The sequence below is a fragment of the Zootermopsis nevadensis genome, unplaced genomic scaffold, assembly GCF_977971745.1.
Source record: "Zootermopsis nevadensis isolate Lab colony 2312 unplaced genomic scaffold, Znev_1.0 Znev_ptg000021l, whole genome shotgun sequence".
Classification (NCBI taxonomy): Eukaryota; Metazoa; Arthropoda; class Insecta; order Blattodea; family Termopsidae; genus Zootermopsis; species Zootermopsis nevadensis.
The window spans coordinates 7,604,253-8,508,865 of NW_028259153.1; the positions used below are offsets into that span (position 1 = coordinate 7,604,253).

The 904,613-nt window shown below is 38.2% G+C and overlaps 18 protein-coding genes, 3 long non-coding RNA genes and 1 other non-coding gene across 52 annotated transcripts; 14 read left to right on the forward strand and 8 right to left on the reverse strand.

Moving 5' to 3' along the window:
- Positions 1–7,310: 7,310 nt before the first annotated feature.
- LOC110839803 (putative ATP-dependent DNA helicase HFM1) lies at positions 7,311–10,457 on the reverse strand. Of its 3 annotated transcripts, XM_087353119.1 has the most exons (4): positions 10,233–10,457; positions 8,614–9,922; positions 7,987–8,210; positions 7,311–7,775 (listed from the first exon to the last, which is right to left on the reverse strand). In XM_087353119.1, exons 2-4 carry the CDS (start codon positions 8,627–8,629, stop codon positions 7,428–7,430), a joined length of 588 nt encoding a protein of 195 aa, XP_087209245.1. In that variant the 5' UTR covers positions 8,630–9,922; positions 10,233–10,457; the 3' UTR covers positions 7,311–7,427. The 3 variants fall into 3 exon arrangements, 2 of the variants coding, with proteins under 2 accessions (XP_087209245.1, XP_087209244.1); XR_002546652.2 differs by lacking the exon at positions 8,614–9,922 and having other exon boundaries at positions 10,233–10,449; XM_087353118.1 differs by lacking the exon at positions 10,233–10,457 and having other exon boundaries at positions 8,614–10,222.
- Positions 10,458–10,475: 18 nt separating this feature from the next.
- On the forward strand, positions 10,476–33,982 carry LOC110839801 (chromosome-associated kinesin KIF4). Of its 5 annotated transcripts, XM_087353117.1 has the most exons (8): positions 18,345–18,498; positions 19,354–19,474; positions 25,152–25,423; positions 25,940–26,082; positions 26,354–26,487; positions 26,651–28,470; positions 28,751–28,898; positions 29,753–33,982. In XM_087353117.1, exons 3-6 carry the CDS (start codon positions 25,181–25,183, stop codon positions 26,689–26,691), a joined length of 561 nt encoding a protein of 186 aa, XP_087209243.1. In that variant the 5' UTR covers positions 18,345–18,498; positions 19,354–19,474; positions 25,152–25,180; the 3' UTR covers positions 26,692–28,470; positions 28,751–28,898; positions 29,753–33,982. The 5 variants fall into 5 exon arrangements, with proteins under 5 accessions (XP_021940001.1, XP_021940002.1, XP_021940003.1 ...); XM_087353116.1 differs by having other exon boundaries at positions 26,354–28,470; XM_022084309.1 differs by lacking the exons at positions 25,152–25,423; positions 25,940–26,082; positions 26,354–26,487; ... (1 more) ...; positions 28,751–28,898; positions 29,753–33,982 and adding exons at positions 10,476–10,573; positions 13,579–13,724; positions 14,576–14,684; positions 15,769–15,874 and having other exon boundaries at positions 18,299–18,498; positions 19,354–19,420.
- Positions 33,983–38,489: 4,507 nt separating this feature from the next.
- On the reverse strand, positions 38,490–48,474 carry fs(2)ltoPP43 (female sterile (2) ltoPP43). Its single transcript, XM_022084332.2, has 6 exons — positions 48,248–48,474; positions 46,917–47,051; positions 45,814–45,975; positions 43,499–43,752; positions 42,188–42,240; positions 38,490–41,511 (listed from the first exon to the last, which is right to left on the reverse strand). Exons 1-6 carry the CDS (start codon positions 48,404–48,406, stop codon positions 41,291–41,293), a joined length of 984 nt encoding a protein of 327 aa, XP_021940024.2. The 5' UTR covers positions 48,407–48,474; the 3' UTR covers positions 38,490–41,290.
- A 22,143-nt stretch (positions 48,475–70,617) lies between these two features.
- Positions 70,618–170,538, forward strand: Oli (basic helix-loop-helix family member olig). Of its 3 annotated transcripts, none has more exons than XM_022084331.2 (5): positions 70,618–70,715; positions 135,792–135,858; positions 156,005–156,209; positions 157,737–158,008; positions 163,522–170,538. In XM_022084331.2, exons 3-5 carry the CDS (start codon positions 156,042–156,044, stop codon positions 163,997–163,999), a joined length of 918 nt encoding a protein of 305 aa, XP_021940023.1. In that variant the 5' UTR covers positions 70,618–70,715; positions 135,792–135,858; positions 156,005–156,041; the 3' UTR covers positions 164,000–170,538. The 3 variants fall into 3 exon arrangements, with proteins under 3 accessions (XP_021940023.1, XP_021940021.1, XP_021940022.1); XM_022084329.2 differs by lacking the exon at positions 135,792–135,858 and adding an exon at positions 144,903–145,039; XM_022084330.2 differs by lacking the exon at positions 135,792–135,858.
- LOC110839810 (uncharacterized) lies at positions 74,504–121,468 on the reverse strand. The gene is made up of 2 exons (XR_015536275.1): positions 121,094–121,468; positions 74,504–85,036 (listed from the first exon to the last, which is right to left on the reverse strand). It is a non-coding gene; the product is annotated as an uncharacterized LOC110839810 (long non-coding RNA).
- Positions 170,539–174,669: 4,131 nt separating the features above from the next.
- Positions 174,670–198,860, forward strand: Axud1 (AXIN1 up-regulated 1). 4 transcript variants are annotated; one of them, XM_087352301.1, is made up of 7 exons: positions 174,670–174,757; positions 178,661–179,080; positions 179,198–179,275; positions 179,361–180,680; positions 188,181–188,318; positions 194,207–194,386; positions 197,208–198,860. In XM_087352301.1, exons 4-7 carry the CDS (start codon positions 179,388–179,390, stop codon positions 198,759–198,761), a joined length of 3,165 nt encoding a protein of 1,054 aa, XP_087208427.1. In that variant the 5' UTR covers positions 174,670–174,757; positions 178,661–179,080; positions 179,198–179,275; positions 179,361–179,387; the 3' UTR covers positions 198,762–198,860. The 4 variants fall into 4 exon arrangements, with proteins under 4 accessions (XP_087208427.1, XP_021939999.1, XP_087208426.1 ...); XM_022084307.2 differs by having other exon boundaries at positions 179,198–179,271; XM_087352300.1 differs by having other exon boundaries at positions 178,661–178,769.
- Positions 198,861–200,250: 1,390 nt separating this feature from the next.
- On the forward strand, positions 200,251–217,034 carry LOC110839800 (2',5'-phosphodiesterase 12). 2 transcript variants are annotated; one of them, XM_087352302.1, is made up of 8 exons: positions 200,266–201,537; positions 202,983–203,122; positions 203,304–203,466; positions 204,737–204,869; positions 206,516–206,671; positions 213,404–213,524; positions 215,594–215,745; positions 216,426–217,034. In XM_087352302.1, exons 1-8 carry the CDS (start codon positions 200,729–200,731, stop codon positions 216,531–216,533), a joined length of 1,782 nt encoding a protein of 593 aa, XP_087208428.1. In that variant the 5' UTR covers positions 200,266–200,728; the 3' UTR covers positions 216,534–217,034. The 2 variants fall into 2 exon arrangements, with proteins under 2 accessions (XP_087208429.1, XP_087208428.1); XM_087352303.1 differs by lacking the exon at positions 216,426–217,034 and having other exon boundaries at positions 200,251–201,537; positions 214,638–215,668.
- A 4,492-nt stretch (positions 217,035–221,526) lies between these two features.
- On the forward strand, positions 221,527–231,352 carry LOC110839806 (BTB/POZ domain-containing protein 6-B). 5 transcript variants are annotated; one of them, XM_087352310.1, is made up of 6 exons: positions 221,527–221,807; positions 221,908–221,954; positions 225,649–225,814; positions 225,921–226,051; positions 227,846–228,050; positions 228,306–231,352. In XM_087352310.1, the coding sequence occupies exons 3-6, from the start codon at positions 225,695–225,697 to the stop codon at positions 229,302–229,304; spliced, it is 1,455 nt and encodes a 484-aa protein (XP_087208436.1). In that variant the 5' UTR covers positions 221,527–221,807; positions 221,908–221,954; positions 225,649–225,694; the 3' UTR covers positions 229,305–231,352. The 5 variants fall into 5 exon arrangements, with proteins under 5 accessions (XP_087208436.1, XP_087208434.1, XP_087208437.1 ...); XM_087352308.1 differs by lacking the exon at positions 225,649–225,814 and adding an exon at positions 224,037–224,152 and having other exon boundaries at positions 221,529–221,807; XM_087352309.1 differs by lacking the exons at positions 221,527–221,807; positions 221,908–221,954 and adding exons at positions 222,050–222,192; positions 224,037–224,152.
- Positions 231,353–235,970: 4,618 nt separating this feature from the next.
- On the forward strand, positions 235,971–244,565 carry LOC147873174 (BTB/POZ domain-containing protein 6-B-like). Of its 4 annotated transcripts, XM_087352304.1 has the most exons (6): positions 235,973–236,247; positions 236,348–236,394; positions 238,174–238,289; positions 240,082–240,212; positions 242,008–242,212; positions 242,469–244,565. In XM_087352304.1, the coding sequence occupies exons 1-6, from the start codon at positions 236,243–236,245 to the stop codon at positions 243,465–243,467; spliced, it is 1,503 nt and encodes a 500-aa protein (XP_087208430.1). In that variant the 5' UTR covers positions 235,973–236,242; the 3' UTR covers positions 243,468–244,565. The 4 variants fall into 4 exon arrangements, with proteins under 4 accessions (XP_087208433.1, XP_087208430.1, XP_087208431.1 ...); XM_087352307.1 differs by lacking the exon at positions 238,174–238,289 and having other exon boundaries at positions 235,971–236,247; XM_087352305.1 differs by lacking the exons at positions 235,973–236,247; positions 236,348–236,394 and adding an exon at positions 236,648–236,775.
- A 3,463-nt stretch (positions 244,566–248,028) lies between these two features.
- Positions 248,029–338,291, forward strand: fz (frizzled class receptor). The gene is made up of 2 exons (XM_022084317.2): positions 248,029–249,516; positions 329,653–338,291. Exons 1-2 carry the CDS (start codon positions 248,292–248,294, stop codon positions 330,189–330,191), a joined length of 1,764 nt encoding a protein of 587 aa, XP_021940009.1. The 5' UTR covers positions 248,029–248,291; the 3' UTR covers positions 330,192–338,291.
- A 136-nt stretch (positions 338,292–338,427) lies between these two features.
- On the forward strand, positions 338,428–599,176 carry LOC110834568 (uncharacterized). 3 transcript variants are annotated; one of them, XR_015536042.1, is made up of 5 exons: positions 338,428–339,444; positions 416,109–416,195; positions 469,448–469,611; positions 514,404–514,634; positions 597,384–599,176. It is a non-coding gene; the product is annotated as an uncharacterized LOC110834568 (long non-coding RNA). The 3 variants fall into 3 exon arrangements; XR_002544640.2 differs by lacking the exons at positions 338,428–339,444; positions 416,109–416,195; positions 469,448–469,611; positions 514,404–514,634 and adding an exon at positions 596,993–597,106; XR_015536043.1 differs by lacking the exons at positions 338,428–339,444; positions 416,109–416,195; positions 469,448–469,611; positions 514,404–514,634 and adding an exon at positions 597,103–597,243.
- On the reverse strand, positions 456,796–488,957 carry LOC110834382 (chitin synthase chs-2-like). Its single transcript, XM_022073485.2, has 23 exons — positions 488,823–488,957; positions 485,738–485,827; positions 484,106–484,350; positions 482,567–482,860; positions 480,887–481,120; positions 479,704–479,891; positions 478,432–478,576; positions 477,662–477,864; positions 476,606–476,794; positions 474,572–474,833; positions 473,741–474,003; positions 472,779–472,989; positions 471,780–471,980; positions 471,147–471,373; positions 469,429–469,596; positions 468,334–468,639; positions 467,128–467,375; positions 465,673–465,812; positions 463,592–463,755; positions 462,015–462,197; positions 461,557–461,727; positions 460,459–460,690; positions 456,796–457,621 (listed from the first exon to the last, which is right to left on the reverse strand). The coding sequence occupies exons 2-23, from the start codon at positions 485,815–485,817 to the stop codon at positions 457,437–457,439; spliced, it is 4,539 nt and encodes a 1,512-aa protein (XP_021929177.2). The 5' UTR covers positions 485,818–485,827; positions 488,823–488,957; the 3' UTR covers positions 456,796–457,436.
- On the reverse strand, positions 495,292–578,270 carry kkv (hyaluronan synthase-like protein kkv). 2 transcript variants are annotated; one of them, XM_022073770.2, is made up of 23 exons: positions 578,024–578,270; positions 547,860–547,948; positions 525,802–526,046; positions 523,953–524,246; positions 522,788–523,000; positions 522,061–522,260; positions 521,617–521,764; positions 520,350–520,552; positions 519,329–519,517; positions 518,756–519,020; positions 517,427–517,689; positions 516,647–516,857; positions 516,237–516,437; positions 515,229–515,455; positions 514,441–514,608; positions 513,253–513,558; positions 511,873–512,120; positions 510,026–510,168; positions 509,414–509,574; positions 505,291–505,467; positions 500,272–500,439; positions 498,663–498,900; positions 495,292–497,555 (listed from the first exon to the last, which is right to left on the reverse strand). In XM_022073770.2, exons 2-23 carry the CDS (start codon positions 547,934–547,936, stop codon positions 497,206–497,208), a joined length of 4,695 nt encoding a protein of 1,564 aa, XP_021929462.2. In that variant the 5' UTR covers positions 547,937–547,948; positions 578,024–578,270; the 3' UTR covers positions 495,292–497,205. The 2 variants fall into 2 exon arrangements, with proteins under 2 accessions (XP_021929462.2, XP_087208425.1); XM_087352299.1 differs by lacking the exon at positions 505,291–505,467 and adding an exon at positions 506,258–506,434.
- On the reverse strand, positions 580,124–596,664 carry LOC110834535 (MPN domain-containing protein). The gene is given in 14 exon segments (XM_022073788.2): positions 580,124–582,219; positions 582,221–582,865; positions 583,890–583,982; positions 584,700–584,860; positions 585,288–585,536; positions 586,687–586,856; positions 587,665–587,761; positions 588,187–588,280; positions 589,696–589,842; positions 590,144–590,275; positions 593,522–593,701; positions 595,533–595,660; positions 595,826–595,985; positions 596,528–596,664. Coding segments are annotated over 12 exon segments (2,100 nt in total). The 5' UTR covers positions 595,596–595,660; positions 595,826–595,985; positions 596,528–596,664; the 3' UTR covers positions 580,124–582,150.
- On the reverse strand, positions 599,161–600,811 carry LOC110834561 (bublin coiled-coil protein). Its single transcript, XM_022073852.2, has 2 exons — positions 600,550–600,811; positions 599,161–600,327 (listed from the first exon to the last, which is right to left on the reverse strand). The coding sequence occupies exons 1-2, from the start codon at positions 600,653–600,655 to the stop codon at positions 600,152–600,154; spliced, it is 282 nt and encodes a 93-aa protein (XP_021929544.1). The 5' UTR covers positions 600,656–600,811; the 3' UTR covers positions 599,161–600,151.
- Positions 600,812–600,933: 122 nt separating this feature from the next.
- Positions 600,934–615,530, forward strand: Hel25E (ATP-dependent RNA helicase 25E). Its single transcript, XM_022073839.2, has 11 exons — positions 600,934–601,046; positions 603,581–603,794; positions 604,783–605,003; positions 606,229–606,412; positions 607,249–607,367; positions 609,280–609,411; positions 609,541–609,687; positions 610,050–610,187; positions 612,376–612,493; positions 614,052–614,105; positions 615,201–615,530. The coding sequence occupies exons 2-10, from the start codon at positions 603,590–603,592 to the stop codon at positions 614,063–614,065; spliced, it is 1,278 nt and encodes a 425-aa protein (XP_021929531.1). The 5' UTR covers positions 600,934–601,046; positions 603,581–603,589; the 3' UTR covers positions 614,066–614,105; positions 615,201–615,530.
- Positions 615,531–617,242: 1,712 nt separating this feature from the next.
- Positions 617,243–738,187, forward strand: Sytalpha (Synaptotagmin alpha). 5 transcript variants are annotated; one of them, XM_087352294.1, is made up of 11 exons: positions 617,243–617,524; positions 622,847–622,939; positions 662,626–662,796; positions 704,184–704,369; positions 722,848–723,017; positions 724,230–724,522; positions 726,944–727,051; positions 730,423–730,543; positions 732,749–732,948; positions 733,698–733,815; positions 735,171–738,187. In XM_087352294.1, the coding sequence occupies exons 4-11, from the start codon at positions 704,185–704,187 to the stop codon at positions 735,482–735,484; spliced, it is 1,509 nt and encodes a 502-aa protein (XP_087208420.1). In that variant the 5' UTR covers positions 617,243–617,524; positions 622,847–622,939; positions 662,626–662,796; position 704,184; the 3' UTR covers positions 735,485–738,187. The 5 variants fall into 5 exon arrangements, with proteins under 5 accessions (XP_087208420.1, XP_087208423.1, XP_087208421.1 ...); XM_087352297.1 differs by lacking the exon at positions 622,847–622,939 and adding an exon at positions 655,805–655,963; XM_087352296.1 differs by lacking the exon at positions 617,243–617,524 and adding an exon at positions 655,805–655,963 and having other exon boundaries at positions 622,810–622,939.
- Positions 712,864–718,571, reverse strand: LOC110834342 (uncharacterized). 2 transcript variants are annotated; one of them, XM_022073424.2, is made up of 3 exons: positions 718,264–718,571; positions 713,172–715,142; positions 712,864–713,063 (listed from the first exon to the last, which is right to left on the reverse strand). In XM_022073424.2, the coding sequence occupies exons 1-3, from the start codon at positions 718,285–718,287 to the stop codon at positions 712,884–712,886; spliced, it is 2,175 nt and encodes a 724-aa protein (XP_021929116.2). In that variant the 5' UTR covers positions 718,288–718,571; the 3' UTR covers positions 712,864–712,883. The 2 variants fall into 2 exon arrangements, with proteins under 2 accessions (XP_021929116.2, XP_021929095.2); XM_022073403.2 differs by having other exon boundaries at positions 712,864–715,142; positions 718,264–718,549.
- Positions 738,188–739,531: 1,344 nt separating the features above from the next.
- On the forward strand, positions 739,532–763,682 carry Kap3 (kinesin associated protein 3). 3 transcript variants are annotated; one of them, XM_022073473.2, is made up of 17 exons: positions 739,532–739,883; positions 743,083–743,200; positions 744,879–745,050; positions 745,225–745,446; positions 745,922–746,058; positions 747,811–748,261; positions 750,186–750,364; positions 752,181–752,343; positions 752,474–752,574; positions 753,342–753,560; positions 754,126–754,291; positions 756,328–756,453; positions 757,333–757,431; positions 758,754–758,839; positions 759,306–759,474; positions 760,130–760,214; positions 762,851–763,682. In XM_022073473.2, exons 1-17 carry the CDS (start codon positions 739,852–739,854, stop codon positions 763,041–763,043), a joined length of 2,718 nt encoding a protein of 905 aa, XP_021929165.2. In that variant the 5' UTR covers positions 739,532–739,851; the 3' UTR covers positions 763,044–763,682. The 3 variants fall into 3 exon arrangements, with proteins under 3 accessions (XP_021929165.2, XP_087208439.1, XP_087208440.1); XM_087352313.1 differs by lacking the exon at positions 739,532–739,883 and adding an exon at positions 740,171–740,306; XM_087352314.1 differs by lacking the exon at positions 739,532–739,883 and adding an exon at positions 740,171–740,306 and having other exon boundaries at positions 745,231–745,446.
- A 3,882-nt stretch (positions 763,683–767,564) lies between these two features.
- On the forward strand, positions 767,565–767,637 carry TRNAM-CAU (transfer RNA methionine (anticodon CAU)). The gene has a single exon. It is a non-coding gene; the product is annotated as a tRNA-Met (tRNA).
- Positions 767,638–769,656: 2,019 nt separating this feature from the next.
- LOC110834517 (uncharacterized) lies at positions 769,657–851,941 on the forward strand. Its single transcript, XM_087352221.1, has 8 exons — positions 769,657–769,900; positions 831,833–832,030; positions 838,863–839,000; positions 840,791–840,929; positions 841,872–842,033; positions 842,911–843,039; positions 844,798–844,989; positions 849,620–851,941. The coding sequence occupies exons 1-8, from the start codon at positions 769,727–769,729 to the stop codon at positions 849,721–849,723; spliced, it is 1,236 nt and encodes a 411-aa protein (XP_087208347.1). The 5' UTR covers positions 769,657–769,726; the 3' UTR covers positions 849,724–851,941.
- Positions 851,942–856,734: 4,793 nt separating this feature from the next.
- On the forward strand, positions 856,735–902,118 carry LOC110834471 (uncharacterized). Of its 2 annotated transcripts, none has more exons than XR_002544601.1 (3): positions 856,735–856,852; positions 860,184–860,433; positions 900,624–902,118. It is a non-coding gene; the product is annotated as an uncharacterized LOC110834471 (long non-coding RNA). The 2 variants fall into 2 exon arrangements; XR_015536029.1 differs by having other exon boundaries at positions 856,754–856,852; positions 860,313–860,433.
- The last annotated feature ends 2,495 nt before the right edge of the window (positions 902,119–904,613 follow it).

Genomic DNA, 904,613 nt, shown 5'->3' on the forward strand with positions numbered 1-904,613 from the left:
GAAGAAGAAGTTGGTTCATCATCGTTTAAAACTGAAAAGCAACAAGCAACTATGGCTACTGTTACTCACTGTACTCAAGGAAAACTTCTTATTTTTCACGACACTTCGAACAGAGTGGTAGTCCGTGCATGTACCATCAGCTTTAGCAACTTTTAACGCTACATTCTGTATTTATAGGTTGCACTGTAAGCAGTGATTATTAGGAGTTCTTAAATTTTTTAGACCATTTTCGGATTAAAAGAGTTACGAAATTAATTCACGAGATTTTATTCGTGTTGCTGTAAAAGTTGAAATATTTAAAAAAAATGCAGAAGGTATTTGAAGTAAAACAACCTCGTGCTGTAGAAAACGGTTAAATGACGATTTTACCTCAAATTGTTTAGTATTCGTGACAGCACAAATAAAATCAAACTATCGGGCGATGCCATTAACATGACATAAATACAACCAGTTGCTATCCTACCTTAAGGATGAAAGTGGCTACAGAAATCCTCCGGTAGCCGACATCACAGAAGTAGAGTCCTCTAGATTCAACGAGATCTTCCATATGGAGTTGCTGGCATGTGAATATAATCCCTTACCTCAAGCTTTGGCCACTTGGAACATCTCAGGATACAATTTTAGAAATACTTTCCAGAAACTGAGAGAGAAAACAATACCCAAGATTGGATTACAAACCCTTTTTATACCACCGCCATCAATTCCTCTGATCTTCCCTTAAAATTAAAAGAAAACCTGCTGGAAATGTCCGTTGACAGTTAACTGAAAATAAAATTCGAAAATATGTCAATCTGCGACTTTTGGATTGCTGCTCGCACAGAGTTCAAGGAGCTTAGTGACGCTGCCATTTCACACCTCCTGCAATTCCCATCAACGTATTTGTGTGAGCAAGGCTTCTCAGCACTGACACCAATCAAAACGAAACGCAGGAACCGCTTGAACCTAGAACCATCTCTGATCCTCGCACTCACGAAGATTCGTCCCAGAATTGATTGGCTGGCGTGCCAGAAACAAGGTCAATCATCACATGAACAGGTCTGAACCACATTAATTAATAATTGATAAAATATTTTGAGTTACAAACCCCCAGCAGGGGTTAGAGGTTACATAGGTCACATATTATCCACGAATACTAAAGAGTCTACAATACTGCAAATAGATGTCGCCAATGCATTTTGACCCCCCCCCCTCCCCCCCCCCCCCCGCTTGTACATAGTTTCAAAACTCTACTGGGTAGAGATTCTGAAAAAAAGTATTGTAGCTACTGTCTAATTCGTTTAATTGCTAAACAACTTAAAACGTATTGCAATTTTAAAATATGTAGAATTTATTAATCATTAGCTACATGCTATGAAAATATAATTTTTGATGTTACATACACAAAATGAAGCACTCATTTGGCCACGTTCAAACTGTTATGTCGGCTATGTTGAAGGTAGGAGAGTTAACCCGTGCACGTTATAGCAGGGTATCTAAGGCAAGTCTGGGAAAGGAGTGAGTGGTTATATGAGGGTCAACATGGGTTTAGACCAGGGTACTCATGCGAAAGTCAAGTAGTCACGGTTTGTCAAGATGTTGCTGATTCATTGGACGAGGGAATCAGGACTGATGCGGTTATAATAGATTTCTCAAAGGCATTCGATTTAGTCCCACAAGATAGGCTGATTACAAAAATTGCTGCAACCGGTGTGGACTTGAGGGTGGTGGTATGGGTAAAGGAATTTCTCTTAGGACGTTCGCAAAGAGTAAGAGTGGACGGACAGCTATCTCATGAAGTCAGGGTAACGTCAGGAGTGCCGTAAGGGAGCGTATTAGGTCCCTTGCTATTCCTAGCTTATGTTAATGATATTTGGAAAAACATTGATTCACATATACGGCTTTTCGCTGATGATTGTATAGTATACAGGAAAATAATGGATAGTAGTGACATTGATAAGTTACAGACAGATATGAATAGATTATGGGAATGGGCGGTAGAAAATGAAATGAAGATAAATCCAGGTAAAAGTAAAGCAGTCAGCTTCAATAGAGCTAGGGTGAAGGATAAGCTGAGTTACTTTTTTGGGGATCAATTAATTCCAGAGACAAATAGCTTTAAGTACTTAGGAATACTTATTCGCAGGGATCTGAGCTGGGCAGATCATGTGAATTATACACTAATTAAAGCATGGAAGGCTCTCCATTTCGTAATGCGTATACTAAAAAAGGGAAATAACAATACGAAACGTTTAGCTTATACGTCGCTAGTGAGACCGATACTTGAATATGGAGCTGTGTGTTGGGACCCTTACAGGGAAGGACAGGTAAGAGCCCTAAATCGGGTGCAGAAGAGAGCGGCTAAATTTGCAAATTTCACGAACGAATCTGGTTGGGAAACATTGGCACAGCGTAGATTGATAGCCCGAATGTGCGCCCTTTTCAAAGCATACACGGGGGGCCGGGCTTGGAAAATGATAGAGGATAGATTATTAAAGCCATGCTACCTGGGCAGGGACGATCATACTCGGAAAATTAGGACTAGGAAACAAAGAACGGATGTAGGCAAATATTCCTTTGTAAATAGGACCATAAGAAGCTGGAACCAATTACCTCCAGGCGTGCTAGAGTCTTTTCCCTGTAAATTAGGCACCTTTAGAAAGAGGGTCAGAAAAGTAGTTACAAGCTAAGGGTTATTAAGTTGGGAATAAATGGTGATAAGGGAAGTGAAGTGTCTTAGTCTCCAAGTGATGAAGGGCTGTAGTTCTTTGGGATTAAATTTTCATGTACTGAGAGCGGACTTTATATTCTACTCTAAGTATTGTGATTAATTAGTGGATGTGTGTTTTTTATTGTGTGTCAGATGTTTTATTTTGAGTGTGGTATGTTGTATTGTTGTGTCTCATTGTATTGTTGTGTGAGTGCATCAGTTCATGACGTTTGTAATACATTACAGTTATTGTCTTATGTCTAGGAGTATTAAGTTCTTTTTTTTTTAAGTTAAGTACTTGAGGTTGGATGGTTTTGTAATTTATGAGTTGGTTGATTTTGAGTGGGATGTGTTGTTTTTGTTGTGTCCTTTTTTTATTGTTTTGTTCTGTCTCTGTGTTGATGTATCTCATTGTTTGTGTGTCATATTGTTTTTGTTGTGTCCTTTTTTTTATTGTTTTGTTCTGTCTCTGTGTTGATGCATCTCATTGTTTGTTGTGTCTTATTGTTTTTGTTGTGTCCTTTTGTTTATTGTTTTGTTTTGTCTCATTGTGTTGATGTATCTCATTGTTTGTGTGTCATATTGTTGTTGTTGTGTCCTTTTTTTATTGTTTTGTTCTGTCTCTGTGTTGATGTATCTTATTGTTTATTGTGTCTAATTGTTTTTGTTGTGTCCTTTTGTTTATTGTTTTGTTCTGTCTCATTGTGTTGATGTATCTCATTGTTTGTGTGTCATATTGTTTTTGTTGTGTCCTTTTTTTATTGTTTTGTTCTGTCTCTGTGTTGATGTATCTCATTGTTTATTGTGTCTTATTGTTTTTGTTGTGTCCTTTTGTTTATTGTTTTGTTCTGTCTCATTGTGGTGATGTATCTCATTGTTCTGTTATGTCTCATTGTTTTGTATGTTATTGTAGGACACTGCCACCGGGTATAAACCCATTTGCAGTCAATAATAAATAATAAAATAAAGGATGAGCAATGCTGTCATATTAGTGGAGTACATAAAATGCAGTAAATTTAAAACGGGACATAACATGCCAGTCGATACCTTTATTTAAATAAACAGTTTACCTTAACACTGCATTGTTATATACCTGTGGTGACTTGTTTATGTGGGTATATGACTTTCACTGAAATTGTCATAAAATGAAATAAATATTTGTTTTAGTTCAAGTGAAACTAATGTTTTATAGTACATACTGCTTTTACTTTTTTCGGTGTAGAATTTCCAATCCTTCAGTAATGAAATGCGGAAAGAAATTGTATGATTTGACAGAATGTTTTGTTTCAGGATAAGGGACAACTTTTGTTTGAGGATAAATGGCCAGCTGTAAGACCAATTATCCTTCAATTATTGCAGCAGGAGCCAGTAATGCAGACTGAATGGCAAGAACTCATTTATTCTGTACATTTGGTGTGCCTGTGGGATGAGAAGGGACCACCAAAAGTTAAAGATTCGCTGAAGAATGACAATGGATTTTATCAAAAAAGCTCAACAGGTGATAAATAATATGCTAACAGCAGAACATGTCATTCACTGTGTGTGAAATATTTTTGAATAATCAGAAAGCAGTTAAGCATATATATTGTTTTCTGTCTTTTCATTTCAGTTTTATAATTGTGTTCTTTCCAGCGAGTACTGTGACATCAGGAGGATCAAGCACTTCTTAAGGCTTATATTGCAGAATGGAGGAAGTTCTTCATACAGTGTAACTACTTACCAACTCCCTTCAGACAGTTGGAAACATCTCTCACAGGAAAGACCATCTCTGTTGAAAAGAAAGCTCAAAAAGGTGAAAGTATAGTAAGATAAGTATGGATAATGATTTGACTGTTGCCTTGTAGTATGTTTTGTTGTTCATACATTCCATACTGAAATACTTGCAGTTCACATTCTTCAACAAGGAGATAGGAAAATAAACACTGCATATAAAATGAGTATGTATAGTGTCTAAATGACATTCAGATTGTCCTTAGATCGAAACTCAAGATCAGTATTTTGACAGATGGCTTACCAGTTTCTTGTTTTTAATGTTTGTAAAGTACTACCATGCCTTTTTCTAGTGACAAAGAGATGTTACTTTGGTGATGGAGGCAACAAGGACCTCTGGAATGTTGGTAAACTTCTACCACACCACGTGCAACCCAGAAGGCAGGCATCTTCACTAATTAAAGTGGTTTTTAAGTGTCATAAAATTATATGAATTTATTGCATATATTTTCAAAAATTTACAATATAAGGTAAAAATGTTATATCTGATAACATTCTAGTTGTTTTTATGGTCTTTATTGGGTATACATTTCCTGAGAAAAGCAGGCAATTACATTTATATAAGAACATTATCATGAGAGACAACTACATTATTAGAAAGGTTTTTCTTTTCTATATCATCCAGGTGCAATACATGTCTTGAAAGAGTTTGTTGTGTTGAATGTATAGGGAAACTAAAATAAAGGAGAGGTTTATATTTTAAATTGATAAAATTCAATTTTACAATGACAGAGTACTGAAACATTTCTTCAGTGTTTCAGGTTATATCCCAGAATTAATAGTAATTATCATATTTTTGAAGAGATTAGTTTGATTTTTATAGAAATAGCACACACAGAGAAGTTAAGTAAGTGTTCATGTTTCATCACCAGAATTTAGGGCTAAATTTCAGGTACTGTGGCATGATATGAAACACAAGTTACTTTCAAGATTAAATTAAGAGCAGATTGAATTCAGGGGAATGTTTGCTTCACTCTTTTGTCTTCCTGCATCCAATCTGAAATCCTAAGATTAATGTGTAAAAGCTATAATTTTACTTTTCTTTTTTGTGGATGTGAAATCTGGTCTCCCAACCTAATGGAAGACCATAGATGAAGGCGTTTGGAAAGAAAGTCATGGGGAGAATACTTGTACCTAAAGGGTAGGAAGGAGCAAGAGGGTTGAAAGTGTTATATAATCAGGTGCCTTGTAATTTGTGCTCTTCACCAAATATTATTAGGATAGTCAAATAAGAGACGATTAAATTAGCAGGAAGTAGCGTGTGTGTGAAGGATGTGAAATGCATACACAGTTCTAGCCAGCAAAGTGCAGGGAAGGGACCACATGGTAGACCTAAACATAGGTGGTAAGATAATAGTAAAATGGATCTTCAAGGAATAGGGTGTAAACTGGATTTTCTTGACTGAGGATCATGTAAAATTACAAGCTGTTATAAACACAGTAATAAACCTTATCATTCCACAAGAAGCGAGCAGATTCTTGATGCTGCATTGAGAAGGTACATAGTTGAACAGATTATTTTTTACTGCTGTAATTGTTATATTCTTGTTTTAGTTGATGTTGGACAGCTGGAATCAAAGCATATTTTGTGACATTAAGCAGCGATTGCAGGACTCTGTCATGAAGTTGGTGCATGCAGAGAATGGAGAAGCGTTTGATTCACAGTTGGTTATTGGAGTCATGGAATCTTATGCTAATTAATAGTGGTTTTAAACATTTATACTTTTTGATAAATGGTATTGCTCCTTAAAGGCAGCATGGTTTGATAAATATTTTAGTGCATATATGGGCACTTAAGGGTGGGCTTGTAACTCTGGGAGCTTTTGTGGATATTGTTTATGCATTTGACAGTAGCACCTCCTGAGTTCATAGCTAAGAGCATAGGGTGGAGTGAGGTGTGGTCATATGTAGTGATGAAAATAAACCTTTAAGGAACATTTATATGTGATGCAGATTTTCCTAACATTATTAAAATTATAAGGAGTGCATGTTTCTTCTTCTTCTTCCTCCCCACTGCCAGCAATAAGAAAGAAAGCTTGTATGGAAGCAACGGAAGCATTCTATAAAATGAAAGCACCTCAGTATCTTCAAACAAATGGTGTTTAAAAGTACATGAAATATGCTGATACCAAACTTAGGGAAGAAGAGTAGCGTGCACAGAAGTATCTTGAATCATGTAGTGGATCAGTGCAAGTTGTAAGTACATTACGCAATTTACATGAAGATCAATGATTATTGGATATGTGGTACACAATATCAATATACTGTTGTGATAGAATTTTTGTTACGCATTTTCAGCTGTCTGATTAACAGTATCAAAATGTGTAGGCAGCATTCCACAAGTTGAGTTTGTCTGTGTTCTTATAGAAGGTGTGGTGATAAGGAATAGATTTATGTAATGTATTAATACTTTTATGTTGTCTCTGAATATGGAGAAGGTGGCAGTTTCTGAAATTAATGTAACTTGCATAATTTGTATAGTTCTACTTTTAGACAAATCTCAGAAAAAATAAAAATAAATGCCAGGTTTTTACTTCTTTTAGCCTCAAATTGTTGGTTAAATAGACATGGATTTAAGTACTTTATCTAATTTGTGCCTACATATACTGCCTGCCCCTGCAGACACATGTCAAATCTTCTGAAGTAGTAGACAAAGCATTTACACTATATTGGTTATTCATTACATATTGTTTTTACAGTATTGCAAAGTATGTTAAGTAAATAATTTTTGAGGATGTGTTGCACTCATTTATAATACTTCAGTGTAGATGTACAACATAACAACTAGTAGCTTAAGGTAGTATATTTGCGGAAACGTATTTCAGATAGCTGTGGAAAGGAAGTTGTCTTTCAGTTCAGGTGTTTTGATTTATTTAACAGTTCTTTAAATTGCTTAGATTATATTAATGCCAAATTATAATACATAATAAAATGTATACTTTTCAAGAGAATATCCTTGGGCATTAATAGGTTAAAGGTTAAACATGCCAGAAAGTAGAAAAGGGAGCGAAAGTACATCCTTGTCAGACACTGATTCTATAACATGTGAAGTATTGTATTTTATCTTGTCAAGGAAATAACTTTTTCCTGTTTTTAAATTCTGTATTATGCAAAGGCTCATGCTGTAACAATTTACATAATTATTCTCCACCAATCTCAGAAACATATATTTGTGATTTTGTACTGTTGTCTGCGAGTCACTGTGGTGCTGTTCTTGCGTTTGTCGTTGTGTGACACAAATAGCCCCCCGTACTGTCTTCATACGACTCACCACTGCTTCCAGCATTGGACCACGCTGTTCTTCATTCAGAAGATGCACCTATGGATTAAGAAAGGCAAGTATGTCAAACATTACAGTTATTTTACTATTCACAAATTCTTATCAAATGTAAACAAAGTAGTGATACATGAGCAGATATGCTTCAAACCTATTCCCTGAATTAACATGTACTTAGCCTAAATGCTGACATGTAAGTAATACAAACCTTTTGTTATGGTGTGAATACATGTTCCACGTCATAACTTCCTACCTCATTGATGAGGAATAATTTGACGATCTGAACTATTCCCTTGTTGACCTTCCACTTTCTGGTGAGGGAGTCCCATTTCTCTGGTGTAGTTAGGATCAAGTGGTAAGTTGAGAGACTAGATAGATCATATTCGTCTGTGTCGCCTGTATGTTCTTTGCACTTCAAACCAAGAGAAGGCCTCCAGTCTTGGAATCTCTCTGAAGACAAGGCCTTCACAGGAGCCACTGTGATGAGTACAATGACAGTAAACTATCAGAATATATTTACATGATTATGGTTCCATTTGAGTAATGATTTTGTTGCTGTGTTAAGTTCTGTGGTAGGATTTGATATGAGTCAGCTGTGATGTTGCATTACAAAAAATGTACATGAAGGTATTTGTTGATCTGTGCAACAGCTGTGTTTCAATGAAAGTTGCAGAGGATAAAATCACATAAATTTAGAAAAGAAAGTTAGTTTAATTCAGTTTCAGATGTATTGCTGCCAACAAACTCAGAAATGTGTCAGTTATTTGTGATAAACCATGCCCTTTTCCTATGACTCCTAAATTATGTCGATTGTATTGTATTCTCATGCTCAAATTTACTAAAGGGCATAGTGGTTTCTCATCCATTTTGTCTGTCTTACTGTTCATTCGTTCCATAGTCTTTCATCCAACATCGCATCATAAGCAGGTTATAACACTGTTAAAAACATTCTGCAACTGCTTGTGTCTGCTGCCATTCTTGAATTTCAGAATGCACATTTTGAGTCCATATCAGACATTCCTGATGAAAGTACACACATCAAATTTCCATTCACATTAAAACAAAGGGAAAGAAACATTTGTTACTCAGTACTACAAACAGTTACTCTGAGCCATCACATTTTGACAATAACATACATTTCTTTTAGGTTGGACTATGATTAATGTTTATATTATATACATTTTATGTTGTTTTTTTAATCTTCAGGGCAGTTTCTTCATTATTGTGTATTTAATGTATATACATGTGGAGAATTATAATACAATTTGTGTGTTGTAATTCGTATTTACATCCAGTTTGTGGTTAAGAAGTGATGGTATAATTAGCTCATGTTGCTAATGATAATGATACTATATACAATTTTGTATTCTCCTCTACATTCAACATCTTTTAATTTTATTAGCAATCTGATGACTGCCAGTTCAAAAATAACTGTTTTCCCTGACCCAGTAGGAGCTGAAACTACTGTTGATGCATCTGTAAAATATAAATTAGATTTGTTACTTTCGTCTAGTTACATTTTGACATTATATCATAAAATTGCGAAATTTTATGCTTAAGAATGTTGAAAGGTGTGATTATTGTTCACACCTGAAAACAGAAAGTCATCCAGAACTTTTGACTGTATTGCATTAAAACATGGGTATGAGGCAAAAATATGTTGGTATCGTCTAGCTGTGACAAATTAAAGATCTTAATATAAAATTATATTTTTGTGGCAGCTAATAAGTCTACAGTTACATGAGTGGCAGATTTCCATCCATCCTGAAGACTCTTCAGGATGGAGACAGTTGATGCATTCTGTTCAAGATATGGAAAATAAGTATCACCACTAGTTATAATGACGGTAATTTTCGCAATTACGGGCAAGAGTGTCCTTCAATTGTTTTGTTTCAAATGTAGGCCTCTGTTTGCATTTGTCTACCATACGTGGTTAAAGTTCACTGCAACAATATGCCGTCACTGCCGTTTGCGACCTGGTGTTTTGCAGTCTCTGTAAGAAACATGCTGTCCCTTTATACGCCGTGTACGCGTTTGGGGAGAGAGAACACATAGCTCCTACTCACTCTTAACCTCGGGACTAACTAGGGTGAGCGGTCAGCGTCACGCCCCGGCCTGGTTAACCCCGGGAAATGGAACCGGTATCTATTGGACAGGGTGCTGTGTGGGCCCCAAAGCCGGCCTGGACGCTGAAGCCAGAATCATAATATTACTGCTTATAATATTATATGACTAATAGTGCACAGCATTTACTACGGGGAAATGCGACAGTTTTTTGCAAAATTATCTTGTGGAACTGAAGGCACTTTTCAGGTTTGTGACCTTAGTTAAACAAAGCGTTTCCAAGAAACAATCAGAATTTGCCTTAGTTCAATTATTCTCTCGTGCTTACTATCTGAACAACAGAAAACATCGTTGTCGGGACTCAAACAAAGGACACATTTTTTGGGTTGTAGTCTTTAGTTTTGAATCTCTTTGATTTGGCGCCGTTCTTTATACCTGCTTAATTTCCGAGTTACACGAACCGTCCACACCGGAAATGGACTCATGACACGTTTCCGGAAATTTCGATCATTCTGTGCTCTTCCTGGTCTCAAGGAATAAAAATGCTAAGTTTAGTGTAAACTACTAAAAAAATAAACCGGTAATTTCAACTATATACACAATAACTATGCACACAATAATATACGAAATGAATTACTATTACAATTTTTGGAATCTACATTTGACATTCTATGATTTGCTACGTTAGTGCCGCGTAGTGGGAATTCGGACAACTTGCAGGCGGTTGGCTGGGTGTGGTTTGTGTGTGTATTCTCTGCAGTGGATATCAAACAGAGGTTAGTGTGTTCAAACTCTTTTGAGATATGAAATTCGCTTCGTCAGATGTATAACTGTTAGGTCTGATTTAAAGTGTGTCGTTACATGTTTTGTAATTCTTGAGTAAAACGTAAACCGGGGGTAGGCGAATTCTGCAGGATGGCGTCGTTTTATGTAGTCTCTTAGATTCGTATTTGATGCAGCGTCAGTAAATACACGTCTCCCCACCCGTGGATTTTTGTCTTATTTTTATTTGCATTTTTTGGCTATTTGTTGAAGTTTATAAATATAAATAAGCGAACTTCATACGCAAATGTACTACCATTGTCTAAGCGATGTGTGCATAACATGTGGCCTTAGGGGCGATGAGATGAACAGCGCTCGTGGCCTTGAAAAAATAAACTTTATAATAAATTCTGACGTTATTTTTAAATAAGGAAAAGTGAAACTGCAACTTTTCTTTGCCTCTTTTCATTATTTTTAAATTTATATCCTCCTTTTGATAACACGTTTAATATTAATTATTGACTTTTTACTGGAATGTAACAGAGTTATAACACAGAGCAATTCAAAAATGTTAGCCATGCATGCCATAACGATCGCCCGTCTATTCATTTCTTATTATTGTTGTCAAGAACATATATCAGAATTACTTAGTGTGACTGCAGTAATGTTTCTCTTTTGCTAGTTAATTAAATCACTTTACGCTTTGTTAACATTCAAATTTTTTTGATACCTTGTCTGGTAGAAGTTTATCGACGTTTCGGAGGTCCTTACTGCCTCCTTCATCAGGGCGATGACCTCACATTTATTTTAAAATTGTACAGGTTGATTGTGACATTAGTGTTTTATTTGCTGTTAGTGGAACATATCATTATAATTTGAACTGTTCATCAAATATTATTAATGCGATCAGATGAAGGAAGGTTAGAGGGACTGAGCATGTAGCATGCAGCATGCATGGGGTAAATGAAATTAATGCAAGATGAAAGCCTGGTAGATCAAAACGTAGATGTTGGGACGTGTATGAATCGATGCTAAGGAAGTGTATATGATCCATTAGGGGACCCTTGGGAACTTGTATTTTTCTTTTTTCATTTTCTGTAGCCTGCAGTAAGCGTTTGCTTCTATAAATTAAAGTAAAAGATAACTCTCGTCCAAGTACAGTGTGCTCGGCTTTCTTAATTGTTAGAGGTAGAATAGATATCATTTTGAAATGGAAGCTGGCATTGCCAACAGCCATTTGGTTAATTGTTGTAGCTGGGAAAGGGGAACATTCTTGTATTTGCAGAAGGCCTAATTAAGAGGTAGTATAGTGTACAGCCGCCACGGTGGTCTAGCGGTCAGAACACTAGCCTTGTAAGCCTGGGGTCCCGGGTTCAATTCCCAGTGGTGCTCAAATTTATAACTTGTGTTGGGCAAGGCCGTGGTCTAGGCATCGCGGAGTTTTCCTCCGGGGGCTTCCCCGGTTTCTCCGTGGCATCCCAACAATTACTCCACTCACACACAGAAGAAGGCAGTGGCAAACCACTTCTGATCATCTCTGCCAAGAATGTATATATATATATATATATATGAGCAGGTCCCTGACAACCTGAAGAGGTTGGAAGGATCCTGTTCATAATATATGGACCTGTCGTCAGACAGAACACTACAAATAAAAATAGTGTACAGCAAGCATGTCAAACTCGCGGGCCGCATACGGCCCACAAAGAATATTTTTGCGGCCTAGCCAATATAACAGTATGTAAGAAACGTTTTAATAAAAATTTCGTAACCTAATTTGAAGGCAAAGTTCAGTGAAGTTGGCGTGCCTGGAGTTTACAAATATTTACCTGCCAGGTTTGAAAATACTTGAAAATTCGCATATGAAATTATTTCCATGTTTGGAAGTACTTATCGGTGTGAGCAGTTATTTACAATTATGAAAGGAAATAAGTCTTCTGTCAGATCCAGAATTACTGACATTCACCTTGGGTCAGTTTTGAAACTAATCACTGCGAACAAGATTTCCCCCGAAGTAGGAAAGATAGTAGCAGAGAAGAGATGCCAAGTGTCAGGAAGAAAACATTAATTTTATCGTTGTTCTTTTTCTTTTTTTATACTATACTTTTCAAAATAAACCTACGTTTCTATGAAAATTGAAGTTTTTGTTTTTTTGCTGCCCACATAAACTTAAACCTTTTTTATTTGGCCTGTGTTAGCCTTTGAGTTTGACATGCTTGGTGTACAGCAATTTAGGATCTCATTATTGTTTAGGATGACGATTTGTAATGCCGCATTTGTAATTGCTGATTGTGGATAAAACATTACCTATTTATACGACTACCTTGGCCAGAATTGCAACGTCGGTGTCCAGCATTGTTTTGCTATGAGCATGAGTGATGTGGTCTTCATTGTTATCTGAATTCTGATATCAGTCTGCCTCTGTTTCCGCTAGTCTCTGATTGTAAGATTTTGAATCCACATATTTGCGGCAGAATGAGACAAATTTTTGCTCAAATTTATTGATGTTTATATGATTGTGGTAATAATTTCATACGGGATGTCAAAATGATTAGAGATAGTTGAAATGAGCCAGGAACCTTAAACGTGTGTTGTAGGCACTGATGTGCAGGCATTGAGTGACTCAGAGTTACAAGAGCTTTATGAGGTGGCCGAATGAAGAATACGCTGACGTTTCGATAATCACCTTTGTCCTCATCCTTGTCCTGACTGCACTGCAGTATTACGCGGAGCAGGTTTCTAATATTAATAATATGGAAGGGCATATGTTATAGAATTCTGTTGATATATTTTTCATTGTGTTTTACTTTAGTTACAGATGATGATCTCATGGAGAAGGTTATTGATGTTATGTTTGCATGGAAATTTGTTTGCTTTCTTTATTGTTTGTGTGATTAGTTTGACAGCAGATATTGTATATGCATTTTAAAAAAGTAAAAAAAAGTGCATTTTATTTCTATAGGTTGTTCATTCCGTTTATATTGGATGTAGTGTTTAATTCTGCCTTTGATCTTCATAGCAATGCCCAGAAAAAGGCAAAATGAAGGCAAGAGGTCACGGCACAGTGCGGTGGACAACCTCAGCTTCCGACTGCAGGGCACCCTGTGGAGGAAGCCTAGGAAGTTGGTATATTGCGTCACATTGATAATAATAGTTTGTAGTCACGTGAGTAATGCCTTTTTTTTTTGCATACATCAAATTGTCTTATTTAATCTGAACGGCTTTTCTAATGAATTGTTTGTGTCACCAAGTATTAAAATATCTGCCAAGTGATGGTTACTGCTTATTTTCAACTTCATGCCGTAAGCTATATGATAATAATTAAGAACCAGTTCTGGTTATTCGGTTACTTTGCTGAGCTCAATTTCTTGGTTTTTCAAGTACTTGTGCACAGATCTTAACCCCGGCCTTTCTCAGAAATGGAACTGATAATTGCATTTATGGTTGTGTGCGAGTGCTTATTGGCCGATACTTAAGAAAAAGTCGACACACCTGACTTTGATATACTTACATGTCCTTGGTAAAATGGGCAGAGGAACCTGTTGGATTATTTTTTTGAAGAATAAATTGATTATTTTGCACAGAAGCTTCACAGTGTTGACCAACGATTTTAACTTCTTTCATGGTATTTTTATAATTTAAGTTTCTGGGAAACACATGTTTCAAAAATGTTCATACATTTCTTGGCACTTTACCTACGTTATCTGCTGAATGGTTCAATTAAGGGTTAAGATCTGTCAGGCACTGAGTTTATAATTAATATATTTCCTCCATTTTAATTAGTTAACCAGAAAAGTTTAAATTGAAGATTTCATTGTTGAATAAGTTTATGGAACTTTGAATGTTATATTTTATCCCAGATTTAATCACTTTTTCTCATTTTGTGTGATTGTAAAAGATTTCTTTGTAAGTGAATTTTAGGGTGGCAATGATGAAGATTAGTCTCATCTTCAGTTGATAACTTGCACTTGCAATTTTGAAGCTAGGTCTTCTGTATGTCCATTGCATTTTTATAGGTGGGCCAAGCTCTTAGCAATGGAAGAGCACTTCATTATGTTAGGTCCCATGGGGACTGTCAGCCAGGAGGTGACAGTCTAGCTGCAAGTACGAGTCGGATGTCACTCGGTAAGAACAGGTGGAAAATGATGGCGAGAGAGAAAGGAATAGAGGAAATTATGTGCCTTGAAACTTTGTGATGTGTTTTTTCTTTTAGTAATATTAAGATCGCGTAGACACTGATGTGGCAGTGGGTTAATTGTTATAGCCAAATGAAATAAATAAATTCGTACAGAACATGTCAGGTCTTGGAATTCTGTGATGTAATATATCTTTTTTTGGAAAATTTGCATCCAAGGATTTTTTTTGTGTGTGTAAAATTTGCTTTAGCTTTCATATTAGTAGCGGTAACTGATGAACCACTAGAGCCCGGCAAGTACAATTTTGTATAGAGTTAGATCATGAACTTGCCTACAGACTAAATTTTAAACAAATTTCATGTCATCAGTTGTAGTGGTAGTGCAAAACGGGTACATGTCTGACAAATATAATGTAATTTAAATTTGTGTTTGTGGAAATAATGCACAGAAAGGGATCAACGACAACAACAACAATAATAAGATTATTTATTTACAGCTGGGAGTTTGCGTTACGTTTATTTGTCGGCTGGCTTGAGGTGATGCTTTCCATCTTTATATTTGTGATATATATATAATATAATGCACTGTAACCTAATATTTCATGGCTGTGTCCTTAATCGTCTGCAGGGTTCATTGATATCATTCGGCTAAAAGATTAACAATGTAAAATGATCAGGTCACTTTACTCTAAGATATTTGTCAGACATTGGAATAATAAACCACTCTTGACCATTCTGCCATTTAGTTTCAATAGTAGTATGCCGTATCCAGTGACCATATTACGTCAGAATGGTATATGTTTAACTACAGTTCAACCCAGAGGCCAGTTTCTCAACATTTTAATTATGTGTTCAGTTAATAAATGGCACATTTATAGATTGTATGGCTTCATGGTAATATTTATTAATCTAACTTGTGTATAGTTGCAAATATGCTACAAAGTGAAGTTTGGGATGGAAAATTTGTCACTGACTGTAGACTATGCATTTTTATCGTTTTCATAGAACAGGGGTCCTCAACTGATGGGGCATGTGGAAGAATAATTTTTTTTCTTCATGTTGTTACACTTTAAGTTGCAGGTGCTAGTGGCCCTGTGAGTGGAAGTTGGGCACCAGTGGGCCGTGGTGCCATTCCGAAGCGTTGTGCTTGCACTGCCCATGGGCCTCACCTCCAAGCAAGGTGAGTTTTCATCTTGTGATACATTTTAATCATTGTGCAGGTTTGTATTCTTAGGATGATATTAAAACTTGTAAGTGGGGTACAGATAAATTGAAGTGTTAACTCGCCATGCAGAGAAGAAAATGTAATTTCATAAGTGCATGCGTTCTTGTGCTTGCCTACCCGAAGATATTGAAGTCTTTCCAAAGAAGGAATGATCATTTTCCTGACACTGAAAAATTGGTTGAAGTAGAATTTTGCTGCTATTCTGTGACTTCGTGTAATGATGTGTGTATGTTTGCCCCTCTTTGAACTGTGAATACCGTTGTTGAACAATGCCGAGTAAACAAATCACGTGACTGTTTGATGACATAATTTTTTGAAGATAACGAAAATTACAAATCATTATAGTAGACTAGAGCAGAGCGCTCCTTTTGGAGCTTCTCGGGGGTTGGTCGAGTTTTTAAAATCTTGTGTAAGAAACTAAACCAACCCCCCTTCGGGCGGGTTGGTTGCGTTTTAAAACCTTGGGTAAGAAACTAAACCAACCCCCCCTTTGGGGGGGGGGTTGTTTGCATTTTAAAATCTTGTTTAAGACACTAAACTAACCCCTCCTTCCGGGGGTTTGTTTAGTGTGTTACTGAAGTCATATGTTTACTCGGCATTGTTGTGTTAGTACAACAATGCCAAGTAAACAAATATAACGTGACATTGTTTGATGACGTCATTTTTTGACGACGATGACAAATCACAAATTTTTATAGTAAATAATATGACCAACAGTGCACGGTATTTACTAAGCGGAAATACGGCAGTTTCTTACAAATTTATCGTCTGGAACTCTGAGGTTTGGGACCTTAGTTAATCAAACCCTTTACAAGAAACAATCAGAATTTGCCTAAGTGTCATTATTGTCTAGTGCTTACTATTCGAACAACAGAAAACATCTTTGCCGGGACTCGAACAAAGGACACAAATTTTTTGGGGGGCTGATTGGTCACTGACAAATAGAACTTGACTCAGCCGCCAATTCCCCTGAAAAACATTATAGAGGGCTGCTATTGGTGGGAAGTGTGACCAGGCCATGGAGTTCCATTACTACATACAGGCTGAAAGCATCAACAATTAAGAGTAGCATGTAGTGAGTGCACCTGTATTGTGTTCTAGATTCAATCACTGTGCCACTGTGAGGTAATCTTAAAGCTATACCCATTAGAACACTTGCAAGATTTGTGTCTGTCATTCTTTCAGTGATTGCAGAATGAATGCTTTAGGCTAGCTAGTAGCAACTCGTCACACACCGCAAAATCATGCTCTTAAATTGAATCCGCGGTAGGGATTTTCTCTCAGTCGGAGGACAGTAGTTATTGTGTTTAGCTGGAGGGAGAAAGTGCTGCAGGTGAGTGGGCACAAACTCTTTTGTGATAGGAAATTTGCTTCACCAAAAGTATAACTGTTGGGTCTGAACTAAAGTGTGACGTTAAATGATTTGTAATTGTTGAGTAACGTAGATGGGGGGAGGAATTCTCCAGGATGGCGTCGTTTCTTGCTGTTACTTTGTCATATTCGTATTTGTTTCAGCGTCAATAATTACATGTTTCCCCTATCCATGGACTATTTCTCTTATTTTTCGGCTATTTGTTATAGTTAAATATTAATTATTGACTTTTTACTGTTAGGCTGCAATGTAGCCACATTATAACATACTACTACCAACAGTCGGCAAGAATGGAACGACAGCTGTCGGCTTTTATCAACATCTGCGTATAAAATGGTTTGTGTAAGAAACGGTGTTACTTTGTCTACCCCTGAATGGACGATGGCTTGGTTCCTGTGGCAAAAGTAAACAACTGGACAATTATTAAAGTGATATATTTATAGCAGAATGACCCATAAGATCACAGTTTATTCTGAAATTATTGTGTAACCCCCAAATCCTAATGGTAGAAAGTTAATACATTGAAAGTCTCCAGTGATTAACAACCCAATTTGTGGCTAACAAAAAAATTTGTAGAAAGAACTTCACATGGTAATTATGTATTTTCAGAGATGGAATCAAACAACTGTAAAAATTCAATCAGAAAAAGAGGAGGTGGAGGAAGCAGTTGATGCCAAGAAAGATATAGAGATATGTGTGTTTCCACAATATGTGTTATTAAAACTTTATTTCCACTCATTCTTCTAATTTGTTAAACTAGCTGAATGGGATTTTAGGTCCTTACAGCAGTGAGTATGAAGATGGCTGTATTCTGAATTATTGTACTGTCTGTTGTCTTAATCATCATGGTGATGCCCTGATGATGGAATTTCTACCATACTTCATAATGTCTGCAACCCAGAAGATAGCCATCTTCACTTATTAGTTTGCTGACAAAATCAAATACATTTGGTTACAGTAACGGATATTTAAATCAGTTGTAGCTTTGAAGTTTTTACTCTTTTCAGAAAAATATTGTACATCATCTCACAGAAGGCTCTGACCCACAATTTATGAAGTGGGTCGATGATGATCAACAAACCATCACTGTTAATGCTGCTCAGAGGACCCATTCTGACCTATGTAAAGAAAAAGAGAAATGCGAAAAAATGTTCAAACATGTAGAGGTATATCTACTAATAACATACTACCTCCATTTTTGCTGAAGGTAATTGCCATCTACAAAATTACACACTGTCATGGCCTAGAAGACCATACTGTTTGTAAGATTTGAGGTTTTCACAGCAGTGAGTATGAAGATTTCTGTCTTCTGGGTTGTTGCGCCGTGTAGTCTGGTCGATGTTTACCAACGTTTCAGAGGTCATACTGCCTCCGTCATCAGGGCGATGAATATTCATCGCCCTGACCAGTCATCGACCAGACTACACAGCGCAACAACCCAGAAGACGGAAATCTTCACCATACTGTCTGTTTACAATTGGTATTCCAGGAATTAAAGTTGCTGGTTACAGTAACACTGTTGTTGAACAATGATAAGAAGTCAGAAGTTATTCTCATTGTCCGTAAATTGGACAACTTAATATCTCAACCAGATACAAAATTTTATTTTTATATTCCAGTGTTTATTTTATGTAAGTTTAATTCTTATATAGTTCTTATTTCTGTTTAAATAGTGAATCATTAGAAAATGTATTAATGAGGAAGTTTAAACAATTAGCTCAATGAAGTGAATACAGTTCAAAGAACATTATGATGGCGCTGTTCAACCTACAAATGTTCACTTGTCTTTGATATGCTGAATGGTTGTCACACAAATTCTATATATAATTTGTTCTTTCCTTAGCACTGAAATATCCATTTTCTGCATGCATTTGTGTTGTATAAAATGCACGTAATTAACTTCTGCACTGGCTTAGGGTTTCACTACAAAGATAAATTACTTATTGTAGCTATTCCATCACAGGTGACAAGTAATCATTTGCTAACAGTTTCTTATTGATCATGTGTATGCAGTTTTATCTACCTTATTGTTTAATGTTCTCATATTTTGTATGTATTGTAGCATGAAAACCAGAAATTGCTTCATAAATTGGCACAATATGAAAAGCAGCTGGAAGAAGAGCCTCTGCTGGTAGAAGAGCCTGAGGACAGTTCATAAACATTGAAAGGATCACCAGGAAAAGGTATTGACAATTTTAAGTTCCCAACCATCCATATGTCCCGATGTTGCATAATGACAATAATAATAATTTTATCACATTAGCATTTAAAGTTTTATGAAGGTTACAGCATCTCAGTATTGCCTTGTTTTCCTTGAAGTGTTCTCAAAAGGTGTGTCATGACTCCAGCAGAGTTGTTCGTGGCAGAATTAATACAAATTCAGGAAAATTTGACATGAATGAAACAGCTGTATTTCATATGAACAAAGTGGTTAACTTCAAAGTGTAGTTAAGCACAATTCATGCACAAAAGTCAAGAGTATAAAGTAGCTATCATCTTACTGGCAATATGACAACATAAGAAAACTAGTCTAAAAGTTCATCCATGCAAGTTTGATTTGGTGAAAACAAAATTTGTTAAAATTTAATTTACCCTTTTGATTTTTCTTATCAATAATTTCCTTTTTGGGAAGGGCTCCATAATACTCTACAATTATTACATTGTCATTACACTACAATTTGAAAGGATGGTTTATGTTCTTGAAACAACGCGGTTTTAGTGATTTTCCAACTACAATTGGACCCCGTTTGTCACTACCGTCACTGTTAACACACAAGAACTGTAATCCGGTGTTTTGCACGTTTTCCCCCATGGCAAGATTCACCTTTCAACGCCAGTGTCCTATCTGGGAGGGCGTTGTAGAAAAGTCCGGTCTCATCAGCATTATAAATGTCCTGCGGCTCATATCCCTCCAGCATTGTTGGCAGTCTCTCGAGCCATATCCACAGCAGCACTTTCGCTGGCTAACTTCTTGTAAACCATACCATGTCGTTCTTGAAATCTACTAATCCATCCATTCGACACTGCAAAATTTTCAATATTCAGTCTTGCGGTTGTCGTCTTGGCTTTTTCCCGCAAGATGTTGCCATCAACAGGAATTCCTGAGGCCCGCGATTGCTGGTACCAAGTGAAGAGGACACTTTCTAGCTCACTGAAAGTTGATTTTCTTCTGGTTTTCCTCTTTTTTTTTGCATGAATTACCGCACTTGTCAGTTTGTTTTCAGATTTCTTTCTTCTTTGCAACTATTGAATTTAAAGTATATGGTGCTAATCTAAGGCGTTTAGCAATGTCGATTCTATTTTCAAATAGATTCTTCTCCACTTCTTCTATGATTTTTAATCTTTCTTGAAGAGTTCTAACTTGCTTTACTGGGCGAGACATGGTACAGGAATAATAACAAAATAATTAACAGGAGTAACAGGAATAACAAAATATTTACGGGGACAACAACATGAAGAATGGAAATACTATTACTGCCGAACTCGACGAAACGTAGCTGTATTTTATAAAAAATAGTTGTCATTTCAAGCATAATTTGCCTTATTACGGTAACATCCATCATCCAGTTATAACAGGATAATAAATTAATTAGTGAAAATGGAAGGTTTCGTGTTAGGTGCAAATACAAAACATGGTGTGTACATGGGCATTAAAGATGACGTAACTGTTGTTTTAAATTTTATCATCACAATAATTATAATTTAATTTTTGTGTTAGCATCTATAACAGTTGGCTTTTTTCTGTCCGCACAATTTTCGTGTGCGGTTTTGTCATCGACCATAAAATTAAAAACACACAGTAAGAACGTCGTTTGCATTATGTTATGATGTCTGGCATTAAAAGGATAGTTTACCACCAGCGTATATTGTTATATGCCGTCAATAATGGGATCATATGTTTTAATCACATAATACAAGGACAAAGGAAGGAGAGTTTCAATGCAGGAACGCCAACAGATTCACACCCCGACCAAATCTTGGTTCGTCTGATTTGTAGTTGGAAGTGGAAGCTGGCGAGTTGAGGACTAATGAAGACGGAGCATGGCCTTATGTTGTGGGTAGATTCAGTATAAATGCATTCAAGGTTCCTGAGTAATACTGTGAGATAAAATTTGTGCGTATTTAACATGTGAAAATCATAAGAAACTAGGACATTTTAAAAGTTGCTTTTAATATGATTGAAAGGAAAACAGTCTTAAGTGCCATAATACAGAAGCTGAAGCTTTCTACATTCCTCCCCCATCTCTAAAGAAATTAAATTCAGTTTTATCTGGGAACGTTCATTCTGTTCGACGGAGCACCAGAAATAGAGAACATAGGTGAACATTTTAATGCATTACTTCTCGAACGTTAAATAAATATATGTAGGTCTATTAAGACTGTATTTCATGCCATTTAATTAATAAACACGTGACAAATGGTAGCGAACCTTATTTCAAAACGTGTTGTATTGATGCGTATTTAAATCATTAAGGTTAGTTACCAGGGCACGCCTGCCAATTATTTTCTAGTGAACTTGGTTTTCTTTTTCCTTCCAGTAATTAAGTCAAGTAAAAATTGCTCGCTTCCACGCAGCAAAAGCGGAATGTATAAGCAAATATTCATTAGCGGCTTTCTTCTGCCCGGAGACCTGCTAACATGACGACTTTCTTCGTGGTTTTTCCCAGTCTATACAAGCAAAGTCCAGCGTTGTTAAATTAATAATCACTTACTAGTCAGAACATTCACTAGTTCGCCTCCAAAGAGAAGGCTTCGTTGGAAAAATTAATCGGGTGTGAATTAGACTGGACAGAGTTCATTGACCAGCTCTTATAAAAACATAATTGGTCGTCAGGTTTCACGGCATGCAGGATGATCTCTACCAACTCAGCGACTAGCAGTTTCTCATGTGACTTTATCCCACAGCATTATTTATTTAAATTTAAAAGAAATGTGTAAACTCTTTCTTTAATAAGTTATTGTTATTTATAAGAGCGAAACACCCTCTCATTTACCATGCGAAGGCTACTATTCAGAATGTTATGTTAAAACTATTATTAAATTAAATCTGTGGCGTAACAGCTCCAGAGAGCCAAAGCCGACTAACTTGACTGCAGGCCTCACGTTCACATGCCTAAGTAGAGGTGAACGATCATCCAACCAGATATAGGGTGACGAGTGGTCAGCACGACGAACCCCCAGCCATTGCTAGTTGTTAAAACTATTATATATGCACAAAATAAGGTATAAAATCCTTGTTTCACAATGTAATTAAACAGGTAATGTGTTCCATCCAAGCCAATGCCTGATTATACCAAACATCGTTATCAGTCGATTAGCATTCATTCTTTTCATTCCAGAGGTTATGAGCAAGAAACTTAGCTCAGAGAGCAGCAATTAGAATGGCTTTGTCCTCGTTTCCCTCAGTTCCTCAAGACAATCGGGATAGTACTTCAAGTTAGGCCTCGACCACTTCCCTCCGCATCCTTTACAACTGATTAATTTAATCTTCTTGCCATTCGACAACATTCTTCTTCGATTCAACACCTAGGGTCGTTGATGACCTTGGCTTTCAGTGCATTTTCCCTCCATTCCTGATTGTCCTTAACCCCTTTATACTAATTTCTTATTCCCATGATTTTCAAATACTCTTTAGCCTCATCTCTATGTCTCTTCCTTCTTCATTTATGTCCACCCCATCTGTCTGAGATTTTATAAATTTTGCAGCTTTCTCCTACGTTTATGGGACCACAGATTTTTCTGATCATCCTTCTTTCAAATATTCTAAGTGCCTTTATTTTTCTGAAGTCACTTTCCAAGAACAATGGGGTTCGGATTGTCTAAAATCGATATTAAGTCATTTTAAGTATATGTTGCCCCACTTCACAGTGTTCCCCCCCCCCCCCCCCCAAGTAATATGAATATTGTATGTACATTTACATTCAGCAAAAGCTAAGCGGTGAAACAAATGCTTAAAATTGCTTCTAATATCCGTTGTAAACGATCAGAACCTCAGTGTCTAACAACAGAGGATGGGGGGGGGGGGGTTCACGGCATTTAAGGGAATTCTCAGTGTGTTGCCTTCGTAATGACGTTTTTCTAGACGATGTTCATGAAGCAAAGCATTTAATCTTCCCCTATTACCATGAAGACGGTTTCGTACCTCGAAACATGTCGCCACAAGTGGATTTATTTAATACCAGACGCAAGTTGAAAGTGCTGTGTGATGATGTTAAACGTCTGTAAAACAACTAATTTCAATAAGACTTCTTAAGCAGAAAATAACGAGGAGAAATAATTTTCCTTTTTTGCTGCAAACAATATTTCCCTTTTTAGCTCCTACATCAATTCCTAGTTTTCTACATTATTTTCGGAAGGAGAGTAATTAAAATTAATGTGTTCGTCGTGGTTTTAATCAACTGCAAACTACTGATTTTCACAATCCAACATTTCTTTACGTTTCTCCTCCATTAATTTGTCTCTGTGTTTGTATGCGTAAACGCTTGCATTCAGTAGGTTCTTGATGACACAAGTCGACATCCCGGATCTACAAACATTTATGTCTGCCGCCTGGTGCCTGCAATTTGAAATATTAAATGTGAAAACAAAACGTTTTTCATCATCCATCTGTATTATCTACATTCAAAACAGTTTTTAATCACATTTCGCGGACACAGTTACAGAAAACATGTAGCTCTACATGCGATGATGTAACTCACGAAGACCATAAATAGTTTATTTAATATAAATTTAATAGAAATGTACTTTGAATGTCAGTGCATTTATGTAAAGAAATTAACCATTTTCTTAAAAATATATATACTTTTTCTTCTGGGGTTCTAAAATATTAGAGATTTCGGTGTAGAATAAGTGTAAAAGAATTATCTTTGCGAGTCGTAAAATGTGTTGACCAAAAAATATCCATGTCTGATGGGCTGGCTCTGTTTTTGGGTTGAATGGAAAACTGCTTGAAGGGAAGGGCACAGGCTTCCACCGAAATGTCGTTGCTTGTATTTTGTTTCCAGATAACCTTAACAAAAATTCCCCCAATCGGAATTCAATACACAATTGCCACGCCATATTTCAGAACAGTTCCCACGTGATCTTTCTTTCAGTCATGCACATAGAACCCCGGTCAACGTGCTATTATAAAGTAATACATTTTATTACATCAAAATGGAGGGAGAGGCATTGTAAGTAGTGCTTTATTTATTGTTCAGAATTATGAAATGTTATCGAAAGGGAAATTTTGGCAGAGAAAGTTTGTAGGTTATTCTCTTCTGATTATATGAGGATACTTCATAGCCAAACTTTTAGTTTCACTTCGTTGTCTGTCAGTTCCTTGTTTTGGTTTGCTTTACATTTAGATGTGGTTGTTGTGTGTCTAATTTATGCCACGTGACATCTCTGTCTGAAACTCCTTGCATTTTGCACTAATGCACTCTGAATTCTGGTAATGTAGACACCCAATGAAGGGTCATTTTAGAATGTATGATTTCATCACTGAATGATGTATCACTTACTGATGTCTTGCGCATGAGCTTTAACCCTTTGAAGCTGAATGATAACTATATGTACCATCTGCTTTTACAGTCATTAACACCACATTTTATATGGTTCTCAGTATGAACAGTGATCATTTCCTTAAACAGCATCAACCAGCTGATCTTTGCAGTGGTGAAGACATGTTTTATTTGCAGTAACACACACCATGTAGGTCACTTGGGGGGGGGGGGGGGGAATAGCAAGGAAATTAGTTTTATTTGTAACCAGTTTCCATATGAAGAGGCCAACAGTAAATGTACCCTGTCTAGTGGAGTAAGAAATTTTTATTTGTGTATTTCACAACATACATCACTCATGAAAGTTGTACATTTTCAGATGCTCATGGTGGTAATTCAGTAACATTAATGACAGCTTGTGTGAGCCCAGCAAAGGGTAAGAAAAATGAGACTCTCAGGACACTGCAGTATGCAGAACAAGCCAAAAGAATTAAAAATAAACCAACCGTAAACCAAGATCCTCGAGCTGCAAAAACTGCTGCATCGAAACAGTTAGCTCAAGGCGGAAGTAGACAATGTCCTCCAGAACAAAGTTGTCATAACCAGCAATCGCACACACTGCAGCAAGTGGAACATACCAAAGAATTGCAGGTATTTTTAGTGTTTTGAAACAAATCTGGAACTTAGAAAGTATGGTAACATTTATGTATTTCTTGATGTGAGTTCATGGCTTTTTCATTTCTTTCTCATACATAGTACTTATGCAATGCTAGGATAGCTCCTCTCTTTCCATTTATGTAAAGTAGTAGATTGTCTTACTGAGAGAAGACAAATTTTAAACATAAATAGTGACTATTGGCCAATTCATAAGCTACTGACACTTTTTAAACTAGTATTGAAGAGACTAATGTATTAGCCATGGCAAAAGTAGGAATAGAAATAGAACTTGTATCTTCCTCTTGTGCACTGTGTCACAGATTTTCCTTCGGAGTTATGTAAAATTGAGCATAAAGAATAAGACAGTTTGGCCTGGCCATAAGCAACCATAGAAGAGCTGGGATGGTTTTTGATTTACCTGAAGTGGAATGGCATCTGGCTTCGTCTGTGCAAATTGAAGCTTACCATTTGTGATTGATACTGAGAAATGCCTATTATATTTGCTTCAAGGAACTGAATCAGAAATTGTCATCAACATATATTGGATGTAGGAAAGACCTGGAAGACTTGCAGGAAGAGATTTCTATCTTGCAAAAAGAAAGGGATGAATTGACGCAGGTGCTTCAAAATGTACAGAATCAAAACGCAGAAAAGTACGTTTCCTGTAGCATGTGGTACTCTTATTCAAATTTAGAAATGCCTGTTGTTATTCAGTTCATTTTTCCTAATATCCGTGTTTGCGTTGTTTATAAAATAAATACTTCACTTTTATCCATTCTTCACGTAGAGTGTATAAAATGGAAACCAAGGATCGTACACACAGTTCAGAGTGAGTTATTTCTTTAACTCAACTGCTCTTAATTTTGTGTATATTATAAATAGTTGTACAGATTATTGTTTAATATATTATTGAATCTTTGATAGGATATCGGAGCAGGGAAGGAAGCGACTTCAGGAACTGGAACAGAAGATTTTTGAGTTGGACAACAAAATAACTGAGAAGCAGAAAATAATAAAGATGATGGAGAGATGTGATAAGGAGATAAGTCAACTGGAAAGTGAGATTCACATGTGTTTAAAAAGAATCCACTGCTGCAGAATTCAAATTGGGCAGATCTACATCTGTCATGAAAACAATGTGTTTATGGATTACATGGGGGGGATGTCGAAGATTACATTACAAATCATGATTTATGCTCGCGTGTATATTTGTGTTCCCAGGGCGAACCTCAGCTACTGGGCTGATCACAGGTGGCAGATAGTGAAGGACCCTGAGACATGAGGATTAGCTGTGAAAAAGGGGAGAACCAAATAAGCAGTTCCGGACCGAGGCGCAAGACCGGAGAGCGTGGGAGTGTAGACAGTGGCAGGGCTACGGCCATCAAATACCACATGAGCTCAGTAAAGGTCCTGTGACCTGGCGAGTAAGCACCGCCAGTAAATAAGTGCTGTCACCCCACTGCCTTGTGGGTACGGGAGGGATCCCCAAAGGCTAAGGGAAGGAAAACCCTGACAGAAAACCAAGGGGTACAGAGGGCTCCATAGGTGTAGAGAAACCAACCCTTCTAAGGGAATGAACCCTGAATAAAAACTTCTGGTTCTCCAGGAAGATGAGGGTTGGACATCGGGTTAACAACCAAATTCTGGAAAAAGATGACGTTCAGACACTCTTGAAACGAGGCCTCGGAAACATCCGACTCCCTTTGGTAGACGACGTGGAAAAAGGAAAAACGCATCTTTAATAGAACCTGTCAGATACTCGCATGCGCAGATGATTTGGTGGCGCTGGGAAGAAGCATGAAGTTCCTCACAGAACCAATGCAAGAGATAATTACTGCAGCTTAGAAAGTAGGCCTTGAGATCAACACCACCAAAAGCAAGTACATGCTGAACAAGACGAGCGGAGCCAATATTAGCTTGCGGACAAAATCAAATACATTTTGTTACAGTAGCAGATATTTAAATCAGTTGTAGCTTTGAATTTTTTACTCTTTTCAGCAATATGTTGATCAAAATCTCAGCAAAGATGACCCAGAATTCATGCTATGGGTGGATGAAGTTATGAATGATATTTTAACCACAAATGTTGCAAAGAGGACCTTGAAGGTCTTGAAGGACAAATTTGAAAAATTTGAACGGCAGTTTGATGTATTGGAGGTACACATACTTTATAATATATTTCCTATTTTCCCGCAGACATATACTAAGCACAAGATTCTGCGTGGTTAAAAAGTGTAATTTTGTTGTAAAATAATACTTGTGGTACACCCACTGCACTTTGCAGTCAAATGGTTAGCATTCCTCCTTCATATTCAGAATTAATGCAAATTTCTGGGGGATATATACGTATATATCCTTTGTCATATGAAACCAATCTGAGATCACCAAGCGTCTTGAAGTATTCATCAACCGCTGCCTTCGAAGGATCCTTTGCGTGTTTTCGCCCAAAATCATAACAAATGAAGACCTTTTGAAACAAACAAATGAGGAGCCAATAGCCACACAAATTAGGAGCAGAAAATCGAGGTGGATTGGACATACCCTGCGGAAGGACCAAAACACTGTCGTAAAGCAAGCTCTCTCCTGGAATCCCCAGGGATGGAGGAAGAGGGGAAGGGCAAAAACAACCTGGAGGAGAACCATGGAAGAGGAGGCAAAGAAGGAAGGAAAGACCTGGAGGGAGCTGAAAGTTTTGGCTCGTAATAGAACTCGTTGGCGCTGCTTTGTTGAGCCCCTATGCTCTGGCTAAGAGGGACAGGACATCAATCAATCAATATGAAACCAATACTGGAAGACGTAGTTTTGAGTGTAAAATTTGAGGTTTTTGCAGCAATGTAAATACATTCTGCAGCAACCCTGTAATGAAATTCCTGTAATAAACGTTTTGCTCTTCCACTTTATCTAGTCACTGATTGGGACTAGTACCTTGGATCCAGAGCAACTGATTGGAATGTATTTTTCATGCGCCAGGGAATTCATTACGTTAATGGAGGTGCACCTTAAACAAATACAGATCATTAAACATCTGGATTCTGCTCAGAGTAAGACATCTCAGTTTCTTTTCAATGCATGTGGCACAAGTATTAGTAGGAATTCTTTTTTTACCAATGAACTTTAAGCATCTGTGACAACATAATTCAGGATTATGTCACCGAAATAAAATTGTTCTAGGTAGGATTTGAAATTTCAACTGTGGTGAGTCTGAAGATGGCTGTCTTCTAAACTATTTAGTCATAACTATTCTTTTCGTCTAATTGTATTTTAATATAACGAAAGATCAAAACACCAGTAATTTGGTAGTAATAATGTTATCTATTACAGGTATTATAGTTACTGCTCGATTGGATGCCGTAACATCTATGGAAGAAGCAAACTGTTCATTGAAACTTCTCTTTAAGTGGGCTTCTTAATTTAAAACACAGGTTGCAACCACAGAGTCAAAATATGAACATCTTTTTGTAATTTACAGGTAAAATATAAATATAAATATTATGTGACCAAATATTGTAGTCTTATGTTTTAGTTTCAGCTGGTTAGCTAACAAAGAAAAATGTGTGAGATACGAGGATCTCACTGCAGTGAAGATGATGTTTGTCATCTGAGTTGTAATACCGTGCAGACTTGTCGGTAGAAACCAACATTTCAAAGAACATAGTACCTTCATTTTTGCTGAAGGTAATTGTCATCTACAAAATTACACATTGTCATGGCCCAGAAGACCATACTGTTTGTTTACAATTGCTATTCCAGGAATTAAAGTTGCTGGTTACAATAAGAAAGTTTTTGAACATTGACAACAAGCCAGAAGTTATTCTCATTGTCCATAAATTATACAACTTAATATCTGTACCAGACAAAGTTTTATTTTTATATTTCAGTTTTTATTTTATTTAACTTTAATTCTTACATAGTTCTTATTTCTGTTTAAATAGTGAATCATTAGAAAATGTATTAATGAGGAAGTTTAAACAATTAGCTCAATGAAGTGAATAGAGTTCAAAGAACATTATGATGGCGCTGTTCAACCTACAAATGTTCACTTGTCTTTGATATGCTGAATGGTTGTCACACAAATTCTGTATATAATTTATTCTTATCTTAGCACTGAAATATCCATTTTCTGCATGCATTTGTGTTGTATGTAATGCACGTAATTAACTTCTGCATTGGCCTAGGGTTTCTCCACAAAGATAAATTACTTATCGTAGCTATTCCAGCCCATGTGACAGGTAATCATTTTCTAACAGTTTCTTATTGAACATGTGTATGGAGTTTTATCTGCCTTATTGTTTTATGTTCTCATATTTTGTGTGTATATTGTAGCGTGAAAACCAGAAATGCTTCACGTAACCCAAGAGGAAGAAATCCAGCGGAGTGAGATCCGGTGAACGTGGTGGCCACCGAATCTTGGAAGCTGGTATTGAGGGACCTCTGAACATCTAGACTCCAATGTGGCAGAGTTCCATCTTGTCAGAAAATTATGTTAGGCTGCAGATCGGCTACCTGGGGATACAGGAACTGTTCCAACATGTCAAGGTATATGGGGCCAGATACTGTAGCTTGACCGAAGAAAAACAGACCGATAATCCTGCCCCTCATTAGGCTGCACCAAACGTTCAAAATTGGGCTGTCTTGGACATGCTCTCTGTTGACGTGCGGATTTTGCGTTCCCCAGATCCGTACGTTAGGCCGATTGACAATCCCAAACAGATGAAATGTGGCCTCGTCTGAAAAGAAGATGTTTCCAAGAAAGTGAGGGTTCGTGTCGATACGATCCAGCATTTTGGTAGCAAATTCTTGTCAACATGGCTTTTTGTCTGATTTCAATTCTTGATCATATTTGCACTTTGTAAGGATATAAATGAAGCCGCTTATGCAACACTTGCACTGTAGATCGCGGCACGTTGAATTGTATTGCTGCTTGGCAAATTGATTTGCTCAGGCTTCTCATACCCCGCTGGAATTTCTTCCACTTTCTCTTCAGAAGCACTTTGACTAGATCCCCCAGATTGCTTTAGAACACTTCCATTTGCCAGAAAATTCTCGAGCCATACCTTAATTGTTTTCCCATCAGGTGCATCTCCTCCGTACACTCGTTGGTAATTTCTTTGCACTGAAATTATTTTTTTGATTACACATACCACACTACTGTTTGTGCACGCTGCTGTGGAGTCACCATTTTGCTTATTAATCAAAGAAAATTACATTACATTACATTATATAGTTGCATATAAAATTCTTTGAGTTTTTCTTCCTTCTAGTGCTAATTACAATCCTTAATTTATCATAATTTGCAGTAACTATATTACCTGTAATAGATAACATTATTACTACCAAGTTACTGGTGTTTTGATCTTTCGTTATATTAAAATACAATTAGACGAAAAGAATAGTTATGACTAAATAGTTTAGAAGACAGCCATCTTCAGACTCACCGCAGTTGAAATTTCAAATCCTACCTAGAACAATTTTATTTCTGTGACATAATCCTGAATTATGTTGTCACAGATGCTTAAAGTTCATTGGTAAAAAAAGAATTCCTACTAATACTTGTGCCACATGCATTGAAAAGAAACTGAGATGTCTTACTCTGAGCAGAATCCAGATGTTTAATGATCTGTATTTGTTTAAGGTGCACCTCCATTAACGTAATGAATTCCCTGGCGCATGAAAATACATTCCAATCAGTTGCTCTGGATCCAAGGTACTAGTCCCAATCAGTGACTAGGTAAAGTGGAAGAGCAAAACGTTTATTACAGGAATTTCATTACAGGGTTGCTGCAGAATGTATTTACATTGCTGTAAAAACCTCAAATTTTACACTCAAAACTACATCTTCCAGTATTGGTTTCATATTGATTGATTGATGTCCTGTCACTCTTAGCCAGAGCATAGGGGCTCGACAAAGCAGCGCCAACGAGTTCTATTACGAGCCAAAACTTTCAGCTCCCTCCAGGTCTTTCCTTTCTTCTTTGCCTCCTCTTCCATGGTTCTCCTCCAGGTTGTTTTTGGCCTTCCCCTCTTCCTCCGTCCCTGGGGATTCCAGGAGAGTGCTTGCTTTGCGACAGTGTTTTGGTCCTTCCGCAGGGTATGTCCAATCCACCTCGATTTTCTGCTCCTAATTTGTGTGGCTATTGGCTAATCATTTGTTTGTTTCAAAAGGTCTTCATTTGTTATGATTTTGGGCGAAAACACGCAAAGGTTCCTTCGAAGGCAGCGGTTGATGAATACTTCAAGACGCTTGGTGATCTCAGATTGGTTTCATATGACAAAGGATATATACGTATATATCCCCCAGAAATTTGCATTAATTCTGAATATGAAGGAGGAATGCTAACCATTTGACTGCAAAGTGCAGTGGGTGTACCACAAGCATTATTTTTTGCACGATAGATACAATAGTCTGTTTACAACAAAATTACACTTTTTAACCACGCAGAATCTTGTGCTTAGTATATGTCTGCGGGAAAATAGGAAATATATTATGAAGTATATGTACCTCTAATACGTCAAGCTGCTGTTCATATTTCTCAACTTTCTGCTTCATGACCTTCAAGGTCCTTTTTGCAACATTTGTAGTTAAAATGTCATTCAAAACTTCATCCACCCATAGCATGAATTCTGGGTCATCTTTGCTGAGATTTTGATCAACATATTGCTGAAAAGAGTAAAAAATTCAAAGCTACAACTTATTTAAATATCTGCTACTGTAACGAAATGTATTTGATTTTGTCTGCAAGCTAATATTGGCTCCGCTCGTCTTGTTCAGCATGTACTTGCTTTTGGTGGTGTTGATCTCAAGGCCTACTTTCTAAGCTGCAGTAATTATCTCTTGCATTGGTTCTGTGAGGTACTTCATGCTTCTTCCCAGCGCCACCAAATCATCTGCGCATGCGAGTATCTGACAGGTTCTATTAAAGATGCGTTTTTCCTTTTTCCACGTCGTCTACCAAAGGGAGTCGGATGTTTCCGAGGCCTCGTTTCAAGAGTGTCTGAACGTCATCTTTTTCCAGAATTTGGTTGTTAACCCGATGTCCAACCCTCATCTTCCTGGAGGACCAGAAGTTTTTATTCAGGGTTCATTCCCTTAGAAGGATTGGTTTCTCTACACCTATGGAGCCCTCTGTACCCCTTGGTTTTCCTTCCTTTAGCCTTTGGGGATCCCTCCCCTACCCACAAGGCAGTGGGGTGGCAGCACTTATTTACTGGCGGTGCTTACTCGCCAGGTCACAGGACCTTCACTGAGCTCATGTGGTATTTAATGGCCGTAGCCTTGCCACTGGCTACACTCCCACGCTCTCCGGTCTTGCGCCTCGGTCCGGGACTGCTTATTTGGTTCTCCCCTTTTTCACAGCTAATCCTCATATCTCAGGGTCCTTCACTATCTGCCACCTGTGATCAGCCCAGTAGCTGAGGTTCGCCTCAGGAACAGAAATATACGCGCGAGCATAAATCATGATTTGTAATGTAATCTTCGACATCCCCTCCCCCCACATAATCCATAAACATATTGTTTTCATGATAGCTGAAGATCTGCCCAATTTCAATTCTGCAGCAGTGGATTCTTTTTAAACACATGTGAATCTCACTTTCCAGTTGACTTATCTCCTTATCACATCTCTCCATCATCTTTATTATTTTCTGCTTCTCAGTTATTTCGTTGTCCAACTCAAAAATCTTCTGTTCCAGTTCCTGAAGTTGCTTCCTTCCCTGCTCTGATATCGTATTAAAGATTCAATAATATATTAAACAATAATCTGTACAACTATTTATAATATACACAAAATTAAGAGCGGTTGACTTAAAGAATCGTCAATACTAGTTTAAAAAGTGTCAGTCGCTTATGAATTGGCCAGTAGTCACTATTTATGTTTAAAATTTGTCTTCAGACAGTAAGACAATCTACTTAGTAATCAACTAGATGGCTTACCGAACCCGAAGGTTCATCAGTGAATTAACCAAAACCCTCCACTGGACCCTGTCCTGGGCCAACAAAATCCAGTCTCCTTCAACTCCTATCTCCCATAGATCCCGCCTGAGATTATCCTCCCAACTACATCTAGGTCTCCCCAGCTGGCTCTTCCCCTCAGGCCTCCCGACCAATACCCGGTGCACACCTCTTGTCCCATCCATGCGCGCTACATGCCCCGCCCATCTCATTCTTCTCGACTTAATCACCCTGACAATACTGGGGGAGGAGTATAAATTTTAAAGTTTGTCATTATGTAGTTTTCTCCAGACCCATCCAGCTGAAACTAGAACGTAAGACTACGATAATAAAATTACGTAGCAATGAAGCTACGCGATTTGCCACAATAGAAAAGAATTATAGGTGAAAACTTATTAACGAAGCATTGTTTGAAGCTGAGATGGGTACTTTAACCAAGGATCATAGATTATTTGCCCAACACTTCGGAAGACTCTGTCTCTGTAGCATCATATGTCAGCAACTTTAGTGTTTAATTTGTAAACTCTTTTGCCAACTTTTGTGTAAATTTGTAAAATTGCATCTGTAACTATTGTAACAAGATTAAATAAACATTACTAAACCAAGCTGAAAGTTGTTCTATTTCCTTACCTTTAAGTACTCTTTATGTTGAACTTTATATATAGCATCGCACGTTTCTGGAATAATATAGCTGAGAGCCTGAGGCGATATTATTGTAGAATATTTCAGGTCTTCGTAGCTTCTTCCGGTTGCAAGAAATCTTAGACAAGCAGTTAACCTCTCGTGTGGTGGAATAGCTTTTCTCATTACAGTATCCTTCACGATTAATGGAGACACCAACGACAGGAGCCTTAAGTACGTTTCTTCGTCCATCCTTAAATAATTGTAATATTAAAATGCACGAAACAAGGAATTACAAGTGAAGGAAACTTGTGTAGAATGATCAACTGATAGAAATAATTAAATAACCAACACAAACTTGTGTTGTACATGTGAACAAGCCCCTCCACCAATAAAGAACGTTGGAACGTAAGTCAGTTAACTGATAACCGCTTCAAGGTTCCTGGAAACAGAAGAACGTAATGCCGGCACGTGGAATATAACACGTCGCTCTTTATTACCCTACGTTAAAATAGAATCCTCTAGAATCGGATATATGATTACAGTTTCCTTTAAAGCAGATATTCTCCAAATCCCAAAACTTTCGTCATTAATTTACTTGAAAATGGTGCCTACTAGGCTGTTGCACTGTGTAATCTGTAAAGGTTTACCGACGTTTCAGAGGTACATTTTGCTTCTATCATCAGGACGAAAATTATGATGGCACCAAAGACCTCTGATACGTCGGTAAACATCTACCAGGCCACACGGCGCAACAACCCAGAAGACAGCCATCTTCATATTCGCCGCCGTGAGAACCTGAAATCTCACATGAATTTAAATGCTCGTCCTAACAACGAAACGCAAGATTCTCATCGACAAGGTACGGGCTTCAATTCCTGGACATCTCATGTTCTAGGCCTAATTCGTGGTAGATAAAACAGCAGTGGGCTGGATTATCTTGCTAATTTTACTGAGTGTTGTTTCGCTCAGTATATATGAAAAACTCCTATACGCATCACTGAAGAGGTTAACATAACGGTAACACAGTGTCTGAGGTCACTCAAGGTCTTCCTTATCCCATGCAGTTGCCAGGATAAAACTTTTAGAAGGTCCACAGCGGTTTCTACAACCCTACGTTCTAACCGCTAGACCACCGTGGCGTGGCAATTAAAATTATGGGTTATTATTCTTATTATTATTATTGTTCTGTCTGACAACAGGTCCATATATTATGAACAGGATCCTTCCATCCTATTCAGGTTGTCAGGGCCTTGTAATCCTGGGGTCTCGGGTTCGATTCCCGGCGGTGCCCGAATTTATAACTTGTGTTGTGCAAGGCCGTGGTCTAGGCAACACGGAGTTTTCCTCCGGGGGCTTCCCTGGTTTCTCCGTGCCATCCCAACAATTACTCCATTCACACACAGAAGAAGGCAATGGCAAACCACTTCTGGATCATCTGCCAGGAACGTATATGAACAGGTCCCAGTCTGAGAAAAGGATGGAAGAAGGATCCTGTTCATATGGACCTGTCGTCAGAAGAAGAAAAGAAAGAAAAAGGGTAAATACTAGCACGATAAATGTATTTTCTTGCCCTGTTTTAGTGTGCAAACCCTAAGCGAGGTATATGCTGTTTTCTCAAAGTAAATTCCGGGAAAGTAGGTTGGCATAGACCACGTCCTCCTCTCCAATCCCTTACAATTTACAAAACCTATCGCCTGTTTATCTCATCGCGCTTTTAAATAACATATGCAGTTGATAAAGCTTCAACAATTCAAAATACGATAATTATAAATCTATAAACACACTACAATGATACTTGATGGCAGTGGTTCTTATTTAATTTTTCTACGACGTTATATCAACTGCCGATTTTACATAGTATCTGTCGTATGTGAGCTTTATAGTACGTTGATTATTGGTAATCCCATGTTGAGACAAACTAAAACAACCGACAACTGATTGAGGCAAGCGATGTCGGCCTGGTACTCAAACCGGGCACCTCTCAAATGCCAGCCGGACGCATTGCCGCTGTTTAGAATCGCCAAGAATGTTCGGCTTCGCTTAGTTAATAGAAGAAAATATTACTACGCGAAATACCGAAATCAGTTTCGCTCCCTCTTCGGTTCGGTGTCTTGGGCGAACGCCGTTCTCGGCAACCCCTAAGGCCGGTTCTGACCACACGAAAGTCTGGCGGACCATATGGAAACAAGTGAATGGATTGTTGGTTACATCTTGTTACTGCTTGTAACATTTGATACCATTATGGCGACTTAGTATCGTTGCTCGCCCTGTACCCCCTAAACGTGTTTTTAAAACTTGTTGAAGACTGTGACGCCATAGGATGTTAAAAGGATATGCTCCTTTTTCCTTATGGAAGAATCCGTGATATTCGTTACGCGTTTGGAACGTCCAGAATTTCTGAGCATCATAAGGAAGAAAATAGCCTATATCAAGACTCGAAAACAAGAATAAATGGTATGATCTTGTTTATAATAATTTATAAATAAATCATAACTCTTCTTATTTGCACTCTGTAGTGCTTGCTTTTGGCAAATGTAGTAATTATAGATACAGTAATAAACTAAATGTAGTACAGCCCATAAGAAAAGTTCGCTACTGTGTAAAACGCGTTATTATTAATATATATGAGGTGTGACAATTAAGTTACCGGAATGTCCGCATGCATGTGTTGTATCGAGTAGAGAGTGAGCTAATAACTAAGCTATGACGTGGCTGTAATTGCGTCTTGTGCGTTGGTGAAGCAAATAAAGCAGCAATAGCGAGGCAGTGGTAGAGCCACACAAGCGTGTGTTTTCGTCCTGGCAGAAAAATAAGTAATTGGTTGTTGGAGCAACGCATTAACATCAATTTTGTGCAAAGTTAGGCAAAAGCGCTAGTAAAACTCTGCAGATATTAACAGAGGATTATTTTGCTGATATTATGAAAAAGTAGAGTATCTTTGAGTGGCATGAGAGGTATGAAGAGCTTCGGGAAGATGTACAAGACATCAAAATAACTGGACGACCGAAAACTCATAGACATGAAAATATGGGAAAAGTGATGTTATTGGTTCGTTCTGGCAGGCGATTAAGTGTACAAATGATGGCAGAGGAACTAAATTTGGACAGATACTGTGAGGAAGATTTTGACAAGATTTGAGAATGAGGAAAGTTGCAGCAAAGATGATGACACAAGTTTTGTCTGAAGACCATAAACAGCAGCGGCTTGATGTTTGTTCTGATCTCTCTCGTCAGCTGGCCGAAGTAAACAACTTTTTGGATAGGGTTATCATGGGTGCTCGTGCGTTGTTCTATGTATAATTAGCCCAATGTACCATATGAGACACAACTAACACTTGTTAGGTTATTTAAAATATAACCAATCTATAAAAATAATCGTGTAACTGGTCAAAACTTCTGCTATAAAAGCTTCTGTGAGTGTGTCATAGATTCTTTTATTTTCTCAGCTAACACACCTCAGGGAGGAAGCAAATTATAGACAAACCTTTGTCTAATACTATTTGAATAATAATAGTCTCTTATAAAATGCATTGTCACAAAACAACAATAGAACTTCAGAAAATATATAGCTCTGTACAATATATAAATATCTCAAAACTTTTGAATTGGGAATCTTAAGATAGACCTTAATTTTGAAATTAATCCATATATTGAATTAAAACTTTCCACATGCACATATTTAATTTGTGTTTGACATGAAATTACTTATTTTAAAACATTTGAAATTAACAGATTAATATGTGAAATTTTCTTAATTAAATCGTCTGCTGCAAATTTATCAGCAGTGGTAAGAAGTTTCATAATTTGTACACTCATTGTAGTATTGTTTGAATGGTTGCATCACTGAGCTTCAGATTGGCAGGGCACAAAGCATGGATAGGGAAGCAAATTGGAAACACTTTTGATAGAAAGGTCATTTGGGACACTAGGACTTGAAAATTTTCATATCAAAATAACCACAAGAGTATATATTTGTTAGCTAGATTCACTGGCACAAAATAACGAATTTGGGGAGGGGGGGTTACTGTTGAGCATTCAACTTGCATAATAACAAAGATATTATTGAATACTTGAGGACCTACTGCTCAACGAATTTTACCATTTTTTTTGTTGCCACACAAAGTGCTCATCTATATCGGAGTCACCTGAATCCGTGTATGCCCACTATGCCAGCTATTCTCTTTAAGTAACAGAATTGCAATTTCGCTACTGTTCACGACTTTATTTTCTGCGGCCCTCGACAGTCAGTGGTCAGCATCACGCCCCGGCCGGCTTTACCCCCGTAAAGGACCCCGTCACCCATTGTACAGGAGGCTGGGTGGGCCCCAGAGCCGGTCTGGACGCAGAGGAAAAATGCTCTGCCCCCGTCAGGGATCGAACCCCGGTCGTCCAGCCCGTAGCTAGTCACTATACTGACTGAGCTATCCCAGCTCATTACAGAGTCAGTACCGCCAACATTACTTGTGAATTCTTGTAACAATCCCGAAGATTACGGAACACAAGTACAAATACATTTATTTATTAATAATACATTTACATACATATTTCACTTACTCCCATGTGACCAACCAAACGTCAGACACTCAGCCAGTCTGTAAGGTGTAAACTCTGTATCGTCAGTTAGCTTGTAATGAAAATTCTATAGACATGTTGCACACTGTCCATTGTCTGCGGTACGTCTGTTGGAGACAGTGTTCTGGTTCTGTTCCCATCTTCAGGTGATTCATGATCATTATACTGACAGATTCATTTTCTGGTGACAGGCGGGATCAAACCTGGGACCATTTGAATATTAAAGCTAGTGCAATGAAAAATAGATCAATGGACTGGTCCAGAAGTGGCTGTTAGATGTTAGGTTATGTTCTGTACCAAAGCAGAGGGAGTCCTGCTATTCTGAAGAATATTGATTATTTCAGTTTTCTAATGAACCTGTTCTTCCCTTTGTGGATGAATCCTGCTTTATCCCATTGTATTTGATAACCCACGTTCCAAGAGTATTCTGCTAATTTGTACACAGAATATTTCTCCCATTTCTGAATTGCATGTTTGGTGGTTTGGGTTTGGTTTTTCTGTCACTCCTTTGCATTCATGTGGGACGCTGCGTATTCGATTGTTTGATTCCTGTACATTTCTTATTTAGTCTTTTTAAGTATGCTACTTGTCCCACACTGTAGCCGCGCGGTCTGAGGCATCATGCTTCGGACCGGCGATACGGAATATGCGCTGGTTTGAGTCTCGGGGGAGAAGAAATTTTCTCATGAGCTTTCGACCGGTGCCAGCCCAGCATCGTGAGGAAATTGGGGAGCTACAACGGGTAGCGTAATCCGGTCATGAAAACTAGTAATGGCTGGGGGTTCGTCGTGCTGACCACACGTCACTCTGTATCTGGTTGGATGATCGTTCACCTCTGCTTAGGCATGTGAACGTGAGGCCAGCAGCCAGCTAGTCGGCTTTGGCTCTCAGAGGGCTGTTACGCCACGGATAAAAAAAGTATGCTACTTAGCAATATTTATAATATGAAAGCTCTAAGTACTCTGAATTTTCTCGCAATCTGGCGAGCTTTTTCTGATACTTTTGCATGCATGATACTACCACAATACCTTTCTGTTTCTGGCTGTTGCTAACAATATTTTTTTCAGAATTTTCGTGGGTATCCACTTCTATCCTACTTTCCAAAACCTTTAGTATACCAATCCAAATATCACTGATGCTGACAGTGACATTTAAATAAATGATCACAGTGCAGAATTGCTCATAAAGATATGATAGCAAATATCATGTATTTCCAGACCATTAAAATGAAAATGTTTTCATTTATATTCTCTTTGAACATACAGTAGGGCCCTGCTTTTCAGCGCTCCGCTTTACGGCGATTCGCTAATACGGCGCTCAACAGCTGAGTCAGAGAAGTGCATCCGGCGCAATCTTCTCGTCGCTGATTCAGTCTGTTTACAGCTTTTGTGCGCTGCGCGTCTCCGTATTTCTGGCAATTTTTCAAAGTTATTACAAACTGTATATTTATGTAATATTTTTGTGTTACTACAGAGTAATTACAAAGACGTCTAAGGGTAGTAGCGATAAAAAGAGGAGTTGTAAGCCTCTTACTTTAAATGCCAAGTTAGATATAATTAAACTTCGTGAACAAGGCATGTCTATGGCCGAGATAGAACGTAAGCTAGGCCTAGCTCACCAAACTGTTAGTGCCATCGTGAACGCTAAGGAGAAAGTGTTAAATGAAATTAAAAGTGCCACACGAATGAACTCTAAAGTCATAAGAAAAAGAGATAGCCTTATTGCTGACATGGAAAAACTTTTAGTTGTGTGGATTGAAGATCAAACGAGCCACAATGTGTGTACTACTGATATTCATTTTACTTTCATATCGTTTTCTTAGGCCTAGCGCTATTGTGCACTTACTGTATGATAGTATAAACATCTTATTAGGCTTTGATATGCATTTGCAAGTGAAAAAAGGCAAAGATCCGCTTTACGGCGATTTTCGCTTTACGGCGGGGGTCTGGTCCCTAACCTGCCATATAAGCGGTGCCCTACTGTACAAGGCTGGACTATGAAAATACTGTAATTCTGATATAAATATGTTGGAAATTGTTTACTGTTCATGGCGTATCAGGAATTAGATTTCTTCCTGTCTTTAAATAATTTGTTGTCATTAAACAAACGGTTTACTTCTGACATTAATTTCCATATTTTAATTATTTTTGGAATCAGCTGAGATCAAATTCAGCAACCTTTAATTCTATTCTCCATACTTGGAAAATTCCACAGAAAAAACTGTCAGAATAAGAACTAATCATCTAATGAGTGTAAACCAAATCCAAATTCATTGTACTATGAACGTTTACTTTAAACAATAAATAATTCCCAGTGTTAACTAGTGATGCGACAAATCAACCATTGTCAAACATTTTATAGAGCCAAAACAGGAAATACTAAAGTTTAAAAAATGTCACACATCATGATATAAATTTAAAGATCACAATACAAGATGATGTTATATGAAACAGCTCATGAATAATAAATGAACTCTGTTTCTGTTAACAGGTACTTATGTAATTGTTACTTCTATTCACCTGAGAACTTTACATGTCTAGGAATAATGGCACCATAAAAAATATGAATATTCGATAACAGTTTGCACTCCACACTCAATATTGGTGTTCCTTTTACATTTACCATTACAGAGACAGCAGATACTATTTTCTAAAACCAAACATAGTGATATTTATACAAAAGATTAATAATTTCAATTAAAAACAAGATGGGAAATGACTACACAAATCTGCTGGCAGGATCTTCCTGATCATCGCTGCTACATTCCTGACTGTACTCCTCATCATGTTCAGAGTCCTCCTTGCCATACAATTCATTCAGCTTACGTGCCTTATAATTAGCATATCCCTCCCCATACAACGCCACATCCTGAGCATTCACACTCATCCCATATACAAAGTCTTCATCTGCGTCATCACTTGACAGGTCGTCTTCTCCACCTGCAACAAAGTATAGATTCTTTCAGTGGGATCTATCAAGTAAATGCAAAAAACTGCCTGACCAATTACAAATTTGTTACATTCTTGAAACTCAAAGTCATCAACCGGTGGTGATGACATATACCATGTAGCAGAAATTATTTGTATTTCTTTAATTATTTTCCAACTACGAATCCAGGCACAATTTTGGGGGTCTCAGGCAAGGTAACATTGTTGTTACGGTTGGGGGTAGTATGAGATACCTCAGTCTATGGGATCATGTGCATCATACACAGATTCCAGTAAGTCATTTTAAGGGTACATTAAATTTAGTTTAATTTTATTTTACAACTAGACCAACATTTTATAATAAATTTAATATAGGCTTTATATAAACCACCACATGTGCACAAAAGTTTTCTACAATATCTAAAGTTTTTAATTATAGTACAGTTTTCTCCTAAATAGAACCTTACGCATCCTCCAGTATAACAAGTTTTCTACTGGAAAGCTCCCTACATGTATAATGATTTCTTCTTGGGCTACTAGCCGTGTCAGGTGGATGAATGGAAACGTTGGTGTTTTCTCCATTCAACCACCTGACACAGCTAATAGCCCAAGAATAATTCATAATACTTAGTCACCATGAAAGCTTTACATCATACTCTTTACATGTGTTTATCAATGCTGTACTTACTGAGATTCAAGTCTCCAACTCGCAGAGCCATCATTATGCTATCTTCATTAAAACTGAAAACAAAAATTAACTTGGTTGGTTATTCAGTCACTTATCTCATGATGCTGCATTAACTTCAAAGGTTATGTAGCATAAAATGAGGATGAATCAGAAAGTGATACACAACGTATTTTATTCACAGAGATATTACTAGGGTGACGTTGCATAAAATGGATACAGGCCAATATAAACAGGTGGACTGCGGAAGATTTTATGTTTTGTTTTATTATGTTTTCATCTTTAGTTCAACAGCCAACTCCAGTTTCAGGGTACTGGTGACAGATGGTGCTAGAAAAGGAATGATAAATAACAAAGCTAGTACTTGTCCTTTGATTTTGTGGCAATAGTCTGTATGACCTTGACTTTTGTTTGCTGAAACACTGGTATACCATCCACAATCAATGTGAGTAATCCCCAGAAGACAAAGTTCTAAGCAGAGAAAATCTATAATCTCTCTTTATCTCACCAGTACTTAAGTTTTCTAACATTCAGGAAACAGAATTATACACAAACATATAAGAATATAAACATAGTGTCAAATTAGGATGAAAGCAATTTAAGTCTAGAGAAGCATTTTTATATTATTGTGCAACTTTGGCTTTTGGGGGAGAGCCATATTGAATGTTGAGAATTATCTAATGTTTCTGCAAACATTGCAGTAGTGTAATGGTTGAACATTTTTTGAATGAAAGTCTTAAACAGGGCAGGCAGTATGTATGAGGCACATTGAGTGTGATAGTGGAAGAGCTCCACCAATCAGGATAAGGTTCAGTGGTGGGGTCTTGTAAACATGGTAATGGACATTCAGGTACTATAAAAGAGGTGGAATTTGTTCACCAGCTCCGTATACTATCAGCGTCTCAAGAGAAACGTTGCCCATGAAGTTTGTTATCAGCAAAATTAAGGTGCTTGTTGGTCTTGTATTTGAGAAAATATTACCACCACCCCCCACCCTACCCCCACATTCTGAATACACTGTTGGTCTTAGCTACACATGTTTTGATGCTTTTGTATTGACATTTTTAAGTTAAGCTTCCCTACAGCAGTTTTAACAGCAATAAATGTTCAGAAAAAACCTAGTAATGTATATTCTGTAATCTAATAGGAGAAAGAAGAATTACAATCATCTACATAAAAAATATATAATAAAATCAACATTGTTCTGTAGTTCATTTTAAGTAACACTAGTGGACAACTTCCAACCTCTGCTTTTAATAGCGAGTCATACTGCATACTCTGTCTGTTAACATAATAGAAATTAACTGTCCAAACCTATGATCTGAATCAGGATAATCATTACGCCAATTGTTCTCATCGTTGGAATCATCTTCGGCTTCTTCTTCTTCTGCTGACATATCACTTGAATCTTCTGGATTGTGATACTCCCAGTCTGACTGAGCGAGTGGGTGCACACTCAGGGTCTCTATATTAATCAGTGCATCACTTCCCACTGTACTGGTGTAGTACAAGTCGTACACATAACCTGCATCTGGTCCACTGCTGTCACCTTCAAGGTCCAGCTTTGCCTAGTGAAATGTGGAGACTGCTTTACTTAAATTACATTATTCCAAGATGATATAAGAGAATGAATCATCAGCTGGAAGAAAACTGTTACCCTTACAGAACCTTTGCCATTTCAGTTACTCAGTCTCCCATCCAATGGGTCTTGGGGTTTCCTTCTGGAAGGGGGGGGGGGGGGGGGGGGGGGGCAACTAGGATGTGAAGGTAACCAGTCAGTCCCATCTAGTGCACAGGTTAAGAACGTGTGTGGAACTACACATCCACTTCCCCATATGTCTGCATGACATGCTTAATTAAGCACGGGAAAATTTTATTTTCCTTTACAGGCCATTTCTTTATTTGGTTACTGTGTAGTATGGCACTGATTGCAGCTATTATGCAATGTACAATGAAAAGAATGACATGCTAGACAAGACATGGGAGGAATCTGATATCTTTTTTTAGGTTATATTCTAGAACTCTTCTGGAGGAAACACAAAAAGTCATAAATAATTTTCGTTTCAGCAGCTAAAATTCAAATCAGGCACCTCCCACTCCTTTGAAACTAAAGCTTGACTAAATATTATTTATGGATTTAGTCTGTACTACAAACAAAATATAATACTACTGCCTGTTTAAGTGAGAATCATATGAAACTCATAAAATACAATATGAAGAATTACTAACTGTTGAAGAAGGTGGGACATATAGGTACCATTTGGCTTCAAAGGATTAAATTTGAGGTATAAATATGAATGCTGATGTAATCTGCTTAGTAAAAGGACTATGGGAAAAGCAACTATTTCTGCCCACTGAAGTCACTGGGTGGGAAACTCTAGGCTACAGTGACTACAATGGTTATTACGTTTACGTTAGTCAAGAGTCAAATTCTGACAAATGAATAAGAATTCTATAAAACCTTCTCAATCAACAAGCCATGTCAGTTGTAAACAGAAGCCAAAACACGAAAGAGACCATCTTTGCCTTCAACATCATTCTCCTGATGATGGAAGCAGAGTTGTTCTCTAAAATATTGGGCTTTCATCTACAAGTGACAACAGCTTGTTTCCCAAGAAGATTTTATTGAGTTCAGTTTCTGTGAAACCTTTGTCTTGTAAGTATAAGATTTGTTTTGCTATGTGTATATTTCCCAACGTATTAAACCTTCTCTTCAGATGTTAAAATTTGTTGTCCATGAATATCATTATAAGGTACAGGGAATTTGTTAACTGTGAAATTACAGAATGATACCAATGAGTATGGCAATATTTGCTTATATATTCAATAGCAAATTTACGTGGTCCTATAGTTTTCTAGTCACAAGCACTACAAAGTAGTATCAATCAAAACTTCGTAACATCCTTTAACTATAAGCGAAATACATTAATTTAGAATGTACATGTGCAAGTGTGTGTCTTATCTTCCACCTCTGAATTCCCACAATGCTATTCTGTATTACTGCAGTATCAGTAGATCACATGTAGTAAAGTAAAGTTGCCCCTGATACTTATTAAACATCACACCATGAAGATGTATGGGGTTATTCCATTCTTTTTGACCTTGGTACTAGATGGAGATGAGTGACCAACTTTTCTCCCAGTACCCATTGGATAGGACACTAGGCAAGTTCCAAAAGCAAGTCTAGACAGGATAACTAAGAAAAAATCTCTTGCGCATCAGGAATTTAACTTCATTTGTCTAGCCTGAAGCCTGGTCACTATACTGACTGAGTTACCGAACTATTATACCTGAGTTAGTAACATTATGAACACTGATCAAATCAAATAACTCTTAGGTATGGTTGACAATTTTTCCCATAAAACTTATTTATTCAGTTTGTACTTTAGTCCATTCAGATACAATGTTCAAACATGCATACATGACGTGATGCATACATAAAGAACATCTACATAAGTGTTACAAAACATTAATGAAGTTCTAATGACAATGCTGGTTGGTAAATAGCCAATGAAACATGGAATACAGCACACTACTAAAATATTATTACTGTCAACACCAACTTCTGTGAGGATTTATAATAATTTTATAGCGTCTACACCTAAATTTATTTCTGTACAAGTACTAACCTGTGATTTGGAAAACAGTGAGTTACCTTCTTGTTCATCGTTCATGTGACTAACAACATCGACAATAGTAATAGACTTTTCTCCATCTTCAGTCGAAACTTTGGTTTCCTTTTCAGATTCCAACACATCTGAATCCTTCAGATCTCGAAAGCAGTTCACAACCTAAATAAATTAATAAAACCACAACTAGCTTATCATATGAAATAACAGAATCTGGTTTACTACAACAAAAGATTTTCTCTATTTGGTGGTGAAAAATTACAAAAGTTTCATCACGGTGAAAACATGCATGGCGACTGACGCAAATGCACCAGCACAAAATTGGACATGTGACTTCAGACTCCCCCTGACCCCACCACAGCCTTCTTTGCATTTCTTGCTATCATCAGAACTTTATTTCAATTTCGTCCTCACATTCCATTGTAAACATAAGGCTGTAAATAAATAATTCTCCCTATTTTCATGAATTAGACTTAATAAATACAGGATTTTAAGTGAACAAATATAATTAACATTAAGCAAAGAAGTTATACGTGGTCTGAGGCATGGACCTCGCGCGCCTGGCTGCTGTGACCGTGGGTTCGAGTCCCACTCAAGACATAGATGTTTGTTTGTCTCCTCTTCCAGTCTGGTGGGTAAACAATGGCCACAGAAGGCAAGGCGAAACCACCATGGTACTTTGCAAGAAACACCCGATGGGGTCATGATGGTCAAGCTGACCATTAAGATTAAAAAGAAGAAGAAGAAGAAGTTGTAAGTTCTATTTAGAAATGTCACAGATACCAGATAGTGACACTGCAAAACATTTATTGAAAAGTAATTAGTTACCAAACTCAGAATACTGATTCTAGATGTGGTCTGGTGACAAACTATTTGGGGGAGGGGGGGAGAGGTGTGAATCTTCAGGCTACTTAACAACAGGGTTTGTGAGAAACTGCTGAAGGAAAACCTTGATTATATAGTTACTGAACTCGTGACATCTGTATTAGTCACTGTGTTTAATTCTTGACTCCAGTGTTACATTTTTCTCTAATTTAACACTGACAACAATTTTGTCCAAAAGCAGTATAATATTATGCTAATCAAGACTGCATATCACTAACCTTGAGTCTGTTCTCCTGTGCCAACTTCTTCAGTTCAGTTCGCAACTTTCCAGTCACATCAGCTTTATGTCTCAGTCCCAGTTTTGTTTTGTCTTTCTTTAGGACCTTACTAACATGTGATGCCACATCATCTTCCTGAAAATGAGTCATAACCATGAAATTATAGAATTAAAAATAAACAAATGATATAATGAGTTTTATTCCCTTTCCACCATAGTTTTTAGATTTGGAACAAATTTAGCACTCTATGAATGGACTCAAAAAAAAATTTTTGGAAGGAAATGTTATGTAACACTAATAACAATGCACAATACATAGAAAAAAATATTTGCACATTATCCCAGACTACCATTTGCAGTCTCTGTGCTAATACCAAGCTACAAGTTGAATCCAGTATACTGTTAATTCAGTTGCACATTCACTGCATTGTAACAACAGAATTAGGAAATACAGTAGATTCTGATTAATTGGGCCTTTGGTTAATAGGCGGCAACTGTTTATTTGGACAAATATTAAAGGACAAACCAATTTAACTCTTTACGTGGAACTTCGCATAATTTGGACAGCCGCTTAATTGGGCCAAAGTGTTCTAGTCCCAATGTGTCCCAATTAACCAGAATCCACTGTATTTACTTTCTATTCTAAACAAGGCATTTAAGCTTCTATTAATACATGGAAGATTTAAATTCTATAGGTTAAAAGAATGCCCTGTAGTATAAATACTAATATAAACAGTCATGATAACAAGTAGAAAGTTGGTTGTCTGGGATGTTGCACCATGTAGTGCCTGGTAGCTACTGACTTATGTTTCAGATGAGATTCCTGCCTCTATTATTAGGGTGATTGGACTCGTCAACCTGATGTTGGTCAACATCCACTAGACTGCACAGTGCAACATCCAAGATGACAGCCATCTTCAGTTTATTTACCATTTACAAATGTACTAGTAACTAATTTTCTCTGATGTTTACTGTATATATTCCTGTGGTGTAAAGGGAACCCAAACTTGTGTCTGTTTGTCACATCTGTCACCACAATTACCTGGTTCACTGTCGCTTGGTAAAATTAAGTTTGTTGTGAGTGTGCAAAGAGCATCTGGACAAATGTACCATAGAGATCCATTTACTCACAACACAATCATAAAGAGATACAAGAATACTGTAGAACAGGGACCAGGGTAAAGTCGACCAAAACGTACCACTACCATTTCTTTCCAATTCTGTGACTCAACTGGCTATTGACAGAGTCGTTAAATAAACCATAACAAATAAATAAACCAAACCATAATAAGTAGACCATCTAGTGAAAATAGTAGAGGTGTGTGTATTTACCCGATTGTTTACAGTACCCGCAAAATTCAAAATTGTTGTAAATGGATTTTCATCTTTTGTCGTTGCTAAGTCTTCTGTTTTTTTCCTTTTACAAGCAAGCACCAATGCTTCAAGTGGTTCTTCATCGAAACGACGTTTCAACCTTACAACAGCTGCCATACTGTATACAATAAACTGATGTTACTCATCTATGTCGTGATTATCTGTGTTAGCCATATTGGTTATTTGAAGTCACTGTATATAGATGGCTCTAGTTGGCTCCCCCCCCCCCCCCCAACACCGATAGATGCACGGCACGGATGACCAACATTGGCGCAAGAGATATTTTGTAGTTCAAAGTTTCACCACACGGGCATGCATGGCAGCGCATTTTCTCTCTGCTTTATAGGATAGTGATTGCGAGGTAATGACATCGTGTTTCGCTCCTTTGGGTCCTGCATTTGACGCAACATTACAAAATGTAGCGACAAACCCCGTTCTGTATTGTAACTTTGTTCATTTTTCCTAAAGGCCAGTTTCTCCATTTTTACAGCAGTGCCGATAGAGCATTCTGTTTTACATTATTACGCTTTATTCAGTTCATGAGCAACATTAATGAATAGAAACAACTTATTTTTGGCATTACATTAAGTAATAAATAAAGACGCGTGAATATGGCCGGAATTATGAATAAGCTGAATAAGCTACAGCTCAAGGCCTTAAAACATAAGAGGCCTCAAAAAAGTTTATTTCAAGACATACTCTATTGACTTACTGCTTTATGCGAAAACATGGAATTGTTGTAAAGCTCATTTCAGCTTTGAGAATGATTTTAATGTCTGTTTTTAAAATAATACACACAAATAATAAAATACTGTGAAGGATTAAACAGGAGCGATTGGGCATGTTTATTTTTCCTTCTTCTTAACCATCCGTAACAATTGGGGTTTATATTTAAAATAATGTGTTTATCTTTGACCTTTCTGGGTCTGATGCTGATAAATGTTGTGACTGCGTAACGTCTGTTGCTAATTTGTCTTAGGCACCTTTCTGTACTGCGATTTACTCAGTTTGTAACATGATTCCTCGGCCAGTGTTCCAGTGTTTATATTGTTTTTATTGTGTGTGCTTGTGGATAGCGCTGTGTTTATTTTGTGCGTGGACGAAATATGGTTGACTGAATATTGAGTTTGCTGGATTCTCTACTACAAGCAATTTTTTCATTATCTTATAATCAATTTGTATTTATTATTAATTAATTTATTTACTGAATATGAATTTGTTGGGTTCACTGCTGCGCATAGATTTTTCTCTCTATTATCTTAGTAATCAGTTCTTATTTTGAAAATGGGGCCTTTAAAAATTAAGAGAACATTTGAAAGTGGATGTCAGAAGAGAAGAGGGAAGCACCATCTAGCAGAGCAGATGAAACGATTGCCAAAATTAAATGATGTTGTAAATGAGATAGCTGATCTAGTTCTACGACTTTAGAAACTTCAGACTTAAATGTGGTTAATATTACTACACACAAAGAATGTTACAGAGCCTGAGAGCAGAATGTAAATAGCCAAATGAAAATGACATTTCTTACTGAATATAGAAATGTTCCTCGGAGAAGGCCCATTTGAGAAGTCAAGGCAATCTTCTAAAAACCAAATTAGACATTGTTTAACGGGTCTTCTTGTTCAGACAAAGCTTATAGCGAAATAATCTATTTGTATATATTCATAAGTTAATGTTTATGACTATGTGAGCCTGTCTTTCATAAATGATTATATTCGTTGCTTAACGCTGTTCAGGGATTCTTGGCCGTATAACTTGCATTTCTGATCGCGAAGCCACTGCCTTCTATGCTTGGTTAACAGTTGTCACGATCCACAGCCATTTGTACAGTGTGTGTAGTTCTTGACAGTTATTATTGTCAAACGTGGAAGTTTCTTTAGAGGTAAAAGTGAAAATTTACAGACATTCGAAGTTTCATCAGTTAACAATGAGAAAGGGTCGCTGGTGATGGAATTCCGTGTTGTAAGAGCTTATACTTACTTCTGGAAGACGATGGTACAAAACACACTACAGTGAGGGGGAGGAGCCATGGAGTATAGGTCATATGTAATAATCTGAATGAGTTATAGGAGTTCGTGAGGGGAATAGTAACACCACGTGGGGTCAGTCTGTCGGTAGCAAAAGAAACCTTACGTGAGAAGTCACAGAATATTTGATACACATAGGATATAGAAGTTTTAGCTGAATGTTGTGTTCGAAGACTTTCATTTATAATTTCTATTATAACCAGCCTCAGCTTGGTCCTACAATTATTTATGGAACAGTTTTCAGTAATAGGTTATAAGCTTTGATTAATCAATTAATTAATTAAGCCATCTAGTTAGTTAGTTCCGGAGTCATGAACATGTACAGTTTTCTCTCCTGCTTTCAGATTATCGTCATCACTGGCATTTAATAGGACTTTGTGCTTTCTTTGTTGTATAAAAGTTTTATATAGCCAGTGAAAAGAATTTCTATGTCAGAAGTCATCCCACATACAGGCTTGGCCATACCTGATTTGAAGCAGTTTTGCACACAATTTAGAAAGGTTATAAATTGTTTTACTCTCCTTCCATGCAACGGCGTCGTTATATAATGTAGTAACTCCACGAGTATTTCTTCAGAAATGAACGTATTAGTGTTACAGAACGCAGTAGGCGTTAAAGAGATTAACTGTATTTGATTACTGCAGTGAATAGTTGAATCAGTGGTTTTATGTCAGTGTTGCAGACTATAATGGATATTATGTGCTTGGGGGTGGGGCAGGGGAGGACCGTCGTGAAAAGTCATCTATCTCAGGCGTACTACAGTTGCTTTCAGTCGTGATGTACCCGGTTCGAGCCTCGCAACCAGGTTGGAGGCTTCGATACTTTTCACTCTAAATGAATGCCGAGATGTGACCACTGGTCTTCTTGATTTCCATTCGCTTCGTAGTAAGTAAACACGTGAAATACGAACATTAATGGAAAAAGAAAAATGTACACGCGGTTTAGGAAGTGTACGCGAAGATTAACAGTTCTGGTGAGTTCGCCAGAATTCGACCTTTAAACTTTGTGGTACAGTTGGGATTTTCCTATGATTTAATTTCCTGGGCTAATGATTACTCAAATCAGTCATTTCCACATGCAAAATGCTTCTAGGTCTTCATGTAAAGTGACTTATTATTGTTACCCGATTTTAACTGAAATTGGAACGTGCTGACAAATTTTAGTAAAACTCTATTTTATCAGATTTCATGAAAATATGTTCACTGGTTCTGGAGTTGTTACATGTGGACGCAGGGCGAACAGACATTTGTACCTGGCGAAGCTAATAGGTGCGATTATGCAGCCGTTTTCAGTTGCGATTGCGACTGAAGATTGGTGGAGAAGGAGAAAGTAGAAAGAAATAAATCAAAAATGGAAGAAGGAAAGCATGATAATAAATAATACGGAAGAAACAAAGACATTGGTACGATTATTGTCGCCGCTTTTAGAATAATAAACCTTTTCTTCTTTATTTCAGAAATCTCAGCGATGACCATAAAAACACAAAGAAAAGAAAAAGAATGTAGATTTATTTCTTGTAATTAACTTTTATAACTTTTAAATGATTTTTAGATTACGTTCATTCAGTTATGAATAACATGCTATACAATTAGTTATTTTGATCTATAGGCCTATTCTTATTTGCTGGCGGATTTTTTAAATTTTTATTGTAGTTATCTAAATCATCATCATAATTGCATTCCTTTAATTCACATCTCTTTTTAGACGCGATCTAATTCTTTAATGTAGGGGTTCTCAAATTTTTGTTCCTGGTATCTCTATGAAGTCAAAGAAAAATGTGGTGCCCTATGCAGAAACAAAGAAACTTGTAAATTACACGGCCTACATTTGCATTGCTAATAGAAAATAAAGTACATGGTATTATTATATACATTTTAAATGCGGAAAGTATGCTGTTTCATTTTAAAACGGTTTATAACACAGGAGTGCTCAAAGCTCGCGTTTAATCAATGTTGTGATTATGTATATGACTTAGGATTTATGGCATCCCTGAAAACCGTCTCTGATAACCCAAGGGGTACTGGTACCTCCGTTTGAGAACCGCTGTTTCAGCTAATCGCAGGTTTCTTTCAGTTGGTATTCAGTTATTCAATTATTAAATTTACACAACTAACTAACAAACAGTGTGATACATTTCAGAGAATACTTTACGAATTTGAAAATATATAAATTTGCTATTTTATACTAGGACTTTTCAGAATAGAGAAGTCTGTCGGGGTCCTGTGAGGAAGTTCATTACCGACAATTCTCGTTAAACATCGTCACGTCATTTGTTTGAAATAAACGAAAGAACAGAAGCTAAAGCAACTATCAAAGGATTTGTTAACGAAGTTGATCAATATGTTGCATAGTTGTTTAATATCGTTATTGGTGTTGACTGCATGTCAGTCACTGTAATTAACAATTCAGTGTCAGCCCGTTGACCAAATGGCGGAGGAGGGCTGAAAGGTCACCACGTTCTGCTTTGTAGCGAGTTAGATAATTGGCTCGTTAGGCCGCCCTCTGGGTGCGAGAGAGACTGTACGCAGTGGCTAAAGTCACCGCCACACCACCAACCCCCCCCCCCCCCCACGATTGCTACAAAGGGTTGATATTGTGGGGGTTCCTGGAGGTTGTCAAACGTGAGCCCATGCAACATTCAGCTCCTGGTTTTGAAAATCCGGTAGCCGGTGAACCTAGCCCCACCCCTTGCCACTTGAACCCCTTGTATCCAGGCCATGCAACCCGCAGCACACAGCTCGCTACTGGACCGTCGCCATGGTTACCGCAGTTTCCACCATCGATCTCGTCGTGTGCAGGATGCCAACGTGTTTTGCTTATCTCGTTAAATTTTGCAGTTGGCTTTCGGGTTGTTACAGAATTCCAGTACATTACTTTTTTCGTGTTATTAATTTGTAATTTTTTGTTAAGGAGAGAGTTGGAAGTTAATTGAAGGGCTTTGTATGTTCTGTTATGGCAGTAAAGAAGTTTAAAAACATCCTGGAAGAAGCATGCATAATATTTTCTGATGTAATGAAGTATTTGTTTGTTCTTTAAGTTCTGTGGATTAAATCTACAGTATGACTACCATCTTGTAGTCTATTTTCTTCTGCATACTCGGAAGAAATACTTTGTATGCGTTTAATGACTGGCGTTTCTTATGTACTTGAAACTTCCACATTAAAATTTTAATATCAAACTAAATTCGGTCGTATTGTTTCCTTTTTATTCATGAAAGGGTCCAAATATTTTTTTCGCAAGTGTTGCCACAATTCTTTTAAATTATAAATCCGACCAATGCCTTTTTATTAATAGTGTCATAAGAATTTATTTCAACATGAATACGTCTTTTGCAAAAAATGTTCCTGAGGAACATCTATTTCATGTTATGGAATCATTGGTTATTAAGTATGGCTTGCAAAACTATTCAGGTATTAAATGATTTACATTGCATCTGACTAGTTTATACAGTGAGTTTTCTAAACAGCGTAACCGTGAAACAAACTTAATGCGTTATGTTTTGGGGGATCGTCTGACTCTTTAGTCTAATTGCGCTCGCTCGCAATAAACCAGCTTTATTGTTGGAATCGTTAGGTTTCTTTGACTTTAAAATGTGGTCAAAGCCACTTATGTTTGAGATCTCCTTTGTAATGAGCCTCTTGGTGATATTCAGAGAACGCCAGAAAGTGGTTAAATTAATGACGGGGAAATCTGAGATATTTCATTAAGCCTACTGGTTGTAATTTAAACTGCGTGGACCCAATGGTTTTATGTATGGCGTTCTATAGCAGGTTATATAAAATTACGGTGGGCCGGGTAGCTCAGTATGACTGTCTACGGACTGGGAGATCGGGGTTTGATCCCCGACAGAGGCAGAGGAATGTCCTCTAGCCTCTGTTTCCAGACCGGCTCTGGGGCACACCCAGCCTCATGTCCAACGGGCACCGGGGTCCTTTCCCAGGGGTAAAACGCGCATCCCCATCTAGGGCCGAGGTTAAGAAGTAGTAGGAGGTCTAGACCACCTCTCCCCTAAGTGCCAACATTGGCATGTAACGGGATAGCTTCAATTTGTTCAATTTGTTTCATACTACAGGAAGTTAGTTAAACGTAACAAATATTACATATTAATTTCATGTTTAAATATACACTGAGGCCGCGCCATAACTCAAGCGATTAGTAGCCGGCGTCTCCTAGGGAAGTCCATGTGGAATTTGTGATGGACAAAGTGGTACTGAGACAGGCTCTTTTCGAGTCGTTTGGTGTACCCGTCGGTATTATTCCACCGTTGTTCCATATTAACAAATTTATGGTCTGGGGAATGGACAACGGGCCTGTTAGCGGTTCTGTTCACTCCGTTGCAACAGTTACATTAATATACACATTTAATAAGCTTTTTAAAATCCTATAAATTATGACAGTTGTTAAAGCTGTGGACCAGGTGGTTTGTTGATATTTTGAACTTTTATTGATATAAATCAGAGTGTTGTTATTGTTAAAAATAATTTTTTGCTTATTTAAAGACAGAAACAAGTCTAGAATGTAAAAGACCTTAAAACTTAAACTTCTAAATTTCGTCAGTTGGTCAAACGACGTACGGTTTGCTTACATACAGATGGATTCTCAGCCGCTCATATCAGATGGGAGCAGAATTCAGAGGAATGAGGAAGGAAGCTGTTAAGGCCTGTTTTAAGCTACTGTTACAGCATTTGCCTCGATAAAACTGAGGAAAACCATAGATGGTCTGAGTTAGGTTAGCCGGCCTCCAGGCAAGAACCGAATATGGAATCTTCCCAAGACGTCTTAGGAATGTAATCATTCAAACCCGATGTATTTGCTTAGGTTAGGTTAGTTGTGTAAATTTTAGCAGCCTGTGTGGTGTTTTTGGTGTTAAGTCTTGAATTTATAATTTAAAAAAGTTGTTCACTTTTTCATTATTACACATAAAATTACAAGAAAAACTAGGATGACTGTGGAGCATAAACTAATTTTTTAGATGTTAAGTTTACTCTATGTATAATAGCCAGTGCACGCTTGAATGTATGAGTTCGTTCGAAGCGGAAAATATTTGAAATTAAGTTCTATGATGGCGCCTATGGCGGAGTCTGGAGTCAGGTGGCCGGTTTTTTATTGTTGCTTTTTGCAGGAGTCTGGTCGTATTCGTCGTTATTATGTTTTTACATTTAATTTTGGCATAATTTATGTAGTAAATTTATATGCGTTGTGCTTTTGGTGTTATTTGCAAAGATGATGTATAACCGTTTATCAGAATTTTTTTTAATTTCCGTTAACACTGACGCCAGTTATAAAACAATGAATGGATAAATTAATCGTACTTCGCCACAGATATGTAAGCAAGTGCTGATTTACGTGGCGCGAGCTAATTTATGTTTTGTTTATTTAACAATGATTATTCCCAACTGGAATATTAACCAGCAAAGAGGAAAATAAAGACATTAATAAAAAATGTATTTACAAAAGTTCAGCAAACTTTATTAATCAACATGACTGAAATTCTCATCAACACGAAGTTATGTAAATGAATTATGCAAATGTTGATCAGAACGATTTTGAAGATATTCACAAACAGTACCATCTTCTACAAAACAAAATCACTGCACGCATATAACTTCATATCTATTTTCAACCTAAGTTCGTGATCTGCTACTACTACTGTTGCTTCGTACTGACATGCTGTCATCCTCAGTTCTAGCATAGAGGCAGGTGTCATTTACTTTGTTGAGATCTCCATACAGAGGCTGTGTCCACCTATCACCAGGTTTTCGCGGTCTGAAGCTCCAATATAACCATCTCTAAGTACCCCTCTTTTCTTACTCACCATATTCATTGTTATCACGACATTTCTATTCCCTCTTCCCAGTTTAAATTATAAATTCCTAATTTTATTCTCTCATCTAAATCTAATCTTATACAGGTGTTTCCTACAGTTCTTAATTCTGCATCGTTTATACAGTTTATTTTCTTATAAGTTTCCTCTTCATTAACAATAAGCCATTTTCTACCCAGGAATTTCCTTCCCCCAAAACCCAACCAATCTTCGTTTCAGAACATTTTAAAAGTACAATGGACAGCATCATCATCGACACTACATAGAGGGTATTTACGTTTCTAAAATTCTTTCCTCATCCCTCTCAGCTTCCAAATATCAATCTTAAACCATGCTAACCCACTTTTCTCTTTTCTTGTGCAGCAAGCAGTGTATTTTTCCTTAGCACATTCCAGATTCTTTTCACAACAGAATATTAATGACATCTTCTCGCTAATGTTTGAAAATAGCATCTGGGTTCTATATCACTGCATTTTTCTTTACCTTTTTAAACAAATCTTGTTCTCACTGTTTTTTTTGTTTGTTTTTTTGGTTTTGCCAAATATACTTCACCCATATTTTATTTAGTCACTCAAATTCTTTGCCCACCTTTCAAATTTTAAACTTATTCTTTTCGCCAATACGAAATCCGCCCATTGGACACTATAGTCAGTCAGAACCATCTACTCGTATCTATCTTTCTAAGACTCATACAACCACTAATGTTATCCTCCCATCTCCAAAACCCTCTCTCAGGATACCAGACAGTCGTGTCAAGATTCGAACCGTAAATATCCTGAATACAAGTACAGAACATTGTCATTGCCAAGTGACTGACATTTCTGCCTCGTCTTGGAGAGCATCCAGGTTCAAATCTCGCCCCAGAGATCGTATATCCTAACTGAGATGTTCCGCGAGTTTCTTCAGAACTTCAAGAAAATTGCTGAGACACCACCTTAAATTACGCCAAAATAACTTCTTTCATTATCCTTTGCATTTCATTACTTATTAATCATTCAATCACTTTACGCTATATAAGCCTAACCAAACCTAACAGTGGCACTTAAAAGCCGTAAATGCGATAATGGTCTTCTGCGTCGTTGCGACATACAGTGAGTGGTTTGGTCGTGTACTAACGTTTCTGAGGAACATGTGTCTCCCTCTTCAGGGATGAAGTTCCTGTTAATATTTCAATAAATACAACCGAATCGGTTTATGTATTATTCACTAGTAATAAATTTCTCCTTTTTCTTATAATAAAGTACACTTTTACTGTTCGATTGATACAGTGTTAATGAAGGTGATGTAATATTAATACGCTAACAGTGCTAATAAATTCCCTTTGCGGGCGAAACATCGGATTATTGGCGGCTATGGACTCCAGCTCTGTACAGCCCTTGTATTGACTTCTGTTTTTACCCTCCCTCTGTCGGCTAGATGAAGCAGAAGGCTGAAGCTGCGTTGCTAGGCAACATTTCCCACCCTACCCCGGGCTATAGCACCTGCAGTATTCTATATCAGCCATTGAACGTACATACCTGGCCACTGAGACCGCTCACTGTGTGCTTAACGTTTCATTATAGACTTCCCACTATTTACACTCGAATAACGACCTCTTTGCCATGGTTACTAGTACGGCTGTTGTCATCTGCAGAAACAGGTCTGCAGAAATAGAAAGAAACGCGTGCGGACATGTTTTATAAACACAGAAAGAGTTTTTGTTTATTATTTATTGGCTGAAAACCATGAAACGTAAGACGATGTAAAGTGATTGTTTCTTCAAGTTCGCCTTTTCAACTGTAGATGCCTAGATTGTAATCATCTAGTTGCAAGATAACTATTTATTATGTCTTAGACTACTTAACGGGGCTATATCAACTGCATGGGTTCATAAAGCGTCAAATGCCATGGGATTAGAACTATAAATGGTGAGTAAATAAGGGTTTTGGTGGAAGATTTCGTGGCCTATTTGAAGGTATTGTCCTGGAGAAACTGAGGTAAACTACAGAAAGCCTCACTCAAGATAACTGATAAACCACGGGATTCGAGCAGGGCATTACTATTATCAGGGCTATGAGACTCATCACCATGATGATTGAGGCAGCAAGCACCTTTGAAAAGTCGTTAAACTTCTATTAGACTAAATGGCGCAACATCCCAAAAGACTGTCATCTTCACATTAATAATTCTTGCTTCTGTTATGACGAACCAAACATGTGCCAAAGTTTTACAATCTGAGTTACTGGCAGAGTCGTTAAACAAACGGCAAATAAAAATAAATACCAAGGCATGCGTACATAATCTGGAATCGAGTTACTGTGTCTACAGAGTTATTCTAAATCCATAGCCATGTAATTTTTCGCTGTCTTACAGCCCAAATAGCTCTTTTTACTAGACATACATTTTGATGTGTTCCAGTCTATCTATATCTAGGCCGCCTGACTCATCATTTTCCTCAGGCTTCTCTGAATAAACTCTTGTAAATACATATCTCATCTTACCCGTGCTCACACCGTCACACGGTCTATGATTTCATTATCCTAAAAATAATTGGCGGAGTGTAAAATTATAAAGCTGCTCATTATGCAGTTTTCTACATCTTCCTGCTAATTCCTCGTTAGATGTAGGCCTGCTGATATCCGGGGGTAACAAGTCAGGACTAATTACAACATTTCTCCACGATTCATCGTTATTTCTGTCTTATCAAGGATGCACGATATGTTAAATTAAAATTTCTTTGGTGAAATATAAGATTGTAACGAACTAATTACATGGAACACAGCCTTTCTAATAGAACTCTTGCAGTCAAGAAATTCTTAGAATTTACTCTAAACCGGAAGTTCATTACCGTTTTCAAAAAACTCACCAGCTTCCATGTACAAAGTTAAATCAATCCAATCCATATTCTTCAAATATATTATCTTATAGCCATTTTAATATTATCCTCTCATCTACCACTACGTCATCCTTCTCTTCAGGTTTAACAACCAAAATGTTTGTGCACGGCATCTGCCTCATGCATGCTACATGCGTTGCCTAACATCCTAATAATATTTGGTTAAGAGTACAAATTGTGAAGCTCATTATGCAGTCTTTTCAGCCGTCTGTAATTTCATTCAGCTTGGGGGAAAATATTGTCCTTAGCATCCTGTTCTCAGGGAAGCTTATATGTGCTCTTATCTTAACAAGAAAAACCAAGTTTCACACCATACAAAACAAGAGATAAAATTATAGGTTTGCCCTTTTTAATCTTTACGATTGGTGATGTGACGAAAAGAACGGCATTCATCAGATTTAATCTGCCCCTACTTTCATGTTTTACCATTCTTTCCAAATAGCAAATTTGATAATTGCCAAATTTTAGAAGTAATCATTATCTACTTTACATTTAAACATATTTCAAGTAGCTTGACTAATTTGATGAATATACCGAATGCATTTTTGTCCCTATCAGATCGTTTTACTAAACTGTGTGCATTTATCGCCTGTTCTCTGTGTGTACTAACACCTCAGCTGGTGGAAAAGATTTACAAAACCAGTTCTTATTGTAGTTGAGTAAAATGTTATAAATTCTGTTAGGGATTAAGGTACAACCTATAAATTCCCACATTACTGGCATTTAAAGAAAGTGAGGACAGACCACACACACAAAAGTAAAGATGGATGCGCCGTCTACTCTGGTAGAGGTTTACTGGCGTTTCAGAGGTGCTTATTGCCTCCATCATCAGGACGATGAAAGAATATGTACTCTCACAAACCACACAAGTGATAATTTCTTTGTATTATGCAGTCTGTCTTGTGTGCTTTTACGATACCAATCTCTGAGCATTTGTGCAGAATTAACCACTCTAACCCCCAGTAACAATGACCCCCATTGCGAAACACAGAAACACATTCTTGGTGAAGTGGATGTTTCGTCTGATGCCAGTCTGACACTCAAATGGCTGCATTTCTCTGTCTCTTTCATCCCTCTTGTTTTTTTTTATATTATCTTTCCGCGCGATGTTCGGTTACATGCTCCTGGATTTTATAACGGGGGAAGTACAGTCGATGTCAGGGTCAAACTGGCCTTCAACAGTGAGGCACGTGCCATGTATTAACAGTCGTTACATCTTAAAGTTTCCATTAACTTGCATTTGTTATTTGTTTGTACTTTTAAATAGTTAAGTGTATCTCAAACGATGGTTGGCAAATTCTATTTTGAAGATTGTTGACTTCTGGTTTGTTGCGCCATGTAGTCCGATGAAAGTTTACACACATTTAGATATTCCTACTGCCTCCAGCATCTCGGCGATCGTCCTGATGATGGAAACAGTAGAAATTTCTGTTTCAGCCAGAAAACAAAACCTGGTCCTCCAACCCACAGTTCCTACACTCACTGCGATATTATGACTTCCTACAATAAATAAATGACCGCCACGGAGGTCTAGCGGTTAGAACGCTGGCCTTGTAATCCTGGGGTCTCGGGTTCGATTCCCGGCGGTGCCCGAATTTATAACTTGTGTTGGGCAAGGCCGTGGTCTAGGCAACACGGAGTTTTCCTCCGGGGGCTTCCCCGGTTTCTCCGTGGCATCCCAACAATTATTTCATTCACACACACAGCAGAAGGCAATGGCAAACCACTTCTGGATCATCTGCCAAGAACGTATATGAACAGGTCCCAGTCCGAGAAAAAGATGGAAGGATCCTGTTCACATGGACCTGTCGCTAGACAGAACACTAAATAATAATAATAATAACAATAAATAAAACGTAATAATTTCGCTGTTCCAGCAACATTATACCATTTTCTGTTTTACTTTAATATACTTCTGATGCTTTTCAATTCTCATGAATTATCATTGTAGTAGAGTTTCGATATAAATTAACGTAAATTTTGTTCCATCCAAACCTTAGCCCACACAAAAGTTCCAGGATGTCACGAAACGATCCATTTGGAATTATATCAGTGTCTGTTGTCGTGAGTAGCTGACTGTCAGGCAGTAGCAGCATCCAGCACAGGAGCTACACGAGAGATCAATATCTCGCCAGTGGTTTCCATGGAGACGAGCTCCGGACCGGGCAGACAGGGTGTCGCTGCCTGGTCCATATATCAGCACGACAACCAACTAACTCACAAGTAGGCCGATCGCTTTACATTTGTGAGTTATTTTTATTTTTTGTAAGAGGGTTACACAATCTTTCACCCTCATACTGAAGTACTTTTACAAGTGTACTGAAGTGGACTGAATAATTAAACAAACAATTTTTAGCAGAACTCGTAAAGCCTACTTCCCTTTTGTATAGATATCTTGTACTGTTAATGTCTAATGCAGATAATGTAAATTTATAACCCAATAACGCAATGCACTCTAACTTGTGAGTTAGCTTGCTGGACGCGTGTGCAGATTGTAACATGATCTTCTCCTTGTCAAACCAAAATGTATAAATGTTACAGATAATTATTATTATTATTATTTCATCTATTCACCACTTTATAGGGTATTTACTTCTATGTACCCGAGATAAATCTTGCCCCTGAGGTACATAGTGCAGCAGCTATTTCCGAAATACATTTTGTTTTTGATATGTATTACATGTATTATATACTAGTTTTATTGTTATAGAAGCCTACATATCTTACGACAGCGTCTTTTGAATGATGTATTAGGATCCTAAAATGACTGTTTTCTGGAGTTCCCCGATGTGTTCGCCCGGGATGACCAAATATTTTCTAAGTGACTTGGAGACAGTTCCAGTTGCTCCTATAATTATTGCTTGCACTTTCCACATTCTCTGTATTTCAATGAGAAGGTCCTTGTATTTCAAGATCTTCTCTGCTTCCTTCTTAATCACATTCCTGTCAGTCGGTACTGCTATGTCAATTAAGAGGCAAGTTCCGTTTTTGTTTCTGATTATTATGTCAGGTTTATTATTTGGGATGGTTCTATCTGTTCTGATTTGCTGGTTCCACAAAATAGTTATTTGGATATCCTTATTATTACTACTACTACTACTACTACTGTTATCAGTAGTAGTGGTACTAGTGCACTGAAAGTATTGATAACAGTAATAACATTTTCGGAAAAATGTGATAAGTATGGGTTTTGCCAATTTTAAATTTTCGAAAGCAATTGCAAGATTTCGGACCATCACCATGTATGTAATTGTGGACTGTGAGAATTATTGCATTCTATACGTGTATTTATGATTTATCTCCATACAGAATTTCACAAGCCTAGCTCCGTTGGTCCGCTAGTTATTGTTATCAAACAGAGCTTACTATAGATTTCACGCAATTGCCTTATTGTTGTTTTTCATTCTACAAAACTCTTAGTGTAACAAATGTCTCAGATTTATTACCATACGTTATTTGAGGTCCGTGTCTTCTGTGGTGATCCTACAGCTCCACATCAAAAGATTTTATGTCCATGTTGTTATTATGTATTTATTTGTTTTCAGTTTACTTAATGACGCAGTCAGTAGCTGTCAAATGACACCATGATTAGTTAATAATGAGTTGGAAAGGGTGTGGCCCAATACACTATTCTAAAACTTGTTTTAAACGGTTGAGGAAAATCACGGTGTCTCAGACAGGATAGCCTGTGTATGGGCCGAGATTTGAACCCGAGACTTCCCGAATATAGAACGGGAGTGCTAACCACTCGGTCCATGTTATTAACATTTTGGGGGCATTTAAATGCCAAATTTAATTGAAATTGGTCATTTGGGTAGAAATTTGAATGGGGGCGTACTTTTTTCCTTAAGGATGGGGCAGTAGACTAACTACTCACCTTGGAATGTGAACCGGTGTCTGCAACAAGGTAATGCAGTTTATATTCCAAATACCCTGACCGCAGAGGACATGCGTAAGAACAGCAGGGTAGCTTAGCAGCTCAATCGTTTGAAAATCGTATCCTGGCGTGCCGTTCCCACGAGAATCCAACACAAAGCCCTGATCAGAACTCCAATATCGTTACCTTCATTTCCCCTTCTTTTGCCATGACTAACTCCACGGAGCATTTATCTTCTTCAGAAATAGTTAGTTAAGAAGTCCTAGCTTTCTGTGGACTCCAAGGTTTATTACAGTGCTCCTAAGTATCAGCCATTGAAATAGATAAAGTTTATTCACACTCTCTCTCGCCTTGTTTCTGTAAGATTATTTTGAATATTATCCTCTCTTCTATGTCGTAGATATCCTACGTCTCCCCACGCCTGCTCCAGAGTTTCAAACTAAAATTTTAGATGCATTTCTTGTAGCTTCTAGCTGTATTGTTTCCCAGCCAATCTCATACTCTTGATATTTTTACCCTTTGGTAGTTATACCAAATTATATAGATCTATTTATGTTATGCCAGCCCTCTCTCAGCTGAAGCTGTACACAAGCTGACCTCGTTTAGGCCGGAATTTGTCAAAACTACCTCAGTCCCTTGGGACGATGTCTGGACAATGGTGTCAGAAGAATATTATGAACAAATGGCTTTCATATCTGACAAATAAGAACTGTACGTTAACACATGTTTAGTACTAGCATTTTTTCTAAGGCTTGTGACTGATACAAGGAGCTCCCATTAATCGGACATTGTTCGAAATCCAACAGTTCTGTGTGAGAGATATGTGATGAGCAACGCTACGAAAAGGGTCATTCTAGATTTTAGGTTATCACGGCGGTGCAGATGTCGATTGTACTTTTCTGAGTTTTGATTTCATGTAGTCTTGTGTGTAGTTACCAGAATTTCGCAACTCTGAATATAGAGGTGTTACGTTCCTCTAAAACGTTGGTAACCACCTAGAAACCACCCAGAAGACTACTGTTGTCAAACATGTCCTTGATTTTCTTTTTCTGTCCCATTAACAAATAGATTTTATACCTCCTATAATAGGCTATATGAAAATATTTTGTGAGAGTGTGTAATAGAGTCATTTGACACAGGATATGATCTTTTTTCAGTTTTTCGAGACATATAGTAATATAAATACTCACATACTCACAGTCGATCATATTCTTACTTCAGTGAAAACTGTGTGCATATAAGTTTCGCTCGTCTTCAAGTAACCTAACCTATGAGATATGAGGGTTTTTTCAGCGGTAAATATTTTGAATGTGGTCTTCTAGGTTTTGACACCGTGTGGTCTTGTAGATAATACACGGCATCATAACCGAGAAGTCCACATTCCAAACCTAAGATTCAGTAATTTATAAGATACTTCCTTGTCACAAAATTGTGTACGAAATAGGAAGTCCTGACACTCCCCAATTTTTTTATATAACAAAGACAGTTTTATTTATGCTTTCGACTAGTTTATATACGATCTTTAAATCTTCATGAGCAGGACAAGTCCACCAAACCAGATGTCCTAATTTCTTTATGAATTACAAGACACGTTAAATGCAGGAAAGTTCGTCGTTATTTGAATATGTGAAAGTCAAATTATAAATCTACTCATATAAAATTACACTTTACCATTCTCCGGAAAGCAGAAATAGGTGGGGAGTTCGTGGAAAATTGGGAAATGCTTGATGTCCAGGCACAAGTACTCGAACAACGAATTAACTCCCTCCTCTCTCATCTCTTGCTGTTACCATGACAACGCAAATCGATACGTGGAATGTACCAGGTCCCAGCATCCCAGTATCCCAGTCAGTAGCTTTGCTGTGTTCACTTTTCCCTCTTATACCCATCCACCGTGAAATTTCTGGGGTAGCTATGTCATTGCTACCCTTGTTGATGTTGGAATTTTGCCTTTCAGAATTCTTTATTCTTGTTCCTTTCATATTTAAATAGGCCTAGAAATTGTACAAACGAAAAACCTTGCAAATTTTTTACGCATTCGGCTATTATTAATTAGAAGTAAATGTGAAGTTAAACTCCTATACGCTAGTTAGAAGGTAGTTCTATAAGTAAACCTAGAGAAAAGTAAGTTCACGTCACGCCGCCAGAATGCAGGATAAAATCGGAATTTAAAGATAGCTAAAAATTTCAAAGAATGTTAAATTATGGAAATTATTATTCAATTCAGAATCGTTTGTCCTTCCGTCTAACTAATTTTGCAAATATTAAAATATAAGGAAACTAAATATACGCGTTGTTTTTTGTTTGTGCACTCTATCAGGTGTTACAATTGTTCTTAATGAAATAATGTCCGAATATGTGGATTGGATTCATATGGCTCGGGATAGAGACAAGTGACGAGTCTTTTGAACACGGTAATGAAACTTCAGGTTTAACAAAGGCTGGCACTTTCTTGAATAACTAAAATACTGTCATCTTCTGAAGAACTCTGCCCCATGGATTTCGTTCATCTAACTATATGGAGCAGAGTCTTTATTTAAAAGCTGAAAGTCGCTAGCCTTTTAAGGAACCCGATTGTTTATTACCGTATTCATAAAAGCCCGTTATGTGTCCCTATTCTAAGCTGATGAATCCAATCCACAGCCTCCCATGCCACTTTGTTATCTACGCTTAGGTCTTGCCAGTGATCTTTTTCCAGGTTTGACAACAAATATTCTGTACGCTTTTCTCATCTTACCATGCACGCTATGTACCCCACCTATCTAATCCTTGTTAATTTAATCGTCTTAACAATATTTGGTAGAGTAAAAATTACGGAGGTTGCCCATATGCTTTCTTTCACAATTCTCCTTTTATTTCGTGTCTCTGGGGTCCAAATTCTCTCCTAAGCGCCCTGTTCTCACAGACGCCGTCATTTTGTGTTCCTCCATTAACGCGACAGACCGTGTTAATGACTGGAAAATAAGAAAATGACTGGGCACGAACTCAGCCCTGCTGGTTCTTAGACACGATGAGTGTGTACAAGTAACCTTCCTCCCCTCTTGAGCAAGGCTGCAGACGTCTTGACGCGTGTTGCAGGAAGAAAGTAGGTTACACATAAACCTCTTCTCCTGGGTCATTATTATTCTTTTGAAGGTTTGACTGAACTTAAAGTGCCAGCGGGTGAAGCACTTAAGCTGCTTTCAAAAGGCTCTTGGATCGAATCCTTGAGACAAATTTTCTGCCAGAGGTTTTTAATGGCTTCTTTTTAGTCACTTCATAAACACACTGACAGGCTGTGAAAGTCCTTTCTCTCACCCTTCCCCACAATCATCCTGCCTCCAGGAACGATCAGAAATGTGGCATTTTCTTGCATGATTTTGCGTTTAGTATTGTTCAGTTTTGAAGAAGACGTAATTGTATTTGTTCATCGAGCATCTTCAGGGTTTGTTGTAAGTAAAACAAAAGTGAAGTTAAAGATTCGTGTTTTATAGGATATTTGCGCCATGTAGTCTGTTAGACGTTTACCGACGTCTTTGACGTCTTTGACGTTCTTACTCTCCCCATCTGGGCGATGATGTAGGCAGTGTCTTTATTTGTGATTAATCACCACGTCATGAATAAATGTGAGGAAGTGTGGTATAGCCACACACGTTAACCTGAGGACTAGAATAAGAATAGTCAGCTTCACGTCCCGTCCGCTTTGACCCCGGGGACACAGCACGCGGTACCTACTGAATAGGACTCTGGATGAGCCCCATAACTGCCTAGTGTTGAGTTTGTAGGAAAGAAATATGTTTCCCTGCCCGGCCATCTAGCCCCTAGATTAATCTTTATACTGACTGAGTTGTGCCCACAAGCGCAGCCTGCATTATCGACTTCAGTAATAACCAACTTAAGTGGCTAAGTTAGTATCAGTGATAATGACAAGCATTTGAGAGACGAACTTACAGTTACACATAGTTCAGGCGTCTGTCCTGATATATTGAGGATATTTCAAATAAAAAATTGTACTGTGTAGTTACAATCTTAAAAGACTGACTGACCAATTACTCAGATAGGTAAAGTAACTGAAAATTGATAGGGGTATGTCTATTAACAAATAAATTTAGCATAGGCGACATTTTGTAATTGGGTTCGAATCTAGATGTAATTCTGTTTTAAGTAACTTATCATCTGAATGACCAAATGAGTATGTTTGCATGCATGATTTTATATATATCATTAACTTGCACGATATGCAAGGCTTTAAGATTGATGACAATGGTGTTAGAGCAATAAACTTCTCTACGTCAAAGGATTTAATTGTAAAGAGTACAAAATTTCCACACCGTGATATTTTTGATTACACTTGGACTTCTCCAGATGGTAGCATACACAATCACATAGATCATGTTTTAGTAAATAATAGAAAGACAATTATAACTGCTGTGAGGTCATTCAGAAGAGCAGATTGTGACATTGACCATTATCTCATAGTAACAAGAGTGATGGGGCGGCTATCAGTAAGTAGACGAACTAAGCAAAATTTCGACACAAAAATATTTTATTTAAAAATAAAAATTAAATGAGGGAGAGGTAAAGGAGCAATATCAAGTTGAAATTTCAATGAGGTTTTAAATTTTAGAGACAAATAAAAATTATGAAAGTGTGTATATCAACAGGGAGTGGGAAAATATCAGATACTGTATCAAAATTACGGGGGGCCGCAGTGGCCGCGCGGTCACTGGGACCGTGGGTTCGAATCCCACTCGAGCCATGAATGTTTTTCCGCGTTTTTCTGTGTTGTGCTGCCCTGTGTACAGGTAGACAGGTGTCCAAGGAGTCATACCGAATGTCTATAGATCTAGCCAACGAAAAGTTGGGACCCGCAGTGCTCAGGCACTTCAAGAACCGGTCGTTCCCAGTATCGAGTATCCACCAGTATCAAAATTTCAGCCAAACATTAAATATGATACTACAGGAGGAAGCAAAATAAACCTTGGTTTGATGTAGAATGTTCAAAATTAATAGATCTAAGGAAGCAGAATCCAAACAAAACGAATACGGATAATCTATGTAACGTGAGACGTGAAGATAGTAATAGAACCTTTAGGAATAGGAAAAGGGCAAAATTATTGAGCTTGAGATAAATAATGACAAAAATATTAGAGATCTGTACGGAGGCAAAAGTGATTTTAAGAAAGGATATAAACCTCAGACTCAGAGAAGTGTTATACAATATTCTCATTGAATTCTGTATAGCAAGGAAGCTAGTGAGTCTAATAAAAATATGCTTAAATGAAACCTGTAGCAAAATTCGTTTCGGCAAATATTTATCTGCCTTATTTACAATTAAGAACGGTCTGAAACAAGGAGATGCTTTATCTCCATTTATCTTTATCTTTGCGCTAGAATATGCTATCAGGAAAGTCCAAGATAGGCAGGAGGGTTTACAATTGAATGGGACACATCAGCTATTGGCATATGCTGATGATGTTAATTTATTGGGGGATGATATGAATACAATAAAGAGGAACGCAGAAGTTTTACTAGAGGCTAGTAGACAGGTGGGGCTAGAAGTAAATTCAGTAAAAACCAAGTACATGTTAGTATCTCGTCATCAAAAGACAGGCGGGCAAAATTACCTTAGGGTAGCTAATAAGTCCTTTGAAAGTGTTATAAAGTTCAAATATCTGGGAACAACAATAACAAATGAAAATGACACTCATGAGGAAGTTAGGAGGAGACTAAATTCCTGAAATGCTTTCTACTTCTCAGTTCAAAATATTTTGTCTTCCCGTCTGATTTCTATGAACCTGAAAATTAAAGCATACAAAACAATAATTTTGCCTGTTGTTTTGTATGGGTGCGAAACATGGTCTCTCACTCAGAGGGAGGAACACAGATTGCAGGTGTTTGAGAACAGGGTGTTGAGGAGGATATTTGGGCCTAAGAGGGAAGACGATGGGGCATGGAGAAAACTGCATAATGATGAGCTTAAAAATCTGTACTGCTCCCCCAGTATTGTCAGGGTAATTAAGTCGAGAAGAAGGAGATGGGCTGGGCATGTAGCGCGCATGGATGGGACAAGAGGTGTGCACCGGGTATTGGTTGGGAAGCCTGAGGGTAAGAGACCGCTGGGGAGACCTAGACGTAGATGGGAGGATGATGCCAGGCGGATCTATGGGAGATGGGAGTTGAAGGAGACTGGATTTTGTTGGCTCAGGACAGTCCGGTGAAGGATTCTGTTGGCCCAGGACAGGGTTCGGTGGAGGGCTTTGGTTAATTCGGTGATGAACCTTCGGGTTTCGTAAGCCATCTAGTTAGTTAGTTATCATATGCAACAGCTCTGTTATTTTCAATTAATAATAACATGAATGCATAAAAAAGGTACATGTTTCTTTCATTCGTAAATTTTATAGTTGTGCTTTAAATACGCAAGGGACAGGGAAGCAGTATTCTGGAATGTTCTGTTCTAACATCAACAACGTTAACAAAGACGTATCTATCCTGTAACTTCGAAGTAAAAACGCAAAGGGAAGGGGAAAATGAACTCGACGCAGCTATTAACAATTGGAGCTCGTACCTACTCGAATTTATAAGCCCAACTTGGAAGTTAATGTGAAGTTGTGTCAAGTAGTCCATGAAGATTTCTTTGGTGGTTTCAGCAGCAGTCTTCTGAAGTCTTCTGAAGTCTTCTGAAACGACGAAATGTTCCAAACCTGATGTTCTTGCAAGTAGTGTGCGGTCGATTAGAGAAGTAACCCAACAGGTTCGGGGTAAATATTTTTTCTTCTTATTGAGTCTGTTGTGCTGCACTAATAAGATATCTCGCTTCACTGTAGTCGGGGTGAATTTGTACGTTTTTCCGTCTTCACTAATTTCCAGTTAGGAGAAGGAAAACAAACGCATATACCATGTGAACCAAAGACATTACCGAGACACGAAATGTGACAGCCTCTTACTTCTAACGGATTACGAACGCACAAATTCGCCCCGATTACAGTACTCTGCTCTCAACCACAGTATGCTTGGGCAAGTTATAGAGAGTGATCGAAAAGTCACACAATCCATTCCAGACACATGTTCTGTTTGTCAAAAAATAAATTACACTGAAATCAAAAACAAATTGGTGTTAGGTTAAGTGTTGGAAATGTCCACCGCGTACAGCGATGTATTAACTCTTTTCTTCATGTCTGATGCAACCCTTTGAGTTCTCGTGTCACTAAAACGGTTAACCAGGTAAGGTAATGTTGATTTATTTTGCATAGGAGAATCGGAAAATATATCCCTACATTCATTCTGGCAAGTGAAGTAAGAACAGGATACGAGGTAATGTTCGACAATGAACACGTAGCACTTGTGAAAAAGACGACCTTGCACTTCGACTATTTGAGGACAACTGACGGACTGGCGCGAGCAGGTTAATACATGGTGTAACCTGTGTGGGCTCTAGTAAAGTTTATTAATCCAATCTGATTGTACTGTATTGCAACCATCAGTAAATATTATAATATTGGTTGCGTGACTTATTGATCATCCTGTATGAGCTGGTTCAAGACAAAAATAAACCTAACATGTTAGAGCATGGAAAACATAATGCTACGCTAATGTCGACATGTCAAACAGTGTTGTAGTCCAGAAGAACTGCGGCATTTAAACAGTGTCACGAATGTTCAGTTAAATTGGGTTCTTTTCAGTTCGGTTACGTTTTTGACTACTCTGTGTTTACTGGTCGAGACAGTTTGTATGTTAATCGTTCAGTACAGAGCTGTTATTGAGAGTAGTGAGTTTAGTTTTACTTGGTGCGTTCGGCTGGTAAGATTTCCATTTCTTGCTGTGAATCGAAGAGAATCGGGCAGGTAAAATGTATTATTTGTATTATCATTGTCTGCAGGTACTTTCATATATTTAAAACAGAAAACTTGTTTCACTTAGTCCCATTCTATAATATCTGTGATACTTTCAATACATTAGGTATTTATTACATTTTACAGAAATTTATAAACATATTTATTTTTCATATTCATCGCTTCCACGTAGGACAGATTGTATGTTATTATCAAAATTATACAAATTGCTCTGATCTAGTAATTTATTTATTTTGCATGTTTCATTCTCTTTTTTTTAATCTAAATCGAACTTAATTTAATTGGATATATTTAGTAAAAAATTAGTTTCACTGCAATATGTTTTGAAGTAAGCTTTCTTGTTTACTCCCTACTTGCCTTTGTGTATTAATTTTCTCTACACCCATGCAATTTATTGATAATTCCATTATTGTTATTTTCTTGCATTTATTGTTTTTGTTGTTCTCTTATTTTGTGTCTGTAACTGGCCTTCTGGTTGTTGTTGCAGCCCACTAACCATAAAAAACTGATTGAATCGAATTTTTATTATGTCGTGGTTTATCGATAGAGTTCAGAACAAAATTGTAATATAATGGCAATTGATATGTATTTCGAAACTGTGACGTAATTTTTTAAAAAATTGAAAACGGTAAAACATCGAAGCAGCTTTCACGAAGTTAATAAGAGATTAAATTTGAAGAATGCTTGTCTTTGTTAATTTCACAATGCTTTTATTTTCCAATCTCCTACATAAAAACTTGAAACTGTAGTTTTGTTACTTTGTATGGGTCTCTCATTATAAGGGGAGAACGTAGATGGTAGATATTTGAGGAAATGATGTAAAGAGACAGATAGTAACAGAACGGTGAAAAAAAAATATATAAAGGAGGAGTTTAATAAGAAGATAACTGTCTTCTGGGATGTAGCACCGTGTAGTCTGATAGAAGTTTGCCAAAGTTTCAGAGGTCATTGCTTCCTCCACCATCACGGCGATGTGTGATTCTCATCACCCTTATGATGGAGGCAGCAAGGTCTACAGACTACATGGCGCCACAACTTAGAAGACAGCCATCTTTGTACTCACCGCCGTGAGAACCTCAAATTTTTCAGGAGTTTAATAAATTATAAGTGATGAAGAAAATCATACCTGCAAATTTAATTCCGTCAGAGAGTGGATAAGAGTAAATGAGAGGCCCTACAGGAAAGCTGACGTCACTCTGATGTCCGGAAATTAAATGTTTTGCTGTAAGACTTAAAAAAGCTCTTTCGGATAACCATAGTTGAATATATACATAAACAAATCTGTTTTGCTACCTTGTAAAAAAGAACATAAACACAATGGACAAGCGAAGAGTGTTTTGTTTTTATCAGTGCAGCGTTTCCATTCCGTGAATGCTAATAATTTTTTTAAAGGAATACGTAGGTTAATGTTTGACAAGACAGTTAAGAAAGTCTTCATTGTTATGGTGGACAATTATTTATTGGGCATAAACTTTCTTCGTTAATATAATATGTGGAGTTAATTACAAACATTATCCAGACGTTTCTGTATTTAGGAAGGCAGTGCTTGTGAGATGTTCTGGAATAGCAACGGTGTTATTTTATGAATATACGCAGTTAAATCGTTACTTGTTAAAGAAACTTGTTTTAAACTTTACATATACCCTCCAGTCCAAGTAATTCTATTCTGATTTTGAATTGTATTCGTATATTGGCGTAAGAAAATATTTTCTCTGGAGTTATTTATGAAATACGATTCCTATATTAATATTTTAAATTTCGTGTTGATTTCATGAGGCAGTTCTTATGTAACCTGTTAGTTCTATACTTTTATGGTTGATATAATATTTGGTTATGTGAAATGTACTTAGTATTTATCATAAGTGCGAATTTGTTAATAAGGAATTGGTTGAATTTCTTAAGACAGATACTTAGATGTCCATGTAGAACAGGTCAGTAAAATCATGTCCATAGTATCCTAATCTGAAACGTTGTCATTTATGTCTGTAAAGCCGGCTTTACACATTGTGAAAACCATTAAGTCAATGTATACTGCATCAAAACATCGGTAGATTTTGTGCAATCCACATAACTCAGTCGTTAGGTATGCGCCCATATTGCAGCGAGCCCGCAACCGGTATTAAAGATTGCTTGAAATCGAAACACTTCCATAAATATCGTAAGATGATTCTGATTATTATCTGTCCATATGTGCATCTTGGTAAGCCTTTTTAGCAGCATAACACGTATTAAGTATGAGCCAGGATAGCTCAGTCAGTATAGTGATTGACTGGGCGACCGGGGTGCGATCCCCGACGGGGGCAGAGGATTTTTCCGCCTCTGCGTCCAGACCGGTTCTGGGGCCCACTCAGCTTCCTATCCAATGAGTACCGGGGTCCTTTCCCGGGGGTAAAGCACGGCCGTGGCGTGATGCTGACCACACCCCCATCTAGTGCCGAGGTCAAGAATGAGTAGGAGCTATACCTCCACTCCCCCCAAGCGCCTACATGGCGTGTAGTGGGACAGCTTTACTTTACTTAACACGTATTAAGTATTACGTAAAACTCCATCTTGAAACTAGACTATATATGAAGATTGCTGTATTCTGGGTTGTTGCGCCGTTTAGTTTCGTAGAAGTTTACTGACGTTTCAGAGGTAAACTTCTACCAGACTACAACAATCCCAGAAGACAGCCATCTTCAGACTCACCACAGTGAAAACTTCAAATCCTACGTAGACTATATAGAGGTAGCCCTGGATTTACGCCGGAGATGTGTTTCTGGACGAACCGGCGTAATCGGAATCGGTGTAAATTGAAACTCTTTTATAATGTAAATCAATGGGAAGTCAATGACATGCCTTCCCAGCACCCAAACATTGACGAGTAATATAATGGCATTACATTTACAATCGGCAATTCGTTGGTCCCCGCGATTGACTGGGATTCTTTCATGTGATTGATGTGTACAGTCATCTCTGCTGTTATGCGATAGTTGCATTCATGTAAGACGCCGACCTACAGAAAATCGCGTAGTAAAAATAACCCCGGTACCTCCGCAGAGATTAAATTAGTCCTTTGAAAGTTTAAAGCACCAGGAATGAAATTGCATAAGAGCAAACTCGCATATGCAAAAGTTTGCATTTCACAAACAGCTTTTACCGATTCATCGATCTCACTGGAGAAAATTTGCGTTAACTAAACATATGTAATTGCAGAGATGATTGTATTTATAATTTTTAATCAAAATGAGCGATGTAAGAATTACGATTTAGTATAAGAATCAGTACGAGATGCATTGTAAAACGTTATAAATAATAGTAAAATATATTTTTTTCACTTTTTGATTTTCTGGTTTCAAAATCGGCGCAAATTGGACCGGCACAAATCGAGGGCTACCTGTATTTCGTTTATAATGTGAAGCTCTCGCGGCGACTAAGGTTGATGAAAGATTTTGTCCTTATTTTTGAAGTTCTGTTTTACCCTTTAATTAATTAAGTAGGCCAAAGTTTTAACCCCCCATAAAGGATGTTAAGAACTTCAGTGTTATGATGAACATCTTTAGTTCTTTGACAGTTTTTGTAACAACGTAATGTGTAGAGTAAATTACAAACAGGTTCTCTCCTGACTTTCACTTAGGTTGGGAATAGACCACACCAGCCAGCCTGTTTGGAACTCTGATAACAGATTCAAATGCCAGCGATTATTTTCCATTAATTATACAATTGGGTAGCTAGACAGTAGATGTTATCGGAGTTCCAAACAGCCAGGCTCGCCTGGTTCACTGTGGTGAAAATCGCCGTTTACTAACAACCCTTCAGACTTTATTCTTTGGACTACAACAGGGGTGGCCAACATTTCAAGACAGTACAATTTATATAAATGTCATGGAAATTTATTAAAAATGCTAGACAAACAGGTTTACATATTAGTCAAGTATTTTATTTGATATGTGTCATTATTTGTTATTATTATCATTAACTCTTTACTTTAAATTTTGTAAATACTGCGCATTAAATATTTACATCATTCAGTATGATACAATGTTACAAAAGTACGAGGACCACAGACTGCAAACCTCTGGACTATATTATTTCGTGTAGAATTTCAGGTTTTCACGGCGGTGAACCGAAGATGGCTGTCTTTTGAGTTTTCGTGAATTCTGGTAGTTTACTAACGTTTCTGAGGTCCTTGATAATGGATTAAGCTAGGATCCCTGAAACATCTGTAAACTTCTGCCAGACTACACAGCGGTACAATCCAGAAGACAGCCATCTTCATATTATTTCATTCTGACTTGCACACATCCTATTTAATGTAAGACGTTACAATGTCTGTAAAGTCAATTTTAACATTATCCTCTTATATTTATACCTTTGTGTCCAATGTGCTTTCATCAGGTTTTCCGACTAGGGTTTTGTTGTAATATCTCATTTTTTTCGTTTGTATCACGCGTTTCATCGAGCTCTAACACTTTAATTCATTCATAATAATAGTTGTTACATATCACAGTTGATATGCGTCTCATTATGCATATTTTTTCAGCCTTCTACTACACCTTGTCTGTTAGACCCTTTATTTCCTTAGCTCTTTGGTTTCAGACACGCTGTATTTACAGAACATAACAGATAATATCACACATATACAAGACAATAGGCAAGATGCTAATTTTGTGTATGATCTGAAGCTTTCACGGCGACTAAGTATAACCAATTTTTCTCGGGCTACCAGCAGTGTAATGTGGTTTAATGAAGAAAACACCGAAGTTTCGAGAACCATCTTCATCCTCGTGCTCATAAACCACTTTACACGGCTGGTAGCCCGATAAAAAATCGTTATAATCTTTACAGCTTTAGATAGCAGGCCGGAATACAAAATATCCGGAACTGAACGATTGTAAGTATCCTCGAAATGTAATAAGTTCTTACTTCTTCGTGACCGCAGTTTCCATTTGTCACTTTTTTTCCCAAATGTTTGAACGATTTCGAAGGATGTGTTAGCTGACTATACATTGTGATGTTATTCTGAATTCTGGTTAATTGCCAATCAGAGCTTCTAAATATTTCTTTACTTCAACAGCGCTCTGGTTATAAATAATAGACATGTATCGATAAATAATTTATCCAAAAATTTGTTAAAGTATGAAGATATCCGTCTTCTGGGTTATTGCGCTGTGTAGTCAGTTCGATGTTAACCAACGTTTCAGAGGTCATACTGCCTCCGTCATGATGACGGATATCTTCATACTCACCGCTGTGAGAACCTCAAGTCTTACATTGTTAAAGTATCATATACGATCGCATATTTTTAAATTTTAAATTAAGGCCACTCTCAAATCATAATCGTTTTGTGACAAAAAGGTCTGCGGTTATTATTGTAGTTACTTACCTAAATGACGAATTACCACCTGTTTGCTCACAGGCACAATTTGGCTCTGTTTTGATCTTCTCAAGGCTTTTGATAATGTTCATACTTTTTAATTTCAATTTAATAATCTTAATTATTTTGGACTCCCCATTTTGCGTTAAGTGATTCTAACGTTACTATAATCATGTAGATCTTCCTTCGTTTCTAGCCAGGAATGATTATTTATCCTTTTTCTACATTGTCGGAAGTACTACAGAGCTGTGTCTTGGGCCTGGTTTGTGTAATATTTTGTGACCTTTCTGCTAAAATTAACCATTGCAGATTTCTCTCATTTACCGATGATCTGAAAATTTATCTGTCTACAAGCGGACACTAATTCGGTACAAGAGTTGAGTGGTGAAAATTGTATGTATCTGAATACTTATAAAACTAAAATTGTATATTTCATACGTAAGACCAGGAGTATATAAATTTTAATTACTGCCAGTAGTGTTTTAATTTCGAATACTGACCGTATAAAATATCTATCATGTCTTGTGAGATCTGAGCGTTCCACAACGGTGAGGAGGTGATGATGATCTGGGTTTTAGCGCCGTGTAGACTCGTAGGTAGATGCCAACATTTCTGAGGAACATACTTTCTCCATCTTCAGGGCTGAAACCCTGAAGATGGAGACAGCATGTAAACATTATTCTCACGATAGAAGACACCACTGACGCATAACAAAGAGATTAACAGTTTAATCCCAGTTAGCGAAACAGGCCAAGAGCTTAATCTATGATATTTATTAGGACCCATTATCGTTACTACAGTATTCTGAGTAGTGTAACATATTGATACAGAAACGTGGAAATATTGAAAGATATGCATTTTAGAGCGAAATATTAGAGATTTATTTCAAATACATGCGACAAATCACAAGTACTGCCGATGTTTGTCCTGTAGCCTTGGAGACTTACAGTCCGCTCTTGGCATTCACCGCGTGCCTTATGATCCACATTTCGACACATCAAGGCCAACAGTGAACACGAGGAGAAAGACAGATTCCCAGGTTGCTAGGCGACAGAGCAGTAGCTTTCAATTGTTCACGTTTTCATTTATTTGAAAGTATAATTTATGAGAACATAACGTGAATTTGTCATCTGTATACCTGTAAAAGAGGCAAGACTGGTTTTCTATGAACTGACTATAAACAAACCCCATTTATTGTGGTCGGGATAACTATGTGCGTTTTGCCTACGTCAGTAATTTGAGGGTAGAAATAAAATAAGCGCAAATACTACGTAAACCAAAGACTTTTCTGACAAAGGAAATGTGACAGGGAGCTACAAATTACTGCAGGTGGGAAATAGTTTATAGTATGGGCAGTATGTGCTTCTATATTTGCTTCCCCTCTCACACCTTTAATCCCCTAGCCTTTTACTTTCAACCGATATCTAAATCCCTTACGTAGTCGGAAGAATCTTTTAGTTAATTACTATCCACTGACAGTTGTCATTAGAAAAATAATGTAGCCTGCCACAGAAATTATGTCCATTTTTCTTGAAAATAAGCTACTTAAAACTTAACATGAGGCTTACAGTTATAATTTGTATTAATTCAAAGTAATTAAACCGCTCAATTATTTCTGAGCCTACTCTCAATGTAAACTTAGAATCCGTTGCGTCACTATCAAGTCTTGGGGAAGTGAAGGTTATTTTGCCAAATTTTGGAATTGGAAGTAGGCTACTCATACATATAGGCCTACAGAAATAATTTCCTTGTCAGTAAGAGAAATTCTAGAACTTTCAGACGAAAAGTGCGTAATGGATGAGAATAAATTTGGAGTTTACGTTAAATATATTTACCTGAAGGTATGCTCCAAATTTGAATACACAATTTTTTAAAATCCGTTTCTTAGCTTGATTATTGTCCCTGATGTATATTTGTTACTGAGGAAAACCTGTTATTGCAGATGACAAATTTGTTTTCACACTTAGAGGCCAAGTCAATTAGCTAGCGAATAGGTTCTCTTATTTAAAATTTTGACTCTATAATAAAATCAGTCATTGAAATCAATTCGGTTTATAAGAATAATTAGTATTGTTGGAAAGCTGTTTACACTGCACAGTTAAATTATTTATCCTTATGTTTTGTCGCTACATTTTCACCATATCAGAAACAGAAGATATTTAGTTTATGGCATACACCTCTCTCTGAATTTCGTACCTTCTGAAGCAAAATTATATGCAGTTAATGTAGAAATAGATCCATTAAATTTTAAGTTTTACGCTATAATGCACAATGGTGAGAATGTTTCATTGAATGAGGTCATGTTTAAAAAGTATAACACTTTGTCAGGTCTGCAAATTTGTGTGTTTATTGGGATGACCTACGATGCACAAATTTTACGACAAAATAATTCTGCTCTACTTCAGGATATTTTGCAGTGGCTTTGGTTTTGCCGGTGTTGAAACTTCATGATCTGCTCTCAGAGATACGGTTAATTACTATGTAGTTAATTTTTCCTTTGTGAAATTATATCAACCCTCTATTACATGTAAACAGAACCACTGAATTGTTTGTTATGAATACGAGGTGCGATCGGAAAGTTTCAAGACTGTGTCAATAGCGGGCGAACCGGATGTAGTACGAGCTTATGCCGCTAGGAGGTGCGGCCTACATTCATAGTGAATCAGTGTGCCAGCCGGCATCATCGAATTAGCATTTGTTTCTTAGTTACGGGCGTTTTGGTAGTGCATTACACCGACCCTCCTGCGATTTCGGAATGGCGGATTTTCATGAACAAATCAAATTTTGCCAAAGACTCGCCAAAACGGCTACGGAAACCTATGAAATGCTAAAGCAAGCATTTGGGGAGTCCGCAATGGGTCGTGCACAAACTTTTGTGTGGCATTCACGTTTTAAAAATGGCCGAACCTCTGTCGATGATGACGAGCGTTCTGGACGACCATCTTCGAGCACAACGCCCGAAAATGTTACGAAGATTCGGCAGGCCATTCACGAAGATCGACGTCGTACCATCAACGACTTGTGCGACATTGTTGGGATAGGCTATGGGACCTGTCAGCTGATTCTAAAGGAAGAACTCCACATGCGACGCATCCTGTCTGAGGACCAGAATCAGAATCGACTTCTCGTTTGTCAGGAGCTCAAAGATCTTGCAAGAACCGACCCCAACTTCCTTTCTAAGCTCCGTGTGACTTCTTCCTCTTCCCAAAGATCAAAATTCAGCTAAAGGGAAGGAGATTTGAGACGATAGAAGAGATTCAGGCAGAATCGCAGATGGTGCTTGACAGGCTGACAAAGAAAGATTTCCAGGGATGCTTCCAGGCTTGGCAGCGTCGCTGGGATCGTTGTGTTCACTCCCAGGGGAACTACTTCGAGGGTGATGGATGAATGTAATACCTGAGATAAGTGTACGGGTTTTTATAGGCGCAGTCTAGAAACTTTCCGATCGCACCTCGTACCTCAGTGATTTCTTACCTGGATATTAACTACTACGATAATTTACCTTCACACCAAATTTGATAAATTATTATATACAATGGTAGGAAATATTGTTAGCCACAAATGACAAAATCGATACCAGATGAGTTCGTTGGTACAAATCCATTCTTCAGACCTTGGACGTCATCCAAATTACCGTCTGGACGATGTGAAGACCAACACCTTCAAATCACGAAGTTTTGTCACCTGTAATGAGCATGAGAAATAATTATGGATCATGCAAATTTGTTAATTCATGCGAAACTGTCTATTTTACTCATAATTGTACAGTTCGTATGTACACTAATGTAAATTGATGTAGGCCTATACAGTCTATAAACAACATAACTTTAGTACTGTTATTCTTAATTTTAAATGGAGTATTATGAGAGCAGAAAAGTGTGTTTGTGTAATTTACAAATATGCTTTGTAGTATATTTCGTATTAACATCGGACTTCACATGTTACTTTGTTCGTCTTGTTGTTAAATTATTGTCGTTATAAATCCATTATTGCTACTGCATGTACAAACCATTTGTACAATATGAGATTTGGGGTTCTTATTGGACTGTGCTATAGGTCAGATGGCTATATATTATTATTATTATTATTATTATTTATTATTGATTGCAAATGGGTTTATACCCGGTGGCAGTGACCTACAATAATATACAAAACAATGAGACACAACAGAACAATGAGTTACATCAACACAATGAGACAGAACAAAAACAATAAAAAACACAACAAGAAAAGAAAACTATAAGACACAACAAAACAATGAGATACATCACCACAATGAGACAGAACAAAACAATAAACAAAAGGACACAACAAAAACAATAAGACACTACAAAACAATGAGATACATCAACACAGAGACAGAACAAAACAATAAAAAAGGACACAACAAAACAACACATCCCACTCAAAATCAACCAACTCATAAATTACAAAACCATCCAACCTAAAGTACTTAACTTAAAAAAAAAATTAATAACACCTAGATATAAGACAATAACTGTAATGTATTATAAACGTCATAAACTGATGCACTCACACAACAATACAATGTGAGACAACAATACAACATACCACACTCAAAATAAAACATCTGACACACAATACAAAACACACATCCACTAATTAATCACAATACTTAGAAGTAGAATATAAAGTCCGCTCTCAGTACATGAAAATTTTATCCCAAAGAACTACAGCCCTTCATCACTTGGAGACTAAGACACTTCACTTCCCTTATCACCATTTATTCCCAACTTAATAACCCTTAGCTTGTAACTACTTTTCTGACCCTCTTTCTAAAGGTGCCTAATTTACAGGGGAAAGACTCTAGCACGCCTGGAGGTAATTGGTTCCAGCTTCTTATGGTCCTATTTACAAAGGAATATTTGCCTACATCCGTTCTTTGTTTCCTAGTTTTAATTTTCCGACTATGATCGTCCCTGCCCAGGTAGCATGGCTTTAATAATCTATCCTCTATCATTTTCCAAGCCCGGCCCCCCGTGTATGCTTTGAAAAGGGCGCACATTCGGGCTATCAATCTACGCTGTGTCAATGTTTCCCAACCAGATTCGTTCGTGAAATTTGCAAATTTAGCCGCTCTCTTCTGCACCCGATTTAGGGCTCTTACCTGCCCTTCCCTGTAAGGGTCCCAACACACAGCTCCATATTCAAGTATCGGTCTCACTAGCGACGTATAAGCTAAACGTTTCGTATTGTTATTTCCCTTTTTTAGTATACGCATTACGAAATGGAGAGCCTTCTATGCTTTAATTAGTGTATAATTCACATGATCTGCCCAGCTCAGATCGCTGCGAATAAGAATTCCTAAGTACTTAAAGCTATTTGCCTCTGGAATTAATTGATCCCCAAAAAAGTACCTCAGCTTATCCTTCACCCTAGCTCTATTGAAGCTGACTGCTTTACTTTTACCTGGATTTATCTTCATTTCATTTTCTACCGCCCATTCCCATAATCTATTCATATCTGTCTGTAACTTATCAATGTCACTACCATCCATTATTTTCCTGTATACTATACAATCATCAGCGAAAAGCCATATATTTGAATCAATGTTTTTCCAAATATCATTAACATAAGCTAGGAATAGCAAGGGACCTAATACGCTCCCTTGCGGCACTCCTGACGTTACCCTGACTTCATGAGATAGTTGCCCGTCCACTCTTACTCTTTGCGAACGTCCTAAGAGAAATTCCTTTACCCATACCACCACCCTCAAGTCCACACCGGTTGCAGCAATTTTTGTAATCAGCCTATCGTGTGGGACTAAATCGAATGCCTTTGAGAAATCTATTATTACCGCATCAGTCCTGATTCCCTCGTTCAATGAATCAGCAACATCTTGACAAACCGTGACTACTTGACTTTCGCATGCGTACCCTGGTCTAAACCCATGTTGACCCTCATATAACCACTCACTCCTTTCCCAGACTTGCCTTAGATAACCTGCTATAACGTGCTCCATTTGCTTACAAACCACCGAGGTTAAACTGACCGGTCTATAGTTCCCAACTACCGATCGATCTCCCCCTTCATAAATAGGGACCACTATAGCCTTCTTCCAGTCCCCTGGGATAGAATTGTTGTTCATCGTTACCTCCAGCAGACGCGCAAGGTATGGAATCATTGCTTCCCCACCTAACTTTAAAATTTACCCGGGGATGCCATCTGGTCCGATGGATTTATTTCTCCCGATTGCTGATATCCGTTTCCTTATGATATTGATACTAATGGTAAACGTTTTATCTGAATCTGTTGATTGGATTAGCTGGTTATTTAGCGAATTTATCCGTCCGCAACTGACTATACTGGCTTCTCACCGCAGACGCCCAGACTTTACCCCGAGAGACTTCAAATTCGTGTTGGATTACGTTACACTGATGAAGAGTATTCTCCGAGTTATTTTCTTTAACGCTGCTAATCATTTCACCACTGCCACTTTATTAATATCGACACATCATCGTACCCGTGGCTGTGAATTATGTGCTTGGTCTCTGACCCGATGCTTGGCTCGACTCTGAGTGCCAGTATTTTTAGTTTTAGGTTTCCCCACCGACGAAAATGTGGTTTGTGATCTGGGTAGTGATGATGTGCAGCCTAATTTTGTAGGTGCATGCCAGCATTTCGGAGAAACATATCACCTCTTCCCTGAAGATAGAGTTATAAAATTATAATATTAATATAATGATAGTAATGATATTACTAGATATTTTGTGTTAATATAATTATCGTAAACAGTTGTGTAAGCATATAACAAATGTATAAATGTTGTTAGCCTTTGATGATGCTTAAGTATAGCAAAAGCGTGTTGAAAAAGTTTAGAAATATTATTTTCCAATTATGCCTACAGACATGGCGAATGTGCGAACCTTCGTGTGGACAACAGGCAAAGCACGTTCTTAAGAAATCTCGATTATTAAATACAATCAGGCAATAATCCTTCCGTCATTTCTACAGGGAAAAATTACTTTCTTACTTTAGTTCTGAAGTGATATTAAGGATCGCCTTGAACGTTAATTCAATCAAATTATTCAAATATACTACTCTTGGGACTGAAATATGTTTCACAGTTGCTACGGATTCGTAAAGATTCGGCGCTATGCGGTCTTACCAGTGTTCGTGACTGCGTCCCATTGATACTCAGATTAAAACGCCAAAAATATAGTACAGTCCAAGCAAAACTCCATTTCCCTGCCAGTCGGGCTCATCTTGCTCCTTTGCACAAATATTCTGCATTTCGATAAAGAAATGGCTATCGTCATTTCAATGATCCGAATGCAGTCATCCTAATTCCTTGATTGGAGGCCTCGAATCGATCTGTTCTGCTAGCCACTGTTGATAAGACTGTTGACAGATGAGTCTGTTTTTGTATTCTTTGATTAAAAATGCCTATATTTATAGTTAAAAATAATAAATATAAAATATTAAAACCTCTAGACTCTTTGCCTAATGATGATTTACAGATGTGATCACAAGTAGATAACTGGATAAAATCTTGTCTATACTACGCCATCAAACTCAAATCTCAGATGCACTGTCCTGGCATTGACTTGAGCCACCCAAAATATATTCTTGGTTTTGCAGATTAGTTGAAACTTCATAAGTAATTGGAAATCATTGTGATAGAACGAATACGGTTATCTTCTGGATTGTAGCGCCGTGTAGTCTAACCCAGAAGGCAACCATCTTCGTACTCACCGCCGTGAGAACTTCAAATCCTACACTGAGAGAAATTCAAGGGAAGATGAAATGATGGTGGGTAATCCTGAGGGTAACCCTGCCAATTCCGGTCTTCTTCCAGTGAAGATGCAGCACAAATCTAAAATGAAGCTGTGGAGGAAAAATGAACAGGTCATTTGTATCTACAGCTATAAGCTAAAGTTATTTTTGGACTCGTGTTTTTTTACAAGTTCGCACGTAATATTGAAGGAACACTGCATATCTCGTGTAGTTATACGTCTTCTTTTTCACTCTTGGGGTGACCTGTTTTAAGTGGCTGTAGATTTTAGCCATTTATCAGATCAAAACATATGACGAAAGATACTGGTTAAATAATGTGTCCAGGACTCATGTCGTTCTGACTGGAAACGGGACAGTCACTTCCGGAGTTAACCGACTGATTATTAAGCTGTTTAAATATAGGCCTACCGTTATATGCAGCCTTGAAAGACACAGGAAGTAAGCTATTAACGTACGTTTTGACGAATTATCTTGGTATTTTTTCTTTGAAGTGATAGTCAAAGAACATACGCTGTAAAACTGAACCCTTATAAGATAAGGAATGCATATAAAATATTAGCGGATATTTTCACATGGAAGACTGAGAAACAGATGGAAGGATGGTAAGATGGATCTCATGGAGATGGATGGGAGTGGTCCGGGAACGCGTCCAGCGCAGGGTACGGCATTTTCAGTGTTGAACCTTGGGATTCTGCTGCCACTTTCATGCAGGTCTATATTTTCTTCAACAATTCAGCCATATTTCTTTACATTTTGTATTGAATTCTCCATATTCGAAATCACGTTTAGATTTAGGTTGAAAACTTCAATAAATCGAAACTTTCTTGTTTTTAAACATTTTCATTCGTCTAATATTGATATGTTTAAATATCAGTAACACTCGTAAGTAGTTTTAAAACCATACCAATAACCCGGAACCATTCTTAAACTAAAACACACATTTACCTCTGTGCTGAAACTTGTAAGCTACACACGTGTGTGTTGACAGTTTTTTTGGTCGTCCTGTTTCAAGTTGCAATAAACTCCCCAAGTGAATCCTGGATATAATTGAAAACGTGATGCTGTCTGTCATGTCCTTCTGGAGGAGGGGGGGTGGGTTGTTACCAGACCTGGTGATGTTACTAGGCGACGCAGAGACAGAAGGGGAGGCGGGTCCAGACCTCAGATGAGATGTCTCATCGTCCAATGGAAAGACATTCTGAGAACATAAACAAACCACGTGAGTGTTTCTTAACAGAGTCTGGGGATATTTGTACCATTCTAGATCGTAATTGAAGTTCTAAGGCAATTATATTAGCCGTTATTTCTTTAAAAGTTTTTTTTTACTTTCTTTTTTCAAACTACGTAAATGTATTTTTGTTCATGCTGCATTACCCCGTTCAATTTTGTATGGACCTAGATCTTTAATGTGATGAAAGCAGCCGAAATTTGATCAGAATCAAAAAGTTAATAAATAACTCGGAGAATGAGGGCTCAGAACAGTGACCAAGCTCTACCAATAACCGAACTTCGTGATCGAGTAGTTCCCTCTGCTACTTAGGAAGGACCCGTGTTCAAATCTTGGTACACGGACCAACTTTCCCGGCAGAAGATTTAATGTTTTTCCTTAGCCCCTCTGGCAAATATCGGGCGAATACCTTTAAAATTACATAATGACGAATTTATTCAATATATTTTACAAATAATTATTCACTATCCCTTCAATGCCCAGTGATTATTATATCTGCCACCTGCTTTATCAACCAGTAAAGCTTCATTTTGTATTTATTGGTTTAGTACGATTCTCAGTCTACAATCATTATTCTCTTGAACAGTATTAATCAGCTGATCAGTGTAGTATAGTAGTATCGTTTTCTTTGAGGTATGGACTGAATTTCAAAAATTACTTAGATGAAATTCGGATTCGAAGTGTTATTTATCCTATCATTAAACGCTACATAGTCTCGACTACTGACAGAGTCTTTAAGTGCACCTCAAACAAATAAAACCATACCCTGCCTATTTTGGTATAATTGCAAAAGATTTTCCAAGAAAAAACTATCAAATATTTTAACCTATGCAACCACATAACTTATTGAATCATTAATTTAAACTAATCCCATGAAGCAGGGTCCTCTTTCAGAAGTGCATAGTCATTTTCTAGTTAAAAAATGCCCATTACCGTGCTTATAAGTGTCTGTCCTACGTCTGTACCTTCGTATTTTATTTCTTTAAAATCCATGTTAATATCATGCTCTCGTCTACGCCTGTTTCCCTCAGTTTTTCTCTTCCTTCTTACTCAAACGGGTCTATATAGTAGCCGAAAACCAGTATTTAACTTCCCCATAACATCCCTTTTGTAGCTAGTTCTGTTAACATGCTTGTCAGCCCGTTACAACTGTGAAAATTCTTGTGCTGTAACATCGCAAATGATGTGGAGCAAAGTCTAGCAAAGAGGATGTAGTGTTTTATTCCAGCAGTTTGCTACACTGGGAGCTGTATGCTGTTATTCTGATAAAGTAGTTTGTGGGGATATAAGAACCTACTCCATGTCTGTGCTGTAATTTTATACTCCTTAATAAGACTTTGTAAGTGAAACAAGGCGATAAGCAAAGGTTACAGGTTTAAGCCAGGTGATCTTGGTGGTCATAGGTAGAAAACGAGAAATCTGTGGACTCATGTTTATACAGAACGTTTCGTTATTTATGTGCACAAATTAAGCGCCTAAAGACGTATTTTGTATATCAGAACCATCCTATACAATTTTGTTACTAAGCAATCGCTTAATGTCATGCTCCCAGTTTGCGAGTTGTAAGCAACTTTAAAAACTATCATCATTTTTGACACCCCTGAAAAATAAAAAACAGGACGGGATGTTAATTCAGCCAGTTCCACCAACCGTTAAATAGTTTTATAGTAAGCAAAGGGAGAAGATTTCTCCCCGTCCAAAATCACATTTTAATCAGCTTTAGTCTGCATCTGACAAGAGGCGTTGCGTTTTTAATCACAGTCTTTTAAAAGACACGTGGTGCTACCATGTTGAGTATGATTGTACTATAGAGAACCACGTGTCCGGTCCAGCTGTTGGCAACAATGGGTCGCGTGACGTAGCGTGACGCAGCGATGACTGCGTCTATGGGAGCAAGGGGTTGGGGGAGTCGGTGGTACTACCTTGTCCCAACCACTGAGCCATCTTGTCATACCTCAGTCGATATTTGGTAGACAGTTGACGGCCATTGATACATAGAGACCCACATTTATAATATATATACATTTCATTTATTTCGGCCGTTATAACAACGACGTGACCTAAATAAAAGGCTGACCTGTGTTCAAGTTATATTTAACTGCCCCCAGGCCATTTGAGGTCAATGGTATTTTTAAGCCATTTGTGGTGTTGTAAAATTTCTTAATTTTCTGACTACTCGTCATTTCATCATTGCTCGATACACATCACCACCTCCCCAAGAAGTGAGGGAATTACTTGATTTTAAAATTACTGATTTTTTAAATATATGAAGTTAGCGTTGTGTAAAATCGAAAATAACAACACGCTTGTGCAAATTATGTCTTTGTGTTTTCTAAACCAAGCCTTGGGTAGCTTAATGAGTAGTGTCTGACTTAGGACTGGAAGACCGCTGTTCGATCCTCTTCTAGTCTCTGCGTTCCAGACCAGCTCTGGAGACCACCCACCCCCTATTCACTACGAACCGGGGTAGGGGGGCCTTCCGCGGAAGCAATGCGCGGCTGGAGCGTAACGCTGACCACTCACCCACCCTCTAGTGCCGAGGTCAAGAACAGCTGCACCTCTTCAACCCCAGACGCCAACATGGCGAGAAGCGTGGTAGCTTTATTGTGTTTTCGGATTGATAACAGCTCTTCTGCTTTATATTTGGCAGATCCTGGTTTCAAATCAAATTAAACGTATTGTAGTTTGAGAATTTTAAGCCGTAATCCAAGGGAATATTTTAAATATTGTTGATGTAGGGGCTACCCTCTGCATTTGCATACAGGGAAGTGACGGGTTGGGATACAGGATATGACAGTTTCCTTTAGGATCTGTACATATTTGTTATTTATAAGCATCTTCACATTTTATACAGCGTTAAATAATCTCGGTACTTTAAAAAACGTTGATAAATAATCCAAGAACCATTTTATAATAACATGGAAGGATAAACCGAACGTAATCTTTCTCGTGGTTAAGTGGTTAAGTATTTAACTTTCTACGTGCCTCCTGTTCGTAGAAACAGTAACTTATTAACAAAAAAATAAACACTTCGTCATATAATCATTCACAGACCTCACGTGAGTTTTCAAAGTAGTGTTCTCTACATTACAACATGAAACACTGTCCACTAACTTATTTAACGACGGTCTTTAATTACTTAGGTTGTGTATAATCGAATAGTAGGGTGACTATGAATGATGAATTTGAAACGATGCATGCTGAAAAAAATAACGAAAGCTCTCGGTCAGGATAGCTGGTTTTTGGGGTTCAGAATCGGAACTGAGACTTTCTAAATACAGAGCTCCGGTTTGCCTTCATTGATCATCATTACGTAGTTAGTGACATCTGCTGCTGACACCGTCAACTTTCATGTCCGTTCTTCGGTGAGTGACGTTAATTGGCAGTTAAAATACAGTAGTGGGTGAAATGTCGTTTAATGAATGGATATATGAAGGGAAGTGAGACTTGATGAGCTTCGCTAGTTACTCTTAAAATCACACGACGAATGTCTGAGGATTACTCAGGAAATTTGAGAAACTTAAAATAAAACTGCATTACTTGTAGAATATTTACCCTTGTCCAAGACCATGTAAACGAGAGAACAGTTAATTGTATTCTATATTGAATCGGTCAGTATATAAATAGTTAAAATTATATAATTTCACTTACAATAATTTAATGTTCCACGATCTAATTACTATTTAATTAGATGGCCATGAAGAATAAAATAGACCATAAGACTGATTATGAACAGTAGACGAAAGGCATGAAACATTACCATCCAAACACCGATTAAAACTACCGAAAACTGTAAAATACTACCTCTGATGTTTATTTGGTAGGTAGTGGTTCAAATCTTGGTTACAGACGTGGATGATGTGACTGTCGTATCTTACAGGATATTTGTTGCAAGTTTTGATAAAAATTGTTACAATTTCTGGAGAATGCATTGAAAAATGTGAATTAATGCTTGTTAAGATTTCCAAAAATATACTGTCTATATTAGATCCCATATGAAAAAATGTGCTATATTTCAGAAATGATGATAAATTTTGTGTTTGGGTCATATAGACGCTGCCACAACGCATAATGTAATCTGGCGTCTTTTTGCATTTACCGCAGATTATTACGTCTTCACTTGGGTATAAAATTTTGTTAAGAAATAAAAATACAACCGACGTTTCGGAAGAACCTGTCTCCTCCTTCAGCTTGGCGAGATATCGACAAGTTGGTACACTCCAAAAAGGACGCATTGGACAGAATGACAGGTTCAAGCCCAGAGCTTTCACCTAGGTGCTGAAATGTGTTAAAAAGCTAATCAAATCTCAGAGATAATGAGAGAGCCGCTTGCCGTATGGTATACCTGCAACGGCTAGCAGCAGTAGAGAATCTTTTGCATCTGTTTCAAAAGTATCCACTACCTGTAGTTCCTTAACAATATGTGTGATTTTCAGTTGATGTTCTCGGCAGTGCAAACATGTATTGGACTTTGCTAGAAATTTTGGTCTTGCGTTGTGTAGATGTTGGATCGATCAACTGTACTTGCTGCGCCTGAATGGCTTCTACCCGCTGAACTAGGCCGTGCTGTTATGCAGTCTGCATACCGCAGTAAGAGACTGGTAGTTACGTGACTTTGATAATGCAGTTCACTCTCCACGTCCACACGTTACACTGCCAGGCCTTCAAATAACACGGTGTAAGCCGAGCCACAAACATGTCGCATATTGATGTCATAATTCGAGAGTTTAAATGTACTAAATAAAATATTGAGTTCCGTTAAAGGCGAAGTTACTGGTAACCTAGCAGCTATTACATTCATAAAATTAACTCTACTTCTTGGATTTAGTTATGTGTATTAAAGGCAGTTTAGTACAGTAATTGTATTTTAATGGGTCCTTATTAAATCACACGAAAGTGAAGTTTAAATTTACGTTATGTTTACCGTCAAGACGAATCGTGTGATAGCGAAAGTAATTCTGATTACTTTAAGTTATTGCCAAATATTTAGTAGGAGTTCAGGTTCTCAGGGCGGCGAGTATGAAGATGGCTGTCTTCTGGATTGTGGCGCCGTGTAGTCTGCTAGACGTTTACCGACGTTTCAGAGGTGATTACTGCCTTCATGATCAATCACTCGTCGCACTGATGATAAAGGTAGTAACCATCTCTGAAACGTCGGTAAACGTCTACCAGTCTACAAGGCGCCACAACCCAGAAGACGGTCATCCTTATGTCCGAAATTGATTTTTTCTGAAAGCAAATAATATAAATAATTAAAACTTAGGACAAAGACTGATTATGCATACCACGCTACCCTTCCACATATATGCAGTCTATGTACGTAACGTATCAATCAATTTGAAACATACACGAATTCTTATCAGAATTTAGTTTAAAAATACTTTCAATGCAGTTGGAAGTGTTCTCATACTTTCAAATTTCTATCGTCAAGGAGAAATGTGGAACGTAGACTAATTTTGTGACTCTTATTGCTAATTAAATTGAAAACGTAACAAAATTGCTTTCAGCGATGCTAAGATTTTTGTAAGTCATTATAGCATTGTACAAGACTGGGTGTTCTATTATGAAGAAGTATAAACTATTGCATGATCCAGTTCATTGATAATTATTATTACTGCGAAGATGTGAACCTCGTTATTTCATACGTATGTCTTCCACAGCAGGGAAGCCAACTCTGGCTTCACGCGAAGGATATGCTTGTTTAAAACACTATTGAGTGAATCACCTTGTATTTAAACGGCTTTGCTGTAAGTAAAAGCTCAGGAGACGTGGCACAGAAGGTGGGAAATAATAGTCAGGTTAGCATATGTTGTAACTACTGAAATACGTACAGAAAGGATAAATATAAATTCCGATATACAGAGTGATTCAAAAGTCCCTTTGCACCTGTAGGAACTTGTGTTGGAAGCGAGAAGTTTACCCATATGGATTACGTGGCCTACGTGACTTTTGTAACGTGACTGTAACCTTGACCGACTTCTTGTAACCATAAATTCACCGTGAGAACTATATCTGTGGTCTTAATGTAATGTTTCCACACACCTTCCATATCGCATGTGAGGATCTTCATAATTCGTTCCCTTCACCTGATAATGGTAGGCCGATGGAATCGTAGAAAATCAGAAATACGTGCAAAATATAAGCCTGAAAGTCTCATAAAAGAAATCGTGATATTTAAGCATAGGTGTGATTATATTATTAAAATGAATGTGTGGACCGACTTCAATGACCAGTGGCGGAATCTTTTGAACAGAGTATTGAAGGTTATAGTTTTTATAAATACTGGGCGTTACCTTATGAAGTTAGTAGGGTTAGTTCTGTTGGTTTTCGGCCATTGACGAGCTAATCACCCGAGAAATGGATATACTTGAACTACTCAGATATGTGGTTCTCAAAATGTCGAGTGTGATGTTACGGGCTGCAACGCCTTGTAGTCTGTAAGTGTTTCGGAGGAACACATTACCTCCATTTTCAGAACGCAGGAATCCACAACCGACACAATTTAATATGCCGTACTTAAATAACTCTGGGAAAGATTTTTAAAAGTCCAGTCGAACTATGGGTATTGCAGAGAGTGATAAGATATTTTGAAATTTTTAGCCATATTAAAGGCTTGTAATCAACACTTGATATGTACAGCGTGAGCAGAAACTACTGTCCATCCGGCTGCTGATACTAAACTAACTTTTCGGTGGAACCATGATGTAGGGTCCCCATACTTGTATTCGGGAGGTACCCCTGTTCAAATATTGTCTGATTACCACCTGTCCTGATAGAAGTATTTTAGTGGTTGTCCTCAGTCTATCCACGCACATAATACTGCAGAACTTTTTAACATTCCGCCGTAGACTCCCTCCATATTGTTAAATATTCACCATTCATGCTCTTCATTCAGTCTCATTTGAAATTATGTAGTTGAAGCAGCGTCGTTAAATCACTTAACAATTAATAATTGTGCATACGGACTTCGGCGTTTATTAAAAAGCAACAATGAATACATGCATTTTTCTTGGGACGCTTAGATTTTGGGATTTGGTTCCAGAAATTATCTCTCTATGCTGGGTGAAATGGGTGTTTCAAGAATGAGGCTGTATAGCAGAAGCGTTCTATTTTAGTGTAATAATATCGCATGTCAGCTGAGAGAACAGCCACGCCTATACCACACCCCACCCACCCTCAACCACTGTTTCATTTATAAAATAGCAAATGTCCAAGATATTGGCAGATCTTGGTAATGTTCACGGTGATACTGTGAATATTCATTGGAAGAAATCGTAGTTTGTTAAGGAAATCGGTGCACAATCTGCTCTTTTCAGGAACGTTCAATTAACCGAGTTTCCTCTTTACTGCATTTGAAAATACGAGTAATAACCGTATTTCGATATGCGTAATTATGCTTGCAACGAAACACGCCAATAGATAAACCACATCATCTCGTTGGTCATCTGCCACAGAATCCCAGCCATGAGCTGTTAGCTGTTGGTGAATTACTGGCTGTCGACGTTGAAAGTGGCACTGTAGTTTGTTATTTTCTGTCTTGTTCTTTGCTTTGTCCTTCATACTGCGTAAGTCATTCCAAGGAACAATCCTTCTTGAGAAGCTAATATACAACGCTTAGACAAATTCCCCGCCTCTTATGGAACCGAAAATTTCATACCCATATTCACAAAATCTCGCCATCGGTCCCTGTCCTGAGCCAGATAAATTCAATCCACACCCTACAGTCCTGTTTCCCGAAGATATTATCCTAAAATCTAAGACCAGATCTTCGGAGTGGCCTCTTTGCTTCAGGCTTTCAGGTAAAAAATAAAATCATATTCATTTCTCATCACCTCCATGCACTCTACATACCCCGTCCACCTTATCATCGCTGTGTTACATTTCGTAAATTCTGTTGTTGTTTTTTTTTGTGATGGGGAGTGGTTATTCCCCCGTCTGACACCGAAGCCGGAGAACCAGCCTTTGCAGAGTGTCTGTGGTTGCTTATCGAATATTTTCGCAGCTACACTCTATATCTGCAGACCTTATCTTACAACCATAACCTGAGAACGCGGTGTGCGTGGTGGCGACAAGGGACCGATTTATCGTATTGTTTGTTTGGATCAGTATCGTACATTTCAAATTACTTCATCATTATTTCTTACAAATATACATTCTATATGTATATTTACCATCCCTTGCTATCTTCTGTTATGTAAAATGTTTTGTTTCTCCTCGTCGTCTTCTCATTGCTAAGAAACAATACACTTAATCCTGCGGAGGTAAATACAAATAAATATATGTTGTATCAGATTTTTGTGTAATATTTTAATTTAATAATAACCAAGAATATGTGGTGCATTTTTCTTGCAGTGCACCCTAATTTTATGTATCGGTTAAGTAGTTAAGATGTTCTGTTATAGTTTATTGTACACTGAAATTTAATTAAAATGCTTCTAGAAGATTAACGTAGCATACACGCAGTTACAAATATTAAGAAAAATTTATATTAATTATGTGTTTTATAGAAATAAGAAATTTAATTATTTCAGTAACGTTAATTTTGAGGAAAACTCATGTGGAGAAACTGATACTGTATTTGGTGTTATACACATTGTGATGGTGTAACCACCCTCCCCTATACATGGAACCCTGCTAAATGCCAAAAAATACAGTTTTGAAACCTCGCATACATTAGACGGCATAGTTTCTCCAAGAACAGTAGAGATACAGGGAAACAATGAATAAGATTTTACAGTGAGGTTATTTGTGGGTTGTTCCGCTAGGAATGGAATGCACGGCAACCTAAAAAGTGATCGCGCATTTGGAAAGGCCGAAACTAGCAGATTCGTTTGGTATCCTCACTATAATATGAGGTCATTTCACACACCTCTTAGCTTAAAAGTTGGAATTTAACTTTTACAAATGTTCGTCTTAGGAACAATTTTTCAGGAACACGTATTCTTTTATATTTTTTTTTGGGGGGGGGTGTTACATTTGGAGTTAGGGTGTACTTTTTGAAATTTCTGCGAACTCATGCTCACTTTTGCATGATTATATTAAATTCTACAGCTACCGGACACAAAACACGCTCTAAACATGCACTGTACCTCTGATACTGCGTGACACTCCCATCTCTCAGTCTATGGACCATGGTGGGTAAACAGATTATAGAAAAATTAGAGGTCTATTTTTAAGATAAGCCGGTGGATACAGCGACTGTTGTATGCCATAAGGACGTATAGTTCAGCGTTATGTTGTGTAGTTGGACGACGGCTTAAGAACGTTCAGTACCAGGGTAGGTTTCCTAGGATTTGTGGTAGACAAATTGACACTTTGACAGGTTTCTGCTCGGGTAATTTCGTGTTCTGCTGTCAATATGCCTTACTCACTAATCACCGCCCGTGATCTGTATAATTCGTCAGACCAGACAGCATGTCAATAAAACCGCAGTACACATTTCGGGAGTCTATGCTATTATATGAGGTGAGATCGGAAAGTTTCAAGACTGTGTCAATAGAGGGCGAACCGGATGTAGTACGAGCTTCTGCCGCTAGGGGGTGCGACCTACATTCATAGTGAATCAGTGTGCCAGCCGGCATCATCGAATTAGCGGATTTTCATGAACAAAGAGTGTGCATCAAATTTTGCCAAAGACACGCCAAAACGGCTACGGAAACCTATGAAATGCTAAAGCAAGCATTTGGGGAGTCCGCAATGGGTCGTGCACAAACTTTTGTGTGGCATTCACGTTTTAAAAATGGCCGAACCTCTGTCGATGATGACGAGCGTTCTGGACGACCATCTTCGAGCACAACGCCCGAAAATGTTACGAAGATTCGGCAGGCCATTCACGAAGATCGACGTCGTACCATCAACGACTTGTGCGACATTGTTGGGATAGGCTATGGGACCTGTCAGCTGATTCTAAAGGAAGAACTCCACATGCGACGCATCCTGTCTGAGGACCAGAATCAGAATCGACTTCTCGTTTGTCAGGAGCTCAAAGATCTTGCAAGAACCGACCCCAACTTCCTTTCTAAGCTCCGTGTGACTTCTTCCTCTTCCCAAAGATCAAAATTCAGCTAAAGGGAAGGAGATTTGAGACGATAGAAGAGATTCAGGCAGAATCGCAGATGGTGCTTGACAGGCTGACAAAGAAAGATTTCCAGGGATGCTTCCAGGCTTGGCAGCGGCGCTGGGATCGTTGTGTTCACTCCCAGGGGAACTACTTCGAGGGTGATGGATGAATTTAATACCTGAGATAAGTGTACGGGTTTTTTTTTAATAATAATAATAGGCGCAGTCTGGAAACTTTCCGATCGCACCTCGTAACCTGATATTTGGCTGGTTCCAGAAATATTTTTAATTTAAAAACCATAACCTGTATTCGACGAAAAATGGTTTCAGTGCCTAATACAGAAGGAGCTCTAGTATCCGACTCAGAAATCCAAAGCTTCATGCAGCAATTTTGTTACAGCAAGAAAATTACTAGAAATTGAAATCTGAATTACGTATAAGAAGCTTTATATTATAATAAGTAAAATGGGAAGTAACAAAATGTTTCTAAATAATTTGTTTTGATGAGATATTCTGTTACAAACACTTGATATCACAAGTGTAGTTAACGTTACAAAGTCAATGCAAAACCAAATTGCATTGAGCTTCAACAGTAATGTTAAGTTGTTGAAAGATTCAACGTTTTGGATAATTGTATAAATTATGATATTCAAAGAGCGTAGGAATATATATATATATATATATATATATATATATATATATATACACACAAGAAGAATAGTGGGCACAAACTGTTAATAGAGAATGCTGTGTTGGGATGCCATTCGGAAAGGGTCCACTTGGATGACCGAGAAGAAGATGGAAAGATAACATAAAGATGTGAGGTTGGGAGTGAATGGACCTGATTCAGGATTGTGCCCAATGACTAGCTTTAGTATTAGTGGCGTTGTACTATAGGGTTCTTTTACTGTTGTATCAGTTACATATGTTTGAGGTAACTACTCTGAAATGAGACGGCTAATGACATCCTAGATTATTTAAATATCTTTTCAGAAAAAGTAACAGTCTCGAATAATATTCGAAAAGAAGTCTTGGTTTAGTTGAAGGTATTGCCTGAGGGAAGGGGGAAAACCATGATAACCTGTCTCCAGACCCGGATTTGAGATCAGGACTTCCCTTATATGAAGCAATCAGTCGCCATGTCCAGTGCTGTTGGTGTCTGCGGCAAGACATGCCTCGATATCAGGAAGCGGGCGAGATTCTGGTGTGGGGGTCGCAGCCACGCCTCGTCAGCAGTTACCCCAACACACACTGTTCAGACTGTACAATAAGCTATCCTTTAAAATCCATTGTTCATCCTCTCAGTTTTAAAAAGTGAAACAAAATCATAACGCAGACTTCAAAGTAGGGTTGTCTGCCCCATTGTCTGAGCTGCCAGCCAGCTACCCCCCCCCCCCCCCTGTCTGTACGATAGGCTTCATTGTTCTGAGATTCAATGCATTCCCACGAGCCAAATCAGACCAGTTTTAAATATGGAACCCAAACAACTTGCTATGTGGGCACCCTCGCATCTGCATGCCGTGTCAGTGGCGGCTTGTGAATCCCACACAGAATCTGCTGCTACTGAATAAAGATGGCTTTCTTCTCGGTTGTTGCGTCATGTAGTCTGGTACGCAGCAAGCGCATCTTCTACCAGATTACGTGGCGCAATAATTGAGAAGGCAGCCATCTTGGCTGCCATTAGAACCTAAAACTTCACTTATGCCTTTGTAGGTTATTTTTCTGTCTTTACGTGGTAGAATTAAAGTTCTTCAAACACCACGGCTGTGTTCTCAATGGTCTTTTTATGCCCGTCTTTTTGGTTTGTACCAGACATTTACAAGTTTTGTAATACGTTCTGTTCGGATGAGTTTCCCCTCAAAAGTCGTAACCGTTAGTGTCGAAATTTGGAGTTTTGTATAGAGACTAACGTAAAGAAATTACGCCCCAACATGTGTTCTGTCCTTGAAGATAAATAAGTTGAATAACGAACAGTATTTTACGTTATCTGGAATGTAATGTTATTGAATCTGAAACGTAATTATTCCACTTTTAAGTATCTTGTTATAAATGTGTGTATGTTATTATTTTAACGCATTTCCCGTACCGTTCACGCAGTTGAATACACAAATCTTGCGTCCATAGAAAGAGATCAATGACAGAAAGTAATTTAAAATAACCCATTAAGTACACGGAGAAGTTAATAGTTGTTTAGTTAGTCAACAAATTCCATACCTGTCGTGTGGTACAGACAGAAACATACATCGCAGTCTTATGGGCTGAAGAAAGATGGAGAATTTGTTTCTCCGAAACTGTGGTAATAACTACAAGTCCACACAGTGTCTGATGAAGAAAACAATTTGTGGAATTTCTCATTTTGGTGTTATCTCAAGTTTCCCGTTGCTTCATCTCTCTTTATATCAGATATTTTGCTGAGTACCCTGTTCTCACACACTGTCTCCGCTAATCCCTTGATGTAAGAGATCAAGGTTTACATACATGCAAAACAATAGGTAAAATTATACGTTTGTACATTTTAATCTTTAATTTTCCGGGTAGCAGACGGGGGGGGGGGGCAGATATTTCCGAACTGCGTGGTAGCAAGCATTACTCGAATTTCATCTACTCTTAATTTTCTCGTGGAACACAATTCTCATTTGTTAAAGTCTCTAAGTAATTAAACTTCGCGAAACTTTCAAAAGATTTATTAAGCACATTGTCCTGTAGTCCATTGTTTCGCAAATGGTGTGCCGCCACAAGATTTTAATTGTGCCGCGAGCTTTTATATAAGAACTCTTATTTTTGCACGCCATGGTCAGAAAAATACAAAATCTTATCATTCGTAATTATAAATCGTAACACAAACAAAAAGGCAATGGTTTGTTATCGATAGTTCTATATAACACGTGTAATGTTTTATTTTCATATGCCTAATTTTTACAGGAAAATACGAAGATAACATTTACGGACATGCATTGGTTTCGTACCCCCTTTTCGTGAAGCGAAATTTTGTGGTGTGCCGTCACTTGTCTTTGACACGTGTGAGGTGAAAAATATTGCGGTAAACTGCTGTAGGCTGATGAAGAGACATGAACGTGTACTTTGTTGAAGTAATTTAAACTCATAAAATAAAGCAGAATCGTTATATTAAGTATAGCTTTGTATAAATTATTAATAGGAAATTTTCCATTGCTTGTTGATGCTGGAAATACGTCAGTATAAATTTCCGGCAGTATGTATCTCCAGTGAATATCTCAAAGAGCTAATCAGGTTCACGATTGTTACACAGAATTCGGATGCTTACAGGAATATTTAAGATAGATTTCATACAAAAACACAGTTAATTCTATGCAGCAAAGCCCTTGAGAACGTAATAGTTGCTCGAGTTTTAAAGAAGTTTCTGGCATTTAATGAATAGAAAACTTATGTGTCCAAATGAACCCACCATTGGTCCCTATGCCGTGCCAACTAATTTAAACCCCGGCCCTATTTCTTGAATACTTATTTTAATATTATTCTCCCCTGCCCTCCCAAAGTCTTCTGAGCGATTTTGTCTTCTCAGGCCTTCCAGATAAAATTGTACAAAATATCATTTCTTCTATACGTGCTACAGGGTCCGTTCAGATCGTCTTAATCATATCTGATGAAGATAATGCGTGAAGCGCCCATTTATACAGTTTTCTTTGCCTTCTTACTTTTTTTCTTCAGTCCGTATATTCTCTTCGGCAACCCGCACAACTTAAAATAAATTAGCATATTGGCTTTGTAACACAAACCACATGCCAGCCGAGAACGCACGATACCAAAGACCCAACGTTTCCGTTTCCGGTTTAATTCTTGTACTAAATGGCGTTAGGCGGACGAGGGGGAGCTACCAGAGTGGCCTTGAGTACGTAGACCTCACTCTAGGCGTCACACTTCGTTACTCCGTCAGAAAATGTAAGATTCAAGTTGACCACAGCGTTCTTGAGCATCACTCCTGGTTGGTACTGAGACACCTATAGTGAGGTTTTTTTATTCGGCAGGTACACGCTTCGAATCTCAGCTGGACACCCTCGGCGAAATGTAAGGTTTTCGACTATCCCGCACCCTCCACCACCAATTAATTTCCGCAGTTAAATATTCTGCTTTTTTAATTTAAGATTTAGTTTACATGACAAAGGATAATAATAATTAGACACTGAATGTAAATTGTTATTGTTCTGAACTTAACGAAATACGTACTATAAGATAAATACATTAGAATTTTATTCAGAAAGGAAACTTGTTGCTTTGTTTGTTGGTTTTTCATTTTAAACCTTCAAATTGCTAAATTATGTCCCAGAATTCCTTTTTCAATGTGTAATGATGCTATGTTAGCTGAAAGGTAATTTTACATTGCTCAGGCCTCAGAAATAGGCCTATGTGGTCGACCTTTTACATTAATTTCTACGATGCAGTTTTATATTAAAATTAAATCATGATGTGGCTGCAGATCACGCAAATGGATAACATATATGCCCCGATTCTAGTTCTTTATGACGGGAAAGTTTTTAAACAATGTATAATAAAATTACCCACCACATGTTTCTACAGTTAACTTTTAGAGAAAGGAAATAACAAAATGAAATCAACAGAACAAAATAGAATGTGTTGACACAATATCTGCAGTGCAACTGCATATGACAGCTGGAGATGCCCATTCACAAGGCAAGGGCAATCTGCCGACTGGCCACATTGTCCACTTCACACGCACCAACCACTTGCCTGTGTACGACACCAAGTATTGCTGGCTGCGATTGACAAAGCCTCGTACGAGAATACACATTTATTATTTCCTTATCTTTTTCTTTATATTTTTAGATTAGTATTATGTTCTGGGGGTCCGCAGTGGCCGCTTTGTCGCTGGGACCGTGTGTTCGAATCCCACTTAAGCCATGGATGTTTGTCAGCGTTTTTCTGTGTTGTGCTGTCCTGTGTACAGGTAGAGGCCTTGTGACTGGCCGATCCCTCGTCCAAGGAGTCCTACCGAATGTCTACAGATCAAGCCAACGAAAAAGTTGGGACCCGCAGTGCTCAGGCACTTGAAGAACGGGTCGTTCCCAGTATTATATCCTATATTACGTCATTTCTCGTTTATTCTTTATTCAATTAATTCCGCTAATATTGCCCAAGCGAACGCGTAGTTTGCTCAGTGGTTGAACCTGCGATTCATAAGAGACGCAACTGCAAGTAATCCGTCTGAGTGAACCTTTTTATTCTTGTCAACAAGTAAGCTGGATTATTCTCGTAAATAATATTTTGAAAATGTTTTAATTTCATATAATATTAATATGTTTTTTAAAAAAAAACCAAAATTTTACAACAAATAAATTGGAGACTAACCCTGAAGATGGAAGCAAAATGTTCCTCCGAAACAGTAGAATCTACCTATAAGTCACAGTGTCAGAACCTAAATCACCGCCATGGATTCGGTTCCAATTCCAAAGTTAATTAACAACAACAGATAATTAACAAAATAATTTCTTAACAGAGCTCGGTTAATTAACCAATCACACGAGCCGCCACTGACTTCTATTACTTCATCCCTTCGTAGTATCTGGCAGCAGTTCGATCCACATGACGTCATCAAAGACTTCCTCCCCCACTTCGTCATCCCCCTTATTATTATTTGCACTTACCCTCCCATAACAATCTGCGTCATCCCCTGCCGCACTCAGTCTGATCCATTAGAGGGGGTGCAACGATCAGCCGTGTTCTTGGATACACAAAACGCAGTTAAGCTGGTAGCTTCTAGTGTGATCTGGCTCCATATGACCTGATTCCGTTCTGTTTGTACTGCGACGGAAAGATCGCTCCTCTGAAACTTTCGCTGCGAGTTCTCCAAATTAAATGCAGTTTGCTTCATTTTATTGCTACTTCATAAATATTATGTGATTCAGTTTCAAGTAAATCAGGTTGAGCGCCTTGATATTCACGTTTCGTAGTTGGGACGTCTCGATTTGGAATCTAGGAATCGGAGTGAATGTCTTAGAGACACGTCTGTCGAAACATTTTTCATTCCTTGGTGGGAAATTTACAAACTGAATTTGATTAAAATATTTTTGATTTGTATGGCTTAATAACCCGCAAGTATTATTGTTATTCACACTATTGTTAAGAAAAAGCAACTGAATTTTTCTGAATAGGATTTGAGGTTTTCACTGCGATGCGTCTGAAGATGGCTGTCTTCTGGGTTATCGCGCCATGTAGTCTGGTAGAAGTTTACCGACGTTTCACAGGTCCTTGCTGCCTCCATCATCAGGGCGATGACCTCCCTGATAATGGAGGCAATAAACATCTCTGAAACGTCTGTAAAATTCTATAGACTACACGGCGCAACATCCGAAAAGGCAGTTGTCTTCAGACTCGCCACTGTGAGAACACTTAACCTTAAATAATTCGACCAAAACATGGAAGGAACTGTTTTATATACAATGCTTGTAACCGTGATGATTTACACCCACACAGTGGCATTGCTTGTGTTGTAAGTCTTAGTGATTTGTAGTATTTTCAAAACACTTGTCAGTTAATAAAATTGTAGCTGAACAAGAATTTATTGTTATCTAATATTTAGTGCATTTTTCCCACATGCGATGTGTTTCTGTTATGAGTTACTTGTATTTCAAGATATTCAGAGCTTTTTTACCACTTTTCTGCATGATGTGAAAATAAAATCTATATCTTTGACTATGGCTCTGTGCTTATTGTAGATCAGTTTTGTGTCTGTTGTAATGTGTTGGTTGCAAGGGGCATTATTGTTTCTCTTATCACAGGCTTCTTTCTTTCTCTGATACTCCTCCTCCTGAACCAACGGTGAAGCCCACCACTCAGGCTTCAAGTTTCAGGTCGTAACGCATTCGTTATTATGTCCCATTATCCTAGTATCGCTGTATTTTTAGAGACTGTATTCAATTCTTTACTGGTATTGTTTCCAGATCGATTTTATTCCTTTAGTTACAAACTTCGTAATCCCAATAATTATCACTGTGACAAAACATTTCATTGAATTTCTATATTCAGATTTTTTGTTAATTTAATTTATTTTTATTCTCCTTCTGTGTTAAAATCTTATCAGGTGGCATTACTACTTCTATTCATGTTTCCATTTATTGTACTAGTATTTATTCTTATCTCATCTGTGTTATCTTTATTCTCATCTTTTTATTATTTTTTTTTACTATGTATGGATATGATCTTTTTATGCTGACTGTAATTGGCTCTTTGTAGTTGTTGAGTCAGCGTGTTAAAACAAAGAATTGTATTGAATTCTTGTTACTAGTGTAGGTGATTTTGGTGGTGGTGGTAGCAGTATCAAACTACACTGCACTGTGCTCTGTGTACATGATTAATAAATATAGCCACGGTTCCGTTGGATGAAGTACTGTGTATGCACTGTAATGACAATGTATAGTTGCAGTTCTCCTACAATTTTAAATCCTAAACAAGAGAGTGGGCTGACTTCCGTATGGTTAAAATTTCATATGCGATTCAAACAAAGGTTTTAGAGTCAAATGAAATACATATTTCATGATACATTCTGTGTTAGAGAAAATGAGATAGAAATAGGCAAATCCTGCAGCGATCTACGTGATCATTGTGTACCTTAATAAGCCGTTCAGTCCTTTACTAGCGCAGTAGAATTTAGTGTCAGACCGATGCGAATGTAATTAATTCCTAATTAATTGGACACAGATTTACTGACAGAAATAATTTTAACCGCATATAATAATAATAATAATAATAATAATAAATTTACAATTGAATTATATTGGTAAAAATATATAATTCCTTACACAACGCATTTCGTTCACCACAAAGGATCACTGAGCAAAGTGGTGGCAGGTACTCGGTTCCAATCTCCGCTACGTCTCATTCCAAATCCTCACCCAGCCTTCTTTCATAAACAACCATCCAGCTGGTGGTCCCTTTCGTTGGAACAACAATCTCGAGGCAGAGATAGAACAAATTAAGGCTGTAGCATGAGAAGTGCATCTGATACGACCCTATTTGCAGCTCTGGCGAGCGACCTTCACCTAAGGATTCAGGATTCTACTAGGCTGTTACACGCGCGTTCTTCATAAACAAAGTAGCGTGTGGATGGCAGCCGGTCTGTCTTGCCAGTGAACTCTAGAACGCAGCGCCACATCCTTCCCGACAAACCGCATGAAGCAGAGTCTTTGAGATGATTTCGGGCTAGGTTATCAATAAATTCGAAGATCCATTACCATGTGCAGAATAGACTGCGTTTCTCACCCGAATATCATGTTTCCATAAGATCTATTTTATTAGTATCCCTCCATCTATGCTTATTTTCCCAAGTGGTCTCTTATCTTCAGGTTTTCCCGAAAATACTAACAGCTTATTGGCATCGCCGTGACTACATTGTGTGTGAACCAATGATTGAATTTATATCGACACAGAAATTCGATTCGAGATTAAAACACGAGTGGAATATATTCCAATGGTGAACGCATACTTTGTTATTTATTTTTATATGTTGTTTATTTAACGACGCTATCAGTAGCTCAATTTATAGCGTTGGCACATTTTTGGTTAGTTATTACAGAATCACAAATTATGAAAATAAAGATGACTCTACCGTTGTGCCGTGTAGTCTAATAGAAGTTTACTGACGTTTCAGAGATGTTTGCTGCGTCCGTCATCGGGGTTATGAATCTCACGGCCCTGTGATGGATGTAGCACGGACTTATGAAACATCGGTAAATTTCTACCATGATACACGACTCAACATCCCAAAAGACACTCATCATATTGAATGAATAAAATCATTTCGGGCTATCAATCATGTCAAATGGTAAAAACTCGCCTGGGTTTCGGTGATCATCTCTGTCAGGGCTTCTGACGTGGTTGTGGAAGCCGACCGTCCCATATTTATACCTGCTTCGGGAAGGTATTGATAATCGTCACCGTGAGAACCTGGAATATCACTAAAAGTTGAAATATCCAAGCAGTGATAGACTCACCTTTGTGGTTCCTCAACTCAAGAAAAATAAAACGAATATTTGCAGTCGAAGTATTATATTTACGATTCGCGCACGATACTAGTTGCTAGATATACATCTTGTATTTCCCTTGAACTTCCGCCTACAATCCAGTGTTTCGACTACACGCCACGCACACGTGCCGGAGAAGTTGCCGCATCAATATTAGTGAAGTCTCTACTTGTCAAGCAACGGTACCCAAGGCGGTCTTATCTCGCTTGGTTGTGGGTTCGAATCCTACACAAGGTTATTTCCTTACAAATAATTAACCTTCACATTGACTCTTGTATTCAGAGGCTAAACTGATTACATACTCCACGGTCATGTCGAGAATCCTCTTGTGCAACCTATTCAAGACAAAAGCATGAATAGTTCGTGTATTTTAGATTATTATAATCGATCGTTGAATATTCAGCCTCGGTAAATAAAACCGTGAAAATAAAACATACCAAAAGCGTTAAATCCAAAACGTTGGTTTAGAGTTTATAAGAATTATCTTCTATTTTTTTTATGCAGAATTTTCAATTCAGAGTCTCCTATCTTGAAACTTAACGATTAGACATGTAAAACTATATGTTATTAATATCGATGTTAAACTTTATCTCATCTTATGGGGAGAATGTGTATTATGTGTCTGAGAACAAAATTCTGAGGGAAACATTTGGACCTTACCGAAAGAAACGCGAGGGTGGAGGTATGAGACAACTCAATCAGCGGGTCAGACAGATAGTCTTCATGTCCTCTTCCCATTTTATAATTGAGGAGTGAAACAGAATCGAGCTTTCGAAATGTTGAATTTTATTATTTTATACTTTAGACTTTAACGAAGTCTAAGAGAACAGTTGTAATGATCAGCTTCGTCAGAAACCTTCAGACATTTGTAATTTGCCTATTTTGTATAGGTAAGAAATTTAATTCCACCCTAAGTGTTGAATTTGGTCTTCGGATGCACGAAGTTTCTAGGGTGTAAAAAATTGCTAACAATTTATATCTGTACTAAGGTATGATTAAATGTTGTAGCTTAAATTGGATTACAGTGAAACAGAGGTTTGCAAGTGATATGCATAGACCATGCAATGTTCTGATAGAGAAAAGTTTTGGAATAAGACCATTTCTAGTATAGATGAGAGATGAGACTAAAAACGTGTGAACTGTCTCATAATATAATTTATTTATGTGATTATATTGTGGGGTGTATTTATAAGTTCCCGTGCACTGGTTAGTATCCTAAGTCAGTCGAAACTAGTCTACATCACACTACCTCTCCGTATTTATTTTAATATCTGTTTAATGTTATCCGGCCATCAACGCGTAGGTCTTCCAAGTGGACCTCTCCTTTCGCCAAGTTAATAAGTTACGGCAAGGAACTGACCAATTATGAGATGTCTGACATCAGTCTGTAGTCTGTATTCTCTCTCTCTGTCACACACTCCAACTGTTCTGAAGTGTGATTTCATCATCGTGACGTTGTACAAGCCCACATCGCCGTGTAATTCTGATAACTGCTCAGGTTTTCATAAATCAATATGTGCAAGCGGTAGCATTTGTCACGCACCGTGTTGAACACATGTAGTGCTCGGAAACTTGAGATGTACGTGGAAATTGCAAATCACGTTGCTCACAATGTTATGCAGGTTATTATATTGATCACCGCATCAAACTTTGGGGAATGGATGTATTAATCTTGTGTCATCCTCAACAGATAGAGGTATTTGAAAATAGAGTAACCCATGTATAAAATTCTTTCAGCCAGTAGGCTCCCTTTCTGGTTTGGTTAACGTTAATAGTTTTTCTGTGCCGTAACAGTCTGTGCTAACTGCTGTGCCGTTGCTTGGTAACCGTTTAATGCATAAAGCCATCACTACGAGGCGTGCCATATCACGTCCTTTCGCACTTTCGTTTATTTCTCTTTGGACAGTAAAAATGTACGCCTGCATGTAGGACTTATTATGACATAAGTAAACAATTAAGGTGTTTCTGTACAGTTTATCTTAATTAAATTCCAGGTAAGGAAAGGGCGTTTTCGCTGCTATGAAATATATTTTACGAAGAATTAAGAGAAGGCTGTATTCTGGGAATGCATGTTGTTATTGTAGTTCAGAATATTTTATCTTATTTACAAAAACGTAACGATTAAATATAGGTCTATAAAACTACAATTTTGTGTGTTGTTCTATATGTTTGTGATACCCGGAATTTTACGTTAAGGGAAGAACAAAGTTGAAGGTGTTTGAGAACAGGGTTCTTAGCAGAATGCCTGGAGCTAAGAAGAATGAGTTGAAAGGGAGATGGAAAATAATGAGGAGCTCCACAGGTTATACTCGCAACGAAGAATTATTAAAATGATAAAATCAAGGATGAGATGGGTGGAGCATGTAGCGCACATGGGAGAGATAAAGAAATGCGTAAAAATGGTGGTGGAAAGCCTGGGGGAAAACACCACTTACAAAACCTAGACGTAAATGGAGGATAATATTAAAATTTATTTTTGGGAAATAGGTTTAGGGGATTCGGATTAGATTAATCTGACTCAGGATAGGTGCGATAGCTAGCTTTTGTGAACACAGTAAAAATTTTCGTCTTCCATAAAATGCAGGAAATTTCTTGACTACTTGAGCCTACTGTTAGCTTCTTGAAAGGACTCTGCTCCATGGAGATGATTCGTATTCTGTACACAAAAACGACAAATGTCTATATAAACATTGGTCCTCGGACGCTTCTTTTCCGAAGTATGGCCCTCAAGATCACCTGACTTAAAACTATGGTTTCTTATTTATGTTTACATCTTAAAATTATTGTGTATGTTACTGCAGTTAATGATGTAGCGGCAGTAGTTCAAAGGATGTGTATAAATTATTGCTAGTTAAGGAGATATTAACTAAAATGTAATTTGTTTTGACTTAAGCCTTCCGTACTAAGTACCAAAGTTGTGTTAACGGTAACATTCGAATTGTAAAAGCAATTTGATATAGTCTACAGACGTACATATACAGTAGATAAAACGCCCGTTAAATACCACTATTTCTTTATCGTATTTCTCACACAGGTTACTCGGTTTAACAGCCCCGAAATTCTGGACGAAAACATTCTTTTGATTTCTTATACATTCGAACGGTTTCCGCTGTATTTTATTTCCAGATACTAAAATACGCCATATTTAATTATACATACATTATGTGAGCAAAATTGTTCGGTGTCTTATTCGCTCCTACGGACGTCAAATGGGGATAGATTTTTGCGATATGCTATGGAAGAATGGTACATGCTATCGTGGGTTTATTTCGGTGGAAGAAGGACAAATGAACTTCCTTTGCTGGGATGTAACATATGTACTCAGAGCAATGAATACTTAGATTCTTTCAAAATAATTACTTCTTAGACAAGGAAAAAAAGTTAATACGAAAGTATAAAAGGTGAAGGATCATGTGATATAAAGACGAGTCCATGTGAGTACGGCAGTGAATCATCTGGAGTCGTATAAGATAGGAAATTTCTTGATTCGCTGAGCGACTATTAATTTGTAGAGGGCTCTGCTTCGGAGATGTTAAAAGTACTTGAAGATTTCTGTCTTCTGGGTTGTTGCGCTGTGTAGTCTGGTCGATGTTTACCAACGTTTCAGAGGTCATACTACCTCCGTCATGAGGGCGATGAATTCATCACCCTGATGATGGACGCAGTAAGACCTCTGAAACGTTGGTTAACATCGACCAGACTACATAGCGCAACAACCCAGAAGACAGAAATCTTCATACTCACCGATGTGAAAACCTCAAATCTTACTTAAAAGTACTTGCTGTTGTCAGTAACTGAATTTATACTGTGAGTAAGAATTTTTTTTTAAATAAACACAAGAATATGCAGGGTTTAAAATGATGTAGAAATGACGGTTTTCGAATGATGGTCCGCGGGCTCAAAACGCGTGGAATAAAATTAAAAAGAGTGTTTTGTCCAAGGCCACTTCACCTGTCTGCACGGCGAAGGAGAATACTGAGGATGGGACAGACTAAGGGTTATATTTAATCACCAAATATGCTTCGTCCTCCACTTGGAGTCACGTGCCGACTCGGCCCAGCCCCGCCCTGGGGATCGATTGGTTCGTCCAGCTGCAATGCAAACCTCCCGGTACAGCCTGCTCCAAAATATTACACGTCCGTGAATGTAACAAGCAAACTTCAAGCTCTTCTTCCCAACCAAGGAAATGTTACTTGGCTAGAAACAAAATTATCCATTCAACAGAACGCGTTGTATGTGACGTCACCATTGTGTTAATTAGACAGGGACTTCAGCGCCCTCACAAACTGGATATCCACTCACGTTTGTTGGAATATGAATAAGATGTGGCTTGTGGTCTTTTGGGTTGTAAGGCCGTGCAGACGGTTAACAGAGTTTCAGAAGTATTTATGTACATGATCCGGGTCACTTCTACACTGAAAGTGGAGGTGATACGTTCTTCTTTAACGTTTGAAGCAACATATTCTATATGGCTACACAACCCAGATCACAATCAACATTTTTAACGCCGTTAAAATCGCAGCAAATTAACCTCTTGTGTGGTTGAAAGCATTGAATATTGAATTGTCTTTTCAGTTTCTTCCAGGACCTATACGGCATTGTAATTGTCTATATATGGATTTTGTTCATACTTCTAAGGTAAAGTTGTTCTAATTCGTAATTAAATACCACGCCATAAATTTCAAATGGCGGGACTAGTATTGCGTCACAAATTCCTAACCTCGGTACTAGATGGACATTGGCTTGATTTACGCTTCGGCCGTTTTATATCCTACAGGACAAGAGACCTGACCCGACGGTGGTGTCAAAGATAAAAGTACCTGGATCTGCCAAAAATCTGTCACTGCACTGATCATTAAGCCCGTAGTCAGTCACTTTGCTGACTCAGCTATCCCGAATCGCCCATATTTTTTCTTTAAGTCTGAGATTATAGGAGCTATGATAGACGATGGTGATCACGGACAGTCAGCGTATAATTTGGAAGGAAGTGTTGATAGTGTCACTGTGAAGCCTCATTACTCTCATAGCACATAGGAACTGCAATCTAGAAATGATCTTTATCAGGGTCATATTTTATCTGGATGGAGGTGTGGTCGAGATGCCTGACGCTTAATTCCTCCTGGTCTATAAAGACATTTTCTGTCGCTTTAATCCCTTACTGTGAATTGGTTACTTTTTGTTCATAAGTTCCTTAAAAACACTTTCTCAGCTACGTAATTATGTAGTGTATAATAAATTGGGAAGGTTATGTAGGATAGTGCCCGAGGCCTTTTTTAAAATACTTCAGAAAAATAGGCGTAGAAGAACTGACTAAAATCACGATAAGCATCAGCCGGTCTTCCAACGAAAAATAACATTTTATCATTTCTTGATTAGGAAGCAAAGCCCCTCAACAGGGATTTTGTATTGTTTTATTTTAATTTGTCTTTCGGAGGTAAATACTTTTCTAACATAAAGCAGTTTAAGCTTCCCGTTGCTATCTTACTTTTGTAATAACACGAAACTATAAAATGGCCTGGATTTATTTATAGCATATATTAAATAATAATCGAATAATTTCTACTTCACAGAACCATTTACTATTAAGTTGACTCAAAATTTAGTGCCATGAATCATAAATAGAAACGTATATGTCAAATATGTCTCTTTGGTATGAAACTTTTTATTACTCTTTAAATAATATTTTTATTTATAAATTAACAATTTGTAAACTTAGTGTTAAAGATTGCTGTCTTCTGGGTTATAGCACCGTGTATTCTGGTAGAATTTTGCCAACTACGGCGCTACAACCCAGAAGACAGCCGTCTTTGGAATAATCGCTGTGAAATTAGCAAATCCTTTGAAGTGTTGAAGCTTTCACTGAAAAAAGCGCGCCAGAATCGTCGCGTGCTATCAGCAGCGTCAAAGTTAATTAAATAAAATTGTATCTAATCTGTAAAATAATCTGGTCTGTGCTGAATCAGCATACGGCTAAAAGCAAATATCAGAAAACTATAAATGTTTAAAGAAGCAGTGTGAATAAAAACCGGCAACACATTGAATTATTTCATTATTATAGGATGTCAATGAAATATGTTGCACGAAATGGACCATTTTCAACATCAATTCGTATTAAAAACCAGCACAACTAAAAATCGTAATAAGGACAATGTAATGTTTGAGTACAGAACAAGTATAAATGAATATGGGTTTATTTTGGGTTGTAGCATCGTGTAATCCTTGCTGCCTCCATTATCGCCCTGATGATGGAGGCAGCAAACACCTCAGAAACGTTGATAAACTTATACTAGACTACGCGGTGCTACAACCCACAAGACAGCCATCTTCGGATTCACTGCCGTGTAAATTATCGGATGAAAGATGCATGTCTCATATCCTAAACATCTCTGTCCGGTCCAGTATCAGAGCCCACGAAGGGAACGTTTATTTTTGAACACAGTACTGATATAAGAATGAGTTTTATTTCTCCGGATTTATTCGGTAAAAGGCCTGTCATAGGAAATGACAGCCGAGCAATGAGATCTGAGATTAGAGTTATTTCCGGCGGTGGTGTGACGATGTTGTTCTGGTTTCGCCGTGTAGACTCGTCGGTATGTCTTTCCTAAGAAACTTACTGTATCCATCTTCAGGGTTCCATCTTTAGCTCTGAAGATGGAAACAGTTTATACGAAACGCTGGTGTCTACCGATAAGTCTTCACGTCACAAAAACCCAGAATATCATTATCATGCCAAGAGAGGTCTTATTGGAAGGACGCCATTTTTATTTATTTATTTGTTTTTGTTAAGTCAATGAAACTGATGATAGTCTATACATTCAGTACAATGTCTGTGTAATATTCTTAATTTATTTCATTAAATCGCTTATAACCTTAGCTACGTTGACCTTACATTGAAGAACACTCTTTTTATATGCTCAGGATGATCGCATTTGAAGTTCTGACACCGTCCCGAATGAGTAGTTTTCATATAACATTTGGTGTATGTTATAAAATGTCATAATCAATTATCCGTGACAAGACAGTTTTGTTTAAAATTGTCCTATATCTTCCTCACCTGGACGCGATAACTTTCAGCCACAGACCTGCTGTGCTGTGAGATTATTGAAGCTTATATAATATTATTATTACGATAAGTTTTATTATATTCAAATTCTGAGAACGAACTTTCATCGATCCACAAAGAAAGAATATGTAGTGAGTATAAACATATTTGCTAAGTGTTGAAAGTTTTTATTCTGTTTTAAAGTCGTAATATAAATGTGTTTTGAATTGTTACAATCAATAAAATCTGTTTTGTATAAAATATCGATGAGACTATATTGTATGGATGTTAACCTCCGTCTTTCCAGTCGATCTGACGTAACAGCGTTACAGCAAAAAAAAACGTTATTTGCTCAGTTTGTTTTGCGTGCAGTTTACAATAACTAGTTATACTTCTGACTGTACATTATTAGGTCGTTATATTTTCCATCTTTTATAGTGTAGTATTTCATAATTTTTTGCCTTTTTTATTTGATAAAAGGAATTTGCTACATGTAAAATATTTAACAAATCGCAGAACATCACTCCTTCTTCATATTCGGGAACTACCGGGTTTAAATCTGAGAATTTTATTTCCTCGTTCCCTCTGTGAAAATGGCGGAATTTGACTTAAATTAGGCTACGACCACTTCCTTCTATATCAAAGATTGCTTTCTTCTGGGTTATTGCTCCGAGTAGTCTTGTAGAAGTTTACCGATGCTTCAGAGGTGTTTTCTGCTTCTATCATCAGGTCAATGACTCATCGCCCTGATGATTGAGGCAGCAAGTACCTCTAACGTTCGGTAAACTTCTATCAGATTACTCAGCGGCGCAATAACCCAGAAGAAAGCCGTCATCATGCTCGGCTCTGTTAGAGACTAAAATTTCACAAACAAAGTTCTAATGAATTTGTACAAATATGAAAATATATTTACATATGTTCTCTAAATTGAGGAAAAGTGGCGGAAAACAAATTTAGGTTTCTAGAGAAAGAATAGGGAAATCGACAGAAGAGAAATTAAGTAGTATCTTATTATGTATTCCATACGTAGCTCATTTTATGATAAGAAATAAAGGCTTTAAATCTGTTCAAAGTTTTCAGTGTGGAAGAAGAAGCTTATTGTTTAAGTGCGTGAACAGTTTTATGTGTCTGATATTTTGTTATCCACAAGAAGGACAAGTTCTTGATGTTGTGGAACTTTAACTGTGTTAAACATAAACTGTTCTGATCAAAACCATCGAGTCCTTCGTGCAGTAGTATGAAAGCATGAATCCCGAAATCTTAGAAACTCGTGAGGCGTTGGAAGACATTTTACTCAAAATTGCCAAACCAAAGTAGACAAAGAATGGTGTTAAATTTTGTTATTTTAATGAGACTAACTAATTAACCAACTAAGTAATTCTATGCTGCAGATATCTTCTTGAGGTGTTAATAGTACGCTCAGGTCGTAAAGAAACTTTTCACCTTTTATGGAACCCGAAAGTACGTTACCATGTTTACAAATGTCTGTCATCTCTCTCTATCCTCAGCCAGACGAATCTAGCCCACAACCACCAACCCTATTTCCCTAAGACCCACTTTATTATTGTTCTAAATATACCAAGGTTTTTCGAATGGTCGTTCCGTTCAAAATATCTACCAAAATGTTTGTACACATTTCTCAGCTTCCAAATGCGCTATATGATTCGCCCATCTCAACCTTGATTTGATCATTCTAATAATATTTGGTGATGTGTACAATCTGCGTTGAATTCACCCCTTCATCTAAGTCATTCCCCCATTTGATTCAACGCAAGTTCAGTAACGACTAGACAACTTTTATTACAGAGTGAGAACAATTCTCTGGAACTGGGCCGCCAGCGGCCCCATTGCCCGTCTCCCAAACAATACATGACTGAATATGGAGCAGCGGTGGAATTATATTAACAGGAAAATCTAAGGACTCTGAGAAAGTCCTGTTTCACTGTCATTAACTTTGTCCACAAATTTTACATGGACTGGCCTATGAAACATTATCAGCTTATATATACGTGATGTATATGCTGATCACGTGATCGTTTTTGGTAGAGAACTCGCAAGTTAGGAGTTTGAAATTATTTTTTTATGCTGGTATCATGCAACTGCTTCGAGCCATTTTATTAGTATAGGCTTGTCAGTAAGTGTAAATTTTCAAAGAATAATTTGGTTTGCTCCGTTTTAATCTTTAATCCAAGAAGGCAAGACCGATTTCCATTAATTTCCAGAATGGAATAATATGATCTTAATTATTAAATGTTTTACGAAAATTTATTTTAACACAGAGACCTTGTGCTTCTTAGGGATAACACCAAAATACAATAATATTGCACTAGTCGTTTTCAAAAATGTACTGTCTGATATGGCCACTGGTAATTCTGCGACAGAATTTACTCCGATGTTTGGAACTGAAATGTTTTCTTTGTGTTAATACATAAAAAATTGGGGGAAAAACCCAGTAAGACGAGAAATTGCCGATTATGTTAAGTTAAATAACAGTTTAACAAATTACATAAATTATTCCATATTACATAACTCGTTTAAGTTACAAAGTTCAGACAACGTGTAAATCTGAACAAGTATCTATGTAAATAAAAATATCATGTCCTTATCCCAACTGAAGGATGATAAAACATACAACTTACGTAGTTAACCTTGAAAATAGGAGACCATTTTGGAGATATAGATGTAAATTTGAAGATGCTGTTAATATTAAGCCTGAGGGCGTAGACTGGATAAGATACTTTTGTGGTTATTATCCGTGGACATTATAATTGGTGGCAGACGAGTAGGTTACTTCTATCGGTCTCAGGTAAGTGAGGAAGTACACATCGAATCGTGTTAACTGCAAGAGTTCAGAAATCTAGGTCACAGCTTAGAACACACTCTTCTTCCCGCTACCCGTGTTTATCCTCTTATCTGATAAATTGCCATGGAAATTTCTTATTTTGCTTTTCTTCAAGTTCGCGTGATCGTATTTTGAGAAGTGTTTTTAACCTGTGATACATATACCACAACTGAAGATTATCGTAAGCTTGCGTCCTGTAAGAAATAATTTGTATAATTACCAGTGTAATTACAAATAAGAACTGAAATTGAACAGGATGTTTAATTTACCGAACACTGACAATTTTATCTTCAGCAGCAAAGCCATGGTGTACGAAGTAAAACAAACGTTCTGGTTACGTAAATATGAATGTAAATTAAAACAAAAATCTATTATTCAGAATATATAGGACCAAGCGGTAAGTTGCACCAACAAAACAGTTTACTACTGACTTACCCTGATCCAATGTGCAACTAAGTCCTTGGGGGATCAGCCGCTTCGAATGTTGTACATTGAACTTCAGTCGCGAAAACATAACAACAATAATTAACCTGATCCATTTCATTGTATTACTAGCGTCAATGTATCTGTTTATCCAAGACCCACGTGTAATGCTTCTAGAGATTCAAAATCGACATTAAAAACAATACGTTTAGGGCAAGGTTTAAATTTAATATGCACTTTTCTCTATGGGTTTCCTTGATTTCGTTCAGTTTTAGATTTGTAATGATGTAATTTGAAAATCGAATTTATTCATTTGTACTTTCATATGAAATATCTGAGAGAGATTTGAAAATTAGAAATTTCTAACTTGTGCAATGCACAAAATATAATTAGGATGATACAATCAAGGAGAAAACGATGGGTAAGACATGTCGAGCGCGTGGAGGAGATGAAAAGTGCGAACATAATTTTGGTTAGGAAGCATGAAGGGAAGAAAGCACTCGGAAGCATAGACTTAGATGGAATGATAATATTAAGATGGGTAGTAGTGAGGTGTGTTTTGAGGTTGTGAATTTGATTCATCTGGCATATGATGGAGCCAGTAGCGATCTACTGTGAACACTGTAGTGAACCTTTGGGTTCCGTAATAGTCGAGAAATTTGTTAATTAACTGAGCGTAGTATTAGCTTCTCAAGAACGACTGCTCCTTAGAATTAGTTAGTTTAGTCATATAAAAACCTGAAATTATATGTAACCTATTTCCAGAATTAAGTCGTTTGGAAACTTAATAAACTTTAAAAGTTAATATCGAAGATACCCTTAATAACGAATTTTTTTTACTCGTTGGCAGTTAAGAATTATCGAACTCAGGAAGTTTACTGGCTTACCTATGTATTGTAGACATTATATGACTTAGTTTTCCTTATAACGATTATTTGACATGTACTCATTATAGTGTATATAGTAAACTTTGTGATATAAACATGGAATATTCCGTGACCAGGCACTATCGTGATTATGCATACATTGGGGATCGAACCCAACAGTCGAATGCTACCATTTTTATAGCCTTCAGTCTAACGTAGTGATAATATAACCTACTGTATGATCCTGATCTAGTTAGTTTGTTAGGCAAACTTCCTTTCTTGTTTAGTTAGAGTTTGGGTTCTCATGGCAACCAGCATGAAGGCGACGGGGGTATTGCTCAGTCTAGACTTATAAATTGATCGATGTTTCTAAAGTGCTTACCGCCTCCATTATCGAGGTGATCTCCCTGATGATGGAGGCAGCAAACATCTGTGAATCGTCGGCGCAACATCCCAGAAAAAAAGCCTCCTTCATGCGTTTCATGTTCTTAAGTGTCCTGTGACTTTGTGATTGTGCCGTAATTGTTGTACCCAAGATTATGAGAGAAAAAAACTTTAATCACTGAGAACAAATCCGGTGGCTGCCAAATTTATTTTAATTGTATAAGAGGTATAGAATGAATTCGTGTGGTACAGGATATTAAGAAATAGGACTTTGGGGGAATTTGTTCCAAACGTCCTGATAAGGTAATTGTTGTTCAGCTAGTCAATAAATTCTTTGTTTCGTGTAGAATCCGAAGGTTAGGTTACCGTGTGTTCCCTACGTAGAAACACTGTGACTTGTAAGGCTTATTCTTATTCGTTGTTATGAATACATGTTTATGTAAAGTTTTCTCGTGAAATGAATAAGCAACAGTTTTTAGTAGTGTTATAATTTAGGTCTCACTACGTTTCCTCCTTTTGATATGATTCGTGTATTCGGTTATTATTCACAGGAACTATGACCTTTAACAGTACGGAACGATTTTTTTATCTTTCCTTGAATAAATATGAATTTGTTTTGAATGTGTACAGGGGTGTTGAAAGGTGAATGGTGCCGGAGGGGGCGTGTAACGATGTGTGTGAAAGTATGTGGTGTTCAATACTTATTTGTTTCAGTTTGATTTGAAAGTGAACAATTGTAACCAATTCCCATGTTGAGTTTCCATCTCTACTTATTTCTGTAAATCTGCAAGTCTCTAATGTTTCTGCGGAGCTTACAGAAGTTACGATATTAATTTGACTATTATAATGTAATGTAACAGCCCACATCAGAAACACTGAACTTAGCGGTCGTATGGTTAGCATTCTTCCTACGTATTCTGGGGTCACGGGTTAAAATGTCTGTTCGGATACAGGCTAGCCATACTTATATTTTTCCTAAACAAGGTCAGTCAATTTTTTTAGATATTTATCGCTACTGTTGTTTGATTTTCCCACTCTTTGATTATTTTTTTCGATTCTCATGCATCACTCAAAGTGTTCAGCAGTAAGACGCGACCTAGTTCTTGATTTCGTGTTCTTCGTTAAGCTGAATAGTTGCTCACAGCGATAGTTACTGACATATACAGGGGTTGGTTTCTATTTATTCCGTTTAGTCAAATGCCAGGATAATAGTCCTACATTAAATTATGTCACGACAGCTACCTTCAACGCCCTTTCCAATCAATTATTAATTGATCATCCTGTTTATGTTCGATAAAATCTGGGAATCGACAGTATCGTTGAATGTATCATAAATTACCAGAAACTCAGACGAGGGAAACTCCACAAGAAATAATGTTTCTGTTTGAGTCCTGTAGAATAAATTCCGGTCCTAAAATAAAGAATCATATTCTGGACTATGCCTTGTCAGTTACATCTGAATAGCGTTGACATTGTTCCTGGAAAATAAATGTGTCAACTCTCACTTCATTCTAAATCTACTGTTGGATGGTATAAAATACGAGATGTGTGCCAATCCTGAAAACAAGACGTTTTAGACAACAGAAAGAAATTAATATCGTATTACTCACTAGAACCCTTTTATATGATTTTAAGTTACTTGAATTCAGAAATACTGAGAACCATACAGGTACAAATCACATTAATTTTCATCTTCAGTTTTCAACAAGAAAATAAACTTATTTTTAATTACAGATAACTGTGTAATAAATATACCTGCTAAATAGTAAATACTACTTAAATGCAATTTATTTACCATAATAGAGGCATAATAATTAAAAATATTTTACATAAAATTGCAACTGACAAGTCTGTCATAAATCTAAGTTTTAGTTCTGCACGTCAGAACAACAAGAAATTTTCACATGAACGTTGATGCGGAAAAGCCTTGTTTTCTAGTTACAGCCTTTTTTACCTTTCCGAAATTTTCGACACGGCATGATAATCTCGTTACTTCCGCTTTGAGCTGTGAGTGACCCCGGCCAGGGGGCAAGACGGAAAGATGAGTGTACCAAGGCCGCACTGCGCAGTCACGTACGTACACTTCAGTTGGTTCATAACGTACGAAGAGCGCACGTGTTCCCTCTACATTACAGTCTTGTTTAATTAATGGTATCCATAATCAACGTTAAGAATTCTTATGCCAGTCATTGTTTAAACATTAAATCAGTTCGTACTTAAAAGTTTGTTAAAATTGAAGGAAATTTAAGGGATGCATTCCTTTTATCGGTGATCCAAATTCAAACATTAAGGCCAGACACCCGGTAAAGTAATCCCTAACAGCTTGTTCCAAATACTGTATTTGTCTCGAGTCTTTGTATGAAGTTTCTATGTAAGATTTGAGGTTTTCACGGCGGTGAGTCTGAAGATTTATGTCTTTTGCTTTGTTACGCCTTGTAGTTTGGTAGATGCCCATCAATGTTTCGAGGATTGGATCTGCCCTCTTCGTCATGTGTGACTGAGATTAGCTCCTTCTAATGGACCCCACTGAGGAGGTGCCCCTTCACCAGACCTGAAGATGAGGACAAATCCTGTCCTCGAAACGTTGTGTAATTTTTCAACATGTGGCGATGGACAAGGTCCACAAACCCAGCAATCCAGATTGTCTTAGACTATCGTCAGATTTCTTCAGAATAAATTTCCTTGTAGTGTAATACTAGGCGTTTTTCATAACTGTTTTTAATTAAAGGAATATTGTACAAAACTTTGAGACATCGGTTTCCAGCCATTTACAGATCGTGAACTGTATTCACCGTTTACTTTATTGATTCGTTGGATTCAAGGCTATAAATAAAGACAACCTATTTAAACGTTGTAGCATTTGGATTAAAAATACTAATAAATTAGGATTACTATTACGAGTAAGTGCACATATTACTCAATTATTTTATTTAGAATATTAAGTAATTTGTGACATATTTGGCAATACTGTTGAGTAACCAGAGATTTCAGTATCAGGATTTACATTATTGTTTCGTGATTCTCCAAACATTCGTCAGTGAGTCGCGTCCTAGTTCTTGAGAGGGCGTTCTTCGTTAACCTAGACGCTTACTTACAGCGATAGTTACTGACGGGAATTAAAATATGTATTTCCTAATGTTAGGCAGTTACTGTTTATCATGCAAGATAGTACAAAATAATGTAGGCGGGGCCATACGAAACATGTCTTCCTTAAGAAGATAAATGTTTCACGGGTGTTCTAAAATTGTCTCTGAAGATCAGCTGCGCCAATGCTTAGTCAAATGCCAACGTTCGAAGACTAGCTCTGTTTTCATTATCAGGATAAGGTTGGAGAATTGCTAAATTCGCTGATTTATCAGTCGGTCTTAGCAGTGCCACTTGCTTACTGGCGTGTTTTGTGAGGGGTGGCCAGTCCTCTCGCTTGGGGCACATTGTCATGCCGCTTAACCTGGAGCAAGGTCTACTGACTCTTGTCCTATATTTGCCAAGGCTGATCGCACGATAAAAAATTGTAACACGTGTCGTGGAAGTTTTAAATCTTGCATATTTTGTGGATATTTTATAAGCAAATCAAAGTAGTTTATAATTTAATTCTTGAGTAAATGTAAAATAATTGGCATAAAAGGGAAATAAATATTTTCTACCAATATATTAAAATAGTCTTAAATAATCACTTAAGCATGAAAGACAGCCTTTTCCACATTTATATATTAGTTTATAAATGAGTTTGTCATTCATGATGATGACAGTTCAGTAACTGAAGGTAAATTCTTCATTGAAGAACTGTTATACTTTTCCATAAAAAGTTGCTGTTCTCTGTTTTGATATCTCGTGATATCTCTGTCATATGCTACTGCGGGGGGTGGAGGTTGGACTGGCGAGGGGCTGGGAGAGTGAGGGGGGTGTCAACACAGATCGATGGCCTCCCTCTGTGTGCTGCATGGCATTATGGGTAAATGGCAAGGCCAGTTCTCTGGCCACGTAGAATACAAACAAAATTCTTTATTTAGCAAATGTTAAACCCTGTAATTTTGTTTGAGGATGGTCAGGTTCGTTATTGCTTCTTTTTTTATAATGTGGCTTTGTTCTGGATTATGATACATAATTTGGAAAGGAACGTCGCTGCTATAGGGAGTTCGAGAATTAATTATATTTTATAAGTTAATATGCCCATAGAATCGTGATGAAAACGTATGAAATTAAGGACACAGTAAATAATTGAAAACTTGATTTATAACGAAGATCTACCTGCATAAATGATTATACTCTCTTACAACCATAAGAGTGCGTGATAGTGTCTATTACTGAGACAAAGGGAGAACAACTATCATTGTATCGTAAATTTGATATAAATTCATACTTTCTCATAAACGTATTTTACAGCTGCACACGTAATTCTATAATATACCCAAATTTCAAGTATAGTAATATTGAGTCAGAACAAATGCATAAAATATAAATATACGGTTTAATCGATTTATTAATTGCTTTAATATTCATATAATATCGACTATATGTATTATGTAAAATGTGTTCATGGATGTGGTTGTTGACGTCTGGTTTTATGTTTCAACCAAGAATTAAAATATTTTAATAAAATTTGTAAAAATTATTTTATTATTATAAAGTGTAATTATCACCACAATTCGTAATTAAAAATATAAAATTTGGTATTACGTGTGAAGGAGATCCACAGAAAATTCACTGATTTATGCAACTGTAAACAATACGATGAAAAAACTTTCTTTGAACGTCAAAGATATATCTAATTTTGCGTCTTCTGTGCAATATGACACTATGATCGGGAAATACAATCAGGGTTACTAATTTTTGGAAAAATGTTTATCACATTTAATGTTAATAGTAGTATATACTCAAAACTGAAAGGAGCTTAATTTTTACAAAATACAAAACACTTTATAAATTTCAACATCCAAACTTAGTTTGATGATCGATTATCTGGCATTTAGATAAATGAACAGGAAGTACAACAGCAATTAATTTTGTCAGAAGCAATTGTTTATAATGTTTGAATTTAAACTTGGTGAATTTTTGTATAGGTTGGTACACCTGAGAGTCATTCAACAGGAAAGGAAGGTACGTTCAATGATAGTAGTTAGCAGGTGGGGAACAAGTGATCAGGATACCAGCTACAGATAAAGTGTAGACCATTTTCTATCTGTGTTGGAACTTTATTAAAGTTTCGCTTTGAAATTAAAGTTGTAGTTTTGTAGAAGTTCTGAGAGAACAGAAAAGATTCTGGCTTTCCCCTTCAATCGATATGTGTTCTCGGCCGAAGGTTAGGATGGGAAAGAAGCAGAGTGCTCTGGGGGACACAAGATGAAGTACTGTACAGGGAAATTCTACTGAAACTACGTTTTATGTTGTGCTACTTACCAATTACGGCTGACGCCAAGTTGACGATCACCATCACTAACAGCGTGGACGTCGATGGCACCCCCTTTTACCCACACTTGAGGGGGCTGCTTTGCAGTAGAGTGTAGCAGCAATTCACGAGAACGCCAGTCTTGACGACCGTCTGCCTTCTGACTGGGCCCGGACTCTTGGATAGTATCCCCCCTCGTCAATCGATGCACAGACCATCCCTTTTCCACGAGAACAACGCAGACGCCAAAATACCTACCCCCACCCACCCTTATGTGCCCTATCTCCGTCTTTTACAATATGAAACCAACCCCCAATCCGCGTTCGAGATACTAAAATCTCTCGCACCGGCGCCCCGACCAGCCTCCCCCTCCCCCTCCAATTCTACCCCTAACTTTTTATATTCCTTTTATTTTGGAACAGCCACCTCGTGGTAATTCGCATAGCTCTCCCATCGATTAGTCGAGATAGTGCTGAAAGGCGCATGTGCAGTGAGAGATTGTTTCCCTCCCCTCTAAATTCGCGCCCCCTTCCCCGCTTCAGCTCTCACCCACTGATCACCCCTTCCCCACAAACACACACACACACATACACTATCTCAGCACCATTTCCAGATCTCCCTCCCACTCCTGCCAGGTTCGTGATTGCAGCCCAGGTCTCGCTTTCCTCATATCGAGATATATCGATATCTACCATGTATGTGAAATAACTGTATGTAATCGATTCTTTGTATTACTGAATTATAATTTGTTAAAATATTTTGTGGAGATATGGTTTTTTTCCTGCCGATCTGTGAAGGTAGAAGACACTGTAATTATATACTTGGAATCCACATATTAAGAAAACTAAAGCTACGAGTTAAACAACGAACAAATAAAGAATATTCCATACTTCGATATACTGCACAAATTAAACGTTATTGTCGATATTGCTTACTTTTTAGTTTAAAATTATGCACCACTTAATTATGGTACTTCAGTTTTTATAAGATTGAAATTAATACAAACATGAATAAGAGTACAATATTTATTTTAAAGTTGACTTGAAGGAGTTAGGTTAAACTCTCTTAGAAGAAACCTCGTTTTTTATACGAAGTGTTACTAATCTAAAATGACAATTTACCGCATTAAGTCTGAGCATGTAGCCACTCGTATTTTAAGGTACTGCGCGAGGCTAGTTTATACTCTTGGGAATTAAACATTTTAAGAAAATATATAAACTTTATAAAAATAGGTTGAAAAAAGTCACACTTTATTGAACCAGAATTTTTTTATGGTTGCCACAATAGCCCTGACCCGAGTTTGTATACTTGCAGCCTGTTTAAGAATTGAGATCCTCTCGGCTGTGAAGATGTCGATGTTGATCTTCAGGACTGAATAAGGAGACGCTGTATTTGTCCTGAACGCTGGTATTTACCTGCAGTTCTACAGAATTTTGCTATGTAGAACAATGACATAGACATTACACCTTATTTAATTAGAATTAATGTTATTATTCTCTCCTCTATGCCTAGGTCTCCCAAGTAGCTTCTCTCCTTAAGAATTTTCAACTAAAATGTTTTATATATTTATTATAAAACTATGCTTACTACATATCCCGCCCACCACATCCTCCTTAATGTTAACCCCCGGTATTATGTGGTGATGACTATTACATGTGAAGCTCCTCATTGAGTAATTGTCTCCATTATCTTGTTACTTTTCTCTTGAAAACAAATATTATTCTCATCACTCTGTTCTCAAACAATAGTGTTCTGTGTCCATGCTCTAGGGTGAGGGACCAAGTTTCATGCCTATGTTTTATAATATTCTAATATTTGTTTTTCAATATTCGTATTTTTTCTTTTATTAAAATATGTACGTGATCTAATATTGTAAGGTGTGTTTCTAATGTTCTAATATTTGTTTCTATCATTATCATAGTTTCTAACATTCTAACATTTGTTTTCTAATGTGCATGTTTATAATATTCGATATTTATGTTTCGTAATATTCTAACATGTGCTTCTAATGTTCTGGTATAACTTTCTAATGTTCTAGTATTTATGTTTTTCAATATCCTGATATTTTTCCCTTTGTTCTAATATTTTAATTTATGTTTATAATATTCTAATAATTATTTTTCTAATGCAAATGTTTATAATATTATGATATTTATTTTTTTCTAATATTCTAACGTTTTTGTTTTCGGGTCGGAGACGGGGACGGAAAGACAATAGCTTTGAATTGAGTGGTAGCAATCATTTCTTGTTCAAAATGTCTTGAATACATTATAGGCAACTTGTTACCAGTGGAATAACCAGGGGGGGGGGGGGTTTAGACGTCCCCATCGCTTTCATTGATGGAAATCATTTTGTTAATTTGGAGTGCGAAGGATTTCATTAAGTTCATTTACACAACTAGAGGCTGCATAACTTACTGGAATTAAAAATGCCAGAATCCAGAAAATACGCCTACAAACTATCAAAAATCGTAAAATAATATATCCAGTACCAAGTAGATTTATTTAAAAAGAGATAAATTTTACTAAACATAAAAACCATGTAAGTAATACCTATTATTGAGACTGTAATCATTTGTGACCGTCAATACTTATTCCTAAGAGGTGACAAAAATAATGTATCCTCAGTGTTCTGAAATTCCCTGTATTAAACAGGTTTCTAAATTAATTGTAGTTCTGATTAATTCTGATGACTACTTCTCGGTATTAGTCAATATAAAACTAACATAGACCTATGTTTAATCGACCAGTTTAATATTGGCACTAGGTATGTTTACGAATAAAAAATTAGGGAAGACATCCTACAATTTAAGCCTTAATGAATGTCACCGTTCGAGGTTAAGGAGAGACTTTAGAGGTACGGCTTAAAAATTAAATTTATATAGAGACAAGCATAAGATGGAACTTTTTGCGATTAGTGCCACACTTAACAGGACGAATCACCCATGACGTACAAGTGTATGTCAGCAAAAGCGTTCACTTGAAGTTACACCAAGGCTACAGGTCTGCCCATAATGCGAATATAGTCGTTAGTGAGGCTTGTTCAATCGTGCCTATCAGAAATTGCATCTCAATAGTGTTTTCAGTGGTAGAATTGGAAAATATTGCCTCTCTTCCTGTTATAACAATCACAAGACTGCAGCCCATTTTTAACATTATTACATCATGTTAAAGCGCTCTCGTACGCGCGCGCGCGCACACACACACAAAATTAGGTTTCAGATCATGAAGTAAAAATAAATGAAATGTCATCAAAACCTAGACGCCTATACTTCATATATAATTGCTTGTATTTATATTTAAATAATTTTTGTAATCCATCCCATTGCACAGGTCGGATTACATATGTTTGTTACTGTAATTCCCAAGTGTGTATGAACATTGCCACGTTTTTTAATGATTTATTAATTGTAACGTATATCACAATTTTGCCCTGCATTTTGGTCACGAAATCTGAATATATACCTTTTTTCTGTGTTTGATAAACTTTTCTGCTGGCGTCTGGAATAAATACGCGTTCGTCTTTGTGATATTTATGTTTTCTCCAAATAAATTTACATCTTCAGCGCAGACCAAGAGCTGGTGTGTTCCATCCAGCTTCATTCTATTTTTGTTTTCTTGGGACTTCCTGATGTCATATTCTAATGCGAAGTCGTAAAGCATGTTTTAGGCTGTTCTGAATGTGAAGTCCATTAGACATTTAACTGTAGGTTTTGTTTAGAGACATTATAATTAATCCAGATAATTTAGCGGGTATGTCACATTGAACGAGAATATTGTGTATTAGGCCCTACATCTCTCTTTGTTGAATCATAAACTTTTATGGCGTCTATAAAGAAATAGTGCGTTCTGTTTTCTCTTACACTCTGAGTATTTATCACGAATCTGATAAATACGGTAATGATACTTTATCTACTAGAATTCCATGGAGCCTCTTCTTCGGAGTTTAACTTGCGGATTTAGTGACCTGTTTCTTGAACAATGCCATCATAACACATCACCTGAGGTCCTATAAAAAGTCTCCCTCGACTCACAACCCGTAAAGTTTAACAGGCTTAAACCCCTTACACGGAGTTCAGCCTGTGAACGGTGGTTTCAGAACTTTGAGTCGTTCAATAAAAGATGAATCGTGGTATAACGAAATTCTGGTCTTGGGAGGAAATGTTGATAATAAATATATGGGATTACTTAAGACATTTTACTTGAATAATAAAACACTGTTAAAAAGTAACAAATTTAAGATGCATCTCCATCTTATAATTTTGTAAGCGGATATGCCGTTCTTTTCATCTGAATTGATGAACCAAGACTTCCTTCCATTCAATATAGTGAATATCCGATGTATTATTTACCCCTCCCTCTGCATTATGTGTTACTGTATTTATTGTGTATTTTGAAGTTTTCAGTTGTTTTTTGGGTGGGGGGGGAGAATATAAAGTGTCCTAATAACAAATTTTATAGGCCTATATAACAGACATTTTTTCACAACTTTTCTTAGTGTTTATAATGTCGGACTTCATCACGCTATGTTTGAAGTATTAATATAGAGCAAATATAGAAAATATAAAAATTAATTTTAATAATCTATGTTTTTCAACAATGGAGAGCCCGCTGTTGGTCTTCTTTGTTGTAATTTCGTGTGAATTTTTAACTTCTCATCCCTGAAGATGAAGTCAGTAAGTTCCTCATAAACGTTGATATCTGTCTAAAATTTTACTCAGCGTTACAACGGACAAGGCCAACATTGATGTTAATATTAAGAGCTTATAACTTTCCTTTATTACTTTATTCTTGATTTATTTTAAACTCTTTTAATTTACTCAATTAATATAGTTTCAAACGATAGGATAAACAGTGAGTGATTAATTGTAAAGGACGTGGAAGTAAGCGGTCGTGCATCTCAAGAGATGTACAACTTTTCTCAACATTTATCGGCATCTACTTTATCAGGAAAATCAGTTGAGTAAACAATGACTTAGTTAATGTAATGTTTGAATTTTCCTACATTTCTTCACGTAGATTCTTGTACATAAATCTCAGTACTTCCAGGCAGTCTATTTTCGTTTCAGAATAAGCAAAGAGAGATTTTGATAACGTAACGCGATTTTGTAAAGTAACACTTATTTTTCATTCATTAAACATGTAACACTACTGGCAAGGTATGCATACGGATGAAACATTCATTTTCTCTTAGAGTTTTGGTTTTCCATAACCAAGAGCCTATTCGCTAACTACTTCCTTAATACGCGTGAAAAACTCTCTAATTTAACCAAAGTTGCCATCACGTGTTTATTCCGAAAGCAACTGATAAACACGGAAACGGAAAGGGAAGGGATTCAACGGAAAATAGACCATTTGAAAGTTTGTTTCTATTCGTATGACTTTGTTCTGTTTTGTGATTTCTGGAATTTATCTGAGATGGAAAATTTCAGTTAGAAATGGGAACAAATTGTGAGGTTTATCCTTGGCAAAGTATGTGGAGAATACAGTAAAGGATTGTTGGAAAGAAACAAGAATGAGAAGTAAATCTAGGCAGCAGGAAGTGCGGAAAGTAGTTCGGGTTGAAGTCATAAAACCTGATTTCCTTTAGCAGAGACTCCCGTTCTTGCAGATCTTGTGTTAGTATCTAGTGCAGGTAGTTTATAATTCAGCATTAACATGCAATTTAAATTGTAGAAGACAGTCCTTAACTCGTTCACAGGTGGTTATACGATTAAATCCTAGTCCAGTGAAAATGTATTGCTTTCAATTATAATATTATGCTTTATTTTTGGGACGATAACTTTTTCAGAGATTTTTATCTCGTTAAACTTAACGTTACCTTTGTCGGGCATAACCACAAAGCATTTTACTGCCTCAGTGTGTGTAATTGCTGGCTTTTAAGCAACATTAAATGCAGAACTTGAAGTTTTATTGTGATATGCCCCATGCCGAATTTTAAATTCCTTCCTTCAATTCTTAGAATCGCCATCAGATTGAAATCTAAAATAAGAACACTTGCTGGAAAGTAATGATTCCTACTTTTCCGTCGTAACGGGAAAATATATTTCATTACAGCTAAAACAACTACTTTTCTTGAACTCTGTTCTGTAGTTTTATTAAATTAATTCTCAACAAAATCGCATGTATGGGCTACACACACTTTAAATTCTGTAATCTCACTCAGTTACTTTTCAACATAATCTTCTCTGTGGTCCATACCATTCTGTTAACTTTTCGGTAGTTTCATGAAGACGTCGCGATTGAACTGTGCGTCTTGTTGACGGAACCACAACTTCACCGTTGTCTTGACTTATCGCCTGAAAGAAGCTATGTCTTCTCAAATGTTCCTTCAGTTTCTGGAAGAAACGGAAGTCCGATACAGCCAAGTCTGGACTGTGGGGTGGATGTTTCCAGACCGTGAAACCAAGTGGTGAATTTCTGCAGCCCTAGTCTGAGGCCTCACATTGTAATGTTGGAGGAAATCTTCTCCATGACAGAACTAAATCTCAGAATACCTGTCTTTAATTTTGGAGCTTTTCTTTTATATATTCTGCAGCAAGAACTCAATTACTGCACCGTCTCCTTACACAGCGCCATTTTCACGCCTACAATTCACAGAGACCTCTGGTGACAGAACTGTTAGTCTTCGAAAAAAATCTGAAAGTGTAACTGGTTGAGCACAGTTTAATTTGTTTTTTTATATCATAGTCCGTCCATCATTTCAGACACGGCCGGTTTTATGGGCGCAAAAGTGTATAGGGAGGCTTTTTATACCTAATCAATCCTGACATTTGTACATTAACAATCGTGTTTTTTTCATGAAGCTTACATCTGTACTTACATGCTAACGAAGTAGTGATATTATATAGTAAACGTAAAAAAAAGACGTTAGAGTTTTAAGTTCTGTTATTGATACGCTGCACTGGAATTGATGAATTTAATTACTGTCACAGAATACGTAATATTTGGGAGTTATTGATGGTTAGTGATGTCACCCGCCTGGCAAGAAGTTGTGTAATGAGCTGAATACAAGATGGCATACAGTATTGCGCATCTTCTGTTTGCATTAATACAGGGTTTTTTTCAAACATCAATGAAATTGCGTCGTTCACAGGGCGACCGCTCTAGTTTTTTTATCACACCTGCTGAGAGGTCGGAATTTCTGCCGGTGCATTTTGATGGATGATGTGTCTCTCGTCCGCTATTGACATTACTAATTTCTATTTAAAACGCAGTAGTTTCTGATAACATGTTTAAAAAACGTTTCTCGTAATTGCCGATCAAGGTTGGCGATGGCTTCGCATTCTGAAGAATCTCGGGAAACTTGAGTGGGATTTAACGTGTTTTCTTCATCTCTCCAAGAAAATGCCTGGTGCTGCATAAAACAGTTACCAAATTCCTAATTCCTCTCAGATGTTCTCATGTGTTCACCAATCTTGAGGTAGAGCATAGGAAAGAATATAAAACTCATGAAATGTTCGACAAAGCGTCGTACAGTAATATAATGTATCATTATTTTATTATTATTATGTAATGATCTGGATGATCATATAAAATACAAATTGCTAATAATACAAACTGATTTGTTATGGGCGTGGTGAGTTTGGTTCGCCCAGTGCGCCATTCTGTCCGAGGCCGGTCTCATTTAAGGACTCTGCGGTAAGTAGCGCTAGTGTCGCCACCAGCTCTCAATTTTGTACATCCGCCATATTGTTGTAACTGAATGTACTAAACTTAAAAATACAAGGTTAGAGTATCTCTATTGCCATTATATCAAATGCCGTAAAAATCAGTCAGATGGTTCAAAAGTTGAGAGGAGTCATTACGTTGATCACATAAGCCTGCTTATTTTCTTAGCAAACGCTAATACACGGAGGAAATATGAAAGAAATTGTACTGGTTATTTAAACGGTGCAGTGCATATATGTAGTTGAATTTGTGACTTCTAGTTTGGATCATAAATATATTTGGTACGTACTATATAGATATTTACAAGTGAGTTACGATATCAGACGTGAATTCGTCTAAAGCGTAAAATTATTCAGATCTTTTTTATAAGGAATTTTACTCAGTCGAAGTCTTCCTTTTAAATGTATTTTACATCTCTTGTATTATAAGGAATGTTACAATAATACACGAGGCACATCGGTCTCTTTTATTACTACATCTCATCTTATGTGAAGGGGAATTTAACAGGTTCTAATGAACTAGGCTGCGGCAGTATTGATAAAGAACTACGTATTGAAACAAAATATAAATTACTCAGAAAAATACACAAATGGAAAGATTTTGAATTTTTATTCTTTACTAACTATTATTATGGATTTAAAATCAAGAAATATGAGATGGGCATAAAATGTAGCATGCATGGGGAGATGATAAATGTGTACAAATATTTGTTGAAAAACCACAATAGGTTATGAAACTTGCTGGACGTAAATAAAAAAAAATCAAAATGTATCTTGAAGAAGCGGTTTATGATATGAATTTCTGCTCTAGATTTACCTTAAATGGGACTAGAGGGCCACGCCAATAATCTTTCGGAAGCTATTAACCAGCTAAACAACTATTACTTTCCGAAGAACGATTGCGCTCCATGCAGTTAGTCGCTTCAAGCCAGGTTGAAATAGCGGCAACATGTCGAACTTCTTTTCGGGAGATTTCTGTTTAGGATCTCGGCCAGGGTACCTTGATGGTCATCGTTATATCTGTTCAACGTCAAATATCAAGTTCTGCAGTCAACTTATTTACCTGTCTTGTAATTTGTATTGACGTACACCCTTCTTACCAGACATCAAACATTTGAGTGGTACACACAACAATGGCTACTTTTTCGAATCTCCCTGTGTTACGTGTGATCCCGGGAGAACCGGGGCAGGGCGGGTACATTTTGCTTCTCTGTCTTGTTGCCTAGCAACGCAGCTTCAGCTCCAGTATGCTTTTGCAGCCTCCGGCTGGAGCAAACCCAAGGCCCCAGCCCTTGTAGGATATGCCAGCAACGCCACCACAGTTCATATCGATCCTCATGTAATGGTTTCAACGCGCCATGGCCAGCCCGAAACCAGTGAAACAAAGGAACATCGCAACTACACCAATTGCTTGTTTCCAAATAGCGATGAATGGTTGGGATATTTTCGAGGTTCACTTTTATGTTTGATGTGACCTGTGAAATCTGTTTTTATGTAGTTTTAGGGGTGTTTCTGTGTGGAAGATGTAGTTTAACGGTGGTCTGGGATTTGATAAAGTAACTCAAGACGAGAACAGTGTTAAATATTCAATTTAAAGGGATTTGACGACGGTAGTTTACACTTACAATTATTCATTGTCAAGACTTTTTCCATCGTCTGTTCTTTAATAACACGACGTTTCGGAGGCTGATTCTGTCTCCGTCTTCAGGTGAGAGGTACCTACTCTGTTGGTCTCTGTCACTGGAACAGTGACAGAGACTAGCTCTATCTAAGTGACCCAACAGAGTAGGTACCTCTCACCTGAAGACGGAGACAGAACTAGCCTTCGAAACGTCGTGGTTTTAAAGAGCAGACGATAGAAAAAGTCCTGAAAATGAAAATTTTTAAGTGTTAAATATTATTGAAAAATAGAGCGTATTTCTGAACAGCGAAAGTATTAAATTAAAACCGTTTATCATTTCCAGGCTTGGATAATATATTTTATAATTTTTATAAAGAACTCCGTGGAGCAGAGTCGCTCTGTTCGTTAAGATTTTTTGCGTTTGATGGAACCAAAATCTTAATTACATTGTTTACAAGAGCCCACAATCGATCATACTGAGCCAGATGATTCCAGTCCACGCCCTCTTCCCTAATTCTTGATTTATTTTAATTCTCCTATCTTGGAAATTGTCACTTCCCTTTACGTCAAAAAATATCTGCTCTTTTGTTTACTGAAACTAACTGATATCTGATGTCTACAAATGTAATAGATCCTACTGCTCATTTATAATTATCAGTTTAACTACGCGTTATCAACTACTTCTGTTAAGTTGTGTTCAAAGGTAATTCAGTAAACAAGTACTCCAGCCAAACGAAAATGGGTTAGGGAGTTGGATAATTATTTGCTTCGGGGTGCGTAGCTCTGAGCTTTGCCTCTGCAGAAAAGCTCCGTGTCTCAGCAAGTGATATCCTCCCCAGCGGCTAATTTGTTCAGATAGCTTCTTCACCCATCCTCTTGGTGGTAGTCATGCATACCGTGATGTGCAGACAAAAGAATTCGTTACCCACATTGTACTGTACGTGTTTCATTATGTAATATTTCTATTTGACCATTCTTCACATATTTATAAAAAAAGATAGACTTAATCTGTTACGCGGTCCCTGATTAATTTTTAATCAGATGACTGATTTGTGTTAAATTTGATTTTGAGATTTGTGCCATTAAAGTCACATCTCACATTTTTGTTTCACTCTTAGTTCCAGGCATTAGATAAGGATTTATATGACTCAGTTCTACTTGATAAAGCGGTAGTTGCTCAGTTACTCAAGAAATTCTCCATGGAATCCAAATATTCATTACCACGTTCACAAGTCTGTACGTGTCCTAAGGCAATAGAATCGAACCTTATTCTTTTAATAATCAACGTAATATTATAATTTCATTTACAACTAGGTCTTCCATGTGGTGTTTTCCCTGCCGACAAACATTTTATGTCTTCTGTCATCTTTTCAAATATCTGAATCACTTATTGTCCTAATTGTAGGTCTGTGAGAATATATAAAGGACTATGTACGAAGCAGTTGGCTTGCAGTGACTGAGGAAGATCACAAAGTCTAGTCCGTGTATCTAGTACATAGAATTAGACTCGAACCAAGTACTTCTCAGATACAAGACTCGCACTTATTACTGTGTCAACTTGTAGTTAATCTTGTTGTATTGTGGAATGATATGAGCATGTAGAATTAATAGTTTTATTTTTATGTTATTTAATTACTGTTTCACCTATGTAAGAATCGTAACATTGAAGGTGATGGAAAATTATAATAATAAGGATTTGGGAGGAGGCAATTATTGCCTGTTTTATGTAATATTTCAGTACTTGCTTGGAGATGCCGAGAAAAACCTCATAGAATCACATTTCTTGGAATCGATGCGTGAAATTTCGAGTGGATATCTTGTCTTTATATTGTGTCCCTATGGTGTGTAAACGCACAAATATGGAAAAACTGTTAAGTAACAAAGAAATAATATATATTCTGGTATCATAGTCTCATAAACACATAATATTTAGACGCATGACTCATATCATATTATGTCATTGTGACACTGAAAGACTTTTTTCCGTTAGAAAGCCAGACAGTAGTTATCCTTGACACTGGACAGTACAGCGTGTATAAGCTGTATTAATGGTTCTTGTTGTTGGGCGATAAATTTATATGACAAATATAAGTACGCTTAATTTAATGTGATCAAATTTATTAATGTATTATACATTTTGAAATCCTGGAGAGAGTAGACCACTAGGGACACGTAGATGAAAGGATAAGCTTAAAATTAATATTAAAACTGTAATTATGTTATTCAAGGTAATTTCTAATGGCGGCTCTGTTATTTTCACCCTCTTAGGTCCAAATATTCACCTTGGCACCCTGTTCTGAGATACCATCAGCGTGTTCTTGCTGACAGGCCGAGTTTCACACTACAAAGCAAGAGCTGAAATTGTTTTATATATTTTAGCTTTTGATAGTGTTCGGCAAGAAAAAACTTCTGGCCCGAATCGAAACATTGAAAATGACTGTTTTCTGAGTTGTTGCGCCGTGTAGTCTGGTAGAAGTTTGCTGGCGTTTTAGGGATGATTCTATCGTCAGGGCCTTGTTGACGGAGGCAGCAAGTAAACCGCCATGAGAACTTTAAATCTCACGTTTTGTAACATCGTTTTTCCGATAATCGCCGTGACTCCACGGCAAATTCTCTGACAAAGGTGTGTTACGGTGAAGTCTAAGAAGTAGGGGCAAGAGCATGCCTAGTAGCAAATGTTACTTCCATGTTCCGAGGAGCAATAAAAAATCTTTTACGTGTGTTGCTAGGGCTGTAACGACATCTTTATGCGTCCTAACTAATCGTGTCACTGTTGTCAAGGGATGCCTGGCAGAGTTAGATAAAACGGTGTAACGCGGTGACATTGGCTGCTATAACAATTCAAGGTCAGGATGTTGTTTTCCGTTTTCAGCTTTTTTATCTCTCTTTTTTGTTCTTGTTCTGTGCCTAATTTATATGCGTGTTGTTACTTTGTCCCTCAAACACTGAAATTGGTACCATCCATTGCTTTATTACATTATTTCAGGCGCAGTGAAGCACTGTACAGCTCAGTGATATCAGATGTCTTATACAGAGTGTCTCTAAAAGACGTTTGAACATGCAATGAAGGAAATAAAGACATTTCAATAAACTAAAACTTATCATGCATAAGCACTGGCACTTCGTGAATTGGCGAGCCTAGTGTAGACCGTAATAGGTTCCCCTCGTAAATACCACACACGGAGATCAATAACATAGTTAATGTTCCGTATATTAATGTGTGCACGTCTTTTGGGACACTCTGTATTTTAAAGCGGATTAATCCGTGGAGGATGATAAGAAGTGTGATGTTTTAACGCGTAGGAACAAAGGAAAGTATTCAAAATTGTAATTAAGATCTGAAGGAAAGGGACCCCTTTGTAAACATCGACGTAAATAGGAATCTAATACTAAAAAGGATCTTAATAGGGTTTTAGCGTGTAGGCTAAATTAATCAGGCTCACGATGTGATCCATTAGCGGGCTCGTGTGAACATTAGTAATGCACTTTCGCTCTGCATAAAAGACTAGGAATTTATTGACTAGCTGAGCGACTATTAGCTTATCAAGAAGGACTTTTTCATGGAATAGTTTTGTTATATCAGGAATAAAGGACTATAATCTTGATGTTTAAATAATTCAACATTGCTCTATGTGTTGATTCTTAATTCATTTGACGATGATTTTTCCAACTTCGCGTGTCATGTAGCGTCAAATGGGACAACGAACCAGTATGATTGACAAGTTTAAAAGGGATTGAATGGAGTAGTTGTAGCCTGTTTTAAGGTAATATCCTAGCATTACCTGAATTAAATGAGATAAATCACAACATACCTTAGCACATTGGTTGGTCTTCAAGCCAATAATCAGACCCTGATTCACTAAATACGATCCAGGAGTCAGGCGTTAAGACGGGTAGAACAAGAGGTTTATTTGTAACAGGAACTATATTATTAATTAATCGCAGTTAACTGTAATATTTGTAGTTGACAAAATTTCACATAGTGTGGTGCCGTTTATTATTATACAGATAGTAGTATGCAGCAGATCAGACTAGTTTTTTACTATACTGTAAATGCTTTTACCCATTCTTAGTATAATCCATGACTACCATTTAACGTGAGTATCTCCATACGTAAGTGTGGCTAAAGAACTAGCAATCACCGTCGTCTGCGCTCAACGTCGAGATCAAGGTGTTTTGTCTGACGCATAACAAAGAAACAAATATAATATGGCTGTCTTCTGTCTCACGGCCATGAAAACCTCAAATCCTACAAATAAACAAGTTATCTCAGACACTAATAAGTGCCCTATTGCGGCTTTAAAGACATGATCAAACCTTCAGTGTTATTACTAAATACTTTGTAGGTCACGTTATGACATGTAAGATTTACCCACCTCGAACCAGCTGTGCATTAATATGTGCTGTTCACGAAACGAGTGTTTTAATTACGATTTGAGGTTCTTACGGCGCTGCTATCCAGAAGACATCCATCTTCGAATGTTTTAATGTTTAAATTTTATTTTGTGGAACCATCTATTCTGATGTTGGTATGCGAACGTGTGCATTATCGTGTGAGTAATGGCAGGAGAAAGTTAGTAATATTTTATTTTCTGACGCGGCTTCCAGTCTTTAAGTTTTCATTCGGAAGTTACGTGGTTTGAATCCCGTCTGTCATAACTATATTTTTTTCTCGGCTTTTCTTAGCCACTACAGGCGAATGGTGGGATAAATATCGTGACACTGACCACAGAAATTTCCCTACTTTTTCGTGCCTTGCCATTCATCGTCATCTTCCCGTCGCATTTTATCTTCGACTGATTACAATTTATGTTCTTCCACCATTTTAATAGACAGCTTTACACAATAAGACCATAACATTTTACATTAGCCGAGGTTAGTTTTATGAAGTCTATATTTGGTCTAGATACACAAGGTAATTAGAAACACATTAATCAATCAGCCTTACTTATTCGACACATTATTAACCCATATGCGTGTGTATGAATTGTACGTATTTATATATCACATCACATGTGTGATGGCTGTACAATGTCTTATTTATGCTACCATCTGTGGCTTGACACTGATTGGTCCATATATGTCTTTTATGAATTAATTTTATGATTTGATTTTGCTGGATTGTTACATCTCATTTTACCGAGTCAGAATGTTAAAACTTATTGGAGCAAAATTTTAAAATTCAGTGGATGTTTTTAATTTCTTCTCCTTTTTATAATGGCGATTCTTTACCGACAGATAAGCTGTTAGCTGTGCGGAGCTAAAATGTCGGTAGTTATCAGAGGGACTTTTTATCACTTTCTTCGAGTCATATTTGTCTTAACCAGCGCTGTATTTGTCCGTCTGCAAGGTCTGTGAACACAGACGCTCTATAGTTTTCCATTGTTTGTAGTCTGATAGAAGTTTATCTACGTTTCAGAGGTCTTTGCTGAAGCCATCATTAGGACACCCTGGTGATGAAGACAGCAAGGACATCTCAAACTTCGGTAAACTACCAGGCTACACAGCGCAATAACCCAAAATGCAGCTATCTTCTAAACTTAATGTATTATTTCCCCAACGTTTGAATTGGTTTCATTAAAAGAAAACGTTAATAATTTTGAAGACTTCCGTCTTCTGGGTTGTTGCGCTATGTAGTCTGGTCGATGTTAAACAACGTTTCAGAGGTCATACTGCCTCCGTCATCAGGGCGATGAATAATAATTTTATTCTTGTTGGTACAAACCTAACGTCTGTACCAGTTTTTGTAGAGTATATCGGTTCATTTGAATATGTGGCCTCATTCGTGCTTTGAACTTGTTGTATAAGTTTGTGAATAGCAACTGACAATTACTGAGGCGTGAGATAATTCTAATAAATCTCTTTGACTTATTAAAATTGCCTCAGACTTGGTATGTAGCCCTGAATATCTTAAAAATACGTTGTTGTGTAACTAATTTTATAATATATGGTGTTCTTCGTAAAGTTAACAGTTATTAGCCTACAAAATATTGCTTGCTTTCAAGGTAGCGGTATGCCGATTACCGTTTTAACCGCAGACCGTTACTTATTTCAGCCCGTCCTCTTAGCTCACATCTTATTTGATATTTTTAATATTATCCCCCTATCTCTCGTTCCCCTCAATTTAGTTACATCATTAATATAATTTAGATCTTTATCGTTTAATTTTCTCTAAACTTTTAACTTTGTTTTAGATTTTAATATTATTGTCAGTATCTTGTTTGTAAACACCGTTAATTTGCGTTCTTGCATTGGTCTAAGATACTATTTCACACCTAGTGTCTTTATGAATTTTGACAGGATATGTAAATATAATATATTCTTAAATTAAAGGCGCAAGGTGTTCGTGATTTTTAGGGAAGGGCGGCCAACCGGCCATGAGAACCACTACTAAATTAAACACAGAAACCGATTAGTTTAAAATGTTTTGAAAGGCACTGTCCTCTGTAGCTTTGAGGTATAAACAACCTTGCCAACTAAAAGTGACTTTCAGTTTGATGTAGTCGTTCAACCGCCATTGATGTCTTTTATGTTTTTCGTTTTATTGAAGTTATGCTTCACTACAGGCAACATAAGCATATTTTATATATTATTTTATTTTACAAATGTTTAAAAACTTCAAAAGGCGTTGAATTTTAATGTTCTGTAATAAATCAAGAAGTTATATATATAGTGATTAGGTTAATTTGTTATTTGAGATTAATCATCGCTTTCAGAGTAATGCTGCTATTGCCAGGATTGGTTCTCATTGTCATATGTTGGTTTATATATCAACTGCAAACTCTTGCCCTATTTTATTATTATTCGATTAAACTGAGGCTGTAACTGTAATCTTTAAATTTGTAGATGTCTTGAAACAGAAAGCTAACTACTTTAAACAACATGATCTTAAAACCTTGCATACCGTGCAGTGTATTGATATATAAAATCATATATACAAACAAAACTGTTTAGAATTTGAAAAGATACTTAGTGCCAAACGCGTTTCGATCTCAAGAGGTCATCATCAGTGGCAAACAAATAAATTTGTTAAAATATATTAAAACAACATGGACAACAAAATTGAGAAACAACAGTCAAGTCTTTTAGGGAGGGTGAGAAGTCTATTCACAGAAAAGTAGCAAAGGAGAGTGAAATGCCGTACAGTACACTTCAAAAAATACAGAAACACAGGTTAGCGTCTGCTTCTAACATTAGAAGGAACCGAGTACTTTTGAAAGGAAATGTAAAGACTTTCAAATATACGATTATTGTCTGATGAATTATTAAATCTCGTTCTTAATTATATACGATTATTATTTTAAGTGATAAAAATTCTTATTCCTAAATACAGAATATGTGATTAATGCTCAAAATTGTCATTGAAACTCCTGATTTATTGGATTTAATTTGATTTTAATGGACGCAGTATGTGGTTCTCGCTTTCCCATGCTGAAGGGTAATGGCGGTCAATGCATCCCTTTGAAATTCCTCCTGTGTGTCATATCCTATAGTTTTTATTAAAATAACAGCGTATTTATAATTACTATGAATATTCAGTTGTCATCTAATACATCCATGATTAAAACGTGGCTTGTAGTTTGATTTTATTTCGACTTTTCTATAAGTGGCACCAATTTTCACGATCTCCCCTGATTTTGTCGAGAAAATAATTTTTATATTCCTGTCGTTTTCAAGTACGTCTTAAATATGTATTGCTTTTTTTAGAATGAAATTTAATGACGTCGTTTATATTAAAATAACAGATAATTTTAGAATAAATTACTGCAGTGTTACAATTTATTTTGTTTATTAAGTATGAAAACGATCCTCAGTACCTACTAACTATGTGGTCTGATCTTTTTACGCTTCAATTGGAAACTTTTACCTACTTCTTAGAGTCTTCATTGGCAGCAAGCCTTGACACGTGCCATTTTTTCTTTGTACTTGAGCGGAACAAAGACAAATAAATAGCATGTGTGGGAAATAGTCTACATTGACATATAATTTACCCTTATTAAAAGTTTGTGACATTAGAGTTTTCTTTTTATTTACATAGCACTATTTGATTATTTAATGGAGTAGAGTCCCTGTTAGGAAGTTAATAGTTTTCTTTGCTGGTAAATAAATTAAACTTTTTTTGTGCAACCCGATGATTCATTATCGTGTTTACAAGTGCTCGGGACGGGTCTTTATCCTGAGCCAGATTTATCTCTTTCGAACCCTTGATATTTCACTCAGATTTATTTAAACAGTATTCTTCCATCTGTATCTAGATTTCTCAATCAGTCCCTTTCCTTTCAAATCTTTCTACTGAAGTTCTGTGTACATGTCTCATCTCTCCTACATACCCCTTTGATTGTCTGTCCTTATAAAACAAAATTAGCTACATTTCATGGTATGTTAAGTTAGGCTCAGACGGATTTATTTGATTGCACTGGAGCCGACGGTTGTTACAGAAGTTAATTTGTCATGGAATCTGACTCATTCTTTGTTATATTAAATATCAATCCTTAGTCCACTTTGAACATAAAACTTTAGTCTCTTCTTAAAGTAAATTCGTCGTGACATTCAGTTAGAAGTATCGATAATCAATAAATAGTTGTTGCCATAACTCGAACATTCAACGCCGGTAATAGCAAATACCGCCATTTGACATGATCCAGAGCCAATTTTATCAACCTCCCATCCTCACAACCTGTCTTCCAACATCTATCTCAATGTTATCATCTGATTTCCTTCCCTGTATTTTCAAATCGTCGCTTATCGAAATGTTTTCCTATAAATTTTCTGCATATATTTCGTATGTTTTTAAACAAGCTGTGTTTCTAGTCCATAGTAACTGGATTTCACTATCCTAGGCAAAGTTCTTCGTTATGAAATATGCTAAATTTTCCATGTAGTTAGTCCCATTTATTTATGTCTTCAGACACTATCGTTGATGGACAGCCCTCAATACTAAAGATCATGTATGTTTACAATTGTAAAATTGTGCCAGGTAGTTACCGGGGCTATAAAACTGAAACACTTCCCGAAGGAATGGCACTCTGTCGTGTCTAGGAGAATCGTCTACCCCAGTAACCCGGAGAACTAAGCTTGCAGAACATCTTCGTGAGTCGCGTACGCCAGACAGGTCAATGGGTAAGGATCAGCCAGAGAATAGCTCTTCATGCTTGATGCAGGGAAACGTAGGGGTGCTGAAACTCCTCCCATGTAGAATATATTTCTCTTAAGATTCATGAAGTATAAAAGGTCTGATCGCTGCATTGCCTCTTGTGCCTAATTCCAGCCACGCCTTCGTGTAATACGCCATTATAACAAACGAACAAACGACTATCTGACGAGTGCTTTGTCAAAGACATTTAAAAAATAATCTTCTGACAAAGTTTAATTTGAACAGCCTTTTTTTAAAATTTAATCGAAATACGTCAAGAAATATCAGAGATAAACATGCAGGCTGGCACAAACTGTATCCTTATTTTTCGTTCATTTTGTTAGTTTTGTGTAAAATAACTTATAAAATTTAATTTATTTAAATGATATTTTTTAAAAAAACTAGAGTTTTATCTAAAGAAAGTACACTCGTGGAACATCGCTAGTTTCCCTTTGCAACTCTGCCTGTCTCTAATTTACATTGGTTCTGCGTATCAATGCACAGTACATCATTAACATTCACGTAATAAACCCCCTCCCCCAATTATGTAGCACGCACATCTCCCGTTTACTCTCTCTGTCTTGTCTGTCTGTCTGTCTGTCTGTTACTCACCCTGTCTCACATACGCATACATATAATATACACACACATAACATAGAAACTAAAATCAATAGGGTGGGTTTTGGCTGACGTCACGCCGAATCAGGTCCGGGCCGTTGCTATGCCAACTGTAGCCGGGATGCTGCTCTGAGCTGTAGCAAACCATCTTATTATACATGGACGCAGGCAAGAGGCCTCGTTTGGGCGAGCCCAGGTTAATCTGAATCGTCTCATGTACTTAAGTGCATGGCGGTTCTCCACAGACTACCCCAATTACAACTAGAATTTCTTTTCTTTTTTGGCGGTAGTTTTACTTAGGTACTAAGTATTTTATGTCATTTCGAGATGTCATTTAAACGGGATTCTTGAGCACAGGGTAGAGAACAGTGGGCAAGCTCGTTTTGGTTATGTTAAAGGTGGGGAATTTTATGACTCACTAAACGACTATTAGCTTCTCAACAAGGACTTCGCAAATATAATATATTTCTTCAAACAGTCGTGTGGTTGATTTGTAAAATATTGAATTTCTAAGTAAGTGACTTCCGTAGACAGAGTGCATCTTGGGAAGCTAAAAATCGCTTGTCTATTCAAGAAATTGCCCATCTTTTATGGAACACTGACTGTTCATTAACGTTCAAAAGAGCCCGCCACTGGCCCCTGTCCTGATCCCAGCCAGATAGATCCAGGTCACACCCTTCCATTCTGCTTTATTAAGAACCAGCTTAATATTGTCCGCCCTTCTACGTTTATGTCTTTCAAGTGGTTTTCTTCCTTCCAAACAGAACGTTGTGCTCATTTCTTAACTCTACTATTCGTGCTACTTTCTCGACCCACCTTAGCGTCTTAAATTTGGTCAACGTAAAAATATTCGATGAATAATATGAATTATGAAGTTCCTCAATTATTTTACAGATATTATACTAAACCATAAATTATATACGTGCAAGATAAGAAAGTGTTTTGGAAGAGCAGAAACTTTATAATACTTAGTCAAACAGCGCCCGTCTGAAAACAAAAATGTATAAATATTGAAGTTAATTCAAGACAGTTTCCCATGGTGCGGGAAATGTTCTGTAAATTTGCTATTTGCTAATTCGTTAGCTAACCCACAGACCTACATCAACTTAATGCTGTTTTGCCACTACATCTGTCGAGATGATGTTAATCTTTAGTGAAAACGCGAAAAATATTTTTAAAATCTTTATTCATGATAACTGGTTCCAGTTGTCGAGCCTTCTACCTTAAGAATAATGCGTGTCCGGGGTAGAAATATTGCTGTAATTTCCCCCATGTCGATGACTCACGAAATACTGACCCATATTTTCTGCTCCGGTGTTATGAAAAAAGAATTTTTTTCAGAATATTTGCCCCTTAAGTCCTCGTGCAAGTGATGAGCAGGTGTAGCTCGGTTGGTATGGCAACTGCTGGGGGCCGGATGGCCGGGATGCAGCACTCGCAGGGGCTCTGGTTCTTCCCCATTCCACTAAATACATAACGAGTTTTGTCCCGCACAGCCTCCAACCCAGCGGACGCTGAGGTAAAGACGACAGGAGTGTAACCTAAATCACCTCCTTCCATTTACCCCTCTAAGTGATGAGAGGGGGTTATCGGCTTCCTATTTGGCAGGTACTGGGTTCATATCTCATAAAGACAGCTATTCTTGCAAAATTTCTTTAGTGGTTATCCTCAGTTACTTCAGACAAATTTTGGTATATAGTAAAATATACCAAAGCCATTTCCTTCCACATTCCTTCTGCGTCATTATTCACTAGCGTTATACCATTTGACGATACATAACTTATGTAGGTAGGAATTAAATAGACCACGACTCGTATTTTGCTCTCAATCTAAGAAGAACTTGATGCAAAGAAGTCAGCTGTTACTGTTAGTTTAGGAAACTTTAAGAGGTTTTGATGACTAGACGTGTAGTTCGGCTAGAGATATGAAAAAAATATATACACAACAACAGTCTAAAAAATAGATTATCATAATGGCAGGCGAGTGAAATTGGCTTATGATTGTGACAAATTATGAGCTTTAGATTAGGAGATGTTGAACCTCTGGATTCTATTATCACAGTGTTACTTAGTTGTTTTATATTTTTCTCGTTATGCTGCTGTTGAACTTTGTTCTACCACAACTTTTACTCGTGCGTGTAAATTTGTAATATCACACTATCAGCAAAGAAAATTAGTGTTCAGCTTGGAGTCTCATTGGGAAGAACACAGATTGAGTAGGTTTGTGAAAAGGGTGCGGAGTGAACATTTTAAACCATAAGAAAGTAAAAAATGAAAATAATGGATGGAAAATACTGCATAAAGAAGAATTTCATAATCTGTAGTTTCCGGAATTTATTATGTGGTGGTTAAATGGTGTAGGGTGATGTGTAAGGGACATGTAGCACGCATGGGAGAGATGAGAAATGCGTGTAAAGTTTGATCGAGGAAAAGTGAATAAAAGAACCACTTGGAACACCTAGGCATCGAAGGGATGATTATATGTTCTTAAGAAAATAGAGTGTGAGGGTCTCGATTGGATTGATCTGGCTAAGGATAGGAATCATTAGTGAGCTCTTGTGGATATGGTGACGAACCTTTGGGATTTCGTAAATGACGGGAAGTTTGATCAGCTGGGCAACTGTTAGCTTCTCAAGGAGGATTATGCTCTGCGAATTTCGTTATACGTTAACGAAACAAAATGCTATTGCGAAAGACTGCTCTGCGTCTGTATGTACGTGATCCACCGAAATAGGATAGGTGCAAATTTGCGTTTATATGACTGTACTAGATTTAATAAGGCTGTGAGATTAGTCTGAGCAAAGTTGCCATCATTTGGAATATTTACATTTAATTTGTACGCATCGATAAAGCAGCAATAGTAAGCAGTGGAAATTTCCTTTGCCTCCTTTCGAAAGGCAAGTAAACACAGAAAGAGAGGAAGGAGGATACGATAAAAGAAAGAACAAGTTAGGATATATACACATAATATAAAAATTATGGCATGTTTGCTATGATACTGTCCATTCGTTTGGTATTCACAAGGGCGTAGCCACTTCGTAACTGCAGATTTACATGAAAATCAATTTCAATGTAAATCATTTTTGTTTTACGTTCTCTTGCGCTTCGGTTCGGGATTCAACATGTGCAAAGATTAGTTTGAATAGCATCTGATTTCAACGTGTAAATGGATTTGTACGAGTAACATCAAAATTCTGTTTGCATATAAAAAAATGCCTGCTTTACTAAAAGCCTGTCGTAAGTACTGTCACTGACAATATCATAGAAGTAATTAATCTAATTTTCCTTCTAAAGTAAACTTCGTTTATTTCTTTAGATAAAATTGTTCTCTTAACGACTGTATCAATAAACACCCACTTTACCCTATCCTGAGGTAGATTATTCTAGTTCAAAATGCATTTTAATATTATCCTTAAATCTATGAATTGATCTTTAAAATGACCCCTTTCTTAAGGCGGTTTCTACCAAAATTTTGTGCGCAGGCTTTCTACATATCCCGCCAATCTCATTCTCGTTTATTTGATCATCTTAGGAAGATGAGGAATACAAGTTATGAAATTCCTGAGTCTGTAATTTTCTCTATTACTCTGTCACTTTCTCTTAGCGCCAAATATTCTCCTATAGTAAAATTTGTCCCGCTACGTGCCACACAGGCGCTTGGGGTGAGTGGAGGTATAGCTCCTCTCTTTCTTGACCTCGGCACTAGATGGGGGTGAGTGGTCGGCATCACGCCCCGGCCGGCTTTACTCCCGGGAAAGGACTCCGGTACCCATTGTAGAGGATGCTGGGTGGGCCCCAAAGCCGGTCTGGACGCAGAGGCTAGAGGAAAAATCCTCTGCCCCCGTCGGGGATCGAACCCCGGTTGTCCAGCCCGTAGCTAGTCACTATACCAACTGAGCTATTCTTTACTATTCTTCTATAGTAAAGAAATTATTTCTTATTTCTCATTAATTAAGAGCTGTCTCAATCTTGCTTATGTTGTGTTATTTTCCCATTAAGTACATTCCTTATGTTTCATTTATCTTGATTTCCGATATATTAGATACTCTTATTCGTGATTAAAACTTCATCTCTTATGGTCTGTGTCATAAGTCTTTGGTTTTACGTGGCAGAAATTCTTACAGCTTCATCCTCTTATTCAGTAGTTTTATTTTCTGTACCACACATTAAAACTTGTCTCTTTTTACCTGTCTTAAAAGACTGTCGTGCACAAATTACTTCTTGTTAAATTCCAAAACTCTTATATTAATTGAAGTTTTAAAAACATACATATTAATTCTGTTAACCTGTGCAGTCTCTCTTTATTTCAAAATTTCTGTTTGTTTCCGCGTGTCACTAAAATATCTCGGATGTTTCGTTTCTCATATTCGTCTCTTGAGAAATTTTTTTTTTTAAATAAACAGATGACAACTTAATGGTCGCTTAGTTCGTCAAGAAATTTACTGCCTTTTATGAAGTTGTAAAGTTTATTACCTTGTTCACAGGAGCCAGCCACTAATCTATTAATTTGAAGACACTGAGTAAAATCGCTAAATCGTATGTCGAGACAGCATGCATCTGCAGTAAAAGCTGTTTAAAACGGAACATGTACCGAAAGAAAATTTGCTTGAATTGTAAAATTTCTTGGGGCCTCATAATTTGGAATTAAACTAATATACGTGTGTCCCTAGCAAACACAAAACCATTAACACCGTTTGTGTACAGGACAAATACAAGGGAGAATTATTTGGGTATATATTACACTTCACGCTTAAAATTCTGTTTCTTGCTGTATTTACAGGAACCTGTTGTTTTACATGGTGTGAAAATCGGTCTCTTACATCAAGGGAAGAACACAGATCGATCGTGTCTGAGAACAGATTACTTAGGAGAATATTTGGACCTAAGAGGGATGTAGTGAAAAATACCACAGAAAAAGTACGTAATTAAGACGTTCATAAATTTTCCTCTTCACCCATTATGTTTATGATGATCGTATCTAGGAGAATTAAATGAGCTAGGCTTGAGGAGACTAAAAATGAATATAAAATTGAGATTGAAAATCTTTAAGTGAGAAAAAAGTAGGACGGTCTAGGCGTTGGCTCTAGGATAATATTAAAACGTATCATAAGGATATATTTTGAGAGAGTGTGAACTGGATTTATCGAACTCAGCACAGTAATCATTTATGGGTTTTTGTGAAGACTGTAATGAGCCTTTGGGTTCCATAAACGGGTTATATTTTCTTGACTAACTGACCTGGTTAACTGTTCATAAATAGCATGACTGTTTTAATTGTGACTTGGATAATAAAGACATAATTAGTCCTCGTGGGGTATTTATTATGCAATATTGAGAGGGTAGGGACAGCTGCCAGCGTCGAACGGAAACTTGTGTGAAATAGAAAGTGTTTAAGTGTCTTTAAATTTCATCATTTGTTTCTGTTTGCTGTGTCTCCAAACTACGAGACAGTGTCTCTATATTACCGACAAGGTTTTGTCGTCGTTTGCTTTCGATGTTTTTCATGGCACGTATGAGTCTCCTCAGGAGTTACTTCTGAGCGGTGGGAACTATTCTTCTTCTTCTGCATGTGTCGATTCTGAACGTACTTCAACACAGCTAAGGAACCCAGATCAGCACAAAAGTGGCATAACTCTTTCTTGCCTATTCAGTGACACAACCCAGTGCACCTGTACGTTATTTCTTGATCTATTTAACGACACTTTCTCAAATGTATAGATCTGCAGGATTGGTAGACATTTAGAAGGAAGTTAATGACCTATTTTAGGTTACTTAATCTTACAGCAGTTTGCTGGAGGATAAACCATAACGAAACTCATTCAAGTAGCGGTTAATCTGGCCGTGTGACCCTCGGCCAAAAACCGACTATCTTGCCTGAAGATTTTTCCTCAGTCTCACCGGGGAAGTGCTTAAAACATGCGCTTACTAAGATCATCCGTAACGCGTTGTTACACGTAAAAATTCTCTGATAGTTGCCTTGAGTTCATCCAACGTGGCGGGGTGTCTCTAGAATGCTTGATTCTCAAAATAACCCCATAAAAATATCCGGGATATGAAAAATTAGGCGATCTTGGCGGCCAGTAAGATTAGAGGACCCGGAAACATTTCGCGCTACTTACTATTTACTCATTTCTGCAGTATGTTATATGGCGCCATCTTGCTAGAACGATGCTCTCGCAATGAGCGTTCCCAACGGAACTTCCTGCATGCTGTAGCACAGTGGTATTCAACCTGGGGTACGCAAAGACATCTTAGGGGGTACATGAAATTTAAAATATATATATTATTTTATGATAAACACTGAATAATCAGTAATGTAATTTATTTAATTTATTTTAGATGTAGATTTTATACTATGTATAACTTAAATTATACACCAACAACTTTGGGGGTACAAAGATGAAGAAAAATTATATCTGGGGGTACGCGAATAAAAAATGTTGAATACCACTGCTGTAGACCTATGTGCTTATGGCCTTGAAAACCTGTACGCTCCTCGCATTGCTGTAAACTACTCAATATAAAAACGTCAGTTTTTCTGTAGGATTCTGTATCACAAGACAATGTTATGACAATATTTGAGTATAAGAAATAACATCACAACTAAAATTTCTGAGAAATAATTATCACGGATGAAGCATTGTTACTACAGAAACAGTATCTGTGTATCGTATATAGGGTTTTGCAAAATCTGCCTTGATTTCTACGATATAAAAATGGTATGTTAAAAGTGATGCTAATAGAATTCAGAGTACATTGAGGCTTTAGCACGAAAACAGATGGGTTCCTTTCCAAGGCGTGAAAGATGTCAAAGAAATATTAAAGTTCAGACACATTTTTAAATCTATTAGTCTAGGGATTATGGTCTCTGGTTCGAGGCAATTCGGTTGTACTTCGTATTTCTCCTGACGCTATCTCGTACCTATACAAGAAAGTCAAAATTTTGTGTTTGTGAGAGAAACTAAGATTTATACCATAGTTTGGATTCCAGGTTGTCTTATATCCCCTAAGGAGTTGGCATCATATCATCATATTCACTGTTATACTATAATCAGGTGCAAACTGGGCGCTATTATAAAATATGTATACGTACTTTTAGGAGGTTGATAGGGGGCAGAATAGCCGAAAACCTTACCTTGAGCCATACGCCTCGACACAAACACATAATTTACAGCTTTTAGTACAGTTCATAGTGTATAGCATCCGATTCACAACTGATGCAAACTTCAGGCACCGAAATGCCACTCATTACTGTTCGTCCATTGCCCAATTTGTAAATGGCTGTTTCCTGTTCCTCTCTCTGTCCTTCATGCCAAATTTTTCTTGGTCTTACTTTTATTATTTTCCCCACAGGTACAAACATTATTATTAGATTTGTAAAATTTCTTCTGTCATTTGCTGAATGTGAACGTATCAACATTAACGTTTTATTTGCAACGTCTGTGCTATGCTCTATGTTTTTCCTTATATCAGCCGATCTCTTCAGTAACCAATATTAATCTCTTTAACCTCAATTGGTATCTGATACATCTATTCCTCCCGCTGTAATAAGAATCCCAATCATTGTTTGATACATATTAATTTTCCGATATTTTTGTTGTATATTTACTTAACTTATCGAATTCAAGGCATTTATTGCGCCACAGTTAATGTAAGTTCGAAAATTGGGACGGCATTAATTTTTAGTCTGCTTTCATTATTTTACAGGAAATTGTACTCTTTTATGTGTTGTAAATGTACCAAGAGAAACTAATCTAAGCTAGCCATGCAACGAAAATATTACGTAAAATAATTTAGAGATAGACAGATAAAATAAATACCAGAGTGAGGTCGAAATGAGATACCTTTTAAGAAACACAATAAAGTAATATAATCGGATTAAGTTACATGAATTTGAAGACCTAAAATATGATACGAATTTTACACCTTCTGGTATAAATAATTAAAGTAATTTATGTGATTAATATCATTTTTATTTCATGATTTGTAAAACCGAAATCGTCTTTCCTTTCTCCGAATATTCGTACAGTTTTATCTCCTTCTTGTCTTTGTATGTTAGATCGGCTTAACTCGATGCCTGTACCGGCCTCCATCCACTTTCCGTTGTCTCTGATAATTATAAATGTTTTCTAATATTTTTTTTTTTACTTTTCGTACGTGCATTACTGCTCATTGTTTAAATTTAAGATCCCTATTCTGTGCTGTTTTATAAAGGCTACCTATAACAGCTGTAACAGGAACGTGGAAGCGATTTATCCCGTCACTACATGACAAAAGTTCACCTTGCATTTATGTGTCTTGCATGCCACGGGTCGCGGGACCTGAGGGGTCGTATTGCGTTCAAGTACTACGAGCAGTTTCCTGCTAGGAGTGTGCAGGCTTCGAGGATAAGCTCAGCTAGCGGGGAGACAGCCTGGGATTTCACATCCAATCAAAGAAGGACAGAGTACCGCGTACAACATCCAGAGCTGGGCGAACGAGACAGAAAATACATCACCGGACACGTCTGGGCCCAGAAGTACAGAGATTTGAAAAAATAAAATGTTGGATAGAGAGAAAGAATGATTCTGGTTTAGAATGTAAAACGAATAGGAATGAAAAAGAGGAAATCAGATAAATAGAAGGGGATAGATATTGGTAAGGGTGAGAGTTGTGAGGGTAGAAAGGGGGGTGATGATGGCGGTATTGATCTGCTGAGGTTGCCAGGCAGTGGCTAGGGGTGGAGACATTGCACAGCATCCCAAGCATGGAGCAGGGACACAGGCTGCAGCCTGGTGAACCGCGCCGAGACGTGGAAATTCACAAATTTACGATTGGGACGGAAGATCCGAGGTTTAAATCAATAATGAAGACTCAAGTTTTCTTGCATTAAAAAATAACTTGGCAGGTTTCCTTTGTTTGAACATCGGGTGTGAATATGCAGACTTGAGTTTTATGCTCCACGCATATTTACAACAGAAGGACATTTTTCACAGTAGTTTGCCTACATTCAAGCACATTATAAATCATCAGAGTTTGTTCGATTCTTGTAGGCGCCCCGCGGTTTTTTAGCAGAAGAGTACTGTAAAGTTTCTTTAAAAGTATAAAACTTCGTGCTTTCAGTGACTGAGGAGAAGCATATTTTTTGTATTTCTTAGTTTCTGATAAGACACGGATTGAAACGTTAAAATCAAACACAGATCGAACAAAAGAATTGTCGTTGTCCAGTTCAGAATTCAGCTACTGTTCTGAAGTTGGCAATACTGGTTGCTGAACTTCGTGTCATAGCCACGCTTGGTCAGCGTACGACAGAGAACGATTTTATGATATCAGGAAAGACAGACCTATGTGCCAAGAATGGGTTTAAAATTACCGGCACCTCAGAATTATTTTATGCAATACATTCAGTAAATATCAGTGTAAAGTATTCTGTTTTGCATTTATCTGTGTAAAAGGATTCGCTGAGATTTTATTCTGTCGATGTTTGCTACAAAACTAAAACGTGTTCTTTATATAAAGAGCGAAGCTTCGCCCAAGAGTATTTTGCTGTCGGACAGGCCCCATTTTGTCCTAATATTTCTTTGATGTGTTGTTGCTTGCTCCCCTATGCTTGCATCTACTGGTATTCGATCTTTGCATCCTTTGTGTTCTTCTCTGCAGATATTATTAATTTCCAGATGTTGACTTAGTCTTACAGATGTAACAGAAGTCATCAATTTATAGGGGCCTTCTTCAGGGCGGGGCGAACGGGGTAGCCGCCCCGTTCGCCCCGCTCATCAACATTTCGAGGAATGAAATGCTTCTTACACAGCGACAACTTACGAACCCAAAATAAAAACATAAAGCATTTTTATGTATAGCCTACAAATTTAAAATATATAAAATGGTTTGTTTTAAGATGCAATTGAAATTTTCTTCCAACTTCGTCAATACAAACAAAACAAATTGGGTGTCTTAGGACATCATTGTTTAACCCCTTGCGTTATTTCTTTGTATTCCCCACTAATTCTGAATTCTGTTTTGCCTGTAAACACTGTGTTCATATACATATTCTCAACAGTTCCTATTAAATATCGTGGTATACCTTTGTTTTGCAAAATTTCCCAAGGTTTTGCTCTATTTACTGTTTCAAACCTTATGTAAATCGATATATATGTTAGTATGTTATATTCTGTGTTTCTGAATTATTTGGGATACACAGAATCCGCAATCCATACAAGATCTATGCATTCTGAATCCATTTTGTTCTTCGAGTAGTAGCATCTCAGATATTATCATAAAACGTTGTGTGATAATTTTAGAATTATTTTGTATCATTTACAAACTTATTCCCCTGCAATTGTCAACTTTTTATATATGAGAACTTTAAGTGCTATTCTCCGCTCTTCTGGTAAATATCCATATAAACAACATATGTTTAGGAAATATAAGAATTTAACAAGAAAACTTTTTGGCGCATACTTGAATAGTTCATTGTTAATGTCATCTGACCCCGGTGATTTCCTGCCTTTGATTTTTTGAATTACTTCCGCAAGCTCTTCTCTAGTTATAAGGTCGAATGTGAGCCTCAGAAACTATTTGGGTAGCTTCTTCTTTGTTTTCTGCTATCCACAGGCTGTGATAATATTAGAGCCATTTGTTTCCTGTAATGGGATTTAATTTTAACTTATCTCTTTCATTTTTATTCAATTCTTTTAAAATTTTATATGCTTTTGTCTGGCTTCATGTACATCGTCTTCGATCCTACTGACAAAAGTCTCCCAACTTTGGCGCTTAACACGTCACACTTCTTTTTAACCATTGCTGATAGTGCCTTACATTCAATTTTATTTTCTATCAATGTGAGTTCAGTTATCGTAAATGTAAATATTATTTTGCATGTCGTAGGATGTTTGCTGTTGACAAATACTCGAATTGGGTGCATATTATTGTTCTTGTTGCAATGTTAAGCGTTATCTTAATATTTGCTTTTAATTTCACGTAAACAATCACATATAAGGCAGATGGCTTGGTTCAAATCTGTGATCATGAGTTGGACGTTTGTTTAAGAAACGAAAATATTAATGTTTCGAGAAAAGATGGGTCCTTGTACCAAGGACTGCTGCGTGGTACATGGACTTTTTTAGGCCAGACAAACTGACCCTCCTGCTTGTTAGAAAGTCGCTGCTTTAAATAGATTCTTGTCTGTCGTTCTTCACGAGATCTTGAGAGAATGGAGTTGATCGTAGAGAAACATTTATGGCACAAGTGTCTAGAGAAATCGATATTACAGAAGTAAATCGAGTTAATCTTATGTATTTGAGTGTTTTTGAGTAAAACTGTTAATTCTTTCGCAGATCAGTGTCGAATGTTTAGAATTATCCAAAGTCTTCGGCTAACATTGACATCTTCAGGGTGAATGTGTTGTGGTTGGGTGTTCTTGGGAGCTTTATACAGGACTGACAGTATGTGGCGAGTTGGATTTGATGGTTTTGATTGATGTAGCGGAAGAAGGAAATCCATGAATCTTTTTCCCGTTGCTTGAATTATAATAGGTACAAACTGAACCCAGATCTTAGATAAAGTAGTCTGTGCTAAATCAAGCATCTTGACATGAACACTTTCTGAAGAGTGAGGGCGTACTGGATAGGGGACAAGTCCCTTCCCCAGCCACCTTACCCCGGTACCCATTGGATAGGAGGCTGGTTGGGCCTCAGAGCCGGTCTGGACGCAGTGGTGAAGAAGGAATCTGTTCTCGTATAAGGAGTCGAACCCCAGTCGTTCAGTCACGTAGCCTGACTGACTGACTGACTGACCTACCCAGCAGCCGTAATTATATAGCACCTGTAAGATTTCAAACGTATAAAATCTTTATTACAAGTTTCAACTTCATCGGCAGTTTTTAGAGAGTAATAACTAAAAAGTATTAAAATGGCTATCTTCCGGATAGTAGTGCCGTGTAGTATAAGTTCATAGACGTTTCAGAGGTAAACACATCCTAAAGAAAGCCATCTTCATACTTACCGCCGTGATAACCTAAAATCCTGTTAAATTGAAGGTAGGCATTCATGAACTTCACCTAACCTACGTTTAGTAGGTGATCATGAAACAGTTCATGTGTTCATAGAGAGTTCTGGAAATGCACTAGCATATTACCGGTGGCGTCTGTAATGTTTTAACCCATGGGTCGCTGTTCAAAACTGGGTCGCCATGATTTTCCTTAATAAGTTGAAATTTCCTGCACAAACGACTATTAGCGTAAAGTAATGGGTGGGTGGTAGTGTACTGTGATGGCGGTAAGTATACTTAACGTTGAATTGGACAGGTTCATCGGCATTTGCCGTAGAAAAATCTAAGCTTCTATACCGACTGCAACCAGATCATATGTTAAAATGTAGTCTTTCAAATACAGGTCCACGGCTTGAACGACTTTCAAAACTTGTACGAAGTCAAGGTTGACAATAATATATTTTTAATTTTTTATTTTTATATAATTTGTCTTATTTGTGTGGTTTCTCAAAACTATTTCATACTGTAACTGAATAATGTTTTAGTTGTACATTAAATTTTAAAATTTATGTCATACTGATTTGGTGCATATTTTAATTCACAACTTAACCGTGGGTCGCAAAACAGAATTTTATCTGCGTCTCCGTAGAAAATGTTAAGAACCATTCATCTGTAGGTATATTTGAAATAATAGTAATGTTACGTTTGGTAATAGTCACATTTAGGTAAAGCTTTCTTAAATTAAATAATTATTTACTACATTGATATGTCTGAATTTACCAAAAATAACTTGGTAGATTCTTCTTCGGAGGCAAAGTGTCTGAATCGTGAAGCTATTCACTTACCTCCATCTAGAGCTAAAGTTCAGAATAACTCCACTTCAGCCGTACGTTCCTGTGGCGTACAAAGAACGTTCTTGCGCTGGAATATGAAACAAGTGAATGGTTTAGCACACCGATAAACTGATCTGATCTGATTCGAGTTACATACAGTAGTATCAAAAGTCACACGGTATATGCACCCATCAAATAATGGAATACAATTCATATGCTGTTCATCTGTTTTAAGGGGTATTTGCTAGTCCAATACAGCTTAAAATTTTAGCATTTCAAAATCTCATTAATCAAGAACTGAGTGAGTAGTTCAGTACATTCCTAGCAATGATTTGGCCTATTCTGAATTACTTTTATTGGTATAGTCTTTGAATTATGCTAAATACAACAGTAATCACTTGATTCACATTTTTGGAATTGTCCTAATAGAAGGTGGGCAAATTATATCTGTTACATTAAAACATTTAATCCTATTTCAGTATTTTATTCCTTTTAAGTCTGAAGCACATTTAAATAACATCTAAAAATATAGTTCATACCTCAAAGGAAACAATTTATTTCGAATACAAAGATGAATTGGTTAATGCTGTTTAGATAATTAATTGCTGTTTATTCAGAGAATCGTAGATAAAATCTGTAGGCAAAATTCAGATATCCATTTATAAGATATTGTAGATGCGTCATATTGTGATGAAGATACAATATGAAGGACAAGAACATGATAAGAAAAATGAAAACTAAAAATCAGTAAAAATCAGTAATTCAGTTAAAAAGTTTATAACATAACACCTGATGATGGCTATATATAGCCGAAACATATCGTAAATGTTCCACATGTAAATCGAGTACTCGATAAGGAACGTAAAATGATATTTTAATCTTTTAATTATCTTATATTGTGATTGACGGCTAATTTTAATATATTTTTAATACTAGATATCCATTGTTAAAGCAGGTGGTATATATGAGTACCACTGGGCTTTAAGGGTTAAACATTGCAGTGAATCCCGTACTAATCGAATATTTGTACGAATATTCGCTCAAAAATTGGAGGTATATAAGTAATTTATAGGTAGGAACGTGCCTGTGAACTGTCATAAGCTTGTTCAGTACTGAAAGTCCCGGATTGAATTCCGTTTATAACAAAAGCACCATTATTGTGCTGTTGTTCCGCTTAGACGGTTGTTGCAGTGTACACAGAGAGGAGGCACATGTACTCATTTCGTAAATAAAAACATCAGAAACTTCCTTCCGAGAAATCTTAGTGTTCTCATTTTGTGCAGGAATCTTTACGATGTTCTTGTAAAGGAATGAAGGATGTAATCAACATCACCATCTTGTGGGAATATCTAGAATCATGGAACTACTAGAGTTATATTTCCCTCCCCCCACCCAAATTACCTTCGGATGGGCTACGTCAGGGAAAGAGGTCTTAGGGTCAGCAAGCTATCTGTCGACATCCGCATACACTGCCGCCATTTTGATATTTTACCAACGAAATTGTTTGTTTCGTAAATAGTCTTACTTACGTATAATACACACAAAGTATAATTTAGTATTTGTTTCGTCTCTGAGCTCACATTTAGTTTACAGGAAAGTTGCTGTAGGTGGCAGAAAGTTCTTGGTCGTTGTGAGAACCAAAGGAGCAGATTCTCGGATTACCTAACCTCCATAAGATTTATGATTTCCACACGCCTGGTACAGGGGTTGGAGCATTAAAGAACAGTTGTGTTGGACATACATGTGTTAGAAGTTATACAGGGCATTAACAACAAAATGATCATTCTGAATTCAAAGTCTGACAAAAATTTAGAGCGTAGGTAAATTGGCTTGTCCATGTTGTACAAACTAGGGATCAGAATAGAACTGAAATTGGAATGAGATTAAAATTGAGGTGGATGTTACAAATTTATTGTAGTTAAAACTGTGTTAAATTCTTTGATGTCATGTAGGCCTGTGTATAGATGATTTTTAATAAATACAATGTAAATAATTAAACCTAATTAATACTAAACTCACTCTTACATCCGTCAGAAAACATTTAATAGCCTGTATCGACTGCAATAATCTTTTATCTACGAATGTTTGTATAAATTTTGATAACAACTTCATTTCTTTAAAGATCATCCATTAATATTATTATCACACATTTAAGGTCCTTTCTGATTTGAATTTATTTATATCTTTATTGTTAAACTGAAACTAATTAATGTCTAATGTTTAATGATTTAGACATGCTGTTTGTTACAGTAATAAATTATAAGTTATATACGTGTTTATATTTTATCCATTATAGTATGAGCATGGAAGAATTTTTAACTTTGAAATATTTGTTTGATATTCTGCACACATCAGAAATTCAAAATCAAAAGATTTTGTCGCGTCCTCTGATAATGCGATCACATACATAGTGTGTGTTTAAAATTCTCGTTCTTTTGTGTTTCAACACTAAGGCTGCAAAAGTCTGTTTTAAGACGGTGATAAACGACTTTCATTTATCTATAATCTGGTTCAGTCGTATGTCAGATTAAAATAATCGTACTGTATTAATGTGGATTCGTATTTCATATATAAGGCTCTAACAACTTCAGTGGTTGCGGAATAGATGGCAGCACAATACAGAATCCTTCTCAGATGACGTGTGTGTTTTATCCGGGGTTGCCATGGTTGCCGAAAGCTTTTGTTCCCACACCATGAACTCCAAAAGGCTCGTCTTTGTGTATCTGGAGAGACGCGATAATAACGAACCCATTGTGTCGGCTTTACCCCCACCACAACTGAGCTAATCCAGCATCCCACCCGCTACAATACCCCATTGGGGGGGGGGGGGGGAGAGAGAAGCCATCTGCCGTGCGATTTTGTCTTTGCACCGCGTCACTTCTGCCACCTAGTGGGACGTCGTCGAAGCTTTTCTCAAAACACATACATCTGTACTTTTACATCTTTGTTATAGTGAACATTGGTGACAAGTTTTGTGCTATTACTGCTGCAAAAAAGAACTCGATTCATAAAGAGCAACACCCCACGTCCATCAGTGAAATTTGTCAGGGATTAGACAGCTATTTTATACGTGTGCTTATAGAAAGGACCAAAACTTTGAAGACCTCTAAACAAGTGACATGAGAAGAAGATCCAGTGACGAAGAGGATGATGCTGGAATTGTTCGTGGAGCCACCTCACGAGCATCCGGGGAACTGTCGCGGTTGTGGCGTCTGGAGACGCAACATCAGGAGGCTTTGACCGGTACCACGGCGACGTGGGGTTGGGAGGCTGCGAGAGGAAACACGGTAAGTAAACAGACGCCCGTCTTCACAAGACGTTTTGATTTACGCAGTGACAACTCTAACAAAAAACAAATTACTCAAGACGTGTCTTTACATGCCAGCATTTCGAAACTGGATGTGATTTTAGGCAACATTTTACTACATCATTCAGTGTGCTGATCTGTGACCGATATAAAACGTATCTTTAAATGCTCTTTTGTTTTCTGAAGCGTAATAATGTTGTGTACTGTGCAGTTTAAATGGTTCTTAATCTTTGTAAATCGTGACTCAAACGCTTTCGTTTAGAAGTTACTAATAAAATGACATGCCACATTTAATTCTTAATGTTAGCATGAAAATGTTCGGTTCAGAGATAATTATGAAAATCCACATCAGTGCTTGCTTACCTTGAATTGAATTGAATTGAATTGAATCAATAAAATGGCCCAGTTGTCATTATTTAAATAATTACTATTGATAAATAAACTGCACGAAAAAGGATATTAAATCACGACTGTAAAATAAGTGCTTCAATAAACGTATCTAACATAATTTATAAATTACACAAACAGTTATTACTAAAATTAGTCTCAGAATAGAGTGTGATGATGGTGTGGACTGGGTAGTGACATGTGACAGGCTATCGTGAATTCTGTAAGAGGCCGTGGTTTTGTTTTCTAGCTGAGCAACTATTCGCTTCCCAAGAAGGATTGTTCTGCATTCAGTTAGTTTATGTAACATTTAATTTAGTAACAAACTTTAGTAATGAAGTATTGGCCTTTATTATGAGGCTGGTGTAAATTAATATTATGGAGTGCATCAAGTAGTTTATTCTTTAGAAGTATTGGATGGGCGTTGTTTAATACATCCCCTACCCTTGTAAGTACTTCAGCTTTCGGGAATAAGTAGCATCGATTTTTGAAAGGCATCTTCTCCATGCACATAACAACTAGTGTGTTTGCTGAAACGTTGGCAAATTTATCCCCCAAAGCTGAATTTATACATTATACGTACTTTAATACAAACCTATTTGTTTATCAGTAAATGTTTATGTATCATTTGTTATTTTCTGCTCTATAAATATCTTGTATCTGTGCATGACATATTTATGATTGAATCGAAACGGGTTCAGATAAGTTTAACACTACCATTCGTGTAAAATAGTTTCACAGTACAAAGTAATAAGTTAATTGATCTAGGACAGAGAACATAACTGGAGGATTGAGAAAAATCCATAATTATGAACATTATAATTGGCACTCTTCATAAATTAGATTTATCGAATCAAGGGGAATAAGATTGTCGGTGAACTTAAGAGCATGTTGTAGGAGACTGGGAATATTTGACTAGCTGAGCAACTATCAGTTTCTAAAGAAACACTCTGCAACTTGTAATTACTTACAGAGCAACATTTCGAAGTATTGTATTTTCGTTTTTTGTTGTATGAATCACTACGTCAGTGTGAAATATAACAAGACCTACATTTTTTTAAGTGAAACTGCCTCATGTTTTCTCTGTGTCGTCTGGGCTGACCGCCATCTTGTGGTGCAGAATCCGAGCGTTGCCATGGATACGAGTAGCAGCTTCCCCTTCTCCGGGTCGTCCAGCCAGCCCCAGCAGCCACAAGACCTGGTCCAGCAACAACTACAGCAGGTCCCGGGTCGCCGGACCCCTTTGGGTGCCGTAGGACTCGGGGGATTCTACTTCTCTTCGTCTCCGTCATGTCCTCCGCCCCCCAATAATGGGTCATGCCCCCTCCAGGCCGACGAGAACAGACCAGAGTCAGCTGGGTCGCACCACCAAAATCAGCAGATGGGGCAGAGGTACAGTGAAGTATTAACTTGATGGTCACTATATGGCAGTGACACCTACTTCATTTGCATATAGAAGTACGTGTTCGAATTACGTAACTTTTTCAACATGTACAGGATATTCTCAGAGTAGAATATAAAAGTCCCCTGTCAAAATTATATGGAAATTATATAAAACATTTTTCTAAGAAGAATTTTTGAATAATAAAGAGATCAATTAACAGGGACATGAAGAACATATATGAAGAGAATTTATGATTTTTCCATCCATCTTTAATTATTAGTATAACTGAATCGAGTATAATAAGGAATTTAACAAATACATAAGTTTATTGTGGAAAAAAACACTGAAGAACGGTTACTTGGTAGGCAGATGCGCAGATGAGAAAATATTTTTAAGGAAATACATCTCGAAAATGTGAGCAATTTAATTTATTTCTGAAACGTTGGTAAACTTTTACCAGACTGCTCGGTAAAGCGATCCATCTTAAAGTTCGTTGTAGTGAGAACCTGAAATCTCGTTTATTAGTTTATTAGACGTTGATGACACGGGATAAAACCTTCGGAATGATAAACTTAACAGCTGAAGAAATTAACAGCTCAGCAGAGAAAATGTTGTATAAGTTATAAGTTAGTTGTTAATGGTGTTATTTTTTATTTTTAAGTAGGCAGTAGGGCGTTTGTTTTTCGGAAATAATTTACTTCGATTATTTCTAGTTAAATTCAAATTAAAATTGATGTAACAAGCAGTTTTTGTTCAAATACGTAATATTATTCCCAACTCACCTGAAATTTGAGGAGAATTTTAGGTATGTTTGAAGTATTTTATCACTAATTATTAAACAATTTAAGAAGATACTTTATTAATTTTTTAAAAAATTAGTAGCTGAGTAACTTAAAAACGTTCTTACTGACTAAGACTGAAATATTCCTGATAATTCTAAAGGTATTTATATATAATTAAACTCTATAAAGCCATTGAAGAGCAGAACATACGTCAATAAAGTAAATTAAAGCTTCCCTCTATACGTCATCTAGGCTCCTACTCATTCTTAACCTCGGCACTAGATGGGAGTGAGTGGTCAGCATCACGCCTCGGCCGCGCTTTACTCCCGGGAAAGGACCCCGGTACCCACTGGATAAGAGGCTGGGTGGGCCCCAGAGCCGTCTGGACCCAGAGGCTAGAGGAATAATTCTCTGTCCCCAGTCGGGGATCGAACATTCGTCAGTAGTAACGAAAATCACTGCTCCTGTGCCTATAACATTTAGTGTATATTATTTTATAGAAACTATAATACCATATTCAAGTCTTTGACAAAATGGTTGCCAACAAGAATGAAGGTAACTTGTTTTATTAATGGACAGTTTTTATATTAGAATTCTTTCGTTGCGTTTTTAATCCGTATCAGCGGAGTTAGACTTTTCTTTCAGTGACGTCTTTGTCAGCATGTCCGCATAGTCTTATCGGAATTCATCACATAACTGAGAGCTTATCCTGTACTATCAATTCACCCCGATTCCGTCGCATATAATCCCTTTCATTGCTGACTCTAAATTGCTAATGAACCGAGATTGGTTTAGTTTCTGGTTACGAATTGAACAGTGGGGGTTCGATTCTAGATAAGGAAATGGACGCATCTCTCCGAAACCTAATCCAGATCGTGTGGTTAACCATTCATCTACAATTAGTGCTGAGGATAAGACTGCGTGGAGTTTTACCTCCACTTCCCTCTACGCCTTCAGGACGAATTGTTCCGACTGCCTTAGCGTTATTACTACGACCGAGCAGGTTGGCGTAGCGATAAGTTTCCTGACTTTTGTCCACATGTTCCTGGTTCGAATGTCAGCGATGCTCAGTGTTAATTTTCTAAGATCCTTCAGACTAGTGAAATATTACCACATTAAAGGCGATGGTCTTTACTACAAATTTCTTATCGAGTAGATTAATATAGCAGTAATGTTGTGATTTTTTTCTTTGAGTGTCGGTTGAGGTGTCTGCAATTCTGGCCAAGAATCTTCTTGATTTTATTCGGTGACAAGGGATGTACAGGGTTAGAACACCCGCCTCTCACAGTTCTTTCTGCCTATCAAACCGTTTATCACGATACCCATCCCATCTTTTGCTGTAAAACTTCCGCAACTCAGTGTGGCTTCAAATAATCAATACTAGTCTTTACCTATTCATATCGTATTCCTTGTTATTGGCACTATATAACTTCTAAACTTGAAACGTCGTCGTTAAATAACGTAACAATTAGTGTCGTTAAAAGGCAAATTGTGCGTAACAGCACTTTCTCTGTAGCCTATTCAGATATAGGAAGTTTTCTATAAACCAAAAGAAATGCACAACCCCCACTCCTTTCCACCCCTCCCAACATCCCTCGCTCGCTGCAGTGTCCTGGTTCTCCCCGGAATCCAGGGAGTGGCGCCACGTGCAGACCTCGTTTAAATCTGCAAACACCTGAACATCGCTTATGCATATCCCCCACCTACCCTTAACAATCTCTAACACAATTATTTTCAATCACAGGGTAACGAGTTGGGTTTGTGGGGCTGGGAAGTGGGTGACTGAGGTATCATATAAGGCAGTGTAGTGGTTGGAACCCTTGTAGCATATTCTAGAGGTCTCTAATCCGATATTTGAAAGACTTCATATTTTTTCTCGGTCCTAGGCAATTTCTGGCTATTATCTTCAATAGTTCGTGGAGCAGAATCCTTAAGAAACTAACAGTCACTTAGTAAAGATATTACCTGTCTTTTATAAAACCAGAAATTTCATTAGTTTTCAAGAACCCAGCTGAGAAATCTATCCTGAACCATTTCAGTCTATTTAAAACCTTCATATCTTTGACAGAAGAAAGAAACACTTTAATATTATCCTCCTTTTCGGGATTTCAGACTAAAAATTCGAATGAATTTCTTAGGTCCTACATGAGTGTCACATGCCTACTTGACCATCCTAACCTCATTTAAGAGTGCGCATTATGAATCGCTTATGCATTCATATCCGGATTTCTGTTGCCTCTGGTCCCATAGGCTCAAATATACTCCTCAGTACCCTTTTATCAAAAACACTGAATCTGAATGTTTTCCCCTTAGTGCTAGCAAAGCGCGTCGTGAAACAAGTTTTGCCGTAGTATCAGAGTGAACTAATTAGGCTCCTGAAGCTGATGGGTTGAAAATGAGGGGTGAAGGCAATTAATGTCACTGTGCTGCTGTTTTCACTTGACCTGGCTCAGGGCTTTGATATTTTCTCTTGAGGCAGTGTTTAAATGATGTTTTGACATAAGGCCCTTCAATTTATGACTCACAGCTTAACCTGTATCTCCACACTACATAATATGTGCAGCTGAAAACTCGTCATTAAATGAACCATATTAAAAGAAACGTTAAGAGGAGGGATTTGTCCTGATTCTCGTTTACTCTGGTAATTACGCGTTTATGAGTATAACTTTCCATGAATAAAAATTTAAAGAAACTAAATCATAATGTGAAACATAATGTGGTATTAGATCCCAGGATTTTATTGAATGCCGTAAGATTTTAAGTTATAGTTAAAACAACACAGAACTCGATATCGTGGTAGGTCTGAAATCCAAATCACTGTTATATTTTCGGAAATTGGAAATATGAGCTTTTCTATTTCATGTGAGGTAACGAAGACAATTGACTATCATAAATTTGAGTATAAAGAAGTGTAAATTTATACTCTATAATGGTCATATTTCAAGATGAACATAAAGGACTGTAATTTTACGCGTATTACGTATACGCGATTCGTGCGTGTAGAACTTGGCCGTTCACTCTTAAGAAAATGATGTATTTTATACAGATTATTGAGAAGAATGTTTGTCCCTAGGAAACAAGTCTTAACAAAGGATTGAGACAAGTTTACAGAGAAGAGATTTCTTGTTTATGATCTTTAGGGTGACTAAAGTTAGTCGGAAAATCGTCAGGAAAGCGACTATTCACGAGACCTAGATGCAGATAGGTAGACGTTATAATAAAATCTCTTACAGGCTCTAGGCACGTGTGTTTGTATTTTCTTTGTCTGAGTAGTGCCTGTCTATTGAGTGACTTTGTTGTTATTACTTCGTCTCTTATTACAGGATTTTTTTAGATTTGTTGTTACTTTTCTTCTCGAATCAGGGGGCGAACCCCGCCACTCAGCCTTAAAGTTTCATGTTCTTGATATTATTGTTATTATTATTCATGTTTAAGTAAGGATGTAATTGATTTTTGGACATTGGATGAACCAAATGCATTACATAGTAATTAAAATTAACCGAAGCAATAATTGTGTATCACGTGAGATAAAATGAGTTGCTTCTATGTCTTTATTTTAATGCGACATTGTAATATACAAAATTGCAATGTATAGGACATTGATTCTTTAAGTTCAATGTACATGTTCTTTGGTGGCTGTGGATGTTTGATGTAGCTATTGAAGTTTTTGGGATTCGGTGGAAATTTGTAATTATTTTTCCTTAATTTTTGTACGATATTTGTTTTATTAATTATGGTATGGGCATAACTTATGTTCTGTTGTTTTCTTTGTTATTTTTCGCAGATTGTAATTTACTACATATATACAGGGTGATTCAAAAGGTTAGGACCAAACTGAAGGAGCGTATAGAGGGACTCAGAGAGAACAACTTTCGAATAGGAATCCGTGTCCTCCGAAGTTATCCTGAGTCAGTCGAGGCCATTGAAGGTAGGGAAGTCTGATAACATACCGCTGAAATAATCGTACTTTGCTATTGTCCTACTAGCTTAATTTTGAATCGCACGTATCCCGGGCATTGGATCGGGAGAGGAGGGACGGTTGAATGGCCAGTCCGCTCCCCAGACTTGACACCTCTCGATTACTACTTTTGGGGGCATGTCAAGAGCCTCGTTTACGAGACACCGGTGGACGACCCAGAACAACTTTTGGCCAGAATACTTGCTGCATCTGACGTGGTCCGTGAGACTCCTGGGGCATTTGAAAGGGTGCACCAGAGTTTCGTTCGCCGATGCATTGAATGTGGAGGACGCCACTTTGAACACCTGTTGTAAATTTGGTTTGTAAGATTGTTAATATAATCCTCGTACGTTAATAAAAAAACAAAATTAAGATACTAGTAGAATAGCAAAGTACGATTATTTCAGAGGTATGTTATCAGACTTCCCTGCCTTCAATGGCCTCGACTGACTCAGGATAACTTCGAAGGATATGGATTCCTATTCGAAAGTTGTTCTCCCTGAGTCCCTCTATACGCTCTTTTAGTTTGGCCCTAACCTTTTTAATCATCCTGTATATGAGTTTGTTTTCCGTGCTTTGTTTCAGGAAGATTCTAATATGTGATTTATTTCGTTATCAGTGAATATTTTTCTATGCAAATCAAGTATTGCCTTTAAACTTTAAGGCACTTTGCAGCAAATATTTGTGACTTTGAAAAGTGTTATTTTTGTTATTATAATTTCATAATACACTCATGGTAATCGAATGCACAGTATGTCCTGAAATTACTTTTCATTGCCAGATCAAATCAACATCAACAGAGATCTTCAGGTATGGGCGGAATTGGAGGTGGCGGTGGAAGTGTTAGTAAATCCAAATCCCGCCAGGGTAAGATGGTGCGACTCAACATCAACGCAAGAGAACGAAGAAGGATGCACGATCTAAATGATGCTTTGGATGAACTGCGTAGCGTAATCCCTTACGCACATTCTCCTTCAGTGCGTAAACTCTCCAAGATAGCAACACTTCTGCTCGCCAAGAACTTTATTCTTATGCAAGCAAATGCACTGGAGGAGCTTCGACGACTCATAGCTTACCTTCAACAAACTGTGGCAGCGGCGGGATTAGCACCGGCTGGTGGGTACGCTGATCTGGCGGGGTTCCCCGCAACGCCAACTGCTACGAAACTACAACAGCAGGCTCAGGTAGCAGCTACAGCAACCGCCCAGAGAAGCTCCAACGCTTCTGTAGTGGCCCCTGGAACAGCTTCGGCGTCTTGAATAGACAGAATTAATATTTATTTACAATTTCAGTAAATCACAAAGTTTAGGAAAACAATTGGACCAGCAGAATATAAAATAATATGCAAGTCAGTCAGTACGCCTGTTCTTACGAATTAACACATAGGATGTTTTAAAGACTTTGGGTAACTTCAAACTTTGGCCTTGAAATGTTTCTTTTTTACTAACGAAACGCTGCATAGGTGCACTACTGGCTTCTTGCTGTATATGTGGCATTTTTAGTGAAAGTAGTTATTACCAATATGTTAGCCTGTTACTCGAACATAAACACAGAGATACTTTTTACTTTTCTCGATGAATGCAGCACGGAATTTAATGATGAAACGCAATGCATGTTGAACGGAGTCCGCAAATTGTTAAATTGAAATTTATTATAAATTCTTGCATCTTAATGATGCGACTTCACCATTGTCATTCAAAATTATTAAAAATGGAAGCTCTCCTAAGTACGTAAAATAAGAAGATTTCTGTCTTGTGGGTTGTTGCGCTGTGTAGTTTGGTCGTTGTTAACCAACGTTTCAGAGGTCATACTGCCTCCGTCATCAGGGCGATGGTTAACATCGACCAGACTACACAGCGCAACAACCCAGAAGACAGAAATCTTCATACTCACCGCTGTGAAAACCTCAAATCTAACATACGTAAAATAAATCTGAATCTGCAATTAATATATTAATTCTGGTAAATACTGACCGAACAGATTATTTTCTTAGAGGAGCACTGTTGATTTGCTGTTGGGTATACGAAATTTTCTATATATATCTTATAAAATTGAAATTATTTGCGCCATTCAAAAAACACTTCCAGCATTTACGTGAAGAAACTTATTCTGTCTGTATTAATGAATGCATTATCCGAGACAAATTTATACGTTTTAATAAAAGGAGATAACTAAAACTGAAAATGTTTTTCACTTTGATAAAATTCATGAGGGAATAATCTTTGTTGCGTGTGTAAGTGTGTGTACAAAAAACATTTTTCTTTTATATTTATGTATATTTTAACGCGTTGTAGCACAAGAGCAATATTCTTACCTAACTCATACATATAAACTAACAGGGATTCTTGTAATATTTCATATAACTTATGGAGATACATTTTTACGAAATTGTCTGTGTATGCTTCAAAATTACCTTGTAATCGGCGAAGTTAAAAAAATTGAGACAGTTTTATTAAAATGGTAATCAATTAAAAAGTGCGTGTAGCAGCAATTATAAAAAGAATTTTTTTTTATTGATTTGATGGCTTGGTGAGGCAGTAATTTTCTAAGGTTGCATAAGTTTTGTGCTATCTAAAGTTGAGAAAAATATTCATATTCGTATTCAAAAACTTCGCTTCTGCTGTATTAGCACAGTGACATGCTTTGACGTCTGTGGCACGTCCAAATGGTCGAGGGACTTCTAGTAGCTCTTGTGGCTGTGAAATTTGATTTGTGTTGATTTAGTAGTTTATATCTACGATATTTTGTGTTAACTTTATTTTTTAATATGGAATGTATTGTTTAGTGTAGATTTTTATTATTAGACGAAATCAAATAGCATTACATTGGGTTAAGATGATGCATTCGTTGTGAACGGACAATCATTCGTTCAGACAGCAAATGAGAATAAGTTTCTCCAACTTGCTAAATCTATCCAACAGAAGTAAAATAATACGAAGCGTAGAACAATACACGGCACACAAATTAATTTTCTTGTTGTATCAAGTCACAATATGAATTATTTCTTTCTTGAAATAATTTTATAAGCAAACTCCTCCATGTTTCAACGCGTTTGTGGTAGTTTTGATGATCAAGATATAGTTTAAGAATTTCCAGACATAAAGCACAAAATATATTCAGATATTAAATAAACAGATTCTTCCGGGCAAGATACCTCGTTTGTAGTTTTAAAAGGGTTAAAATTCCTAATTTTCTAGTCAAAAATTAAGGTAGCCTGTCTATAACATCTAGAAGTATGCTATAATTACCTGTTTTATAAATATTTTAATATATGCACGATCCAAAGAACAAAATATGAAATTGATATCTTTGCCCGGCAGAGGCGCGGATAATGCAGAAATATTGACTACAGTATTAGATTTGATACGCTGTACGTTCAGCTTGCTGACGTAACGTCTCGAAACTCTCTAAGTCATTTTATGGTCTCGTGAACAATTTCTTGTGCTGTCGGGATATTAGACGAAACAGGAAGTGTGGGTAGGGTCCCGAGGGAATAGTGGGTACGGTACAGAAATCGAGTTACCAACAAGTCATGGCATCTTCGAACATTACCAACCGCCTTATATGTGTTGTTCCATTATTCGAACCCAGAAGCAGACAGTCTTTAAATTTGGACTAATGCATCACAAGTAACAGTACTTACGTGATCAGAATACACCTTTATGTCTCTCATACCGAAGTTGAGTAATTTATCCACAGTGGTTTAAGTTATGTGGAATGAGAAAGGGCAAAATTAACATGGGACATGTCACAGACATTGCCATGGGAGAATTATGCTTATATTAGAAAATAAATTAACTGTGGTATTGTGAAAACTGTTGGTTGTCTTATATATTGTTACGACTTATAGTATTTTTTTGTGTATCAACATTTTGGAGGAACATGCTGACTCTTCAGGGTTGAAAATTGAATACGTGTGCTCTTTCAAAACGTTCACATTCAGATAAAATATTATATGGCGTAACAAGACAGAACGCTACCTTCAATGACACCAAAATGGAGCTTAAAGAATTAATATAAAAATGTAGACTAAATTTATCTGGCTTAGGATATGTTCCAGTGGCTGGCTTTTGTGAGAATGGCAATGAACTATCGAGTTTCATAAAAGACTGAGCGAATGTTAACTTCTTACTTAAGACTATGTTTTATTATATTAGTTTTGTGTGACCAACTTCTGACACTCGTTTGTAAAGTTAAATAACGGAAGAAATTAAACAGCTCCCCCAATATTGTCAGGGTGATTAAGTCAAAAATAAGTAGATGGGCGGGACATGTAGCGCGCATGGATGGGACAAGAGATGTGCACCGGGTATTGGTCTGGAGGCCTGAAAGGAAGACACCGCTGGGGAGACCTAGACGTAGATGGGATGATAATATCATACGGGATCTATGGGAGATAGGAGTTGAAAGAGACTGGATTTTGTTCGCCCAGGACAGGGTCCGGTGGAGGGCTTTGGTTAATTCGGTGATAAACCTTAGGGTTCCGTAAGCCATCTAGTAAGTTAGTTACCTGAATAGTACCAGCAAACCGATTGAACGCCGTGTTAACAGCATTGAGTAATTACGATACGCCAGTTTTTTAGAGGTTTATTTTATCGTTGTGATATCTGAATGAAGTCTTGGGGTGCCTGTCCCGTGTACTGGTTTTTCATATGTTTGTCACTGCAATGAAGACTGAGCTAAATCCATTGTCTTATTAGCCGTTATTAGGTACGAACCTTAAATATGTGAAACTACTTTGGTTTTGATTTGTTATCAAAATGAATCGATACTCAAAGTGAAAGTTTTTGAGTATATTTAATATAAGACATGAAGTATTCGGTTTGATAGCAATGTGTCCTGAAGGCTTATGCGTGTATTGTGCTAGACGTTACAGCTGAGTGCTGCTTTAAATTTTTCACCGAAAGTCTATATTCACGAAAAAATTAGGAGCAGATTAATTTTAATTAAATAATGGATTACAAATGTATATTATAGTAATATCATTTTTGTAGGTTTCGATTTGAACTTCTTGTAGCTTTTATATTATGCCATTACGAGCAAAAATTAAATTAGCTGTAATGCGGACGCACAGAGAGACGATTCTTCTACATTATGCGTTTGTTATGCATTCTGTGCAAATATCTTGAACCCGCTGAGCTTTTTTCTCAGTTCAGTTTTATATTTACATCACTCACATTCAAGTATTATCCCATCTATTCACCACTTTGTGGGGTATGTACTTCCATGTACCCGAGACAGACCTTGTCCCTGAGGTACATAGGGCAGCAGCTATTTCCGGGATACATATTGTTTTTAGGAAGTGCCACATGTATTATATAATTTTATTTTATGAAAGCGTCTTTCGGATGATGTATGAAGTTCCCAAAATGGCGGTCTTCTGCAGTTCCCTGATGTCGTGTTCGCCAGGGATGTTGGCCAAATATTTTCTGAGTGACCTGGAGACAGTTCCAGTTGCTCCTATAATTATTGAAATTATTTTTGCTTTTTATTATTATTATTCACAGTTTATTAGATGTTAATTGTTTTCAATTTTAATTTTTTGTTTTTGTTTTTTTGTTTATCACCTTATCATCACAACTGTGATTTGTGTCGGTATAATTATCATTATTTAAATTATATAAATTACATGATTTTGTTTATGATTTGTTTTTGTGTGTTTTGTCTTTTTCTTATTCTTTTCTTTTTTAAAGTCCCGCTTTGCTGCGTAATTCCCTGTATTCTGTTAAGTCAGCACGTAAATAAATAAAAACAAATTTTTAACTGAAATGAATCATTGTTAACGTTTTTGGCTTCAAGCAGTTCACACATTTCGAGGATGTTTATTTATTTTCGGTACTTATTCTCGGAAATCATTTCTGCTGTGCATATATACAGTACCAAGTTTTGAAAGACTGGTCGAATTTCATAAGCCTTCTACCTCCAGTAGAGAGACCCGATAATAATGACGTTTTCCACCTGTTTTATGAATGTGTAACTTACAAGGGATCCAAATTTACCTTCTATGTTACAGATCTCTGCAAGACTAAAATTAGCTTTTTAATTTATTTCACTTGTATAAAAAATCCTAATGTCGTCCATTTCGCAGGGTATTTGTATATTCAGATTAAAATATTTTAACATATTTTCTGTGGATGTCCATGGAACTATGAACCTGTTTTAAAGTATGCATTCTAAACATAAGTCAGTGCATATTCCCACATCGTTAAGGGCGACTGAACTCTGTTATAATGGCGTAATTTGAGTGCTTATAAAGAAGACCTTGGAAGGTTTACACATAGAACTTATTTTACCAATCTCGGTAATACAGCAACACGATTTTTAATATTATTTTCAGTATTGTTATAACAGAAATTTAATATTTATTTTACTGTTTTATGGTTTAAAATGTTTAATTTGAGGGTAGGTGCCGAGTAATCGTGTAGATTTATGTCGTCTGCAGTTCATTTCACTGATATTTTATATTAAAAGCTGGAAAATATCATATACTGAAAGAAATGGACCCCTAATACTGACAGAAAGAATCTTCGTTGAGTCATACGAAATACGTACCAAGTAAACTGTACCCATTATTCATAAACTGTTGACTGTGAACATGGACTTTCCTCATATTGTACAAAATAATAATACATTTGTTCTAAAATTTACAGCAATATACAATGTAATACATATATTATCTGTCCAGTATTGGTGAATAGCAATTGGCCAATGAAGTCGGTGTGACAAAAGCGATGCCTATAAAAACGTTTGTCAGATATTATTACTTCAGTTTCTTTTGCAGAAAATGAACTCAAGATAAAAGTTTATAAGCTTTAAAGATGGATAATTTTTCTTAATTTTACTTAAGATGTTCTATGTTTTGTTATCGCATATCCAGACAAAAGATACACATTAAAGTGCACCGAAGGAAGTTTCATAATAAAATATCATTTAGCAAGAAACGAATAATTCATATTATATATCTGCTATGTCACTTATTGTTTTACCAAAGCGGTCGTGGCAGCTTAACTTAAGCACAATGAATGGATTGATGGCTTCTTCTGGGATGTTGCACCATGTAGTTCGGTAGATATTGACCATTGACCTGATGATTGTTGCTGTAATTTCCTCTGAAACGTCTGTCAATTTCTACTAGACTACATGGTGCAACATCTCAGAAGATCCCATATTCATGTCTGTCGCCGTGAGAACCTGAAATCTCACGGCGAAGAGACTGAAGATATTAGTTGATATGAAGTTATATTCTTTGTCTTGCGTATTAATTTTTTTAAAATTATGTAATTATCATTACTTTTATGCTAGTAGTTTGCACGACCTTATATGAAAAGAACAAGGCATGAGCCTAATTAAGTTTATTGAATTCGCTCCAGTCAGTCGATTTCAATGTCCACGCACAATATACACTGGTTTGGAGTCCAAATCTATTCCCTTATTAGTGTAAATCTTTCCAAGACACGTTTTATTTGTCATATTTTCAGAGACTTGCCTGGGTGTGCGAAGTAATTTGATATGTCTCATGTTCATTATGTTTGCTACAAGCCTCTTTACTACTTTACACTTTATTAGATATAATTAATTACTTTATTAACAACAGTCGCATAGATAAAGCAATATATAATAATTATGAAAGTATAAATTGGAATATAATAATAATATATTATTATTATTGGTGTGATGCTGAGGAATGTTTTAGAGTTACAATGCTAGTTTTTTTAGCCAGTTTACTGTAGTTTTAGCAATAATGAAAACGCATTATACCTCACAGATAAATTAATAAAATAGAGGGTGTGTATGTACATGTCACAATTTAATGTTTTTCAGGTATAATCCTCTTAACATTTTCACGAAATGTGATATTGCAGCAAATTTACAAATGTGAAACGTTTTTAGCAACATGGCCGTTTTTCACTGCGTAGTTCATTATGGAAAATGGACGACTGTCGTATCATCATTAGTAGTGAAGACACTCTTAGATGTTGATAATTGGAGCAGACGTTATCAAACCACTAGATTTTTCAAAATTAAAAATTAAAACATATTAATCCTAGATAACCGCCACGGTGGTCTAGCGGTCAGAACACTAGCCTTGTAAGCCTGGGGTCCCGGGTTCAATTCCCGGTGGTGCTCAAATTTATAACTTGTGTTGGGCAAGGCCGTGGTCTAGGCATCACGGAGTTTTCCTCCGGGGGCTTCCCCGGTTTCTCCGTGGCATCCCAACAATTACTCCATTCACACACAGAAGAAGGCAATGGCAAACCACTTCTGGATCATCTGCCAAGAACGTATATGAACAGGTCCCAGTCCGAGAAAAGGATCGAAGGATCCTGTTCATATGGACCTGTCGTCAGACAGAACACTACAAATAAATAAAATCCCAGATACATTAATTAGACTACATTTTAAAAGGTAAATAGATTAATGATAACAAAGGAGCGATCGTGAATTGATGTAATGAGGAGAAAGGAGGGAATGAGGGTTTTTTGGATGAATAAATGGATAGGCAGGTGAATAGATTGATGATATAGGTAAGGAAATAATAATAATTGAATTATTTATTATCAGTGTGCTGTTCCAACAGTCAGATAGCCAATTACAGATACAGTAAAAGAATAATATAATAAATACAATAAAATAACAATAATCAAAGTATCAAGTAATTGTGTGACTAACACACGAAGGCAACAAGGAAAGAAGTATTCAAAAATACACAGCGTCTAACTAATTGCTTACTTCGTAATTCAATATCTCTGTAATGTTAATTCAATTCAGATCATTTTAAGGTGAGAAGGTCAAGAAGATGTCTATAACCAAAGGCGGGTGATAAGTTGTGTGTGTGTGTGGGGGGGGGGGGGGGTTGCAATGCGTCTATGCGTTGCCTGTGATCGAGAAGACACCGAAGAGACCGCGCTTTCAGTCAAAACGTGGAGTGTTGAAACCACCCATGAGAATAACTCAAAAATTTTGTGGATCCAAATTATGTTCTAAAACTTGAAAGTAATTAGTAGTAACTTTAGGTTAGTGTCAGGGGCGAAGTAATGGTTGCTTGTGGGTAAATTTAATAATACATGAGTGGGGATTTCGACCCGTGCACATTCGTCGTAAGATTCTAAACCGTGTCTGCGTTTACAGGAACAAACTGTGGGGTTGGAAGCTATTAACACTCCACCTCCACGTGTCTCATTAGTACATACCCTATCAGAACGGAAAACTGAGTAACCGTTGGGAAATGAATTGTGATCGTAATACAAGTCGTTAAGCCATATCTCGTTTAAGTATGTTATATTCTGATCTTTGGACCAGACGTTATCACATAGTTCAAGTTGCTTGGTGCTGAGACCCCTAACATTTTGTAATAAATGTCTAATGAATTGATTGGCTGAGTGTCTGACATAGAAAAACCACTTGTGTTTAATTTACAAATATGAGTCATTAACTAAGCACAACAGCGCAATCTGATGTCAATCAGAATTTGCAGAAACGCCTATTGGGTTCAGAGTTGATACCCTAGCACCAGAAGAATCGACATGAAGCAAGTTGTGGCAGTATAGATCTGATTCGAGATAAGTCATCCTTGATATGGGGCGATTAAACAGCCATCAGGCCGTACAACGGTGTTATTTGTAAGATGAAAGCCCATTGCAACTGAAATATAAAATAAGTTTAATAAATTAATTTTATTTTTAACCTAGTGCATGTGAGCGATGTATACTTCATTTGCTCGGTAAACAATTCTTCAGTGGCTGCAGAAGTAACGTCAGGAGAGAAACGCGAGACAAAAAATGGCGTGATAGGATTTGAAGTTCTCGCGGCGATTACTGCTTAGATGGCCGTCTTCTGGGTTATAGTGTCGTAGTGTGGTAGTTTGTAACGCTTCGTCGGTCCTTGCCGCCTCCATCATCAGGGCGATCATCAGGTAGCAAGGACTGCACGAAAAGTGAGTTAGGTCTCACTCTTTTTGCTTTTTATTGAAAGGGACGAAGAATTTTTCAACCCAATCATTGGGGGACGTAATAGGATGCTTTCCATTTAAGACGGTCGCTGGGCGACACAATGGCAGTAAAAACAGGCGTGGGCCCCTGAACACGACCAGATGACAGCGCAGTGGATTTTATCTACGTTGTCCTTGAGAGCTATCGATGACGTCACTTTCCGCTATGACAAGTTTTCCTGCTCACTTGATTGCAGACTAGGTCGGATCGTCGTATGTTTTGCATTTTAATTTTCAAAGATTCGTTATCTCTACGAAACTGGCCAACTTGGTCGGGTGATTTGAGAACCATTTCAATAAGGTTCTCAAACATATTTATGGCGCAAACACCATTTAATCCTACAACCTGAAGCTGTGCGTTGAGCGATGTTTCCTTTGAGTTGAGAAAGAATTTCTCTGGCAGGGGACGCCATTTTTATACAAATTGAAGAAGCCGGTATCGGTCTGAAAGAATGAATGCAAGTGTTTCCAGACCTCAGTAACAGCAATTTTTCTCACAAAAGTCTCACTCTTGTAGGTGGACTCGCCGTTTGCACTATAAAAGGAATGCTTGGCATCACTCACCTTTGGGCAACCCTATAGAGCAAGGTCTGCTACAGTGTAGAAACGTTTTCCCCATAGAATACTTTCTACAGACATCGACACACAACCATACTGGCAGCCATGCCAATAAATCAAAGCCCTGCTGATTGAGGCAGCAGTCGCCTCTGAAACTTCGTTAAACTTCTACCAGACCACACGGCGCTACAACCCAGAAGACAGTCATTTCCTACTTACCATAATCATCTGAGAATATCAGCACAAATTTGATTGAATTCGACAAAATCACAGATTCAGAACTTTCTGTTGCGTACTCAACACCAGAATCTTTGCTGGGTTCCTACATTTCATTCATAATTTCAACGAGCTGATTAAAACTGGAAAAGGATCTAATGGGCCGTTTCGAATTCATGAAGTCATATTCAGAGCCATCGTCATAAATTAAGAAGGCGTGGGCCTTCGCTACATTTCAACACAGAATACGAGATTAATCTCACTTTGACAGTCTGCATATCCATAACAGAGCGATGTTCTTCATGAAAGAAACTCAACTTTATAATGTCACTCTGAATGATACATTTCCCCGTCTTTGAACATTGTAAGATCAATGCATGATTTTGTTGCCAAGCTTTCGTGTATTTTAACCGTTTATGTAATGTTATGCACTGTTGTTACATACTATGAGTATATATATATCGTACCAGTCCAGTGGTTCTAAACCCGCAGCCTGCTAACATGTATTGTACGACCCACGTGCATTCTTATATCCTGTATAATGAAAAAATCATTTCCAGAAAAGTTAAATATTTAATTGAATAATTAATAAGAAATAAATATAAACTAGGTGCCACGGTGGTCTAGCGGTTAGAACGCTGGCCTTGTAATCCTGGTGTCTCGGGTTCGATTCCCGGCGGTGCCCGAATTTATAACTTGTGTTGGGCAAGGCCGTGGTCTAGGCAACACGGAGTTTTCCTCCGGGGGCTTCCCCGGTTTCTCCGTGGCATCCCAACAATTACTCCATTCACACACAGAAGAAGGCAATGGCAAACCACTTCTGGATCATCTGCCAAGAACGTATATGAACAGGTCCCAGTCCGAGAAAAGGATCGAAGGATTCTGTTCATATGGACCTGTCGTCAGACAGAACACTAATAATAATAATAATAATAAATATAAACTAATTCATTAAAGAGAATTGCTGACTCATAGTTTGCAGCGTTTTAAATAACCATGCGATAAACGATGAATGTGGCGCTGTAGTAAAGCAAAATTCAGTACTAAGTCCGCCTGTATAATGTGATCACACAGTTTGAATATATCTCTGTAGATGGCAGTGTGTACATGAACACTAGCGCCAATATGGTGCAACTATTATAAAATATTTTCGCAGTAGCACAGGGAGCTACGCGAACTGTTGGAATCAGTAACGAGTAGTCGGGAATGCCAGGCGGGATAGTAGGAGAGGCAGACGGTGATAATCAGCATAGAGGTATGATTTTTTGTTGGTTTTTTAACTATTACGAGAACAAGTTTTGTTATCAATATGTGATTGCTTCATGTTGCTTTAGTAACTTTTCGTTTCGTCTGCGTTACATACGTTTTCTTGGTTGGAAAGTAGGTTAACCAACGATAGAAGTAGAACAAGGGTACTGCTTTTATCATTCCTCTCTTTGACGTCACTTAGGGTAATAGTAGGGTGACTATTACTGCATGGCAACAGATCGCCATCAGTTATCAAGGCTCAGCTGTAGATTATGTCGTCACGCGTACAATACAGCTTACTGCCCCAGAGTATTGTTCAAAAGGCGATAAGAACAAAATATACAACTGCAATAACGAAATAATTTTCATCAAATTGTTAATTTCTATTATGTACTCTTCGAGATATACTTACTAACAAAACTTGTGTTTTATCGCCACACGGATTGTTTGGTAAGAAGTATATATACGTGTCCTATTCTCATTAAAGTGATGCCATAAAGGTTCAATAAAGGTATGGACAGCCTTCCAGCAGACGTCTTTCTCGGCGCGAGGTTTGAAAAATGAAAGTTCAACATGGCTGTGCCTTTATTGCGTGCTAGGGTAGAAACACGTATTTCTTGATTACAATCACACTGTCAAATATTATTATGTAAACACTACGAAAACTTTAAAATAGAATGATTGTAATATGAAAGTTTTTTTTTTTTTCCTCGTCGAATATATTACCTACTCTGTCTGCAGGTTCTTCTAGGTAGAAAGTTTCTCATTCTTTCACGTGTATGTATGATTGATCTCGAACCATGAAAACAGTACAATAGACTATTTTTGAGTAGATGTGTCTTCATTATTCTTTTTCTTTCTTGTCCTTTACTTTTTCAGTGGTTCATTACATTGTCGTCGTTGATCTGGATTGTAACAGCGTGCGAACTTTTATATAGGTACCAACGTTTTTGATAAACATGCTGCCTTCATCTTCGGTGCTGAACAGTGTGTTTCTCCCAATATTTTTGTCTACCTTCAACCCCACATGGCTTTACAACCCCGAAGACCGTCATCGACATTCTTAGATAAGTTCGGGGAAGGGCAGCTAAAATTATTCAAAATTATATAAACGGAAAACAAGCTGCCTCTTAAGTGTAATTTGAGGTTCTCACGGCGATGAGTACGAAGATGGCTGTCTTCTAGGTTGTGGCGCCATGTAGTCTGGTAGAAGTTCCTTGCTACCTTCATCATCAGGCGATTATGGCCTTTTCCTGTAATTTTCTTTGCCATCACTTTTGTGTCCCCCTTTTGAGGTAAATTTTAATTTGTTTTCAGGATCGGTGAATTTAAATAAAGGCCCGTTGTCATTTAACCAAGATTCTGTTTGGACAGGTTTTGCTATACAAAAATTGACCTCTAACATTTCCCGCGATTTAGATGCAAGGCACTGATATAAGTAATTTAACTATTTAAAGCCGAGTGGTAAATAAATATATTTAGTTTGCTTTAACATCAGCAACGCTGCATTATGTTTTATGTGTCTCTTACGATTCTTGCTGTAAACAGCCATTATTTTTTAAACAACATTAACCAGTTGATCATTGTAAAGGTGAAGCATTGTTTTCTTTGTAGTACGGGCTGGATTCTTACGTACTATTTAGACGAGCTTCGGTTTCAAAGGGTTGATGATATTTTGTTGTATATGTGGCTATTATTGTAAAACGACTTTAAGCGTTAAATTATTATGTAGATTTGTGAAGTAGCATTACTGCCATAACCATGTCAAGAGGCCTTTGAAATAAGGAATCCCAATATTTTACACTGACAATGCTCCGCCTCTCAGTCAAATCAATGTGTAGTTGTCATGACAACCGTTGCCATAGTGGCAAACAAGGTTCGGTGCTTGCCTCTCTTTTGCGCTAATTTTCTCTCTCTCTCTCCTTCTCCAACAATTCCTCTCCCACACGCCTACCCAAATCTCAATTTCAAAAGGTTTTTAGGGACCAGGGGGGTAATATTAAAGGATCAATATACCAGGACGAACGGAGGCGAGCTGCAGCGAGTATACACGAACGAACACGTCAATAGGGCTGGAATTGGATTTAGCAAAAGGGTGGTTCTTGGGGTTCAGATTTTCGAAATTTACCTGTGTGGTACCTATTTGCGTTTGTTAGAAACGCTTTGCAAGTGGGGCTATTCTAGACCTTGGCCAAAGATGGAACTGTTGAAATCGTCTTTCCTAAACGCTTAATACAAACATACGTTCAACTTTTTGCACCAGTGATCATTTGCAAATTGAAAGGAAATGATCTAACGATATTATAATGAAGACTGGTCCTCCCATATTACGTAAGCTTGCTGAAAAGGAAAGAAGACCTTGCATGTGTATCGATGTGGTTGTACGAGTATTAGAAGCAGGCCATGCCTCGCTCCGAGCAATGGATCGATGTGGCTAGGAAGGCAAGGCGGGTGGCCTAACCAACACTCCTCGCCAAACTGTGTTGCATACTGGTTCAATATGTGGGCGGGTTGAACTCGGAACCATACTCTATGATTAAGAAGGATTTGAGGTTTTCACTGCGGTGAGTCTGAAGAAGACTGTCTTCTGGGTTGTTGCGCCGTGTAGCCTGGTAGAAGTTTACCGACGTTTCGGAGGTCCTTGCAGCCTCCATAATTGCGCTGATGATGGAGGCATCAAAGACCTCTGAAACGTCGATTAACTTCTACCAGACTACACGGCGCAACAAATCAGAAGACCGCCATCTTCATATTCTGTGATATTTTCACATCGAACGACACATTTTACTTCCTTCACTTTTCTGTAGACGCATTGTCTATGAATGCTTCCGCAGGTTAAGAAGTCAAACATTTACCTCTCGGAACTTTCCCAAGCAGATCTTGAAAATCGTAAACTACACTTTCTCATTTTACTTGAAGCATATTTTGTCCTTGGTCGGGGCAACCTAGCCTGTAGAGGCAGCCACCAAGTCAGCCAGCAAGCAACAGTGTGCCTAAGAATAGCGAGATATTATGACGTCACGACTGGCGGTGAGCTGTACGTATATTGACGAGAGGCTGTGCCGTCGTCACCACCAACATCCCCATAACCACCGCGCCCCTTTCACCTCACCTTACTCAGCTCGACATACTCTAGGCCACCCACAAATGTCCGAAGTCTATATGCTACAGGCTAAATAAATAGGTGTTCTAATAGGAATGTCATCTTGACGTCAGACAACACATGGGGGTGAAACTATAAACGAGGAACAATATGACGCAGCAACTCATTAGTCGTTGTTTTATAAACTCCCGGAATATTAAATGTATTCCTTTCGTGAAGCGGTTGAAGGTTCTAGAAAACCCCCCTTATGTTTAAAAGTTTTGTTTCAGTTCGCAAGCCACTCCTTATGTTCATGCCAATTTGTGATATGAAATCAACTATGTAATTTAGATTATAATTAAACGTAATTGGTGCATTTGATGTAACGCCATACTGATATGAGAATATTTTCATTCGGATAATGAGAAGTATTTCAGGTTGTTCATATTTTTATTGCAATTATGAAGTATGGAGATAAACATTTTCGGTTTTCTGTTCATTGTAATGAATATTTACTACTATCATATATAAATATATTTGCTTCACCATTTGCATTTAAATTATTGCCGATGTATATGCTGTCCGGCATAGCGACACACCAATTTTTTACACGAGGAAGAATTTGTAGTCTAGCCTCTCGCAGGGTGAAACACAATTGTGAATAGATATTTCTTCATTCTAAATCCCGTAACTCATTCCAAACAGTGTTCCTGTTATATAATAACAGGGATTAGCAAACTATAATTTTGTAATAATTTTAAACACTGTGTTGATAATAATTTAACAATTATATACACTGTAAGTTTTGTTTGTTTTTTCTACTTCCAGGAGAGGGAAAATTCCGTAATGCCTAGATTGTACGTCATATTTGCCGATGTCTGCGCATGTGCATTCCCCTGGATAGAGGCTAGCAGAGTACTGCTAGTATCCAGTACAGGTGCGTTGAACTGGTTGGTTTGGTGTTGTAGTATCATTCTGAAGAAAAATTATTAATATGACCTACTGTTGAAACAGAATTTGGCATGTGGTTACAGTAATTATGATATTAATATGAAACATTTTGAAACAGTCTAAATAATTACGTTCATGTTGATCGCACCGTTGTGTACTACCAACATTTAACCCGGGCTATCCGAAATTGTTGTTTAATGAAAATATATGGAATATTAACAATAATTGCACAATAAAATTGCTGTGATAGTGTCAGAATACATCCCTTTTAGACGTATAGCTTGAAGTGATGTAAAAGTAAGTGGGAATTAGTGCATTATATTCAGTTTGGCGCTGAACTAGCATATTGTACTTGCCTTTCCTTCGTCAACTGATATTTGTGTGATCTTATTGACATAACCTTACTCATTGCAGAGAGATGAAGTGTTGGCATTCACGTACTTTGATATCGCACTTAGCAGGTTGAGAATTTTCACAGCGGTCGAACGGTAGGTGTGTTGAATTTTAATTCAATATTTATGGCAGTTTCATATTTTCAATTCCAGTAAATGAAATACATGTTTGATTATTCTTTTAGGTAGGTGAACGTACGTAGTAAACAGGCATGCAGAACACTGAAGGTATGGACTCTCATGAACCTGTTACATGCTCTGATAATTTAATATCAAACCTTGAATGCTTATCTTCTCAAGAAATAATTACATCTAGTAAAGAGTCAGGAGCCAAAATTGCAGAAGCAGATGATCATGACACTGAACTTCAAGGTATTTCAAAAAAAGAAAGGGAACAGGGTGGATGTCATTCAAGTAATGTGGACTCCAGACAAGTGACACATAGTTCAACATTAGAGTCTTTGAAAGCTAAAGTTCTTTCAAATCGTTCTAAACAGACATTGAGGTCTATAGGAAAACATGTGTCTGATTCATGTTCAAGTGCTAATGAGACTATAAAGAATGATGGTAATGAAGATTTCCTCCCAAGTCTGACAAATCTAGCAGACATCTCACAGCTAGAAGAGGACTCAATAGTTGAAAGCTCTTTATGTGAGACATCAGGTGGTGTTGAAAGCCAGGAGGAGATACTTGAATCAAATGACCGTTCAGATGGCAGCGATTCAGGTCTGGGCTCGGACCTGGCAGAAGAGAGGGGTGCTCCAGTAGATTCACTGTCATCTGGTTCGGCAGATGAGTCTGGTAGTACAGCAGTAGGTGGCCAGGCTGATATCGAAGAGGGCGCAGCCAGCAGTGGTAGCGATAGTGAAGTTCATTTCCTAGACAGGATTCAAGATAATCTACCTGAATCCAGCAAGGATCTTGGAAGATCTGTAAATACACTTGAAATACAAACAAATGTACTTGAAACAAATTCAGATGTAGTTGAGACTCTGGGTGGTAATCATCAAATTACATCAGATCATGTACTGAGTAACTATGAACATTCAGACTTTGCAGCAGTCAGTCTGAAGAAAAAGTCTGTTCAAGGAGAAGTGTCAGAAAGTTACTTTGAATTACCAGGCATCAGCTCCTCCGAACCATCAGACATACAGCAAGTTGCCATGGGTTTAAGCTATTCATCCTCACAGTCACACTCTTCAGTAGAGGAAGATGCAGATTTAGGATCAATCCTGGATGGAACGCCTGCATCTCACAGATCGATTCCAATGCAGAGTAATCTGAAACGTCACCTCCCATTTGATGATCAAGATGGTCCTCAGTCCAAGAGAAAGAAATCCATCAATTTTGATAAGGTGACAGTGTTCTACTTTCCACGTGCTCAGGGCTTCACATGTGTTCCATCACAGGGTGGTTCCACATTGGGCATGGCATCTCAACATGCTCATGTTCAGCAGTTCTCTATATCAGAACATGCCGTCGAGCAGCGACGACTCCATCGACAGGTAAGCCCCAAATTAATTTTGAATTAAAAATAATAATCGTAGTTACCCAACAGAAATTGTGCTGAGTTGAACAGGAAAGTATTTGAGTACTTCAAAAATATAATTATCTACATTACAAGATAGGAAAGTACTCTAAAGAAACAATACTAGCGAACCAAACTTAATGTGGCATAACAAATTTAATCCAAAAAGGAGAATTTGTTGTATAGTGTAAACAACTGCTCCAAATCCTTAACACAGTGTTGGCATCCCTGAATAACAAATTATGTAAGAGACGAATGAAAACAGCATTATTACAGGGACCTGTAATCTGAATGTTTATGTGCATGTTTGTACACAGTAAAATTTAATATTTACAGTTCTTCAGTCCTACATGAAATTATTGGGCTTTCTTAGCTTAGAATATTAAAGTTAATGAAAATAACAGTAGTATTGGACTTTTAAGCACAAGAAACTCCCAGATTTGGGCTCATCATGTCTGTTGACTAGCAAATATAAAAAATATTAGACACTAAAAATACCAGTTTTTAAATAAGAGAAATTACAATGTGCAACTAAACTTATCCAAACTTCACCTAATCCACAAAGACACAAATAAAAGCCCATCTATAGTATGTGGTTTTACTAATACATTCATTCATATTAATATATATTCCATGGATCTGAATCTTAGAATGACAATAGCACATGGAATATGTCATAAAGATACAAAACATACAGACATTTACAATTCAAAGTATTATAAAAATTTCACCTAAAAGGTTTCAGACATCATATATGAATGTTACACTAAATCCATACGTAAACAGTAGAAATATAATGACAAAAAAGACTTTCGAAAGATTGTGTAATTTTTAAACATTATAAATTCATCAACCAATAATGTGGAGAGTGTGTTTAAGTACCTTTTTAATTCTGCTTTAGATTGTGCCTTTTTATTCATAAGACTTTTGAGACTAAATGATAGGCTTTGATATTCTGATGCCATGATAGTATGAACTTTTTTCTAAACATAAAGGGTTGGCAGTTGGTCCTTATTCCTGATTTTTAACACTATGTGTAGCTGAAGATGTTATTAATGTTCATCAGTGAATATGGAAGAGGTAAAATATAAGCTCCTTTAAATAGACTTCTACATGGATTTTTGGCTTTGGCATTTTACTGTGAGATGAATTACCCCAAAAAGTTATTGCATATTTCATTACAGAGTGAAAATAGACAAAATTAATTGATTTGAGTTTCAGTGTTGCTGATATGAAACATCTAACTATATAACATGCTCTACTTTAACTTATGAATCATTTGATCAAGATGATCCTTCCAGTTTAAGTTGTTATTAATTTATAAAGCACTGATTTTTTTAATTATTGACTTGTTTATGTACTCTTCATTGTAACCAACACTTAATGCATATTGTGGTGAATTATTTGTTAAAAGTTTTAATGTGTTAGTTTATCTAGATTTAGGGTCAGCTTGTTAGCAGTAAACCATTTATTCAACTATGTCTTAACTTACAGAAATCATAAAAATTGTTGTTAGAAATTATTACACTAATGCCATCAGTGAATATGAGTCGTGATAAGGTACTTTTGTTGGATGAAGGTCATTATGTAAAGCAAAGCCCTAGAATTGTCCCTTGAGGAACTCCATGTTATATTCTTCCCCACGCTGAGAAAAAGTTAGCAAAACTAATATCAACATCATCAGGGTAGCTTTTGTTGGGAATCATACACTTTCATTTAGCGGTTCTGCTGTTCAAAAATATTTCCTTGAGCTAGTACTGCATAAGACTCAAAATTATTTAATTTCAACTAGCACTTTAGTATTTAAATGAATAAGTAAATTTCACACAGAATAAACTCTTTACTTTTTATGTTTATCATTGGTCATCAATATAACATAAATGGCAGTTCACTGAAACTTTAATAATAATGTCTTCATATAATAATTTGTATTGTTGTCAATTTTATAAATTCAGAAATAAAACTTTTGAGAGATTGATACGATTGGTAGTATCGATAGCTCCCAGCTCTGAAATGTTGCATTGTGTTTGTTCAGTCTGAAAAGTGTGTAGTTATGATGAGTGGATCAGAGTACAGAAAGACAGCTAAAGACAAATTAACAATAAATATTACGCAGTCATTACATTTTAACACCATCAATGCCAGGAAGGTTAAAGATGAGCATGTTATTTAAAATATAGCCCCAGTTATTATGTCTGGTTCAGAAGAAGTGTTTAAAAAATCCAATTAAAATAGCTCTGTTTCATTATGTAACAATATTATTTAATTATTTAATTTTTATTTTTTTAAATTATCAGAAGTGAAATTTTTCTGACAGCTGCATTGACGTAAAATAATTCCATGTTTCTTGCTTAAAGCAGTAAGTCAACACAGTAAATCTTTGAGTGCATTTTTTCCCTCCCCATTGTATTATGAGGTTATAAGCTGTGGCTTATTTAGCTTACTTGTAAGTCTGACTGTGCTTTTGATACATAATGTTTGTTTGCTTCTTATTGACTAGGGAGGTCCTGAAATAATTGTTCTTAGCACAATTTAGAATAGTAAATGATAGTGTGGTAGCTCTTCAAAATGGTGGTGCACAGAATGCTTAACTTTTGTGCACATATAATTGTTTCAAGTAGCATTAGAGAAATGCTTAAATACACACTCCTTTTACTCTGTTTATTAATTTCTGATGTTTACAAATAAGTCATAATGAACATTAAGGTTTTCATGTCTTCATATAATGTAAATGGATAGCATGATTTATCTACTATATATAAAATGGGTGGATTTATTTGTAACATGCCACTATATGGGAACTCCTTTTCTTATATTACGCGAAAGCTTCATAATAGTATGAATTTTACTTGTACGAGGGTCGCTCATTAAGTAATGCCCCACATTTTTTTTCTCAGCCAATAATGAAGATAGAAAAGTGTACTTTTACATGCTTGAGATTTTATGTTTCCCGCGTTCGTGTACGGAGTTTCAAATGATTCCAACCGATAGCGGAGCTGTAGTGAACTGTTAAAATGGCGTCTGTGAACGACTCTCGTTACAAGCAACGAGCTGTAATTGAATTCCTTGTTGCTGAAAAAGAAACGGTGGTGAACATTCATAAACGTTTGTGTGCTGTGTATGGAAGCTGTGCAGTCGATAGGAGCACCGTTGGTCGCTGGGCTAAGAGAGTTAAAGCTTCAGGAAGTGAAGAAACCGAGCTCCGTGATCTGCCGCGCTCTGGGCGTCCTGCCACAGCCACCACTCCAGACATGTTGAACCGCGCGGATGCCATTATTCGTGAGGATCGGCGCATCACAACTCGACAATTGGCCCAACAGCTTTCAGTCAGCAATGGAAGTGTGATTGCAATTATCCAGGCTCTCGCATATTCGAAGGTGTGCGCAAGATGGGTTCCACGAAGTCTCACAGCAGACCACAGGATTCAAAGGAAAACGATTTCTTCTGAATTGTTGGAGCGTTTTGATGCTGAGGGAGAGGTCTTTCTGTCCCGGATCATTACAGGTGACGAAACCTGGATACACCACTTTGAGCCAGAGACAAAAAGGCAGTCAATGGAGTGGCATCATCCTCAATCACCGAGAAAGAAGAAATTCAAGACAACTCCCTCCGCCGGAAAAGTCATGATGACTGTCTTTTGGGACAGTGATGGGGTCATTCTTGTGGATGTGATGCCAAGAGGTGCGACCATCAATTCAGACGCGTACATCAGGACCCTGAAAACCCTCAAGAAGCGTTTTCGACGAGTTCGGCCTCACAAGCATCCAGCAGAAATTTTGCTCCTGCACGACAATGCACGCCCTCACACAAGTCTGAGAACCCGGGAAGAAATCACCAAATTGGGTTGGACGGTGCTACCCCATCCACCCTACAGTCCAGATCTGGCACCCTCCGACTTCCATCTCTTTGGGCCACTTAAAGATGCTATCCGCGGAACAAGATTTGAAGATGACGAGAGCGTGATTCAAGCAGTGAGGACATGGCTACGTGCACAGGACAAGAGCTGGTACCGGCAAGGCATGCATGCACTTGTTCCACGCTGGCGTAAAACCGTACAAGTTGATGAGGACTATGTGGAAAAATAGTATGTGTAAAGGAAACATTGATTTATATTGTCACTAAATTTGAGCCATCTTGAATAAATATGTTCTGAGGAAAAAAATGTGGGGCATTACTTAATGAGCGACCCTCGTATATATGTATTGTATTATTATGACTTATTCCATATCCTTTTGTCTTCTGACTAAATTACAGATCCATGGAATGTAATAAAGATGTATGTGTGTTACTAACTCATCTAAAAGCATCCAGACTAATGAATGCTAACCCAAGTAACATTAAACCAAGCCATATAAAACAGGAAGGAACACAGTCAAACACAGTTTGAAAATGTCACGCTAACAGATAGCTTTCACGCTGCGTTTGCACCATTGAGCTCTGTGATATGTCACAAGGGCAGATATAAAACCAGGAAGGGGAAATAATATATGATGTCATTGGAGGTGGGTGTGTGTGTTTGTGTGAACAGCAGTAACAGTCTTGCAAGTTGCTTGGAAATAGAACTTCAGTCTTACTGAATTCTTAATTATGATAACTTCACCAGAATACAATTGTATTCTTCCTGTTGGTGCTGCTCTAAATAAATTGTTAATCCAGAATTTACATACTTATTATTTTACTATTTTTCTCCTCTTCAAGCACAAATATTTATTCTGTCCAGAACTGCCCATATATAGGAGTTAAGCTGTTGAAGCCAAAGTTCATTTAAATAACATTTAAAAATCCAATTTTTACCTCAAGGTAAACATAACATGTCTCCATTACAAAAGGTCATTTGGTTTATTCTTTGCTATGATAATCGTATGAATCCCATAAGTACACCATTGACAAAATACAGAATTATTTATTTTTAAAGAAGGTGGCACATATGATTGCTACTGACTTTTATAGAATTAAAACAGTTTAGATTGTAGGCAAGCTATAAGTAAAGGATCATAATTTTACTGTTGATTCAAACCATGTAACATTATTTCTGTTGTATGTTTGATTGGCTTCTGTTAAGGGATATGGAGTTTATGTCTTTGTATTGTGTGTGTTCTTAGTAAGTTATAATAATTTACTCACCATTCCTTTCTATTGTTGTTGTTGTTTCTTGGCTCTATAACTCAGCTGTGGGTTTTTACCGCCTCCTTTTCGGAGGTTTTCTGATCTTTGAAGTGTGCATTTGTGAGAAGTGAGTGACCAACCCACTGACTGCACAATTTCTACTTAATCCTGATTTGATTGCTAGACCCATCTGGTAGTGAATGAGGAGAGACTTGGGTGAGAAATGGCTGCTGAATTTTACTTACAAAACATCTTGTTCGTGATTGTAAGGTTCTTTTACATGCCTTAAATCTACGACATGAGACCGCCAGCTTTACTTTCCGTCCGAAGGAAGTTGTGCTACAAATTTTTATCACCCTTAAAAATCCATTTGACCTCAGCCGAGTTTGAACCTGTGAACCTTGGATCCAGTGGTAAGCATGCTAACCAGTAGTCTAATTCTAGTGTGCCAAAAAGAAAAGAAAGAGTATCCTGAGTGTGCCACAAGCACCAGAAGTTGAGAGCCACTGGTCTAGATGAATGCCAGCATAAAACTTTGAAATAGGCAGTTACTGTCTTCTTACCGATCATTCATGATCCCATTTCACTTGATGCTATATAACCTTTACAGTCACAAAACAAGCTTAAAAGCAATGCTGCTTTCTCATCATCTCTTAAGGGTACTTTAAAATAGTCTATGACAGTGTACTTTATTTATTTTATTCTACCTTAGTCTTCCTAATGTTTCTTACAAACAATTAAGTAAATGTAAGATTTGAGGTTTTCACAGCGGTGAATATGAAGATTTCTGTCTTCTGAGTTGTTGCGCTGTGTAGTCTTGTCGATGTTAACCAACGTTTCAGAGGTCATACTGCCTCCATCATCAGGGCGGTGAATATCATATTCATCGCCCTGATGATGGGGGCAGTATGACCTCCAAAACTTTGGTTAACATCAACCAGACTACACAGCGCAACAACCAGAAGACAGAAATCTTCAATTAAGTAAATGACTGTGGTAATAAATATTTAAATTCACCACTACATTACCTTTGTATTTGACACAGTGGTATTAAATAAACTGAGAAATGGCATGGGAAATTACATACCATTGTGTGTCATGTAAATATGTGCATGCAGAATAAGAAGTTCATACTTTAAACAATTCACATTTGTCCTTGACATTGAAAGCATTAAATTAACTGGAGCAGTATGTGTGCTGAAAGAAGATATGTCAACAGAAGACTAGATAGTAAAATGACAAGTATAATACAATGTAAAACATTAATCTGACATTGCAATGCCCTTAATTTTAACATGCAAAAGAATAAGTATATAAAAAATTTGGCTATGCTGGCCCTTGATTATACAGGTATAAGATAGTGGTTTTTAGGGTATTTCATCCTATCTTGGTTCTTCTAATCCCCCCAGGAAAAATCCTGCATAGTGCTTCTATACAAGTGGTGGCCTCTTCAAATTATGACCATTTAATTTGTCATCAGATGACCAAATAGCAGTATTACAAACCTAAAAGAAAATGGCTAAATAGACTTCATTAAAGTATTGCCAGCCATGGTCTCTGCCTCTGTGGGTGGTGTTATAACACTACTTTTAAAGGTGTAGAGACTAGCACACCACAAACCATTATGTAGTATTCATATAATTTTCTGATCTCCTATTACTTTTGTTGCCGCAGTTGGAAAATTGTCATGTCTGGAAATCTTCCTCTCATTTAATTTTACCTTGCATCTTTTCTGTAGCTGGTGTGTGTGTTGTTATTATTAATTAGCTTGCAAACCAACCATTGTTTTAAAATCTATAGGTTTTTGTCATGTAAACTTTACTTTCGAATGCTTGACTAAATTTAAAGTGTAACATTTGTGGTTGAAACACAGGAAGGCTTAATAAAAGAGACTTTGCTGTGAGCAATATGAAGTTTTGATGTAAATTCTGAGCAACATTATGCTCATAAAATATGTTATTCTTCTTCTTCTATGGCACGACAGCCGAAGTCGAGCCTTGGCCTCCTTAAAATATGTTATTAGGTAAAGTAAAGTAAAGTTTGTCCCGCTACGTGCCATACGGGCACTTGGGGTGAGTGGAGGTTCCTCTCTTTCTTGACCTCGGCACTAGATGGGGTGATTGGTCAGCATCACGCCCCGGCCGGCTTTACCCCCGGGAAAGGACCTTGGTACCCATTGTATAGGAGGCTGGGTGGGCCCCAGAGCCGGTCTGGACGCAGAGGCTAGAGGAATAATTCTCTGCCCCCATCGGGGATCGAACACCGGTCGTCTAGCTCGTAGCTAGTCACTATACTGACTGAGCTATCCCGGCTCATATGTTATTAGGTGCAATAAATAAAATAGTCAAGGTACATTTTTTTTGTTAAATAGGTGTTGCTACAGTTGCGCAGCGAACGGCTTAATGCCCAAGGTGCTCCTGCATCATCAAGTGATGACTCTGAGAGTGAGGAAGAGCAGAGTGATGCTTCTGAGTCAGAACTCGACCTTGACAGCTATTATTTCCTGCAGGTATGGACAATCCAACCACTTACAGAATATTGCTACAGTAGTGTTCTGCAACCTTTCTTCACCTGCAGAACACCATACTTTGTCAAAGACATATGACAGCAAACAAAGAAATGATAATAATTGTCTTAAAAAGGGCGTACAAAACTGTACATGACTATAAATGTGTATGTGCATGTAAATATTTGCCCTATAAGAATGCCAGCATTTGAAAACAAACCATAAAACAGGCAACTCTCGGTTTACAAACATTCGCTATAATGAACGTCACAATTCATTCAAAATTTCTTAAAGTCGCCAATAGATAGTTCCTTATAAAACGAAATGCCAAACGTATAGTGAACATAAATGCAAGATTTAAATAAATAAACCTTTAAAAAATGTATATATTACAATACATACATTATAATAAAACGTACTGTATAGATCATTCGATGTTTAGTACATGGTTTTAATGCTTTAAAATGGCTGCTAACTTATACAATACGTATCGTAAAAGCTCAGGAATGCAAGATACACATAACGAAAAACGTCTTGGAATGGAACTTGTTCGTAAACCAAGAGTTGCCTGTACATGTTGAGTAAAACTATCGTCTCATCAACGATCTTCCGCCATCTATCTCTGTCTCGTGCCGCTACCTTCCAATTCCTGCATCTTAACACCCTTTCATCCTCCTCTACTCCATCAACCCATCTCCTCCAGGATTGCTGTCAATGATTAGTGTGTGTATTACAATTCTAATTGTGGAAGTAAGTTTCTGTCCTTTTATGATTACAACATGTGCCAAGAAACAATTTATTATAAAAATTCACAGCATGCCTGAAAGCTTGTGGTGGCCTATAAGGGAGTTTCTAATAATGTTTTTGAATCATAGCAGTGAAGTGAGTAGGCTATAGGAAAAGTATCTTATATTTTCTTAATGTTGTCATTTGAACTTTGTGCCTGTTGTAGGAAAGTCAAATTCTGTATACATGTTTATAAAATGAGCAAAGAAAAGTCTGTCATATCTTTAGTTCCTGAATTATTTGTTAGATTATGTTTAAATATCGAGGAAAAATCATGAAAAGACATCATTGTTGGTCTTCTGGGTTGTAACACTGTATGTGTAGATACAAATTTATAAATATGGCAAGTGTGAAAAACGTTTGTTATATCTGATCAGTGTAACATATGGACTAGCAGAAAATATGCTCAGAAATGGTATAATTATTAATTGTTAATTTTTGCTAGCCTTGTGGTTAAAATCGAATAATTTGAAGGAAAGTAGGCTTCAACTCTGATCTGGTCCGTAGGTGGTCTCAGAAAAAGGTACCTTTAGTCATACCACATAGATCAAACAAGTCCTTGTTAATTAACTGTAATTAAAACACTGAATTACAGGATTTAAAATTTGTGTGTATAGTGTGCCTTGCCCTAGGTAAAGAATTGTTCACCATTTAGACTTTCGGAAAATTGTAGAAAGGATCAGTTTTAGTTTATACAGCAAGTATTGTTGAACATTTTACTTGTAGGGAATAAACATTGCGTGGATGACGTAGTTCACAAAGTTTATATTAACTACATTGAATAGTATGAAAACCCCTTCAGAAGTAGCAGAAACAACTATGGATTGACAAGATATTCATATTAACTTACAGACTCCATGGAATAGAGTCCTTAAAAAGCTGGTTGTTACTTAACTCGTATAGTTTGTGAAAGCATAAGATTTGTCATGTTCACAAGAGCCCACTTTATCTTGAGCCAGTTTAATTTAATTTACCCCCTTGCATTCTCTTCATTTAAGATCTATTTTAAGATTGTCCCATCAGCTGTAATTGTTCATCCCAAACAGTCTTTTTCCTTGAGATTTCCCAACTAACATCTGCCATGTGTGCTGCGGAAGCCTCACAGGCATACACCGACAACCTCACACAGTATCCACAAAAGATATAAAGTACTTAGAACATTCACATAGATGACATTGATTACACAGCAGTGAAATATATATTGCTGTGAATGAAAACACATCATATATCATATGGTAGGGTTCTAATGCATTCCCACCAGGGCTGTGGAGTCGGAGTCGGTAAAAATTTACCGACTCCGACCTCAATATAAAATCTTAAGAACACTTTCGCTCCCCACTTAATGGTGCCTGCACCTTGTCGTGGTGGTGGGGCTTGAGTACCTCAGTGACCCCAAGAGCTATGCTGGCGGTAGCATTGCTACTGGTAGGGCCTCCCTAGCCAGATTGGTCGAGGGGGAGAGGTCAGACTAAGACAGGTACCCTGGTCCTCCAGGTTGGGGGTTGGTCGCAAGGCTAACAACCTTGCATTGTAAAAAAGAATAAAGTTGAGAATAATTTGATGAATGAAGCCGGACTGTCCTCACGAAGACGAACATTAGCTAGGAACAAGGATAAAAATTTGGTACTACATATTGGAACATGGAATGTGCGCACTCTGCTACAAGTAGGAGCGATGAATGGTATAGCTGATGAAATTATAAAATATAGAATGGAAATTGTCGCTATACAAGAAGTTAGATGGAAAAATAAGGGAGTAATAAATAAGGCAAAATTCTCCATATATTATTCTGGGAAAGACGATAGGCAAGGAGAATGTGGAGTAGGATTTATTGTTACCCGACAAATGTGTAAGGCTGTGCTGGCCTTTACGCCAGTAAGTGAAAGAATATGTACACTTAGAGTAAAAGGGAAATTCCATAATATAACACTTGTTAATGTCTATGCACCAACCGAGGGGACAGAAGAAGTGGCAGTAGATGGTTTCTATGATGAATTGCAGTCTGTATGTGATAAAATTTCGAAACATGACATGATAATAGTACTTGGTGATTATAATGCAAAGCTTGGGAAAGAAAAAGTCTATGTCAAACTATTTGGAAGGAATAGTCTACATGAAGAAACTAATAATAATGGCCTAAGGGTAGCACAATTTGCAGCTGCAAATAATTTAAGGGTCATGAGCACATACTTCCCAAGGAAAGATATTCATAAGGGTACTTGGAAAATTCCTGGAACAAATAATTTTAATCAAATAGATCATATATTGGTATCTAGGAGATGGGCGACAGATGTAGAAAATGTGCGCACATTCCGAGGGGCAAATTCTGACTCGGACCATTATTTAGTTGGGTTTAGAATGAAGCAAAAAATATGTATGGTTATGAAAGGGAAAATGGAAAGAATTGAAAGATGGAATGTAGACAAATTAGAAGATAGGGGCACAGTACAGGAGTATCAATGTAATTTAAACTTAGAATTACAAAAGATAGAAAAAGGGCCTAATATTGAAGATGAATGGAACTGCATAAAGAATGCCATTTTAAATACAGCACATATAACTGTTGGAGAGACAAGACGATCAAGAAATGAAGATTGGTATGATGATGAATGTAGATCGGTCGTGGAACAGAAGAAGCAAGCTAGAATGAAATGTTTACACCGAAATACGAGAGCTAATAGAAATCTTTATAATGAAAAATGGATATTGGCCACCAGAATATGTAGAAAGAAGAAAAGAGAAATGTTAGGAAGAAAGATCGACAGTATGATAGAACACCATCGTAGAAATGAAAGTAGAAAATTGCATAAGGAGCTTAAAGAAGTAACACAAGAATACAGACCGAAAGCTGTAGCATGTAAAGATAGTCAAGGAAATCTATTGACAGAGAACCGTGATATTGTTAATAGATGGAAAGAGTATTTTAGTGGTATCCTGACCGGAAATATAATTGAGACAGAGCAGCCGACATATTATACTGTGGATAATTACATTGAAGATCCTACGTTTGAAGAAGTGCAAAAAGTAATCAAATGTCTGAAAAATGGTAAAGCACCTGGAAGTGATGGGATTACTGCTGAACTACTAAAAAAAGGGGGAGTCAAGTTATGGGAGAGAATACATTATCTGATATTGTTGATCTGGAAAGAAGAAAAGATTCCAGAGGAATGGACCCTAGGAGTAATACAACCTATACATAAAAAAGGAGATAAAATGGAGTGTACCAATTATAGAGGAATTACACTTCTGAATGTAATATATAAAATCTTGTCAAGTATTCTATATAATAGATTGGTTGTATATGTAGAAGAGATGTTAGGAGAGTATCAGTGTGGCTTTAGAGCAGATAGATCAACGATAGACCAGATATTTGTATTGAGACAGATTCAAGAGAAAGCCTATGAATATAATATTGACTTAAATCATTTATATGTGGACTTCAGACAAGCATTTGATAGTCTCAATAGGGACCAAATGTTAAATGATATTCTCCTATTAGGGATACCATCTAAATACGTCAGGCTCATTAGAGCGACGTTGAAAGACTCCAAGGCAGTAGTAAGAGTAGATGGTGAGCTAACTAAACCATTTAATGTCAATATGGGAGTTAGACAAGGAGATGCTCTCTCAACAATGCTCTTTAACCTGACGCTGGAAGCATCTATTCGGAAACTTGAGATCTCAGGACATATAGGCATAAAATCAATACACGTGAGTGCATATGCAGATGATATAGCTATTATTAGCAGGAATAAAGCTGCACTGGAAGAAACAGTATTAAAATTGATAGAAGAAACAGAATTAAGGGGGCTAAAAATAAATGAATCGAAAACAAAATATATGAAAGTTACAAGAGCAGCAAGAAATGTCACAAATAAATTGAGAATAGGGCATTATAATTTTGAACATGTGCAGAATTTTAATTACCTGGGTTCACAGATTAATACTATAAATTCAGTAACTAATGAAATTAAAGCACGTATTGTGAAAGGTAATAGATGTTATTATGCCTATCAGAATTTAATGAAGTCTAAAGTACTGGGGAGGGAACTTAAACTGAGAATCTATAAAGTTCTGATAAGACCAGTAGTCACATATGGATGTGAAGCCTGGACATTAACTAGCTTTGATGAGCAACAACTTAGAATATTTGAACGCAAAATATTACGGAAAATCTATGGTCCAATACAGAATAGTGATGGCTCCTGGAGAATTAGGATGAATCATGAACTAGATTGTATCATATAGGGAGCAGATATTGTGAGGCTAATCAAAAGCAAAAGGTTAGCCTGGCTTGGCCATGTTGCAAGAATGGAAGGAAACGGCAACTAGAAGAGTGATGGAATGGAGACCGATGGGAAGTAGGATGAGAGGGAGACCACGGAAACGATGGATAAACGACGTGGAGGAGGATGTGAGGACGATGGGAGTAAGGGGATGGAGAAGAATTGTGAATGATAGGACAGAATGGAAAAAATTCATCGAACAAGCTAAGACCCACACAGGGTTATAACGCTATAAGAAGAAGAAGAACACTTTCGCTACCGTGTGAGCTGCCGGCGGCATCACGCTTAGGGAGATCCAATGACTCGTGAGCCACATGGTGTGGGAATAATGCTTTGTAACTTTGGCTCTGGTACCTTAAGAATACAAACTGCCTACAAATCAAACGATAAGTCTAAAAAGTAGGCTGATGATTCACGTGGTGGTGATGAATTATCTTGTGATACCATTTACCATTTTAGTAGGTTTACCATTATTAATACATATTGAGCTTATATGAAGGAGTTGGAGTCAGAGGTTTTAGTACCAACTCCACAGCCCTGGTTCCCACAGTGTCTCACCCTTTGTTACACTGAGGATATCTGATAACTGGTCTATTTCTTCTCCTATATAATAAGTTGTCTAAGTTATTTATTCTTTCCATAGCTTGTAGGTTACAGTAATATGCAGCTTACGTGCTTGGAAATTAGTGCATAATTGTGTTCCACACTGTGGAACAAACATGACTCACTTAACACGTTAACTGCTATCAGAGCAACATTGTTTTAGAATGTTTTTTATTTGTTTATAGAGTTAAAAGCAGTAATGGTTCTTTCTTATAGCCTGTTCCGACTCGGCAACGACGGGCTCTGTTACGTGCTGCTGGTGTGAGGAAAATAGACTCTCTTGAGAAAGATGAATGCAGAGATATCCGATCTTCACGAGAGTTCTGTGGCTGTGGTTGTAAAGGTTACTGTGATCCTGACACATGTTCTTGCTCACAGGCTGGTATAAAATGCCAGGTATATAACCCTACTATTAATTGGTACCATTATAAACCCTTATTACTTACTGTAGACCGACGGTGGTCTAGCGGTCAGAACGCTGGCCTTGTAATCCTGGGGTCTCGGGTTCGATTCCCGGCGGTGCCAGAATTTATAACTTGTGTTGGGCAAGGCCGTGGTCTAGGCAACACGGAGTTTTCCTCCGGGGGGCTTCCCTGGTTTCTCCGTGGCATCCCAACAATTACTCCATTCACACACAGAAGAAGGCAATGGCAAACCACTTCTGGATCATTGCCAAGAACGTATATGAACTGGTCCCAGTCCGAGAAAAGGATCGAAGGATCCTGTTCATATGGACCTGTCGTCAGACAGAACACTAAATAAAAAAAAATTACTTACTGTAAGATTTGTAGTATGAGCAGAAATATGACATTGAGATTTCTGTATCTCAGTATTTAGTAATTGAATTTAGTCTTTGCTCTCACAAATGTTGCATATAGCCCTTTTCCCTCAACCATCACTGCTTACATGAAATCCAGCTGACTGAACATCATGTTAACATACCACTGTACACTTAAAACTTTGCATACCGTGTAGTGTATTAGAATATAAAATAAGTAAACAAACAACTATTAACAATATAAAAAAGACACTATTGCCATACGCGTTTCAACCTCAAGAGGTCATCATCAGTGGCATCAGAGAAATTAATTCATTTAATCAAATGGTTTAAACTGGATTTAGCTACGGCCACCAGACCATCCGATCAATAGTTAAGTGCATAGTTCAACTCCTGTGAATAACAACATCTAGTGTAGTGTCACTTGAAATACTTTTGTTAAATACCCTATTCATTATTTATTTTCTAAATCCAGTTTAAACCATTTGGTTAAATTAATTGATTTCCCAGATGCCACTGATGATGATCTCTTGACAATTGAATAAAAATTTACTTGGATATTATCCATCGTCTAGTAATCGTACCAGTGGAAGAGGCCCTGTGTATCATCAAGGAAAAACTTCGTACGGATTCTACCTTATCGGACCGGACATCATTACAGGTTGATGACTTGGTGGAACTGTTAGAGATATGCTTGACCACTACGTACTTTCAATACGAAGATAAATTCTATCAACAAAAGGAGGGAATGGCGATGGGGAATTCGTTGTCGCCTGTCGTGAGTAATATTTATATGGAGTATTTTGAAACTCTGGCTTTAGACACAACTGATCACAAACCAGCCACTTGGTTGAGATATGTGGACGATACTTTTGTGGTTTGGCCGCATGGTCCAGCGAGATTGCAGGAATTCTTTCACCATCTTAACGGTCTCAGATCGTCAATACAATTCACCATGGAGATGGAAAATAATGGTACTATTCCGTTCCTGGATGTTTTAGTCATGAAGAATGGTTTTAATTTACTTACGGATGTTTATAGGAAACCCACACATACTGGCCGATATTTAAATTTCGAATCTAATCACCCACTCCGCGTTAAAAGGGGAGTGGTTTACAGTCTGGTGAATAGAGCTAATATCATATGTCCAGAAAAAAACAATTTCAACAGAGAAGTTCAGAACATCAAACATGATCTATCTCTGAATGGGTATCCCAGACATTTAATTGAATCTGTTATTAAGTCAGAAAAAAACATCCGGCCTCCTGACAGAACGCCTCTGGGTACGGCGGTTATCCCATACGTCAAAGGTGTCTCTGAAAAATTTAGAAGAATTGGGAACCGATACAACATCAGGACAATCTTTAAAACCGGACACACTCTCCGTGGTTTATTGAGTTCCATGAGACCAAAAACAGCCAAGAGACAGACTAGGCAGTGTGTGTATGGAATACCATGTGATTGCGGTAGATGGTATATCGGCGAAACCAACAGACCTCTGGAGGTACGATTGAAAGAACACAAATATAATTTCAGACAGGGCCTGCTGGAGAAATCCAGATTGGCCCAACATGCGTACGAAGAAGATCATCATGTTTGTTGGGATGGGGCCAGAGTATTATTAACTGAACCCAATACCATCTACAGAAAATACAAGGAGGCGGCACACATGGCACTACTCGCCAATCCTATCAGCCAACCTAGTTTGGATTTATCTCCTATTTGGATACCTGTCATCTCTCAAGAAATCCAAGGTGGGCATCGAGTTTCAAGTTAATATTCTTGTGTATTTATTCCCACTTTTTGTGAGTTTGTGTCTTTTGGCTTTATCGTGTTTAACGAATTTTATTTCTACTATTTATTCTTTTACGTCCCACGGATGGATGGTGTGGTTAGGCCTTTTTATTCTGGGACTTTCACTTTTTAATTTGTCCGGAGATAGGGATTAGCTCTATCTAGTGGGCCCAACTGAGTAGGAACCTGAAGACGGAGATAGAGCCTCATCTCCGAAACGTCGTTTTACGTTTTATTACTAGACGATGGATAATATCCAAGTAAATTTTTATTCAATTGACTCTTCACCATCGTCAAGAAGTTTTAGATTTGATATGATCTCTTGAGGTTGAAACGCGTATGGCAATAGTGTCTTTTTTATAGTGTTAATAGTTTGTTTGTTTGCTTATTTTATATACCACTGTACAGATAATCTTGGAGTTAAAGTCCAGCCAACAGCCCTCATAGTCCTGGGGTTTAAATCTGGTGTTACCACATAATAAAGGTAAAAGGAATATTAATTTCATCCCATATATGGTCAATGTGCTTATTATCAAGACTCTTTTTAATACTATCATAATAGCTTCACCTTCCAAACTCTCAACAAATGATGTGATGTAAGAACTAATGTGATACGACTGAGTATGTTTGTTCTAATTTTTATAGGTAGATCGCCTGAATTTTCCTTGTGGATGTACCCGCGATGGCTGTGCTAACTCAAGTGGCCGCATCGAGTTCAATCCTGTTAGAGTCCGCACCCACTTCATCCACACATTAATGAGGCTAGAGCTTGAAAAGAAACAGAAACTAGAGGAGGGAGAGGAAGAAGGTGGAAGAAATGTGTCAGCCAAACAGGATCAAAATTCAAACAGACATCTTCATTGGGATGAGAAAGACAGACTGTCCGGCCCATCAACATCATCGTACCATGAGCAAGGGAAAGGTGCCATAGACAGCTTGGCAGTGGTACCAAAGTTTAATGGCAGTCTTCTGCGAGATGTAAGTCTTGGTTCTGGCATTGAAGTTGAGTCTTGTGTCCATGCTGGCAGCTTTACAAATCTCCACTATGGCAGTTCAGATGGGCCTGATGTTGCAGTCAGTGGTTCAGATATGCCAGGTGGAAATACAGCTGGTTTCTCAGGGATGGTAGGAGATCTACCTGCTCGTGAAGATTCGTTGGATCTCTACGCTTTCAGAGATGAATGCTATTCAGAGGAAAACAGCAACGAATTATCAGCTGACCAGCTGGAGAGTAACAGCAATGTAGATCATAACCACTTCTCTGGACACCATCCTAGTACCTCTATACAGCAAGGGAGAAAGGGCCATTTGAATGAACATCAAGAATTTAGCATGACTCCTGGTTTTCATTTCAGTCAACCATCTAATGTAGGTGGGAGGCCATTTACCAGTTCCTCTACCGGACTTTTGGCTGGACCAGGATTCCCTGACACTAATACCTCTAGCTATCAGCAACAGACCACTCCATCTGCAGCTGCTACCAGTGTAACATATGGAGATGAGACCAGTTCTAAGTATCAGTATTCTTCTGGATTCTCTACTTTTTCCAATCCCCATCCTGTTCCAACAACGGAAAACTTTGGACATTACAGTGGAGTGTATGGTCATGAGTTCACAAGCAAGGTCACAGGTGAAGGATTAGGGGGTGACAGTATGTTAAATAACCCTGGTCAGGGTAGAGAATTCCATCAAAGGCCACAGCCATTATTGGGTACTGGGAGCAATTCTTATGAAGGTTTTTCTATGATAGGAGATCCAAGGGAGAACTATGGTGGCCAGGATCCCATTGGGAAGTCTGTCATTAGCACCAGTATTGTACACAGTCACTACACCAACCTTCACCCAGTGTGCCCCATGAGTAATAAGTTGGAACCCTTTTCTGAGCTTCTACATGGAAGGTATTCATATATGGCGACTGCTCGAACATCTGGTCCTAGTGCTGCGTTTGACGACTCTTCCTCCACCATACATGGTCCATCTGCCACATACAGTAGCAGTGAAGCTTCAACAGAGCAGTTAACAGCGAGTGATGGTGATTCTGAATTAAGGCAGGACAGTATAAATGTGGAAGGGAGCAAAAGTCAGACTGGTGAAAATGAAAATAATTCCAGTTCTGCTTCTTCAGGTGGCACAGATGATTGTGATGAAAACTTCGGTGAAATAATTAAGAAAACCATGGTAGAAACTGTATCTGCATAATATTTCTACGTTCCAGCCGAGATCTTTATAATTGAAAAAAAATTTAGAGTCCTGTAGTTATTATACAACTTTTGTTTTAATAAATGTTGTGAAAAGTAACACTCCATTTTCTTCAAGTAAGCTACATAGATTATTTACTTTTCATTGTGTTACATTTATTTATTTCAATTGAAGGGGAAAGGCTGTTCTGTAATTTTATAAATTGTTTAAGCATGCTTCTTTTACAGATTTGAAATTTAAGCACCTATTAGGTATTTGCAGGCAATTACAGTTATGATTGATTTTGTCTGTTGTGTGAACTATATTTCATACTTGACATTCTTCACTCCCATCTTTGGGTGATTGGTTGTCATTATACTGATGCATATTTTTATTGTTTTTGTTTTCTTGATTAGTGGCAGTGGTTGTCTGTCCAAAACTCTATATACACTTTTTGTCTCTCCCATTCATGTCATATGCCCCACTTGTCTCATCCCCCAAAATTATAATATTTGATAAAGTATACATGTCATGAAACTCCTTAATATGGAATTTTGTCCAGCCTCTTTGACTGTACATTCTCCTCAGTACCCTGATCTCAAAAGGATGATAACATTATACTGTAATTTTGTATATTTTAATCTTTGCAATTTTAGGTAATGGAAGGGAAGAAAAAAGATTCTGAACCTCATGGTAAGCAAGCATTCACTAGATTTAATCTGCAAATTAACATCAGTGGCACAAATGAAAAGCTGATGTATATCATTCAGTCTGAATAACTCTTGTTTTCTTGGAACTCCTTTATTAGCTTATTCTAAGCAGTGGTGATAAAGCATCTTGTTTTAGACCAGGAACTATCAGATATGTTTTATATGCATTTCAACATGTTTGATTTACCCCAACTAGTTTTGTGGGTATACTGAATTCAGTGAGAATTTTATATAATATCTGTCTTTCGATTAGTGCACTTTCTTAAAGTTTGTAAGTAACAGGCATTATACTGTTTTTTAAACAGCATGTGGCATCTCAAAAGTACCTGATTATAAGTTAAGCATCCATTCAAATGGAATTATGAATGACCTCTCAAACTGAATCATTTGTAAGTGCACAATGCACCCCTTAGCATTTTGATAGTCAAAAGAAACTATGAGACCTATCCAGTTCTTTCATTCCAGAAGCCTATTTACAGATAGCTCACACGTATAATTTTATATGCAAGTAGGTGACGGAATCTGAACAAAGAAAATGGCGTTTTGTGTGTAAAAACGCATGCAAATAAAACTATTTTCAGTTGCCGGGAATGTTACGAAGGAGCAAAAGATATGGAGGATAAAATGTCAACTTTTGAAAGTCACGTTTCAAACGCCCACAAGCTACGGTAAAAAAATAAATAAAAAAATTATGGTACCCAACTCAGTGGTTGAGAGGCCGAACTGTTTGATGTTTACCAGATGGTATCTGTATTCAATGAATAATTTATATTCGGACGTGAAATTTCAGATTCTGCCGGTGGCGATGGCTGACTTCCGAGCTGTTATGCAGTGTAGTTTGATACCAGTTTACCGTCGTTTCAAAGGCTTTTACTGCCATTATCATCAGAGCGATGAGAACTTTGGTTTGGTTTGGTGTACTTTTTAACCACGGAAACTTTTTCTTCTATTTTGTTTTTGAGAACGTGTGGAACTACCTACTGCTGCCTTCGACCACATACATATTAGGAAAAATAGTTTTATTAACTGTAGATTGTGTGCTATCACCTGTGTATTCAGTGGTTGAAATATCTGTAGTAAGAACTGCTACAATTTCCACAGATGAGTTGCCGAATTGGGACGTAGATTGAAATGCTTGGTGCTTGTGTAAACGTAAGGTTAGAAGGAGAAAACGTTTTTGGGAAATTGTTAGGAATGCTGCGATGTTAAATTTCTTAAATGAGAATGATTTAAGCAGTCTTTGTAGCTACAGTACTGTACGTATGTGAGTGTTGATGTATGTGTGTCATGCGCTTACAGTCTGTATTGAAATTGGTGAACACGCGCTTGGCAGTTTTTCCTGTACGATTTTTTGAAACACGTCAGAAAATGCAGAATGCCTACATTCGTTACCAGGATGGGGCAGACCAGTTTCAGTTGTCTTTTCAACTAAAAAATGAATTGCTTGGAGTTGATCGCCAATTTAATTTCAGTAGACAGTTGTCGGAAAAAGTAAACGACTTTCTAGCTAGAATAACCAGCAGTATTGAAAGAAATGCAAATAAAAAGAAAAAGAGGAAAGGGACCTGTGAGAAGGAACAAGAAGAAGAATCTAGCAAAATCCACGTCAATTTATTGCATGGTGGAGAGGTAGTTTCTGGTGATCAAGCATGTAAGGACATCCTATTTGATAATGGATTATGTCTTCAGATACTGGATACAGAGTTTTCTGTAATCTTAAATGCACCATGGGTTGCTTTGATCACACTTCCAAGTAGCATAATGGCAGGGTTTCCTGCTTATCCATTAAAACTAGAAGTATTATTTGCTGATAAATCTGATTGCAGTTTTTGTTGGTATAAGAATACCAGTGTTACAGTTGGGAAAAAAGTACCAGCAAACTGGGTTGAAGTAGGATCTGGCTACTATTTTGTACCCAGTATAAGTGACATAGGTTGCTTTCTGAAGTTGGTTTGTGTACCACAAAATGGGAGTGTATGTGGCCCTATATCTGAAGTTGTATCGACAAATCCTGTTGAAGCAGGACCAGGTGCGTGTCCATTTGAGTTGAGACATGCATTTACAAAGGAATGGCTTAATGGACAAAAGTAAGTGCATGTAAACATTTTTATAATCTTTTTTTTAACTTATAACAAATACATTTTAAAGTTTATAATTGTAATGATTTGTATTTATTAATATTAGTGAAGTATGCAGTCAACTGCTCTTTCAATTAATAAAATAGCATTGAACTGGGGGTCTTTGTACTATAAGCTACTGAGGGAATCAAAGTGAAAACATGTTTTTATTGAGGTTTTAACTATGATAATTATGTTATAGTTTCTCTGTATCTTTTGTTTCATGTGATAGAAGAGAATTTATTTATGTTCCATAGATTCTTCATAGGCTCAAGACAGGGATGTACAACATGTCATAGCACAAATACAATACTTGTTTGTAATATAAACATAAATTATGTAGTTATGACAGTAAACTACAGTATTATTGCAAAAGTAATTACACAAGAAAGCATACCCACTATTACTTCCATGTATTTATAATAGATGAAAATTTTTGGTTGAGGTAAATTCTTCTATAGAGTAGGTGTGTGATGGGAAATACTCTTTTAGTGCTGGCTGTCAAGCTCAGGTTTGATTGGACCAAGTGCTAGGCCCTGGCCTGTTCAGACCCCTGAAGTACAGTAGCAGAAGTTAAAGCATTTTTAACTGGTATATAATCCATAAGCTTACTTTGGAGTAGCTGTCTGGCAATTTGTACAGGCACTATGAAAAATTGTTGTGTTTTAGTATATTGACCACTGTATTGTAGAGTTGTTTCCAATATTTAAAATTGACAGATGTTTTGCGAAGCACATTAAAGTGTAAATTAAGGCATAAGTTATCCCATGTTCCAGGGTAAGTTTTGGTCCCATGCAGTTTTCTTGGTTACATCAGGTTAGATTTGGAGAATGATATGTAAGGTGGCTGATTCTTACAGTTCTTATTGTATTTAATGTTGCTGTATCACAGATTATGACTATATAAAATTGTCCCAGTATCATTTAAAAGTTATGTTCTGTTGTTATGTTTGTAGTTGTTAACAACAATGGAGTTTTATACTGGAATTTTAGTTATGTATATGGCAGTATTTCATGTGCCAATTGTCAATGATTCCTTATTTATTACCATAAAACTGGAAGCTAAATACATCAAATTTCAGGACCCAAATAGAGCGGTGTTGCTCTTGCCTACTCCACAAAAATAGACACAGTCGCCATGTTAATAGTATTGATTAATTGGATAGCATAAAGGAGAGTGGCCTCTACTGACATGATGTTTCATGTAACTCTGTCATCTTGGTTAAGAATCCATGAGTGTGGGAGGAATAGAAACCGTGACAGTCAAATCTAAGGATACCGTAAGTCTGTCCTACCTCATAAAAAAAGGAAAGTAGGCTTTTATTAAGGTAGGCTGGGTGCCAGGATTCAATTCTTTGCAGGGTGTTTGGATTTTTCTTTTTTAAAGTTCATAACCTAATCTGGTTCTTTGTCCAGGTTCCGAGTTGTGTCGTACAATATCCTTGCTGATTTATATGCTGACTCTGAGGTGTCACGCAAACAGCTGTATCCATATTGCCCACCCTATGCACTTAGCATAGATTACAGAAAGCAGCTTATTCTGAAAGAATTGTTAGGTAAGTCTGTAATAGTACTGATGGCTCAGGTTTTGTTACACATGAGCTGGCCTTATTGGTTTTTGCATCTGATATGAGACTTTTACTGAACTTCATTTTGTAGTTATTATAATTTCATTTCAGTCCTCTTACAAACCTATCATAATTGCACTAATATGTTTGTTTTTTCTATTTTTTGCAGGTTATAATGCTGATATAATTTGCCTGCAAGAAGTAGATTACAAGGTGTTTTCTAATGACCTAATTCCCACTTTGTCATCTGTAGGATATAGTGGTGTATTTCATAAGAAAGGTGGAGCTGTTTCAGAAGGATTAGCATGCATTTTTCATAAATCAAGATTTAAGTAAGTTATTACTTCTGTGATGTGTGTAAACTAGAGAGAGAATCTAACCAAGTGTAATGTTTTTTGTCCTCTCCAAATTTTGATGTCTTCATATGGAATGACTGAAAAGTCCCTGAGCATTGACAATGCATTAATGAAAGTATTGTTGGTATAATGACTGAATGCAAAGGACTAGGCTTGATTAATGTGTTGATTGTCATTAATACAACAAATTCTTTGCATTCAGGTTTATGCTGTGCATGTTTCAAGCATATCTGCTCATAATCAGGAGCATGTTTTGAAAAAAGAGACTGTTGATTTACATAATATCTCCCATTAACTGCTCTTGTTATTTACTCATCAATAGAATCATTCATTTGAATATACCATAAAATTTCTTTGTTTTATCATTTATTACATCTAGGTTAAAAATGCAGTAAAAATTATTAGTGTTGCTTGTTTACATCAAAGCTGTTGGTTATAACTTTATTGTTTTGTTTTGCTACATACAGTTCTTGAGATTATATTGGCCATTTGTTTTTTCTTGAGTATACATATTGATATACGAGGGGCAGTCAAAAAGTTCCCGGAATTGTGGTATATCACAGTAATGGTAGGACATTTGGAAAAACTTACCTAATCACCTTCAAAGTAGGACCCTTGCGCACACACACACACTTGCTCCATCGATCCTGCCATTGTTGGAAGAACCGGTGGAAGGCTTCGTTTGGACTATCCCGGAGTTCAGCCGTCGCATTCGATTTGATGTCCTCCATGGTTGCGAAACACATCCCCTTGAGGCCCATTTTCAGAGTAGGGAACAGCCAGAAGTCACTCGGAGTGAGATCCGGAGAGTATGGTAGTTGGGTGATGACAGGAATGCTTTTCTCGGCAAGGAATTGCTGCACAACCAGCGAGGTGTTGAATGCGACTGCCGAACTCTGGAAGATTCCAAACGAAGCCTTCCTCCGGTGCTTCCAACAATGGCAGGATCGATGGAGCAAGTGTGTGTGTGTGCACAAGGGCCCTACTTTGAAGGTGATTAGGTAAGCGTTGCCATATGTCCTACCATTACAGTGCTATACCACAATTCCAGGAACTTTTTGACTGTCCCTCTTATTCCATTTTTGCTCTTTCTTCTTTTGTAGTTGTTCTTAATGTATTGTTGTAATATCCACTATGTATTCTGTTAGCGGCAGTGAACAGATTATTCAGCTTTATGTTATTATTATATTCTTAAATTAATTTAATATAAAATTAGAAATTTTATCTAAAGATGATACATTTCTAGGTGTGTGTCATCACATAACATTCATCTTGCTGAAGAATTGAAATCAAACCCATTATTTGCTGATATCTGGAATAAAGTAAAAGATTATGAAGCTCTTGTAAGTCGAATCATTGAGAGGACAACCTGTTCTGAGGTAAATGACTGGCATGATCATTTTGGACTTATCACATCTTGTTTGAAACACTTCCAATCATAAAAATATATGTTTCATCTGTTTTGATGAATTAAGGGTGCATAAACTGTATAATGTTGCTGAACAGATTTCAGTGGAATTTGTTGTTGGGGTTCCACACTAAACGTGGTTAGATTAATTGAATTGTGGTTTATATCAGTGTAATGCAGTACCCTCTTGTATGTCCTTCATCTATATTATTTTTTGCAATTTCATTTGACATTTTGACAGTATGTACTTCTGTGGTAGCTGGAGTCTGTTGATCAGTGCACAGCAGTTTCATGCCATTGTTTTACCAGAAACACTACCTTGCGTATGACTCATGCATTTAAAAGCTTCATAAGCTTACAACAGGAGCTGGATGTTTTTTGTGCCCAAATCCTCAATGTCAGTGCTGGTACTGACCAGCTTTGTGATCACAGATTTCTCTTATACTGCTTTCTCCCTCTGCTTCATGACTGATGTGTACTTTTCTTAAAATAAATTGTTTTCTGGATGTTTTTCATCGTCTAATAAAGTCATAAAATTGCACGAAGTTTTGGAGATGGGACCCTATCTCCGTCTTCAGGTATACCTACTCTGTTTGGCCCAATTGATAGAGCTAATCCCTATCTCTGGACAAGGCAAAAAGTGAATGTCCCGGATTATAAGCTGAATATTGAATATTTATTCTCACCTTTTGTACTTGGACCAGGAAATTTTTAGTGTAAGCGAGTGAGGTGATGTCAAGATTTTCTGACCAGCCAGTCACAGAATTTCAGTGTTCAAACTCTGTGAACAGGTGAATACAAATGGTGTATAAATCAGAAAGTCAGTTGGTCTTCAATTCGTGCATACGGATATGTCGGATAGAATGTCTACCTGACATATCTGAACATGAAGGAAAATTAGGAAATTGTTGATATGTGGCAGTCAGTAAGTCACTACTTTACATGAAACTCAGACCATGTATTAGTTTTCTTAAAAATTACTTTATAAAAAAATTATAATTAAATGATGTAAAATATTGGTCTTGTTAAAATCTACAACTTTTATTTGAAACATTTTTCAATATGATGCATATTTACCAGAATATAAAGGAAGATTGTGCATGGTTTTGCAACAAATTAATATCAAGACAAATGCAGTATTCAGAGCCACAAAGAAGAAATTTGGAAAGTATGTGTCAGTTTTAGGAGTACACAGTTCCACTGTCACTTTTTGTTCGTCTCTGTGTTGATGAAGAGTGATCCGTCAAGATTAACAGAGGAAACATGTGAAAGAAGAGTGACAATTTATGTAGGATTTGAGGTTTTCATGGCCGTGAGTATGAAGACAGCAATCTTCAAGAGGGAAAATTACTTCATGGAGGAAGGATTGGGAACTTATTTGTATGTATGGCTGTTTCTCAGCTGAAGAATTTTTAGTGTAGTATAGTATACTGTATTAAAACTTTAAGGTTATATTTTTGTGCCAACTTACCTTGTTTTTGTTCAAATTTAGTATTTCAATATATGTACAAAACTGATGGATTGGTGAAGAAGGAATTTGGTTTTATTTTATAAGTAGAAGATTAATCATATTTAGCTTGTCATTTTAACATAAAAATTCATTGTTAATGGTTTCAGTTTGTGGTGTTGGATAGTGTGGATGATTCAAATGAGAGAATTATTGTAGCTAACACACACCAGTACTTCCATCCTGATGCAGATCACATTCGACTGTTACAAAGTGGCATGACTGTAACTTTCTTGGAGCATCTTGTGGCACAGGCAACTGCAGAGGTCAGTCTCATATACTTCTTGCATTGACCTCAAGTTCTTACTTCTTTTAAGATTATTCATTTTATTTATTGATATGAATGTTAGTTTGTGTCTAATTTTCATTATAGATTCCAGTCTGCTTCAATAGCTGTTAGTAATACAATTTGGAATGCCACATCTTGTGCTACTACTATCATCCTGACTGACGTTTCATGATTTTTCCCAGTCTCTCCTTACTTACCAGTCATTTTGCAATACATAAATTAAAGCTGCTTGCCATAATGATATGAGCCAATAGACAACAAGAAGCTTTTTATTCTTGTAACAAGAAAAGTTTTGAAGGTCAAGCTTATTTTTGACACTTAACACACCTGACTCGCATTCGGGAGGTACCTAGTTCAATTCAAGTCACACTACTGGCTATCCATGATATTTTTCATGGCTTTTCTAAGTCTCTTCAGGTATATGCCAAAGATAATATATTGCCATGACTAACTCCATACAAAGCCTTACACACTAACCAAGTCACTTCGTAATCCTTCTTCTGAGTCATTAAGTGATATATAATATATACCACTGATAATCTCTACAGTTTGAATTAAGTGACTGTTACCATGGAGTAGAATCCTTCTTGAGAAGCTAGTCAAGAAATTCTCCGCATTTTGTGCCACCCAAATGTTTATTATCATGTTTAGAAGAACCTTCAACCAGTCCCTACATTCTCTTTGGCTGAGATTTTAATATTGTCTCTAATATTTTCCCAAACTCTGTTGAGGTCCACATTATTATCTAAGTTTTCCAAAGCTGCAAACCTATTTGAGATTTTGACCTGATACTGTTCCATAACTTCTGCAGTGTTATCCTCCTGAGATCATATCTCTGCACCAAACTTTTGTGTTTCTTGTTTATTTACTGAAAGCCATTTTCTAAGTTTTGCAACCACCAAATAGTGGTCAGTATCACAGTCAGCCCCTCTAAAAAGATCAGACATTAAGTATGCTTGATTGTCATCTTCTATGATGTGATCTGTCTGATTGTATGTTTTGCCGTCAGGAGAGGTCCAGATGAATTTGTGGTGGGAAATATTGTTCTCATGGCAGCTAGATTTTTTGATGTGGCACAGTTTACTACTCTAGCCCCAATGTCATTACTTCTTCTTCTTCTTCTTCTATGGCTCTCCGGTCCATATTCGGTCCATGGCCACCTCAATTCTCCTCTTCCATTCGGTCCTATCCTCCGCTGCCTTCTGTTAGGTCTGTCTGTCTGAGGCTTTGATTGAGGTTTCAAAACATATTCCTTTTTACGGTGCAAGGTTGTTTGCCTTGCGACCAACCCCCAACCTGGAGGACCAGGGTACCTGTCTTAGTCTGACCTCTCCCCCTCGACCAATCTGGCTAGGCAGGCCCTACCAGTCGCTATGCTACCGCCAGCATAGCTCTTGGGATCACTGAGGTACTGAAGCCCCATCACCACGACAAGGTGCAGGTACCATTAAGTGGGGCCAATGGCATTACTAGTTTCATATAAACTCTCATTCCCAATTGTTCGTTTCAAAGTTTCTTCCCTCCCCAACTTCACATTGAAGTCCTCTAACAAAATGTTTATGTGGTACTTAAAGAAATGATCAGTTGCATGGTCTGGTTCCTCGTAAGCATTTACATTTCCATAGAAGAATGTATAATTTCTGGTTCAGTGCCACCCTTGTACACCTGACTTCCTGTACTGTGCTTATGGTATTTCTTATATGAAAGCATCATATCATTTTTTGAGGGTCTTCAGAACTTGGTATCATCTGTATCCAGGTTATTTCCATGTGATCTGAAGCCTTTGCAAATGTTGTGGATTATCCACAGTTCAATCACCTGATCCTGTAACCAAAAATCTATTATTCGATTGTTTGTATGCATGATTTATATTCCAATGCACCCAAGACACCCCTTACATGGGCAAATTCTCCCAAACCAAAGACTCATATCTAGAAGGAACTTCCTTGCCAGAACCTCACCACTCCAGGGGAACCAGAAAGATGAAAGAACCAAGCTATGGAAAATAAGAAGTGATGAAATAGACACCCAGGACCTTCTGGGCCTAGAACCCAAGGAAGTCCTTCCTCCAGGTTCTGACTTAGACCGGCCTACCTGGAAAACTTTAAACAGACTCTGTACCTATACTGGCAGGTGTGCGGCAAACTTAATGAGGTGGGGATATCCTTGTGTGTCTGACCAGTGTTCCTGTGGACAAACACAGACAATGGATCACCTCCTGGCTTGCCACATCTTAGATTCTCCCTGCACAAGCGAAGATTTGTCTACATGTACAGACACTGTCATTCTTCATGCCTGATATTGGTTTCAAATATAGTTTTGTATATATGTTGTAAATTTACTTTTATATTTATTCGATACTAAATTTTCCCCAACCTCCTTTTTTTTTTATTTCTATGTTATCGGGTAGTTCTCTTAGGTGATTTTAATATACCTGGCTTTGATTGGGCACATGGCTTCCCTCAAGCAAACTCACATTACTGTACCAAAATTAAAGGGGATGTCGTTCACAGTGCCGCATGCCTCCTCGGACTTTCTCAGCACAACCTAACCATCCATAACAAGAATCTACTTGATCTTGTCTTTGCTAACTTTTCCTCTGTAAACGTTATGATTTCTAATCACGATTTGGTTAAACCTGATGTTTTTCATCCTTCCCTGGTTATTGATATTAGAAATATATCTCTGACTACCAATTCACAGCCCTCTCGATGTTCCCGCAATTACGCGCGTGCTGACTATTTACTACTTTATAGATATTTATTCTCTTATGATTGGTCCTGCGTTTATAATCAGTCCTCTGCGGACTCCTCCGCTGATCAGCTCAAGTCGGTAGTTACTGATGCTTTAAATTTAGCTATTCCCATTAAGCATTCAAGTAAGTCTAAATTTCCTATCTGGTTTTCCGGCACCTTGAAACATTACATTAATAAAAAGAATCATTATTTTCGTCGTTTTAAAAAGACCAACTCTGATGTACGAGGGTCGCTCATTAAATAATGCCCCACATTTTTTTTCTCAGCCAATAATGAAGATAGAAAAGTGTACTTTTACATGCTTGAGATTTGATGTTTCTCGCGTTCGTGTACGGAGTTTCAAATGATTCCAACCAATGGCGGAGCTGTAGTGAACTGTTAAAATGGCGTCTGTGAACGACTCTCGTTACAAGCAACGAGCTGTAATTGAATTCTTTTTTGCTGAAAAAGAAACTGTGGTGAGCATTCATAAATGTTTGTGTGCTGTGTATGGAAGCTGTGCAGTCGATAGGAGCACCGTTGGTCGCTGGGCTAAGAGAGTTAAAGCTTCAGGTAGTGAAGAAACCGAGCTCCATGATCTGCCGCGCTCTGGGCGTCCTGCCACAGCCACCACTCCAGACATGTTGAACCGCGCGGATGCCATTATTCGTGAGGATCGGCGCGTCACAACTCGACAATTGGCCCAACAGCTTTCAGTCAGCAATGGAAGTGTAATTGCAATTATCCGGGCTCTTGCATATTCGAAGGTGTGCGCAAGATGGGTTCCACGAAGTCTCACAGCAGACCACAGGATTCAAAGGAAAACAATTTCTTCTGAATTGTTGGAAGCGTTTTGATGCTGAGGGATCATTACAGGTGACGAAACCTGGATACACCACTTTGAGCCGGAGACAAAAAGGCAGTCAATGGAGTGGCATCACCCTCAATCACCGAGAAAGAAGAAATTCAAGACAACTCCCTCCGCCGGAAAAGTCATGATGACTGTCTTTTGGGACAGTGATGGGTTCATTCTTGTGGATGTAATGCCAAGAGGTGCGAGACGCGTACATCGGGACCCTGAAACCCTCAAGAAGCGTTTCCGACGAGCTCGGCCTCACAAGCATCCAGCAGAAATTTTGCTCCTGCACGACAATGCACGCCCTCACACAAGTCCGAGAACCCGGGAAGAAATCACCAAATTGGGTTGGACGGTGCTGACCCAACCACCCTCCGACTTTCATCTCTTTGGGCCACTCAAAGATGCTATCCGCGGAACAAGATTTGAAGATGACGAGAGCGTGATTCAAGCAGTGAGGACATGGCTACGTGCACAGGACAAGAGCTGGTACCGGCAAGGCATGCACGCACTTGTTCCACGATGGCGTAAAGCCGTACAAGTTGATGGGGACTATGTGGAAAAATAGTATGTGTAAGGGAAACATTGATTTATATTGTCACTAAATTTCAGCCATCTTGAATAAATATATTCTGAGGAAAAAAATGTGGGGCATTACTTAATGAGCGACCCTCGTACATTACTTCTACTTTGCACACTTTCGTAAATTAGTTAAGGTTACCATTAAGTCTGATAGGCGGCAGTGGTTAAAGTCTGTTGATGACAGTCTTAAAACTCACCCTCAGCATTTTTGGAAATACGTTTCAAATTTCAAAAGAAAAGATAACTCCTTTATTCAGCTAAAAATTGGTGATCAGTTTGTCACTGACCCCAAACACATTGCTGATGAATTTGCTACACATTTTGAATCAATCTTTAACACTTCTTGCCGGTCCGTCACTCCTACCGATACTTTTACTTCTGATTTTTTGCCCGACGCTCCTATCTCTCCTGCTGAAGTTAGCAAGGTGATCAAGCGCCTCAGACCCTCAAAGTGTGTGGGGTTAGATGGAATTCCTTCGTTAGTAATTAAGGGTTCTGATATTTTCACTCCCTTATTAATCTATATTTTTAATTTAAGTGTAACTAGTGCCACCTTTCCGTCCCTGTGGAAAGAAACAGCTGTTGTTCCTGTGTTTAAAAAAGGCAACAGTTCCATTGTTAGTAATTATAGACCCATCTCTGTTCTTAATACCTTTTCAAAAATATTTGAATTTATTGTCTATGATCATTTGCAAAAAAAATTTAAGTACAGATTAAATCCCTCACAGCATGGTTTTCGTAAATTTAATTCCACAGCAACAAATTTGGTTACTTACCTTAATTCCGTTTTACCTTCAGTTAGTACTCAAGGACAAACAGATTCAGTATACTTTGATCTTACTAAAGCATTTGACTTAGTCCCTCATAATATTCTTCTTAGGAAACTTAGAAACTTTGGACTATCATCCAGTTATGTTGATTGGTTCCATAGTTATCTTTCTGACAGGCAATCTTTTGTTCGTGTATCTGGAACTCTTTCGTATCCTTATCGTGTTAAGTGTGGAGTGCCTCAGGGTTCCACCCTAGGTCCCTTACTTTTTAATATATTCATTAATGACATCTGCGACTCCATACATAATTCACAGTGCCTTTTATTTGCTGATGACTTAAAGATATATCAGAGTATTAGCGATGTTGATGATTGCAAACTGTTGCAGGACGACATCCATTCAGTGCAAAATTGGTGTCTTGAGAATGGGATGCAACTTAATTTAAGTAAAACGACTGTTATATCATTCACCCGGAAGACAAACAGTATTTACTTTAATTACAAATTGTGTAACAACCTGGTGGCACGCTCCTATTGTGTTAAAAATCTCGGTGTTCTACTGGACTGTAAGCTTTATTTTCACCAGCATATCAACTATATATTCTCACAAAGCTTAAAAATGCTTGGCTTGATTCGGTACATTACTTCTTCCTTCTCCACTGTCGATAGCCTTTTGGTCTTGTACAGTACTTTAGTCCGTTCCAAAATTGAGTATGCTTCCATTGTTTGGAACTCTATTACTAATACAGATTCCTTTAAATTGGAAAGGATTCAAAGGAAATTTGTAGCTCTATGTTACGCTAGATTCTTTAATGGCGTTTGTACCTATAATTATGATGAAATATTAGTTAGATTAAATTTCTTATCGTTGCATTTAAGGAGGAGGCTTTTGGATGCTCTTTTCCTCGTTAATGTTTTTAAAGGCAAAATTAGTTGCTCATCTGTTTTTGATACAGTTAGTCTCTGCATACCCACTAGGTCTATCAGAGACTACTCTACCTTTACTGTACAACGTAATTTCAAGGCCAGTCCCTCTGCCAGATGCGTTTCTGCTGCCAATGCAGTCTGTAGGAGCATCGACATCTTTAACAAAGATCGTATTTTGCTTACTGAGGTCAGTCAGCTTTTTAAACAATAATCATTGTTTTTATTGTTTACTTAGTATAACATTTTATTGTGTATGTTTTCTGTCCAATATTAAACTGTTTTTAGTATAATTATTATTTTACTTATCTATAGCATTTAGTTTTTTACTTATGATTTATTTTGCAATAAATCAATATTGTACAGTTATGTTTTCAGTTCTTTGTTTGTTTGCTTTTGTATTGTAATGTCTGTATTTTTGTTAGTGCTTGGCTGTTATTGGCCTTTTTGGCTGTTGTCAAGCACTTTAATAAATGAATTGAATTACTCTGTTTAATGATTTCTACTTTGAATTGTGTGTAATTGGATACAAAATAAATAAATTCCAATACACTACTATTATTAACTGTATTTTGTGGTTATGTGTGGCACATGTGGAAACATGTAGCTGCTAGATACAGTTTATAATAAAAGTGTAATGTAGATTGTCAATAATATTAACACTGAATATAAATTATGAAGTGCTCCATTATGCAGTTTTGCCCAGCCTCCTTTTTATTTCTTCCCACTGAGATGTAAATATTCTCATCATCACATTGTTTTCAAATGCTCCCAGTCAAGATGATTAAATTTATATTAAAAAGAATGAAATGGTAAGCAATATTATGGTTTCCCTGGTTTCAGAATCAAGCGAAGAGGGTGTCCTATGTCTTTTGTGGTGACTTCAACAGCACACCAGAATGTGGTGTGTATAGGCTGATAACAACACAATATGTACCAGAAGACTGCATTGATTGGACCAGTAGTAAGTTGGAGTAATACTGTAATTTGATTTGATTGATAATGTCGAAGCAAAATTAGGCAGTATAAAAAACAGACCATAACATCAGATACAATTTGATATTAAAGTACATTGCACAGACATTGTTAAGTGAGGTAATACAAGCATATATGTAAACCAATGCTCCAGAAATAAATTTTAATTCTACTAACTGCTTAACATACCCCACTTCCACATAGGTGCACAAGATACTTAATAGTAATAACTTCGTAACTTCGGCTAATCAAGAATTTTCCCTCTCCATGGCACACAAAGTTTTTTTTCTTAATATTTTTAAAGGCTATGTTAAAAACTTGGTGTTAATTGAGGGTTTTCATGGAGGAGCAACGTAAATCCAAAATTAAACTTTTTTACAAATTTTTCTGCATCAGAAACATTGAAAATTTCTCAACATTTTTATTTTACGTTAAGGCATTTACATGTTTTGCAGCTTAGGAATATAGTTTCAGTTATATTTAAAGTTATTGGAAATTTCTTGAGTGGCTAAGTGACCGTTGGTTTCTCAGGAAGGACTTGGGTCAGTGGAGTAAACCTTAAGAAGAAGTTATGTATATGATTTCTTTTTACAGAAAGAAGACATAAGTTGTCTTTGTCTGAATAATACAGCGATACAGGCAGAACAGCACCTAAGTTTCACCACTTATTTGTGTCTAGACTAATACAATTTTTGGCAGAATGATATTATTTAACTTTATGTCCTCACTTGCAATTTTGCCCAACATAATTTGACAGATAACAGCTGTGCATGGTAAGATGAGAGTCTTGACAGTTGAATGGTTCTCTTTTGCTTTGGGAACACACGATACAGTGAATAAGGCCTTTGAAGATGTCTGCTTTATCATTATTTTATGCTGGTTCTAGTTATGAAGGAGGAAGTTGTTTGGTTCTTTCACAATTTTGGGATGATTTGTTTCTAAGTGTCTTTTTAATTTGCATGAACTCACGTTTTGTTCATTACTGTGACTGGTCTTTAAGGTTAGTAACTCAGATGTCAGACCAGAGATTGACATCTGGGTGGTCTGATTCATTGGTGCATAGGTTAATAGTCAGAATGGAATGTTGGTCCTCCTATTTCAGGTACAAACAGAAGAATAAATATCTTTTGGATATCCAAAGGGTGGGGCAGAATAGAACATACACTGCCTCCCCCCCCCAACAAGCACAATGAATGGAGAGGTAAAGTCCACTGGAGGTAATGAATTCTGCATTTTTTGGAAAGTGGCATCGAGATAATTGTGTTTCAAATTCTCTTGCAAAAATATGTATTACCACATTTTGCCCCACTCTAAATGATTTTACGCCGTAACAGTGGGGCACCCCACAGTTTGAGAAAAACTGTCTTGAAGTATGTCATACTGCTTCATGCAGATATAATACTTTCTGATTCATTGTATGATTACCCTTAATGCTGAATTCAGTGCTTGATAACTTCAGGAACTGATAAAGTATCAAGATGGATTATAAACTGGTGTTTGAACCTGTAGAGCTAAGAGGTACCTATTTGTACCATCTGCTTTAGCAATCATTAATGCTGCATTTTGTATTTTTGTGGGTTTTGCATGATTCCCAGAATAAACTGTGGTTGTACAGGTTTAACCAGTTGATCTTTTAATGGAGAAGTGTTGTGTTTTCTTTGTAGTATGAACTAAATTCTTAAATATCATTTACATGAGCTCTGGCTTTAAATTTTCACAAATAATCACTTCCACCCCTCCTAAAGCCCAAGCCCAGCATCCACATCGTGGGAGGGGTACAACATCAAGTAGGAGAGTGCCTTTTGGAGCAATGTATAACAGGAACTTTGTCCCCAGCACCTCCAAGGTAGCAATGAATGCCCAGGAGTAACACTAAAATGACGGCAGATGGGGCTGTGGTGAAGCTGTGACTCCAGCAGACCAGCATTGGAGTGAACAGGAAACTGTTTTGAACATATTACAAAGCCTCAGGAAGAGGCTTTGTATGATGACCCACAAGAAAAATGGATGCCTCACAGGAAGAAGAAGTATCACTTACAGTTTTATGTTTGCTTTCAGATAAAGATGAAGAAGTGAAAGGTGTTTCACTGTCACATTCACTCCATCTAGCTAGTGTGTATGGTACACCAGAGTTCACAAACTTCACTGTGGGGTTTGCTGGTTGCCTTGACTACATCTTTTATCAGAGTAATCGGTTAAATGTTGACCAGGTAAGTTTATCACACCCCAGTTTAGTTGTTTAAAGCAGACTAATAATTCAGTAAAAGGAGTGTTTGTATAGAAGGCATTTTGATGGTTATATGATTCACTTTCTGCCAGTTATCTTAGTTGCTTTATTACAAAATCTGAGTATTGCACTCTGTTGGGAAGTTAAAAGTGACCAACATTTTGAAATAAGCTGTCATCTTTGAACTGCGGTAGGAAGCGGCAAGTTATAACATGCCTGTAATATTTACCATTTTGCCACAAGTGAAGTCATCTTCATGATGTGTCTTGTATGCTAGCTTATGGCATTCGGGGCATTGTGGTGAAAGGGTTAAAGAAGCAACAAAATAATAAACAGTTTTAAAAACTCAGGTTTTGCTTTTTATAGTTTTATTTTTCTTGTTTGTTCATCATTATGTAACTGCACATTGCAATTAATTGCTATGTTGACTGGCTTTTCACTGTTCTGCTCAATCCCTCCAGCAAATCTTTGTTAGTCCTTAAAGTAGTCTCTGACTTCTCTATTTCACATCCTTTGAAATTCATTATCAGTCATCCTTCCACTTGAGCTATGTAACCATTGTTGTGAAATAAGATCTAAGAAGTTTCAGAATTATGAATGTGGTACATTGCATCTTATCTCTCTTAAGAGCGACCTGCCCAGTGAAATAATGTTATGTTATAGGTGATTCCTTTGCCCAGCATTGAAGAATTGCAGCAGTATGTTGCTCTACCCAGCGTAGTGTTTCCATCTGACCATGTAGCACTGGTAGCAGATCTGTCTTGGAAGTAGGATTATTGCATTTTATTTGTAGTACAGTGGTAAGAATATTCATCTGTTTTAGATCATTGTCTTCTGGGTTATTACATGGTGTAGTCTTGTAGATGGTTATCATTATTTCTGTAGAACCTGTTGCTTCCGTGTTCAGTGCAGAAGTGAGTACAGGTGGAGTGTGGAGTTGAAACTAGAAGATTTTGGAAATCAGAGCCAGTGATTGGGAGAAGAGGTATAGATTATATAATCCATCAAAATCCTAGTCCTACTCACTTCTACCCAAAGATGGAGACATTTGTTCCCTCCAGACTATTGATAACCACCTACATGACTACATGGTGTCTCATAAGTCAGAACAAAAATGTAAACACTTATCACCCTGAAACCTCGAAACTCAGAATCATCTGTGTGTTAACATTGATATTTATACTGTGTTACATGTAAGTAGATCATTATTTAGCCAGGAGTTATGTGTATGTTGTACAATTTTGGGAATATTAATTAAAGTAACAGACACCATCTTCGTTTTTATTGTGAAATTCAACTTTATGAAATCATGAGTGAAACAAACACAGACCATATTTCCTTAGCAGTATGTTATGATAATTTTAAGGCAGTCTCTCTCAAGTATGAGGTGACATGAAATCAGATATCTTGAATATAATGGAATTCAGCTTGCCTTTCACAGTGTTAAAGGCTTTAAAGTGGTAGCCAGAGCTTTATATCATGCAGTGATACCATATGACAGGACACCAGTCTTTCTGAAATATGATCACATAATCCAATCAAGGAAATGTAACATTTTTTGTATATCAGGGCACCCTGCATTTATAGCCTCAGAAAATGGAAAAAATATCATTCACATTTTAACTACCATGCTTAGATTTCATGCCTTGCATTTAGATTTTATGATAGTTAATTGTATAATTTTTGTAAAAATATGCATTATTTTGTTTGTTGGGGGTGATTATTATTGTTCAAGTTCTTGATTTGCAGGTAATTAAATAATGCATTGTGTACAGAAGTTTTATCACAAATGCATACACATTCTCATAAATAGCTAATAATATAGTGTAACATAGTTTGCAGAGTACTAAGATCATGATGTGCATAATGTGGGTGGCTTGTATTGTGCTTTGCACAAGTACATTGCTGTTCAGAAAACATCAGGCAGGTCCATTGATTGACATTGGTGTGGTCCTAGTGGTTCAAAATTAGGAGGAAAGAAATTGATCCGCATGAGTAGAGAGTAGAGTTTATTTACATTCCATAGATCCTTCTTAGGACTCAACCAAAGGATGTAGAACATGTCATTTCATACAGTATACATACACTTCAGAACTTTCAACACAAGAACATATTTCACATATCAATGTACATAAATTTCAGATTCTGCAATACAAGTATGAAAACTAATTTTACAAATTAATATACATAAACCTCAGAATTTTAAATATAAATACAAAACTTGCTTTACATATACGTAGATTATGGATATAAAGCTTAAACATTTTCAGCAGAGATGAAATCATCTACAGAATAGAAGGAGTGAGTAAAGAGGTAATCTTTCAATGCAGGCTTGAATATCTTTATATCATAATTTAGACTTTTAATTGTTGGTGGAAGATTATTAAATAACTTGATACCTGTGTAGTACACTCCTTTTTTATATTTAGTGAAGTTAGCATTTGACACATATAGATCATGTTTACGTCTTGTATTTGAATTATGTACATCTGTATTTCTTTTAAATTTACCCATGTTTTCCACCACAAATGATAGCAAGCAGAGTATAAATTCACTTGCAAGTGGAAGTATATTAAATTTAAGAAATAATTTTCTACAAGATACCCTGCTTTTGACACCGGCCATTATTCTAATTATTTTCTTTTGCATGTAAAAAACTTTATTACTGTCTGTTGAATTTCCCCAAAAGATTAATCCATATGACAATACAGAGTGAAAGTAAGCAAAGTAAACTAGCTTTAAAGTATCTATTGTCATGAGTGGTACGACTGTTCTCATGGCAAAGCATGCAGAGCTTAATTTGGGAATAATATACTCAATGAGTTTCTTCCAATTTAAGGTACTGTCGACTTGTAAGCCAAGGAATTTGTTTGTTTCAACTTCCACAATTAATTTTTCTTCAAAACCTATATTTAACCAAGGATGTCTTGTGCTTAGTAACAAATTTTATGAAGTTTGTTTTTTCAAAATTTAGTGCCAATTTGTTAGCTCCAAACCATTTGTTTATGTTGACAAGGACATCATTCATGATATTTTCAAAATAGACCAAATTCTGGCTGTGTAATATTGATATTTGTATCATCAGAAAAAAGAATATGTTTGGATATAGAGTCTATAGTTGCCGGCAGGTCATTTATATATATGAGGAAAAGTAAGGGTCCAAGTACTGAACCTTGTGGAACTCCGCAATTTACGATACCCCATCCTGAATAGGTATTATGATTGGTATGGGGGCTTTTAATTTCTACTTTCTGCCTTCTATTATTTAGGTAGGATTTAAACCATTGTCCTGCTATACCTCAAATTCCATAAAATTTCAGTTTCATTGGTAATATTTCATGGTTTACACAATCAAATGCCTTGGCTAGGTCACAAGATATTCCACCCACATGCATTTTATTGTTAAGGGCACATACAATTTCATTAGTGAAACTAAATAGAGCCTTTTCTGTTGAGAGATTTTTTTCTAAATCCAAATTGCTCCTCAACAAGGATGTTGTTTGAGTTTAAGAATTTATTTACTCTCTTGCATATAACTTTCTCAAAAATGTTAGAAAATGTTGTCAGCAGTGAAATAGGTCTGTAGTTAGAGATGCAGGAGTTTTCACCCTTTTTATATAGTGGTTTTACTTTTGAATATTTAAGTCTTTCAGGAAACATTCCTACAGCCATTGAATGATTACAGAGATAACTTAATGGAATACTTATATAATCTACACAAGATTTAAGTACTTTAGATGAAATTCCATCATAACCACATGAATTTTTTGACTTGAGAAAAGTTATTATACTTTTAATTTCATTTGGTGTGGTAGGAATAAGATTAATATTTGGAAATGAATTTCGAATTGCCTTAGCCAAGAACTTCATTGCATCTTCGGTTTTTGGAGTTATGGTATCACTGCTGTTCATTCTTTCTACAATCGTTAAAAAGTAGGTATTAAAATAGTTAGCTATAAGTTTAGGATCATTTACTCTGTTACTATTTATCATTAATGGTGGGCTTTCAATGTCTGTAGATTGTTTGCCAGTTTCCTTTTTTACAATTTTCCAAACAGTTTTTACTTTATTTTCAGACTCTACTATCAATTTATTGTAATGCATGCATTTAGCTTCTTTAATGACTTGAGATAAAATGTTGCAATATTTTCTATAGTGTTGCTTCAATAGTGGGTTATTACTGGACCTGCTAGTTAGGTAAAGAGCTCGCTTACATTTTCATGATGTTTTGATTCCTTTAGTTATCCATACATTGGTTTCAGACAATTTTTTCTCTGTTTTAGTAGGAAAACTTTTTTCAAATATGTTTAGAAAAGAATTGAACTTTGAATTCATATCACCACCACTGAGTAATAATTCCCAAGCTTCACTACTGAGATGTTGTATAAATTCATTTAAAGTGACTTCATTCATCACTCTAGTTACCTTCTTATCATTGCGAAACTTAGAAATAAGGTTTATGTTTTTTATAACTAATAGTTGAGCATCATGATCAGATAGCCCATTTATTACCGGTTTAATGGAAATGTGTTCTAACCTGTAACTATCTACAAAAATATTATCAATGGCAGAGTTGGAGCTATTTTGAATCCTTGTGGGAAAGCTAACTGTAGGTGTAAGATTAAACGTTGCTAAAAGAGAATTCAGACACTGCTTATGGCAGCTTTCAGAGAGATAGTCAATATTTATATCCCCACAGAAGACAAATTCCGTTTTTGGTGTTTAACTTGTTAATAAATGTTTCAAAGTCACCTGTTGGTGCTCTGTATATTGCTAAAAAACATAATTTAGAAAAATTTATATCAAGTTGTACAGCACAGCATTCTATGTCCTGCTCCTTGCAAAATTGCACTAGCTCTATCTGGCTAAATTTTAGATTATTTTTAACAAATAAAATGATCCGAAGCTTTCACAGTGACTAGTATAATGAATTCTGCATAGGCTAGCAGCCCTGTTAGGTCCACCTGACAGCTGGTAGTCCTAGAAGAATCTATTAAACTGATCTGTTGTAGTCCAGGAAATAATTTTCAGTGTATATTCATATAAGAACTGAAGTAGACAATAAATAGGAGAACATTCTTCACATAACTGATTTGAGCCTTAGTGAAGGACTTAATTCCTCTTACAAGCATTAACTTTAACATTAATATTATGAAAATAATGGGAGTAGCTAGTCACTATACCGACTGAGCTATGCTGGCTTTGTAGGTGTGGAAAAGCATATTCAAAATTGTCGTTTACTCTCCACATACTATTTCAGTTCCTTCTTCATTGTTGTCGGTCTGATAAAAGTACGTGTAACAGGCAAACTACGGCAGCAATGCTAAGAGAAAAGGCAGTTCAAATAAATACAAGTACAGTTTAGAGATGGTTTTGTCTGTGGGTGTGACATGCTACACCCTGAGCCAATGCCCACTGTTACCACCCTTTCGCCGCCACGTTGCCAAGATTCGTCTATTTGGTTGGTTACGAAACATTTTTGTTAGCATTTGAATAAAGTATTTTTTCCAATTAAATCCGTAAATTCGTACGAATTCTATGATCGGTGGTGTATTTTTCCTTCATTGTGTCTAAATTCAATGTTCCATTGATTTAAACAGCATTTACATAGCCGCACTATCCAGTAGATGTAGTTAACGATGCTAGACTATCCTAACTTCTATTAACAGTATCATAACTTCATATAATGATGCGTATGAAACTGGAACGATGCTAGAAGAATAATTTAGTAACATTCTGTTTTTACTTTCAAGTTCGCTGATAGCACTCGTTTTCTGATTGTAGGAGTTCCAGAAACATTGACTTCGCCGCCGTGAGAATCTGAAATCTCGCCGGAAATGGAATCTGTCAAGTTGTTGGTATTATCTGTGGTAATCATGATGGTCGGCGGAGCATAAGACTATGATGCCGCTAACAATAGTGTTTCTGTTTTAAAAGGTGTGATAATAAATCGTAAACATATATACTCTCAAATTCGAAAAGAGCTAGTTCTGTAGAATTCGAACCTATTAATACATCAGAGACTGCTACGAAAATAAGAATGAGGTACAATATTTGAATTTTGACATAGTAGATGTAGTTGGCATGTTGTGGTTGTTTCTTTTTTAGCCTTATTTTCATTTTTACGATTCGTTTTGTCTTGTAGCGAAGACGTGCAATGTGCCAACGATATGGAGCGTGGTGAAGGATCTGGTAAGTTTCTTTTGACAGTAACAGAGATACATTTTTAGCTGTATCTACATGTGATTTAAATTTATAAGCAAATGGTGATGATGTAATTTGGTGAGAATTTGTCTGTAATGACGTATTTTGTTTTTGGGAAGTATTCTGTACCTTTATTGTATTTCTCGGTATTGTCTGAATGTGCTACATTGTTCTGTGACATGTTCTGCACCTTGCTTTCTAAGATGTGTGGGATGCATCTGTATCTGTAAGAATGTCAGATTGAGATTTTAGCAACAGTGAAATTTGCTGTCTTCTGGGTTTTTGTTCTGTGTAGTCTGGTAGAAGTTCTACCAGACTACATGGTGCAACAACCCAAAAAAGCAGCCATCTTCAATATCACATTAGGTTATTTCTGTATATATACATTTATGTGCACCTTTGCAATTAGATATGTACTGATATGTGTCCTGTACCTTTATATTTAGTCTATTGTTTGGTGTTAGTGAAACTGAAACATTACAGTTATGTTGTATGTTCAAGTCTCTGTACAATGTGATATATAATATGAAACAAATCACAATGTTACTAATATACAATGTAGGACTTCCTTTTGAGTTGATGGTACTACACTGAGCTATAGATTGACCCAGCCTGCATCTCCCTTCTTCTGTTATGCTACCCTTCAAGCCATGTAGTTATGCTGTTTATACAGATATTGGTAGTGATAGCCTTCATTAGAGTCAAGTGCTTTGAGCTGATGGCCACAGGCAAAAGGGGGCCTGAGGGAATTTAACAATAAGCAATTAAGTGTTGTTGCCAAAGTTTATGGAACTTTGTTCTAAGGCCTCAATATTGAAGAAATTTTGACTGATGTATAATCAAGGATCAGATTGAGGAGTGAATGTTCAGGCACTGAGGAGAACATGTTTTTTTACGTTTTTTATTACTGGAAGTTATAACCACCAAATAAATTTTAGGTTTTTTTGTTCAGTTAAATTATAGAGCTGGCAGCCAATTTGCATATTTCTTTACTAGTTTTTCATCAGGTCCCACAGTATCTACTTCCTCTCCTCTCATTTTGGCCATGCAGCTATAAGTAATATACCTGCTAAAGATTATTCAGGGATGCTGACCTTGGGCAAATTGTAACAGGTATTACATCACACGATAACCAGTACTTCCAGGCAAGAAGTAGAATTGTTGATAACACATTTCATTATACATAGTGATTGCATAGTCATGCAACCCATATTAAAATGTTTTTTTATAGTTAAAGTTCAATTGGATTAATAAACACAGTATTGCTGTGACTGTACAAGAGCCCACACAGGCCACGTCATGGTATAACCTGCTCACACCAATCTGTCAGTTGTCTTCAGTCAGTCGATGTGCAAGGATGTTTTTCCACGTGTACAAGTGCTTATTGCCTAATACTACCTGGCATCACATTCTTATGTAACTTGCTAGAATTAATTTAGAGATATATTTCTCAATTCTTTTGTGCCAGACAAATTGATATTATGTCATCTGGTGAACCATTCCCATAACTTAAGAAGTGTGCAGGACATAAGCCATTCCAGTTCACCTGTGTTTTGTGACATTAACCTTCAAACTTCACAACACTGTCCACAGAGGTCACTTATAAGACTTTTCTCTTCAGAGTGGATTATCCTGTGAAAATGTTAATAAGGCAACTAGAATTTGTATTAGCAATTGGTTGCAAGACTTTTCAATCACTCTGTACCATGTTAATTCAGTTTAGTTTACTGTGATTATGTATTTTGATATTTGGGGTTGTGTGGTTAATTAATTGACTGGCTGGCTGGCTTTTAAGTAAATCTATATAGATTATGTAGTGCTGAATATCTAGGAGTTTTTATACTTGCAGTAACAGTATTATGTAGATTTAATCAAGTCAGACACACACACACAGTGTACACATTATGCATCTAGTTCCTGTCGAAGATCGTTACAAAAGTAATTTATTTTTCTGAAATTGTTTTGAATGCCATATCTGCAGTTTGCAGTGAGCATGTTAGATTTTGCAGTCCTATCATGTTTTAATAAATTAAACAACATTTTTAGTTATTTGTTTTGGAATATTTTTAGGTGGCACAAAATGGCAGCAGAAAAATAATGATGTCAAAGAACGTTTGTCACATTTGAGGACATCTGGTGATTTTAGTGACTGTGTGTTCATTGTGGGAAGTGGTGAGACTGTGGAGGTTTGTGCTATGTCCCCTTGCTATATTGTAAATTTAGTCATATTATTTTATATTTCATGCCAAAAGAAAATTTTTGGTAACAAAGAAGAATGACTTATTTTAATATCTTGTCAAGAAATTTATAAAATTGCTTTTGGTATTTATATAATCTTTTTAGAAAGTAAGTTGTTTTGTTGTGTCTTATGTTTTTTTGTGTCTTATTGTTTTGTTCTGTCTCATTGTTTTATTGTGTCTTACTGTAGTACCACTGCCACCAGGTAAAAACCATTTGCAGTTAATAATAAATAAAATAATAATATACAATGTAAGTTCAGACATTTTACATTAAACAGGAATAGTGTTTAGTACCACTGCAGTTACTTAGCAGTATAAAATTATGCAATATATTATGAACATCATCCTTTATAACTGACTGACACATATTACATTAAAGTGATTACTGAACTTCACAGTACTTTCTCTCCAGCGAAGACTCTACCAGGGCCACACATTTTTTAAATAGCTTGTGTGCTAGAAGAGCTTTGTTGCCTTTCTAAAGGAAAGAACATAAAGCATTTATTAATTTATAGAAATTACATTACATTGTAAGCTGGTCACAGTGGCGGCGCGGTCTGAGGTTTTGGCCTTCTGCGCTTGGCCATTGGGGCCGTAGGTTCGAATCCCACTCAAGGCATGGATGTTTGTTCATGTCTGTTGTGCTGTCTTGTGTACAGTTAGAGGCCTAGCGACGGGCTGATCACTCATCAAAGGAGTCCTACCAAATGTCTAAATCGAATAAGTAACCTTCAAAAGAGGCACAAATGATGATTATGACATTATATTGGAAAGGAATATCACAAATTATGAGAATTATGTAGAATTATAAAATATGTGCGTTATGAAATTAAGAATTGTCTTTGTTGTTGAAAACATGTATTAAAACTTTCTCTTTTAGAAAGGTGATAAATGTAGTACTTGTGATAAAATTTATTTGAGTAGAGTATTTGGGTTGGCTCGTATTTTAATTTACAAATATATCTGTGCTTGTGTGTGTACATGTGTATACAGTGGCAGAAGAACAATGGGATGGAATGAAAGGAACAGTTTGGAGCCACAGGTAAGTTGTAAGTAGAGTAATTTTGTGTTTGCACAGTTATGTTTTATAAAATGTGCACAAAAATTACTATGGTATACTTTTTTGGAATTATCACCACTTTCATTTGAAATTTATCGGAAACATTCTGTTTGTGAACCACGATAAAGAAAAAGAAATCTAGTACTGGCCAAAGACTTTGGTTGTTGTGAGTTACTAATTGTCAAATTACCTGCATGTTCTGCAAATATGTAAACTTAAGTCATTAATTTAGGAGACTGTACCATTGCCTGAGCTGGAGTAGCTCAGTCAGTATAGTGTCTGACCATGGACTCCAGAGTTTATTCCCTAGTAGGAGTCAAGGATTTTTCTTCTAGCCTGTGTGTCAATATCAGCTCTGGGACCCACCTAGCCTTTTTTCCAGTGAGTGCTGGGGGATACCTTCTCTGAGAGTAAAGTGAGGTTGAGACATGACACGGACCACATCTACTGCCATGGTCAAGAACGTGTGGGAGCTTCCCCCCCCCCACAAAAAAATATCAGCTCCATGGTGTGGAACCAGACTTTTTATGCCATTGCTTGAACAAAAGGTGCTGAGGACTAAATGTGACCTGTGGGCTAGGTTTACTGTTTGTGAGAAGTTAAGTTTTGATATAAACAGTTGTGCAGCTCGTAACAAAGACTTTTATCTTCCAGACTGTTCGGGCCCATGAATTGATCATGCGTATGTCAAGTCCAACTTTTGAAGAGTTGTTAATAACAAACAAATCAGATGGTGCTGTTCATATTACTGATATTGAACCAAGAATATTTAATATGATGCTTGAGTAAGTATGCCATACACGTGTATTGTCACAATGTGTATATATTCTAGTGCATAAGTTCCATGCTAAAATACCCCTGCTTCATATTTGGGTGGTTTGAATCAAGCCTTGTCTGGAGAATGGTTATCCTGACCAAAGTTTTTGTGGTTTGGCTTACCTACTTTATCCTCCTATGTAAGTAAACTTGCGTTTATCAAAGTATATTTGTAATGTGCGCTTAATATGTTGTATTAAATGCGTTTAGATTGTGAGATTTAAGGTTTTTACTGTAGTTAGAATGAAGATATTTATCTGGATTTTGGCACTGTGTAGACTTGTCAGTAGATGCCAGTGTTTCAGAGAAACATGGTCAGAGAGACATGCTTCAGGGCGGTAATGAACTTCAGCTTATTCTGTTCTTGACCATTCTTGAAAGCACTAGACTTATAGGATCTTCATTCCACTCGCACGGATTACTCATCGCCCTGATGATGGAGGCAGCAAGGACCTCTGAAACGTCGGTATACTTCTACCAGACTACACGGCACTACAACTCAGCAAACTTCAGACTCACTGCTGTGAAAACCTCAAATCCTCTATTGTAATATTGTTGCTTGACTTTTTAATAGCGTTGTTTAGGACGTTGCAGTATTTTTTGTACTGGCTTTTCAGTTGATGGTTGTTGTTGTGCCTGCTACAATTTCAGCGTTTCCTATACAGAATGAGTCAGAAATATGTTTACAAACTTCGTGTGCATGTTCAGGATCAAAAAATAAGAAAAAGTGTTCCTATAAACATGGGGTCACAAATGTTTCATTTTCAAAATAATAACCAAAAATTAGTTTCAATGAATTGACTTTATATCAAAGTGAATCCAGCTTCCATCAAAAATTTTCAATTAACGTTTGCTCAGGAATTGTTGGCGACACGCTTAATGGTCCACACATGCTTCCATCGCGTCTAAGGGGACCTTCATATCGGTGATTCTTAAGAAGACACTTGCCACGTCTCCTTGAAGATGTACCACTGAATACAAGAAAACAAATGTGGTTTGTACATGACAGAGCCCCAGCACACTTCTAACATCGCATCAGATATCATGTCAATGAACAGCACCCTCGGCGATGGATTGGGCGTGGTGGCCCAGTAGTAATGAAACCGAGGTCACTGGATCTGACTCCATTTGACTTTTATCTGTGGGGTGACTTGAAGTCCGTCGTTTATGCAACACCCATAAACAATGATGACGACCTATGAGAACGTGTGCAGAATTCATGCCAGATGATTTGAGGAAACCCTGGTGTGTACGAACGAATCCGTCATTCTTGTGTACGTCGTGCTCGTGCATGTGTGGAGAATGGAGGATCAACCTTTGGGCATCTGTTATAAAGAAACATCCCTGTCCTTATACTTGGCAATAAAGGCATACATTGAAAATTTATTATTGGCTATTATTTCAGAAATGAAACATTTGCGACCCCATGTTCATAGGATTTTTTTTTCTTATTTTTTATCCTTGAACACGCACACGAAGTTTGTAAACATACTTCTGACTCACCATTTATATGTTTACACAATATTCTGATTCCCTTAGTTAATCACTCTTTTTATATTTAACTTGTCTATATTTTAAATGGAAAGCATGATTCAGAGGTTTCAATAAATGTATAGTGAAGACAATAAATTTTTCTTGTTGCATTTGGACTGCTATAAACAGACTTCTAGTTTTCATTTTGAAGGTAGCTGTTGAACTGAGTGCAGTAAGTTCTTTCCACAGCTTCTTGTTTTTTATGTTAAATATATACTGTTTTTACTTAGTTACATGTATCTCGACCACATAAAGTTGAAATGTACTGAGGATGCCAGCGCTCTTTATAAGGCAGCTGTGAAATACAACTTGCCTTATCTATGTGAAGTCTCTGCAAAGTACATGGTTCGGGACATAAACGTTGATACACTATGGCCTATCTTACAGCTGCTTTCTCAAGTTCAAGAGCCGATTCTGAAAGAGGAATGTGGCAAGGTAATGTTGCAATATTAGAACATGTTCATATAAATACTCTTGTACTTGATGTTACAGAAAAGAAATCAGATTGAATTTTTTTTCTTTGACCTCATTTACTTGTTCCTTCCTAGGCACTTGAAAAGTCTGAGGAATTGCATAGAATGAATTGCTATGTGGGCACAAAATTCATTCTGATTACTGTTTTAAGCTACATTATAGGCACAGTGTGTCTACCATATCACAATAAAGATTTGGTTAATGTTGTTTTTGCAGTTTGTGAGTAAAAATCCATCACTGGTACTGAAGCATGCAAACTTCCCCAATGTGGATTGGAATATTGTGAACATGATAGTGGAGTTAGACTGGCTGGATGTACCAGAGATTGAGATTCTGAGAGCAGTAGAGAAATGGGCAGAGCATCAATGCCTCAAAGTCAACGACCTCCCAGACAGGGATAACAAACGTTCAGCCATCGGTCCTGTTATCCTGTCCAAGCTGCGTTTCCTAGCTGTTTCCCGGGAAGAATTTGTGAAGGGGGCAGCTTTTTCAACTACCAGTGACAAAGGTCTTCTAACATTGGAGGAGAGCTATGCCATTCTCATGAATCTCACAGTTCCTGTTTCATATCCCATGCCTGATGGAATCAGCGGAGACGGTCATTCACGCATGCTGACCAAGTTAAGATGCATCCGTAAGATTCAGGCGACATCCTCACTCTCTTTATTCACACCCGGAGGCTTCAGATCTCCCCAGCCCATTGTTATTGATTTTTCCTTTAACAATACATTGGACCAAGTTGTGGCATTGGCATCACCCTCTCAGACAACCAAATTTGGTAGCAAGAACTTCTCACTTGGTATCAAGGTGGATCATTCCATTGTACTGTGTGGGATTCAGGTTCCCACTTTATTGTCTGCAACAGGAGCCAAACCTTTTGCAAATGAATATGATGAGTCATTCGTAGTCACTGTGTTGGATGTCTTTGGAACCCCAATCAGTCGTACAGTATTTTCTGGGAAGATTTCATATGGGTCTGTGATTGACATCAGCCTAAAAGAACCAGTAATTTTGCAGAAGAATGGCACTTATGAGGTTCAAGTATACACAAGCAACCTATATTTCTTGAGCAAGAAGCTGCATTCAAAGGAAGACTGTCCCCCAGTGAAGTTCACATTCACGGACGTCATCACGGTTCATAAGCCTGAACCATCATCACCCCTCTATCATGATGTTGGTTTTGTTACTCAACTCATATATTCAGTATGGGCGTGATCTGGTCATCATCATGATCATTCTTTTTGTACAAATGTACAATGAATGTTTCATTCCTAAATGTGAAATTATTCATGGCAGAACTGAAGTGCAGTTTAAAATTACATCTCTTATTACAAAGAAGTTAATCCAGCAAAGAGGTGAACATTTTAAAATCTGTTTGCCACTTTTATGGACAGAATTGTGAGATATGAGGCTTATATGGCGGTGAGTTTGAAGATGGCTGTCTTTTGGATCGTTGCCCCATGTAGTCTGGTAGAAATTTTACTAATGTTTGGTAAACTTTTCTCTTGTTTTGTATGGGTGCGAAGCATGGTCTCTCACTCTGAGGGAGGAACGTAGATTTCAGGTGTTTGAGAATACGGTGTTGAGAGGATAATTGGGCCTAGGAGAGAAGACGATGGGGCATGGGAAAAACTGCATAATGACGAGCTTAAAAATTTGTATTCCTCAGGGTGATTGAGTCAAGAAGAATGAGATGGGTGGGGCAAGAGTTGTGCATCAGGTATTGGTCAGGAAGCCTGAAGGGAGGAGACCACTGGGGAGACCTAGATGTAGATGAGAGGATAATATCAAGTGGGGTCTATGGGGAGAGTTGAAGGCGATTGGAATTTCCTGTCCCAGGATGGACCAGTGGAGGGCTTTTCTTAATTTGGTGATGAACCTTCAGGTTCCCTAAGCCATCTACTTAGTTTGTAAACTTTTACCAGACTACATGGCGCACCAACCAGAGGATAGTAATGTCCTTATCACTTCATCATACTTTTTTACCCATGGATGCTTCATAATAATATTCTATTTATTGATTATCGACAGTTGACAATGTGTTCAGACAGTTTTAAGTTTATTGTCAGACTTATATTGTATTTCATTAGGACTTCAAAATTTGAAGAACAAATAGGGGAAGCAGTTGAATGCTGTATGCTGGAGGAACAAGTTACAACTGTAATTCTAGCAGCTAGAATTATGGTTGTAACTAGAATCTAGCTTGTATTGTTCATCTCTGTAATATCCATAATCTTATTTTAACTCTTAGTTTAATGTATAGATGTGTTTTGTTGTTTTATTTTATAATAAAGGCTCACCTTGGATATGTAATATGCATGTTAGTTTCTGTCTTTTCCATTTTTCACCTTTATAAGATTCTACTCCTTTATATAAACAGTGCAAAACATCAAACTACTCATCTGTTAAATTTTAGTCTTTTAGGTTGTGATTGTAGTGTTCTTGGCATGTGATATGGCTAGTCCATTGTGAAAGGTTTTTCTCTATTTCTGGACATCAGATTAATTAAGTATGATACTGGAACCCAGATTAATGAAATTTTGATTTATAAATCGGCTAGATCGCAGCTACTCTGCATCGTGTCAGAGGTCTGCCAAGTAAGAAAAGCAATCTGTATCCTTGTCAGTACTAAAATCTCTGACTCCTTCATAAAAGCTCGATATGTATTCATCATCATCGATTAGGCACTAATGCCTGTTCCGGCTTCAGATTGATCTTCCCATCTTCTTGGCCGACCTCGATCTCTTTTCCCGCTAGGTTTGTAGCCGAGCGCAGTCTTAGAAAGTCTGTCTTCAGAATATTCATCTGTTTTAGATCATTGTCTTCTGGGTTATTACATGGTGTAGTCTTGTAGATGGTTATCATTATTTCTGTAGAACCTGTTGATTCCGTGTTCAGTGCAGAAGTGAGTACAGGTGGAGTGTGGAGTGGAAACTAGAAGATTTTGGAAATCAGAGCCAGTGATTGGGAGAAGAGGTATAGATTATATAATCCATCAAAATCCTAGTCCTACTCACTTCTACCCAAAGATGGAGACATTTGTTCCCTCCAGACTATTGATAACCACCTACATGACTACATGGTGTCTCATAAGTCAGAACAAAAATGTAAACACTTATCACCCTGAAACCTCGAAACTCAGAATCATCTGTGTGTTAACATTGATATTTATACTGTGTTACATGTAAGTAGATCATTATTTAGCCAGGAGTTATGTGTATGTTGTACAATTTTGGGAATATTAATTAAAGTAACAGACACCATCTTCGTTTTTATTGTGAAATTCAACTTTATGAAATCATGAGTGAAACAAACACAGACCATATTTCCTTAGCAGTATGTTATGATAATTTTAAGGCAGTCTCTCTCAAGTATGAGGTGACATGAAATCAGATATCTTGAATATAATGGAATTCAGCTTGCCTTTCACAGTGTTAAAGGCTTTAAAGTGGTAGCCAGAGCTTTATATCATGCAGTGATACCATATGACAGGACACCAGTCTTTCTGAAATATGATCACATAATCCAATCAAGGAAATGTAACATTTTTTGTATATCAGGGCACCCTGCATTTATAGCCTCAGAAAATGGAAAAAATATCAGTCACATTTTAACTACCATGCTTAGATTTCATGCCTTGCATTTAGATTTTATGATAGTTAATTGTATAATTTTTGTAAAAATATGCATTATTTTGTTTGTTGGGGGTGATTATTATTGTTCAAGTTCTTGATTTGCAGGTAATTAAATAATGCATTGTGTACAGAAGTTTTATCACAAATGCATACACATTCTCATAAATAGCTAATAATATAGTGTAACATAGTTTGCAGAGTACTAAGATCATGATGTGCATAATGTGGGTGGCTTGTATTGTGCTTTGCACAAGTACATTGCTGTTCAGAAAACATCAGGCAGGTCCATTGATTGACATTGGTGTGGTCCTAGTGGTTCAAAATTAGGAGGAAAGAAATTGATCCGCATGAGTAGAGAGTAGAGTTTATTTACATTCCATAGATCCTTCTTAGGACTCAACCAAAGGATGTAGAACATGTCATTTCATACAGTATACATACACTTCAGAACTTTCAACACAAGAACATATTTCACATATCAATGTACATAAATTTCAGATTCTGCAATACAAGTATGAAAACTAATTTTACAAATTAATATACATAAACCTCAGAATTTTAAATATAAATACAAAACTTGCTTTACATATACGTAGATTATGGATATAAAGCTTAAACATTTTCAGCAGAGATGAAATCATCTACAGAATAGAAGGAGTGAGTAAAGAGGTAATCTTTCAATGCAGGCTTGAATATCTTTATATCATAATTTAGACTTTTAATTGTTGGTGGAAGATTATTAAATAACTTGATACCTGTGTAGTACACTCCTTTTTATATTTAGTGAAGTTAGCATTTGACACATATAGATCATGTTTACGTCTTGTATTTGAATTATGTACATCTGTATTTCTTTTAAATTTACCCATGTTTTCCACCACAAATGATAGCAAGCAGAGTATAAATTCACTTGCAAGTGGAAGTATATTAAATTTAAGAAATAATTTTCTACAAGATACCCTGCTTTTGACACCGGCCATTATTCTAATTATTTTCTTTTGCATGTAAAAAACTTTATTACTGTCTGTTGAATTTCCCCAAAAGATTAATCCATATGACAATACAGAGTGAAAGTAAGCAAAGTAAACTAGCTTTAAAGTATATATTGTCATGAGTTGTACGACTGTTCTCATGGCAAAGCATGCAGAGCTTAATTTGGGAATAATATACTCAATGAGTTTCTTCCAATTTAAGGTACTGTCGACTTGTAAGCCAAGGAATTTGTTTCTTTCAACTTCCACAATTAATTTTTCTTCAAAACCTATATTTAACCAAGGATAGGTCTTGTGCTTAGTAACAAATTTTATGAAGTTTGTTTTTTCAAAATTTAGTGCCAATTTGTTAGCTCCAAACCATTTGTTTATGTTGACAAGGACATCATTCATGATATTTTCAAAATAGACCAAATTCTGGCTGTGTAATATTGATATTTGTATCATCAGAAAAAAGAATATGTTTGGATATAGAGTCTATAGTTGCCGGCAGGTCATTTATATATATGAGGAAATGTAAGGGTTCAAGAACTGAACCTTGTGGAACTCCGCGATTTACGATACCCCATCCTGAGTAGCTATTATGATTGGTATGGGGGCTTTTAATTTCTACTTTCTGCCTTCTATTATTTAGGTAGGATTTAAACCATTGTCCTGCTATACCTCAAATTCCATAAAATTTCAGTTTCATTAGTAATATTTCATGGTTTACACAATCAAATGCCTTGGCTAGGTCACAAGATATTCCACCCACATGCATTTTATTGTTAAGGGCACATACAATTTCATTAGTGAAACTAAATAGAGCCTTTTCTGTTGAGAGATTTTTTTCTAAATCCAAATTGCTCCTCAACAAGGATGTTGTTTGAGTTTAAGAATTTATTTACTCTCTTGCATATAACTTTCTCAAAAATGTTAGAAAATGTTGTCAGCAGTGAAATAGGTCTGTAGTTAGAGATGCAGGAGTTTTCACCCTTTTTATATAGTGGTTTTACTTTTGAATATTTAAGTCTTTCAGGAAACATTCCTACAGCCATTGAATGATTACAGAGATAACTTAATGGAATACTTATATAATCTACACAAGATTTAAGTACTTTAGATGAAATTCCATCATAACCACATGAATTTTTTGACTTGAGAAAAGTTATTATACTTTTAATTTCATTTGGTGTGGTAGGAATAAGATTAATATTTGGAAATGAATTTCGAATTGCCTTAGCCAAGAACTTCATTGCATCTTCGGTTTTTGGAGTTATGGTATCACTGCTGTTCATTCTTTCTACAATCGTTAAAAAGTAGGTATTAAAATAGTTAGCTATAAGTTTAGGATCATTTACTCTGTTACTATTTATCATTAATGGTGGGCTTTCAATGTCTGTAGATTGTTTGCCAGTTTCCTTTTTTACAATTTTCCAAACAGTTTTTACTTTATTTTCAGACTCTACTATCAATTTATTGTAATGCATGCATTTAGCTTCTTTAATGACTTGAGATAAAATGTTGCAATATTTTCTATAGTGTTGCTTCAATAGTGGGTTATTACTGGACCTGCTAGTTAGGTAAAGAGCTCGCTTACATTTTCATGATGTTTTGATTCCTTTAGTTATCCATACATTGGTTTCAGACAATTTTTTCTCTGTTTTAGTAGGAAAACTTTTTTCAAATATGTTTAGAAAAGAATTGAACTTTGAATCCATATCACCACCACTGAGTAATAATTCCCAAGCTTCACTACTGAGATGTTGTATAAATTCATTTAAAGTGACTTCATTCATCACTCTAGTTACCTTCTTATCATTGCGAAACTTAGAAATAAGGTTTATGTTTTTTATAACTAATAGTTGAGCATCATGATCAGATAGCCCATTTATTACCGGTTTAATGGAAATGTGTTCTAACCTGTAACTATCTACAAAAATATTATCAATGGCAGAGTTGGAGCTATTTTGAATCCTTGTGGGAAAGCTAACTGTAGGTGTAAGATTAAACGTTGCTAAAAGAGAATTCAGACATTGCTTATGGCAGCTTTCAGAGAGATAGTCAATATTTATATCCCCACAGAAGACAAATTCCGTTTTTGGTGTTTAACTTGTTAATAAATGTTTTAAAGTCACCAGTTGGTGCTCTGTATATTGCTAAAAACATAATTTAGAAAAATTTATATCAAGTTGTACAGCACAGCATTCTATGTCCAGCCCCTTGCAAAATTGCACTAGCTCTATCTGGCTAAATTTTAGATTATTTTTAACAAATAAAATGATCCGAAGCTTTCACAGTGACTAAGTATAATGAATTCTGCACAGGCTAGCAGCCGTGTTAGTGCTACTGGTAGTCCTAGAAGAATCTATTAAACTGATCTGTTGTAGGTCAGGAAATAATTTTCAGTGTATATTCATATAAGAACTGAAGTAGACAATAAATAGGAGAACATTCTTCACATAACTGATTTGAGCCTTAGTGAAGGACTTAATTCCTCTTACAAGCATTAACTTTAACATTAATATTATGAAAATAATGGGAGTAGCTAGTCACTATACCGACTGAGCTATGCTGGCTTTGTAGGTGTGGAAAAGCATATTCAAAATTGTCGTTTACTCTCCACATACTATTTCAGTTCCTTCTTCATTGTTGTCGGTCTGATAAAAGTACGTGTAACAGGCAAACTACGGCAGCAATGCTAAGAGAAAAGGCAGTTCAAATAAATACAAGTACAGTTTAGAGACGGTTTTGTCTGTGGGTGTGACATGCTAGACCCTGAGCCAATGTCCACTGTTACCACCCTTTCGCCGCCAAGTTACCAAGATTCGTCTATATATATATATATATGAAACATTTTTGTTAGCATTTGAATAAAGTATTTTTTCCAATTAACTCCGTAAATTCGTACGAATTCTATGATCGGTGGTGTATTTTTCCTTCATTGTGTCTAAATTCAATGTTCCATTGATTTAAACAGCATTTACATAGCCGCACTATCCTGTAGATGTAGTTAACGATTCTTCGTGTTAGAGAAGTGTGTTTATTTCAACGTCAGCGCAGATGTTATCAAAAGGAAACTTTGGAACAGAGCTCCTTAATGTTTGTTCTGTTTTTACTCTGATGTCAGAATTGGAAATGGTTAATTGCTAGACTATCATAACTTCTATTAACAGTATCATAACTTCATATAATGATGCGTATGAAACTGGAACGATGCTAGAAGAATAATTTAGTAACATTCTGTTTTTACTTTCAAGTTCGCTGATAGCACTCGTTTTCTGATTGTAGGAGTTCCAGAAACATTGACTTCGCCGCCGTGAGAATCTGAAATCTCGCCGGAAATGGAATCTGTCAAGTTGTTGGTATTATCTGTGGTAATCATGATGGTCGGCGGAGCATAAGACTATGATGCCGCTAACAATAGTGTTTCTGTTTTAAAAGGTGTGATAATAAATCGTAAACATATATACTCTCAAATTCGAAAAGAGCTAGTTCTGTAGAATTCGAACCTATTAATACATCAGAGACTGCTACGAAAATAAGAATGAGGTACAATATTTGAATTTTGACATAGTAGATGTAGTTGGCATGTTGTGGTTGTTTCTTTTTTAGCCTTATTTTCATTTTTACGATTCGTTTTGTCTTGTAGCGAAGACGTGCAATGTGCCAACGATATGGAGCGTGGTGAAGGATCTGGTAAGTTTCTTTTGACAGTAACAGAGATACATTTTTAGCTGTATCTACATGTGATTTAAATTTATAAGCAAATGGTGATGATAATGTAATTTGGTGAGAATTTGTCTGTAATGACGTATTTTGTTTTTGGGAAGTATTCTGTACCTTTATTGTATTTCTCGGTATTGTCTGAATGTGCTACATTGTTCTGTGACATGTTCTGCACCTTGCTTTCTAAGATGTGTGGGATGCATCTGTATCTGTAAGAATGTCAGATTGAGATTTTAGCAACAGTGAAATTTGCTGTCTTCTGGGTTTTTGTTCTGTGTAGTCTGGTAGAAGTTCTACCAGACTACATGGTGCAACAACCCAAAAAAGCAGCCATCTTCAATATCACATTAGGTTATTTCTGTATATATACATTTATGTGCACCTTTGCAATTAGATATGTACTGATATGTGTCCTGTACCTTTATATTTAGTCTATTGTTTGGTGTTAGTGAAACTGAAACATTACAGTTATGTTTTATGTTCAAGTCTCTGTACAATGTGATATATAATATGAAACAAATCACAATGTTACTAATATACAATGTAGGACTTCCTTTTGAGTTGATGGTACTACACTGAGCTATAGATTGACCCAGCCTGCATCTCCCTTCTTCTGTTATGCTACCCTTCAAGCCATGTAGTTATGCTGTTTATACAGATATTGGTAGTGATAGCCTTCATTAGAGTCAAGTGCTTTGAGCTGATGGCCACAGGCAAAAGGGGGCCTGAGGGAATTTAACAATAAGCAATTAAGTGTTGTTGCCAAAGTTTATGGAACTTTGTTCTAAGGCCTCAATATTGAAGAAATTTTGACTGATGTATAATCAAGGATCAGATTGAGGAGTGAATGTTCAGGCACTGAGGAGAACATGTTTTTTTACGTTTTTTATTACTGGAAGTTATAACCACCAAATAAATTTTAGGTTTTTTTGTTCAGTTAAATTATAGAGCTGGCAGCCAATTTGCATATTTCTTTACTAGTTTTTCATCAGGTCCCACAGTATCTACTTCCTCTCCTCTCATTTTGGCCATGCAGCAGTTTTCCCACGTGTACAAGTGCTTATTGCCTAATACTACCTGGCATCACGTTCTTATGTAACTTGCTAGAATTAATTTAGAGATATATTTCTCAATTCTTTTGTGCCAGACAAATTGATATTATGTCATCTGGTGAACCATTCCCATAACTTAAGAAGTGTGCAGGACATAAGCCATTCCAGTTCACCTGTGTTTTGTGACATTAACCTTCAAACTTCACAACACTGTCCACAGAGGTCACTTATAAGACTTTTCTCTTCAGAGTGGATTATCCTGTGAAAGTGTTTATAAGGCAACTAGAATTTGTATTAGCAATTGGTTGCAAGACTTTTCAATTACTCTGTACCATGTTAATTCAGTTTAGTTTACTGTGATTATGTATTTTGATATTTGGGGTTGTGTGGTTAATTAATTGACTGGCTGGCTGGCTTTTAAGTAAATCTATATAGATTATGTAGTGCTGAATATCTAGGAGTTTTTATACTTGCAGTAACAGTATTATGTAGATTTAATCAAGTCAGACACATACACACATTGTACACATTATGCATCTAGTTCCTGTCGAAGATCATTACAAAAGTAATTTATTTTTCTGAACTTGTTTTGAATGCCATATCTGCAGTTTGCAGTGAGCATGTTAGATTTTGCAGTCCTATCATGTTTTAATAAATTAAACAACATTTTTAGTTATTTGTTTTGGAATATTTTTAGGTGGCACAAAATGGCAGCTGAAAAAGAATGATGTCAAAGAACGTTTGTCACATTTGAGGACATCTGGTGATTTTAGTGACTGTGTGTTCATAGTGGGAAGTGGTGAGACTGTGGAGGTTTGTGCTATGTCCCCTTGCTATGTTGTAAATTTAGTCATATTATTTTATATTTCATGCCAAAAGAAAATTTTTGGTAACAAAGAAGAATGACTTATTTTAATCTCTTGTCAAGAAATTTATAAAATTGCTTTTGGTATTTATATAATCTTTTTAGAAAGTAAGTTGTTTTGTTGTGTCTTATGTTTTTTTGTGTCTTATTGTTTTGTTCTGTCTCATTGTTTTATTGTGTCTTACTGTAGTACCACTGCCACCAGGTAAAACCCATTTGCAGTTAATAATAAATAAAATAATAATATACAATGTAAGTTCAGACATTTTACATTAAACAGGAATAGTGTTTAGTACCACTGCAGTTACTTAGCAGTATAAAATTATGCAATATATTATGATCATCATCCTTTATAACTGACTGACACATATTACATTAAAGTGATTACTGAACTTCACAGTACTTTCTCTCCAGCGAAGACTCTACCAGGGCCACACGTTTTTTAAATAGCTTGTGTGCTAGAAGAGCTTTGTTGCCTTTCTAAAGGAAAGAATATAAAGCATTTATTAATTTATAGAAATTACATTACATTGTAAGCTGGTCACAGTGGGTGCGCGGTCTGAGGTTTTGGCCTTGTGCGCTTAGCAACTGGGGCCGTGGGTTCGAATCCCACTCAAGGCATGGATGTTTGTCATGTCTGTTGTGCTGTCTTGTGTACAGTTAGAGGCCTAGCGACGGGCTGATCACTCGCCAAAGGAGTCCTACCAAATGTCTAAATCGAATAAGTAACCTTCAAAAGAGGCAGCCAAGACCCACACTGGGTTGTAGAGCCACAAATGATGATTATGACATTATATTGGAAAGGAATATCACAAATTATGAAAATTATGTAGAATTATAAAATATGTGCGTTATGAAATTAAGAATTGTCTTTGTTGTTGAAAACATATATTAAAATTTTCTCTTTTAGAAAGGTGATAAATGTAATACTTGTGATAAAATTTATTTGAGTAGAGTATTTGGGTTGGCTCGTATTTTAATTTACAAATATATCTGTGCTTGTGTGTGTACATGTGTATACAGTGGCGGAAGAACAATGGGATGGAATGAAAGGGACAGTCTGGAACCACAGGTAAGTTGTAAGTAGAGTAATTTTGTGTTTGCACAGTTATGTTTTATAAAATGTGCACAAAAATTACTATGGTATACTTTTTTGGAATTATCACCACTTTCATTTGAAATTTATCGGAAACATTCTGTTTGTGAACCACGATAAAGAAAAAGAAATCTAGTACTGGCCAAAGACTTTGGTTGTTGTGAGTTACTAATTGTCAAATTACCTGCATGTTCTGCAAATATGTAAACTTAAGTCATCAATTTAGGAGACTGTACCATTGCCTGAGCTGGAGTAGCTCAGTCAGTATAGTGTCTGACCATGGACTCCAGAGTTTATTCCCTAGTAGGAGTCAAGGATTTTTCTTCTAGCCTGTGTGTCCATATCAGCTCTGGGACTCACCTAGCCTTTTTTCCAGTGAGTGCTGGGGGATACCTTCTCTGAGAGTAAAGTGAGGTTGAGATATGACACGGACCACATCTACTGCAAAGGTCAAGAATGTGTGGGAGCTTTCCCCCCCCCCCCCCCCCCCCCCCCCCCACAAAAAAATATCAGCTCCATGCCATTGCTTGAACAAAAGGTGCTGAGGACTAAATGTGACCTGTGGGCTAGGTTTACTGTTTGTGAGAAGTTAAGTTTTGATATAAACAGTTGTGCAGCTCGTAACAAAGACTTTTATCTTCCAGACTGTTCGGGCCCATGAATTGATCATGCGTATGTCAAGTCCAACTTTTGAAGAGTTGTTAATAACAAACAAATCAGATGGTGCTGTTCATATTACTGATATTGAACCAAGAATATTTAATATGATGCTCGAGTAAGTATGCCATACACGTGTATTGTCACAATGTGTATTTATTCTAGTGCGTAAGTTCCATGCTAAAATACCCCTGCTTCATATTTGGGTGGTTTGAATCAAGCCTTGTCTGGAGAATGGTTATCCTGACCAAAGTTTTTGTGGTTTGCCTTACCTACTTTATCCTCCTATGTAAGTAAACTTGCGTTTATCAAAGTATATTTGTAATGTGCGCTTAATATGTTGTATTAAATGCTTTTAGATTGTGAGATTTAAGGTTTTTACTGTGGTTAGAATGAAGATATTTATCTGGATTTTGGCACTGTGTAGACTTGTCAGTAGATGCCAGTGTTTCAGAGAAACATGGTCAGAGAGACATGCTTCAGGGCGGTAATGAACTTCAGCTTATTCTGTTCTTGACCATTCTTGAAAGCACTAGACTTATAGGATCTTCTTTCCACTCGCACGGATTACTCATCGCCCTGATGATGGAGGCAGCAAGGACCTCTGAAACGTCGGTATACTTCTACCAGACTACACGGCACTACAACCCAGCAATCTTCAGACTCACTGCTGTGAAAACCTCAAGTCCTCTATTGTAATATTGTTGCTTGACTTTTTTAATAGCGTTGTTTAGGAAGATGTAGTATTTTTTGTACTGGCTTTTCAGTTGATGGTTGTTGTTGTGCCTGCTACAATTTCAGCGTTTCCTGTACAGGATGAGTCAGAAATATGTTTACAAACTTCGTGTGCATGTTCAGGATCAAAAAATAAGAAAAAGTGTTCCTATAAACATGGGGTCACAAATGTTTCATTTTCAAAATAATAACCAAAAATTAGTTTCAATGAATTGACTTTATATCAAAGTGAATCCAGCTTCCAGCAAAAATTTTCAATTAACGTTTGCTCAGGAATTGTTGGCGACATGCTTATTGGTCCACACATGCTTCCATCGCGTCTAAGGGGACCTTCATATCGGTGATTCTTAAGAAGACACTTGCCACGTCTCCTTGAAGATGTACCACTGAATACAAGAAAACAAATGTGGTTTGTACATGACAGAGCCCCAGCACACTTCTCCCATTGCGTCAGATATCATGTCAATGAACAGCACCCTCGGTGATGGATTGGGCGTGGTGGCCCAGTAGTATGGAAACCAAGGTCACTGGACCTGACTCCATTTGACTTTTATCTGTGGGGTGACTTGAAGTCCGTCGTTTATGCAACACCCATAAACAATGATGACGACCTATGGGAACGTGTGCAGAATTCATGCCAGATGATTCGAGGAAACCCTGGTGTGTACGAACGAATCCGTCATTCTTGTGTACGTCGTGCTCGTGCATGTGTGGAGAATGGAGGATCAACCTTTGGGCATCTGTTATAAAGAAACATCCCTGTCCTTATACTTGGCAATAAAGGCATACATTGAAAATTTATTATTGGCTATTATTTCAGAAATGAAACATTTGCGACCCCATGTTCATAGGATTTTTTTTTCTTATTTTTTATCCTTGAACACGCACACGAAGTTTGTAAACATACTTCTGACTCACCATTTATATGTTTACACAATATTCTGATTCCCTTAGTTAATCACTCTTTTTATATTTAACTTGTCTATATTTTAAATGGAAAGCATGATTCAGAGGTTTCAATAAATGTATAGTGAAGACAATAAATTTTTCTTGTTGCATTTGGACTGCTATAAACAGACTTCTAGTTTTCATTTTGAAGGTAGCTGTTGAACTGAGTGCAGTAAGTTCTTTCCACAGCTTCTTGTTTTTTATATTAAATATATACTGTTTTTACTTAGTTACATGTATCTCGACCACATAAAGTTGAAATGTACTGAGGATGCCAGCGCTCTTTATAAGGCAGCTGTGAAATACAACTTGCCTTATCTTTGTGAAGTCTCTGCAAAGTACATGGTTAGGGACATGAACGTTGATACACTATGGCCTATCTTACAGCTGCTTTCTCAAGTTCAAGAGCCGATTCTGAAAGAGGAATGTGGCAAGGTAATGTTGCAATATTAGAACATGTTCATATAAATACTTTTGTACTTGATGTTACAGAAAAGAAATCAGATTGAATTTTTTTTTCTTTGGCCTCATTTACTTGTTCCTTCCTAGGCACTTGAAAAGTCTGAGGAATTGCATAGAATGAATTGCTATGTGGGCACAAAATTCATTCTGATTACTGTTTTAAGCTACATTATAGGTGCAGTGTGTCTACCATATCACAATAAAGATTTGGTTAATGTTGTTTTTGCAGTTTGTGAGTAAAAATCCATCACTGGTACTGAAGCATGCAAACTTCCCCAATGTGGATTGGAATATTGTGAACATGATAGTGGAGTTAGACTGGCTGGATGTACCAGAGATTGAGATTCTGAGAGCAGTAGAGAAATGGGCAGAGCATCAATGCCTCAAAGTCAACGACCTCCCAGACAGGGATAACAAACGTTCAGCCATCGGTCCTGTTATCCTGTCCAAGCTGCGTTTCCTAGCTGTTTCCCGGGAAGAATTTGTGAAGGGGGCAGCTTTTTCAACTACCAGTGACAAAGGTCTTCTAACATTGGAGGAGAGCTATGCCATTCTCATGAATCTCACAGTTCCTGTTTCATATCCCATGCCTGATGGAATCAGCGGAGACGGTAATTCACGTATGCTGGCCAAGTTAAGATGCATCCGTAAGATTCAGGCGACATCCTCACCCTCTTTATTCACACCCGGAGGCTTCAGATCACCCCGGCCCACTGTTTTTGATTCTTCCTTTAACAATACATTGGACCAAGTTGTGGCATTGGCATCACCCTCTCAGACAACCAACTTTGGTAGCAAGAACTTCTCACTTGATATCAAGGTGGATCATCCCATTGTACTGTATGGGATTCAGGTTCCCACTTTATTGTCTGCAACAGGAGCCAAACCTTTTGCAAATGAATATGATGAGTCATTCGTAGTCACTGTGTTGGATGTCTTTGGAACCCCAATCAGTCGTACAGTATTTTCTGGGAAGATTTCATATGGGTCTGTGATTGACATCAGCCTAAAAGAATCAATAATTTTGCAGAAGAATGCCAGTTATAAGGTTCAAGTGTACACAAGCAATGTATATTTCTTGAGCAAGAAGCTGCATTCAAAGGAAGACTGTCCCCCAGTGAAGTTCACATTCACGGACGCCATCACGGTTGATACGCTTGAACCATCATCACCCCTCTTTCGTGATGTTGGTTTTGTTACTCAACTCATATATTCAGTATGGGCGTGATCTGGTCATCATCATGATCATTCTTTTTGTACAAATGTACAATGAATGTTTCATTCCTAAATGTGAAATTATTCATGGCAGAACTGAAGTGCAGTTTAAAATTACATCTCTTATTACAAAGAAGTTAATCCAGCAAAGAGATGAACATTTTAAAATCTGCTTGCCTCTTTTATGGACAGAATTGTGAGATTTGAGGCTTAAATGGCGGTGAGTTTGAAGATGGCTGTCTTTTGGATCATTGGCCCATGTAGTCTGGTAGAAATTTTACTAATGTTTGGTAAACTTTTCTCTTGTTTTGTATGGGTGCGAAGCATGGTCTCTCACTCTGAGGGAGGAACGTAGATTTCAGGTGTTTGAGAATACGGTGTTGAGAGGATAATTGGGCCTAGGAGAGAAGATGATAGGGCATGGATAAAACTGCATAATGATGGGCTTAAAATTTTATATTCCTCAGGGTGATTGAGTCAAGAAGAATGAGATGGGTGGGGCAAGAGTTGTGCATCAGGTATTGGTCAGGAAGCCTGAAGGGAGGAGACCACTGGGGAGACGTAGATGTAGATGAGAGGATAATATCAAGTGGGGTCTATGGGAAGAGTTGAAGGCGATTGGAATTTCCTGTCCCAGGATGGACCAGTGGAGGGCTTTTCTTAATTTGGTGATGAACCTTCAGGTTCCCTAAGCCATCTACTTAGTTTGTAAACTTTTACCAGACTACATGGCGCACCAACCAGAGGATAGTAATGTCCTTATCACTTCATCATACTTTTTTACCCATGGATGCTTCATAATAATATTCTATTTATTGATTATCGACAGTTGACAATGTGTTCAGACAGTTTTAAGTTTATTGTCAGACTTATATTGTATTTCATCAGGACTTCAAAATTTGAAGAACAAATAGGGGAAGCAGTTGAATGCTGTATGCTGGAGGAACAAGTTACAACTGTAATTCTAGCAGCTAGAATTATGGTTGTAACTAGAATCTAGCTTGTATTGTTCATCTCTGTAATATCCATAATCTTATTTTAACTCTTAGTTTAATGTATAGATGTGTTTTGTTGTTTTGTTTTATAATAAAGGCTCACCTTGGATATGTAATATGCATGATAGTTTCTGTCCTTTCCATTTTTCACCTTTATAAGATTCTACTCCTTTATATAAACAGTGCAAAACATCAAACTACTCATCTGTTAAATTTTAGTCTTTTAGGTTGTGATTGTAGTGTTCTTGGCATGTGATATGGCTAGTCCATTGTGAAAGGTTTTTCTCTATTTCTGGACATCAGATTAATTAAGTATGATACTGGAACCCAGATTAATGAAATTTTGATTTATAAATCGGCTAGATCGCAGCTACTCTGCATCGTGTCGGAGGGCTGCCAAGTAAGAAAAGCAATCTGTATCCTTGTCAGTACTAAAATCTCTGACTCCTTCATAAAAGCTTGATATGTACGTATTCATCATCATCGATTAGGCACTAATGCCTGTTCCGGCTTCAGATTGATCTTCCCATCTTCTTGGCCGACCTCGATCTCTTTTCCCGCTAGGTTTGTAGCCGAGCGCAGCCTTAGGAAGTCTGTCTTCAGACATTCGTTCCAATATGTATTAATGAGGGTAAACCTACTAAAGTGGTAAATGGCACCATAAGAGATTTCATCACCACCACGTGAATCAGTCTAATTTTTAGACTCTTTACCTACGTCTAATGGTTGATTTGTAGACAGTTTGTATTCTTAAGGTAACAAAGCATTATTCCCACACCATGTGGCTCAACGCGTCGTTGAATCTTCCTAAGCTTTAGGCCGCCGGCTGCTCACGGTATAGAAATTTTCTTAATATTTTATGTCGGAGTTGGTACATTTTTACCGACTCCACATAAAATTGCTTCTGACTCCACAGCCTTGCTGGCAGATAAGGAAGATATGCAATTTTGTGTATGGTTTCAACAGTTAATGGTGATACAGCATTCATGTGATTCTGGATCCTGTGGTTTACATGTGAAATACAACTCTATCTCAGAAAGTACATGAACTTGTAAAGTTCACATTTGTGGGTTTGGAAAATCCACATGCCATCCCCAAGTACCATGATTGGCTTGTGGTGCGACTTTTCTCAGACATGAAAATTATCAGGCTTATTTTCTTTCCTCACCCAGAACACAGGTACACCTCACAGTTTTCAGTACACCAGTTGGCTGGTGATCTAACTACGGACTACTTCCAGCAAGATGAGGCAAGATGTCATATGTGACATGCAAGCATGAGGGAACATTCACCACTAGTTTGAAGACATTCCTGGAGAAGTTTTGAGTACCATGTCCAGTTGTACATATGTTCCAGGGGTTACCACTTTCAGCATCTTCATTGATGTGTGTTTGGATGCAGTTTCATAAGGACTGAGGCATGTACCTATAACATGTGATCACTCTGTACTAGAGATGAAGGTAAATTTGCTCTGGTACTTCATTAAGCACCTTGCCACAAAAATGCCAGGGAGTGGCTGTATAGCTCTGTGTGTTCTTAATTTTAGCACCAGATGGAGGTGAGTGGTTAGTTTTACACCCTTTTCTCCTGGAGAATGAACCCAGTTTTACTCATTGCACATGAAGATGGGTGGCACCCCAGAGTTGGTCTGGATGTCAAAGAGAAAAATTGTCGCCTCTTGAGAATCAAGCCCTGGTCATGTAGTTCATAACATAATCACTATAATTAATGAGCTAACCTAGCTGTTTTCTACTACAGAGATATATATATATATATATATACATTTAGTTTATTTTGGTTTATGTGTACTGTTATGTTTTTTCTTCTTCATGCAAAGTGTTCTGAGCCATGAGGTGCAATTTATGGTCAACTGTAAAACTTGTCATGATATTCTCTGGTTTGATATTACCCATACAGTACCATTCTTTGTTCTGGGGAAGAATAGCATGCCTATCTGTACTATGGCTCTGTACTCTGTTTATGTTACTCCTTTTAATGTTTCATAGTTGAATCACTGTACAGAAGGTTTGTTTTTGGAAGTATGTTGAAAGTATGAGGGAATACAGTTTTTTGTCATGACACTGATCAGATCGCATATTTGTGATTAGCAGAGATTATCAAGAACTTAGTTTGTGCAATCAAACAGTATTTGGTCCTTTGTAATTATGTTCCATTGAAAAAAGTACATTGGGGCTCTAATATGTAGGATGATTTTATTAAAATGAGGTGTCACTGGAGTCTGCCACCCATTTCCAGATTGAGCATGAATCATGGGGTACTTCAAATTAGCTCTCTTGTTAGCTTTACTCTTCTAAATGCAGAATTTAATGATAAATAGCTCATGGAATGCTCATTTTTAAACATGCCTCACACAGACCTGAAATTAAGCAACCCACAAGTTCTGTTTTAGTTTGTTACATACTTTTTGTATGTTTCTAGAGGGCCACACTTCATATTTTATTATTTAGTGGGATGGCTGTGCTGGTGTCCGTTTGGCCAGACGTGCCTAAAAGTTAAAACCAGAAGCAAACTCATCCAGGTCAGGTGCTACACAGCAATCATACTTTTGGGAGGTGACATTGGTCCTTGTAAGCACCTTTTCCATTGTAGAAAGTAGGCTAATAGAAATTAGTCAATTTATGTTTGAACATGCAAACTGTAAGAGGAAGTCCTAACTGTACAGTTTTAATTTTGTCATACTAAGGTACAATTTTCTAAACTACAGTAATAAGATTTGGTACACATATAGTAATGGACATTCTGTATCTACTGACTTCTTTTCATAGCAACATACTTGTAAACATAAGTTTTTATACATTTTTTATATAATCCCACAACTTGGTTTTTATAGACATAGGTCCATTTTTACCAGAAACTACATGCAATAGAAGTGAAATTATACCATTAACCATACTGTTTGTGAAGCTACAATTTTTTAAGTTGCTTAACACACAAAACCATCAAGTTATTAAATATTTTTTAAATTGAAAATTTTGAAGAAATTGGGCTTTTGCAAACAAATTGTAAGAACACTGTTTATCAGTATAGTGCTATGAAAGGAATTATACGTAAGGAAAACCCGTTAACTACCTGTGTGGCACATTTCGTAATGAAGATTTTGTACTTTAGAAAATGTTCTGTAATAAAATATTGTGGGGACAAGGCTGACCACCTTCCCTTAAAAGAAGTGCCACGACCCCTAGTTTCACTACAGCCCTGAAGAAAAATAAATAGTTTAATAACACGTTAACTAGGCGGCTTATTCAAACCAATGTATTCTTGGCTTGTATGACGGTGACTAGATGGCCAAATGATTTGAAAGCATATGCCATCTAGTACGGAAAGTTTTAACTATGACATTAGCGATCAACTTGGTATGTGTATTTGTTACTAACAGAAATTTACGGCATATAGCAACTACATTGGTTGTTCAGTGCTTATTTCATAACCGAAACATAATTTCACTTTTCAGACTAAATGTAGTTCAATTCTCACCTTATGACTATAACAGACCTGTTTAGCGCAAATTAAACATGTTATGTTGCCGACACTGTTCACCGATGGAGACTTCATGTCAGCCATGTTTCTTTCCGTCTTGTTTTGGTTACAGAGCGATAGGGGACGGTTGTGGTGAAGGTGCTGTGGTTGTATTTGAGGCTCGTATGCTGTAGGACTTTGTGTTTTGTTACGATGTTATGAATGATAATACTGTAAAATAAAGTTGTTACAAGGAAATTTATTTTAATGATGAAGGAAAAGTGAAGTATGAGTGAAATAACTTTGACATTTGTAAAGTGTTATGGCGGTGTTTCAAATATCGGTAAGCTTGTTGTGAAGTTACCATGACCATGAGTGTCCGTGGTAGTTGGTGTTGTGTGTGGATGCTGTGGAGTTGGTCAGTGGCCGTAGTTTCGGCATCCCAACGAAGTAGCGGTATTACATCACGCGTCACCGAACGGGACAGTCTCCCTCATCATAATCGTTGTGAACCTATAACAATCCCATTTTGTATGGACATACAATACAATGAGACTATCATGCCCAACCTTCTTAATCATCAGAAACAAGAAGATGCTGGACTGGAAGTGCATCAGTATTTTCCTTTAGTAAAAGTTAAATGTAGCCCAGATCTTCAGTTTTTTTTGTGTTCGATATATGCACCTGTGTGCACAATACTAGATAAAGCAATTCCTCCTTGTAGGTCACTTTGTGTATCAGCCCGACATGGTTGCGAGGAACTTATGAACAATTTTGGATTCCAGTGGCCAGAAGAACTAGACTGTGCAAAGTTTCCAGAGACTGGCATAGATATATGTGTTGGAGAAAACAATACTGCAAGTACAAATGTGCCAGGAGGTGGAAGTCGCACGGGAGGGCCAATTGCTCATGGAGATAATTACCCTTTTCAACCAAGTTACGAATCGAAATTTCCAAAGATCCCAGATGGAGCTAGAGACTACGGTTTTGTATGTCCAGTGCATTTCAAGGTGCCTAAGGATATGGATTATTCCTTGAAAGTGGGTGACAAAGTGGAGAAGAATTGCGGTGCACCTTGTCACGGAATGTTTTTCAGTGACGACGAGAGACATTTCGCACGTGTATGGGTTGGAGTTTGGTCCGTGTTGTGTGCTGCCTCTTGCCTCTTCACAGTCTTAACATTTCTCATAGATACAGACCGTTTTCGATATCCAGAACGACCCATCATATTTCTGTCTGTGTGCTATCTCATGGTAGCACTAGCATATGTGGTGGGATTTGGTGCTGGTGATTCAATAGCATGTCGTGATCCGTTCCCAGCCCCGCTAGATTTACCGCACTTGCAGATGGTATCAACAATCACACAAGGAACAAAACACCAGTGGTGCACAATCCTCTTCATGATACTGTACTTCTTCAGCATGGCATCGTCTATATGGTGGGTGGTGTTGACACTTACATGGTTTTTGGCTGCTGGACTCAAGTGGGGTCATGAGGCCATTGAAGCAAATTCACAGTATTTTCACCTGGCAGCCTGGGCAGTGCCTGCCATCAAAACCATCACAATTCTTGCCATGGGAAAAGTTGAAGGTTTGTATCACTTCTCTCATTACATTCCTTGATATCTGTTCAGTAGCAGTGTGTAGAGGTGCGTGTGTTTCTCATTCTTCCTTAAGAAGTTTTGATGAGGGGTGGGGAACAGTTTCCTGTGATTTCAAATGTTGAATTAATTTGAGTTCTTTCATATCGCAATTGTTTCTTCTGTGTGTTTAATGCAGTTGATCAGAGGCCTTCTTGAGAATCTAGTAGTTGCACAGCTTGTTACAGAAATTCTCCACTTTTTATTTCATGCAAAGTTTTATTATGATGTTTACAAGACCTTTTCTGAGCCATATTCTCAGGAAAGCAACATTTCTTTAAAAATGATTTTAATATTTTGCCATCTATATATAGCTCACCCAAGTGATGTTTCCATCTCATTTTCTGGTGAAATATTTTATGCGTTTCTTATCCCTCACATGTTTGTTGAAGACAAGGCCCTGTGTAGTGTTTTGTTACATTATTCGGTATATTAGCAGCTATGTTTTCTATCTGAAAACTGTTTCCATCCAGAGCAGGCTTGTACGATATGGATTTAATCACGTCTTACTGATATTATTTTGTCAGATCTGTACCATGTAGTAAATTTGTTACATTTATGTAGCTTATAAATATCTCTTTTTGGAAACAAAATTGCAAGAAACAGAAGAACCATTGATGTTTTAGTTGCGAAGTGTTGGATTTCATAGCAACTGGGAAATTTTGGCCAGCTGAGCAACTATCAGATTTAGCATAAGATGGTATAGGCTTAAAATGCCTGGTGAACGAAACTGGCAAGAAACAAAGACTTATGCTGTGCTATATTTTTTTCAAAATGAGATTGTAACTGGATTTTAGCAGTCATTTATGATCGTTGAGTTTGATGCATATTTATTTTTTTTGAAGTTGATGAGACTATTTGTGGACGGGGTGCTTAACTTTTGCCAGATCTCTTGACGAAATTCACCCATTGTTCTGAACTCATTCATGGCTTGCAAGACAAATACATGACAATAGTTCTTGGTGTGATGCTAAATTAAGCATATTAATGCAGACATGTTTACATATTATTTATTTTCAATAACAAGATCAGCCATTAGTGAGATATTTGACACAGCTTTTAATTTCGTTTATTATGAAGAATAGTAAAAATACTGGAAAGTGAAACAGCATTGTGCTTTTTGTACTGTTGACGTCACAGTTTGAAACGTGAACCAGACCGCCACAGTGAAGACGTGAGGATCCTCCTTATGTGTGACGTCATTGTGTAGGCTGTATTGCCTATGTTCAGGAGTACCTTAGTATTTGCATGTTAAACCTGAAGCGATTATTACCTGAAGTTGGAGACATGATCTCTGAAACGTCTACATGATGCCAACTATTACTACGGCATAGTGGTTAGAATTTATTATTCGTGCTTGGGAGGTCCTGGGTTCAAATCATGACCCAAAGATCGTCTGTCCAGGCAGGTTTTTTCGTGGTTTTCCCTTAGCCCTCCCTTCCAGATGAATGCTATGAAAGGGCCTAAAATTGCTCTGCTGCCACTTCAATATCCTTTCTGTTGTATTATTTATGATTTATGTACTGTGTTGTATCAACTGCTGACACCGTTGTTAAATACACCATAAATATAATTCATGATTCCTTCACCAACAAGCAGAATTCGTGTTAAAAGTGAAGTGCCGTGAAAGCCGAAATCAGAAAATGTTCGCGGAATTTGTTATAGTATAAAACATCACAGAAGAATTATGTTTTAAACTTCAATAATTCTTCCATAAGAATACTATATAAAGCGTGTCCCAAAAAGATGTTTACTGCTTGTCTGTTGCTCATAGCTTCGTCTGTTCGACGAAGCTAATGGCGGTTATTTTAGAACGCCTACACTTGATTCACTAATTCACTCAGTGCCAATACTGACGTATGTAATGGTTTCTTTTGTTGAAATGTATTTATTTTATTAATTGAATGTGTGTATACATGTATTTGGAACACTGTATAGCGTAGAAGGTTTTTTGTAAAGGTTAAAACGGTTCCAGAATGAATTCAAGGAGCAAATCATTTACTTGCTGTCTTCATGCCACCTTGTCCACCATAAATCCAACATGGACCAAACAGCCAGAGCCATATCTTGACAGCCAAGAGTTAGCTTACTTCAGCCGTCAGAATTTGTGCTGTTTATACAAAAGAAAGTGTAGCCACTAGGTATCCAAGCAACCAGCTGACTTCACTTCTTTGAGCTAGATTACAGGTTTTCAATTCAGCGAGTATGAAGATGGCTGTCTGCCGTATAGTCTGGTCAGTTCACCTTTGAAAATTACCTTTGAAACGTCTGCAAACTTCTACCAGACTACACGGCACAACAACCCAGAAGGCAGCCATCTTATGAATTCTTTAACTAAAAGACTCTGGCTGCATGTAATAAATAGGCCTACTTAATGATATATATTTGTATATTTAAGACTGGGGTCCGCAGTGGCCGCGCGGTCTGAGGCGTGGGCCTTGGTCGCTGGGACCGTAGGTTCGAATCCCACTCAAGCCATGGATGTTTCTCCGCATTTTTCTGTGCTGTCCTGTGTACAGGTACAGGCCTTGCGACGGGCCGATCCCTCGTCCAAGGAGTCCTACCAAAAAGTCTATAGATCAAGGCAACGAAAAGTTGGGACCCGCAGTGCTCAGGCACAGTATCCAAGTATATTTAAGACACTGTGTAATATTTTGTTTCAACGAAATTTTGGGTAATTTAATGCGACAGTTACTAGTGCTTTTCTTTATTCATGATTTCTCAATCTGAAATAGTTGAAGAATAATCTAAGTTTGTAATGCCCATAATCTTTGTTGGCTCTTTAAACGCCAGTTTTGGCGGCGCCGTGTTTTTTGGCTGGCTAAGCGTTTTTTATATAACGTTTCTACATCATCTGGAAGTGGGCCAGTGTCCTGCTCGTAACATGTGTTTAAACTATCAAGGAGAGACAGACGTGAGGGAGTTAAAATTAGTTTTCTTCTACTTGAAAGCTTCATGCTACGCCCTACTTGTCGGATATGCGGTATAAATACATGAAAGAGCCTTCTGTTTTGTATATATTTTCTGTTTCTTTAGGGATTTTTGTGTCAGCCTCGTGGTAGTTTTAATTGGTTTCTGGTTTAGCTATGTTCATGGTTTAGTCTTCATGTACTGACATTTGAACGTTTTCAACATGCAGTTTGTTGTGTCGTGATACATAATGGCTAGACTGTACACGTACTTTGTTTTTTTAGCAAATTTTCACCATTTTATGAAATCGGTTTATCTGTTCAGCCATCCGTAAGCAGTTTTCGTCTCCGAAACTGGTCGCCGAATTTCGGTGAAAATTGGCATTATTTGTGTAAACTGAAAGTTTTAGGGCGAATTTGATGTTGGTTCATAGAATTAAAGTCTGCTCGAACTTAATCATTTTTCTCAAAAACCGTTCATCGTACAAATGTAAATTACGTTATTAGGACTTTCGTCTTTTGTGTCATATAAATATTTAACGAGATTAAATAAAATAATTTGCGAGAATGTACGTCTTTGCGATAGATTTGTACACACTGATGGAATTAGAATATTTATTGAATACAGTGAATTCGGTTAATTGAGACACCTCGGGACTAGAACACTTTGGTCCAATTAAGCGGCTGCCCCGATTTTGCAAAGTTCCAAGTAAAGAGTTAAAAAGGTTTGTTCTTTGAGATTTGGCCCAATTAACCGGAATCTACTGTATATTATTGCGTCGTATTTAAAAGTTCTATGTTGTTTGATGCGAGGTCAGTCTTGTATATCCGAGTGGCTCTAACATTGCTGTTTAAGAAGTTCTTTGATGTAACTTTCACAGTGGAGAGTCTAAACCTTTATTATATCCTGTTGCAATCTGGGCCGACATGGCAAATTGACAGGGGAAAGGCGTGTGATATGCGTTATGTAGTGACTTAATTTTCGTCTACTTTGTAAGAAATGCATCCAGAATTTGGCAGTGAAACGTAATGGAGAGAAGCTACTTGAAAGTAAGGGATTATAGGCGAGGAAGCTGTTAAAATTGAATTTCGGGGGAAATGGGAGTCGTTGCGTCAACTGGCTGTCGTGCATTCCGAGGCTAATAAACTTTCAGATTTTCTAACACCAGTGATACTTTATGTAGTTTTAATTATTGTAAACATACTGCTAACTAATTAACTCCGTGGATAAGAGTATTTGTTGAGAAGCTGACGGTACGCCCAGCGCTAATCAAGAAATTTGTGTCTTCTAAGGAACCAAAATGTTCAGTACCATGTTTACAAAAGCCCGTCACCAGTGCATATCCCTAGGCACATGAATCCAGTCTACACGCTTCCCGCTTTGTCTCCCAAAACATCAGTCAATACTGTAGTTTTTTTTAGTCTTTTATATTCTGGTCTTTGCGTTTTTGAGTTGGAGACAGGACGGTAGAAGATTCTGACGTGTTGGATTTACAGATGAATGTTTTTTTACCGCATCTGTCATCTATATAATCATCGATTGTCATTTTTTGTTGCAGTGCAGTTTTTACGTGTTTGTTATTATTTATTTTGGGTGAAATTGTTCCGCTCATAGGGGATTCGACTTAAGTATGAGATTTTTCGGTCCCAGCTCCTGTGTAGTGTATTTGGACATAAGAGAATTTAAGTACAGGAGGTTGGTGAGCCGCAGAGCGGATCTGAATTTTACAGTGAAGGACATCGAAATGTGGTCATCCGTTCACTAGTCGGTTAATATACTGACAGAGCAAAAACAGATTTTCATAAAATATCAATTAGAGAAAGTGTGAGAAACAAGATGCATGTATTAATTTAAATTCTGGAAGTGAAAGTACTCGTTACTCGTTGTAAGGAATTTATTGATCTGAGGAACTGGCTGTTTAAGAAATATTTTTGTTACTAAGTAGAGAACATTGTAAGGCACTTGTAAGTGTTGATGGAAAAACGTTGGGACATGTCAAGAACAGCTTTTTTACCTTGACTAATTAAAAGCAAGTCTGTTCAGACTTGAAATGATTAGACTGCGAATGTCTAACATTTGGTCTGCAGGGCATGTTCTTTATTAATCGCCTGTCGTTATAATTAACACGTATCTTTTTGTCTGTATCAAGACGAAGTAGTAACTTTGTGGCATTGTCCACTAAATTATATTTATTTATAACAAGTTTAAAGTAGGTGAATGCAAAAATGATATGAGCTATATTACACAATTATGTAGCCATGGTTACCATTTGCGCGTCTAAAGTAACTTTCTCAGAGTCCTTCTTGAGAAGTTTATAGTCGCCCATCTGTTCAAGAAATTCCCCATGTTGTGTGAAATCGTTAGTTTCGCCACCGTGTTCACAGAACCCCGCCACTCGCTTTTGTCTTAGCGACGTTGATCCAGTTCCGTATAACAATTTGTTAAAGTACGCGTTGATGTTACCGTGCTCTGTACGTCTTAAATGGCTGGTTCCATTTACGGTTTCATACTTTTAATATGCATTTCGTAATATTCCGTGTTGGGGATTGAACTGAAGGAAATCTTATTAAACGCCGTTCTACTGTTTCAACAAATCTGCCTGAAGTTTCCTTTTTCATTACACCTTCCCTCTTGTTTCGTTTCACTACATTATTAAGCAGTCGTTAGTTATTAGATTTGGGGACGATTGTTTAAGGTTGCTACTACGAAAATTACATGCCGATTTCCCTTCGTAATATCGACGACATTTAAAAATAAAGCACAGAATTACCAGTTCCTTATACCCGTGCTAGAAAGGAAATATGTGATGACACTTTGGAATGTTTCTTGTGGGCGTAAGCATTTTTACCCTTACACCACAAGTATGAACCAGGATGTCTGTGACGATGAAGTTGCTGGCTACGGCATGGCCGACCGGTGTATGTTGTCTTTGCCGAAACGTCCAGACTGTTTCTTGTGCCCGGCCAGTCTCTTATCTGAAGCGTTCCTTCTGCTAATTCTCTGATGACGGAAGCTTGAAGCCTGCTTCTGGTACCGACGTTCTGATATATTTAGAATCTGTCCTGACTGTCATATCAATAATATTTTTCTTAGAATACTTAAATGCCAGTAATCCTTGAATGAATTGTTTGACTACGCTTTAAGAACTTCTGGGGTTATTTTGGCGTTTGAGGAGCGGTACTAAGATACTGGATGGCAACTTTGTAAGATGTTATCTCGAACTATTTCTGGGAGGGGCAGCTACGAAGATCCCCGAGAAAATCAAGATTGTGGGTTTTGTTTTCCAGAGACCTACTGGATCACGAGCATAGAGTGAGAACAGCTGTAAACTTTTTCTTTCTGAAATAGAAAATGGCCCGAGAAAGCCGGGTTGGTCAGAGGCCCAGGCGTAGGCCCGTGCGGACCTCTGTTATATATAGCCCACCCTGAACCTTGATCGTGGAAAATTTTTCAACCAGATTTTTGAACCCTTTCTTTTTTTACCACATTTGGTAGGACTCTTGGATTGGGGGGAGATCAGCCCGTCGCAAAGCCTCTCTACCTACACAGGACAACACAGCAGACGCTTCTAATGGGATTCGAACCTACGATCTGGCTGTTCGAGCGGCCAATACTCACGCCTTTGACCACGCTGCATATGGAGGCAAATTGTAGCAATTCTGCAGTGTTGCTGCAAGAATGTTGGCAATGAATGTGGGCGAATTATGAATTGCTGTTGAAAGTGTCATATCCTGTTTGGAACTGTTCCTGTTGGCCTGGAAAAATATGACGAAAGGCACTAGCTTAAATTCAGGGGCATTCGACTCCGGTATTCGACACGTTATATCTGTACACTAAGGTAACCCAGTATAGTAGATTCAGCGTCTTAATTATGGCTCAACTTCGTTCATGTTACGAACAGCAGTTTAAATATAATAAATTGACGATTGAATAATGAAATACAGGGTACATGCATAATTCTAATTACTTGTGTGTAACTATGTTCAGTATCAAATTTTTTTCCGGCGTGTTTTGTTCTGAATGAAGATGTACCGGAGTCCGTAATGAGTCTTGTACCTTATCACTGACTCTCCATATGTAGAATGTACGACACAGACAGTTTTATGGAACCGACCTATGAGATGGTGAGGTGTTTTCTTCCTGATCATATGACCGATTACATTAGTGAATATAGATTGTTTTTGTGTTCAATGCCAGGCAGTGACATTTGTTAACCTTTTTTGTCATACTGAGTAATTTCTACAAACGATTACAGATAAGTGTAGGCATTGTCATGGTGCATTTTAGGTTTCCGAATTTGTATCTGCTTTGTTTTTGAAATGTGATGCTATTTCTAAGTTTATTTTATAAAATCAGCGATTATACCCAGAAAAATTTCCTTAGATATTTTCACTTTCAAGGGATATTAGTACTGACGTGCCAACTCGAACCCCATTTTTTTCCTGGATCATACGTACGTTCACGCTACATCCACGTAACAAAGTAAGACACTACAGCTGTTTTGTATAAAATTTAGAATGTGTTAAAATTTGTAACCATAAATATTTTTACTTATCTGTTTGCAGTGTTTTCGTCATATAAAATTATTTTTTGTGATCATTCTGGGTTTTTTCATTTACCATTTTTTTACGGTAACGAGTGATTATTTTTCACACACGTATCACCCGTGGAACAAGCTGCATTGTGATGGAGCTGTTAATTTAATCTTCCAAGTCGGTACGGCCTTCATGTTGTAGGAATGGTAACAGAATCAGTGTCTGTCATATAGATAATCTATGTTGAAGTAAGAATCGTGCTGAAACACAGTCATACATAATTTTGTAATTGGCCTTGTTTGGTTCTAGTCATTCACAAGAATAGATTAAATGAATTGTTTTGGTTTGTAAGTAAGGGACAAGATCATCTTGGAGACATATGTGTAAATGGTAGAATATTATTAAAACGCATCTTAAAGTGATACGATATGAGGGTGTGGCTTTGATTTATATGGCTGAGGGTGGCGGGATTTTGTGAATACGGTATTGAACATTTGGATTCCATAAAATTCGGGGTATTTCTAAACTAGGTGAAGGACTATTAACTTCTCAAGCTGGGCTCCATTCTATGAAGTTGGTTGTAAAACATACAGATATGAGAGCTATGAAAAATCAAGCAGTTGGTTACTGCCCTGTCTAACTGGCTTTGTACTTATTGCCGACATTACGATGCCCCATGAGCAGTCTGATTACCTAACACGACCTGAAACGTTGCCTTCTTGAACTTACCATCCCAGTACAATCGTATATCTAAAATAAAATGAAGTTATCCTTGGAAGTGATTTAGAATCCGCAGGCACTGAAGTGCAACCAATGCCATAAATAGTACAGTATAAGATGGAAATTAATATGAAAAAGGAGTGACTAGAATAGTGTTTGAGAACTTACATGTTAATGTTATGTATCTTAATTTATTATTCATAAAAGGTACCGCCATTGATGGTACCACTGGAGCAATTTGGAGGACGGTATCTGAAAACGTTTAGGGCGTTTCATCATCATCCTTGATATTCTTAGTTAATATTCTGCATTGCTACGAAACTAAGGTTGAACCACATTCTAATACGAGCTAGATGAGTATGGTCGTCTTACCGTAACTACGAACGTGAATGAATATTTAAATATTCTGAAAGTTTTGCCTTCTACTAATATTGTAAGCCTTTCTTACTTCTGGGGACAGATTAGAATTTTTTTTTCAAGCGGTTGCCCGCAAGCTGTTGTCAGTTTGTGCGTTCATGCTTGTGTCTGTGTGTGCGCTCGTGCGTGAATGTGTATGTATCTTGCAAATTTAGGAGCGAGCCCCAAAACCTGAAAGTTTAGATATATTTCTGATTTATATATCAGAGATGGAAATAATATTTTTGTCATGTTACGAAATAAAATATCCATTGTTTTTACAGATGACATCAAAAAGTTTTAAAAACATGCATATATACAGAACTATCGGAATAATATTAAAAGAATTGGGTGTTGTCGTGAAAATTTTAGACGCGATGGCGACTTGGCGCTCGGAATTTAAAGTTATATCTCATTGTAGACAAAGTCGCCACCCTACATTATAGATAGGATGAATTCAACTCAGAATGAAATTACACCGCGGGTTTCTAATCTGCTGCCCGCTCATATGTTTCTAATATTGTATCATTCTCCATGGTAATGAAATACTTACCGTGTGATATTTGCATAGTTTAAGTGTATATGTAGTAAGAATGATAAAACAGATTTTGGTTTGAATCTGTTTGCCTAGAATTTTCAATATTTTAATATTTTACGTCAAATCACAATTTTAATAAGATAATAAAATATAAAATATTTAAAATATCATTTCACGTTCCGCATCGAATGATCGATTTACAAATTGGAACGTCTCTTACGACATGTTTCGGTTATATTTAACCGTCCTCAGGTATAAATTAGATTGGTAAATTTAAAACTCGAAATACAATTTTTTACAATGTTATGCAGTTTATTGAAGCTGTTCTTATCAGATTACTCTTATATATTAGAACGAAGGTATTGTTTTTTATATATATGGCGTGGTTCATCTGATGTTCAATATTAGTCGGTGATGAGTTGATAGAGACATGAAGTGTTTAGCGGAAGACATCTAGAAGTATTACTGTGTCGGGTCGAGGTTTAATACTGAACTGCCATAAACTTTCAGTAAATTATCCACGGCGGCCCGCTAGACAATAAGAAAGCTTGGGCCGAGAATCGAAATTTTAATCTTATAGTCGGTAAAGTGTAAAGAGTCGTTAAAACAAATGACGATTTAACTCATTATAAGCACCAAACAACCAAAGAAACGTCTGGAAAGAGTTTGTCAATAATGAAGGCATTCTGTGCCTAAGAAATAATGATGTCTTCTATATAATTGAAGACGTTCATAAAAGTCTTGATGGACAGGTTAGAACATTCTGCAGACTGCTAAGACGACGAAAGATATTTCATAATACAGTCAGAGTCGTATCAGATATATTTGTGGTTATTTCTCAGCATAATAGAAGTTACTAACGCCACTGCATACATCCACAAACGTCGCTGGTGGTATTATATATTACTGCCCACGTTTGGAAGTGACAGGAGACAAAGAGGCTTCGAATAGTTTTGGTGATGCAGAATGTTCCATTTAAAACAGCCCCAACTACCACACTTGAACCTCTTGACGCACGAAAAGACGACGCCATCAGTGGTAATATTGAATTCTTTCAGCCGTAACCCGTTGTTGCAGCTGATGGACTGCTTGAAATCGCTACGGCAGTAATTTCAGCTGTTTTGTCGCTCGGCGAGCATTTGCCACTCGCAAACGCTTCTGCGTACGGAAATTTTACTAGCAGTCAGTGATTGTCTCACTGGATACTTGTCAGGATATGCATTACCAGTCATCGTGACACACTGGCGGTAACAGCTGTTGGAAGGAATAAAAATTCTAAGGCGCTCCTTTTGAATCACTCTGTACTTTGTCGAAGGCTATTTTATGAACGTCGCAACCTATCCAGTGCACACCTCCCATTTGAATACCAACGGCAAACAGCGGAGACAAATTTCAAGCGAAAACTTGTTTCTACTCGTTGGCCTAGAAGCCGTATAAGATCTGTTAAGTTTGTCTTCACTGAGTGTGATAAACAAAAGAAACACCGACATTGCCTTACAACTCTCAACATTCGGGTTTCTTCAGAGTTAACGGATCATTTGCGTCCATTATAAACACTATATGCTGTAAGCAATCGCGGACCAGCTTTTGTGCTGACCGCACAAAGACATGCCCTTAAAACAGATAACATCGTTTAATCTCCAACAGTGAAAGGAAGATGTGGATATGACTTAAGGCCCACAATGTACCTGCTAAGAAGAGAAAGAAGGGTAGTACCAGTTCAGCAGATGAGAAGCAGCCAAGTTTCTTTGCCTGGCAGCGAACATGGCATCACCATCATTAGTCTCCTTGTCTGAATTGTTTGACTCTTCATATAAGCAGACACATATGCCATTAATTTCAAAGCAACAAGAATAAAGCATATTTATTTTCACATAGTATGAGGTTATGGAGATACGCTTTTAAAGACTTGTTTGTTTTTCATATTAATACTGTTATATTTTGTATTAAATGTACCGCAGTTCTTGGGAGATAAATTTAAATCTTGTTTATAAAGTTTCTAAAAATATACGTAGATTATTATTTCTTCATAACTGGAAGAAAAAATATAAGATAATTTCAACACTAATACATAGAAGACAGTTATTGAAATGTATCCTAACCTCACATGAATGACACATTTATTATTTTATGGTGCTGTTCTACAACAGGTATTTCCAATTTATGATATTAGGACAAACAAGTAACGCTGCACCAGTGCTTTAAGACGTAAAGGTTGATCTAATTAGGCCTACTTTACTTTGTTTCTCTTATAAAGATGGCCAAGGAAATGTTTTAAGAGGTTGATCTACGTAATAGGTGTAAACTATAAATGGTAGGCCCTGTATTCATGTGCCGTCAACAGAATACAGGGAAAAATAATCTTAAATATTGTAATAAATCATCCGAAAATGTGTTGAATTTCAGCTGTTTGAGAACAGATTAAAACTAATTTACATTCACTAAGGAAAAACATTAAATTTGAGTAATCATTGTTACCATTAAGTTTGTCACTTGGTTTTGTCTCCTATATAAAAATTTCTTTTGTTTGTTTATGAAACGGTTTTACTTATTTACGCGAGTAGCAGAGATTTGAGGTGTCTGAATAAAATAGTGAAGATAACACAAGCACTTCTAAACGACGAAACGACAGGAGGCTGGGAAAAATTCCATGACGAGGATGCTAATGATCATTTCTCTTAACCAAATGTTCATTTCACCCGTCCCAAGACAATAACCCTTACCGTCTTATACGTTGACTCCTCTTGGGCGTTCGTCCACGGCGCTGCGTGTTTCTCGTTATTGTCGAGGGTGAAACGACATTGAAGTTATATATGTATGGGTTTGGCCGCTTACGGGTTGTAAGGTATCGTGATGTCGGCTGACACACGGGGCTGGAGACGGATTTAGGAGACGTAGAAGCACATCTTTCGCCTCTTTGTTTAGTGCACTGGACGCAAAGCCTCTGGAGCCTGGGCTGCGGCACAGTAAGTCGGCAGCATGACGCCTCAAGCTATCGTGTGGCGGTGTTTCCCTTCCGCGTGTGTATTTGTAGTGCTCGGAGATATCTTGCGACTAGCATAACACATAGACTCCCAGCATGATATGTTGTCATTTATTTGTAGCCATAGTCATAATTTATCCAGTCTTTGGGCATGAAACACACGTAAACCCTCAGTAACTTATGTTTATGACACTTTTAACTGTAACATATATGGAAGGATTCACTTTGTAACCACTCAACTCTCTCGTCAGTTGTAACGCACAGGGAGTATGGATGATTTGTCGCAGTTACTCGTATATTAGACCGCAGTTTGTAGGCGTTGCTAAAGATCGTTACTTTGCCAGACTCAGGATTTAATGTTGCCTCCGGCAAAGTGTCGAGTTCACAGCTCCACTATGGCCTCACACAATCTAAGGATATCATTAGCTATATACAGTATAACCAGTTGTTTTCCTTCTGCTATTCACACCAGGCTCCGTGAAGGCGGCGGTAGATGGCCTCTTTTTCAGTGACCTTTGGGCCTGTTGTTTCTCCGAAACCTTGTCTTATTCGTGAGTAAGGACAAGCCGTAATGGGTGTTTTCTTGGCGTCATGTGAGTGATCGTATCCTTGCAAATTGTCTTTTCAAACTCCCTGTGACAAGCCATTCATAAGCTAACTTACAAAGGATTTCACTAGTGAAAGTCCGTGTTTGACAAGTGCCCTGTGTGATTGCTTTGGGTCTTCGCGGAGTCCCTCCTGCGGGGGCTAATCAGTGGCTATTTTGTTGCTGTGCCGCGTTTTAACAGGTAGGTCATATCGGCAATTCCAGCGGAAGTTTCCCACTCACAGACTTGGTACATTCTCTTAAATTCAAAACATGAATGGTTGCTTATCCGTTATCAAACTTTCTCATCAAATGATAGATGGTGTTCGATTATGGTCTTCATATTAGGGAGGATGAGTTGACAGGGGCATGTGATAAACAAGAAATGCATAAAATGTTAGCTGAAAAATCTGAAGGAAGAGACCATGTTAGTTGTTTATAACAACGAAATAGACGTTATTTAAAGAGGGTATTTGGTGTGGACTGAATTCCGTGTGTCAGAAGGTAGGATCCTACAGTTGAGTGTTGTGAACATTTTAATTACCTGAAAGACAATTTCTTATACAACTCTGCGATCGTCAGCGTCTTGAAAAGGACTGTGTTGCATGCAGATGTATGCGAGTTACATGTTTCGGGCACACCTTTTGTGTGTCCTTCGTTTTCCATATGAAAGCATGCTGATAAAATGGTCCTACAAATTTTAGTCCCACGAACCAATTAGGTTTATAGCTGGTCTAGTCTCATTGATGAACCATAGGAAAAATCATTTTAGTTTCTTTGTCTAGAACACTTCAGTTCTCGCTGTACCACTTAATTCCGTTAGAACTGACCACCTCCTGCTGAGCTAACTCTAACAAAGCATCGACTGTTTGAATCAGAGGCCATAATCGACAGTTTACACAGGGCATTCCAAATAGGTAAGCTATGATAATACACGTCAGCATACAATGCGATGCTGTGTAAGTCGGACCAGACACTTATTGATAGATGAAGTACACATGTAAATGGGTTAGATGCAGTTAATATTGATAGGAATGTTACACGAACATACATTCCCATACTGCACAATTGTGGAATGTCAACTGATTTGTATTGTGAAGGCTACATTCCGCCAGTGATCAAATAAATGTAATTTGAAACCAGTCGCGCCAGGTAGCGTATACAACAGGCAGTCTGGGTGGGGATGTTAAGTTATTTTAAGTAAATGGTTAAGTCCTGTTTCTTTTAATTAATGAGACGAAGATGGTTTTGTAACTTGTGTTGTCTGAGAATGTTATTTTTACATATGTTTTGCTTGTGTAAACCTACAGGGCACGAAAAATAATGATTTCATCACATACAAAGTAACAGGAAGATGGCTGTATTATGAGTTCCTGCGCCGTATACTCTGTTAGAAGTTTATCGACGTTTCAGAGCGGCAGCAAGTACCTCTGAAATCTCTGTAATATTCTATCATATTAAGAGGCACTACAGCCCAGAAGACAGCCATCGTCATTTCTCGGCCATGAGAACCCGAAATTCCAAACAGGAATTAACTTATAACTGCGAATCTGGATACGTTCAAACAAGAGCAAGGTTTAACTTATACTACCACCACCACCACAACATTTAATTACCTTTGCCCCGATATTACTATCGAACCTTCGGCTCTGTGTAATTTTCAAGCCGCCGCCATGTGATGTTTAACTGAATATTTTTTTCGAAACTTAAAACTGAACAGAATTTAAAAATCACGCGACATTGCGGTAGTGGCACTAGTTTCGCGCCCACCTCACAGGTTCACATATTCGCCATGTTGCTTTTTATTGATGTGAAATTAAAAATGTTGAGAATGATACTCGTTTGGTGGCACGATATCCATACCAAGTCTTACGAAAATCTGAGAATTGAAACTTAGAAGATGGGGGGAGGGGGTGCAAACACACGGACTTACACAGTGACATGACCAACATTATAAATTTCTTTTTCGTATGTACAAATAAAGCTGATTTGTCTGGTTACCTTAAACAGCCACCACGTGGCAAAGAATTGGGTTTGCTACTCACTCACCCTGTTTTTAAAGAAAACAAAATGATTAACTTTAATAGACTCACACACATGAGTTCCGCTCTAGGCCTCTCGAAAACGTATAGTCCCAAGTGAGATAATGGCCGTGTGTAACTTTGCTGTTCGTGAAAGAAATTAGAGTTCTAGAGAGGGTGAAGATACCAGATTTTTTTTTTTTACTTTTTAATGTTACTGCTTTTATTAGCTGAATGGACATGTTTACGATGAAGAAAAACAAAAGCATGATTTGATTTAGTGTTTGTGCGTCTTCAATTATTCAATTATATCTCGGGCATCTCTGTTCGTTTCTACGACAAGAAATATACTGTGCAGGTCCAATGACCCAAAGTGCTTTTCCTTCTTTGTTCCCGACAGCGAAGAGTAATTTCATGGTAACAGACCCCATCAAGGAATGACTCAGCATCTACACTCGTCTAAAACACACAAATGTAATGGCTTTCACAGTGGGTCTATGACAGTTTTCTGAAATACTGTCAGTGAATTTCAGAGTAACTTAAAGCTTTAATGGGCTGACTTGAAAGTATGAAGTGGATACGACTAAAATTTTGCCGACAACGTCTGTGTCAGAATATTCTAGAGGAATTTAAAAAGGTAAGGGACTGTTTTCGTTGTGTGATTGGCAACTCTGCAGAGGCTTGGTCATTCTGTAGCTCACGGTCAGGCATCGACGTGCTGCGAGTGTGGTTCAGTTGCAGTCCATTTGTGTCGAGTTGGTGGTTACCACAAAAACGTTTTTGCACCATGGTTGAGCAACATTGATGTTTTGTCTTGCAGTAATTTTCCGCGATAGTTAACCGGTATTTTCGAAGAAACATTGCGTCTGTACGCTCTATGTTTTGTTCATATGTGGATGGCGATCCTTACCAGACTGTAACAGCAACACTGGTCCGGTTGTTTTTAAACATTTCAGTCCGCTTCTACGCACTTCATTGTGGCATATTTGACAGCCAATTGTCGATGGATCTCTGCCCCTTTCATTTCTTCAGACGCAAAACAAGGACTATTGGACGTTGCTTGTGTTTGGTGCAAACCTTTAATGGTGCAGCTATCTTTACACGATGCTCGCTCGACACGAACGGATTACAACTGAACCACACTCACAGCATGTCTGACGAACTACGGAGCTACAGCATGACCAGAGTCTCTGCTGCTGTTCGTACAATGAAAATATTGCAATATTTTCACCACTTTCTGTAAAGACTTTTAGGGGATACTATTTGCATTTTGAGATCCGGACAGTGTATTCCTGTGTTGGTAGTCAGTTTGTGAGGACGTTAGCTGCAATTAGTGCACCTATTACAGGTACAAGTGAGAATACGAACACCTCTCTGGTGTGGTAATAGGTTTTCTGCGGAACGGGTTACTCAGCCGTTTTATAGTTTCATGGAAACACGTCACACTTTCAGAAATTTTCGCAGAAGTTCTGTATCTTACTCCGACATCGTCCTCCCCTAACGGCCAGAACCAAAACCTACCCCTTACTTTTTTATTGATAATACGACAGCTTTTAACAAAGTAATTGACTCACTATTGGAAAAATGCGTTTTTATTCGTGGAGCTGGTCAAGAAATTCACCTGCTCCAAGGTTCATTATCGTGTTTACAAGAGCTTGTCAGAGGACCCTGTCCTGAGACAGAGAAGCGCAGTCTTCATTAATTTAAAGATTTATTTGCACTGTCCTTCCATCTACACTTTGGTCCGTCAGTTGTCTTTCAACTGTCGAAATGCAAAGATGTCTTTTTCAAAAGTGCAAGAAATGTTCATTGTCTGCCTCGCATCTCGTTTTTACTTAAATTTCCAGAATGAGTTTAGGAATCCATTTCCCGATTCTTCTGTGCCAAATCGACTTTACATCGTCTAGTGCAGTGGTATTCAACCTTTTTTGTTCGCGTACCCCCAGATATAATTTCTCTTCAACTTTGTACCCCCAAAGTTGTTGGTGTATAATTCAAGTTATACAGAGTATATAATCTACATCTAAAATAAATTAAATAAATTACATTACTGATTATTCAGTGTTTATCATAAAATAATATATATTTTTTTAAATTTCACGTACCCCAGGTTGAAACCACTGCTCTAGTGAACCAGTGATTCACGGTCTCTTAACCGGGTTGCATCAAACGTGAAGGAAGGAGTGGACATTTTTGACACTTGACATAACTTTATTGTTTGCTTTGTTTTCTGATTTTATTCTTCGTCTTCTCTTGCTCTACAGCCCTTGGTGGGCTCTGGCATCTGATTTCATTGTAATTTGCTTTTTGACAAAGAACGCTTGTCAGAAATGGGTTGCCAGAAGTGTGAGAGCGTTTTACTTTATACAATGTAGCAGATGGAATTACAGTGTTGTATGTTTTAATATTGCCTGTATCTTTATGAGACACATGCTTGTAATAATTATAGGGTTTGAAATAAATATTTTACTTTCAAGGATTTGAGATATTCGCGGCGAGTACAAGCAATAACGCGGCTGATTGCCCGAGAAGATTTTATTGATTTTACTTTTAACTTTCAATGAGATTTGATGTTTTCGCGGCGGTGAAGATATCGATGGTGCCTGCAACCGCTACACTCCTATTTACCCTCACGGAGTGTTGGATAGCTTACAATCAATTGCATTACGTTCATAGACAGTGATAGGTAATATTATATGGGATTAATTGAGTTGGTTGGAGGCAATGACGTTAACCCAGGTTGGACGTTTGTTGCAATGGTAGGGTGAAACTTTCTCTCTGGGCATGTTCACGGTCTGTTTGTAGCTAGCTGGTGAAATAATTGATGCGCTGTATTGTAGAAAATGTCACAAAACAACTCAAGTGTATATTATAATATTGATTTCTTTGGTTACTATCACAGGATCGGTTTAAATTTGTTACAGTTACACAATGTATGCTTGTATCTTGCTCCTCGCGACACTTAATTTCTTTAAGATTTTAATTAAAGATACTTAGGCGACCCGTTCTTCAGTGCCTAAGCACTGCGGGTCCCAACTTTCGTTGGCTTTGATCTATTAGACGGTAGGACTCCTTGGACGAGGGATCGGCCCGTCGCAAGGCCTCTACCTGTACACAGGACAGCACAATACAGAAAGACGCGGACAAACATCCATGCCTTGAGTGAGATTCGAACCCACGGTCCCAGTGACCAAGCGCCACAGGGCCCACGCCTCAGACCACGCGACCATTATAATTATCGAACAATTTCTAATTGAATAAGCGAAATGGAGTCGTGTTGGCGTTGCACCTTGTTCTTCGAACGTCGAAAAGAAGTGATTTCAAGAGCACTGTGAATGTTCCCTGCCAACGTCACAATTGAGCAACAAGACAGTCCCAATAGATCTCGTTACTCGCGATTCGTTAACAAAGTTACATGATATAAAAAATGTAACAGGATATCCTATTGGTTTTAGGTCCTGGGTTCGATGGTAAAGACCGCCCATTTCCTTTAAGAACATAGATTTGTTGTACGTGTGAAACACTTTGCTTTGACGCTATTTCCAACTACCACCTCCGTAAGTGGTAAGCTGCAATAAAATACAAATTTTGCTAAGTGACTCAGTTTCCAAACTTGAACAGCGAAACATGCAATTCTTTACATTCAATTATTTCTCACGTACAAATTTGGGAGAACTTGGCACTTGGGAGCGGATATGCCACTTCCGTTGCTAAATGCGGTGTCACAAAACCTCACAAGTGATTGATACAAAAGTGAACAATTTAGAATGAGCAAATGCTGACAAACATGTAAATTGATAATGAAATTAATGTTTTCTTAATTATCAGAATTATGAAGGCTTAATAAGATAAATCAATGTGCAGATTAATTGAGTGAAATTAAATAACGTATTGATGAACAGTTGCATGCCCTTCTGGGTAGTAACGTCTGTAGACTTGTAGGTAGGTAACCAGCGTTTCGGAGAAACTATTTCCATTCTGAGGGCTTCAGCCATGAAGATGGAGACAGAATGTTTCTCCAAAACGTTGACATCTACGTACAAGTTCACACGCTGTAGTACTCAGAAGACCAGTGTCGGCAGCGTTTGGAAAGTTTACGGACAGTGCTTTCAACGAAAATAACTCGCACGAATTCTTTGGCCTGACAGATGGATTTTTCGTCTTCAAAATTAGCCATTCATATACACGGATTGTCCCGCATTTTCATTTTTCCAGAGCTGAAAACGTAATTGAATGCGCTCAAGATACTGAAAGAATTGACAATTGTATCCAGTTAATGTCTGCAGGCATAACAGTTTGAAATGCAGGCTGTGTACAAAGTCAGAAGACGAAGATTGTAGATGACCACGCCCAGTAACGGTTCGTGGCCAAATAAACATCTTTACAAAATGTCTGCTTTGTCAGCCGTCTATTCTTACCAAGCGACTAGCCGTCTGAGTTAAAAATTTAAAAAAAGGTCTTATGTGACGTCATATTAACATTATTGACATATTAATTATCTTTAATTCGATATCAGTTCTTTACGTGTCTTTTTATACTGTTTTCGTGTGGGCATTTTAGGCTACATTTTATGCAATAGCATTGGAATGAAATTGGACTGTGTACGATACCAGTAATTTAGAAAACATGTAATCGACCGCTACACGTGGATAAGTTGAAGAATATTGGTAGGAGAAAAGTGTGTTTAACAGCAATTTAATGGATTTATTATTACGTATTTTGATTACACTTTAAGAAAGTGAATCTTCCAATTCATTCTTTACCCAGAGATCAGAATAACGAATTTCTGAAATTGATCCATCTGCAAATACCCTAAAAGATATGTGCAACACATTTAACCAAGAGTAAAGACAGACGAAGCGTGAAGCTCTACTTCACTGCATCTTCTTGAAGGTCTTAGTGTAAACAGCCAACATGTGAATATAAAGATAAATATTTATTTGTAATTTATTTAACGCTGGTTTTTCAGTAGGTCAAACTATATCGTCGAGAAAATAAAGAAAGAGACAACGCAGTAGAATAGAATAAGAATGACAGGGAACGCGAGGATGGTGCTCAGATGCATAAAATATGATTAGCGAGTTTGAACAAAAATTTTGTTGGCGCTAATGTTCATGTAAATTATATTAATAATAATAATTTTAAAATGACGGAAAAACTATAAAAAACGTTCCAAACTTGCGGAAAAACAGACAGCAGACACTCATGTTGTGAGCACCATATTGAATTTGGTAATAGGCATCTGTTACTACGAACTACATACTCCTATTTGTTTTTGACGTTCGAAGAGAAACGCCCACCTACATATCCAAACACTGTAGCCCAATTCAAAGATACGCTCAAGTAACTTCAGGTCATTCTTTCCTCCTGTAAAACAAAACAAGCAAAAAGAGGACAATGTTTCTAACTCCCAAGGTCATCCAGCCCAGAAAACCGCTGCATCGTTGAACCTGCCCACGGGTTTACCTGAAGCAACAGTCAGCCTAATGATGCAGACCACTCGTATAGAACCGCCCCTTAGATGAACAGACAGTTCAAGAAGGCTGCCTTTTCATCTCAGAAGAGTTGTAAAACCTTGTACAGGCATACCTCGTTTTATTGCGCTTCGCAGATATTGCGTTTTTTCACAAATTGAAGGCTTGTGGCAACCGTGCGTCGAGCAAGTCTATCGGCGCCATTTTTCAAACAGCATGTGCTCACTTTGTATCTCTGTGTCACATTTTGGTAATTCTCGCAATGTTCTCCCACTGTTTCTTTAGACATAATGCTATTGCACATTCAATAGACTACGGTATAGTGTAAACATAACTTTTATATGCACTGGGAAACCAAAAAATTCGTGTGACTCGCTTTATTGCGGTGGTCTGGAACCGAACCCGCAATATCTCCGAGATATGCCTGTACAGTGTAGCCGCTGGTTCAGATCGGATAAGTACATTGCGTTCACTGATACAGTTGAACGCAACTGTAACTTCAGAACTTTCGGCAGGAACTGCTATCATAGAGGTAATTAATTTAATTGTTTTTGTGGAACGATACTTGACTTAATCGGGATTACAGTTTGGCGGATAGTCATGCAATTCTAGCCGGGAGTTCGAAAGTGAGAGGTGCGTTGAACTTTGTCAGTGAACGTTTTTATTGCGCGAATATATTTCCTTATGCCTTAAAAATAAGAACATGCAGCGGTTTTTAATGACAACTATCTGGCTGTCTCATAATACAACCAGAGTAATACCAAAATTCTTATCCATGCCCTCACGTCTCGGTATCCCAAGTTATCAAAGGCTCCTTACAAAATTCTGTCCGCATTTCGTTTCTGCTCCATCATAACTAATGCCACTCTTGATTTGAATACCCAAACAGCACGACATGAGTAACTTCTACTTTCGGGGTTGATCCGTTTCGAATGTAGAGAATTATCCAGTTCTATAATCTGTGTTTCAACAAACATTGCAGTTGCCATCTTCGGGGCACATTAAACACCATCCGTGAAGACCCGAGAACAGGTACGGCATGAGCTATGCTTAATATAGTTCATTTTTCATCAGCAATTTGAACAGCTAATGGGCGTATTTGTCTTGTTTGTTTTTAGGAAATAAAATTGTGTGCATCTTTCGTATGTTGTAACATTTTACAGATTTACTAAACCAGTAGTCGCAAATTGTTGCTTTATTCGTCGCTGACTCGGACTAACTTCATGGAGCAAATTCGTTCTTCGGATGTTGAGTGACTGATAGTGGGCCAGATGGTCAAGATATTACCCGCTTTTTGTTAAGTAGATATCATTACAATAATTTATATTTGCTGAAGCTGTGGACGAGGTTGGAACCCAAGCAAATAGGATAGGAAGTTGTGAATTCATCTGGTTGAGGATTCAGTCGAACGACTATCAGCTTCTCAGGGACTCTGCTCCATGTGTTACGCAGTAAAGTCGGCAATGAAAGGCCTTTTATTTGTGTACATTTTATTTAACGACGCTGTCATCCCAGACTTCATAGTTAGACGATGATAATGAATTGGAAAGGATGTGGAAGGAAGCGTTCGTGGCCTAATTAAAGGTGCAGTCTTGGAATTTGAAGGGACTGAACATAACGACGAAAAACCTTTTCTTAAGATTGTTTCCGAAACTTTAATGGAAGGATATTAGAATTGATCTGAAATAGGTAATGTTCGATGGTCTGGAGTGGGTTTAACTGGCTCAGGAAAGGTTCCATTGACGTGGTCTTTCGACTACGGCATAATTAATTTTTGAGTTAAATAAGATGTACACATCTGAGCGTCTATAATTTTCTCAAGAAAGACGGTAAATACATTTTTGTTGTTGGATGCACTTTCTGATTTTTTTTAGTAGTGATTTGCCATTGAAACTTGTAGACAATAACAGCTTTGTAGAAACAGTGGCCGTAAATTGATCTGCGTAACTTTATTTACGTGAACTACCTCGAAACTATTTTTGGTTGTAAGTGTAATGAAGTACGCTTTTAATTAAGAGTGTTAAACTGTGCTTAAGTTACTGCTACCTGAAGTGTGATTTGTCATCTGTTTCACTCGCCTTTGAAATGATCTTTCCGGTGTAATTCAGGTGGTAATTATCCTGTGTCTCTTTTAATCTCACGGTTTGCGACAGCTTAGATACCAGCCATTGTACAGTACGTATGCTCTTAATAGCTGTTGTACTAGTTTTTCTTTTATGTAAAGATTCTTTCCTGAATCCTGAAACTCGTTTGGAAAATGCCGATTGTGAAATAGAACACTTGATCAGCAGTCATGGCCAAGGTCGGTCTGGAACAGGGGTCTCAAATTTTGTCCCTGCGCGCCATATCTGTCACGTTCGCTTCAGAACTTGGTCTTGCTGCATTCATGTTCAACCGTGCTTCTTTGGTGGATTTGTATCAAATTTTAATTTTGCCTATTCAAGTTCATGCTGTAAGTTTTGGACCAAATCAGAGAGTTTTTGTACTCAGTATTTCAAAACCTAAACCATATTTTAAAGCCTTTAAGTATTCTCCAGGTCAAAAACATGTTTGTGGTAAAGAGTTGAACGTAATGACTTGTGCAGTTGGATTGTCTGTGTTTTAGCATGTTTTCCATTGCGAGCGCGCGTTGATCTGTACCCGACTGATTTTCGTAAGATTTTTTTGTGTACTGTGAAACAGCATGGTCGCCGCGCAAAGTGTTTACTAATTCATTTTCATTCTTATGCCGATAAATAGTTAACTTGATATTTTTATTCATATGTAGGTTTTATAACGTTAATGTTAGGCATGGATGTTTGTCCGCGTTTTTCTGTGTTGTGCTGTCCTGTGTATAGGTACAGTCCACGACTGTAATCTTGAGACTTGCAAGGAATGCAGTAAGTCCTTCACCTCACCTACTCAACCCGCAAGTATCTAGATTACAGTCTTGGACTGTAGAGGCCTTGCGACGGGCTGATCACTCGTCCAAGGAGTCCTACCAGCTGTCTGATAGATCAAAGCCAACGAATGTTGGGACCCGCAGATGCTCAAGGCACTGAAATAAGAATATTAGTGTCAAATCGCAGGTCGACTTTTTATAGTGTTTTGAAAAGGATATTGAATGAAGTGGATGTCGCTCATTGCAAGGTACTGCCGCTGCATTTATCTGTAGTGACTAAGGAAAAGCTTAAAACTCTTGTCATGATGGCCGGTGATTCGAACCCTTTATCTCCCGTGCACGAAATAGCAATTCTGACCACTGAACCACGACTTCCGTTATAAATTTGACGTGACAACAATCCAGAATTTAATATATTTTTTATCTTTTGTTTTTAAAATTCTTTAGCCCTCCCCTACCCTACCCGTGTTATCAATCAACATTCCTTTACGGCCATGTGCTTATATCCCCCGTCGGGGCGATTCGTGACCAAGTTCACTTCACGGTTATGTTATCATAACATACATAGTTCTCATAAACAATGAAGAAATATCGTGTGCTGGTTAAAGGAAGGGGCGGTTTTCGCAAAATAAGAATTAACAAAGAAACAACATCCTTTGTTAATTAATAGAATGTGTTATGTCAACGTTTCATGGTACAGTGTTCATACACGCATGACGGAGTATGCCTTTCTGCAAGGCCCTTCTGTTTTACAACAGCCCAGAGGTAGAGACAGGTTTCGAATTAAAACAAATATTAAAGTGGGAGAATATCTGTCAATATTATTTTTTCACTAGTAAGGTGTTAGGTGATGATTCGTTGGATGATTTGTACATAACTATAGCTATATGACGCCATTTAAATGGCAGAAACTGCGTTTTAGTAATGCAGGTATATAAACATAATTACACAACTTTGTGGTTATTTTATGTTCGTTCACACGTCCATTTAGGCAAAGGAGATGTTACTAATACCGCATACCCTTGCCATTCGCGTGGGGTCACGTGATTGGAAACCCCCGCGAACAGTAATCAGTGGTTAATAAACATGAAACCATTAGTGTCGGCGTTTATTGGGATGAAGTCGGGATTCCTGGATGAAAGTTGTGTTCTACGTGCGTCATCGAAGAGCAAATATTACCACAAACGTTTTTCCGCTAATAAGCTCTGCCGCGAATCCTTAAAAATAGTTGACAGATTTGTGTGACCTTCCAGCCGATTATTAGCTGCTACTGTGTTCAATTTTCTACTTCACGTATCGATCTATCACTGTTGACTATATGCAGTATTATGCTTTTTGTCACTTTGCGTTGTTACTCGGGGTTGCAAGAGTTTCCTCTGCACCCGTCTTCAGATGATTGACTACTTTTTCTATTTTATGTGCTAGTGACAGCGGTCGGAATCGATTTTTGGCCAGCGTCGGTTGTAGTCGTTTCCTAAACCCGTATGACACCGAATAGTTGCTTGCTGCGTAGGTGTTGAGTAGGCAGTTAATTTCGAGAAAAAAACACGATATTTTATGTGTGTGGGTAATGAAAAAGTCTTGGAATTTAACGGATTCTTTGAAGTGTCCCGGGCAGTTTTTTTTAGAGGCATGCATGTCGAGTGAAATTGGTTGTGATGTGTGAACGGGACCGGACTGAGAATTTTTCTACCGTGACTGATCATTTTCACTATGTTATTCTAGTGTCTCGATACGAAGTGGTCAAACTGAAGTTGACATACCAACTCATTTTTAATGAAAGTAGTATTTTAACATGTGTCCAGTTTAACGGGTACAGATTTATGTGTGTTAGAAGTGTGCCGAGGGTGATGAATAAGAAATCTGCTTCTGACTGTACACAAAAGGAATTGATTAGTATTAAATTTTGAAGGCCTGTGCGAGTTACATTCACCGCATTCAACATGCAGAACAGCGGGACTGTGACATAACGCAGTTTTGCAGGTGGATCGATGGTCACGGGGTGAATGTCCCTCGACGTTTTGCAAACTGAAATATTCACTTCTCTAGGACGTTTCTTTTGTAACATGACTTCGAATGTACCTAATGGGGCAGATGGCGCTCCAACACATTTCAGCCGACAGACCCTCTGCATGACACGTGACCTGATAGTTGGAGAGGTAGAGGCAAGCCAGGTTCTGTTCCGAACAGGACTCAGGTTAATATTACACTTTTAATTCAAGATGAGTTATATCCTCTTTTATTCTTTATGTATGTGGTTCCTGTCTTGTTCCATCGTATTCTATGGTCATCGTCTCCAGAGTGTTCCGATGCGTATTTTAAACTACGATATTTCTTCCATTTTTATATTTTGTTGTAGTTGATTTCGGTGCTGTACTGCATTTCACATGAGATGAGATGAGAGGCCATGTAAATAAAGTCGAGAAAGAGAGACTGCTGTTACTGCTTCCTAGCATTGTCCCTCATCCGGTGTCACTTCGTGTGACTGTTATTATTTTTTATAAGAATGAAATAACTATTATATTATTCACTGCATCGATGATGATTACTAGCGTCATATAGGAAAGTATTTTTACATAAATAATGTTAAGTGTTTCAATTATATATGATTTTTATGTAGTGTCCGTCCAAACGACTTGAGGTGGGTGCATACGAGGTGCGATCGGAAAGTTTCAAGACTGTGTCAATAGAGGGCGAACCGGATGTAGTAAGAGCTTCTGCCGCTAGTGGGTGCGGCCTACATTCATAGTGAATCAGTGTGCCAGCCGGCATCATCGAATTAGCATTTGTTTCTTAGTTACGGGCGTTTTGGTAGTGCATTACACCGACCCTCCTGCGATTTCGGAATGGCGTGTGCATCAAATTTTGCCAAAGACTCACCAAAACGGCTACGGAAACCTATGAAATGCTAAAACAAGCATTTGGGGAGTCCGCAATGGGTCGTGCACAAACTTTTGTGTGGCATTCATGTTTTAAAAATGGCCGAACCTCTGTCGATGATGACGAGCGTTCTGGACGACAATCTTCGAGCACAACGCCCGAAAATGTTACGAAGATTCGGCAGGCCATTCACGAAGATCGACGTCGTACCATCAACGACTTGTGCGACATTGTTGGGATAGGCTATGGGACCTGTCAGCTGATTCTAAAGGAAGAACTCCACATGCGACGCATCATGACAACGCGCCAGCGCACACCGCCCTCAAAGTTCGGCAGTTTTTGGCCTCAAACACCATGGCCGTCATCCCGCACCCTCCTTATTCGCCGGATTTAGCTCCGTGTGACTTCTTCCTCTTCCCAAAGATGAAAATTCAGCTAAAGGGAAGGAGCTTTGAGACGATAGAAGAGATTCAGGCAGAATCGCAGATGGTGCTTGACAGGCTGACAAAGAAAGATTTCAAGTGTACTGGTTTTTATACGCGCAGTCTTGAAACTTTCCGATCGCACCTCGTATTTATTGGAAAAGCGCTGTATCAATGAAGTTTGTGGACTACCCATGAGCAAAACATTTATTTGTTGGTTTTGTGACTCGCAGTGGTATTTTTTTTTCCAAGTCTCATTTATCTGTTAAGAGTTTTTTTGTTCGTGAGCATTGAGAACAATTGCCCGAATATTTATTACAAAATAGGCAGACAGTATTTCAATAACAGTGAAGATATTAGAATAACAGCGTGTGTTTGTGCGGCCGACAGTAACATTTGCACCACGTGTTTCAAAAGCAGTGGGAGGGACATATTTGTTTTTACGGCCTGTCATCGAACTTTGGGACAGGAAGGGAAATTGACTTTTTCGTCACCACGTCCAGAGTAATACTTGGGCCCACCCAGTTATCTGTTCAGTGGGTGCCGGGACTCTATTTTTTGGGGGTGGGGCAATTTAACCATGGGATGTGAAGGTTAAGAATGCGTGTGGCATTTCTTTCGCTCCCCCGTCTTAATGGTTTGATGGTTCCTTCAAACGTTTGATATCGTTCCACGTCGTCATGGATGAAGATCTTTTCGTGTTCCGGTTACAAGGATTACACAGTCTTCTTTTGTCTTTCTCAGAATTACGAACAGAGGCTGGACTAGGGATTTGTGAACCCTACACAGGGTTTGAATGTTGCGCCCCCACAGTAAAACAAGTTTTAGCTCTCACTCAAAAACAGAGTTTTTACAGTGTGGGGGCGTTATAAAATATATCTCATCAACATTTTTCTGTGCAAATGCAAATTTACAGTGTAACTTTGCGTGCTTTAACAGATGCAAATTAATCAGTTATACCATTGAAATGGGTGGTTCTTGCAATATCGTAATCACTGATAGATGGACAGTTGTCCAAGGGAGATGATTTGGTCATCAGTTTTACGCTTTTAGAATTTGAGGTTTTCACGACGGTGGGACTGAAGATTGCTGTCTTCTGGGTTGTTGGTGGACATCTGCCGGACCAACAATCCAGAAGACAAGGATCATCAGTTTTACTCTTGTAAAGTTTATTCCACAGAGCGAGGAATTTATTTATATTAAAATGTTATCTCTGTACCCTCGGCAGCAGCAGTGCTTGCCTGCATCTCGTCCCGGCTCCGATTACAAGAAGTGAAGATATCAGATTCCTATTAGTCGAATTTTTCTTTCTGTTTGTTAAACTTGAAATGAGTGGTCCCTATAATTTCTTACATTCTTCTAACTCCTTGTTCATGGTACAAATTACGTCGTACCGTACTCCAACAAAGGTGACATAAAAAGAGTATTGCTGAAATTTGAGACGGTCTTAACCGACCGTGCTGTAGTACGTTAGTCGTGACTTCTCATCGCGGACACCTGGGTTCAATTCCAGAGCAGTCTGTATGAAATTTGTAATGGATATCGTGGCTTTGGATAGGTTTTACTTGAAGGTGTGTGGTTTTTATCTGTCATTGTTATTCCGCCGCTGTTTTATATTCATTCGTGTATGACTTTGGGTATAAACAAGGGGCTCATGAGCGACTGCAGTTCCGCAGAGACATTCTCACCCCATTGTAACAATAATATCGGTTAATAGTGCCATTAAAAGTGTTTTGTGTGCTGTAACACGTTAAACTTGGCAACACTGTCAAGGAATCGGCATTTCCTGTGGTCGGATGATCGTAGTTCCTCGCCAAGATTAGCGGAATTTGTGAGGGAATTGCCAGTCTGACTCACACCGCAGGTCTCTTCCCAGTTTGTCCAAATGCATATTTTTTTATAAGGATTAGTCCGCATCGTAGAAATTGAGGACGACGCTTTGAAAACCCATTTTCTGTTGATGCTCTATACGAATATGCAAGGAGCAGGTTTTCGGTATCTGTCTGTAGCGGTCATTAAAATGGAGTCTCGAAGTCATCCTGATGGTACTACAGATGGACCAGCGAGATAACTTTATAATGTACCGTCAACATGGACAAACTTTTTTTTCAAACTGACAAGACTTTAAGTTTTACTGCTGGATCCGGTTTTAGGAATAGTTATATTATTGTCTGTTGACCAATGCATAAAATATGGCCTTCGTAAATGTGAAGCATTATAAATTAAAAGTCTCTTTGTCCTATTCCTGTCGATTCCCTTCTTTCGGCTATGACAAGGGTTCGCCGTTTCATCTGACGTATTTATAGGACACTGTTTTACTCCAAGGTTAATAATTTAATTAGGGACATCAAACGATACAAATGTGTAATTCCTTATTTCTGACTGGTATTGTTCACACATGTGTAGGCATGGGCTCAATCCGTTTTTATACATCGTTTTATAAAAATATTTCAAACTTGTTTTCTTTGTATTTGTAGTTAGGTGTTTGTATGTCGTCGGTAAATAAAATGTATGTACGAAGTTTGTGTGCGACAGTCAATTGGCAGAATTGTAAATAACAGGTGAATCTTGGGGTTGCTAAGCTTGAACTCGCTGAACGTGATAAGGGTGGAGTCCCGCACGCCAGACTAGCGCTGGAGGCGGCCGGTTTGGCGAGAAATTCTCCGGACACTTGTCCTTGGACTTCGTTCCGATGTGTGTAGATTTCTTTCACATTCAGAAGCATCTTGTTCTGCCGGCTTGTCTCCGGTCGATGTGTGTGTCAGCTGTTGATGTGTTATAAATACGTGTTTGGTTGGAGTTCTTCGGTTCTAGAAATGCCCGTATTCCTCAGCTGTTGCTCTGGCATTGTTATAGGATAACCCATACATAAAATTTATATCTAAATATTCATCTTTTAACGTCTGTGATCATACCGTTACTCATGAAGTGACCACTTCCTATACAGGACTTTACGAAGCAGACCAACCGGAGACAGAACGTGTGAAATGTGTGGATGGATATTTGTTTGTTGTGACTATGGCAGCAAACATCAAATGCATTCTTCAAGGTCATATCCGAATCATAATCATACAGCATTACAACACGAAGACCGGACCCCAGACAGGTGCAAGCAGCTCAACGCATCATAGCTGTGCAGTGCTTTTGCCTTTGAACCGTGCTGAAGGGAGGTGTTTGGGGGGGGGGGGTAAAGTCCTTCCGCGGCCTTGAGGCATGCAATTTGGTGACGGCTACTGTAGGGAGAATGAGGTAGGATTAGAGGGAGCGAGAGGGTGAGGTGTTTAGCCGAGCGGGGGTGAGTGTGAAGCTGGTTCTTGCAGTGAACATGCTATTTAGGTGCGAACGTGATTAATCCGTAAAGAGGTCAGTAGTGACTACGAAGAACCAGCTTTTTACATTAATAACTTTGCATGTTACCCACAGAGTTTAATCATAGAATTAATTTGGTTTTCAGAATAAATAATGGTTGTATTTTCTTGTAGGTAAGAAACGCTTCCGTTAAACGTGTGGCATACGACAGATGTTACATCGTATGAGGCATGTTGAGTAAAATACCGCTAAATCATATGTCCGATGATCAACCGTTTCATTGCTACTAGCATTTAAGTGTTTCCACATACTACACAGTATTATTTCATAAAGCATTGCTCCCGCTTTTGTTAGACAATTTAATCGCATTTTTCTGTACATTTGCTAGTCCTCAATTACGTATTTGAAGTAAGAGTGAAACGGTTCAAACCAGGTCCGGTGTAACGGAGTCGCATTATGATAACCGACTAGAAAGCTGCTGGATGTTGCAAGTTACAAGGTCCACCCCATATATAGTCATGACCGCCATTGAATGTATACCAACAACTTCTTGATTGCCACGCAGAGAAGCCGACATGTAGCCGCCAGCTGTTTCATGGTAATCGGGTAGATCGTAGATCTTGATCGTCAGCCTGAATTCAGTGTGCATTTGTGTTTCAGATGCGTAAATCATTTATCTTTTTTTCCCCACCTACCAGTTTTGCCGGACTGGCTTAATCTGCTCATGAACGATGCCCCTGAAACCTCTTAGAAGTTAAGGCACAAAAACTGTGTCAGTTGAGAAGAGAAGACCTGTCATTTATTCAGGAAAGACTAACAAATTCAGGCGGAATTAGTAGGAAATAACCAGCCTCAACCAGAAATTGCCATTCTTTTATCTTCACAATAGCTTTCAAATTATTTTCACATTGAATCTAACAAGTAAAGGTAGGTCGTAGGTATACGTCTCTTCGAATTTGGCATAGGGAATTTTAGAAACTCCTAAAGTCGATATAAGTTTCTAGTTTTGCCTAGGACAAACTAGTTTAGACTGATTTCGGTTACCATAGCTATTAAGATACACGATGTATTGGGATATACAGTAAATTCCGGTTAATTGGGCCATCGGTTAAACGGGGCAGCCGTTTATTTGGAACAAATCTTAAAGAACAAACCTTTACGTGGAACTTCGCTTAATTTGGCCAAAGTGTTCTAGTCCCGATGTGTCCCAATTAACCTGAAACCGCTGTATATCTAGACTGGATTTATGCTTTGGAGGTGAAACATTTGTTATGAGAAAGTATGAGTGGGAACTTTACACTTGTGATCTCGTCCATTGCCGCTTGGATCGCCCTTAGAGGGACTGACAAGGCTTATACAGGGAAAGGAAGAAGGAGTTATTTTCTTCACATTTTGTTTCTCAATAATTCTTGTTTAGGCATTGGTTAATCTTCCATGTGCTCTTTTCCTTCAGGTGGTCCGACTAATATTTGGTACGCATTTCTCGTGGAAAGGTAGACATGAGTAAATCCGAATGTTCGCATTTTTTGAGAACTGAGCATAAAAGAAAATCCGTAATTTTTTCAAATAATTGCTTGCGAAAACGCCATTGCAAAGTTATCACACATTGAAAAGTAAGAAAAATACCGCTCATATCAATCTAATCTAAATCCCAAAGATCGGACCGTCTCCAAACCATAAATTAGTAATTGACGCATTTGATAAGTCAATATCTGTTTTTTAAAATATTTTATTGTGGACGAATCGTTTATGTGCTGAAGAATTATATGTAAGACGACAATTCTTTGTCGCGTGTGGCTCCTTGCTTGCATACTTTCCATTCGTATGAATTTAAAGCAGTGTCTCAGGTTTCCTGATATATTCTTTATTATGATATTGTATAGTCATGTTGAAAAAACTTACATATTTTTATAACTTCATTATTTAATTGCATACTGCAAAGCGGAAGGCGGAGATTTATCTGGATCCATCTTACAGTCAGTCATTTCAGCAGTAGGCCTGCGTTTCTTATGACCTAAGAGTCGAAACATGTAGTTCAAACACGGGTGTAATTACACTTTCGTATATCTACACATTCCAATGATGATTTTTTACTTAAAATGAACATATAGTATTTTGCGTTACCCCTAGCAGCTACGCTTTTGAGTGAGGTGCAGTGGATTGAAAATGCAGAGGACCGACTTCCAATGTTTGCGTAGATTCATTGTCGGCTTCGTTATATTCTCTACCTCGGCGGGTTAAAGAGCTTCCTGAGTCGCCGTCGTCTCGCTTGCCATGGTTCATTAGACAGGAGTGTCCCTTTCCACTGCTTAATGAACCAGAACTGATGCGTCTTGCCTTGTTTGAGAAACTGGCTAGGGGCGTACAAAATGCGTTTCTTCACCCTTGGTTAAACAAGGTCAAATTCGTCGTCAGTTAAATGTACGGACACAGCACAAGAATGTTTTTTTTTAGATGACTGTCTTCTGGGATGTTTCGCCGTTTAGTGTGATGGAAGTTTACCGACGTTTCAGAGGCGCTTACTGTCTCCATTATCAGGGCGATGATTGCCCTCATGGTGGATGCTGCAAACACCTTTGATACGTCGGTAACTTCTACCAGACTTCACGGCGCAACACCCCAAGAGACAAACCATGCTCTCCGCCGTGAGAACCTGAAATATCATCTAGTTAATGTTACCTATTCGCGCTCCGTTTTAGTTTTTATGTAATGGATTCTGCAGTAAACATTGTTCTTGGTAACATAACAAGAAGTCAGCTGGAAGATTAATTAGTGCAGTGTAGCTGTTACTTGTTAATTTAAGTACATGCATTTTACGTTATTAGCATTAATATAAGGTGCATTTAAGTATATTATTACGAAGCGTGGTAATTTATTCTAAAGAAAGAATAGAGTAGAAAAGTTTGTACGCCGATGTATATACCAGTAGTAGCTTCTGGACTGATATTATGGAAACGTTTTCGACCACGTCGCACTTCACTAGTGCAGTGATAGAATATATATGGAAATTTCGTGAAATAAAACACAGAAAGACAGCTGTTAATAGAAAATCAGTTGTTTTTTTGCTAATTCAACGACGCTGGTATTCGCTGAGATTATACAGCGTCGGAACACAGGTCAAATTACATTATGTCACAATAAATATCAGTAGTTGAGCTCGATATCGTGTTTGTCTCGTTTATCCTGGGTCAATAAATTTAGTTTTTATGGTTTGTAATGCCGTTTATGGACGCATCGATAAGATAGTCATGAAAAGAGTGCTTCTGCTTTGACATTGCTGTTACGTAATTAATTCTAGAAAGCTGTCACATAACATGCGTAATTGCTGACTACGCTTTATTTTGAGGCTTAGGGGTCGTGGCGGTACAGCTCCACACATTCTGGATTTCGCCGCGAGGTGAAGTTGAATGGTCGAGCTTTGCGTCTCAGCCGGTTTACCATTTCCATTACATTGGTGTCTCGGTGTGCACTCGGCACATTCTGGATGCGATAGCAAACAGAAAAATCCCTGCTCCGTGAATGTAAACTCCCTTATCCAGCCAGGATTTAGTTATTTTCTGTCCCTACGCTTGCTTACTGCATGTAATATGTACTGTGTTCGCGGTAAGAACGGAATAAGTCAAGCGCAGTTCGGATCTTTTTTAGTTTCCACAAGTGACATAATTCTCCTCAGGAAGCAGAAGTTAGTCATGCAGGCTTCAGAAATAGCTTTACACTCCACAGAATTATTTTCGTAACATTGCATTTATGTGTTCCATGTTTCTCTTGTTTGCTACGTTTTGTGATCTGGTTTTGAACTGCGAACCCACTTTTGACTTACTCTGTGTTGATTCTGTAAAGGCGTGTCACATTGATTGGTTATGGGCATTGACCATTGTCTGACGCTTTGATATAGGCGTATGGCGTTTCGGAAGTTTTCTGTTTCCATCTACAAGTTCAGGTTGTCTTCATAGTGATATATTTTTTTTTGTTTTGGTATTAGTGGCGACATTATTTAAAACACCACAGATTCTATAAAAATTGTTCGCCGCTGCACTTAAAATACGTAATAATGATAATGAGTCAGGTGATGAAGGGCGTGATTGTAGCCAACTTAACGTTGTTTATTCAAAGTACATGTTTGCCACAGACTGGACACGGTCGAACGTTGGCCATGATGTTGGTGAAACAAGAAAGATACTTGAAGCTATAAACTGTTTTCTTTGTGTTGCAGGTGAGTGGCGAATTATTTTATGACAATTCTGAATTTGTCTATCTGCTACAATGCTGTTGGAAAATTAGGTATGTAGCATCCGTCGTATTAATAAGGCATGATATTTAGTTTCTTATTCTGTTTTGTTCTTGTGTAAACTATTTAGAATAATACTGTTAAATTCATAATCGTATCTGATTTAACAGAATTTTGTTTGAGTTAAATGTGTGGGAAAGGACAGTATATTTAGATATGTTATAAATAATTATTAATAAACGTGCTTTGTGCTGGGTTTTTTGAAAATTTGATATCTTATCTGTCTACTCCTAATGCAATAGCCAGTGCCATCACGTTTGACTTCTAGTGTGCCGTTTGTGAGATGGCGGAAATAAAATCGAAATAGAGATCTGACAGGCACGACTCTGGTAGCAAGAAATGAAAACTAGGTTGTGATGGGTTTTGGTGAAGTGTGCGTTTGGCGAGTCTGGAATCAGGCAGTCGGTTTTGTGTTGGTACGTTTGACAAGAATCTAGCTTCGACCACAGTGAAAATGTTTTCACATATCATTTAGTAAAAAAGGAATTTAATAAATGTACATTCAATGCGATACCAGCTTCCAAAAAAATTACTCCAATCCGTGAAGTTTGGTTGTTAATTCATGCTTGTTGGCCGTTGGGTACCCAAGTGGACTCATTCGTACTTCTTCCTGCCGGACTGTGCCATGTTCTATGACAGTTGTTCTCATACGACTCCCAAAGTCAAGTGCCATTTGTTGGCCCGCAAGACCTCTTGTAGCACACAATGGGCCGTCCATAATCCTCTTAAACCTTTTATAGTAGCTAGTCGCTGTTGTGATTGTACGAAAGATACATTCCACCCGCATTATCCAAGGCGGTAAATGCGAAAATAAGTATGTGGATATATAAAGTAAAATTAATATTACCAACGATGGTTAGTGACGTCGTAGCTGGTCATAAAATATTTCGCGTTTTCCACAGCAGGTGCCATTCAGATGCCACGGTTGCTTTTCCAGGTTCACAATTGAAATACTGAAACCAGCTTTCGATGCATGTGTTATTTCAACACGAAATTGTCTTCATTTGGCCCAGTTCTTTGAATTTTCTATTTATATCCACGAACGCGTATTGTATCCGCAACTTCGGGTCTTTTGCATATTGCAAAGTTGAATGGAGGATTCGAGGGAATTCCAACTCGTTAAATCCAGTTCAGTCCCTCACGCACATTATTCTTGTATGATTAATTTTAATATTATCTTACCTTATGTACCTTGATCAACGAACTTCACAGATGCGTGATTAGCAACCCTCCGTATTCGGGAGGCCATGTTTGCAAATATCGGCCTGTCGATTAGCTGTTTTCTGATTACTGGTTTTATCACTCATGGTAACATTAACCATAGCGTAAATAAATTCCTTTAGTCGATGGCATTATAGTGTTTTGTCATATTTCGTGTTCAGAGAAGCTGTGGGCTAGAATGTAACTTTTCAGAAGATACACGGAAACGCTCCTGAAATTACCTAAACGGCTCAACCAAATTTTATTTTTAAGTCCTGTTTACCGAGTTTGAACAAAATCTTTCAGGTGAGATTTAAGGTTTTCACGGCGATGAGGACGATGTTGATAACGATTTGGGTTTTGACTCCGTGTAGACTTCGTCCGTCGGAAGATACTCTCTCCAACTTCAGCCCTAAAAGTAGAGACACTATTTTTCTCCAAGACGTTGTCATCTACCGATCAATCTGCACGGCGTCAACACCCAACAGAACATAATAAAAATCGGTTAAATTTTTTGGGCTCTGTTACTTGGCGAAGAACGAATATTACAGAAACAAATACTTGAATTTGATATTGTTTATGAACACATCTAAATGCGTTTTGAAACTCGGAGATTATTCCGTCCCATTATTACTCTGTTACTCCCTGTTTTCTGTAATTTGAACGTTTTACCACGTCCTCGGTCCCATCAAGAGGCGCGTGGAAATGCTTGTTACTGTCGCTATGACAACGCGTAGGCCAGGACTGTCAATTTCCGACCGGCAGCAAATATCGATTTGTTCCCCTTTGACTCTTCATGGTTCATGACATGCGAACACTTTTCGTTGTCTGCCTTGGTGACAGTTGCTTTCAAAATGATTTAGTTTGGTGTAACCAGTTTCTTTTCATGGTCCTTTATTTATTCTATCGTATATACCAAGAAGTTAACATTCTGATTGGGAAGTTTCACTTAACGTATGATAATCACAGACTTCCACCTTTTTGTTTCTTAGAAACGGAATTTATATGGTAAAAACGATTAAAGCCGTCGATCTGCATCAGGATGGTTCAACGAATTTCTTCCTCCTGGCTAATTCTACTTTCCTTTTGGACCCTAGGGCTAATAAACCCCGCCTGATACAGTTTTTAAAAGCCAATAGCCATTTTTTGTTTATCTGTAACAGTGCTTATTCAGAAATGATATTGCCATAGTACAGGCCTGTGTCCAAATAGGAATGTAGATTTTATTGAAATATGTACAAATTACTGTAGTTACATATTATTTTAAAATCTGTACATAATTGTGCTAAAACACGTACTTGTAAAGCTACAGACGAGGCATAAGACTGGTATTTTGTTGTAATTCGTAGGAGCAAAGAGAATAAATGAACGTGTCGTAACTAGTAACAAGTTAAATAATTTCGCTGGCTTACATAAAAGTGGTCTCGAGCCTTGTGTGGCCGGAGATCTTATGTGTTATTAGCTTTACAGAAAAATGATAAAAGATTTAACTTATGTAAAGAAAGAATATATTAGATGGATATGAATCGAAATCACATTCGAGTGACAAATTTTAGATGATGAAATCTGCTTACATGTATGAGGGTCTGCGAATTATAGATTATTGAATAAATTACATAGCCTACATAGAGTGGTATTCCAGCTAGGTAGTTAACACGATATTATCTATAATGCATTATTAATCAAATAAATCAATGTAACACGATATATATTTTTTATTGATTTAATTCGGTTTTCTCCTCAGAGTTCAGATGACAATTTTGTGTTTGTTTGTTTTTGTATGTTCTTGCGTGGGGTCACGAATAGCGATGCCTCTTCTGCTCACTTCCAGGAACATTAACTGTGCAAGAGTCACGTTCATGTCGGCGGATGTAGTTAGAACAGTGTGTAAATTGAAATAACTTCTTTAAATGACTGACAGCAGCAGATGCTAAAATATCCATGTTTTGAGAAATTTAATTTGTTCTGAGTCTTCTGCTGGGAGGGATGACAGTTGCTTTTATAGGCGATAAAAGTGTGGTTAATAGCCATTTTGCTCTGGTTAGAAACTTCTATCTTATGCATCCCTTCAAATACGTTCCAACGCCGTTTCTTTAATTTCTACTGCTTCACGAGTATTGGGTTGGGCTTCATTGTAATTTAAGCTTATATTCTCATCGTACCACAACGAAACGCAATAAATAGAATGCTTTTTGTTTGTCTTTTTCTCGCTTTATCTTTTGTTTTTCTTTTCTGGCGCCAATGTAACATTAAATTGTTTATGTTGATCTGCTGCAAAACCAGAATTGGCTTAAGTTTCTATTTCATTCATACTCCGTCTGGAAGTACCATTGTAAAGAACAGTATTTAAACGTAACATGGGAACGTGTTCAAACTTATGTATGAACCAGTGTTTAAAATACTAATATAAGTGCATTTTTATGAAACAATTTGTTTGTCTGATATTTTAATATAAAAGAGCTTTTAAAATAACAAGATAAAAATTTATTCCTGCATGAAAACATTCTTTAGGCCTATTTGTGTCGTCGTTACAGAAGAAACAGTATCCGCCATTTTCCTGTGATCGATTTCACCGAAACTACATCTTTGTCCTGAACCAAACTGAGCACCACGTTATACAATCTTACAGTGTGAAGGTATAGCTCCTCCCATTCTTCATACAAATCAAAATTGTCAAATGGTCAAAAATTCGTTTGAGTTAAATCCTTCTTGCTACATCGAGGGATCAATTTATTCTTCAGCACGCTCTGGCAGCCTACAACTGCTCTCGTGGTTAAAAATAGAGCACCCAGTTGCTAACGGTAGCTGTTTATTCTTTTGGTAACCACACAGATCCTTTCAATATATTCTAGGAATTCTTTCGAATGTATCTTCTGGCTTTCAAAGACGGTACACTGGCTGTTTTCAACGAAATTTGGTTGTATCGCGGAATTATGGAATTTATAATGTGTGTTTATAAATGTTATTTCTTATCTTACCTATTCCGTGGATGTTAACATTTTTCAGATCTGCCAGTTTATAATGTAATTAGTTTAATAGGTTTTATTTTGCGTAGTAAGGGACTGAGGCACTACTTCAACAGTGCTGCTCTGCGCAAATGCTGCTGGTGAATCTGGTGTGGTCCTAATAATCAAAGGCGTGCAGAACATCTCAGCGTTGAAAGATGGCGCTCATCCGGAAGCTATAGTTGGCGTCAGTCCGAAAGGCTGGATTACAAGCGAAATTTTTCAGAAATGGTTGGAACATTTCGTCAGATCTTTGTCTCTAGCTCGGCCATTTCTCATGCACCCAACTTGGCACCAGAGGTTATTCAGATTACTGAAGAAAATCATATCATAATTCTAACATATTCATCGCATACGACTAATGTGCTCCAGTGTCGTGATATTAGTGTGGAGAAATGAAAGATGTATACATGAGATGGAACCCAGGAAAATCGCCTATCCGTTACTATTTCCATTCACAGAACCCCAGCAATTAAAATAGATTAACACCGAAGTCAAGATCGGTAATTACTCCATTCAATAGGAATTATATTACTGCAGAGTCAACAGCACCATCTGTAGTTTCCGACAGAAATCACACTGAATATAATCAAAATTATAAACCCATCTTGCGTACTGAAGCCTGTGACCCATTCAACTTGTGTGTTAATCGCAGAAAAAAACCAGTCCAAACTTTCATTTTCAGCGAACTCTGATGGTGGTCAATCCTGTAGCACGGCATTGTGGCGTGCCACAAGATTTCCTCTTCAATAAATTCTGAAAGTGACCCTGTTTCCACGACCAGACGCACATCCAGAAAACATAAACAGCATTGACAAGACAACAGCGAATAATGATGACAGTTCTAAGTAGGATTTGAGGTTGACAGTCCGAAGATGTCTGTCTTCTGGGCTGTAGCGCCGTGTAATCTTCTAGAAGTTTACCAACGTTTCAGAGCCCTTGCTGCCTCAATCATCAGGGCGATGTAATTAATTTGCTTTAATACGTCCTGTGATTTATTGCACTTCTGATCCCATAATAACGGGGATTTGTTATCATTGCTGAGTGTTTACTATTTTCTGAAGACTGCTAAAGCTATGGAGTCACTTAATAAGTCCTCGATGGAACTATTTGTGTTACCAAAAGATAAGTCTTAAATTGCATCAAGCTGGTAGAACATACAGACTGAGGTTTACCCTTATTTTCCTTAGCAGCTCTTCCTCTCACACGTTTGTCTGATCTCACAAGTCACGTTTATATTTTATTTCGCATTTGACGCTGTGTAACCTCTGCAGTTGTTGAAATATACAGGCAGTTACAATAAAATTTAAGATATTTTTTTAATTTCGTTATTTATTAATTCTCTTAGAAGAATTTTATTATATTAGCTCCCCGTAATTGACATTGGACAGCGCAGGATTTTATCGCAAGTAAAAGAGCCCTTTTATTGTTTAATAAAAACGCGTTATCATTTTCTTCTGGACGAGGTCTTTAGCACCCTCTAGAACGGGAGACGTAATTTGATACGATTCGTATGACGTTATGGATGTCATTTGGTTAGGAAATCAAGTCTCTAACGTAGGAATTTCTCTTCGCTGGTTTCCACAGAAATCTGAGATTGACTCAGGAATGTAGGCGTTTCAAATACTTGGCTAATTAACTCATCAGGATGGTGTTATCACATTAAGGACAGCTAGCGGAAGCAGTGCAAATATTGGCGCGGAAGAAGCCTTTGCTTGCGATTTATGCATGTTGATTTTCCTAGCAACATAGCAACCGCATGTACGGTACATCAAATTCCTGCTGCCATCCTGAGGAATTTCAGTCACCGTCTTCTCTGGAATTTTATTGTAGCCCCATACGCTACTGAACTGAGATTCTTTTCTTCTTTCTGAACCCTGACTCCTTCCTCATGTTGTTAATGTAGTTTTTGTTTCCTTTACTTTGGAGGGTACGCTATGAATTGTAAAGGCGTTATATATCTTCTCTTAAACACTCGTTCTTGTTTGTTAGTGACGAATTTGTTTTCTGTCAGCACATGATGCGTGTAGTTCCTTCACAGACGCATTACAGTACGTCCGATCATCAGTGTGAAGCTTCGTGTTATATCAAGGAAAAGTTTTGTAATGCCAGGACAGCTATAACATTAAATTTCGTGTATTATATAATGTTGGTCATAATAAAACTAAAAATGTGTTCTGAGTGTGGTTGTATAATTATTTAAAATGCATGTACAACAGGGTTGTGTATCTTATATATAATTTTTTGACTGTATTATATCATATTCATTATTTTTAAAGATTTTTTTGACTTTTTATTGTACACACAATTACATCTAAAATATGTTTGTGTTATTTATTATCACACATGTGTACGTGAACTATTTTCTCTTCTACTGTTATATTTAAAATCCATTAATTTTATGAGAGATAATTGTTGTGTGCAGATAAAGTCTCACCGAGGAAATGTTTGTATTAACACGCGCTTCTAATACAATAAAAATTAAAGTTAGGGAATAGTACAGTTCAGAACAATTTTAATCAGAATATTCTCCAACGAATATAACATTCCGTTTGGTCTGCGGATTCCGAAACATAACATTCACCCTACGTTGACAGTTACGTACTGTATAAACCGTGCGTCATGGAGAAGAGAACGGGGAATTATGGCCAGTATTTCATAAACGGTAGCTGATAAGATTCCATCGAGTGCCTAGCGTTTCATACAGTAAAAATTTACTGCATTGAGCCCCGGTGCAGTTGTCCCGTGAGATAAAACGAGACCTTTTTCAAGTGCTTATCATCCTGTGGAAAATCTGTGGAATTAAGTACGCAGTTAAGACTCTAAATCTGTGCTATGCAGACGTGTGCAAATAGACAGTGTTATATGTTAGGATTTCCCAGATGATTATGGATAACCGCGTTATATATTTGGATCACATGGCTTCCTCTGTGGGTTGTGTTTTGCAGATAATGGCTGACGGTTTATACGCCATCACCTTCCGTAGACCCAACACTGCCCCTCAGCTTTCGCTAAAGTCACTGCACAGTATTATTTTGTTTATAACTAAATGCGTTTGCAAATGTCACGCGATTAAAAGAAAACATGATTTATTCTGGACAGGATGACATCACTTCTGGAGACGATGGTCCTCCAAGCGCAGACTGCTTCTGCACTAATTCTGGGTGAATTGATGAGCTCTGTGGTCTGTTTACATTTTATGTTGTTTACGAAACTACAGGCGGAAAATCCATTCGTTTAATTCTAGACAACCTCAACAGCTGTATTACCATTTTTGTAGAGGACATGGCGTTGTGATCATGTCCCTTCCACACACAGACTTAAGCCCTTGGATGTCACATTTTGATGGGCTGATAAAATAGTATTTTGTAGGAAAGTTATCTGTTTAAGAAGGCCAGACGCGAATATTCTCACGTAGCCTATAAAAAGTGTTTGAAGTCACTGGTCTTTTATCCCTTAAGACCGAATGTGTTGCAGACAGAATATTTTTAGCACCAGCGACAAGGAATTCAGGTGTTCCAACAGAGAGCATTCGAGGCATTAAGGATCAGGTCCGACCTTTTGCAGTTTCATGTCAGCCGTCATGCAGCATGGACCCAGAACCTCCTTGTGCTCAAGCCTTGAACTGCAACGCCATATGCCTAACAACTTCCTCTCAGCCTTCATGCCCCAGGGATACATAGCTTTTTCATCCTCGTACTTCATGAGCGACAGTGCTCAATTGACGCTGTTCTCCATCGTCTGGGCGTATTCACCGGTACCAAGGATGGAGAGAGAGAGAGAGAGAGAGAAATGCAGATGTTAAGATCGGAACACCACAAAACAAAATCTTAGAATATTGTAACTTAAAGAACACTAAGAGGGCTGAAATAGCCCTTGCGTGAGTCGATAGTTTCCAGAAAAGGGGGGAAGCCCTGAGCGGGGAAAAAACCCGAAGGCCTGCAAAAGGACGGTGAAGAAGCCAGTTTAATCTAATCGGAATTGGCGTTAATTAACTTGATGTAATGATGACAGTGCAAATCTTGAAACATCTGAGAAATGTTTTGATGATGTTCTGGGTTTTGGCGCCTACTCGTCGGTAGATGTCAGCATCTCTGAGAACATTCTTTCTCCATCTTCAGGCGACGTACGTTCGGTAGTTGGAAATTTATTGGATTCGTGTAGTTGCAAGTAGATTTTGTGATCACGGTAATGTACTCTCTGGTTTCGTTAACAGAAAGGAATTTATTCACGTGCAGTGACTATTAGCGTCTGAAGAAAGGTTCTGTAACATGGAGATACTTTGGAGATTAGTGAAAGATCTGGATGTAACTAACATGTCATGTGAAAGAAAATACCTCAAATTGTGAATGCTTACGTATGTTGAATTGTACGTTGGTGTTTGAGAGGCGGAAATATATGTGTAAATATGACCCCCTCCAGTCAGTGAATTGTGGAAAAATTCTAAGAAATTTTTATGGTTGCAAATGGTGTACATTCATGTGATATAATTAGATGTTTATGAGACACGCTAAACTTCAAATGTCGTTATGTAATATGTTTCTTGTTTTTGTGAGTTCATTTACATTAGTTATACTGCATACACTGTGCTTAAGAGCACAAAGCGGGACATTATGTACATAACATTTGGTGTAAATTAGTGTGGTATGTAGAGCTAATTGATGCGCTTTGGAGCTGTGGCATTTCTTGTGTAATCTGCGTAACTTAATGCATTAATTCTCTTCTAAAATCTGCAACTGTCAGACGCCGGAATGTGTAAATTGAGACCCTTGCCATGAGACCTCAGTAGCACGAACAGAGTACGTCCCCACTCACAGTTTGTCTGATTTTTTTACACACATGGATTCGATCTTTAGGAAGGCCTGCTAATCCTCAGGGGAATGTTTTATATTTCCCTGAAGAGCCATCATGAAAAAAGAGTAGCAAGATACACACTAATGGAATACACGCGGGCTACAGTAACTGTTTCATGAGTTACACTATAGGCGGCCATACACAAAGAAAACTAATTCCATGAAATAGGTTTTATAAAACTAGAAACTATGGTTTCGTCGAAAATTCCATTGATTTAAATCGAAGATCACACACATACACGGCCACATGAAACGTTTCTTGTGTAACCCATGAAGCACGGAACTCAACCAAACATTTTCATGCAAACTTTAGTTTCATTGGGAACTCTCCCATTGAATTACGGTTCTCGGAACGAATCTGCGCCTTCCACGTCTGTTACACGCAAAAATCAAAGGGATCAAACGGGTTGGGAGGGGTAGCAGATAAGGAAGCATACGAGGTGCGATCGGAAAGTTTCAAGACTGTGTCAATAGAGGGCGAACCGGATGTAGTAAGAGCTTCTGCCGCTAGTGGGTGCGGCCTACATTCATAGTGAATCAGTGTGCCAGCCGGCATCATCGAATTAGCATTTGTTTCTTAGTTACGGGCGTTTTGGTAGTGCATTACACCGACCCTTATGCGATTTTGGAATGGCGTGTGCATCAAATTTTGCCAAAGACTCGCCAAAACGGCAACGGAAACCTATGAAATGCTAAAGCAAGCATTTGGGGAGTCCGCAATGGGTCGTGCACAAACTTTAGTGTGGCATTTACGTTTTAAAAATGGCCGAACCTCTGTCGATGATGACGAGCGTTCTGGACGACCATCTTCGAGCACAACGCCCGAAAATGTTACGAAGATTCGGCAGGGCATTCACGAAGATCGACGTCGTACCATCAACGACTTGTGCGACATTGTTGGGATAGGCTATGGGACCTGTCAGCTGATTCTAAAGGAAGAACTCCACATGCGACGCATCGCAGCCAAGTTTGTGCCAAGGCTCCTGTCTGAGGACCAGAAGCATAATCGACTTCTCGTTTGTCAGGAGCTCAAAGATCTTGCAAGAACCGACCCCAACTTCCTTTCTAAGCTCCGTGTGACTTCTTCCTCTTCCCAAAGATGAAAATTCAGCTAAAGGGAAGGAGATTTGAGACGATAGAAGAGATTCAGGCAGAATCGCAGATGGTGCTTGACAGGCTGACAAAGAAAGATTTCCAGGGATGCTTCCAGGCTTGGCAGCGGCGCTGGGATCGTTGTGTTCACTCCCAGGGGAACTACTTCGAGGGTGATGGATGAATTTACTACCTGAGATAAGTGTACGGGTTTTTATACGCGCAGTCTGGAAACTTTCCGATTGCACCTCGTATGTAGCTCGGTGTCTCAGTTCCTCTTTCCGTTTGTTTATTTTTACTCAGTGCTTGCGTTTTTGTTCTGACCGCAAGCAAGTGACGTAGGCGAAACGTGCGGTTTGGTCTCGGTTACTGCTGTCATGAAAATGGGCAAAGGTGCCACAATTTGAAGCCACTCGTATGCGGTATTTTTGTCAATTTTTGTTACATTTGGCTCATATAGACGCACAGATCTAGATCCCTCGCCCTATTACCTCCACATCACAGGTTTGAGAGCCAGGCACTCAAGGGACGCCAATTCCAGTCAGATGTTTCAGTGAAATGAACTATTCCTCGACATTTTTCCAGCAACAGCTTTTTGAATTCATTGCTTGTTGACTCGGCAGGACATCGCCTGAATGTGGGTAGTGACTTTGAGTAGGCTCTATAGAAATTGTGTAGTTGATCCTGGGCAGATTTCTATTGAACGACTCGTAAAATTTGTGTTTTATTTTTTTCTACATCTTCAGTTCAGAACATTTATAAACTCCAATGAATACTGAACATATACAATTGAAGTGATTATTTAGCAGTATACGTGCACTGAGCGGTAAATTCAGTTTTGGTTTGATGCACTCATTACCGTCTTCAAGGGTTTTTTTCGTCTGCGCGATAATCACTAGGACAGAACATTATCTAATGGCGTGATTGAGACTGGACCAAAATAATTTTTCGTGGGTGTTGAGAAGATAAAATTATTTGCATGAAATTTGTTAAATGTAGCTGGTTTCTTCTGTGGGTGAATGTTTGCCCAGATAAATGTTAAGGTTTAAATGTGCATACTATGAGGTTCCCACAAGAAAGAATAGAGCTGAAATTTCAGTTTTGTTCCTCAGAGAAGTGACTGTAACCACTAATGTTAGTTCTACAGAAACTGCAACTTCATACGAAAAGATTGTATTTTGTCAGCACTAGCCGAATTAGAATATGCTACTCTGAGAGGAATATGCTACCACGCAGGCGCATATTTATACGCGGCATAAATGTTCTTCTATGTGGAAAGTAATCTGTTGTGGCAGAGGTCCGCTACTCTAAGATCTGTGTAAAATATATTTAATTTATGTAAGCTGTTAAACGTAAATACATTCCCATGTAATGTCTTAAATTATGTATACGTTTGCATTTTTCCTTGTCAGATCCGTGTCAGCCTTATTAATTTAATCTCGTTAACACATAATTTACATGTCTTCATTATTTAATTCTCTCTCTCTTAATCCGTTTTTCTCATCCTCGCTGTGAGCTCAGGATATTTTGTTATCCAAGCGTAATCTCAGTGTGTATGAGATTTCAGGTTCTCACGGCGGCGTATATTAAGATTCTGTCTTGTGGTTTGTTGCTCCATGTAGTCTGGTAACAGCTTACCAGCATTTCAGAGTTGCTTACTGCCGGCGATCGCCCTGATGATGGAGGCAGAAAACTCCTCTGAAAAAATCAGTATGAGATAGGATGGGCAAATAGTAGTTTGAGTGTGGAAACAAGGAAGTTTCAAGGGAAAGACGACTTTGAAGGCCTGTACTGAAATTAGGTGATAATAGGATAGGACCGCCACGGTGGTCTCGCGGTCATAACACTAGCCTTGTAATCCTGGGGTCCCGGGTTAAATTCCCGGTGGTGCTCAGATTTATAACTTGTGTTGGGCAAGGCCGTGGTCTAAGCATCACGGAGTTTTCCTCCGGGGGCTTTCCTGGTTTCTCCGTGGCATCCCAGCAATTACTCCACTCACACAGAAGAAGGCAATGGCAAACCACTTTTGGATCATCTGCCAAGAACGTATATGAACAGGGCCCTGACAACCTGAAGAGGATGGAAGGATCCTGTTCATAATATATGGACCTGTCGTCAGACAGAACACTAAATTAAAAATTAATTAATAGGATAGGATCTACAAGTGAGCCTTTGATAACGATAATTACCTTTCCGCCTCTTTAAAAAGGTTTATTGACCATTTTGATACCATTCGGGTGTTTAGTGAAGACCCTGCTTCGTGGAATAAGACCCTACGTGTGCGTGAGAGATCATATTCGTAAGAATGCATTGCGTGAAGATTATTACAAAACTTTGTACACCCCTGTTTTCGGGGCCTTAAAACACGAGTATGCAGGGTAATTCTTACTTAGCTGCATAAACCATGTGCTCCAGTTTGTCATTGTTTTCCAATGTGGTAATATTTTTCATTAATTTCTTATATGGCCGTCTTAGCGGATGAAATTATGGTAACAGGTGTTAATGATGTGATCAATGTATCTTCGTCTTTCTCTTGGTTGCATGAATGTTATGGGCGGTTAGCTCATCGCCCCCTGCTGATCTCCAAGTAATTGTAGTGGCTTCACGTAGTTAAAAAAAAGCTCTGAATGAATGTATTGTTGTCATTAGGGTGTGAAGTGTTTTCCCTGTCCCCTCCTGTGGATGCTACCTGCACGACATGTAACATCATCCAATTAACAGCAACACTGCAAAGCACAGCCTACGGCACGCGATATTTGCGATAAACTGAGACAGCTAGTTAAGGTTTTTTAAGGCAATTTATAATGTCGTTTTATGCATTGCGAAAGACATTAGAGATGATAAAAGGAAATAAAGTAAATGGGCGTTAAAAAGAGACAGTAATGGTAAATGACTTGTTTTCTTTGGAGTAAAATGGAATCTACGCTTTGTGTGGGCCACGTGTATATATTTGACAGTACGTGGGCTGACTATAAACACCTCGCCTTTCCGATCCCACGAGTAGTGTTCTACATTTTTGTCATCGTCCGTTATTAGGCGTTTTCTACAGTCCGCGACTGTAATCTTGAGACTTGTGTGGTGAGGAAGTGGGGTGAAGGAGGAAGTAGGAAAGACGGCGTCTGCCTTTAACGCTACGGACTTCTTGCATTCCTTGCAAGTCTCAAGATTACAGTCGTGGACTATACGTCTTAACGTAATCAAAGAACACTTTACGGGCTTGCCCATGTCGGTCGGTCGGTTGTGTTTTTCGTCACATTGTTACAATGACCTTCGTTACCATGTTGTATTTGTTATTCCTTTGTTTGTCCATCGACGTAACTGCCCTGATGCGGCCTAAAGAACGGTTTTTGAATTTTAGTTTACTCGAAAGATTACATCTTTCTAATATTATTTACCATTTAATTACGGTAGAGACGTGTTATTTAATTTTATTCTTCACGATTTTATTGGCCACTTCTGATGTAGCGTCAGCCTCTGCCTGTACAGAATAACGTAAACATGCCTCGAACGAGATTCGAACCGGTGAGCGTTCCAAAACTGTTGGTTGCTGTAGGGAAATTTAATATACATTCTTAAAAGGTTTTTTACTTGAAGTTTATTTCATTATCTTTCAACAGGGTCGTATCGGTTTTTATTTCGTTTCTCTCAAATTCCAAATGTCTTACTCAGGCCATTTCTTCCGTAACTACACTATTCATTCTGCTACCTGGATTCCGATCCTATTCATATACCATATTTCTCCATGTAACACTTCATTTGGAGTTATTATTTCCTGCTGTGACAACCAGAATCTGTTTTGTTGTCTCACTCTGGCCCTACAGGAAGGATCCATAAATTTTCAGCTCTCATATAAACGAAATGTTTGCTCGAAGTTTCAACTCCATAACAATTTAATGAGCATTGATTGATTAATGAGTTATTTGAGGCCTAAGCCTGACGGGGTAAGGTCTGGAGGTCACAGATAAACCACATTTTTGGGACTGTTAAAAGAAATATATGCGGTGATTGATCTAGTATTTCGTCAACGTTGTTAAGCGTCTAAGCTCCGGAAATATTTCGGCGCCTGACATGTTTCTTGTCGCAAACACGTCCTGTGTCTCCCCCCCCCCCCCACATTACAGTTTGCCAGTTGGCGCACTGAAATGTTGTGGTAATTCCGAACATCGTCAGGATACACATTTGTGATTTGTTTCACGAACATTGGTGAACAATTCTGATAAGTAATGTTCAAGAATAAACACGCGATCGGCTCTTATATACACCACCTGAATTGTGTCCATGAGAGCATTCTGTACATTGTGGGCCTGCGTTGCTGAAATAGCCCACTGTAAAAAGAGGCCTACGTATTGTAACCGACACGAAAAGGCCTTGAACTCGCTGGAGTGTAGGTTAGGCCTATACTATCTCAGCTGAAAATATCGTGTTTCCCCCCCAGACACCAGCATCCAAATATATTGCTTTAATTTATATAATAGTGTTACTTTATTTTGTTACCAATATCACCGAATGAAAAATGTACAAGACTGGTACCTGACTGACTTGTCTGCGTCTCAGGACCCCAAGTTTTGGAAAGAGAAGTTGAATCTCTTCTTATCACAAACCCTCGGCAGGCCGTAAAAGGACAAACATTTGGATTCTGTCGGTACCTATCCATTGTAAGATGGAGGCAGGTGCAGTGGTGGATGGATGATTGGTGGACTGGAAAGTTTCTTGCTAGCTCGCCTGGCTACATTTAAACACTTCTAACATCGGTGTGGAATCTGTAAGTAAATTCCGCTATCCTATTGGTTCATCGTACTCAGTATAGCAATGGCAGTTTCGAGTGGTTATACTTTCCAGTCTTGTTTGTATTAAGTGCATTGGCCCTTTACTTTTGCGTCTTCTCTGACCCCCCTCAAAACGGAACTTTTCAGCAGTATAACCATTCGTAACCGCCATAATTATTCCGAGCATAACCAACATAACCGGCATTTACCTACAGGTCCCGTACCAATGTAATGGATGCTTATAACTTTTGAAGCACTGAGCGTAATACACTTACTGTTTGTGAGAAAAGTTCACAGATTTTGCTCTTAATTGATATGCAATGTGGGTTGGAAAACTCATAAGAAAAAGGCCCATATACATAATTGTGTTTCGTTTTTGACTGTTAATTTTTCCTGAAGAACGACCTAAACATAGTTTAAAATGTTATATAGAAATATATGTTGTTGTTCAGTGTACAGACAAAACGCTTTGTTACATTTTGGACCGTCTATTATTTGTTACTGGACCCAGCTCGAAGCGTTGACTTACATATTCAGCTAATATTCTTTGATCGCTACCTATGAGTTATCTGTGGCCTTGCGTTTTTATTTCTCGTAAACACTGCCATTTGATCAGCCGTTAAGATGATCTGCTTCCAGTGCACAGTTTTTGATAACTTCTTCGTGGTTTACCCGTTAAATTTGTTTTCTGTCTCCTAAAATGTTGACTTTATTATCCCCTGGATATTGAAGTAGACTAACAGTTGCATCATTTGAGTAATGAACACCACAGAAAATGCTAAAAATAGGCGCAAGGCAAGGCAAATACTCTTTACTTTAGACACCCCTTGTGAAACAATTATTAGTGTCTCTTACCCCAGTAAAACGTGTTCAGAGTGTGAAATATTCAATTACTGCATGTAATATCTTCCAAGTAATGTCGTTAAATTAAGATATATGTAGAAGTTGTTAACTTGAGGCCCTGTAGACCTAATGAATGTGTAAACAAGTTATTAAGATTTCCATATAAATTGCAGCCTCTTATAGTTTCTTTTTCGCTGTTTAGTGATTATTTCAGTGTTCATTGATTTCTCTCGTATAAGGTATTTACATTTTCCGGAATGGAACTGGTTTATGTAGGTATGTGAAACAGGATGTTGATTAGAAGCGAAGACTAAACGCAAATTATATGCCCACACGTCTTGGCGTTCTTTCCCTCAGTTATGAAGGTGGCTGTCTTCGTACTTTAACATAACAAGAAAGGAGAGTTGAAGTCTTACAATTTAGTTTGTGCCACTTCACTGGCAAGAGACTGACAACCCTTAAACCTTTTTGTCTTTCGGTCTGCATTTCTTGGAAGTAGACTTTACTTTCAATTAACGGGGTTTCCTGAAGAGCAATTGAGTGCTTGGAGTTGTCAGGCGTACTTAAGCGATCTCATGGTTTGTTCTAGGAAGCAAATTACATGCCAGTATGTGACAAGTTTCGTCTTTTGTTACCAGTGACGTCATGGTTGATTTTTGGACGTGGACATTTTAATGGTTGAAAATCTAAGATGTGTGTTTTCGATATTTTGTGACGTGGTATTTAGCGGCGAACGTGCTTGCTTTTCGAATCCCAAAAAGACGTATTAATATTTCACATTGACGGAAATGCAAAGCGTTGGACTGGTATATATTTCATTTGACCTATAACTTGGCTCAGGAATTATTATAAGAAGGCGTATAAGGTTTTGTGCCCTCAGGTTATGAAGGTGCAGAAGCTTTGGATGTTTGCATGGCCATGTGTTTCCACCCTTCCTACCCTTCGCTTTGCCCTTGATGGTATGGGCATTAAAGGGTAATTTCCTGTCAGATGTGTTTCTGTTTTCTACGACGTGCCTCACTCTAGGCGCATTCAAGTTGTCGAGGTAAATTTATTCGGTGGAAGTATATGTAGAAGGTGAACAACAGTACATTCGAACTACATGTAATCCCATGTAAAACACCCCCATTGAACAATGAAGAGGATGTTACTATGAATAACATTGCCTTCTTGCAGGACGTTGCAGTAAGAGAATTTCGTCGTCACCGCCGGAAATCGAACCGAATTCGTCCAAGTCGAAGATTTTTTGCAGACTTTCCTAAATGGTGTTAATTGTATTTAAACGATACATTGCTGCATTTCAATGCCAGGCACTTGGCTGGTATCAGAGTAAATATAGGTTTTATATTTTAACATCGTAAACATAGATAATTTGGAAGTTAGCCATGGTTATTAGGTGTTTTGGTGACTAATGCGCCTTTCATAGTTTCAGAAGTGGTATTGTTCGGAATGAGTGGTTTTATTGGACACTCATGGTAACTTTATTTTTCGACGTATGTTTGACTGGACTCACTATCCATGACACCCACATCCAAGCTTAGGATTTATTTTTGAAAGTGTCTTAAGCTGGGATCACGCCCTGTGACGCCCATATCCAGTCTCTGGGACCGAACAGATGTGGATGTTCGGTACTAATTCAGCGGCAATAATTTTAAGTCCCCCTACACTCTTCCGTTGCCCTGTAATAAATAACCATATGACTATCCAGCCCTTGGGAAGGGAGTTGTTGGTTTCTTATAGAAGAACTTTGTCCCTCGTTCTGTTGTAGGTTATAATTTTTTGTCTTGGTCATAACTTTTCCTCTTCCGGTGGATGTCTGTCGAGTGACGATGATACCGCAGATCCTTTCCCCGGCACATACGACGAACTTGATCTGCTTTACAAATTATAAGTATGAGATTTGAAGTTTACTCGGCGGAGAGGATGATGATGGGTGTTTGCGCCGTGTGTAGTCATTAGATGGCCAGACAATTCTGAATTGGAAATGAATCACACAAGTGTTTACTTGAACGCGCGAAAACATACATCCACTGCGTATGCACGGTGTGCTGTACTGCCGGAGTATTTTTAATCCGAATAGGCGGATTGCGCATGCGCAGTATGATAACCGTTTTCTCCCTCATAGCCCCGATGTAGGCGGCCAGGTAGGCAAGTGATGTGCGCATGCGTTGTTCTCCTACAATGAAATTTCTCGGACACGTCTTTGATGCTCTTCGCTACTCCGCTGTTCGTAGTGTAATACATTTATTTGTTTTCTAATTACAGGCCGTTTTGTAATTTTCAGTGTCACGAAGTAAACTTTACATTACATTAAAATAGGCATGCGTTCTTCGGTCTGCTAGTAGCACGTGAATTCGCAGGCCTCATGCATGTTATTAGGAACAGTATGAGGAATGTCACAACTTTGAAAGAGAAAGCAGGGCCTAGCAGTGTTTTATAACTTCTGTGCGTACCGTGGCATTTAATGGCTCGATCTTTACAATTTGACTTCTCAGTTTTGAGCGTCTCTTACTGTTATTAACGACTGTAGGAAGTTTTGAATAGTCTCCAATGACATAACGTCCACACGAAATTTAATGAAAATCCGTCACGTTTTAAGATTATGGACGGTCAAGGCTAAACTGTTAGCCATTTCGATGGGATGTATAAAATGGCACAATAATTTTTATTTATCAAATTGGAAAATCAAGAAAGAAAGAAGAAACAGTGAGAAATTTGAAATAAAAATTAAACGAATTTTAATAACAAGGTCGGAAAGTGTATTCCATGCCGGATGTTAAGACCGCTCGTAGGATATTCAAAAGTACGATTTTGAGGCTGTGCAGAATAGCACAACCTCCACGCCAAATTTTATCAAAATTCGTCCACTGGTTCTCGAGTTGAATCGACTGAACAGATGGAAATATCGCGACCAGCCCACAATGGGTTCTCGAAACATGTAATAGTAGTTTTATTGTATGGTGTTTATATAAATATTTATGCTACTTTGACGAGCTGGGATTGTTTAATTTCGACTTCAGTTATGTGATTCTGAACGAAAAGTTGGGTACAAAGATTTGTTCTGTACTGTTATTTGCTATTGTTACTTCTTAGCTCGGCGTGCCATTTACGATTTCCTGATACAGAATATCAAATGTTGAAGTTTAATGGTCCCATCATACTTCTTTATTATTTTATTGCCTGTGTTTGTTAGTCGCTTAATTAAATCACATGAAAATACACTAAATACACTTTACAAGAATCTTTATTACTTTCAAACTGGGTAAAAAAGTAACCAACTGTTCACGCCTCTTTATTAGCACCGTGTTTTTTTCATAAACACCTGTTGAAAATGTGTTATAATCCATACCTTAACTAACGCCAGTAAATCCCTCAGGTGGTAATGAATTTCCCCCGGCTTGTCTGGAACTCTACTACACCCTCGCATCCTGTGTCTTAAAATATTCACTTTAATATCATCTTCGTATCCACACCTAGTCCTCCAAGTGGTCTGTTTCTTTCAGGTTAACCGACCAAAATTTCTCATCAGTCCCGTGTGTGTCACATTCCCCACCCATCTGTCCCTCCTTAATTTAACTGAATAATACAAACTGAAGCTCCTTATTGTTCCTTGCCCTCCATTCTCATGTTACATCTGTCATATTCTCAATCTGCTCCATTCCGTTAGGGCGGATACGAAGCTCCACACCCGTACAATCCACAAGAAACACTTTTCGTTTTGCGTGTTTTATTTATGAAGTGCGTGCGTTATGACTTAGTCACTTCACTGACTAGCCTACGAGCCGTAGTACCGGGGTTCGATTCCCACCAAGACAAGATTTTTCTCTTCTCTGCAACATTCAGATCGGCTGTGAGGCCCGCCGAGTCTCCTATCCAGGGGTACCGGGGGGGCAAAGCGGCAGCTGCATGAAGCTAAATACGCCTGCATGGCGTGATGGTACGTTAAAGGCCAGGAGCAACTTTTCTGTTACCATTGAGAAGACAAAATATTCTGGATGTTACGAGGTATTCGCTGGTTTAATGTGGTCTTAATTCTCCTTGCTAGGTGGCACTCAGACATCGTTGAGTTGCCAAGAAGTTAAGTGATTCAGAAGGGGATGATGGATCCCATGAGTCTTCTCTCTCTCAAGGCCGCCGGTCTCTGCTAGTGGGGACATTGACTTCTTGTTCTTCTAGACGAGAATCTCCTCCCCAGTTTCTCTCTTTCTCAGTCCAAAGGCAGTGGAGATGCTCGGGTACAGCCAGCATCATGTTTTCTATACACCTGTTGTCTGTATTCACTCATCATTTTTATCACTGTAGTTGAATTATAATTGTTTTAGACCATGGCCAAGCAAAGTAAGGCACGCCATTGAGCATAGTCCTTGAAAACCACTCACTTAACTAGTAAAACAATTCCATCACATTATGGAACCCGAAGTTATCACCATGTTCACCAGGGCCTGACATTGGATCTTATCTTGAGCCAGTTGAATCCAGTACGCCTCTTCATATTCCATTTCCTTAAATGTTTGTTTTGTTGTTGATTGACAAGACTGCATTTGTCCTGAATGGTAAAGCATTCGTAAGTTTTATACCCCTTCGTTTTGCCTTGTGTTAGCTTAAAAGGTTGGGGGTTATTCTCAAATGAATTCACTTTCTGAATCGATTATACGCGTTTGAAATAGTTAAGATCTTGACGTGTACCAGTATATTTATAAATAGTACATAGGTAGTAATAATGTCTTGGAATTAATATACGCGAGTAGAGATAAGAATTTACTACGGGGCTTATTGTAATAGCTGCACTTAACTCCCACCGGGTTGTAAACCCTATTATTGTGTTCTACCGGCCATTATCTCACTGCAGTCAGGGCTTTGCTGTGGTAGTCTAAATCCTCTAGAATTATCCACAGTTGTAATACAGGAACCCCCATTGTGAAGCTTCTTTGTCGTTATAAAGAATAAGTGCGTAAATCTCTTGTGATCATTGTGCCATAACTCGCGAAATTTATCTCGCTCTTCAGGAGAGTGGAAATTTTGTACACAACAAAAGAGAGAGTCAGCTTTATAAGAACCTAAAAGCGTTCAAAATTGATAAAGTTTAAATGTTTGGGAAACACAGCAGCGTTTACAAAGAGATTAAATGCATATTAAATTCTTGGAGGTGTTCCTACCATTCAGTAAAAAATGTCGTCTTCATGACTAAAACATTGTTTCTTCCCATAAGGTAAGGGAAAGTAGGTAAGGAAACGTACTGTTCAAACTGCAAACATTATTTTCCAGAGGCGTTGCTTGTCGGTAATGTCTTTGGTTTACCTCTCTAACTTGGACACTTGTCCAACTTACAGAGGTGTCCAGGATAGAGGGAAAGGGGAAAATCATCCTTCCAGATTGTGGTGTAATGACAATGTGGTAATTGTAGAGTATTATGGAGCCCTTCCCCAAAAGGAAATTATTGATAAGAAAAATCTAAAGGGTAAATTAAATTTTTACAAATTTTGTTTTCACTAAAATAAATACGCTCAAAGGGAAGGGCACCAATACTTTACGTTTACAGACAATGAACTCTATTTACTTACATAATCTAACTATGTAATTTCTGTTAACCCTGTTTAACTCAGTTGCAAGCACAGTACTGACAAAGTTAAAACTGTACCAGCAATACGTACTGTAGTCCAGTGAAGGGTTCAACAAAAGAATAACTATACACTCTGACTGCATTCCAATGATGTGCTCAATGTCTCACACCCTCAACCATAAGCTAATCCTCAGGTAGAAGGCATTCATCAGTCAGAAATTCTAATCAACAAAATACTAACTGTAAACGTTTCCCATAAAAGCATTGAAGCTAAGTGCATGCATGCACCTGTCCAACGTACAACAAAAGGGGTGACCAAGTTCCAGGATAAAGGATGTCCAAGATATAGTGTTGTGGACATGTAAATTTATAGGATAATCGCCGGTTCCAATTAAAATTGTCCAATACAGAAGGGTGTCCAGGATATAGGGGTGTCCAACTAGAGGGTTTTTACTGTATGTAGTAGGTATTTTTTGTTCTACCGTCAAGCTAGTGCGAAGCGCATGGTTGGTCCCAGTACTGTACCATTCTAGTAAATTTATTGGTTTTGTATATCGTGTTGGTTAAGGTGTTGCCATTCGGTAGGTCTCCCTCGGTGGGGGACTGAACACGCCAAGTTCGATTCTTGGAAGTTATGTTGTGAATTTTATTTGTATTTATAAAACAAATCCCTCTGTGGTGCAAACACCATCATATACAGTGTACACTGGTGCTTACTTGGGCGAGAGTGACAGAACATGAAACTGGTCATTGGCCTCCAATGATCGAAGTCGATAAAAGATTCCTTTATATTACCAGTTCATTTTATTTTGAGCGTCCTATAATATGTATACACAAAATATGGAATATTAACCTTGTGTGTATACTGTATATTATTTTACGTAAGTGTTCGGAGATGATAGCATAGGCTTATTTGCACTGATGTATCACACGTAATGAATATTCAGTGCGGATAATAGACGGTGCATCTCAGTATCACGGAAAGTGTTAAAACAACGAACTTTCTGGATACTGTAGGATTTGGCGGTGAGTCTGAAGATGGCTGCCTTCTGGGTGTTGCGCCGTCTAATCTGGTATAAGTTTACCGACGTTTCAGTGGTCCTTATTGCTTCCATCATCAGGGCGATGGACGTTATCCAGCGTCTTGATTTTTTAAGAACACGGCGTATCGAAGACTGGAATTTGTCTCCATCCTCAGGTAAAAACTTAGTGCGGACCAGAATGTATCCGCTGGAAGGTGTTAATTTATTTTAGCCTATCAGCTTAAATTTTAAGAACTCGTGCATTGTGATATTGGTTTGCGGTACATGACCTGTAAATCAACATAACAGAGCATACAAGCGATATGTGCTTTTTAAAAATGCTGAATAAATTATAATTTTATATGGAATATTAACCTTGTGCGTGTACATCTTTTTTTTTGGGACATTTTGTGTGTGCGTGCAGCAGTACATAATACTGTACTGACAATGAGATGCTTGTCTTTTTGCGACATTTGGTAAACGTAAAGAAGCCAGACTTCACCTTCGTGTGTGTTATGCTTCATTGAGCGACCAGGAATTTGCAGGGAATTAAAGACGTCGATACTGTTTACCACTTCAGAAATTGAGCATTCATGATATAGTATGCTGTCACCAAACTTGTTCCTGAGGTAAAAACATCCACCACTTTTCAGAATTTTTTAAACATATGCTTCAAACGAAGAATTCCTAACGAGTGTGCCGTGTGTCTGCCACTGAATCTCACAGTGAGCGAGATCGGTCCAGTCGATATCCTCACATGATCTTTGGTAGGATCAGTTCTCATATTATAATCCCTGACCTACGTCAAGGTCTCCGAAGCGGCCTCTTACCTTTGCTTTCCACCCAAAATTTTATATGCGTTTTTTATTTCTCCCAAACAACTTCGCTGATTTGTATATAATTTGGTATCAGAGGTCTGCGATTCTGATCTTGATTTCTTTTAAAAAAATCTGAATCGGAAATAATTTCGTTTATTCGCATTACTTAATGCGACTTATAAAATACGTCAACTACATTGTTTTGTGCGATGAAACGATTTGTAAGACTTTTGTGTAAAATTGTATTCGGTAGTAGGGAACACGCCTTTAGACGTTTTAAGTCTTAGATATTTGGAATTCTCAATTTTTGATCATACGTATATCTAATACTAATAAAGTAAATAGACCAGTGATGTCATCTGTGACGTTTCGCAAAACGTTTTTAAACACGATTATGTATGAAGGTGGATGTCTTCTGGGTTATTTCGCCTTGTAGTCTGGTAGAAGTTTACCGACGTTTCAGGAATGCTTGCTGCCTTAATCGTCAAGGCGATGAGAGAACCTGAAATCTCACGACGTAAAGCTGAGGATGTGATTAAGCGATACGCAAGGCGCATGCATTTATTGCCTCGGCTCTAGGCGGAGGTAAATGGTTTTATTTTGTGGCGAGCTGTACCACAATATTTTCTCCCGGTAGATGTATCGTGTACACAGATGTGAGGATATTTGGAGCTCACACAGCATCCATCAGATGAGGATGCGTGTTTAGTTTTATCCTCACTGCAGTAGGAAATACACATGTAGTAGTTTTTTATGCGGCTTCTCTTGGCATTTACCTTTGTATGTACGTACGTATATATATTAATGTTGTCTGCGACAGTGGGGACAGTGTCAGCGTACATGTGTCGCGTCAATATTTGGTTTTTTCCCCCAGGTTGGTATAACCATACGGGTTCAAGGATTTTTTCTGTAAATCATTGGTTTGTATCCTTTATTTTTCTTTGCTTACAGAAGGTGTAGTTGTCTACGTAAACATGAATTGTCCACTGGTCTGTAAAACGTTGAAATTCCAGGATATTTTTAATGGATTCGACGAAATGTAATCGTCAGGTTACTAAAAAATATTTAATACTTTTAAAACTATTCTCCTCCAAATAATTTTGCTTCCTTTATTTAAAATGTAGAACTTTAAGAAGTGTGTTTAATTGCTGGAAACCTGGGGTATTGGACTGTTTTTGCAAATGTGGCTTATATCGACTTGACATTGGGGTTGGTTAAAGCGGCCGAAACTTGAAGGTTATCATTTTCATGGAGCTTTACGTCCTTACTCTGTATACGCCTTGGCATTATGCGTAGTCAGAGAAGAATCTTTGTTTTGCTTTATAGTTATCCCACACGTGTGGTTAAACCTGTTTTTGGTAGTATCACGGATGTGAAATTTTATCGTTGTCATTTGCTTTTGTTAACTTGTTTAAACATTTGATGGGGCTTGTGCTCATATGCGCGGCAAAAGTATGACATGGCCTACTTTTTCTTGAAAATTATTGTCTTCAGGAATGTTGCTCTAGCAGTTTCCCTGATGATGGAGACAGTAAGCACCTGTGAAACATCAGTCTGTATTTACCAGACTATACGAAGGTGCCATCTTCACGCTCGCTGTAAGAACCTCAAATCTCACCTATTTGTCCTTAATTGCACAATATTCTGTAGCCTAAAGACAATCCGCGGTTTGTTAACCGCTACTTTTAATGAGAAATCGTATCTCGTGTGGATATTCAGTGTTAATTGCATGTACATGCGTTCGGTTATTTCGTTCTGACTCCATGGTGCATTGCAATCAATCAATAAATGAATGTTTATAAGTAAGAACTTGGTCGGTTTGACGCTGATTTTGAAATTCACTGTAATATACGTTTTTGGTCTGTTAATAATATACCTGAACAATGGTGTGATCTGGGTTAAGTTTTCTTATAGACACGCCATTTTTTCTTGGTTAGGTTTCTGGCGTATGTTTAATTCTAAAGCTTGGATAGGTTCTGGTACTAGCGTATTCCTTTCTAGGCATAGATAAACTGTCGTGTTCATGGAATCCGATTCAACTTTTGAGAGACCTTGCCCTCGCAAGCTTACATGTGCCGCCGACTTCCCTGTAGAAGTTTGCTCTGAACAAACTTGAACGTTTCAGCGGTGTGTTTGTACAGCAGTAGCTGTAGTAGGATACCAGCACGAGCTGTGACGCGGACAGAAATCTCCGTCTGTCTTGTAGCATTTCAGTAGAAACGGATGTGACGTTCTGTTTCACACGCATGCATAAAACACCCACCTTGTGTTGGATGGCCGGGGGGGGGGGGTGAATTTGGAACTGTTTGATGAAAGTGAAGTTTTTTTGCTGATCTAAGGCGTAGGTCTTGGTCTCTTCGTTACTCTGGGATCGTGGGTTTGAACCCAGCTTAAAGGCATGTTTGTTTGTCCTCGTCTTTTTTTATTGTAGTGCTGCTCCAAGAGGCTCACCAACTTTCGAAAAATATATTTAGTAACCTCATAAGGAGGCTGCCGACTGTAAACAGACAGAAGCTAATTGTACTTTTATGCGGATATGGACCTGGACTAAATAAGACACTTGTTTATGATTATTTTAATTTTTTGGCGGATGGTGTAAACACCATTAAGAATAAGTAACTTTTTTGCAGCACACTAGAATTAGAATACTTGTTAATTTCTGCTTTCAATCTTAAAATACAAGTTTGTTATGCTTTAATTAATCATTAAAATATAATAAATTACGGATAACAATGCGAGATTAACAATTATATGATTTTTTAATTTTGCATGTTTAATTTTATATAATAATTCTATCCAAAGCCTCGCGGCACATAGGTTGAGAAACGATGTTCTAGAACTGCCAAAGAACATGTACATTGTAGTTAAGTACAGTCAGCAATATAACAGCAACACTGCCCGCAGTGTGCACATTTTTCTAAATAACAATGGCCTGTTCCATTTTCATGAGGATAATTTTATTTCTGTACATACAGTTCACAGGTTATTGTAATTAGTGAATTAATATATATTTATTCTGTGACACTTGATACACCTCAAACCAATTAATCAGTAATTTCTAATGGAGAATGAATTTTAATGCTAATTATTATACTCACAACCATTTCGAGGGTTTGTTTGCGATCGATTGATCGCTCAAAGACTAGTTGATTTTTTTCCAGGAGGCGAATAGAAATTCCTGTCAGCCATTTTCGCTTATTGTGTGCGTCAACGTTGTGTAGGATTCAAAACTTCTGCAAAATACACAAAAAATAACTCGGGGCCATTGGACGCGTGTCATCTATTGGCATCGATCAGTTCAGATGTGAAGATTGAATCGCACAGTGCATGAAATTTGACGTCTGAATCAGTCCATCAACTCTTGATCAATCGCTTGAAGTTGGACGTGACCGTGTGATTCACGCGCACAGCTGCGTGGTCGCAGCATGGGGAGTGGGCGTGTCTGTTGGATTTTCCAGGTACTGAAGCTAGTTGTACTGCCTTTATCCATTCTTAACTCAGAATTTGCTGGTTTCTAACAAACTAGAAGAAGTTAAATGAATTAAAACAACGGTGCTTACATGACGATGATAGTAATAAAATAACAAACAGTAAGTAATATTGCATACTTCTACGCAACAGTGAAATATTATTTTGTAATATTTTTCCTTCTAGGTTAACGAAACTTTTGTCACTGTGTGCCAGTACCACATCTGTAATTAAATATTTTTTCTTTTGGCTTATCACATGTTTACTGTAAGAGGCCGTCTCTTCTGTAATTTAATTTCTTTATTCTGCCACTGGCTTGGCGTCGTCTGACTTAAATGATGCGTTATTTGAGCCACCCAGTTGTTTATTGTGCATCGTAACACTTCGATGGGGTTCGGGTTTGGATGACTGGGAAAAAGACGCAACACAGAATGACCGAACGTTGGACGGTTAGCGAATCAGATTTATACTTCTTGAATGGAGTTTTAATTTTGTTTTCAAACATAGTTGGGTTTCAGAAATTTCGTCGCGAATGGTAAGTTTCGTGGTGACCAACAAATGCCTGCCTCTGCATCTACGCATTGGTTGGCGCTGAAGTGAGGGTAGGATTCAGATTAACATTGTGATATGAAGCATTGTCTATTACAGCAGAATTTGGTGGTACATTTTGAATTTATTTATCTTTCAGCCACGTTTTGTACTTGTATCCAAATGCTAATCCCCTGTCTTTTTATCCTACGTAATCATAAGAAGGGCTTTGTCCACAAATCCTTACTACCTCACCTGCGTGAACAATAATTGTTATTATTGATTATTATTGACACCATTCTAACGAATTGTGTTGTCACAGAAGATGGCTGTCTTCTGAGTTGCTCTGCCGTGTAGTTTCGTCACCCTGATTATGGAGGCAGCAAGCACCTCAGAAACGCTTGTAAACTTCTCCCAGACTACACAGCGCAACAACCCAGAAGACAGTCATTTTTTATTCTGACTTATTCACAGATCGCAATGTTAGTTATTATCGATTTCATTGTTATCCGTGGATACCTTAGTGGTGTAGAGCAGGGGTTCTTTTTCGCTGGCGTACCACTAATTCTAATTTAACACATTAAATGTACCACTAAGCAAATGCGTTCAGGGAAAACTGTTATTTATGTTAATATTAACTTTAGATTTTCTTACTTAGTTCGCGTACCACTCAACATTGGCTCTCGTACCACCAGTGGTACGCGTACCATAGGTTGACAAAGGCTGGTGTAGAACATGAATCCTATTATCTAAGCCTGAGTCTCACCTGGCATTATCACAAACGTCAGAATAATATAAACACGAGTCCCCAAGTAGTAAGATGCACAGGATTCGGTCGGCTTTGGGATCGTCTCGGTGTCTCGAAGTGGTTGGATCAGACTCCATGAAAGACTGCAAGGTGAGGGTGTTCTGTGTGGGGAGGTTGGCGTGACATGTCGACCTCGCAAATCACATTCCTGTGTTCCATGGCGTCGCACGACACATTCCAGGCGGTTCCCACACCCTCACGTGACAGCAAGCTTTACTGCTCGGTGGCACATTGCTCGATAGGGCCGTTTGTTGTCATGATGAAATCACGTGGTTGGATACTTCGAGTGTATGAAGTCTTCTAGCCCTCAAGATTCAATTCATTTCATATGCTTCTGTAAACGTTAGTAGGTTACTTGTTCCCCTCATTTTGATGGTTGAATGGAGGGCGGTGAGATGCAATGGGCATGAAGTTCGCATTGTAGAAATGAAAAGAAATGGTCGCAGCTCAGAAGGAAAGAGATCAGTTGGAAGACCTAAACACTGATGTGAGGATGATGGAACAAATGTTGGCTTGGGCCTTTTGCTTGTTAACTTATTTAATTCAGAATTAATTGAAACACGTGGTTAAACGGTAACACTAGACCTGAGACCTTGTTAGCCAGGCTGACACTATGAAAAACAAGAAATTAAGTCTTCTGTCTCACCTTGGTGGTTGATTGTTAGTCCGCACATTGGACCACAACAGAACCGATTAGATACGAGGTGCGATCGAAAGGTTTCCAGACTGTGCGTATAAAAACCCGTACACTTATCTCAGGTATTAAATTCATCCATCACCCTCGAAGTAGTTCCCCTGGGAGTGAACATAACGATCCCAGCGCCGCTGCCAAGCCTGGAAGCATCCCTGGAAATCTTTCTTTGTCAGCCTGTCAAGCACCATCTGCAATTCTGCCTGAATCTCTTCTATCGTCTCAAATCTCCTTCCCTTTAGCTGAATTTTCATCTTTGGGAAGAGGAAGAAGTCACACGGAGCTTAGAAAGGAAGTTGGGGTCGGTTCTTGCAACATCTTTGAGCTCCTGACAAACGAGAAGTCGATTGTGCTTCTGGTCCTCAGACAGGATGCGTCGCATGTGGAGTTCTTCCTTTAGAATCAGCTGACAGGTCCCAACAATGTCGCACAAGTCGTTGATGGTACGACGTCGATCTTCGTAACATTTTCGGGCGTTGTGCTCGAAGATGGTCGTCCAGAACGCTCGTCATCATCGACAGAGGTTCGGCCATTTTTAAAACGTGAATGCCACACAAAAGTTTGTGCACGACCCATTGCGGACTCCCCAAATGCTTGCTTTAGCATTTCATAGGTTTCCGTAGCCGTTTTGGCGAGTCTTTGGCAAAATTTGATGCACACGCCATTCCGAAATCGCAGGAGGGTCGGTGTAATGCACTACCAAAACGCCCGTAACTAAGAAACAAATGCTAATTCGATGATACCGGCTGGCACACTGATTCATTATGAATGTAGGCCGCATCCCCTAAAGGCAGAAGCTCGTACTACATCCGGTTCGCCCTCTGTTGACACAGTCTTGAAACTTTCCGATCGCACCTCGTATTATATCAAGAGATAAGATGGATGACAGTGGCATATTTGTTCCTTGTTCCTTGCCACACGGTTGTAATTTTTTAATTTAGTTCTGTTTACATTTATTTTGCATTGTTATCTAATCTCTGTGTGGCGGAAGAAAGTAGTTCCTCTATAGCGGCTGATTTCAATAGGGCGGCTCAGTCCTGTACCAAAAAAACGTAAGATAAGATTTATATCTCGTTAAGCCATTGCAGTTTAATGAGAATAGCAGATCTTGTGCTTTATAAAATACTATTCTGTAAACAAAATATTTTATATAGCTTCGTCAAGATATGGCTTAGTTTTAATTAACAAGTTGATTACTTGTGCACATATTTCAGTTCAGTGTCTTTACAGCTGGGATTATCAACCTACGACTCGCAAGTGTTTTGTTCGCCCCGCGTTCTTGCTTCAGTCATATAATGCCATCCGTTGTGGTGTAAAATGGTTGTTTGATATCAAACGTGCTTTGTTAATGTCAGTATTTGGCAGTACCCGTCGGTATTAGTAACTGTCAGTCTTAATGAAGTACGTCAAATCAAGAACTGTTAACGCGTGTCACTTTGAGGAATACCTGCGAATAGTAATAATAATAAAAGAAAACGTATCTCTCAAGTGAAATCTCTGTCATTAATCTCACTAATGCTTGAAAGCATCGTGATAAATCGCTTACGGTTGGTCGATCAAGGTTCGATATCCGGTAGGGGAAGGTATATTCTCTTAACAGCGGTCCAGGCTGGCTGTGGGATCCAACTAGATTTGTTCCTCCACTCCTTCAGTATGGTATGGTGTTCGATGTCCTGTCTTCTCACCAGGACGCAAATAGCTTATCTGTGTCATGGGATCTCTGTTGGAGGGAGACTCTAATTCAAATTTTCACTTTTCCCCCTAAAAGGTTGTAATTGTTTATTAAGTTGTCATTTGTGTTTTTTACGTATGTACCTACGAGAAATTACTGTGCATAAATTAAATAGACTATTTGTATTTGTTGTCATTTTAATACTACCAAAAACCTTTTGATTTTATTTACGTTTTTAAAACTTCTTGCATTGTTTAATTGTCGTATTTTATGACAGTGTATTGCATTTACCTGTAAACCGTTACATTCATTTATTCTCATTAAAATAGCTGCGTCAGTAGTGGGGTTAACATGGTTGAAAATTGTGTGGGTTGGTTGGGTGGCTCAACCATTGGAATGAGAACAATTCCGATGTAATGAATGCGTTTCGCACGTGTCGTTCAGGAGATATTAAAGTGCTGTAGGGGTCATGTACCCCTGCATCGCGTGCCGATGCCAACCAAGTCCTGCCCTTGCTTGAAACTCAATTGATTCTCATTATAGAGAACGCGTTGTTGCAGAAGTTAGTGCTTCGAAATTATTTTATTCATGGCCCACACCGAGAGGGGGATGTGGAGTTAGATGTCTTCTGGGTTGTAGCGCTGTGCAGTCGATTTACATATCTAGCACCGTATATAAACCAATAAATTTGCCGATATATCTCACCTTAAACTTCCTACTTGATTCATTCTTACAGTAGGAACGAATCTGTGTATTCACGTGTGTTGGAGGTACAAGCAAAGGGAACAGAGGTTTAGGAGGGGTAACAGATAAGGAAACTTATACTGTGGGTACTATAAACATTATATTCCAGCGGCAGTACTTTGTAGCTCGCTGTCTCAGATCCTCTGTCGGGAATATCTTTCGTTTACATTGTATATGCGTTCGTTTAACTTCTTACCGCAAGCTAGTGATGTAGGCGAAAAGCAATTTGATCCTTTCTACTGTAAGTCGAAACGCGCGCAATACACCAACACTGAACACCTGGCAACATCTAACTGCCTCTTCGTACACGTGCGGTATTTGAGAATTATCTCCTCTTACTAGACCAGAATGTTTGTTGTGGTCATAAATGCCCCCATTTGGATTGTCTTGTGGACCTGTTTATTCCGGTATAAATCTTCTGATTTCTCACAGATCCGTTTTAATATTATCCTGCTTTAACTATCTCTTTTTTCCACTTTTCGCGTCCATCCTATCATCGTACTTTTGAGAGTGTAATTTCATTAGTCTCGAGACGGTTAATGTGTTTATGTATAAAATGTTCCAGCTGATGTGCATAGTTTGTCGTTCTATGACATCCGTCATTAGCAGAGACATCGCGTGTAGTCTGCCTTAAAGAGTCACTGGCCGATCTTAGCAAAAACCGTGTTCCGTGATGTGTAAACCTCACCGTGGTATTGACATGTATGATAATATGTAAGCGGAACTAATTGAAATTACCCTCGTTAATTGATGCTTCTCTCGATGAAGGCTGCTCTGTACGGACTCAGAATTCGTTCCGCCATTTCTCTGAACAGATCTCGGTCGAAGGGCTAACTTGGCGTCGATGTTATGACTGCTGCATATTTCTATATGATTTAGAAGTAACTGTTAGTTTTACTCGACTCATAAATGAACAGGTTGTTCATTTACCTTTTAGATGATTTCAGTCTCAATGAGCGTTGAACTGAAGTTAAGTCTAACCAAGCGTTCTGGAATAGTTTTGTACATTTTGATAGTCCTCAGCAATGCGACAATAATAGAGCAGTTCACTTGTCTTTGCCAGTGTAGTCGGATAACATTGGTGATGGCCCTTTGAGGCTCAAACGCGTGTTTTTAATTGTAATTGACATTAGTGTTATATTTTATTCATGCTATATCGTCACGATATTGTGAGGATATGAGTCAGTGGGCTGGTCACACACTACTTCACGACCAAGACCAAGTAACCTCCGAAAAGGAGGCAGCGAAAACCCACAATAGGGTTGTAGAGCCGAGAAAAAAAATATAAAATGTTTGTTGTTATTTACATTCGCTTACAGCTCGAGTAGGGATAAACCAATTTGCAGCAATGCCTTGAAACAGAATATTTTAGAATTGTCAAATTTCAAAGAAGCGTCCTGGATTCGAGTCCCGGTGAGGATGATTTCTGTAAGGATTAAACTACTTACGAGAGAAGAAGGGCGCTAGGACTCGTTTCGAAGAGGAAGTACAGAATCAGATGTATTACGGTCAGCATCTAAGTAGAACATATGTATGACATCATGGAGCAAAGTTCTTCTTCAGAAGATGTTGATTGTCGCTCAGCAAGTCAAATTCCCCACCTTTTATAGGATCCTAAGGTTTATTATCCGTTTTTACAACCCGCCAGTGGAAACAGTCTTGGGCCAGTTGAACCCACTCCATGCCTCAAAATATTAGGACCCATAATACGTATGTTACGTCTTGTACAGCAATTGAATACAGCCCATCACCAGTACATTAGTACTAATTATCATATCCCCTCGGAAGCGTTGTTGTGCAACATATGTTGCTATCGTGTAGGGGATGCTCCCTCGATTTACATCGCATGGCGTGTTTATATTTAGGGAGCAGACATCCATTTTAACGGCATTCCCAACGGCGTATTTGTCCGTTTTTCTCGTTGAGCGCTGCTTCAGCGAGAGTCAGAACTCATCGTCACATGATTTCTGAGAACAGCCCCGATTGGGAATGTTATTTGTTACGTAAGAACTTTGGACGTATCAAAACTTAAATTGGAAAATTGGGTGTCGCAACATTTTTTGCGAGCCGAAAGTGGCCGGTGGCAGGGTAAAGGAGTGTAGAGTCATGAAAGATAGTTTTCAGGAAATGAACGACTGACGGATACTCCCCAAAAAATGAGGTTTGTTGGTTTTCATTATAAATATTCTCATATGATTGTGCAGTTTACACAGTAAATAATGAACAGTTGATATGAAATGCTAATTAATTACCCGTAAAGAATGGTGGGAAAATCTAAAGTAATTGTTGAGAAACATTTAACATTTTGTTAAAAATTTAACGAGGTGTATAAACACTAAAATTGTTACTTGTTTTTTCTTAATTAAAGAATATATAATACAGTTAACGTACTGCAAATTGTGATTTTAAAATTATCAAATAACGCTTGTCTATTATGTATAATTTTTTTCGGATGTAGGTCTTATACTTATTTACCTTCACCCTACATGGACGGAGATTTTGGTGGCGCTTTGCGGCCCCCCCCCCCCCCGAATAAAAATTTAATGCACGAGGTATGAGTTGTTATTTTTCGTGGAAATATTTCGCAAGCCATGCATAAATTTCCTAACAGCGCTGGCTTCCCTGATATAATCGTTTTAAAAATTATTGTTAATAATTGCATGCCAGGGAACAACTAACGGAATGGATATCTCGGATTTGAGTGGCTGTATTTGAGCCGGTTCAAGATTCTTTACTTCAGAATCTGTTTAAATAAAATCATAATTCCAGTAGACTGCGGTTAGATACACGCTGGGCTCTTTCTGAGCGACATTCATTGTCCGTTTTCCTGCTGTTAATCAGGGGTTCAGTTGTGGGTCATTTGACCCATGTCATTAGAGCATAGTTTAATTGCAGGTCCGGAAATATGTCTCCACGTTGATGTACTTGTAACAGGAAGTTACTTAGGGCGCCATGTCCGTCTTGCATTCAGTTCTGTCTCTACTCTCATCCACTTTGTTACTACGACTGAAAGTGAAGACATTAGTTTAATGCTTGTGTTAATGTCGTTATATAACAGAATGGCTGGTTATATGCAGGGCGGTTTACGCTTAAAATTACAGTGCTAATAGCACACTGTTAACACAAACCTCTGGCAATAGACATACATCAAGTTTAGAAGCAATGTAAAAACGTTTATTTCCTGTAATTAATGTAATTTTTTGCCACAAAAATGAAGACATCAGTGTGTTGGAAACAGGATGCTTATTCATTTTGAAAGATTTAATCGTGACGTAAATATGTGTAGCAGTACTATAAACAAATGTAATTGGTATAGGCGTAGTAGTGAACACATTTCGTGATTATCTGTTGATGATTTCCTTGTGAATAAACAAAAAGGAAATTATTGTTGTTTTTTATTTCTTACAAAAAATATCTGTCATTTTCAACGCCTAGAAAATAAAATAAGTTTCTCGAATGTTGGATCATTCTTAACCATTGTGTTCAGCAGACACGCTAATTTTCGAGACATTCTCTACACCAGAATATTCATGGCTAATTTAATACACACTTAAAGCGACAGTCAGCTTCTAATTTAATAACAGTTCTGACGGACAGGTCAGGAGTCAACATTACTCAGTATCTTTTTGTGTTATGGCATTATAGTTGTAGCTCTGTAGGGACAGGTGGGGATATACGACACAAAAATGACGTCTAATTTAGGCAACTTTTGTATAAAAGCTTTCAGAGAAAGTCAACTGCAATGAAATAATGGAAAATATTAATTTGCTCTGTTTCCTACGGCACGGCATATTAACGATATTAACAGCTAAGCTTTTGAGTGTAGTAAAGCTGGAAGACATTGTCTTCACCAAATTAGGTACCCAGAGGTTCTCTGTTCGAGAATATTGAGTTATTTATAAGAAATTTATGCTAGATGGAACTTCTCTTTAACAGATGCAAATTCATCAATTACACCTTTCAAATGGGTGGTTTCTACAGTATCGTACTTGCTGCTAGAAGGACAGTTGTCCAAGGGAAATGATTTTACCATCAATTTTACGCCTGTGACTTAATGTATCGCAGACATATATTCCACAGTGCGGAATTTACTCAGAATAAAAGTATTTATCAGTCGCCGCGTTCTAGGAACCGGCCATGTTGCCTACATCTCGTCCCGGATTGAAACTCAGGGGCCGTCTGAAAAGTTCTCTCACTCACTGAATACCAAACCAACTGCTCTTTGTTCAACGCTGTCTTCTTTATGACTTGTCGTAGCATTGGTGCCATTCTTGATCAGTATTCCAGCAGTATGGGAATACCCTTGGAGGAAGGGAGACAGCGGAAAAAGACGCCGACCGTCGGAACCGGTTCCGGTTGGCTGAGTAGAATCGATACATTTTTCCGATCACGCAGTCTGTTACTAGGAACTTGTTTGATGAACGGTCACTGTTACAGATACAGCAGTTGCAGTGGACTCTAGCTTCCAAAACGTTGTCGGAACTCCCTTTTCAACATCTGTCAAGAAAGGATATTCTTTAATTCGATAATAGCAAGTGTTATCCATTAATTTCGTATGTGAAATTTACCATCTTCGTTAAAAAAGGATATGCTAATCCCTTTCGAGAGCCTGTCGTTTCAACGGCAAACTATACGTTCAATTTGAAAATAATTGGAACTGTAAATAGCGTGATTGAATGTTGTCTGTAAAGGTGTGTTGTGGAATCAACTGGCTCGGGTTAGTGTCCATTGGCAGGCTGTTGTGAACACTACCACAAATCATGGGGTTCCACAAAAGGCGTGTAATTTCTTGATTAACTGAGCGACTGTTGAATTTTAAATAACTCTGTTTCTGTGAGTTAGTTTCAATATACAGGTAGGCCCCGCTTTACGACGCTTCATTTTACGCTGTTTCGCATTAACGCCCCGTTAAAATAATATTAAAAAACAAATATAAGAAGAAAATTTGTAAACGCAGCACAGGAAGTGGGTACCTAGACGGCACTAGTGTCGGTGTCAGTTGCTTTCTTCTCGTCCGCCAGTACAATACATTATAATTCTTCCTCAATTTATGCATCTTCAGCTGACGACCCTGAGGAGGTGGAACATAACCCCGGCGTAAATCGAGGTCTACCTGAACAATTTATGTTGTTCAGACCTCAATTTGGCTGTCACAAGTCGAGGGGCGTTGCGACACTCTGTTCCACATACAACCTCGTTATTCTTTTCAACGTTCCCTCATTAGCATCTGCGTAATCGACGAGAGATATCGTTAGCAATCGATACATCGTCGCTAAAGTTTAGTAGGCTTACACGGTTCCTGCCATGATAAGTGGTGTTTGTTGTGAAATGTTCAGTCCCTCTGAGAGAGAACTCGTTTGGCTTCAGCGTTCCAACGTTTCATTCCACACTTAATCACGACTGTTTGTTGAGTTTTAATTCTACTTGTGTTTGCTTGCCCCTCAACTGGACGGCTCTTACCGAGTGGTCCATCTGAACCACGTTTTTGTGTGTGTGAGCATCGGCCGTGTTTAATTTAATGGTTTTCGTTTTAAAATCTTGCCGGGAGTGGATCTTACAACGTTTTAGTAATCCCAACGCATTGGCTAAATGTATTTTAATATGAAGAACGTCTAGCGTTTAGAACGCTGGGCTTGTAATACTAGGGTCCCGGGTTCGATTCCCGGCGGTGCTCAGATTTACAACTTGTATTGGGCAAGGCCGTGGTCCAGGCATCACGGAGTTTTCCTCCGGGGTTTCCCCGGTTCCTCCGTGGCATCCCAACAATTACTCCACTTTCATCATCTCGCAAAAAGGGGGTCACAACAGGAGCGTTAAATGTCGCGGTCCCGATCGAACTCATGTACTGATGGGTCGTGAATGCTGCTAACCACCAATGCACACCATGCTGAATTGTGTGTACTGGATACGGGAAAAAATGAAGAACGAGTATGGACTTTTCATGACAGCAAAATCGCCTTTTCATATGATTTTCATTATAATGTGTATATTTCGTTTGTTTAAATATTATATTAAATCGTCCAGTGTACAATAATTGTAATTTGAAAGAAAATTAATGTGATAAAATTAGAGTGTAGTTGAACTATCCATATATGTATGCATTTCTTTACGTTGTATATATGTATGTATATAAAACATTAATAATGATATTGTGTAAGTGTAGGTACATACATACATGTAAACTTGCCGTGGGCAACCATTCACTTCTTGACACTCATTGGGGCAGACTTCTGAACTGAAATATTTCGCCATTGAACCCTACCAACAGCAGAAGAAAAATAATTCCTTAAGTAATTTCGAATTTGCCAGGACCATTACGTGTGGTAAATTGTCAGTAATTACGGAAAGTGGCTTTTATTCAGGACCGTTTAATCTCTACTTTTCAAAGGCTTTTCGCATTTTCCAATTTGAAAACATTCTTCTGTCACTGCTCTTTATGAATTTATAATGAACATCTTTGTACTAGAGATAATAACACGATGAATTGCGTCTTATTATTTATAATTAAAGTACTGAGAGCCAGTGTTTGTAGATGCTTCAGTGACAGCCTGTTTACCATCTAAGCAAACTACTAATTTCTCACCGGGTGAGATGGTTCTGCGAAGTGTAGTATTTTTCTTTGTCAGGTCTTCTTCCGTCGAAGATAATTAAAAAGCACGGATTCTGGGATTCTGAAATACAGATGAAACCATACACAGTCTTTCACAAGTTCTTCACACAAGATAAATCATCCCCCTGATTTTACTTGCAGAAAACTGGCGCGTGTCCATGTGATTTTCCTTTCCCTTCATCCACGACAACACAAAAGCTAGAAGATGGAGATCAGGAAGGATTTGATAAAGCCATCACGTTTCGTCGTCTTGTGTTATATGTGAATCATTATTAATCGTGTTGGACAGTGCATGTATATGTTGGTAGCACTGTGTAAATGCTGCGTCTGAAGCTGTCGGTTACGAAATTTGGATACACTGTCTGTGTTTCAAATGTTCTAGTTTATTGTATTTACGTTCTGTTTGTGTTCTGACTAGACACGCGTTTGCAAACATTTGCGTATCCTTTACCATGCTTTCTTGCCAAATTTTCTCTGGTCACTTTTAGATGTTGAGTCATGGTGGAGAGGCTACATTGCATGTACCTTCAACAAATCTGATATTTTAAAAATAAGATGCCGAGGAGAATATTTAGAACTACCAGGAAGTTTGAGAAGCCTCCTAATGTATAATATTTACCATGTGGAAGAATGAGATGTAGAAGTGTATGTGGTTTCTGTAATTCACACCCTCGACATCTAACGCTAACAATCTTATACGCTTATATCAAGCAGAGTAAAACAGGTACAGCGTTGCATCTGTGCTTAATTTGACGTCACGTCACGAAGACGAAAATGAAATGGAGTTACAGCTCCACGCATTCTTGTCCTTGGCACTAGTTGAAGGTCATCTTTCAACCTCACACCCGGACTTCAAAACTTCCGGCGAAAGAGCCCTGATTACCCTCAGCATTGGAAGCTGGATTGACCTTAGAGTCGGTTTGGACGCTGAGGCTAAGAGAAAAGCCTCTACCAGGATTCCAACTCCGCCCTTAGGACCCATATCCAGTCGCTGTAATGAATTTTTCGGGTTCTATTTGTTTTTCTCTCTCCCACCAACAAAACCACTTCAAGGAACTGGCCCGTTTCTGTTAGCTATGTTTTACAATTGTACGGTGGTTGCTGAAGTACGCCTTCATTTCCTGGCGAGGCACCATGTTGCATTATGTAAGTAGCGGTTACATCGTGTAGGATGTAATGGTTTCTGTAACGTGAGCTTGTAGCCTGAAGTCCCATATAAATGATGTAACTCGCCTTGAAGTAGACTTAAGCCTTTTATGTGTTTGTGTTGTCACCGTAATTAAATTTGCACCTTTCTTATGTACCAGGAAGAGAGAAATAAAACGTGAATTAATTTAGAATGAAGTATGAACGATAAGTGTGGAAGATGGGGTATTTATATTCCCTGCTATTAACATGGAGAAGCAGCAGATTTCATCGCGTTTTAGAATGGTGCCTTTACGTTACGTTGCTAAGGAAATACAATTATATCCGTCATAATGTATGTACTAACCATGCAATAAAGATATTACAGCATGAATATATATTGTGTACTGTGCACAGGATAAGCCCATCGTTTCTGGTCTTGAGTATCAGGCTGACGTACGAGACGTTTCTATTCACATTAGCTGAAACGGCCCGTTGAATTTCAACGTAAAACTATTACTTCGTGTCCTTAGCCCTTATCACCTTTCATTTTTCTTTTCGTGTCTTTATCTCTTTCCCCCTTGATCCTTTTTTCACAATTTTTAACCGTAAACAATGAATATTACCCCTGCAACGTAATACATTCGACTAATATTTTTTATAAATTTCTTATCCGTTCTTGGGTCTATTTTATTAATGTTTGAGCATCGGAACATCGAATAAAGAAATTTTGATGAAAGACCCTCGGGCATCAAACCGCGTCAGGTGGCTGAATGGTGAATGAACCATTTCTTCCGCCGTTTCGAGAGCCATCTCTGCTCTCATCCTCAGGGCAGCTACGGAACGAAGTTCCCATCGGCGAGCGCGCTACATAGGACCAGTTTCGTTTCGCAGCTGCCTTGAGGATGAGATCAGAGATGGCTGTCGAAACGTTGACGGAATAAATGGTTCATTCACCATTCAGTCACCTGACGCGGCGTGTTGCCCGAGAGTCTTTCATCAACTTCGTTCGACGCGAAAGCTTTACTTTAAAGAAATTGTGTTGAGTTACTCTGAAATTAGTATCTTATTTTGTGTTGTGTAATGATAAGTTTAGACAAAGAAAAAAAGTAAGATTAAGTATTGACTCAGTGTCTGCGCTAGGAATTCCGGAGTCAGGGTATGTAGTAGTCTTGCTTCTTTTCTGTTGTGTTGGGGTTTCTGCTACATTTTGGGGTTCATTCCAGACCCCTTCCAGGACCGGATGTGTAGAAGAAAGAGCTAGAAAGGAAGCGAGGAGACTAGAGTTCTACAGGAAGGATTTTATTACGTAGTCATAGAACTTTAGGGATGTTAGCAGTTACGCTTTAGGGGAGAAACGATCTACATGCACCACAAGATCAGCGGGCTGTCTTATGGTGTGGGGTCAACGAGGATGTGTTTCGGGGTAGCACATTGCAGGTCTTGTGTTTACAGTAATTACGTATTAGTTGGGACTTCTACGATGGGCTTTGAAACCATACCTGGATGGCCGGAGTTCATTTTCTGGTAGAGACGAGAATTATTCTGTTCATCCAGACTGAATTTGGAGCTAGGTGCTCACATTGTTACTAAAAACTGTCGGATTCGAACCCTCAGCCTCATTTTTCGAGCAACCGGAGACCACACGTGCTTTAGACAGCGATTGTGGTAGGGCTTCATTTTTTAAAAAAATAAGACAGTCTCTGTAAATTTCCGGTCCAAAGAAAGCCATTATGTGCCGGTGTAGGGAGATAGTGGTGTTCTTTCCTGGAAATTGACTTAATGCTGTTTTGCTTGAAGGTGAAGTACGTAGCTGCATGCCAGGGGGATTATATGTGGAGCTTTGGCAGAAAATTCTTCCTCATCAGGCATTACGTCTTGTAGCGGTAAACGCACATTTGTAGCTGGGGTGGCAGGTTCTGTTTCGTCTTCAGCAGAGACAACCGAGACTTCGTTCGGTAGGTCTTTTAATGTATCCGCCGAACTTTGTGCATCGACAGTGTGTTTCAGTAAAATCTTCTTGGGCAATCAGCCGCGTCAGTTGGTTGATGATGGGAAGACGGAGATGGTTCCCGAAACGTTGGTCGCTTCGTGTAATCATTTGACGCGGTTCATTGCCCGAGAAGATTTTATTGAGTTTAATCGCCGCGAAAGCTTCAAATCATAGACTGTATATTTGTTCGACAAATCTAATGGCGTTTGTATGACGGGATCATAATTAGGACTGAAGATGGCTTTCTTCTGGGTTTTTGCGTCATGTGGCCTGGTAGAAGTTTACCGACGTTTCAGATATGCTTGGTGCTCCAATATCGCTCAGATGGTGGCACCGAGCACTTCTGAAACTTGCGACGAAACGATTTGGAACTTTTCAAGAAGCGTTGTTGTATTTGATGACCAAGATTGAAATTTTCTGTTCAAAACATTCTGATTTTTACGGTGATTACAACCACGGCGTGAAGTACCGCTACCTGTTGGCTGTTCACGACCGCTAATTTGCTGTTTTAATTAATTTCAATTGTGTTAAATTATGGTTCGTTGGCATTAACAAAATGGCGCTATGTTCATACACAGACATTTAAAGTTTTGGAATACCATCACATGGTCAGTTCGCTGACATGTGTTGTCTGCTTATTTCGGACAGCATTCTACTAGATTCCATTAATGAAGTTTCTTTTTTCTGTTTTGTGTTCTTTGTGAGGTTGAGCTAATCCACGTTACTCTGCCCTCAACAGGTGACCACTTAAAGATACAGTGCACTGACCTTTAATGTTGAACTTGAATGAAAACGGATACAGGTTTGCGGGAGGGGAAAAATAATGTCAGTAGTACGTTACCAGTTCACTGTGTATTTGGCATGGTTCTGTTCTGAGTTTTCCGACACAAACTGCAAACTACATTTGTGCTAAAGAAAGAAAATAGTGCTTTCTTTCTGTCTTGCTTTGTGTGGTAGCTAATATAAATTCACGTTACGGGGTGGATCTGACCGTTCTGTGGCACTAAAAGGCTTGAACGGGTTAAGTCCCTCGGTCATGAATGCTGAATAGGGCTTTATTTGAAAGTGGAACATGCTCAGCCCACTTTACTAGATTCCTTGTGGCCATCCGTCACAAAGTTATCATCTCATTTCCCTATTGAGAAGTTCCCAACAAATTCTGTGTAAATTCCTTACCTTATCAGCCTTAGCCACCTGCCTCCCTCATCATAGGCTCCTAGATTTCACTGCCCTGACAGTAGGCCTACTAGATAACGTGGACAAATTACGAATGTTCTCGTCATGTGATTTACTAAATTACTCAATTCTTAGAACCAAATACTTTGTAGGGAATTTTGTTTTCAAACCTTTTGCAGTCTGTATTCTTCCCTCAAAGTAAAAGACCATGTTTCACACTTTTATAAACAAGTTTAAGTAGGTCTGCATATCTTGATGTTTAATGTTTTGTGAAATATACTGGGTGATAACAAACATTTCTTGAATTTATTTTTCTAATTACATTGCATGTTAATTATTTTAGCGAAAAATATACATTTAGTCGTAACAGACTGTAAGACGCGTGCCGTGAGATAGGGGATTTTTTTTTTTGAGTTAACTGAAACAACAGTAGACGAAGGGACCAGGAAATACCGTACATCAGTGAGTTAGTTAGTTTGGTTAAGCCAAGAAATTGGAGCTTTAACTTTGTTAACACGAGTTCGCCGCCGTCTGATCTTGTCCTGAGACAGAGGTCCTTTGTAATATTTTGTAACATGCTAGGTTTATGATAAGTTAGTAGCTCTCCGCTCAGCCCTCAATCTGGAGGAACATCGCTTCTAAGCTGTAGGCCTGATATAATTTTTTTGAGCATGTCAGCTTCTCTGAAAGGACTCTGCTTCGTGGAGTTCGTTATAATTTCTTACTTGTGTTTTTGCAAAACGTGTGAGAGATTATGTATATGTCTGTTGGTAAAGTATGATATTAGATAAACATGCTTTGTTGGACAGTGGAAGATTAATTCTTGAATAAAATCTTGTGACTGAAGTCTTTACCTGCCACTTGTAAAATTGATTTCGTTGCATGTATGTGGGAGAGCCACCATGATGCTGCAAAATTACTGGCTGCTTCTGCATTGCCATGACTTGGCATGTTCATTTGCATGTACAATGTCTCAAGAAATTACACTCCAGCTTTTCAAATTGAAGACAGTCCGGCCTCGTTTTGGGGAATATTCTCCGACCAACAGTTCTCAATCTTGATATAATAGGGCTTTTATAGGTTTAATTCCATGGTGCAGGCTCTCATACTGTATAGTGTCTTAGCTACTAAGATGTTTCCCGTATCTTGTACTACTGCCACTGGACCCTCTCAGGAGCGACATGAATCTACGTAGTTTACAGTATCAACCTATTTAAATTCCAATTTAGTACCCTTGGTGCTCGGAAAGAAGGGCTTTAGTTAAACGAAGTTTGTTTTGACGTAACCCCTTGTTACCGACTGTTAATACAGGGTGATTCAAAAGGTTAGGGCCAAACTGAAGGAGCGTATAGAGGGACTCAGAGAGAACAACTTTCGAATAGGAATCCATATCCTTCGAAGTAATCCCGAGTCAGTCGAGGCCATTGAAAGTACGGAAGTCTGATAACATACCGCTGAAATAATCGTACTTTGCTGTTCTCCTACGAGCTTAATTTTGTTGTTTATTAATGTACAAGGATTACATTAGCAATCGTACAAACAAGATTTACAACAGGTGTTCAAAGTGGCGTCCTCCACATTCAATTCAAAGCAGCAATACACCAGTCACTATCAACTCACAAACACATTGTAAACAGCCCAGGGGCCTCTGTAGAATCTGACGGGATACGTGTGATTCAAAATTAAGCTAGTAGGAGAATAGCAAATTACGATTATTTCAGCGGTATGTTATCAGGCTTCCCTACCTTCAATGGCCTCGACTGACTAAGGATAACTTCGGAGGACATGGATTCCTATTCGAAAGTTGTTCTCTGAGTCCCTCTATACGCTCCTTCAATTTGACCCTAACCTTTTGAATCAACCTGTATATTAATTATCCTTTAATCTTTGCTTAGCTCTTCCACGTGGTTTTCTTTCAGGTATTCCGATCAGCATTTTTGTGTTTTCTGGTCTGTCTCGTTCTTGCAAGATATCCAACTTATCTCATTCAAGATTTGATTACCCTGTTTAAATTTAACTGTGTAATTTCGGTTATCCGTCAAATACAAACATTTTTCCTCATCACTAACATAGACTTGCCTCATCTGTGAAATAATTAGTCAAAGAAAAACAGGATGCTAGCATATAATATGCTATTTTCACATGAATGACGAGACATAATAATCTCATTCAGATCAGCACCTCAAGCTATTTGTATTAAGATGTGTTCAATATGTTTGGTCTCGAACTTTTTGAATAATGGTTTCAGTCCTTACTATTAAATGTCTGCCGCTTTGAGATTAATCGTTCAAAACTGATATGTTTTGACAAATTTCTTTGCAGGGTTTCAAATTGTGTGCCTGTCCGGTTCTACCTGGAACGCTCTTCTGTCCTTTCCTAGGCTTGCAGATGATCGAATTTACTCTTCGATTATGAATATCCGCTGCTTTGTGCTGTACAATATCGAACGAAAACGTATGGTAAATAAATTACTTCAGCAATACATCATGTCAGCAAAGTTTCTTTAGAGTACAATCACTGGCTTTAGCTTGTATTTAGAAACTCCATTTAGACGATGTGAATCCTGTGTATCGGTGGTTGATACATATGGAATGATTTGTGTGCTTTATAAATGAGCAAGTACTTTTGCAATTTGTAACAAGGGATCCCTCGGGAACGTGGCCATGAACTTTGATACACACCAGCAAAGACCTTAAATATAGGAATGACAATGCAGTATTTTCCTGGATGACAGATCATCGCAAACTTTTATTCAGTGTTTTATGTCAGGGGTCCGATACCCACTGCAGGCGTAAAATGACTTTGGTTTTAATTTGCAGTTGCATTATACGCATTGATAATTTTTCCTTTTATGGAATGGTTCAAATTAATTACCATTCACTTTGTAATCATAAAAACAAGTATTCAACTGTCAAAAGCTTCCTTTCTAGTCGCTTTATAACAAGTGCGTATGTTTCCTCTCATTTCTTTTGGCGGCATCCCGAGTAGCCGCAATTAATTATGATACCGCCACCAGCTCTGTGCTCAGAATATTCGAGTCATCGTGTGCCAGTCACTAAGTACTTTGTTTCATGTTGATGCACATTAGTCGAACAGCTGTGATTCTTCAGCTTTTTCAGCCGCGTCTAAATGTACTTTTTTAACTTCCTTCAGATATCTTCCTTAGTTGGCCTGCTTCCGTGCTTATAGACAAAGAATTTTGTGTGCGTATGAAACTTGTACGTCTGAGTGAAGTAAATAAGTTACTGGTAATTTAAAACGAATATTTCACGAAATATTTCGACTCAAGGATGAAGTGAACAATTTAAGATAACGTTCTGAGGCCGCATGCCGATGTGTTATCAAAAGTAATTACCTGTTATCTGAAATATTTTGTTGATGATTTAAGTATTTGGTAGGAACCATTGCTGTGACCAACTGTTCAGCGGAACGAAGAAATTAAAATCAATAACTAGGACGAGTCAGTGCGAATAGCTGCAACTACAATTAAAACCTTTTACTGAAAGATTACTCAAGCAAAAGCTGTGTCAGTTGTCTCAGTAAATGACTGATATTATCAAATAAACTTGAGTGACATGTGAATGTCTTTGGAGAAGGCGTCCTAATTCAGTAGCATTTTTGGATTTCCTTTGCGTTTCAATAAGTTTTCCTCATTTATACCCCTGCGGCCCGCTAATCGAAAAGAATGTGAATGTGGCCACAGCCCTGGAAAAAGTTAAGGACATAAGAACCCACCGGCCAGTAAAACAATGAATTTTCTGAAATGTTGCTCCATGCTACTTCGTGGAAATTGATCGCCCTGATGATGGAGGCAGTAGCACCTCTGAAAGGCCGATAAATTTCTATGAGACAAGTATCTAATGTAGCTTGGATAGGGCGAACTAGAGGGCCATGAGGGGCTGGATATGTGGCAAGGATGAAGGCAAATGGAATACTAAGATAATATGTTGGGGAAACCTTTTGGAAAACGTCCGTTTGGAAGACTGCAAGGTGAGAGGTTGACATTGGGTTTGCCATTAGGGTGGAACTGGGTCACAATCATACCCAGTGACAGGTTTCGGTGTTGGCGGTGTTGAAACTTGAGATTATGCTACTGAGAGCCCAGTAATAATAGTTTGTAAACATTTGACAAAATTCTAAAAGAGACTTCCTTTTTCTTTCTTGTTGCAGGCGACATCTTGAGCGGCGTGTGTAACGTGGGCCTCTGGGACGTCGACGCACTGCGAGGGTTTGTCGTGGCGCCGTTGTTCGTATACCTGGTGCTGGGCACCGTGTTTCTCCTGGCTGGGTTCGTGTCCCTTTTCCGCATTCGCACGGTCATGAAGCACGACGGCACCAAGACGGATAAACTCGAGAAACTGATGATACGCATCGGCGTGTTCTCTGTCCTGTACACGGTGCCCGCCCTCATCGTCCTCGCTTGTCTCTTCTATGAGCAGGCCTACTTCGGCCACTGGATGCTAACCTGGAACATGGAAATCTGCTCACGACCCGGTCACCACAGCATCTACTCTATACCTTGTCCTGTCGGAGAACGAAGCAGAGACTTTGGTAGGAAACCAGATTTTGAGGTCTTCATGATAAAGTACCTCATGGCACTTATTGTTGGTATCACTTCTAGTTTCTGGATATGGTCCGGTAAGACTTTTACAAGCTGGAAAGAGTTTTTCCATAAGATCCGTGGGAGGCGAGTCGAAGCATATGTGTAGTTATGAAAGGAACGTACAACGCACTGGTGGCTGACCGTCTTCGTTCTGTTCGTTGTTAAATATACGAGATTCCTTACGCAAGGAAGTAGAAGAATATTTCCACTGTAAATTCGTTATTGTTGAAATAATTATTCACTGTGGAGTGCTGATAATAAGAATATCACAGTGCTTTATTTTATTCCAAGTGGAAAACATTAATGCTTTTCTGACCATCACAGACATTTAAATAAACGTCGAGACGTAATCCTGAAAGAAAAACTATCTTCACAGCAGTAATGAGGGTAATTAACTCGGATATAATCGTAACTAAAAACATTTATCTGTGGTGTAGTTCGCTCAGTGCGTCGGCACTGAATACTGAGACAGAAGCAGTCGTCGCTATAATTGTGAGAATAAATAACGATACGCCTAATGGGGAATGTATATTAACTTGTATCATCTGAAATACTAGTGATCTATTCGTCTGTTAGGTAATCGTATTACACACGTTTATAATCTTATGTTTACTAAGTATAACATATGTGTTATAATGTGAAGTAATTAGGTTGAGAAGGGAAGCATTTGATGCAATGCAAAGTTCGATTTTTATCTTGCATTCATGTCAATACTGCCAAATTTCTTTTTCGATGTCATTATATATGTATATATATATTTTTTTCTTTTCAAATCTCTTGTAAATAGCTTAAAAATGTAACCCACTGTTCCTTCGCCAGTTCGTGCCACATATAAATTCGTAATTTTTACTTGTGCTTTAAAGTTTTCGGAAGGTTTTAGTTTTCGAAGTATTTCCCCATTTTAGAAGTTTTTTACATATTTGTCTAATTAGCTGTAAACAGGGCTTAAAATGTAATCATTGCTCAATACATTAATCGATGGTTTTGAAACCTCATTAGAACTTAATTTTCCTTTCTGTGATATATCGACATTACTTAATTTTGACATGTCGTATGTCATGTTCAGTATTTTTGGTGCCATTTGAGTCTATTTAATTGGCATACCAAACAGATTAAAATATGCAGACGTTCACCCCAGCTTTCCCGTCGGACCATATGTAAACAGGTTGTTAGTCATTCGCCTCTTTTTTTTTTCCAGAAAGCAATAAACCATTTTCATTCATTGTAAGAATGGATAAAGTATTGTACGGTACGTCCAAGTGTGATGCCAAGGCCGTTGGCCTCTGTTGCTGCAGCTCCCTATGGTTTACAAGCCACGCTTAACATGAAAACAAGTTTAAATTTTACACGTCTCTATCAACAAGCAGTAAATCATTCGTTGTCACTTAATGTAAAAATAGATTCAGTTGCAGGTTACAGCAAAACAGAGCCATGTGTGAAGCCTGTTGATTGACATCGAATACCGCCTTTGCCTGCATAATTTTATAGGCCAAATTTCATATTAAAATTCGATTGAAGGTTTCGAACAAATCATTCGTTGTCACTTTGTGCACGAATAGACGTCAAGAGTTCACAAACATGTAGAACAGTGCCTGTAGTGTTGGGTAATGTTTTGTTCAGAGGTTGTTGTACTTTGCCATCTCATTCTTGCCTTTCCAATGTTGTAATATAAACTATAGGATCGACCTTGCCTGAGGCATTGAACTCACCACCCAGCCAAAGAACTCGTCAGCGATCTGTTGCCTGTCCCTCCATGAGAAGGTATGTGGTGGGTAAATAATAGAACACAGTCATTTCAAAGTTATGTCGTCGGAGGTTTGACACATACATCGGAGTGTGAGTAAGTTACCTTATCGGGAAACGAGAAAAAAGTTTCAACAGCTTCCACGAAAATTGCCAGTAGAAGTCGCAATGCCAGACAGGCAACGCTAGACAAGGGTACAGCCGTCTCCTTCATCATCAGAAACTGACGACGAGCGAAAGCCGGGACACAGCTCGCCGCCAGACATGGAGGAACTACGCGTATAAATACAGCAAGCTCTGGAAGTCGCCATTCGGGCTTTGAAGGAAGATTTGCTGTCGCTGCAAAGGTCCCCTCACCGGGACCTTCTGTGTTCTTCAGAATACACGATCAGCACGAGGTCATGGCATGAGCCGAATATCTCGGGAGACGTTCGCACCGGACCCGAGTTGGCGCCAGAAGCAGAACCGAAGCTCTGCAAATTGGCTAACAAACTAAGGCGCCTCGCGGCGTTAATGATGGCCGTCGGGACTGACACGACATCCAGACCGTCTGCGATTAGGGGATAGTCGGCGGCAGTGTATTACTTCCAAAAAGGCGCTGACGAATTTCTCGACGTACCACGAATTTCGCACCGTTATCAGCCTCGGCCCAGAGCGACGCAGCAGTTATCCCAGATCCAGGAACATCTTCAACAGGCCCGGCGCAAGGGCAAACAGCATCGGAGATAACGCTTTGAGCCAGCCCCCGAACCTTGGACGTGTGACCGACCTTTCTTCCCATCGAGGCCCCGCTTTGATGTTCTTGCGGCAGCGTCCTGTTGGGATAGGCATAATCAGAAACGGTGTTAGAGGTCAGTGACCCAAGCATCACACTTAGATCTTCCTTTTTTTTTGTCTGTGACACGTGCGTACATCCTTGCATTGAATAGCAATGAATGATTTACACTTGCTGATAGGGATATGGGGATTTCAATCTAATTGCATATTAAATGTGATCTGTTAAGCCAAACACAAACAGTATTAAAGTTCAGTTACTAAAGGCATCGCAATTGGATCCATCTTGCGATTTTATGTAACATATTCACTCTTCCATGACAACGAATGATTTGTTGCTTTGTGACAACTTTTGGAAGGTATGAAAGTGATTTATTAAAATCTCTGTCTTCTGGTTGCTGCCTCCGTCGTGAACTCATCACTCTCATGATGGAAGCAGCAAGGACCTCTGTCTTTGTACACCGCCTTGAGAACCTCAAATGCCCCGGATGATTTACTGTTTGTTTGAAGTGGTGGTGGGAGGGGTACCTGGGTGTGAGGCGTGGGGATTTAATCTAATTTACATTTTGAGTTTTAAGTCGTGCACCGGCGCCATTTTTAAGTATATATTATGTAACGCCAAAAGATATGGAGAGGTCACCGTTACTAGTTACTAAATATTTCAAATGAGGGAGATGTGATCAGCTTGAGGAAACGAACTTTACGTCTACTGAAAAGAGCGGAGGGAAAGATAAACCTCAGATTATACGACAGCGTTACCTAGATTCGAACCTGTTTTCTTTCGAGTACAAATGTAGGGTATGAATGCTTGCTAAGCTGTTCGGTGTTCCACTTTCATGGCAACTGAGAAAAACGATGTTACATTACAAGGTGTCGATGATAAAAAAGATACACCACTATAATTACCAAAGTCTGAAGATTTCTTAAGATGGCGCGTATAATATGTAAAACACTACTTTTGAACTTCATCCATCGTCTAAATTAATAATAAAAACTGCAGCCTCAGATCTCGATGCCAAACCCAGGTTTGAGGCCAGCTCAACCACCAAGCCAGTTTTCGAAACCCTGTTTTATAATTAAGACGATGGCCGAATTCCAAATGAACAATTTTTACGCACTCTATTTATGTTTCCTGCATTTCGCCTCCAAACGACTTATTATGGACCTCTGAAACACATTTCAGGTAGACGTATCATTTGAAGCAACGCCTATTGAAGCAGTAGATTACAACTTAAGCCCTGTATGTATTGACAATATATCATATCAACTTACGTTTATAAAGTTATCGATTATACATGCATGATAGGCCTAATATTTTGTATTGAATAACACACGACGATCATTTATATGAGCGTTTATATCAGCATAAAGATTGTGGCATAATAGATAATTCTAGATTTCTATGTTCGTATCCATGCGATTGCCTTCTTAAAATCAAATGTTCGCCCAGTCGAAGAAGACATAAAGTCTATTGCCTAGTGGTGCTGTTAAATATTCGAAACGAGGCAGAAGTGGGTTTTTTTATTCTGACATCAAACATCCAGCATAGTTTCCCTGTCAGCTTTTGAAGTCCTGAGCACATATGTGCGATTTGTCATGAACGCAGACTGTTGTCATATTAAGGACAGAAGGGTCCTGAAACTTCGTATGTTTGTAACTGAGGCGTTAAACATTTAGTGCATAGAGCGATGATTTCCCATTTTTTCGACCTTCGAATCATGTCAAAGGGACAGAGGATTTCGACAAAAAAGAAGCTTCTATTACCGTGCTGCATCTTTGAGCACATGATGTTTAAAAATCAGATGTGATGTGTGTATTCTGGAAACACTGAATCAGACTTTTAAAATTATTTACATGAGCTTCTGTCTGATTATATTTGCATTTTTCTTACAAACTTCGTTTTCCTGTTTCGACGGTATTTATGACGTTCATCGACAGTGATTCTCATTATTTAGTCAGAAGAGTAAAGTGATGTAAGACTGCGCATATTTGAGTTAAACGAAACCGATCTTACATTTCATCTTTGACTGGACTAATTTGACGCCATTGTTATCTGTCACATAAATTACCCCTTCCCTTTCAAGTTCATGCACATGTAATTAAATCATTAACATTTCTCCATTTAATGTCTTACTGTGACATTTTTTTCAAGATATGTTTGTGTTAAAAGTTGAGAAGGACCCCGCATGGGCCCTTTCTTAGGCGGCAGGTTTTGTAACTTGTATAAGAATTCCCACGCCCATAAAGGTGACTACATTCCTGAAACGTGAGTCGATCCTGAGGAGAATCCTGGTGAGTTCTACCTTCCATAGGCAGGTTCCTTTGGGTGGCAGGGTTTTGCTAATTATCCAGAGATTCTGTCGTAAGATTGTGATTTGGTAACAGCCGAGAACTTTCTTATGGGTTCCCCCCCCCCTACCTCGCAATTCGTGTAATATTCGGAATTTGTAACAAACACTCTTCCGTCTTCTCAGTAATATGCAGTGCCATTGATTCGTCAAGGATACGATGGGCTGCATTGTGGTATGGCGACAGCGTCTTACGCAGTAGCAAGTTGTTACTTCATGTTGTCGTCCCGAGGTCGGAACCATGGATCCGAATGTTTCCGACCTGCCACAACATGCTCCTCATTGTGGTCTCCAGAGAACCAGCATGACTGGAAAGTTAGACTCAAGCAAAATGTGTGTTGCTAATTAAGGACCTTACTTGTACTGCTTCTATTATCTTTTCTAACGCTGGTTCGTGTTTGATGTTTCTTACGTGTTTCAGTAATCCGTTTTCCTGTTAGAAAACAAACCAGTATTATAATTCTCTGTAGGATTTGAGGTTTTCACGGCGGCGAATCTGAAGATGGCTGTCTTATAATTCTCTCTTACACCAGACATGTCTCATCACAGATGGTAACTGAAAAATAACTATATTTAATAACTTCGAAAAAAAATTATCATAAATCCTAAACTTGTCAGCTACCGGCATTTCTTTTACATGAAATATTCTTCAGATTAAAATTCCTGAGTCCTCAGAGGACATCAGTAAGTGAACAAACACCCCACGATTTACACCCTACATTACATTCACAAATCCCGAGTCATCAGTCCATAGTATTGCTCACATTTTGAACGAGATATTTCTCACTTTGACATTTATGGAAACATTTTTATGTGATTATTTCGAAAATTGACTTAAGTAGTAGAACTGACGCATGCGCTGTTTATACAATTAATCCGCTCTTTACATAGCAACCTTCACATCGCTTAGAAGGCGTGATATCAAACGTGACACTGAAACTATTCTTTCATCACAGACGATGAATTATAAGGATTTGTTCACATCTCCAGCAGCCATGAGACGGTACGTGGAATTTCATATAATTTTCACAACAGTTTAATTGGCCACGCGCCGACCAGTCACGCCAGAGGCGTTTCCTTCAATATCCTTTCCAATTTATTATTTATTAGTCCACGACTCACCATTTAACATTGTAGAATGAGCTGTTCACGTTATCGTTAAATGAGTCATATTTTTCCGATCACACTGCAAATTTGGTGATGTAGTTATCGCTGAAACTGTTCCAGAAGTGGAACAAAATCAAAGGCTGGTGAACCCAATTGAGGTTTTGGGTGGACAAACCAACCCATAAAAAGGTTTTACAAAAGTTCCTCTGCTTTTCGTTTCAACAATTTATTCTTTAAGCGTTATCGCTGTGACTTGCACATGACAGTTGATACAGAATGTTTTAATCGAATCATGCTTTCACAAGTAAACCCTTTGGAGCCGAAGCTCATCTAAATAATATTTAATAATTCAGTCCGTTCCTCATAGTAAACACAACACTTCTCGTTTACAAATGTCAACTTCTTGATACTGTTGAAGGAAATGGTTCCTGCTGACAGTGAAAATTATTCAGGACCCATGAGTACAAAACAAATATTTGTTGTTAAACTAGGTGGTACATATAGTTACCACGTGGCTTTAAATGGTCAAAATTTCAGGCTATACTTATGTGTATTTAATTATAAATCGAAGAAACTGGGATACGTGTATTTTTAAGTGTGTACATACTGCTATATTTAAAATGTGTTTTCTGGTTGTTACTAAAATGAACGTGACATACACAAGTGTTCTGTTATTTTAAATTGAATGATTATAATGTTCTTTATGGTATCACGTATGGAATAGTTTTGGAGTGGGTATGTCATTGGTGATATGATGGGAAAGGACAAAGCCCTTTTAATGTAGGTTTTTAATACTGAACATGGAAGTTTTCGGCGTAGAAATTAAAATGTGAAGACAGAAAAGAGGACAAGAACCTTGCAAATTTTACAAAAAAAAATGATTTTTTTGTATTATTAATAACATTGTACTCGTAGACATGTCTTAATCTACCAGCATAACGGATTGCCAGGGGACATATATATTTGTTACGTTTCTACTACCCTGGCTGTCGTATTTATATTGGCGATCTCAGGGTTTTTGTGTGCTGGAACCTCTCGTTTGAATTTAGGCTTTCATGCTGAAACTGAACTACAAGGAACTGACTGCCCTGCGGTTTCAAAAATCGACATTACTGAAATTGTTTTAATTCTTGTAATTTTTGTGGACGTAAATTTGTTCAACGTGTTAACGTTGGCAAGCCATTTCGTGTTTTACGCGCGCAAATAAGGAGACTCAATTGCTTACAGTTTTGTTGCGTTATTAGAACCACTGTATACAGAGCTTAGTTAATTGTGTTGCTTTGAGCATGTGTGGACTTAGGGTTTTTAAACCACCGTGGTACGCAGGAGTGGTCGCGGTCCGGTACAATTCAGCCGTGTTAAATGCAGATGGTTCCACTGAATGCGAGTTTCGTCTGCGTTTTAAACTGTGTAACTTTGCTGCTTTACCGCCCTGTATCGCTACCGCGCTGGTTTGAAAGAACCGTTAATTAAAAGTTATTCACGAAGGAAACCTTCGTACTGTTAACTAACAGTAAGCAGTTTGATAAACAAGAATGCCATACTGTAATGGATAAGCACTGTACAGACCATTCAAAGTTATGTCTTATTCTTTTGAAAGATGTTTATTATTTGTTTTGGTAATTGTTAATTACATTTAAATGGGAAAACGCTTGAAGATAAGGAACAGAAATGTTAGTACAACTTTCATGAATGTGGGCATAAAAATGTCATTTTGGTGTGTGTACAAAAATATTACGTTTATCCAATACCACAAATACTCACTTTGTCTTGTCTAGAAAAGAAATTTTAAAAAAAACCTACAGTCTTGCTTGACACTGAATGATGGTTTATTGTCTCGGTACCTGTTTACATTAAATGCCTTATCCACCCCTGGCTCAAACTGAGAATACAGCACAAGTATTTTCAAGCTCTTAATGATCTACATTTTAATTCACTACGAACTTCATCATCATGAAATCTCTCAAATCATTCAGTGTAGTTATAATATCATTAAAACACTAAGGTTTTTTATTGTATAAAAAAGTTGTAATGATATGTATTATACTGTCTTTTATTCTGTAACATCTTTGCAGATGAATCAACAGCGATGGTTCCAAGGAACAAAGGAGAACTGTTGATTTACTTTTATTGTTGTAACATCTGTCAGATAATTGCGTTTCCTGTAAGTTTCTGTCTGTATTTTATATGTAAATAATAATGTCTCCTTTAAGTATATGAAGGTGCAAAACATAGTACAGCCTAGGTCTTGCATTTCTTGTGTTGTTCATGTTGAAACTCGTCTACCCTATGTTACCATGGTCTCCTTTCCTTCCCATTTCTTGTGCTATTAGATTAAGGGACCAGCGAGTAAATGGAGATAATGTGAACTGCCATTTTGTTTCGTTGTTTCTACATTTAATGAGGAACATTTCTTTAGTTTTGTGAAAATAATCAAAACTGTTTTTAACAGGAGTTATGTGGAATAACTAATGAGTTCCTTGCACGAAATGCTATGGGAGAACGCATTATCGGTTGGTCGGGTCTGTCCATTCGATTTAACTCGAGAACCACCGGACGGATTTGGATGACTTTTCTGTCTCCGTTATGAAAGATCAGTTGGTTAATGCTATTGTGGGACATAAACGCTGCGCGATGTGATAATCATACGAAACTCGTTAATACATTGTGTTGTTGAGTATCAGAACGGTTAGTGCGTTTAGTTACAACTGGCCTTTATAGTAAAACAAAAATGCTGATTTCGCATTTCGTCTCAGTACGTTGCGTTATACATATGAAATGTTGAACGACAGTGGCTTTGGCTTGATGCTAGAACGTTCTTTTCGACACCACCGAACTCGGGTTAATACGTCATTACCCCCACCCCCACACTGCAACCTGTTCAGCTCCTATCCCTTCATCACCCCTTCCATGTCTTTGCATTATTCGTAGTATCTAGGCCTGTCCATATACGATTATTCCCGTTGTTGCTGTTTGTATGCATTTATATATATTAATAAATACGACTTTGTTAATGACTTACAAATAAATCAAATTTGAGATTTGTTTCTAGCTGTTTAAAACCTGATTGCCATTTCCGATTGTGATTGTCAGTCACACGAAAACTGTCGAACTTTAGCCGAATGTAACTAGATGACAGCGCCAAGCGGACATTTTGGCATCCTGCTTGTGAGTAGAGGAGGGATGTTGCAAGAGCGTTGTTCTAATTGTAATTGCTAGTTTGTTGTGAATGTGTAAGATGGAATTGCGTAATTACATTTCTTAAGTGATTTAATGATTGGCGTAAAAGTAATTTAGGTTAAAATAATCAGTGCAGTGACAATGTCAATATTCTGGCCATTTGTGCTGTTTCGTCCACAAGACCGAGCTCCCAGTCGCAGTTGCACGGTAAGTACATGGAGCCAAATTACAGTTACCATATGCGTCGCGCTTTAATGATTGCCTCCGTGATTGTACTGTTTATTGCACTTTCTTGAGCGAGTATCGAAAGGTGGTCAACATTACAGGTATCGTTATGTCGTGGAACAAGACTTGTTTAATGGCCGGTCTGAGAAATACTTCGATTATAGCGTCATTCGTATTATGGGATTATACAGAATCTGTATGCACCAAAAGTTGGCCTATCAACGTTCAGCGTAAACCCCCCCAGCAAAGCCTTAAGTCCTAGACCGTGCAGTAGTTTCGTACATGAAACATGCTGACGCAGGGGCAAAGCAACATTTCATACACTGTGCAAAGAATGTGGAACACACTACTCGGTGAAAATTCTGTACGAGGGAGCTGATCAATTAGATAGCCTGTTCATCGGTTGAAATCTGGGTCAAAGACGGTCGTTCAACAACATACATTCATATCCTCAGAAACATTGGAACTGTGTACAAGTCCACACAGCGCGGCGTTACAACCAAGACCGACATGGATATCTTTGTCATGAGAACCTTCTGTCTCACGTTTCCAGTAAAAGTTTACATTGCCTTAAAATTACGATAGAATTGTGTAATAAGTTCAGTTTACATCCACGAATTCGCTGCTATTGTATGCAAGTTAGTCGATCCTGATCACATATTTGAATCATCGTACATCTATTTTTAAATCATGCAGTTTTAAATGTAAGTGCAAATACAAAACGGTGGTTATATAACATAGGATTATGATTGGCTGGTTTACGCACAACGGTAATGAATTCGTGTACCAGTTACCCTGATTTTGCTACATTTATATTCAAGTCTTCGGAAATTTTATAGGAACGGCATAGAACACTAGTAGGACCTTTGAAGTTGCACAGTTTGATGGGCCGTCAACCAATGGAAAGGACAGGTGGTAGCCGTAATCCAGGAAAAGTAGAGCCCAATTTGACATCGACCGCGAAGAAATACGATTAAATTATGAGTGAATATTTGTTTTAATTTTTAACATACAGAATGAAAACATTTGTCTCTGTACGCTGTGTACAGATCAAATTGAACATTGTTCGCCTTTTTACCACGTGCTTGCCTTGTTAAGAAATTGTATGTGCTACCAAGTGGCCGAAATACCACAATGGTTTAGTGAGACAGCCGGCAGTTACCTTAAAAGGAATGTGTGACTGATCGTAACAGTTGACAAGTATTTGTTCCAAATGTGTCAACTAGTTTGTGGGGGCAGTCACTTATAAATTCTTCAACAGAATTGCTGGAATCAGTGTGTTCGCTAATTTTCAAAACTTCCACCCAGTACAAATGCTAGCTGCACATTGTTCCGAAATCTGAATTGTATTTTGAAGCACATGATAACTGAGTCAGGCCGGCTAACACTTTTTAAAACTAAGAATAAGAAGTCTTCTGTCTGACTTTCGTGATTCGTAGGTACGTCATCAACCAAAACACAGTAGAGCCGATCAGATAAAATGCATCTCCAGCCAGTTTTATCAGCCTGAACGCTCGCCTCGAGCGTCACAACGCCTGGTCGGCCAGAACTGGCTAACGATGCATTTTATCTGATCGGTTCTCCGGTGTTTCTGTTGATGGATTAAAACTGAACCATGAAAGCAAGGTGGAAAGCTTTATTTTTCGTTTATCGAAGTGTTAGCCGGAATAATGCGGTCAACATGAACACACCACCCCTGGTAAGCCTACATGAACGAGATGTGTATGTTGTCTTTATTATAGAATCGTGTTTCTACATGTTTTAATGTTTTATGTCCACTGTAGCGGATGTCAAGGTCTTTCCATTGTGCATTATCGACACGATTGAACTCCCTTTAGTTTGCATGTTCTGTAGTTTCTCGTAAGTGTATGCGAGTTCTGTTCTTTGGCTTGTAGTGCGATAAGTGTAGGTAGTGAGTACATTTTTTCAGAATAAGGACGATAATTGGACTAGGTCAAACAAAGCACATTATATTATGTCCTTATTAAAAAAGTGGTCTTGATGTAGAATTTTTCAAAGGCATTTTGTTTTTATGAATAATGGGGAAAGTTTGTTTCGCAACAGTGACGCGAAGCTTTTGGTTAGTGGTGACTTACAAAGTTTAGAAACAAAGCAAAAGAATGTGAAATCTTTTGTTTAGCACTAGATGTTAGTAATGACATTAGCGATACTGCCCAATTTATTAATCATCAATCGATGCATGACAGATTCTTTTCAGGTTGTTGAAGAACTAGCTAGTCCTAAAATTTCCCATGGTACATCAACAGTGGGTGGGGGGAGATTTGTTTTTGATTGTGTTTGAAAACGTGGGAACTTGGGCTGCCCTGGGCAAAATTAAAAATATGTGATAACAGAATATGACCGAAAAAACAGGTGTGTTGCGTAGTATCAGACGAAAACTGGATAAAAAGAACCAGGAATTTTACCCCATAGACAGCAGCACACTAATGTTCCCCGCCCCTAAAACAGGCACTCCATATTCCACATCATTCTATGACACACCGCAATGCATACAACTCAGGTAAATAAAACTGTATTTTAAAAATGGATCCAAATGTAGATTTTCCTGCTGAGTAAAGGCAGTCCGAATGTTACATTTCACGTTAATATGGTATGTGTAAGTGATTTTTGTTGTAATGTTCAGTTTTGCGTTGATTTCCGTAGAAATATTTCAATGTTCTGGTTCTCGTAGCACGTCGTATCTTACAGTGTGGCCCGCCTGTCTAAAATTTTGAGCACACCTGCTATAGACCTTAAACAGACGCTGTTGCAGCCATCCAAGAGTTTAAGTTATTTGATCATAATCGTGATTGAACCCATGGATGTTACCAAAGTAAAATTCACTTTGGTTAGTACCTGAATAGCGCCTAATCACGTCAGCCACCAATTACTGAACTCCCAATGTATAAATATTTTTACACGAATTTCCCCTCCCCACAGACATGGCAATTGTAATTTTTGCCTCCACTTTGGAGAAACTATTTCGGCATTTTTATTTTACAGGATCTCCACCTGCCCTGAAATACATTAAAATCAGATGTGAAAAATAAGTAGTTATATGGTCAAATTGTTGCTCTACTAATGGCTTTCGTGGCTTGGATGTATGATGTAAAATGAGACGTCGTTATGTTGTTTAGCATATTTCAACACTCTTTAAGTATATGAAATTAAATATTCAGGATTTTATAAACACAGGGCAGTGGTGCCTCGTGGCGACTTGCGAGATAAAATCAGCTTTTTGAGAGGACGGTGTTACAAATAGAAACATTGTGCATGTGTCCCAGTTGTTTAACGATACATTATCGCACATTTTAAAGGAAAATTGAGCTTCAGCATGTGAGGCAAGTGTGTCAAGAACTACAGTGTGCTTTTCGTTAAATACGATGTCAAACCGCGTGATGCATAGCATTTGTTTTCTGTTATTCCAGTCTCCAAAGTTATTAGAATAAAATGTTTTGCATAACGTTTTAGCAAGGACTGAATCTTTTCTTTTAAATGATCGTAAATAGTTTTTTATTTCTATGAAGGGAATAAAAATGAAGGCCAAGAGAACGTTCCAACACTTCTGAAATGCGAAATGCTTACTTGTTAAATTATTACAACAAATACTCGAAATGACCTCTGTGGTCGTGGACACATGCGTTAGCATAATGTCGGGGTAGAAGCTTATTTGCTGCAACCTGTATGTGTTGCCAAAATCGCTCTGTGGTGCCTTCACTGTTAGCGTAAACCGTATTTTCCAATGGACCCCACAAATAAAAGTCTGTTGTATAAAGTCCTGGTGACCGTGGTGGCCACGACACGGGAATCTCGGAGCCACGACCGATCCATTGTCCGGGTTAACGCTTACCTATCCAATCTCGTATAGCCAGACTAAAATGTCTGGAATAACATCGTGTAAAAACCACTTCCGTTGTCGTGTGCGTAATGAAACGTCGTTAAACATTTGAGGCAAATACATCCGTAAGTTTTGCTGGCAAGACACATGGACCAGTGAGATGATCTATGAATCTGATACACATATTTAACAGCTGTGAGCATCATGCTGACTGAACTAGCCTTGAAACATAATATGCTCTTGAACTTTTACCATCTGTAACTTATTGCAGAAGCATTTCCAGACCATTGGACGTTTCTGATTCATACTGACGTTTTGAAACTCCCATATCATTTATGTTACATAATTTAGAACCATTCTGTGTAACATACAAATACATTAAGGCACATTGAAAATAAGTGTTATTGATTTGTTTATAAAGTTTTAAAGGACGTAAAATAATAAGCAGAATATGCGACTATGTCTTTAGCACCGCTTTAATAACAAAAACACAGAAAATTACGGTTGACTTACTGAAAATTTATGTCATTTTCCAATTACAAAGATGTTTATATTTCGGAGCCATAGATGGTCAAAGTTCCTAGGACATGTTAAACGCATCGATATTTTTCACTCAGTTGCGAATCCATTAACTTACGGTACTCATTTCTCGTCTCCTGTTTTTACTTCAGCGACTCAAAGAAACTGCACACCAGTGGTCAATTCCGTTGAATGAGATTTGAGGTTCTGCAAGCATGAAATCTTATCTTCTGGGATTGGCGCCGTGTAGCCTGGTAGACGTTTACCGACGATTCGAAGGTGTCTGCTGCCTTCAGTTCCTTGACGATGAGAAAAATTCCGTTGCATTTCGTGTTGGTTCCAAGCTGTTCAGGAAGAGTGAGATTCATTGGTTATTTTTCTTAATTAAATGCTGTTCATATCGCTTCGATTAGCTTTTCACAGTTTAAATTTAGGTATTAACGAGATTCATGGTTTATTTGTATTTTTTTTGAACCGTTTCTGATAAAAACTGCCAAGTTTAAAGTCCGACCGAGAACGTTCTGTCTATCAACACGTGAATTAAATTCTTTTATTATTGAAGAGAACAGATAAACATGTTAATTTTATGCATTTCGTGAAAATTGCGCATTACAGACTTACAGGTCCAGAGGTTTGTTTTTCAAATATAATATTTGTAAATTAGGGGGCGATGCGAAGGCAATGTAATTATTGACTTATAACACAAGCAAAAATCTTGTATGCTACAAAAAGAGTCACAACATTCAAGTGTTTTCACATGACACGGAAATTTATAAATTCATTTTTCGTATTTATTATAAACAATTAAATACATTACCTAAAAATTGTCCGCTAATTTTTGGACACCCGATATATAAGACAAAAGTGTTCGTGGTTTTATCATAAAAGTTGCATGGTAGAATATTGTGCCCGGCGTTGCGTGGTAACTTGCTTGGTTACGTGTTCGAGAATATTATCCATTGATGGAGCCGGTGATACGGTAGAGGAAGAAATTAACATTTCACACGCTTCTTTGTCGTCATTGACGAACATAATCGAAACGACCTTTTGTGATAATCGTCAAAAAGTAAAGCAGCCTCAACGCACTGCATATCTTTTTTTATAATCATAATTCTGCCATTTTGTTTTAACTCTTCGCCTCATAAATGCAATAAAACAATTGTTTTTTATTTTTGTTTCTGTCTCTTTTTGTATCAAGCAACAAATTATATACAGGTAATAATGTATTTATTTTGTTTTCTTTGGTCTGTACTTTGAATGAATCATAAGAAACGCATGTTTTTTAAAAAAAATTATTATTGTTTAAGAATAAAATGTTTTTTCTACAGACAGTGATGTTTTTATTCAGTCCCCTTTTTTTCTCGACAGAACGTTCTGTACAAAATTTCCGTTTACTTACACCTTATAGGCTACACAGAGCATTCGAAAGTGAACACTAAAGCTATTTTAGCATGATTTAAGGTTTTCACGGCTGTGAATCCGAAAATAACTGTCTTGTGGGTTGTAGCATCGTTTGGTCTCATAGAAGTTTACCAACGTTTCGGAAGCCCTTGCTACCTGCATCATCAGGGCGATTGGTAGCTCACTCATCGCCCCATTTAGAGCTATTTTAATTTATTTTAATTTTTGATTCGTATACTGTGTTTAATGATGTATTTTTTAGAAATAATAAGCATTTAGTTGCCTGGTACTTATAAGAAATAAAAATAACCAATCTCTCTTCATTGATGAAAGTCGTATTAAATACTTAATTGAAAGATGAGATATAGTACGTATTTAGCCTCAGACTTCTTATTTCAGAAGTTAACAGTGATAACCACTGTTATCCTGGTGTTCCGTTGTTCTCAGTCCATCAGTGTAAATCAGTGGCACTATCTATTGTGTAATCGTAACTTATAATTCGACAGTATATAAATAACACAGCATTGTTAAGTAATCCAGTAAACAGAGATTTTGTTTGATAATCAAAGTTCTGGCACTGTATTCAACCAGCGAAAGAAGTTGGTCGTATCATGCAGTGAAGTTTTTATTTCCGAAACAATTTCCGTGCTGTGTAACCTTTGCAGGACAATGAACGGTTTCATTTACCCTACGGTGATGTCCAGGGGCGGTTGTCGAGTCTTTCCGCTTTGTTGTACTGCGCTGCTCATTGTTGCACGCTGAAATTGTTTTTCATCTGCTGCCTTACAAATTCCTGCTCACCTGTAACGGATGCTAGCGGCGGTTTGACTACTCTCGGCATAAACTGGAATTAATCAAGTTCTTTTTTGTGGAGGACTAAATTGGTCTGTAGTTTGCTGTTTGGTATCCTTTATAATAGCTGTAAGTTACTTCAGACATGTTCATTGTTACAGTTCCTTAAAGAGCACAAATGTTTGTTCTTATTTACATTCTAGCAGGTTACAACTCGAGGGCCGTTGAGTCATGAATGAGGACAATCTATTTAAACCTCATTGAACAGTAATCTCTTAAACTTGCCTTTAAAGACAGGTTCATGTGTTACTCAATTATATTCTATAACAAATTTATGGATTTTTTTTATATTTATTAGTTTCATCATATATTACACATTTTTACTTAGACGCTAACTATATTTCTATCAAGGGGAGGGGGGTTGATATAAATATGAATAAATGTACGTGTGGAACACAAATAATATCGGTAGGCTATCCTTGTTTAGAGCAGTGGTTCTCAGATGCTATGTCGCCAGTCTTTCAATAGAAAATTGACAAAAAAATATGCAAATTAAAATGTTATATAATTGTTAATGTCACATTATGCGTAATTTAGTATATTTTAATAATTAGTTTTAGCGTAACAATAAACATGTTTGAAATTTGGAAACAGAAGGTAGTGAAAATGGTAGTAGTAATTGCCGTTGGTCGTGGTGTTTCAGCAGTGTCTAAGAAGGCGCCTCATCCCACTGCTTGTTGGAAATTATGACGTCTGTCCGTGACAGTAAAAAAAATTACGTCACTTTATGCAAGGTTTTGTGCCGCTCTGTTCTTATTCATACAAGTTGTGTTGAGTGTAGAGACCTTTTGTATAGAAGAGAGAGAGAAATGCCTACAAATAGTGGACCTAAAGATGGGAAGATTTTTCTATAAGAAAACGTGAGAGTGAAAAATGTGAAAATAATATTACCTAAAACCCAGTATAAGCGGGGAAAAGCCAAGTAAGATTTTTAAACATAGGTGTATATTTTATCACAAATGCTATTTCGGTATTTTTATTCTAATATGGCGAAAAAAAACCCAAGGGTTGAAAGCCATTGCTTTAAAGTAACAAGTGACTTTTTTAGAGTTGGATGCAAATGATATGAGGCCAATATTGTTATTTTTATGCCCGTTGATTGCAGGGTAATGAAGTGTGATGAGCACGTTGGGCGCATGTAAAACACCACTCAAGAGACCTAGTTATAGGTGGGAGGATAATATTAAACAGATCTTAAGGAAATTGGGTGTGAGATTGTGAATTGCATTTATATCCCTCAGGATACGAACCGGTGGCGAACTTATGTAAACACGATAATGAACCATCAGGCTTCATAAAATGGCGGGTAGTTTCTTGACTAGAATGAAGTTGCTGTGTAGAGTTAGTTAATGTTTACATACAAGGAAAAAAAGTATAAAGTAACTAAGGAAGAGAGAAGAAATGTCAGTAATTAATGCACGACACTGCAGTTAATTAATGTTTTATTATAATTAGAGGCAATTAACTCCTTTCTGACTGTTGATCTGAAATAATAGACTTCAAAGCAGAGACGAAAATAATTACTGACGACTGGCAGAAGACATTCAACTGCAGTAGTTACGGAGTTTGTCAACAGAACTCGTTGCTCAGTCGGCAGGATATTGCCTTCTGTTGCTATGACAACACTGTTCTGTGAAAAGCATGTTTACAGAATTTACTGCTGTAGGTACAGTGTTGGTCATAAAATTTGTAGTCGTGATATACGTCTTGGCAGATTTATGCCTGGCGCGTCTGTTCTTGGGATTTTTTATGTGGGTATATTCCATGTCCTGGTGTACCTTGCTAATATTCTTCGCAAATAATTCTTACTAGATTAAGGACTCTTACCAAAAGAATGCGTACATATTAAGTACAACGTTGGTTTTGACAGTTTACGTTTAAAATGTTTTGATATTTATGTAAGGCACGAAAGTAGACAATTTCGGAGATTGAGAAATGGGTGCGGATTTTGAGAGGAGAGAAATACTCGCATATTGTTAAGCTTCATAATGTGCATTTTAAAAATATTATTAGATTGATCAAATCAAATCGTATGAGGTGTGCGGGCTGTGTAGTTAGCATCTAATAGATTATAAATCCATAAAAAAAATTGCAAAAAACGAAAATCTGAAGAGAATAATACCACTTCGAACACGAATCTTGAATGGAAGAATAATGATATTAAAATTTATCTTAAAGAGGTAGGACATCGGTGTGGACTGAAATCATCTGTGACGGGCTGTGGAAAATATAGTATACGAAATTTTGGAGTTCATAGCGGGAAATTTAATGACCAACTTAACGACTGCAAGCTTTCGAAGGTAACTTATACACGGAGTTAAACTGTGTGCGTTGATATCTGTACAACAGTTAGTAAAAACATTTTCGATAAATGATTGCTGGTGAAGTATGCAGACATGCAAGGAAGGCATTTTGAAAATATTTGTGCTCTGATGTCACTGTTTCTTTTGTTGGCGGATTGTTCAATGCTATTTATTTTAGAATTACTATCTTGAGAATGTAATGTTCATTTGCGAAGTATAAATTTGCTTCGAGGTTGAATTTCCTTGACAAAACTGTACAGTGACCGCAATTTGCTTCATGTCTGCGTCTTCATCAGGCGTCTCTTGTTTCCTCGTGGAGGATGCTGGGGCTCGCAAATTGTTCAGGAGGTGCGTCTTGTATACCTCGACGGTCGGTACCTCATTCTACCGGGGGCGGGGGAGGGGGGAGGCTTGCGATGATTGTGCAGAAACTCGCCACATAAGCATTTAATTTCTCCTATGCACCAACACCATGTTCTGAACTGATCCACATTCTTAACGGATGTCTGAGCCACACATTCATTACCTGAGTAACGCTGCGAGTCGCATCCGAGGGCGATTGTCCTGGATTGGCTTGTCTGAAGCATGACCCAATCAAGGAGGATGAGATTAACACGGAGATACGAGAAATTGAAATGAAATTTTAGTAGAAACACTTGAATAGGAGGTACCTTTCGGGAGACCCAAACGTAGATGAGAGGATAATATTAACATGGAACTGAAATATATAGGAAGTGAAGTGTGGAATGCATTCACGAGGTTATGAATAAGGTCCAGTAACAGGCTCTTGTGAACACTGTAATGAACCTTCAGAATTTATTTTTATGGGCCTCCCAAAAAAAAAAGACTCTGATCGATGGACTTAAATAATCCTAATTTGTTTGTGCCACAAATAGAACACGACGGTTTAATATTCTGGTCCCGCGCTCCGATGTTTTAGATAATAAAGACCTCGTAGATTTGAGGTTCTCACGGCCGTGAAGATTTCGGAGGAACATTGACGCCCACCAGTACCCAGAAGATGCCATCGACGTTGAGGGACCTCAGTCATCATTCTCTTATTTGCTCGTTTCTTTTGTTTGTTTATTCGTGTGATTGATTAGTTTATTCATTCGATTAATATCTCCCTGTTTATCCTTTTGTCTTTCTTTGTCTCTGTTTCTTCTTCTCTCTACTGTTTGCGTCTTTATTTTTGTTTCTCTCGAGCTTAAACTACGGCGAGCAAATTCTTGCCTTACTTTCTAGGGCAGGGGTTCTCAACCTTCTTCGCTGGCGTACCACTAATTCTAACTTAACATATTAAATATACCACTAACCAAATCCGTTGAGGGAAAACTTATTTATGTTAATATTATCTTTTGATTTTCTTACTTAGTTCGTGTACCACTCAACATTGGCTCACGTACCACCAGTGGTACGTGTACCATAGGTTGGTAAACGCTGTTCTAGGGCAAATCCTTTTCGCAATGGCGAGGTGCGATCGGAAAGTCTCCAGACTGCGCGTATAAAAACCCGTACACTTATCTCAGGTATTAAATTCATCCATCACCCTCGAAGTAGTTCCCCTGGGAGTGAACACAACGATCCCAGCACCGCTGCCAAGCCTGGAAGCATCCCTGGAAATCTTTCTTTGTCAGCCTGTCAAGCACCATCTGCGATTCTGCCTGAATCTCTTCTATCGTCTCAAATCTCCTTCCCTTTAGCTGAATTTTCATCTTTGGGAAGAGGAAGAAGTCACACGGCGAATAAGGAGGGTGCGGGATGAAGGCCATGGTGTTTGAGGCCAAAAACTACCGAACTTTGAGGGCGGTGTGCGCTGGCGCGTTGTCATGATGCAGCAGCCAGTTGTGGTTGCGCCACTTTGCCGGCCGCTTCTGTCCTTTAGAATCAGCTGACAGGTCCCATAGCCTATCCCAACAATGTCGCACAAGTCGTTGATGGTACGACGTCGATCTTCGTGAATGGCCTGCCGAATCTTCGTAACATTTTCGGGCGTTGTGCTCGAAGATGAACGTCCAGAACGCTCGTCATCATCGACAGAGGTTCGGCCATTTTTAAAACGTGAATGCCACAGAAACGTTTGTGCACGACCCATTGCGGACTCCCCAAATGCTTGCTTTAGCATTTCATAGGTTTCCGTAGCCGTTTTGGCGGGTCTTTGGCAAGAGATTCACGCAGAATCGCAGATGGTGCTTGACAGGCTGACAAAGAAAGATTTCCAGGGATGCTTCCAGGCTTGGCAGCGGCGCTGGGATCGTTGTGTTCACTCCCAGGGGAAATACTTCGAGGGTGATGGATGAATTTAATACCTGAGATAAGTGTACGGGTTTTTATACGCGCAGTCTTGAAACCTTCCGATCGCACCTCGTACATCCCTGATACAACGATAATTAATATTTAAAAATCAACATGGTTCACACATTTTGCTCCAAAGCCTGATAACTTGCTTTATTCGTAGACGTTATTGTCATCATTACCTCGAATGTGTTGTTTCTCAGTTTATTAGACGACGACTCACTGCAACATACTTTATACAGTGTCGAATGGAAGTTAAAAATGAATGTGTGTTGATGGCATTGCACTGTAGTAAGTGGTAAAAGGAAGGAAAATTATTTGGATGAGAAGATTATGAAATGGAAGAATGATGTTGAATCATGAAGGTGGATTGAACTGACAGGAAGCCGGTCTTGTTCTGTTGAGCGGTTTTCTAATAGTTACCTGAAGGTACTGAGGAAAAACATGAATAATCTCTCAGGATAGTTGGCCGGGAATCAAACACGCAACTTCTCGAATACTAAACAAGAATATCAAATACTCAACCTAGAAGTCCAGTTTTATTTTTAATATTTGTATCTAAGGAAAAATATTGGCTCTAATTGTTTAATATAAAAATGTAAAGTCAGTTTTGATTTAAAGGAAAAGTGATGCTGGCAGAATTGAAAATTATGGCGGTTAAACATTAACCTTCTCTCAATTGCAACTGTTTGTTGTGGACCAAATGCATTGAAAAGCTGGACGACTTCGTAAGAACTCACATATGCCTAACTACTGTGTTATTATGTTGTCGAAATGTATAATAGAATTTGCTTTAACTTTTTTTTTAAATTCATAATATAAGTAAGAAGTTGCACACTATTCTTGAATGCTTCTGTAATCACGTAAGTATAAGTTTGCTTGTGAAAGGGTAATGATTATTTTAAAATACCTCCGGGTTCTTATAAGAAGCATAAATGTAAATTCGTTCTTTAACTTTTTCTAAACTTTAGCCTGTTTATCTCAAGTTATTCGTCCAACTCGGAAACAATTTCAGTAATTCATTCTCTTTCATTTGCAAACAAAATGAGGTGCATTGCACTTAGCAGAGTTTCGTAAGAACTGTTTTTCTTCTAGCCATTGTTATTGTTTGCATCTTTTGTAAAGTCTGAGGCCATGGTTTCGGTTGTATTATATTCCACGAATGTTTCTCAAACAAACTTTTGAATTCCTAAACTTCAGGAAAATAATTTTTGCTGAATTCTGGTCGTTGTTTCAAAACTTTGCCTATAATTTTATATTTAGACATTTATATCTAATGAGACTGGAATTGTCAAACAAAATTACTCTTCCTTGAGGTCTGTTCAAAGATCGCCGAAATGATACGACATATTTTTTCGAATATAATGCGTCCCTTTCCTCGAAATATTTTCCAAAACCCGTTCTGTTGCGTTGTGCATGTTATTAAGTACAGGCCACTGAGCGTGGTTTTATGTACTGGCATTTATTTAATTTGCATTTCTGTTTTACTGTAACTCGGAATTACTTTCAAAAACGTTTAATGCATTCGTAGTTATCTGTCTTTCAACAACCTCAATGTTAGTATAATGTCTTTAAACAATGAATCGTTACTGTCCTTAACGATTTTGAATTCTGTTATCTACAACCTACCCCATAAGGATTTCAGCAATTATTTTGAAATACTTCATTTAACATCAAAAGCGGCTGCAGCTTTGAAATGCTGTTATTACTTGATATGCTCTGTCACACTTTGACCCCTAGATGACAATTTTTATAGACCTAATTAATTTTCTGGCAAACTTGTGTCTCACCACAGAAATGCACGATGAAACGAGGTTGTGTTATTAAATTTAAATTAAAACATCCTTCGTTATGTTTAGTATTAAATACTCTGAATAGTAATCGTAAGACTGAAATTAAATGTGTATGTTTACACTTTGTTATGGAACAAACACAATGGTTTTTAATTTTGTGTGAAAGTGACGAATTCAAAATCTACGTTTGTATTTACACAATAATACACAATATTACTTAACTATAAGTAATAAATAAACATATGAAGCGTATTTAAAATAGATCCATGCCACGAGAAGAGTTATTTTTATGTTGTGTAAACACGTTTTCCATTTGTGAGCTGCAGTAGCTGGCCTTTGCAATCAGATTATTTGTTTAAGACAGAATTTTTTTTAAAAAATAGGTGGCGGTAGATTAAAGTTATGTCTGGTAGTTGTGACATATATTAATTATTTTTTTATGTCTTAAACAGAAGGTGTCAGAATAGAAAGTGGTTTTGTTTACTGTGTTCTGTATGAAATGTAGCTGTCCCCAAACAGTTTTCTGTTCAAAATGTAGTGAAATCGGGGCTTTTGTGAACATGTTATGAACTTTAAGACGGAGAATGTCTTAATTAGCTCAGCTTATCCCAGCTCTATCAGCTTCTGAAGAGGACTTCACTCCGTGGATTTGGTAAGAAATTCAGTGATCTGAGATGTTTCAGATAAGAGTTACTCGTTAGCATGATTTACATGACGCATTTCGATTGTCTGTTTCAAGGTATACTTTTGCTCTATGTTAGAATAATTTGGGGAAAGCTTGGAAAAACACATCGAAGATATCTGTTCTCAGGGCCTGGAATCAAACACGAAATGTTCCAGAAGCGAAGAAATGCTAACCACTGAATCGCGACGATCGATGTGTGCCATATGTTTTGGCCAACTCCAGAAGCGGCTAATAATGAGATTAGCCAGATAAAAATTGGCAATAGCCTCGCTCTTCGGATTGTGCCCACAAATATAATAAACAAATTATTGTGTATTCATTCACGTGAACAGTTATGAAATAGTGTACAGCGAGAGGTTGCCAGCTGAAGTCTTGTGACCTTGAACTTTGGAAGGACATGTGTTGAAATAGTTTGGGGTTACCATGTATTTTACATGTGCCTTGAAAACACAGCTCGTCATTCGTTACGTCTACTTGCATGAAAAAGCCCATACTGACGTCAAAGGGTGTGACATCGAGGTACATGGTTCTACGCTGTGAATCTTCGAACATTTTATACAAGTCTATCATAAGGGGAATTTGTACTGGCCTCTGTATTGAATATCAGTCTACTCGCTGTCTCCATTTTCAATACCTGACTCTGTTCAATTGTTTTCTGCAAGAAATTTATTCAATATTGTTGGTCAATAAAACTCAAGGTCTGTTCCACTTATCTGCTCGACTTGGTTCGATCTATATACTGTGGATCAAGAACCTGCTACCAACGAACATCATTCCAAGCCGCTCGGGAATACTTTCTTACTGCGGGATCAGCCATTCCCCTAGGATACAGCCACATAAATATCGTTCTTTATCCGTATAATGTTGACACAGCCAGCAGGACATGGATCGACTGCATAACAATTTCCTTGTTGCGCATGCGTTGAAAAGTCAAGCTCCTAAGTTATTTCCTCTCTGCATGACTAACGTTAGGTTAGGTTAGGTTAGTTTAGTTTAGTTGAGGTTAGGTTATGTCAGGTTAGATGAGGTTACGTTTTTACATTTGAAGAAATAAACGTATTGTAGGATTTGAGGTTTTCACAGCGGTGAGTCTAAAGATTGCTGTCTTCTGGGTTGTTACGCCGTGTAGTATGGTAGATGTCCACTAACGTTTCAGAGGTCATACTGCGTCCGTCATCACGGCATATTGTTTGATTCGTGAAGTTATATCCATAAATCCTTCGCACAGATAGAATTACGTATCAATTCACTCACTTTACTGCATTAACGTTCTGCATTATAAAGCTTCTGCTTTCCCATGAGCTTGACGCAAGTCGTAAGGGTGACAAAATATTATCCGGCCACGTCTTTGATTACGAGCAGAAGTCTGTCCCTGGGGAGCGACTTCAACCCTCACATAGTGTAGGTCTTTATTGGGTCAATCCCATTAATGTGCAGGACCGCTAAATTATCGTTGTCATTTATTTTAGCTGAAGTGGGTTGTGTTTATAAGGGTGCGTGTTCTTGTCATAACAAGGGAAGAGCTTCCCTTCGCAACCTCCTTAAAATTCCATGTTCATTCTTAAAAGATAAGAGGTTATGAATGCTGTCAGCACTATTCTCAGGACAAAGCTTAGTCCAAATGTCAAAATAAGTAACCGCTAAGCTTAGAGACTCGGGAGTAGTGATTTTTTAGAAGACCAGAGATTCGACGTTTTCACGACGGTGGTTTGGGAGGAGGATATTTTGACTTAAGAGAGTGAATGAGACAGGTCGATAGAGAAAATAAAATGAGAAGCTTAATAATTTTTAGCAACTCTTAGCCAAATATTATTAAAGTGATCAAATAAAGGGAAATCAAATGCCCGGTTCCATAAAAGGCGGGTAATTTCTCGACAAATTTTCTTCCTCACATGTAAGAAGAATTAAAAGTTAAACGTAAATTTATTTTTTCTTTTTTATCCTTCAATATATAAATTTATTATTTTAAACCTGTCGTTTATTTTCAAATTCTATTTATTTCTTCAAACTGAATTACTCAGTTTTTGTCTTTCAAGTGATCATACATTAACAACTCCTTCAGAGATAATTCTGTTGGTCCGTGATAAAAGAACTCTAATACGAGCCACATTTCTCCTACGAACTATTTGTAAGACACCTGAACTATTACACACGTGATGTAATGCGTCCGTTTTAGATCTGTCGAGGGATGGGATTGGACATGCTTCATTTCTGCACATTGAAAATTCATGTGCTCTCTGCTACGCCAAAATAATCTTGTGAACTGAGCAAAAGTAATTAATCAAGTTTGTAATCGTGCTGTAGGACCGAGCAGTCAGAACGTACAGATGGGGCGGAGTTCATACACGACTGTGAGGAAGAGGGCGAGAGTGTGCTGCAATCAGGGGCTTCGGTGGTTTTTCTATGAGGGAAAATAAATCATTACAGAATTTCGAAAAGCGAGGGACATACTTTGTGACGATGAAAGTTTAGTTCCTGGTTTATTTAACAACGCTTTTACATCTGTGTAAGTTACAACGTGTCGAATGTTAGGATGAGTGTGAATTATGATTGTGGAAGAAAGCGTTCGTGACCTATTTTGTGATAATGTATTAAACCGCCAAAGACGTCAAGATAGCTGGTATGAGGGCCGGAATTTGAATCCTGGATGTCGTAAAAATGTAGCAGGAGTGTTAAGAATTAAAGGAGGGTGGAATTAGCTGTATGCCACCTGGCTTTGGTCCACAACAAAATAATTCTTTAGTTAACAAACGTGAACCTAGATAGCTCAATTCAATTTCAGGTAGAAGCAGGAATTTTTCTGTTTGTCTCCCGGTCGAGACCGGCTTTCTGCCCGCCAACTCTCCTATTCAGTTATCACTGGGGATTAAAGAGGCTGGAGCGTGAAGCTGACCATTTATTTCCATTAAATCACGGGTTTTAGTGTATGAAGTACTATTTGCCTGCAATCCCTTACACGGAAAGCTTTACACTTGACGTTACTAAGTGCGTATGTAACTGGATGTAGTGCAGACATAAGACTGATACGAGGTAGAGGACTTGCGGATTCGAGTCTGAGAACAATAAATAGTTTTCTTAGAATTTGCTTCCACGTTGCTCCAGGGTTCTGTATGCCCTTGCGGAGTGCCTCATCTTTTCTGGGGCGTGACGTGTCTCATATGTAGGAATGCTGTTCGCTTGTCTTTACGTGACAAAAGACTTGCTTTTTACTATCGCTCTAGAAAGAACAAGAAATTTAACTGTTGAAGCTGATCATTATTATTACAGTATTGCCTAAAGCATTTTCGTCGTTACATTCTGAACGACGTGATTTCGTACGTGTTAACTGTTTGTTTCACCATTTTCATTCTTTAAATTAACAAAATATTTATTTTACGTGAGGTTAGTTCGTTGCCGAAAATACCGAAATGAAAATTTTGTTTTTGCGAAATCTTAGTAATTGGTTCTTGATTGATGTCGGAGAAGACATTAATAATTAGCTTAGGAACTTCTTAAAAGTTGGAATATATTAAGAAAAATTTATGATAATGTATGTTCAGCAAGAAACTTACCTTAATGGAAATCCATACTTTATAATAGCAAAAATTAGTCTTTCCGTCCAAAGCCGTTTCTTCCAAGCCGATACCCGTAGAAAAAATGAAAATTAGAAAAAAGTAATCTTGGAAAAACAACTCCGGAAATAATATTTTTTGCATCGAAAATTAAGAACAGAGTATAGAACATACATTATAAAAATATGTTTCCGAAATACACTACATTACTTTAGGGGCGTTACTTGTTCAGATTATTAATTATCAAGCAGTGCTTCCCATAATGGGAATGGGATCGAAACCAAAATGAAAGAGACACGTAGGGAAGCAGATAACGTAATGGTTGGATCAAATGAACAAATTTAGAAAGTAGAAACAAAGGCACTGGCAGAAAATGTGGCAGGATACACGTGAATTTAGACTTCAGTGATAAAAGGACGCGAAGCAAGAGGATTAGGAGGAGGAGACGAGGAGAAGAAGAAATTTGTGTCGCCGAAATGAAATTGATCGAGGTCTGTGTGTGTCTAGTTCCTAAAAATTTTTCTTTAGCCATTGTCGGCAGTTGTCACTTGATTTGCATATAATGCGTACTACGACGACATCTACGCTTTCATGATTTATTTCAATGAATCTCTTGGGTTGCACTTCGAAAGGTTTAGTGTCTGATTCCTCTGAGAGGGTGGGGCAACAGCTGCCCCCATAACCCCCATCCCGCTCTCCTGTGTGTTTTGGGGTGATGAAGGCAAAGCATTTCAACTTGAAGTGTTGTGTTTATGTTTTTCCTGGATTTGTCTCTGTCGCATTGTAATGACCGGAACAAATTGGTATCTGAGAATTACGATATCTAAATTTTTATGTCCTGTGGGTTATGATGCCGTGTAGCATTTTAGCCGGTTTACACACGTTTCGAATGAACTTACTGTTTCTGCCCTCAAGGAAGACTTTCTGAAACATTGTAACTACTTACAAGACTGCACAGATCTTAACCGTAAACCACAATCTAAATTAAGATTGTCAAGGTAAGATTGCAGGTTTTCACGGCGTTAAGTCTGAAGATGGCTGTCTTTGGATTGTTGCGCCGTGTAGTCTGGTAGAAGTTTACCGACGTTTCAGAGGTCCCTGCTGTAGCGCAGCAACCCAAAGACAGCCATCTTGTGAAATTGTCATGTTTTAAGCCTTGTTTCCAGAAAGTAAAATGCTTTTGTAAATATTTCGCAGAGCTACGTAAGATTTCCGGTTATGAAATTTCTGTGCTTTGTAATTGATGGTGCTGGTCTAACGTTATTTACAGTTAGGAGTTCGCACTCCTGGCCGTTCTTGTATTTTTGATTATTCCGTCTCACCGTCTGTAGATCTAAGCTTTAGACGAGGTATTCAGTTCGAATCTCGGCAAGGTTACTCGCTATAACGGCTGAGGATTCCTAATTGTTGTCTCCTGCAGGCTTGTACCAGGAAAGTATCTTAAATTCAAGCTATCTTCCATTTTGGGATCAATACCTGATCACATTTATGACAGTTTTGCCATCTGTTTCGATGATGTGTTACTCCTGCAACCAGTTTAATGGACACCAGTCTTCACCACTAATTCGAGACCGGCTGTGGGCATCTTTTAACCTTTAATCCTGAGGGTATCAGCGGTTCTTCTGCCCGGGATGTAGCCGCCAGACCGTAACGTTACATTCAGTCCCTACGTCAAACTATGCCCCCACTCCGCCATACGTCAGCATTGCGTGGTATTTAATTATGCACAATGACAACTTTGCCATGCCTTAGATATTCTGATGAAATTTCCGTATTACAGACTGTTATAGAATTTAGGTTTCGACAAACAACTGAGTTAAAATGTAGCAAAATCCGAATGTTGAAGCCGGATTTAAGTATGTACTCTTGATCGAGTGATTTTGTATTGATTGTAAAATAGTTTGTTATTAGTTTATATTTAACTTAGGTTCTGTATATTTTAAAGATATGATTTCAAATGTGGAAACGTATGACCTTACATACTTAATCGCTCATAGGGTCAACTGCTTATGTACTTGCCTTTCTACTTACATCTAAGAACTGTTTCTATAAATAAAAGTTGTTCCTTTCTCTGATGATCGGTTTATTCTTCACTGTGAAGCCTGATATATATATGGACTTCAGCCAGTGTTACACGTAGCTACAGAAGTGTGCCAGATAAAGATGAGCACTCACGCACTTCCTTCCATGGTTAAAATTCCATTGTGCAAAGGCCTTATATTCTGCATCTGATGAGATACTGTGTAACAGAGAGGGATAGAAAAGATTTTGTTATAGCTGATACCACATTTTGTCCTATGGGAATCATTCGAGACCATTGTTCTGTTAAGGCTTGCGATAAGAGGTATTGTCAGACAATAAAGTTTTGCTGTACTAAAAATGAGGTGATGACTACACGCTGTTCCCCACAGACTACTAGACAGTTGAATCAAGTAAAGTTCGGTTCTGTTGGGAGGATACATCAGGAGGGCGTACGTTGTGACGTGTGGAGGGGGACAGAGTGAGTATTTTTAACAGACTCACATGGGAAAACTACTGGGTGGAAGGAATTTTAGTGCGTATCATTCTTTCTTTCCTTCGCATTTCTGATTTGTACTCACCACTCCATTGTACGCAGATCAGTACGAGAAGGGAAGTAGAGTATGACGAAATGTAAAAAGGCAAACAAGACAAGTGTGAAAATAAAAAGATTTATTGGTGGTGCTGATGATTTTTGGAGATTCGCTTCTCAGGTCGGATCACCGCGTTCCGGAAGTTTGACATTTGAAGAAAGGAAAAAGCAGTCCTGCCAACCTTCCGCCAACTGTATGTTTGTTTATGTCCGTGCCGGAAGCATGTCTGTTTTGAACGCTGTTCGTGAGAAATGGGAGGGAGAATTGTGTGAGAGAAGAAGATTGTTAAAGGAATGTAAGAATATTGAATAACTGTTTGCGGTCGCTGGAATTATGTTACGAGCAATAGACTTAGAACTCGTGGGAAATTGTTCCAACAGATCAGAGGGTAAATGAATGTGAAGAAAAGGAGAAACGAAGTGTACAGAGGTTGAGGAAAAGAGAATGTAGTATAAGAAGGAGCTAAGGAAGGGGAAAAGAGACAATAGAAGATTTTATGTAAGAGAAGGGAAGAACACCTTGTGAAAAGGTAATTTCTGATAGAAACGAATATTCGTATAACATTAGGTTACGGAATAAATCATTCTCTTGCTACTTACACAGCCAAATAGCCAATCAAGGAACTAGCGTCGTGTGATTAATTGCTCCTAGGTTCTTAATTGGTTGTTCGCGGAAATGTTACCAAATTGATGATGAAAGGAAACATTTTCTTTATAGTTAGTTTGTTCTTTCACTTTGCAACACACTTTTGTATCAAGAGTTGCTTCTTCGTTATCTCGTGCCGTTTTAATTAATGATGTACAAGTTTCTATTTCATTTAGCCTATTAAATATTCTGCGAGACTCGTTGGATGGGAATCGCTGGCACAAGGCAACACAGAGAAATGAGGTCATGACATAAGCCGCGAGGTGAGTTTGAACTCGTGATATCTTAATCCTGAATTACTCTTAAGCAGTATATCCGTGTTTTCTTTTTTCATCCCATCTAGGCACTTGTTCCATTTGGTTTCTGTTTTAGGGCAAATAAAATATTGTTGTAAACTTAAAAAAGAAGGAACATGTAATCAGTATCGTTTCAGATATTTAAACGGGCGGAAAATTTGATCAGCAGTTAGAATATCTTACTAGAATTTGTGTGGTTCGAATCCTGCCTCATTACCAACTATCATCACTGTTTTCTGATGGTTTTCTTAATTCTTTCCACGATAGTAGTAATCACAATTATTTGTTTGTTTGTACAGAATCGTTCAGAACATCTGTTTTGATCCTACGTAAATTGAGCGGTTAATACATCGTCTTTTAAGGTAGCTTAATATTTCGAAAAATAGGAGAATGATATTTGTGTGAGATTGAAATTAAGGAAGAAATTCGTTCGCGCTGACGACTTCAATCTTTCATTGTACTCTGGATGTTACATCATGGTGTCGTGCGTAGGAGAACGGCTAGGTGCATTGTGGGACAAACAAAGACAGGGAAATGTCACTTCGGTGTTGTATTTTGTTTCTGGATCAGTAATGTAAGATGGCTCTGTGCAAGAAAGGAAGGAAGTGATGAATACTGAAAGAAAAGAACAGAAAATGGGTAAGAAAGGAGGGAGGAAGAAGTCATGATTTAGAAAGTAAGAAACAAAGAAAGAATGAAAACGAAGGAAGGGAAATCAGAATACGGTTGGAGTTACAGATCGTCAGCTTTTATCGCTGCTTTGCCATAAAAATGAATCTTATATAAACAATTTATGAATAAGTGAAATGGATTAAATCGATATCATTTTACTCTTACTTCAAACCGGATATAAATAAAACCACGTTATTCACAAAGAATTATACTTTTCCTGGCCGAAGAACACTAATGCGAGAGAAGAAACAGTCCAACTTTTAAGACGCATTTCTTCAATGAATGATTATAGGATACGTGAAAATAAATATTAATGATTTCGCAAATACAGTGTGTCCGTAAAATAATGGTGGGGTAACAAACAGTCATAGTTTTGGAACAAAGCACGTATTTACAAACTATATATATAGCTTGTAAATACATGTTGACAACGCACCAATCACAGCAGATGTTGCGAATGGATATGATTAAAAAAGATGATATTTTATTTATATACGGTTTGAAGTAACTCTTAACTACTGTCCACAGACCAGGAGAAAAGCCCTGCGGTGGGAAGTCGTTTCTGGTGTGGTGCAGGGGGAATGTTACTTATCAGCTGGACTAGAAGGCTGCTATTGGTGGGAAGTGTGATACGTCAGAGTTTTACGCTACTACACACAGACTGAAAACATCAAGCAGTTAAGAGTAGCGTGTAGTGAGCGCACTTGTAATGTGTTCTGTGGGTGTTGTGATAATATTCTAGATTAAATCACTGTGCCACTGTGAGGTAATCTTAAAGCTGTACCCATTAGAACACATGAAAGCCTGTCGTCTGTTGTTCGTTCAGAGGTTGCGGAACGAATGCTTTTAGGATCGGTCGTCACTCACCGCGAAATCTTGCGCATGCGCGTATATCGAATTCCTACAGGGTTTTTCTCCAGGTCTGTGGACTGTATTACGATCAGTCTCATTGACAGTTTTGGATAATTACTCACATGTGAGCGTGTAGGAAGGACGTACCGTGCCATTATTTATGGAGCAGTCTGTGTTTGGTGGACGCCCTTTCTTGTGGAGCCTATAATGACCATAATGTTGTCCCAATCATTATTCATCCTGGCAGCAATTTCATACATCGCCGCGGTTCAGTTCTCAGCGCATCTTGGCCCTCTTTACAATTATACTTGCTAATCCCATCTATTGACTAATGATATCGAGTCCCTACGTCATTTTCTTGTTTGCTGAATGGAATTTAAATCGGCTACAGGTGAATGCACTTCGCTGCAGGCGTTTGACGGTTTCTTGTAGGATGTCGTCCGGTTTGCGCAGCTTCGAACTCTTCTGCACACAAGGTTCCGACAGGCACGGAAAGCAGTTACATAAGCAGACGTAGCATTATTTAATTTACAACGCCATTTGAACGGCCATTTTCTGTAGCCATTCGTGCTCTGTTTGAAGGACTGATCCGGTAAATGCTTGGGGAGTCTGAGTAAAACAACAGAAATGGAAATGAGAATAGCGGGTAGCGTGTCCGAAGCCCTATAGGGACTCTCCCGATAACATGTATAAAGGATTTACCGGCAGACCAGAATATTGAATGTACTCTCATTTACAAACATTATTTATAAAAATATTTAAGTAGGGTAATATATATTGTTACGACCAATTAAGAATATGTATGTTATTCGCTGGTAGATAGAGATTAAGCTATGTTATATAATAAAAATAATTACAGATTTCTACTAAAATACTTTAATAATAACGTTTTAAAATCTTCTTAAACAAGTTAATATTTTATAATATATATAATGATGATAATACGACTCTTTAAATCCTGTGCCAGCTACTTTAACAATAAACAACTGTGCATTTTGTTAGCAATGTATTAATGGGTTCCGCATGATTCTCAGAGTAAACATCATTAACTAACAGAAAAGTTGTGTTTTCTTTGCGATAGGAACTGTTTAGACCAGCTTCTGGTACAAAGGATATCGGTTTAAATTGCTAAAAAAGACGATCTTGCCGCTGGGTAGACCTAGACGTAGATGGGAGGATAATATCAAGCGGGATATATGGGAAATAGGAATTGAAGGCGATTGGATTTTGCTGGCCCAGGACAGGGACTGGTGGAGGGCTTTGGTTAATTCGGTGATGAACCTTCGGGTATTCCAAGCCATCTAGTTCGTTAATTAGACGATCTGTTCTCTTTCTTTAAATTACTCTCTCAGAACTTAGCATACGATAAAATACGTAGTCGTGATAACATTGCCCCAGTGCAGACGTCCATGTCTTTCGTGATATTGATCCCATGGTCTGGTAGGCCTCTGACATCACAAATAACGTCCTCCGAGCAGTAAGGTCTGTCCTAAAAACTGTAAATAACATGGTGACAGCGCGTAACGAGGTGTAGAATAAGAATAACGAGGTACTATGTTTACTTTAAGTAGAGAGTTAAAATTTTCGTTCTTCGAATGGTTGACTGGCTACTTTGTAAACGGTGATGATGTTATACGTTCTTTTGAAAGCGAGGAATTCTATGTTCAAGTAACTGTCAACTTTACGAAAAGGATCCTGTTGCATGAAGTTTGTAGTTTATCGAACGACTATTCTTTTTACAGAGAAAATTATTAGTATCTATTGTATTATTATTATTATTATTACTACCATCGTCATCAGATTCTAATATGGCGTAGACGTTCTATCTCATTGTATCTGTCGTTATTAAATACCTAAGCATAGCTGTAAGGATGTTATAAAATTGTGACAGAAGAAATATAACTTGAAAGTGTATTGGTTTCAACTGGCTCAGCATTGGGACCAGTGGCGGTCTCTTGTGAACATTATAATAAAAATTCCGCGTCGGAAAGGAGGAGGTTTTCGTGACCATCTGAGCGACTATTAGATTCTCTGCTCCGTGGAACTGGTTTTCCGAGAAAATAAAATTGAACTAGATTTCTATTAGGATATCTTATCTTTTTCAGGGTTTTAAACCTTTGTTGGGAACAGTTGAACTAAATAAAGACTCAGCATTTTTGCGTATCGGATTTCTTCTTAGGACTATTTACATCATACACTGACAAGTTACTCCGTATCTTTTGAGCATGTAAAAATTTACCTTTCCATTTGATTTCAGTGTTTACGAACAACTGAAGCTAAAATATAAAAGTTTCTATTGATGTATTTTTCCTACAAATGATGGATATAATCGTTGTCCTTTATAAGAAAACCTACGACGAATTGCATTCTACCACAAGAGGTCCTTCCTCTTTAGTTGGTTTATGTTTGACTGCATGTGAGTCTTTCCGACAGAACCCAAGACTGTGTGTATCACAAGGCAAGCGTTAGAAACCCATCCACACGTGCAAAGCTGCCTTCAAATAGCTTGAAGTAGCTGTCACTGAACACTGTGCAGGAAACGGACAAAGAACCAGGCAAAGAGTTTCTGCCTCTGGTTTTATGAATGTTTGAAGTTTCGACGCGTTCATTGTGTGGTGCGTTGTGTTGACTTAGGCTCTTTGTGACGCAAGTTAGAACATGAAAGTGCTGACTACCCTAAGGCGTGTTTTGTAGAATTTGTTTCTTGTTCCAGAAATACTTCTTTAAGAAATGAAACCAGATTTTGCAGGATTCCGAGTTACACAAAGTATTCTTCATCCAACAGTTTATGCTATATGTTTATTCTGTAATATTGTTTTTGTTTATTGCATAGACCGTTTACGCTATAGAGCATTTCATTTTATCTTTTGCTGTAATCTTCGTAGTAATGTCTGGAAGTACGAGGTGTGAAGTATTGAATATTCTGTGGCTAAATTTATAATATATTGATATTTCAGCACCGTTATCATAAACTAACGGCTTAACAGCTGGTTTTGAATGTAAGAACCATGAGCTGGTCAAAATATGTTAATTACGTTAATGCCAACAATATCTGCTACCTTTTCGTCTCTGTAACAATTTTCTGACATTTGTGTAACGAATAGCGTGTATTTTAACAAATTTATGTGTCTACGGTATTTAGGCGAAAATACTATTAAAAGTTTAATTCAAATGTGTAAAAACAAATGCTTCAAAGTAATAGAAAATGTCTGTATTTGCATTTTTCAACGTGTGTCCAGCAAGTGAACTTTATTGATTGTAATACGTTTATCAAAGAATCATGACTAAATCACTAGAAGTATTTGAGTGCCGTAGTTGTTAATGTAGAAAACATAAATGAATAATGTTAAAATGACGCTGCTTACAGTAACGGATAGCGTCTCATTTCACCAAGGCTTGTCAACTGCCCTAGTTGTTATCTGCGAGGCGAAGTATCAAATTAAGTTGCGCCCACAACTTCCCGTCGACACGAACCAGAACTAGTCTACATATTTATAATCTACATAATTCAAAGTCATTCGCCTCGGACCATAAAATACGTCGTTAAGTCATTAAATGTAAGGTGATGTATATTTTTTAATAGCCTTGCTCATTAAACCCTCGGCAAATTAGAGAAATTGTATTAAGTTCAGTTAGACAGAAATGACGATGCTAAAGAGTAGGACGTTTGGATCGAACACAAAGTTGGCCCACGATTTCAGCTCATGTTTAACTTGTTTTTCCTCCTCCTCCTCATCATCATCATCATCATTGCAGCTTCCATTCGATAGCGACCAGGATGGAGTAATAAATTCCAAAATACCGGGCATTTCAGCCCATTTCACATCTCCGATTATTTTCTTTTGTGAATTTTCATTTTAAAATTATTTTTCTCTCTCCGGTTCGGTTATGTTGACACGTTCATTTATTGTGATATTTCCTCTGGTGCGACTTATTTACCGACTATTATATATATTTCCGGTTTAACAATGTTTATACATTTTCCGGTATCCAAGGTTACATTTGAATTTAACATTTTACATTCTAATTTTTCTTCTCCATTCTTGTCTGTCTGCCCACAAATCCTCTTCGATGTTTCTCTCCCTCGTTGATGATGGAGCACGTCCTCTTTTCCTTCTTCCAGGCGGTACCCATTCCATGACCTTGTTAATACATTTGTATTAAATTTATTCAGAACGGAAATCTATTGATACTCAATTACTGTATTGTGAGACTGTTTATGCAAAGAGTGATTATGTAAAGAGACACTTGGGAGATACAGAATTAGGTGGATAAATAACGTTGAAATGGATGTTAAAGAAGGGTGGAGGGACTGGAGTGGTATAAACTGTGTCTTAATAAGGTCAAATGCCGGGTCTCCGTGAATACGGTAGGAGTTTCCAGGTTCTATAAAGGCCTGGAATTTCTTGATCAGCTGAATTATCATAAAACCACCAAATGCCTATCACAGCTGCGATAATAAATTATCATGACGATAACTGTCTTCTGGGTTGTTGCTCCGTATAGTCTGCTTTTAAGTTTGCCGACGTTTCAGAGGTGCTTGCTGCCTCAGTCATCAGGATGATAACTGAAATGTCGGTAAACTTGTACTAGACGACAATACGCGGCAACCCAGAAGACAGCCATCTCAGACTCGCCGTCGTGAAAAATCTTAAATTTCACAAGATTATCACGCCTCTGTAATTCAGTTTAGTACCATCTTGCATCACATCATTGACTGCAGGAAGCCGTGTGGCTGGCTACAGATGTAAAGCGTTAAATTCCAAGGTAATTTTAAACGCGAAGTTGAATTTGGTTGCGGCACGAGTAACGGGAAGCTGTGCCTCTCTTGGCGTCATGGATACTGTTGTTAACACGTTTTTACACTCGTCTGAACAAGTGGTCTTAATTTAGATTAGTCCCAATCAAGTACCATGGTACCCCCGGGGGTACGCGAAGACAGCTTAGGGGGTATGTGAAATTTAAAATATATATATTATTTTATGATAAACACTGAATAATCAGTAATGTAATTTATTGAATTTATTTTAGATGTAGATTATATACTATGTATAACTTGAATTAAACACCAACAACTTTGGGGGTACAAAGTTAAAGAGAAATTATATCTAGGGGTACGCGAACAAAAAACGTTGAATACCACTGGTCTGAACGACACCTCAAAGCGTAAAGTAAAAAGGATAGAAATTTACAGAGTGTTTTTGTTTCGCCACACAGTGGGCCAGGAATTACTCACAAAAGCACAAAATTATTTTATATTTCCATAATAATAAATTTTACATTAATGTATTAATTTTCAGTTTGGTCTTCACATCCTAAATCTTAAATGTCTTATTTTGAGATTCCAGCAGCTATTCTGCTGCCTTCCACAGGGTAATTTTGCAATTTTGTTGTGATTTTCTTAAGACTTCTGTCATGGTGTTGTGACAAGGGATTTCTTAGATGATGTTTACGAAATATCTTCTTGTAAGATTTGAGATTTTTAACAGCGGTGAATCTGAAGATTGCTGTCTTCTGGATTATTGCTCCGTGTAAATCTACCAGATTACACGGCACAATCACCCAGAAGACAACAATCTTCAAATATCATCATTACTCCGAGCCTCCTCAGATATCTATCCAATAGCCGAGTTAACAATTTTAGTTTCATGGATAAGAATTTTATGTACGTATATGCTCCGGTATTTCTAAACAGACAATTTTGCGGTTTCAAGTGCATAAACATTTAAAGCCTTATTGTATATGTGTTGCCCACATTGAATTACTTGTAGCGTAACTGCAGAACGTTTTAATTGATAAATACCGATTATGAAAGCTACTTCTTTAGTAACTATGCTGGTCATGTTATTCGTCGCTTGAAATTTTGTAGCATAGGTTGGAGAAAATATCTTGACTAATTTTGCGGCATCTGTTTGGACAGATTCCTTAAGACTATTTATAGATAATTAATAATTGCTGTCTTATCATTTTGATTCATACTGAGCAATAAGACTGCTATGGACAATCGGTTCAAAAGTCTTGCTAAAATATTGATTTTTTTTATTTTGCCACATTTTTACACAATTCTGACCCGCTGTTCACCGGTACAGCATCTAATTTTTAATCGAGAGGTACCAGATTTGAATCTCTACCAGAGCGTCACTCATTCTGAACGAAATTGTTTGTACTTTTTCTTTGTTAAATGAGAGGGTGTTAGGGTGATTAATCTGATGAAGACTGTGAAGTTCATCTGAAACGTCGGTCAGTATCTACCAGACTACACGGTGAAGACAGCCATCTTCATTTTCTGGGCTGTTGCGACGTGAATTATTTTGCCATCATCATCATCATCATGATGGCTGAAGTTGGGTGTGATCGGAAGTACATGTTTTATGCAGGGACAGGGAAGGATCAAGTCACGGGAACTAGCCAATCACAGCCATGGAATGAGGAGGGGAGATTGAGTCGTGTCCTTTTTGAAGCACTGGAAAAGAAGTCTGGAGCAGAAGAGAAGACGAGGAAAAGGTGCCCTTTTTAGTCATGATGATGGAGACGATATCCTTGTTGTGGTAGTGGGGCTTGAGTACCTCAGTGACTCCAAGAGCTACTGGTAGGTCCTCCCTAGCCAGATTGATCGAGTTAGAGAATTCAGACTAAGACAGGTACACTGGTCCTCCAGGTTGGGGGTTGGTCGCAAGGCTAGCAACCTTGCACCGTAAAAAGGAAGATGTTTCGAAACCTCGATAAAGCCTCGGACAGAATGGACCTAACAATAGGACCGAATGGAAGAGGAGAACTGAGGAGGCCATGGACCGAATACGGACCGGAGAGCCATAAAAGAAGAAGATGGAGACGGTATGTTCCTCTGAAATGCTGACACAGCCAAAATAGTACTCAGCTCAGTAACCCACAAAATCGTCTTTCTTCTGAGCACGTTGTTTGAACAATAGACTGCCCTGCTTTTACGATCTACGGGCTGCAGATCCGGGAATAGATCTGTTCATGTGCCACCACTAAAGTTCACAGATATACGTGGCATATTTATTCTTGACTGGAATTATTACTGATTATACTAAAGTCAGGCGTGAAAGGGTGTGTTAGTTATTGCCTCTTTATGAACACAGCACTTTGGATGCTTTCCAACATCTCCCAGATAGCAGGTCTGTCAACAGCGTGGATATTATTAACATGTGTGCGATTACACAATGTCTACAAATTCGCAACGTGTGGACCCTAATAAATCTGAAGATATCTGAGACCCATATTTACATTACACATAGTAGATGTATTTTATTTTATTTGGCTTATTTCGTAAACCGAAAAGGCAAATCTAGAGGTAAGAGTGTAGATTTTTTGCCGAAAAATATCGGGTTAGGATCTTATTTGATTTACCGGACATAGTGACTGGTGTTTCGTGTCGGTTTTTACGAATTCTTTGATGACTTCTTGAAGCAGATGATGACTGTTACTTCGAAACCTTTGCCTGTTTGGAACCGCTGATTGTCTGTGCATGCGGTTTGTGTCCGCCAGATAATTTCTCCAGAACGGTCGGGGCCTAAGTTCTTACTCGCATGAGGCAACGAATTTTCAAAATTTTGGACGAGAATAATATTAAAACAGATTTTCAAGAAATGAGATACAATGTCGTGGGCTTGACATCTCGGCTCTTGTAATCGTGGCAATGAATATGAGATTTCAGGTTTCCTCGCCGGTGACGGTGTTGACTTTATTTTGGGTTCTGGCGCCGTGTGGACTTCACCGCAACGTTGGCATCTGCCGACCGGTCCACACGGCGCCAGAACCCAAAACATCATCACCAACACGGTAATGCGTCTTTGTGTTCCGGAAGAGGTATATATTTTCTTGACTAATAAAGCGATTATCAGCTTTCCAAGGAGGATTCTTTTCTCTTGAGCTAGTGACTATATTGTTGTATGATTTGAAGTTTTCACAGCTGTGAGTATGAAGATTTCTGTCTTCTGGGTTGTTGCGCCGTGTAGACTGGTAGATGTTTACCAACGTTTCAGAGGTCATACTGCCCTAATGACGGAGGCAGTATGACCTCTGAAACGTTGGTTAACATCGACTAGACTACACAGCGCAACAACCCAGAAGACAGAAATCTTCATACTCATCGCCCTGATGATGGAGGCAGTATGACCTCTGAAACGTTGGTTAACATCGACCATACTTTACGGCGCAACAGCCCAGAAGACAGAAATCGACTATATTGTTATTTACAAAAGAGTAGCTTTCTTAAATATATCGATATTCGTTCCAGATTATGTATTGCAAGATCATTCTTACAAAAATTATTTATCGTTTTTATATCTTTATTTATTATCTTTGTTTCTTTGCTTCCACCCTTTTGACTTTGCTTCATTATTTTTTCCTTCCTCCTTACTGTTTTTCCTTCTTTATCTGTGTGTATCTTTTCAGTAAAACGCCGAGAGTTAATCTCGTTTATCACCGGCAAAATGGTGACGTCATATGCTTCGTGCTAATATGTATATAGGCTACTTGACAGGAAATTCTTTTACATTTGTTATACACGGATCAGTGTAAGGCTTATTGTTTCTGTAGACGCGTGTTGAAGCTTCTTAAGAACATTTGCTTACGCAGATTCAACTGTGACGTCAAAGACCGTTTATTCAGACTAAACACGCTTTTTGCATCGATTATATGAAAGGAGTTCGTTTTTAAGAACATCCCTCACATATTTCGAGCATTATATTCATAGATATTTTCGGTTCGTATTTAAACTTGAATATTTATTTGACATTTCTCACTTATTTTTCCGGTCGTGCTGAGCAGAAAGGGAATTTAATGTATTTGAAAACGAAATCGGTAAGAATTTTTTTAAAAAGTGTGTGATGTAATAGGGGAATAAAACAAGTTCTTCGGGGGGGGGGGGGTCGCTTTAAGACGTTCTAAGTCCGAAACTGGAAGGGTGTAAGCTTAAAACTGCTTTCATAATTCCAATCATTTCTAGTTTTCTTGTATTAGTCCGTATGTGGCTTTTCTGTGGCTTCCATTTATTATAATTATTTATGTCTTATATCTGTTGATCAAGGACGCCGAGCGTGTGTGTTTACCGTGTTAGCCGTGTTAATTCGGCTGACACTTTGAAAAACAAAGAAATAAAAATTAGTCTGTCTTACTTTCAGCGGTAATCCATAGACTACAACACAGTTGAATCGATTATATAAAATGTATCGCTAACCATTTCCAGGCAGCCAAGAGTTGTTAGCCAGCTAGTTTAGGCTTACGCTAACGGCGAGTGCAGCAGCACTTGCAACTTACTGACTAACGATGCATTTTATCTGATAGGTTAAACTGTATTTTAGTGTATTGATTGCCGCTGAACCATGAAAGTAAGACAGAAAATATTTGTATTTTTTTCAAAGTGTTAACCGAAGTAACACGGCTAACATTATTATACTCCACTCATGACCGCAATGGTGTACATAGTACACTTTCAAAACATGGGAACACCAGTGTGGAAGAGGATATCGTATTAAAAGTAGAGGCAGATTGAAGATGATTATTTGCGATGTTCAGGCCGACCACATGACAACCTGTAATTATGACGTTATTACCTTGCTACTGTGGTAAATGGTCTCCCGGTCCCTGCCTCATTACACGCCTTGCAGCCAGAACTAAACACGTTCTGGAAAATTCTGGTAAGAAATTCACAATCTGTGAATACTTCGTAGATTTATGATAGTGCAGGTAGGTCTACGTGCCTAATTACTTCCCAGACAACAACGTTACAATCTTTTCAGCTTTGAAAGATGCTGAAGATTACATTATGTAAATTAACTGCGCTCTTTGCACAAAATAAATAAAGGAGTAATTGGGGGGTTGTGGGGGGAGTTTACCTCCGTCCGTCCTCATATTTTATATCTGAAACTATACAACTGATTTCGGGCAGGCGGAATTTAATCTTTAAAAGCGTTACAAGTGAATTTTATTTATCTTCGTATGTTTTTAAAGTATGATATTAGAATCAGTCGATTATGCAAAGAATAAAATTATAGTTTATACAGTGTGATTCAGAAATCCCTGTGCTTTTGAAAGAATACAAACTATTTACAGTTACAAGAGGGCACAACTGTCTGAAGGGAGTTTGTAAGTCACGTGCTCCAAACATGGCGTGTCTGCGCAGGGACTTTTGAATCATTTTCCAATTTCAATACTTATTATTGTAGATGGACAAGGGCTTTTGAACAACCCTGTATATGTGAAGAACATTTCGTTTCGACGGTTGTTGTTCATAATTTGTGATGGATTGTGTGGAAAAGGGACAAATGTGGATTTTTATGGGCACTTCGGACTGCAGATTATCCTCTAGAAATCGAAGTCGAACGTTCGAACTTGAGATGAAACAGGATATTTACAATTCATAACTGAATATAGTCCCTCTCTGTAGTTGAGCCCAAAATACTTTATGCCGCATAGTCGTGAGTAATGTCATGTAATGATTTCGGGACGCCTGAATTTCTTATGCAGTATGAAGAAAATTAAATCATCACAGGTAAAAGCTGATATTGAATTTATACCTGAAGATTTTAGGTCGTTGGAGTCGATCGTACACGTCATCATATTTGTTTCTATCTAAGAATTACAGAGCAGGGCTGACCGGGCTTGCTTATGCTCGAATGCTATTATAATTACTCGCAAACTAAAATCATGCTTGTGTGATTAACACTCGTGTTTTCTAGTCGGGAGACTTTATTTCTCTGTTCGGACACCGAATATGCTGCACTGAATTGAGATATATTGTTGTTTGTATAAGACTATACAGGCAAATGCTATTATAGGCGTCGTCCCAATTCATTATTCTTAATTATCCTCCCATTCCAAGGTGTATGAACTATATCAGCTGTTTTGAGTTTATACACAATCAAGATAGTTGGGTAATTGGATTTGTTCACCAGTAGATTAGGTTTACATGTTACTACCTCTGGTTTTACCACCGCTCCCCCTGAGCGCTAACATGGCGCGTATCGGGAAAGCTATACTTTACTTTTACTTCTACGATCGCTAAGCGTGAGGTCGATCAGTAAGGGAATTATGGGTGCGTTTCGCAACGAGGGTTCGTGGATCGAGAAAGGATGCCATTGACAGATGAACTATGAAACTGGCAGGACAAATCAGGGTTACTCATCGCTCTGATGTTGGAGGCAGCAAGGACCTCTGACACGTTGGTAAACTTCTACCAGAGTACACGGCGCTACAAACCACAAGCCATATTCAGACTCACCGCTGGGAAAACCTCAAAATCATTTGTTTTTCTCTCTGACTTCAGGTTTTATAAGATACGTATATCTATTATAACATTATTTGTGGCAACAGTTTTGTAGCTAACGTCAGTTTTACTCGAATTGTATGCAAAAGTGGGTTAAAAACAAACAATTTTGCCCCTTAAACGTTTCTTCCCACATTTATTATTAATGTAATCCATCTTTAAAACCTGCGTTGCTGATGTTATAAATTTAACAGTTTATTCATGATTTATGGAACTGGTATTTTTCTTATAAATGTATCTTAATAGCTAAAGTAATTCAAAATTGTTATTTCTTGGCGTGTGATCCCATTAAGTCTTATATTGAGAGATGATAGCTTTTCTACGTAAATTGTACACTTCGCCTACAGATGGTATGCAGAGAGATTTTGTAGAAATGATAAACTATGTATTGTTGCCTAGCAACCAAACAACACCTGTCACAACCAGTCACCATTTGTGCTGTAATATAGAGATTACACACGTGTGTGTGATAGCAGATTAATATTTCACAGCGTTAAATAAGCTAACATACATTAAATTAAGGTGTGGTGTAAAATAACAAGCAGAATTGTGTGACGTAAATCCACCGATGGCAAACACGGCACAAAAATGTTGTTAGTTGCCAGGTAGTTATCGTCTTAAATTAAACTGTCAGCCAGCCAGTGTTGTTATGGGTGTGGTGGAGCTGACGTCGTAGGTCACTCCAGGGGTCGACTCATCCCTTGGTCGTGACTATGCAGACGTGTCTTGACCGTCCACAATGCGACGCTTTTCGATCAGTCGCCTGACTTGCCCATTGTTCAGGGCCATCAGAAGCATGTTACCTGGTCTTCTTACTCTGGTAGTCAAACCGGTTGTGCCATATGGTGTGTTCGCTTACCTCATACGACGCCTTATCGGCTGAATAGATTACGTAGAGTCGAATAGGATGACTTGAATGATGAATCGGAAAGAAAGGCGAAACAAAGCGGTCGTAGCCTATTTTAAGGTAATCAAGACTGGCATTTCCCGTGTGTAGGTGTTCTGTACACTCAATCGTGAACGAAGAGCAGTTTATGGGACCGTCCATGCCCGTTTGTCTGTCGCGTTATTCCTAGCGACTCGAGAACTAGCATGAATGGGCGTAATTGTTGGAACACATTGCTGTTTAACAGTAGAAACGGTCATTGTTGGAATACATTGTTGCAACAGTGGGAACAGTTGTTGCTTTTGACTCACAGAAGTGACCTCGGTTCACGTTATTGCGATAACTACCTTCCTTTGTTATTCGTTTGAAGTAACAGTAAGTCCACAGTTCCTTAGAGCCACGGTTACCAACTAAACAACCTACTGACGGGAAGAATACCTTTGAAATGTCTGTGTACTCCATAGAATAGACCTTTCGAAACTTGTTCTTCTGTCAGTGCACATTCGTGTTGGCCTGCATCCAATTCGACCTTGTACAAACTCCGCAGTTAAAACAGCGTCTTTAAATTACTACGAATCTGTCACCAAACACATCGATATCGATACGAGTATAACAGTTCTTTCATGTCCTTAATTTTCTCTGTTTATCTGTCTCAGGTCGGGTTGCTAGGCGATAACTAACTAACTAACTAGATGGCTTACGGAACCCGAAGGTTCATCACCGAATTAATCAAAGCCATCCACCGGACCCTGTCCTGGGCCAGCAAAATCCATTTGCCTTTAACTCGTATCTCCCATTTGCCAGGCGATAACAGATTTTTAATCACACATGCAGACATACAAGACAGGGCGGGTCAGATTTGCCCCCAGAATTGCGGTTGTCTCTCTAAAGCAATGATGTTGATCTATGTCGCTTTGCGCAGTCATTTTATGTGGTGAAACAAATATGTGTATGTAGGAAGAGTTGTATGAAACTGGTAAGAGATTTTATGTCATGATGTGATCAAAATTTCGGGTCAAGTTTAACCGCCTCCTTTAACGCTGCCTAACGAGCATTAGACGAATGAAGAGATTATTATGTAGCGCCACCGATGATTAAATGTAACTTGGCCTGTTAACAAGACCGTAGTAATACAGAGACCTTAACACTTCCTGTAGTTCAGTACAGTTTATTTTAAACACGACCGGGGCAAGAAACGGGCTCTGTGCTATTTGTCTGTTTACGGTTCAGATGAAAGCGCGGACCAACCCCATTGTCTTTATTCGTGTCTGGCGTCAGTGCACAACAAATCTCACGAAAAATCTTGTTAAATCCCATTTTAGACAACAGAAATTCAATCGTGACCACGAACAATGCAGAACGTCGTGGCCAGTGCTTCGTGTTCAGGAGGTCCACGGTTCAAATCTCGATTTGGAGACCGCCTATCTTGATTGAGATTCTTGTGGTTTTTCATAGTCCTTCAAGGCGAATGCCGGTGCCTCAGATTAGTCCGTGTGAGGCCATGATTGCTTCCTTCCATATCCTTTTCGATTCATTAGGCGATTCATTAATCATCATATCACTCTATATAGTCTGCGTTGCTGACAGCGTTGTTAAATGGAAAACAAAAGAAAACCACTAATCGTGTTTGCCATTTCGCCTACCGCCAACATCAGATACTAAATGCCTTCCCTGGCAACAGCACCATCAGCTATCTCAGCAGCCTCTCTGGAGCAGTGAATATTTTCAGGTTCCAAGAAAGTGGTTCCTCTTACAGCAGATTTCCGCCACAGTAGAACTAGAACAATGTGATCATCACTCTTATCATTACTTCCGTTCTCGTGGTGAATTGTGCTGAAGAGGTCAGGTGTACTTCCAACTACGTTCAACAAGCAAACTAAATATCAAGCTAACACCTCGGCTACTTAAACGCAAAATGTCGACATTGCTAATGTCAGATCTCACGAATAAACATGATACCTAGCCAGTTACTTTCACATCCCATCTCACAAGCTTTATTATAAATCCCATCTATTTCTTGGTCGTCTAAATTACTTTGTTTTGCAAACGTATATTTATATTGCGTGTATGCGCGTGTGTGCGTGTTTGTTTGTATGAAGCTTATTCAAATTAACCTCGTTCCGGGATTGTTTTTTTTGCGAAGGAGTGCAGATCGTTAAAAATAATCCCCAGGCACCCCACCGGTCACAGCGCAACACGTCTGGGTTGTTTGGTTGGGTTGAATAACTGAATTGAGCAACAGGTCACATTTCTCGATATTATTCTGCTTCTGATTTAATCATGAACCTCGTTTTAGTTTGAGGTTCTTTGCTTTCAAGTAGGGTACATAAATATTGAAACTTTTAAAATTATTTATTACCTACAGTTGTGAATGGTTCTTAGTTTTGGTTTCCTGTCACGTTTATATAAGCCTGTTTTATTTTGTTTCGGTTTACATTAATTTAAACGAGTTTACTTCTTGGTCTCTAAAATAATTTCTGCTTTTTTTTTATTACGATATTTACATTCTCACATAATAAATTAAAGTCGTCTGAATCTGATTTAGGGTTATAGTTAAATTGTTCCCAGGTTGTTGAGGTCAGTTTGATAGTGAGCTTACTGCAGTACAAAACTGAAGATCAGTGGGGTAAATCGTCTCCATGGGAAATGCAAATGTTTACATATAAACGGTGCTCTACATAGAGGCCTATTTCGTTTGACTGTTTCTATTTCAAGGTTTCGATGAAAGCACAGCACGCACTGGATTCAATTTTGAGTAAACATATTGGTACATTTCCCAGAAAATTTTATCGAAATCTATGGTACTCACATGTCCGCGTTTAGCCACCTTAAGCGTTGTAGTATTGCCATTAAATTACGAGAATTAACTCTGTGTTTACTTGTGTATGTCCGTGTCTTAAATTTGAAACTCCTAACCAACTTCGGAGTTTTACGTCTCTTTTGTAGCTCCCAGACGCTATGTTCTTAAATTGTTTTTTCAGCAGTTCCATTGTGGCCGTTGTAATAATTTCTGAAAAGACAATAACATGAAGCTGGTTGTATTTTGGCTTGTTGTGCCGTGTAATCTGATATAAGATTACCGATGTCTCGGAGGTTTTTGCTGCTTGCTTCATCGCCTTGTTGACAGAGGCAGCAAGCACCTCTGAAACGTCGGTGAACTTCTACCAGGCTACATGGCACAAGAAACCAAAAGAGTCAGATTCGAACTCGCCACCGTGAGAACCTTGAATATCACTTTGGTAATAAAATTTTTACTGGATTCTAGAAGTTAGTTCCGCGATTCGTACTTGACGCTTGATACTTTTTCGTTTCGTTGATCAAGAAAATTTAATAGAACAATCGAACGTCACGGGCAATCTCGACTATGAATCTTTGACCTGCTAGTCTGATATGAGCCAGTTTTCGTTGTTCCCCTCATTTCCTTCAGGCAGGTTTTGGAACAGCGCTTCAAAATAGACGGTGTCCAAAAAATATATACAAATATTAAAAAACGAAACGATTACATACGTCAGGATTGGCACTTAGTGAATTAGTGAATCTAGTGTAGATGTTCAAAATGACCACTGGCCATGCCTTCCGTAAACAAAACGCATGGATGGATAAAGTTAATATTCCGTATTATAACTTGTTTCCATATTTTTGGGACATTCTGTACATCTTCGACGTTTCCGTTACTATCTTTTCGATTCATCTTTAATTGTCCTATATTGTGTTGCTGGAACCCTCAACATTCTCAATTGAAAAAGTAAAAGTAAAGTTTGTTCCACTATACGCCATGTAGGCGTTTGGGGTGAGTGGAGGTATAGCTCCTCTCTTCCTTGACCTCGGCACTAGATGGGGGTGAGTGGTCAGCATCACTCCCCGGCCGGCTTTACCCCCGGGAAAGGACCCCGGTACCCATTGTAGAGGAGGCTGGGTGGGCCCCAGAGCCGGTCTGGACGCAGAGGCTAGAGGAAAAATCCTCTGCCCCAGTCGGGGATCGAACCCCGGTCGTCCAGCCCGTAGCTAGTCACTATACTGACTGAGCTATCCCGGCTCATTATCAATTGAAGAAGCTGGGATAAATAAAGGAAGAAGATAAAATTTTGTGGCCGCAAGAACTTGATGGTTCTATTTTGTATTTCGTCGTGGTATTGAATATGAAAATAACAGCACGTCTCTGTTAGATTTAGAAAGATGAAAGACAAACATGTTTACAGATTTGTATTTGAAAAATGTAAGAACGTTTCAGCTGTGTAAACGTTTGAGTTTGCGTTTACTAACTGTAAGAACTTTAAATACGTACTTATGAATACACTTTTGAAAAAAAAATTAGGCTAATTCGAGTTGACACAAGTTTCTTAAGTTGTACAACTATTAGTATTTATTAAATTTAAATTGATACAGTTAGAAGGAGCGTAGAACTGTTTTTGTTCCTCACACAGAATTCTGCCTGATGAAGTTGCATTGAAAATTAGGCTTAACGTCTGCTATGCTGAAACATTCATTGGCTTGCACAAATAAACCCGTCTGAAATTACTCTGTTTGTAGTGAGGCATTAAGAGTGTAAGATCGACACGTCTTTGCTGTTCGTGAAGAATACCTTGTGTTAGCAAGGGACAAACAATGGCTGGGCTGTGCCAACGACCGCTGGTGATCAGTTACCGCTAGATATCAGTGACCTGCTTGTGTCAGAGAGGTGGTCAGGTCGCGAGGGATACGCGACCTCTCGTGAGAGAATCTCACGGCTCATCGTACTGCTTGCGTGCGAAATGATGCCTTTGTGCAGGTAAAGTCTGATGCTGGGTCCGGAGGCTTAAAAATATAACCTACATCTGAGGGACTCGTGGGCCAAGCTACTCTGTTACACGTAAAATCTGAGTAAGTGAATGTTAAGGAACAATTAAATGCACAACCTTGCCCCTTCCCCGATGGAGAAGGCGCGCAATCTATGAAGCCGACGATAATCTAAATGTTATTTTAAAATTTGGTTATAATTTGAAGAAAATACTTCGCGTCTCACTTAATGATTGATGTTGTTCAGGAAAGTAATCGCTAACCAGTTTGAGAATCGTATGAAAGCTGCAAATAAACTGTGTGGATAAAACGCAGTTATTGATTGTCAAAACAGATGGTGCATGTAGTTGCGGGGGTTTAAGAGTTTTAGACAATTATTTGTGATACTTTCCTAGCGTCTAACGATGGACGGTAACCGACAGGCTTGGGGGTTGGTTTAGGCCTCAAGACACGAAATGTCATTATGACTTCTACCACCCGAAACAGTGAAATTTTCGACATAAAAAAACAATAAATTTGTCACTTCTATTGTGCTTTGTGTGAAATGCTATCATACTATAACATAACTACAGCAGACTTCTTTGTGAAAAAAAGTGCTCAGATGTTTGATCTCAGAATGACGAAGTGAGCAGTTCAAGATGTTGCTAAATGAAGGTCATATATTTTGAATAATGTTTGGACAAAGTTAGACGTAAATGGGAAAGTAGAATGAGAATAAATAATAACATTCAGCTCAGTGTGTTATTGTATGGATCTGAGCGTCAGATTTAAGACGAGTGCTTAGCTTCGCGGTCCGGCTACAAAAATTCTGTCTTCATATTGTAATCATTGCCGGGCTTTTGTGAACACGGGTTTTCATCACAGGTAGGGAATTTTTCATCTAGCTGAGGGACTGTGTGCGTTTCAAGAAGTATTCTGCTCCATGTATTTGTTTTGGGCTATGATTCGGTCAGCAGATGTGTTTATTTCATTGTGACTCTCTCTAGTCGACCTGCCAGAGGTTGAAACATAGAACCCGTTCTAAAGATCGTTCGTAACAGTGCAAGAGTGGCTCAAAGGGAAAAAAAAAGAGATGTACGAGGTGCGATCGGAAAGTTTCAAGACTGTGTCAATACAGGGCGAACCGGATGTAGTACGAGCTTCTGCCGCTAGGGGGTGCGGCCTACATTCATAGTGAATCAGTGTGCCAGCCGGTATCATCGAATTAGCATTTATTTCTTAGTTACGGGCGTTTTGGTAGTGCATTACACCGACCCTCCTGCAATTTCGGAATGGCGGATTTTCATGAACAAATAAAATTTTGCCAAAGACTCGCCAAAACGGCTACGAAAACCTATAAAATGCTAAAGCAAGCATTTGGGGAGTCCGCAATGGGTCGTGCACAAACTTTTGTGTGGCATTCACGTTTTAAAAATGGCCGAACCTCTGTCGATGATGACGAGCGTTCTGGACGATCATCTTCGACCACAACGCCCGAAAATGTTACGAAGATTCGGCAGGCCATTCACGAAGATCGACGTCGTACCATCAACGACTTGTGCGGCATTGTTGGGATAGGCTATGGGACCTGTCAGCTGATTCTAAAGGAAGAACTCCACATGCGACGCATCCTGTCTAAGGACCAGAAGCAGAATCGACTTCTCGTTTGTCAGGAGCTCAAAGATCTTGCAAGAACCGACCCCAACTTCCTTTCTAAGGTTTCCTCTTCCCAAAGATGAAAATTCAGCTAAAGGGAAGGAGATTTGAGACGATAGAAGAGATTCAGGCAGAATTGCAGATGGTGCTTGACAGGCTGACAAAGAAAGATTTCCAGGGATGCTTCCAGGCTTGGCAGCGGCGCTGGGATCGTTGTGTTCACTCCCAGGGGAACTACTTCGAGGGTGATGGATGAATTTAATACCTGAGATAAGTGTACGGGTTTTTATACGCGCAGTCTGTAAACTTTCCGATCGCACCTCGTACATTCAGCGACTGTAATCTTGAGACTTGCGGGGTGAGGAAGTGACTACGTAATTAGGATTTGAGGTTTTCAAGGCGTTGAGTCCGAAGATGGCTGTCTTCTGGTTTGTAAAGCCAAGGTGATGTAGGCAGCATGGACCCGCTACGGAGTAGTTGAACACTGGCTTCATAAGCCCTAAATGTCACACTCCCAAGGTGATGTTTGTTCCCATATAACCAGTTAATTTATTCTGTAACTATTGCATGACTGCGAGAGAAAGGTTACATGGATAATGTGTTCGCTGTAAGTAATATGGATTTTTGCCATGTTTCACAGTACGTGGGCTGCTTTCATATCTCTTGCATCAACTCTCCTCACCTGTTTCCTGTCTGACCTTGTGGCTTGCGTGATTCCACTTTTCATCGCAAATTCTGCCTGTCACCATACTGAATTGATTGTCAGATCAACGGTGTGTACACAACAGCTTAGTTTTCAATTGTGGTATTTTACTGCGAGGAAACCTTAATTAATTTATTTGTATTGTGAGTCAAAATTATTAAGGCTTCTACAAAACAAATTATAACGACTTCAAAAATATTTATTTGAATGTTAAAGTTAGAAAGACAACTTGCCAAATTATTCTATGACAGAAGACAGATTTTAATTTTTATTTCGAAGGAAATGTCGTTTCCAGGTTTCAACATTTTAGCGCGTTTAAAAAAAATTATAATTGACAAAACAAATTTATATACAGAGTGTACCAGGAGGAAAGGTCAATATTCTGGGATGTCAATCGGTCATTCTAAGCAAAAAAGTTTATATGTACATGTGTCCTATTCCGAACAGTTGCAAAATTGTTGATAAGAAAGAGATATTACGTTCTGTTTCCAATACCGGTATTTATTGTTCAAGTGACAAAGTTTACTTAGTATAATACATTTTCGAAAATTTCACCGTCAACATCAATGCACTTTGCAACTCGTTTGAGGACATGGCGTGTTACTCGTCTGAGTGCATCTTGACGTTCCTTTGTGCGGGCGACAACATCCATTATGTGATCGAGCAGTTCGTCTCGTGTATCCACTTTTGTTCTGTACACTTCACTCTTCATCCACCCTCAGAAACAGAAATCTAACGGGGTTAGGTCTGGAGATCTTGGTGGCCAGTTAATGGTACCGCCACGACCGATCCACCGATTAAGGAAAGTGTCACTGAGATGTTGCATCACAAGTCGGGTATAATGAGAAGGGGCTCCGTCATGCTGAGAGTACATAGCAATCCGTGTAGCCAAAGGAACGCCCTCTAGTTCTTCTGGTAATCCATTTTGCAGAAAGTGTAGGTAATTTTGTCCTGTCATACGATCGTCTAAAATAACGGGACCAATCAATATGGCATCGATCATACCGCACCACGCATTGAAAGAGGAACGACGTTGAAAATTTGTTTCCACAGTACCACGTGGATTGTCGTGAGACCATCGATGCGAGTTACGTGTGTTGTTGATTCCGTTACGGGTGAAAGTAGCTTCATCAGTGAATTGTATTAATGGAAGCAATTGGCTTTGAAATAACTCTATCTCGGAAACCGTTCGGAATAGGACACATGTATATATATATATATATATATATATATATATATATATATATGAATTGTAAACACAAACATGACGCATCTAAACTCTAAACTATATATATATAGTTTTTTTGCTTAGAATGACCGATACTATGACCTCCCAGATATTGACCTTTCCTCCTGGGACACTCTATATACATATATTTGCATGTTTCCTTCAGTATAATATAGTGCTTATTTTGCAGGTAAAAATATTATATTTAACTCCCTTTACATTGAACACTCACTGTAACGCACTTAGATGTAAAGGGTAGGATGTAATCTATAATAAAATATACCACAGAGTCACTTCATGAGCCGGGATAGCTCAGTCAGTATAGTGACTAGCTACGGGCTGGACGACCGGGGTTCGATCCCCGACGGGGGCAGAGGATTTTTCCTCTAGCCTCTGCGTCCAGACCGGCTCTGGGGCCCACCCAGCCTCCTCTACAATGGGTACCGGGGTTCTTTCCCGGGGGTAAAGCCGGCCGGGGCGTGATGCTGACCACTCACCCCCATCTAGTGCCGAGGTCAAGGAAGAGAGGAGCTATACCTCCACTCACCCCAAACGCCTACATGGCGTATAGTGGGACGAACTTTACTTTACTTACAGACTCACTTCATCCCTTCCACTAGTATTTTTCACAAAAATTCTATATGGATTTCTTGTTTCCTCTTATTCTTACTGCACATCTACGTCGCTCTACCTTTTTATCTAATTACGTAAGATGTCATCTAATTTTCTTAATCTCTCTGTTATTTAATTAATCTTCTAGTGTCGAGCTTTTCTTCGTAGAACCTGATTCACAAATACCCTGTACTTGTCTCTGATACCAGATTTCAAATCCAACCAGCGACGTCGTAGCCTGATGTCTAAGCTACTGACAGCGTCGTTAAATATACCGTGAATAAATAAAATCACATACTTCTGAAACCTGATGTTGTGGAATTCAAAACGTGCTAATTTAGCCTTGTTATGTTAGTATAATTTGATTGGACCGATTCGGAGGGATCCGAGGCTATGGTGTAGTGTGAGATAGCTACCTAACTTTTTTCTTAATTCCACTTACAAGATAACAACAAGCGTAGAAGATTCGAATTCTAAAACTTAGAACATTCTTTTGTTCGATGTTTTGTATTCCTTACAACACTGACTGTTATGTAATTGTTAACTGCGAAGCCTCAGAGCTATTCTTTTCTGATGCGCTAAAGAACGGAAAGTGAATGTTGAAATAGCTTCACTAATACGTGAATTGAAGTAATAATAGGCTCGGTGGGGACATGACTCACAGAATTGTTACTTCTTCCTGCGGGCGCACCGCAGGGATTCCAGTCTTCTCGTTTATATGTGGCCGTGTTTCTCATGAGACTATCAGACGTGACATCTCTAAGTATGAGACGGTATTAACAATGTTTTGACAGCAAACAAAAAGTTTTAAAAAAAATATGGACCAAAAAAACTTGTTATTCAACACCTCTAAACTAGCACTTCGAGTGTGGTTAGAAATAAATTTGCTCGTGATTCCCAGGGATATGAAACAGCGTCATTCAAACCGTGATATGATTCTTCCAAAGGTAATTTTGTTTTATCCTGAAAAATATCTGTATTCCACTTTTCTTTCTGAAAAAGAGGGCACAATGAACGTGCTTAAACCGGATTAAAGATAAAGTAGCCCAGGGACCTTTGATAAAAGCCGTTACTGTTTATATGTGAGATAAAATTAAAACCCACTCCTACTAGACCTCGGCATAGACGGGCAAGAGTGGGGTGAATTGTACCTGAACAAGAATGAGACAACACGGGACTCTTGAGCGCAAAATTGCGTCCTGTTTGCGCAATCAAATTTATCAAAAAGAGTTAATTTGTATGAAATATTACATGACGTGTAAAATATCTCACTGCTAGTTTGTGTCGTGTGGAGCTCACTGGCTAATCTTGGGGGGGAAAATTAACTTGAAATGTTAAGGAGTTAAATATCTGGACCCTGCGTTACGTTAAGTAACAGCTGGACACAAACATCATATTTTAACGTCTTATCGTATATTGTTGACCACATGTAATTGGAATCGCAGATGGCGGCAATAGACAGGATTTACTAAGGCTACTTATGATTTTGACGTTTCCTCTAACTAAGAAACAAAAATATTTAACTACCTCCTTTAGGCCGGCTGCAGATCGAAACGAAGGAAGTTAAATCAAGTAGTCATTCAGATCAAAAAGTTGTTCGGTATTTTTAATAGGCCCATTATAAAACCATTATTAGAAACAACTCTTAATTTATTTTGCAATGTAGACTTCATATTTAGTGTTACGGAGGCACAAAAGTAAATTTTTAACACTGTATTGGGTATTCTACACATTTGTACAGAATCGCTGGCGATCAGCACGCATACTTCTGATTTTTGCAACATTTTTAAACAAACTAAGAAAAATATTTATCGTTCAATAGTCTAAACAACTACTTTTCGGAAGTTGATCCTGGTTTCAACTTCAAGTGAAAATGCCTGTTTTGTTTGGTCCTATTTTTTAATCCGTGGCGTAAGTCGACTAGCTGGCTGCTGGCCTCACGTTCACATGCCTAAGCAGAGGTGAGCGATCATCCAACCAGATACAGAGTGACGTGTGGTCAGCACGACGAACCCCCAGCCATTGCTAGTTTCCATGACCGGATTACGCTACCCATTGTAGCTCCCCAATTTCCTCACGATGCTGGGTTGGCACCGGTCCCATACACTGGTCGAAAGCTCATGAGAAAATTTTTCCTCCCCCGAGACTCGAACCAGCGCGTATTCCGTATCGCCGGTCCGAAGCATGATGCCTCAGACCGCGCGGCTATGGCGCGGGACATTTGGTCCTATAGAAGGTGATAATTCCAATCCCTGGACCAGGGATTGGGATTATCCCCTTCTGAAGGTGACAAAAGAGTCAACCTCCGAAACGTAGTGGTTTCGTATTGCATTGTAGAACAATGGATCATTTTCGGAGAAAGAGGATCACCATGTAACGCACCATCATTAGAACCTTCCTAAGCAGTTTTCGCAAAGTGTGGTACATGTACAACCGGTGGTACTCAAAATAAGATTAATGAGCAGGTGATAAAAAATAAGTAACTTTTTTTTCCAGAGTCCAATCTGCTGTCAAATAAACTCCTATATAAAGAAAATTGATCAAATTCGCAAAAACTGATAAATTTTGTAAGTTTCTGTACACTTTCAGCTTACCTCATTGCCGTGTTTAGTTCTTTCCTAAAGCTTAATCATAATGTGGTTTAAAGTCTGAGAAACAGAGGTGGTCAAGGAAACTATGAATTGCGAAGATTCAGGGCCACATAAGCAAGAGTCCGCCACTGGGTCCTATCGTTAGCCACTTTAATCCGGTTGACGTCCATTTCTTGAAGAACCATCTTGATATTATTGAGGTCTCCTAAGTCGTGTCTTCGCTTTGGGTTATCCGACTGGAGTTTGGTGTTCACATTACACACACCCCATCTATCTCTGCTGGGTCAAAATACTCGTATTCCTACCCTTAAGTTTTCGCGGCTGAATTTCGACGAAAAACTTCGGCTTTCAGTTGTTGGCCTCGTCGATTGTCCAACGTTTCGGCAGACATGGCAGTTGCCATCTTTAAGGTGAATGTTTAGATGTTGGGTGTTTATATAAGGCTCATATAAGGCAGGCAGTAGGTGGCTAGTTGAATTGGACGGGGCTGATTGGTGGAGCAGAGGAGTGGTTTCAACATTCGGCGGGCTTGTACCCGAAAGCCGAAGTTGCATGTACTCGTTCACACCCAAACAAGCAGTCAAGGGCAGCCGGTGAGGGGTGATACTTTGGTTTGAAAGTTGAATAACCTAACAACCCTTCATGCAAAATACCAGTCTTTACTTTACTAAGACTGCTCGAAGCTTCATTGTCTATAGATTAAAGTTGTATTTATTTTGTTTGAATGTTTCTTGTCACGTCCACATCAAACTTCATTTCTGTCAAGCAAACCATGATACAGTTGTATTAATGGGTATTTTGAAACATCCTTTAGTGAATGAGGTAATTTTGTTCGTGTTGCTGTGTTCACGATTCTGTTAGCAAGCCGCATGTTGCTATCAGTGCTTTAGACACGAAATTATCGTCCATCGCACGCTTTGGAATGCGTCTATTGTCGCAACATCCACTGTTGCATTCCGTCGGTCCTTGCAACCCCTTCTCTTCCGGACCCGTACACACACACACACACACACACACACACACACACACACACACACACACACACACACACACACACACACACACACACACATGGTAAATACAGGGGTACCTGGTAAATATAGTAGCCTAGCTTAAAGTTGAGCACCTCTGCAGATTATCGATTCTACAACCATCCAAATAATTTTCACCTCTGGGAGGAGTCTGACACCCTTTTCGAAATTTTGCAGATCGATTCCAAAACCATTTGTTTTAACCGAGGTTTATTAGCTTGATGGAACAAGAGCCCTTACATGTCTTTTGTAAAACCTGGATGATGATTGCCGTGTTCACAGGAGCACGCAAATAGATTGAATCGTGAGTTACATCAGTCCAGTCCACACGTCATACCGATTTAGACAGAACCGCGCATCCAGATATCCTGAAAACTTGTATGCAGAGCAGGACCGAGGTGTAGAGCGAAGCATGGTGACTGCCTAGGGCGCAGCTGGAATGGGGGAGCAGTAACAATATTTTCAATATTGGTAAAATCATTTTTATTATCAGAAACTTCCTCATGCTGTTGAACGTATTTTTTGTGAATCGTGAAGTCACAGGCGTGATATTGATAGCCAAAACCCTTTCCCTCGACAGCTGTTCTAGCAATTAGTATGATACTGAAAAGAGAAACATTCATTTAAGTGATATAATTAATTAATTTGCATCTGTTAAAGCAAGAAAAGTTAAGACTTGAGGTTCTCACAGCGGTGAGTATGAAGATATCCGTCTTCTGGGTTGTTGCGCTGTGTAGTGTGGTCGATGTTAACCAACGTTTCAGAGGTCATACTGCCTCCGTCATCAGGGCGATGAGTATGAAGATATCCGTCTTCTGGGTTGTTGCGCTGTGTAGTCTGGTCGATGTTAACCAACGTTTCAGAGGTCATACTGCCTCCGTCATCAGGGCGATGAGTATGAAGATATCCGTCATCGCCCTGATGACGGAGGCAGTATGACCTCTGAAACGTTGGTTAACATCGACCACACTACACAGCGCAACAACCCAGAAGACGGATATCTTCAAGAAAAGTTAACTTTGTAAATTTGAAGTTGTGCATGAAAAATATCGATGAGATGTATTTTATGCAACGCCTCCACACTGTAAATAAACTCTCGTTTTGAGCAAGAGATAAAAATTGTTTCACTATGGGGGCGCAACATTCAAATCATGCGTAGAGCTAACAGATCCCTAGTCCCGCCTCTGTTTCTGTGTATATTGCGTGTTTAAGCAACTTATTCTCTGTGTGCAGTATTAGCAGAATTTAATTGCCGAACGTGCCCACTGTTTAGTTACACCCACGGATAGTGACTGAGAAAAATCAAGAAGCGAGAAAGTCCTGACCAACCCAAACTGCAGTGGCCGCAAAATAGCTTGGCGGTTCATTAACCGCTACAAATACACAAGGGGGTGGAGGGGATGACTGCGAAGCGACAGCGCATGCGCAGAGATAACCAAGTACTTACTTGCACTATCGGACGTGAAATTATTACATTTAGGCTATAGAAGTAACGCGTGCGGGTTGAGGCGTGTGCCTGCGTTTTAATGTTTTATAGTTTATTTGGTTCATAAATTTCAGTGTGGTGTAAATTCAGTGTATGATAATTCCACCGATTATATCGAAATTAAGAAAGGAGAAATTTCGACAGAGGCACAAAATATGCAAAGGCAGACTGTTTGCCTATTTGCTGTCCCTTGTGCTCAGACTCTGAATTATTTGGAGTCTACTGTAAGCCAAAGGTTTATGAAAAATGTTTTCCCAAAACTACACCAAGTCCAGGACAAAAAGAAAATTAATTGATGTTCAATATAGGCTACTGCTGCATAATTACCCACCCATGTTAGTAGTCCTCCAGGAACTTCATCTTCTGGAGCCACTCCCAGGTAATGCCCCCCATCGCCTGCTCCCAGCCAAAATTTCGTCCCCTGGGTCTTTAATACCTAGGTCTTTCTCTAGCGTTCATTTTCCCTGGGCCTAGCCCCTTGCAATTGCTGCTGCAGGGGAGCTGTACCTTCGGCTTCTTGCCCTGTACGTAGCCTACCCGTGCTAAGTACATTGTTTAGCCCTCGCTGAGTGTAGACAGCGAAGGGCTTTCCCACTACCGGTAGCGCCAAAGGTCTGGCAACATAGGGGTTAGGCCACCCCTGGACCTGCCCTCCTTCAGAGAATTCCAGCGATTGTCCACCAGGGTTGATACCCTGCAACTTTGCAAAACTAACCTTCCCCCAGCATTCAAGCCGAGCTTCTTGTGCTTGATGCTACAGGTTATTTGTCCCCCCTGAACTTATCTCACATGCCTCCCCCTCCCCTAAACTTTTGAACTCGGTAGATTTGCCGTTGTTGGACTTGTACGCTACTGGTCTTCTACCTTTACTGGTTAGACCACCCGTGGCTGACCACCCACAGACTGCCACCCAGAGTCTTGGCCGACTTGAAGACCAGGCAGTCTCTAAATGGACACCCCGAGCGCAGACTGCTCCAGGGGCTTTGACCCATTTGCCTCGTGTTCTGTGCCTTGCCTACCGAGTCTGGATGACCTGTACTTCTATCATCCTGGTATCAAAAATGTGATGAACGGATGTCATTGTTGCAGAAATGACCTTGGGTACCACTGTTGCCTTTGAAATCAACTGGCGCACTTGGTTGCTGTGCTGGCGTCGTCTCTCGAACGCCTTTGGGATTTCAGTCTTCGAAGACTATATATTTCCAGTATTATTTTAATCGTCGGTTTATCAGTTCTTATTTCTCCTCAGAGATAAATCGTACAGAGCATGCGTGTTACTGAAGAACTTCTAATGTACTTACCCTCGTAGAAAGTTTTAAAGGAAAAGAGAAGGAATATGTGTTTCTTTCAATCTAAATGTTAGGAGCCAGCCACATGTCAAACTTAGTTTTCGTTTCAGAGGCTCAGACATAAGTGATGCTTTCAGTAAAGTAAGATACTAAAATTACATGGCTTTTTACTCATAAAATGGAGTTTTATACATATACAAAGGTTTTAATAACTCTTGAACACTTTGCTGGAGTTTTTCTTTTCTTGTACGTTGTGTTTGAAACACGAAAAGTATTCCCTGGTGGTATTCAAACTTTTTTTTGTTCGCGTACCCCCAGATATAATTTCTCTTCAACTTTGTACCCCCAAAGTTGTTGGTGTATAATTCAAGTTAGAGATAGTATATAATCTACATCTAAAATAAATTGAATAAATTACATTCCTGATTATTCAGTGTTTATCATAAAATAATATATATATATTTTTTAAATTTCACGTACCGTCTAAGATGTCTTAGCGTACCCCAGATTGAATACCACTGCCCTAAAGTATTGGAGGACTGGTTATTAGTGTCTTAGCAAAGCCAGCAGACAGAGTCTTCGAAAAAATCACACGCAATTCTTTTGGGAATAGTGCAGTTTAAAGCAATATCATAAATTGGATGAATTATTTTTATTGTGCTCGTTAAAGTGGCAGAGGCAGGAGACAGCTGTGCCTGAAGAAGGGGGGGGGGTAAAATACACATCATAATTACAACAGGTTATATTCTGTACGTTTTGTAGAGCGTAAGTTAATATTTGACGCACCACTCGCATGCAATTTGGATAGGCGGAAGTTGCAGATTAAAAATAAATCACAAGGCCCCTCGGGTCACGTAACTCCACTTTTCTGCGTCATAAAGAAGTCATCTGTCAGCGACTTTGAAACTTCGCGTGTAATAGAACCACCAGTAAAAAGTGATAATTATCAGAACTTTCTTCAATCAAAATTAATCGTGTGGCAAAATGCTCGCGAATCAAAATTTTTATTGTATAAAAACACTGCTTTATTTTCAGCGCAAAGTTTGAAACACATCGTGAATACTTGATGAAAGGCTATAATTTCCAGCTGCTTGCAACACTTCTTAAAAGCAGTTGTCTTCCATTTCAGTAGAGAAGGTCGCGCAAGTTAGCTGAAGCTAGTGTCTTCAGAGCAGTTTGACCACAGAACGCTTTCATTTCCTGGAGCTCTGTGCCTCGCCTGCTCGGACATGAGCCATAAGAGAAAAAACTACTCCCAAAATTAGGCTTTAAACGGTTAAAATATTTTTAGTGAAAATAATTAGAAACGTGTCAGACATTTTAAATTCTTAACTTTCGTACATGAATGAATTTAGTTTCGAAAAAGTATTTATTTCTTATATTTTTATAAATACGTTTAAAAAAGACACTGGAAAATATTAAATAACTTCAAATGCATTTTTTACGTCTCTGATGAAAAAGTGTTTCTGCCTCTTTTCTTACGGACATAGCGTTCAAGTTGTCTCCGGGTTTTTTTCGTGAAATTTCAGTTTCATATATGCATATATATATTGCAGTGAAGGGGAAGCCCCCCAAGAACAGTGTGTTTTGACACCACTGAAAGAGACTACAGGAAAATAATTCACGGGTTCCTTGAATTTTTTTAAATTTTGGTATTAGACGTTTCAATCAGACTGTCATAATCTTACACTGTAATTGTAGTGGTTTTTTTCTGAAAATAAACCCCGATTTCGCATCAAAGTATTGCTGTATTTTGTTGAAGAAAAATGTTCTAAGAGGTTGGGGCGCAAGTCGTATGTAGGCCCTTTGAGAATATCTTCATGGGGAACCTAATTTATGTAAGGGATCAAACACTATTCTTCTTCAGACGATGTCCAACATTCTACTTGTAACAACGGCATCTAATGAATTAAAATTATCAAGTTACTTTCTGGAATGACAGATTCACAGCGAAGAGTTTTACCGTGTTTTTTTCCAAACGAGTACTAAAAAAGCCAAAATCCAAGAATTTGTTTTTCCTGTGTTTCGAAGATAGACAAAGGATACCCAAGAATAACGCAAAGACTTAATCGTTTTGGAATACACTGTCTCGGAAAATTATACATTTTTTAAATCGGAAAATTAGGTACAGGGGTATCCAAGATAGTTACGCAAACGAACGTCTTGAAAACTAGTGACATAGTTATTTGTGGTTACCACGGTATGCAAAGTTAATACTGTGCTCTGAACCAGACAACACTGTCTCCTTCCAAGCACTTACACATTATTTATGTACATTTCCATCTCATTTGGTACTAATAAACTTTGTGGTTTAAAAATAGTCATTAGGTATCCTACTATTAAATCAGTTGCTAAATCTGTGGATATCATATAACGACGTGGAAGTGTAAAATCTGGTAAATGACATTTAATCGGAAGTAGGCTTGCTTATTTCAAGGCACTGGATAAATTTTTAACTAAATTGGTTTAGCTGTATATACCACATAAGTAACAGAGACGGATTTCTCAAGATAAAGTCTGTTTGGGAAATCAAAGATATAGCAGGTGAGATATGAAAATCTTTGTCCTCTGGGATGTTGCATCGTGTAGTCTGGTAGAATTTTACCAACGTTTCAGGGGTGTTTACTGGCTACATCATCAAGAAGATTGCCGTATTCTAGATATATTAGCTATTCAGCTCACATTGATTTGATTCATTCGGATATTTTTCCAGATGAAACTGATAAAGTTTCCTTGGTTACCGCGATGTTTAGTTCTGTTGCGTTGGCATATATTAATTGTTAACGGGACTGGATATGGGAAACTTAAGGGTGAGCTGTTTAATATTTTCTTGGCCTCCAACACCTTTGATCGTTGTTTAAAACTGTAAAGATTTTTCTTGATCAACAACACCCAGTAACAACATGTCAGTTACGAACGTTCTTAACAAATTACCTGCCATGTATGGAAGCCGCAGGTTCATTACCATGTTCACAAAAGCTGGTAATTGGTACCAATGCCGAGCCAGATTAATTAAGCGTACATTCTAACACTTGTGCTTCTTTAAAATCTACTTTAATATTATCTTTTCCATTGCGACTTGATTTTTTTTTCAGGATTACGTATTTTTCTGCCCTTCAAAGTTGAGTCTTGTGTCTTGTTTCCCTCTTGCACTCTCTTAGCTACGTCTTCATTTGAATCCCAAAATCGCAGTTTTCTTGTATTCCACAGAACTCTATGCACTGTTGAACACGTCAGAGCATTGAACCTCACGAGGCGTCCAATTTCTTTTCAGCAAGATGGATTCTGAGATGACGACTCTCAATTTCTTACATCTTGTATTTGCAGGGGATACGGAGGGCAGAGGAAGGGAAATTATCGAATAAAAGATATTTCGTGATGGGAATTCGAATTGTAGCACCCTCCTGCTATTGCAGCGAGTGAAATTGCCTTCCAAATACCTTGTACGATACGCAGTAATTTGGCTGAGATTGCTTTTTGTATGGTGAATAGATTTGTAATCACTGTTCTGCTATCAGTTGGTGGAAAAAGAACAGGGGTGTTTTCTACAGTCTATTGCAGTTTTTTGAGGTCGTTCTACAAAGGCATGTGGCAATGGCTGATTTATTACAGAATTGTATTGGACATGGAGCATTGTCCATGATGTCTAGGAGTATTTGGTGTTGAACTTATACGATGTTAGTGGAGTTTGCTTTACTCTTGTCTTCAGGTGATTGGTTGTCAGAATATTTTTATTACGATATTTTAAGATTATTTTCGACGTTAGGGTTCTTGGGTTAATGGGGGATCACACATGTCACGGCGCATTTATGGCAGTGAGAAGCAACATAAACGCAAATACTTTCGTAGATTAATGATGGTTCGCAGAACAATTACCGAATTGGATGACATTTTAATATTATCCTTCTAACCGTGCCTGTGTCTTACAACTTGTCTGGTTCTCTAATGTTTTCCGTATAAAATTCTGTATCCGTTTATAATCTGTTCTGTACCTACTACAAGAACCACCTGCTCTTTTCTCTTTGATTTAACGCGCTAATAATATTTGGTAATAAAATGTGACTTTTAGTTCATTAATTTTGTGGTATGTTACCATGTCTGCAGGGAAATGTAGTATCCTAAACAAGAGTGATGTGAACTGAGGTTTATTCTTATTCTGAAGGACCGAAACGGGTTCTACACAAATGTTGAGACGAGTTAAAATTTACTAGCATAGATTTGTGTCTGCTATAAATGAACATCAAAGCGAGTGAAATATTATTTGAAACACAAAGAACGCACTTACAAGATATAAATGATAAAGTTGGGCCTGGTACTTAATTAAGCATTATGCCACGCAGACGTATGGCGCTGCGTTAGATGATGATGCGTTGTTAGCTTCACCACCGAGGAAAGAACGTTGTAGCTGTTGGATAGAAGGCTGGGTCGGCCCCAAAGCAGGTCTAGACATTGCAGAGAAGAGAATGTCGCCGATCGTCCATCCATTAGCTTACACATTTAGGATTTATCAAAGTGTAATATCGTTCTCGTTGTGATTAATCTTGTTAAACGAGGATTTGCAAGTCTTCACGTTGGATGTAACACGCCGAGAATGAATTGCACCGGAAGTGACGTTTTCTCCTTATTTAGCTGTGCATGTATCGCCATTATGTTTTATTCATGCGGTGTCTTCGCCCCTCGACCACAGAGTTCAAGCTCCAAGGTTCCCTTGACGCTGCTGCATGTTCAGCAACCCTACAATTACGTCATCCATCACACTCTTTCGAGTCTCGATCATCATAAATCGTGTAATCTAATAAGAAATTTCGATTTGCACTCGTTTTATTGCTTGTTTCTGTTCGAGAGATGTAGCAGAAAAGAGCTGTTGAAAATATTTTGACGTGATGTTGATTCTCTTAAGTACATCTTGTTACGAAGGTATTTTTGCCCCTTTATAGACCTCGTCTTGCATATTAAGGCTAATATCAGATTAAGGTCTGTTGTGGTTTCTTGAATATGCTGGGGGGTGGGGAGTGTTTCGGAATGGAAGTTTGAGAGCTTTGTAATTTTCACGCCTCGAAGGCTGAAAAATTTGTTCAGGAGTCTCTCTCAAATTATATGCTACTATTAAAATTCTGCTTTGTTTTGTTTTGCTTATAACACTTAAGGAACTGAAATTGTATCCATGGAGATTAATATTTTTTTAGATACGAAAATAAGTAATAGTGAAATTGTTATAATGACAGATGTTTCATTGAGAACAGACAACATAATCTTCAGTACTCTTTCTACAGAAGGGTGTTCGTGTGTAATCTTGTAACACTTAGTTCGTTATCTATGGTAACGATTTTCTGATTCCTAACGAAATGAGGTAACGTTCGGGGGGCGTATTGGGCTAACAGTCCTTCACAGCAGCAACAGCGATAGATAGTTTTCAGAAATTTCCAGAAACTCCGAGAATTGTAGGGCTGTATGGTCGACCTTTGAATGTCTTGTTATTATTGTAGCAAAAAGAAGTTGTAATAGAGGTATGGGGTAGACAAGACATGTGTGTGGGATTTTGGTGCGGAAACCCCTTAGAGTGTGGTGACTTGAAAGATTGGGGAAGAGATGACAGGGTGGTATAAGGACGGATGTTTACTGAGGTAACATACGTTGTGATTGAGTAGGCAGGGTACCCAGATCTCGCTCGAGGCGTGTGCATCGAAGACCATTGGTCTCAGCTGCTCCATGAGGAGTGGAGAGTCCTAGAGTAGAAGCCATGTTTGCGAAAATGCAATATTATTAAATCCCCCAACAGTCGTACCACAAAGCTGGAGTATTTATTTTCACAATTATTATTATTATTAACAACAACAACATTTTTGTCCTTGTTGCATTATATAACAAAATATTCCTTTTATGTTCCTCTAATTTTAGTATTTTAAGGAGCACTGTTAGCCTGATCCAAGCATTCGCCACTGGTGTGGAGGTATAACTCCAGTCATTCTTAACCACGACAATACATGTAGGTGACTGAACAGCTATACGCTCCGGCCACCTTATCCTCATGAAAATATCCTATGTTCCCTTTGATTAATTACATTTTAAGTAGTTTTATGTGTGAGGAAGTAATGTCTTAAGCAAAGACAGACTTTTGTTTTACCGTGGAGGTAGATCTTTACTTATTCATAATCAAGGCACTACATGGGAGTGATTACTTTGTCGTTTCAACCGCTTTGCTCGAGTGTTCATGGGATATAAGTTGCTGCAGAACCGTTGTGAAGAAGTGTTAGGAAATGTATGCACAACGTAACAGCTCTAGCGCGTTAGATAGAAATTGACCTTTGACCTGTGTGAATGTCCAGGAAATTTCTCGGGTGGATTTACCACGTTATAATTTCCCGGGTGGGGACTTCACCACACATTGGTAGCGCATAAACGCGTGTCCGTCTTCATGTATGTAGCCTGTTACGTTTTTCAGATTTAGACCACAATTTTTGTGTAAACAAATTTCTGTAGTACCTGAAGCTCCTGATTCGCAGTGTGGGAATTTCTTATAATGCGTTATAATATGTAAACTTGTTCTTATTCACTTTGTCCGTCGTCTAAATAAAAGTACGAAGTTTCGGAAGCTGAATTCTGCCTCCGTCTTCAGGTAGAAGGAACTAGAGGATGGAAAGTCTATCTGTTGGGCTCCTTGGTTGATCGAGCCTCAGATCTGAGGCTTAGTAATTAGTAATCTTATGGAAATCTTTTCAGCCGTTTTGGAGTTATAACATGCGACGGACGAACGGACGGACGGAAGGGGCGATGTCCGCTCCACAGGGAAGTTAACGCACCATAAAGTGGCGAAAACCCTACCGGGTATCGAACCTTCGACGTTTATTACGTAGTCCGTCTTGTATATGACACGCGAGATTCAAGTGCGCGTGTCAGAATTTAACAGATTTGTCCTTGATACAGATATGAACTTTTCTTAATTTCCTGGGGGATATTTTTTCTGCTCTAATTCCCTCTCAGCCTTGACATCACTGAGTCTTAATAAGCAATATGCTAAAAAGCAGTAAGAAGTGTCTTCTGATCACCCGCCGTGTAATAAGGACACTCACACCTCTGTGCGGTAATTACACCTACTGGGGCTTGTGTAATGATTGCTTCGCTCCGGAAACTCATAATGAGAACGTTCTTCAACATGATGATTATTATATCTGCACGAAGATTATTATTAGGTTGCTACTAACTACGTGATGGACATTTGTGTTTGATTCTGTAATACATGTCTCTCTCTTTGTCTTTCTGTCTGTGATGCAGGATAATCTTTGAAAGGTCGATTGTTACTCGGCTGGTTAAGAAATAGCCAGATTTCCTTATGAAACCCGAAATTTCATCACAATGTTCACAAAAGCCCACCACCGGACTCTATCATGAGCTAGTTGAATCCAGCCTTCTCCACAGGCCGCATCTCTACTAACTTTATTTATAAATACGTGTCAGATTTATTTAAATTTCTACGACACTCTCATTGGCTGTAATTGTCTTGTTTGTGTCAACGATACCGAACTTTGCGTCATATTGTATAAAATGCAGTAACCTCAGAAACGGATACTTAATTTTAGTGGTTGGAGGCATTTGTCAGTACAGACATTTTCTTCTAAACTGTATCTGTTTCACGTCTTCAGCAATTTGCTTTATTGCATCGAATGACAAGAAGATTCAGAATAAAGGATTAGGAATTATGATGACAAGCGGACGTGTCGATGCTTTCCATGGATTTGCCTGGCAAGACTTAGAAATTGCCCCAATCCAGTAGCAACCAGAAGTCTACTGTAAATAACCTCGCGTTCTGCCGTACCAGAGTGAAAGCGTGTTTCCGAGAATTGTAAAAATAGTAACATGCTTTAGAACAACTATATACAGTTTAGAATAATTTTGTTATCTTTCAGAGGGATCGTTAGCCCAGCATGGAGAAGCAAAATGGTTGAAGAAGCGAAATATTAAAGAAGACAGCAAACTTCAGACTCACCGCTGTGAAAACCTCAAATCCTACGAAATAAGTAACGTTTGTGGGCCGATAGAGAAAGCCAGTACCGTTGATGGCTTCAAAGAACGTTTTCCATGAAACACGCTACGTGCTGTACGTGAAATACTTCAATTTAGTACGCTTCTTATACTCGGCAGTCACTCGTGAACCGTGTCATCCCGCTTGGAGACAAATCGCGCGTTATCACTCAACATGCGTCCTCTGCAACTATAAAGTCTGGTGAAAAACTCGGAATCAGGTCTGCTTTATTTTTATTTTCCTCCTGTTGACACTCACCTAGACCTGTTTTGATTTTTCGTTCTATGTATCTTCTTCATTTATCTTCCACTTATTATTATTATTATTTAGTGTTCTGTCTGACGACAGGTCCCTTGTTCTGCCCAAAAAGAGTTCGCTTATGCTGTCTTTTTATCTATACATTTCTATATATTGCTTTTCTTGTTTCCCTCTTTGTATTTTTTTTTAATTTCTCCTTTGCCGCACACATTACTCTGACCTTTTTGCTGTTTCAAGTAAACCTTTTAATCTCTGTTTATTCTTAGCTCCGGCATTCTCTTTTACGTCTTCTTCTTTTCCGTCATTTCATCTCATTCAGTATATTCTCCTCTGTCTACAACTGCGTTACAGACGTCATCTGTCAGAGGTTCTGACTGCATGTACTCGTGGAAGTCATAAGACTTCATTTCCCGCCCTCTCTCAGCCATTAATTCTAAGGTCGCCCTCGACCTGCCTCCTCATTTCCTGGATGTGACGACTGACAAGGGGCCCAGTCCCCACGCTTCGTTTCCTGCAGGTTGAGAGACGAACGAGTCTCGGAATTCAATTTTCTCTCCGTCTCCGCCTTTGATTTGTACAGACCTTACCTCGTGCCACATACTGAGAGTTTGGAACATAATTTGGCTGCGTAGAACTGCTGAGTTAGGTGGCTTAGCCTCGTGGGGTGTGTGTCAGCTGATGAGCTCTGTGTCTGATAACATTTTGTACAAAACATGTTTTACTTTAACTCATCGAAGAATGGTCGTTCATGTGAAGCCCACAGTCGCTGACCTGCTAAACAAAGTTACTTTTATTTCATTACCGCGTTCACAAGAGCATGCCGTTAGACTTTGTCCAGGATGAGTAAAATTCAGTTCACACCCACGTACGCACTATATTCATTATCCTCTCACATACGCATTTGTCTACCAAGTGGTCTGTTTTTTGGGCTTCTAGACCAAAATGTTTATACATTTCTCGTGATTTCTTTGTCTAGTCTTTGATTTAATCAACCTGAGTGGGTGAGTATACAAGTTGTGAATCTCCTTATTTTGTGATTTTATTAATATTCCTGTGGCAATTTCCTCCTCCTTACATACCTTATCGTTCAAGGTCCATATTTGAGATTTGAAGAAAATAATCTATGAAACTCTAGACACATTCAGAATGAATAGAAATTTTATCTGTTTTTGCAGAATTCTTAGAAGAATATTTGGATCTAAGAGGTGAAGTGTCCGGGAGTCTGGAGATTGTTTTACAGTGAGGAACTTCGTAATTTATACTCTTCACCACATATTTTTTTGGGCGATCAAATCCAGAAGTATGAAATGGGCCTTGCCTCGGGTAGGCCCGATATATTCTCGCAGAACCTAATGATGCAGTCCGCGGGCCTGACTTCACAGTTTGCAGGCCCTTAGCTGCAGCTTAGAATGTGCAGCCCTGCGCATCAGACAATAAATAGTACGTTCGTGAGGAATAAATTTGCATGTTTCACGTCTGCGGTAGAACACAAAAGGAACTGCGTCTTTACATGTAATCTTTATTGCAATTTTTTTTGTTTTTCCTTCGGCTGTTGGGTTTTTGAAACCCAGTTATCTGTTAATTTATGATCATCGTTCGGAATGCGGGCGGGAGGAGAGAAAGAAAGGGAAGGTCGTAAAACACTCGGTAGACCCCGAGGGTGCGAATTCACTATTTGTGTTACAGACTGCAGACGAAGGACGTTTCTACTCGATCAACAAGCATCCTGTGTGGTTCATTTGCTGATTCTTTTTATCGACCATGTGAAGTTTCGTAGTTCCGAACAGAAGCATAATTGTAGTCGATTATTTAGTACGGTTAGCGTGGACTATTTTAAAGTACTTGAGATATTTAAGAAAATCACATAATGCCTTTGGATATGCGGTGGCTCTGTTTAGATTCGAACCTAGAGCAGTACATTTACATGGATGTCTTTATCCCTTCGCTTAACTAAGTACCAAGCTATTAAGACGTTTGCGCGGTGAAGGTATGGATCCACGCAATTTTAGTCTCGGCGCTGGATGGAGCTGACTGGACAGTTTCATGCCCCGGCCGCTATACCCTCGTGAAATGTCCATCCACTTATTGGATTCTTATTTTTCGGATGGGGTGAGACTTGTCTCTGTGGAAGTGAGCTTCTATCGGCTTCTTTGTTCATCCTACACATGATGTATCAGTGAAGCCGTGGAACGATATTGGCAGGGGAAAAACAAAGGACTCTGAGAAAAATATGCCACAATGCCACTTAAACCCAATGGGTACAAGGAGTCTCAAACCCTATCGTTTGGCCCATAATTCAGTCAGAATAACAACTTGCTACGTATATGCTTCCAATATTATATAGTTGTACTGGTCTACAGTGTTACCTCTACATTAACCTATTTAGGTAACACCCCGAGTTTTGAACCTTGTCTGTTGGACGTGTAAATAAATAAATTTTTCGAATATGTCAACATAAGTAACATTCTTGCACTGACCGCACCTCCAACTCCTCAAAGGCCATTTCAACTTCATCTCGCAGCGTTCGTAAAATGGCGGATGTGTAACTGACTCGCATGTGGTCCGCGAGCTTGAATTAACTAAAATATGAATTGGAAAACTGTGACTAATCTAAAACTGAGTGGAAGACAGACGTAAAGTATTTCAGTGTACAGCCGAACACTGGAAATTGTCTCGTGACCCTTTCCAACCAGACAGTGAATATAGATACTTGAAGAAACGCACAGAATTGAGTGTACGTCCAAAGAGAACTGGTTTCTTTCTTGAACACTTTTTTTAGAATCCTCAGCGCCGTAGGATATTTAATTCTTTCTCAGTTCTGGAGACGGAGGGTATTTAAATAGCCGTTTTTGGATCATGGCACACGTGTTGTAACTAGTAAGTTAATTACCTAACTAATTAACTGACTAATTAACAAGGTAAATGTCTAACTAGGTTTATCCAAATGTTTACTGTAGAAAGGTAATTGTGAGATTTCAGGTTGTTATTTCGGTGAGTACGAAAATGACTGTTTTGTGGGATGTTGGGCCGTGTAGTCTGGTACAAATTTGCATACGTTTCAGAGCTGTTTACTGTCTCCATCACTAGGGCCGTCGTGAAATGTTAGTCAATTTCTACGAAACTGCACAAATGTGCAACGTCACAGGAGAGTAATATTCACTGGGAAGAAAGGTCTTAACGTTTGAAGCAAAGTGACAAAATATTCGATATAGAATCGTCTCTCCAAATTTGCTGACAATCGGTGTGTACTCTTCAATAAATATAATGATGCAACAAATAGGATGGCTTGAGCGGAGCATGTAGCACGCATAGGAGAGACGAGAAATGCATAAAACGTTTTCAGTCGGAATGGACTGATTGAAATGTTTTGGTAAAGATAGGTAGAAAATATTTATTATAAGTGTTTACAAATATTTTTGGTAGATGTGAATTTGATTCATCTGGCTGAAAATAGGACTCAGTGGCAGGCTGTTGTGACGACTATAGTGCAACTTTAGGCTTCATAAAAGGTGTTGTAGTTATTATTAATTTCTAGATAAAGTTTGTTTCATGGAGTTGTGTATTTGTGTACCGTACTTGTGCGTGTTTTGAATTGTCCCTGTGACATGAATGAAGCTATGAAGCAAGTATGATTCAGTTACATTCTAATTTTTTCCCTCCCAGTTCACATCTTATTCATTTATGAGTGTGTAATATCAACGTCGCAGTTGAAACTAACAGATTCAGAATTGTGAATGATAGATAAGACGCGCTATTCATCATGTACCTGTTACGGAGACACTTCTAGAATGAATGGCGTGTGAAATGAAGTTTGTTCGGAGCTAATGAAAATGATAAACGGTATCATAACACAATGCCAGACAGGGAATTATTTGGGACGGAGAAGTTGTGCCAAGTTTGAGATGTGTGTTTTCAGAGGGCGAAGGGAACATGCGAGCTGCCGGATACTAGAATCAACATTTGTCGTATTCAGACAGCCTCTCTGACTACATGACGTTTTCACGGTATGATCCTGTGAATCGTGTCATCTAAATATAATCTTCGTATAATTAAATTAGATCGAAAGGGGCCAAATTTTATACTCGGAGGCTCAGTAGGTCTATTTGAGAATGAACCAGAAGAGAATAATTCTGTAGTTAAACGATTCAAAGTTGCTCTTAATTATTTGCACCGACTGTATGTTTAAATGTAGTAAAATTTATGTATTTACTCGTAACATATGGCCAATGTCCCTCACTCTTACGTCTACATGTTATGCACAGATCATTATAACATTTGCCATGTTAGCACTGCTAAGCGATTTTCGACCTTATGGGATAATTATTATAGGACTATATGTGTATGTTATGCTTAACTTATTATAAGCGTTGCCATGGTAACACTATTAAGGAATTCTTGATCTTATGTCGCCTCACTGAACATAAAGACACTGTCTGTTGTGTCTGGTTAATAATCATCAAACGCGATTTGTTTTTCTGTCTATGTACTCCTTGATGGACGGTATTATTGTCACGTGTGAAGTGTGATGATGTAGATGGGATTCAGCAGGCTTAGGATATGATCCAGGATCTTGTGAATACGGTAATGACATTTCAGGTTCTCATAGTAGTGCCTGTTAAGATGGCTGTCTGCCTTTCTGGTTGTCTAGGCGTGTAGGACGACAGATGTTTACAGACGTTCCATAAAAGCAAATACATTTTGACTAGTTGAATAACTGTCAGCTTCTCAAGGTCACCTGAGATCGATACAAAGAAAGGGAAGGACGGTTGTAATTAATCGAGGAAGACAACTTCAATGATCTGTATCCTAGACAACCAATCACTTAAGCCAATGGCGTGGTAGGAGCAGGTGCATCCCATGTACATGCAGCCGTATCGAGTATCTTCCATGGCAACAAACACGTATCCAATTTAAACACAGCACCGGCGGGCCTTCTGTGTCTACCTGCGCTTTTATTTTTATTGGCTAGCATCCAGTTCACCGCACCACATTTCCCTACTTCAACAGAAAAAGGAGATACCTCCTTTCGTGACAGTTTAAACGGTCTCAAAAATTCGAAGGCAGAAAAAAAACAACAACAAAATGTCAAGTAATTATTCCATTTGTACTTAAGCAATATAACGATATACTTATTCCTATTTCTGTTCATCTTGTGGAGGCATGAGCCTGATGAAGCTGAAGTTAAGAATGGGTGGAGCTTTACCTCCACTGACCCAGTGGCACACCCATTGCTGTACACGGTGTATAAATTAGCCAGAGCATGAAGCTGACCACTAGCATGCATCTAGTTTAGAGGTTAAGAATCCACCTTATGATTTTATGACTGGTGGCTGTAAAGCTTGTCTTATGACATCCGTGGATCCGTTTGTATATGTAGTGGTATATTTACTATCAGTAGTTGACCTACGTGATGCAGGCTATACAAATGGCTGTATGTATAAGCTATGTGAATTATAAACTGCGTTATCAAACACCATTTGGTTTGTGTGTTAACTCCTTGAGAGCACCAATAACAGTTCAGGGTTTTGGGTGTGAATTAACTGTTATTAATGCAACTAGAAGATAGTGTTTCCAGTCAAAGTTAACACGAATAAAAACATTTTTGTTGGAAACTGTAGAATTTATTGTAGAATTTTCTTTGCAGAAGTTGGTTCTGGTTCTATTCGTCGAGCACTAGCAGACTCCAATATACGCGCCACTGTACAGCCTCTTTGAATTTCTTGCCGTCAGAACTTAATCTCACTTTTTTTCGTCATCTCACAAACGACGCACTCGTCCAGTCAAGCGTAATGGACATTGGCTATATTAAAATGTATTGGGCATTACCAAATTTTCGCACCGTCGCCATGTTTTAAACTATGTATCTGATACAGAGCTTCGCTTGTATTCTATCTCCAGACCAGTTTTCGCATTCGACAAACGCTCGTGGGGCCATTATGTTGTCTGCTTCTGAAGACCTTGCCACTTTGTTTTCTCAGACCGCTGCGTCCATCATGCTGCTGAGTTAGGGGAATAATTAAAGCAGTTACGAATGTAAAGTCACTTTGAAATCTTCTACACAACTGGTTGTATGCCATTCGATGGTATATAGAGGACTCAACAACACATTTGTGAGCAGCAGAAACACGTGAATGGAACCATTTTTACTACATAACGTGATTTGGCAGGGAAGTCGGCTATATATTTAACAGACGACGTTAATTTTTTGTTATTAATTTGTACTTTCCATTTCAAATATATTGCGATAGACAAGAAAAACATTTGATCTCTATACGTAGTGTAATGTAGTAAAATCTGAAAAAAATCAACAACTCTATGACCTAATAGCAAATAGGATGGGAAGATGTGGACAAGATTCATTTGACTGTGAATTAGAACCAGTGGCGACTTCGTGTGAACACGGTGATAAACCTTCTGGTTCCAGATATGGCGGGGAATTTCTTGAATGTTGCTATTTCTCTGTACTTATCCATCGTTTAGTACTCTGAAACAAAACAACGTTTCGGGAGCTTGCTGTACTCCCGTTTTCAAGTGAAATTTCCTGTTCAGTTCGGTCCGATAGAAGGGAATCCACGGAATGGTGTTAGCCCAACAGAATAGTCATTTTTATCTGAAGACTGGTGCAAAGTCAGCTTCCGAAACGTTGTTGTGTTGTTTTAAACGATTAATTAATTCCAGAAAAAACAATAGGCTTTCTGAATGGAACCCTTCGGGGAATTTATAGACTAGCTGAGCGACTCGTAGCGTCTCAAGCAGGACTCTGTTCTGGATAGTTGCCTAACTTAATGTGCAGTGTATTAACAATGTATTTTACTAGTTTTATTGTTCTGAAATGTTCTTTTTATCTGAGGTAAATAAACATCAGTATAAATGTGGCATACAAAATCACTGAGGTTTTCACTGCGTGAAGATATCTATTTTTTGACGCCGTGTAGAATTGTGGGTAGATTCATATTCCAGATGGCGTCAGAGCTCAGAAGAAAAACATCTACATTCAATGTAATCCATGAAGTGACTTGCTACGAGGGTAGCCTCACGTAGTCCTCTTTTCTTATGGTACTTCACTACAAAGAATGGATCCAGACAGTTTCGGGGCGTTCTGGATTCATATGAGTGAAGTATGAAACTGTATTGGGCATGTAGAGCTCAATAAAATCTGCCCACAGGTCACATCAAACGACAGCGAGACTTCACGGACAGTAAGACTTTACGCATCAACACACTGGCTCTTAACTCCGAGCAAATTGACCGATCCATGAAGACACCCGAACTGAAAACACAGCCCAGAAAAAGACGGATCTAAAGACTCTTTTACTTTTTAAGAGAAGCGGTTCAGTAGCTCAGTAGACACTCAGTGTATTACATTCTTCACAGACCAGTCGAACTTGGTTCGATCAGTTCTATGATTAAATTGCGTTGCATAAACTTAAATTGTAATATCTGTATTTTTAAGTTGTCGTAGTTTCACAGTTGCATATATGATCAAGCAAATTGGTATATGGGGGACGTCACAATTCTAAAAAAAATGATAACGATTCTATTAGTCATTTAAAATGCATTAACCCCCAAGAAGTGAACCATTTGAATTAAAATACCATATTCTTTGTCAGTAATGCGAAATCTTAAAACGCAAAGAGAACGACCACGTAATTCACACTGTAGGCTCGACTGCACGACTTAAAATGGTACCAGAACTGAAACATGAGACAAATATTTTTATCAAGGCGTGGCCAAGACTTCCACCCCGACAGTTACGGTCGCTCAAGATAACAGAAAAAAATACGTGACACTGTTATGTTTCATATGCAGCTTTTGCATGCAACACTGACTCCATGCAGCTGAGTCCTTCTTGGGGAGCTAACAGTCGTTTAGCTAGTTAAGAATTTCCGAGCATTTTATAGAAACCGCACGGTCATCATTGTGGTCACAGGAGCCCAAAAGTGGTCCCTAACCTCGTATTTCTCCATGATCCATTTAGCATAATCCTTTCAAGTACGCCTAGGTCTTTCAAGTGGTAATTTCTTTTTGGTATGTCAGAAATTTGTATGCATTTCACATCTCCCCCTTGTTTACTATATTCCCCACCCATTTCACCCTAAAATATTTGTTGAACACTACAAATAATTCTGTTGACGAAGATGGCTGTTTTCTGGGCTGTAGCGCTGTGTAGTTTTGCAGACGTTTACCGACGTTTCAGAGGTAATTGCTGCCTGCTCGCCCTGATGACACAGGCAATCTTTTTATTCCGAGATTTAAACGGATTCCAGCTAGAATACAAAGTGTTAATGCTGACCGTTCAACGCGACGTTCGCTAATGGTAGTTCCTTTTGTAGTAAAAGCAAAGAACTATCTCGGATTTTTGCAGTGGAGGTTTCTCTTACTGGCCAAGCTGTAGGAATTTACTCAACCTGATGCGAACATCGATAAAGAGAGAAACCTCTCGCTTTATGGGTCCCAGCCACTTCCCTGTTTTCCGATTGTCTTGTTCCCTCAATTCGTCGCCATAGTTACAGCGGGTCCATTCCTTTCTGCAAGTCTCAGTAAGGCAGGGGCTAGAGGCGTCTCTCAGTCCGACAACTCCCTTGGTACATGAGGCACAGGCATTGCTTTTACTTCTGCAACTAACTGTCAGGGACATTTTCTTTCCAAGTGAAAGGTTGTGCTCAGACAACTGGAAAACCCCGGTGAAGTATTTTTCATATCAAAATGTCATGATAGTCCGCTCGGTTAAAAATAGAAGTCTAGGAGAATCTAAAAGGGGTTCTGAATGGGCCATATAATTTTCGAAATAAACGCTGTTAACTTTTTCTCTAAGTCACGAGCCGTACTTTTGAAGACAGTCATTTGGAAGATAGTGATAACCATAATTTTTATCCATCACGATATATGATTATGATTATCAAATAAAGGAGCATGAAATGGGTAGGTCATGTATCACGCGTGGGAGATACGAAAAAAAATATAAGGAATTTTAGTCGGAAAAACTTTATGGAATGAGACCATATGAGAAACATGAAATAAAAGAGATCTTGAAGAAATTGTATCAGAAGATGTGAACTGGATTTGTCTGACACAAACTACGGAGCATTGGTAGGCTTTTAGAAACGTCGTAACGTAAAATCTAGTTCTATAAAAGCTGTGAATTTCTCAGGTGATTAGCTATTTAATTACGTGGGCAGTTAACAATTTTTCAAGAAGAACTCTGCTTTCTGGAAGACATATTCTGGCTAATCTGGTCCTGTGGAAGGCGATTCTATCTATGAAGTCGGTTGGAACGTAAATTAAGAATGTCATCTCACTTTATCCAGATCCGAGAATTCAAGGAGCCTTAACCTCCACTTCTACATTCATCTTGATGACATGAAGCTTATAGGTAGTTTTAAACTTAGGTCTCTTGATGCCTCTTTTAAACTGAATTGAGTCAGTGTTTTAATACTTGAAAGTACTCATTCACGTACCATTTGTTTGTGAGTTTTCAAACTTATGTATGTTGGTGAATTTTGAAGAATAATAAGTTTTCCCTCGAAGATTTCTGTCTTGTGGCTTGTTACGCTGTGTAGTCTGGTCGATGTTTACCAACGTATCAGAGGTCACACTGCGATTCATCGCCCTGATGATGGAGGCAGTATGACCTCTGAAACGTTGGTTAACATCTACCAGACTACATAGCGCAACAACCCAGAAGACAGAAATCTTCATACTCATCGCTGTGAAAACCTCAAATCTTACAAGTTTTTCCTCCATTTTAAACATTTAAAATTCAAGATACGAACCACTGAATAATCAACTGTTTCCAGGAACTGATCAGATTCCAGCCGAATTAATTAAAGCAGATGGCAAAGGGTTGCATATGAGGATCCATAAGCTTATTCAGTTAATTTGGGATAAGGAAGAGATGCCACAACAATGGAAGGAATCCATAATTATTCCTATTCATAAGAAGGGGGACAAGACTGAGTGTGGTAATTACCGAGGAATATCGCTGCTATCAACCTCATACAAAATTCTATCCAACATTCTTTTGGCAAGATTAACCCCATATGCGAATGAAATTATTGGGGATCATCAGTGTGGGTTCAGACGAAACAGATCAACGATTGATCAGATCTTTTGCATTCGTCAGATACTAGAGAAAAAATGTGAGTTCGGTGGGACCGCACATCAATTATTTATAGATTTCAAAAAAGCCAATGACTCTGTGAAGAGAGAAGTGTTATATAATATTCATACTGAATTTGGTATACCAAAGAAGCTAGTGAGTCTAATAAAAATATGCTTAAATGAAACCTGTAGCAAAATTCGAGTAGGTAAATATGTATCTGAGACATTCTTCATCAAGAACGGTCTAAAACAAGAAGATGCTTTGTCTCCCTTGCTCTTTAACTTTGCCCTAGAATATGCCACCAGGAAAGTCCAAGATAGGCAGGAGGGTTTGCAATTGAACGGGACACATCAGCTATTGGCATATGCTGATGATGTTAATTTATTGGGGGACGATATGAATACAATAAAGAGGAACGCAGAAGTTTTACTAGAGGCTGGTAGACAAGTGGGGCTGGAAGTAAATTCAGAAAAAACTAAGTACATGTTAGTATCTCGTCATCAGAAGACAGGCGGGCAAAATTACCTTAGGGTAGCTAATAAGTCCTTTGAAAGGGTTATAAAGTTCAAATATCTGGGAACAACAATAACAAATGAAAATGACAATCATAAGGAAGTTAGGAGGAGATTAAATTCTGGAAATGCTTGCTACTTCTCAGTTCAAAATATTTTGTCTTCCCGTCTGATTTCTAAGAACCTGAAAATTAAAGTATACAAAACAATAATCTATTTATTATTATTATTTATTATTGACTGCAAATGGGTTTATACCCGGTGGCAGTGACCTACAATAAGATACAAAACAATAAGATTATGGTCTCTCACCCAGAGGGAGGAACACAGATTGCAGGTGTTTGAGAACAGGGTGTTGAGGAGGATATTTGGGCTTAAGAGGGCAGACGATGGAGCATGGAGAAAACTGCACAATGGTGAGCTTAAAAATCTGTACTGCTCCCCCAGTATTGTCAGGGTGATTAAGTCGAGAAGAATGGGATGGGCGGAGCATGTAGCGCACATGGATGGGACAAGAGATGTGCACTGGGTACTGGTTGGGAAACCTGAAGGGAAGAGACCGCTGGGGAGACCTAGACGTAGATGGGAGGATAATGTCAGGAGGGTTCTATGGGAGATAGGAGTTGAAGGAGACTGAATTTTGTTGGCCCAGGACAGGGTCCGGTGGAGGACTTTGGTTAATTCGGTGATGAACCTTCGGTTTCGGTAAGCCATCTAGTTAGTTAGTTAGTTAGTTTAAAATCCTCCAGACTGTAGTGGATGCTGTTAAGTTGATCAATACATACGTACATGCTACGTCACGGCGTAATATATTTCTAGTGTGTTGCGTTGCTTTCAGGAAATTATATATTGATCAGTCGAAGCTTTAAACATTTCCAGGGGTGCAAGGATAGAAGCGGGATGGATTTTGTCACTTTGCCGTCGGTAAAATATGTGACGCCCGTTGAAACTGAGAGGGAAATTATTATTTCCGCCCCCTTCTTAACTTCCTTTGTCCATTTCGTGCCAGTATTGCATTTACTCGTTTCTCCCATATTCTATTCCCACCCCTTTCAACTTAGAGCAACAATAAAAATATCGCGTTAGTTTAGTGTTATCGCCGCTTATATTAGAAGTGTTTCTAAACGATACCTAATGGTAGCAGCACTTTTAAAATGGGACTTTTGGTATCTAATGTCAGTGGTCGTGGTGGTCCACAGCGGTCACCGGCCCTCACTTCAGCTATATTTTCATATAAGGGGTTACATGATGAATGCAAAGTAAAAGGAAGAGAGAATCTACATAATCGAATTTTCGTTGCTACGAGACATGGCGCTGTTGTTCTGCATGCGGATTGAATTGAATTTCGAATATCCACAGCTTCATAATCTTTGAGAATCAGACTTGAGGAATGTAACTATCCTGATGTGGTCACATGAAGTCATGGAACATTCTGCATATAAGTTGTTTTGGTTATGAAGTATTGTTATGGCTTGATTAAAATTCCACAGTAACTGCTCTGTTATTGGAGGTTAATGTAATATGTCTATAGGAATAACATACGGTGGAAGCCGACTTCTTTTATTATTGTAGCTCCTTCTCTTTCCACCCCTCTCTTTGTGACTGAATGGGGTTCATTTTATTTCTTCTTCTTGTATTGATTCTGTTGAAAATAAGTAAAGCCTTGCTCTGCTTATAGGGTTCTTTTTACTGCATCTTATCTTCATTTATAGAGGCTCTTTCAGTCACAGGTTACAGAGCATGTACAGGTGCTGGAAAATGTCTGCAACAAAAGATTGTGATGAACAACAGCAGTATTCATGATACCAATTTCAAATCGTCAGTCGAGTTAATTGAGGCAGCAGAGTGACTGGCTGAAATCTGAGTGACCAGGTTTCGATACCCAGCACAGACATGCTATCGTGTCCGGACTGGTTTTAAATACTTAACATGTTGAATGTTTCAAAATGCATGATGTGTGTCGTATTTGTATGTATTTATGTGACAATTTTGTTTTTAATATGAGCTTGTTTGCAGAATTTTGATACAAAATCAGTTTGTATGTTACGTAAAACAGTGATTATAATTGGCATATAACTAAGTAACTAGATGGCTTACCGAACCCGAAGTTTCATCACCGAATTAACCAAAGCCCTCTACCGGACCCTGTCCTGGGCCAACAAAATCCAGTCTCCTTCGACTCCTATCTCCCATAGATCCCGTCTGAGATTACCCTCCCATCTAATTGTAATTGGCGTATAGAAATTAAAATTATTTTTTTGAACGTTCGAGTAATAATGTATACCTTATCAAATATAATTGAATTCCATATATCAGATTCGGAGATTAACGTGCAAACCGACATATAAACAGGTATTTCATAAAAAATCATAACACCTCGTGCATCCATGCCGTCGATTTGGACTCGATTCTTGTCACATTGTTTATGAGGGTAAGCCCTTTGACTTCTGAAATCCGTCCCAGTTTATGTGCATTTCTATAAGCTGTTTTTCTCTCTTCATTACGGAAACAGATGCACAATTAACTAACTAACTAATTAACTAACTAACTAACTAGATGGCTTACCGAACCCGAAGATTCATCACCGAATTAACCAAAGCCCTCCACTGGACCATGTCCTGGGCCAACAAAATTCAGTCTCCTTCAACTCCTATCTCCCATAGATCCCGTTTGACATTATCATCCCATCTACGTCTAGGTCTCCTCAGCGGTCTCTTCCCCTCAGGCTTCCCAACCAGTACCCGGTGCACACCTCTTGTCCCATCCATGCGCGCTACATGCCCAGCCCATCCCATTCTTCTGGACTTAATCACCCTGACAATATTGGGGGAGGAGTACAGATTTTTAAGCTCTTCATTATGCAGTTTTCTCCAAGCCCCATCGTCTTCCCTCTTAGGCCCAAATATCCTCCTCAACACCCGATTCTCAAACACCTGCTATCTGTGTTCCTCCCTCTGAGTAAGAGACCATGTTTCGCACCAATACAAAACAAGAGGCGAAATTATTGTTTTGTATACTTTAATTTTCAGGTTCTTAGAAATCAGACGGGAAGACAAAATACTTTGAACTGAGAAGTAGCAAGCATTTCCGGAATTTAGTCTCCTCCCAACTTCCTCATGAGTATCATTTTGATTTGTTATTGCTGTTCCCAAACAGATGCACAATAACTTAATTAATTTTTGTTATGGAAATGAGGTGAAAACGGGTATCAATTACTGCAAACATGATTAGTATCCATGGTGATATACAGCAAAAGATATCACGATATGACACTTGGAAGCTTGTTAATATAAATCATATTGATAAACTTTGTCTCATGTCTACCTACATTAAATTTCATAAAAAGACTGTCACTTATATCCAGAATTATATGCTGTAACAAATAACCTAATTTTATTATTTGAAAAATAAATATACTCCTGTGTCTCATTGCCAGAATGTGAGTCATCGAATATGTTGGCCAGACATAATTTCTCAGTTATGCAATATATTTTCGCTTTATGTAAGGAATGCATAAAATATATTGTGCAATCAGTAACATTAACAGAATGTTGCTAGAAGGATAAACGCCAGATTTGGCTGTAACGACGTTTGAACTTTATGATACGTTAATGTTAGCTGTTCTTAAAAAAAGATATGTTGTGTTCTACAAAAAAAAAGTGTTAATTTGTACGTTGCGTCAGTTTATCCTAATTTGGCAGTGTTCACTTCTGACTTTCATTTGTCGGACTTGTTTGTGTTCGGGAAATTTGCCAATGAATGGTGTATAATATCATTCAGTGTTCTTAGTTATAGAACTTTCACACAGTTAGAAAGGTAGCTGTTTTTTTTAGTGTGGTCTTTTGTATTGTGTTAAGTTTTACAGACTAATTAGCTGTAGCTTTGGGGCTAGGAATCCCTTGCCCTCCACTTGAGTTCTGCCTGTCGGAACCCAAATACCAGTTGTACTGCAAGATTGCCAAAGTGCAAAGCAAATCATAAACAGCAGCTTCTCAAATTCACATAGTAATGAAACACACTTTGAAGATGGTTGTCTTCTAGGTTGTTGCGCCGTGCACTCTGGTGGATTACCAACGTTTCATGGGTGCTTGCTGCCTCTATTATCAATATGATAAGTACTCATTAACACAGAAGAAGACAGCCATCTTCATTTGTTGATTCTGTTGAAAACAGAGTAAAGAGGAGAATGTCGATTTATCAGGTCAGAACGAGATGGTAGCAGAAATTGCATAATCACGAGCTGATAACTTGTATTCTTTGCTAAATATCAATATGCTGAGGCAGGATTACATTGGTAGTACATTTAGCACGAATAAAATATTGATAAATGTGGGCCTAATACAAGGTCTTAAGCAGCAAATTTGAAAGGAAGAGAAAACCTTGATGTAAATAAGCGAACAATATTAAAATTGATCTCAGTAAAACAGTATTTGAAGGTGTGGGATGATTTATTTGACTCAGGATAGAGTCCAGTGACGAGCTTTTGTAAATACGGTAAGGAACTTTCGGATTTCATAAAATCTGGTTAATTTTACTACGTGAATGGCTATCAGCTGCTCAAGAATGGGTTTGTTTCATTGAGGTGAGATGGGCTTCCCTTGTGTAAGGTCCATACGAAACAACTGATGGTCTTCCTAACTCCATTTATCATCGTACAAGATAGTGTTTTTCTTCCTTAACCGCAGTGCTAATTATTATGATTTGTTCTGCTTGTGCAGGACAGTGAATTATACAACACACCGTAAGCATTACTCTCTTACGTCACACTATGTAATTGATTACCATTCGCGCGACGCTGCCTGCTGACAAATATCCTGCTTTTGTTCAACCAGAAGTAAATTTGAAAGCTAAATCATTTCCACCGGTCTTATTTGGGATCTGCTAGTAGAATTCAGACTATCGATTCAGCCAGTAGTCAACGTGCAGGTTAAGGCTTGTGTTCTGAAAGTATCCAGTTCTTATCGTGGGCGTTAGATGGAGCTAATTAGTTAAATCTGTGGGGCACGGTGGTAACTACATATGTCACCTGCTTTAAAGTTGAATAAATCCGTATCTTATTGCAGGGTGTATTAAGAGTTTTTTGGCAGTTCTTAAAATAGACAGCAGCTGAGACACATTGTTTTCTTGAGGTAGGAACAGAAATTTTAAACATTATGTAAATGAAACTAACATCAAATCGAGCTTGAGTTGTCACACTGAGAAGATGCATGATTAATTAGTTTCGAAGGTTTATTAAATTTAAGAAATAACTGAGCCTTAGTTATAATATTTATAAAATTTGTTTATCTTCCTGCCAAACGCACCAACACAAAACCGACCGCGTGACTCCGAACTCTCGCCAAAAGCAGACTACGACAGACCCCACAGTAGGTGCCGCCATTTTATTTTTCCTACGTGAGTCGCCACCGTCAGTACTTAATTTTAATTTCTTCAACATCGCAGATAAGCGTGACGGATATTGGCGATTACATCAGGAGTAGATAGATCGATGAACCGGTAGGGACTCAGTGGCGAAGGGAGATATCACTGCCGTGAATTGAACCCCGGTCGTCCAGCTCTTGGCGAGTCTCCTTACTGACTGAAACATCCAGGTTAATTGTTTAATTTGTAAGAGATGTCAAGGGGTTTCTTTAACGAGACCCACTGACCGCTGGCTAACAAATGAACATACTTTAGGCGCAGTGCAGAGGGAACAAACAGAATTACCTTTACTTGCGTAAATAAGGACTCATTCTTGGGGATAGAAACACTGTTTTATGTTGTTAACCTTCGAGTGCCTTAGAATTTACCTTAATAAATTAAATTAGGATCTGAGAAGCAGATGTGTGTTACTGATAATTATAACTAACTAGTTCCATGAAGCGAAGTCCTTATTGAGACGTTAATACTCGCTCAGCTAATCAAAGAAATTCCACGACTTTTATGGAATATAAAATTTCATTGCCATGTTCATAAGACCCCACCAACTGGCTTATTCCTAAGGCAGATGAATCTATTGCTCATACATCTATAATCCCTTTTCTTTATGGTCCTTGTTGTTTTGTTCTCCTGTCTGCCCCGCGTCATTGAAGTAGACGGTTCTCTTCAGATTTCCCGACCAAAGTTTTGTATGAGTTTCTTAGCTCTCCCATGCATGCTAAATGCTCCGCACCTGTCTCATCCTCCTAACAGGATTTGGTGAAGAGTAAAAGTTATGAAGATCTTCATTGTCCAACTTTCTTTAGCTTTCTATTACTTGCACCCTGTCCAATTATTCTCCTCAGCACTCTGCCGTCAAACACCATCAGTATAAAAGACCAATTTTCACACTAATACAAAACATGTAGTAAAATTAAGATTTCTTCTGTCTTCTGGGTTGTTGCGCTGTGTAATCTGGTAGATGTTTATGAACGTTTCAGAGGTCATATTGCCTCCGTCATCAGGGCGATGAATTCAGTATGACCTCTGAAACGTTCGTAAACATCTACCAGACTACACAGCGCAACAACCCAGAAGACAGAAATCTTCATATTCACCGATGTGAAAACCTCAAATCATACTTGTAGTAAAATTATTTTAGTCTGTACATTTTCGACTTCATTTCATTACTCATTGCTGTGTTTAATCTGAGCCTGGTAGATTTCTTTTCGCCCATATTTTGATACAAGAAAAGGCAAGAGTAGGCGTGTGACGGTACTTATATTATTTATGAAAGCACTCCACACCCATGGGTGTTGTCACAAAGATACATTAACCTCAAGGTGCAAGTTTGTGTGTCAACTTAGTGAACCGATTTGTAAGCTCCGTCGATGTCAGTTGTAATGGCTATGTATTGTAACATGATGTCAGACTTTCAGGAAACAATGTATGAGAACTAAGCGGGTCCAGAAAAATATTTAGCCCTAACAAAAGTGAAACTGGTGAAAATTTTAGTGTATTACATAATGAGGAATGTGATTTATGCAGATTTTATTGTTAGGGTTGTTAAATAGGGTATGTTACGACCGGACAGACGCTTGACTGATCGCATGGTTTGTTTGGCCACTTCCAGAAAAAAAAGTAAAGCTGTCCCGCTATACGCCACGTTACGTCAAAGTTCCAGAAATATTCCTTAATGCCAGTTTCTTAAATCGAGAAATACTGAGTGCGATGTTCTTGTGGGTTTTGATGCTTTATCTATATTTAGCCTCCTCTGGAACAAGATTAATGTAGTCCACATTCTATTTCTTTTACGACCAGTTTCAGTATTTGCTTTCACTCCACTCTGCATCTACGTCACACAAGTGATCTCTTCCCTTTTGTATGAATTTATCATCTGTGCGTGCTACATGCACAGCCTATGGCTATAACGCTGTCAACTCCATATGCGTTCATTGTATGCACATCATGCAAAGAACGAATGAAAGGGATTATTTATGGTGTGTCATCTCATAACACGAGAGTCGTTGGACTGATTTTGTTCAAATTTTACGTTAGAGGACTTTGCTCGTGTGCCCTGCCCCTCTCTCTCGCTTTTTTACAAGACAGACTCAAAAGTTAACATTGAAAAATTGATAGTTTATGGACAACCCCAGAAGGAAAGTGCTATAATTCATATGCTAAGCGAACGTATTTCTTAATTTGGGGTTTTATACATGTATTAGCAATAAAGCAATAATTGAAATATGTATTAGAGATATATGTTTTTTCGGATGTGGATTGGATTAATTTCGTCCAAGATCGGGACCAGTGGCGGGCCCTTGTGGACATGCTAATGAACTTTTTTGGTTCCATAAGAGTCGGGAAATTTCTTGACTAGCTGAGCGTACTGTTTGCTTCTCAAGAAAGACTTGGCTCCATGCATTTAGTTATTTGATTACAGTATCATATGATGAGAAACCGTCACTGTGGAAACCACAGAATCAAACCAAACCTAATTCTCCTTTTTGTTCCAGGAACATGGGTCCCATCAAGTGCAAGTGAACCAGGCCAATTCCTATCCCTCGTGGCTTCGTCATCATTCATCGAGAAGCGTTTTACTGGTGAGTAAGAGAATAAATTTTGAGTACACAAGAAATAATTGCGCTTTATAGTCCAACAACAAGATTACTCTTCTCTGGGAACTTGTAAGCCCCCCTGTGATGCTCCATTGTCATCCGCGGCTTCCTCCAGCGACCCCCTTGAAGCAATTCATGGCGCCGCGACCCGCCGAACCCCTCCGCCCCGCTGCATGACTATAAAGCTCGCACACGCTTCATTGTGGGCAGACGACCCTCTTATAACAGTTTTCCCTCACTGGATAATATTGGTTTATGTAAGCAGAACGCGTTTGTTTGTGGGGTTGAATTACGTAATGTCATATAAGGGAGAAGACGCTGTGTGCCATTTAAAGAGTTCTGTGCCACAATGAAAGAAGTTCCATTATTTTTAACGGCGTCCCTTACTGATTCATTATAATGTGCTTACGTTATATGAAAGGAAAATAGAATAATGCTAATTTTATTATGGACACACTCTGAGAATCATGTACCAGCTTCACATATCCTACCTTTTTATTTATTAAAACAATTCTTTTGTATTGAGAGGAACTTTATTGTTGTGTCTGGATGGGCAACGAAGCTTATTGAAAGGCTGAATATATTAAAATTCTTTTGGCTCTGTGAAGGAGGGCCAAGCTAATATCAGAGACGGGAAGCAATTTAATCATGTGAAGGGTGGATGTTTATAAGCCATAGAGAGATGTTTATGGAGCAGGAACTTAACGAATAAATGAAATGGGTTCGTGGTGTAGAATGCAAGCCATAACCTCCTTCGGTTTTAGGTCGTTTCTCTAAATTAAGAAAGAGTTTATGGACAGTACATGACAATGCATCTCTTCAGAATTACATTAGGACCCCTTGACTGATTATATTGAGATTGTATTAAGAAGGAGCGGTGTGTGCGTTGACTATGACGTAATCAATTATATGACCAGCTGTAAGCAGTAAAACGTTTGCGGTAGAAACTATTTAAGTAGTCTATGCGCCATGCCGTGTTCTAATGGAGTAACTGAAGTGCATTGGAGGAAATTAGAGAAGGTTAGAATCGGCATGAAGTACTTTCTTAGTCCATAAATCGATTGTGGTTTCATAGACTATAGAACACTTAATGGTTAGGACAATTCTAAGCACCGGAAATGGAAGTGCTATAGGCGTCATCACCATCGTTGTAATTATTACTAATAAGACGCGTGGAGGTGGAGTGTTATTGCATCCAACCCCAGAGTTTGTTCCTGTAAACGCAGGCACGGTTTAGAATCTTTCGACGAATGTGTACCGGTTGTAATCCCCACTCATTGCGGTCTAAATTTACTTACAAGCAACCATTACTTTCCCCCTGACACTAAACCTGAAGTTCTTTCTAATTAATTTCGCTTTTTGGAGAACAACTCGGATACACAAAATTTTCGAGTCTTTCTCAGGCTAACTGCCACTATTATTCCAGACTCAAGTGAGATGCCATCTACACCTCAACGTGTCTTCTCGATCTCAGACATAGAATCGAAGCTGCTGGCAGCAATAGTCTCCTAGATGTAGTATTTACAAACTTTAGTGAATTACGTTTTAATTTAATATATTCTGGTGTTATAAAGCCTGGAACATATAATTCTCATTTTGTTACTGATTTATTTGTCTTTTGAAAGTATTACGCGAAATTGCGAGCATTCCTACAGAAAATTTGCATCTGGGATTACACCATCTTGTATAACACTCTGACGACCTGTGGCTGGTCAATTGTATGTCACCTCTCTTGTTAATGCCATCGCCAGCCCCAACGCTGTTGCCCTAGATGCTGTGAATCGGGCAATTCCCGTGGATTTACCAGAAAGTCAAAATTCCTTAATTTTGTTTTCGAGTTCTTTATGCTGTTACATTTAGAAAAAATTGCCATTACAGAGGTATTAAAATAAAAATTCTGATTATTTTTATAGTAAGTATTCTTTCTGTCGTACGCTAGTGAAAGCTATTTTTAAGTCTGACAGGTTTAAATCGTTGAAATCTATTGATGACAATTTAAGGTCGCAAACGAAGCAATTTTGGACATTATAGAAAAAGAAATTCCAATTCTATTCAGCTTGAGGTTGGTGGTACTCGTTTGGCAGAACCCCATTCTGTTGCTAATGAGTTTGCTAAGCATTTTCAATTAGTCCACAGTTCCCCTTGTTTAGGAGTTTCCCCTTCTCCTGTGGAGTCCTCCGAATTCTTATCATTAGCCCGCATTCCGATTTGGACATCTGTAAAGCCTTTAGACGTCTAAGACCATCTAAATCTGTCGGACTTGACATCCGTAGCTTTGTTGTAAAGAGTTACACTGAGGTATTTGTTACCGTTCTCAAACACATCTTTAATCTGCGTCTAACTCAGCATTATATTCCTACCGTATGGAAAACAGGCAGCAGTTGATTCAGTTTTTAAAAAGGCAACTCTGCCTCTGCTAGTAACTACCGACTTATTTCTATACTTAATACTTTTTAAAAATTATTTGAAGTTGTTATTTATGTTCATATTTAATTTAAAGTCTAAATTAAATCCTTGTCAGCATGATTTTACAAAATCAAAATTTACGACAACAAAACCTGTTTACGTAACGACCAGAAAGTCCAAAGGCTTCTGGAGTAGCAGATTATGAGGGACAGGATCAAAATCACTTCATGATCTTGCTAGAAGCCTTCTTTACCCTGTTTGAGGTGCAAGCAACAAGCTGAAAGTCTCCATGAAATCACGTCCTTTGGTGAAATTAAAACTCCTTGGTATCGGGATACAAGAGAGGCAGTGGACCTCCTGAATACCTCAGCCGAGGGAGTTAGGATCTGAGTCCGGTAGTTGCTTGACCTTTGATCTCCGCTTAAAACGTGTAATGATGTAGCAATGGCTCTTGTTCAATAACGCTCCTACTTTGCATAAGCAATGACCTGGGTCGAGGTGAGCAGCTTACCACTTACCACTCCGTGGTATTGAATCGCTGCGGCTTGTAACCTTCCACGGCGATACTGATCATTCTGTACTTGTTTTTCGGTACCCAGAGACATCTTACAACTTCGTGACTAAATATCACTGTTGCTTTTATTCGCACTTCTCACTGATTTTCAAGTGTTTGTTATTACTAAATTACATGTTTCGACTGAAAACGGTCATCATCATGTTCTCAAATTTTACAACAACTATTGCACACTTGTATGCAAATAATATTTGATAGCTTCAGGCGTTTAATTTTGTAGGTGGTAAAATGGAGGATAAACTACGACGTAATAAAATAATCCACTAGCGGTATGTTCAAATGCATAAAACAGAGAATTGAAGTATGAAATTAGAATCGAGATACATAGTAACATATCAGGATAGTACATTACAGAATAATTGTCGCTGTATTACACAATTGGCCCAGGACAGGGTCCGGTGGAGGGCTTTGGTTAATTCGGTGATGAACCTTCCGGTTCGTAAGCCATCTAGTTAGTTAGTTACTTAGTTAGTTAGTATTACACAAATTGTTGTCTGTGAGAAATGAGCTCATTATTTCTTATGTTAGATTTGCTTCTTGCGTTTTTCATGCTGAATTTCATTTAGAAAAGAAAATTAATATTTTGTTTACATGTGTCCGTAGTAACTTAATTTCTTAATGTTTAAATGTATGAATTTTTTGATTTGTCAAAAATTTTACGGAGTGGCATCGAAAGTTGTTTTCGAGTTGTTAGGACTCTTGCTTCGTCTTTGGGTGGTAAGGGGTTCAAAACTCGGCCTGGAGGCAGGCTGTCCTGATTTCGTGGTTTTTCTTGTTACACACAAATTCTGAGACAGGATTTTAAAATAGACCACGATAGCTTTCTTCCATATCCTTCTCAATACAACACGCACATAAGCGGATAATTAATATAGTGACATTTCAGGTTCTCCTGGCGGTGAGTACAAAGATGGCTGGGATGTTCCTCTGTGTAGTCTGGTAGAAATTTACCGACGTTTCAGAGGCGCTTGGTGCCACCGTCATTAAGCCCAACAAACACTTCTGAAACGTAAGCAGATTTCTACCAGACTACATGGTGCAACGTTCCACAAGACCGCCGAAATCACTCACTGCAAGATACACTTATTTTATCGGCTTTGTTAAACACTTTGAAGTGTTTATGACGTCATTTCAGCTGCAGGATTTATAGCTCATACCTACAAGAAAGACGGGAAGACGATGAGAAGGGATTTTTGAAAATGTGGTTGTGGCCTGTTTTCCGAAAGTTTTGTAAAGATTTTATTCCAATAACTCAGGAATTTTGGAGAAATCTGAACAATATTGACCAGACTGTTACCAACATTGACTCAGAAACACTTCGCAAAATCGCACGAAAAAAACTGATATTGGTGGATATTTGTTTTAAAGAAGGCGGTGCGCTTTTTCAACATCTGCTGTTTTGATGTTGTGTAAGTTCTTTCTGATACCTAAACACTTGTTTACACTGATGACACCAAAGTTGACGAATCTGCTTTAGTTTGGCTTGCGTTTCAAGTGGAACACTCCGTATAAGTGTATAGTGGAGTTCGAACCGTACGGAACCGCGTGATCTGAATCTCACAGCATAAAGTCCACCCTGGTAGCTATTTAGATGGAAATCAGAGGCCTTGGGCGAGAGGCGGGGGTTTCGGCAAGGCGTGGCCCTCGTTTCATTACTGTGCCTCATTATTCATGAGACGCGCATCAACTTCATCTCCTCTGACGTGTTGCTCCAAGTCAATCGTTCATTAATAAACCCGTAACGCGATGCTGTAGTTTAGTCGAAAGCCGAAGCAAAAGAGATCGCGTAGCCTGCAGGTCTGTGACTCTTATCTTTATATTTCGTCGGCTCAAGCCCCGTCGAATTTTGTAATTATGTCTTACGCGGTTCTATATAAAACAAGAATGCGTTGTTCTCGAAGCGAATTGGGACCCTTGTTCGCTGAAGTTATGTACAGTAAAGTATACTATAAAGTGAAATAGAACTAGCTCCATGGATGAGAGACTGTCTTGTAGTTGTAGTCGCTTTGGTACGTAAGACGTAAGAAATTCTGTCTTTTATGGAATCTTAAATGTCATTTTCATAAAGATTTCTGTCTTCTGGGTTGTTGCGCCGTGTAGTATGGTAGATTTTTAGCAGCGTTTCAGAGGCCATACTGCCTCCGTCATCAGGGCGATGACGGAAGCAGCATGGCCTCCGAAACGTTGGTAAACATCTACCATACTATACGGTGCAACAACCCAGATGACAGGAATCCACTTACTCATCGCTTTGAAAACCTCAAATCGTCATTATCATATTTTAAAGACGACGTCGGAAACATATTAATCGAGTCCACGCTCCCAGAAACATAATTTAAGACATGTCTATTTCCCGCAGAATGATTAGTCGAAAGATTCCATCCAAGACCTAGGAACTGCGTTTCATTTAGTAATGTTCTTGTTTTTGCTAACCGTCCGTCTATCCATGAAGCTTGGGTACCACCCCTTGTCAACTGTTGGGCTGCTTATACAGTAGGCCTTTTTCTCAGCTACTCCTCGTATATCGAGGACTCTGCCCACAACCTGAGGACACGACACACCGTGCCGTGAAGACAAGATACCCACTTATCACTGTCTAAAACATCTCAAAATATTGTTAGGATCCACAGAATGTAGGTTAAAAACCATTGAAAAGTTACCTCTGATAAATTGAATTTGTCTGAAGCAGAAACAAAAATAAATAGTTTATCGAAGACAGTTCTATGACTGATACATAGAACATCCAATTAAAATGCTTAAAACGTTGTAATAGGAATCCCAAAGCGTGTCTAATCTCTGCGACTGTCAGCGTGTACCACACAGTGGAGTCAAGTCACGTACTTTCCGAGAACTCTTTGATCTGGATTAATGATCGTTTATTGATGCCATGCGAGTTCTTTTAACAATGACGATATCGGCAAACTTTACCCTAGCACGAGTCAATGGGAGTTGAAAGCCAATGACCCGAGGTCATGTTAGGAAGAGACCAGACGCAACGTGACTCAGGCTGAAAGAAGGTTGTCCTCGAGTCTGCATTATCGGTGTTTAAGGTTGGCAAGACATTTTTCTTGGCCGTCTTAACGAGACTGGCCCCGAGGCCCGCCCACCGTCTAGATCAGCTGTTACCGGATCGAAGGCGATCGGACAGCAAACGTGACCACTCACTCGCCTTCCCTATCGCTGAAGCTAAAAATGCTTGGAACTTTACCTCTGTTCCTCCATACGTCTTCATGGCTTAGTGCTTGGCACAGGGATAAATTTTAAGGCCACGTCGAACATCAACGCCTATTCCGGGTTGTGTTTAAAATTTCAGTGACAGTTCTGTTGTGCAGTATTGCGGTTTGTTGATCATGTATTCTTGTCCATCTTGGCTTCTCCGCACTTCACATTTCATACACTCTGTTCTTTGAGCAACATGTTTCGAAGAAATGTGGCCATCATCCTGTTCAGTTCCCTGCTTCTATGTCATTGCTCTAAGGATCTCCTCCTCGATGTTCAAAAATAATGATAAAACTATATTAAAAAAAAATAATTTAGTAAAGTCGGTGATATTGCTTGCTTTTGTGGCCACTGCTGTTCTTTACCGCATATACAAAAGTCTGCAGTTGGACCCTGTTTTGAGCAAGCTGAATCCATTGTAATATTAACTTCAATCTTTATTTAGGTCTTACATATGATTTCTTTCACTGATATCTTCCTACCAGTATGTTGACATATTTCCAATTTCATTCAAAGCCAGAACGTATTTCTACTGTCTTTTCTTCAGACATCCAAGGATTAAGCTTTAGCCTGTTCCGACCTCATAGTCATCTCTTGGATTTCATTGCTGTTCCTGTGCTGGAAAAATAGCATAATGAGGAACTTCATAACTTGTAAGTCACTCTACACCAAATATTTGTCAGGATGACAAAATCATGGAGTACGAGATGGGCAGAACAAGTAGCGCGCATGAGGACAAGAGAAATGCATAACAATTCTGATTTGGAAGCCAAAAAGTAAGAGACCGCTTGGAAGACCATAACGTAGAAGGGTATTAAATCTCTTCTCCACCGGTTCGGCCTAGGCTCTGCCTTGTCCTACGGGTCCCCATACCTCAAAACGTTTTTTCGCTCGCGGTTTACTCATCCCCGTAATGATGAAGGCAGCAAGTACCTCTGAAACGTCAGGAAATGTTTAGCAGACCAGACTGAACAGTAATCCAGAATACAGCCGTATTCATACTCGTCGCCTTGAGAATCTCAAATCTCACATTGTAAACAATTTAGCCGTTTCAGCGCACGCATGCACACACATTAAAAAATTATTTATTATTGTTTTGCTCGTCTTCTTAAATTTCACAAATTGTGGAACTGTCGTCTCATTACAAAATGTCAATGTTATTTCTGTACTTGTCTCTGTTCGTTTTATTCCTTGAGCCATTTTTGCGATCGCAAGAAATGTTGCTTCCCATGTAGTAAAAATTTTGAATTTGTCCTGTAAATTAATTTAAATTTAAATGTCTCACAACGTTTGATTTTGTTTTCATATGAGCCATTGGTTTGGTTTTTATGGATATTTTCATGTTAAACTGTTAACATGTAAGTTAAAAACAGACTTTTGTAAATCTTGCTGTTACTTTCTAAACATAATCTTCAAGTTCTTTCTGTGGATTAAACTTTGTTGGAAGTTCGAAGTTTAGATATTTCTATGAATTGCAGTATGCGGTGCTTTAAGCGTTTCAGTTGATACAGATATCTCCCCTATAAACCCGTTCCTAGTTATGCCCTAGAGATATATTCCCATTTGTCATTGTAGAATCGTCGATTTTCAATTTTTTTCCCCTCGGAAGAGCGAGTTTTCCCTTCGGGACTGCCTTCTCCCACCCTCTCTTTCGCCGCAAGGGGAATGAATGATTGGAAGAAGCCCTACAGCATTATTGCTGTCAGTATGAGAATGTTACGAGCAGCAACTGAAATGGAAGGGCAATGTGTTACGAGCACAGTAAAAGCTAAATTTATGCTGTGCGCAAGCCGAGTACAAAATAGCGAGAAATAAAGTCTGAATTCCATCAGGCTCACATAACTGTTGTAAGATTCAACTGGCCTTGGAATACGTATTTGAAGAGACACAATCTCAGACTCTAATATCTCCGAAGTAAATAACTTTTCTTGTATATATAAAACCTCATTTCCTTTCCACTAATATTTCTGTACTAATTTCTGTGTTAAACATAACGAATTGCGGAAAATATAGATTTTGTCTTTGTATTAGGCGAATATATCTTGTAACTATATAAATGTCATCAGTAGTGGCGTCATGCAAGAACATAATATTTTTTAAATTAATTATTCGGTTTTGTCCGTCTAATCACAATTATATTTAAAATTTACAAATAAGATAATTAAAATATCATTTTATGTTCCACATCGAATAATAATCGATTATTCACGGTGGTCTAGCGGTCAGAACACTAGCCTTGTAAGCCTGGGGTCCCGGGTTCAATTCCCGGTGGTGCTCAAATTTATAACTTGTGTTGGGCAAGGCATCACGGAGTTTTCCTCCGGGGGCTTCCCCGGTTTCTCCGTGGCATCCCAACAATTACTCCATTCACACACAGAAGAAGGCAATGGCAAACCACTTCTGGTTCATCTGCCAAGAACGTATATGAACAGGTCCCAGTCCGAGAAAAGGATGGAAGGATCCTGTTCATATGGACCTGTCGTCAGACAGAACACTACAAATTTAAAAAAAAATTGTAAATTTTAAATATAATTGTGATTAGACGGACAAAACCGAATAATTAATTTAATATTTGATTTACAATATGACGCAATTAAACTATCTAATAATATTTTTTGCAATTATGACAATTATATGTATCGAGCTGTGTAATAAATTTCATAAAGTAAAGAAAAGTTTTTGCTGGGCCGCATTCCATTCCTTCAAGAATAATCCGTTTATATTTCCTTTTTTATTGCAGTGTTTCAAATGTTCACTGAAATTTACATCAAACTTGCAGTTAACGACGGTGTACTCAACGAAATGTGGAAAACAAAATTATTTATATAATTCTGGGGAGTTCACGTAAAAATAAAGAAAGCATGTTGCAAATACTCGTAACTTTATGTTTGTATCTAATAACTCAGAGGAGCAGATTAAATTTTTAAGAAGTTGCCTAGATAGTCAAGAAATTCTCCGCCTTTTATAAAACCCGAATTATTATTACAGTGTTCACAAGAACACGTCCAGACTCCCCATTTCTCTAAGATCTGTTTTAATAACCGCTATTAACAAACGTTCTTTACAGCCTTAAGTATTGCGAATATTTTCTCTAGAACAAGTCTGGCACTTAGTTACTTCTTGATTTATTTCGCGACGCTTTCTCAGATTTATAGTTTATACCACGTGAATAATGAGGCAATTGTAACATGGAGACCATCGTGGTATTTTTATCTTAGAATTTACCTCGAAGTCCTGAGGAAATACTTCAAATTTCGGTCAGAACACTCGGTGCTTGAACAAACATAAGAAACATGGTTCTCCCAAATATAAATCAGTAATTATAACCAATATCAGGACATTGTAATGTGTTGGTTCTGTTATTCATTATTTGTTAATTCTGTAATAGTTGCATCTAAACAAACAAATTTTCAAAATTAAATATTAAGAAGTGAGAACTTATTGTTTGCTTCAGTGCTAATTAATGTTATATGCCTGAACAGTGTCATTTGTCTGTCTTCTTGGTAAACTTATACCAGACCACACAGTGCAACAAACCAGAAGACAGCCATCTTCATAATCGACGCCGTGAGAACCTGAAATCCCACGCAGTTTCACTTATACTTTTAAAGTACGTTTATAAATCTGTGACCTGCACGAGGTATTTAATTCTCGTAAAGATTTAAACAATTAACATACAGAAGTGACTGTCATGTTTCTAAAGACGACACCAAGTTAATGACCTGGCAGTATTTCAATTCCTTACAATTCCATGGAGGCAAAAGCTACTGTCTTGAAGTTCAGGGGTTTCTACATTGGACGAGGGATGGATTTGATTAAAAAGTTTGTCGGGTGGTAACATTACTCACATTGGGGGCTCACTGATGGTGTCATCATTCGTGACGTCACTCACGTTTTTAATCACAGTGTATGACCCGAGCGAGACGTGATCTGTCGCTAGGGATAATTGTGATGCTTATTAGGAGAACCCTTCAACCCTGAAACACTGCCGTGGTCGAAGGAGCGTTAGACAAGTGGTATTAAACTATCAGTCCATCAGGAACATCTTCGCCATGTAGGGGCTCTTAGGGTCAAAACTAAAAGTAAAAGTTTGCTAATGACATTTCTGTCATAGCATCGATCGTCAGTGATGAGGGTTAAAAATGTCTGCGTCAGGTTTCGCTTTTCTCGCATTGAACTTACCAAATTGCAGTGTCGAAGCAATTGGAGTTGGATTTAAGAAGTGAAACGTGGTGTCAGCGAGGGAAAGTGAGCAGTGTGATAATAGTAGTAAAAATGTTTGTTTCGTGATGTTCTTTGCAATATAGTTGCTTGTGAATTTTGGGTTCAATCAGGCTTAAAATGTTGCAGTCTCTCTTCGCGACAAATTGTCACTCAGCTGCCATTTTATTTGATTCTAGCTTCAGAGCTGTTAAAAGAATAATTATAGTTACTCCTCGCTTTGCGAAGACCCATGTTGAGATATTTCACTCTCACGAAGTTGAATGTTGATGCGCAAGGCCTCCGCTTGGCTCATCATCCGAAAGCGAACTAGTTCGACCGATATATTCCTGACATACTCGAACACGTGTTCACAAAAGACACATCATCTCCCAGTCAGCTAGTTATATCAGTTTAAGTCAACGAAAAACAGGAAATTTAAACTAAAACTGTTGTTCTCTCCTGCTGAATGTCTGTAGAGATGTAAGAGGCGGGAGTCTGGGAGTGTCTGTCACAGAGGGACCTGTGTTAGGCCTTGAACTGAAATGAAAGGCAAAATAACTTTGTCTTACTTATGATCTCTGTCGGTTCATACAGAGCGCATTCCATTAGAATAAATTTGTGCAACGCACAATGCAAGTCTCTCGTTTTGTAGCCAGTGAAGCCGCTAGCAAAGTACGCCCTTTCTGAGTCGCAAGATACTGGATTCTTACAAAGATAATATTGAAGATTATGATTGGCTGGAAATGCAGGTTTTTGGGGTTAGAGGCTACACAATTTCTGAGCAGGGAGAATTTGAGTCTGATGTAGTAACTAATTAGGGGCTGAATCCGATTTCGATCCACCGCACTGACTTTTCACTCTGTCATCACGTCCTGATCGACTGTTAGGACTACCCATCGTTCTGTTTAACACGTGCTCAGCGCTCCACATCCAGAGCTGAAGCTGCCGAAGGCAGAAATTCATCAAGTTGTATCTAGGGGACTGGAGGAAATTTCATAATTTAGGGCTTCCCAATTTATAAAATTCACACGCAAATAAAGGGGATTGCTATACATGCATGGAGGTTATAAGAAATGCCTAGCAAAATTCTGGTCGGAAAACTTGAAAGGAACAGACCACATGGAAGACATAAGAGGCGTATCGTAGATAGGGAACTTGTGTCTGCAGAAGACGGGTTCACACAGTAACACGCAGAAACTGCATACTTTGTTCTTTAGTGTTCTTCGGTAACACTTGCAGTACATGCCTCGCGCCGCATGGGTGCTGAGTTCACGTGAACCGAGTGGGTGGCTGTTGGAAGTCGGGAGAGGGCGCAGACGCGAATGTCCAACCGTGTAATAAATTATACATCGTCCAACTTAGTAGGTGTAACAACACGTAAGTTATGATGATGCAGTTCCTGTTGTCCGCCCACTGGCATTCCTAAATAGGGCAGAGGTCGTAAGAATTAAGAATTAGGCCAGCTCTATTCCAATAAGAATTTTAACAGTTGCGCTAAACTACGCCAGGAGTAATTAATTTTGATGCTGATATGATTAAAAAAGAGATAAAACGGACATGACTGAGGGCAACTGCTGGGGTATTTTCCCCCCTCCAGGCTTGCTCCTATTTCAAAACACTGCCATAGGATGGCGATTTGCGACCAACACGAACAGTTAATGTTTTGGGTGTATTCCAAGTGAAAGTTTGTGAGTACTGATATCGATACGAGTTAAAGAGATTATACGGCGGTCCTGTTATTGAAAACAGTTGACGATTCGTCAGCCAGCTGCAGGTTCTAATTTCGTAACAAGCTTAATTAATGGCGCTGCGTGCATGCTGTTTTATTCCTTCGCCTTTCGATATTTTATTACCCTCTTCTGTTTTTATTTTTTAGTGGCAACATGTTTTCACTGCGCTTTCGCCCGCTTCAGATGTTTTTTGTTTATCATCATCAGCTACTTATATGTTGGCATTTATCTTTTTTTCTTACTACATTGCTGAATAAAACAGTATATGGTTATATTGTCACTTTGAAAAATACCTTTGCTATCAGATCTACCCTCAAATTATCGTAAAACCGAAGAAAATATTACAATTATAGAGTGAAATCTTTGTGTTGGCAGTGCTTCATAACGCTGTTGTTGTTGGTAAAGCATTATGAGACGCTGCCAACACAACGTTCTTAGCACGTTCATAGTAAAATCATGATACCCTGTGTCAGATTTCCTACCGTTATTAAACCAGAAGATTAATCACATTGTTCCTGAGACTACCTTCTATATTGAACCAGTTTACATTTGAACATACCGTAGCCTGACAAGCTTCTACTCGTTTCCCTGAACATAAACTTTACTAGATTAAAGCTTCGTGTTGCAATCAGCACACCGCAGCTTGAAGCCGAAATTGATGGAAACTTGCAGTGAAGTGGTTTTGTTCACTTCACCCCGCTCGTGGAACGCCTGGCGTCTTCGAAGTTACCAGAAAAGCTCACACCTCTTTAACGAAATTTTGCACAGTCAATGTGTTGATGACTGTAATAGCTTTAACTTATTGTTCAGTAAAGAAGTGATGTAACTTCCTTTCTGTTTGACCAATTACAGCCCGGTACGCGTTATCTCTTCAAAAGGAACGTGTGTGATTGACTACTCAGATTCGTTTTTGGAGCTGGGCCCACTTCCATATCAAAGCACACAACATTTCGGATAAAAAATTCAACAGTAGGAATTTGGAATCAAATTACAAAATGCCTGCTTTGAAACTCCGGAGGAAGCAAACCTAAACTGGTGTATTATTGTTTGCATATAATTTTAGTAACGTTACTTTCATACATTGCTAAATTAATGTAATGAAACCTTTCTTTGTTTTCGTGGGAACTTTGTAAATCTCTGATGAAATGTAACCCAGCCACATCATACGTTTCTGAACTATCGTCTGTCCTTGCAGACGACCTCATGACCCGATTGATCGCTGAAGTCGCCGACAGGAGCGATGGCGGCAGAGTTCTGGACGCATTTGCTTGCCCTCCTGAGCCATTCATCTTCAGAGAGTTGGTGTACAAAGTATTCAGTTTCTTGAAGCGTGAAGCAGACGTTATTTGTATACTGTCTCCCAGCGCACTCGCCTTCGTTCATATCGGTCACGTTAGCCTCTTCTCAACCTGTGTCACCTTACTTCCTTCACTTTTATCATGACCAGTAATGGCGTACTAACTTTTACATCAATTTTCACTCGAAGCGTTATCATATTATTTCAATGGGTAAAGAGTGATTCTAAGCCGGAGTGCTAGTAACTGGATAACACAGAACTGTCTCGTAAAGCCAACAATTAATGGAGTGTTGGACAAAACTCTGTTTCCGGAAGTTTAATTTAAATATTATTATTTTATTTTAGATATCATAAGAGGTAGTCTCTTATCTTGAGGGATTGCTATCAAAATTAGGTGTGAGTTACTTCCTACTTTCATGCTGCATCTCACGTTAATCACTCTAACAGTATTAAAATTTTAATTTAGTTCAATATATTTGGACTTCATTTACGAACACAAATTAGTTTGAGACAGATCAGTTTGTGGTTTTAGGTTATCCCGGCACTGAAAGTTTGGATTGTGGTCTAATGGGTTATAACTTCTTTTAATCTTGTGACTGGTTACCAACGTTTCGGAGGAACATATCACTTCATGTTCAGGGTAGAAGTAATTACCTACAAGAATACACGGCGTCTTATTCTAGAAAACCACAAAGCGTCTCAGAGGATTCTTTGGTACGACTTCAACAGCGGAAAGGTCCTCAGTCCGGTACTTCAAACGCGAAGAGTTACTACAAGGCAAAGTTTCGTGTTAAACAATTGCCATTAATTTCTTGAGCAGCTGAGCGTCTGTTAGCTTCTCAAGAAGGATTCTGCTATGTTGAATTAGCTAGATCGAATGTATCGTAAATTATATAATGCAGTGGTATGTCATGGATGTTTGTATGCCTGAAGCCCGCATGACACTCCTGCCCTATAGCTGAATAATCAGGTTTTGGATACCAGACATGTTTTAGAGGCTGCTGGGACATGTACCACAAGATGCCAGTAATCTGGTGATACTAATCTCCCGCCCCATACATCATCTCCACCCTCCAACATGTAGCTGGTCCAGGGTCATCCCCAGTCAACATCCGACACCAGGAAGTGGCTATAAAGCGCAGCGGTTACCCACATCTGCGACGCATTCCCTCCTACCCAGCCATCAATCATTTGCCACCCTCGGCTTTTTCAAACGGATAGCATCCAGAAACTGTAATTTCCAGTCTTGGTTTCAAAAACAGGAATTTTCAAAACCGTAACATTTTCCATTAATTTGTGATTGATTGGATCGATCGGTGCGCTTTACTGGCAGAAAAGAGATAGGTCGCAGCCTCGTCTGGTAGGGAATGTGGGACGATAACATTGAAACAGATAAATATGTGAGACTGTGTTGATTGGATTCATCAGACTCAGTAAGAAGACTCATTTGGCATAATGCTAACAAACCTTTGGATTCAGTAAAATTTGGGGAATTTCTCGAGCAGCTAAGCGACTCTTATTAGATTATCAGGGACTCTTTTTCTGTGCAGACGCATCATTCATCGAATTGATGGGAAAGTTTTCATGCATTTGTTTGGTTACAATGTATCTGTTTCATTGAATAGAATTCTGTGTATCTCTCGCACGTCACGACTGTTTTGTTTTGCCCGGTGCAGTTTAATGTAAAAGGGATATGCAGTTGCACGTATTTGAAGTATCCTTTTGCAACAAAGTTTAGCTCAGAATTTGAATACTCTGCATTTGCTTTTTTTTCGTTGACCTGTCTTTAAATTTCAATCGTCACGCCCTGACAAAGTTTGTTAACTAGGAGTGCGCGGCGCTTGGGCAAATTATGTGAGTGTGGTCCTTTGAAAACGACTTTTGTTTGTAAGATTTCATTTCATGTTGTTGTCTTCTGATTTATGACACTACGTTGTAAGAAGTTTCCAACGTTCTGGAGGAACCTGCCCACGAATCGTAAGATGTGTGCCAGCTTGCTAGTGTTTTATAGTTCCTTTGGTTCATAAAATACAGTGTGGTGCAAAATTTATCGTATCAAAATTCCACCGTGTTGAGATTAAAAGGGTGAAAAGTTTTCAGTTAAACAAAACATTCTCAGACAGATTTTTTTACAGTCTTGATCACCCTTGAACATTCAATCTGCCCTTCCACTCTCAATGTGACGTTGCCAAAGCTGTGAGTTGTTTTACGTCTACTGTATGCATAAAGCGTTTGAAGAAGACATTTCAGATGCTCTGTATGGAAGCAACTTAAAGGTTAAATCGATTCTATCGTTGTTGAGGTTATCGACCTGGTGTCACAGTTCGGAACAGCATTAGCAAGATCTGTAGGTAATACAGTACCGCAGTTGATAAAAGATATCGTCTAGTCAAGAAGAAGAAAGGAAGATCATAAAGCACAATGGCGATAACATCACAAATAAATTGCTCAAGTCGAGGTCATAGGTGAACGGCGGTCCAGGGGTACCAGAGGGGAGGAACAAGGCTGCCCCTTCAATGCAATAACCAGAAGGAAAAAAAAACTGATCTCCCCGGAAAACATTCCACTCGTTAGTTTCGTACAATGCTGGAGTAGAAATTAAATAAGACGTTGCTTCGCCAGAAACGAAACATTTGATAAATAGGCGAGGCATGTATTTTGCATAAGAGAAGTCAGAAACGCATACGAAAATTCAATCGGCAATCTTGAAGCGAAGAGACCACTTGTAAGACGTAAGAGGTAAGTAGGTTGTAGACTGAATTTATCAACTCAGAATAGAGATTGGTGATGGGTTCTTGTGAACACGGCATTAAACTTTAGGATTCCATTAAAGTCGGGGAATTTCTTGACGAGCTGAGTGACTATAAGCTGTTCAAGAATTACTCAGTTCTACAGAATTAGTTAATTATTAAAAAATTGTCTGAATCAGTAAACGATGAAGTAAATAACCCATTAATTGAATATTCCGTGTCTGAATTACTAACTTGTGACTAAATACTTTTTACAGTGCTAATTTTAGAGAGTAGTCATCCTAGAGAACCAGATGTTTGCTCGTGTGGTCAAAACAAAGAAGAATATTTTGTAGACTTTATAAACAATTTGAAGATGTTTCTTAGTTTAAATATCTCTATACAAGAGTAAGAAATTTGAATTAACCTACGCATATCGTTAAATGAGAAGAATTATTTAATACCGTGATCAAATAAAACACTATTAGGCGTCCGGCGCTCGGAGAAATAAGAAATGCATAAGGAATTTTATTATAGGGAATTCTTAGTGGAGAAGAGCTTACTAGGCTCACACCTAGACACAGTGAGAGTACCTAGGGGCCGGTTCTTCTGAACTCTGAAACGAGATTTCCGATTCCATAATGGCAGAAATTACTGAAATTTTGGATTCCTTTCAGATTCAGACTTTGTTCCGTCCGTACTATTTGCTTCAAGCGATGTTTTTGTACTCGTGCAAACATTTTGTCGTGCTTTATCCCTTAAGGAAGGAAGAAGTATAATGTGAAGCTTAAACAATTCAGCACTTTTTTTAGTTATGCTACGCAAGGTGTATACGTACAAGTAATAAGCTTTATAAAGCGTTCATAAATCTGAGGTGACGCATCTTTTACAACAAAATTGCAGGGTAATAAAGTAAACTAGTAATTACTTTTGACTTTTCTAAAGTTACGCACTTAACCTTGGTAACATGTCGTTTAACACAATACACAAACAACAATACGGGTTGACGTTAACCGTGCTGGTCGTGATTTGGAGTGGGTTTACTTCCCCCTGGGGTCATCGCCCGTTGATGAACACGGACTGGTTACTACCGCAGTGTGTACAGTCCGTACACCGAAATATGACGGGAAATATATGGGACATCAAAATCCGAAACGCGGTCTGCGTGATTCTAAATCAGCGAATGTAATTTCGTCTGTTTTGCACTAGGCAAGAAGCATGTAGTAGGAAAAAAGTCGTGGTCTGTTATAATGCACAAATTCTGAAACCCTGCAACGATTGCTGGGAGACCTGAGGTCGATAAAATGTTACGCTATGATTTGGAATATAGGGGCTTATTTCTCGTTGAATACTAAGATTTTACATCAACTGTTGGATCAGTCAGGAGGCCCAGGTTGATTCCCGCCGGTACCATTAATAACTAAAGTAAAATTAGATGTAAAGTGCCTGTCGGTATAACTACAATCTTCTGAAGATGGGAAATAAAACCAAATTCCGAAATGTTGTTCAGGCCAGTATTAAATGCACGTAGGCAGCGTAATTGTTATGTAATGAATCGACGTTGTTAGAGACCTTTAGATAATCGATCTTGCTAAGATGTAATAATTTGTGCAGGTTAATACAAAGTAACTAACGTCCATTGGTTTCTGCCGCACGTTTCATTGCTATTGTACTAAATGATTCTTTTGGTGGCAATTAGTTACGCCCTCAGCTTCAAGCATTGGCAGTCTTTCAGGTTAAGCTGAAACACCAAGCAGAGAATTTAAAAGGCACAGGCAAAGAAACTTTCAGGCATTATCTAATACAGAGTGGTTCGACTTTTCACCTCGCTCGGGTCAGAATAGTTTTTCTGTTGGACCCCTACTGTCACAATTTTTTGCATTGTTGTTATCTTTAATAATACTTATTTAGAAATGACAAATTACCATTGCATATGCTAAAATATAAATTTTATTTAAATGTGCATAAACTACTAAGGAGCTGTATATTATTTTAAATTTGCTCCTACAACAGCTTGTATCTCTCACAGTTTTTACCTGGAAAACTTACACAAGTTATTCGAACTCCGCTACTTCAACAGTTTGTATCTGATACAATAACAATTTGTACCAGAAGAACGTACATCTTATGATTTTAAATTAAATGGCTTTATTGAGAGCACTGAGCAGAATGTTCTTTTACCAGTGACGGAATATCAACTTCGAAAAAAATGGGTTTGTACTAACTAGTAACAAATTAACAAATATTTTCGCGGGCCAGATTACAGGTGGTCGCGGGGCGCCAGTTGGACCACACCGGTCTAATGAAGAGATTACAAAGATTTTATACGTCTGTATGAGAGATGTAATTGTGTTATTAATTGCTAGGCAGAGGGTTTTTATAAAACAAAAGAGTGAAGGAAGCAACATGGAAGAAATTAAGTATTGGTACGTGTCAGTAATAACGTAATATACACTAGATTACGGACAGAACTTCGAAAGTTTTCTTTACTGACGAAATTTTCTGATTGCTTCTGAGAATGTTAATATTTTCTTCTGTAGAATTGTCAGAAACGAATCAGAAAAACAGAGTGGTATAAAATAATTTGTGCTTTATTATTTCTGAAAGTGTAAACTATTTCCAAAAGACGTAGAACGATGTATCATAAATATGGAAGTATTTTTACAGTACTAATTTCTGTGTAAATCTGGCTTATTGGACCCTCTTTAAAAGCTTATAGTCGTTTAGTTTGTCAAGAACTTCCACGGCTTTTGTGTAGCCACAAATGTTTTCTCACGCATATTTCTCCCGATCTGTAGGAAACTGAGTGACCATACTCATGTGAGATCACGGACAGGTCAGCGTCATGTAAAGGACACTACAATATCATCGCAAGTGTTTGCCGAATAGAGGCCTTAAAATGACTCTGACGTAACCGTGAGCCCAACTTATTGCCCTGATGATGGAGGCATCATGGACCTCTGAAATGTTTGTAAGGTTTTATCATACTACACTGTGCTACAACCCAGAAGATAGCCATATTCTAATCTGTCGATGTTGGTCTTCTGGATTGTGACGTCGTGTGGACTTGTAAGTAAGTACCAGCGTTTCGGGGAATGGACTGTCTCCGTCTTTAACCCTTCCACATCAAGTCATTCATACAAAGGACAGTTAGAAACCTATTGTATTTTAAAGTAGGCCACGGCCTGTACCTTCCCAGTACGTTCTTCCATTGTCAGCCCTGACAGTTTACGCACTAAAACGCTGTAATTTGTGGAGTAAGCGTTGTTAAATAAACGAAGGTGTAAACAATTTTTAGAGCATCACCGATACATTAACCTCGATAGAAAACTTCGAATGAGGTATTGAAATTAGTTGTTCGTTCGACCTTCTTTAGGAAATGCTTCGGTTTGTGTTTACCCAAACCTCATTTCTTAACAGCGTAGGATTTCTGTATCCCGTAGTTTTTTTGTACGTTTGTACCGGCTTTGGGATTGTGTTTCTGCGCAAGGAAAGCTTTATTACCTCTGTGTCTGCATTTTTCCTGAGTCCACTTAGGTTTCTCAAAGTTCTTTGTCCCATGAAAATTGAGTTTCCTCTTTCTGCCGTTCATTGTTGTCGAAATTCTAACGGAACAGGGGGAGAATTTGTAAGGAGAGAAATTTTCTTCTGAAGAGATTAACGTGTATTCCAAGTAGGGGGTAAACATCGTAATTGAAGTGTTCCTATTTTACAGAAAACGATGGTGAAATTTAAAACCGTGATTACAGTGAATGAAAGTACGCTTTTAAACAATTGGAAAAAGTTTCTCACAATATTTTTTACAAATCATCTTTCTGCAGCGTGAGCTTTCAGGTTCTCACGGCAGCGAATATGAAGATGACAACATTCTGGGATATTGCGCTATCTAATCTCGTAAATGTTGACCGACGTTTCAGAGGTGCTTACGTTTTCCATAATCAGATCGCCTTTATGATGGAGGAAGTACGCACCTCTGAAACGTCGGTCAGCGAGACTACGCTGCGGAATTTCATTACCAGGGAGGTCATCGCTGTGATAATGGAGGCAGCAAGGACCTCAGAAACGTCGGTAAACTTCTACCAGAGTACACGGCTCTACAGCCCAGAAGACAGCCATCTTCAGACCCACCGCCGTGAAAACCTCAAACCCTATAATGAAAAAATTGTACTTATCAACTAATAGTATTAACTAACTAACAAGTTGCCTTAGGGAACCCGAGTGTTCATCAGCGAATTAACCAAAGCCCTTCATAGTATTAGGTTGATAAAGTCATTAAGAATTAAATAGTACTGTAGAACTTCTGGGTAAATTTAGAAATGACTGCAAATTTTGGTTTTAAGACCTTAAGAGAAGACGCCATTTAGGAGAACAACAGGCAAAACTGAGGATGGATGTACGAAAGTCGTGGTATGAAGGTATAAATTGGATTAAATTAACCAAGATTAGGATTCAGTAGCGGGTTTCTGTGCCGAAGGTAGTGAACTTTCAGGTTAAATAATGACGTATAATTTTTTTTCGATAATTACCGACAGTCGGTATAGAGGTAAGTTACCCAAGATTCGAAGCCGGGATCTCACGAAAATTCTAGAGCATGGACATTTAACACTGATGGAAACAGATCGGTACGAAATTTCTATTGGATAACCTAAAATGGAAAGATGTCACTCATAGGAAACCTTGAACGAAAATGTTGAGGTATTAATTTGGACTGAGTTGACTTGGATTAGGGCACGATTGAGAACGTCTGTTCCACGGTTATGAAAATGTTACAATACGTTATTTTTAAAATTTTTAAACAATTGTCAGTGCCTCAAGATAAGTCGTGTACAAACGATTCATGGTTTGGTGAACGATGCGACATCGACAAGAGATGCCAGAGCATCAAACGCTATTTCAGAATGGCTTATATATTGCGAATGATTAAGAACATATTGAGAAATTTGTCGTGGACTATTTCAAAATTAGCCCCGCGTTAGCCTTGAAAGAATGACGTTTGAACCGGGATTTGAAATGGGTGCAATTCAGAGGTAGTCTGACAATCTGATAGGCTCTTCTGTAGTTAATTAGTTATTTAGCTATTCATTATTTATACACTTCGCCAAATATTATGAGGACAATGAGTAGAATGGATTGGCGGGGCATGTAACACCCACGGTGGATATGAGAAATGCATAGAATTCTTGCTGGAAAGCCCGATGGGAATAAATGTGCACAAGTGGGGGATCATTTCAAAACAGATCTTACGGAAACATAGTGGAATGATGTGGACTGGATTCATCTGGCTGAAGATAGGGACCGGTGGCGGTCTCTTGTGAACACTGTAATATAACTTTCTGGTTCTATAAAAAGCGGGAAATTGTTTTACAAGTTCAGAGTTTTCCAATAAAAGCTCTGCTGTATCGAGTTTGTAATTAATTTAATCGGTTAATATTTAGCGAAATATGTAATCATGCACTGAGTTACTGAGTCAAAACACATAATCTGATATCCAGTTCCTTAGTCAGTTACTTGGTTTGTTACTCAGTTATTTCGTCAGTCAGTTAATGTAATATAAATAAGCACAGGGCCCGATGATTCTTTGTTAACGAAAAGCCGTCTCGTGTACGCTGTTTGGCGGCTGAACGTAAAGGAAACTACTAGTTAGCCTGCCCGTTTTGAATGATCATCCGTTTTCTCTTGATGGAGGCTGTACGTATACAGATGTGAATGTTGACCTTACCCCCTGACGGTGTGGGTGGCTTGCCCACTCAACAAGGCGGTTGCAGAGGGTCACTGGGAAGTCAACTGATGTGACGTAAAGGAATAACCTCTCCATCGTAGGGAAAGGAATGCAGATCGCAGGCACAAAAGGTTGCAGGAAGGTCGAGAATGGTCCTTAAGATAAATTCTCTTCGATGATGGGATTTCGGCAACCCGACAACAGTTTACCACTGTATTCTCAAACGAAACAAAAACTGACAGATTTTTTGTAACTGAAAATGTGTAGCATTAGTGTTGAAACAACCGACCGCGGACCTTACATGGAACGCCGATTTTCACGATATAGCTAAAAATATAGGCTGTTAAAAGTTACAAAGCTTTTCGTCAAAATTTCATTCACAACGATAAAAACTAAGTATGAATTGCCCTAATTACATATTTTATGTCCTTAGACTAATCATCTGGGTCCAGTGATGAGGTTTGGTGAACTTGATAATGAAACTTTGGGTTTTGTAACAGTCGAAGAATTAACTTAACCAGAGACTGAAGCTTCAGTTTGCCTTCAAAGAATTTCATGCGCTTCGTCTTTCATTATGTGTACTTGGTCGTGATTTTTAATGATCATTATGGATGGCGTGGCAAGAGTTCTTCTGGTTGCAGAAACAAGCAGCTGCCGACCGTCTGCTTCAGGGATGGGCAGTTATTTTCAATTAACCGCGTGTACCTAGTGCAGTATCTCATGGACCAATTTTGTAGTTCTGAAACATTTTAATACGTACCATAAAGTAAATAAATATATTTTATTGTCAGGCCTGTACCATAATAGGTACATAAGAAGCTATAATGCTCCCATGGTTTCAAGACACGCACCGGAGCGTAGTACCGAATTCGAAATGGTCCTCCAACTCGACTTTTTTGTGGGACCCAGATATTCAAATTTACGGTGTTGTTTTATAGACTTTTGTCCATTTTTATGTTCTGCGATTACAATACTTTTGTGTGATAATTAACTAATAATGCCCATTGAAATTAAACGGGGAGCCCAAATTATATGTTATTTCTACGATGCACAGTCATGTGATCGTCAGTTGTTCGAAATGTAAATATTTATAACGCCGGAATTAGTACTAACATTTTCTAAGGTGACTCACATATTTTCTTGGACACAGCTGTGCATAATTTTTGAACGAGAAGAAGTCAGCTTACCCTAGGTCTTCTCTCGAAAAGGAACATATTTTTACCATTTTTTTACGATGTGCCGTATATCGTATATAAACCTGAATATCGCTGCGGGCCGAACTGTTTGGAAATAGCTGTTCACCCCTACTGCACAGTGGTTAAAATCAATACTAGTAAAAAGGTGACGTGACTTGTGAAAACACTAAGATCAAATACACTAAAGGATGCAGTAGGCACTCTCTTTGTTCGGGAAAACTTTAAGAGAAAATACCATTTATGACAGCAGCCACCAATGTAGGCTACTTAAGAAACTGTGTGTAAACCGCATTAATAAATAAATTGTGCTCCAAAAAGATATATACACACATTTAATGAGTGAAATAAAGATAATTTAATAAACTAAACCATTACATACGTCAGCATTGACATTTAGTGAATTAGCTAATCCAGTGTGTTTTCAACTGCATAATGATGAGCTTAAAAATCTGTACTCCTCCCCCAGTATTGTCAGGATGATTAGGTCGAGAAAAAGGAGATGGGCGGGACATGTAGCGCGCATGGATGGGACAAGAAGTGTGCACCGGGTATGGTTGGGAAGCCTGAGGGGAAGAGACCGCTGGGGAGACCTAGACGTAGATGGGAGGATAATGTCAGGCAGGATCTATGGGAGATAGGAGTCGAAGGAGATTGGATTTTGTTGGCCCAGGACAGGGTCCGGTGGAGGGCTTTGGTTGATTCGGTGATGAACCTTCGGGTTCGGTAAGCCATCTAGTTAGTGTATGTTTCCAAAGTGGCCACCAAAGTTGCTACTGTAGTTTTAATAATTCAATTCTTTAATAATAATAATAATAATTTCATAAAATAAAATTGCATAATATATGTGGCACTTGCTAAAAACAATATGGATCCCGGAAATAGCTGCTGCCCTATGTACCTTAGGGACAAGGTCTGTCTCGGGTACATAGAAGTACATACCCCATAAAGTGGTGAAGAGATGGGATAATAATAATAATAAAAAATAAGAAGGAAGCGGAGAAGATATTGAAATATGGCAAATGTGGAAAGTTTAAGCAATAATTATAGGAGCAACTGGAACTGTCTCAAAGTCACTTAGAAAATATTTGGCCATCCCGGGCTTACACAACATCAGGGAACTGCAGAAAACTGTCATTTTAGGATCCTAATACATCATTCAAAAGACGCTGTCGTAAGATATGTAGGCTTCTCTAACAATAAAACTAGTATATAATACATGTAACACATATTAAAAACAAAATGTATTTCGGAAATAGCTGCTGCACTATGTAGCCTACCACAGAGGCAAGGTTTGTCTCGTGTACATAGCAGTAAATACCCTATAAAGTGGTGAATAGATGGAATAATAATAATAATAAATTGTCACGGTTAGCATCATCTGCTTCTACATTGCGGTTTGAGGCATTGGAGGTATTTACATGTGTGTTTTTCCATGGGATTTACAGCCTTGCACACTCCGTGGAATTTGTTACATTGTCATTCTTATTGCGTGTTCTGACTGTCTGTGTAGGTATTCTTTTATTGTCTGTGTCAAGTTGGATATATTTAACTCCTATCTTGTGTCCCGATTACGTACCTATTTTACGGTGATGTGCTTGCTAGCTTCAAGTATCGCTACTGATTCACTTATTTAAAGCTGTTATTTCAAGTGACTATACTGCCACGACTTCGTAAAATGTTATCAGTATTTGTTTTTTGTCTTTGATTAAATTGTGATAGTTCGATTGTCCCACATTAACTGTTGAACTTATCTACCTACCTACGTAGTTTATTTTCTGCATCTCAGCCTCTGTTATTTTATATTTAACAACCAGGGTACCTGAAATCTTTGTTCTATAATGCAATTCGATATATATTACATATTCAGTTTTATATACGATATACTGTATGGTATAATTCAGTGTGCAATAATTTAATACAATGACTGTAATATAATTGTTGTTAAAATCTCTACGTTTTTAAAAAGGAGACGTGAGGGAAGTTTACGAATTGAGTTCCAGCAAGCATTCTGGGAATTTTCCTAATTTATGTTTCGTAGATATTGTTTTATTACTGTTATTTCCAAATATTTGCCACAAGGATATTTAGCTGTTTCTTTTATGATTTTGTTCTGTATTTTGATTTCGAGATTGAACAAATACGCTACCTAATTTTCATTGCGTTTCCTTGTAAAGTCTTCATGTATCTTAATTTATCTTTGTGGTACACTTACTTACGTTTACATACAGTAAATCAACAACGACATAGGTATATAAGAAACGGAGGCCCACCGTTTAACTCAAATCCCTTCGGATTTTCCTGGACCGTCAGAAGGACGTATTCTCAGACATTACTGAAAACCAGTGACGGTAAATAAATTTGTTTCAGATTTTTGGAGACAGGTGACAAAAATTGACGTTCTTGTTACATGGACATTTTAATTAGTCTAACTAAATCCGTGGGTATAGTATGGAATTTAAAGAAGAATGTCACACGTAATTAAAAAGCCCAATTTTTGCTGTAACTGTGTGGATATATGCGAACTCTCTTGGATATTTTCCGATGTTAAAAATCATCCTATATCAAAAAGTTTTTGCTTTGCGGATGATCATTCAAGCATCACTGCACTTCGCCCATCAGTTAATTGTGGCTGGGATACAGGTGCTGGTTATGCATGACTTGATTCGCTCTTTCTTTTACTTTCTATGACGTAATTCAAGAATGATCCACTGCCATACAGCGGGCGCTTTTGTGATACCGTACAAAGAAATTCGTGATTTTCAAAGTGACACCGACCATTGATATGGAATATAATGTCGAAAGATATGACGGTCTTTATTACAATCACAATTTTTTCTACAGACTTAAGAAAGTCCTCTTCTATAAAAAAATTGATACGACGTTTAATTTTGATCGTAATGATAAAATTAAATCAAAACAATAACTGTTCATAAACTTTAGATCTGTGACCAACTGTTGTAGTGTTTTATATTAAACTGGACCTTGCGTTCCATGAATTGAATATTTTTCAAACTGATTAATTAGCCTAAAATGAAATTCATTGTTCCTCGCATAAAACTGATGATATCTGCGGTTAAATTTCTATTGGAGGTGGTACATATAGGCCAATATATAAAAAGTTTTCGTCGAATTGAATGCTGATGGATTTTAAATTTCAATTTATCGTCACTGGTGAAACAAAATTAAACGTCCACACGACAGTTTAGCTTAGGATAATATCTTATATATGTTTCACCCGAGTAGGCGGACAGAATTATCTTAGGGTGGCTAATGAATCCTTTGAAAGTGTGACAAAGTTTAAATATTTGGAAACAACAATAACAAACCAAAATGATACTCATGAGGAAGTTAGGAGGAGATTAAATTCCGGAAATGCTTGCTACTTCTCAGTTCAAAATATTTTGTCTTCCCGTCTGATTTATAAGAACCTGAAAATTAAAGTATACAAAACTATAAATCTGCCTATTGTTTTGTATTGGTGCGAAACATGGTCTGTCACTCAGAGGGAGGAACACAGATTGCAGGTGTTTGAGAAGAGGATGTTGAGGAGGATATTTAGGCCCAGGAGAGAAGACGATGGGGAATGGGGAAAACTGCATAATGATGAGCTTAAAAATCTGTACTGTTCCCCCAGTATTGTCAGGGTGATTAAGTCGAGAAGAATGGGATGGGCGGGGCATGTAGCGCGCATGGATGGGGCAAGAGGTGTGCACCGGGTACTGGTTGGGAAGCCTGAGGGGAAGAGACCGCTGGGAGACCTAGACGTAGATGGGAGGATAATCTCAGGCGGGATCTATGGGAGATAGTAGTTGAAGGAGACTGGATTTTGTTGGCCCAGGACAGGGTCCGGTTGAGGGCTTTGGTTAATTCGGTGATGAACCATCAGGTTCGGTAAGCCATCTAGTTAGTTAGTGGTTAAACCATCTGCTCACCTTGCTACTGGTCGTCACGAAACGCTCGTTATCACTGAATAAAAATATAACACCCACACACCAATTAGCGTAATTTTAATATCAGCGTCATGTTACCATGGAAACCGGGTTTATCCGGCATCGTCAATCAACAACCATCTCCGCGCTCATTAACACCTGTAACAATTGTTCCGACAACTACGAGTAGAATGCGCTCTAGGCACACCGTCGCATACAAACGACGTTCATTTCTACATGGCTCCGGTCAAATCGTTTGTCTTCTTAAGAATTCACAACTTTATGAGTTCTTTGTATTAAGTGCAAGAAATGAGCGTTTTATTGGGAGGTAGCTTACTTCCGTCTGTCTGCTTATTTCATATGCAAAACTATGAAAGAATTTTAATGAAACGTGATATAGTAGGCAGAGCGAATTTAATTTTCGTTCCCATTCTGTCGATTCTCCTTAACCTCCAGCATTCCGATCCATGCAAAACATGGGTGTTGTTATCACTCAAGGATTTCACAGAGATTTCCTTTAGGAATTTCCCTGGTAGGCTAAATATTCTTTTTGTAGTTTCACAGAACCATTGAAATCGACTTTATCTTCTATTATGAACATCGTTTTCCCTGTATTACAACCTAAATGAAGGAATTTTAATTGAAAATGTGATTCTGTAATCTAATTTCTAATTCTAATACAGGAATTTGTAATTATGTTGAAACTTGGATACTTTTAACTTCTCAAAATGCCATGAAAATGACGCCGATGTTGGCAGGGCTGTTTGGTGTATACTTAGTACCGTTAAACAAACAGATGACAGATGTGTAAACTTTACAGTCTTACAAAAGGAACTGATTTTGTCTCAAGAGCTGTATTTCACCTTCAACAAGCAGGGAACTAGCTTTTGTAACCCGGAATTTTCTGCTTTCTCTACTTTCTTATTCTACGTTTACCGGTCTGTAGAGGGTGTTCTTATAATGACATCCCCCCGGGGGGGGGGAGACGGAACAAGGTTACTAAAAAATGAATCAGAAACCGGGGGTTGGGGGGGGGGGGGGGGCATGTCACAAGTTGGGGGTCTGAGAAGGAAGCCGGGAGCAGGGAAAAGTAGGCTCAATGTAGAATAGCCAGCAAGCAAACGTGGACAGCGGGACAGTAAGGTAACAGTAATGACAAAGAACTTAACTCCGTTGAGCAGAGTCGATCTTGAGAATATAATAATCGCTCAGATGTTTAACAAAATACCCGCATAGAAGTTTCATTACCGTGTTCACAAAAGCCCGCCACTTATTACTATATTGAGCTGAATCAGTACAGTCCACATGCTCCAATTTTAATGTTTTCTCCGTCTAAACCTAGGTTTTCGAAGTGGACTTTTCCCTTTATTTATATATTTTTTGTTAATTAGACAGCCACTGGTTTTTATTCTGGTTATTTCTCTAGTAACTAGCATGTTAGTAACTCGTCAGTTCTTAATCTAATTAACTGAGAAAACTCTGGCCCAGTGGACGCGGACACTGCCACTAGATGGTTTACAGAAACTGTAAAGTCCAGTTCAGATCCTCATGGTGAATTCATCTGAGATAAGTTTTAGTATTATCCTCCCATTTCCTCCACAGTGTTCTGCATGGTTATATTTCAGCGTGTTTCCACGCCAGAGTTCTGTACGTAACTTTTATTTCTCCATGAGGATTAAGCATAATTACCAGCTCATCTTGAATTTCTTGTCTGAACTAATCAGACTGTACTGTGTAACTAACAATGTCGCCTCTTTGTATTTCCTAAATTCCTCATACATACGTGGTACCATAAGTCCATCTTTCTTAATAATGTAAGGTAATTGGGAATATCTTCTATTATGTTTTATGATACTTTTTAAAAATATTCATCTTTTATTATTGTCGTCACTGTAATTATTATATTAGTCGCATTGTTGTTACTGAACCGCTATCCGCACTAAAGAGTGGACAGCCGGGCACTTCCTTCATAATGGTGCCTTAAAATAAGCCACGACGTTTCCAGCATCCTCTGTATTGTATAATTCCAATAGGTCACACCACTCTACTAGAGTAACATGTGCAGTTGATAAAGCTTCGTACGTAGCATTTGAAGAAAAGTGGGCGACGTGAGTTTGTTTTTCACAAATTAACTTTTAATCTTGTAAAGTGTTACATAACAAGAAACTGGGGCTGCTTATGCTACATTACTTTCACTACTTATTGTGCACGCAGCTACAGAAAGAGATGGCTAGAGGGCAGCATTCCTGCATTCAGATGCCAACAGGAGCAAGACATGACGTGTGCGCCCCCCCCCCCCCTCCCCAGGTCCTTTGCGGAACATCAAAGGGAGAAACCGCGCGTGCACCGTCAAACAGTCCCGCTGATTGTGTAGACTCTCTCAGTCGGTTGGGTTGGTGGAACAACACTCTGTTTTACTGACCGCAGCCTTATCGATAGTCGTCGGATGTGCTGGGTTCTACTGACTTACTGAGTGATGAACTGGTTTGCTCGAGGGATATCTGGCTTCGTTCTGGAAACTGGCGAGGATGTTCAATGCCGAGCCAACCAGTAGCTGCATGGGGCGTACTCTTCATCAGACGTTATTTCAGTGATCAGGTCAAGGAGGATGAGGTGTGTTAGACAAGCAGCACGAATGAGAGATAAGAAATTAATACAAATGTTAATCTAAGAACCTGAAGAGGAGATTTATTTTGGGACACCCTTGTTAAAGAACAAGGATGAGAGGGTGGTTCAGAATAGAGACGAGGGCCGGGCTGTTCTGAACACGGTAATGAATCTTTGCGTTCCATAAAATGCGGATGATTTCATCTATGATCATCTGAGCGACTATTACCTTCTTCTTCTATGGCTGTCCGGTCCGTATTCGGTCCATGGCCTCCTCAATTCTCCTCTTCCATTCGGTCCTATCCTCCGCTGCCTTCTTCCAATTTCTAATCCTCAGGAGCAGTGTGGCATCCGTTTGAACTGCATCCTCCCATCTGTTCCTGGGTCTTCCAACTGGTCTTCTTCCTCCAACACTTCCTTTGAATACCATCTTTGGAATTTGGATGTCGTCCATCCGAATCAGGTGACCTGCCAATTGTAGTCTCTTGATTTTTATAAATTGTGACAGTGGTATGTATTTATGTAATTTATAGATTTCCTGATTAGTTTTTATCCTCCATTCACCTGCTTCTTGTGTCGGGCCGAAAATTTTCCTCAGGATTTTCCGTTCAAACAGATCCACTTTATCTGCGGCATTCTGGTTGAGTACCCATGTTTCACTCCCGTATGATATTTTGCTACGGATGAGAGTTTTATATAATGTGACTTTTACTTTCTTATTTATTCCACGGAATTTTATCAGTGGTTATATCGAGAAATATGCTTTATTGGCCACTTGGAGCGACTATTACCTTCTGACAATAATTCATTCCCACAGGAGTTATCTAGTGTAGTCGTCGTGGAATTCGGTAAGCGTACACTGCAATACTACGAAAATTGTTAAAAAATACGGAATGAGGAAAGACATGGATCCTGATTTTAAAATTATATTATTTTAAATTTCATTAATGTTTGATCAGACTCGATCGAAATAACTTGACGGTCTCTGGCACCATATTGGCCTGTTTGGCGGGAAGGCAGAGGTTTTTAAGTATTTACGCAGTAGCCCGCATAAAACCAGCAGAAAACTTAATATATTCTTCATTCAGCAGCCACGTTGTTGTGTAACGGTTTTTACAAGAAGTTTGATACAGGATTTATGATCTATTTCAATACATTGTTTTAAAACCATCAAGCGGTGCTCTGGCGTGCGTCTGCCATGTTGTTACTACTGATCACAAGAACTTGCAAATTGCGAGGTGTGCTGGTAAATTTGTCATAGTGAATTTCGTTTCTCTTTACATTCCAATCTTTTTTCTCTTTTTAGATAATTTATTTCCGTCTATTTCCTTCTTTTTGTTTCTTCTTCCTCTCCTTTCCTTGCTTCTGTAGTTTCTTTTTGGTTTTTCCTGTCCCTCTCTCTCCTTTTTCTGTCTTTCGTTCTTCTTTTCATCTGCCCTTGATCATTATTCTTTGTTTATCCTGTGTGTTTACTTCTTCCCTTCTTCGAAGGAGAACTCCATTTTAAAGTTCGAGCGCCAAATTTTGAAACATTTCCCCGAGGATGGTCACATGATCTGGCCAGGAACACCGCAAGCCACGACTTCTCCGGGCGGCCCATTCCGTAAGCTGTCTCGTTCCAAGATTCAGGAACCACCTGTTTGCACTTCTGCCCTCCAGACGTCGTGATCGCCCTCCTCGCACCTCGTTACTGTGTGGGGTACACTACTGTACACGAATGTGTAGCTTGTGTGTTGACACGTTCCTTGTAACACAGAGAACTCATTGCGATACGAAGTTACTTAACACTGAACTGATTTTGGACACAGAGGTGTAACCGTTAACAATTTTAAGCACATTTTTGATTATGGTCTCGGACGAAATATTGCCAGTGCAGGAGAAGAAAGTTTCAAAGAAAAACACGTGAACCTGAGAGAGAGAGGGGGGGAGGAAATAATGCAAAATTGGCGATACTTCAGAATGAAAAAGTCGACGGGAACCTTACGTGGTCCGCGGATGAACTAGTGGATTGGAAAAGAACCTACACTTTATGTGAAAGGTCAAGGGAATAATAAGTATTCTCTGTTGTAAATGGTGTCAAATTCAGAGGTATTTGGTATTAGTTTTGAGCAAGCCAGGTATTTTTACACTGACTGATTTCTATTTGCAATTCATTCGAACCATCTGTCGGCGTCATGACGCTCGGTGTCGGTTTATGAGTATCGTACTGCATGGCGAAATCATTTCTTGTATCCATCATTCACAATTTCATGTATGCGTGCGTTCTTTCTAAATTTTAGGTACTGCGATTATCCTCAGGTATGATGGCGTCACATGGTTACCGTACTTGCCTTGGATACCACTGTTATCTTCATTGCCACGTTGGTTGCCATAGTTGTCTTTGATAACATTTAGCAAAGTAACATGACGTAAAATTTAAGAAATAAGAAATACAAATTAATGTCACTGTTGAAGATTTCTGTCTTCTTGGTTATTGCGCCGTGCAGTCTGGTAGATTTCCACCAACGTTTCAGAGGTCATACCGCCTTCGTCATCAGGGCGATGAATGTAAAAACCTCAAATCCTACATAATGTCACTGTTGTTTTCCTTTTCCGAAGTTACCAGGCAATGAGCAGCTTTGTTGTCAAGTTTTTCATCTGCTAAAGTCAAATCTTGCTGAATGTTGTCTATTACTCGAGGTGTACGTCAACTGAAATAGTTTGAGAAACGCTGTATTAGGCCAAACAAAACTTTCTTGTCTTCAAAGTCATGTTTTTTTCTTAGTTTCATTGCACTTTCAGAATTTATTACTTTTAAATTTTCAAGCGGTTTGTGTCGATAATTCAATAATGTTACCTTATCAATAGCCTGATTTTTCGCTCTGATTTCGCCATTTCACATTAGGTTAGGGAAATGTCTTCGTTAGAACACAATGTTTAGCAAAATGGTTGTCAAAGTAACCACGTCGAAATCACGTTCGTTAGTGATACTGATGAATTGGTTCGCTGGTTATTGTTCTGCCTTGTGTTCTTGGAAAAAACATATTCGGTAATGCGTTCTTGGAAATGAACAGCCACGGGGGGCCGAGACATGAATCCATGAAGTGGTCCATCATCCCTACAACTTCTCATTAACGGGCCACCTGCTGGCTTGTCCGTCAGCCTGACGTGTAGCAGACTGGCGAATATTAGTTGCAATGAAAATTTCAAGGGGCCAGGAATATATGAAAATGAGAAACCGCATATTGTACTAAAAATATTTGCTAAAATTTGACACCGCCGACACCAAAACCTTCCATCAGACGCGATTCTGAGCCATTTAATTCAAGTTCACAACGTCAGAGCTTGTTTTTCTAACGCTAATTGTCTTTGAAGATGGCTGTCTTCTGGGATGTAGCGACGTCCTGTCTGGTAGGCGTTAGCCAACGTTTCAGAGGTCCTTGCTGCCTCCATCATCAAGGCGATGAGTCTCTCTCTGCATTCTTTCAAACGTTGTTAAACGTCTTATCAGACTACACGGCGCTACATCCCAGAAGACAGCCATCTTCGTGCTCACCGAAGTGAGAACCTCAAATCCTTTCCGTTTTCTTCTTGTTTTTCTTAAGGTACTCACTTTCTAAACGATTTCTCTCCAAAATTCTACAAAGGCTGTGTGTTCTTTTGCTTCGATTCGGTCAACGCGACCAACTCACTGTAAAACCCTAACAATATGAACTAACTCAACGAATAGATTTCATTGGACAAGATAGCAAAGCCTCTGCAGAGCGAGGAAGGAAGGAGGGAAGAAAGAAAGAGAAAAACGAAGAAAAGGTGATGATAGGAGCGATTGATCGGTTGTTCGTTTCTGACGTTTCAGCTGGCCCATTTCTGAGCCTTGGTTTGCAGTAAATCCGTTCTGATGTGGCCCCTCAGAGGGGACTGTGTATGGAGGGTTGCTGGCTTTTATCATCCAGCCGTGGCAGCTGAGAGCAAATTGCACAATGCACGTTTGATGTTGCCGCCCGCCCGACACGTACAATAGCACTGCCCGTCAAGGTGTTTGCTGTAATTGATAAGTTGGGGAACCAGAAATTACGTCGGCTTCAGAGAGCAGGAGCTAGTGTCATGGCCAACGGAAGGCCCAGGCGGTTAAACATCACCATCGTAGCGTTTGTCCGTTGTTTTGTGTGGTTGTGGAACACAGTCTCTTTCTTTGAGGGAAAAACATACATAATTTTCAAGCGTTTAACCACTTCTAATTAATCGATTAACTGTCCTATATTTTGGTAGATTAAGCGGTAAATACGACCGCCTTGGCTATAAGAATAATTTATTAAATATGATTTATAATTAGACTCAAGAACAGATGGGTACGTTTGCCTGATTTATGTCGACTATGATAGCTAAAATTACATACAAAGTGGTTTAAAGCTTTAGTAGGTTATTGGGGGAGGTAATTTGAAGTAGAAACTGTAAATAACTTTTCTTTTACAGGTTTGCCACCATTTACGAGTAACGACAATTTTTTTTTTTTTACTGAGATATCGCTTTGTGGTCGTGATATGGGTGTTTGACGCTGAGATTTCGTGGAAACACAGACAGTTGAAGCCTAGATATCAGACTTGCGCACACGAACACGTACAGTTTATGCTGTAAACGTAGCATAGCGTGTCTATCTACTATATTGCATATCGACGGAGCCTCGGCACAACGACAGGACAACTTCAATATTTTGCAGTGTACAATTGAAATGTTTATTGATTATTAAGGTGGTTTCTTATGTATCAACAAGACAATATAAAAATAACATTTTTATTGGAATGAAATAAACAAATCAGAAGTGAGCTAAACAGATGTTTACATCAATATACGAAATGCGATCGAAAGGTTTCAAGACTGCACGTATAAAAACCCGTACACTTATCTCAGGTATTAAATTCATCCATCACCCTCGAAGTAGTTCCCCTGGGAGTGAACACAACGATCCCAGCGCCGCTGCCAAGCCTGGAAGCATCCCTGGAAATCTTTCTTTGTCAGCCTGTCAAGCACCATCAGCGATTCTGCCTGAATCTCTTCTATCGTCTCAAATCTCCTTCCCTTTAGCTGAATTTTCATCTTTGGGAAGAGGAAACCTTAGAAAGGAAGTTGGGGTCGGTTCTTGCAAGATCTTTGAGCTCCTGACAAACGATAAGTCGATTCTGCTTCTGGTCCTCAGACAGGAGCCTTGGCACAAACTTGGCTGCGATGCGTCGCATGTGGAGTTCTTCCTTTAGAATCAGCTGACAGGTCCCATAGCCTATCCCAACAATGTCGCACAAGTCGTTGATGGTACGACGTCGATCTTCGTGAATGGCCTGCCGAATCTTCGTAACATTTTCGGGCGTTGTGCTCGAAGATGGTCGTCCAGAACGCTCGTCATCATCGACAGAGGTTCGGCCATTTTTAAAACGTGAATGCCACACAAACGTTTGTGCACGACCCATTGCGGACTCCCCAAATGCTTGCTTTAGCATTTCATAGGTTTCCGTAGCCGTTTTGGCGAGTCTTTGGCAAAATTTGATGCACAAGCCATTCCGAAATCGCAGGAGGGTCGGTGTAATGCACTACCAAAACGCCCTTAACTAAGAAACAAATGCTAATTCGATGATGCCGGCTGGCACACTGATTCACTATGAATGTAAGCCGCACCCCCTAGCGGCAGAAGCTCGTACTACATCCGGTTCGCCCTCTATTGACACAGTCTTGAAACTTTCCGATCGCACCTCGTACACATGGTAACAGTACACAATTACATACTTTTATGTGACAGACTGTCCTTTGCGTTGTGCTGTGTAACGTATTTTCAGGGGTAGCAGATTCTTGTCTTGGCTGTCGTGTTCAGCCTGGCTCTGGGGCTCAGCCATCCTAATGCACAGTGGATACTGGTTATTCTTTCAGTGGGTTAAAGCGGATGGGGCGTGAAGCTGACCACTCACCTCTATCTAGTGACGAGGTCAATAAAGATTGTATGTGTTTATGGTGAGATGCTTAACAAATAGCAGGGTGAAACGTGTGTTAATTAAGAACAAATAATTTCTATTTTGCAATGTTTGCTGGTGGTCTGCAGACTGTTTTATTGTTTTGAAATATCTCCACCTGCTGGTCTCTCGATAGATAAGGACATGCGCCCAAAACAAGCTGTTAAAAGTTGGTTTGGAGGCCATGATTTCAAGGAAGTTTTTGCTTAGAACCGCACATACCTTGCCGTGATAATCACGCAATTAGCAAACTTTAAGAAAAAGCAACATCTTAAATACAGCGTAAACATTTCGGCGTTAAACAAGCCAACCCCCCTCCCCCACTCGTTCTTGAATCAGAATCTAAGTAGTGGGTTGAGGTAACCCCTCGTTACCACCACCATCACCCCACCCACCAATTCTTCACGCCAGTTGGTCGGTGAGAGTGTTGTTTGGTTTAAGGAAAGTTCCCAGTACCACAGACGGGGTGTTTCCTACCTGCTCCTTTCATAGACAACACCCTTCACGTTGGCTGCATCTGCTGGACCTGCACGTAGCTGTGCGTCAGATTGTAAAACTCCATGGAGCGAAGACTTTCTGGAAAAGCCAAACAGTCGCACAGACGAGTCAATAAATTCATCGCCTTTCATGGGATACGAAGGTGCAATTTCCGTGTTCACAAGAGCTTACCACTGGTCCCTATCGCGTGGGTCAGAGGAATCCATTCCCCATATCTCGACCGTGTTTTACGCCCATTCGAAACTGAACTTCCAATAAACGTATTTCAAGCTATCAGCAGTCAGGAAATCAAGGGAAGAGACCGCTTTGTACACATAAGAGTACCTAGGAGGATTGTATCAACTAGGTGGTGTAAATACGAAGTGTGTTGGGATGAATTTGATTCTTCTGGCTTTGGATAATGTGCAGGGACAGACTGTTACGAGCACGATAATGAACATACTTCCATAAAAGGAAGGGGATTTCTTGACCAGCTTAGCGACTGTTATCTTCTCAAAGACTGTCCCCTGAAAATGGGTGGTAGTATGTTCCGATACGCAGAGGACCTCATGGCGGTACAACCTATACGACCAGCATCGACATCACCGCACAGAGAACATAAAATGTCATTAGTAAAGTAGGCCTACCTTTGTAGTGGTATTTTATATTCATTTGGTCACTGATCTTAATGGTGTCTTGTTTATACATAAGAGTTGTTTTCTTGTTGTTTAAACCCGTGGATTTCCGTCTTGTCTCAGACTCTGGCTGCGACAGAGCGGTCTAGCGGACCATGTATATGTAGAGAAGCCTCAGACAGGGCGAGCAAGCAAGCGAGGGAACAAAGCGCTCTGCGGTCGACCTTGAAGCACTCTGCTCGCATGCAGGTGTTGGTCTCGTTTCTGTACTCCTCGTTAACAAATGATAATTGATCGTATACCTACCAGAATCCAAATCGATACACCGGTTCCATCTGGTGGCCAGATTTTAAACTTCTTGGTATTCTAACAAGTACTTACGAGTAATGTACTTTGTGTTCCATCCTGCAGGTCGGAACATTAGCAGTTCTTGGTTTTACGGCTGCGACGTCGGGAAACAAGAAAATCAGACCCTTTTTTTAAAATCTCTCAGGATGATGCAATATTAATCAGATATCTAAGGCCTCGCTGTGTAATCTTGTGGGTGTTGAACATCGTATGATGGGATATTTTCCTCTGTATAGATTCTAATCACGTGCAAGCCACACGGCGTCAGGAACCATAAGACAACCATTTTATTTATTCAAAACTATTGTATGTAATGCAATGATGTGATTATTCTGGAATTCATTAGCTCATTTAATCATTACGTGTTTATAATTATTTTGAGAACTTCACCACCACTTCTGACGCTTGGATGACGGAGTAACGTAGAGCTTTCAACAATTCCGTGTATTCCTAGACTTTGGGGCTTTTGTGTTTTGTTTTTTCGGGCGCTAGATGGACCTGGTGGCACAAGACCACAATCGACGAGTGTTGTTAGTGTAATGTGTAATCTGAATATATGTAGGCTACAGCTGAAGGATGTGAATTGGACTGCAGTAACTTGAATTAGAGTGCGTGAAGCCAGAGTATGTCAGAAGCCCCATACAGCTCGCCACTGTCTCATAAATCTTGTGTCCCGAGATTAAAGGTCACCGATAAAGATTGTGAAACAAAATGCGGAAAATGAATTTATGGTACGTTTTCATGTCTGGATCACAGGTCAGGTTATAAATTTATTGTCGTTTGTTACACGTATTGTGGAGTGCTTTGGTTAATTAAGTATGGTATACTGAGTCAAATTGAATTTGAGGTAGCAGGCTCGAATCCTGTATGGGTGCGAAACATGGTCTCTCACTCAGAGGGAGGAACACAGATTGCAGGTGTTTGAGAAGAGGGTGTTGAGGAGGATATTTGGGCCTAAGAGAGAAGACGTTGGGGCGTGGAGAAAACTGCATAATGATGAGCTTAAAAATCTGTACTCCTCCCCCAATATTTCAGGGTGATTAAGCCGAGAAGAATGAGATGGGCGGGACATGTAGCGCGCATGGATGGGACAAGAGGTGTGCAACGGGTACTGGTTGGGAAACCTGAAGGGAAGAGACCGCTGGGGAGACCTAGACGTAGATGGGAGGATAATGTCAAGCGGGATCTATGGGAGATAGGAGATGAAGGAAACTGGATTTTGTTGGCCCAGGACAGGGTCGGGTAGAGGGCTTTGGTTAATTCGGTGATGAACCTTCGGATTCGGTAAGCCATCTAGTGAGTTAGTTTTCCAAGTGGGCTCTTTCCTGCAGATTTTTCGAGTAAAATTCTGTGTGCATTTATCATGTCTCCCATGCGTGTTGCATGATTCTAAATTTGTGTTTAGTTAGATCATGAAAACAGGCCTGTTGGACTCGCCACCAGTTCAGTGTCTGTAACAAAGGTTGTTGGGAGAGACGGCACATAAAACTCGTTTTGGGACCTCTAACCTGCAGTGCCGGCCTGTCCATCTGGATTGAATTATGAGGGCTGTAAACTAAAGGCTTCCCGCTGAGGAGCCAAGCCCAGAACCACCAACTTGACAGAGGGAGGGTCGCCACATTGCCGAGACCTTCAGCATTTTAAAGCTTCTATTCTCTAAAACTCGGGTTTCCTAAGAACGTTAAAAATGAAATACACAAGATAGAGGAACAGTGTCTGTCAACCTTTTCATTACAAAGTAAAGTTGAAAGTTATCTGGAAAGAAAGTGTTTGTCTTCCCCAAAATTTCCAACCGTCTGAGGTCCACTCAGCCAGTTGGGTACTGGGCCCCCGTCCTCGGGGTTAAAGTGGCCGGAACGTGGAGATAAACGCTAACACCATCTAATATCATGGTCAATAATGCGCGGATTCAAATATCCACTTCCTCAATGTCTGTATGATCTGATGTTTAATTAAGTACCAAGTACAGTTTAACCTCTAAACGCAGTTAAAACTGTTGGTTTATATTACGTGTAAAGTAGCTTCATGTTCCGTAAGAGTGGAGGGAAGAATCGATATCATTCACAAATCTGTGTCCTTAAAAAGAGTGTATGTTAATTACGCACTGCTTAAGTTATGAATAATAAAATCTAGGACGATATGATGAGTTGGACATGTAGCACGGAAAGGATACCTTCTGCCATGAAATAGAAGTAGGCCGCTTCAAACACAAGTTGTAACTTGAGGTTCTCATGGTTTGATCATTTGATAGTTCACGCCATTTGACGGTGACGTGTATCATGAAAAATAAACGTCATAGGACATATATTGTTAAATATGTATATGATAACTATATTTTCTAACATCTGTGTGTTTTATCGACATCTCGTAAAAAAGACATCAATTATTTAGAGGTAGTATTTAAAAGTTATACCAGGCATTCTAAGTAAATGTTCACCGTAATACTGTAGTCTACATTGGTTTAATTAATTTAATATGTCAGCGGATTATATTTATATATACATAAATTACTGATTTATTTATTACCGCCATTCTAAGGACCCAGTAATACATTATATACGCATTTTTGTAATGTATACAATATGTATATTGATGTCGAAATCTTTTTAGCTCACTTCTGATTTGTTTATTCCATTCCAATAAAAATATGATTTTTATATTGTCCTGTTGATACATAAGAATCCACCTTAATAATCAATAAACATTTGCATTGTACACTGCAAAATGTTGAAGTCGTCCTGTTGTTGAACAGAGGCTCCGTCGATATGCAATATAGATACAGTCCACGACTGTAATCTTGAGACTTGCGGGGTGAAGGAGGAAGGCGGAAAGATAGCGTCTGCCTTTAACGCTTCGGACTTCCTGCAGTCCTTGCAAGTCTCAAGATTACAGTCGTGGACTGTAGACAAGCTATGCTACGTGTACAGCATAAACTTTATTTTATTAAACTGGTAGGCCATGCAACGTAAGGAAAAGCTGTGCTATCAATACTAGTCTCGAAGCTGATAAGTTGGTGCTTGATACAATGTTACATTACAGAAACAATAAATTTAAAGTATATACAGCACAAGCCACGTTGTATTTTAGCCTAAAATTCGTAGTTCGTTCGAAAAGCATGGCATAGGCCGTTATCTTCATGGATTAATCAACTTATCGTAAAGGCCCTGTTCGAGAATCTCGGTTATGCATATAATTCATTGTTCTGTTGATACAGGCATTTGGCTTTTAGTAAGGAAACTGTGGAAGGCAGACAAAGTACACAGGGCTTCTTTCTAAGCGAGCTGAATCTCTTTTGCGCATGTATGAATTTGTTGAAAATACTCTACATGCCTTACAGTGGGGTTAGAATAGCAAAGTTCTTTATTTGCAGGAAGAAGAGGGTTGCTTGTCAACACCCTTTCGGTAGATCCTCTCGTAGCATGCCGTAGCTTAAACTTGAATTCAGAGGAATGCAGAAATAAATTAATTCTATGCTAAAGAATATAGTTTTATGTTGGTATGATTTAACGGTTAAAATAATAGCTGTCACATAACTGATACATTTGAAGGCACAATTCACATTTATTCGCTGTGTTTGCAACATATTTTACAGGTTCAGAGTAGATTATGTGTATTTAGTCCATATGCTATGCGAATTCGATATAAAATTATAATAAATTGACATTTTGCTTTATTTTATCACTAACTATATGTAGTTCTTACACATAGTTTCATTTGTGTGTTTCAGATGCTAGGATATCGTTCTTACAAACTCAGTAAGCTTTTGCCTCAGTTCTTGGAACATTAAACTCTCAGTGGGATTCTTGCGTCTTTGATTCAGTTTCTAGATAAAGCATGAGGATTATGTTAAATTTGTATCTTACCGGTGACTTATTGGTCCTCTTGTCGAAAGTATTAGTTTAATATTTGTACACTGGTTTACCGACAGCCAGAAAGTAGTGTGTGATGCTCAGTTGTTAGATTACAAGATTATATCTTCCCTGGCTCACGTTAAAGGACATCGATCTGGCGACTTCAGTTCCGCTGGTAATATAAGGATCTGTTCAAAATACATTTCCATTGTCTGAGACACAGATTTAACACTACGTTGCATCCGTTGGCCAGTTGCCGGTAAGGAAGTGTTCTTCTTAAGCTTTAAAGACGAGGTGTTTTTGGTTGGACTGAATGGCCTTGGTGTAGACTCTAATCCTCGTCAGATACCTCGTGTATATCCGCGGGCAGTCTTTTTGCCCCAGGCAAGCCTTGACTCGCCCGCCTTATCTGTGATTTACGACGCTCTTCGATGACTGACTTTCTTCCGACAGACAGAACGTGCTGCAAGGTGTCGCGTCGAACTGTCAGCTTCCTCATTGCCAATGGGTAGGCTCCTACAGACAAAATACATACTTCAGGCACTTTCAGAAAGAATATTCTCGTTGTGTGATCGATCTTAACTGAGTACTGGATAAGTACAGTTGTAGTTTTATATTTTAGAGGTGTTTCGTACGTGTCCGAGGGATTTTTATTTTCTTCCTCAGTGTCTCTAGTGAATATCGGAATAGTTTAATAATTTAAAGAGTTCCTAACGCCTCTTCCCAAACCTAACATAGATGCCTTTTGCATAATAATATTTTTACCTGTTTCGACGTTGTATATTCTATGAGACGAAACAAGGAATATAAGAATGAAATCTTGTAACGAAGCCATTGAAGTGGGTTGAAGAAATATTAAATTGATTGATCTGGCTGGAGCTAGAGTTTAGTTGTGAAATTTTGTATTCTCTTAAAGCAAGAGGTTTTTTCATTAGCTGAATGCATGTCAACTGTTCAAGACGGATTCTGCACCACACTTGGTCCCGATTTACGTATTTCTATAACGTCGCATGAAGAGTTCTAGAAATCACGCAGCCTACAGTTGTATGAAAAAGTGTTTACGATTGTGTCAATTGTTAAAAATTATTATAGTCATGTTGCATAATATTAGTAATTGTGGATCAAGCCAAGTAAGATCTTTTACAATATGTATGCACTTATTGTAACATTTTAGTTCTCTTTTTAATTATAATGCACAAAAAGGGACGAATTGATTGTCTGGCAGAGGATACCCCCCCCCCCCCCCCCCCAAGTTCCGGAAAGAGAATATTTCCATCCATGGTTAGAAAGTTCGGTCCAGAAAGTTGATAATAGTAACACATCCATTGTTTAGTTTGCCCTATGAGCACTTGCAACCATCCTTCTGCATCATTCAGTCTCCAACGTTAACTTTCAGAAGGGAAATTAAAATAATGTCTAGTCCAAATGTGGATTATGTTCGGGATTTGCAGTATCGCTAAAGTAAAAGGAATCGTATGTTCTCGTGGATATGCCAGCAAAATAATGCTCCCTAGGTTTCAGTTATATGCTACAACTATATGAATTTGCTTAATAGAGTCTGTAGTGACTTAACACAGCAGTTCCTAAGCGTATTCTCTTCATTATGATCTGAATGATACGTGTCGTATTTTCAGCAGGCTAGTACAGGGCGCCTGCTGTATTCTGTTTCCCGCTCAGCACATTTGTCGGAGAAGTTGCCATACAGCACGGCGAACATAATATCAAAATTTTTTATGTTTTCTAGATCTAGATAACGTAAAAATTTATTTACTAAGTTCGTCGTTCTCTCCGGTAAATCAATTAAACTTGATCAACATTTCCTATTGTAAGCTATGGATTTATTTCATAGGTATTTCAGGCTATTGTACGATGCTACTATTACTACTAGTGTCAAACACTGGCCTGGAATTAAGAAAGATTTTTCTGAAGTTACATGTGTGGAGCACAGCGCTATACGAAAGCGAAACATGGTCAGTGGGAAAGTCACAAAGAAGAAGTATAGAAGCGTTTGAAATGTGATACTATAGAAGGATGTTGAAAATTAAGTGGGCTGATGAAGTACGAAATGAGCTGGTCTTAGACAGGATAGGCGAATGAAAAATCTTACAAGAAGAAGAGATAGGATGGTGGGACACATTCTGAGGCACCCAGGATTGGTTAATTTGGTAATGGAAGAAACAGTTGAAGGAAAGAATTGTAGAGGGAGAAAAAGATTGGAATACGAGGTGCGATCGGAAAGTTTAAAGACTGTGTCAATAGAGGGCGAACCGGATGTAGTACGAGCTTCTGCCTTTAGGGGGTGCGGCCTACATTCATAGTGAATCAGTGTGCCAGCCGGCATCATCGAATTAGCATTTGTTTCTTAGTTACGGGCGTTTTGGTAGTGCATTACACCGACCCTCCTGCGATTTCGGAATGGCGTGTGCATCAAATTTTGCCAGAGACTCGCCAAAACGGCTACGGAAACCTATGAAATGCTAAAGCAAGCATTTGGGGAGTCCGCAATGGGTCGTGCACAAACTTTTGTGTGGCATTCACGTTTTAAAAATGGCCGAACCTCTGTCGATGATGACGAGCGTTCTGGACGTACATCTTCGAGCACAACGCCCGAAAATGTTAAGAAGATTCGGCAGGCCATTCACGAAGATCGACGTCGTACCATCAACGACTTGTGCGACATTGTTGGGATAGGCTATGGGACCTGTCAGCTGATTCTAAAGGAAGAACTCCACATGCGACGCATCATGACAACGCGCCAGCGCACACCGCCCTCAAAGTTCGGCAGTTTTTGGCCTCAAACACCATGGCCGTCATCCCGCACCCTCCTTATTCGCCGTGTGACTTCCTCCTCTTCCCAAAGATGAAAATTCAGCTAAAGGGAAGGATATTTGAGACGATAGAAGAGATTTAGGCAGAATCGCAGATGGTGCTTGACAGGCTGACAAAAAAAGATTTCCAGGGATGCTTCCAGGCTTGGCAGCGGCGCTGGGATCGTTGTGTTCACTCCCAGGGGAACTACTTCGAGGGTGATGGATGAATTTAATACCTGAGATAAGTGTACGGGTTTTTATAGGCGCAGTCTAGAAACGTTCCGATCGCACCTCGTATGTGACGCAGATTTTTGAGGATGTGGGTTGCAAAAAATATGTGAAATGAAGAGATTGGCGCAAGATAGGCGAAAATGGAGGACCACGTCAAACCAGTCGAAAGACTGTTGACAAACAAACACAGTGTTTTACCTACATTAGGTAAAAAGGACTTTCTGATAAGCGGTTTGGGGTAATGAAGGAAAAAGTGTGGGAAGCAGTGTGTTTAAGGAATACTCGAGGGAGTCTCTCGGAAGCAGTTGATACCTGAGTTATCTGGCATCATGGACAGCCGTCGTTTGAGGGCTGTGTCAAGCGTTCGCACGGACTGCTTCTTCTTGAGCAGGTGTTTGTTGTGAAGGTTCTGGATCGTCTTGCGCCGTCCAACGTTCTCTTGCATCGGGTCCGTGTCTTCAATTTTGCCATCCGCTCCGCGCAGCTGCTGTAGGCCCTTCACGACTTGCACCACCTCTCTGGCCTTTGCATCCTTGTCGTCAGACTGGTCGGACACAAAGAGACACACTTCATTATGTTGCTGAACTCTGTTGTGCTTCATTAGTAATAAATGGTCCCTGATTACATATCTGGTCAAGATTAAACTAGTGTAAAGACTGCATTGAAATTTACTAGGTAATTATGCTAATTTAGTCTGTTTCCTTTGTCATTGTACTCGGCCCTGCTTCGCTAACGTATTATTTTATTTTAATTAACATATTTCGTAATTCTACTTAGATTCTGTAAAATTATTATCGCAAAGACCCTCAGATGTTCAGTGTCCATCACAAAGTACCTATTTAATTTAAACTATTCTATTTCACGTAATTTCTAAGTCACGAGAAGCCAGAAAACCTCACTACAAAGTACTTTTAAGGATTTTGTATAGAACGTTTTGCCATCTAGCGTTATTGCAGAGAACGTTTTTGTCAATCATTTTACGTTACGCGAGGTCCATTCTAAAATTAAAATACAGAGTGAGTCAGAAGTATGTTTACAAACTTCGTGCGCGTGTTCCAGGATCAATATAATTTAAATTAGCGCGTCTTTTTAAATGTTTGAGACGACATGATAGACGCAGGTCTACTTGACGACTAAAAGATTCGGTTTATACAATAAATAAATTGATTTCTGAATGTTTCTAGTTTGTTTAACAACGCTTTTTATATGCTTAGGTTACACTGTTGAATGGGAAGGTGTTTTGACTGACGTCCGAGCCAAGAATCGAACCGCGGACGAAAAGAAATTGAAGCGAGAATGCCATACACATGTTAGGAAATGTTTATAAAACCCAATTCTGTTTTTTAGTCTCTCTTAGGAAATTGAATCCGAGATAGGCTACCAGATGTATTTGTTGCTTGTTAGACTTACGTGAGGACTACCACGGAACCAGTTGATTTGTGTTGTGGAGAGCATGTGTGACAATGTGCCGAAACGGTGGATCAGCATCGCCAGAAACTGTATTATGAGGATGACACCGAAGAAAGCGATGAACAACACACCGATGGGCTCAAGCTCCAGGTATTGCTTGGTGATTGTTATCTGAAATTGCACCAGACACAAGTTAAATAAGTCAATTCACTTCTCGGAATGTGTAATTCGGTCGCAGTCGGCTGCTTTTGCATGCCGAGTCCACAGCTGATCTGAAGACCCAACCATCGGTTGTTACACCACAGTACATCATAGATTTTAATCGTCGAACGCCTTTATAGCGCTATTTTACTGCCTACATAATTTTAATGACTCATAATTAACGTAGTAGGTCTATTATACGTCATGTTTACATGGAATTATGGAATACACCGTAATGCTTTTTGCATGACACGTACTTCATACGTCTTACTGTCGTACGTGATGTTCGCCTTGACACCGAAAGGCCAGCTGAAGTGTATCTGATCCTTACTAAGCTGCAGAAGGAAGATGACAAGAACAAACAGGGCGTTCATCATGAAGAATGCGAACACCGACATGTCCCTCAGGTCTTTGAGGTTCTTCGCGACCAGCTTCTCCTTCTGCAACAAAAACAAGAGGTGGGCATTGGTCAACAGCCTACGAGACTGATCGAGAGTAAATACCAAAGTTGTGCATTACACACTTTTCTTTTTGACATCAACTGACTGTTTGACTCCGTGTTAGCCTATTCCCGGGGCGGGGCGTAGACGTGAGTGAGTCAGCAGCTTATGAAGGCCGAATATGCGCTGCACCAGACTCCCACCAGCTACTGTTTTCATAGACATTTACCTTCTCTCAGGGCGAGGCACTAGCCTATCACTCAAACACTGTTTCTCCAGTTCTCCTTTCAATTTAAAATGTTTAACAACCTAAGATTTTGCCTCGTTTTAAAGTAACGCGTTCAATATATTTCTCTCTTCATACAGGAAGGAGGTAGTTTCAGAAATAGGCTTACGAGAAAGAAATTGTTATTATGTTTATTAGCACAGATCGAATTATTCCTTAATTGTATTAAGCCATGTTCGAACGACGTGGCGTTTTGATACTTTAAAGCACAGTGGTGATCACTTAATGTAATTATGTAACATTATTTTAACGATAGAGTATTTACGGTTTTTATATGAAACCAAGAAGAAACAGCGATTGATTATGTAACGCACTGGTTCTCAACCTTTTGGTGTTATCAGGACACTTAGAATATTCATCTTTCTTGCGACGTATTGAAACTAGAATACATTTCTAAAATTTTTGACACCTATTTTTTAGAAATCTTACTTGGCTTGGCTTGGTCCTGCTCGTACTGGTTTTTTGTAACAAAAATATCTGCTTTTAAGGGCACTACTTGTAATAATTATTTTATAAAATGGAAATTCCTTCATCAAAAGGCATTATACTCAACATAAAGTATGAGTAAGAATTGGGCGACACAGAATCTTCCGTACAGAAACATATGAATTCACTGTTCCTCGCAGTCTCTGTCAACAGAAGGAGTGCGTACGAATTCATTTGCGGTAAAGAGTGGGGTGAGGTAACTTCATAGACATTGTTGTAACACCACCACCAACAGTAACTGATACCACCATTGTCGTTAATTTCTGATTCCAAGTTTAAAATATGAGTTTATTGTTATAATTTAACTAATTACTAAAATATACTCAGTTACGGATAACAGTGCGAGATTAACAATTAATTGGTTATTTAATTTACATGTTTAATTTTATATAATAGTTCCTTTATTCAAAGCCTCTGGTCGTACTTGTCAAATACGTTCGCGACACATAGATTGAGACCACTGACAAATATTATTAGCTGTTTGATCTCTATAATGGTTAAGTACTGTGTTTTCTTTGAGGTGCGGACTGAATTTTTAAATATTGTTATTCTTTCAAATTGTATAATAAGGCAGCACAATTTTATTTCAAATGTGCTCGAAAGTAAGATGAAAGTCGCTTGCCTCTGCGTTTTTGTCAAGAACGTAGAGGTACTTGTCAATAAGATCCTTCCAGAATTGATCTTCTTTTGTGGGCAGGAAGTCGACAACACCTTTCCTCATTTCCGGGTGATGGTCAATCCAGTACGGGGTCACCTGTTCGTCGCGTTCTCCTTTTCGGTCCATGTCTGCACACAGAGCAAGGCTATTATGCTTCAGAGTCCCCCAGACCTTTCGGTTGCTAAAAGGTTACATGATTTGTGTTCTGTAGCCTACCTTGTCCATAGCAGCCCGCCACACTCATACTTTATTTCGTTAGGACGTATTTTACATCTTAATATTATCCTCTTTTGTATACCTGGTCTCACGTGCGGGCTGTTGAAGTTTGAAGTAATTATGAGTGTGTAAAACTAAAGATTTGTATTATGAATTTTCAGCAGGTCTTTTAATGTATTACAGTGTTTTGTATGGTCTCAAGTATGTTTTTGCTTACACTGTGTCACTCTAAAAAAAATTCGTTACCTGATATCAGGTTAATGAATAAGAAAGAATCAAGAATTGGCACGGGTCTTACTGATGAACACTTCGATGAATGCACGGGTTCATAGCAACCCAAAGAAACAAGATTACTAAGTAAAAGCGTGTCAATGATTCCACTAGTAACTGGTTTTGTTAAAGGAAATTGTTAAATAATATGTGTGAACCTCTTTCCAAGAGTTTGTCTAATTTAGTGGTATATGTAATGAAATGTCATGGCATGTAGTATTTGAGGTTTTCACAGCGGTGAGTATGAATATTTCTGTCTTCTGCGTTATTGCGTTGTGTAGTCTGGTCGATGTTTACCAGAGGTCATACTGCCTCCGTCATCAGGGCGATACATGTCGCCCTGATGACGGAGGCAGTATGACCTCTGAAACGTTGGTTAACATCGACCAGACTACACAGCGCAACAACCCAGAAGACAGAAATCTTCATACTCATCGCCCTGATGACGGAGGCAGTATGACCCCTGAAACGTTGGTTAACATCGACCAGACTACACAGCGCAACAACCCAGAAGACAGCAATCTTTAAATGTTTTGGCGTTTAAATAAATTATCTTCTCTTATAACATGGGTTTTCGAACTTTTCCAGACCATGGGCCACTTTATTATTTTCGTATCGACTCGCGGACCGCAGTGTTATAAAAGAAGACAGTCTATTGAAGCCTCTTGGTAATTTATTTAATATGGGCCTAAATTAGACATACTATTACAGAGAGATTAAAATATTACTCAACAGCTTCCTTTAACAAAATCATTTATTAGTGGGATTTTTGACCTGTTTTTACTTGAGTAATGGTTTAATATCAAGTCTAGTTTCTGTTGTAATTCACATCTATATTTTCAGAAGTTTTTATCAGTAAGACTCATCCCATGACGAACTTAAAAATTGATACTCCTCCCCCAATATTGTCAGGGTGATTAAGTCGAGAAGAATGAGATGGGTGGGACATGTAGCGCGCATGGATGGGACAAGAGGTGTGCACCGGGTGCTGGTTGGGAAGCCTGAGGGGAAGAGACCGCTGGGGAGACCTAGACGTAGATGGGAGGATAATCTGAGGCGGGATCTATGGGAGATAGGAGTTGAAGGAGACTGGATTTTGTTGGCCCAGGATATGGTCCGGTGGAGGGTTTTGGTTAATTCGGTGATGAACCTTCGGGTTCGGTACGCCATCTAGTTAGTTAAGACTCATCCCAGTTGTTGATTAGATGTTTTTCATTAAACTGATCTTTTACTCACAGCGGTAGTGATCGCAAAATGCTAACTACTTTTACAATATTTGTTTTCTGATAACAAGAAACTACTTTTTATCGTACAGGTAACATTGTTACCAAAAACTCTTGTGCGGGCTGCGTCTGCATGTGGTCTGGAAAAGTTTGAGAACCCCTGTTAATTAAATGCTGAAGCATCCAAGTCTTGTGTTGCTCGATTTTTAATCTTGATGAAGCAATTTGTTTGCATAATAACATTGCTTTCATAAATTTGGAAATATAAAACTGTAATTTGAACGCGTGACCATGACGGCCTTAGAGAACGTCGCCGTCAGTGACTGTCGTACTCACCCTCGTTATCCGTGAAGCTGTCGGTGTCCTCGGTGTCGTTTTCCTCGTCCTCGTCCTCCGCCAGGGGGTCTAAATCTCGCTTGTTGAGACTGAGAGTTGTGCGCCGTCGAGGCTGGCTTTGTGAAACAGGATCAACGGACCTGAAATGATCACCATCTTACATTGAATTCGAGGCCCATAAAGAAAATTCCACCATCTTCAGTAGAAGAATGGAAAATGCGAATATAAAAATCTAAGACTGGAACAATTTTTGTCTGCTTTATTGACATTAAAGGATTTTTATATTATACAGATTTGTTCATCCAGGACATGCGTTTGAGGATGTATTCATTCTGTTCTCAAGTTATGAAAAGTCTAGGACAGTGTATTGGTCGTAAAATACCAAAACCTTTTGCAGCAAAAGTGGATTTTACGTTATGACAGTTGTCTTTTTGCAAAACACTTTGGATAAAGTATTTTTTATAAAAATATCAGCATTCCTGCTGTTCACCTAGGTGTAGAGGATAGATAAAAGGGTAATAATGAGACAACTCTGGATGCAATTTGGTTCATCATTAGAGCCGTGACTATGGTCCAGTGGCGGCATCTTGTGAGCGCCATATCGAAGCCACCGGTTCCATAAGAGGTTAGGTGATTATTAACTTCTCCAGAAAGACTGCTACATGGAATTAAAAACACACTTTTTTTGCTTGTAAACATAATGAACGGTTTCGATAAAAACATTGCACATAGGCATATATTATTTTTTCCTGCTTTGTTGCCAGAACAAAATACCAGAAAACGGTATAAATAAAAAATAAATGAAGATTTCTGTCTTCTGGGTTGTTGTCGCCCTGATGACGGAGGCAGTATACCTCTGAAACGTTGGTAAACATCGACCAGACTACACAGTGCAACAACCCAGAAGACAGAAATCTTCATACTCATCGCCCTGATGATGGAGGCAGTATGACCTCTGAAACGTTGGTAAACATCGATCAGACTACACGGCGCAACAACCCAGAAGACAGAAATCTTCATACTCATCGCCCTGATGACGGAGGCAGTATGACCTCTGAAACGTTGGTAAACATCGACCAGACTACACAGCGCAACAACCCAGAAGACGGAAATCTTCATACTCACCGCTGTGAAAACCTCAAATCTTACAAAAAAATAAATGTTATGTCTTTTGTCAGTTTCATTGCCTTTTTCAGTTTTCGAGAATAAGTTTAGGGTTGAGGTTCACTTGAACTAGGGGTGATAAGGACGAAAGTTAAATTCATCTGACTCATCTATTTAGTCCAATTTACCAATACGAAAATCAAAGAAAATTGATTTATTGAACTTGGAGATGAAAAGTAATTGTTGAGCTCTGCCATTTTAAACAATAATTTCTTACTTATCGTATGTTTATTGGATCGTGTTAACTTCCTGAGGCTCCTCTTGCTGCCTAACAGCTATCAGGCTACTCACCTCTCGATGTTGTCCAATCGCCTGTTAACTTTCTCCAACGAGTCTGCAATGCGCAAGAGCTGTACTTTCTCTTCTGCGCCTTTTGGATGAGTACAGCACATGCATTTGAAAAGTCCGGCCATTGAGAATTCAAAGGAACCCTCTTCGTCATCCTTATTACTCTGGTCTGGTCTCAGGAAGCCCCAAAACGACTTCTTCTTTGCCTTCTTCTTCTCCTCTTCTGCGGCTTTCTTTTCTCGTTCCATTTCCTAAAAGTGGATTGCGAGCTCATCATTGACTCTCCAGTATTTAATACCGACAGGTGACCGAACACTTTATTATTGATGATAATGACGGAAACGATGATGATGATGATGATCCTAATAACAACAACAACAATAAACTTTGCTTTTCATTTTATATGAGCGTCAATCTCTTGTTTTCTTTCGCACAAAAGGTTGAATGAAGATTTAGGGTACTTAAGAATAGCGTACTGACGAAAACGTTTGACCTAATACAGGGGAAGAACAAGAAAATTACTTAATGAGAATCTTTGTAATTTGTAATCCTCATAAACATTATTAGGATGACCAAAATCAATGAGGAATATTCGAAAAGAAAAAGAGAAATGTGTACAAAATTGTTGTCAGAAAATCTAAGGGGAAGTGACCTCTTGGAGTTTCTAGGTGTGGGAATGAAGATAACTTTTAATTCAATCATACAGTTAGATAAATAAATTGTGAAATTGTGTATTAATCTTGACTACCCAAGGATAGGGCCCAGCCGCGGATTATTGTTACGTGTTGATATATGTAAATTTCCTATTGAAACGTGAGATTGGGAGGGAGTATATTTTTATTCAGTTACTTTGTCAAGAACTCGATCCTGTAAAGTCACTTAATTCAGAAGTGTAGGTGTGTGCATTTCCTATACTAGATATTTGACTATAACGCTGTATAATCCTGTACAGTTAATAATATTATGAGGCTTTCTTGAACATAAGTTCTTGAATGATTTCAATTATTACGTTTACATTCTTATTCTACACGCATTTATTTATATAGTTGCTCAACCCTGAACTTAAACGTTCCCTCTATAAAAGGAACGAGCTTAACTACTGCCTGTCATAAACGACATGACAATTACAATATTCTGTATGCTAAAGAGATGTAAGGAATTTCGTAGGTCAGTCTTCATTTCTGACCAAACTCAGAAAATATTCCTCACCATTTTCGACTTCTTAGTGACAGTTTCTCTCGTACCCCAACTGACAACATTGAGGTTGAAGATGGAGTACACTATGAGCAACAAGTACATGGAAGGTACTGTGACGTAATATACAACTCCAGCAGGCAGGCAGATGAACTCTTGAGGGTGGAGGAAGGCTGCTATGATCATTTCTCCCGCGACAACGAAGAAGAACAAAGAGGAAGGGGCTAAGGGACCGTCCTCGTCAATCTGCAGCATTATGCCCACTAACACAGCCATCATCACCAGACCGTAGATGGCGCTGATGATCTTCGCAGCCAACAGCTGAAGACAAGCGAACAAGAAGATACACGTAGAATCTCTGAGTTATTGCAACAGGTTTTATGCACATCAATTTCTCGTTATTTTATATACGTGGGATTGATTCTTATTACTGACACATATGTAAATATTAATTTTCATTGTTATTCTTATGCATATATAACGAATTAAGTTTCTTCGCCCGGTCCAAAAAGTAACTCTGAATTAACACTGAATGTTTTAGATATATGATAAAAACTCCTTGGAAAGGTGATGGTCACGTCACAAGGCCTCTGAGTTCAAAAGACATCAGAACATAAAGAAGTAGAACTTAGATCTATTTATCGACCGTGAGTCCAATCAGCGATCGACTTTTTTGGGTCCTACAAGTCGTTACGTGCTTTAAACGTCGCGTATTGCACTTTGCACATTGATTTTTTAAATCTTTGAATATAATGATTAAATGCAGCAGGATGAACTGAGTGGGCTACGTAGCACGCATGGCAGAAACGAGAGTCATACAGAACATGGGTCGATAAACCTTAAGGGTAGAAATTGCTTCGGATGTCTGTGAATAGATGGGACTTTTACTTTGGAACGTCTGATAAAATAGCGTGTAAACTTTAGGATTGGATTTTAATCCAAATAGTGATAACGCGGGTTTTTGTAGATACGTCGATGGCATTTTGGATTTCATGAAAACGGGACACGTTTTTGATCTGCTAATTAGTGCGGAGTTATAAGTATCGATAGCAATCATGTCAGTAAAGATGGCCAGAACTAAACATTATTCATTAACGTATATTGACGTACCTGTATGTTGGATTTGCAGAAGAAGCAGACGAACATATAAATGAGGATGGGCACAATGTTGAGCATGAAACTGGTCCAATTATCGATTTTGAATGCTGCCACGAAGGCTCCGACCAACATCAGGAAGATGTTGCCTGGTCCCAGAATGGAACCCCCCATCATCAAGACCTGCAGGAGATTACAGTGAGTACTTCTGATACCAAAACGCTTTTAGCCTTTTAGTTGTTAAAGTTACGTTTTATACTTGTTTTCTCAAAATTTACTGATGGTTGTGGCTAAATAATAGATCTACAGTAAAACCTCTCTAAGTTGGACACTTACAGTTCCATAAAAATGTGTCCAACTTACAGAGGTGTCCAAGATAAAGGGAAAAATCATCCTTTCAGATTGTGGTGTAATGGCAATGTAATCTATTTACTTACATGAACTAACTACTGTAGGCTTACTTGAATTAAGAATTGATAACAACAACAATAATAATAATCTTTTAAAACCCACTCCCATGCATTGCTCATTACACTCCAACCTCAATGAAATTTTCTAAAGTTAATTCCATAAATGTTCCCATTTCTGTTAACGTAGTTTGAACTAAAATGGAAGCATGGTACTGATGGAGTTAAAATTGTATCTGCAATACTGTAGTCCAGTGAAGGGTTCAACAGAAGAATAACTAAACACGTTCACTGCATTCGAATGATGGGTTCAATGTCTCCCAACCTCCACCATAAGCTAATCCTCCAGATAGAAGGCATTCCTCAGTCAGAAATTAGAGACAACAAAATAACTGTAAACATTTTCCTGAAAAGTATTGAGCTAAGTGCAAGAACCTGTCCAACTTACAACAAAAGGGATGTTCAAGATTCAGGATAAAACGGTGTTCAAGATATAGGGTATTGTGGACATGTAAAATCATAGAATATTCGCCAGTTCCAATTATGCCCAAGTGTCCAATACAGAGGGGTGTCCGGGATATAGGGGTGTCAACTTGAGGGGTTTTACTGTACTTCAGTAACTTATTTGTAACCCTTTAGGACCCAAAGAAAGGAAATTGTCTGTGTGCTCCGTGCCATAGGGCGCATAGGATGTCCCTCCACTTCTATATCTCGCAACCAAATGCAGTATACCTGCACTTTTGATACTGAGTTTATTTATGGATTTTGTATGATTCTCAGACCGAACAGCGATTATTATTTTAAACAACGCTAACGAATTTATCTCTGTAATAGTGACGAGTTGTGTTTTCTTTGAGGTAAAAACTGTCTTTTAAATATTATTTAGGTGAGATTTGTCTTCTGACAGTTGAGGTTGATCTAATGTAATTAGGATGGTGGGTGGGGGTGGATGGAACTGGCTCAGGATTGCGTCTTTTGTACGGGAGGCTGTTTTATTAGTGGCGTAAACTGTCTTATTATCAGACAGTTAGTAAGGTGAAAAGTAGATAAACGTCAGTTGTTTCTGAACTGAATAATATTTCACTGAATTCAACTAATGATGTGGATCAATGGCATGCTCTTGTCACCATGGCAATGTATCTTCGAGTTCCATAACAGGAGGGAAATTTCATCACTAGCTAAACGACTGTTATTTCTCAAATATAAATCTTCACAATGGAGTTATTTTCGTAAAAGTTCTTTTCTTGTCTTGCAAGAAAGATTTTCTAGTAAGGATTTTTCATTTTCAAAAAATATTTCTCTAGAACCGCCTTACTAGCGACGTACCTGATACAAAATATAGAAAAACGATATGTTGTCGTTGATTGCAACGGTTCGTTTGTAGTCCATTAGCAGGTCCATGATATTGGCCATGGTGGAAGGGACCCACCGTCGCCTCTGGTTGTAGAACTCGTCGAAACTCTCCGGGCAGTGCGTGTAGGCGTCGCTGGCAGCCGAGTACTCAACCCGGTACCCTCGCTGTAGTAACAGCGTGCACAGCCATCGGTCCTCACCTGTAATACAGGCCTCGTGTCTAGTGTTATGTCTGACAGTGTCCAGTATCTGACCTACATTTGAGGTACACGAAGAGGGATGCCAAATATATCTCACACAACGGACAGTGTCCAATATATATATGGAATGTGCCATAAGTTCAGGCCGCAGGAAAAGTTGGTTAATTGGCAAAGAAGAAGAAGAAGAAGAATAAGAAGAAGAAGTTGTAAATCACGTGTTTCAAATCTTAAGTATCGGAATATTTTATATAGGGCCACACGTTACGTCTAATCAGCTTTAGATGGAGCTGAGTAGACAGATTCTCGCTCCGGCCGAATAATAAAGTAATAATTTCCGTGAACAGATTTTGTAAAGTTTGAAAGACCATTCTGACTCAAAGTCATGAGAAGCATTCAATTGTCTCACCCTGATCATACTGTACGTAGTGTATAGCTTCGCTTGATAAAGAAGTGTACTTCTTCATGACAGCATCGTCCATAAGAGCCACCCCACGGAACAAGGAGAAGCAACCCGGGCTACACAGTACACAGCCAATCACGTGCTCTGTAGCTTTCTGCAGCCAATGGCCAACAGCGTACTCGAACATCTGATACCACACCATAGGACCTACAGAAATATAATTACAGGCGAATTTTATATATGTATTAGTGTATACGTATAATTTTTAATACACGAAGCATTTGCCACCAATCAGTTTATAATAATGTTAATGTTACAAGGACAGGCTACACAAAACATTACTGATAATGGTAAGCTTATAATTTCAAGAATCGAATACACAAGTTTGTGTTTCAAGACATTTTTGGCACTAGACCAGTAAACCAAATCTCATATCCTTTTTCAATTGCCATGGTCGTGCCAAAGAGTCCGTCCTGATCCGAGGCTTAGTTAATGTGTTCTTAACAATGCTTTTTTTACGGTGACAGATTGTTAACCTTACGCCCAACCCCCTCTATGGGAGATAGGATTTGAAGGAGACTGGATTTTGTTGGCCCAGGACAGGGTCCGGAGGAGATTTTTGGTTAATTCGGTGATGAACCTTCGGGTTCGGTAGCCATCTAGTTAGTTAGTTAGTTAGACCAGCAAACCAGGTACGCTGTCATAAAGAGAGTGGGGCCGAATACAGATTTAGTAGGCGATGGGGCCCCATGTGCGAAGGTTGAAAACGGGGAGCATAATATTGCCCACATTTAATTTGTTTTAATAATACAAATTAATATTTTATAATGAGATGATAACAGGAATTGGCAACAGAAGAATAGTTAGTTTGTTGTGCTAGAAACGATATAAATGGATTTTCATGGTTTAAGATTGATGTCTAGAAGCTTAGGGGTATGAGGAAAGGATTTGAGGAACGAAGACGTCTTATGTACGTCGTGAGGAAAATTTGCTGAGACTGCCTACCATTCCCGACGGGATGGATTCGTCCACAAGCCGCTCCTAGTTTGTCGTCCTTCTTCATGAGGTCAATCAGCAGATGCACTGCCTCTGGTTTAAAGTCGATGTCTCCGTCTAGAGCGAGGATGAACGTGTTTTTCGCTATCACTTCTTTGCGTTTCACGGGGATGGGCAGCTCCATGAGGCGGTGTCCCAGGAGGTAATACATGTACATCACCTGCAATAACAAGTCAGGTGTAAACTTTCACATTGATGACCTGTATTTTGTTTATAGTTTAGATGCGTCATGTTTGTGTTTTCAATTCATACATATATTTATTCTTCAAGTCCATACACAAACTATTTTAATATTGATGTTAAAAATTAAAATTGATATAAATATTTCGCGCTATTCATCGTTCCTCGATGTTACAGTTTGCGCTATATATAACAACATGTTTCGATGTCTCAGCATCATCTTCAGGTTTTATTTTTTATTTTTAAAACTATTCCATATTTTTTAATGCATATTTTGTTCATGTATCTAGTCATTAAAGTTGCGGTACATTATTTTCTTTTGTAACTGCAAGCAAGTATTTAATACCCCTCTCCTTACTGCGTGGCTGTAAATCAACAATACAGCGTTGCTAGCTTTGCCACGCTGCGAGTTATGAGCTGTCATCACTATCCTAGGACTCACAGTTCGTGTTGCAACGTTGTACGATTCTACTGTGACCTTGACGGCTATTATAATAAATTCATAATAAATTATGGGTCTTAGAGACAACAGACCACTCATTGTAGAGTCTGCTATGCCCTCAGATGGGTGATGTATGGTTTATCGCAGCCATGGGCTGCGCCGTAGAGTCTACGCGGTGACAAAGAGAGAAATGTCTGCCTCTGCCGGGACTAGAACCTCGGCTGTCCAGCTGTTAATCAGTCACTATGGAGCAATGGAAACCTTGAGCAAGGACGGTAATGTGCCTTACCTGACTCCATCGTTTCTTGTGTCTGATCTTTTCCTTGTCCTTGAGATGCGCGATCATCTTGGTCTTGCCAGGCAGTGTCCATACCAGCCGCCCTCCATACGGAGTGGGGAACTTCTTCGGCGGCTTCAGCTGATACTCGGTACTATGAACCTCGGTGGCTGCCTGGTCTATCGTCACCATGAGATCCTTGACGAATCTGTTCACAACTACTTCGTCATCATTCTCTTCACTTATTTCAAATGCGTCATCGAAGAAAATGTGGGCTGGAAGAATTGTTACATAATAATAGTATGTTTGAAACTTAGGTAAAATTAGCAGGATAAATTCACAAAAGTGGCATCCAGCTTGTTCACATATTACACTTTGAAATACAATAATGGTTTCAATAGCATCGAACTGCCTTGCTGATAGGTTGGACTCCCAATGAGTCATTTTTCTGAACAAGTAGCTACCAGCGTGTCCTATTTCCTGACAGCGACGTAATCGGTTGATATTACTTAAACTCATATATTACTACTTTACTGAATTGTAATTTTAGAAATTATAACGTTGTGTGATTTTAAATAGTGCAATGGTGTGAACCAAGTATATGAACTGACATGATTAATTGAATCACGAGGACTGAAACGAATAAATAGCTTAGAATGGAAGATGGTCCATGAGATTTCACACAAATATCCACACGATATGAAAGGTTATAAGATAAGTAATCTCCGGTTACTTAATATTTCTGAGATCCAATTAGTATATATAATTTGCTGTGCTTGTGGTATGTCAATGTCTAAACTTTAGATAGATTGTCAGGGTGGAATTCTGACCAGCTAAACTCACTTTCAAATTCATAGTAGTCGGGGTCCACAATGTCCATATACGTTTGAGCGAGTCGACGAGCCGACTGGTCCACGTCCATCCTGAGGATGGACTTTAGCATCTGCATCATCTCGTCCGGCGTCTCGTGCCACATGGTTGCGCATGCGTAGACCCTCCTGATGTGATCAGATTGCCGCACTATATCTGCCTTTGGGTCCATCATGTCCTGATGAAGCTTGTGCTCCATTGCAAATTCTTCTTCGTGGCCAACGATTTCCAGTTCCTGACAATGACATTGAAACACACGAGACTGTCATGAGAGCCAATAAAGGATCAACCAGATATCTGTAACCATACTTTTTTGTTGACGTGTTAGTACACCTTCATTATTTTCGGGAGGTTTCGGTTATGAATTTCTGCTCAGATCACAGCTGTTCGAATATTTTTCGCGATTTTCTTAAACCTTCCATACGGATGCAAGAATTAAATCTAAAATATTCTAGGCCACAGCCTTCTAAATCCTTTCAGGTGAATTAAACACAGTCACTCTGTTACGCGACTCTACGTAATCTAGGCAATTATAGAGAATTGGTAACATAAGAATTAATCACTGGTTCCAAATTACAAACACCAAAGCCTGATATTTGACCAGGCATTTAACTAGCCCAATTCTTATCAATAAATAAACTTTCTAAGTTCAAGTGCCCCACCTGCTTTAACAATGAGTGACCGCTGCATTTTGTATTTATGAATCTCATATTATTTTCAGTACAAATAGAGATTATTTTCCTAACATTTATCATCTAGTTGATCTTTGTTGTGATTATGGTGTTCCTTGTATGGGATTATGTCCCAATACAGTGGACTATTTCTTTATTAAATAAACTTCAAACTAGTACAGAACTTGCAGCAACCTTTCCTCGACGAAGGCACAAGGCATAAGAAAGCCAAGAATACAGTTCATTAACATTAAACACCGAACATTAGCTAAGGTTACAGTCTCGATAACATTAAACATCGTACATTAGCTAAGGTTGCAGTCTCGCCAACATTAAACATCGAACATTAGCTAGGGTTACAATCTTGCCAACATTAAACATCGTACATTATCTAAGGTAGCAGTCTCGCCAACATTAAACTTAGAACATTAGCTAAGGTTACAGTCTTGCCAACATTAAACATCGAACATTAGCTAAGGTTACAGTCTTGTCAGCATTAACACCGAACATATAGGTTGTGATTTTTACTTAGGTAGAGGCTGAATTCTCACGATTCTGCCACTGCGCGGACTACGCTAGTTTCTTGCAAACCTTTACCAAGTATAAATCCGTAATTTAACTAATCCTATAGAACTGTCACGAATTTCTTTCTGTAATTTCCCCAATTCTTCACAATATTTCGTTTTTATATTATACCAAATTGCTTGTTCTTATTTCTAAGAAATGGGTAAATTTAACTACAGATAAACTTCAAACACTTTTATCTATGTTCCTTAAAATTAGATTCATGAATGTTTTAAAAAAATAATTATTTGAGCCTTTAACCCTTCCCATATTATGTACGAGATTCCTTTTAACATTATTCGTTTGAAATTTATTGAATTTGGCGCCTTTCTCAACCTCCACGTCCGTCTCACTCCCATTGATTTGATATCTGACGAAACTTACACGCAATTGAATCTTCTTGCCGATTTGATTTTTCTCGTTCTGTTACTTCCCCTCTCGTAGGTCCAATTTTGTGTTCAAAACTATGTTCTCAAATAAGCACAATCTTTGGTATTTTAACATAGTAGGTAAAATGCTGAGCGAGTTAAATTCTGTTCACATTCTATTTGTTTAATATCCGTTTTAATATGTTCCGTCTAAGAAGTATTTTACTTTGTATGAATTTATTTTATTTCCGATGCTTAGTCGTGAGCCGTCCACGTCTTTTCAATTCGATCACCTCCTTGTGAAATTTTCCCTGTCCTCCTAATTCTGGATCACTCTTAGACAGAAATGCTCTGTTTAGCACTCTGCTGCTCAAACATAAGGAGAAACAAGTGTTTAATATTACCTGTGTCAATACTTCGTTTCCTTCATCATGTCGTCTGTTGAGCGCCAGGGATTGGTCCAGAAACAGCGACTCATACATAGGCATCGTAAACAGTATATCTGTGGACATGAGGCGGTCCACTTTCGGTGACCAGATGTGAAGTGTGATCCACGTCTGGGACAGGAGCCACAGTAGCCATATCCAAGCGTGCTGGGACATCATTAAACAACATCAGAAACACGTGACGCAAAGCAACCACTTTTGAAATGTGACCGAGGGCATTCTACTAAAGAAATTTGGAATTGCAGTGTGGGTTATGACGTCTAGTAGACTTGTACGTGGTTACTAACTTTTCTAGGACCCTATTGCCGTCATCTTCAAATCCAACATAGTCGAAAACATTGGAACTTTTGAACCCCGTGAAAAACCAAATCTCATAAATATAGTTTGTCACATTTCATATATCGACCCCGGGAAACAACATTTAAGCCCTTTAAAACCAGATTTATTTTGTCATATTGTTTTTTGAAAATAATAAAGTTGGAAATAATTTTAATAAGCATCTTAAGAGACAGAGTAAAACGTTTTAACTTCTGAGTTGTTATGGTGGTTCCAGTAAGCATCAGACATTTGAGTTGACTGTTAATAAAATTGAGCGTTCCGAAACGGCAGGTCGGATAATTCGGACTCTGCTGTAATAGATAAAATAACATTTTCCAAAATTTATAACAATAAATAATATTTGAGCTTAATATGATCTTAATAGTTTACTTCACTGCAGGGTTATCTTGACTGGTTTTTCCACTTCTTCAATCTCAGAGCTAACTTTAGGATTGTGAAGATGGATGCCAGAAGACAGCCATCTTCGTACTCTACGTCGTGAGTACCTCAAATCCTGCTCTAGAATTATATCTTAAAAGAGAGGATTCGTGATGATAACCTCTGCAGTTGAATCAGCATTATTTAACAAAAAATGAACAATAAATCCATCGATCAATCAGCTCTGATGATAGTTAAATTAAATTTGAGACGGTACATCGAGAAATATGAAATATCTGTATTGAAACGTTCTCGCACCTGTGTGGAGAGGTAGTCCTCCAGGAGGTAGTAGGGCGGGGACTCGAAGAACAAGTAGTCTGGGATAGTACCTCTGAAGTAGCAGGGGTCACCGTTCCTCAGGCCGCAGACAGTGATCAGCAAGGAGATGACCACAGGAACCGTAATGTTGACTGGCAACGCGTAACCCATACTCTGTATCAGTATCCGGCATGCGAATTTCCCTGGAAGAGATATTCACTGATCTTTGTGTTGTAAGCGTTGTGCCGGGAGTGGTCGTACATTTCTCAATATATTGTTTCATTAAACTCGTGTTAAAGTATATTTATTTTACCCGATGTTTAGCTGCTTGTGAAAACGTGCTTCTGGGTTTTCTTGTCTGTGTTATTTCCCCTTCTAAATGTTCTGCGTGATTCAAATTTCACGTCCATTTTGTCTCATCGTTACTTGAAACATATTGGCATATGACAGTATATTTTTGGAATCTGACTTCCCTGGAATGACTGAGGAATGTTTTCTTAAGGGCGAGGAAAAGTTGTTCGGGGGCAGAGTCAGAAAGAGAAGAAGAACAAGGAAAAGAATGAGGAAAGAAGATGAAAATGAGTCTCTTGTAATTTGTTGAGTTGGATCATAAATACATGGGCATTAACTTTGCTCTATTTACCTAACGCAGGTAAACAACTCTGTTAAACGATAGTTCGACTTAAATAAAAAAAAAGTTTAGTTTCCATGCGATTCGGTTATAAGCATTTATTACGAAAAAGTAAAATCAGTATAATATATGTACATACCCGATATGTAGCAGATGTATGAGGCCAACGTGTGTATGAGAAGTATCCACAGAGCTGTGGAATACGCTGCATCCTCAAACCGGTACACGTCCACCTCTTTAGCGTCTATATCGTCGGGGATACTGGTGTCGTTGAATGCCGAAACCTGCCAATAGATTCGTCTCAGTGTTCACATTGTCACGGGTGTACCTTGCTATTACATTTTTAGATTAAGTTTGACCGGCGTTGTAGAAAATTAAATCAATAGTCAATTACTAACTCACTCGCCAACTGACGTTCCGTTATTATAACGGAAAGTGAAACAATTAAAATTTAACCCCGCGATTAGACTTCCTGAGCGTTGTGTAGTCTTCTAGATGATTATAACGTTTCGCAAAAACTTATCGACTCCATAATTAGTGTCGGTGTAATATCCAGAATTGGTCATCGCCTATTTTCCTGAGAAATTTGTTTGGAAACATTTGTAATTTATCGTCTTACCAAAGCAGAAGATGAGCCGGGATAGCTCAGTCGGTATAGTGACTAGCTACGGGCTGGACGGCCGGGGTTCGATCCCCGACGGGGGCAGAGGATTTTTCCTCTAGCCTCTGCGTCCAGACCGGCTTTGGGGCCCACCCAGCCTCCTCTACAATGGGTACCGGGGTCCTTTCCCGGGGGTAAAGCCGGCCGGGGCGTGATGCTGACCACTCACCCCCATCTAGTGCCGAGGTCAAGGAAGAGAGGAGCTATACCTCCTCTCACCCCAAACTCCTACATGGCGTATAGTGGGACAAACTTTACTTTACTTTTACCAAAGCAGAAGACCAAGGCCATAACCAATGGAATTAGAAAAAAATGTTTTATAAAGCCAAATCAAACGCGACGGTTATTGGTTACAATCATCTCGGCCTGATGATGGAGGCAGCAAGGACCTCTCGAGGTCAGTACATTTCTACCAGACTACAAGCCGCTACAACCCAGAAGACAGCGATCTTCGTACTAGCCGTGAGAACTTTAATTAATGAAGATGGCTATCTTCTGGATTGTAGTGCCGTGTAATCTGTTAGAAGTTTATCAGCGTTTATGAGGTACTTGCTGCCCTGATAAGGCCTAATGATGGAGGAAGAAACATTGGTAACTTCTACCAAACTACACGACGCTACAACCCAGAAGACAGCCATCTTTGTGTTCACCGCCGTGAGAACCTCAAATACTTTTTAGACATTGCCTCAGCATCAAGTGTTTATTTTATAAACTCCGTAAAATGATTGGTTTTGGTGGCATTGCACTTACTTCTTTGATGGGTATGTTGCGTGCTGAGAAACTTGGTTCGAACAAATCGAATAGGTTTTGAACGGAGCCGTGCTCGATGTAAGTGACTACCAGCAATGTGAGTAACACGCAGATCATCTTCCATATCGATATGAACAAGAATGTGTAGTGCCGTGTGTCTTTCAGTCTCTTGAGGAACTTTACCATTTCTGAGGGGAAGCGAGAGTCAGTTAATAGAGTTACTGAACAGTAGGTTTGTGTATTTATTTAACATCGCGGGCCGAATAGGCCCATAGCCCATCAAGCCTTCTATCGAAATATAAATCGGGGCTCTTTCTGCTGGACTTAATCGATCAGAACTCGAAGCTAATAAGTTATTACTACGACTAAATCACTATCGTCTACTCGAGAGCTCTTTGTATTTTTGACATTATACTTGTCATATTCAGGTCTTCTTTGGGTAATGTCGTTACCACACATAGATGCGATGTTATAAATTTGTACTGCCTCTTTGTGTTAAATGAATAAAAGTTTGAATGACGTAAATTTTATTTTAACATAGTTACTTCGATGGATATTCGACTTTAAACTACTAAAATTGCAGGGAAAGTCTGAAAATTGTATAATTAATTAAAATATCAATGTTTGTACCTTAATTATTTTATCAGGGTTTACAGTTGTCCATTAAGTTTCATTTACATCTCTTTTTTTAGCTGATCATTCACATGCATTCAGTAGAATGAATAAAACTACATGGGGAGTTATCTCCATGTTTATGATATTGCGCATAAGGACAAATTTACTTATTCAGCGGACTATTTTAATTTAATAACGTGTGTGGGAGCGACCGAGGTTAATGATTAATTTTTCCATCTTAAAATTTATTATGAGCCGGATAGCTCAGTCAGTATAGTGACTAGCTACGGGCTGGACGACCGGGATTCGATCCCCGACGGGGACAGAGGATTTTTCCTCTAGCCACTGCGACCAGACTGGCTCTGGGGCCCACCCAGCCTCCTCTACAATGGGTACCGGGGGTAAAGCCGGCCGAGGCGTGATGCTGACCACTCACCCCCATCTAGTGCCGAGGTCAAGGAAGAGAGGAGCTATACCTCCACTCCCCCCAAACGCCTACATGGCTTTACTTTATCTTAAAATTTATTATGGCTGTAGGCCACTGGGTATTTTACCTTGTGATGTTTACCTGAATTCTTGGCAGGGATGTAGTAGTTTTCCCACCATCCACAGGATATTAATATTATAGCTATAGGAAGCAACCAGAGTTGGGGTTTATCCCCCCCTTCCAACAGAGGCCACACCACGAACCCGGTTACTTGCGCTGCCAAAGCCAGAGAATTGACCAACACCATTACGTAGAAAGAAATGTTCTCTGCAGCTCTGTTTTCGCCATTCGTGTCTTCCCGCCGAGGAATCAAGCCTGAAACATTTGGTCCTTGCTTAGAATTTTTTTTTCAGATTTTTCATTAGATAAGAAACTGCGATTAGTAAAATACACGGCCAATGGGACGGGCTAATAGCACATGCGCAAGAGGAGACAACATGTAGGAGTAATTTCCCAACACTGTTTCCGTTTCCAGCCAATCAAGAATTCTTATTCTGAGAGTTACTTATAACTGATTATAAAAATTAAAGTAATGCGTTTGGATTATTATTACTTTATTCTTCATGAAAACGTGACACTCAAAGCACGTAAATTACAATTTCAGTTGTTGTTTTATATGGGTGTGTAACTTGGTGTCTTATGGTTGAAAGTTCTGGAGAGCATGGTGCTTAGGTTAATTTCGATCCAAGTGGAAGTGGGAGGGGTCTGGAGAAAATTTCATAATGTGGAACGTCATAATTTGTACTCTTCACCAAATACAGAATGTTCCATTTAAAACGCAAATATACGTAGTACATATGAAACCTTCATGTAAAATCATGTTCTTCCTGTTGTTGAAGCTAATGAACTTTTTGAAATCGGTACGGCCGTAATTTCAGCTGTTTTTTCGCAGAAAGGAATTTCCTGTATCCGAAAGTTTTGTTAACAATAGGTTTATTTTCTTATTCGGTGCTATTCACAAATCTTTCACAAACGGCAGCAGAAGACTATTTCGATTCAGACTATTTTATTGTAGTACGTGATTATTGCTGTGTTCCTTTTTAAACGGTACATTCTGTATTTTTGGCGTAATTAAATCAAGGAGCTTAAGACGAGCTTAGGTTTCCGCCTTATTAAATGTTCGTTACATTAATTGATGTTTACTAACTGCAAGTTCAGTGTTCTGATCAACTGGTGTTTGCTTCACGTGTTTGGTATAAACTCTTTCAAAATAAGTTTGTTACTTTTAACAGGTAATAGTCAGATTCATGGTATATTATTAAAAAAAACGCAACAAATTGAAACAAAGAGCTGTAACACTTGAAAGAAAATGTTATGTTTAGTAACGAAGAATAATGTAGAAAGCACATAGTACATTAGGCAAAGGCTTGTGATAATACATGTGGATGAATTCTTAAGAGGAATATGATGATGTAAAGAATGTCTGGGAGAGGGAAGAAGCCAATATTTAATGTAGAAACGATTATCAAAGGAGGGGATAGGCACAGTTGAGGTTAGAAATATGAAAATTAAAACAGTGCATGGGAGGATTTTAGTAATGTCCACGTGTGTGGATTTAGATATGGAAAACAGAATTTTCTAAGATGTAGCGAAAGAAGAGCAAATCTGAAGTAACAAAACTCGTTCGAAAAAGATTTTTAGTTGTACTACGGGTTACTTACTTAAGAATTTTAGGAAACATTTTTTTCAAAGTGAAAGATAAATGAGAATCATCCATCTTATATGCTTCTTGTAATTGTATATCCTGCTGATAAATCTTACCGAGAAGTGCAGGTACGAAGCAGAGGCAGTTGGTAAGCATGGCTCCTTTCACCACGTCGATGTTAGGTAAAACCAAAAATATCATGAGTCCAGTGCCGACAGCTCTCAGGGTTTCAGCCAAAGCCACTGCAGAGAATTCCAATACCGTCGGTTTAGGCGCATTCTTGAAGAAGCAGATCCGAAATGAACGCAGAAACGCCATCACTTCAGGAAACGCGTAGGCAAAAAACAAACACCACACCCACCCTACGCGTTCTTCCTCTGGCAGCGTCACCACGAACTGCTTCTGTCTGTCTGTAGACACACATGTTTCAGTTATGTACTCTGTATTTGTAATATGTTATATTAACACTGTTTTTATCAGATGCCATTCTGTGGTTAGAAATCTTGAATGTGTGCTATACAAATTAAACTTAAATATTTATATATGTAGTTGAATTTAAAACGCAGCTGCTCTCAAACCGTTTTGAAAGTGGCAACTCATTCCCATAAATAAATTGAAACAGGAAGGGAATTCATGACAGTATTATTTTTAACATTGCCCTTTGTCTAAAATATATTCGATAAACCAGAAGGTTTAGGGACTTAGGTTTACTGAGGTCTTCGTGTGATTGATCGTGAAAATCTGACATATTTATTTTAAGCTTACTGTGACGTTAAGATCGAACCCAGGACTCAGTGACTCACTGGGTAAGAGTCCTAAATTTATATTCAGATGGTTAATAAATAACTTGCATAGTATTAATTTAACGAACCAATTACGGTCGCAGACCTCAGCGAAGTCTAAGAACGGAAATGTGTAAATTTCTCTCCATATTTAATTAGAAACCGTTTAGTATAGATTCGTTGGCGAGACAAGCGGAATGGCGGAAACGACGTGTATTTCACGTAACTGCAGGCTTAAGAGTAACTTAGTCCGCGTTTCCATATGATTATTGAAATGACTAAAGTACTTATTAAGTGAGTTAGGTTAAATTTTGGTCCCACGAGTGCTGCTCAGTCGAGACCATCGGGTATTTGCAAAGAATGAAGCACTATAACGGATAGAGGATAACGTCTGACACAAAATCAGAATATCAGTGCGTTAACACTTAAACGAGAAATTTGTGGCGAGCTGTTGCGAACAGGGTAATTAATAAACTGTTGGGATTCAATAAAAAGTGGGGAATTTTTGGTCAAATGAGCTAATGCTGTACTGACTGAGTTTTGGACCTTTCTGTGCAGCTACTGTCACGTGCCCTCGTCAGCCAATCAGTTACTGTCATTTGCTGTACGCTCTGTAGGATCGAATGTGGCAGTCCACGACGTTGCCAAAGATCAAGAAAACGCTGCTGAAGAGTACGAAGTAAGCATAGGACGATTGCAAAAATTATTAGCGAGGGCAACGTCGCAATTTGTAATTCGCTCTCTCTCTCTCTCTTTGAGCGTCAGCCGCGCTCACGCTTGTCGGTCACTTTAATTTCTGAAGAAAGACTATTTTATTTAATCTGGTCCCGCGAACATTGAGACAACGTCAGTAGGATTGACAACTATATTTACCGATGGACGCGTTGCAATACGGAATAGTCCTTTCACTGCGGAGTTGTGACGTCATAAAGAGCACTGTTCCTTTGGAGACCACAGTGCCTCCAAGGACGAGTGTGAACGTAAGGATGTAAGCGAGGAGTTTGATGATCTTGAGGGACGTCTGGATGCACGTCTGGTCCGCCATAGACCCGCTGATAATGACGGGTGGGTTGTTCGTGAATACGTCCCATTCCTTTGTCGCCTGCACGGGCTGTCCCCTGTATATAACAGAAGTGGGCTCAGTGTATCGTACAGCAGTGGCGCCGTATGAACGTCACAGGCTATGACAGTAGAATCGTATCTTTGGAGAGGATGGTCCTGTGGTCAGATTCAAAGAAATGTTCTGGATGGATTGAGGAAAGTCACGAAGAAACTACCGGGATTAGAAAGGAGCACTTCCCGGTTATATTAGATGCGTTACTGACTCAGAATGCTTATTCAGTTCAACAGACTTATATCGTTAATACAGAACGTCAGAATGAGGTCGTACGTTGTACCTGAGTGTATGGGATGTTGATGGTAAAACCGTCAGGAAGACGTGTTTTGGGAGATGCAGGCAAAAATTGGAGGAAAATGTTAAACTGGACTTCAGAGAATTGGATTGTGAATGTGTAGAGTGGATTGAACTGCTTCGGTTTAATCAGTATTATGCCGATTTCTTTGACCAAATGAATAACTATTTACTACTAAAGAATTTCGTATTCCTTGGAACAAATTAACATTCGTACTGAGTATTTGCTGTTGTACCCGTTACAAACGTAGACGGCTTCTGTCTTCAGATTTGGAGGTGATTTATTAATTCTTGCAGTGTTAAAATCACTGTTAGTGTTGAGGCCCCTCCTAGGAAAATCTTTGAATAATGTAAGTGGCCATTATTTGTAATTCTGTGTTCTTTTTAATGTTCCATTCGTGCTCAACCCGAAATGTTTTCTACAGTGTGACTAAACAGTACAGCTAGATAAACTATGAAACTCAAGAAATCACACTGAATCCGGTATCATTATAATCCTTGTTCTTTCAAGTGGAATATTTTAGCTCGGGTTCGCATCTACAATTCTGTGTTGATACCTGAGATCATCTTAATAGCTTTGATTTTGTGGAGTGTATGTTTGTATATACTTTTATAATTTGTATTACTTATTTCCTTTTTAATTCAGATGTGCATAGTAATTAGTCTTCAAGGTGATAAACTGTCTTGAAAGGCAAAACTGAAGAAATATTTCAAAATAAACTATGACAATTGTTTGAGTTTTGTGCATTGTTAATGTACGTTTAACCGTTAGCAAACAATTTGGCGCGTGAGAGCGTTGCGAGCGGCCCGTAACGGTTGCCGTGAAAATTCTGGACACGCCTTTCCGAAAGCATTTATCTCTTGTTACACTGCTGAATAACACTTTACATCTCAGTGTAAAGTCCATAGTCAGATGCCTTTCCTGTTACCAGTAGAGTCGGTATAGATTTTTTGAATTGTGACGTCACCCACACATCAGGTTGTTTTCCGAATAAAATACGTACGAATTAATTTGTCGTTCTTCGATGTGTAAAATACCAACAGATGAGAATAGATATTAATTAAAGTAGAGTAAAAATGGCTTGAACTCTTACCCGTTACTGTATAGCGAAGACGTCTCATCGTCTGTTTGATTATCGTCGCTTTCGTCTGGCCTGTTTTTGTGGTTCTTCATTGCTGTAAATCTGTAACAAAAGAATAACGATATTTTTAATCTCATTCGAGATGCATCTACAATGACGACGACGGTAATAACAAAACAGCAAGAATAATGAAATAGAAACGACGTTTCGGAGATGGGGCTCTATCTCCGAAATGTCGTTTCTATTTTATTATTTTACTTGACGATGGAAAATATTCAAAGAACTTTTTATTTAAATAACTCACCATCGTCACGAACTTTTAGATTTGATAAAAGAGAAAGATTTTAATTGATTTATTAAAGTTCCTTCACAATAGAGCTAGTGAAGTTCAGGTTATGCATACAGCTATTCTGATTAAAATAAGCATATTTTATATTATATGAGTGATTTGCTGGTTTGATGTTTGAATTTTAAGGCTACAAGGCCGAAATATATTGTTTTTATCCATACCTCCTTAGTTAAGGTAATATAATTTGTGTTTTCCGGTAGAAGAACTCACTAGGGGTAGGAAAATTGCTCTAGTTTGTTCATTGTCGCTTGTGACGCTTACCTCTAGCACTGCCTTCAGAGTGAATGGTAATTTAAAATTCTGTAATTAGGACATTTTCACTTAGCAAGAGTGGGCCTGTTCTGCACGGTTAGAAATTTTGTTTGTCATTAGGTTGCTGATAAATTATTCAAAGTGAGTGTGATATTGTTCTGCTGTGCCTTCCAGATGATACGAAACTACTAGAGAAAAGTGCGTAGGTAATGGATAAACGAAGACAAGTACTGAGCTCTTTCAGATGTCAGGGGCAACATGAGGGGTATTTAAGATCTTTGCCATATTTCTTATTCAACACTAAATAACAAATTTCATATTACTGTAACATAGACCCAATGCATTGGGGAAAATAGTAGTGTTTAAGTCGGCTTTTGGAATGAATGAAGAAGCAGAAAGGGAATTCGAATGCACTCCAAATCACATCGTAGAGTATATATATATATACTAATAACAGAGATGTTCATCTCATTTAAAAATGTCATATGGTAAAGTATGATTTGCAGGTTTCATGAAAAGCTTAATTATTAGAGATTTGCCCGTGATTAGTACTCATGCTATTAGCAGAATTATGTTTTTAATATTATACTGCAAGAATCACTGTTATAATTTTCCTAATACTGTTTTAAGGTACAATACTTTGAGTTCTTTAGTTTGAAATAGGCAAAATAATTTTATGCAGTGTGTAGAAGTTAAGAGAGATAAGATGTTTATATCAGTGAAAGATCATAAATATATTTCATGGTTCAGGTGATGTCACATTTCGCAATAGATATTTCCGGTGACGTATCGACAGACAGAAGATAGTCTGGGGTAAATTAATGTTGCCAATATCAGTTTATAATATGTGAAACAACTAAATTACGTACTCTAAATTAACGTTAAAAGTGCAAAATTTGTATTTTAGATACCTCAATTTAATTCTTATTGAATTATTGCAGTTTGCTGTAAATCTAATCACGGACTGTGCCGATACGAACCAAAATGACTTACGCCAAACCAATTTTATTGTAGATCCTTATATCAAATTTAATCGAGATTCGTTCCCTGGTTTCAGAGACAAAAGTTTCGGATAGGCAGGCACATCACCATTGTGCATTTTATTAAATTATGTGGTTCTGTAGTTAACATAACTGTTGTATTTGTTTGTACAAATAGTAACGATATCATAGGCTAAACGAATTGAATGTAACCAGCTAATCCTGAAAGAACATTTTGGTTGTTCATATACTATGACAGGCCAGTATACGTTCAACAGCAGACTTCTTTCAATACCAAATGAGATGGTTGTATTTCCTTGATTCGGTCGCCAACCTCGTCTGTTAAAATAGTTGCGAAAATAGCATTAAAATAGGAAATGCTTTAATTGATATACACTGTATCACACGACCGAACTGTCTTCTGAGTTGTAGCAACGCATAGTCTGCCCAGAAGTTTACCGTCGTTTCAGACCTCCTTGCTGCTTCCAGCATCTTTGCGATGGCCTCTGAAACGTCGATTTTCCTCTGACAGATTACACGAGAATCTCAAATTTTATAAAAATTATGGCGTTTTCGTCTCGTAACACATGATTTAACTGTTCATGTTCTTCAAATAAAAGCATTGAGCGTAATGATAGCTCATAAAACAAAAGAACAATGACTGTGGATTAGCTATAGATAGTTATGATGTGTTTTGGAAGGAATAAGGTTCTTATGTCTCTGAAAGCCAGCGATAAGATTGTGTATCAGTTGGATGTAAGATAGCTGTTTTCTGCAACACACGACCTTCCATTGCACTTAATCCATGTTAAATCAATGGCTTTATTTGATAACACTGAAAATGTTTTTTGTACTACACATTAATGGCATTTCAGGGCCGGGACTGTCTCTCCGTATAAATGTTAATGCTAACATGTGCTGCTCCTAATTGTCATAGGGTGCCTTTATCATCATCATCATCATCATAATCGAGACAAAGAATACATCGAGCATTACCTCCATTCAATCACATGTCTTCGTGGGATGGTTATTATTATTGTTACAGCCAATAAGATTTACAGATGTGCTATATCTGTAAATAGCCATTTGGCTGCTGATGCAGCACACGAAAATAAATAATTGAATTTAATTATCGACTCGCTAACTGTCTTACTAAGTGAATGATCGAACAACTTACTCCATGCGACCATTATTTTTAAGAAACTGTCTTTGATTCAGTTAAGCACATCATTATGACGGATATAAATAGTTGTCACTATCATTATACGTTAAGTCTCTTAACAGCTTTTCTTGATACTAATTTTAGATTCCTTTGGTACAGTTCTGCCCACACGCTCTGGAACAAAGACATGGCGCTTGTGGAAGAAATGTGACTACTCAGCGTAGTCAATATTTGTAGCGTGTTGTATAGCTTTATTCGTGATCTCGTATTGAAGTCAACCTTGTATCTGAGCTGTTCTAAATATTTCTCTGGCTTGTGTGTTATGATATGTAGTTCTATTATTTTAGTACTTACCTGAATGTTTAAACACACGAGATGAAGTGCTATTTGTATTGTTTCACTGTCTTCATTTTGCTAATTGGTTATTGTTACAAACTTAACTGATTGCTCAGTGTAGCGATCTAGCTACGTCTGATCGCTTCATGTACACTATGGTAACTGCTTATCAATTTTTGCCAATTTCTCTTATCATCCTGTACAGAATCAGATAAAAGCGCAGAGGAAATTGATTGGTATGGCGTTTACGTCATTTTTGCCTCCTACGCATGAACCAATTGGCATATGATTACAAGAGAAAAATAAAGGAGAACAGAAAATTCCATTATCTGGAAGTGGCTTTACGGTTTATAAGCTTAGAAAAATTGATTGGTAATCGATTTATCAGATTTAATTATGGGGACTTATGGGATAGATGTGAATGTCCGAGATGTCACTTACTTGGGGCATGTAAAATTCGCGGTACCCTTAAATTTTTTAAGGGGCTCTACTCACTTCTCGAATTATGCACCATATGAGACACAAAATGTTACGAATATATGTCGAATATCTACTTCTGCACAGGTTTTATTTTTTAAAATTAAATACAGTAAAAATGTTTTACTGAAATTCAGATTCGTGTGTGTTTGTTGGGGAAAATACATTAACGAAAAATATATGATTTGAGGTTTTCACAGCGGTGAGTATGAAGATTTCTGTCTTATGAGTTGTAGCCTGATAGATGTTTACATCTACCAGACTACACAGCGCAACAACCCAGAAGACAGAAATCTTCAACGAAAAATATGTCTTACATTTAAGCTTCGAATTAGTAAAATTTGGCTTGTATGATTTCTCCTACCCATGCGATGACTCAGGAACAGTCAGCTCTGTTTTACACGGCTCTTGGTATACATTCAGTTTGACATTTCTGCCGTACATAAATTATCGTTTCTCTGTGAAAATTCGGTATTGGATCTTTTGTCATCTGTGATAGTTTCTTTCGTATATAAACTTAATTGGGTTAAAATTACAATTAACCACAGTAAAATTATAGACGTATATAAAAGACAAACATATATGTAACTCCTCACAGCGAACACAAACGTTTTTAATTAATAGTTTATACAGATGTTATTTGCTACACGTTAACTCTGTGAAACAAAGTTCTTCTTGAGAAACCGATAATCGCCCACCAAATCAAAATATTCCCCGCCTATTATGGAGCCCGAAATTTTACTACCGTGTTAACAAGAACCCGCGAACGATCCTTGTCCTAACCCACATGAATACAATCCACACCTACCATCTGTGTTTACCTAAAATCTATTCAGATATTATCCTCCCATCTACCCCCAGGTATTTGGAATGTTTAGGCATCTTTAATCTCACCATTCGAGTCACATGTCCGGTCTATGTTATCATTAATTTGGTCTCGTAATAATATTTAGTGAAAGTTACAAGTTATTGAACTCGTCTTTCCGGAGTTTTCTCCTCTCAATTTTAGGTTCAAATATTATCCTGCTATTAGACGTCCCATATCTGTGTTCTTTTTTTAAAGTGAGAGACCAAGTTTTACGATCATAGAGAAGAATAGGAGGAATTACAGTTTTGTCTTATTCAAATGTTAAATAATGTTATTTTTATGGAATAGAAACGATTATTTCTCTCAGCACAAACGACTTGTTCTGAACCTATTAAATCCATTATACAGAGTGCGCCAAAAATACCCGGAATAGTTAAAAGACCATAACCCCACGAATAATCAACGAATTCAAACCAAACTTTTTTATTTAACAAAAACAAACAGCAAAAACAAATGGTTACAAAACATGTTCGAAATGACCGCCCTTTAATTGAATACAAACATCAAGACTTTCATGAAATTATCGACAATGCTCTCACTCTCTTCAACTGTTATTTCATCCCAGGCTTTGTGCAGCTCCCGTTTCAGCTGGTCCACTGTAGCGTATCTAGAAGAGAAGATTTTGCTCCAGAATTGACCAAACTACCAAGTTCATAGCGTTCAGAACAGGCGAGTTAGAGGCCCAAACGTCTTTGTCCAAAATCTGCGGAAACAGCTCTTTGCAGAGTCTGATTGAAGATTTCGCTGCATGCGCTGGAGTCCAGTCCTGTTGAAGGATCCAGTGTTTGTTTCCGAACTGCCTGCGTGCCCACGGCTCCAATTCATCTCTTAAGATTCTTTGTTAGTAGACGACGGCGTTCATTTTGACGCTGCGGTCCACAAAATCCAGATCTGATGCCGGCCCAGACCACCACAGAGGCCGGAAAATGATGGCGATACCTCAAAACACGTTTCGGCGAGTTGCCAGAGCCTATAGGCCAATTGACGATGGTTTTGTCGATTGTGGAGTGGCTGGATGGTTAAAATCTTTTCATCCGTAAACAGAACCGGGCGACAGCGAGCACGTGCGAGCAACCTGCGAAGTTTCTTGGCTCTTTTGAGTCGATTCGTCGCCATTAGCATCCGTGATATGATGACCACTTCCGAGTTTGTAAGAACGGAGTTTCAGCTTTTTTTTTATGATTCTTCGAAATGATTGTTCGCTGATACCGAGGTTATTTGCCATCTTTCGCATTGACTGTACCGGATTGCGATCGTACCTTCTGGATGTTCCTCTTTGCAACTGCGGAAGATTTTCGTTCTCGTCCTGCCCTATCCTCATTACTCCCAGTATCCTTGTAACGCTTTATCGCATCGTATACGGTTGAAAGTAACGTTTTGACCATCTTCCAAATTGTTTTTGCCTTAAAAACCTTTTTTGAACAAATTTACAAGAATTATGCGGCATTCTTTTGCCATATTAGAAGTCTAAATCAAATTAAAATGTCATTATGTTTGGTATTAGTAAGATCAAATGAAAACATTTGTTTTCCACAGTAAACATAATAAACGGCGCTAATTTTAAATTACTGGTATTTTTGGCGCACCTGTATTTTAGGGCTAATTGCACTGGCGCATAGCCGTCCAGTTTTTGGATAAAATGACAGTAGTTTAGAGAAATCTGATTGCTACCTGTAGTATGTAAAACCACCACGCCCTGGTACTTGAAACTGATAACATTGCAGAAGATATGTATCAGCTTTGTAAGTTTTCAGCGTGTGTAATGAGACAATATGGCGACTGGTCGGTTACAGTCAGGCAAAACGTTGCATATAATTCGCATTGCATTCTGGGTAACAGTATGTATTCTAATCATGTGTGCAGAAGCAATGCAGAGATAGAAAATAATAGCTCCTTGGTATGGAAAAATAAAAATTAAAGAAAAATAATTGTGTATTCTCGTTCGTTGCTTTGTAATGTTCCGGCAACATACGTACGTACATAATACATTGAAGTTGGCAATGTCAACAGTTGACACATTTTCTTGCAGATTGCCTCACGTAACTGGGCACCTTCAATTGTCATCGTCAGTTGCAAAAGTTCTCTTTTGTTTCTACTCATTATATTTTATACTTGTTTTCTTTAGAGGTTGTAAATTCTTAAAACTAACAAATACTTGTGTCTGATTTTAATATTAATATTAATTCTAGTATGGGTGTTGAGTGGAAGTGCATTGATTTAAGGTGTTTGGATATAACAGAAAAAGTTATTGTATTTCGACCTAGAAGAGATGGAATGAAAGCATACTGGTGAAAAGTGCATGAAGAAGAACTTATTCATTTATATTTCTGACCATTATTTAACTATTAAGTAAAGAAGGAAGAGATGTAACACTCGTGGGAAATTCGATATTTGTACATTTTCGTCTGAAAGCCTCAAGGGAAGAGACTACTTTTGAGACCGAGTCGTTAACTGGAATAATAAATGGCTGTATCAACTAGCTCAGGATAGGATCTAATGGCGGGCATTTATAGCACCGTGATGGACGTTTTTAAAGTCTATAACAGCAAATTTACTAGGTGAGGAAGTTCAACATTTCAAGGAAGGTTACTTGCCATGGGGCTACATTAAATGTTCTTTGATTGAGCTTCATATTAAAGCTGCTTCCCAAGTCCCGAAAAATCTCTGCATTGACCAGGTTTGGAACTTCGAGTCTCTGCTAATGCAAGAGGCACTGCGGCGCCTCAAGGTACGGGTCACCCCAGTTGACAAATAGTCCAATGACATGGTGGGACAGCATGTGAAGACAGTTGACGAGCACCAGAGAGATTGGGACGAGAGGCTACCCCTCTTTTGCTAGTCTACCCCTACGTGAAGAAGGAAGAACGAACTCGAAACACACGAGTTCTTCCCTCCCCACCGCGTCTCACCAGTTTCGACTTCGAATTACGACGAGCAGTTCATGCTCGCGTCAAAGACAGTGGCTTCTGGCTGGCGATAGAAGCGACGGGTAGCAACTTGAAAGTTTCTCGGGGCTTGTAGAACGGTGCAAAACTCATTCTGCGCACATATAAAAGCGATTGGAGGAGAGAGACTGAATCTACCATTTCCAGTTGTGCGTTTCGTACGCAGGAATGGTTTTAACCAAGCAAAGGACGACGAAATCTTGCACCCTGAAGGAACAAGGCTGCTGTGTGTCCAGTGGGCGAGCAACGCTGTATGCTGGCAGTAAGAAGGGAACAAGTCTTACGAGTGTAATTGGAAAGCAACAGAAGAGTAACTAATAAGGAACAGTTATTTTAAGTGTTATGATTTAACTTTTGTTTCAAGTGCAACAAAAAGAAAGTATTATCAACTGTTACACTTGATAAAGATTTCTTTTTATAAGCCAACTGATATACTGATGTATGGGACAATATGAAGCCTGTCCTAATTTGGCTTTGACATGATCTGCAGTTGCAGGTGAAACAGGAAAAGCAAGTGATGATAAGTTTAATTCAGGAGTGATAAAGAGACCAGTACGTTTGTCACATGCTGTGACAGTATTCAGAAAATTACTTTTCATTCAATTATCATAGTCAATTCAGACGTAGCAAAGATGTAACAAAAACTTGACGTTGTAGTCTTCAGGGATACTTGAAAGCTGTTATCGATATGCATTTCGAAAGAAACATCACAAAATATGCCAGTGACTTGGGTTTAAAATGTCAGTAACATTGAAACATGTAATAACCACTATCTTTTGTTATCAGTCCAGCACGAAAACCCGTTATTGATATTGAACCTACATTTAAATGGGAAGATATGCCAGTTTCAGACATTAGCTCACAGGTGTTGCAGAACCATAAGGTTAATTCATAATTATTAACTACATGGAAAAGATTATTGAGAAACTTCTGGGTAAGAAAAATTCCTTTCTTGTTAATGGAACCTGATGTTTCATTACCTTGTTCACAGGGGAACTCCCCCCCTCCCAAATGGGCCCAATCCTGAGACACATGAATGGAGTCCATATAATCACATTCTGTTTAAGATTCATTCTAATATTATCCTCCCATCTTTTCTAATTTCTTCCATCGGTGTTTTCTGATTACAGTTTTTATGTATTCATCATGTTTCTTATGCATGCTACATGCCCTACATATTTCACCTCCATTGATTTGATGATCCTGATATTTTGTGAAGGGTATAAATTATAAATTACCTATTTAGGTGGTCCCTGCAGCATCCTGTTTTATCTTCCTTTTTAAATCAATATTGTTCTTATCATCCTTTTATCGAACACCATTATGCTGTGTATTTCCTTCAAGGTGACAGACCAAGTTTCATACCCAGACAAAGCAACAGGCAAAACTGTAGTTTTGTGTATTTTAATTTTTACGTTTGAAAATGGAAGACGGAAAGAGAAGAAAATGTAGTAGCAAGCATTTTCTGAATTTAATCTGCTTTTTGATTTTTTAATTAATGTAGTAATTATTTATTGTTAATCTAAAATAAACAATATTTGCTTCAGTTTATTATACTATACCATGATAATAATAGTCACCAACATCTCAGGGTTGTGACAGTTTTGTATGTTGATAAATCTTTAAGAATCATCAAATGCGCATTTATTCTTGAATTTCATGGCAACGGTTTTAGTATGAAACTTGGGGATCACTTTTCTCACCAAAGAAATCATTCAGGCTGATTCTATATTAGACGTACAAAATTTGGTGGTGAGTTGTACATCCACAAACAATATAAATATGCATTCCAAAAGCGTTAGTCGCTAAAATTTGTATGACTGATACATAATCACTTTGTATATTCTGATCTTCTTATTCATATTGTAGGTCAAAATTTTAGAATTTTCATGCAGAAAGGTATATTATACTGGGATATTGGGAACGTCCCGTTCTTCAAGTGCCTGAGCACTGCGGGTCCCAACTTTTTCGTTGACTCGATCTATAGATATTCGGTAGGACTCCTTGGACGAGGGATCGGCACGTCGCTACCTGTACACAGGACAGCACAACACAGAAAGAAACTGACAAACATCCATGGCTTGAGTGGGATCCGAACCCACGGTCCCAGCGACCAAGCAGCACAAGGCCCACGCCTCAGACTGCGCGGCCATTGCGGACCCCAGGTACATTATTGCAGATCATAATAAATTAAACATTACATTCAGTATCCTTTTATTTAAATTCTGTACAAGCCCTCAAGGCATGATCATTTCTAGTTCAGCATAAATTATGCATATTTTACGTACTTCTTCTTCTTCTTCTTCTTCTTGTTGTTCTTCTTCTTCTTCTTGTTCTTCATATATCACAATATTTTTCGTTTTTAATAGCAAAATAGAATAATTGTAATCAAGGATGTAGAAGAAAGACAATTGGCTTCATTCATCCTTTCCAGTGTTGTATAAATGCAATAAAAACAAATTCACAGTTAAAATTTATTTTTTTAAGATTTGTCATGGTTTTACTCAAATTAAATTAAATTTCACATCAAAGGCCACCATATACAATTCATCATGGAACTAATTAAATCTTTTGTTCAGATATTTAAAAATACGGCAGTAAAGATTACATCATTAAAAAACTTCAAAAATAAGGATTTAAAATGATAAATAATATCCACCCTATTAGAACAAGGCTAAAAGGTGCCTCTTGAGTATCGTTTCTTTAGTAACATCAGTTACTCAGCTGGCAGTGAATCTGAGTATTTATTTCGTAGCAACAGGAGTCCAAGGTCCTCTATTATGGTTGTTGCCAGGTTAAGTGAAGTCCCCAAATTATATTGCCTGAATTATTACCCTTTTGAATGTGTAAATAGGACCAGTTCATTGTCATATCTGTTGACTAGGTTTGTATTTACCATGTCAGTCTGTCATATGTCAGAAATTACATATTGTTTAAATATTACTTGTTCTTTAGTGTATTGTCAGAAATACTGTAAGATAGTCTCTCAAACACTCGTATTCTTATAGAATTAATTGTAATTCCTGGAATTTAAAACATCGATAAATGTGGCCGTATGTCGTGAGTGCTTGATAACGTCCCTATGTAGAAATTTAAGAGATAGGTGGTCCAGATAACCCCATTTTGTTCGATGGGTTTTGCAGAAACAGTTTCTGATATTTCATTACTCACACAGTCTTAAAATATGAACTTTATTTTATTTTAAGAGGGTCTTTAAAAAAGTACATCATGTCACGCGTCATGGATTAATCGTAGTTTCTGGACCACCCAAGTGCTTGTTACCTGACGATTTGAAACGCTCTCGTATTTAAAGTCTTGGTTCATTTCTGTGCGAGTGTTAGCACAGTTTGCATAGTCATTTAAACTATTTCAGATGTACAGGAATTTGACACGGCATTAAACAGGAGGCAGTGATGAGCTGTTTGAAATCAGTTAAGTCATACTTAAATTTTGTCAACTTATTCTAGAAACATTATGAGCAGTTCTAGATCTTTATCTTAATAAGACTAGAAGTTAATTTGGGTCATTCCTTATTGCGCTTCGATCCTGACAAAAGTTTAATTTCTGTTCTCTTCCACCTTGTGAACGAGATTTAAATAAGCATTTTGAGTGTTTCCTTATTGGCTGTTTTTTTTACCAAAGTCTTTTAAGATCTACCAGCATCTATTTTTGTTTTATGGCAGTCTGACAAGCTGCAAATTTTACTAATGTTTGATATTTATTAAAATTTAATGATGATAACGAGGCTCTAAACATTATGATACAGGACAGAATCAAACTTATCTGGTTTCAGCGTGAAAGATGGTACAGTGGTGTGCAGTGTTTGGTTAGGGATTCCTGTACTCTTTTGAAGTCCATATAAATTCATGCCATTTTTGTTTCTAGATTTCAGTCACCACTGATTTTAGTTTGGAACGTGCTGACTGAATCTCTAGTCGCATGAATCTGTTCAAAATTAGAAACATTTCTCAGTATTATGTAAGCAGTCTAGTTCAATGTAGCTGAAAGTGTAGAGTCCCTGATCTGAGTCATGAAAATTAGAGTAACTGAAATTACTGTGTCAATGGTTTGAGTCATGTAAGTCATGTCAGTGTCACTAGTAACATAATCTCTACAAGTGCTGGTTAATAGAATTCCTTCGGCTTATCTCTGGGTCTTGCCAGCTGACTGAGTTCCTGCTGGCGATGTTCTGTAGTCTTACCGAGTTCCTGGTGTCGAGGTCGTCCTCAGAGTCGTACGCCCTGTTTACCTGACCGCCGAGAGGCCTATCGAACACACCGGCCGTGGAACTGCGATGGCCACGACTATTATTGCTATTACTTCCTACGGAGAGCCCGTTATTAGCGCCCAGAGTCTTCATCTGGGACTTGCGTCTCTCGGCCATGACGGAGTTGCGACGTACTTCTAGCGCCTTGATGGTCTCCTTGCGAAGCGTTAGCTTGCGGCCCAGAACTGGTGTTCCTGAGCAAACACGTTCACTCATTAGCAGCGATTCCACAATAACAGAGCAAGCAATAGTTACACACGTCCTCAGGATTTCTGTTTTTTCTCATTTTATTTAACGACGCTTTTTTTAACTATAGCATTAACGGGGAGGATAATCGTAATCCATGATGCTGAAGGAAAGGGTTGTGGCATATTTAAAACACTGTCCCGACGTTTACCTGCTAGGACTGAGGAAAGTCATGAAAATCTCAAGCAGTTTAAACGGGCTTCGAGGCGGCAATCGAACGGAGACCTCCAAAAAACTAAAAGAGAGTGCTAACCACACAACCGTTGTATTTGAAAAGATCTTTGTCAAAATTTATGGTTTAATGTGTAGTAAAAGTGGTTTAAGATTTAAGTTCCGACTTGTACGGATTCAAGGCAGTCGTCTTAACATCGTTATGACAGCCATGGGATTTTTCATACCTTTGGCAGCAACAGATGAAAACACTACGTAAAATAAACTGTGAATATATTGTTAATTATTTATCTTTCTTTCCGTCTGTGGTTGTGTAGGATCTTGACTACCGCAGAATATTAACTTTAAAATACGTTAAATATAAATCTCACGAAAATGAGTATCAATTAGCACAAGAAACAAAATTTAAAACGCAAATGTAGATCGAATCGTGACACGAAACTCGGCCAAAATAACCCAGACAATTTCGCGAGAGATTTCGCTCATTTCATGATAGTTTAATTAAACTTGGTGTGGATAAATTTTAGGACAATACCTGACAGATAATTATATGTGTGATTTGAAAAGCATTGTACATAACAAAAATTACTCCAAACGAAAAAACTTTTTGGAAAAATTAATTCTGTGACTATTGCGTAACCAAGGAACATCACTTTTCTCAAAGGGAAGCCGTCGAGCTAAAATTACATTCATAAAACCTCAAGAGGAAAAGAGATTTTTTCCAGACAAGAAGCAGTTAGGTTGCAGTTGAGGTCGAGTGTTCGTGTAACTGTCGATGTTGGCATTATCAGCTGTAATCTCGTGCTTTGTTACAAGAATACAACGTAGAATGCAGTGCTGTGTCTGTTGCTGGGTTGTTCGTGACCATTCAAAGAGGTCCTCACCTGTAACGCCACCTTCTGACGTCATGTTGAAGAATCTCTGCTTGAAAGCGACGTCCAATGTGCCTATTGGCCTCTTCTTCTGCCGATTCTTCTCCAGGTTTTGAATTGTTCTTCGTCGTTCCACTTTGTCTGTCCCTGAGTCGTCGTTGTTTCCGTCAATGCCTCGAAGACGCTGCAAGTTCTTCACGATTTGCACAAAGTTCTTGTCTATTATAGCGTCCTGGGATGTCTCCTCCACCTACAACATACAGTGCGTAATTTAGCATGATTGTTAATGCGCTCTTTGTACAAAATGCGTAATTGATGATGATTTTTACGCTTTCCTCGAATTACGTACGTAATTGAGGGTGACGTCATGCTTTCTTTGTGCAGTGTAAATGAACATGATTGTTGTGTGTCTTTGGTACCCACTGCGTAATTGAAAATGAATAATATGAGTCTTTTTACACGCGTTAGTTCTGAATTTATGATGCTTATGTACATATTTCGATTAAATTTGGTATTGAAAGCCCAAAATGTGTGGATTAGCAAATTTAATTGCAGCTTGTATTGCTTAGAAAAATTTTACACTGAATAAAACTCGAATTAAAATTCATTGGCCTCAGAACCCGATAACAACGTACACATTGGTACGTTTTTAATTTAGATGTTATTAATTTTGTACATAAGATAATTTTCGACAGAGTGAATATTTATCGAAATAAAAGGAAAATATCTAGCTGTCTGGATTGTAGTATTTGTAGTGAGAGCAGCGTTGCAAACAAGCATTTGTACGACAAGTGAATATCAAACCTAACCAGGTATAGCGAAGATGATTAATCTGATAAGTAGAACAAAGTGATAATGACATTATTCCTTTTGTTTGATCTCCATTTGAATAGGATCCAGTCTCCATTTTGGTTAGTGTATTTGACCTTCTTTCATGGAAGGAAATGCTTAAATGGGTATAGTTATAATATTTGTTTGTGTATCCGCCAATATGTGCATTAGTTTCGTACAAATTAATCAATGTTTCGTTTCACGGAATGAAAGACAAATCATTAGGAATTATTTCTGAACCACGTTTTGAGAGTGTTGTAAAACTTCGAGATAGTTACGCATTTATAAAGGAGAAATAAACACAAAGTTATCATTCATACCGATCTAATGATGTCAGAGTACGCTACCCCAGGGCAATGTTAAAGTAGTAAGTGTGTTACACGGACCGCGGGTTGAGAACGTTTTAATCATACCATCAAATGTGGTTCCGAACGTGTTGTGTTCGATTACGATGGTTGTTACGTGGGAGGTAATAAAGAAAAATTAAAAACTATTTGTTTTATGTGAGGGGGACATGTCAGTTGCCAAAATATCGAATATCAAAAGTGCCTCAAATAAATATCACAGAAGCACTAAATTGTTTTGACAAACTGAAGATTATTATTTATAATATCAGAGACTCAGTGAACGTTGCGTTACGAGTGGTTATCACCTTAAATTAAGCCACGACTGTTTCCTTTCACATCACAATTTATACATCCTAATCATCTTATAATTCGAAGCTGTAGTTCAGCATTTTGAACCGACGTTAAAATTAAAAACGAAGAAAATATGAAATATATGTAATTACCTTTTTGCCGCAATACAAATTCAGCTCGGTGGATGCCAAGATGTGTGATAAGGTTCCAAATCGATGGAACATCATGGCGGTGAACTGGATCACCAAAATGAGGGCGAAGAAGAATACGAACACAAGACCTATAGGTTCCAACTGTAGGTACTCCTTGGAGATCAGCACCTGTTTGTACACGATAGTGTGGTGATAACACATTGTCCGAATACACACTGATTTGATCATAAAAACAGCACATTGTACAATAACTGAAGATCGGATTTATATACTACTGAATTTTGAATTTACTGTCTAGGTAAATTTATTTTATTTAAAGGAGAAATATCCAAAGATTTTAAACTGTTTTTTTAACTGTCTGATTAAACTATCTCAATATCTGACATACTAAATTTTCATGTTCTTCTTCAAAGTTGCTTTTGTGGTTAGGAAAAATAATTGATGCTTCATTACAAAGAAATAGCAAGTGACTCTCAATGGTTTGACCCCCAGAAGGGGCAGGGATATATATATCTTCCGTCACCAATTCCAGATAGGCTTCGGGCCAAACGCGAAGTTGACTGCACTTTCCTTCATCTAATCCTGAGATTAAGAATGCGTAGAGTTATACATCCATACCTCCATGTCTTCGTGGAGTGTAGTGGTTAAATAATGGGATAGGTTTACCCACGCCTTAACAAGTAACATGAGAATTACGAGATGTGATTTTCATAATTCAGATAAATTCATTGCTCAGTAAACCCCCTTTTAAAGTATAACTTTTCACCACAATGCAGGCTTGAATCATTTAAAATCATTAGAAAGCAAATTTATGTGCTGTTGATTGTTATTTGATAAATTTCCGATCTTCTGTATTGCATCATTGTACTGTAGGTTCACAATGAGAATTATATATAAATAACTGGGAGTTCATTTGATTACATACAACTAATAATCCCGTAATTCTTTAATATTTTCTTTGAAAAATTATATTTTTATATATATTACATGATCGTAGAAACTAAAAATTTATAATTGGGTTGTAGTCAAGAAAAGATTATTTAATTAATTTAGAATGAAATAGTTGTATAATTTACGTAATGAATAATAAACATCAAATACTAATACAACTTTAAGTATTTTATAGGTGAATATATTTGAGAGGGTTAAATCTGTTCTAGAATGATTACAAGACTAGTCTAATACTTCAGATGCTATATACACTTCTACTACTACAATACAGTGCTCTGTACATCCAAATTGTGCACATCCCCACCAGATGTTTACATCACTAATTTATGTTTATTTATATTTATATATGTTTTTAAATTACAGATAATTAAAACCATCATATTTACAGCACAATTTCAAATCTACTCCCAGAATTTCATAACAGCTATAATTTCACACCATTCTATTTATTTAAAAAATCTTTAATTCTACAATTTTTTTTAAAAAATATCAGCTGTTATTTAGACACTTTTATTATACCTTTTGTACCAGCTAAGATCACTACATTTTTCTCATTTGTACCAACCAGTTAATTACACATTTCTCATATAGATCAAACAAAAAACATACAACTGTATAAAATAATATTTTTATAATACTTGTTTGGGACATAAAATGATACTTCATGGCCATGCTTACATGGTATGTATCAATTTTTTTTGATAGGCCTACATATAAGGTTTGATTTTATTAAATAACGCGAAGATTTTACTAATTTATAAATTACATTTTTTAATCAAATATAAATTACTTTCCCAAACAAATATTAGAACCACAGTCAGAGATAACATACACTGGTAGTGTATACAAAAGTATTTTGATGTAAAGCGATTAAAATAGGATCTAAGTTTTATATATTTATATATAAAACTATATATATAATTTATATCCTTTGGCATCTGCACAGATTATTAATATAAAATGAAAATAAAAATTCGTTCAATGAAAAATCTCTTAATAAACCGCAGGGAGATATAGGCTTATATAAATTCTAAACTGCAGTATGACGTGCCTAGAAGGAGACAATCATTTTACTACATTAAACACACAAATAAGATTATAGGAGTTAGCATTCAAAATGTGTTGAAATGGTTTCCGCTTGTGATGAAAAGTAATAAATATTGAATTCAATAACATAAAAAAGATGGTTTTGAGAGATTTAATTTATTAACCTTTAAGTGTATCAGTAGAAGTAAATATTTGTTTTGCAGTAAAGATTTAATGCTGTTTAACTACACAAATGTAAACGTATGAAGGATTCTAACTGCCGGAGTGGTAGGCAAGCAACTGTCTCGCAATTAAATATCAATCCATCATCTCTGACTGTGGCATTCAAAACACATAATATTAATTAGAGACACATGTGACATGCAACACATAGGGTAAAAAGATAGGTGGTCGGTCTTCTCGGATGACGTCACTAGCTTGCCGCTTCTTCGTACAACGACAACGAGGCGATCAATGCCGATTAGTGGAGAGTAATGAACGTGCGATGTATGGATCTGATAATGTCCGTGTTATGTTGATGGATGGATGCGGTTTAGATAACTATCTTCCGGAACGTTCCCTTCTTTAATTGTGAACTTGAACAACGTGAATTTGGTGCAATTAAACATTGGCTTATTAATGTAAACTACCTAGGCCAGGGTTCTTAACCATATTATTCTAACGACTTTGAGTTTTTGGGGAATGGGTTCAAGATATGAAGGTGTTGTTAGCTGAGAAGGAATCGTGTTTTCATGGACAGCCACGAAATATTAAAAGCCCAAGGAACTTTGGAGCATCATCAAGGACCAGAGGTGTAATTTGTGGCACATAATATCAGCCAACTTCATAACCATTATGCAATGTTGAGGAATTCAGGGCTATTGAAGGCAAAACTATGTCCTGTATTTGAATGTAGTACCGTGTAAAATTGGATTATATTGCCGACGTTTCGGTGATTTTACTATCTAGATCTACACGGTATCAGGACCTAGAACATTAAGATTTATTATCCGTTTGTGCGACTGTAAACAGTGTTGGCGACTTGGTATGAAGAGTGAAATTAATGGTATCTGAGTTGACACCGCGTAGTATTTTAATTGGTTACCCGGTGTTTCGGATAAACATAATACTTCCATCTTCAGGGCACAAGAGGCAAGATGTCTCAACCCCGAAGATTATAATATAAAGGTTAATTTGTTGTTAAACGGCATTGAAAATTTTAGTTGTCCCTGTGCTTAATTAAGCAGAACGCCATGGCATATGAAGTAGACCTGCATTTCTACTCATTAACCCAGCATTGAAGCTGATTGATCAGCACGACTGTAGACTCATTATGCCTGGGAAAAGACCTCCCGATAGAAAATGAACAGGAGGCTGGACAGGCTCCAGAGCTGGTCTGAAGTTGAGAAAAATTCTTGCCTCTGCCAGGAACTGAACCCCGTTCATCTCGTACTGAGACGTTATATTGACTGAGCTGTTACCGCTCATAAAACAACATTAAAATCATTTTAAAATAATTAGATTTATGTTGTGACCAATGTCGTTTGTTTTAATTTGAATACCCTGGCGTGGCGAGGTGGGCTTTAGAAGTGCGTTGGAAAACAGCTGAAGAGCCTCTGACCTAGGCGTGAATACTTCGTTAAGAAAATCTACGCCTTGTCGATAACAAATTACTTATAAGACCATCAGAAATCTTGCAGTCACTTGTGCTATCTGTGTAATGCATTGGTTTCGAAAAAACTTATACTGCAGTTAGAATTCATCAGTGGGCCGATAGCATAAATCGGTTCTGTGACTGACTTAATACGTATGCTGTATGATTGTATCAAAATAAAAATTAGAAGCAACGCTCTGGTCGATTAATTGTGACTACTTGACTAGGGTTACTGCTGATTGTCCCTTCACGGATTTTCGTAAGAGTTTTCTGATGCGAAACGCTATATCTGTAATTATGAAGATGTCAAAAACTGTATATATCTTTAATGGTTAAGAAAATTAAATCAAAGCAAGTGTTAATTTATTCAAAAGAAACACGTAAAAGAAACGTCATATTAGACAAATAGAACAACCTGTCCTGTCTTGTTTTTGATAATGGGAAGGGTTCTTGGATGGTGATGAAAGTAAGATAATGTTGTGTTATGAATAGACTGTACACAGAAGACACCAGGCCACACCATGAACACAAAAACCAGATACCAGACCAACTCTGCTGTATGAAATCAAACCTGGTTAGGTCATGTCGATGTCTTGAAGACGCTTTCCGCACCTGAACAGTGTTAATAGCTTATACTGAACAAAACAAGTCCAGGGATTTAGGTCTCAGTATGAGCAGATCAAACTGGTAAGGTAGAATTTATATTGGACTGCATCAGGCGAAAATAACTCAAGCTACACGGATTTGGATCAGGCTAAATCAAACTGAATTCGACTTGTAATAATAGACTAGAACTGTTTGGAGGATACTTTTCACACACAAAAAAGTCTAATCTACAGTAGATCAATTGGAGCCACAAGTCAAATGTCTTTGCCTGAAATCGTAACTCATTCTTTAATTAATCACATGACATGACCATTAAAGCTATCAATATTGGAGAGACCGCATAAAATTTATATTTCGTAATGTATTCTCTGCAGGCTGTAATCTTTCGAAACTCTGTTCTGATTTCTGATTCAAATTGGATGGTAAAAATACGTGATACATTTGATCGGGAAATGTTCTGATGCACGGCATAGTCACAGCTGCACATTAGGTCTCATCAGACCAGAATATGTTTCTCCTTGTAATAATTGGTTCGTCTAGTTCTACTGCATCGGACTAGTTTTAATGTCAAAAATTAGACTTGACTACACCAGAGCAAATTAGGTTCTGAACACACCAAACCAGGTTTGATCACAGCAGACCAAAATAAGACCAGAATTGACCAGACCAGATCGAGTGGGACCAGAAGTCGGTTAAACCAGACCAGAATGGGTGATAATCGTTAGTCCAGTAGCACCACACGAAGTCTGTACAGGCGTGGCCTTCCATTGCCTGGTTTTTACCTCTGCTGTCTCCTCAATGTATGTGATGTTAGTCTTGACCCCGAGCGGCCAGTCAACGTGTAGCATGTCCTTATTGAGTTGCAGCAAGAAAACGATAAGTACAAACAAAGCATTGAACATGAAGAAAGCAAACACCGACTTGTTCCTTAGTTCGATGAGGTCGGCCGCGATCCGAGCCTGCAAACAGACGTTACAACACACAACAGCTGTTAGTACAGGGCCGACACCGGTTGCTTGTTGTCTCCCGGAGATTTTGAAGAATGCGCCCCAGAACTAAGTAGTTCCAGGCGCTGTACAAAAGCACATGCCAGTAATTTGTATTTGACATTATTTTTGGGAGATTTGCTTTGGGTCATAATGTCGAGAAACGATACTTAACGAAGCGAGACAGGTTCGCGCCATCTACAAAAGTTTATTGTAGGATTTGAAAGAGCTGGTTTACTGCCATTCGGGTTTGGACTCCCTCGCTCGAGAAAGACATTGGCTCATGCCCTCTACATTTATTGTAGGTTATAATAACATAGCGACCATTGTTACTATTGTGCATGTAATAGTGATATCTGAACCGAAATCTAAACGCGGAATATCCGTTGGATTGAAGTGGTCTGTAAGATTGATTCTCAGAACCGGTGATTTCTTTTAAATTACAAGGCTTCAATCTGCGCTACATACATTCATACATTGTAATGAAAATGTCTGTAGGAAGGACTTAGGAAATTCCCATACCTGAGATGAATTAGTTGACAGATTACAAGAACTTCTTTTACATTAAGTTTGGACGGAGAGAATGTTTGAGCACTAACAAGGGAATTTAAGAAAATATTTGAATTTTTGAAGGTGGACTTGACGAGTGAATTTCTTCGTTGAGATATATATCATGTTCGAAACAGCGAAAGGGTTCAAGTGCGATCTCTGGTAGAAGAAGCAACCGGCGTGCGAGATCGTGGTACATCCTATTATATCTTACCTCCTGTGTCTCTTCGACATACGTAATGTTGGTTTTGACTCCGAGCGGCCATTTTACGTGAAGTTTGTCCTTGCTTAGTTGCAGCAAGAACACGATCATGACAAACAGCGCATTCATCATAAAGAAAGCAAACACCGAAGAGTCGCGTAACTCTTTTAAATCCTTGGCTACTCTTGCCTAAAACAATAATTATTGCTAGGGAAGAATAGAAATTAAAGACAGAGAAAACAAGTGAGAAACGAAGCATAGTAATTAGTATGTATACACAAGATTATCAATAGAGTTTAGCTCTTGTTTCCCCATTATGCGTTCTTTGCACAAAATAAAAGCACGTGGGACTGATTGTGTCTGTCCGTCTGCCAGAATGTTTCAACTCGATAACCACGGAACGGATTTTAACAAAACTTGTTATGAACATTATGCCATTGGAGGCTTACTAAAATTTACACTTTTAAATGTCATGCAGTGGGTGATACCAACATGGCGGATTTACGAATTTTTGAATTGGGAGCGATATTATTGAAGTCATGTGTCTTCGACAAAATATTGAAATTTATTACTGTAATATCTTGCAAACTGTAAAACATGTCGATTGTATTGACGTCTGCGCAAGAGCATACTAGAATAGAATTAAATTAATTATATTAAAAGATTATAGATTTATACTGCTAAAGAAACCATAATGATCACATGATTTGTAAAGATACAAATGAGAGTTAAGTGCTAATGCGTTTTGTTATATGTCTACTTTTCTTTAAAATTAAATGGCTAAGAGAAATCTCGACTTATATAATGCATATGGCGTGTATTGAATAGTATGTAATGTAAGAATAAAATCAGTGACCTTATTTGAAGTTATGCTGATCTCTTAATAGTCAACTTAAGACGAGTCAGTGGAGAATAAATAAACCTTTGAAATGAGTGTCATGTATTTTAGTGATAATAACAGTATTAATTACGTAAATTAGATTGAAATTCTCTTCAGGTTTTGTAAATATGGAGGTTATATGGAGGAGGTCATGAATAAATATTTTGTTGAGAAAATATGCTTATGTGTTTACATCGTCTGCAATCTGTTACTACGCGTACGAGGGCGCTACTTATGTAACTGTTGTGTAGGAGGTCTATATGTAATTTACAAGAGTTCTGCCTTTCGCCTGGGAACATTCAGAATGTAAAGGTGCAAAGAACGCATGTGGTAACTTTGTGTATTCCTATACGGATTACACCTATTCAGTCTTGTTTGTTACTGCAGTGGGAAGAATTACAGAATTTCATTTGCTAAGTACAAGTATTAAGATATTGAAGAACTTTAACACTCAGTTAACAGATCCATACTGTAAAAAAGATTATGTAAATAATACTTAATTAAAGAAGTAGACATTATTAAATGCACAAGTTCATGCAGAAGTGAAGATTCAAGGTCCCTTAAAATACTTTAAGGTCCTTGACATCAAGTCATGTATCACAAACGAGAATTTTTAAATTTTATTGTCATTTTATAAAAAGATGGCATGCCATACATTTGGAGAGTAAATGCAATAGTCTAATAATAAACTCTGTAATGTTGATAAATAATTTGTGTTTAGACCGTTATAAATGGCTTCAAACATTCTTCAGGGCAGTTAATGTTTCATAGTTACATTCCATAACTTGAACAATTGCAATCCCCCACATAAGACATGAAGTGAGTGGAGGCTTGCATAATTTCTGTTTTTCTTAATTATTCTCTAGACTTTTATACAAATTGAAGTGTAGTTCTTAAAGAAACTGTCCTAGCATTGCGCTCTAATCCAATACTACATCTGCTTCTTGTAGAAGTTGCACGATTTCTTAAATTCGTTGGACTATTCAGTATTTTGAAAGCAGACTATGCATCTGAATGTACTAATTTACAAAACACTGATAGTGCAAAGGTCAAAATGGTTTTATCAACAACGAAAAAGTTGAGTTTTGATAAATATTATTTTTTATTTGAATTTGTTGTAGGAGACTTTATATCTTGTACTTTAAATATTACTTTTGTGAGCCATAATCCAATTACCGTCGTTCGGAAGGAGTTATGCACTTGGCAGCACCAGACAAGCTTACACTTGTTTACAGACTTACATTGATTTTGGTTGCCATGGAGACTTTCAGACAGGTTCATTTTTCTTTCACGGCTCACATAACTAATTGATATGAAATGTGTTTTCAGTAGCAAGAATAGCTTTATCAGCCACAATCCTCTACATACATAGGACGTCAAATCCTGTTCACGGACGGACCAGACCAGAAAAATATAGTAAGTTGTTTTCGACATCATTTTCGAAACGTGCATAAAATCATACGCGTAACTATAACATTGAGGTGTGCCACATACCTCTCGTTTGTACTTAGCCGTTTATAGGTGAGGGTTACTGAAGAAACATTGCTCTTTAATGAAGAATGATTGAATTCATTGTCATGCTGAAACCTCTCACACATCACCGCTATGTTTAAAGTTTACAACGCCAGGGCTTGTGGGAAATCACACAAACATCAAGCAACTGTATTTACAACTCACACATTCTTATTTTGTTGTGGAGACTAGTCCGTATTCAGTAATGGAACATGGTGTTACTCTATAATTCTAAATTAATTTTCACAAGTGTAAAAACAGTGTTAAAAATCAGTTGCTTTTTCAGTAAGACTCATTTAGTCATAGTGATAATTCGGCTTCTCACAGCGACGAATAGGAACATGTATTTTGGGATGTTACGCGATGTAGTCTCGTAAACGTCTACCGACGTTTCAGACGCACTTGCCACCTCCATCACCACACCACGTAAATTAAAAACGATTAATGAGTAACGAAGCTGAAAGGTTGTGGACAGAAGCGATCTTGGCTTAATTTAAGACACTATCCTGACATTTGTCTGTAGTAACTGAGGAAAACCCATGAGAAACCTCAGCCAGGATAGCCGGTCTCCGGATCGATATTTGAACCCCGAATAGGAAGAAAGAGTGTTAGTCACTCTACCGCTACGTCCTGTGTTTTTAGTTTTCTCTGAAGTGTGAATTATTTGTGTTGTGGGATAACCTATAAGCCCTGTGTTGAATGTATTGAATAAACTTTGAACTCGTTGCCATGTTTGTGCAATAACCTACGATTCAGTAAAAGATAGACACACAGACCTTCTCCTCTTTGTTTTCGTCGATGGGATGCAGATATTTGTCCAGCAGGTCCTTCCAGAACTGAGCTTCTGCACTAGAGATGTAGTCTACCTCACCCTTCTTGAGGTCGCGATCCTCAATCCAGTACGGGTTGATCATATCATCCCTCTCCTGCTTCGGATCTGCGTTAGGAAAAAATAAAAATTCCATGGAGCAGTCTTACGTAAGAAGCTAATAGCCGCTTAGGTGGCCAAGAAATTCCCCATATATTATGCAATGAAACGCCGTGTTCGCAAGAATCCGCCACTGGATACCGTCCTCAGATTAATACAGTTTACACCTTCAGTATTTTTATATTAATCAAGTCATCCCATCAGGTTTGACGACCACTTGTTTGTAATTCTTTTCTTTCTATGCGTGCTACGTGTTTTGTCAATTTAATCCTCCTCGATTTGATTAACCCAAACATTTTCCACCCTACTTTTAAATTTAAGTTTTTAAGTCCAAATATTCTCCGCAGTTTGTCTTGATATAGAATAAAATAATGACAGCAGCAACGAAATAATAACACGGATGCCGAATCAGTTATCTGCTCAATCAAGAACTGTGCCGATAAAAGTATCCTCTGTTTACCCGAATTGACGGTCTCCGTGTCCGTGTCGTGAATTTGGTCCTCCTCGGCCGGATCTTCAGCCAGCGAGCCCAAGTGGTGTTCACGGCTGTTCACAGATGCCGTGCGCCTCCGTGACGTCAGTTGACCGTGCGGATCTAACACCCTGAAGGTGACAGCACTCAAATTAGTTCTCCTGCAACTCGGTTGATAAACCTATGTTGTGTGTTCATTAAGTGACTCATTTCAGTAGAACCCTACTTGAGAAGTGGAAAGTCATTGATCTGGTCAATAAATTCTTTGCTTCTTACGAAACTCACAAGTCCACTTCCATTTTCAAAAGCGCCAGCCACTGTTCTTTATCTTAAGCCAAATGAATCCACTCAGTCCTATTTGTTTAAGATCAAGGTGAATATTCTTCCATCTACTCCTAGGTCTTCTAAACTGTCTCTTTTTTCACATTTACCGAACGAAGTGTTGAATGCATTTAAAATCTCATCATGCGTACTACATGTGTGACCCAACTCTTTCTCCTTGATACGATTAACCTGATAGTTCTGTAAGTGAATGGGATCGATATTTTCTCAGGATTATGGTGTAATTACATTGATGAGATAAGGAATTATTTGCACTGCCTTCTATCCTGCTATAGTTCAGAACAAAATAGCAACTGTGATAATATTCATGTGAATGATAACAGAAGTACTTATACAGATATCAGCTAAACATTGAGACAGGTTAAAATTAGGGCGTTCCTTTATGATAAGTAGAAATAATCTATATTGTGGAACAAGCAATAATTCAAGAGCTGCTGACGTCATTTATAAGAAATACAAACTCTCACGGCGACTGAATCTTCTCGGGAGACAACCAGTGTCAGTTGTCGACTAAAACTCAACGTTTCAGAGTTCATATCCGCCTCCATCTTCACGGCTTGGTGCCCGAGCCATTTGAAATGTCGGGTCGAAGGTGACGGAAATAACACTGTACTTATAATTCTTCAGCTTCCAGCAATTTTGTTTCATAGATATGTTTAAATTCTCAGCACGCCTTTGTGTATAATATTTCTTGCGATAACGGCTTTGTGTAGCGAGATGTGAAGCACACCTCTCTCTCTCTCTCTCCCTCTCTCTCTCTCTATCTTGATTTTGTATATTAATTAAAGGGCCTTGAAATATAATTTTCTAATTTCAAAGAATAGTTTCATTGTTATTCACTAAACAATTACTTACTTCAAGATTGTAAAATATGGTTTTGTGGTTTGTGGCATTAGTGTAGGTCCGCTTATTTCTGTATTCTTAGAAGGAAGGGACTTCATTTGGGCCGACATCATGGCCAGTAATCCGTCCATGTATTTAATGCAACTATTGTCGACGTTTCATGACCTAGGCCCACATTCATCTTTATCGTCGACTCACTGATCAACAGATATACCTTTTAATGAAAACTATTTGTTAAGACGAAGTGAAAAGATTTTAAAAATGCTACTAATTCACCACAGCAAACAGGTTAAATATGTTTCAGAATATTTTTACTTATGCAAAATTATCGAGTTACTCTTTTAATTAAGGGCTTTAAATTAAACGATTCAGGAGCTAACCTGTGTTATCATTACACAGGTTTATATAGTGTTACTCGGGTTGCACAAAGTCTGTCAGAAGGCCAAGTGCGGCTTTCAGGTTTAGAACCACTGGTATGAGGGATTAATGTTTTCGGAATTTAGCAATTGTGAATCAGAACAAGCCAGAGGAAATAACCTATGGTTTCTGAAGAAGGCAACGAAGAAACATGTATCTGTCAATCGATCAGTTTACCGATTAATGAAAAGAATTTAATTGATTTTAATCGGTTATTTGGTGGGGAAACAAACCTCTCGATGGTTTCGAGCCGTCGACCCAGGCTGTCCAATGACTCAGCAATGCGGAGCAGCTGCTGCTTCTCGTCCACGGACTTCGGGTGCGTGCAGAACATTACCTTGAAGAGCCCCGCCAGAGAGAACTCGATGGAGCCTTCTTCACTGCCGTCTCCGCCTCCGCCACCATTGAGGAAACCCAACAGCGACTTCTGCTTCGCTGTCCTCTTCGCTTCCTCAGCTTCTTTTTTCTCTTGTTCCAGCTCCTGCAAATCCACGAATTAGCCGTACCCTCCATTTATCAATGTATCACTGTGACCGCTGGAAACATTTCTGAACTGTCATTGTATAATTTCTCTGTTGTTTATAATAATATAGATAATGTTTTAGATGGCGTTTTACAATATGTAAATATGCATTTGTAAACAAATCCTAATATCTAAACAAAGTTGAACACATAATTAAGGTTGTTTATCAGATTTAAGTGTCTATGTGCAATGCATTTTTCTTTTTAAGTAAACAATATTGTGAACCATGCATTAAGATGAATAGCTATAATAATGTATTACCATTTTAAAGAATCCCTCCACCATCCTGGAGATGCAGGAAGGGCTGCGGGTGTTAACGAAGCTGATTACAGGTGTTAAGAGAGAAGAAACCATCACCAGTAGCCCAGCTTGAATTTTAACACTGCAATACAGCCCACAAATTTAAGGAAAATAATGTTAATATCATTAATTGCAGTGAACTTTTGATGTAAAAATCAAATTCTGAGTATTTTTGTGAGATTTTACAATATGAAATTAGCGTAGTTTCTGTAACTTTTTGACATATCTGTTTAAATTTATTTTAAAGGGTGTGAGTTTTGTGATATCTTTATTGTACATTTTATTTGCCACATTGGTCCGTCGAGCAAAATAAGATTGTCCTTTATTTACAAGATAGGAATGTGGTAAAATTATTATTATTTTTGAATATGAAATGGCAAGACGGTTAAAGTTTTGTTCTGTGGTGGAACTAAGTTCGTTAGTGTCAGTATTATAAAGTTCTGTGGTAGTAAATAATTTATTTTAAACAGCCATTTATCGAATACTTCTTGAGAAACTACTCATTAAAATATTTTTCTGCTATGCAGTAATCCTGATATCCTGTGTAGGCTTGTTCTAATAAACCTCGCAAAATACGCTTTATGTCGACCAGAAAATACTTTAATAGAAATGCTAATTTAATAATACTTCTGAAAAATCGTTTAATACAATATCGGTTAATAATAATATCGGTTGCAACATATGCAGGCACTAATTTTTGCCGGATAAAAAAATTAAATACATCTCCAAGAAATCGGCCAGTGATATATTTACTTCAAAAATTCACTGATTAATTGGGTTGTGTACGCACTTTTTTCGTCTTCTTGACGGCGACCTCGCGGGTTCCCCAGGACACGACATTGAGGTTAATAATTGAGTAGAGGATTAGAAGCAAGTACATGGAAGGGATAGACAATAGGTAAATGAGACCAGGTACAATGCAGAAGAATTCCTGAGGATGAAGACACGCAGCTATGAAGAAGGAACCGGACAGGGCTATCAGAAAGATAGCCGAAGGAGATCCAATGCCGTCCTCACCCAGCTGCAGCGCTGTACCCACAATCACAGCCATCATGATCAGGGCGTATGACGTAGACAGTATTTGAGCCACCAGCAGCTGTGGGACAAGAATACTGACGTTATTGATGCTAAATTGTACTCGTAGACACGGTCATTCGAATTCGACAGCAAAACTTGTAAACGATTTGTACCAGCAGCAGCTGTGGATCGAACACGTTCCCATCATTGTTTCTTGGCTGTACATGTGACCATGCCCGTCAGTGACCCAGCGTAGGAGTACTCAAGATTTACAATACCTTAGACATACTTTTCGACAAAGGTGAACATAAGAGATTCAAACAATGATTATCCGTGCTGTCATAATAATAAATTCAGTGTAATTTTTTAGTTTGAGATATAGTTATTTAGTTCTATTCTTTTAATTTATGATTGAAATAACAAATATCAGTAAGTGCAGAAGATCTCGAGGATCTCACAACATAATAAAACTTACTTTCTCAAAATTTATAATACTCTACGATAATATTAACCCTGACAGTAAGTACAAAACGTTATAAATTTAGTACACTTGAGTCTGTATTATTTATTTTGTACTCAAGAGTAAATATGTTTCTTTCAGCCCTATTATTTTAATTTATAATGGTAGTAATGCATACCACATTGTAAAGGAGATTGCATGTAAAGGAGTTTATATTAACATGGAAATAAATTTACATAGGATAATATTATCTATTTTATTTATTCACTAATAAAACCAACATTCAATTTAATTAAAAACAGTTAACGAGTGATTTGTTTTTTTATGCTGTGTATTGGACCTTTGTATTATTAGAGTTATGCTAATGCACATTTGTAATAAGCGATGTAGAATTATTTATGCCAAAAAGATGTTATTACGAAAGTGGAATTATACAAACCCGAATATCTTTGTCTCTGTTTCAGGGTTGGAGAATACTTAGTAATGAATGAGACAACACACCTGTATCTCAGACTTGCAGACGAAGCAGATGAACATAAAGAATAGGATTGGAATGATGTTATACTCAAAACTGGTCCAGTTGTCTATGTGAAAGGCAGCCACGAAAGCTCCTACCAACATAAGGAAGATGGTGCCTGGGCCCAAGATGGTGCCTCCCATCAGCATGATCTGCAATAGATACAGCGCTTCAGGCGGTGAGTACAGCAAATTCTTACAGAGTTGTTGTAGTGTCCAGCTTCCATTTTGTGCCCCCTAGCCCATATTTGAGTTACTGATGTAACTTGACAAAATGGTCAACACAGACACATATAAATTTAATCATAATACTTTAATCTTCATTTCTTCGTTAAAAGGATTTTAAATTAGAATTGTTAAAACAACCTAAACATAATAGAAAGTTGTAACGTATTTAAAGCAAATACATTCAGTTGACTTCGAGCGTGAAGACGCCATTTGTGTAAGTACGGAGGTCCATCTGTGCCAGCCATATTCGTTCGAAAGTAACTGATAGAGAACAATTATTTGAAATGTTATTATTTCAGGTTCAGTAAAGTATATACCATTATCAAATGGAATAACAGTGTGTGAAATAAATCCATATTTTGTTGTGAAGAAGCCGCGTCCAAGAAGTTCTGTACGTTACAATGATCAAATCTTTTGTAGTGAAAATAATGCACACAAATTAATCACAAAATATTATAATTATTATACTATTTTTTACTGGCTTATATATATATATGGAGAGAGAGAGAAGTATTAAAAACCGCCTTAAGAGCTTCACCGTTCACCTGATAAGCAATGTAAGGCATCGAGATGTTGTCGTTGATTTTGATAGTTCGCCTGTAGTCTGTGAGCAAGTCCATGATGTTCGCCATGGTGGAAGGGACCCACCGTCGTCTCTGGTTGTAGAACTCGTTGAATCCCTCCGGGCAGTGCGTGTAGGCGTCGCTGGCAGCCGAGTACTCAACCCGGTACCCTCGCTGTAGTAACAGCGTGCACAGCCATCGGTCCTCACCTGCATTTCAAGTTGATTTCGGTTGTACTAAACTACTATTTTAGATTGCTCCACTTAAATGTATAAAGATATAATAAAGGGGTGAATACAGTTTTAAATATTAAATTATTGTAACCGATATCGTTAAGACACTTCATATCAGGTGAAGTCGTTTAGATTTTTAAAATTCCACTAATGTTCTCAAGAATCTCAGGATAGGGCTCAGTGGCGGACTCTTGTGATCACAATAATGAACCTCTGAACCTTGTAAAAGCCGCGGTATTTTTTGACTAGGCTGAGCGACTGTTAGCTTCTCGAGGAGAAAACTGCTCTGTGGTGTTACTGTGTTTTGCAGGAAGTAATTTATGACGCTCCACTCCTAATATTTTCAATTTAGTTACATATACCATCGTCCTTAGAGTTTCTTCGATGTAGCCATAACTATCAGGTGTTACTTTGCCAACTTTTTTTGTTCACGATCTAGCACCTTATGGGACTGTCCGTGAGTGCCTGTGTGTCACACTTTTCACAATAGGACCGGAGTTTCCATTATTGGACAACAGTTGTAAAAAAATTATTAAATATAATAAATTTGTTAGTTAATTCAGGTGAATTTTACTATTATTTTTCAAAAACGGCCGAGAAATTATTTCTTTATCAAAAAGACCACTCATAAATTTTTGTTGTTGTTGTTATGCTGTATATCTGATCATTAACGTCTTCCCAGATTGTGAAACTCCATGTCAGCATGCAAATCTCCGGGGCAAAGTAACAAAACTGCCAGCTAGCAGTGAGAACGTACCCTGATCGTATTGCACGTAGTGTCTCGCTTCTTTCGATGCCGTAGTGTATTTCCTCATGACGCTGTCGTCCATAAGTGCCTTTCCTCTGAACAAGGAGAAGCACCCTGGACTACACAGTACGCAACCAATCATGTGTTCTGTAGCTTTCTGCAGCCAATGTCCAATAGCATATTCGAACATCTGATACCACACCATGGGCCCTAGAGCAAAGAAAATACCTATTCATATGCTGTTAATATTCAAAGGGTTCATCGAGTCTTCTGCCACTTTACTGGTGTTCAATTAACAAATGTTCGGATTTAGGAATTTGAAATATTTTCATAGATAGAAATTTCTCTATATGGATTTTCGTTCAGGTTGTGCAAAGGACACAATAATTATTATCTGAAATCATGTTGGCTGTACTTGCCTGTTCCCACCGGGTGAATGCGTCCACAAGCAGCCCCTAGGTTCTGATTCTTCTTCATGAGATCGATCAGCAAGTGCACGGCGTGGGGCTGGAAGTCGATGTCTCCGTCCAGGGTTAGCAGATACGTGTTTTGGGCGATCACCTCCTTCCGTTCGACCGGGATGGGCAGCTCCATGAGGCGGTGACCCAGCAGGTAATACATGTACATCACCTGAAGTGGAGTAAGCCTGCCTTATAAGTATCGTGTATCAGCACATATGATATAGGGTACATGAAAAGTAATGAGATATGACTTTTTCATAACGGTAAAAAATTTAGATTGTGTTCTTCTGAATTGGCACCATGCTAATTCTTGTGGGATAGAAGAACCTATTGTAATGGAGGTTCCTCATTAACTACAAGACTTCACATCATAACACAATCATATAAATTAAATATGGTGTCTTCAGAAACTAGTCTGACTGATGTTTCTTGTAAAAATTTCTATCTTCAATGTCAACTGTGTAACTTCATGGAGCAGATTCCTTTAGATAACCTACTAGTCGCTCAGATAATCAAATTTCCAGCGTTTTATGGAACTAGAATCATTGCCGTGCTAAAATAGTAATTTTAATATGCCACAACCGCTTCCACATCCTTCCCGATTTATCATTCACAAATTAACCTGCCACTGGATGTCACGTTCCCGTCTACACCTCGGTGTACCAAATGGTCTTTAGTACAGAATTTAACCGGAAGTGTACAGACACATCCAGAACCCTTGCCATTAAAGATTCTGACCTGGCTCCATCGTTTCCTGTGCCTGATCTTGCCCTTGTCCTTGAGGTGTGCTATCATCTTGGTCTTGCCAGGCAGTGTCCAAACGAGGCGACCCCCGTATGGTGTCGGGTACTTCTTCGGGGGCTTCACGTGTATCTCCGTCTCGTGAACGAGGGACGCCGCCTCGTCTATAGTAGCTACCAGCAGCTTCACGAATCGGTTCACCACATTGTCATCGTCATTATCATCGCTTATCTCGAAAGCATCGTCGAAGAAAATGTGGGCTGTTGGGAAAACATCAGTGGAAAGGCGTTTATTCCGACTTTGATCATTTCAGGTACAGATCTGTTGCTGTCAAGCTAATGCAGATTTGACAGTGAATATAGATATTATGTCTCAATTAGCGCAGCAAATGTAGTGTAATTAAATATGACATATCATAATTATTATATTTAACAAGTATGAAGCAAATATCAGAAAAAGAGAAAAATGAATATCATACAGGATATAAGCGACAAATGGATAACTGATTCATTAAAATCAGGATAGACTTAATTATCTAGGCGAGGGGTTAAACATACATTATATCGAAAAATATTTAAATGTTGTCTGTGATATTGTTATTAGTAATGTAACATTATATAGTACGATGAGCCATTTTGAGAAAACTGAATTCGGTTTTAATTCAAAGAAGTAAATCTCGCTCAGCCCTCGTAATTTTTTCAGTAACAAGATAGATTAAGTTCTGTTCAGAAGTTTCGGAGCTGAAACTCACTTACAGGACTTTTAAAAAGTCAAAATAAGTATCAGCAGTAATGAATGAAGGGAATGGGCTACCGATTGAACAATTTCAGTAGAGGAAATAACAGGTAATCTAACAGATTAAAATAATACAACAACTAAAAGTTAAAAACGAAATTTATGACGAAAAATAAAGGAAAGAAGATTATAATCGTGATGGTGATACTACAATGATATACGACGCTAAGAAGTGTTAAAATTTGTAGGCCTACCCTGATAGGACTAAGAATGGAAATATTAGACAAGACCTGCTTTTTTTTTCTGAAAATACGAAATAATTCACACTTACAGACGCTGGATGCAACGTACAAAGAGAATTCCAGAATAAACTCTACTGCATAAGCGTTGGTCTAATGCCACAACATACAAGTTGGAGTGAGACGAAGAAAAGACGAAATTCACGTTGATGTTGATGATAAAGCTGACTTCAAGATGAGGGTGAATGTGAAGATGTTGAGAATGAAAATGTAAGTAAGGATTAAAAGACGAAGTTTATGAGAATGAAGTTGAGGATTATGAAAATACGGATGAGGCTGAAGGTTTACTTACTCTCAAATTCGTAGTAATCCGGGTCGACCACCCGCAGATATTTCTGCGCCACTCTGCGTGCTGATTGGTCCTCGTCCATTCGCAGGATGGATTTCAGCATCTCCATCATCTCCTCTCGAGTCTCGTGCCACATGGTCGCGCATGCGTAGATCCTCGTAATGTGGTCTGACGACTTGACCACATTCTTGGGTGCCCCGTTCGTTGTGGAGTGTCCCGAGATACTCTCATAGTCGTCGTCGTGTTCGTTGCCAATGTCTGCCAGTTCCTGAGATACAAGTGTCATCTATCAACGTTAGCTAACAACACAGGCCACGATCGCTTCCTTCCACATCCTTTAGCTGTCATTGTTCATCAGTCACGAATCATTCGACGCCATACAGTCTGAGCGTCGTCCTTAAATAAACTACAAAGTAAATTAATGAGGAAGGGAAAGGCGAAAAAGAAAGAAACGAAATGCTGATTTGAAGGAGGGCAAAAGGATGGAAGGTGGAAGAAAAATTAAGGAATAACTGTACAGCTTATGCCAACGGGGCACAAAGTACGAGGCACGATCCGCCCTCAGGACGTCCTTACCTCTGTCTTAACATCGGCTTCGTCGTCACAACGCCGATTGAGCCCGAGTGACTGGTCAATGAGCAGCGAGTCGTACATAGGAAGCACGAACAGCTTCTCGGTGGTTGCCAGGCGTTCGGCTTTGGGTGTCCAGATGTGCAGAGTGATCCACGTCTGTGATAGAAGCCAAAGCAGCCACACCCAGGCTTGCTGAAACGGTAGAACCACGCACCTGAAGTAGTAAATAACTGAACAGCGAACTAAAACTTACAAATGAAATAGTTGCTATAGTAACAATATCCAGACTTGTTTTAACAGTGAAAGAAATTTAGACTGCAGTCAAAACTAAATTACCTGCACTCCAAGACCAGCCAAGTGCCAGATAAGACATAATGTCCGTAACTGAGAAATAAGGATATTATAAAAATTTCTGTCTTCTGGGTTGTTTGCGCTGCGTAGTCTGGTTGATTTTAACCAACGTTTCAGAGGTCATACTGCCTCCGTCATCAGGGCAGAAATCTTCATACTCACCGCTGTGAAAACCTCAAATCTTACAAGGATATTATAATGTGTTGCTTGGTCAGGGCTATGACAGGCTCCATGAGGCGATTATAGAGTATTTATTGTTGTTTGTACGCAGATCAAATGGTAACGACCATACACGTTTCGTTTTAAAATTGCATATGTAAGATGTATTGATAGTAAAAATGTAAACGTTACAGTTATTCTGTGGAATTTGATTGGGTACTGTAATTTTTAATTATGTTCTCTTAGACCTAATACATTTTTATTACGAAACGTTTCTGTAATCAACTTTTAAGCAGGTGCAGTTTTTCATCATTTACTCTCGTTAAATCGAAAGTATTTCGTGCAGTCGCCATTTTAAATTTTATTAGAGCAGTAATTGCTATAACACAAAAGTTAACATCACCGCAGTTCTCAAATTTTTGAAAGAATTAATTTGAAAGTTTGGCTTTAAGATTAACTTTCAGAAACCATTCCATTTATGAAGTTCTTTAGTCAAATATGACCATAGACTTACCTGTCTAGTGATAAAGTCGTTAAGGAAGTATACAGGTGGTGATTCGAAGAACAAGTAATCAGGAATGACGTTATGGAAGAAACAAGGGTCGCCATTTCTCAATCCGCAGGCAGCGATCAGTAAGGAAATGGCAACAGGAATCGTGAGGTTGACAGGGAATGCATAGCTGAAACCCTGGATGAGAATTTTGCAGGCGAATTTACCTGTGGAAAAGAAAAAGTTCAGTAATTCAAAACGTGATAAAATTGTTCAAATTTGTTTAAAATTAATGCGCTTGGAAATAAAAAGTGTACACAGAGGCGTAATGTTCATGTTAAAAGTGTTAGCCCGGCGAGCACGGTTAACATGAATCCTCCGCGCCTGATTGCGTGCCAGTTCTTAATTCCTGAAAAACTTACTGGCAAAAGTAGCTGAGCCATAACTTTTCCCTTCTCATACTGTCCTTTGGTTTGATTGAATAATAACAACAGAGCCATGGCAGCGCAGTCAGTAAAATGATTGGCTATGAATGAACAACAGGGATTTGATTCCCAGGCACAGGAGATGAATTTTTTCTTCACCGCCTAGCACAAAATGTTTGTGGTTTCACCCATCGATCTCTCCGAAGGCCATTCGAGAATAAAGCTGCCGGAGCATGAAGAGAATCACTCAGATCAAATGCCGAGGTCAGCAAATTGGGGAATTTTACAGCCACTTCCTCTGCACGCCTCATTGGCGTGTGCTGAAGAACGTCTCACGCATGTTAAGTGCTCAGTGGTGACATCTGTTTTTTCTGCGCGGATTTAATAATAATTTATGTAGTTAGATAATGGCCATTTAGGATTTTAGGCTTTCACGACGGTGAGTTTGAAGATGGCTGTCTTAAGGGTTGTTGCGCCGTGTAGTCTGGTATGTTTACCGACGTTTCACAGGTTCTTGCTGCCTCCATTATCAGGGCGATTGCTTTGACCTCTGAAACGCCAATAAACTTCTACCATACTACACGGCGCAACAACTCAGAAGACAGCCATCTTCTAGATCAGTAGGATTCAACCTGGGGTACGCGAAGACATCTTAGGGGGTACGTGAAATTAAAAAAAAAAATATGATAAACACTGAATAATCAGTAATGTAATTTACTTAATTTATTTTAGATGTAGATTATATACTATGTATAACTTGAAATATACACCAACAACTTTGGGGGTACAAAGTTGAAGAGAAATTATATCTGGGGGGTACGCGAACAAAAAAGGTTGAATACCACTGTTCTAGATAATGTCCCTACCGAAGATGTAGCAGAAATAGGCTGCCGCTATTTGGATGATCAGCACATAGATGGGAGTGTTGTACCAAACGTCGATGTCCACAGTGTCTCCAGTTGGGGTGACGTCCGACAGGTCTGGTAGGACAACTCCTGTCAGCACCTGCTTGATCTGTACAACAAGCGATTCAGATGTACATAATACACTGCGAGGTTCTTAACGGGCTGGGGAAGTAAGTTCTCCAATTGTTTTGTAACAAACATCTTAACCTCATATAGCACAGTCCTCTTTGTTAAGCTAACAGAACGACGAACAAAATATTTTTTTCACCGTCCAGGAGGAAGAAGATACATTGGTTGACCTCGTTAACGATGCTATGAATGTGAAACAGGTCATTAGCCCCTCGTTCAAAGACAGAGAAACGAGGAGTTGGACAGGTAGAAGGAGAATTATCGTGGCTTTCTTACCTCGGTGACTACAATCTGTCGGGCCGAAAATGCGTCTGTGAAGAGGAGGAAGAAGTTAGGAATGCTCTCACCCTTGAGAAAGAGTGTGAGGAGCAGGCAACTAAAGAAGCACATCATCTTCCAGAGAGAGATAAAGATGTACGTGAAGTATCGCGTGTCTCTTAGTCTCTGCATAAACTTGCGCAGGTTCCTGATGTGTTCTGTAACAACACATGCGTGGTAATGCCTCAAAGCAGACGATTTTAAGTGTTTGTATAGCATCTAAACATACTTATCTATAGTATTATAATTAATTACACTTTGTAGTGTTAAATAAAGGAGACTTTATTTGGTTGAAACGTTGCCTATCAGGGAGGAGTAGGATGCACTGATTTGATATCAAAAAAAGTCCTTTATTATAAAATAAGGCAAGAATTGGAAGATTGAATCTCATCTTGGCGAACTGATATTGGCCTATTAAAGGTGATAAGCCATCATTTGTCAAGAGATAGCGAAGAAAATCACGGATAAGAAACTAATGATAGCTCGTAATCCGTCCGAAATTAAAAACAGATACCTTCGAATGCAAGTCTAGAGTGTTAACGCTACATTAACTTTGCTTATACGTTATATTATCTAACATAAACGGCATTCCGATGCATGATAAAATAAAAAATGTTACCAGCTGAAAATAATGACGTTGATATTACTAGTTGTTTCGGGTGCTATGGCAACTTGAGGAACTCACTTGTGTGCGAGTCCTTAGGGATGTTGACGTAGTTCTCCCACCAGCCGCAGGATATGAGGACTACAGTAAATGGGATGAGCCACAGTTCTGGTTTCTCGCGGCCCTCAAGCAAAGGCCACACCACGAATCCTGTTGCCTGAGCTGCTATCGCCACAAGATCTACTATGACCTTTATGAACCTTTTAGACTCCTCGTGGCTTCTCGTAAGCATCCCTGAAATTCGTAGTCATTTGGTAGACAATTGCTGAAATGAGTAATGACCAGATTTCTCTTATCAACTGACTTAAATTGCCTCCGATTGAGGAATCCGAAGGTCCATTGCCGTTCACAGAAACCCGACACGTGTTCTAAATCAGATAAATACAATTCACCCTTCATACCCTATTTGATTAAGATCCATTATAGTCCTCTTAGGTTTTATGGCTACAATCATTTTGTATTAACTAACTAACTAGATGGCTTACCGAACCCGAAGGTTCATCACCGAATTAACCAAAACCCTCCACCAGACCCTGTCCTGGGCCAACAAAATCCAGTCTCCTTCAACTCCTATCTCCCATAGAACCCTCCTGACATTATTCTCCCATCTACGTCTAGGTCTCCCCAGCGGTCTCTTCCCCTCAGGCTTCCCAACCAGTACCCGGTGCACACCTCTTGTCCCATCCATGCGCGCTACATGTCCCGCCCATCTCATTCTTCTCGACTAAATCACCCTGACTATACTGGGGGAGGAGTACAGATTTTTAAGTTCATCATAATGCAGTTTTCTCCACGCCCCATCGTCTTCCCTCTTAGGCCCAAATATCCTCCACAACACCCTGTTCTCAAACACCTGCAATCTGTGTTCATCCCTCTGAGTGAGAGACCATGTTTAGCACCCATACAAACCAACAGGCAAAATTATTGTTTTGTATAATTTAATTTTCGTGTTCTTAGAAATCAGACGGGAAGACAAAATATTTTGAATTGAGAAATAGCAAGCATTTTCGGAATTAAGTCTCCTCTTGACTTCCTCAGAATTATTCTGTATTTCCCATCAAAATTTGATGTACCAAGAGTGCAAACCCAGATTTTTGTCAGAATCTTACGAGGATTTCCCTCGCGTCTTTTTTAAGTATCTGCTAAGATTTTCACTCTTTTAAAAACCGTGTGGTCTGTGTCGTACCGAGCAGCCCTGGTACGAAACAAACGCAGTTGGTAAGCATGGCTCCCTTGACGACATCGAGGTCCGGCAGGATGACGAAGATTAGAATAGCAACTCCCACTGTATGCAGCGTCTCGCTGAGGAACACGGCGAAGAACTCCTTGGCGCTGGGTTTGGTGCAAGATTTGAAGAAGCAGATTCTCATTGAGCGTATGAGCGTACCGAGTTCAGGCACCAGGTACGCTATCAGCAGGCACCACGCCCAGGCGATGCGTTCAACCTCTGGCAGCTGCGTTATGAACTGTTTTTCTCGACCTGCGGAAATATTCATGGTCTGTAATAACTTGGCACTCATCATCAAGTATACTGTGGACATTAACCCTGAGAATTCAGAATGCAAAGAAATTGACAATTGTTGTTGTTATTATTATCATTAGTAGCAGTGCACATGGAAGAGATGATAAATGCACGCAAAGTTTTGGTCGAAAATCCTGGAACGATGAGAAGTTCTTGAAAACTTAGGCCGTGTATTAGGGTAAGGCATTGAAACCTTTAGGCCTGTTAAATAATGTGATACGAGATTGTGGATTGGATTTATCTGATTCAGAATAGGGTCTAATGGCGGGCTCTGTAAACTCGGTAATATATCATCGGGTTTTATAAAAGGCGGAAAACTTGTTGATTATCTAAGCGACTGTTACGTTTGACAATGACTATAGGTAAAGATATCCAGACCTTACGTCCGCGAACAAACCAGTGCTTCTACGAAAGTCTTTGGCGATGGTCTTGTATTATATTACTGCTTTCTTTTATTTTTTTTACTTCAACTATCATGTGTTTAAAAAGTCTAAAATATCTTGAAAGCTTAGAAATCATCGCGTTACAAATTATGGATCTTCCTTCGTATTCAGATAAAAATGTGGCGAGACAGTAGACCGAGCTGTCCCGCTCTATGGTCCACATCGCCATCAATCCAATTTAAGATAACATAACTGAAGAGATTCATGTGGAGAAATATGGAAAGAGATAGTAAGGATGAATAGAACTTGGAATGAGAGGGAGGCTACGAAGATCTTGGCGCTGGAAAGAGGATTTTTAAGTCATTGATAGTTTCCATTTTCACGATGTATCTTGAATGTGACTGTGTTCTGGGATGTTGCGCAGTGCAGTTTGGTAAAATTCGACGACATTTTAGAGGTGCTTACTGTCTGCATTATCAGGACTCGTCGACCTGATGGTGGAGGCAATAAACACCTCTAAATGTCGGCCAGTTTCTACCAGTTTGGCTATATCTTCCCACCGGTAACCACACCTACATAATCCACTCTACTAAAATAGTAAAGCTGCTTAAGACACAGTCCATTGCGTGGTGGAGTCAACAATAGAAAATGTGTGTACAAATTAGCAGCCATATATATTAGTTTCAAACACTTAAAGAGAACAACCTGAATATAACCAGTTCAGGTCGAAACATGTAGTGGATTCTTAATAAACATCGAAAATGTTATCGAGAATTGTTCTGTGGGGGGACTGTCAACCCAACGTTCTAGCAGACCGTACGCTGCATCATCTCAGAAGACCGTCATCTCATGTTAGTCTCGGTGAAATCTCGAGGTACGAGTATTTTGTTTAGAAACACCAATTTTTCTCATGGGTCATCAGTGTCCTAATAATATTGATGATTAGATATTATAATTCCATATATTAACATTTCACAATTAACCATTCATCATTAAAACGATAAATTACCAAGCAAATAAACAGACGTTTGTAAATTCATTTCGTAAGTCACATTACTTAATTAATGAATGTAATGAGGAACCATATCTACGAGGAATCGAACCCAAATTGAGTTCAGTTCTACACCTACCGATATCGCGGTTGCAGTAAGAGATAACTCGATCCTTGCGAAGCTGTGACGTCATGAAGAGCGTGGTTCCTTTCGCAATGACCCCAGAGCTCAGCACGATAACGAACGTGAAGAGGTAAGCTACCACCTTGAGCATCTTGACGGTGATCTCCAGGCACTTTTGGTTGGCCATGGAGCCGCTGTCCGTCTTTGGCGGAGGATCGTCGAACACGTCCCATCCTTTGGTCTCTTGAACCGTGCGCTGGCTGTAATACACACAGGGAATTTCTCAGTTTCAAAGGTCATAGCTCTCCAGTCAATTACATGGAATAGAATCATTCTTGAGAAGTTGAGCCACAGAGCTGTTAAAGTGTCCGCCTTTTATGGAATCCAACGTAATAACAGAAAGACAGAACTTATTTTAGATTATAGGTCAGAATATTTAATTTGTATTGTATCGCGAATATTGTGACACAACAGTAGTGTAATAAAGAATTACATCGATTATGGTATATAATACAAGTAGGGGGAAGTGGAGGGGGAGATATGAAGTCAAGAGAGAGGGGCTAGAAGAGAATTCTAGAAAAGACGGCTCTTGTGTGCGATAAACGTGCATAACTGAAATGTGTGCAAACAGAAAAGTGGAAGGAAACACTTTAACGTAAAAAATGTACTGTACATAAATTAAGATGTATCTGACAAATATAAATTATTTAAACATGAAATCTGTTTGAATAAGATGTAAGTGGGAGAACAAAGTTAGTAAGACATTGTCTGAAGTCGAGATGATGAGGAAATATGCATGTTAGGAGCTGTTTACAGCCAGAACCCAGGATCTACACCAGAAAAAGGGTACGTCGATCTGCTGACGAGCCAGCCCTGAGGTACCACCTCATTATACCCAAAGAGGTCGGTGGAAAGACATGACAGGTGGGACGGATAGGCCGGAGATGCCAAACCTGACCCAGTTTCGAAAATGTAACATTGCAGAAGCGTTACAGTGTATCACCTGATACCTTAGAACAGCGGAGCCATGGTTTGGGCAGCCTGTGGTGTTCTGGGAAGTGAAAGTTGACTGGCTGAATGATTGGCTAATCAACGGTTGTATGTCAGGTACAGGGCTCATCAATTAGTAAATTAAGCTGAACATTTTAGATGAGAAATGGACTCATTTTTATTAGGGGTTCGGACGGAGATACAATTTACCCTTAACTTTTAACATATCAACTACTTAGTGTTGAATGATAAGCTGGTTATGGAATATAAATTGTGAAAGACGTGGGCTGAAACGGTCATGGAGTATTTTATTTCAGTATCTCACCAAAAAAAAAACCCTTGAAAAGTCACTCGGAAAAGCTGAGGTCATGTAATTTTGCGTAAAATATAAAGATTGTGAATGATGGATAAGGAAGGAAGCGGACGTGTTTTATTTCGATCTTCTATCCTTGAATTTGTCTCAAGAGACCGAGAAACATAACTAAACAGGACTCACTGACTAGACTATGACGCTGTCACCTTGCTACGAAGTAAAAATGCTACCAGCTTGGCGGTTGATGGATGAATGATAAAGGAAATGTAATCGAAACGGGAGAGCCTCGAGAAAACATTCCGTAATGGAAGACTTTCCACCACGGTGCAGTCTCTGCGAAGGAATGGAAAGTGTGGAAGAATATAAACTACAAAATAATTCCATTGTAAGTTGTGACAGAACTTTCTATTAGTACCTAAAGAAGAGATTTCACATGATACAAAGGCCTTGCCTCTGCGTGGCGAATCGCCTGATCTCATCACTCGCAAAAGTCAGGTTCGATTCATGTGTCTCTCTTTCTTCTGGGTTATAACTCCGTGTATTATGGTAGAAGTTTGCCAACGTCTCAGGGCGACCACCCTGATTATGGAGGCAGCAAGGACTTCTGAAGCGTCGGTAAACGTCTACCAGACTACACGGCTCTAGAACCCAGAAGAAATCCATCTTCAGACTCTCCGCTGTGAGAACTTCAAATCCCACTTGAAGATTTGATTATTTTTAGGCCATAAACAAGTTTATCCCACACGCGATGTAAAATGCTGGCAGAAATTTTAATTGAAATGTCACGAACATAAATGCTGTTGTTGTAAAAACAGTCGCTCGTCTCCCGGTATGAGGTATGGGGATCAATGACCCGTGTTTAATGGTAGGTCTAAAGTATGCAAAAAGAAAGAAAAAATATGGCAACTTCTTTTTCTCCCCTATTTATTTTCCTTATCTTTAATTTGTATTTCTAATATTCTAGCCGTCACAGTGGCCGCGTGGTCTGAGACGTAGGCCTTGTGCCGCTTGGTCGCTGGGACCGTGGGTTCGAATCCCACTCAAGGCATGGATATTTGTCCGCGTTTTTCTGTGTTGTGCTGTCCTGTGTACAGCCTTGCGACGGGCTGATTACTCGTCCAAGGAAACCTACCAACTGTCTAATAGATCAAAGCCAACGAAATTTGGGACCCGCAGTGCTCAGGCACTGAAGAACGGGTCGCGTAAGTATCCAATATTCTCCTTTACTTGATTTTTTCTTGAGGTGTTTCTGCACAGCTTTCTCCTTTTTGTTCTTTACCAAGCATTAGGTCATTTCTGTGTTTTCTCGTTTCATTCGCTATTTTCCTGTTTTCGTTGTATTTTCGTTTACTATCTTTGTCTTATAGTTTTCATTCTAATTTTCATTCAATTCTAAAGGGTTTTGACGACGGTAGTTTACACTTAAAATTATTCATTGTCAGAACTTTTCCCATAGTCTGTTCTTTAAAACCACGACGTTTCGGAGGCTGGTTCTGTCTCCGTTTTCAGGTGAGAGGTACGTACTCTGTTGGGTCCCTTAGATAGACAGAGACTAGCTCTATCTAACGGACCCAACAGAGTAAGTACCTCTCACCTGTAGACGGAGACATAACCAGCCTCCGAAACGTCGTGGTTTTAAAGAACAGACGACGGAAATAGTCTTGACAATGAATAATTTTAAGTCTAATTTTAATATTGTTTATGATCCTCTCACTTATTTTTCTCACTTTCTTCTTCACATACTTTTAACATCCAGGTTTAAGAAATTTCTTTTCTTCGTTTATCTATTTCGAGACCAAGTGTTATCTTAAGTATTAGTTTTAGTGTTACGCTGTTAAAATAAATATCATATTGTTACCGCTGCAGTCTCCTCTTGACTTAATTGACGACTCTGCCTTCAAATGCATAGGATATACGAGGTGCGATCGGAAAGTTTCAAGACTGTGTCAATAGAGGGTGAACCGGATGTAGTACGAGCTTCTGCCGCTAGGGGGTGCGGCCTACATTCATAGTGAATCAGTGTGCCAGCCGGCATCATCGAATTAGCATTTGTTTCTTAATTACGGGCGTTTTAGTAGTGCATTACACCGACCCTCCTGCGATTTCGGAATGGCGGATTTTCATGAACAAAGAGTGTGCATCAAATTTTGCCAAAGACTCGCCAAAACGGCTACGGAAACCTATGAAATGCTAAAGCAAGCATTTGGGGAGTCCGCAATGGGTCGTGCACAAACTTTTGTGTGGCATTCACGTTTTAAAAATGGCCGAACCTCTGTAGATGATGATGACGAGCGTTCTGGACGACCATCTTCGAGCACAACGCCCGAAAATGTTACGAAGATTCGGCAGGCCATTCACGAAGATCGACGTCGTACCATCAACGACTTGTGCGACATTGTTGGGATAGGTTATGGAACCTGTCAGCTGATTCTAAAGGAAGAACTCCACATGCGACGCATCGCAGCCAAGTTTGTGCCAAGGCTCCTGTCTGAGGACCAGAAGCAGAATGGACTTCTCGTTTGTCAGGAGCTCAAAGATCTTGCCGGATCGCCGGATTTAGCTCCGCGTGACTTCTTCCTCTTCCCAAAGATGAAAATTCAGCTAAAGGGAAGGAGATTTGAGACGATAGAAGAGATTCAGGCAGAATCGCAGATGGTGCTTGACAGGCTGATAAAGAAAGATTTCCAGGGATGCTTCCAGGCTTGGCAGCGGCGCTGGGATCGTTGTGTTCACTCTCAGGGGACCTACTTGGAGGGTGATGGATGAATTTAATACCTGAGATAAGTGTACGGGTTTTTTTTTTTATATAGGCGCAGTCTGTAAACTTTCCGATCGCACCTCGTATACTCTAGGCTCAAATGGTCAGATGAATAACAGTTATGAATTGACAGGATTTGGAAGGAACCACTTCTCGTCTGCAGTGTGCTAACACTTTCGGCCGTGCCATATCTCAGACCATTAGTCCGGGCTTGGCTTCTCACCGCTTAGTCCCGGGTTCGCGACGAGGATTTCTGATGGACAGAGTGACATTTGGACAGGCTTTCATCTCTGAGTTCTTCCATCTTCTTCACTAATATATCATCTGGGGGTTGGACAGTTGGCTCAGTAGCGGCCGCATTTCCCCCAAAACAGCCTCATCCAATCCCATATTCTTGGAATAACGCAGATAAAACTACTAAAAAGTCAGGCACATTAATGTTTAATAACTTTATCACTCAATTCATCATCATTCTTAAAACACAAGACGTAGGCCTTCAAATACACTGGTCCTTAGAGACGTATCAGGTCACACACGCATAACTAACTCCATGGAGGAGAGTCCTTCAGAAACCAATAGCCATTCAGCTGGCAAAGTAATTCCCAGCCTTCTTATGCCCTAAGGTTCATTACCTAGTGTCATGAATCCTGTCCACAATTTAATATTGTATTTTTAAGATAAATTTTGCTATATTTCTCCAATTTACGCATACGCCTCACAACATATACTTAACTTTTATCCTGACGTTTTAATCTTTAAACACAGGCTACTGAGCTTGCTCAAGCCGTAGAAACTTCAGTCCTTAGACACACACCATCCAGTAGGTCACACAGACCTGGAGAAACACTGTAACTCGCGTATCTTAATTATTGAAACTTTAGAAAGTAAAATATGTATAACAGTTTCTTGACTTACTGCAGGGTGACAGCGAGTCTCTGTCGCCTGGATTTCTCCATGGTATTTTCGTAGCAGAAAAATTAAACTAGAGAACTCAGATGTCGAACATGCTACTACATTAAAATTATTTTCTTATTTTCCCGACGAGTATACTTCCTTCCGAATAAAGAGCTTAGGACCCCCAATGACGATAATGCGAATAGTTGGAGCATTAACTCATTGACTAACCTAACTAAACACTTAACTACGTGGAAGATGACCCTTCTTGAAAAACTAAAATTCAACTAGTCGAATAATTTCGTTCTTTCATATAAAGAAGGTTCATTATCATGTCCTAAAGAACCCGTCACCAGTCCCTTTTTTGAGCCAGATAAATCCATTCCACCCCCACACCCATTTCCTTAAGATATATTTCAGTTATATTCTCCCCATACCCTACATCACTTTCCTACAGGCCTTTAAGGCAAAATTTATAAGCATTTCTCGTCTTCTAATGCGTGCTAAACGTCCCATCTATCTCATCCTTCATAAGATCCTAATTATATTTTGTTAAGACTACAAATTATGAAGCTCCTCACTACACAATTGTCTCATGCCTTCTGTCACTTAATTCCTTCTAGTTTCAAATATACTCCACAACACCCGGTTTTTTATCACACTCTTTCTTAAATGTGAGAGACGAAGTTCACTCCCTTAAAAAACAACAAGTAACATTATATTTTTTGCGTATTTTAAAGTTAGTGGTTTTATATGGCGATCGGAAAGACAATATATTCTGAATTACATGACAGCAAGTCTTACTTTAAAAGGTTGGAGCATATAAATACCACAGTTGTTTTGTAAACACAGAATCGTAAACTGTTTTATAGGCTCAGTGGATCAGTTAAGTGTAATAAATATCGAATGAAATCAACTGGCAACAAACAAAAATACATGAAACCTCAAAGCCTTGCCAAAGGCTTCAATAGGATCGTCTGGTAACGCTTAGGCGAAGTATTAATAATGTAAATTACTTCTTAAAAATTACAGATCGTAATGAGACTCAATATATCGAAGGAACTGTAGCGACTTAAGTTTAAAACATTTCCCCTTCATGGTCAATTCCCCTGTGTGAGTCTGGAAAGGGAGAGATGAATGTTACAAACGCCATCAATGAGATTCTGTTCCGCAGACGACACACAGCGAAGCGTCACGTTATATGACGTCATGCTGAGTTATAATGACTTTCTGTTCCATTCATGAGTTTCTTACGATTAACGGACATCCTCACTCTCATCTTTTATGTCACGTATCCTCGTGCAGTGAAAGCCATATCTGTATATCTGCAACTTACAGAACCGTTATAGGCAAATCACGTGCTGGTCTTACCATCAACACTCTGAAAATATTAAGGTTTAGTAAGGGTCTGTTACTGAAAATGTCTGGAAAACAGATTTCTTGTAGATGTTCTACCAACCAAAAGATTTAGAAGTTTTAAGCTGTACTATAGTGGTAATGTTCAATACTTACAAAGTAACCACTGTAGTAACGTCATCTTACTAGAATAGGCACCCTATTTCGGGTGTGGGGGATGGGGAAATTGTAGGAGACGATAGAAAATCATGATGAGATTCCATAATTTATAGTCGTTAGAAAATGTTGTTGGGTTCGATCAGTGGACCATGCAGAATGCATGAAACAAATCGCCAGAGAATTTCGGTCTGAAAACCTTTAGAGAATAGTCAAAATGCAAAACCTAGGAGTGTGATATTAAATTTACCGTAAAGAAACAGGTTGAGAGGGCGTAGACTGGATTCACTTGATAGACTGCGGGTCGTTGTAAGCGGTAATGGACATTCGGGTTCAGTGAAGACGCTGTACTGTAGTCAAAAGGAATATAATTTTATCCAAACAGAGTAGGAACTACTCTAATAGTGAGCAGTAGTTTTATATAACTAGCCCAGCACAATTATTAGGCCTACCCATTCCTTATACCACGTCGTAGAGACAGCCAGCCTCCGAAACGTCGTATGACGTATATTTTATCCAGACATGAAAAGGTTCCAAGAAATTACTTTTCCCACATCGATACCGCAGTTTCTGACGTTTCACAAGAATTCTTAACTCCACTATCGCCTTCCCAATTGCGACAGTGAAAGTGTGAGACGTAAAACGAAATAAGAACAATTACTTGTCACGCCAACTGCAGAAGTTCTCGTTAAACGTTCGGTCAAAGTTTCAAGATAGACGGAACATCCAAGACTAACACCCACGCAGCTGATCTGTCAGAGTGGATTTTATATCATTGAGTCTTAATGAATACTGTGCTAGTGAAAGATAAACACGAGTCTTAACACTTGTTCGAAGTGATATCTTATCATGGTTTTGAGTGTCACAATAGAGAGGATAGGATTTTGTTCAGACAATGATACTACAACTAATCACCTCCATGAAGAAAATTCGCCCTTGAGAAGCTAACATTCGCTCACCTAGCCAGAAAATTCCCGCTCTTTTATGGATCCACAATATTCATTGCTGTTTTCACAATAGCATGTCACTGATCTCTATCTTGAACCAGATGAATCCAGTCTAGACCTTCATCTAGTTTCTGAAGTGACATGCTCCTTTTGTCTTCCCATCTACACCAATATCCTCCAAGGTGATCTCGTCCCAACATGTTTTTTCGATTTTCATGCTAGGCGGAACAAAAGTTATTGTTTCTCCTCCTTATGGCCGCCTGTCGAAGTACCAAGAGCCTGTCTCTAGTTTCTAACAGAGATGACTCATGGAGAGACGAGTGGAAAGTTGTATTCAGGTTTGGAGAACGGGCATCGTGTTTTCTTCGTTTGTCCTTTGCTATTTTACGTAACCATTGTTAAGTCTACTGTTACAAAAATAATATACACTGTAAACATATATTTTCCTTAAATGTTAAGTATTAACTTTTCTGAAAGTGTATCAAACAAAATTCTTATATTTTAATAAGAAGCTTGTGTGTAAGGTGTATAAATGTTTTTACGACAAACCGTTTGACAAAGCTTAATTTGAGATTTATGCCTTGGGGTTATGTTGGACTAGAATATTAAATAATATTCGCAAACCCCCACCGCCACCTAGTAGACCTACAAGTTACATTTACTTTTGTTCTTGAGTAAACTTTATATCAAGACTTGAGATTAGTTTCGTCGCAAGCATTATTAAGTACCTACGTTTTTGCAACTTCTGCAGACATTTATTACTTATATACGAGTATGAAATGCGTGTTTAAAATTACTCACATTTATTCTTATTTTTATAGTAATAAATGAAATGAATTGAATTGAATAAATCTATTTCATGCTAAAACTTTCAGCCATATGTATTCAAGCATATGTATGGCTCTGTGTAAAGATTCTTTCATGCAGTTAAGTTATTTGAAGTCTAGAATTAAAGATCTCTAGCCCTAAGTCTTCCATTGACGGCAGGATAAATGAAGTTAATTTATCCGTTTAACTGTCAGTACTCTGTTCATGTGTAAGTTGTCCTTCATCATAATGTCAGAAATTATTATGAGAAATATTTTGTGGTTTTCAAACAAGTCTTTATTTTAGAATAAAATATCATTGTAGTAACGATTGGTTTGAAAGACTACGGAATGGAACATGTACCTACTAAGTGAACGTTGTACTTGTAAAAGAACTCATCCTTTTTTCCGTATCTACCGGTACTTCTTTTAGATGTAGGCCGTATAATTAGTGTCATACTTCTCCAGTTTCTCACGTGACTGAAACCATGTCAAACCTACTTACGGTCTTGAAATTTTTGCTTCACATCTTTATTAAACGTGAGAGACTTCATTGCATGTGTAAGACACGAAAATTGTTCCCACTCATACGCATATTGTGTCTGCCTGACATCACCAGCCCAGTAAAACTACAGGATAATGTGTTTACATACCCTGCAAATTGATAATGTTTTATCGCCGCATTATTTCGATATATTTAAGCGAGAAACATTTTACAAATTTATGTATACCTCAACCATTTCCTTGCAACACTGAACATTTTTTATATTAGAGAATGCAGCATCGGTATTCCATTATTGAAGACATTTCAAGGCATAACCAATTTTTAGATGACATTACAGTTTCAGTAAGAACCTTCGGTTGGGATTAAGGGGATGAAACTCTTTCGTATGAAAGGGCTATTAATATTGCTGATTTAGTTTACTTTTTGTCTGCAGAGTAAATCCACGACATCCATTTTATTTAGTTCAGTACAGTTAAAGAAAGTTGTCAACATAATATTAGTGAAAACATCTCGTCCTATTATCGGTCCAAATTTAATATATTTGTCAAATACACTACACTACACAAATTAGAACTAGGCGGACTACTGTAGCGGTAAAACTATAAATCTCCATGTTGGAGGTACAGAATTCGAATTTCTATCAGGCTACAGATTATCCTAAATTTCATATTTTTTAGTTTTTAAATTCTTTAGCAAATAATAGTTGAAAGAATGCCCCCATTAGCTTCATAATAATATACATGTCCGTCTGTATCAACTCGAAAACTGATGAACGGAGTTCATGAAATTTAGTATGAGAGAGTTTCAATAAAACTTGTTATAATCTCCAATTTTGGTTAAAATCAGGCATTAATAACGTGTACATGAAGGTGCACATGCGATTGTGCGCGCAGGCGTGACTGAGCAGCGAACCACTGGTTATCATGATTACCTGCAGAATTCCCAGCCAATAGCGCAGCCACATGGAAGAATCCCCTGTGGCGAAGTTATCATCCATCCATACAGGAGCCGGATGTCCACCTTTCGGAAGTCATTGACCCGATCATCTCTGAAGTTACTTTCACCATTCGCAAAGTTAAAACATTGGATTCTGACTAACAAATCAGAATTCTTAAGAGACGCATACGTTTCGAAACTTATCATTTCATCAAAAAAAATCCTAATGTAGTATTTCCAAATAATCAATACCCGTTTCCTTCCAAATGTTTATCTTTTTATACTCATGACCATTGTGCACAGTCGATAACAAATCTGTCGCAAAACGAGGGCTTCTGTTGAGTGATCATCATTCTTGCTTCACTTTTAGGTGGTCTGAATTCGATTCTCGGTTAATAGATCCACTGTCCATACTGAGACTTCTCATAATAATCGCCAATTCTTGCAGGAAAATTGTAGGATGGTACATTAAAATAATCCACAACTTTATTCCTCATTAGTCCAAATCCATAATGCGTTTAAACACTATATAATCTTAAAATATGCATGAGCCGGGATAGCTCAGTCAGTATAGTGACTAGCTACGGGCTGGACGATCGGGGTTCGATCCCCGACGGGGGCAGAGGATTTTTCCTCTAGCCTCTGCGTCCAGACCGGCTCTGGGGCCCACCCAGCCTCCTCTACAATGGGTACCGGGGTCCTTTCCCGGGGGTAAAGCCGGCCGGGGCGTGATGCTGACCACTCACCCCCATCTAGTGCCGAGGTCAAGGAAGAGAGGAGCTATACCTCCACTCACCCCAAACGCCTACAAGGCGTATAGTGGGACAAACTTTACTTTTTAATCTTAAAATATGCTGCTTTGAATGTCATTAACAAATAAATATAAATTTGTCTCAGAGCCTTGTATCACTGCTAAGTCCCACTGAGTGACTTCCACGTCAGTTTGTTACTGATATCTAAAGTATTGTTAAGTGTCTTGTTCCGTTGTCCTTAACAGCAAGGAGCGAGGCGCCGTGCTGGTCCACGTCAATGTCAATTGTAGATTAGCAAATTGTCTGGAGCACTTCCAACAGACAAAGCAGGGTGTGTCCATAGTAACACTAAATTAATTTAATGCAGAGCAATATCCAGTTACACGTCCCATACAAGGACTCCATCTTTATTACTAGACAGGCCTTTACTGGTTTGTCTCTGTGAATTGTGTATAGTAATTTCGTATGTGTACATTATGTGAAAGAGGGTGTCATGGATACTGGGAAGTTTATACTGCTCTTTCTCTCTCTTTAATCGTCAGTCCCTCTTTTATTTTTTCTCCTTTTTCACTCTTCTTATTTTCATAATTTTTCCTTTTTGCAACATTGTTCCAAATAAATTTGTTTTCTTAATTTCATTCCCTTTCTAATTCTCTTTATCTTTCTTTCCACTTCTCTTTATCTTTCTTTTCTTTCCTTCGCTTTATATCTCTTCTTTCTTTTAGTCTTTGTCTCAGTCAGTATAGTGACTAGTACGGACTGAGCAACCGGGGATCGATCCCCGACGGGGGCAGAGGATTTTTCCTCTAGACTCTGCGTCCAGATCGGCTCTGGGGTCCACCCAGCCTCCTCTTCAATGGGTACCGGGGTCCTTTCCCGGGGGTAAAGCCGGCCGGAGCGTGATGCTGACCACTCACCCCCATCTAGTGCCGAGGTCGAGAATGAGTAGGAGCTATACCTCCACTCCCCCCAAGCGCCTACATGGCGTATAGTGGGACAGCTTTACTTACTTTACTCTCCCCTTATCTTTACGTTCAGTCGCGTATTATGTCGGCCTGTATTCGAAGAATACCTATCTTGACGGTACAGTAATTTCAGTGTATCCAATAACAGACCCACCACAATTGACTAAATCACGCCTCTGCTCATTGGTCACATTTCTGTTACAACATCCAATAAACTGAACACTTTATGTTCCCATTTTCTATCTATATGGAAACTTCCATCCGTGTCACCTCTTAGCCTTTAATACTTAAGAAATAGTTTGCATTCTTATACATACAGCCTGCCTGGAATTGACATTATAAAGCCCGATATTGAGATTAAGTAGGAATGCAGACTGTTTTTGGTATCCTCTTATACCAAATATACCGCCATAATACTTGAGTATATTGTGCATGACTTGACTCAGGTGTCTTGTACCTATTGAAGTAAAACCAAGGGCGACTTATATGGACATCACGTCTGTCTGTTAGTTTCATATACAAAAGTACATTAAATTCTGCAATTTTTTATACTCTCCTGTGTTACTTTTTTCGTTTGATCCCGGGGAATTGTTTGCTTTGCTACTTTTACAATTTGTTGGGAAAATAATATTAGAATGGATTTTAGAAAGTATGAGTTGGACTTGATTCATCTGACTCAGGTTAGGGTAAAGGCGACAATTGTAGGGGCGTGGCTCAGTCAGTACTTGCTACGGACTGGACGACAGGGGTTCGATCCCCGACGGGGGCAGAGGATTTTTCCTCTAGATGCGTCCAGACTGACTCTGGGGCCCACCCAGCCTCCTATCCAATGGGTACCGGGATCCTTTCCCGGGGGTAAAGCGCGGACGGGGCGTGATGCTGACCACTCACCCTCATCTAGTGCCGAGGTCAAGAATGAGTAGGAGCTATACCTCCACTCCCCCCAAACGACCTACATGGCGTGTAGCGGGACAGCTTTACTTTACTTTTTAGTCCGTAGTTTTATCTATGTAATCAAAGTCTGCCTGATTCTATTACTGAACTATTTCGCTGTAAATATGTCAATTTTTATTGGACAGTACGGAGTAGTTAGCAGAATTCGCCATGACTGCAGGTTTATTCATAAGTATTGAGTTAGAGGCTGCTATTGTAATAATAATTTATAATTTTGGTCACAAATATAGGGCATTACTGAGGTCATTCTCTAAGTGTCTGAGTAAAACCTCTAATCTTAAGAATAAACATTGACAGTCTTAGCAAAAGGTTTTATGATGAAAATATGACGGTTAATTTGTATTTTTATAAATTTAGTTGCAACTCGATACTTTGTTTTCCTATTTACGACACTCTGTACGTCTACTTTCGCTGTTCCTAAAACGCAAGTTGTCTTTTATCCTACCTTTTTGTGTGTGCCAGAACTTGAGAAACATATCGTGTTTATAAACTTTAAAACATTCGTTAATAAAAGTTATGGGAGGGGGCCCTAGTAACTACCAGGCCCGCTTTGGTTACGCCACTGGCTATGGGGGTTTTAACCCTCGTCGCCATGGTAACGTCGCTGTTTCCGGTATTCTTCCTAGGAAAGTGAAAATTCTTGTGTCATTATCTGTAGAAATCTTCTTTCTCTGGGATAACGCGTATGCATTATTATGACACAGTCGAGGAATCCGGAAGATGTCATTGCTTTATGAACACAAACAGGAAATATTAACTTCATTCACGTTTAGAAGAAAAACGTTCTAATGACATGCTGTTAGTATTATTAGATTTACAGAGCAGTGCCATTAACATCTTCGGTCTTTGCGATGCACTGGAACGTGGAGTTAGAAACAAGTTGTCTTCACCATCACGCAACCCACTCTTCCTGGTTTTCACTGGTTTATGTTTTTTCCCCCTTTTTTCGTGTCGTATACGGCCGAGCAGTAGAGTTTCGTATATTTCTGCGATCTAAAAGTACCATGTCTAATTATCGTAACCATCAACTACTCCAACATCGGTGTAACCTAATAAAATGTAATGGACTATAATTTTTGCATCAATGAGAAATGATGTCCCCGGTTCAAATTGTTGCATTAATACGTTCTAACTATGTCTTCGACTAACATTGTTACTTTCCAAAAATTACCTTGGTTCACACTGCAACAGCTTCAACAATTATCTCGAGTCGTGGGTGGTTTACTTCCCAGAGAAAACGCGGCACAAATATACATGGACGGGCCTAAAAGGTGCTCTTAGCTCACGCTAAAGCATAAAGAACACCACAGAATCATTGTGCTGATATAAATGCGAGTTTGATTATCCTGGTACATATGCTTAATATTTTTATTTGCTGTGCCTGCAACGTATTAGAATTATAAGATAATGGCGGCAGGGTGACGGTCTGTCTTACCTAGACCACCACAGCCAAAAAATACGATTCTTTCCACTTCACAATAGTTGCAAAAGAATTGGTTGTAATAAGGCACGAAATGCGCCTCTGATCTGTGTTACTGCGGAGGTGGACATGCAGAGAGATACGTCTTGCGAAACTTTGCAGCTGAACGGTTCGGTGATTTAAATGCACGTATAGAAAAGTAACACCCACAATTCCGTGTATTACGTAATGAGATCATATGGTGAATTAAAATATAAAAGCGGACTCAAGCCACGATGCAGTACAAATCCGAAATAACGCGGCTAGCTATTCGATTTCAAATCGTGTCCTCCAAAAGAGCTGATTAATTTCGGAGAATTCCTGCTATCAGTGAATTCAGAGTTTATCTTCTTATCTGGTATCTAAAACGTCAATTGAAAATGTTGTTTTGTATTGATGTGAAATTTGGCCGTTCACGTTACAGTAAAGAACATAAATGAAGTTAGGGAAAAGGGTGCTGAAAATATTTAGACCCAAGAGGGATGATGTAATAGGAGGATAGAGAAAATCGTATAATCTGGGGCTTCAGAATTTGTGCTCTTCGCCGAATATTATTTTATGATCATTGAAATGGGCGGACATGGAGCATGAATGGCTGAGATGATTAATTATTGCAAAATTCTGGTCTGATAGCCTGAAGGCAGGAACCACTTGGAAGCCATAAGCATTGATGGGAGGATAATATTAGAATGGATATCAAGGAAATAAGGTAGATGTGGGCTGTATTACTCAACTCGGAATAGGGGCCAGTGACGGACTTTTTTGTAAACATTGTAATGAACCGTCCGGTTCTATAAAAGACAGCAAATTTCTACAACTCGTGAGAATCTCAAGTCCTACTTAATTTCTTAACTAGCTGATGGAATACTAGAACTCTGCTCCATGGAGTTAGTTTATGTTCGATGTTTGTCTGTAAGACACTTAACAGAAAGTGCATATTTATGTGATTGGATGCGTGTGTAAAATTCTTGACCTCTTCACAGGCATGGGTTGCGTGTGGTGAATACGTCGTGGCATGGCACGTGATCTGGTCTTTGCGTCCTTCTAGGAATGAGCTCAATACACGCGGCCCGTTTCAAGTACAGGTCGTTCCCCCTTTAGCACCACTATGGCGATGTTTGTATTTTCGGTCGTAAGATATCATGGTTTACAATTGATAAAAATACTTTCCAAACCTCATCAAATCTTCGGCGTTCAATTGGACTGTCTGCGTAGAAACCGAGAACTCTTATTTTCATTCTCAAATGTCTACTGGAGTCAGGGCGGTTGTGTAGGATGCGTAAAGTACAGTCCGTTCCAGAATGCTTCCTGAGACGCTAATGGTTGTAATGATCAATAAATTCCCCACTTTTCACAGAATCCGAAGTTGTATTGCCTTTTTCACAAGATATCACAATTAAACCCTATTCTTAGCCAGACAAATCCAGTGCACACCCTCACACTTTATTCCGGCCCTACAGATATTTATAATTTTACAATTTCCAAAGATCTTGTCATCCGCTTTCAAGGGCGTACCAAAAATTCCGTTCGAGCTATGAGATTTCGATGTTGGTTTTCTGATTACCAACACCATATGGACTTCTAGGTAGATACCAACGTTTTAAGGTATCATATTGCCTTCGTCGTTAGGTCTTAACTGTTTTGAAGATAGAGGCAATATGTGCCTCCGAAACATTGCGTTACTCCTAGAAGACCAATATCGAAAATCCCGTTTAATTTCGAATTTCATTAAGCTTTCATTTTATACAATTGTATGACGGGTAGAAGGATACAATAAAACTTCTGGAAACCTGTTAATTTTCCACAAAAAGAAAAGCCCAGAGCCAAATGTGAGCGACGTTTGTCAAGTCGAATTTGGCGTACTGGCATAACATTAACGAACCTAACTTTTATTAGGTAGGTGTCCTGTTTGCTCCCGGACGGGAACGGCCATTCTAAACAAACTCATTGTATTCCTTTGTCCGTCCAGACAATTGCAGAGACAACTTGCAGTGAAACACGCGCCTTTCTGAATTCGTTAATCACATGGAATTCAAGGCTACAAAACCCCAGACTCTGAATCAGTCATGACACTAATTTTTAGGTATTGTTTATTGTCTGGAACAGAAACCTGTACGATGTTTCGGAGGCTTAGTCTGTCTCAGTGTACATATTAAAAAAAATTAAATCCGTGGCGTAACAGCTCCAGAGAGCCAAAGCCTACTAGCTGGCTGCTGGCCTCACGTTCACATGCCTAAGCAGAGGTGAACGATCATCCAACCAGATATAGGATGACGTGTGGTCAGCACGACGAACCCCCAGCCATTGCTAGTTTCCATGACCGGATTACGCTACCCGATGTAGCTCCCCAATTTCCTCACGATGCTAGGCTGGCACCGGTCCCATACACTGGTCGAAAGCTCATGAGAAAATTTCTTCTCCCCCGAGACTCGAACCAGCGCGCATTACGTATCGCCGGTCCGAAGCATAATGCCTCAGACCGCGCGGCTACGGCGCGGGACCAGTGTACATATAGGAGAATAATACATAATTTCTTAAGTTTTTCGTTATTAACCAAATAATAGCTTCGGTATTTATATTTCAACTCGGAAAATATAAAAGCACGAGTAAATTACTTGAGGCTGGATAAAAATTGGAACCGATACTTGGTCGTTTTGAAAATCAGTAGCGCCCCTTGTGAGTGTTGACGTCTCATTAATGACAAATGGCTTGAGGGTAACATGCGTTGTTCTCTGAACTTTCCCTTTTCAGATTCATACCAATGGCTGCTGCAACTCTTTGCGGTTTCTGTTCAATACCCAGTCACGTAGCAACGTAAAAAGTGTAGTTGTTCATACACTCGTTTGTTACTTTTTCTGATAAGTTTTCTCTTCAACATCACGCTGATATATAAAGAAAGAAACAAAATACAGCCATGTTTGTTGAGTTAATTTTAGTTTAATTTAGTTACAGTATTGTTTCCACGTTGAATCTTGAGTCAGGGACCTTTAGGATACGAAGTTATGGTCGTTAGCGGCTGCGTTCAGAATGCCATTTAAGTACTGTACAACATCCTTTCGCGGAAACCAAAGGTCCATTAATGTGTTTGCAAGAACGTGAACTGGTGCCCCGTTTCAAGCGAAGCAAACAGGTGCATTTTTGCAGCTAGTAGATGCTTGAGTGGGGTTGTTACTAAATATTGTCTGCATGAAACTGACTAGAAGCTGGAAACTAAACGAGAGGACAAAATCCCTGTATTTGTTACTCGGTTAATAAAATATGACACGTAATTTCTTCTTACAATTTTGTTTCGCAGACTTGTGAATCGTGGGTCGAGTTCTCTTATCTCTGGAATAAGAAATAACTTGTCTTACCATTCTTTTTTCAGTTTAATATCCCACCCAATTATGAATTGATTTTATCTACTTTAAATCTTAGAACACTCTATTCCAGACGACGACATCTCGATGCGTTATTTCGTGTTAATGTATTTAAGGGAAAAATAAATTGCCATTCCATTATGGACGCTGTTGGTTTACGTGCCGGCGAGGCAAATAAGAGAATTTTCTACTTTTAGTGTGAGCAGTGCACTAAGACACAGTCCTTCAGCCAGGTGCGTCATCGCTGCAAATGACGTATGTAAATCTTTGGACGTATTTAGCATAAACATTGTCTCCCTTGAGGACACGTTCTCAATAAGGGAAATGATCTAGATAGGTGTCTTATAGATGGTCTAGCTTGGTTATCTGTTTTTTGTATTTCTTTAACGTTTTACAATTATATTAGTGTTCCCTAGGTGGATTATTTGTTTTTATTTATATTACTTCATTTATTTTTCGTTGTGTATAATATTGTTTCTATTTTGGGTTTCCCTGTATTTGGCTGTTATATTTAATAATGTACATGTATATGTTTAGTTAATCTGTTTATGCAATATTCTTCATTATTATATTATTATTATTGTGTGTATTATCGGTCCCGCGTCGTAGCCGCGCGGTCTGAGGCATCATGCTTCGGACCGGCGATACGGAATACGCGCTGGTTCGAGTCTCGGGGGAGGAAAAATTTTCTCATGAGCTTTCGACCAGTGTATGGGACCGGTGCCAACCCAGCATCGTGAGGAAATTGGGGAGCTACAATGGGTAGCGTAATCCGGTCATGGAAACTAGCAATGGCTGGGGGTTCGTCGTGCTGACCACACGTCACTCTGTATCTGGTTGGATGATCGTTCACCTCTGCTTAGGCATGTGAACGTGAGGCCAGCAGCCAGCTAGTCGGCTTTGGCTCTCAGAGGGCTCTTACGCCACGGATTATTATTATTATTATTATTATTATTATTATTATTAGTTTGTATTATCAGTGTTTGCCTGTTATTGGCTTCTTGCTGTTGGCAAACATTTAAATAAATTGAATTGAATCACACATATTTCTTCTCAGTTTTGTTGAGATTCGTGTGTCGAGTTCTCTTATCTCTGGAATAGTGAAATAACTAGTTTCGCCATCGGTCATACCAGTCAGTCGTATTGAACCTATACGACTCCTACCATCACACATATTACAAAACATTCGCAGGAATATCTCTATTAAGAAAATGACTGTCTACACAGTGGACGACCTGGATTCGATTCCCTGTAAGTTTAATACATTTCATTCCGCCATTAAGTCCAGCCTGCTTCATTCTAGTGGTTAGGCCTGTTGAAGTGTCTTTCTCAGGAATAAAGCGGCTGAAGCGTGAATCTGACCACTCACCTCCATTTCAGTGTCTAAGTTAAAAAATAAATGCTTGGAGCTGTGTGTCCATTTCGTCTGTACACGTAATTAATTATGTAGTATTCAGGAACAAGGGTATTATTGTCGTAAAGGATTTCGACCCCATGTAGATGTTTTTCATTCGGTTCAATGTCCCTCAACACGGCCGTGATCTGAGATAAATATGTTAATATTTCTTAGAAAAGTGGAAGAGTGGTGAGTTATTATACTCATCTTTTCCTTCTGTCTACAGTAGGGGTGTGAAAAATACGGCGTGCCGTAACAGTTACACCTAAGCAATGTTTACACATAAATAATACCAACCTGTATACACTTCAGCAATTTTTATAACGCGGAGAAAATTTTTACTCGCAGTAAACAAATACATAAATAATTAAATTGAAAATTTTGATGGTTTCTTAGTACTTGTATGTACTATTTTGATTTTCTATACCTCCCCTCAAATCATACTATGGATCCAGTTTAATGCGTTGGCAGGATTTTTAGAACACTTGTCAGCAGTTAGAATATTGTGTCCAAATTAAGTTTTACTGTTTGTTGTGGTTAATCTATAAATATGTTTATTTGATGGGATAGTTTACAATTAGTAGCACTTTGAGTACAAAATACTTTTCTATTTAGGGTCTCTGACCATCGTCGCTTCGAATTGGCCTCATCCAACCCCTATTACAAATAATTGCCCACTCCTGATTTGTATCCACAGTATTGAAGTGCAGTACCTTGTTTCGTGTGCTAAGTCAAGTGGTGTTACCTGGCTCTGAAAGGACCTGTGATGAGACAATCCTTTCATTACATTCGGTGTGTAATTATGAATATGTTAATTTTTCAGATGCCATGTTAAATGACTGGTACTTTGTTCTCTCGCCGTCCCTATTATATGAGCAAATTTAACACTGGACTTCATACTCTGCACATGAAGAAATTGCATTGTTTTACAACACAAAGACCCTGCTAAGATTATATTCAGTTAAAAATGTGAAGGTACATAAATATTCACTGTGCTTAAACATCACACCATGAGGACACCTGTTGGAGCCGTCATAAAGCTCCAAGTATTCTTAAGCCTTGTACTTGATGGCGGTGACTTGTCAGCTTCAAGCTTTGGCCGCTTTGCGTCCGTACCCAATGGATATGAGGCTGGGATGGGCCGCAGAGTCGGTCCGGAGATTACGAAGCGAGAATTTATTCTTGCCGGAATTCGAAACCCGATCTATGAGTCTAGAGCTGGTCACTTTATTGAATAACCTATCTGTGTCAAATTCAAGTTTTGTAATTCATGATTATGGCATTCCAGGAAGAATGCTTTATCTGAATAGAGACTGTATAATGGTAAAGGTCGTAGAACAACTTTCTTGTTTTGATTATCTGTGATGTGGCATGTAGACCCTACCTTATATGTGATCAAATAAATTAAAAAAATACACAATAGAAAAATAACGTAACTGTACACTTTAAACGTAAAACAAGAAACACTATTACGAGTTCATAAAGTAGGAAGAGAGTGTAAATATGAAAACTGGATTTATTTGGCTCATGTGGATGGTTCTTGGCAAGAAGCTAATGAACTTTAATATTCCATAAAAGGCGGGGAACGTTTACTTAGCTGAGCTTCTCAGTAACGTCACTGTTCATAGGAATTACTTAGCCAGCATCACTTTGAAGATTAACTGTATTTATTGCGTATTTTTCCATTGCTTTTCCTCATATAATGCAGTTTTAAGTGCCCCCAGGTTTGTAAAATAACGTTTCTGCGTAAAATCACATCCACTAACATGATTATAAAATTTCCGACATTCTTCGGAAGTCCGAAAAACTCCATACAACCTCTGCTGTTGGTTCTGGCTGTCAAGGCTGAATCTCGTATGGGTTTCTGCTGGTACGCAGGGGCTCCCAGCGGCTACCTGCCCTTATAACGGGACGATGGAACTCAACCTTGGTGCAGGCAGAGGGAGGTGCCCGTAACTCGTCAAGGTCGCCAGGTTGAGTCCACTGACAGCCAACTGGACAGTCAAGATCTGCTCTGAATCGTAGCAATAGATTTCTCGTTGGTCCAGCTCAAGGTTATTGGCGGCCATGTTGGCAGCAGCCGGACCCGATCTAATTTCAATTTCGTCTGGAGACACTTTTCCTCCTAATTGCATTAATTTCAATTGCGGCATTTCGATAAATAAAAATCGAAACTCTTTAGGTGATTTTCAAATGTTTTATAGAAAAATAAATTACTATTTCTAGGGGCAAGTTGGGTGGTTTCTGACGATAAACGAATGTTTTGGTCGGACATTACGATGTCCTAGAATTATTTCATACTGAGAACGTGGCAATACGTTATGTGACTTTGTCTTACATTATTTTATCGGACAGATTCTCAGAATTACAAGCAACAAAAGGATCTTACTAAAAGCTGTTGATAGATTTAAGAAGGCTTTTATATCCCTTAACAATAGAGATACATATATTATTTGACCATTGTCCTGTCTGTATTCTCAGTTAAGCGAAATATATGCTATCATCGAAGTGAATTTATTAGTCTGTAGAATCCAAAGGTACGACAGTATGGAATTTTAAGAGATAAAATAAACAGTACGAAGGAGCCCTTACAGTCGTTATACGGACGCTGTGTAGGGTGACTTATGGCGCTGCAATAGTTATTATCGTTTCTGACTATTCCTTGTACAAGTCACGAACAACCAGTCCAGTTCAGTGGACATCAAATTCGCTTAATACGTTAATAAATCGACCAATCGAAATATTATCACTGTTTTTATGAAATTGTCCTAATTGTTTCTATAGTAAAATGTTGTAAAATTGGGAGTTGAAGAAATAACGTGAAATTTTCTATAACACTGAAATTAATCTATGGATCTTTCATCGTAGTTTTAAAGGAAGACAATTGAAATCGATATATATCGACACTTCACTGCCGTGAAGAACGCCTCCAGTGAAGAAAGGAAAACAAAAATTGTTCAGTGAGCTGTAAGAAATACTGAAGGAAAATGAGGAAAGAAATCAAGGCTCTGTGTGCAGATGTGCGTTAGACTTGTGATATCTGGATGGAAATTCATGATAAACAAAGATTAGAGGCGGTCAAGAAAAGATATGGAAGTTGAATAAGTATATATGTCATAAGCGATGTTCTATCCCAGTGTTTTCAAGCAGTATGGCACGTTTGAATTCATTCAATGTCTCCTATATTAATTTTTAAAAAATATCAATTCATCTATGTCTATTTCTCCAAATGGTCTCTTCTCTCGAGGTTTTTCGACCAAAATTGTATACATATTCTCATGTTTCGGATCCGTGACGCATGAACCGCTTATCTCAGTTCTGTCGTAAGTGTTGTATTTGAGTTTAAATACATTGGTGAAGGTGAAGATAGTGGAAGATGGAGAAACAATACGTAGATGCGAGAACCACGCTTAAAATTATGCATAGTTTTACGTGTAAACTATTGTTAACACGTAAAGTGTCTCCCAAGACAGTAGCGAGTTATGAGCTGGAACCAAGAACCCCAAGTAGCAGGTGTCGAGCCCTACCTGCCGCCATAAAGTGGTGTGCTTTCGTCATCCGAGAAGTTATTGTCGCTGTCGTCATTGGCGCGCACCCCCGTCATGGCGCTGCCCGTCTGAAAAAGAAACACACATCAAAATGTATCCTGGAGACATTTACATAGCACTCTGTGGATGAAGTGAGCTCTTGCAACGATACATCCAAACAAACAATATTTTTATTTTCGTGTTTGAAGCGCTGTCAGTCCTGGATATCCAAATTTCATGTTTTTTGCACTTTTATGAAATGTTGATTTTCTCTGTTTGCCTCACGAAGTACTTTTTCTAAACTCTTTAAAATCCGTATATAAAGTAATGGATCAGTTGTATTAGTCAGTCGATGAATAGGTTGATCCAGGCGTGTGTTCATAAAAATGAAAGTGTCTGGCCGGTCAGCCACGCTGTTCCAGTTTAAAAGAAATGAGCATCAATAATATGTGGCCCATTACTTGTTACTTCATATCTTTATAGTTTTAAATGTAGAATTAAATGATAAGCAACTCACAAACAAACAAAATTATGGGCATTTTGGTACAAAAACGTTCGTATTATGACTTTAATGGTAAATAATTTTTCAAATTTCTAGAGGGCGTTTCTGCGTCGTACAGTCCCTTTGCCCTTAGGTTACGTCGTCGGTGATTGACATCATTCGCTTTAAAAGAAGATGCGTTGGCTCTCAGAGTAGTGCCAGGGAGCCCCCTTGTTCTACCCTGGCCCGACTAGAGCACTGGCAGTTATGATAGGGGTAAATTGTTACATTGAGCTGAAATGATGAATTTTACGTTAATACACAGTGTTTATATATTTACACGAAGGAGTTATCATTGACAGAAGCTGTTCCGTTCCATTGCATTTTCACAGAAAGCAGCACTGTGGGAGGGCACCTACGAGTTTCACCGGGGTCACATAGCGGGAACGTGAGAAACCACGCCCTATTCTACGCTCGCCTGCCATATTGATATCAACATTATTCATTCTCAGACACGGGTCCTTTAATACAGAATGTCCCGCGTAACTTGGAACCCACCTACCAAACAGCGACGTTTCTCTTCTACGTGGTGACTGACTCATCTTCCGGTAGTCGCTCTCTTCTGCTACGGCATGCTGTCATGAGAGTTCCATGCAATGTGGGACACACTGTACTTTACAGACAGAACTTTTTTCATTTGAGTTTCCATTACATCAAGACAATGTATGCATTTTCTGTGAGGCTGACAGAGGGAGCAAGTACAGACAGCACACGGTTGTTAGATTTATTTTACTCATGTATGGTGTATTTAACGACGCCGTGAACAGCTTGGAATATAAAACATAGAAATATAGGTTAAACAGTAATGAATTGGAAAGTAATTTAAACGTAGCGGTCGAGACGTAATTTTAGGTACTACCCAATAATTTGCCTGGGAGACTGAGTAAAACCACGAAAAAACCTGAATGAGAGTAGCTATTATCCAGGCCTAGAATTTAAGATGTGACCTCACGAATACAAAGACGATACATTTGGTATTTTCTGTAAAACATAGAAATACACCGCGTTAAATTTCGGTTTGCTGGAGGGTGACGTCACACACGAGGGGACGTGGAAGGTGTTTGTAGCTTGTTTCCCGTTATCAGGACGTCGGCTGCCATTTCTTGGAATCACCATTTATATACTGAATGCTGCGACTAGACAAAACTTAATGGCATACTTTTAGGACTGTACATCTGCACGACACTGTCGGCTAAAGTCAGTTTGTTTATTTGTCTCTAAATACCAAGTGTTCTTTACCCTGGCAAGCAGTTTTGCGTTTTCCTCACGAGTTAGCGTGCTCGACTCATGCTATCGATTTGGTTGAGTCGGGATTTTTTACCGAAAGTCGCGGCCGGTCGGTAAAACACTTCTTTTCATGTTCATGTTGAAATATCGGCCCGGATACCTGCTGGCCTCAGTATTTTCGTGGTTTTCCCCAGTCCCCACAGACAAATTCCAGTTTACCACCTCACTACTCATCGTCCTTTCATTCTGCGCTATTTCATCTGAGCACTGACAGCGTTTTCAATTAAAGCTTAAACCAATGTGAATTAACCTCGGCGTTACTTCGATGTGAGTGAGAAACTTCACGTTCCAGACACTTTAACCCTGCGGAAAAAGTCGTGGTACTCGTTGGGTATGAGGATAATGGACACGGAGCCGCTCTGGGCGCGGCTATGAAGATGGAAATCTTGCTCCTGCCGGAATAAAATTCATATATTCCAGCAACGCGAACGTCTTAAGCGTCCTTTGTTACGCTCGCCGATTCTAATAATTCTTTCTGGATAGTTCTTATCGTATACGTCTGATACGAAGTGTTCTTTCTACGGTTTCTCTTACCAGAAGCCCATAACCAGACATCTTTAATCGTCCCATTGTAATAAATCGAACGTGGTGCTTTGTTTGAAAAGTGCATATCCTGGTCGCTGTAACCACTGCCCTGTTTTCAATGGGCAATGTGTCATCAATCTCATTTTCCTGTGCAAGGCACTGAAACACGACCTTCGAAACTCGAAGTAAAGTAACGACCTTGCGATTTTAAAAGCGTCATGTTCCAACAGAAAGCGTGTCTCGCTCCAACTCGTTATGAAGGCCGGGCCCCAGATGTCAGTTCAGATCTACCAGCCTCGGGAACAAAAGACTGTTCCTTCTTGGTGATAGATAAAAGGTAAAGGTTAAGTTGTTCCTGTGTGCGTCATTAAACACCAAGCTGTACCGAACCCTGCCGTTACCACTTCTGCCTACCGAGATGGTTTCAGAATCTTTTTACTGCATGTCGTGGTGTTTAGTTAAGCAAATATTACAAGTTAACTAAACTCAGAGTTGGATAACATAAAATATCTTGCACCTACGTTTAAAATTTATTGGACGTGGAACGAATCTGCTGTGATCTATTTCAAGTTACAGGTCTGGAGTTTTTCTGGAAGTAATGAATGCAAACAGGGAAACCAAAGTGGCGATAAATGGGAACTATGGCCACGTTCTTCTGGGTAGATAGTTACCAGCGTTTCGGAGAAACATACTGTGTCCATGTTCAGGGCTGAAGTCAGTGAGTACCCGAAATATTGTGTCTGAGTCTGCACGGCGCAACAGACCAAAGTAACATCGTCATTCTCACCGTCGTGAGAAGTTCAGCTCTCATGACGTAGACATTTTACGGCGTAGTTAAATAGGCTTAAAATAAGAGAGAACAAATCAGACTTGAAGAATAAGAATGCTGTCTGGAAGGAAAAGCAACATTATATACTAAGAAGATATAATACGCTAGGAATAAAATGTTTTAGAAACACAAGTTGTGATAATTGTCATTACTGTTGTAGTAAGCAATTCCATCAGGTTAATGTCGAGGTTAAGCTGTTCACCTGTATTCAGAATGTACCATGTTTAATATCTCTATCAGTTTCTACTGAAGGAGAAATGTTCCTGGTTTTATTCAGTCTCCTTCAGTTAATGCCGAGATATTACCTTACAGGAGGCAACGAACGCCATCTGTAAGATTAGTTGCTCGCGATTAATGATCGTCTTTTCAACTCACTGGATGCTAAGTAGCTGGTGCAACTGTAGCCGCGTCTTTAAGTTGCCTAAAGAATCGCGCATTAAGCATGCCCACTTAGTAGGTGTAAGCATTCGCAGGGCCTGGGCTTTGTCTCCTACCTCGTGTCTGCAGCAAACAACTGCCAGTCATTCGCGGGTGCTCACTCTTGCAGTGTACCGTTCATGGCCTCCAACAATCGAATCGGGAACTCCGAAATGCCAGTCATATACAGCCATGTACTTCACACGAGAACCGGTTGCAAATGTCAGGATTATCATACATATTCCACTGACATGATGCCGTAAATGATGAAGGAGCTTCCGACGTGCAATTTTACAGCCGCGAATAGTCGTTAGTAGACATGCGTTCTGTTAAAAGGTCTGATGGAAATTCAGACTGATAGTTTTGTAATTCTGTGTCCCACATATTTGCTGCGAGGCTTATGGAGACGATTAGTAATGCTGATGTGATAGTAAAGTGTGAGGCTGTCCCACTACACGCAATGTAGGCGCTTGGGGGGAGTGGAGGTATAGCTCCTACTCATTCTTGACCTCGGCACTAGATGGGGGTGAGTGGTCAGCATCACGACCCGGCCGCCTTTACCCCGGGAAAGGACCCCGGTACCCATTGGACAGGAGGCTGGGTGGGCCCCAGAGCAGGTCTGGACGCAGACGCTAGAAGAGAAATCCTCTGCCTCCATCGGGGATCGAACCCTGGTCGCTCAGTCCGTAGCCAGTCACTATACTGACAGCTACGCCGGCTCTAAGGCCGGGCGCAAACGGAGCCACTAGCCACAGCCACTTGTGGCCGCCACAAGCTGCGGACTGTATTTTGTATGGAGTTTTAATAGACTCAGCGCAGACACGGCGTTCGTAGTGGCCCGACCGGGCCACTCGCTGCGGTAGTGGCCGTGTCTCGCTACTTGTGGCTGCCTCCGACCACTGTTTATCCCGCGCAAACGTCTGCATAAAGTGGCGACCACTAGTGGTCGTGTTTAGCCACTAGTGGCTCCGTTTGCGCCCGGCCTAAAGTGTGAGGCACCTACTGGTAATCTGTAGTTATCACAGATTTATAAGAGAAGTCTTTACGGGTTTTAAACTTTGTCGTGGACTTCTGTCTTTTATTTCCTTCTTTCTGTTTCTCTATTGTCTCAATTAATAAGCTCTTATACGGCGCAGCTTGTAATTAGTGAATCTTTATTAACACCGACAGCTTATATCCGTTATCGTAATTTATTAGCCACATGAGTTTAATTCCTATTGGATAATCTTCGCTGATGATCTCAGATGATGGTCCAGTGGAACTGAAACGTATCTGCCAAATTGCTGTAGTGAATAAAATATATTAGTGTTGATATTAAACACTGTATATCAGGGAAGTATAAAACTATAGTATGAATTCTAAAAACGGCGAAGTCATATGTGTAAAGATAAAATATCATTAGGACCTGTAATGGTTGTTTCAAATATGTTATTGGGTCCCATATAAATTAATAAAATTGAGAAGTACAAGTGTAAAAATGTTCTCTACAACTATAAAGTAGCTTTGGAATTGAAAAATGTGGTCGAACGGAAAGGCACGCACGATCTCGCCTATAACATTTTATTGGCGTTACTTTTGGCTTGTATACATCGTCTAAGTAAGTTTGTAGCTGCCCCAATGTTTTTATTGATTCCTGTGTTATGGCTTTCAGAGGTTATATTATATTTTTATCGAATATTGGATTCAGCATGTTGTGAGGTGGGACGTATAGTTTCTACTATAGCTTTTATTAAAAGTAAGATTAAATTTCGTGATATAAAGGTACAAAATAAAAGTTCCATTTGATGTTGAGGATTTATGGATTGTACGTAAAATGTTAGGTGTCCATATCTGTTGCATTGCAATAGTTCTGCTCTACAAATGCGATTAAAATAACTAATTTGGATCTAAAGAAGGATGTAGGTCGGCGGTTTACGATACTGCATAATGAACTTCATAACACATGTCACCTAATATTATTGAGACAATGAAATCTTGTCTGTGGAAGTTCTAGTACAGTGGGTTGGGTACGTAGTGGAACATGGATACAAGTAATACACTTTAAGAACTTTAGTGTGGAAACGTGTTGGAAAACCGCAACTTGAAAGTCTGATAACTTTATTATTGGTTGTACAAAATATGCTTTTCAGGTATATATGTTGCATAGCTTCAAATGGTATGATTATTTGCAAATGATGATTTAGTAAAATTCAGGTCATCCCGCAATTTGCATGGAGGGACTGAGAAAAATACTAAATCATTTTGTCACAATTGCCTGCCTGCTGGTCTAGATATGAACACGAACACTCCTAATGTACCACTCGACTTTGAAGGGGTGGAAGTATGACCTTGAGATGAGAAATTGGTTGTGAGGGTGGAAGGTGGATAAAACTGGTTCAGGATCGTGCCGTTAGCTGCATTAACCTCCGGTTTAGTTAGTGCCCAAGACACGCTATGCCTTGTTGCTATATACCAGAAGCAGACAGCGCAGCAACCAGTGCGGAACCGTTATGCAGAGAAAGTATTTCTGCTTGGCACCAGGTACAGACACATGAAGTTAATAATATAACAGAAAATATCACTTTGAAGGACAGCAACATTTTGTTTTGACAAGTGGGCGGGCTTAGCAGGAAGGAGTGTTGAAACTGCGAATTAACTTCTGTACTACAATGATTGTCTTTCGCATACCATATCGATTAATAATAGGCCTTGTTTTCTGCTGTAAATGCTATAGAAAAGCCTAACTGTAAATCCTATACAACGCCATAGAGCCGGACAGCACGAGTTGGAACAGAATTTACTGAATAACATGATCGAACACTGCGGCAGAGAAGATGTCACTCTTGCGTTGTATTTAGGAGGTCCTGGGTGCAAATGTTTGCCCTAAAGCCCTAAAGAGGTATTTTGCTGGTTTTCTCAGTCACACTAAAAATTCCGGAATGGTTTACTATATAGTTTCCAGTTCATTATTTACCAATCACCCTATAATCGACGCTGTACGATCTAACCAATTAAAAACATCGTTAAATAAAGCGTTAATACATAAATACGAGCAAGACAATGTGTCCAGCGCCTTCCAGCTGTAAGAACAGGGGAACAAAATTTTGTACCTTATTATCCTAACTACGATAGCCACTGGATTGGTTTTTTAAATAACCCCATGGAATAGCAGCTTTATATCATAAGTAGTTCACTTAAAAAATGATGAAATTAGGGAACTTTCCAACTTTAATAATCGTGGCATTTCTGTTCATTGTGAAGTAGCGGTGATTCATTCACTGAACTTTAATTACGATTGGCAACTGTTTTAGCCAGTTTAGTTACAAAGAATTGTGAAAGTAGTTAGTAAGAGTGTATGTTGGAGTTACAGTGGGTTTGAAAAGAGAAAGTGCACGCCTATTTATTTACAAGCCGCTCATAGAAACACGATATAAACCAGCCATTCTTCTGAGCGGCCTTTCGTATACAGACCGAAAAGAAAGTAGTGCTGTACGAATAATATTTCTTTACTTCATTTCAAAATAAACTTATTTTCTATTCTATCCTTAATTGAATGAATAATTGACTACTTTGATTCACTTATTCATATTCTCTACTTTGAAACCCGTTTATCAAAATTACACTTCTCTGGGCCATGAAGATGAATATATTTAATAAAAATTTATCCTCAAATACACAGAGAGAAGATATTTTATCCTAAATGACGCAGTTTACTCAGGGGAGGAATGTTCATGTTGACCATGTTAACAGTGTTAGCACAGCTAGCACTTTGAAAAAGGAAATAAAATATTCTGTCTTGCTTTTGTTGTTCAGTGGTGCTACATATAATGGAGTACAGTATAAAAAAATGTATCGTTAGCTAGCTCCACCCAGCCAGCCAGGCAGGTGGATTTTCTTTGATCGGTTCTGTTGTGTTCCATTGTAAGGAGTACCACTGAACCAAAAAACCAAGACAGAAGGCCTTCTATTTTTCGTGTTTGAAGGTGTTAGCCAGGTTGACGTGGTTAACATGAACACTCTATCGTCTTAGTTTAGAGCAGCGTTTCTCAACCGGGGTTAACCGGAACCCTAGGTTTCCGCGAGCAATCGCCGGGGGTTCCGCGAGAAATAGTGATGAACAGGCTAATCATATGTAAATGTATTTTTGAGTCATTTTTATGTTTAATTTCATATTCGTAATTTTACTATACACGTACGACATATTCTCGGAAAATTCTTGGGTATTATAATAAAGTATTCAACCTGTTATGTCATTTAGAAATATAATAATCATAAGAAATATATTTAGCGACGTCTATACGCCACCAGCGTGAAACCGCCTTTAGTGGTCAGTGTACAGGAGCTGTACTCAAGATGAGATTTACTGACCTATCCCTGGACAAGTTCTGGATTTCTGTGAAAGAAGAGCATCGTGCCAGTCATAGGAAAGCAATAAATATATTGTTGCAGTTTTCAACCTCTTACATGTGTGAGCAAGCTTTTTCTTATTTAACAAGTACCAAGACCAAAGACAGAAATCGTCTCCTTTCAGTTGAAGATGAAATCCGTGTGTGTTTATCTAAAGTTCGACCCCGAATTAAGCATTTGTGTACCAAAAGACAAGCACAGTTTTCACATTAGAAAAGTAAATTTTATTATTTAAATTGGCTTCAAAAATAACATTTCCTTGACACATATATTTGTTCATATGACATTTTACTTTGATTTATCTTATGCCTTTTTAACATTGTCAATAAACGATTTAGTTATTGTAGTAGTTATTATCTGTTTTCGTTCTGTTTATATGTGTTATATACGATATTGGTTATTTATGTTAATTTTTTGTGTGAATGAAAACCTCCGTATGAGGTCTCTTGAACAGGCAGTTTGATTTCAGTTTTTTTGTATTGTCAATAAACTTGAGAAAAACGTAATTTTTTTGCGTAAACAAGCTAGCGGTCAGAACACTAGCCTTGTAAGCCTGGGGTCCCGGGTTCAATTCCCGGTGGTGCTCAAATTTATAACTTGTGTTGGGCAAGGCCGTGGTCTAGGCATCACGGAGTTTTCCTCCGGGGGCTTCCCCGGTTTCTCCGTGGCATCCCAACAATTACTCCACTCACACACAGAAGAAGGCAATGGCAAACCACTTCTGATCATCTCTGCCAAGAACGTATATGAACAGGTCCCAGTCCGAGAAAAGGATGGAAGGATCCTGTTCATATGGACCTGTCGTCAGACAGAACACTACAAATAAAAATAAAAAACAAGCTATCAGAAAAAATATATTAAGTTTTCCTTGTGAACTTTAAGTTTATAAAAAAAAAAAGATATCAATAATGATATATAATAATTTTTTATGTAGGGGTTCCCTGAGACATGAATATTATTTCAAGGGTTCCGCAAGGGCAAAAAGGTTGAGAAACGCTGGTGTAGAGAATATGAAGCGATTAAGGTTGCCTTATTCTAAAACAAATCCACTTTTACACTGTTCAGACCCGTTACTACAATAAAGCTCCTTTATGAAGACATGACACTGTTTATTTAGTCCATCTAGTGCCACGATTAAAAACGCGTGGAACCATATCTCCATTGCCCTATATATCTACAGGACGTGGTGCTTAAGCACGGGGATAAATTTAAATTATGTTTCATTTTAAAGACAAACGAAGTTTACAATCGACACGTGAGAATCTGTACTTGTAAATATCGAGAGTAAAATTTAAAATTAATAAAATCTAAATTTGCAAAGTAAGAAATAAACATACTTGAAGCTATAAATATAGTTGAAAAAAGCTCTGTACAACCAGACGAAATGGAGAGGGTGAACACCTTATTAGAATTTACCGTTAGTATAATTCTATAAATCTTTAACTATGGATTATACCAATCCTGAACTTCTGAGTATAAAACATTGACGACAGAAGACGAAGAATTCTTATTCTGATATTATCTCTTCTTGCATTGGTAGGCGTGAGTAATCACTGCAATTGACCAAATGTAAATCTAGTTAATCAGTTATAAAGTTCAATATAATGCAACTAATTTCTTCCGAAAGTCGTCTGCAGTCTGGAGCATTTGCATTCTGTAGCAGCTCATTTCATCATAGAGACATCCCAAGATTCCGGATTTAACAGAAGACACAGTTTTTCATGGCATCTTGTAGTAGTTGAAAGGTCATGGCATGCTGGTGGCTAGAGAGAACGTGTTTGAAGGAATGTTAAGCAGGAATCATCCGGAAATGAAATAGGCCTACCGGTCGACTCCTTCATATTTAACAACACTGTATCATGTCCTGTAGCTATGTTGCGACATTGTTTGTGTGTCAATGAGTCAAGGATAGATACATAGTGATATTATTGGACAAATAAATTATAATTGAATAAATTCCAAAAACTGCTAAATTAATGAGTGGATGTCGAGTGTGATTTACTGGGTTGTGTAGTCTTGTAGGTTGTTAACAGTGTTTCGAGAAACAATAACATGTCGTCTCCATCTTTTGAACTGTAACGAGCCCCGAAGACGGAGGTGATAAGTTTATCCGAAACCTGATAGTCACCTATAAGACTACACTGTGTCACAAGACAAAGGATCACAAATGGTATCTCCACCACGGTGAATATATTAAATCTCAGATCGAATCCACTTTCGAATAAAATGTGAATTATTGCGAAAATGAAACAAATTATTAATTTATGATTTATAAAGTAAAAAATTACAAGTTCGAATGAAGTCTCAGCAAGGCAGAGATTATACAGTAGATTCCGGTTAATTGGGCCATCGGTTAATCGGGGGCAGCCATTTATTTGGTACAAAGTGTTCTAGTCCCGATGTGTCCCAATTAACCGGAATCCACTGTATTTTGGTTCTCAGTAACAACGACTTCAGTTAAAATAGTGATTTCTATTATGATTGCTCCTACAGAACATCAAATATATTATATCGGTGTGAATTAATATTATATTTATTTGTTCTGCAGCTTTTATTATACATTCAGATATCAAATTTAATCACAATTTGTTTGATATTAAACATTAGGAATTTCGTTCATTTATTTCAAAGAATACTTGGATTAAACTGAAACGCACATCATGTAAATGGATGAATGATGTAACATGGATTGTTACATTAACATAAATTACAGCAACGAGTTTCGTTTAATGCACCAGAAAACTTATTTTTCAGTTATTAATAGTGAAGTAATAAAGTTTTCGACCAAGCTCTATGTCTTTTAATGACTTTCTCGTAAGTATTGGCAGACCTGTATCTTGAAATAACAAAAGACGTTACACGTAGCTTTTCTCGTAATTTAAAGACTAATGCATTTCTGTCATGTGGACATGTGGAATGCGTCTAGGATCTCAGTGTATCTGAGCTATTAGAATGTTATGAATTGCATAATTAAATAAACTCGCGATTTATATTAAAGTGAAAGGACTGATGTCATTGGAGCACTTGAATGTTATACTGAAGGACGTGTGATCAATCACCCTGTGTCGCAAGATTTGCTCTCTCATTACCTGTGCCCCAAGACAAGGCGTATGCTTATAAAAGATTTAAATATGTCATTCAGCACCACTAAGACGTATGGAGAAGTGGTGATAAAGCCTCACGCAAGTTAAGTGATAATCTTCACGCTCTGACTGTTTTACACCGAGAAAGGGCCAACGGAAAAATATTATGTCTTGCCTTTTTCTTATTTATTTCTCTCTGCTTTCTTCCGCAATAAATAAATAAATAAATGAGGCGCACAGTGGCATTTCGTATCTGTTCCTTCTAGTCTCAACAGATTTAATGCTTAATGCCTGGTAATACTCCTGTCAGTAAATCTTAGCACGAGCTTAGCAGGAAGTCAACATGACTGAGATGTGTATATCAGATTCCTTTTGCGTAGACGTGTACTATCCGTATAAAAATAAACGGTTTGCTTATGTTGACAATTACTATGCTACTCGAATTGTAATAGCCTACTTCATTCTAGTTAATTTTGTCGAAAGCTTGTGTTCTGTGGTCAAATAATCCGCCTGGCCTTGATTCTAATGTTTTGTGAGGTAAAATGTCGGAAACGAATCTCTCACTGTGACCCGACTCTACTCTTTTACTGCTGAAGTGACGTCATGACTGACGTCATACAAGACAGTCTTTCTCAATCACAGTTATTGCTATGTATTTGTTACTGGAATAATTGCTGGGAAATTTTCTCCCGTCTTCAAATTTTAAATTCTGAACAGTTACCCGGAGACTATAGAATAATTCTGTTTCAGGTACTAAGGTTACGTAATATGCGAGTTGTAGATGAGAAATGCGTACATAATTTTAGTCGGGAAACCTAAAGGAAGGAAACCACTTCGGATTAGGGGCCTAGCGTTCATGTTAACCGTGTTAGCCCGGCTAACACTTGGAACAACGAAGAATAGAAAGTTTTCTGTTTTTAGTTGTTCATTGTTACGCCATACAATGAAACACAGCAGGACCGATCAGATAAAATGCATTGTCAGCTGGCTTTATCCAAACAGGCGTTGTTACGCTCGTGGCGAGCGTAAGCCTCGACAAGCTGGCTCTAGTCCCTTATATATACGACATAATGCCGGGATTTTGTGAACATAGTTCCACAAAGATGAGAAATCTGTTGACTAAGTAAGCGTCTATAGTGAGTTTTGTAGACAGCGCAACCGTGAAGCAAGCTTGTGCTTTGAGTCAGCCAGATTTGACCGGAGAAACTTTCGACTCTTCCGTCAGAGTCCTCTGTCGGAAAACCTTATCAAAAAAAGGTCCTGCGTTATGTAGGCTAGGAAGAAGTTAGCACACGTAGGTAGGTTGACAGATATGTAGATACAACGTAGGTAGATAGGTAGGCATTGAGTTGATGTGTAGGTACATTTCGTTTTTAATGGTTTCTCTTTAAGACAAATGCAATGGTCCAGAACAGAGAAAAAAAGAAAACACAATATCCCATTTTGTATAATGAGCGGCACTATTCTGCCACATGGTGACAGTAATTCCAATTATCCTAACCCTTTCCATGTTACTACAAGGTTTCTCATAACAACAAAAAACACTTGTCATTCTGATTTTAATTCGTTTGATGTTTGATAAGATCAGTGAAAGAAAAATCTTCCTCCATCTCACAAATGTGAAAGCTATTTTAACTTACAAACAATAAAAAGTATACATTGGTTAAGTCAGTTAGCATCGAAAGGGCTAAGTTAATTTCCGGCGTGTGGTGTATCCGGGAGGGCTAGCCAACTGTACTCGCTTCGGGCACAAGGCCAGCGGACAATAAAAGAGAGTGGCAGATGACCTTGCCACGCCCACATTCCGTTCATGACACACCTCTTCTTGACACCCTTACCGGACGATGTGCGATATTACAAAACATTTGCACGGTTGGCAGCAGTGGTGACTAGGAACGCAGAGCCCTCACTCCGCAAACGAACACAGATGTTTCACAAGATACTGGACACATCAGTCACGTGATGGCTACGGGAGAGACGGCCGAGTTTTGATTCCAGTCAAGGACAAAAATTCCTTTAACACCGCGTCCTTGCCGGCTTGGCGCTTACTCGGTCTGCGGGCATATAGCGACCGGGCGGTGAAGCTGACAACATTTCCTATCAACTACCGAGGTGAAAAGTACGCTGAGCTTTACCTCCACGCCTTCATATGTAACGTAGCGCGATGCTTAAACACACGCAGATTTTTCATTTGTCACAACATACTGCCTCGACAATCGATTAAAACACGATACATCTCGCCTGGGATACATAACCTATATCCGGACGTGGTAAACCAGGGTTACAACGCTCGACACGTTGGCCGCATGCGGCCTGAATACATTTTTGTATCATTCTGTGCAATGCAAGAAGCGGTTTCTGCCTAATTCAAAAAGAAGTTTCCAGCACATAATTAATTAAAATTATATAACAACTTTGTAAAAGAAAATTATTGAATAATATGTGAACCTATTTGCGATAGTAAGTTGGTAGCATTTTTAACGACTTTCCATGAAGATTCAATAAATTACCATTGGTAAGAAGGGTAAATGTGGTCTCTGATTGTAAAAGGTTGAGAACCACTGTGACAAACCTTCCGGTTAGGTGTCAGAAACGTGGTAGGTCGCTCGGCATGACGTAACCTTGAAAACAGGACTCTTTTTAAAGACTCTGTACACGCATCAACGAGCTAGTAGACTAACCTTCATGCTAGCGGAGGCGGCTAGGTTTTCCGTAACAACCTCTTGTCCATATTTAGCAATGTGTGGGTTGTCTTCAGGGAAATGAGAGAGCCAGCCACTGCTCCCCAAAGAGCAACGTCCAGGGACCAGAGCGAGTCACAGCCCTGTTATTTTATGGTGGCCGCTGACACAGTTTCCTTGGAAACTTGGCTGATTCCATTATACCAAATTCATCCCGTCTCGAGGTGTCTCGGTCAGTTTTCTAAGACCTACATGCTAGAATGCCAGGATGGGCTGTGGATAGGACTCGTTCAAGATCGTGTTAAATAACGGTTTTGAACCTTAGCGTTCTATTACTACAGAGTTATAGACAGATAAGTAGGCATAGAAACACCTCTTATTTTGCGTCAACACTATGTAACCTATAAAGTAAAATAATGCACATGGCAAAAGTGACGAGTCAAATGGCTTCACTAAACATTATTCTTGCCTCCACTTTTATAAATATCATAAGAAGCTAATAGTTGCTGAGTGTTCCATTGATTTAATTAATGTATTTACTACATTTGTGTTGAGAGAAACGTAGCATGGTCTCCGAATAGGACGTTCTACGTCATGATACTCATTCGTAACATAAATATGTGCCAATGTTTTGAATACAACTTATTACATCTTCATATATTCTTATACTCTTTTCAATGTATGAAATCAAATTTCATGTTTAATTTGACGTGCGTTGTTTGTTTCCTTTTCGTGTCGAGAACAATTTGGGTCATGATGTCTTAAGTCACTGAACACGAGCGAGTATCCAGCAGTCCGTTTCAGAACCACCTGACACAATGAGCCAATATTTTCCACATGGGAAACAAACCCAATTGTCACGCTTATGTGTCCCTTCACTTCTATATGATATACAGTTTCATTTTGCATGCTATCGAATTCGTTATATAGCCCCCTTAATTTTATTTACTTCTCATTTAAATATTTTTACGCTTGTACGTTTTGAGGTTTTCACGGCGGTGAGTCTAAAGATGGCTGTCGTCATTTGTATGCTTGACTCGTTTGTTTGTAAGTGGTACACTCCGTCTGAATTTTATAAAGAAAATCAAAAGAAGAGAGATTATAACTGAACGCCTTCACTATACTCATGAAATTCTTTTTATAATGAACGGACCTCTTAATTAGTTAATCATCCGATTGTTTGTTTTATTGAACAAGTAAATTTACAGATAAATTCTACGGGTAATACAATTAATCATAATAATAAAAAACATAAAAGTCAGTTTAGATCTTCAGAAAAGCGACAGGCATTTGTAAGTTTTAAAAGTTTTAAAAAATTTTAATGTGGGTCTCCTATGTCAAAACCGATATGTATTTAAGAAGCGTGTAAAATTATCTTGTATTCATGATATTACAGTATTGCATGAGTACATAAAGTAACAAGTGTTAATGTCAGTAGCAAGTGAAATCGGCCTGTACACAGCACGAATTTAATAAAAATAAGTCAGTATACGACATTAAATTACATTACATAAATAACTTAAAAGTCTGCATGGCATTTGAGACGAACGTGACAGCACGCAAGTAAGTTTACGTTCATCGTTACAGCAAAGGAAGACGCAAATTAATGTGATATTTGAATATGAAACGCGAGTCATACAGATTCCGTAAGAAATCCATGTAAATCGTTACATCATTCAAAGAAACAGGAAAAGAAATCCGGCACCTAAATACAAAATGTCAGGCAGATAAATCTTTAATAAGTAGATGAGATTTCAGGTTTTCGCGGCGGCGTCTATGAAGACGACACTTCTGAGATATTACATCTCCCCGATGATGGAAGCAGCAAACACTTGCGAAACGTCGGTAAACTTCTATCGTACCATATCCCAGAAGACAGCTATCTTCTCTGAGAAGTAATTCGTGTAAATTGTTACAGATAAATAAATGTTATGTTTCTTTACAAATTGGCGAAGAGATAGGCCCATAATGGAAGTCCATGTAAATCGTTAGATGATACGAACAAATTGCAAGAGAATATCGCGTGTTTGTGACGGAGGCGACAGAGTTTGGTGGAACAGCGGGTGATTTGCTCTTCGTGCGTGTTGTTCACTGTCCGTGGCATTGACCTCACAGTGACCATCCGCATGGCATTCACTCATGTCTTTGTAGCGTCCAGTATAGCCTCTTCTACAAGCACCTGATAGGACTGTTAATGAAACCATCAAGTTTTCATGGAGGTTAATCTGTATTCTGACTGCTCTAACTAACCGATATACATTTCTGATTAATATCAGTTGTTGGATCCCGAAGAATTAGATCAGACTACTTTCACATTATGAGCAGAATCTTCGTTCATGTTGTTAAAAATAATTTAATTTTAGGGTCTAAACTACGTTTACTTCCCTTGAAAAAAAAATTTCTAACTTTACTTATAAATTAATACACGTATAGCATACTGGTATAATTTTAAGTCTGCATAAGATTAATGATATTTCTAATATTTGAAATTTTCAAATATCACGTCAGAGTTTTAAATCTCTTAATAACAGAATGAGACGGGGTTAACTCGGTTATAATATTAAACACAAAACCAATTGCTCTTAGAGCAACGACACACGAGTTTCAGCGTAATTTATGCCTTCACTTTTACTTTGAATATTTAACTCAACACCTGTGGAATGCGCTTTCATCATATAGTTTTTAAATGATCTTATAATATGAATGAACTGACAAATTTTGCAGATACTTTATAGCCCATTAATTAAAGTACCCGTTCTTCGCTTGAGTTATTAATAAATGTATTTAAATTAGGCCTAAATAAATTATTGATATATACGAAGTCTCATTTAATGCTTACAACTAGCTTACGTGTGTATTAATTAACCTTCTTCACCCTTAATAAATGTAATAAACAATGTAAATAATAAGAGGGTAGTTTATCACTTAATTGATAAATGAAAGTTAGAGTATATTAAAAACAAATACTGAATTACCTTATTTTCTTATTTAGGTTTTATTTACAAAAGGGTGTGATGTCACAAGTCTTTCTCATTAGTCCTGTCCAGTCTCCATAACACCGCGTGTATTGTATTCTTTATGCGTATATCAGGTAAATGTATATTTGCCTAGGACGGAACAACAAAGTACACAGATCGCTTCATGCATTATCATAGGTCTCCTTGTAAATGTCTTGCAGACGTGATGTTTGAAAACGGTGAAGAGAGAAAAATTGTATATCATATTTTGTATTCTTGGGTTCAACTTTTAATCAGCTATCATGACTGTCATATGCCTCGACCAGTTTCCATAAACAAAATAACTTAATTAGTTTTGACTTCTCCATACCAAGTTTCATGGGCCTACAATTAACGACTTTAATATTATGTTAGAGTCCTAAGAGATCCTAAAGTATTATGTCAGATTTGGGATTCTAACGGCGGTATGTATTAATATGGCTGTCTGGTAGAAGTTTACCGACGTTTCGGGTTTACTTGCTGCCTCTATCATCAGATCCTATATATATCATCATCGCCCTGGTTATGGAAGCAGCAAGCACCTCTAAAACGTTGCTGAACTTCTACTACCAGACTACACGACGTAATAACCCAGAAGATAAGCATAATTTCTTAACGCATTATGTTAGCATTATCTTTTCTACACTCCCATTAATATATTGGCAATCAGTCACGTGAAGATGGGAATAGAGCCAGCTTCCGATAGATCATGTGTATCAAATACAGTCTGCCTCAGAATACGAGGTGCGATCGGAAAGTTTCAAGACTCCGCGTATAAAAACCCGTACACTTATCTCAGGTATTAAATTCATCCATCACCCTCGAAGTAGTTCCCCTGGGAGTGAACACAACGATCCCAGCGCCGCTGCCAAGTCTGGAAGCATCCCTGGAAATCTTTCTTTGTCAGCCTGTCAAGCACCATCTGCGATTCTGCCTGAATCCCTTCTATCGTCTCAAATCTCCTTTCCTTTAGCTGAATTTTCATCTTTGGGAAGAGGAAGAAGTCACACGGAGCTAAATCCGGCGAATAAGGAGGGTGCGGGATGACGGCCATGGTGTTTGAGGCCAAAAACTGCCGAACTTTGAGGGCGGTGTGCGCTGGCGCGTTGTCATGATGTGTCGCATGTGGAGTTCTTCCTTTAGAATCAGCTGACAGGTCCCATAGCCTATCCCAACAATGTCGCACAAGTCGTTGATGGTACGACGTCGATCTTCGTGAATGGCCTGCCGAATCTTCGTAACATTTTCGGGCGTTGTGCTCGAAGATGGTCGTCCAGAACGCTCGCCATCATCGACAGAGGTTCTGCCATTTTTAAAACGTGAATGCCACACAAAAGTTTGTGCACGACCCATTGCGGACTCCCCAAATGCTTGCTTTAGCATTTCATAGGTTTCCGTAGCCGTTTTGGCGAGTCTTTGGCAAAATTTGATGCACACGCCATTCCGAAATCGCAGGAGGGTCGGTGTAATGCACTACCAAAACGCCCGTAACTAAGAAACAAATGCTAATTCGATTATGCCGGCTGGCACACTGATTCACTATGAATGTAGGCCGCACCCCCTAAAGGCAGAAGCTCGTACTACATCCGGTTCGCCCTCTATTGACACAGTCTAGAAACTTTCCGATCGCACCTCGTATGCACAGTATCCAACAACGAATCCAACATGTCACAAAACTTTTTAGAACCAATAGTTTTACAAGTCTGGATATATTTTTAATAAGAAGTAAAAAGACACAGCCGTCGAGGTCTATTGGTGATACGACATTAAAGTTCATACAAAGGTTCATAAACATTTAAATGTTGGCTCAACATTTGACGGACACCCATACTTGAATCTCTACATGAAAACTCGAGACTCCGGAACGAGATCCTATAAACCTGCCCTTCTCTTATAAAGAACTACACGAGTGCTAGGAACTCATGCTAATTAACATATTATACAGAGTCTGAAATAGGTACCGGTGAGATTTAACAGAAGGCGTCACTGGACAAAACATTTCGTACCTACCCACTACGTTTCAAAGGACGTGTTGCTATAGTAATAAATTGAGAATAAAGCCACTTAATTGGAAGAGTCACGATTATGGCCCACATCGAGCGTTACAAACAATGACTTATGTCAGGCCACGACATCTTCGATGCATACCCAAGGAAATTATTTCTAGTGTTGTTTAAAGACATGAAGATGATTAATATTCTATATTGGTTGAGTAAGATACTACAGCCTCGCTGCGTGAAGTATGGACGTCTGTTAGATCGAATATGTGGTGGAGGACCTATGACACAGCGTGGAATGTGATCTTGTGGGTCCGAAGCAACCGTTCGGAGAACAGCTTTCGTCTTTTACGCGTGTTACCAGTGACCCGAATAATATACTTAATTCTATATAAATTATGAAACACTTAAAATAAAACACTAAGACTGAGCACTAGACAGATGGAAAGGTAACGGACATCTGTGGGTTTTCTCAGAAAAGTATTATTATTTGATGGTGGGGTCAATTCTTCGCTCAGACTGTCGGCTCTTACCAACGGTGATGGACCTTAAGTTCCATAAAAGCAAAGAAGTTCTTGGACAAGAAAATGAGTACCAGCGATAAAAAAATTAAACTAGAAAACAGATAGATAGTGAGATTTTAACTGAAATTAGTTTAACCACATATTTCTACGACATAATACGTGACGTACTTAAAGCGTGGCAGTTTAGTTTAACGTGTCGGTTTTATAGTTTTACGTTACGCGCGAGTCGTTACAATGTCACGTTACAAATTGGAAATCGTGAGCCGTTCTCTCGGTTAAGTTGACATACTTAAGTCTTATAAGTCTCCTGCACTCAATGCATGTAGGTCCTCCTCCACATCGACAAATACGGAACGCTGTTTGATAAGCTTTCTTAATTTATACTTTCAACGCCGCCATTTTATGTGAAGTCATTTGTACGGTGAAAGTACACAGACTTGTATTTATGACTTATTACATGCCACAAGAATGAGCCGGGATAGCTCAGTCAGTATAGTGACTAGATACGGGCTGGACGACCGGGGTTCGATCCCCGACGGGGGCAGAGGATTTTTCCTCTAGCTTCTGCGTCCAGACCGGCTCTGGGGCCCACCCAGCCTCCTCTACAATGGGTACCGGGGTTCTTTCCCGGGGGTAAAGCCGGCCGGGGCGTGATGCTGACCACTCACCCCCATCTAGTGCCGGGGTCAAGGAAGAGAGGAGCTATACCTCCTCTCCCCCCAAACGCCTACATGGCGTATAGTGGGACAAACTTTACTTTACTTTACATGCCACAAGAAAACATCATAGGTTTTTACTCTAGCACAATCTCTGTGCCTTATATTATTAATAATATATTGTAAGGCCTTCTGCGTGATTTTACTCATATTAGGACAGAGCAGTCTCGGTGCATATAGGCCTATATCAAACTAATAGGCTATGTAATAAACATTATTAAAAGAATGGATGTAAATTATGCTTAAAGAATTTGTATTGTGGCTCAGGGTGGACAAAAAATCTCGAACCTCACATTATGCATTTAATTTTCACATTTAAAAGTATATATTACAATTTGAATCTGGTATGAACCGACGAAACATTTGAATTTCCCTTCGGATTTTGACGTTTGCATATCAGTTTTGTTTCAGAGGCTAAGATAGCCCATCACTGAGTAAATTGTGTGGTAAATCTTTTGTGTTAAATATTTCTAGATTCTCTGTAACAGAAGCTTGCCAGATTTCGCCCACTTCTTATTAAATTCTTACACAAAACATCAAAACATGTTAAAGGAGAAACCAGTTTTATAATAACTATGGAAACTATTTATCTGTCAAACACAAAGCTACTTTTCGTGATTAACTTCAGTTTAGTTTTCTTAATGTCACATTTTACCATTAATGAGAAATACTGTCCAAATTTCGCCCACCTGTTACAAGAGGTACATTTAAAGTATTCAGTGCGTTTGAGATGTGAAGAAAGTAAAAATATAAATAAGTATTCTATCTTATATTTATAATACTTCTTGTAATTACTACATAAAGACACTCCTGAACTGGCAGCAAATGATTAGAAGATCTAAACATATCAAATAAAGTAAGCGATTTAACGTATTTGTGTGTATTTAGTAAACGTATGCGACTTGTTTTGCATCTAACGCAGGGAAAGTCAACTGTTATGAGGTTGGTACTCCTATTTGGTATTTCGGAGGCCCCTAGTTTAATTCTTGGCCCTTAGTCCAACTGTCCTGTGATACTTCTAGTTGCAGTCCTCAGTTCTCCTTCAAAATTTTGAGACAGTGTTTTCAAATTGACCTCAACGACTTCCTTTTACATCCTTCAGAATTTATCATTCACAATCGCACTGATATCCTTTGAATTTCAGGAAACGTCGTTAAATAAATAAGAGGACGGATGACACTGTCTCCATTAATCTCAATGTCATCTTGTTACCCTACGATGTCTAGTGTACCGGCATCTGTTTTCCGTAGGTAAAGTATTTATTTCTTTTACGACGATGAGCTCCTGGCCAAAGTTCAACCCAAAGAGTGTGGCTGTGATTAGCCCGGTCTTTCACCTCACATCACTTGTCTTATTCCGTCTGGAGAGTTGTCTTCAACGCTGGCACGTCCAAACCGTTTTTGCTCGTGCTGCGTTGACTCCGGGCGAATGTTGTTGATCGCCATGTTCAGACAGCTCGTTCATTGGTCCTAGATGCTCTGGTCTCGGTTGTGTTCCTTGGCGAGCCTGTCTTTGAAGTACAGACTCTGTGGTGAACCTTCCTAGACCACGGCTCCTGTTGATCGCTATAATTGTACTCGGGTTCGTGAAACGGTCCACACTTACGGAGGTGAATCAAAAGCGTGAGAAGTCAAAACGCACCTTTAAACAGGCAAACCTTGCCAAGAAAATTAGAAGCGATTTTTGTAAGAGTGTACCGTAATTCTGTGAAACAATAAGAATGGAACCATAAGGGGACGTTCTGTCGTGTAAATTTATATTTGCTCGTGTAATTTTTCTTATAAAAGTATAAAATATTTCATGTATGGAGCTCAAAACCATTACAGTTGTCTGTCATATTAGATGTTTGAAAGAAATTAATGGTCTCTTAAACAAAGTTAGCGGTTACTCCGAATTGAAGGATTAGTTAAGTATAATATCAATTTGTAAAGTTGAAGTCTTCATAAAATGATATCCTTTTATCCTTCAAATAATACTTCATGGATGGTTAATACTCTTGTTTCCATTTTAATCAACTTTTTATATTATTTAATATCATACATTACTTATAAATTCCAACCAATATAAAACTTTCAAAATCTAAGATTTACGTACAAGGTTAAATTGTAAATGATAAAGGTATTCTCGGTAATTTACCCATAATTTAAATCTCCGGTATCTCATTAAATTAATTAAGACAAATCTATGATTTGTCTTAATCCCATTTAAACAAATTCTCTTACGACAATATATATTATGAAGTTTATTATGAAACATACTCAATAATGAATTCAAAGCACTTAGAGGAATAGACAATATAAATAAAGGTAGAAACTATTTTTTTTTATTTCATTGTTCTCAATAACTTCATTCTTTCACGTCACGGTCTATTGAATATTATTTGCCAATAGTCTGATATGTAACCAGAGTAGAAAGTCCAAACATAAGCAGCATAGTAGTAAAAAATGTAGTCCTTCGTGTGCTGTCTAACCTAGGTCCTTGCTTAGAGGTCCCAACTTATTTTTAAGAAATGACGAATGTTACGGTAGACGTGGATGCAAATTACACCAGGACAATAAATTTGCGACCTGCACGAACAGAAAAATTGCACCTATTAACATTGAAATTGAAACTCTTTTAATATCATGAAGTATACTTCAAAATACGAACACATAACATAATTTATAAATGTCCATCCTTCTGTTACTCGTGTTTTTGTGAAATTATAACTTCTTCGGACTCGCAACTATAAGCAAGAAATATGTGCCATCCCAATTCTGAATTTGGATTGTTTCATCATCCTTGTAGATAAAGAAAACCATCCATGCGTGTACTAAGTGCTTAGCTAAACCAGAATCAGTCATCAAAAAAGTGTACAAAGATGTTTCACGAATTCATCTTTACTTCAGTGTGGTCATTGTATAGGCTGCGTCATTCACGTTGGCCAGTGAATTAACCTAAGTACCTGATTCGTTGCATTTAACTACACTGAATAAACGGTAAAAAACGTAAATGTCAAAAATCATCACGCCACGAAAGTGTACAGGATGATCCAAAAGATCTCGGCTTATGGTACCAGATAAATTTTAATTTGTTTGGATTTTTGTCGTAACTTGGAGGAGTATAACGGATGTAGATGACCTCGGTAAAACTTCAATAATCATACATCTTTGTGGTATTACAGGAAAATTTCGTAATTTATAAAACTCTTGCATTTGTAAGGTTTGTAACAGCATTGGATACGCCCCAAGAAGCTCACGTCCGAATCTGATAAATGAGCCGGTTCCGACATCATAAGATACTGTTTATGCATGTCCAAGTCCTGGGTAATGACGTTAGATGGCAGAGTATTCTATTTTCCAAGTATTGTTGGCATACGGCAGCTTTTAGAAGTACGTACTTCTGAACGAGATGAAGATACGAAACAGTCATCCCGTTGAATTTCAACAGGTCACTTCTACTAGTACTCCTCGAAACATTTTCAGGTAATTTTTGTTGAGGACAACTGTCGGTGAGTTGGGCAGACAGAGATAATATGACAAGCTTCTAAAAGCAAGCGATCACGCAAATCTTACTGGTCATCTGTGTTAATCATCTGACGAATGTAAACAGATGCATCATCACTAAGACGCGGTAGGAGTGGGTGTGTGCAGAAGCCGTCAAGGCAAGCTGCAAGGCTGTGAGAATCTGTATCGTCAGTGTTCTGGGATGCAAACACAGCAAAACGGAAACCTGTCTTCGATGGAAATCTTCCTTAAGTGACATTAATTGTTTGTGTGTCTGGCGTCTACAGGCCACTGGGCGTATCAAGGAAGAAACAGATGAACCGACTAGTCTAATTAGCAGTGGATTACACAGTGAAATATTGCTGATCGCGGACTTGGGCGGAACACTCCTCCCTTTACGTAATTTCGCTTCACGGTTGCGCTGTGTGACATTGTGACAGGGCATACTGGAGTAAAGACCAATAGAAGTATGGGCTGACTGTGACGTTTAGTGTGGAAATCGAATGGCTGGAGAGGAAATCTAGAAAAGTTTTGTCTTGCTGTGCAGAGATGGATGTTCATTGTAGTTACGCCATGGCAGCTGAGTGAGCATTTCGGCTTTGAATTTGGGACTCCCGTTTGAAATTTCGGAGCGGAGACAGGCTATTCTAAAAGAATTTTCGTAGTTTTCCTCAGTCATTCCTGGCAAGTACCTTAATTTAGGTCACGGCAGCTTCCTTCTATATTATAATTTCCGACTCATTGTCATTAATCACACAAATACTCGCCTCTGCATAAGGTGAATGTTCTGTGCCTTCTAATTTGTCTGCTATGCATTCCCCTAGCAGCCTATTAAAGTCTCTTGTGCTGATATTCTTCTGGGTGCTTGGTGTAGAAATGTAGTACAGTCGCAATGGATGTTGTGCATTAACCGACTAAACGCCAGTTGCTGGTTTGATTTTATACAGCCTTTGTAAAAATGTTGTGATGGACAACAGTTACGTTCAGAAATGAAGATGTGCAATGAGGCATAGCATAGAGGAAAAAAGAAAGAAAGAACGAATAAATAATAAGTATGGGATAATGTCTGATGTTTTTAGGTAACATTACGTTTTTTGGGTATTTTTAACTGCATAACATAGAAATCGGGACATTCTGTATAATGTGAGCTATTGACGTCATTAAATAATCCGCAGTAAATAAAATTAACACTGCGCCACGGTTGTCATAGGGTGACACGCAAAGAGATTTGAGGTAGCATTTGAACCCTAACAGCTGAATAACAAAAATACAAGTGGGTATAAGCTACTGGAGGCTGGAGAGATTTTCATAATGAAGAGCTTCATAATTTATCTTCTTCTGCAAATATTATTAGAGTAATAGAGGTCACTTGGGAGATCTAGACGTAGATGGGAGAATACTAGGTTGATGGACCTTAAGGAAACCAATTGCTAGGTTGTTGACTGAATTCATCTGGCAAAGGACAAGGACCAATGACTGGTCCTTGTCAGCAGGGTTATTATAAACCTTCGGATTTCATAGAAGCAGTGAATGTCTTGACTTTTTGAGTAACTGTTGACTTTTCAACAAAGAATGTGCTCAGTGTAGTTGCTGTATTTTATGGGGCCGTCGATACAGAGGTCACAGAGTCTGACGTCTCGTGACTATAGGTAGCCTAATGCCGTGTTCCAGATTCAACTCTCCCCTCCTCCTCCTCCCCCCCCAGCCTAAAATACGTTCGATATCTTTTGCATCTCATTACGCGTGAAGGGAAGGATTCAGCACTAATTTGAGTCGTAGATGTATCGAAATTTTGGCCTCGAACTTTGTGTATCATAAAAAAGAGTTCTTAATTCGTGGTCACTGCGTGGCTGTTTCTGAATTGGTATTGTAATCCGATGCCGAGATTGCAGTCCAGGACAGCTTTGCCGTCATGGCTCCAGCAGGTGGTGGGCAGACGGAAACACCACAGGGTGAAAGTAGGTCGTCATATGACGTACAGATTTCCACCGTTGCCAAATGTTTACAGATGAAAAGTAGGAGGTAAGTCCGGATATACTGAACAAAGAACTGAGTTTGAATGTCAGGTGATGGTTGAAGCATAGATCAAGTGGTAACTCGCCAGACCGTTTTAGAAATTAATGGAGTGCATTACTAGCCCGTGTGCCGATTTAGAAGGCATGTTTCTTAAAAAGCCTTATTATGCCATTAATTTTAATTTTAATTTTGATATTGGGAATGTATATCCATATCCTGCAATCATAATTTAGGACAAAATCTTAAGATACTCGTAAATTCAATTCAAAAAGTGTCAGATTTAAAATATTCGAGAACTGAGGTAAGAAATTACGATTAAATGTTGTAATCAGGAGCATAAAGTTTTTAGAAATACTTGCTACCATTCAGTCCAAAATCTTTTGTCTTCCCCCTCCCATCTGACATTTTATAATTTTTTTTTTAAACTGTAATTTTAAATGTTCTTTGTTTATGTGTGAAGCTTGGCCTGATGGGAGTTTGAGGACTGATTGTTGAGGTGAATATTTTGACTTGAAGTAAGAAATGGGCAGAGAAATTTGCATTATGAGCAGTTTCATAACTTATGAAGATTCCTGTCTTCTGGGTTGTTGCGCTATGTAGTCTGGTCGATGTTAACCAACGTTTCAGAGGTCATACTGCCTCCGTCCCTGATGAACCTCAAATCTCAGCTTTCCTCTTCGAAATCTAAGACTCAGTTTTATTAGCTTTCGAACTGACTCGATGAACTTGTAGTGATCACATGGTAAGGATGAATATGGTATCTTTATCCAGACTGCGGACTGCAAGATATAAGATGTTGCTGAGAAGGTGGAGACTATGAGGCCATTTCCTGCTTTTGCATAATAGCGTCAACATGGCGGAACAATGGACTCCCCCATTTAACCCTCTGAAGCCCAATGGCAACTATATATGTCCTACCTGATTGAACAATCAGTAAGTCATCATTTCGGACTTACGGTTAGACCGAGATTCTAACTGATGTAATACTTCAACATCAGTAAGAAATATTTCAATAAGTTGAACATTCTTTCATTGTTACTCTCTTGTGAAATTCGATGTTACCCTGTGGGAAGAACACACAAATAAAAGAGCTGAGAAAGATATTTGCTTCTAAGAGATACGAATCAAAATAATATCGAAGAAATAACATAATAAGGGATTTCGTCATTTTTATTCTTATTCTGATATTGTTTTAGGCATTAGAGCAAGAATCATGAGATTATCAGACATGTAGCACGAATGGGGAATTCATAAATTGGCCCAGTTATTTGTTTGTCTCTCCCAGGGCGGTGGCCACTTGGAAGCAATGAGAATAAACGGGAGACGATGTTAAAAGCGAATAAGAGAAATATAAACTGGAATGTGGATTGGATTTAACTTGCTTGAAAGTTAAACAGTGGGACTTTTTGAACATGGACATTGGTTTCCATACAAGCAGGGAATTTCTTTACCAGATGAATAACTACAAGCTTTTCTAGCGAGATATCTATGTCATGACGTCATAATATTTACTAGTAGACGCAGTAGGGCACGGTTCATTCAGGTTAAGTGGAAGGGACCCCCCCCCCCCACCCACCTACATCTCACGTTCCACAAGTAGCAGAGAAAGCAACAAGAATTTGAAGTTTCTGGAGACTTAGGCTAGTTACGTGGACCCAACGAACAATTTCAGTTCTTGTAGACCTACGCGTGTGTTGTTGACATTTAAATTGCATCAGGGTTGGAAATTACTCGAGAAAAGAATATGTTTTATGCATTTTCGTCTTCGTCCTCAGGGTACTCAGTTTTTTCGCCTTTCAACCACCTGACACTACTGGTAGCCCGAGAAGAATTAATTATAATTGTCGCCGTGAAGGCTCCAGATCATGCAAATGGTTTAAGAGTAAGAAGACGACTTCGAAAAGCAGAGTGTAGATGGCAGGACAGTATCAGTAAATTAGGAATTGTAGACCTTAACGCACAGCGTTACAATTCTGGAGGAGTAGGATGGCGGTGAGTCTGAAGATGGCTGTCTTCTGGTTGTTGCGCCGTGTAGTATTTAGAAAACCATAAGACTTGCGGAAAGATGTGTTAACCATAAAATGTACCATCTCTACAACTTTAGTCCGCAACATTTTTCGCTCCGATAAACATTTAGCGAGTTACGCTCCAAGTACGGTCGTAACCGCGTGTAGATCCTCGCGAATCGTTATTGAATTGTGTCGATAAATTCCCTGTCTCAAATTTCACGATAATCCATTCAGTGTTTCTCGGGTTACATACCACATATATAGGTGCATTTTTCTGCAGCTTTTAGATGAGAACGCGCCCAAATATGAAGTTTGTTTCGGCATTCTAGCTCAAGTTACGTAGGTGTCGTTTGCGTGTTCCGTGCCACTTCAGAGACTCATTCCCGCTGAACTGGCCCATCGTACTGCCACGCACTGTACCGTTAGGCTAGGAGCGCGCTTTGACGCTGGATAAACATGATGTGACGGAAGATTCTGCGCTTCACGCGTTTCAACCTCAAGAGGTCATCATCAGTGGCATTTTAAAATCAACCCATTAACATATTGAATCCATATACATGTAGGACTCGGATTACGCCGGGGTTAGGTTCCTGAGATTTCCGGCGTAAAATGAAGCGGCGTAAATTGAAGCAAAAATATAATGGGAACATATGTAAATACATTAGATTCCGTTCTAAGATTTTCAGTACTCAACATAAAATACTTGAAAAAATACTTGGCCAGAACCCATTCATACACGATTTTGACACTTCACTCCATGCCGCTGAAATGTTGGGGATTCCTTTCATGATGTCGTCTGACTTCCAGCAGTCTCTCAACGTGACATTTTCGGACATTTGAATAGCCTCAGAAATTCCCTTGAGTGTTGTCCGTAATTAATAAGCCTTGAAGGTGGATATTGGTCCTTGATCCATGGGTTGTAAAAGTGAGGTTGTGTTTGGTGGAAGGAAGACAATCTTGATCTCTAGGCCATTGGTATTCAAATCACTCAAATCTGGACGGTGATCAGGGGCATTGTCCAGCAGCAGCAAAACCTTGTGTGAAAATCTATTTTTTGTTTAATTATTTCATTTTTAGGCTGTAGTTTATCATTTGGTATTATAGTTTTATTACAATGTCTGGACCATCTGTGTCTAGGCAGTCGGGCAGAGTCATGACTCATCACCCCCTCCAATCGTGATCTATGAGAGGCGCAAAAGTGAAGCGGGCGTTAATTGAAGCGGCGTAAACCGAGTCCTACCTGTAGTCCATACAACACTGTATTCTCACAATGCACTGTGTGTGAAGATGGTGACTTGCTCCTTTATGTCATGTTTGTAATACCACACTTTTGGTTCAGGAATATTTACGGTTTATGTTGTAAACGAACTAACGTATTGTCCCGTTGAGTCACCCATATGAGCTGGGCCACGTCTTATTCGAAGTGGACGTAGTAATAAACCGAAATAAAGTAAAGTTTCATATACAATAGATGGCCACACAGGTTGCCAGTGTTTATATACCCCTGCACACATTCCGAGCTGACGGTAATAATCACGCACGCTTAGAGATCCACGACGGTCCAGGTGGACAACAACGCAAGCCACAAGAGCGGCTTTGGTCATTGGACAGTGCTGCAACACAAGAACGCCTCCACTGGTCCTTTGAGCCTTGATTATCAGCGAAGCAAGCTGGATTAAGAGCCCAGCTTTAAGAAGGCGCAGCAGGAATTACCTTGGGTGTCCCCAGCGGGCGTAGTCCCCGGAAGTAGCAAGCCCCTCGGGAGTAGTCATGGTCCTCCCGAGGTCTGTGACCTCACCTATATGGCAGAAGCCCAGGGGTTTTCAGCCCAATGAAGGCAAGGCCTAGGGGAGCCACGTCCTATGGGAAAGCCCTAGAGTAAGGAATGGGACAGAAGCCTGGAAGAGACGGAAGAATCTGCATTTGACATAACCTGGGGTGGAATCCTCGGAGCGCATCTCCCTGAATTAGCCTCGCTTCTTGGGGAAGACATGCGGGCTGCGTAGTTCCAGCTAAGAAATGTAATAGACAGGCAGACATTGATGAAATTGTGTGTTCTTCGCTCACGCTGGGGCGTGAAGAACACCTATCTTTGATATTTGATTAACTGTGAAGAAATACAATTTCTGACTCCAAATGGCGTGACATGTGTGTGATTAACTAACTAACGATGAGTCTGAACATGGAGTACAGTAGCCTCATTATACTTCGGCTGTCGGGGAACAGTTTCATCACCGTTGTTTTAGTGAATTAAACATTCATCTAATTTTCGTCTTCGGGGACATAATCACACCCGTGGTGTATCTGATTCCGCTGTATAACGAGTGTCAACTCTAATATATTTCTAACTGCAATAAATTAACCTTAGTGCCAACCAGGTATGCAAAAGAGACTGCATTTAACAATAGGTAACATTCTCCACGCTTGTGAGATTTTACGTTCTAACGGTGACTAGTATGAAGATGAGAGATGCCATTATCGCTATGGTGATGGCAGCATTAATCACCTTTGAAACGTCTTTACATTTCTACCAGACTACACGGCTTAAATCCCAGAAGATAGTCACCTTCGAGTAATTAAACTTTGTTATAAAAATCAAAATTTCATACAGAAATTTCTCGCAGTCATTAAATAGACGTGAAATGTTTATTAAAATAATTGTTTCTTCATACCTGTGATTTGCGAGACGTTTTGGCTGTTCTTTTTTCTAACTGAATAATTTATAAAACCACTCCCTAAACGTGGTGATGGTTACGAATTGTTGTCACCCATGATTCGTAGCATTGTTGCACTCGGGCGCCAGTTGGTACCGTATGTTCCGAGGGGCGATGGGCAGTCCGTTAACCTCACATGCATTCACTCGCCAGACACTTCACTCCAGGCAACCAGCAGCCAACTGAGACTGGCCACAGTTACTTCTCAAGAAACCTCGTGAAAGCGAGGAACAAACTGGTTGATGACGTCACATTTCTTCTCCGGTATGTACAACAATAGACTACCTTGCTAGGGGCCACTGCGAGATTGCCCCTTGTGAACGAGTAGCTGGACTTGTTGCAAGCGCAGAGAGGCGGGACCCCAGTTGGCATTGTCATTGCTCGTTCAATATCGACCAGCATGACTGAGGTTTTCTTTGACGACCGTCTTCTGGGTTCTAACACCGTGTAGTTTGATAGAAGTTAACAGACAATTCTGCCTCCATTATCATCTGTTGATCAATAATAGCTCGTTTTCTAAGCATCACTCTGTCCCACGACAGTGGAGGCATCTAGAAGCTCTGAAATGTCCATAAACTATCAGAGACTATATGGTGAAACAACTGACTTGTAGTCAGAAGACACCATATTCGAATTCTGGCAAGACTACCGGCAGTTCTGGTCCGTGTTTAGCGTAGTTTTCCTCAGTCTCTCCAGGCTAATTCCCCGGAAGTATCTTCAAATGACCCAAGACTGCTTCACTTCAGACTCTCATGCACTCAGTGATCATATTGCCTTTCCATACAATTTTGGTGCTGTGTACCTGTGGGTTGAAACATCGTAAAGTAGCGTAATAATCGATCACCGTAAGTTAAGGTTCTTTTATTTAATTCTTCGGTTATTTATAAACCGTATTTGAAGCAGGTTCAGACACTATTAGTCCTTTATTACAGCGAGTGAAATTAAAACAATGATAATGGGAATATTTAATTAAATCCGTTATCCAAACTAGTGTCATTACATGCTTAAAAATTTGCAGATTGATGGTACTCGTGGATAGTTGCAAACGTTCATACGTGATGTTATTAATATATGGAATCGGTCGTAGCCCGTTTTTGGGTATTGAGTAAAACCATTAAAACCTTATTCAGGTTAGGCAGTCTCCAGGCCGAGATAAGTACCCAGACCTTACAAACACAAAGAAGGTTGTTAACCATAGTTTCGGTGGTAGGATGATGTCTGGTTTCGCTCACATTATCAATCCTTCTCTTAATAATTGTCAGTTGTTGGCAGCTTGTGTTAGGCCTCATTAACAATGACATATTTTTCATTGTTTTACCACTGGTGTTATTTGGGTTTGCATCTTCATATCACGCGTGTTACTTATTTTAACCTAAATTGACTACATGTACATATTAATAAACACTGTATCGATATGTCTAAACAACGCAGGCCACGTCATGTAACTTGCGCCAATCCGTCAGTTGTCTTCTAACAGTCGAAGTGGAACGAGTGTTCATCATCGAACACTACCTGACATCTCGTTTAGGAATACATTTCTCGATTCTCCTGTGCCAAACTAATCGACAGTATCTCGTCTAGTGAACGTTTCTGTCACAACAAGAGACTCTTCAACGGGCTGCATGAAGAAAAAAGTAAATTACCGTGGTGAACATTTTTAACTCTTAATATAACTTTGTTGTTTTCTGATTTCAATGCAGTTTATATTTTGACAAACAGAACATGTGTCAGGAATGGGTTGCACGACTTTTCGATCATTCTGTATATACGTTACTTTGGCTGGTCTCAATAGTTGTAGACACTGGACTGATATTACACATCACACATTCTTCAAAGAACTAGTATGCCGATGTTACGTGTTTTGAAGGTTTATGGGAAAATTCCTTTTCAAGTATTATTTTTAGATGAAGTAATAAACAAAACTGGACTGTGAATTAATATAGAAAACATATCTTTTCAATAACAAGTTTCCTTTCAAAACAACTTTCCAGCTTAGAAATTTGTGTCATGTGTTATGTAATAGAGTGGGAAAGACCTGAACTAGTAAATCTGACATCATTCAAGATTCAAAAATGTATTTCAGACAAAATGGTACATTGAAATTAATACCTCATGAACACACTATTCATCTCATTTTCAAGTATAAAAAAATTATCTATAACACAATATACAAAAATGTAATACTGCCCATGAAAATAAAGATATCAGAAAAAATGCCTTGGACCTCACAGAACATGTAAAAAGAAATTCCATTATGGCGACAAATAAAAAATAAAGTAATTATCACAACCTGTACATCTTGAAACAAAATCATCACCATATAAATTAGTTTAGAACAATTACTTCTCGAGCACTTATTTAGTACAAAAAAAGACCAATTAAGTCTCATGAAATTAGAATTGACATGACATTTCAAAAAGTAATAGAACATGCTACATTTAATATCAAGCCTGGTTTAACTTAAACACAACAAGTACTCTTGGCTCTGCGTACAAGATCATAAATAGAAATACATCAAGGAATACAGAGCACTTTCATGAGTGAAGTTTCCTAAAGACTAGCATCACTAGATTCCCTAGAGACAAATTCTGGCATTTGGAAGGTCCCGGTTACAAATGTCAAGCAAAGTCTCTCCAAACTGAGACATTTTTCATGCATTCCAATGAATCAATACTTACTAGCCCTGTTGTGGTCATCTGCCGATCTCTCTGCACAAAAAACAGTTCCACACAAAAAATAATCTCATTGTAGAGATGGTCTTGGTTTATTTCACGATACTTTCTCCACTTTAGATATTGTGTGGTACCGAATACTAGAAATAATATTCATGTTGATTTTGGAAGGTTGTGAAATGGAAATGTTATGTGATGATATTACAAACAGCGAAGATATTTAGCACCTGTGCCACTACGACTAGGAAACATGGCAAGCGACACAGTGAACACATAGCAGAAAGGCCACGCTACGCTGCCAGCGCAATACTCAGTAGTCATATATCTGGAGAAATTTGGACATTTAATAACTCTAATCCTGACCAAGGACATGAATCAACTGAAGTAGTTCAGGCCAGAGAATACTGCATCCTCAGGTGAAAAAAGGGAAGAGGACTCAGTTGTGTCCGTTAGAAAGAGGGCGGAAACAGATCCGGTTTCCGAAATGTTCTTTTGAATATCAGACGATGGACAGAGTCCAAGAATTTAGTAATCCCGAGTGTAGCACACCATCATCGGAACGCTTTAAAATTGGCTCTTTTCTCGAGCACCAAGACCGACATCAAGGAACTGGTCCATTATCTGACAACTTAGAATAACATAAACTGATATATTTTGAAATTTGCCTAATGGTGCATAATTTGTGTGTCCAATGAGGTACGAGATGTAGGGTATGACTTTACAGCTTAGAACCGTGATACCGTCTCCCAGCGTACACCAACAATGGCAGATTACTGTGGAAGAATACAATTTCTCTTCTTCTTCTTCTATGGCTCTCCGGTCCGTATTCGGTCCACGGCCTCCTCAATTCTCCTCTGTGCAGTATTTTGTTTACATCCATTTTGAAGAAAGTGAATGGAGATTAGGATGAATATTTACGTATATCACTGGTACTACAAAGTATTCGGAGACATGCGTAGGGGAGGGAAGGGGTGTTTAAAAGGTATTGGTTGGGAGGCCTTAAGGGAGGAGACCACTGGGAAGGATAACATTATGATGGATCTTAGGGAGATAGGAATCGACAGCGCAAACTGGATGCAGATAGCTCAGGATAGAATGTGGTGGGAGGCTTTTGTGAACACAGTGATGAACCTTTGGGTTCAATAAAGAAGGTGGGCTATTCTTTGACGAGCCGAGTATACAATCAACTTTTCAAAGAATCTCCTGCACCATAGGGTGAGTGACTGAGCTTCCTCCATGATGACTGCACACTGTGGGTCTCATCAGGAAATCAGCTGAGTGAGTAATTTATTAGTTCACATTTCAAAGACCGTCTCCATGATGACGGAGGCAGAGACAGTGTCGAAAAAACTGGAAACTCAATTCCATACTCGTTGCCTGAAAAGACTTTTACGAGGTACTTCACTTTCTCGATTAGAGTACTTGTCCGCTCGCTGTTTTTATACGGTCCTTTTTGAGACTTACTAGCGCCGTGAAGTTACCCCAAATCAGTCTGAGTTACCTTCACACTAGGAGATGTAACATCTGCAATTTTGGAGGGACCAGGAATTGGACTATTTGTGACACTACCACTAGTGTTATTGTTGTTGTTGTTATTGTTATTAGTACTATTATTATTGCAACTAGAGGAAGAAGTTGTTGGAGTTGATGCAGTGGAGATAGAGAGAGGTTTAAGGATACTAATCTGATCCATTTTGAAGCCGATTGGCGAGATGAACATGTTGCTCATGGCAAGACTAGCCCGGCCTGGATCAGTACCAAGACCCATGAGGGATGATGGTGATGGAAATTTCCCAGTTGCAAACAGTGCATTGGCAATCTCTGATCCCATCATGAGTCCTCCTGCTGGACCCATTCCAACTGTCATAGATGGTGACGTACTAGTGCTAGTAGTGCTAGTGCTGTTAGAGTTGACAGGCTGCATGGAGCTTGGGACGACATTCGGTACCAGCAGATTTATACGTTCCAGTGGTGCTGGTGTTGTACTTATGGCAACAGGGATTTCTGGGGGGCTAAAAACCCTGTTTCCATTCTCAGTACTGCTTGAACCTGGACAAACCATTTCACGTATAAAACCCCAGAGAATTCCATCACTTTGATCTCGGGGAAATTTGGATGTTAGTGTAGTCTGAAATAGAATAACAAAGAAAATTAGGCATGGAACAGCAAAGACATGAAAGACAGCTCAGGAATAAAAGGAAACATACAGCGCAAGAGTACAAAATGTAATCTTGAAAATAACTAACACTATACAGGGACTTGCCCACTTAATGGTACCTGCACCTTGTCATGGTGGTGGGGCTTGAGTACCTCAGTGACCCCAAGAGCTACTGGTAGGGCCTCCCTAGCCAGATTGGTCGAGGGGGAGAGGTCAGACTAAGACAGGTACCCTGGTCCTCCAGGTTGGGGGTTGGTCGCAAGGCAAACAACCTTGCACCGTAAAAAGAAAGATGTTTCGAAATCTCGATCAAAGCCTCGGACAGACGGACCTAACAAAGGACTGAATGGAAGAGGAGAATTGAGGAGGCCATGGACCGAATATGGACCGGAGAGCCACAGAAGAAGTTAAATTATCAGCATTGTGTGAAAAAGCAATATAACCAATTAGCAACATGTAAATCATCTGAGAGAAACAGCGTAGCTGAGTGAGAAAAAACAAAAGTTGGCTTTTCCATTACGGCAGAGTACACCATGTGACAGACATCCTTCATTGGCAAAAATTTATGAGAAAATTACAGTTACTGTCTGTATCAGTTTTCTTGGTGTCTGCACTTCTAAGCAGTGATTTTAAGATATGCTAATTATGGTATGACGTAAATCCATAGTGCTTTAGTTAACCATGCTTTAAAACTTCAGCAGCTTAAATGTTCAAAATTCTGGTAATGTTTCATACTGGAAACTATTATCAGTCATTGACTGTCAGATTGTTCTTTTATTCAATCTGGGGCATTCCAAGAAATTTAGAAGTTTTGGTGTGTCGCTGCTATTTGGGTTTGAAGGAATAATAATTATCAATGTCCTCATAGGCAGGTGAAAATTCTGAATATGACTACATTCAGTCTGTAGGCTGTATGTTCCCACTATTTATATAATGTAATGGACTCGAAGGCAGGTCCTAAAAAATACACAAAATAAGTATCAATGACGTGTACCTTTAGCTTGTCGAGGTAGGTAATACTGCCTTTGAATTTCTCATTGAACTTCACAAAATCCCTTTCATTCTGGTAGAAATTCACACACCGTCTCTGTCAATGAAATAAACATTTTCAGAATATTAAGTCACCGGAATAACCACAACGAATGTGGTAGCAAAAGAACTGAAGTGAGGTTTCTCTACAGTGCACTTCAGTGAAAGCAACCCGACAAAATGTTGGATATACTAACACAGAAACCTTGGACCTCAGTTGGCTAGAAAGTCTCAAATAAAGAATTAATGAAAAGTGTGCTGGGTGAGTTCCAAAAATCGAAAATTATCACACAAACAAATGTGAAGAGCAGAAATGCATTTCCTCTGATAAAGAATAATAAATGGAGATATTAAGGAACATTCATCAAAATAAATATTAATACAGTAATTAAAACCATTACAAGAAATGGTTAGAATAGTTATAAAAATGCTTGAAGACTGAATAATGAGCTACTATATTGATACAAACCAAAGAGCATAAGATGCAAGGGACTGTTGACAAAATATCGAACAATTTAATTCTCATAACCAGAACAAGCCCACAGTTTAATTCACAATGCTGAAGAAATGAAGATTAAACCGGCCATGTTATGTGTATTTCAAAGAGTGCATTTTGGGTTATGTAAAGCCTGTATCTCCTCTATCCTGGGCAGTAGTTTACATTTAAAGCTCCAGTGGCATTGAAGGGTTAAAATGACCAAATGATATACATTATTTTCTGTTTTTCACTTCAACAGTACAAGGAAGAAGGTAGCATTCAGTTTAAAGTACCTACCATTTCATTGAGAGCATCCTGTGATAGAAACTGGTCTTGGACCACACTATAACTCATCAACATTGGTTTCCCATATTCATGAGGCTTCGTCTCAGGTGGAGGCATCACCCAGTAACTGACAATTGATGACTCCAGACTTGGGCAATCATGATTATACGGAGCTGTAAGGCAATTACAACACTGTTAAGCACAAATCTAACATTCATATACTACACTTTTTGAATTGTGAAGAGTCCTTAAATGACAAAAGAGCAAGAGAAAAAGAAAGGGAAAAAAACGAAAACGAACAAAAGGAAGTTAGCTATGAACACTGAAAGAAGTAAAATTATTCAGAAAATGTATGAGCTTTCAGGTTCTCATGGTGATGAAGATGTCAGTGTTGTTCTTCTGAGTTGTAACATCACAGGGACTTGTAAGCATATATCAATGTTTTGGAGGAACATACTGCCTCAGTCTTCAGAAGTCCATCATTGACTTACTTAGAAAAACTTAATAATCAGAGAACTAACCACAGTACATAGTGCGTGTACATTCTATATTTGGGCAAACGTAATGATAAAGAAGCCACTGAGGTTGTGAGATACTCACAGCAGATAACACCAACACAAGGTGTATAACTGGCATCGCTATTGCCTTTCATCCTGATCTGGTAGTCGAGTTGTGCGTCTATGTCTCGAAGTGTCGGGGTGGCAGCAGCAAATGGGTGGGAATGGTACCATCCAACCAGAGTCAAGTGCCGTTGCTCAATGGCGCGGAAAATATCGGCTTCCACCAGCGGAGCCAATTCTCTGTCCGCAAGTCGCGAACGGCATGGAAATGCATGTGTGATTGCAAGGTCTAAGACAGACAGGAAATACACAGCTAAAACTAATCAGAAACTCTTACTGTAAGATTTAATTAATGACTTTCAAGGAACAAACGAGGAGAAAGAGGGGAAAGAAATTACAGCATTCTACCGCTAAAAGCGTGTTAACAAGAAGGGATATGTGAGACTTATCATGGTGAAGACGTCGGTTGTGGTCTTCTGGGTTGTAATACCGTGCCACTGCAGGTGGTGGTGATTGTGGGTGGTACTTCTACTACGACTACTACTAGTAGTAGTAGTAATCATGCGGGTTTATAGGTGCATCAGCTGTTGAGGCTATCCATACCTATTTACTAGTTACGGCACACATTCACAGTATGATAAACTGACAAAAGGCAGTATTAATATCCAGATATTGGACACCAGATACTAGAAAGCCTTTTGTAGCAGCATCCCTCACAGTGGCATCTGATGCCTCATTGCCACTGATACCTATATGGCCTGGTATCCAGGCTAAAGTTATATTTAAGCCTATTAAGACAGTAAATGACAGGTTGTGCATAGCTCTGAGATGAGTAGGTGAATGAGATCAGGGGACTCTTGGATTGTGCTCAAGGAGTCTGTATGTAATATAAACTGCCATGAAAGACAGTTACCCACAGCCTCGAGTGCCTTACATAGTGTGAATAGTTCTACGGTAAAAATTGAGGGGGGTGTGGCACTATGAAGTGCCGGCAGAATGGCTTGCTTGCCTTGGAAATGCACAGTTTCGAAGTTTCATGTGAGGATAATTGTGAATGATGAACTGGAAATGGTCATTTTAAGGTATAATCACTGATGGAACCAAGAAAAACCTCTGTAAAAAGGAAATTTGAGACTGAAACACCATTTGAATCTCATCAGGTTGCTGACCGCCCGAAAGACTCAGTTCATCTGCAAGAGAAATTTAACAGGTGCGTGCATAAATAAAAATTACAATTAAATAAGTTTCACAGAGTGACTGCACCTAAACCCAAGTGCTAGCCACATTATTATACATTTTGTAAAATTTAATTAGCTTTAGAGTGAGACCATGAAACACAAAAGAAGAACGTGATCTATAATGCAAAAAATTACTATATTTAGTACAGTATCATTATTACTAACAAAACCAACCATTCTGGTGGTTATTTGAAAACTTACTATGTGCATTAACATCCCAGTGTCCTGCAAAATAGCCAACTACTTCTGATGTCGTTAAGTGGCAGTGGAAGTCCATAACCAGCACCGCATTTGTTGACATGGACACAAGAAATGGCTGGATTTTGCCCATTGTTGAGAATGCGGTACTTTCGACCAATGTATTGGGATCACTACCAACAAAGAAGAAATATTCTGCACCTATTCATGGTATCTTTGTAGCATAACTGTTATCAGATGATTTTCTCTATGCAAGGGCAGACAGAAAAATGATTAATTTTATTTTTTAAGAAGTAATTTGATTATAATGTTCCCCAACAATGGCAAACACTTGTCTTCCAATTCACGTTACTTTGAATGAATGCTTCCCCACCCCGTATGATAAGCACATGTTCATGTATGTAGGGCAGTCAAAAAGTTCCTGGAATTGTGGTATAGCACTGTAATGGTAGGAAATATGGCAACACTTACCTAATCACCTTCAAGGTAGGACCCTTGCGCACACACACACTTGCTCCATCGATCCTGCCATTGTTGGAAGCACCGGCGGAAGGCTTCGTTTGGAATCTTCGCGCAGTTCGGCCGTCGCATTCGACACATCGCTGGTTGTGCAGCAATTCCTCGCCGAGAAAAGCATTCCCGTCATCACCCAACCACCATACTCTCCGGATCTCACTCCAAGTGACTTCTGGCTGTTCCCTACTCTGAAAGTGGGCCTCAAGGGGATGCGTTTCGCAACCATGGAGAACATCAAATCAGATGTGACGGCAGAACTGCGGAAGATTCCAAACGAAGCCTTCCGCCGGTGCTTCCAACAATGGCAGGATCAATGGAGAAAGTGTGTGTGCGCGCAAGGGTACTACTTTGAAGGTGATTAGGTAAGCATTGCCACATGTCCTACCATTACCGCACTATACCACAATTCCGGGAACTTTTTGACTGCCCCTCGTACATCACAGTCACTGGACATGGGATACATACTGATTCATTGCTCTGCTGCCAATCATACTGTGTTTGATTACAACTCTAGGAACTGGAGCTGGAGCCATCATTACTTTCTCTTTTTCCATATCTTCATCTGAAAATTTAGTAGCACAGATTTGTTAAAAATATAAAGTAACGACAGAAGATAACACACACTTTTAGTAATAAAGAAAACCTCAAATTGTTCACCTTTTGGAGAAACTAGGCTAACAGTATAAGAACTTATAGCTGTGTAGATAATAACACAATAAAATACTGTTCTATAAAGAAAAATATATACAGTTAAATCCTCCAGTATAAAGTGACCTCTCATATTGTTTGCATTCATGGCCATTATAAAACTGCACGTTTAGTGTTAAGGTTACATGAAAACTTTGCTTAAGGTATCAAATATTTATTTTAAATTATTAAATTATAGAAGAATTAAAAATGTCACAGCTTTACCACTCTAAACCTAACAAAATATAAAAGTACATGGTTCTTAACTATAAGAATACATAATCTAATGTAGAAACTTGCCATCTGAAACTTCAATTTCTTTATTCTGGTCTTGCTTTCTCTTCTTAAACCATGTGTTCTTATATGCATCCAATTTCTTCCCCTTGTATTTCACCTAAAATGGAAATGACATATCACAAACAGTTTCATTCTATTTAACTTCTATGGTGGGCTTGAAAAAATATGCAAATTTTTACTTGATACCTTACTATTTTATTACAGTTTATTATTAGTTTTTGACGTAAATACGTCTATATTTTAGGGTCAGTGTCATTCGGCAAAAATGTGTAATGAAAATGTGTTACGAAAAAGTGTAACTTCATTGTTATGTTACCTAGGAAACGTCATCTGTTTATCAGTAAATAAACAACAATGGTTACCTACATACTTACCTTACCTTACATTACATTACATTTCATTCAGCTACCACAGACCCATCTTAAGCATAACTAATTCAAGTTAAATAAGCAATGTCTTAATCAAACTTTACTCAATTGTAAAGCATGTATGACGTATTTACGTCAAATTCTCCGGAACCATGGTTCCACTGACAACTTTTAACCTTTAAACATGAGGGAAAGAAAAATATTTTACACACAGGTTTTGGAAAATCTGTGAAATTAGGTTTTCACATGAAAATACAATGTTAGAATTTAAATCTTAAAAAAACCTATAATATGCTCATCTATCTCAACACATCCATTTAAACCATTTTTATTGCTCTTAATCCTACCACTCAATGCGTGACATAAGAGAACATAGTTGGTGTTACTAACTGGCCTAGGAGGTACCTAAGTAATGCTCACAACTTCAAATCTCAACAGTGGTGGTGTACAGAGGTCACTGTACCTAGATGTACAGTGTGTCCCATAATTATCTTTACAACTTTAACACCCCGTTCACCCGACATAACCCCTCTGGACTTTTTTTATGGGGCTATGTTATGTTAAGGATATTGTGTACTGAACAGAGATTCGGAATTTGGAAGACCTGAGACGAAGGATTACTGCAGCCATGGCAACAATTGATGCAGGGACGCTAGAGCGAACATGGCAAGAAATCGAATTTCGTCTTGACATGCTACGTGCAACTAATGCTGTGCACATAGAGGTGTATTAAAGTAAGAAAAAAACTTTGAGAGTTACTCTTTCATATGCAAAAAAACACATTGTGATATCTCATCTCATTATTTGGTTATTAGTGTTAAAGTTGTAAAGATAATTATGGGACATGTTGTACATGTGTCGCTTATGGCATAAAATGACTTTGAAAGCACAACGTTTCATGGCTCAACAGGATCTCTTGTGACTAGCCTGTATGGAACAGTCAGAAAGGCAGGGTAGCAGAGAGGCAAAGAAAAATTGATGGAGACTACAGTCAAGAGAAAAATGTGAAGGGGGGAGGGGGCAGATGTTATTAAAGCTGTGTACTGCCATGGGAGTCTATGTAGTAACTCTACAGATTCTTTGAAGGTTTGTGCATTTGTTTCAATCTTCAGTTCACTATACAGTATTACAAAACGGGACCTACAGATGCCCAGCCACAACCAGATTTTTTTTCTGGGTTGATAATCCTCTTGCAGTGAATAGCCCATGCACTTGGAGATGCAAATACAATGTCTGTTTCTTGTGATTTTATTTTGCCATCAGGAAGCAAGTCTCCTATAAACCTCTGACCCTGAAACAAGAAATGAAAATGACAAGGCATGAAATATCACTGTACTAACATGATAAAAAAGTGTGCAACACGAACAACAGCTAAGTGGCAGAGATGGTTCACTGAAGAGTTTCACTTTCACTGGGAAGCAACAGAAAATCTGAAACAAAACTGGAACTAAGCAACCAATAAAAGACGAGACAGAAGAACATGAAAATAAAAACACAACACCCCATTTGCTGGAAGTAAGATAGTGCTCCAAGAGAAAGAACTGCAAAGATTGAAAGCAACTAGCTACAGTCACAGAGAGTGAGAAGCTCACCAGGTACTCGATGGCCATCGTTCCCTCACCGGGCTCTAGAATGCCCGCTGCAAGCAACATCTGCAGTGTGACTGTGCGCCCACTGGGGCCTGAGCCTGTACGACTCCGACGCTCCCCACTTTCCTCACAGTCCTAAGGAAACCAAAGCTTTTATAAAAGAAAAGAAACATGCCACCAAAAGGAAATTTAAGCATTCATCCACAAAAAGATTCAAGTTATGATAAGAATCCACCAATGCCATATACCGCAGAAGCTGTATAATTATTATAAAGCAGAAGGATGATGTACAGAAGCGTCAGCACAAATAGGATCGCCCCTAATCCTGCCTGAAGCTTCACCCCATTAATTATAACATAGAAAATTTCCACATCCTAGAATTTCTCCTCATAATTACCATTCATAGTACTAGCTTGTTCAGATAGGATTAGTGTTTTATAGGTAAGAAGTTTTGCATTATATGAATTCAGTGACAGGTTTGAGGTTAAGAACATACCAGTATGTTACACTTGGTTCTTCCTTCAAAATAATATGTAACTTATATTTATGCTAAAATGGGCTAGGGTGGAGGCCTTCTCACTCATGCTAATGCCTGTGTACTTTGTTTGAAAGGACAGGTTGTGCTTCTGTTACAAGTCTCATGAAGACAGTGACTTAAGATGAAATAGATGATCAGGAGGAAGCAGATGTTCTTAGCCCTGAGCTATCCATAAAAGCACTGTTATAAAACTGAGAAATTAAATAATTAGAAAGGCATTAGGAAAGATCAAATTTCTTGTCATTTAATGCAAGTCTAAGGACTATAATGAAAATAATTCTAACAAACCTTTGCAGTATCACCTTACATGATTATCCAAGAAAGGACTGTGAAGCTGAAAATTATTTTAATTTGTTCTATGAAGTTTACAGTGTAAAAAGAAACATGATAAACACAAAAAGTAAATATGACAATTATAAAATTTTGCATGAAGTATTTTTTTGTTTTGTTTCTTGTATTCAATACTGCCAGCATGGAAACAACACAATTCTATATTATTTTATAACTATATGTATAACTTTTCACAAATCTTAACTAAATCACTCTATTTCAATGTACGCAAGAAATTAAAAGGGCTAGAACATATATAACATTCTTACTTTACACTCATGTATAATATTTACGTTTGAATCCAAGACAGCAGTGTGGTGCATGTGAGCGCAATTATTTTATTTGCCAAATATAACAATGAAATCCAACATAATTAACATATTAACCCATATTATATAGCACAGAAACAAGAGATAGTGCAGACTGTGGTCGTCTGGGTTCTGGCACTAAGTAATCTTGTAGGTGGTTGCCAGTGTTTCAGAGGGCAGATGCAGTATGTTCCTCTGAAATGTTGGTAACTACTTACAAGACTTTACAGTGTCATAACTCCGAAGACCACAATCCACATTTTCACTAACATTAAAATGTCAAATCTCACAAAAATACAGTTTAATAGTGCACAATTTGCAACATATAATTCTTACCAGTTCAAAACAAGTTAAATATATAACTTTCCATGTCACAGAGAAAATCCTATATATCAACATATATAAAGCTCCATAAATGTAATAATAATCAAGGTGTGGTTCCATTTTGTCCCACAAACTAAAATACTACCATAGGTGGCGTAATCACTTGTGATAACAACATAGAGGGAGTATGTATAATTCCAGATTTTGATATAGACTGCATCAGAGTTTGTTTCGGCAAACATTGCAGTTGTCATCTTCTTAGGCTATTCCTGAAAGCCAACACTATACATGTGACTCCAGCTGCAAACATCTAAGGACAGGGGGCAGTTACACCAGGAAACAGCCTTTCCATTAATTTGTGACCACTACATCAGTTGCCTCAAGTCAGAAGCAATGGTAAAAGGAAGTCATATTATGAGTATCATTTCCACAGTGCTGTTCAAGATTCCCTTTGTGCTGGACATAGATAAGTTTACACTAGAGCATCAAGTGTTTTTACATCAATGTTGCATGAAGTGTGACCCCACTAAGAAGAGTCAAAGGAAATTCAAAAGAAAGTTTCCTGAGATTCAAGTTCCCAACAAAAACATTGTTCAGAACCTTGTCAATAAAGTAAGAACTGACATGAACAAAAACATCAATGTTAAGCATTAACAGAGGAAGATTTCAAAGTAATCAAAGCTTGGCTTGAAAAGTCACCTGATAAGTCTCTTAGACACAAACACAGGTAAAGCACAAGAAACAAGAGTATCCAAAGCACCATGATTACTATAAAGTGAAGCTTTCGCGGCAACTGAAGTTGATGCTCTCGAAACGGTGGCAGAAGATATGGTTTATTCACCGTTCAGCCACCTGACGCGGCTTGTAACCCGAGAGCCTTTCATCAACCATGAGAACTGTTACAAAATTACTGAAACTACAGCCTTACAGAACAGCAGTTGTAAACTAACTGCAGCCATGTAATTCAGTAGCCTGACTTTTGCATCTGGCATCTTCAGTCAGTGGGGATATTTAAATGCAAAGTCTAGCAAAACAATACAGACAGACAGACACACACACACACACACAATAATTCAGAGAAATCATTCACGTGTTAAATCCCATACATACAAACAATAAGGACATCATATGAGCCAGGATCCATTTAGAATGTGTAGGGAATGTATTTGATCCAGTTGGAAACACTTCAAGCAGATGTAAATAAACTTCACTCTACGATACTGCTGCAGTCACAATATCATCATAGCTGACTGACGAGGAAAGGTGGCAACCAATGCAGTGATTGCCCATAGTGAAAAGGCTGTACCCTGGTGTAGTCGAAATATATTCTTCCTGCATAATACAATGTCTATAGAACCAAGACAGAATAAGCCAAGGTACAGTAGAGTTAAATATTACATAGTCTACTACTGAAGATTTCTGTCTTCTGGGTTGTTGCGCTTACTACACAGCACAACAACCCAGACGACAGAAATCTTCATACTCACCGCTGTGAAAACCTCAAATCTTACATAGTCTACTACTGTAAAACAATATATTTATGTAGTTAAAGGCAGTAAGTATACTTACACAGAAATGCATCTATTTGGTCAAATAATAATTAGTGAATATTATATGTATATGAGGTAGAAGCAACAAATTAAATTAAATTAGTAGGCCTCTGTAGTTCTGGCCACAATTTTTTATTATTTTGATTCTTTTAATTTCTGGAGACTGTTACAGAAATTTGAACTGTCTTATATTTAAGCAAATAAAGGGACAATGGGCTTGTTAGTATTTTAATAGAGACATATATTTAAAGGCAGGTAAAGCAAGGTATGTTAAAAATTTGAAAACATTCATAGCAAGCCACATGCAAGCAACATGTCTTGTATTTTGCACCTCATCAATAAATTCTTCATCTTCAATCTCTTCATCTATATCATCCTTCTCCTCCTGATCATCAGTTGGATGTGGCTGCTGCTGCTGCTGTAACAGCTGTTGTGTATGCTGTTGCTGCAACTGTGGTTGTTGTTGTTGTGGTAGATGTTGCTGTTGTGACTCCTGCTGCATTCTCAGAACCTTTTAGCAAGAAAGTAATTGCAAAACAAAGGGAAAAGCTGACCATGTTGAATATTGTATCAATTCTCTGAGACATACTACAGTCCACATTTTTGTTTTCAAGTCATACAGTTCTGCTACAAGTCCTATGGAAACTGTCTATTATGATTGATGAAAGACTCTCGGGTAACAAACCGTGTAGGGTGGCTGAATGGTGAATGAACCATTTCTTCTGCCAACGTTTTGAGAGCCATGTCTGCTCTCATCCTTAGGGCAGCTGTGAAACGAAACTGGTCCTATGTAGCACGCTCGCCGATGGGAACTCATAGGACCAGTTTCGTTTCGCAGCTGCCCTGAGGATGAGAGCAGACATGGCTCTCGAAACATTGGCGGAAGAAATGGTTCATTCACCATTCAGCCACCTGACGCGGCTTATTACCAGAGAGTCTTTCATAACTTCGGTTGCCCTGAAAGCTTCACTTTATATATGTCTGTTATGATATTTATTGTGACTTGGAGACTAGTAAGTAAGAAGTACTCTTGGCTTTTAGAGGTACTGTCAAAAGTACATTCATTAGTAATTATACAGATGTGCTATGTAATGACTTTATATCAATTACATACATGTAGTATTAGTGATAATGTAATTTTTTGAAGATGTTTATGGCTTTACAAGAATCAAAAATCAAAATTCAAAATGGCTCCAGAGAAAAGAACCCAGAATCCACAGAAAATGTACCAAATTTTAAGGTGAAAGAGAGAGATTGATATCATGGTCTGAAAGACATTTTTGTTGTTAGTAAGAAAACATTTTTTAAAAATTTAGAAATAGAAGTACTCTTATGACAAATTGCATTGGTGAATGTAAATAGCTGGTACTACAGTAAACATTCTAGTATCTTTATCAAGAGGAACATACTTCTGTTAACAAGACCAACAGAGTAGTATTAATCCCTGTCCATCTGTTTGTAGTATTACATGCTCTCCACCTGTTTACCTCATGACAGAAAACAATGCTGAAATTAAGATGATGGACAAAGTCCAAAATAGTCATATCGAAGATGTTATACACTTGCAAGGGCCAAACCAAAATATATACCTCAAGCAAGAAACCAATTAAGAATTATGTGAAATTAATAAACAAACCCATAGTAAAAAGATATGATCATGCAACACGAAGATAAAACAATGTATCTCAAAAGGGGTACAGAAGAATATACTTTTGGGTCATTCCATGTCAAATCAACACAGGTCACAAACCGACCCCATGAGAACTGGATGATTTTTTTGTGAGATTGTATTCTCAATAGATATGAGTATTTCTGCCAAATTTTACTGCATTGTGGCCACTATATTTTTGACAGCAGATATACAAAGCTGTAAAAAAACTCATTTTTTTTGTACAAGTTGTCTTGGGAAAAGTGGCATAACTTTGGCCTACCTGAAATTATTTTTTGCTCATTTTAAAGCCAATAAAATGCCCTTTCAAATGACCTGTTACACCAATATACGTATTCATCATAGCTACATTTTCAAGGTCTTAAAATTTGACCTTTGCCCCTGTATTTCTCAAAATACAGTATTTTAACCCGCCCCCTCCTCTCTCTCTCTCTAAACACACACATCACATTTTGATATATATGAGTTTTCTTAGCTTTGGATGACTGGTCTCAAAAATCTAGTGACCATAAAGCAGTAAAATTTAGCAAGAAAGAATACTTATCTCCATTGGGACTACAATATCATGTAAAATTATTCAGTTCTGAGAGGGTCTGGTTGGAAATGTCTCTTTTCTGTGCTGAATTACCCATTTATGAGCAAAATTATAATTTTACAGTCATTCAGAACATGCCTGTAAGTTCCATGAAAGCAGCAGATTTCGTGACCATTTGAATAACAAGCTTGCTTCATGCATACAAATAAGTTAGGAGCAGCATCCTGCACTGTTCTTTGTCAGCTTGCATAACAGATCTCTTTCATCTGCAGAAACATGCATATATATTAGATAGTAATAACAGGGCAATATCTGTGAGTAATTAACATGAATAATGCATAAAAAAGAAATATTAATCTCAAACAACTTGACTGAGAAGCAGTCCTAATTCTTATGAATTTCAACAAATTACTTAGTTATAATGAACACACCTTGATATGTTGCAATATGTTGAGATGCTGGATATCTTCTTTAGAGGTTTTTCAACATGGATATTACAAGGCATGTGAATCCATATATCCATAACAGTGAAACCACTTTTGCATTACAATAGCATAAGGCTATACTCTGCTCAGAAGTTCATTGATATATCTAGAAACAAGAGTGTAAAGAAATGTATATTACCTTAATTTCCTGTCTTTACACTGTTCCAATGTGTTATGAGCAATTTGTTGTTTCAAAGGTCACTAATTTTTTTATCAGGCACCCACCCATAAAATTGGCGATTTAGTTTAATTGTTTGGTTACATTTGGTGGTTCTAGGGGAAGAAAGAAAAATAAACTTTCCGAGGCTTTTTCATTTGTATGGCCTATTTCTCTAATGGGTTGTGGGCTTCTTAGGGTTAGGTCTAGTGTAGGATAAGTGTTTCTTCGATATTACAGATAGTATATGAACACTAGTTGGGTACAGTGCTTGTAACTGATACGTCCAACCACTATATTTGTACATTTCAATGGAAACATTCATTAAAAACATATACGTACAGCGTCTAAATCATGTCCATAGCACGTATAAGTTGGCAATATTTTCAAATGAAGAAAAACAAAATGTTGGCGCATAATCCACAGCAGAAATTTTATAGTGACTGAGCTGCATTGACGTATTATTAAGATGTGAAATCACATTTACTTACACTAATACCTTTATACGGTTACTGCTCGAAATATATAATTATATATTTATTACATGTTCACCAACATCGTTCGTGTTGTATACACTATGCAACACACACACATACACGTGTATATATATACACACGTTGGTGGTCAGTTTTTACCGAACTCATTAGGTTGAACCACAGATAATTACTTAGATAACAAATGGCAATTGTTTCGGCATGTCTTGTAGTTGACCACTCAACTTTTCGTTAATTCACCATTTATTTTTGTTGTTTATATAGAAGCCATTTTGGTCGGATATAAATAAAACAATACCATTTGTAAAAATGTTAGTGCGAATGAACGTAAAATACTTAAATTACGTTGTTATTTTTATAATAAAAAAATATGGTTTCAAGAAATAATTTGTTTAGATAAAAAGTACTCATTCCTTGACTCCCGAATCTTATCGGCAAATTTATATCAAGGTGTCCAACATTGTTTAATGCAGGTCCAGCAAACCACCATTCATTTCTGGTCGCATCTGTGATGTGCTCACTTGTTCAATGTACCAGTGAATGTGATGTACGAGGCACAATATTGTCTGATTACAGGTTATATAATTTCAAATTCTGTGTTAGGCATTACGTAGTTTTATATATTCTCACAAAAATGCAAATTACAGGCAGCAAGGAAATCACGTAATATACAGACAGAAAAATCTTGTATATTCGAAAATTGAATACACTAAGTTAGTTTCACATATCATTATTTCCTCACAGTGACTATATATGCTGAATAATTTACATATCATGCACATAAATTATAAGGTGGCAACCAATGGATGTGAAGTTCAATCTTTATTCTAAAACAATAATATATTTGTTACAGGCAGAAACTCGAGAAAGTTTGATGTAAAAGGCAGTGATCACGATAGCCAACACCACAGTTTGAAAATCCTACGTATGTTGCTCATTCTCATCTGTACCTGACACGTGATACCAACGACGTAACATTAAATTCTGTGCAGCATGTTTCAGTCGCTCAGGATCATCGGCAGGCTCTCGTGGATATTCATAAGCAGTTACATGTGACTTGACATTGTCCAGAATTATGTATTACAAAAATTAAAATTAAGTTAATTATTAGAAATTAAAAAATGCAATTTGTTGTCTTGCAGTAATGCAAGTACCTATGAAACCAGTAACTAATAATCATACAGTTAAACTCATCAGTCTGTAATCACAACTTCTGATTTATTCAAAATGGTTATCTATACACCGTATTAAATTAATTTTGTTGGTATTATAATTTTGCAGCACAATATGTTTTCATCCATCTTGTATGTCTTATTAGAAGTTAACCTGTGAAGAATGGCAGGTGTAGGCTGTTGTTGGATGTATTCCTTTCATACATCAACTCCAAGAAGACTCGCACCACAAAACAGGCACACACATATTGTCTCCCAGAGTACCAAGAAACATGCATACTTAACGAGAAGCATCTTAATATGTTACACTTACTGCCTGCAAGATGTGGAAGGATACAAAAAAACATATAATATATACTCCAATAATAGAATCACAGAATACAATAAAAGCATATATTCATTGCATCCATTCTAATAGTGTTGGCACAAAATTAAGTAATAAATAAAACATATTTATAGCATTTAAAATATGTTTGTTTTATATTGTCTGTAATTTCATGTTCTTGTCGTAACTACTTAGCCAAGGTATGTATCTAATAATTATTAAAACCTACTTAATTAAACAAATAATTATAAAATATCAGATTAATTGCAAGACCACAACTTGCAAATTTGATTTTTAATTTTTGTAATACAAAATTCTAGACAATGACAAGTCACATAAAAAACTGATTCAGAATAAGAAATGTTTCCACAAGGGTCTAAAGATGATCCTGAATAATTGAAACATGTCTAGAATTAATTCTGCATTGTTAATAACAAAAATATATTGTGCGCTACAGAATCTTTGTTCTTTTATATACCAAGAAAACTCGATTAGAATCACAGAACCAGCAGGTATTAGAAATGGATTGCTACAAACATCTAGCTAATAGTATATGTGGCAGTGTAAACTCTGCAATGACTTCAAAACTCAATAGACATGGGTATTATGAAGTCAATATTAGATTAGTGTATGGTCTAAGGTGTACTGAAAATGGCAATAAATCTGCATAGACTTTATGTGCAGTGATGAACTTGCTCTCTGCACCTTTCAAGTTCAGTGAACAGAACAAACACATTTTTGAAAGTGCTAGGAATATTGGGATTTCTATGCAGTTACAGAAGTTTCATTGAATGATGGGACTTGGCATGTTTGGTGGCTTATGACAAAATTACAGATGTTGCAGTGTTATAAAAACATTGTCAGTTGTACTTCAGTACATCATAGGAAAAGAATACAAATGCACAAGAAACTATGATAGCTTAGTGCTGGGATGGAAGTAGACAGAATACCGCTTGTTACAGAAATACAGAATTTTTACTTTCTCCAATACCAAAGGGCTGGAGATAAAAAAGATTTTCAAAATGAAGAGGCCAGACCACACATGATGATGTATACAAAGGGGAAACTGGAGGATATGTTAAGAATGTATCCATTTACCCACAAGAAGTTTTTGAATAAACTGTCTTAAAGAATACTTATTATGCAATATTTATTGTGTAATTAATTTACTTTTCCATATTTTATAGGTTACTATCTTGAAAATAGCCTCTTTATGGTAGTACAATACAGTTTTTACAGTTGTGAAGCATTAATGATCATCATAAATGGCTGGTTGTATTGTAATGCAGACATAGTCTGAATGAATGCAACAGTTTTAAACACTCTGTGCAAAAAGAGTACTACTAAATTCACAAATCCTGAAAACACCCTAAAATATACCCTTTAAAGCAGTTGCTTTAGCTTTATTATATGTGTTCACAATCAGGAATTAAGGTAACTGGCCCAAATGTCAAACTGACAATAAAATTATGTATAGGGAGAGTTCACTCCTGTACATATCATGTCTTGCATAACAATGGATTGGCATTAATTGTATAGAATTGGTGAAGTCATAGAAAACTACGTATTTTATTATATACATTAAAATTGTATTTAACAGCAACTCATTTTTACATTGTGTACATGCATGTGTAGTGTGGAATGTACGTAAAACAAAATTTAAACTGTTTTTCATTGTGTAAATGCTGGGCAGGTCTCAGTTTATTCATTACATCAAATTTTCAAATAAAAATGTTGTTTTTCATATTTTAATATTAAATCTGAATACATTGTTAGAAGCAATGGAACCTCAAAGGAATGTTAGAATGAATTTTCATATTGTTAATTTGTTCAGTATGATTAACAACTCATCAACAAATAAACAGTTTTTCTGTAACAAAAACATTGTTATTTCCAAATGTTGAAAATTTAACTGTTACAAAAGGATAAAATTGTTAGAACTGAATTATCCATGGCTTCACCAAAGACTACTATTTAGAACATTCTTGTCTACATACAGTAATATTTAACTCATAATACAAAGAAACTGAAGTATTCTTTGCCCAAATATACACTAATTGCTAAAAATACCACAGCCCAAAATTTACTTCTAAGTGTGCCTTATGTAATACTTTTCTATTAAATCTAAATTTGTGGATCAGACTTTTGTTCATTCGCAATATTCTCTTGAAACTGTTGTCTTGCTTCACGGTTTGATTCCATCAACTTCATCAGCTGGGCATGGATAAAGTCATTTTTCTGCTCCAAAGCATCAAGAGCCAAACTTAATGCATCCAGTTGGAGATTTAATGAAGCAAAATCTGTAAAATAAGTCACTGCTACAAAATGTTTTCACGTTCATGTTAAGTTCAGATGTGTTGAGCACTATCTCCTCACACCTCACTAACATAAATCTCATCCCTATTCTATTCTAAAATGCAAATCACATGATCTTGGAAAGTAAAATTATAAATGTTTTAATATACGCAACAGACCTGTAGAGTACACTAATTTATATACTGACTGGTTAATGCACTTTTTACCATCATCAGCCACATCTTCATCATCCTCTGTGTCATCAGGTCTTTGATTTTCTAGACCATTTTCAGTCGGTTGTCTTGTTTCGTTAATCATATTGTCATCTGCCATATTAAACCTTGAACTAATTTCTGGGCCATCTGGATGTACATTACAGTTAGTGTTTTCTAGCGCTTTGGTACAGTACGTAAAAACTAGGCACCCATGATTAAAATAAGTATGGTTATTAGTTTGATACAAGCAAGACGAGAGTTTGTGTAGTAAAATTATGATGTAAATTATTTAGTTATAGTTTGGAATCAAATTAAGTGTCCGAAAATAGATATCTGTGAAAAATAGTATCCACTTAGTTCTTTGACTGTAAAAGGCCATGGTTTGTAAATCAGGAAGTTGTCGGAATATCTTTGACAATGGATTCTCTGGAGTAGTGGGGGATCCGATGCCATAATGCGTCACTTCCTGCGTCCTTGTTTCGTCGTTGTTGAGGCATAGTATACAAGAGGTGAGTGATGGTTATTTTATCTACTTTTATTGTTGTAATCGACAGAAGTAGTATGAAATTTTTATATAATACATATCAACTTAATCAGTGTTAAGCACATAGTATTTATCTAGGGCAGTTTTGATAGTAATACATGTCTGTGTTTAACATAGACAATATTCAACATTGTAGCGTTGTCTAGTGTATGTAGCAGAATGTCTAATCGGTATTTACTTATTTATGGTGGGCATTTACCCGCTTGATGTACAAGTCGGTAAATAATTACTTTTATGCCCGCGTAGCGTTACGTGTAAAAAGTGTAACTGCAATAGAAATACATCGTGATCCAGGAAAAGGTATATCGAAATGGTTTATTGTTTTAGGGTGGCTGTACCTTTAATAAGACAGTTTTGGGGGTAACTGCTTTTTTGAGCTTATTGCACCACCACGGTAGAACAGGGCTCGACAAACTACATCCGGCATTTCGGTGTTGCACAGAGAAATTGTCATAGAGGCCAATGTTTTCAAGTGCAGTTATGTTTAGTTTGTACTTTGCTTACTTCAAAAATCCCAATTCAAAAGGGATTACAATACAGAACTGCTCATCTTTGGCAGTAAACAATCATTTGTGATTATAATATGGTGAAAACTTGGTAGACATTTTCTATGCAGTGGCATAAAACCCATGGCATAGGATTCAAATATTCTCCCTGTACAGATGCACAAACATGGTGCAGATTCCTTTGTATTTACAGTTCCGCTTTCGTTATTGCGGAAAGAGCTGAGCTGTGAATCGGTTGTAGAAGAAGTGCGTTGTAAACTAGATAATTTTGTGCTTGTAAAAACGTTTTAGAATATCACACGTACTTATCTTATGTAAGAATTATTACATTGAATTACATTTTATTACATTACAGAGACGTATTTACGTCAGATTCTCCGGAATCGTAGTTCCACCGTCAACTTTTTCACATTACTTACGTTTACACAGTTTGATTGTTTTGCTGGTGTTTTGAAATACCAGTCTTATGCAAGACATTGCATGTATTGAACCATCATTCCCAATTCCATTATTGGCATTGTGCTCTTAAGATGGACAGGTGCCTGAGTACAAGTTAGCAGATACTGACCCCCCACAACTTGGTAAGACAAACCAAAGTTAAACAAAATTACATTTTGGCATGCCCTCACTGCTGCCTCTCCATGTAAGAGAACAATTAAATTCAACATGGATCACTTTTGAAAGGAAACCATAAGTTTTCAAAACAAGACAGTACCGACCACAAACTCCATAAATGGTGGTAACAAAACGCTGGTGTTTCAGAATACATACATATGCCGAATGACTGCAGGGATAAGAGGATAATCGAAAAATAAAATTAGTTTCTGCTGTTGGTAGCCTATATGCTAGTATGACCCTGACCTCAAATGGAAGTAAAACCTGATGCTTACATCAAACAATATGTACTAAAGCACACTGACTAAAGTTAACATAAAAGCACATACACCAGCACAAGTTAAGAAAGCTTCTAATTTGCTTAGCCAGTAGTAACAGCTCCAAAAGCTTTGTCATGAAATAGTGTCCGAATTTGGAGAAAGATAGGGTCTTATCACTGCAAGCAGTGAGCAAATGCAAGCTGACAATTGCCAGTTATTCAGAAATGAAGAGGAGTGACAATGTGACCGAACAATAGCATTTTATGGAAGTACTTTAAAATTTTTTTACTGTTAAACAACAGCAAACTATAGCAACATTATATGGAGCAAATGCAATTTTTATACAAGTACAGGTGTGAGGCCCTGGGCCATTGCCCACCTCAGCAACCCCTTTCACCATCAGTGTAAGGGGTAGACTTCATTTTGTTTTAGCAGTATAGAGGATGTGCTTGTACAGGGATTGCATTTTCAGTACCCTTTATCTAGGTAAGTTTCCTACTGTTGATAAGTGATTCTAGACTTACCAGGATGAATTGGTAATGCTCAGCCTAAGGTAGATCATAAACTGGCAACTAGTGTACAAATTACTTTTGACGTAAATACGTCTATACTGAATGGTCATTCAGCAAAAGTGAAATGAAAACGTGTAAGATCCGTATCAACAATGTGTAAATATGGACCGACAACAATGGTCAGCTTGCGTGCATTGCTATGGTACGTAAGAAATGTTGTATGTTTACTCGGCATTGTTGTGTTACATTACTGCTGTCAACAATCCGCTTTCATTACTGCGGAAAGAGCTTCGCTGTGAATCGGTTGTAGAAGAAGTGTGTCGTAGACTAGATAATTTTGTGCTGTTAAAAACCTTTTAGAATATCACAGGTACTTTTCTTATATAAGAATTATTACATTACAGAGACGTATTTATGTCAGATTCTCCGGAACTGTGGTTCCACTGTTAACTTTTTAACACCTGTAATTTATACATTTTCAGGGAGTATGTTGCTCAAGGAAAATTAGTTATTTTTTATTTTATGGGTTCATTATATTTAATTTTGTTCATGTGTGTGGATGTTTTTTTGAAAAGTAAAGAACTCGGTTTTGTTGATTTACCTTAGAAAACAAAAATGGCTGACAATGATGATCTTCTTGACTATGAAGATGAGGAACAGCCTGAACAGACTGTGATTGATGGATCTGGTGATGCTACTACAAAGAAAGAAGTAAAGGGGACTTACGTCTCCATCCACAGTTCTGGTTTCCGTGATTTTCTTCTTAAACCGGAAATTTTACGGGCTATTGTTGATTGTGGCTTTGAACATCCTTCAGAAGGTAATTTGCTTTATTTTGAATATCAATATCAGAGATATTTGTGTATTATCAAAGGAAGTTAATTTAGCACAAATGATGACATTAATAGATAGGGACATCTGAAATATAGTGATAGATTTCAGTCTATCCTGATGTGCTAAATTGTCTATATTTATGATATTCTGACTTGAAAATTCAAGTATAAAGCAGGTTTTTCAGATTCAGAGTAAGATTATCTAGTGATGAAGTTAGAAAAGTTAAAATCAGCTACATGCAGATCTTGATTTTCTGGTTTGGTTGTTCTTGCAGCAGAGGTACTAGATGACGACAGGAATTAACACTGGCAATAATTTTAACTTTATTCATTTGGGGTATTTAAATATGTGTGACTCTTGGCTTTCCAACTGAATGAATGCGCTTTTATTTGCTTAGTAAATTTGTCCTGCATCGTACACTTTGTTCCTTTTTTGTTGTACTTACCAAGCTGCACACTTTATCAAATTCACCTACCCAGTAATAAGTGTCTGGCTTAGAATGTTTTTTAAGATCAGGTAGTTGATTTGTTTCAATAATAGTAAATATATAAACAGTCCTTTCACAAAATGGATGATTAAAAGTGAAACAAAAAACCTGAAAAATGAGATAAAGCAATTTTGTTTAGAAGGTCTTATCGTAATTACTTCAGCAATTTAATGAGTTGTTGCACTTTAACAGGACCTCATAAATGGGGGTGTGGGGCCAAGAACTTAGAGCAGCTTTGCTCAGTAGCCAGGCTTTGTTTTTAGAGTTCTCCATACATAGCACACAGATTTTGAGCGTTTTTAAATGCCAAAGAGCCAGTCAAGTTGACAAATTATCACTTTTTCTTTGTATTTTTTGATGTCTGAAGATTGTTTCAAATTTCTGTTTAAGACAGGAAGAATTAAGCAGTATGGATCTGTGAGAGGAATGTCTTTAAACATTTTTTTGTCTTAAGATTGTTGTAAGCATTCTGTCTTATTTATTTCAGTGCAACATGAGTGTATTCCGCAGGCTGTACTTGGGATGGACATTTTATGTCAGGCCAAGTCAGGTATGGGAAAAACAGCAGTGTTTGTACTGGCAACGTTGCAACAGTTGGAACCTGCAGAAAACCAGGTGTATGTACTTGTGATGTGCCACACACGTGAACTGGCATTCCAGATTAGCAAGGAATATGAAAGATTCTCAAAATACATGCCACAGACTAAGGTATGTTTATTTTTATAGTTTACTAACGTGCCATGTTAAGTTAACGTTCATTAAACCTAATATACCGCCACTGTGGTCTAGCGGTTAGAACGCTGGCCTTGTGATCCTGGGATCCTGGGTTCGATTCCCGGCGGCGCCCGAATTTATAACTTGTGTTGGGCAAGGCCAGTGGTATTCAACCTTTTTTTGTTCGCGTATCCCCAGATATAATTTCTCTACAATTTTGTACCCCCAAAGTAGTTGGTGTATAATTCAAGTTATACACAGTATATAATCTACATCTAAAATAAATTAAATAAATTACATTACTGATTATTCAGTGTTTATCATAAAATAATATGTATCTATATTATTATAAAAATTTGTGATTCCTCGTCGTCAATAAATTACGTCATCAACAATGCCGAGTATAAACAAACTCGGCATTGTTGTGGAACACGACAATGCCGAGTTTAGTGTCTTACTCAAGATTTTAAAACGCAACCAACCCCCCCGAAAGGGGGTTGGTTGCTTTTTAAACACTTGATCAAGCTCCCTCGAAAAAGGGGGTTGGTCAAGTATTTTAACCCTCCATTCGGGGGGGTTTAGTTTAGTTTCTTACACAAGATTTTAAAAAGCAACCAACCCCTTCGGGGGGGGTTGGTTGCTTTTTAAACACTTGATCAAACTCCCCCGAAAAAGGGGGTTGGTCAAGTGTTTTAGCCCTCCATTCGGGGGGTTTAGTTTAGTTTCTTACACAAGATTTTAAAACGCAACCCCCCCCGAAGGGGTTCGTTGCTTTTTAAAAACTTGACCAACCCCTCCGAGGAGCTCCGAAAGGAGCGTTCTGCCCTAGTTTTTTTTAAATTTCACGTACCCCCTAAGATGTCTTACCCCAGGTTGAATACCACTGGTCTAGGCAACACGGAGTTTTCCTCCGGGGCTTCCTCGGTTTCTCCGTGGCACTCCATACACACAGAAGACGGCAATGGCAATGCCTAAAAAACATATGAAACAGGTCCCAGTCCGAGAAAATGATGGAAGGATCCTGTTCATAATGTCACCAACCTCCTGTAAAGGAGACGGCGTAATGAAGAAGAAACCTAATATAATTCATAAGAGATGTACACGTTCTTTAAACCCCTGAAGCTGCTGTAAATAATTAACAATTCACGACACTTCGTTATAAAGATATGCTGGTTAATGCTGTTCAAGGAAATAGTTGCAGTTTATTCTGATGTTTCAGGTGGGAGTGTTCTTTGGTGGCTTGCCAATTCAGAAGGACGAGGAGGTGTTGAAGAGCAGTTGCCCACATATTGTGGTTGGGACTCCGGGTCGAATCCTAGCCCTCGTTCGCTCCAAGAAGCTGAATTTGAAACATTTGAAGCATTTTATTCTGGATGAATGTGATAAAATGCTTGAACTTCTTGGTAAGTATTAGTAATAGTTAACAGTTCAATCGTTGATTTAGTGCATTGAAATATTTAAAATGGGGTAGCTCCTATATCCCACCGCCATCTTTCTGGATGCAACACAAGCGGAAAAGTCATTAAGTTTTGTTTGCTTTTTGTAATTTGTTAAAATTTTGGTAAATCTGTAGAAGGAATTATTAATTCAGCATTTTGGTTTTTTACTTGCTGCTGTACGTATGTCACGGAAAAATGCAATCACTTTTTTACTTTGTGTAGATTTTTTATTGTACACAGTGGCCTGAAAGGTTCCATCTGCTGCTAATGGTGGATAGGTTATGTGTGTACATACATGACTGTACTTGTGGGTTATCGGGACACACCACTTTAAAAATAGGGTAGGTTAGGTTAGGTTAATGTGTGGGTAAATTACATATACTTGAAAGTTATATTTTATTTCAATTAATGACAACTAACCTAACCTATTTTTAAAGCGATGTGTCCTGATAACCCACAAGTACCTACATGACTTGCATCTTTGAGGGCAGAGTACGTGGCATATTCTGTGGTGGTTGTAAGAACTTGAACAGTTGTAAATTCTCTGCTTCCATTTACTTTCTAGTTGCAGTTTTAACGTTTCTGCTCTGATGAGTAGTATACAGTATTTTGTGACTTCTTAGCCTTGTCGATATTTCTGCCAGTCTTCATGTTTCAGGGTGTTCTCTTCTAAAAAAAATGTTAGGACACTCGACAGCGACACTGCATGAAGCATTGTGTTTAACCGTTGCATGAATGGATTTCACTTTGCATTCAATATTTAAGCAATGTGGTAAGGTTTTCATTTCACCTGTTTTCAGACATGAGACGTGATGTACAGGAAATATTTCGCAACACACCGCATGGGAAGCAAGTAATGATGTTCAGCGCTACATTGAGCAAGGAAATTCGCCCAGTCTGCAAGAAATTCATGCAAGATGTAATTCATCTCCAATATCTACCATTTATTACATAGTGTGGGGATCGCATTGGTCGAAATTTGTTTCATCCACGGAGAATCGTCACCAGCGACGCTTTTTGTGAGCTTTTTATTTGGGAGAATTCATGAGATGCGCACCTCAATCGGGCAACTCGGAAACCTGTCGCTCTATCCGCCGTCCTCAGTCTTAGGGATTAGACTCCCACCTAAACCACTATCCATTTTTTCTTTACTTTCTGATGACACGGCCACCAGAATTTATAGTACGCATACCTTCTTGTTGGCCATAATTTGCCCCAGAACATCCTCGATACTTTCCCTCTGTATCTGCCATTCTTTCTACACGTCTTTCCCCTTCGTTCTTGTCAGCACTGTAGCAGTCATAATTTTTGGGAGGAATGGGATTTTTGTTCACGATGTTCGTGGGTCATTAAGTTGGGGTAAATGAAGAACAGAAGATGAAGATGAAGACAGAAGATGCAAGAAAGAAGCCTCAAGACTGAAGATGAGTTGGGTGGTTGGGATGGGTTGGCAGTCTTGAACGTCGTTTGTGTTTGATATCCAGCATAGTTCACGAGTTTTGGCCATGGCTACAGTGCGCTCCAAATTGGCTAGGAAGTCAGTCGTGTTGCCGAAGGCACTATGTCATCATGGCGAAGCTGCTGATGCAACACCGGTTCCCTGTTGTGGCATCTTGCTTGGGTTCGAGATGACTGGTTTGGCCTGTTCACCTCCCATGTCAACCAACCGTATGTAACAAAACCCTGCTTTGGAAGGGTCTGGTAACTGAAAATCCTTATAGCTGTCAGGAAGATTTGTAATAGTCCTTCAGGGTTTGAACAAAACCATTGATACAGGAGTGGAGTTTATGTTGGTACTTGAGCACAGTTGTATACATAAATGCTGACGGGAGGCTGGCTTTTAGGTATTTAATCTTATTTAACATTGTTATTATGTATCCGGACCGCCACGGTGGTCTAACGATTAGAACGCTGGGCTTGTAATACTGGGGTCCCGGGTTGAATTCCCGGCGGTGCTCAGATATACAACTTGTGTTGGGCAAGGCCATGGTCCAGGCATCATGGAGTTTTCCTCCAGGGTTTATCCGTGGTATCCCAAGAATTACTCCACTTTCATCATTATTTCGCATAAAGGGGGTCACAGCAGGAGCGTTAAATGTCGCGGTCCCGGTCGAACCCATGTACTGATGGGTCGTGAATCCTGCTAACCACCAATGCACACCATGCTGAATGGTGTGTACTGGACACGAAAAAAAATCACTTTAAATTAAGCCACGACTGTTTCCTTTCACATCACAATTTATACATCCTAATCATCTTATAATTCGAAGCTGTAGTTTAGCATTTGGAACCGACGTTAAATTTAACAACGTGTGCGTATGTAATGAATATACAAGGAGGGGCGTAAATGATGGAAGAGTGTACATTCCAAAAAAATGTTTGCTGTTTTGCTTCCCCCATTGAGACCTTGTTAATTTATTGCATATAAACTTATTACAAAGCTATTGCATTTGGTTTTACTTTTTGAAAATATAGATCTTATTGAGGATCTGTGTTTTGTTCTGTACTTATTTCTTTGTATGATTTGTTTTATTGAGACTTACTGTAAAGCACGTGAGCAAGTACCAAACAAATTAACGTTGTTTGAGAGCTCTAGATATCCCAGTATCAAGTGTTACCAGAATTTTTTCATTACTTTGATAAGTGTACCCTCCCCCATTATGTGGTCATATCCTTTCCTCAGACAACACATGAAGTGAATTTCTCTGCTCCTGTATTAATGGTTATAATTATGTTTTACTTGGCAGATTATTTTATTGCAGATTTATTTTTCAATTGGGGGGTGGGGGTTGTATTTTGCTAAATGTGTTTGCTACTCTTCTGCTCCCCAGCCAATGGAGGTGTATGTGGATGACGAAGCCAAATTGACTCTCCATGGTTTGCAGCAGCACTACGTCAAGTTGAAGGAAAATGAGAAGAACAAAAAGCTTTTTGAGTTGCTTGACATTTTAGAGTTTAATCAGGTACTGTTTGCTGTTCACTTCTGTCATGTAACATGCGTCACAATCTGGAAGATTAGTAAATTATGGTAGAAAACTGATTCAGGGTACACATTTTGTTCACTCTTTAATATTGAGCCTATCATATTTTAGGTTGTGATCTTTGTTAAATCTGTTCAACGGTGCATGGCTCTTGCTCAGCTTCTCATTGAGCAGAACTTCCCAGCCATTGCTATTCATCGAGGGATGGGACAAGAGGAGAGGTTGTCCAGGTATCAGCAGTTCAAAGATTTCCAGAAGGTAAACACAGTGTTTTGTTGTCAGTGTCACAAGTCTTTTTATTAGGCATATGAAAAATTCCTTTTTAAATTTGAGATGAGAACTAGGGAAAATTTTGATAAGTGAGGCGAGAATAATTTACTGTACGAGGTCCATTATTTTACTGTGATCACAGTTAACAGTATCCATTTTATACTGCTATTTAAGTAAACTATTTTCATGAACAATTGGATTTCAGGAAATTTACTTTGTAGACTGTTCAGAAGCCATGTGATAGAAGCGTCAGCAGCTGAATGTTTGTGTGCATGTATGAATGAGGGTGTTGAATTGTTGATTTCTGTGGTAAAATCCAGAGCCTTGTGTATGAATTTATTTCTTTGCAGCGAATTCTGGTCGCAACAAACTTATTTGGACGTGGTATGGATATTGAAAGAGTTAATATTGTGTTTAACTATGACATGCCAGAGGATTCTGACACATACTTGCATAGAGTAGCAAGAGCAGGACGATTTGGTACTAAGGTTTGTATTTACCTCGCTGTTTTTAGTTCATGTTTTGTGCTCTACTCTTTCCCATTTTATATCCATTTCTTATGACCATTTCCCATCAGAATTCTTTCACTATTATAATTTTCTCATACGGGTCCACTGTTTGAAGCTTTCGGACACCAACTATGCAGATACTGTGCTGTGTTGTGATTGTGTGACAAATGTATCTTTGCTGTTTCATATGCCTTGTCATTAGTAGTTCTCATGGGAGTAACAGATGTTAGAAGTTCCCAGCTCTCCCATTTGTTGTAACTAATTGACATGGTTACAAATCTTGTCAAGACCCAGATTGAAGTTACACTAGTACCTCCTTGCCATGCAGACAGTGCGTTCCATACCTGTACTATGTAGATCCTGTGTTTATTCCAAGGTTTGCACTTCATGTGAATTTATGCAGTTAGACGTCTTTCTACTGTAATTCAATAGTAAATTGTCTTAAATAGTTGGTGTCAGTCCTTTTAAACAGATGTCCCAAAAAGATGCTTAAAAACATTCATTGAATGAAACAAAGACATTTTAATAAACTAGGTCACGTACATCAGCATTTGCACTTGAATTAGTGAATGAAGTGTAGATGTTTTAAATGACCGCCTTTAGCTTTGTGAAACAGTTAACATTGGTAAGCATCTGACTGACAAGTGATTGTCAAAGTTGCTGCTGTGACTGCGGAACAAGACTTTCAATTTTTTGCCAAAGATCTTGGAGTGTTGCTGGCTTTGTGCTGTACATTGCATCTTTCAAGTATCCCCAGAAGATTAAGTCTGGTGGAATTAAATCTGTCAATCATGGATAGTACTCTACAGATTCTGTTCATGTTACCCATCAGTCAGTAAAAGTGTATGAATCATGGAAAAAGATATCTCAATGCAATCTTATGTATAGACCACACTAGGTTGCCCTTGTAAACACAACACCCAGAGATAGTTAAGGTTAACATTCTGTATTATAATGTGTATATATATATACAGTGAAACCTCGATGCATCGTTTTCGGCGGGGGTGGGAAATAAAAACGATGAATGCGGGAAAACGATAGATGCGGGAAAGCATTAAAAATTTTAAAAAAAACAATGTTTCTCTTTCAAAGTTACTTCTTTTTACCAAAAAAGTCTTTAATGGACAACTGGTTTGTTGAAACTTTACGTTTTAGACCAAACAGAGCACTTTCCACGTTCAAAATGTTTTCTTCGTCACGTTCACTAATATTAAGCGCATAAAAGAACGACTTCACTTTCGCCAATGCAGCGTGTGCTTCGGCAAAACTCGGCAAAGCTTCGGGCTCGCATTCGTCGTCTTCCTCTTCCTCACCACTCCCACCCCCTTTGCGGACAATAACAGGAAGAATGGAAATACTATTACTGCCGAACTCAACGAAACGTAGCTGTAGAAGACCCTGAACCAGAAGAATGAAAAGTGCCGCCAGCCTTTCCTTTGTACTTGTAATAAAAGCATTTGTGAAGAAATTCACACTGCACATGCCATCTGGCATCGCTGGAACGAAATATGAGTGCACCCTAATTAAAATCGTAAAATTTCTGACAATGAGCACCGCCATTCACTCCAACTATCACCCCTGCACCGCTGACCCTCATTTCAAAAGAATGTGCTGGTTGGGCGACATAACAGGTTACCTCTACTGCGTATTCCAAAAACATTGTGCATCTTCCGGCATTAATTTATCTCAAAACCCAGCATTTTAAATTCTCAGAAACGATCATTGCGGGAAAATTGTGGGACGGGACTAAGATTTTTGAACGATCGATGCGATAAAACGATAGTTCGAGGAACGATAGAAGCGGGAAAATGTAACATTATTTTATATGGGATGTATTCGGGACCGAACAAAACGGACGATGCATCCGGGAAAACGATAGTTCCGGGAACGATGGATAGAGGTTTCACTGTATTTGGTACATTCTGTGTAGAAATTAAATTACAACTATTGTGGTGTATATGGTAACATGAAATAACTTAATTATTCCCATTTTGATTCTGATACCCTCCCAGACATTTAACATTATAACAAAATATTTTCTGAACATTGTAAGCTCTCGTAATAACCATAGGGTGTTGCACAGTAGAATGCCATGATACATTATTTTGGAATTGTTCCATCAGACTCATTTGTTCTATTTCATGGAAATTGATATTTCTTGTTTCAGGGTCTGGCTATTACACTTGTAAGTGATGAAGGTGATGCCAAGATATTGAATGAAGTCCAGGATCGTTTCGATGTCAACATCACAGAGTTGCCAGATGAGATAGACTTGTCTTCTTATAGTAAGTTCATGCAAAGAATATTTTCTTTATACTATATTTATCCAACTATAAGACAACTAGTAGATTGTTAAAAGGAAAATACCTTTACAGAGGAGAATTCCAGAAATAATTGTGTTCAGTTATCTCACACTAATGTAGCTTTTTACCTCATTTCTTAGCATACCTAACCATCTAAAAAAAAATTTGCCCCCCAATCGTTATTGAAAATAAGTTACAAAAGAACTTGGTCTTATAATTGGGTAAATGTGGCACAGTAAACCCTCATCCAACGTGGAAAATGCTTTTGATTAGACTGTATGGGACAAAATTAATGTCATACAGGATTAATGGGGATACAGAAACATGGCCATGGGATGTCGGTGTAAAGAAACGATAAATCATCTTTCTTATGACTTTGGTTCATAATTATTTTTAGATTTGTATTTTAATTCCGTAAAGCTCTCCATAGTGTAAAGAAAAACGCAAAACGATATGACACAACTTGGTTATGGCATGAACAAGATTCAGGGCACTGGTTACGTGCAGTTCGGTGAAATGGAAGAGGGGACGAGAGACATAAGAGAAAGAAATCGCAGGATGACAGTTGAGCTGAATTTTTATACTTTATGCTGAATGAAGCAAACCAAGTTGGTCATGAAAATACATAAGTAAAAGCTAAACTGTCTTTAGCATTGGTGGTAGTTTTTGTACAGCATTTTTGGCAGACCACATGTAATTGAAATTTTGTACTTTTACTATTCTTTGCATTTGTTTTGACGGATTGAATCTGCGTTGGCGGAGGGTTTGCTTATTCTGAGTTGCAGTTTTAAGTTGGATGCACAATGATGAATTCTAGTAAATGAATATAACTGATATTTATGAACTCTCTTTCTGATGGTGCATCAAATAATTGTATGTGTGGATAATCATGTAACAGCTGTTCTTGAAGCACATAAGTGTTGTTAATTCATATTGATGCTGATGAGAAGTAGTGTGGAGGTTTCTGTCAATTTATACTCGGACCCACTTACTTTCCTGAAAAGGAAAGGACTGGATTTATATTTTGTATGTATTTTATGTGTAAAGTATCTTGCCATCAGCCATTCCCTAAGGTGTTTAAGGTTGTTTCCCATTTTTACTATTTCAGTAAATATAATCAGGTTCCATATTGCTAAGAATGTCACAAACATTTTCACCAATGGAGTTTCTGTATCATCTGCTACAGCAAATATTGATAGCTGACTATTACTTATTTCTTAAATGGAAAATCTCATTAGTAATTTCATCAGGCATCCAAATGTACCAGAACCTGATAGATGCCTTAAAACCAAGCTGATAAAAATATACGTGTATCCTTCCTAGTGTGATAGTATGTACCATATTTTGCCTTCGTTCATGTTTAGATGTACGTGAATGCTCTTGAGAGGGTTGTGATTTGTATGCCATTTATTTTGAGTCCATTCTCTTTTCTCCTCCACCATATGTATTTGGTTGTACTAAGCGTACTAATCTACACATTTGGTATGTAATGTCCATTGTTTCTGCGCAGTTTGTAAGTTTCATCTTTAATTTTTTTCAGTTGAAGGGCGGTAATGAGATTGAAGATTGGCATTAACTTCACGTATCTGTTAAAGTAAGTACTATAGAATATGTTTGAAGATAGATTCTTCCTTACTTTCCACACTTATTATTCACATTACTTTTATTCTTTGTCCTATCACATAAATAGCATTTTTATTTGTTCATTTTATCAGTTGTTTGAATTACATAACTGACATAGCTTTTTAGTGATTAGCATTCCTGCTTCTTATTTGTGATGTCATGGGTTGGATACCGACTATTCTGATTGCTTATTCTGGTTTTCCTCAGATTAGGCAACTGCTGTGATAATGCCTTTTGATTAGGTCATGATATGTTTGTGATTGATAATTGTCCTGTATGAGTTATGTTATAATGATATGCGTACCGAGGTGAAAATTGGTCGCTTTTTATTAATAAGATAAATTGCAGAAATATTGCTGTTAAATCCATTATTTATTGTACACAAGCATTTGTTGGATTATCAGTTGATGTGAATCCAAAAATTAATGTATTTTATAACAAAAGAAAGTAGATACTGTGAGTCTTTGTCAGATGTATTCACTAAATTGGAAAGTGAACAATTACGTGGTTGCAAAAAAACATGACACTGCTAGTTACAGTATACTCCTGATTAATCGGATTGTGGATTAACTGAGGTGTATCTGCTTTAAACAAAAATTTAAAAAAATTTCAAACATTCTGTTCTGAAGGTTAGAACATTTGAAAAGAAACTAATGAACATTACATTTTTAATGTATTAACATATATCAGTTCCTGAACTCTGTAGTTTACAACAATAGAACATTATTACTGTCCACTGGACTTTTTTAACGGTTTGTATATACTGTATTAAATTTTGTATAAAAACCTTTGTGTTATTAGTAATCTTTGTATGTCTGTAAATAAATTGTGAATTTTTTATGTTTGCATGTTTTTCTTTTACTTTTGTGGATTTGCCAGGAAACTTTCTCAACCAATCCAAATAATCTGGAGTCTGTTGTATTGTGTGAGATCCTACTACGGAAATATAATTTTAGACACCTATCAGGCCATTCCTTACTCTTAAAGAGCTAAGGAAAATCATTGCAGTAAATGTGGAACTGTTGGTAATTGTGCGAGATAACACTTTCCTGCATTTCTTTTTCAGATCACTGTGTGGTTGAATGTAAGGGGGAAAGCTCAGGCCCTGCAGGCTCTGTTCATGAATGTTACCACGTGGATGTGTAAGCTGGGGTTCTACCCATCGTTCCCTGTTTGTATTGAAAAGTCATTCATGTGAAAGCAAATTTATTTGTCTTTCATGCATAATCTTTTATCAAGAATTCATGTGATTGATATTGACGTGCATTTATGTAATATTTGCTTCTCTAAGTGGACTTGCATAATGGCTAAATAGTTGTAGGTCAGTAAAATAAAATAATTTGTAACACTGTTTTTATTCCTTAACGCTAGTACAAAATGAAATGTGTGAAAATTGTGGAGTCTGTTTCATTGATGTTCATTAAACAAACATGTTCTACCTGTCTCCTACCTTGACACTTCATAAACCTTTAGGCCTGAATCGGATAGTGACATGATTGATCAACTGGAATTGTTTCAGCTCCTTGTAATTTGGATATCATGAAAGTGTGTTGTCTTCGTATTTGTTGCAGGGAGAAACGATCATTAACTTTTATGAAAATTATAATTGTTTCATGCAGCATATATTTTATAAAAATCGTGCATAGTAGTCTTGAACAAAAATAAAATGCCTGAAATTTTCTAGGTTCAAAACCAGAATTGACAAATTTGCAGGTGGTGCCATAGTGCCACTTGTAAAATCAACTGTTTATGTTTCTTGTTTCTCCAATTTATTACAGTTATTTGCACCAGATGCTTGCTAAGGAAAGTGATGTATCTTGTGTAATCTGAAGACATACGTGAATTAATGTTTGATTTTTCTGAGGTGTGACCAGATATCGCAAGAAAGGTAAAGGTCATGTAGACATCCATATTCACTGATCAACCACATGGTAAGGAAGGAGAGTAGCGTTGATCTGAAGATCAAATATGGGTGTTTGAGTTGTAACATTTGCTCATTTAAAGTGTGTGTATATAGGGGGCCGCTTGGTCACTGGGACTGGGTTCGAATCCCACTCGAGCCATGGATGTTTGTCGGTGTGCTGTCCTGTGTACAGGTAGAGCCCTTGCGACGGGCGGATCCCTCGTCCAAGGATTCCTACGGAATGTCTATACATCAGGCCAACAAAAAGTTGGGACCCCCACAGTGCTCAGGCACTTGAAGAATGGGTATCCAGTTTGTATATAGGGTATTTCAGAATGATTAAGATGGCTATATCTAATGTGCCAGTGCAGTTGGAATAATGAACTTTGTACATGTAGAGAAATAGTTTGTATTTATTTTGAGATACAGCCTTGTAGTTTCAGCAAGAGCTGTGATATTAGCATTGACAAAATACAAAACAAGAGCCTGTAGGTGATGTCTGGGGATCTTGATAACCAAGGTTTTGTTCAGATGGCTAAATATTGAGAAACGCTCAGCTGAATGAAAATCTGGTAGTGCAGCATCCTGTTGGAAGAGTGAACTGCTAAGAAAGCCCTCCCTCAGCTTGGGCCATAATCAGTGTTCAAATATATTGTAATTAAGTATCAGTTTCTTTGTAGAAGAATTGGATACAGCAATACACATTGTAATCAAAAGGACGTGTGAATCATGATTGTGATGTACATCCAGTGAAGTAACTACAGTGCTTAACCTATAAAGAGCAACATGTCCATTTTAGTACTGAGTTACTTATTGAACATTGTTATAAACATTAGCATATATATATATACTGCTACTTGGTGACAATTATGCCAGGCAACAAAATGGTATTTACCTCCTAGCACAAAAAAAAAAAAATAACCACAAACCCCGCGAATGGTTCAGTGGTACCTGGTAACTAGTTTGTCAAGGACATTTGCCTCATTCTATTTTCTTGCAAGAAGCAAGACTTTTTGAAATAGCGACTACGGCCTTTCAAATACTAAAAGAATCATTTAGTATTTTCTATTTGTTATCCATATGCTTTAATTGGAAAGGCTTGTGTCAAGTAACGAGAAGAATCCGTTCGCTGAAAGAAGATAACCTACCGTCCTCTAGCGGAAATTCGGTAAACACAATATGATGCTAGTTACAAAACAGCATTCTAGTTGTCAGTGGACGTGTGGCAGTGAAATGGGATGAATGCTGCATGTCTGCCAGACTACTATCAGCACCGTCATAGGTTATAAGTTGTTTCGGCGAAGTACAACTTCCACAAAATGTGAAAGGAGGTTTCCATTACGATGACAGCTGTGTCCAGTCTGGTCAGATTTATGTGCAACTGATGTTGCCAAACAAGACCAAAAATCTGTTCCAAGATCGTTGGCGGTAGGCAAAAGAGAAGACAGCAGTTGTGAAAATTCTCCATAACCGTCATCAAAAAATATGTAAGTTAATATTATTTTATAAGTACAAAATTAGTGTATCAGTAGATGGGACCGATGGTTCGGAAGGAGAGGGTTAGTGTACTTTTTTTTACCGGAAATGAGCCCATTTTGTGAACAAGTTTGGTTTCTACGTTCGAATAGACAAGCCATTGACCATACTTTAAAAATGATGGAAGTAAACATGTTTTGTGCTCATAAAATCGTGTAGCACAATACAAGAACTTGGATTTGTGTTCCATGAAAGTGCAATAATGATACAATGTAGTCTCACGGGCAATCAGCCGCGTCGGATGGCCGATAATGCCGACGTTTCGAGAGAGACATAGTATTTGATCCCTGATGATAAAGACCGAGATGACTGACGCAGCAGATGGCCCATGGAGACTTCATTGAATTTAGTCGCCGCGAAAGTTATATATCATGGTTCCTAGTGGACGAAGTGACATACAGAGCTATATGAGGCTTTAAGCCATTGAACATGTCATATGTATGTACCTAACCATCGACACTAAGTATATCACATTACTACTGATTTGTCACTCTTGTTTGGGCTTCGTGGGCAAGACTTATTCATCTTTAGGCTTTTGGCTGTCCTCGCAGACCATTAATGAAGAACTGACTCGGAGTTTTGTTGAACCGTTGGATTCTGGTACTAGATTTAGTTATCTCAAAAACAACATGCCGTTTGAAGAAAATATAGGTCTTTCCTGTATAAAATATTTGTCTTTCTATTGATCACTGCTTGCGTCTGCGTCTGTGTTCAGCACTGTGCTGGAATCAACACACTTGTATAAGTCTTAAAACAGTGTATTAACGGAAATATATTTCGATTTTAAAATACCATATTCAGGATGATTTCACGTGGAATGCGCTAACTACGCGCTTAAAATTAACATTAAAGTTGAACGAAATAAAGTTAAAAATTGGTTTAATGGGGCTATTAATATAGTAAACAGGCCCATTCGTTACATTTTTACAAATGTCTTCGGTCAGCAGGACATGTGTTGTATTGACTACGAGGCCTGAAAAAAATAATTCGGGTAAATTGCATGAGGATGTTTGAAGTGCGTAATTTGTAGCTCGAAGTTCGTGTGTTGGCCGGAGCTTTGGGCGTGAGCGTGGTGTTGACGGATGGCGTCTTGCGGTATAAAATTGGTTTCAGCGCACAGGCGGATGGTCGTGAGATATTTAAAGACGCTGTAATTTTTGTCATACTGACATAGTCCTGTATGTCACCGATCATTTGGAAAGCTAATGGAATTAAAGAGGAAGAAGCTAAGTCAGTTGAATTTAAGCTTATCGCATTTTATGAATCCCATATGGACTGATGAATTCTTTCCTTGGGGGAATTTATACTTTTCTGGTTATCATCGACGAAATGTAACATTCTATTTTTCATCTTTCTCTTCTCCGTGTCTCTTTATTCTTCTCTTCTTCAACCTCCGTTCTTTCTTGCTTTTTAACTGCATCCTGTTTATACCTACTCCCCTACACTTTCCTTTTATCTGTTTCCTTTCCCCTATCCTCATTTCTTCGTATCAGTCTGTCTCCTCCCTTTCTTTGCCTTCACTTTGTTATTCTGTACCTTCCTCTGTTCTGTCGTTCTGTTCACTCATTGTCTCATAACTTTTCCCCCTTTTTCCTTATTCTCTTTCTCTCCTGTCTTTTTCTGTCCTGCGCGTTCTCTTACTTCAGCCCTTCCTAGTCCATCTAATTCACCACCAGCTTCTGTTTCTCGCGTATTTCCTCGTGTGCTGTATCCCCATCGGTAAAATACAAAACAGAATGAATTTATTGTGTCTGTTGGACGGCGTTTATCATGGTGTCGAGGTCTGATAGTGGAAAATCCCCACGGAATCGCTGACGCGGGCTGTCGGAATAAGTTTTCACGCAAAATTTGCTATTGGTGTTCCTATAAACTGGCGAAATTTTCACGGATTTGTGAGGTTTTCTTTAGTTTACACGAAGTTTACTTTTATGGTTGATGAGTTACCGATTTCGTCGTGAAATTTCACAGCTTACAAGGCAGCAGCTTACCTCAAGTTTGTTTTACGGCCATTTAGGCTCGTTTCACACTGGCGATCGGTCGCCGGCGACCAGTCGCTGGACGACCACCGGGTAGAAAAGCTAAGTACGACCAATGGCCGCCGTCGACCAACAAGCAGTGAGCGACGCACAGGAGACCAACGACCACGAGATACATAGATGGCAATCACATGTTCACATTGCGGGCGACTCAGTCAGCGACCAGAGCTCAGAGAGGTGACATATCCATTGTTTCTTGTTTTCTCCCGTCTTGTTCATGTCACTCAAGTGATCAGGATATCATACGTTTTGATACTGAAAGATTTATTTCGGCTGTAGAGTCACGAAGAGCCATTTTTGACCTTGCAAGTCCCGATTATGCAAACAGGGAGTTGAAAAAAGGTCAGTGGGAAGAGGTTGTGGAATTGTTTGACGAATTTTTATCATTATAGTGATCTCCTCGACGTCCATACTGTTTGACTGCTTCCAAAGTTTTTTTTTTTTTTCCCTGAGGCCTCTGTCTGCGCTGGTCGCCCTGCTGGTCTCCTCGTTTGGTCGCTGATGGTTTTGGTCGTTCAGCTGAACGACCGGTCGACAGTGTGAAACGGCCCTTACGTAAACCATGCAGCGACCCAGCGTCACTGGTTGTTAGTAGGAAGACGAATTTACATTTCAAATGCCTCAGCCATAAATTGAGACAACACGTTGGTGTCTATTAACAAATTATGTATGAGGGTGTGTGCTGTATTAATTTGGCTTTTGTAACACAGTAATGAACTATCGGGTTCCGTAAAGGGGTTTTAAACTTCGTTAATATCTGAGTAATTATTAGTTTTATTAAGAAGGATTTTACTGCATGGAATTAATACTTGGGGATGTGTCAATCGAAATGAAGTTTCATGTTGATACCATAACTGGTTCATATCGACATTGAATCTTTTTATTAGTTTAAACAATTTTCATTTTTCCAGCACCTAATTATCGTGTCTTAAACATATTTTGCTATTGTTTGTATCACAGATTGTCATGCATACATTTACATTGAAATGTGAAGTTACACTACTAATTAAAACGTTCTTTTTAAATATCAGTGATACAATTGGGCGATATTTTATAGCCGAATGTCTGTGTTTTTCGTCTCCAATGCTGATATGCTCTTGATGCCACTCCGTATAACCTGTTACAAATGATGGCGTTCCATTCTGTTCATCCGGATGTACATTGCCCGGGGTGTACACGGAGTTCCATCAACGACGATTATCAGTCCGACTTCATAAATACCAGTTCCATATATTACAGTTATTGGCAGATTTCACAGCATTAATTACAATGCCCGCTCGTTAACTGCCCCAGCGTCATACGGAAGACAGATTCACGAGGTTGAATATTCGTTAAATTTGTATTTAAGAATGAATGCCGTGAGGAACATGTCATTGTTTTCATGCCACACGAGAATTGTCGGTAGTTATATAAGAAACGTTGGAATAGAGTAGAAAACTCGGTATTATCCAATGGAAAACGACAAAAATAACGAAGAAAATTCAGGAATGGAAGTTGGTGTTACCATATCAAAATATTTTCCTCAGCTCTTTAACCGAAAATTACGAAGGGGGTCACATGCAAGCATTCGGGAAATCCAAACGTTTCCAGACCCTTATCCAGGGATTCTTTCTCCTGCTGCTAAGGGGACTGAGGCGTGAAGCTGACTACAAATATATATATCTAATGCTGAGGTCGAGAATGTGTTGACTGAAACAACTGTATCATTCTTTGGAAATGACTAGCCTGAATCTTCATGTTTAATTCAGTGAGTTGTTGGCTCATGTTGAAGAAAGGGCTGTGATACTCTCACGCAGCCTAAATCGATTTCCACGTACACTGTGCTTAACGCACGATACTATGCCTTTGTTTTCAGTCGTTCTGATACGTCATAGCAACTACTGTTGGGACCACATTCCTTGCTGAGCTTCGTGGTGCTGTGAATGTCCATTCGGCACGGCCTGGTCAATGCACGGAACGGTCAGGTAGCATGATGGCTGTTTTAAAAAAAAACGATTTTGTTGTCAACTGTATCAATGTAGGGGTTCACCATAAAGATAATTTTGGGCGCGGGTGGGGAAAATTATATTTATCGCAGAATCGTTAAAGGATAGCACTAACAATGTCTACAACATAAATTTTATAGTTTTAACTGCTTATTGCGATTTTAAACAACGAAATGTTTTTTAAACGGATATAAAAAGCGTGTAGGTTCTCGCACAGTGGTTATACCTTTGCTCTTTACCCCGTGATCAGAACTCGCAAGTAATCTGTTCCCTACAGTACTATACAGGGTTATTCATAATTCCCTGACACATTACAAAAATCGCTAGACTTGAATGGTGCAATGGATGGTAACATAGGACATGCCGATAGAAAGACTCTCCAAGTTTATTTTACATACCTCATAAATGCTCTATGTGTCCGCCATTTGTGACGCAGCAGACGTTAAGCCGACAATCCATTTCCACCCATACCCGCTGCGGCATGTCACGATCGATTTGTGAGATGGTAACGATGACTCGTCTTCGTAGTTCAGGCAGATCCCGTGGCAGAGGCGGTACAAGGACCTGGTCCTTAATGTACCCCCATAAAAAGAAATCATGTGACGTCAGGTCAGGTGATCGGGGTGGCCAATGAAGCAGCGCATGGTTATCGAGCATTTATGAGGTATGTAAAATAAACTTGGAGAGTTTCTCTTTCTATCGGCATGTCCTATGTTGCTATCCATTGCACCATTGAAGACAAGCGATTTTTGTAATGTGTCAGGGAATTATGAATAACCCTGTATATTCCCAGGACAGTTCGCGATACTTCGGGAGACAATGGTAGACTCTTATGCGTGTATGCGTCCAGGTGTTTACGCACATGGTATAGGCCTTGTGATATGTTCCAATTCAGAATTGCTTCCAAAATTATGACTTTGTTTGTCATTGGACGAATGATTATCCAGTCGCAAGGCCTGTACTGCACAGTTAACACAACACAGAAAGACGTTGACAAACATCCACACTTTGAGTGGGGTTCAAACCCACGATCCCAGTTTCCAAGACCCACGCTTCAGACCACGCGGTCACTGAGATTAAACAAATGTGATTGCCATGGATAAAATCGACGATAGTATATCGTGATAGAGAGTCTCGCCTCGTTTGTCACTGTAGAGTCACGGCTTTGGCGATTCACGAGGCGCGTGCTTGGGGCGCCATGTTGCTGGCAGCGGTCGATGTAGTGAGGCAGTCTGTGTTTTGTCCATTGCAGTTAGAGCATGGAGCGCGGTTAAGCGCTGCAGGTCAAGACGTGTGCGCCTCTAGGACGGAACACCGTCGTTGTCACTTTAATCTACAGATATCCGTAAGTCAAACCTTGATATGAACTTAGCCTAAGGTTAATCGTGTTCGCAAGTGTCTTTGTTGTCTTTGAGTTTCATAATTTGAATTTTTTAAAATCCCGTTTGCTTCTAAGACTCTTTCTGTTATTTTGTAAGGTTGTAAAACGTTTCTCGTACTTTGAAAGAAGAACACACATTACAAGTGTTTGAAAACAAATGTATACCTAATACACCCTTCGATGATGTGGAAAAATTAAAAACGAACAGTAAATATTTAATAAATTGAAATTTCACTCGCGAAGAAATTAAGAGCAAATTATATTTTGGGAATTTTTTCTCTCAAGCAGTTAAGAACCGATTGTATTCGTAAGTGAGACGATGTGACGGGAGACTCAATAAAACTGCGGACTGGGGATCCTGTATTCTTGACCAAATATTTTTAAATCAAGGAAGATGAGATGGGTAGGGCGTGTAGCGCGATTCTTCATACGAGACATACGTACACAATTTTGGTTGCGAAGAGGGAAGGAAACAAACGACACGGAAGACGTAGGCAAACGTAGAAGTATAATATTAAAGTGGACCTAATAAAAGTAGTCTGCGACTGTGTGGTCTATATTCATGTGGTCAATTGTAGATGCCAGCGCGCCGGTGGGCTTTTATGAATCATCGGGCTCCAATACAGGCGGGAAACTTTTGAAGGACTGAGTTAGTTGAATAGAAAGTGCTCAAGAAAATATTTGAACTTAGGTGAGATGGAGTAGCCTACATACGATTGGATTGTGAACAACTTGTAGATTTATACAGGTCAAATAGTATAGGAGTATGTTTAAATATACAATAAATATAAGTCCTTGGATGCTTCGTCTTTGAGGTGTGGTCCATTTTATTTTGAAAGGAGGAGGATAAAAAATAATGTGTAAACCCTTCAACAGGAAAGCGGTTTTTTTTAATAAATTGCTGATTACGTTAAAATTTACTCTTTTGATAAAAAAAAATTCAAGAAATTCTTAAAGTGTTGTTGTGTTTTCATACAGCGCACTGCGCGTCTCATTAAAGATTGTCGGACGCGCCAATAAATTCCAGGCGTGTTAAGAATTAACTCGCTCCATCATGATTTGCCAATGCATAGACAGCACTGTCAGGGTCTTTTCTGTTTAAATGGGCCTTATCTCGAAAACAAAGACTCCAAGATTATCCAGACATTTTTCGTTTCTGTACACAGAACAAACACCCAAGATGGTGTCGCATATTTAAAAATACCCGTTTTGTTGGTGTTGGTCTTCTGGGTTGTAATGCCGCTGTAGTCTGGAGGCAATGTGTTTCTACCAAACGTCGGTATATCCCGTCTGACCAAAAATTAGCGATTTCTGAGGAGGACGCCCGTGAATGTTTACATCATACAAGGGAGAGGCTGCAAGCACTGTACCTACTGTACAGCGTAAGTCAACAAGGCGGAAACTCCGAAATCTTCCATTGCCAGTTCCTGGTAAAACGGGATACATATGTTTGTACCTAAAAGTTCTCACGATGTCACTGTCCAAAAGACAAACATCAGCATATTTATCGCTACTGATGAGTACCTCAAATATCATATAGCCTGAATTTTATTACTTTTTTTTCAAATCCGTATTTTATACCTACTTCGCTGTTGACAAAACTACATGTAGACCAAGTTCATTTCAGTAAGTCACACACCGTCAATCATGTTTTGTTCTCAGGCTTTCTATGTTCATAGTAATATTCTTTGCTGTGTTTCGTAGTAATGGCATGTCAAGTCAGGTTTTCCCATTAAACTTAACAAGCCGGAAAACCGAGATACGACACTCGCCAAGTTCTTTATTAAATCGACCGAAACTTATTTTAGCTTAAATTACTGCGAGACTTTAGAATAAAACGCTATAATGCAATGTTGAATATTTATGCACATTACTAACAACATATGTAATGGACTCTATTATAATCTCAACGTGTTTAGTTCGAATCTGAGCCGAGTATATATTATCCTGTCTTAAGGTCTTTTGCACCTCAATTTCTTCAGCCAAATTCCTAGATGCAACTGAAGATTGTACGTGTAATGCGCTATAATTAAACAAGACTGAAGACAAATATTATAAATAAACAAATAACATATAAATAAATCTGATTTTTTTCAGCACAAATAGGCTTAATACTCAGAAGAAACCTGGACAGTCGGTGGTGTCATTTTTATAAATTCAGTAGACGCCTATTTTTTTATTTTAATTCACCCCAAAGCTGTTTCATACGTTAGGGACTTCGTGGGCTTATATCAAGGTCCCCACTGAGGTTCATTGTTAAAAGATATTCTGACAATCTTTATTTCCCTTCTCTTCACACATTAATTTTTTAAACTTCGTACATATTCCTAGTTCTTATTCTGTTTCTATTTGTACAAAAAATAAACAGGTCTAGTTAGCAAATGATAATACTTTATTAAAAACTGTGATATTAAATTGAAACACTCTTCACTTATTCTGCACAAATGTTATCCGAAATCACCACATACACTACGTATATCGTTGGGAGATTGGTATATATAGTTACCAGACGGGAGGAGGCTTTGTTTCAGATTAGTAGCAGAACAATATGCAATACTATGTATTCGTAAAAACATTTCTTTTCAAATTACTTACGATGTAGGAAGTCTTACGTTCAAACAATATGCCTGACGTTAATGGTTATTCTCTATAAAGTTAAATGCATTTTTTTTTAACGACAACTGATCAACTGCAAAAACGTTCAGTACTGTCATATATGGCAAAAGACTGCAATTTATTTATTATTAATACCGTCAATATTAAACTTTAATACTATTTATACCACCGTAGCCTCATTAAAATATTTAACATTAAAGCCCTACCCCCACTAACGCTATTATTTCTGATGTTAGTTAACGTTAGGAATCGTTTACTTAAGTGTTGTTTAATAATTACATTTTATTTTACTTTGAAAATAATTAACCTTGGGCTAAAGTAATGTTTGGAAAGCATTGTCTATGCGTTATAAAAGTAATGGACGTACCTGTCCAAGTATAGAGGAAAACTAGAATATTTTTGGCTCTGAATATCGTGTTGGGATATGCCGTTCGAGGAGCCGACAATTATTTTATTGAATTAAGTACCAATTATCGATTGTGGCCTTCTGGGTTATGATATCGTGGTAACCGCCTACAAAATTACAAGACGTCTCAACCCTGAAGACCACAACTGATATTTCACCTTCGTGAGAATCTCAAATGTTAAAAATAAAAATACTGCATTTAAAGATGCAGCGAATCTTACTGTGATGACAAAAAGCCTTACATGTATTGATTTCGTAATAGCTAATAAAGTTTTACTACTTGTTACATCGTTGTGTGACCACAGTGGTTGTGTTGTGCTTTATCTCTCTTTTCGAGTGCGCAACTCCAACACGAAGATACATTTTTTATCCGATATAATTATACGATTCGTTAGCCAAACATTTTAGTGACTCTCACCCATGTCTGTAAATTAGAGACGCCATTGTGGCACATGCATACGAAGTGGTTGGGTGAGGGGTCGTTTGAAACTCACGGATTACCTTTTTATGACAGTTTTTTTTTATTTCTTGCCAATTGTGAATTCGTGTTTTTAAAAATTATATTTGTTCTTGTACTTAACTAATCACCTTACCATGAAAATGTATGGGGGAGTGAAAATATAGTTCAAAGCAAATTTCGACACTAGATATAAGATGACCGATGACTTAGATACTTGCCGCTTCATCCCCGGGGGTAAGAATCTCACTAATGGCTCGCTTGACGCCAGAAACTGCCCGAATGCTGTTTCCGTCTCTCTGTTCACGTTGTTAGAATTGAGTTCCTTATGGCGATAAAGATGTTGATGTTGATCTTCTGGATATAAAGCTGTGTGGACGTGAAAGAAGGTTCCAGCATGTTGTAGGAACATACTATCTTCATCTTCTTGGCTTCAAATTACGAAGACCAGCAACGGCAAAACTCTAGTCGTCCAGCCTGTACCCTGTCTGTTTCCCTACAGTTGCTTCCCTGTTTCTACATATATATATATATATATATATATATATAAAATTGAACGACGCTAGTAAGAATTTACTAAATATAAACTTCTCGTAATTTGTTCGAGGATATTTCGATGTATTATCTTCGTTTATAAGTAGCCTCAAATTTACTGCTCTTTTTGAGTTGTGATGCCATGAAGTCTTTTAAGTAGTCGCCAACGGATCGGAGGAAAGTAACGTCTTCACCTTCGGTGGAGAAGAGGCGAAACGTTGGTAACTACTCACAGGAATAAACATCACCATCTACAAGACGGCAATCTACATTTTAATCAAAGTAAAAACCTCAAGTCTCAAACTGTAATTAAATAATTGTTTTTCTCATTCGCCGGGAGTAGAAAGAAGCTGCGGTCCAGCCTGTTTTTTTATTCGATTTAATTGTCGCTATCACAACCAAAACTGTTAAAATCGGATTAAAATTCATTTCATCCGACGACGTCTTTGGCCAAGAGGATTAATCTAATGCATAAGCATAATCGACTTAAGATATTTTTTTCGATATATCTCGTTTCATGTTTCCAATCATATGAATCGGAAACCAATTACAGAGACTGTGGTTTTTGTTCAGTTCGCAGTTGTTATTCATTCCTGAGGGTACGTTCATACATCACCTGCTCGATGCGGAAACAAAGCAGAGTCCTTTCTTTATATCTCTTAAATGATAGTTGCTAGGTAACTCGGCGATACAGCTTTGTATCAGGGATACACAAACCGATGTTGTGCCTATGAATAGCATGGTCAGACATATTTTATCTGGCAGTGCGTGGAACATGAATTTTCAAACACTGGCGTATTTACTGTACAAATTTAATAGTAACATTACTTGCACTTTATTATCACTCTGACTATCAGACTTCGTAGAATGAAGAATAGTTGGAGGTGAGTAGTTAAATTTATGCACCAATCGCTTTACGAATCGGAAAAGAAGTTGGTTCATCGCCGAGACACCACGGACACTGTGGAAGTTAAAATGATGCTATAGCCAGTCTGCTCTGGAAGAATAAAGTAGTCCTCTGGTAACCATAGCTAATTTAATCACATTAGTTGTCTGTGTACAGTGTCATTAAATTGTTTATTTGAGACCTGTGATCAGTCCTATGGAGAGTCCTATTTGGAAGAGAATTTCCCCAATAGATTCACAGTGTGTAATCGCGAGACTGGAAAACAGAATCAAAATCGGTGTATCACTGTGCAGCTGTGGCCGTGGAAAATGAAATAACGTGTTCCGACATGAAGGTAACCATTAAAGCATACGAACTCGAACCCTACTAGAGTTTATTTCATAATCCCGATGCAAATATTAGCACACTGCAACGAATGTATCCCTCCGCCAGGCCGATATCTGATCATGCATAGCAGTATCCCCGCACGCTTGGTGTTTGTAGAATGTACACGCTCATAATTTGTGGCAAAATTCTTGTACTTTAAAAACATATTTTTGTTAGTTTGTTGTAGAGTTTATGTCACGCGTGTTTAATAAAATATGTGGGTCTATCGTTGAGAAATCGTGTAGGAATCGAACCAAAAGCATCAACGTTATAGGATCTGAGATGGCGAGCTAAAATATATGGCCACTCGAAAATAATGTTACAGTTTTGGACAGTATAATCTTTCTTACTTGCTTTACCCTCCTGCCCCTCTAAAACCCTCAATATCTACTGCTAACGGACTTTTCACAACTTAAAGAATTCAATTTGTGAATCTTGTACAAATTTGTATGACATCCTGTTCTTTCCGAAGTTCAAATATTAGGTTCAGTATTTTGTTTTTAAACAACGATAGACCAAACGACAGCCCTTTGCTCTGTTTTTACTTTGCTGTAGAGTCAAAGTCGTCCTTGTATTAAAGCACCGCACCAATGAGATGTACGTATGTGAGTGCATCTTTTACCTCAGCACTTGGAAAAGGTAGTGAGCGGTCGACTTCACGCTCCGACATAAATACGTTTTGACATGTTCTATTCCCTCGGTGCTACACGTGGATTTCGTGTTGAAAAGAGAAGCCTTGGTTAACCAAATTTAATAATTTTCCTTCTGTCTTCCACTTTTATCGCATTTTAGTTGCTGTCTTGCGTTTTACCTTCATTTATCGCTAAGACGTTACACTTGCTGAATACATAATGAAATAACAAATAATTTATGACTTTGCAGTGTGATATATGTAGTGAGATTAGGTTTGTAATGTTCATCACGTTTTCAAAACAGCAAAGGAGGCTTCTGGAAAATACGCATTCCAAGAACAATTTATCGCTATTTTATTTTTTACCTGCTTTCTACATCCTTGCTTATAAACTTAATGTTTTATCTTCCGTTTAAATGAAACACAATAATCTACTCCGTTACAATTAGGCAAATCGCCCAATTTATATTGTTAGGTCTGTGCTGGATTAAAGGCGAACGAAATAACGGAAATTTTGCAAGTCTACTTCTTTGAAAACATTCTGTACCAGACCGATTGGTAGGTACGCTTATACGTGACGTAGAAAGGGGTGTTATTTTTCCATGTGGCGCCTATCTGACGTCTCCCGCATCCCGCTACATACTACAGATACTTACACAAAGTATACCACCCACCAGACGCCTTTTAACGCGTCTCGTGTCGTCCCAGACTTAGCGCCAACATGTGTAAACTCTTACCAAATGACGTACCGTAAATGGTCACTATTCTTTCGAAGTAGGGGATGCCGGATTCGAATCCCGGCAAGCATATCCGAGGGTTTTTATGGTTTTTCTGTTTCTCCAGCGGAATTCTGCTAAGAAAAGGTTTAGGAAGCAATTTAATAAATACATATATTATGACTATACGTTAAATTTGTCTTACACAACCCGAAAGTTTATGGATGCCGTGTCGCCATGTTTGTAAATGTTCGTGTCACGTAATTTATTTAGTTTTAAACAATATTTTATATTACTGGCTCAAATGGTCCGTTAGTTATGAACATAAACAAAACTTTTCGGACTGTCGCCATGTTGTTCTTTGATATTCTAGAAAAAATAAATCTCAGCTAAAGTTGGATATGCTTTGAAGATGTATTGCTACATATAATTTCAAGGTCCCTTGTTCTTCTGTCGTGTTATTAATACTGATAAGAAAGAAACAAAAATTACGATGTTATGGTTGCTTACAGTGGCATAACATTTATACAAAATGTTGTGAAAGTCGGTTAATTTGTTAAAAATTTAGAAGTGACGCACACGGAAAGCATGGAGACCTAATAAACCTCATTGTTTTACCTTGAGGAAGAAAAATAAGTTAAAATTTAAACGATCATTTCCTTCAGCGACCTTCCCAATTCAACATTCATAATTATTCAGTGGGAAGTGAAAATTCGTGTCCCGCGCCGTAGCCGCGCGGTCTGAGGCATTATGCTTCGGACCGGCGATACGGAATGCGCGCTGGTTCGAGTCTCGGGGGAAAAAGAAATTTTCTCATGAGCTTTCGACCGGTGCCAACCCAGCATCGTGAGGAAATTGGGGAGGTACAATGAGTAGCGTAATCCGGTCAGGAAAGCTAGCAATGGCTGGGGGTTCGTCGTGCTGACCACACGTCACTCTATATCTGGTTGGATGATCGTTCACCTCTGCTTAGGCATGTGGACGTGAGGCCAGCAGCCAGCTAGTCGGCTTTGGCTCTCTGGAGCTGTTACGCCACGGATTTAATTTAATTTTAATTAGTGAAAATTCGTTGTTAAATAAATATTAAGAAGTCATTTCAATTAAGCGTTAAATTCGTACTCACTTATAAGAGTTTTACTGCCCACGTTCTGTATCTGTAGGTCCATTTATATTTGTGTTTAGAAAATGTAGTTTCTTAGTTTATGTAATTACCCTTTCCCAACTACGTAGGTTATACAGAGTAGAATGCAAGGCGATTGTCTGTGATGTAAAGACATGCGTAGGGAAGCCGTCGTTGTCTGTTTTAAGGTAATCTCATCTGTTGCTTGAGGTACGGAAAAAGACCATGAAAAGTATCAGTGTGAAAGCCGATCTTAAGGACGAAGGACCTTCCAGATTTTTAGAGGCAGTGTTAATCCTCAAGCATGGTGTTGTGTACACGTCGACAATTTCACTTTTAAACTTGGCAGTGCAAAGATTATTCACAAGCATACCCCATGATCTATACTCTAACTTGTGAAAGGTTCATACATTTGGAAAACAAAGGTTTTTTTTGTAAGATTTGAGGTTTTCACAGCGGTGAGTATGAAGATTTCTGTCTTCTGGGTTACGCTGTGTAGTCTACTGTACCTTGGCTTATTCTGTCTTGGTTCTATAGACATTGTATTATGCAGGAAGAATATATTGCGACTACACCAGGGTACAGCCTTTTCACTATGGGCAATCACTGCATTGGTTGCCACCTTTCCTCGTCAGTCAGCTATGATGATATTGTGACTGCAGCAGTGTCGTAGAGTGACGGAGGCAGTATGACCTCAGAAACGTTGGTAAACATCGACCATACTACACGACGCAACAACCCAGAAGACAGAAATCTTCAAATGCTTTTTTCTATCTGATTTGAACTCGTTATTGGTTTTAAGGGTTTAGTTTCGCGTTCGAATGGCTCCGGTTCTAAAGGCTTATTCAGATGTACAATAAGTGTCCAATCAGAACCAGATTTTCTATTGCAAATGCGATGCCCACCTTGTCATATTCGTTTCTTTGAAACTGTAGGAAGTTCTTGTTAGTTCTTACCAGAGCGGTGATATACAAGGTGTCTGAAAAAGATGTATATAAGCAGCAACTTTGGTGACCGCTTGTCAGTCACCGCTGTCATCTGTGTCACGAAGCTAACGGTGGTCATTTTGAACACCTACACCATCACCTACGCATCATCGTCAGAAATCTTCAAACATTTACAATACTGAACTTGTTTCACGGCATTTACAACCATACGTTAAAATAGGTATTCGAAAATTTGTAACACAGACAAAATATGTATTATCCTTACAAACGTATTGCATGGAATTAAACCTCTTGATCCTCTGCTGTTATTGGGACTCGAAAGCAGAGTCACTGTAAGGCATGCGGTACTCCTACAAAATCTAATTCCGTTCGAAGAAAATTTATATTTTTTACGTCTGTTGTATTATTTTATTTTGCAGACAGATATTTACATGCGCCCTATATTTATACCGCTGTAATAGATTTATAGCTGTTGGATAAAACAGTAAAACTGAGTTCTGAAAGACTCTGTAGTGCTTCCGAAGCAGTAATGTGATTGATACGTCAGACGTAGTTCTTATGTGTTTCGAAGTTCATACACAAGTGGTTCTGGGACTTTTTGGTTGAAGAGCTGTGCATTGTCTTGTAACATTATGTGGGACTACATTACTCTGTCACGTCTCCCTCACATCTGTATTCACATAATGTTAAGGTAATGGTCCACGCATTCTTGACCTTGGCACTAGATTGTGGGTAATGGTCAATATTACGCTCAGGGCAGTTGCCCCAGGGTTTCTGGGATAGGCAGATGGGTGGACTCATGTGTCGGAGAAAAATCCCTGTCCCCAGCTGAAAACGTTCTCCGATCGACATAACCGTACTGATTTTATTGACTGAATGTGAAACAGAAATTAAACCACCTTTTCTTTGCCTTCGATTTTCTGTGCATAACGTAAGATGTAATTAATATCTATGTGGAGACCTAAAATCAAGTACCCAACACAGTGTGATAATTTATTTTCTGGAAGTAACTTCCATTTTTTAAGTAACTGAATGTAAACAATTTTAAATTTTGAAGATTGTTGTTTTCTGGGTTGTTGCGCCGTGTATTCTGGTAGAAGATTGCCGTCGTATCAGAGGTCCTTGCTGCCTCCATCTTCAGGCCGATGACCCAGAAGACAGCAATCTTCAGATTCGCCGCCGTGAAAATCTCAAATCCTACAATTTTAATTTTTGTCATACAAGCTGTTGAAGATCTTTTAAACATATTTATTTTTAGCAGGTACTTAGCACTAGGATTACATTCACGTTTTTATGCGTTATTTATGCCAGTGTATAGAATGAAGCCATGGTTAGGAGATAGAACACGGGGCGTCGTAAAAAAGAAAAGTTTCATATGGCACAAAAATACGTCATTAAAAGCTTGAAATTGTTGTTCGCCACGTCTTTTAATATTACAAGCAAAATAATGTATAATTTTTTATTTAGTTTTTATTTAGTAAAAAGTACTTTTGTGCTTATGTTACGAGTTTTAAAGCTTCTTTCTTCGTTAAGACTGTTAACATAAGATAAATGAGATGAAGGGAACAATAAGCAGTTTTGTAATTGTAATGCACAATTATCGAGACCACATACGATGAAAATTCCCCAAGACTGCGTTTGGGAATTACATGGACTCAGAGTGGATCTGTCGATTGTTTTATAAACCCTTAATGCTAAAACATTCCGTGTGTGTATGAAGAAACGTGGGCGAGAAGGGAAAAGAATAGCAGACAAAGAAGATCTTGTGTTAAACCAATATTTATTACACAGGTAGGAGGAACTATTTTCACAAAAAAAGAAACTATGACGATCCAGTGTTGAGTTTTAGTAGTTTTATTGATTTGTATCAATAACATAGGACAATTCGAACAAGTGATATTTCTGTCTGTATAAGTAACTCTGTGGAAAAGAGTCCACCATTATAATCTAATAGTCTCTGTGTTGTATACATCTTAGTATTGTCCTCATACATATGTTTGAGTCTCCACTTTTGCGTCTTCTTTTGAGGTTTTCTGACTTCAGTTTTTACGAAATTATATCCCCGTGAGTGTTCTATGCCTCGCCTTTTACACTCTTCTTGATTTACACACTGCAAATAATATCTACAAGTGACACGGGATATAAAATGTCTCAACAGCCATATTCTCTGTCCCACGCAAAGTCAAGTCGATCGATTGTGACCTGTTGACCTCAGTGTAAATTTCGCTCTCGACGTGACCTGGCTGGGCACTTAACAGTGAATCATAAATACGCCTAGTTGGTTCTGGGGTACAGTACGAGATTCCTACATCAAGGCCCCTGGATTGTTATATGGTAGATCCCGTCATTGATAAATATGATGTTCAGAGTGTCCCAAAAAGATATATACGCACATTTATTTAATAAAAAAGACAATGTAATAAAATAAATCATTACACATCGCTGACATTCTTGTAGTTATCTTCGAAGCCACAGAGTTATCATTGTCATCGTCATAATGCCACACATTTTGACGTTAAATTATCCAGAGAAAAGAGCACGTTTACTTATCTTGTGTAAATACAAGCGAACACACACAGGTCAGCGAAAAGTCGCTTGATCTGAGATTGAAGACGTTGCTCATGTTCAACCCTGAAAAGGTAGACAGATCGACATAAATAAGAATATATCACGCTTTTATGTTCCATCCATAAATGTTTAACTGCTCTATTGGGAAGAGACACAAATAAATAGGTACATCAAATTTTCAGGGGCAGCTCGACGACACGTGTGTTGGAAGTACCTAGTAAACGCGCCGGTCATAAATCACACAGAATAACGTATCTGCACTGTTAACATATTTTTACGTTCTTGGATGATAACATCGTGTTATAAAAGCCTGGATTGTCGACGTTTCGGGTAGCAGGAATGTATTAATGTTCTATGTTGACGAGGATTTCGCCCCACTTTTATGATTTATAACTGCGCCTATAAGTACCGTGGACAGTTGCCGCGTGATCTGAGGCATGAATCCCGAACACTGCGATCGCGGATTAGAATTCTTCTCGAGCACGATAATGAAACTTTTGACTTCTTAAAAGGGATAAATTGAGCAGCTAAGCAGCTGTTAACTTCGAAGTACCCTGCTTTATGGAATTTTAATTCATTAGTGTTGCTATGATTCTTGATCATCAATATTCCACCCTTCATCCACATAATCATCTTATATAATAATTTTATTTTTCAAAAGTATTTATTTCTCCCTCAAAATGGACTGACTATTCACTCATGATTTTTTCTTCCTACTTTTTTCTTCTCTTTATTCAGATTCTTTTCCTCCATTTTGTTTTTCTTCAGGTTTGTTTTCTCCAATTTTTATCCACCTCCAGTGAAAGCAAAGAATCGCTTTTCTTTGCTTATCTTCGGGGTTGTGGCGACATGCAGTCTTGTAGGTGATTACCAACATTTTGGAAGAACTTCTGACTTCCATCTTTTAGTTTCGATTTCTTTAATTACGTACAAAACTACACTGTACCTTCAGAAGTACAGATGTCAGGGAATATTTTGATCATCTTCCAAGAAAGGTTCTACCAAACTTTGTAGCTGATTGATTAGAATCCCTGCTTTATATATTCGGAAGGTCTCTGGTTTAAATAGCGGCCTGAAGACTGACTGCTTGGCTTTCCCCCCCACCCCTTAGTTCTTCCACGCAAATGCTGAAATAGTACCTTAAATTAGACCACTCCTCCTTCCACGTCCTTTTAAATTCGGCATTAATTAATCATATCACGGGACTGTGTAGGCGATATTCCAAGTTACGAAATGTTGTGGGTTTAATTTGATTTTCGGAATAAACAAGTCGTCTCTTCGCCTAAATTACATTAAAAGACAACTTCGTAATGGTGATTCGGTGTGTGTAGACCAAAGAATCTGATTATGCTATTTTCAGATGAGGGTTGTGATTCAGAGAGTTAAATCACTGTTTTTATCTTTACTTTGGTTTCTTTAATACCAGAATCTCAATTTATTGTTGGTTGTTCTTGTCTCGGCGTTAAAATGGAAGGCAACATTGTCATGACACGCACAGGCAGAGTTAACATTCAGGAGACGCCGTGGGCGGTCTGAGTAATTGCTTCCTGAGGGTACAAACGTTGAATTAATATAGTTAATTTAATTTTCGACTCAAAACTTATACCTCAATTAAGAAACAGCTAATTGGTTCGCATGTGGAATCCATATTCCAGGTCAGGGTCCAGGATCGAATGTGGTATTGTGCAGTAGAGAACACAGGATTTGCTAGTTTCCAAATCTGATTCGTCATTGCGTATGCTGACGTAGTATGTCGTGGATTTTTCCTGACGAATGGATCCTCACTTCACGCCACACCACACAGTCGCATCTTTCTTCTCCAGCTTGTTACAGTCGACCAATACGAATTAACCTGTCAGTGGGTAAATGGGTCAATCGGAATTTTAATGAGTGAAACAATAATTAAGTCTGCTGACAGTGAAATAATAAGTTAGTTGGTGAGTAAGAAAGTATAATGATTCAGTCATATAAGTTTGTAAATAAATGTATATATTGCCTCTTACTATGTAATGTAATGGATGTAACAATCTGAGATATTCTTGGTTGTTACTGGAAAATCTTCATGGCGTATTCGCCACACATATTCCTCTTTCGTGGAAGGTTTACCTTCACAGACGTAACTATGTCGCTAAATCGTAAATTGTGGCTACTCTTTTACGTAAATACAAACATTAAATTAAGGTTGTTTAAACACGCAGTATCATTATGTCAGCACAGTTGAATGAAAAACCTAATTCTAAAATGGTGCGTTAGTTAGTTCTTAAGTGTAATGATTTAGTTATTCTCCTGTGTGATACATCACCACATGTCCGTAGCTTATTGCTGCAATAATTTGTCTACAAAGCGAGCGGATAACTGGCCCAAGTTGTTTCCGACGGGAGAAAGATAATGATTGTTTGCCGATCTACCAATTACAGTGGTGATAATAAGAAATCTATTCTACTGCTGATGAAACATATGTCCAGCGCGTACGTTATTTAGCCTTGTCGATAATAATAATAATTATATCGCCGGTGTTGATGTGAGTACATGATGCTTGAGTGTAAATAATAATGTACGTATTGAGTCATGTAAACGTTATCATTCAGTTATCTGACAAGCATTATACCGTACACGAAACAACACCCTCACGCGTTATCCCCTCTTTCGTTGGCTGACCAATGTCAACTGTCCATTTCTGTTACATTTGATACCGAGAATTTGTGTGTATTATTACATAAGTACAATTACATTCGTAAAAAAATACCGTAAGGTTTTAAATACGTTTTTATATATCAGCCCTTTGATCAAGCGCACAATACAGGATCTGAAACCCTCATGAAACGTATCTCACAGCGTTCAAAGTAGTTAATTAAGTTCAAAGCATTCACATTTATGTGTACTCTTTCGTTGTACTATGACTAAAGATTTTGAAAATTAACTGGTTAAGATTTAAATGGTAATTAATTCAACTGAGAGAGCCGTGTAAAACAGATTTCAATTAACTTCGTAAACATATTCGGGCCTGCACCAGAAGTTGTAGGCTAAATTTCGTTTTATAATTTCTGAGGTTCTTAGGCGATGATTATGAAAATGGCTACCTTCTGGAATGTTGTACCGTTTAGTATGGTAGATATTGACCAATGTTTCAGAGGATATTAACTATCATCAGCGTAGTTACCCCGATGATGACGCCAGAATGTACCACATTACATGGTGCACCGTCCCAGAAGACATCATATTCTAATTTTATTCTGCTCCTTATCAGCAAAATATAAATCTATTTCTTATTTCACAATACTATCAATCTAAACTTAAGATCTGCAAACCTTCACAAAACATTACATTCTATTTGCGACGTTTCTGGGCATACTTACGTAACGAAAAACAATGTAACGTAATTTATTACTACAGTGTATGCATTTGGTGGGAATATATTTGCAATGGAACGCATGCACCTGCAGTGAGTAAATATTTTGAAGTAACTTAAGCAGAACAGCAGGAAACGCATTTCAAAAATGTGCAAGTGACAATATGTACTTTAAGCAAAGACCTTAATGGGTTTTGAGCGGGTTTATGGTTGCTAGCGAGACGCAACCACACGGAAAATTTCCTCGTTAGTGCCATTATTCAGCCAGACAATCCATTACGCATCTTGTGGGGAATCCCCGACAATAACATCACTGGCGCCACTCGCAAATGTCAAATGACAAGTCCTGGCGAACGCGCCAGAATTATTGCGCTGTTTTCTAATTTATTTACTTCTTTTCTGTCTTTATTTTTAACGGGACCGTCTTGTTACTTGCGTGACCATTATATATCGCCTTTAAACATATCGATTAACCTAAAACAGCGCACGGAGTTCGTGTGTGCCCAGTAGCTAGTGTAATCGCGGAAGTCGAAGGTTTTAAAATTATTTGATTTTTTAATCCCTTAAAATTGATGTGTATTTCTGCTTTTATAATTTAATTCGGGGCCTAATTTTATTTTTGCGTGCAGATAACGTACTGTTTTGCTGGGATTAGTGTGTTAATGGTGAAGTCGCATTGAAACGTCGTAAAGCTGAAAATATTTTTAGTGCCTGCTCGTTGGGCAGACTTTCTTGCCGTCGAGTATAACATCAGGAATCAGTTATGGTATTCTAAAAGTAAGACATTGAAACATTGAAACTACCTACAAAGATACTGTTCATATAAAGCTTGAATTAAGTTATAAATAGAGAAAACTAAATAACCAATGACATTCCCTGTTCACTGTTAACTAACACTCTTGTTGTATAACGTATAAGTTCGAATATCGCTAACATAAAACCCGTTATTTTACACGATTCTAAGCAAGTTTACCTCGTCTTAGTCGTTACATGCGCAGCTCGTCCCAACCTTAGATATTTCACTGTCCTGACCGTACTAGGTGACTAGGTGTGTAAATCGACAATCTACTTGCTATAAATGTTTTGCGCAAGTAAGACAAATTGGGAGAAAAAAGTCGATTGTAGTCTTTTGGGTTGGGATGCCGTGTAGTGGTTACCAACACCAAACGAAAGTAGATTGACTCTATTTATGTAAAATTCCTGCCACAAAACTTGGATACAATGCAGGATTTTACACTGTTAATCGAATTTAAATGCTAATAATCTCCTTTTAACCCCATAAACTTTTAGCGCCACAAGAAAACTGAATAGTCACTAAACAGATTCGTAGGTTATTAAACATCGCTGTTTGAATTGCGCAGGTTAAATAATGTTTAAAAAGATGTGAGAAGGTAAGTAGGGAAAAATTTGGAAGAAGACCATCGTGTCATTTCTCTATCATGAAGGAACTGAGGAAAACCAATATTTATAGGTTCAGTGACGAAATAAATTATTAATTGTAAAGAAGGATCAGGAAGGAGACGGTCATACTATTCCGGCACTATAAAGAAAGTGGAAAACTAGGATATAGTCTTTATGTTTTTAACGACTCTGTTTCAACTGCAAAGTCTATAGGCATACAGCCTCGAATAAGTTTTCAAGTTTGATATGAATGTTAAGTAGGAATGGTCTAGAACAGCGACTGCTGTGATATGTTGGAAGATACTGTTGTGCATTCGAGTGGAGAGATTAAGGAAAACCACGATAAACCTCAGGATAACCAGTAAGCTAGCCTGTTGCATCCGTATTACTAATCCGGGGTGTTACCGCTAGACCACGCTGCTCGGGCCGACTTGCTCAGTGGGGTATCAAGACCTGAGAGGCGTCGGTAGTCTGTGGGGTAATCTTGGCCTCATTTGAAAAGCGGAATGTCGCAGATCCCCCAGTGTGACATGCATTACGTACAGGCAGGTGCTTTGCGGGACGTGCCCCACATAGTGACGTAATGGCGCATAGGTTGCTTCACAAACAACTCCTTATCGTGGTGTTAAAAATATAGAGAAGTTGTAGAGTTTGAGGTTTCACGGCTTGTGAACATAGGTGGCCTTTTGGGTTATGTCATCTAATATTATGGCTATCGTTTTGGAAGAACATGTTGCCTCAGTCTTCAGGTCTTATGGAATATATATTAGGATAATCACATGAACGAAGGTTATTAATATTAGTTAATGTTAGTCGGAAAACCTAACGGGACTAGACTACTTGGAGAATACAACTGTATGTAGGAGGATGATAATAAAATGGTTGTTAAATAAGGTATTGAGAATGTAAACTGGATAAAGCCGACTCAGGACAAGGTCTAGTCGGGAGGTCTCGTGAAGGCGACAGTGAATCTTCAGGTACTATAAAAGGCTGAGCATTTCTTAACCACATAAGCGACTTTTAGCTTCTGAGGAAAGTTCCTTGTCCATGGAGCTAGTAGCACGTTACTAGTAAGCACTAAAATAAATATAATGGCGACTGGTCATGTGTTTATCATTATGTCAGTGTTCTACAAGACATTGATACATCATTTCATATTTCTTTTATAATATACAGAAATATTTTATTAAATTATGAATCGTGTATACATTTTGTGACATTTTAGCTCCGTTGCTATATACGAGGTGCGATCAGAAAGTTTCCAGACTGCGCCTATAAAAACCCGTACACTTATCTCAGGTATTAAATTCATCCATCACCCTCGAAGTAGTTCCCCTGGGAGTGAACACAACGATCCCAGCGCCGCTGCCAAGCCTGGAAGCATCCCTGGAAATCTTTCTTTGTCAGCCTGTCAAGCACCATCTGCGATTCTGCCTGAATCTCGTCTCAAATATCCTTCCCTTTAGCTGAATTTTCATCTTTGGGAAGAGGAAGAAGTCACACGGAGCTTAGAAAGGAAGTTGGGGTCGGTTCTTGCAAGATCTTTGAGCTCCTGACAAACGAGAAGTCGATTCTGCTTCTGGTCCTCAGACAGGATGCGTCGCATGTGGAGTTCTTCCTTTAGAATCAGCTGACAGGTCCCATAGCCTATCCCAACAATGTCGCACAAGTCGTAGATGGTACGACGTCGATCTTCGTGAATGGCCTGCCGAATCTTCGTAACATTTTCGGGCGTTGTGCTCGAAGATGGTCGTCCAGAACGCTCGTCATCATCGACAGAGGTTCGGCCATTTTTAAAACGTGAATGCCACACAAAAGTTTGTGCACGACCCATTGCGGACTCCCCAAATGCTTGCTTTAGCATTTCATAGGTTTCCATAGCCGTTTTGGCGAGTCTTTGGCAAAATTTGATGCACACGCCATTCCGAAATCGCAGGAGGGTCGGTGTAATGCACTACCAAAACGCCCGTAACTAAGAAACAAATGCTAATTCGATGATGCTGGCTGGCACACTGATTCACTATGAATGTAGGCCGCACCCCCTATAGGCAGAAGCTCGTACTACATCCGGTTCGCATGCTATTGACACAGTCTTGAAACTTTCCGATTGCACCTCGTATATATATATATATATATATATATATATATATATATATATATATATATATATATATGACATGCCACGGTGGTCTAGCGGTTAGAACGCTGTCCTTGTAATCCTGGGGTCTCGGGTTCGATTCCCGGCGGTGCCCGAATTTATAACTTGTGTTGGGCAAGGCCGTGGTCTAGGCAACACGGAGTTTTCCTCCGTGGCATCCCAACAATACTCCATTCACACACAGAAGAAGGCAATGGCAAACCACTTCTGGATCATCTGCCAAGAACGTATATGAACAGGTCCCAGTCCGAGAAAAGGATGGAAGGATCCTGTTCATATGGACCTGTCGCCAGACAGAACACTAAATAAATATATATATATATATATATATATATATATATATATATATATCGGACCTCGTCCTTTTAAGCCACATCTGTTCCTTTAATTTCTCTGCCCTTCATTTAGTTTATTCTCTTCGTGATCCTTCTCATACCTGTTTTGAAATAGAATCCGTAAATAATCTGTAGATAAAGTAGGAACATGCGTTAGCCCACGACATGCCCGCTTCCCCCCTCGTAAACACTACAAGAATAAGGAATTTAGTATTGGAAAACTTTCTGTCACATTCCATATTATTCTTACTGAAAGACAGGAATAACGAGGAATCATACTGTATTACTCTTTCTAATAGTTAATTCTTTATTCATGAACACTGAATTACACTTGGAATAAGTATCTTTTAAAATAGTATTTTATGTTGCATAAAAGCGATGTCTTCTTAAATATAAACCTTTCCTTACAAGAATTTATTTCTACTGGATATGAATAAGTAACATAGATCGAATAGGATGACAGGAAACTTTGTTAAACTTGTTCAGTTAAAAGAAATACTACACTACTTGAATGTACGAATGATATAATATAAATATTTTGATAACTTGTGATAATAGTCTCTGGAATGTTTAATAATTGTTACTGGGCACGCATCTCGACTTCTTTTCTAACATACTTGAGCACTGTTAGTGATGGGCATGTGGAACGGTTTCATTAGGAAATAACCATGATAGACAAGCGATATCAGGGCAAAAGATGGCTGTCTTCTGAGTCTACTCATCGCCCTGTTAATGGAGGCAGCAGAGACCTTTGAAATTGTCGTAAACGTGTACCAGATTACAACAACCCAGAAGGCAGCCATCTTTCAATTAATTGTCGTCATGTTATCAAATGGTGATAAGATTTGTAAGTAACAAAAAATAATAACTTTATGCATAAGACGTAGAGTGTACGTAGTTACTTACCGACAGAACTGTTGAATATAGGTCGCTTTATGCTGTATATTAGAAATGGTCTCCTAGCAACGAAATGTCGGATCGGACGATGGAAAGCAACGTGAGGAGACAGGACAATTTTATTAGAAACATAAAAGAACATGTTATCACGAGTCTAGTGTTCAGGCGGCGACTGTGGGTTCTTAAGAGCTTTCATCTTTAAAAGAGTCAACAGTAATATAGTAGGCGTACGCGTATATTGAAGTGACATAAATTTAGTAAAGTATTTGAAATGCTATGTTAGGTGAGTATCGACCGATAAAGTCGAAGAAGGGATATACGAAGTCAGATTATATCTTGTAGACTAAATATTTCACTCTGGTGGCTGTAATAGACAGCAATTTCCTTTATAACTAGAAGCTATGTTGCTGAACTTTGTGAGTTTAAAGTTTTTGTTATGAGCAACACAGACTAGCGTATGCATAGTATAGGATATTAAGACATCTAAAGAAAGGTATATGATATCTAGTCCAGGGTAGTCCAAAATATTGTGGTGAAGCAGATTTCTGTTGGGATTCTGCCTACCTTTCTAACAATCTGTTATTTATCTAATTAATTATCGTTTCTAGAAAATTTAATAGTTACTGAGCTGGTCAATGTATTCCGCAATTGTTTAGTACCGCGTTTACAAAAAACATGTAATTGTAGAATATCCTAAATCCCCTGAATATATTCTGTTCCTACTTCGATTAAGATTTATATTAGTATTATCCTCCATATTAAAAAATACTCTCACTGGTGCTTAGTAGGCACCACACCATAAAGATGTGTGTGGTAGTGGGGGCATGGCTCCATTCATTTTTGACTTCGACACTAGATAATGAGTTATTAGTATGGAGCTATTTTGTCTGTGCATATGACAGCCCGTCACCGAAATTTATTAATTAATATGACTCCTCTTTAAATAACTCATTGTACGTATAATGTGACACAAAGACTACTTGACGGATTTTGATTAAATTTGGTGCTAGAAGTCTTTATTACATTGACGGACAGTAAAATCATAGCCAGACTGACGTAATAAGAAATAAATTGGGCAACCGCCAGTAAACACCCCCACACAGAATAATCAGGTTCTACTTGACGGATTTTGATTAAATGTGGTATTGTAAGTCTTAAATAAAATTGACGGACAGTTTCTTTTACATGCTCATTTAGTAGTGGCTAATCGTAGTTTTATCTAACTTTTACATCGCACGTTATTTTATTCTGATACATGGTTTGAGGTGTTTCATTTGACACGTTTTTAGGTGTGGTGTTAACGCTGTAATATTTATGAGAGCTCTTTGACTTACGCCGATGCGATTAAGTTCGTAATAATAGATTTATATCTGCAATATATAAGTCATGATTAGGGCCAGTATAAAAGATGACGGCGCATTCTGGAAATTTGTCTTGTCCATATTGAAGTACACCTTTCTAGTTCCGTTTAAAAGAAAAGGGTTGTTATTTATATTTTCCTTTTGTAAAACTTCCTTCGTAGCTCTAGAAGAAATATCCTATCCGGTTAGGGTTGCTGACCCAAGGGAAATCTCAGTGACGTGGCTGGATATGAGGCGGGCAATGATGTTGCCCGTACACAGTATATGGTCCAAATTCGTAAATTTGAGGTTAATTTTACTCCGTACTATAATGTTCAGTCTATTATAGCACTGCTGATTGTTAAGACTGAAAGTTAAATAATCCGGTTCGCTGATTTCATAAGTTTAAAAAGTGCACAGCACTAGGATATAGACAGAGATTAGGGTTTCAGAAAGAGATGCAAATATTGCTGCAGTTTACCAAATTTGACCATCAGTCGTCCTGATTGTGGAGACAGCAAGAACCTCTGAAACGTTGGTATACATCTGACAGATTACATGGCGCAACAATCCGGAAGACAGCCATCTTCGAATATCACTGCGTTATTCTCTTTATGGAAGCAACGTAATTATTAATACGGCATATTTTATATAACTACACTAATTCGATTATAATTAACATAAATTGTGACATCAAATGTCATAAACTAGTTGTTTGTTTACGTAATCAAATCGTTTAAGCCACCCCCTCTATGTTTACGTCACATAATACTATGTACCACTTTAAGATATAATAACGTTTTTAATTGTTAATAACATTAGATTATTTTTTTGGTATATTAAATCACTGTATATAAATTATTAATCACTTATGATGAACGCACTTGATTGTACCTCTAGGATGATTACATTTGAGTCAACAGATTTATATCTACAATAAGCGAACAAGAAGTTCTGTCGCAAAGACACCGTTTGTACTATCTGTCCGAGCGGAGAATTGACTGGACCTTCAAACAGAATTACACTTCTGCGCAGGCGCACAGAAGTTCTAATACGTGGAGAAACACCGGCTGATTCTCAGTTCTGTATTATTTTTCTAGTATTCTGTCTAATTCTTGTATTTTTATTATGTTATATTTTGTACATAATTTAGAGCGTCATTGGTAACACACCCATAATATCAAATACTACGCAGATTCCTCCAACAGTGGGAACATTTTGGTAAGAGGCAATGTTTTTAGGACAGTATTCAACATGTCAGTTGTTTTAAGGTCGAGTCAATTCTCCGCTCAGACACAGTAAAGCGAAATATGTTGAGGCGTAGTTGATAATGGAACTAGTTTTTTCACAACTTGTATAATCCTCTTTAATTCTTTGATGCGGCGAAATAAAAATAATCCTCAGTCAAGCATTCGATTTTATCTCGCCTACGTGCTTTAGAGGTTTGACTTTCTTGTTTCGAGCTTTTATTGTCATCGTAAAACACGCAGGATTAGGTTTCAATGTCTGTTCCTAAACCCATTCTCCATGGTCTCCATCCATCCTTCGTGCTGCTTCTAATCTATTCGTATCAGTAGTATTGAACACCCAGACATCATCACCACATTTCAAAGTTTACTTTTATGTATCCTTACGTTTTGTTACTTTTGTTTCTGATTAGCATTAGTTTGGAGCAGTTTCTCTTAATAATGTAATTTATTTTATTGTAAGATTGTAATTCTGTATCCATATTTATTTTGTTGCCTAACATAAGGTATGGCCTATCTTGAACACATTCTGAAAATTATTTCACAATTTTACTGTCTAGCGTAATTTTTACGTTTTAATATCATTTTCGCAAAAACTTGTGCATTTAGTTTTCGCGGTAAAGCGTTTAATTTTTAATTTATTTGCAGTTATGTACGCCTAGGCGTGGCGTAATTTATAATTCACCCTCAGCTTCATCTAATGGGTCATGATCATATGCGCATGTTCTCAATATTAATTATTTTCTTATGTATGAACTGTATTATATTTTTAATTCTTCTAAGATTTTGTTAATGTGTAGGTTATTACCTGTAGCAAATTATAAGGGCATAATATTTCAGAGATGTAACGTGAAGTAATTAAGTATAAGAAATGCCAGAGTTTAACCGCTTTGAATCTGAAAGTTTTAAATTGAATTTCAACGTCAAAGATAAGACATTATCGCTGCACACGTAGGTAGATTTATTTTATAGAATTTTCAACGGACGTTTGTCAGATGTGCACGTTCAGAAAGAAAAGAGACGCACAAAACTTTATTTTCTCTAAATTAGTTTCAGTTCCCTGTCACGGCAGTTCAGAAAACAAGATGAAAGTTGAACTCCAGGCTGAACATTGCAATCCCGTTGTGTGAGAAATACATTCCCACCGTGGTTCAGCATTGAGAGTTAGTCACCCAGCCTTCAGGGACTTCAGATCCAATCATAGGGAAGGATAAGTAGAATCGTTAAATTCCTTCAGTTTGTTAAAAGGCGAACTTCGGGAACAGTACTTATTCTAACCAGAAGTTGGAAACAGAAGGTAGTAATTGGTAACCATCGACATGACTAACGTTTTACAATCCAGAGTTGTACCACCGCCGTGAAACCTCATCTTTCAAAAGGGGGCGCTAGATTATAACACGTTACACCACTTCGCTGCACACTTGCCCATTTCAAACCCAAAGTTGCTGATAAGTGGTTCGATATTTTCATTATTTTCCTATTGCATTAACCTCTCCTCCCCCAAGGGGATACATGACATATAGTGGGACATCTTTACTTTTTATTAATAAACTGATTATTTAAATTCCTTTCTCAAGTGTTAGCACGTTCCACCATCCACTAGTTCACACTCTAGAAGCTTCCTCGGGCTAGGGAATCGTCAGTTAGGAATCTAGGGCAGTGTCAACATCTACGATGTGGCACAGCAGTGTCCTCACGTGAGAGATGTGGATACAAAACCCCTTCGACGGGGATCAGCCCCTCGGAAGGACTATACCTACACAGGGAAGTACACAGAGACAGGGACCCACGTCCGTTTCTTGAGGGAGATTCGAATTTATGATTGCAGTGTTGAGTTTGCACGGCCTTAATCTGTCACAGGGGAGACGAGCAGTGCGTAAAATATTTTGGATGTGAAGCCGAAAGGAAAAAGAACCCTTTGTAGGTCTGTACATGAATGGGAAGATGATGATAAAATGTATGCCAGGCAAATATGATGAGAGGGTATGGACTGAGACCGTCTGGCTCAGGACGTGAGACGATAGCGCGCTCCTGTGAAGATGGTAGTGAACCCACGGGATCTATAAAAGACAAGGAATTTCTTAATTAGCTGAGCGTACTATTTATTAGCTTCTTGAAAAAGACTGCTCCATCGTTTGGTTACTTACTTCACACATTGTAATACCGAGTACACAACGGCTTATTACTAAAATTAGCGGACTTAATATTCTGTTTACTCTTCCCTATGAGTATTCAACATGCACACTTCGTACATTGACTCTTTGTACAAACAGAAATCAAGTATTACAACACAGTGAAATCGTATTGTAACAGAATCCCAAGGGAGTACATTTAACAAAACTGCTATCAGATGTAAAGTATTATGCTATAAGTTTCTCGTGTGTTTATGAACCAATTCACGAGTCAGAGGTTTGTTATTTGCATTACATTGCTGCATTAATGCGGGTTTTCAGTTTTAATTCTTCCTTTCTTTCGACCGTCACCTTTTTCGTGGTTTTCTTTGCCTTTAAGTACAGCACTGTCGGTGATTTTTTATGTCTACCCGAATTCCAGCTGAGGAGTCATCGCGTTCCATCTCGATTACTTGAATTCCGTGTACAGTTGTTCTTTCAGTTTTGTTAATTTGTCGTGTCGCTGTCAGTAGCCGAGGCTACGTTGATGCACCGTCTAGAAAACTTACTAAACTTTATAACTCTATAGGAGTTGTGTGCCCACGTGTGTTGAATTCCGTGTTTGGCTTTAAGCCGAAAGAGCACGCGTGGTCCAATTCAGACTGAGTGAACCAGGAACTTTTAAATGTGCGACAGATGTTAAATTAATCTGCTTAGGGAAGTTTCTCTTTTCGTGTATCTCCAGTCATTCGATTTAGCTTTTGATTTCCTTTTATCTTCTTCATCGTGTTTCTCGTCCTTCAGTCTCTCGAATTGTGAATTTATTGGCGAAAATATATAGGAAAAGATCGATATTTGATAGCAACAGAAGGGCTCGCTGGAACTAAAAAAATATAATTTATACGCCTTCTTTAGTGAAAGGCCGATAATGAAATCTGAAGCTGTGTTTTTGGAATTTTCGACTACATACGCAGGGTCTGGAACACAGTCCGTTATCTGGAACGAAATTCGCGTTTCAAAGGCTCGCCTTTAGCTTCATATCGTCCCATTTAAGGCTAATAGTCGTTATGTAGGAAGATGGAGAGATGATTTGTTTGATTATGATGATAAATAAGATGATATTTCAAGACGTTTGAAACTAAAGGTTGAAAAATTAATTTATTAACTTCGTTAAAAGATCTTTCGGAAAATTTTGGTATTGGGTAGTTTAACTAAACTTGTCTATATATTACATTTATTGTTAAATTGAATAGTTAGTGGAATTTTATATGACTCGGTTTCCATCGTCAGGGCTATGGCCCTGTTCGTAGAGAAAGCACATGTCAAACCTCGGTTAATTTCTGAGCGAATTCCTAACACCACATCCTAGAATTTGAAATCACACTTTGGTTGATGACGACGATGATGATAATGATGATTAAATATAAGTCAGTTAACTTCATTTTAACGCTCTGACGTAATAGGTACAGAAGTTGATTACAAAGTCAGCACAAGAAGATAAACATACAAAAAATAAAACAATAAGAAATTATGATAACAGAACAAAAATGAAAGTTTATAGTCAATTTAAATACTTCATCTTGTCGAGAACGTGTCCTGAAAGGAGGCATTGTGTTTGCCAAAAACGTAAAAATCTGTTTGTCATTTACAGCAATGACGCATTTAGCTGAAGGGCCACGTATCAGAGAACTGCTCACGCTGAAAGTAGAAACTTCTTTTATTTGCCTTGTAAGCACGAATACCAACAATTCCAATGATGAAATTAAAATCTTTCCCTTGAAAACATTAATAAAAAATAATTAAATAACAGTAACAATTAGTGATACAATATATACGCTTTATTTTTGGATTACATCTCTTTCTTCCCTTCTCTCCCATTTAACCAAAGTAAAACAGCCCAGTCCTTAAAGAGGCTGGCTATTACAGTGTCCGGTGTTTGATTGCTGTCATGGGCAGCATTTTTCTCTCATCAGATTCAGACTTACTGCGAGACTTACTTAGCCTTTTATCCAATGGTACCAGTGCTTATTACACGGAAGAGAACAAGGAATGGCCGGAAAATAAAGTTTATTTTGTATTTCTAGTTTAAAGGGCATTATTTTCCCTGTACTCCCTTCATCCTCCTTCGCATCTTTGAAAAGGGGGGACTTTACGTAACTATTAACCCTTACGTCTCCTATTGAAATCTCACTTAACCTGGCATCGTAGATACTAAGTAAAAGAGTACAAAAGAGACAGCTGTATTTGAGCTCTAGTTGTGAGCAACAGAATTGATGTGTTTGTTCTTAGTCAATCTTCCCATTGGACCATTGCTTTTCTGAAGAAACCGTGTAACTAATACAGACAGAAAGCTTTCTCATCGTGTGCGTATAATTGTGTTACGTTCTCATGAGACAGGACGTGCTCCATACAGAGACACTGCGTTCGTGTTTTCTGTCTTCGGCTTTAATTTAATAGGAAGAAGGCAACTTAATGTATTAGGGGTGACAAAGTGCAGATACCGAGGCTGTGTGTCGATTCTGATGAGCTCAGTCTGAGTGTGTGACTCGGGTGTTCCATAGATTGCTAATTCAAGGGTATTAGGCCTACCTTCAAATGGGTCACGACCGCGCCCTTTGAACTCCTTCCCTACTCACATACACAAGATATAATAATATAACACCACTAATTTTTAAATCTAATTTAAATATAGCCTATATTGACCGAACATAACGTATTTGAAGCGATGTGAAGTTAAAATAGTGTTAAACGTAGACGTGGGAATGCGGGGTGGTAGGAGAGAACCGTAAATCTGCAAAATGTGAGTCTGCTTCGACTAGCGCTGGTATTGGTACAGTTATGACACTTTCATGTTGTTAGCACTGCCTGCAGACATTTCAGAAAAAAAAATGTAATCAGTAATAAAAGTTTTACACAGAGGTTTATAAATTTGGTTCCACGGCTCGAAATTTATATGCTGACACAAAGCACTTATACACAGACGTGACTACATCATGAGTGTCCCATTTATTTCAGCTATGGTGTTAAATAACACAATTTCTTGAAGAGACATTTTAATATTATCCTCCCATTAACGCGTATGTCATCCATTCGTACGTCTCTCGCGTTTCTTGACTATTCTTTTATACTCATGCTACATTATCCGCCAATCTAACCCTCTTTACTTTTATCTCCGTAGATATGTGATGAAGAGTACTAACTATGAAATTTATCGTTGTGTAATTTTCTCCATTATACTTTTTCATACGTTCAAACCAGCCACTCAGCAGCCTGTCTTTAGACGAATTCAATCTAAAAGTAAGACATTGACTGTTCTTAATGCTGAGCCGACTGTGAAACGGCCGGTCATTCAAAAGAATTGTTAGTAGTTCTATGCTTCCTGTGACAATTGTTCTATCCTGTTAAGAACTTCCCAATTCGAAGAGCTATCGACTTCATTTACGGATGTGTTAAAAATAGGCCATACTGCAGGATACGTTCTGTCGTTTTATATTAATTTAATTTTCAATGTAGGTGCAGTGGTGTAGGTGCTGTCTCCTTCTTGTCATTAACGCTAGGCAACTCATCAACCACGTTTCTTACTCGAAAAATCGAAGTCAGGGCAATGGTGTGGGAGGTAACCTGTTCTTTCACTACCAAGGCCCTCAGTAACGTATGGTATAGGTTTCAGTAGCATGCACTCTTGTTGAACGCATAAAAATAAAACCTAATCTTATTATTGATTTTGTAGTTGAAACTTTTATAAAAAATCAGTACTTATAAAATTAATGAGCGATTTCATTTTAAATTTCATCTTCCTTTTGATATTGAGGGTCCTTCATAATATCTGCCCGTTTTCTCCAATATCTTGGTTGTGAGGATGCGAAATGCATAAATTAGCTCTGAATCATGTCCAACGCGGACTTCGATTTAGTAATGTTGATGTTATGGTTTGATTCCATCGTATTATACCATTACTTAGCCAGCTAATTATATTACACCGCAAAGGACCCGGTTTTTCGTCCGTGAACCGTCTCTTGAAATGAAAATCGGAAACTGTGAGTTACGGAGAATGAACACGGTTACATTTCGTGCTTCTAGGACTGTTATGATTTAGTTCTTGAGTTATGATTATGTTCTGGTGCGCTGGATTATCGACGTGGCGTGGAAGAACCAAGTTGTCTTTATCACCAGATTCATCTTCTATAAGCTTTGACCACGTCACATTTATTTGAAGTCTGAAAAACGAAGCCATTTATTGTTGACTCGAATAAAGAAATTTGTTATTGTCTACGTAATTTATCTTAATGCACAATGTGGTCGAGGGGAGGTTAATATAAGTCGCTCTGCGCATGCTCTGCTCAGTACTGTCGTCCAAAATAGCACTTCGTTACACGCACAGAGTAAGTTGTTTGCACATGTAACAACGTAGCGAACTGGCTGAACCACAGTCACTCCAAAATAGCGCAGATGCTAAGTAAACTATCGCTTAAATACCTGTTTTATCACCTTTCGACGTTATTACTGAACTCAACTGGTAATAAAAGTTATATTTGTCCGTTGTGGGCATTGCATGTCTGTTTAGAGGAGTTCATAACCACAAGTGTGAGGTTTTGATACAATAACAGATCGTAAATTTGCCCACATGTTATACAAAACAACAAACCACCTTAAATGGATTCATTGACTCTGCGTGTCCTCAGGATGAGGACGGACCGAAAGTCCTTCAGATAGGGAGAGACTGAGAAACTGTGAATATATTTAATAAGCTGTCAAGGGCCGAAAAGTAGTGGTAATATATTTTTGGGGATGGGCTGGGAGGTAAGGATGTCACCGTAAAAAGGACTAGCATATTAAGAAATGATTGATCTAAGTCTCAGACTTTGTAAAATGGACGTTAAAAGATGTAGGATATCAGAATGTAAATTTAATTCATCTGGTTCAGGGTAAGGATTGGTGGCGGGTTCTTGCGGCTTCGGTAGAAGGTGGTGAATTTGTTTACCATTTTGACGAATATTAGCCTCTCAAAAGACTTTGCCCATGGAGCTGTCATTTTTGAGTGGCAAAAAAGCATATATGACAATAGCGTGGATTATCTTTTCAAAATTAATACTAACAGAATTTATCAAGGATTTTTCGGCATATATATTTTCTTAATAAGAATATACTCCTATGTTTTGAAGATGGCCGTTTTTTGGATTGTAGCGCCGTGCTGTCTGGTTTAACCCGGAAGACGGCCGTCTTCGTTCTCAGACACATAATTAGACACACACATAATTAGACTGTATCCTAGCATCCACACTTTGTAAGAAACATCTTCTGTTTTTAAAAATCTGGACTGCATACATAGTCATTTAACGACTCTCGTGCTATTATTTTCGTGGCCGAATTAAGTTTTAAATAACACTTTGATACGAATGTTATTATACATATGGTAAATGACAATAGGCACCGATTTTATTAAAGATATGCAATGAAACCCCCAATCCCCCCTCCTAAATCAGAAGTGAGACCAACTGTAAACTTAAGTCTGGTCATATATGGCTTACGTGTATTAAATGACTCTAATCTTTCTTCAGAAGCTGTTAAAGAAATTATCCGCCCTTTGTGGAAACCGAAGGTTCATTACTGTCTGCACGAGAGCCCGCTACTGTAACCTATTCTGAGGCACATGAATCCAATCAACACACTCAAGCCCTGTATCATTAATATCAATTTTAATATACCCACATCTACGCATGGGTCTCACGTGTGGTCTCTTCCCTTCAGGTTTTCCGATTAAAATTTCGTACGCACTTCTTTTCCTTCATGCGTGTTATATGCCCACCAATCTCATCCTGTTTGAGTTGATCGCAACAAGTTTCTTATTTATATTGATCACAGAATCACCCGGTGGCCGATGCCAAGTATCGCCATAGTGCTCCGTGGTTATGTCAGACGAGAACAAATATTTGGGACAGTATGTTGCTTATATTGATTTAAAAAAACGTGGTTCTCCCCTCTTCTAGTTTAGAATTATAATCTAAAACTGACACGTATTAATGAATTTTCACTTTTGAATGTGAAGTGTTTGGCATCATTAATCATTTTCAAGTAGAGTCTATTATACATGTAGAAATAAAATCTACAGCTTAGTATTTCTTGGTTATCGATATGAATGTTCAGGATGATGGTGATTTCATTAATGAGCGTGTAGATCTTTTTATGGTAGTAGAACTTGGTCTCGCATATTAAAGGTTGGCTCACACTATGGGGCACGTCACAGTCAGGCAATTTTATACAAATATAAACATTTTCCTTTCAATAGAGATAAAAATAAAACATTCACACTAGATGTCAGGGTAGTCAGATGCAGGGCAAGAAACCTCGGGTCACTGAATGAGGCAAATTTTGACCCATGATGACCGACCCAACATTATTCACGGAAATACGTGTGTTTCACGGGTTTTCTGTGTAGCTTTTTAAATAGTGTATAAAATGTGCCCACAATACATCGTGATACAAATATCCACATTCTCTTATTTTTCTTCGTTCTGTTTTCCTAGTTTATTTTACAAACTGATACATAAATTAAAACTTCCTTGGCGAGACCCAATCTTCAAGAGAGAAAGTAGCATGAGGTTACAGACAATTGCATAACAAGGAGCTTCATACTTTATTCATTAAGACTTCCTCCTACCTGTACATCTGAATATAAGGTCTGCACTCAGCACAGGTCACTTATCTGTCATAATCGGCGCCACTTGTCAAAAATCCTTCCAAAACCGGCTGAGCCGCCCCGAATTCACGCGAATTGTCTGGACAGCTTGATGGCAGGTCCCGGGGAATCCAACAGTAAATGGCAAGGAGACAATCGACAGGCGCACTGAGGAGCCCACCAAAGATAACTAAGAGGCCTTACCGGCATCAGCTCCCAAGTGTCGACCGCGTGGCGACTCGGGACTTTCTCTACCCGTTAATGTTCGGGGTGTAATATGCTTGAACAACGTATTGCAGAGGCCGTGGCAAGTTACGAGGGATTCCGGTTTCCTCCCCACAGTGTCAACAGATCTTAGTCTGAACAAGGCGAAAATAACAAAGCCATTAGTGTATGATCATCCCCAGTTAAATTTTACTTGATACTGTTTTTAATTCCAGTTATGAGTCTCGTTCGTAGGAATGAGTTAACAGAACGAGGGTCGTTATCTTACACTTCGTTCAAGACTCCACCCTTAGTTAGCTTTTGCTTGTTTATAATGACACCCTTTTTCATCATACAAGTAGTGAATTTCAATCGTAGTAGTTCTTGCCATTTTGACAAAAAGCAGAGTAATTGAACTTGAAAACTTCTTTTGTGAAACTTTAGGTTCTGTTAACCGTGTTCTAGTTATTATCTCTCCTTTGTCGTTCTAATCCGTGATGTCGCTTCGACGAAGAAACCTTTCATAATTAATAACCAACACAAAGTCAGAGAGTTGTCAGAGTTGGCAAGTGTAGCACTTTGCGGTAGGAGATGTGAAAGTTAGTTCAGTAACAGTAGCGAATTAATAATATAGTAGGCGTTTTATTTTAGTTGAAAACCTTTAAAGTTATAGACAGCGTGAAAGACCTAGGCCACCGTAGGAGAATAATATTAAAACGGATCACAAAGAAATGGAATGATAGAATATGAATTGATTGCATCTAATTGAAGATACAGGCCAGAGGTGACTTCTTCTGAAAAATTTAATGAAAAAATTTCTTGACTGTCTGAGTGATTATTAGCTTCTCAAGGTCTTTGTTCCATGAAATTAGTTATTATTAGTTTTATGATAATTTATGGTTAAGATGGTAATATAACCTGTCGAAAATTAAAGTAAATATTTTATTATTATTAACCACATTTCTAATTAACGCTAGTGAAAATATTTGTTCCTTACTCAGTTTTGACAAACTATACCGAAATATTAAAAACGCACATTATTCATGACAGCTTTATAATTACATATTTATATCGCCAATGATCAAATGTAGTGCAAGTAACAAAACTGCGTTAGAGGTTTGGTTCAAATAATAGCAAACAAGCAAGCGGAATGCAGAACTTTTCGGGATTTCTTGGGTCAGTCTTCTTGCGAAAAGAAATTTTCGTTGTTGCGCTTTTCCTATGCTCGTAACACAGTCGGGCTCCGGAAACAAATCCCAGGTACTTGATTTCCTCGAGGATTTTCGTAGTTGCCCCTCCAAGAAGTAATTTGAGCTAACACATGTCTAACGTGGCATCCGATATCTTTTTACCATGTAGGATTTGAGGCTTTCACGACGGCGAGTCTTAAGATGGCTGTCTTCTGGGTTGCCGTGTAATCTGGTAGATGTCCACCAACGTTTCAGAGGTCCTTGCTGCCTCCGTCATCAGGGCGACTACACGGCGCAACAACCCAAAAAAAATCAAGCTTCACAAACTCCAAAATAACCTGAGACATTTTTAGAGCGACATTAAATATTTCAACTAAGGATTACTAGCATTTGTGCAATGTAAGAAACATGAATGTATGATGTTAACAATAATCATTGCACATTGTAAATAAATAGGGCTTTATAATATATTCGAAGACAAACTTCGGGCTCTGGCTGGGTTGGGCCAAATGTTCCTCGGGCCAGTCTTGGTAAAATTATAAAATTTCGGCCCCTCCAGACCTCCACAATGCATCGGCTATAGTTTACGTAAGTATCTTATCTCTTATCCTGGCTACACGACAATATTTGATGTTATCCACGCGGTGTTTCAGGTGTGGTGTGTGTATGTCTGATCGATCAGTCAGCGTACACATGCCAACTGTTGTGGAGTAGACTGTTCTGTCGCCGCGACGCGACGCCGCCAGTTGACGCCAGCTTGTTGACTCTGCGTCAAATTGCTTACTTTGCTACAAGCCTCTCAGCCATACGCTGTAAGTTTATTAACAGCCTCTCAACTGGTGAATTCAAGCTTAGTAACAGACATGGCATTTATCAGGTCAACTTTGTGCTGGTTATAGTGTTAACTTTTCGACCAGAATACTAAAGTTCCTAATGAATACTGTTAACTAGACTTTTAGTGCGTGTTGCCTGTAAGGAATACAGAAGCTTCAAACTTTAAGGAGATACGTGGTTATTAAGGTTTCTGTCTTATTGACCGTTTAAATTTGATTAGACTCTCTTACTAAGTAACGAAGTTTGTTATCTGCAGAGCACGTAGGCTGTAGTGTGTAAGAAACCATTTTTTATAGCTGTTTGAAGTTATTTTACGAAACGGGGAATCCAAAAGTTACGGCCGAAAGGTTGGCACTCCTGCTTCGTAATCAAAGGACCCAGGTTTCAAAGTTGACTCGGAGATGGGCCATTTTGACTTATATTTTTCGTGCATTTGTTTAGACCCTTAAGGAATATTCTGAGATTGTACTTTAAAATAGGCTAAGAATTCTTTATTTGACACCATTTTAAATCGTTCATTTATCAATCATTCTAAAATTCGACTGTGTGTAATTTGAGCTATTTACAGCGTAGGTGAATAAACCAAAGCGTACTGTTATGTTTTTGTAATTAATAATGATTTTTTTCACATATATATATTTATATATATAACATAGTAGGGTGTATGATATCAGGAACAGCATAGAAACTGTAAGTTTCTGTCTTACGAGTTCGAAAATGTTGCTACAAAGTTCATTTTATAGAACAAATGAAAGATTATTCCTAGGCTTTATAATAAACTTATTCCTGAACTCTTGAATGGAAGACTTACTATTTAGGGCCCACTATGTATTTAACTATATCCTTTTATCTGTAGCTTATTCATTCATTCAAAATCTAAAGCCGTTGCCAAAGAAGTCTTTTCACACTGCAATACCAATTGTCATAGTAGAATGGTTATCAATCCTGCTATGTACTTGGAAGGTCCTGGGTTCACATCTAGGCCTAAAACACCGATTATCTTTAATGGTGTTCTTCGTAGTTATCCTTAGTCCCTCCAGGCAAATAGCAGAATAGTAACTTAAATTAGGCCAGCACCGTTTCCTGCCATATCCTTTCCAATTTATTATTTAGTAATCATCATTTAATTCGACGCCGTAAGGTCTGAGCTGCAGACAACATTGTTAAATAGAATACAAATACGGAAGAGTGCAATGCTTTTCTTTAGACATACTGGGTATTGGTATCTTGTTGTAATTTAAAAGTTCCTGTTATATTTCTGGCTTAATTTTGTCAGCTGTAAACCTTGCACTATCTGGTGTAGGGGACTGTGTAAAGATTTATACTTTCCGTTCGGCATTGACGTATCACATCCGATGTCCTTCTGTGGTGCTATTCCTAAGAATTGATAGGTTTCGAGATTAACTTCGATATATCATGTATAGGCCTACATTGAATTTATTGCTTCCTTTGGTATCTATGATGTCCTCGTGTCCAAGCTTTGGCTTTCCTGTACTCGCAATGACATGAACACGTGTAGTAAGGGCGAATATGTCATTAAATTCTAGGCGTTTTGGTCGGTCTCCTACAAGCTAATATACGCGGAATTACAGGAAGCTGACAGAGACAAATGTACTGCTTTTGATTACGTTTCTTTGTTATTCCTTTATTTCTTATTTCCCTTTCCCTGTATTTCTACTTTTCCATGTTTTCTCATCTTTCACTTACTATCACATTTCTAAATGCCTTCGTGGTTAAAATGTATTTTCCGATTTTTTTATTTTTCATTTCTATTTTCTTTCCTTTTCCTTTTCCTCTTCATTTTCTTTTTCTTTTGACTTTCTTTCCTTTCCACAAGTCAGGGATGGGCAAATTTTTGTGAACGGCCAAATTAATTTTCCTTCGACAAGGCAGAAATATAAAATTTATAAGTGAAACAACTTTATAATGTAACTTTTTAAACAGGAAAGAATGAGTACGCATAATCATTACCAATATTTGCAGCGTTAATGTAGAAAATGATGGTTCCGTGTTGCTACTAACAACTTTGTTAATATTCGGAGTAAATGTCAGTCTAAAAGCGTGTTTTATTTCCAAAATTACTCAACGAAATTTGTTTATATTTTATTGGAAATTTAATATTGGTCCGAATAAATAATTTAAATTAACATGAAGGTAAAATCTAGCTTAATGGATTTTCTAGAAAATGGCTGGCACATAGTTAGTTATCCCATTTGAAATAATTGGATTTATTTACTTTTTATTTTTCAGAAATAAAATAGGGGTTTAGGAATTTATTGTGAACCGTTGAACAGCCCAGTAGCGTGCAGCAGTTGTTGAATTGTAATTTTAAATTTGCTGAATTTTATTGACACCGAAAATTTTATCACCCGAACGGCTGCAGCGAATCTTGACGTAATATTTATATTTCTTCCTATATAGGATTCAGCTGATGTAAGAATTGCATCCAGGAGATCATGAAATGTGCTTGGAATACTCCCGCAAATTCTTACAGATGATTAATTATACCCCAACGTGTACAAGTATAAATATCAAATTATCAAACTTACGTTCGAAATATTTTTGTCTGGATATTGTGTATAATTTGGCCCCATGCAATAATTTAAATTATCTGTGTATAGGAGAACTGGGACAAATGTTAGCATAGTTAAATACACGTTAAAAAACTAAACTTCTATTGTTAATTCATATATAAATATGCAGATAAGACAGTTTCTTACCCAAGTCCTTTAGTTACTTCATGTACCAGTTGACTTAAATTTGCCTCGTTTGGATTACAAAACAAACTCCCAATCATTTTGCGCATGTCACCCTTGACTTTTGGAATTTTGAGAATTGTCTACAAAATCACTATATATTTTTTTTAAAAATTATTTATTTATTTTATTCGAGAAACACGCATAACCGATTTGGAAGGTGCATATCTAAGTATAGCTGGAGGCTGCTTTATTTACGTTTCATAAGACAAACATATTTTACGTGTATTTCTACAGTTCAAAATATTATTCTTTCCCTCCAAATCACAAGCTACTAAATGTCATCAGCATTATAAGTGACTCGTTTAAAATTTTTATTTGAATCATCAAAATAACAATCATATGCTAAACCGTTCTCATATTACCTTCACTAGGGGTGATCATATTAACCCGGATCGCTGATATTAATTTCAAAATGTGGTGACACTGCTAGATCGCGATACTGAACTTGAATCCACCACGCACTTGTAGCCAAAGGTACACGTTGCTTTAAACTTGGTATTTAGTCTGAAGGTAGCGTGACTAATAGCACAAGTTAATTGTTCTGTAAGTTAAATATACGAGCGAAGTAACATTAACGCTTACAATTAATGAACACATTTAGATCCATATTTAAAAAATTGAGCACGAAAGAAATCAGGTTCTCATTCCACCACGCTACATCAGTTTTGCTGCTCCATAAAATTCCACCAGATCCCAGGTGTAAGAATAACCAACGGTGTTTATATTATTTCCAGTGCTCATATTTGTCTGAATTCCCTACATGAACGTAATTTCCACTGAGGCGTGCATATTTTGAAAACGACGTATTTTTTAAAATATTTGTATTCTACGTAAGTTTGCTGAATACGTTACCACCATTGTTAATTATTGATTTTGTATAAATTGACAACGTTTTTTTATAAAGACTGTTGTTGCCTATAGTATCTATAACGTTCTCTACTACAAATTGAATCACTAGCTTCTTTCATATTGTGGAATATTCAGCCCTTCATGTTACGTTAGTAAATTGCGAAACTTTCAAAGTATATGTTTGGTGAAACTTTTACTTCATTATTTAACAGTACAGCACTTGACAAGGGGCAGAGGTTTGTGGATGCTTGTTAAAAAGTTGTCTGTCTTGAACACAAAAAACAAATCTTTTAATTTAAAGTAAGCTATACCAAAAATATAATGGAATTCACAGGGACTTGGTGTCGTGTCTACAGAAACTTAGTATAAATGCAAACGTTGCTTCAAGTTCTTTAAAGAAAATTTTGTAACAGTCCCAATGCCCAACATGAATCAGGCAAATGATCCTTTGTTTTAACGAAGAGAAACTGCTTTTCAGTTGACTTATGAAAATATGGTTGTATGTTTTGAGACTGACAACCATATGTATTTTCAATTTGGGATTTTATAATTAAAGATTGCTGTCTTCTGTGTTGTTGCGCCGTGTGGTCTGGTAGAAGTTTATCGACGTTTCAGAGGTCCTTGCTGCCGCCATCAAGCCCTGATGATGGAGGTAGAAAAGACCTCTGAAACGTCGGTAAACTTCTACCAGACTACATGGCGCAACAACCCGGAAGACAGCGACATTCAGACTCACCGCCGTGAAAATCTCAAATCCTACGATTTTATAATTCTTTGATGGTGACTGTACCACCTTAAGGCTTTCAAACCCTTACGTTGTCTGGCCTGTCAGCTTTATCCTCCCCAGCGATGTTACACCTACCAACAGTTAGCACTACCTCTGGCAAGCTGTCAGCCTCGTCAGGTACACAATTCAACCTGTCACATAATAATGGTGTTCCTTGGTTCAAAAACGGTATGAAATTGTAAGCAAGGTGTGGAGCGTTCATGTTAACCGTATTGGCCCGGCTAACATTTTGAAAAAGGAAGAATATAATTATTCTGTCTAAATTAGTGGATCAGTGACACTGTAACACTGCAGAATCCGTCTGATGAAATGCATCGTTAGCAAGCTAGGTGCTCGCCACGAGCGTAATCAAACTGGCCGACTGTCAACACCTGGTTGGCTGGAGCTGACTAATTATGCGTTTTATATGATCGGTTCTGTTGTGTTACAGTGTCACTGGACCATGAAACTAAGATAAAATTCTTTTTACTTTTCATTTTTGAGTGTTAGCTGGTCAGACGCGGTTAACATCCACACTCAGTATCTGATAAACGTAAGGACAGGTATAAGACGAAGATCAAGAAAGCTGAAAAGTTGATCTTGAGAGTGATATTGCTATTAATTTGCCACATTTTTGTACAAAAATGCCCTTAAAATTATTAAAAGTTATTAGTATAGGCCTCACGACAGAAACTTATCTCCTGAATTCGCTAAGTTGCCTTACTTTATCTCAGATGTAAACTGTTCGACTGTCAATAAGGCCGATCCACTCACTTCCTGCTAGATTCTTCTGTTGACACAGCAGGAACCTGTAATCCCATACCATTGCCTTAATTTGAATTTCATAACAGATCCTACTCTGAGCACGTGTCTAATGAAAGATTAATTGTAGCTTCTTTGGAAGAAGGTTTAAGGATAATTCGAAAAGTCGTTGAATATACAGCATGGATTATAGGCTCAAAATTAACTAGACTTTGATTAAACCCATTTACAATTTATTTTGACAATCTAAAGGATACGAAGGTATGAGCCGGCGTAGCTCAGTTGGTATAGTGACTGACTACGGACTTGGCGACCGGGGTTCGATCCCCGACGGGGGCAGAGGATTTTTCCTCTAGCCTCTGCGTCCAGACCGGCTCTGGGGCCCACCCAACCTCCTATCCAATGGGTACCGGGGTCCTTTTCCGGGGGTAAATCCGGCCGGGGCGTGATGCTGACCACTCACACCCATCTAGTGCCGAGGTCAAGAATGAGTAGGAGCTATACCTCCACTCCCCCCAAGCGCCTACATGGCGTATAGTGGGACAGCTTTACTTTTATTTAAAGGATACATGGCGAAACAAATTATTGAAATTTTTGTTAATCACACAAGGTGAATAACATTAACATATATGAAATAATAGCCGTCCCCAGGGGCGAAAGTCATGCTGGGCCCTCAGTAAGGAATAAATAAATAAGTTAATAAATAAACCGGTAGCCTGTAAGTTTAATATTACCGGTTCTAAGCTGTATATTTATTAAAGTGTATTCTTATCTCCATGTTTCCTAAATATTCATTGTGCAGAAATTCTTAAAATCCATATTAGATTAAGATAATATTTGCTGTTTGACATACGTCTGTGTTTGTAACAGGTATTAAGTAACAAAATAAATACATTAATAATGATGATATAATAAAATTCCTCGATGACTGAACAGAAAAGTAAAGCCAAGAAATTAAATTAAAATTAAAATGTCGTCTATACACTATATAGGATCTCGCTAATAAAACGTGTCCTCAAGCCTAAAACCTGCTGATGAAAGTCTTGGAAAATAGGCAAGACAAATTTAGAAATACATCGCCATATTTAAAAATTAATTTATCACTGAGACAACATTTACTGCCAAAGTCTCCGCACATTATTTTCATACTATTTTCAGCCCTTCCGTCCCCTCTGATATTCCTAGCAATTCTGACATTTTCATTTTTGATTGTTTAAAGGTTACTTACGTTATCATATTCATGTTAAGCGAGCAGTTTGTCTAACGGCGGTTTCAGCTATTGGGTCCTAAGTAATACTTAATTTTATTGTAATACAACTCATCTGGGTCTTTGTGACTACAGGTCTGTGCTTGAAAAATTCGTAATGTCATTGAGAAGCTAATTGTTACTCAGGACATAGAATTTACCCCTTGTATATAATCTGAATGTTCATTACCGTGTTCACAAAGCTCTGTCTCATGTCCAAGATATTTTTATATCATGTAAAATTCTGTTCTTTTACAGGAAGAACTTGTGTTCCAACCTGCAAGCTTCTCCTTATAAGCGGTCCGTGACTGCTTATTCATTATTCCCACACTACATTTTATGTATGGACACACGACACTGATTTCTCTGTGGGGCTATACTCCATATTGGAACATTTCTGAACAGAACGGCAGTTTACGACAACAGCAGGTACTGTAATTTATAACCTTAAAATAAATTAGCTTTTAAAGGTATTAAGTCCATTTTATGTCTTTTAGCACACAACTTCATTTTTGATTATCAAATATAGTGAACCCTCGATATACGTCATTAATTTGTTTCATACAAATTGCAACGAATAAACAAACGGCGATTATAGAAGAATTTAAGCCTTTATTAAAATGGCAGTTTCTTCCCGGGAAATTGTGTAATAGAACATCAAACTCTTTTTTGGGGGTGGATTCAAATAATTACAAAATTGTAAAATAGTTCAAAACAGTTTATTAGATAATTACATACATATATGTATATAATTAAATTTTAAGAAAATTCATAATATTTTAATAATTTTGCTGATAAAATTTAAAGTGCAGAAGTTGGGGACTGGGAATCATCTGTATTATTGAAAACAATAATCTTTTGTTGGTTGAACTGCAGCCTTTTTCATTTCGGCGAAAAATTCTCGTAGCAGCGAAAGTCAACTTCCACATTTCTATTGACCACTCATTTTATAACCTCACAATCATCAATAAATTTAAATTTCTTTTCCAAAGTTGTTGCCACACTTGGCCTCCTAGCATTCTTTGATTGACTGTACAGTCATGACCACACATTTTATCGAAAAGTAAATAAATAAGGAAAAATTGTCAGTTTATTTCTGGCATGCGAAACAACGGAAGTCCTGCATGTCGTCTAAGACTCTGTGAGTCACATTTACGAATGCCAAGTGATTAAAAATCGATGAATGAAGGAAATCGACGACGGATTTCAGAGTCGACTTATAACAAGGTCTTCTTATACTGTGCAGTTATTTCTGTGTTGGTCTCATAATTGAGCTCTGACATAAATTTTGTGAAAGTCGATTTTTATTCGACCAGGCTTTTTATATAATTAGTTTTTTTAAATAAGACTTTTTACAGGTAAATAACGTTATATACGCAGGATATAACCTAATTACGTCCCATGTCTCAGTGAGTTTCATGCTATAGCTGTTGCATACAAATTAGTAGCTAGCACGGAAAGGAACAGTGAAGAATGCTTTTTCCAGCAAAATTGTTTTCAACTTTTACCTCGGCCATACCAAGCGATTTTTTATGCATGTGGTGTCAGATGTACGAATATGTGTTGCTTACCCGAACTGTCCACTTATCTAACATTAGTTAAGTTCGTGTTTATTCTGACATGCCCTCGAAAATCTGTAACTTGCAAACTGAATATAACTTTGTGTTTTCATCTTGATTTCTTTCCCATTAGATATTATTGAAGTACCAAAATAATAATGTGTGTCAATTTTCTTCAAATTAAAGTCCATGAATACAGTACGTTCACTGATAGAGTTGAACGCAAATGTCTCTTCCCAGTTCCCAACGGAAACTGCTATTATATGGGTAAGCTCTTTTTTTTTTTTTAAAAAAAAAAAAAGCTATACTTGACTTGTATCGGGAATACCTTGACCGGCAGCCAGGAAGTTACATTTGCGTTCAACTTTATCAGTGAACGAACTGTATTACAGGTGACTGATATCTCAACGTCTCGCAAATACATAATATAAACTACACTTAATTCTTTTTTGACATTCATTACGTTTCAATATACACCCTTCTGTTATTCAATTCAATTCATTTATTAAAGTGCTTGACAACAGCCAAAAAGGCCAATAACAGCCAAGCACTAACAACAATACAAACATTACAAAACAAAAGCAAGCAAACAATGAACTGAAAACATAAATGTACAATATTATCTTAATAATAATAATAGAAACTGTTTCCATTTAATTGTATTTTATGCAGTGAAGTGTTTTCTTGTGACGCATAAGGCAGGCTTATATTTTCAAAAGAGAATTATCTCCGTGGAATAAGAAAACTACTGCCCAAAAGCATTTTAAAATTTGGCATCACGTAAAACGAAATTATCATTTAAAATCTTGTTCAAGATCTCTTCATAGCTTTCGCGTTAATTATTATTAACATTGTCATTTGTTTGAGGAGTATTTGATACACACATTTTCTCGGGTCTCGGGATTTGGCTGTGTTCCCGTCTTTGGGTGTCTGTATTTAAGAGGAACCCGGAATGTTTTCCTTAATCATGCGGCTACTTCTCCCACACCTGTGTTCAGGATGTAGCCTAAACATCCGGCTGCAGGCAACTTAATTTTCTTTTAAACAGTTACATCTCCCCCCCCCCCCCCCTATTTGTTCCATCTTTTTTAAATTTCTTTCCTTCGTCGATGGTGCGATGAATATTTCCTTCAGTTGCCTTTTGAAGTTCGATCCAATGATCTTGCTTCATCGCGATCTACAATTTTTGAAGGCGATTCGATGAATAGAAACGTTGTTGTTTTATTTTGTTGTCACGTTAGATATTATGCAATATAGAGGTTTAGAACGGTCCATGCTTTCAGTTTTTGTTAGTCTGTTATGAAGCAACAAGTAATTGTAGCTTGTGGGGTGAGATTATTAAAAATGGCTCTTGATAACGTGTTTTGACCTCACGTCTATTAATAAAAGCATGGTTCATGTAGGCATTAGTCGACGTCGAACAAAGAACAGCCTTTTCACACGCGCTGTGGGTAGTTGCCACAAGTGATTAGCCTTTTCTGTGTTATAAACCAGGCATGTTACGTTGCTTTGAATATGTACGGCGTGTAACGTCACAAAGCGGTTCGTACCTCAACAAATCAAATTTCTCACAGGTAGTTCTGTGTTAATTTAATTATTTACGAATTATAATTGTATTCTGATGGCTATATTAAAGATATGTGGTATTAAAAGTAAGAAATAGAAATATTTCAAATTTATTTGAAGAAAATTTCTTAGTTCTAGCAAAATTATTCGAATTTATATGAATTTATTCGCATGAAGCAGTGATTATTTTCAGTGAATTAAAGATTTCGTTTTATGAAGAGGTAATTCCTGTAAATAAAATCAGAAATGTAGTTGAAATTTGAAGGTTTCTGATGATGGGTCATAAAATTATGTACAACTATTTCTTTGGGTCTTGCCCATCGCAAATTATAAAATTACAACTTTTAGAATTCTGGATTCTGCTTTATGTACACTCCCCCATTTGTTTTTATTGGTGACGAAAGTATAATCTAGCTTTATAAATGCTATAATGTTAAAATTTTATAATTTATTTAATGGAGTAGGGCCAAAATAACAATTTTACGGGAATTTACTTATGTGAAGCTAATTCCTCTGAATTACATTAGAAATCCACAAAGCTGGAAGTTTGTCCCAACTAATATTTCGAATAGCATGAGAGTTTTGGCTGCCTTGAGTGACTGTGAGGTACAGAATTAAAATGTAAAAGTTTATTTTATCAAATTACAATTTACTTGTATACTACGTAAGCAGAGAAATCACAACACATATCAGTAAAAAGATAAGAAAAGTTTTGCATAATGGATGCCTTGCATGTTATACTTTCAACTTAAGCGCGCGCGATTTCTTCTACTTGATGTAATTAGACCATATTTTAAAACCTTTACTGCCTTTTCAGTTATTTTACCTTGAGCAGCGTTATTACGTGAGTTATATTTTGGGTTTATTAGAGTAATCAATACGTCAATCTGATTAGCAACGCAGGGTCTTTGGTTAAAGGTGTTGCAATTTATTTTCCATTTATAAACCGAGGATTCGTAGGCAGACTGGGGTGAGCGAACTTTTTCTTCGCAGTAACAAAAGCAAATACAGGTAGCCCTCGATTTGCGCCGATTCAGAAAAAACGCCGATTTTGAAACCAGCAAGTCAAAAAGTTAAGAAAAATATATTTCGCTATTATTTATAACGTTTTACAATGTTTCTCGTACTGATTCTTATACTAAATCGTAATTCTTACATCGCTGATTTTGAATAAAAATTATAAATACTGTCATCTCTGCAATTATGTATGTTTCGTTAACGCGAATTTGCTCCAATGAGATCGATAAATCGGTAAAAGCTGTTTGTGAAATGCAAACTTTTACTTATGCGAGTTTGCTCTTGTGCTACGGCGAAGAGGAGCGTTATGGCATCCATGAGGCCTTATCGTGAAATTTTGAAATAAAGAAGAAAAAATCACGACAGTCCACACCACATGTCTTCTTTAAAAAAAACATGACGATCCTCAACCAGGGACTTCGTCAGAGAACTAAAGCCATTTCATCACGCCATCGCTGATTGTAAGTGTATAACATATATTTTTTTAAATTCCCTTTATTTTATTTACGTTATTTCAGTGCTTTAAATGTAATGTCATTATATTACTCGGCAATATTCGGATACTGGGAACGCATGCCATTGACTTCCTTTCCTTTTATTTCAAATTCAAATTACACCCCAGTCAGCATGGTTTTTGTAAATCAAAATCTACGGTAACTAGTTTAGTTACCTACCTTAATGATGTTCAGCCGTCGGTTTGTTCACAGGGACAGATCGACTCTGTATATTTTGATCTTAGGCAGGCCTTTGATTCAGTCCCGCATTCTATTCTTTTGAAAAAGCTAAATAACTTTGGACTATCTTCTCCTTATGTCAAGTGGTTCCAAGGTTATTTATCATCCAGATCTGCCTTTGTTCGCATTTTAGGACAGTCTTCTTCTTTCTACGCGGTGTTATCTGGAGTTCCACAAGGCTCTACCTTGGGACCTCTCTTATTTAATATTTTTATTAACGACCTTTGCGACAAAATTAAGTATTCAAAATTTCTCTTATTTGCTGATGATTTGAAACTATATTGTGATATTAAATCTGTGGATGACTGCAGAGCTCTCCAAGCAGATATCCATTCCGTACATGAGTGGTGTGATAATAACAATATGGAACTTAACATTGATAAAACCAAAATTATATCGTTCACACGTAAAACCAACAGTATCCATTTTAATTACATTGTTAGTGACTTTTTAATCTTGCGTACTAATTGTATAAATGATCTCGGTGTTTTGTTAGACAGTAAACTGTATTTTCACTGTCATGTAAATTGTGTTCATTCCGAGGCACTAAGGACCTTAGGGCTTATTCGTTTTATTACTTATAATTTTTCCTCTTTAGACAGCCTTGTTGTTTTATATAATGCTTTAATTAGGTCAAAGCTTGAGTATGCCTCGGTAGTTTGGAATAATCTTACACAGATAGATTCTAATAAATTAGAAAATATTCAAAGAAAATTTGCCAGTTTGTGCAATTACCGATTTTTCCAGTTTAATATCCCCCGCAAATATGAACTGATCCTATCTACTTTAAATTTTAGAACACTTTATTCCAGACGACGACATCTCGATGCGTTATTTCTTATTAATGTATTTAAGGGCAAAATAAATTGCCATTCAATTATGGACACTGTTGGTTTACGTGTGCCGGCGAGGCAATTAAGAGAATTTTCTACTTTTATTGTGAGCAGTGCGCTAAGACACAGTCCTTCAGCCAGGTGCGTCATCGCTGCAAATTACGTATGTAAATTTTTGGACGTATTCAGCATAAACATTGTCTCCCTTGAGCGAACGTTCTCAACAAGGGAAATGATCCAGATAGGTTGTCTTGGTAGATGACTAGCTTCGTTTTTTGTTTTTTTATATTCTTTAAAATTTTACAATTATGTTAGTGTTCCCTAGGTGGATTATTTGTTTTTATTTATATTTCTTCATTTTTTGCTCTGTGTTAATATAGTTTCTATTTTGGGTTTGCCTGTACTTGGCAGTTACATTTAATACTGTTCATGTATAAGTTTAGTTAATCTGTTTGTGTACTATTTTTCATTATTATTTCATTATTATTGTATGTACGAGGCGCGTCCTCAAAGTAAGTTTCCCTGGGGCCGTTTACAGAAACAAAACACAATTTCATGGAAATATTTATTGCAACAGATACAGCAAGTGTCCAGCTATTTTTCAACATATTCGCCACCGGAATTGAGACATTGGTCATACCGTGGGACCAACTTTTGAATACCTGTGTCGTAGAAGTCTGCCGCCTGGGATTGGAACCACTGTGTGACAACCATCTCCTCCTCTCTGTCATTCTCAAAACGCTGACGCTGACCGGACAGGAATTTCTTGAGGTGTAGGAAAAGATGGAAATCACTGGGAGCGAGGTCCGGGCTGTAGGGTGAATGATTAAACACCTCCCAGCTGAACTCCTGCAGGAGACTTGCTGTCCGTCGAGCCGTGTGCGGCCTAGCGTTATCACTGACCGCACTTCACAGTCGGCGGGAGCTGGAATAAGAACCTCCATCTTCAACAGCTGCAACGATGCTACTGTGAGAACGCGGGAGGTGCCGTTAGTGCATGCGCCATGCTACGTCATTGCTCTATCACGTACGCACAGTCGCTTCGCGCAATATAAGGTTTGCTAGCTGTGGGACGAGTGGGAAACTTACTTTGAGGACGCGCCTCGTATTATCAGTGTTTGCCTGTTATTGACTTCTTGCTGTTGGCAAACACGTAAATAAATTAATTGAATTGAATTGAATTAAATTGAATATTCGGATGCTGGGAACGCATGTCATTGACTTCCCATTGATTTACATTATAAAATCGTTCCAATTTACGCGGATTCCGATTACGCCGGTTCGTCCAGAAACACATCCCCGGCGTAAATCGAGGGCTACCTGTATCTATAAGAGCAGAATTAGTGTCTGCTGTTGAGTCACTAGTTTATTGCGAGGAACTTATCGTGGTCCGTCTTCGATTTTTGGTGAACATAGTGACAAAGAACCAACCAACGAACCAAAAACGGAGATTTTCGCGAGAAAAAATTTCGCTCCTTTTTAGGTTAGATCATTTCTACGTACGAACGCATAGCTGCAATTGGTGAACGGTTACCTGCAAACAATAACTGGGGATGCTTTTACGTTAAAGGAATTGTCTTGGTTGAAGGCAGTGACATGTTCAGACTGGGGGCTGTTGCAACTGGTGGGAGGATGATCCCATCAGGCAATTTATTCTTTGCGAAAATAAATTTGGTTGGGAGATGTCTGGGAATCCTCAACACAGAAGAGTTTATATCGCTTTGGCTGAAGGCCTCTCCGACTTGTAGACAGGCCGTGCTCCTTTTTAATTATACCTTGTCATTTTCCTTACAACTGAGGAAAATCGCGGAAAACCTCAGTGAGGCTAGTTGAAAATGTAAGACACGAATCAGTGCGTCATAGTATGTCACTGGGGCAGGTTTATTTGTGAGTTCTTCCATTTTCTCCTACACGGAAGTTATTCCACCAATTCTGATACTACTGCAACCTCTCTGGAAGAGTACGATAGGTAAGACCAGCCAGCACTTTATCATACCCTCCTCTTTGTCTCTTCTGACCCATTCTTTCTCCCTGGTTCTCTTTCGGGACTCTTTGTTATTGGCACTGACAGTCTCTATTTCGTAAGATTTGAGGTTTTTACAGCGGTGAGTATGAAGATTTCTGTCTTCTGGGTTGTTGCTTTGTGTAGTATAGTAGATGTTTACCAAAGTTTCAGAGGTCATAAAGCCTGTCATGACGGAGGCAGTTTGACCTCTGAAACGTTGGTGAACATCGACCAGACTACACCGCGCAACAACCCAGAAGACGGAAATCTTTAGTCCCTATTTCCTCTTATCATCCCATGGCTCTGGCTGGCTAATTCCTTTTCGTTTACCATAATACGCGGTGCAACAACCCAGAATACATCCATTTTCATACTCGGCACCGTATCTGACCCTCCCCACTTACATCTGTTGATTCTGAAGCTGATGCAGGCATAGAGTACATCTCTAGATTATTAGCTTAAATGTGGATATGTAATGCACAGTGAACGGTTTACGCTGTACGTGACATTTCCAACAGATGCATAACCGCATTAACCAAACTAGGCTGTCCAGTGAAATAGAGACATTTATTATGCGATTTCGTAGTTATTAAAACCACCTGTTATCTAGTTTGTTAGCCAGATAGTTAATTGGTTACTTAACAAGTTAATTGATTATGTAAATAGTTAATTTGTTACTCGGTTTCTTCGTTTATGCAGTCGCCATATTTTGTTTCACATTCTCACATTGCACAAAATAATTACTCTACCAAATCTGTGTATTTTAGAAGATCTAATACTATATATCATTGCATTACCCTATTTAAAATGGCGCTAATATCGACCCTGCCTTACAAGTTCCTTCATCCGCCATGACAATATTGCTGATTGCAGTAAATTAAGAATTAAAATTTCAAGTTATACCGTAATGGCATAATGTTCGCACCAAATTTCACCAAAATCCGTCCATCTATACTACGAGGAGAAGAAGTCTGAAAACTTCTACAGAACTCTCTCGAAAACTGTAATTTATCCTATTTATTGCTTGGGAGACAGACGCATAGATGGGAGGATAATAATAAAACGGGTCTTAAAGACACCGTGTGTGACTGTGTGAACTGGGTGTATTTGACTTAGGATAGGGTCCAATGATTCGCTTTTATGGACACGATAATGAACCCTCTTTTTCTTTTTTCTTCTATGGCTCTCAGGTCAGTATTCGGTCCATGGCCTCCTCAATTCTCCTCTTCCATTCGATCCTCTGTTAGGTCCGTCTGTCTAAGGCTTTGATTGAGGTTTCGAAACATCTTCCTTTTTACGGTGCAAGGTTGTTAGCCTTGCGACCAACCACCAACCTGGAGGACCAGGGTACCTGTCTCAGTCTGAATTCTCCCTCTCGACCAGTCTGGCTAGGGAGGTCCTACCAGTAGCTCTTGGGGTCACTGAGGTACTCAAGCCCCACCACCAGGACAAGGTGCAGGTACCATTAAGTGGGGGATAATGAACCCTCAGGGTTCATAAAAATCGAATGTTTCCTTGACCGGTTACAAGACTCTCATCTCCTGAAGTGAAACTCTGCGCAGTTTAGTTATTTATTCCGTCCACTTACTGATATTGAGTAAGTGCTTTACATGTTGTATAACGCATCGTAATAAAAAATGTCACCCCAAATCATGTTGTTAGTACCAGGTCCCGATTACAGGTCAGCTAATATTAAGTCCATATGTTGACTGCAATAAAGGACGAGGGGTGGATTTCATGATGTAACTGCTGGAGAAGGGTTACTACAATACTTTGTACCTTAAAATTAACCACTCGCTGCTTTATACAACCGGAATTTCTTGAGTGACGCATGAAACGAACACTTGCTTATGACGGTACCTGGGTTTATGTTGTGGGTGTGTATGTTCAAGCAACTTTGTGACACATCACATTACGTCCTGTCAAAATAACAAAGAAAATACTGTATATAATTTATTTAAGTGTTTCTTCTTTGACTTTAAGGCAGAAGATACTCATTAAAAGTAGAAGTGTTGTATGATGCTGATTGATTTTTTATTATTTAACGAAGTGTTTCATATGCAGAGAAGGTACATTGTTAAATGACCCATTAATTAAGAGTAGTTTTATAAATCGTTACGTGTTCTTATTTTTCACGATTACAGGCTCGTGTCTGACATTTGTATGATGACGCTTCAGTCTGAATGCTGAGATAATAATCTGAAATACGTCAGGACCGTTCGTTCATTTTAATTCTATCCTAAAGTTTCAACATTTAATAAACAGTCGTAATAAAGATTGAAAATGCGTACTTTGTGGGGTAAGCCAATATTGCTAATGCGTTCTTTACGCCATATCACTTAGGTTAGCGTTTATCAACTTATGGTACGCGTACCACTGGTGGTACGCGAACTAAGTAATGAAAATCAAAAGATAATTCAATTCAATTAATTTATTTACGTGTTTGCCAACAGCAAGAAGGCAATAACAGGCAAACACTGATAATACATACAATAATAGTGAAATAATAATGAAAAATAGTATACAAACAGATTAACTAAACTTATACATGTAGAGTTTTAAATATAACAGCCAAGTACAGGCAGACCCAAAAGATAAACAATATTAACACAAAGCAAAATAAATGAAGAAATATAAATAATAGCAGATAATCCACCTAGGGAACACTAATATAATTGTAATGTAAAACGTTAAAGAAATATAAAAAACAGATAACGAAGCTAGATCATCTATCAAGACAACCTATCTAGATCATTTCCCTTGTTGAGAACGTTCGCTCAAGGGAGACAATGTTTATGCTAAATACGTCCAAAGATTTACATACGTCATTTGCAGCGATAAAGCACCTGGCTGAAGGACTATATTAACATAAATAAGTTTTCCCTGAACTCATTTGGTTAGTGGTACATTTGAATTAGAATTAGTGTTACGCCAGCGAAAACGGTTGAGAACCGCTGACTTAGGTCATTCTTGAACCAATGTATTCCCGGCTCACTTTTGTGCCATAGGCTATTCTTGCGAGGTCATTAATGCTTTCTGGTCCCAAATTACTTTTTTTACACAAATACCTATATACCCACACCGACCTTATATAATTTTTATGTAATTTGATGGGAGGTCCCATTGTTTCGAAACTGCGAGTTACAACAATTGGTGTTTTATCCCAATGTTGTACAACAGTGGACTTTAATCATATTTTCAGATAGACTTGACCAGACCATAAGGTATTATTCGCTCGCCCAAGGGACTAAAGAACACCTAATTCTGTAAGAACCACTTAACATTGTTACTGGTACAGCTAAGTACAGTATTTTGCTGTCCGTGCAGCTGTGAAACGAACTTCACATATGGAAAGAGCTTCCGTATTCTTCCGCAAGAATGTGCGCTGGCATATGATACTCGCTGTAGCTCTAACGTACTAACTGGGTTGTAGACCATGCCATTACCGCTTGCAAGAGACGATGAACAGAGCATCTGTAATTCGAAATGGACGTCCCGCAGCTCCAATGCAATTTGCAAGCCGCTCGTACCGGTCGCTCACGCGCCAAGAAGTTTAGCTTCTACGTACGTATGCAGTTATAAATAAGAGATTTAGCTAACACGCTAGGAATTCTCTGCCCGTCTGAATAGTCAACATAAGGTAGCTTTTGGTAACGGTCGCTTTGTTGCGTTTTTTCACCAAGTGCATAAACTTAATGCACATTTGGGGAGTCGTCTGGCTCGAGTCTGTGATTCAATTCGGAAATTATTTGAAACGAAATTTTATATTAGCTACCTACATAAAGGAACGTATCTCCAAGATTTAGCTTTGCGTCTTGTGGGTTCAGTATAAGCTTCTAAGATGGCTGTGGTAGAAGTTTACCAACGATTCAGATGTGCTTGCTGCTTCCATCATCAGGGTTATGACTATGTACTTCTGTAATGCCGGTAAACGTCTACCAGACTACACAGTGCAACAACCCAGAAGACAGAAATCTAAAATCACCACAGCATAAGCCTTGTATTTGTATGTGGTGCAAATCAAAATTTAGATTAATGTTATCGCACAAGAAATATAAAAACATGACATTAGATACAGAAGTAATTGAAACGTTTAAATAAGATGAATATTTACAAGTAAATTCAAGGGAAAATGTTATCTGACTGTATAGGTTGCATTCGTAGTCTGATTGCCTCTGATTCGTTTCTAACTGCAAAGTTGTGTTCATAATTTTATTTTCACGTCCTGACCGTTTCTAAGATCCAAATAGCCCCATATCCACCTTTTTCCTACTAGGGTAAAGGTACTGGAGCTTGAAGCTGTCCACTTACTTCCATCTAGAGCAGAGATTAAGAATCCCTGGAACTACACGCTACCTTCCCCGTTTGTCTTCGTGGCGTAGATTGAGGGTACTTGAGAGGAAGGTACTGAGGAAAATCTTTCCTCATGAGGAAGTTATGAAATGACTAAACTTATGAAGCCCTATGTTTAGGATAATTCAGATTGCTATCTTCGGTCGTAATGCAAGAAGGTGTATTGATGCAGTGTTACAGGTGTTGGTATCAGGTTTTTAAAATAGACACATTTTTTACATGTATGTCATACGAAATTTAATACAACAGACTGACACACTTTAACATACGAAAGTCGTGAATGCAGAATTATTACGAACATTTTAAACACAATCGTGAAATAAACACAGAAAACATCCAACACCATAAAAATTATTTGTTAAAACCGAATACATACACAAAACGTGGTCAAGAAGTTAACGCTCCCACTTGGCATTCGGTAGGTCCCGGGTTAAAATCTCGGCCCGGAGACCAGCTGTCCTGATTGAGTTTTTGTGGTTTTCCTCAGTCCCTCCGGGAAAATTCTGGGATAGTGCCTTAAATGAGGACACGACCGCTTCTTTTCACATCCTCTCAAATGACGCAATATAGTCTTAGCTACTGAAAAATCATCGTTAAATAAAGTATAAATAAATAAAGGGGAAAATACCAGTTTACATGCAAACATTGAAGTAAAAATATACCATCTGAGCTGCTGGTGGTTATTCAACCTGGCCTCCTCTGTATGGAGTTAGTACTTTCTTTGTGTTAACGTAAGGTTAGAGAGAAATAAGGACCTTCTTAAAGTCAAAGTCACGTTTCCTTTCATTGTTATTTGTGTTGCTATGTAACAGATAAATTGGGGGAAAATCCATAAAAGTCACCATTGCAATTTCCGTGCGCAGAAAACGAAAACGATACTTGAAATCGTCGTAAATTTAAGAATCTTATTTTGCTTTTAGCTTCGGATGTAAATCTGTTTAATGTCAAGGGAGCATTAAAAAAATATTAAAAGCATTCCTTTAACGTCAGAAATTTAAACGTTACAAAACAAATTTTCCGGGATTTGGCTTGAAGTATTTCAGAGCGACACAGGACAGTTGAATTGCTTGATCATTTCTCATTGAATTCCTTTAGTATGAACCGTGGTGGACCCTTGGAGATTTGGTCAGTTATACTTCGTTAACGATGAATATGAAGCGAATTTAAACAGAATCTAATAAGCGGGTGTGAAAAATGGTAAGTCATGAAGACATAGTCCCATTGAAATAGACTGAAGTTGTACAGGTACTTACTACCTCTATCATGACCGTTCTGATGGTGGAAGCAGTATGCACCTCTGGAATGTTGGTAAATTTCTATGAGACTGTACGGTGCTACATCCCAGAAGACAGCCATCTTCATGATTTACAGCCAGAAGAACCTTAAAATTTCTCTTAGTTACAAGTCATGTTCACATTTTTATAGCTGCTGATGTTTGCCCAGAATTATGTCATTAATGATAGGCGCAATGTTCAAGTAAATCACACCCTCTCTTTTCTTAGTGTTCGCTTTGGATAACCCATCGGTGTCAGTTATAGGATATTTATCTTCTTTCGTACTAAGCATCTTAGTCATTAATGGATTTATATGTCTTTAACAATTTTAGCACCGGTCTTTGATAATCCACGCGAATATGACACGTTTTTCAAAACGATCAATGTTCGGCTGTCTTGAAGTTTTTGTAATCTTTACAATAAAAACTTTATCAAACGCCAGAAATTATTTCTCTGAAGAGTTTTTCGACTTTACATAGTTTGAACTAGTGACAGCGTCATTAAATAAGCTACAAATAAATTAATAGATAAATATCGAGAATGTTTATTTTTGGGAGAAGTCACAGAGCATCGCGGTGATTTATACACACGTCGCCTGCCACTTATCGTAAGTAGTCTGGCCGCCAAGCACCACTTAACTCCATCATTGTCCTAGTATTTCACTGCTTTTGATTTAATAATGGGTTCTGCACGAATTAAATGCATCGTTTGAACAGAGCTTAAAGCGAAACCCAGAGCTGACAGGTAGTAGAACACTAGCATTAAATTACTACGGTCACTCCATAATCGTCATGAATAATATATACTTGTTCTGTTAATTACAGTTAGTAACAAATTGTTTACAAGTAATCAAATCAAAAATTTACACTTTATTGAATGTTAAAAGGGTCTATATTATGAAATTAAATAAGTTCTGGGAAGAAATTATGGTACTTACCTTTATACCAACTGCTGCATTATACAGAGTGTACCAGGAGGAAAGGTCAAATTCAGGGATGTCAATCGGTCATTCTACGCAAAAAAGTGTCCTATTCCGAACAGTTTCCGAGATAGAGCTATTTCACTGCACAGTTGCAAAATTGTTGATAAGAAAGAGATATTACGTTGTGTTTCTAATACCGGTATTTATTGTTCAAGTGACAAAGTTGGTACAGTTTACTTAGTATAATACATTTTCGAAAATTTCACCGTCAACATCAATGCACTTTGCAACTCGTTTGAGGACATGGCGTGTTACTCGTCTGAGTGCATCTTGACGTTCCTTTGTGCGGGCGACAACTTCCATTATGTGATCGAGCAGTTCGTCTCGTGTATCCACTTTTCTTCTGTACACTTCACTCTTCATCCACCCTCAGAAACAGAAATCTAACGGGGTTAGGTCTGGAGATCTTGGTGGCCAGTTAATGGTACCGCCACGACCGATACACCGATTAAGGAAAGTGTCACTGAGATGTTGCATCACAAGTCGGGTATAATGAGAAGGGGCTCCGTCATGCTGAGAGTACATAGCAATCCGTGTAGCCAAAGGAAAGCCCTCTAGTTCTTCTGGTAATCCATTTGGCAGAAAGTGTAGGTAATTTTGTCCTGTCATACGATCGTCTAAAATAACGAGACCAATCAATATGGCATCGATTGTACCGCACCACGCATTGAAAGAGGAACGACGTTGAAAATTTGTTTCCACAGTACCACGTGGATTGTCGTGAGACCATCGATGCGAGTTACGTGTGTTGTTGATTCCGTTACGGGTGAAAGTAGCTTCATCAGTGAATTGTATTAATGGAAGCAATTGGCTTTGAAATAACTCTATCTCGGAAACCGTTCGGAATATGACACATGTATATAGATTTTTGCTTAGAATGACCGATACTATGACCTCCCAGAATATTGACCTTTATTCCTGGGACACCCTCTATATTTCGAGGCTGGCAAGAACCATAAATTAATAAGTAAAACAATTCGTAGCATATTTCTATTCACAGTTTTTGTTGTATGGTCATGATCTCAAACAGGAAGTCAAATGTAGAGATAGGGCGAGCGTTATATTTTACTTTAAAAATTTTAACTTTTTTTAAAAATCTTTTAACACATAAAACAAAAGAATCCTAATCTAATGTCATGTTGGCAAGAAATCAAAAATACAAAAGGGGTGGCCTCTACTGGCATGTCATTTGAACCAAGTTTCATGAAAATCCGTCACTTGGTTCAAAACTTATGGGGACAGAGGCAAAATCCAGATATCATGCGCCATATTATACAAAATAAGACGATAAGTAGATTGAAAGGATGTCGGTTCAGCTGAAGTGGTTTTGATACTTGAGAACGGATGAGGGATCCATGGAAGTTAGTGGTCAGTTGCAACCCTCAACAAAGTTGTCTAAACAGCTAAGAGGCTTCAGGGCTTGTAAATTACCTGTTCTGTTTAACAGGTGGTGAGAGCGCTCTAATTACATGGAGCTTGTCAGGTAGCAGAAAGACTGTGGTGTGTCTTAATATGGAGTCCAACTCCGGGGAACTAAAACTAAGAATCATACGAAATCGATTAAAAGAAAATGTTTTCAGATTTTACCTCAAGCTCTGCTACTTAAAAGTTTGCCCCGTAAATACAAAGATACTCTTCATGGTCATAAAACCTTCTTCAATGCCAGTAACACTTTGATTCTTAGGGAACATGTGAGACCTAAGAAATGTATTTAACAGAAGAAGAATATCAATACAGAAATAGAAGTTAAGGTGTTTCTTGAGTTATGCTGGCTCAAGGTATGGTTTATCAGCGGAATTTTTGTGCGTTCTTTGCAAAGGGGAATGAAAAGAACGCTTATATGTCTGACTGTCTATGTCCATACCGCTGGGTTACCATTTCTGCCTTAGTTGCCTTTGTTACCATGTTTGCCATGGTTTCTTTGGTTGTCGTTGCTACCTTGTTTGCCATCATTTATTATGATGAAGATTTCTGTCTTCTTGGCTGTTGCGCCGTGTATTATGGTAGATGTTAACCAACGTTTCAGAGGTAGGGCGATGACAGAAATCTTCATACTCACCGCTGTGATAACCTCAAATCATGCATTTTTATGATGTTTGCCCCACCATGGTTACCTTGCTTACCTTGGCTACATCGGTTGTCTTTGTTGCCATGATTGTGCTATTAGATGTTCCTTAATGGGTGAAGCCCTGGTTAGGGCGGAACCCTCTCTGGATCAGTTTTAGTCAGGTTATGCTAGGTTATGTAGCGTTAGGTTATATGTTAATTGGATCGGGATGTGTTGGGGCAGTTTGAGTAGTTTCGTTGGCTTAGGTTTATGTCAGATTGAATTATGTTATGTTGGGTAAGGATAGAGAATATTTCTGTACGTCCAGTTTGAACAGATCTCAATTCCATATTAAGACCTTTACGAAAGACGTCTTTCAGAAGATATTCTGGTGTGTGGGAGTTGAGAGGACAGAGAATATCGTATTCTGTGTGTCTAAGATGTTTTGCAAGAGAATAATGCTTGTTTATTTCAGCTCTTGTCTCCCCCAGTTTTATGTTTTATTGAACGCAGAAATAATATGCCTTTCATTTGTATAATCTCTTTGAGGACTTTAAAGAAGGAGGAAAACATAAAAGTGTTTCTTTTACTTTGAACACGTTTAATTTCTGTGTATAAATTGAATTATTTTGACATGAATTACAACGGACGTTTATTCAAGCCTCAGGCATATTATCTTATTTGCACACTTTCAAAGAATTCTTTTCAAGTGAATTTACCTTGAAAAATATTATTTCATTGTATTTAGTTCACAGTTTCCCCAGTTGGCAACACCCCCATTAACCTAACAAATCAGCGTTTCGTTTGTATTTGGGATGTGCCCGCTTTGAATCTTGGCATAATAATAGTATTTTTCTTTATCTTCTTCGGTCTTTACAGGAAAATTAACTAATTATGTTTTGTCATTCGCCGTGAAAATATCAAAATCTATTAACCTTTTATTGAAGTTGTAGTTTCAATTCGGTTTGCAAAAATAACGCAACAGTAAATTGTATTACGGTTTAACACCCGTCAACTTTAACGAGTTGTGCCTTATGCTGGGATGTGTGTGTATACGCACTCGCGTGTAGAATACCGAAAGACACACGTCTTATCCCACATATAAGAGCAGGACGTAAGTGAGATTGAAGTTTTTATTCTAGATTTTCCTACTTTTGTGTTATCCCACTCTTGTTCGGAGGTCTTCAGTTTATGAATTACTTAATTAACTATTGGCTGCATAGAGAATAGTGTATGTCTGCCTGTAAGTCAGCTAATTACTCGGATTATTTCAGTCGCACTTTTGCCAGTGATTAAAAGCTACAATACTTGGAGGGGGGATTATTCGTAGAACAAATTTTACATAATTTACGTTTTCATATTCACCACCGTTTCCGAATGACGATATTTTTACTTTCATGTAGCTTTATGTTTATTTTTGACGTCATTTGACGAGGGCACAGATAGTTGAAGAGCTGTTAATCAATTTCGGACCGTTCTACCTGTAAGAACATTATCAAGAGCAAATGGTACTGTCATGGCGCATGCACGTGCTGGATTCAACAAAATTGTAGATACCCCTCAACTTCTGTCTGTGCTTTGTGTTTTGGACTGGTGAGGCAGTCAGTATCTGCAAGAAGTGGAGTACGTAGTCCATGTCACGGAAGTTCAGGATCGCGACGATCTAATTACTTCACATTGAGGTGGCTGCTGCAGACATCCGTCCTAGACAACTTGTTTCCGTCAGGGGCTCAGTTTGACGTCGCTGTCAGACGTGTGCTCAGGAACGTTTGTTGTGATAATGTGCAGTACGTTTAGTGCCCTGACAAGTCCCCACACCCCAAACAGAAGAGCAGTCTAAGATGCCTGTCTTGTGGGTTGTAGTGCCGTGTAGTCTGGTAGATGAACGTTTCATATGTCCTTGCCACCGCCATCGACTCATCGACCTGATGATGGAGGCAGCAAGGACCTCTGAAACGTTGCTAAACTTCTACCAGATTACACGGCGCTACAACTCAGCCAACATCGGAATCACCGCCGTGGGAACCTCAAAACCTACTTAGAAAAGTAGACTTTTAAAAATAAGTGTCCTGAAGTGACGATTGAAAAATTCTACAAAAAATGGCAAAATTGCTTTTTTTCTGTCTTTTTGCATACATGGAGATTAATTGGTATGTTAACGTTAAAACGATCTGTTTACATTTTTTAAAGACAACACAATAATGGTAGCAACATTAGCGTAAAAACGTTCCAACTCTGGAGTGTGAGTAATCCGAAAAGAAATTACTTGCCTGCTTCAAATGATTTTCCAGCAAACTCCTTAAGTCTTGTACTCGAGCTTCTAATCACTCGGTACATGATTTAGACGATCTTCGGCTACTGAGTATTAATAAAGAGAGAGAGGGAGAGAGAAAATTAAGAAAGAGATAAGTAAGACAGAAATAAATGAAGAAGTAGAAAGTAAAAGAGCAGAGAATGACAGAAAGTCGTTAAGGAAAGCAGGAAACAGGAAAAGGGGGAATAGAGAAAAAAGAGAAAGGGAATCAAAAACGAAATGAGAAAACGGATAATAGAAATGTCTGATCTACAGTTAAAATTTCAAACCTGTTTAAAACATTTCCACCTTGAAGAACGGATATCAGACTATTAACAGATCATGTTCTTATGCTAGAAGGTTTGCAGACATTTGTCGGGGTGTGTAAGAATCCGACAGAGCTTCCTCATACAGCTTCTCCTTTTTGTGTTCATGACACTTCGTAAGATCCAGAATTAGAGAACTGGGCCGGTTTGCATAGAGATTGTTTTCCTGCGTACATTTGCAAGTTAATGTTGCTTGTTCCTTATTGCAATGCATACGATACCTTCTCTTTATTAGTTCAGGGGATATAAATAGCTGAGGTTGGCAGAGGATGGTGAAAGACCATTGTCCAATGGGACGTCATTTGTAACTCAACTCTGACACAACGCTGTGGGAAATGAATTGTGTGATCATTATGAATACGCCAACCTCGTGAAGGAACTAGAGCATTTATACACTGCGTGTGAAAATGTATCTTCCCCATGCGTAGGGTACAAGAATCGACCTTATATGTGAGATATCGACACTTGGTCGAATATTATTTTGGCTCAGGATTCTTTGGGAATTTGTGACATTGAATTTTAGGTGCTCCCCACTGTTAAGAGTAATAAATGTAATCGTAAATTTTAATATAATGTTTAATATCATCAATATTTCACGGTTGTAAAGATATTTCTGGGAAGGACAAAACTCGTTTGGAAATCACCGTTGTCCAGTTTTGAAATATATGCCTTTTTTATTTTATACGACCCATTCTTCAGTGCGATCCCAACTTTCGTTGGCTTTGATCTATTAGACAGTTGATAGGACTCCTTGGACGAGGGATCGGCCCGTCGAAAGGCCTCTACCTGTACACAGGACAGCACAACACAGACAAACATCCATGGCTTGAGTGGGATTCGAACCCACGGTCCCAGTGACTGCGCGGCTACTGTGACGGCATAGGCTTATTAGTGGAAGTAATTAGTTGAAATTCAACGAGGAGGATTACTTTCGTATCTTATATCTTACCCTCTGTATTCCTTTCGTTTCCTTTACACCTTTTGCACCTTTATCTCCTGAAAGTCACTTAATTGTAGGAGCACCTGAAGGATAGAACGATCTGCTAATTAGCGTCTTTACTGAGAACTTGGGCAGTCATGCAGTAAACACACAGTCCTGAACAATATCCTGTTGCAAAATAAACATATTCTCTTGTTCTCTACATGTGTTTTCATATCATTGCCATTTAACCAATGTGCAGTTTGACTATTCTAAAAATCCCTGTATTTGCTCAGTACATTTTATCTTTTGTTTTTCAAGTGATAATCCGAAATTCAAATACGAATTGAAAAAGTTCAAGGAAACCTACGCTTCTTACTATTACGTAACTGGCTGAAAAACGTCGGAAGATAAATGTGTTCTGGGTTGTTGCGCAGTGTAGAGATTTACCGACGTTTCACAGTTGCTTTTACGTGACAACATTCCAGAAGACAGTCATCTTCAGACTCCCTTTTTCTTGAAAACCTGAAATCTCACCTGCAAAACTTGTATTTTACAACGCGTCTCTATCTGCATTTCCTTGTGACTGATCTACCATAAGATTTCATTATTACCTGACAGATAATGTCTGGAAGTACATAAAATTGTGTTGTAGTTTGTATAACAAAATTTTGCAATGGTTTCAAAACAAAATACATAAGAACTGAACATTTTTAGAAGAAGTTTGATATTATGTTGTGTTATAAAGTTGATTGATTCTTATCGATGCTTTATCAACAGTTTGTGTAGCCTGGAATGATAATTATTTTTAAGTTGGCAGAATCTTGGTCGAAAAATGAAGGAAAATCACGACAAACGTCAGTTAGGTTAGTCGGTCTGCCAACCAAGATTCATACTCCAGTTTCTCCGAATGCGAAGCAGGCTTTGTATTCACTCATATGAGAATTGCGTTATAAATAAAGCCATAAATAGAACTGCGTGTTTTTATAAATAAAAAAGTGGAAATATTTGTATGTTATTTACTTAATAAATATTAATTTCATGTTAAGTAATACCTGAAATAGATAGGCCTAATAATATTCTGAAAATTTCATATGCGTATTAGTAACACAAGATCTTTACGATATCGGTATTATATTTTACAACAGAAATGACGCGATTATAAATTCTCTTTACGTCAAAATGTTTTATTATTATAATTTTAGACGGTGACATTACTTTCAAAGCTCCTTTATGAAACAAATTTAATTTTTAAATCCTATTAACTTTTCAGGCTATAAAATCAACTTCTATGCATAATTTTTTAGAGGCAGGACATTATTAAAACTTGCTAACGTTAAACACAATCTCTGTCAATAAACGGGCCACAGCGCTGTTTAATTATTGTTAACGGGACCATGAACTTCGTTGCTTTTATATGCCAACAGAAGATTGCATAATGTTTAATTTGCAAACATAGAGTTGTGGATCTTACACAGCTGCGTTGTTCAGCTAAACAATTAATATTATTACCGCGCAAATACCAGAACATAATGACGTATGAGGGAAATGTAGGTAAAGCTCCACATTTTATTAGCCAGTAGATGCGGGTGAACGGTGAACATGCTGTGACCGCTTTAATATTGGATTAAATCCGTGATATAGATCGTGTGCCTGGTCTTGGTTTGCAAGTGTTACCAGCTCGGAACTAACTGAAATTGACAGTGGCTGGGTGCAAGTAATCGGCAAATTCCTATTGATTGTTCATACAACGATTCTGAGAGAACCAATGTCGTTGGTCAGATTTGGAAATTGCCATATTTTTTGAAACCCGAAGGTTCATTATCGTCTCAAAACAGCTCACTGTTGTACCGTATTTTAAATCTGTTCAATTCGGCCATCACGCTCATGCCCTATTTATTTATGATAGATCGTAACATTATATTACGAACTATTTGTAGTGTATTTAAATTAATAAACACCCATAAATTTATGTATACTATGTAAACGCCATGGCTTCTAATGCAAACTGGGCTCAAATTTTGGTGGATTAGTATCACAGAAATTATAAACAGTACATCATGTTACTACTCGAAAATTTTCAGTTTGTTTAAAGTCATATCAATATATTGAAATCTCTTATAACTTTTGAGCTCGTTACGAAGTTATAAATTGGGTAGTTTGGTGTACATTTTCATCAGTTAGCGCATTTTTCTTCAATTAACAGATATGCATACATTGTACGACCACATTCGACTTTACGTATCTTCTATAGTTGAAAAAGCATCATTAAATAACCTGCGAATATATAACTTTAATCATATTCAAAGAAGGAGACCTTGTTGGGAGATGATAGTTGTTCACGCATTAAATATATTTCCTGCATTTTATGGTACCAAATAGTTCATTCCCGTGTTAACATTAGCTCAGTGCTGGACTGTGTTTCTAGAAGGCTCAAATACGTATCCTCACACAAACTCTGTTTCTCTAAAACAAATCATGTTATTCACCTTTTAACACATACGTCTTAAAGTGGTATCTCCTATCAGGTTTTCCACATTACTGTAATTATAAGTTATAAATTAGGTTAATGAAGGGAGGTGTTATAGTAATTTCAAGGTAGAATAATGTCCCATTCGTCTGGGGTGGGTGACGAAAAATATGGCAGCCTCAAAACACCCTGTTCTTATAGAAGAAATTCGAGTTAGATGTCTTGTCGTTTCGTTAGACAAGATGAGATCTGTTATCCTTCTGAAATCAGATAAATATGCATGTCGGAGTTATGGACAAATATACTAGAAATGCCGGTTGGTGTAGGCACAGTCTACAGTTGTTAGATGCTTACGTGAGTTAACACTGAACTGGTCACCTTTAATGTTAAATTGTTATTTGGAAAGGTATAAAAGGTGGAGCAGTCATTACGACTGTTTGTACATCGTTGTCTCATTACTAAGCTTTTTCTCTGGAACATTTCCTCTCCCACTCGCCAGAGTCATCCCTAAAATTTGCTTCAGTTATTTATTCTTTCCCTGGATTTCTCGTCCATTCTTCTGATATTCGTTTCACGTTTACAGTATGCCGTGTTCAGTGGGTCGTGTCGCTCCAGTCGACTTTTTCTCCCTCGACCTGTTGCCACTGTGACTTCCCACCCCTCCCTATTATCCGGCTCGTCCAAAGTCGTTAAGTACTAATTAACACTAGCGCATTGTGTTTTGGAAGACACCTCTTCCAGTCTCCCTCAAAAATGTCTCAGTGCCTCAAAGTTTTTTTTCTGCCCAGCGAATGAAAAACGTGCTAGTGACGTGGGCGATCCGGGAGACAATTGACATGCGAAACCTCCTAATCCTTAGTGTAAAACATTAGTCCTTAGTAGAAACATCTTTGACGTGTGCCTGTTGATTTCCTCTACTATGCTGTTAATTCATGGTGTCGTTATATCGGTATCAATTTGTTTGTTTTGTTACTAAATTTTGTATAATTAGTGTTACGAAGTATTGACCACAGAGTTTACGTCAGATCAGAACAAGCACTACGTTTTTCGCTCTGCTAGTAGTGCAGCACGTGACTTATCAGGTTTAATACGTCACAGGTATTTACTTAACTATCGTGAATAGTAATGTAAGCTAATCTCATGCTTAGGGGAAATTCTCAGATTCATGGATTTAAGCTGGTACTTCTAAGCCGACTCCACATAAAGTCAGAAATAACTTTCATTAAAATCTAAATCCAGCCATCACGTGTATTCAGAAACACGGGAATTTGGAACAGCAACAGTACACACGTTTATCAGGAAGGTATCAGTTCAAATCTAGGCTGAATTACTGGAAATTATGATGGAATTTCTGTGATTATCATAAATCTGTCCTAGCGATTACCGGCATAATACCTTCAAATAATTCATCACAACGTCCTTAAAAATCCTCATATAACATTCATTATCGTATTCCTCCATCACCACGTTATGGACGAGGTTTGCCATACATTCCTCAGTCACTTCACATAAAGTCTGATATAGACTCTCAAATTCAATCCCGTCCTGCAATACCATTCGAATTTATTACTGACTCATCCTGCCATTTCACGTAAAATTTCTGAACTGCTTACAGCATCCATAAATAAAACACATTCCCTTCTGATTCGACATCCTCTGCAGTCAAAGTAACGTTGTTAAACAGCTTAATAATTGATAAATTAATACCGAGCTGGCTAATAAGCCCGTGAATATTCTATTGACACGTGTCCTAAAGCTTTCCCGGCTAAAGTTTAATGCAAAACCTCGGTTTCCATTACCACTTCTTCATCTAGTTGCTCGTCATCAGTTTGATAGCAGCCAGCCTTCCCGCTCCGCCAATCAGATCCATCACATCCATCACATCCCACTTGCCGCCTACTCCATGACCTATTTAAGGCTTTAAAACAACAAACCCAAATTAACCCGTTGCTTCGGAGGACTTTCAGGACATCAGGGGATTCATGGTTGGGGAGACGTCGGACCCTAACGGTATTCTGAACAGGATCCTGAGACATCTATCCAAGCGCGCGATAACCTTTCTGTCGAAATTGTTTAACGCAGTTCTCCTCAGGCAGTATTTCACCCCTTCATGGAAATATTCTAACGTAGCATCCAAGCCCTTTAGCATTAGCGCATTTCCAGTTATGGTTTATAAGGTTACATGGTTTATCTTTTGCAGCTTACGTTTCTTACGTAGTAACCGTGTAACCTAACAACGGACATCTGACACTCACTCAAAACTTTGCTCTTATTTAGCTTTTTGGCTGGTTTACTGGTTAATTGACGCAACCAACATATTTACCCGGAAGATGGCGAAACGTTGGACAACCTTCAACATTCGGTGAGGCTCATCCCCGAAAACCGAAGTTTTTAGATGTACTGAATAGTCTGCATTAGTCTTTACGGCGCTAAGGGAATGTGATGGGATTGGAAATTTCTGAAAATGGAGGCGGTATGTCCTTTTGAAATGTAACTTCCTACAAGACTGCACGACGTCACAACCCAAGAGACCTCGATCCATACCTGAACTTATGATTGGGAGAGACTGTAATTGGCATTGAGATTCGTAAACTTCGATAATTGATAAGGCATGGTATATTACATTGTGAAATAACGAACTTTGAAGCTCAACTCGACGGGGTGAATTAAAATGAACAGAACACACGATTCATCTCAGTTTCTTCCTTTTGCAACTTACTCGTATCCTGTTTGTACGTTATTTTAGTGAGTTACCGATAAGGCTTCAGGCATTCTTTTAGAGTTAGTGTTCATCAGTGCATGTATACGAGTTTTATCAAAGTGAAACTTCAAATAACCACATAATGATAATTACTTTGTTCTCAGAATGTAATCACAAATATGCATTCAGGCAGTTACAAAAGTTTGGGCGAAAAAAATAAATACTTCAATTACAAATTTGTTTAACCGAGAAACTCCATTCCCCCGTTCAACATGTTTCGACAGAACTAATAAAAACCATAATGAATCATAAGGTAGTATATTTGCGTCATATTGTGAATTAGGTTAATATTTTAATATTTTCCGTCAAATCACAATTTTAATAAGATAATAAAATATTTAAAATATTTTATAATTTATTATCTTATTAAAATTATAAAATATTTTAAATATTTTATATTTTATTATCTTATTAAAATTGTGATTTGACGGAAAATATTAAAATATAATGAATCATGCAAAACGGGATGATGGAATTTGACCAGGAACAAGGCGGTTTATAAATTACTTCCAGATTTTATTTTCTGAGATATAATTAGTTTAAACTATAAGACCTGAATAGCTCACTCAGTACATTAGGTTCCAGTATTGTGTAGAGCAAGCATGTCAAACTCAAAGGCTAACACGGGCCAAATAAACAAGGTTTAAGTTGATGTGGGCCGCTAAAAACAAAAACTTCAATTTTCATAGAAACGTAGGTTTATTTCGAAAAGTATAATATATAAAAAAAGAACAAGAACAACGATAACATTAATGTTTTCTTCCTGACACTTGGCATCTCTTCTCTCAAGTCAGTACAAGACTAATGACGTGGCACTGGCACGTGGTAGTAGGTATATAATCGGCTGCTAAAATATTCGCTGCTAGTATTAGTGGGGAGAAAATGGGAAATGGATGCAACACGATTATAGTAATCAGTCATTGGCAAACGTTGTAGTTCGTTATTAATAATTATGTATAACAGGATATTGTAAAAATTAAGTTACGAAATTTTTAATTATTCGTGTTTTTTCCGTCTAATCACAATTGTATATAAATAAAATTTATACATAAGATATTAAAATATCATTTACATATTTGGTACATCTTTTTACTACATGTTTCGGTTACATTGAACCATCTTCAGGTGTAAAGTTAAAAGTTAAAATTATAATCTTATAAACTAAAACTTAATTACTGTTGTTGTGTAACTTCTGATGATGTTTACTTCCAAATTCATTGGAGTGAGGGTATATTTTGAAGTGATAGTGGTTTAACATTGGCCTGTAACGTAAATAATTTAAATATTTTTAATTATTACTGAACTTGAAAGAACGAGTATAGAAGACAAAATGTAATAAGGTAAAAATAAATAAAAATGGAATGTAAAATGTAAAAATGAACATACCTAGGAAGAGCGTAGATATGTCTTGAAGGTATTCAGAAGTACTGGAGAGCTGGATCAATACTGATCACTTATAGAGAGTAGGTGAAAGGTGGTTGTTGAGATTGGGGTCAAGTGTCTGAAGGACATTGAAGATGGGGTTATGGTATGACGCAATTATATCAACTTACGAAATTTTTATTAAAACGTTTCTTACATACCGTTATATTGGCTGGGCAGCAAAAATATTCGTTGTGGGCCGCATGCGGCCCGCGGGCCGCGAGTTTGACATGCTTGGTGTAGAGGTTTCTCTTCCGCACCACGCCAATGCTCTGGGGCCCACTGATACGCTTATTTTTCATTGACTCTCTCTTGGGGGTGAACCTGTTCATTCATCTCCATATAATGTCGACGAACTGGAGCATTACAGCAGTCGGGACGAATCTGTGCGTTGTTTTACAAGTAAAAGGCAACGGTATCAGAGGCTACCATAAGCTGTTCATACTATAGATATTGTTTCCCAGCGAAAGTAATTTGTAGCTCGCTGTGTTGTTTTATATATCAGCAGCGTCTTTGATTATCATATTATACGCGTTTATTTTACTTCTACTCCATAAGCTTGTGACGTAGGCGAAAGGAACAGTTTGGTCTCGGCTACTATACCTCCACGCCCCCGTGTAAGTGAATGTGATGGCTGGGTAACAGTCTAATGATTTCGTTTTATAGCGGGGGAAGTTATTTAATTGTAATTTAACATAAGTTTAGTTTAATCGTACGCACAAGTTTTTAAGATTTATTTTATTTAATTTATATATTTTTAAGAAAGAAAATTATTTCTCTGGATCCCCTATTAGCAAGCTACGTGTCCATCTGTCTGTCCGTTCCCTCATTCTGTTTCGGATATCGATATTACAGGCTTTAAGTGACGCACTTTTGTAAAATTCTGCGTGATATCACTGAAGAATCTCCCATTTTGGTACACTATTAACTCTTTATATGTTTTTGAGATATAAAGAACATGACGCAGTTCAGTATAGGATATTGATATTTTTATTTAGAAACTCAGAAAATAATAACATAGCCATCAGGCTAGAATTCCCAGAACAGGGATAGGTGGAGGGCTTTAGTTAATTCGGTGATGAACCTTCTGGTTCCCTAAGCCAGCCAGCTAGTTAGTCAAGAATACCAGAGTGTGAACACTCATACCCTACAAGACTTCAAATACTATACTTTTAATACTAAAATTATTCATTGTCAGGACTCTTTCCATCGTCTGTTCTTTAAAATCACGACGTTTCGGAGGCTGGTTCTGTCTCCGTCTTCAGGTGAGAGGTACCTACCTACAGAACCAGCCTCCGAAACGTCGTGATTTTAAAGAACAGACGATGGAAAAGTCCTGACAATGAATAATTTTAAGTGTGAACTACCGTCGTCGAAACCCTTTAGAATAGAATTACTTTTGATACTAGTTTTTTGTAAATTGTCAGCAGTCAATACCAATATTGAGTAAAGCAGAATGAGAAACAATTATAGCGTTAAGTCGTTTCAGGTCTGCCCTGCTATATGTCATTTGATTCAAATACCTCGACAATCTGATCTATATTAAAATGCGTTGTTACTGGGAAAACCACTCAGGAGATTCAAGATGTTGACGATAAATTCTGCTAAACGCATATTTCCTTTCAAAGCTGCCGAAATGCAATAAATTTCATCAGGGAAATAAAATATCTGAACAGAAACTTGACGCCATTATGTCAGCAATGTTTGCATTATACTCTTGATGGAAAAGTTTTATTTAAAATATTCCAAACAATTTTCATGGAAAACTCTCTTCATTGAAGTGGTCTGTTGGCATTTATATTCAGTTATTTACTGTGTGGAATTAAATTTATGTGGCAATGCAATTTACTAACACACGGCTTCATCTGATCAGAGTAGCTGGGAACTGATTTTTGTGACGTACATACACTAACAGAAGTGAAGCGTTTGTATTAACTGCGTTAAACGTATTAGCCTGCCTAACACTTTTTGAAACAAAATTAAAAGTTATATGTCTTACTTTTGTGATTCAGTGGTACACTATACACTGTAGAACAGTAAAACCGATCAGATAAAATGCGTCGTTAACCAGATACTTCATATAGAGCAGGGAACCACTAGCAAGTTACAAGACACTTCGCTGTGCTCTGTACCTAGAAAATTATTATGAAAAATATAGTTTATGTTAAAAAAATTAGAGTTGTATTTTCCCGATTAATTAGTTAAGAAATGTTTATGGGAAATTTAATGGAATTTGTTTGCGGTGTCTTGATTGAACTCCAAAAATTAAAACTTGTTTGGTGTCATCATTTTTTATACAAAACGTGTGCACTATTTTTTATCGCTTGTTCGTCTGCCTGGCCGTATCCTTCCGCTCGCCACGTTTATTGACACGCTGTTGTGTTCAGAATTATAAAAAAATCTTCTTTAGTAAATTCAACGGAGGAAAAGCCTTCTAGAGAAGCTAATAATAGCTTAGCTAGTAAAGAAATTACCTGACTGATATAAAACCCGCAAGTACATTAACTTGTTAACAAGAACCGATCACTGGTCCTTATTTTCGGTCGTATGGATTTAGTTAACGCCGTGATTCTTTTAGACTTCTGTTAATGCCTTCCATTTTCTCTTACGTCTCTTGCCTTCAAGATTTCCGACCAAAAGTTTGCATGTATTTTTGTTATCTCACCATGCTCGCTACATGCTCATCCAGCGTCATTACCTGCCAATATTTGATGAGTTGTACAAATTATAAAGCTCTTTATCATGTAGGTTCTCGATTTTCTGTTGTTTTCTCATTTTTATGTACAAATATTTTTCTCAGAACCCGATTCTAAGACTCTGTCTGTGGTGTTCCCTTAACGTGACAAAACGACAGAATTATAGTTTGTTTATTTTAATCTTTGCAATGTTGGATAGAAGATAGGGAAATCAAAAGTTTCTGAAGTGAATTCCCGATTTCAATCTGCCTTACTTTCTATGTATGTTAACTTATCTTGAGGTAACTTTCGCTATGTATGATTTGAGGTAATCACAGCGGTGAGTATGAAGATTTCTGTCTTCTGGGTTGTTGCGCTGTGTAGTCTGGTAGATGTTTACCAACGTTTCAGAGGTCATACTGCCTCCGTCATCAGGGCGATGCATCAACTTTCGCTTTACATCCGATCTCTTCTTGTTCGCCCTTATATTCTTTCCGAATGAAATTTATGATCTGCAGGTAAATTCAATTCCAGATTCAGAAGTGTAAATTAAATTCGACAGCGACGTGGCTTTTCACCTTTCGTGTCTTCTGCTGAGTTAGCAGAACGTGGTAAACAGTCATGGTGGTTGCATGCAAAATATCGATTAGCCTTGAAAAGGAAGCGTGTACTCCAGCGGTCTTATGTTCGTTATTCTTTGGTTACTTAACTACAATACTTCAACCGCAGGGGATATACATCATCCGTTAACACGTGGAGATGACGATAAATGTCGAGTGGGCCAGGATTTGGTATATTATCATTCTGGCAAAACATTATCTGTCAATTTTAGTAAAGTAGATTAAGAAACCTACTGATGGTAAAATTAGTTCGCGTTTAGGAGGTAAGTGTTGAAAATTACCTGGTGTTTCGACAATGTATTTCAGTTCTATCTTCAGGATGAATGTGTAATGGTCGAGCGTTTTTGACCTATATTTGCTTTCATATTCTGTCTGCCAATATCCACGCATCTTTTGCTTCCTTCTATCTACACATTTATATTACATTCTTCTCCATTTATCCACATATCCCCCATACCCAGTCTTTCTAATTCCTGTGCTGTTTTACTGAACGTCTTTCTGGACCATTTTATTCCAATCAACGTCGCCACATCGAAGTAATTAAGACGACTTCGTTCGTCTTTCGTCTGCTGAAGAACGTCCAGTCCTTTATTGAAAGCGAGGCCATGCACTTTACCTGATCAGGTATTTTATGTTTCAGTGCATGAGGTATTGCGAAAGTGAGACAAAACTTTTTTAACGTTAGCCAGGTTAACAGGGCTAACACAGTTAACATGAAGAAATATTAGTATCATGGGTGCAGCACCCCTGATACTAATATTGTGTAGCTGTAAATGTGAAGCTTTTAACCTAATATCAGGCTGTGATGTTTGCTGACCATTAGCACTGTCACTCAGAGAGACGCCGGGCTCCAGGTCTTGTTGATCACTTTGCAAGAGAGTCAGTCACAAAACCTGTCTGCACCACAACCTTTACAATGTTTCTTTTCCCACGTCTTCCTCGCAGTTTCAAGAAAAACATTTTTGCAACCACAATCGATGACAGATATTATGTGGGGCATTATATATTTTACATGAGTGTCTTTAGAATGATGTGTGGTGTTCCTAGAGTGGCGGTTTTCTGAAGTTTCCTAATGTCGTGTTATTATTTTATTATTATCCCTTCTATTCACCACTTTATGGGGTATTTAGTTCCATGTACCCGAGACAGACCTTGTCCGTAAGGTACATAGTGCAGCAGCTGTTTCCGGAATACATATTGTTTTAACACGTGCTACATGTATTATATAATTTTATTTTATGACAGCGTCTTTCGAATGATGTATGAGGATCCTAAAATGACAGTTTTCTGAAGTTCCCTGACGTCGTGTTCGCCCGGAATGTTGGCCAAATATTTTATGAGTGACCTGAAGACAGTTCCAGTTGCTCCTATAATTATTGGGACTACTTTTGCTTACACTTTCCACATTCTCTGTATTTCAATGAGAAGGTCCTTGTATTTCAAGATCTTCTCTGCTTCCTTCTTAATCACATTCCTGTCAGTCGGTATTGCTATGTCAATTAAGAGGCAAGTTCCGTTTTTGTTTCGGATTATAATATCTGGTTTGTTATTTTGAATGATTATTATTATGTATTCTTTATATTTAGCTGATTTTAATTTAATTATTATATTATATACTTAGGCATATTATTCAGCTCATTTGTTTGTTGAATATTAGCAATAAATGAGTTGAATAATTTATACATTTATACAATTAGTTTATTTGTTTGTTTTTTGTATTTTGATGTTTCACTTTTAGGCATATCATTTAGCTCATTTACTGTTAATTATTTTTAATAAATTAATGAATTGATATATTATCATTATTATATTGTACATTTATACATTTAGTTCATTGTTTGTTTTTGTATTGTTATATTTATTGTTAGTGCTTGGCTGTTATTGGCCTCCTTTGGCTGTTGCCAAGCACTCTAATAAATGAATTGAATTATTATTGGTGGTGGTGGTGGTGGTTTCCTTGATGGTTAGTAAATATATATACTGTGTACTTACTAAATGTATTTACATATTTTAATTGCCTAAATCCAGGATGCTAATATAATATCCACCTCCAGTATACAAAAATTTCCAACACGACACTGATTTATTATCAGTGAATATTCAAGGGATTTGAATCTTGTATACTAAAACATTAATTCTCGTTGTTTGTTCTGTTTTAATTATTGCATTATTTACGACTTGTGACAGGAGATATGACAAATTTCCGTAGCGTTGCAGATCGAAGCAGCGTTTACTGTGAAATATGTGTTATTTGGAATATTTCCTGTCAAATAAATAGTGAACCTTTTCTGTTAAATAAATAAACCGCATAAGCCTACGAGATTTAAAACTCGAAAATATTTACTTCATGAATTCCGTAACAAATCCTGAAGTAAAAAACTGAATATAAAATCTGTAAATTCATGGGTACGCTGAATATTCATGTTTTTTCGTCACCTTTTTTTATCCTTAATGGATTCGGTTGGAAGACTCTCGCAAGAGCCAAAGCCAAAGTTTTTCAATGTATAAAGTAATTTATGTGCTATATTTATGGTCATATTTCCTAAAATACATAAGAGATTGATGTAAAAAATTATTCTAATAAATAAGAACTTTATCAGCAGAGCTGAAACTTGGTGTGAAAGAACAAAGAAAGATGAAAAATGAAGCAGACAGAATGATTGACTGAAAGATTGTAAAGATACAGAGAAACAGGAAGAAATAGGGTTGGAGATACGGAAAAAGTGGGAGAAAGAAAGAAAGATTGCAAAGATGGGAATTCAGAAAGGAATGGTCAAGGAAAGAAATATAGAATTAAAGTAAATCCATTGTTACCACGGCCTGGCACCTCATATTGGATGAGACGGCTTGCACAATCGGAACATCCTGAGTAAGCTGTCGCGGATAACCAACAAGGGGCAGGTCTCCTGATTGGGAGTTGGGAGGCGGGGATAAGAATTCCTGTCTTAAAACATCTTGTTACGAAATACTACAGTAGGGCCTCGTTCTGCGTAAAATTAATTTTAAAAGAAACAATGTGTTCTGGTGTCGATTGGATTTATCTAGGGCGGGCTGTTTAGAACACTGTAATGAACAATTTGGATTCCGTAAAATGCGGATAATTTCTTGATTAGATGATCAGCTGTAATCTTTTAAAGGACTCTTCGATGGAGGTACTTTCTCCTTTTGGTTTCGTGTGTTTGTCGACCCGTCTCGGGGGTAATAATTTCTGTTCACCTCGCCGATTGCACGTCTTGTGTTCTGTAAAATGTCGCTAGCAGAAGACTGCACCTTGTGTGTGCTACTGATTGGATCGCCTACTGTGCATGGAGAACAGTTACTTCAGAATATGCAGTGAAGCAAGGGACGATGCCTTGCGCTTGCGCAGAACTCCTCCCCTAGTTAGCGTTTTGATTGATTGGTACTGTATCAAAACGGATATGGAGCGCGCACAGGGAAAGTGAAGATATGGATAGAAATTTTTTCTTAAAAGTTCTCAATTTGAAATAGCTAATTTTAAGGGGGGTGGAACAGGCGTTTATTGGCCAGGATTGCCACTACTCCTTCTAGTACTAATCTTGGAGAAATATTTAAAGTGAATTAGTCAGAGTCCAGTGGTAGTCTTTTGTGAGCATGGTGACGTACCTTCCAATAAAATAAACAGGATCAAAGTTCCTTAGTTAAAGAAATTCATACTTATGACATAACAATTGTAATGTTTTCTTCATAGTTTGACCTTTGACTTCTGTGAATGGTCAGGTAATTCCACGGTTACGTATTCTCCCTCCCCGCACGCACACACACACAGGAATAACCCAGATGCGGGCACCCCAACCGGCCACCCACGCCTTCAAGGACGAATTTAGGACTGAATGCAAAACGCCCGTTATTGTTGTCCGATATCAACCAAAATTGTAATATGTCGACAATATCAAATTTTGTGAAAATTTGTTTAGCGAATCTCGAGTTGTAACAAGCTGACAGACGTACGTAGCGAACATATTAAACTTCAAGTTGGATTAGTAGTTTTGGATTTGTTTGTTATATTCCCTCAGAATACGTAACAGCGTATGAACGCTACAGAACGCCCCCGAAGTGGCATATCCTTGGTAACTAATTGCATGCGCGTGAAGAAAGAGACGGAGGTCGTCTGGTCCCAGTATTCCCCTTCCATCCTGCTCCACCATTGTTTTCTCAGGCCACGTGTTGAAGAGACTGCACTGCTGCGACCGCTAGCCGGCCCACACAGCTATCTCCTGTGTGCGAAAGTGCACTCGTAAGCCTCCCAGCAACACGTGCAGTCAATGTTCTTGACATCGAGGTAACTAAATAAAGAAATTATAGACTTGATAATACAGTGGGCTCAAGTGACCTACTTAATACATATTTCACATAGTTCCCAAACCAAATAATGGGTTTATAGGAAAGATGAGTGTACAGGCGTACCTCGTTTTATTACGCTTAGCAGGTATTGCGGGGGTTTTTTATACAAAATTGAAGGTTTGTGGCAACCCTGCGTCGAGCAAGTCTATCGGCGCCATTTTTCCAACAGAATGTGCTTGCTCACTTCGTGCCTCTGTGTCACATTTTGGTAAATCTCGCAATGTTTTTTAGACATAATGCTATTGCACACTTAATAAACTTAATAGACTTAATAGACTTAATAGACTTACAGTATAGTGTAAACATAACTTTTATATGCACTGGGAAACCAAAATATTCGTGTAACTCGCTTTATTGCGGTGGTCTGGAACCGAATCCGCAATATCTCCGAGGTATTCCTGTATTTCATAATCTGTAGGCCTACTCTTAGCCGAATATTATTAAAAATGTCGAATCAATGTGAATAAATAGGCAGATCATGTAGCAGGTATGGAGAGATAAATGTATACAAAATTTTAATTGTAAAATGCCTATTGGGAGAACTAGGTGTAGATGGAAGGATATTATTAAAATAGGCCTTAAATAGGGCATGAGGACGGGATTTTAAAGGAGGAATCAATGAAGGGCTGTTGTGAACACTGCAATTATATGTTAGGGCCCATAAAAGGCGGGAAGTTTTTTATCTGACAGCTGCTATCAGCTTTTCAATAAAGACTTCTTTTGAGATATTTAAGAAGTGTTAAAAACAAACTGTCAATATGTATTCGGTCTGTTATTTGAGCCATGCCACTTCGCATTGTGTTGACGCCTTTATGCCAGTTCAAAGTTACACAAGCTTAATGCGTGTCGGGAAGTTCTATCAGCACATTTGTGCGTAATTACTGTTACTTGTACAACGTGGAATAATTTTCAGCAATGTCGAGTGCTGTTTCTTGCTAGGGGCGTGACATTTGTAGTGCCGCCGATGATGTGTCAAAATGGATGCGGTGTAATTCATAAACATGAATGTAGGTGATGTAGCGGAGATGCTGAATGCTTGTAAATGTGATTACACAACCAACGGCTTCCAGAAGACACTGTATGGAATGAAACATGCATTATTTATAGCTTTAGTTGCTTTCAGTGCTGCAGTATTTTTACAAGTTTGTGCTAGAAATATGAAGTGCCTTTTTTTCTATTTGTTCTTTATTTCTTTCTGTTTGTATTTATTTATTTTTCACCAAACATCCCAGTGACGTGGTTGCATCTCCTGCTTCTTAAGCGGGAAGACCTGGTTTAAGACCTTGGCCCAGAGACCATCTAACCTAGCTGAGGTTTTTCTAATAGTTTTCCTCGTCCCCACCATAAAAATGCTGGGATAGTACCACCGATTCCTTCAACATTCTTTACAATTCATTATTCACTAATCAAGCTATCATTCGACATTGTACAATCTGAGCAGTTGAAGTAAATTAAAATTCTTTTCTTATATTGTCTTTCTGAGTTTCATTGTCCCTTTTGCTTTGCCTTTATGTTTTTTCCCATTGTTTATCACTTATTTCCTTCCCTCTTCTTCCTCAAGACTTTCGTTATTCAATCCTAATATTGTTTTAGTACGTTCTTTTACTTTATCTCTCATTTCTCTTACGAAACAAATGACAGTCGTATTTATCGTTATCATTTGAATTTATCAAAGCGATTTGCCGCCATGTACGATGGCCTCAAAAAGCTTTGATACTACGTAGTCAAATTAGCATAAGTTTTGTAGTGACAAATAAGACCTTTATGTAATGTAAATCATTCACCCAGAACATTATTTCAGGCAAATTATTAACGGTATAAATAATAGGCCTACGTATGGCGTGTGCGGGTTTATTAATATGAAAACGTAAACTAGCAATGGGAGCTGATCGATTGAGAGTCTTCGATTCGACTCTGGTTCTACAGTATGGCCTAAATATTAGGTGCGGTCCTTGTTGGTTGGCAAGTCTCATAAAAGCAGGCGGAATTAAGTTGTCCGTGATAGTTTGACAGTGTGTTTGTCTACGATGATTCAGATTTTTACCTGGGCACTTATTTATCGATAATGACGAAAGTGAAAAATAAAATTCATTATTATAAAGAAACATTCGAAAGTCTATTCCTAACATATTGGCCAAGAAGTAAGCCATACTGCGAAAATAGAACCCGAATTTGAGGGTAACAACCGATAGGGTTCCCTTATCAGTGAGAGGATAGGAGAATAACTGACGTTCATAAATGTAGAATCTGGCGCTGCGATTTACATTAAAAACCTTTTTTTTCCCCATACAGTGGTCGAAAAGTCACGCAACCCACCCTTGACACATGTTCTGTTTGTCAAAACATGTCCACCGCGTTTAACGATGCATACTTTCTCTCTTTTCCTCATGTCTGATGCAAACCGATGAAGAGTTTTCGGTTCTGGCCTACGCACTTCCTATATTACGGAAACAGTTCACCGGATAAGACACGAGGGTTACTTCAAAAGTCATGACAACTAATTTTTGGGGGACAAACACGTTATATTGAAGAAAGTTCAAAATACGAATGTACCTTTTTTCTTGCCTACTATACCTAAACCCATTCACGCCTACCTGATCTGACTACGCCAATCGGTGGAGTATATCGTGCCCTTTCATATGTATATTTTAAACTTTCTTCAATATAACGTGTTTGCCCCCCCCCCAAAAAAAAATTAGTTGCCATGACTTTTGGAGTACCCCTCGTATTATCAATTTGTTTGGCACAGAAGAATCAAGAAATGCACCCCTAAAATCATTTTGGCAATTTTATTGGTAACGAGATGCAAGGACAATGAACACTCGTTGCACTGCGATTATTGAAAGGTAATGGATCGACTAGCGCTAGCAGGTTGTAACATGACAAGCCTTGCTTGGGCTCTGTCCTATAGCCACAGCGATAGCTTTATTTATCCAATCGGACTGTTGAATCGCGGCAATGAATAACAGTTTTATTATGGGCTGGGTGTTATTTTTCGGTCAATTTGTATTGTGAAGGATTGTTACTGTAAGCGAAGACAGAGGAAAGTTGTTGATGTAATTATCGATATGTTGTAAAGGACATTCTGCTCAGACTGGACACTAGGTGGGCGCAAAGCCTGTCAGGTTGAGGCGGCGAAGATATAAGCTGACATTTCCGGAAGCAGACCGGCATCTGTTTCCACCCACGCTCGCCTCGACTTGGCGGATGTATCAAGGAGCAGCCTATTGTTTGCCTAGTCCAGTAAATCTGTTGCTAAGGTTGCTTTTTGTATACTTTTTAGAGGATGGTTTGTCTTGACTTTGCTAGGGGTATTTTTCGAGCTTGTGTTGGATATCTGAAGTTAAGTTTCTCTTGTTTCCATAGGTAAAAATTGGTGATGGTTCATCTTGGCTTTGTTAGGATAGGTTTGATCTTGTTTTGTCTTGGATTTGTTAAGTTTGGTTTGGAGTTTCTCTTGGCGGTTTACAATTAAATTTGATTCTGGCTTGTTAGGTTAGATTGAGTTTGGAGTTGGTTTGAATTGTTACAAATTTTCTTTTGGCATTAGGTTTATTTCTTACTGTTCTGACCTGGTTGGTTACTGGTTCAGTCAGTTGATTAATTAATTAGCTACTAGTCTTCTCAAAATATATTGTTTCACATAATTGATAGTAGCTCAAAAATGATTTTTTTTCAGCTCTACTACAAGACTGCCTGGCTAGAGCTTTCGCCTGTTCTGTTTCTCCATATTTCATTACACATATAATTTAATACAAGTGAGATTTACGGTTGTTAAAGCGTATGAGAATTACCAACGATTTAAACTTATAATGGCAAATGATTTCTACAGGGCGTGCAAGGGTCGAAGGGAATTCAAGAGGATGCACTCTGAGCCCCCCCCCCCCCCCCCCGAGGGATACCACTCCAGACTTTTCCTCAGCGGGGTTTTTTCTCCTCAGACCTTCCCACCCCTTTCGACTTTCCATACTTTAAGGGGATTTGCCCACAGGGCTTGCTTCTTGCTGCGATGGAAATCACTGAGCTTCTACCATCTCAGGTTAGATCACCCAGATTTTGAGAAACACCATCAAATTTGTTAAATCGTTACCTTAATCTTTCTTCGACAACGATGGATAAATACCAGTGATATTATACACAGGGTCGTAAATATGGAAAAAGAACCTTCTAAATCTTTACATTTTTATAAAGATGTTTTTTATCTGAAAGCAAAAGTAGCATTGCAACGGCACAAAATATTTTCAATAACTCGGTTGTTACGTATTATTGAAAAAATAGTTAATTATTTTGATAGTGTTTTTATCATTTTCATTTGTTATTTTTCAGTTCTATAACATCTCGAAAATAACTTGTTTTTAAAATAATCTCAACCATACCAACATTCTGTTTATCGCCTATAGTGTTTCCTTTGTTTATTTTCCCCCATTCAATGCCGAGGTCTTGAACTCATGTAATTTCATTTCCACGCCTCCTTCAAGCCCATAAAATGGTGTTAAGACATAGAGGTTATTTTTCATTATCCTTTCGTTTAGAAGAGCCCTATTTTTAATTGTCATTCTCCATTTATTTTTATTTCGCTTCTACGTTATAACTTGCTGTTCCTTCTAGCTTAAGGAAACAGACCCCGACAATATGACACTTTAATCCCACGCTCCATCTAAGTTCTCTGCTTCCGTATTATTTCCTTCCTGGTTTTCTTGTTACTACTCGTCCATTCATCTTCCAGCGTTCTTTCTTTATAACTTCCCTCCATTTGCCATTATATCTCATTGTATCAGACGCAGACATTTTTTGAGACAGAAGAGGGATTTATTTCAAAGTTTGTGTTTAAAGTGTCTGCATAACAAGTCCTCCGAACATTGTGTTCCTTCGTATAAAAGTTATTTTACCTCTGATAATTCTTTTATTTCATGGATCGTAACAGCTTTTAAACAGAGGCTTTGTACCAAGATCTGATTGACTGATTGGCCTCTAGGTTATGTGCGTAATTAGTGAGGATATGTAAGTTGGTCCTTTGTCGCCATAGCATTGATCGTCCTTCGCTTATTGATGTAGACAGCCTGTGAGTTTTTTATTTTCTCCATTCTGGGGTTTGAGTGTCGGCTTCACAATTCTTGACCTATAGACTTTAACAAAGAGCTCAGGATTTGATGGATTTTTTTGATTGATCAAAGCAGTTTCTGAACAGCATATGTTTCGGAAACCTCTGAAAATGTACAGGTGGAAAGCTTTGAAGTGGATGGAAGGGTAATTTTAAAATGGTTATGATGATCAGAGGCAAATAGAATTGGTTCAGGTTCATGTCCAGTAGTGGGTATTAAACATTAAGATTTTATTAATATGTTCTTATTTAGGGAATTATATTTATTTTATTAAATATTTAATTACATTTTGAGGTGAATTATCGGCCGTGCCGAACAGCTGTAGAAGTTGACCCATGCGCCTGTTTGTCTATACATGTAGAGCAACAAGTGGATGGCTGAACGAATTTCTTTAAAATTTGACATTAAGGAGTTATACAAAAAATTGTCAGGGCATTTCATTTGTCATGTAGGTTGGTTAATTTGAATGAGCATTTTTTTGTGACTCTTTTATATAGCATTCTTCGTATTAGTAGCGCGTTTTTTCATATGGACTGCTTTTGTTTAAATTTAATGCTGAAGGTCCTTGCTTGTCCTTTCAGCCTGAAAAATGTACAGTTGGCAATAAATCTAACGTGTCAGGACTGTTAAAACTGCGTAGACCCCATATTTCTGAACGCCATTATGCTCTTGCTATCAGTCAGTACTTTTAAACATTTCTTTTTCTTTTCATTAACAATTCAAATTAGTTTAAGCTTATACTATATTAGAGTTTGTCAAAAATGAAGTATTCAGCTAGAAAACTATTGTGTGTTCACTTGCAACCTCCTAAGCTACCGATGTTAGGTAGGTCTAGGATACATCGATATGGCTTCAAAAGTTTTTGTTCAGCAAGCTATCACGTGACTTATTTTGCTTTGATCAACTGTGACATCCACGGTCCATGTGCCACACTGCAGTTCTCAGATTACACTTCAAGGCATGTTACACGAAGTTCAGCCAGCCACACGAATGGTAATATTCCGAAAGCTAACTTTGTGCGAATAAGAACTGAAAATAGACCAACCAACTATACACAGTGGTTGATTCGAGATAATTCATGCGAATTTTTTTGGAGAAATATTTTTGGAGATGATGTTGATGCGACTATTCATAGTCGGGTTTTTTTCATAAATCTTTAATATATCGAAACCTTAAAATCATAACGGGTCGAAAGATGGGTCTGCCTTCGAAACGTGGTGATTTTTTTAAGATAGTAAGATTTTCAAAAAAGCTTTTTAAACAACAGAAGATGGATAAAGTCCAAAACAAAATAAGTGGTGGGACTACGGAATCAGCCCCACTCCCCACTTTTTTATCCCCCAAGGTTCCCGTGACAGTCATTCCACCATTTCTGACCGTGCGTCGCTGCCTTTGAGACGCGCTACACACTTGTCGCATCTGAGAGCCTCAGTCGAAGTTTCACCTCTGACATTTCAGTTGAACTGGGGCGAGGAATCTTTCAGAATACATTAAGATTCTGTGTTCATTAATTTAATTACGTCTACTGAAGAAACAGTAGTCGTGGTAGTCATTAACAAAATTCTCATGGTGTCTGATGAGTCGTTACTTGTTGCGGGTTGCCTAATAGGTTCTCGCTTGGTAGTCAAATGAAGAGGTTTACGTATAGGCTTGCGAGATCAGTAGCTCCCTGGAAACAAGAAATACACAGTGAGGTTTTGCAAAGAAACTTCATAAAGCGACATATTCAAATAACGGAAAGGAAAAAATAATATAAGCAGAAACAAGTAATGACATTGATCAACGTATTGATGGAATTAAATTTGTGTTGTTCTAAACTAAGTATGCAGATTAATTAATATATTTTATATCCAGGGAATCGTGCTAGACTAAATTATTTCGCTTATGACATGTCCATAAAGTGTTCGTAGGCCCAAATGGAGATGTTTGTATCTCTGTGTAGAGCACCATCAGCATTACGTCCTGGTATATCACAATATTTTATATAGTTAGACTATATATCTAGCGGTTAGAACGCTGGCCTTGTAATCCTGGGGTCTCGGGTTCGATTCCCGGCGGTGCCCGAATTTATAACTTGTGTTGGGCAAGGCCATGGTCTAGGCAACACGGAGTTTTCCTCCGGGGCCTTCCCCGGTTTCTCCGTGGCATCCCAACAATTACTACATTCACACACAGAAGAAGGCAATGGCAAACCACTTCTGGATCACCTGCCAAGAACGTATATGAACAGGTCCCAGTCCGAGAAAAGGATGGAAGGATCTTGTTCATATGGACCTGTCGTCAGACAGAACACTAAATAATAATAATATCTCAGATTATGAAAATTTGTTGATCCGTCTTTCTGGCATGGTGCCTACAATACGTACAAACTGATAATAAAAAAAATTCATTGTAGCAGAAAGTGTAATGGCACAGGCCTGCGACAATGAACGGAATTTGAAAGTCGAGGAATATAATGACGATTTGAGGATACGATTGAATAGGATGTTCTTGCAGGATGGACGCAGTCAATGAAGAGTCAGACCCGTCTTCCTACTACCTGGCGCTTTACGGGCTCATCTCCTTCCTTCTCGTCATGCTGATCGTAATGTTGCTGTATGTGGCTTGCTCCAAGAAGTACAGACTCAACTGGTTCGAGAAGAATCTCCTAGAAGCTGCGGAGACAACGCAGATGAGACACAGGTAAGGCAGTGTGACCGCCCGTGGCTCGGCCTTTTCGACGCCGCTTATGACCGATAAGACAGTCCACCATTTATAACCGACCGTAACCGATCAGTGTCGCTCTTAAGTTCTTGCCTCGACAGTCACTCAGGTATGATTTAATCCAAGTCGTGAAGTCTTGAAGGTGGAGGTCTTCTGAGTTGTAGAGCCGTGTATTCTGGTAGAAGTTTACCGACGTTTCAGAGGGCCTTGCTGCTTCTGTCATCAGGGCGATGATTTGTCTTCCGCTAAAAACAGAATTAAACACCAAACACGTACCGATATTATTTTAAATATCTCAGTCGCAAAACTATGCCGTCCTTTCCTCTATTGGGCTAGCCAGCTTCTTGTCTGCACCATTTCAAAAACGTTCTCAGAATCTCCGTGATCTTTGCTGTACCCTTTGTCGCAAAACTGTGTTTTGATATTGTTGTATAAATAATAAAGAGGAATAAACAATGTGACATGTTTTGAACAAAAACATTTTCTAGAAATAGGACCAAAAAGAAAAGGTAATATTTGAAGTACAAAATTAATTACACAAAATAAACGGCAAGAATTAGGAATTTGGGCAAAACAGCAGCACAAAAACTGAAATAATAGAATATAAACTAACATTATGAGGTTTAAGAAGTTAATAGTTCCATCAGAAAGTTGCCCGAAAGTTCTTTACCGTTTTCACAAGAGCCCTTCAACTGTTCCTATCCTAAACCAGATGAATCAAATCCACACACTAGAATACTATTTCACTCACATCCATTTTAATATTATCCGCCCATCTGTGCCTTTGCTCAGTGCAGGAAAAAAATTACCCAGCGGTATGGTAAGTGTGTATCTTCACCGGAACTGTGTACAACAGTAGTTTACGACAGTGGTATTCAACCATTTTTTGTTCGCGTACCCCCAGATATAATTTATCTTCAACTTTGTACTCCCAAAGTTGTTGGTGTATAATTCAAGTTATACATAGCATATAATCTACATCTAAAATAAATTAAATAAATTGCATTACTGATTATTCAGTGTTTATCATAAAATAATATATTTTTTTAATTTCACGTACCCCCGGGGGTACGCGTACCCCAGGTTGAATACCACTGGTTTACGATATATACGAATATCGATATTCGCGTCAGTGGAATAAAAATGTCTTAAAACTTGGCGAATTCTGGTGGTCATTCTATATACTACCCGGCTACGTCAACTTTAAATGCGGGAAGTATGCGAACTAATGAAAGTGTTGTGGTGGGGGAATGAGATTCGCGTGTTGGCTGTCACATCCCGGTACAACTGTAATCGCGGGTAAGTCTATTTTATTGTTTTTATGGAGCGATAATTGACATGCGTCGGGAAAACCTTGTAGCACTTGGCGGTGAGTCATTCAGTTCCAACCGGGACCCGGAAAGTGACAGTTTCGTTCAACTTTATCAGCGAACGCATTGTACCTTTTTCGATCAGGAAAAGTCAAATGGAAATTTGAAATTTCCATTTAGAAATTCAACAAAATGTGCTTCTGCAACAATCAGAAATAAATTAAAAATAAAGAAAGAAGCCAGCGTGGAGAGCAAAAGCGGAGAGAAATTAAATTTACCTGGTGCAATATGTAAACCCAGTTTTAAAAGAATCGAAATTGATGACTTTGATTTTTGTGTAATCAGATAATTCACACTTTTTACGCCTTCCAAGAGAAATTCCAGCATTAAAAACTATATCATCCATCTTGAAAGAAATTTAATTTCCTGGAGTCAAGAAGTTTGTAACTGCCCCCTCACGTTGGGTATCACTAAGGGAGATAGATGGTTATGTCCCGCTCTGAGGTCAGGGCTGGATGTGTTGTTGATCGGGATAGAAGTCCTTCCGGGATTAGTGAGTAATAAATTTTAACAAGGAACTCTAGTAACTGTCCGGGTTTGTTATTGGAACGTCTCCTCAACTTTATCGCTCACTACAAATTCTTGAATCCACACACTTTACCACATCAGGGTCTTGACCCTGCAGTCGAAATTATCTCAAAATAACTTGAGCAGAAATCGAAACTGTTTGACTCAATTTATTGTACCAAAACAATATTTATACAGTTCGTTTATATATTCTATTTTTGACGTAAATACCTTTATATTTTAGGGTCAGTGTCATTCGGCAAAAAGTGGAAAGAAAAAGTGTAACGAAAAAGGGAAAGTAAAAGTGTAACTGCATTGTTATGTTACCTTGGAAACATCATCAGTTTACTCAGTATTGTTGTTACCTATAAAACATTACCTTACCTTACCTTACATTACATTACATTTCATTACATTACAATACATTACTTTACATTACGAGGTGCGATCGGAAGGTTTCTAGACTGCGCGTATAAAAACCCGTACACTTATCTCAGGTATTAAATTCATCCATCACCCTCGAAGTAGTTCCCCTGGGAGTGAACACAACGATCCCAGCGCCGCTACCAAGCCTGGAAGAATCCCTGGAAATCTTTCTTTGTCAGCCTGTCAAGCACCATCTGCGATTCTGCCTGAATCTCTTGCCAAAGACTCGCCAAAACGGCTACGGAAACCCATGAAATGCTAAAGCAAGCATTTGGGGAGTCCGCAATGGGTCGTGCACAAACTTTTGTGTGGCATTCACGTTTTAAAAATGGCCGAACCTCTGTCGATGATGACGAGCGTTCTGGACGACCATCTTCGAGCACAACGCCCGAAAATGTTACGAATATTCGGCAGGCCATTCACGAAGATCGACGTCGTACCATCAACGACTTGTGCGACATTGTTGGGATAGGCTATGGGACCTGTCAGCTGATTCTAAAGGAAGAACTCCACATGCGACGCATCCTGTCTGAGGACCAGGAGCAGAATCGACTTCTCGTTTGTCAGGAGCTCAAAGATCTTGCAAGAACCGACCCCAACTTCCTTTCTAAGCTCCGTGTGACTTCTTCCTCTTCCCAAAGATGAAAATTCAGCTAAAGGGAAGGAGATTTGAGACGATAGAAGAGATTCAGGCAGAATCGCAGATGGTGCTTGACAGGCTGACAAAGAAAGATTTCCAGGGATTCTTCCAGGCTTGGTAGCGGCGCTGGGATCGTTGTGTTCACTCCCAGGGGAACTACTTCGAGGGTGATGGATGAATTTAATACCTGAGATAAGTGTACGGGTTTTTATACGCGCAGTCTGGAAACTTTTTCCGATCGCACCTCGTACATTCATATACCACAGACCCATCTTAAGCGTAACTAATTCAAGTTAAATAAGCAATGTCTTAATCAAACTTTACTCAATTGTAAAGCATGTATAAAGGAAATATTTAGAATAAAGCCAATATATAAACTTCCTTTCCGTATAGACGTATTTACGTCAAATTCTCCGGAACCGTGGTTCCACTATCACTTTTTTACGTAATAATTTATACTGGTTTTCGGGGATGTTTATTCTCTTTTATGTGACTCAGGCTGGACCTCTTTTGATCATTGTATTGAACCAATGAAATCTGTAAACTTCTTGACTAGTTGCCTGGTAACAGCTGTCATGACCTATCTCGGTAGGACGTTGAAGCTTTAAAATATGGATATATCCAATTTACAATCGAACCGATCGATCTTAAGAATTCGGAACACCAGTTATTTAACACGTCGCTTGTTAGACAAGTTTCACTACGCCATCTTCCATGTGTATTTACGTACGTAGGATTTACTAGGTTTAATAGTAAAATTGTTGGATATAAAACTACGGAAATGAAAAGAGACGTCACCACATAGAGATTTTCCCTTTTGGCAACGGTGATGAAACAGATTAAACTTTACAATTTTTTTCTCTCTGCTGTGTGCTCGACGCTCTGTAAACATTCATTTTCTCTGGACCAGTTTCAGTATATTTATGCCAATGATATGGATCAAAAGACAAACCTTAACCTTTCGGCATCTGATTATGCAACAAAGGCTTCTGTGCTGTTTGAAATACCTTTATAGAAACTCTTCCTAAAACTGGCCTCCAAAACTAATTTTAGAAGAGTTTACGTCATACCGTGTGAAAAAATTGTCGCAAAGTTGCATCTAGTGACCTTCGGGATGCACTGCAGTGGTTGGGTTTGATGTCTGATTTCGTCGATTATCGCAATATTTGTCGCCGCTGTATCAAATGCCTTCTTTACGTCGTTTCAGATGATATACAGAAAAAGGGAGTAAATGAGATGAAGGAATAGAAAGAGAAACACGAAAAAGTTAATTAATAAAGAAGGAAGGAAGGGAAGAAAGAAGAAAATTTATTATTTGCTTGTTTAATGATAAATAGCATGCAAAGAGTGAGATGTATTACAAACATGTGGAAGGAAGCGGTCATGTGGAGACTGGATAGACCCATGAAAAAATTGTCAGTTTATGCTGTCTGCGGGGGAATATTTGGTGCAAAACTTCTAGAAAAATAAATTGTTTCAAAGAAGGAAATGCTGGAAAAATTTATATGCCGTTATAAAATGGTTTTCTGTGTTCGTATAAATGTTTATTTTACCAATATATTGCTGTGAAGCATATAAATATTGCGTAGCATAACATACAAGGTGTCCCAAAAAGATATGTACAACAACTTTGGCGGTCGCTTGTCAGTCAGTCCGTTGCACACCGCTGTCACTTTCAACACCTACAAAAGATTCGCTAATTCACTAAGTAATGTAATGTAATGGTTTAGCTTATTAAAATGTCTTTATTTCTTTTGTTGAATGTATGTACGTCTTTTTGAGGTACGTGTGTGTGTGTGTGTAGCAGAGAACTGTTCACCTGCCAAGGTTACCCACTGTCTCTCTTGTTTTATTTCTTTCTCTGTGGTTATGAAGTTTTCCTGGTATAAACCACAAAGCCGCATTCACGCTAGTCAAGTTACTTGAACACATGAACTTGAAAGGACTTAACAAGTGTGAACTGTTTCAAGTACGTTTCAAGTCTGTTTAAAGTTTCAAAGAATAAACAAACTTTATACATAATAAATTAATTGAGCTTTCTGCTTGACTTAACCTACTTTAATAACAATCTGAGAAATGTGAGCTACCACGACACTCCTCAGTTTATTAGAACATACGAAAGAACTATTTACTTTTGCTGGTATTATTAACAAACAGATTGAAAGACTGTGGTTTGTTTTTGTTAACATTACTTGTGAATGTTCAAAGTAAGCGATAGATGTGGTTAATATATCTGAGAATTTTAGGAGTGCACAGCAGGTACGAAATTTTATGGAATGTTTATTTAAGATATAATGTAATATTATCTTCGTATCTACGCTCAGGTCTTCCAGGTGGACTCTTTCTTTCAAGATGTCAGAATTGTGTGAATTGCTCAGCTAGCCATCTTAGCCCAAATACTCTGTTCATATCTTTCTTCGTTATTTAATCACCCTTATAATATTTGATCATCATTACGTGTTATGAAGATCAACATTTTGCAATTTTTCCCCAATAACCCTGTCACATCCTCTGTCTAACGTCCATATATTTTCCTCGGCACTTTATTTAAATCTCCTCGTTACGTTCTTGTGTTAGAAGTTCGCACCTCAATAAAGCAGTCGGTAGATTTATAATTTTGTGTGATTATATGCTTAGATAGGATACAGGAAGAACAAGTTTTTTAACTGCGTGGTAGATACCAAGCGTCCGCAGAATTGGATATATCCTTGATTTCTTCATGAAAGCAATTTTGACTTTTTACTGTCTTTTCAAAATATTTCAGTGTGAGTTTAGAGATTTTGTTGTGTCGTACAAAACTTTCATCAGCACTGATAATAGAGGCAGTGTATTTCTCTAAAACGTTGGAACACTTTTAAAAAACTACATGATACAACAACGCGTAAGATAATAGATAAATTTCTTAACTTTGTCACAGACCAGAAGGTGATTTGTTTCATTCAACTTCTGTTCGACCCTCCAAACCGTGATTCAGCTAATAACAGTTCGGCTGTAGTTCAGGAGCTGAGAAATTTGGAATCGGAATTGCAGGTCCCAGTCAGGATTAATACTCCGTTGATATTAATCTAACACCCCAGAAATGGGAAATCACGTAGGCCCAAATCCTGGTTACCTAGTTATAGCGTATGGCTGAGTCTTGTAGTAATGTAAGCCACATCATTCCCAACACGTTTTGCTATGAACTGTCTTAAATTTCACTTCACGGAACAAAATGTAGGAATTTATTGGTTAGAACTCCAGCCTCATATTCTATTCTAACTTGGAACACCTTCAAATATGCCATAACCACATCCTCCATACTCATTTTTTATTAATTCCTGTTCAGTTCACCGCTTTGTAGTCACTTAATAGACCGGCGATAAATAACGCAAGATCCAGAAACAGTTTTTTAGGTCTCACGAGGAATATAATGCAAAGAAAATTTTCCCGAGAACTGTTAATGACAGCAACAAATTAATCGCTTGGTATTTCGTATTCTGCTAGTAGTAGGTAGGCATTTAACGATTCGAGAAAGGACCAGTTGTTATGTACATTTAAGTATGATTACCTTTGTTTCAATAACTTCATAATTGGCTGTACCTCGATCCAGTTGACATTGCCACACCCTGGTTCCCTAAAGATTTGTTTTAATATTATTATTTCATCTACCCATGAGCAGTTAGTTTTCCTTTATTTCGTTAAACATTTACCATGCCTAAAAATACTTCAGATAAACTCTGTAAATTTTAATTAGGTCTGTACCAATTTCCTTTTACAAAATTGATGGTGTTAGATTTTCATTGTATCGTGGTGTAGGTTCTTCAAAATATTCTTAAATTTTCGTTACATTTAGTATTCAGAGTATTTATCATAACAAGATCGGTCATAAGCGAAACGAAAATAATTAAAATGCCTTCTATGATACACGACAAGGAATGAAGATCTATAGATGTTACCGGAAGACGAGATAACACTATTCCATCCTTCTTTAGAAGAACAGAAATATAATAAATAAAGCGTCATATACCTGAATGATGTCACCGCAATGAAATATTTTAACAGCAGTAAACTGAAATGAAAGGTACGGATTGTTATATAGGAGCGTTTCGTTTACAAGTTTAGATTCTCACAAATTGTGCGTCTTGTGTACCGACTGACCTTCAAAGGGAATTTTTGTCGAGTTGCGTGCTGGGCGCATGCCAGATGGCAGGGGGATTTCTCCGTTTCTTCCTGTTTTGCTTTTATGTTCTTATTGCAAAGAGAGACTGAAATTGCAGGAGGTTCTCACTGACATTTAAAAATGTCTTTTTTTTCGGATTTAATGCTTTGCGTCTTTCTTTATAGTCCTATCTTTGTATTACATGGTGTCCTTCAGTCAGTGTTGCATGGATGCAAGCGATAAACACGAATTTTTCATGAAAAATTTATATAAATAAACAATTACGAATATGGTGACAATTTGATATAACTAGTTTTCATTGACATGTAAAGCAATGTAAAATTACGCATGGAAGTTGATCATTAAATAGTATAATTATTAATATATAGTTCATGTTAGCCTCACCATGTAAATTCGGCTTCAGATTTTTCTTTTAATTTGTTGTTTGTTTTTTGTGGTTTGGTTTTCATAGGCTTGCTAACTGTGTGATTGTGATCTGTGTATTTAGTTAACTACTTAGGTTTGACGTTCACACGGGCGATGAAGATGTCCATGGTGATCGCCTGGGTTAACACTAGATCGCCATGGACATAATTCACAAGAGTGTGATTTTTATGTTATTCACACAACTTTATGGAAAGAATCCCAATTCTGTCCTTGTTAAAATAAAATAGTTATGCTTATTTTTCAATTACATCCAGTCTACGTATAAAAGCTTCAGTTGGCCTACTTTATATATAACTGAAAATAAAAAGTAATTTTTCGTTGTTGGAGAGGATACATTGGTTTCCAAATTATTGGTCTGCGGACCCCGTGAAATTCAAAATTTACTTTTCGGTGTTACTCGACAGTGTTTCGAAATAAGTTAGTTATTTCATTGCGTATATGATGACAAATGTAGAATTGTGAAACATTGTAGTAATAATAGAACATTTTCTTTTATATGCTTCTTTGAGGTCTGATTGGAATGTGTCCTTTTGTCGATTCCAATAAAGTTGATAATTGTCGAGTTAAAAAAAATGTGTAGCATTTTAAATACATAGATATATTGTCAATCTTTCACTATTCTAAATGCAGAATGGACGGGGAAATGTAGAATATGAGGAAGAGAGGAGAAATAAATAAATAAATACGTGCACACATGCACAATTTTATTCAAAAAACGAAAAGGGAAAAGACCGCTTGGAAGACGTAAGGTGCAGATGGGAGGATAATATTAAAATTGACAGTATGTGTATGGATGTAGGCTGAATTAATTTTTTATGAGGATGGGGACCAATAGCAGGTCCTTGTCAGGACAGTGATGAACCTTCATGTTCCGAAAAGGACAAGGGAATTTGTAGTAATTCTGCAAGGTTATTTGCGCCTAAATAATGACTTTGCTCTGTACAGTTAGTTTTAGTTAGCTTTTATTAAACACTTGGATTAACACTTACAACTTCACTTTGTTTCTTGGGAATATTTAGTCTATGAAAAGAGTCTTTAGAACTGGTAATGTCTTCTGTATCAGAGTCTATAAAAAATATTAACCGTGTGCTGCTATTGCTGGCAGTAACTTGACGGTGCTGAGGCCTGGCTTGCTGTTTGTTATCCTGAATACAAAACAGATGGCGATTAAATAGCCGCCTGAAGTTTCTACTGGCAATATACAGTGCAAATGGGTTCAGGCAAGAATTAGATAAAATTAGGTAGTTCGTCACCTCATCAATGCACATGAACTTCATTTCATGTCTGTCAAGGTGGTAGAAAGACACTAAGAAGAACCAGATAGATCTTGGAATATGGCTGATCGCGTAAGTAATAGCCAGAGCAGTAACAACCTTGGCACTTCTGTACCGAGTTATTTCCTGGGTTTTGTAACGAAGTTCTCCAGGAATATTAAGTGCACTTTGTCTCAACTTCCGAGCTGTCATGACGCTGAACACGGCCATTGATATCGGAAGAACAAAACAAAAGAACACGAAATAAAATATATCGAGTACTTTAACAACAATTTGAGATTTTACTAACGGAAAACATACGCCGTTTGGGTACTCGAAAACTATGGAAGGTGGCAGTGAAAAAACTAGAGCTATGAGCCATACTGTAAGAATGAAGGTAAGAGTTCTGGCACGCGCTGATAATCTCTGCCGTGTCCTTGCTTTGCGCATGGTTGATGCGACTGCGCAGTAGCGCTGGACGCTCAGCGCTACAATAGATAGCTCGATAATTGTGTGATTAAGAAAGCGGAATGTAGCGAAGACCCTGCAGCCATAGCCACCTAGATACATCCACTGACTGTGGTACTTGGAGATGTAGTACAATGGTGAATTTATAAACAGGTTTACGACGTCCACTAAAGCGAGGTTGAAAATCATGATGTTGGGGGTTGTGCGAATTTTCTTGTGTTTTGCAAACACAAATATCAATACTCCATTACCCACCACACCCAACACAAGTATCACTAAATAAACTGTTGGGTACACGTAATATTGGAATATCATTTTTAACTCTTGTTTCTTGATGGCACTGACGTAGTCTTTGTGAATGCTTTCGTTCATAGTTTCTAAGTAAACTTTCCTTTCTGACACCACATGAAACGAATTGTTCAATGGAAACGTAAAGTAATTATTGAGGCTGAAATGAACTGATATGTCTTTCATGTCGTGTACGGCAACTTCCCAGTCATTCAAGTATGCTTCAGTTTCAAGGACAGATGACAAACTTGCACTGTAATTATGAGTGTCAAAATAAGTACGAATGTTTTTTTCCTCGACTTTGACAACCGTAGCCAGTCTGTGAATATTTTGAAGCTTACTCAAGGCACTTTCCAGTTCATTCGACTCACTAATCCTTGCCTGAAGTGAAGTTCCATCACTTAGTAAGACGTCAGACAGGTTCTTATTATTGGATGAAAACAACTGCATATAACTGATCCAAACTCGTCTTCTTGTCACGTAATTCTTTGTTAAATGTATGGCTTTTTGGCCAATATTAAGGTCGCCCGAATTTAAAAACTGTTCAGTGTAATTCCACGCTTCTGCCAGACTTTTGTTGAGCTGAACATCCTCTTCAATCAACGGTTTCAGGATACCTTGTGCACTATTTTTCCTATTTTCTGAGTTGGATTCAGGTGTTACGGACGTATTCTTGTTAGTATTTGTTTGATGTGAGTTATTCCTTATATCGCTTGAGAGTTCGTCGTGGTATTCAGGCACTCTATCCAGTTGATCTTTTTGCTGTGTGAAGACCGTGCCGTTTCTGGTATGTTCGTGATCATTTGAGAATTTCGTGTTCATATCCTGGCGCGTATTCAACGGCATTTTAAAGTTCGTACTAGTGTTTCTGAACTGATGTATATTTACGGATGGTTTGCTCTGTTGGGGACTTATTTTATGAGTTATATTTGTGGACTCTGTCACAGATTGTGATCCTTTCACATGGTCGTTTTTATCCTCCTCATTATCTGATTCACAGTTACGTCGAAATTCGGATGCGTTATTTATTTGGGAATGTCTTTGCTGTGTGCTGTTCAAGTAACTTGAACTACCCTCATAAAATAACTCGCAATTCATCACTTCCTCTGCTTGAGATTCGTGTATCAGTGTCGTATTCTCGGAACTGAATAGAGAAGCGTTCACTTCCTTTCGACCAGTCACCACCACAACGGCTACGACCACAGGAACGTACATCTGTGGACAAAACAAACACAGTTTAGTATCACCTATTTGACGGATTTCCTACTATTTAGCTCAGTCAACCAAAATGGCTGACAGACAAATGGCCTCTCCACTGAGTTAATTATCTATCGTTAACGTATGTGCATTACTACCATTCCGTTCAGAATCTTTTATCTTCCTGTCTGTTCATCGACGTTTAAGAGGCATTTACATCGCCATGGCCTATGATTGATCTGAAAGACCCAGTAAATTTCTACCAGACAACATGGCGGAACATCCCAGAAGACATTTTCCGATCCAAATTAAGTTGTTTTTTTCCATTTTGTAATAATAGATGATCTTAATTTTTTGTTACAAAGAATAATAATAAAAACATTATTTTTCGTGTTTTAATTGTAAATATTATAAGCATTTTAGAGCTTATAATTAACCAGCTAGACGTGAGACAGCTAAGGGTTAAAATTGGGGACGCTCTTTTATCCAGCTTTTCGAGTGTTAAAGGTGGAAAAAATGTGGTTAAACCAAAACATTCTGTGGAGCGTTTAAAACGACTCCCGCTTGCTGCATTTACAATGTAGGCACTATGAAGGGTGAGACAGCTCGGAAGCAGAACGTCACTGCCAGGGATTTTCTTCTGTTGCTTAGAGGTGTAGAGGCGGTTTAAAAGTAAAGTCAGTCTGCCGTTCACCAACCAACCACAGGGCTCGTTTATATTCCCTTGTACGGAAATTCATAATGTAAACATTTAATTTCAATTTACCGCAGTACGTCCAATTTCAGTGTCTCTTTTATCGTGATAAAAAGATCAAAACGGAATTATATTTTTATGGAGCCAGAATGTAATGAAGTTGGTGTATAACTGTGGGGGAAATGTGTGTTTTTGAAAAATTGTATAAGGCCTCAAAGTATTGTGCTCATGTACAGAGTGACCGTACTGTTATTTTCATCTCAAAGGTTAGAGTGAATGATATAAGGTAGGGATTAAATTAAATGTTTTAGGGATGATCTCCCAACGGACTTTTATGGGAGTCCATAAATATATGAACAACAGACATCAATAACCAGCAAGTCAGTTAATATTTACGGAAATCAACTTGAAAAGAAAATAAAAAACAGAAAGAGTGATTTAAGGTCTCCAGTTTGTGTTCTAATGGAAATGAGTTGTGTCGAAATACATCATTTGCTCCAGAGAGCGAAGTCCTAGTCGAGAAGTTAATAGTCGATTGTCAGGAAACTGTCCAGAAAAATTAAAAATATATTCTGAAAGTGGCGACACTGATAACAATAAATGAAAACGAAGCTATGGTGGCGCCTAAGGTCGAGTCTTCTCATTTAATTTAGCTGAAAAAATAATTACAAATTTTGCGATTTGCAAACATTTTCCTACAATAAATTGTGTTATCGTTCAACACTAAAAAGATCCATTCCTACCAATTTTTACGGAACATACTACGCTAATTATATCATATAGACTTAACAACTCACAAAATGTCCCATATATAAAAGATTCTATAATAAAATATTTATACAAAATGTTGTGGCGTTTCCGTCGCGATTTTGGCGGCTATCCATCTAGTGAGCAGACTTGATATTATATAACTCAATATAGCACTACGCGGTAAAATCTGCTCATGAATACTTTCACTGCTATAAGACGCCGTCTGAAACTAGCCGTCGAGCCAAATAATGACACCATTTCCGTCTTTCTGCGTATACATACAATTACTTAACTTTACAACAGCACGCTTTTCACGCGAAAGGCAGAACATGATTTTGAAATGTATTTCTATGATTGATAACTTATCAAAAAGGATGTTTCTCCATGAAATTATATTTGACAGGCCTAAGTGGTTCAGAACGTTTGAAAACAAGTGTACTGAGGAATATTTTTGGACCGTTGATAGAGAAATTAAGAAAAGTAAAAAAAATTATGACTAGGGTCTTTATAATTTGCAATATTCACCACATTTGTTACGATAGTAAAATCAAAGGGGATGATGCAAGTAACATGCATGGGAGAGATGAGGTACGTATAATTTTAGTTGAAAAACCTTTTGGGGAAAACAGTTACGAGTTGTATGGATATATGATAATATTAAAATGGTTCTTAATTATGTATGATGAGATTGTGGATTGGATTAATCTAACTCGAAATACGAGAGCGACAGATTATTGCGAGCACGGTCATGAACTTCCGGTTTAGTATAATTCTGCCAAAGCAACTATAAGCTTCTTCTTAAATCACATGATGTTTTGATACTAAAATTTATGACAAATAAATATATTAGGCCTACACCACACGCCCCTCTTGGTGATACGGTGTAAACTTTGTGAGTATTCTTTAATATAGTTCGTTTCCATTACCTGTTAAGTTTAATTGATTACATGTTGTTGATCTGATAGGCATTATTACCATGTTAAATAATAAATGTCTAAATGTGGGTCAATTTTTAAAAAGCGTCGTTTTTGGAAGTCAATTAATTTGCCATTAAAATGATTTCAGTTGACCTACACAGTGGAGAGGCCTCTCGCTAGTATCGGCAACGTTTAGAATGTTACACGTACGTTATCTGTGAAAATGAAACAAAGCGACAGGCTATTCATACAACACTCATATATATTGCCACTTAAGCAAAGGTCCTCATACCTAAGCGGAAAAAATTTGTTGAACATCTGCAGAGAAATAAAAAAAGCGGAAGAAATTTTTTAAAGAGAAAATACAATTTTTGTATTAGTCTGCCCTCTGTTTTTACGAGTCACAGACGAGCAGACGAGTTATTATTCTGAGCCCCATTCATAAGTGTACATGTGGCATAATTGTTTTTTTCTGTTAATATTAATTCGTGGATAATGATTGAATCTTTACACAACGCGTGACCTCGTCGCTTAGATTCTACTTTTTTATTTTGTTGCTGACAGATGTGAGGTTAGAGTTAGAACACGGCGCTTATATGTGGTGGAAAGAGACAGAAACAAATAAAAAAAGAAGAAGAGAGACTCGCGTGCTGAGATCTCGTGCTTCTGATTCTTCAGTAACAACTTTTTACAATATTCCATTTTCTCCGGATTTGATATTAATCAGAAAGATCTTTTCAATGAATATAAATTTGTAGCAAGAACTGTTAATACTTACCAGGGAACAGACTATGCTCAACATCGTGTGTTTTTCCTCCACGTGATGTTACGGCACATCACCGGTCCCAGACAACCGTTGCAGCACGATGAATTCCCAACTCTGTACTGTACCAACATCCGCACACATGCTATTATAGACTTTTCTTGCATACAGGCAGTTTATACACTCTGGTTTAAAATGTCCCTAGGCACTCAACCTATAACCTTACAGTTAACTGAAACTAGTTTATTCTTCCTTGTCCCCCCTCCACCATATTGGTAAGACTCACAGGCGTTGACGGTGGAATCCCCCGAGCTGACTAATAAGTAGATATAATACATTACTGTGAATCCCCATGCGTGACTGGACTTGATTATATCGGCAGTACTTCATATAAGCAGCTTCGTTCCTATTTTGGAACTTGTAATTTGAAAGGGAAACATCCTTGTTTGTTATGATATTGTCAAGCGGATATGCACGCTTCATTCGCACGTTTTCTAAACAGGATGTTTGGAAAACGTCTCTCCTTTACACACTTATTATTGTTTACGAAAGTGATAACTTGGATTATATATCTCTAATTGTGCGTTCTGTTCACGAGCCCTTGATATGGATGTTATGTCTATCAGTCTGTAAATATGTTTATCACAAAACCATTGAATATATTTCGATTAAATCTTATATTGAAGTGTTTTATTGAGCGTACTAAATTCGGTTTATATCAGTCTAATATACATCCTACGAATAAAAAATAAGTCAGTTATATATAATGTATGTTAATATGATTAGCTTTGCACCATTTCATTTGTTTTTGCTATAAATAAGCATCAAGGCCAATGTCTCAAAGAATTAACTTGGAAAACATGAGTAGTTCAAATTGGAATGCGTTCTTTTATATTTATTTGTTTTCGTTACGTAATTTTTGCAAGATCAATGTCGTATATCATATGGTCACATGACAGTGAAGTTGTAATACGTTTTACATTCAGAAGGTCACATCTCAGTTGTGTTGAATGTTGTATTAAACGTTTAACAAAAATAGCGCGATGTATTACGGAAGAATTTACTTTCTTTTTTCCAAATACGTTCTGCGCTGTACTGGACATTCTTTTGTTCTGTATTTTTGTGTACAAATGATCTGAGCTGTTTCAAATACTCATTTAACAAAAGCTAAACGACACATGGAAATGAAACTTACATCGTTGGAACAACTTCTTATTTGTCACACTTATTTCAGTCTGTAAAGCTTGCGAGAATGATACATCGCATTCCAATCCTGTTGAACACTTTCAGTTGTTTGAGGTAGATTTGTTTATACGACTATACGACATTCCGCCAGCTTTAAGAGTACTCCCATAATCAGGGGACTCGTCATTAGACTGACGGATATTTTACTGATTATATTTGTTTTGATTAGTGGTAACAAAATTAATAATCACAGTATTCTTGGCTCGACTCTTACTGTTGTAATTAACCTTTAAAGTCCAGCGGTAAATACATGTACCTCTTGCTTTAAAATGAGCAACTCTGTATTTTGCCAACAGAGCAAATTAATGAGTTTGGTATGGATTTCACATAAAACATCTATTACCGCTGTAAACAGCAATAATCGATTGATCTTTGTAATGGACGTGCGTTGTGTTTGCTTTGATTTAAGAATTTAATTTTTAGATGTTTGGCTGCGTGTCGGGCTTCAAAGTGATAATTTAGTAAATAAAATCATTAAAAAAAAGTATGTCAATTTAATGTAAATCAGTAACCTGAAGACACTCGGCACTAAATCCCGAAACTGTGTAGGCCTATGATACGTTTACCTCAGAGAATGAATGACGTCAACATAATTAAGTTACGTTGGTCAGAAGTTTAATTTTGTGTTCGCCAGATTGGGCCACGCCCGGATTGCTTCTCGTCTAAAATGTACCTTCATTTGTTTGATGTCATTAAGCAACGACCTTTGTTTGTCAGTGACCTCATTTTGTTATGTAAGTGCTACAAGAGTGATCCAGGGCAGAGTGGAGTTCTGTGATGTCACAGAAAATGAAATCTAGTCACTAAACACAAAAGGAGAAAAAACACCTTTGGATATCTATACAATAATATACTAAAATTTTTCATTATATCACTGAATTGAAAGTATTTTGCTCAGTGACGTAACTTGATTTTCACTTTGCCATCTTAATAAGGAGAATTTTTCAGAACTGGGTGGTCGCTCGACATAGATTTAAAATTCCCAAGAAGCGCAATTAAAGAAATTATTGCAGTGCATGTTTGGAAATTTCTTCTATACGTGTCGTGATTGGAAACAACAGTTAATCTTAAGACACTTCAGATAACTTGGTTAAAAAAAATCGGTCTGTAACTGGTGAGGTAACGTATGACGCTGTTGAAATCCAAATGACGATTTTGATAGTGAGAACGTGCTTCGCCTACTTTTGTTTTATATTTTAATGTGTAGTGTGGTGTTAGCAAGAACTATGAATTAATAATTACACCGTGAACCTATAAAACCTCATTATCCTGCAGCCGCCATGTTTGTAATTGTTACTGAATATGTAAGTATGCTTCTGCTGAATCTCCAGAAACAATTTTCGTATCCAGTTCCAGTGATTCGTTAGTTAAACTTATCGTAAACAAATAGAAGTCGAATTCACAACTCGAGATTTGTTGTAGGTTTTTCAAATTTGTTTGTTACGAAGGTAACATATTTTTCTAAGATGACTGCCTCATAAAATTCTTATTACTGCTGACGTTTTATTGAGCACTGACATTATATTTAATGTCAGCATGCTGCAGGCTTCTGCTTTAATTTGTGTTCCTCCCTTGTCAATAATTGTTAATTCGATATTTTGTGTTATAAATGTGACATGTTACACAAGTGTTTTCTTTTTCTGTATTTTACAACACAAATTTAATCTATCCAATACAAAGTTGAACATTCAAGCCGTTTAAAGAAACAAATGAAAAGAATTTTATATAATTTCCATTAACTCCATTTAAGACGAAATTCTTATGGGTAAACATGGGATAGTAATTTTTTTTAATAATAAGGGGTTGCCTTTCAGAAAGTTTAAGAACCGTTGACACAGTGATCGGTAAAGCTACCATCCAGTCGATTCGGGGATACGATCCAAGAACCTTTGAACAGAGTCAAATTGACTAATCGTCGCGGTAGTCCATTCGATTTGTCCTTACTAATTCATCCAGATGGATGACACGGTCGATAATGTGACCGCACAGAGGGTGCGATATGTGTGTGTATGTCCGCTCCGTCATGCATCTTACGTCATTAGTGGCACATGTGCCACGTGGACTTGTAGGTAGATCCTAACCCAGAAGACAGCCATCTTCAAATCCTTTACGTGTCGGAGAGACATACTGTCTTGATCTTCAAAACCTTGAAGATGAAGACAGTATGTATTTAAAACTCAGAATACCAACATTGACAAGGATAATAGAAGTCTCACTTTCCTTTTCAAATAATGGCAGTTGACCAGGGGTGGTCAATTATTTTTATTTGTAAGCCGAAGTGACGGCCGAATAGGGAACGTTCGATAAAAACCGAAAACTTCCTACCGGTTATTCACGCCGAATGAACTTGTGGTATAAGTGCAGCAGAAGACATTAACTTGACATGGTGGAATTTCGGGTTCTTACGGTGATGGTCGCCCTGATGATAATTGAGGCAGCTGAGAGTCTGCAAACTTCTGTCACACTACACGGCGCAACATCCCAGACAACAGTGACCATCATAAACTAAAACGTTATTAATAATTAATTAATTCAGACAAGGTATCTTAAACTGTGGCTGGTGTCCTCGTGTTTAGACACGCATAAACCGAGTGACCTCACTCGACTTTCATACACAGAGCAGCAGGTATATCGAACTCTGTCGGGATGAATGCTTCTTGACAAGCTAATAGTCGCTCAGCTAGTTAAACAATTTTCTGCTGTTTATGGAAACCGGAGTTCCATTACCGTATTCACAATAACTTGTCACTGGAACTTGCCCTAAATAAAAAATCCGTCCAAATCGGAAGCTCGTTTACACTTCGTAAGGTGTTATAAATTTTTTCTCTCAGCCACCACATTTGAGGACCACCCCATGTCGGTTATCTGTGAGTGCTTCTTTGAAACATTGCATTTATCCTCCATACCTGAGGACGTGATATGCCACGGCGACATATAATTCACTTATGAAATTAAAATCGTAAAAAAGGCCACGTGTAATAGGAAACAGTTTTATTTTCGTCAATATTACGATTTGGCCATCTGTTTATTTTTCTGTTTGTTCGTTGAAATATTCTTTTTGTTTATTTCTCTACATGTTTACTTATGCATTTAATTCCTACTTTTTGTTTTTATTTCTGTTTATTATTAATTTATCGATTTTACAGTATTTTCCCAATCTTATGGGAAAGTAAAAATTTATAAATCGTATTATTAATAATACTTGAATATCGCCCCGAATCAAAGTTTACCCACCCTACAGGTAAGGAAGAGGTAAATTTGATTTTCGTGCGAAACAAAGACGAATGCTGTTCTTGTGTCACACGTATGAGAAACTTCATATTTCAGCTTGTTAAAAGGTGTTTCTTCTTGCAGCCAGGAGGCGCTGGTGGGTGTCAGTGGAGTAGGGGCTGGTGAGGAGTCGCAACCGGGTAGCAGTCGAACCCTGAACCGCTCCCCAAGTGCGGATGACAAGTTCTGGGTACCGCCCAACCTCAAACGACAAGCAAGCGTTTGCCAAAGCGAAAACGCAGATACTTCAGGAGGTAAGTTCCCACTGCCACGGTTTAATATGAACGTCTTTAATATGATCGCCTTCAGAAGCACACAGAATACGAATCTTCCACAATACGACCCTTTCTTTATAGAATTTGATATTCCTTTTCGGTGAAAATTTGAAGTGTCGTCTTCCGGTTTATAATGAGGTGTAGTCTTGTAGGTAGTTACCGACGTTTTGGAGGAACGTATTGCATCTATCTTCAGAACATTTCTACACTATAGATGTATGCGACAGTTCCCTCATTTCCTCACTACGTATTCCTAAAATTTCCACCGCCTCTTTTCCTCAACCACGTGGTATTCTCCCATTGGATAGCAGCGCCAGTCCGTCAGTTGCCTTCAAATGGTCGAAATGCAAGGAAGTCTTTTTTCATCAGTGTAATGAGTGTTCATTGTCAACACTACCGGGAATAACGTTCTTATTTAATTTGTAACGTTGCGTAAAGGGACGCATTTACCGATTCTCCCGTGGCAAACAAACCGACAGTATCTCGTCTGGTGAACCGTTTCCATGACGCAGCATCAAACATGAGGAAGACAATGAATATGCATCACTGTACGCGGTGGGCATTTCAAACACTTGTTTAAATGTTCTTTTCAAATTTCAGTGTAATTTGTTTTTCGACAATTAGAACGTGTTAAGAATGTATTGCGTGACTTTTTGGTCATCCTGAAACAAATGTAGCCTGGAAATGGCCAGTAAGGTACCCACAACAGATGTTTATGAAAGGAGGATTATAGCTTATGACGGCTGTAATTACAAAGATGACTGTCTTCTAGATTGTCGCGCTATCAATCATCAGGGCGATGAGTGATCGCCCTGATGATGAAGGCAGCAAGGACCTCTGGTAAACTTCTACCAGACTACACGTTGCAACAACCCAGAAGACATTCATCCTCTGTTACCATCTCCTGGTAACAGTAGTATGCAAATTTACATTTGTCTTAATCATCATATTTAATTATTGGAGGCATGATTTCTTTTCGTCTCTTTTTTTATTAACCACCGTTGAATGCATTGTAAAAAATTTTGTATTCGGTCTCTGAAATTTGTGATTTTCACGTCGGTCAAAAACGCGATGATGGTATTCTGAATTGTAACGCCGTGTGAATTCTCGTTACAATCCACAAGACCAAAATCAGCTCGATATTGGGGACTGTTATTAAAATGTGCCGAAAAATTCCGATTTTGATTCCAGCTTCGAAGGGTTCATCTTTTCCTTCTCTTGCTGCAGACGACTCAATACCAGGGACCCCTAGCAGCCCCCATGGTTATTCGGCGAGTTCCCCTTCCACACAGCAGCAGTCGTCACAGGCAGACACGAACAACATTACTACGCGATCCGCCGGCGCAGTGGCGCCACTAGCTCTGCCACTGGTGCGAAGCGACAAGCATGTAGTGCTCTCAACAACCAGTATCACACGGCCTCGTGTATCCTCCATGCACACGAAGCTGGACCACACCAAAATAGACACTTCCCTATACCAGAAGGTAGGCTACATGGCTGCCGATATGCTTCAGCGCGTTACATAAACACAAACCATTCCTGACCTAACCGCAGATAATTCCATATATCCTCGATACGCAAAAAGCTGGACCTCGGAATTTACTGTATGAAACCGACCTGCCCGTCCTTTGACGTCCAGTTCATTACACAACCAAAGGAAGTTATAAATATTTCTTTGTTTATTATTATGCGCTGCAGCGTGATTTTAACCATGTTTTGTGTCCAGTCACTGTTTCACACACACCGAACAAAGTTGTTTACTGTCAGTTCATTTGATGAGGCGTTTGGCATACGTCAGATGCAAGATTGAGGTTCATTTGTTTTATTACAGCAAAGTATTTTAACCATTCATCACAAATGAGGTGCGTAAAATACCGTATATTAAATTTCAAGTTATTAAGAGACGCAGAAATTCAGAGGCTATGTGGCTTAATGTTGAATGAGATGGTTATGAATGGTGAATAGGTACGGATTTGGAAGGATACGTCTTGATATGTTTGTAATTACTATCTCGGTATTAGCTTGTGGAAACTGAATACAACCACGAAGAACCTCAGTGAGGACAACAGGTAATTCGATCGAGATTCAAAACAGTTACTTCATGAATAGAAGCCAGGACCCTCACTCCCGCCAGACTGTTAAATACGAAGATAAAATTGTGTACCGATGTTAGGAGGAAACCGGTTGAAGGTAGGATCCAATAGCGGATATTACGTCAATGCTGGTAGTGCAAATAGGACCAGAAATGAGTGTGTAATTCCAACACTTATTATTCAATTCACATTTTTTTAAACGGTACGAAGTATAAATATTTGTCAAGAAACAGTTTGGTTATAAAATTATCGTATATAAACACTGACCTCTACTTATTTAAATGCAGGCTTTAATGTGTTGCTAGCATAATTGCCCTGTGTTGCCAAAAGGTTAGCATTTTTTAAGGATTGTTTCATTATTAACACGTATATGAAGTCTCAGTTTTATTAGTTTGTTAAAGCCAGCAACGTAAACCCCAAATCAGGTAACGATGACGTTTATTCGGCGATTAATTCCCATTTTCATCTTTATAAGTAGATTTTCCTTCGAAAGAGTGACTGTCATTTTCAGCTCGGCTGACCGGAAACTAACATTTTAATGGAGCATGCAATGCAGTTAGAATGTTCAGTTATTAAGTAACTTGTGGATCCTTTGGTTTCCGTGGGAATGTTTCGTTTTGAAATAAAATATTATTCTGCACAAACGTTGTGGTTGCTAAAAATGCCATACACGATTGTATGAACTGAATGCTGCCAACTGTTGGCAATTGATATCGATTAATTCCACCTACGAGGTGCGATCGGAAGGTTTCCAGACTGCGCGTATAAAAACCCGTACACTTATCTCAGGTATTAAATTCATCCATCACCCTCGAAGTAGTTCCCCTGGGAGTGAACACAACGATCACAGCGCCGCTGCCAAGCCTGTAAGCATCCCTGGAAATCTTTCTTTGTCAGCCTGTCAAGCACCATCTGCGATTCTGCCTGAATCTCTTCTATCGTCTCAAATCTCCTTCCCTTTAGCTGAATTTTCATCTTTGGGAAGAGGAAGAAGTCACACGGAGCTTAGAAAGGAAGTTGGGGTCGGTTCTTGCAAGATCTTTGAGCTCCTGACAAACGAGAAGTCGATTCTGCTTCTGGTCCTCAGACAGGAGCCTTGGCACAAACTTGGCTGCGATGCGTCGCATGCGGAGTTCTTCCTTTAGAATCGGCTGACAGGTCCCATAGCCTATCCCAACAATGTCGCACAAGTCGTTGATGGTACGACGTCGATCTTCGTGAATGGCCTGCCGAATCTTCGTAACATTTTCGGGCGTTGTGCTCGAAGATGGTCGTCCAGAACGCTCGTCATCATCGACAGAGGTTCGGCCATTTTTAAAACGTGAATGCCACACAAAATTTTGTGCACAACCCATTGCGGACTCCCCAAATGCTTGCTTTAGCATTTCATAGGTTTCCGTAGCCGTTTTGGCGAGTCTTTGGCAAGAGATTCAGGCAGAATCGCAGATGGTGCTTGACAGGCTGACAAAGAAAGATTTCCAGGGATGCTTCCAGGCTTGGCAGCGGCGCTGGGATCGTTGTGTTCACTCCCAGGGGAACTACTTCGAGGGTGATGGATGAATTTAATACCTGAGATAAGTGTACGGGTTTTTATACGCGCAGTCTTGAAACTTTCCGATCGCACCTCGTATAACGAGTTCGAGAAAAGTTCGATTATGACGACTTGCGACCAGGATGACATAAGCGTGATTATTATGGTTATGAAATAAGAAATGTTTGACTTCTAGAAATAGAACACTGAATTTATTCCATTGTTTGTGAATTTACAAATGCGCCTCTTTCTAAAAACAATGTTTTATTTTATATTTGCAGCCATCCCCGTCTCGAACACCCAGCAGTCCCGAAGATATACGTGGCTCCATCCAGCTGACTCTCACTTACGACCCCGCCGCTGGTATTCTCACAATAAGACTGATAGAGGTAAGACTGTTATTGAAACCATAAATATACTCTGTGGGGAAAATGCAGAGTTGTTGAATATTAAGCTGGGTGATATTTGCAATATATTTGTCAGTGGCCTTTAAAAAGTTGGTGAAAACATTACAGATTCTACTGTACATGTAAATAAACAGTATTTTGTATGGTATCTGAATATCCTCAATTTTTTAATAACAAGAACATATTTTATTGCTTCACGTTTAGTCTCATAATATTTTTTTTTATTTTAATTAAATAATCAATATTAATAAATGTAATAAATATTACAATACTTTTGAACGTCACAACAAATTTGTAAATGAAAAATCAAAATGGCCGTTAATGAAACAGGTGTCTGGAGTCACACCACTATACCTCTTCGCTGTATACGGCGTGGTGTGTCATCAAAAGAGCGCAAAATCACCACACCAGAGTAGTCAAAATAATTCAATATGTGATTCTAAAAACACGACGTGAAACTTCCCGGTTACCCGCCACTTACAGTGAAATTCGTCGGAATTTCCTCTTCTCCCTACCGCCCTGAAGCCTGTTTATTGGCGTCAGTTTTTGTCCAACCTGCATAAGCGTCAAGTTTGTGTATTAGCGCTCGGCTGCTATATTTTGTTTTCATTTAAATACTGTACGGTTACAATGAGCGGTCATAACACTAGCCTTATAATCCTCAGGTCTCGGGTTCGATTCCCGGCGGTGCCCGAATTTATAACTTGTGTTGGCCAAGGTTGTGGTTTAGGCAACACGGAGTTTTCCTCCGGGGGTTCCCCGGTTTCTCCGTGGTATCCCAACAATTACTCCATTCACAAACAGAAGAAGGCAATGGCAAACCACTTCTGGATCATCTGCCAAGAACGTATATGAACAGGGCCCTGACAACCTGAAGAGGATGGAAGGATCCTGTTCATAATATATGGACCTGTCGTCAGACAGAACACTAAATAAATAATAAGATGACGTGGTGTAGCGGTTAGAACGCTGGCTTTGTAATCCTGGGGTCTCGGGTTCGATTCCCGGCAGTGCCCGAATTTATAACTTGTGTTGGACAAGGCCGTGGTTTAGGCAACACGGAGTTTTCCTCCGGGGCTTCCCCGGTTTCTCCGTGGTATCCCAACAATTACTCCATTCACACACAGAAGAAGGCAATGGCAAACCACTTCTGGATCATCTGCCAAGAACGTATATGAACAGGTCCCAGTCCGAGAAAAGGATGGAAGGATCCTGTTCATATGGACCTGTCGTCAGACAGAACACTAAGTAAATAAAATTAAATACTGTACGGTTACAATGAGTGGCAAGGTTATCTTGCTTTGTGATAGTTACTGTGGTGTAAATTAACTGGAAAAGTGCTGCACGGTGGTCTAGCGGTTAGAACGCTGGGCTTGTAATACTGGGGTTCCGGGTTCGATTCCCGGCGGTGCTCAGATTTACAACTTGTGTTGGACAAGGCCGTGGTCCAGGCAACACGGAGTTTTCCTCCGGTTTTTCCGTGGCATCCCAACAATTTACTCCACTTTCATCATCATTTCGCGAAAAGGGGGTCACAGCAGTCCCGGTAGAACCCATGTACTGATGGGTCGTGAATCCTGCTAACCAAGAATGCACACCATGCTGAATTGTGGTACTGGATACGAAAAAAAACTGCAAGAAAATTAAGGAGGCGTTTTAAATAATGCGCCAAACCATTCTTCATTTATTATCGATTTCGCTGAAAATATAAAAGTAATATTTTTGCTGGAGCCTCTTTATCGAGACGTAATTGCTGCCTTCAAGACTACTACTACTACGAGAGACACATTCGCTCAGACCGAGCGTCAAAGAGTTCTGGAAAGCATTCAGTATAAAGCATGGCATCGACATAATTGTAGAGACATGGGGAAATATCATTGGCGTTTGTTGAATCGAGTATGACGTAAGCTTCTACCTCATGTTGAGCTCTTGAATAAAAAAGGAAAGACATTTATTTAAATCTGACGAATCTAAAGCCACCGAAAAATTAGTGTCATCGACTTCAAAGACCACCGATGGACTGTAGTCGATAACACTGATTTGTGTAAGGAGATTTTTCCATAACGCGGTGCTTTACCAGGAATGCAATTGTCACGTATTAGGAGAAATGGCTGTTCGCTGTTCTAGCCATAGAAAAGCTCAAAGGACTAGGGGAATATGTTCCTTCGTGGACATGATGGACCTGCGGAATCCTTAAATAAGGGGAATTATGCAGAGTTTCTGCTGTACATTGCCGATTACGACTCTGTACTATACCTAAAACTTCAGTTGTGAAGATGGCAGTCTTCTGAGTTGCTGCTGTGCCGTGTAGTCTGGTAGAAGTTTACTTATATAACTATCAGAATTTTGTGATGACGTCAATGAAAAGAAAAGGCATGGTTCTAAGCTTGGTTTCTAAGCTGTTTCCAATGCTGACTTGTTCTGGAAGCATTTTTTGGCATTCTACTTGCACAGTTGTGCCTTGACGTTCTACGAGGTTGTTGGATATTGTTTTAGAATAATCAACAGTGTTAAATACATTATAAAGGAGCATGGTCTGACGAGTTTGAGAAAATCCGTGATGTGTTACCAACGATGAGTCTGTGGAGACTCGAAGAAATGGAGAACTAAAGACCCTTCTGTCGTATGCAGGAAACTGCTTAATCATGTAATAGACAACCGGAATGTTCAGTTAAATTAAATACTTGGAAATTTACAAACGTTTGCATCTTTAACACTTCTGAACACGGATAATCTTTGTCATACATCTTGATGTTCGAATACGACACTGTCGATTAATAAAACTTCTCGTACCCACACCAGTTTCAAATTTATCATGGTTTTTCTCAGTTATTCCAGGCAAATGTAATACGAAAAATTTGGCCATCTGTTCGCTTTTAAGAAAACGTCAGTAGAATTATTTAGTGTGCATTTCCTTCGTTGTAAAGGACAATTTTCCAGAGTTTTATTTTATTGGCTACTTGAAAATAAAAATATTATCAAAAGACATGTCTCGATTTTAGCCCTTTAAGGATTAGCCATTTCAATTTCGAGCTTCCTAAAAAAGAAATAAACAACTTACTTGGTTTTTGAAATGTCTGTTATTGCTCAACCACAGACATTTTTATGAAATTCTGAAAAGTCGCTGACATTATTTGATAAAAAAACATATTCAATCCTGAAAAGAATCACATTTTTAAATGAGATATCTCATCTTTAACCACTTGACGTGGCTGATAGCCCAAGAGGATTATATTGTATATAGTCGCCGTGAAAGCTCAAGATCATACATATAAAACCTTACCTTATTATGACAGTGGTTACTACTACTGCTTGGTAATTAGGAGGTCCACTTCATTGAACTGTTTTTTCAGGCACACGACTTACAGGCTCGAGACTTTAGTGGGACAGCTGATCCATATGCCAAGATCCGGCTGCTCCCAGATAGAAGCAACGTCTGGCAAACTCGCATTCATAAGAGAACCCTAAATCCAGGTTTGTATCCAAATATTTGTCGCATGTCAAACTCATAGATTTAAATTACATCATTACAGGACAATTTTAACTCCTCTAATTCCATAAATAAATAGAAATTTGTCTAAAATCTAATGCAGTAATGATTCCATGGTTTGTAACTCGGTATGACGTAGATCTGGGATTAGCATATTTTTATTTATCTGTTTCAGCTACTTAGTTTGATCTGTGAGATCTCTTTCTTACCTGGTCTTTGCCATATTAGGTGTTTGAAACAAAAAATTATAAAATTACACCAATTAGCATCTTCTTGTACACCTGTATGTAACAACTCGAGAACTATGAAACAAATTTTATTAAAATTTGTCAGTATATACCAGTTTTGGTTGAAATTCGATAACTATATTGGGCACTTCACATGAAGAACATGTGCTTCTGCATGAGAAAGTAACTGATAGGGAATCCCCCACCTGGTGTATCCCAGCCGTGTAACCATATGGGAGAATCACTAGGAACCTACCATCTTGACATCATCTGCAACCAGATTTGTGTCAGATATGCCGTCCATACAAAGGTCACCGACTCTCAAAATTCTGACACAACTGGCATCGTTCACACGGGCAAAGGCCAAATTCTGGAGAATGCACTAGCACAATTTACTATGCATATATTTCCTAACTTATTATACTCATAACTGATAATTTGTGAAAAATTCATATTATAAAAATGAGATAGTATAAAACAGTTTTTTATTATCTTCTTTTTTCGGTTTAACAATGTTTATACATTTTCCGGTACCCTTTACGGGTCCCCAACTTTTCAGCTGACTTGATCTATGGACATTTTGGTAGGACTCCTTTGACGAGAGATCGGCCCGTCGCAAGGCCTTTACCTATTTACAGGACAACATAACACAGAAAAACATCCATGGCTTGAGTGAGATTCGAACCCACGGTCCCTGCGACCAAGCGGCACGAGACCCACGCCTCAGACCGCGCGGCCACTGCGGTCCCCCAGTTTTTTATTATTAACCATATAAAATCTTTATGATGGCGCAAATTTCTTTTATTTGTCTCCAGCTATACCATTATATGTGTGTGTATTGAACTACGTGTCACCGAGGCACAATTGTTATTGGCTACCAAAGATTATCTCATGAATCTACAGATAAATCTACAGAGTGGATGGGAAGTAAGTAGGCATTAAATAATTATCTTTGCATTGGAAATATAGAGGTTATAACCATTTCTCAATGCCTACTTATTTCCCACCCACCCTGTAGAAATTAAATTTTTATGTCTTCTTTGAAAAGTTGGTAGTCACGTGCTTAAAATATTTGCTTGTTCATAGAATAACAACCTGTTATTTGAACCTATTTTTAACTCATTCTTGTAAATTCAGAATGATTAGCTAGAAAATATTAATTTATGGATTTAAAATATTGTCCCTTTAGTAAGACGATAAATAATGTATGAATGTGAGGACCGGATTTTCCTTGTGAAGGTGGTAATAATCCTTCAAGTTCCATAACAAGCAAGAATTTCTTGACTAGTTCATAAAATGCATTGAATTTTTCCTTAACCAATGTTGTCCCAACTGGCAGTTCAGATTCCAGCTTAATCACAATTATTCCATGGGTTTTCTCAGTAATTATAATTAAATTTTAGTCAGGTGTTTATCCATTCATTTATTTACACAGATAGTGTGATGGGACTATGGTGTGATAAAATCAATGTGCGAGGAAAAATATACAGAATATTTTACTCATCGAGTTTAACAACCCAACTTAGAGACAACGGAATGTGATTACTGTATGGCATATCTTCAACTGGTAAATCATTATTATACTTAGAACAAGCCAATGATGATTGTTTCCTCTATGTAGCAATTCTGTTGCTTTTTACTTTCTATCCAAAGAACGCAACTCTAAACTAACTAACTTTTTAATTAACTGCCCTACTACAACGTCTCATTAACGCTGTTTTAGCAGAAGTTGGCTGAATTAGCTCCTTGATGACAGATCCTACTCCACGAATTGAGTAATTAATTAAAATATTGTCCAGAATTTTCCTGACAGGATTTAATCCTGAAAATAAGCAATAATTTATGTGGTTTAAATTATGAAAATGTCAGATTTCAAATCTGGCTGAATCCACCACACTTCAAGGATTATAATTTTAACAACTCTCAAAATGTGAGTCCTAACAAAGAATATTTGCTGCGCAGTGTTCGACGAAGACTTTGTATTTGAGGTACGACCCACAACCATAGGTCGCCGTACACTGGAGGTCATTCTTTATGACTTTGATGCTTACTCCCGTCACCACAGTATTGGTGGCGTCAAACTTCCCCTAGCACACATTGATCTCTCTGAGAAAGTCACATTATGGAAAGGACTGAGCCCATGTTCTGAACAGGATGCAAAGGTCAGTAATAATTAACTACATTATAACCCAGAAGACCACCATTCACAGAATAAAATATCTTTTCTGCATTTTCAAAAAAATCTTGTATTTCTCACCAAGAAATTTCATTTCATTACATTAGAACTGATACTAGCATTTTCTCAGGTACATCATAATTGATTAGATTTATTACATAGTTAACAACAGTTTGTCAAATTCAGGGGTTATATAATATTGAAAGCAATTTGAGGATGACAACAGCTGATTGGAAAGATAATAAAAGGAACTAGTCGTGACTTGTTTCAAAGTAACGCTACGAAATGATTGAGGAAAACAATGTAAATTCTTACTGAGAATCACTAAACAGGTTGGTGTAGTGGCAACATTCTGCACTTGTGTCTGGATTGTATATTGTTTGAAGCTCAGTTTGATTTCTAGTTCTGTGGTATTTCTTAATTCATCCAAGCTAATTGCTTAAAAGAGGCTATGGCCACCTCTTTTCAGATGTTGGCATACTGACCATTTATGTTTATCTTCACATTTTATTTTATGTTTTATAATCCCTATGGCTAAAATAACATTGTTAGGTTACCTAATAATCAATTGATCAATTAGTACTTAAAACCAACTTCAATGACTGAACAAAACAATGTTATCTTTCAAATAACAAGTTGCATATAATTATGCACATCGATTTATCAAACCAAGTAAGCTCACTTATATAATTTTGACTCTGCAGTTTTATAAGTGCATTGAACTGTGTATTGTAGGCTGAACTTGGTGATCTGATGGTGTCACTGTGCTTCTTACCATCAGCTGAGCGTCTCACTGTTGTAGTCATCAAGGCACGGAACCTGCGCGTTGTGGATGATACACGCACTTCCTCAGGTACATTATTATTTTCAGTGTAAGTGACTGGCAGATTTGTTTTCTGCTGTACGGTGGTAAAGGGTTCCCACATTTCTTTTCACTTTCACAATATGGGACATCCCATTGTTACATTTCCCACTAAATCAGTTTCCATCCTCCTTACCTCCATCTAATGCACTTAACAGTAATATGTAAGCTGTAGGATTTATAGAGATGGGTATGTAATTTGTTCCATTACCACTGTATTTTTGTGTAGAAGTAAAAGTAAAGCTGTCCCACTAGCTGTTGGTGCTTGGGGGAGAGGCAGTATAGCTCCTACTCATTCTTAACCTTAGCTCTTTGAGGGGGTGAGTGGTCAGTATCACACCCTGGCCGTGCTTTACCCTCAGGTAAGGACCACGGTACCCAATGTATAGGAGTCTGGGTGGGCCCCAGAACCAGTCTGGACACAGAGGCTAGAGGAAAAATCCTCTGCCTCGTCGGGGATCGAACCCCAGTCGTCCAGTCCGTAGCCAGTCACTATACTGACTGAGCTACATGTGTAAAAAAAATAAATTTCTTTTGTACAAGGGCAATTCAGAAATAATCTGGACGTACTTGGAATACAGGCGGAGAGATGATGACAGCCACACAATTACACTTTAGCACACTCCACATACTCCCACTGAGATCATTGCACCATTGCCATATTTCTGGTAACTTACTGATGGATGCAACAAACCAGTCTTTCAGGATAGTATGAACTGACTCATGGACATTGATCTGAAAGTTGTTTGGGAATCACCAGCTGCACAGTGGCTCACACATCTTTATCAGAAAACCCAATAATGGTGCAGAGACAAATGGGCACAGTAAGTGTTAGTGCTGTGACAATGACAGGCTCCATACCAGCTGTCAAACACAAACTGGCATCCCTTACCATCTGGCCCCATTATACCACGCCCTGTTTGATAAGATGAAGGTTCCAATGGAAGATATGTGGGCCGCTGTATGGCCGCTTATTCCCTAAAGACAAGAATTTTCTGAGCAGCGTCTTTGAGTCAGTGTGCACCATCCTGAGAAACCAGTTTGCTGCATGTGTCAGGAAGTTCAAGTGCCACAAATTTCAGATGCTGTTAATAGTTAGCTAACAAATGGCAATTTTTAGAATTCTATCTGAACCAACTAAAAGGGTTTGAATTTAATTTAGTTTACTTTGAACTATTAAAAGATTTAAACTGTTAATAGCCTGTGGGGGGGGGGGGGCCCTCTCTGTACCATGGAATCAATAAAAGCTGAGACAACGCTATCCATGTTTTGCTCAAAATAAGCTCTTGCTATAATACAGTTTTTGATTGGTATATTACGTAAAATATTTTGTTTGCACTTTGCAGATCCATTTGTGAAGGTGACATTATTGCAGGCTGGGAAACGAGTGAAGAAAAAAAAGACTGGTGTTCACCGCAACACCTTATGTCCCGTGTTCAATGAGGCACTCACATTTGATGTGAGCCGTGAGGCACTAAGAAGGAGTACGATTGAGTTTTATGTGTTGCACGATAGTCTCTTGGGCCCCAGCGAACTATTAGGACGCTCTATTGTGGGGCCTGGTTCTGACTGCCGTCCCCAAGAGCGTGACTTCTTCCATGAAGTTCTTACTAGTAAAACAGCCACTGCTCAGTGGCTGCCATTGTCTGAACCACAGTGAGGACTTGCTGCCATCAACCAAAATCATCCAACAGAATTGGTAGGCACTGCATTCTGGAGTCATGTTGTTCAAAATCAGCTCAGATTACAAAAAAATATTAAATAAAAAACGAGATCCATTACTGTGGACAAACTGAAGGGACTATGATTCTTAAACCATAGTAAAACATTCCCAGCAACATAAAACAGTGGGCCATACAAGAGAATGAATGGAAGAAGGTACTGAGAAGGGCAGTAGAATTAAAATTTAAAGGAAAGAGACACGTGGGACACTCTAGAACATGTTGGTTCAGGCAGGTACTATAAGATATCAAGAAGAGAGGGAAGAGCTGGCAAGAAATCAAAAATAAAGATTATGGGATTACAGAAGTGATTGGAGACTTCACATCCATCAACGAACATGAAACAGAAATGATGCTGGAATAGTAATACCAACAAGAACAGCAAAGATTCGTGGACAATGATCTTGGCTAGATCCAGTGAAGATTCTACCCTTGCATCTAAAACAGACAGAATTGTGAATGTGTAGGAATGTCGGATTGCAGTTTGCAGTCTGTGCGAGATGTACTAAACTGGAGAAATTGAAAATGGTCATATGCCTCCTACATATAATTCTCTTAATTGGTTTGTGAAGATAAGCCAAATATTTCTCTGAGCACAGAAGTTTGGAGCCATTAGTATACCACACATACTAATGAAATATTTATTTATATACTTGAAGACTGTTATTATTCTCTACAGTCAGGTCTGATGTAACTAACTCAAGTTTAATTGTGATTTGTATATAATGTGATTGAAATATTAGGGAACACTGTTTTCATAATGTGAGTCTATTCTGGAACTTCAGAGATGCAGTATACAGAAAAGTACTTCAGCATTTATTACTATTGAATTGTTTGTTTATATAACACAACTTTTTCAAGAATGCAACGATCACTTCATAGGAGAAATTACATTAAGGAAGTGCTTAAACTGAGACAGTTTTCCAAGAACTCTCATCTTTCCCTTCTTCTGTTCATAACCGAAGATATCACCTTTGCAGGACCTGGTGAAATTCAGCCACCACCCGACCTCCCACCTTAAAAATAAAAAAGTTTAACTTCTTTCCATCATCATAGATCCATCTAACAAATGCCAGAATATAAAATAAGTAAACAAACAACTATTAACACTATAAAAAAGACACTAGTGCCATATGCGTTTCAACCTCAACAGGTCATCATCAGTGGCATCTGGGAAATTAATTCATTTGATTAAATGAATTAATTTCCCAGATATGGCAATAGTGTCTTTTTATAGTGTTAATAGTTGTTTGTTTACTTATTTTGTATTCTAATACACTACACGGTATGCAAAGTTTTAAAAAATGCCAGAATGGTCACTTGTCCAGATTTGTGATGTGTAAGATAATGAATAATTTTAAAACTTTGACAGCGCACATACCAAGTGACACTGAATGTGTTTCAAAGCTACTCAAGTATACTAAAATCATATTGACTGTTGTGGAATATTCTAGAAATGTTGCTTTCCAAATATTTTTAAACTGAATGATGAAACCATTATCAATTGAAATAGGCGTAACCACAGGACGATATGTTGTAACTTCAGAATGCAGTGCATAGTTACCTGATGGTAAGCCTTTGTACAGCAGTTACATGCAGTTACACAATGTTTTGCATAAACAATTTCGGAATCAGAAGCAAACTAACGGACGTAGACAATTTAACCATTTAGATTTTCCAACCATGTCGAGTAAATTAACATCATCCATTGTTTTACCAGAGTATTTCATGCTAGATAAAGCCTTATTAATTTTTCTGTCTGCTCCCACAAGCAACCACCTTGTATATCCTTTGTATGTCTAAACTACCAAGTAATGTGTACCACATCTGTAACCTTTTTTGTATTTTCTGATTTTCAGATTGTATCTTTAAGATTCTTGCTCCCCCTGCTGACCACCATGATCATCTTACTCTCAGAATTTCATTGGTTGTTGATTATAAAAAATGCTTATTTGTAGCAGGCAACATAATTATCATGAAAGTGACATTACAGAATGAAGATGATACTGTTATTTAATCATAAGACATGATCTGGCTATTAAGATAATATTTGCACTTATACAACATAGTACAAAACAAAAATTCTACATTTGCTTATGTTAGATTTTTATGAGAGGTTAAACAAAAGGCTTCATAATTTTTACATTATGATAATCTACACAAATTAAATTTTGTCAGAACTCCTACTTGTTTTGATACAACAGTCTAGTTTTAAATATGTCACAGAAGTTGACATAGCACAGTGGATCTAAGATCATATTTGTTGATATTCAACAATCTTGGTTGACATAATGAACTGAGAATGGTATAAACTTAACTAATGATAAACTAAGTCAAGTTGTTATCCACAGATTACTCTGGTGGCTGTAGTACAAAGGCTGCCAAGCTTTGACTTGAGCCTAAGGCAAACATAATGTTGTGTTACAACTTAAATATGTATGTTCACACGAGGGTTTAAACTTATTGTGATTGTTGATGTACCTTTAAGACATTAAGTGTAATAATGTGGGATAAACAATCCATTATGTATATAATATCAATCTATGTTTCTATGTGTTTACTGTAATGGTCAAGAAAAGGCTTTCAGCTGTAAATGAAACTGTTAAAGTAATTTCTGTAATTATACTATTTTCATCTACATAGTCTGATGTTTTTATTCTTCTATAAAATAGTTTTTGTGATGAGTAGGACATGAGATGCTTAAAAATATACAAAGAAGGTATACCTCTGATTATTTGCAATGTGAGGGATTGCTTGACAAGAAAACATCTGTCTCATACAAAAATTGGGAAGAAATCAAAATCATTTTTGTTGGAGTAAGTGCTATTTTTAGTTGTCTTTTCATACCAGTGTAATTTTTTGGTACCCTCAAGTATCCCTTCCAAATGGCATGTATTGCTTATTCAGCCCTGAATTGCAGTGCCGTTTTTATGAGATGGTTTTGTTTTTCACTTAATTGCTACTATTCTAGACAGCTTAATGGCTTTGTTATCTGTAGCCAATAAAACACTGATTGAGACTAAAATCATGGTTGAAGATGGTTGTCTTCTGGGTTATAGCGGCATGTAGCGTGATAAAAGTTTACCAACATTCCATAGTTCTTTGCTGCCTCCCATCATCAAAACCATCTTCGTACTCACCACTGTGAGAACCGTGAATCATACTAAAGGCATGCTTGGTTGTATATATATGATATATGGGTGTGGGAGCACAATTAGAATTGTGCAGTGGGAGGGGCTTTACAAATAATTAGTTAAGTCTAAATTACCATTATATTACTGAGAAACATATATCTTGGGATTTGAGCCAAAGACTCTCCAAACCCAAATTAAAAGCTTCACCATAAACTACTTCGGTGAACATTGCTATTAAAATTAATTACTTAATTCTCAGACAGAGACTGTCACAGAAAAATTGGTTCACTAGTAAGTGTTGATACTTTTTTGTCCCCCACCCCATCAGTCACACATGCACACACTGAAAGCATTGTGCCTCATTCAAAGCTGTTCTGAGCCTTGCTGGTCACAGAACTCCTGATTTTCTGGGACCATCCCACATATAGTTCAAATGTTTCAGTAACTCCAAGTTTATTTAAAACAATCCCCCCCCCCCCAAGATTTTCTTCCATTAATATTAAATTACATTGTAAAATGTTATACAAGAACAAGGAAACAGTTTGGTGGTCTGTACATGGGTCAGAGCTCACAGCCAATAAAAGACTGACATTTGTTTTTAATTGTAATTAACTGTCCAATATTTTAATCTTATAGTGTTGGAATCAACTAGTATCTGGCAGAATATGCATATAGTTTAATTTTTAAATTTATTTTGCATTGTACTGTATATTATTAATTATAAAGCGACCAAAAACAAAATAAGTTCATCACAGATTATAAAATGGGTATCAATTGTCTGTGCTTACAACCCTTCGTTTCTTAGAACACGTTCCAGAATACTCTGGCGTGTTGCGTGGTTTGTGAAAATCCGGCATTGTAAATTCTCACGTATTATATGGACGTACTTTAACACATTGAGTATAAAATCGTACTTGGAACACATATTTGAACCTATTAAATAGAAATATATAGCATTTTTCTCGCAACAGGAACTTTGTGATTCCAGAAATGTTAACGTAGACAGCACTTTAAACTCGTGTAACCAGTGTATGTGTCACATCAATAATCATGGTCAATCAATTGCAAGTTGCAATTGACCATGGGGTGGGTGGTGTAAATAATCTAAATAGCCGATAGAATCTTTGATGATACCGCTTATAAATATTCACTTTTAGTATAATGCGAAAAATATGCAGTCTGAAGATGCAAGGTATTTGAAAAGGTAAGTGAAACAATTGTGACATAAAAGTTGTGCGAAAATTTACTTTCAGTGAAATGATTTTGGGGAGGGTCAAATTAGTTGTATACGCAATTGTCAACCCGTAGGGAGTATTCGAAGACGATTTGTATATTATGTAATATGCGTGATTATAAGATTTAATGTTATTGCAACTAAAATTCTATTACTACCAAAATTGTTTCGATTTAAAGGTTACACTTTCCACGAGAGAAATGCATATTTCTACAGGCTTGTTACATAAGCGAATGTTGTGTACGGTACAGATTGTGTGACTTACGCGAAATAAAGTTTATATCGCGAGCGATTCAGTTGCAATTGATTTAAAACAGTTTCTTCAATTTTTCATCTCATGGTTGATGTATTTATCACACAAAATTCTTATTTGTCCAATGACTGCATGAAAAGGTAACGTTTTGGATAGTATTGTATAATTTAATTTCTGGGGTTTATATACAAAATATGCAAAATATCCACTGTGTAATTTAACAAACTAAAATAAAGTGCCAAGACTTAAAAAATACAAATGTAAGGATCATAAGAATATTCATTATATTTTCTTGTATTAATACAAATAATTATGGTACTTAAGTATAGCATGAAAGTGTATTAAAAACAAATATTTTCGGTTTTAGACCTGTGTGCCACACAGGATTTTGGGCTTTTTAAATAGGTCCTTGTGCAAGAAAGTATTGCCTGCGATCTTTACAGTGGGAAGCCAGTGACTAACAGTCTGTGCTGACAGACCAGGATCTGTCTTTAGTAAATTGTATTCAAATATGGTAATACCTGATAAATACTAAATGCACTGAGTATGTAGATTTTACAAATAGAGCAAAGTCAAACTTGGTCAATACTTTTGTTCTTGATGGTACATATATCACCACCCACATTAGTTTTCACATACCTCCTGTGGTATTAAAACTGGTACTCAAACAATAATTCGTGTTGTTTTAGGATTTATTGTATCCTTAACTCTACTATTTAAGCTGTCTGTAACTGTCTTCCTATTCCATAGATTTTCTGTGTCACTTAAGGCATTCCTTAAGTCCTTGCCTCAAGAGAGTCATAACTGCAATTTTCTCAATCAGTTTTACAGTTATATTTACACTTTTGTTCAGTTTTAACGTATTCCTATGCCAGAAAATTAACCCAAGTTCAAAGTCTTCCTAGAGCTGTTGATACTGGGATGATCAAAAACCCTGAATGTTCATTACTGCATTTGTAGAAACTTGCCACTGAATCCTGTCCTGAGCCAGTTTAATCCAGTTCATTTCCTCTCGTTCTTTAAAGTCCAGTTAATAGTATCCACAAATGATCTGTATTGAAATGAATTAGAATTTGTTTACATTGCATAGATCCTTTATAGTACAAGCCATGTACATGGAACATGTCATAGTATGAATATGAACATTTAATACAAAAAAAATACCAAAAGAGATTTATAACTGCATACCTATTACAGCTATTTACATAAATGTTTGCCATATTTCATAATTTCCAATTGAAGTAATTTTTCTACTGACTAGGAGGAGTGAGATACTTTAATGACCAGTGTATAACTTTGTGGCATGATTGTAAGCACACATATAAGTTCATCTGCTTCATCCATTTTACTTAGTTGAAAACCATGTTTGTTACTTTAAGAAACACTTTCTCATATATAACAATCTTAGATCAGAGTTATTCTAGAAAATGTGATAGTCAGCAACTCAAGAAATGCCATGTTCATAAAGGCCCATGATTGGACCCTATCCTGAGCCAGTTTAATCTATTATGTACTTACACGCCCTATTTCTAAAAGATTTGTTTTTATATATCCTCCCGTCTATGCTTATGTCTCTTACAAAGCCCCTTCATTTGAGAGTTCCCAACTAAAAGTGCACATACATGTCTAGTCCTTCATGCTTATAGCCAAGAGTATACACTCAACTAGTAGTCTCCTTCATCAGTGGTATCCCGAGTACACTCTTGGCATTTGCAGGAAAGACAAATCATTATTGCTGTGCTGTCTGTTGGATTTTTCTCATTTGGGCCACGAGGCCCTGAAACATTTTACTTCCCCTTTTTTACATTGACATTGTATCACCAGTAAACAACATGGGGTTTTCTTGCCTTTTTCATGGTCTGAATTTGTAAAAAATTGAAGTTTTACGGTAACCTCTCAACAGGAACATTAGAATTTGGTAGTGGGAGTGAATTAGATAGTGATAAAGATGAAAAGAGTGTTGTGGTTGAAAAACCACCAGATAGTGAGGACTTGAAGCAGATATTGTGAGTGACGCAGAAGAAGAGGTAGTGAGTAATTTGCTTTTTAGATGGCCACAGGAAATCGTCATGGAAAACAAGGATTTGTAAAAACTGAGAAGAAAAGGGGGATATGATACTAATATAGGTTTCAAGGAAATAGTTTCTGAGAATGGTAGGTAGATGGAGCTGGCTCAGGATTGTGTGATGGCAGGCTTTGATAATAAGCCTTGATCCTTTGGGTTCTGCTACCACAGAATTAGTTACTTTGCCTTAAAATGATACATATTAAATTTATAGTCCATAGGCTTTCATGGCTGGAGTTCAATGTATAACTCATACTTTAAAGCCAGAGTTATACATATAAAAAATTTTTGCTCTGCAGAACAGAATTTTGTTCAGCCTAGTTATTTATTTATAGTTTATTTAACTATGATTTTTCTGTAACTCAGACTGTATAGCATTGAAAGAGAGGATGATTGTGAATAATGAATTTGGAAAGGACGTGGAAGAAAGCAGTTGTGGCCTAATTGAAAGTACTATCCCAGCATTTTCCTGGACCAAGGAAAACCATGAGAATCCTCAGTTAGGGTAGCCAGTCTCCAGGCCAAGATTTGAACTCGGGACTTCCAGAATACGAAGAAGGAGTACTAACCATTTGACGACATTCGCTGCCTTAACCTGTTCTATGCTGAGTTTTATTTAGCATACATATGAACACAAGTTTTTTAGAGAGGGTGGTCATTATTTCTAAATGAGATGTCTCATTCATAGCATGGAGAAAGTTTAGCTGTGTAGAGTATTAGAAATAAAATATTCCCTCTTCCTCTTTCTTCCTGTTCCTCGAATATTAAAACTGAACATTCATTACTTCTTACCATTATTAGGGATACATATCTTGAGCCCTTGATTCATGAGCATTGTTCTTTATGTACAGAAAAATAAGATCTCGTTCAATCGATGTCCACCCAACAGAGAAAGCCTTAGTGGTAAACTATGAATTGGAGGCTCTCATCCTTGGAGACCTGGGCGATCCATTACTTGGTGACCGTAAGGTAAGCAACTTAAATAGATTGTTTTGCATGATGGTGTCACATTCACCGTCTTCACCACTGTTAGAACCTTGTGTTACAAGTAGATTAAGGATATTTGTGAATAGGGTACTGAGGGGAATACTTGGACATAAGAGGGAGGAAGTAACAGGAGAATGGAAAAACTTGTTTAATGAGGAGCTTCATAATTGGTACTATTTACCAAATATTATTAGAATGATCAGGTTGAGGCATGTGAGATGAGAAAGGCGTGTAGCATACATGGGAGAGAGGAGGTCATACAGAATTTTAGCTTAATTTATTTGGGATGATAATATTAAAGTATGTCTTAGAGAAGTGGGATGTGATGATGTAGATGTCTGTACTTCTACTTTTCATACAGAAACTGTATAAAACCTAAGAGAACAGATGATCTCTAGAACAGATTCCAGACATCTTGAATACATTACACTTCAGATGTATTTGGCATTATTCATTGTTTGGGGGATATTTTATATACATAACATTTTAGGAGTTTTCTCTATTCCTGTTTTACATTTCACGTTGTTGTTATTTTGTGAATAAAGAAAGGACAGAAGTTGTTTTTGTGTCAGTGAGCCTCATATAAACAATCTACACTTTGGCTGCCAGTATGAATAAATGGTTGTATGGAACAGTTTGCCAATTTGAGGTCCTAAGTTGAAACAACATTTTGAAGAATTCGTCGTATAACTTACACATTTTTATATTTTGATCTCAAAATGCAATGGTATGATATGGTATGAGTTCAGACACAATATTGTCAGTTCTTGCTTATGATGTATATTGAAGTTTTTCTATTAACCTTTGGTACCAAGTTGATTGAAAATGGATTAGGAAATTTTATTTGGTTTTAAAATATGAATTGGTGTCTTCATGGTTTAATAATAGTAAATTATTAATAGTATATCTACAGTTGTCATAAACTGTGAATGCAGTATGAAGCTTAAACCAGTGCATACAGCTGGCTGTGTCTTTTCAAATGTAGTTTTTGCTATCTGCATAGAGTAAGGAATACTTAGGAAGATTATGTCTAGCAAACACAGAATCCCAGGATAAATATGCACTGAGAGAGGAGATTCCACTTCCATGAACTTTAGAAATATCTTCTTTGCATTTTTATTTTCTGCTGCTTGTATTGATGATGCACATATATCGTTTCTTTATTGTTAAGTTTCATTATGCCTGGATGACAAGAGCCAGGGTAACGCAGCCAGTATAGTGGACTGGACAACTGGGGTTTGATCCCATACAGCCTCTGCACCCAGACCAGCTCTGGGGCCCACTTAGCCTTCTGTCCAATGGTACCAGGGTTCTTTCCCCAGGGGTAAAGCGTGGATGGATCATGCTGCTGACCCCTCACCCCCATCTAGTTCCTAGATTAAGAAATAGTAGGAGCTATACATCCTCTCTCCCTAAGCACCAACATGGCGTGTAGCAGGACAGCTTTGAAGATGGCTGTCTTCTGGGCTGTTACACCGTGTAGTGTGGTAGGAGTTTACCGACAGTTTGAAGGTCCACAGTGCATCCATCTGCCAGGCTACATGACACAACAGCCAAGAAAACAGCCATCTACAAACTCACTGCTATGAACACCTCAAATCCTACAGGACAGCTTTACTTTTTTTTAAAATGACAGTGACTGACAGTTTCCTTTCGACAGGAGTGCCAGAAGATAATACGTCTGAAGAGTCTGAATGGAGATACAAATTGTGCAGCATTAGCAAAAGAGGTAGTAGGAAAATGCAGTCTTATTCATCCCAGTAAAATAGACGAAGTAGAGCAGCTAATTTACTACTTACAGAGCAGAAAGGATGCCACGTCTGGTTCCAGTGGTGAGTAAATTAGACATACTTGGGTCACAAATACCATTTTGCATATTTTGTAAAATCTGAGGGGAACCAATTACTACTTAATAAAGAAGGATGGAGGACCATGCAATATGCCATTTACAAAGAACAGATGAGATTAATGACAACTGTTAAGTTACAAAGAAATGTGGCTTAAAGTTCCAGCCGTGGAACAAGGTGATTCGTCACGACCCAGTTCGTCTTGTTTGGGTACAGACAGCCCAACTTCTGCTGCTGTTGCAGCTGAGAAGGCCAGTATTAACAATATCGAAGGCTACGTGGAACTTCTTTACGAAGACATTCCTGAGAAAGTGGCTGGCTCAGCTCTGATCCTGCAGCTGGCCAGGAATCCAGATAACCTTGAAGAATTAGGAAGTAATGGTATGTGAACATATGTTATACTTGGTCTTTTCAAATTACATGCAATAAATATAAGTATTGTATTCTGCTCCTAATATCAATCCAGAAAACTTTTATGTGGTCACAACTGATTTCTTATTCTTCTTCTATGGCTCTCCGGTCCGTATTCGGTCCATGGCCTTGTCAGTTCTCCTCTTCCATTCGGTCCTTCTGTTAGGTCTGTCTGTCCGAGGTTGAGGTTTCGAAACATCTTCCTTTTTACGGTGCAAGGTTGTTAGCCTTGCAACCTGGAGGACCAGGGTACCTGTCTTAGTCTGACCTTTCCCCCTCGACCAATCTGGCTAGGGAGGCCCTACCAGTAGCTGTGCTACCACCAGCATAGCTCTTGGGGTCACTGAGGTACTCGAGCCCCACCACCACGACAAGGTGCAGGTACCATTAAGTGGGGAATTTCTTATTTAGGTTATACAATATTTCAAGTAAATCTCTTTTTCAGATGCTGTATTGAGTGCCTTGTCACGAATTCTGCGAGAAGACTGGAAGAAGAGCATTGAACTAAGCACAAATATTGTTTACATCTTTTTTTGCTTCTCCACTTATTCTCAGTTTCACCATGTTATTCTTCAGTATAAGGTAAGATGTGGCAGGTGGTGCATTACTAAAAACATGTCAGTAGCAAAACCATTATACAAGAAAGATAACAAAACTAGTGTGACAAATTACAGGCCAGTTTCACTGTTAACTACTTTCTAATGTACTTGAGAAGGTTATTTGCAGTAGGTTTAGTCATCATATGCATACTAACATTGGTCCCAGAACAATTTGACTGCTTCAGACAAAGTGTATCCAGCCTTAAAACGAACATTGTACCAAAATCTGTTACCAAAATATGCATGCTACATTACATTTCTGTGGCATTCAAGGAATAGCTGCAAAATTGTTCAGTAAAATTAAAAAAGAAGGTTGAAGTAAAATTACATAAAAGCAAACAGAATTTTTCTCATACTGGGGAACAGTAAAATTCTTCACCAAATATTATTATGTCAGATAAAGGAGAATGAGATGTGTAGGGCATGTAACATACATGGGAAAGGTGAGAAATGCATACAAAATGTTATTTAGGAAGCATGAAGGAAGACCCAGGCATAGATGAGAGGATAATATTAAAATTGATTTTAAATGCGTGGGCTAGGAGGTGTGGACTGGATCTGGCTTAGAACAGTGACCAGTGGTGGATTCTTGTGAACACAGTAATGAGTTTCTTGACTCCATAAAGGGCAGATATTTTTTGGACTAGCTGAAGAACTTTGCTCCATGAAGTTGGTCTTTTCATGTGATATCCAGATCAGAATACACCTTTCTGGTTTTATCTTCTGAAAACACTGCTTTTATTGATGACAGCATTATTTATGTTTAGTACTAGACAGTTGCTTCCCATCTAATTTCTAGGAACCTGAAAATTAAAGTATACAAAACAATAGTTTTTTGCCTGTTGTTTTGTATGGGTGCAAAACATGGTCTCTCACTCAGATCGAGGAACACAGATTGCAGGTGTTTGAGAATAGGGTGTTGAGGAGGATATTTGGGCTTAAGAGAGAAGACGATGGGGAATGGAGAAATCTGCATATTGATGAGCTTAAAAATCTGTACTCCTCCCCCAATATTGTCAGAGTGATTAACTCGAAAAGAATGAGATGGGCGGGACATGTAGCACACATGGATGGGACAAGAGGTGTGCACTGGGTATTGGTTGGGAAGCCTGAGGGGAAGAGACTGCTGGGGAGACCTAGATGTAGATGGGAGGATAATCTCAGGCGGGATCTATGGGAGATAGGAGTTGAAGGAGACTGGATTTTGTTGGCCCAGAACAGGGTCTGGTGGAGGGCTTTGGTTAATTCAGTGATGAACGCTCGTGTTCGGTAAGCCAACTAGTTAGTTAGTTAGTATCTCAGACCATTTTACATCCAATAAGATCATGGTAGTGAATAACGACAGTTTGCAAATTCCGTGTGCGCGTGTCAGCAACAAATTATCTGTCTTGGTTTATGTAACTGGGGGAACTTGGTACAAGAGTTCGGATTAATTTTAATCAAATCGTGTAGGACTGATGGATGTTGAGTCACATGTCTGGAATCTCACACATTCTCTTCTCCCTCTCCCAGTCACGTGACTAGAGAAACAGTCTTAACAATTCTTAGACACATTTTATTTTCCGCTACAGTTACTCATAAAAGTCATGCGTTATGAACGGTTGGTTAATTCGGTGATGAACCTTCGGGTTCGGTAAGCCATCTAGTTAGTTACTAGACAGTTGCAGGCACATTGTACTTTGTTCTATTGTCGGCTTTACTTTTGAGTAGAATTCATGGTTGGCATTGCTTGTAGGTTGGGTCGCTGTGCATGGAAGTAATAGACTATGAACTACGTAGGTATGACCAATGGAAAGATGATCTAGAAATTCGTCGTCGTAAATGTGAAAGTGGCAATGCACCAAGTCAAGCCCAAACCCAAGTGCACGGGTCCACGACATCTGTTGATATTCGCAGAAGAGTCAGTGATGGGCTCAGTAATCACAGTACAGAAATTTCCTCAGAACTGCGGAGAACAGTATCTCACATTCCTGTAGCAGCTGGAGATAATCGAAGGAGGACGGTAGATGGTGTACATAGTCCAGGGGAAAATTGGGAGTCAAGAAGAAGACAGCTTGATGGTGTGTGCAATTCAGTCACTGCTCCTATTGATCCAAAAGAAGAATTGAAGAGAATGAGAGAAGACTTTGAGAAGATGAAACGCAAGTTCCAAAATCTCATCAAGAAACAAGATCAGTTGCTTAGAGGTAAGTGTTACTATTTACTGTTCCACATTTCAGGTTTTTAAGTTTAAAGGTATATGTCAAGAGTGGAGCAGTATACAAAAATAAGGAAGAAAAATAAACATGTAAAATAACTGTCCAGGTTTTCTTTTGATATTAACATCCCTGTAAAGCTTGGTCCTTAAAGACCCTAACAGACTAGAATATATTTCATCTGACGCCTAATCTTTCTCAGTGAGGAGGTTATGACAGGGCTTTGAAAAAAGTCAAGAAGAAATCTTGGAGACAATTGTAAATAGTTTATTGTTGTAGATTTTAATTGAGTTATATTTTAGAATGGTAAGTTTTTGGTGAATAGAAAGTGTTGTAATGGATTCAGCTTTTGAATATACTGATGTACGGTGTGGGTTTTTATATTCTTACTAATTTGCCATTCTGTCATAGTACGTGGAAGAAAGATGTGGGTCACTCAACAAATGTGTAAGGAAAATTTGTCACTCAATGTTGATCGCAACAGGAAAGTCAGTATACTGAAAGTTCATGATAATCATTGACTGAGAGAGTATAAGACCTTTAAGTTTCTGCAATATAAGAATCATGTAAAATTCACCTGATGTTATCAACACATGTAGCAGTGTTTATTTGATCGTCAGCTGTGAGTGACAGACGTCTCCAAGAATATTATATTGTTTATCATCAGATACACTCACAGTCATAGATAATCTAACAAAAATATTAATTAATTATATCATTTAGCTCTACTTGCTTTAGCTATTGACAAAATCCTCTGAGGCAACACAATAATATTGGCTGAATCCATTATGTTTATAATAAATTTTTGTTCCATTCCATTACATATGGCTGCAAGGGTAAGCAGATTGTCATTTAAAGATGTGTCAAAATAATTAATAGTATGAGATTAAGTCATACTGTATATTGTAAAATGTTCCGTATATAACAAGTAACTATTAATTGTCAAAAAGCTGTCCTTGGGTGACTCATAAAGTTTGAGCTGTCATTACCATACATGCCAGCATGTGTGGTTTCTGCACAGTAAAGAGCTGATGTATTTTAGCTGTATCATCACAAAATTGCATGATATGGTCTTGTAACTTGACCACCATGATAACCAGACTTGAAACACATAGACTTCCTTTGCCAATGTCCATGCGTATCTATGAGTCTTCAGACTTGTATAGGCATTATCATTATGCCAAAGAATTTAGAATGCTGCCTCTTTCACCTGTTGCCAATATCTTTAGTGTTACGCAGCAGTCCATGTGACTTTGACTTTGTGTGGCTTTAGTATCATAAGGAGCTGGACAGTTTAGACCAGTGGTCCCCAACCTTTTTGTGCCTACGGGCACATTTGAGAGTTTATGGGATCGTGGCGGGCACCAACCGATTAACAAAGCCAAATTTTCTTTTCTCTGGACAAATAAGATATGGACACCAAATAATACATAAAACAACACGACATTTAATGATACAAGAAACCATGCAATCAAAAGTATAATTATTATTACTCAAGTGGGAAGTTAGTGTGATGTTTGGCGCTGCATTTCATCGGCCAGTTTTTCAAATTTAGGAGTGTAGGATGATGTTTCTGCTCGCAAACAATCATCAAGATGGGCGTCAGTAAGTCGAGATCTGCGCTTTGATTTTATAATGTTCATGGTTGAACGGCCTTCATTATTCAGTATAACCTCTTTCCGTAACAACACGGGCACCCAAAAAAAGCCTTGGCGGTCGCCATGACACCCGTGGGCACCACGTTGGGAACCACTGGTTTAGACTATCAGTTTGATATGCTGTGCCATGTAATGAAATACATTTTCACACCCATCTGCATGCACCTCTGATCATGTGCGCAGAAATATTCATATAACTTTTTTTGATTTTGTTTTGAAGTTACTAACCAGTGTAGTATTTGCTTGCCTCATTGCAGTGTCTTTTTACCTTTTGTTGAACATTGCCGAAGATACCCGTGTTGAGGACAAAATGAGAAAAAAGAATATTACTGGAATGCTGACTAAAACATTAGACAGAGAAAATGTTGATCTTTTAATCCTGGTTGTCACATTTCTGAAGAAATTGGCTCTTTTCAAAGAGAATGTGGATGATATGGTAAGTTTCCAAATAATTTTGTAGATAGATTAAATTTGTTAGATTAGCCTTAGCTTTACACTTTCTCATAAGATATCTTGGAACATTTTTATAGTATCTGCTCATTGAGAGAGGTGTTATTTTTATGAAAGGATATATTTGATATTTTGTTTTAATTTAGACGGGTTTACCAAACAGAATATGTTTGAATGTGTTAATTGAACCAATATAGAAAAGAAATTCATCTTGGTGTGAATGTGATACACCTGGCTTCTTGTGGGTACATTAAAATACAGTATGTATACATGCGCACACGTGTGCACCCTGCTTCATTCCGTCTCCATTATTATTATTTTTATTTATTTTTTATTATTGTTTTGTGGTGCATTACTACACAGTTTAAAATGTTTCAGTTCACATGTGTTGTAACAAAATAAAGTACTGCTTAATTATGATTTCACCAGTTTTTATTTTACTGCGGGACTATTGCATTACTTCACTGGAGTCACTTCTTGAACAACATGTTTAAACTTTCTTCTAGTTATCGTCAGGTTCATTTATCATTAGTTTGCTTCCATAAGCATTATAAAACATTTAAAGAACAAGAAAGACAAAATAGTTAAGGAAAATGACACAAATACCAACTTATTGAAAACAGTTTGCAAATGAATTAAACAAATATAGACAGTAGTAATCCATTATTTGCAGTGCTGTGTCAACATGCTATAAATACATAGCATCACCTGTGTACCCACTCAGGTATAAAATAACACTTTATTAGCAACAGACACTGATAATAACGCAAGCCATATGTAATCCTGTGGTTGCAAAATAAATAATAATGTGCATCGTTAATGTTTGCATTGCACAGAGACATACTGAAGACAAGACAAGGATAAGCACAACATAATCGCATAACCAAGCCACTGACAACATAGTTAAAACATGTTTCAAGATTTTTACCATGTTTATTATTATTTTTATTTACTTTCTAGACTTTACGTATACGTGTGTAAAGTCCTCTGGTTGATGTACCAGTGTAGAACTGTGCTCCACTGCCGCTGTTGCTTCCGTATCGTTTCATATGTGCCATGAATTTGTATAAGAAAGTTTATTTTTGCACGTTATAGTTATATAAGGGCAGTATCTTATACTTCATAATTAAAACTTGTCAGATGCACACGCACATGTGTTCGTCATCAATAGTTTTATTCAGCATTTGTTATGTTTTGTTTCATTCTTCTTGGGCGAGGATTTATATGTCGATACATATTTATGACTATGTATAGTTTTGTGCCCCCTTTTCATGATGTTCTGTTATGTGTCTTTGACAAATTAGGGTGTGCCATGGGTGAAAAAAGTTTGTAGAATACTGTTATAGAATGAACCTGATGATGAATGCAAGACTGTCACAGGTTCAAGAAATGATTCCAGTTAAGTGCAATGATGCAGTACTGCAATTAACACTATTGGTGTTGTGTAGTGAGTGACAAAGTGGAACCATAATTATACAATAACAGCAAGATACTACAATACAAGCTTAAATATAATGTTTATTTTTTGTTTGTGAGCAAATCTAACAATTAACCCCATGACACGGAGATAGTTACTCAGTTGGTCATGACATTTTTTGTTACAGACCTCTGTGTTTTATCACAGTGTTAACCAATACAGTACCTAATTCTGTGGCATTCATAGTCTTCCATTAGCAGTTTGATATTATGAAGCTGATCAAAGATTTGCCTATTTGTAGGGAAACCAAAGATTCATCTCCGTATTTAAAAAAGCCCAAGCAGTGACTTGTTGACTTACTAGTTTATGACAATTTATATTTCAGTCTGATTTGAATGTGGTAGAGAAGCTTCCAAGAATCTTAATGATGAACAACTCTGATTTGATCCATATGACCTTGAAACTCTTGTTAAACCTGTCATTCACCCTTCTTCTACGAGAGAGGATGGTACGTGTTGGATTCTTGCCCAAGCTTGTCAGTCTTTTAAGTGAGTACATAATGCTGATGTTTTATTCCTCCAGTATAGCCTTTTGTTAACCTCTGACCTTAAATATTGGTGATTGAATGAGTATGTTGTAATACAACACTTTTCATTATTTTGATTATTCAACTTTCAGATGAGCAGAGACATGAATCAGTTGTGCTGAAGGTTCTGTATCATCTCAGCATGGATGACAGGTGTAAGTCAATGTTCACCTACACAGACTGTGTTCCTATGGTAAGTACAGGTAGCGAAATAGTAAAATCTTAGTGATTATAGTTTCAAATAGAGTATACTAGTAGGTCATACCTGTAGTAGATTGTTTTTTGAGATGTACTGTAGCTAGCTTCAAATGAGACAAAATTTGATAACTATGCATTGTAGTTTTACAAGAATGTCACTGAAATAAATGTGGACTGTGATGCACATGAATTAATCATTACAATTATTTATTTATTTTGTAAATATGTCTTTTCTCTTCAGTGGAATAAAACCTTAAAATAAGCCATTGCCACTTCTGTGTTTTTGTTTCATTATTCACATAGCAGTTTATGAAGCAGGAGGAAACTACATAAATACCAATAAAAGAATATCTGGCAGTTTAACATCATTAGGTGTTCTTTTTGCTTTAGTGTAAGCAAAGAACACTTTGTTAGTTCATCCATGTCTCCCTGTTGCAACAGTGACCTCTTTTCTCATCACTTGGGCAGTGACCTCAGATTACATTGTGCATTTGTTACTACTTTGATTGCCCTGCTGATGTGATCACCTGTGATGCAGTGTAAGGAACACGTCATGAAATTTTAGTGTACTCCAAATAGTACACCTTTCCAGTCTCATCAGTTACACAGTGGTGCATTAGGTGCAGATCACTGTGTTACATTAACCTACGTTTATGCTACATTATAGATCGAGGATCATGAGCCCTTTTGTGTGGAAATTTGACATCAAGTTGTGATTGCTAAGTTTGTTAATTTATTCAGAAGGTTTATGGAATTTTACAGGCAATGAAGCTGCTGCTGGAAGGTTCAGAAGATGAGGTGAATCTGGAACTGGTAGCACTCTGTATCAATCTTGCAATCAACAAGCGCAATGCACAGATTATGGTCGAGAACAACAGATTGCGGTGTCTTATGGCTCGAGCTTTCTGTAACCAGGACTCTTTAATCATGAAGATGATTCGCAATATTGCCATGCATGATGGAACCAAACAGAATTTTATTGTAAGTTTAATATTCCATACAGTGATTTATTGGACCAATAATGTCTTGTATTTTGCTTGGTGAGATTTCAAGTTCTCATAATTTCACGTATGAAGGCGTTTGTCTTCTGGGTTGTTGGATCATGCAGTCTGGTAGAAGTTTAATGACATTTCAGGGGTGCTTTCTGCTTCCATCATCAGAACAATGAATAAGCCACACCCCCCTGTCATCTTGATTGAAGCGGCAAGCACCTCTGAAACGTTGGTAAACTTCTACCATACCACATGGCACAGTATTCCAGAAGACAGCCATTTTTGTTCTTACTACTACAAGAACATGGAATCTCACTTTAATCAGAAAATATTTCAGACAAATTATGTTGTTATTAACAAGATAAATACTGAATGTCATTAACTTTTTTATTTTGTACAAGATTACCAACCTTCTGTGTTATGTTTAAAAGCAGTTGGTACTCCATACTTTAAGGCGATATTCATAGGAAGGACTGAATATCTTGGAATGCTTATACAAAGGAGAGTTAATGTTAGAACAACCCCCCAAAATGTATTTATTCCCTGCTTTTCAGGAGTTTGTTGGTGACATAGCAAAGGCAATTGTGGATTGTCCAAATGAAGACTTTGTGGTAGAGTGCGTAGGTGTCCTGGGCAGCATGACTCTTCCAGACCTGGACTTCAGTCAGCTCATGCAGCGTTTTAACCTCATCCCGTGGATACAGAACATTCTTGTCCCTGGTAAGAGTTTGTGTAAAATACATGGTACATTAATATTCTTGGGTTTATAAACTCTTCAAATGAATCCCTCTTAAACTGTCACATGCAAGAAGATTTATTGTCTAGGAGTTGGGTGTTTTGCTGTCCTTAAATAATGGAATACTGCACTTACAAAATTTTGAATGGAATTAATGTCTGATATGGAATAGAGTATTTCTTGACAATGTGAGTCACACAGATATTCAGTAAATGCTCCATCTTTATGTAACTGGAAGGTTTGTTACCAGCTCACAAGAGTTACCACTGGTCCCTATCCTGAGCCACACCCTTTTTTTCTTCAGATTCAGTTTAATGTTGTTTTGCCAGCTATTCTGAGGCCTCCCAAGTAGTCTCATCCCTTCAGTTTTTAAGACTGAAATTTTGTATGCATGCTGCATGACTTGTTCATCTCACTCCCTTTATTTGATTACTCTCACAATATTTTATTAAAAGTACAAATTGTGAAGCTCATCATGGAAATTCCTTTCTTTCTAAAAATAATCTTCATCTTCTATGGCTCTCCGGTCCGTATTCGGTCCACGGCCTCCTCAATTCTCCTCTTCAATTCGGTCGAGGCTTTGATTGAGGTTTCGAAACATCTTCCTTTTTACGGTGCAAGGTTGTTAGCCTTGCGACCAACCCCCAACCTGGAGGACCAGGGTACCTGTCTTAGTCTGACCTCTCCCCCTCGACCAATCTGGCTAGGGAGGTCCTACCAGTAGCTATGCTACCACCAGCATAGCTCTTGGGATCACTGAGGTACTCAACCCCCACCACCACGACAAGGTGCAGGTACCATTAAGTGGGGTTCTAAAAATAATACTAAGGTTCATCTTAAATTCAGATAAGAAATAGGTGTATTCCAGTAAGGCCACAATTAATATGTTTCAGATCAAAGCAATACACATTAACAATGGTACTGACTAAGCTATGTGTGTACGTGAATATTACCAACAGCTAGCTAATTATTGTAATTGCTATCACTCAAGCTCTTGCATGCCTTCCATTAACTTCTTAGCATCCCAGTAGCATACCCCAGCTCTTGTATTGCCATAAATTGTATTTAATTGAGCACTATGCCATGAAGAAGTATGGCGCAGTGGAGGTATAGCTGTGTGCATTCTTAACCTCGGTACAGTTAAAGACGGGTGGTGAGACTCCGGCTCCTTTTTATGTAGAGAATAAGCCCTTAGAACCCATTGGATAAGAGGCTGAGTTCACCCCATAGCTGGTCTGTTTGAAGAGAAAAATTGTGACCCTTGCTGCCATCGTTGTGTTGTGTTCGAGTGGTTAACATTCTTGCTTCATATTCAGGAGGTCCTGGGTTCATATCTTGGCCTGGAGATGAGTTATCATGACTGAGGTTTTTCATGGTTTTCCTTAGCCCCTACAGGCAGATGCCAGGATAGTACCTTGAGTTAGGCCACAACCACTTTCTTCCAGACCCTTTCCAATTCATTATTTATTAATTATCCAACACTATGTATCCTGAGCTGCTGAGAGTATTGTTAATCACAATCTATCCCTGCTAGGAGTCAAACCTGGTCATCCGTTCTGTAGCCAGTCACTATACTGACTGAACTGTCTTGGCTATTCATTTCTAAAGGGTTCTGACAATGTTGTATTATATTTAGTATTACTGGATTTCTGGACTAAGTATATTAGTGTAGTATATACTGAGCCAATGTTATAGTGGTATTACGTGATTAGTCTACCATAAAGTTTTCTCTTTTTCTGGAGTGTGTTATAAGAAAAGTAAAATTTTTTCTTGATGGCTTATTTTATGGAACCATCAGTTACTCAGACTATATAGAACTGGGAGAAATGTTTGAAAATATTTTGAAGATAAACGTCTTTGTTCAGTACGATTGATTTTTCTGTATTTTAATATTTTGTCTTTTTATGCTTCTAATTTTGTTAGAAAATTTCTTTTTTGATGACGTAATGAGTAACAGACCAACAATTATGCATGTATAGATCTGTAAATAAACTATTTTTGTCTGACCTCTTTGTTTCAGGCAAATATGAGGATGACCTGGTTCTGGAAGTAGTGGTTCTGCTAGGAACAGCTGCTGCAGATGAGGGCTGTGCCATGCTCCTTTGCAAAGCGGACATCCTCCTGTCTCTCATTGAGCTCTTGAAAGGTAAATGAGACAGCCCTTCCAATTCAATTCATGCCCTCTGTCTCTGGGATGTTTCACTTGTGTGGCGTGTTGGTGGTAAATATGGACCTTTTTATTCTATACCCTCATCTGTTGAGGACAATTCTTGTTCATTTCATACTTCCGTTGTAATGTATATATAAATTGTGTAAAACTGACTCTGAGTATAGAATCCTTCTTGAAAAGTTAGTAGCAAGTCTCTAAATGCTTTCCGTGACCCCAAAGATTCATTACTAAGTGTGATTTTGGTTTCTCACATTGGCAGGTATGAAGACTGTCTTATGAGAGGTTGTGCCATATACTGTAATAGAAGTTTACCAACATTTTAGAGGTACTTACTGCCTCCAGAGGCACAACATCCTGGAAGACGGTCATCATCATTCATTACCACGTTCACAGAAGCTCACGTTTTGGCTGTATTCTAAACAAGTTGAATCTTTTCTATACTCTCACATTCAATTTCTTTCATATGATTTTAATATTAGCCTCACATATATGCTTAAGTCTCCCAAGTGGCTTAATTCTAACTAAATTCTGTATGCATTTCTCATCTCGTTCAGTATAGAGACCAATGGCAGGCTCTTGTAAACACACTAATGAACCTTTAGGTTCCATAAGCTGCAGGGAATTTCTCGACTACATGAGCATGCTATTAGCTTGTCAAGGAGGCCTGTGTTTGATGGAGTAAGGTAGTTGGAAACATTTTCTCCAAATGGTTGGGTACCTGGCATCTGTACGAACAGTGAAATTTACTTTTAACGATGCGATATTTCTGAGGGTGTGGTAGTGAGGTGTAAATATCTGCTGGTGAGAACTTGTGATTACTAAATTCAAGTTTAATGTATTGTTTTTCTTTTGCAGCCAAGCAGGAAGATGATGAAATGGTTCTCCAGATCATATATGTGTTCTATATGATTTCTCGACATTCTACCACTAGAGATTATCTGATTAAGGAGACTGGTATCCTTAATTTGCTTCTAAAATAATCATATGAAGGATAAATGAATGAATTATATACTATTTCTTTCACTTACTTATCATTCCTTTATAATTTTTCTGTGTGAATGCAATTTCATTTATGAGTGCATGTTTAAGATAAAAGTTTGTGTCATTTGATTTAATGTCTGTAGGATGGTGGCATATTTGGAATACTACCTTGTTGGTTTCCAGTTAGATCTGAAACCATCCCAGAACTTTCCATAAGTGTGGAAATACATCAGGCAGTCTATTGTCTCGATGTCAGTTTTGCACCATTACATATAGAAAGTTGACACAAAGTGGCAGTGAAATTATTAGATAAACTTTCCCACTCTTACGTTCTCCTGTGTTTCCATGCCAGTATTTCAAATTTCAAAGTTTGTTGTAATGTTACATCTCTTCTATAAAACAATAGTGAAAGGAATTCATAAGTTTTTGTTTGGATGAAGGTTGTAAGTATCTTCTTCTTCTATGGCTCTCTGGTCCGTATTCTGTCTATGGCCTCCTCAATTCTCCTCTTCCATTCGGTCCGCTGTTAGGTCCGTCTGTCCGAGGCTTTTATTGAGGTTTCGAAACATCTTCCTTTTTATAGTCCAAGGTTGTTTGCCTTGCGACCAACCCCCAACCTGGAGGACCAGGGTACCTGTCTTAGTCTGACCTCTCCCCCTCGACCAATCTGGCTAGGGAGGCCCTACCAGTAGCTATGCTACTGCCAGCATAGCTCTTGGGAGGTTGTAAGTATATTAAAGTAAAAGTGTCATAAGAAAATTGTGAGTAGGATTATGCATGAAATTGCTGACTTGGTATACATTTTTGAAGCTTCAGTTTGTACAGATTTGAAGATATCTGTACAATTTAGTTGGCAGTAAGATTAGACAGGAATTTAAGTTGTAGTCTGTTCTGTTTTTCACACTATATGTTGCAGAACTGTTGTCATATGAACAGTTTTTGATTCGAATATGTAACATAACATATGAACTCTATGAACTCTACTCAGTTTTTGTAGTTGCCATTGTGTTCTATCACCCTGACAACTTTCAACCAGGAACATGAACATCATTCCAGTAAACACCAGCACTAATGTTTTTATGTGTATTAATCGTTAATTATATATTATTTGTATTATTTTTTGTGTGTTTTTGGGTCCCCAGTCTCATTCTTCCAATAAGGTCTGAACCTCGCTCATTGCGATTTTGCCGTTTGCAGGAATTTTCAAGAAGACAACGCCTGCAAATGGCGAGGGTGTGCTATATTTAGTATAATCATATGGCTCCTCTAAGAACTTTCCTTAACTTAGATCACAGAAGCTCCTGCATACCTAATTGACCTCATGCATGATAAGAACACTCAGATTCGGAAGATCTGCAATCGTTGCCTGGATATCATAGCTGTAAGTATATAATTTTTGTAACATTTAGTGAATACTTACCAAGTCAAGCCCTGATTAAATTATTTTTATTTTTGTCAGAATTTCTGTTGTTTTTTCTCTTCTTCTTCTTCAATTTTCCTCTATCTGTTTCAAAATACACAAAGTAGGTTAACTAAGCTTTAGTGCTTGTGGCACATTTCTGAGCTGCTTAATTTGAATCCAGACTAGAGTGTATCTAACCTCAGTAAACCCTTAAAATATGCTTCAAGTATTTCCTTACTGGCTCGCCATTTATACAGTAATTTATTATTCATAACCTTTGAATATTTATGTAAAGTACACTTTCATTGTATTCAGTATACTTACTAAATTATAACTGATATTGTACATTTCTGTTTCTTCTGCTGATAAGTACTTAGTAAACTTGGATCATTGCAAAGTGATGCAGAATGTTGTCTCATAATGGGATGAATGTATGAATGCACAGGACTGGAACAAGGAATGGGCAGACCGAATCAAGTTGGAGAAGTTTCGTTGGCATAACTCTCAATGGCTTGAAATGGTGGAAAACTCTATGGATGACAAAGACTTTGGAATGCCGAGTGATGATTTGCCACCGTTCCTGAATGGAGACCTCATGCATCTTTACCCTACAGGTACCCTGCTAATACTGGTGGTCTGTTACAACAGACAAAATTTTGAGTTCTTTATTATGGGGTGAGATCTAAGATGATACTGTATATGCTTAATTAATCACTGGGGCTGAAATTACAGCCAGATACTGGAAAATAGTAGTTAATGGTATTTCATCCAATTATGTAAGATTTTAAGCCTTCACAGCAAATAAATGTGCTGAAATCTTCTTAATTTATAATCTGCATTAAAGTTGAGTTAAAAGCCATCATCAAGGTTATATTTTTATACATAAATATGTACAGCTGTTGCTTGCAGGCAACTTACTGGGATTCAGAACTGTCCATGAAGAAGGTTTATGTAGAAGATGCTGTTAAACTTGTATTCAGAGAGTATCTGGTTTGAGTCTCAGTCATGTTGTCAGCTGTCCAGATTTTTTTTCGTCCCCCCTCGGCCAGCGCAGACAAATGTCAGTCATGACTACCTCTTTCCATATACACTCAGCATTCATAATCATCTACCCATCTCATTCACTGCCTTATGACCTCTGCATTTAAAAAGGTGTTGCAAAATAACCCAAGAAACAGTCAGTCCATTAATGCAAATATGTTAATGCTCTACAACCAAACATGTAAAGCTGTTACATTTACTAGAGTTGCCCTTTTTTCTGTTTCATAGGTTCACAGATGTCATTGAGTGTACCCAGTGAAGATGGTATCAGAGACAACACCACAGAAAATGAAATTAGACCAAAAAGTGGCAGGTAAAAACTCTTAGTGCATGAATAATTGATATAAAGCATTACCTGTACATCAAGGGTTCTCCCAACCCAGTTCTGATCAGTTAAAAAATGTAGTGAAGCACAAAACAACCGCTGTAGTTTAAGAGCGGAAGCAGCAGGACTTGATGCTTGATGCTGTAGACAAGACGTCTTCAATTTTGGCATCCAAACCATCACAACTTCCTGTTGTTCTCAAAATTAACCACATTTAAGTGTTTTGTTTCGGCCTTAAGATTTTTCTTCCCACAAGGCTTGATTGCTGTAGCCTTGCCCTTGTTTCCTTGCTGGTTTGGAAGCCCCTGGGCTTCTGCCACCTCAGGTTAGATCACTCAGGCTCTGTGAACATTGGTTCCAAGAGGCTAGGCCACTTTCAGGGACTAGTCACCTTTAACACTGAGATTTTCCCAGCATGTATGATTACTGCTCAAGAAATTCTGCTTTACTGACTCCCTCATCTGTGCCTAGCTCACTGAGGCTTTCAGAATCAATTGCTGTGCAGTCGCTGGCCTTAGGCACCAGTCAACTTCCACCATGAGGGGTGTTTGTTCTTCACCTTAAGATATGGTTGTCTCACTGCCACTGGTTGTCATTCGTATGATTTGGTATCCTCCAATGTGGATATGTAATTTTTGGCTTCTTTGCCATTCCATTTGGAGGTACTCACTGCAGAAGTGCTAATGTACTTGAAGGAAGAGCCACTCATTGCCAGAGACAGTTGCTTCTTGTATATTGGAGGGTACAACTGAAGATAACTTCACCACAGCTCTACCATCCAATATGGCACTCATGCATATGGATTTAGTCTCTAAACAACTGTTATGTAACAGGCATCTCAGTAATGGCAGTAGTTGTGGGTAGGGAATAGTTAACAAGAAGTGACCTACTGCCTCTCCGTCCAGTGGTTGAAAGGAGGTGGCAAGTTAAGTACAGTTGGTATCAAATAAAGAGACTTAATCATGGACATTCTAGCAAGAAGGTTAAATTCACGGGTGATTCGGATCTAAATGGTCGAAGCCTTAGTTGATCTTCCTCATTTTATGAAGGTCTTCACCACCGTTATGACTGTCCACCATGTGCTTGGCCACAGACAGGATTAGACCACCTCTGGGGCCTGTACCCCCATGAGAAATCTCTAGGGTTTTTCTCCTAGTATTGCTTTAGTTCATGGTTGACAACCATGCAGCTTAACAGATTAGCCAGAACTAGCCATCTGTGGAACTGCAACCCAGGGGCTCGTCCAAGTAGGGGGCTAGGGCTACCTACAAATACTGTACTTTGTGACTTTGCTTTGCCATAAACTTTGCCCCACAGACCACCTCTCCCACGCCTTGCCCACTGGGCTTGGACATCTCTTTGCTCCCGCTATAATAGTTGCAACCAATGTGTACTGATGCCATTGTTAGGTCATCACTGTTGCACTTGTTATTTCCTCAATTGCCTTGCTGATGTCATCACCTGTGATGTGGCGTGAAGAACACCAATGAAATTTCAGTGCACTACAAAGAGTACACCTTTCAAAGCTTTTGCAACATCACCATTTACCCTAGAATGGCAATATAAGTTTTTGAAATGGCAGCAGTTAAGAGCAATGCTTCTTAGAAAAAACAACTTAAAATACTCGAACAGTAGCGCATCAAAAGACTTAAAACCCAGGGTTGAAGTCTGGCCAGCAGTCCTGTAGTATGGGGGGTTGAATGCCCTGTTTTCATACATTAAAGGTTAAAATTGAACATTGTCATGGCATGTTTTCATTTTTGAAAGCAGTCATGGCAAATTTCTGCTTCATAACCATGTACAGGTAGCCCTCAATTTACACCGGGGATGCGTTCCTGGACGAACCGGCGTAAACGGAATCGGCATAAATTTAAACTCTTTTATAATTTAAATCAATGGGAAGTCAATGACATGCGTTCCCAGCACCCTAACATTGACGAGTAATGGCATTACATTTAAAGCTCTGAAATAAGGTAAATAAAATAAAGGGAATTTAAAAAATATATTTTATACACTTACAATCGGCAATTCGCTGGTCCCTGCGATTGACTGTGATTCTTTCATTACATTGATGTGTACAGTCATCTCTGCTGTTAATGCGATATTTGCATTCATGTAAGACGCCGACCTATACAAAATCGCGTAGTAAAAATAACCCCGGTACCTCCACAGAGACTAAATTAGTCCTTTGAAAGTTTAAAGAGCCAGGAATGAAATTGCATAAGAGCAAATTTGCATATACAAAAGTTTGCATTTCACAAACAGCTTTCACTGATTCATCAATCTCATTGGAGCAAATTCGCGTTAATGAAACGTACATAATTGCAGAGATGACTGTATTTATAATTTTTATTCAAAATCAGCTCTGTAAGAATTACGATTTAGTATAAGAATCAGTACGAGAAACATTGTAAAACGTTATAAATAATAGTTTGTTTTTGTTTGTTCCCCCCCCCCCCCCCCCCAGGGCTACCTGTATAGTGTTTGAAAATGTGATATTACCACATTTACCCAGTCATCACAGTTTATAAGCACCTTAAATAGGCATTATCATTCTGTGACCCTGTGTGTGAAAACTGAGATTTTATATCATCTGTTTATGTGTGCCTTTCTTTGTAATGTAGGTATAGTCGAGATCTTGAGTCAGACTTTGGAAATGGAGAAACGTTGTTGAATGGCAAGTCATCAGCTAGTCTCTCTACAAGCAACAGCAGTGAAGATTTTGTGCGAAATGGTCTCAACAACCTGGTCCTGGGTCCAATTCTGTCAGAAACCGAATTAGACACTACGGACCAAACTCGGTATGTGACGATATGAGTCGTGCCATAGAACAGATATCCTTTCCACTGTAGCACGTGACAGAGTCGTATGAATAGACGTCATTTCTATATGATAATGAGATCTGAAATGATGTTTCAGGTAATGACCTTAAAAAGGATTCGTTAATATTGTTCATGTTTCCTAAGTGACATGTCTCATCATTTTTTGGGAATCCTGGAACCAAAAAAAGAAATCATCACTGCTAATGACATTTTTGGACAACGATTTATTTACATGAATGCACTTGTGCTTGAAATTACGTTTTTTGACCTGTGCCATTTTGGTTTTTTATATATATTTATATATATAATGTAAGCAATATTTGTTGTACATGTGACAGTTTTTTTATTTTTAAGTTTGTTGACTCTGTTATTCATGCTTGTTGTCTTGTTAATTGTGTATACCAAAATAATTTTTAATAGATGGCTGTTGTTGATGAAGCTATAATGTGCAATTCTAGTCCAACTGTTTTTCGGTGATTATTACCTTATTTCTTGTCAGTTTTGTAAATATATTTATTTCAAAAAGAAATGTACTGTATCATACCAGTGTACTGCATTTGTTGTATAAATTTATTTATTGCCTTCTGTAGAAAATAATTTGTATGTTCAGCTATTAAATTTCATGATGAATGTATGTTTTATCTTTTTTTACCTTTTCTGATATTTGTAGATTACAGTGAATTGGGACCATGAGCCAAAGTATTCAGCTCTTCTGTTGATGGATGTGTATGGTGGTGACCTCATACTGGGTGAGGGCCAATGGAATTAGTGAGTGGTGCTAGTGGCAGATCAGTATCCATTTTTTCCCATCCTTTCTGATCAATGTCTAGTGCAAAGGCGTGGGGAGGAAAAAATGAGTGGGATTTTGGGGGGGTCTTCTGTTGTTCCTTTGCCTGGCAAGGTTGAGACAGACAGACTTTCTCTCTCTCATACAGCCTTGAGGTAATTTTTTTCTAGCCTGTAATTCCCCCCCAAGCTAATGCTTTGGTTGGTTGGTTGGGATGTAAGTATGCATTGTCTCCTGTTTAAGGACTGGTAGTTTTGGGGTAGTAGAGGGATGAATGAATTGCTTTGTAAGCATACCTCTTCTGTGTGGGGCAGGCTTTGGAGCAGATGGATTGTTTAATGGGGGGGGGGGGGGGGTAAAAGGTTTGTTTTACTGGTTTTCTGTTTGTTAAAGTTACATGAAGCAATGATTTGGACCCAGTTTTTTTTAACTGTATATAGAGAGCTAATTGAATATTATTATTATTTCTTCATAATAATAATAACAAGTTTAAGCTGGTTTACATGTTGATAGTAGTATGCCTATGAATTTATTATTGTAGGAGCCATCCTGTAAGTACATGTCTCAGGGAATTGAGGTAGTGTTTAAAGGAGGCTCTTTTTCTGCTAAATGCAGAAAATCTGCACATAATCAGGTGGTCTTTTTTTTTATTTCCTCCCCTGTATGATTCATTTCCAAAACTTTTTCATTTATTGTAATCAAATTGTATACACTGTAACTACACTAAAAATGTAAGCCAAATTTAGATTTGTTGGGAAGCAACTCCTACTTTATAAGAAGACCAAAATAGACGTTCAACATTTCTTAAAAATGATTTGTAAGAAATTATATATGCAGTGCAATAACTTCAAAACAAATTTGAATCTGTGATAAATTAAATTCAAAGCAAATGAGTTCTGCATAATAGCATTTGAAAAATACTTCCACTTCTGTTTTATGACCACTGTATTCCGCAACAATGAAAAGTTTTTGGAATGGCTGAATAACATCTCATAAAAGATCAGGTATCATTGAGGTATTTAGTTTCTCATGTCAGTGTATTTATATTGTTATTCATATTAATATGTAGGTTTTGAAGACAAAGGAAAATTTCAACCAAAGTATATATATATATATATACTGGGAACGACACGTTCTTCAAGTTCCTGAGCACTGCGGGTCCCAACTTTTCATTGGCTTGATCTATAGACATTTTGGTACGATTCCTTGGACGAGGGATCGGCCCGTCGCAAGGCCTCTACCTGTACACAGGACAGCACAACACAGAAAAACGCTGACAAACATCCATGGCTTGAGTGGGATTCGAACCCATGGCCCCAGCGACCAAGCGGCAGAAGGCCCATGCCCCAGACAGCGCGGCCACTGCGGACCCCATATATATATAAGTTTATTACTTCCATTGGCAACTTGTTTTGTGAATGGAAAGATGTGTGCAACAGCTCCAGCTGCTCAGTGAGGAGTAATTTTCCTTTTAAATTATTGAATATAAATTTTTCTGTTGTTTGCTTTCATTCCAGGCCATGAGATGTGCAGTTTTGCCCAAACTAAATACAACTAAAGTAAGTTATAGACTATGTTTCTGAGTGATCTATTTGTAAGAGATAAATGCAATTTTTCAGTACTGTAGGAATGTTTGAAAAGTATTTTGACATTTGCTGACCTAAGGATTCTTCAAACTCAGACTTTACATCTAACCTAACCTCAAAATGGTTGTAAGCTATCACCACCTTCAGATCACTGATGATATCAAATTAAGTCTGAAATCAACAAAATTATAACAACTTTAAAAGTTAAAGAACCATTCTATATGAAGTGAAGTAGTTTTGAATTGATTTATTTGCATCAATAAAATAATTGATCATAGATCCTTTGCTGAAACAGTTTGGCAGGGAAGCAATCAATATTGAGGTTAAGTAATTTGCAATCGTTTGAAAATGTGAATCTGATTAAAATTAAAGTCAGAGTATCCTGCAATATATGTACTGTAATCATTGTTTTCACTTTTTTCAGTTGCTTGATGAAGCTGCTTCACTTTATGAACGCCTGTATGGACCCGCAGAATACATTTTGGTTGGTTAGTTGCAGTTATGAATTCAATAAAATATGTCTTCTTCGTGGCATACATAATAAGTGTCACATAACAAAAACAGCACCGAATAAATGATAATTTATGTAAAATAAAAAAATATTATCTCTGAAACCGAGTACATTTGTCTTTACAGGGCCATATGCAGTAATCATTTTCAAAAATGAACATCAATATTGTACCCATTCCTTCTTCATGAATACAAATATCAATTGTGCCAATGAAAGGAGGAGAATATGTTTGAATAAGAATTTATATTTACAATTTTAAGGATGATGCTTAACATGAACAATATAAATATGTTTGGATACACTTCCCACTTAACAAAAGAACACAGCCTTGTCCACTAAGCAATATTGCTGTTTTTACAACTCAAAAGCGGCTGATTTATTTTTCCTGCCAATTTCTTGTCCCATCACCATAAAAAATTGGCAAGTATTTAAATTAAAAGCACGAATACTCTCGTGAAAAGACTAATTCGCATAATGCGGACATGCAAACGCAAATAACAACACCAATGGCCAATCATTGATAAATACGTCATTGTCCATGAAGACTACTAATATAGGCGGCCAACAATTGCCAATTATTCAGACATGAAGAGGAGTGGTAGTGCAACCGAACAGTACACAATCACTACCGGCAAAAATAGTATTTTTTGGAAGTTGTAAGCTTTTATCGAAAATGTTCTCATTTCCTGTTTCATTTGTGTCAGTCTCAGATAAATTGCTTTTATAGGGCAAATTACTGCAACGGTATGAGGAGAAGAGACGCAAGTGTGAGGCACGCAAGACCCTAGGCCATCTCCCACTTCGCCGCCATTGTTCGTGTATTATTTGAAGTCCATCCCGGTATATTATGATACTTGTTTAAAAGTCATGTTCTTTTGTCTTCATAGTTCTTGCCATTTACTGTTTGTACGAGCCTCATATTTATTTGTTTCTCTGTGGTCTTACCCTTGCTTTTCGCCATTAATTCGTTATACTTTGTCCTTAATTTTTGTTCTGTCCACTTTAGGTAAAATAAACGAGGGAAGTTTTTGTGGAAATGTCGCTCTGATCATATTCAAATTTGGAGTTTAGTCTAATGTTCGTGTTATTTTGTCTGCTTTTCAGCTCTTTGCCCAGAAACGATATTTTGCGTCTGAAGATATAGCTACAGCTAGATATTTTGTTGCAGCTTTTGTCGAGATCCTGGTGTCATTGTTTCTATGATTGTTAAGAAGTAAGTTTTAAAAGCGTTTTCTCTTAGTTCAGGGCTGTTTGTTACATTATCATTTATCTTAATTGTTGGGGTCTCTTCTTCTGTAGAATATTTTCCTATTTCCTTTATCACATATTTTCGTTACTATTAGACACCAATTCTGTTCGTTGTAATGCATGCGTTAAAGGAGTTCACATTGCTGTTGGTAGATGGTACTAGTAGTTCTATTCTGGGTTCTGTATCAGAAAAGTCTGCTTCTTGTTAATCATTCCAGGCACGATGGTGTGACTTTTTTATATTCTTGGGGCCTTCTTTAAATATGTGGCTTTTATGTTGTTGATAGGTTCTTTCCGTTCGGTGTTCCCAAATAAGTCTGAAACTGTAAGATGATACGTCTACTTTTGTATTGATAACTTATAGAATAAAGCATTGCTCTTGTAGCCTCGGTAGCGCAGTAGGCAGCGCGTAAGTCTCATAATCTTAAGGTCGTGAGTTCGATCCTCACCCGGGGCATTTTTTCCCTTCAGAAAACAAACTATTTTGTTTTGCATTAAAAACAGCAAAAGGAAACGACTTTTGTATATTGGTTCATTATCGTATTCATAAGAGCCCGTTACAGTACGAGTCAGATGAATCCAATCTACACCTTACTTTCAAAATTTTCTCGTTTCTTCATAGCAAGTTGTATGCTTAACGATCGTGGTTTGATTCTCGACTGCCTCCTCACCAACGGGCACCGTGGTCCCTTTCTGGGGGCGGAGACAATGGACGGGGACTGAAATTTATAGGTTATCTCCAAGGTCAAGAATGAAGACATACCTCCACTCCCTCATATATCTTTATTTCGTGGTAGTTGAGCACCAGACAACATTATCTTCAAGACTGTCTTTATATTCCTTTTGTGTCATAAATATTAGACCTTTTTCTGGGTACTTAAACCATATCAAAAGAACGAAAACTCAAAAGGAAAGTAAATTTGCAGTCCCCGGAGTTGTAAACGTTATTTGCGCTGGAAATTGACAGCATGTTGGAACACTGTGCCGGAAGACGCCTGTTACACGATGTCTGTGTAGTTATCTCCTCTGTGAGTAAATGAGTAGAGTAAACATCGGAAAAGAGAGAAATGTGATGACAACCTATTATCACCAACTTTAAGTAATCTGTGGGTCGCGCACCATTGGTGGTTACTTAACTTTTAACTTTATAATATTTTTGCTATTCTTACTTGAAGTAACTGAAGGAAAAATCAAATGATTTTTCAGTACACCAGCGGAGTGCCCACAGTGTTAATGCGAGATAATTCTATTAACGCTTACATTTCTTATCAAACTTTCGTGGTCAAAATGCCTTATCATTCTATACATATCGTTGGATGTCACGCGAAAAAAATATATTTCTCCTAAACCCAAGAACATTTGTCTTTTCGTAGTTTTACTTTCAAATATATTCGCCACGATTTTTCTCGTTTCCTTTGTATAAATATAAATAGCACTTGGACACTGCCCTTCTTTCTTCTCAGGTTAGCGCAACATGAATTTCTTTAATTTTGAAGTGGAAAACTGAAAAGGGCAATTAAATATTCACCCCGTAGTTTCATGTGTGAAATTAGTTATTAGAATATTAGAATAAGAATTGTTTATTTAAAATCTTTTAATGATAATATTTGACATAAAATATTAAAACTGATTTTCCTTGAAAATGCAACTCCACGCTCTTATGATGAAAGTCGATCAATAACTTTTTTATAAACTGCATTTATTTTTCCTGCTCGCTCGAGTATAAGTGAGTCTTTTATCTTACAGCCTTACAGATTGCAGCTGGCTATTAGCTGTACTGACAGAGGGTTCTGTTGTCATCCTTAGCCCCTCTAGACAAATGGTGGGATAGTAATATATTTAAATAGGTCACGACCACTTCTTACAAATTTATTTCGAAGTCATCGTTCATAATCATTTTATCGTTCAACCTTCTGTAGCCTGTTCGATTCAGGAAGGGTTAACTAAACAAAGATCATTTTCCCCCCCCTATCCTGTAGTTTTACCTGAGGTATTTAGAAATATAATCGCTCATTCGCCAAGAGCGAGTTAATGGAGAATGTGTGATATTAGCTTCTCAAGAAAGATTCTGTCCCCATGGAATTATAGTGGACGCAAAATAACTCTAAGCTTGTCATAGAAAGAATGGGAAGGTGAGATGAAAAGGGCAAGGAGGAGCAATGTGGTAAAAAGTCTGTCTGAGCATGTATAGTGTAACTGAAAACATTTCTTCCCTTTTTAATTAGTATTAATTTCACATCCGGTAGTATGCAGAGAACGTCATTTCTCTGCATGCGCTGTAGCTTCGTGATTTATCCCTCCCTCCCACTTGTGTATTCTTAACGGTCATCCAATCTCGGATTTATTTTGCATCCAGTGTACATGCTGAGACTTCATGAATACTGTGATTAGGCAAGCGGTAAAGATTAGGCAGTTTAAGAGGCTTATGAGGCTACAGTGCCTGGCCGCTGCGTGGCTCTGCCAGTCGACAGGCTGCCACTAGAGCTACAGTTTGGCGCGGGCTGTCGCCGGCGTAGAAGTGTGTCGAGAGATTCATTTCGAACGAGATGTTGGTGGTAGACGCGGGTTGTTCCACCCCGGGCAGTGCATCTCCCTCTCTCTTGGATTCACCCACTCTTGCGAGGGTGCAACGTGCCCGATTACGACAAGAGGGTAGCGCAAGTGTTGGTGGGGTCGGCGTAGGGGGTACTTCACCCCTGCACCATGCAGCCTGCTGTCAGGTATTTCAACACACATTACTACTTTACGAATATACTTATCTGTGTTTGAGTGACATGCAATGCTGACGAGCTATGAACTGTATAAATTTTGGCACTGATATGACTCATTATCAACTGCAGGTATGCTGTTCCTTGAGTTCTGGATATTTTCAATACCAATATCGGCCAGAGGTTGTCCGAGGTTTTCCCGAAATTGGCTAATGCCGCCTACTCCCACACTTTTACCGGTTCAATAACAATCGATTATCATATCATGTATGATCGACATCAACCTATTGTTTGTGTTGCATTTAACTTGTTTGTGCTGCTGTTAAATAAACCGGTGAACATTAACGGAGGAAATTTTTTAATCGATTTTCGAGATATTTTAAAATGCCTCTAGACATGGTCATTAATTTTTGTGTTCAAGGCTGCTGCTTTTAAAGACATGCAGAGACTAGACTCAACTGCGAAGTAATTTAGGTAAAAGCTGTGAATTGCTCACCATAAATAATGCTTATTTCATCTCATTGTATTCAGTATACTATACAATGTAGCCTGTATTGAAGGTTTCTGCGGATTCGCACCAAGACGATAAGGATTAATGGCAGTTCCTCGTAGGGAAAACCGAAAATAATACGGTGGATTGCCCAGTAGGATGCCCATCTTCCTGTCACGAATAATGTCGAAATCTTTATAAATGTTTTTGAATTACAAACGTGTAGAAAGCTCAGGTGTGAAGCAAACGTAATACGAAAGTTTTAATAAAAAATCATAATCGATTACTGTGCCGACAATTCACCTGCCTTTCGGGAAATATTTCAATTTTGATGTTGTTTCTCAAACGACGGAAGTCGTTCGTGGAGACAAAGTTGTTATCAGATTGTTATTTTGCGAGTTCCCAACTCTGAAGGGCGACAATTAAAACAGTCGTACTGTCTGTCCACCCGTGCGCACGTAGCAACTACAGTGTGACCGAACGGATTATCATGAAATTTGGTATTGAGAGGGGAGAATTTAACGAAAAATTGTCGTGCCATTTCAGTCGTCAGACGGTTTCAAAGACTACCTAAACGAATAGTGACGCGTTGTGTTTTGTTTGAGGTAATAACTGATTTTTTAATTTTGGAATTCTGCTGAATATTTATAGGAGTGAAAAATGTTTTAAACAGACGTTTTAGAGAAGAAGGAAAAATACTTTTTGTACCAATACAAATTTTCCATAAATGTTGCTGTTATAGAGTATCATGGATTGATGTTGTTGTTGTTGTTTTTTTTTTTTGTTTTTTTTCTTTTTTCTTCTTCCAAATTGTATATCGCTCGTTTGCTGCCCCATTTCAAACGCAGGTAACCGTAATTCAGTTCTAAAGGGTTCTGACGATGGTGGATTACATTTAAAACTGTTCACTATCTGGACTTTTCCCCATTGTCCTTGTTTAAAAGAAACATACCACGACGTTGGATGACATACGTTGTCCATTGATGGAGATTCGCTTCTTCTGACGGACGCAACTGAGTAGGTGCCTCTCACCTGAAGAGACAGTTTCCGAAACGTCGTAGTTTATTCTTTTGAACAAGGGTGATGTAAAAAGTCCATATATGAATAATTTTAAGCAGATAACCGTATTTAACTGAACTGAAAATCCAGAAGCAATCAGACATCGAACGCGCTGTAATTGTTAAGTTACGTCTAAATTACTCGACTTGTTTTAACTTTTGGAGAACTTCGTCCTGCTGATTCGGCTATTTAAAAAAAATGCTTTACCGTGTTGCAATTCGGGAAGGCTCGTGTAGTGGCCTGAGAACTAAATGGTTACATTCACTTTGAGTCTCATTAATGCACTATAATTCAACGATTTTACAATTTTGATAGTCCATAATCAGTCCATCTCCATGATACTGAAAACTATTTTACAAATTAGAACAAAATTATTTCAAATTGAGGCATAGGCCTACATAACTGAGTAAGGAGATCAACGTTTGCTATAGCTAATTCAAGATCGCGTAAGGTTTGGTACTGTATGGACAGAAGTTTATAGAAAAGCTAGAATCGCGAAATATTGGCAGCAGCGTGTGTTGCTGGAAATTTGCAAGCTTCCACAGATGACGTTAGGGAGTATTTTGACCATCTCTGCCTTCAGCTGATGTCCCTAAGGAGTAAATATTATGCCCTCTCTTAAACGTATTCGTGGGACGCCTCAGAATATTTTGTCTTCCCGTAGTTGTTTATAAAACTCATTAAGCGGGTGTGAAACTCGTTACTCGTTTGAAGGCAAGAACACAGATCTGGGGTCTGTGATAACAGGGTCCTGAGGGCAGTGTTTGAGCTTGTGAAAGATGAAGCAGTACGAGGCTAAGAAATTTGCAGACGATAACCATGATGCATCCACAACGTTCTGTGTTTGGATGAAGAGAAGGGCGGACATGTAAATACATACAAAGGTTTGGTTGGAAAACACGAAAGAAAGCTTGAAAGACCAGGCGTTGATGGGAGGTTAGTTTTGGGCTGGCTTTTGAAGGACGTCGACTGGACTCATCTGGCTCAGGATAGAGACTGAGGGCAGTGAACCATAAAAGACGGAGAATTTGATGACTAGCTCACTGGCTTTCAAGGACTCGCTGAGCGGAGTTTCAAACACGAAACAGATTTTTGTATTTATTGTATTCATGCGCGTATACAGTACTTTGCACATCCGCATGGACTTACGAGGCCAGTTTGTTTTCCTCGGCGTGGTTACGTGGCCCGGTTGTGCTTAGGTTATCATAGGATGTAATTTTAGTACGTTTTATTTCGGAAGGAAAGTTGTTTGGTTTTTAAATCTAGAGTAATGAACAGTCCCGTCAAGTACGGTGTTTTGATGTTTCCAACTTATGAACTCAGTGCGCTGTTGGAGTTCGATATAATTATTAAGACATTTTATTTTAAAAAAGAGCTAAAAATTACCCTTTGGATGGATTTACTGGCTAGGATGGTTTGAAACAGTGATAAGCTTACTTTATCTATGTTTCTTTTCTGTTTCGCTTTTTAATACGTCATTTGTAATGTTCAAGAGAAGGGGTGGTCAGGAATTCAATAGGAGGCGTCATTGTTCGGTCTGTGCTGATGAAATTACTTTATCGGACAATGAAAGTGATAACTAAATGCAAGGAATACGTAAATACGTGATTCACTACCAGAATGCGGGAAAATCGTAATATAACGATAACTAATAAACAATCTTAAGGTCAGGCGAACTGGGGAACAACAATATTTTTATTCCCGTCTTAAGCCTACCTAAAAAACTAAATATTAAAATGAGGGTGAAACTTGGTATTATTGCTTCTATTAGCAGAACTTACATCTAATATGAAATCTGGTGCTTTAACGGCAGTGAAATGTGGATCGTGGTTTTCTGGGTTGTGATGCCGTGTTGTCGGTCTTCCAGAAACTCTGTGACGTCAGAGCACGAAGTTCTGAGAAGAATATTAGGACATGGGAAACGATGAGAAACAGGAGGATGGAGAAAATTACAAAAGTGGGAGCTTTACATTTTTAATCTTGTTCTGATATTGTTGGTGTGATTAAATCTTGTGACGTTAGATGAGTACGGAAAATAGCACGCATGGATGGATGAGAAATTCATACAAAATTCTAGTCGAAATATTTCAAGCGAAGAGGGTTCTAACAAATTAATAAGCGGTATTTGCAATACAGGGTTAGACGGGGTGCGATGTGTTAGCTGGCATGGAACAGAATCAAGTGGTTGGGGGTTGTAAACACGTTGATGAGGGAGGGAATTTGTGACAATAAGCTTTTTAAGAAAAATTCTGCGTTGGGGATTAAAGAAATTGGTTTGGTCAGATGATTTGTAGAACCTCCCCTAGATGAAGCCCAGATTATGCGTCAGACTGAAAGAAGTAATTCAGATAAGCTGACGGATTGACGCAGTGTACTATGTAATAGTAACCCTCACCTAAAATATCCCACCCTACCCTACTATAACTTGACCCAACCAAACCAAACCTTACCCGGTAGAGAATGGAAACTTACAAATTCATGTATTTTTTCTCATTCCCGTGGGACATTTTCGGCACTCACTCGCAGTGAGGTACCTTAAAAAATTATGTCATTTTATTGCAACAGAAATGAAAATGTTAGAACTACACAGGAAAATATTTGGACCTAAGACAGACATTTTTACGAAACAAGGAATAATTTGGTTTGTGCAACTTATCTAGTTCTGTGAGTGTAATTGGATGTGGGTAGTGGAATAAGAGAAGGCTATGATAGACTGGGCATGCAGCTAGAATAAGATAGGCAGGGAGTGAATATAAAATTTTGGTGAGATAGAACTTAGAAAATATCCAACCGTAAGACCAAGAATGAGGTGAGAGGATTATCATTTACAGAGATTGAACTGGCTCAGATTAAGTGCAGTGACCGGCTTTTGTGTTAGCGGTGTTGAATGTCCGGGTTCTACTAACACATTTAATGGAAAACAATCTAGTTTGTGTTTAATATTATCATCCCTCCTTTGATGTCACAGTGATTATTTGTGCTTTTGGTTTCATTAAACGCGTTTTAGCAGTGAAAGTCCGTTCTGAAGAGTTATTTAAATCCGTTCATCGGCGGCAGACATGGACAGCCACGCAGGTAGACTACCCGAGCTAGTAAGTGAAATCGTTCCTATGTCAAATACATCTACTGGGTTACAGACAGTTTTGAATGGCTCATGTGAAGACCTGTCCAAACAACACAAACTGCCAATAGATCACTCAGAACGCGGGTACCATAGCAGGATGAAGTTTTATTAGGAAGGACTCTTCATTTTCTTGTAACGTAATATATTTGTAAAACTCCTGCAAGCGGCTCTCGCATCCATCATTCAACTGTCTGCTCTCAATGATTGTAGACTGGCCAGTCCCCGTTCACCGTACAAGGTTCACAAGCTCCATTCCTCTGGAGCAATTTCGTGCATCGAAACACTATTAGCGACCTGCGTGTCTTGTCTGCGTTCCCTGATCCAATTATAAACATCAATATTATTGATACTAATTAAACAATTCCAATTAACATGGCTGCAGTGCGAAATTGAGAGATCGAAGCAACACTAGCCCCATTGAATTTAATGCCTCAAAAATATTATTTTCCATCTTTTTACAACAGTTTTATTTATACCTTGTATTTAGCTCTCTTGCAATGACGTGTTGCGGGGTTATATAACTCTTCTCGGGTCATTTCCTTGTATGATGTCACTACACTGCAGTTAAATATTTGAATTCTGATTGCGTAATATAGATATTAAAACTTTTAACTGTATGTTACACCGCTTCACTTTTGTTGAATATTCGAGTGTGATACGAAATTGTTTTAAAATTAATGGATACAGACGGCTGAGAATGGTTACTGTTGGATTCCAGTCAAAATAGTTGCGCATTTGGTTAAAACTATGTGGTTGTCCAGTATGTAATATTATTTATGATGAAAATGTTAGAGAATCCCCGCGTAAATCCAAACGGATTGTCCTTGTCGCTGTTGTATTGGTATTTAGATGAGAAAGGTAGTAATCTTTTGTGTAAGTACGGATAATAACATTTTAGATAAATTTCACAATATGACACTCGAGTGTATTCTTAAGGTTCCAAGTTCTGAATGACAATAGATTTTTGAATAGGAAAGAATTTTGAAAGGGAAGGGGGATAGAATGTAAAATAAAAATATGGCGTCTCAAAAAGCTATGTTGATGCGAGGATGGTGATTCAGGTTTTTATTGTTATTTGACCTTTGAACTCAATATGGAGACATGTTACCGAAAAAAACTGATAGTAGTGGAATTAGTTCTGAACTTGCACTAGTAATTCTGAAGAAAGGATAAAAAGGAAGCATGGAATGAAGAGAGAAAGAGAAGAATGAACAGTACACAGAAAGAGGGAAGCAATGTTTACAAGGCTCATTGTGCTTAAGAAAATATTACGCGCTGTTTTATAACTCTGTCAGAAGAGGAGCGCAGCATCAAACAGCCGTCTGTTCTCCGATTAAGGTCTTCTGCATAAGAGTAATTTCATGTTCAGTTCTTGAGTTGCGGCTCGTAAGTGGGTCGTAAGATTCGCGAGTGAAGAGAATCATTCGCTTAGTTAATTTTCTCTCATCTGCATCACTTTGCAAACGAGATGAAAAGATCAACTCTTCGCAACACCACTGCGACTAGAGGATTTGTAAAGTATCTCTATGCCTCTTTTTGTTACGTCTGTTGAAATTTAGGAGATTAAAATGAGAAGGATATGCGGTAAGGTTGGGAAGACAAGAAATGCATACAGAATTTTGTTGGAGAAACCTTTTTGAATGTGATAACTTGGAATATCTAGGTGAAGAGGGGCGGATACACTATGATGGGTTTTGATGAAGCATGTTGAGAGGGCAGAAGGTGGATGGGAGAGTTATATTGAGGATCTCAAAGAAATAGGTTGTGAGAATGTGGATTGGATTTTACGGGCTGAAGGTGATCAGTGGTAGGCTTTTGTGAACGTGGTAATGAATGCGGGATTTGAGGTTTTCACGGCGGTGAGTATGAAGGTGGCTGTCTTCTGGGTTGATGACTCATCGCCATGATGATGGAGGCAGTAAGGACCTCTGAAAACATTGGTCATCTTCTACCAGATTACACGGCGCTACAACCCAGAAGCCAGAACCTTCGGTTTTCATAAGGGTGGAAAATTTCTTGGCTGAATTTCTTCGAAAATGAAATTCATAACGAAAAATTTCGTAGGCATTTGGATGACAATCCGTGGCGTGAAAATTTAAAACGTTAACCGGAAATTTATGAAGTTGTAGCAATGACACCCTTTTCACTATTGTGAATGTTTATTACCGCTGCAGATCACCGAGGCGTGACGGTGACTACCAACATTGATGATCACGATTCATCCGAAACACCGGCCGGAGAGAAGTAACTTTGGTGTCAGCATTTGTATACACAGTGTTTTCTGTAATGTCATCTGCCTCATCCACGACTAGGTCTACCAAGTTGCTTCTCGCGTTAAGATTTGCGACTAAAATTTTGTACTCATTTGTTATGTTCCCCAAAAGTGTTAAAAACCCACTCGTCTCATACTCCTCGAGTTGATTAGCCTAATAAAACATGGTGAATAATGTAATTTCCTCCAGCATCCAGTTACATCCTTTCTTCTGGGCTTCTTAATATTCTCAGGTTAACCTCGTTCTAGGACCAGTCCTTTCCAAGATGTTAATCGTTGCTCAGCGAGACAAGAAATGTTCCCCTTTCATAGTATCCGAGATTTCTTTACCTTGTTCAGAGTCGTACGACTCTGTTCCCTATCCTGTGCCAGCTCAACCCAGTCCACGCCCTGCCCGTTTTCTTGGTATTTTGTAACTCATCGCCCTGACACATTAGCGTAGGTGCAGCGAGTGGCAGTTCCGTATTGCGCTTGGAATTTACTCCTCATATTAAGTGTAATTTTATTCAGGAAATTGCGAACTGTTCTCAAGTCATGAACTGATATCATCATCGTCGTGAGTCATTTGTTTGTTTGAGTCTTTAAGACGAAACGTACATGCGGAATGCATTTCGTGTTTGCTGTTCGCTTAATCCGGGCGAGGCTGTTTAACCAAATAAACGGCTTCTGAGCTAAGAAACCAGGTTACTCTACGCACATTGACTTTGACAAGGCCATCCTTGTGTGATGTGGCGGTAACCCTCTAGACCTGAATTCGGGTACCCGGTTTGAATCTCGACAGTCCTGAGTGAATTAATGAGGAACTTTAGTAACGGGTCGTTTTATTTTGTTACGATGTTTGAATGAAGGAAAACAAGATGGAAGATGCATGTAGCACTCGTGAGAAATGAGAAATGCGTACAGAGATTTGGTTGGAAACAAGAAGGGATCAGACCAAAATACGCGTACATGGAAGGATAATGCAAAAAGAGATATTACAAACTTGGTATGAGGATGTGAGTTATTTTCATCTGGGTCAGCATGAGTACCAAATAATGGGCTTTTGTGAACACGGTAATGAACTTTCTGATTTCATAACAGGCGGAAAATTACTTGCTGAATAACAATTTTCTTCTGAAGGATTATCTAGTCTGTTTTTCGTGATTGAATTTTGTTGGACCGTTGGAGGGCTTTGGTTGATTCGTTGATGAACCTTCCGGTTTTCTAAGCCATCTAGTTGGTTAATTATTAGCCTGTGTTTGCTCTCTAATATCTTCATTTATTTTACTGATCGTAATATATTGTTGTTATTATAATTGTTCGTTTGCCTGACAACACGTCGTAGTGGCGACAGACAACAATCTGGAGCTATTTTCTATGCCTACATGGAAATGAATGACCATCTCTACCTTCCGGCCGCTTACCCACGGAGGAATCGTCCGGAGTAGTTTTTTGATTGGAACCAGTGGGTATGGACAGACGCCTTGTGCCTGTCAGGAATCGAACCTCTGTCGTTCAGCCTGTGATCGCTCGCTTTGTTGACTGACTTATTCGCTTTGTAATTTTTATCATTATCACGGCCTGTTACAGGGTATCTGTCCATGATTCATGGCCAGACTTAGTCCCTGAGGGTCATTGCGCAATATCTTATGAAAAAAATTCATTCGTAATTAATGAATTTGTACGTTAATCTATTCCTCAAGTTGTTCCCAAAACGGTGTGTTAACCAGTGATGTCTTTTAAATGTTTTTTTGGATTGACATAAGCTTCCATTTTCGACAGTAGCTGTAGGCAGCGTATTGGTATTATCATTGTTACTGGAAGTGTCAACTGTTTCGTCAGAAAATACATATAGGCTGTATGTCATTGTTAGTGTCAAGACTAAGAATGATGGAGTTGACAGAAGGAAATAGAAGACCCTGACGACGCCATATTTACAACAGTGAGGGTCTTCACGTAGTACGTAAGTAGCATTGAAAAGAATGTGCTACTAGCATAATATTTGCAAAGACATTACTGACATCACAGTTGAAATGCAAACACGAACTGTGCTAGCAAGATTCGAAGGACACCTCAAATACCTCAAATAAACTCTAGTGACTGGCGTATTCCATAGAAAACTGGGCGTGATGCTCAAATAGAGGAATGCGAAAGGACGAAGCGACGTCAAGTGTCGATTGTGCAACAGAAGAATCGACTCGACTACTCGACTCGTGTCTTGTCAGTGCTGAGTGTGAGGGAGGGGATGAAGGTCTAAGAAGTTAGGGGGGGGGAGGGTTTTGCAACATTACAAGACCTGGGGCTACATGTCACGATTTCATTTTGGCTCGAGGCTTACCGGATTGTAAATGAGGACAAATTAAAACGTAATGACAGTTTATTAACCTTTCGAGGCCGAACTCGTCTGAATGTTATCGAAATTTAATTTCTTACCTAAAAGAAAATACAACGCGTCTCTATTACAGTGATCAGTGCCTTAATCCTGTTTAAGGAAATAATTACTGTTTACTGTGAGGTTTATAAGATACCCATAAATACACTCTGGGCAAAATGTAGTTAACAATTGTTAAAGCAGGTGGTACATATTGTTACCACTGGGTTTAAGGAGTTCAATATGCTAACAGGTTAAAATGCTACTAATTTTCTGAAACACGATTAATCATCAATGAGACATTTGATGCTGCTTCTGTTTTGATTAATCTTTCAGTATAAAATTTGATTTTTCTTGTGTTCATTTTAGTTCTTTATTTGATGTTCTTTACTAAGCTGAGCTGTTTCTTACAGCGTTCAGTGCTACCAAATTCTGACAGCATTAACAAAGTTTATTTCGTGGTGTCAGGTGGCTGTTTAGCGTCGTACAGGTTGACACAGTGCAGTAGTCCCGATTCTCCGACCTAAACTGAACCGAAGGACGGTCGGATAATACGGAAGACTATTTAAAAATATGGGAATAAATATTAACTCAATTTATGATATTAAATCACGAAGAAAATAAAATACGGCATCATATGAAAACATTGTCACAAAAAAGTAGTATTTAACATAATGGTTTTTTTTAGAAGTTGGTAATGCATATTTTCACGGCACGTCGGATAAAATTGAATGCCGGATAATCGAGAGTCTGCTATTTCCCAACATTCGTCAGGGTACTTTAGAACATACACTACTTCATCCTTCTCAGCTACTGATAATATAATATTTTATTCTGTTTAATACATTAATATAGTTTTATCTTTTATTTGACGAACCATATATTACGTTTTAATCGGATTTTTTTCTTTTATTACAATTCTGTTAGTTTCCATAGGCTTTAAAACAGTTTATGTGGTTTGCCGTCATCTGGATTCGTATTTTCAAAAGGAATTATTTTTATTTGTGTTTTATTTCAGATAATTATTTCCTTCATTACGTTCGAACAGTGGTGTTTATCTGCGTATTATCAAAATCAGACTTGCGAATAATTTAGGGATAATCTACGCAGTATCAATTCGCGCGCTTTAAATATGTATTTATTTATTTTTATCAGGGCTCGCAAATTCGTTATGCTAATCTAACCTAACGTAAGCTTTTGTGGCCCAGTTAATGTGAAAGAATGGGGAAGGAGTTTAGTGTGTGGCTGTAACATTACAAATTTGGCCCAGGATAGCCGTGTTTAAGTTTTCATAATATTGTTTCATGAACCGTGCATTTTGAGTGGGCGTGATCCATCAAGATTAATTTAAAATGGGCGCAAAATACGACACCTTAATTATGGCTTAATTACTGCCATATTTTGCAGCAGAAAGTCTACTGATTACAGTTTTCGAGAAAATTGATCATTTTGAATTACGCATCATCTGGGAGCGATAATTTCTCCCAGCAAGAAATAACAGAAACACCAATGTTATTTCCGTGGGAAGCCACAGCCTCTTTCTTTGCATCTGTCGCCGTTGCATGTACAGTTCTTGTACTATAGAATGATCATAACGTAACAAGCATCATGTTACAATGGTTAGAATTTCTTCATTTCTCGGTTTAAAGACTTCTTATCCTGACTGAAGCTTTCTGTGGATTTCCAGAGTCCCTCCATCCTGGGATAACACCTTTAAATACAAAGTACACAATTTTTGTTTCGTAATTCATACCCGTTCGGCAATTTGACACTGACCGAACATCACTGATTGGGTAACACTCCTTCGTATTTAGAAGTCCCTGGTTCAAATGTTGGCCCGGAGACCGGCTGCACCAACACGTTTTTTCTGGTTTTCTTCGACTTCTTTAGGCAAATAAAAGCTGCTCCCGTTTGCTATCATAGAACTCAAAGGTAAAAAAAATAGTTTTCCCTGTTATTTTGCGTGAAAATTCGCCTGTCGCTTTTGGGAATAAAACAGATTGTTGGGGCTGGGAATAATGTTTGACTCTGAAAGAGATGGAGTTGTATGAGGCTGGGGAGAAGTGCATAGTAACGAGCTTCATAATTTACACACTTCTCCAAATATAAGGCCGATAAAGTCAAGGAGAATGAGATGGACACATGGGGATATGCGAAGTTCGTACAAAATTCTGGTTAGAAAGCCTGAAGGGAAGAGACCACTAGGAAAACCTAGGCGTAGATATGATGATAATATTAAATACAGAATAGATCTCATGGAAATAGGATGAGAGGGTATGGACTGGATTGAGTCGCTAATTAACAGATTCAGTTGAGAATGCGTTTTGCTTAAACTAAGAAATAATTTTGACGACCGAAACATAATAACTTCATCTGATGCATTTGAGCGCTGTATAAACTCTGTTTGTGAATGTTGAGGTTAAGTTTGTTTAAAGGCGCTTTCTTTCTACATACGTCTACATGCGTCGGGTAGAAAGCTGATTGTAAATTCTGATTTAGAAAAAAAAAACAGTCTTATAGCCCAGCTGTCGCGAAATAGACTGGCACTTTGCACACGTTTGGGGGGCTGGAGTGGAATGAGGTCACTACGAAAGTGTCAGTTGTACTTATTGTCTGGAGGGACTGTGATAACCAAAGCAGACTTCAGTGGAGAATTCAACACGGTATATCAGAAATACAAACAACTCATCACCCTGATGATGGAGGCAGCAAGGACTTCTGAAACGATGGTAAACTTCTACCACACTACACGCCGCTTCAACCCAGAAGACAGCTATCTTCGTGTTCACCGCCGTGAAAACCTCAAATCCTATAAAGCAGTGGTACTTCCTAATCGCCACACTACAGCGTTCGGTAGATAAATATTTTACACGTTGTGCAAAGGTTGGTGAGACCCTAAATTACCCATTTTTCGAATTCTGGAGGATTCATACCGTAAAAATTACATTGAATGCACAGCTTATTAATTTCACGGAGCCAAATGCTTTTTTTAGACGCAAATAGTGACTCTGCTCGTTTAGAATTTCCTCGCGTTTCATGAAGTCCGATGATTCATTACCATATTCACTAAAGTTCGTCACCAGTCCCAGTATTGAACCACATGAATCCAGTTCGCACCCTTTTTGCCTTATTTCCGAAAGATAAATATTATCTTCCTATCTATGCCTTGGTCTTCTGAAAGCCTCGTTATTTCAACAATAAATTAAGAAGGTTTAAACACCGGACCTATCAGTCCTTATTTCTGAGAGCGATACTGTCACGGCGCAAATGAGCTGCCTTGCACTGCTGTCAGGGAGCCAGCGGATTCCGTTTGGCTGTCGAAATTACGTCAAGGAGCCGCTGGAAGTTAAAACTACATAAACGATATTGAAATGTTTCCGGGAAGAAAAATATGGCGAACATGACGTCATTATACGTCTTTAATCAGGCAATCTTAGTGCGTTGGATATCGCCTGATTTCCGTTCCACGGTGCATGGAATTCTTTCCTGCCCGCTACCATCAGCTCCCAGTGATTCATGCAAACATTTGCATCACCTCACATCTATTCATTTGCTTCCTCGTCACCGGTATATTCATGTACGCCATATCTGTGCGTTCAGATGGGCCGAGCAGTGAGCCAACAGTCAACTCTATACAAGAGATACTCAGACTGTGGTCCGCGGTGGAAAGTAAACTTCCCAGTAACAAATAGGTTAAAATTGTCTTGGTCGTTGTAATGAAAACATTGATGAATCTCCATTAATATAATGACAGACAGGTAGCCGATCTTTCCTCCAGTGAATTAAATGAATAAGCAGTACGTGGGTTATATTTACAACATCCGGCCCTCCATTTCGTATCTCAGTCCGTGTTGAATCTTTCACAGAATTCTGCTTGACGGTACAATGACTTTTATTTTAATGGCACTGTCATGTAAAACGCTTTGTTGACCTTAACACGTCCGGAATTTGAAATTGTGATTCTTTTCTGACGTCCCACGGAACTGAGTTTCATGTCCTCAGTTGCATAAGGAGCAACAAACACAAGAGGATTCTAAACGGTCATTTCTGTAATTCAGTTCAACGTCTTTATTGATGTCCTTGATAACAACTGAATAGTCAGTTACTGGCAAGCACTAAAATAAAGAACAAGATAAAATAAAAGTAACAAGAAATACGAACTATATGTAAATATATGCAGTTTTTTCAAGCATTGACAACTTTGAGAAAGACTTTCGCTTACGGATATAATTATTAGGTTTATTTAATGACGCTTGTTTTGTAACTCAAATTATATAACGTCGAATGAGAGGCTCCAACACACACACACACACACACACACACACACACACACACACACACACACACATATATATATATATATATATATATATATATATATATATATATGAGGAAGAAGAAGAAATTCATTGAAGCGAAATTTTTAAGATATCAACACTCCTGTAGACTGCATTAGCAGCAGAAACACATCTGGCTGAGGTACTGACCTTGAAATTACGATCCACAGTAAAAGTATATTCACTAGTGTCTGAGTAAAATATCTTAATAATTATAGTTACATAAGCCCTTAAAATGTGGTGCAGCATAGAGCAGCAAATTTTCTTTAAATTATTTCAAGATTAGGCAAATCGTTAGACGTAAGAGAATTCCAGACGACAGATGTGTACTCAAGCCTGGATTGATCGATGTTTTTATACAAAACCAAAAGGCTGTCAGAAGTGGAGAAGGAAGATGTAATGTGCCTACCCAACATTTTTAAGCCTTGTGAAAATATGTGTTCAGTAAACTTATGAATAAAAAGGTTGCAGTCCAATTGAACACCAAAAACTTCAGCACAATGTGAGTGAGGCCCCAGATTGTTACATAATTTGTAATCAAAATAAATACTGTTTGTTTTACGAACGAAATGTATAGTAGCAATTTTGCTCGGATTAAATTTAATACTATAACCAAGCACCGAACGCAGTGAGCGCTGATATGAACGGGTCTTTCGTCATCGAGAACAAATGAGTCTGGCGTAGCGCCGTATTAACATACAGTCTGTATCAGCAAGCCTGATGCATATTTATCGCACGTACTGAGAGTGATAAATTGGAGAGGATTATTAAAATACAGGTAGCCCTCGATTTACGCCGGGGATGCGTTCCTGGACGAACCGGCGTAAACTGAATCGGCGTAAATTTAAACTCTTTTATAATGTATATCAATGGGAAGTCAATGACATGCGTTCCCAGCACCCAAACATTGGCGAGTAATACAATGGCATTACATTTAAAGCTTTGAAATAATGTAAATAAAATAAAGGGAATTTAAAAAAACATATTTTACACACTTACAATCGCCAATTCGTTGGTCCCCGCGATTGACTGTGATTCTTTCATGTGTTTGATACATACAGTCATCTCTGCTGTTATGCGATAGTTGCATTCATGTAAGATGCCGACCTACAGAAAATCGCGTAGTAAAAATAACTCCGGTACCTCCGCAGAGATTAAATTAGCCCTTTGAAAGTTTAAAGCACGAGGAATGAAATTGCATAAGAGCAAACTCGCATATACAAAAGTTTGCATTTCACAAACAGCTTTTACCGATTCATCGATCTCACTGGAGCAAATTTGCGTTAACGAAACAAACGTAATTGCAGAGATGACTGTATTTATAATTTTTATTCAAAATCAGCTATGTAAAAATTACGATTTAGTATAAGAATCAGTACGAGAAACATTGTAAAATGTTGTAAATAATAGTAAAATATATTTTTTTAACTTTCTGGTTTCAAAATCGGCGTTATTCTGAATGGGCGCAAATTGAACCGGCTCAAATCGAGGCCTACCTGTAATTAAAAATTTCAGCAGCTGGTAGGTACTGTCAGAAGTGTGCACTTGCAGTGTAGTGGGTGTTACATCGCGTTCTGTTTGCTGAATCGTTTCGATCAAAGGGGCCTAATCAAGTGAAAGGAATGCTAACATTGCGTTTATTTATTTGGTTGAGTTGAGTGGTATGGCACGCTCCGCGAAACACCAGGTTGTTGCAGAGAGAGTATTCTCATTTGGTATACAACTTTAGTACAGCGGTTTACTTATTTTATTTTTATTTTTCAGTAGCCGCTAGTAATTCCGTATTCCTCTTAATTGCTGTCTTCTGGGTTATAGCGACGTGTAGTCTATAACATTGATAATGGAGGCAGCAAGAACCTGTGAAACGTCGGTAAACTTCTACCAGACTACTCGGCGCAACAACCCAGAAGACAGCCATCTTCGTTCTTTATTTGCATTGTCAATCAGGTTACACACCTATGGATGCGTCATGATCAGTGTGTTGTACATTTTATCGCAATCTCAATGTGATCACTGATCTTGAAGTGGCTGCTGAGGTGAAAATGGAGTGACAGAATGGAGTGTGAATTAATACTCTTTATATCACGTGTCATGAAGTATGTGCAGGTAGAGGTCGAGCGAGAAATGCTGGCACTTGCGCAAAGGACTGGTTTTGGTCGTGTGAGACGGACCCGTCTGACGCACGCGGTAGAGGGGTGTCAGCTTCAGTTTTATTGTAGCTCTAGCTGTGTTTAGATCGTTGCGTCACCGCGGCTGAGGCTGTGCGAACCCCACTACTACTGAACTCCCCTCTCTCGGCGTACGCATCGCGTATTTATAGTTACCACCACTACTCGCGCGACCTATACCTGAAGGCCCTTGGACCGTTTTTCTTTTTCACAAGATACATTTTATATTTAAATATTGCCAGTTTTTCAGCGGAGAATCTAACTGCCTGCTTCCCGAAGCGTGTCTGTCATTAAGTATCATCGTGTTCGGTGAAATTATACTGTATTTACGAGCGTACTTCTGTTTGAACACTTTAAATTAGTTTCTTAACTTCAGAAAGGGTCGCCGGAATATTGACAAGGATTTTTTTAATAGAACTAAAAAATATTACTCAGCTAGAAAGTTGATGTACTTTTTAAAAATGACAAACTCACTTCATGGAATGGAGTTTACTGAAAGTATGGCGCTTGTTTTATTGGCTAGTAACGATAAACACTCAGCATGACTGTACAAGTTTACTTAAAATGGACTATTGGGTTACAGGCTTCTACATTTGACACAGGGCATTTATGGGCTTATTCGGTAAGTTGCTGAATAAAACCTTTCATTCCATAACTCAGCAAAGAATGAAAATTACCTTCAATTATCTGAAGGTTTCTTCAGACCATTTGGTGGTCCAATATCTGTTGGCGTTTAAGAATATAAATTGACCGTAATAAATAAATGTAGTTTCAGCTTACGTCCTGTTTGATTTCTGTCTTTCTAGGTACATTTACTTCCTACTGGACACTGTTTTCCGATTTATGATAGTCTTTCGTGGTTTCTAAGATTTTCAGTTGCTTTTAAGTTTTGTCATCTTGGTTTTTGTGCTTTAACAAGAAATCCCTCGTTTTCTAAAGTAACATAACAAAGCAACTTGGGAGGTGTTTAACCTACATTCCCTCCCCCGCCCGTGCTTGCGACACTGTTTTCAAACTACTTGCCATGCTCATGTTTTATCGCGTCAGAAATGCCGAAAGAAGTCAACTCATAATTCACTTCGAAAATGTTGATTCCTTAACGTTTTACTTCCTCCGGGTCTCAACCGCTAATTATTCTCTTCATGATCTGAGGTGCAAATTCCGAGTAAAGTTTCCAATCCTTACGCTCGTTCGTTTGTTTGTTTGTCCATTTATAACGCGGAATCTATGTTACAGTACAAACTTACGTAAAATTATTTGATACACTTGAAACGTCGGGACAAAGAGGATCTTGAATTATTAACAGCCTAGAAATTATTCTTGGTGTACTGTGATTCATATTGGCAGGACAGACCCTTGGCCTCTGACCTTCATATTTCAGTGATGTGTTACAGTGCTAAGGTCACACAGAGGTCATCACGCCTCGCTGTGTAACATTGACACCCATCGCCTGTCACACGGAAGCGATTCTGCCCGCCTCGTGTAATTACAGACACAAAGCATCAAGCGGGTGGAATCGACATTTTACATACGTTTGTGTCAGTGTTGCATTCAGACTTGCCGACCACACAATACTGATATTGTGTTAAGGTATTGGAGATAATTAATCATACAAAATTTTAATCAGGAAACGCAAAGGAAGTATCGGGGTGATTGTGGCAGTTTCTTATGAGCACAGTAGAGAATATTTTGGTTTCATAAAAGGCGGGGAATATGTGGCCAGCTGAACTGCTAGACCGTTAACTTTTAAACCACTCTACTGAATGGAATAAGTAAGGAAATTTTCCGTTCCTTGGTTGAATGGTTGGATGATTTTGATGTTGATTGTGAAGTGTGCATTTTAAGGTTCTGTTACAGTACGTTTTCGAAGGACCTGGGGAAAATCTCCAAGCCTTCTTAATATGATACAGGGAGTCTAAACACTAAATCTCGTAGACTGGTGATTTATATCATCTGTATTTTCAGACTGCACATAAATTAATTTGAGAACAAATCTAACCTAGGGTAGAGCATGGTTCTTGCTTACAAATTGCCTTAGTGCTGTTTACCCTCGTTCTGTTAAAATTAAAAACTTGTTAATTTCTGGCCATCCTGATTAATGTATACATTCTGACTCACATAATTGAAGCATTTTATGTCCACAGGCATCTATTAAAATTCAGACGAACTACTTTAGGCAAGATGACGTCATCGCAATCAGAAATTCGTAAACTTTTTGCGTAGTCTGTGTTTATAAAACATAATAATAACCACATAAATGTAAAAAAGCTAGTTAATGGCTCCTTGAAACTGGAAACAAAACTAACTACATCATTTTATGGGGAATATCTTTTAAAATACTTAAAACAATACTTTTATCAGTTCTTCGGATACGATTAACATCATCCGTAAAAGAAATTAGACGAACAACAAATTCTAAAAATTTCATGTGAGTGTTCAGTTCCAAGACTGTCATAGTTCTATTTTCGAAAACACTGGTTTTAGGATATAAAACAATTTTGTCACTTGTTTTGTATGTGTACGAAACGTCGCCCCATACGGGAAACATCCATTTCAAGTGTTGTTACGAAACGTTGCCAGGAAAGTATTTTATCTCAGAGAGAATGAAGTAGATAGGTACAGGGTGTTACAAAACTAGGAACGAGAATCGTACTCAGTGGCTATCTTTTGTGTTAGCGTTGTTGAACTTTCGACTTCTGCTGCCATAAATGTTTAGGAATTATTTCATTTTTGACTTAAACCATTAGAGAATTAGAAATGATGTGTGGTTGGAGCAGAAGACTTACAGTTTTCACCACCTCTCGTGCGCCTTTCAGTGAAAGTTCTGTGCTCTTTTATTTTTGACGAAAACGATTAGAAGACATGTTTCTGCAGTAATACGGACTTTGAATTGAATGTATTTGATGAACCGAGTAACGTTTCACTGCAGAAAGAATGGCCGTTGCGTGATTAATCTCATTTCTGCTGCATTCGGCGTTTCTGTCTAGCGTTTCCTGTGCACACAGCTGTTGCCATGGTCCGTCGGATTTCAACATATTTCTGCTGGTACAAAACTAGGGCATCCAGCTAGGAGACCCACCAGCACAGACACAATCAGTAGACAGCGTTTATGAAACTTTTTGAGACCTCATACCCCTTACTTGGTCAAAGAGTGAATTCACGTACCATTTTTAGTTGGGGCTTAATTATGAAAAAATGACGAGGTATTTTAGGTCCTGGGTTACATGTACTGCAGATTATAATCGCAGCGCCAGACCCTTGTCTTTTGTGTATGGATTGTGGCACAACTATCAGACCCTAGTAAGTAGCACATGTTATTACGTTGTCTAGAGACGTAAAATATTTGTCCTTGTACTTCGCTAAATATAAATTACTTATCCAAAGTTAAACAAATAAAATTTAAGATTTTAGTGAGAGCTATATTTTGTCTTTTATGCCTGATTTATTGTTTTGCGTCACGAACCTATTTTCTGATAAATTGTTAGTTATACGTAAGTTAATTCAGTTTGAAATATAGCTTCATTGGATACCCTTTCTCCCCGCATCAAAATAATTTAATGACGATAATAATTCCTTGGTGCCAGAATAAACGGGCATATGCTTAGGTCTCATGAGACAGATTATAAAGCAATCATGTAATTTTTGGATTTTATACCTCTTTACCCTAGTATCAGCGAATTCAGTGTTTTTTCTTGTAGTGTGCTAACCTTGTGTGCCATGTGTAAAAGTGCCGAAGTGCCTTTTTTTGTTTCCATTGTTTATGAAGTCCATTAAAGATGCACGTAGGACACTTCGTATTACATATGTACTGTACATGATTTTTTGCGACGATGTAAAATGTCATGTTATATAGCGCCGAATTGGTAGAATGGTTAATGATTGTGGAATTTGATAGGAAGCGGTCGTGGCCTGTCTTAAGGTACTATCCCGGTGTTTGCCTGGGAGTAACTCTGACCTCCCGAAGCAGAAGTTTGGCCATAGACCACAAGGTTGTTATATACGTAACTACATGTGTTTAATAGGAGTTTATAAGACACGTGTGATATGAAGAATAGATCTCTCTTAACTTCAATACAGTGTATTTTCAGGAGAATGTAAGTAAAACGTAACTTCTAGTTATTGCAGGCACAATTCAGTTCATTTACAGTAAATTAGTGTCAGATGACAAATTTGTTGTGTTTGATGGATACAAAAAGTGTTGTTATAATTCAATTCAGCTCTTTTATTAGTGCTTGCCAAAAAAAGAAAAATATAACAGGCGATCACTTAAGTACAAAATAGGATTAACAGTTGAATACTTAATGTAGGGTAAATTGGATTAACATGCAGCCTCAAGGAGCGAACACTTAGCTGAAGGACAACACTTACAGTAAAATTTGGAAAGATCCTAATTTGTTTGGTATGTTAGTACACGAAGACTAACGCTATTTTTTCCCTAAAAAGATCAATATGAAATAGAGCATCAAGATTTCGTCGTCTGAAATTAAAGTGTTTTTCACTTTAAACTTTTCAAAACTGAATAATTGTTATGAGAAAACCCGAACCAAAAAATTCGACTGTTACATAAATTTTCAAATATTTGTACATTTCATTTTTATGAAATTTTTTCAAGCGTAAGATTATTCCAGGTGAAAGAAGCATATTCAAGCTTTACCCTAATTAAAGACGTATATAAAACTATGCTAAATAATAATAATAATGTCAGTAATAATAATGAAGGCCACGAAGAATTCATAATGCAGAGAAAAGTCGAATTCCTGTGACATGAATATTGATAAGCTAATAAGCTCTAGTTCCCGTGACTTCGGAGAAAGTTTCTCTTGTGCACTGAACACTATCTCCGTCCTCCCAACGAGTTTTTGTGAGGCGAATGAAATACGGGAAAGTTTGTGAATTCGTTTTCAGAATATCATTTTTATTCCAGACTGCAAGATATTGGAAAGATAACCGGGATCTTATTCAGCCTTTAACGACTTCGTGTCGTCTCAAAAGGCAATCAGTCGAAATGATTACAAGCAGTATTGGCTATTCGTAGGAAACGAACTTCTGCGCCCTTGTTAGGATGCAATTTGTTTTGTCCTTCCCATATGAAATGTTTTTATCTGTTCGGAAGAAAAGTCCGTCTTCGATGGCTCGTTGGAATCAGACTGCACTAACAGAAGCCCGACATTTTACAGAAATGGGTCTCTCTCGTATCTTTTTCGTTTTGCCCTTTTTTCTTATTGATCTCTTCTTTCCCACAAGTTTCTTTCATACTCCTTCTTACTCTTCTTGTACTCTGTTCTCCTGCATTACCCTTATCTTCTTTATTCAGTGTTTTCATCTCCTCTCCTAACTGTTCTTCCACGAATCCTCCGTAATTATCCTTTTCTAATCAGTGTTCTGCGTATAATTCCCCTCGTAATAGTTTTCTGCTATTCTCCTCAGTGTTCTGCGTATAATTCCCCTTGTGATAGTTTTCTGCTATTCTCCTCAGTGTTCTGCGTATAATTTCCCTCGTAATAGTTTTTTGCTATTCTCCTCAGTGTTTTGCTTATACTTCCCCTCCATAATAGTTTTCTCCTATTCTCCTCAGTGTGCCCCTCCGGAGGTGTCTTCTTCTGCACTCAATATTCTGCGTTATACCTCCCTCTGTAATCGTCCACTCTTCCCCCCGTATCACGATATACTCCTCGTCATACACATTCTTCTCCTCTCCACCCTTTCTTCACTGTTCTGCTCATCTGTTTAATTCATTATTCTTCTCGCCGTCTCCATCTTCGTATTGTGCTTCGTAGGGTCGGGAACTTTCTTTCCCTTCTCCCATTCCCTTGTTCCAGCAACATATCTTCCTCTCGATTCTTTTACCCTGCATTCTCTGCATATGCTGGTTACTTTCTTTATACAATCTTGGATCGCTTCTTCTACAGATACTAGTTGGCCTATACTGACGTTTTACAGCACAGTGTCATGCGTTGTACTTGTAAGGAATTTTCAGCGGTTTCGTTGCAGACATGCGTTCTGGAGCTAGCCGAGCCGGACGAATTCCCAGGTTTTAACTTTAAATGGGCCACGACCGTTCCTTTCATATTCTCACCTCTCATCGATAATCATCATCCCATCTCATCCGTTGCTATACATCCCTCTGTAGTTGAAACAGCATGTTTGTAAAGGGGGTAGACATTTGTGGGTTCAACCCTTTCACACAGCCCATTTTGTGAGTGTTCGTATTACAATGATGTTTTTTATTAAATGTTTGTAGCTTTTATTTAGAAGTTTAATAAACGATACGCTACTGATGGCATAAGTTAAGGACCATGTTCTTACAGTCGCACTTTTCCGTGTAGAAGATAAGGCGCTGTGAACTTTACTGTGCTTGTGAGAGTTGACGTCGAATTCCTGGAGTTGCATTTCTTTTCCATTTCCATACTTTCATCTCAGGTATTTCTAACGAGTATTTACAACCACGGGCAGGAGGGGTGACGATTTTTTGAGGAATAAAGTGCTTTCTGTTACAAGCGACGTTGGTGATGGAGCAGTTGCCATTTTGTACAATATAACGGTAATTAGATTACTGTGTTGGCTAACCTGCAGACCTTCCGGTCTCTCGCCCCCCCCCCCCCCCCAGCTTTACGTACAAAGCAACACAGCTGCTGGTTGTGTCAGAGCATTGACATTGTCTCTCTGTCCTAGCTACTGAGACACCGTGACACCTAATGTGCGGTATCACGATGCTTTAGCGTGCCTCACAGTCGAGGGACGTGGATCTTAATTGGAATTAATCCGTGTGCCGTGTACTACGCCAGTGTTTTCCAAATTTTCCTTCAGTGAAATCTGTTCGTCACGAAACAGACACGTACTCCTGGTACCCTGCACAGTATAAACAAAAGAGGAAATACGAGTATGTGCCCCCAATGGAGTGCACATGTTTAAAATGTGTGTTACTAGTTTGTGTTCAGTCCGCCCAGTTGTTTTCCGGTTTTCAACAGTGTAGCCAGAGGAGTGATTTTTAAATGCATTACACATAACCATGCTAACTAACTCCTGGTAGCAGAACCCGCAGGTTCAACACCGACAACACCAGAGTCCGCCACCGGCCGCGATCCCGAGCCAACTCCATCCATTTTCCATCCTCGCAGCCAACCTCCCTAAGATCCATCTTGATGTTATCCTCCCACCTCTTTCTTTGTCTGCCCAGTGGTCGTTTTCCAGAATTATTCCCTACCAAAATTCTATATGGACCCCTTCCTCTCCCCATGCGAGATGCATGTCCAGCCCATCGGAGCCTCCTAGATTTTACAATCCTCACTCCTCACGCAACTCCTCGTGCAATATTCCAAATTCGCCACTCCTAGGACCAAATATATTCCATAACCATGCTACTGTGCTTAATACGGGGATTGATAAACTAGGTATTTGGTACATTGTTGTTATTTTTGGCAGTTTTCTCTTTTGTTCTCCTTTGATGTCTTCTTTTCTTATCCATTGTTTTCTTACGTCGTATTCCCTTCTATCCACTTCTCTAACCCTTCCGTTCTGTTCGCTAATTTTTGTTTGCATCTACCTAAATCCTTCTTCCACCAAACGTGTTGCCTGAAACGACCACATATTTATCAGTGCAGAAGATGCGGAACATAACGATAATGATACGTGAACCGTCCTCTGAACAAAAACAAGCTGTTCAGTTTCCCTACCTGTGTTACACGATACCTGCAGCCCTGGGGCCCGTCTCGTTGAAGTGATTCATTATCCACCTGTCTGATGGTCTCTCAGCGCTGAATCGCACCCACACACTAACTGGTCTCTCAAGAGGGTCGTTAGAAGCCGGTAATCGGCCCGGGTTGTTGGCATTGCTGCCTTGATGGCCTCCTGCATGCACGCTTTGCATATGCACTGTGGCACACTGGTAAAGCAATCCCTGGTGCTTAATTAAGCACCATGCCGTGAAGTATGGGGTCTGGAAGTTTTGCTCCATGCATTCATGTTTGGAAACAAATTTATTCGAATCATTTGTGAATTAAAAACGTGTAGGCTTACTCTTTTTCTTGTTCTCTTTTCATAGTTTGTATTTCTATGGCTTAAGATCATGTTTAATGGCGGTCTTTTATGTTGGCGACATTGGTACGTGTGTTATTACCATCATAAATTGCCAGATATTGGCCACAATGTGGATGGTGTGATGCGAAACCCTTTGAAACAGAGGTTTGTCTACCTCAAAGAAAACGCCTCTCCATTACAAAGATGAGTAGGTTAATTTTGCGTTGTTTCATCAGAGAGTCATACGAAAGTCGGTCATATCTTGTGAGCAATCTTCAGTTACTAATTATTAAGTCGTGTGGGCGAGATAACACACGAGCATGCATGATGCAGATTTTCGTGCCTCACTTCAATTAGGCAACTTCTCTGACACGCTTGATAAGCGGATCAGTCTAGATGCTGTCAGCGGAAATGAGGAAGACGGGAAGAATCTGTAACATGCTGCTGTCTCCAACACTCGCTACTTTCACTCCGCGCCTCCTCCCCAGCTGACAACACTGATGTCAATAGCACAGGTCCTTAATGTGCGAAGTCTGGCGATATAGATTCTTCGTGTTAGTGGATTCGATTACGGCTTAAGAATCTCGTATATGACGTTTCACTGTTAAGGTCTCTGAGAATAATCTGATTTATTCTACCCATGTCAGCACAATCTAATCGGAACGGAATTTCATTACGTGGAAGGAATTTATAACATGCTTTTAGGCTCATTTTATTACACAACTTTCAAACCAGTTCACATATCGTTTTATACTTCATTTGTCTTTTAACACCGTCTCATTTTAACGACTGGTGGCGCAAACTTTTTGACTTTTTGTTTCATTATCGATGAGTTTTCATGATTCTCTACGATGAATTTAATTGCATTTATGGTAACAACTAATAACAGTTGTAGAATAAACAAATTTTATGTTTTTTTTCCGATGTTGGAAATAAGCTGTCGCGAGGAATATTTGGATTTATCTGGCTCAGGGCAGGGACCAATGGCAGGCTTTTTGTGAACACCTTCAGGTTCCACAAAGACTGGAAATTCCTTACAGCGACTGTCACCTCAAGAAGGACTGTGTTCCATGGAGTTTAGAAAACGTTTTAGGTATTGTAGTCTATGCGTTTGTATCATATTTTACTATCATAGTTTTCAAAAGCATCGCATTAACCATTATAATCACAGAGAATGAATTATATGTGAAATTTATCTTGTAATTTCTTGTTGGTATTCCTTCCTGGGCATATGAAGAACAACATTACCACTAGATAAACGTCAGACGTGTTTGAATATTCATCACACGGTATTAATATGTATCCCGGGCTGCATGTTCCAGGCGTCGCCAGGGCGGCGCTATGAAGTCATTGTTGTCTTGTCTCGATTTGTTTTGGTATTTCCTGTGATTTTAAGAACATATTTCCACAACAGGGGTTGGTTGAAAGGGAGTCGGTAATAACAGCCACCTGCTGTTGATATCGGAATACATGTAGCGTCTAACAATTGTTAACTGCTGTTTCTGGAAGCTGCAGTTTAAGCTCTAGGAGCAAAAAGGTTGTATGTCTGTTATAGGAGGGATGCGAATCGTGTTTTGTCATCACGACATAGGACAAAAACATAATATAACATTGAAATAGCTAACAAATCCCTTTGAAAATGTGATAAATATATGGTAACAGTGACAAATCAAAATTACATTCACGAAGAAATAAATCGAATAATTAAATTCCGGGAATTTTTTACTACCGTTCAGTTTAAAATATTTTGTCTTCTCGTCTGCTATTTTAAAACGTGGCTGTCAAAGCAACAAGGTTATAATTTTACGTGTTGTTTTATTTGCGTGTGGAACAGGTTTTTCGCAGTAAGGAAATAACATAGATTTGGGATTTTGAGTACAGGGCGCTGAGGAGAATTTTTGGACCAACGAGGAAGTAACAGGGCGAAGTTGCGTTGAGGATTTTCGTCACTTGGACTTTCGAAAATCACAGAGAATTATATGGGCATGGGACTATAACATTCTGGTGGGGAAACTTTAACGGAAGCGGCCACTTGGAAGACCTAGTTATAGATGTAAAACTAACATAACGGTGGATCTGAAAGAAGTGTGTTATGAGGTTATGGATTGGATTTATCTAGCTTAGGGATAAGCTGCAATGGTGGATTTTGGTAAAAATAGAAATGAACCTTCTGGTGTCATAAAAAGTGGTAAATTGTTGACTCTCTGAATTACTGTCAGCGTCTCACAAAGCCTCTGCGAGATTAGTAAACGCTTCATAATTCATGTAAATTTCTGTTGAAGTTTTGTTTTACACGGGATGTAAAATGCTGATCCCACGTTAATTTTACTGAATGACATTGTTCAGTGGTGAACAGTTTGGGTTCGTTTCTCGGTCTGGAGGCCGTCTCACCTGACCTGAGGTTTTTTTCAAGATTTTACTCGGGCCTTCCAAGCGAATATTGGGATAACAACTTAAATAAGGCACAGATTAGTTACACATCCTCCATTCTTTCATTTGACACTAACGTATAAAGTACAGAAAGTGTTGTTAAATAAACTCTACAATAAAATTTGTTAATATTCTTGTCAGAACGTCCTGGCTAATCAAACGATGGCATTGCTTTTAGACCTACGTCTCTTTTATGCCTATTTCTTCGTTTTGTTTTGAGGCTTGGCTACTTCACTCGTTTATTGTTCGTAAGTCATTTACAAATGCTGTATCAATCGCAGTGATTATGTAGCGTTATAATGCGTATAAAGATTGTTATGAAATATTTATTAATGGGGATTTTCAAAGAATCTGTCGTGAACTATGTAGGATTTGAGGTTTTCACGGCTGAGTTGTTGCGCCGTGTGGTCTGAAACGTCGGAAAACTTTTAATATTCTACACGACGCAACAAACTAGAAGACAGCCACCTTCGCTGCCATGGACTGTTTGAAGTAAACCGTTCATAACGCATGACTTTTACGAGTAACTGTAGCGGAAAATAAAACGTGTCTACGAATTGTTAAGACTGTTTCTCTAGTCACGTGACTGGGAGAGGGAGAAGAAAATGTGTGAGATTCCAGACGCATGACTCAACATCCATCAGTCCTACACGATTTGATTAAAAGTAATCCGAGCTCTTGTACCAAGTTCTCTGGTAACCCCAGTTACATATACCAAGACAGATAATTTGTTGCTGACACGCGCACACGGAATTTGCAAACTGTAGTTATTCACTACCATCATCTCATTGGATGTAAAATGGTCTGAGATACTAACTAACTAACTAGTTGGCTTATCGAACACGAGCGTTCATCACTGAATTAACCAAAGTCCTCCACCGGACCCTGTCGTGGGCCAACAAAATCCAGTCTCCTTCAACTCCTGTCTCCCACAGATCCCGCCTGACATTATCCTCCCATCTACATCTAGGTCTCCCCAGCGGGCATTTCCCCTCAGGCTTCCCAACCAATACCTGATGCACACCTCTTGTCCCATCCATGCGCGCTACATGCCCCGCCCATCTCATTCTTCTCGACTTAATCACCCTGACAATATTGGGGGAGGAGTACAGATTTTTAAGCTCATCATAATTCAGTTTTCTCCACGCCCCATCGTCTTCCCTCTTAGGCCCAAATATCCTCTTCAACACCCTATTCTCAAACACCCACAATCTGTGTTCCTCCCTCAGAGTGAGAGACCATGTTTCGCACCCATACAAAACAACAGGCAAAATTATTGTTTTGTATGCTTTAATTTTCAGGTTCATAGAAATCAGACGGGAAGACAAAATATTTTGAACTGAGAAGTAGCAAGCATTTCCGGAATTTAGTCTCCTCCTAACTTCCTCATGAGTATCATTTTGATTTGTTGCTGGTCTGAGATACTGAAAGCATAATTAAATAACCCATAAATATCATACAAATTCTATACATTTCATGGTGTGTATTTCTGCATGAGGACATCGGTTCTTTGCTGTGCATCGTTTACTGGTTTCTGAGAGCTGCCATACTTGAGGTGCGTTCAGTGCATCACATTGAATACGTAAAGGTGGTCAGGAGCTGCTCACTTTCGAAATTTCGTCATTGTGCCGGGAAAGGTGTGGCAGACTGACTCAGGTGCGATGTGGTGCTGACTCAGTGCGCTATGCGCCATATTAGGTTGTCAGCCACGTCACAGTTAATGAACTCCACTGTTTTATTAACGTTTGTGGAATTCTCTTACGTAATCCGACCTTTTATCGTTGACTAAACGTTATAATTGGTTTATTCATTGCTGTTTTCAATTGCATTCATTATGCAGCGAAGAAATTAGAGAAACTGTGATTAAACGGTCTTAATTTACGTTCTTAAGCAGCATAAGTTGTGTAGTAAAATAAGGTGGGAAGGAAATAATAATGCTAGTATGGAGGTTAGTCCAGAAGTTAAAAATTAAACCCGGAAACTATGTCTTGCCACCAGAATACACGACAAACCTTTCGAAAACATCACTAAGTTAAAATGGTAACATCAGTAACTGATCAAAATTTCATTCACGAAGAAATTTGGAACAAATTCAATTCCGAGAATTCTTGCGAGCGTGGATTTCAGAATCTCATGTGTCCGGTCCGGGTTCACACATGCGCATTCTGCCGTGATGTAACAGCTAACGCGCATGTGTTGACGATATTGCTAACATTCACCCATGTTCGGTTCGCAGCGCGCTCGATCCACGCTGCCTTCGGTTTTTAGCGAACCTCAAAGGATGTGTTATGCCATGGGAGTGAGTGTGGGCGTTTGACAGAGTGAGCTTCGTCTGGTCCACATACTAACCTCGGAATCCCTTGTTACGTTACGGCACAATGCGGAGGTGTTGACCCGGCTTTATGAACCATCTTCTTGTAGCGGTGTTGGGCAAGGATTCCTAGCGGCTTGTCGGCCTCATGATGGAGGCAGCGAGCAAATCTGAAACGTCGGTAAACTCCTGCCAGATTACACTGAGCAACAACCCAGAATACAGCCATCTTCGGATCTAGTTTGTGTCTGAGGATACTTGTACCTGAGAAGGAGAAATTTATAGGAGACTGGAGAAATTTTATGAGGAGCTTCATGATCTTCACCAAATATTGTTAGTGATTAAATAAAAAGGATGAGATGGTCAAGGCATGTAGTACCACTTGGAATACCTGGACGTAGGTGGGATGATAATATTAAAGTCTTATGCGGAGTGGGACGGTGTGAACTGGATTTATCTGGCTGTTCAGTGGCGGGCTTTTGTGAGTCTTCTAATTGTCCTTATTCCTTCTGAAGAAAAGCATAATAACTTTGTCGGAATTTGGAAAGCGTTGAAAATGCTATACCTGCATATTTTCCTCGCTCTGCTAAGCCAAACATTGTATTGTACTTCTTCAATTTTTAGCTGCAACGATTCGGTAGGAGAAAGTTGCATTCTTGTGGCACGATATCTGGTACAGACTTGCATATCATATTACTGTATTGTTGAATTCACCATAAAAAAAGGTCTTTTAACAACTTAATTATATGCACTGCATCTTTTTCTTTCACATTGCAGTTGTAAAGGACATTAACACTGGCTTGGTTATCCTGGATTTATCGTCAATATGATATCGTTCTTCATCCGGTGATGCTTTGTTGGGATCATTTACAAAATAGATCGTTGGACTTATTCCTACTGAGAATTAATTCCACCAGACATTTGGTTGGACTCTTTGTATGGGTCATCGGCCCATCGAAATGCCTCTACCAACACAAAAAAACAATACAAAAAAGGGCGGAAATATTTCCAGCGCGCGCAGTCTATACGACCAAAAACATTTCTGCGGTTAAATTTAAATCGTGTGACCTATCCACCTTGTTGCTTGCAATATGTTCTACAGGTAGTTCAGAAAGGTTCTATACAGCACAAAACATTTCTAAAAGCATGTTCTACCAGAAACGTTATTTCTTATACACAACACCATTTTGCATATAACGCTGTCAGCAGTAGACAAATGTTGTCCGTGTTACCAACTTCGGCAAAAAATAACCATGCAAATACGAAAATGAAAAGAGGCTTTTAGAATACCTGTGATTTATTTCTGATTAAGCCCTTAGAGGCCCTCCCTGCTTATTACCGGTGATAGCAGTTCACGTAACCGAAGTTGCAGCGCTGCTGTTACCCGTCACTGTCAATGGCAGCGAAATGGTCGAAAGCCCAGGGCAAAGCGCCTCTAGGTAGGGGCCTCGGCGTGCGTCACACCTGCCCTTGCGTGTCTCGGAATTTCCTTTAGACCTTATACTGATGCCGTAGTTTGCATTATAGATGTACTTTTATATCTAAGATTGACAACAATGAAGAAGGAATTGAGAAAGTTATCGATAAAAGCCTGAGTAGAGTGAATGACATTGTTATAAATAGCTTTTATAAAATGCTGCTGTTGCAAGGGGCCTCGCCCCTTTCTGTCGAAATCCAACCGCTTATTCGGAAACAAACTTACAGTGGAGGTAAAATTAATGTTTCCCCATGACTGATCTCGGTGCCATAAAAGCGTATAGGTTTGAAGACGTACATCTCCACTCATTCTTGGTCTGGGCGCTGGTTGGACGCCGGGTGAGTTGGTTTCGTTTTGTACGCCCGAAGAATGTGTGACGGCTGTGTACAGCCTTCCCGCTGTGCTTGATCTCTGCGTTGTTTCCAAAAGTCACAGCTGCCAAACATCGTCAGCGTATCTTACCGAACGTCACTGCCGATTGGTTTAGCACTTTTCCTTCGTATTCCAGAGGTCTCTGGACCGATGACCGGCTCTCGTGGTATTCTTCAGTAGTCTCATTCAAAGGCCACCACCGCTTCTTTCCAATTAGTTTTTAATCCATCATTTTTTTGATTAGGTCATTGGCGTTGCATAACCACGGCAGTTAATAAGGCGTCGTTAAATAAAGGAAAATCGATCAATATTTATGGCAGCAAGGAATGTTTTTCTTTCGATGAAGGCAGGTTTCCGGCTGTACACTTCAGTTGAAGCGAACCCCAGGGATTCAACCCTTCGATGTGTACTCGAATTGAGTTTGTAGGTCCCTGAAGTGAATGTTGTACCGCTAGCTACACTTTTATATATTTTATGGAACTGCACGTTTGGCCCCTTTTGCACGGTTGAGGTACGCGGTCTCTTGCAGTTAAGAACGTAAATTACGATGTTTTGTAAACGTGATGTTCAGAAGTACAGGTTATTTCATTTAAAACGCAACCCTCACGCACAAAATGACTAAACCAATGGCAATACTGAATTCTTGCAGCCGTAGCTAGTCCGTTCGACTTGAGCGTAAGCCTCAACTGGACGGCTTACAATGCTTGCCTGGCTACAGGTTGGCTGACGGAGCATTTTATCTGATCGATTGTGCTGTATTCCTGTGCAACATATGGAACACAACTGAACCAAGAAAGTAAGACAGAATACTTGTTAATTTTCGTCTTTTCGGAATGTTAGCCGGGCGAACGCTGTTAACATGATCGCTCAGCAGACCAAGTAAAGTGAACACGCATTGCTACCTTCATTTCAGTCCATTCTGAATCGTGTGGTGGAAAATGTAGACACGAGAATGTCATTTCAAACTTTCTAACCCCATGAGAAGTCTCTTAAACACAGGAAGGGCATTTGGAAATAAAAGCAGTGTTCTGGAAAGAAAGTTTGCTTTCTTTTAGTAACCTTTGCATGTGTAGTAATATTACAAGATAGGTTTTTACCCCGCGGTTGGCAGGTCCGCCATGTTTTTTTGTGCGGACCGCTAACATTCTTTTTTGTAATACTGTCTCATTCTGTATGATTCAAAATAGTTTGCCTTGTATCAAAATACGCGTTGTTATAATCGTCAGTATTTGGCAGTCATTGAACACAGACTGCATGTCTGTGGTCGTTTTCCGTGTTTAATATTCACAGATTAACCCAAATAACTGTATCATAATAATGTCTTAACATAAAATCGTACGAAGTGTGACAGGCGTATTTATTGTCTATCATATAAATTCTTTCTCGTGCGTGCGTGTACGTGTGTGGATGGGCGGGTGTGAGGGTCCGGCCTCAGGAATGAGAATCGAGCCCGCGACCTGCCGAGTACAAATCACACGATTCCTAAGGCCACAAAATGAATTTTGTTGTCAGTGGAGATTAAGACGTATTTGTATGTAGCATTTTCAGCGTGTTGAATGCCGTTGGCATGACGACATTGCAAATATTTGAAGGTAATGTTTGCGAAGTAACAGAAAATATGGATTTACTAAGTGATATCTGACGCTCCCAGAAGACTTCACCAGTTCGTGTTTGCAGAGTGTCTGCCGTTACAATGACAGTCGCCTTTAGAAGCTTTACGTCTGAAACAAGGCAGTCCACTCGTGCTGTGGACACAGAGCAAAGAGGGTCTTGGCTAACGAGGCTGTATCGTTTCCCAAGAGACAGGCAAATAATAATAAAAAAGAAACAGTGGATCTTATTATCCTCTCAAGGTTACGAATGTTTGCGCTAGTTACGATGGCCACATAACTGTCTGCTCGCTCACTTCACGGATGAAGACTGTATTTGTCTTGTTTTAGACGTGGGAGTTGATCTGATTACTGACAAGGTATTCCAGGTATGCACACTGACAGACCGTGATGAGTACAAAGGATTATGCACCCGCAGTTTGTGACGATGCATAGGCGAATATTCACTCAAATGCTTCTCTTCATGAAATCTCTTATATTAAATAAGATAATCAACCATTATGTCCTACATTGTCATTGTAAGCAGTAGACAGTGCACAGATAGGTAAAATTTCGTTTAATCTTGATGTGTTCTATGCTCATTGAAATATAAAAGATGTGTCTTTCCTAACCGAATTGGTCATTTATAAAATTACATGAGTGCACAAAACTCAGAACTAGAATTTTTTTTAGCAAAAACATTATTTGTTTTACATTAATTTAATTTTCCCCCGACACTAATTGACCAGTATCTAGTTTTTTTATATATAGTTATATATTTCACTGACATCTTTAGCCTCTAGATTTATAAGCTAAAGTTATTTCTGGACTTCTGTTGTTTTTACAAGTGACCACATAACATCGAAGAAACATTACATTAAGTGTCTTTTTCACTGCTGGTGTTTCAAAACCTGAACCAAAACTTAGAAAAATTAACATGAGTCCTGGAGTCATGTCGTATTGATGGGAAACAGAAGACACATAAGGCTGCCACGCAGTAAAGTCTTGGATTAATGTGTAAAACGATGCATTTGTCTCCGGTAATTTGCCATGATAGTAATGGCTGGTTCTTTAAAAAAGGGCTCATGACCGATTCAGCTAGCTTTGACAGCAATCGGCTTTTGTGTTGCTCTTAATTACTAAGCTCAGGGTATCGTTCAGTATAAATTGGATGAAGTGAACGATGCGGAGTAATTGCTTTGTATTCGCTTTGAATAAACAAACGTAAAGACCACAACAAATGCAAATTCTGAAAGATTGCGCTTAGAAGTCACTTTCCTCGCTTGTTGTAATAATGTTTTTGCCAGAATATTTGTCAGCATTGCTTGCAGCTCTTTTAAATAATCTGATTTTGGAATGCGTCTACAGCTCGCCATTAAACGCTCTTTATATTTTTTTAGTTCCACGATGATTTTTTAAAAGCAGTCATTTTGTACATAAAAAGCTTTCTCGCGAAAGTTGCCTATGAGGGATTATACTAAAAGCATGTCTAATTTAATTTCATGTTTGTTTAATGGGTTTGTGGTACAGTCTGTAGGCACTTTGACTGTAATTAGGTCACGAGGTTTCAACGTTCAAAACGGCACATGGATACAGTGTGTACAAAACGATCAGAAATCACTGTTAGTTGGGAGGGAATGAAAATAGATCAGGGCCTAAGTAACGAAATCCGTATTTCAATTTTCGTGCAATTCTTTACAGCCCGCTAGCGTATTTCCATCAGACATTTCCGAGGGCTTTGTCATTTTTCGTTTCTCCTTTGACCATTACCGATTCTGCAGAACGATTACACGCCACAACGACACGAATTCTCCACTGGACAATCCTGCCTGTACCCTCAACATGCAAGGCTACAGGTCACTACAGTAGCGTTACCAAATTGCATGCTTCAAGGTCACGTTAGGACTTTAAAAACCCCCCCCCCTTCCGTTATCATATGGCTCAAAGCGTTACTAGGTTCGCTACGCTGCGAGTTCTGAGCTGTGTTTACTCGCCTGTTTCCCCGCTGTTTTGCTGTGATATTGAAGCATGCAGTTTGGTAACAGCTACTGTAAGAATTTTAAAGACGTGATGGCGGGCTGTCGTTGTCAATTTTGGGGTATTGTTCCTGCATCCTGAATTAGGACTGGAAATATATGACAGAGGGTGATGAAGCCAGGGTGTTTGGTTCTCCCGGATGGATTCGAAACTTGTGTCGCCTCAATAAATGGCCGAAGCCCGTTCCATAGGGTTAACCTGCTTGAAGTTTACTCGTACCTTTGGTCACGTTGGACTCTGTTTATTTTATGTGGAAGTGGAAGTCGGCGTTTGTGGCTAACCTTTCTGAAACTGCTTGGACGAAAAACGTGAGAGAAAGTTCTATGATGGCGAAAACTTCACATGTAATATCTGAGAGCGAAAAGAAATGTTTCAGCTTATTCGTGTATCAATTTAGGAAATTAGACGAAATTAAATATAAATGCCTGTGGGTAAAGTTAACGTTTTTGTAAACACATACTTAAATGTTAGTCAGTAAAAACGAATTTTAATCTCACGTGTACGAATTATTGACACTAAAATACTCCAAATATGCCTTCCTTTTATACTGTAAATTGTCCATGAGTGTGGAACATATGATACGATAATAAACAGCATAAAAGTAATATCTCCATTTAATAGTTCGAATATTAAAGTCATCTTTCGTATTTTATTTATTTATTTTGTGTGGCTTATGCATCAAGTATGATGATTACCATATTTTTAATGGAGGAAATCGTTCATCAGACCGTTTCAAGCACAAACCTCCATCAGTAATACTAAATATAACATTATTCTTATAACTTTGTTTTGTGGCGTGACCACGGACTCGACGACCGGGGTTCGATTCCCGAAAGGGCCAGAGAGTTTTGTTTTCTGCCACTGGTTTCGAACCTGCACTATGGTCCGCCAAGCCTTCTGTCCAGTAAGTGGCTGGAGTTGTAAAGCCACTGGGGCATGAATCTGACACCACCTTCCGTCTAATGCAGACATGATGAATACGTGGAGCTAAACTCACCCCATACTTAAGTGACACGGAGTCTAATTAAGCAGAAACAACTTGACTGTTATATTTAATTTTGATGCTGTTATATTTATAAAAATGGAGGTTAAATATTTGGGCTAACTATCAACTTATATCACTTCTCTGTCTGATTTATCCGTCGTTTTTGTGCCCTTAATTCTCTGCCTGGCGTCAGTTTCTGTATGATCCAGAATCATTTTTGACTGGAGATGTAACGTTGCTGCATTCAACGTATAGCGCGGAGCAAATGGTCACGAAAGTGAAGAGGTCGCGTATAACAGCTGTGAAAGCGATTTCTCAGGTCAGGTGTTAGGAAAAGTGTCTGAGGAAATGGGATTGAAGGCCGATGGGGCTGAACTACACAGTCGAGTCGGATTCTTCCCCGCTGGATCAGATTTCAGCAGCGACTTGTCCTGTGCGACGGAGATTTGATTGCCCTGCAATTCCATGTCTCTCCCCCCCCCCCCCCCCCCCCACGACCTGACAGTTCCCTCGACATCCAGTGCTTCCAAAGCAGCTCAGAGGAAGGTCGTTCGTCCCTTTTCTGTTCTTCGTTTGCATTTCATATTCTTCCTGTTCCCCTGCCTTCATATTTTTTTCTAAACTTCCTTCTTTCTTTGTTTTCCTTTTAACATCTTTATTCCCCCCCCCCCATTTCTTTCTCACCTTCTGTAATTCTCACCTCATTCCCCATAACACTCATTATCCAATGATTATTTTCACGAATCCTTGCAAAACAATCGATGATCTTTTAGTCTTATTTCGGCTGGTCCACACTCCAGTTTTCGTTCAGAATCCAACACTCCAGTCCATTATCCTCCTCTTTTCAAAAACGTATCCTTAACCCGTTCCAAAATTATACAGGCTGTTTAACATCATTTATGGGTCTTCCCAAATCTCACTCTCTCGTTTCGTTCTGTGTGCGTCTCTGTATGTAAGAGCATTTTTCGTTGGAACCATAATTTCTAGTCTTTTATTAAATCGATTTTGTATGGGACTGGTTTCTCTGTGCATGAGCCGCCTCGATGTTTCACCTTTTGTTCATAAGCCAGCCTTCACACACGCGCGCACACAATGTTCGCAAAATAGCACGGACTAGTTCCAGTCGCAAGTGACAGATTGTGGGTGTAAAGGCACAGGAAAAGGGTAGGCCAACACGTACCAGATAAAACTCGTGACAAAAGCGAGTGAATTGTAATATTGTACAACCCTGGGCAAACTGCTTTGGGTGTGAACGATTGCAGTGGAAATCTTGGTCCCTAAATCATTTATTGTTTCAGTTTTCGGTAGCAGTTAAATTCGTACGTTGTTTCAATTGATAGCAGAACATCACTTGAAAAATAACACAGTCACTGGGTCAGGTTTTGAAAATGGCAGATGATTGTTGAACCCCAAGTGGCAACACACTTTTTTCGCCATTTACTTTCACACACGGGTTTGTCTTACTTCGTCTCATCAGGCGTCAGTGCCATCTGCGATCGTCGTTTGCAACTGTTGGTAACACGTTCCTGCGGCGACTCGGTTCTTCCTTTCAAAATTTCACCGCCGATGGAGCGTCTCATTGCAGTCGTTAGTGAAAGAACGTGCGTATGAAGGTAGTTAAAAACTTTCTCGCCAGGGCATAAGTAGCATCGCCAGTTAATCTTCCATCTTGATATTTTTTCCCCCCTCGTTCTTCCTACAGCAGCGCGCAGCCTGGAGGCAAAAGAGCGTCCAACTTTCTCGTTTTCCATAAGTGCCCAAGGCTAGAAAAGTAAATCGAATTTTTATCGATGTAATACGATACATGAATTCGATATTAATATATTCTGAAGCTGAGAGTAAATTTTTTAGTAGGTCTTTATGACATAAAGTACTATCTCTCCTGCGCAAAAGGTCTTGTGAACACGGAAACATGAAAGAATTATTATGTAAAAACCACTACATACTTCGACCCTTACGGCAATGATCGGGAAAACATATGAATGCACAAAATTCACTACTTGACTAATAAATGAATGTTTATACAACAGCCTTGTCAGTATAGAGCCATTTTAGCAGATCTTGTAGCTTGTATATTATTTTGATGCTACATCTAGACCAAATTACTTGTAAATTTAAATTTATAATGTAAGTGTTGGAATATTAAAACAAGGATCAGCATTTCGTTAAGTATGGATTAGTTAGGTATTTTTAGCTTGTATATTGTAATGATAAACAAACGTTTGTATCCGCACGCACAGTCTATTGATATTGTGAACAAACACATACGACTAAATTAAAATATAGGATGTTAAAATGTTGTTGTCGGAGCAGGGTCTATCATTTTTTAGTCATTTGTCAAAATGTTAAAAACTAGTTGTTTGACAAAGAGTCGGAAAGTAAATATAATCGATTACTAGGCATGTATTTCGAAACTTTTTCACAGTCAGACCCATTTTGAAAATGCAGTTTATAAAATTGCATATAAGTCAATGTATTTTTAACGTAAATAGCTGACGAGCTACTTAGCTAACAAACCATTTACGATTCAACCTCTCTAATATGAAAGCTTGAAGTTGGATGCAATTCTGATCTAGCTCAGTCCATTTCAAATCCTCAAAATCGATTTGTGTAAGATTAGTTTCGATATTTTTTCTCGATCTTCTAAGGGTCTCTGACTGTGCAGAAATAGCCAACAAACCAGCAAATTTATTAAAGTAAATGGCGGAATAATATGTGAATCCGTTTACGATAGTGAGTAAGATTTTTTAATAAATTGCCATTAAGTTCCTATCAATTGCCTTGTTTTATAACACGGGTTCCACACAGCCCATTTCTCTAGAATTTATTTCCATAGTCATATCGATTTCTCTGTGTCCCCCTCGCAGGAGGTTTTCCAAGCAGTATTCTTTACACATTTCTTATCCGAACATTCAATAGCCAGACGTTATTCTCATAGAAATATTAAGCTTGCTGCTGACAAAATTTTTCACGTCTTCTGAAATGTATACGTATATAAAGTTTACGTATGTATCGGAAACCGAATATACTTAAAATATACATAAGGGACTTGTTAGTACAGTAAATGATTTCAGTGGCCGCTAATGTTTGTAAAAATAAGTCCCTGTGCTAGGCTTTCAGCATTCAGTCTAAGGGCAGCTTCTCATCTTAATATTGTAGTACCACATCATTACACCAAAGCCACATTATGTCTAAAATGTATGTTTGGTCCAACCAGCTAGCATTTTATCACAGTCAACGGTCTTCCATTATTCTTTACTTCCAGCATTTCGCCTGGTTGGATACTTTTTACTGTTAACTGATCGTAAAGTGAAAACTATTTGTCTGTCTCCATTTTTCTACCTGTGCTTCTGATCTTAATGGGATGGTTTGAAACATAATTCTGTTCGATGTAAGATATGTTTTTAAGTGTCTAGACTTAATGGAGTCGTGCTAGCGAGGTGCAGTGTTGTCATCCGTCCTCTGTTTACGTTAGACGTCAGTATTTTAGACACCAATTTTATGGAGTCTTTGAGACGATAATGAAATTCCTGGCCTTTGTGTAACCCGAAATAACCAACCCCTGGACACTCGCATCCTATTTTAAGGCCCATTAATTTATTGGTTTTCATGATATGTTCTCAAAGAAGTTTTCCATTACAATAAAATGGAATCGTGTATTTTATTTTACACATTTACGTGATCTGTAGCCACATCTTGATTAAATATCAATGCAAAAGTGCATTGCAGAAATTAAATTAAAAGTTTTACTACATAGGCGTATTCGTAAGGCTTGAACAGTGCAAATCATGAATTAGTTATTCTTGTTCTTGTTTCAGGTAAGCTGTTTGCATGAGAAAACGCCGTACTTTGCAACGAAATAAGGTATAGTTGCTTATATGCTGAATTTACAGTTACGATTCAAATTATCCATAAAACTATTATGCTTGTTACTATTTTCTTAATGTGAGAGACCAAGAATATATATAGATGGTGTTTGAAAGCGGATTGCTGAGGAGAATATTTGGACCTACGAAGAAGCATGTCGAGTACCTCGGAGACTATAAAAAATTACATAATGAGGAGAGTCATCACCAAGTATTAGGATGATCATGTCGGGGAGAATCATTTGGGTGAGGTATACGGCGATGAGATACGTACAGACATTTTAGTTGGGAATCGTGCAGGAAAGAGGCTACTTACGACAATGTTAATATCGGTTTTAAAGCAACAGAATGAGAAGGTTTGGATTGGATACATCTGGCTTAGGAAAGGGATGATGAAGCTTCTGGTTGCATAAAACGCGGGATATTTATTTCCTGGCCGAGGGATTATTAAGGCGTAGCTTTTGAAAGGACTTCTGCATGAAGCTGATCACTCGCCTCACTCCATCTGGTACCAAAGTTAGGAAAAAATGGCGTTACACATCCACCAGGCTTTCTTTTTCGTGGTGTAGTGCACAATAAATTCCAGGTACAATTTTTACTTTATTTTCCATGCGTTACCGTTGTTCGGGACTGTGAATATTACACTTTTCGTGTGTCTGTTTTATACTTGTAAGCCCAGATAATATGTAGCTGGGATTTTTTTACAACCTTACATGAACGTGTACATAAGGAATACCCAGAATAGAACTGCTTAATCCAGAGGATGGGCATGTAACTAATAGCTGTTCTGCTTTTGTAGTGTCAGTGGAGTCCTGACGTGTTGATAAAAACTGTGGATATATGAACGTACTCTAAATCCTCGTAAAAGATTTCGTGTCTTTTAGGATTACAGGGACGATCAGACATACTTCTTCATTTGTTTCTGCCAATAGCACATGGCGGCCTCTCCTCTACACCGATGCCAACACATATCTCACTATCCTCTTCCAGCTACCAGGCCGAATGTTAGCGTCGTATGTTCCGTTAGGTTGTTGGTCTTGATGTTGATTTTACTGCAGTTGAAAGTCTGCTGCTAATCAAACTTACAAACAGTGCATCAACGATTATGTAATTAATTCCACATCTTGTATACTTTTTACAAATATTATTAGAATTATGATATGTTGGATAAGGTGGGCAGGGTATGTAACGCGCATGGGGAGATGAGAAATACGTTCAAAATTTTGGTTTAAAATCTTGAAGGGAAGAAGCTAGTGGGAGTATATAGGCGTATATGGGAAAATATTAAAATAGATCTTGGGTTTGAGGTATGGATTGGATTTATATGGCTCAGAATACGGACTGGCGGAAAGCTAAGTTATCGATCTCAACTTCGTCTGTTTTAAAAAAAAAGATAATTCTGTGCGAGTTTCAGGGACTGCGTTGGACCTGTACAGACCAAATTACATTCACTCTACAACTTTACCATGGACCCTGACTGCAAGGAACAGAGTCTTTGAAAGGCTATCAAGACATTATCTTTTTTATAACCCGGAAGTTTGTCACCTGTTTTACAAAATCTCTCCGCTGGACTACATCGTGATCAACATGCATCAAAACTAAGATACATTTTAATATTTACTCCCACCAACGTCCAGATCCCCAATCGGTCTCTTCGCTACAGGTATACCAACACAAACTTAACATGCGTTTCGTTCGTTCCCATGCGCTCTACATACCCCGCCCATCTCACGCTCCATGGTTTGATTACCATAATCTTGTCATGTGTCAAGGGTGAAAGTCGCTAGACGCCCAGAAAAGCTTTTTGATTATCAAGCCGTGAGAAAATAAAGACTGAGAAACAGTTTACGAGAGTATTGAATGATTATATTCTCGAGACTGAAAGAGGCAATTTATTGGCTGGACTTCGTGGCCAGAAGAAGAAGAGGATTATTTGGTGAAGTGTCTGTTAACTACCCCGTCCTCCTGTTACTCCCTTCCTCCTACGTTATTATTCTCCTGACCATCCTGTTCTCAGACGCCCTCAATTTAGGGTAAAGTAGTGCGAATCTTGTCAGGGTCACTTTAACGTAATGACTTACAGTTGGCAGACATGTAAGACTCTCCACCCTTGCTATGTTTATGATAACTTTCATTACTTGTAAAGCAAGGACTCGTTAAAATGAGCTGGATCTTATTTTTAAGTTGAAGTAATAGCTCGTCTGTTGTGCCTACTTACTTGAAAATTACGATTTCTTACTATCATTGTAACCATCTTACTTTAAACAACTTTCATTGTTAAAATTATAATTATCTCAGTACTCAGTGTTGCCGGCATAATAAACGAAGTAAACTACCTGCTGTGACGGTGTAGTTCCGTTCGTAAGTTGCGATTCGCAGTTAATCCTTTGATCATATTTCTGTCCTCTTCAAAGCCTGCGTCTGATAATGCATTGAGTCAGAAGACTTATCAGAGCTCATTTGCGATGTTCAGCGAGAGAGGCTTTTGCACAATTTAACAAACAGAAAGCTGCGATCACATGCGTAAGGTGGCATTAATGCCTGTAGTTCTGCTCACGGGCATTATGCGTTCCTGCAGATGCCGAAGACTTGCTGGACCACTTTCCCTTCCTGGCTATTCACATCTCGTCCTAACGCCGCTAGCAATTTTCTTTACTCTTCCCCCCCCCCCCCCCCCCCCCCCCCCCCGTTTCTGTCGATGTCCATCAACAGACAATGACCAGTCCGCTGCCAACTGCAGTTTCACGATTTCCAACACGGTGTCAACGCCGCCTAGACATCAGCAGAACAGCCCCTTGTACAATCAACAGCGTTCAGTATTGCTATTCTTCTGGACTTCTTTTTAGTCGTCAATCCTAGGATTGGTTGGCACGCCATTAACAGGGATTTACTAGCGAAGATACCACGATGGTTTCGCCTTGCCTTCCGTGGCCAGTCTTAACCCACCAGACTCTTCTGGACTTCACTACAATACACAGTGGTACAATACACAGAACATGAAAATAACTTCTTTCCTCCTAGTACCGAGGTTAACGATGCATTTTTCTGTCCGTATTTGACTTTGTGGTGGGTGCTGATCAGAAACTGCCTTCTTTTACCCTTGAAGGCCATCCTGATTGAAGTTATTCTCCATTTTCATCAGTCTTCTCAGTCAGACACCGGGGTAGTACCTTAAAATGGGGCATTACTGAATCCTTCTTCGTCATTTACAATTCATATTTAACAAATCATTCTATTATTCGACGCTACATGACGTGGAAAGACGAATAAGAATCGAAGGGAAAGCGTGTGTTAGAGAAACGTGCTATGTAGAGGTGAACGATCCATCATACTTGTTACGTCATTGCAGGTGTTGGCGAGGAATAATTAATAACTCGTCAGCTGCAGTCATGATGTTAAGACATACGATCTGTAAATAACGATTTGAAGCTGGAATCAACCGGGAATGAGTTTAAGGGCGAAACTTAGTAAAAATAACGCTTTTTTGCGTTTATTTGTAAATCCATTTTGCAGAAAGATAAGCAAGTAGGAGGAGAAACACGCCACTCAGTCGTCTTGACAGCTCCAAATGATACGCAGAACAAACTGTGATTACAGTGTAAATAAATAAATATGTGAATAATGTGTGTAAGGAAAGAATTGTTTACCTTTAAGCTTAGTCCCTCCTTGCACGATTTGGAGTGTATTACGTCATATTATAAACTTCTCCATTCACTACTAGCATGTTCTGCATTGCTAATTATTTATCGATTAGTTATGGCTTCAGACAACATTAAACAGATGTACGATTAAGTTGCCTTGGCACTGATTCTTGTTTGCTTAATCAATTCAAATGGATGCGCCATCCGCTTTTTGTACGGGTTCAAAACTGGGCGAAGGATGTGAAGTTGCGCTATTAAAAATGACAGTCATTCCAACAGTACTGACAACATAACATTGTTAAAATAAATAAAACTCTACATTTGGGATAACTGATTAGATTTTAAAGTAATAGATAAGGTTATTAGACGCTGGATTTTAATCGTGCAGACCGGAGTTCAGTCTTGGGTGGCTTCAGTTGGGATAAAGTGGCCTTGGAAAAATTTTCTCAGAATTCTTCGGATTTCCCTTACTGATCAATGCACTGTTGCTTCATACTCATGTATGTATAACCGCCCCATGATGTGTGATATAACTGTGACCAACACCCTCGGTTCCGGGTTAGGGCTTCGTATCCCAGTCGGAACATATTTCGTCTCGTAAAGCTTATTTAGTTTCTGTTGGGCAGAAGATGAGGTCTGAATTAGGAGTACTCAAATGAAGTAAAAGATTGACCAAGTGTCTGCTTTTGTAGTCTACATTTCGCTTGTGTCAGGTTAAAAAATTAATAAGTCCAAAAATTACAAATTTAATTTATCTTTCATATAGCATGTAATTTAGCAAGAACTAGTTCTTCAGTCTCTGGTTGAAAGTTGAGTGTTTCTGACCTCTGTTCTGATCCGAATATTTCTGAAGCCATGAAGCCTTCTTAAGGTAATGGTCGCTTCCTTACAGATCCTGTGCAGTTAATAATTGGCATTTATCTATCCTCCAGAATTTGAAGTTGTATAACCCACGAAATTGAGAAAGTCTCGCTAATTAAATAAATTAACAGTCTATGGAGCCTTATCGTAGAAAGTATTTTTTTTCGTTTTTTTTATCTAACATTTGTTATCTAATTAGCAGCGTACCTGGGCTTAACAGCCATTATCAGCACATTTACGGTGCATTAGATAAAATTGAAAGCTGTTTTCACATATGCAAATAATCTTGTCACTGCCTTTACTTTATCGAGGGTAATTTGGGGGAATTCAGTTAAACATGTTTTAATACATTTGCGATTATAAAATTAAAAAATAACTTACAATAACTGGGTTGTACTTGTAAGTGATACTTTACTCCAACACTCTTAATTAAGTACTTTTTTATAGTTGATGTTTGTAGTGAGTATATTTCTCTGGTTGCTTTGGGTTTTAGTTACAATTAGTAAACATTTTATAATGGGAACACAAGAAATGTGGAAAGTCTGATCAAAGATTTCTGTTGTCTCACTCCGTGTGATGTAAATCGTGGTCACCTAGGTCATGAGTCTGTGTTGCAGTAGCCGTTTTAACTGCTGAGTCAAAATGTCGCGTAGGACGATTCTCAAAGAAGGCAGTAAATTCCTTACGCGAGCACTTTGACCCATCCCATGGAAGATATAATCTAACACTAATAAAGGCGAAAATGATTCTCTTCTTATTTCTGTCTCGGTGTAAAAGATGACGTGATGGTACGGAGGTCGTCAGTTGAAACTAGTCCCACGGGGTCTGCCTTTGTACTGTGGACCTTCAAAATTACCCAATTGTAACCCAGTAGATCAACACTGCTAACACTCAGCGGGCTAGTATGTGCAACAGCTGGGAGGTACTTGTTCAAATCAATTTTTGTGATTGAAATGCTTCTCAGACTTTCCAGTCAGATATCGAGGTACGAATATCCCCCCCCCCCCATCCCCAAAATATAAATAAAAGTGAAAAGTAAAATCTAAGTTAATTTTATGTCAATAGGCCACAGTCGTGTCCTTCCAGATCTTCATCTACTCAACATGCGGATAGAACGCTGGCCTTGTAATCCTGGGGGTCTCGGGTTCGATTCCCGGCGGTGCCCGAATTTATAACTTGTGTTGGGCAAGGCCGTGGTCTAGGCAACACGGAGTTTTCCTCCGGGGGCTTCCCCGGTTTCTCCGTGGCATCCCAACAATTACTCCATTCACACACAGAAGAAGGCAATGGCAAACCACTTCTGGATCATCTGCCAAGAACGTATATGAACAGGTCCCAGTCCGAGAAAAGGATGGAAGGATCCTGTTCATATGGACCTGTCGTCAGACAGAACACTAAATAAATAATAAATAGTCGACCAACACAACATTTACGAATGAGTTATTGTTGTTAAATAAACATAATTCAGTCTAGGTCTTCTGGGTGACAACGCTGGTGGACTTGTAGGTAGGTTCTAACATTTCGGAGAAATATACTGCCTCCATCTTCAAGGCTGAAGCGTGAAGTGTTGGATGGACCTATCCCAGAGTCCTCACGGGGTTACTACCCAGAAGACCAACATCGGCATCTTCACTGCCGCGAGAATCTCATCTCACAGTTTAGTCAACCTCGTTACACAAACGCCCAGTGTCTTGTATAGTCTGTGCCCTTAGACATTGTTATTGGCCTGTGATCGCATGACTGTTTCAACAAAATGCTGAAGGTTGGATATCGTTTAGGGTCAGTTCTGCCCCGCCCCGGCTGTGGGTGAGGGGTCCATTATATGGGGCTAGTAGGGTAAAACAGGCGGCCATTGATCGATCCAACTACCTGTACACACACACACCTTTATTTAGTGCAACCTGGCATTGCTCCGTCTGACACACAAGATTAACTGCCACATATGTCGAATCCAGAGATTGTTCCACCAAAGTTTGTCATGGTTTTTCCCAGTCCCTTTTCGTAATAGGTTTGAAACATTTGTGAGTTCTTTATGTGATATATTTTGTTATTTCGTTAGAGTGAAAAAGTGATTAGAAAACGGAGTTGATTTTGGTAGGCAATAATGATGATAATAACTCGGACGAAATTGCACGATCACATCAAAATATTGTAAGGTCGTATATTAAGAATTTGACGTTTTCGCGGTAATGAAAATTTGGATATTGATCTTTTGGGATATGACGCTATCTAGTAATAGGTTATTACCAGCGTTTCGTATAAACCTGTCGTCTCTATCTTTAGTGTAGAATCGATAGCCATATATTGCTTTTCAAAATTCATTTTTCATATTATTTCCACTGTACAGATTTATTTAAACCATGCCGTAGTTTAAAATAGTAATTACGATTTTACATATGGATAGACCTAAGCCCCAACTGTGAACTGTGGAAGATATGTAACGTCCGTATAAATCCTGTCCGTCTTTGTTTTTATTTAAAAGACCCTTCTTTTATTCAAACGGTTCCATCGAAAGGAATGTCTTTTGTTTTTGAACAACGAATAGTTACAGTGAAGAGATACGAGATGGCATCTCATACACCGTGGAAGTCCACGACAGAAGAGTTAGCGCATGTAAATGCGTTGTCTTCAACTGAATAATAATTCAAATAACATACTATGCAAGATGGCCGTCTTCTTGATTGTAGCGCCGTGTAATCTGGTAGAAGTTTACCAACTTTTCAGAGGGCCTTGCTGCCGCCATAATTAGGATGGAGACAGCAGATTGCTTGGCGCTGCCATCTTTGAGAGAACCTCATATCCAACATTTTATGCAGTCTTCCCACCATTACTGCAAGTACTGTAATGAACTACACGAGGCAGGCTTTTGAAGTCATATTGGCAGAAAGGCATTTTCAGAACCAGTTCAGCCAGTTACCTTTCTTGCTTTTGTTTTGTTTTGTTTTGTTTGTAGGTCACAAGAAATTTATGGACGCGTAACGAAACTAAGTACACCGATCATGTTATTTTGTAGTAAATCTTGAGCTGATTGTAGTCCTCCGCCAGGCGTGGCCTGCTCTGATTCAAGAAGCTAAGAAAAGTGCTCTCAACTGTTGCCATACTTTTCAACATTACTTGGAAATTCAATTATAATTAACGGTACAGTAATCATTAAAAGTTAAGGAGATATCGTGATGTAATAAAATGAGTTTTTTATTAAACGTTGTAGGAAATATTTTGATGTAATAAAATGTAGTCTATATTAGTACAGTGGTACCTCGACATACCGCGGCTGTGATCATGTCCCCAATTACGATTACAAATGTTTTACATATTTCACATATAACGCTGGTACTGAAGCTGTACCCGTAAACTCGCGTTATATCGAGGTTCCGCTGTATCGTATTGGAGAGGGTTTTTGGTAAAATAAATGTAGTTGAATAATGTTCTTCTTACATCATGGTTTCTTAAATTTTTGAAACTACGACCCGTTCTACTTATGTTCTGAGTCAGTCATTTAGATAATACACTGAAGTTAGAGGTATAAAATAATTAAAAAATTAGTATTAATATGTCATGTACTTATTTAATGAAATTCCATATAATGACATTTTTCTGGGTGTGTGACAAAGAAGGAGGAATATAAGCTTGCCGACGTTTCATAGGTACTTCTTGCCTCCATCATCAGGATGATGAGTGCCCTTCCCTTCAAGCATTTGATGGAATAATTATGTATTCGTTGAAATAGTTGCATTGCAGAATGCATAGTCGATCGGTAGTTGATCTAGTCACTGATTTTACTTTCTTCCTTTCCGTAAGTCTCGGAGTTCAAACTTAGATAACTCATAACACAAATGTTTTTGTTATGTTTGGACTGTTAGAATGACACTGATTATTATATGCGCTTCTTTCGTTCATATATTAACAAATGTGGTGTCGGGTCTGTTACTTGGCATTTTGCCTGTTATGGCATTATCATTGTTGTTTTTATTATAAAAATACAATTCTTTGGATCCTTTATACAGAGTGATTCAAAAATGACTTTACAACTTTGAAAGTGTATAGAAATTTATTCAGAAGGCTTACAGAATCGGTTGAGGTGTCATTTTGTAGCAAAACAAATCAAGTTTTACCTCGAACAGTCATTTTGGTTCGATGTGATTGCCATTGGTTATACTGCAGACATCCCACCTGAAATCAATTTCTTGCCAAACACGATCCAGCATATCCGGTGTCACTTCTGCAACTGCAGCGGTGATTCGAGCTTTGAGCTCAGTGAGATTGGCAGATAAGGGTGGAACATACACACGATCTTTAATGAAACCCCATAAGAAAAAATCGAGAGGTGTCAAATCTGGAGAACGAGGTGGCCATGCTATCGACCCTGTTCGACCAATCCACCGACCTGGGAAACGGTTATTGAGGAAATCCCGGACTTCTGTGAGGTAGTGAGGTGGTGCGCCGTTTTGCTGGAAGTGAATGCGTCCTTTTTGGTCATCTTCGTCTAACTGTGGTATGAGAAAATTTTCGAGCATATCCAGATACACGATACCGTTGATGGTTCTCTCATGGAAAAAGAACGGGCCGTACACTTTAACTTTGCTAAGGGCACAAAATACATTCACTTTTGGGCTGTCACGAACGTGTTCCACAACAGCACTAGAAACACGCGGGCGACCTGGAGATTTGTCATGGCGAACGGAACAACCAGTCTCAACAAAATTCTTGTTCCAAGAGTAAATTGTAGGTCTACTGGGAGGATCCTTGCCATACTTGGTGCGAAAATTTCGTTGAACCATTGTCTCAGATTTCGTTTCTTCAAACCACAGCACACAGCGAGCGCGCTCCGCACCTGTGAAAGTAGCCATTTTCAAATGCACTGACGCTTGCGCTCGCGGTGAAGGAATTCGGTACTACAGCACAACGTGAGTCAAACTTGATCTGTTTTGCTACAAAATGACACCTCAACCGATTCTGTAAGCTTTCTGATTAAATTTCTATACACTTTCAAAGTTGTAAAGTCCTTTTTGAATCACCTGGTATATTGCTAGGTAGTAACATTATTATTGTACAAAGAACATAGGGCTTATTTCTTTTTAGAATTTCTCATCTTCAGATAGCCTAACAGTTTTTCATATCCCTTTAATTAGTTCAAAGCTATAATATGCCCTTGTATTGTAGAATAATCTTATATCAACAGATTCCAATGAAACATAAGATGCAAAAGAAAAATTAGCCAATTTGCATCAGTTTGATATACGTAATTATGTTTTAATTTAAAGTCGTTTAAATTTCAGAACTTTTATACCAAAGGACGACATTTCAGTACTTTGTTTCTTATTAATGTTTTCAAGGGCAAAATAAAAATTATTCCATCGTGGATACTGTTGGAATTTGTGTGCCTACAGGGCAAGTTAAGAGAATGTCATGTATTAAAACGTATTCCGTCGGCTAGGTGCAAGTGGCATGCATATTTTTAATATTTTTTGTAGCAAAAACAATGTCTCCTTTGAAAACACTTTCTCGACTCGAGAAAGTGTTCAGATTGATTTGTTTTGTTTTCGTTTGTTTTTGTTCTATTTTCTGTTCGATGTATTTTGTATCCTTGTGCTTGCTGTAATTGGCTCCCGTGGCTGTTGAGTTGGCACGTTAAAGTAAGAATTCAATTATGATTATTATTATTGTTATTATTCATCCCAAGTACCAATGGCCAGACGCGCATTTAAAGTGTCGGGGTAAGGTAAGCCACGTTAGTGTGACCGGACGTTGCTTTGGAATGAGATGTCGCCAGTTAATTCGTCTCATCACGTTTAGAAGGCGCCACGTTCCGCGCAGGAAATGCAATGGTGCAAAGAGACGGGCTATACTGTCACTGTCACAAATACGAATTCTGTTTTTGGCCCAGTTCTTTAACAAGATGTCGCGAGCGCGAAACAGATGTTTTACCGAGAAACGTTCTCTCTCGCACCCTTTCTTGCTTTCATTTTTCTTTATTTTCTTCGTCTTCCTAACATTATTTTTCTTTGTTACCGCACGTTTCTTTGCCCTTGTTTCTGTCTATCTTACGTTGTCGCTGTTTCTTTATTTACTCCTTTTTTTCTTGTGGATCGTCGCGATCCTGTTTCGTTTTCCTGAAGTCCCGGCTTCAAATCTCGGGGATCGGACAGAGGATTTTCGTGTTTCCCCAGTCCCTATACACATTTCCAGTCATTCAATCAGGCGATCGGGGAGGACATACCACGCAACAACTAAAGATTCGTTCCTCGGATTCTATACGATTCCATTATATGTAGTGCCCTGAAAATTACAAACTAACCAACATCATTATTCTCGTCAAAGATCAGGCAGTTAATGTATTTATATCAAAGTAAATGGTGTCATTTTTATTCAAGGTACTATTAAACCTATTAACCCTTCTTAATTAACAATAATGAAAGGTGTACTCTTTGAAGTACAGTGAAATTCCATCACGTCACATCACAGACGATGAAGTCAGCAGTTTAACCAAGTGAATAACAAACGTGGAAATATTCTCAAAGGCCTTTGTTGCAATGTGTGATCCGTGGTCATTGTTTCCACAATGTGACCCCGGTTCACTTTGTTTCAATGCCGTGAGTTCACATTGCAACTGTGCTCCAACGATGATCTTGGGTTATGGAGATTGCCCTAGTTTCTACGAAGAATGCGACGGACAGATGGGGCCATAAGGTGTTCTGCTAACACGTTAAAGCGTGAAGAACATCTAATAATCCACTTTAGAGGACTCTGGAATGTTCTATATGCACGAGGTAAATGCCTTTGTTCCGTTGAAATAACATGAGTTAAATCCGTAAACCAAGCCGACGCTAATATTTTACGCTTCCTTAATGCTGTAAAAGTTCATGGTCTGTGGAACAGTTACGGCATGAAAAGCCAGGAGCAGGTGCGAAGTGTTTCAACAAATAAGGTTTAACGTTGTCTCTCAGTTTCCGCTAGAAGTATGTAGGTGGCTCTGTGTCCGTTACATCAGTAATTAATTTTGATGGCTTGCTACCTAAAACTGTTTTCTTCTTTCACGGCAGTGAATACATATATTCTGTAGTCATCGTGCCAGCTCATTTATCTACATTAAGTATATAAAAATTGTAAACTTTCGTGTAACAGGATCGAAGCGAATGAAGAATTTTATACTCGACTACATGTAATCAGTGGCGAATCCTGGTCTGCTGTACATAACGAGTCGTGTGGAAGTGAGATATTATTAAATTCCCTAACACTGGCACCATAATATTAATGTATTTTAATAAAAAATAATATGTCGCTGTTGTGTTATGTGGTGTGTGAGAAATTTCCTTTATATTCTTCCAATTTTGCTGGTCTGCACGCCACTGCTTGTAATTCGTCAATCTGGGGTTTGTTAAAAGGTAGGGGCGAAATTTTGTTCAAGACGTGTCGGCGCTAGTGAATGAAGAAAAAATTGGTTTCGATCTTCCCCTAACAATTCCCTCAAGAGAGAAATTTGTCTTTCAGAAACAAGTTTAACAAATGAAAGATGATGTGACGTTATCGATTTATAAATGTCTTCTATTTCAATTTCACATTTAGCTGACAGGAGTCAGTGAAGGGTTGAAATATCGATTATCAAAGCTTTAAAAATGAAGTGGCATTTTAATCATATCGGTTGCATTCAAAGATCTTGTGCGTTGCTTTAGTCCAACTACCGCTGCAGGTTTTAGTCCCTACTATGCGGTGTATAATATGTTGTCAAGGGCATTAATGCATTTTTCTCATTTCTAATTCCTCTGTCTTCATTCTTTTCCTTAATCTATGTGTTTTGTTCTTCCGTTTTAATCTTGTCCGTCTTCTTTTTTCACACTTCCATCTCTTCCTTTATCCTTTACGTATTCCTAAGACAAGTTGGTGATAGGAATTGCTAATTAAGTTTTATGCTCAGCGCAGTGAAGATAGCTAGCTGAGTTGTATGTCGGCTAAGCATCTGACGCTTCTACCTGAGTCAGCATTCATAAAAAAACTCATTTTCTGCAACTGTACGACTGCAGAAGTATGATGCCTGCAGGTGGTAGGACAATATTCCAGCCAGAAAACACTGAAATGCAATACTTCCATGCCATAGACAGCGAATTCAAGTCTTGGCCCGATTGCAGGATCTTCTGAGATTATCTTGGTTTTCCTTCATACCTTCAAACAGGTGATCACCGCTTCCACGTCAGCATTCTTAACATTCCTCGCATTCGACTGTATAAGCCATAACCTGTACAGATGAGAAAGTGTCATTACATAAACAGAAAAATAAATACGAGGTTTCTTCCATCGACACCCCCCCCCCCCCCCCAAACTCGTAAGTCTTCCTTTCTCTTTGTTCAGGAACAGAAGTCTGTGTGCTGTAATGAAGTCTGTCTTGACAGATGACTATCGAAGGCAATATCAACTACAGAGAAATCTGTTGGAGGGAATAGGAAATTACACGTAAATACGGAGGTTCCGTTATCCGTGATACGGAAATAAGCAAACTAGTAATTTACAATAAAATCCGCTTACATAGAAACTTAAAATGTTAAATAAAATACTAAGGAAATACAAACTTTATGAAAGTATTGATAAATACCTATGATCAAAAAAAAATTCAACATATAATTGTAGTAATTAGTATTAAACTAATTCCACGGAGCAAAATTCTTCTTGGCAACTTAATAGTCACTCAGCGGATCAGAAAATTTTCTGAATTACACGAAATCCAAAGATTTGTCACCCACCACTGATCTCTAATTTGAGTCAAATGATTAGTCTCTAGGTCTCTCTTTCAGCGTTACCTGATAAAATGTTATATGCATTTGTCACCTTTCCTATGCATGCTACAATACCTGTATATCTTACTCTCCCTAATAGAGACGCTATAAATTAATTGTTAAGGAAAATGGTTGTGTTGTGTAAACCATACACGAGGATACTTCTTTTCATTCTAAAGAGAAAAAGAAAATGTTTATTATTAATCGTCAAAAGTCCGTGAAATTTCGTGGTAGCTAGCATTATATTTCCTGCGGTGATATTAGAGATTCAGTGAGTCATTTGTCTGGTTATCGTTATATATCTATCTCCGTTCGACCCGTTTAAAACCAGCTTGTAGCGATGTTTGTCAGACGTCGTGGGACAGAGAAGATCTTTAACCTTATTGCGAACATTATGTAAGTAATTTCTCATATACGAGGTGCGATCGGAAAGTTTCAAGACTGCGCCTATAAAAAAAAACCGTACACTTATCTCAGGTATTAAATTCATCCATCACCCTCGAAGTAATTCCCCTGGGAGTGAACACAACGATCCCAGCGCCGCTGCCAAGCCTGGAAGCATCCCTGGAAATCTTTCTTTGTCAGCCTGTCAAGCACCATCTGCGATTCTGCCTGAATCTCTTCTATCGTCTCAAATCTCCTTCCATTTAGCTGAATTTTCATCTTTGGGAAGAGAAAGAAGTCACACGGAGCTAAATCCGGCGATCCGGCAAGATCTTTGAGCTCCCGACAAACGAGAAGTCGATTCTGCTTCTGGTCCTCAGACAGGAGCCTTGGCACAAACTTGGCTGCGATGCGTCGCATGTGGAGTTCTTCCTTTAGAATCAGCTGACAGGTCCCATAGCCTATCCCAACAATGTCGCACAAGTCGTTGATGGTACGACGTCGATCTTCGTGAATGGCCTGCCGAATCTTCGTAACATTTTCGGGCGTTGTGCTCGAATATGGTCGTCCAGAACGCTCGTCATCATCGACAGAGGTTCGGCCATATTTAAAACGTGAATGCCACACTAAAGTTTGTGCACGACCCATTGCGGACTCACCAAATGCTTGCTTTAGCATTTCATAGGTTTCCGTAGCCGTTTTGGCGAGTCTTTGGCAAAATTTTAATGCACACGCCATTCCGAAATCGCAGGAGGGTCTGTGTAATGCACTACCGAAACGCCCGTAACTAAGAAACAAATGCTAATTCGATGATGCCGGCTGGCACACTGATTCACTATGAATGTAGGCCGCACCCCCTAGCGGCAGAAGCTCGTACTACATCCGGTTCGCCCTCTATTGACACAGTCTTGAAACTTTCCGATCGCACCTCGTATGCGTTTAACCCTTTGAAGCCGAAGCCCTTCTAAATAATATTTATAAACCAGCGTAGTAGTACTACCAGACAAAGTTGGCATTACAAAGATACATTGATTAATGTTGTTTAGGGAAATGGGTCTGATCGCTATTTGTTTTAAGTAAGAAACGAATCACATTTCGAGTAGGTACACTCTATAGGCAAAATGCAGTGTTACTTAATATTGAAGTAGGGTGTATATGTAGTAACCAATTGTCTTTAAATTCTTAATGAGAGCTTCCTAAACAGGTTCTGCAGGGGTGACATTTGAGATTTTTAATGCGACAATTACGAAGATGACTGTTTTATGGGATGTTGGACCTTTTAGTCTGGTCCATATCTACACGGTCCAACATTTCAGACCAGAGATATCTTCAGATTCTTCAGTGGTTTGCGGTGCACGTGTAGATCACTGAGGTTGCTGATGGCAAAACCTGTTTACATTTAGCTGTACGCTGTGCTGAAATGCGTGTTAGTACATGCGCTAAATGTCCACATAGGCATTGTTTACACTGAAATAAAATATAAATTAATCAGTTTATAATTTGGTTACACGTTCTGCAAGCGTATAACAAGTTTGATATAAGCCGTATGTAAAGTAGAATTAAAATGGACTGGTATGGGCCAAAAACGAAATTATTAAATTTATGGTGTAGAATCTTAGTTTCAGAATTTAATCTAAATCAGCTGTGCGGTTTCTATGTAAAATACGCGGTTTGACACACGAATACAGATATTATGAAGATGTCCTTTCACCTCTGTGTAGGACCGATGTTGACGTGTCTCGCTATTTTTCAGCTCTGTTTCGGTGTGGTGCATAACTAACTCTTTAAAACCTAATGGTAACTATATATACCACCTGCTTTAACATGCAATATATCTCCATTTTGCCTGCAAAATATGTTTATGTGTTTTATATGATCAAACAGCATTAACCAATTGATCTTCGTAATGGAAACGCGTTGTTTTCTTTGAGGTAGGAACTTCTTATCAGGACCAAGGTCCCTTTATTGAACATGTTCCTATTTTCGACTAAGCTGCTGGTTTATAATCCATTAACTTGTTTAGGAATGCGTTCTGATTCAATTCTTTCAATGTGACGGGCCCAATTAAATCTATTACTCTGAATTCTGTAATTTAAATTAAGTATACTTAATTCGGTTATGATTGCTGCGTTTCTAATTTAGTCTTTTAAGTATACCCAATGAATGACACTTCTAAGGAATTTGCTTCGAGCTTCAAAGGGTCAAGTACGTGGGAATGATTAACATACATAATATAGGCAGTTTAGATTCGTTAAATAAACAAATATATAATGGTGTGCATATCTTGTGTTCTTAAGATGACTTAATTTCACGGAAGGCTGCTTAGTGTGAAGCGCCTCTAATTCAAGTCACGCAGGGTAGACATTCATTTTGGGACGTAGGGGAAATAGGGCGAGACGACATTACGAGGTTAAGATGTGAGTTTGTATCCGCCGCGTTTCATATGTTTGCGATAAAACGTGGGTTATGCTAGGCAGTTGTCATAAAGAATAAAAGATGCGAAAAGAAAGAGAAAAGGTGAATTGTGGATTACAGACTGTGAACAAAGTAGTCTTGCTTGAAGTACTCTCTGGCGTGATATCGGCCACACATTCGCGTAGGAGAAAGCAAATAATAACAATTTAACTACGAGAGAACCTACAGTTGCGATTAAGAGCAATGCATTCAAACGGTGATAGGGTAACCTCTTGGGAATGTTACTGGTCTAAAACATAAATACCATAAACATAAAAGTAAAAAGAGTATTAGGCATCAGTTAGCAAATTGAAATTCGAAAAATATGAGTATATGTTTATATCTTGTCCCCAGAATGCAGAACAAAATATTAATGCAAAAATGGCTAATAATCTTTTCGAGTATTTGCCACTGATAAGATAGTTGTGAACATCGGTAACAAATGAAGACTTCGTTTTTGACAAAATTAGGAACGCATTAATTCCGGAAATAGTTGCTACAATTAGGTTAAAAATCGCTTGTCTTACCGGCTCCTATCTAAGCATGTTAAGACTGAAATATATTAATACTAAAATTACTGTACGGTATAGCCTGTTATTTTGTATGGGTACAAAACTTACTTTCCCAACTAAGCGAAAATGTAGACTGAGGGTGTCTGAGAACATATAGTTCATTCTCATTTCGTATCACAGAATGTGTAAAATTAATAGTGTTATGAGTTGCACATACTCCATAGTCCTGATGGATGAACGTGGATTGAGGGTATCTGAGAACAGAGGCTGAGGAAAACATTTGGACCCAGGAGAGAAGAAGACAGGGGAAGCTGGAGAAAGTTGCATGATTACGAAGTTTATAATCTGTACTCCTCACAAAATATTATTAGGATGATAATGTCAGGAAATATGAGATATGTGGGGCTTGCTGCATACATGGGAGATGAGAAAATGTGGAGAAACTTTTGAGAAATTTGAAAAAATGGGGTATAAAGACGGCAACGGAATCTTTTTGACTGCGGCTAGGAACCGGTGGCGAATTCTCGTGAGTTCGGTATGAAACTGCGGGAAGGGTGGGGGGGATTTTTTAATGTAAGCTTTTAAGGACACCATTCGAAAAACGAATTTTAGAATAATGAGGTTTGTCCGGCGGTTTATTTATTGCGAACTCCACGGGGAAAAAACATCCTCGTGTCTAAGCTTGTATTTTTCCAGTTTTTCGGTCTAAAATTTTGTATGCATTTTTAAATTCCACCTTTGATTTGACGGAGAGAAGGAATTATGAAGTTTCATATTTTGTAAAGTTCCTTTTTCTTAGTCTATTTGATATAAGGTAGAATCATACAGCTTCAGAAAGAACTTTTCAGCTTGTCTCCGGAACTGTTTAGCTTGCGTCTAGAATTCTAATACGTTTTTACATCTCTGGATTCTACATTGGAAGCCACTGCGGCGGTCATGTCGGTGTCTTTGTGCTTGGAAACCGCATGACTGATTTCCCTGAAACAGTAGGAAGTTGATTCTTTGCGTCCTGTGTCGAGCGATAAAGCTGGCTGGCTTCCTGCTGGTTAAGGAACCCATCCGCCTCGCGTGTTGTTGAGCTTTGCCCGTGAATGTCCTGTCTCTCCTCCGTGGGCTGTAGAACAAAGTGTTTTAATATTTCCCAAGTCGCAGATTCTATTCTGATACTTCTATTCAAAACATCTCCGAGCACTTGTATTTGCTTTAGGCATTTTTTTTTTGTTTTGCGCAAGTTCGTGAAATAAATACATAATTAATCTCTGAAACTGGTATTTGGATGTTACACTGATTTTCTTCACGTGACCTCCCTCATTTTTAGAAGAGCCTAAAGTAGATTTTCTCAGCCTTTTAGAGACATAGGGCCACATTCACTGTTACTTATTCTTTTGCAGCCAAAGCTTGTCTAAATAACAATAATAACAGTAGCAAAAAATACGTACGGCAAAGAAAACGTAGTTCTTCTCCATTACGAAGATTGTAGTTTTAATGCTATTTGAGGAAATAATCACTGTTTATTCTAAAAATCATACCAAACAAATAAATACAATGTGGGAAAATGCACGTTTATCCTCGGTGGACTAGTGGTTAGTGTGCTCGCCACTGAACCTAATGTTCGCGGGTTAAAACCCGGCCGAGGTAGATGGATTTTTAAGGGTGATAAAATTCCGTAGCACAACTTACTTCGGAGGGGAAGTAAAGCCGGCGGTCCCATGTCGTACATTTGCGGCATGTAAAAGAACCTTACGAGCATGATACGAGATGTTTCGTAGGCAAAAATTCAGAGGCCATTTCTCACCCAAGTCTCCTGATTTAACTGCTAGATGGCTCTGGTAGTCAAATCAGGATTGAATATAAATTGTGAAGAGGCAGTGGGCTTGTCACTCAGTACTCATAAATGCACATTTTAAAGACAAATAAACCTCCCACATGGGAGGAGGCCAAGACTCGACTTCGGGCTGTTGCGCCATAAGAATAATAATAATAAGATAGTATTAAAACAAGTGGTAAATATGGTTACCATTGGGGTTCGAAGAGTTTATTATTCTCGGGCCGTAATTTTATAAATGAAGATAATCAATTGAAGCTTCGTGGCAAGTCATTAAAATGCTACTAACTCACTATTACAAACAGGTTCACATATTAATTTTCTGTAACAAAATCAAGTCATTAGTGAGATATTTGTCACAGCGTTTGATTGTGTAATCTTTCAGTATCGGGTGTAATTCTGTTCTTGTGTCTATCATAGTACTGACGACCTGAATAATGATGATGGTGACAGCAAGCACCTCTGAAACTTCGGTATACTTTTACCAGACTTCATCAGTCGCTTAATTGTGTTCATGACAATAGTTGAACTTCTTTTGAGTACCGAAACCCAGGAATTGTCGTTGTGAGGAAAATGTTGTTTTCCGAATTTAGCGTAGTGTAGCTGCAGCTGATTACAGTAGAATGTGGAGTAGGTAAGCCTTAACTGTTCTGGCATGCGCACAGACTTGGTGGTAGCAGGAAGAATGTCTTCTGTGGGCCAGGTTCAGATTCATCCTCAGTGATGTTACCTCGATACACATTTATCACCTCGTTTTATCGTTTCGCGTCACTTTCTTCATACATTTAGCGAAAGTTCTTGTGCTTAATGTACAGTGTCATGGTTGTACGTCATGTTACTCAACCTCATTTTAAACTCGGTCTTCGGCTTCTTTACTGACATGTAATTCGGTTCTTGTGCTTAATGTACAATATGATGATTATTCTTCGTATAAGGCGACCTCCTTTTAGAACGAGGTCTTCTATTTGTTTGCTGAAATGTTGTTCCGTTTGTTATATGTTTGTAAAAGTTCATGTCATCTTTTTGTCATTATCATTGATACAAGCAGGGAAGAGTGGCGTGTTTCGGGGAAGTGTTCTGAATTCCTAATGTTCAGTAAGTTTCATTTTATTGTCGCAATTGTGATATATAATTGCTAACCTGGAGTCTCTAAAAATGAATTATACATTAAATGAATATTGGATAGGTTTTGCGTTTGATTTTTGGTACGTCATTTATGAGTCGTAAAGGAATTTCACAGGAGGCATGATGTAAATAAATCGAGTTTTAGTGGTGAATGACTTTATACATTTGAAATTTAAAAGGTAAGCAAGAAATTATATCCAAGTTTTAATTATATAATCGCACATTAGTTAAAATATCTTATTTTTATTTGTAATCACTGTGTTTTTAACGTATTTTGTCATTCACTTCACAGATATCCTGACTCAATCAGAATAACAAATTTTTTAGAATCTTAAGGGGTTCTTGAACCGCTTATTTTCATAACTAGTGCTCATTTCAAATTCAATTTCATCGGTGCTAATTTGTTTTGTTGTCCTGGGTACGCTGATGGATATAGGTATACTACTTAATTTTGCCACGTGTCATTAACAAAAACCTTACCCCCCCCCCCCCATTTAATTTTAATCTTTCCACCCACATGTAAACTTCTCTTCCTCATGCATTTCATACTGCAGTGCTGTTATGTTCTTCCAAACTTCCACCAGTTTCCACACACTTTGGCCACAAAAATTAAGATATATATCGTTGTTGTAGTCTTTCCAGCAGCCATGTTAAATTCGTCACAATATTATAATTCTAAAGACAGAATTCAACGCATGCAAATGAGGGAAGTTAATGTTATTAGCAAACTGGGAAAGTGCACACAAAATCCTCGTGCGTTCTTCGAAACTGCTTTGCAACGTGCATTTAGAAGTATTAAATCCTCCTTGTTCAATAGTTCCCACTTCGGCCACCAGATGGTAGTACCTCATTGTCTACCACAAGACTTTCTTTCCTCGTCCGTCATTTTGCCATCACAGCTAGTAGGACGTTCAAAAATACGATTCTGAGGTCGTGCAGAATGGCACAACCTCCGCATCAAATTTCATCTAAATCTATCCAATGATGAGTTGACTCGACTGGACAGACAGACTGACACGATCAAGCCATAATACATTCTCGCTATGCACTTTATACAAAGAACGTATAACCAGAATATTTTTCAGTGCCAATAAATTTCATTAAAGATAAAATAAAATTTGTGTTTAAGTTATTCTTAAAAAAAGTCAGTTAATTATATTCTTTATATGAATGCAATTATGGTAGTTAATTCTTATAAGTGAAAGTAAAATACCACTTGGAAGACCTAGGCGTAGATGGAAGGGTATTATTAGAATGTGAAATTTCAGGTTCTCATGGCGATGAATATTACGATGTCTTCTGGGAAAAACGCCATGAAGTCTGGTAGAAATTTACCGACGTTCCATAGGTGCTAACTGCCTGTATTATCAAGGCGATGATGATGGAGGCAGTAAGCACCTCTGAAACGTCGTCAGTTTCTACCAGACTAAACTCTGCGACATGCCAGAAGACTGCAAATCTTAAGTATTAGAATGGTTCTTATGGATTGTGTGTTTATGGACTGGATTCAACTGGTTGAGGACAGGGACCGTTGTCGGCCTGTTGTGAACGGTGATGAACCTTTTGATTCCATAAAAGGCGGGGAATTTGACTAACTGAGCAACTGTTGAGTTATCAACGAAGACTCTGCTATGTCTAATTAGTTTCAGCACATTATAAATTAGCCAGTAATACGCCATTTCTTTAGCATAGAGTAAATAAAACTCTTAATAGATTTAGTTGCCTATACATAAGGCTCATTTATGCAAAAACTCATTCCCTGATTGTTGTGTTAATATCGGTCGCATAATTCTTCGAAGAGATGCAAGTTTTTTTGCTACACCATGTTAAGACAGGACTTGCATTACATAAAAGAATTGTGAAGTAACATTTCTAGAAATTTCCCCGTGAGTAGCCGAAACCAACTTCCGTTTCTCGGACGGAAATGATAAGCGAGTCTTTTTCATAATAAAAAGAACGACTGCTTCAAAAAAGAACGTACGTATTTTTTTGTAAAGACGAAATTTGTCACATTCTGTCGATCGTTAATCGATTTACACACTGTACTCTTGTCTGTTGGGACCTGCAACGTACCTCGTCTAGGCACAGACAGGTTCCCTTTGTAGAATAAGACTCTACATAGTAAATTGTTCTTACATCGGCACTAGTAAGAACATTTTTCTTATCTTGGATTGTTTGTGTTGTTGCCATTGTGTTATCGTTTTTGTTATATTATTATCAATATCATCATCACCACAACTGCTGCCTTCCTCAGGGGTCATTTTGGTACCTAGAATCAGAAAATTTGCATTACTCTTGCTGACGACTGAATTAAATCTTCCAGCGATTGTCTACTATTGCAGTTAGGCGTTGACAGCTTACAGAATTGTTGGCTAAATTTATTAAACTTCACCCTAGTTAAACGAGGATTATTTCTATAACCAGGATAAAGAATATGTTAAGTTATGGGAATAGACTACTCCAGTGTTTTCACAAACTTTAAACATTTGCAGGTAAATTAGAATCAGTTAACTCTCGAGCGGTGGAATTACATTATGATTAAGGTTTAGGTACAAACTAAAAAAACAGACTAAACTTTAAGGGTGGTCGGTATTAACGAATTTGTTCAATTTTTTAGAATTAAATTGACAGCAGATTTGAGTCTGGAACGACTTTTAATAATTTAGTTTCTGCCTCGTACCCCTTGAAAACATTACGCCTACCGCCGGTGATACGCATACACGTGACTGTTATGTAATTCCTGTATCACGAATTGACTGTATTAAATATTTCGTATGTATACTGCGACTGTAAACATTTTTCGTAATTATTTTTATATTTTTAACCATCATGAAATTGTTGACTTTAATAATTATTCTTGTATGCTTCCGTCTTACTGACTCTATGAAATAAATTTGAACGCATGTAGAGAAATTTTAGTTCTTTGCCACATTAAATGCTTTATTATATTTATTTTAGTTATAACAGCGTGTTACAGTGCTTGAATGTTTATTTACAACCACGCGGCATCACTTCTGTGCATTCCTCCTCATTAACGTATGTAAATGTACCAAATGTTAACATAATGATATCAAAAGAAAGCCGGTATTCGTGTACCTGCTGAGAACATAAGTGACCTAACTGTTCAAGTCACTGTCCTGCTGTTGTTGTGCCACTGTTATCCACGCAGTTTGTAAATCTGTAGATATGTTACAGAAAACTGGGTTTTAATTTAAATTTCGTTGATATTATATTGGTTATTTGTTGTGGTCAGTTCACACCAGAAAACCATATTTTCATTTTCGTTTTAGTGTTTATGGACATGTGTGAATCGATAGTTTGATGTTGGAGAGTTGCCTACATAAACTGATATTTCCGATAAGAAAGGGCTAGGATAATAAGCCAAAAATTAACGAGGGGCTCGCCTGAAACCCCCCCCCTATTGTTATCGTGTTGTAAAATTGGCCTTGGCCCTTGAATGAGCACGTAAGTAGAGAACTCGTTGCACTTTTCAGTCGTTGCTGTCTGGCAGTGCTGGGGGTCGAGAGATGCACGCGATCAAGAAGGGGCTGTTGTGGCAGCAGCGAGACCGGATCTTCTCGAGGTGGAAAGAGCGCTACTTCATCCTCACACGTGACTACCTGCACTGCTTCAAGCGATCATCCGGCTCTGGAGCCGATAAGATCTCCGAGATGGGACAGTTCATCTTCAAGGTAGGTTACAAAGTGCAGACCGGCTGCAAACTTGTGATTATAAATGTTTTGTGTCAACGAACTTGAGGATTTCTCACTTTGATGCGCTTTGTACGTAAAATTGTATTTTGGATTTTATCTCTCGTCTAAATTACAAAATTATAAAACTACACTGTTTCGGATGCTGGATTCTGTTTTGATCTTCTGGTAAAGGGTCGAAAAGGAAAAAAAGGCAATCTAGAAGATGGCTGTCTTCTGGGTTGTAGTCTGGTAGATGTTTACCGTTTCACAGGTCCTTGCTGCCTCCATCATCAGGGCGATGGAGGCAGCAAGGACCTCTAAAACCTCGATAAGCTTGCACCAGACTAAATATGTCGCAACAACTACCATCCACGTTCTTTCATATTTATCTTGTAATAATCCAATCTTTCGACTCGAAGATGACTTGTATTCAGGAAGTACTCGGTTTGGACCTCGTCCCGTCTTCGAGTTCCTGAGAATAGGTTTTTGTCGTTTTATGTTTTGGTTTTGTTGCTTTCAACAACGTTTATTCTTCGACGCATGTATTATAGCATGGAATGGTAGGATTTTTATGAATTAATAACTGAATGAAATTGTTGTGGCCTATTATAAGGCAAAGGAAAGAAGATGACGTTCCAGGAATTAAAACGAGAAGCCGAGAATAGGGACAACTGGAGAGCTCTTTTTGGGCAGAGCAATGGACCTGTCGTAAGACAGAACACTTAATAATAATAATAATTATAAGGCACTTCCCCAGTATATGTCTGGAGTGAGTTCGGAGCATCACAAAAAACCAAGATCCTTATGAAACAGGTATTCTAACCTGGGACCTACGAATACGATGCAGGTGTGTCAAAAACCGGTGCGTAACGTTGTACATTTAAAGCATTACACACCGAGCAAATTCCTACCTACTTAAGACATTTTTCTCTCTCGTTTGGCGATACATAAGCGTTGAAAAAATGAGTTTAAGTAAGGTAAGAATCAATGCTAACCTTTTTATCCGTTCAAAATATAAAAAAAACAAGAAGTTCATTTGTAATCGTGTCTGACTTGAGTGCTTAAGCTCGTAAACTGCATCTGCAGTTCGGCTTTAAAATGGCTTTGAACACACACATGTACCTGTTAATTTTTAACTACTAAGCGCTTGTTGTACGCACAATGTACATACATTATTTACGTGATATATGTTAAGCCTCCTTCATGAAACATTAATTCCATTTTAAGTGCATTCCGGTATAACCGCCTGAAATGTGGTGTTTACGAAGTGCTACCCAAAAGTTCAGGGATTTTGCCATTAAAAAAATTGCTTATCATAACTCCTAGTTTCCACCGTCTCCTTCGAAGTAGTCCCCTTGGACATGGATACAGATATCCCAGCGTCTTTTCCATGATTCCATGCATCCCTGGAAGTCTTCAAGTGTGAGTGTTTTAAGCAGCTCCTGCGATTCTGCCTGAATCTCCTCAATTGTGTCAAAACGACGGCCTTTTAATCGAAATTTAATTTTGGGGAACAGGAAAAAGTCGCAGGGGGCGAGGTTGGGCGAATAGGGTGGGTGGGGAATCACTGTCGTGTTTTTGGAAGCCAAAAACTGCCGAACAACGAGCGATGTGTGGGCGGGCGCGTTGTCGTGGTGGAGAACTCAGCTGTTCTTCTCCCACTTTTCCGGACGTTTGCGCCTAATGCTTTCCCGTAGCTTCACAATAAAACTTCCCGTTGACAGTTTGACCAAGGGGAACAAATTCCTTGTGGACAATGCCTAGGATGTCAAAAAAACGATCAACATGGACTTCACATCCTTAAAGCGTTTATACCACAAAAAAGTTTTACGTTGACTCATGGCATTCTCACCAAATGCTTCCACAAGCATGCGGTGGGTTTCTACAGCAGTTTTTTAAGCTTAAAACAAAATTTGATGCAGATTCTTTGCTCATTAAAATCTGCCATTTATGCAGGTTTAAAAAAATCGCAGAACCACTACAACACAACGTTACAAAAACGCACGAGACTCAAGAACGCTTCCTCTCGCCTTCACGGCTGTTGGCACACTAATTCACAAAGAGTACTGCTCGCCCCATCTAGCGGCGGCAGGCCATTCCACAACCGGTTCACGCGTGGAATTCAAATTCCCCGAACATTTGGGTAGCACCTCGTATGTTCACGCCGTACACTGTTGGAATTTCCACTGTGGGTTCCTGAAATTCCTCGCATTTTATGGAACTCTGAGGTTTATTACCGTGTTCGCAAGCCAATGTGCTGAACCAGATTAATGTAATTCCAACCCTATTTCCACAAGTTACATTTTAATATTATCTTGTCATCTACGCCTAGGTCTTCCGAGTGGCCTCTTCCCTTCAGGTTTTTCAACCACATGAAATTCCCATCTCTCCCTTGTGCGTTACATACCTCATCACGTCATCCTTGATCATTCTCATAATATTTGGTTGAGAGCACTAGCAATGGGGTTCCTCACTGTGCAATTTTCTCAGCCCCTGGGGTCACTTCTTCCCTGTTACGTTCTAATATTTCCTAAGCACTTCATTCTTAAAGACCCTTAGTCTATTCCTCCGATAACAGAAGAGACGAAGTTTCACATGCACACAAAACGGGCACAATTAAATATTTATTTGTAAATTATACTTTATTTAACCACGCTTTTTCAGTAGCTCAGACTATGTAGCGTCTAATAAGAGGATGATAATGAATTTGAAAGGATGTGGAAGGAAGTGGTCATAGCCTAATTTAAGGTACAATTAAAGTTTTGAATATTTTATGTCTACTTTGTACGATAGAAGACATACGATTTTAAGCAGGGTGGTAACAACTGTTCCGGAATTTAGTCTACTCATAACCTTTTAAAGTCCAGTGTTAACTATGTCTACCACATGCTTTAACAATCGATAATTGCCCACACAACGTATTCACGAGTCTCATAATAAACAGCAATTATTTCCCTAAACAGTATTAACTAACTGATCTTTACAGTGGGTACGTGAAGCGTTTTGAGGTACGGACTGAAGTTTAGAAAAAATGTTATGCTTTCTTTGCACGATGTACACGAAATGAATTCATATAAAGCTGGACATGCCCTCTAGACAGATTTGGATTACATTTGGTCTAGGCGTTATCCCATTGGGGTTTATTATTTCTTTAATTTTCTACAGTCATTAATACCAGCATGGCGTTGTTCCAAAATATTCGATGAACCTTGTCACATTCTGAAAGGATTTATATCAGTTGTCTGCAGTCTGGTGACGGGACTTGAAGGTGTTCTTGGGTTCCTCCGCATTTATTTGTAAACCAACTTCCGAATACGGCTTCTATGTTTTTCTTGTTGTATTTTCATATTTTCACCCAGTAAATTAACGTCGTCAGAATAAACCAGACGGTGACGAGTCGCTTCCAGTTCCAACACCTCTTTGTTTTCTTTGACATTCCTGATGGCATTATTCATAAACAAAGTTCAAAGGCGATGGTGATAGATAAACTGTCTTCTTGTCCAGACCATTCTGAATAGGAAATTCATCAAATGTTTACCTATACATCAGCAATGTTAATAGATTGTTTTTAAATTTTAAATTTTATTTTTTGCATACTGGCGTAGTGGCTTTGCGGTTAAAGGTGTGTAGGGTAATCGATCTTTCAAATCGTGAGAATGCGTGAGTTCGAATCCGGGTCGGGAATGGATTTAGGCTTGTGTCTTTGTTTTGTTTTTTCCCCCAGAACACGTTACAATAGGCTGACTTCTTACCAGGCAACGAGTTAATAAATGAAGATGTTAATCTCTTTTATATATTGAGCCCTACTTGACAAGCTAGTAGTCGCTCAGATAGCCAAGACCGTGTTCATAACAGTCGGCCACTTTTCCCTTGTCCTTCGCCAGATAAAGCCAGTGCACGCTGTCACATTGTCTGTTTATTATTCATTTAATATTATTCTCCTGTTTAGATCTTTAATTCATCTCATACATGCTGCATTTCCAGCTAATCTCATCCTCATTAATTTGATCACTGTATTGATATTTGATGTAAAGAGTAAATATGTTAGACTCAGTAACTGTAATAAAGTAATATGGCAGAAATATGTATTTGTAAAATGGTGGGATGATTGTACTCAGTATATCTTCGTTTTAAAGTGATGTCGTATGAATAAACCATGTTCTGTGGTCTGGGGGTTTTAGTAGTTATGAGCACTGTCTACTTCAGTTTTTCTTTCTTTCTAAAATTCCATTTCTCGAGCACTCGTGTGTGTATCTCGCGTACTGTACCTGACCTCGGAGCACACAAGGAGGGGAGCCTCTCGAATTATACCGAATCGATAAATTTGGTCCAGGGTTTTACCGGTTCTTATGGGCGACGCGTTTCTTTACAGCTTTGCAAAGATTGCCATCTTTATTCGCTGCGAACGTATCAACAGTAATAAATCTGTGTGCTTTTAAGTTTTGTCTATTCCTTTCCGAGAATGGCAAACATTTGAAGTATTGGGAAACAAAGCCCTAAGTTTTGTACTGTACTTTTGTGTTAGGTAGTTGGATAAATCTTTGAAAGATTGTCTTTTGTTTTGTACTATCACAATTTTAATGTTTTTTTCATAAGACACGTGGTATTATTTCCGAAGAGTAAAGTTGTGGAACCATACCGAACGAACAATTTAAAGTGGTTTTGATATTTAATTCAAGTTTCCCGGAATTGGTATGTGATCCCGTTAAACTTGGCAAGCTACGTGAAAATTGATTTATGCTTAAATTTCTCTCTGCGAAATGGTTTAAAGGAAGGTTACCACCGAACTTAGAGAATGTTGACACAAGAAAATATTCAAATAACAGTGGGTGTCAGAGAGAGAAAGGAATTAATAACAGAGATACGTTCATCTTCCGTAAACAGCTAAAATGTAAAATTAATTGTTCCAGAGTTCGTGTTTTCTTTACGAGATGTAAAACACATTTCTCACTAGCGCTCTGTCATCTTGAAGTGCATTAAAAGTAATTGAAAACTTTCTTTGTGATATGTCTCAGATTTGAAGTTTTAGTCACGATTCCTGAAGGGAGATGGTTGTGAAAACGTCAACATATTACGTGCAAGTTATTTGCATATCATTTCGTTGAAAATGACAACCACCTCTGTTTCTTGCTAGTTTACGGACTGAAGTGTGAAAGGATGAACATTGTGCTGTGAGTAGTCATTATTTACTCCCAACACGCAGAGAGGACTGTCACGTTAAGGAAGGAAAGTGGATGCACTCTGCTGCGAGCCGTCAAGCTAAGTGCTCTCAACCAGCGTACGCTTATTTTGCAGATTAAATTACCGACGACAGATTAGATTTTTCCCTCGAAGATTTGATTTTCCTCCCGCTTTGAAGTATTATCACTTTGTTAGGTTGAAGGTATTGGAGAAAATTGTAAAAGGCTGGTCTGATCGAAATACGTGCAAGATTGTACTTTATAGCAGGTTTAATTCCGAATATATCGTATGCATTGAAACTATTATTTCAAAACATTCTTGTTTAATTGCAAAAGCAGTTTTTTTAGATTTTTGTCGCAGTGGTAGGCTTTGAATTGTGTGCTGTAGAGAAGAAAGAAATAAGGTACATTCATGTCGTACCCCGGCGTTTTCAGATTTTGAAAACGAACATGCAAATGAAAACCAACAATAATTTACTATGCACATTAAATACATCAGTTTTCTTCCTTCCCTTTGTTCGTATTCCTTCATATTATTGCCTTTACTGTCTTCATAGTTTTTCATTTTAGCGAGCACCATCTTTTAAACTATATATGGTCTTCTATAATTAATTTAAAATGGATTTTCCACTTACGTGGAAGTAGTGGCGATTGTAGCAACATAATTTTCTCAGTATTGCCATATCATTTAAAGAATTTTCTGATATTCATTATCACAGATGACATACCATGCTTTGCCCCATCCTCCCTATTGTCAGTTTGAGACATCTCCTTAAGTAATAAATCTATATATATTTTAATACTTTTATTCTGTGTGGTTTCTGAAAGTACATACGTATATGAACACGTGCCATTTACATGTGCACCTTTATTCCTTCAAGGTTTATCCTTGTCGATACCAAACACTGTAATTTCGCACATGGACACTGATGATTATTGTCCAGGACTGGAACATTGCGTCGAATGTTTAAGGAACCTTTAGTACGAAAAAAAGGCAGTTGGTCCTATACATATGTAAATATGTACAGTCTAATATTATTTCTCAGTTTCTCCAGTGACTTGCAACATTTTACAACCATATAACATTACTTTCAGTTGCCCTGTGGAGTATCGTTTCTTTGCTTCTAAATATTTTTATTGCTTATAAATCATATATTGCAGTGGTCCCCAACCTTGTTGTGCCTACGGGCACATTTGAGAGTTTATGAGATCGTGGCGGGCACCAACCAATTAACAAAGCCAAATTTTCTTTTCTCTGGGCAAATAAGATATGGACACCAAATAATACTCAAAACAACACGACGTTTAATGATACAAGAAACCATGCAATCAAAAATACAATTATTATTACTCAAGTGAGAAGTTAGTGTGATGTTTGGCGCTGCATTTCATCGGCCAGTTTTTCAAATTTGGGAGTGTACGATGATGTTGCTGTTCGCAAACAATCGTCAGGTCGAGATCTATGCTTCGATTTTATAATGTTCGTGGTTGAACAGCCTTCATTATTCAGTATAACCTCTTTCCGTAACAACGCGGGCACCCAAAAAAAGCCTTCCATCCAGCATATGTTCCCCACATTGTTCTGTTTATGAAATAATTCTGTAAATTGTCAGTTTTGTAGACTTACAATATGAACTGGTTAAAATTTGCAGGTTAAGTTAGTAGAAGTGGAAAGGGTCGAATGGATCAACAAGAAGAATTACAGTACTGTAGCCCTTGTGCTAGGGCGGGACGGCAGAGTCCTGTTGAGAGCTGCCGATGGACTTGAAGATTGGTTTGAGCTGTTGGAAGTAAGTACAAGTTGCCAACATTGTAAATTAGAGTTGCTGAAGTAAAGTGAATGTTGAGTTTTACATTGGTTAAATGTTCGTATTCTCAATGGTGCATAAGCGATTTATTTTTATTTCCATGTTTTTTATCTTTTCTTTTCTAATTATGAAACAAGAGAGTGGATCTTAATACAGTCTCTCTACGTTAATTAATTCGTTGTATTGATTGTGAACATTAGTCACTGTAACACTAAAAGTTGCCTTTTCATTGTTGCTGAAGAAATTTGATTCATTTCACAATATTACAATCTATTTTCTTCATTATCAGCCTAATGGTTTGGATCCTGAAGTCAATTTTGACTCCGTTCTATCTTTTACGTGGCAGCTGTTGTAACATATTCCAGTATACGTATTCATTTCTAAAGGGATGGTACTTCTGTTTTGTTGCCATTGCATTGTAGTAAGCAAATACACTTTGTACTTCTGATCCTCCAAAATATGACTGTAATCAAATTCTTTTATGAAGAATTCTTTGAGATTCAACGATTTCGTATTTTTCATTGTCCATATGTTCTTTACGGGCTCTTCACTGGGTACCCCCATTGTGTCTTTAATATGCCACATATTTTGAGTAATACGTTTTTGACACATGAGCCGGGATAGCTCAGTCAGTATAGTGACTAGCTATGGGCTGGACGATCGGGGTTCGATCCCCGACGGGGGCAGAGGATTTTTTTCTCTAGCCTCTGCGTCCAGACCGGCTCTGGGGCCTACCCAGCCTCCTCTACAATGGGTAGCGGGGTCCTTTCCCGGGGTTAAAGCCGGCCGGGGCGTGATGCTGACCACTCACCCACATCTAGTGCCGAGGTCAAGGAAGAGAGGAGCTATACCTCCGCTCCCCCCCCCCCCAAGTGCCTGCATTGGCATGTAGCGGGACAAACTTTACTTTACTTTACTTTACGTTATGTTTTTGGCACACTGAGTAATTTAAAATATTTTATTGTATGTGTATTATTCAGAGTAAAGGTTTTGATTTGTTGATGGCCTCAGTGTGAAAAATATGATCCGAGACTCGGTTCCTGGCAGGGCAGTGATTTTTCTTCTTGCCACTGTCCGGAGTGGCTCTGGGGTCTAAACAGCCTCCTATCCAATGGGTACTTAGGGATTTTTTCCCTGGGGGTTAAGTGACAGGAGCTTGAAATTGCACACCTTCACGAAGTGTATGGAAGTATATCTCCACTTTCCCGTAACTCCTCCTGGAATGGTGCTTAATTAAACAGAGGCACAATTTCACCTTTAAATTTATTATTACGTGTAATTTTTGACATTTGTCGGATATTTAATGAGATAGTCAAATTTTTTATGTGATTTTAACTTATTACAAAGTTTTACTAATTTCCTACTCTATGACGTTGACATAACAGAAGGTGTTTTTTTTTTTTGCTAAAAGCTGCAATAGACAAGACACTGGCGTACAGATAAGTAAGCTTTTGGTGTGTCTGTGACACATTCAAATTTGTAAGATTTGAGGTTTTCACGGCGGTGAGTATGAAGATTTCTGTCTTCTAGGTTGTTGCGTCGTGTAGTCTGGTAGATGTTTACCAACGTTTCAGAGGTCATCAGGGACGGAGGCAGTATGACCTCTGAAACGTTGGTAAACATCGACCAGACTACACGGCGCAACAACCTAGAAGACTGAAATCTTCATACTCAAATTTCATTAATATATGTAAAAATTCTTATAGGCCTAACTTAAACTTTCAATCATGTGTTTTTATGTGTATGTGTGAAGGTCTTCTCTCTTTACATAGGAATGCATGTTGTCGAGTAAGGAACGTCGCCGTGCACTCCGTAGCTCACATGACCCCACCTGGCAACATGGAGACACTCATAACCTTAGTTCAATCAACAGTTCTTTAGAAGAGTGGCTTCTTGCGAGGCACAAGATAGGTAAGAGCACATCTTATGGTATGACCGTCGTTATCAAGTGAAGTCTTCACGTTTTAATGGTTGCTGTTTCTATAAGCAATATTAATCACATCGGTTCTGGGGCCCACCCAGCCTCCTATCCAATGGGTACCGGGGTCCTTTCCCAGGGCGTGATGCTGATCACACCCCCATCTAGTGCTGAGGTCAAGAATGAGTAGGAGCTATACATCCTCTCCCCCCAAGCGCCTACGTGGCATATAGTGGGACAGCTTTACTTTACTATTTTAATATTAATCTCATATCACCTGTCCTGCCTAAGCCAATTTCCCTGGTTCTGAAGTAAGAGTCATTAATATATGGATTCTTACCTCCATGCCTTCATGACCTATTTAAAAAAGGGCTGGGTGTTCAAACATACAAATTGCCACAACAGGAATCTTAATTCTAAATTGAGAAATGGTTTAATACAATAAAGCTTTGTTATGAACTTCCAAGTTATGTTGTTCCTACATAAACGCGTATTTATTTATTTTTCAACCCCTCGGTTAAATGTAAGGATATTATAGTTCTATTTAGTATAACAGAGCAGTAGAATGGAATAAATAACAAATTCCATGTATGTGAATGTATGAAGTCTGTTTTATGCATGTGGTATAAAGCAGTGGTATTCAACCTTTATTTGTTCGCGTACCCCCAGATATAATTTCTCTTCAACTTTGTACCCCCAAAGTTGTTGGTGTATAATTCAAGTTATACAGAGTATATAATCTACATCTAAAATAAATTAAATAAATTAATACTGATTATTTAGTGTTTATCATAAAATAATATTTTTTTTAAAAAAAATTCACGTACCCCCTAAGATGTATTCGCGTACCCCAGGTTGAATACCACTGGTATAAAGTATGGAATATACAGTGATTCAGAGAAAACTGAGAACCTTTCGTCATTATGTTTATGTAGCGGGCCTGCAGCATTTATCTGACTCAGTGCCTGACCTGCCACTTCTCAAGCATCAGAATCAAGAGCGAGCAGAATCAAGGATGCCAGACGACGAGGAAGACGACGTGGACGAGGAACAGTGGCTCCGACGCAGGCCACCGAATCACGAGCAACGACTCTCCCGTGAGTGTCTTTCGTAGTTTACTTGTATCTTGTGTGGGTATAGTAGTTCTTTAGACAATTAATTTCCGTAAACTACAACTGAAATTACCTTATTTATAAAAAGGACAGGAATGCTGATGTTCTTTTATACCAATAATTCAAATGGACTCAGATTTTGTTTGCCCTATGAAATGGATATAACAGTTTAGGATATTTTTAACGGCGTCGAAAGTCTGTCCTTCTGCGTTATGTCAGCATTTTGAATTCAACTGTGTGATTTTATGTGTGGCATCTGTCAATGTTATCGTAGCAAATTGACTGCCCCAAAGAAACATGCTAAAACTGACTTACAGGACTTCCATCATCAAATAACTTAAGACATTCGTATTTAAATAAGAAGTTCTTAACGCAGTATTTTTCTAACAATTTTAATCCTTTATCATATAAATTTACCAGCGGTTAGAACGCTGGCCTTGTAATCCTGGGGTCCCGGGTTTGATTCCCGCCGGTGCCCGAATTTATAACTTGTGTTGGGCAAGGCCGTGGTCTAGGCAACACGGGGTTTTCCTCCGGGGGCTTCCCCGGTTTCTCCGTGGCACTCCATACACACAGAAGTAGGCCTAAAAACATAAGAACAGGTCCCAGTCCGAGAAAAGGATATGTCGCCAACCTCCTGTAAAGGAGACGGCGTAATAAAGAAGATATAAATTTACTGTACGATGACTTAGACTAGTGCATTTAAATATTTTTATACACTGTGTTTTGAAATGTTAAGTGGAGCAGAGACATTTAAATTTATTGTGATTGGTAAAGGGTCATACTTTTACAAAAATCCTGTTGGCAGTAGTTAGCTTTCACAAGATTAATGCGTAATACTGTTTTTTGTTTTGCTCTGCAGTCCTGACAGACATTGACATCAATGGTTGTGATATGCATATGGAAACTCCACCTCCTTCCATGCCTGCGACCTTCAGGGGCAGACCCACCAGCTACCGCCTCAACAGTGACGTGTTCTTCATGTCTGCAGGTTCATGTACACTTTTATATGTTCTCAGACTCTAATTTTTACAGTCAGAGTTTAGTGTAAAACTTTGGCCTTTAGGAATGAGCCAAGTTATCAGACGTTTTGCCATCATCAGGGTGAGTTTCCAAAAGAGCACCAACCAACTTATTTTCCTTGAAGATGGTAACTGTAATGTTTGCCAAAACATTGGATAACTTTCAACACTCAGTGTGGCTGGCGTTTTGCTGTGAATATAATAAAACATTTTCATTTCCCTTGGAAAAGACTGACGTTGCAATGCAATGCAATATTCAGACAGTAGGGGACTAACCCATAACACGTAAGTTCCTTTCATGGCTACACCGTATAGAAAACATTCAGTATATGCAATTTTTGGATTTCAATTATAAATTTAAGGTCCGCAGTGGCCGCGTGGTCACTGGGACCGTGGGTTCGAATTCCACTCAAGCCATGGATGTTTGTCCGCGTTGTCCTGTGTACAGGTAGGGGCCTTGTGACAGGCCAATCCCTCGTCCAATGATTCCTACCAAATGTCTATAGATCAAAGCCAACGAAAAGTTGGGACCCGCAGTGCTCAGGCACTTGAAGAACGGGTCGTTCCCAGTATCCCCAGTATTATAAATTTAAAACTGAATTTAGTCTACGAGGCTCGTCCTTAAAGTAAGTTTCCCTGGGGCCGTTTACAGAAACAAAACACAATTTCATGGAAATATTTATTGCAACAGATACAGCAAGTGTCCAGCTATTTTTCAACATATTCGCCACCGGAATTGAGACATTGGTCATACCGTGGGACCAACTTTTGAATACCTGTGTCGTAGAAGTCTGCCGCCTGGGATTGGAACCACTGTGTGACAACCATCTCCGCCTCTCTGTCATTCTCAAAACGCTGACGCTGACCGGACAGGAATTTCTTGAGGTGTAGGAAAAGATGGAAATCACTGGGAGCGAGGTCCGGGCTGTAGGGTGAATGATTAAACACCTCCCAGCTGAACTCCTGCAGGAGACTTGCTGTCCGTCGAGCCGTGTGCGGCCTAGCGTTATCACTGACCGCACTTCACAGTCGGCGGGAGCTGGAATAAGAACCTCCATCTTCAACAGCTGCAACGATGCTACTGTGAGAACGCGGGAAGTACCGTTAGTGCATGCGCCATGCTACGTCATTGCTCTATCACGTACGCACAGTCGCTTCGCGCAATATAAGGTTTGCTAGCTGTGGGACGAGTGGGAAACTTACTTTGTGGACCCGCCTCGTAGTTATTATAATGATATCCATGGAACCCCCTAAGAACCACTCGCCAAACCGAAAGGTACGACTAGCATAATTTGAAAACTGCTGCATCAGTATAAAAGGTCTGAAAATTAAATAATTAAACTGGTGTTTTTTGTGCGGCATCTGGCTACAGCGGTGAGTTGGATTGTATTAGATCAATCGATTACCGTGATTTAGCATCTTTCTGTCAAACAGTTTTTGGAATTCAGTTTCTTTTGTGCCTGAAGTAAGTGGTTTACTGGCACATTTTTCTTTTACTAAAAAATTTAGCATTTGATACATTTTTTATGAACATTAGATTTTTAATGAAAATTGATAAAATGTCCACTCATATTTACAAAATAAATTCTTTCAAATTATTTAGTTGTTTAATTGTCAGACCTCGTATAAAGAATGTTTTGAATAGATGATTCAGCCACTGTAGTTATTTTAAAAATGCAGTATTTAATTTAATTTAATTTAACAACTGTTTGTCTATGACTTCTCAGTTCCACCATCAAGTGAACCGGCAGATAGATTGCGCTGTGCAGGCGGTTCTGCTACACCCTCATTCTGTAGTTCCCGCTCTGTGCTAACGCCTGTTGGCTCATTCCGAAGCACGCACCTCTTCAACCCTTCCAAAGTTGCTGCTGACAGATATTCGGTCCTTGGTGAAAACTCACAGTTGACAAGATACAGAGGTATGCCTTTTAATCAATCTTGCATATAATTCTCGTGATGCCTGTGACCTTTCATCTCTTCGGTGTGTCTGTGTCTGTCGCTTCTCCGCTGTATGCTGTGATGAGAGAGTATGCGATGACATTCTGGAAATTAATCATCAATTTTGTTTCACTTGATCTGTCATGCTCGCACTGGAAGCAGATCTGGACAGTTTAGATCAGTGGTCCCCAACCTTTTTGTGCCTACGGGCACATTTGAGAGTTTATGAGATCGTGGCGGGCACCAACCAATTAACAAAGCCAAATTTTCTTTTCTCTGGACAAATAAGATATGGACACCAAATAATACATAAAACAACACGACATTTAATGATACAAGAAACCATGCAATCTAAAGTACAATTATTATTACTCAAGTGGGAAGTTAGTGTGATGTTTGGCGCTGCATTTCATCGACCAGTTTTTCAAATTTGGGAGTGCAGGATGATGTTTCTGCCCACAAACAATCGTCAAGATGGGTGTCAGTAAGTCGAGATCTGTGCTTTGATTTTATGATGTTCGTGGTTGAACGGCCTTCATTATTCAGTATAACCTCTTTCCGTAAGAACGCGGGCACCCAAAAAAAGCCTTGGCGGGCACTGCGTTGGGGACCACTGCCTTACATCAGTGTTTGAAGAGACTAATTTTTCTAAATGTGGAACTGCAGTAAACTCCCGATAATTTATAGAAACTAAATGAAAAATATTTAGTTGAAATGTGTGAGTTATTCGTGTGCATCCAGATTTAATAAACAATACAATAAAAGAGATAAATTGTACTGCATTCCTTTCAATGAGATGACTGAATGTATTAGATTCTACAATTTTAATACAATTTATGTATTCCAATGTTGATTTTGAAAGAAACTGGTTGTAGAAAATCTTCAGGTAGCGAATATGCCATATTTTACATTGAAAATTTGTCCAATGCTCCATGGAAATACGCAGAGCTCTTTGTAAAGGTGAACAACACAAATCAATTTAAAAAATAATTAATAATAATAACATACAAATGTCTTGGAGATTCATTTCTTCTCTTTTTATTGTTCTAACAATTTCTATTATTTTGATGTTAACCTTTTGCTTTGTAGGATCTGAGGTTTTCACAATGGTGAGTCTGAAGATCGCTATCTTCTGGGTTGTTGCGCTGTGCAGTCTGGTAGACGTTTACCAGCGGACCTCTGAAATGTCAGTAAACATCTACCAGACTGCATAGCACAACAATTCTGAAGACAGCATTCTTCAACCCTTTTTCTTCAATTATAATAATTGTACTCAAATAGATCTTTCCTGGCAATGGCTTTAATGACTTATACTAATACAATTTTAGTACTTGCATGAACAGATGTTGTTCCATCTTACCAGAAGGAAGGTTAAGTGTGGTAAAAAGTATTCAGCTGTTATTACTTAAATGGGATTGGTAATATTTATGGGTGTTCCTCAACTTATCTGTTTTTGAAAATGATCACTTGTACTTTCTTCTCGTAAACAATGTCCTTGAAGACACATAAATTGTTGCTGATAAAAATGTACAGTGTGTCCACAAAGTCCCTTCGGGGTTTTGAAAAATTGTGGCGCGCAAACAAATTGAGCTAGCCACATGCGGTTTGCGGCAGATTACAGTGAAACTCTGGAAGTTTTTTACTGACCTCAGTAGACCTCGACGTGGGTAGCACGGAGAACGTCCAGACGATATTCGAGTTCTTGCCATGTTCTGTGGAGCATGTCCACTGGAATAGCCGAGATCGCATTCCTGATACGGGTCTTCAGGTCATCAAGTCCGTTAACTGGTGTTCGGAACACATTGCTCTTGACATAACCCCACAGGAAAAAATCCATTGGTGTTATGTCTGGTGAACGTGGAGGCCAAGGCATTGGACCGTCTCTACTGATTCATCTTCCTGGAAATGTCCTAAGTACGCGCGTACCTGCAGACCCCAATGAGGTGGAGCACCATCTTCCAGAGTTTCACTGTAATCTGCCGCAAACCGCATGTGGCTAGCTCAATTTGTTTGCGCGCCACAATTTTTCAAAACCCTGAAGGGACTTTGTGGACACACTGTATATTTGGGGTTCGCTGTGTATGAAGGATTAGGGATTTATTTTCAGTGTTGTTGAGTGAGTATATTACAGAGATTAGACTGCTGCCTCCCAAACTCATACCAATTTATAATTAATGAAAACCATAACATTGTCACTATCTCAGAAAATCTGGTGGCAAAAGGCCACAACTAAAAATTGTAGACTGAGATAAATGTTTTAACATTCACTTTCATGAAGCTATAGATGACGTGTTTAACCTAATTGTATTGTTTATTAGTTATGCTGTCATCTTTTGGCACATCTGAACTTCATGGCCTCAAAAATACCTGCACAGCAATGTTGAAATTCTTGCTTTATTATGCTTTACTGTGGTTTGCTTAACTTAATTCCTTGCTAAATGTCATTATAATATATTTGTTAAAACCTTTGTCAAGCTTAAGAGAGAAGAATGGGATGAAACAAATGAAAGTAAGCTATTAACAGGATGTCTAATTATTATGAAGATAGTGAGAAATCTGTTGTCACTGACTCAGTGGCTTTGTTAAACAAAGAAAACTTTCAGTTAAATACAGAAGGAATAATATATTGAATGTTCATACATTAAGCTGTGACATTTTTATTTGGAGAAAATTACTTCTTGGCCAAGTTAATGTGATATGTGAATATTAGAAAAAAAAGTCTAAAAATTGTTATAATTTGTAGGTCCTTTCCACTTATTGTCCTTGAATCGCGTCTTAAGTGCAGTCAGACTTTACGCGTGTCACGCTAGCATACTGCTAAACCATTAACCGCAGGTTGCGATTCAGCCAGCAGGTTAGCATTCCTATTGTATGGGAATTTAAATCAACTACTATGAAGTTGGACAATCAACTTCAAATGTTTTCTACTTTAGAATAATTTTTAACTTCAGAAGTGTAAACTTTATCCTCCACATGAATTATGGATGAGAACAAAACAAATAAATATAAAAGAGATTATAATTAAATTAGTATTTTAATAATATAATGTCTTCTTATGAAAGATTTCTAAAGTTTATTTTTAATTGTCAAAGTGTGACCTAACTGCTGGGTGCTGCCATAACTGTTATTTGGAATGAATCCTACTAATGGCTTAGACCAGTGGTCCCCAACCTTTTTGTGCCTACGGGCACATTTGAGAGTGTATGAGATCGTGGCAGGCACCAACCAATTAACAAAGCCAAATTTTCTTTTCTCTGGGCAAATAAGATATGGACACCAAATAATACACAACACAACACGACGTTTAATGATACAAGAAACCACGCAATCAAAAGTACAATTATTATTACTCAAGTGGGAAGTTAGTGTGATGTTTGGCGCTGCATTTCATCAGCCAGTTTTTCAAATTTGGGAGTGTAGGATGATGTTGCTGCTCGCAAACAATCGTCAAGATGGGCGTCAGTAAGTCGAGATGTGCGCTTTGATTTTATAATGTTTGTGTTGAACAGCCTCCATTATTCAGTATAACCTGTTTCCGTAACAACGCGGACACCCAAAAAAAGCCTTGGCGGGCGCCCGCGAGCACCGCGTTGGGGACCACTGGCTAAGACCAGTGTTTTACAAATTTTTTCCACCCACAGCACATGCTAATCTGTCACTTGATGACACTACAAAATTTAACCTCATGGAAAGGGGATATGGAACTATCCATGGTCATAAGTATGTTTATTTATGTGCTTACCCAAAAGGTATGGAGGAAAATGTTGAAAAACCATCAGTGATGAATCTGTGTGTGTGTCAGTGCCTACCTTTTTTATTTTAATTATATAAAAAATTTATTGATAAAATCGTCTCAGACAACAGGCCATGTTAGTTGTGGGCTTTGTCCACAACTAACATGGTTTGTTGCCCAAGTACATTTTATCGAATTTAGTCACCATGAATGCTTCAAATCTTATAAAAAGATTGTTGTCTTTTTCTAACTATAATATGTGAATCTGCAGTTTCTTATAAAAATTTGCAGATCACTGGCTCAGACACATATTAACAGAAGTATTTAAATTCATTTCTAAAGGGTTTTCATGACAGTAGATTACACTTAAAATTATTCGTTGTCGGGACTTTTTCGTCTGTTCTTTAAAACCCACATCATTTCGGAGGCTGGTTCTTTCTCTGAAACGTCATGGGTTTTAAAGAACAGACGATGGAAAAAGTCCTGACAATGAATCATTTTAAGAAGCATTTAAAGCTTCTCTCTTTTTCAGTTACAAAAACTTGGTCACTAACTGGATTCACAAAATAATTAAGTCTCTTTTGGTTACTGCTGCATTATCCTTTAATCCATGCACTTTTAGCCAATTCTTTTAACACCATTATGGCTGTACTGTAATTAATTTAAAAACTAATTTTAGTCTTCTTGGGATGTGTAACTGTTAGCAAATTATGTAACTAATTTATTTGTCCGCAGTTTTTAACATTTACATTAAAACATTTTCTTTTCCTTCTTTGCTTGTAATCTGGTATTACTTAAATAAATAAGTCACTCTAGATATAAAAAACTGATGAGAAGTAAAGTTATGAAAAGCTTAGAGCTGCACATGTGTTTGTCAGATCGTTCCCACAGTGATGCCCACAAACTGGACCGCCATAACTGGAAGACTCGAGCGGAGGTGACACGGCGAACAAGCTACATGGTCCATGCAACTCAAGTGTAGAACCTGGTGATGTTTACACTTAAATTCTTGATGATAATAGTTGTTAAGGTATGGTGTGTGACTGATAGCTAGAGACTTGGAAGGTATGCAAAGAATGTCAAACTGTTGGTTGGGATTTTTGTCTACGATTACTATCTGTGAAAAAGCGTGTATCACGTTATACTGGCTGTGCAAGCTACAGGTCTGGCTCTTCATCTGATGTAGAGCTGTAGTGAACAATGCTTCCATGTTCAGAATCAGTCACTTACGCTGTCAGGATTGAGGCGTATGATGTCAGGAATGACCTCGACTGTTTTACAATATTATTTCTTAATATTTTCAATATGTTTACAGAATCTTTGACAGTTGTCCTTTGTTACAAGTGACACTGAGTCTTCAGTTACTTTTAATAATTTATGGAGATTCATATCTGCTGGGATGTTTTCACAAAGGAATCTCCAATTTTTTACCCATGTGAACTCAGGATTTAGGTCACAAATGTATGGGGGCAGTTAGACAATGTGACCATGATTTGTCAGTGATCAGTTATGTATCTTCTCTTTGGGTTTCAGCAGAAGACTTAATTGATGTTGGTCATTTTTACAGCCAGCAATGCCTGCTGTCTGCACCAGAATTTTTTCTTAGACTGGCATTTTCTCCATCTAAAGCCTAGACTCCTTACAACCCTTTGCGATGACTTCCGTCCCCAAGGAAAATTTATCTTTTTTAATTGTTGGTAACAGCTTGGAGACACTTGGGACTACTATTTATATATACAGAAATCTAATTTCTGATAACATGCTTATAAGGCATCCACAAATACATTATGAGTGCCCTTCCATCTCTTCTTTCCCAAGGATTTGAGAAGTTGTTATGGATTGGTAGCATTCCTGTCTCTGCTTTATATTTTAATTATTAAAATCAATGACCGAGATTTCTCTGCTTAAATTAAAATTAAATTCGTGGCATAACAGCCCTCTGAGAGCCAAAGCCGACTAGCTGGCTGCTGGCCTCACGTTCACATGCCTAAGCAGAGGTGAACGATCATCCGACCAGATATAGGGTGAAGTGTGGTCAGTACAACGAACCATCAGCCATTGCTAGCTTTCCTGACCGGTTTACGCTACTCATTGTAGCTTTCCTCACGATGCTGGGTTGGCACCAGTCCCATACACTGGTTGAAAGCTCATGAGAAAATTTCTTCTCCCCCGAGACTCGAACCAGCGCACATTCCGTATCGCCAGTCCAAAGCATGATGCCTCAGACTACACGGCTATGGCGTGGGACGATTTCTCTGCTTATACAGTAACAATAGTAATTTCTCTCATGCTTCCTTGTCATATTTTTTAATATTTGTTACAATTTGTATTTTACAACCCCCATGCTTCTATTTTCCCTTCCTCACCTGCAAGTCTCTTGTTATCAGTCGTGCACAGAACATTAATCTTACAGTCTGGAAGATATATTGTTAGCAACTCTACCAGCAACAGTGCACCTTTCTTTATGTTGACGTTACTGATTTCAGTTTGTTGAAAGGAAGTATATGCTTTAATGCTTTTATAGTAAGGTATTATCTTATTTAAGTTTGTAAAATATACCAGATGTGAGAATGTTAAAGAAATACGACTGAGTGGAAATTAAACTTATTTGAATATGCTGCATTTTATGACATGTTAAGGTATCTCTTTAAGTGAAAGTGCCACCATAAGGCTAAACTTCAAATAACAGAAACTGACAATGCAAAGAAGCGAAGAAATAGCTCCTTGAACATATAATCCAATTAGGAACAGTTAATGATCACACTTTGACCACAAATTATCTCCTCAAAGTCGTATAAATGTGTCGGAAAGTATTGTTCTTACTTTTTTAGCATCATTTTTGTTTTATACAGGTTTATGGTGCAGTTAAGAAATATTTTTATGGGCTATATTAGTGACATAAAAAATCAGATGATGCTTTTTGGGTTATGAAATAGTATAAAAGAGAACAGTGCAAAAAAAGATCATCTTGTGTTATGCCTGAAGGTATGTCTGCAGTCATTATACTTTGAAAATGTTGTCAGTCCACTTTCATTAATATCTTACAGTAACGTCAAGCAATCTTTAATGGAAATCCAATTTTTCATAAATCATCCCTTCTGAGTTCAAGGGGCAAATAAGTATCGTTTGATTTCGCTTGATATAAAGGAGAAGAATTACTACTACTTTTATTTTGTGTGTGTGTGTGTGAGGGGGGGGGGGGGGGGGGGGAAAGCTGTATTATCATGATGTACTTTCCAAATATAGACTCGGTGCAAACCACTAGATGATATAATAATCATTGGCCAAGATCCACATGTTTGTTTTATTTTAGTCAATGTTTGTATGATACAATCATTTTTGCATTTACATGTCTTCAGCTTTTTGTAATTCAAGAATTTGTACAACTTCATTTATGTATAATTGTAGTTGGCAGACAGCAGCATGGCGTTCTTAGTGAAGAGCGGTGGAGGCAATGTGTAGTAAAATGTTACGATAACATTAGATACAACTAAGTAGACATTCAACATCAGTAAATGTGTGTCATCTGGTAGTTTAATACTCTTATGGAAAATTAGCTTTACACTTGTGCAGTGTCTTTCAGGAATGGAGAAATGATTGTGCATGGCATTAAGGGATTAAAGGCTGTACAAGAAAACTGGGTCTGTTCAACTGTCCATTTCCATTCTTTCATTATCACAGAAATATGAATAAACAGTAAAAGTAAAGTTTGTCCCGCTACGTGCCGTACAGGCGCTTGGGGTGAGTGGAGGTATAGCTCCTCTCTTTCTTGACCTCGGCACTACATGGGGGTGAGTGGTCAGCATCACGCCCCGGCCGGCTTTATCCCCGGTACCCATTGTAGAGGAGGCTGGGTGGGCCCCAGCGCCGGTCTGGACGCAGAGGCTAGAGGAAAATCCTCCGGCCCCGTCGGGGATCGAAGCCCGGCCGTCCAGCCCGTAGCTAGTCACTATACTGACTGAGCTATCCCGGCTCATATGAATAAACAGTAAATACCATATAAGTGCTAGGAAACTGCTTAGTAGTGAATATAAATGAATGAATGTATACTTAATTCCTAAGCCATACCAAATGACTCCTGCTTCAGTAAGATGAGTGTTCTGAAGGTAAATTTACCATTCCCTAGTCTCACAGATAATGGTAATGTTTTTCATGTGTCTTAGTGACGTATGAATTTTCATTTTTAAAAATCAGTTACCGAAAATTTAATTTAGTTGTTTAGTCTTATTGTTAGTGTACACCAGTGTTATTACTGTAAGCCATGCTACTTCAGTGTGTTTTATAATTCCTGTTCTATAATATCCTGAAGTAATATTGTACTCGACATAAAACATATGACACCTTTACCAATCAGAGTAAAGTCTATTCAGTTTAATTCATAATAGGTGCAGTGTTGTTTTGTTTTATTTAGCTTAAATATGTGTTGGCATAAGTTCAGTAACTCAAAATAGGAATATCTTGTTGAACATTGTTGTATGTTTGATATACTGACAGATTTTTTAGACAGTAGACAGTGTCAAGCATAATATTCCTTTAATGAATCAGGTATTGTGACAAACCTTTAGAGAATGAGCACCTAAGAATGTTGTCTGTGGAGTGTATTTATGGGTTTCATTTAGTTCTCAAAATAAACACCAATTATGTTTCTTAGATATTATTAAGTGAATTATGTATGTAATGTACATATGACGTTTTCTTGGGGGTAGAAACTGGATTATAAAATGTTATTTAAATCATAAAATTTCTTTATTCTTCCTAATAAACAGTATCATGCAACTGAATTGATGTTGAGATAATAAAGTGGCTGGAACACTTCATTACCTATTCCTTTAAGATATCTGTTTCGTTTACAGTGACAGTATTGTCATAAATTGTAATAATTACATTTCTCCTGTAAACATTTGGATCTTGAGTCTTCAAAATATACATTGAATATCTCTGTTCTCTTAGTATGAGAAGTATTCCTGCCCAAGCCTTTGCCAAGTACTACCATAATGGTGAAAGTATACTCAAAAACTCTCTAAATGTTAAATTATACTGTGAGTTTTAATTTTATAAAGGCAAGCTACAGTTTGTTTTTATTTATTAAATATACAAAATGTTCAGCTGTAGTAGAACAAGTTTAAAAAACAGCCACTGTTACAGTTTATAAAATTATAAACTTTATAAATAGTACATTAGTTCAGAAATGGAACTTCAGAGTGTGTGATTTCAGTTTGAATGTCTTTTATGGTTTTACTTTCTAAGTTGTGTTGATTAAGATTGAGCATATACCAGAAGAAGAGAGGCCAAAGATGATTAAAATCCTACATATTATCCTTGTAAGGAAAAGCTAACTCTGTATCTTTAATGTATACAGAGATTATGGAGGTGAAACTCCACACATTCTCATCTTAACACTAGATTGAAATAACTGGCTTAACACTGTGGCAGATTTACTGTTAAATTATATACTCTCAAGGCTTGATGATCCCCAGAGATGCTCTCTGTTGTGGTGAAAATAAATATATGTGTGCAGATAGTGCAACATCGTGCGTTAAAATACTAAGAAACAGCTGACTGCTGATGTGGGAGACTTTAGCTTAAGCTACTCAAATTAGGGAGATGATTAATACATCAGGTCATTTTGAAATCAATCATGTGGAATGTGTAATATCTGAATGGCTACAGATCTGCAGTTGTAAGAAACTGGAATTTGAAAATTAAGTGGGTAAGTGCAAATGTTGAGAATCTCACAGGTTTATCAATAAAATGTCACAGATAAGTATTTTATCATATGATTAGTTATTGCAGAGTTTTATAGTAAGGTAGATTTATTACTTTGCTGGCATAAAGTTAATTATTGAAATTGTAATTCCATTTATATTTGAAAATACTTAGGATTATATATGAAAATGTTTTGTTTGATTATTTTCATGACAAAAGTAGAAGTGAACCTACTAAATCAGGGACTGGTAAAATGTTTTTGTATGAAAGCTTAAAAAAGATAACCAAAGACTTCATTGGAGTGGAGTTTTTTATTGGCAGAAACTAGTTGTGCTGACATAAGAGTATTCTTATGTGATAAGTGAGTCAAAACTCAGTGTAACTGAAATAAACCAAAGGAATGTGAAGAACTGTGAACATTGATGATAATGGACTAGGCTTCTATTGAGATGCTACCACATTTCAAACTGTACTTCATAGTATCTCCATACTTACACAAATGACAATGCATAACTGAGATTTATGGTAGGCTTAGCTATGTTTCTAAGTCAGTGAGCAACATTCTCTTAGTCTGGATATTGTTATTGCTGTCTGGATGTATTTTGTAGTCTGTTCAAAGTATAATAGACACCAGATCCAGATTAGTTTTTACAGATTAATGGTACTTAGTTACTGTGTCTGAATGTTCACTAGCTTACTACAAGCAGAATGTGTAGGAATTCATGCTTTATGAAGAGTTACACTGCCACATTCTTGAAGTTAGTTGCACAAATGTGATACTGCATGATTTCAGAGTAAGAACTGCATTGATGCTTTTGCTGGAAGACAGTATTCTCATATAGTTATGTTAACTGCAGTAAATACTTGTATTATGTAAGTGTTACAATGCAGTGTGTAGATAGGAAAGGCCTTAGTTAACATAAACTTTCAGATTCTGCTTATCAACCAAAAATGTCTGTGATACATGACACATAATTATGTTAGCTGTAGTAAGATGTTATTTTTTAAATAAATATTTTGACAAATTAATTTGTATATTTTTGCTGTGTATACCTTCCACAGATATTTCCTCTTCATATTAGGAAGAACTAATTTGAGACAGCTGTACTATAGCTCGGTCATCCAGATGCAAGCTTCCCACTACAGAGCCAATACTTATGATGGAGGAACTTATGGAATCAAAGTAAGGCTTTTCATTTTTATTTGTATTATAACTGAAATGTATATTTCATATTGGATTAATAATTGCATAACATATATATATACAGTACAACATGGCTATAATGAACATGGATGAGTTCTTGGTTATGGCAGGCAAATGATGACTTCACAGTTTGTATACAAAATTTCTCCCAGATATAACAAGTAAAATTGGTTTCTCAGGAAATTTTAATTTACAGCTCTGTTTGCATTATGAAACCCTTTAATTTGTTTATGTTTATTACAGCACAGGTCAGTATTGAGAAGTACCTGTATTGTTGTTGGGTTTTTTTTATCACTAGCCTACTGTAAATAGCTTGGTTGGTAATCCATAACTATTAAAGTTTTTACCCTTCAATGTCGGTAATTAATTACGGTACCACGCTCATAGCATTGTTGATGGAGGCAGCAAGCACATCTGGAACGTCGGTAAACTTACACCAGACCATAGTTAATTTCTTTCCTTAAGAAAAGGATTGACCTTAGCTGGAACATAACAACAGCCAATCACCAGTTGTGGGTTGAGGACAGGCGAAGACTGCAGTTGCAGTTCGTCATCTGCAGTTCTTGTTGTGATGCAAAATCGTTCAACCATTGCGAGCGTGGCCTGAAGCACCTCTCCCGTTTTTAAGAAAATATGTAATCTGGTATAAGTTTACAGACGTTTCAGAGATATGTGCTGCCTCCATCATCAACGGAATGAGCAATCACCTCTGACACGTGGGTGAACTGCTTACGCACCGCCTTGAGAACCCGAAATCCCACCAGATCATTTCTTGGTTGCTGTAATCACAGGAGATATAGCAGATGCAGTAGTTGTGGCCGGTGGCAGACGAAACATTATACTATCGTACAAGTGTCTCGCTCATATCCTTTTGAATATTCTACCGGCCAAAAACTACTGCGACCACTATGCCAACAACTTTAGCAAACTGCTCCGCAGAGGCTGTAAACTGGCAGTTACAACACTTGACGACAGATTGCAGGGTAAGAGCTACATACTCTGCTACCATCTGTTCGAAGAACATATACGTGCCGGAGTGATTAGTTACTTTTGGTACCAATGTGTAGATGGCACCATAATTTCATAACCCTTGTTGGTGGAATATACAATTTGTCCTACTGCCTTTAATTTGTTTTCCTCGTAACTTCCCTTCAGTTAGCGTGGACTGGCAATGAAGAAAGGCGATCACTTAAATTCGAAGGTAAATGGTCTGGAAAACATTTTATTAAAACAATTTTTAATAACCATTCAGAATAAAGAAAGGTTTCTGATATTTGTTGTATTATTGAAAATCTCTTCCCTGGAGCTGTTGTTTCTGTGTTGGTGTTTCACAGGATCATTACATTATTATATGAATCAATTTTAAATTGTAGGGCCTCTGATGTTTTAACTCTAAAAAATCCAGCAGTGTAAGTGGAGTATTAGTTCATTGCCTTTCACTCAGGAGCAATTTCACATACAAAAATTGAAACTTTTAAAGACCTTTTCATTACAAAGTGTCCATTTGTATATCCCATGCACTTAGAGTAAACTGGACAGCACAAAACTGTATATACCACATATTTTTCACACAACAGTTAGGAGAATGTTTAAAAAAGTAAGTAAATATACATTGGAAATAATTACACTGGGACAATTATGAAAATGGATTCGATCCGTGGTCAGGACTGTGTGGTGGATGGTATAGAATCTCCCACTCATGCAAAGTGAGACATGCTTTACCTTTCTTTCTGAAACACACTCCTAGTCTATAGAAAAGTGATGATATTTCTTTAGTCATCGTGTGAAAAGAATGGAAAATCAAGTCAAAGAAGTTGGGGCTCATTTGAACTTGTGAAATTATGAAACTTAGGCCAGTAATTCAAAAACTTTTAAATTTTAAAAAAAACAGATTTAGTTTCCCTCGTGGTGTCATGGCTGTGGTCCCACAAAATAAAAGCACTCTGGCAGTCTAGAATAAGGTTCTGAGTTTAAAATATGATCACGAGACCATTCTTGTTTATAGCAGTGCATAAGTCAGTTTCTTGTTCTAGGCACATTCACAACTGAAATTTATAAAAATGCTTTTGTTGCCATCGTCGTGTTTCTCTGTCCGTCTGTCGGCATATAACAACTCAAGAGCCGCTTAAAAATTAATTTAATTTGATTTTGGGGAGTTCTACACATTCCATTGTTGGTTCAAATCTGACAATAACTTACAGTTTGCTTAAGACCTAGATACATTTCTCCTCGCGGAAGTGATTAGGTGATGGATCCCCAGCCAGCAACAACACCACGTGGGGACATCCTCTGTGATGCACCACATACTCCACCCACTCATTGGTCATTAGGTCCAGACCACTCTGATGTTACTGGCTGCGCTTGCAAAGGTCAGATGCTGGCGAACCTGGCAGAACTGTTACGCTCTGCGTCCATTTCCTAATTTGTCGGTTCTTGTAAACAGCTCTTGTGGCAACAAAGTACATGGACGACGACCACTACTGTTTTCTGCCACACCCCTTCCAACTTTATTTATAATAATTTATCCATTTCATACGATTATACACAACCTCAGCTGTCACAACGTCGTAAACTAACCAGTTATTTGGGTGTCAAGCAGTTTTATGTACTAGTTTCGGGCCGGAGGCTTGCCGTTTCGGCTGATTGTTTCGTGGTTTTCTTTATTTTAAGGACGACGGCCACTTCCTACCGAATTTATCATTCACGGTTATCGTCTTCGATGCTAAAATTATATTGCACGTAGTTGTGAAAGCGTAATTAATAAAATAAGAACTAAAATAACTGAAAGCGGGTAATGGCTTTAGATGTGAATTGTCAGTTCGTGTAAGTCTGAATAGTTCATTTACATGCTGTATAACTATATAGTAATTTTGTGATGCTTTGATATGGACTAATTTTAGTTAAATGTTATGAATAAAAAATAAAGTAGCACGGTAATCCTTTGCGAAGTTCGGGGGTTCCCTTCCCCCCCCCAAAAAAAAAAACACCGCAAGAACAAGGCCGCTGTTAACACTAATGAATGTCTAGTTTCTCATTTCTTCGCTAAACACAAAGTGTGTATGAGCCAGTAACACAAGACATCTATCCATAAAGTAATAATAAAGTTATGTATGGTTGGTCGATTGGCGTGTGACCATTTGCTGTTAAGGGATTTTGGACCTTACGGGTTAGTATTCATGAATGTGTGGTGTCATAACAACTGCATGGTAATGCTGTTAAGAGATATTGAGCCCTATGGTGCAGTAATATTTATGACCGTTCACTACTGCAGATTTTTCCGTCGTTCTAGACAGGCAATTTACTAGTAAAATATAAAATAGTGTTACAAAAAGACACACTGCAGTGCTAACCTGTAACATACAGAACTGGTTTCGGATGCAATTACAATTTTCCTCGCAGCAAATGTCTGTCTGTCTCTCTGTGGCTGTCTTGATGCGGGGCCCATCTGTTTTTACGTGTGTAGGAAAAAAATGGCACAAAACCAGGTCCCACAGTTGGCAAAGCTAGTAACAATTGCGAGAGTTATCTTTGTCAATTTCGTATGCAGCTAAGGAAATGCAAGACAAATTTCTGACTATGCAGTATGCCTTGGTTTGATTATTTTTTTTAGCAATAGATATGTACCTGATTTGTAAATGAACGTCAAGAACATTTCTGTATTATTATTATTATTATTTATTATTAACTGCAAATGGGTTTATACCCGGTGGCAGTGGTCCTACAATAAGACACAACAAAACAATAAGACACAACAAAATAAAACAACTCATGATTACAAAAGCATAAGGCAGCACAACAGATAACCTAAAGTAGATAATTTAAAAATTAATACCAACTAGACATAGGGCAGTAACAGTAATGAATTACATACGTCATGAACTGATGCACTCACATTTCATCAGGACCTTCTCTTCACATCACTTCAGTATACTTATGAAGCCTTCCCATCCTCACCCCGATTTACCCCCCTTCACTTCACCTCATTTTTCACTTTTCTAACCTTCTTCCTAAAAGCACTTGGTTTACAGGAGAGAGTCCCTAAAACATCCGAAGGTAGCTGGTTCCAGAGTTGGATGAAATCTTGTAATAGATTTAATGGGGAAAATGCAGAATTTTGAATGTTAAAGCGTGCGGTCGATATAGTTTTCGCAGGGTTTTAAAAAATTAAAGTGGCAAAATACGACAGTAATTAAACTTTATACTGAAGATTTCTGTCTAAAAGGAATAAAAAGGAACACGTCTTAAAATCTTTTGTTTGGTTTGTTTGGTGTTCGCAGTATTAATCAATGACCGTAGTTACATTGGATGCTGCGAAATGTATCTATTTGATGCGGCGTAGTTAAACCATCAAAGAAATACATATTCCCGGGCACTGGTTTTTCTCGATTCGAGGGCTATTGCGGTCGTATTCAACAACCCACGCCAATAGGTGAAGGTTCCGGGGTCTGTCGATCCCACTCATCACCTCATTTCTTTTACCTATGAAACTGTTGATTCAAAAGGTATAATAAAGGTATTCTTGCATTATATAGTGCCTTGTGTCTGAGGAAATCCACGACGTGGTGCTGTTATATTCATGTCGCAACAAGCGACGTCCAGACACGCATGCGAGTGACGTTGGGTTGCGTTGCTAAGCAACACATTTGCTTGGTGTCTGTTAGTGTGAACGACTATCAGATGTGATCCGGCGTCGCGACGTCTTGAAGCAGCATGAACCATGGATGCCGCAGCTGTGCCAGCCAGCCGTCTCTACGACGAGATCGACGCCATGGACTTCAACAGGTAAGTCAAGTCGCATTTGTTTGCTGCGAACTCCTCCTGCCGGAAATGTGTAGTGAGTGACGAATGACACTGTTCAAATTTATTTATGTTAAAGGAAGATCTTTACATTACTTAAGTTATCGGTTAGATTCAATTATCAGTTTCTTATTTAATGTTCGTATTACTTGTGGTATCGATAAGATTCACTGATTAATAATGACGTATTTAAAAATATTTATAGTATCGGAAAAAATATTTTTTTATTCTTTAATGACGATATTCAAACTTTATTACTATCGATGAGATCCAGCGATTATTTTTTATATAATATCGCGATTTAAACTACTTATACTATCGTTGAGAAAAGTGATATGTTTTTTATCGAATTAAGAAATTCGATCTACTTACAGTACCCTTAAGATTCAGTGGCTATTTTTTTTTTACTCGGTGATTAAATTCAAACTACGTAGTGGATTGTAGTATTTAATTACCCTAATCTTCTCGGTATCATGATCGTGTACTAGGTGGCACATATTTCGAATCCTGGGCATAACGTGTAATCGAACTTTCCGTGATTCTCCCTATATTGTGCAAACACTATTATGTTATCTGGATAAAACACGTCCACGTTCATTTATCCCTCCACCCCAGTCTCTTAGTGATCCTTAACTTCAGGTGGGATGTCGGCTGTCTTGACCAAGGTGTTTCATTACTTTTCTCTGTCGTTTTACGAAATTCTTTCATGACACATTTAAATACTCCACGACCACTTCATTCCACACCGTTTCCAAACTTGGTGCACACTTATACAATTTCAGAATATCGATAATAAAATGAGGGCATTATGCATTTATTAATTGTACTGTATTTACAGCTACATACTTGTATATTTCAGTGATGTCATGTCTTGGAACAATTGTGACTTATTGATTTCCTGCTCTGACAAGTAGTTCAGTGATTGGGTCATGTATTTCATGGCATTTAAAAGTGATTGCGGTTTGGGGAGGCTGGAAGAAAGTGATTTTGTTGTCCGCCATGCATTAATGATGAAAATCCATGAAACACTCAGCCAGAGGTAACCGGCTTTAGATTCAAACCAAGTACTTCTGAATAAGACTCGGTTGGATGCAGGGGAATTCACTTGTTGAGAAATACTGCTTAAAATCTGTATGTTATAAGCGATTACCTGGACATAATTGCAAAGGCCTAATTAGGAGCTTCGTAAATCTAACTTTGCTACAGTCAGTATTAGGTTGAAATATAAAGGAGAAGTTCCTGGGCGGAGCGTGTAGCACGCAAGGAAATTTTGACAAATGCGTTCAGAATTTTAGTCGCAAGACCTAGGCTTAATGAAAATATAATATTAAAGTGGGTTTTAAACAAATATGAAATGGGTTTGATTCATTTGGCTCAGGATAGGGTCTTGTGGTAGATTCCTTTGAACATGGTAAACGACCTTCGTATTCCATGAAAGATGGGCAATGTGTTGACCTCAAGAGGGTCTATTAGCTTCTAAATGAGGACTCTGCCCAATGGTGTTAGTTAACATTGTAATGGCGATCATGCAAACTTCTGAAATGGGAGTCGCTGCGTCACTTGATATAGGATTGTGCCATTTTGTATGCCAGATCACCCAACCACTTTGGCGCGAAGAAGCGCATCTAACTTAGGTATTCATATGAAGGGCTCATTATTGTTGGAGCTGAAACAAAATTAGAATGTGTCTACAAATTTTAGTGAAACTCCTCAGTATTAAATTTCATGAAAATCCGTTGACCGGTTCTGGAGCGGGCGGAAGTTGGTAATCGCGTTTTTGCACGTTTTAGTTGCGAACAAGCTTAAACATGTGTGCCTCTTGTTAAATTCCTTTCTTTTGGTAGAACAGAAAATGACAACATGTCCGTAATGATAAATCTATATTTATTTTTCAATCTGTGACATACAGTGAGCCGTTATAAGTAAGCACGTGGAATATGGTATGGTGATGGGTGATAACTAATAACTTTTGTATCGAGCGATATTTAATATTTAAAAACATACGAACATGTCGATTTATCATACTCTTCCGAGACTATATGAAACATTTTTAGGCATGATCTTATTAATTTGACTGTAAAGTATTGCAGGTGTTTGAGAATAGAGTGTTGAGGATATTTGGGCCCAAGAGGGAAGACGATGGGGCGTGGAGAAAACTGCATAATGAAGAACTTAAAAATCTGTACTCCTCCCTCAGTATTGTCAGGGTGATTAAGTCGAGAAGAATGGGATGGGCGGGGCATGTAGCGCGCATGGATGGGACAAGAGGTGTGCACCGGGTACTGGTTGGGAAGCCTGAAGAGAAGAGACCGCTGGGGAGACCTAGACGTAGATGGGAGGATAATCTCAGGCGGGATCTATGGGAGATAGGAGTTGAAGGAGATTTTGTTGGCCCAGGAGGGCTTTGGTTAATTCGGTGATGAACCTTCGGGTTCGGTAAGCCATCTAGTTAGTTAGTTATTTAGTTAGTAAAGTATTGAACATTCTCCGCAGGCATGGGTTGTAAAATTTATATGCTAATTATTAATTTATCATTTCTGTTTATCCTGTAAGCAAACAGGAGCATTTTAAGGGAAAATACGTGTCATAAGTCCAAACTTCTTATCATCGAAATTGAGTAGTGAAGTTACTAAGACTGGTCTAGACGTTCGTATAAGATTTATGGATTTTTGCATCTGTTTTAGAGGTTTATTGTGGCTGCATCTTTCCATCCACACCCGCAATTTGTTTTAGTCATCAGTAATCTATTCTGCCCTAAATGACGTCTTTACTTGGTTTACTTATTTTCTATGTTGCATAATAATTATTTCAAGAACTTTAAAAAACAGAATTCTGTCTCCATAACTCTCAATGTTCGTCTGTCCGTCATTCGATTGTTTCACAGTACATGCTACAGACAAATGTACTGATTCTTTTAAAACTCTGTGTAGATTCGCGGAGTTATAAGTTACAGCAATTCAGTTTAGTGTTTTATGTCTGTGGATATTTGAAAAATGTAAAGTTCATTAAGATAGTAATTCAGTAGTATAGTGAGGCTACGAGCTGAGTTACCAGGGTTCAATTCCCAGCAGAGGCAGACGTTTTTCTTTTTGGCACCGCGTTTAAGGCGGCTGAGGGACCCATTCAATTGACATCGGGAATTAAGCGACCGGGCATGAAAATCACATGCCTCCATCTAATGCTTCCCGGCACTTAATTAAGTACATCGGCAAGTTTGCCTTCAACTTGTCATTTTAATATTACCTTTTTATCTACACCTAGATCTTCCAAGTTATGTCCCGTTATATTTTCCGACTCATATTTTGTACTCATATTTAACTTTCATACGTGTTGCATGTCCCGGTCATACATTTTATTTATTTTATTTTATTAATAGTATTTAGTAAAGAGTAAACATTATAAAGCTCCACATTATGCATTTGTTTCCGTAATTTTGTTAGACATATGTTGTTATATACGTATTTTAATTACAGGCCGTGTTAAACTGTTTAAGTTAAGATCCTTCAGAAGCTTAAAGTTCTTTGCAACTACAGGCAGTGCAATTATACTTCTTTACTAAAAGCGATTAATTTGTTAAAAAGCCCATTTCACACAGTTAGTTATCTCTTGCAGACATTCAGTCTCAGGCTTTATGCTTTTCTGTTGCACGCTACAAGGAAACAAATTGTGAAGTTGTGATGAGTTATATTTTGTATAAAATGAGGCCTGCCAACGTTGGTTTGAAGGTAAACACAATTTAACATCTTCACCCTTTGAGGTTGTACAAAAGTGGGTTCAATACCTTTTAAAAGTAAATAATAATTCAGATTATTTCTGAACGTAGAGGTGGAATGGACTTCCGCGAGGTCCCGGATTCCATTCTCGGCCCAGAGACTGGCTACCCTGTCCGAGGTTTTCCGTAGTTTTCCTCTGTCCCCTCAGTGCCTTGAATTAGGCCACGATCCTTTCTTCCACATCCTTTCCATTTAATTATTCACTTTTATCCTCATTCGACGCCATGTAGTCTGAACTACTGAAAAAGCGTCTTTAAGTAAACTATAAATAAATAAGTAAATTTCTTAATGTTCTGTTGAAAGTGTAGACCATTACAGTTTCTACTTCTCGTGCCTTTTAGCCATGCTTTTCTTAAAACGTAACGTTTCAGAAACAAGCGAATGGGGAAATTTCTGTATCAAACGAACCTTTTAGATTAGCTTCTCCATGCTTACAGGCCGAAACAGAACCAGTCTCTGAAACGTTGCGTTTTAAGAAAACCAGGACGAGGGATAAGTCAAAGAAATTTCAAAATACTTCAGGTGAAAAGATACAAGAGAAATAGTTCGATCCCAGTCGAGTGTAACACTCCCCGATGTAGGATTCGTTACGTACAAGTATCAGAGAATAAAGAACTATCGATAACACAGAATACAGCGATACAAAAGACTGTGAAAACAAAGTGCGACTGTCACAGAGCAACTTTGTTAGGGTTGGCTGCTTTGCAAATTCGTCTTTTAGCGATCGGTTGAGGCATTTATTTTTCCGTGTGCAATAATACATGTTTAAACTGTAGCCTAGATTAAGCCAAAACCTCTATTTATTTCGTCTTGAGAATTTTAAGTGTAAATTTGTGTAAAATTATGTATAATATACGGAAATTACTTAACATAACCAGAATTGCAAACAGTAAGTACGAATATTAAGTTATTGTTTTCTGTTAATATATAACCTTGTCTAATTTTGTTCAGTTCTGAATTTATATGAGAAAGAATATTGCTATTACAAATAGGAAAGAATGAAATCCAATCCTCTACGAAGTAAGTGCTGTTTACTTTAAAGGGCAACTGGAAAAGGTAAAAGAGAAATAAGATGTACGAATAAAAGACAGGATTCTCATACAACTAAATAAAACTGAAAATGTACATGTTTGGCGGCAATAAAGCTTACATTTCTTGACTTGTTCTATTCTCTTGAGGGTCTTGAAGTTTTGTATAATTATGTGCGTGTCTGTGAAGAACAAGGAGTTCCCGGAAGAAATTCTCACTTAATTGCCTTTAGATCCTCTTCGGTCTATGTAGAAACGTTAGCATGAATTAGAACTTTAAATTATACTACATATATTTTTTTTATTTCTGATCGTAGTAGTACAAATTTCCACCAGATTTAATCTCATAGTTTTGCACTTCAGCCACGTTTTTTTTAAAAAAATTATGTGTTTATGATGTACAGATAGAACTTCAGGTGCCTAGATCAAGTAATTCACTAGTTCTTGTCATACGAAAAGGTTCAAAAAGATTAAATGATTATGTGAAGTCGAAACAGGCCTGAGTGTCTATCGCATTATATGAAGAAGAAAGACATTTTCATAGATATAGAAGACTCCATTTTGTTATTAAATACCTTTTTTCAAATGTAGCCTGCAGTATTAAAGCTTGTCAATAACAATGTTGACCCAAATATAATAAGCTCTACTTATGCGTATCTTTGCGTTCCGGAAACAACTTTTTGTCATGCTGTATAGAAAACATTAAGACTGAGTTGGCCCATACGGGGCAGGAAACACAGATTGCTATCTTGGGTCAACAAGGAAGTTGTCTTCCCCAGGGGGTGGCGACACAAGTTTGTTGCATCCTGTCTGGGTTAAATCCAACGTTCAGGGTGTGAATGTGACCCCGCGACTTTGTTGCCAGTCCTGTGGAGATGTCAACTGTCAATTTGAATGATTGGTAGAAAACCTAATATTTATAAATTACCTGTTTTCTTATCAACATGTATGAGGGGCGAAGAGGTAACTTATATTACTTCACATCGATAACAAAAACAAGTAGTGACTAGCTTTGACCGTTGTTCCTCCGCGTGTCTAGTAATTACGAGTAACTTCAGTTCTGGTAGCGGTGGTACTTAAAAGAAAAATTCCTACTCCCTTTTCGGGAACAAACCCAAGGTTTCTCTTTAACACTCGACTCTGAAAACGCTGTCACCACAACAGTGTGCCTCAAAATATTATTGATGAATGACTTTATCGATATAGTTTGTTTCATTTAGTTTAATCCTGGTGTAAATTTTAACACACTGCAATGAATGTACGAGGTGCGATCGGAAAGTTTCAAGACTGTGTCAATAGAGGGCGAACCGAATGTAGTACGAGCTTCTGCCGCTAGGGGGTGCGGCCTACATTCATAGTGAATCAGTGTGCCAGCCGGCATCATCGAATTAGCATTTGTTTCTTAGTTACGGGCGTTTTGGTAGTGCATTACACCGACCCTCCTGCAATTTCGGAATGGCGTGTGCATCAAATTTTGCCAAAGACTCGCCAAAACGGCTACGGAAACCTATGAAATGCTAAAGCAAGCATTTGGGGAGTCCGCAATGGGTCGTGCACAAACTTTTGTGTGGCATTCACGTTTTAAAAATGGCCGAACCTCTGTCGATGATGACGAGCGTTCTGGACGACCATCTTCGAGCACAACGCCCGAAAATGTTACGAAGATTCGGCAGGCCATTCACGAAGATCGACGTCGTACCATCAACGACTTGTGCAACATTGTTGGGATAGGCTATGGGACCTGTCAGCTGATTCTAAAGGAAGAACTCCACATGCGACGCATCCTGTCTGAGGACCAGAAGCAGAATCGACTTCTCGTTTGTCAGGAGCTCAAAGATCTTGCAAGAACCGACCCCGACGTCCTTTCTAAGCTCCGTGTGACTTCTTCCTCTTCCCAAAGATGAAAATTCAGCTAAAGGGAAGGAGATTTGAGACGATAGAAGAGATTCAGGCAGAATCGCAGATGGTGCTTGACAGGCTGACAAAGAAAGATTTCCAGGGATGCTTCCAGGCCTGGCAGCGGCGCTGGGATCGTTGTGTTCACTCCCAGGGGAACTACTTCGAGGGTGATGGATGAATTTAATACCTGAGATAAGTGTACGGGTTTTTATAGGCGCAGTCTTGAAACCTTTCGATCGCACCTCGTATCCTTCGGCCCAGGCTGATAACTGATTCGTTCAGCTAAGGCGAATGCATGCGCAGTGGTAACCTCCACGTATTTGGCTGTTAAACTCGTTCGTTCATAATTCCTGACAGCATTGTTAAAGTTTAGCACTTACAATTTTATTTCACCAAGTTGCATGCATCATATTCCGTATGTGTGTGTGTGTATATATATATATTCTCAGACTTAAGTATTCCTCGAGACAGGAAACCTTAAAGTGTACGGTACTTTTCCTAGAAATCCTCTAGATGTTGGATACGTTTTGCCTACGTCACTAGCTTGTGGTCCTGGTGGGTTGAAGTATATTTTGCTACAGACCTTCCGGTTATTTGCGTCTCAGATTCCAGGTTACAGACCAACGTATTATCTCGAGTTGATATATATTGAGTTTATCGTCAAATTAAGATAGGTATAATGAAAATGTATATGTATAATAGAATTTGGATAGGAAATTATATTGTGTGTGGCTCATTTTAAATACTGATATTATAGGGGCATATGTGTAATATTAAAATGCATCATAGAATAACACGTTGAATGGATGTTAACTGAACTGAATTGAACTTAAATGAATTAGCACTGGAGATAAATCGTTGTTGGACTTTCGTGCGAAGGATTTTAACTTCTCTAAAGTGGTTTCTTCCAATGACATTTTTAAGGCGTTTCAAGTTTCATATTACATTCCAACATTGCAATCCGTATGTATCTAATCTTAACAGTGTTATATGTGGAATACTAATTGTGAAAATTGTTATGTAGCTTCCTGTCTTTCAATTTCACTTTTTTTTTCAAACATTTTCGTCGGAAAATGTTCTTTCAACGTGTACGTCTATGTTTCTCCGTTTAAAGTGAGGTGCCATGTATCACAGTTGTGTAAAAGTTTACTAAAAATATATAATCACGCCCACGCATACGTTTTAGCTTTTAATATATGAGGTGCGATCGGAAAGTTTCTAGACTGCGCCTATAAAAACCCGTATACTTATCTCAGGTATTAAATTCATCCATCACCCTCGAAGTAGTTCCCCTGGGAGTGAACACAACGATCCCAGCGCCGCTGCCAGGCCTGGAAGCATCCCTGGAAATCTTTCTTTGTCAGCCTGTCAAGCACCATCTGCGATTCTGCCTGAATCTCTTCTATCGTCTCAAATCTCCTTCCCTTTAGCTGAATTTTCATCTTTGGGAAGAGGAAGAAGTCACACGGAGCTAAATCCGGCGAATAAGGAGGGTGCGGGATGACGGCCATGGTGTTTGAGGCCAAAAACTGCCGAACTTTGAGGGCGGTATGCGCTGGCGCGTTGTCATGATGCGTCGCATGTGGAGTTTTTCCTTTAGAATCAGCTGACAGGTCCCATAGCCTATCCCAACAATGTCGCACAAGTCGTTGATGGTACGACGTCGATCTTCGTGAATGGCCTGCCGAATCTTCGTAACATTTTCGGGCGTTGTGCTCGAAGATGGTCGTCCAGAACGCTCGTCATCATCGACAGAGGTTCGGCCATTTTTAAAACGTGAATGCCACACAAAAGTTTGTGCACGACCCATTGCGGACTCCCCAAATGCTTGCTTTAGCATTTCATAGGTTTTCGTAGCCGTTTTGGCGAGTCTTTGGCAAAATTTTAATGCACACGCCATTCCGAAATCGCAGGAGGGTCGGTGTAATGCACTACCAAAACGCCCGTAACTAAGAAACAAATGCTAATTCGATGATGCCGGCTGGCACACACTTAATCGTTATGAATGTAGGCCGCACCCCCTAGCGGCAGAAGCTCGTACTACATCCGGTTCGCCCTCTATTGACACAGTCTTTAAACTTTCCGATCACACCTCGTACCTGCATAAAGATATTTACTTTTCGTTCTTTTTATTGGATGGTTCGAACACAAAATATCTTACAACTATTGGCGAAAGCTATTTTTGTTGCAAGAAACAAAGATATATACTGATTTTGACTGTAAAATTGTGATAATATATAGTATTGCTGTATTTATCCTAGTTAAAATGAAACAGTTTAATTCCAAAAATCTTACGTCTTTACGTTACCAGTGAAATTGACCGAACATGACCGTAATATATACTTCAAGAAACATTAAATTACTTCATCAAGTGAGTGCAGTTTTAACATAAAGTGTCTCTTAGCTCAGTCTATGAAGGATAATTTAGTGTTAACAACATACACCAACAGTTCAATTTACTAAAGTAGAAAACATTTTCCTGCATTAAGGGATGTTGATTATATATATCTTCCTTTATGTAATGTTACATACATGAATAAATACACTTCCACGTGTTCATATAACCGTATTCATCTGAGCGGTAGGCTTCTGTATTGAATTGAATATATTTTTTTTATCAGATAACATACCAGCCATGAAGCTTACTGAGCTTTCGCCCATATAATTTAACAATGTGTAAAGAAGTTAAAAACTTAAAGGGCCTGCAGGAATAGTTCATATTGTCCGTCACTCCACGTCACGAAAAATACTTTATCAGCAAATCTTCGTCTCACTTTACTCAGTCAAAAATGAAATAATGTACTAATATGAATCTATGGATAGTCCTTAGCAAACGGGCAAAGGTAATAATAATGGTCTAGTATCAAACCTAAAGGCAAAATTCAATAAAACAAAATGTACTGCAAATGTACTTACACGCATATAATGCTATATATTAAAGTGGCCGGTGTCAACAGAAATGAGCGGTGGAATCGGCCGGGTGCACGAGGCAAACTTTGGGTACTACAGTCGCATATTGGAGTCCAATTCGTGACTTCCAGTGCATAATTATTATCCTTTCCATTGCATTCCTCTGTCCCCACAGTCCACACTAACCCTGCGATACTTGAACGTTTATAACGCGAAGTACCTTCAGTTACCGGTCATCACTGTGCGGTAGGCAATTTGGCATACAGCCGTGCAATGTGTGTACAACTACTACTTCTGTACACAAGGCGCTTTGTCCGTCAAATTACAGTATGTAAGAAGGCCCTTAACTTGAAAAACAAGGATTTTCAGACCCATATTGATATGAATATATATAGATAATTGTTTTTGGATGCACAACTCACCACTAAAATTTGTACGTCAAAAATAGGGTCACACTGTACAATCTGAGGAATACTGAAAAATAGTTAAAAATCCAAAAATAAATAAATAACCGCAAACAAAAATAGACTAAAATGTGTCTGAAATGGCAAAAGGTGATGCCCTTGCCCATTTTGTTATAAACCAAGTTTTAGTGTGATTTAAAAGTTTTAATTGCATTGTAATCGTGTTGTAAATTGTAAACGTAAATGCGTAGAAATTGGATTCGTATGATGAGCACAGACTGATTGTATTGGTCGACCTCAAGTCAGAATACATAAGAACGTCAACTTTATTTCTGATTGAAAAGTTCTTAATTGCAAAACTAATCAAATGTTATCCGGACACGTGAAATGATTCTCCAGAAATCTCAAAAGGTAAAAGTTCAATGATATTTATTTCAGTCGCGTACGAAGCGATTTCTAAAAATGTTTATAGAATCGTTAACATTCTGTGTAACCCACGTGCTGCGTGTTTGTAACCGATGTTTGAATTGTCCGATCGAACGTTACAGGCTACTGATCCTGTCGCCCATTCACGAGGATTCGGGTTTGATTTTCAGCCCATGCCGGCTACCCCGAAATATTTTCGTGGTTTTACTTAGTCTCACTATGTAAATAGAAGGATAACGAACTCCATGGTGCAAAGTCCTTTTAGAAAAATCGATAGTCACTAAGTCAGTCAACAAATTCATTTCCCTGCGTGTAATTTGTGTTTTCAAGAGCCCGTTACTGGCACCTGTAATGATCCTGATGTATCCAGTCTATTTTTATACACTGTTTATTGAAGTCCCATTATAATATTATCTTATTTTCCTCCTGTGTCTAAATTTGTACCTTTCTGAATTGTTTTAAACTAAAGTTATATATTAATTTCTCTTTTCACCCATGTCTACTGATTGTCCCGCCATCTCCCCTTCTTGATTACTAAGAAAGAAGTGTCAAATAACGTATGAACCTTGAAAAGACGCAATTTTTAATATGTATATAGGCCTGCTTATTGCAATACGTCTTCTGCCCCTATCATAGATTCTCTTTCGCCTCGTATGAAATTTGTACCCAACACGAAGCTCATTACACGACGTTATGTCAAAAAATCAATGTGCATTGCATCCGACTGTATGAAGGAGGAAACTAAAGAGACAAGTCGAGGTGAACCACAGTGTGAATTTCATGTTGATCGATTAGCACGAAGACACACAAATATATTTCTGTGGCTCATATTCATGTCATTTCTTTTACAAACGCTGTAAGTAGGTTGGGATCATTAGTGATATCCGGTCATAGTTCTGCAGAATATGACGCGTGAACCAACAATGTCCGTATGTATTATTGCGCAGTACCAACATGTGGCAAGGTTTCTTAGTTTGTTGGTTTGTGAGGTGAGGTTGTTGATATGATAATCTGAAACCCCCCTGCAGTAATAATGAATACAGCTTGTTAGGGATAGTTTCCGTCTTCATGATGCAAGGGGAAGAGTGGTATAAGTTTGAATCATACATGTAAAATTGATTCATACTAGAAAATTCTGAACCAAAAGCCTTCTTCTTCTTCTCCTTCAACGTTACTGACTGTGTATGTTGACTTGTACCACCACTTTCATAAATGAAATGTACTTTTACAGATATTTACGTATTTTACTTATTGCGCTTCAGTGTATGCTTTAGGTACTTATATTTCATGGTAACAATAACAACATGAATGGATGGTGATGGACTAACCTAACTAACAGAGTAATCGAACATCACGATCGAGTGGTTATCACTCCTTCGTATTTGGGGGTTCCGAGTTCAAATGTCGGCCCAGAGACTGGCTATCCTGACAGGTTTTTCATAATTTTCTTCAGTTCTCCTCTAGCAACTGCTTGAATATCATACTGAAATGGGCCACGATCGCATTCTTGCGTATTCTTTCAAATACATTATTCATTATGAAATCTATCACTCGACGCATTTCAGTCTGAGCTGCTGATAGCGTTGTTAAAAAACAGATAAATATACATCGTATTAGTCGAGAAGGCGATGTGTTTGTAAAGAACGCGTTTTGGAAATTTGCGTAACTTAATCTACTGGAGTTAACTTCTACAAGCCGCTTTCATGAAGAATGGATTAAGAATCATTATTTTTACGCCACTTCATGCATAGGCAAGAAACGTCTGTTACTGAATGTTGTCTTCCTTCCTTACGAAATCGAGGTAAAAAAAATTGGCTGCTTCCCGGGACACACCGTTGTGTAATGAAAGTGTGGGATGTAAGACATAAAAAAATAAAAACAGCCGATAGAGCAGAAAGGATAATTATCGATTTCATAAATTTGTTTCCTGCCACCATCGTGGTATATAGGTACTGGATAAGTTGCCTGTAATTGAAGGCGCTTGAAAGTTGTTATGGGATCTCGAACATTTTCTAAAGCGCCTACACAAAATGGCGCATACCACCCACTGTTATTCCTGTAGCCTACATGCCCTCTGCGCCCCATGTACTTTGAAGTAACAACTAAGAGGAAAATTATTATATCTCCTACCGTCTCTACTGATATACTGAAATACCCTTCCCCCATGCTATTATGCAAAGGTAATCGTTATCATGAATCTCGTATTTTTCGTTTAAAGTCTTTGTGCTAATTCATTATAAAGGTCAGATCTGACAGAATGTCTTATCCACAGCGTGATACAATTATTCCTTAATCCTTTTCCTTATTCAGCCAGGTTTACAATTTAATTAACTGGTAAGTTATTAATATTTATATGGATATTACATTGAGCATTATCCAATTTCTGAAGTTTAGTTGATGTAAACCACGTTTCAGAACATGGATGTACTTTACTCTTTAGATTTACTGTCCTTTTAACAGATTGTTATTACTTTTATTTTGATATTAGTGACGACAGTTGGAATCGATACCAGTATCTTTTGAAATCTAGGCGAACTATAATTAGCATATTAACCTAGTATACAGAATGTTTTGGTTTTGAGCCCACCGCCGTAATGAATATGAAAATAAATCATCAGGGCCTAAAATATCTGTCAATATAATAGCAACTGGTAACCTGAAAATTGGAAATTTGTTTATATCATATATAGCCTACCTAGAATATAAACAATATCCAACACTATATATATTCATTACGAATCAAGTTTGTCACAAACGTTATATTATCATTGGTGGTAGTGGGAAATGCCCGTTAAAACTCGACAGGGAATTATTTCTGTCTTATCGACATCCCTTATCACTTTTATTATTTTCCGTTATCACTTAACAGGGGGGCCTTGTTGATTGCTATCCTCCGATTTCTGCTCCGGTTTTGCAGTATGACAGTGGACCATCCTCTTGACTTCTTAATATTTTGACCAGGAAGTCAGCGGAGGGCCCATTGCCACACCGCAGAACCGGATCCAAACCGGAGGTTAACAATCGATCGGGTCGCATCGTTAGGTATCTTTATCGCTCTTAAAGTACTTCTAGGCCTTGCGACGGGCCGATCCCTCGTCCAAGGAGTCCTACCGAATGTCCATAGATCAAGCCAACTGAAAAGTTGGGGACCCGTAAAGGGTACCGGAAAATGTATAAACATTGTTAAACCGGAAAAAAGAAGAAGAAAAGAACTTCTAAAATTGCTTAATGGTAGCAGCATTTGTAAAATAAACTATTCTGCCATCTAGTGTCATTACTGAAAAGCGGACGACCGGATTCCGTTCACCAGCAGGGAGGTTCTCACCTTCTTCCACTGAAAACTCTGGCGTGTTAGCGAATCCGTTAGATTGAATTATAATATTAAAGTGGATCGTAGAGAAATAAGATGTGAGAATATGGACTAGCTTCATAAAGGGCTGGAAGTTTAATGAGCAGCTGATCAAATATCGACTTCTCAAGAACGATCCTATCCTACGTAGTTAGTTATACGTCATTCTAATTTTGATATAGGAAATCGATGTGTTACATGCAGCTTACCCGAACATTGTAATCAAATGAAGAATCGCAGGGCAAAAAAATTAAACGACATGAAGTATAGAGGTAATTAATATCCACAAAATTTGTTTGTAACATTTCTCATTGCAATAAATATTTAATTAAACACGAGAAAAAATGAGTCATTACAGAATCGTGTTAGAGTTGTTTACATAACTTTGTAATAAATGAACATCATTGCTATTGATGTATGCAAATGCGGAAGACCACATTTTAAATATTATTGGAGCACAATTTCCACTCTTGACATTCTGTGTATAAGTTAGGACCATAGAGTTTTATAAATTATTAAAATTATCTATAAGTGTAGTTAATCTTACTGTGTATTTGAAATTTAACTGAAGTAACTATCATTTCCGGTTCATTAATTATTCAATCATTCGACGCTATATATTCTGAGTTGCTGACGGGGTCGGTAAATGAACCACAATTAAAATAAATTCATGTAGCAGTGTTGTTCTTGAAGAGCTAATATCACTCGGCTGGTCAAGAAATATCCGGCTTTACGAAGCCCAAAGTTCATTACCATGTCCGTAAGAGCCCGCCACTGGCACCTACCCTGAGCCAGACGAGTTTTGTCCACTTCCTTTCAAACTGTCTTTAAAATCCATCTTAATATTATCCTCTCATCTGTTCTAATGCTTTCAAATGGTCTCTACCCTTCAGGTTTTTCAACCAAAATTCTGTAATAATTTCTCATACTTCTTTATTTAATCACTATAATAATATTTTTGCAAGTATACAATTTATGAAGCTTAAACTTAAATGTTTGTGAAAGCTATACATAGTAGTTATTTAATATTTTAGAATCGGTGAGGAAAATAGTAATCATTTTTAAGTATCGTTTACTTCCTGTTTAAATACAATTAGAATCATTTAAAGCAAGATATATTTGTAACTATTCTCAGAATCCTTTCGAGCGCACTCAAGTTAATTTGACAGCGCTAACTACATTGGCCACGACTTTCTCAATCAACCCACAAATACTCAACCCAACTACCACTTAAAATGAAGTCTCGTGTTTTGCTACGTACGAATCACACAGTCTCTAAGAAATTATTATTGTCCTCTGAGATATTCCGATATTGCTGACAGTTTTTCACAGGAACGCCACAAATCGGTTGGTAAGTTCAGGTCCAACGCTTGTTTTGCACTCGAGATCACAGATCATGCATACCAACATAGAGATCGGTAACTTAATGTTAGAAGTTGGCAACATACGTGGAGTATGACGGTATGCATCCCATCCGCAGCGACAGTCAAACTGGTATTAGAACTATGACGGAAACATTTGGTATTAAACTATGGTAGCAGCCACTGCCAAGAGCTCAGTCGGTAACAACGTTAACTACTATCTAATTTACACAACTGTCCCGTCCATCCATAACAATTTTACTGAAGATGACTAACTTGTGAGATATTGTCTCTTTAGTCTGGTAGAAGTTCTCCGACGTGTCACATACTTACTGCCTTCACTATGAGGGTGATGCGCCCTATTCGAGTTTCGACTTTCGCCGTCTGGCCTTACCCGAGGAACTTCGGTTTTCCTTAGTCTGGAAGAAGCACTTATCTGACATTAAATCACTTCTGTTTAATAAGCTACAAACCGACCTACTTGTAGCAGTTGAGTCAGCTCGTGAAAATAAAGAATTGAATTTAACTGAATTATAGCTATATGGCTTCGTGGCGCAACCGGATATTCTCATTTGTACTCGTATTTATTGTGACCTTGTTTATACTGTTTGCATTGTTCAAATGCATTTAACATAGAAACGTTTGTGTTCATGATGATGAACTGTTGCTCAAGACCACAATTGTCCCCAGAGGAGTGCAGGGCCTCGGGACGAGGCAATCTGTGCTGTACCCCTCCTTAAAATTTGTAGAAGCGAACGAAATTTTAAGAGCTACACGTTTAATATTACTGGCAGCAAGCTACGTGTTTATTAACTTGCATTCTTATCTTTTTCTGGGATTATAATGAAATTAATATAGCCCGCTTCAATATGCCTTACTTAAGGTACAAGTCAGCTGTCACGGCCTGCAAACAGCGGTTGTACATACCATCAAAACCAGTTGCCTTGAATCATGGCTTTTCTCAGAATCGTAATGTCGGTAACAATACTGGAGCAGTCTATTAGTGCCAATAGCCATTACACACTCGATAATAATCACGTGGAGAAATAAGACACAGGATATCAATAACAAAACGCTACTGTCATTTTCTCATTCTAAATATCTGCAGTTGTTTCCGTGACGTCCTAATACTCTTACACAGCGCTGCCGTCGTTTTAGGCTTTGGGGGGGGGGGGGGCTGTGTCCGTCACAGCAAAGTGATCATATGTTGGAGGGGGTACGGAGTAACATTTCGTCAGGCAACAGTACTACAGCTGTAATTTTAGTACGTTGTAACAAGATAACCCAAAGCTCTGTTTTACTGATGAATTATTTTTATTTGAATTGCATTGGATGGCACTTGTTAGACCAGTAATGTAATAATCTCCTATTCGGTTATGGATTGTATTCACATTATTGGTTAATATGATAGAAATCTCGTCGAATGATCTGTACAATAAAATGCTAGAATTATTTTAACACGTGTTTGGGTGATTACTAAAACAACACGGATATTCCCGGCTCTCAGAACTCATGGTCCGTGTCAGGACATTAATCTATATCCATTTCACATGTGTCATTTCGCCTGCAGCAGTTTCACTTACGTTTCGTTTACTTAATACCATTTCGAATATCCCATTTTACTAATATTTTATCGGACAAAGCTATATTCTTGCATTTTTTTTCATTTTCATTTTTTACGTACTCTATTTTATGTAGGGCAAAACTGGATGTTGCATTTCAACTATGTTCTCAAAATCTGTTAAGGTGGAAGATACAAATATATATTCTGTGTGTTTACTTATCATAGGGATGTTAGTGATTTAGCTAGGATTTATTTTTTATTAGGTTAGGTTGGCTATTCTATCTGGGTTTCAAGATGGCACTATAATTTTTATTAGGTTAGTTAGGTTATGTTGACACTTTGGTTAAGATTTTAGTTGGTACAACATTGTAAGGTTGTACTATTATGATGGTAATTCACACTGCATTAAGGAACTACTATTAAGAAATATTTGCAGAAGATGTGGTTTATTCTCCATTCAGCCACCTGACGCGGCTTGTAACCCGAGAGTCTTTCATAGACTTCAGACGCCACAAAAGCTTTACATTGTACAGTAAGTTGTTTATTTATATCTAGTAATCTGTGAAATGTACATTTCAACAGATATGTTCTAATGTTGGTGAACACGAATAAAATTAACATGATCATAAATGAAAATTGAATGCCTTTGTTAGGTCATTAATAATTCTGACCTCCTGATTTGAAAAATCCACTGTAGTTGTACTTTGAATTTAAATTTTATTTCGCAGTTAAAATGCGGATAGCAATTCTGTCAAAGCATTCACACGCTAAACAGCGATGGAATGTAAAAACAGATGTTGAAGGCTATTCCAGTCACGATAATATGTAAATTAAAGCCTGAAAGTACTAGTTGAAAACCACATTTAAGAATTAACATCTAATGACTACTTAATAATTGACTATTTTATTATTATTTTGCCCGAAAGAATATCTGCTTTATTGAATCTGACCTGATTCTTATAGAGGGCATCGTAACAGATACGTTTATCAGTGAAATTACTGAATTTTTACGCTTGTTTGATTTGTCAAATGTGCATTATTGGTGTTTATACGCCCTTATGCCGTGTTGTTAGACTAAATTGAAAATATTTTGATACGCCCTTTTAGCATGATGCTTTCAATGTGATGATGTAATTATACAGCGAACATTTAGAACCACTTGCATTTTTTACGGTTGTCAAAAGTCCCCGAATAAAGTCAAAATAGTTTACTTGTTGGACATGAGACGTAATATGCTATTGAGATGTTATGTGACATTCGGAAAATTCATATCTGTTAATTGACTTTATGCCGATATTTTGTGCACACACACATGTCAACTGAAAATAATAATATTGAAATCAGCAATATTATTTTATATTATACCTGGGCTACATAGCAGTACACTAGCTCCTTCTTTTATTCATCCACTTCATAATCTATATTTAAACACTTTACATTTATTTATTTATTTATTATTTGTCTTGAGGGTGAGTGTGAGATAAGTTAACTGTTAACTGTGTTTTTTAAAGCTACGTGATCCAGGGTTACAATAGTCTTCATGGTGATGTTGCATAAGTACAGTTCACAGATCAGGAGAAAATCCCTGCTAGGAATTCGATATACGCGCATGCGCAAGATTTCACGGTGAGTGACGACCGATCCTAAAAGCATTCGTTCCACGACCACTGAAAGAACAACAGACGACAGGCTTTCATGTGTTCAAATAGGTACAGCTTTAAGTTTACCTCACAGTGGCACAGTGATTTAATCTAGAATATTATCGCAACACCCACAGAACATATCAGAGGTGCGTTCACTACACACTACTCTCAACTGCTTGATGTTTTCAGTCTGTGTGTAGTAGCCTTAAACTGTGACGTATCACACTTCCCACCAATAGCAGCCCTCTAGTCCAGCTGATAAGTAACCTTCCGCCCCGCACCGCACCAGAAACGACTTCCCCCAGCAGGGTTTTTCTCGTGATGTTGCGTATGTAGCTATGACATAAAATGAACTCTCAATCGAAATGCCCAGGGTAGAGATGGCGGTGAACAACCTGGATCTTCCCACGAATAGGCTATATGCCTATGGTTTATTCGTAACAAAGAGACAAATCAATTTACGTTAAATGTTACGTAAGTGGGCTCAAATTCGGTCAGATTTTAGCGCAGGTCAGTTGCATTTATTAATCTACACATCAGAGAGGCACCAAACTGCATGAATGGATACAGCTTTACGAATCTCGGTGTTGAATCGATACACACGAACTCAGGCCACAGAATTCAAACTCGTTAGTAGTATACAGGAACAGGATACAATCTAGTCACTGTCTGGTAGACCACTTTTAAGCCCAATTCGTTTATTTTATAAGTGTTCATAGGCTTATTGTATCATTGTGTGCCCATAATAATCTTGAATAGATTTTAATGAAATTTTGAATATCATGCCACTAAAGGTGACCTCATCTCTATACATTATCCTGCTTTATCCTACTATCAATCAGGATCAACATACCTTCATCGTAAGTTACGGTCGAGTGGTTAGTACAGTTGTTTTGTATTCAGGAGTATTCATGTTTAAATGTTGGCCCTGAAACAGTCTGTGCCGATTCGGATTTATTGTAGTTAGCCTTAAATTATGTTACGACCACCCGTTTCCATATCCTCTTCGGTATATTAGGGTAATCGTCCTGTTGATGGAGGCATCAGATACCTCTGAAACGTTGGTAAACTTCTAACGGGCTACACGGCGCTACAACCCAGAAGACAGCAACCTTCTTTTGTTGTATGTTGACAATCAGAACAATTCTTACGACTCGATACTTTAGTGATATATCTGGCGTATTTAATGCTGTCCGAATCTGTATTAGCGAAACTTACGCATATAAATCGATCACTAAATTGTATAATTACGAATTTATAGTTCGTGGTAATCGCACAATTTCAGACAGCGATTATTTATATCGATTGCATTGCATCAATGACCAACTGATTTTTGTAATAGAGAAACATTTCGTTTTATTTGAGGGAGGAAATGAATTTGTGAAAACTATTTAAATGAGCTTTGTGTTTCTAAGGGTTTATCTTCGTTTATGTAATATGTGAGTCAACTAACTGGTCATGTAACTTCACTGTTAGCTTATCAGTCAGTTTAAGTTAGTTTAGTTACGTAAAGAATTTTTGAATTTATCAATTTTTAAGATTATTTTTACGGTCTGATGACCATGTTAAAAAGTCTACTCAACCATTTAAGGTTAATGGTATATGTACCACCTGCTTTAATAGTCGATCATTCTACGGTTTGTATTTACGAGTCTTGTATATTCTCAGAATAAAGTGTTTTTTTAATAATTATTAGCCAATTTGTCTTTGTAATGGTGAAGTGTTTTCTTTGAGGTACGTACCGAATTCCAAAATGTTATTTAGACGAGCTCCGGCTTCAAAGGGTAGAAGGACCCTCACGTTGCAGAAATGTCTTTTCGTAATACGAAGCTGTCCTGATAATCCTGTTGACTTCATACAGAATCACTGCAAGGACAGTATTTTTACAGGATAAAATTCTTGTCTCTTTTGTGTTTCATTGAAAGTATCTACGAAATTAATGAAAGCGAGTATGAAGAAGAGCAGGGACGAAAGATAGAAAAAGCAATGTGGAATGCTGATAATAAAACGGAGAAAAGTCTGTAGAACGAAAGGAGGAAACAGGGGAAAGGCGTAATCGTAGTTGAAAAGCAGGGGCAGTAAACGGTCAGAAAGAGCATGAAGGAACAGGATAATTAAGACAAAAGAAAATGAATAAATACACACAAAGTAAGGAAGAAGGAAGTGTCAGTGTTGAGATCACAGTCGCGCACGTGATCTGCGAACATGTGATTATGCAACACGAAAGAGTAATGATGTGATTTACCACTGTCTCGCCCTCATTGTTTTGAGAAGTGACCTTCATCTCAGTAAACTACAACTTTCACGCACTGACGTCAGGATGCTTGGAGGGAGAAATAAGACATGTGAATTGTAGGAAGGGAACAAAGCACATTCGTACAGCATTCAGGATTATAATGTCTTATATCTCAAGGATTTATGGAACGCAACGTTCCTTTCTCTCTTAACCTGACATTGAGACCTGTGTCCTGCCTAGCTAAATCCAATCGACATGTAACCAAAGCTCGTTCAAGTAATATTTAAGAATTCAGTCCACATCTCAAAGAAATCACAACACTTTACCATTACAAAGATCAATTCGTTATGTATGATCTGAAGTTTTCACGGCGACTAAATATAATGAATTCTTCTCGGGCTATCAGCCGTGTCAGGTGGTTGATGGCGAATGCACCGACGTTTCGAGAACCATCTTCGTCCTGTCCCGGCTCTGTATCATCAATCGTTGGGGACCAGACCCCAATGAAACAAGCATCCTGAGGAAGGGTTTGTGCAGTAAAGCTCCAAGAGTTTAATAACCCTGGTTTGGAGTTGGGAGGTATTACCTGGGAGTGCCACGATAAGGACTTAGTCCCCAAAAGTGGGTGTCGAAACCCCTTGGGTACAGTATAAATCCTTCTTAGATCTGGATAATCTAACCTTAGATGGTAGAAGTTTAGGGGTGTACAAACCATGGAAGGTAAGGCCAAGAAAGCAGTGCCACTGGGTAAAATCCCTGAGGGCAAAGCACCAAAATGGGGCAATCAGGGGGTGCAAAGGCCTGCGAGACCAGTGGAGGTTGAACCCACCATGGTCGAAGCCATGCGAGGGTACAAGATGGCTTTCCGAATTCCTGATGGACTCGGCACGAGATAAGTGAAGCTAAGGAATAACAATTAAAATACGGATAACAATAACAGGAACAAAAATGACATTAAGATTTATAACAATAGCAACTACAGTAACAATAGGTTCCCATTAGTGGGAAATAATGTCACTGGTTATGCAGGTTTCCTACCTTCTAGGAGAAACTCGACTCACAGACAGTCATGGACGGGCACAAAACCAAATCTTAGGGAAACCGTTTTGAAGGGTGTTGATTAGGTTAAACTGTCCAGGATATAGACCAGTGGCGGGCTTTTTTGAACACAGTAATAAAACTTCTGCTTCCGTAAAAAGCGGGAATTTCGGCTGAGCGGTCTGTTAGCTTCCCACGAGGGACTGAACTCCATGGACAGTCTCTGCTCAATGTTTATACATATATGAAAGGGTTGGCACGTTACCAGAGCCTGAGACACATGTCGAGTGTAATTCAATGGCTATTATCTGATCATTCTCGGATATCGTACAAGTTCGGTGCATTTGAACCTATTACATATCGTGCGCGCGTTATTCAATCATTCGGCCCTGTTATCATTTTAGATCTTTATTTAGCATTCGCGTTCCTATAACAGAAGACTCCATATAGATAAACGTAAACATTTGTATCTGTTTTTAACAGTTTATACTCGCTGTATTATGTGGTTAGGCAATTTCACCGCAAAGTTGTTGTTGTTTTTTTTCCTACGTCAGTACCATGTATCTCATGCTGTCACGTACACAGTATGAGTTCCTTACTGTATAAATGCTTCTATTTAACTTTATTTGTTGTTACGATGGAATGATAATGACAGAGGAATAGAGAATAAATTAGAAAAAATCGATCATAGTTCCTCGTTTTCCATCATAAATCCCACATGGACTGATCTATGAACGAACCCAGGCCTCCGCGTGAGAAGCCAGCGACTTTTTGCGCGCATATACGATCTTTATTGACTACCGTCAGATCATTTGCAGCATCCAACAGCTCTAGCGTTCAGAAGTCATTTCACTGCCAGCCTCACGTTTCTGCAGAATTGCCCCTGGTTTCAATTCAGCGAATTGCCTTTTAGTATAGACTTACGTCAGAGACAAAAATATCCACGATTATTTAAATGTTAACATGTATATTACTTAGCCCCCACAAACTCTGGTTAGCCATTGTTCAAAAGTCTGATTGTGTACCTTACTTCCAGAATATTTGTAGATTATATTCCTACACATTAATCATGCTTTCCTTTTTAAAACTGATATTTAGCGTTGAATGGTGGGACGATTTGTGGACTGTGAACTGAAAAGGGTATAACAATATGGCTGTGGTTTTATCTTGGTACTTCCCAGGTATTTGCCTGGTCTGACTGAAGAACCTCAGACCTGGGTTGAGATTTGAACTCATGACCTTCCAAATAGGAAGCAGGAGTGCGACATACTCAGTGACGACGTTCTATACTCGAGGCGAAGTTTTCAGACCTATGTGTTCGAACACATTTGTAAAGTTCCCTTGCTTCATAATGAAAGACCTGTCATATCATCGTTTGTGTGCGCGTGTGTACTAATAATTCTCAGCCACTACTGATAATCAATTTGTGGTAGTTTGGGTGGTTTTAAACTAATACCATATAGACATATATGCTTTTTCCATTCAAGAACTCATGGACGATCCAAGGTTGCTTCTGCAATCTTTAACGATAGAATCTCGTTAAAAATGATATAAATGCTTAGGGTAGCGATTAGCCTTCTTGTAGCCTTATGGTATCCTTCCTCGTGCATCCTATCGACTTACGTAACAAACCAGCAGGGTGTCGTGTATTAAATAGATCTGTACAAAGTTGCAGTATAAAGAACTGTCACTCGCGATTTTGCGGCCGTTACTCACATTTTATGTTGTAAAGTAACAAACTTAATTATTAATTTATTTTTAATTTATTTAACCACACTTTTAGTAGCTCAGATTGTATAGTGTTGAATGATAAGGTGATTGATGAGTAATATATTGTAATCCTTAAGCAAGGAAGTGGTCGTGGCCTAATTTAATGCACTGTCCGGGCATTCTACCTCCCGGAAGGTTATTTCCTGTTAATATATTTCAGTATGAAACTTCTAGTAGCCTAGGCGTTAAACGTTGGATATAAATTGTAATTTTATTTGGTCTCTTATGAGGTGCATTCCAAATGCAACTTAATTTGTAGATAACGATCAGACAGACGAATTGGTAAGCGAAAAATATAAATTGAGTTTGTTTGAGGATTAAGAGTTGGAAGCAAGCTTTGGATTTTGGTGGGAAGAAGAAATAGGAGGAAAGAGAAAATAACAGCTGAGGAACTTCGCAGGTTGTTGGCCTATTCCTTATCTTTTATGTTTAGGGTAATTTAAAATGAAGAAAGATAAAATAAGATGAACAGATGGCTCGAACACAGAGGATGATGAATACGTACGTTATGGTTAAAAAAAACTGAAATGAAGGGAGAATAATATTAAAGCTAATCTGAGAGTAATAGTCTGAAGGTTTGGAAGCATTGGATTCGACAGACGCATTTTTGGATCGAATGGCTTGACATTTTTGCAAACGGTAATAAAACTTACGGTTTCATCAAAGCAAGAATTATTTTGACCGGAAGTCACAGACTCTACCAACTATGTTCCATTTTATTGTATAAAAAATATTTGTACGCACGCACGCACACACAATACCGAACAAAGTACACACAAACTTTGTTCACTTCTTGACATAGTTTCCTCCTAATGGAACATTTTAATTGACATTTCACGGGAAATAATTTCTTTCCTGTCTCCGTCCCTTTTCTTCGTTTCTTCCTTTTATTTGTGCCTTTATTATCGCAGTGGACAAACTACTTGGGGCGTGAGAGCCCGTAACAAGTAACATGGTGGAATCTTGTACGAGCCGTGCCGAAAACATTTATCTCAGATTTCAGTTGTGAATAGCAGTTCAAGTCTGTGGAGTGCTTAAACGGAATTAAGTCAAATTTGATATAGACCCTATGGCACTTCTACTACAAGGAGTGCTACCTATCTAAGCGTCATTATTGTCAGTTTGCTTCAGAGCGTAGATGAAATTTTACATAGGATAAGTCTAAGTCCGTTGAAGTATTTTGTAAAATTACGTATGACCTTTATTTTTTACGAAGTGTATATTCCATTGTTATTAATTCACTGTAAGGTTTATAATTCTTAAGTGCGTAAATGTATTTTAGGTTTATTTCCTAAAGTACTGGCCTTGGAGGAAAATGCTTTGAATGGAGACTGCTGATATAAATAAAATACATCCCTACGGCCTACATGTTTTGTATTAATACAATATTTGTTAGTTCATAAGTGATTTATGGAAAATATTTCCGACAATAGGACTATCTATTAATTGGACGACAATGAAAGCGTTGTCAGAGCTCCTGCAATGAGCCTATCTAATGTCCGCTCGATATTTCACTGTTTGTACCCGACATACAGATGATATATGTAAGCAAAACATGCCCTTTTAATGCCAACTTCGAGAGTGTATTTATGCGTTCTTGCAACAGTGCATTCACAAAGCATTAGTTGTAGCATTATTGGTCAATTAGAACTGAAGATTTAAATGAATTATATCAGATATGTATCTGTCTACCCACGTACACAGGCTTACCAACACAAAACGTGTTTCAGACAAAACAATAACATAGATTAATGGGGTGTTTTCACGATACGCATATTTTTCAAATGTGAGCCTCTGTCTATAAACAATAAAGGTAGAATAATATTTCATAATGTACAAGGATTGTGGTTGTTTAAATTGTTTGTTTTTAGAACATTTGCTCAGTACTTAATCTTAAATCTGTATTTCTTCAAGAAATTAAAAGTTTCTAATAATTTAATTTTACATATTTTCTAAGCAGGAATTTGTAAGTCTGTCATTATGCGATCGTATGAGTGGGATTTGTTTTAATTGTCAGCTAATACAGTTGCATTTACGCTATAAATCTATTAATTGCTTTACAATACGTTCATTCAATATGGCGGACACTATGCATTCACTGCCAACTTCAGCATTTATTTCGCAATGAAATTATTTTGTATAGCTGCGTTGACGCTCGCAACTCGCACTGGTGGTTATTGATACACTCACGAGAGTGCAGCACACTCCCCATGCCATCAGGAAAAGCAATGATCCATGGACAGCTTTAATTATAGCAGTTTTGGCGCAGTAATCTGTTAGCCATTATAATTAAACGTTACTATGGTGGGCGTATTTGTTTTTGTATTTCTGTGTCCGAAATATTTACACAAATGCAGCAGCCATTGGATTAGAGGCATTGACTCAGCTCAGTTACAGGAGGCCTTGATTTTCAAATAGCAAATAGCCATTCGTGTGTGAATTATTTTACTTACTTTGGTCAATGCAAGTACTCTTCCTCGGGGGTTATGGGATCAGTCTGCTGCATTGTGATACTTTAATTTCACTGCTCAGACGCTAAATATCGACTCTAATATCACAAAAGGAGCGTACTGAGTTCTGTAATGAACAAATCATATCGACAGCTGTTAGTATAAATCACGCGCCTTCTGTGAAAGGATTTTAATTCTGGATTGAATTGGGTGCTGAAAGTTGTTGATAAATGTTCCTGTACGAAATGCAATATTGGGTTCTGGTCTAGAAGTTATGAGGAAAGATAATTTTGCTTTTTCTGTGTCAAATATAAATATGTTAGGTTAAAATCAAATCCAGCATTTTGACGTAATCCAAAGACAGCTTACTGTAAAAGAATATACTCGTCTTAATGAGTTATGGTTCTCTTTAAAGTAGTTCATAATTAGTTAACAGCCGCTCAGCATTCCCCACTTTTATGGTACCAAGGTTTATTACTGCGTTCCAAATAGCCCACTATCTATTCTGATTCACAACAATCTAGTCTACAACCGCTTACTCTAATTTCTTAACATCTTTTTAATATTATACTCTCATTTACGCTTGCCTCTTCAAGTGGCCTTTTCCTTTCCGGTTCTCCGGTCGAACGTTGCATGACGTTTTCACGTGTGTTACATGTACCGTCTATCTCATCCTCATTAATTTGATCGATTTAATAATATTTTACAAGAGCATAGATTATTAAACTTCTCATCATCCAGTATTCTCCAGCCTCCTGTCAGCTATTCCCTCTTAGGTCCAAATGTCATCTCAGTCGGAAGTAATATCGCTGGGTTTTTTGTTTCTTTATATTGCGCTCGTAAGACGGGCTTATTTTAACTCATCACAATGCAATTAGCAGAATTCCTTTTTGTACCATTTTCCCTTTACATTAGCTATTATTTAAGGAGCGACTAGGACTACAATTTTTGTGGTTTATAGAATCATTATTTTAGACATATTATAATATGGAATCTGTACTCGTTTTGTTTTTTGTGGTGAGATATGAGGCTAAATAATGTTATTAACCGTTATTATTAGTCACAAGCTAGTAATAGTCGTTTGGGGGAGTAACTGTCTTTCTGTATTTTGAAAAATCACGGGGTATGACTACATGTTGGAATGGTGAAATGTTTCCGCTAAGATAGATCTGCAGTTCTGACCGTTCCGCTTACATTTGTTTGAATGACTTCGACCGATATATACCGTGTGTTGTGGTTTCAACACATTGTTCTACTATTCATATTTTATGTAAGGGGTCGTGTTTATAGAACACCTACAAAATAAGTTCCACGGACAGTTGAATATTTTTAGAACAGGTAGTACACTCATCACCACCTGAGTACAGGAAGAAGGGTGGAGGTATTGTTTAACCAGCCTCTTAAACATCACTGAATCAGGAAAAGAAATATGGCTGTCTTCTGGGAAGTTACGCCACATAGCCTGGTAGACGTTTACTAGGTTACCGACATTTCATAGGTTCTTGCTGCCTCTCCCTGGTGATGGCATAACACCCCAGAAGACAGTCATGTTCATACTCGCCGCCGTGAGAACCTGAAATCTCACCTCATTTTCCTGCTTCTGGTCTATCAGTGCTCCTAGACCCTTACCTATTTCTGCATTGAAACATCCGGTATAATTCAATGACTTTTTCGATTGAAGAACATAAAATCTGCTTTCTCCGTCTTTCGACAAGGCCTTGAAAATATTCTAGCAGATGGTCATTGCTTGCATCGTGTTCACGTTGGCAACAAAGGAGGGACAGAAACATCTTTTGGTTTATCGGCGGAAGGGGGTTAGGCGAGTAGGGCGGGGGGTTGGAAAGAACACAGGTGATGCTATCAAGGGGATGCATCAGCACCAGAACTGTTAAAGGAATGCAACTTGTGTCATGCTCCGAGTGAAACCAATAGTTCCTGTGACCTTCCAATATACCTAAGATAAGAAATGGTTTTAGTGAAATAATTTAAGTAATATGTAATATTTGCAAAGTTTATCCAAGTAGTAGCCTTTCGAACCAGTTAGTGTAACTTTTGTACTGTCACTTTATTTTAAGTTTTAAATGCTCGAGGCAACAAAAATGTCGAAGATAGAATTATTCCTTGCTAATAAATGCATTAAAACCCTATCGAGCGATGATCAGCAACGTGAACGTTAAACTAAAGGGCATCGAAAAACTGTAGTCTCCGCCTTCACACATCGAACTTTATCCTTGTCCTAAATACCTCATTCTATAAATAACTGTTCGTATATACGTATATATGTGTCCTTATATACACCGAAGCCAGCTGATTGTTCTTCATGAAACTAGATGTTACTTAATTACCATAAGTCTGATTTATATTTAAGTAAAACTGTCCCACTATACGCCGTGCAGGCGCTTGGGGGGGGGGGCAGGAGGTATAGTTCCTACTCATTCTTAATCTCGGCACTAGGCGGGGGTGAGTGGTTAGCGTCACGCTCCGGCCGCGTTTTACCCCCGGGAAAGGAACCCGGTTTATTTATATTTACATTATTTAAAGGCCCTGTTTAAAGTCCATTGTTTCTAGAGTCAAATGGCGTAGTGAAATGGTCATCATGACAGGAGTTAAGAAGTCAATTGTGGTCTGTTTCAAGGCATTAATTCGATATTCTCCTGGAAACTGGAAATTCACGAATGATGAAGGCAATCGGGAAACCTACAGCATTTAGCTCTAGACTGTTCCCTTTTAATCAGTTCTTCTTCTTCTTCTTCTTCTTCTTCTTCTTCTTCTTCTATGGCTGTCCGGTCCGTATTCGGTCCATGGCCTCCTCAATTCTCCTCTTCCATTCGGTCCTATCCTCCGCTGCCTTCTTCCAATTTCTAATCCTCAGGAGCAGTGTGGCATCCGTTTGAACTGCATCCTCCCATCTGTTCCTGGGTCTTCCAACTGGTCTTCTTCCTCCAACACTTCCTTTGAATACCATCTTTGGAATTTGGATGTCGTCCATCCGAATCAGGTGACCTGCCAATTGTAGTCTCTTGATTTTTATAAATTGTGACAATGGTATGTATTTATGTAATTTATAGATTTCCTTATTAGTTTTTATCCTCCATTCACCTGCTCCTTATGTTTGGCCGAAAATTTTCCTCAGAATTTTCCGTTCAAACAGATCCACTTTATCTGCTGCATTCTGGTTGAGTACCCATGTTTCACTCCCGTATGATATTTTGCTACGGATGAGAGTTTTATATAATGTGACTTTTACTTTCTTATTTATTCCACGGAATTTTATCAGTGGTAATATCGAGAAATATGCTTTATTGGCCGCTTGAATTCTGCTTTGTATTTCTACCATTTCCTCATTTTAACCAGTTCTACTTAAGCTTTGAACTTGCAGACTGGGTTTCAGCGCCGTGTAGACTCGTTAATAAGTCTACACGCCGTCAAATCTTGGAAAAAAACATTTTAATCCTCCCCGCCTTGAAAACTCATATCTCACATTCCCACTTTAAACTTCCTACCGTCTAAAGTACTGACATGGCGGCAGCTTAAACCGCTTACTTGGAAGCAAAACTAACCTCCATATAAAGAACTCGTCTGAGTTTGTTTAAGAATTGTAGAATTGAAAAAGCAACATGGTTTCTATGCGAAATATTTATTTGTGAGAGCAGTATGTGGAATTAATCCGGTTCTAGATCTGTATAGTTATCACAAGTTTTCATTTAGTTTATTATTATTATTCAGTGTTCTGTCTTACGACAGGTCAATTGCTCTGCCCAAAAAGAGCTCTCCAGTTTTCCCTATTCTCAGCTTCTCGTTTTAATTCCTGGAACTTCATCTTCTTTCCTTTAGTTTATATATAACTTAAAAATATAGCAACTCGAACAAACGGGTAGTGTTCGCTAATTAATTTGGTAAATAATTATTTCGGCAAATAAAAGAGGGATTCTCACATGAGTCAACTTACAGACTTTGTCCATGACAAATTAATGTATAGGAACCTTGAATGTGTTTTTATTAGCTTCCAACTTTTCTACCTTCATTACGATCTCTCAGTACTTAAAGCCCATATTTTTAATTGCATCGAAGCAACACGATAAGGCTTTGCCTCATATGGAAGATTAATGGATTTTCAAACAAAAGAAAAAGGCAATCTAACTCCATGTAACGGAGTCCTACTTGAGAAGATAATAATGAGTTGTCGCTCAACTAATCAAGAAATTCTTTGCCCTTATGAAAGCTATTATGTTTACAAGAATCCGCCAATGGTCACCGTCTTAAGCAAGATTAATCCAATCACGTCGTATTATTGTAAGATGCATTTTAATATTATATTTCCATCAACGCCTGTGTTAATCATCTCATTGTCCTTGATCATACTAACTATATTTGGCGAAGAGTACAATTTATAGGGCTCCTCATTATGTATTTGTCTCCATTTTTCTGTTGCTTCCTCATTCATAGATTCAAATATAACTTATTCCATAGTACTACTTTCATAATCACCCACAGTCTGTCTTCTTTTCCCTCATGGTCTTTTGCATATTATTCTTCGAAATTCTGAGCACGTTAACCTCTTCTGCGTGGGTTTGGAAAAGTGCGTCGGTGCCGCTGGCCTGTTACTACCTCTCGATCTCATCTAGCCCTTCTATGGGACGACGTCTCTTACGGTCCTTGTGTAAACCTTATTCTAGTGTGAGAGTGCAGAAGCAAATGTGTCGTATTCCAATTCCAAAGAGTAAATATGTACTAACAGCCCAATGCCTTTTCTCAGCCATAACACTATTATAACAATAAAATGATGTCTGATACGCAACTTAAACGCCAGTGTACAAAGATCCGCACTTATTTGTTCCATCCGTCGCTTTCAAACGACCCAACAATTGTTATCATATGAAACGGATGGAACATGCATTATGCAATTGTCGTAGGACACTTGAAAGGAATAGAACCTTTGGGCAAAGAGTAGTAGTGTTCTGCCAGATGCCAGCGACACTCGCGTAGCTGATTTCCGGTGCGCATGCGTGAGGCAGCTATGTCGTGGGACTCAGATCGTAACTTCCGGCTCCAAAGCCACGAAATATATTTATTTCACTGCATCGTCATTAGACATAATACATTTTTAAAATGATAATATATTTATAATTGCCTGTGATCATAGTTAAAAGATTTCGAGTATTACATGCAGAATCTAAGATGTGTTGTAACAGAGAGTGATACACGAATTGTAAAATTGCAGACTAGACTTTAAAGGTGTTACGGTTTTAAACTTTGATAAAGTGCACTCAGTTCGCAGAACTACAAATTTGTGCCAGTAAACAAGGGTAATAATATATCTGCTGAACTTGCATTATGAATAGACAGCAATTCAGCGATGGCCACTTGGCTTTAATTTGAAATATACTTTAATATAGCTTGAATTTTATATAGGCATAATATTATACTGCATTTTCAAATGATAGCGTACATTATAACGAAGAATTACCTAATACATTACAACAAACAAGGTAGTAGACTTCGAAAATAAAGTTAATATAATAAAAATTATTTGATAAATTTCCTCGCCGAATTTAGAACATACAGCGCACATTCTTTAGTATCTTATTACTAAATAATTACGAAATAGAACTACTCAGACACTCCCAGAATTTTTAGTTGTCACCTTGCGTTATTTGTACGCAACGCTCAAAATCTGCTGTATATTATGGTCGTCATCGTTCAAGGTAATTTCCTGAACAGCGTTAACCAGTTGATCGTTATCATGGAGATGGGTTGTGTGTTCTTTGAGGTCTGGGTGTACACTGGCCACGGGAACATGAAAGGAGCCGACAATGAATGACGTTTCTGGATCCCTCGCTATTCGTGCTTTAGGAGATCTAGGCACGGATGAGAGGAAAACATGAAATTCTATCCTAAATAAATAGGATGTGAGGATGTAAACTTGATTCACCTAGCTGAGGATAGCGTCTAGTGCCAGGATCTTTTAAACGTGGGTCAATTCGGTTTAAGGATAAAGAAAAGTTATGAGAAGCAGCAGAAATGAGAATAATGATCCGTTAAATATCAAAATTGGGAAAGACAGTAGAGGAATTGAAGGAATTCTGTTATTTAGGAAGCAAAATCACAAAAGATGGACGAAGCAAGGAAGACATTTAAAGCAGATTAGCACAAGAAAAGAGAGCCATCTTCAAAAAGAGAAGTCTACTAGTGTCAAACATTGGCCTGGAATTAAGAAAGATTTTTCTAAAGTTACATGTGTGGAGCACAGCGCTATACGAAAGCGAAACATGGTCAGTGGTAAAGTCAGAAAGAAGAAGGATAGAAGTGTTTGAAATGTGATACTATAGAAGGATGTTGAAAATTAAGTGGACTGATAAAGTACGAAATGAGCTGGTCTTAGACAGGATAGGCGAAGGGAGAAGTCTAAGGAAAACTCTTACGAGAAGAAGAGATAGGATGGTGGGACACATTCTGAGGCACCCAGGATTGGTTAATTTGGTAATGGAAGGAACAGTTGAAGGGAAGAATTGTAGGGGTAGACAAAGATTGGAACATGTGACGCAGATTTTTGAGGATGTGGGCTTCAAAAAATATGTGAAATGAAGAGATTGGCGCAAGATAGGCGAAAATGGAGGACCACGTCAAACCAGTCGAAAGACTGATGACAAACAAACAAATAAACCTTTAGTTCCACAAAAGGCCTGACGTTTCTTGACAAACTGAGGGACTATTATCTTCTGAAAGTGGACCAATGGAGCTGTTTCACAATATCTGAGAACTGGCAACGGCTAGGACTACGTACCCTATCCGCAGAGAATGAAAAATTATAACTGAGGATTATAATATTAATTAGATATTTAGTGCCTGCAGATTATAAGATTGGGGGAATTTTAACACGTTATGTGATTATATTCTTAATTCCTTTAAAATTCAAATCTTTACTATTGTATTAACATTCTAATATTTGTTAGAAAAATTAGATAGTGTTGAGGAAATATCGATTAATTTATACATTATTTAGTTACATTACTTTCCGTGTAAACTAAATGCGACAAGAAATTGAAAGTTGCAAAAATTTGAAAGGAGGCGTTTTTCAAAATAAAATTGGAAACAGAATTACTCAAGAGCTAGTGCGTTATACAACAATAATACAACATGGGGAGCTAAAATACTGAACACTGTTAAAGTTTACGAAAACGAAGAGCTGAAGGCTTGGCATATGTAATGATTGACCCTATGTGAATATAAATCGTTGGTCACTAAAATAGTTGCTTTAATGAATGATGGCAAATATCGATATAAAATTAGATGTAATTTGGATAATAAAATTAGCAAGATGTATATATTAATGAATGTTATGAGAAAATATATTTGTAAATAGACAAACTAAGCATATTTTATATGGTAAAAGCCTAGCAGAAAAAGACATTTATGCGTATACAACAAAGACCCGTAGACTGTAAGACCTAGTTAAGAGAACCCGTGTAAAGTGATCACAACTCAAAAGCATTTGTATTTCTAAAAAAAATAACACGACACATAAAGGATGCATTATACAAAAAATAGGCTACACTTATCAAGCACCTGCCATTTTATTCAATAAGGGTTTCATTACATCACGAATATGTATTTTTAAATTCAAAAAGAGGACGATCTCTCTGCCTATGCCTATGATACAAATGGCAGGAAGTTCAGACGATATCTCGCTCTAGCAATTGTATTTCATTATGCCAATGCCAAGAACGAAATGAATGCCTTGTAACGCTAATTCTTCCACGATCAGCTATAGAATTCATAGGAATCCATTAAAAGGCGAACAGGAAATGGAGTGAGAAGTGCTTTCCCTGACAGCCACTGTTACTGATTATGGACATAAAAAAGCATTTTCAAGCAAAAAAATATGCAGAACTATAATTTTACCTGATATTTTGTATGAGTGTGAAACTCGCTACATTGGAGGAAAATTGATTTAGGGTTATTGTGAACAGGGTTGTAAGAGAATATATGGATCTAAGATGGACGAAGTGATATGGAACTGAAGAAAACTGTGAAATGAGCAGGTTCTTAATTTGTTATCTCCACCAAGGAGGTATGTTGTTAGGATGATCAAGTCAAGGAAGATGAAACAATCTTCGAACAACTGAATCAAGACTGAGGTGACAAAATGTCAAAAGTATGAGGTGTCCATGCAAGCACCTGCTGTGGTTCGTCTTCCGACAAGAAGTCTTTCACGAGACTGGCTGCTGCTGAGACAAACCCTTGTATGGGCAAGCGACTGTCGACCTGTCACGCAGCTCAACCGGTCTCGACATCTCTTCCAGGAAAACGAACTAAGAGGCACATCAACAACGCGACCAGAGTTTTACCCAGTCACTTTTAATTATCTGGCAGGATATTGGCTACATTGTAATTATGCTGGGCATTGTTCGAGGTGTGTTTCACCCTTTAAAGCATAGTGGTATCTGCATTAACTTCCTGCTTTAACATTCAGTACCTCTGCACTTTGACCACAGAGTGTATTTAGTGGTTTCGTATGATTCTCATAACAAAGAGCGACTGTTTCCTCACACAGAATTGATCTGTCGTTGTAATGGAGACGCGTAGTTTTCTTTGAAGTAGGTGCTGAGGTTAGAAATAGTATTTCGATGAGCTTCGACTACAAATGATGTAATTTCCCTGAAGGTTTGCATGAACTTTCATGCGTACCTTTAAAGTCATTTGATATTTTCTGATGAAACTTGACGTACGACATTTTTGTTAAAAGATCTACATGCATTACCATGTGCACATTTCATTGAGTTCAATCGATTTTAACGCCTATTTTACTTTAAATTTTAGGTGTACGAAGAAAAACACGTGTTCGTCTCATTCAAGATTTTTGCAAAGTCGTGTAACAGTATCTCTTAATTGTGCACCACCAATGCTGTTGTTCTCAGTCCCACAATCGCCCTGCGATCTGGGGAATGTGCCCTACATTTACACATAAAATCGTGGATCAGATTTATTTGTTAGAAGCTAGTAGTCGGTTATCAAATCTAAAAATCCCCCCAAGTTTTATAAGTTTATAAAACCCGAATATTTATTCACGTGTTCGCAAGATCTCGCGACTGGTCTCAGTTATAAATCTGTTGCTTTTGTTTATTTATTTGAGATACATTTTAATAATATCCTTTCGTATATATTTCGGTTTCCAAGTTTCATTGTGAACAAAACTTTGTAGATTTACGAAGCATTGCATGTACCTACATAGCAGACAGTTGTCTTGCATAAAATAAAACCACCGTTGTAATTCCACAGTGGATATTCCTGCTTTTGTACATGTACATTCTAATGCTGACCTCCCGCCCTTTCTTTGAACAATCGTAGCATACAGACCACAGACCACGATGTCATCACCTCGAAATTTTAATACAATTATCAACAAACCACAGTGAAAGCCTGAAGAAATCCTGTTTCTCTTCTTGAATTTCACATGCACAAACTTACTAATGTACATATGTTCACATAGGCACTTGCTTACATACATATATACATGTGTATGTAGGATACGTACCTACTTACACATTAAATATATTTTAAAAGTGTTTATGCTAGTTGCAGATTGTACTTGAGTGAGGTGGTACGTTGAGAGCAGATTTCTCCAAAAATTTATTTTATCGCTTTTAGGCACATTCTTTTACATTAATTTTCTATACAACGACCAAGTAACAGCGTTATTATTCTTATTATTATCGACAGCCTACTCATATTCAGTGTATGATTTCCAATTAGGCTTAAATAAAAAAATATGTCGAGAACAAAATTTGCTACAACAAAAAATTAAAATTTACATTGAGAGAAAATAAATATTATCTAACGTTGTAACCTAGTGGTTAGCACTCCTAGGGAAGTCCTGGCATCAGATCTCATCGCGAATATCGGTTGTTGACAGGATTTCTTTAGTAACTCCCAGTCCCTCCAGGCAAATGCCATACATCGATCTGCAATTTCTTCCTTCGACCCTCTGCACAATTCCTTTCTTGCTGATCATCCAATCATTTGACCCCATGTAATCTGAGCTATAGACTAACTAACTCCACGGAGGAATGGGGGAGAGTCCTTGTTGAGAAGCTCGGCTAGTCAGGAAATTCTAGGCCTTTTGTGGAATCGGAAGGCTCACAAGTTCTCGCCACTGGTCGGTCCGTAAGCTATCCTGAGCTTGATGAATCCATTCCAGGTCCTCTAACCAAGATTCTATTTAATATTCTTCTATCTACGCCTACATCTTCCCATTGGTTTCTTCATCTGATCCTCCTTGATTTTATTATCTTAATAATATCTGACGAAATGTAGAAATTACAGAACTCTTCATCATACAATTTCCTCCACCCTCCCGTCTCTTATCCCTGTCAGGTCCAATTATTTTCTTAAATATCTTGTTCTCTGACGTCTACATCTGTTTTCTTGACCAAGTTTTACATCTAAGAAAAACAGATAAAATAAAAATAATGTATATTTTAATTTTTAAGCTTCGAGATGGCAAACGATAAGACAAAAGACTCTCTGAACTGCTCAGTAGCAAGCATTTACCGAATATTTTCTGATATTAATTTCTTCGTGGAAGTAATTTTGATTTCTTACCGTCGTTTCCAAATAGCCCATTTGAACTTTTCGATATTTTCAAATTATTTATTAATTACGTTTATAGACTTGTAATGAGTTTGTTCTGTAGTCTGGTCACGAGACAAGAACGTATACGTAGTTCACTTCTAGACCGACTTCCTCACTAGCATCTAATAACCTGCTCGAAATAAATCATAAATAAGAATCTTGTGCAGAGAATTCCTTGATTTTGATATTATGGTTTCAATTCTGAATGTGATACACTTTCCTACCCACACATACAGAATTTTCTAAATTATTTGCCATAAACGATCGGAGAGCTTCATGACGTCATTGTAAGTCAGCAAGGTGCGACCATCACAGATACGGAAATTCTTCAGTACACAAAGGATAATATGCTGCAATTCTGGTTTAGTTACTGTGGTGCACAGAACGTATTTATACCCCCAGTTTTTCCATGTTAGCCTTCATAAACGAGAACAGAACGTCAATGTTAACACAGTTCTAAGATAGATTCTGGAGTGTCTCAGTCGATTCTGAAGTGATATCACAATATGTTATATGCCGAATATACGTAATGTGAGCAACAGCTACACCCAGACCACGTACAATGACTTCAGGTAGGCACTCCTACCAGTTGACACATGGCAATGGCTGCTTCATCAGTGTACTGGAGATCTCAGCATCCTAACACCCACCTTAGTAACATGTCTGCAGCTTCACAAAGGATGACACTATGAATTTCCATAGTCGGCAATATGTGGGCTGAGTGCAATCGACGTACAAGACATAGATACAACATCGGTTTTCCATTAAAGTGTAAGCCAGATTTCATAGGTGATCATTTCATTTACCCTTGTAGCTTACCAGCAAAACTAATTGGTTCCCATTACCAGCTATTTCTCCACTCCGCAGATTTAACCCCAGTTATTGGAGGATATTTCGTTGGGCATGTGACAACGGATATAATTTCTGTGTTGGTACCCCAGCACTTCGCAGTCTGACTGTACAAGAGTAGTTAGCTGTATGTTATCCCGGACGCTGGAACAATTGTGGCCCCGAAGCTCCTGTGCCGTGGCCACCACAGTCACCGGAACTCAATTCGGTAAACTTATACTTGTGAGGTTCTGTGAAACATCCTGTTCAGGCTAACATTTTTTAAACCAGAGAGCGACTTTAAAAACACATACATTATACAGCTAATGAGATTTGAACCATCCGTTCTAACCTCTTTTCGATGTTGTGTTAACGCATGTATTTGCGAAGAAGATTTCAATTATTTATTGCAACAATCGGGGTCCGCGGTGGCCGCGCGGTCTGAGGGTTGGCCTTCTGCCGCTTGGTCACTGGGACCGTGGGTTCGAATCCCACTCAAGCCATGGATGTTTGTCCGCGTTTTTCTGTGTTGTGCTGTCCTGTGTACCGGTAGGGGCCTTGCGACGGGCCGATCCCTCGTCCAAGGAGTCCTACCGAATGTCTATAGATCAAGTCAACGAAAAAGTTGGAACCCGCAGTGCTCAGGCACTTGAAGAACGGGTCGTTCCCAGTATCCCAGTATTGCAACAATCAGATCCTCCCTCAGTCAAGCATTTTACATTTTACAGATGTTTGAACATGTTCCCTCGAATTCTGTAACGTTTTATAGAATCATTTCCGGACTTTTTTCATTCTATCTTTTTGGCCCGTATTGACTCCCTAAAGCTCCCATATAATTCGAGATACATTATTTTGAAACACACTGTACATATCTTTGCGTGGGAACCGCTGAGAGGGAGAGTGAAGGAGCAAACTGTAGGTCTGTCGCAGGTGGAAGAGGGCGAATGGTTGCTGGGCCTTGCCAGATTGACAGCCTCCCTCTACCTGGTCTGCTGGTCACCCTATTATACATTGCTATCAAATTTAATGACAGGGGTAGAGAGTGAAAATATAACAAGGGTGCAATCACGAGGGGATATAGGGGAAGGGTCTCAGTGGGGAAGCCAAGAGTCTCCTTATATATTCCTTTTTCAGCAAAGTTCCACGATCTTCCACGGTCTACAGAGTGTTTCAAAAGTATTTTCAATTTTCTATATAACTCCACGGAACTGAGAGTCGTTCTTGAGAAGCTGATAATCGCTTTGACAGTCATGGTATTTTTATGGAGATGAGTTTTGTGACCCAATCCGATGCCCAACCTGCAGGCCAACCCTTGTTGGATCTCCTACTACTCTGAGAAACGTGTCACCTTCACTTTTAGGATAAAAGTGAATAAACTGACTATTAGTATCTGTACATTTGATATATCGACAGTTAATCCATGTTAAATGTTAAGCAAATACATTAAATTAAATGTGCATAGAAGTGGGTCACTAAATTATATGATTCATAATTTACAATTCTTGCTAAATTTTATTTAGACTAAATTTTAGCATTTCAGGACAAAAAAAGTTATTTCCAAAATGCATTTTCTATATCTTTGCAGCCCACTGCCTTACTGCACAGCTCAAATAGACGTTATGCATCATGAGGTTATGTAATTGTGAATTGGATAGAACTTGAAAGGTAACGATATGGGTCTTCTAGGACTACCAGATTTTCCAATAAAACCTAAAAAAACACAATACACTCACAGGATTTGATCCGAGTAAAGAAAATTGCAATTCTGACTTCCGAACGGTAGGCCTACTCAATACGAATAATATTTATAAGAATATTCATGATTTTCCTCACTCCCTTCATTCGAAAGCCAAAAATTATGCCCTCATATAAACCATAATGTAACCTTATCCAGTCCTTCCAGTTGACCACTCACGATATGTTTACATATTTCGTTAGACTCCTCAATCTCAGAAACAAACAATTGACGGATGTTTCGTGTTAGTCATCGCTTTGCGAGTGGAAGACTGGATTGAACTCTTTACCTGTGCGGATGGAAATAATGATAAGTTTGTGTTGTTTCTTGGGTTACCTGTTACGTCGTCTGGACCATTTGGCACACATGGGCGAAATAACAAGCGAACAGAAATTCTGGTGAAAATACGTAAAGATATGTGACCAACTGAGAATTGTATGCGTAGCTGGAAAATGATTTTAGTAGTAAAGTGAATCTTGCATTAATATGTTTCGATGATACATTCTGGATTAAATTTACTGATGACGAACTTTGTGATCAAGGTGATGGGCGTTTGGATTTCGCAAAAGCAGCTAACAACTTGATCGGCTGAATGAATATACACATTTCAATGATTATCTACTGAATGGAGTTAGTACTGACTGCTGATGTAGCGTCAAATGAAATATATAGAAAATCTGTGAATAATGATTGGAGAGGATTCGGAAGGAAGCGTTCTTGCCGTGTTATGCTGTACCAATCTTCACTGTTTATCTGCTGTATGCTGAGAATAATCGAGAAGGTTAAACACACGTTTCGGGCGTTGAGCCACGGACGATAATAGTTGATTACAGATGATCATGACCTTAGTGTTGTGGATTGTACGACTTGATTAAAGTGGATTAATTAAAAAAATTCAGGCTAGGTAAATTTGGCGTGAAAAGATTATTGGACTTAGAAGAATGCTGAAGAAGTGGACCGTGTACTTTTGGAAAAAAATGCTGAAGTTACAAATTGAATTCCTATAGCTTGGGACACTTGGCCAACAATCTTTTGTGTTTGTAGTGGCGTTGTTAACGATTCCTTTTATTTACATTCACTTTTGAAATATATTTCCTGTGATAAATTATATTATTTTGTTTTGTTTTAGACTGGCTGTGTAGATTTATCGATGTAACCACTGCTGCTTTTGTGATTGAAGAGGCCCAATTACGAATCTGGTTTAACAACAGTGAACTTCTCAGTAACTTGCTAAGTAGCCTAATATATTTTTTAAAATAAACTACGTCGTCATAGAAACAGCTACAACTTCTGTGAGAGCTTATCAAAAGTTATGGACACGCAAAACTAAAGCAGATTTCTTCGTCCTACGTTTTGGCGTGTTCAATTAAAAGGGTTTTTAATCCCTGGTAGAGCATATAAATTTAGTATGAAACACGTTTTGAATATTAACAATTAAGACTTTAAGGCTATAGGTTTAGCTTGTATGATAAATTTAATATAGCTGTAGTCATTGTTAGTGGAAAATATAGAGAGAAATTAATCATGTTATGGTAAAAGATAAAATTATTAGTATATATTACTTACCAGCATTTTTTTTAACATTTGAAGGAATATGTTCTCTCGCGAACTTTCGAAATTTCTAACTACTTTCGTATGAATAAAGGTATTGTACAAACTTAAGATTAAATTATGACTCTGGACTTGTTTTCGTGTAGGTGGTAATTGAAAATCGAAGGTACTTTCATTTTCTTGACAATAATTCCTCCTCTAGTATCATAACAACTGACGAGTGGACTTACCGTTTTGTACAATCCATAAGCTAAGGCAAGGTTGATGTGGTACCTGAAAACAATTCCCTGAAAGCATGCAGGTGGCATTGAAGTAAAACTCCACGCAATCTAGACCTCATCAGTGGAAGCGAGTAGCCAGCCATCTACGCGTTCCTTTAGCATTACAGTAAAAAAAGAGAGTCACGGTAGTCGAACACATTGCTTTTGCATAGGAAGCAAGGTTCCCAGAGCCGGTCCGGACGTCATGGTGTTGGAAGAGTTCATGCCCCTGCCAGGAGTCGAATCCAGTCAACCACCCAACCAAGGTTGCCGTTTATACCGGCTCCGAACGTAATGCACAACACGAAAGATTTTGTGAAATTTTATTTCTCAGAATAGCAAGTGTTACGACGACAGCTTTCTTGTATATGCACATTTTATGACTAATGGTAAATTTCGTTAAGTTTTAAATGTGTAATACCTTTTAACATATGTGAATATTAGGGCAAAACAGGTTATAATATCGTGTATGTATCATTTAACCTCTATCGCGTTTGGCTGATATAAACACAAGTATTGTCATGGAGTGCTTGCAAAGTGCAAAGTAAACCAGGTATTTCTGAACATCTGGGCACTTCACTATACTACACGTGTTTGAAAGGTAATGCCATAAAAAGGTATGCACTTTCAACCAATTATGGAGTTACGATAATATCACCCTGGTATTAAATAATATTTTTAACAATGCTGGACATCAAAATTAGTAACCATTTTTAATTTTGGGGCTGTTAAAATAGCAGTGGGTTTTCGAGGACTGTCACTTGTCTGTTTCACAATGTTTATGCAAATAAAGGTCTAGATATTGACTTGTAACCAGTACGTTTAATTACAGGAATATGAATAAATATGAACAATTCCTTCCATCTACTCACACGTCCTTACAATTTCACCAGCGATTTACCTCACGCATTAAGATAATATGTTTCAACTGTACATAGTCAGTCATTTTCAATCTATGACTTGACAGAGTCAACTGGTATTATGATTATAGATTGTATCTTAAAGATAGAACACACGTGTGTCAGAAGGCATACTTTGTAAAATTATGGTACTGTATACGACGTTATAATTTTACCGATAAAGTTAACAAATAAAACAGATAACAATAATTTATATACGGAGTTGAAATGAAACATAAAATATGTATTTTGTTTTATGCAGTTTCAAAAATAAATTTGAATGGTTAGTTGGCTATGCAGCAACAATAATTTCTTGTATTTGGAGTCTTGTGTCATAATAACTAGTAGTTTACTGCGTTTTCGTAGCAGTCACCAAACAGATTGTTTTAAGGTTACAGCAAAATCTGCTGTTGCAACACGAACAGCTGAGCTCAGGTGAGTGAAGACAACTCAGAACTCGCGCTGTTAACGGGTGTAAAGTTCTGTGGCCTTGAAGCATGCGGTCTTGTGACGGCACCCAAAGTTTATCTTTGTGTGTGAACAGTAGGGGACATACCTAGGTGGCTGCAAGCAGCATGGCCAAGGCATGCATGCGGTTTGTGTCCGACTTCATTCATACGGAAATGTACATCCTTGCCTACATATACTACAGAATATTTCAGGCAGTCGCCGGGAGGTAATTTTCAGGTGAGTACGGCGTGGCTTGATAACCTGTTGGAAGTACAGTTTGATCACATTTTAAAACAAACTAACCATTGGTAATGTAATATTGCAAGTGTTGTGTGTAGACGAAAATAAACTATTCATATTCGTACCTGAAACCACAGCATGATGCTTACCTACAAAAAACATGTGAGTATGTTTATTTTAAACATTAAATTTAAGCAAATCTAAATGTTTTTGATGTTGGTGTATTGTTATAAATATGACTATTTTTCGATCATTTTCCAACGTCGTAATTTTTCCTAAACCCGAAGCTTCGGAAGCTGACTTTTGTCTGTCTACAGAAAGCACTATCTAAACGGGTGCATCTAAGTAGGAAATTTCCTCCCCTGGTACCTGGTGACGGAGAGAACCTGTTTTCTTGACGACAGATTTGGGGAAAACTTAACGATGGAAGATGGATAATTCCCCCAAATAATATTTGTTTCATAACATTTCAGGTCTTTATCTAGTCTTAATTAGAATGAATGCTATCAACCATATTAAGATTTCGAAAAGTAGGGTCTAATAGTTATACGCTAGACCATATTAAAGAATTGAATTAATATTCTCAGAAATTTTCCGTTAGTGTGTAACAGAAACAAAATTCCGTGCAAATCATGTCAAAATTCAACACGAACTATCTACTCACTGAAGAAAAACGAAGTACCTCTTATTTGAAGAACAGTATTTTTTCTCTCCTATAATACTATCTTCCGGGTTGTAGTGCCGTGAGAAAACAAATCGTACTTAATGAGGAATGTAGTTCTACAATATATCGCGAAAAAAGAATTTGTGGATATACTAAATTAATTTTGTATGCTTGTCATCAACTTTGTAACGATATAACTTGTTTGTATATAAAATAATAGTCTACACAATTAGTAAATAAGCGAATATGAAAATCGATTACATGTAAAAGTGCCAAGAACGTATTCGGGGGACACGTGTGTTCAATGTTGGATGAAACATTTTCTATCCTGTCAGTGCAGTTAGACCGTTGTTTGTGCTGAGTGGTAAGTATATCTTGATTCATGTGACCTTACAAAATATGCAGTCTATCTAATCTGTCGGGGATACAGGTAGTCTAGAAAGTCGTAATTTAAAACTGAGGCAATTAATAATGTCTAGAAAGTATCCTATGATATGACACTATTGTTACAAAATTCTAGTACTTACATCTTTGTTAAAATGGAAATAAGTTTTTACTAGTTAGGCTACCGCCCGATTTGTTATGTTCTGTTGTTCTGTCTTATATTTCTTAGTGTAAGGGTAATAGTGGAATATTTTCGGTTTATGATTGGCAGAACTGTTGAAGCCTGGTCATACTGTAGCTCAAGGTCAGACAGCAACATGCTGCAGGTGTGGTTCAATCGTAGTTCATTTGTGCCGATTGAGTGGAGTTGTGGTTTGCAACAATATTCTGCCATTAATTGTTGTCCCATTTGGCCTTGTGTACTGCTGATTTGCGACGAATCAGATTTGTCAGTTTATAGTTTCTTAGGCAGCTTCGAATTGTATCGATCCGGGATTAGAGCCCGGTGACAAACTGAGGGGGTTGTCATGTACTTTTATGGCTCCTCCAGATGTTTTCACATCTTTAATTTCTTTATTCAAACAAATTTATAATTCCTATTCACTCAAACATTACTTTAGTACTGAATTATGGAATAACTAAAAATTTTATTCTTGCCATATTTGATTTTT

What these genes read in the sequence shown, in the direction of transcription:
- LOC110839803 (XM_087353119.1), bottom strand. An exon ending in AATTATTCCTCATCAATGAG is followed by an intron (nt 7,776 to 7,986) that starts GTAGGAAGTTAT and finishes CTTAATCCATAG; the next exon opens with GTGCATCTTCTGAATGAAGA.
- LOC110839801 (XM_087353116.1), top strand. Translation starts at nt 25,181, where the DNA reads ATGACAGCTTGTGTGAGCCCAGCAAAGGGTAAGAAAAATGAGACTCTC. An exon ending in AACATACCAAAGAATTGCAG is followed by an intron (nt 25,424 to 25,939) that starts GTATTTTTAGTG and finishes ATTTGCTTCAAG; the next exon opens with GAACTGAATCAGAAATTGTC. An exon ending in CAGAATCAAAACGCAGAAAA is followed by an intron (nt 26,083 to 26,353) that starts GTACGTTTCCTG and finishes AATCTTTGATAG; the next exon opens with GATATCGGAGCAGGGAAGGA.
- Oli (XM_022084331.2), top strand. Translation starts at nt 156,042, where the DNA reads ATGAGAAGAAGATCCAGTGACGAAGAGGATGATGCTGGAATTGTTCGT. An exon ending in AGGCTGCGAGAGGAAACACG is followed by an intron (nt 156,210 to 157,736) that starts GTAAGTAAACAG and finishes CTTGTGGTGCAG; the next exon opens with AATCCGAGCGTTGCCATGGA. An exon ending in AATCAGCAGATGGGGCAGAG is followed by an intron (nt 158,009 to 163,521) that starts GTACAGTGAAGT and finishes TTTCATTGCCAG; the next exon opens with ATCAAATCAACATCAACAGA.
- Axud1 (XM_087352301.1), top strand. Translation starts at nt 179,388, where the DNA reads ATGCAGAACACTGAAGGTATGGACTCTCATGAACCTGTTACATGCTCT. An exon ending in ACAGCTATTATTTCCTGCAG is followed by an intron (nt 188,319 to 194,206) that starts GTATGGACAATC and finishes TCTTTCTTATAG; the next exon opens with CCTGTTCCGACTCGGCAACG. An exon ending in AGGCTGGTATAAAATGCCAG is followed by an intron (nt 194,387 to 197,207) that starts GTATATAACCCT and finishes TAATTTTTATAG; the next exon opens with GTAGATCGCCTGAATTTTCC.
- LOC110839800 (XM_087352302.1), top strand. Translation starts at nt 200,729, where the DNA reads ATGTGTGTCATGCGCTTACAGTCTGTATTGAAATTGGTGAACACGCGC. An exon ending in AGAGGACAACCTGTTCTGAG is followed by an intron (nt 204,870 to 206,515) that starts GTAAATGACTGG and finishes TAATGGTTTCAG; the next exon opens with TTTGTGGTGTTGGATAGTGT. An exon ending in ATCGGTTAAATGTTGACCAG is followed by an intron (nt 215,746 to 216,425) that starts GTAAGTTTATCA and finishes GTTATGTTATAG; the next exon opens with GTGATTCCTTTGCCCAGCAT.
- LOC110839806 (XM_087352308.1), top strand. An exon ending in GGAGCGTGGTGAAGGATCTG is followed by an intron (nt 221,955 to 224,036) that starts GTAAGTTTCTTT and finishes GAATATTTTTAG; the next exon opens with GTGGCACAAAATGGCAGCAG. An exon ending in ATATTTAATATGATGCTTGA is followed by an intron (nt 226,052 to 227,845) that starts GTAAGTATGCCA and finishes GTTTTTACTTAG; the next exon opens with TTACATGTATCTCGACCACA.
- LOC147873174 (XM_087352304.1), top strand. An exon ending in GGAGCGTGGTGAAGGATCTG is followed by an intron (nt 236,395 to 238,173) that starts GTAAGTTTCTTT and finishes GAATATTTTTAG; the next exon opens with GTGGCACAAAATGGCAGCTG. An exon ending in ATATTTAATATGATGCTCGA is followed by an intron (nt 240,213 to 242,007) that starts GTAAGTATGCCA and finishes GTTTTTACTTAG; the next exon opens with TTACATGTATCTCGACCACA.
- fz (XM_022084317.2), top strand. Translation starts at nt 248,292, where the DNA reads ATGACCATGAGTGTCCGTGGTAGTTGGTGTTGTGTGTGGATGCTGTGG. An exon ending in TGCCATGGGAAAAGTTGAAG is followed by an intron (nt 249,517 to 329,652) that starts GTTTGTATCACT and finishes TTCTTGTTGCAG; the next exon opens with GCGACATCTTGAGCGGCGTG.
- LOC110834382 (XM_022073485.2), bottom strand. Translation starts at nt 485,817, where the DNA reads ATGAAGAACCACAAAAACAGGCCAGACGAAAGCGACGATAATCAAACA. An exon ending in AGGACTACCTCTCCACACAG is followed by an intron (nt 476,795 to 477,661) that starts GTGCGAGAACGT and finishes ATGATGTCCCAG; the next exon opens with CACGCTTGGATATGGCTACT. An exon ending in ACAAGAAACGATGGAGTCAG is followed by an intron (nt 472,990 to 473,740) that starts GTAAGGCACATT and finishes TTGTTATTGCAG; the next exon opens with GTGATGTACATGTATTACCT.
- kkv (XM_022073770.2), bottom strand. Translation starts at nt 547,936, where the DNA reads ATGACGGGGGTGCGCGCCAATGACGACAGCGACAATAACTTCTCGGAT. An exon ending in TTACTGCAACCGCGATATCG is followed by an intron (nt 524,247 to 525,801) that starts GTAGGTGTAGAA and finishes ATATTTCCGCAG; the next exon opens with GTCGAGAAAAACAGTTCATA. An exon ending in CTATTTCTGCTACATCTTCG is followed by an intron (nt 520,553 to 521,616) that starts GTAGGGACATTA and finishes TCTTTTCCACAG; the next exon opens with GTAAATTCGCCTGCAAAATT.
- LOC110834561 (XM_022073852.2), bottom strand. Translation starts at nt 600,655, where the DNA reads ATGGCAGATGACAATATGATTAACGAAACAAGACAACCGACTGAAAAT. An exon ending in TGAAGATGTGGCTGATGATG is followed by an intron (nt 600,328 to 600,549) that starts GTAAAAAGTGCA and finishes CTTATTTTACAG; the next exon opens with ATTTTGCTTCATTAAATCTC.
- Hel25E (XM_022073839.2), top strand. Translation starts at nt 603,590, where the DNA reads ATGGCTGACAATGATGATCTTCTTGACTATGAAGATGAGGAACAGCCT. An exon ending in AATACATGCCACAGACTAAG is followed by an intron (nt 605,004 to 606,228) that starts GTATGTTTATTT and finishes CTGATGTTTCAG; the next exon opens with GTGGGAGTGTTCTTTGGTGG. An exon ending in ACATTTTAGAGTTTAATCAG is followed by an intron (nt 609,412 to 609,540) that starts GTACTGTTTGCT and finishes ATCATATTTTAG; the next exon opens with GTTGTGATCTTTGTTAAATC.
- Sytalpha (XM_087352294.1), top strand. Translation starts at nt 704,185, where the DNA reads ATGGACGCAGTCAATGAAGAGTCAGACCCGTCTTCCTACTACCTGGCG. An exon ending in ACAACGCAGATGAGACACAG is followed by an intron (nt 704,370 to 722,847) that starts GTAAGGCAGTGT and finishes TTCTTCTTGCAG; the next exon opens with CCAGGAGGCGCTGGTGGGTG. An exon ending in ACACTTCCCTATACCAGAAG is followed by an intron (nt 724,523 to 726,943) that starts GTAGGCTACATG and finishes TTATATTTGCAG; the next exon opens with CCATCCCCGTCTCGAACACC.
- LOC110834342 (XM_022073403.2), bottom strand. Translation starts at nt 718,287, where the DNA reads ATGTTGAGCATAGTCTGTTCCCTG. An exon ending in TGAGCATAGTCTGTTCCCTG is followed by an intron (nt 715,143 to 718,263) that starts GTAAGTATTAAC and finishes TTTTGTCCACAG; the next exon opens with ATGTACGTTCCTGTGGTCGT.
- Kap3 (XM_087352313.1), top strand. Translation starts at nt 740,251, where the DNA reads ATGGTTGATGTATTTATCACACAAAATTCTTATTTGTCCAATGACTGC. An exon ending in TCCAATGACTGCATGAAAAG is followed by an intron (nt 740,307 to 743,082) that starts GTAACGTTTTGG and finishes CTTTATGTACAG; the next exon opens with AAAAATAAGATCTCGTTCAA. An exon ending in TTATCTGATTAAGGAGACTG is followed by an intron (nt 757,432 to 758,753) that starts GTATCCTTAATT and finishes CTTAGATCACAG; the next exon opens with AAGCTCCTGCATACCTAATT.
- LOC110834517 (XM_087352221.1), top strand. Translation starts at nt 769,727, where the DNA reads ATGTTGGTGGTAGACGCGGGTTGTTCCACCCCGGGCAGTGCATCTCCC. An exon ending in TCACGAGCAACGACTCTCCC is followed by an intron (nt 842,034 to 842,910) that starts GTGAGTGTCTTT and finishes TTTGCTCTGCAG; the next exon opens with TCCTGACAGACATTGACATC. An exon ending in CGTGTTCTTCATGTCTGCAG is followed by an intron (nt 843,040 to 844,797) that starts GTTCATGTACAC and finishes ATGACTTCTCAG; the next exon opens with TTCCACCATCAAGTGAACCG.